This window comes from Carcharodon carcharias, chromosome 4, assembly GCF_017639515.1.
Source record: "Carcharodon carcharias isolate sCarCar2 chromosome 4, sCarCar2.pri, whole genome shotgun sequence".
Classification (NCBI taxonomy): Eukaryota; Metazoa; Chordata; class Chondrichthyes; order Lamniformes; family Lamnidae; genus Carcharodon; species Carcharodon carcharias.
The window spans coordinates 94405122-95558554 of NC_054470.1; the positions used below are offsets into that span (position 1 = coordinate 94405122).

Here is a 1153433-nt window from a genome sequence, read left to right on the forward strand (position 1 = left end):
TTAGACTGGAGCATAACCAATTTCCATGGAAGTGAATCTGGCTATTTCCGTCTTTTACATTAAATTGCCAAGGAATGTAACGTGTCTTCTTAGATCAACATAATCCCACCTCAGTTGCTAAGGACAATATTTCTACAATATTTCCTGGCTACTGTAAATCTTTCCAAATATATAACTCTATTGTTCAGCACAAGATTAGATTTATTTAATTGCCAGTGTCAGATATTAGTCTGATGTTCTGTGATTCATAGAATGATACCATAAATATGTCTATGCACCACAGTTAATTGTACTCTTTTAGGGTATATCCTTTCTGCTTTCTTGGATAATGCAGAACACCTTTCTTATTATAGAGCTGCTGGATTCTCTTGGATAATCCATAAGGATAAGTGTCTCACTTAATAACGAACCACTGAAATCTTTGCTGTTATACATTTACAGCCATGATTTATATTATAATTCCCTCATTCATTAGCCAAATTTAATGTTTAAATGTAGTATTTTTAACATAGCATTGACTTCACTGAGCAGCGTCAAGCTTCGTGACTAGCTTAGTGTGTAATAATCTTGTTGTAGAACTTGATCCTTCTGTTAAGTTTCTCCTTGAGAGTCCAAGTGCATAAATCATTAAAAGCTTCTGGACAGATACAAAATGCATCAAAAGGCTGAAAGAATGTTAGCTTTCACCTCAAGGGAGCCACAATATAAAGGAGAAGAAGTTATGCTTTTTTAACCAAGCGCATTGCCACATTATGTATACAAGGGAAATTAAATATTGTAAAATGGAAGCTGAAATATTACTGCAGGTAATATGCTTCCAAAAATTACAGCAAGGTAGAACTGAAATTCATAAGTACATTTGATAGTTAGTTACAACTCTTAGTTATTAAGTTGTTCTGAAGCAACCAGTTTTTTAAATTATGCGTATGATACTGTTTCTGGGAGCAAAGTATTCTAATTGGATCTGTAGCTTTATTTCTTCTATACTCCAAGCAAAGGATCATAAAGTCAGTCTCACTTTAAAGATTCAATTTGATTTTAAAAATCAATTAAAATGTATTTAATTTTGAACTAAAATTGGGTCTTTAGCAAAATTTCACCTATACCTTTTTCAACAATGTTCTAAATCTTATGGTTCTTTTGCTAACCTAAATGTGTGTTAAAGTATCTCTTCGAAGGTATGCAAGCTCTAATATTAATCTAATGGTGTGGATAAGATTTGATCAATTTTTAAGCCTAAATCAAATCAGAATTTGGCCACAGTTAAAGGAGGTTCAAAATTATATGTTTTAAAATGTTCATTGTAATTCTTTAGGACAAAATTATGAGAATTTGCTATTTTATTAAAAACCTTAGTTCCCAGAATCTCAATGGATAAATGCAATGATGTTGTATTCAAGTTAACAAGCTTGAAAAAATCATATTTCTCTCCACCATTTGTGCCGATTTAGCCAATCTCATGTGGACCATGGTTCTGGCTCTATAACTGGTCTACAGATGGATAAAATCAGTCAAGACTCATATTCTTGTCCATAGTCTAGTTTATGTGTGAATATTGAATGAGGACTGGAATAGACTCCAGCAATGATTTCCACTTCCCCCATGATTAACAAGTCTGCCAACACTCAATACCCAATATATACTTGTGCCTGCAAGTTAACCTTAAGAGAATCCTGGACTAGGACTCCCAAGTCCCTTTGCACTCCAGATTTCTGAATTCTGTCCCCATTTAGAAAATAGTCTATGCCTCTATTCTTCCTACCAAAGTGCATGACCTCACACTTCCCCACATTGTATTCCATCTGCCACTTCTTTGACCATTCTCCTAACCTGTCCAAATTCTTCTGCAGTCTCCCCGCCTCCTCAATACTACCTGTCCCTCCACCTATCTTTGTATCATCTGCAAACTTAGCCAGGATGCCCTAAGTTCCTTTATCTAGATCATTAATGTATAAAGTGAAAAGTTGTGGTCCCAACACTGACCCCTGCGGAACTCCACTAGTCACCGCCACCATCCTGAGAAGAACCCCCTTATCCCCACTCTCTGCCTCCTGCCAGACAGCTAATCTTCTATCCATGCTAGTACCTTACCTCTATGGGCTCTTATCTTACTGAGTGGCCTCCTGTGCGGCACCTTGTCAAAGGCCTTCTGGAAGTCCAAGTTGATAACATCCATTGGCTCTCCTTTATCTAACCTACTCATTACCTCCTCAAAGAATTCTAACAGATTTGTCTAACAGATTTGTCAGGCATGACTTCCCCTTGATGAAACCATGCTGACTTTGCCCTATTTTACCATGCACTTCCAAGTATTCTGAAATCTCATCCTTAATAATGGACTCTAAAATCTTACCAACAGCCGTGTTCAGGCTAATCGGCCTGTAATTTCCCGTCTTTTGCCTCACTCCCGTCTTAAACAGGAGGGTTACATTAGCGATTTTCCAGTCCTCTGGGACCGTCTCTGACTCGAGTGATTCCTGAAAGATCACCACTAATGCCTCCACTATCTCTTCAGCTATCACCTTCAGAACTCTGAGGTGTAATCCATCTGGTCTAGGTAGTTAGGAAGGCAAATGCAATGTTCGCATTAATTTTGAGAGGACTGAAATATAAAAGCAGGGATGTGGTGCTGAGGCTTTATAAGGCTCTGGTCAGATCACATTTAGAATATTGTGAGCAATTTTGGGCCCCATATCTCAGGAAGGATGTTTTGGCCCTGGAGAGGGTCCAGAGGAGGTTCACAAGAACGATCCCAGGAATGAAAGGCTTAACATATGAGGAATGTTTGAGGACTCTGGATCTATACTCGATGGAGTTTAGAAGGATGAGGGGGGATCTGATTGAAACTTACAGAATACTGAAAGGCCTGGATAGAGTGGACGTGGGGAAGATGTTTCCATTAGTAGGAGAGATTAGGACCCGAGGGCACAGCCTCAGAGTAAAGGGAAGACCTTGTAGAACAGAGATGAGGAGGAGAAACTTCTGTAGCCAGAGAGTGGTGAATCTATGGAATTCATTGCCACAGAAGGCTGTGGAGGCCAGGTCATTGAGTGTATTTAAGACCGAGTTAGATAAGTTCTTGATTGGTAAGGGGTTCAAAGGTTATGGGGAGAAGGCGGGAGAATGGGGTTGAGAAATTTATCAGACATGATTGAATGGCAGAGCAGACTCGATGGGCTGAATGGCCTAATTTCTGCTGTTATGTCTTATGGTCTTATGGTCTTTAGAACAATATGCTACAAGAGTCATTGCCTGCAGGAGAGGAAGAGCAAGGGAGAAAATTTGGGGAAAACATTTCACTTGTTCTTGTTTATCATGCAATACAATGTTAATGTGATAATGATGTTGATGTTATTGTCATAGAAATTGTTTGGCAGCAGTTGAAATTTCAAGTTTACCTCAGGACAACATCATTAAGTTCTCAAACACCTGTTAGGGTAAAAGTCATCGGATTGTGTCATACAAGGGAGGAGAAAAGTATTTGATCTAATGTTGAGTATGAATTTGGATAAAATTGGAATATCTACACTAAGGTTTCTCTATCTCTCATGGAAAGTTTGGAACATTTGCAAAGGAAACTTTCTTACACTGCAACAGTGACTATACCACAGAATTGGCTGTAGTAATTAGAAGTACTTAAAAACAACTTAGGATGGCCTCAGGTTGTGAAAGGCACTATATAAATGCAAGTTCTTTCTTCTTTCTTGAAACATAAAGCAGGCCATTTTCTTGCAATTGGAGGTGGGGCAGCCACATCAAACAGATTCTCAAACTTCCAGCCTCAAATGCCCCTCTGTTCATTTGCAATAAACTCAACAACCAAGGATATGGAGATTACCCTGGGCTATCAAGTAAATTTTTATGTTTCTTCAGAAAAAAGAATGGGCAACATAGGCTGTCACATAATGACGGCAGCCTGGCTGCTTCGTGGATAACGGTCATAGTCAGCACCAACAACTGGCATTCATGCAGGTCCTTTAATGTAGAAAATATCACAAGATGCTTTATTGAGAGCTGGGAGGAAAGAAAATAAATAAATCAAAATTGACAAGGCAATGAGGCGAGCCATGGAGAAATTAGGAGAAATGATCAAAATCATGGATGAAAAGTAGGTTTTGAGAAAGTTTTCAGAGGTAGAGATGAGTTTTAGAGAGATGTAAGGGCTTTCAGGAACAAGTTCTGGTGAATAGGTCAGGTTGAATCATGGTTCTACTCCATGATGGGACAAAGGGAACAAAACACCAGACTCAGAGGACTGAAGGGTGTACATCAACACTCCTGTGATCAGATACTGACTGAACATAAGAGTACAAACTCTTTGGGTTGCAATTAGGAGCACAGATTCCCACATAAGTACACTAAGTACTTTGCCTCATTTTTTCTGGCCAGTAGAACCATTAGAGGTGAGCCTCAAACTGTTAGTGTGGCAACAAAATAAAATACATTAGTAAACTTATAGAATCAGAGTGTAATGGCAAATGAATTTCACTATAAGTGTAAAATGGTATGTTTTGGTAGGAAGTATAAAGAGGTCACATGCTATTTGGAAACTACGTGTCTAAATGTGGTAGAGGAGCAGAAGGATCTGGGGGTACAAGTACACAGATCACCAAAAGTGGTGATGTAGGTTGATAAGGCCATTGAAAAAGCCAATGAAGCACAGGTACAAAAGCGAAAACTGCGGATGCTGGAAATCCAAAACAAAAACAAAAATACCTGGAAAAACTCAGCAGGTCTGACAGCATCTGCGGAGAGGAACACAGTTAACGTTACAAGTCTGTATGACTCTTCAACAGAACTAAGGAAAAATAGAAAAGAGGTGAAATATAAGCTGGTTTAAGGGGTGGGGTGGGGGGGGGTGTGGTTGGTGGTGGTGGTGGTGGTGGGACAGTTAGAGCTGGAGAGAGGGCCAGTGATAGGTGGAAAGCGAGATTTAGTAAACACCTTGTCAAACACCAGAAGAGAAATGGAAAGCAATGAAGTTGAACAGGGCAAAAGAGAGAGGCAGAAATCCTGTCACGAAGCACTGGTGTTTATTGCTAGAGGGATAGAATTAAAAAGCAGAGAAGTTGTGTTAAACCTTGGTCATACTGCATTTGGAGTACTATGCACATTTTATCTCCATTTTAAACAGCACAGATACATTTAAGGTAAAGTTAGATAAGGTCATGGGGGAGACACAGATAGTGAGAGGAGGCTCATGAACAACATAGAGCTGTTGGGCCGAATGGCCTATTGAGGCACCATAGACATTTTACGTGTTTATGTAAATCCCTACCATCCCATAGACCAGCATAAGCTCTGTTCCCTGTTCTGCTGATGGTTCTTTTCCACATGAAAAGTAATGATTTTCTCCTTGCACCTGCACCTTCTGTTACTTGTTTGATACATATTTTCAAAGTAGACTTTCTGATGTGGCAGATATCCCCTATGGTGCCTTGGAAAAATCTACTCCCAGATTCTCTGACTGACATTGCTTGTAGATCATTCCCTGGATAGTTAAATCCGGTAACTCAATCTCATACTGACATTGTGTAATAAATAGAGATTGAAAAGGTGTTGATTGTACATTATTTAAAGCCTGACAAAGACTTTACCCTACTTTATCCTAACTCAGTGAGTAAGCTGAGCAGAGTCTGAAACGTAAATGGAGTGTTAGTTATGCTATTCTGTGATTAGATGTACCAAACGACTGTCTACTGCATACTGTTTAGATGCCAGGGGGAATTGTTGGTCGTATCCTATTTCCTGGATGTGTGTAAATTCTGTTGCTTAGTAGCTGAGAGAACGTGATTGTTGGTTACCTAAATACAAGAAAACCTGAAATAAGAAAGGCCGTTTAATTCACCGCCCATTTCTTCCACATACCATGTAAATTCACTCTATCTTGGAACATATCAAACCAATTTAACTTCCTGAGGCTATACTATTCTTTGGTTTGATTTCAATCCTTCAATTTAGTGGCTTTCTGAACAGTATGGATTCAGAGACGAAAAGAAAGTAAAACTTGCATTTATATAGCACCTTTCACAAACTCAAGATATCCCAAAGCACTTTACAGTGTAGTCACTATTGTACTGTAGGAAATGCCGAGGTCAGTTTGCACGCAGCAAGCTTCCACAAACAGCAATGTTGTTAATGCCAGGTAATCTTTTTGTTTACTCATGTTAATTAAAAGGGACGCTGGTTATCTCACTTAGCCAATTTATAGCATGAAAACAATGTTAATTTAACCATCAAAATGGACAAAATTATTTGATTTTCAGGTTCCTTTTTAAAAATGTCCTTTGTCTTGAAATCTGGGGTAACCAAAGATAATATTATTTCACAATATACATTTCTGTAGTTTCTGTAAGGAAAAATGGCTACTTGAGTGCAGGTAGATTTATTGACACATGTATTAACCAGGGTACAAACACTGTTTAACTGTTATCAAAGATTGGTTCAAAAGTTTATGAAAGGAATTGCTGCAAAATCAGGACTTTTTGCTCTTTTGAAAAATGTATTACACTGATATTGTGTTTTTACTAGTGCCTTTCTTGTAAAGCAATATAATTATTAATTTTGGCTGGAACATAACAGTCCAGTGATGTGTTTATCATACTTGGACTCCATAGAAGAATACAGAGGCAATCCATGTTGTCTATTGAATAATGCTGTGTAAAAGAATAATTGTTCATTTTGTGGTGTGCCATCCTGTTCATGTCATGCCAAAGTGTGAAAGATTTGCTTCTAAGAAATGCAATCCACATATGGAGAGTGAGTTTTTTACTGTGAGCATGAGATAAATACAAGGGAAGAAATCCAAATTGTAATAATACACATCCCCCTTCTTTTATATAACCTCTGAAGATATTAATTTCGGAAAATGTTGAATAAAAAGCAGTCTAATATGCAATTGAAGAGACTCCCAGAAACAGAGAACATTGTAATTTGGATTGTTCTTGGAATAAATATGTTTGTGCAGTAATGCTACAGTTACCCTTGAAAGGGGTTCAACCTGTTAGACCTTCCCAGTTTGAAGTTGATACCCAGAATGTACCTGATTGACTTTTGTGTGTGTGCCAGTACAGAGAACTGAATTGCATTGGACTTCATGGGCCCATCTTAGGTTCTTGCTGATCCATCTAAGGGATGAACTTCCAAGCTTTAGAATTGCAAATCAGAATTCTACCCTCATTCCTCAAGTGACTATAAACAGAAATAGCAGTAAAAGAAAATGCAACAATGGTCAAACTGGCACAGTTAGCACCATCTTGAGTGGCATAAACTCATTGCTCCTACTAATAGTAAAATGTTTTTTGGCATCACTTAAACATGTATGGAATTATCCTTTCCTTGGGAAATTACTGGAGCAAAAGCATAGTTCTGCAATATTTTAAAAAAATCAACAGTAGCTGGGGCATGTGCAGTTGGTTTGAAACTGATATTTGATAATTTCTCAACTTGCTGAAGAAGCTCAGTATAGCTGAGAGCTGCTGTCAACATTGAGGAATGGAATAGCTTCAAATACTCAGAGCTGCTGTGCACATGTATTACAGCCACCTTTTTTGCATGCCACCCCACCCCCACCGCCACCCTACCCCCACCCCACCCCACATTGCTAAAGATATTGTGGCACGTAGAGCAATTTTAGTGAAATTATATTTTAGCCTGTCCAACATACAGCATTGGTATGGGCTGTTTGGGCAGAATGGCCTGTTCCCGTACCTTATGTCCTGAGTAAGTAACCACCAATTAAATTTTCAGAAGACTGAAATCATTGTCTTTGGTCCCCAACACAGACACTGTTTTGTACCAACTGCATTCTTTTTTCAGGCCACTATCTGATCTGAACTAGACTGCTTGCAACCTTGGCATTCTATATGACCCCGGGCTGAGATTCTGACCACATGTCTGCTCCATCACCAAAACCACCTACTACAACCTCTGTAACATCATCCATCTCTGACCATGCCTTAGCTACTCTACTGCAGAAACTCTCCTCCATGCCTTTGTATCTTCTAGACTTGGCTCTTCTGGCCAGGGTCCCACTTTTAACCCTCCAGATTCTTGAGCTCATTCAAAAATCTGTTGATTTATATCCTAATCTGCACCATGTCCTGTTTACCATTACCCCCATTGCTTGCTGATCTGCATTGGCTCTGGTCTAGCAATTTTAAAATTGTTATCCTTCTTTCCACATCTTTCACTGCCTCATCCCTCCTTAGCTGTGTAACCTCCTTCAGCCCTATAACTCTCTGAGATATCTTCCCTCCTCTAATTCTACCATCTTGCATACTCTATAATTGCACCACCATTGGTGGGTGTGCCTTCAGGGGCCTGGAACATAACCTCTAGATATTGTTGAAAAGAGAGACATGTTGCCAGAGCTTTTCATCTTGCACTCATCAGGACATATGCAAGAATGCCAAATTTCAAACAGTCATAACAATTTTTACTACAGGAGAAAAAGATGCTGATTCTCTGTCAAAGTTGACTCTGATTGGCCAAAACATTGCCTTGGAGAATGCAGTTGTGAACTATAAGCTCCCCATGCTCCGAGGTAATTTTAAAAAAAATGTGCGTGGCTTGAACATATTTCTTTTGTTTGCCGAGAATGTGTCCCTGTGTATTTCACTTCTAGCAAGTGTAAATGAACTCATTTTCAGCAACATTTCCCTCTGTTTAGCAAGCCACTGTTTTGGAATTTTGGAATTCCCTCCTTAAACCCCCTGCCTCTCGAGCTCTCTCTCCCTCATTACGTGCCCCTTAAAACCTATCATTTGATCAAGTTCTCTCCTAATAGCTCTTAAATAAGCTTGCTGTCAAATAGGTCTTGATAATGTTCCTCTGAAGTGACTTGGGCTGTTTTAGGTGTTAAATAATTGAAAGTTGTTGTTGTTATCCTCCCTTAAATCAGTCCTTAAACTTATCACTTTGACCAAGCTGTTCGAAATAACTGCCTTTTAAATAAAATTCTGTCTATTGCTGAAAAGAGAGATATGTTGCGGAAGCTTTTTTGTCTTGCATGCACTGGGATAAATGCAAGAGTGCCAAATTTCAAACATTCACAACAATTTGGAGACGTCCTTGTGATGGTCTGAAATTTGACATTCTTGTGTTTGCCCTGATGAGTGCAAGATGAAAATCTTCAGTAGCATGCCCCTCCTCAGTAAAGTTTTGTCCCATAATGCTGCTGTGGAGAGCCTGGGAAGAATTTTTTTAAAACTTAGTTTAAAAATGCTATATAAATACAAGTTCTTATACCATATTTTCAGGTTGAGCATTTATAATTTCTTCGTTTGATTGTACTTCTGTATCTCCGGGACTGTCTGCACTGAGTAAAGACTCACTGGTGTAGTACCGGTTATATAAGACCTCTGGTTTGGTATAAATCCTTCAGGTCAGTGTGTTTCTATTCAGCCAGAAGCCTGAGATTGGAAGGCTGCTGCTGATATCTGATTCTCTTGTTCTGAACAAAAAAAATGCCCGTAGCTGACTTTGAGTTTGTGTTTTGCATAAAGCGTGAGACTGATGGAAGGCTGCTTACATACATACACATATATATCTATTTCTCTGGCTTGATATTCACATTCCTTTAAAGCTCTGTAGGCATTTGGGTTTGTGGACAGCCTACCTTGATGTTGTAGCTCATTTGAGTGTGTGTGGAGAGTGAGACTGAGAGTGGAGCATTGGTGTATCCTGATGTGCCTGACGTCAGCGGACTGACCTCTCCTCCTCCCTCCAGAGTGTCTCGGAGATTTCAGAGACTGGGAGAAAGAGAGAGGGGAGAATGAGTGAGTGAGGAGATCCTGGAGAGAAGCGCCGTTCGTTTGCTCTTTTTAAATATATATATATATATATAAACATGTCTAGGATCCGCACGGCGCTGCACTGAGAGGAGCGGACACGCTGGGGATTCCTGGACACACTCGCACACTTTTGAACGCTGACACCCATACACCACCCCCGCCCCCAAATCTCCTCTCGAGACGTTCAATTCTTTTCCCAAAAATTATTTCGGCGCTTTCCTTCCGCCCGGTGTTGCCGAGGAAGCAGCGAGCCGCTTCGATGTTGGATTACTCGGGGGGCCGGAGCCCGCAGCAGTGGATTAATGCTGGCAGAGTAATGCCCGAGAGCGGCGGCTGCTACTGACGGAGCTGGCAATGCTGAGGTAAACCTTGCCTCTTCTCTTCACCACCCCCCCCCCCTCCTCCTCTTCACACACCCCCCCCCACCCCCCCATCTCTCCATCTTATTCATAATCCGAAGAGGATCTTTAATTTTTTTTTTGCTCTTTGCATTGCTATGGTTAAAGCTTGTCCATGTCTTGTCTGGAGTTGGAAATTCCTGCCTGGTGAATGAAGGTGTGTGTGTTTGAGGAGGGGAGAGAGCTAGATTTATTTCGCTGTTTAAAGCGGTGAAGCTGGGGTGGGAAATAAGTGCAGGAACACAAAACTGTAAAATATTCTTGGCTCCCTTGTGCGATTTTTTTTCTTTTTCTGTCTCTGGCCGTCGAGTGCATGAACAAGAGGTTTAAAAATTGCAAAGAGGGAAAACGAGAGGATTTTGAGGTGGATTTGAAGTCCAAGATGACTGAGATTTCCTCAGGACAAATCCGAGCGGCGCACAGATATTTCTTTCCTCTTTATTTTTGCACTGGAGAGACCTACTCATGAAACTGTAGCCGGACTTAATGTCTGTGTTTCTATATATATGTTTTTTTTATTGGGGTAGGATTTAAATTTCGCCAGCTTCACACAATCTCTTTACTTTCCTCGGCCACGTTAATCTAATTTCTTTCTTATTCTTTCCCTTCCCTTGCATCCAGAACTCTTGTTCGCAGGTTTCCCCAACGGAAAATGAGGGGTTAAAATGGAGCTGGTTTCTTACCCCTTCCCCGCCCCCTCCCCCGGGCCGATTTTCAGTGAAAGCGGGGGTGGGAGATGTGGCTGGAGTAATGGGGAGAGAGGCAGCTCCTTGGGGGGTGGGGACCCACTCTCTTCAGATGAGGAACTCAGATTTCCCATTTGTCAAGGTGCATTAACACGGCTGGATTCTTTGTTTCTGTGACAACCACATGTAACAGTATGTTTCCACAAGCATGTACTCTTCCAGTGACTGGTAGCAGAAGGGGATTATTAATTGTTACATGCGATGGGAAACCTTTTTGTTCCTTCTGGAAACAAACTAACAGAACACTTTGAGTCTAGAAAGAGAGAACACATACGCAGCCCGTTTCATATATATATATATATATATATAAATATATAGAGAGAGAGAGAGAGAGAGACCTCTCGTATTGGCCGCCGAGCTAGTTCGCCTCCAAGTGTAGAAGCGGGTTAAAATGTGTCCGAAGGTCCAGTTTGCAGGCTGTTTTCTGGTGTTAACTGCCGTGCCCTGAGACTGAAGTGCTCTCTCTCCCCCACCGTACCCGGTCAGTTGGCCGTTTTGGCTGCTGTCCGTCAGCGAGTGAAGAGCTGAAGCCGGCTGTTGAGCCGCTAGGGGCCTGTCTATAGTCACTGCAAACACTCCCTATTATTCGCTCCACCGATCTTTCCCGCAGCTCCAGCAGACGCAAACTTACTCTGCTTAACTTTTCCTAAACATGACCTGGGGCCATTTTAGACATTTAAAGAAGTTAGATGCCACTTATATATATATCCACGCTGCTTTATTTGCATATAAATTTGCAATTTTGTGTAGCTTTCAAGTATTCATATTCAGTCAAATACTAATGAACAAACGAAATATTTACTAAATAAACAGCTACTCTACGATTTTGACGTCTTGAAATTCAGTTAAGGAGCTTTGTATTTACACAAATGAAAGGCCTTCTACCTTGTTGACTTTTGTCTTGGGGAAGGACAGTGAAGTCTTGTTCCTGTGAAATACGCACATGAATAAACGAAGGTTCTACTGAACATTAAAAAAATACTGAATTCCCTGATTTTTGCATTTCTAATCGTGTATAGAGGCACAGTTGTGCTTTACGTGAATACTGCAGGCTACTGTTGTCAGCTTTGTGGCAATTTGGATTCAGTTGTAGGTGATCAGGAACATGTAATTAGGTGAATAACTGCTGTTACACTATTGATTATTCTGGAATTTTGTGCTTCATTTTTAAAGAAAGCTAAGGTTTTTTTTAATCTATTTTTGTCTACTGCACCTTTTTACATTTATTCTTAATTACCTAGTCTGAGCACACAATAATGATTTTAACAGGTGTAAGGTTTATCTGTGAGAAGCTTCAAATTAAACATAGATTGAATCTTAAGCATGATTTTGATGTTGAAAGAGCTGTTTTTTTCTTCTCCACATCTTTATTCATGGTATCTACTTTTTAATCTAGTTACAGATGGTTAGCGGTAGCTTTCAGAATTGAGCTAGTGATGTGTTAGTGAATGAACTGCATACCTTCCTAAGTGGGTAACTACAACCATTGGATGGGAATCAAGTCAGTGTTTTAAAATATTCACTCATAAATTATCAATGATTTACAACCCAGAGCAAAAACTATTTCCCCTGACTGGCTAGACTGAAGGCTTCTCTGTGACTGATGTACAGTAACAGAAATTTGATGATGAATTTTTGGAGCTGCTGAGCTTTGCCTTCTGAACCCATTTGACCAGGGCTCAGCATGGAATCTAGAAGTTACATCCCCATATCTGCATCAAAGTATAGCCTACTATTCCAAAGAATGGGTTTGGTAAAAGGCAGAGTTGAACCAGAAAGGTAAAATTTTGAACAATGCATTTCCTGGAGAGCAGCTAACATTCTATTTGTGTACCGTCTGTTCTGTTTTGACTTGATCAAGGCAAATGCTATTTTGAATCTAAGTGGTATTCAATGAATGAAGAGTCCGTAACACCGTGTTCGTACAGAGCATTATTTTACTCTCCTTGATCGATAAGTGTTTTGGTGGGTGGAGCTTACAGATACAGTCAAGGCTAATAGTATAGAATAATTCCTATTCTGCTCTTCCTTGCTCCATTTTTATCCCTTTTGTAATGGTGTTTATGCGCTGTTTCTATTTTCCTTCATGTACAGTTTTCCCCAACTTTTTTCTCGCTGTTTTTCTGATAGAACATTGCTGCAACACATAATTTTCTCTTCTTGAAAAGGAAATTGCTCCTGTGCAATGTTGTGGGAAATTTTCATTTTCTAAATATTATGTTTTTTTAACCACTACCCCCACCCCCCCTCCCCCCCACTCATGTATCTTGCAGTTAAATCAGAGAAATGAAGCTAGGGATAAATAATATGAAGGTATAATCAATTTGGTAACAATTGCGTTTTATCAAAATAGATAAGAACAGCAAAATCTATTTGCTTTCCTTTTAAAAAGGGTCGCAAGCATTGAATTCAAAAAGAGCAACAAATGTCAAAATGTACTGCCGAAATGTCAGTCACTAAAGTGCTAAGTTAAATATCTCTTTAATTAACACATTGTTCTGTACATAGTGTGCTCTTGTGCAATAAAAGTGTTAATTGTAGGACTAGTCTTGCTATGCAGAGGTTTTCCAATTAATTTTGGTTTAAACCGGGAACTGCAAACTCAAAAGAGATGGTTGACTTTTGAAGATGGAACTAACAGTTGGTTAATAATGTCTCTGCAGGTCAAGATTTATGTCTGTTAAAAATGAATGTGACAAATGTGACTTAGCCTCACTATTAGGAAATACTACAAATTCCTCAAGTAAACTACTGTTCACCAGTTTGCCATTTCAGTAACTCCGAATTTAGTTTTAAATCATCCATCAGTCTTGTTAGTCCAGAGTTCTTTATAAATTTTGATTGTTAATATTCAATGACTCGTAGAAACACTTTAGCTCAGCTTTATGTTTAGTGTATAAGTGATGCATTACAATACTTTGGCAAGTTGTAATAGTTAATGTTAAGAGATTTTTTGGAGAAAAAAGACTTGCATATATAGAAATGTTACCCGACTTCATCTTGAATATATTACATTACAACCAGGTGGTTAAAGGAGGTTGATTTGAGAAAAAAATGCTTGAGCTTTTCTTTTTAACCCACAAAATAGATGTGTACATTAAGAATTCATTCTTGCACATTTGTGTGGTTTTATAGTTTTTGAATTGTAAAATTTAAATATTAGTTGTTCCTGTTAATTGACATATCCTGCTGTTCAACAACCCCCAGTTACAAAAAATAGCTGTTCAGCTTTTGCCACATGCAGCTGTCCGTCTCTGAAAGATTAGGTTTCATAAGTGGTGATGAATGCTGGATGCCTGTAGCCAGTTGAGGTTTGCATGGAGGTCAGTAGTAACGATGGAGATTAGGAATTACTGGCAGTCTTTCGGGCAGTTGTGAATGAGGTGTCTTGAAAATGTGCACAAAACTTTTGATTGTTGGTCGTTGTGAAAATCAGAGTGAGTTGGTTTGGAAACCAATCAAGGAAGTTATGAATTATAGACTGAGTCAGGGTCTACAAGGAAGGAGGATTTTTTTTATCCTACTCAAGCACTGAAAGTTTTTGTTGGTTGAAAATTTTGCTTGACAATTATTTAATAATACTTTCTCTGTGATTTGTGAAAACTTGTGAAACTTATGATAGCAGGTAATCCATATATTTTCCTTTAGGAGACAGCAGTAGCACTTCTGTGCCTTGGCGTTAGTCGAATAGGATTCTGCACGGCTGATATAAATGTACAGGAACATTGCACATGACCAGACTTGTGTGTAATGAGACACCACAATAGAAAATAGACAAAATGAGATGAGAAATATTTGTTTATATCAGGGTTACATTAAAGTGATTCCTCTAATGTGATGAGATGAGACCTTTTCAAAAAAATTTAAAGAATACTGTGAATCTTTAGAATTGTTTTCTATGTGTGTTTGGTAACCTGGCTCTGTGTTTGATCCAGCTCATAAGAGCTAGTTTCTAATTATCCTTCACAGTTGGAGGAGCCTGTACAGCACTAAATCAGTTGGTTTGGATATGGAAGTGTCGAACATTGCAGCCCCGGACGATCTTAACGTTCCGAGAAAAATGCACCTATTCGATAAAACCAAGCATTGCTTTTTGGAATAGGCAAAAGCGAGTCCTCCCAGCTAACGACGGGTTTCTGTAGATACAAGCAGTAATGGTGGGAATACACCGCATTGCTAAGAGAGTCACATTACAGAGAGCTTGTGTCTCTCTCCCTCTCTCTCTCCCACCCCCGCCCCTTATCTGAGACGCTACGTTGATGGTTGTTCTCTTATACCTTACAGGTAATTGAAACATTGGTCTGAAACAGGCTGTTTTTTTCCCTTATAAAGCATATTGATATCTGAATGGGCATAACAATTTCCTGTATAGTGGCTGGGCTAAATTCTGGACAGATTTTTAATAATAAGAAAACACATTGTGCAATTACTAATATGTGTGTGTCTCTGATTCCACCTCCTAAAACAATCAATGTTTAAGATGTACAGAAAATAATTTTTGAAGATATTGTAGCATGGTCAAGTAGTTTCAGACCCATTCTCGAGGGCATGCCAGAAGTGAAGCTTGTTCAACCATTTCTAACTGCCTCTTTATACAAGAACTATACCTGAAGGTCAATGTATAAGGTTCAGAAACTAACCAAATTTAGCAGTGATTTCAATGTTGGATTAAAGAGCAGAAGGAAGCACAGTGCGTTTTATTTTGTTCTTTTTAACCCGTGGGCACAGTATTTTTAAATATTTCATTAATTACCATGTTCTGTTTTCTTTAATTGATGCTAATGTCAGGTGCTGTGGCTTCTAATGTGACTTCACACTGATAGGGTTAATATTTATTTTTTAAACTTGGATCCTTAGTTTATTGGTCAGGCCTAAGAAAGAGTTTTTGACAAATAATTTAAAGTGGAGCTCAGTCTATCTAGTAAATTGAGTTCTTAAGGGAAAGTAAACCCCATTGGGGAAGTCATTCTTTTTATTGTGTTACATGCTCTTCGGGCTGTTTAATTACTGCAAAGGTTTCTTGGCTTTTTTCCTCTCCTCTGGCTGTTGCATTCTGTGGTTGCTTAGGTCACCAGGGATCTGGTGACATCTTTTTCTTGCTATACCTATGGATAAATGATGGGTTTGCAGTTTCTGTATAATTCCTGGCCCCATTACATCATTCTCTCTTAACTGATGAAACTGGTACGGAGGATGGTGCCACAAAGAAACAATGAATGCTGTTTCTCTACCAGTTCCCGGCAGGGAAGTGAGTTGGAGCGTCAAACTCAGCCAAAGAGGGTTGTAGCAAGGAATGAAACAGAGGAGAAGCGATCAACTAATCTATATATTAAAAATGGTGAGTGGTTGGAACATACTGAAGATGCTTTAGGGACTTGTTTGGTGGCTCATTAAGTATGGTAAAGATGCAACAAAAATTTCCTGACAGCCTCATTTTATTCTCTCTTTCTCCTTCAGCCAGTTTGAAGTATCTTGAAGTCCTAACGTTTTCAGTCACTCCTTCATTTGCTGAGCCTTCAATCCTTCACCTAAGTTCTAACAAAAATTCTGAAAATAACTCCATAGAGCCCCTTCGCCAAATCTTGAAGTGTAAATTCCCTTCACAAACAAAGTTGTGTTTAAATGCCCTCAAAGTGACCAGCAGTTCAAGTTAAATCTTTCTCCAAGATAGTGGAATCGTAAATACTTTGTATTCGGCTCTCAGGATAACAAACAGAAACTGCTGAACCACCTCCATTCCATACCTCATGAGGAACACCACCACACTCTGTGGAGCTGACAGCAGTGAAAGTAATGTTGCCAATGACTGAAACCAATGCATGATTTTTTGGGAAGTTTTTAAAACAGGAACTTTTTCCTCTGATCTTTTGTGAAAGTTGACACAAAGTTTGAGCCCTTCCGATGCCACTGGCCCAGCAACCCCCCCCGCCACCATAGTTCCCCCAAACCAATTGAGAGACTCAACTCTTCCCTGCCTCAGTCACGAGAGAAACTCAGAGCAGAAAAATGATTTCCTATAACTGAAATGGAAAAATGGATTCTCTCCTGAGACTTAACTCTACTCACCTCCCTAACTTAGTTGACCATCTGTTTGAGCACCCTCCTTCCCGCTGTAAGGAAAATTTGGGTCTGATCAAGCATAGTAGACTCCTCGACTCTCTGGCCGGAATTTTACTCTTCCCCAGGAGATGGGGTGGAGGGGAACTAGCAAAATCACGGCAAGCTGATCCAACACCATAGCGCATTTACCAGTTTCTGTAATTAAACACCCCCAATTAGGGGGAATGTAACGGTGCCATTTTGACAATAGCAGATTGACACCCACCCCACCCCCCACTCCAGCATGTAAGGAGACTGTCAGCTAAATAGAGGAGGTTTTCCAGCGGCAGACTGGGGGAAAGGTTTTTTGAAACAGAGGGGGCTACGGGCAGGTAGGGCAATCCTGCTGCCCCAACAATTTTCCAGGAGGGGTTTCCTCTCCAGCACTAGAACTTGAGGCCCTTTGATTATTTTAAATTCTGTCTTCGCCTACCAGCTTTAGGCTGAGGCCTGCCTGCCTCAGCAGCAACCACCTATTTGGTGGCAGTACTGTTAGCTGCCACCCATAAAATTTGACCCAGGTCCTGCTGCTGGCTGAAGTGGAGTCGCCCATCTGAACCACCGTCACACACAACACATCCCCACCCACCCTGCTTCCGATCCAGCCAGTGAGACCACTACTGCCTCCAAAAAAATCATTCAGTGACAGAAATCCACCTCAAGTGAATGAAACAGAAGAAAAGCAACCTCCTCCCCACCCCCGCCCAACTTCAAAATGAAATTTCATATTCGAATAAGGGATGACACTTGCAATAATTTTAACTCTTGGAATGTTGGTGAAAAGGTACAGGGTTCTGGATGAGGTAACCCTTGGAATGGTGAAAATTGCAGTTTAACTTTAGAAAAATGCATTCAAAACTTGTGACCTTGTTAGCCTTGACACTCAGTTGGCTTTTGGGAATTAAGTTTTGAGCTATGATGGCTGGCCAGACCCTGGAGACCCAGCACACCAATTAAATGATGTTGCTAAACTTCAGAATAGGTTGACAACACATGGAAAATAAACCAGCTTCCCAATGGACTACTGCACTGGCATTTTAATTTCCCCTAAAAAAAAAATGAGTTTATTGAAAGGACTGAGCTCCACTTAAAATGGCCATTGGTGCCCAGGAGAATTCCAGATTTGACATTGGTGCTTTGCTTGGAAGCTTGATTGCAGACAGAGCAGCTGCGAAGGTACTCCAGCTGGTCTCAGTGCCTGCGGGTTGGAAGGTGGAAAAATTATTCATTGATTTTGCTCCTGAACACGGCCCAGTAATCCTGCTGGAAAGTGTGTGTGAAGATATCGGGTGAGAATAGGATGAGTCCTGGCCCTGACTGTCAGCAAACTGTTCACCTATGAGTGACTTTCTCACTGGAAAGGAAATACAGATACTCTGTTGTTTAGCCAGCACCTATGTTCCAGCATGGCTCAAGAAAGGAAGCAACAAATTGAGGAAGAAATAAAATATAACATTGAGTACGTTTGTTAGAAATGAAGAAAAGGTGTGATGTTCTTTTTTAAAAAAAAGACGAAGAAAGAAAAGCTGGGGAAACAGAAAGCGGCTGCAGTGGTTAATAATTTTTATGGCTTAAACTTTTTAAGTTTAATAAAACTTTTCTTTATGCTTGAATAGTTTTTTTACTGTAATGTTCAGCTTTTTCAGCTTCGTGATGTGAAAACAGAAAGCTTTAACAAAAACGGTTGGCCCAGGGAGCTTGCAAATTTCTGGCACAGTCAAAAGTCTCAGGGCTAAATAGAAGATCATGCATCTTTTTTTCTTTTAACAGTTATCTGTGTCCAAACATTCCTTTGAACATCCTTCAGAATACATTTCCTTTTACTGAAGCGCATCAAATCACAGTTCCAATATGTTTTATTTTAAAAATGACAACCAAGTTGAATGTTTTTTATTCCTCAATAGGAATAATGGTAAAGTAAATTCATGAGGCTGCTTATGATTTTTGCTGGCAAAATGTAACATCTGAAATTAAAAAAAAAATCAAGACTTATTGGTGGTAATGAAGTTGATGGAGTTATTGCACTGTTTTATAAGAGATCGTGGGTACAGGAAAATAGTAACATAGGAATAGGTCATTCAACCACTCAAGCCTCTTCTGCCTCCATTCAATGAGATCATGGCTGATTTCCCCATATCCCTTAATACCTTTGGTTAATACAAATCTATCGATCTTAATTTTAAAATTCATTGATATATTATCTATTGATGTAGTATCTATTGTCGTTTGCGAAAGAGAGTTACACAAGTAAGTATTTCATAATTTCACCCTGGAAAGGTCTGGTTCTGACTCTATTTTCTCATTATGCCCCTTAGCCCTAGACTCCTCAACTAGTGGGAATAGTTTCTCCCAATCTACCTTCTTTGTTCCCCTTATGTTTATCATTGCACCTTTTGAATCAACAAAAAAAAAACACTAGATTTTGCTGGACAATTTTAATGTAAGGAAGACTTTTATACTGAAAATAATTTTATTCCTTCACAAATTCTCTTCCATTTCTTCCCCTCCTTTTAAGTGTTTACTGTTTGTTGGGAACCACAGGCATCCTTCAATACCTCACCCAAATGGTCATTATTCATGTCTGAGCCCTGGCTATGAAGATTTGCCAGCTATTTGATTCTGAGAGGCTTCATAGATGAGCTGTTCCCCTTGGGATATCCACAATTGTCTACTTCTAGCACGGTCAGTGGGGAGCAAGTAGGGGTAATACTCCTGCATGATTTGTCTTTGATTGCCCAGAGAGATGGGAGGCTATTTAGGATCATCAAAGTCTTTGTAAGCTTAGCATTGAACTGGAGGCCTTCCTGGCCTGAGTTATTTGCTAGATGGTCTCAATAAGCCATCAGAGGACCCTACAACACTTGTTTGTTAGCAGAATTTTACATGGCACAAGTGTTTCTATTTACTATCAGTTACTTTGCTGGAGAAGGATGGCTACAATGGAATCCTGCCAGAAGATAGTAAATTGCAATAGTTTGTGGCTGCTTGCCAATGCTTCATTTGTTATTTACTAAGTACTTATCAATTAAATTGGTACTTGGAAGTTTTACATGTGTAAACTAAGGTAAATACATTGGCAAAGTAATAAAACTAATTTCATTAAAGGATGAATGGAAAAAAGATCCTTAAGAATTGATTGGGATTTAGTTTTTTCAGTCATTTTCTGAAAAGTGGTACCAGAAGTGTCAGTTAAAAGAGGCAAAATAAGTGAAACTTATTGTTCAGCTAAAACGGACTCTGCTGCCCTGTTTATGTATACAGTTCCCTTGATGGTTCAGTAGTTAAGTGCGTTATGTGATCTGGCACTGAGCATTGAAAACCAGGAATTTTAAGGTTTTATCACTGATCTTTGTTGAGTGAGTTGATCTCAGTTGGAACAGGTAAACAGGACTGAGAGTTGGCCTTACTATCTCCCAAGATCGGAAGGGGCAAAAATTGGCCATTTGTCTTTGCCGGCCCATCAAGATTGCTATGCAATGACTCATGCTTAAAATGCACTTTTGTGAATGATAGGTAAGAGGATAGAGTTCAAATATAATGACCACCTCGTTTAAGTAGTTTATCAACTTGCATTTTGCAGGCTGCAGGCAAGCCAAATGTATTGGTGCCAGTCTCTAGCCAGGATAAATGTTAGTAGCAGGAAGGATTCCAGTGCCATTAAACAGCATGCCAAATCCAAAAATGATGATTGATGTGAAGGGTGTTCAACCAGCATTGTGACAATCCCGTGTAACATAGGAAAAGCTGAAAGAGAGGGGGAGATGTGGGTATAACTGGTAAGGCCAGATTTTATTACCCATCCCTAATTTCCCTTGGTGGTCAATCACCACAGGCTATTAGGGAGGAAGTTCCAGGATTTTGACCCAGCAACAATGAAGGAATGGCAGCATACTTGGTGTGTGACTTGGACGGGTATTTGCAGGTGATATTGTACCCATGTGCCTGCTGCCCTTGTTCTTCTAGGTAGTAGAGGTTGCAGATTTGGAAGATGTTGTCAAAGAACTGCTGAGTTGCTGCAGTGCATCTTGTAGATGGTGCATAGTACTGCCACTGTGCATTGGTGTTAGACAGAGTGGATGATTAAGGTAGTGGATGGGGAACTGATCTAGGAGGCTGCTTTTGCTGGATGTTGTTGAGTTTCTTGAGTGTTGGTGGAGCTGCACTCATGCAAGCAGGTGAAGAGTATTCCACCACACTCCTGACTTGTGCATTATAGATGGTGGACAGGCTTTAGGGAGCCAGGAGGCCAGTTACTTGCTGCAAAATGCCCTGTCACACATATGAAAAATGGCTACTTGAGTGAGCTTGAGTGAGGTGATGGTTGCCCAATGCCTGTGGAACCGTAACTCTAGATAAAAATCATTGCCTTGGGGAAAGTTTAGAATATTGATGGTGGATTTTCCACTTATTGTAAAGGTCTGGTGGATCTGCATTGCATGGTACCACATCATGTAATGCATATTATGTGCCGATTAATTCTGGAAATTCTGTGTGGGGCAGTTGTTGGATAATAGGAGCAATTGCAGTTGATTGTTAAGGTTTGCCAATTTCAAGATTGGGTTAGCACTAGTTGCAATGCTGTGCATGTTTTGGGACCAACACTATAAGAAAAGGACCTGTATTTACATTGCATCTTTCATGACCTCAGTACACCCCAAAGTGCTTCATAACGAATTATCACTTCTACAATGGTTAATGTTGTTTTGTAGAAAAATGCAACAGTCAATTGTGTGCATTAAGATCCTGTTACACAAATGATCAGATAATTCTTTCTGTTGGTTATGTTGGTCACCAAGATACTGCTCTTTGAATAGTACCGTTTAAGGTTTTACACCAGCTTGAGAAAGTAGATAGGAATCCAGTTAAACAATTCATCTGAAAGTTAGCACTGCGGCCGGCAGCACTCCTTCAATACTGCACTGAAGTGCCAACCTAGCGTCAGGTGACTGGAATGGTGCTTGAACTCATACCCTCTCACCAAGGGTGGGAATGCTGCCACTGAGACAGGCTAATGCCTTCATGAGATGAAGGTCAAGTAATGGTACTGACACCAAAATGGAGTAAAACAGGTGAATGCTACTAAACACTTGATGTACAAGGCATTGGTGAAAATTCATTTTCTTTGTTATTGGTCTGGTATGTGTGAACACACTTGCAAAAGGTACAATGAGTGGTGTGTAAAAACGTACCTTCTTCTGTTGCTGATGTCTGGTTCTCATGACCCTGCTTTGCTTTGCTGATTTTTGGCAGGATTTTTTCATCGGGAATCAAAGTTATTCCATCACCCCCAGTTTAATATGTTGGTTTACACCTGATTTGGAACAATGTCAATTTTTAGGGAATTTTCCTGGATAAAAGGCACCTTTAATAGTCCCTTGAGGGTGAAGATACTGCATAAAGACTTTTCAAAGTAGCTTGGATTTGGAAATTTTCTAATTATTCTCTGCCTCATGAAGGAAATTAGACCAGAGTGAATTGGGTAGGATCACTGCTCATTCACCTGCCTGGAACAATATAACACCTCACACCACCAGCTGTGAGCTCCGTGAGCAACTTAATAACTCTGTGTTGCATACAAATCCTTGTATTCATTAGTTTTTCTGCTCTCTGCCTGCATTATTTGATGGATAAAGTCTGCGTTCTGTGGCAGACTCTGGGATCTATGAGTTTAATTTCCTCTGCGTGTTATGTTTAGTGTACTGGTGAAATTTGCTGGAGAAATTTCTCTGTGCAACTTTAACCTATATATTCAAATAGATTCCTGCATTTTAAGAGTCATGAATCAATCTACATGGGTTAATTGGAGCAATAAAATTTGTGCCCGGAGGAAATTAAACCTGCTGCTGGAGGTTGTGCACCAACATTCACTCCCATCACCACCAGTGCAACGTGGCAGCAGTTTTAGCAGTTTAGAAGATGTACTGCAGCAACTTGCCAAGGCTTCTTTGGCACCACTCCCTAAACCAATGACCTCTATCACCTGGAAGGATAAGGGCATTTGCCGGATGGGAACACCACCACTTGCAAGTTCCCTTCCAAGTCACATATCATCCTGACTTGAAAATGCATCACTGTTCCTTCATTGTTGGTGGGTCAAAATTCTGGAACTCCCTACCTAACAGCATTGTGGGGGTAGTGACACAACATGGGCTGCAGCAGTTAAAGAATCACAATCACCATCACAAGGATAATGAGGAATGGACAAAAAATGCTGGCGTTGCCAGTGATGTGTATATTCTGTAAATGAATAAGCAAAGTAAAAGTTAGACCAGCCACTGATAACATGGCAGTCGCCACTTAGATTGTCACACCGTTAACCAGCAGCATTTTTCCCTTCAGACTGGATTATTTGCAGAAGCTATACTGTGATTGGTGATCACATACAACTTATATCAGCACTGTCAAAATGCGTGTGTTATTTGAATGTTGCTTCAGTGTGACATATCTAATAGTCTTTGGCCTTCTGGGTTGACATCTCCATACTTTACTCAGATAATCAGCCAAAAAGTAGTTGTGCCCTGAAGCTACAGTTTGCTTAGGCTTCTGAGAATGTTTATTTTTCTGCTTGCTGTTTTTTTTTAGTTGCCTTAAGGAAAGTTAATTTGAACTGGCTCATTGAAGATTTATTTCCCTGATCAGTCAGCACTGCTTTTTAGAAAAAAAAAGTTTTATTTTTTATAATTTTGCCTTTTTAATCTTCTACCATGATTGTATCCTGTATGGTATGAAAAGCAAACAAGACCCTTGTGCTATCTGTACATCAGCTGAAGTGAGCTGCATGGAGATGCTCTTTTGTAATAGTGCATATAATCAGAGCTTAAAATGCAATGACATAGGGCTGCACATAATGACGCCATTTTAGGAGATGACAACTATCTTCAAAGATCCTCCCAGAATGCGGTTTCAGTTCCTCAGTGACTGGTTACAGCATCTCAGCTGGGTTAATGGCTGGAATGCTACAATTGATTCCTGCATTCCAGATGTAGAAAAGGGTCAGTCCAATCAGGATTCTCACTCTAGATTTCCATCTGCAGACTCTGACAAGCATTTGCCTGTGAATGTCAGGTGATGATAAAATTGGGCTACAATGAAATAAGAAAGGGGTGAGATGTAAAATGGGCTGGCAAATTGCTGCCACCCATTTTACACAATAGTGCAGAGTCAAAATCTATCCCAGTGGCTCCAGGCAAAAATAGGAGAAAATACCAAACAAACATTTACCATGTGCTTACTCCAAAAGATCTTGCATGAATCTTGTTAACTTTGCAAGGAAGGTTAATGATTAACAAAAACAGAATTACCTGGAAAAACTCAGCAGGTCTGGCAGCATCGGCGGAGAAGAAAAGAGTTGACGTTTCGAGTCCTCATGACCCTTCGACAGAACCGAAGGGTCATGAGGACTCGAAACGTCAACTCTTTTCTTCTCCGCCGATGCTGCCAGACCTGCTGAGTTTTTCCAGGTAATTCTGTTTTTGTTTTGGATTTCCAGCATCCGCTGTTTTTTTTAAGGTTAATGATTAGCCTGACCTGCTATTTACCCTCCTCATTGGGCTTTGTATGTATTTCTCAACATTGAACTGCTGGTATTTTCTAAAATATTTTTCGTAGAAAATAAAAATAGTTGTTTTGGGGGTGAGGGTGGTTCTTTTGATTTGTACATTTTGATTGGAAGGATAGAAAAGCAGTATACTATCGGTCATGTATCCTGTATTCGTAAATGCAAAACCCAAATGTGTCCAAAAACTGCACTTTTTTTGAACCTCATCGACCTTTTAGCATGGGAGGTCTAGTTGTTTGCACTGCTACCTTGCAATTTTTGTGGTGAACATGTCAAAAAGAAACTTATTACAGGCATCCTGTATTTATTATTCAGTGATACAGCTTACTTTTTTAGCCATTTTATTTACTTTAGTCTATAGCTAGCCTAGGCTTAGGCTATTGTAGTAGAAGTTTATAGGTGGTATCCGAAAACTGAAATAATCTGAAATCCGAAATGCAGTCGGCCCTGAGGGTTTTGGTTAAAGGACACTCAGCATGTATTTAAATGGAGAAAGATTGCAGAACTGGATGGTACAGAGGGACATGCATGTCTTGGTACATGAATCACAAAAAGTCAGTAAGCAGATACAAGTGATTAGGAAGGCAAATGAAATGTTGTTAATTGTAAGGGGAATCGTGTATAAAGTAGGAACATTTTGCTACAGTTGTACAGGGCCTTGGTAAGATGACATCTGGAGTACTGTCTACAGTTTTGGTCTCCTTATTTAAGGAAGGATATAATTGCAGTAGAAGCAGTTCAGAGAAGGTTCACTTGATAGATTCATGGGATGAAGGGGTCATCTTGTGAGGAAAGATTGGACAGGTTGGATCTGTATCCATTATAGTTTAGAAGAATGCGAGGTGATCTGATTGAAACATATAAGATCCTGAGGGGACTTGACAGAGTTGATGCTCAAAGGATGTTTCTCCTTGTGGGAGGGACTAGAATTAGGGGACACAGTTTAAAAATAAGGAGTCTCCCATATAAGATGGAGATGAGGAGATATTTTTACCTGCAGAGGGTTGTTAGTCTGTGGAATTCTCTTCCCCCGAAAGCAGTGGAGGCAGTTTCATTGAATATTTTTAAGGCTGAGTTAAATAAATTCTTCATTAACAAGGGAATTACAGGTCATTGGTAATAGACAGGAAAGTAGAGTTGAGGCCACAATTAGATCAGCCGTGATTCTATCAAATGGCAGAGCAGGTTCAAGGGGCTGAATGGCCTACTCTTGATCATAATGTATATGTTCGCATTAGAATTAACTGGACCTGTTTGTGACTTTCAGATCACTGTGAAAAGGGTTTTTGTAAAATCAACTGAAATCGAGGATTGACAACACTAGAGCATAGCAGATAGGCTGAGACATGTTCAGAAGATTATAGGATTTGGCAGCTATACCTGTTTCCATATGTATTTCAGTTTCCACCTTTGACTCCCTTGGTATTTTGCAAAGCTGGTTAAAAATGTTGATAGGCGGCCGTATGGACCCTAGAGATAAATTAATTAATTCAGGGTTATGTACACCCCCTAAGTGCATTAAAACATGGAGATTGTCCACTTTGTAACAGGAGCAGCTATAAATGTCTGGACTGTGAAACATTCTTCAGGAGTGCAATCAACCCTTGATCAAGGCACATCACAACCTACTTTATTTTTGTTTTGTTTTTTCAGTGAGAAATGTTTCGTAAAATAATTGATACATAATAACTAGACATTTTTTTAAAAATTGTTTTAAAACGGTTTCTGCTTCCAGTTTTCTCCCCTCTCCTGAATGTGCTGGTGCAAGGTTCCACAACCATTGACAACCTTCTATTTTCTTATCCTAAGCAACTCACTCAGTTCAGATAGTGCACTGGACTGCCCTTAGTCACTGTCCCTATGTCATTTAAACTACTCTAATAATTTGCCAAATTAGGCTTCCTTCAGTTATAATTCTGGACAGTAAACTCTGCCGGGTCTTTCATTCATGGAAGGCACCAAAGTTGGTCCTGGCCTCCACTGAGTCCGCACGTACACTTTCTGAAGGGGTTACTAGATTGCAGTCAGGAGTAGGAATGCAACCCAAACTTTCCATTTCTTAGCCCCGGATCCACAAGGCCAATTGTTTTGCCCTTACTGACAGTCCTGGATAAAATCAGCACAGACTAGAGATTGAACCTGGGAACCTCCTAGTCTTATGTGGCTTGCATCACACCAAGTGGTGTAATTATCCGCTGTGATACTGGGGAGCATTTCCATATCAAAATTGATATATAAATACTGACTTTTGGTACAGTGAAGATTAACAAATATAAACTAACCTTACAGAGGAATTAGTAAAAAGATCATGCATTTTTATAGCACATTTCACAATCTCAGGAATGTCCAAAGTGTTTTCTAACCAATTAAGTACTTTTTGAAGTGTAGTCACTGTTGTAATGTAGAAAAACAGACACTAAAAATGGAAGGAGATATTTTAGGAAAAGCAATGACGGTCTACTTCAGAACACGCATTACAGTGATTACAGGTCATTGCAGTGGGTAATTAAAATATATGAAGTCTTACAATTATGTATAATTAATTTAATATAAATGTAAAATTTATATTGTTAAATTACTCCCAACCTCTTAATGCTTCTCCAGTTCTATTGCTTCCTCCCCTGGTGAGAACCCTCTGCTCGAACTCTGGCATCTTGTGCAAACCCCCCTCCCGTCACTCTAGAAACATAGGAACTAGGAGCAGGAGTAGGCCATTCATCCCTTCGAGCCTGCTCCATCATTCAATATGATCATGGCTGATCCTCTATCTCAAAGCCATATTCCTGCTTTCTCCCCATACCCCTTGATGCCCCTAATATTCAAAAATTTATCAATTTCTTTCTTGAATATACTCAAGTGACCCAGCCTCCACTGCCTCCTGTGGTAGAGAATTCTACAGGTTGACCACCTCTTGAGTGAAGAACTTTTTCTTCATCTCAGTCCAAAATGGTCTGCCCTGTATCCTGAGACTGTGGCCTCTGGTTATAGACTCTCCAACCAGGGGAAACATCCTCCCTGCATCTAGACTGTCTAGGCCTGTTAGAATTTTATATGTTTCAATCAGATCCCCCTCTCATTCTTCTAAACCTTAGTGAATCCAGGCCCAGTTGAACCATTCTCTCCTCATACAACAGTCCTGCTATCTCCACTATCAGCCTAGTGAACCTTCGTTCTACTCCCTCTATGGCAAGTATGTCCTTTCTTAGATAGGGAGGCCAAAACTGCATGCAGTACTCCAGGTGTGGTCTCACCAAGGCCTGTATAACTGCAGTAAGACACCCCTACTTCACTCTCATCCTCTTGCAATGAAGGCAAACATACCATTTGCCTTCCTAATTGCTTGCTGCACCTGCCTGTTTACTTACATTGACTGGTGTACAAGGACACCCAGATCCTTTTGTACATCCACTATATTTCCCAATATATCACCATTTAAATAATACTCTGCCTTTCTGTTTTTCACACCAAAGCATATAACTTCACATTTATCCACACTATACTCCATCTGCCATGTGTTTGCCCACTCACACAACTTGTCTAAATCGCCCTGAAGCCTCCTTGCATCCTCCCCACAACTCCCAACCCGACCCAGTTTTGTGTTGTCAGTAAATTTGGAAATATTGTATTTGGTTTCCTCATCCAAGTCATTTATATATATCGTGAATAGCTGGGGCCCAAGCACTGATCCCTGGGGTACACCGCTAGTCACCACCTGCCATCTGGAAAAAGACCCATTTATTCTCACACTCTGTTTCTGGCCTGTTAGCCAATTCTCAATCCATGCCAATGTATTATCCCCAATCCCATGCGCTTTAATTTTGCCCACTAGCCTCTTAGGTGGGATCTTATCAAAAGCCTTCTTGAAATCCAAATACACCACATTCACTGGTTCTCCCTTATCTATTCTACTAGTTACCTCTTCATAAAACTCCAGTAAATGAACATGATTTCCCTTTCATAAACCCATGCTGGCTTTATCTAATCCCGTTAATGTTTCCCAAGTGTTCTGTTACCACATCTTTTATAATAGACTCTTTCATTTTCCCCACTACTGATGTTAGGCTAACTGGTCTGTAATTCTGTTTTTTCAGTCCCTCTTTTTTTAAATATTGGGGTTACATTTGCCACCTCCCAATCTGCAGGAACTGCTCCAGAGTCTAGAATTTTGGAAGATGACCACCAATGCATCCAATATTTTCAGGGCCATTTCCTTCAATACTCTGGGATGTAGATTATCAGGCCCTGGGGATTTTTCAGCCTTTATCCCCATTAATTTCTCTAGCACCTTTTTTTTTTTACTAATACTGATGTTCTTCAATTCCTCCCTCTCACTAGATCCTTGGTTCCCTAACATTTCTGGGAAATTATTTGTGTCCTTTTTTGTTAAGACAGAACCAAGATATGTGTTCAATTCTTCTGCCATTTCTTTGCTCCCCATTATAATTTCCCTTGTTTTATACTGTAAAGGATCTATGTTTGTCTTTACTGATTTCTTTCCTTTCCATTATTTATAGAAGCTTTTATAGTCAGTTTTTATGTTCCTTGCAAGTTTACACTCTTATTCCATTTTTCCCATCTTGATCAATCTTTTTGTTCACTTTTGCTCAATTCTAAATTGCTCCCAATCCTCAGGCTTGTTGCTTTTTCTGGAAATTTTATATATCCCCTCTTTGGATCTAATATTATCCTTAATTTCTTTTGTAAGCCATTGTTTTATTTTTGCATCAGAAAGGAATGAATATTTTTTGTAATTCATACATATATTCCTTAAGTATTAGCCTATCCTTTGTTAACCCTTTTAGTAAGGTTCCCCAATCCGTCGTTGCCAAGTCATGCCTCGTACCCTTGTATTTCCCTTTATTTGGATTCTGGACAATAGTTTTGGATTCAACTTCTTCATTCTCCATCTTAATGAACAATTCCATCATTTTATGGTTGCTCTTCCCCAAGGGGGCACAAGATTGTTAATTAATCCTTTCTCATTACCCACTCTAGGATAGCCTGCTGTCTAGGTGGTTCCTCAGCGTATTGGTCTAAAAAAACCACCACGGACACACTCCAGGAAATCCTCCTCCACAGTATTATTGCTAGTTTAGTGTACCCAATTTATATGTAGATTAAAGTCACCCATGATTACAGTTGTTCCCTTATTGCATGCCTCTCTAATTTCCTCTTTAATGCTTTCTGTTACATCTCCGTTAGGGGCCTGTTTGGGGGCTTATAGACAATTCCCACCAATATTTTCTTCCCCCTGGTGTTTATTATCTCCACCCAAACAGATTCCACACCATGATTTTCCACACCAATATCCTTCCTCCCTTTGCATTGATTTCCTCTTTTACGCGTGCTACCCCACCTCCTTTCCCTATTTGTCTGTCCTTCCTAAACATTGAATACCCCTGGATGTTCAGTTCCCATCCTTGGTCACCCTGCAGCCATGTCTTTGTAATTGCAACTATATCATGACTGTTTATATCTATTTGCGCTGTTAATTCATCTACCTTATTGCGAATACTCTGCGCATTAAGATGCAATGCATTTAGACTTGCCTTTTAAGCCTTGCTAATCATCTTAGCTTTATTTTGCACTATGACCCTATTTGTTTATTGCCCTTTTCTGCCTTCCAGCTTTGCTTCTTACTTTTCTGTCTTTTGTTTCTATCCTTGTATCCTCCATTTCCCTACTCAGGTTCCCATCCTCCTGCCATTCTAGTTTAAACCATCCCTGACAGCTGTAGCAAATCCGCACCCCCCCCCCCCCCCGAGGATATTGGTCCCCAGAGCTGGTCCCAATGTCCCAGAAATCTGAATCCTTCCCCTCTACACCATTTTTTCAGCCACATATTCATCCGATATATCCTATTATTTCTACTCTCGCTAGCACGTGGCACTGGTAGTAATCCTGAAATTACTACCTCTCAGGTCATACTTTTTAATTCGCTCTGATATTGGAAATTCTGCTGAGGCCCTATGCTCTGGAATTGCCTATCCACCTCTCCTCTGTTCAGATCCCTTATTTTCCGGCCCTGCCACATCGGGTTTCCCCCCCCCGCAGTGGATGCGGCAAGCCATTCAAAGCTCCGTTTGACTTCGCTGAGACCGGAACATTGTGCTGGCTCGGGAGAGGCTGGAAAATCCCATCCCGAGTTTTTTGACCTCCTCCTAATAAGTTGTTCTTTGGATTGGCATCACTTTAGTCCCAGTTTAGCTCAACTGTGCTTAAATGAATTATGCAGCTGAATGTGTGAAGTGAGAAAATTTTAGAGCTTTATGAAAAAATGGTAGATGTGTAGCCTCCAAAATCCACCTCTCGTCATTTATATAAATCTTGTTGATGCATAGAATGAAGACTGTGTCCAGGTCTCATATTTGCTTGCAGTGGTTAGATGGCCGTTAATGTGCGTTATCAAGAACTTCCATTAATATAGCACCTTTTCTGTAATAAAATGTCTCAAGGTGCTTCATAGCAGCATTATAAAATAATATATGATATCAAATGCTTATGAAGATATTAGACCAAATGACCAAAAGCTTGTATAAGTTTTAAGGAATGTCTTAAAGAAGGAAAATGAGGGAAGAGGCAGAAAGATGTAGGGAGGTTATTCCAGTCCTCTTGCATTTTACCCTCCATAAACTTAAGGTTATCCAAAACTCTGCTGCCTGTGTCTTAACTCATACCATCCCCTTCACCCACCACCTCTGTACTTGCTGACCTATGTTGGCACCCCATCAAGCAACATCTTGATTTAAAAATTTTCATCCTCGTTTTCAAATTCTTCCATGGCCTCATCCCTCTATATCTCTATAATCTCATCCAGTCCCACAACCCTCTGAGATATCTGCACTCATCTAATTCCTTAAAATTTTGAGTCTCATCCTTGTTTTCAAGTTCCTTCGTGACCTCACCCTTCCTTTTTCTATTAGCTCCTCCAGTTCCAACCTCTGAGATATCTGCACCCCTCCAATTCTGATTTCTTTAGCTATCCCTGATTTTAATTGCTCCATGAATGGTGGCTATGCCTTCAGCTGCCTAAGCTCGAAGTTGTCCATCTGTCCATGACCCTCTGTATCTCTCTTCCTTATACTTTCCTCTTTTAAGAGACTCCTGAAAATCTACCTCTTTGACCAAGCTTTTGGTCATTTGGCCTAATCTCTGTAATGTGATGTAAAACTTTGTTAATGCTCCAATGAAGCCCCTTGAGATGCTTTAATACTTTAAAGGCACTATATCACTATATCAATACAAGCAGTTGTTATCCAGCACTGGGGGAGTGCAGTCAGAAGTGCCACTTATCAGATGAGATGTTAAACTGAGGTCCCAACCTGGCTGTCCTCTCAGTAGGATATAAAAGATCCCTTGGCATTATTCAAAGAAGTGTAGGCATTCTTCCATTTTTTATCCCTCAAACAGCACCTAAAAAAAACAGATTATCTGGTCATTTTTTGTAGCTGATTGTGGGACCTTGCTGTGTGCAAATTACCATTACAATCATGTGCTCTTCTAAAGTACTTTATTGGCTGTAAAGGGCTTTGGGTCCTTAGGTCATGAAAAGTGTTATCTAAATGCAAGTTTTCCCATTCTGTCCTTAAATTTAAATTGGGCTAAAAACTGATGATCTATTTTAATTGCCCCATGTTGAAAATGTGTACGCTTCCTGGGAATGGCTACAGTTGCACTGAGATTGTGATAAGCTTCCTTGTGAAAGCTCTTGCAGCCTGCCATTTAAAAAAAATACAAGCAGTTTGTAAAGCCAACTGCTGTGGAGTTTATTAAGACTTCTTTCTCTCACCTTGGACACCATGTGTGATGCACATTCTTGGTTTTCTACCCAAATGCCTTTATCTGGAAATTACATTGCAGAACATTTGCTCTCTTCTCTAATCTTGGCACAAATCAGGTAGGGCTGTGTGATCCATCCTAGGTGCTGAGTTCACTGCCTTAAGATAATGCATATTTGAACCATTCAGCAGTAGCTACTATAATAATAAAAACAAAAAAACTGCGGATGCTGGAAATCCAAAACAAAAACAGAATTACCTGGAAAAACTCAGCAGGTCTGGCAGCATCGGCGGAGAAGAAAAGAGTTGACGTTTCGAGTCCTCATGAAGTTCTGTCGAAGGGTCATGAGGACTCGAAACGTCAACTCTTTTCTTCTCCGCCGATGCTGCCAGACCTGCTGAGTTTTTCCAGGTAATTCTGTTTTTGTTTCAGCAGTAGCTACTGATCACTGTCGCATTTAATTTAAGTTTCCAACTTTTCTTACTGCACTTGCAACTGAATTAACCACAGAGTTGTTCCTGAATGTTTTTAAGAAGTTTCCCAATCCAGTTGAAATTTTCACAAATGTAGAAATGTTTGAAAGCTCCAAGCCAATTCACTCCTATTCTATAACAATTTGCATGTAAAATCCTGATCCAGGCCTAAAATGTGCCACAATCATCTAGCTTTAATGCTAGTACATTAAATACGCTCAGCTCAGTGCCATGTTTCAGTCTTTGATGACAGGATGTTTTAAAGAGTCTAATCACCTTTTGTGCAAAATGTATTCTTTTGTTAAATGTTTTCTGTCTTTTTCATACAGCTCAATAAGTGAGTGAATAGGTTCAGGGTTTGAGGTTTGCAAAGTTGTATTAAACTCCTGTTTATATAAATTCATTTATATGCAGAGTGTTTCTTGGCAAACAGGGTATGCCTTTATCAGGTTTGGAACATTGGCAGCTGGATTCCAGACAAGATAGTTGTTCAGATTAAACCAAAGTAAATAGAAAGGTCAGAACTGATGCAGACATGAGTAACAATCCTTCTGAAGCATGCCAACCACGTGCAGTGCAAACATGTCACCGTGAAATCTGATCCTGGATTGTAGCCTTTGCCAGTTATCATCTGTATATAGTGTACAAGTACAGGCAGCTGATATGACATTAATTAATTCAGACCTAATCGTTTTCAGATTACTTTTGATTATGTGGTTCTGTCTCTTCTGTATGTGTTGCACAGCTGTCACTAGCAAAATAACATCCTGCTGGAACTTGGCCTCATCATTTATGCCAGATATGTGTTTGACCTTTTTTTATCAAGATGACAAAATAGGGATAGTTCCAGCAGGCAAATAAATCTGTTTTAGTGGTTTTCCCAGCTTATCGGCTGATCACAAAGCCGTAGGCAGCTGCAGCTCTCTGCAGTGGTCTAGCCTTTGTGTCTCCAGTCACAATTACAGACCTGGTTATCACCTTCTCAGACTGGTGAAAGAAATGTGATTTAAGGAACAGAAGACTATCTTTCCAGCATTGTGGTTCGGATTTTATTTCTGTAGGACTTGATGCTCCCTATGGATATCGATTCCCCATTTTGATTTCTCATTTATTGCAGACTCAGCTTTGATATTGAGTGAATTTTCCTAATGCTTCCTAACTGATTATAGATAATGCATTACATTGATGTATAGAAAAATATGAATTTCTAAACCTTTATTGCTCTTTTGCTGCAATATTTTTAGTCATGCTGGTAGTGCATGAATCAAAATTTTGTTTGAACAGTAAATCTACTCACTCCCAATCCTGACATTTTCATATATGAATTGTGCAGTCACTTATCTCCCTTCAGAACTGCATGGCAATTGTCTTTTAAATTTATTTGTAATGCTGATTTTTCTAAATATCATGAACATTCAAATATGAAACAAAAACAGCTTACAGGCAGATTCAAAGAATGAGCTCTCAAAAATAATTTGCACGATTTTTGCAACTGTAGCTTCTGAATTCTGCATCTATGAAATGATGCACCTACTATGGTAGTGCATGAGTAGACAGAGGTATTGTATCATATGTACGACCTGCATTACATAATCCAGTACGAACCGTCACGTGGAGAAATTAAGATCTTTTAGTTGTTTGACCCACCTTCATTTGAGGGTGATACATAGAGCTAAGAGTGCAGATCTTAATGCTGAATGTTGACCATTAACATTACATCAAGAACTGAATATTTCGTGTTCAATCGAGGGTTGGGTGTGTGTGGGGAAGTCAGGTTCAAGCACAAGATATAAAAACAAAAAGATAAAAAAAAACTGCAGATGCTGGAAATCCAAAACAAAAACAGAATTACCTGGAAAAACTCAGCAGATCTGGCAGCATCGGCAGAGAAGAAAAGAGTTGACGTTTCGAGTCCTCATGACCCTTCCACAGTTCTGTTCTGTGGAAGGGTCACGAAGACTCGAAACGTCAACTCTTCTTCTCTGCCGAATGCTGACAGACCTGCTGAGTTTTTCCAGGTAATTCTGTTTTGTTTAGCACTTTACATTGTGTCTGGTTCGGGTCACTCAGCACAGTAGGGTTGGGGATGGGTTGGGTGGGGGGGGGGGTGGTGTGTGGGGGTGGTGTGGGGTGTTGGGGGAGAGTTTCACTAACCATGGTAGTGCTGACTTAGTTTTAGTCATTAGTGAGGATCCTGCTTTTTCAGTCTTTTGCATTTCTTTTTTCGGCTGTGATTGAAAGAAGCAGCTAGGATTTGTCTGTATTTATTGACATCAACTAACTAGAACACAGGAATGTTAATATGTGCATTAAGGTTAATTGTGCTACTTTCTTTATTTGATTTGTGTGTTTGTTGTGTATAATATATAACTATATTGGTTTAGATTCCTCATGGCGAGCATGGATTTAGAAATCACTCACCGTGTTTTAAAAGAGGGCATAAATTGGCGCTTTTATAATAAAGACTCACATGTTTTACTGTTAATTAGGGAACAGAGACTTGATTAAAAGATACAGCAGTCAGTTAAATAATTGAACATATGTATCATAAAAATGCTCATATTTTTTACGCTTCATAGATTTGAATTTAATGTTCAGTGAAGGTGTACCCCAGCTATTCGTCTGATGATCAAATTGCTTTCTTACTGGTTATTGCGCATTTTATCAAGTATTTGGCACTGGGATTTCTGGCTTTACCCCTTCATGAATGCTTTGTTGGAGCTTTTTTCCTGTCATTACTGATGGAATCCTTAATTGCTTTGGTCCAATAGATGGCACATAAGGGGTAAGTTTCCTGACTATGTGCTCCCAATTGGAGGCCTCACCTTCAGGTAGCTCACATTAGAAATTTGGATTCATATTGTCTATAGTTTTTTGTCACAGACAACGAGTGCCTGAATTCACAGAATCACAGAATTGTTAGCACAGAAGGAAGCCATTCAGCCCATTATGTCTGTGCCAGCTCTCCGAATGAGCAGTGCATCTAGTGCCACTCCCCCACCTTCTCCTTGTAGCCCTGCACATCCATCCTTTTCAGATAATAATCCAATTCCCTCTTGAATGCCTTGATTGAACCTGCCTTCACCATACTCTCAGGCAGTGCATTACAGATCTTCACTCATTCTGTGAAAAAGTTTCTCTTTCTATATTCATTGTTTCTTTTCCCAATTGCCTTAAATCTGCGCCCTTTGCTCTCGATTCTTCTACCAGTGGGAACAGCTTTTCCCTATCTACTCTGTCCAGACCTCTCATGGTTCTGAATACCTCTATAACATCTCCTCTCAACCTTCTCTTCTCCAAGGAAAACAGTTCCAACTTCTCCAATATTTCTACGTAACTGAAGTTCTCCATTCCTGGAACTATTCTCGTGAATCTTTTCTGCACTCTCCCGAATGCCTTCACATCTTTCCTAATGTGTAGCACTCAGAACTTGGCACAGTACTTCAGTTGAGGCCAAACCAATGTTTTATACAAGTTTAACATAACCTCCTTGCTTTTGTATTTTATATCCCTCTTAATAAAGCCTAGAATTCTGTGTGCTTCATATGCTGTCAGTGGGAAAGTTCCCATGCTGGGAGTGTGATGGTGGAAAAGTGGCCCCTTTAGAAAGGTTCAAAGATACACAAACATACCAAATAAGAGCAGAAGTCGGCCAGATGAACAGCAGCTTTTTGGGAAAGGTACCAGGAGGTAGTTAGTACCCGTGGATTCGTACCCCAGTATGAGCTAGAGTCTTTAGCAAAAAGTGAAAAACATTGATTATTTATCTTGAAACAACAACAGGAGCACAAGTAAACTTAAACCTGCAGCACAGAAACAGGCCATTTCAGCTGGTCATTGTGTTTATGCTCCACAACAAGCCTCCTCCCATCCCTCTTCACCTAATTGTCTTGTGAGCTGTGGCTCAGTTAGTAGCACTCTTGTCCTAGAGTCAGAAAGTTGTGATTCCAAGTACCACACCAGAGATGCAACTGCAAAAATCTAGGCTGATACTCCAGTGCAGTACTGTTGGAAAAGCTGTCTTTTGGGTAAAGCATTAAAATAAGATCCAGGTCTGCTCTCTCAAATGGTCATTAAAGTTCCCATGGTACATTTCAAAGAAGAGCAGGCTGCTATTCCTGGTGCCTTGACCAATAATTATTCCTCTTCTATGTCACTAATTTAACAGATTATCAGGTCATCTGGCTATTATCATATGGCTGTTTGTGGGAGATTGCTGTGTGCAAATTGGCTGCGGTATTTCCTACATTACAACAGTGGCTACACTTGGTCAATACCTCATTGGCTGTAAAGCCCCTTGGGGACACACAGGTCAGGAAGTGTGTGAAATAGATGCCAAGCCTTTGTTTCTTTGTCAGCATATCCTTCTATTCCTTTATTTTTCATGTCTTTATCTAACTTACACTTAATGCATCAATGTTAATTATCTTAACTACTCAATGTGGTAGCGAGATCCACATTCATAGTATTCTTTGGATAAAGACATTTCTGTTGGATTCCTCCTTGGATTTTTTAATGATGATATATTTATGACCTCTAATTTTGAATTTCCATAAGTGCAAGAATTTCTCTACGTCTACCTTATCAAACTGTTTTATAATTTTAAAGATGTCAATGAACATCTCTATCTCAGCCTTCTCTTTTTTAGAGAAAAGAGACTCAGCCTCATCAGCTTTTAATGACTTAAGTGTATCCTCACTGTTCTTGTATCATCCTTATGGATATCTTTTGCACTTTCTCTAGTGCCTCTATATCCTTTTTTGTAATATGGGGACCAGCAGTGTTCATGGTACCAAGAGGTGGTCCAAGCAAGGTTCTATACAACTTTAACATAACTTTTCTGCTTTATTTCGATCCCACTAGAAATGAACCACAGTGCTTGGTTTGCCTTTATTATGGCCCTATTAATCTGTGCAGCTATTTTGATTTGTGAATCTGTAAACCTCTATCTCCATCTACCCTATTTAAATTTATTCTCCAAGCATTGTGTAGCCTCCTTATTCATCCTACTAAAAGACACGACTTTATAGTTATCCATATTCAAATTAATTTGCAAATTACACACCCATTCTGCAACTTACTATTAATATCTTCTAGGCTGGTGCAACTGAAACAGCAGATTGAAGTTCATTTTATTCTTACCAGACAATAATACCCTTAATTCTGTCGTTGATTTTCAGCTTGTTAGTTTAGAGAATTTCATGTATGTACCTACTGCAATTTAAGTATGCCTTTGTTGACAGTTGGCAGTGATTTAATCTGTCACATGAAATTCGGGGATCAAAGAGGAATTTACTTATATTTACCGACATCTGCATTTAAAGAATGCTTTTCTTTCTTCACTCAAGATTTTACAGATACAGTTGTGGAATCAAATTGTGAACTGCTTTTGGTGGAATCATCCTCCTGAACACTTTCTTTTACTGTGCTTTTTCTTTAGTGTGCAGTTCACGTCTTTCAAGCATCATCCTCTCTCCTCTTATTACCCTGGTATCACACCAGAGATTATTTTATTTCTGAGAAGACTAGTTGAAGGCCAGGACATCACCAGGGAAGGGATTGCCAGCCACATTGAGCCATAGCTCAAACAATGCAATCCTCATATCTCACCTGAATCTCAGAGTGGGCTTTAGCTCCAGGCAAGAAGAATCCCAAACAAAAACAAAAATACCTGGAAAAACTCAGCAGGTCTGACAGCATCTGCGGAGAGGAATACAGTTAACGCTTCGAGTCCGAATGACTCTTCATCAGAACTAAGGAAAAATAGAAAAGAAGAATCTCAACTGACCTCTGTGATAAGCCAACTTCTAGCTCAACTGAAACAAGGGCTGGATATTAACAGGGGTGGGTTATGTAGATGAGCAAAGGAAGGGTGGAGTTTTGGACAGAAAACGTGGAAGACAAGGTTATGCCTTTTACCCCTGTTAGATTCCCCACCCAGAGGGCAGCCTGATTGACAGGCATGGCTTCCAGTCAGTTGGGGAGGACAGTGGAGCAGGCTGCAAGAGTAGGCAGGTCTGAATGTCAATCCCAGAGGGAGTGCTGAGAAGGGTCAGATTCAAACCTGGAGAAGGATCTTTGTGGGGGTGGGAGAGCAGAAGCAATGATGGTGTGATCTGATGAGGGGAGTCTGCTTGACCTGAGGTAGAGGGAAGGATTTCTGCTCATCCTGGTCACACGCAGTGTTGTAAAGGCACTTATTTTCTCAACAGTGATGTCCTTGCTTTGCCTTCAGCTGCTGGATTTCTTCGTGGCCTGCTTAACACAGCTGTCTACTCTAAAACCTGCAAAGCAGGCTAAATCAGAGGCTGCCAGTCTCATTAACATACTTGAAAATGTCAACTGACCTCCTGGAAGCAATTTGGTTGCCCTTCCCTGACCTTACCTCCATACAACCTCGAATTCAGTGAATTGGAGCCAGCTCCAAGATGGTCTTGGAATTTGTCCCAATTTAACCCCTCACCCATGCCCAATCTCACATGCTCACCATATTAGAAATCCCCCATTGCCTTTTCTTAACTGTAAATCATTTCCTGTCTTACTAAACCAACTGGACCATAGTCAAAGAGCCTTTGAAGATCAGACAACACAGTAAGAGAAGGCTGGGGGAGAGACCTTCCATCAAATCCTATTCTGTGATGAGGAGAGATCCATTTGTGAGGCTGTGCAAGTTAAGATAAGGACAATTTGAATTATCCCTGCCCCCCATGTTGTCTCTATAGGTTCAAGCCTTAGATCTTGTATGGATGCAGGACAGGCTGGATTGGAATGGGAACAATTTTTCAATGTTATGCTCAATGATCCAGTTGTGTTGGCGAAAGTGCTTTGTGAAATCCGTAAAGAAGACCAGAGTTGAGTTGGATGCAGCTTTGCCATGTTGACCTCCCCAAAAGGCTTCTACTGAATCCAGACATGATCAGACACGTGGGGTTCCCCTCACAGTGTTTTCATTGTGATGATGGCCAACAAACCCTTCATCTTTTCAGTGTGGCCCAAAAAGAAAAGAAAGAACTTTCATTTTTTTTATACATTCACGGGATGTGGGCTTTGCTGGCTGGGCCAGCATTTATTGCCCATCCCTAGTTTTACTTGAGAAGGTGGTGGTGAGCTGTCTTCTTGAACCACTGTAGCCCATGTGGTACACCCACAGTGCTGTTGAGAAGGGAGTTCAGGATTTTGACCCAGCAACAGTGAAGGAATGACAATATATTTCCAAGTCAGGGATGGTGAGTGACTTGGGGGAACTTCCAGGTGATGGTGTTTCCATCTACCTGCTGCCCTTGTCCTTCTTGATGGTAGTGGTCATGGGTTTGGAAGGTGCTGTCGAAGGAGCCTTGGTGAATTCCTGCAGTGCATCTTGTAGATGGTACACACTGTTGCTACTGTGCGTCGGTGGTGGAGGGAGTCAATGTTTGTGCGTGTGGTGCCAGTCAAGTGGGCTGCTTTGTCCTGGGCGGTGTCAAGCTCCTTGAATGTTGTGGGAGCTGCGCTCATCCAGGTAAGTGGGGAGCATTTCATCACACTCCTGACATGTGCCTTGTAGATGGTGGTCAGGCTTTGGGGAGTCAGGAGCTGAGTTACTTGTGGTAGAATTCCTAGCCTATGACCTGCTCATGTAGCTACTGTATTTATATGACTAGTCCAGTTCAGTTTCTGGTCAATGGTACCCCCCAGGATGATGATAGTGAGGGAATTCAGTCATGATAATGCCATTGAACATCAAGGGGTAATGATTGGATTCTCTCTTGTTGGAGATGGTCATTGCCAGACATTTGTGTGGCGCGAACATTACTTGCCACTTGTCAGCCCAAGCCTGGATGTTGCTGCATTTGGATGTGGACTACTTCAGCATCTGAGGAGTTGCAAATGGGGCTGAACATTGTGCAATCATCAGCGAACATCCTCACCTCTGACCTTATGATGGAAGGAAGGTCATTAATGAAGCAGCTGAAGATGGTTGGGCCGAGGACACTACCCTAAGGAACTCCTGCAGTGATGTCCTGCGGCTGAGATGACTGACCTCTAACAACCACAACCATCTTCCTTTGTGCTAGGTATGACTCCAACTGGTGGGGAGTTTTCCCCCTGTTTCCCATTGACTCCCAGTTTTGCTAGGGCTCCTTTATGCCACACTTGGCTAACTGCAGCCTTCATGTCAAGGGCAGTCACTCTCATTTCATCTCATGAGTTCAGCTCTTTTGTCTATGCTTGGACCAAGGCTGTAATGAGGTCTGGAGCTCAGTGGCCCTGGCGGAACCCAAACTGGGTGTCGGTGAGCAGGTATTGTTAAGCAAATGCTGCTTGATAATGCCTTTATGTAGCACCTTTTACAACCTCAAGTATCTTCCATAGTGCTTTACTGCCAATGAAGTGCTCTTGGAACTATTATAATGTTGGACAAGACATTGTCCAGTCTGAAAAAAATATGCTTATGTTGATACTGCCTGAGGAAATTCTCTAAACTCTGGTCCATACGTTTGGCCAGAAACCAAACTGCTGAGACACTGACAACACCTTGACAAAGCAAATAGAGCATGTTAAACTTATGCTTGTAGAGATTCATAGTCATAATGATGCAGCCATGAAGATCCAATGGATGGTAATGTCATTGCAACAGTCAGCTACAGGATAGCTGCCATACACCAATACCACTCACCAGAATCAGCAGTTCGATTGTTGTAAGCTGCTGCATAAAGCTCACTGTCATTTTGTATCTCGTATTACTTGCACTCAACTACAAATATTTTACGCTGCACTCACAACCCATAAGCAAAAGATGTGGTACAGCAAATGGTGAACAATTGCAGTATTTAAAAAGAAAGAGAAAAAGGGTGTGATATAAAAAGTAATAGTTCGGTGATAACAAGTTTGCCTTTGAAATGTTTGCAGATTGTAGAAGGAGAAAATTGACCGTGTGACATAGATTTCCATAGCTTGCATATACCTTTGACATTTCCGTCTGTCCAGGTACTTGGCCTGTGAAGTGATCTGGTGCTGTCACATTGGCCTCAGTCCTGTGCAACACTTGAGGGGTAATTTTCTGACCTTTCCAGAAGAGTGGAGTTGCTTGTGGCAAATTCCGGTTTTCACTGTGCACTACTTTTAAGAGTTTAAGAATTTCTGATGTGGCCTTTTGACAGGTGAAAATTATCCTTTAAGTCTGCATAAAGGACTAAGTGGCTCAGTTAACTGGCTACACATGTCAGCAGGTGGATTTGACAGAGGCTTCTCATGAGAGGCAAAGTGAATTTGCTCCATTTGTACATTTTTTATACTTTGAACTAAATAATTGGTTGAATCACAGTGTGTCACATGGATTACTAGCAATTCAGTTTTCACTTTTTTATGCTGTTTAGGAGTTTTTATCAACTCTCTTAATGCTGGTTTAGTTTCAATTTTCACTTCTTCAAGCTCCTTTGGTGTAAGGAGTTCCCGCACACTGTGTGTGAACATGGATCCTAATTCGTGAAGTTGGAAATCAAGGGAAACTGAAACAAGATTGTATAGATACTGTTGACTTAATTTTGTGGAGGGGTAAACCAGAAGAGAATGTGCCCCTCTCTATATGATGGCCCAATACTGTTTCTGGAGACTGGGGCTCTTTACAGCAGATCCTAGTGACCTTGCAATATCCTAACATTGTATTGCCAATGTTAAATCTGTCAGTCTTGTTATCACTTTTGATATTTTATATCTCCTCAAATGGCCTTGTGCCTGGAGCACAATGTACATTTTTTAATAAATTAAAGAAATCACGCTCCGTTGAAATGAGAGGCTGGATATTACTTGAAATGGAATAAACTGTAAATGCCTTATGTTTTTGTTGTATTTGGTAAATTAAGGTTGATGGAAATGTGGTTGCAGGTAAAAGATACTGTAATGTCTGGAAAACCGATTTTAACATTTTTTTTGCATGTGTATTTTAGTTTAACTTCCCTTTGTGTTTGTATTTTTCTGCCTGCTATGCAATACATGCAGGAGGTGCAAGCCCCATCCAGTCACCTCTCTCAAGATCTTTTCTCCTTTCTTGTGTTGGAAAATGCTACAGCCCTAACTACACATCTCTTCCTGAGCTAAAAGCTTGGATTCTGAGTTTTTGCTACCATGTGCATTGTGAAAAATGTACCAGATTATATAGTATTTTAAAGCAATTAAGATACACACCAAGTGAGGCAGTGGCAGCACATTGCAGTTACCATAAGGGGAAGTGACACAAAAGGGTGAGTCACTGCCTGCCCTCTTCAGTCAGGAAACAATGTTTGATGTTTCAGGACACCTCTGAAGAAAAAGGAGAAAGTGAAGAGCAGGAGTTTGCTGGAAGAATAACTGATATTCACAGAAAAAGTAACACTGCCACCGAAAGAATGCACTGAGCAGCAATTGCCAAAGGCAATTGTTGCATTCTTTCCTTTCAGCTATCCACAGTGCAGTGCAAGCCCACTCAGGTACAACAAAAACTCAGGTACATGCTGTTTCATGATTTTACTTTGCCATGCAGGCTGAAAAAAAAAGGCAAGAAAAGTAAAGGCAACACTTTTTGATTTTTAGTTGAAGTACCCATCATGGAGGTATTAAAATGAGGATATTTCAGATTGACTGACACTTGGTGAAGTTGCCCTCTGGTTAGTCTGCTAATTCATTCTACAGAACGAGAACATTTCTGGCATTTGTGAATTTGGAGAAGGAGGCATGGGCAGCTTAATTCTCCTGAGCTCTGGAAGTTGTTTGCAGTAAAGGGCAGAGGAAACCAAATATACAACAATAGTTGAAAATCTTTACGTCACTAGCAGTTGATATTAATTGTCAAAAAGTTTATAGTGTCTCTGTTAAAGAAGTGAAGACACTCAGCCACTCCCTAATCTTGGAGAAATTATTAAAAACTGGTGTAGTTTAGTCAAGACTAAAAAGACATCTTGATATGGGTAATACCTCAAGGTGGAGTTTGACTGTCGTCTGAGCAAGTTCAATCCAGTGTAAAATGGCTTCCTCATGGCTTTAGTGACTTAATGATCTCTTGAGCTATTCTTGTATTGACACAAAGTTGGCAGAAAAAATGCTCCCACAGGTTACGATAATGCATACCCTGTATGGAGCCTCTCTGTGATTGATTGCAGAATAACTTTCTGTCAACCTGCACCAATTTATAACTTCTAATCTGGATGCTGGAATCTGCCACAGGTAATTTTTCTACTCCAGATATTTCTCTTAATGAAAGTTTAGCACAGAGCTTTTATCCCAACTTCCACTGAAAACAAATTAGCTCTACTTCCTCCTCATAACTGTAACCCTTTATTCCTGATAGCATCCTGATGAATCTATGCTGCAGCTTTTCCATTGCTTTCATATTCTTTCCCATAACTGGATGCCATAAGCAGTACACCTTGGTGATTCTGTGATCCTTTCTGTGCGGTTCAAAGAATTAGGGCAGCGGTGTTGGTGCTGTCTCTTACTTTCATTCATTTCAGGTCCTGTGACCCTGTTCAAACATAGGTCGTGGTATCACCTGTATTCTTCCAACTCAGAAATAACTAAGCTCATTTACAAGTTCAGTATTACGTCCTTGCTTTCATATTCTATGTCTCTTTATGGAACACCAGTGACTCTTTGCTTTTCTATCAACCTGTGCTGCCATATTTTCTAAGGGGTATTTCCAAAGTGCATTACTTCACATTTTCCTGCATTAAATTAAATTGCATCTACCACTAATGAATTGCACCCTGCTAGCCTCCTGGAGTTGAGCACAATTTGCTGTTAGCTTTAATTTGGTATCATGAGCAGATATTGTTTCTGCACTTCCCAAGTCGTCATCTTTTTTATATGCAAGTAATAAATTAGAGTAGGGTAACCACAGTCCCTGTGAACCACCACATATCACACTTGTCCTGCCTGAGCAAATTCCTTTACTTTTCTTGTTTTCTGTCCTCCAGCTGTCTCCATGTGCCCTCATTCCCTTAAGTTCCATGTACCATTATCTTTGCCATTATTCTCTTACATGGTACCTTATCAAATGCACTTTGAGAATCCATGTAAAGCACATGTACTTCATTTCCTTTACCCTATTTGCCTATTAGAAATCTGTGCTGAATTGTCCTGATCAGTTCATGTAATAATCCTGGGCCGATTTTAACAGTGCCCTGAAACATATTTTATCATCTTTGTGTTTAGATTGATGAGTCAGGATCGTACCCCTTCAGTTAGTGAAGCACTCATTAACTCTGTCTTTGATCCTAGTGCTCAATGTCAGTGTTTTGAACAGCTTTCCATCTAGAGTACAGCACATCCACACACGGGTTATTTTGATTTCCAAATAGCCAATGGAAATTTTGAGTATTCACATTCTGGACAAATCACAACAGCTGTATTCATGGTGCTGGATGCAAGGGATGTTTGCAAATAAGCCTTCATCCAAGATGGTCTCTGAGACGAGGGCAAAGTTTTCACTCGCTCACAACCCATTCAATTGCTGAGTTAAAATTGGGTCCCTCTTTCTGTTATTTCTCTTGCCACATATAATCAGCATCTAACCACACAAACAAGCTGTTCAAACAGGGGCACACCAGGTAATCTCTAGCATGGTGCCATATCCAGCAACAACTTTCATTTCTCTTGTGCGCCTCGTACAGAGAAATGTCTGAGCACTTTACAAATTGAAGCAGAAACAGGGAGCAATGAACACAAAGTAAGGTGAAACAAAAGAGCTGGATATATTTAGAAATGACTTCTCTAGTAACTTTTTAGAACTCATAAGATTCTGCTAGCAGAGCTCAAGTGTAAAATGGTCCATCAGTCCTGGATGAGAACCACCTGTTTCATTGTTGCCAAATAGTATGCAGATGAAACAGCTGCAATCCTGGTTACTCCAAACTAGCTGAGGTAAACTTGGTCTATTCAAATTACACACAAACTGACTCGCACAGAACCTGTACAGAGCAGACTACAGATGGAGGGCCAGATGTGGCATAGTACTCTTGAGAGGGCCAGCCTAAGTCATCAGGGACTTCTGCCATCAGTTTTTGATACTTTACATCATCCAGTACAAAGTAAAAATGGTTCATCTTTTGGCATCAAAATAACAAAACAGTGATGGGCTGTGACATTCCAACTATCACTGTATATCAAGTTGGAATCTATCAGCTCGCTTTTTAATGGTTCACAATGCAGCCTGTCACCTTCCTTTGGCAAGATATGCAGTTGGTGAACAGCCAGCGATACCCTGGTTTGTGAAAGATACTTGGCAAGTAGAAATTTTACCTGGGGCCAAATTTTTGTTTTGCCCATCTTATGCCAGTTTCATTTGAACCCTGGTTTCTTATGATACTGAGTTTCTTCATTTTAAGACTTTTTTTTCCAGCTCAAATTAACTTAGCCTTACAGATGCTGAGCTTCATGCTCTGCTGGTAAACCCAGCCCAAGTTGTTTGACACTGCATGGAGCATACTTATTTTTTTCCTTGTTGTTTTCATTTGACACAGGTTCTACAGTTAGTTATACTACAGAATACATTGTGCACACATTTCAAGTCCTGTTGATGCACGTAACAGATGGCAGAACTACATAATAGCAAACTGTTGCAGCTTTATTGGTGGCTTGTGAATGACCCAAGCTGCTTTTGTAGTCCAGCTTTTATACTGCACTTCTGGCATCCTTTTGGGCATTGATTCTGGGCCAGGAAAGCAGTAAAAAGTGGGAAGATGCACGTATGTGCACTGGTATGAGGAGCACTTGAAGAAGTGCTTTTGAATTTGGAATGATGTGAAGCGGCTACAGGATCAAAGCAACCAAAGCAAGGCTGGAACAAAGTTAAAAGCAAATTCTGTCAGCCTATTTTGCTGTCCATATTTTGATGGCTCAAAGGTTAGCCTGTCCACTCTTTGCAAAACAAAAATCTCATTATCTGCCATTGGTGGTAAACAGTACTGTATGCATGCATGTAATTTTGACTTTCCCTACTCCCCCTTTCCCCACAGCAATACAATCAAGCAGCGAAAATTGTGCATTTATTCTATATATGCAGTTAATATTGTCACCCTTTGGTTGCTATAAATGTGGCACGAGGCAGATTGATCTGGTTTGATGGCATGTATCCTTCAGTTGTTGAGCATTATATAGCATTGAAATTACAGAAGAAAACAACTCTTACAAACCAAATTGAAGAATATTGACTCAACTGGTTTCCAAGTTTGTGGAGTTTCTTAATTCCAAAGTATTGAAATATGTTTTCTAACTAGCCAGAGAAAACTTTTGCCAGACAGCCACTAATCATTATAAAGAAGAAAAAACTGACAACAGTATGCAAAAAACTATGCATAAAAATAAGACTGATCAGTATGGTAATATGTGAATTCCATGACAGATGCACTTCCATGCAATTTCAAGCCTATTATTTTAAATTGATCTCATTTATGTGCACTTATGCATGCTTTAATTACTTTTAGTGCTATGTTTGTTCTAATAAAACTGTTGCAATAACTGGACAAATCCTGGCAAAGCAGTGTTGTTGATAATCTCAAAAACACCTGAAACTTGACTTTACAAACCCAGTAACAGTCATTATACTCACTTTAGCCTAGACTCAATTTGAGTGCTTCCCATTCATTAAATAGAATTGTTAAAAATATGAAGCAAAGAATATAAACCTACAATAAAAATAGGAGTACTTGAAATATACAGCAGGTCCATCAGAATCTTTAAAGATAAAAAAGAAAGACTTACATTTATATATCGCTTTTCATGACCACTACAAAGTGTCTCAAAGTGTTTTATAGCTAATGAATTAATAGTCGCTTGGGTGCACAGAACTTGAGAATTGCTGAAAAAAGTGACATGCTGTCATCAGGACAGATGCAAGAATGCCAGATTTCAGAGGGAACACCAATTTATACTCCAACAGAAAAGGTGTGTCGATTGGTTGGAAAGTCGGCTTTGATAGGTCGAGACCTTGCCATGGTGAATGCACCTGGTGCGCTTGTCATGGCCACATCTTGACCAATCTGAGTTGACTTGCCAACCAATCAGCATCCTTTTTCTCATGCAGTATAAATTGCTGTTCCCTTTGAAATTTGCCATTCCTGCAACTGTCCTGATGAGTGCAAGATGAAAAGCTTTGACAGCATGTCTCTTTTTTTCAGAAACACTATAATGAATTACTTATTGATTATGGCCACTGTTCTAATGCAGGAAACGGCAAGTAAATAGTCAGATGATGGGTCTACAAAATGTTAATGTACCCTTTCTCATGACAAATGCTGTGTATTTCCAGAAGTTTCTGTTCAAAACTATTTATTGTTTATTTTGCTGTCAGTATATATCAGTAGCTAATTTCATGTGCCCCTACTATGCACTTTTCAATCTGTCTTTTAGAGCTTTTTGCTGAGAAGGCAAATAAAATTTAGATAAAACAGTGAGCACAGTTTCAATTGTTGGACTGTCGACAAGCTGGTTGAAAATTAGTCCTGGCATTTGTTTGAAACACACAAATCAAGCTGCCAAGAAGGCATTAAATTATGAACAGTTTTATCTTTATCTAAGGTAGCTGTATCGAATGTTGTATTGGTGATTTCCCACAAAGGGATTTTCTTTGCTTAATGGTAAGAAAGAAAAAATCATGCATTTATCTAATATCCTTTCATGTCTTCAGAACATATCAAAATGCATCCCACCTAATGAATGACCAGCATTGGATTGCAGGAAGTAAGTGTAAATATTGATTGGGGGCCAGATGTTTCTCCTAAAGGAAGGGAAGACAACGCAAAGGAAGAGTAACCCTGGCATTCCTCAAATATCTCCTCAAATATCAAATATTACTGGATCATTAGTTTGCCTGCTAGATTTTTGAACCCATACAAAATACCATCATTGTGAAAATTACTGTGAACTCAATGATCCCTCCAGGCTTAAAGACAAATACTAACACATTAATAGTGACGGAACTTAAAAAAAAATTATCTCATGACTTTCCTGTACATTGAAAAAACCCTAGGACTTCATGATGTCACTGTATTGGACACTTTAAATTTGAGAGATTTCTCTCTGGTGAGGTTTTCTTTTGCTAGAGATAGATCTCTAAATTCCAATTATTTTCATTTGTTACCTGGGGGAGTGCTTCGGATATCTACTGCTAGATGTTAATTCATTTTTTTTCTCCCAATTAACTTCAAATTAGGTAAAGTTCACATAGTTAGAATCCATTATCTATTCAGATCATAAACTCGACTGGTGACCAATTGAGGAAGTTTAGAGATCACAGGATGAGCATTCCGTCTTTATGCCAGGTGTAATGGTGTTGCTTTTAAAACCTTTCATAAGTTAAACTTTAAGTAAATATTGTTGACCAGCAGCGCATAATATATAAAATAGTTAATTACCAATGTTCAGTTCATGATTGCTTTTCCGTTCAGGTAATTTATCTGTTAAGTTACGTGAAAGTCCCAGTTAAATATGCGCCTTCCTCAGATGTGTTATGACTGTTCTTAGTATTTGTATTGTGCTTAAAAAAAAAGAGAAGGAGCAAGTACAGCATTAACCTTGCCACTGTTCACGGAAGTAGATACGGAAATTGTAATCTGATACAAAACTTTTAATCCAAAGTCAAAATTGATTTTTTTGGGCAGGGAAGGGGTTTGAAATTGAAACTGCATTATTCTGGTTTTTCTACAGACTTAGTCAATATATTTGTCAGAAGACTCTGCTTTTGTCTGTTTTTTGCATTTTTAGTCTAGTTATTGAATTGTTCCAATGGTGTCTGCAGCCTCTGTGCTCCACAGTGTTGAAAGTTAACAGCCAAGACAGCATGGAAGAAAGTTTACATGCCACGTGATTAGCTTAAAAATCACACCAGGGTGGCCATAGCTTTCCTGCTTTATGGCTAGAATAGTCACCATGACACCAGCAGGTTTAGCAAGTCTGGCTGTTTGATCATTAATCCTATCGATTTACTGTATAAACTTTGTAACTGTTATTTAGCATATAACATCTCCAATTCACTTGATCATTGTTGTAACATGACATCAAACGTTACAGAACTACAGACTCTCTACAGAGGCTAATTTTTCTATCTGAAATGCCCAGGGAATTTTTAATCCCTATTGGTAAGCAAGAGTTGTGGAGCTGTGACACCAAGGTCTGGATTTTAACTCTCAAAAACAGGTGGGTTGGAGTGATGTCAGAGATTAAAATGATGCAAAAAATCTGGAACAGGAAGTAAACACACCCATTCCGGTTTTAAAGAAGACAGGAGGAAGGTTAGGCGACCAAATCACTCATGGAAAGAGGCTTGGTCATTTAAATATTATAGTGATGCTGCCTGCCTTCATTTGAAATCATTCTAACTTTAACCACAGGCAGCCGAGATTCCTGGTCCTTGAGGAAACTTGGCAGCTTTAAGGAGGTGAGTAGGGCTGAATCCATGAGGAAAAGTGTATTTTATAGCCCTGTTTGTGGGACAGAAAGAGCAGGACTGCTTCCTCCAGGCCCAATAATTTACTCTTTAAACCCCATCCTGACCCTGAAGAACTTCCTGCTCCCACCTCCACCTCCGTGTGCATCAGCGTGATGATATTCCAGGATCCACCACCTCACCTTCCTGTTGTCTTTTTGTCTCGGGTGCTTGCAGTGGTCAGTCTCAGCTCCTTAGATAACAGAACTTTTGGCACTGCCTTGCACCTGGAACCAGTAATTTTATTAATCTGGCTCACCAAATTTTGGCACCGAGTGTTTGGGCAGGTGAAGCATCCTTTGAGCACACTCTCCGTGTCCAGCACCCAGGAGAGTGAGGCAGGTCGGGTGAAAAAAGTTTAGCTTTTCATAAAACTATTTATTTCTTTTTAAAGCAAAATGTACAAACATACAAAATAAAAGGCATTCAAAATTGATATGTTTTGCACTTTGTAAATACAAACCTAAGACATACTGCATGTGGTGAGCTTTAGGTGCATTTATTCTTACTCAGATGTGGTGTTCCTTGTGTTCCTGTGAGTACAATCTCTTGGGACCACAACATAAGATGATTTGATAAACACGATGAGACGTTTTGAGTTTCTGCCGCTCTTTAGCTCAGTTTTCGAATTTATGTTAGAGTCAGTTGATGGGGACCGTGTAAATAATTAATAAATGGAAGATTTTATTTTCAGGTATTGTGACAAGAACCACAAAGAGTTCCACCTCTATCTTCAATGAATAGTATGGCTAGTGTACTACTGACTGTTAATCCAATAACACAACTAAACAACAGAGGAACTTGAAACATTTTACCATTGTCTGGGATGAGGATTCAAAAATTCCAGTACTTAGTATGAATTCCACTACAGGATATATCTGCCTGAAGTCCAACAGAACAGGGAGAGGCTATAAATATTGAATGTCATATTGCAGTACTCAGTTTCTTCTGTTCAGCACTGGGTGAGGTTTACCATTTTGGCAGAATGCAGGGTGCATCTTCAGCAAAGTGGGAATTCCACTAGCCCCAGTGATGCGCCTCTAACCCTGACCGATTTTCCAACCATATATTTGCGTCATCACGAAGATCACATTTTTCCACTTCCTTAGCATCACCCGACTCTACCCAGCCTCAGCTCATCTGTTACTGGAGCCCCCATTCATGTCCTTGTTACCTCAAGCTTTGGCTATTCCAGCACACTCCTGGCTGGCCTCTCATCTTGCACCTTCATCCAATCAACTCTTCCAATCCTCTGCTGCCTAATTCCTAACTTGTACCAAGTCATCTCCACCCATCAGCCCTGTATTTGCTGACCTCCATTGGCCTCCTGGTTAAGCAATGTCTTGATTTTAAAATTCCAACCTTCATTTCAAATTTAGTTTGATAGTGCTCCTGTTAAGCATCTAGGCACATTTTTATGCAATAAGTTTTACTAAATAAACAGTTTCAAGAGTCTTGAAGCACTGTACATTTGAGTTACAGGAAGCCTGAGTTTGACTCAACAGCACAAACATGAGGACATTGACATTCTATTGTGGGTACCTGGATTATGGATAGGGTGTCACAGAATGAAGTCCATAATTTGAAGAGAGACATAAAGTACAGAACATGTTTCAAAGAAGAGATTTATAAATCAAGAATTAGAACTGCAGAAGGGAATGCCTGTGGGTTGAGCAGCAGTTAGCAAAATGATGCACTTTTACTGATGTTTAAAGCATAACATCTGTGACACATTATCTTTGACACATTAATCACAAATTAATAAGCATTTATAGTTTGCATAAAAATGCCTTGAAGCAATTAACTTCAAGATAGAAAATGTTTCCTGGTGAATTCTGCTAGATATTAATCCTTTCTCCAGTACAAATTCAAATTTTGATTTGAACAAACTACCTTTCAAGCAGAATTTGTACTTTGAGTTACAGCTACCTTCAGTTGTTTTTAACTATACTTCTTGGTATCAGTTGTAAAATAATAGCAATATTCAACAAGTATGGAAGATGAACATCTGTGCAATTATGGACAGTACCCCTGCAAAGTAATTTTCTCAAGTTAATCTAAAGATGCACACACAAATGAACAGTTGCTCAAATCAGATCAAACTATTGTTTGGCAATGACTATTTTCATTCAAGTTAATCATTATTGGACAGTGCAGCGTTTGGCCAAGTTGACTTACCTCATTAATAATTGTTAGAGGTCAGAACCAAAGTTTGTCATGGTAGAATTTTATTTTTAATGATTGAAAATATAAGTTAGATATGATGGAGTATATTTCATTCATGCTGTAAACAGTTAAAGTAGCATAGTGTATAAATTATCAAGGAAATCTTTTTGGCTTTTTAAATTCTCTTAAATCTGTCTTGTCATTTAAAAGTGCTCTTAAAGTAAATAATAAAAAAAACTAAGCTCATTAAACACAGAAAAGAAAAAAAATCCCCATGCCACAGCAGGCCACACTCTGAAGCAGCTTGCTTTCCAAGGGAGGTGAGTGCTTTCTCACTATGATTTCCCACCAAAACCCACACACAGACAAGGCCTCCTGCAGTCAATCATAGCCTCCGCATTCACACTCCACTTAGTAGCATGGAGCTTGAATTTCATATCAAGTGCATGTTAGTTACTGTGTTAGACAAATGTATACTCAGCAGAATAACCATCCATGTGGCAATCATCCGAAAGTCCACCACAGGTTACTAACCCTGTTAGCCAAACAATATGTATTGTGCGAAGGCACTGACTCAAAGGATGTGCACTGTAACAAGTAATCTCCTGTAATGTAATTGCTATAATACTTCAATTGTGCATTTGCCTTATATTTGTGCATTCCTATTGAGTCTGTCATTGGTTTCTGTCCAAATGCTGCACTGGGAAGGAGCACATTCATTAACTAAGCACAATGCATTTAAATTGATGACCTACATTGCTATTTTGCTTCTACCTGCAGTAAAGATTACATGATGCTCGCATTAGAATTATGATGTTCATTGAGCAAGCTTTCTGGGTGTTGTGCGAATGCTCTCAGGCTTGGTTTCTTCATTAGAGTTTTAACGTCGTATCTCCTAAGGAGCTGGAAAAATTTTCACTTTATTGTACAGCGGAGACCTGGATTGGAAGGTTGGCAGGAACAGAAGGAACATGCCAACAAACAATGGCAGGAGACTAGGTTCTGCAGGCTGGCAGAGATGTATGGTAGATCATTGTCGCTTGCTTCTATTCAGGGAGCCTTGCCAATGTTTACAAAGACTTCAATTTTCCCTCTTTGAAAGTTGAATTTGACTTGATTTTCTTTACAATAATACCATTGGTTGTATCTTTTAATGATCAATGGGTGAAATTTAATATTTGCAATGGGAGTCTGCCAGCCTCCATTAGAGAGGACCTCAACTGCATATTTGTCTGAAACATGTTCTTGTGGTGTTCTATTATCTACTTACATGCCAGGATAAAGTGCCCAATGGGCACTTAACTGGCTGGTGTCAGGCATTTCCTAGATTAAGGACCCGGGGGAGAGAAATTCCACCCCCCCCTCCCTTCGAGTGCTGCCGGCCAATCAGAGGCTGGTAGCTCTACATTGCCTGTCAGCACCATCAGAGCAGTGGCAGCTGCCAGCAACGCACCCACCAGAAGCCTAGGATCAATGAGGGACTACATTGATACCAGTGACAACAGGATGAGGTCCTTAAGTGGGCATTAATTGCACATTTAAGAGCCTCAATTCGCATCTGGGCTAGAAGGCTGTCCTCAGGCGGAGCCGGCAATGTAGTGGGGCACCCACCATAAACCCTCGCAGCCGATTAACTGCCCTCGCCCTCCCAAGCCTCCAAACCGGCATCTGGAGGGCCAATAAATTTTGCCCTCCGTATTTTTATTAATCTTTTGACCTCAATTGCATATTTATTACCATGAAACATGTTCTTGTGGTGTGCTATTATTTACTTACCTGCTGTGGTGAGTATGGTGTCCCTTGCCTGATCTACGTACTCCCCAAGGTGATAGGCCAGATAACAGGGACTGCTGATGCTCCTCAGATCCTGAGCTCACTCTGACTGGAGTGATGGCAACCTCTGATATCCATTCATCAGTGCTAGGAGAGAACTGTGTCTTATTCGAGGGTATAACATGGAGTGGATGGTGGCAGGTTGGCTGCTTCTCTGCTCCTGAACCTGTGCTTGCAGGCTGCCACTGAAAGACCTCACCTCAAGACCCAGTCACCTGGTGTAGGACAGAAAAGTGTGTATCTGAGAGGCTTCCTGATATCAATAACTCATCCTCAGTGGACTCCACACTACTTATGAATAGTGCAGATGCCTTACCAATAGAAGGCTTAGTGCCAGACAGCTGTCCGTGCATTTGCTTCAGTACTTGGTAGGTAGATCTCTCGGGTTTCTCACATAGTATCATGCAGTTAATCAATCACTTGCAGAAGACAGGCAGACTAAGTACCCCTACCCAATCAATGCAGTAGGGTTGCCATTGTGACACCCTTCTCATCTCTTGTACCCCTTCCACACTCCCCTTCTATCTTTCCTTCCCCATTGTGCTTCTTTCTGCCCTTCATTCCTGTAGAAATTAGCTGGTGCTTACTGCAGGTACACATGACCCCTTAGCACACAGCTCTAGTTCTAGCTCTGCTCCACTGCTTCCTGCATCACCATCTGTGAATGAAGGAGAAGCAAAATTTACAAGTCTGCTATTTCACTTTGTCAATCGACTATTGGCTTTTGAATGTAATGATCTGGAAAACTGATGTTCTCTGTGTGAGGATATTAAACTTGTCATGTTAGCTGCTCCTCAGATCAGGAGAAGGTAACACGAGTTTAACACCTACCAGCTGATGCATGTATCCCAGCTAACTCCTGAACAGGAGTTCTATTGCACTGAGTAGTAATACACGCCAACATCCTTCATTCAGAGCTGGTCAGAGGCTGAATTATATCATTTATCTCGATTGTACAATATGCATGATGTTGTACATGTTGTCTTTTTCTGTTTAAAATAGCATGAGCAAACATTATCATCAGATCTTGTTCAGAAAGGCTTATGGAATGCTCCATTACTTTTCCTGAATTACAGTATCATGACAATATAAATGTTATAAGACCCCTCACACCAGATTCATTGAGACACCTTTACATAATTGTATCTATGTCAGTACAAAGCTGTGTTGCTTTCAATAATGATATTTTCACACCTTAAGGTGAAAAACATGAATATGGTGCATGTATTAAAATTGCAGCATTTGCAGTTCCATTTCTGCAGCCCCTTGCTCGCTATCTCAAGCTTCTTCACGCTCTGCCATGGCACTTACACTTTTGATCAAATGTTACTTTTCGCTATAATTCATTTCCAGGAAACTTGGTCCTGAGTTTAGTTATTGGGTGAGCCTTTCATCCTAGTAAGCTCATACGACTTTTTTCAAGCCTGCCATCAAGATGGGCATTGAAACCCTGGTCAGAAAATTGGGTTAATGAATACTGCGAGCAGCCATTGCCTGTGCACTCCCAATTTCCTTGTTACCCCTGCATTTGCGGTTTGTTTGGAAGCACTGTTGATTGAACGGCGGCACTACCGTGCATCAGGCTTCAGGTAGAATCATCCCAGTTTTGCACAAAATGCGGCAGTGGGTAAGGAAAAGGATGCCAGCCGCAACGGCGGGCTTATATGCTGTATCATTCCATTTCCAGTGTGTCCTGCCTCATTAATAATGCTTTCCTGGGAAACATACCGGATCGCTGGCGGGGTGCCTCTGATTTGCCTGCCTTGCCGTCACCTCAGGCCTTATTTAAAGGGTTCCCCTGCACAGAGCTCTCTAAGGGAAGCTGCTGCAAAGTCATGGCTACCAAAGGGAGGAAACATGCTGCTCCTAAATTTATTGCTGCCTCCCATAGGTACCTACTGGACACAGCGGGGGCCTGTTGTGAAACCCCCTACCCCGATTCTGGGTGAAGATCAAGCAAGGTCACCAATCCAGCATGGGAGGTGGTGGCAGCGGTGGTCAGCGCCCAATGCCCTGCAAAAGAGGACAGCCACCCAGTGCTGAAAAAGGATGAATGATCTCTATTCCGTCAGGGTAAGTCACTCTCCTTATCACTCTCAACTCTCACACCCACAAACCTATCACACATCACAGTGATCTAACTGCCAGTTCAAAGGAGATTACCATTCACTCTCTCACACACAGCTTCATATGCCCTGCGGATTGTGCCCTCATCCCAACCATGGCACCACTCACCACCCACACATGCGAGGCAAACTTATCAACTAGCCTGGCAGACATCCTGCTTACACTCTCTCCATCTGTATTCATGCAGGGCAAGCTGGCACACAACAAAAGGGAGAAGTCGCAGACTGGCAGAGGAATGCCTGACATGAAGGTCTTCAAAGACATTGAAAATAGAGTTACCCAGCTGGCCGGTGATCATCTAGACCAGTCCTGTGCAGATGGTGAGGTCTGCGGTGCTCAACTAAGTGAGGATCCAGCAGTGCAACATCCAGCAGATAACCATGCTGTGAGTTAGTTCCCCTGTTCCGCAGTCCCCTACCATGCACTAATTATTTCTCCTTGTTTTCGCAGGCACTTCTGGGAAGCAGCTGAGGGAGTCCACAAGCCATGTCCTAGACTCAAGCCGTAAAGACACCTCAGAAGAACAGTCTAATTGAAGACCCATCACAGCACTCACCAACACCCTCCACCAGTGCAGAGACACACATGTTTGTGGGACCTAGTTCGAAAGTAACCTCGGGGTCACAATCTGGTGATGGCATCGCACTGTCTGATCAACAGCAGGTGGCGGCAGGTACTTCCTAGATTGCCAGCACTCAGAGGACTGCTGGAGGCCAGAAATCTGCTGAGTCCAGTTCAGGTGAGGAGCCTCTGGACTCTGATGTACCTCAGTTGCTGGAGCTGCAAGGGCAAACTTGGAAACATCAGGAAAGGATGTCCGCTGCGCACTTCAGATTGCAAGGCATGATGTTGGAGCCCGTCCACCTTCAGTCTGAGGTGATAGCACCAGCGTGCCAACAGACTGAGATCAACACAGGTAGGATGTCGGCCGCCATGGAGACCTTGGTCCAGGACATCAGTCCTACACTGCTGTGCGGGTTGAACTCCATCACTGATGCCATAGTTGGCCTCCAACAGTGTCAACGTGAGAGGGGTGTGGGGCAGCTCGATCTCACTCCAGCTTCCCCTTCTCCTCAAGGAGTTACTTAGGGGCCTTCGGGTACCCATAAGGAGGATGATCAGCAGGTGCACACCCCGGGGCCATCCACCCAGGTGACTCCGGGAGTGTCTTGGCCATCCTTTCCCCTTTCCTGTGACCCCAGCAGCTCCAGCTCCACAGGCCGAGGAGGGCGTCATTGCCACACAGCAAGATCTCAAAAGCAGGCTGGGGCCCTCCACGTCTCGGCCCTCCAGAGGACACCCACCAAGGTCATCACAGAAAGGCCTTAGCAGTTAGCAGGATGCCGCCACCTCCGCTGTGGATGTCAGAGGAGCACCAAGACATAGCGACAAGACTAGGTAAGTTCAGAGGATGTCGTTGTGCAGCCTGGGCATGAAGGTTAATCATTTGTACACAATGTTCACGATTGTAAATAAACTCCCAAGAGTATCTCCTTGCCTATGTCTCCTTGTTATGATGAGCAGTGTTTGTATCACTCAGATGTGAAACCTTGGTTCCTGCACAAGATAAAGGCATGTGCCTCAGTCCAGGCCCTCTTCCCTGTGCAGTGTGTAACCTTCAGACCAAAGTGATGGTCCGGCTTCACATTCACTGGACGCGTTACTGATGCCTGCAACTGGATGTTGCTTGTCATTGCTACCATAATGTCATGGGCTAGCGTCATCATCCTCCACGAGTCTTGCGGCTATGAGGGCTTCGTCTGGCCAGTGTGGTGGCCTCATCGTCGGCATCCTTGCCTTTGAGGACCTAATCATCGTCATCCCCTTTGACCACCTGATCGGAGGTTACATGCGGCTCCTCCATCTCCTTCTCAGCCAGGTCCTCCCTCCTTTGTGGCGCCTGGTTGTGGAGCACGCAGCAAGTGATGACAATGAGTGACACCCTCTGGGGACTGCATCGCAGTGCTCCACCGGACCTGCTCAGGCACCGGGACCTCACTTTCAAAACGTCCACGGTTTCTCCACCAAAGTCCGGGTCGCAGCATGAGCTTCGTTGTATCGCCACTCTTCTGCAGGTTGAGGCTGCTGGACGGGCGTCATCAGCCACATCCTCTGTGAGGTAGCCTTTGTACCCAAGGAGCCAACCCTGCCATCTCTCTGGACCCCGGAGGATGTCAGGGATCTGAGACCTGCTAAGGATGTAGGAGTTGGGAACACTCCCTGGGGGTCGTGCGCAGACCTGTAGGATGTGTTTGTGGTGGTCGCACACCAGCTGAACTTTGGGTGAGTGGAAGCCCTTGTGGTCGATGTGGTTGACTACTTGTTGCCACAGAGATCTAAGTGCTCCATGAGTGCAGTCAATGGCACCCTGCACCTATGGAAAACCAGAGATCTGCACAAATCCCAGCGCTCTTGCCTCCTGGCTTTCCTGATCCCAGGCGAAATGCAGAAAGTTCTGTGTCTTTGCAAAGATGGCGCCCATGACCTCCTGGATACACTTTTGCCTGGAGGCTTGTGAGATCTTGCACAGGTCACCTGTGGAGTCCTGGAAGGAGCCACTGACATAAACATTGAGCACAGGGGCATAAAAATTGAGCACCGAGATCACTTTCACGGCAACTGGCAGTGGATGCCCTCCATGTCCCCATGGTGCCAAATCCTGCAGCAGGTGGCACATGTGACCGACCAGTTCCCTAAACGTGCAGGCTTCGATGACACTGGTTCAGAGTCATCTGCAGGAATGTCAGGCACCATCTATAGACCGTGGGCCCAGTGAGGCACCTATGAGCTTCAGCTGCATGCAGAGCAGGCCCTGCTGCTCCTTTACCTTGAAAGAGGTGCTCCTCCCTTTGCCGAGCCAGGCGCCTCCACTGCCATCATAGTCATCTTCTCTGGTCTCTGTAAGCCATGAGGCATACTGTCAAAACACCAGGGTCCATGATCCCAATGTTCTCCTCCTGCAGGATCAAAGAGAGAGACGTGTGGGTTAGCATGGGTATACTAAGAACCTCTCTTGGTTAATCTGAAGGCACCTTCGCACATGCAGGAGAGTGCTGGCCACCACTTGGATGGCCAGTGTGTAGTGTGCTTTGTGCCTGTCTGAAACCCCACCCACCTCTGCCCCACTCCACCCGGCCGATTGACAGCAGTTTCGGCCATTGGACTGCATGCTGTGCTCTCAGCTCAAGAGCAGGCATTCTCCTAAACCGCGCTGCAAGGCTGTGCTGTTAGCTTGAACTGTAATGGACACAGGTCAAACTTTAATAAAGACATTGCAAGGGGCTGTGAGCACCTCCATCAGTGACTGTGCCATGGCCACCTTTCGCAAGGGGATTCTACAACTTGCTCAGTTGTCCAATTGTTCTGCTGCCCCCCCAAAACACACATTAATTTGCAGACTGTGCTCGAGGGGCGAAAATTTCTGGAGCATTTGGTGGCACTTTCATGCTTTTGTGTTGCTTGATTGGGCAGAAAAGCTTCAGAAGCCCAACTACAAGCATGTCACTGAAGCTGCTGCTGAATTATCTCAGCTGCAGAAGAATGCTCACCTTTGACAAGCTTTTCCAAGTGTGTGGTTGCTTCCCTCACCTACCCCCCCATCCCTCACCCCAGTCCTCCTGGCATGTGCTTGAATATTTCCTTCAACCTGTGCTGTCTTGCCCCCATCCCTACTGCATGGGCAGAATTTTGCCCTTGTTGGGCGGGTGGGCCCTGCCGGCTTGGCGGCGGGCGGACAGCTGATTGCCGCCGCCGAGATGGGCCCTACCGCCATTTTAAGTGGGTGGGCCAATTATGGCCCACCCAGCGGGCTGCCCAACGGGTAGCGCTATGCGCTTCCTGTGCGGTGGGGGCAGGGAATTCCCCAATCGTCAGAGTGCGCTCTTTCACGAAAGAGCACACATCTCCCTGAGGCAAAGTGCTGCCTCAGGGAGATCACCGAAAGGCTGGCAAATATAAAAAATAGAACAATAAAAAATTCATTAACATGTCCCCCTCATGTGAAAATGTCACACGAGATGGGACATGTTAGTGAAATAAACAAAAACTTTATTAAACGTTTTTAAAACCGCTATCAAACCTCATCCTGTCACTGGATGGGGATTTAAAAAAAAAATCACCTCCCCATTGGGCCCGTGCGCCCAGCTGAAGTTTGCACGGGCCCCTCAAAATAGTCGACGATTGCCAAGTTAAGGGCCTTAACGAGGCCTTTAATTAATGGTGGGTGTGCGTCTTGCTGCATAGTGTGCCCGCCAACCGAAAATATCGCAATGCTGCGCGCTGACATCGGGACGCTCGCGTGACATTTTAAGTGCTGGCATGCGGGCTCCGCCACCCACACACCAGCTAGAAGATTCTGCCCCATGTGTCTGAGTGTTTCCTTCAGCCTGTACTGCTTTGTCCCCCAACCCTGACCTGACCTGCACTGGAGCCCTTGCCTTGGCACTGCACTGAAAGTCAGCTGGGAAAAATCACTTGCCTGTACCACTCGTGAATACCTGGCGCCTCTTCCTTGATGTCCTGCGGGTGATGTGCGTGAGCACAGCGCAAGGTTGTGTGCACTCAACTCTGAGTTCAGCTTACCAGCTGCACACCTTTTAAAGGCAGTTGTGAAGCACACCATTCTGAAATCATGTCTATGTGGGTGGTACGTTTGACATGGGGGGGATGATTCTGGCGAGCAGAGCTTATAATTAGATGCAAGTTATTAAAATTATGTTCCCAATGTGCGGTGGCGGTAAACGCGGCTTGCCATTGACGGATGGAGTGGATGAATGCAAACTGGTTTCGTGACAGCATGAAACCGATTTTTAGCCTTCTCACCATATTGTCACCCCCGCCCACCGCCAATGGGGCCAGAAAATTCCAGCCTTCTGTGATGCCCATTATGGGCCCAGTTTTTCCTTCCATGTTGTAATCAAAAATCTTGCATTGTCTATTTTTCTGAATTAGCCTGTTTGTGGGAAGTTTTAAGACATATTAGAACGTTCCCCTTTCATCTCAGAAATCCAAACAAATAGGGCGAGGGTTCCATTTTTCCTGGAAGCTCCAAATGCCTCAATTAAGGATGTCCAAGCTTTTGTCTTTGTGAGCTGCATACGTGCAAATCATGGATAACTTGAGTCATGTATGACATTTAATTTAACTTTTTAATGTAATGTTTAATTTTTCCATTTATTTACAATTATTTCCGGTTGCTCATGTGAACTGATATAGGTGTCCTGATTTAGGATTGATTCACCAAAGGCAGCTATCCTTTCCAAACCTCATAGATCACAAAATCAGTAAAATAATATTGACTAGCATAGGATTGAATTAACTGTGTGAGGTTCCCAGAGCTTGCGGGATGTATGTGGGCTAGGGCTGCAGGTTGGATTCCCAGAACTAAATTAAATGAACATGAAACATGTTGATCCTTACTTTTCTTCGACACACTGCAACCTTTGATTTGGCACCACATTATGTTAATTGGACAATCTTGCTTCAAGAAATAGTAAGGGTAACTGCTTGGAGTGGGAAACATCACACAAAATTTAGTCGGGAGACTCATTCTGTAGTTGAATTTAAGGCACTTTATTGAAACAGGATGAGGGGCGATCGACTTAATCTCGCATCCCTGGGTTCTTTTCAAAAGCAGCAAATATTCCATTCCCCCCAGCACTGAAACATCGCTCACTAATGAACACAAAATCCATCAAAATCAGAAGCAACATGCATGCAGATTCTTTCTCTAGACTTATACATGTTTCTTAAAAAAATAGAGGTTTGATATTGACTTTCAAATGAATGACAGCTTTGCACTCTCATACCAACAGCTTCCTGCCTTAAAGCCTAAAATATCTTTATGTCTGATCCCTTGTGGCCTAATTGAACAACAGAAAAAAAGGCCTCTTTGTATGTTTTTGATGCTTTATCTGTTACATGACATAGCATGTTGACTGCTACAATAAGATAGACAAAGGTTTATGCAACTTAAACTTGTAAGCTGTGTGGAAGAATGGATACCTGGAGGCAGTTATGAGCCCTTGATTCCATTAAGGGTTTCTGATGATATCAAAAAACCACAAGAATGAAATTTCAGCGGCTCATTATTGTTAGCAGCCCCTGAGATTAAAAGTTTGATCTCCCCGATTTATTGGTTTCAAAATTATTTTTGATATTATTACATGAGTATAAAGTTGACTTAAAGATTAGATTTTATTTTGATGTATTTTCTTGGTCACAATGGGCAGGTGGAAGTAGTGCATAATAATAATGCAGGAGAGAGGGTGTTGTATGTTGCGAAATTGATTTCTAGTTGACCTTGTCACATTGCAGGTGTTGCACATTTGCAGACTTATAAACTGAACTTTTCAGACATTCGCAGTTTTTCATTCATATGCATAACAGCATTTTTATGGGAGCTAGGTGTTTATACTTGCCTCTTTTAGCTGTAAGGATGATTTTACAAGCAAGTGCTCTGTAAAGCATTTTGTGTGAAAAAATGTTGAACTCCTAAAATGCCTGTGTTCTTGTGTTCGGACTTGGAACATGTGTTTTTAATAAGCAGAATACCCTCCCAGTGATGGAAATGATGGTACAGTTTACTTCTGCAGGATTCTTAAATCTTTTCCAGATCCACAACCATTTGAGATTTCTGCACTCCTTCATTTTTGGCCTTATATGCACCCCATCTCCCTTTGCCCATTATTGGTGACCATGAATTTAGCTGCTTTGGGTCTTAAGCTCTGGATTTCCCTCTCTGCCTCTGTACTTCTCTCTCTCTCTTCTTAAAATTTACCTCTTTGACCAAGCTTTCAGTCACCTCCCCTGATATCTCGATATGGCTTGGTGTCAGATTTTCTTTGATAATGTCCTGTTAAGTACCTTTGTACTTTAACTGTGTTAAAAGAGCTACATAGATGTAACCTGTCTTGGATTTGGGATACGACAGTAATTCTTGGCTAAATTATGTAACCCATTGGCATTCATAACTAGCTTACCTCTCCTAGCCATGGAAAAATATATTTGGGAATTAACACCTGTTGCAATGTGGAGTGATGGATAAAGAAAATCATTTCTCATATTATTTTAAAGCTATCCTCATTATATTGACATGCATTTTAATGAATTGTGGTTCATGTCCTACCTGTTTAGTTTCCTTTCAAATGGCACAGCTGTGTTCGTACAAAAGTAACCCCTGATTGTAGATGAGTTTCCCCCTTTGTGTCTCAGTTGGAAATCAGAGTTGAGATATTCATTAATCCATAGACTAGACATGACAGAAATGTTATCTGATTGAAGATCTGCCATTTAGTTGCCATGGTAACCTCTTTGAAGAACAAATGGTATCTTCCCTTGAAGATTTCAAATGAAGTGGTGTTTTTGTTAGTCAAACTGCACCCCAGCGTATGTTCTTTGTGGGCTGAGACTGTCACTCTGTGGGTTCAATTGTTCATTATATTCAGATGTTGTCCTTTGTTATTGAAGACAGTCATCTTATGTGCTTGTTCCTAATTATGTGAGTAGTCACAAGAAAAAACCTCAGTAGTGATGAGCAGAAAAGACTCAATGATGTTTCAAAAAGATTCTATGACCCATTCTGGATAAGTATAGGGCTTGTATATGTGCTCTATATCTCGTACGGCACACGACTCAAGTTGGAAACACGTCACTCATTTCTAATGTTCGTATCTATCTTTCCAGTCTAAACCAGGAACCGGCATTGGAATTTGGTTAATAATTCAAGTGAGCATCCAACTCCATGAACTACAATGCAACCAAAATGACCACCATATTATTCCATTGAACAAACCATCAAATATCTATTAATGGATGTGTATGACCTGGATCCTTTAAACCATGAAGATGTACTCTATTCCAGCATTTTATTGTCCATAAATTCCATTGTGCCATGTATTGTTCAATTCTATACTGCTCTGAATAATTCTAGTCCCAATCCTATCTCTGTGTGGTTACATTGGAGACGTTTAATAATAGTGAAAAGAGTTTCTCTGTTGAACTAAACTGAAATGGCTTCTCAAGATACCTTCATGGGTTAGAAATTCTTGAAATGCCTGAAAGTGACTACGAGAACTAAATGGGCTAAAGGGTTAAGTGAGAAGACTCTGTTACCAAAATATAATGCGCAAATAGACAAAGGACTCCTGAAGCAGTGTCATGAAGACACTTATCACCTTTCTATCCTCTAAAATGGCACAGCCATTTCTGCTGACTTAAAACTATTAATGGAACAAAAAAAGTTATTATTTTTGTTATGATTATATCAGTAGTAGCTGTATACAGTTTGTGACTTATTGGATGTTCTGTAATGAGAGCTTTTGTAGTTGAACGTAGACTTCTGTTAGTTAGAACTGAGCAAAGTTCATTTCTGCTATTCATTTCACCATTCTCTCAACCTGCGGAAAACATAGATTCCATTGTACTTTTATCAAGTAGCCATTGTGCCTCGCCACACAATCAACACAGTGACCATGCTGTGTTGTAGCATTCAGATGAAGTCTGTAAAAAAAAACAGAATCTGTTTTGTGTTGGTGCTGCAATTAGAGTTGAGGCACTGATGAGAGAATTTGTAGACATCATACTTTTTTTTGTCTAGCATCCTGTAATCTAAATGATTGCCTATTGATGTCTACAGCTTTTACACCAAGAGATCTGTGATTTCAATGATGTGATCCTCTTGAGATTAAATCATTGCTATTGAGATACAGTAGCTGGACATATAGTGCATGCTGTGCAGGTTGCATTAATAGACACACCTCGACAAAATGGTTATTGGAAAAATGAGACATAAGGTTAGGATCTGATTTCCTGTTTATATATTAATTTTAGTGTATTATGTACTCAGTAGTTCAGTAAATTCCCCTGCATGCTTTCGCCATTGGCATTGCTGAACTGAAGAGTTCACATATGTTAGGCTTTAACTGTGTAAGTTGCTTTCATTTTTGCGCTTTTTCTTGCAGACCCTTGGAATCAATTGATGTGCATAGTGGAGCTGAATCAACAATTATGAAATGCACTTGCAGTCTGTGTTGAAGTACTCCTGGGTGCATTAGAGACCAATATCATTATTGTAATTAGAAAGACTAATAGGATTCAGTGCAGTCTATGACCTGCTAACATCCCACATCTGAAGGATGCTGTTGTATAAATTAATCGTAATGTATATTGTTCAGTGATTTTTTTCCCCTGCCCAGAAAAGCATCATATAAGCAGTTAGTATCCATTCTGAAGGTTGGGTGGATGGGATGCTGAGTTGGGGGAAATGGCAGTATAATCTTCAATTGAGTTTTTGTTTATAATTCTGCAGAAGTTGAGCCATTCAACAAAAGCATAATTCTGAGAAGTAAAGAAATTCATGATCTTTTGCTGACTTGTAACGACTTTAATGATAAGGCAATAGTACAGGATTTTTTAAATTTTTGTTTAATTGTATCCATATATTTCTTGCATTGAATACTGCCTTATCCAGTATCACATTACTGAGGTTGCAGTATCATTCTGAAGTTACTGGAAGCAGGAACTGTACAATTGCAATGCGTTGACTGAGCTGCTGTACACACACTACTGATTTACAGACTGTTCCCTGTATCTCACTGTTAATCTCCTATCCCTGTTTATTGTGAAAGACAATGTGAATGTAAGCACTCTATGGGCATGTGAAATGCAGAAAACATGAACAAAAAAAACATGCAAGTGGGGGGCAGGAATGAGAGATCGTAGAACATAACTGGGAATTGTTTATGTCCAATGTCTTCCATATTATGCAGTTAGATTTGCAGTTTTAAAAGTAAATTCTCAATAGCATTATTTGCTATGGGAAATTGTTCAGAATCCCAGTGTTAAAGCTACCTTGGGGATGTCCTGCAACAAGCTTTTTGTTTCTCTTGAATAATTTTATCCTCCTCACCTTTTCATCTCCCAGCAAGGTTTGTGCATCATAGGCTCCAGTTCCACAGGTCCCAAAGCCCTGAGGTCCCTGATGTACTGGCTATTGTTAAGATGTAAGCCTGGCTGGCACGAATCGGTCAGCTGTGGAGCTTTGAAAGGCATTATATATCAGATCCTGTTGCTGCACTTTCCTAATATGTACAATTCCCAAGTTTCAGTGGTGGGTGGGGTGGTTACTTGATAGTCTTCACGTGCAAGAATTCTGGCTAATTTTTTTTCCCTTCCCTAGCCCAATGCTGCTGAGGCCTTTGCAGCATCTATACTGTCACCTGGCTGAGATGGCCAACTCAATGCAACACAAATAGCAAATTAAACTTGAGGTATCCTTTACGTAGTATTTAGAGCACAGAAACCGGTCATTCAGTCCAATGTGTCCATGCTGGTGTTCTTTGTTTTTTTTGGCTCTATCTGAGTTTAACGACAAAGCCTGTGAGAGAGCCTCTTTACTATTCTCAGATCTTGGAGAAATTATACCACAGCGACGCAACATTGAGAATGGCATGGTCATATTATTCTGTCAAGAACACATTCTCCTGCTTCCCCCTCTCTCTTTATCTTTTGCTCTCTCTCTCTCTCTCTCGCTATTTAGAGGCATTCGTTCAACTTTGTTCTTACTGGTCTGTCTTTGCACTTTCTTGCATTTTAATTGTTTGCTTTGGTTCAGTGGTCACCTTCTTCATTATGAATTAGAAGGTTGTGGCCTCAAGCTCCACTTCAGTGTGATGCTGAGAGAGCCCTGCATTGTCAGAGGTGCCATCATTTGGATAAGACGTTAAACAAAAACCCAGTATGCCCTCAGGTGAAATAAAGGATCCTATGGCACTATTTGAAGAAGAGTACGGTAGTTCTCAAGGAGCTCTTGTGTTGCAGTGGGTAGCATCCCTGCCTCTGAGCCAGAAGCTCTGGGTTCAAGTCCCACCCCAGGACTTAATGGTCAGAGAAGGTGCGATCATAATGTGGCCAAACAGGTTGAGTATAACTTGTATATTCTGCCAACACATGAGAATGGCAGGCTATAAGAGTGGGGGTGCTTCCTGATCAGCCATGTGACGGAAAGAAAGTTAGAGCATGTACCATCACTATCCATACCTCCAGGCTACAGCGTGCATGTAAAAGTGCAGATTGCCGCAGCAACTCTGGCTCCTTGAGTGATCTGTTACACATGATCACCCAGGATAGTTCTCATCATGTCTGATCAAGATTTATCATTCAACCAACATCATCAAAACAATACAAGGTGATATACGAGAAATCCGAAGAAGAAATAATAAAGGCCAGAAATACTCAGTTCGTCAAGCAACATCTGTGGATCGAGAAACAGAATTAATGAGTGCATTTTAATTCCCTCCACTGAGACTGGGTGGAGGCAATTGATTGGGTGGGTGCCGGGTGCATGCAGTGCAATACTGAAGAAGTGTTGCACTGTTGGAGTGCTGTCTTTTGAATGATATGTTAAAATTAAGCTCCAAACTGCTCTACCAGATGGACTTCCCAAGGCACTTCCTTGAAGAGGAGCAGGGGAGTTATTGCCAATATCCCATCTAATATGAACTCCTCATTTGAATTCGCTAAACAGATTGGTCACGAACAGCAGTGCTGTTGATGGCTTGCTGTGTGTTAATTGGCTGCTGTGTTTCCACCATGACAACAGTAACTATGTTTCAAAAGTACGTAATTGGCTGGAAAGCACATTGGGATATCTTCTTTCCTTTTATTTCAAAAGTACTTCTATGGCTATGTTTTGGAACATCCTGGGAACTTAAAATTCAGCTTATAGAGTGTATTTTATGTGCCCCCTGCGGGGTGGGGGGTGGGGGTGGGAGTCAGGTAAAATGGGGTGGGCCTCCATTCCACCACCTTCCCGCCCACATCAGTGCTCATCCCCATAATATGGGGGGCATGGGTGGGTGGGTGCTGCAATCGGCAGCCCACCTGCCATATTAAAATGGACAATTAAGGGTTAGTTAAGCTTGTTATCAAACCTATTGACCCTAATAATATGCTGCCCATGCGATAATACATTTGGCATGGGCAGCAGAGTAGGAGCGGGATTTTTAACCTGAAATGGTTAAAGGGTGGGGAGGAAGTGGGGTGGTTGCTCTTTGGGAGCTGCTCTTTGCCGTTTGTGGGGCAGACACCCTTACAGTGAACCCCTCACTTCTTTTCTGCCCGCTTCTTCTATTAAACTCACCCTATCCCCACCACTGCCCATGTCCCTCATGATCCCTTACCCTCCCGGCCCGAGACCTTGGACTTGGCTGCTCTGGAGATCCTCAACCTTGGGCACCACTCCAAACTTGCAGTCCTGGCAGCTGCCACTGATGCCTTTGTGGCATTGCTGGGACTGATGGAACTGCTGGCCAATCTGATTGGCCGATAGCTCCAGAGGGCAGGTGTTCTGCCCCACCGAGGGGCAGAAGCACCACTTGACCTTCATTAACGAGCCCCGCAGGGCTTCACTGCGGGCCACGCTGATGTGGTTTCCAGGGCGGCATGCAGTCTGCTGCCTGACCCCCCAACCCAACCCTTTCCTTCCGCAAAATTCAGCCCCATATATTTTCTTTTTATCTTTATTTACCTAAGTTTCCCCTTCTCTCTGCATTTTCTCAATATCCTTACTTTGTCATTAGTTCCTTTTTGCTTCTGTGCAATTCTGTGAATTGTTTTGAGGCTTCTTTTGCTCTGCAGTTGCAAGTTTGGTGAAAACCTGTGTTTAGATCTAGATTACAGTGGCAGAGTCATGACAAAATTTACCCCTCCCAGTTACTCCATTTACCAACTCTTTTGGTTGGGTATGGTCTTCTAATTTTTCATGCGCCTTTTCCCTCCATCTATCTCTGCTACTTCTCCATAATTGCTAGATAAACAGGAAGAAAAAGAAGGTAATTGAAACATTGGAAAAAGCACAAGTTTGGTCCCAGTGCTTGCAAGGGGAAGAAAAAACAGACATACTTCCCCCACCCTGTGTGGAAATGTGCGTGTGGGTGTTCAGGGGAGACAGGATTGGACTCGCCTGTCACATCTCTCACAGGCAAATGCCTGGCTGGTATGTGCTGTGTAGTGCCAGATATGGGCAAGGTGCTGGAGGGCTGCAGACACCAATAAATTCATCCCACCACATAAACCCCCGCCGCACCAATGATATCTCAAAATCAAAATGCAAACAGACAAGAACTAAGTGAAGATTTGAAGAAATAATGGCTCAGGCACATGAGAACAGAACAAAAAAGTCAGGCAAGTCAAGAAATGTGAAAAGACACATTGGTACTGGGAGAAAATAAAAGATTTTCATCAGGGTTAGCATTAAACTCGATTTGGTATATCCATGTGAATAAAAGTATATTGAGAGTTTGAAATATTACTATATCATTAAAGACAAGGCATAATGCTAAATAACTTCCCACATACTTCTAGCAACCGAATGAAGTAATTATCCACCAGGATTTTTCAAATTACATCTTATTGACTGTCATTCTTCTTATATTGTATGATGGGTTACAAATCCATGATAGTTTGTGAACCTTATTCATGAAATTTGGTTTCTGCTTGACATTCGGAAAAAAAAATTATATAGCTTAAATTTTATCCTAGCTGTCCTGAGAAAATATATTGCTATAAGTTAGTATCATTCGTGAATAGCCTGCATGATGGAGACCGATGATTTGAATTGTTTCCCCTAATTACCTGGCTGCAAAACACCCGCACTGAAGGGCAAAATGGCAGGTTAGCAGCCTCGAATTGGCTTGCACCTGGAGTGTGCTACTCACGTAAGTTGGTTTGCACTGCGCTACTTGCACAGCAGTCACTACACACCTGATTGCAACCAATAGTTCCAAGAATGCTGACATTCTGCTTTATCTTCTTTGACAAGTGTTGATAATATCTTTTTACTCTGATCTGGCTGATGACCTTGATGTATATGTTTTTTTTTAAACCTGGAGATCCAGCTGTCGTGACAAGTACGAGAAAAGTCTGCTGTTTTTGGTCTGAAAGGAGCACAATACCATTTGATCTCTGGTAATAAACCACAGGGTAAGAGAAAAATGTAATCACTTCAATAATACATTGAAAGGTGATTTATAAAAATTGATGCTATCCTCAATTCTTGTTCAAGTGTCTTCCCTCACAAAGCCACAGCTGTAATTTTTAAAATGGCACAATTTTGGTAAATGAGAGTGCACCAAATTCAAGACCTGAGGGATTATAGTAGTGTAACAATGTCACCACAAAACATTGGGCCTTACTGAATGAAACTTGTGTGTCTTGGTTTAGTCTGGGGCTGAGATTATGCTTGTATTATATAATGCAATTTAGTATTTATTACTGATGCAGTGCAAACACCATATGCAAACAGTTTTATTATAATGGTGGTGTCAGCAGAAAACCAAAATGTTAAATAACAAGTCTGTGCAAATTATTGTTTGCCTCAGTAAATGGTGCAAAGCCTCAGTTAATGATAAAACAAAAGCATTTTAATTGGCCCTGTTGTGTCACAACATTCAGTGTTTGAAATTGCCAGAGCTAATACTGATATCCTGTAATTATAAGCTCATTTCCGCTAAAGAAATACTACTTATTTTCAAAGAAAATCCCAAATTGCTCTTTATTTTTTGCTATAACAGAGTCTTGAACTGCTTTTGGTCAAAGAGTAAAAGTGATTTTAACAAATTAATAAAATGATAAAACCATTATAGATTGGATATTTTTACAAACTGGTCTTAATGTCAGCTCAACTTCATTTTGGTACCATACCACACTCTAGGGGGAGGGTTGAAGGAGAGAGAATTTCTTATCTGGAAATTACACACTGTGGGGCTTTGAAGAAATCATTGCCTGTTAAAATGCCAAAATGCAACTTTAAATTGGTTTGGGTGCTTTTTGCTCTAACAGTTTTATGCATTATTTTCCATTCCCAGTTCAATTGAATGAAGGAATATGATTGAAAATATTTCAAGGTGATTATAACTTTTTTTGCACAGAGTATGGTGGGGGAATGGAGAGAAAATGCCTTTAAGTGTCCCTGGTATTATTTGCGTACCATTGGCCTTATAAGCATTGAACAGAATATTGTTTATGAGAGAATAGAAAGAAGGATGGAAATCTGTCTAGTCTTTGTTTTTCCACTCAGACCCTATTCAAGAATCTATCTGTAGTTGGCTTCTAGTAGTTGCTTAAAGTTGATGGCGTCAGTGGTCTCACTAGGTTTGCATTGCTTAACACTGTGTTTCTGAAACAAAGTGTTCAGAATCTAATGTTTATTTCAATGCTGCTCTGACAAAAGACTAATGAATGCAATCAAATAATTTAACACCAATGCCAAATCAAAGCGGATGATAATGCTAAAACATTAGATAGCAGAAGTACAGTACACAACGGTGAAGTTGTACATTGCATGCAATATATTTTCCAAGATTTTCTTTAAAGAGCCACTGTCTTCATGCAAAGGTGTACAGCACGTCAACAAATAGTGCAATTATATTAAAACCAATAATCGTATCACTTGATTATGAAACTTTGCTCCCTCACGTTGCAAAGGGGATTATCATGTTTGCAGGGAGACTGGCGAAATGAGCAATTTTATGTAAATAATTAAAATGTCAGTGCTTTTATCTTGGCGAATCTTTGAGCTTTAGGATTTATTTTATATATGCTACAGCTTGACTGTAGAACCTGTTGCTTTTTGGAAAACTACATTTTTAGTGATGCAGATAGATATTTTTTGGTGTCGGTATAATTTGAAAGTTAATATTTCTTTAAAACCTCTATATTTGAATTGTAACAGATATGGAAATACCAGGCTGACAATTTCATTCCAGACATGATTCCATTGCTGTCATTAGTTGGTTGGTGCAACAGAAGCAAGGTGGAGAAACAAACAGTCTGACATTAAGGGAGCATATTGCAAATACTGACCATAATACGATTGAATTTGATATTCAGTTTGAAAGGATGAAAAGTGTCACAAGCTAAGATTTTAAATTTAAGGACTCCAAACCATAAAGGGTTAAGGAAGTAATTACTTGCAGTCAATGGGGGTTACATTTTCAAAGTATTACCCTACAAAGTGAGTAGTGTTCAAAGAAATTTTTGGAATGATTAAAAAAAAAACTAATGTACACAAATGGACAAAGGCTTCATTTGTATAGTTGAGCAACTGTAGTCAACAACTAAGGTACGAGATAGTATGAAAGTAAAAGAAAAAGCTCGCAGAAATGCAAAGGAAAGTGGAAATCTAATGGACTGGAAAAGCTATAAAAATGATCAAAGGGATACAAAAGAAAGTATAACGAGAAGAATAAGAAGACAATATTTAAAATAAGTTGCAGCTCACAGCAAAAGTTTTTAAAAGCACATTAAGAGAAAGAGAAGTAAAGTGGAATGGGGGAACCATTAAAGATAGGTGAATGGATAATACGGAAATGGTAGACTCTTAAGTACTTTTACCTGTTTGCACATTGGAGGAAGGAGACAAAATACCAGTGGTACAAGGGAACCTAAAAATAAGTCAAAGAAAGAAACTTAGTAAATTAATACAAGTTAGAACATGATGATACAGCAAATAATAGAAAGTAAGATTGATAAATTTCCAGGATTTAATGGCTTCCCGGGTATCAAAAGAAATAGATGATGAAATTGTAGATCCATTTGTCATGAGTTTCTTGTGGACGCCACATTCCTGAATTGTGCTCTTGAATTGGAAAATTGCAGATGTTACTCCATTATTTTAGAAGGGAGGGAGGGACAGATAACACAGGTAGTTGCAGACTTGCCAGTTTAATATCATTTGTTGGGAGGTGACGAGAATTGATCAGCAGAGACAGAATGACTGAACACTTGTACAAGCATAAGCTGATCAAAGACAGTCAGCATGGATTTTTGAAGTGTACTTCATGTCTGACTAATCCAGATGAATACTTTGATGATTCTGGCATGGTAGATATGGGAATGCCCATGTATCTTGCCTCTCTGGATTTTCAAAAGACATTTGATAAGGTTCTGCGCAAAAGGTTATTAGCAAATATGAGAGCGAACAATCTTGGAGGTAACCTTGTGACTGAATTTGTAATTTGTTGCAAGGTTGGAGACAGAGTCAGGATAAAAGATTTGTTCTCTGGTTGGTGGGACTAGACAAATGGTGTTCTTCTGGAATCTTTACTGGGATCTTGAGCTTTTCACCATGTACATAATATCTGCTAACGATTTGAATGAAAGAATAAAGTTGTAATCCCCAAGTTTACAGTTAACATGTAGATAGGAGGGCACAGTAAGTTGTGTGGACAGGAGCAGAAAGTTACAAAGGGGCATTAACTGTCTAAGTGGGCAGAACTATGGCAGAAGGCGCTCAGTGTTGTATATTTACTTTGAATCTGGGAAACACAAATGGAATATGTTCTTAATGAGGAGAGGATAGGAGCTACAAATTAGCAAAGAGATTTGGATGCCAATGTACGTAAATTACTAAAAGCTAGTGCACAGGTACAAAACCTAATCAAAATAGCTAATGGAATATTGGACTTCGCTTTAGGGGAGTTGGAAGTTCAGAAGTGAGGAAGTGATGCTTGAATTGTATAGAGCTTTGGTTAGACTCCATCTGGAATACTGCATTGGGTTCTGGACACCGAACTTCAGAAAATGCACAATGGTCTGGAAAGATCTACAGCACAAATTCAACATCCCTAGGCTTATAGGGTTAAATTCTGAAGATAGGTTGCCTAAACTTAGGTTGTCTTTCCTTAAGTTTAGAAGATTGACAGTTGATCTAATCAAGGAGTTAGAAACTATAGATAGATTTGATAATGTAAATACAGAGAAATGATTTCCTCTGGTGGGAGAATCCAGAACAAGAGGGCATAATGTTAAAATAGAGCTTAGCCTTTTCAGGAAGAAATCAGGATCAAAATTGAGGAGTGGAAATCAGGAATTTTCTCCCCTAAAATGTAATGGATGTTCAACAATACAACTTTTTATATTGTTGGGGTGGGGTGTTTGAACAATTGGTTACAATGTTCAAGACTTGTAAAGGCAGAGGCATCCTCAATATAAACCTGTCAGATTTGCTAAATCCAACCACTGAGAAGATCAACTTTTTACAAGGTCTTTCCGGCAGCTTCATTTACCAAATATTGTGCAGTTTATACTGGGGTTACCTCTGGCTGAGAAAGCTCAGGATAACTATGAGTCGTAGTATTTAGGGGAACAACAAACAAAACTCCTCACCCTTTGATTTGAGTTAAAATGTTTACATCTGCAAATCTGTCCTTTCAATAACAATGCTGCTTAAGGATCTTTCTGCAATATCGTTACCCATAAGCCATACCTGAAATGCCCCTGTAAGCCAGTAATGTTTCCTGGGGAATGTATGGAAAATACATTAATGTTCTTTTTAAACAGACATTCCCATGAAAAGCATATCATATTCATTTGGATGTTGTGCATTACAGGATGCATTTAGTTGACTGGCATTGTACCATTTTGATTACAGCTATTCCAGGGCTTCATCAAGAGTAAATACTGTGTGCTGTGGTTTTACATTTTTCTGAAAATAATAACCTATATGCAATATGTTGCCAAGGATAATTAGTGGCTTTTCAATAAAAAGTACAGGATAAGCAATTCTTACATAACAGCAGCTTTCTGTGTGGCTTCAAAATGTTTATGTTTTCATGACTCTGAATTAGTTTTATTTTTTGCTTCCTCCTTACTGTGCACAACCCTTTCTTGCCAAATCCCACCTACTACTACTTTCCAAGTTCTTTTGAGTCACCAGTAGCAATTGCTATCTGAAGTTTTATTGAGTTGTAAGTGCTTCCCCCCCCCATCCCTTTCCCCTCCATACAAAATGGTGCATTAGTAATTGTGTAGAAGCTGAAGGACAAGCAGAATTGGCAAACCGTTATTCCTACCTCGATTATGGACATAACAAAAGAGTAAGTGCTAATTATAGGAATATCTGTTTCCATTATCTTTTGACAATAGAGCCAGTAACATCAGGCAGTGTAATTTTGTATAACTGTGTAACTTGCAATCTACTCTGCTTTTATGCAGCTAACCTTTTATAGACTAATGTTGGTATTCGTTGTTGACTGAATGCTTTGGAATAAACATTGAACAGCTGTGAAAACATTTCTTACTATGGGTCTAATACAAACCCAATTTGAAAGATTTGAACAGTAGGAATTCAGATGACTTTGGGGAGTGTACACTTGCGCTCAATTTACACCACAGTACCAGATTTAGTCTGAATCTTGTTTGTTCAGACTCAATTTGCTAACTTTTGATTCAGCTACCAATTATGTTTCAAGCTGGAGGTTCAGCTAAACTGTTGAATTTGGAGCAAATATAATTTGTTTGCATAAAACTGTGCACAACTGGAACACTAAATTTGTTTGCATTGCGATGTCAAATAAAAATAAAGTTGAAAATGGACAGTGCCTGAAAGAAAAAAAAAATCAGTGTTTGGTGTGTGATTCTTGATTGGAGCATTGCATCCAAATGTTAACTTGTCTTTTCCCTTTTGAATGCTGGTCAGTTTGCTGTGCTTTTTCTGAAGTTTTCTTTTTATGCCAGATCTTCAACAATCCTGGCTTTCTTTTTACCCGTACTTGTGTATCTGTTCTGATTGTCATAGAAATTTTGCCTGTGGCTGTTTGACCCAAGCGAATACAAGGCTGCTGTCATTCTGGGGCATGAAGATAGGAGTTACTTTGTGACAACAGCAAATTTATTTTTTCACAATGTTTAATCCTTCCCTTGGCTTCAGTGTTTGATTTACCTTTAGTAAATGTACAAATTAAAAGCTGTCGTGTATAAGGTTCCTTTGGATTCTCACACTGTAGAGCATCTTTGTTGCCCCAAAAAAATTTAACTATTTTATCATCGGCTTGTAATTCATGCAGTGAAAGCCAGTCCATTGTCATGGCTGAAGGGTGCTTGATTTATCTATTTAATTTTCCAGTGACTCTCCCCGCCACTTCTTTGGCTGGCTTGTCTATGTGCTCCACAGAGCTTTAATAGCAACAGCTGGGCAATCCTATTAGCCTGCACTCAGAAAAGATACAAAATCAATTGATCTGAATCCTTTTGAACTTTAGGATACATGCCTGAACCCTGCTGTTAAATTCACAAAGATTATCACCAAAATCCTCTGAGAGAACACTACTCACTAAAAGATTTTGCGGAATGTATGCTTCATTGTACCATTGGGCTGCCCCTGCCAGCTGTGTTTTCGGTGTGTGTGTGTGTGTGTGTGTGTGTGTGTGTGTGTGTGTGTGTGTGTGTGTGTGTGTGTGTGTGTGTGTGTGGGGGGGGTGCTGGAGGTGTGGGCGGGTATGTAAAATGTGGCGGATGTCCACCTCACCACTTACCGCCCACACCTAAGCTCATCCCCAAAAATTATGGTGGTGTTGGGGGAATCCTAGGAAGCCCACATTTTCTTCCTAGCCCCCTGCTGCCTTAAATCCGCCACCCACAGCCCCCGCTCCCCTCCCTAACCTGCCGAAGACCCCGGACTCAGCTGTTTCCAGGAATCCATGGGCCTTTTCCTGCTCCTCTGTTGCAGTCCTGGCATCACCAGCTAATGCACTTAGGTGGTACTGGGACTGATGGAGCTGTTGGCCGTTCAAATTGGCTGGCAACTCCTAAGGGTGGGCCTTCCTCCCCAGTGAGGGACTGAAGTTACACAGGCTGTCACATTTAGCAAACCCGCAGCACTTCATGGCTGTGCAGTGGGTTAGCATGGAATGGGTCAGCTCGACACAGACTTTGCTTCTGGGGTGGAGGGGATGGAGGGAGCTGTCTACCCCCACCCCCATAATATTCCGCCCCATTAGTCCCAGAATTTATTGAAAGTTGCTACTTAAATTTGCAATTACAATAAAGGGAGTACTGTTTGAGCAAAATATCTTACATTTCGTTTGTGTAACAACAGCGTATTTGACAGCACCTTCAAATACAAGATGGCTAGTCTCTGCAGCTTGTTGATAGTAAATGGCAGGAAACAGGTGGAACCTCTACTGCACTGCAGCACAGGTTTACACTGGCAATCTTTTGCAGTCTAAGAGCTCCCAATCTCAACCCCTGACTGTGGGGAGACCAAGCTGACACCAGCCATTTTCGCAGAGGATTTGAGAGAAAACTGAAACCAGAGCTGCCTCTTGCCAATGATGGTGGAGACTTCCTACTAGCAGGTGTTGGACAGCCATTTGGCGGAAGGATCTCCTGCTTCTTATTTCTCTATATAAATAGAAATCCAGCTATTTGTGTGTCAAAATACAGAGGAAGTGTTTGTGCTGCAGCAGGAGATTGCAGCATTTTTTTCTTTTGGGTGTTAATCATGACAGATTTGAAGCTCATGTTTTTTCCCAGCTCTCTAGCTGAGCCTGCTCCCCAAAACAACAGCGGAATGATAAAACTCAAACTTAGTTCAATGCAGACAGCTTTATTTCTGAGTGCTGCATTTACACATGAAACTTTTTGTGATGACTTTTATTTTCTTGATGGTTGTTTCAAGCTGCCTTGTATTTTCATGCAACGCTTTTTAAAGGGAGAAATGCAGCATTGTTTGAAAGCTTAAGTCTGTAAACTTTTAAATCCAGAGGAAGGAAGCCTTTTATTGATTATGCACCTGCAAACTTAGCACATGGTGCCCCCTTAGGAGTTGCCAGTCAATCTGATTGGCCAACAGCTCTATCAGTCCCGGCACCGCCGAAGTGCATTAGCGGGTGATGCCAGGACTGCAACAGCGAAGCAGAAAAAGACCCATGGATCCCTGGAAACAGGTAAGTCTGGGGTTGTAGGCAGGTTAGGGAGGGGAGCTGGAGGTGGTGGGTTTAAGGCAGCAGGTGGCTAGGAAGAAAATGGGGGCTTCCATCTTAGGACCCCCCAACAACCACTGCCCCCCACCCTCGTATGCATTTGTCCAGAGGTGTTGAGGCTCATTCCACTTTGTCTGCATTTTATGGGGGATGAAGAAACTCAGTTTGCATCAACATATTTATGTTTCCATTCTTTTTTGACCATGAGTGATTCCTCTCAAAGACCATTTCCATAAAAGTATTGACTTGTTTCATTTAAAAAAAATAGCTTGCTGATCCCAGTGGAGGCCTTGATCCTGTAATCATGCTCAGTAGGCAGCCCAAGCAGGGTATAAACTGTTATAACAAAGGAATCAATCCCATCCATCTGTGTTCTTTTTTAGTTCTGTCATGTGGGAGTTGTAACAACGTGAACTGTGGAGAACACTTGTTTGAGGTAGTGAGTTGGGGAGGTGGAGGAGGATGGGTGGGGGTTGGCAAATTAAATAACATATGAGGCAGTGGTTGCTTGCAGTCTTACAAATTAAGCTGAGTGTCTAAAATTAGCAATGATTTTAATTTATAATCTAACTGTGTTATTCATTTCAAAATAACCTTTTTGGGCCATGCAGTTAAGTTCTAGGTGGCATTAAAAAGAAGTTTATCTCAGCAATATTACAATGGAAAATTAGCTCAGCAGCATTCACTTGTACTGATTTTATGGAGCAGAACACAGTTTGGCTGGGAAATTCAGTAAATGCTGTAATGTGAGAGGGGTTGACATTCAAGGGCTGAAGGGGCACTGAATGGGGATTTTTCATGCATATTGTTTGATAGCTTGGTAAGCAGCCAATTGAACAGAAGAGATGAGGCATTAATAGGGCTGTCTGAATAATCTATAAAGTCAGTGTCCCAGGCAGTATGAGAAGAAAAATGGCCCTTAATGGGCTCACCAGGTCACCCCTGTATTTGAAGCTTGGCTACAGAAGGTGATTTAGTGCACTGTATCATCCAAAGCAATACACTTGTATGGTAAAATAAGTATTCTTTAAACAAACTGATTTATTAATTGGTTTGGGCTTCATAGCTTTCAAGAAATATAAAATGTACCTGGGAAAGTCTGTAAAATATGCATTAAGCAAGCTGAACGGTGACACTTATCCCTTTTAAGGAGAAATAGAGGTGAGGGTTTAATACAGTGAATGTTCTCTGAAGCAGATAAATCCTGGAGAGATTGCTGGATACTTCATAATGGAGGAGGGGAAAGTGTCAGTGATGAAAAAACTGCAGTAATTCTTTCAGTTAAACCTCTATTGATCACTTTGGCTTTTACAGATTAGGTGGACACTCAGACTTAAGAGGGGGCCTCTCTTGCTTCAGAAGGCCTCCAAGGAGCTTGCTGTTGGGCAGTTTGAGCAATGAAACTGATTTGTGTGTCTGGGTGAATTGTGACGGAGTCAATGGCTGTGGCCTTAGGGGGTCCCCTCCAGAACAGCTGAGCATTGCTACATGCAGATGCGGCAAATAAATCATCAGCACAAGTCGATCTCACCACCATAGCTTGCTAGGAGATCCTAATCTTCAGCTGACCCTCAAGGTAAAAACCTGTGTTTGCAAAAGGTGCAATTTGGTTGATGCTTTTGAGTTTGTTTTATGCCAACCCTACACTTGTAAAAGAGAATTTAACTGTGCAGTACCACAGCAGTGTCAGAACTTTGCTTTGCTCCTGTGTGCTTTTGTCAAGTTGCCAAAGCCTTCTTTTGTCTGGGGTGAAAGGTCAAGGTAATGCTTTATGTATAACCAGCTGGCCTATAAGAATGTGGACATGAAACAGTAACAATCTGTCTGGTAAGTTATTAAATACTTCACAGAACGTAACATGACCCCTGTCAAAACATAATGTGGAACATTCTAAGCGTATTAGCTGTCTGACACTTGGAGGAAATAAAGTATCAAACTCCGAAGATAAAGAAACTTTAGCTTAAGTTAATCAGTTATTCTGTGGAATTAAAGTTAAGCTTATTGTGAGTGGAAATTTTACTCGTTCTCCACATTTAAACTCTTTTAAAAAAAAATTATATATGTTCTGCCAAGCCATTTTTTTTTCATGGGATGTGGTCACTGGCTAGGCCAGCATTTATTGCCCATCATTAATTGCCCTTGTTCAGAGGGCATTTGCGAGTCAACCACATTGCTGTGGGTCTGAAGTCATGTGCAGGCCAGACCAGGTATGGACGGCAGATTTCCTTTCCTAAACAGAAGGAATTACCTCCTTCCCTAAAGGGCATCAGTGTTGGAGATGGACTGCAAATGCTGCCACACTGTTTCAAAATGCATGTTTTAAGAAAGTTAGAATGAAGGATTTTTTTTAGTACAAGATAAGAAAGGTGAAGCAGTCACACCAAAGTTCAAAAACATCAAAGACATCGAAACATTGCCCATGCCTGTAACTCCAGATGCAGAGAAGCACTGACATATATTAATTTATAAAAGTTGAGCATCAGCATAGGTTGGCACAAGTGGAATTGTTTCCGGGGAGATGGCTGCCAACTCTGTATTAAGAAAAATCCTTCATCCTAAGTTTCTTAAAACATGTATTTTGAAACAGTGTGGCAGCATTTGCAGCCCATCTGCAGCATGCCTTGACCTGGTTAACAACATGGCAGCTCTGAAATGGAGTATCTCATTGTAATAATAACAAAAAAACTGCGGATGCTGGAAATCCAAAACAAAAACAGAATTACCTGGAAAAACTCAGCAGGTCTGGCAGCATCGGCTTATCGGTTAACTCTTTTCTTCTCCGCCGATGCTGCCAGACCTGCTGAGTTTTTCCAGGTAATTCTATCTCATTGTAACGTAAGTTGTGTGTAGATGGATGATAACTTTATTTTTAAGAGTTTCAATAATCACTGGATTATTAGGTACTTAAGTGGACTTGAATGCAAAGCATAAAGCATTCACAACAGTTTTAAAAAGCATTATCTTGAATGCTTATTCAGTGATTTTTTTTAAATATAAAAACCTTGAGTTTGTAGTTATCACCATTTAATTGACACCACAGGTACACAGCCTGGACCCTAAACCCTAGAAGATATTTGAATATGTCCTACTTGCACGAGCCAGAGATGATTGGAATGTATGATACTCCAGTTGTAGATCAGATAAATTTGGAATTAGCAATATAAAATTTTCCCCTCCAAGTTCTTTGCGGTGTTTGGACCAATGTTGAAGGTTGATCTTGTCACCTCTCTGTATTGTGTTGAATCATTTTGGCATTGCATAATTCCTGAGTGTGGGTCTATATTGTATTATATCGTATCAGTCAAGGGACTAATAGAGTGAGATTGTTGCTGAAGTTGCCTTTTTATGCGTTTTAGGTTGGAAGATGCCTCACTATGGCCTTAGGATCTCCACTCTTCCATTTAATGACCAATATTTCTTCCTTCAACCGGCATCTCCAGAAAACATAAATTCATTTAACTTGCTCTCTGTGTGCAAGTTGGCTGTCGCACTTGCCTACTTAAACACAGTGACCACTTAAGAGTAATTAATTGGCTAGTTGCTTTGGGACATCCTGAGAGTGTGAAACCTGCCAAATAATCTAAGTTTTTTTTTTAAATAGGAAAAGATGAATTACTGCCAAGAGTAATTTTGTCTGAAGAGCCATTGTGCTCCTGAAGTCTAGGATGTATCTGGTACAGTAGCAGACTATGCTTCTGATGGGGCTTTTTCAACAACTCTTTATTTGATTTTAAAAAAATATAACTTCTCATGTCCCCTCTCCAATGAAGCTATATAATTCCTGCAGGAATGTGGGGCCAGATTTTCAGGATTCTCAGGATCTCAGTGCCTCCAGGATGGTTTCAAACTTTCAAAGTGTTGACAGGTGGGGAAGGAACGGGGAAGCCGCTTGCCACCAGTTAAAGGCCCACGAAGCTACGTTAGGGGCTTCTTAAAGGGCCGAGGCTTTTGGGAAGACAACTTTGAAATTTGATTTTGATGAACCTGAACAGCCTGCTGCATATTAGTGCACTGCTGTCAGGGTCATCACAGGACCAAAAAAAAAAAACTATTCTTCTGACATTAAAAGTTATTGGGTCTTTGAATAATCTGCACTGGAACATGCGCATTATCTTAGTTTGGCCTGGCCACCCGTATTATCTATAATTTACCTGCCTGGTCCAGTGATGAGCTGCCTGCTCTCCAAGACAGCAGCAGGCCTTAACATGGCTGCTGTCTGCCTTTGCTGCTGGGATTAGGCGGGCAGATCCCATCTCCTGGAGGAACTCGGCATCACTCACTGGGTGCCGAGCGCGCTTTCTGCCCAGTTAGGGTATTACTATTCCAAGATAGAATTGCAAGAGTAGTTCAGGTATGGAAATTATGTGAGTGTTGGGTTCCTGAAAGTAGTTTGAAAACCCTGTCCATGGTCTCTTAGACAATGGATATGACTGATACCTTACCTGAGTGACCGTTATCCATGTGCGAATTTTGACAATAACATGAGCAGGATATTCACTTGCCGTGGGCATCATTCAACCATGACCCTGCCTCATTTGGTGTCAGCATGCGCACATCCAGCGAGAGCCAGAGGCCTCTTGGGAGCTTCTCCCAATTTTCTCCTCTAGATCAGTGATACTAATGTAAATGGTAGTGCCACTAATATCATTTTGTATGGGCTTTGTAATTTGGCGCAATTTGCAATTGGCAAATATGGATCAAAGCTGTGACCTTCCTGGTTTGTATGTATAAATAAAGTTACTGAGTTTTGAGGTAATGTTCTCCAGTTGTTCTCTTCTGTAGATTTGTGCTGTGACGCTTCCAAAGTTATAACCAGTATCCATGGGCAGGATTTTACATCTGTTAGGTGGGCACATGCCCATCCCGATCAAGCATAAAATCTCGCATGATGATATCGGTCAGGGTCCAGTTTATATCATTTATTAAACTTTTATTTTTCCTTTGTCCAAATCTTCAGCTCCCTGAGTCAGCGCTGTGCCCTCAAGGAGCTGTCAGCATGCACTCCCTGTGCATGCACAGGTTTCTGGTGCTTGCACTCCTCCTGTCCCCAACTTGGCAGTACTGAGCCTTTCAGTGCGCCTTTCATACTGGCTGATCGTTAATTGACCAGCCAGCGTGAAATTGCAGTCTGGGCCTGATCGCGGGCGACAGTCCATTTCGCAGCTGCTCCCAGCAAAGGGCCCGCCTGCCATTCCCACCTGACGAAGGGAAAATCCTGCCCCATATTTGTGCTCTCCAGTTCCCTAACCCTGCACTGGGATCAGTTGCATCACTCATAATGCCAACCTGGCGAAGGTCAACCTATTTAACTTAGACAAAGCATTGGTTTTAAAACCCACCTGGTCTGTATGACTCTTCTCCAGCCAAGTTATAGATTGGTCGTTAAGATTTTAAAAAGTCAAATTTAAGAAAAACCTTTTTGTGATCACTGGGGAAATCATATATATTCCTGTCATAATTGATTGGAAATTGTGCATTGTTGCAGATTATCTTGAGTGAGGTGTCTTATTTGCACGTTGTATTTGCACTACATAGTTGTTAACTTTACATTGTTTGACATTTTGAGCAATTGATTCTTTTACTTCAACATGAGTCGGAACAGCATTTTGGCCACATTGGCTTTCTTTGCCTATTTTGTTATTTTGTTCATTACTAGTTTGAAACAGTAAGGTACATATTTGTGGATAGCTTTGGGGCATTGTAAATAAACACAGGCTGAAAAAAAATCAAATGTTTAGTTTACTGGAATCTTACTGTTTTTCAGTGAACAGAGCATTATACATTGGCCTAAATACAGAATTTGTGAGTAAAACGGTGACATTGGTGGAGGGACAATGATGTGATTGAAGTCATATCCATACATGATAGACAAATCGGCAAAAACGTAATGTAAGACGTCATGGCACAATGACATAGGAAATAACGTGCGATCTGGAAAGCATTTGGACTTCGACCGTGTACTGACATAGGATAGAACACATTCAAAGGCGAATGTTGCACTGAACTGATCAAAGCAGGATGAAATGCTACTTTCAATCATCAGCCGAATGACGGAAGGTGTTGTTGACACCTATCAGGTGGCACTTACGTGGAGAAAAGATTTGAATTCCAGGGTTGAGGTGAGAGAATGATTGCCTTTGACATCAAGGCAGCATTTGACTGAGTGACATCAAGGAACCCTAATGAAATTGAAGTCAATGGGAATCGGAGGGAAAGCTGGCTGGAGTCACACCTAGCATAAAGGAAGAGAGTTGTGGTTGTTGGAGGCCAATCATCCAGGGCATTGCTGCAGGAGTTCCAAAGTGCAGTCTTGTTGTTCGAACCATCTTCAGCTGCTTCCTCAATGAGCTTCCTTCATACCTCAGCTAAAGAAGCAGTCCATGCCAACATGACGAAAGACCTGAACAAGATTCAGACTTGGGTTGATAAGTGGCATGTAACATTGTCTGGCACTCTCTGTGGCATGAATGACCATCTTCAACAAAAGAGAATCTAACCATCTCCCCTTGACATTCAGCAATATTGTCATTGCTGAATCCCTGCCCTGGGGGTTACCATTGACCAGAATTTTAATTGGACTAGTCACATTTTTTTATTCATTTACGGGATGTGAGTGTTGCTGACTAGGCCAGCATTTTTTGTCGATCCCTAATTGCCCTTCAGAAGGTGGTAGTAAGCTGCCTTCTTGAACTACTGTCGTCCATGTGATTTATGCACATAAATACTGTGGTTACAAGAGCACAGAGACTGAGAATTCTGCATTGAGTAACTTGCCACCTGACTCCCCAGAGCCTGTCCAACATGCATAAGTCAGGAGTGTGATGGAATATTCTCCATTTGTCTGGATAATTGCAGTTCCAACAACACTCAGGAAGCTTGCCACCATCCAGGGAAATGCAGCCTACTTGACTGATAGCATCCCACCGCCTTAAACATTCACCCCTCCACCACCAGCACATAGCACATGCCATCTACAAGATGCACTGCAGCAACTTGCCAAGGCTGTTCAACAGCACTTTCAAAACCCGCAAACCTCTACCGTTTAGAAGGACAAGGGCAGTGGATGCATAAGAATACCACCACCTCCAAGTTGCTCTACAAGCCTCGCACCATCCTGACTTAGAAATATACTGCTGCTCCTTTGCTGTCACAGCGTTAAAGTTCTGGGACTTCCTCTCTAACAGCACTCTGGGTGTAATTACAACATTGACTGCAGGAGATGAAGGTGGTTCAGTAACACCTGCTCAGAGGCAGTTAAGGATGGCCATTAAATGTTGCCCGAGCCAACATGTACATGAAAAAGAATGGCTGTAACACTCATTAGAGTCAGCAAAGCTGACTGAAAATCTTATGATTGTTAGGAATTCAACTTTTATATGGGTGGATTTTTAAAATAGTCTTAGATTTAAATTATTATTGTTGTGTTTGAATCAATTTTCTGCAGATTACCACAGTGATTTTATAACATCATGCATTGTGCTGTTTAAAACCAGAGGCACAACGCCCTTTGAACATATGTCCGTTACCTTGATTTTTCCATTGTACAGGCATGTCTATTTGCGATGTTGCTGAATCTTGATGTTGAGTGTAATAGAATGACACTTGTTTAATCTGTGATCACAGATTATTCTTATAACTGACATTATCATGTACTCTTTATTTTCATGTGGCGTTTATTTTCAACAGCCAGAGAAAACAAATTGCCTCTGTCAGTTGACACCATTGAAAAGGCTTGAAGTCCTTATTGGCAGTGTAAAACAACAATCCTCCCACAGGCATCAAGTGCAGACAAATTTAGGTTGCCAACTTTGAAAAATGATTGAAATTGGGTTTGCCATGAGTTGTAGAGTTTGGGTTTATGCCTCAAGCTCTCTGCATGAGGAGTTTCTGCTTTCATCTGTGCCTTTGAGCGTGCAGACTGAGACCGAGTGTTCCTTGAGTGAAAATCAGAGGGAAGGCAAGTTTCCATGCAGTTGTTTAATGAATGACCTGAACAAGGCTGGAGAGTGTAGCCTGTCTTCACAACTGGGAAAGATGTGTTGAATTGGTGATTTTAGGCCCAGAAGGAGAGAAAACAAGAAGAAATGTCCCAAAACTAGTGCAGCTAGGCTTTGAAAATGAGAAGTTCATTCAAGTGTGCTCTACCTGAAGGCAAGTCCTTGGCTCCTTCTCTGTTGCTGCTTCATTCTGAGTTGTTTTCCTGGCAGGTTCTTTTTTGTCAGTGGTGGTTTACAGTTGCCTTCCACTCTGAGGGGCAGGGCGAGGAGGCCTGTCTACCTCAACCAGGACAGGAATCAAACCTGTATTGTTGGTGTTATGCTGAACCACTAGCCATCGAGCTAACAGAGTTAATCGGCCCCTGTGATAATCAGGTTATTCTGCCAATTTTCTAATATTGAATTTAAGGAATCAAAGGAAAGAAAAAATTAGTATTCAGTTTCCCTGAATGACTTTAGCATGCTTTGCAAGTAATGCATCTATTTATCTCTATAATATTAAAATTACTGAGTAAGTTCAACATTCCATTTCAGCATGCTTTGCAACTTCTGTGTCATACTATCTCAATGGAAAAACCCATAGAGAAGTGTTAATATTTGACCACAGCACCTGTTATGCCTGTAGTCGTTGGCACTGTGATTGGAGTATCCGATGTTAAATGTCACCTAACGGTAGCTGCAGCCAAAACAACACCTTTATTGAAAGCCAAAAGCAAAACAAGTTGAATCTGTGTGTTGTTGCAGTCTCTGATCATTCAGTGTCACTGTGGAGCATTCAAAGTTTCTCTCAGTCAGCAACCATGTTGGTATAGATAAATGAACCTAATAAGATTTAAAATGGCAAAGAATGTAGAAATGCTTTTCAATGTTTCTTTTATTCTATCTTTAGGAGTTTCATCATGGCCTCCTCCCTCCTCCAGTCTTTGCCCTACCCTGGTTAGCTCAGCTTCATAAGATCATTCCGGCACCGTCCAGCATTCATTCATGCAGTTAGCATCACATCCACAGATTACTCCTCTGAGCTGCCTTTTGGTCCATTGGATTAGCAGCTGTCCTCACAATTTTTGTCTGTCCACACCCCTTCCACCCCCCCACCCGCATTCTTTGAGTCAACCTAACCTGCACATTCCCACCTCCCTCCACTGAGCAACATTTCAGTTCTTGGCCCCAACATACTCAGTAGGCAGTGAATTGATCCAGGCTCCCACCCCCATAAGAGGGGAAATTGTCGCTGGTCCACTGCTAGTAAACCCCTTCTCACTTGGAAGAGAAATAAATCTTGGCCGAATCAACACTGATAGTGAATCACTCTGGGGTACTCTTTCTCCCTGATATGCACCACCCTCCACCGGCCTAACCACTAAGCATCTTCCTCCTCTTCCTTTTATCTCTCTGTGTGGCCTCTTCTTTCCATCCCATTCACCCTCTCCTCTTTCTACCTCGCTCACCCTCCCCTCTTTCCACCTCACTCACCCTCGCCTCTCCCAGCTCGCTCACCCTCCCGTCTTCTACCTCGCTCACCCTCCCCTCTCCCACCTCGCTCACCCTCCCCTCTCCGACCTCGCTCACCCTCCCGTCTTTCTGTCTCTCTCTCACTCCCCATCCTGCTGCCTTCTTCAACGATCAACCGTCGAATCCATCCACATTCCTTTTGCTCTCTCTCCCTCACTGGCTGTCTCCTATTTTTTTCCCCATCTAACTCCCCGATTCCCCCCTTTCTTTTGGTCTCTCATTCTCCTCTCTCTCTTCCCCACCTCATCAATCATCCCTTCCCCCCGACCCCCTTATTTTCACCTCTTCCTTCCTTTCCTCTGTCTCTCTTCCTTTTCCTCATTACCTCCTCCTACTATTGCTTCCCCTCTTGTCCCCCCTTCTGCTTCCTCTCCTCTCTCCCTCTCCACCTACCCTCTTCTCTTTCTCCTCCCTTTTCCCTCTGCTGTTTCCCTTCACCCCTCTCCCCATGCTATTTAAATTTGATACATCATGCTCATGTTTCATTGCACACATTGCAAGTATCTGTTAACCCTGTAGGTGGTGCTATGACAGGCCATTTAATTGTTAAAGTGACATACAAAGCTGCTATTTTATCGTGAGGGTATATTGCTGAATGATGGTACAGTGCACATACTAGCACTTCATTCAAAATGTTCTCTGAAAATAAATTTAAGCCAATATTTGTTCTTTAATAATAAAAGTTGTAATGCTGTACCCAAAGTACATGTTTAAACAAAATTAAGTAAAAAGAAGTATATTTCACAACACCATGATTAAATGTATCAGTTGAATTGCCTTTTACATCTTTTAATGCATTTATTAAAGTTTTTACTGAAGGTTTCACTTTTGACCCAAAATTTCATCTTTGACCTGGTCATTTTGCCCAGAGCTGTCTTAATGAGTTGAATTTGCATTGTACAGTTTGAGTTTATGCACTGTACACAGTTTCTCAGAATGCGTCGATACCGTTCAGCCTGGTGTAGAGATGGATACACTGATAGTATGGACTCTACGTGGCATCACTACTTCAAATCTACTATTGGTGCTAATAGTGCTTTGAATCTCATCCAGCAGCGATTCCACAATTCCACATTGCAGAACTAATGGCAATAATTCTGCAATCAAAAGTTATTTTAACAATACCATGTCAGTTTCCAAAGAGCAGAGCGATATCAGCCTCCTGAATCCCACCTCTACATTTGCATCCTGTAATATTCTCTGTGAGGAAGCAGGTATAAGTGGAGCTAGCAACTCCGGCTGCAGTTTGTGAAAATGCAGGTATTCACAAAGGTGAGTCAGTCGTTTCTATTTCAAATATGTAGCCAATAGTATGAAGCTGTCTGTTTGCTGTTGGTTGTAGTTTTTAATGTAGGAGGTCAAACATATCAACAATCTGTTCTAATCATTTTAATATTTAATTAAAATTCTGCTGCAGCACTGGTTACTAAGCTGGTGATTAACACTAATTAATGATGTGGTTTATCCAGCAGAATCACTTGGAAGTAATTTTACTAAACAGTATCTTGACATAAATGGGATGCCTTAACAACATGAGAAACTCTATATTAGTGCCAGTTATTGGTATTTTTTTAGAACATCATTAAAATGTTATTAACATAATTAACATTGTTAATGTTAATTTTGGTGGTGTTGGTTGAGGAAAGATTTTGGCAAAGTTAGCCTTCACACTTGGAAAGTGCAATGGATTTTTTATCATCCATCTGAATACCTGGAATGGACAAATGGGAATCTATGTTCAACACATCCAAAAAAACAACCCTTTTGAGGTTGCAATAATCTTCATGTATTGCAAGAAGGAGTTATCCTAGATTGGGAGTTCAAGGATTGGATTGGGAATTTCCTCATAGCCACTCTCAGTTGATCACTGTACCATCGCTGGAAATGCAACATTGATGAGCACATAAAGTTAATTTTGGTCCCATTAAATGGCAGATTTATGGTGGTGGAGTGTGGGAAGCTCTGAGGAAATATCCAACCATCATCACTCATCACTCTTCACTCCTTTTCCTTCAAGATTCATTGCTCTATCGGAGCACTAGTTTGAATCGTAGTATTATTGGTTTCCACAACTGGTAGTGAGTTGAAATAATGGAAAAATTACCTGAGATCTGCATCCAGGAACCTGATTTCATGTTCTCCTGCCTCACCTTGAGCGGAGATGGTGCTATAGTGATAATATTACTGGACAAGTACTCCATATAGAGCTATATTTAGCTAAGAATATAAAGCTAGTTTCAGTAATGGTGACCATGGTAACTATCATCGATTGTTGTAAAAACCCATCTGGTTTACTACTGTTCTTTAGTGAAGGAAATCTGCCATCTTTACCTAGTCTGTCCCACATGTCACTCCAGACCCACAGCAATGTGGTTGACTCTTAACTGCCCTGTGTAATGGCCTAGCAAGCCACTCAGTTCAAGGGCAATTGGGGATGGGCAACAAATGCTGGCCTTGCCAGCAACTCCCACATTCCATTAAAAATAAATAATGAAAACTTGTTAACAGATTCTTGTTTCTTCTCCAAGTTGTCCTGTGCTATACATCGTAATGCACCACAAACATGTGGTGCAGCTCATATCAGTTCTTTATTTGTTGTAGCTCACTAGTATTTTAGATTTGAGAAATGCTGTCAGCTCACTCAGAATGGCATCATACTGTCAAAAGGAATAGTGTTCTGTGCAGTTTTGAAATTGTTGTTGGATCTGCATTACACCTTGAGAAGATGTTTTCACTTGTAGGGTCTCTAAAAATTAGAGGCCATGAATTAAGGATAGCCACTAACAAACCCAGTTGAAAATTCATGAGAAACCTTTTTCCTCAGAGTGGTGAGAATGTGGAATTCACTGCCCAGTGGAGTGACTGAGGTGAATAGAATAGATGCATTTAAGGCGAATCTAGAAATGGAGATGAGGAAGAAAGGAATAGATGGATATATTGATGGGCTGAGGTGAAGTAAGGCGGAAGGACCCTCAAGTAGCATAAATACCAGTGTTGACCCGTTCGCTGACTGGACTGTTTCTCTACTATAGCATTTGACATGATTCTATGTAACACATATGCTGTATATGCCAGGTTTCCCCAGCATAAAACTTCAAAGAATGCTCAATGTTAGTGCTCAACAGGAATAAATGCTAACCATACCCCATTGTCTACAGTTGATATCTTTTTTTTATCTTTGTACTAGAACTGCAGCTCTAATTGATTTTACAGAGCAAATTAAATGGCTCTTGATCTTGGGAAGTACTTCGGGAACAGCTGTTTTTTTTTTGAAGACTTACCATCACAAAAGATTTTGGAAAGTAATGGAAAATAATTTTTTTCAGAAGAAGTAAAATACCAGGGGAGACAGATAGGGCATTGTCACCCTGAACCTGCAGTATTACTGGCAGAACATGTGCGCACAAAGGAATCAAAATGTAAGGACTATTCATCTACTTAAACAGATTGAAAATGACTAGTTACATCAAAGAAGGAATTGGAAAGAGAGGCTGAGACTGATTTGGGAATACTGCAATGAATTGCACGAATAATGTATTGTTTCAAAAGTTGCATCCTACACGAACTCTCATTTAAGCTTACTGACCTGATTTCTCAGTGATCTGAAAATTTATGGAGCAATTTCTAAGGTATCCTTTGGCTAGCCATTAAAATTAATAACACATTGGAATTTTCAATTCCAGAGAATTGCCCCACAGGAAATTAATAACCATTCATGACAAATATGACCTTGTGCACTGGACTATTGATGTAGAAAGGAAGTGCCCATTCACTTACTGTGAAAGAGTGATGTACCTGTTTCTTCATTAAAATTAAGCGGCTTTTTGATCCTTTTTTTTACTGTTTCATCTGATTCTGAAGCCAATAATTTTAATGGAGCGTATGCAAACTGGGGACAGTGAATCTTAACTGTTCTGTCATGGCAGACTTCACAGCAGTGCCTGATCTGTTCTCACTTAATATCCACTCATGTACTTTTGAGTAGGAATTGCTCGATAATGGTCAGGAGTAGATAAATCACTTGTCTGTAGCCTAAGGTGTAAATTATAGTCAATCCTCTGTCACCCCATCAGGCATCGAATACTTGTGAGTATCAGCCGTGGCTCAGTAGGTAGCCCTCTGACCTCTGAGTCACAAGGTTCTGTGTTCAAGTTGTACTCCAGTGCCTGAGAACAAAAATCGAGGTTGATGTTCCAGGGTAGTGCAGGTGGAGTCCTGATTTGTTGTAGGTGCCATCTTTCAGATGAGATGTTAAGTAAAGGCCCCACCTGTCTTTTCAGATGGTTGTAAAATTTCCCAAGGCTCTATTTTGAAGAAGGACTAGGGGACTTAACCGTAAACAAATGATGTCTTGGCCAAGGTTCATTGTACAAAGTTAATGTAAATTATTGGGCATTGTCACCCTGAACCTGCAATATTACTGGCAGAGCATGTGTGCACAAAGGAATCAAAATGTAAGGACTATTCATCTCCTTAAACAGATTGAAAATGACTAGTTACATCAAAGAAGGAATTGGAAAGAGATCTTTCCAACCTTTTTGTCTGGCGTAATGTAGTTCATTTTTCTTGTTTAATAAATGTTTTAGTCTTTGTGCTAAAAGTTCACCAGCAGCTCCAGCTGAATTTATTCAGTAACCTACCTCCACAGTTTCTAAAAAAAAATAAAAGTTAGGATCTATCAAGCCAGGTTTAGACCTGACCCCCCACTCCCTCAGACATACACGTGCTCACTCTCTCTCTCTCTCTTTCTGAGACACTCACGCTCACCCTCTCTCACTCTCTCAATCTCTCTCTTTTAGACACACACAGGTTCACCCTCTCTCTCTCAGACACTCACCCGTGCACTCACTCTCTCTCTCAGACATACATCCGCTCTCTCTCTCTCTCAGACACACACGCGCTCATCTTCTCTCTCAGATACATGTGTGCTCAGCTCTGTCTCTGACACACACATTCACCCTTTCTCACAAGCACACGTGCTCAACCTTTCTCTCTTTCCCTCTCAGACACTCACTCACCCACCTTCACTTACGCAGCCTTCCTCACACTCACCCACTGACCCGCCCACCGACCCACCCACCGACCCACCCACAATCACTTACTCACTCATCCTCACACCCACTTGCCCTCACTCACCAAGTCGGCTGCAGGGGCGGGGAAGGTGAGATGAGAGCAGAAGAGAGGACTGGAGTGAGCTTTGAGGCCTAAAGCTGCCCGAATGCAGGTGCCTGCTGAGGGGAGTGGTGAGAGCCGGCAGAATGCTGGGAGGAACCAGGGGGATGCAGCTGGAGCCGGGCCAAAGCACGGCGAGCTGAGGGGGAAGGCATAGTGAGTGGAGTCCCTGAGCGTGCCAGAGTGGCCAGTGTTCATTGTCCCTCCAGTCACAGCCTAGCTCTCTTCCATGTTCGCAACTGATAAGTGCAATAGTGAACCTATCTGTTGCAAACATTGAAGAGAACCAGGCTGTGATTGGAGGAGCAGTCCCCTGCAGAAATCTTCAAACTCGCTGACTCGTCCCACTGGCATTTTCAACAAACACTCTGGGGCCACATGACGGGCTGTGGGTTGGACAAGCCTGCTATAGGATAGTGGTTGTTTCAGTGTTAACCTATCAAAGACAAATCTCATTAGGAAACATGACCACCTTCAAAATAAATTTCCATGGTGTGAAGAGAAGGAAATAACTCATTTTGCTGTGCATCATAATGTACCTCTAGATGTATGCGCACCGCAGCAGTACTATTGAAGAAATTTATTGCTGAGTAAAACGTCCTATTAAAACCACTAAACATAAATAACACTAGTTTCCAGCATCTTGAATAGCATGTTTTTACATGGCATGTCAGTCCATGGAGAAAGGGCACAAGAAAAGTTCTTGTGCAGCAGAGTTATGTATCCGCCTTCATGTGTAACAGAACTTGATTTTTCTAGTTTTAAATCCTATGATTTTCTGTGACTCTGTGATATTTTCTATTTTACTAGCTATCTCTACAGTTTCCCCTCCTTCCTCCCTTCATCTAAAGGGGGTTGACTCCTTCCCGTTGTTCGATCCATGAGCACCAGTGGCCCTCACTTAGGTAGCCGTTGTGCACTTGGGAGCCTTGTCAAGTTATTTGACTGTGGTTGAGTTACAGCTGAGTCTGATCCTGTTGTCATCCAGTGATCACTGGGTAGTGATTAGCAGGAGGAAGCCTTGGAGATTTCCTTTCCCCAAACCAGGGCTGATGAAGCCACCACCTCCCTGTTTGACAGCAACCAGTTCAGCACTAAGTGGGTTTTCAAGTATCTTCTAGGTTGAATGGTTCATATACTCACTGGATGTAATGAGAGAGCAAACAACAGCCCACCCACCACACCCTTACCCTCCTCTCTCTCTCACTCTCACTCTCACTCTTTCTCTCTGACTGGCTGGCTCTCTCTCTCTCTCTCTCTCTCTCTCTCAGTCACCTTCTTGTTACACTATATTATGCACATTGCATAGAAACTAAAGTTTAACAGGTTTGGAGAAAGAATAATTTGGTTTCCAGTTCTTTGGTGCAAATACATGAGTGCATTGTCACCCTGTGTTACATTCTTAAGCAAACACCTTTGCCGAGTGGTGATATCTCTTGATTTCACTTTGATAAATGGATTTAATTGATGCCCATAGAACTTGAGCTAATTGAGAAACAATGAACAGAGAAATAAAAATAAGCCAGTGAAAACTGGACTGCAGGGAAATGAAAGCACACCACATCACAGTAGCACATTGATGTTTCCAATAAAGTAACCTTTGTTTTAGGGTGGTGATTAGAGATTGCCTCTGATACCACACAGTACACATAACACAATAATATATCCATGCCAGCCCTACATATTTAGAGTTGCTATTGTGTTATGTAATGAGACAATATCCCTTTTTGTTGCTCTGTGTTGGCTGGCTTTGCAAAATGTCAGTTCAATTCTTAACAATGTAATCCTGACTTTCTTAAGAAGTATTTGAAAAGAATGGAACCGTTTTTCTTTCTGATTTACCTATTACCACACACATTATACTCCTCGAAGATTCAAGTTAGAATTTTTCCCTAAATCGGTTAGGAATTATTAGTACACTTCAAGCTATAACCCAAAGCTGTTGTCTGTTATTCTATGCTGCCTAGTTCAGCTCTAACCATGCCACCCAAATGCAGTAAATGGCTTACTGGATGGAATGTAGTTTGTCCATTGCATTTCCTGTCAATTTGGAAGAGGGAAAATGTAAGAATACCATACTACTTAGCATAGGCCCAAACTGCTGGTCAAATTTATTTGGTTATACAATTGAAAATGATGCACAAAAAGTGAAAACATGGGCAAAATACTAAATAACACAATAATTGTTTTTTAAAAAACTGGAAAAAATCCATGAGAAGTTTGCCCTTTTCAGAATGCTGCTTTTAGGATTTTTTACAATTGAAAATTTTCTTTAGCTGCATCCATTCAGCTTTCTTATTGTTCCTTGGTACACAGCATGAGGTCTTGAAGTGTATCTTTCAGGATGAGATTTACACTTGGCAATTGTAATGCCCACAGAGTTTGGTACAAGTACACTAGAGCTGGAACCACCCACCAGAGTTGGGGGATTTATCATCCTTTTTTCCTTTTGAAGTAAAGCAATTTCAGAGGTCCCAATAATCAAAATGTTAACATTCCTCTCACCTTGATTGGATAAAAGACTGGAACAGTTATGCTTCCTTTCCTGAATCTCAACCCATTTATGTCCACAATCTGAAATTAAATATTAATCTGTGGAATTTGTGTATAATAACATTTTAATTTGTTTGCTCTTCCCCATCAAAGGAAACCTTTATTCCTTTTTAGTGATCACCTGCCTTGCCTGGAATTTTTTTGGCTGCCTGCCTTCAATCCTCTTTATACTGATCTTTGAGCAGCCTCCATTTTTGACTCTAGCTATTTAAACTGGAGCAAAGATTAAAATCTCCTATATTATCACAGTATTTCCTTTCTGTTAGCACAAACTGTGCTACTTATGAGAACCAAAGCAGTTTTCTGATCTTAACAGGACACCCCTTTATTGTTTCTGTTCTGTTTTGTGAACTTCAAGGTGTTGGATATTACACCTTAGTAATGTGATGCTTCAGAATGACAAATACGCTTTTTTGTTGCATGCTGAGCTGAACCAAATGGAAGGATTATGATTAGAGATTTCTGAGAGCTAAGTGCTATATGAGTATAGCTGCAGGTTTGGCAAAGTCCAGACTACACTGGCATACTGAGAATGATTGCTAGATGTGAGCTCATCTCGGCCAGGAAACTGTGTTCCTCCTCTCTGCTGTTCACCTAACTCAGCACAACTCTTGTAGGATGTATGCATGTGTAGATGGTTAAGTCTTGATTCTATGTTTTGCCCAGGTTCTCAGCTCAGAGGTCCTGAACTGAATTGTAATATATCTACTCACTCAATATCTGTGTCAATTAATTTAACACAGATAAGAGAATTAGATTCCTTTGGAGGATTATTTCTTCTGCAGTTGGAAGTAAAATCAGAAATGCGTCTCTTACATTTGTGTTTGTGTTTTCCCTAAAAATAGAAATAAAATACAATCTTCCTCCTCGTTTGTTTGATCCCGTACCACGTTTGGCATGTGAACATACCGACTAATCTCTTTGGGAGCTCTTTGGAAATCTTTGTGTGTTATTTAAAGCAGTTAGTTGATTTAAAAGATGGTGTTGAATAGCCCAGTCAATTTAGAGAGGCAAGCTAAAAAGAACAGGAGGAATGGTTTCAAGAAACAACTAGTTGCGTTCCTGAGGCAGAAGATTTAGGGATGTACATGAGCAAGAGGTCAGATTTGTAAATATATACAACATATAGAAAAGGCCTTTCCCTAAGAATTCTTATGGTCTTATTTAGGCAAGATGACTGATAAAGCAGAAGACTTGAGAGCAAGAAAAATTTTAAAAGTAGCAAACCTTGTGAAAGATATACTGTGAGTGATTCTGTGCTTCCAATAGGGAGCAAGATTGCAGCTTAAGACAAACAGAACTACAGTGTTGTACTCCTCACTCCAATCTTTGTTCCTTGTGAGTGCAATAAAAGTGTGCCTCCTAAAATCTGTTAACTGAGTAACATTGGCAGAGGCCTCCAAATAAGTTACATGTTTATTCTTCAACTGGAAATACTGTGCAATCCATGCAGATCAAATGAAGAGAAAGAAAAGAAAAAAGGGCCCAAGATAATTTTGAGAAATGTTTTGAAAGGTAAATCTGAATTACCTCTACTTCATTGAAAGTACTCCCCTTGATAAACTGAAAAGAACAAAAAGCAGTCCAAGATTCTGCACAAATGCTGGCTTTCTGGAATGATTTCCTAACATGGAACTTGACTGCTTGGAGCACATATCAGAAGTGGGATAGGAGTGTTTGGGAAACAGTCACTGGGACCACAGGATGTTCTGACTAATAAGTTTAATAGTGTTGCACTGGTCTTGTTGTGATGAACGCCACACTGCTGGGGTTGTAGGATTGGTCTGCTCCTGCTCTTTGCATATGTTGGGCAGAAGGGCACTACTGTGCAGCGGCACGCATACTGGCCTCCACTTTCACTTCCACTTTCATATTGGCCTTTCACTTTCATGGGGGAGGCAGTGGCATAGTAGTATTGTCATTAGGCTAGTATTCCAGAGACCCAGCATAATTCTCTGGGGACCCAGGTTTTAACCCACCATAGTATGGTGAAAGTTGAATTAAATAAAAATCTGGAATTATAAGTCTGGTGATCACCATGAAACCATTGCTGATTGTAGTAAATACCCATCTGGTTCACAAATGTCCTTTAGGGAAGGAAATCTGCCATCCTTACCTGGTCTGGCCTACATGTGACTCCAGACCCACAGCAATGTGGTTGACTCTTAAAAGCCCTCTGAACATGGGTAATTAAAGATGGTTAATAAATGCTGGCCTAGCCAGGACGCCCACATCCCTTAAATGAATAAAAGAAAACACCCTGACCAGTACTGCAGCTGGGGCTGCTGAGTGCAGGGATCTGCTGCACCTGGTGGCTGACACCAGTGTCCACAAGGACAGCACTGCAGTGGTACTTGGGCAGAACTCCACTTTCAGAAATGAGCACTTTGACCCAGGTTGGGGTGTGAGGGGAGAGTGGGGATGATGAATAAAAAGGGGTTAATGAGGAAGGATGGCTGTGTAATGGGGGGAAAGGGGGTACAATGGAAGGCAGAGGAGCAAGGAGGATTGGGAACAATGGAAGGCAGAGGGTTGACCGAGGGCTGGAAGCTGGAGCCTGACAAGAGAACATGAAATACTGACATTCAAGGGGGTCAAAGGGATAACACGTTTGACAGGAAGGGGATGCACGCACACTGGAATAGAAAGGGGGGGGGGAAGGATGGGTTGTTAGTATGGCACAAGAGAGAATGGGTCGCATGGAGATTCAGAAGTGGGGGGTGGTTTGGAAGGACCACTGTAGTCCTCAGTCATCAGGGCAATGGGGATCTCTGAAAGTCCAAGTCCTTGGTCTGGGGCTTGCAGTCAGAGTCACAGAGTACAAACACTCCTCTGGGAATGTGGAAAGGAGTCACAGAGTACAAGCAGCTCTGGGGCTATGTGGACCTCATAATCAGAAGTCGGAGATAGAGACAGTCCAGGAATGCAGTGGGCATGCAGCAGGAGATAGTGTGAGGAGCACGGTGTACTCCCACTGTAAGGAGGAGCAATGCTGTGTGCTTCAGAGGAAAAAAAGCACAGCTTGATGTGTGGGGCTGTCTCACAGTAGCTGTCCTTGGGCTTGGCTGTCTGAGTACTGGGCTGCAGTTGGAATCGTGATGGTAACTGGAAGCATTTATGGAGCCTGTAGATAGGATAGATAAAGTAGGAGGGGTGTGAAGCTCTCCTGGGCTGGGGAGGGGAGGGGGTTTCACCTCAGTAGACGACTGTGTACACAGTCTCTAGATGGGGTGGGTAGAGGTCCACATGGGGCCTGGGCATGTCACAAGTGATGGACTTGGTGGGGGGTGGGGAATAGGAATGTCTATCACAACAACTATGGGATCCTCTATTTCTGGGGAGGATGGAGAACAACAGAAGGGAGCTCTACCTTCACATAGTGAGGTTCCAGGTGTACATCAGGCACATAGACAGTAAGAGAGGGAGCGTTGAATTGCATTTCAAAGTAATAGTGGAGAACTACCATTTTGTTGTACCACAGTAATGGCACTGTCTCAGATAAAAAGTAACAGCGAATCTGATTGGGAGGGGTCTGAGACAGTGTGGGAGGAGAGCACTGTTGGGCTGAGGAGCCCTTTCTGGGAGCACCCTCTAACTTCTTGGTGCCACAAGAGTGAACATGAGTGTAGTGAGAAAGGAGGAAGACTCCTTGGGAAGAAAGCCACTGGAAACCATGCCTTCATTAGTGGATTCTCTTAAGGTTAACTTGCAGGTTGAGTCGGTAGTTAGGAAGGCAAATGCAATGTTGGCATTTATTTCGAGAGGACTAGAATATAAAAGCAGGGGTGTGCTGCTGAGGCTTTATAAGACTCTGGTCAGATCACATTTAGAATATTGTGAGCAATTTTGGGTCCTGTATCTCAGGAAGGATGTGCTGGCCCTGGGGAGGGTCCAGAGGAGGTTCACGAGAATGATCCCAGGAATGAAAGGCTTAACGTATGAGGAACGTTTGAGGACTCTGGGTCTATACTCGATGGAGTTTAGAAGGATGAGGGGGGATCTGATTGAAACTTACAGAATACTGAAAGGCCTGGATAGAGTGGACGTGGGGAAGATGTTTCTATTAGTAGGAGAGACTAGGACCTGAGGGCACAGCCTCAGAGTAAAGGGAAGACCTTTTAGAACAGAGATGAGGAGAAACTTCTTTAACCAGAGAGTGGTGAATCTATGGAATTCATTGCCACAGAAGGCTGTGGAGGCCAGGTCATTGAGCGTATTTAAGACCGAGATAGATAGGTTCTTGATTGGTAAGGGGATCAAAGGTTACGGGGAGAAGGCGGGAGAATGGGGTTAAGAAACTTATCAGCCATGATTGAATGGTGGAGCAGACTCGATGGGCTGAATGGCCTAATTTCTGTTCCTATGTCTTATGGTCTTATAGTGCTGTTAAAGGGCTACTCAGAGCTCATTGGCTTCACAGCACAATCAATGCGTCTCAAGAGTAATACACAGGAATTTAGAATTTGGAATGCAGGCAATAGTGAAGGAGGCCCAGCTGCATCATATATGGCATTCCATCAATGAAGGCCAGTCATATGTTCACCAGAATTGGCATTCATAATGGGCTAAAGGGCATCCACTCATTGACCATGAACAACTGATTGGTCTTTACTATGCCACATCAGAGATTGGAGCACAGAGCTAGGTTGGATCATTCATCTCATTTACACCTTATTATCCCATGCAGGGCTCCAGGTGTTACATATCTGGGATGTCATCTTGGTCACCTCAATGTATGTGCTAGCATCTCAGTGTCAAGGCTGCATCAGCCACGATGCAAGTAGGGCAGGAAAAACTATAGACCCTTATAGTTGCCATGCGTTTCATATTTTGAGCTTCACTTTCTTGAGCTCTATCTTCACATCGTGAGATTCCAGATATATATCAGGCACACAGACAGTACTTGCATTAATGTCTTCAATATTTCATTTAGGAGGGTAGGCAAAAGCACAAGTAGATCCAGGGTTCAATGCTGTCTTTGTCAGAGTCCTAATGCAATGGAGGAGGCAAAGGAGGGAGAAGCGATGCCGAGCACAGCTCCAGAAGGAGGCTCTGCCTGAAGAAGATAGTCAAGGGGAGCCAAAGCATGAACAGGAAGGTCAGGAGGAGAGACCCAGACAATGGAAGTGAATCATCAGACCTAGGATTTATTGTAGAAGAGTCTCCTATTTACAAATGAGTGAGAGACAATGCAGGGCATGCCTGCGCTTGTCCCGAGCTCTGGTACATCACATATGCCACGTTCTTTGTGAAGACCTGACGCCACATGGAGTTGGAGGTTATCCTCCCCAGCACTCAATTACTTTGCCTCTGAGTCTTTCCAAGGATCAATGAGGATTCTGTGTGGCATGTCTCAGTCTGCAGTGCATGGATACATAAAGAAGGTCACAGATGCCCTTTACAGGAAGGCATATCGTTATGTCAGGTTTGCCCTGGAGGAAGGTAGCCAGGCTGTGAGATGAACCACGTCAGTGCCATCTCAGGCTTTCCAAGAGTGCAGGGTGCAATAGACTGCATCCATGTGGCTTTACGCGCTCCATTGCAGCAGGCCCTAATGTTTATAAACCGCAAAGGCTACCATTCCATCAATGAACATTTAGTGTGTGATCATCAGAAGCACATTATGCACATTTGTGCATGGTACCCAGGAGTTGCCATGACTCCTACATCCTACATCCTGAGTCACTCCCAGGTGTCTGAAATTTTCGATGCGTCTGTACATTTGTAGGGATGGGCTTGGGGATAAGGAAATGCTGAAACTGAAACACTGGTTGATGACACTGTTGCGTCACCCTCAGAGTTAATCTGAGGAAAGGTACAACGCCGCTCACAGCCCACACACTCCCCTATGGAGCAGACTATAAATGCACTTCAGATGCTTGGACCGCCCAGGTGGCTCAGTCCAATTCACTCCCAACAGGATGACACGCATCATTGCCGTGTGTTGTGCCCTTCACGATCTGACAGTGCAAAGAGGTGATCCCTTGCTAGAGTGTGAAGTGGAGGAGGATGAGAGCTCATCAGAGGATGAATGGAGGCCCAGGAACCTTGGGAGGCTGATGAAGGTCAGTATGAATGTGATGATGCCAGGGAGGAAGCAAGATATGGGAGATGTGCCTGTGACATTTTAATTTCTGACAAGCTCCAGAACGAGTAAAGCTAAGGGTGGGCATATGGCCACATCTCTCCTGGCCCTCAATGCATTCCCTTTCATCTCAGGGAATGACCAAACACTCACAGCAAGAATGAGTCCAGCATTCATACTTGCGCGTTCTGGCCTCATGAAAGGCCAGGATCTCTGCATTGGTCCATGGTGCTCTGTGAATGCACTCACTCTGGGAACTGAGAGTCCACTGAAGAATGAAAGTGATGCGAGAGAAGACTTGAAGCTTTCTCCACCATATAATGATGCAAACACTGCTGCCACTGAGATGTGGACTTGCCTAGGGTTGATCTCTTCCCGTGCATGTCTTGTCTTCTGCTGCTACCACTGAGGAGACCCAAATGCCAATGGAATATCAATGCTGATGAGCTGCCCTACTCAATGGTGTTGCTTGAGGAAGAAGGGTTGGAAATGCTTCCATCACACACTTCCAATAAAGATTTAAACACATCTCCTTGACATTGCACATGGGTGAAGAGACAAGTTCAAATGAGGTTGGCATCACAGGAATGTGAATCTCACAGTGGGACACTATCACTGAGTGAGAGGATGGCTGAACCTTGACAGAAGAGGATTCCAATGTACAAAATCACAATGCCTTCAGTTGACTAAAACATTAACATAACCATCAAATGTATTCGCAAAAGTGCAAGTTCTTTACGATGGTAGCACACCTGTGACCCAAAAGTAACATAAATTTTTCTTAACTTTCCAAACCCTACCGTTACACCTGGGTGCAGCCCCAACATCTGCAGCAGAAGTGGAGGCAGCCTGCTGACGACTACATTCTGATGTCTGTGATGACTTTGGGGGACGTCCTCTGGTGCTCCATGGCCTGGAGGGGCCCAGCCTTATAAGGGTCTCCTACTTAGGGGCAAATGCACCCTTGACGGTCTGAGCAGTTGGAGTGGCAAGCAGAGCTGACTTTGAGCGGCTGTACGCCCTTGGAGTGTCCTGAGAGGAAGATCCCGAGGTGTCTGACTGGCACTCTTCCTCCCTTTGGGTGGCTGGGGACCCCATCCTGACTCCTAGAGGGGATGGAGCACCTGGAGGGAGGGCAAGGTACCTCGCCCCCATGTTACCTACATCTTGATGGTGCCCACCAGGGTGTGTGGCCATTGATGCAGGGCTAAGTGCAAATCTGCAAGACCTGCTGGACCAAGGTCTCCATGGTGGTTGCCCTTCCCATGGTGACCTTGAGGCGCTTGCATGTTGGAGCCAAGACATCAGACAGAACATGGATGGGCTTCTCCATTGTTTGCTCTAGTCTGCTGAGTGACTGCCGAATCGCTGCCTGATGTTCTACCACCTGTCATTGCATCTCCAGCATTAAGTTGGTGGTCACTTCTAGAGGCTCATTATCTGAGTCGAACTGAGCAGCTGGCTGTTCTCCAGTAGCCCTCTGCGTGCCGGAGACCTGGGCTGTCCCTGCCTCCGACTGCTGCAGGGACATGTCAGTGAGGTGTTCCCCAAAAAGTGAGCTTGAGCCTAATCTGCAGTAGTGCCCATCGAGGTGTGAGTCACTGAGCTGGTGAAGGGTGTGGGTGAGCGCAGTGATAGTTCTTCCAGAGCTTCCTCTTTGGATGTGGTCTGGGGATTGGACTAATGCTGGGCTGCTTTGTCCTCAATCTGTTGCTGCCTAGAAAATAATGTTTCAGTTGATGAGCTTGGGCAATATAAGACTGCATGTGACTCACCATGATCGTCAGGGTGTGATGGAGCCATAACATCAGATAGTCTATGATCTGCACTATGTTGGTGGGACAAACCAATCTCCCCTTCACCACAGGACCTATCCCTGTAACCCAAGCCAGCTCAGCTGCAACCTCAAACTCAGTGAGGGCAATGATGTTGTCTGTCCCTCCCTGGCCTGTGCTCTTTCCCTTCTGTTGTGCGCCAGCTTGGCCTGTATGAAGACGAAAGAAAGGCATCTGATGGAACAGAGGTTGGGTGAGATTCATGTCCCCTGTGTGTGATGAGCCCTCCCCAGAAGGGCCAGAGGATGGAGTGTGAGCAACAAGCTAGATGGGATGGAAGTGATGTGAAAGTTTCTGAGAGAGAATGGGTAGTGATATGTATCCCCCACTAATGGTTGTGTGAGATCCCAGAAGAGAGTTGCCACATGTGTACATGATCCCATGATGAGAGTTTGATATTGGAGGAAGTTGAAGGATGACTTACCCTGGTGGAGCAGATGAGATCATTCATCTTCTTTCTGCACTGGATTGCATTTTGGTGGTGTTTGCCAGCTGACTTCCTGTGTGACAGCCTCACAGGCTGGAGAAGTGAGGCTAGTGTGCTTCCTGGATCCATGCCTGGGATACAGGACATGCTTGTGTCCTCGCACTCCACTCAAGCACCTGGTGGGTGAAGCCGGGTGCTGCCTTTTTCTTGAGGCTTAGGGCCTTCTTCCTGTGCATGGGAGACATCTGTAATGGTCTCATGGAGACAGATGGGCTATAGAGAATGATCTCTATGTTTTTGACTGACACTTAAATATGGTGCCCGGACCTTCGAGCCCTCCTGATGGCTGTGGACGAACCAGCTCCCAACTGTACATAATTAATGAGCTTCCAAGCGCGGAATCAGGCGTGAGTCCCCGCCATTCCAAGCAGTGGCGTGGGTGCCACTGAAACTGCCCATCACCGCGCTTGGTCTCATAAGTGGAAAATACCGACCAGTGTTTTTTTCCTTGTCCCCATGGATACTTGAATGATGACAAAAGCAGTTGCATTGTTTTAGCAGACCCATTCAAATTTGCAGCTTTCAACCTAAAAGTGTGCACCTGTCACTGCAGCACACAAAAAACAAAGCATTTATTTTAAAAAAAACTTAGAATTTTGCCATCGTGGATCACCTTGGTTTCCAGGGCAAAGTGCTGTCGTAGGCTTGAGCAATCTTGAAGAGGGTAGATTGAATGAGTCTTTCAAAAATAAATTTAAAATGTCTCGAGAAATGTAAACATTTTGAATTAACTGGGGTTCATTTCTGTAATGTACTAGCTGTACACTTGATGCTATTTGTGAATGTTCGTGGCAGCTGCTAACAGTGACCAGTAGGATTGGGTTGGCCAATAGTGCAGTGCAGTGAACTACCAGACAAGGATAATAGAAGTTTATAGTTCCTTAGTTACTGAATTCCTCGAGGATCAAAGACCAGCTGAATGAGAGAAAATAATCATAAATATTTTAGCAACCACCTTTGACTCTACTTTTGAAAATCTAACCTCTTATTGTTTTTTCAGTTCAGCTCTTAGATTTTGAACAAAATCAATATATCCATTAAATCAATTCAGCTGCATTTCTTTACTGTAAACAAGGTATTGATCAGCTACGTGCCTATTTATGTTGTTTTCTGAACCCCAGGTTCAAAATGCCCAGCAGAAAAGTGAATTCACGTTTTGTAAAGAGCATTGCTGTCAATTTGATGCTGGACGTTCAGTGACTAGTGTGAATTTGAAATATATTTGTCATGTTGAGATGGGTGATTTTTTTTGAATCTGAACTAGGTTTTTAAATGTATATCATAAGCAGTCCAAGTGTAGTGCTGAGAGAATTCCAGTTTTTGGGAACTTGAGGGAATTTGCTCTGTCCCCTGTTTAATGTTTAATGTGATGCAAGAGAGTTACCTTAGGCTTTAAATGTTACAGAGAGAATCACAATTTCCTCATAGCTCATAAAACTACATGTGGTGCATTGAATGGGGCACCCAGCGATTGATTTTCAAAAGTAGATATCCTTCTATGATGCTAAATGTATGACATATTTATTTTGGTGCAAAAACATGCCGTAATGAGGTAAATTAGCTTTTCCTCAGTTGGGGACAAACATTTGGGTCTGTTTCAGTATTGAATGCGAAAATGGAAAAAAGATGTGTTACTTTCAGAAAATGTATGATTTTTTTTGTTATATTTTGAAACTGGTAGGAGCTTCAGCATTAAGCAGATCCAATAGATAAGATGAATACTGCATAGCATGCTCCCCAGTGGGCATTTTAAACTACCAAATCACTTATCATTTTAATAGCGTAGCTCTTTGTGTGAAGAAGCAGTGGTTTTCTAGCAATGTTGTTTGAGATTCTGAAAATAAAAAGCTGTTTCTCAGCACAACATAGTTGTTTGAAGTGGAGTTAACCTGGATTAGTAACCAATGTCAATAGATCCGTTCACCTGAAGTGGTGCACGTTTGCTGTTTCCAAACTTGCGCACTATATTTGGTGTTTTAATTGGTATTTGTGTGCATGAATGCTTGAATATTTGTGTCTTTGAAGATTGCTGCAAGATATTACACTGTAGAGTACTCATAATATTTGCCAAGAGCCTCAAACCCACCAATGTTCTCCTTGAGGCCCACGTTTAGAAATGCAAGCGCACCTTCTTCAGAAAAGCACCACATGAGCATTATATTTCAATTCACCACACCGATATCCCATTCTCATTGACCACACCAATATCCCATTCTCACTGACCATACCGGTATCTCATTCTCAGTGACCACAGCAGTGCCCAGTTCTCATTGAACACACCTGTATCCCATTCTCGTTGACTGCAGCATTCCCCATTCTTATTGACCGCAGTGGTGTCCTGTCCGTGTTGACCGCAGCAGTGTCCTGTCCACGTTGACCACAGTGTTGTTCCACTGTTACTGACAACTGAGGTGCCCTGCCCCATTTACTGCACTGGTGCCCAGTTTCACTAATCGCTCAAGTGTTATATCATCTTCTCATTTTCAGAAAGCAGCTTCAAAACCTATTAGGAGAGTTAAGTAAGAGGTGATGAATATTTAGCAACTCATTCGATTGTTTTGTTCTTAAATTAGAAAAGCATCATGACTGTTTTGCACATGGATGCTCATTACAGCAGGTAGTCCAATACTCAGTTTTCTATGTAATGGTGCATGGATAAATCTTCTAAATCTCTATATTACAAAGTAATGGACTTTAGCGATGGTGCATACCTTATTTGTAGTTCACCTTGGAAACATAATTTTTGTAGAGCACTGAGATAAAGATTTGCAGGGAATATCTTATAGGAATGATTTTATGGTTTTCATGTTGCTCCTTGGAAATCTCGGATCCAATAAATTAGTAGATTAATGAGCAGAAATTTAATAGAAACTGCACAGGTTGAAAATTAGCTAGAGGACACAATAATGAATCTATTTCATTGCAGATTAAAATAAAACTTATGCATTTTTATTTATTTGAACAAACATTTTTCATCAATAAACCCAATTATTGAGACAAGAGATAAACCTCATTAGAACAGCATATTCTTTGTGTGTTTTGGCAATGGTTAATATGGAAATGTCTGCAGTCTTTTAAAGTTCATTAGGAGTTCGGAGTCAGTATCATGCAATGCATGTGCATCAATGGAAATGCAGTAGTCTAACAAAATACATCATTGTTGTAATATAAGTTGAATGATCAATCTTTCTCTAAACCCCTCTACCTCTACCAGTACAAACTGGACGGGTTACACCTGGGCAGGACCGGGATTGATGTCCTAGGGGGAATATTTGCTAGAGTGGTTGGGGAGGGTTTAAATTAAAATGGCAGGGGGATGGGAACCTATGCAAGGAGTCAGGAGGGGGAATCAAGGACAAGAACAAAAGACAGAAAGGGGAATAAGAAAAGTGATAGGCAGAGAAATAAAGGGCAAGAATCAAACTGGGCCTCTGAAAAATAATGAGAACGGGACAAGTAATGTTAAAATGACAAGCTTTAAGGCTTTGTTCTTAACATGAGGAGCATTCACAATAAAGTGGATGAATTAGCCATGCAAACAGATGTAAACAGGTTTGATATAGTCAGGACTACGGAGACATGGCTGCAGGGTGACCAGGGATGGAACTGAACATCGAGGGGTATTCAGTGGTTAGGAAGGACAGACAAAAAGGAAAAGGCTGTGGAGTTGCACTGCTAGTTAAAGAGGAAATTAACACAATAGTGAGGAAAGATATTAGCTCCGATGATGTAGAATCTGTATGGGTAGAGCTGAGAAACACTAAAGGGCAAAAAACGTTAGTGGGGGTTGTATATAGACCCGCAAAGTGTAGTGGTGATATTGGGAATGGCATTAAACAGGAAATTAGAGACGCATGCAATAAAGGAACATCTGTAATTATGGATGACTTTAATCTGCATATAGATTGGGCAAATCAAATTAGTAACAATACCGTAGAGGAGGAATTCCTGGTGTGCATACGGGATGGTTTTCTGAGCCAATACTTTGAGGAGCCAACGAGAGAACAGGTCATCCTAGACTGGGTATTGTGTAATGAGAAAAGAATAATTGGCAATTTAGTTGTGCAAGGCCCCTTGGGGATGAGCGACCATAATATGATAGAATTCTTCATCAAGATGGACAGTGACATAGTTAATTCTGAGACTAGGGTCCTGAATCTTAATAAAGGAAACTACGACGGTATGAGGTGCGAGTTGGCTATGATGGATTGGGAAATGTTACTTAAAGGGATGATAGTGGATAGGCAATGGCAAACATTCAAAGAGCGCATGAGTAAACTGCAAAAAATGTTTATTCCTGTCTGGCGCAAAAGTAAAACAGGAAAGATGGCCAAACCATGGCTTACAATGGAAATTAGAGATATATTAGATCCAAGGAAGAGGCATACAAATTGGCCAGAAAAAAACAACAGATCTGAGCATTGGGAACAGTTTAGAATTCCGCAAAGGATGACCAAGGGATTGATTAAGAAGGGGAAAATAGAATATGAGAGTAAGCTTGTGGGGAACGTAGAAACTGATGAATGGGCATGTGAAGAGAAAAAGATTGGTGAAGACAAATATAGGTCCCTTACAGTCAGAAACAGGGGAATTTATGATGGGGAACAAAGAAATGGCTGACCAACTAAATACATACTTTGGTTCTGTCTTCACAAAGGAGGACACAAATAATGTACCAGAAATGTTGGGAAACACAGGGTTTAGTGAGAGGGAGGAACTGAAAGAAATCAGTATTAGTAGGGAAATGGTGTTGGGGAAATTGATGGGTTTGAAGGCTGATAAATCTCTAGGGCCTGATAATCTACATCCCAGAGTACTTAAGGAAGTGGCCCTAGAAATAGTGGATGTATTGGTGGTCATCTTCTGAGATTCTATAGACTCTGGAACAGTTCTTACAGATTGGAGGGTAGCTAATGTAACCCCACTATTTAAAAAGGGAGGTAGAGAGAAAACAGGGAATTATGGACCAGTCAGCCTGATGTCGGTAGTGGGGAAAATTCTAGAGCCCATTATAAAAGATTTAATAGCTGAGCACTTGGAAAACAGTGGCAGAATCGGACAGAGTCAGCATGGATTTACGAAAGGGAAATCATGCTTGACAAATCTACTGGAATTTTTCGAGGATGTAACTAATAGAGTTGATGAGGGAGAGCCAGTGGATGTGGTTTATTTGGACTTTCAGAAGGCTTTTGACAAAGTCCCACATAAGAGATTGGCATGTAAAATTAAAGCGCATGGGATTGGGAGTAGTGTATTGTGATGGATAGAAAACTGGTTGGCAGGCAGGAAACAAAAAGTAGGAATAGACGGGTCTTTTTCAGAATGGCAGACAGTGACTCAGGGATCTGTGTTGGGACCCCAGCTATTCACAATTTATATTAATAATTTAGATGAGGGAACTAAATGTAATATCTCCAAACTTGCAGATGACACAAAGCTGGGTGGGGGGGTGAGCTATGAGGAGGTTGCAGAGATCCTTCAGCATGATTTGGACGAGCTGAGTGAGTGGGCAAATGCATGGCAGATGCAGTATAATGTGGATAAATGTGAGGTTATCCACTTTGGTAGCAAAAACAGGAAGGCAGATTATTATCTGAATGGCTATAAATTGAGAGAGGGGGATGTCCTCGCACACCAGTTACTGAAGGTAAGCATGCAGGTACAGCAGGCAGTAAAGAAGGCAAATGGTATGTTGGTCTTCATAGCGAGAGGATTTGAGTACAGGAGCAGGGATGCCTTGTTGCAATTATACAGAGCCTTTGTGAGACCACACCTGGAATATTGTGTGCAGTTTTGGTCTCCTTATCTGAGGAAGGATGTTTTTGCTATAGAAGGAGTGCAGCGAAAGTTTACCAGGCTGATTCCTGGGATGGTGAGACTGACAAATGAGGAGGGATTGAGTCGGTTAGGATTATATTTGCTGGAGTTCAGAAGAATGAGGGGGGATCTCATAGAAACCTATAAAATTCTAACAGGACTAGACAGGGTAGATGCCAGAAGGATGTTCCCAATGGTGGGGGAGTCCAGAACCAAAGGCCACAGTCTGAGGATACGGCGTAGACCATTTAGGACTGAGATGAGGAGAAATTTCTTCACCCAGAGAGTGGTGAGCCTGTGGAATTCGCTACCACAGAAAGTAGTTGAGACCAAAACATTGTATGTTTTCACGAAGGAGTTTGATATAACTCTTAGGATGAAAGGGATCAAAGGATATGGGGAGAAAGCGGGAGCAGGCTATTGAGTTGGACGATCAGCCATGATCATACTGAATGGCGGAGAGGCTCGAAGGGCGGAATGGCCTACTCCTATTTTCTATGTTTCTATCTCCAACCTTTAAGATGTTCCTTAAGCCTACCTCCATCTGTCCTACTATCGCCTTCTGTGGCTTGCTGTCAAATTTTAGCAATGCTCCTGTGAAGTGTCTTGGGCTGTTTTACCATGTCAAAAGCACCAGATACATGCAAGTTGTTGTTTCTCAACTCTCAAAACCAACATTTTTTTCCCTTTCTCCAACAGTGTAAAATTAATTTTCTTTAAGCTTTTCAGCAGTGTACATCATAAAACAGTGGCAGTGAAGAATACAGAGTCGAAGAACATCTCTCAGTTCATTTGGAATAAACTCATGAGCTGAAGTTTTCCATTTGCTGTAGTAATGCTCCTCAAAATTGAGATTCCCCATTTCAGCTGAGTTACATCTCCTCATGACTTCATTCTTTTTATAACTGAATAGCTTTTAAAAAGAAAACTCTGCTAACATTTTCCTTCTGTAATTTTATTTCAAGATTTTGGGGACAAAGTTTTGGCAGCTGTAGTGAAGTACTGCCTAAAGGGGATGCTGTCTGTTCTGCAGTAAAAATAAGTTGCAGTCAATGCCTGTGGTCAACAAATAATGTTTCTACCTCAGCTACCATTACAGCCTTTCTATTTCTTTTTGAATATGTATCTTAAGGGCACTTTCCTTTTATTTCAGAGGTTTATTTTAGCATGTGTTTTCCTATTCTGTGATGCTTGGATTTAAAATTCTATGCCTGATGTGACATAGTTTGCAAGTGTATTTAATCTGTCTGCAGTGCATGCAGAGCACATTTGCAATTAGTGCGTAGCATCTTAAAGGGTAGTCATTTTATCATTTGTTGTTGTATTTGCACCCAGATTTAGAACTTTCGTGTTATGGAAGCTGAGGGTCGCTCAAAATCGGGACTAGAATAGTTCTCAGATGGGATAATGTGTGTCTTTGAGCATCAGAAACTATTGAAAGACTGAGGGCTTTCCCCGGTACCCAAATACGCCTCGAGAGTCAGTTGTCTTGTTCAAATGAGTGATCTTTATTATGAGCATGCAAGGAGAAGCCCCACTCTCATGAGTGATCATAGGGGTTCTACAGTATAATGTTTAAGCAGTCAATTTGTACTGTTACAGAAGTTCACTTGACCTGCTGCTTCACCCTTAATTAGATCTTTCCACGTGACTCTGAACCTTCCCCTGATCTCGTTTCCTCATAATTAGATCTTCTCATATGACTCTCTTCCTCACAGACAAGGTTTAGCAGCTTTGTTTTTAAGTCAAGTATTCCATAATTCTCATATGTCATACATCATTTCCCCCTTACAGATCCCCCTTCTGGTCTTGGGCCAGTGCCTGGCCCAAGGAAGTCATTACCATAGAATCCTCTGCTTGTCAAATAAACCAGGGATCCTATCGGTTTCGATGAGTTTCAGATCCTTACCGAGCATCCTCTTACGACCTCTTCAGCGTCCTAGTGACCAGGCTTAGTCTGGGATTGATACTCTGTATTATGCTAAGCATGTGCTGAAATAAACTGTAACCCGCTTATAACCTTTAAAACTTCTACTCAAGCTAAACTATAATCTGCTTATGAACTGGGACACTGATCTCCTGGTGAACTTTAACTACTGCAACTTCCTTTGGTAGTCCTGCTACCTTTACACGGTTCCTAATTATCTTTCAGTACTGGATATGGCCTCCTCCCTGCTCCAGGCAATCATGTGGTTGTGCACTACTCCAAAAGCATACCTACTTTCAGTGTATATGTTGTAGCTTTGGTACAGAAGTTTAGAACTTAAAAATGACTAGAGCTTCATCCATAGTTAGTCAATATGTTTTAGCTTTAGAGTCGCACTGGAAGTCACTCTTACCCAGTAACTTGAATTGTTAAATTTAATTTCCCTCAGCCCTGTAGCGTGCAGGATTTTAGATTAATTGTCAAGTGTCTCCAAACTTCTCAGTTTCTCTTTTCTTTTGAGTTTAGATCACCCGCTGTTTCAGTCCTAAAATATTTGTTTCCAAGTTCCAATTAGCAGCATCCGAAATTAAAAATAAATTCCGTCTGTTCTTTTGAGAACTGTGGCAGGAATCAAAATCCTCAAATCCTTAAACTTTGCAGGAAGTTTTTAACTCAGGAACAATCCAATCAAACTGAGGATTAATTACAATTACTCCAAACATTTCAAAATAAAGTATGCTTCTCCTTTAATCCAAATCATAAAATCACAATTTCAAATATACAAACATCATGGACACAGAAAATAAATCCATACACACACAAACACAAAGAGTAGCATGTGCTTTTAAAGGAAGGAAACCAGAAACAAATCAATTGCATCAATGATCCCAATTCTTCTTTCATCGAATGTCCTTCAACAACTATAATTAGAAGCTTCAGAAATGGGAAATTCTCACAAACAGACAAACTCCAAGAGGTTATGCAGTAGCCTTTCACAGTCATCCTAATCATTCAAATTCTCATTTTTATCATGAATTCTTTTCGTGTGGTCTTCTTTAAATTACAGCCCTTTAATACCACAACATTGAGACACTTCACACACATTAACATTTACCATTCAACAACTTCCGAACACATAACAAAAAGACTAACACAGATTTACACACACAGACTAGTTTGTTTCCCTTTTGCCTTTTTCAGCAGCATTCTAGACTACGGTGGTGCTTCTAAGGTAATTTTTATTATGCATTCCCTGACTCCTGTCCGAGTTTGTTTTTGTTACCGATTATTTTACTGGTCTGGCCGTGTTCCTGATTTTGGCTATGTTTGTGGACTCGTTGGCAGAGTCCAAAATACGAATGAATTATAATTATTATTGCCTTATCCTTCTAGCCCTTCCACTGTGCTCTTCGTGCTTGTGGTGGGCCATTAAATTTCCACCCATCTTTTTTTCAATTTTCTGATCAAATTCTCATACTTAGCTGCTATAAACCTGGTAAGAGACCCCTGCAGTCCCCAATCCAAGCCCCCTTCGCTATTGGTTGTTCTGTCAGGGTATGGTTTGTCTGAGCAGCATGCACTTACAGGATACCTTTTAAAATCCCTTGGGCAGTATTGACCTCTTAAATCCACTGTGCAGCGTGACCTCTCGTGGAGGTCTGCTTTGCAGTCTGTCTTGGTGCAGTCCCCTGCTCGGCAACGGCCTTTCGGTTACCTTTTAAATCACCTACATGGCTTAATCTTCTATGTTTCTCTGTGTTGTGGCTTTCTCGGCATGGCTGTCTGCCTGGTCCTCTCAACTTGCAACCTTCTGCCCTGGCGCATGTTTTGATCGCTCGGCACTCGAATCTCCAGGTGTTGGTTATTTGATATCCACAGAAATTACCAGTCCCGTGATTGTAAGGTAGACCTTTCCTAACTACGGGTGATAAAATAAAAGGTACTCATTAGCGTTCTCACTGTCGCGGTCCAATATGGCGTATCCCACACTCGTTGTTACATGAAAGGATGAGGGCTTGCCCCAGTATCCAAAAATGCCTTGAGAGTCGGATGTCTTGTTCAAACGAGCGATTTTTATTATGAGCCTGCAAAGAGAAGCTGCACGGTCACAAGTGATCATAGGGATTCTGCAATACACTGTTTAAGCAACCAATTTATACTGGTACAGAAGTTCACTTGACCTGCTGCTTCATCTTTAATTAGATCTTTCCACCTGATTCCCAGTCTGTTCCCCCGACCTCATTTTGTCTTAATCATATCTTTTCATATGACTCTGTTTCTTCCCCTAATCTTGTTTCCGCTTAATTAGATCTTCTCATATAACTCTCTGCCTCACAGACTAGGCTTAGCAGTTTCGGTTTTAAGTCAAGTATCCCATGATTCCCATATGCCATACATCAATCCCCCTTCCACTATCAACCACCAAACTCAAACTAAGATTTGAACTTTAATGCAAGAATTGCTTCACATCAATTCTGATGTTTTTCAACTTAAAAATAGTGCTTTTCTCCCTGTAGCTCATAAGTGTAGTAATTTTCTGATTTATTAACAATTTTTGGCCATACTTCTCCATCAGCAGTGAGAGAAAACAAGAGCCTCAAAAGAATTGTAAAAACGCCCCACAAATTTGATCGGAACACAGAAATGGGAGAATGTAATAAGCAGAGTGCAACAGAATACACAGCAATTGCTTTGCACTTGAGCTGTTTGTTCCACCCAAAGTGTTGAAATTAAGGTCAAGCCCTGTTAGAAATAGCTGTTAACTGTCAAGCTTTTTCCCATCTCCTGCTTAGCTGCTCGCTGTTCCATTATGAAGAATGTATAAGAAAAGCAATATGGTGGAATAGATGAAAATATGCAGGTGACATAACTACTGACGACTAATCCTTGAAACAAACCTCAACAGATACTGACATGTTAGAGTAGTGCCTATCAAATTCAGACATGTTGCAAATTCAAAACTAGTAAGTTGATTATAACAGCAAACTGTTGAATAGTAAATGAAAATGGTTTTGCCAGAGCCAGAAACATATTTGTCTTACTTCGCTCCAAATCTTCAGGCAGGTGCATCAGAGGCCCAGAAAATACACGTCACAATGATAGCTGATTGTTTGTGTAAAGTTGAATATTATATGCTACACGGTGCTTAGATAAGATACTGTGAGGTGCACTCTGTATTATATGTGGGGTCACCTGACCTGGGGGAAGTGGGAAACAAAAATAAAAATATCTGGAAAAACTCAGCAGGTCTGGCAGCAGTTGCAGAGAGGAACACAGTTAACGTTTCGAGTCCGTATGACTCTTCAACAGTTCTGCTGTTGAAATGTTACTGTGTTCCTCTCTGCAGATGCTGCCAGACCTGCTGAGTTTTTCCAGGTATTTCTATTTTTGTTTTAGATTTCCAGCATCCGCAGTTTTTTGTTTTTATCTGGGGGAAGTGGGTGTTGAAGGTCAGGTCGCTCATGTTAGGGAGTTAGCCAGTTTGGCAGATTAAATGATGTTGTTCTTGCAGTTAAATCTGTGACTTCAAGTGTTGTTCTTTCAGCCTGAGATGTGACATTGGTGACAAGGATGAATATGGAGATATTTCGGATTGTATCATGTCATTTGCTGGAGTTGATATACCTGAAGCTTGGGGAATTGAGCTGTTTGATCTGACGGGTGATACTTGCTGTCGAAGGGAGAGCTGGAGGAGTTCAAGTGTATGCTAATACTCATGTTCTGTTCCTGGACGGGGCAATGGTAGTGCAGGAAGCATAGCAATGGGCCTTATTGTTGTTCAATGTGGGTGTTTGGGTGAGGGAGACTTTCAAGACGTTGCCTGACACGGGAGAGAAGGTGGATTATGAATGTGCAGTGCAAGCTTTGAAGGAAAATTATGTGGTGACCCCCAAATGCCACATTCCAAGGGCAGCTTTTCCGTCAGATGAAACAAAGAGGGGCAAACAGACGCCCAATTTGTGACCTGTTTGGTGCAGGCATCAGATGTTTGCTGTTACGTTGTGACAGATCTGAATAACCAGATAATGGATCAGGTGGTCCAAAGTTGCAAGTCAGGTAAGTTGAGGCATAAGCTGCAGGAACAAGGAGGTAACTTAACATTGGATGACACTTCACAAATAGTGGCTCCACTGGAAGCAGTGGATGGACAATTTCACAGCACGAAACCCGGTCCCACCTCTGTCATTGGCAAGACAAAAGTTGAGCTTAAGTATCTCAACGGAATCCAGGTACATGTAAATGTAAACAGCTAAAGTCCGAGAGAGTGTGTCTCTGATGTGGCAACTTGGGCACTGTGGAAGAGGTGCCTGCTGCTCTGCCAAGGGAAGGATAAGGCAGAAAATGTAGCGGTAAAGATTGTTTTGCCAAGAAGTGCAGGAGCAAAGCTGAACAGAGAGGGAAAGCTGGCAAACCATGTAAAGGAAAGAGATGAAAGTAGCACAACCGTGAGATGAGTCGAAGAAGATGCAGAGGGTGAGGACACAAATAGCAGTCATGGGGACATGTTTTTGGTCAACGGGAGCAACCACAAGAAAGCTCCAGTGATTGTTGGTTGTGTTGAAGTGAGCATTTTTGTACATTCTGGCAGTGACTGTAATGTCATCATCAGAGCACTGTAGGAGGAACTGAAGACAGGAGTATCCAGTGCCCATCATGATAATGTGTCAAAAAGCTCTATCTTTACACATCTAAAACTCTATTTCAAACCGTCAGCTGCTTCATTGTGGATGTGAGAGCTGGAGATTGGAATGTAGAGGCAAAGTTTGAAGTGATTGAAGGGGATGGTGAGCCTCTTCTGAGCAGGGAAACTATCCAAGCTTTTGTGGTTGGTGTGGGGGGTGGGGGGAGTGTGCTACATATTGGATTGAAAGTGAATTATGTGAAATCCTATGCAAAGCTTAAAGAGGAGTTTGGAGCAGCGTTTCAAGGAATTGGGAAGTTACACAACCACAAGTGAGCTTAAACATTGACAGGAAAGTGAAACCTGTAGCTCAGCCTGTGTGCAGGACACATTTTGGTCTGAGAGGAAAAGTTGAGACAAAGATCCAGGAACTGATTGACAAAGACATCATAGAGCCAGTTGAAGGACCAGCACTGTGGGTGAACCCTGTTGTGGTTGTGCCTGAATCAAATGGTGACATCATACTCTATATTGAAATGTGACAGGTGAATGAAGTGGAAGTAAGAGAACATCACCCAATTCCTACTGTAAACAAAGTTTTTCAAGAATTGTTAACAAGCAAGGTACTTTCCAAATTAGACTTTAAAATGGGGATATGACCAGCTGGAGCTTTCATCCTTCCTCAAGGAAGGTGACAACTTTTGTCATTTGTCATGGCCTTTACTAATACAAGGGATTGCTATTTGGTGTTGGTGCGGCACCAGAGATTTACCAACACAAAATCCATAAGGTGGTACAAGAGATTTCAGGAACAGCCAATATCTCAGATGACATCATTATTGATGAAGCCAATAAAGAGGAACATAAGAGGCTGAGGTTAGTAATGGCTAGATTGCAGTCAGCAGGGCTTATTGTAAATGCAGACAAATATTTGCTGGGTGTGACAGAGCTAACGTTCATGAGGTATAAACTCACGAGCGGCAAAATCAATCCAGCCAAAGTCAAGACAGAAGCAACTGCAGAGGCACATGAACCACAAAATTGCAGAGGCACCTATGTATGCGTGTATGTGTACTTGAGTATCAAACACCTCACTATACTTGGATAAGTTACTTAAGGTACATTATACTACGTATGATCACCTGACTTGGGGATTGTGGTGGACATGGGTTGAAGATCAGATAGCACATGTTAGTGAGCAGCCAGCATGGCAGATTAAATTATGTTGTTCTTGCATTTAATTGCGACGTTGAGTGTGAGTGTTGTTCTTTCAGCCTGGGATGTGACAATGCTGTGTCAACTTTGGCATGAATTTCTCTTAAGACTGAATTTTTTTTAACAGTGTTTAAAGTTTGAGAAAATCAAGTTGTGGAAATTCTTTTAAGAATAGGAATATTGATTAGTAAACTATATAAAATTCACTGTATTTGTTTATAACTATGCTGTGAATAATGTGGGTTTTTTTGGATCAAAAGGAAAGCTTTGTATGTTAGAAATCTGGAGATGATTGAATTGCCCAAAATATATTGCCCAAGTTAACATTTTAATGTGAGCTAATTTTTGTTGATAAAACAATCAGTCTCCTTGTAAAAATCAAAGTCACTATTTATTTCTCAGAGTAAATTTAATGTATTTCCATTAATGGTAAAATCAAATTTTACAAAGATAATAACTTTGTCTTTTTGTGACCTGCTTTGGGAAGCCAGGTTATTTTGTGGAAATTAGTTCCACCAATTTTTTTCTGGTTTTGGACTCTGCTATATCTTCCAGCTGGATCTGGGGCAGATGTATAAAGCTCCCATCCAAAGTCTGTTGTACTTCAATAAAAGGAGCCAGAGAATAGGCATGTAGAATTTTCCTTCCTGCAGGTGTGCGGGACACAAGGTCCCACCTATACAAACCTATACAAACTGAATAGAAATGTGGCCTCAGATGTGAGGGCCTTCAAATGGCCCAAAAATGAAAAAAAAGACATTTTAGGCCTCATCAGGCTTTCCTTGTATTTTTAAAAAATATTTTTGCATTAAACCTTTGCTTTTGTTTTGGTTACTACTCCATTTTTTGAAACTAGAGAGTTTATCAATTGGGATCCTCCAAGTTGACCTATTTGGAGGAAGAGGAGAGGCAATGAACTCCAAGATCTCCTGCTAATGTCAGCACCCACACCTGCCCCTGCACAAAGAGGTAATGTACATTGTTCAATGGTATCAGCCTTGGCTCAGTGGTAATACTGTCACCTCCGAGTCAGAACGTTGTGGTTTCAACTTTTCCAGAGTGCTGAGCTTATATTCCGGACAGATATTCCATTGCACCACTGAGGTAGGGCTGTACTATCAGAGGTGCTGTCCTTTAGATGAAACATTAAAGTCTGCCTTCTTGGATGTACCTGAAATGTTCCATGACATTCTTTTAAGAAGAGCATGGAGTTCTCCTGGTGATCTGGCCAATATGTGTCACTCACCCAACATCACAGATTATCCGACTGTGTGTCTCACCGCTGTTTGTGCGAGTGCAAATTGGCTGTCATGTTTCTCTGCATTAGAACAGTGATTACATTTCATAAATATATTTCATTGATGGTGAAGTGCTTTGGGGTATCCTGAGATTGTGAAATGCATGATTCTGTGCTTTACCATGTATTTTTAGTGATTATTGTAATTGTTTTATGAATTGAGCAACTTTAATAGCCAGTTTGATACAAACCAAATTGTATATTTCATAAGCAATGGGGAAACAATTATGAATTGATGCATTAGCTAGTGAATCATTTATACTGACATTGTATTGAAGAGATAGTAATAGCCAAGTGATCCACAGTGGCTGAATTTCATTCTCAAATTCATGGAGTTTATAGGGAACACCAACGCTTTGTAATGTTACATCTACATTTCACCAACCATAGGAACAGGAGTAGGTAATTTAACCTCTCAGGCCTGTTATGCCATTCAGTTAGATCGTGGTTGATCTGCGGTCTAACTCTATATACCTGCTTTTACCCTGTATCTTTTAATACCTTTTGGTAACAAAGTTTATCATTCTCAGGTTTAAAATGAACAAATGATCTAGCATTAAGAAGAACATTCTCAACTTCTATCATCCTTTTTTGTGAGGAAATGTTTCCTATTACACTCCAGAAATGTCTGGCTCTAATTTTTAGACTGTGTCCCCTGATCCTAGACTCCAAACGAAGTGAAACAATTTTTCCCTGATTACCCTACCTGTTCCCCTTACTATCTTGAAAAGGTTGACCAAATCACCCTTTAACCTTTGAAATTCCAGTGCAGCCTTAGCCCTCTAATCTCTCCTTGTAATTTAACCCTCAGAGTCCAACTATCATTCTGGTAAATCTATGCTAGAAGTTTTCCAATGCTATATCTTTCATAAGGTGTTTTGCCTAGAATTGTTCACATTACTCCTGGTCTGGTCTAACCAGGGCTTGTATAACTGAACCATGATTCCTACCCCTTTCATTCTAGTCCTCTCGATAGAAATGCCGACATTCCATTCGTAGTTTTGATTCTTTTCTGTGCATGTTCCTGACATTTTCATGATCTATACACTTGGACTCCCTTGGGACAGCTTCCAATGAATGGCTGCAGAGCACAGTGTTCATGAAGGGATGGGAGTTGCTCTACTGTACCTCCTACTGGCTGATTAGAGAGTGACGTTGCTAGAGGCCTGGAAGTAGATTACCTGCCCAATGTCTTGATAGTGATTCCTGTAATAGATCACTAGCCGATTACTCCTGCTGGAAGATTTGTGTGTGGGGATGTTAGTTGAGGATAGGATACTTTCAGGTATGAGTCATTGTTGAATGTGCTACAAACTCTTCCGATATCCACATGTGAAAAAAAAATGGCTCCCTCGGCAAGAAAGTGGAGTCTGTTTTGACAGTGGAACTACATTCCAGTTGCACTCAGAATCTTCAGCGGAGATGGTGTGAGTGGAAAAACTTAAGTAAAATTGGAGGGGTTTAATCAAATTTTCTAGGTTTTGAGGGATGGTAGGGGAAACTTTGACTTTTTTAATCCCACAAGGGAGATGTCTGAAAGATAACCTTAAGGGATGGGAAATGCTGGTATATTATGTTAAATAATAAGAGTTTGGCAAGGGATATGGATTCGAATTGGCAAAAATTAAATTTAGGACTGATGTCAGAAAATTCTTTACAGCAAGAATCATCAATAGAACATAATTCCTGGAAGAGCAATGGAGACGAATGGCCAAGAACCTTTTAAGAAGCGACTGGATGCTGAAGTGGGTTTGGAGCTTTTAGAACCTTCTGGGCGACTGAACTAAGAGCCTTCCTTGACCTTAACTACTTTGTGATCTTTTAAATATCCAATTGGAATTCTACAATCCTGTCCACAAATTAAGGGAGAATCAATTTTTGTTCATGATCAACTACAGGAGTCAAACTATATTTTTTGGCTGGTCGATAATAGGTAATAGTTTACATTGAGGTTTGTACTGTGCACTGCAGGTCTGGTAGAAACATAATGAATGCCTTATTTTGGCCGCTCTTAATTTTTTATTAAATCTGGGGGACTTGGCTTCAACAGATAACAATTTAGCAACCAAGTTAAATTTTGTGTTCGCACCAAATGTATTTTGGAGCTTTGTAAGAAATCCAAGTGATGAGGTAACTGAATGTAAAGTTTTTACAAAACACCCTGGACAGCAAAATTGATGACTAATTGGAGGCCTACTTGGCATTATACATTCTTCCATAAATTTTGCTGCAATGCAATTCACAAGGCCCTTCTGTTAAGTAACAGGCTGCTCATCTGTTCTTGATATTCAGTGACAGAGCTGTTTGTAATGTGTTAATTAAGTCTTACCTTAATTTCCATGACAAGGAAAATAATTTTATACCAACAGGATTTGGAGGACCTTATGAAAACTGGAAGTCTAATGAATTACTTATGAGATAATACATTAAGGTTTCTCTAGTATAAATATTCCTCAGGAAAGGCTTCCTAATGGCACAGTGACTTTGTCCTGTGAATAGTTACAACCCACAAACCAGGAAATACCAGATTTGCCTGTGCTTTGTTAACTGGTCTACTGCAGGGAGATGGTTGAACCTGTATAATTAGCTTCAGTATCCTTTGGTTAGGCAGGGAAAGCCATCCAGGGGTTGTACTTTTGATTTCTATCCAGCAAGCCCAGCGAGAAGTGTGTGATGTGGATTTTGAACGTGGACAGATTTAAGTTCAGCTCAGGTGTTTTTAATGACTAAGGGATATAAAGCAGCAGGTACTTGTTACTGGAATGATGTTGATTTGCTGTAAATTGTTGAGTGGCGTACCCCAGGGATTATTGGTGGTGCTCCTACTGTTTCTAATTTACATTAGCATTGGATTTGGAAGCTCAGTGCAAGCTCATCAAATGTGCAGGCAGTGTAAAGTGAATTAGATAAAATATAGAAATGAGCAGTCAGTGCCAGTTCATCTTCAGTAAACTGAGATGTGGGATTAAATTGGACAGCTCTTTCAAAGAGCTGGCATAGTCACGACCGGCCAAATGGTGTCCTGCTGTGCCGAGAGATTCTGTGGGCTGAATTTTCAAATTGATGTTGGGAATCTGATGCTGCCTGGATAAACTCCAGATCCCGAAACCACACTGCAACAGCATTGCTCACGCAGCTTGAAAATGCAAATACCCTAACTGGACTTGAGGGGGGGGGGCGCTGCCTTGAAGAAGAGAACCAGCAAAACTTGCCAGCTGTTCCACCAAGCTCAAAAATGGCCAAACAGCCAAATGCAGGATTCCCCAGTTCCTGAACCTTTTTCAATGTAATAAAAACTTTAACTTCTGCCCACTTTGAACCCAACAGCTGTGCACGAATGTACATTAGACTTTGCGGGTTTGGTGACTGCAGCTTTGAAAGTTGCTTTCTCACCCTCCCTGGCCCATCAACAAGCTCTTTAAGGAGCTTTATGGACAGCTAGTTGGAGGCGAGTGGATTCTCTGTTCCCCCAGCCCCCACCCTCCCTTTGAAAATCACAGCACATTTTAGAGCTGACACGATCCAGTGCCACCCTCTGGTCATATGATTTTTGACTTATGCCCGCATCCCTTCCCAATCCTGCTGGCAATTGAAAACCCCAGCCTATTATTCTACTCTAAGGACTGCTCTAAGTATTACTTCGGAATAAATAATGGACAACATATATATTCCATGAAAGGCATTGGAAAAGCTAAGGATGAAGTTCAGTGAGATTTAGGATGTTAGACTTGCTACTTACGTGCAATATTCCCTGTAAGCTGCGTGGCCACCCAAAAAATTAAACGAATGGCCCATGCAAATAAATGAAAACATGCCACGCACAGCAAAAAAAATGAGGGAACTTTGCCTCCATGTACAGTCAGTGCAAAACAACATTCAACAAAGCAAAAAGAATGCTGAGCTACATAGTCAAAACATTAGGGAATAAATTGCTGCAAATCAAGTGAAAAATTTTGCAGTGCTATGGTGGAATTGGACTATGACTCCTGTAGTTAGTTTTCGTCACCAAGACACAAGGGAGAAAATCAAGCTTTGGAAGAAGCCGGAGTGAAGAATGTTGAGGCTGATCCCTAAGTTGAGAGAACTGTGTTATGAGGAAAAAAACTCAAAAGCATTTTCTGCATTGGAATGAATTGGCTAAGAGGTGACCTCACAGAGACATTTAAAGCAGCAAATTGTATCGAAAAGTTAAATCTGGATTAGTGCTTCAAGTTGAGGTAGGATAAACTGGTGGGACTTTTAGGCTGGTTTCAGCAAATTATTTACACGCTCCACAAGTAGAATATACTTCTAGGTACCACATTAAAGGCAAAAGAAATTGGAACCATCCAATAAACAATTGGATGCTGTGAAGAGAGGGCCATTGATTTTTCCTGGATGGATGGGTAAGATGGCCTTCCTCATCTGGAGCCAGCCTGTGCAATCTTGTGACTAGCCTGCCAGAACTTTCCGTCAAGGTTCGGACATGATTGTCACTGAGGTAAATTATGGAGGATCAAACTGTTCTTTGAATTGATGCATCACTGCCTTTTGAAGAGAAAGTGGAGGTGAGAGGAAAACTGGAAGAGAAAACTGGGAAGAAAATATGTCATTTTAGGTGGTGTGAGAGCAACATTGTAAGTCATCAAAAAGGTAAACATTTCTGGAAGTCTCAGTGATTTATTTCACAATGTAAAAATGGAATGTATTGATTTTCCATGTATTGTACCATCATTCACTCAGTCGAAGTAAATAAATGTTTATTATTCTTCAGCTTGACTTCCATCTTTTCAACCTAGTTTTGGACAGACCTGGTAAATGTCACACTCTGGAATCACCACACTTTATTTTATGAAGTGGCCTATCCAATATTGATGTGAAGGTTATATTTCTTTGGCTTGGTTTGTATTTATGCAATTGAACAGAGGGAAGTAAGAGAACAAGACTTAGAGAAAGCTCTATTGCACTAACATGTCTTTTCGCTGTTAGATTGTGTTTGTTCTTTTTATGTCTCAGTCAAATTGCAGGATTTTCAACAACATGATATCTGACAAACAGACAGCATCAAAACCTTACTTGTACTGCTTAATAAGATAAAACAGTTTTTAAGCAGCTGTGACTCGTCCTGACTAAAACAAATATAATCTTTGTAGGAATAATGCAAACTCTGTTTCGTACAGTGGTAACTTGCTGTTTTGCTTAAGGAGAGCTTTTAAGAAATTACATTTGGCTGTGACTGTCCCCTACTCTTCAATAGTTTCTCAATAAATACTATGTCCGTGTTAGATTTTCTGGAGCTTTTTAAGTTCAGTTATGTGAAGGATGGGGAAATGGGCTGAAAACCACTGCAAATCATCACCGGTTAAGTCAGCCTTATAGTTCTTCTGAGAGGAATTTGCCTTGCAAGAAAGGTTTACTGAATTTGATGTTTGACACTTTTAGTTTATTTTTGTATTTGTATTTCATGATTCTCCCACAAATCTTTCAAGCACTAGCTTTTATGCCACATATAATAATGCCACCTCCATGAAATAGTTCTCTTATTTCTTTAGAAAGGTATCATAATTAATAAATTAAAACGGTGAAGGGAAACAGAGTTGTGCAGTGGGCCATTCATTTCCACGTCTGCTCCTGGCCCTGAGCTCGCTGATGAAAGTCCCCTACTGTTTGTGGTCTATAAAGTTTCAGTGTGAAGTTGGTATGGCCAGTCTCAATCCAGTTCCTAAGATCTTGGGCCTATTCTATTAGATATCCTCTAATTTGGTAGGTAGCAGTGATCTCACTCAGAGAGCTTGGAAAATGGAACAAGGTGTCAAACTGATGTAGGAGGGGAAAAAACAAAAATAACTGGAAAAACTCAGCAGGTCTGACAGCATCTGCGGAGAGGAATGTAGTTAATGTTTCGAATCTGTGTGACTCTTCGTCAGAACTTAGGAAATATAGAAATGTGATGAAATATAAGCTGGTTGAGGGGGTTGGGACAGGTAGAGCTGGATGGAGGGCCAGTGATAGGTGGAGGCAAAGACGAGGTTGCCAAAGATATAGGAGAGGGTCGGGATTAAGTAGAAGGAGCATTACTCTGCATGGAGTTGTACTATGCATGACCTTGGTTCCACTCCTCAGCATCAACCGCCCTAAACTTGATGACATGATTTTTTTTCCCCACTTGTAGCACTCTGCTGAAAAATATTTCCCAGTGACATCTCCAATTTATTTGATCAATATTGTTCCATTTAAAATAATTTTCTTACTTTTCAATTTGCTTCCCTAAAGTGGCATGAGAAAAATATATTACCAAGTGGTTTGGCAGTTGTTTTATGCGTCACTCATCAGAACTCACTTTGTAGCTTGATTCAGCCCACTCAAGGGCTATCAGTCGTGTCTCTATCAGTACCTTCTGTACAGCGGTGAATATGATTTTGTCTTAGACAACCCCTGCCACATAGCTATGATTAACATATTGAGAGCTGCATTTCAGTGCTGTTGGTAGTTAGGAGTGGTATTAAAGAGTGCTACAATGTGGCTTCTTCTCTGTAGTTTTCTTCAGATTTGTCATAAGGAGGAATTAAGTGGGTATGATAGGCTGTCCACTTCCAAAGGTAGTGAAGGAAAATTAGAGGGTGAGTCAATCTGCAAAGCTCTTTGTACAGCCCATATTGTTGACTTGAAAGTAAAGAAATCTGCAAACAGATGCTCACTTGGACGCTCGAAAGTTGGAGGAACCAAAAAAGCAGCTGGGGTGGGGGGGGAATAAGAGCGTGGGGGTGGGGAGGGGTGCAGAAACTAAATTACTTCTTGTGAAGCAAAATAAGGAAATGTTTTCCCTTACGAGAAGGGAAATATTTCATCAGAGGCCAAAGGTCCCCATTGTAAGTGCACTTCTAAGTGATGCATTAAATGGGATAAGTTGAAACCATGAAATTGAACTTAGATATTGTGTGAGTGATAATACAAAGTATACAACTGACTAGATGGAGATATAAATTGCTATATTTCAAGTTTCAGCTCCATGAAGAATTAAATACAGGTAGTCTGTGTTGCGTGGCTAATTTTAGATCAACCTTTAGGTCATGTTAGATTCATAGATTTGGGGGACAGATTTCCTCTGATTATATTATAGATTGACAATATTCATTAGCAGTGATCCTGCTGTTCACTGATTATGAACAGGTGAACATGTTCTTTTAGGACATTTTTAATGATTTAATCAGAAAAAGTGAATGCAAGAAATCTTCCAGATATGTTTATGATGTTGTCAACATACAGAGAGCAGCGGCAATCATCCTCTCCTCCATTGCAACATAACCTATAAATATAAAGTCAGTGTATGCCTTTCCTGTGGCCTTGCAATGTATTGAAAACCAAATAAATTACGCATTGCTCTCTGTTTTGACTGGTGCAATGTTTTCAAGTACATCCTGGCTGTTTCTGTAAGTATTTGAATCTTCTTGTAATCATGCATTAACTTATTGAAAACCATGAGGGTCTGATACTTTGTCAATGAAATAAAATATGATACTTCACAGTCGGCAGTGAAAGCAACACTGCATCACCACATGGTATTCCCAGTAGCACTTTTGAACACTTGCTGCCTCGTGTTGTTTTAACCTGTGTGCTACACAGCTGAAGTGTTGAAATAAACTGGGGTCAACTATGGGAAACAGGCCACCAACCTTGCAAGTAATCATCTGTAGAGCCTAATCCAAATTGTTAAATGTTTCCTGAACAAAGCTCCACAACCAAGTTAAAAATTCTCTTCAAGAGCCAATGCCCCTAATCCACAGTCAGTAGTGACACTACAATAGGAGCTTACATGCCAAGTATTAAATATCTTCAATTCCAGTAATTCTCAAGGAAGAGCTAAGCCCATATTGGCAACCAATACGAGCAATTTTTAATATAAATGTCTTGGTAAACTATTATAAGCTTTATGAATTTAACCATAACAACATGAGTAAATAATCTTAATGTCATGGATTGAACAACAGCAATAACAAGATGGAAAAAAACAATGGACAAGCAAAAGCAAAGTTATGCCTTAATTGAAGTCAGTCTCACAAATCTTTTTCTTCCTTTTTCTTTGCTGATCAAGTTCCCACTTCCTGTTTTCCTACTCCTATATTCTTGTTTTCCTACTTCTCATTTATGCTCCCATTCCTTCCCCTGTACTTTTCCTCTTTCCGCTTATTTATGGCCTCTTCGCTTTCCATTCCCTGTGCCCTCTCCTCTTACAGTTTGCTGCACCCTCTCCTCTTTCTGCTCATTGTGCCCTCTTCTCTTTCTGCTTGTTGTGTCCTCTCCTCTTTCCGCATGTGCCCTCTTTACGTTGGCTGTGCCCTCTCCTCTTTACGTTGGCTGTGCCCTCTCCTCTTTACGTTGGCTGTGCCCTCTCCTCTTTCCGCATGTGCCCTCTTTACATTGGCTGTGCCATCTCCTCTTAACGCTGGCCGTGCCCTCTTCTCTGTCTGCTTGCTGTGCCCTCTCCTCTTTCTGCTCGTTGTGCCCTCTTTACACTGGCAGTGCCCTCTCCGCTTGCTTTGCCCTCTCTTTCTGCTCATTGTGCCCTCTCTTTATGCTGGCTGTGCCCTCTTTTTGCTCACTGTGCCCTCTCCTCTTTCTGCTCATTGTGCTCTCTTTATACTGGCAGTGCCCCCTCTTTCCGCTGGCTGTGCCCTCCTCTTTCCGCTGGCTGTGCCCTCCTCTTTCCGCTCACTGTGCCCTCTCCTCTTTCCGCTTGTTGGGCCCTCTTTCAGCTCATTGTGCCCGCTCCTCTTTCCATTCACTGTACCCTTTCCTCTTTACGCTGGCTGTGCCCTCTTTTTGCTCACTGTGCCCTCTCCTCTTTCTGTTCATTGTGCTCTCTTTCCACTCGCTGTGCCCTCCCCTCTTTCCACTCACTGTGCCCTCTCTTCTTTCCGCTTGTTGCGCCCTCTTTCTGCTCATTGTGCCCGCTCCTCTTTCCACTCACTGTGCCCTCTCTTTCTGCTCGCTGAGCCCTCTCTTTCTGCTCGTTGTGCCCTCTTTCCGCTCACTGTGCCCTCTCCTCTTTCCTCTCACTGTGCCCTCTCCTCTTTCTGTTCCTCCAACTACAAAACAAAAGATTGCAGGGAAATCTCATGATCTTGCGTGTTCATTAAATCAGTGATAGAATCTTGTTCTGTATTGTTTGCTGATCGTCTGAGCTGCAAAATACAGTGCTCTAGATAGGAATGGCTGAATGCATGGAACTTCTAGCCACTCTGGGAAGCTTGGAAACTCTAAGGGTTACCTAATGGGAGTTACAATGTCCTGGACCTCCTTTTCCCCAAAGTGGGTGAGTTTTAAACTGACATCAAATCTCACCCACCAAAACCAGTTGAAGTTGGGGCCATGATGTTTTTTAAGGAAATCCTCCAAAACCTGTGAAAATATGGAAGCCTGTAAATTAATAATTCACAGTGAGGATGACTTTATCATAACTGCCCAGGGTAACAAGTTAGCTTGTTATGAATTCAGAAAACTTAAACTGCCTTGGTAAGTACTTTAATAGAACTAGGATATTGTTTGAAAAAGAACATGATGAGGATATGTGTTATTTGAGACTGAACTGCAGCAGTCTTGGTACATGTGCAGAGAAGCATAAAGAGAAGCCACCAGTTTGAAATAGTTTAATTTCTCTCCAAGTCTCTGTCTCTCATCTTTCCTGGCTCTGTAGTTTCTGATCCCCCTCTGTCTCAATCGACCTTTTTTCCCTTGATCTATGTTATCTGTGTATCTAACCATTCCATTGCATTAAAACAAAATAATATCTATCCTAAGTTGATGGAGGATCAGGTTCTGCATTTTGTGGTCATAATAATTTAGCAGTTAGTTTCTGTGTTGCCCCTCACCCTTATTGCAATATAATAATTGCAGTTTGCTTTAAAGAAAAATAGCTGCTTGCAAGTGGGGAAAGAGTGTCTTTCCAACTCTGAAACTTTATCTAAAATGTTCCTCTGCATTTACACAGTTAATAGAAAAGTTGTTGTCAGTGTGAAAGTGATCTGATCAGAGATAATTATATAATGATTCACTTGAAAACATTTTATTACTGATCTACTTCAGAGAGGTGATGGGTCAGTGACAGCAGGCTGGCACATTTGCTGTGATATAGTGTCTCTGTTGTTAATGCAATGTCAACTGTGATTTCTGCCTCGCGTTTTGTTCCGTTATTTAAGCAAAACGCCGTCATGCTGCTGAATCTTTGGAACAACATCTTGGAAATTGAATGTGAAAAATGTATTTGTGTATTGGAGATGACATGTCATCGTAAAATGCATTCAACATTAATTTTGAGACATGATTTTGGTACATCAATAACAGAAGCAACTCTCTGCTTACTACGTGGGGGATGCTGGCACCAATTCAGGACCCCCATCAATGCCTATTGCACACTTCACTCAAAAGTCTCCTCCCTTTTATATGCGTTTTTCTCTGTTACCTACGCTGCAACAGAACTGGGAATGTTAAGAAGCATCTGGCTGTTAAGGATTACTGTTTAGGATGCAGATTGAGAGTGACAGGATTGGACTTCACTTGTCATTTACTGTTCTAGTATGATGTTAGTGGAGGTGGGGAAAGACTTCCCATGCCCATTCCTTGTGCATTGGGTACCTGCATACTCGATCTGTTTGGTTTGGAGGATTCCACGGATAGGTGAACATGGAGACTGGCTAAGAAAGAGGAATTCAAAGAACTGATCAGAATTTTATTTTGTTTTGGCTTCACTTTTTACATGATGTCTGCCTGTAAACTACAAAGGCTGCCCCAGTGGAATGGTGATTTACTTGGTATAATACCGTTCTTGATCTGTTCTGTTTGTGTTTGGGCAATGTTGGTTGTTGTACCTGCACTGATTTAACAACCAGGCCTAAATAGTAAATGTTCTCGAAATGTGACAGGATTTTGCAGAGTTTCTAATTCTGTTTTTTTCTGTCTGTGTTTCCGCAGGTTCTGAACACACAGCATCTATAGTTTCAGACTGCACTTACTTGCAGCAGCTTGTAAGACAGTGAGAACGAGGCTGCCAAAGGCTGCTGGTGCCAAGCTGTCGGATGATGCATAAAATCAGGCCTCTGGTGGTGTTCCTGTGCTTCCTACTACGTGCTAATGCTGAGGGTAAGTCCAGTCCTAGCATCAGAATCGCCTCATTTTGCAGGGTCACTTATTATCTCCCTCTCCCTCCCATGTTCAGGCTCCTGCACACACTCATTAAACTTATCCAAAGGTTATAACAGAAGGTCTTCAGGGATGTATGAGCCTATCTTTAGATCTTGCTGCCATTTTTTTTTCTTTGCACAGTTGGAAATGGAGCCTACATCAGATATCTGACTGCTGTGTATGTTTTCATTGTTTCTCATCACAAGCTCGCATGCTTTCAGATCTACTCTGTGCGTGAAACTACTGGTTATTATCCCTGTCCTGAACAGGATGGTATAATATCCAATATGATGTGGCATGGAGCTGACAGAAGCATGAATATTGGGGCAAATTTTACAGGTCACTGGCAATTTTTTACAAGTGGAATAAACACACCGCTACTCCACTGTGATGCAGTGTGCTTTAGTTAATTCTGTGGACCTTAATGTTTATAAGAGTGACACCCAGGTTGGCAAAAATAACATCCAATAATAAGAAAGACTTGTTTTGCTGTAATTTGGAAGTGATTTCTAACATTGTGTTTATTTATGAACCTAGGTTTTTGTCTTGTAATTTGTCCTCCCTTGTTCTTTTGTTCTGTTTGTAATGTGAGAAACGGGTAATTAACATTAGTGTTGCATGATGGTCCTGATTCCACACAGTGGCATTGGCTCTTGAGTAAACAGTAGGTTCCTGTAGTTCAACAGCTTTGCTGTTTCCCCTCTGATTACAGTGAAACGAAGATAAATTTGAAGAATGCAGAACCAGAAGACAGCAGCATCAGCAGTAGACATCACTGGTCCATCAATATAACATAAAATGAGCACAGACTTACTGTTTGTTAGAAATGCTTAGCAAAAAGCAAGAGGCTTTCTCTGCATGAGGGCAGAGTACAGTAGCCGTATGCCACTTGCATTACGATGCATTCACTGCTCTGTTGAGCCATCTGCACTCTCACTGCCAGAGATTTCTGCCAAATGTACTCAGTATAATAGGCCAATGCTAATTTCAAACTTAAAAATTGTTTCTTTGTTTTAAGTCTTCCAGCCTTGTTTCAATAAAAATATTTAACCTTTGCCAAAAACTGCTTTGAACAATAGAAAAAAATAATAGGGGTAAAAGGGTTCATTCATATAGGTGAAAGTGATTACTTGAAATACACCTTGCCCTTTGACATTAGTACTAAGGATATCCATTTAGTAATATTACTATTTAAAATTTGCTGCTGCTTGTGTTGTGTATCAGAAAATAATCTAATATGTAATATGTTGAGCTCAAATAGAGGTCAGTTGATGACTTCACTATATGACCACTGTGAGAAGGGAATGCTGTTTTCTAAAGGATCAGTGAACATGAATGTATTTTTGTTGTCCCCATTTGTTGGTGAAAATACATCCCAATATGTCCAACATATACTTGGCAAACTGTTTGTTAGAGGATAGAAAGGAGAGAGGGTGGCAGTAAGGGAGAGAAGAGTTTTGAGCATTTGGTCTCCTGTCATCTGAAATTAATACAGTCGATGTGATATTTTCTCATAATATACTGAATAGATTGATGTTACAGCTCAGTGCATTGGATTCTACAGCTGAATTTTTACATTCATGTGTAGTTGCATTGGTTGAAACAAACCAATTGAACAGTAATTCCACATCTGTTTAAAATTAGGTTATTGAAAAACCATTTAGTCTTCACACTTTGCTCTGATTGCATGCATGCATGTTCGGCAGTACTGAAATGCTGCAGCAGTGTTACTGAAAGATGACGTTCAGTGGTATTGGTCATTTGAATGTCACTGTTAGTAGGGTGTAGTGTTTACACTATGAAACAAAAGTGTTTCTGGTTCAATGTGTTATTTTCATATAAGAGTGCACCAAAGCATTTGTTCTTGTTAAGGAGTAATAATTGTTTAGGAATGATCATTCGTGCAAGTGAAAAAAATCATAGAAAAAGAAAATAAGTTGAATTGGCCAAATAAACATTGCATCAAATTTTTAAGCTGGTTCTAATTCTGAAGTTGGGACGCATCTGCAACTCCTTTTTTGACCAAAGAAAAGAGATTGCCTGTTTTTCAACAAAACTAATGACCTAATGAAATTAGCTTTGAAAGGAGTGTATTATAAGAATGTGATTTTGTTAGCTGGCAGATCACCACAGAATAACATTCTTCCATTCTGAAGTAAGTAACAAACCTCAGGGTCTTTAAGTGGTAGCTTGAAGGGCAGCACTATTTCAGTAATCTCACATGTCTGACTAGCATACCTTTATTGCAATTATATGTGTAAAATAGCTTTTTTCCCTAAAGCTTGAGAATTATTAAACAAAGTTACGCTGTGCATTGTGCAAAAAGAATAGGCATAATTTGAAAAGAAGCCAAACCACAAATTATGATGTCAGCTAAGTAATAATTTGTTCCTAAATAACAGGTATAAATTCATATATGTATAGAATTTAACATAGATATCTGCAAACTGATTGATTTTCAAATTAATGACACATGAATGCACTAGAAACAAATCAACATATTGACACAGTGATCAATGTATTTGTAGATTGTTTGACTATGGTGTTGTATTCTCTAATGATACTTCTTGATTTGCATTTTGTTTACCATTGATGTTGAAATAAGTTGTTGAGCTGGGCCTATGCTATAGCATATTAGGTAAACGTTTGAAGCAGAGGTAAACATGGGGCTATGGGGAGAGAATAGGGCAGAGGATTAGTTTGGATTAGTAAATTGACACAGCCAATTGGGGAAGAATAACACTGGAGCCAATCTTTACTCAGTGTTACATTTATTTGCTAAGTTAAACATTACAAGCATATATATCCTAGCTCAATCACACCACATTTTCAGTAAGACCTGGATTCTTGCAGTGACGGAGAGGCTCTCTGTCATTGTGAAAATTGCAGAAGAGGCCCAAATCCAGAAGTCCTGCCCCATACACAGCACCTACAATTTTTGTGGGCACAGCAATGGGCCCGGGTTGGGATTCGTGTATGCACATTTCGTGGAGGCAGCTGCTTTACACAGATTAAACCTGGTTGGAGCAGGTCTGAACAACTTTGTGGATTCTTTTGTATAGCCAGGGTAGCCTTTTGGAGAGTTAAGGTATCCCTGAGGATATGGTCCTGGGATCCCTTTGGGAGAAGCAAGGTGCCCTTTGGGATTTCAAAAAGTAGACATGAATGTGCATAAATTCATTGGAACTGACAAAAACAACTGTCAAAGTGCCAATATGAAGTGTCAAAGGGAGCTGTTAAGGAATTTAAAACTCCTGCCCTTTAACGCTTTGTCTGGAGTGTTCAAAAATGATTACTTGCTACTTCACTCTGTCTACTGATATAAACCTTGGGTTATCTTTACTGGATTAGTGCTGCATGACTGATTTCACAATATCCATTATCACAGCAGGGTGCCTGCCATTTCATACTTTGATGACTTTGAGCTGTTATGGACTCTTTGAAATGGGACTATGAATTCCAATTTTTATAAAGTATTATGCAAATGAATGAAATGTTTGTTGTTATAAAGGATAATGTAGTTGAAGGAAGATAAATGTAGTAAATGGGTTTTTATGAATGAGTGTTATTTTAGAAGGAAGTCTACAGTAGCCACTTGGAAGTGTATTTTAGTTAATCTCAGCATAGTTCCTATAGGTCTAACCATGATGGATACTGTGTGAGTTAGCATGGTAGGTATAAGGGCAAAGGGGGAATGGGTTGGCACTATGTTGGCATTGGGTGACAAAGGGCCATGGGAGTGGGTAGGAGGCATATGTTGGCATGGGTATGAAGAGCTATGGATGGTGAGCAGAGGGGCATGGGTTGGCATAGAGGCTATGAGGGGCCATGGGGAGTGAGTGCATACATGAGGTGGCATGGTTTGACATGGATAGGGCGTGGGGTTGAGGTGGTGTGAGGGGGGATGGCTGGAGAGTTGTTTTTTTTTTCTATTTTTTTAAACTTTGATACATTGGCCTCCTCCCACCTTCAAACCTGGCTCCGCACCCAGCATCCTCCGCACTCATTTCGGGTCAGACAGCCCAACTCCCAGGGAACCCCACCACCCTGGAATGAAAATCCGACCTCCCAGGCCACTTTCTCCTGGGTTTGTGGAGCTGGGAAATTTTCTGCGAAAACCCAGACCTAAGCGTCCCTTTATGTACAAGTGAAACTGCAACTAATGCCCTCCACTGTCACATAATTAAACACAATTAATGTACAAATAACACCTCCCCTCACCTTACTTCATCAAACCCTATGGAGAGGATTTCCCCTCATTGGGCGGGCGTGACGGGCGGGCTTGGGTGTGGCCGCGCAATGGCCGTCACCTGCAATCCGGCCCCGACCACGATTTCATGCTGGCTGGCCAATTAACAGCCAACCAGTGTGAATCGCGTGCTGAAAAGCTCAGCGCTGCCGGGGTGGCGGGGAGGAGGGCGACCGCGGAGGACCGCACCTGCACGTTGGTGCACTCACAGTGAGCTCCCCGAAGACACAGAGCTGCCTCAGGGAGCTGAAGGTTTTCAACATTAACAATAAAGCTTTAATTTAAAAAAAAAGGAAAACACGTCCCCTCACGTGAGCAGGGACATGTTGAACGTGAGTCCTGAAAATGTTTATTTTCTTTTTAATTAACATCATCCCGCCCGTGGGTGAAGTTTCCTCAAAAATCGAAAGGCCGCTTGGCCTATTCACCCGCCCGCTAACCATAAAGTTGGATTGGCAGGGAAAAATTCAATTTAATTAATTTATTAATGGGCTTAACAGCCCTCTTAATTGTTGGTGGGTGCATGCGGGATGTTCGCCTGATGTCACCACTTGCTATTTCATGCTCGTGCATGTCAGGTGCACACCCACAGGCTAAGGTGAAAATTCAGCCCTATCTGAATATTCTTCTATTTCTTTTTTCCTCATACACTTATCTAGCTTCCCTTTAAATACATCTGTGCTACCCACCTCAACTACTCCATGTAGTTTCATGTTCTTGCCACTCTTTGGTTAAAGCAGTTATTCCTGCATTCCTTATTGGAATTATTAGTGACTAACCTGCATTTATGGGCCCTAGTTTTGGATCTTCATAAGTGGAAACATCTAGTTTACATCTACCTATCAAACCCTTCATATTTTAAAAGGCCTGTGATAGGTCATTCCTCAGCGTCTCTTTTCTAAAGAGGCTTGGAGCCTGTTCATCTTTCCTGATAGTTATAACCTACTGTTTTTGGTATAATTTTTGTTTGTATCTCTGCATTGATCCTATTGACTGGATTTTCCCATCGGGGTTGGGGGTCGGGAGTTGGGGGCCAAACCCGCCTCTGTCACCAGCCTGCCGTGAAGTGTGGTTTTCTTAATGACCCTAGAAGTGGGTCAGCTGCCCAATTATTGGCCAGGGTGTCACCCTGGGAAGTGGGCCACATTCAGGCCCAAATTAGCTGCCACTGCTGCAGCTGTTGTCTCTGTGTGGCATTGAAAAATTGAGAGAATTCTCATCTTCAAAGCGGCCAGGGTGGATGGAGAGCTGGGACCTGGATTAGAGTTGGGGAAGGTTGGTTATTAAAATTTCATTGCTGCTCAGTAATTTTTTTTGTCCAAATGTACACTTTTTTTTGCATCAAATAGAACTGTTTCAGTGCTGCTGTCCCTGATCCCAGCAGGCTGGACTTGGTCAGCTTTACAGAGCTCTCAATGGCTGCGCACTCCATGGAGATTTCAAAGTCAGAAGCTGAGCTCTTAGGCGAGCTCCCTAATGACCTCAACACGCCCAAGTAACAAGGTGGGTGACTGAACTTTACAGCCCAAACCCCGCTCTCCCCACCTCCCCCCTCACCTTTGGGAAAGTCAGCAGAGTTGAGGATGGAGGCAACAGACTGGTACGCTGGCCTCCGGCACCATTCTCTTTGTTGTGGTCCCGATTCCTGATGGAAAGTACAACCCTATGTCTTTGTTATAATATAGATACCAGAACTGTGAACATTCCTCTTAAGTGTGGCATTACCAAGGCTCTATACAATTTTAACATAAGCATGACACTTAAGTATAGATTAAGAAAAGGCTGCTTGACCCACTAAGATGGCTCCTTTCATGTGTGACATCCTGTAATGTGGAATCCACCTCAGCTGATTAATCTCCTTCAGGGAAGCTCTAAGTACTCTTCAATTGCCACAGACAGTTCAGCAAAACTCCAGAATTTTTCATCTATCTATCCTCCATAACTCTACTATCCAACCCACTGGCATGTGGCCTGCAACTTACATTTCATGGAGATCGCGCCTTGGGCATGATTTGTGCTGCCATCATGTAATCTAAAAATTATAATTTTCCCACCCCCCCAGTCTCTGTACTCATGACATGATCCCTACCTCTAATATACTGATATAGTTGGCGGCTTGAAAGCAGCTAGCGCCAGAGACAGATTTGTCAATCCATTCACATTTCTTCTGACTGAGGTATTCTCATTAGCCTCACGGTGCATTTCTGAAAATAGTAAAATTTGGCACCAGAATCGTCCAGTTTTAAGGTTTTTAAAAAGAGCAACATTTATCATATAAAGGCAAAAGAACTATGGATGCTGGAAATCTGAACCATAATCAGAAAATTATGCAAATATTCAGCAGGTGAGGAAGCATCTGCAGAGAGAGAAACAGTGTTAACCATTTCAGGTCGGTAACCTGCTGTCAGAACTGGAAGAACAGCAGCGTATTGAGTCCTTTGGTATCCTGAATAAATGAACTGTGATCACCCATGGGAGTTTGGGAGATCGTTGTACCCCTATTCTTCCAGGCCATCAGATCAGGTGGGGTTGGCAGCAGCCATTTTTTATTGGATTGATTTGTGGGGCGGGGGGTGGGGAGACAAGGCCTGGCGCAGTGTGAGGTACAAGTGCAGGGCTAACTGGGAAGGTACAGGGAGTGGGGAGTTTGGACTGGCCCTAGGAGCCACTGTTTTGAGTGGAGGCTTGGGGGGGCCTTCTCTCCAGAGCACCAGCAACCCAGGGAACTGCTTTCCTTGTGTCGCCGGTGTAGCTTGGGTGAGCTTGTTGCCTCCTGTGGATGGGGGAGGCCTCATTGATTGATCATAGACTGCATGTTTTCCAACCTAGGGTGAATTAGTGCTGCGGTGAGAGACTTTTGCTAATGGGGGTGGGTTTAGTGCTGTGACAGGAGTTTACTGAGGTGGCTAAGTATTGAGGTCTGGGTTTTAATTAAGGGGTTAAATTGCTGAGGTGGTGGACTGGAGAGGGGGCTTAATTTAACCTTATTTAATTTGTCAAGATGGGGACTCTGCTGAGGGGGATAAGTGGTTAGGCTGGGTTTTGCCAGCGGGTACCGGAGGTGGGAGCGCTGGTTGCTGTGAGAAGGGCCAGGGAATGGCACACTTGGAGGACAAGATCACATCTGTGGTGATGTGGGCCCTGCTGGTTGGTGCCTTTCAGTATTAACAACAACATCATCAATTGTTAATAGCTAAGTGAGCAAACCAGACAAAATCTGGAGTAGAGTCCCGTGAGTCGTCATGGGGTGGGCAAGATCAAAGATAATGGACAGTGCCTTCTTGAGCTTTGTCCCTGAATGAACTCTGCGTCACCTTTGAGGCCAGGCATCGCCAAAAGGTATTATGGCGCCACTCAAGGTCTGGACACTGGTACCAGCCTGACTTGGTCACCATGAGAAGGTGTGTTCTTCCCATTGTTCACACCCTCACCTATCACAGTGCAGATTGCGACACCGACCACTCGTTATCAGCAGCAGAATGAAGGTGCACCCCCGAAAGTTTCACAGCTCCATACATGACAGCTTGCCACGCATCAACGTCTCTTTCAGAAGTTATAATGCCAAATGCCAGCATCTTTGCATTGTCGCTAAACCAATTGATATCCCAAAGGTTTACCAGGAAGCCTTGATGCTGGTATTGGTGAAGTCACTGAGCACACTCATCTATGAAGCAGCAGAAGCATTATTTGATAAAGGCGGAACCTGCAACAAGGACTCATTTGTGACCTATTCAGCTGAGATTATATTTGCCATTGTTGCAAAAAAAAAACAAAGCCTACAAGATGCAAGACAATTAAACCCAACCATTAAAATGCTGCACAACTTGAAAGTAGCTGAGACAACTGTGTAAAAGATAGGAAGATACTGCACAAGTAAACATTGGATCAACGTAAGTCAAGAAGCCCAAACTGCCTGTGACAATGGAAATCTTTGACCTATGTATGAAGAGATCAAGGGGTTGCTTGATCCTACCATCACCCTGAAGTTGGCAGATGGTGAAATACTCACCAGCAGAGGTAAACAGATGTCCTGCTGTACTGAACACTATTGTGAGCTGTGGTCCTTTGAGATAGCCATCTCCCAGTCCACACTTGATGCTGCCCCGCAGCTTCCTGTCATGGATGAATTAGATGAAGAACCCTCACCCTTGAGCTCGAAAAGGCCCTGGACTGCTTACCAAACAGAAAGACACCTGGCAAGGGTGGAATCCCAGCTGAACTGCTCAAGCACGGAAAGCCCCATCTATTGCCACGCCTTTGTAACCTCTTTCTCTGCTGGAAGATGGGTTTCATTCCACAGGAGATGAGTGATGTAAAAATCATCCCACTGTACAAAAACAGAGGTGACAGAGAAGATTGCAACAACTAGAGAGGCACCTCACTCCTTAGCGCCACGGGGAAGGCCTTTGCTAGGGTCATACTTAAAAGACTCCATCTACTTGAAGACCGAGTGTACCCGGAAGTAAATTTCTGTGTGGTTTCTGTGCTGGAATATCTACTGTGGACATGATATTCCTTATGCCAGCTACATGAGAAGTGTAGGGAACAAGGTATCCCCCTTTACCTTACTTTTATAAATCTCACTAAGGCATTCAACACAGTAATCAGCAGAATTTATAAGTTCCTGGAAAATTGGCTGTCTATCAAACTCCTCAGTCTCATCTACTCTTTCCATGGCAACAGGCACTGCACTGTACAGTTTGATGGCTCCTCTTCTGACTGTTTTGGAGTGAAACAGGGCTGTGTCCTAGCCTCCATCTGTTTGCTATCTTCTTCTCCAAGCTCCTAACCTTGCCCTCCCTGCAGATAAAGAAGGAATCTACTTGCATACTAAGTCAGATACGAGCTCTACAATATATCAAGACTGAAAACGAAGACAAAAGCACATAGAGTCCTGATCAGGGTACTCCTCTACACTGATGATGCTGCACTAGTCGCCCACATGGCAACTCAACTGCAAGGACTTATGGAACCTCTCCCACGCCTATAACTTGTTCTCCCTGACTATAAGTGTCAAGAAAACTGTGATCATTAAACAAGCTGTTGTATCTCCGCCTCGATCACACTATATAACAGTCCGCGGGAAACAGTTAGCAAATTCTGCTTGCTTGGATCCAGAGTGACAGACAATCTGCCTCTTGATGCATAGGGAAAGCAGCTACCATCTTTGTGGGACTCGCAAAACATGAATGGGATAATACGCTTAGGACCAAGCTGATGGGTTACAAGGCTTGTTTTCTCACCTTCCTTCTATGTGGCTGTGAAATATGGACGACTCACAGCTATCAAGAAAAGAAGCTCAACAATTTCCATCTTTGCTGTCTGCAGTGCATTATGGGTATTTTCTGACTGGATTGAATCACAAATGTGGCAGAGCTCCCAAATGTGTTAGCACCCATTAAACAGAGGCGGCTTCGGTAGCTTGGGCAAGATGAAAGACGACTGTGTCTCCAAGGACTTTCTGCATGTTGAGGTAGCCAGGTGATGAGTAAGACGCCCAAAGCTCTGCTTCAAAGATGCTTGCAATGTGACATGAATGCCCTAGACATCGATTATTGTACCTGGGAGTCACTAGCTGATGACAGGAAAATGGTGCCACTTCCTGTGGTTTGGCATGCACTACCAGTGGCTACAGCAGCTTGGCAATAGACGCCAGTGCTGAAAACAACCATCCACCACAACACTTGGTCGCTTCACATATGGCACTTATGGTGAAACATGTATCTCAATGATTGGCCTCTTCAGCCATCAGCAAAGGTGCATCACCTGAAAACAGCACATCTGAAATGGGTTTGTTTGCTACATTTCCATTATCGTTCGTAGATGGGATTTTTCTCCAGCATTATTCCAAGAGTCATAGAGTTCTTATCAGCCTAACGCATGGTACATTGACAAATCCAGTTGAATTTATCTGTTGCTGTGATTGGAATGAACAGGATGTTTGTGACCACATAAAAGTCTGTTATTCCATGATGGACTGTCTTCAAAACTATTGGAACAGAAACAGAACATTTAAGCAAAAATTATTCTGACAGTCTTCTCCTCACTCCATCAGCTGTGTCCTCAATCTCCTGCTCACTCCCTCAATTCTAATCAGTCTCTGTATTGTACAACCTCTGCTTCTTCCCTCAATTGTACAGTTAATCTATTGCTCTTTGCTTGAATTGTACAGTTCATCTCTATTTCTTCCCTCAATATTATGGCCAGTCTTCAGCCTCCTTCCCATAAAAGTACAGCCAGTCTTCAGCCTCCTTTAATTGCACTGCCACTTCTCATCCTTCTCTCTTAATTATGTTGCTCAATTTTCACCCTTGTATCGGCTGCTGTGTTGTTGCATCCTTTGTCGGCTGTGACGTTTTAATTTGGCCATTTCTCTAAATTGTGCTGCCATGCCATCAAACCTTTGTTGTCATTTTGGCCAAAAAATGTGTACAGTGTACGTTTGGATCTGTTAATACTTAAGTCAATACACATACGTTCATTTTTATGCACAGTATTGTGGATTAAAATTCTGCTGTGTCTTACTTAATTTTGTCAGATGTTTTGCTTACTTTTGCTGATTCCATTTCTTTCAAATGGGCTGAAAATGATTGAGTGACCCTATGAGCTGTAGACCAGAGTGTGTCCTGTGCTAATAACAGTAGAAAAGGTTGTTTTCGTTTCTCGTGACAATATGCCTATTAAGCATCAGAGTGTCTGTTCAGGAAGAAGGGAGATTTTTTACCATTTTTCTACTAATGTTGATGCTGTGAATTTAATAATTGAACTGAATATTGCCAAAGGCGAGTATCCCTCCTACTAAATAGCATAGCAACGATGACTCTGGAATAACAGAAGTGAATTCATTGGGCGGGTTTGGCATCAACGGTACTCAGTTAGGAGCGAGCCCAAATTAAACCAGTGCACAGAGCTTCACCTCCTTAACATGCTTAAGCAGAAGTGCTGCCTGCAATTGGCTTATCAGCACAATGCATTGATGGCTTGATCCAGGCCTTGAAGAAAATTACTCAGTTTCGAATAATATTCTCAATATCAGGAAATATTTAAGGTATCAATGGTAACCACCTTATATAAAACAATAGTTCATTAGTAAAATCTAATTAGGTTAGAAACTGATACATTCATAGGAAATTCAACGATAGCTGGAATCCCTATGTGCCGTTCTAATCTAGATTTGTCCTCAATTGATGACATTGACAGCAGAGAACCCACTGATCAACTGCAAACCAAAATTCAATCACAGTTCATTGTGACCCAGTTGGAACATTCTTCATCCAGACGCAATAAGTGTTGCTTCACCAACTCTTAACTTGTAAGGGTAATGATAACAGGAGCAATGTTCTTGGTAGCATGTTACTGGAATAGGGTTTTGGAAAGCAAGGTAATAGCCAAAATGTTCTGAGCATGGTCCAGCGATGAGGGACCTTGCTCATCACCAGCGTATTTGGATGGAAAAATGTGGGCAATGTGCCCACCATTCCTTGAGTTGCACTAATAGTCGGCAAAGTTGCTTGACACCAGCATGTGCTGTTAAAATTTAATCCACTATGTCATTGTTGCTGCTGACTTCTCAAATACCGACTGATTTTTGGTGGATGGATGGTTTAGAGTTTGCTTTGGACCAAGTTCTAAGATGAGGGATTCCAAAATTAACTTTAAACTATCCATGCAGTGCAAGTTACAAATGTACAGGACTGACATATTATTGTGGTCTAAATAGCCAGTCTGAAAGTTTAAAAAATAACATATTGGTCAACTATGTATACCTTTCAGATGTTTTTCCTGCTTATTCAGTTTCCACCTCAATTTACCAATGCTATCTGCTTTGCTGTTTTTCTGGACAGGCTGTTTGTACCTTTTTTGTAAATACAAACTTAGTGTTCACCTTTTCCCTTTTGACCTTGAGTTTGTGGTAAAGTTAATGACATGTCAACGTATTATTAGCATTCAATTTATCTGTGCCCTTTAGAAACTTAAATACCTAAATTACGTCTCCCCTCTTTTCTCAGCGTAAACCTTCTCAGTTTCCATAGACTTCCTTTCTTCTGTCCTCTCTCCATTGTCTTCACCGTGGTACCATAACCAGAATTGTGCACAAAAATTCAGACGAGTTCCAAAACAATACTTTGCATAAACTCGTCATCACTTCCTTGCTCTTACATTCAATAATTTTGGTTTTTCACCCTAACAAACTGGCTGGAATTTAATGCCCTCCCCTGTGCAGAGTTTGGTGGATAGGGGGGGTGCATTTAATCAGGCAAGCGGGTGGCAGGTGCGCGGAGCCCACTGCCCCTCCTGTCCCTGCCCCTAATAAGGCTGTCCACAGCCAATTGAAAAGCCCTTAAGCAGGCCCACTTACTTGGTACTGCTTTCATCACCCCCAACTAACACCTCCCTACCGCCCACCACTTGCCACTATGGGACATTTACCATAACCTACGCCCCTTTCCTTCCTTCCCCTGTAGTTCTGTAAAATTCTATTCCTATCTCTCTTTCCTTCTTTATTATTTCCTTTTCTTCTTCCTCCAATTATTTTACAAGGTTGCCTTTAAGTTCCTTTTATTTTATTTTCTTTTGAAGAAAAGATTACTGATGCATTCATGAAATCATAAAATTGTGCTGCACAGAAGGAGGTAATTTAGCCCATCAATCCTGGGCTGATTTCTTTCAAAGAGTAATTAAATTAGTTCCAGAACCCACTGTTTCTCCTTGTCCTTGCAATTTTTTCTCCTTTGGAATTTATCCAATTCCCCTTTTGAAGGCTCCTGTTGAATTTGCACCCTCCAATCTGTCAGACAGTGCATTCCACATTCTAACCACTCATTGCATAAAAGCATCTTTCCACATGTCACGTCTGCTCATTTTGACAATCACCTTAAATTTATGTAATCTTGTTATCGACAATTCAGCTGTTAGAGAAACAATTTCTCTTTATTTACTCTATCTGTACCATTCATGATTTTAAAACACCTCAACCAAATCTCTTGGCCTTCTCTGTTCCAAGGAGAACAATTCCAACTTCTCCAGTTTGTCCATGTAACTGTATGTCCTGGTCGCTGAAACTATTTTAATGAATCTCTCTGGCCTCCTCTCCAAACCTTTCATGTCCTCCTTGAAGTGTGGTGCCCCAAATTGGATACAGTACTCCTGCTGGGGCTAAACTAGCACTTTATGTCGATTTAGCTTAACTTCTTGACTTTTGTACAATGTGGGTGGAAATTTGTTGAGGTGTTGGGAGTCTTGCCCCCAGGTTGGAGAGCTGGCGAGAGACCCCTGCTGCCTTTTTTCCGGAAGGCCTACCAAACCACAAGCCAATCAGTCAGTGGTGGGCTTTACTTTGGAATCAAAACGTCGGGGGCAGAAATCTTGCCTACCAAGAGCTGCCGGCCAATCAGAGGCTCTTCTGCTCAGCAAAGCAACAGGAGGAGGCCTTAGCTGCTGCCAGAATAACAGGCACCGGATTCCCAGGATTGGGATGAGACCCAGGCCATAGGTAAGTAATGGGAGTGGTTTTCAAGGGCTGGGGTGGGGTCACAGGGAAAGGATTGGCAGTAAGGGCAGGGACTGGCTCTCAGCAGAACCCCCCCCCCCCTTCCTTGACATTGAGACCCTCAATCAAACACAGATCAAGGGTCTTCCCTCTTCAGAAATGACAAGCTGGCCGCACAGTTTTAGCTGTCATGCATAGCACATGGGGACAGGCCTGCCTACAGCTGGGTTAATATCGGTGGAGGCAGGATGAGGCTCTTAAGTGGTAATTAATTGGCCACTTAAGGGCCTCAGTAGGCAGCAGGGTGGGAAGGTTGACCATGGACCTTCCCGCCCATAACTTATTTCTGTCAGAGGTGGGAGCGCAGCGGGGTTCCATTATGCCATCACCCCGCCTAGTTACATGCCCTTCCCACCTCTAAGCTCGCCACTAGCGAGAGCACAAGATTCCACCCTATGGGCGGAATTTTCCGGCCCGGCGGTGTGGGGCTGGAAAATGCGGCGAGCCATTCAAATGTCCGTTAACTTTGGTGGACCGGAAGATCCCACGAAAATTTCAGCCTATGTCTCTCTTTACAAAATTAAGGATTTCACATGTATTATTAGTTACTTTGTTAAACTTGTGATGCCAGCTTCGAGGATAAGGAAACTCTGCTTGTACAAATGTGACGAATTTCATCAGCTGTTTCCTAAAGTACTCCAGTGAAATTAATCCTGCATTAGCAGAATTATAAATTGGATTGATAATTTACCAGCCTGTTGTTTTGGAGAGTCCTTCCATTACACTTTCATGCAAATTCTGTTGCACACAGACAGGAAGACAATCAGATCCTATATACATGGAATAGATTTCTAAATAGAGTTACAGAAGGAAAATCCTTGGAATCTTTTATGAAAAATTGGATTCTACTATAGGGATTTTTGTGGATTGATGAATAGTGATGGCTTGAATTGTCTTCCCCAGCTACATTTATCACTCCCTCCCCCCCATCTACATTTTTACTACAACTAAAAGGGATTTGGAGGGTATCTTTAAAATTATTTTCCCTTGCCTTTATTGGAAAGGTGACTGTCTTCATTATAATCTTCCTGTTGGTTGCATTGTTCTCCAATTCTGAGTGTACAATCCTTTCTGTTTGGGTATTTGTTTAGATCAAATGTGATAGCTGTCAAAAATAATGGCACATGAAACTTTGATATTTTAGAATTTATGTTGAGAATTTCCCTTGAGGTCACAAGTATTCACAGCAAATATACTCATCAAGCATGTTGTACATACATCTTTGTTTCAATACATAGCAGATTTGTGAACTACTTTTCATTTAGGTAGTGTGCAAAAAGTCTTTGCCCTATTCTTTGATTGGGGATAGTCTGTTATATCCTTCTGTTTTGCGAGAGTGTGGACATAAGTAGATGAGAGCCTACTAAGTCAGTTGAAACACAAGACAGGATGGTAATTGATAGCATGAAGTGATACAAATTTAGTGTTATATTTGTATCAGAGCTGTTTAACCACTAAGGTAGAAAGACTCCGAGCAATGCTGCAACTATAGACTTATCAATTTCATGTTGCATCATGACTTTCAAGTGCCTTAGTTCAAAGTCAGTTTGAATTACATGGGGCCAGTCACCATATTCAGCTTCCTGGGGTTGCTCATTTGCCTGAGAGTGCACGACTGGGTGGCAGTATGCTGCTGAGAAAGCTAATGATGATTTGGAGAATCCCTGCCATGCGTTACTCATTCAACAAGGAGCTCAGTGCTCATTAGCGGTAAGTAATCAGCATTCCAGTCGCATAGGAAATTTTTTTCCCCATTTATTCCCAGTAAGGGCAGCAAGTAACAAGATTAGCTTTATTTGATTTTATTAAAACGAAACAAATCTTTCATTCTACAGTCAAAAAACTTCTTTTTAGTGCAATATGTAACTCGACTACATTGGGCGGAATCGACCCAGATTTGCACTGAGTGCGGTGGCGGGCGGGTAAAACGATGTTTTACCCGCTGGCCACAATGGCGGGTTTTCACATTGCATCATCCCAAAGCAGCTGCATTAGTTATGCATTCCCGGGAAACATGCTGTTTTGGTGGTGGGTGGGCTCTCGTGCACACGCCACGCCATCACTTCAATGCTTCATCAGGCCAGGTGCCATATTTAAAGTCCAGCTATGCAAACACATCTCAATGCTTCCAGCCCATGACTACGCAGGGAAAATGTCCACGAAAGACAAAATGACTGCAGCTCCCAGGTTTAATGACATGTCACTGGAATGTCTTTTGGACACCTTGGAGACCTGTCATGATGTCCCCTACCCCCGCCCTGGCCATAGGATGGGCAGCGGCATGACCAACCAGGCTTGGGAGGCAGTGGCAGTAGTGATCAATGCTGCACAGAAGAGATTGGCCATCCAATGCAGATAGAGGTTAAATGATAGAGGTTAAATGACCTCATCGATGCAGCCGGGGTATGGCAACTATCTCATCACTCTAAACTCACACACTCAAGTACATCACACCATTCACTGGCATCTAACTCACTGCCAGCTCAAGAGACATCACCACCCATTCTGTCACATATACCTCCATTTGTCCATCTGGCCTCATCTCCTCTGGAGACTACCTCCTCAGCCCTCACCATCTTGAGGGAACTTTCATAGATCAACATGTGCCCTCACACACGCCCTGGGTTACCCTCCTTCCCCAGTACAGCCCTCGTCCTGCAGCCTCTTCCCTTGCCTGAGCTCACCGCCCCCTACACCTTTGCCAAGCAAGACCTTGCCCTGCAGCCAATGAAAAAGCCACCTGCATATGGCTGACCTGGTAAGTAGAAATCTACCTGTGAGCTCCCCCTAAAAGTGATGTGGTGCTCTCTGTGAACTGATAACTGCGAGTGCTGACCAAAGCAAGGTAGACAAACAAACTTTGAAGTCCCGCGCGAAGAGCAGCAGCCAGGTGCATGTTGCTTATTGTCTGTTGTGAAACACATCAATGTGTGTTCCCGTCGATATGGGTTGGACGATCCAGCAGGTGGGGGGAGACAATTCTGGCGGGCAGGCCTAATGATGATGTGCTGATGTATTACAGTGAGGTTCCTGATGTCCGATAGCGCTGAATGCAGCCTGCCATCAGCGAGCTGAGTGGACGATTGCAAACTGCTTTCACACTGCTCTGAAAACTATTGCGCCATATTGTCTGCCCACGTCACCAGACACGCCCGATGCCAGCAGGCACGGAAAATCCCTGCCATTATTTTTTAAAGAATCGTTGTCAACAGGATGAGGAAATCAGTGCTGAAGAGTCTTTACATATTATACTTACCTATTGTAAGTGCCAGACCTACAGCGCAACTTAACTATGGTAAACTTTAGTCGTCTTGTTTCTCATGGTTGTGTTTTTGATTGCGAGTGTAGTTTAAGAGTCTGGCACATATAGGGTTAACATGGGACTGAGTACAGTACCGCCCACACAGTAATGTAAAAGAACACATTACCCACAACTAGGGGACAAGCTAGTATTGGACAAAGCCTTTTGCACAAGCAAGCATGGAGACAGCTGCTTGCTTGAACCCAGTATATATACAATATATATGTACATAGCTCTTGTAGTTAAAAAATGCATACTGTTAACCTACTTAAGACTGCAAAGACTTTAAGACCTACTGAACAGTATCCAACACCCTAAAGACTAAAACAAAGAAAAAAGACAAATTTGAAGAAGCACTCTGACCTGAAGAGAAGGTCGAGAAGCAGACGTGCAGAGGAAAATCACCAGGGAAAAGCTCCAAAGAAAGGTTTGGAAGCTGAAGACAGAAATTTAAAATTCCTTACTGCATCAGAAGACTCCGTGAGATCTCTTGGAGGTCGAGCTTCAATTCCTAGAGTGCAGAGTCAGCAGACCCAGCAGGGGTGAGCTAAAACTTTTAAATTCCAGGATAAAACAAGCCCCGAGAAACTTTTAAATAGTTCAGTTGTCAGAAGGTGTAATTTAAAATCTCAGCTGAAAAAACTAGTTTCTCAAGCCAGTGCCTGAGCTCGCTCTGAGAAGGGGGCAAAGGATACTTAATTAATTTGGAAGAATCGTGCCTAAAGAATCAGATTTAAAGACCAGCATAGGCCAGGATTCGATGCTTTTGTGACCCTAAAACATAGTGCTGAAACAGAGAGGTCTGCAGCTCCTTGATCCAAGCAGCCAGTATTTAAAATTTTTTCAAGGCTGACCGTGAGTGCCATAGCTGTGGGTGCCCACCAAAACAGGCAAGCGTGGGTAAGCCCTTTATCTTCAAATGAACAGCAGCGCCACCTTGAATTTCAGCAACTTCTTAAAGTTGAACCTGCACTATAAAATTTTTAACCATGGATCAGAAATCCACTCTTCCAGGTCAATTTGGACCTATCTAAGGCCCAGATCAAACACATAATTGGGAACTTTGGATAAAGAGATTCTTTGGATGCATGATTGCTTCAGGTCTGGCTAAAAAGACAGAAGCTCAACAAGTTAACACATTGCTTTACTCAGTAGGCCCGATAGCGCACAACATTATTGTTAGACAAAGAATCAGTGAATCATCTGTTAAATTGGGAGATATACTAAAATAATTCAATGTTTATTTTCACCTAAGTAGTAACAAAATCCTTGAAAGGGCTAAATTTAGTAAGCATGTCCAGCCGCCAGGAGAACATGCTGACTCATTTATTAATGATCGGTACAGGATGGCTGAAGGCCACGAATACAGAGAACTAAAATCTGAACTGATCAGGGATAGAATAGTTGTAGGACTAGAGGACGGCAGACATGCTGCAAGCGAAGGAAGATCTAACCCTCAAGAAAGCTATATAGATTGTTAGGAGCCTGACCTCCATGTACAGCACAGGTTCATTTTAAGAAGAGAAAGTAAACCTTAGTACAAAGGAAATCCTACAGTCCAGTTAGGTAAACAGCACAGAAACAGGGACACTCCAGGCCAAGAGAAGCAATAAAGCAATATCCTAACTGAGCAGTAGAGCGACCATACCAGCACTGTGTAGCAAAGCAGCTCAGTAGGTGAAATCATTGTCCTCCAATTTCAGCCCAGTGCTTTCAATTTAACAGAACCGGACACTTTGGCAAACTGTGCAAGACCAAAACATTTAAACACACAAAAGACCCAAAGATGATTCATGAAGTCGAGGGTGCACACTGAGAGGACATATGCGTATTGGTTGAGATCAAAAATGCTGGATTTTTATACTGGAATGAGGACATTTCAGTTAATGGCCATCTCACAAACTTTAAATTGGACACAAGAGCCAGTGTTACGGTCCTATTGGACAAAGGATCTTTGCTGAGAGACCCCCGGCTATGAACAATAGGCACTGTATGGGCCTGGAAAAATGCTTCTGGTTATAGGCATGATTCTGGAACCACTAAGGTTCCAAACATATCTTCAAGCTGACATACGTCATCCAAAACCAATCTTTTTCTCTCTTGAGCAGAGATGCTTGTGTAGCCCTGAAACTCCTCAAAATGGCAGAAGATGTAAAGGCAACTACTGCCATAAATTATTCAGAGCTGCAAGTTCCTGAGAGCTCAAATAAGAAAGAGTATTCTGATTGGGACTTCAGCTCTGAACTGTCTTCTCTCTTTGCAGAGCAGGTTTGCTTATTTTCATTACAGGTGCCAGAAATCTCTTGTTGGTCGGATCAGCCAACCGCTTGGGTGATTACCACAACATCTCCAGCGGAGGATAGACAAGAGAGTAACCAACATACAACAAGAAAAGCCTCATTCTCTGGCTCCAGTGAGTGTTGATGAGGTCAACACTGTGACCATAGAGCAAACTCTGCAATTCCCAGCCAGCATGACTGTGTCACAAATAATGCTAGAGCCAAGTAGCAGATGACCCACATGACATAGGAAGAGGAAAAAATGCTATCGAGGCGAACACAGCATTCATCCACCCAGGAAAAACGGGATAAATCAACAACTACCTATCACCACAGCTGCCAAATCCACAGAGTGGTTCAATGCCAAGGAATGAAGAAAGAGGATGAAAAGATATCCAGAGGCTGGAACAACCCCCAAATCAACAGAGTTTACCTGCAACAACGGAGCCTACCACTCCTCTGACAGTAACGTGAATGAGATATGGAATAAGACCTCCAGACAACCTGAACCTATGAACTCAGAGACTTGAAGGGGGGAGATGGTGTAGTGATAACTATGTAAGTACAAGGGGTAAATTAGAATACCTTGAAAAACATTGGATAAAAACTGCAGGGGGTGGGTGGGGGGATGGCGCAGGGGAGATGTAGTATAAGGGTCTGGCAAAAAGGGTTAACGTGGAACTGAGTAGAGTACCACCCACACGATGCTGTAAGAGAACACATGACCTACACCTAGGGGTCAGTCTAGTGCTGGGCAGAGCATGTGCACAAGCAAGCATGGAGACACCGCCTAGCTTGAACCCTTTACCGTATATATGTACTTGGTTCCAGTAGTTAATAAATACATACAGTTAACCAACTTAAGACTGTGAAGACATCATTAAGGCCAGCCAAATGATACCCAACACCCTACAACAGTGATACTTTTTGAAATACCGCTGGGAGTTAAGGCTGTCATTTCATAATCCCTGAAATATTGTCAGGCATCCTCTCCCTTAAATGACTCTCTAAAACTCCAACTCCTTACAAATCCAGATGTATTAGTTTGCTCCTGCTTGCTAACATGTACCGGTATCTACTCTTTTCCTAATGTTCTTTCCAGTAGCACTTTTGTATGACTTTTCTATTTCTTCAAAGTAATTCTCTTCTCATAGGTGTCACAGTCACAAGGAAGTTCTAAAAGTGCTCTTCACAACTGGAATACATGACTATGGAATGCATGTTTCTTGTAACCAGTTTTGGAATACAAAATCAGTCCATTTGCACTTTTGTTTTGCTGTAATGGCACAATGGAAAGACAATCAGTTGTTCTCCAAGAAATGTGCAGCAGCCACCACAATACAGTTTACTGCAGCAAGACCCAATTCATTCTGCTCCTGCATAAGACTTTCCTCTTACCGCACTTCACCACTGTCATGTTCTGTTTGGCTGACTCCTAAACAACCTGCGATAAAGATCATACGGCAAAGTTTGTGCAGTTGTGTCTTTGCGTAATGAATTTCAAGCAGTACAGAATTGTTCTTGCTTCCTTATTGTTTTCTTACTTTCCTGAGCTGCAACCACACAATTATTCTGACTCCTGGTGATACCTAATGTGCAGAAATGTGCTGAGCTGCTTCACTATATAGTAAAATTAAATTAAATCAAAACACTTTTAAGAATTTCCATGTATGACTTTCATTGAAGAGGCAGCAGTATTTAATCTAAATACCCATCTCCTCATGCGAAGGGGATTCAATGTGATTTTGTGATGTTTTCAATATGACAAATGAGGAATGTTAGAGAAGAAGCACTTGTTACACATCTAAGCATGGACATCAGCGCCAGCACCAATCAAATAATTAATTTAATTGCTGGAGATAATTACAATAATAAAATGAAATTTGCCCTGCCAATAGTCAACTGATGGAGAATTTTTCTGTTTAACAATGCCAGTGCCCACTTTGAGACAGTGTTTCGTCTAATTTATAGAAATATTTACTCAATACGGTAAATATTCCATTTGTTTCCTTAAATAGATTTTGAATAGATTTTGGTTCCAAAATGTTGATGTTGCAGAAATAAATCACAGAATGGGGCAAATCGCCCCTTTTTGTGGCTGTGCCAAAAAAATGTATACTGTTTAAAAAAAAAATGTAAGTGCATCATGCACTTGTGGGTTTTTTTTTGGACAGGAGGAATTTCAGCAACAAAATCAGCAAGGGATTTTTGGGAATTGAATTCCAGTTAATTTATGTTGATATTTTTTGTTATTTCTAAAGTGATATTATGCATAGCAAAAAACTCCATTGTTTCATGGAGTGCAGTATGCCACACTTGAGGCAGGCGGTACAGCCTCTGCAGCTCACTATAAAAGAAAACTGTTGTGCTCCAGATGGATAGGCAGAACAGATCTCTAATTTGCATTGGAATTCTTTTGCCATGATGCAAACTGAATGGAATGCAGGCTCCAAGAACCCCTTAGCATTTTGTCTTGAGGCCCATTAATATTTATGGGTTTTTTTTCTGTTCTGTGATTTTTATCCCACTGAGGTTGCAAACATGGTACAGCAACCCTGGAAAAGAGCCTCTATTCTTATAGCGTTCCTGATGACGGCACTTTTACCAAGATTGACCCAAGATTATATCTTCTGCATTGACTGCTTCTGAAAGCTGATCAGAGTCCAGAATGAATGTGCTTCAGCATGTGGCGCTTCAGGTTTTAAGAGTTGGCTGGACCACCCAGCTTGTGCCAGCATAAGCAGTATAGCCCAGTCAATGAAAGAAAGTCAGCCGTAGCAATCAGAATCATACCTGGTAGATTGTCAGTCGAGATAGCATTTTGAGAGAGATCTCATATCTAGCATTTATAGCCTGCATCTTGGATGTGAGAATCCATCCACCCAAGGCCCCAATTACGTTTGTTGATAACTTCTAGTCAATTTCCCAGACTAGCATCCCTGATGGCAACTGATGCAGAGCAAAAGATTTTTCTGTTACAGTCATAAGTGTTGACAGTATCAAAATTGTAAAGTTGAGGGGCTGAATTTGACAGGTTTTACTGGCCCTGGGAGTGGGATGACAGGTAGGGGTGGGGGGAACTAAAGTTGGACTTCATTTCAGGGGTGTTATTCCTATTGCCTACCCTCCTGCCCCCACTCCCATTGCAATTTTACTGGTGGCAGGAGAGACATCAGGAGGTCTGCCCACCCCCGGGCTAATTGACCCCTTAAATGGGCAATTAATGGCCACTTACGTGCCTCCTCCCACTCCCACTGGGATTTTAGCTTTGGTTGAGGGATGTGGGCTCCAACTGCCCAGCCTGCCACATTTCGCTGAGAGGAGTGGCGGGAGAGCAGGATTGCCTTCTATTCAGGCCCCTGTACATAGAAACTAGGGGCAGGAGAAGGCCATTCGGCCCTTCGAGCCTGCTTCGCCATTCATTATGATCATGGCTGATCATCCAACTCAACAGCCTGCTCTCGCTTTTTCCCCATACCCATCAGAGGTCCTGCCCTTCGAGGTAATTCCTCCTTTTCTGTTTCTCCTCCTGCGCCGCCCTGTTCACCTCAGCACCCCTGCGCTTGTGCACGCCCCCCCCCACGCAACCACCTTGCTGGCAGCTAGGTTGCATTTTTAAAGCTAATGAGTGTTTGGTGGATCTCTGGGTAAATAACCACTAAGATGCTGCTAGTATGCCACTCACAGTTGGAGGGGCACTTTCAATGTCAATAAAGCCATAAAAATAAGGTTTTTTCACATACTACTGAATGTCCTGTAAGCGTATTCTGCATTTTTGCAACTGCCCTTTCAACAAGTAATGACCGCCTTCCTTCATGAATTAATAATACAACAATTTAGTCATATTGTGAGCATTTGATAACAGATTGGGTTAAGACTCAGTGTTGCCAGAGATATTTTTGCTGCAAGATTGTGTGTTGCCCTCGGGAGGAAGAACAGAAGATGAATTGAAATCTCCTTTTTGTTTAATTTTCATTTTGATCAGTTTTTCTAATACAGTCTAAATAATAAATAAATCTTTTCATAAAAAAAGTAAACATTAAAATTGTTAATGGGAAGATCCTTCATTACAAGGGGATGGACTTTTAAACAAACTAATACAGAGAACATGCAACATAAGCTCACAAAAAGTATCTTGGAGGATGTAATTATTGGTATTTGCTTCTGTTTATTAATAAATCAAATTAGTTTCACAGTTGTGAAGTTTACTCTTCATATTGACTGCTGAATCCAGTCCAGCTGCAGTAGGCATCACTGGATTGCTATGATTGCCTTCTAATGTGCAAGTCAGTAATCAGGAACTGATATGTTTCTAAGTACCACAGGAACGGAAATGTGGGGGAAACGTGAGCTATCAGTACAGGAAACGTTGCTGATATATTAATGGATCAGAAGTGTTGGAAAGCACTGTAGAAGACAAATGGCTTTTCTGCTTTATCTCCCGCTGTCGGAGAAGGTTTTTTCTGCTGCTTGCTTTAAAATGCAAATATAGCACAGCACTTTGAACATAAAAGCCAAAGGGCAATTAAAAATGCAGCAAGTTAAATGTAATGCGAATTCAGGCCATGTCCTATTCCACTGCACATGTGACAGAGCTTTTACTTTTTTTCAGTTGCTGTTGTTTATTGTTGTAGAACTCAGCACAAGAGGCATTTGCCATACCTGAAATACACTATAATACCGATATTTCATGGACCTGTGCATTTAACTGTTTAGAAAAGTTGTTCGATGGAACTTTGAGATGGCATTTAAAATGAAAAGTCACTTTGTAACAGCATAAGAATCTTCAGAAACGGAAATGCTGTTCGCTCCAACAAGCCAAGTTAACCCAATCTATTGGCCTTCTTGCAACATATACTTCAAACCTTTATTTTGACAGAAATATATGTAAGTGACTCTGTGAGCCATTTGTACTATTTTATTGACCGTCCCCCTGTAACTTATTTCATAAGTTATTGTTGGGTGATTTTTTTTTCCTCCGTAATTTCCTGTTGTCAGTTCGAGTGAGATCAGCACAGATGGGAAATGAACCTCGAATCTTCCTGATCGCTCATTCTGGACAAAACTGCTAAGTCTTGGCTTTGACTGAGGAAAGCGAACAGAGCAATAATTATGGCTACTTTTCTGTTGACAGCTACATCAGTAACAAGAAAAGTGTTTCAAATGACAAATTTCAAATGAACTGCAGCTTTTCTTCTGAAGATTACCAAGTATTGATTTTAAAAAAAAAATATTCATCAGTGTTGGTGTATAGCCTGTAACTGAATAAAAGGAATTGGTTTGATTTGACTGGAAGCGTGCCGTGCAATTTCAAAACACTGATAAGATCTGATAAAATTTTCAAAAACGTTTTCCAAAACCCTCATTAGTTGTTGCAGCCAAGGCCTCCAGGAAGGTGGAAAATTCAACTTGTGTGTAAATTAAGGTTGCAGATTGTTATAATTATGAGTGTAATCCCTGAAGATTGAATTAGACGACTGCATGATTCTGTTTGTTCAGAAAAAGGTTAATTACCCTTTCCCGTTCTTTACAGCGAAGAATCGCTAAAAAGAATTGGTGAGAATGTAATTTTTTTTTAGTGGTTTTATTTGCAGGAGTGTAGGGAGAAAATTTTTTTAATATTCATTCATGGGATGTGGGCGTCGCTGGCTAGGCCAACATTTATTGCCCACCCCTAACTGCCCATGGTAAGGTGGCGGTGAGCTGCTTCTTGACCCGCTGCAGTACATATGGAGCTGGTGCACCCACAATGCTGTTAGGGAGGGAATTCCAAGATTTTGAGCCAGCGACAGTGAAGGAATGGTGATCCAGATCAGGACCGGGATGCAGTGCGAGAGGAGTGGCCTTGGTAAGATTTAAAAAGAGCAGGAGCTGAGAGAGTGGAGGTATAAAAAGAGCGTGAGCTGAAAGTCAGAGCGGAGATTTAAAAAGAGCAGGAGTTGAGAGTCAGATTGGAGATTTAAAAAGAGCAGGAGCTGAGAGTCAGAACGGAGATTTAAAAAGAGCAGGAGCCGAGAGTCAGAACGGAGGTTTTAAAAGAGTGGGAGCTGGGCTTGGGATTGGAAGTGGTGCAAGGACAAATCAAGAGCTCTGGGGAGACTCTGGGCTGAAAGCAGCACGAGGACAGAGCGAGAGTTTCTGGTCAATGGTAACCTCCAAGATATTGATAATGGGAGATTCAGCGATGGTAATGCCATTGAACGCCAAGCCTCTGTGTTTTGAGGTTTGGTCTGTTTGTTTTGCAGTGTTTGTGTCCATGAATCAAATTTTTTCGGTGTTTTATATTTAATAATGGTCCAGTTGGAGGGGATTCTGATCTTACAGAACCAAGGCTGCAATGAGGTCAGGAGCTGAGTGGTCCTGGTGGAATCCCAACTGGGCGTCGGTGAGCAGGTTATTGCTAAGCAAGTGCTGCTTGATAGCACTGTTTATGACCGCTTCCATTACTTTACTGATAATCGAGAGTAGACTGATGGAGTGTTAATTGGCCGGGTTGGTTTTGTTCTGCTTTTTGTGTACAGGACACACCTAGGCATTTTTCACATAACCAGGTAGATGCCAGTGCTGTAGGCGTGCTGGAACATCTTGGCTAGGGGTGCGACAAGTTCTGGAGCACAAGCCTTCAGTACTATTGCCAGAAAATTGTCAGGGCCTTTACAGTATCCAGTGCCTTGAACCATTTCTTGATATCACGTGGAATGAATCAAATTGGCTGAAGGTTGGCATCTGTGATGCTGGGGACCTCCAGAGGAGGCCGAGATAGATCATCCACTCGGCACTTCTGGCTGAAGATTGTTGCGAATGCTTCAGCCTTATCTTTTGCACTGATGTGCTGGGCTCCCCCATCATTGAGGAAGGATGATATTCGTGGAGCCTCCTCCTTCAGTGTTTAATTGTCCACCACCATTCACGACTGGATGTGGCAGGACTGCAGAGCTTAGATCTGATCTGCTGGTTGTGAGATCACTTAGCTCTGTCTATCACATGCTGCTTTTGCTGTTTGGCACGTAATTATTCCTGTGTTGTAGCTTCACCAGGTTGACAACTCATTTTTAGTTGTGCCTAGTGCTGCTCCTGGCATGCCCTCCTGCACTCTTCACTGAACCAAGGTTGATCCCCTGGGTTGGTGGTAATAGTGGAGTGGTGGATATGCCAGGCCATGAGTTATAGATGTTGGTTGGGTACAATTCTGCTTCTGATGGCTCAGAGCACCTCATGGATGCTCAACGTGATGGAGAGTGTCCTCAATGTGAAGATGGGACTTAATCTCCACAATGACTGTGCAGTGGTCACTCCTACCGATACTGTCATGGACAGATGCACCTGCGGCAGGCAATTTGGTGAGGATGAAGCCAATTATATTTTTCCCTCTTGTTGGTTCCCTCATCACCTGCCGCAGACCCATCTAGCAGCTATGTCATTTAGGACTCAGCCAGCTTGGTCAGTAGTGGTGATACTGAGCTACTGTTGGTGATAGACATGGAAGTCCTCCACCCAGAGTACATTTTGCGCCCTTGCCACCCTCAGTGCTTCCTCCAAGTGATATTCAATATGGAGCAGTACTGACTCATCAGCTGAGGGTGGTGGGGTGGGCACAGTATATGGTAATCAGCAAGTTTCCTTGTTCTTGTTTGATCTGATGCCATGAGCCTTCATGGGGTGCCGAGTCAATGCTGAGGACTCCCAGGGCAACTCCCTCTCTACTGTATACCGCTGTGCCGCGCCATCTCTGCTGGGTCTGTCCTGCCGGCGGGACAGTATATACCCAGGGCTGATGATGGTGGTGTCCGGGACTTTATCTGTAAGGTGTGATTCCGTGAGGATGACTAACTATGTCAGGCTGTTGCTTGACTAACCTGTGAGACAGCTCTCCCAATTTTGGCGCAAGCTCCCAGATGTTAGTTAGGAGTACTTTGCAGGGTCCACAGGGCTGGGTTAGCCATTGTCGTTTCTGGTGCCTAGGTCGATGCTGGGTCGTTTGTCTGGTTCCATTCCTGTAGACTTCGTAGCGGATGACTATAACTGAATGGCTTGCTAGGCAATTTCGGAGGGCAGTTTGGAGTCAACCGGAGTTACATGTAGGCCAGGTAAGGGCGTCAGATTTCCTTCCCTAAAGGACATTAATGAAGCAGATGGGTTTTTACACCAATCAAAAGTGGTTTCATGGTCATCATGACAATTCCAGTTTTTTATTGAATTCAAATTCCACTATCTGCCGTGGTGCGACTTGACCCCAAGCCCCCAGAGCATTACCCTGGGTCTCTGGAACACTAGCCCAGTGACAATACCACTATGCCACTGCCTCCCTGGTTCACTCTCATGTGATGCCATTGAATTATTTAAATCATGAAAAGTTTGATTATCAAACTCAAATTGTGCTTGCAAACTGTGTATAGAGAAGTGGCAGGATTTCTTGGTATAAGGGAAAGGACCCCAAACTTGATAATCTGCCGCAAAGTACTGGAACTCCATGTTCATGACTTGAAGGATCTAGTGATCCAGGGGTACAAATCTGCAACGTTTATAACAGGGCACTATGGGACATGTGTGGAAATGTATAAATGGAATAGTTATTGAGGACAAATATATCAAATATGTGTGTTTGGAGGGTACAGCAAATGAAAAATACCAGGTGCAATTAATTATATTTTTTACCAGATGAGAATATAACACAGGAAGGAAATTTTCTTGGGGCCAGTCGTCTTATTTTAGGCCATGCTGCTATTATTTTTAACAGTTAAATTTCCAAGATAAATAATAGGGCACAGAGTGGAATAGATAGTGGATCCTATCAGCAAAAATCTCTCACTGAATTTGAGTAGAAAATAATGGATTTGCTGTTGAAGGAAATCCTGGAAAGCCTTGTGAATGCAAACATTGGGATGGCTACATTTGGAATGCAGTATATTAATCATACCCAAGTGACTGAATAAGGCAACTCCTGCTTTTAGAATATAGGATTCAGCAAATTTTACAGCTTTTGAGAATTGCATTCCACAGTTCTGTCTTTTTCTTGGTGAAAACAGCAAAACACGGCCTCCAGTATATCTTATTTGATTTGTGCCCAATATTGCTAGAGTGTACCTACAGACACTTGTACACAGGCATATAATTCTGCTGATTTGCCCATCATGAACTGTCTGGGAAATAAGTCTTAGTCAGATTCTTTATACTACAAGATATTAGAGCAGATGCTCTGCTTTGAGCCTTCACTTGCTTCCATTGGATAAACAAAATTGCTGAGAATTGCAGCTTGCCATTGAATACGTCTTCTTATGCTTCAATAAACACCAAATACAATGAGGCCTCTGACCACAGTTGTGTTGAATAATTTCACTGGAGCATATTCTAAGGTTCCCTTTCCAACTCCTCTCAATGATTAGTCCAATTATTTAAGTAATTTATTTTGAATTTTGCGGTCTACACAGAAGGGGAGGCATTGCCGATAACCTCCAAGAAAGTTGCCCACAGAGAAATAGCGATCTCATTTTAGCGATCTTTGTAGCATGGATTTCACCTTTCCCATGATTAATTTGAACCTGGTGCCAACTCATGGGAATCTCCAGGGGACAGATATAGGCTGAGGAGGTATGACGTGGTAGGTGGGCTCATTTCTTGGTCGCGAACTTGCACCCAGTGAGAAGCAGACAAAGCTTTTGATTTTGGTGGAGGCAGAGGGCCTGGGGCGGGTGGCCAATTAGTGGTGGGGGAGGGGAAGCAGGAATGGCACTGGTCATGCTCTGACCTGACTTGGCGGGCTCTGGTGCCCAGCTGTGCTTCATTTTAAAAAGAAAGCAGCTGAATCTTCAAATGGGCCATGGGAATGGGACTTTGGAATCCTGTATAAGATAGGGAAATATTAGTGTTATCAAAATTTAATTGCAGTAGAATAGGTTTTCTTCACAGCCTGTACTTCCTTCAAGCCAACAAATTTTTTTCTGTGCTACCAACCCTGATCCTGACAAGCTGGTGTGTTCAGCTTTACATAGCTCCCAACGGCCATCTGCCCAATTAGAGTTACTGGCAACTTCACTTTCCCACCCTGTACCCTTGCTGTCCTCCACCCTTGCGAAAATCATCAGGGTTGAGAATGGAGGTGAATCCATTTGGGAATTCGGAAGAAAATTCTTTACTTGAGAAGTGGTGAGAATATGGGACCCTGCCACAGGGAATGGTTGAAGTGACTAGTATAGATGCATTTAAGGGGAAGTGAGACAAGCATATGGGAGAGAAGGGGATAAAGAGTTACGATGATAGATTTAAAAGTGGAAATATGGGAGGAGGCTCAAATGAAACATAAACACTGGCATGGGCTGGTTGGACTGAATGACCTGTTTATGTGCTGTATATCCTGTGTAATGTTATGGAGGTGGGATGTTGTGATGCATGTCGATGCTATTATAATGTCTTGGTTGCCAACATAATTTGGCACATGAAAATCCAGGCCCAGGTGTCCAGAAAGAGTGATGTCATCAAGCTAGGTAAGCAGCCAGTCACAATGAAGAATTCTTACAGTCAGAAATCCAAGAAATAAATTGCACTGATTATTCTTCATCTTTTACAAATTTTACAGAGAGTGAAGTAAATGTTTGAGCCATACACTTAAGGCTGAAATATCATGAACTGGGGAAGTTCTTGTAGGTTAGTGATTTAAAATTGATTGCAATCCACGGGGCCTTCAATAGTGCACCCTATGGAAAACCATAGAACCACTAACAGAAACCTCTGGAGTTCTGATTCTAACTGCACATTTGCAGACTTAAGAAGTTACTGTCAGTTTCATAGGGTCAGCGATGGCAACTGATAGTTTCACTGCTATTACTACCGCAAAATCCAGCAAAGCCGTCATTCTACACACACACACACACACACACACACACACCCCCCCCCCCCCCCCCCCCCCCCCCCCCCCGCACCCCCCACCACCACTTCTAGAAGTTTTGCATTATGGTGAATATATTCTTGTGTGGGACAGGAATGGTATTGTTACCCATTTGACAGCCCTACTAAGAATATAAGAACATAAATAGGAGCAAAAGTAGGTCATTTGGCCCCTCAGACCTACTCCATCATTCAGTAAAGTCATGATTTATCTGATCTTGGCCTTATCTCAACTTTCCTGCCTGCTCACTATAACCCTTGACTTTTCAATAGTTCAAAAGTCTATCTCAACTTTGAGTATATTCAATGACTCAGCCTCAACAGCTGTCTAGGGTAGAAAATTCCAAAGATTGACAACACGCTGAGTGAAGACATTTCTCCTACTGTGTCATAAATGGGCGATCCCTTTTTCTGAAACTATGCCTCTTAGTTCTAGGCTCTCCCACAAAAAGAGACATCTTCTAAGTATCTACCCTGTAAAGCTGCCTCAGAATCTTATATGATTTAATAAGATCATCTCTCATTCTTCTAAAACACCAACGAGTGTAGACCGAACCTTCTCAACCTTTCCTCTTGAGAGGACCCCTTCACCTGAGGAATCGAACTGGTGAACATTCTCTAAATTGCCTCCAATGCAAGTATATCCCTACTTAAATATGGAGACCAAAGCTTTGCACAGTACTATAGGTGTTGTCTCACCAACACCCTGTACAGTTGTAACAAGAATTCCCCACTTTTATTCTCTATCCCTGTTGCCATTAAGACCAAGAGCCTGATTTTCCTATGGGTTCAGGAAAAACTGACCGCACTTTTGCGCCGTCCAAAATGCACACCTGACCCATGTGTGGCTTTACCTGGGATTTTTGCCTTTTCAGACAGGGGCTGCAGTGCATTTGTGAGCTGCGATGGGGTGCATGAGGAATGTGGGTGCAGAGGCAGGCTGGTGAGATGGCCCATCTTGATTCTGCAGCACAGCAGCCCAACTCCAAATATCATTTAAAGGCCCCCCAAACCTCTTCTCCCCTCCTCTCTGTCCCCCACCCACTCTCATGCCCCATCAGGTTGCCCATGCCACTTGTATGCCCCCATGTATCCTTCATAGCCACTCACCCAGTGCACACTATGTACAGTCCTCAGGAGCCATACACAAACAAAATAAATGATTATAAAATCTTTTGGAAAAAATAAACCTCTAACAATCTAATAAAACTCTGAATTGATACATGCTATCATTAATACTGGAAAGAAAAGAAAAAACTACTTGCGTGCATAAAAATTGTATAGTCCTTTAAGTGCTTATTAGGCTTGTAAACAAACAAGAAAGTACATCAAAGGCATATTCTGTTATTATAGCCCCTTAAAATTTGAATCACTCTTGGATCAATAGGCCACCTGCTCAGCTGAAGCAAACATAGGCTTTTGAAACCCAGCCAAGTATTGATAATGACTACAACTATCATTGCAAAGGCTTCCAGCTACATTACCTGAAACTGACAGAACAGAATGGTGTCCCATTTTAGATCATAGTGCCTGTCAATCAATGGAGAAGAGCAGGTAGTGAGATTTTTTTCAACTTTTAAAAGCAGGTTTTTTAACAGCCAGAGTTGTCAGTTGATTTAAATCACAGCACAAAACATGACAACAGCGGCTGACAGGACTTTTTTTTATATTTTCAAATGCGTTTTGGCATTTCTGACAATTGGAAAATGCTGTAATGCATAATGTTATGAGGCCATGCCCCTTTATTTTTGAAAATATGATTTTTCAACTTTCAACTGACTGAAAGTTTTGCAATTTGAACTGAGACAGAGCAAACTGTTTAAAAAATGCAAAGTCACATTCCAAGGTGAATGTGGGAAACTAACAAATCAGCCTCAGGCGAGTGTGAAAACCCAGACACTCATTGAAACTTGTAACTGTCAAAGGAAGAGACATTAAAATGCAAAGTGCTGAATATTGAAACAATGGCTGCCACAGAAAATAGTGTGTGGGAGGAAATACAATTTTCCTGTGATCCTCACACTGGGGACCCTGACCTTAGGAGAGGTGTGTGTGTTTTGCACCCAAGGCCTTTCTGGCCTGCCAAAAAACCACCATGAAAAAGTGGGTCCGGAAGGCACAAGAAAATTGTATTTCCAGCAAGAAGTACAACCGCGTGCACACCTTTCAGTGCTTCTACTACCTTAAAAATGTATTCCAGCATTTCTCAATGACAGATGTTAGGCCGACTGGCCTATAGTTTTCTGCTTTCTATCCCTCTCCTTTCTTGAATAGTGGCATTCAATTTGCAGCTTTTCAGTCTGCCTGGACCTTTCCAGACTCTAGGGAATTTTGGAAAAATTGTAAACAATGCATTCACTTTCTCTGCAGCTTTTAAGATCTGAGGATGCAGGCCATCAGGTCCAGGGATCTTGTCAGCCTTTAGTCCCATTTGTTTGCTTCGTACTTTTTCTGTAATGATCGTGATGGTTTAAGTTCCTCCCTCTCTTTTGCCTCTTAATTTTCTACTATTATTTGGACTTTTCCTGTTTTAGGATGTCATGAAATGATGATGAATTGTATTGCTTCGGTCAGTGATGCTCTGTACCTTTAGCAAGCTACTAACTTGGCAAACCAGTTGCTTTTTGTTGATGCTGAAATACTTGTAGCCTAGTACATGAAAATAAAGTACTTCAGTCACCATCTTAATGAAACAGTGCATGGCAAAGCTCCTGAGAGGTCAGCAGCTGGCATCTGAAAGGACGGCAGTGACCTTCGCTGCTACTGGTGTACTGTCCCTATGAGTCTTGCACAATCAGTTCCTGAATGTACTCCTGCACAACCCCTTTCTCCTGCCTGGAAAGCTGGCCCTGTTGCAATTGATACTTTGTCTAGGGTGTGCCTGCAGGTACTTCTGTGCCTCACCCCCACTGCACCTTGATTGACCTTTCTTCTTGCTGCTGTACTACATGATACCCAACAATGTTCACCATGACCTTACTTGGGGCAGAAAAGTGCTCTTGAACTCCCTAAATAGCTGTGGTGACAGATCAAACTCAATGAAGAGCAGCATTCAGTTTTTTTCAGCCAGTGATCCAGCCAGTGATCTTTGAAGAGACTGCTGTGTCTCACAAGAACTAATGTGCCGTATATGAATAAAAGCTCAACTTTGACTTGGAGTTAAATACTCTGCAAAGAATTTTGTACCAGCTTTTCTATATTTATACTTCAACAAGGGTTTAGGACCGAGGGTTTTTATTTGTCCCCTCAAATGTTTTGTTAATGTTTAGAATCTACAATTGGGACAGAAGAAATAGTCAGCAGCATCAATCATGAACAAATAGACCAATGTTAGCCTTTACCGCTATGACACCATTGTTTACATATGTCTAACTTTAAGCTGTGATTAGTATACTGAAAAATATGGTGCAAAGGGATTTTTTTCAAGTGTTTTAAATCTCATTTTGATGGTGGTAGCACAACTGAATGTGAGTCTCTTATGTAATTACAGGCCTTTGAAAGCTAGGTTTTTAGTGTTTGTTCAGTGAGAGAGTTGTTAAAATAAGCTCATTCTCTAATTACACACAGAAATGAATATTGCAGTTAGAAATAAAACTCCATTACAAGGTATCCCGGAGCACTCTGCCCACATCTTGAGTGAACACGCCATAACGACACAATTATGTGCACAAAGACAAGTGCTCTTGTAGTGTAGCAATGGAAGTAGATCCAATTGCTTGTGGAACCAAAGTGCTGCATGCCTCTTGAATTGTAGCATTGTTGACAGTGTTTATTTTTCTGATCTAACCAGCGAATTGAATACACCCTTCTCTGAGATGTTGCCAATCCGCGCTTAATCTTTGATAACTACTTCATGTTCCTTCTGCTTCTAATTGCATATAGATTTTTTACTTATACACTCTGCTCATCTCAGAATGTTTTTTTAGCTTTGTTAAGATTTCTTTGACCAGTGAAGTAGATTTTTTAGATAAACTTGCTGGAAACTTACTTATTTCCAGTTACACAACAGTATTTTCTGAATTTATAAATAAGCGGTTTTGATGAAAATTGATTCTGTCTGCTGTCAATGCAGGGTCAGGCAATTGGCTGGAGTTTATTTTGTGGAGCCTAGTCTTCACTCAAATGACCAGCTTTTTGCTTGTAGACAGCTCTTCACATTATTGTTTGAAAATTAATTGTCTAATGTACTTCTTCATTTTTATCTCTTTTGGTGCATCTTACTAAAGATTTTCAAGTAAAAGTAAGAATCAGTGTTTACTGGAGGCAAGAATGCTTTGCCTTTGTAAATCCCAGGAGTTAAGTTGAAAAGAGGATAAATGCTGGTAATTAAGGGTAGGATTTGAGGAAGAGGGCCTGAACATTTGAAGATTCCAAAAGAATTAAAATCTTATAATTGAAAAGTCACTGTTTAATTGTAAAATTAAATGCAAGGATGTTACCAGTAAAGACAGACTACTGCAGCTTGAGTTGAATCATAGTTACAATGAACAGCCGCCATTAAATTGACCTGTTTATGGGAATAGTGAACGACTTGCTTGCAGCAGCTCAGGGAATTGTGTATCTAATCAACAGTGATGGTCTGCTAATGTTGGGTTGATTATTTTCCTGCATGGCATTCAGTTCTTGAATTCTTCCCAAATGAGTGAGGGTCACTATCAAAGTAACGTGACTCCTAATCGTTTCGTAACCACACACACTCGTAACGGATGTGTTACCTTTCCGGGTTTAGCATTCGAGCGTAAGAATCAGTGCAATACTGGGGATTGTGCTGCACTGCCTGAGATGCTATCTTTCAGATGAGATGTCAAACTGAGGCCCCATCTGCCTGCTCTGATGGATGTAAAAGGTCCCATGGCACCATTTTGAAGAAAGGCAGGGGAGTTATCCCAAGGGCCCTGCCAATATTTATCCCTCAATCAATATTACTAAGACACATTATCTGGGCATTATTACACTGCTGTTTGTGGGAGTTTGCTGTGTGCAAAATTGGCTGCCATGTTTCCTACATTATAACAATGACTATATCACTATACTTCAAAAACACTTCATTGGCTATAAAGCGCTTTGAGATGATCAGTGGACTTGAAAACCTTCATATACATGCAAGTTTTCTTTCCTTTGTTTTTACATGCACACACAGTTTTTGGCAATCAATTTGCAAATTGGTAGTAAGCAGGTACAGTTCTCAATAACAAAGCCAGATTCATAGGTACCCATGAGAACCTAGCATGTGTATCAATTATCCTGGAGCTAGATCATGCAGTAAGTCACACAGACATCTGGGAGGAGAGGTCCATGGAGTATATGTTTTGCTGTTATATTATTTGAAAAGTGTTAGCAACTGTGTGGCTATGAGCATGTATACACAGGTATCCAAGCTGCCATATCACTCACTACTGTACTACAGTCTATGTCTGAACTAACAGTGTATCATTCGGCATCACATGGTGAGAGCTGGAAAAATACAATCAATGTCAGCTCCAATGTTTGTGTCTAAAAGTGTGATTAATTTGAACGTCTGGAAACCACAAGACTAACATGGTGGCAGCAGGTGTTGTGAGTAAAACCCAAACAATTTAAATGAAATAAATGCTGAATTAGATTGGGGAAAAAAACAAACCAAATTGCTGCCAGTGAGAGAGGAAAAACTGAGTGAACTGTACAAAAATGAAATGGCTACTGCCGCAGCAATGAATTTCCAAACCCATGACCACTATCATTTAGAAGGACAAGAACAGCAGATAGATGGGAACATCACCGCCTAGAAGTTCCGCTCCAAGTCACTCACCGTCCTGACTTGGAAATGTAGGTTGCCGTTCCTTCACTATCGCTGGGTCAAAATCCTGGAACTCCCTTCCCAACAGCACTGTGGGTGTACCCACACCACATGGACTGCAGTGGTTCAAGGAGGCAGCTCACTATCACCTTCTCAAGGGCAACTAGGGATAGGCAATAAATGCTGACCCAGCCAGCGAAGTCCACATCCCATGAATGAATTTTTTAAAAATGAATGCACAGCTCTAGTCTATGATGAATTGGGAGGCCAGTAATGTTGTAGTAAGCAAAAGTGCAGACTGAAAGGTTCAGATCTTTTTAATATTTTGGGAATGAGTGAGGATGGCAGTAAAAGCACAGGCAAAATGTTTAAGAAATTCAACGATATCTCCAGGCAAAGTCAAATCATCAGATCTACCAATATAAATTTCCAAGCCTGAGGCTGGAACTTGTTGACAATTTCTTAATGAGATTGAGAAATGTAGTCAGCAAATATAAATTCAAAAAATCTGATGAAGGGCTGGTAGATCAGCTCATTTGGGGTTCTGCATATCTTGATGTACATAATGTTCTGATGGGAATAGACAAGCTCATAATATTGCAGACTGTTGTTACTGCCAGAGCACATGAAGCCGTGAATGGACAGATGAAGATGCTGCTTACCCAAACGTCTAGCCTTCAGTTAAGTCAAGAGGAAGGCAGCAGAGTTGTAGGCAGTGAAACAGAAACAAAGTAATTCATACCAGACAGAAAGATGTGCAAGAAGAATGGATGACCACATGAGTTCACAGCCGGAAGGAAATGTCCTGCATACGGATCAAACTGCAGAGCTTGTGTAAAACACAATCACTGGGATGAGATGTGCAAAACAAAGAAAGAAGGTGGCAACCGAGTTGCCAGAGGCAGAGCAACAGGGTGAATGAGAAAGAAACTAAAACTATACATTCATACCCTTGAAGATGATGGGGCATTTGAAGACAAAGACATAGCAACCATGCACTTACAGGAGATGTCAGGATGCAACAAATCCCCAGGTAAGAAAATGTCTCTCAACCATTCAGATCAGGAAGGAGGTAAGAAACAAGCCCACATCCATAAATTTAAAGCTGAAGCTTGATACTAGAGCACAGAATAGCATCATCAGGCTCAGAATATAGCAGAACATTTCCTCAAAATTTGAAAGAAAATGGTGACCCAAAGAAAGATGCTCTGAAATGCCGAGCAATGTCATGCTAATGGCATACAGTGGTACTGAGATTTGACAGCTAGAAATGACCCAAGTCAGAGGGACTGACAAAGATGTTAACTTCATGCTCCATGTCACTGAAATAAATGGTCCTGCTATCCCCGGATTGAGCAGTTGCAAAGACCTGCAGCTGCTCACAGTAAACCATGAGATGAAGGAGCTGTTACTGAAGGTTAAAGGTAGGCCACCCTTTTAAAAGCATCCTCTGATCAGAAGCAATACATAACTGGTCTCAATGTATCCAGAGTGTTTTGATGAGATGGTTGGATGCTTTGAAGGTTTTGATTATCACAGCACCATTGATCCAGAGAAGGAACCAGTGATTCATCCCCCTAAGTAAAATGCCAGTAGAACTAAAAGGAAATCTTAAAAAAGAGAGTTGTAAGAGATGGAAGAAAATAAAGTAATTGTCAGAGTCACAGAGCCTACAGATTGGGTAAATTCCATTGTTGTGAGAGCCTCAATTTCCTCGAATTAAACATCGGAAAATTAGCCAAATAGACAACTACAAATCTGCCTCGATGCCAAAATCTTAATCAAGCAATAAAGAGGAATCACTGTCCTACTCCAACACTAGAAGAGATCACACCAGCACTAGCAGGGGCAAAAGTTTTCAGCAAGCTTGATACCAGAAACAGCTACTGGAATGTAAAGCTTGATGAGGAATCTTCGCTGTTGACAACATTCAACACACTCTTTGGACTGTACAAATTCCTGCTCTACTCCATCTACCTTTTGGCCTTAAAGTGAGCCAGGAAATGTCTCAAAAGAAGTATACAAGGGATGCAAAGGTGGAGTTGGGATAGTTGATGATATCCAGGCCTATGATGTAGATGAAAATGACCACGACCACCATCTGCATGAAGGCACAGAGGGAACCAGGAAAGCTGGGATCAAGCTAAGCGCAGACAGATGCATTGTGAAGATGACAGAATGCCAGTTCTTAGAATGGTGTACACACTTGACAGAATCATGCCAAGTCCTGTAAAAGTCACAGTTATTTTAAAGGCAGAAGCTCCGAGAGACAAGAAAGAATGGAGAAGTTTCTTTCCTTGATCCAACACATGAGATCTTTCATATCTCTCATGTCATCAGGACACATAGTAAACCTACGAGAGCTGATGACAGAAGATGCTGAATACCAGTGGTCAGAGTTGTATGAGATGAATTTCAGCAAACTCCAAAGAGTAGTGTGCAAGGAGACAAGTCTGTCATTCTACAGTGGAAAGAAACCTGTTATTCTGCAAGCAGATACTTCTACAAATAGACTGAAAGCAATGAAATCAAATCCACAAAATGGAGGCACAATATTTTAACTTCCATGTGATACCATGAATAATGTTTTTTGAGAAAAGACTTTTCAGTTTGGGATTATGAGTTTAGTTATAAGGGTTGATTAGTTTAGACATAAAAAAAGTTTAATGATTGAAAGATTATGGGCAGAATTGTCCCAGATTTGCACTAAGTGTGGTAGCGGATGGGTAAACGTTCTGGCCATGATGCTGGGTTTTCACGCTGTATCGTCCCAAACCCCCTGCATTACTTATGCATTCCCAGGAAACACACCATTTCCTTGGTGGGTGGCCTCTCATTCACTCACCACTCCATCACCTCGCTGCTTCATCAAGCCAGGCGCCATATTTAAAGTCCAGCCGCATCCACACACATCAGAACTTCCAGCTCACGACTACTGCAAAAAGATGTCCACGAAAGGCAAAAAGACTGTGGCCCCCAGATTTAATGATGCATAACTCGAATGCCATTTGAATGCAGTGGAGGTCTGCCGTGATGTCCTCTGTCCCCACTCTGGCTGCAGGACGGGCAGTGGCAACACTAATCCAGCATGGCAGGTGATGGCAGTTGTGTTCAGTGCCAATGCTGCACAGAAGAGTTGGCCATCCTATGCAGATAGAGGATGAATGATCTCATCTGTGCAGCCAGGTTATGGCAACCATCCCATCACTCTCACAGTCAAGCCCATCACACATTCACTGGCATCTCACTCACTGCCAGCTCAAGGGATATCACCACCCATTCACACACACGTACCCTCACATGTCCAACTGGCTTCATCTCCTCTGGAGACTGCCTCCTCAACTGTCATCATCTTGAGGCCACTTGCACAGATCAACATGTATTGTTCTGCAGTGCACCGTGAAATCTGGATAAACTCATGATGAAAACTCCAGGATTTGTGTCTAAAAATATGATTCTTTCAGACTTCTGGGAATCACAAAACATAACAGTCAATTCACTAGGAACTGTGCAGCTCTCCATAATGTGTGTGGTTACAGGCTAATCAGGTATTATCCTGTTTTTAAAATGTTGGGTTAGCAGAGACTGGAACTGAATGGCTCCTAACTTGAGTGTTCCATGAGGGACACTCTGTATGACACAAGTGGAGCATGCCCTCTTACACAAAATGCCAATCAGCAAACCACTTAGGGGAGGGTTGCTCTGCACGTTAGATACCAAAGAGTGATAGATTTTACTTTGAAAGTACGTTTGCTGCTGTCTTTTTTTCCTTTAATAGCTTGCCAGCTTGACTGTTTAAGATCAGGCCTAGAGGCACCAGATTGCAGTTATTTTCCATAAAGTAATATATTGAACTGTTCAGAATTCATTTGAATTTCATTATTGCAATTAGAAATTCATAAGATGATGCCATAAATTTTTTATTCATTGTTTCACTAGATTTGATTGACAACAAATCATAATGCAAAATCTGAATTTGTAATAAGGGACAGTTTAATAAATATGTCAACAGCCAAATAATGTATTTGTTTGGTCCCTGGATATTGTTCCTTTGTTGCAGCATCTGCAGCTCGTGGCACAAAATGCTTCCCTGTATTTTCAGATTACAACGTGCACAAGGATTATGAAATTACATTATACTCATGACAAGTCAAAGTTACTTAATTCAAATCACTGAATTACTTGAATTCAGTTTGCACTAAAAAGTCTCCTGTGCAGTTTTATTTTATTTTTTTGTTTAAAATTGCAGCATGAATTATATTTGTTTCTTGTAAAAATACTAACTTAGAATTATCAGGAGCAGACTTTTTAAAAAGATGAGGCATCTGCATTTGATTCATTTCATTGTTTTATATCAAGTCAGAGATCTTAATAACCGAAACAAAAACAGAATTACCTGGAAAAACTCAGCAGGTCTGGCAGCATTGGCGGAGAAGAAAAGAGTTGACGTTTCGAGTCCTCATGACCCTTCGACAGAACTTGAGTTCGAGTCCAAGAAAGAGTTCAAATATAAGCTGGTTTAAGGTGTGTGTGTGGGGGGGGAGAGAGAGAGAGAGAGAGAAGTGGAGGGGGTTGGTGTGGTTGTAGGGACAAACAAGCAGTGATAGAAGCAGATCATCAAAAGATGTCACAAACAAAAGAACAAAAGAACACATAGGTGTTAAAGTTGGTGATATTATCTAAACGAATGTGCTAATTAAGAATGGATGGTAGGGCACTCAAGGTATAGCTCTAGTGGGGGTGGGGAGAGCATTAAAGATTTAAAAATATTTAAAAATAATGGAAATAGTTGGGAAAAGAAAAATCTATATAATTTATTGGAAAAAAAAGGAAGGGGAAACAGAAAGGGGGGTGGGGATGGAGGAGGGAGCTCAAGACCTAAATTTGTTGAATTCAATATTCAGTCCGGAAGGCTGTAAAGTGCCTAGTCGGAAGATGAGGTGTTGTACCTCCAGTTTGCGTTCCAACGTGTTCTTTTGTTCTATTGTTTGTGACATCTTTTGATGATCTGCTTCTATCACTGCTTGTTTGTCCCTACAACCACACCAACCCCCTCCACTTATCTCTCTCTCTCTCTCTCTCCCCCCCCCCACCCCCCACACACACACCTAAAACCAGCTTATATTTCAATTCTTTCTTGGACTCGAACTCAAGTTCTGTCGAAGGGTCATGAGGACTCGAAACGTCAACTCTTTTCTTCTCTGCCGATGCTGCCAGACCTGCTCAGTTTTTCCATGTAATTCTGTTTTTGTTTTGGATTTCCAGCATCCACAGTTTTTTTGTTTTTATCTTAATAACCGAGATCAGTGAGTGGGATGACATGGTGCAGTGGGTTAACACAGAGCTTTCATTTTTGGGCACATCTTTGAGGCCAGCCTAGACTGGTGGTATATTAGTCTCTGCTTTCCTGGATAGAAATAACTATTGATAGTTTTAGTGCATGGTCATGGGACGTTGTTTCAAATTCCTTTCCCTGCACTTTTCCTTTTTTAATACAAGTTAACAGTCATTTTCAGTCTTATGAATCCAGCATTAAGAAACTTGAACAACCTTACCTCAATTCTTAGTTTGTGTGACTCCACAGTACCAAAGCTGCCCTCTTTTCAGCATTAATGGTACTGATCCAGTTGGTATCGGCAATACCAAAGCAGAGCAGGATACATCCGCTAAAAGTTATGCTCACAACTCAAACTGAAACATTTTATTAAAGTGAAACATGGTGTAAACAAAGCCATTGGAAATCCCCTTTGTACTCAAGCTGACTTAATAGCTACAGTGATTACCAGGAGAAACTGCCCCTTCCTCCATGTCTGCTGTGGATATTTATTCAGTGCCGCTCACCTGGTAAATACGAGGCTATGTCAGGTCCCGGCATGTGCCATCTAAGTTTTCATTTTAATATAAATGTTGCTGTCTGAAACAATACCACGTGAACCTACTGTGACTTGAGGTTAGAGTGGTGCATGTCCTGCTGTCCAACACAACAAAAATAACTGTTTTATCCAGTTTCCTCCCCCCCCCCCCCCACCCTGCCGTGCACCCCCACCCTACCCCTGGGGCAAGCCTCATCCCTGCATTGGTTGATTTGTCAACATTGAAAAATAATCTTTCCTTTACAAGAAAGGTTCACAAAATTAGTAATGTAATCATTGTTAACTGAAATAAATTTCCAATCACCTTTTTGCACTCAGAATATGAATTATTTCCTAGCAAGTTGTCATTTGCCTCACCAGGTATGAAAATAGGAAACAATCATTGAGACTGTCCAGAAGCCACTTTATTTGTTAGCCAGAAGAAGTATTTGTGATGCAAAGGAACGCTTTTGCTTCGCTGCTGAGCAGAGGAATCCACTAATTTTGCTTTCCTCAAATGAATTTGTGGGGCATTTTTCCCCCGATTGTTTCTGTGCAAGTTTAATTTGGATAAACTGAATGTCTAGAGGGTAAATTTTGCTTGCCCAGCAAGAGAGCATTGCATTCCAGAAGTGTATATCAAAATATTGGACATAGAGGATCTCATGGCTCATGTCCCTTAAAAGTAAAGAACTTGAGGTGATCAATTAATGGGTGTCCTATCCTCCTCAATATTCTAATATGTGGACTCAAAATGTGATATTCTGCACAGAGTGCAAAGACAGAAAACCTCCCTCAAGATATCATGCATTCCATTTTACTGTACTAATTTTTCTGATACAGCAAAATAATTTTGATCCATGCCTGATTTCCTGCGACGTCATGCATTTCTCATTTGCCACGGGTGTACAGTCCTGTAGTCAGAATACTACAGGATCCTATCACAACACTGATCATGTTCCAGGATTTATCATGATACTTGCTCAAGCCTGAAACTTTACTTCTCTTCTCTCTAGTGATTCCTGTTAAATGTGTAGAAGTCAGCCCAAAGACTTGAAAACCAGTTTGTGTTCGGTGGCTCAGCGTTGTACTGAATGCTGCTTTTCATTTGTGGCTTTAGGATTTTATCTGCAATGAGGCGACAGCACTGAGAACAAAAGATTCTTATATCACTGGACCCACCTAATTTAAACAGTGGTCAGTGGTGCTGACTCTTTAGGCTCCCTGTGATGCATTGACTGTTCCAGGTGCTGACGAGGAAGGGATCATTTTAATTTTAGGCACTGTTGTAAAACAAGTGACATCAGGTTGCCTGTCCAGCACTCACTCTTTCAATTACAGCTTTACACCATTGCTTAAAGTTAAAAGCATAGGGAATCATCGGATTGGCCCTGGCATTAGAGTATTATAAGAGACTACCATTAATGTCAGCAGGTTATGGAATGCACATAATGTACTCCTTATACAAGAATGCTGGTAGCCTGAGGGAGTGGGAGACTGGTGCCAGAGCATCCAGGTAGATCGTTCTTGGGCAATCTCATTGCATTGAGGTTTTTACCAGCCCCATTGGGATGTGAGGCACTGATTCTCTGCTATATTTTCTAAACTTAACATGGCATATTAACTATTATGTTTAGTAAAAATGTCGGTTCTTTAGTATTTATTAATATCCTAAGTTTTACTATTTCAAAATAATTACATATTAATGGTTTCTATTAAAAAATATCCATTTTTTCCCCCAAAAATTTAAAGTTAAAACCTGATTTGTCGGTGAAGCCCACAAGGCTGTCACAAGGATTTCTGATTTGCACTGCAAGCCTTAAAATGGTATTTTGCCTTTCATATTAACTGACCTTAAAGTATAGTAGACCAGTGGCATAACATGAAAGCTATTTACAGACCTGCACACAGTCATTTACTCAAACAAAACGCTTCAGAATGCATACAGCTCTCCTTTGTCAAATCCAAAATTAGATTTCTGTCAGATTTAGGAAATTAACTCACTTTTCTGTTTAGTCCTCATGTGGAAATGATGTAATTGAGAAACTCACGGAGCCCTTGTCCTTCTGATATGAGAGAGATTTTATGAGTTTGTGCCTCAGCTCAGTACCTTGGCACTGGGAGGGAGTGCTAATTGGAATATTTGACACAGGGTTTGGCATGTCCATTTTATGTCATTCATAAAATTTATCCCATTCAATTATTTGGAAGTCAATTTTTGTTATTAATCATGACATCATAATCCTTCTTTCCCATCCAGAAAACCGACTCTTATTTACTTTACTCTTACTTTACTTACTTTGTGTTTGTTTTTAAATTCTCTATCTGAAAAATAAATTGTGCAAATTCTACATAGTTTCAATTGTTTAATATATGTAGGCCAAAGGAGTGGAGCAGATTTGCCCTGAAAGAACTCTTTATTCTTCAGCAACATGTGTTGAATGGAAAAGAACCCTTTCCCCATTGCCTTTTGTAAGGTTGTCAGGAGATACCATAGCAAGATGAATTTTGATACAAAACAGGTCACGTAGGCAGGCATACTAAGCAGTTCTCTGCACATCTGCCATTCGCAATTCTATTGTGTTGGAACCTCACTAACAGTCCCACTTCCCATCCCATTTTTTGCTTCCGTTCTCTGTGTTCCAGGGCACTCCTCTCATTCGTTCCTGCTGGGCTTTCAAAGGACTAGTGATAGGCTTGTCATCACATTTGTTGCTGTGGCAACTGATAACTGGGAATCATGGCGATGACTTGGTCCTGAGAAAATGGAACAGAAAATTCACAAGGTTGCGGATTTTATTACCATTAAATTCTTTTGGCTTGATGGTTGGTGCCAGGATGTCTCATGTCTTGCTCAAAGTCACACCCAAGACATCTGTGAGGTATTTCGTGCCACCCTGATGACAAGCTGGCGCATTCTTGTTGTTCATTCATGCAACTTACTCACAGTGCCTTGTTTCATGGAACAACTAATGTACATTTCTCATGATAACACAGGAACTCAGTTGCAGCCTGACTAATGTGCAAATGCTTCACAAATGCAGTCTCACTACCATGGTGAAGGAATACAACCATAGCTGACCGTCTAGGAGTACATGCTAAAAGTACCACAGATGCTGAAGTATTCGGTTCTAAAAATTTTACTAACTTTGATGCAGTTGATTCATTCTGTATGAAGCCTGTCCCAAAAAAGTCGTGATGCCTCATGCATCACAATAAAGACACTTGCTACCCACCATGAACCATGTAATCTAAACAGTTCCTTACTGTTGACAGTCCAGTGCCTTTTTGGTCTTTGTAGTGGCATTCAAGTATAAATAAAACATTTCGAGAGCACAGTACCAGCGCATTGTGAAGTCCAGTGGTAGTGGGTCCGTTCAATGTATTTTCAATGGCAGCTAAGAATGACAGTGATTGAGATTTTCAGGAACTTCGAATCTCTGGTTTATTTTAACACTGATGGAAACCAAAAAGCCTGTTTCCCCAGAACCTTTTGAAAATATAGGTACTGTATGGCTAAAACATTTTGTTTAGGTTTAAATGGTGCTGCAGGCAGAGTTGTAACAAAATGCCACTAGGTTACTGACATTATGTAATTTTCCTGTGGCTTTTCTGATCTGGCCTTAAAGTTTGCAAGAGTTTTCACAATAATTGGGCATGCAGATAATTAAGGCCATAATTGAGATGATGCAGAACAAACCTTTGACTTCCTTACAAGTTTGCCAACAACAGTGGGTTATAATGCAGTAAGTTGCTGTCCCATGACTTTGCTGTGCTTGATTGATAGAGTGAGGAGTGACTAGGATCATTCTAGGTACAAGGGGAAATGTATGAAATTTGACTTGTGTAGTTTTGCTTTTGGATGATGGCGTACATTGAAATTAAATGTGCCAAATAGATTTTTGGAGCACTCCATTTTATTTTGCTTCTATATGTACTTGGCTGGTACATATATCATATATATATAGGAGTCATTATGAGACAGAAGGAGGCCATTCTGTCCTGGAGTTCAGGATCTCTGTAGAGCAGCCCAAACTGTCAATTCCCCTGCTCTATTCTTGTGGCTTTGTAAATTTATTTTCCTCAAGTGCCCATCCAATTTCCCTTTGAAATCATTGATTGTCTCTGTTATCACCACTCTTGTAGGCAGCAAGTTCCAGGTAATTACTACTTGCTGCATAAACCCCTGCATCACTTGTCCAAACTCTTAAATCCGTGTCCCCTAATGCTTGTACCATCAGCTAATGGAAATAACTTTCCTTTGTCTACCCCATCTAAACCTGTCATAATCTTGTACACCTCTATCAAATCTCCCATCAATCTCTTTGGTTCCAAAGGGAGTAAACCCAGCTTCTCCAACCTAACCTCATCTCTGAAACCATTCTGGTAAACCTCCTCTGTGCCCTCTCAAGGACCTTCACTTCCTTCCTAAAGTGTGGTGACCAGAACTGAATGGACCAGAGCCATAACCATAACTTTCTTGGTTTTGTACCCAATGCCTCTATTTATGAAGCCCAAGATCCCATATGCTTTGCTAACTATTCTCTCAATATGACTTACCACCTTCAAAGATCTGTGCACAGGGTCCCCCAGGTCTCTCTGTTCCTGTGCATTCATTAGAAGTGTGCCTTTAATTCTAAATTGCCTCTTCCTAACCCTTTTGTCAATATGCATCACCTCCCATTTCTCTGTATTTAATTCCATCTGCTTATCTTCCCATTTTTCTAGCCCATCTATGTCGTCTTGCAGTTGACTTGTATCACTCTCACTGTCTACCATACCTACAAGTTTGGTGTCATCGGCAAATTTTGAAATTTTACCCTCCATTCCAAGTCGTTTATACATGTCAAAAAAACAGTGACTCCACTTACTTTAAAATAAAAACTGAACGTACTGCAAATGTTCAGCAGGTCAATCAGCATCTGAATGAGAAAAAGTAATAATTTTTCATCTGAGTTCTGATGAAGGCTACATCCAAGATTTTAAACCATCTTCCTCTTTCAGATGCTGATTGACCTGCTGTGCATTTTGTTTCATTTTAAACTTGGGTGGAGTTGGATAGTTGCACCTGTGCGTTCTGCTATTCACAGCATAAGCCGTGTGTTAGACATGTCAATAGAGAAGGCACCCAACAGGCACAATGTTGCCCTACCTGATCTGAAGACAGCATAAGGGAGCAGCAGCTACAATGTAAGTATGCCTGACAACAGAATGAGACTTTGAATGCTACCAAATGAAATAAAATTTAAGAAGACCAGTGCAATGCATAGTGTGGAAACAAGCCATTCGGGCCAGCTAATCCATATGCTAATGTTCATGCTTCATACGAGCCTCCTCCCATCCTCTTCTGACTTAAGAAAACAGATTCCGTCACTCCCTGTATTGCCGCATCAGTTATTGTAATTTTAAATATCATGCCTGTCAGGCATTTTGGTGTAAACTAACAATGGAAAGAAAGATTTTAGCATTGCGCACAAGCCACAAATCAAATGAATAATGAGAGGTTAAATTTTCCAAAGAACAGGTGAATGTAAGAGGATAGATAAAATGATGAAGAGTCATATGGACTCAAAACATTAATGGTGTTCCTCTCCGCAGATGCTGTCAGACCTGCTGAGTTCTTTCAGGTATTTTTGGTTTTGTAGGAGGATAGAGTTTGACAGGAAACTATTGTGCGGACTTAACTATAGTTAGACGTTGATCTCCACAATTATCTGTTTCCACTGCCCTTTACCTATCCATCTGAAGAGGGAAAGTGTTGAAATTCAGTGCCATCTCAGTTGTGGCTGTGATGCATGATGTTAATTTGCCTTGATATACCTTAGATGAGGATAGAGATCATCAGGATACCAGAATAATTTCAGTATTTGAATGGTATGCCCATGCTATTCAGTGATTTTTGTGATAAAACAGCCTAATCTGCATCACATGTTTCCAAAATATGAAGTACATTTTTTCATGGGATATGACCATCTCTAATTGCCCTTGGAAAGGTGGCTCTGAGCCACATTCTTGAAGTGCTGTAATCCAACTGGTGTAGGTACACCCACCGTGCTGTTAAGAAGGGATCTCCAAAATTTTGACTCTGATTTTCCCTTGAACACATGGGTCTGTTTTGTGTCAAGGTTTTATACACCAAAAACTGATGATGGATCTTCCTGGCAATTGTCCTTTAATTGAGACATATTGATTGCTAAATATGATTACATTGCAGCTTGATATCTGATCATATGGCTGCTCCACAGGTCAAAAGTAAGATGGAGATTTGAATCAAACCTTTTGTATCCACTTCGGAGCTTGCAGGTGACTGATGCATGTGAAAAGTGTGCTTTTAATTGAAAATGATAAGCAATTTACTCCATTCAATTTTGAGTTAAACTAAGTTTAGAACTTGGATCAGATATATGTAATTTGGCATTGATGTGTTTTGTGAGGCTCTGAAAAAAGGACTAAATGAACCAGTGAGCTCCTCTCAGTCTGTGTATTACTGTTATTGTATGAGTGGCTGTTACATAGAAGACATCCAACCTGCAGCATGCTGCATGTATCATTGAAGTGGACCCTGGCTGCTCCTGAGCATTGACAGCAATCAATCATATATTAGGATGAGTGTTTCTTCAATAAATTGAGGTTCTAACCCATAATATTTGAATTGTGCATTTTGCTAGTGTGGTGATAAGACAGATGCCACATAAATATTTTCCAAAGAGCAACCTCAAAGGATACCCCGATATGGTCACAAGGAAAGTTTTTCTTAAAAGATCTAGACAGAGCCTCAATTTAAATGTTCAGTCTCTGAGAGCTGCCTCCTTAGTCAGTATACATGCTTTATAAAATGGAAATTCTTATTGGCAGTTCTTGATATTTTTCAAAGTAACTGGTGTAATTCAGACCAGCAAAAATGATGTCCCCAAAACCATCTCCTGATCAGAGGAGAATTTAAGTGTGACATAATCTCTAGGGTTTTTCTGTTGGGAAATCTTAGACAGCCTTGCTAGCCTTGGGATTCCAATGTCAAATATAATGAGGATTGGAATACAACTTATGTTTCCGAAATTGCAACAAAGGATAAACATACTGGCCTGCACCTTTTTCTTAGTAGAGCCAACATTAGCCACTGTTATTGAAAGAGAACAGTACCTGCCCTTCAATAAATCATTTAGAAATGACAACAAGCACTCAAAAAGTAAATAGGACCAAGTGGTGTTATAAAGAGAATCATTCACAGCAGGAAGGCGCCAAGTCCAACCCTATGTGAAGCTAACTGACCTCCACTGGGTTGTGGCAGGGTCAGCACAGTTGCCTCTAGTAACCCCTGGCCTGGTAAGGGAAAAAAAAATCCAGGGTTCCCATTCCTGATTGATTGACCATTTCTAGAAATGAGTATGTGAAAATGTCAATGTGGGCAAGATTGGGTTTAGCTCCATGTCCTTCATAGACAAGTAGACTGGAGAAACTTACTGTCAATACTCAAGCATTAAGACAGGTCTCTGGAATAAGGTACTGAGTATCTGGATGGGACCTGAGGATCTATATGCAAGTACAAGTCAACATCTTCAAAAGGGGGGGGGAGGATGCAGGGTGGAAAATTATAATTTGGGCACAAAGGAAATATGGATTAAAAATTAAATGCCATTATTTGTAAGTGTGCTGAATTTTATGGGTGACCACCTCAGACTGCTAGAGTTTTCAATATATATGCATTGTGCTGATTTTGTGATAGTCACGATGACCAGGCAGGAAAGTGTAGTTAAAGCCAAATTCAGATCAGCCATGATCTTCTTGAATGACAGAGCAGCCTTGAGTGGCAAAATGGCCTATTCCTGCTCAATTTTCTTACGTTCTTATGAAATTGTCAGTTTTTGCCTTTATTATTGTTCCTCTGAAACGGACAGCAACTTCTGGAATGCACAGATGTGCTGTCAGATGTTGAAATCCAGAAGTTGTCGTCAGTGATTCTAAATTTCTCCATAGGATGCCCTGTTGAAATGTCACCCTCCCAACTCTCCAGGTTGCAATCAACTAGGAATCACTGAACCGATGAGAAATTGCCCTTGCTATTCACTGTAAAAACCCTTGAAAAATGAGACATAAGTGAGCTTTTATGGTGTGCTTCACTCATTACTTCTGCTGAACAAACACAGTGGCCCTGAAAAACTGATTTTATATTTGTCGATTTTTTAAAATAAAACATTTGCTTATGATACTTTAGCTCCCATAATCCTATGTGCCTGTCCCAATTATTTGTTTCACTCCCTGTAAGATGTAATTTTAAACGTGAAGGATAATCAATGCATTTTACTCCCTGGTTTGCTGTCTGAGAATATTTCCATGCCAGTGGCTGCTTACCCTGCTTGATGACATCACTGCAGCTGGACACCTGGAGATCCCCCTGACTTGATGCAAGATTTAACCTAACGTCAGGATAGAGGCAATTCACGCCACAGAGATCGCTAGATCTTGTTGAGCTGTTTCTCCAAGCTCGATGGCAAGCATCCTTCGATTTGCTGATGAACGCGAAACCTGGGCAATAGCTTTGGTCTTCTCTACAAATACTGGAAAACTATACTGCCACATACAACTTAAACAGTATGTCTTGTCACGTCAGTAAAATGAATCTTATTCTGGTGACTGATATTCCATATTTTGCTATCAAAGAGAAATACTTCCACTTAATGAATTACTCCAACAGTTTAGGGAACAATATTTTTTTTCTTGGGCGATATTTTGCATTGTATGGCCTTAGCTCCCCCTCATGTTGTTTATAATTCAGGGCTGAGAGCAGCTCAGAACATGTGATCTCACACAGAATATACCCTAGTTCCATTGTTGCCTCACATATTCATTGATTCAAAAGGCGAATTACCTTGTTAAAATGGTACCTGCATCAGGGCACTGGAGGCTGAAGCAGCAATTGCAATGGTAGAATATTATAGCTGTTCAATTACTAGGTTGTTGACATGCAAGCCAACATCGGTTGTGAGCCGAATAAGTCAGAATGTCCACAGAGAATGCTAAGCAGTTGCTGGGCTGTCTCTTGCTTCCACATTGTCACATTGCTCATGTCAATGGAGAGCATAGATATTTAGTGTAAATATTTATCTCAAGTTTAGCGTATATTCAGAATAGCAACAAATGTTGCTGTAAATTGCCATTGTTAATATTTATAGGTGGCACATCAATACCTTTGAGGAGTGCCAACCGTTTTTTGATATTCTGTTCTTGAGAGTTAACACTCAAGGGAGCTGCAAGCAAATCCATTTATGAACCCTAAATTCAAAGCAAAATGAAGTCGACAATTATAGTTTTCTTTAACCATGAAGAATTTGCACTTCTGTGTGCAATAAATCTGAAAGTTATGCTTTTATAACTCTGTAATGGCTTAATCTTTTATAGCAGTATGCTATTATCACTGGAGTAATATTTATGTCTGTATAGCTCAATTTGTAAAGTTAATAATGCATTAGCACATATGTTGCTAAGCTAATGATTGTAGACGCAATTTATTTCTCTTGGGGAGGGAAAGATTTATAATAAATTGTTTAGCATTAATAGGCACGTTATATCGATATAACTTTGCAATCTTACATCGGAACTGATTATCTCCAAATATAATAGTCTGCACTGTTCTTTTTTTTAACGGAACAGCTTCTGTAGGCATACAGTCTCAATGTACTGCTCTTCATTACCACCAAGCTAATTGTCGATAATTCTTATTTAGCATTTGAGAATTTGGAAAACAAATCAGACAAGCCTGGAAATAAACAGGAGGTCAGTCAGGCTCAGGAAAGATCAAAGACAAAGGAAACTATGAAGGTAGGAGGGAAAAATTGACTATGTTGGAATGGGAAATGATGTTGAAAGGTATGACAGTGGTTAGGCACTGGCTAACATTTAAAGAGCTAATACATGGTTTACAACAAAAGTGCATTCCTTTAATGCAAAAAACCCAACAAGGAAAGTGTTCCAATCATGGATAATGACAGATATCGTGGATTGTATTAGATCAAAGGAAGAGGTGTATAAAGTTGCCAAAAAAAAAGGTAAGCTTGAGGTTTAGGATTGGGAGCATTTTAGAATTCTGTAAAAGAGGACCAAGAAAAATATAAAGAAAGGGAAAATAGAATATGAGTAAATTAGCAAGAAACATAAAATGGACAATAAAAACTTCTATAGGTATGTAAAAAGGAAAAGATTAGCAAATAAAAAAATATTTGGGTCCATTATAAGTGGAGTTATGAGAATGTTGACCGGGGGTCATTGGTAACGGTTATTGGCTTAGTACATAGAGGAGAAGAGTCAATTCTCTCTTAACTCTCAATTTGCTTTATTCACATCGTTAGATCATATACATATAGCTTATCCGTCTGGTTAGATATAGACACGCAGTTTACAGCAGGTTATACAGTTTTATACGCAAACTAGGATCTAAACACACACCCACTACATTTTCTGACACTCCCTGAGTAGTCACAGAATATAAAAGCTAATACCTGAAAAGGAGAGCTGACGCTGGCCAGGCATTCCGTTCTCTCTTTTGACGTCATCTCTACGTTGCGGACATAGGTTCTTCCACTTCCACGATGGTTGGTCTCCGGCGTCTTCGCTGGCTCCATGCCCGAGATTCTCCATTCTTATTCAGAATTTTATCTCTTCAAGCTGTGCTGTCTCTCTCCTGTTGGTTTAGGCTTGCTCACCTAGCCCATGTCTTCTCCTTATTGGCTCTGTCCCAAGGACTTAAGTAGCATTACCTCATTACTCCTTTTCTAAATAAGGACTTGTGTCTTATCACATTTCCCTTGTTTTTCATGAAACTCAGTTAATTCAACGCGGTTCCAGCCAGCTCAGGCCAGCGATTGAACTCAGGTTACTTCAGTTCAAAAGACTTTTGCCTATGTGTCAGCAGTTCAGCTGTACCCCCTGGCCAACAAGAACTTATAATGGGGAATAAGGAAATGGCAGAGAAATTGAACAAGTACTTTATGTCTGTCTTCGCAGGGCAAGTACTAAAAACCTCTCAGGATTAAAGAAGAACCAAACGACTAGTGCAAATGAGGAATTGCAAGATATTAATATTAGAAATAGTAGATGCATTTGTGATCAACTTTCAAAATTCTGTAGACACTGGAATGGTTCCTGCAGATTGAAAGACAAGAAATGTAACCCCACTCTTTAAGAAATGAGGGAGAGAGAAAACAGGAAACAACAGACCTGTTAGCCTAAAATCAGTTATAAGGAAAATGCAAGAATCTATAGTAAAGGATGTGATAACAGGACACTTAGAAAATAATGGTAGGATTGGGCAGAGTCAACATGGATTTAGGAAAGGAAAATCATGTTTAACAAACCTTTTGGAGTTTATTGAGGATGTAACCAGCAAAATAGATAAGGGGAAACTGGTAGATGCGGAATATTTAGGTTTTCAGGAAGCTTTTGATATGGTCCCGCATAAGAGGCTACTAAACAAAATTCGAGCACATGGGACTAGGGGGAATATACTGGCATGGATTGAGAACTTGTTGACAGATAGAAACCAGAATAGGAATAAATGGGTCCTTTTCAGGTTGGCAGGCTGTGACTACTGGGGTACTGCAAGGATCAGTGCTTGGGCTCCAACTATTCACAATCTAGATTAATGGTTTGGATGTGGAAATGAAATGTAATATTTCCAAGCTTGCAGATGACGCAAAACTAGGAGCAATGTCCCCTTCCTCCCCCCAACCCCCTGTTGGGGGGGAAGTGCAGGAGCGGGTGAGCAGCATTTTGATTGGCGCTCCTGTTTGGGGGGGGGGGGGGGGCATTGCCATTTTACGTGGGTAGGCCAATTAAGGCCCGCCCAGTGTGACAACTTCCAGGAACCGCTTTGTGCCCCCTGTGCAGGCAGAGGGGACTCCCTTAGCTAGGAGTGCGCTTTTTCGTACATGCGTGTGAAAGAGCACACAGATCTCTCTGAGGCAAAGTGCTGCCTCAGGGAGATTGGCTCCGATTGAAAACTTTAAATAAAGTGATAAAAAAATTTCCCAGCCATGTGCCCTCACATAACTCACTGTTACATGAGTTGGGACATGTCCATAAATTTTATTGAAACATTTCATAAAAATTTAAATACCCTCAAGAAACCTCATCCCACCCGTGGATGAGGTTTCATTTTTTTCCCGAAGCCCACCTGGACTTCCAGCCTGCCTGCCAACCTTAAGGTTGGATGGGCAGGTCCATTAATCATCTTAATTAGTTTTTTAATGGCCTTAATAGTTGACAGTTCGGCGGGCCCGATGTATCCCTGCGTCATTTTACGCATCAGCAAGCGGGCCCCGCCCCTGCTTACCGACTGGAACATGCTGCCCTAGGTGGAACTGTGAATTCTAAGGAGGATGCAAAGATGCTTCAAATGGATTTGGAGAGGCTAAGCTAGTGGGAAAAAAATTGACAGATGGAATATGATGTGGAGAAATGTGAGGCCATCTACTTTGGTAGGAAAAACAGAAATACAGAGTACTTCTAAAATGGTGAGAGGCTGGGAAGTGTTGAACTTCAGCGGGACTTGATGAGTTCATGAGTTACTGAAAGCTAACATGCAGGTACATCAAGCAATTAAAAAGGCAAATGGTATATTGGCCTTTATTACAAGAGGATTTGAGTGTAGGAGCAAAGATGTCTTACTACTATTGTATAGAGCCTTGGTGAGACCACATCTGGAGTATTGTGTACAGTTTTAGTCTCCTAACCTAAGGAAAGATATACTTGCCACAGAGGGAGTGCAAAGAAGGTTCACCTTATTATGAATTATATCAAAACAGAAAATGCTGGAAAAACTCAGCAACAGTGGAGAGAGAAACAGAGTTAATGCTTCGAGTCCGTATGGCTCTTCTTAAAATGTCCTAGGGCAGTATTTAGAAGAAGAGCAGGAGAGTTCTCCTGGTGTGCTTGCTAAAATTTATCTACATCTAAGACAAATTTATTGGTATTTGTAGGAGTTTAGTCTGGACAATGTGACAAGAACACAAGAGAGAAGAGCAGGGGAAGATCATGTGGTCCATCAAGCTTGCTATGCAATTCATTATGATCATGGCTGATCTTGGACTTCAACTCCACTTTCTTGCGTACTCCCCATATCCCATGATTCCCTGACAGACCAAAAATCAGTCTCTCCCAGCTTTAAATATATCTGATGATGGAGCATCCACAACCCTCTGGGTTAAAGAATTCTAAAGATTCACCATTCTTGGAGTGAAGAAATTTCTCCTCATTACCATCCTAAATGATCATCCCTTTATCTGGAGACCGTGTCCCAATATTTTAGATTCCCCAGTTAGCAGAAACAACTACCCAGTCTACCATCATCAAACCCCTTCAGAATCTTGCATGTTTCAATGAGATCATTTCTCATTCTTCTAAACTTCAGAGAATATGGACCCACTTTACTGATGAGATGTAATAAGATGTAATACTGTTATGGCCTAGCCAATGGTAAATGCTGAGTTGTTCAAATCCCAAAGTGAAACTTGAAACAACTGCCACTCATTTTGCAATTTGTATAAATTTCGAGATGCGTGCCTTGAATTCAGTAGTAATAAGACCACCAATTCTTATAGGTTTTTACAAAACTAGATTAAACATTTATTAACAAGAAAAATGATTTTTAAGCACACACAAATGTCTACAAATTACTACTATAATAACTTCTAAATCCCCTAATTAATCTGACTCCCAGTTACACTTTTGTTAAGGTAATAGTAAGACACACAGATTTTAAAAGACCCAGGCAAGGGTGACACACAATACCCTGAACCAATCGAATTCTAAGTGAGTTTTCTTAACTTCAGTTCTTTGAAGACAGCAACTTCAGGCATAGAAGCTGAAGGCTTTTCATACTTGTTAGATCCTAAAATGCCTACCCTTACACACAGCCTTCTCTCCTTTATACATATTTCCCCCTTTGAATGTAAATTTCCATTGTTTCATTATGTCTTTGGACTTCAACTTTTGATAATAAAAATCTCTCCTTACTATGTTTTACCAGTAATCTCTGGGAAAAATAAATAGACTATTTCTAAACTTCACCTGGCTAGGTGACACATTTCACCCCTCCTTTGAAAACAACTTAATCTGGTTTATTTAAAATGCAAATGTCCTTTTACACCTTATATTCTAAATTCCCCCCATGTTTACTATGTTTACATCAAAGCCTTCAGACGAGCTCCCTTTAACCCAATTATGTCTCTCATACACATGCACACACAGACACATATAGACACAGATATCACTATTTTACAATAAGTTCCAATAACATTATGAGAATTATTATATCTTCCTGATATTATTAAAAAATGAATCATCATAATTTAAAGACAGCTTTATTTTTATTAAATATCTTATGCTATTTCCTATATTTATCTATATACTTACACTATTACATTACCAGATTTATGCATTAATATAACAAAATGTATACAAATCCTTTGTATCAACAGAAATCATTTCAGTTGTGTCTGTGTTTTAAGTGTCCAATTTTCCCTTTAAGCTTCAAACTCTTGATAATGCGTCTGCAATCAAATTTTCTTGTCTTGCTACAGTTATAATTTGTAGATTAAATGGTTTCAGCAATAAACTCCATCTGAATAGCCTTGCACTTCTATCTCAAAATTTGTCCAGAAACTTCAAAGGATTGTGTTCTGTATAAACAGTTGTTTCTGAAGAATTGTTTGCAACATAAATCTCAAAATGCTGCAACGCTAACACCAAACCCAAGGTCTCCTTTTCAATTGTTGAATATCTTCTCTGTTGTACATTCAATTTCTGTGAAAAATACCCTGTTGGTTTTTCAATTCCAGTGTCATCTTCTTGTAACAGTACAGTCCCAATGCCTATATCACTGGCATCAACAGCCAACTTAAATTGTTTGGTGTAATTGGGTACTGCCAAGACTGGTGTTGTAGTTCATACAGTTTTCAAACCGTCAAATGCCTCGTGACACTTCTGCGTCCATTGAAACTTCTTGTTTTTTTAATAGCTCAGTCAGTGGAGCAACCACACTGCTAAAATTTGGTACAAACTACCAATAAAAACCACTCATGCCGAGAAATCTCAAAACTTCTCGCTTTGTTGTAGGCATTGGGAAATCCATGATAGCCTTGACTTGCACATCTCTCGGAGCCACCTTACCATGTCCAATGGTAAGGCCTAGATATGTAAATTGTACTTTTGCAAATTCACTTTTAGCCAAGTTCATCACCTAATTAGCTTATTATCGAGAAAATAATTTTTCCAGATGTTGTAAGTGCTCCTCCCACGTCTGACTGAAAAGTACCAAGTCGCCAATATAAACAGCACAATTGCTCAGACCTGCAAGTACTTTGTTTGTCAGCCTTTGAAGTGTTGCAGGTGCATTTTTCATTCCACACGGCATGACTTTAAACTGATATAGTCCATCTGGTGTCACAAAAACCGATACCTCCTTCGCTCTCTCCAGTAATGTCACTTGCCAATATCCTTTTGGCAAGTCAATCTTTGTGATGAATTTTGATTGTCCCATTTTGTCAATACAATCTTCCAACCATGGTATAGGATATGAATCCGCTTTTGTCACCGCATTCGCCTTTCAACCGTCCACACAAAGTCTTTGTGTTCTATCTGGTTTCGGTACCAGCACAATAGGTGAACTCCAGTTATTGCAATTAGACTCAATGATATCATTTTGAAGCATGAATTTGATTTCTTTCTGCACTTGTGATAAATTTGCCCGTTTTAATCTATAAGGATGTTGCCTTAGCAAAGATGAAACTTCTACCATACATCATGTAGGGCTATATTTGTCCTTCACAGCTTATTTCCACAAATTTCTTTGTGTAACTGCAATAACTTTTCCAAATCACTTTGACACTTGTCTGGAAAGTAACTCAATATTTAAATTTTCAAGTACACCTTCATTATCCATTTTGATTAGAGGAAAATCAATTTCAGAATCCTGCATTTCTACTTCTTTCTCATTATCTACCATCAATAACACCTTCTTTTGGTCCTCTTCCCTGTCAAAGTACTTTTTACGCACACACCCTCTACTTCTTTCTTCTATCTGGAGTATGTATAAAATAATTCATTTCACTCAATTTCTTTTCAATCCTGTAAGGCCCACTAAACCCTTCTTTTAATGAGTCACCTAGTACTGGTAACAGAACTAGCACTTTTTTCTCCATCAACAAAACTATGAGTTATAGCTTTCCTGCCTGCTTTCATTTTCATCACCTGTTGTGATACTTTTAAATGTTCCCTAGCTAACACACATGCTCTGTTCAATCTCTCTCTGAAATTTGATACATGATCAATGAGAATAGTTTCTGAATTTTGACCAATTTCTCATGAATCAATTTCAGTAGTCCTCTTACCTCATCTCCATAGACTAGTTCAACAGGACTAAAACCAGTCGCTGCATTAGGAGCATCTCTAATAGCAAATGACAAGGATGTAATTCCCCTATCCTAATCCTGTGGATAATTCTGACCAAACGCTCTCATCATAGTTTTTAGAGTTTGACGCCAGTTTTCTAAAGCCCCTTGTAACTCAGGATGATAACCTGTTAACTTCAACTGTTTTATCCCCAAATTGTTCATTACTTCCTTAAACAGCAGTGACATGAAATTTGAACCCTGATCTGATTGTATTTCTTGAGGTAAACCATATCTTGTGAAAAATTTAGTTAACTCTTCCACGGTTTTCTTTGTCATAATGTTTCTCAAAGGTATTGCTTCAGGAAACCTGGTAGACACATCCATTTTAGTAAGTGCTGATTTCCACTTCTAGTCTTAGGGAGAGGTCCTGCACAATCAATCACGACCCTAATGAAAGGTTCTTTAAATGCTGGAATTGGAATTAAAGGTGCCGGCTCAATCACTGCTTGTATTTTCCCTATAACTTGACATGTGTGACATGGTCTCCAGAATTTGATTACATCCCTATGCAATCCAGTCCAATAAAAATGTTTTTGTATCTTCGCCTGTGTCTCTCTAATTCCTAAATGTCCTCCCATTGGAATTTCATGAGCTATGCTCAGAATCGCATTTCTATATCCAAATGGTAGTACAATCTGATGAACCTCCCTCCAGCTCTCATTTGCTGAAACATGATAAGGCCTCCATTTTCTCATTAACACATTATCCTTAAGGTAATACATTCTGGAATACATTTTGCCCCTGTATCTGAGTAAGCTGTCTGATATAAATATTTTATTAGCAAATCTTTTTTCTGTAATTCCACTAAGTTTGAGTTAAACACTTCAGCTGAATTGTCTCCCAGTCTTTCTCCCTGAACAACCTTATCAAACACAGTGTCAGCTATTTGGATTTCCTCACCTTCTTCCTGCCTTTGAACTTTCTGTTCTTTTTGTTTCAACCTATGATCTCATTATCCCACAACCTGGAAACAATCCAAGATGCTCTCTCTGCAACACTTCTGTTGAAAACATTTCTACAGGCTGCTTAGCTACCATAGGCATCACCCACATTTGTGATCCAGCGACATCATTACCCAGAATAAATTGAACCCCTGCAATGGGCAATTTTTCCACTACTCCAACAGTCACCACACCTGTTTTCCACTTACTCTTTAAATTTATCTTCCACAATGGAATAGGTTGAGCATCTCCACGAATCTCACTTATTATCACCTGTTCTTGCAGTACTCCCTCTGAATAACAAATATAACTACCCCACAACATTAAGAATTGACTAGCCTCTGTGTCTCTTAAAATTTTAACATCTTTACCTACTCCACCCGGTACATATGGAAAGACTTTCCCTTCACACACAAAACCTCTAAACATTTGTGCAACCTGTTCCTCTGAGTTCTCTTGGGTAAATTATACACATTCCCACTACTTTACCTATCACTGATTCTCCCTGTTTTACCTGTACACAATGCACTGGTTTTTCCTGTGCCTGAGAATCCACAGTATTTTTACTTCCAGAACTTTTCTGCATTCCTATACTTTCAACAGATTTTCCCTGCAATTTCCAGCACACAGATTTTGTCTGTCCAAATTTATTGCAATGAAAACACCTCAATATTTGAATGTCACTTATACCCTCAGCACCTTCCTTTTCTATTCTGAGAAAAACTTCCTGCAAGTTTCCACCTATTCCTCTTCCCTGACTACCCATCTTCCTTTAACCTTCCCACTTTCTAACCTTTTCTGATTTAAAAGGGTGACAAAGAAAAGGTTTAGCTCTATGAACTAACTCATAATTAGCTATCTCTGTTGCTTGTCTGAGCATTTCACTCTGTTCCTCCTAATGAGCTCTCGCTACCGAAGGAATTGAATCTTTAAATTTTTCCAAAAGAATTACTTCTCTAAGAGCTGCATTTGTTGTTTCTATCTTTAATGCCCATCACAACCAATCAAGATTACCTTGTCTTATTCTTTCAAACTCAATATAAGTTTGCCCAGGCTGTTTTCTCATTTTCTTAAATTTATGCTTGTATGCTTCAGGAATCAACTCTTATGCACTTAAATTAGCCTTTTTTTACCACATCATAGTTCACCAACATTTCTTCTGACAGTGAAGCATAAATCTCATGTGCTGTACCTGCCAACCTCGATTATAACAGCAACGTCCAGTTTTTCTGAGGCCATTTCATTTGTTTTGCAATCTTCTCAAATGAAATCAAGAATGCTTCCACATCTCTTTCCTTAAAGTTTGGAAGAGCTTGTACAAATTAAAAGGTTAAAGGTTTTTCCCTCATCAGAATTTTCCTCAGAAGCTGAGGTCTCTTTTGTAACTTCCAGCCTTTTAAGCTAGTATGTCCTTTCTCTTTCTTTCTTTTGTCTCTTTCTTTATCCTTCTCTCTTGCTTGGAATTCCAGTTCCAACTTCCTTACTTTCCCCTGCCTTTCTGCTTGCTCCCTTTGAAATGCTTTTCTTCTTCTGCTGCCTCTAGCTCCAGTTTTTTATATTCCTAATTCTTTTTCTTTTTCGTTTGCCCCCAACTCAAGTTTTCTCAGTTCCTTTGCTTGTTCAAATTCAAGCCTCTTCATTTCTAACTGAAGTCTCACTACCTCCAGTTGTGACTCACTAGTGTCAGGTATCACTTCCAACTTTAAATGATGTGCTAAACCTTCAATTATATCTGTTTTCTTAGCCCCTACAGGTAACCCCAATTGTATTTTATCTGCCAATTGCATTAACTTAATTTTAGTTACCTTTTGTAAACCAGCCGAAGTTATAACTTCAGCTCCCAGGCAAGTTTGTGCAACTGCCAAAGCCCGAGTGCAGTCTCACCACTTGGAAAAAAAACCCTCACAGCAACTCCTAAATTCAAAGTGTTTCTTGTACTCTTAACGTTAAGATTCACCAACTCCAAACCAATCAAGGAATTTCAGATATATCCTGCAAAGAGTCCCCAGCTATGTTATGGCACAGCTGATGATAAATGCTGAGTTGTTCAAATTGCAAAGGGAAACTTAAAACAACTGCCACAACTTGTTTTGCAATTTGTATACATTTCACGATACGTACCTTGAATTCAGTAGTAATAAGACCACCAATTTTTATAGTTTTTTTTACAAAACTAGATAAAACATTTATTAATAAGAAAATAATTTTTATGCACATACATATGTCTGCAAATTACTACTATAATAACTTCTAAATCTCTTACTTAATCTGACTCCCAGTAACATTTTTGTTAAGGCAACAGTATGCCACACAGATTTTAAAAGACCCAGGCAAGGGTGACACACAATACCTTGAACCAGTCAAATTCAAAGTGAGTTTTCTTAACTTTGGTTCTTTGAAGATAGCAGTTTAAGGCACAGATGCTGAAGGCTTTTCACACTAGTTAGATCCTACCCTTAAACACAGCCTCCAGTCCTTTATACATATTTTCCCCTTTGAATGCAATTTCCCATTGTTTCACTACGCCTTTGGACTTTAACTTCTGATAATAAAAATCCCTCATTGTACTAAGTTTTACCAGTAGTCTTTGGGAAAATATAAACACACAGTTTCTAAACTTCACCTGGCTAGGTGACACATTTCACCCCTCCTTTGAAAACAGTATAATCTGGTTAATTTAAAAATGCAAATGTCCTTTTGCAACCGACATTCTAAACATCCCCCATGTTTGCCACGTTTACATCAAAGCCTTCACACTAGCTGCCTTTAATCTAGTTAAGTCACACACACGCATATGGACACAGATACCACTATTTTACAATAAATTCCAATGACATTATGATAATTATTATATCTCCCTGACAGATACAAATGAAAGTTACGTCTTTCTTGCTGTGTGAAAATAAAACCCTAAGTACAGATAAAGTGTTTAATCATTGTGTTCTCTCAAGGAATGAAAAACAGTTAAATCCAGATTTGGTTGATGTGGTTCTGACATATCATATGTCATCTATTTCTTAGTCACTGCACTTATTTCATTATCAGTTTCTCAGCTGTAACACAATTTCTGTTACAAAACTGCTGGATTTTGGCCTGAAGCTTTTGAGCCCCAGTCACAAGAGCATGGATTCTGAGCTTAGGGCTTTTGGACACTTTCCTAACCCCATACGCTTCTTTTGTTCAATCGGTCAATGACTATCCAATAGAGGTATTGATATTATGTGGCTGGTTTACTGTGCACTGCTAAAAAATAAAGCAATTAAAATTCTGTTTGCTTTCCTTAAAAAATATGCATGAATTATAACTAGTCCTGTTAATTTGATAGTTTTAATATTGTTGAATGCCTTTTCATTCTTTTATGGTTTATAAATAAAATTTAAAGAAACTAACTATGTCATTTATTAAATTTGCCAAACTACATCAAGGTAACACTATGTAACTATTAATATTCTTCAACTATTTTCATAACAATTAAGAGTGTTCAAGGAATTGTGCAACAGAATGTTGTCATGGATATATTACGATGAATGGTTGGTAAGTGATTGGCACTTTCTTGTGAGCAGGATATTGAGTGTAAATTAATTGCACAGCATTTCCAAAATTAAAACAGTGGGTGGGACCCACTTGCCGATGCGTAAAATGACACAGGATGATGTCAGGGGAACCCCCAACGTCGTCCCGCCACATTTAAATTTTCAGGAAGGCGGGGGCCCAGCAAAATCAGCTGTGGGCCCGCCTGTCAATGGCCAATTGAGGCCATTGACAGGATTATTGAAACAAATAAAGGACCTGCCCGTCCAACCTTAAGGTTGGCAGGCAGGCCAGGAGCCCCAGCAGGCAATAGAAAAAACATGAAACCTCATCCACCGGCGGGATGAGGTTTCATGTAGGGATTTAAAAAGTTTAGTCAAGTTTTAGTGTAATTTATGAACATGTCCCATCTCATGTGACATTGTCACATGAGGGGGACATGTTAAGGATTTTTTTTTTCTATTTGTAACGTTTTTAAAAGTGTCAGTGATCTCCCTGAGGCAGCACTTAGTCTCAGGGAAATGTGCGCACTTTCATGCGCATGTGCGAAAGAGCACACTCTCGCTTTTGAGAAACCCCCCGCCCGCACAGGAAGCGCTTAGCGTTTCCTGCCGGACATCATGCTGGGCAGGCCTCAATTGGCCCACCCATGTAAAATGGCGGCAGGGCCCCCTTCTCCAGTGAGGATCAGCTCCCCGCCTGCCAGAGATTGAGATGGGCCGGTCCATAGAAAATTCTGCCCATAGATTAACTCTTAGAAGTCCACTCTTCCACGTACATTTTAAGGGGTAGTTAACTGAGTTAGGGCATAGTATAAAGGGTTAACAGAATGGTTATGTACATCTATAAGGTACATGATGATGTGGCACTGACATTAGGCAGTTATATGCTAAGTACTCTAGGCAGCACACAGGTCATCCTGAGGGGAGATGTGCCTCCCTGTAATTCACTATATACACTATATATGTAAATAGTGTAAATCGCTAGTTTTAAAGTAAATACCCTGACATGCCTATAGTTCCTCCTTGTTTCCTTGAATCCTAGATTGGCAAATTCTATAACATGGTAGCAGCGGTGGCAGCACAAGTTTAGTCCATTTTTGGTGCCATACGATGAACATCCACGGTTCAAGATGACCGTGATCTGGCTTGGTATGTTATCTCATCAGTCAAATCGACGACACTCTCACTGAAGATGGGTAGCAATGGCAGCACTGCAAGACCAATCAATGCCCCTATCCTGCCTGTTTCTAAGTCTAAAGACACACACCGAGATTGCTGCTGGAAGATGTGTCCCACCAAAATTTGCTGCAGTTCCGAGCAGCCTCCGGTCTCTTCACCCCCACATGACCAATCGAAGTTGGTTCTTTCCCTCATTTGTGGGGCCAGACCTGAATCAGATCATTGATAGCCATGTCTCTGGGGCCTCATATGGGGCACAGCAGGACCACATGTGTATAGTGCTCCTGACCACACCGGGCCCAAAAATCAGCCCTCACCGACAACAGTCCTCAACACAGCATTGTCTCGGTCAACCTGCCTCAACCAAGCGAATCCAGTCCGCCACCTCGCTATATTCCGAGGCACCAAGAAAGCACATTTGTATTGCAGGCCCAAACTCAGTTACTCCGCCTGCGCCAAAGCCCCCCAAAGCAATACCAAGGGAGGGGAATAGGTCTGCTGCCATTTTGAAACTTTGGTGCTGTGTCGCAAGATGATGGAATAGAATGCAGGCTAGCACAGAAGAGTGTTTCAGATGCAGCAGGACAGAACATTTCCAGTGTTTCTGCTGAATTAGAGTCTCTAACAAATGGAGCAAATGACAGCTGCACAAGAACATAACACTGATCTCTCAGTTCCTGGGCAAAGTTTGCCAGCATTCCCAGGACTTCTGGTCCGTCAACTTAGACATCAGAGGGTTCCCAACACACTTAAAACTTGACACAGGCACAGGGGTATCTGTACTGGCTGGTCATCTTGCATGGCTCCACACAATTCCTCTTCAGCATTCTGATATAAAACCCCAGAGGGCTGGAGGAACACGCCTATGTGTTAATGGTCAGATTACCACCACACTATGCTACACAAGGGGTGACAGATCACAGAGGCCCTTTAAGTCATTCACAACCAAAGCATTTCCCTACTTAGCAGGACCATGTGTTTACAGTTAGGCATCATACAGAAAGTCAATGAGATTCTTCATTTGGATGCCAGGGTCACATTATGTCAGGAATTTCCCACTTTTTCAAGGGTTCAACAAGCTGAAAACCGAATATCATATTTCTCTGCTCCCAGACACCATGCCAGTGTGCCTGTTCTCCTCTTGTAGGGTACCACACCCCCCTCTGCCAAAGCTTAAGGAGAAACTTAACCACATGTTACAGAGGGATGTTATTTCCCCGGTCCCACAACCAACCCACTGGTGTTCCAGTCTGGCCACTGTTCTAAGCCTAATGGCCACCCCTGGCTTTATGTGGATCTTATGCAGCTCAATAAATCTACCCGATGACGTCAGTAGACAACAGTTTGTTCAAGTCTGCCAAAAGCGTCCTTTTTACTAAGCTCAATGCGAACAGCAGGTTTTGGCAAATATCCCTCGACAAGGAACCTAGGCTGCCAACAATCTTCCTCAAGCCCTTTTGTCATTTTGCTTTAACCACTTCCCTTTTGACATTTCGTCTGCCCCTGAGATTTTCCAACTTATCATATCCACAAGCCTCGAGGGCAAATAAGGCATCTTGCGCTATATTGACAACATCCTTATACCTGGTTCTACAAAAGAGGAATACGACCATAAAGTAAGAGAGGCTGTCCAGGAAGCAGACCTCACACTGAATGACAAGTGTGAGATCACCAGGAGCAAGATGAAATTCTGAGGGCATGGAATTACATATCCAATGGCATGATATTACAGTTGTTCCTCAGGGAAAAAAAGGTCATTACGGAGTTTTCCCAACCAATGTGCATCACTGACATCTAACATTCCTTGATACGGTAAACCAGGTGGTTATCCCAAACTTGGTGACACTCATGGAACCCTTAAGAGACCTTCTCAAGAAGGACCAACAATGGTTCTGGGCGCAGAACAACTCAAGACCTTTTGAATCCATTAAAGTTCAACTAGTCTCCTCAGATGTTCCAGGCAGTATGAGCCCGCTTTGCCTGCTGTTGATGGGGCTGATGCTTCCTCCACTGACCTCGGCACTGTACCCATCCAGTTACAAAAGAATAGGAAACCTGCCTAGTTTGCTTCCAGAACCCTCACGGAAACTGAACTGAGTTATGCCACTATTGAGAAAGAGGAACTGGGTGGTTATATATGCTGTTGAGTGTTTTTCTGATTACCTGATGGGGCTACCCTTCCAAGTGGAAACAGACGAAAAGCCCCAAATAACACACCTCAATTCTATGGAGATTGTAAAAATGCCCATTGGTATTCAACAATTTCATCTCCAGTTGATGTGGTACCAAAATACAGCCACCTATGTCCCAGGGAAGTCACAAACCATGGTTGATGCTCTTTCCAGAGCTATGGCTGACCATGCTGTCGCTCTTGACTCGACGTTGGTGTTAGAAGTAGAAGCATTGCCTACTGCCCATATTCACCGCAAAGCTCCAGGATGTTTGAGGCATCCAAGAAGAGGACATTGAATACATTCAACTGCAGGAGTTCTGCCTCCAAGGGTGGCCTAAATACAGTCCTACTGACCATATTATCCGCAAATACTATGAGCAACAAGCCCATCTAGCCATTGTGGATGACCTCCTAATTTACGGCCATCATTTAGTCATTCCATGACCCATTCACCAAGATGTTCTTCACAGCCTCCATGGAGGTCACCTAGGTGTTGCTAAACGTGGAGGAAGAGCCCTGCAATCGGTGGCCGGATATCACACAAGCGGTCCAGGATTTTGTCCCATCCTGCCGTATCTGCTGCATTAACACTCTGACAACAACGGAGCCCCTGATACCATCTGTCTTTCCTCACCGTCCGTAGCAGAAGTTCAGGCTTGACCTCTTTGACTCACAGCAAGATGTACCTTGTGGTTATTTATTATTCTCAATGGTGAGAGACAATAAGGCCCCATACAATCATATCAGAATCCATCATCAGGGTGCCACAGAACGTCTTTTACACCCACTGGCTCCCAGGCAAAATTATTTCAGATAATGGGCCCCAATTTTCAAATTAACATTTTCAGCAGCTCAATGTTAATAATGGGATCTCCCATATTACCAGCTCCCCTCTTCATCTGTAAGCCAAAGGGGAAGGTGAGCAAGCAGCCTGGACCAGTAAGGATCTGATGTCCAAGAATTCGGATTGGCCTTCAGCTCTCATGCGGTTTTGGGCCACAACCCTCACAAACAGGTTTTCCCTGGCTGAGCTCCTTAAGTGCCGCTGTTTAAAAATACAGGTTCCCCTATTGCCTGCAAACCTTTCGCATTGTATCACATCTGCTGACCATGACATAGTGAGAGCGAAGGAGCTGAACCCCTGGGAAAAACAACGTCAATAGTACCAATACCAGGCACAGAGCAAAAGCTCTGTCACCTTTAACCCCAGGCCAATGAGTATTGAACCAGGACCGAAAAGCTGAAGGCCTCATTCTCGCTCGCATGGTGCTCCCATGCTTGTACTTGGTCCAGACGCTGTCTGGTATTATCCGAAGGAACAGCTGAGCCCACCAGGCAGCAGGGTTTTGACTATCACGAGATGAAAATGAGGATCCTCAAAATACTCCAGAGGTGTCACTTGGAGAAGTGTTGCCCTATCCCCGAACCCATTCCCAGACCTCCGACCTAGTGGAACAGTCAATGGGATACGCTCAGGGGAAGTGATAAAGGCTCCCCAGACACTCAGTCTATAGCAGGGGAACTTATGGGAGGCAGGAGGGGGGAGTGGGGGGTTGAGGATGGGGAGAAGATGAGGTACTAATGTAAATAGTTAAAGAGAAAGTTTCAAATTGTTGTTACAAACAAGACAGTATACTCGGGGGAGGGTCAATAGAATGCATATACTAATCTATGAGATACATGATGATGGAGCACTGAGGTCAGGCTGTCATGTGCTGAGATCTCTAGGCAGCAGTTAGTGTTAAAGGGAGATGTCCCTTCCCTGTAACCCGCTATGATTTTTTAAATTATTCATTCATGGGATGTGGGCCTCGCTGTCTAGGCCAGCATTTATTGCCCATCCCTAATTGCCCTTGAGAAGGTTGTGGTGAGCTGCCTCCTTGAACCGCCACAGTCTGTGTGGTGTAGGTACACCCACAGTGCTGTTAGGAAGGGAGTTCCAGGAATTTGACCCAGCAACAGCGAAAGAACGATGATATATTTCCAAGTCAGGATGGTGAGTTGTCTTGGAAGGGAACTTCCAAGTGGTGGTGTTCCCATCTGTCTTTTGTCCTTGTCCTTCTAGATGGTAATGGTTGTGGATTTGGAAGATACTGTCGAAGGAGGCTTGTTGAATTCCTGCAGCGCACCTTATAGATGGTACACACTGCTGCTATTGTGTTTCAGTGGTGGAGGGAGTGAATGTTTGTGTATGGGGTGCCAGTCAAGCGGGCTGCTTTGTCCAGGATATTGTCAATCTTCTTGAGTGATGTTGGAGCTGGGCTCATCCAGGCAAATGAAGAGTATTCCATCACACTCCTGATTTGTGCTTAGTAGATGATGTGCAGACTGTAAATACTGTAAACATGCTAGTTTTTAAGTAAATTCCCCGAGAAAGATGCCATCTTAAAGTTCAGAGCCACACAGCACCTGTTGATCAGATGGTGCACGCCAGCTTCCTTTTCAATACCCAGGATCACTGACCAAGAGACATACTGCCAAAGGAAACTTTTATCCCAGATCTATTGATACATTCCAAACCTTGCCATTCCTGTACATGCTGGAAATATTACCTTAGTCAAAGGGCCAAGTTTGACAGTATGCTTCATCCAGTGAAATGGTTCATGAAATGACATCTGGAAAATGAATCAATTGGCAGGACTGCTAAAATCTGCTTGGGATTTCAGACAGTATGTCAGCACCATTTGAAATTGTGGTGTGTTTTCACCTTACACCCCTTTTTAAGACTGTAATCCTAGATTTTCTGCTTGGCATTATTTTAAAACCAACACGACCCCACTTTTGGTTTACCCCTGGCATTTGTGCAACACTGAATGGGAAATTGTTTCTTCTTAGCTCAGCACGTGAGCTTCATGTCTTATTGGTTGGCTGGCATTTGAAAAGAGCTCGTCCAAAATTATGCCTAAAATTGCTCCAATGTGACAGTTGTACCAAGAAATCATTTTTACTGATTTTTTTTCCCACAACAGTTTTCTAATTAGAAAGGAAGTAACATTTTGCTGAAACTCAAAGAGTCTAAGCCTTGTAAGTGGATAGAGTATAAGATATTTATGGTCTTATAATTCTTAGGCAATCCAATTACTGAACTGCATTTAGCCACTTTGGTAATATATTGTGCCTCACAACATAGAGCCTGTAGCGCTAGAATGAAAGCTTATTCTATTTATGCGTGGCCACTTGTTGGATCATTGTGCAAAGATTTCTATGTTCGATAAGGTATTGTGGCCTTGATTTAGTAACAGAACTGAGATGATGTTTTGTCAGTGTGGCTTGCAAACAAGTTGCAGAGCTTCCCATCTCAATTTCCTGTCTTTCTTTGGCATAATTAATTTCTATGAGGATTTTAAATAACTTGAAGAGAATGTTACACCACCCAGCTCAAATAAAATATGTCCTTGCTGATTGTTTTCAATTGGTCCAAATTTTTGCTTAAAAAAAAGTTTTCTCCTTTCATGAAGCCAGTTCTATTATTATTCCTGCATGGTTCCTAGCTTTTAAGAAGACCATTATTCCAATATTTTAATGCCGTTTAGATGACAGTTTAAGAAGCAAAAAAAAAACAAAGATTTATTTGTACTTTTTAAAGATGTGTAACTTCAGACTTTTTGATTTTCTAGCCTTTTTAGACGTAGGCAAAAATTGAATTATTGGTTAAAAAAAAATTGATAGAATGCAGCACAGTTCATGAGATCAAATATCAATTGAAAATAATGGGCTTCCTGCACTGTTCACTTACTTCAATGGGTCTTGCTTCCATGTTCACATTGTTTCAATGTTGTCATTATGGACTGTGTCACATATAATGGCTTGGTTAAGCAGCTAGATAAGGTGTTGTTGTTTTCTTAAAATAATGGAACCACAAATTTTCATTGGAATGTCCTTCTCTGTCTCATCATCGATCTGTTCTTCTGTGCTATTCATTCATGCTTTGTGGGAATCGCTGGCAAGCCCAGTATTTATTGTCCATCCCTCACAGTGCTGTCAGGTAGAGAGCTCCAGGATTTTGACCTGGTGACAGTGAAGGAATGGCAATATGTTTCCAGGCCAGGGTGGTGTGTGAGTTGGGAGGGGGACTTAGAGGGATAACTTGCCACAAAATACCACCCACTCTCAGTTCTATTCTTGTAACCACAGTATTTAATGTTGCATGTCTAGTTATGTATTTGGACAATGGCCCCCCAACACACACACCATGGTGAGAATTCAGCAATGCTAATGCTATTGAATGTCTAGAGGAGATAGTTAGATTTCCTTTTATAGGAGGTGGTCAATGTATGGCACCTTTTGTACTGTTAACGTTTCGTGCTGCTTATCAGCCCAGTCTTGAATATTGCGGAGGCTTTACTGCATTTAGACATGGACTGCTTCAGTGTCTGAGGAGTCGTGAATAGTGCTGAACATTGTGCAAATCATCAGCGAACATCCCCACTTCTGACCTTATGATGGAAGGAAGGTCATTGATGAAGCAGCTAAAGATAGTTGGACCTTGGACACTACCCTGAGGAACTCTGGCAGTGATGTCCTGGGGCTGAGATGACTGACCTTTAACAACCGCAACCATCTTTTGTGCGATGTATGACTCCAACCACTTTACCCCTGAGAGTTTTAACCCTATTTCCCATTACTTGAATTTTGCTCAGAATCCTTAATACCACATTCAGTCAAATGCTGCCTTGACTCTCACCTTAAATCTGGAATTCAGTTCTTTTGTTCATGTTTGGGCCAAGGTTGAAATGAGGTCTGGAACCGAATTGTCCAGGTGGAACCCAAACTGAACATCCGTGAGCAAAAAAATGAACAGAATTTCATGAGTTGAATAAACTTTATGGTTTCAGCGTGATCGTGTTTCACATAATGTAGCAGCATCTCTGGGGGAAACTGAAAATAAATCACTGTCATGTTTATTTCATTCCAGCACAGTTCAGTTTTATCTGTACCTGAAAATACCTTTCATGAGATTTTAGCATAGGAGTAAGTCTTCAAAGATAGCTCCTTATGTTTTGGGGTGGGTGGATTTTTAAAGATTTGTCCTTTTTACAATGCTTTAATTTGGGACGTCTTGTTGAGATGCTATCCAAGTGCTATATTTTGGGGATAGATCACTGCTCCAACACTGAAAGTGCTGAGTCATGCCAATTCAATTGCTCAAATTTCACTCGTGAGAGGTGTAGCAAGAATTTACAAGGTTTTTGAGGGGGAGGACAAATCAACAGGAAAAAGGAAGTGAGATTATCAGTTGAAGTGGAAGGGAAGGCAGGATGAAGATCAGATTTGTAGGAATTTCAGAGGCGCGAGATTCAGAAGATGAGGAAAATCAGAGGTGTGCAGCAAGAAATCAAGGCAATGCTTTTTGGGTGGGCAAGTGTTTGAAAAATTGAGGAAATACACCTTTTAGCTTACCTTACCCCACCCTGTTCAGGCTGTAACTGCAGTCAGCTTGAAGCTTGTGTTCTGGTCTCTGGTAATGATGCTCTTTGTGAAGAACATGCAGGAATAGTGATGAGAAATTTGTTTGCACAGACTTGTGTTGATTCTCTGGACAAAGGCAACACTGGACACCACAACTTGCATGGCCCAAGCAGTGTTCAACAAATATATCAATAAGGGATCCTGCATGAGTTCATGGTGCTGCCTGACCCCAGGGAATCGACCTAAGTCTGCAAACAAATTTCTCCCTTCAATATCGTTTGTGTGTCCTAATCCTCACCAGTTTACCACGTAACTGTACTTGACAGTGTTGAGCTGTGGTAATCCAGTGCACTACACTTCTATACAGGAGCATCTTTTTTATATTTGTTCATGCGATGTGGGCATCGCTGACTAGGCCCAAATGTAAGCCCACTATTTAAAAAAGGAGGGAGAGAAAAAACAAAATTGCACATCAGTTAGCCTAATATCAATTTTGGGGAAAATGCTAGAGCTTATTATAAAAGACGTGGTAACCAAACACTTGGAAAGCATTAACGGGATTAGACAAAGTCAGCATGGGTTTATGAAAGGGAAATCATGCTTAACTAATCAATTGGAGTTTTTTGAGGATGTAACTAGTAGAATAGATAAGGGAGAACCAGTGGGTTTGGTGCATTTGGATTTCAAGAAGGCATTTCATAAGGTCCCACATAAAAGGCTAGTGAGCAAAATTAAAGCACATGGGATCGGGGGCAATATATTGGCATGGATTGAGAATTGACAGACTAGAAACAGAGTGGGAATAAATGGATCTTTTTCTGGATGGCAGGTGGTGACTAGTGGTGTACTGCAGGGATCAATGCTTGGGCGCCAGCTATTCATGATATATATAAATGACTTGGATGAGGAAACCAAATGCAGTATTTCCAAGTTTGCTGATGACACAAAACTGAGCGGGTTTGCAAGTTGTGAGGAGGATGCAAGGAGGCTTCAGAGCGATTTAGACAAGTTGTGTGTGTCTAACAATTTGTGTGGGCAAACACATGGCAGATGCTGTAAAATGTGGTTAAATGTGAAGTTATATGTTTCAGTGAAGAACAGAAAGGCAGAGTATTATTTAAATGGTGACATATTGGGAAATGTGGATATACAAAGGGATCTGGGTATCCTTGTACACCAGTCACTTAAAGTAAACAGACAGGTGCAGCAAGCAGTTAGGAAGGCACATGGTATGTTGGCCTTCATTGCAAGAGGATTTGAGTTCAGAAGTAGGGATGTCTTACTGCAGTTATACAAGGCCTTGGTGAGACCACACCTGGAGTATTACATGCAGGTTTGGTCTCCCTACCTAAGAAAGGATATACTTGCTACAGAGGGAGTGCAGCGAAGGTTCACTAGGCTGATATCGGGGATGGCAGGACTGTCATATGAGGAGAGCTTGGTATGACTGGGCCTGTATTCACTAGAGTTTAGAAGAATGAGAGGGGATCTGATCGAAACATATAAAATTCTAACAGAGCCAGAAGACTAGATGCAAGGAGGATGTTTCCCCTGGTTGGGGAGTCTAGACCCAGGGGCCACAGTCTCAGGATATGGGGCAGGCCATTTAGGACTGAGATGAGGACCACTCAAAAGGGTGGTCAACCTTTGGAATTCTCTACCACAGAAGGCTGTGGAGGTCAGATCACTGAGTATATTCAAGAAAGAAATTGATAATTTTTTGGATATTGGGGGCATCAAGGGATATGGAGAGAAAACGGGAATATGGTGTTGAGATAGAGGATCAGCCATGATCATATTGAATGGTGGAGCAGGCTTGAAGGGCCGAATGGCCTATTCCTGCTCCTAGTTTCTGTGTTTATTGCCCACCGCTAAATGCCCTTGAGAAGGTGGTCGTGAGCTGCCGCCTTAAACCACTGCAGTCCATGTGATGTAGGGACACCCACAGTGCTGTTAGTGAGGGAGTTCTAGGATTTTGACCTAGCGACAATGACTCAGATATTTATGAGTCAGGATGGTGAGTGACTTGGAAGGGAACTTCCAGGTGGTGGTGTTCCCATGTATCTGCTGCCCTTATCCTTCTAGATGGTGGTGGTCATGGGTTTGGAAGGTGCTGTCTAAGGAGACTTGGTGAGCTCCTGCAGTGCATCTTGTAGATGATACACACTGCTGCTACTGTGCGTAGGTGGTGGAGGGAGTGGTGGTGGTTTGTGCAAGGGGTGCCAATCAAGTGGGCTGCTTTGAACTCGGTGGTGTAAAGCTTCTTGAGTGTTGTTGGAGCTGCACTCATCCAGGCAAGTGGAGAGTATTTCATCACACTCCTGACTTGTGCCTTGGTTCCACACTAAGTGACTGCAATTAATACTGACTTATTTATCCGCTTTATTGCTGATTTACATAGAGTTTTTTTATCTAAATCGTGTCAAAATGACTACATCATAATGGACAAATATACTGTACTTCTGAGAGTACTCCAGCAGTTCATCTGAGCAGCAGCTTAGGCCCAGTTCCCTTCAGCTGCTTAATCAATCACCTTCTTCCCATCATAAGATTAGTTTGCTGATGATTGCATGTGTTCAGCTCCGTTCACAATTCCCTCGATAATAAAGCAGTCCATTCCTGGAGGCGGAAAAATCTGGACAATATCAAAGTGCAAATAATATTTGCACCAAGCAACTGCAAGTCCATGACTGTAAACTAACAAGAGAGAGCCTAATCACCTCCCCATGGCATTCAATGGCATTATCATTACTGAATTACCCACCATCAAAATGTAAGGTGCAATATTAAATAGAATCCCAAGTGGCCCAATGTAAATGTGTGGCTACTGCAGTAGGTTAAAGGCTGGGATTCTGTGGTGAGTGGTTCTCTTTCTGACTCCCCAAAGCCCCTCTTCCACCTATAAGATAAGTCAGAAGTGTGCTGGAATATTCACCACTTAACTGGATGAATGCAGCTGCCACAATATTCGAAGCTCAACATGACCTCGGACAAAACAGTCCGCTTGCTCAACGCACTAGCTTATCTACAGCAACTCACTAAGTCTGCTCCTGCAGCACTGTCTAAACCATGACCTCCGCCAACTAGGACTTTCCCCTGAAGTCACATGCATCCTAACTTAGATACTTATTGCTATTCCATCATTGCCCTTTGTCAAAATCCTGGAACTCTCTACCTTGAAGCACTGTGACCACATAAACTGCAGCAGTTCACCCAGAACTAACATCGCTTTCTCAAAGCAATAAATTCCAGCCTTGTTAGAAATGTCCACATCTTGGGATGAGTAACAAAGCTAAATCGATTTTGCCCAAAAATATTTGGATTATCCAATAATTTGCAAGTGCAAATTTGCACTGCGAAGAGCTCAAAAATTGCATTGAGGAATACCGTGCCCCACTTGCCTAAGCTGTGGTACTGCACAAAATAGAGTAATAGGAAAAATATGTATTCATAGTTCAGTTCAGGATCTTTATTTTGGTGACTTATTGTTCCAATCTGTTGTGCTACTGTTTGCTTAAATATGATTTCAGTAGACAGGATTAGTGACATGAAAAATGTCCACAGTTTAAAGGTTAATGCATCGAATTGTTGGACTCCTGCTGCATAAACATGGATAATGAAACTTCAAAGGGCATCATCTTCATACAAGAGTGGTTGGCAAACCTTTTTCATCTGGAATAAAAGCAGGAAATTCTTAAAATGCACAACTGACGAGTTAGCGTTAGAACTGGTCCTACCTGAAATGTCGGCCTGCCTTCCTCTTTCCGATGTTGACTGACTTGTGCATTTCCAGCATTCTCTGTTCTTAATTCAGATTTCCACTACAGTGTTTTTATTTTTTTTTCCATTTGCTTCATTTGATACAGGTATGAGCATCTTGTTGAAATGCCTCCTGGTTTTACTTGTACATGATACTGTGAAGAAAATAACATTTGGCTCTTCTAGCTTTGATGTCTTAGAGTTTGCCAGATCATTTTCTTTAACACTTCTCTGGTCAACGGCTAGATTTCAGTTGTAGTACTTCATTTGCATGAGCTTAGTGAAGCCATAGCAACACCAGTTAGCAATTTTAATGAGAATAACAGAAGCATATATTTATACAAACAGTTTGAGTCATAAAGCATTTGTACCTCTATGGAGGAAAGAGAAAGCTGCAAACCATATTTCAACTGCACACTACACTGAGCATTACAGTGTGGAAACTGAATTGAACAGCCTGTAGGGTGGACACATTCAGAGAGTGGGTCTAGGAAACCCTTATTGCTTTGCTACAGGTTTACCTGCCTAACCCATTTTAGAGCCAGTTGTGTGGATATTGGCACCAAGAAGATGTTTATGTTGTGATGTGTGGTTGGGTTTCTGCTGATAGTGCTTCAGCAGAACGGCTACACTTCTGGCATGAGGAACCGTACCTGAAGTGGGAGTTAGTGTGGTTGCAGAGAAGTGAATATTAAGGCCAAGTTAAGCAATCGTGAAGACGGTTGATTTTTTTCTCCAAACATTTTGTTGCCGATTTAAGAATTTTTTTCCCTGTCATCTCAGTTTCTGTTTGTCATGTACTATAAAATGAAACACTTTGAAAGAAGCATAGCGCCTCTTACCAAAAGGTTTTGACATCATTTTTGCATTCAAATGTGGTCAGAAATGATCAGTGATCTTTTGACATCAAATGTTCTAACTTGGAACAAATTTTTTATGCAGTCAATAGCGTTTTGCTTCCTTTGACATCAAATGTGATCTAAAGTGCTCGAAGGCATCAAGTTCATTCAGAGGCAACAAGCGTGGTTAAAGGCATCAAATGTGCTCAAAGGCATCAAGTGCGATTAGCAACCTGCATTCAAAAACGTAGGGAAATTAATTAAAATAATGTATGAATTTAGTAAGTTTTTCATTTAGTCCAAAAACTGTATACACTTGAGAGCACCACCAGATCCCCATCAGTTCTTCATTCATTTTATTAGCTCATTAATTGCCATCAAGGGAAGAAAGCATGTGGGACAATTGACGTGAGACTCCTCGTCCCTGGTGCCTCACTCTTTCACACCCTCCACCCCATTGCCTCTCCACGTCCCCTGGTGGTTCACTTCTGCTCTCCTCCCGGTGGCCCAGAATCCTTTCCATCAGATGACTTCCCTGTCTCCCCCTCCACGACGACTCTCTCCTCTCTGCCCCACAGGTCTTGGGGTTGGACCGCCCCTTACCTCCAGCCCCATGCCCAGTCTCGGGGCTTCTCCACCTGGTGCCGAACTTCAGGCCCTGGCCCTTACTGATGACTCTCTCCACACACACACCCCCCCCCCCCCCCCCCCCACCCCCACCCCTGGTCCACGCTGGCTGGAAAGCTACAGCAGAGCAGGCTTGCACCATCACTGTCGGCTCAAGCTGGCACTGCAGCCTGAGTGCTCCGGGGCATGGGGGTAAGGGAATGAGAGAAGGGGTTGGTGGAGAAATGATAAGAGGGAGGAGGGGAGAGAGGGGTAGGAGAGGAGGAAGAAAACTGCTGCAATTCGGAGGAGAGCTCAGGGAGGGAAGGACTGGGTGAAAATTGCTCCGGGGGCGTGGTGGGTGAGAAAGCTGCTGCGGTCCAGGACGGAGGTGGGGTGTACTGCAGTAGCTTATAGGTTATGAAGAAAAACATAAAACTAGCTTGTCAAAACGTATGTTAAAACTGACTGCTTTTTTTTTCTAAAGTCAGCATGATTTTAGAATATATGAAGCTATAGAAATTCAAAAATATGGAGAACAAACTCCCTGATTGTTTTTGGTGTCAGAATGCATAAGGGAAGTTATTTTGCCAGTTGGAAATGTTTGAGTGCTGCAGTTTGATGGCAATAATGTCAGCTGATCGCTACTTGGGATGTCAAATAATAGATTGCTTGTGAATGTAATTGAGGTCAAATGAGCGCAAATGGATGCTGTTGAACTCAAATTTTGTCAAATTATGTCAACATTTTCTGGTGCAGGGCCTGCAATAGGCAGTAAGGATACTCTGGTGCACTCGTAGAAAAAAAGAATAATCTTTGCATTTCATATCATGGGAATTTTAGCAGCACAATTGAACCAAAGTAAATTTCATTTTGAACACAGGCAACAGGGAAATTTATGCTTACATGCTTTCATTCACTGCGCTCTTAATGATTTGTTCTGTACATTCTTCTCCTATACCAAAATTTGAGCTGGCCCAAGGTTTTATTTTTAGCCTTCAACTGATTCGATGTATATGCTAAGGACACTCAACCTTTTCTCTCTGCCACCTCTTTAGATTCTGATAATTGCAGTTTACTTCAGCCCCTCTGACATTGTCATGAATGATCCAGAACTTTCTCCAGCTGAATATTAGAAAGTCTAAAGCCATCTCATTTGGTTTTTTTTACCAGAAACTCCACTGTATTCTGCACATTTGAAAGAAGATCCCATTTTACTTCGAGCCTGTGCCACTAAGGTGCTATATGAGTTACCAATTTAAATTGCAGTTGCACAGCTGTCCAAAACTCCACAGGTGCGCCTAGTGGACCCCTCGACAGACCCTGCCAGATCTTGCATCTACTTGGCACAGACATAAATGATGAATAATAAATGATAAATGATAACTATTTATAGAAACATAACCTATGCAGTCATGCCACTAGGCTAACAGAATACTGAATATTTATCATGCATGGCCATACTGCATCTTCAGCAATAGTGCAGAAGATCTCCTTGCAGATGCTGTGAAGTAAGAATTCCTAAATGCTATAACAGGGACAAGAGCTCTGCTGGCTCTGCAGGCAGCAAGTACCTCTACTTTATCTACACTGTCATTTAATGCTCCTCACATGTACACTGTAGCTTACCCAGCTCTGCCTCTTCAAATGTCCTCTTTATTTGGTGTTTTCTTAGCTGTACTTGTACTTCTGAAAACTGGCATTGTCAGGGACATTGCTGTAGTTGCTGTGTTCTTCCAAGCCAGTAATAACAAGAGCTCTGTATAGAGATCGAATAATAACATTCAAGCAATTCTTCCATTGCGCTATACTGTGATGTTAGTGAATTGGGCATGTAAGGAAACAGGACCTAACAAGAACATGATGGTACCCGTTTTGAGCTTGGGCAAAGCTTCTGACTTCACTCTCTCATCCTCCCTTGATATACTCACATCCTATGTTGTTCGGAATGACCTTCTCAAATGAAATAAAGGGCTCTAAGTGAGTTGGACTTCCTCTAGCTCTTGTCTGCTTTCGATATGCATCTAACTCTCAATGCATTTAAACTGTATTTTTTGTATTTCAAAGCCTGTCAATGAAAGAATTCCAGGTGCAGGTGACTCTTTTTGTTCCCTGCATGGGACTGGGGTTCCCCCATGATTCATGCCTTTTCTGAGAGGCCTTGAACCACATCTATTTATCGAAGGGGCCTGACTCCATAAAAATTGAGAGGGGTTTAAACTGCCCACCCTGGCAAAGGAATCGCCAAGGGCAGGAGTGTTGCATGTGGACTCACTACCTGTACCTTTATACTGTGCTGATGAAAATTGCCAGAAACGGGAAAAAGGGTGGGAATGCTGGAATCCAATCCCACCCACAATTTTTAAAGGGCTGTTAACTCGTCCTGATTTGGCAAAAATCTGGACCCTGGGCTCTATATTCGCCTTGTCCGATATTTCTTCTCAAGGTTACTATAAGGAGCGACTGACTTCACTTTCACACAGTGCTGCACCTCTATCCCTTCATTCCATTATCAGTCTTGCAGCTCCTGGTTATCAAAGTGAATCTTGTGAACCTTAAATCTAGGTAAACAAAATCTTTTTCCTCATGGAAGGAATTCAATGTTTCCTCAATTCAAGCAACAACCACTCAGCTTTGTGGAATCTACTGTACAGAAGCAGGCCAATTGGCTCATCTGTTTCATGCCAGTATTGATACTCCAAAGGAACCTCCTCCCACTCTAGCAACCTCTTTCTACAATGTTGCCATATCCCCCTATCCCATCCTCCCTCTTTTAAAAGCCATCAATGCTATCTGCATCAACCATTCCAAGTTGGTATCTGTTTACGGCCTCACCACTCTCTTCCTGGTATGAAAACCAACAATCCTGAGGAGTTAATAAGGGCAAATTCTAATTCTCTCATAGCCTTTAGTAACTATACTTATCCCTTAAGTAGCACGAATAACAATTTCTAGGCCTGAATGTATTGATTTTTACAAAACTATGGAGTTATCTGAAATCTGTGTACTTTACAGAAAGAATGGTCTTTTAAAGTAAAGAGCATAGAGGAAAAGAACTTGAAGCTGTTTCCGTTACAATTACAGTATCATGACACCTCCCAGGAGAAGAGCAATATAATTGTCTCAATATTTTTATTTCCTCCTGTATAGAACATGGTATTCAGTGTTAAGTAGTAAATCACGTGTTTGCACTGAAACTTTCCACAGAGGGACTGGAAAAGAAAATACATTAAAACTGTACCAGTAATATTGTTATATGGTGTAAGTGCCAGGCGTTAAAGCTGGAAAGCAATAGGTAAATCATTAGGGACAAAGAACAATTGCTCTTGCAGGAATGATTTCCTGTTTGTTTTTCCTAGAAAACCAATTACACTGTGATCTTAGGTAGTAATTTATTAACTATGCCAACAGTCTATTATCAGATATTTCATGGTTATAACAGTGTAGAAAATGACATTTATTGTGATAAATTAATTCTCTCAACAGTCTCATCAATACTTTGTTTCTGTTGCTCACAGTCTGGCGTCACCCAGCAAGTGTTTACAAATTGTATGCCATCAATAGGCCTCATTTTGAGTAGATTGAAAAGCATTCCAGTGATGAGCTGTATTAAAAGCAAAATACAGCTGAAACTGGATATCTGAAGTAAAAACAAAGTTCTAGAAAAACTCAGCAGGTCTGGCAGTATCTGTGGAGAGAGAACAACAGAGTTAATGTTTCAGAGTTGAATGTTCTAAGGTTTGAGACCTTAACTCTTGTTTTTCTCTCTGCAGATGCTGCCAGACCTGCCGAATTTTTCCTGCACTTTCTGCTTTTATACCTCTGATGAGCTGTGATTGCTCAATGGGTAAAGGCACCATGTTGATTATACAAACCAGAAAGGTCCTGGGTTCACTTCCTGAGCTTGGCTGTTCTCTACTGGGCGGCATATTGGTGTTGCAATGGATCTGAGAGTTCTTAGGCTAGGGAGGGGTAAGATCAGCCAGGGGTCCTGCTCCTCATCTTCGTGCCACCAGCAAAGTGCGCCTGTATGAACATTGGAAAGAGGGCATGTGTCTGCTCGTCTTGATGATTCCCAGAGTCGGGTGGCCTGCTGCTCATTGTAGACCGGACTCGCAAGGGATGAACAGTAAGATAAAAGCAAAATACTGCGGATGCTGGAAATCTGAAATAAAAACAGAAAATGTTGGAAAAACTCAACAGGTCTGGCAGCATCTGCGGAGAGAGAAACAGAGTCAACACCTTGAGTCCTCATTACTCTTCTGCAGAGCTGAAGCTGTCAGACCTGCTGAGTTTTTCCAACATTTTCTGTTTTTATTTGGGATGTACAGTCACTTAGATGAGTTGTGGAGAACTACAGACACTGCGTGTATTACAATATAATTCAACAGCAGGAGAGTAGAACATTGGGAAAACAATTCTACTTCCTGAAATGCCAACTCGCGTTTGTGCCTTTACAGTAACTCAGTGCAGTAATTTGCCCAAAACTACAGCTCTGCATCGATGCTACTGTTAAATCAGCCAGCAGGAGGCACAATCAGAGGATGCAGGACTCTGCAGTGGAAGCACTTGTTCCTTGTTCTGAAATAGAATGTTTTTACTTCTTTATTGCTCTCCATCCAACCCCTACTATTGTTGTGTGCCTAATTGAGACAGGAGACTCAAACTTGTGATCCTTTGTTGGGAAACTAATATTTCAATCATTTCTGCTGAGACAGTAGCAGCCCTCTACTTAGTGCTGTATTATGTTGAAATGCAGGGTGCAGTATTCGTAAAAGCATCAATGAAAGTAAAATGAGAAATGTGAAAATGCAAAGGAAAACATGAAAACTCGTGGACATTGTATGGGCAGGCATTTATGACTAGGGAACTGCTGATATATTACAATGTCAGTTCATTGTACATTAAGTTTCCCTCTAGCTTTGATGAGGAGGGGCACTATAGATCCAAAATGCAGTTTTAATGTTTGCAACTTCTAGCTCCCATTTTCAGTGCTGCACTGAGAATGAAACAGTTATGTGAAAACCAGCAAGTGTTGTTAAATTCTGGTAATGTGAAAAATAGGTAAGTCTGATGGGACAAAGTGAGGATAACCTTTTATTAGTATTGTGTTTCTCTCAAATTGCATTTGCATCACAGTCAGGGACAGTAATGGAATTTGGCCATCTGCAAAATGCATGGAGAATTTTGATTTTGTTTTAACATTTGTACAGGATTTTAATGCGCGCTACCATGCAGGATAACATTCACAACATGTATTGGTCACCCTCTTACCAGTGTCCCTCAGCTTGTGATAAAGATTAATTTCATTTATTTTAATTGTGCTGGTTTTTCCCTTTAAATTAACATAGCTATTCAGATCCATAACAAAGAAGAAAACAGTTCTTCAAATGTAAATCCCAAGTAAAACACAATCAAGTAATTGGCACAGAACTGTTTTGGAAGTTAGTATTAGCGGTTTGCACATCACCCTGGACTTTAATGCTTCTGAATATTATCTGTTCATTTTTGCACCATGGCACTTTTTGTTGATGTAGTAATATTCTTCCTCAAGCTTTTCAGCTCATAATTTTCCAGTGCACAGCACAAAGAAATCTGGCACATGCAGATGTAAAAGAGATTAGAATTCTGCTGGGAGCGGAATTCTCATCATGCATTTTCAGGTGAAGAATAGGTAGGAATTCAGAAATACTACACAACACATCATGGTATCTGAGTGCATTAATTCACAAAATGAACCACTCATGCCTTTGCAGCCGATTAATTTGCTTGATTATCCTTATATTTTGGTATAAACAGTTTTATTTAAATGAGTGGCCTGACAAATGAAAAAGGGACATGACAACATGCAAGCAAATGAGTTCTGCCAAGTGTCACTCAGTAGAGGTGGCATTTGGATTTAAAAATGGAAACCTATTTGTCATTCTTAGAAATACCAAACATGTCTCTAAGGGATTTAATTTCCTCTGTGATAATTTTAGTACACTGGTTGGTGCATTCCTGCCTATGCTATTTTAACCCAGTCATTAACCTGCTTATTTAACAATTGCGTTAAAAGAACACAGACAGAAATAGAATGCAAACACATTAACCACTGCAATCCCCATTTGAAGTAGAATTGTTTCAATCCTGCTGTTTACCAAGAAAAGAGAATAATCTCATGACTGCTGTTTTTGTGCACAAGACTTTGCCAGGATGTGCAACAATGCAAGAACTGTCTTTTTTTATGGCATGTCAGCTCACCCTCCTGATATTTCCCTTCCTTTATTAGTGTAACCCACGGTATGCAATTCACAGATGCTGGGCTTAACCAAATGTGCCACAGTTCTCTGAGAGGAGGCCCACCTCTACCCATTGTGGAGCATTTGAGCGAAAAATGGGAACGGGCTGTGGCAAACGTTTACAAAGTCAAACTACAAAACCAAAGCTCTTAAAAAACTTAAAAAACTTGGGTTCACATCAAGGCTGAGTTCTGTAACCATAGAAACATCTGTTTGTCACTGTTATTTGAGCATGGTCTTTGCATTTGAAAGATTTTTTGAAATGACTCTGATACCTTTGTGTTCTCATGTGAGCCCTCATATTGGAACAAGAATGGTTTGATGAGAATTGTTTGCCACTGGTCAAACTGCACTGCAGATGCCTCTCTCATTTGTGCTTTTCCCTTGCTGAACGTTGCTGAACATATAATAAGTCAGCTATAAAGCATTTGCCATTTATTTAAAACCCCTTCCGTGGCTATCAGATGATGAGATTTGTGTTGCACCACTGGCAATTTGTCTGTTGGTGAAAGCTGGATTGTCAACTGAATTATTTGAAAATGTTTTTGTATTTCGGACTATATTCTGTAACCGAATTTCTAACCTTAGAAACGAGAACCAGAATGTATTCTTTATTAGTCGTTTGCCGAGAAAGAGAGAAAATATGATGCAATGTATACAAACGTTTTTCCTTAATCAGTTCACTTCTCACAGATAAATGGTGGGCCTTTGTTCATATTAGGGGAGCAAAAACACTGATTACTACCCCATTACAATTTTGGAACTGTATTAATGATGTAGATTTGCATGCAGCCCTTTCAGTTAGATTGCAGTCCAGATTGATCAATGAACGCAACCTCAGACTGCTGGTGCAAAGATACCGCAGGAGTTTACGTAATATTAACCCTCATCCCAAGTAACCATAGGTCTGCAATGAAAGCTTCCTTCAACTAAGTTAAAATTTACAATCTCCCTCTGAGAAACCATATGGATTTTTATAATCAGAAAAGCGGAAATTCATATCACTGTGATAAAATTACTCATCCAGGCTGAGGTGTGTCTTTCATTTTTTAAAAATTAGAGCTCCTATTCTACTCAAATGAGTGCTGCGCAGCTAGAGCACTGCTTGAGCACTCAAGTGACATTGAGGCGATCCCTAATTTAGCTGTTGTTGGGGAGCGTAGCTCAGCCTTGAGTCTGGGTTCCAGTGCCCTTCTTGCTGGCTGCCCCCACTAAGGCATGCTGAACGCATCTGACTCTGTGCAGGCCTCAGGCTTTCACACCCAAGTTTCCAGAAGATGGAATTAAAGTGCTCACAATTACATTGCTGACTAGTGGGCACTAGTAGAAAGGTATTCCATTGCTGCTGAAAAATATCTCGTGGGTGTGACCTGGTGGCATAAAAATGCTTTCAAACTTTATAATAGCACCTATCAAAATTAAATGTCAATTATTTTTATAATATATTTTTTAAAAATGCAATAAACAGGGACAACTGGAATCTAATTCTTATCCCAGTCAAGGGAAGACTCTTCATGAATTGCTCACAGGATTTTTGGTATTCCTGGTTGTGGGTTGAATAGTTTTCCAAAGCACTTCACTTAATATCCCTTATCTGCATGGGAAGAATAGTAAATATTTCCCTCTGCATCTAAAGGAGTCTGAATTTCTGAAGTGCTTCACCCACCACCAATTCATGGTCTGATGCAAGTTCTCAGCCTACAGCAAGAACGGTTTGATTAAAATTACTAGGCATCAGTCAACTTGTTCTGTAGATTAAACTAGATGATGCGCTGTTTTATCTCGACTTATTTGGATGAGTGATTGGGATAATAAATCAGGGTTAAATCGCATGTCATTTATTTCATATCCTCTCCATGGCCAGAAATGGGAGGGCTTTGTGTTACCAGATTTTCATCAAACACTGCATGTGAGTTTATGTCATTAGATAGTGATTCTGATATTTAATTTGCCTGCTCCGCTGGAAGGGGAATTTATTTTATGTCACTGTCCATCGGTCTGTGAAGAATAAATTATTACCTCAATAACTTGAGACTGCTTCATCAGATTGTAACCAGACCTGCTTGTGTCTACTCATCAAACACTTGGATGGATCTATTTATAAATGGATGGGCTTGCAACTGGCCAAAGATTAATTAGATTCATATTTACTTTGACTTTTAAAAAAAATTCTTTCCTATCACCTTTAGATTCAATTGTGCCAGGCACCAGTTCAGCACTGAATGATAGGGTACGTGAGCTAGTTTCAGACCTATGATGATGCTAAGTACAACAAATGGAAATGTGCATGTTGGATGTACCTTCCAGCTTTCCCGTGGGGCTGTGTGTAGCTGCTTAGCCTCTATTCGCTACCTGGCACTGTAGGAAATAAGTGCAAATTTGCATCTCACAACTTACCAGATGTCTACCAGACAATGTACAACAACAACTTATATTTATAAATTGCCTATAAACAGTAGAACGTCCCAAGCTGTTTCACAGGAGCATTGTCAAACAAGATTTGACATTGAGCCACATAAGGGGATCTTAGGACAGATAACCAAAAGCTTGGTCAAAGATTTAGGTTTTAAGGAGCATCCTAAAGGTGGAAGGAGAGGAAGTCAGGCAGAGGTTTAGGAACGGAATTCTAAATCTCAGAACCTTAGCAGCTGGAGACCTGGTTGCCAATGGTGGAGTGATTGACATTGGAGGTGCGCAAGAGGCCAGAATTAGAGGAGCGCGGATGTCTGAAGGTTGCAGGGCTGGAGGAGATTGGAGAAATAAGGAGGGATGAAGATACAGAGGGATTGGAAAGCAAGGATGATAATTTTAAAATTGAGGAGTTCTGTAACCAGGAACCAGCATAGGTCAGCAGACACGAGGTGCGATTTAGGATATGGGCAGCAGTGTTTTGGTTGACTGCAATTTTATGGAGGGTAAAAAGTGGGAAGCTGACCAGGAGTGTGTTGGATAGTCGAGTCTGTAAGTGACTAAGCCATGAGCTGAGGCAGCATTGGCATTAGGCAATGTTACAGAAGTGGAAACAGGGGGTGTCAGTGATGACATGGATATGTGGTTGGTGCTCATCTCAGGGTCAAATATGACACCAAGGTTAAGAATTGTCTGACTTCACCTTGGGTAGTTGCCAAAGAGTGTTATGGAGTTGGTGGCTAAGGAACAGAGTTTGTAGCGGTGACTGAAGACAAATGCATTGTAGTAGCAGAAGAAAGTGATGACAGAGAAACAAATCCTGAGATTATATTTGTTCAGTCTCCTGCTCCTCATGCAGCCCATAAGTATAATCATACTGTAGCTCATAACTGTCTCACTTTTTCTCTAAACTGGTGTACATGCAATTATATTTAAGAAATTTACAACACTTCCTACGAGACCTGAGAATAATGTTGGTGACTTTACAGTTTATGTAACGCATAATCAGAGTGAATCTGTCACGATTCTTATTGGGAATTGAAAAATTTTATCTTTACTTCCACCTCAGTATCATTAAACTCTAGCAGTCACATTTCTTTTCCTGCTCCATAGAGATTTTAACTCTTGCAGGTTCTATATATCTTTCCTGTATCTCTATATGCTTATTGCATTCCTCTAAAATTGTAACCAACTACTCCCTATTTCTAGCATTCTTCTTATTCCTAACTGTCAGAATGGCATGTCTGAAATGCATCATTTACTGCATATTCATGGCTTTAACTTCCATATTGCAGCAAAAATCCTCAGATTAAAATTGGTTCATTTATCAACTTGTTCTGCAGATTAAACTAGATAATGTGCTGATTTGTCTGGGTGAACAATTTGGATAATAAATCAGGGTTAAATCATTTGCTTCTTGGTGCTATTTCAAGCTGTTTAAGTTGCTTTCCTCTGTACGCTGTGTAATATTGGACCAGAGCTCAGTACTGGGTTTACTTTGTTAGCTCTGTCCTTCCTAACTTTTCTGCATGGACCTCCGTTCTCACGTTTTGAAGACTCATCATTGCATAGATGCTCCAATCTGTAATGTGTGCCCGGGTTGAAAGTTTTTTCAGACAGTGTCAGGCTTGATCCTGCTTACTGTCCATAAAGTCTTCATTAATTTATGCTAATTATAACTGCAGTCTTTGAGAATATTCCAAAGGCTCACTTCTCGGTTGCAATTACATTTTTATCAAGCTAGCAGAGGTAATGATTAGTATTAGTGATTATTGATATTGACAAGCCATGCAATTTCCAACTTGGCTCTTTTTAAGAATTTGATGTCACAGAGTAATTTATAATTTAGGTGAAAGTGAGATCAAAAGTTCAAGCTTCTCTGCCCAGGTGAGTTTAGGAGCCCTGTTTTGTTCTTAAACTTCCACCGTGAGTCCATCCTAATCAAAGAACTTACAAGTAAACAAATTGACTTTCCTGGAAACTTAAAACTGAATGAACAAATCATCCAATTTGGTTATACTGCTTAAACATGGCATGACCTGCAACCATATTCAATTGCAATGCCAGTTCCAGGTTGGTGGACAAATATTCCACAAATCCTTCTGCAGTTTTGATTTTCTGGTGTAATTCTAGCAGAGGCGTGTACAATATCTTGGTGTTAGTAATTCGGGATGTCATTTGTGTCTGAGCAATCTTGACATATTCCGGGCATACAATGCTATGGTAGTGGTGGGGGTGGTGGTGGGGCTGTTGTCAATTTCAAGGGCTGCCTCAGCCTATGCAATTGACCGCAGGGCAACGGGTTGCATAGACTAATGTGGAATTCAGCCACAGAGGCTGCCGGTCATGCTACACAGGAGCGGCTGGTGGGAGGTCCACCAAAACTATTTAATATTTCCACACTGATACAAAAACAAAGTACTGGGGAAGCTGGAAATCTGAAATAAGAACAAAAAGTGCTGTAAAACCTCAACAAGTCAGGCAGCGTCTGTGGAGAGAAACAGAGTTAATGTTTCCGGCCGGTGACCTTTCATCAGATTCAGCCTGGCCTACTGACTTTTCCAGCTTTTTTTGTTCTTTTTCCCTTTTACGGACCCACTAGAATCAGGAATCCCACTGGGAATACTTCTAATGTGATAAAGTTACACTGTCCCTTGGGAATCCATCAGGATACTTGTCAGACCTTAAGGATGGGTAGAATTCTCACTCCATCCCCTGCCCCCAACACCTATCACCCCACTCTCCCACCAAAGCAGCAAATTACATCCAATCACTTCACAGTTGTTTAATGGATTCCTAAATTGGGAGAAGCAGAAAGACGTTGATTTGGGTGGAGGAGAGAGGAGTGTTAACGTCGGCAAGATAATTTAGTCTGAAAGAACTTCTTTAACTTCCTCGAGGACAACTCAATGCTGGACTTATCTGTGGCAACCTTAGTTGGAATTCAGCAAAGGCCCTCTGTGGGAGCTGGAGAGTGGAGGTGGAGGGGACAGGAGTAACCCTACTTTGGCTGGCTGTAGGAATTTGCTAGGATCAGCCAAGTAAGTGGTTGTTGTCACTATTAAGGATGGTGGCCTGCCCTCAACAGTGCTGTTCTAATCCGAGGGCTGACAGCCCGACAGATTCAGCAGCTCCATTGCTGGCGGGGCCGCAGGGTGCATCAATGGCTGTGTTCCCTCTAAGACAATGGTTTACCTGGTGGTCTGTGCATGTGGCAGCATGCCCTCCCAACAGGAAATGGCCCTTAATTGGCTGTGTAAGTGGACACTGGGCTCCAGGTGGGTGGGCTGTCTGCCACCTTTCCTGCTGCTGGCTAAATGGCATGGTGGCAGGAAAACATTGGGTACGCCACCCGATGTCTTCTCGCATAATTTTGTCAGCCTTTCCCGCCTCCCAGCCCGTTCCCGAAGGGCTGGTAAAATTCAGCCTCTTGTGCTTGTCCACGGTTGCAGCAGATTAAATGAAATATTCAAATTTCTTGTGAGAGATTGAAGGGCATTCTCCCACAGTGCAGATGGTTTGATTTTTCTGATCTAACCTTGAGTGTGGAACCTTTCAGACATTCAAAGTGTTTAAAAGGCTTCAGCTTGTGCAATGCTTGGAGGATATTTAACTTCATTCACCTTTTCATCATTTAAAAAAAACACATTTAAACTAGAGATTCTGTGAACCGCTCAGTGTGCCTGGTTGGGGCATCCACCTGCTGTTTTGGCTTTGCCATGACCCTGACTCCACCTCAAATGTAGGGTATGTAGTTTGTTAAATATTCCAGGTCAGCATCCCATCTTTACAGACCCAAAAGGGCCTGGCCCACCTTGCTTCTGAAAGCTCAGAGCGGCACTCTGCTCCTCTAGTAAGGCCCCAGTAGGAAGGGTCTGAACGTCACAGGGATATGTATAATACTCAGGGACATTCCCCCAGATATGCCCTCTGGGTGTGCTCTGCCATAATGTTACCCATAATGTAAAATTCGGAAGCTTCTTACATTTGACTAGAAATCCAGTTTTCCACAGAATACAACCTCTTGGCCACAACACAACCTAAATTCCATAAAGAGTAACCTTTTGACACCCAAACAACTTATAAGCCATGCAATGTGTGTTCAAAACTGGCTCTATGGTGTTCTGATGTGGAAATGAGTCTTCCAAGGAGGATATAAAGTTGTCTCACACATCCTCCGACATGATCTTTGGTATCTGATGGCGTTGTGCTGAGGGATATGGATGTAGTTCGGCATATATCAGCCTGTTTTTGTTGTTTGGAATGTTAGTTCACATCAAAGCAACGAAACAACTGGCCCTGAAATGAGTGTGTTTTGATTCTCTTTACAAACAGGTTATGTAAAACCTAGTCACCCTTTTGAGGTGAGTTTATGAGCAGAAGTCTTTGAGGAAGTTACTGATGAGGAGTTGGAACAGGCAGTGGATTATCAGTGTTCAGTAACACATGCTTTCCAATGAATGTCATCATTATTAGACACTTAAGGAAATAAGTAACTCATTTTAAATTTATTTGTCATCATACATCTAATTGGGGAAAGAAAGAATGTGGCCATGCTATCCCTGGTATGATTTTGTTAATTTTTAAAATCTGCTGCACTGAATGTAAATATCTACATTATCCATTAATTCTGTTAAGGCCTGAAATTATAGTAATTCAATTTGCATTTGAAGAAATTAAATTATAAGGGATCTTTTTTCCTGGTATGGAAAATTTTCCATTTCTTCCTTTTCCTTCAGTTCTTTCTGATGGGCGGAGGAGGTAATCTGTGCTTAAACTTGACAGGCTTTGATTGAACTAAAATAATAAACATAATTTGAGTTCTGTGGAAGGGTCATGAGGACTTGAAACATCAACTCTTTTCTTCTCCGCCGATGCTGCCAGACCTGCTGAGCTTTTCCAGGAAATTCCGTTTTTGTTTTTGATTGAACTACCTCAATGTGACCTGACAGCCAGTTTCACCTCAATTAACCTTCCGTTAGCATTTTGGAACTTGACTGAGACTAGGAATGTAACCATCTAGTGAATCTAGGACAAACCAATGTCCTATCATCTGTGGTCTAAGATGCCATGTCTTTATTATTACCCCTTCCTTTTTCAATTTTCATCCCCCCCCCTTTCCCTGCAGACAGAAACTGATGCTGGGGTGCAGCCCTCCAGGGGCTCAAGCAAGTGCCCATTCTTCAGTGAGGAGCTAAATAGCAAGTGTTGGGCGACTGTTTGGTTTTGGGATCCATCACAGCCACACCTGCTCTTGTTCCAATGCAGTGAACAGAACTTTTGTTTGTTTTTGGGTCCAAATGCCTGACCAGGGAGTGTGTTTGATGATGGGCTGGCTATTGAGACTGGAGGGCTAACAGGCAACTCTCCAGCATTTAGTGGGAGATGGTGGCATAGTGGTAATGTCGCTGGACTAGTAATCCAGAGGCCCAGGCTAATGCATGGCTTTAAATTCCACCAAGGCAGCTGGTGGAATTTGAATTCAGTTGCTAAATTAGGAATATGAAGATAGTCTCAATAATGGTGACCATGAAACTGTAATTGATTGTCGTAAAAACCCATCTGGCTCATTATGTCCTTCAGGGAAGCAAATACGCTATTCTTACCTGATCTGGCCTTTATCTGACTCCAGACCCACTGAAATGTGGTTGAATCTTAACTGCCTTCTGAAATGGCCTAGCAAGCCACTCAGTTCAAGGACAATTAAGGAAAGGCAACAAATATTGGCCTTGCCAGCGGTACCCACATCCCATGAAAGAATAAAGAAAAATCAAGAGATTGGCAGCCCCTTTGTAAGAGGTGGGAGCTGCCAATATACGTGAGAGAGAGGGCACCTCAAGATAAAAGTGTCCTCTGAAGACTTTTGAAGAAGGTGAGAATAAAACGGGCCACAACCGGCCAGTCAGGCCACTATTCTGGAGGGGAATCCTGTGGTTGCAGCTGTGATTGTCTTGCAATCATGACATTGAGGGTGGTGGGGTGGGTTGGTTGCAAGCAGAAATCTTAGATGGAGGGGTAACCCCTCCCCCCAATTCGCCGCCCAGGAAGCTGACTCCATTTCTTAGCTGGGCTTTGGGTAAATTCCAGTCGACCTCAGAAAATTAGCCTCTGTTGGCCCTTAAATTAACTTAATCGGCTTTCTGCAGCTTGTGGCGGGAGTTGTCGCCACTCCCCCCCCCTCCCTCCCTGAACCTGTGCAAAGGTGACAGGCTAAAGGTCAAGGAGCAAGAGTTCTGGCTTATTTCCCTTCGCCCATAGATGATAAGGTCCTTCCTGCTGTCCTAACTAAAATTAGCCCTCCCTGCACTGACAAAAAGAAGACCAAGAACATTTTCCACCCTGCATTTAGTGGCACACACCAGAACACTCTAATCTCCAAAAGTACACTCCTGTTTTGAAGCTTCAGTTGCTGGTGCACAGTACAGCAATTGAGGCTGGCAGATTAGTGGGTCTTGCAGGATTCCTCATCTATTAAATTAATGAATCATTAATTCACCAATTTAAATGCACAACTGCTTAATTAATTCAACTGAAGAATTGGGAATAGATTAATAATTTAAGCAAAAACAAACGAGATGAGGTGAGAGTGACTGAACTTGACATCAAGGCAGCATGTGGCTTCAAGGAGCCGTTGTGAGGTTGAAGTCAGTGGGATTGATGGGGCAAGTCCACTGGTTGAAGCACAAAGGAAGAAGGGTGCAGTAGTTGAAGACCAATCATCTCAGCCCCAGGGCATCACTGCAGGAGTTGCTCAGGGCAGTGTCCTAGGCTGCTTCATTAATGACCTTTCTTTCAACAGAAGGTCAGAAGTGGGATGTTAACTGATGATTGCACAGTGTTCAGTACCATTCATAACTGCTCAGATAATGAAGCAGTGGGTGCCTGCATTCAGCAAGACCTGGGCAATGTTTACGCTTGGGCTGATCAGTGTGAGATAACGTTAGTGCCACATAAGTGCCAGGCAACGGCTGTCGCTAACATGGTAGAATCTAACCATTTCCCCTTAACATTCAATGGCATTGCCATTGGTGAAATAATGTCAACATTCTATGTGGCACCAAAAACTTAACAGAACCAGCCACATAAATACTGTGGCTACAACAGTTGGGGGCTCTACATTGAACAATTCACCTCCTGAATCCTCAAAGCCTGACCACTGACATGGTACAAGTGAGGAGTGTAATAGAATGCTCCTCACTTGCCTGGATGAATACAAGTCCAACAACACTCAAGAAGCTTGCTACCATCCAAATCAAAGCAGCCCACTTGACCAGCACCCCATAAAATACCGTAAAGGTTCTCTCCCTCCAGCTTTGGTGCACAGTGGCAGCAGTGCGTACCATCTAAAAGATTCACTGCAGCAACTTTCCAGGGTTCCTTGGAAAGCATATTCCCAATCCATGACCATTACTGCATAGAAAGACAAGGGCAGCAGACACATGGGAACACCACCATCTGCAAGTTCCCCTCCACATCACACACCATCCTGGCTTGGAACTCTATCGCCATTCATTCATTGTCACTGGATCAGAGTCCTGGGCCAGAATCTTCCGTTCTGCATGCGGGGGTGGGCCCCACACGCTGACACATAAAATGACGGCACAGTGATGTCAGGCGTGCGTCCTGACGTCAACACGTGTCATTCCAATCTTCAGTTCGGTGGGACTGCACTGGAGTCGGCTGCGCGCCCGCCAAACTGTCAAAGGCCTATTAAGGCCATTAATTAGCTAATTAAACTGATTGTCTGGGCTGCCCGTCCAACCTTAAGGTTGGTGGGCATGCGAAGACCCCAGGCAGTCTTTGCATTTCTCATGAAACCTCATCCACAGGTGGGATGAGGCTTCATGAAGGGTTTATAAGTTTAATAAAATATTTTATTAAAATTCATAGACGTGACCCAGCTCACCTGACAATGTCACATGAGGGGACATGTCTGAATGATATTTAAAATTCTATTTTTCCATTTTTCACAATCAAATTAATCTCCCTGATGCAGCTCTGTGCATCAGGGAGATTTCTGCGCTCTTTCGCGCGCATGCACGCGAAAGAGCGCACGCCCCCCAACTCTCCCTCCTCCCCACGCCAGCACGTAGCGCTGAGTGCTTCCGGGTGCGCGTCATGCTTGGCGGGCCTTAATTGGCCCACCCACATAAAATGGCCGCATGCAGCCGATCGCGGGCAGCAATTGGCTTTGCGCCTGATCCCGCTCAGCCTGCCCGACGGGAAGGAAATTCTCCCCTGGTACTCCCTCCCTAAAAGCACTGTGGGCATATGTACACCACATAAATTGCAGTGGTTCAAGAAGGCAGCTCACCACCACCTTTTCAAGGGAAATTAGGATTGGGCAATAAATGTTGGTCGAGCCAGCAACAGCGGCACTCCATGAAAGAATGAATAAAAAAAACCTGATGTGTCACTTTTCAGCCTCCAATCCAAATCAGAGTTAATATTGTTTTGTAGCAGAAAGCTTCCTTTGCTGTGAAATATATCTATCCCCACATTCCACTATCGGCACTAACCACAGTTTATCTTATCAGATAATTAACATTTTCAGAAATAATTGGATAAAGCTAGCGGGCAGAGGTAGCTTAAAAATGGAGTGAGATCAAGACACTGACAGTGGTGTTGCAGTTTCTAACCAGCGTCAAATCCACCCAACCATTTGTATTCCACACACCCCGTTTAATATTCTGAAAGGGAGTTGAGTTGCTTGCTCATTTTCCTGAAATCAAGTTTCCTGATGGGATATTGAAGAATCCAAATGAACTGAAGTAGATGGATTTCTAATTTCCTGAGAGCAATCTCAGATATCTCAGCCTGAGACCTTGAACCATGTTACTGGCCATTAAGCTTGCAGTGACTTGTTCCTGCTTACGTCAGGTGCTGTGTAAACTCAGTGCTTACTCAGAGCAGGGATTTAAAACAAACAAACAAACCTCTTCTTTTAAAGAATTATTTTTGTTCCAGTCATTCACCAAGTAAATATTGAGATACCAGTAATTGAGCATTTGAAGTGACTGTGGAGGGCTAAAAGCAGCAATTGGTCATGCTTTGTCTAACCAATTTGATTCAGAAAATGATACATTGGTTTGGTACTCTCTATTGATCTGAGAGCCAATTTTCATTATTTCTAGCAGCATTGTGGATACTAAAGTAGTGAAGAGGGTCTTTGCCATGTCCTACTTAGAAGTCCAAAACTGTGAAGTGTTGACAGGTTGAGTTGCAGGCTTTGTTTCGAAGTACTTTATTGTTGCTCAATCTGTGCTCTTGGAGGAGTTGGAAGAAGCAATATGTGGTAGCAGGAGATACAGCACTTGCTGGACAAGTAAGTGTGAGTGCCCTCTCAGTTTGGGTTGTCCTTTTTGACTCGTCTCTTCTTTCTCTAGTCATCACTACAACTCAGATATCAAATAAGCTCAGTGGTCAATCTGTGTTGTCGAGCACCATGCCCCACTGGGAGCACCTCACTGTGACCATAAAACTTATACATGAAGATAAACAACAACAATAATTGGCACTTATATTGTATTTTCAACATAGAAAAGTATTCTCAAGCACTGTATAGAGGCATAATCAGAGAAAAAATGGGGAGATCAGGATGAACGAGCATGACAAGAAATTCATACTAAGTTACGTTGAAAAAGAAGCATAATTAAGTTTTTCTGCCTCTCCCAACCCTTGTGATGAACGAGGGCAAAGGTGTCCAGTCCCAGGATCACAAGGCTTTCCTACGCCTGGACCATCCTGGGGTATTTCTGGCATACATTCCATTAAGCACATATCAAATGGGAATGTGCCTCCTTCAGTGCAGGCCAGACTCCACACCCCACCCCAACACCCAAAAAGCTCTGAAAATCCAAGGACAACATGAAAATGTGGAGACCCAGCAAAACATCTCCTCTTTTCCTGATCTTTAAACCTGGGTAACTGTGGAGCAAAGTTCAGGAAAATCTCCCTGCAGTACTTTTGTTTATTTTTCAGGAATTATTTCCTACAAAAATAAACATTTTTCAACATTGTGAAATGTTCATTTTCTCTGTGGCTTGTGAAGGAACTGAGCATTAACGATGCAACATAAACAATCATACTAAAGCTTTGTGACACGGTGGGTATGTGAAAAAAAAACAAGGGAAAATATCGTTCCTTTCCACTTGTGGCCTTGTGGTCAAACCAAGCCTTTTCTGGGTTTCTTTGTGACTAGCCTTTTGCCAAAATGCTTCTGTGCAATCATTTTCAATTTGAACAGAAAAGTTAAACGCAGACAAAGAGAGTGTGTATACTTCAGTTGTAGTCCTATTCAGCTATAAGTAAGAAACAACAACTTATATTGATATCGTGCCTTTAATGGAATGAAATGTCACAGGAACATTATGAAACACTGGATGTATTCTACAAATTTGTGTTTCGAGTGCAGTGATTTGCAACAGGATATTGGGAATTGCAGCACTGTTTTCCATCCTAATCTATAATATATAACACACTTGTCTTTTCAGTATTCGTCAAGGAATTATTTTTGCTTCTGATTTAACTAACAAGTTACGAGCAAAGAAAGAAAGACTTGCGTTTGTATAGTACCTTTCACAACCTCTGGACACCCCAAATGGTTTACAGTCAATGGAGGACTTTTGAAGTGCAGTCATTGTAATTTTCTTTTATTCATTCATGGGGTGTGGACATTGCTAGCTGGACCAGCATTTATTATCCATTCCTAGTTGCCCATGAGAAGGTGGTGGGGAGCTGCCTTCTTGAACCACTGCAGCGCATCTGTGCTAATGTAGGAAACAGCAGTCAATTTGCACACAGCAAACTCTTCCAAACCGCAACGTGATAATGATCCGATAATCTGCTTTTGCGATGTTGGTTGAGGGATATATACATTTTTATATATATATATATTATATATATATATATGTATATATATATATATATATATAATATATATATATATATAAAATATATATATATTGACCAGGTCACTGGGGATAGCTCCCTGCTCTTCTTTGAAACAGTGCCACGAGATCTTTTACATTCACCTGAGAGAGCAAGTAGGGCCTCAATTTGATGCCTCTTCTGAAAGGTGGTGTAGTAGTCGTATAAGGGTCTGGAACATCAAGGGTTAACATGGGCCTGAGCACAGTACTGTCCACACAGTGATGTAAGAGAACACATGACCTGCAACTCAGGGTCAGTATAGTGCTGGACAGAGCTGTGTGTAGTAGCAAGCATGGGGACAGTTCTTTACTTTACTGTATCTATGTATACAGTTTCTAGTAGTTAGTAAATACTTACTGTTGAATGACCTAGGACTACAAAAACCTTAACAAGACCTATTGGACTACCGCCAACACCTTAAACAGGTGGCACCTCCAGCAATGCAACTCCATAGCCTAGGTTTTCCTGCTTTTAAATCTCTGGAGAGGGACTTGAACCACAACCTTCTGACTCAGAGTTGAGAATGTTACCAGCTGATTCAAAGCAGACACTCCTGAAGGCACTAGTCAAGTAAAGAAGAAAAATGTGTAAAGAAATAAAAAAAGTAAAATAGTTGCTACCTTGGCATCCCCTTTTGCGAAGGTAATTGTGTGTATTAATCTAGTGGTTTTAGTGTATATTAGCATATTAAATTGTTATGAAACACTTTTTTCCTGTGGCCCTCTTGCACTTGGGCACAGTGCACAGCAAGTGTGGGTGCCTATGATGACCTGAAACTGTTTGTGTTTCCAGGTCACCTGTTAGAATGAACCATACATCCCCCTGAGGTAGGCCTGACACTCCATGACAGTGAGAATGTTTGATCATATAGCAAGGAAAAGAATGCCTGATCGTATCAGGTGCCATGCCTTCTGTTCTAAAGCAGTCTTCAGAAAACCGCTAGCACCAGTCTCTGCCCTGGAGAGAAATTCAGCTACTTTGGACTGAGTGCAGGGCCAAAGGCTCTCGTCTTCTGAATACCTCATCAGTGATCCAAGAGAAAATTACCGCTGGAGGCCAGGGATTTATAGGGACCTGCCCAATATATATATATTACACTCCTGGAGTCGTACTCCATCCAACTGGAGCTTTTGGTCCACCTTTGGGGAAGATCCTGGAGTAGCCTAAGGGGTAGAAATCTAGGGTCATGGATCTCTAATTTTTTTTTCAGTGCTTTGCATGCAGGGAGTAAGCACTTCCTTTGCACAAAGCTTGAGAAACTCAGCCCCCAAATGATTATTTATTATCCAGCCACATAATGGTACAGTTGCTTTGCTTTAAGGCTGCCAGTGGTGGGAATAAGCTTCCCAAAGTCCCATTGGGCTTAAGTTAAATATTCCCACATTGCAATTGTCAAAAGCTGAGTGAAATGAAGTAAATGAATAGGCATTTACCACCCATAATATCCCATGGCTTCCCACAAATAGAAACAATCATGCAATACTGTAACTGGATAGAGAAATGTTTACCTTGCAGTTGAGCCATGTTGTAAAGATCTGACAATATTGTGGTACCTGTTCAGTTTAGTGGAATGGGCAGAGGTGGGGATGGGGGTTAATGTGCAGCTCCCTCCTCTTAATTCAAATTATTGTTTTAAACAATTTGCTATATCTTTCTTTGCTTAATTCAAATTATTAACCACTGTTTTACTACCCGAAAATAATGAAGAATTATCAGATCTGGCAGCATCTTTGGAGAAAGAAACAAGATTTCATCTTTCAGGTCAATGACCTTTCTCTGTTTGTCTCTCCTCAGATGCTGCTGGACCTGCTGAGTATTTCCAACATTTTTTGTTCTTTTCTCAAATTTCCAGCATCCACGGTCTTTGCTTTTGTATTTAAATGATCAAGAATGGACTGATCTTTGATTGATATGTAAGGATTTTGGTGCAGGCCCATTTTCAGGCCTGGTCCCGGCAGTGCCGACCAAGCGAAGAGGCCCGAGTGTTGCCAGGAATTGGTCCTTGGTCCTCGTCTACAGATTTGGGGTGAGCTGCTGGTGCCTGGTGAGCCTCCAGGTGCAGATCCCCATTGGTGGCTCTGATCCGGAATTAGAACTGGCACCACCAGAGATTTAGAGCGATTTGGGGGTGAGGGGGGGAGAGAGAGAGAGAAAACCAGCATGAAAGCCTGCCAGACAAATAGGGTTAAAGTTGCCACTTTGATGCTGATTTCACTCATAATTCTAGAGCATCTATTCCTAAACATTTGTTGAAGCTACAACTTAACAATTCATTTATAGGAAAATGGAAATGCCTTGGAAAAGGCCAGAGGGTGTGTTCATATTTATGGACTGGTGTTGAAGGAAAGGAATTGCCAACTTGCATAATTTAAATAAACGTACTTTGATGTCAAATTCCCTGTTTGTTTAATTCTTTCATGGAATGGGAGGCTAGCATTTATTGCCCATCCCTAATTGCCCTTTTTCAAAGGTCACTTAAGAGTCAATCACATTGCTGTGGGTCTGGAGTCACATGTAGGCCAGACCAGGTAAGGAGGGCAGATTTCCTTCCCTAAAGGACATTAGTGAACCAGATGGGTTTTAAGGACTATCATTTAATGGTCGTCATCAGACTTCGAATTCCAGTTTTTTATTGTATTCAAATTTCACATCTGCTGTGGTGGGATTCAAACCTGATTCTCCAGAGCATTACCCTGGGTCTCTGGAATATTCATCAGTGATAATACCCCTATGCCATTGCCTATCCACTAGATTTACATAGGTTTGAAATGGTCAATATTGAATCCTATACAGAATTCTCTTGCATCTTTTATAATGGAAGGGAACTGATATGAATCAAAGAGGGTAATTGTAGACATCTGTGAGAATCTACACTGATTTAGATTTTAAAACCTAATATAGCCTTTTTTCAAAATTCAAAAAGAAAAGTGGGGTAGGATTTCTGTACTGAAAGATTCCTTCTTCTGGTGAAGATCATTTGTGCAAGGACAGGGCACTCGTAAAGATCTGTAATTCCAAATCCCTATCTAAATCATGCAGCATTTCATATGCTTTGCAGGCCCATAGTACTCTTGTAAATTTATATCCTCTTTAAACTTATGGTGAACATGCTACAATGAGGCACAATGTAGTTCACAGACTTGCTTAAGGAAAGTGCTGTGTTCTCATGTCAGCAATTTAAAATGGGCTGTGAAGGCCAATTTTCAAAGGGTAATTTGGACTTTATTTTAATCAGGATGTGGCAATTTCTATTGTTGCATCTCTGTTCGAAATTTTGGAAAAAGGAGAACCAGTAAAATGAGGTCTGTGAGGCATATTTATTTATACCAGCAGGGAAATGTCCATATCAAAGGGTATCTGAAAAAGCTCTTGTGTTACCCTAGCTGAGAGTTCTGCTCATTACGCCTCTTATGTTGCCTCGACAAAACGCTCACTTGCTGAAAGTGGACAAGAGTTCCTCGGAGGCCTTTGGAAAACAACCAACAGCTCTACAGACAAGGATAATCAATTCCAAAAGGCATTGGTTACCTCTCCTGCACTTGTGTGCTTCCTTTGGCACAGAAAATGTTGTTTCTTTAGTCATAGGGACAGTCCAGGGGGTAACTAATGGAGGAGTGCCTGTGGGTTGCTCCATCTTTCAAGTGCATATCAGGTACTGCTGACGTGTCCTTGCAGGAATCAGTGGCATGTGCTGATTATGCTCATGATCTTGTCCCTGCAATATGGGACATGGTCTGCAACTTTGGGGATCGGCAGTCATACAGCCTGCTCCGCCACACCTTTGCTGTTGTGGTACCCTCTTTGTAACATTAGCCTTTTTGTGTGTGTGTGTGTGTTTTTAAATGAGTGAATGGTGAGAAAAAGAACAGAATCAAGTTTCACTCTCCCTCACATCATCTCCCCTCATCGGCCCCAGAATTTTTATCATCAGAAGCACCAAAAGATTTAAAGTTACAGGAACCTCTTACCTTGTGGGTTTGGCCCTATCTATATTACATACTACCTGCTCCTTTAAGCCAAGTAGGGTTGAGATGATGGAAGTTCAGGGAGCACATAGCCTGGGCACTCAGGTGTCACTCTATGTCTGAACAATTAAGCTTGCATCGTGCAGCAAGGTTTTGCTGGAAGGTTGCTTTGTGAGCTTACCTTTACCAATGACAGTATGGCAGCACTTGCGTGTTGCAGTGAGAAAGTTCGATCGACTGCAGTGTGGGCATGTATGTGCCATAAGAAAGAACTGTAAAGTTATCTGAATGCTTGCCCTGTGACATCAGTTAGGGTGAAAAGGGTTAGGAGGAAATTATGTGGTGTGCAGAATTGGCCATCTAATTTAGTATAGAAACATTCTGGGTGCCTTTGCTGTTGCAGATTTCCATAGGTTGGCTAACTTCTTCCTCAGCTGCTCCCAGGTCCTTTGCATTTTGGAAACAGCATTCATTCTTTGTGCAACTACTCTGCATACCGTCTAGCGAGGGCGCTTTTCAGTGGCAATGAGGAGAATTCTTTGTTACATTGACAAAAGGATCAGTTTTACTGCTATGTGATGTCAATAGGATTCAAGTTGATTGGCGAAGCCAAAAACAAGACACAGGACTTTTCTTTGAGAGAGCTTATTGACTTGTTCAGTCTCACAGCTCTCTTCCCACATACCTAGTGTCCCAGCCATCCATGTCCATATGTTCTTTTGAAGAAAACCATAAATCAATAATATAAACTAAGAAAAGGGGTGACGTGGTGGGACACTATAACAAAAACAAAACTTTAAGGAAAACTTACGCAATTAAATTAAAATATCAATCCCGGGGCTGATGATGCACTCCAGCCCCTGCGAAGCCCATCAGTCGTGGAAGGTCACAAGCATACCATTAGAATCCCGTATTTATGTGTGCTCAAAGACAATTAACAAACCTTAAGGAGACACTAACATGGCATTTCCAAAATATTCTCCATTCATCTTTAAATTATTCAAGAGCTGCACCAGATTTTACATCGTGTGCATTGAATTGACTTCCTGTCCAGATCGGGAGCTTTCACTATCCTTGAAATTAGACTGACCCAAGAAGTTCTTGCTGGATTAGTTGTTCCTAATTCTTGTGAGCATAAAATCTCAGTCATGATCCTGTAGTTCAAGCATTGGAACTAGAACATTTCTCCACAAGATTGTCCAGACAACAGCTATCCAAACATAAATTGTATGAGTCGACGTTTTGAGTCCTCATGACCCTTCGACAGAACTGTTCTGTCGAAGGGTCATGAGGACTCGAAACGTCAACTCTTCTCCGCCGATGCTGCCAGACCTGCTGAGTTTTTCCAGATAATTGTGTTTGTTTTGGATTTCCAGCATCCGCAGTTTTTTGTTTTTATAAATTGTATGAATTTACATTCCAACATTTGTTGAGGTTTCTTTCATTCCATCATCTTGAGCTGCACCTTTGAAAGTTGATAGAACTCCCAGCTAGGGCGACACAAGAACTTTCTCAGATACAACTCTTTGATATGGACATTTCATCCCTGGTACAAATAAACATGCTTCACACCCCTCATTTTACAGTTCTTCTTCCAAATATTTGGACGGATCTATCAGTTTACCGTGCAAATTTTTATTACAGCTTCATTATTGTTAAAAACAGACTAAGCGCTTCATTCCTCTCCTCAATCATTGAGAGTTTGTTGTTTTCCTTTTATAACCATGACATATTTAACATACATGACAGGTTAGCAAATAAAAAACAAAAATAAAAATAAAAATACCTGGAAAAACTCAGCAGGTCTGGCAGCATCTGCGGAGAGGAACACAGTTAACATTTCGAGTCCGTATGACTCTTCAACAGAACTAATTAAAAATAGAAGAGAGGTGAAATATAAGCTGGTTGAGGTTGGGGGGGGGTGGGTGTGGGTTGGGGTGGTGGGGTGGGTGGAACAAGTAGAGCTGGATAGAGGGCCAGTGATAGGTGGAGATAGCCAAAAAATGTCATAGACAAAAGGACAAAGAGGTGATATTATCTAAGGAATGTGCTAATTAAGGGTAGAAAGCAGGACAAACAAGGTACAGATAGCCCTAGTGGGGGTGGGGTGAAGGAATCGAAATAGGCTAAAAGGTAGAGATAAAACAATGGATGGAAATACATTTAAAAATAATGGAAATAGGTGGAAAAAGATACATAATACAAATAAAGCTCCCTTCATTCCAGTGTGTCTAAAGTGGAGCACTGTGAAGATAACTGGGGCCAGAGGCTTGATTCTGATTTCAAATTAAAATAAATTTATTGCAAATTATGAGGCCCAAATGTAAATGTTTCAGTTATTGTAGAAGTGTTTCTGTAATTTGTTGGGACTCCTGGTGCCATGTAATCTCTACACACTTGACTGAGTGAGTACTGCACTGTCTGAGGTGCTGTCTTTCAAATGAGACATTAAATCAAGGCTTTATGGCTGCTTGTTCAGATGGACATAGAAGATCAGAGGAGCTCACCTTGTGTTCTTGCCAATAATCCTCAACCTACACTACAGAGGACAGATTAATTGGATAGTCATCTCTCTTTGTGGAAACTTGCTGTGTGCAAACAACATTAACTATACATCAAAAGTACTTAATTGGTTGTAAAGTGCATTTAGATGACTTAGGTTGTGAAGGGCACTGTATAGATGTAAGCACTTTCTTCAAATCATGAAACAGATTCTACAGCTCCAGCAGCAATTGAGAAACAAGTACTTCGGCACAGTCCCAAAAACCAGCTTACACTTCCGACCAGTGGATGTCCCCTGGTGCTGCATAAGTTCTAGCGGGGCAGCGATACAACAAAGTACATCCCTGTTACACACTGGTGATTCATGCTGTTATATTTAATGGTGAGCAGGAAGAATAGCGACCTCTCTCTAGCAGCAATTTAGTTTGACATGGGGAGCTTTGCTACATCATGAGATGAGATAGCACCAATATCTCATTCACTTTGCAGCACTGGGACTGAAGAACACAAGTGTTAGTCACTCATTTGTATTGAAACATGCTCAATTTATTAACAATAAAAACAATGTTGTTTTCTTACTCGAGTGTTTTGCAGGCCACATGTCAATCGTTAACCCATCACAGATTTGTAAATCTATTTGGACCTTTGTAGATGTCTGTTGATGGTTCAACACTCAGTACACTGAACAGTTTATAGTATAAATGGTAGAACTTTACATTTTGTCTCAAATGTCTTTTTGGTAAACAAGCATCATTTGCAGTTTTAAAAGATATTTTTGAATATATCTGGGTGTGGACTTCTTGTTGTGTATGCTATGATGTTCTGATGTTACCATTGTTAGTGAAGTGTACTGGGAAGTTCATGTTATGCATAGACTAGGGAAACTTTGACCTTGAAATGCCATGGGGCCCATTCTCCCAGCATTAGTATGAGAGAAAGAAACAATGTCCATCCATGCCCAAGTCTGAAAACCAACTTCCAGATGGAGGATCATTTGCATAGCTGAGGCGGGCCCAATGCCCTCTGTAAGTGCAGATCAATGATGGCCACCATGACCTAAGACGATCTGCCTTTACAAGGCAGACTGGAGGCTCAAATAGGCCAAAGATAGTGTTTATTATAATTGGTCCCCATTTGGAACTGCTTTGACTAGTGAACTTCATAGACCTTCTCTAAGCTTAATTATCTTACTCTAGTAACTCTAGGCTTCAAAAAGGTCATAAAGTGACTTATGCACCTTATTAGCGTGAGTTCCACTAAGGCTTTTCAAGGGAATAAGGGAAGGAATTTCTCAGGGAAGCCTGGGAGTTCTGCCAACACGCTCCCCTTTGTCATTGGGCAGACGAAAGAAAGACCTGTCCATGACTCTCCCAACTGGAATTTAATAGTTCAGTCAAAATATGGCAGAAAGAAAAAACTTGCATTTATATAGCGCTTTTCACAATTACTGGAGATCTCAAAGCACTTTAGAGCTAATGAAGTACTTTTTGAAGCGTGGCCTCTACTGTAGTGAAGAAATGCGGCAGCCAATATGCACTCAGCAGACACCCACGAACAACAGTTTGATAATAACCAGATAATCGTTGTTGATTGCGGAATAAATATTGGCCAGAATACTGGAGATAACTCTTCTTTGAAATCGTGCCATGGGATCTTTTACATCCACCTAATAGGCAGATGGGGGCCTCAGTTTAATGTCTTATCAAACAATGTAGCACTCCTTCAGTACTGTACTCGAGCATAATCTTTGCTTTTTGTGCTCAAGCCCTGGAGTGGGCCTTGAACCTGGAAGCTTGTGGTTCAGAGACAAGAGTAGTATCAACTGAACTGTGTCTGATACTCTGAATCCACCAGAACTGGGATCAGGCCCATTGTCCAATACATCTCTGCCCCCTCAGGAATTCTGAGGTCATTATTTGGGGTAACAACTATTTACAATCAACATCAATGACTTGGATGAGGGGACTGAATTATGGTAGCTAAATTTGCTGATGACACCAAGATAGGTAGGAAAGCAAGTTGTCAACAGGGGATAGAGTTTACAAAGGGTTATAGACAGGTTGATTATATGGGCAAAAAATTGGCAGATGAAGTATAAGATGGGAAAATGTGAACTCGTCACTCTGGCAGGAGGAATAGAAAAGCAGTATACTATTTAAATGGAAATAAATTGCAGAATTCAGTGGTACAGAGGAATCTGGGTGTCCTGGTACATGTATCACAAAAAGTTGCTATGCAAGTAAGCAAGTGATCAGAAAGGCAGATAGCATGATGCCTTTATTGCAAGGGGAGTGGAATATAAAAGTAAGGAAGTTTTACTGCAGTTGTACAGGGTATTGGTGAGACCACATCTGGAGTACTGGGCACACTTCTGGCCTCCTTATTTGAGAAATGATATAATTGCATTAGAAGTAGTTCAGAGAAGGTTCACAAGACTCATTCCTGGTATGAAGGTCTTATCTTATGAAGAAAGGTTGAACAGTTGGGCCTTTACCTTTTGGAATTTAGTAGAATGAGAGGTGAACTTATTGAAACGCAAGATCCTGAGGGGACTTGCTCGGGTGGATACCAGGAAGATGCTATCTCTTGTGGGGGAAACCAGAACTAGGGAACACATATTAAAAATAAGAGATCCCCCCTCTAAGATGGTGCTGATGAGACTTTTTTTTCTCTGAGAATTGTTAATCTGTGGAATTCTCTTATCCAGAAAGCAATGCAGACTGGCTCATTGAATTTATTTAAGGGTGAGTTAGATAGATTTTCGATAGGCAAGGGAGTCAAGGGGATGGGGTAGGGGGCAGACAGGAAAATGGGGTTGAGAGCAAAATCAGGTCAGCCATGATCTTATCAAATGACGGAGGAGGCTCGAAGGGCCAGCTGGCCAAGTCCTGCTCCGAAGTCCTATGATCTTTTAAACAAGCATTGTTTAGCTTGCTAAATAAATATGCAGTGGCGTATTTATTGGAATCCCCATTTGGTAGATGTAATGGCAATTGTTGAGAATTTGTCAGTAATGGCATACTATAAACCAAGGTGTCAACTGTAGCAATTTGCTTGAAAACTAATAGTTTTCTAAAATAAGTTATATCAGGAACAAATACATCAAATGCCTTTTGTCAAGTACCTGGAAACACAATAATACACCCACATCTGGAAGCTGACAGATTGGTGATTATGATACCTGGCTCAGAGAATACATCTACATATGCTTTCTGATTATGTAATAAAATAGAGAAACCATTAAATTTCAATTTACTGGCCCAAATCTTTGCTATTTTAAGCCTCTGATTTAATGAAGCACTTAAACTGTTTCCCTGCCATCCTTATATTGCAGGAACTACACTATAAATGTCACAGAGCTGGTGGTACCAACCCATACACCTCTCAAGAATTTACTGATCTATATCTATGGCATCCAGGTTTCCAGCAGGTTCAGGAGGGTCTCTTAACCCATTGTTTGTGAATCAGTAACTTGTGATGTGTACATTTGTAACTAGTGACTTGTGCATCATTTTTTTAACGTAGTAGAGGCAGCATCCAAACTAATGACCTCTTATCACCTAGAAGGACAAGGAGAACAAGTGCACGGCAACCATCACTTGCAAGCACAAGTCATATAACATCCTGGCTTGGAAACATATTGCCATTAGGTCAAAATTATGGAACTCCAAATCCAATAGCATTATTGGCACCACATGGACTGCAGTAACTTCCACCAAAAAAGTGAAGGTAGTCAGTGCTGTGGAACAATTTTTTAACTTCATGCTGGTGCAGGTGCAAAATAAAGTGCTCCAGATGCCTCTGCTCTACCCCAGTCTCGTGAACAATTTCAGCAGTGCACTTCCTACTCTTTTAACCTCATGCTCACTAAATGTCAGAGCACCCAAATTCCTTTCTGGCTGACGTTTTAAATCCTTCCCTCTTCTCAGGTATTTTCTGTTCTCTTCAAAACTGCGGACATCACTAGCTTCATGAAAAAAACTCAATCTTGAATCCTCTGCCCTTGCAAACTATCATCCTATCTCCAACATTGCTTTCCTTTCCAAAGTCCCTAAGTATCATCTCCTAAATCTCCGTCCACTTTTCCTATTGAGGTGAGAGTGACTGCCTTTCACTTCACTGCAGCAACTGGCCAAATGTGACATAAAGGGGCCCTAGTAAAATTGAAGTTGATGGGAATCAGGAAAATATTCTGTTGCATGGGGTCATACCTAGCACAAAGGGATATGACTGTAGATGCTGGAGGCAAATCATCTCAGTCCCATGACATCGCTGCAGGAGTTCCCCGAGGTAGTGTCCTAGGCCCAAGCATCTTCAGCTGCTTTGTCAATGACCTTCCATCATAAGTTCAGATGTGGGTAAGGTCAATGATGATTGCACAGTGTTTAGTACCACTCACGACTCCTCAGATACTGAAGCTGTCCGTGTTCATGTGCAGCAAGACCTGGATAACATTTAGACTTGGGCTGACAAGTCCCAAGCGATTATCATGCCACACAAGTGACAGGCAGTGACTATTCCAACAAGTGAGAATCTAGCCATCTCCCCTTGACATTCAATGGCATTATCATTGCTGAATCTCCCACTATCAACACCCTGGGGATTACCATTGACCAGAAGCTGAACTGGACCAGCAATATAAATACAGACTACAAGAGCAGGTCAGAGGCTGGGAATTATGAGGTGGGTAACTCACCACCTGATTCCCCAAAGCCTGTTTAACCACTTACAAGGCACAAGTCAAGAGCTTGATGAAATACTCTCCACTTGCCTGGATGAACCCACTTCATTGACACCCACCAAATTAAACATTCACTCCATCCACCACCGCACAGAGTGGAAACAGTCCGTACTAGATACAAGTGCAGCAATTTGCCTAAGGCTCCTTCGACAGCACTTTCCAAACTCATGACCTCTACCACCTGAAAGGACAAGGGCAGCAGATATGTTCCCCTTCAGACCTGCAAATTCCCTTCCAAGCCACTCACCATTCTGACTTGGAACTATGTTGCCGTTCCTTCACTGTCATTGGATCAAAATCCTGGAGCTCCCTCCCTAACAGCATTGTGGGTGTCCCTACTCCACAGGGACTGCAACTGTTCAATAACATGGCTCTCCACCATCTTTTTAAGGGCAATTAGGGATGGACAACAACTGCTGGCCCTGCCAGTGATGTCCACATCCCATGGAGGAAAAAAAAGATTCCTGAGCCCACTGCGATTTAGTTGTTGCATTGGTACTAAATGGAAGCCACATAGGCCTCCCTCACCTCCCAAAGGGCTTGCTGGGCAACCGATTGGGTTTTCCGGTGACTTCCCGGGATGGGGGGGTGGGGGTATGTTCATCGTTATCGGGCAATCATTGATTGATCAAGGGACCCAGCATATGCTGGGAGGGTAACGCTGAAAGCCACCCTCCTGTCCTCGCCTCTGACTCATTATCCAGTGTCTGAGGCTGCTTATTTGTGAAGGTCACTGATCAACGATTTATTTTTCCCTTAAGGCAAGCACATGACCCTTTCTTCAAAATTCACCAAATGCAGATATTTGTAATTACGTTTTTAACTTAAGTTACCTGAAATAAGATGAAGAACCAATGAATATATCGACAATACAGGGGCAAAACTGGCTTGGTTGACCATTTCAAATTGCATTTCGTACGTACAACTGCAGAGTTTTTGGGTTGGCTAAACTGATGGCCTGAAACATGATTCTTTCCACAAAGATCCTGATTCTGTGATTATGGCATTGTTTAAGAATTGGTTTCAATATGTGAAAACAAAGTTGTTGACAATTACCTTGGATTAGTGGGGTGCCGCAATATTAACAACCTTTCTCTTGCTTGTTGCTTGGACCAAATGTGCCAGCAGACAAAGCAAGAAGGGATATCTTTCTTTTATTTTTACTCTTAGACTGGTCTTTGAGGTTCTGTTGACCTATAAGTGTTAGTACCAGCTATAAATAATCCTTATTGGGATCAATGCATTACGTAAGCTTCTATTGATTCAGACTGTTTCAGTATGATGATAATTGCACACAGCTGCTTCAGTTAGTGTTTAATGGATGTTTGTTATTAAGTGCAGAATGTGTTCTGACATTATCACTTTAAGCTCTTGTATAGATACCAGTAAAAGCAGGGTAGGAGCAGGAGCAGAGCTTGTAAAGGCCCTACCTCACTCAGCCCATGGATTTAACTAAGCTATAAAACCCAGCTGTTCAGTTACAAAAGGGCTTGTACCTCTCAATCCACTAATTAAACCATAGTTGGACATCACGGATGCTAAATTACTTCACAAGTTTACTTTTGTCCTGGGTGGGTTACTGTTTTATTAGAGGTGCTGTTTTCTTTCTTGAGCAATTCCTCTGATGTAGGTGTAACCAATATAAGAGATTTTGGTATGTTAAGCGCAAATTGGCTTCAGAGCACCTCAAGTTTCTGCAATCTTTTTAGGTTGTTTTAAAAACATTGGTCCAGATCTTCCAGTTTCCGAATCATTGGAATCCGGACGTATAATGTACCATGCATGTTGGGTCCCTGAAGAAATCCCAATGCACTGACTCCATGGGGTTTGCCTGGGAAGTTTGAACTTTCAATAGGCAATTCCCTTTCTCCCCAGGACCTTTCGAAAATGTCTCCAACTCTTAAATTAGAGTCAGAGACTTCAGACAGTTCCAACTTACTTACCTGGATAGTTACCCAGGAAATGTTAGGCAGAGAAATCGTGGTCTAACTCCTGGGTAACAGTACAACTGACCCCCCCCCTCAATCACTCACACTGACTCCCGACCCCTGACCAAATCCCTTGACTCCCTGATTACACCCCCCTGACACCCGGATTACCACCCGACTCCCCCCAATCTGACCTGATGACCTGATCTGACTAGCCCCCACCACTCTGCTATCATCCCTCCCCAATCTGACCTGATGACCCTCACCATTTTACCAACCCTCCCTGGCCTGACTCGACCAAGCCCCACAACCTGACTACTGCCCCGACCAGATCTGCCTAGCCTTGACCATCCTCGATCTGACCTGATAAACCCCAACCCACCTGCCCACTCACCTAACTACCCATCTTACCCACCTGCCACCCAACCACTTCACCCACCTGCCACCCTGCTCACCCATTCACCTCACCCGTTCACCTCACCCATTCACTTACACACTCATTTACTCTCACACTCATTCACTCTCACACTGAAAACCTTTGAGACCTTTAAACACTTAGCAGAACACAACAGCTAGTGCCGTAAAAAGGGAGCGTAGTTTCAGTGCTGATTCTCTTTTCTGTTCTCTCCATGGATTCCTGTGCTGAGGGAGTCCTTCTGCATCGTGGATCAGAATTTTGTCCAGAAAAATCGTATCCAGATAAATGGGTAGTCTCCTGTCTGATCATTGTCAGGCAAAGCAGTTCCAAGGCTGATTGGAAGATTTCGGCCATTGTGGGCAGTCCTATTTCAAGCACAAAACTGACCAGACATCCAGGATGAATTAATCACTATCTGGAGTTTCCATTAATTGTGCTTGTTTGCATGTCTTCAGGGAGGCTGCAAAAAATAAGCTGTTTTTTTTGGGGAGAAGATACATCCTATGCTGATAGATATATTTTGAAAGTTAATGTAGGAATTGAAAAAAAAGAGGGACTGAACTATATCCCAATCAAACTAGCGAATAATTCTGTATGATCTTTTTAAAGCAATTTTTAGTAATTTAGAATCACGTTATTGACAGATGGTGGATAACGCTGTGATTTAAAATGCTTGTTTTATGTGATACGTGCTTTTCAGCTGTATTAATCAAACTTTACCAAATTACCACTCTTAAATATGCCAAGGAATATTTGTAAAGCAAAAATTGCATTATTGAAAATAATTGTTTGAAAACCCTGCCTGATTGCTTTAGTTCATGGCAGATTTTGTGTTTGGCAACTTGTAGGGAAAAGGACACTTTTATAAACAGGTGCAATTTCCATCAGAATCACCAATGCTTCCAAACTGGAAACTCAACGTGGAAATGTTCATTATCATGTTTAGAGATTAAGTATTTGAAATATGTAAATATTTTCATATTGAGGATAGTGTGTGGATGGTCCTTAAACCGGGCACCACAGGTCATAACTGCAGGGTGTTCCTTGATAATTTTGTAGTACTGACAGCACACTTGCTAATCCTTCAGCATGAATGGTATCTATAAAGAAGGATGCACTGGTAGAAAAGTGATGGCTTCTGATGATGCAAATACAGCCCCAAACTTCAAAAATGGCACATTGGGTCATTTTGGCTCTTTACAAAAGTGCAAGACAGGTGATAGCAAATTTGCAGCACATTTCACAATTCTCCCAATATTTACTTTCATTAACTTCAAAATTATCCCTGCAGATTTCAAAACTGGAATATAATTGATGATTTCAGGTACTGTTTGTAAATTTTATGATGTAAAGTGTATTAGTGAGGCTGCTGTCTGATAATACCTTAAGTGATATACATTGTTTTCAATGTAGTACTTCCCAAATATCCATTGTCCTCTATGTAATCACTCCCATCACATCCAATTAACTGTGGTCCCGATAGAAGCACTGAGTCCTGAGCACTACTTCTCAACCCCTACCTATGGCACCTCCCCATGCCCACGCAAAAGATGTACCACCTGCCCCTTCACTTCCTCTCTCCTCACCGTCCAAGGGCCCAAACACTCCTTTCAAGTGAAGCAGCATTTCGCTTGGAATTCCCCCAACTTAGTCGACTGTATTTGTTGCTCCCAATGCGGACTCCTCTACATTGGAGACACCAAACGTAAACTGGGTGACCGCTTTGCAGAACACCTGCGGGTTGTCCGCAAGAATGACCCAAACCTCCCTGTCGCTTGCCATTTTAACACTCCACCTTGCTCTCTTGCCCACATGTCTGTCCTTGGCTTGCTGCATTGTTCCAGTGAAGCCCAACGCAAACTGGAGGAACAGCACCTCATCTTCCGACTAGGCACTTTACAGCCTTCCGGACTGAATATTGAATTCAACAACTTTAGGTCTTGAACTCCCTCCTCCATCCCCATCCCCTTTCTGTTTCTTCCCCCTTCCTTTTGTTTTTTCCAATAATTTATATAGATTTTTCTTTTCCCACCTATTTCCATTATTTTTAAATCTTTTATCCCCCCCCCCCGGCCCCATTCTTCCTACCAAAATGTATTGCCTCACATTTCTCTGTGTTGAACTTTATTTGACAGTTATTTGTACATTCTGCAAATTTATTAACGTGATTTAATTTGCTGCAGCTCTCCTTGATGCTGCATTTCTCAACTGTTCTGGCTACACAGTGTCTTCAAATTATGCAGTCATAAACTAATGAGATCACCAGCAAATTTGGAGAGAAGTCCCATTTTATGCCCTCAGTGGCTCTATTTGACAGAAAAACTAACAACAAAATCCCATATCATCACAAAATGTACTTTACAGTGAGGTGATTTAATCAGCATTGATGGTAGTTCCTGCCAAATTATATTGGCTTGCTCGCTAAGCTTTATTTGAACCCCATCTGATACATGTCATCTTTCTAATTATTGCAACTGGTCTCATAAAAATCTTAATTGAAACCAAGCATCCTTTCTGTATGGCAGTAAAACCAGTGCATCTACGGCACATGGCCTATATCGAGAGAACTAGAGCAACAATCACTTTGTCATTGTGGTTTTCGAGATTTATTGTCTTTAAGGACATTGTTATTATTATCTATCACCATATAATTCTTGATAATTTGTATCTACATTAAAGCCAATAATATATTGCAACAATCCTGGAAAATATGCCTGTTGGGAACTTTTATGAATCAAGTGGACGAACCAAATACTGCAGACAGAACATGAATTTTGAAATGTTAATGTTAACACGATAACACAGAAGGGATAGTGGCAAGCAGGTGGCAGGAGCAATTTAATGCAGACAAGGGTGAGCAGTTTGGGGAAAAAGGAAGATTTGCATTTATATAGCACTTTTCACAATCACATGATGTCTCAAAGTACTTTACAACTAGTGAAGTACTTTTTAAGTATAGCCCCTGTTGTAATGTAGGAAATACAGCAACCAATTTACACGCAGCAAACTCCCACAAACAGCAAATGTTAATGACCAGATAATCTATTTTTTGTGATGCTTATTGAGGAATAAATATTGGCCAGGACCCTAGGGATAACTCCCCTGATTTTTTTTTAAATAGTGATAAGAGATTTTATACATTCACCCAAGCAGTTAGATGGGGCCTTGGTTTAATGTCCCATTTGGGAGACTGCACCTTCAGTGATGCAGCACTCCCTCAGTACTACATTGGAGTGCCAGCCTTGACTTTTGCCCTCTGAAGTAGGACTTGAACCTGGAACTTTATGGTTTAGAGACAAGAGTGCTACCAACTGAGCCCCAGCCGATAAGAACCAGGAATATAAACTCACTGAAGAGATAATAAAAGGTGTTGATAAACTTTGGGTTCTAGGATTGTAAAAACATAATTACTTTTAAACATTACAGCAAATAAATAAAAACACAGACCAAGGTCAGTAGTTGTTTTGGCTTTTATAACTCAGACATGAAGTACAAAGGTGAAGAGATTACAATGTGTGGAAGGCAATGTTTAGAACAAAGTTAACATACTGTGTGCTGTTTTGTAAATCTTATTACAGGCATGACGTGAAAGTCATTGTGAGCATATAGAATAGATTTACCATTATGGCACCAAGGATAAAAGCTATAGTTAGGAACAGAAGCTTGAGATTCTTGGGCAGGATTTTCCTTTTGTCGGGTAGGCGGGCCCAGGGTCAGCTGAGAAATGGTCTGCCACCCAAGATCGGGCCCCGACCGTGATTTCAGGCTTGCTGGCCAATTAATGGCCATCTAGCGTGAAATGTGCGCTGAGGAGCTCAGCACTGCCGGGGTGGGGGTGGGAGGAGTGCAAGCAGTATAGTCTGTGCATGCATGGGGGAGCGTGCACTGAAAGCTCCCTGAAGGCACGGAGCTGAAGAGTTTTACAATCAAAAATGAAAATTTTTAAAATGAGGAAAACAAGTCCGCTGATGTGAACAGGGACATAGTGAAAATGATGTTTAAAAAATTTTATTTTTTAAAAATTACTTTTGGAAACCTCACATTGCCCGTGGATGAGGTTTCCTAAAAAATCCAAAGGCTGCTTGGCCGATTCACCTGCTCGCTGACCATAAGATTGGACGGGCAGCGGAAAATACTGCTGAATTAATTAGTTAATGGGCTTAATAGCCCTCTTAATTGTCAGCCGGCATGCTGCCGACTCTCGCACACGTGCTTGCCAACTGAAACATCACGCGAGTGTGCGATGACAAGATCGCGCACTATTTTATGCCCAATTGTGTCGGGCGTGCGCCTGCCTGACGAAAGTAAAATCCTGTCCTTGTTATTTTTTAACTGGAATAAAGAAGCCTAAAAGAAAGTTGGAAAGAGGTTTTCAGATTACGCAGGTGTGTGGTTGAATAAGTATTGAAACACAATTTCCTTGGATTTGGAAGTCAATGACAAAGGGTCACCAAACTACATTTGTGAGGAGAGAATGAGATGATAGATAGGGGAAATTTATTTTTGCAGAATTATTAGTTGAAGCAAAAAGTGTTGCCCCTTGTCAGGTAAAAAAACTAAATGCACTAATCGCAGTGCAGGAACATCCTGAAGCTCTTAGAATTCAACAAGTATTAGAGAAGAGAAAGCAGCAGTCTGGAACAGGAACAGGATGTGTAATGATAGCAGGACGAGAACAGGAACCTTTCGAGTTTTTCTGACATTTTCCTACAAGTACGTATAGTGCTAGGTGTTATAATTGTTGTGAGCCTGAGGAACTTTGTCAAAGTTGAGGTGATGGGGAAGAAAGAGGAAAGAATGAGTAAGAGGGAAACTATAAGGAGGGGTTTGGTTGGTTGGGGGTGGGGGGTGTTGGAGGAAGAAGGAAATAGCAAGCCACAGTGAGGTGAAACAGTAGCAAGATGAGCAGAATATGGTGAGAAAGATGATGGGAAATGGAGGGGAGAAGAAAAGAAAGGAGGAGGTAAACTGTGAAGATCAGATGACGTAGCAATGATGGAAGAGGAAGAAGAACAGAGTGGAAAGGGAGAAAAGAGGAAGATGGAACCATAGGTCAAAATTTCCCAGTCTCACCCATGTTGGGAATTGGTGCAAGCGGGACCAGAAAATTTGAAGAGCAGCCAGAAGTTCTTTGACTTTGGGTGGGAATTCGGCAGGACCAGAAAATCCCACCCACTGAATGTACTTAGAAATCCTTTGGGAAGTGAGCAGGAAGATGTTGGATATGACACTGTGGCTTACCTATGTATTCATGGAGAGACACTGTCAGATGAACCTGGGGAGTAAAGGATATCAGCCTGATTGGGAGGAGATTGGGAGAGAAGGCGGAAAGAGAACTGGGGGATGGAAAAAGAAGGCCAGCTTGCATTTGATTGGAAAGGAAGAAGACCACCATTTTGAACTGAGGGCAGAAGAGAAGAAAGCAAGGCTAACTTAATGGGGTTCAATATCTGGGATAATGGGGTATGGATGTTGGAGAGTGATTGTTGCAAGTTTTGTGAAGTGTTTGTCTGGTTGGTCTGTCAAAAATTGAAATGCCACTTAACTTTTTTAGAAGCAGGAAAAACGATCTAAAGATATCAATTGTGAAGTACCAAAGTGTGAAAATTGACCAATGCATTCTATTCCTCCTAATTTGAAGTTGTTTACTGTAGATTGCTAAAATAAAAACAAAAAACTACGGATGCTGGAAATCCAAAAACAGAATTACCTGGAAAAACTCAGCAGGTCTGGCAGCATCGGCGGAGAAGAAAAGAGTTGACGTTTCAAGTCCTCAACAGAACGGTTGAAGGGTCATGAGGACTCGAAACGTCAACTCTTTTCTTCTCCGCCGATGCTGCCAGACCTGCTGAGTTTTTCCAGGTAATTCTGTTTTTGTTTTGTACTGTAGATTGCTGTTTAAATTAAAACTGTGCAAATAATGACTCCTGATGAAATAAATTACTTAATTCAAGTTTCTAGATAATTCTAATACTTTTCAAGCAAAAAACAAACTTTACAGGATTAGACTGACATTTTTCATGAAATACTTTTTAAAATCTCCCAAGGGGTATTCTTCCTGCATCTCCTCCAGCCCACCAGAAATTCACCACCAATTTATTTCTTCAACACTGATATTCCCCCTTCAACCTTCCCTGTTGTTCTTTAATGCAGCCTACCCCTGATAATTCAAAATCTTTCTTTTGTTGCAAAAACATTTGAGTTTTCCAATAATTTGAAGCAATTATGAATGAAAGGAATTACATAAGTGAATGAATTATTGGGTATACCTGCAATTTAAGTGTGAACGTTTTTTGAGGCTGTTTGCTGGAATGGCATTATATCTGTCCATACACATGGGGACAGACAGAGGGGTTTAGGGAGACAATTCTAGAGGTTGGGAATTCGGAGTTAAAGGCATGACCTCCCATAGTGGGATAAAGGGAGGGGCAGAGCGCACAACCCCAGAGTAAAAGAAACGGGCACTATGGGAAGAGTTTTGCACAGTTGGAGGAGGTTACAGATTGGATTGGGTTAGGCCCATGAAGAGTATCCAACACAAAGATGAGAAGTTTAAATTTGACACCTTGGGGTGTACATGCAGAAACTGACTCCATTGTTATGGACAATGTCGTCATGGGATTAACACATAGATGAGTAAGGGGAGGGGAGCCAGTATTCATACTTGTTGGAGACGCTGTGGTAGTATTTCAAGTGTGGCAACTGTAGTGGTATTAACATCTAATCTTTGTGAACTAAGAGATAGGTGCACATTTGAATTGTGTCCTTGCTGAATTCTGGCAACGTTGAAGCCAATACCATTTCTGACATTCTGTCTTATGTATTTAAGTAACAAAACTGTTATGCTGACTGCTCATTTTGTATTCTTCCATTTTCTAGTTTAATTTCAGAAGGCAGATTTGCCATGTCCTTTCATAACTGTTTTAGCCACTTAAGTAGGCATTTCTTTGAAAATTGTCAGCACGCAGCTCATTACCATGTAGGTTTTTTCATTCCTTATGCTATATTTGTCACTCCTAAATCCAAAAATATAAAAGATCCTGGGTAATATTTCTCTAATCGCTGGGGAGCACCCTGTAGTCAACCAAGCAAAATCTAATACCTGGATTCTCTCCAGGTCAAAGCCTAGCAATCATAGTTAGCTTGATTAACCCGAGGCATGTCCGGCAACTCAGAATGGGTTTTGTTAATAGAATTTACAACAATATTTCTGCTGTGTTCAGAAGCATTAGCTGCAGTCTTCATTTACTCATTTCCATTAGCTCTGCCTGAGGACTTAAATGTATTTGACTATTTTTCTTAATCCTTGTTACGCTAAAATATATCCTCATTCCACTAGACAATTTATTTAAAATTACCATGCAAATGCCTGCAGGAATGAGAACAAAAGCAACGTCTATGCACAATATAACATTTAAAAAATTGCATCATTACCTTGGCAAGGAAATGATATTGTCACTTAGTTCAGAAAAAGGAGAAAATTATTTTTTAAGGTTTTTACATTTCTGTATAAAAGTAGTTGCGCTGTTTGAACAGGTCTTGGAAGATCTGATCTCATCCCCTGGGATTGGATTATGTATGCACTGAAAGCATCTCTAGGTTAAATGGAAAAATTTAGGAATTTGCACTGTTCAATACATAGAAACCTCCATCAGTGGCTGTTAAGCCACTCCTCCTTGTTTGACCTCAACATACAAATAAATTGTCCTCCATATAAAGTAGGGACAAAGTCACTTGGGGACTGTCCCCTTAAACTTTTACTTGCATGCTTTATATTGCCTGAAAAATGACACCCGTAGTCTGAAATGATCTGAATTCAGTAACATTTCAGAAAAATCCAAATAGATCTGATGTGATATTGAAGCATATCCCCTTGTAAAATCCTTTCAATGATTGATCAGTGAGGTGAGAAGAGGTAGCTTGCAGTGATTAAATGGAAAAGTGAGAATTTTAGTCTAAAATTGTCAGTGTTGGCCATGCAGTACAGCATGCAATCATACATGAAATCTTGGTGATTAGGCAAAGCACCTAAAATGCACCCAGTATAAACTGAATCTGGTAGTCCATTGACTGGTCTCCAGAGTCTCAAACGTTGGGGAAGGAAACTCTTTCACACCAATTCTTTATTTTACCATTGTTTAAATATGAAGGATGAGCGAAACAATTCTAGCAAGCATTATGTGTTGTGTATGTATTGGTATATTCCCTTGCTCTTTTACTAAAAGCAAAAAGGTACATAAGTCATAAATATCACAGAGATGAGTAATAGAGAAATATAGATGTGATATTTTCCACATTCTCTTGGTATTGTTGGGCTGGACTATAAACTGGGTCTCGTTGAATTCTTTTGCTATGTTTTCAAATTTGAATTCATGTGTGCAATTGAAAATATAACTGGCTGGAGGTTCACATTCAAGGTTGCTATAATTAACAGTGGTATTCCCAAAATAAAATTGAACTGCAGATTACCCTGTAATATCTGCTACGAAATGTATTTTTTTCATTACGCATACAGGACTGGAAAATTTTGAGGAATTCAGATTCATGGAATAAGAAAAGCCATTCAGTCTGTCCAACTCGATTTTTAAATCCATTCTTGCAATGATGCCAGCACAGCTGAAAGTACCATCATGTATGGTCCATCTCTAATTACCCTTGAGAAGGTGATGGTGAGCAGCCTATTTGTACTGCTGCAGTGCATGGGGTTTAGATACACCAAAGTGCTAATGGGAAGGGAGTTATAGGTTTTTGACCCAATCACAGTGAAGGAACAGCCATGACCTGGAGAGGAACTTGCAGGTGGTGGTGTTACCATTTGTTTGCTGCCCTTTTCTTCTAGGTGAGAGGCTTTGTGAGTTTAGAAGGTACTGACAAAGGAATCTTGGCAGAATGTTTTGTCCTGGACGGTGTAAAACTTCTGGTGTTGTTAGAGCTGCACTCATCCAGGCTAGTGGAAAGTATTCTATTACACTTTTGCCTTGTAGGTGGTGGACAGGCCTTGAGAAGTCAAGAGGTGAGTTACTCATCACAGAATTCCTAGCCTCTGACCTGCTTCTTGTAGCCACAGTGTTTATATGGTTAGCCCAGTGAAGTTTTTGGTCAGTGGCCATCCCAGGACATTGGTGAGGGATTCAACAATGTTAATGTTGTTGAATGTCAAGGGGAGATGATTATATTCTCTCTTGTTGAAGACGATCATTGCCTGGCATTTGTGTGGCACCAATGTTACTTGCCACTTATTAGCCCAAGCTTTAACGTTGTCCAGGTCTTGCTGTGTGTGTTTATGCACTGCTTCATTATTTGCAGAGTTGCAAATGGTGCTGAACACTGTGCAATCATCAGCGAGCATCCATTCCTTTGACCGTATGTTGGAGGGAACGTCATTGATGAAGCAACTTAAGGTGTTTCAGCCTGGTACACTGCTGTGAGATAATGCAGTGATGTCCTGGGGTGATGTGATTGGTCTCCAACAACCACAAATGTCTTCCTTTTTGATAGGTATGAACCCTATCAGTGGAGAGTTTTCCCCTTGATTCGCATTGACTTCGATTTTCCTTGGGGCGGTATTTTCCATTCTAGAGACTAAGTCCATTCTCAGACATGGAAGTTGGTGTGATTCCCACATGGTTGCTAGTCAGCTGAACCTGCATGATCTTGCTCTAGTCAGCTGATTAATTATGAATTCATGAGAAGCTCGGCAAATCTCGTTGAGGGGTGGGCAGGAAGTCATCTGCCGTTACTTCATGCGGTCAAAGGTGATAGCACCATAGTTAAACAGCACCCAGACACACATTCACTCAATCCAGGTCAGGACTTCCGTACTACTGTTACAGAGTCCTTGCGGCTGCAGCTCATACTGGAGAAGCTGGCAGATGTGAGCAACCACATCGCAGGACAAACAAGGACGCCTTTGGCATTGTCTCTCGCTCATCTCTTGCTAAGAGCACCGCTGGTGATACACACGTCATCAGGCCAATGTTCGTCATTGCAGTGGTCCATGTTTGCCAACATCTTGACCATCTAGAGGCCCACTGCCTCTTGCTGCTCAGGCCCTTGCTCCTCCTGTCCCTGTGCCAACTGGCGACAGGCCTCCCTCCTCATCTGGATGACAGCTATTACCAAGCGTTACCTGCAGCCTGCCTCAGTGGATGTGTGAACAAATTAAGGCGATACATTTAGTGAGCATGTCCTTCACAGGTTTCCCTCCACCTCAAAGCCAGTAGATGAGTGCTAAGCCCTTCGCGTGACTTCTGTCTAGATTTGGCATCCCCATCCCACCCCTCCCAGATAAAGGACCTCCTGGGGGACCAGAGATGAGTGTTCCTCCCATTTATACATGACAGTGTATGGAGACATTGCTCTTTGGCCAGGGTGATGAGAGTCATGTGCAAGGACCCTCTCTCTGACAATATTGTGCTTGCCCCCACTAACCTCGATTCTCTATAGAGAGACCAGTGCCTTGGAGCATAGAAAGACTAACTGCATGAGCCCTTGTCAACCATGGCCATTCACTTGGGAGGTTGGAAGCTTGAAGTCACAAGTTGGCTGCAGTCCACCAGCCATATCCCTTGGAGGCATTGACCACCCTCCCTCTCTTTATCCCTGCCACTGACAAAAGGTACAGAATGAATGATAGCCCCAGACCTTGCTGGGATCTTGATGTTATGTGACCCATGAGTCGGGGGTAAAAACCTGCTGGAATTCAGCCTTCACTGTAGAGAGGAGGACACAAGTGAGCATCGTTGACATCCAGTTGTCTCATAGTTATTAGGGTGTCCCTTTAGTCAGCTGCTTGTGCTAACTTTGAACTCCACCTTCCTGAGAAGACCCTCCTCTGAATAATCTCACTGAATGGCTAACTGTGGGTCAAGGTCAGATTTGAAAAATGTGTAACCTTTTAAATTCGGTCCACCACCTTCTGTGCTCTGCTTGTCACCCACCAACTTTCCCTCATGGCCCACCCAATAACACCATCCCTCTGTACTCTGTCACCCTTGAACCTGACCCCACCCCCCTCCCCCACTGCCTGTTACCCTGGACCTTTTCACGATTCACCTCCACAAGCCTTCCCTCCTATCAAAGCTGACACCCATTACTGTCCCCATGCCCACCCTGACCCTTCCCCCTCCTATTATCCGAGCCCACCTGTCTACTCCCCCTCCATCAACACCCCTCCTGATGAGACCTGCACCTACCAGGCTCTCACCCTAGACCTGCCACCCGACCAAATCCCCCTCTGATCTGTGACTGTTCCCTCCTATCACCAGTGTTCTGAACTCACCCCCTAGGACCCCACAGTCAATACTACCGACCCCATCCTTCCCCGGATATTCTTCACAACCCCCCCACCGGTAAGCATGGTTCCCCTGTCCAGCCTTTGCTCCACCCTACTCCTCCACCAAACCCCCTCCAGCTTTTGCCTGCCTCCCATTTCAAGCTTTGGCACAGCATTTGCTACCGACGTTCCAGTGTGTGAGGCCGCAAGAAAGTGAAAGCAACATCTATGGATCTTAAAGTTGCAGAAGAGCTGAAGCTCGCCAGGTGCACACTACTTATTTGCTGTCATGAAATTGAGCGTCCTAAATTCTCACTGGCAGGGAACTTAGGTTGTCCTCCAAATTCATTCCTGCATGGTGGCCTTTTAGAGATGCTAATGCATGCATGTGGGGATCCCAACATGGTTTGTCAGGAAAGTCTACCAGCCTTTAACCCGCCTTGAAAGTCAGGAGAAAAAAATTTGCACTCTTTATCCTGCTGTCGGGAAACAGATTTTTTTGCCTCCCGCCAAACTAAGTGCCTCCGCCCGCCATGATTCCAGCTACTGGCTGGAATGGAAGATTCCACCCCTTGGGCTCCTTGATTCTATACTCAATCAAATGCTGCCATGGTGTCAAAGGTAGTCACTCTCCCCTCACCTCTAGAATTCTTTTGCCATGTTTGGAAGAAGGCTGTAATGAAGTCTGGAGCTGACTGGCTCTAGTGGGACCCAAACTGAACATCGGTGAGTAGGTGTGCAGAGTAGGGGCTGCTTGAGAGAATAACAATGACAGCTTGCATCACTTTGTTGATGAATGAGAGTAGAGTGATGGAGGGGTAATTGGCTGGATTGGATTTTTCCTGCTTTTTGTGGGTAGGACATATCTGAGCATTTTCCACATTGTTGGATGGATACTACTATTGTAGCTATACTGAAACAGCTTAGCCATGGGTGCAGCTAGTTCAGGGGCACGAGTCTTCGGTACTACAGAGAGGATGTTTCCAAGGTCCATAGTGTTTGCCTATCCAGTGCCTTCAGCCACTTCTTGATATTACATGAAGTGGACTGAATTGCCTGAATACTGGCATCTATGAGGCTGGGGACTTCAGGAAAAGACTGAGATGGATCATCCGCTTGGTATTTCTGGCTGAACATGGTTGCAAATGCATCAGCCTTGTCTTTTGCACCAGTGAGCTGGTGACCCTTGCCACTGAGAATGGGGATGTTTGTGGAGCCGCCTCCTCTGGTTAGTTATTTAATTGACCACTACCATTCACGACTGTATAGGACAGGACTGCAGAGCTTTGGTATGATCCATTGGTTGTGGCATTGCTTAGGTCTGCCTGTGGCATGCTGCTTCCATTGGTTAAATTTTATGTAGTCCTCTATTGTAGGTTCTTTAGATTGGCATCTCAGTTTTCGGTGTGCCTGGTGCTGTTCCTGTACTCCTCACAGAAGCAGGGTTGTCCCCTGGCTTGAAACTAATAGTAGAGTGAGGCCAGGTCATGAGGTTACAGATTGTGGTTGAATGCAATTCTGCTGCTGCTGATGGCACACAGTGCCTCCTGGATGCCCAAATCTAGGCTGCTGTACCTGTTCTGAATCTGTCCCAATTAGCACAGTGGTAGTGTCATTCAACACAATGGAGGGTATCCTTAGTGTGAAGGTGAGACTTCATCTCCACTAGGACTGTGCGGTGGTCACTTCTACCAATACCGTCATGGACAGTTGCATCTGCAGCAGGTAGATTGATGAGGATGAGGTCAAGTAGGTTTTTCTCTCTTGTGAGAGAACCAACCACAGGCCCAGTCTGACAATTAAGTCCTTCAGATATTGGTCAGCACAGTCGATAGTGCTGCTACTGGTGATGGACATTGAAGTTCCCCACCCAGAGTACATTTTGTGCTCTTGCCAACATCAGTGCTTCTTTCAGGTGGTGTTCAACATGGAGGAGTACTGATTCCTTAATTGAAGGACGGTGGTAGGTTGTAATTAGCTGAAATTTCCAAGCCTGTGTTTAATGCCATGAGACTTCATGGGGTCTGGAGCCAATGTTGTAGACTCTCAGTGCCACTCCCACCAACTGGTATACCATTGCTTGAGTTGACTAATATAAAGAAACAAATAGCATACAGAGAATAACATAATTAAAAACAAACACACACAACAGAAGTATTACCTCCACTCACCTTCCAATGCGGAGGTAATCAGTCCACAGGAATTAAAATGCCCACTTAAGAATGTATTTCTTGTACTACTATTCAATGATTTCACGAATAAGGTGAATTTCCACTTCTTCCAAGCAGCTTGGCAATGCAGACAGAACTAAAACCTATGGGGATTTTCCCCAGGCTTACATCCTTTCTGCCAATTGTACCTAATTACTGAGGCAATGATGGGGGAATATTATATATCATACTCTTGAGCAGACGTTTACACACTATCCTGAGCTCAAAATATTTGCTAATGATTTGTCCATGTATATTTTAAATAGCATCTAGAAGAAAGCCTTTTATCTAAGCTAGAGTGCAGAACATAAAAATAAAAACAAAAAAACTGCGGATGCTGGAAATCCAAAACAAAAGTCCCTTTCTTGGACTCGAACTCAAGTTCTGTCGAAGGGTCATGAGGACTCGAAAGGTCAACTCTTTTCTTCTCCGCCGATGCTGCCAGACCTGCTGAGTTTTTCCAGGTAATTCTGTTTTTGTTTTAGAGTGCAGAACAATCAGCTTGACCTGGTTGTGAATCTCACAACTCATCGCCCCCATTTGGAAAATTGCTAAGCAGTTTCTATTCTATATCTTGGAACAGTGTATGAAATAATAACAGAAACAATCCCATTTCATCACACACTCCTTACCCAGCTGAATCAGAAATTGATCAATTTCTTTTTAAAAAAGTTTATGCTGACTCAGTGTTTATTCATATTTGTTGGCAGTTTTTTCTCTGTATGGATAATTCCAAATGCAAAGAAGATATTTATTATAGTAAGTTTGGCTTGTGACTTTGTAAGTTAATTGTAATCATGCTTGCAGTTTCCATTTTTTCTGTATGAAATTCATTATGTTCATTAGCCTAGTTCCTGACTCACTGTGGATGACTGGATTTGACTCATGTTTTCTGAATGTCCTGCTTTCCCACACAGTTTACTACGACCTGGCAGCGTTAGGCATTCTACCTTTTCTAATACATGTGATACTTTAATTTAAAGGATTGAAATGCACTCTTTTAGAATGCGTTTCTCATACTATTGTGCTTTAATGTAACAAGCACCTTGCTGTAAGAGTGAACAGTCAGTGAATTGGACTTTTTAGTGTTGGTCTCAGTTCGAGATTCAGTATTGGCTGTCTGGAGGTGATGAGCTATCTGCATGAAAACACAGTCCACCTTTTGTCTCTCATCCAGAGCTTTCCAGGATTTTGAATTCATGGGGGTTTATTCTCAGCGACCACATGAAAGGTTTAAAGCCGTGCTCTCATTAATTTGCATGAATCACAAGTTACTGATGCCAACAAATCTTGATCTTCTGATTTACATTTCACTCATCAGTGAGCCAAAGGTACTGAAAACTGCTTGTCATCCTTGGGATATGGTCAGTACTAGCAAGGCCAGCATTTATCCATTTTGCTGTATTTTTTATTTTTAATTGAGGCTGTGGTTTTGAACATTTATTTGCATTTCTGTAAGAAGGAGAGCCTCTCTGTGCTTTGCGCAGATGCCACAATTGATCGGAAGTATTCTGGGAATGTTTGAAGAGGTAATCCTTGTCTGTAGGTTTTTAAATGGCCCAATCCTTGACTGAAGGAGGCCTTCTCTTGTTCTAAAATCTAAATGAGGATTGGTGCAAAATTGTTGATCTGATCCTTTTATTGCTCCAGTTAATTTTGTTATAATTGTATGCATTTTCCCTGAACTGCACAAAAAGGTTAATGTCTAATATAGTATTTGTAAAGGTTGCTTCTTCCATAATTAACTGTGTGATGTGTTAAAATAATCTCGTTTTAAAATCTCTGAGGTAGAACAAGTTTAATGTTGTAAATAATAAAAATGAGAATTCTCAATAGGCCAGGTAGGGATTTCACATAAAAGTAGGTAATTGTTTCCCTGCTGCACTTATAAATAGAGTTTAGCCCAACTCTGGTTCAATACATCAAATGCTAAACTGGTTAGATTTTAATTACTGAATGAAAGCAAATTATGAGTTTTCAAATGTACAGTGGTCACAAAGGAGTTAGCCTGTTAATCTGTTAGTGGTAGAGTTGCAGATATTTATTAAACTTTGCACCCTAGTAACTTGTCATTTCTATAGTACTGCCTTGCCAAAAAAAAATCACTGGGATATATCACATCGAACATTGGACTGATTCTATACAAACAGAAGGCAACCAAGTGATCACAGCCCTTACAGAGTATTTTAACAACGCATATGCATCTTTTTCCCAAACAACACCCTGCCGCCTCTCCAGAAAGTAGTAAATAGCTGCAACATTGCTCATTTTCAGCTAAGTTTTATATATATTATTGAGATTGCATAAGAACTACTGCACTTAGATTAAACTTTTTGCCTGATTTGACTTGACTTATTTTATAAGACAGTGCCAGTAGTGCTGACAATGCATGTTTGATTTCACTGATTCCTTTAAGAGTGTAATAGCACCTTATTCCCAACAAAGGGCTATAAAACTAATAAAATGGAACCAACTTCTGCAAACATGCTTTGAAATCTGCATTTCCACTCCAGACAGAAATTAAATAAAACAATCAATGTTTTTGTGTGTAAAAAAAAATGCCAAATTAAGGCAGATGGGCAAAACTGACTGCTTCTACGTTTTACATTTGCTTAAATTAAGTCTTGTGAAGAGTACTTCCATCTGAAGTTGTGATTACTTGCTAAGTACGCCCCTGTAAATTGTGTGAACACTTGAGCCAATTTTATGGCTTAGCTACCTGAATAGATCTTGAATGGAATGCAAGTGAACTTTTTACAGGTAGGTATAGTAATATCTCTTCGTTGGGCTCAATTGGTAGCAGTCTCATCTCTTAGTCACAAGGCTTTGGATTGAAGTCCCATTCCGGGGCTTGAGCGCAAAATGAATACTGTCGTACTGAGGGAGCACTGCACTGTTGGAGGTTTATCTTTTGAATGAGATATTAAACTGAGGTCACATCTGCCAGCTTGGGTGGATGTAATAGGTCCCAAGGCACCATTTCAAAGAAGAGCAGAGTTACCCTGGAGGTTCTGGCCAATATTTATCCCTCAATCAATATCACATAAAACAAATTATATGATTATTATCACATTGCTGTTTGTGGGAGTTTATTGTGCACAAATTGGCTGGCTTGTTTTGGACATTACAAATTAATCAGGCCTACTAGATTCAAAGAGAACAACTTGGCAAATAAGCGATATAGGCACAGATAGAATTGTATGATGATACAGCACAGAAAGAGACCCTCGTGCCTGTACCAGCTCTTTCAACCAGCTCTATTTCCCCATTGCACTGAGATTTTTTCCCCTTCGTTTATTGATCCAATTTGCTTTTGAAAGTTATTATCGAATCTGCTTCCTTCTGTCAGCCTTTCCGACGGTGCGTTCCATATCCTCCTGACTCGCTGTGCAGTTCTTCTCACCTCATCTATGATATTTTTGCTAATTATCTTACATCTTTGTTCACTGGTTACCAATTGTGTTGTCAGGTCTCAGAGCTTGAGTGCATTTTATATTTTCCGATATTAGGAATATTAGGTATTCCTAATAGAGCGAACAAATGCAAATTGCATTAGAAAAAGACTAAGTATGATTCTGAATCACAGCTGCATCACAGAAACTACTTCCAAGGCAATTAACTTATTGCATGTGCTATTAAATTGGGCTAGAGGTACTTAGTTGGTCACGGAGACCATATATGACAGTTAGGGGTCAATGTTTTATTGTTGCACCAGGAAAGCAATATAGTGTTACAAAAATTGTATGTGTGATACAACTGTCATTCCCTTCACCATTGGGGATTTTTGAAGTGATGTGCATGCCAAAAATTCAGCAGCATGATGAATGTGAAATTATTACCATTTTTAAAAAGCCTGGTAGAGTGTTGAGAGGTAGGTAAATATTTGGGACAGGCAGCTGACATATTACATGGCTAGGGACACAAATTTAGTTGCCTTCAGAATGTAGGGCTGTGAAGTGCTAGAATTTGCAGTGAACATGTTTTCATTTGAGACTGCTTCACAACAAAATGCTGACACAATAATAAATGATTCCTTACAACAATGTTTAGGTACAGTGCCATTTAGAGCCATGGACCTTGCCAACGGTGGCATTTATACCAACATTCAAAAGTTGTGAAGGGCAGCATTTACAGCAATATTGAGGCACTTTCGGGAGTATTTCAGAGTGATCTAAAGAACAGTATTTGCTCCAACATATGACCATTATGAATGGTGCTATTTTAACAAGGCATTGTTTTGACCTGATTGACTGAAGGGTACAGAGTCTGTTTGTATATTCACAGGTACAAGATTTTTGATAATAAATGCTGTTGTGATGCCCAAGAAAAACATTTTCCACGTTTTCTTCTGGCTCACTCCCAATTGGTCACTTACACCCGGCATCTGCTCTCATTTACAGATTGTGTATATCATACACAGTTACACATCCAGATGTCTGTGCACCGGGCACTGTTTTAATTCATTCTATTTCATTATTGATCTGCTTAATCTTCATGTTCAACATTTTAATTATAGAATTATTTTGCGTGTTCCAGCAATGTAATATAGGGAGTGAAAATACTGGCACAAATCGTCTTTACGTAATTGTTATTTTTCTTTTCTTGTAATCTAGGTCAGGGCTAATCTTGATGCTCTCGAAGAAAGAATTTTGAAAGAAATGTTTTTGCTCAGGAGATAATCTTATCAGGCTAAACAAAACGCACCTCCATGTCCTGGCAACCTCATCTACTACAATATTAGTTAAAGGCCAAACAGATTGTTTATTTTGAGAGCTGTGTGTAGGTTTCAGAAACAGCTGGTTTTGAATCTGGTGTCTAGCAACATCTGACAAACTGTGAGCTGAATGATGTATCTGAACCAATATGTCTTCCTTACAAACTGAAAGAATGAACTCGAATTGCTTCTTCATGGTAGGAACCAGATGACACATTGAACAATGTCATCTCACCACCAAGACCTGGACTGAATCTAGGTTAATGTAATTACAGCCTTTGCACTCTGACAGTCCTGAGGGTCATTACAGAAAATAAAAATTTTGTATTTGTATAGTGCATTTATGACCATTGGATGTCCCAATATGCTTTATAGCCAATTAATTATTTTTGAAGTGTATTCACTGTTGTACTATAGGAAACATGGCAGCCAAATTGTGCACAGCTGTGTTTTAATAGTGCCATGCATGCCTTGTGCTGATACTGGAACAATGTTTCATTCAGCATTCATGACATCGTGCAGCTGGAGTGCAAATTCTTCTCAAACAAATCTTCAGCTTCATGTCTTCTTGTCACTTTCTGTCCACTGGTCATTTTGTTTCAAAGTCAGAGGTCTCTGCAGTCAATCCACATTCATGATTTATGTAACAGAAGAGTTAAATACTGCAGATGCTGAAAATCTGAGAGAGAAAAAGAAAATACTGAGAACACTCTGTAGGTCCAGAAGCATCCTGAATATTTTCAACATTTTCTATTCACTTTCATATTTTATCTGATGCACCAACTTTTCCAATGCTCACATTTTATTTGGAAGCTTTGATGCACTTTATCTTACTTTGTTCTACATACAAGTCAGATTTTGGCACTGACAGCTTACTCTAAGTGGGGGAAATTTGATTAAAATGGGAAACTGTTTAATAGTGGTTTTATTGCAAAGTGGTATTCTCTGAGAATAAACTGTGTCACGCTGGAGTGAAACCATATGAATGCCAGTTATCATTTCCTTTCCTTTGATAGGAAGGGATTGCTTTTCTCTTCAAGTTTGCTATCTGTATGCAAAAGCAAAATACTGTGGACGCTGGAGACCTGAGATAAAAACAAAGCGCTGGAAAGACTCGGCAGATATGGCAGCATCTGTGGAGAGAGAAACAGAATTAATGTTTTGAATCCAATATGACTATTGAAGTCGAAATGTTAGCTCTGTTTCTGTGTCCACAAATAATGCCAGACTTGCTGAGTTTTTCCAGCATTTTCTGTTTATATTGCTATCTATGAGTGTGATGTCAAGGGTTTTTCTTTACAGCGCTACATGAATCAGAGCTTCAAAATGTATGTGGTGCTCTGTCCGTATGCCATCAATTCAATGCTCTCAGTATAATGTAACATCTGGTGCTGTTAGTGTCAAACCCATCACTTTGACACCAGTACAGCGACAATAGGTAAATCCACTGTCACTGCCCAACCACATCTTCCTGTATCTTGTATATTTGTGGAAAATAAACTTGGTCATTTATAATTGAACAGAAATATATAAAGAGTGTAATTTTGAAAGCAACAGCATCAGGAATTTGCTGCATGAAGTGGAAAAGTCTGAAACTGATCTGCAAATTCAATTTAGGATGATGGGCTGAATTTTCTTTTTGGGAGTGCGTTTTACAAGTTGGGCCATTTTATGGCTCGCAAACTGCACTCCTAACTGATGTGTGACTTTGCTTGGGATTTTTGCCTTTTCCTGCAGGGTTCAGGTTTGGGTTCAGGAGGGGTGTGGAGCAGGGCTGTTGAGAAAGCCTGCCTCAGTATTCGGTGACAGCAGCATGGCTCCTAAAATTAGTTAAAGGCCTCTTAAGCTTCATCCCTTGATTCCCCCACCCCCACCAATCTTTCAGCCACTCCATGCATCTCCATGTATCCTCCATAGCCACTCATCCAATACTTTCTGTGCACAGACCTCAGATTCCATAAAATATCAGAGGAAAATATTTTACATCCCTTTGTGGGGTGGGGGGGTGGTGGTGGGGGGAGATGAGACAATAGTAGAGAGGCTTACCCTGCCACACCACCCACCACCCCAAAATGCCCCATTTTTATTGTAGTTTGGTTTCCGTCAATGTTAGCAGTTACCATGCTGGAGTTACATTTCCCCAGATTTTCAGCTAGTTGGTAATAACATTTACAAGGATAATCACAAAGCTAATTAACTTCGCTATCTGCTGTAAGGTAATGTCATGGTGAACATTAGTGTGTAGCATGAAGCACTAACTATGTTACATATTACAGGAAATAATTTTTCCCCTACTTGAAAACCACGATGTCAGGTATAAAAGAGCAGTTCAGCTGATATTTACAACATACTCATTAACAATTGGCAATGGGCAAAAAGTGGGCAAGTGTGAAAAATTAGATAACTCTTTCAAAGAGTCAGCACAGGCCTGATGGGCTGAATAGCTGTCAGATACTATGATGCCACCAGTTGGCTACCATTGGAACTGCCAGCATCAACAACGTTTTCCAGGTGATTTAAAATTGTCTGTATTTAAATCTTGCACCATTCATGTGTGCTGTAAGTTGTAAGCTCTGACTGCCCAGCCTTTCTTTGTGCCTGGAAAGGATCTGTTCAGGCTAACGATGGATTAGTCCATCAGTGGCCAGAAAAAAGAATGGCCACTGCCTCTGGAGGCACTTACAAAAGCCACTCTACTAAGTTGGTGTAATTGCTTCCAGCACTAAAGATTCCACAATATGAAGATTTGCAGAAAGCTGACTCAGCTTACTCCTTTAATTGAAGTTTTAATTAACATTAAGAGGCGGTAATTGATTAAGGTTCTTCCTAACTAAAGCAAGACTTCAGCTGGGTTGTTCCTGATTCGCCAATGAACAGAAGCTTTCTATAGAATGTAAAAATGGGGTTATAAACTAAATATGCTGCATCAAAAGGAAATGTTTTAGGTTAATCCTGAGAGGATTGTTATCAGGCTCACTTTTACTGAAGTGAATTAGGCTCCATTTGCTGACCGTTGACTATGAGTGGATGAAAATCTAGCTTAAAGTCCCCATGAGAAATAGTGTGTGTTTTGAGTATGGAGACAAAGCACACATTGTTTGTTTCTATTCCTAGTCACACGATATGTCTTTTGTTGCATTTCTCCCTGAACAGAAAGAAGTTGACCAATCAAAAGGTTAAACACTCAGATGCCTTATCATGTGATGCCTTGTAACCTATCACATCTGACTAATTCACAGGCACCAGGGGGTTTCACATGTTGATGGGTAGCAGTGGATAATGTACTGTGCGAGATTTCTCCCTTACACTTTGTTGGATCAAGTGCTGCAGTTGTCAGGGAAGGTTATAAATAGCTGCCAGCAGTCTTTCAACCCTCCCATGCTAATATCTAGACATTAGCTATTTATTGCTACAGTCCAACAAGTGAAGTTCAGGGATGGGTCACAATTCCAGGGGCACTTGAGTAATTATTTTATCAAAGTTAATGCAGTTAAAGAAGAAAGTAAAGAGTACATATGAAAACAGTTATATGGCGTGCAATATATTGAAGCATCAGATGGCCCCATAATACAGCAAGATGAGACAGAAATGTGCCACACCGCACATTACTTAAGTCGAACTACACTGTTATGGAGAAGTGCTAATCGGAGGCCAAATTTGGTACATAGTTGGTGGGTTAGGGGAGAAAGGCATAAAAGAAACATAGGCCAAGATTTTCTGGCCCCGTCATGGCATAGTGGGCAAGGCTGGCATTTGTTGCTCATTTCTAATTGCCCTCGAGAAGGAGGTGAGTCACCTTTTTAAACCGCTGCAACACATCTAGTATAGGCACACCCACTGTGCTGTTAGGAAGTTCTCGCTAATCAGATCAGACCAGCATAAATATTGTACTGGAAGGGGTTTGTGGACTTCTCAGCTGGAGTTGGTGGATGACCAGGTGACAAGGGAAGAAAATGAGCTGAGAAAAGAAACTGACATTATCATACAAAAGATGTGGACAGAAAAATTAAATATTCAGATGTAGAAAGATGTGTTTAATAAGCATAGTTACCATTCTAAAATAAATTTGTTTTTAAACTTTTAAAGCAAAATATATTTTCTTGTAGTGCAGGCTTAAAGCTGGTTTACGATGTCCTTGTCTGTTGAGTTTATTTTTTCCAATAGCTTTGGCACATATGGTTAATATTATAACATTTTTAGTCACTGTGTAAACAAATTGTGAGCACCTTGTTGGTGTAAGCATTGTCATTCAAGTTGTGGTTTTAGCACCAGCTGAGGTATTGGTGAACACATTCTTCACACCAAATGCACAGCTGACTAACTTCATCAGCTATTGTCACCCCGCCTTGTTTTTACTATCTATTCCTTAGCACAGTCAAATAGGGCAGTGATGCCCTATTGCAGTCTAGCCTCACTGCTTCATCTTTCATCAAGGAAGAGCACAAGATTGATACCACACATTGCTGCATATGTCTTTGTCTGAAATACAGTAAATAGAGAGTTTACTATCTGATTCAGTTGGAACATGTGCTGACATTGTGCTGAAGTGTTGACTATAAAAACGTTTTGCTGATTTTCATACTGTTGCTTATTTAGTTAGGATACTAGGTAATAACCTTACTTGGAATGTATGCAAATAAATACAGCTCCTTTACTGTTCCCAACAGGATTGCAAATCTACTAAATACTGAGTCTGTGACTCCGCCACTCAGATAGGAGAGCCAGATAAGATCCAGTTAGTTGATGTGATGAAGGGACTGAATTGGAGTTATTATAATCTAAACCACTTGGTTGAAAACAGACTGGATCAGGTCAGCCACTCATTTTGTATCCCACCCAATTTTAATTCTAATGTGGTGGGTGTAGGGTGAGTGGTTGATCTGAATCTGGGAGTTTCCTGTTGAGTGGTTAGGTTAAAATTACCCCCCATGATTCATTTCTTCTTCATAACGATCCAACTGGATCTTGAATTAATCCAACGTTTTTGCTGAGCATCCTTTTGCATCTAAATTTAACTTGAGTTAATGTGCACATGCAGTGTGCTAGCCCGTAAGGAATAAAATATAAATTGTGGGATATAACATTTTTTTTTTTGGAGTTTCCTATTTCTGAGAGTGCTGTTGGGTGGAAAATCCACAACATTAACTCAGCTTAACTTTGAAACTGCTTTAAATGAAAGAGGTTCTGATATTGGTAGACAGCAACGTTTCATCTAGATTACCCCATAATTTAGCACTTTGAACCATCTCTCCCTGCATTCCCTGCTTCAGATTGCATACCCAGAGAAAGCATCCCCACTAAGCCTAATAAATGCATTTGCTTTCATGGATGTGAAGTTATATTGCTGCTGGAAAGGTTCCCACAAATCTACTAGACTGGTGATACTACGCTTAAATCTATTTAATGAAATGTCGCATTGCCTAGCAACTGAGACTTAAATTATTCAGGAATGTGATTTATTATTTTTCTTTCTTTTTATAGCACCACCAAAGTTTACAAGAACTCCCATTGACCAGACGGGAGTCTCGGGAGGGGTTGCGTCATTTATCTGCCAAACCTCAGGAGAACCGAGGCCTAAAATTGTATGGTCTAAAAAGGGAAAGAAAGTCAGCTCTCAGCGATTTGAGGTATTACATCCATATTTTCTCACCAGGAAAATACTCTGTAAGGTTACCATTGTAAGCCTCCTATTTAATTTCTTTTTTGTTTTCATTAGTGCCCTGTTAAAGTGTGTTGGAGGTGCTTAAAGGTGTTAAGGATCACCAATCTGTAAACTGGAGTGTCCAGAATTGAAATTTGAACTTGTCTCATTTATTTATGTTAATATTAATATATTATTTTAATTATTAGATGATTAGTTGGCTGATGTGATGACTCGAGTTGATGTCTCATTTTTGAAACCTTCCAACTTCTGAAACAGATTTTGCCTATTCACTGGGAGTGTAAACTCATTGTTACATTTCTGCAATTTCACCACAAATATAAAACTGCCCCCCTCCCTCCCCTCCACCCCGCCCCTCCGACCCCACACTTTTACTCTGGGTTTTTGGGGGCTCATCACCGTGGATCACTTTTTATGATTTTGAAAGCTAGATAAACTTGCAGCTTTTGCTTGTTAAACTAAATAAAAATAATGTCTTACTTGTTGAACACCCTGTCAAAACAACCTTTTTCATGGGTTTCAAGAGCTTGAAGGTGTTATCTCTCTCTTGCCTCTGCCTTATGCTGTCATTGTTTTTCTAGTTTTTGAGTTTTCTCTCTATGGACTGGAGTTTCACGACCAAGGTGGATAGCTCGAGTTGAGAAATTTCCTGACTCGGCATACCCACTCGGTTTAAAGGGCCCCTTTTCACTCAGGGGATCAAGTGAAGTCCACCAACCCCAGAAGCAGATCTTAGGCAGCCATATGGCCAATGAGTGCTGAGGTGGGCTGGTTAGACGTCCTGCCTAGGTCCGCTGGGTCTTTGCCCCCGTTGTTTTTAAAGCTGTTAGGCCCTCTAACCCTCACCACTTACACCTCCATGCCATTGCCAAGCCATCTCCATGCCAACTAATGCCCCCTCACATCCCATGGCACCTCCACGTCAATGCATGCACTTTGTCCTCCCCCCCGTGCCCCGTCATACCCCAAGCCACCTCCATAGCCACTCAAATAGTATCCACCATGGGCAGACCTCAGGGACCTGTGGAGCTCACTCCTACACACTTGGTAGTGAAAACAATTTCCATTCAAGAAACCTATTCAAAGCTTTTAAATCTCTTCAGTGGTTAATATCTTATTAAAAAACTAATACACTTCTATTTAGATGCTACACCAAAGACAGTTAATCCTTTCATAGCATCTCTAAAGTGGCAATCAAATTGAGTTCAGAACGCCCTGCTGAGATAATTGTAACTTTTGAAACTCAGCCAAGCATTCATAACAACATAATACTAACCCTTGCATAAATGTCACCAAAGATCTCTATTGAATCTGGCATGGCCAGATGGTAATACTTCTTTTTCTAACTGACACCAGATGATCTGTCAATCAAGTCTGTCCAACAGAAGATTTTTTAAAAAACTCTCATTGACAGTTTTCAGCCTGTTTGTTTCTCGTGTTTAAACTGCAGGTGATTTAAAAAATGACTTCAGGTTATGGCACTTCAACAGACCGTATTTGCCCTTCAAAGGTGTTTACATCTGCTCTGTCAATTTGTGACTCTCACACAGTGGGTTAAGGCCCCTGCAACTTTAAATATAAGGTCCGTTTGAACTCGGTGTTAAGTTCAAATAGCTCTGCTGAGTTCAGGTTTTTTGCCTGTGTGAGCTATGCCCCACCCTAGCCCGCCCCCTTCCTTTGCCAGCAAACATTGGAGCTTTTGGAAAAGGGGTGGAATGTCTGCATCTAGGTCCCACCTGCCATTTTTAAAGATGCATGAAGCCTTCCCAATTCTGTGAAAATCTGACCTATACTCTAAAGAATGACAGATAAGTTTATCAATTTGCCAAGGGATTGGACAGAAATATCTAACCATTTTGTTCAGCTTTGCTGATTTCGTCATGTGTCCTCCGTGTGACCTTTCTTGACATCAGGAGGGGGTAAAACAACACCAGCCTGTGATCAAGGCTTTAATTACCAAATAAGTTTACTAATAAGAAAAAGCAAACAGTTGCAATAAGTGGTTATTAAATTAAGTAGTTCCTGAGTTGGTAGAGAGTAACTAACACTTACAACTGCTACACTAAATCATGCCTTCTTACATTTTTCCTTTTCACACTGCTCATGAAGTTATCTGACCTATCACACTTTGTGGGTTTCACACATGTATTTCCGATTTGAACTAGTCTAGCTGAGAAGTTCTTTCCAGAGAACCGCTGGAGCCAAGCAGATGTAAGTAAATTTGTTAAACACAAAAAAAAAGTTGCCTATCAAACATTATTCAAACCAATCCAAAATATGTTTGTAATGGAATTAAATGTCTAAGCTTGGCTTCTCCCCTTCCTTGGATAGTCTGGTAAGACAAAATGTCTAATTGTTACAAACATTGTGTTATGAATAAACTAGAGCCTTAACATGTATATACGATGACAGAATTGAAGAACTCGATGCCATAGCAAATCTTAAACAAAATGCTTCATTATTCTGACATTGGTGTAAAGAACCTGTTTATAATTTTGCTACAAATAGTGAACAGATGAAATATCCCTTAAATATATATATACAAGAATAACAGTGAAGAATTCATCTGAGGCAAATGATTACTTTTGAGGTAATTTCAGAAGTTCACAAGTGCTTTGAACTTGATATGTGAAACCATATGCTTTTTCCCTTGTGCACAACTGAAGTTGATACATCTGTGTTTCGTAAGTATAGAAAAACATGTAGCATTAACCTATAGGGTGTACTGTCCAAATTCCCAAACCCCACCCCCATCTCAGAGAGCTTTGTGCCAGTAGCACTGAATTATATAAATTTACCTCACGTAGTTTAAAGGTATATGATTCTGAAAGAAAGTGTTTCATGTTTGCTGATAAATTAGCTTCTGATAGTTTCTTGATGTAATGCATTTCTATTAATGGAATCATTTGTTCAACAAGAACATTTGCTGTAGCCCTGTATAATGTGCCATACATTTTACACTGTTTGATCAGTAGAAATCATTTAGATAACTCAACATTTTACTTGCTAATGATATGTTCCCATCCAAAGCTTCATGCGTAATTGATAAAATAGATGTATTTGCTCTCCTTAAAGCAGAGTCTTAGTTTTTTGTGTTATCTCTTACATGCTGGGCCAGGTTGCAAGACAATTCTTTTTCTGGATGCCCTATCCATTTAAGAGTTTGCATTATCTAGAATGTTTCAACCTTGATCCCAGCCTGTGCTGAGTTAGCAGAACTCAGCTAGGTAGCGTCAATTGTCCTCTTTCCACCATGGGGACCAGCAAGAGTTCCCGCTCCTGATTGCCATCCAGTGACCCTCCACCTGGAAAGTAAATGTAAAATGGATGTTGGGCATGAAAAGAATTAGGCTTAGCTGTGATACCTTTCATGGTCCAATTACTGTCAACAGTCACTATTTAGATTTTGTGTGAAGAATGGGTACTTAGGCATTATACCAGGGTTACAAGTGCTTGTGAGATTGTATTTCAAAGAAAGCCATGACTTTGAAGAGGGGAAAGGACAGAATTTAAAGTAGTCAAAAAACCAATTGTTCATTTGTATGATTCATTACAATTTGCATCATCAACTCTGGTGTTGTTCAGGTATCAGGTGATGTTCCACCAGTCACTCTGGTCATGTCTGATTTGTCCCTCAACTCCATTTACTTACCTTTATTCCAAAATCTCTTGATACTCTTACCTAACTGAAATCTTTCATCTCAGTGTTAAAGATGACTCAACATCTCGAGACATTTGGGCGAAAGAGTTCTAGATTTTCACTAAGCTTTTTGTGGAGAAGTGCATCTTGATTTTATTCCTCAGTGGCCTAGCTTTACTTTCAATATTATGGGCTCTTAATCTTGATTTCTACATCAGAAAAATTGTTTAACTTTTTCTACCTTATGGAATAATGGAATTTGAGGGCCAGTGTCAGTTTGGATAGAAAATTGGCTTAAGGACAGAAAACAGTGAGCCATAGTAAATGGTTATTTTTCAGAAAGGAGGATGGTAGACAGTGTATCTGTATATAACATATATACATATATATATTTATATAAAGAGTAAAAGTTCAAAATTTGGAGGAGTGGCGGAGAGTGAGGATAATACAAATCAATTGCAACAGGACATAGGCTAGCAGAATGGGCAGACAAATGGAAAATTAAATTTAATACAGAGATGAAGTGAGATGATGCATTTTGGTAGAAGAGGTAGCCGAGATGGACTAAGATTTGCACCAAATGCAGTAGTGGGTGGGTAAAACAATGTTTTACCCAACGGCCGCAATGGCAGCTTCTCACTCCGTATCATCCCAAACCCGGTTGCATTAATTATGCATTCTTGGCAAACATGCCGTTTCCATGGCAGGCAGGCTCTGATTCACCCGTCATGCCGTTACCTCACCGCTTTATCATGCTGGGTGTTGCATTTAAAGTATAGCCAAGTACGTACCTCTCAGTGTTTCCAGTCTAGGACTGCTGCAAATAAAACATGGCCCTGAAAGGCAAGAATTCTGCAGCCCCCAGGTTTAGTGCCTTTTGGATGCTGTGGAAGCCTGCCGTGATGTTCTCTACCCCCGCTTTGGCTGCAGGAGGGGCAGCAACATTACCACTCTGACTTGGTAGACGATGGCAGTGGTGATCAGTGCCAGTGCTGCACAGAAGAGAATGGCCATCCAACGCAGATAGAGGATGAATGATCTTATCTGTGCTGTCAGGGTAAGGCAACTATCTCCTCACTCTAAACTCACACACTCAAGCCCATCACATATTCATTGGCATCTCACACATTGCCAGCACAATGGACATCACCACTCATTCTCTCACATGCACGCACCTTCACATCTCCATCTGGCCTAATCTGTTCTGGAAACTGCCTCCCCAGTCCTCACCACCTTGAGGCCCCTTGCACAGATCAACTTGTGCCCCCACACAAACACTATATCCTCAGTACAGCCCTCACCTTGCAGTCTTTTCCCCTATCTGAGGCCACTTCTCCCCCTTCCCCAAGCAAGTGCTAGCCCAGCAGCCATTGAAAAGCCACACCAGCCTTTTGGCTGGTCTGGTAGGTAGAGACCCCCCCCTCCCCCAGTGAGCCCCCCTAAAAGTGATGTGTTGCTGTCTGCGAAGTCTGATGCAGCTGACTGTGAGTGCTGACTGAAGCAAGTTAGGCAAACAAACATCAAAGTCCCGAGCAAAGTACAGCTCTCCAGGTGCATGTCACTTATGTGCAATTGCATGCCGGACAATCCAGTGGGCGGACAATCCAGTGGGCGGGGTGGGGGATGAGTCCAGCGGGCTAGCCTTATAATGATATGCATTACAATGAGGTTCCCCGTGTCCAATGGCAGGAAACATGGCCCGCCATTCACAGGTCGAGTGGATGATCACAAACTGGTTTCATGATGTTGTGAAACTGATTTTTGATCTTCTCGCCATACTGTCAGCTCACTTCGTCGAGCATGCCCAAAGCCAGGGGCCATGGACAATTCCACCCAATGACACAGTTCTAAAGCATGTTCAGGAACAGAGAGACCTGGAGTGCATCTTCATCCATCTCTGAAGTTGGGAGGATATATTGAGCGAGCGGTCAACAAAGCAGCGGGATCTTGGACTTCATAAATAAAGGCGTTGGGTACAAAAGAAGGAAAGTTATGCTGGACCATTCTGGTTTGGCTAAAACTAGAGTATTGCATCCAGTTCTGGTCACCACACTTTAGCAAGGATGCGAGGATCCTTGAAAGTGTGCAGAGAGGATTTACCAGAATGTTCAAGGGAAGAGGGATTTTAGCTACAAGGTTAGGTTGAAGAAACTGGGGTCGTTCTCCTCAAGTGGAGCAAAGGAGATTGAGTGGAGATTTAATAGAGGTGTGCAAGATTATGACAGGTCTGGAAAGACAAGGAAAAAATCTTCCCATTAGCTGATGGTACAAAGACTAGGGGATACAGATTTAAGGCTTTGAGCAAGAGATGCAGCTGGGATGTGAGAGTGAATATTTTTTACACAGCGAGTGGTAATGACCTGGAACTCGCTATCCCTGGAAGGGTGGTGAAAGGCGGAAACATTCAATGATTTCAAAAGGAAATTGGATGGGTACTTGATGAAAATAAAATTGCAGGGCTACAAGGTAATTGGACTGATTAGATTGCAATATGGAGAGGGGGCATGGATTCATTGGGCTAACTGACCTTCTTCTGTGCCATAAATGACTCTATGAATTCCTTTATCAATGTGGCTTTTACTCCTTTGTGCTCTGAGACCAGAAGAAGATTAGCATCTTTAACTATTATTAATAATAACTGTTGGTGATAATCAGCGTTATACCTACTGCTTAGACCATAAGCCTTCTGAAGTATTCTACAAGTGACAATCAAAACATCTCTGTGGACGATGAAGTAATTGAAGCATCACTTGCTTTTAATCTGCCATGAATTCTCAGGACTTTTAACAAAAAAACTCCTTAGCAGAACAAGGGATCAAGTAATGCAGCCCAGGTGTGGGGGACGTTAAGATCACAGGAAGTGCCACAGTAATCTTAGGAGTGTTCCCCACGCCAATTTCATTGTCAGGCTTTGTACAAGATTTTGATTTGATGATAGATATAATGAGCTCTTATGTTGTATTTCAACAGGATTATCTTTGTAATGAGGAAAGGAATCTCCCAGCCAGCTGTGAAACCACGTCCAGTTTCAGTCCTCCAAGTGCTACGCTCAATAGTCTCCACCTCTCAAGGTGTTATGTTTCTTGCTGCCACTACTTGTGGAGTTTGGGGTTAAAAAGGGGCAGAATACCAGGAAACTAATGATCACAGTATATCCTTGTGAAAGCAGAAGTTATTAACATTGACATTCTATCATTTCTTTAACACTCACTGCCCATAAAGGCCTATTAAGGCCTAGGTAGGTGCTGCCAGCAGTCACTTGTACTTGTTCTGCTAGGTGCACTATATGCACTCTTTGCACTTTTTCTCTGACGTAGACTTGGAGTCATATTTTTTCCAGACAAGTTAACCATGCGTCTGGAGAGTGTGGCTGCTGCCATTCCTGCAGAATTTCATTATGGTAGGAGTCAGAGGGCTGAAAGAGTAAGAAAGCAAGAGAGACACAATTTATAACAAGACAAATGAATCACTCTAGGTTCTGCACTGCAGCCATAGGTCCAGAGACTTGTCATGAAGTTATCCTTTCAGCTTTCAACAGAAATACAAAGCTGTGGCTCTTTCATTGCCTACCTGTCAGAAGTGACATTGCTGACCAGACCTGGTCTCAGTCTAATGGAATCTCATGAAATCATAAATTATTAATAATATTTATCATGAATGTAACAAAGCAGGATGTCTGCTCACTGCCACTTCAATTATAATTACGAGCAAGCTTCAACTGCCTCTCTGCACCCATCTCATGATGGACGAAGCCTCCAGCTGCTGCAGTCAGCTGTTCCACTTTGTTAACTGGCACTCTCAGTTCAAGCAAGAATGTGCATAAAGTTACCAGGAAGGATTTTCAACTCCCAGCTACCTGTTCCTTTCAGGATACATGGGCTAAGGACAGAGGGAAATCTGATGGGACCTTGGATGCCCTTTTCCAACCTGATTTAATTTTTCATCAGGCCATTGAATGGCTGTGAGGTACTCATTCACGTCTCTCGCACATATGCTTATCAAAATCTTTGGAGGTCAAAAGAGAAAACACTTGGTAAGAGGAGGCCAGTTACATATTTTCATTTCACAATGAGTGAATATGTAGGGTAACAGTTGTAATCTCACTTAGTTAGTTCAATCAGTAAAACTTGGCTTCACCTTAAATAATGAATGTCTTACACTTGCTCACATCAGTGGGTCATCATCATGCTTGACTTAAAGATCTCCTCTCATGAAATAAACATAACATTCTTATATAAAACTAAAATACTGTGGATGCTGGAAATGAAATAAAAACTGGAAATGCTGGGAAAGCTCAGCAGGTCTGACAGCATCTTTGGAGAGAGAAACAGTTAACATTTTGGGTATGTATTCTGAGGCTCTGAAGAACAGTCATATGTACATAACATCTTTACCCGATTTTACATGAAGTTAGAGCTGTACCATCCAAACTCCTGATGAAGTTTCATTTGAGCCACAGTATTATTATTCCATTGTCAGCCTTGGCTCAGTGATATCACTTTGCCTCTGATTCAGATGGTTAGCATTTCAAGCCTCCCTCCAAAAATTTGAGCGCACAACCTAGGCTAATTCTCCCGCAGCATAAAATGTGCCACCTCTTGCATGAGACAGAAAGCTGAGGCTTTGTCTTCCTTCCCTGGTGGACACAAAAGATCCAGTGGCATTGTTCAAAGAGCAGGAGAGTTCCGACTGACCTACCCAACATGATGAAAACAAAGATTTAACTGGTCGTTTATTTCATTGCTGTTTGTGAGGCCTTGCTATTCACAATAAAATTACAATGGTGGTTCCACTTTAAGAGTACTTCATTGGTTGTGAAGCACTTTGCAACATTTTGAGCTGTGAAAGGTGTTCAAAAATACAAGTGTTTCTTGTCTGGAATTCTAGCTTTCTCCATTTACCTCATAACAAAATGTGTGATTATAGATCTGTGAAAGACCCTCTATGACACTCAAAAAAGAAGAACATTAAAACACGTCATCAATATCTTTATTCCCTATGGAAACAAGACCCTGGATACATCAGTTACCAAGCAGGAAATTGTTGGATGAGAGGCATTGACCACTACCTGGTTAGTTTCAAGCACATTACTTGAGGTGGCATTTCTCACAAGTGATGTAAAGCACCTGTCATGCATTCATTAATTTTCTGGAAAGAAAGACTTGCACTTTTTACGACCATCAGACATATCAAAATGCTTCGCAGCCAATTAATACTTTTTACCATTGCACTCACTGTTTTAATGTAGCAAACGCAGTAGCTTTAAATGCACACAGCAAACTCCCACAAACAGCAATGTGTTAACGACCAGATAATCTTTTTCTTTTTTGTTGAGTGAGAGCCCATTGGCCAGTACACTGGGAATTCTTTCTTCTTTGAAACTATACCTGGGATTTATTACATCCCAGCAGTCAAGTGGGGCTTTTGTTTAATGTCTCATCCGAAATATATATTAATATATTCAAGGCTAAGTTAGAGAGATTTTTGATCCACAAGGGAGTCAAGGATTAGGATGGGGTGGGGGGTGGGGGGGGTCGGTGCGGTAGACAGGGGATTGCGGGTGTTGCACAGTAGGAAAGTGGAGTTAAGACCAAAATCAGATCAGCTGTGATCTTATTGAAAGGTGGGGCAGGCTTTTGGTCAAATGGCTTAGTCCTGCTCTTATTTATGTTCTTATGAAAGAATGCACTTCCGATAGTATATTGCACCCTCAATACTGCACAGGAGCGTCAGCCTTGATTTTTGTACTCAAGCCATGGAGTTGCACTTGAATCTGGAACCTTGTGACTCAGAGGCGAGAGTGTTGCCAACTGAACTGTAACTGATTTTAGTAAGGCATTTAACAAGGTTCCACATAGCAGACTGGTACGAAAAGTAAAAGCTCATGGGATACAGGGGAATGTGGTGGGTAGGATCCAAAAGTTGCTCAGTGACAGGAAACAAAGGGTAATGATTGACGGATGTTTAAGTAAATGGAAAGCGGCTCCCAGTGGCGTTCCACAGGGTTCAGTGTTGGGTCCCTTGCTGTTTGTGGTATATGTTAATGATTTGAAATTAATTGTGGGAAGCATGATTGGGACGTTTGCAGATGACACAAAACTCAGCTGTGTAATTGACAGTGAAGAGAATAGCTATGGACTCCGGAATGATATCAATGGTTTGGTTGCGTGGCAAATGGAATTCAGTCCGGAGAAGTGTGAGGAATGCTTTGTTTGCAATTGGAGAGTGCAAACAAAGCAAGGGAATACTCAATAAACAGGAGGATATTGAGAGGGGGAGAGGAAGAGAGAAACCTTGGAGTGCATGTTCACAGGTCCCTGAAGGTAGCAGGACAGGTGGTAAAGAAGGCATATGGAATGCCTTCCTTTATTGTACAAGGTAAAGAATACAAAAGCAGGGATGTAATGGTGGAACTTATAAAACGCTGGTTAGGCCACAGCTGGAATTTTGTGTACTGTTCTGGTCGCCACATTACAAGGAGGACATAATTGCTCTGGAGAGAGTGCAGAGGAGATTTACAAGGATGTTGCCAGGGCTGGAAAATTGCAACGATGAGGAAAAATTAGGTAGGCTGGGTTGTTTTCCTTAGAACAGAGGAGTCTAAGGGGTGACTTGATTGACAAAATTATGAGGAGCCTAGACAGAGTAGGCAGGGAAGACCTATTTCCACTAGCGGAGAGGTAATTTACCAGAGGACACAGATTTAAGGTGATTGGTAGGAGGATTATAGAGGATATTAGGAAAAAATTTTCACCCAGAGAGTGGTGGGTGCCTGCAGTTCACTGCCTGGAATTATGATGGAAGCAGAAACCCTCAACTCATTTAAATGGTACCTGGATCTACACCTGGACTGCTGTAACCTGCAAGGCTATGGATGGTGGGATTAGAATGGACAGCTAGTTTTTTGTCACCTGGCGCAGACACCATGGATTCAGTGGCTTCTTTCTGTAGCTTTTCTATGGTTCTATGGTCTGAAATTTAACAGAGCACTGCTCGCATCCCTGAGGCTCCTACTCAGACCTGCCCACCTCTGTTTCAACATGGCACCATTTTGGGAGAGTTATAAATGAAATGTGAAGGACGGTGAATGAAGGAGAATAATATTAACCACTTTTAGTTTAGTAAAGTCTTCGTGTTTTCAAATCATATTGGCTGGGATTTTCCATGCCCGTTGGCGTCGGGCATGTTCAGTGGCATGAGTGGACAATATGGCAAGAAGGCCAAAAATCAGTTTCGTCCACTCTGCCTGCTGATGGGCCACATTTCCCGCCATCGGACGTCAGGAACCTAATTCTAATATATCAGCATATTGTTATAAGGCCAGCCTGCCGGAATTGTCCCCACGGGCTGGACCATCTGCCCACGTTGACGAGATTGCATGCTGACGTGTTTCACAACAGCATATAAGAGGGGTGCATTTGACAGGCTGCACTTAGTGACGAACTCAGAAGTGAGTACACAGTAACGTTGCGGAGCACTCACCTGTGTCACCTGTTGGACTTCAAGGTTGAGGTGCATTGGAGGCACGGGCTGCCCTGCAGTTGAAGGTAGCGCACAAACATGTGGGGGGCGGTGGGGGGGAAGTGGTCACGCATTACAGAAACCTTGTATAAAGTGACCATTTCTCTGCAACTGAAATAGTTCAGGCACGGCCACATTGATATGATTGGAGTCGGGCTTCTAGCTTATCTGCCCTCTCAAGCAATGCAGAGGCAACTTGAGAGCTTTTCACCCCTCAGGCACAGATTGCAAACTAATGAGCGTTTTAGTGGACTGCAGAACACGTTGTGAGCTGGGCACATTGTACAATCTCCTTGCTAAAGCTGGCCATGGAGCCACGACTGGTGGAGGCGCTCACAGCCCCTTACAATGTCATCATCCCGGTTTGGACCAGTCACTCCCATGGTTCAAGCTAACAGTGCAGCCTTACAGTGCGGGTTCAGAGAATGCCTGTGCCTGTGCTAAGTCGGCAAAGCTGCCACCAATCAGTCGGGTAGAATGGGGCGGAGGTGGGTGGGGTTTTGGGGAGCCATGCAGTGCACTAAATTCTGGCTATCCAAAATGGTGGCTAGCACTCTCAAGGAGAGTGTTAAGGAGCCTTCAGACTTAACCAAGATAGGTTCTTACTATGCTAACCCTGGCTCCCTCTTTCATCCTGCAGGATCATGGAGCCTGGTGAATTAGTTGGATGCCTCATGACTTAGAGAGTGAATATGACAGAGAGGAGAGCGACTGAGGCACCTGACTGGGCACCAGGGAGGAGCAGCACCCTCTGGAAGGACGGGTGGCTGGGGCTCCCGCACACGCCAACAAAGACCCACAGCGAGCTATTGCTGGTCGGCGTCTAGCTAGACCCACGGTCTATAGACATGGCCTTTCAATCCTGCAGGTGACCAAGAACCAGTGTTGCCAAAGACTGCGCATGTCTAGGGAATTGGTCAATCACATCTGCCAGCTACTGCAGGATTTGGCACCACAGGGACATGGAGGTCATCCACTGCCAATGGCCATGAAAGTGACCACGGCGCTCAATTTTTATGCTTGTGGCTCCTTTCAGGGTTCCACAGGTGACCTCTGTGGGATATCACAAGCCTCCACTCACAGAGGCATCCTTGAGGTCACGGATGCCATCTTCGTAAGGGCACACAACTTTGTGTATATAGTCTGGGATCAGGACAGCCAAGATGCAAGAGTGATTAGATTTGCCCAGATCTCAAGTTTCACACAGGTACAGGATGCCATATACTGCACTCATGTAGTGCTCAGATCTCCTTTGCAACACACGGGCAACAACATCAACCGCAAGGGATTCCATTCGCTGAATATGCAGCTGGTGTGCGACCACCACAAACACATCCTGCAGGTCTGCACACTGTTTTCAGGGAGTGTCCATGACTCCTACATTCTCAGTTGGTCACAGGTCCCTGACGTCTGCCAGGAATGGCTCCTCGGGGACAAGGGCTACCCGCAGAGGACATGGCTGATGACATCTGTGCGGTGCCACAGACTGCAGCAGAGCGAAGGCTCATGCTGAAACTCGCACCTTGGTGGAGCAAACCATCGGGCTGCAGAAAATGAGGTTCCGGTGCCTGGACCAGTCTGGTGAAGCCCCGCAATATAGCTCACAGAGGGTGTCACGCATCATCATCGTTTGCTCTGCCCTTTACAACCTGGTGCTGCAACGGGGAAAGAGGCTGGCTGAGGAGATACTGGAGGTCTCTTCTGATGAGGAGGATGCCAGTGGGGATGAGGGTGAGGAGGTCCTCTAATGCGGTGGTGATGGGGATGAGGCCCTTGCACTGGCCAGATGAGGCAGGTGCACTCGGGAAGCCCTCATAGCTGCTAGATTTGTGGAGGATGATGACAACAAGCAATGAGGAGATGCCATCGATCCTCACATTGCATCTATGAATGTTTGAATCCAGTCTGGCTTATGGCAATGCACACCCCTTCTGTGAGAATGCTCCTGTCATGGAGACACAGTGGAGGCCCTAATAGTTGTTCAGTTGCAGGAGGATGATGGTAACATGCAGTGAGGACACTCCATAGATCTTCACGTAGCCTCTGAGAATGTCTGACTCCTGTCTGGCTGAGGGCAGCTTGCTTGCGCTCTGTAATCAGGGTCATATCTTAGAGACACAGCCATGAAACTTTAAAAGCATCTGATCCTTTGTCTACCTTCAGCACCTGACCACTTCAGGGCACAGCATCGCTAGTTGTAGATGCTGAAGAGATGGGGGGGGCCAGCCCCACCTTAAAGGTGTTGAGAGCACACAGAGAGAATGATGGAAATCTGTGATGCCTGCCCACAACATTCTGGCAGCAATGACAAACACTGTCGAGGTGCAGGCATCGTCGATATGTCCAAGGAGTGTGAGGCCGGACCATTACATTGGTCTGAAGACTGCACAGAGCACAGGGAAGAGGCCCTGGACTGAGACACCTGCCTTTATCTTGTGCAGAAAGGTTTCACATCTGAGTGACACAAACACTGCTTATCAGGAGCCATAGGTAGGGAGACATTCTTGGGAGTTTATTGACAATCGTGAAAGTATGTACAAGTGATTAACACTGTGCCCAGGCTGTACAATTACATCTTAACTTTCCTAATCCTGCTGCTATGTCTTTGTGCTCCCCGCCGTCCACATTGGAGGTGGAAGCAGCATGCACACTACTATGCCCTGTCTGTGATGATCTTGGCAGGTGTAACCTGGAAGGCTGAGACTGGAGGGCCCTGGCCTGCTTTTGGGATACTGCAATGTGGAAGTGGCACCCTCCTCAGCCTGTGGAGCTGCGGAAGTCACCAGAACAGGGGATTCGGATGGTCCAGACACTCCCAGTGTCATTTGGATGGATGGCCCTCGGGGGGCGGCGGGTAAGGGGGTGGGGGGTACACCTGCTGATCCTCTGCCCTATAGGTGACTAAGGGCTCCTGGCTGAGCCCTTGAGGAGAAGGGGTGGCTGGAGTGAGATTGAGCTGCCTGGCACGCCTCTCGCATACGCACTGCTGGAGGTCAAATATGGCATCAGCGATAGAGTTAAGTCTGCGCAGCAGTGCAAGAGTGACATCCTGGACCAAGGTCTCTATGGTGGCCGCCATCGTACCAGTCCTGACCTCAGTGTGTTGGCATGCCGGCGCTATCACCTCAGCCTGAAGACGGACGGACACCTCCATCTGCCTTGCACTCTGAAGAGTGCAGCGGACATCCCTTCCTGATGTTCCTGAGCTTGCCTTTGCAGCTCCAGCCACTGTGACATGACACAGTCTAGAGGCTCATCATCTGACTCAGACTCAGCAACGTTCTGGCCTCCAGCAGCCCTCCGAGTGCTGGGGACCTGGGAAGTTCCTGCCTCCACCTGCTGTGGATCAGAAAGTGTGATTTATTCATCAGATTGTGATCCCGAGGCTACTCTAAAGCTAGGTCCCACCGAGGTGTGTGTCTCTGCGCTGGTGGAGGATGTGGGTGAGCGCTGTGACCAGACTTCAGGAGAGTGCCTTCAGATTCCACTTCAGAGGTTTTGCTGGGGCTTGATTGAAGGCCCTGGGGTCATGGACTCCATCAGCTGTTTCCCAGATGTGCCTGCAAAAGCAAGGAGAGACAATTAGTACATAGCAGTGGCCAGTGAAACAGGACACATCACTCACAGCATGGTTGTCTGATGGATGTTGCACTGCTGGATCCTCACTTGGTTGAGCACCACCGACCTTAGCGTTAGCACAGGACTGGTCCAGATACTCGCCAGCCAGCTGGATGGCTCTGCTTTCAAAGTCTGTAAGGACCTTGATTTCAGGCGTTCCTCCATCGGCTTGTGACCTCTCCCTCTTGTGTGCCAGCTTGTCCTGCATGAATAGAGATGGAGATGAATGTAAGCAGGACACCTGTCCGGCCAGATTATAAGTTTGCCTGGCATGTGGGGGTGGTGAGTGGTCCCATGGATGGAGGACAACGAAGGTGTGTGTGAGAGAGTGAATGGTGATATCCCTTGAACCATAGTGAGTGAGGATCTTGTGCATGAGTACTGGGTTTGTGGGTTTGTGAGTTGAAAGTGTTGAGAAGAGTGACTTACCCTGGCGGAATGGAGGAGATTATTTATCCTCTTGCGGCACTGGGTGGCTGTCCTCTTTTGAAGGGTGTTGGCACTGACCACTGCTGCCACCGCCTCCCAAGCCTGGTTGGTTACGCCGCTGCCCATCCAGTGGCCAGAGTGGGGGTAGGGGAAATCGCAACTTGGCCTCCATGGCATTCAAAAGGCATTCAAGTGACACGTCATTAAACCTGGGGGCTGAAGTCTTTTTGCCTTTCGTCAACATCTTCCCTGCAATAGTCCTAGGCTGAAAGCACTGAGATGTATGCCTCTGGCTGGATGTTAAATATGGCACCTGGCGTGATGAAGCAGTGAGATGAGGGCTTGGTGCGCGAATGAGTGCCCATCTGCCATGGAAATGGCATGTTTCCTGGGAATGCATAATTAACGTGGCAAGTTTGGCATGATACGGTGTGAAAAGCCGCCATTGTGACTGGCAGATTTAACATCATTTTACCCGCCCACTACCATACTTAGTGCAAATCTGGGATGATTCTGCCCATTATCTTCCACATGTGGTATTGCTGTTTTTGTGCCATCTGAAGTTTGATGTAGTTTGAAAATATGAGTTTATCTTTAGTTGTTGTGTATTTTCTGACACTGTACTGCATAGATGCAAAAAGGAAATTCCTTTCCTTCCCATTTTCAGTTTTATTTAAAGAAGCAAAAAAATCGTTGCTGCCGATAAATTTTTGTGTTGCTGTTTTTATCTAGTTTGTGGAGGGTAACCCTTTATTCCTAGTCTCTGCCTCTATCTCTAATGCTATTAGCTTCTTTGGATTGAAAGGAACTGAGAATGGATGACATGTGTAGAATAAGTCACATGATTTGAGAATGCGAAATCTCTTAATGGAAAATTCCCCCTGTGGGATTGTCTGACCTATTATATATAAAGATAACCTCAATTGAAAGATGAGGGCCACCACACCAGTACAGCAACTTATCTCTTCTCAAACTAACCTCATCATCAATTTCAAATCCACCCATTACCAAACCAATATCTTTATATTGGTCAGTCACTGGCAGTGGTAACATGGTAGTAATCTGATTCACAGAGGTTCAGTGTTTAGTTTATGTGTGTCCTGAGAGAGGATAATACTGTATTTCTGGGCTTCCAATTTTCACCAGCTCACATTTGTCAGCTGCATGGAGTAACTGCTGAGCCCCACAAAATAAAGGAAAGAACTTGTGTTTAGTTATAACCCTATTAAAATTTACCTTTTTTAACTAGATAAGTAGATAATGATACGTAAATGCCGCCCAATGTTCTTCTTTCATTATCTTAACTAGGCAGTTTGAAGTTGGCTTCAACCTAACTTCTCAACCCCAACCCCATTTCCCAGCAAGTAGTTGGGATTTTTTTTTTTTAGCCCTCTGTCTATATAGAAATGGTCATATTCTTTTGAAACAATCTGCAGAGTTCACACTGTCCATTTCACGCAGAATTAAGTTAACAAATGTGACAACAACATATAAAGTCAACGATGTGTAATTTAAGGTAATTGTAATACAATTAGGCCAAGCTGTGATACCTCTTGTTGGTAGATAGTTTGTCAACATTTGGGCTGCTGTAGGGTTACCAGCTACTATGGAACCAGCCACGACAGAACTGAACAGAGGTGTGAGCCAGTGGCTTCAAGAGAGAGAGGCAAATTAGGAGCAAAGGAGGATAATACCTCGCGATAACTTTGTAATTTGCATTGGACTCAGATGTAAGAGGAAATATTATCAGTGCTATGAGAGGGAGGCAATGAACTCTTCACACACAGTATTTAAACCAATTCCTTTCAAAATAGAACAGATTGTTTCTGCTCCGATTTACAGCCTGTGATAACCTGGAAAACTCTGTGGAGGTAACAGCGACTGCATATAGAACAATCCTCGATCAGATATTTTATTGGAGTCATAAATCTGTTTATTTTCCATGGGGTAACACCTAAACTAATATAGCAGAATAGATTGTGCACGTTTCTGTAATGTTTATCCACAAGTATGTCCAGCTTTAACATCTAGGCTACTGTCTTTTGTAACTGTTGGATATTTCCTCTATTTTTCCTTCTCCCCAAGAAAATCCCCCTACCCATGCTATTCTATTGACCAGCAGGGCAGTCAACTCAGTCCAAAGCTGAACAACACCTGGGGAGTTGGATGGGTGAACAGGGGCATGAGGGGGGTGAGATTTTTCATGGCTTCTGTTCTTAGCTTTTTATGTGAAGAAATTCATTGCAGCCCCCTCCCCTCCCACCCTCCAATCCATGTTGCGCTGACCAGCTAGCTAACAGTTTCCCCTTTAGTGAATAATTTTGATGTAGAGAAATTCAAGTGTTTGTCCATACAATAGTAACACAAATGTTCCGTACATTTGAGCTGATGATGACACCTTTCAACAAATGGGAGCAGGTTCACATTAAATTAAACAATTAACTTGAACAATAGCATTTTTTAATCAGCCACCAGGAAAGGACTGTCAAGATTAAATTATTAAATTTTGGAAAGAAACATTAACTTAGATTGTCTGTAACCAGATGTGTTTAAAATAGTGCACAGCAAACGTAATCTAGCAGCTCAATTCTTTCTTCCCATTCTCCGAAACTGTACTGAAGGACAGGCAGCTGGAAGGAAAGGAATGTTGTCAACAGGACTCATTGTGAATTGCCCATATTAGGGAGGTCTAAACAATTCTTAAAACCTACCAACAATGTTGCTGTTTATCTCCACAGGTGATCGAATTCGATGATGGATCTGGGTCTGTTCTCAGAATACAGCCATTGCGGACACCACGAGATGAGGCTATTTATGAATGTGTAGCCTCCAACAGTGTTGGAGAAATAAGTGCCACCACCAGACTTACAGTATTACGTGGTATGTTTTCATCAGTGTAATAAACTTAACCCAGTGATGCAGGGCAATCTTAAGTTGTCTTTCATTTTCAGCTGTAAAGGTAAGCTGTGAAAAGTACAGTTCATTTGATATACCATATTTCACATAAGATTTTGTATTTTGCAATATCAGTAGATAAATGTGCACAAACTAATTAATATGAACATTTTCCACCACGTTATTAAAGAAGCAATGTTCCATTGTTATGAGTTATGACAATGCACCTCATCAGATAATTAACTCTGATTTAGAATATCAAAAATGGACTTCTGAGTAAGAAGAAGCATAGATTTTGATGGAATCTTAAATAATTTGGCATTTTGTGATGAATTATTCTTTGTACTAACTTGGGGCACTTTAGTCAGCCTTTATTCCTTCACATGTGGCTGTGAACTAAAGATGGAATTGCTATAAGCGCTTGTTGTACTCTTCTGTGCTGTAGTCCTTTAAGGATATTTGATCCACAGCAAGTTTCGAATTGTATGTTTGACAAGTCAAACAAAGAGGTACTGTTGGCGCAAGTGGTGAGTGGCATTCTGGGAAATGAACTGCACATCATTTCATTATCTTAAAATTAAATAGCCAATAATACTGATCGAGAACACAGCACCGTTCCTTGTCATTGTCTAATACTGTGTGACCATGATTAGCATGTTTATTACAATACCATTTTATTAATACCCCTTCTTGAATATAAACATTGCTGTCCTGCTGTTAAAGCATTGCTGCGCAGTTTATGTGATGAAGTCAAATCCATTCAGATGTCTCAGTAGGAATGCTAGGGAACAAAGAACAGCTGGTTACCTACTGCAGACAGGATGCTTTGAAAGAACAAAACCCAAGGATAGCTGGTGAGAATGAATTGCGCTGTTTCTGGGAAATAAAAAGGTTAGATGTGTATCAGAACCAAATCGTGAACTGGGTTTGCCTGTAACATAATCTGTTATTGATCGTTGGCTAATTTTGAGTGTGAGTTAAAATACTGTTGTTTAGTAGTTCCCTTGTAGATTATTAGTTATGTTATGAGATTATCTTTGGCCATTCTGTATGTGGCTAATGTTGAGAATCTGTGGAAATTTCAGAGAGACCACAAGATGAGTTGCCAGTTTAAAACACCTTAGCTATCCAGATTGGCTTCAACCACCAAGTTTACGTACTCTACAAAAGCATTGACTAAGGAGTGATTTAATCAAGGCTATAAAATAATGAAAGGATTAGAGTGTGCTCACATTGGCAAATTACTTCAATTAGATAGGTTGGGAAGGATCGGAATATAAATTGCACAAGGACAGAAATAAGTAAGATGTTAAGCAATCCTCCTCCCAGAGGATAATAGATCTCTGGGACAAGCTGGTGGTTCATGCACTGAGTATCTTCAAAAGAGAGCTGCTTGGTTCCTGGCTGCAGAGATCACACCACACAAGGGACGGTACAAGGTAATACAAACATTGATCAATGTCTAATTTCAGTCACCAAAGGGAATCGGAGAGGAATTTTCCATATATTATTTCCCTAATTGACTTTTTAAAAAATCTGTTTCTCGCCTGTCCCAGGAGATTAAAAATCTGGTGGAGAGGTAGTATCTTAATCATGATGCATAAAGCATCATGAGTGTAGGTGACAGGCTAGGTGGACCAGTCTTCTATCCAGCATTTTCAAATGTTTGTATAACATTGTATTTAGGGGCCATATAAATATGTGCATTCAAAAATGTTAAAGGATAGCTCATGTTATATCAAATATGGCTTATATTTGTGTATTGCAGCCCCAGCTTTTTTTTCTTTTTTTTCTGCTGGGAGCAAGTACATTCCATATTTTCAGACCGTCAGCACATCCACTTTGATGGATGTAGAAGTGATGAAGTTTCAACACAGGCAAATTTTATTTCAGCATGGATTGTATGCCTACCTCCTTCTCCCCTACCCCAATTCTTAGAAATTCCCTGCCCAGTCCGTTCCTCAGTTTTTATGTACAATTGCATGTCTGTTTCTTGCCCTATTGCACCAATGATGATGGCCATCATATTGTATTTTTGGAAGGAAGTGTATGCTGCCATATTTCAGGATGCAAGTGTGTACAAAATGATGAGAGCAATATTTGACTTTATTTTAAAGATATGTTACTGTTACTATTTAAATCAGGGAATTGTTGGAAAAGAGTGGAGGAAGCCAAAATGATTTATCTTCCTTTAAAAGAAAAGCGTAAATTAAATTACACTTCAAAAGGACGTCAGCGCCTGCAGGAACAGGAGGCCAGTGATTCATTGCCCTTGATATAATGATAAATATCAATGCATTTAGGAAATCAATATGTCTAGAGGGAGTGGAGAAAGGCAGTGACTTCAGACATTTAGTTCCTGTCAGAAATAACGAAAACTGTTGCTCTGGGAATGTGGAGATGCTCTTCTGGCAGACTGTATTAACATATACTGGCCATGCAATTTCTTGCTCAGCTCAGAGTTTCTGGCCATGCAAGTGCAATCTGCGCAATTAACAATAAAATGGGAGTCTGAACATTGTATAGAAATTGTGGTACAGCTTGTCAGAGCATTATAGCCTGAAGCTAATGCACCAACATTTAAAGTAAGTGCACTTAATTCTGACATGCGTCATTCAAAAAAAATTCACATGTTTAACTCTGATCTGTGATGCATTAATAATGGGAAGATCGTAATAGATTGTGGAGTTGATAACATAACAATGGCTATACTATCCTGGGGAAGGGGAAAGTTTGAGTAAATTTCAGTCAGCATCACCTTTACCTTGAGTGCAAGATGATAACAGAAATAATTGGTGGTCCTCCATATTAATTCATGTGCATTTCCTTTTTTTTTGAGGGAAGTATTCTTTTTTCCCTTTCTTTTCTCCCGTCTACGGGTTCCCAGATAAAGCTAATTCCAACTGGTCATGTTGGTAATGGTCTGGATTTTATGGCACCGCCAGGGCTGGGTTAGCAAGTGGTGGGCGGGGGGCAGGGAGGCACCATAAATTTTGGTGCCATGCCATGCCCACCCTCCTGCACAGACTACAATTTTACCAGCTGTGGAGCAGGTGTTGGGAAGGCAGTTTCTTGCCTTAGCTGACTAATTAATTAATGGCCAGTTAAGGGCCTCCTTGCACCGCTGCTGGGATTTAACATGTTGCGGGAGAGGCCCACATCACATGTACAGCGAGGCGGCTTTCACTGCTGGAAGCAATGGGAGGGGGGTACCACCTTTATGGGCCTCTTCATGCCCATCAGTGGCCCCACCCTAAGGTCTCCCAACCTCCTTGTTTCCCCTCCACCTCTGCCCTGCCACCCAGGCCCCTCACCAGGGCCTGCCAACCTTAAAGCACCCTTTAAGATGCTCCTAAAATCCTACCTCTTTAACCAAGATTTTGATTATCCCATCTAACAATATTTTCTTCTTTGACCTGGAGTCAACGTATGCTTTGTGAACAGCTTAGGGACATCTTTCTATGTGAGAGGCGCCCTGTGCAGGTACTGCTAGTTCTTCTTTGTGGTACATTAATAGAAATTTCTGAATTCTTACTAATGTACCACAAACTAGAATTGGCAGTTGCTGCTGGTCAATTTTTCCCTCTCTTCTTTAATTGCTGAGATAGGTCAATCAGGAAAGGCAGCTTACTATTTGAGGGCCAGCCTGGAAAAAGTGACAGACAAGGCTGGAACTTAAACCTGTGAACTGCGATCATTATGCAGCTTGTTAGAATCTTGTAGCACAGAAGGAGGCCATTCAACTCGTGTGCCTTTGCTGGCTCTTTGAAACAGCTATCCAATTTAATCACACTATGCTTTTTCCACATAACCCTGGAAATTAATCCTCTGCTTGTACATGTCCAGTTGCCGTTTGAAAGTTCCTACGGAATCTGATTCCACCACTTTCAGGCAACATGTTCCAGATTTTAACAGCCTATTGTGGCATAAGGAAGGGTTGACTAAACTTAGAATTTCTCAAGCTGGATGCTCTCCCATTACTCAGGTACTTCTTTGAGTAATGTAAATAGCTTATTATATGCTAGTAACAGCTTTCTATGGAACAGTTAATAAAATCAAAGCCTTGAAGCAGCTAGCTCTGCTAATATGTTTAAAAATTGATGCTGAACATCAGAAGTGGAAGAATATTTCTTGTGTATATGTTGGCCCTTCAATAGCTTCCCTTAGATATTCATTTAGGGGAATTTTAAATGATAAAGTGGAAGCTGTAAGTGAGCTTGAAAAACATATAATGTAACTTTTTGTAATCATTGGGACCATTGGTGATAATGAGCCTTCTGAGACATTTGGTCTTGAGAACATGACAATCAGCAAGCAAATCAAAACACTTTCTTGACAATTTTCCCTTTCCCAGTATGTACAATACAAGGATCACTGGATGTCTGATTCAATCAGTACATGTAATTTTCCACCAACAAAAGGGAGAGAAAGTGCCTTTTCTTTCACTTTGTAAATTACAGCTTCTCTCGTCTCCATCTTTATCTTGTGACAAATGTTATTCACTGTGCCAGTTCAACAAAGGCCATGCTGAAGATAATAACAGTATGAGAACAGCAAAAAAAGACATACAGATGTTTTAGATAGCATTCACATTTTGCCTGACTGTGCTAGTTATAATAGATGTTCTGTGAACACTTGTCGCATTTTTTAGATTTACTGTCTAATGGTATTTGTCAGTAAAGAATATATATCGAAGACTATAAGTGACTTCAAATTAAGTTTGCTTTTTATGTCCAGTTCTCGTGGTGAAGATTAATAGCATCTGTTATCAAATAGCTGGAGGGTCCAGGCTGATTTCATTAAAATGAATTTTTAAAGCTGCTCTGATTGTAAATTTAATTGTAACAGGAAGTAACTGGCAGTGTAGAGTGAAGTGATTTACTTCTCCACTCAGGTGGGCAAAATCAGGCTATTCAGTTTCAACTGTTTTGCCAGTGGCAATTTTGATTACTTTAGGTCAATAGCAGACCACTAAGTACACAGTTAATGTTTTAGGTATTCTGCTGGCCCATCAGACACGGAACAATCATCCAATCATGCCCATGCTCCATTAATCTTGGTGCCTACTCATATTGTTGACATTGCTCCATTCTAATGGCATCACCTTAAAATCTTCCATATGATGAGACATTTGGACTGACTGTGAAATTGCCTTGATCTTCATCAAAGGCAGTTACATAACTTACACTTATGTAATCCCAAAAAATACAGGATGAAAAGACAAAAGTTTAGAATATGTTAGGTTAATGAATAATGAAAAATATTTGCTTTACTAATTCCAAATAGAATCATTTATATCATTATCTACCTAATCACATTCATTTTGGATGGCTTTTAACAAGAGTAAAAAAGTTTTGTGTATCTTGCACATTGAACTAAGCACCACGTAAGCTTACATTTCAAAAAATTTGTGTCTCACTATTTTGCACTTTACTTATCACAGCTGATGCTATTTTTAAAACCTCTTTTCCAAGATCACTTATTTTAACCTACTCAGAAGAGTGAGAGTCACAGGATGACTCATTAAGATGCAGAGGTACTTCATTTATAAGTTGGTTCTATCCCTTATATCTCAACAGTCACTTCCTGTCTCATGATGTAGGGGTGTAACCATGACAATTTTTGAATACAGAGCAGAATGAATGGTAGTAAAGGAGCCAATATGGTAGATACAAGTGGTGCTTGATATAAAAAAAGTGAAGTAGTATTTCATAATATGTAATATTACAGCAATCGGAGGATTAAATACATTTTAGTTGCTTTATCACTGAATTATGTTGCTTTTCGCATTATAACCTGAAAATTTGCAACATTCGCAAACACACCAAGTGAAAGTTTTCCATGGGCCTCTTTACAGTCTAAGGATTAAGTGGAGAGCCAACAGCATTGCATATCAAGAACCTTACCAGTATTGTTACGGTTAATACTGTAAGAAATATTTTTAATTTTGTATCATTGCCCAATTCCGCCCATCCCTCAACTCATAAAATCAGAGAATGGTTACAGTACAGAATGAGACTGTTCGGTCCTTCATGTCCTTGCCGGCTCTCTGTAAGAGCAACTCAGCTAGACTGACTACCCTGCTCTTCCCCCATAGTCGTGCAGTTTTTTTCTCCTTAGTTAGTTATTCAGTTCCCTTTTGACAGCTGTGATTGAACCTGCCTCTGCCACACTCTCAGGCAGTTTATTCTAGATCCTAACCACCCACTTCATGGATAGTTTTTCTTCATCTTGCTTTTGGTTCTTTTGCCATTCACTTAAATTTGGAATCCTTTGATTCTCAACCCTTCTGAAATAGGAACCCTCTACTGCAGAAGCTCTCTTCCATGCCTTTGTTATCTCTAGGCTTGACTATTCTAATGCTCACCCTATAAACTTGAGCACATCCAAAAAATTTGCTACCTGTATTCTAACTAGCACCAAGTGACATTCACCCATTTCCCTTGTGTTCACTGTCCTACATTGACTCCAAGTCCAGCAATTTCTTGATTTTAAAATCCTCATTCATGTTTTCAAGCCCATGGATGGCCTGACCATCCCCTTTCTCTGTAATCCCCTTCAACTGCACAACTCTAAGAGACATTAGCTCTGTTCTATTTCTGGCGTCTTGCACAACCCTGATTTAAATTGCACCACCATTGACAGCTGTGCTTTCAGTTGACAAGACCCCAAGCTCTGGAATTCCCTCCCAAAATCTTGCTGTCACTTTACCTCCCTCTTCTCCATTAAGAATGCTCATTAAACTACATTTTTGGTCAAGCTTTTGCTCATCTGTCCTAATATGTGGTGTGATGTTAAATTCCTTTTTGTTAATTGCTCATGTGAAGTGCAAAGGAAGTTTTACTACATGAAAAGTGCTGTATAATTTGCAGCAGTTTATTAGTCAATTTCTAAAAATTTTGGGTCAACATAAGTCTTTCGACTGTTATCAAAACAGAAGGCACATGAAATTGGAATCAATCAATTGACATCATTAGGAAATTGTTTAGGAGGTAGGAGACAGAGGGTAGGGATGCCGGATATATAGTCCCATTGACAGTATGAGAATAGAGTAATTTTAATTTATATAATGTCTTTTACTACCACAGGACTTTCCTAAGTGATTTACAGCAAATGGAGTATTTTGAAGTGTAGACACTGTTGTAATGTAGCAACTCTGGCAGCCAATTTGTGCACAGCAAGCCCCCATAAACAGCAATGTGACACTGACCAGATAATTTGTTTTTGTTGCTGTTTGAGGAATGGATATTGACCAGGATACTGGGAACAAGTCCCCCACTCTTCAAAATAGTGGTTTGGAACCTTTTGTGTCCACCTGAGAGAGCAGACAGAGCCTCAATTTCAGTCTCTCCTGAAAGATGGAACCCCTGAGAGAGCAATACTCCCTCAGTATTGCATTGGAGTATTAGCTTTAATTTTTGTGCTCAAGTCCTGGAGTGGAATTTAAACCCACAACTTTCTGACTCAGAAGCAGGAGTGCTACCAACGCTGCCACAGCTGACATGGCTATTATGCAACTAGTGATATACCCAAGGAATCTCTAGTGGGTCCTGACCTTTTCACTCTATTTGTTAATGACTTAAATGAAGGAATAGAGAGCCTGATGTTCAAGTTTTCTGACGATGCTAAGTTAGGTGGCACAGTAAACAGTGTAGTTGGAAATGGAAAGCTGCAAAGTGACATTTATACATTAACTGAATGGCAGATAGGATTCCATATGGGAAAATGTGTGTTCATCCACTTTGGACCCAAGTGAGATAGAAATTTTCTAGAAGATGAGAAGCTAGGAACTGTAGTGGAGTAGTCCGATTTAGCGGTTCATGTACAAAAATCAGCTAGTGGACAGGTGCAAAAATAATTTTAAGAATAAACTAATGGAATGTCCAGTTTTTTTTCAAGCATGCTGAAATGCAGAGGGACAGAAGTTGTGCTATAATTGTCTAAAGCACTGGTCAGGCCAAACCTAAAGTTTTGCATTTAGTTTTGGGCACTGCACCCAAGAGAAGGGTATATTGTTGTTGGAGGGAGCGCAGCGCGGATTTGCTTGATTAATACTGGGCTGAAAGGATTAAATTGTGTAGACTGTATTGGTGCCATTTCCAATCAGCCTGAACTGAAAACTTTCATCAACTTTCCTCCCAATTTCGACCCTTCTCTTGCCTTCACGTGGTCTATGTCTGTCTCTTCCCTTCACTACCTTGACTTCTGTGTCTCTATTTCTAGGAATAGCCTGTCAATAATAATCATTATGAGCCCACTGACTCCCATAACTACACTTCCTCATGCCCCGCTTCTTGTAATGGCCCTGTTGCATTCTCCCAGTTTTTCCATCTCCGTCGGATCTTTTATGATGATGCAACCTTCAGTATTAATGCTTCCGATATGTCCCGCGTTTTCCTCAGTTGAGGATTCCTCCCACCATGATTAACTGAAACCATGACCATGTTCATTCTATTTCACACACTTCTGCTCTCACCCCTCTCTTCCCTTCCCTTCCCTCCCAGAACCATGAAAGGGTTCCCATTGTTCCCTCTTCCACTGCACCTCCTGACACACCTTTTGTTTTTTACTGTCTGATTACCACTCACTTTGGCCTTACACCAAGGATCTGTTTGTCATTGAATCTCTCCTGCCCTCCCTCAATCATAGACCTTCCCTTTTTGACTTTTTCCCACCTCCGCCCCCCCTCTTTCACTCACTCAAAATCTATTACACTTCTAATTTTTCCCTGTTCTGACAAAAGGCTGAAATGTCAAGCTGGATTTTCATCCTTGAGGTTGGTAGCAGGAGTTGGGAAAAGTCCAGACTTGGCCCACCCACTTTGGGAGCGAGTGCCAGGAAAGATGGGATTTTCATTCTTGGGGCGAGTGGGGGTTGCATGTGGCCAGCGGCCTGGGAAAAATTTCAGGTGCAGTCAATGGGGCGACCTGATTCTGAGGTGGACTGTTTAAAAGGCTCACCTCTGTGCTGTGGGACTTCATCCAGTTGTAATGAACCATGTAAGAGCCTCAAGCCCTCACCCTCGTATCCCCACACACTCCCCTTGCCCTAGCCATGCCACCTCATGGCTCTCAGTGGCCCTTTAGGGCCCCCTGCCCCTCCCATCCTCCTGTTGCATTCTTGGCTGAGAACCCAGAAATCCATTAGATTATTGAAATGCCCAAGTCCTAGGGAAAACATTGCCTGATTCACAGATCTGGCTCTCTGATCTCTGCTCTCAACTTCACAATGTTTATTTACACAAGATAAAGAGGGTTCAGGTGTTTACAATTTCTGCTTGATGATTGAGACTTTTATTGGGCTGTAGTAAAAATGAGTTTTTAAAGAAAATGGGATGTTATCAATGAATTACTTGTTTTTAGAGCTTTTTTTTTACACACCCTATTCTCGGTTCATTGGGTCTGTACAGTGTATAGTGGTTTAATGAGCCTGGAAGTGCCATTGCTTATCTTGGAGGCATGAGCCATAGGCGGTGGTTGGGGGACATAACTAGGCATGGGAGACATGAGGGGCCAGAGGGGGTGTGAGGGCATATCTTGGCATAGCAGACATGAGGGGACACAGGGGATGGATGGGAAGTCACACCTTGGCATGGAGGACATGAGGAGGATCTTTTGAAATTGCTTTCCAAAAGGTTCCTTCATGCAGACTGGTTCACAACACCTATGAAATGCCGTGAACTATGCCTCTTTGCAGAGTTGGCCTGACTCCATGAAAGTTGCAGAGGATGAGGATGTGCCTATCCCACATTGGAGCTAGCCAGTTTGGGAGTACAGGGTACTGGCTTGCAACCCAAACCAGCCAGGACCCTTAAAAGGCCTGACTGAAAATGGGAAACCCTGGCAATGGGGTCAGGAATCCCGGAATTGGGTTCCGGCTGCCATTTTTACCCTTCCACGGAGTCTCCCTGACTCCATGAAAATCTAAAACAAAAACAAAATTACCTGGAAAAACTCAGCAGGTCTGGCAGCATCGGCGGAGAAGAAAAGAGTTGACGTTTCGAGTCCTCATGACCCTTCGACAGAACTTGAGTTCGAGTTCGAGGGACTCGAACTCAAGTTCTGTCGAAGGGTCATGAGGACTCGAAACGTCAACTCTTTTCTTCTCCACCGATGCTGCCAGACCTGCTGAGTTTTTCCAGGTAATTCTGTTTTTGTTTTGGATTTCCAGCATCCGCAGTTTTTTTGTTTTTATCTATGAAAATCTAGCCCATCAACCTGGTTTCTCTCTTTCCTCATGCTGCCAGACTTGCTGAATATTTCCTGTTTCCTGAGTATTTTCTGTTTTTATTGTAAATTATGATGGTAGTTTGTATAAACTACATGTAGGTTGTATTTCTTTAATGTAGAAGATTAAGAAATTATCTATTTGAGGTGCTTTAAGTGATTAAAAGATTTGATAAGGTCGATTGTCAGCAAGTTCAAAACAAGGGGACATAAAATTAGGCCATTCAGGGATGCTGTCCATTTATCATAACACTAAGTGTAGTGGGAGTGGAATTCAGGAACACTCTCCCCAAAAAATTGCGGAGGCTAGGCCAATAGAAAATCTCAAAGTGAGGTTGATGGCTTTCTGTTAGGTAAAGGCATTAAAGGAGATAGAACAAAGGTGAGAAAATGGAGTTGAGATACAGATTAGCAATGATTTAATTGTATGACTGAGCAGGATTGAGGGACTAAATGGCTCACTTCTTTTCCAATATCCCACAGCTTTGTCACTAGGATGGAAAAAAGCCATTTGAAAAGATTTAAAGGGGTGAATTTCACAGGGGTGGGGGGAACAGATTACCTGCCTCCCCTGGCAGAAAATGCTATTGGAGCTGTGCTGACCAGCAATCTGGCTACTGCACTGCAATAATATGCTGGGCGCAGCTTTCATTGAGTCGGGGTGCCCCCTCAGTGACAGGAAGTCCCGCCCTAGAGAGCTGCAGCCAATCAGATTGATTGGCAGCTCTGTAGTCCCAGCAGCACCAGGATCAAGTAATGGCCACTGCTGGGACTGCAGGCAGTCCACGATGATGGAAGTGCCATGGATCCCTGAGCTCTGGCAAAACGGGGATTTTGGTCAGATATGCAGCCTGCCTGGCAGCACCTGGGGTGTGGTCCTTAGGGGTCAGGGAGTGGTACAGTGGGTGCTACAATCTTGGGGGAAGTTGCCCTTGATGGGCACAGGGGAACCACAAAGGAAGTGTCCGCCAGAAGGGTGCAATTCTCCCATGCCCCTCATAGCAAGTTTAATGGCAGGCAAAGGAGGGGAGAATGCGACAGAGGGTCCAAAAATCAGTTTCACGCCAATGTAAAACGACAGCAGGATCTTCCATTCCCACCTGCCCCTTGGGTTGCAATTCCTTCCAGAGGCCAACGTGAAACCGATTTGGATGCTGCTAATGGGAGGCAGCTGAAGGCCCGACTGGTATCGCCGCCCCACATGCCCGATTGTCCACACCGCCAGTGGGAAATCACACCGGTACAGAACATGTCTGGACCAACATATCGGAACTTACCTGGAGAAGGCTTGGGATTGCCTCCAGAATTCAGGATGGAGGCCTCCAGCGACTGTAGACCATGGAACATGTGGTAGTGGGTGGTGGGGGGAGTATCTATCAGGTGGATTTTCCAGCTTCAGAGTGTTCCTGGAGGTCCATCTTCTTTCTTCAGGATGTCCATCTCCTTTCTTTACTGCTGGGTCAGTGATGTGCTGACACCTTTTAAAAATGGACCCAGATATGATGGCGGGGCACAAGCCATCCTGCCTGCCCTGCCGCGCAAAACATTGTGAAACCCTTGGCTGAATAATTAATGAGGCTAGGGTCATGTGATGTGGCACGAAATCTCAGCAGCCTCCACAGCAGGAAACACTCGCTATTCCATCCCCGCCACGGGACTTTGTCCTGGATGGGAGAATTCCGTCCATTGCCTTAAGGGATAGTTTATTATAAACTGATGTAACTGACTAATACCAAAAGAAAAAAAACTTTTGTGGAAAATGTAAACCTGTATTTGATTGAACGATGTGCATTTTTTTTGATGTGACAATTACTGGTTTAGCCTTATAGTGAGTAACCGTACAAAACTAGCTGTGGCTGTAATAAATAAAACTTTGTTAGTCTGCTCTGAAACTGTTGTAGAAACAAATTCCTTTTCCAGGATGTGAATTTAATGTTGTTGCTGCTGATAGAAAAGAATTGTAAAATTGAAAATGAATTCAAGATTAGCCACTATTCCATTTTCAAGCTCCCTGCCTACATCCTGCCACATACCCCCAAGCACCATCAGCACCCAATTCAGTGACATGGAGCACTCCATCACCAACGTACAATGTTGCTGAATGATCAGACATGGATTAATTTGCTGCACCCTGCTGACTCACCTGTATCAGTTTGGGAAAACACCAAGTGAAGGGCAGCGCCAACCTCACAGGTACTCTTGTACCTTGCTCAGAGTCTCTTGATGCTGGCAGATAGGTAGGTCAAATAAAAATGTTAAAGATAGTTAGGGAGATTAACAAGATAACCTCCTTATAAAAACAGTAGATCTTGTTGAATTAAAGTGCAGTATTGTTTCATTAAAATACAACAAAATCTGCCAAGTACAGTAGGTAATGATTGAGAGCTACGACAGATATGATGATAGATTTGTAGTGAAATGGAACAAAATTATGCAGGTTTTTCATCAGGGTCTATACTAAAATCATAACTATTAAAAGCCTTGTCAGTTATGATGATTTTGTTCCTCAGTGCTTTGAGGCATGTTTTGTTTGTGCCTTCCAGTGTGAGTTTGAAAGGCACCTGACAATATTTCAATTCTCCCGCATGCTGTGTTTCATATCTCAGCCCATATCAGAGTGAGGGGAAGAATTAATCGGATTTTTGAAGGGTTATCAAATAGAAGTATAAGGGGTCTTTATCATGCCAGTGAGGTACACCTTTACCCCCTAACAACAGATATTATCAACAGAAATCTGAGAATAGATTACCAGTCCAGAATACTGGTTATGAAATGGTCAGAAAAGTGGAAAGAAGGGAGAGAATAAACTACGTAAAAATCGACAAAGTTCATCGCAGAACTTGCAAACAACCAAACAATAATTTCATAGACACTACATTTATTGAAGCTAAACTCCAGACTGGAAGGATGTGAAGATGCCCCCACACCCCCCACCCCCCCTCCGACCCCCCCTCCACCCCATTATCTGTTGAAGGGCATGAGTATTTATTATCCTTCTGTGTAAGCTCATGCATACATGTTTTGCATTTTGAATTGCAGTTTGCATTTTGCTGCATGGAAATACATTGTAGCCTGCAGCAGAAAGATTCAGTTCCCAAGAGTGGGATATGAATTGATTCTCCACTGGCCGTGTAAATGGAGTAATAGCGTAACTTTGTCCCAAACGATTCTGCCAGAGATGTTTTGTCTGTCATTTTGTTTACATTTTATCATGCAATTACCTGAATAATTTCTTTTGTTGCTCACATGTGGCATGTTAGCTTGTCACATGCTGTAATGCAGTGATGCAAAAAGCCGAAAGGTCAAACAAACGCAATGTGTAATGGATTTTGATGTTGTTGCCTTTTGTTTAACTAAATACTAGGGTCATCCCGTAGCAAAGGCAAACCGAGAATACATGTAAGTTTAGCAATCACATGGGTCGCAGATGTGGAATCCTCTAATCGAGGAAGCAATATGCTTCCGATTAAATTCATCCAAGACAAAATGTGCCCCTTAGATGTTGTTTCCTGACTTTCTAGTGTGATGAGCTGTCAAATGAAAACACATGTGAATGATCACGTAGCAGAAGACAGTTTAATGTGACTGAAATTTCAGAATTTACAATAGGTTATCTCTTATCATTTGAAAAGAATGAGTTTGAGACTATATAAAATTGATGTGAAATGTTCCTAGATTGAATTCTTTAAGATTGTTACTAACTACAAGGCAAAAATAATCACCTGCATTATGTTGCGCATCAAACGCTAGTTCAGAGTCAAACAGCAATTTCACTTACAGATTATGAGAAAGGGAAGGGACAGGGACTTGAGGTTTAACACTGGAAAGGGCAGCTTAGCTTTCACTTTAAGTAATGAATATAGATAGCATTGGGCTCAGCTGGCTGTGAGCTATATCCATTTCTTCACTTTTGCTGAAAAGACACTGGTTTATTTTTTCATTGTGTGAAGGATTTGAACAAACCTCAAAAAAATCAACTGAGGGATCAGTAGTCTTGCCCAGGATTTAGACAAATGCTTCATATACTCTTGATGGTAGACTGAGAGGTGAACGTGTCATTTTCTTTATATTTAAGGATTTATCTGACCATATGATGTTAAAATGTACTTTGACTCAGATTTATTTCCTTGGGAGCCTAATTTTCATCACCTTGTACAGTTCACAGGTTTAGATTACGGTAGCTATTAAGTTGCGTTTGTTTTTTTGTGTACCCTTTCACTCTTTCCCTCGTCCTCCACTCATTGCATTCACTACAATCCATCCTCCTCCAGTCAAGAGGACTGTATATTTTGAACAGTAGGTTTCGCTGTGACAACCATCAATGCTGTACATTGATAGGCTGGCAGGAGCTGCAATTCAAGTAGGCAAGCTATGCACGGTAAGCAGTCCATCTGGCTGAGAGCTCCCAGAAAAAAATCATTCAACTGAGACTGGATAGATCAGGAGAGAGGCAACCTTGGGACTTGCACTCTTGACCTTCACGGTTGGGTGTTAAGTGCTTTGACCTTTGAGCTACCATAGTAAAGTCTAGGAGGGAACTTAAATAAATGTCCAAAATGCAGAGGAGAATTTTGTCAATATGAGTCACAATTAAAGTATTTTAAATTTCTTATAAATTGGGTTACAGAACATATCTGCAATTAAATACAGAGATAAAAAAAAACTGCGGATGCTGGAAATCCAAAGCAAAAACAGAATTACCTGGAAAAACTCAGCAGGTCTGGCAGCATCAGCGGAAAAGAAAAGAGTTGATGTTTCGAGTCCTCATGGCCCTTCAACAGAACTAGGTGAATCCAAGGAGAGGGGTGAAATATAAGCTGGTTTAAGGTGTGGGGGTGTTGGGTGGGGGGAGAGAAGTGGAGGGGGGTGGTGTGGTTGTAGGGACAAGCAAGCAGTGATAGGAGCAGACCATCAAAAGATGTCACAGACAAAAGAACAAAAGAACACAGAGGTGTTGAAGTTGGTGATATTATCTAAACAAATGTGTGAATTAAGAATGGATGGTAGGGCACTCAAGGTATAGCTCTAGTGGGGTTGGGGGGAGCATAAAAGATGTAAAAATATTTAAAAATAATGGAAATAGGTGGGGAAAGAAACATCTATATAAATTATTGGAAAAAACAAAAGGAAGGGGGAAGAAACAGAAAGGGGGTGGGAATGGAGGAGGGAGGTCAAGACCTAAAGTTGTTGAATTCAATATTCAGTCCGGAAGGCTGTAAAGTGCCTAGTCGGAAGATGAGGTGCTGTTCCTCCAGTTTGCGTTGGGCTTCACTGGAACAATGCAGCAAGCCAAGGACAGATATGTGGGCAGGAGAGCAAGGTGGAGTGTTAAAATGGTAAGCGACAGGGAGGTTTGGGTCATTCTTGCAGACAGACCGCAGGTGTTCTGCAAAGCGGTCACCCAGTTTACGTTTGGTCTCTCCAATGTAGAGGAGACCGCATTGGGAGCAACGACTAAGTTGGGGGAAATGCAAGTGAAATGCTGCTTCACTTGAAAGGAGTGTTTGGGCCCTTGGACGGTGAGGAGAGAGGAAGTGAAGGGGCAGGTGTTACGTCTTTTGCGTGGGCATGGGGAGGTGTCATAGGTGGGGGTTGAGGAGTAGGGGGTGATGGAGGAGTGGACCAGGGTGTCCCGGAGGGAACGATCCGTACGGAACGCCGCCAGGGTGTGTGAAGGGAAGATGTTGAGTTGCTGGAGTTGACAGAAATGGCGGAGGATGATTCTTTGAATGCGGAGGCTGGTGGGGTGATAAGTGAGGACAAGGGGGTCCCTATCATGTTTCTGGGAGGGAGAAGAAGGCGTGAGGGCGGATGCGCAGGAGATGGGCAGGACACGGTTGAGAGCCCTGTCAACGACCGTGGGTGGAAAACCTCGGTTAAGGAAGAAGGAGGACATTTCAGAGGAACAGTTTTTGAAGGTAGCATCATTGGAACAGGTGCGACAGAGGCGAAGGAACTGAGAGAATGGGATGGAGTCCTTACAGGAAGCGGGGTGTGAGGAGCTGTAGTCGGGGTAGCTGTGGGAGTCGGTAGGCTTGTAATGGATATTGGTGGACAGTCTATCACCAGAGATTGAGACAGAGAGGTCAAGGAAGGGAAGGGAAGTGTCAGAGATGGACCATGTGAAAATGATGGAGGGGTGGAGATTGGAAGCAAAATTAATAAATTTTTCCAAGTCCCGACGAGAGCATGAAGCGGCACCGAAGTAATCATCGATGTACCGGAGAAAGAGTTGTGGAAGGGGGCCGGAGTAGGACTGGAACAAGGAATGTTCCACATACCCCATAAAGAGACATGCCCTCAGACAATCCCTCAGACCATTCTCTCAGTTCTAAGGGACCTTAGCTTCTTCCTCGAACAGAGGCCCGAACAATCCCCATCCACCACTACTCTCCTCCGTCTGGCTGAACTTGTTCTCACACTGAACAATTTCTCCTTCAACTCCTCTCACTTCCTCCAAATAAAAGGTGTGGCTATGGGTACCCGCATGGGCCCCAGCTATGCCTGTCTCTTTATGGGGTATGTGGAACATTCCTTGTTCCAGTCCTACTCCGGCCCCCTTCCACAACTCTTTCTCCGGTACATCAATGATTACTTCGGTGCTGCTTCATGCTCTCGTCAGGACTTGGAAAAATTTATTAATTTTGCTTCCAATCTCAACCCCTCCATCATTTTCACATGGTCCATCTCTGACACTTCCCTTCCCTTCCTTGACCTCTCTGTCTCAATCTCTGGTGATAGACTGTCCACCAATATCCATTACAAGCCTACCAACTCCCACAGCTATCTCGACTACAGCTCCTCACACCCCGCTTCCTGTAAGGACTCCATCCCATTCTCTCAGTTCCTTCGCCTTCGTCGCATCTGTTCTGATGATGCTACCTTCAAAAACAGTTCCTCTGACATGTCCTCCTTCTTCCTTAACCGAGGTTTTCCACCCACGGTCGTTGACAGGGCCCTCAACCGTGTCCGGCCCATCTCCTGCGCATCCACCCTCACGCCTTCTCCTCCCTCCCAGAAACATGATAAGGTCCCCCTTGTCCTCACTTATCACCCCACCAGCCTTCGCATTCAAAGGATCATCCTCTGCCATTTCCGCCAACTCCAGCATGATGCCACCACCAAACACATCTTCCCTTCACACACCCTGGCGGCATTCCGTAGGGATCGTTCCCTCCGGGACACCCTGGTCCACTGCTCCATCACCCCCTACTCCTCAACCCCCACCTATGAAACCTCCCCATGCCCACGCAAAAGATGTAACACTTGCCCCTTCATTTCCTCTCTCCTCACCGTCCAAGGGCCCAAACACTCCTTTCAAGTGAAGCAGCATTTCACTTGCATTTCCCCCAACTTAGTCGTTGCTCCCAATGCGGTCTCCTCTACATTGGAGAGACCAAACGTAAACTGGGTGACCGCTTTGCAGAACACCTGCGGTCTGTCTGCAAGAATGACCCAAAGCTCCCTGTCGCTTGCCATTTTACCACTCCACCCTGCTCTCTTGCCCACATGTCTGTCCTTGGCTTGCTGCATTGTTCCAGTGAAGCCCAACGCAAACTGGAGGAATAGCACCTCATCTTCCGACTAGGCACTTTACAGCCTTCCGGACTGAATATTGAATTGAACAACTTTAGGTCTTGAACTCCCTCCTCCATTCCCACCCCCTTTCTGTTTGTTCCCCCTTCCTTTTGTTTTTTCCAATAATTTATATAGATTTTTCTTTTCCTACCTATTTCCATTATTTTTAAATATTTTTAAATTTTTATGCTCCCCCCACCCCCACGAGAGCTATACCTTGAGTGCCCTACCATCCATTCTTAATTAGCACATTCGTTTAGATAATATCACCAACTTCAACACCTCTGTGTTCTTTTGTCTGTGACATCTTTTGATGATCTGCTCCTATCACTGCTTGTTTGTCCCTACAACCACACCACCCCCCTCCACTTCTCTCCCCCCACCCAACCCCCCCGTCCCCCCTCCCCCCACATACACACACACACACACACACACACACACATACACACTTTAAACCAGCTTATATTTCACCCCTCTCCTTGGATTCACCTAGTTCTGTTGAAGGGTCATGAGGGCTCGAATCATCAACTCTTTTCTTCTCCGCCGATGCTGCCAGAACTGCTGAGTTTTTCCAGGTAATTCTGTTTTTGGTCTGCAAATAAATGGTTTGTTTTATTTATACAGTGATAATGATCACTCTGATATGCTTTTAAGCGGCATAGGTTGTGAGGGAACTCAGTTAAACCTAAACCAAAACCAACCCATTTTAAAATGTACCACAGCCATGCTGCAACTTTGCCACTGTCAAGTTAATTTGTAGGTCATTCAGTAGGTGTATTGTCCCAAAACAATGACTAAGTCACTTGAGGACTATGTCATAGCATCAACAAATATTTTATGTTATTAAACTCAGGGTTTCTTTTGAAAATAGGAAAATTGGGAGTGGTCTAGGGAGGTGATTCTATAATCATGATTTGGAACACAGATGAGCAACATTTTTTAATCTTTCTTTCTCTCTATTCATTTGAAAGGTAAATGTGGCAGGAAATATTCATGTCTGTGGCATGAGTAATATCACTGCACTGTCAGAGTTTTGTCAGGTTTCACCAAGCTTCACAAAACGTGCCCTTTCATTGGAGTGCATGAGGCCAGGCACCCCGATGTTGGGAATGGAGAAGGGGAGGGTCATGAAAATACTGATGCTGGGCAGCATGTCACTTTCAGGATGTCAATTTCGATGACAGCATTAATCACCAGGGCAGGGAGAGGGAGGGACAAGAATCCTACTCTCTTCCAAATTGAGGCCAATTGAAGAATTTAAAGCTGGACCGGGTCTTGGTTTTAAATTTTTTAAGGGTTGGGCAGGTTATTCGCACCTTCAGAAGCTGACCAGCTAAAGGCAGGTGGGTAAAGAGTGGGAAACCAGTCATGGCTGCTTCAGACCAATACTCAGTCCCATAAGAGGGTCAGTGTGGAAAAAGAGAGCTGGTCACTTGGTAAGGGCAATACACCTGTGGCAGGAAGAGTCAGCACTCAGCACCAGGGCTTTGAATTGGGTTGGCACCCCCTGGTATCATTGGGGTAGAAGAGCAGGGGACAAAGCTGCAAGTTCAAATGGGTGGCTACCTGCCCAGGCTGCAGCTGGCAATGGGGTTATGAATGTCAGATTTTGGGCTCAGTGGCGATGAGGGTTAACACCTTTGCAGAACTCCAGGCATAAGGAGGGCAAGGGAGAGGAAATAGGGACAGGAAGGCAATAAGAACATAAGAGCATAAGAAATAGGAGTAGGCCGTTCGGCCCCTTAAGCCTGCCCCGCCATTCAATAAGATCATGGCTGATCTGCCCCAGGCCTCAAGTCCTCTTTCGTGCCAGCTCCTCATAGCCCTCAACTCCATAAAAGCTCAAAAATCTTACCTATCTCCTCTTTAAGTACTTTCAGTGATCAAGCCTCCACAACTCTCTGGGGTAGAGAATTCCAGACATTCACTACCCTCAGAGAAGAAATTCCTTCGCATCTCGGTTTAATGGATGTCCCCTTATTCTGTAACTATGTCCCCTAGTTCGAGATTCCCCCACTAGTGAAAACATCTTCTCAACATCTACCCTGTCAAGCCCCCTCAGAATTGTGTACGTTTCAATAAGATTACCATTCATTCTTCTAAACTCTAATGAATAAAGGCATCACCTGTTTAGCCGTTCTTAATAAGTCAACCCCTTCACCTCAGGAATCAGCCTAGTGAATCTCTTTTGAACTGTCCCCAATGCCAATACATCCTTTCTTAAAAACGGGGACCAAAACTGTACACACTACTGCAGGTGCGGCCTCACCAAACCCTGTACAGTTGTAACAAGACTTCCCTATTTTTTAAACTCCAATCCCCTAGCAATGCAGGCCAAAATTCCATTTGCCTTTTTAATTACTTGCTGCACCTGCATGCTAACATTTTGTGGTTCATGCACAAGAACACCCAGGTACCTCTGTGCTGCACTTTTTTGGAGTCTCTCTCCATTTAAATAATAGTCTGCCTTTTGATTTTTTCTACCAAAGAGCATGACCTCACACTTTCCAACATTAAACTCCATCTGCCAAGTTTTTGCCCACTCACTCAACCTGTGTATATCCTCCTGCAGATTCCTTATGTCCTCATCACAACATGCCCTCCCACCTATTTTTGTATTGTCAGCAACTCTGGATACATTACGCTCTTCCCCCTCCTCCAAGTCATAAGAATAGATAATTGAGGCCCTAAGACTGATCCTTGTGGCACTCCACTAGTTACCTGAAAAAGACCCATTAATCCTGACTCCCTGTCTTCTGTGTTTTAACCAATCCTCAATTCATGCTAATACGTTACCCTCAATACTGTGAGCTCCTATTGTGCAATAACCTTTTATGTGGCACCTTATCAAATGCCTTCTGGAAATCCAAATACACTGCATCTACAGTTAATCAACTCTGCTTGTTATATCATCAAAGGAGAATGGGAGGCTAAACCCTGAGCACAGGATCTGCTGCTGAAGTCAGAGCTACCTGGAGATGGCCAATGCGACTCTCCAGGAAGATGATCAAAGACACCTGGGCCCTTATTGCCCAGGACCTAGCACTTTACAGCACTGGTTACCATGCCCTGCCGCTGGCCATCAAAATCACTGTAACTTTGAACTTCTTTTCTCTAGCTCCTTCCAAGGATCAACGGCGAAACAAAAAAAGGTTGCATACCAGTGCATTTGGTCAATGATGCCCTCTTTGCCAGAACTGGACAGTACATTCATTTAATGACTGGAAGACTGACTCAATGTGCAACTGATCTGCGACCACAAGAGGTTCCTCCACCTTTTTGTTTGCTTTCCTGGCCACTGTCATGACTTCTTTATTCTCTGCCATTCTAGGTTGTGTCTGATCTTCACTCCAACCCCCAAAGCACATGGATGGAGCCCATGGGAGAAGTGGTATTCCATGAACATATGACTACTGACCCCTGTGCTGGAGCCCCAGACAGAGGCACAAAGGTGATACAAACTAGGACAGTCATTGAGCAGGCCAGTAACCTTCTGAAGATGTGATTACAGTGCATAGACCAGTCGGGTGGTGCCTTCCATTACCCTTATTCCATTCTTAGTCATTCTGTCAGTCTGCTGCGCTCTCCACAACCTGACCCGCTGGAGAGGTTCAGAACTTGAGGACAGTGAGATCCTGAAGGAAGACAGCTCGTTGGGGGAGGGGCAGGAGATAAGAGAGGAAGTGGAGGGAGATGATGCTGAATAGAAAGGTGCCGCTGCTGCTTGACAAGGTAGTCACCTCCTGCCACCATCCGAGAAGAGGACCCCTCTCCTCTCCTTCATGGCCTCCAGCATTAGATCCAGGACAGCATTGATGAAGTAAGCGGCATCCCTGTCCTGAGTGCCTCACCTCTGCTGCAGTGGAAAACTTGGTACAAACTGGGGATCTCATCCAAGGGCAAGCAAAGCCTCAGTGATGGCTGCAATGGGGAGTCTAAATGACTACCAGACTTCATTATATCATCCTCTATACGCACCCCTACTGGCTCAAAGTGGTTAGGAAGCCCTTCTCCATTTCAAGTAAGCACTTCCCCATGCATAAATCTTAAGATTAATCAGTTTCCTACTGGAGATGAGTTTCTGAAATGAAAGCAAACTCGCTCCTGTTTCCTGCCTCTGTGGCAAAAAGCTCAACACTATGTTGCAAATTTTCACAAGACAAAGTTATATTTGCATTGAGGCATATACTGAGAATTTACATAAAGCTGCTCCCAGTTCTCTGCTGTAAATTTGCCAGCAATCCAGCAGCAGAATGGCAGCAGCACTGAGGAAGTTCATTCCCATATGTATGTATTCCCTAAGCAAATTTGGGGTGAATTCATGAAGTAGTTTTTAACACACATGAAATCAGCAAGTTGGTCTCAGAAGATTGAGATTAACAGAATTTTGTTGGCTGAGAATATCAAAGCACAATGGAACAAAGGCGGTTACAGTCGTTGAGGTACAGATCAATCATTATCTAATTGAATGATGGAACAGGCTCAAGACTTAAATGGCCTTGCCTTGTTCCAATATTCCGTAGTATATCCGTATCTCAACACAAATCCTTATCTGTCACATCTACATATTAAAGTCACTTAAAATATATTATATATAAGTTATACTTCAAGAAATCATGAAAATTGACTTATGCAACAAACGCTTGGGCTTGAAGTTACCCTGTACAAACATTAGTGTAAGGTCAATTGAAGTCTTTCTACAAAATGTGTTGCCCAATAGCTAATTTAATTAATAACTCTGCTAAACTATTGAAGGAAATAATTTTGTTTGAAGGCTTTAAGTATTCCTACCCTAGTACACACACACTGCAAATTCAAGACCTTGCAATTTCTTCAAATTGTGCTTGAGAATATGTCTTTATGCCTTAACTTACCAAGCAATAAATTATAAACTACTTTTGGGGATTTTGCCAAACTTTACAAATATCTTGCTCTCATCAGACTGTTAGGTAATTAGGACACGTAGAAAGTGTGATACTATCCTTACAAGTACAAAAAAACACAACTTGCAATTATAGAGCACCTTTCAAGTAGGTAAGTATCTCAAGAATGTGGGGCTGAGGCAGTTAGAGAATGGAAGAAATTATATCCAACCTCATATGCTAAAAACTGACGAAAATCTGGGGCCAAAATATTTGGGGACCAGGAACTTAAGTAGGTCAGCGGTGATAGGGAGCGTGACTTGGTGAAGGATAGGATATGGACAACACGGTTTGCTGAAGTCTGCAGTGACTGGAGGATAGGAGACAAATCCAGAGGATTTTGAGTTTGGAGGTGAAAAATGCATGGATAAGAATTTCAGCAGTAGAGGAACTGAGATAGTGGCAGAGACAGGCAATGTTATGGAAATGGGGTCTATGTAATAGGGTAGATATGGAAACAAAAGATCAGCTGATGGAAAAATTGGATCCCAAGTTGCGAACAGTCTGGATGATCCTACCACCATAACTGTCGATTAGGGCTGGAATCAGTATTGAGGGTGCAGAGTTTGTGACTGAGCTTGAATGGCTTCAATCTCCTCAATTTTACTGGAGAACCCGGAGAAAATTTCAGCTCATTTTAGATTAAATCAGCACAGGCACAATAGGGATGGAGAGAGGGAGCAGTGAAGATTGTAATAACCTTTGACCTGGAAGCAGTACAGTAAGAAAAAATTGTAATTTCTTTAAAATGTCAGTGAATCTGTAATTGTGAGAATGTTTGAAAAGGACCTTTAAGTGTTTGCACCAATTGCAAAGGGATCAATTGTAATTTTCTTGGATAATAAGAAATACTGGTCCATGTGACCTTGCAAGCCTTAACCTGGAAGTAATACCAGCAGTGCCAACACAAAGAGAAAGCAGACAGGTTCAGAGAGAGGAACACAGAATTCTTGTGAGGAGAAGCAGAAAATCACTCAGGAAGAGCTCTGTTTTTCTGTTTGGCAGTAAGAAGAAAAATAACATTTCAGAAACTCTTGGGAAGCATGCTGAACGGGGCTGAACCCTGAAAAGCTGTCTGAATAGCTCAAGCATGTGAAAGAGCTGGGTGTATACTTTTTTTTTTACCAGAAGTGGCCAAACTGTGAACTGGGATGTCACTGGTTGGTCGGTTGGAAAAGGAACTCTGGAAAGCGACACCATCAGGACTGTCATGACCCGAGGGAGAGAAGGTTCATAAAAGTGTGCCTCAGAGGTGAAACCTGTTGTCGGTTGGAACTTCTGACCTGCCCTGCCTGAAGAAAGAACAGCATATTGTGGAGCTGTGTAGCTATAGGGAAGTGATGTGAATGCTTGTGGTTGTGTAAGACATACCTTTGTTGTACCAACTATTTAAACTGAAGTTTGCCTGTTTATTAATTGTTTGCTGGTCAATTCATGTTTAATTTGCATTGGTTCTGATTCATGTTAAAGTAAAAATTACAAGAAGTGAAATTTTATTGGTAATTTTGGGGGTTACTTGGTTATTTTGGTTTTACACTTAACCCACTGGATCGCAACAACACTTAGCGGGAAGTGGTGTATTGGTATTGTCACTGGGCTAGTAATCGAGAGACCCAGGGTAGTGCCCTGGGGACCCAGGTTTGAATCCCACCATGGCAGATGGTCAAATTTTAATTCCAGATTTTATTGTTTGAAATCAAAGTCTAAGGATGACCATGAAATCATTGTTGATTGTTGTAAAAACCCATCTGGTTCACTAATGTCCTTTAGGGAAGGAAATCTGTTGCCCTTACCTGGCCTGGCCTACATGTGATTCCAGATCTACAGCAATGTGGTTGACTCTCAAAAGCCCTCTGAAATGGCCTAGCAACCCATTCAGTTGTATCGCTAGAAAGGAATGAAACCGGATGGACCACCCAGCATGGACCTAGGCACCGGAAACGACAACGGCAAGTTCAGCCCTGTCAACACTGCAAAATCCTCCTTACTAATACCTGGAGGCTAGTGCCAAAATTGGGAGAGCTGTCTCACACACTAGTCAAGCAACAGCTTGACATAGTCTTACTCACAAAATCATACCTTACAGGTAATTTCCCAGACACCACCATCACCACTCATGGGTATGTCCTGTCCCACCGGCAGGACAGACCCAGCAGAGGTGGTGGCACAGTGATATACGGTCAAGAGGTAGTTTCTCTGGGAGTCCCCAACATCAATTGTGGACCCCGTGAAGTCCCAGGACACCAGATGAAACAAGGGCAAGGAAATCTGCCAATTGCCACTTCCGCCACCTCCCCCCTCCCCACCTCAGCTGATGAATCAGTGCTCCTCCATGTTGAACACCACTTAGAGGAAGCACTGAGGGTGGCAAGGGCACAGAATGTACCCTGGGGTGGGGTACTTCAATGTTCATCACCAAGAGTGACTCAGTAGCACCAGTACAGACCAAGCTGGCTGAGTCCTAAAGTTAATAGCTGCTAAACTGGCAGGTGGTGAGGGAACCAACAAGGTAGAAAAACATACGTGACCTCATCCTCACCAACTTGCCTGCCGCAGATCCATCTGTCCATGACGGTATTGGAACGAGTGACCACTACACAGTCCTTGTGGAGACAAAGTCCTATCTTCACATTAAAGATACCCTCCGCCGTGTTGTGCGGGACTACCACTGTGCTAAATGGGATAGACTTCAAACAGATCTAGCAACTCAAGACTGGGCATCTGTGAGGCGCTTGGACCATCAGCAGCAGCGGAATTGTATTCGAACACAATCTGTAATCTCATGGCGCAGCATATTCCCCACCACCACTCCCCTGCCGCCATTGCTCTCAAGTCAGGGTTCAAGGTCACCCCTGGTTCAATGAAGAGTGCAGGAGGGCATTCTAGGAGCAGCACCAGAAATACCTAAAGATGAGGTGTCAACCATGACCAGCAAGCGAAAGAGGAGAGCTAAGTGATTCCACCACCAACAGATCAGACCTAAGCTCTGTAATCCTGCCACATCCAGGCATGAGTGGTGGTGGACAATTAAATAACTCTCAGAAGGAGGAGAGTCCACAGATATCCCCATCCTCAATGATAGGGAAGCCCAGCACATCAATGCAAAAGGTAAGACTGAAACATTTGCAACCGCCTTCAGCCAGAAGTGCCGAGTGGATGATCCATCTCGGCCTCCTCTGAAGGTCCCCAGCATCACAGATGCCAGCCTTCAGCCAAGTCAATTCACTCCACGTGGTATGAAGAAATGGCTGAAGGCACTGGATGCTGCCAAGGCTTTGGGCCCTGACAACATTCCGACAATAGTACTGACGACTTGTCCTCCAGAACTTGCCGCGCCCCTAGCCAAGCTGTTCCAGTACAGCTACAACACTGGTATCTTCTTGGTTATGTGGAAAATTGCCCAGGTGTGTCCTGTACACAAAAAGCAGGACAAATCCAACCCGGCCAATTACCGCCCCATCAGTCTACTCTTGACCATCAATAAGTGATGCAAGGGGTAATCAACAGAGCTATCAAGCGGCACTTGCTTCACAATAATCTGATGCTCAGTTTGAGTTCTGGCAAGGTCACTCAACTCCTGACTTCATTGCAGCCTTGGTTCATAATTGGACAAAAGAGCTGATCTCCAAAGGCGAGGTGAGAGTGACTATCCTTGATATCAAGGTAGCATTTGACTGACTGTGGCATCAGGAAGCCCTAGCATAACTGGAGTCGATGAGAATTGGGGAAAACTCTCCACTTGTTGGAGTCATACCTAGCACAAAGAAAGATGGTTGTGGTTGTTGAAGGTCAGTCACCTCAGTTCCAGGATATCACTGCAAGAGTTCCTAGTACCCTAGGCCCAACCATCGTCAGCTGCTTCATCAATGACCTTCCTTTTATCATAAAGTCAGAAGTGGAGATGTTCACTGATGATTGCACAATGTTCAGTTCTATTTGCGATGACTCAGATACTGAAGCAGTCCATGTCCAAATGCAACAAGATCTGGACACTATCCAGGCTTGGGCTGACCAGTAGCAAGTAACATTCAGAGGGACTCCTGGAAAAGATGGGTAAAGTTTTGGGAGGTGACAACACGGTTCAAGGACTTTGAAGAGGAAAGGGAGTTGGTGATCAGCAGGCAAGAATGGTCAAGGGTTAGTTTCTTGAGGAAGGGTTGATGACAGCAGATTTGAAAGAAAGAAGTACAGTACTTGAGAAGAGAGAAACATTAATAAAATTAGCTAAGATGGGAGCTATAAAGTGAAGTTGGGTGGTTAATGGCTCAGTGGGAATAGTATTGAGGGAGCAGGAGGTTGGTCACATGGATAAGATGAGCTGAGAGAGAGCAAGAGGGGAAATTAAAGGGAAACTGTTGAAAGGTGTGATTTCAGGGCTAGGCTAGAGGAGAGCTGAGAGGAAATTAGGCCCAATGGGTGGGAGAATGGAGTGAAGTAGCAGAGGCAGCTCATCAGCTGGCCTGTGTCTTAGTTATAAAGGTATTCATGAGCTCTTCACATTCAATGGAGGGGATAAGAAATACTTTCATTTGTATGGCATATTTCGTGACTACGAGAAGTCTCAAAGTGCTTTAGAGCCGATTAAGTAATTTTTGAAGTGTGGTCACTGTTGTAACAAAGGGAACATGGCAGCCTATCTGTGCATAGCAAGATCCCAAAAACAGCAAGGTGGTTATGATCATATAATGTTGTGTTTGTGATGTTGATTGAGGGAGAAATACTAGCCAGGATACTGGGGAATAACTCTCCTGCTCCTCTTTGAAATAGTGACAGGGAATATTTCACCTGAGAGAGCAGACGGGGCCTCGGTATAATGTCTCACCTGACAGATGACACCTTTTGATATTTGTGCCCAAGTCTTGGAGTGGAACTTGAGCTCACAACCTTCTGACTCAGTGCGAGGGTTTCACTAACTGAACCATGGCTGACACGAGATGGGAGAGAGTCATTTAAGTAGGCAGCTTGAGAGTAGAGAAAAAAACCAGGATAGTTGTGGGGGAAGGTGGGTGTGGCGGTGGTAGTTATCTTTGCAAACCAGGGTGATCCTAGAATTGTGAACAGTTTTGACAGATTTTTGTGCTTAAGTACTGGAATGGGACTTGAACCCAGAATCCTTTGATTCAGAGGTAAGAGTGATACCCACTGACACACAAGTAGAGAGAGGAATTGTTCTAATGGGGGTGAGGGCATAAGAAGTGGAAGTGAGGATATGGTTGTCCATATTGGTAGCTGTAGAAATGTTGCAAAAGGTTAGATGGTTGGGATTTTGAAATGGCGATCATAAATAAATTGGGAGGAAGTTTTTCCCAGCGGTGCAAATGGAAGGAAGTAGGGTTAGTGAGGGATGTCGGTGGATAGCGTGCAAAAAAGTGATCAGAATTGGCATTATCTGTGATTGACATGATGGGAGTAGAGAAACCACATGAGATGGCAATTGATCAAGGGGTGTGGCTGTGAATGTGAGAAGCCACTCTATGCAGTCACTGAGGGAGAAACCATGAACAATATCAGGGAGGAAATCAGTGAAGATATCTCAGTGAGAACATTTTCATGGTACTTGGGTGGGTATAGAATGAGGACTTGAAACGAGAGGTGAAACGAGGTGAGATGCTTAAAGGAGGAGAAAGTGCCAGAGGGGTATGGGGACAGATAAGACCAACACAGTAGTCAGGGCGTGACAAGTGGTGGAGGGCATAGCCAAGCAGGAAGGCTTCATTTAGGGGGAAGGTGTCATCACCTCCCAGCTAGGTTTACATCAAGGCCATAATGTTGGTACAATCATCCACAATATGAGTTCAGGGTTGAAAAGAGCCTGTAAAAGGAAATAAGTATGCCGGTATCAGAGCATCCATCAGTAAATGTTAACTTGTCACCTTGGTATTCAGAACCACTTTACACAAGATTTCATTCCATTATAGCATATTACTTTTTCACATATATTTTTGTACTAGTTTTAGATGCTGAAATACTTAATGATTAGGAAATTTACACGTTCTTATCTCTACACTACAGGCTGTAACTTCGAAAACTTTGGATCAAATGAACTTTGTTATCTGAAGCTAAATATTTTCTACTTAATTAATCTAATTCTAGTGTCTGTGTATTCAGTTCTTCACTTTTTCTTTGAACTGATTTTTGAATATTTTCTTAAATCACCATTTACAGTTTTCATGTGTGGATGTGGATATGCACAAGTGTGGAGGAGAGATGGAGAGGGTATTTGTGTGTGTCATTTATTCTCACTGGTTATATCAATTCCATTTTACAGTAAAAATGAACAAAGCCTTCAGTATTACTTATCTGTCTGCAATTTGTTTCAAATGCATAAAGTATTTTTTCCCTGTTTAGTTATCAAAATGGTAGTAATTTGAATGGAAGAGTGCAAAACACAAATTATTATTTTCAAGAAAAGTGTGGAACTGGGTTAAAGCCATTACAGGATCAGGAGATCATTAGAGGAGCTTGATGAGTCCTGTTTCTGTGTACTCTACGACATGAGCAATTGCAGAGGAAATCCATTGGACAATTTTTTTCTCCCAAGTTCCATGCCATGCTGCATAACATTTACATGGCTGTGGGAATCTTATTCATTAGCTTCCTGATCAACCATGAAACCAAAAACTCCCATTCACAATTATTTAATTCTGCTTCTTCACCCAAGGCATCAGTTATTTACACAGCTTTGTCCTTGAATCTTTTGGCTTTATAAAAATAACCTCTGAGTGATGGAATTTCATGGTTGGAAGACAAGTTATGTTTTGCTTTATTGGACATGTTCTGTCCCACTGCCACTAGTTAGACCACCCTGATCACTTAAGTGGGTGTGAGTTTAATCAATGAGAGTAAAATAGATAACTTCAAAATTATTGAATAATATGTTGTTCATGTGTATAAAACAAGAATTTTCTGGTTAGGTTAGAAAGGAAAAGCAAGCATCATTGGCTGCATGCCATAAACTAGAAATATCCTACTTTTCCTCCTTGGCAAGGAAATATGCAACAAACTGCATGGTTGCAAGATCTGATTTGGGTGAGGATTGCATTTTCTTCAATACTGAACTGATTATGCAGCTAGCCATTTGCATTTTGATCAGGTGCAATGCTTTGGAGTTTCTCGACAAAAACATCTCTAATAGGGTTGATTATGTTCCCTGAAAGTGTTATGCGAGGACATAGGAATGTGCACCTGTCGGCATTCATCAGCAAAGGTTTTATGAAGATGAAATGTAACGTAGAATTTAGTAGTGCCTCGTTTCCATTTATAATAACAGTGTTACTTGGATTACAAGGTTTGTTTTGTACATTGCAAAATCATCTGCAGCTCGATTTGTCAAATAGAGGTACTAAAGGAGTAGTATTTATGCTAATTTGTGCTTTTAGCAGTTCTGTTGTTATTCTACCGCCAACAACTGTCAAATTAAAAACACATACAGTCTTGAAATTAGGCTCTTTAAATATTAGCATGCAAATACTTAACATTAAATGGTTAATGCCTCCATTAAAATCACACACAAAAGGGCTTCAAATAAATATGTTAAGCTTTTGTGCACTAATATTCACAAAGCCTAATTTCAAAGCAATAGCCACTGCTATGTTCCTTATTTTTAGTCTGAGTGAGTGGATTGCAGCTGCACATCACTGTCCAACAGCACTCTGACATTGTTCCCCTTCTGTAAAGAAACAGAGAATGAGAAAAAGCCAGTTATTTTCTCAGGCCAAGGACAATGCATCTTACTATAGGCCTTTCCCCATCTTTGAATCTCTTAAGGGAGATAGCCTTGGGTCCCCAAAGTTAATTGACCAAAATTCCAGAATATTTATGCATCTCCACTTCCCTGCCCTGCTGCCCTGTACTGATAACACTTTTTTTCCCTCCTATCTTCCTCTTTCTCCAGCCCTATAATGTGAGTACCATTGTGTCCATAGTGTATTCAATTATTTGGATTATCCTCAATTTCAACTCAGCATTTAAGTTAGCTCCTTTTTCAAGGAGGTAATCAATTCAGCTGAAACTGCTTTTGCTGGAAGTGTTTTTTTCCACATATATTTCACTTTACGGGGGAGAAAACAATTTTTCTCATCTCCAACACACAGTAAACAGATGCCACATGCATGCCCGTGTATCTCAAAAAGATGATCTGCTTATCGTAATATTATGCATTAAATTTACAGTTTTTTTAGACATCAGTACCATTTGGCATAAAATCAGAAATATAGCAAGGTTAGGAGTTGCTCAGTTATAGCAAAAAGTTAAGTTGAATGCTCTTAGGTAACAGCAGAATGAGAGATGCCATTCTCAGTAAGTGCGTAGAATATGAATTGTCCAGATATTATTTTACATACATGTACAAATTATGTATGCACACAACTCCTGTAATACTTGCTTGTTGTGCTACTTTCATATTAAAAATAGCCTTTTGTATTATGCTTACCAGAAATGAGTTTTTTAAAATTTGGGATGTGGATGTTATTGGTGGGGCCAACATTTAATGCGCATCCCTAGTTGCCCTTGAGAAGGTGGTGGTGGGCCGCCTTCTTGAATCACTTCAGTGCATATGGTGAAGTTACTTCTACCTATTGGGTAGAGAGTTCCAGCATCTTAACCAAGTGCTGATGAAGTGATGGCATTATTTTCCCAAGTCAGGATAGTGTGGGAATTGGAGGGGAGTATGGAAGTGATGCCCCCAAAGCCATGATCCTTCTAGCTGATGGAAGTTGCAGGTTTGGGAATCCTTCCTGTTAGATTCGAGAGGTGGTGTTGTTCTTGACATTGCCTCAGACTTACTAAACCAGGCTAGTGGTCATGTGAGCACCTCCACCCCTCCTCTAAAGACCCCCCTGACCCCTTCCTTCATGCTCTAAATGCCAGACCTCAATCACAGGTAGAAAGTACAGCAAAAGTACAGAAGGCTTTTAACACCATAAAGCTTGTTCTTGGTTGTTGGCTCCTTCAGAGCAGAGACAGGATTCTATAAAGGGGTTTCCCAATACTTTGAAAAAAAACTTAATATTTGAAGTGGAAACAATGCTTGTACTAAAGTATAATCCTACCAGCCTCACCATCATCATACTAGCACTGCTACACCCCAAGAATATGCTCCTCAATTGCATGAGTCCAGCATTTCTCTGGAATCACATCCACACCCTCCACACAACAGTACCAGTGCTTTCAGACTATTTGCCCCTTGCTCTATTACATGCCCAAGGAGCTTCCTTCCTCAACACTTTCAAATCCAAATGCTCCTCCACGCTCTTATTCTTACTACACTCTTGCAACACCATCTCAACAAAATGGAAAAAAAATCATTGACTACCCTCTCCTGAATCATATACTCCTCCTACCACCTGTAGCCTGTCAGATCTCCCCTACTATTTTTCCATGATCCATAAAATCTATTATAACTCTTAGCAAAAACAAAATAATAATAAAGGTTACTGATTAAATTTCCACGAAAATGTCAATATAATCACAATTCGAATCATCCAACCTGCTCATAATATTTACGAATAAAAATGTAATGTGAATTGGACAATTATTATAAACTTGTGTATCCTCTGACTCCATGCCACTGGAGAGATACCTGTATGTGTTTTTTTTTAAGATTAAGAAAATCTTTGTATCCTCTGAGGACAGAATAGATTTAAGATGGAGGGTAAAGGAGGTGCATAATCTAGATCTTCAAAATGCTGACAGTCAGAGGTGGTGCAGATTTCAGGAATATTTTTTGGCCTTGGAGCTGTTACCCAAGAATGAGGAGGAATAAGTTTAAGATTAACAAGTCTCAAGAAGGGAAATTATATTCTGTTAGGCAGCAGGTCACGAATGAAAAATGGTAATGTGAGGATAGATCAACATTACAGAATTTTTTGCCTAATCACCTATGAGGAATAGAGAATAGGGAATAGATTTGGTGACAAAACACCCTCAGGAGATTAAATGAACTGGTTAGAATCCATGATTGAGTGGATTGTATAGTGCCTGTGCAAAAACAATGATGGGCTGAATATCATCTCATTCCATGCTTCCTTATTTTCTAAATAGAAAGATTGCTTCTCAAAACTGAAAGACAGCATTTTGCAAAAGCAGGTGAGGAATTTTCAGATGACACTGATCTGTGTACCATAAGACTTGCATTAAAAATATAACTTGTGCCTGGGTAACAATTTGAACAATAGAGAAAAATGTGCCAAAAGATAGGAAAGAAAATGACAGGAGCATAATGAGATTTCTGCATTCAATCTAAGTCCTGTTATTTATGTGAAATTCAGCAGTCAGCAGGCATGTGTCAAAACAATTAAACCAATCCAAGATATTGAAAGTTGAATGATGTTTCATTTTTAGACACTGTTGCAGCAAGCAGTAGAAAGCAATTAAACATAGAGCATTTGTGTGCCCTGATTTTATTTCTTTCTGACACAGGGTTAGATTTCTATTCGTTGAAATACTGGGTAATAATAGCATCAGTATGGAATTTCCCAGTACTCTATTGTAACAAAGACATTGTCCCATTAAAAAATAAGCAGGTTAATGGTGTACTTTAAAATAGCGGACAAGGAATTTTATACAATGTTGTTAAGCAGTTTAGTTGCCAATATTGCATTGTGATTTCAGTTCACTAACAACAAAGGTTGGGAAACCTTTATACTTTACTGTCAGGTATTGTTTTAGATTCTAACTTGTCGCTAACTAGCACAAACAGCACCATTCTTTTCAGAAGAATGCAGGGTCTGCACTGCATTGTCACTCCCTGTTTCTTTACCTCTAAACATACCTTGATTTTGCTTGAGTCAGTTTCTGGATGCAAAATGAGCTGGAGTGAGGTGTCCACCTGGTGTTTACAGTTCCCTGTTATATGGTAGTAATGCCCGGGCCATTAAGTGTGTCAAGCCTCCTGTCATCACCGCTGGACAACTCTTCTGATCCTTGATCCGGTACCCAGCAGGTTTGGCCTGGCAGAGAAATCACTATTGCCAGACCCTGATGACTTAATTGATGCCCAATCTGCATATTTAAAGTCAGAACGACTGGCATCAGATTACTTTTCTCGCTAACTACAAGTTAATTTCATTGAGTCAGATTGGGCGGGAAGGCAGTATTTAAGTCACCTAATCCATTTTAACTGTTCCCCAGCCATTTTCTCTAAGGTGGAGAGGAGTTTAAAATTCCCCCAATACTGTCTAATAATTGCCTTGTGTCAATAAGCCATTGCACCATAGAAGCTTGGTGTTGAAATGAGACAAGTTAAATGTAATGAGTTTCATGAAAGCCTTTGCTTCTTGTGCAGTGATTATGCCTCTAAAATACATTTGACAGACTTGGATCAATCCAACATATTGTTGTCCTCTGGTAAATGTTTATGGAATATTCCAATGATGCATTTTCAGATAGATGGTAGGCTGTGAGAATGCAGAGCACGCAGTAACTCAGCTTATTACCGTCCTACATTAAACATAGGCAAAACAGCAGATTTGACAACCTCTAGATTTTTTTACTTTCATTAATTAGGATCAGTTTTCTGGATACTCATGACCAGCAGGGAGCCACAACCTCAGCAAATTATAGTCATACTGTGGCAGCACGTACTCAGAAAACTGAGACTGTAGCTTGAGCTATTGAAATTGATGCCTTTTTTTGTATAGGACTACCCTTGCTTTGGGTCCACGCTTACCTGTTCAATCCCCCTTCTCTTTCCCTTCTCCATGATGCCTCATGCCAACATTATCTACACATGTGGGGTCAACTTTGATATATAAGTTGTTTCTAGCGCTCCCTCATCTCTCTTGACTCATCCATTACAGCTTGTTTGACATCCAATTGTGGATGAGACATTTCCGGCAGACTAAAGTTATCATCTTTAGCCCCTGCCACGTATGTCTTTTGGGCTTGACCAGGCTGCTCACAGTCTCACCATCCTGCTCAACCATCATCTGAACTTTCAGCACTATTTCTTCAAAATACAAAGATGGTCTATTTTCACCTCCATATTACAACCTGCCTCCTCTTGTACCTCAGCCCATCTGTTGCCAAATTCTTTTGTCATGCATTTGTCAGTTGCAGACTCAAATATTCCTCCTACCTCCTGTTCTCTTAGCTGGCCTCCCATCCTCCATTCTGCATGGACTTCAACTAATCCAAATCTCTGCTGTCCGCATACTATTTGTGCAACATCTTTCCCGCCCATTTCTCTTATTCTGCCCCTAAGCTACACTGGCTCCTAGTGCCTCAAATTTAATACTCTCTGACTCAGCTCTCTTGTGCATCCATCCTCTTCCATTCACCCTAACATGCAGCCACCTGGATCCTGTTCTCTGGAATTCTTGCCCTAAATCTCTCCACATGCCCTCCCTTAAGATCCTTCTTAAATTCAATCATCTACAAACAAGAAGCTCTCCTGTGGTACCATTCATGGATAACCTGAGGGGTGAAGTATATTGTGATGTTTAGATGCTAAGATAGAGGTGGATTTTGGCCTATCTCTTTCAAGCCATTGCTCAGTTACTTTCTGTGGGAGAGTAATCTAAATAGGCATGTCCCAAGATTATTCCAAGGCTAATTGACAAAGGAAACTGCCCTACGTTGGCAGCTACTTGTAAATCTCTAATTCCCATCGGTGTTGTGCAGTCAAATAAAGAATGTTACTTACACACATCCAGATTGATGTCGTAGATCTTCGAGTAGTTGCGTGAGAAAACGAGTTTGAACAACAATTCCAGGTGTAGTTTGATGTTTACCGGCCTTCTCACTTTAATGCATTTGTTAACATTGCTGATGTCAGAAGGGCATTCCTTTCCAGAAGACTAGAGTTCCAGAATTCTTTTCTGCTACCAGATTAAGTACAGATTACATAACTGTGCTCAAGGACAGAATTTTTCGTCTTGCGGGCAACCCGAATGAGAATGAAATAGTGCGTGATGATGTCAGCTGAGCGTCCCAAAGTCATCGTGACCTTTCAGCTGGTGGGTGCGTGCAAGAGGTGGCAGCACGCCGGCCAACAATTAGGAGGTCTATTAAGACCCTTAAGCAATTAATTAGGTTGCATTTTTCGCTGCCTGCTCAACCGTTCAGTTGGCGGGCGGACGACTAGGCCAGGCGGCCTTTGCATTTTTCACGAAACCTCATCCAAGGGTGGGATGATGTTTCCAACAGTTACGGAAAAAAACAGTAAAAAAAAATTTCACATTTTTTACATGTCCCTCTTCATGTGACTGAGTCACATGTGGGGACACGGTTATATCATTTGTAAAAAGTTTATTGTTTTGTATTTTAAATTCTTCAGCTCCCTGGGGCAGCTCTTGTGCCTTCAGGGAGCTTTCAGTGCATGTTCCCCTGTGCATGCTCACATTTCAGCGCTCGCCCTCCTTCTACCTGCCACCCTGACAGCGCTGAGGCTATTAGCGCACACTGGCTGTTAATTGTCCAGCCCGCGTGAAATCGCGGTCAGAGCCTGATCGCCGGTAGCGGTCAGTCTCGCGGCCGTTTCCGGGCCCACCCGCTCACCCCCCGCCCCACCCCTGTCCAACGAGTGGAAAATCCTACCTCAAGAAATGACTGGCAATATTTTCAGTCCTCCATTCATCCTTACCAAAATTCATCAAGTGTTCTTCTATGGCAATAATGTTCATTTATGTGGCGTTTCTCATGTTTTCACTGTGTGTTCCTGAGAAGAATTAAAATTTGGAACTAGCCAATAAGAGAATCCTATGTCAGAAAAACAATGTAGTTCTAGCTTTACCTGTTGTTTGCACCTCTAAAAATCAAAATACACTTGTCCCTGTCAGTAACATACTCTGGTTTCTCACTGTTTTTGATTTAATGTAAATTGAGGTGGCTCCCTCACTAATAGGCAAATCATGGAACATGTTTTCATTACAAAAAATTTTAACTGATTCCCAAGACAGCCTAGTACAGAGGGTTCAGCATACTGGAAAGAAACCACGAATAACTTTCATTCTTGTGGTTAGGTTTATCACTCCTACAGATCAAAATGAGTATGTAGGCTTGAGAATAATTTTAACCTGCAATTTTTTTCTAAAGATATTCTTTTATTTGGACCATTTTATCAGAATTGTGAACATCGCATTCTCACAACTAGATTCAAATTTGAAATCTGAGTGAAGTCTAATTAAGAGCCATTTCATGTGAAGAAAGCAAGTTCAGAATTTTTATTATTTGTATCCATCCCTTGATACCATAAGAATGTAGCTTTGTTGTGATTCAATTTACAAGACATGGATTGAATGGTCTGTTTCAGAAGCGAGGTTCGGGTATATTTTGTCATTGAAACTTATCGGAAACACTCAGTTCCTGAACGTAGCAAAACAAAGTGAGAACAGTTATGTTGGGTTTCTTTCTCAATTGCATTCCTGAGCTTTCTCCTGGTTACATGTGAATTTTCACCTAGACTACACAGGGATCTAGAGTTGCAGTAAAAGGGGGGCCAGAAGTAGGCAGTCTCCTGCATCAGTCTGAGTTCATGTGACCATTGGGCTTCCTGAAGAAACCTGACTGCAAGACACGGTAGTATAATGTTAATTTAACTGGACTAGTAATCAAGAGGCCTGAACTAATGCTTTGGAGACAAGTTCAAATCTCACCACAGCAGCTGGGGGAATTTAAATTCAATTAATTAAATGGCATACCTAAATACAAGGTGTCAAGCTGGTGGAGCTACCACACAATGTACATGCAAGCCACACAGTGGAAGCAGAACATGCAATAGACAGAGCAAAACGATCTCACAACCAGCAGATCAGATCAAAGCTCTGCAGCCCTGTTGTGAATGGTAGTGGACAAATAAACAACAATCCATGCAGGGAGCTCCACAAGCATCTCCATCTTCAATGATGGGGGAGCCCAGCATGTCAATGCAAAAGAAAAGGCTGAGAAATTTGTAACCATCTTCAACCAGAAGTGCCAGGTGGATGATCCTTCTCAACCTCCGCCTGATGTCTCCAGCATCACAAATGCCAGTCTACCTCCAAATCAATTCAGTCAATGTGGCATCAAGAAATGGCTGAGTGCATTGGACACAGAAAAGGCTAAGGGGGTCTGACATCATCCTGTGGTATTGAAGACTTGTGCTCTAAAATTAGCCATGCCCCTGGCCAAGCTGGTCCAGTGCAGCTACAACACTCAACAATGTGGATGTCTGCCCAGGTGTGGCCTGCCTGTTCACGAAAAGCAGGGCAAATCCAATCCAGCCAATTACTGCGCCATTAGTCTACTCTCAACCATCAGCAAAGTGATGGAATGTGTCGACAGTATTATTAAGTGGGAATTAAGCAGCAATAACCTGCTCACCGATGCTCAGTTTAGGTTTGACAAGGGCCGCTTGGCTCCAGATTTCATTACAGCCTTGGTCCAAATGTGGACTAAAGAGCTTGAATTCAAGAGATGACACAAGAATGACTGTCCTTGATCAAGACCGCATTTGACCAAGTGTGGCATCAAGGAACTGCAGTGAAATTGAAGACAATGGAAGTCACAGGGTAAATTCTCTACAGACTGGAGTCATACCTAGCACCAAAGATAATGTTTGTGGTTGTTTGAGGCTAAACATCTCAACCCCAGGACATGGCAACAGGAGTTCCTCGCATTGTGTCCTATGCTCAACCACCTTCAGATGCATCATCCCCTCCATCATGAGGTCAGAAGTGGGGATATTCACTGATGATCGCACAGCATTCAGTTCTACTTGCAACTCATCAGATACTGAAGCAGCCCATGCCCGCATGCAACAAGACCTTGATAGCATTCAGATTTGGGCTGGTAAGTGGCAAGTAACATCTGCACCATACAAGGCAATGACTTTCTAACTAGGCTTTTTCACCTCTACCACCTAGAAGAACAAGGACAGCAGATGCTTGGGAATATGACCACCTTCATCTTTCCCTCCAAGCAATACACCATCCTGACTTGGAACTATATTGTCGTTCCTTCACCATCTCTGAGTGAACATTATAGAACTCCCTCCCTGATTACACTGTGAGTGGACCTGCACTCCATGGACTGCAGTCGTTCAAAAGGCGCCTCACCACCGCTTTTTCAAGGGCAATTAGGGATGGACAACAAATACCGGCCCTGCTAGCGACACTCTCATCTCAAGAACAAATGGACTATAAGGACCCCATGTACCAAAGCGTCTGTGGACTTCGGTCTCAGGTGCAGCCTGAAGTTAGAAAAGGAGCCCAGAACCAGTGGCGGACAGATACATGTCCTTTCTTTATGATTGCCTGACATTGGGGAGCTCTGGTTTCTACTCTAACAGCACCCAGAAGACTCTGCTTGTTGTCTGCAACCAGGGGCACACTTGCAGGCTTCTCAGCCAGGCACTGGGCACCTATCAAGTGCCCAGCAGGGCCATTCTGCATATTATACAGACGCTGGAGGGAGGTAACTTGAATTTAAAGAGCTGACCAAAAAAAAACTTGGAACGATCAAACACACCTCATTAGTAATTTTTCACATAATTTACATGAGGGAGTAAAATCAGGTAGCAGTGCTGATCCCTCCTGCTGCTTTTGTTGGTCATAGTTGTAGTCTTAAGCAGTGCCGGGTTTTTGATGTGTTTCATTTATTGCCAATCGAATCGACTTAGAATTGGATCGAATGTGTTCAAAGGATGATATTATAGAGAGCGTTGCCTTAGCATAAATTATACCCTTCTTTACATAATATTGTGCTGTAACGTCTGAGCTCTAGCACGTTGTATTGGAGGGGCTCCCCAAAGATATGCTGGGGAATCCCCTCCCCCACTGCAAGTTCGTAGGTAAGGTTTGCATGGTAATTGCCCAGAAGTTCAAACTTGTCCTGGGCAATTGCCCTGCACTGGGAACCATTTGAAAATGCAGTTTAAATAGCAAATTCAGATGGTTCCGAGTGTGTTACACCAATAGTTACCCAGAAAAAGTTGGAATTAAAACCTCTTCTAACTTCTGGGTAACCCTCAGCACACCCCTCACGAAACTCCCCACCCCATCCAAAACCCCTGGGGGCTCCTCCCACCACCCCTCCCCTCGAACCCCTAGGAGACCCTAACCCCCCACCCCTACCCCTGATTGCACCCCCTCCCCCTGACAGGACACACCCCACCCCCAAAGGACTGCACCCTGCTGACAGGAACTCCCCAATCCATGGGATATTCCACCCCCACGGGGACTCTTTCCCCCGTCTACCAGGCCTAACTCTCACTCGTATGCCTTCCCCAAGGCCCAACCCGACTTCCCTAGCCCTGAGGCCCGACCCAACACCCCCCCCTCCGCCCAAGGCCTGACACAGCCTGACCCACAACGCCCCAAGGCTTGACCTGACCCAACCCACCCCACCCAAATCCCCCACCCCCACCAAAATCCTACCCACTTACCTTCTCCTTGGCCTGTGAAGGACCTTTTAACTTGGCTGAAAATTTAACTTACCTGGTTTACGGTTACTAGTGCCGTAAAAAGGGGACATGGCCTCCTCGCATCTGACAGAGCTGCTCTTGACGCTGGGCCCCTGGAACATGCTGCACTACTTGGATCTTGCCTGGCCTGACTCGGAAGGTTGGGTGAGACAGGATCGAAAAATATTTTGTGTAGAAACGGAGTATCAAGTTACTCTGAATGCCACTCCGAGGAAGTTCAGGCCCATTAAGTATTCTGTATCTTCATTTATGACATTGCTCTTTCTCTCGTCATGCATGGGTGTCAGTTATGAGCATATCAGGAGGGACTCCATCTTCAAAAAAAATTGAAATCAGCCTGGTTTCCAATTTGGAAGCAGCTTAGCCAAGAAAGACCTCTACAGGCTAAGAATTATTATGTTTCCAGCTCGTGTTGACTTTTCTCAGTATGGTCTCTTCCAGATTGCCATTGATACCCGGTCCACCGCAGATCTGATTTCTGGATTTATTTATGAAGCCTCTCTCTGATCACTGGTAACACATGTCATTGAATGACTGGACCTCTCAAATGGATGGTCTCAGATGTGTCTGGGTCAAAATCCCTCTTTCAAGCTTGGAGATGTTTACCTATTGTTGTGATGTCACAATATTGGAGAGTGAGTACATTAAACTTACTCCCCTTTGCAAGCTTCTTATAATGTAGCATACTGAGCATTTGAGGTAATCTAACACAGGCTTGGTGCTATTTGTTGCTGCAGAAATGAGCCCTTACTCACTGTGAATATAAACCGGCATTTGTCTGCACACACTATGGGATTTTCCGACCATTCCTTTTAAAGGGTTGAGGTGCACTGTCATGGGTTAGACACCCTTTTGGCTGTGCAACATCAAAAATCTATCCTTTTGTGCACACAGAAGCCATTCTGCATATTACACAGACATTGGAGGGAGGTAACTTGAATTTAAAGAGCTGACCAGAAAAAAAAATGCAAGGCTTGGAAAGATCAAACACATCTCATTAGTAATTTTTGACATTGATTACATGAGGAAGTAAAATCAGGTAGCAGTGCTGATCCTTGCAGCTGCTAATGTTGGTCATTGTTGTAGTGTAATGCAGTGCCGGGTTTTTGATCTGTTTCACCTATCGTTAATGCAATTAGAAAGTATTCAGTATGTTTGCGATTGGAAAATGTCTTTGTGATTTAACCCCCTTAGTAAGCTTTGGCTGAACTATCAAAATACTAATTATTGCATATATATAGATATATAATTAGTATTTTAATATCCCAGTCACACCTTCCTGAGGTACGTATATATTTATATATATATGTATATAGATATAGATATATAATGCAATTGTGGAGTTAAGATTCAATTTTCCAATATTTATTGTTTCTAGACTGACAGTTCAGCTATTGTGAATGGATGTTTTTAATGAACTGCCTATTAAAGGAAACAATTGGACAGAATCTAGGAAAGAAAGAAAACTACATAAAAGTTTGATGGGAAAAAATGAGAATTCAGAAAACCTAACTAAAAGATTGAATAATCAGATGTAAAGGGAGCAGAAATAAAAACAAAAAATGCTCTCAGCCAAGCCTCATTATGCATTTTTGGCTGAGAGCCCAGACACCCATTGGAGTACTAAAACAAATACAAAAATTGCTGGAAAAACTCAGCAGGTCTGACAGCATCTGTGGAGAGAAAGACAGAATTAACATTTCGAGTCCAGATGACTCTTCTTCAGAGTACTAACACACCTGTGCCTCGGAAAACATTTCTTGATTAACAGCTCTGGCTCTCTAATCCCTGCTGTCAATTGCGCAATGTTTATTTACACAAGATAAAGAGGTTTCAGTTTCTGCTATTGATAGCTTAATGGGTCTGGATGATTGACATCTTTATTGTCCTGTAGTAAAAAGGAGTTTTTTTTAGCGGAACGTTACCAATGAATTACTTTTTTAAAGCTTTTTTTACACATCCTATTGTCACAAGTGTGTTCATTGGTTTTATACAGTGTATGGTGGGTGAATGGGCAGGGAAGTGCCATTGCTTGGAATGGGGACATGAGGGGTCACAGGGAGTGAGTGGAGGGGCATAGCTTGGAATGCAGGGTATGAGAGACCATAGGGTGTAGTTAGGGGCTATACCTTGGCATCGGGCATGAGGGGCAATAGGGGTTTGTGGGGAGCATACCTTGGCACAGAGTCATGAGGAGTGCCTTTTGAACTTATGTTTCAGAAGGTTCTCTCAAGCAACTATGGTTCACAATGCCTCTTGAGGCGCCGTAAACCACGGCTCTTTGAGAAGCTGGCTCGACTTCATGAAAATTATCGAGGACTAGGACCGGCTGGGACGTGCATGCAGGGTGTGGGCTCATGACCTGAACTAGCCGATATCCTTAAAAGGCCCTGTTGAAAATGGGAAACCCTGGGAATGGGATCGGCAATCCCAGAATCAGGTCCCATCCACCATTTTTAAAGGCCCGGCTCTGCGAAAATTCAGCCCAATGTTCCAGGTTGAGCTGACCCTTCATACTGAAAGAATGAAATGTAAGAGTTTTTAGGCCAGCAGAAATGAGCAGGAGGCAAGAAAAACCAAAGACGAGACTTGTGATAGGATGGAGGCCAGGGGAAAATAAGTAACGAAAGATTTCATGATGCAAAAGCCAAAGGGAATAGTAACGGGTGTAGTAAAGAAAGAAAGGTTGTTTGCAATTGAGGCGTGAATGGCTACTTAGCGCAACCATCTGATTGCAACATGATGGGATAAAGAAAGAAACAAGACAAGACCAATCTGTCAAAACAAAAAAAAGAAGGAAAAAACCACAGAACATGATGCATGCAGAGGTTATGATCCAAACTTGTTGAACTCAATGTTGAGTCCTGAGTCAAAAGATAAAGTGCTGCGACTTGAGTTTGCATTAACTCTCTTCACAGATGCTGCCTGACCTGCTGAGTATTTCCAGTAATTTTTGTTTTAATTTTAGATTTGCAGCATCTGCAGTTTTTTGCTTTCATAAAAGGAATGGAATTGTTCTTTTCAAATTGGCAAGAATGAAAACCAATGAAGTAAAAATTAAGAATGATAAGAAAGAGCAAGAGTACAAGGGGAAAAAGGAGAGCTGTCCAACTGGAATGGTTGTCGAGGGAATCTAATTCTCTTCAGTTAGAAAAATGCACCTAATTTTTCAATTTGCAGGGTGCACAGCTCCATAAAACCTACAAAAGCAGATGGCCTTAATTTTCTTCGTGAAAGATCATTTTTAATCACTTTGTTGTAATGCAGTTATGCAAATTATTGCAGAACACAAACAGTGACAGGAATGTGGTTCAAAAAGTGTTCCATGGCATCAAATAAGCAATAATTTTGTTATTATGTTCTTGTCATAAATGGTAACACAAGTGATTCTGGTTAAAATGTCTCAGTGAGCTTATGAAGTGAGAAAGTGAACCAGAAACCACCAAATTCTACCCCTGAGTTAGCTCATCTCAGAGAGGGGTGCCACAATTGGCTCAGTTTAAGGAGGGGAATGTTAGACAGAGTTTATCACTTGGTTGGTGTGAGTTGGGGGTGGGGGGTGATGTCGAATGTTTCTCCTCTTTTCTCACTCCTCATTTGACTGTAACAGTTTTTTTTTGAAAAGGATATACTTGCGAATTCACTGAGTGTTTCACATACTATGATCATAAAAGAATCTGAGTATTGCTGAAAAAAGACACATATCGAAGCTTTGCTTTTTGCCCTCACCAGGACATTTCGCAGGAATACCAAATGTAGAGGGAACAGCAATTTATACTTCATAAGAAGAGAATGCTCATTGGGTGGCAAGTGGACTTTGATTGGTAGTTGTGTTGCCATGGAGAGTGCACCAGTTAACTGATGACTGACAGTGAACGCCCAAGCTTCATTTAATTTGAAACCAGGCAGGTTGACTCTGATTGGTCAAGGCATTGCCCTTGGGAATGAACCAGAGAAAGGCTGTCGCCTATTTTGCTTAGTTGAACTTAGGTGCTATTGGGGGACTTTAAACTAACTCGGCAGGGGTTGGGAACCAGCAGAGAGTATTAGAGAGGAATACCAGGGTGCACAAAATACTGGGAGAGATGTTTGCACTAGTATAGAGAATAGTAAGTTAATAGGTGGAGTCGGAGTAAGGGAGAAAGCCATGAAGTCTAAATCAAGGTTACTGTGCATGCATGTGAATACATGGAGTATAGTAATTAAGATCGGGGAGTTACAGGCGCAGACTGCCATTTGGAAATATGATGTTGTGGCGATAACAAAGACCTGGCTCAAGGAAGTGCAGATCTGGGTGTTAAATATTCCTGGTTATAAGGTGTTCAGAAAAGATAGGAAAGGAAGAAAAGGAGGAGGGGTGGAGGTATTGGTTAAGGAGAGCATTGCAGTGCTGGAAAAAAAGGTTGTTCCAGAAGATTCAAGGACAAAATCAATTTGGCTACAGCGAAAGAACAAAAAGGGTGCAATTACATTGCTTGGTGTAGTCTATAGAACGCCAACTAGTGGGAACGGTGTGGAGGAACAAATCTGCAAGGAAATTACAGAGAGATGCAAACATTATAGAGTAGTTATAATGGGGGACTTTAATTACCCAAATGTAGACTGGGATAGTGGTAGTGTAAAGGGCGGAGAGGGGCAAAAGTTCCCAGATTGTTTTCAGGAGAATTTTCTGCATCAGTCTGTGTCAAGTCTAACAAGAAAGGAAGCACTCTTGGACCTAGTTCTTGGAAATGGGCCAAGTAGATCAAGTGTCAGTGGGTGAACATTTAGGAGACAGTGATAATTGTATTGTAAATTTTAGGATGATGATAGAAAAGGACAATAGGCAATCCAGAGTAAGAATAATTAACTGGGGAAGAGCAGACTTGAATGGGTCAAGAACAGAGCTGGGCCAGATAGAGTGCAACCAAAGGTTGGTAGGAAAACGGCAGCTGAACAATAGGCTACCTTCAAAGAAGTAATGGTTCGGGCATAGCCAAGGTATATTCCCTCAAAAGGGTAAGGTAGGACAAACAAATCCCCAGAGCTCGCTGGATGAAAAAGAAGTTAGAAATTAAGATGAAGAAGAAAAAGTGTGCTTCTGACAGGTGTTAGGTAGAAAATGCAACTGAGAACCAACTGGAATGCAGAAGGTTCAGAGAGGAGGTGAAAAAATAAATATGGGAAGCAAAGTGGGGTAATGAGAAAAGACTGGCAGCCAACGTAAAAGGGAATCACAGTCTCTTATCGGCACATAAATAATAAGAGGGTGGTAGAAGGAGGAGTAGGGCTGATTAGGGACCAAAAAGGAGATTTATCCATGGAGGCAGGGGGCATGATTGAGGTATTAAATGAATGCTTTGAATCTGCCTTTACCAAGGAAGCAGATGCTACCGAGGCCACGGTGACAGAGGAAGAAACTCTGTCACTAGAAGGGTTTAGAATCGGTAAGGAGGAAGTGTTGGATAAACTGTCAGTACTTAAGGTTGACAATGCACTAGGACCAGATGAGATGCATCCAAGGATATTGAAGGAAGAAAGAGTGGAAATTACAGGGGCATAGGCCATAATATTTCAGTCTTCCCTAGGCTCAGGGGAGGTGCCAGGGGACTAGAGAATTGTAAACATTATGCCCTTGTTCAGAAAAGGCTGTAAGGATAAGCCAGCAATTACAGACCAGTCAATTTAGCTTCAGTGGTGAGGAAGCTTGTAGAGACAATTGTTAGGGAAAGAATTGGTAGTCACATGGAAATATATGGGTTGATTAGGAAGAGCCAGCATGGATTTCTAAAGGTGAAATTGTGTTTAACTAACTTGTTGGAGATTTTTTGAAGAGGTAACAAAAAGTGTTGATGAGGGTAATGCTGTTAATGTGGTGTACATGGACTTTCAAAAGGCACAACAACAGACTTGTGAGATAAGTTATACCTCATGGAATAAAAGGTACAATAGGAACGTGGATACAAAATTGGCTGAGTAAAAGGAAACAGAGAATAATGGTTAATGGATATATTTTAGGCTGGAGGAAGGTTTGTTGTGGACTTCCCCAGCGGTCGATATTGGGACCCTTGCTTTTCCTGATATATATTAATGATCTAGATCTTGATGCGCAGGGGACAATTTCAAGGTTTGCAGATGATACGAAACTTGGAAGCATTGTGAACTGTGAGGAAGACAATGCAGAACTTCAAAAGGACATTGACACATTGGTGGAGTGGGCAGATAGGTGGCGGATAAAGTTCAATGCAGAGAAGTGTGAGGTGATTCATGTTGGCAGGAAAAACATGGAGAGAGAGTACAAAATAAGGGGTGCAATTCTTAAGGTTGTGCAAGAGCAGTAGGGCCTGGGTGTATGTGCATAAGTCATTAAAGGTGGTAGGATAGGTGAAGAGAGCAATTAAAAAGCATACAGTACCCTGGGCTTTGTTAATAGAGGCATAGAGTACAAGAGAAGGGAGGTTACGCTGAGCTTGTATAAGATACTAGTTAGATCTCAGCTGGAGTGTTGTGTACAGTTCTGGGTGCCACACTATAGAAAGGATGTGATCACTTTGGAGAGATTGCAGAAGAGATTTACAAGAATGGTTCCAGGGATGAGAAACTTGAGTTATGAAGATAAATTGGAGAGGCTGGGACTGTTCCCCTTGAAGTGGAGAAGGCTAAGAGGAGATTTGGTAGAGGTGTTCAAAATCATGAGGTGGCTAGATAGATTAGATAGGGAGAAACTGTTCCCGTTCATAAAAGGATTGAGAAAGAGAAGGCACAGATTTGTGTATCAATAGCTCCAGCTAAAAAATCTACCTCAAAAGCATAAGTGATAATTGAGATACATCTTCTAGTAGATCAAATTATGCTTTGTAATTAAAAGCATGAGTAAGTCATTTGTGTTAAAGTTAATTTTCTCGAATAGATGTGCCCATGTGTTACACTGGAATTAATTATTCTAAACCTTGTCTAAGTGTGATAGTACATAAGATGCAACATTGATTTAATCTGTTAATTGCACAAAGAGATTTTATATTTGCTTTCCATGTTAGGAAAGTTTACTCAAAGCGCCACAGCATGAGGGTGGTGCAGTAACAGTGCCATATCAGGATATGATGAGGTGTTATGCCTGCAACTTTCCATGTCCTTGATCACAGCCAATCTTTCTTAAGCATGTGAGAGTGAGGCCAGAGATTCTCCTTCTAAGGAGAGACAGAGAGAAAGAGACAGTCATGGTTAGCTCACCAGAGGTGCCTCATCCACACTTTCTCATGTCTAGGCCAGAAACCGTATTAATTAAGAAAGCACCAGGAGGGTGTTGCCTCCTTATCTCGCAGCTAAGGAAATGATAGGGTCAAGACATTCCCAGGAATAGGAATATAAATAAGAGCACTTCAGAAATTCGGGTAAAAATGACATTTGCTGAAAGCCACACTTGACCTCAGCGTGAAATAATATTTTAAATTTATATCATTAAAATGTTAAGGAAGTCCATGGATAGCTGAAATAATTTTGTGACTATCCAAAGCAATCTCTTAACAAATAAAGATTTACTAAGATACTGTCAGGATTCACTGATTCTGAATCTATTACATCATTCATTAACAGTTAAAGGGGAAGTAAATTCCATTGTGACATACATTAAATTTTTCTTCTGTCTCTAATGTGGGGAAGGATTAATTGATGTAGTTATAAGATAATGAGACCCATTTAGCATTATTTTCTTTTATTCATTCAAGGAACTTGGGCGTTGCTGGCTAGGCAAGCCTTTATTGCCCATCTGTAAATGCTCTTGAGAAGGTGGTGGTGAGCTGCCTTCTTGAACTGCTGCAGTTAATTTTCTGTAGGTACACCCACAGTGCTGTTAGGGAGGGAGTTCCAGGATTTTTATCTAGCGACAGTGAAGGAATGACAATATATTTTCAAGTTAGGATGCTGAGTGACTTGGAGGAGAACTACCAGGTGCTGGTGTTCCCATGTATCACCTGCACTTGTCCTTCTAGATGGTCATGGCTGTGAGTTTGAAAGGTGCTGTCTAAGGAGTCTTTGTGAGTTCCTGCAGTGCATCTTGTAGATGGTACACACTGCTGCTACTGTACAGGTGGTGGAGGGAGTGAATGTTTGTAGATGTGGTGCCAATCAAGCAGCCTGCTCTGTCCTGGATGGTGCCAAGCTTCTTGAGTGTTGTTGGAGCTGCACTCATCCAGGCAGGTGGAGAGTATTCCTTCATGCTCCTGACTTGTGCCTTGTAGATGATGGACAGGCTTTGGGGAGTCAGGAGGTGAATGTCTCGCCTCAAGATTCCTAGCCAGTTCACCTTTTCACATTAGCAACTGAAGGAAGCTATATTCTCATGATACTAAATGTAACATGCATGTTTTTTTATAGCTTCCTTAGCCCTTCCTTGTTCCTTTATTTTCTGTTTTGTAAGTGCTATTCATACAAGACAGAAGTGGGGTGTGAGCAACATAGAAAAATAACCAAGATTTCTTTGCTACATTTATTTTAATTGTTGAACCTTCCATATTAAAGAGCAGATAGTCATTGCATTACAATAAAGAGATTGGGAATTGGCAAGTATCAGTAAAGGCACTAGTGTGAGATACAGGGGCCTCACAAGATGGTGGCAAGTGGAAGACTAAGAAGAGGCAGGTACTATTAATGAGAGACAGAATTGTCTAGAGCAAACCTTAATCAGGAGATTCACTAATGGATTGGTTTGAAGACCTTGCTTTAAGATGTAGGACAAAGTGCATTTGTTCTTCCTGAATATGATAAAATAGGTTCCAAAATCAACAGATTCAGTTTTAAGACAAATTATTACCCATTTGTAAAAGCTGGTTTTGTTGGGGCTGCCTGGAAGAGTCATGATGTCATCCGCTTGTTTTATTTATCACTGCTACATCCCTTTTATCACTGTACCGTTAAAATAGGCCTCCATTAGTGAATACAACCTCACACTGTCACCAGCACTGCCAGTATATTAAAAACCTTGAAGATGGTTTATTGCAGCCTCTCTGATAGAGTATGTTTATTGTAGTCCACTATGTTCAACCAACATCAGCAATATGTTTACACATTGCAATTTATTGCAATGGTTTGGCCGCCATATGTACCATATTAGTGTAAATGTTTGGGCAGTTTTCTGAGGACTGTGGGAATACCATTGCAGTCAAACATGAATCCCCATCAGATTTGTTGATTAATTTATGATTCCAAGTGCTGTTTAGATCAAGAATCTATGTTGGAAAACTCCTGCCAATCCACAAGACACCTGCAAAGTGCATTGCACTTCCAGTACGCTAAGCCTCTTGTTTTCACCATCAAAATGCATTATTGAAGCAGTTTTCCAATTAAATTATGAAACCTCAAGACAAATCGCATGGAGAAAAGTAATATTGTATGCAGTCATTATTTCTAATGCCATTGATACAAGTAGCAAAATGGTTCTTTCAGTGAATTTTTGTTTGATTTGTTTTCTTTTATTATTACATCCCTTAGCCAGACAAAGCTATAATAAATGTTTTTAACACGGAAAGATTCCCATAAACGAAGGCTGGAGAATTTTTTGGAGCTGCTCACACTCATCTTGTAACTTCAGCCAAAGTGCAGCTGAAGTCCGACGATACGTTTAAGCAGGGGAGCATCTCTGAGGGGTTTCTCAGCCAAGCACTTAAAAAATGTAGAATATTAACACAACTCTGCTTGTAAAAAAAGGGTATGGTCATTGAATGTAATGTTTTGTATTGACAGTGCAGCAATATTTAGCAAAAAATGCACAGCTAGTTCAAGGCTAAATAATTAGGTTGCTTATTGGAAAATGAAGGTATCTGTGGACTTATTTAATTCAAAGTTGCTAATTTTATGAGTGTGGAAGATCAGCTGGATTGTATTACCTTATGGGGAATGAAATATACAAAAACGCCGGAAATGTTGAAACTCTCATGACCTTTTAACTCTTCATAAAACACTTATTTCATCCTTCGGTTTTAGAATGCCCCATCATTAAAGAATCTGTGTGTACACGAGTTTGCAAAGATCCGGCAGCTTCACAATGATGATTATACTTCAGTGAAAGTCTGAAAGAACAAAACACACCTTTAGCTCTTTGACAATGGCAGTGTTTATTGAGCAATTAAGATGTAAACATCATTATTAATATTTAAAAGTGAAATGGGTGTGAAGCAGGTGAAAGCCATTCCAATTTAGCACTGCTAAGTGTTAGCTTTCTTCATTATGCAAATGAGGGGCCAAACACCTGTTGAAGAATCCCTTTTTGAAAATTTGTCAGTAATGTGAACTGGACAATATTGGGCCAGGTTTCTTCCCTGGCCCCTGTGGCTGACACAGAGTAATCTAGTAATTGTTACCTTCCTGTGGAACAGGTGTGCTCCCTCACTCCACAGCTGTTACAATTGCCCAACTCTCTCAAAGCCCGCTATGTCCCCTCCTGGATCTTGCCTGACAGCCATTGCCAATATTGCAAATCAATGCCCACTTTACCCGTGAGCTGCCTGGGAATGCACAGCTGTGTCCATTGATCTAATTGAAATGGGGGCCCCCAGGCCCGATTTCAATTAAGTCTTGGGCCTACCTGTTCCAGTGCAGGGATTGTTCACGGCAACAGGCTGGCTTTATGCAAATGTACCTCCAAGTGTTCCAAGAGGGAAAAGTAATAAGAGGACCACTATTTTTCCAGTATAAAGACAAGAGCTTGTAAATCTTCGTGATGGCTACTGCTCCAATTTCTTGTTCTGCTAAACTGGACCCATGTCTGACAATGTCACTTCTCCACTACAGACCCTATCTTGTGTTAAATGGCATTACTTCTGGTTTGTGTCAAAGTGGGAATTCAGGTCACCCTATTTATTATTCATGACTCAGAGTTTTGCCACAGAGTAATTTTTATAAACTATTTAACAAACAATCTATAACACAATACATAACTGAGAGCTCTTTGCAAAATGGATAAATGATCCTTTGAAACATGTAATTTTTGTAAATATAATTGGAGATAATCTAAATCTTCTCCTTTAGAGTGCCTGCATGTCTTAAATAGATAGCAGTGCTCCAGAAAGCTGCAGGAACGTTTACATTTTCAGTTTTTAAAGACAACCATGAAGCTTTTAACTTTAAAACAGCAGTGAGGAACCACAGCAAATTTTTCAATCTTAAGGTAAAAATAAAGTCAGCTTCCACCAATGTATGGTGTATTAGTAATTCTCTTGTAGATCACAATAAAAACCTTGATAAAACAGTTTCCTCTACATTGCAAATGCAGCATCCATGACAAAACATCAGTAATGACCTTTGTTCACCATCACTGCTGTCACCTTCAAACTGAAATGCCGCCCTACATTGCTTAGAAACGATAGAATTTTTAAAAAAAATATACAATCTGTTATGGACAGTGAACATTTCTGCGTAACTATGTATTCTCCTGAACATTAACAAAATAACTGGATTTCTAAGTTAAAAATAATAACAATTACCTCTGAATGCATTTATATACTAGACTATAACAGATATCACTGAATTTAAAGGATTAATCCAATCTCATGATGATCATTAATATTAATGGTGTCATTTGAATTTTTCGATTGGATCATTCCCTTGTAATGCCTTTGCCTCTGTCATTCTGTGTTTCTGGTAGAATCTTAGCTTTGACTTGTTGGCCAATAATGCCTGGCAGCTAAATTAGATATTTAATGTGCGCACGTTCACACTTTTAGTTCCTGAAATTTTGTTTCCTAGTTAGGCTGAACCTGCAAGCTATTGTCCTTTTCACTGGGTGAAGCATTTAGTGAAGAGACAGCTCCACAGTCATTGAATTGATACATGCAGTGGGTTGCTAGCTTTAGTGGCAGGTTTTTGGATGTGGGCGAGTAGGATAGTCGGTTTTAATCCATACCAAAGAAAAATCACCTGTGAACTCCAGCATAACCAAATAATGAAAAGTCGAATTTCTGTTCATTTCCACTGATCATATCAGCCCAATCTGGACCAAGTAGACCCGACTAGTGCAAATGGTCAGGGAATTTTAAAAATAAGGAAGTTATGCCCAAGAATGCTGGCACACATGTATTCTGTGGTCTTTTACACTGGCTTAAAATTCAGTTCACCCAGGTCAGCTATATGCAAAACACACGCCAACCCAGACTGAAATTGCTTTAGTTCTTGAAGGCTCTATAAATTCCATTCATTTCCTTAGGCTCTCAGGCATTGAAAAAGGAAAAAAACATTCCGTTCTGTTTTGTGGAAGGTTTTACATTTTTGATTACGCAAATAACTTTTCTCAGAAACTTGGGGTAGAATATTAAGCTCAGCGGGCGGGTGTGCACCTGACCCGGCTGAGTGTAAAAGGATGTGCGATGGTGTCGGGCGAGCGTCACAACGTCATCGCGTAGTCCCGCAATATTTCGTTCGGCAGGTGCGTGCCGGAGTCGGCTGCGCACCTGCTGACAATGAAAAGGCCCATTAAGGTAATTAAAAAGGTGATTCAATTCAAATTTACACCGCCTGTCCAACCTTACGGTTGGCAGGCAGGCGAAAACGCCAAGTGGCTTTTGCACTTTTTAGGAAACCTCATCCACGGGTGGGATGAGGATTCCTAAAGCAAATTAAAATAAAATAAAAATTTTACACTTGCATTAAAAACACGTCCCCTCATGTGACAGAGTCACATGAGGGGACATGTTTTATGACATTTTTATTTTCTTCATTAGTTTTTTTAAACAGCACTTCATCTCCCTGAGGCAGTTCCGTGCCTCAGAGAGATTGAAGCGCTCTTTCACGCGAATGCATGGGGTTCGCACTCGGCCCACTTGCCCTCCTACCCCCACACGTACAGACAGCACTGCCGCTCACGTTCCACTCTAGCTGGCCTTAATTGGTCCGCCCGCATAAAATCGCAGTGCAGTGCTGATCACGGGTGGCAGTAGACTTCTTGACTGCCCCCGGCAAGGACAAAATCCTGCCCAGAGTTTATTTTGGATGCAGTTTCCCAAATGTGTCCAAAGCAGAAACTCTACCACCAGATATCCCAATCCTCTGCTTGAACAACTGCACAGAAGAGCTCAGCACAGAAAAGGATTTTTTCCATTTAAAAAAAAATATCAAGGCCATCTCTCCTAAAATCATCTTTTATGAGGATCTATAGAATGACACCAGAAAGTCCAAAACATGGGCTCCCACCGAAAAGAAACTTTCTTCTAGACAGAAAATGAGATTATGGCAAAACCACAATCTACTGCAAATAAAATTATATATTTTTAAATTAACACAGTTAAAAAATAAATATTACAAAAAATCATTAATTTTAATGTATTTTTTCCCAGAATGTTGTTCGAACAGCAAATGCTGATGCTATATATGGGGAATTGCATGAAAGGAATAACAGCTGCACAGTGACCTTTTTAAAAAGCTTTTGCTGCCTCGTATAGGGACTTGTATGATACTATGTCTATGCAAATTTATAGACAGAGGAACATGCGTTTATGTGGTCTGTCATTTTTAGACAACCCTCAGCAGTGTTCACATGCTGTAAAAGCTGTAACGGGTTCCAATTCAAATCAATTATAACACTAGAAAAACCATATCACAAAAATTCATGTTGCAACATCTGCTTGTGTTGAAGTGCAAACAGACTTAGCGACCAGTAAGGTGCCAGTTCAGATGAGCTTTATGGGAAGTAAAGCTCTATAGGTTGAATCTGCCTCTAAACTAAGGTCTGCTATTCACCATCCACATTGTGGTAGCGCAATGGTCAAAAACTGAAACTGATCTTTACCTTACATGAATATGACTTCTAATATCTTACAAATGAGAACAAGCATTTTTACACTGTATGTGATCGACTTTTCAATTATCTTTATTAGTCGTTTAGCTTTGTCAGGCAGCAATAGTGCGAAGCCAGGAGCTTTATCGGCTCTAAATTAGCTGACCTCAGGTACTGCTTCAATAATTGCAGTTGGCAGAATGGTTTATAGGAATGTATTATAGCAGGAATAAAAATAATGCAGCTCTCGGTCTCTGGCTGTTTAGATTTAACCCCACGATCAGCCTTGAAAGCTCTTGATTTTGTTGTTAGAATTTTCTGAATTCTAAGTTACATTGTTAGTGGATTAATTGGCAAGCATCATAGTTTGCCATTGTGAGATTTGAACTCTTGATCTTTGTAACTCTTTCGAGTACAAACACGTTTCCATCTGTTCCTATTCAGATGAAGTTACATTGTTTTGCCCGTGTGAGATTTGAACTCTTGATACTCTAATATTCAGGGTAACTCTTTCGAGTACAAACCTGTTTCCATCTGTTTTCAGATGAAGTTACATTGTTTTCATAGTTTGCCATTGTGAGATTTGAACTCTTGATCTTGGGGTTACAAACCCAGTACCATAACCACTTGGCTATTTAGGCCAAGCTGGATTAACTGGCAAGGCCCAGCTCATACAAAAACAGAATTACCTGGAAAAACTCAGCAGGTCTGGCAGCATCGGCGGAGAAGAAAAGAGTTGACGTTTCGAGTTTTCGGTCGAAGGGTCATGAGGACTCGAAACGTCAACTCTTTTCTTCTCCGCCGATGCTGCCAGACCTGCTGAGTTTTTCCAGGTAATTCTGTTTTTGTTTTGGATTTCCAGCATCCGCAGTTTTTTTGGTTTTTTTTGGCCCAGCTCATGCCTAATTGACTTAATGAAGCTTATCACAGTGAATTACCTGAACACTGTGAAACCCCAGAATACAGAGAATTGCAAGACATAAAGGTCTCCTTTTTGAGGCCTGGAGGGAAAAATGGACTGTGGAAAATTAGTGTAACAAAGAGAGTAGAGTGCATCAAACAAATAGCAACCTAAGATTCTTGCTAAGAGTATTATAACATATTTTGCGTGAGGCTCTGATTTCTGACTGCCCTGTTCCAAGGTGAACAATATAGCCAAGTTATTGACATTGGCCTGTGCTGATGGGCACAGACTGGATTCAAATGTTAGCTCTTTCAATGGATACAGTAATTGAACACAAATAAAAATTTTATGAATTAATTAATATAAAGGGCATGGTGAAGGGTTCCTTGAAATGTTAACTGAGTGGGTCTTCAAAACTAATTGAGTTCTGTTCACTTTTGTGTAGTCCAGTATGTCTTTCTTGTGAAGGGCTAATGGCAAAACTATTTACCTTAAAGGAGGTTTCTGCATCGATTATATTATTAGCTATACAATTGGCAAGTGGGGTGTTCAAAAATTAATATCCAAAATCTAAGTTTAAAAAAGGAAGCGTTTTTTTTTCCCCCTCTGCAACAAGAACATCTGACATTTTAATGCTGATTTATTTTGTTATTGAGGGAGCTGAAGCTGTCATTTCCAATCTGCTAGCAGCCTAACTTATGTGTCCTAGCATTGCACTTTGGAAAGATGTCGGGCTCATTGATGTATTGCACCCTGTGCCTGACCCATGAAGAACAGAGGATTAAAGGATGAATATTAAACAATGATTATTGTTAAAGAATATGCTGATACTGTCACCTTTTTATTGAACTATTCAGGTCCCTTTTTAGTGTCAACATTATTACCAGTGCTAACAGTGAGATGGTCAAAAAACATTCAAGTAGCATGATGGTGTATAACACATCACTGATTTTTACATAAGTATCTAGCACCTATTGCTGAAACATCAGGGGCAGGATTTTTAGTTTGACGGGTGCCCGCGTTCGGTGGGCTGGGGAACAGGCCCCCGACAGTGATCGGATCCCAACCCAATAATGGCCAGCCAACGTGAAATGCATGCTGACAAGCCCAATGCTGCCGGGGTAGGGGGTCGCAGGAGGATGGCGAGCGCTGAAGTGAGTGTGGAATGAAAGCTCCCTGAAGGCAGAGAGTTAACTCGGGGAACTGAAGAATTTAAATGCAAAAAATAAAGATTTCAAACTCCTGGAAAAAATTGCCATGCATCAGAATCAGTCACTGGAGCTTATGGATGATGATAAATTCTGCCCAAACATTTAAAAAAAAATTAATATCAGAAACCTCATCCTGCCCGTGGCCAATTTGCCCACCCACCTTGGATGGGCAGTGAAGAATCTTAGATAATTACTACTTTAATGGCCTTGATAGGCTTCTTAATTGTCGGCAGGCGCACTTCTGACTGAAATATCACGAGTGCGCAGTGACACTGGGTTGCCTGCCCAATGTCATTGCTCGCTATTTCATGCTCGAGCAGGTTGGGTATGTGCCCGCTCACTGAGCACAAAATTCTGCCCCAGAAAGAGCTTATTGAATATTTTGTCAATAGCTGAAGAAATGTACTGGGTTAAAGGAAAGAAGATGACATTTTTAAAAAATGCAAAGCTCTGATAGTGCTTTCACTTCACCGTTGTTGGGATAATTTAAGTGATACCACGATAACAACATTGAAAATGAATAAGAAGGCCTTTGGCAACATTTATTGTGCAGCGTAGTGAATTTCTCCATCCAGTGCATGATGCTAATGGTTGAGAGGTTCATGAAAAATTTGAATTGAATTTTATTTTTGGAATGCAGCAAGTTTTCTTTGCTGCACGATAAATTGTCAGCTTAGTTTATTCAGAAGTGGAAAATAAGTGAAAGGTATTCTGTCAGTGTGCTCAGAGGATATGAAAAAATAACTGCTGTTGCCTTAGTCTCGGATTTACTTTTTTTTAAATCAACCATTAATTCATCCAACCTTCATTCATATTAATTTGTGACATAGTTTCTTATCTCTAAGTATTGGTGCATCTTTTAGATTGGGACAGGTTTGCTAAAGTAGTCAATTAGGGAGATAAATTCCAGACTACAATAACAGGGATACAAATGTGTTTGACAATAACAATAATTGTAGAAAGTATAATAAAGTATTTGGTCCATTAAAGGATAACTTGGTCAAAATAATAGATTATCAGGATATGGCAGATGTACTGAGTGGATTCTTCACATTTATTTTCACAAAAGAGTTTTATAGGTTGCCTTCCAGTCATAGTTAATAGGGTTAAGTAACCTACAACAACTGGGAATTTGTAAAGAATATGCTTTGCAAAAATTGGAAAGATTAAATTTCCACAAAACTCCTGTAACAGGTATGATGCATGTAGAATCCTCAAAATGAAATTAGTACTTACTCTTTGGTTCCTGAGTTTCAGAGGTTAAACATTACTGAAGTTGTATCTGAGGACATTGTATAGTCAGAGAGATTGACACCATCTCTGTGGAAAAAAGTGAGTCTAGAAGGCTGTGTTGCCCGCCTGGTGCCAGGGTTCAGGACATCTGCTCAGGGCTGGAGGCGAACTTGCAGTGGGAGGGGAAGGACCCAGTGGTCGTGGTCCATGTTGGTATCAAAAACCAGGACAAAGAAGGAGGTTCTGCATCATCAGGGTGGCAAATGTAGTTCCAATATCCTAGCAAGGAATAAAGTATAATGTGGTAATTACAGGCCAGTAAGCCTGTTATTTAATGTGGTGGGGGGCGGGGGGAAATACTTGAAGGCATTTATGGGATCCTTTAATTGAGTGTCTAAAGAGTTTAGGAAACAAACATAGGCAGACATCAGAATTGTTCAGGAGTAATAGGTCATGGCTTACAATTGTGGTGGAATTATTTGTGGTGACACATCAATTAGTGGATATGGGTAAATCATTGAGTAGATATAGTTCATTTGAATTTTCAAAATTTCGACAAAGTTCAAAATATCAGACAATTAGAGCAGCTTATGGGATAGTTGACAGATTGTCTAAATTAATGATAGGATGGCTCAACGAGAAGTATAGGATGGTGACAAATGGGAAGTGTTCTGTGCATGACAAAGTAAACAGCTGCGTTCCACAGGGATTCATTGTTATTCACTATGATTGTGAGTTATCTAGAACAGTCGAATGTAGTTGTATTAAACTCATTGATGATTAAAAACTTTGTGGCAAGTAATGAAAGTGGTGACCTTCTGAGAGCTCCAGATGAATTGTGTGGACAGATGTGGTGGGATATGATGGGGAAATTTTTTTTGTGGATAAATGTAAAGTGATGTTTATAGGGACAGACATCAGTAATAATGTGTATAATATGAAATGGGATCCTCACTGGCAGATATTGAACAGGAAAAGGATTTGGAAGTGATCATTGATCATACCCTAAAAGCATCTGGTTGTTGTGGAAAAGTTAATCAATAACTTGGATACTGGGATGCATTGGGTTCCAAATCGGAACAAGTTGTACTAATGTTGCACAGATCAATTATGAAAACCACTCCTGTACATTGGAGTGCAGTTTTGGTCACCTTATCTCATAAACCTATAAGCATTAAAAAGAGTTTAAAGAAGAGTGACCAGGATAAATCCAGGCCGTAGAGTACTGAATGGATACACAATACAAGTCTTTAAATGAACAGAATGCATGGACAGTATTGAAGTAAATAAGCTCCTTAACTTGGATATTGAGAGTAGGTCTAGAGGATACAAATAAATATTCAGATGGCCCAAGCAAGAGATTTCAAGAAAATATTTCCCACCCATCAAAAGACTTGTGGTGTGGTACAAACACATGGAAATGATGATTTGCCCATTGAGTTAATTCATTTGAAAGTGTTAGTTTACTATCTATTGCAAAGGGAAATTGTTTTTAGTGTTCCTCAAAGTATAGGATCAACAGGTAGTGAAGGAGGAGGAAGTCTGATAAAATAATCATGAGTGGAGTCTGGATGGAATGGGTTTAATTGATTGGATGACCTTTTCTTGCATGGAATTGAGTGTTTTTAACAAAGAGCTTTCTAATGAGTGTGGAATGGCTCTGTAGAAAAGCATTGCAATTATACAAATGTTTGATAGTGTGAACATCTAAAATGCAAAGAAGCTTTTATCTTCATTGACGCCAATCCTCACACTGTACTTGATGAGTTCGAGTTGCTAAGCATTGCAGAGTTCCTCAAAAATATGCATATCTATAATATTAAACAAATTCCAAGATGTCTGCACTGTAGAGGAGAGACAGCAGTGATTTGAAAGGTTTGTGTACTGTGCTATTTCTCTCTTAAAGAATTGGGAAAACCTTTAACAGTGTATTTCTGTTAATTGCTTAACTGTTTTTGATAAGTAGTAAATTTATTATGCTTGTAAAGGATCATCCAGCTCATCTTAATTTATCAATCCAGAAGCACTACACAAACTCTCCCTCTCCCCCATTTCAGCAATTTGATTTTTCTAAAACTGTTCAGGATTTTTGCTTCAAAAATCCCCTCTCCAACCTTTTCTGGGACTCCAACAGTAACAAGAACAGCAACTTGTATTAAATAACACCTTTAATATAGTGAAACTTTCCAAGATTAAATAGCCTCGCTAAACAGGCAACTGTCTTAGTGGCAGTTAACTGTCAATCAGCTGAAAGCCATTGCCTGAATAGGTGTTGATTACTGTAGCAGAAAGCTAAGCTAGAGAGTGATTTATCGCAGCATTGTATACGAAAGGGACTTCTAAAGTGCATGGTCAGTAAGAGGCGTAAGAGGCACACGGTCAGAGAGGGGAGACTTCAGCCTGAGTGAGACAGGTAGTGAGAGAGTATATTTGGGGATTTGGTTCAAAGTGGGAATTCGGTGTACAGGGAGAAAGAGGTGCTTTAGGCAAGGTTTACTCCAGGTGTGTGCTGAGTGGAGAGTTCAGTAAAGGGCAGGAAGAAGGTGCTTTTTTCCCCTACTCTTTTTCAGTCTCTAGTATTTGATTCCACTTCGGTGCAGCAGAAGGAGCAGGTAAACCAGTAACTGGTATTATTTTATCAATATTGTAAGTACTGTATTGCTTTATCAACATTGTAAAGTTTCCTGGCAGTTCCAAAACCTATTGCAAAGTGTGAGCTTTATTAATTATAACTAATTATAATTAATTAATTAGCAATTAAGTAATTAACAAATATTGGAGATGGCAGGGAAGATGATGTGCTGCGATTGCAGAATTTGGGAGCTTCTGGATACTGATACGATCCAGGGCAAACACATGTGCAACAAATGTTTGCAGCTCTGAGTTATTGAGCTGGAGGCCGAGCTGCAAACACTACAGAATATCAGGAAGCGGGAAAGTTACCTGGACACAATATTCCAGGAGGCAGTCACACCCCTTAGGATGGAGTCTTCTGATTTGGCCAATGGTCAGGGACAGGAGGATGTGACTGCAAGTGAGGTAGGAAAGGGGACCGAGAGGGCAGGAGTGCAGGAGCCTTAGCCCTTGCCACTGTCCGACAGGTTTGAGGTTTTTTCAGCTTGTTTGTATGAGAGTGGGGGCTGCAGGATGGGTGACCTAACTGGCCATGGTACCGTGGTACAGGGAGTCATTCAAGTGGGGGGGCAGGAGTGTGGGGGAGTTACAAGGATGTAGTGGTAATAGGGGACAGTGTGATGAGAGGGATTGACACCATCTCCGCGGCAAAGAGCATGAGTCCAGGCGGCTATGCTGCCCACCCAGTGCCTGGGTTTGGGACATCTGCTCGGGGCAGGAGAGGAACTTGCAGTGGTGGGGGGGAGGATCCCAGTTGTTGTGGTCCATGCTGGCATCAACAACATAGGCAGGACAAAGAAGGAGGTTCTGCATTGTCAGTATGAGGAGCTTGGCACAAAGCAGAACCTTAAAGTTTCTCTGGATTATTACCTGTGCTACGTGCAAATTGGCATACGGCAAATCAGATTAGGGAGATGAATGCGTGGCTCAAAGCGTGGTGTGGGAGAAATGGGTTCCAGTTCGAGCAGCACTGGTACCAATACTGGGAAAGTGGGATCTGTACTGTTGGAACAGTCTACACCTGACCTGTGCTGGGACCAGTGTTCTTGCGAGCCACATTAACTAGGGGAATAGAGAGGGTTTTGAGCTAAGTAATGGGGGCAAGGGTACAAATTTGTGAAGATGTGATAAACTGAAGTGTAGAGACAAGGCAAAAGAGAAAGGTATTATTATGAGAAATGAAAAACTGACCGTGACAGGAAGGGATAGAGAGTACAAATCTAATAGTAAATCGACAGATGAGACTAAAGGTTATAAAAAGAATAAAAGGATAAAACTAAAGGCTCTGTATTTGAATGCATTCAAAACAAAATAGATGAAATGAGCTCACAGAGAAATAAATAAGCCCGATTTGATAGCCATTACAGAGACATGGCTGCAGGAGAACATGGATTGGGACCTGAATATTAAAGAGTGTAGGACATTTAGGAAGGACAGGAGGGAAGGAAAAGGTGGAGGGGTGGCTCTATTAGTTAATGATGGTGTTAGCACAAGAGAGGGATGACTTAAGTTCAGGAAACCAGAGTATGGAAAAATTTTGGGTAGAGATAAGAGATGGTAAAGGCCTGAAGTCACTTGCAGGAGTCATGTACAGGTCCCCTAGTAGTAACCACATGGTAGAATGGAGCATAAAGGGAGAAATAAAGGGAGTTTGTCAGAAAGGCATGGCAATAATCATAGGAGATTTTAACCTACATTGAGACCGGAAAAGTCAGATGGGCAAAGGTAGTCTAGATGAGGAGTTGATAGAATGTTTCCGGGATAGTTTCTTAGAACAGCGTGTTCTGGATGCAACCAGAGACCAGGCTATACTAGATCTGGTATTGTGCAATAAGATGGGATTAATTAATGATCTCACAGTGAAGGCGTGACCATAATATGATTGAATTTTAATTCAGTTTGAGGCAGAGAGGAGTAGGTCTGAGACTATGGGTTGAATTTTACATCCTGTGGGCGGGCGTGCGGCTGACCCAGTCGGGTGTAAAATTGCATGCGAAGGCATCGGGCACTTGCACAATATTTTGATTGGCGGGCGTGTGCAAAAGTTGGAAGTACTCCCGCCAATAATTAAGAGGGCAATTAAACCCATTAATGGCTCAATTGTCTCCGATTTTTTGTGGCAGGTCCAAGACTGGCCAATTGGCCAGGTGGCCTTCACATTTTTCATCAAACCTCATCCAAGGGTGGGATGAAATTTCCATTATGAAATAAAATAAAAATAAATATCTGTGGACGGCATTTTTTATGAGGTATACTGTCAGGTGATTGATTGTGAGGCATGGACATTTTTTTTTGCAGCTTTGTAAGCCTTTATTTTAGCATTTACAGGTCTGCAGCTCCCTGGGGCAGCTGTCTGCCTTCAGGGCACCTCCTCACAGCGCTCACCCACGCCCGCTGAAATGTCATCACCTCGCCCTCTTCCCTCCCCCACCCTGGCAGCGCTGAGTTTTTCAGCACACGTTTCACGCTGGCTGGCTGTTAATTGGTCAGCCAGCATGCAATCACGTTCGGGCGCCTGTTTCCCCACCACTCCCAGGCCACCAATCCTGCGCTCCCGCCAAAGCTAAAATTCAGGCCTATGTTTTTAAACTTAAAAAAGGGCAATTATGAGGGAATATGAAAGCAAAGCTGGCTAAAGTGATTGGGCAAATTAGGTTAAGGGGTAGGTAATAGAGATGCAGTGGCAAACATTTAAGGGAATATTTCAGAATACATAGCATAGACACATTCCAATGAGTAAGAAAAAGGCCAAGGAATGGACACATCACCCATGGTTAACTAGAAAGCTTAAATATAGTATGAAACTTAAAGAAAAACCGTATAATTGTGGAAAGATAGATGGAAGGCCAGAAGATTGGACAGAATATAAGGAATAGCAAAGGATGACTTAAAGGTTAATAAAGAGGAAAAAATTAGAGTACAAGAGAAAGTTAGCCTGAAATATAAAAATGGATAGTAAGAGTTTCTATAAATATTTTTAAAAGAAACGAGTTAACAAAGTGAGCATTGGTCCAATAGGAAGCGAGTCTGGAGAATTGATAATGGAAAATGAGGAAATAGCAGATGAATTGAACAGCTATTTTGCATCAGTCTTCACTCTCGGGGATCCCAGAAGCAGCTATAAATCAGGAAATGGAAGGAACTCAAGAAAATTACAATCACCAGAGAAGTGGTATTAAGTAAATTGTTAGAGATGCGGGCTGACAAGTGCCCGAGACTTGATGGACTTCATCCTAGGGTATTAAAAGAAGTGGCTAGTGAGATAGATGATGCATTGGTTTTTATTTTCTGAAACTCCCTAGATTTGGGCAAGGTCCCATTAGATTGGAAGATAGCAAATGTAACTCCATTATTAAAAAAGGGAGGGAGGCAGAAAATGGGAAACTACAGGCCAGTTATCTTAACATCTGTCATAAGAAAAATATTAGAAGCTGTTATTAAAGAAGCTATAGCAGGGCACTAGGATAAGTTCAAGGTAATCAGGCAGAGTCAACATGGTTTTGTGAAAGGGAAATCTTGTTTAACCAACTCATTGGAGTTCTTTGAGGAAGTAACATGTGCTGTGGATAAAGGGGAACCAATGGATGTACTGTACTTAGATTTCCAGAAGGCATTTGATAAAATGCCACATCAAAGGTTATTGCGGAAAATAAAAACTTATGACTTAGGGGATAATTTCTTTGCATGGATAGAAAATTGGCTGGCTAACAGGAAGCAGAGAGGAGGCATAAATGGGTCTTTTTCAGGTTGGCAAGATGTAACGAGTGGTGTGCCACAGGGATCAGTGCTGGGACCTCAACTGTTTACAATTTATATTGGATGAAGGGATGGATGGGATGGTTTTCAAATTTGCTGATGACACAAAGGTAGGTAGGAAAGTAATTTGTGAAGAGGACATAAGGAAGCTACAAAAAGATGTGGATAGGTTAAGTGAGAGGGCAAAGATCTGGCAAATGGAGCATAATGTGGGAAAATGTGAAATTGTCCATTTTGGCAGGAAGAATAGAAGAGAGGCATATTATCAAAATGCAGAGCTCTGAGATGCAGAGGGATCTGGGTGTCTTAGTGCATTAATTGCAAAAGGCTAATATGCAAGTACTTCAAGTAATTAGGAAAGCTAATAGAATGTTATCATTTATTGCAAGGGGAATTGAATACAAATTTAGGGAGGTTATTCTTCGGTTGCACAGAGCGCAAGTGAGACCACATCTGAAGTATTGTGTACAGTATTGGTTACCTTATTTAAGGAATGATGTAAATGCATTGGAAGCAGTTCAGAGAAGGTTTACTAGACTAACATCTGGAGTAGGTTCTGTTGAAGGGTCATGAGGACTCGAAACTTTGCTCTTCTCCGCCGATGCTGCCGGACCTGCTGAGTTTTTCCATGTATTTCTGTTTTTGTTCTTATATCTGGAGTAGGTGGGTTGTCTTGTGAGGAAATGTTGGGTAGGCTAGGCATTTATCCACTGGAGATTAGAAGAGTAAGAGGCGATTTGATTGAAACATATAAGATCCTGAGGGGACTTGATAGGGTGGATGTGGAGAGGATGTTTCCTGTTGTGGGAGAACCTAGAATTATGGGTCATTCTTTAAAAATAAGCTGTCGCCCATTTAAAACGGAGATGAGGTGAAATTTTTTCTCTGATGGTCATGAGTCTTTGGAACTCTCTTCTTGAAAAGGTGGTGGAAGCAGAGTCTTTGAATATTTCTAAGGCAGAGGTGCATGGATTCTTGGTAAGCAAGAGGGTGATAGATTATCGGGGGTAGGTAGGATGCAGATTTCAGGTTACAATCAGATCAGCCAAGACCTTATTAAATGGTGTCCCAGGCTTAAGGGGCTGAATGGCCTATTCCTGCTCCTTATTCATATATTTGTATGTTCATATGTACTAAGGGGTGAATGTTAAGCCCAAGTAGGGAATGAGACAAATGTGAATCAGACTTGCTAGCTTAAGTTTCAGCATCATCTGAGAGATGTTTGACTTCAGCTAGCATCTTGCTCTGAATGTTCACGTAGCATCATCTCATTATTGATTTATCCTCTTTCAAGTCCCCCATATTTTCCTGGTCACTAGTCCATGTTTGCCTTTCTAGGTATATGTAGTACCACCTCTGTTAGCTATCTTTTCCACAACTGTCTCGATCATCAGGATATGGTGTTTCTCTTGAGATTTCCCTCAATTAACTCGTATGAATGATTTTTGATAGCTGTCTCAATGTTCTTTTCTAAGTCTTTTTGTCCCGGCTTGGTTTAGGTGCAGTTCATCTTTCCTGTACCAGTCCTTTTGTGTTGAAAATTTGATCAATTATTCATGGAACTATATAGCCTGGGGAGCCTTTAATTCCCTATTAACTTTCTCCATGGCAATGCCTCAGCCAATCCAAGTCGACTTGCCAGCCAATCAGTACCCTTTTCTTCTGTAGTATAAATTGTTGTGATCATTTGAAAGTTGGCATTCTTGTGTTTGTCCTGATGAGCACAAGACGAAAATCTTTGGCAACATGCCTTTCTTTACAGCAATATTCAAACCTAACTCCATTTCAAGAAACCTGATATCTGATTCCTATTGCATGCCACCTAAACAGATATATAGCAGCAATCTATTTATAACAGGGAGCATTATTATTAAACCATTCTGTACTGGATCATATTTTAAATGATATTAGCAGTTAGAACTATCTTTTTCCATAGTACAGCCTTTTAGGTTGTATAGACCAATATATTGATTTGTATTCTTGTAAAACCTAGAATTCATAAACTTGAATTTCTGCCTCCCAATGGCCTGCTGGGTAAAAGAATTAGTACCAGTAAATTTTTAAACCAACCTGACCAGAAGGTCGCAGCTGCCATCTCCTGTCTACTTAGTTACTGCCCTCGACATGGGCTGTTGTGAGCAAAAGAAGAAAGAACCACAGTTCCAGCTCCTGATGGTAGCCAGCCTAACCATTTTTTTTCATGTGGAGGTCAAGTGTTTGCATGATCAGGGGCTCTGATGCTTTCCATAGTTAAATAGTCTTTCAACATTACCTGGATGACTGGAGGGGTGTGGAATCTTGTAGAATTGTACCCAAGTATGAATCAATATCTTTGTGAGAACAGCAAGACATTAGGGGAATAAAGAAATGACATCTGTTGCAAAAGTATTTTAACACTTCTGTTTAAGGCTTCACCTGCATGTTCTCACAGGTTGTTGTTGTTGATCCTCCGGTGTTCTTGCAGAACTGATATCATCATGGTATGTCAGCGTGCGTGTGAGAGCTCATGATTGCAGAGTGAAGTTAGATAGCTCAGTAACAGATTATGTGAAAAGCATGCCTCAGTAGTTTATTATTGCTGTGATCATTGGCACCAACTGATAGCAATCATGCTTCTGGGCATAAAGCATCAAAGTTTCATAGACACGTTCATCTTGGACAACCAAATCAAACCAGGGAGTCCAAAAAAATCCTAGTTAACAGAAAAAATAAATAGGAAATGCTGACTTTACTTAATTTAGAAGTGTATGTGTGTTTATGTTCTCTGTAACAGTGAATATTAAGGTACGAATCCAGAACACATTTGGAGGAGACTTTTGTTCTTTAAACAAAAGCATAACTATTTTAAACAATTTCATATAACGTTGTACTGATCTATGTAAATAAGGGTCTAGTGCCTAGCAGGTGTACAGTAAATGGGGAAGGGTACTAAAATAGCTCAAAATATCTTTGGAAACTGCTTTCAATTGCATCTTGGGTGCTCAATAATTTAAGGGTCAAGTTATTAAAATAGCGACCCTGAATTTCTGCGGGATTCTCTTGATCTCTGGTTGTACCTTGGAGTGATTTTTCTAGCATAGTGAACAAATATTTTACAAAATTATGACAAAACCTTTGAACTTACCCATGAAGTTACCTATCCTGTGTTTGAAATTTCTGGAAGAACATTTTCCTCCACAACTTTGCTGCTCTCTGGAGCGTAGAGTCCAGTTCTCCTAACGCTCCCATAGCATAAATATTTTCCTTCTTAATCTAGAGGCTCAGATGGTGAACTAGAACTGGAGTGCCACTCTCTGCTTATCACTATGGTTGACTGCGACACCCAGAGCGCAATTCAGAGATGACACCTCTTGCTCAAACTGGCTTGGTGAAATCAAATTTCCAAGGAGGAATAGTGCCACACCCTGCCAATCACAAAAAAAAGAACCCTTGCGCAAACAATTCCAACTCTTATGAAAAGTAGACTAAAACACCAGAATATATATTTTTTTAATTGTTAACAGGAAACTGACCATTCACTGTGTGTGTGTGTGTGTGTGTGTGTGTGTGTGTGTGTGTGTGTGTGTGTGTGTGTGTGTGTGTGTGCGCGCGCACGCGTGTGTATGTGTGTGTGTTAGGAGTTCCCTTTTGTAAACCCTATCTTCCACAGAGCAATTCAGGTTCAGCATAAAACAAAATAGATGTTTGAATAAGTTTGTGAAGTGATTGCCGAGAGTTTAACTCACTCAAAACCCATTCACTTACACAGAGTTAAAATCGGACCCACTAGCCCGAGTTTTCATTCATTGAAGGTGGCAGGTTCAGAGATGGAGGTGCTGGCAAATTTGCACTGCTAGCTGGCATGCCATTATGTTCCCTTCTCCAGCCTATTTTTGCTTCAGAGGGGTAGTGGGTAGGGGTCAGTCATGGCTAACTTTCTGCCAGTGGAGTATAGCCAATTAGGCCAATTAAAGTGTATTTGTAGGACACTGTTTGAACCCTGTCTGGAACTTTCCTGCGGGCATACTGGCCACCCACTGAGGCTGATGCCATTAGATAGATGGAGCTGGCCTCCTAGCAGCAGGCCAGAGGGCCAGTGATGCCCACTACACCCCCTTCACCACCCCACCTGCAGCAGCAATTGCCACAGGCTGCTCTGTAGAGAGGTTCCCCCTCCACAATTTTGGCCTGGCAGCTGTGACCGCATTTCATTTTTAAACTTTATAAAGTCTTCGGAGGGTGTATCCATCTTGATACATATTCTTGTTCTCCCACTTGGGGCTGCTGGCTGCACAGAGCCTTCACCGCTCTGATTGACTCTCCCCACCGTCTTTAATTGAACAGGGCTCCCAGAAGTGGTATATTATTTGGCCACCTCCTTGAAAATCTCCCTCGGGTTCCGGTTTCCCAATACACATTTAATCTGATGGCAGGATCAGAACTCAGTAAGGAAAATTCAGTCCAAGGGGCCAGAGCCATAAAAAGAGAGAGAATCCCAGAAGGGGAGGAGAGGGAAATTTACAGAGAGAGACAGAGAGACAGGAAGGAAGAAAGGAAGAGAGTGAGATCATGTTGGACACAAATGGAGAGATGTAGAGATAACAATCAGGATTATGTGAAAAGCACATAAAGGAAGAGAGAGAGAAAGCATGCAAGACAGAGGAACAGAAAGGATTAGAGAATATCAGATGAAGAAGACTGGAAGACAGAGGCACAGTTTTATTTTTCTTCCATGAAAGCAGCTTAACACTGTTACTAAATTAACAGATATAACCCTATTGTGAGCACTCTGTGCATTCTTTATTATCTCTGTCATTGTAGGTTGAATTTTACAAAGGCTGGTCCATTATGATTTGTTAACCATACGAGTCCCAGAGATTGCCACACCAAATTTCTGCCATGTATTCCTATTATGCAAAGTTCCTCAAAAACAAAGCATAATCTAGCCAGATCCCCACTGAGCTGTGCCACAGCAGATCCACACGTACAGCGGAATCTTGTTGCCGTGTCAGGAGTCTCGCCTGCCAGCTGGAAAACTGGCAAGAGACCTGTGCTGCCTGTTTTCAGGAAGGCCTGCAGAACACAAGCCAATCCAGCTGTGGGAAGGACACCGGCGGGCCTTCCCCAGAATCAAGACCCGAGGGCCAGAAGTGTTGCCTACCAAGAGCCCAGAACGGGAAAAGAAAAACACACTAGAAGCTGGGAAATAAGAATACTGGTCCGAACGGGTCTTGTATACCTTAAAATGGAACACCAGTAAAAACTGGGAAATAGGAGTACTGGTCAAAACTATTTTCATCCATCTGGGAGCTGCCAGCCAATCAGAGGCCAGCATTCTTGTGCTCAGCAAAGGCGCATGGGAGGCTGCGGTTGCTGCTGGACAGATAGGCACTGGAGTCACAGGATCACAGAGTGACCCAGGCCACTGGTAAGTAATGTGTAGTGGGGAGATTCACAGGGTGGGAGTTGTGGGGAGAGGCGCAGGGAAGTTGCCAGCTAGGGTGGGAGAGGGGGTGGGGTGAGGCTTCCAGCACCCCCCTACCCTTCCCAATGTTGAGTCCCTTAATCAGGCACTGTCCAATCAAGCTGGCTTCCAGGTGGGGAACTGAACAGTGGCATTGCATGACAAAAACAAAAATACCTGGAAAAACTCAGCAGGTCTGACAGCATCTGTGGAGAGGAATACATGTAATGTTTCGAGTCTGTGTGACTTCTTCCTCAGTGGCATTGCATGTTTCTACAGTGTATGGGGGAATCCCTATTTCTGGTTTCTCCGTGTCTTTTCAACTGTGTTCCTAAGCTAATGCAGTGCTCTCCACCCTGTATAGGTTGTGAAGTTACTTAACTATTATTTTTGCATACCAAGCTACACCAATGATAGGGTAGATTGTTCGAATTCAGAGAAAATAAAGTGAGCAATTGCTGTTCATAGAAATGCAGTTGTTTTAAGCAAGGTTATTGTTTTTTGAGCTCCAGCAAATTTTTCAATTGCTGTAAGTTATGAAGAAATACAAGCTAGATAAAACATTTACAGAGCAGATCCTTTCCCACCGTGTGGCTGAAAAATCTCTTATCAAAAAAACTCTTGATAAAATACCATATGTATCTTTCCAAAACAACTTTACTGCAGTCATAACACTGGCATGCCAAAAGATTTGATAAGTCATTAAAAGGTTCATGGTCGTTTGGATGTGTGTAAAGTACAAATTGAGTAATGGTCCTTTAGTAATGCTGTTTTATGTGTGTTTGCGTACGTGTGTTTCCAAATACTGTCATTTAATGCTGCATCACTTTTACAGCCATTTGTTGTGATTAACTTGATGCAAAAATTCTCTACTATGTGTTGAGGGGGAGGGGAGAGATGGGTGCAAACTTTGTACACGGAACTGAAGCTTTATAATGCCCTGCTGCACAGGCATTTCCACATATAAAAATTTCAGGAGAAAATGCACATCTACACCATTTCCAAGATTATGAAGCATGCCCAACAGTGATTTTAAAAGGCCAATGGCATCATTATTTCAACCAGAAAAGTCTGGCGGGCCAGCAAGCTGCTTACTTAAAAGGGAATAAAATTATATGGAGAAGTTATTCTAACTTCTCAAGGGTACGCTTAATGTTGAAATATCGGAACTTGGTGCTTTTGTGTCACAGCCCATGTAGAAAACAGTCACCACTGAAATGCCACAAGGGCCGAATGGCCAAAATTGTAATACTTGCATCAGTACTACTGAATGGACTGCACTTAGTTTGAAATTCCACTCAATTCAACTCATTTTTTTCTTGGACTCTTTCTTGGACTCGAACTCAAGTTCTGTCGAAGGGTCATGAGGACTCGAAACATCAACTCTTTTCTTCTCCGCCAATGCTGCCAGACCTGCTGAGTTTTTCCAGGTAATTCTGTTTTTGTTTTGGATTTCCAGCATCCGCAGTTTTTTTGTTTTTATCATTTTTTTCCTTGGCCATTAGTGTTACCTTGATTATAAAATAGGTCACCTTGCATGTGCAGTGTACATTGTTGAAGTAAGTGCTTTACCAACTCATCGACGCCAAATAGCTTAAAGCTACAGCAGTGGCTGGAAAGCTGTTTTAAAAAAAAGTTGTTTTTTCTGAAGTTGACTTGGACTTATCGCAATAAATTACAATAAACATGGTGTACTGTTAGGTGGTACCATTCAAAAAGATCAATGTGTGAAGAAGTAAAACAGCGTCACTAAATTTATGCTGCAGCCTGCATGTACCCAGATGATCTTTGAGCTCTCAAAGGCCTTTTGGTATAACAGTAGATTCTGGTTATGGTCCCATTGCTTTTGAGATTTGCCTTTAGTGTTTAAAAACAGCTTTTGTTAAAAGAAGTTTCAGAGCAGCACCACAGGGGCATGGATGCATTAGGGCTAAATTGAACCTCGTTGCAGTGGTTTCCAGGCATCACGGGGGCCCAGAGTTCCAATTTAGGGGACCAACCTTCTGTGCCTGAAACACTTAGAGTGCCTTTTGGTTTTTGATCTGTAGAGATGGTTATGGAAGTTACCTAAAACAAGCACTGCTCTTTTAAGAATCTGTTCCAGCATTTGTTTTATATTGAATGGAGCTGATGCTGGGCCTGCTATCCTCAGAATTAACTGGCCTACATGCGGCCAAACCAATGGTCCTGGTTAGGGACTGCCGGAAAAAAGTTATTTTTTGAAAACTTATCATCATGATCTTTAGCAAAACTGTGGGCTGCTATCAGCCTTTGCTTGGCCTGCCCTTTTCCTCAGCCCCCACCCCCAGGTTTTGTCTTGGGTGGCTACCTCTGGAGGAGTACCAGGCACTAGCAGCTCAGCTGAGTTATTGTAATCACTCAATATGGTCCACAAGCTGTCTCATCTGGTGCTTGCAGGCTGAGTGCCACCCGTTTCCAGACTGAAAACTGACATGGACCAATTTATCCCTCATTGTATAATTGTATCGCTCATTGAATTACATATGTGTCAACAGCATGTTAAAGCTCTGATTTTCAGACAAAGCCAGAATGTTCACTGTGTACACCCAGTGTATTCTAGCAGGTCATATTCACCGGTGAACACAATGCATTTGGATGATATTCCTTTGTCTGATCTTTTGACAGTTTGATAGCAAACCCATTTTATATAAAACTAGTTAGTTATATCTATCTACCATGATATAATCTACCAACCAGAGGGAACTGATTGTGCTAATATGTGAGTAATGCTGTCAAGGGACAGCTCTGAATTCAGTTATATTGAATTTGGTGCAGTGTTCCTCCACTGCCTGGTGACCATTTTAACTAGCCCAAGTGGAAACAGCACAAAAAGAGGGGATGATAGTGGTGAGCGGTTTACTAAGCTACAACAGAAAATGTGACACTTTGATTGCAGTGCCAATGGTCAAAAGCATTTCCTATTTCAAAGTTGCCTGCGCCTTTGTTGTCCAAAGAGAAACAGCCACAGCAACAATGAATGATCAGATGTATAAGATGCAATTTGTTTATTAATTTCAATGACATTAGATTAGAAGAGTTTGCCAACCTTTGTTTTAAAGGGTAAGTGTAAGGACAATGCTGTAATTTGGCGATGCTAGCAGGGAGCATATCTCAAGAAATTGCAGGTCTGTAGCCTTCCAATCAAATGAATTGAAAATCATAGCTTTGCCCCCTCCAATTCTTGAGGTACACTCCCTGTGGATCTTGGTCCTGGCCGCTCCCCCTAGTGACGTCGCAGGAGGAATCAAAGCCTGATGAATAGCAAAGGAATCCAATCTCCTTTTTGAGTTTTCAGCGGCGAGAGTGTGTTTGTCTGTTCAGCTGTTAATTTGCAGCAGAGTGTTGACCAAGTGTTTTAGTCTGCATTGAAGGCACAGCACATTCTACAAGCTAGCTTGATCGAGTTCTAATGCTGCATTGTAACCTCCAGCGCAATAAAAATAATTGGAGCAGAATAAGAAATAAATCCCACAGATGTACATTGGAAAAGTGCCAAGATGATGGCGGGGATTGCATGAAACCATCGGTGTCTGCAAAGTGAACACCTGCAGCTGTGAAAAAGAATAACAATTGCAAGGCACTTAGCATGCGTCTCACATCATCATTGGGGCTATAAAGCAGACCATAAATTTTCAAATGGCTTACTTTTGAGCTAACCATTTTCCATTGCCTGATCATGTGTGCAATAACTATTAAAATGTAATGAAAAATATTTTTTAAAAGCCTGTACGAAAATGCAATTCCATAAAAATCCTGAGAGACGATGCTGTCTGTCGAACTAAGGAATCATACCCCTGCAAGAGCCCATGATTTAAGAAGGGAAGGGGGAGGAAATGGCAGGAAAGGATGGTGGTGGGAGGTGAAGGGTAAGACTATGCTGCCTTTAACTCTGGATTTGTGGCTTTCCTCCCTTAGGTCTCCTGGATGGCGTAACTTTGTCAAGCTACAGCACAGCCTATTAACTCTAACTTTTATAATTGTTCTGAATGTTAAGTCAAATGTGCTGTTTCTGGGCTTCACATGTTTACCCACCAAGTACTCAGTCATCCAAGTAGTTGCCTTCATCTATTTTAAATGCATGTTTGTGGTTTGCTGTTGTTAAAGAGTCTTTCCTTTTCTACTTCTCATTGGCATGGATTCCTTGGAAGTCTTGGGCATTGGTGACATACCTATGAAAATTAAGAAAGGAAGCTTTGACAGAGGCTCATTGGACAAACATATCACCTGGTGTGATGCTGAGTCCAACAGCCCTGGAAAATTGCTTCTTTGATCCCTGTTCTGAATTAGCTTATCTCAGGTGAGGCTAGAGTGGAGTCCATGCATCTCGACTCAAGTGTCCCCGAGCTCAAGACAGGTTTCCTGTTACTGACTGGTAGACATTGTTTCCTACTAGAAGTGGGTGACCGTGAATGTCAGAACAGAGCAGGATCAGCTGTGATACTCCATGGTCAAACAGCATGCCAACTGCCTAGGCATGCTTATAGAGAGGGACTGTGTTACATCAGATGTCCTCACTCTCAGGAGATTTTATAAAAGAAAATTGGGGAGAAAAAATGATTGTATTATATTTCAATTTACTTTATGACATAACAAAGTTCCTCTAGATGTTCAGCTGGTGCATTATCAGTGTGGGAATGTGTGTGTCAGCAGAGAGCAGCAACAAAGCTGTAAATCTATTACTTTAACAATGTGTAAATTACCCAATTTATTTGCCTATAAAAATCCAAGGTTATCATTCGATAGACAGTTTTGATGACCTTCTCAGTCAGAAAGCCACAGATAAGGATTTCTTCTGGCAAATGAATGTCAAAGAGCTGTCTAAAATATGAGAGAGCTCTATTAAATGCTAATGAAATATAGCATTGATCTCCACTTCTGCTGTGATCCCAACATCGTTCTATTCTGCCCTCTCTGTTGATGGGCCATTCATTATTTTAGCATTCCAACCGCGATGGTTCAGCTGGTAGATGTGTTCACCTACAGCCTAGTTAAGTTCCTGGTGAGTATTGGGTTCGATGGCCTCAGTGCCTCAGGACAAGGACAAGCTGCTGCTCCTAAACAGCTGCTGGAAGGTATCCATGTGTAGATGGCAGGTGAAGACATGAGCCAGTTTAGTTTGATTCCTCTTTACAGATCATAACCTATCAACAAAAGCTGTCTAGCTTCAAATATGAAGAATGACCCACTTTGAAAGGTACTGGAAGCATTTGACAGTGCATTTGTGTCTCATCTTAAGTTAGTACAAAGGGGCAGGAAAGGAACAAAAATGGTCAGGGACAAAGAATAAAGCTGACTAGGGAAGAGACTGTAGGTGCACTGACATAATGCTGCAAGCCCCAGCTCCTTGTACAGTAGCATTGGCATCACTGGTTCCTCTGCAGTCCATTTCCTAACATGACCAATTTTTGAGATTTTCTTTCTGAAAGCAGGCATTTGTTACATTGCCTGAGACCTGTGCCAGTCACTAGTTATTCTTCCTAGACATTTGGAGACATATTAGATGTTCGTAGCTGACGTCTGAGTCCCAGTTCAACTACCTGTCCTATTTTAGTTCTAAATAAATCTAAAGATTTGTTTCTAATTAGTTCATGATATTGGATTGATTTTTTTTTTATTCACACGTTCATGACTAACACTATGTAAGTACTCTGCTGTACCTGTTAAATGTTTAGTGAGTCATTGACTGCAGTAATCATGAGGAGGTGTAGTGGGGTGCAATTGAGGTCGAAAACGGTGAATTAGGGCCGGGCACGCAACGATCCTGCCAAACTTAATGTTAGAACCTCATTAACATTTTGTAGTTCTGTTTCTTGCCCAGCAACTGGTCGCATTGACAGCCTAGCTAGGGAGCGGATGACAACACCAGTAGCAGGAGTGCTGCAGTCTGGAACCCCTGGAGAGTGCCCCGGTAAGTGGGAGGTCAAAGAGCCCCAGGAGAGAGAGCATGATCAAGAAGGGGAAGAGAGATCGGTAATTAGGGACGCAGGAGGAGGCAAGTGATCAGGTATGGGAGGCTGAAGCTTCTTTGAGGGCCTGAGGAGGGATTCTTGTTCCTCCTGAACCACAAGGAGTGTTGTAAAAGGTACTTGCAGAACTGCGTCTGTTTCACTACCAGGTTTCCTGACTCCTAGGAAACTTGTAAGCGATAATGAATTTTAAATCGGGTTCCTGATTGCACTGTGGAAGTCAGATTAAGTATGTTAATAAGGATCATGCTGATTCACAGTTGGATGGCCAGAAGACCCCTGCCTTATGCAAAAGCAGACTGCACTGCATATTAGGCCACATTCCTTATGTTTAACTCTTTAGCCCAGTACCCTCTCCCACCCATTGAGGACAATTAATATTGAACGATTTTTTTGGCCACAAAGCGATTTGCAGGAACTAAATGGAGGCTAATAGTGTGACATATTTTTAGAAATGCAGACAGCTGCATTACACTAGCGCACTGAAGTTCAGTTTAGATCCATGAGTTATGTATGTGTAGTAACATAGGAAACATAGAGCAGGAGTAGGCCATTCAGCCTGCTTCGCCATTCAATGTGCTCATGGCTGATCATACACTTCAATGCCTCTTTCCCACACTATCCCCATATCCCTTTACATCATTGGCATTTAGAAATCTGTCAATTTCTATTTTAAACATACTCAATGACCCTGAGCTTCCATAGCCCTCTGGGGTAGAGAATTCCAAAGATTCAAAACCCTCTGAGTGAAAAAATTGCTCCTCATCTCGATCCTAAGTAGCTTCCGCCTTACTTTGAAATTGTGTCCCTTGATTCTAGACTCCCCAACCTGCACTTACCTTGTCTATCCCTTTAAGTATTTTCTAGGTTTCAATGAGATCAACTCTCATTCTTCAAAACTCTAGAGAATACAGGCCCAGTTTCCCCAATCTCTCTCCATAAGACACTCCTGCCGTCCCAGGAACAAGTTGGTAAACCTTCATTGCACTCCCACTATGGCAATAATATCCTTCTCAAGGTAAGGGGACCAAAACCACACACACTACCCCAGGTGTGGTCTAACCAAGGTTCTATACAATTGAAGCAAGACTTCACTACTCCTGTACTCAAATCCTCTTGCGATAAAGGCCAACATACCATTAGCTTCCTAATTGATTGCTACACCTGCATGTTAGCCTTCAGTGACATATTGACGAGGACACCCAGGTCTCTTTGTATATCTGCACTTTCTAATCTCTTAAATTTTAAGAAATACTCTGCACATCTGTTCCTCCTACCAAAGTGGATGACCTCATATTTTTCCACATTATATTCCATCTGGCATATTCTTGCCCCCTCACTAAGTCTGTCCAAATCCTCTTGAAGCATCTTAGCATCTTCCTCACAACACACCTTCCCACCTAGCTTTGTATCATCCACGAACTCGGAAATATTATATTTGGTCCCCATATCGAAATCATTGATATTTATTGTGAACAGCTGGGGCCCAAGTACTGATGCTTGTGGTACCCCACCTGTCACAGCCTGCCAATGTGAGAATGACCCGTTTATTTCTACTCTCTGTTTTCTGCCTGTTAACCAGTCCTTAGTCCATGCCAATATCCCTTGTGCTTTACTATTTCTAACCAACCTCCTGTGGGGAACTTTATTAAAAGCCATCTGAAAATCTAAGTATGCTATGTCCACCAGCTCTCCCTTATCAACCTCAAAAAGACTCCAACAGGTTCATCAGCATGATTTCCCATTCATAAATCCGTGTTGACTATACCCAATCAGATCATTATTATCCAAGTGTCCATTTATCACATGCTTTATAATAGATTCTAGCATTTTCCCTACTAATGTAAAGTTAACAGGTCTGTAGCCCCCTGTTTTCACTCTCCCTCCCTTCTTAAATCATGGATTGATATTTGCTACCTTTCAATCTGCAGGAGCCATTCCAGAATCCATAGAATTTTGGAAGATGATCACCAATGTATCTGCTATTTCCATAGCCATCCCCTTTAACACTCTGGGATGTAGGTCATCAGGCCCAGGGATCTATCAACCTTCAGTCCCATGAATTTCTCCAATCCAACCTTCCTACTAATACAAATTTCTTGTATCTTCCTCAGTAAAGACAAACACAAAGTAATCATTCAGCTTCTCTGCCTTTTCTCGATTCCCCATTATAAATTTTCCTGACTCTGCCTGGAATGGAACCATATTTGCCTTAGCCAAACATTTCCCTTTTACATACCTGTAGAAGCTTTTACAGTCAGTTTTTATGTTTTTTGCTAGTTTACATTCATATTCTATTCTCCCTTTCTTTAGTGGGTTCTTGATCCTCCTTTACTGTATTCTGAAATCCTCGCAATCCTCAGGTTAACTACTATTTCTGGAATTTTTTGTTGTTTTCTTTTAGTCTTTTACAACCCTTAACTTCCTTTATTAGCTACAGTTGACTGACTTTTTTTGGGTTTTTGTGCCTTAAAAGAATATATAATTGCTGTAAAGTATGTAATTCTTAAAGACTGTCCATTGCATATTTTTGGTCTTACCTTTTAATGTATTTTCTCAATCCATCTCAGCCAGTTTGCCCCTCATACCTTCGTAATTTCCTTTGTTCAAATTTAATACCATGGCCTCAGATTGAACTACCTCACTTTCAAACATAATGTAAAATTCTATCATATTATGGTCACTCATCCCCAAAAGGTTCTTTTACACGAGTATTAGTTATCCAATTTTCGTTAAATAATACTACATCTAAACTAACCTGTCATTTCTCAACATACTGCTCTAGAAAACATCCCTAATGCAATCCAGAAACTCGTCTTCCACAGCATCAGTACTCATTAGATTTACCCAGTCTATATGCAGATTGAAGTCACCCATGATTACTGTATTACCCATGCTACATGCCTCTCTAATCTCCTGATTAATACAATGCTCCACACTAACATTACTGTTTGGTGGCATACAAACAATGTTTCCTGTCCCTTGCTGTTTCTTAGCTCCACCCAAACAGATTTCACATTTTGTTCTTCTGATCTGAGAACCTCCTTTACTAATGTACTGATCCCATCCCTTATTATCAGTGCAACACCATCTCCTTTTCCTTTTGCCTGACCTCCCTAAATGTCAAACACCTTGGAATATTCAGTTCCCAGTTTTGGCCACCCTGCAGCCATGTTTCCATGATGGCAATTATATCATACCCATTTACCTCTATTTATGCCTTTAGATCATCTATCTTGTTGCAAATGCTGTGTGCATTCAGGTAGAGTGCCCTTAACTTAGTCCTTTTAATATTATTCCACCTTCTAGGTTTGGTTGATGCTTGCCTTGGTTTTGCCTGCCTGATTTCACTTTTCACTTTTCTACTTCCCATCACCAGCTTTACTTCCTTGCAATTTGAGCTACCACTCAGGTTCCCACCCCTCTGACAAGCAAGTTTAAACCCTCCATTGGTTTGCATGGGATTGACTTATAGATTGTCCCAAAACAAAAATAGTCTATTTGAATGATCATGTCTGATGTTGTTCTCTACATGAGTCATCTAATGTAATCCCACTCTTTGCTTGCCCCCCATATATTCTTTAATATTTCTCTTTTCCAATTAATCATCTAATTCCACTTTTCAAGTATAGCTACGTTTTGTAATCTAGTTTTTGTGACAAACAATTTACACACAATATCTCTCAAACAGCAATGAGATAATGAACAGATAATCTGCTTTAGTGATGATGTTGAGGATTATATTTTTTAATTCATTCATGGGATGTGGGTGTCACTGGCTAGGCCAGCATTACTGCCAATTTCTAATTGCCTTTGAGAAGGTGTGGTGAGCTGCCTTCTTGAACCGCTGCAGTACACGTGGTGTAGGTAAACCGATAGTGTTGATAAGGAGGGAGTTCCAGGATTTTGACCCAACGACAGTGAAGGAATGGCAATATATATCCAAATCAGGATGGTGAGTGTCTTGGAGGGGAACTTTCAGGTGGTCGTGTTCCCATGTGTCTGCTGCCCTTGTCCTTCTAGATGGTAGTAGTCATGGGTTTGGGAGCTGTCTAAGGAGCTTTAGTGAATTCCTGCAGTGCATCTTGTAGCTGGTACACACTGCTGCCACTGCGCTTCAGTGTTGGAGAGGGTGATTGTAGATGCGGTGCCAATCAAGTTGGCTGCTTTTTCAGGGATGGTGTCAAGCTTCTTGAGTGGTATTGGAGCTGCACTCTTCCAGGCAAGTGGACAGTATTCCATCACATTCCTGACTTGTGACTTGTAGATGGTGAACAGGCATTTGGGAATTAGGAGGTGACTTACTCGCCACAGGATTCCTAGCTTTTGACCTGCTCTTGTTGCCACAGTATTTACATGGCTAGTCCAATTCAGCTTCTGGTCAATTGTAACCCTAGGATGTTGATAGTGGTGGATTCAGCAATGGTAATGCCATTGAATATCAAGGGGTGATTGTTAGATTCTCTCTTGTTAGAATTGGCCATTTCCTAGCACTTCTGTGGCACGATTGTTACTTGCCACTTCTCAGCCGAAGCCTAGATGTTGTCCAGGTTTTGCTCCATTAGGTCATGGACTACTTCCATATCTGAAGAGTCATAAATGGTGCTGAACAGTGTGAAATCATGAGCGAAAATCCTCACTTCTGACCTTATGATGGAAGGAAGGTCATTGATGAAGCAGCTGAAGAAAGTTGGGCCTAGGGCAGTACCCTGAGGAACTCCTGCAGCGATGTCCTGAAACTCAACTGATTGACCTCCAAGAACCACAGCCATTTTTTCTTGTGCTAGATATGACTGCAACCAGTGGAGAGTTTTCCCCGATTTCCATTGACTCCAGTTTTGCCAGGGCTCCTTGATGCCACACCCGGTCATGTGCTGCCTTGATGTTAAGGACAGTCATTCTCACCTCACCTCTGGAGTTCAGCTCTTCTGTCCATGTTTGAACCAAGGTTTTAATGAGGTCAGGAGCTGAGTGACCCTAGCAGAACCCAAACTGAACATCAGTGAGCAGGTTTTTGCTAAGCAAGTGCCATTTAATAGCACTGTTCATAACCCCTTCCATCACTTTACTGATGATCAAGAGTATACTGATGGGGCGGTTATTGGGTGGGTTGGATTTGTCCTGTTTTTTTTGTGTACAGGACATACCTGAGCAATTTTCCACATGCCAGTGTTGTCAGGGTACTGGAACTGCTTGGCTAGGGGTGTGGCAATTTCTGGAGCACAAGTCTTCAGTACTATTGCTGGAATATTGTCAGGGCCCATAGTCTTTGCAGTATCCAGTCCCTTTAGCCGTTTCTTGACATCATGTCGAGTGAATTGAATTGGCTGAAGGCTGACACCTGTCATTCTGGGGACTTCCGTGCGAGGCTGAAATGGATCATTTGCTTGGCAATTCTGGCTAAAGGTTATTGCAAGTGGCTCCTCCATCACTGAGGATGGGATTGTTTGTGGAGCCTCCTTCTTCAGTGAGTCATCAAATTATCCACCACCGTTCATGACCTGATGTAGCAAATTCACAAGAGCTTAGATCAGATCCATTGGTTGTGGAATCACATAGCTCTGTCTATTGCTTGCTGTTTGGCACGCTAATAGTCCTGTGTGTGGCTTCACCAGGTTGCTGCTTCTGGCATGCCCTCCTGCACCCTCCATTGAACCAAGGTTCATCCCCTGGCTTGGCGTTAATGGTAGAATGGGGAATATACCAGGCCATAAGGTTGCAGATTGTGGTTGAATGCAGTTCTGCTGCTGCTGATGGCCCACAGTTCCCCAAGATTGACCAGTCTTGAGTTGCTAGGTTTGAAATCTAGCCCATTCAGCACGGTGATAGCATAACACAACACGATGGAGGATATCCTCAACATGAAGTTGGGACTTTGTCTCCACAAGGAATGTGTGGTGGTCAATCCTACCCTTACTGTCTTGGACAGATGCGTCTGCGGCATGCAGGTTGTTGAGGATGAGGTCAAGTATGTTTTTCCCTCTTGTTGGTTCCCTCACCACCTGCCACAGACCCAGTCTAGCAGCTCTGACGTTAGGATTCAGCCTGCTCAGTCTGTAACAGTGCTACCCAGAGGAGATTCTGCGCCCTTCCCACCCTCATTGCTTCCTCTAAGTGGTGTCCAACATGGAGGAGCACCAATTCATCAGCTAACGTTGGGGTGGGGGAGTGGAAGGTGGTAATCAGGGGATTTCCTTGCCCATGTTTGACCTGATGCCATGAGACTTCATGGGGTCCAGAGTCAATGTTGAGGACTCCCAGAGCAACTCCCTCTCAACTATAAACCTCTGTGTTGCACTGCCTCTGCTGGGTCTGTCCTGCCAGTGGGACAGCACAAAGCCAAGGATGGTGATAGTGGTGCCTGGGACATTATCCGTAAGGTATGATTCTGTGAATATGATTATGTCAGGCTGTTCTTTGGCTAGCCTGTGAGACAGCTCTCCCAATTTTGGCTCGGGCTTCCAGATGTTGTTGGTAACGTGGACTTTACAGGGTCAACAGGACTGAGTTGTGTTGAAGGGTCATGAAGACTCGAAACGTCAACTCTTTTCTTCTCCACCAATGCTGCCAGACCTGCTGAGTTTTTCCAGGTAATTCTGTTCTTGTTTAGGACTGAGTTTGCCGTTGTTTCCGGTGCCTAGGTTGATGCCAGTCCACCTGGTTTAATTCCATATTGACTTTCTAGCAGTTTGTTAAACTGAGTGGCTTGCTAGGTCATTTCAGAGGGCATTTAATAGTCAACCACATTGCTGTGGGTCTGGAGTCACATGTAGGCCAGACCAGGTAAGGACGACAGATTTTGTTCCTTAAAGAGCATTATTGAACCAGATGGGATTTTACAACAATCGACATTAGGTTTATAATTCCAGATTTTTATTGACTGAATTCAATTCAACCATTTGCCATGGTGAGATTCAAACTCAGGTCCCCAGAGCATTACCCTGGGTTTCTGGATTACTAGTCCAGTGACAATATCAAAGAAAAATAGACCAGAATTTTTAGCTCAGTCTGTGGGCGGGCACTCGACCCAACCGAGCGTGAAATGACTTGCAACGATGTCGGCTGAATGTGCTGATGTCAACGTGCAGTTGCGCGATAGTTCGGTCAGTGGGTGTTCACCAGAGCCGGTAGCGCACCTGCCGACAATTAAAAGGCCTATTAAGTTATCATTTGTAGTTAATTTTTCACTGCCCATTCAACCTAACGGTTGGCGGGCAGACAAAAAGGTCATGTGGCCTTTGCATTTTTTTGGAACCTCGTCCACAGGTGGGATGAGGTTTCCAAAAGGAAGTACAAATGAAATAAAAACTTAAATTTTTAATAAAAAACATATCCCTGCTCACGTGACAGAGTCACATGAGGTCACATGTTTTATTAAATTTTTCGGTTGTTTAATCATTTTTTTCAATATATTCTTCATCTCCCTGAGGCAGCTCCATGCCTCAGAGAGATTATTCAGTGCTGTCTCGCGCTAGGCCTGCCCACATTTTTCCCCCCCACCTGCACAGGCAGCGTTCAGCACTGCCGTTTTACATGTCACACTGAACAGGCCTTAATTGGCCCGCCAGCTTGAAATCGTGGTGAACTGTCAATACCGGGCAGCAGGCTGCTTCCTGACCGCCCACCCCCGCCGATCCCACACGCCAAGGGCAAAATTCTGCCCACAGTAAATAGGAGCGGGAGAAGGTTCGTTGGCCCTTCAAACCTGCTCCTCCATTCAATATGATCGTGGCTGATACTCTGTCTCAATACCATACTCCTGCTCTCTCCCAGACCCCTTGACACCTTTCGAATCTCAAAATCTATCTATTTCCTCCTTAAATATATTCAGTGACTTGGCCTCCACAACCTCGAACCCATGCCCCCAGAACATTAGCCTGGGCCTCTGGCGCACTTAGTCTAGTGACACCATCATTTCCCCCAATCAAAATAAAGGTTGGCCAGCTTTTTTGCCACCACTGTCCTATAACAGTTTGGATTTATAAGGGTTTACTGAAATGTAGTTTTTACACATAAAAGTGCAATTTAATTTCCAATGAAATATTTTTTGAAGTGTGCCCATAACAATGGTTAGATGCACCACAGCTGCGGTCAGTTGTGTATGACCTTCCAGAGCCAAGACCTATCATTGTGTTAAAGAATTCAGAATAACTGGAAAATGAGCCATGTTGTCAGATCAAATCAGCCTCAGATAATAGGCTTTTTTTTTGCAGTATTTTCAAACAGGGTTAGTGGTCAGGATATGGAATTCAGTTGCTTTTAAAACCACTTAAGCTATCTGTGGTTATCATTAAAATTGCATTTCTTGATGGCAGCACGTCATCGCTGCCTACTTCCACTGAGTACAATGCCTAGGAATTAAAATCAAAATGAGTCACTTTTTTTAAAAAGCACTCCCTCAAAATATTGCAGTGCTTTTATCTGATCAACCATCTTAAAAAGCAACATGGAAAAGGATAAAATCTACAGAACAGATCTGTTACACATGACAAGTACGTTACCATCAAAAAATACCCAGTGTTATTCGTAGTAAGGCTCATTCACTTGAAGCTTTCATTTTTTTCCTAATTATCTCCTGTGGTCTGTAGTAGGCATGCTCACCCCTCTTTCAAGCTGTTCAGTCATGCTCAGAGTAGCACTTTGGCCTAGATGCCTCAGTACCTGTTTTCTGTTCCACATCCAGCACGTCCAAAGGCAAGAGAGGGGCAGCATCTAGCTTAAGCACAAAGAAGGAATGTGAGAAAGAGCAGTTAAATCTCCTTGAGGTATATTAGTTTCTTGTTTAATAACCCTCATTAGAATTGTGTGCAAAGGTGAGGAGCACAGTTATCTGTCATGCTCAGTGGATGAGCTTTGGACATGACAGCATCTAATTCAAATTTGGGAATGATCTCCTGTCCTTCCCACACTGAGATGACTCCCATATTTTTCAACCTCTCAAAATCACTGTGCATATGTCCATAACCAAAGTAAGTGCACTGAATGTGCCTTTAACTCAATTTGAATCAGAGTTCTATTGGTATAAATGGAGTGCAAGAACTGAGATTGAGCTTATGTAGACCCATGAAGAATGTATTATATTTTATTCTTCCTTAGTTTCTGCCGGGAACAGAGATTTCAGCAGGTCTCTGTCCAAAATGATAATGGCAACAATTGACACTGTAGCCAAAGCAATTGAATTAACAGCATGGCTGCACTCTATACAGTCAATATGTGAATCAATAGTGCAAATAAATACCACTCACCTTATTTAGTAGAAGTATTTGTGTTGTATTGGGAGCAGTGGGGGGAGATGGGGCGCAGAGGGGGATGCACTGCAGGTTGAAATATAGAAGGGAGGACCTGAAAATTTGATTCTGTTTTCAATAACCCTTCAGCTCAGTGACAGGCCACTGCCATTTGTATTGTTGCAACGTTTAATATTGTTAATATGGTAACGTGAAAGCTTCTAAATATTTTTTAAAGTTCTGGTCATTCACAGAGCCTGCTTACTTATTCAATTTAATACACATCACCTTCCTTGAACTATGTGGCAAATCTGGTATTTTAGAGTGTTTCTGCTAACACACTTAAACAGCTGCCATTTTTATTGTTACTACTGGGAGGAACTGGCCATGCATCTAGAGAAAATTAAGGATAATATCACAGCACTATTGCCAATTGGTTGCAGTGGAAGCATCAGTTTAAGTGTTTTCCATGTTATTACATTGACAAAATTAATTCTTGCACCAATGAAAATAGAAGTGACTCATTTCTGAGGTGCTCAACAGCAGGGGCTGCATAGGGTCAATCCAGGGTTTCTCCTTGGATGCAGCAGTCATCATTGTTTTCACGATGACAACATTTCAGAACACTTTATATGATCTGCTATGGTATAATGTAGCAAATAGCATTATCACGACCAGTTGCCGCAGAATGTTACTGTGTTGGGTAACTTTGAATGGGTTCAGTTCTGTTTCTGTGTTGCAATCTTTTTGAAAACTCTTAAGAACTTTTAAGAAGAAATTATGTCCAGGTGGAGTAAACAACTTAACCAGCTTTAACCAGCTCATAGAAAAGGGGTATGATTGACTGGCACAGAGGGTTCGCTTGCTGTAATTTCATCTACATGAACAGTGTTTTAACCCAACTCAGATGAATGGTTCCCTGCTTTCTGCTGGCTGTTAAGCTTGATGTGAAGTAAGTTAGGGTTAAGACAACTCGGTTCTTGCTGGATTTGAACCATAGTTGAAAAAGACTGCTAATGTAATACCAATGGGCAATCTTATTTAGGGAGTCCATAAGGGATAATTAATGTAGGGAATGTAGGTGCTCATACTGGTGTTGTTCGGGGTGCTTTTCTATATTTACAGGCAAAGTAGGAGAAGAGTAAAACAAGTTTTATTCAACTGACTCAGGAGCTTGCTGCTGATTTTGGGTACCAAAAGAGAAAATATGTCCAATATTGCTGCACTGATATTCCTTAAATTAATATGTGCACATTTTCACCCAAAATCAAAGTAGATCAATGTACAAGTTTGAGTTTTGATTGTCATTCAGTCTGGCCTGTGTTGAAGAATAAAAACACTGCATGCTATTCTGATTTTAATTTATTTTAACCAAGAACTAAAGAAAATGTTAGAATAAAAGTAATGTATTGTGAAGTGTACCTTGTGGTCCAGTACTGTATCGTGTTTGGTATCCTGCCTAAACAAGTAAAAACTATTGAGGGGCAAACGTGGCTTACAAGGGTTCTTGAACTGCCTCTTGCAATGAGACCTGGGGTGCTCTGAATGTTCCCGGGTTATCTAGAACATACTGAATGCAGACTGAGTAACAAAAATGTTGCATTGCACTGTGAAACATGCATTGTAAAAGCATTAGTTAAAAAGAAATACATTTTCCATGTAGCTGAGTCAATTCCCTAGTGTTTCTAACCATGATCATTTGCAGACAGTGGTGTTGAAAAGCAGCAAAAACAGAACAAATATTTGCCATCTGTTTTTCATTATCCAAAGGAGAAATATCTCATTAAGAATTTGATCAGAATTTTATTTTATAACCTAATTACAGGCATCACTTGAGTCAAATTCTATTTTTGTGTAAGTCAAGTTCAAAATTAATGGACACATATTGTCATGTTTCGAACCCACCCAGGATTACAGGTATCTCCGGGACATAAAACGTTTCTCGGACTGCTGTTTCCGTCACATTCTGAAATCCACACTCAGTGCCATGCGCCGCCATATGAACACACTCCACCTCTCCCTCCAGCAGCACCGCCATACCCTTTTTCAAAGCTGCGCGTGCCCCCAGTTTCATTTTATCCTTCGGCTCATCCGACGCCTCAACAAGAAACTTTTTCTCTTTCTCTCAAGTGCTAAGGAACGCAAGCTCCAACAACTCATCGACACCAAAACACATCTAGGACCCTCCACCCCTGCCTGTCCGTCCGTCCCCACCCTTTCTTCCAATCCCAACCCCAGCCGTGTATTCACTATACCCCCTGACCTTCCCCTCTCCGATGCTGAACGTTCAGTGCTCAGCAAAGGACTTAGTTTCATACCCTTACGCCCTCACCTCAATGAATTTTGGGCTCGGCATGATACTGAACTCTTCTTCCGCCGTCTTCGTCTCCGGGCTCACTTCTTTGGGCAGGAGTCCTCTCCCAGTTCAACGGATCCATCTACCCATCTCCAATATTCTCCCTCCACCTGGACCCCTCCCTCTGGATTCTTACCTTCTCTCGATCTTTTCATTGAGAACTGTCGGCGCGACATTAGTCGTCTCAATTTCTCTGCTCCTCTCACCCATTCTAACCTGTCTCTCTCTGAACTTACTGCACTCCATTCTCTCAGGTCCAACCCTGACATTGTCATCAAACCCGCTGACAAGGGTGGTGCTGTTGTTGTCTGGCGCACTGACCTCTACCTCGCGAAGGCTGAGCGTCAACTCCCAGACACTTCCTCCTACCTCTCCCTGGACCATGACCCCACCACTGAACATCAAGCCATTGTTTCCAGGACTGTCACTGACCTCATCTCCTCTGGGGATCTCCCTCCCACAGCTTCCAACCTGATAGTCGCCCAACCTCGGACAGCCCGCTTCTATCTCCTACCCAAAATCCACAAACAGAACTGCCCCGGTAGACCGATCGTCTTAGCTTGCTCCTGCCCCACAGAACTCATTTCTCGTTATCTTGACTCCCTTCTCTCTCCCCTTGTCCAGTCCCTTCCCACCTACATCCGTGATTCCTCTGACACCTTACGTCACATCAACAATTTCCAGTTCCCTGGTCCCAACCGCTTCCTCTTCACCATGGACGTCCAATCCCTCTACACCTCCATCCCCCACCAGGATGGTCTGAGGGCCCTTAGCTTCTTCCTCGAACAGAGGCCCGAACAATCCCCATCCACCACTACTCTCCTCCGTCTGGCTGAACTTGTTCTGACGCTGAACAATTTCTCCTTAAACTCCTCTCACTTCCTCCAAATAAAAGGTGTGGCTATGGGTACCCGCATGGGCCCCAGCTATGCCTTTCTCTTTATGGGGTATGTGGAACATTCCTTGTTGCAGTCCTACTCCGGCCCCCTTCCACAACTCTTTCTCCGGTACATCGATGATTACTTCGGTGCCGCTTCATGCTCTCGTTGGGACTTGGAAAAATTTTATTAATTTTGCTCCACCCCTCCATCATTTTCACGTGGTCCATCTCTGACACTTCCCTTCCCTTCCTTGACCTCTCTGTCTCAATCTCTGGTGATAGACTGTCCACCAATATCCATTGCAAACCCACTGACTCCCACAGCTATCTCGACTACAGCTCCTCACACCCCGCTTCCTGTAAGGACTCCATCCCATTCTCTCAGTTCCTTCGCCTCCGTTGCATCTGTTCCGATGATGCTACATTCAAAAACAGTTCCTCTGACATGTCCTCCTTCTTCCTTAACCGAGGTTTTCCACCCACGGTCGTTGACAGGGCCCTCAACCGTGTCCGGCCCATCTCCTGCGCATCCGCCCTCACGCCTTCTCCTCCCTCCCAGAAACATGATAGGGTCCCCCTTGTCCTCAATTATCACCCCACCAGCCTCTGCATTCAAAGGATCATCCTCCGCCATTTCCGCCAACTCCAGCATGATGCCACCACCAAACACATCTTCCCTTCAACCCCCTTATCGGCATTCCGTAGGGATCGCTCCCTCCGGGACACCCTGGTCCACTCCTCCATCACCCCCTACTCCTCAACCCCCTCCTATGGCACCACCCCATGCCCACGCAAAAGATGCAACACCTGCCCCTTCACTTCCTCTCTCCTCACCGTCCAAGGACCCAAACACTCCTTTCAAGTGAAGCAGCATTTCACTTGCATTTCCCCCAACTTAGTCTACTGCATTCGTTGCTCCCAATGTGGTCTCCTCTACATCGGAGAGACCAAACGTAAACTGGGCGACCGCTTTGCAGAACACCTGCGGTCTGTCCGCAAGAATGACCCAAACCTCCCTGTCGCTTGCCATTTTAACACTCCACCCTGCTCTCTTGCCCACATGTCTGTCCTTGGCTTGCTGCATTGTTCCAGTGAAGCCCAATGTAAACTGGAGGAACAACACCTCATCTTCCGACTAGGCACTTTACAGCTTTCCGGACTGAATATTGAATTCAACAACTTTAGGTCTTGAGCTCCCTCCCCCATCCCCACCCCCTTTCTGTTTCCCCCTTCCTTTTTTTTTCCAATAAATTATAAAGATTTTCCTTTTCCCACCTATTTCCATTATATATAAAAAAAACCCCCACGAGAGCTATACCTTGAGTGCCCTACCATCCATTCTTAATTAGCACATTCGTTTAGATAATATCACCAACTTTAACTTTAACACCTATGTGTTCTATTGTACTATTGTCGTTGACATCTTTTGATGATCTGCTTCTTTCACTGCTTGTTTGTCCCTACAACCACACCGCCCCCCCCCCCCCCCCCCACCTCTCTCTCTCTATCTCTCCGCCCCCCACACACACACCTTAAACCAGCTTATATTTCAACTCTTTCTTGGACTCGAACTCAAGTTCTGTCGAAGGGTTATGAGGACTCGAAACGTCAACTCTTTTCTTCTCCGCCGATGCTGCCAGACCTGTTGAGTTTTTCCAGGTAATTCTGTTTTTGTTTTGGATTTCCAGCATCCGCAGTTTTTTTGTTTTTATTTACATATTGTTATGTGTTGTCTTTGAGTCACTTGCCTCATATATCCTCTTCCCTGCAGCTGAAAATATACCCATCTGTAAAGATGCACTAAAATGCCATTAGAAGCCTGAAAGATAAAGGGAGAGTGAGTTGAGCACTATTTTTGTTGAAGTCTGATCCTTTAAAAAGAGGGTTGTTTCATTTCCATCAGCGGTGGTTGAAAAGAGTGTAATGGATCAGACATGGAGCAGCTTCACATTCAGCAACCTCCAGGGAGCTACTTCACATGGCAGAAGTTTTATTTCATGGTGTTTCTCTTGACTTCTGAGTGACAAAGCATCATGTGGCTAAATTGAGCCACAGAGAGTGAAGCGCATTGTGAACATTCAGTAGGTTTTATTGTGATAGGCGTTTTGAAAATGTTATAATGCAGAATAATTGCACTCAGCTGTAAATTATGATATATTACAAATAGTCATAAATGAGGTCAACACCAGCTGACAAGTCATTTATGATCTGTCTTGTGAGTGGGGATATTTCATCTATATCGTACTGTTGCCTTTGACATTTATATTTATGACCCATGACACACATAACTCTACAGCTCGAGGAAATGAGTGGAAACCTTTTCGTGATATAATTTTGCTACTTCTACTGTGATAAAAAGAATGTAAAAATCATTGCATCATGTTTCACTTATTGTGAAAAGGCTAAGTGTGCTTTTCCCCACCAGTTTTTTCCTTTCCTCCCCTGATGGCACTTACACTTGTGGCCATTATTACTGAGCCTAGAAAGCGAGTGCTATTGAGCCATAGAGGACCAATACTTTCCTGCACTGATGTCCACAATAGGATCTATTGGATAGTAATAAGGGAAAAAAAGGAACAAACAAATGAACATGCAATTTTCACATCCTCAGGATGTCCCAAAGCCCCAAAGCAACTAATAAGTTCTCATTAACATACAAAATAAACACCCACTCTAGCCATTAAAACTCACACGGGATGCGTTAATCACCATCTGATATTGGAGATTTTGTTTTTCTCCTAATTTTCAGTCAAGAAAAGCGAATGAAGACTGTAGGCAGATCAACAATTTCTCAGGTCACAAATTAAATAAAAATATTTTGAAACAGAAAAATTTTGGATTTATTCAGCCAAACAAGTTAGAAAGAGCCAAGATACCCTTAACCCCAGCAAAAAAGGGAAGTGTTTTTCCAATGTAGATGTTTTCCCAGTAAAACCTTTGCATAGACCTTTACATATTGTGATGCTAACAGGAGTTGACCTGCATCGTTAGATGCGTCCGCAGTAACTTATCCACTATGGAAGTTTGCTCCACTGTCTGAAGGTATGGATTATGTTGATGGTTTCTGGCAGCACTGAGATAATATGTATTTCTTATAGCAAAAAGGGACAGGTTTCTTGGGTCACAACTGCAATATGTTCAATCAAATTTAATCTGAATTTTAATATCATCTTTTAAAAGGGTCATCCTAATTTTACTAGGGATGAGCCCTAAAATTCAGAGGCATACAAATGAAGAATTTTGATTTTGAATGGTTATTGTAGGCATTAAATATTGTTAATTGGGGTCACAAATGAATGGATAGCTATTTCTTCTGTTATTACAATATCATTCTCATTAGGGTGTAAACCTGATGAATCACCAAGTTGCTGAAAGCTAGAATAAACTCAGTTAGTTTGTGTCTTTGGAAGAACTGCCTTACCACCAAGATACAATCATAGACTAACACCAATAAAATTGGTGCAGTATATTGTTTCGAACCTCCTTATAGTTTCTCTAATCTTTCTAAATGTAATGACACTGTAAGTGTTTCTTTTTGCTGCAAATATTCTTGTTTTTAGAGAAACCAGGCTCATTACAGAAGGACAGTTGTCATGAAATATACTGGTATTGATATGACCCCGGCAGATGCACACTATTTTCATATCTATGGATTTGACTATTCGAGTGTTGGTGCGTACTAATTGAACAAAAATTCCTAATTGTCTGCTTAGGATTTCTAATGAGCACACACTTGTATATAATGTTTTGTTACTGCCTTTACAGTAGGCTTAGTTATCTTGTCTTGTTAATGATCCACAGCATGGATTTTCGAAAGTAACTTGGAAAATTGCATTGTTGTCAAATACTCTGTAGCTGTTACTGATCTTCCTAGTTGTAATCCTAACATTGAAAGGCTCCAGGCATGGTCTCCCCAAGAAAAATTGGGAGAATTCCACTATGTAGCAAAGTTTTCACTCAAACATCTTTAAAATTCTGCAGCACTGCCAATGACTTGGGTCGGGGGTGAAGCAGAATGGGCATTCACACATGGATTACTTCCCTGTGCCCATTATTCCCTATTTTATCTTGCAGATAAGTCAGCACAGAAATATCAGTTTTTGCAGTCTATAATGTATACACAGCTGAAAGAAAAGCTAAGTTAAAAAAATTGCCAAATGTTAAATTCCATGTCAGATGTTCTTCAACACCTAAGATTGGACAATATTTGTTTTCTATGCAGATGTCTTGGGTGTTGAAAATATTGCGCATGTATACCTATTACACTGCAGGTGGTGCCCATAAGCAGTGACAACTATTGCTCTTATTATCTAGAGATAAGAAGAAAGTTGATTCTTCTTGTTACATCTTCTTGTAGATGCTTTTAGCTTGTCAGCCCTTCCAGAATATCAAGCCCAAACAATATCATGACTCTTCTTTGGGCAGTGTTAGCACTTTAATCCCCTGTGGCACACAACTTGTGTCCAGTGCGTCTGTTGATTAAAAGCTAGGTTTGCTTGTTTTCTTCTTGATGTCCTTGAATCTATTCCTTCTTTATGTACCATTAACCCAGCTCATGATCCACTTTCACACTTGAGCCCTTGCATATGGATTAGTGGTGTGTACCATATTGCTGCTCTTCACAGAACTTCAGAATTGTTATAGCACAGAAGGAGGCCTTTTGGCCCATTGTGTCTGTGCCGGCTCTCCGTCGGTGCAATTTAGTGCCACTTCGCTGCCTTCTCTGCGTAGCCCTGCACATTCTCCCTTTTCTGATAACAATCCAATTCCCTCTTGGCTGCTTCCAGTGCATTCCAGATCCTAACCATTTGCTGCTTGAAAATCCTTGTCATTGTTGCTTCTTTTGCCAATTACCTTAAATCTGTGCAACAAAATAACCCAGCCAGTGAGTCTTGTCCCCAAATAATAATAAAAAATTCATTTATTCCGAAATATCTTTGACAGATCCGAATCCTATTTTAAATTAAATTTTGAATATTAATTCAATGATAGGTGAATGCAATTCAGCCTTAGTAACATTTGAAATTGACTTTGCATGGCTTTGAATCATCTAAATCAACACAATTTAATGCACTGCTTATGACTGTAATCTCACTGGTAGAAGAAAAATTAAGCCTGGGGTGTATACTAAAGATATTTGTGATGAATTTTTAGGGGATTCTTCTGCCATAGTTTCAGCAGAAGAGCAGGGGAAACACCAGAAAAATAGCATAAAGAGCATTTTCCTAACATGTCCTGGTTTTCTGCCACTCTTCTAGACGATTGACAGGGGCTCCATGGAAATTCATCCTATTTTTAATATATTATTTGTCTTTACTATTTAAAATTCGGCACTAATAACTCAATGGAAATTTAATAAATCTTTTTTAAATATCCACAGCATCTCATATGAGTTTAGCACAGGACAGGAATATTTTGATCGCTAATGGGAGAGAAATCCCACTTGCCTTGTGAAAAGTGTATTAAAAATGTATTAATTTGTTTTGTCTTGGCAACAAGCTCAGTTCTGAAATTTCATTTCTGTAAGATTGGATTTGATAGAATGCATACAACTGATGGTCCAATGTGTAATGTGGCTGCTATAATGTTGCTGAGCAACTTGTTAAATTGCTAATGGCTTACATCATGAACTCAAATCATCAAAATGTTGCAGTTGTTCGTATTGGATTGGATACGCCCTCAGGGTCCTGTATTCACATAGCCCAGTAACAATGACCCTTTTCCTTCCTGCAAGTAATAACTTGCAATCTGTTCGAGCTGTTAGGAGGGACCCTTGCTGTTCATTTGATATGACTTGTCACCAGCTGCAGGGTGAATAATCCACGGACCCACTGGAATAGATCAGTAATTTTCCTAAACTGTAGAGGAAATCAGATCAGATGTCTGAAGAGAGTCCTGTAGTGTAAGAGTAAGATTTTACTTTCTAAGTCTGACAGAATGCAACTATAATCGTGTCCTGAGATTAACTATGTCTTAGAGGCACTGATGCAGTTGAATCTTCTTGTATATTTTGCCATATTATTATTTACAATTGTTACCGTGCCTCGTCAAACATCGTTTGCAAAAAGAATAATCACAGATTTGTTCCCTTGGTACTTGTTTGGCTGTGTAATAGTACATACAAAGCCATAACCATAAAATATGTTTTAATTTACCAACATTCTGAATTATAGTTTATGACTCTGCTGATCTGCCCCTTACTCTGTCAGTGTGTGTGTAATTAGTAGATGGAGGATGGCATGAAGTCCAAAATATCCCTTTTTCAAAACTAAATGCTTAACATTTTCATGCACACATTTAATGAAAATAAATACAGGATTCCATAGCTCAGGTGAAAAAAACTGTAAGTGCAGTACATATCAAAACTGCAGTGCTGCACTCAATACTATTACAGGTGTAAGCGTGTTACAGTAGCAGCAGCCAACTTTTGTGTTCATAGCAGTGTCACCACCTGTAAACACATGCGTCCTTTCTGTAAACCTCTTGTGGTGGTGCTGCACTTTGAAGCACAAATTTGAACATGCAAAGCTGACTTACACCCACAGGGATCTCATCAAGTACTTCATTCACAAATGTTTTTCTTGATACTAGTGCAGAATATGGTTTGCACCTGATGGTGCCACGTTATTATGGAGTGCACCTGGGAATCCTGATCTCAGAGTTGGTCAGAAATTCCTATCAGGTGCATGGGGTTTGACTGAAATAGAGCAGCAACAGCTGGAAAGAACTGTAGCCAGGACCAGCAATAAGAAGCACATCAAGGAGCTGGTGGGGAGAGTTAAAGGGCGAATATCATTCTCATCTATAGGTGGGGGTGGTGGGTGCTTTGCGGGAATGTTGGCTTTGTGAACTGGGGTAAAGGAAGAAGAGAGAGTGATTGTTGAAGTAACTTATGGCAATATGATTGGTTGGCCTTAACTACAGATTCATCCAAAAATTTTCTATCTTTTGATTAAAAATCTGTTGACTGCAAAGTTGTTTACGATGTGGAAAATGCTGCCTGAAAAGGTAGTCGAAACAAATTTAATAGAAACTTTCAAATGGGACCTGAACATTGAAAAGAAAATATCTACACTGTTATCAGGAAAGGGCTTGGGACTGAACAGCTAATCGATCAAAGAACTAGCAGATTCATGATGAGCCAAATGACTCGCCCTTGTAGGAGCCACAGGAGGCAGGCAGACAATTAATTCAATTAAGGCCCCATTGAAGGACCATTATCCCATGCTAACGGAACTTTCCTAGCATTAGATAGACCCCTGCTTAAATCTGGGGCCCAGCAACTACTTGGAGGCAGCCTCCTGGTGGCAGGTCAGAGGGCCATCCAATCCTGCACTCAAATCCACAGTGAGGGAGCTGCAAGGCTGAAATGGCTGGTGCCACGGCCACAGTCATTCCACCTCCACATTGATGGCCCTAACACCCCTGGGCCGCCTTTATTTTGAAACGTTCAGCAGCCACCTGAGGGTGCCTCCATTTTGAGATGCCTTTGCGGTGCCCTATCTACCTCAGCAAAATCCACCAGCCATTCAGGATTGTTGGCCCTCTCCTTGGGCCTCCTTTACTGCAGCCCTGCTTGCAGTCCTTAATGGGACCGTGGATGTGGAGGCGACCTATTAATTGGCTGCCTTCTGTAAGATTATGACGTTGTGCATATGGCAGGCACCAGCTGGGTCAAGTCCCGGAAATTGTCCTGACCCTTAAATAATTTCTATGTTGGGAAGATTCTGCCAAAGATTCTATGAAATGATGAGCGTAGTTATATTTTATAAATTTAGCATTTTCAGGAGGCGCATACCTTGGACCTGCTATAAATATGGTATTATTGGATGTGGGGGTTTGGGGACATCATCTCGAAGAACTATATAAATTATTAAATTTGCTGCCTACTGATCTACTGCAGAAGGAGTCATTCTGACATGAATTATAAACGCATCCCATGCCCAGGTCTCCTTTTATGTCCTGAATCGGTGGTATTTGGAAATCCTACAATGCAGTTATGCCAGGACAATAGCAGGTCGAACATCTGCAGATGTAGAAAAGGTTAACAGTCCCATTAGTAGCATGTTGACCCTCTGTGCATAATTATTCAGAGACTGGTGTCAACCTATTTGTGGACTCAACCACGCCTAGGCTTCATTCTGTCTTTTCATTTGGAGATATGCTGTATCACAGAAATATAACTGATGGGCTTGAAATTAATGACACCACATGCTCTGGGCACACACATAACACTTTTACCAGCTTTCCCACAGTATTCTCTTTTGTCCTTTTCAGTTCACCTTTGTTTGATTAATGTCAGCTCCAAGAAGTTGAGACATATGCCATGGGAATTCCAAGGCTGCAGGATTTTGTGTCATGTTCCTTTAATTACTGCTTACGTGTTTTAACAGGTGAAGCTCCACTTTCAATATGACTGATCACAACTATTCATTGTACCAACTTAAAGCAAGAGTTTTCAAAGACTCAGATAACCGCGTTATACATGTTAACCGTACAAGTTCCCAACAGTTAAGGATCATTCTTTATCTGGGATAATTGGAACTACAGGAGGAATTTCTTTCCAAAGAATTTATAATCAAACTTAAAGACCTATGTAATCACCCTTTGAAGGCAAAAAATGAAATGTCAATTTTCTGAGACATTTGTTTTTGTTTATATGAAAACACTTAAAAAGTAATCTGGCCTTTTCTCAAAGACAAAGATTGAAGTTCATGTTTACTGCAGGTTACTGAGTCAACATTTTATAACAGTGTGTGAGATAACGTTCAGTTATCCTGTACTAGAATAGCCTGAGGCAGTGGAGGCCTGTTCCCTTCACCTGCCCTCACCCCCAATTCAAATTGAATTTTGAATGATAAGAGGGAGATGATGGAGCATTAGAGACTTAAAGGCAGTCCATTTGTAAATTGAAAATTGCATTCTGGGTTATAATATTCAAGAGAATGTTTATTGAGCAAATACAGCAAAGTTAGGTGTATGCCCAGATGAAAGTTTGAACTTGGAAACTTAGCATTCTTTAATCCTTACATTTTTGAAAATAGGCTGAATAATTCTGGAGAATGCTAAGCATCAGGGGCATAAGTTTTGGAGTGCTAAAAGCGAAAGGCATGGAATCAAAACAAAAAAACTGCGGATGCTGGAAATCCAAAACAAAAACAGAATTACCTGGAAAAACTCAGCAGGTCTGGCAGCATCGGCGGAGAAGAAAAGAGTTGACGTTTCGAGTCCTCATGACCCTTCGACAGAACTTGAGTGAATCCAAGAAAGGGGTGAAATATAAGCTGGTTTACGGTGTGTGTGGTGGGGGGGGGGTTTGGGTGGGGGGAGAGAAGTGGAGGGGGTTGGTGTGGTTGTAGGGACAACCAAGCAGTGATAGAAGCAGATCATCAAAAGATGTCACAGACAACTGAACAAAAGAACACAGAGGTGTTGAAGTTGGTGATGTTATCTAAATGAATGTGCTAATTAAGAATGGATGGTAGGGCACTCAAGGTATAGCTCTCGTGGGGGTGGGGGAGCATAAAATATTTAAAAATATTTAAAAATAATGGAAATAGGTGGGAAAAGAAAAATCTGTATAATTTATTGGAAAAAACAAAAGGAAGGGGGAAGAAACAGAAAGGGGGTGGGGATGGAGGAGGGAGCTCAAGACCTAAAGTTGTTGAATTCAATATTCAGTCCGGAAGGCTGTAAAGTGCCTAGTCAGAAGATGAGGTGCTGTTCCTCCAGTTTGCGTTGGGCTTCACTGGAATAATGCAGCAAGCCAAGGACAGACACGTGGGCAAGAGAGCAGGGTGGAGTGTTGAAATGGCAAGTGACAGGGAGGTTTGGGTCATTCTTGCGGACAGACCGCAGGTGTTCTGCAAAGCGGTCGCCCAGTTTACGTTTGGTCTCTCCAATGTAGAGGAGGCCACATTGGGAGCAACGAATGCAGTAGACTAAGTTGGGAGAATTGCAAGTGAAATGCTGCTTCACTTGAAAGGAGTGTTTGGGCCCTTGGACGGTGAGGAGAGAGGAAGTGAAGGGGCAGGTGTTAAATCTTTTGCGTGGGCATGGAATCAAAGTAGATGAGGAGATTTTGTCGACTGGAGAATGGTCAACTTGGCTCAGTCAGTAGTATTGTCACATCTACGTCAAAAGTAGTGGCTCTGGGTCTACCAGTAAGCAGACAAGGGATAAGTTTCACCATAAGGGCAAAGTCAGGATTTTATACCTTCAGTCTAGACACTTGAGTGTAGCACTGAAATGATAAATTGTTGAACATGTCCTCTTTCAGATGAGACATGAAACCTGAATCCTGCCTACTTGCTCAGGTGGATGCTCAAAGTTGTAACAGAATGAGAGCAGACTTAGTATTCTGAGAGGATGAGATCAAATGGAGTGAAGAGCCTTTTTCAACTGAATCTATCTTGCAGTCTTGAGAACTTGCTGCCTACGAGTGTGGTGGAAGCAGAACATAGGGACTTGAGAGCTGGAGTAGGCCATTCACCCTCTTGAACCTGCTCTGCCATTCAACTAGATCATGGCTGATCAACTACCTTAATGCCATTTTTCTGTGCTATCCCTATATCCCTTAATGCCATTCGTATCTAGAAATCTAGTGATCCCTGTCTTGAACATACTCAATGATTGAGCTTCCACAGCCTGCCAGGATAGAGAATCACAAGTTCCTCTGAGTGAAGAAATTCCTCCTCACCTCAGTCCTAAACGGCCTGCCCCTTATTCTGAGACTGTGTCCCCTGGTTCTACAACCCCTAACCAGGGGAAACGTCCTTTCTGCATCTATTCTGTCTAACTCCTAAAGAATTTTGTAAGTATCAATGAAATCATTTCTCATTCTTCCAAAATGTAGAGAATACAGGCCCAGCCTCCTCAATCTCTCCTCATAGGGCAGTCCTGATAGTGGACTTCAAATTATTTCAAAAGTTGATTGGGTGTACCCTTGAGGGAAATAAACTTAAATGAACTGGGCTACCAAGAGAATGAGGCTGACTGTACTGTTCTACAGAGAAGTCAGAATGGACTCAATGGGCCAAATGGCCTCTTTCTGCATTATTATGACTCGATGAAGGGACATTCAAACCAAGTTAATTTACATACAGCAAGCACCAAGGCTGGCTGTTCCAAATTGCAATTTACAGAAACTGCTACAAAGTAGTCTGCTATGTCCCTTTTTTGGTGGTCCCATTATAATCCTAGTTTTAAATGGTAATTTCATTAAACCATGCCCTTTTCCAATAATATGACCCATTCAGGGAGCGCGGTGTGACTTCACCAAAATTATCCCAGGATTGAAAGGGCTCAATTACGAGGACAGGTTGTATAAACTTAGCTTGTATTACCTTGAGTTTATAAGGTTGAGGGGGATCTGATTGAGTTGCTTAAAATGTGTTATGATCTTCGACCAGGCCCCCAAGTTTTTGGTACGATTCAGTTAGGGGCCATGAATGTTTTGTTTAAAAAGTAGACAAAGTTTGAGATTCAAGACACTTGCTAATAGAATAAAGCTGCACAATCCTATGGGTTTCGAACAAACAAAAATAAACTTTGCCATAAAGGTCAGAAAGATGAAACCATTTACAATATCTAATATTCTAAAATTCAGAGTTAATATGAAGTGCATGTGAATTAACAGGCAACCTGCGGCCATACACACCACACTGCACAATAAATGACAAATGCAGCCAAGACAGTTTCCACGGATTTCTCACCAACCCACCCAGATGTCAGTAAACACTGAGTCAAGCAATTTTGTTGGAATTCTGTTTTTATCATGAGGGATTCCCGTGTTCGCCTTTGAAAATCTTGCCTTTGAATTTTCTCCAATGGTCGCTCGAACTTGGATGGCGTCTATGATAGCCCATCTCACCGAGTTTCAATCTCATCTCCTGAGATTCCGTTCCCCTAAACTAACATGTGTACACTCAAGCATCAACTCACAAAGCACAACTTCAGTTCTTCGGCCTTGCCAAGCAGACTATTATTGCCCCAACGACCCGCAGCACGGAGTCACCTACCTTCCGCTGCCTTCTCTGGGACTTCTCCCAAGTCTTCTTTGATTGCTAGTGCTTCTTCAGAGCCCTCATCACTTAAAGTCTGCTAACTGCAGCCCTTTTCCTGCATGGAGCCTCTTTCTCTGTTTCCCTCTTTTTAACTTAACTTGTTCCTGTCCCTGTCTCTGTCTTCTTTTGGGACCTCTCCCTGCCCCTTCTCCCTTTGGGTCCTCCTCCTGTCCCTTCTACCTGTCCCCTGCCTGGGACATTTGTCTTCTTTTCGATGATGCTCTGCTCACGTCACATGACCCAGGTTTTCACACCTTTTTCTCCTTCTGCACAAGCGCAGTGGGCTTGTCCTCGGCCCAAAGAACTTACATTGCTGAATTGCGCATGTGCAGCTTACTCCCATTCTGCATATTTGCAGAAACTCTGAGGTCTGCCAGGACCCAGAGCTCCCGATCCTCGCTCTCCATGCCAAGGTAAGTCTGGCTTTTATAACAAATGATAAAGAAATTTGATAAGATAGATGCAGAGAGAAAATTTCTCTAGCAGGGGAATAAACATAAGAACATAATAAGAAAAATGAGCAGGAATTGGCCATTCAGCCCCTCAAGCCTGCTCTGCTATTAAATAAAATTATGGCTGATCTGATCATGGCCTCAACTCTACTTTTCTTGTCTATTCCCATAACCCTCAACTCCCTTGTAGGTTAAAAAGCTGTCTAACTCAGCCTCAAATATATCCAATAACCCAATCTCCGCTGCTCTCTGGGGTAGAGAATTCTAATTCAATGACCCTCTTAGTGAAGAAGTTCTTCCTCATTTCCATTTGAAATGTGAGACTCCTTATTCTGAAGCTGTGCCCCCTATTTCTAGATTCCCCTCTGAGAGGAAACATCCTATCAGGGTCTACCCTATCAAGCCCCCTCAGAATCTTATATGTTTTAATAAAATCATCTCTCCTTCTTCTGAACTCCAATGAGTATAGGCCCAACCTGCTCAACCTCTCCTCATAAGACAAATCCCTTATTCTAGGCCTTCTCTGAATTCCTTCCAATGCCAGTATATCCCTTCTTAAATAAGGAAACCAAAACTATATGCAAAACTCTGGCTGTGGACTCATCAATGCCCTGTACAATTGTGACAAGACTTCTCTACTTTTATACTCCATCACCCTTGCAATAAAGGCCAATATTCCATTCACCTTATAATTACTTGCTGTATCTGCATGCTAACTTTTCATGATTCATGTACGAGGACACCCAGATCCCTCTGCACTGCAACAATCTGTTGTCTCTCTCCATTTTGATAATCTGTTATTCTACTATTCCTACCAAATTGGACAACCTCACGTTTTCCCTCATTGTACTCCATCTGCCATTTATTTCCTCAGAAGAAGAGAAGCTAACATGGGAGCTAAGTCAGTCAGGAATGAAATCAGGAAGCACTTGTCATGCTAAGGGGTAGTGGAAATTTGTAGCTTTCCCCTTCAAAAGGCTGTGGTCATTGGAAATGTTCAAGACTGAATTTGTTAGATTCTTGTTACATAAAGGTATGAAGAGATATGGAGCAAAGTGGAGCTGAGGAATAAATTAGCTGTGATCCAATTGAATGGCAGAACAGACTAGAGGGACCTAATGGCCTACTCCTGTGCTATGACCCCAAGCATTGACGATAATACCAGAAAATATCAACCCTGACTGTAACTCTAGTGGAAAAAGTATGGAAAGATTACAGCAACTCAAAAAACATTTTATATGTTTTTTTTTAAAAAGGTGCGTCAGAAGGCTATAAGATCAATAAATCTTTGGTGCGATTTTTTGTGTTTTACAGGTTTGTGAAGTCCCTTCAAGGAAGTTCAGTTTTATAATATACTCCCTGTGAGTATATATTCTCTATATAAAATAAATAGGATCATTGAATTCAATAAAAAAAGCTTTTGTTCTAGAAAATACTCCTTTTTTCTGCCATATGAAAAATCCTACTTTTCAGTGTAAAAAAAATCCAAATGTAACATCGTAATCCGATGCTTAGATCTATCTGTATTGAAGATTTGCATCTAGCATGTATCATTCCTAGGGAAAAGGATGTACATAGGGTATGGGAAAATATTTGTCTTGTCTCGGATTTCCCAAGGGGAAATCAAGGGATTCTTAACACTTCTACTCCTGTCTCCAAACAAACCTGTCAAAAATCCTTTGCAATTACTTTTATTAGCCACGTTGCCTCCCCAGTCACCTTACTCTATACCCATTAAAGTTTAGAATACAATACATACTTCCCACAACTTAATGAGATGTGAAGCGAGTCTTCCTGTCAGCAGCATGCTTTTCTAAGACCTTTATAATTATGAACATTTATAAAGTCTGGCATTGTGTGTAAAACTGTGACGCATACACATGGATCAAAATGATTACAATCTACAAATGTTCCACTTTCTCTGATTTTTTAAAATATTCCAGGCCTTAATAAAACACTAGGCTATGTTATTTCATAATATCGGCAATGAGTAACATGATATCCCACCAAAGGTATGCTTGCATTGAATACTCTTCTACCAGCCAGGTTAATTGCTGTCTTGTGCTTAAATTACTAACTTGCCTCCGCTTGTATCATAATGATCATTACACATTGTAGAAATAATTATTTTTATCACGCAAGCTCATGGGTTCTGAACACTTTATTAGAAGCCATTTTATTACTTTGACAAAAGTGGGGTAACCGGGCTCTTCTTTCACCTTTAGAACCTAGAGACTGTTGTGTTGAAAGCCTTCTTTCCCAAGCAGCTGTAAGAGTCCTACACAAAATAGATTTGCGTACTTTCAATCCAGCCATTGGTAGACAACCTCCATAGCTGAAGTAGTCATTTATAAACATGAAATTAGGAACCACCTACAGAGATAAGATGATGGTAGCTGGTGTAGGAATTGGAAACATTTGCACATATGCAATGAGATGCTGTCGTGGTAAAATAGAGGAAGCTCTATTCTGCACCTGCATTTATTTTGTGTTGTGACAAGAAACTAAAAGTGGAATACCTATTCTGCTCCTCTAGACTGAGATTTCTAACATTGAGAGCCAGAGAAGTACACAAAAAAACTTGCAATTTTGTAATGGAAAATAAATGTCAATGAGTTTGTTTAAAGAAACTAATTTGGTCATTTGTTTCACATGACTCTGTGAATGTTTCAATTTTATGCCATCTAAGTACCTCTAAATCTAAATATCTAAATTGTCCCATAACTCACTTCCACCCTTTGCTATTGTATTTGCACATTCTGGTTGCCAACAAACTGTATTACTTTGTAATTGATGTTTTTTTTTAAGTGGAGCTTTATTTTTCATATTGAATAATGTAATATTTTCAACCTTCAATCTTTCGAAAATGGTGAGTTATGTGGCTGGTCTCTGGTATAATTTATCCAGGGGCTGATTTTTTTCTCCCCAACTCCAGTAAATGAATTTCCACAATATCAATTTCTCATTTCCATTCTTTGATGACACGATTGATTGAAATTCGAGACACTAATAGAGTTGGTGTAGACTGTAACTTTTTCCACATGAACCTCGATTCTCTCCGAAACATGGGAATTAAAATGCTTGGCCCATTTGTGGTATTAACCACTAATGAGAGTCACGTAATTAGGTTTATGTTTGAGACGGAAGTTTACAGAAGAGGTGAATGTCAGTCAGAATGAGAACATAATAATAGATTCTGATAATGTTTCCTTCACTGTGAGTGACGTTTACATTTGCTGCCTCACTATAAGCAAGTCTTCTCTCTGACTGAAGCTAATCTTTGGCCTCCATGCACCCTTGATATTTTTACTGAATGAGAGTGAAAGCAGATAGAAGGAGAGATAATGGCATGAAATTGCCCAAGAGTTGCATCTAGGTTGAAGGGAAAATACTTCGAACCATATCTGTCATTCCAAAAGATGTTTGTTCCATGACAGTACAATGGAACCGTGGAAGAGAATAAAATAAGCCATATCTTCAGTGGCTCCAGCAACTGCTGCAGCCAAATCATATTCTAAGAAGCAAATTCAATTGAAAGGCAGAAGATTTATTTTATCTATGTAAGACCTCAAATGTTTGCCAACATGAATTTTACAGAATATTTAAGTAATTTAAATTTATTTTTCAGGCTTCAGAGAGGGACTAGGATATTCTTCAATTTTGGGCCTGTGTTTGGATTAAACTTAAACTAATGTAATGGAAATCTGCTTTCTCTGTCAGCTATGAGGATTGCTCATAAAGGATTGACCCTTTTCCTAATGACTATGGCCTGGGATTTTTACGATGATGGAGAGCCTATCTGTCATTGCGAAAATGGCAGAAGAGGCTGATTGTTGGAAGTCCCATCCCTGAACACAGCACCTATCATCATGGGAGCGCAGGAATGGGCCTAGGTTGGCATTTGTGCATGCACGTTTTACAGAGGCAGCTGCCCATATAAATCAGAACAGCTTCCAATCATATCTAACTTTGGTGACACAGGTGTGTGAAAGACGATGTGCACAGGTTAGACCCCTTAGGAGCAGGTCTGAATTTTGTGGCATACTTTGGCGATGTGGGGTACCCCTTCCGATCTGGTCCCAGAAATCTTTGGGGAGAGGTCAGATGCCCCTTGGGAGAGGTAAGGATTGTTAAAAGTAAGCATAAATATACACAAAAAATGTAAGAACTCAATAACTGTCAAGCTCATTGGAACTGTCAGAAGTTTCAAAATGAACTGTCAGAAGCACTATCAAGGCATTTAAAACTCCTACCATTTAAATCTTTGGAAAAAAATGTCTGGCGTGTTAAAAAAAATTGTGGCTTACTATTTTACTATCTGTTGACATAAGCCTGAGGGTTACCATTACCAGATGAGTGCAGCATGACTGATTTCACAACTTTCCATTTCACAGTTTAATTGATGCCTCTAAGCAGTTATAAATACTTTGAAGTGGGACTATAATTTCCAATGTTTGTTTTTATAAGAGCTCATGCACTTGAGTGAATATTTTATAAGAATGTAGTTGAAGGAATGTAGATGTAGTCAATGGGTTTTTTTATGAGCATTTTTAAAAATAAAGTCTGCAATAGACACTTAGAACTTAATTTTATTTAATCTCTGCATGGGTCTTGAGATCTGCCCATGTTTGATACTTGAGGTTGGCACTCAGTTGGCATATGGGCTATAAAGGGACATGGTGGGTAGAGTGGCATAAGTTGGCATGGAGGGTATGAGAAGCCATGGGATGGGTGGAGGGCATGAGGTGGCATGGACGGGGTTTGGTGAGTATCTGAGGGGATGAAAGGGTGTGAGGGGCGAGGGCTGCATTTTGTTTTATTGCTTTTTTTGTGTATCTTTGACACAGTGCTGGAGCACAAAGCAGGCCTTCCACCCAGCTCACCTCTGCACTCGTTGCAGGGGGCGGCAGACCCAACTCCCAGAGAATCCTGCCAAGTGGGAACGAATACCCAACCTTCCGGGGCACTTTTTCCTCTGACTCTACGTGGAGCGTAAATTCAGGCCCATGTATCCACAGGATGAAAAATGCCCGTAATTCAACACAATTTGACACTAAATTGTTACTTTCCCTCTGAAATGCCAAAAGGGGGACTTGTGTGGAAATGGAAAAGTACTTGACAAGTTCTCATAGGATTCTGCAGCACAGAAGGATGCCAGTCAACCCATCACAGTCTTGCAGGCCCTGTGAAAAAACCAGTCATTCAGTCCCATTCCTTTGCTCTACTCCTTTAAATATTTTCAAATGTTTAGCTGCTTCCATTTTAAAAGCTGCTATGAATGTTGCTTCCACATCTGTTGCTGATAGGATATTTTGTGTTCCTCAAACCCTTTACTCCAAACCATCTCTCTTTTTTTGGTGATGATCTGAAATTATAAATTCTAGTTACAAACTCATGAAGTTAGAATAATTTTTTTTCACTAATTATCTTCTGAAAACCTCACAATTTTGAACTACATGTCACCTCTTAGCCTTCTCCGTTTTAGTGGAAAATTCCCAGTTTATCAACTCTCTCCTCATTGCTGTACTGAAGCCTCTCATTCCTAGTCATGGGTCTCTTCTGTACTTTTTTACGGACTTGACATTCTTCCTAAAATGATGATTTCAAATCTGGACAAAATATTTTATCTGCAGCCAAACCAATGTTTAATAACGGTATAAAGTTATGTAATTGGTATCCTCATTTATAAAACCTAGGTTCCTCAATTTTTTTAATTACACATTTATCAATATCTCAATATCTCTCTGCTTCTCTATCCTTTTAAAGCTTTTAAGGCTTTAATGGACCTGACATATTCTCACTCTCAGTGCGTCAAATGGAAAAGTGTTTGATATCCCAGCAGACATCTGTTACCTCAAGAGCCACCAATGCACCAAGGAATACTTATAAATTTAAGTGTAGCTTTAGAAATGTCAGCCACCAAGTAGTCTTCCGTTCTTTCATTTGACATCACGCTGAGAGAATGCTGTCAATTGCAGATGGGAAGTCCTCACGTTGTCAATAGTATTCTGCAACGTAAAGCTGCTGAGTTCCGGGAAAGCAACAATATTAAAGACCCAAATGTATATTGGTCCCATGAGTAGCTGTCAGTATCCACTTTCCTAGCGATGCTAATTTTTTTTGAACAATGACAGAACTATTAATGCCAAATGGGAGAGGTAATGCCTGAGGAAGTACTCCCTCTGACAAAAAGCATTGGATGCTTTAAGTCTGCTGCTTTAAATTGTAAATCTGATTTTTGAGAGCCAAAGGAATTAAAGGACTTGGAGCTGATAGGTGGATGCAGTTCATATCTCATTCAATGGTGGAACAAACCTGAGGGGCTGAAGGGCTTACTCCTGTTCCTTGGATACCTATTAAATGTAAAAGTGTCCATAGATTTTCCCAGATAATTTAGATACATTGGCCTCTTGCAAAACCACTTATTTGTTGCACTAAAAGGCTAATCATTAATTAGCAAATTTCAGTCAACCAGCAATGTGAAAGTTTCAATGTGTGCTTCATACCCCTCAGTGCTTGAAGTACCTGTGCCTGTGGGGGAAAGGAGATTCAATTAAGCTTTTTGGGAGGATAGACTCTCAGGATTTCTCAAGGCTATTAATTGTCTTTTAATCAATTAAACATTTAAGCTATTCTTGATTTAAATATTCATATATTAAATATTTATGTTTATTCGGCACTAGTTTCTGTAATGAAATCACTTTTCTGTAGTAAAATCACTTGGAAAGTTAATTTAAGCAAACATTTGCATGAAATTGCATTACAAATTACCGGGACTGGATTTTAGCCATCGAGGTGGAAAGCTCGAGTCAGTAAATTTCAGACCCTCTCCATAGAAATGGCCCCTACACGCTCTATTTTTGCTTCAGAGAGGCAGTGTTGGGATCGAGTTACAGAAGCAGTTCCGATGCGGCCACAGAGGCAGACAAGTGTCAAGACAGGCTGGATAGAAGGCCCGCCTCGGCTCTCTGGGACTTTGGCCTGTTGTATTTAAGGCTGCAAGCCCCTTTTGCCCTCATTCCCCCCTCCCACCACCCACTGCCCCTTCCATAGTCCTCCTTTCTCTTCCCTGACCACTAACCCAGTATGCACTATGGAACCAATGAGCCATATAATAACATTGGCAAGTCTTGAAATGCACTGTAAAAAAAAAAGGATGGAGAATTTTAAGGTGCTATCTTTTATTGCCCATTTATATTTGTATGTGAGATGTGTGTATTTATTACCCTTGGAGTGAGTGAGTCAATTTTAAATAACTCAGTAGCAGGTTTTTTTTGTCTTTAACAAGGAAAAGGTTAGTTTTCTTTCGCAGCCTTGCCTCGCGATTACTAAAGAAACTTCAAATCACCCACACTCTCACACATGCCAAAACTGGATACAGCTGAAAATGCAAACAATATTTAGAAAAATGGAATAGATCTAAATCTCCGTTTCAATGCAGATCTGTTATCTCATAGTTGTGATGTTACATTGTTGGAAGTGAAGGCTTTGAAATTGCAGAGCTGTCTCAGCAATTGCAGTGGCTTCTTTAGTTGATCTGCTGGAGATTGGTTTCACAAGTAAGCTTGAGGATGGGTAGTTACTTCTCTTTCAAGGAACTGCACTGTAGTCCTTTCTTAGCCTGGTTGATTATGGCAGTTTCATGGCTGTACTTATAGTTCCTTCTCTCCCTGTTTAGTGATGTTCTGTCTGGGAGTTCTGACTTAGTTTGTAGCAGTTTACTATGTTTTAACAGTGAGTTAAAGATGGCTGCTGTATCCTGTGATCCTGTAACAAATACCAAGCCATCTTCCAAATAAGGCATTGAGATGATTTGAATTAGTACTCTGAAGTCTTTTCCCACCGGTGGCTTTAGCTTTTGTTGTGACCAAGATAAAATTTATATTCCTAGAATGAGGTGTCGAAAACTTCTATCATCTCCTGGATGAGTAAGCCATAATTAAATTAAAGATTGTCTTTGTTCTCTCTAAAGATAAACATAGACTGAACCACAAATCTGTCTGTTAGCTTGAAACCATTTTGATATTCAGTATTTTGAAAAACAGCTCAAGGTTTTTAAATGTAACCTTAAAATGTATTTTTTTTTAAATTGTAATCCTCATGTCTGCATGAGCATGGCATTCATTTTCAAAAATCTCCTTTTGAAAGGAACTGTTGCTCTTACAACCCTATAAAAGTTTTAATCAGACAGAATCATTATAGTATCAATAACGGAAGCATTACTTTACTTCACACCTCTGGGTATCAATAATAGAAGTTTTACTTCACTTCACAGCTCTTAATCTTTTCCAAATAAACATGTAAACATTGAAAGAAATGGTTTAAAAAAAGAAAGAATAACTTATTATATCCTCCAAGATGCCAGTCAATCAAAGCAAACACTCAACTTCAGCCTGTGTAAACAGAACCCCTGCAGAGGTAGTCCATTATTGAGTCCTAGAGCTCAGCTAAGCATTCATAATGAGGCCATATGGATAAATCGGTGTCTAGCCAAATGTTTCTGTTGATACCATTTACACATGGCTTCATTATGAATGAGCTCTAAAACTCAGTAGTGGATTAGTTTAGGAACGGTCTGTTTTTACAGTGAAATGCTAACTTTGATATCTTATGAGATGATAAGCTATTATCTCTTTGAGCTGTTTTTTCAGTGTCTGTATAGTTATTTGGACAAGATTAAGAGGTATGAAGTGAGGTGTAAAGCTTCTGTTATTGATGCCACTATGGCTGTGTCTGGTTCACACCTGCATCCTTAACTCGCACCAGTGAAAATTGCCAGCACCGGGATTTGGGGCAAGAATCTCAGAATCAAATCCAGTTTGCCATTTTTAAAGGCCTCTGGAGTTGGCTGACTCCAGGAAAATCCGACTTCTAGTGTCTTTTAAACTGCATTTAAACAAAAAGGTTTCAGTTTTGATTTCAAGTTTTCTCTCCTTGTTTTCTCTTCACTATTTGTACTGAAAGCACAGACTCATGCTGTGGAAACAGCTCCACAGCAGGTAGGAGTCCTCCAGTACTTTACCAAAGTGCCAATTATTGAAGGAAGAGATTTCTAAGGTGAGGACCTTTCTTCTCAAAAGTCATTGTTTGTGGTGGTGACAGACAGGTGTTTAATGTACTCATACAACACTTCTTTATCCCTTTCTTTAATAGAGGTATTAACCAAAAATTACAATAATGGACATTGGTCCATTAACATCAGCAATAGTAAGTTTGAGGCAGTTGTTTTAATTACTCCCAATTTATGCTCATAAACATGAGCAGAATAAGAACTTTAATTTATATAGTGCTTCTAACGTAGTTCTTAGTCATCTTTCAAGGCCAAAATGACCAACTTCATCATCTATGGTGTTTGGCAGGGTTCTGGTGGGTATGTAGGTGACTGCTAAGACTGATCTGCGCCCTGAAGGTTCTGCTGCAAATAGGACAGGATATCACAGACAATTGAGTTTTGAGCGAGTTGTTCAGGATTTCCTCTCTTTGCATTTTCTCTCTGCCCCTGATAGCAAATTTTGATTTAACACAGTAAAAGAACATAAAATGGAATGGCGATTTTTTGATCAGGAAATAGTAAACCTATGTTTTCCTTCTCCGATCCGTGATATCGACATTGAGTATTTATGGACTATTCCAGAATGCCATGCCATGCATTGCAATCAAGCCTGATAGTGCTTTCCCTGGTGTCCTCACTCATTAGCTCTCTAATAGGTGTTGTTTCCTGCTCCCAACCATTGTGCAACATGTTGGATGTTTCCTCTTCCTAGTTCAGAGACAAACTGTAGACACCCAGCCCCTTATCACCTCACTATTAAAACTGAGACCAGTTAACTCAATGCAAAACAGGGATTAGACCTTGCTGTTTACTGGTCTGTATGATTCAATGCCAGGTCAGATCAGCCATAATCTAATTGAGAGGCAGAATAGACTTACGACCTGATTAGCCCACTCCTGCTCCAATGTTCTCAACTCACTCATACATTAGAGCAGCCAGCACTGAAGACTGGTATACAGTTCTAATCATATGGACTCACTCTGTCAAAACTGCTGCAACCTCTGCAGGATGCATTTTTGTTGGAAGTGGTGAAATTTCCACTTGTTGAACCTTCTGATGTACTTGATGATTTTGAAAAGACGTCCATTAAGATGTCAGTACTTTATTATTAAAATAATTGAGAGCCTCTTGACTTTTTCATTATCCTTTCATTAATGCAATTTTATGTTGAAGATATTTTTTGAAAGATGCTCCTTTGCCAAGCAAGGCATTTGAAGAGCCTCATTTCTGTTTTCTTCTTTACGCTGTGGTATTTTCGATAATTACATCCTGTTATCAAAGCATCAACTCTTTCAGTGCCAATAATAAATTTATATGTAGAATACTAAACCTACTATTTGGGGTACATGTTTCATGGAAAATTCATTAGAAGCACCTGCTGTAATTGTTGATTTGTACATGCCATGCTATTACAGGTATCTTCTTTGTTAAAAGTATCATACTACAATTTTATCGTGAGTATAACACTCTGTAATTGTGCAATCTGGCCACCAGCTTTCATAAATCACTTCAAATGCTTTCTGATTTTTTTTAGTGGGAGTTGAAATTTCAGTTTAAAATACTTATTTCATAATAATATGATTAAATTTACCAAGTATGTCCTTTAGTAAACTTTTTACTTATAGACCTTAATGTTTACCAAAAAGCTGATCTTAAAAGATCTTAAAGGTGGTCGGAGGTGAATGGGTTTAGAGAGGAAAATTACATGGCATATGGGGCCTAGGTGTTGAAGATTCAGTGTCAAGAGTGGATTGAAGAGAGAGAAATACGCATGAGACCAAAGTTACAAGTAATCAGTGATGGGAAAAATGGAGGGGAGATAGGAGAATTGTAAAGCTGAAAAAGGTTACAGAAATAGAGGGGGATAGTTGAATTTTTTTGGAGAGTGAAGTTTTGGAGGCTGTTTGGGAAAGCATTGAAATATTCGAGGCTGCAGGTGTTGAAGACACGATGAAAGTTTCAGCGACAGACAGGCAGAGCTAAAGCCGGTTGTCAGCTGTTTTGCAGCGGTAGAAGCAAGTGATCCTTGTGATGGAGAGTATATAGACTGAATTGGTCAGTTGGGTTCGAATAGGGCATGGAGATCTGCTTTGAAATATCATTGTAGCTAGAGGAGCAGTTAAAATAGATGACAATGGTAGGGAGTTTGTAGCAGGAACCAAAGTTGATGACTTAGTTCTCCCTGTATTTAGTTGGAGGAAATGGTAGCTTATCAGAGCCTGGATGCCAGACAAACTTGTTATGCCACCTCATTTCAGTTGGTGCTCTTACTTGACTTAAAAGCTCTTTTGTAACACCTCTGTCCTATGTTCCATCCTCACAGCCTTTTGCTGCCTGTGCAACACCCTGATTCCAAAAGCCATACTGCCTGTTTGATTATTCTTTCTATCTCTAGCTGTTCACAGCCAATAAGAGATCAAAAATTATCCAACACAATGAGTATGAGGTGTTTCTCCATTAATAATGATGAGTTGCTTTTTGATTTGCAGTCTATAAGTGAACAGCATTAAAGGCAGCTCACTAGCATCACAATTATCATGGCTCAGACTCCCCGTACCACTTGGAATATATTGTATTTTGCAACATTTCAAGCAATTTTGCATTAAATCTGTTCCGTGAAAAAGTGGTCAAAAGTCACTCAGAAAATACCAATATGTGTTGAAAATGAAGACTTCTGATTTTTTTTTTAACAGCATTGATTGCACAAGTATTGGAAGGAGTTTATAAAATCTGCTGGGAAATAGTTTTAAGTACCGATTTATAGTAAACCTCAGCATGCTAGTCAGAAAATAATGGTTAGAAGACAAAAGCGCAGGAAGATGTAGCATTCCATTGAACATGCCATTCTCATTAAGTATTAAACACATCTGTTTTTATTATGATTTTGAAATCCTATTGACTTACAGCTTCTGCCATCTTTATGTAAACACTCTAAAAGTTTTGGAAAATATTGCAAGCTTATTTTATTTGCATTTGCGCATGTTCACGTTTTAAGAGTCTGATTGTGTAGATATAAATTGAACCAGGAATGTTTAGTTGGTCCAGTTACCACAGACCATGAAAAGCCGGGGTAGATTTTCAACTTGACTACATAATTATAGAAATAGTCATATCTTCATTTGTATTGAATATAAATTTTATGACCAGGTGCCCAGTGAGGAAGACTGGAGATGTGGTAGGATTTGGGGAGTCCTTAATTAAGAAGTATATACAACTATTACAGGACAATGCACTAGGAATGCCAGGCAAGAGTAAGAAGAAGTGTGGGGGGAGAATGAGAGAATCAAAGTCAAAGTTGGATTACACCAAAAATTGCCATTTGGCTCGCTCCTGTTCCTGATTGTCATGGATTTTCTAACTGTGGAAGTGAGATGAAGAGTGCCATAGTCAATGATGTTTGCAGATGACATTGCCCATGTGGTAAGGATGATGAGAACATGATCCAATGTTTGGAGAACTGGAGAAAAGCACTGCAAGACAGGAGTATGAAGATCAGCAGATCAAAGACCTTATTTATGGGCTGCCAGTTTGAGCCTAGGGAAGAGGGTCAGAGTGAAGGTGTAAAAGACTATGGGTGAAGACTTGGAGAAAGTGAGTAGAATCAAGTACCTGGGGATCAGTGGTGGCAGAAGATGGTTGTATTGAAATGGAAATTTAAGCAATGGGTTAGCTTTGGTTGGGGTAATTGGAAGAGGTGCAATGGAGTGTTACGTGATAGAAAAGTATCACTGAAATTGAAAGGAAGAATCTACAAGACAGCCTTGTTATATAGTGCATGCACTTGGGCAACATCAAGAAGACAGGAACAATGACTGGATATTAATGAGACCTAGATGCTGGGATGGATATGTGGAGTAATGAGAGGGACAAAAGCAGCAACCAGTACATCAGGGAATTCGTGAAGGTTGTGGGAGTATTGAAGAAAGTAGCCAAGAAGAGATTGAAATAGTATGGTCATTTGTTGCGAAGAGAGAGAGGAAATGTAGTGAGGCTAGTGTTGAAGATGTGACTGCCAGAAAGAAGAAGAATAAAGCCTAAGACCAGATGGAAAGATGCAGTGGCAAAAGACTTAAACACAGTGGGATTGGAAGAAGAATGGGTAACTGACAGGAAGCGGTGGAGAAGGGTGATCAACCAGTATTATGGCAACACCAAGTAAAATGGGAGAAATCGAAAGAAGAAAATAAAGATTGGATGTCCCTATGATGGGTGAGCAATTCCCCCATGTCAATTTATGCCTGAATAACAAGTTAAAAATCTATACTGTTTTATTCCAATCTTGGGGAATAGGAATGACTCAAATCTGCAACACATAGCAGTGTGACAAGCACATCAGTGCTGATGTAACAAAGTTCTGTTGGAACCTGTTTACTATTATTTATCTCTCAACAGCATTCATTGGAGTCATTGACAAAAAGCAGAAACTCCCACTGCCTAAAACATGTGTTTTTCGTATTAGAAATGTGTCGGACACATGTTTGGATCTGTGCTTGGTGAAGTAAATATAAATAGTGCTGTTATTTGAGAATTCTTTTTAAGCCCACAAATAGCTTGTTTATATTTATTATTGGGCCTTGTGCCATGTTCTGGAGTTCACTGCATTTGACTTAGTACCTGTCTAAACAGGGACTTGCTGAACATAGAGTACAGTTTGTGCAAGCACATTTACTTCGTAGTCTCTTAAATCACCTTGCATGGACAGTATGCATGTGGCCTGGCATGTTTCTCAGACACAAAGTGTCTTTCAGATGTAGCCAAGCAAATACCACTTTGAAACCTGTGTATCTTCTGCAGTGAAGCCAAAACAATGTGAAAGCACTTTCAAGCTTTCATCTTCAGAGATATTTTTCCTCACACTTCTTTAAAAGTAGCTTTTGTCAGTTCTTCCTGATACATTTATGGGCTGAATATTACTTTGTTCACCTTTATAATTTTATATCAGTAGTAATGTGTAAGAACAGGGAAATGACCTCTCCTAATAGCTTAATGGGCCAGCGTGCCAGAAGTTGTAGTCTGAAGCCATACAGCATTGAGGATCCCAGGTTTGAATGTGGTACATGCTGAGTTAGGTAATATCAGCAGTGAGGGCGAGGGCAGTGCAGTAGGCTTAAATTTCCCAAGGCTAGAAAATGGAAAATTAGCGTGGGTTACTGTTCTTCGTCACTATTCCGTGACTCCCGTAGGATTGAATGTTGCGGGGTGGGACTAGTTATAATCCTTCCCTTGTAAAGTAACCTGACAGCAACCACTGTTCTGGCTTATCTGTGAAAATGACTGAGCAAATTGCTAGAAGGATACTTCCACTCAAGGAGCTCCAATCCAGCATATGCCAAGTCCTCCAGGTAAAGATAAAATTTGGGAAAACAGGAAAGCGATGTATATGGCCGCTCAATTTGAAACCATTGTCATTTATATAACATGCTACACATATAACATGTACATGATATTTTTTGTCATAATTTGGGGATTTAGCTCTGATAGTGGAAGAATACTTCACTGCGAACGGAATTGTAGAAAATAAAAGCATATTTGAACCTGTGGCACAAAATCTATGAAGGTGGATCCATCTCAACAATTTTAACTGGGATCAAAAATTGTGGTGAACTCACAAACATGTTTTTTTTACAAGCGTATAGCATCTCAATTACCAAACAAAAGAAATGTTCCACCACGGCCAGCTGTGGCACTGTTGGTAGCACTCTTACCTCTGAGTCAGAAGATCATAGGTTCAAGTCCTACCCCAAGTCATGAGCACAGACGTCTAGGCTGGCAGTCCAGTGTTGCACTGTTGGAGCTGCCATCGTTTGATTGAGATGATAAATCAAGGCCTCTCTCAGGAGGGTGTGAAAAATCCTATAGCACTAATTCAGGAAGTAGAATGGTCCAGATGCCCTGGACAATATTTACCCTTCAATCAGCATCATTTAAAAAAAGCATACTGTATGGTCATTATTACATTGTTGCTTGCTGGAGCTTGCTGTGTGCAAATAGGCTTCTGCACACTTCACCTTTGTGCTTCAAAAGTATTTCTTTGGCTGTAAAGTGTTTTCGATGTCCTGAGGCTGTGAAAGGTGCTGTAGAAATCTAAGTTTTTTACGCTTGTAAAAAAAACATGTTTGTGAGTTCACCACAATTTTTGATCCCAGTTAAAATTGTTGAGATGGATCCACCTTCATAGATTTTGTGCCACAGGTTCAAATATGCTTTTATTTTCTACAATTCCGTTCGCAGTGAAGTATTCTTCCACTATCAGAGCTAAATCCCCAAATTATGACAAAAAATATCATGTACATGTTATATGTGTAGCATGTTATATAAATGACAATGGTTTCAAATTGAGCGGCCATATACATCGCTTTCCTGTTTTCCCAAATTTTATCTTTACCTGGAGGACTTGGCATATGCTGGATTGGAGCTCCTTGAGTGGAAGTATCCTTCTAGCAATTTGCTCAGTCATTTTCACAGATAAGCCAGAACAGTGGTTGCTGTCAGGTTACTTTACAAGGGAAGGATTATAACTAGTCCCACCCCGCAACATTCAATCCTACGGGAGTCACGGAATAGTGACGAAGAACAGTAACCCACGCTAATTTTCCATTTTCTAGCCTTGGGAAATTTAAGCCTACTGCACTTTATCAGTACATTGTTGCAGATATCTGTAATTCTTTGATCCCATCTGACCAGAATCAGCAACCTCTGTTCCTGACCATTTGGAATTCAAGGGTCAGGAGTGGTGTTTCTCTCATTAAGATAATCCTGACAGAACCTTTTATGAAGTAACCTTTTATGAGATTAGATGAGGGTTGTAAGGTCAATGTTGTGTATATGGATTTTAAAAAGGTGTTTGATAGAGTACCTATTAATAGAAATAAAAAATGAAAATATTGGAAATACTCAGCAGGCCAGAGAGTATCTGTGAAGAGAAAAAAGGAGTTAATGTTTCAGGTCCACCACCTTTCATCAACCTGAAACGTTAACTCTGTTCCCTCCCCACAGGTGCTTCCTGATCTGTTGAATATTTCTAGCACTTTCCATTTCTATTTCAGATTTCCAGCATCTGCATCATTTTGCTTTTGTACCATAAAATAGCCATGTTATTAAGATTAGGGGCCATGAGGTCAAATTGGCAGTGGCTGTGTGAGTACTGAATTGGTTCAGGGGCAAACAACAGAGAAGGATGGAGGACAATTGCCTTTCATATTGGAGAGAAGTATACAGTGGTGACCCCAGGTGATTGTTTTAGAACCATCAGCCATTGCTCTTTTTGAGATATATATTAAAGAGTTGGTCCTGGATATACGGGGTATTGTTTCAAAGTTTACAGATGAGACAAAAGTCAAAAAGGTAGTAAATGGTGAGGAGGATAGTAACAGGCTTCAGAAGAAGAGACTGGGGAAACGGAAAGACAAATTGCAGATGAAAGTTAATACAGAGAAGTACGTAGTGATTCTTTTTGTTAGGAAGATTGAGGTGAGGGGATATAAACTATAAATGGTACAATTTGAAAGTGGGTGCAGGAATAGAGAGACCCATAGGTGTACATTTACAAAGTTTTGAAGATGGCAAACACGTTCTGAAGTTGTTAAAAAGGCTCTGATCTTTCTCAGTAGAAGTATAGAGTACATAAGCAAGGAAGCTATGCTAAAACCTTTGTAAATCACTGGTTAGACCCCAGCTAGTGCATTGTGTTCAACACTGGCCACCACATTATAGAAGCATGCCACGGTCATACAATGACTTATTAGAGTAGTACCGTGGATGAAATACTTCAGTTGCATGGAGATACTGGAGTTGTTCTCCTTGGAGCAGAGACGGTTAAAGGGAGATTTGATGGAGGTGTTCAAAATTTTTATGTGTTTTCATAGAATAAATAAGGAGAAATTATTTTCAGTGTTAGAAGGGGTGGCAACCAGAAGAACAGATTTAAGATAATTGGCAAAAGAAGTAAAGGCAACAAAGGCACTTTTATTTTGCACAGCAAGTTGTCATGATCTTTAATGCACTGCCTGAAAAAGTGGTGGAAGTCGATTTAATAATAACTTTCAAAAGGAACTGGAAAAATACTTGACATAGAAATTTTTGTAGGGCTATAGAGAAAGAACAGGAGAAATGGATTAATTGGATAGTTTAATCATAGAGCTGGCACAAGCACAACATATGACCTTCTTCTGTGATGTATCATCCTATGATTCTACGACCGCCACTATGGGCAGGCTCATCTCAGACACACTAAATTGGTTTCGGTGTACAATTCTACTTGGAGCCTTTATGTCCTTGGGAGGGGTGGGTGTGAAGGCCTTGCCCATAAACATGTTGTAAGTGCCTCATTGACTCTTTTATAAGGAGATCAAAAAATCTTAACTGGTGTATTTTATGATCTTAAGAAGCACCCAGGTCTGTGCCACTAGATAGCTCCGCTCCGACTGGCTGAACTGCTGGTTCACCTCTTGTGCCCATTCCAGCAGGCTCATGCCAGGAGGGAGGAAGGTCCTGGCTGAGACACTTCCCCCACCCTTAGCCCTAACCTTTCTGATATAGTTAATCTTGTTTGGAATGGACAAAGTCTTGACCATATGGAATCCAGCAGGGAAGTTTGGGACATGAAATATTCACTTCCCAAACACTCTGCCTTACTCCCACAGCAGCAACGAAAGAGGTACATCAGAAGGGGCATCTTTCACCTCTCCTCCCACACACCTAATCCCCCAACCCTCACCCCTCCCCACACATATATTTTATTATTATTTGGATCAAAAAAAGAATGGTAAATTGTTAGTAATTTGCTTTTAAAAGGGCAGGAGCAAACTTTGATGTTGTAAATACAGAAGTGATGTTGATGATGTCTCCAAACAAAGTATTAATCCTTTTTAAATGTCACAGGTACCTTCAATGAGTGAGCTGGAAGTCATTGTGAAGGTCAATACGTATTTAAATTGTTCGTAAATGAATCACTAATTCAGCATGCAAGATTAAATCCTAATAAGATGCTTGGACACATTCATTTGTGATGTAATGAGCAATAATGAGGGTCTAAACAGAATGCTTTTATTTTTTTAACCTGATAAACTTGATTTTATTTCCAGACATTGTTATATCTAAAATAGTTTTCTTAAGCAACATAATTGTATTAGTTTCACACTGTGACAGAGATTGTTCGAAAGCTAGCATTTGAAGAGCTTCATAATGCAGCACTTACAGTTAATCTCAGCTGTCTGTCTACAAAGAAGCATTTTGCGGTTAATTTTTCTACCTATTGGTATTGTGTCAACCAATTAGTGCAACATATCACTTATAAATTGATCCATTTATTTGTTTGCATGCATTTAGCATCAGTTAAGTTTCACTATAACTGGAGCTGAATTCCAAGCTGACCCAGAGAAAAGTGAGTGAAACCCCTTGGAGGAGGCAATCTCATACTATTGTTTGACACCACAAATAGCACAGAAAGAGGCCATTCAGCTATTTGTGCCTGTGTCAGCTCTTTGATAGAGCTATCAATTTAATCCCATAGTCCCTCCTATTTCACTATAGCCCGATTTGCTTTCTTTTTCTAAAGTATATATCCAATTCATTTTTGAAAGTTATTATCGAATCTGCTTTCACTGCATAGAACCATAGAACAGTTACGGTGCAGAAAAAGACCATTCAGCCCATTGTATCTGCTTCAGCCACAAAGAGAAAAAGAAACTGGCCGTTCATTTTAATCTCACTTTCCAGCATCTGGTCCATAGCCTTGCAAGTTACAGCACTTCAGAGGCAGATCCAGGTTCTTTTTAAAAGAGTTGAGCATTTCAGCCTCAACCACCAGCTTAGGCTGTGAATTCCAGTTACACCACCTTCTGAGTGAAGAAGATTTTCCTCATGTTCCCGCTAATCCTTTTCAGTGTACTACTTTTCAGGTAGTACATTCCATATCTTAGCAAATTCCTCCATAAAACAATTTCTCCTAATTTCCCTCCTGAATTATTGCCAATTAGCTTAAATGAATAGCCTCTCCCTGCCGCCCCTTCTCTAGTAGAAACTGTTTCTCTTCACTTAATCTTTCAAAAGACTTCACAATTTTGAACAGCGCAATAAAATCTCCCCTTAACTTTCTCTGCTCTCGAGGGAACAGTCACAACTTCTTTACTCCTTCCACCCTGTGTAAGGAAGTAGACGAAATCGCAGTTTTAAACTTGGTGGATTCATCGGGAGTCATGAACGCTTTCAAAACTTGTCCGGAGCTGATTTAAATGCTATAGCATAAGTTAAAACATAATAGTTGGGAGCAGAGCTGTTTTCATATCTTTAAGAGTTCTCTCTTATGGAATCTGCTATATTCATTGTAACAAATAAAGTATGTTTCAGTAAGTGAATGTATATAGTTCAACATAACCTAGTTAATGAGTGGAATTTTACTGGCACCATGGAGGCAAGGGGAGGGGAAGGAGGGGCAGTAAAATGGTGGCGGCAGGGGAGGGGGGTGGTTCCCATGTCAGGCTGCTTCTCTGATGTATTCCTGCTGCTGACCAATTTTACTAGATGCGAGCGGCGGAACAGATCAGCGACTGATGGATTGGCAGCGAGCAGTTACTTAAGGTCATTAAATAGCCAACTGTCAGGTATCTTCCTGCCATTTTTGATGTTACCAACGGAATGCAGGATGCACAGAGGCTCAGATTCTTGCCTGCTCAAATGAAGCAAGATCTTAGCATCAGCTGAGTTGTGGAGGGAACTAGCAGCCATACTGTGAAGCTGTCGGCAGAAACTGTGTCTTCAACAAGAGACGCTATCAAGTTTGTAGGCACTGCAGAGGTTGGGGCCAAAGTGAAGTGCTGCTTGTGGAAAGGTGTCTCCCAAGCCCACAGCAGCCACTGGAGGCAGAACAAGGTTCTTGAGAGGCTCGTAACTGTAAATTTCATCTGGCAATGGGGTCAATGCTTTCCGACTTTGACTCCTTCAGTGAGAAGGAGGGGCACAGAGATGGGGATGCAGACATGTGGAGCAGCTGTGCAGTGGCCATGGGAACTCGAGTAGTTTTAGGAACCCATTAGATATACATGGCAAGGAGGGCAAGAGGGACTACCTCATGGTCACACAAGGTGCAACCCAGTTCATGGGACGTCAGAGACTCAGCTTCATGAGTTGTTCAAATGCCAATGTCCACAAAGGTTGCATTTCTCCAGGGAGGTGCTGTCAGAGCTTTGTGGTATGCTGGAGCAGGAGTTGATGCAAATTTAAAGTGGTGGACACCCAATGCCTGTAGTGGGAAAGGTGACACTGGCGTTCAACCTTTTTGCTAGTGGTTTGTTCTAGGGATCATCTGGAGATCTATGTGGCAATAGTTAGCCAGTGGCCCATCGCTGCATAAAAAGGAGTTCATGGATGCCCTTTCTCATCGGGCTGGCCAATATGTTAAGTTCATAATTGATCAGGTCAGTCAGGCTGAGTGGGGAGTCGACTTTGGGGCCATGGCTGGATTTCCCCAGTTGAAGGGAGTCATTGACTGTATTCTTGTGACCATCAGTGCTCCCTCAGAGTAACGAGGTGTCTTTGTGAACAGGAGAGGGTTCCTCCACTTTAGTTCAAGTTGGCTGTGACCAGCGTAAACAGATCATGCAGGCATGCAAGAGATTTCCGGGAAGATACCATCACTCCTACTGCTTAGGCAGTCATATGTGCTTCAGCTGTTTAGCCACCTGAATGTTGTCATAGCTGGATTTTGGAGGACAAGGGGTATCCACTGAAGACATGACTTTGGAAGCCCAAAGGACACATACAACTGGAAGAGGACACAGAGGGTGCATACAACTACTGTATTTGACTATAAAGGCCACAGGCCAATGTCCCCTTGAAGATGAGCTTTAGATGCTAGTTGTAGATCTGGGGAAGCCTTGCATTATGCACTCCCATGAGTGTCCTACACCATTGTTGTTTGCTGTGCATTCCACAACCTGATGCTCCAAAGGGGAGTGGTGCTGGAGCCAGAGGGAGACATTGAGTTGCATCGTCAGAGGAGGATGAGCTTGAGGCACCTCAGCAGTTGTATAATACGTTGAATGTCAAAACCTTTAACTCTCATTGAACAGTATTAAACAGTAAAGGCTGCTGAAATTAGCAAATTTGTATCAGCTAGTGAAATCTCAAGTGCTAGCCCATGCATTTATGTGATGACTCTTTTAAAAATTCATTCACGGGATGTGGGCTTCGTTGGCTGGGCCAGCATTTATTGCCCATCCCTATTTGACCTTGAGAAGGTGGTGGTGAGCTGCCTTCTTGAACCGCCATAGTCCATGTGGTGTAGGCGCGCACACAATGCTGTCAGGAAGGGAGTTCCAGGATTTTGCCCCCGACAGTGAAGGAACAATGATATGTTTCCAAGTCAGGGTAGTGAGTAGCTTGGAGGGGACTTCCGGGTGGTGGTGTTACCATGTATTTGCTACCTTTGTCCTTCTAGATAGTAGTGGCCATGGGTTTGGAAGGTGCTGCCCAGGGAGCTTTGGTGAATTTCTGTGGTGCATTTTGTAGATGGTGCACACTGATGCCAATGTTCATTAGTGGTGAAGGGAGTGAATGTTTGTGGATGTGGTGCCAATCAAGCAGGTTGCTTTGTCCTGGATGATGTCAAGTTCCTTGAGTGTTGTTGGAGCTGCACTCATCCGGGCAAGTGGGGGGTATTCCATCACACTCCTGACTCGTACCTTGTAGGTGATGGACAAGCTTTGGGGAGTCATGGCCCGTCTCTGCTGGTCACTATGAGGCATTATAAATGAGCAGCACCAGGCTACTGAGATGAATGGTGATGCGGCCATTCAGTCACCTCAAATCATTGTTCACCCATTGCTGACCACGGTGGGTTCAGTTTTATGTGAACTGGGTGCCTCAGTGTGGAAATTAGTGTCTAGTCTTGCCCCAGACATGGGTCTACTACCTGGCCTCACATTTCTTGGATGCCTTTTACTTCATGATGACTTCCAGTTGACAACTGTAAACGCCACTTGCCTTTTCCGATAGCAGCAGGTCATTAAACCTCTTTCTGCACTGGATCCAGTTTCTTGTAATGACTTTTCCGCTGTTCACAATGCATCTGCCATCGTCAGCCATGCCTTCTTGGTCAGGTTTGCTGGTCGTCTCCTTCCCCTGTTTGCTGGAAATAGCACATGCTTTCCAGCCCTTAACTGCTCTTGCTGGCAAAATCTTGTAGGAAATCCCACTGTCTACCTATGTGCGCCAATGACTCATATTTTCACCCGACATTTAGTCATCCACCCGACCAGTAAAATTCAGTCCAATGTTTCTTGTTGCAAATTGTAATCTTGTAATTGAACTTGTATTTATAAATTGTAGTTATATCCCTACAAAATGGCTGTCATTTCATAGTGACTAGCTCTCAGACTAGAGCCTGCTATAAATGATCTTTCTCAGGAAAATTAAGAAAGCTACTAAGTACAAAGAGGATCTGTGAAAAAGGAGGAAGGCCTTATATTAATGAGTTATTCTTATTTTAAAATGGCCCATGTAAACCTTCAAACTATTTAGCATGCAACGCATGTTATTGTTCTATTCATATGCAAATATTTTAGGAAAAGAAAATTGGCTCTTGACCATTTCAGTATTTCAGCATTGCATAAAACTACGCTCTTGGAGGAAAGTACAAGTCACATGAATGCATTTGCATTTTTCCAATGTAGCACAAGTTAAATCTTGTCAGTTATTCGCAAGGTCAATTCTTCAGAATTTCAAAATGTGATTATTAAGGGCGCATTTGTTACTGAAAGCTGAGGTACAATGACCATAATACTCCACTTTGAAATACTATTCAATAAATAAGCTTTTGGGTTGAGGGAAAAATATCATCTCGCTCTTGACTATAACCTATAGCTGTGAGGTGATTTTGTTTTGCCTCAATTTGTGTTCTTATTTGTGCTTATTAATTTTAGGGTTAAACTGGCTAGAATGGTTCAGCTCTTAAATTTAATCCACAATTTAACTGTAACGAGTTCTTGTTTGTTTTTTGTTTGAAGTCTTGTGATATTAGGATTTCAAAATGTTATCAGGGAATGCTAAGGTCTTGTGATGATTGAGTCAAATATGGTGACTTTGGTTTAACAGGAGAAAATCGCAGCATATCCGAGACCAGATAATGGACAAGCACTCTGACTGCACATAGTAGGGTAGAAACAGTATAGGGATTGAGAGAAGTGTAAGTGGAGTTCATCAGTCTACGTGTGAAATATGACTCTGCGTCTTTGGATGATGTCGCAAAGCACCAGCATGTGGAACTCATTCAACTTAGATTGTTTAAGAGCTAAAACTTCAGTTTGCACCATTCTGGGCAGTTTAATGTTTTCTTTCATTATAACATTGAACAATGTATTCAGCATTATTGAAATGCGAAATGTTCTACTTTTTTACATTTTTTATGTGCAGCATCAACTTGGATGATTTTATTGCAACAAAACTTCTTGATATAATACTGAAACCCTATTTAGAAAACATTTAGTTGTCCAGGTGCATATGTGGCAGCTTTGTTTCCACGTGGGTTTCTATTCATGCAGTAGGTAATGGGACGTTTCAGTGGTTCTAACTCTTACACAGAGCTAGAAATGACTTGCCTATTTGACTGATGTTTATATTTATGCTCATCATGCCTTAGTTCATATGTTGAACAGTCTACATAATATATTAAAATAGTATTGAACTGAAATTCAACTGGAGTTGTGGTCCTACGTTGACTAGAGCTCTTTGGCAATTTTTTGTGAAGCCGATGATTAATTGGCACATGGGTGTGTTTCTTTTATTGTCCTTTCTTTCAGAGGATCAGCTTCCTGTGGGTTATCCCACGATAGACATGGGCCCTCAGTTGAAGGTGGTAGAACGAACACGCACAGCCACCATGTTGTGCGCAGCAAGTGGTAACCCAGATCCAGAAATTACTTGGTTTAAAGACTTCTTACCTGTTGATACAAGCAGCACTGGACGCATCAAACAGCTACGGTCAGGTAGGGTCTTGTTACTGTTATCACGTGGTAGATTTGTTTTATAGGTAATATTTTTTTCTATTCCTATCCTCTTTATGTGTACTTTGGTGTGTTGTTCATGTCTGTGATGTTGTCATAGCCTGTTCCAGTGTCTGTGTGTGCAGCTTCTGTTAATTCCATATTGCTCACTGCTGTGACTGTATTTTTGATGATTTTTTTTAAACTGCTTTTAGCAGTATTTAACAGATCCATTTCCTCTTTTTGTTTCTTTTTTTCTTTTTTTTTACTGATTAAGTTCAAAACATTGGGCTTCATTCAGAAGTGCAAGGAGAACCAAATGGTTTTAAAACTTTTAAAACCAATCTTCAAACTAAAAAAAAACTAAAACCAAGAAAAGAAACTGTATTTTGTTCTGTCTTCTCTACATTTTTTAACCTAACAAAGAATAGACAGCTGTTTTGTTCCTTCTCATTGACAAAGTGTACTGTACTTTTTTCCATACCTTAGTATACAATGAGATCTTTGGAGACTGACTAAAGTTGATGTTTATTTTTTTGCTCCTGAAGCATTTTTCCATTTAGCCACAGTAGTGTGTACGCACTAAAGCCTTCCAGACTAAATATCAGGATCTACAGAAGCCTGCTTTTCATGTAGACTCTAGCTTTTTCTGCTATCTTTGACCATGGCCTCCCTTGAAATACCTTTAATATTCTTTATCCGCCTCCCCTAGTTTCTTCTTTTGCTATAGCTGATAGTTGAGCTTTATCTGATCCTAAATTTATTAAGTGACGTGCTAAACATTTGCTAGTGCCCACTGATAGTCTTGTAAGAACCTGTTTGCATTCACAATAGTAACTATATCTTTCTATACTGAGATGTTTGATCACCTGTGTTACCAGGATTCTCAGCTTTGACCTGTCCTGTGATGTTTAAGTCGTCTTGTTAACTGCCTCTTTGCTTGTTGTCAGCAGAATTGTGTAAATTAACCTGTTAATGTGAATTAAGATTAATTTTCACCTGTCAAGTAGATGATATAGTTTTAAAGCTTTAATTCTGAAAATTTGTGCCAAATTATAAGGAATATAATAATATTTTTATGCTGTCTTTCTTCTTTCCGTGTTAAATCTCCAGAATCCTTTGGTAAGTGCTTAGTTCTGAAGCGCACTTCACCCCCACTAATTCCATATTCAGATTAAAATGCATGGCATGCATTTTACTAACAGTTAGTGTAGTCACTGGATCTCTCCGTAGTGGCACACACTTCCACAAAAACAAGTGCTATCAGCAGTAAGATATACCTGTCTAAAAAACTTGATACACAAACTTCACTTTAGATGTAGTTGAATAGATACCGTAATCCAACCTAAACTGTAGTAGTTATATCCACCAAGCCTACAGTGTTTCCGATATTTGCTTAAACAGTTTTAAATATGTTAAGGGTTCTAGGCTGTCAAACACTATGTATCTAACCCTTGTGACCAATCTCCTAAGACTTCACAGTCAATTTCTGTTCTGGCAGAGGCAATGTTGCCAACAGTGGACATTGTCCTTATGGTACAACTTGCTTTACTAACCTAATACTATCTAATATAATCCTGTTTACCAATACAGTAATTCAGCTTCTTTCTAGACCTTTATTCTGTAAATCTAATTTGATTTTATCTTCCAAAGCCCTAGCCTCCTTCTTCTCGTACTAATGCTTCTTCTTTCTAATCTTATTTGCATTCATATTATCCACCCAGGTGGTACACCAATACGAGGTAAGAATGCTGAACTAACGTTCACAGAATTGATCCTCCTCATTTCTTCTGTCCTTTCATATCTCTCATGTTTGTCATGTAAAGTTGTCCATTATTTCCTGTTTTGCTTTGTCCAGTTTTTCAGTTCAATGATGTTCCTGTTGTGTCTGCTTTTTTTTTTGTTTTGGATGTAAAGGATTTTGTTTCTGATATGCTTAGAGACCGCATATCATTGTCCTTTGTCCATATCCAGTCACAGCGTATCATTTTTCCCTCCTTTTTATATTATTAGAAACTCAGGATAAACTTACCCCCTTCCCTTTCTCAAACATGACCTGCGTAGCTGTTCTTGATCTTAGCCATAAGATCATAAGGCCTGTGGAGCACCTGCAAAAGACTTGAATAATTATTTTTTTTTGTCAGCTTTTTACCCTCCCCTCAAGGAAACGAGTTTTGTCATTTTTCTTCACTTTTTCTTTTTCCCTTCTTCAAACTAGCACTTTTCAAACTTTCCTTATCCAGTTACACTTTTTTTTCTTTTAAAAACTTTTTCACGGATTTGCGCATTTCGAGTTTTTCAAGCGACCTCCTTCTTCAAGACTTGCAAGCCGGGAGCTCCTAGTGAACGTTTTGAGGCGTGGTGAAGATGGTACTGCTACATTTTTTTTCCTTTTTAACACATGATGCAAAACAAAGACAATAATTTTGGATTTTTTTTCTTGCATTTTGTGGGCAGACACAAAACTACTAATCCCACTTGTGGATTTTTTCGTGTCTTGGGGCCTTAGAGGGTCCTGCGGCAGAGGTTGGTTGTTCTTTCCAATTGGCTTGGGCCACCATTTTGCAATAAGACGAAGTGTGAATTTTTCTTTACTGATCCAATTTACTCTTATGTATTTTTATTTTTCAGCAAAAGGGTCTGAAAGATTGTAAGTTGCACAATAATTACATTTATGTCCTACAAGGTTGCATGTGTAGCAAGAGTTACTTTTTAAAAGGTCTTTTGAAACAGTATTTTGAGAGATTATGCCTAACTAACCAAAATTCTTTTTTTTTACTTTGAGCAGCTTTTTGTGTTTTTGCTGCACATTTTTGACTGAACTCTGAAGAGAATGTTTCTTGAGAACGTGTCTGCCTTTTTCGACATTTCCGATTCTTTGTGATGACTTTTTTAATGTTAACTCTTTTATTTTACCCAAAAGCCTTGCTCCTTTGAAGCAACCACACCCATCCATTGACCAGTGAATTGCCCAGAGCAGGATTTCGTTGTGAAAAAAAAAATTCCTGCTGGTTTTGATGGTGTGAAATCCGTCTTTCACTAACTTACCCATCACATCCACTCTGTCTGTTCACCCTAGCAAAGCAATGACTCGACGCTGAATGGAGCTTCGCAGACAAGTCCTTTCATGATGTTGAAAGGATTTGGAAAAAAAAAGATGAATAAAAGAACTAAAATGATAAGACATTCTCTAACTGTTTTCTGCGCACATTTTTTTTCTCTCTCCCATACAGGTGCCCTCCAAATAGATAACAGTGAAGAATCAGACCAAGGGAAATATGAGTGTGTGGCAACCAACAGTGCTGGTACACGTTATTCTGCCCCTGCCAATCTATATGTGAGAGGTAGGAAAAACCAAACCGTGGCATCCACTATTCAGAAAGACTCAGGGCATTGGGAACGTATCTAAATGTAAAAAGTTACTGCACTAGGGAACAGAAGGATCTACTCTAGCTGGCTTATTAGTGCAAAAAAACCTAATATAATTAAAGGTACAGTGATTAAAAAAAACAACACACTTGAGCCCAATCTATCCTGTGTGATGGGTTTGTAAGTATATAATTTTTTACATTTTAACTTTTTTTTGCATTAATTTAAATTTGTGCTTTACATTTTTTTAAATTAATTTTGTTTCATTTAACTTTGTCATGACTTGATTGCTTGGTGTGCTACTAATCAGCAACAAGTAACTCCAAGCACTGGGGTATGTGTATATATGCACTTAAATCCTGAGATGCAAGGGGTGGAGATAATAAGTGTGTAAACACTACCTTCACAAATAAAAACCAGCAGAGCACAATTGATTCTTTTTTCTTTTCCTTCTTTATATATTATGGAGAAACCTGCAAATCCCTGCCACTCCAGTAATGAACTGGGTTTGAAACCTGTCTTGTTTTCAGCCTGAATTGTTTCAATACACTGAAATTAGAACATAAATTCAGAATGTGGCTTTCAAAACTGATGACTCTTTTGACCACGTCAACCTGAGTGTCTCTCTCCACTTGCAACATTTATCAAATCCACAATTAATTTTTTCAATACCTTTTTTTCCATATATGAAGTGTAATTGAGGATTGTTTAGATGATGCAAAAATATGATTTTAATACTTATTTAAATTACAAAGCAAAATAAAAGAGTGAATTGAACAGCTTTGAGCTCATTACTGCAGTGTAGGTGCTCCTAGGCTAAAACTAGCTTCTTCTTGGAATCTTTCCCCCCTGCCTTTATTTCCTGTTCTGTCTTCAACAGCGGAGGGCTTGATGGTTGCAAACTATCCAGAAAGTCAAGTGATCTTGACTTCTAGGTAATGGCATAAACTCTCTATAGCATTAGGGAGGATGACCTATTTGTTTCATCAAATGGATTGAAAATTTCAAAATGATGCTAGTTGTAGCTCTTGACACCATCTTAACGTCAAACAAATGGTGATTTTGGAAGTTGAGGCAGGAAGGCTTAATCAGAGCTAGATAAAATGTACTAGTAGCAGTTGAAAGCCTTGATACGGCCTTTTTACTCTCTCTGTGTTTCCCTTGTTTTTCTCCTTTCCTCATTTCATTGTGTTCTGCATCAAACCCCCTACATCCCTCAGAGCTGCGAGAAGGTTGGTGTGTTTTTTACTTTTTACCCACCTTAAGAAATATTGATTGAAATAACCAGAAAAAATTCTGAAATGAATGTAGCTGCATTGTGGCCTTTGATTAATGTTATGTCTTATATAATGCTCTGGTCATGGCTGCTGGTGCTTATGAGCTTATGGAATCAGATAGTGGTGCATGTTGGAACTGAATGTGCATTGGGACGCATGGCAAGCTGTGGTCTGCTAAACTGGTCAGTGTTCCTGCTCTGTTATTCTCACTAATGCCTGTTGCTCAGAGAAACCTACTAAATTCAGAGTGTTGTGCTATTTGGTACAAAGCTTTCAAAAGCATGTATAAATAGACTTATTGTTCAGTTTCTGTTTTCTATAGAAAAAGATTACATCATCTTGCCCTGCAAATTCTATATAAATATTGGCTGCTTATTGCTTTTTTTTGGTACCGTCTGCTCATTGTCTAGAAATTGCTTGCTCCGTTACCCATGTTGCCAACCATCATTGCTCACAAGGTCATAATGGGTCACTGCAAAAAAAAACCTTTGCAGCACTATTTTTCGAAACAGCTCTTGTATATTGCTAAAATAATCATTCTGGGGAAAGGACTGCAGTAGATATTTAGTAGCACATTTATGTGCAAATGTTTCTTTACAAATACTTTGCCCGGTTTGAACTCACTCCTTGGCCAATGCTAGTGAATTACAAAGCAGGTTCAATCTACAATGTTGCCTATGTAACCAAGTTCAAAGTAATGATACAGGCATTTGAGCAAAGCTTATTTTATTTACTAAGCAGGAACACTGATTATAATGCTTTCTTAAACTTTCGATCTTGTGTTCCCTGTATGTGGTTCAGTCATGTCAATGTGCTTATGTGCTTTATATTTTGATTGATTACATGGCTTATTTGCAGTAATGCCGAGTGCAAATAACACTAGCTTGTTCATGTGGCTTACAATAGCTTCTGCTTAATGTTAATGCATAGTCCGTATGAATGCTGTTAGCGAAACCTTGCTTCTTATCCTGGCATTCCCCACTTTAGATTTAAAGTGTAATACCACAGTACTAGCATATTCTAATATGCTCCTGCTAAGTTCCTTCCTCTTTCTCTCTTCCCACTGCCGCCCCCCCCCCCACCCACCCCTTAGACCTTGAAATATATTTTCAACTTTGATTTTGTTTTTCTTTTCAGTTCTGTTTTATTTCTTTAATGTTGTCCCTGCCCCCTTCCTAATTGTCTTCAGCATGGTGGTATATTACAGTCAGCCGTATGCTTGCTTGCATGACCAGACCCAGTTAAAGTACCAGGCTTTGCCTTGTTTTCTAATGTGCATATATGTTTACATGTTAGTGTGAGGTATTGAAGCTGCATCCACTTTGACTGAGTCTGAAAGCAAACGAGTTGCACTTTCAATGTACTGTAGATGACGTGTATCAGGGCTCTGATGTGACAATGTGGTCAAGCACATTTACTCACATCAACTGGAAGTACGCAGCATTGAAGTTGGTTTTGTACTCAACTCAAGCATGCTGTCGATCCTCCAGTTCTTCCTTCTGTGCATATTTATTAATATATCTTCTGCATGGTGTTTGTGTATTGTTAGTCTGTAGTTTAGTCCAATGTGGGAACCTGATAGGTTTGATCTAAACTAATGTAAGATTAGAATTGATGCAAACATAATTGAAACATTCTATAAAAATTAGTTATCTTTTTACAAACTACTGGCTTGTGTTTGACGTCAACCATGTAATGTAGATCTATGTTGAAACAAATATCTGCAGAATGCATGTAGTACATAAAGTATGTGGACAAAGTCCTCTTTTTGTACATGTTATTACCTTTTTGTGTTTTGTTACAGTTCGGCGTGTCCCACCGAGATTTTCTATCCCTCCGACAAGCCACGAGATCATGCCTGGTGGAAGTGTCAATATTACCTGTGTCGCTGTGGGTTCCCCAATGCCTTATGTGAAATGGATGCTTGGAGCAGAGGATTTGACTCCTGAAGATGACATGCCAATTGGACGAAATGTTCTGGAGCTGAACAATGTCAGAGAGTCTGCAAATTATACATGTGTTGCCATGTCGACACTAGGAGTCATTGAAGCATTTTCTGAGGTCACTGTTAAAGGTGAATAATAATTACTTTTATAACCATTGACCTGAAATAAACTTCAAACGGCCGTAACTTCCTTGGAGTGGCAATCAGAGTCAGATTGCCACTCCGCTCCTAGTTACCTATCTTAAAATGAAGCTGCTCCTTTCTCACTTGACCTTCCAACATGGGCCGGGTGAGAAAGATGCTGTGCAGCGGGTTCCCGCAGCCTTGTGTCGAGGGCAGCTAAGTCAAAGATAAGGAAGCCATGCCCCCCACTTTTTTTTACAGCACTAGCTGCCTTAAAGCAGGTAGGTTTAAAGGTCCAGTCACTTTGAGAAGCCAGGGAGAAGTTAAGTATGTAAGGTAAATGCATAGGATGGTAGAGGGAGCGAGGATCCGGGTCAATGGGATTGTGGTGAGGGTGGGATCCAGATGGTTGGTGGATGGGGAATGGTCAGTTTGGGGGGGGTGCGGTGGTCGAGGGTAGTCAGGGTGAGGGGTGCCGGGGGTTGGAGGTGTGGTTGGGGTGCAGTTAGGTGGGGAGGGCCATCAGGGGATGGGGAGGGCAGTCGGGGGCCAGAATGGATGGGGTGGAGGGAGTGAGGGATAGTTTGGGGAGTAGGCAGGAGGTCCTGATGGGGATTGGGGGGTTTGGGAGTGGTCCCTTGGTGGGGGAAGGATCAGTACTATTGTTACCCAGAAGTTACAAGTGGTTTTAATTCTTCTGGTTTTTATCTAGTTAACTACTATGTAAGACAGTTGGAACCATCCAAAGTTTGCGTTTTAAATTGCAGCATCGGATGGTGCCAATGCAAATCGATTGCCTATCAGAAGCTTGAACTTGCTGAGCAATTGCCGTGCCATCCTTATGTAGGGACCTCTAGGGGTTTCCCCAGTGCATCTTTGGAGCAACCCCCAGATATGACACCCCAGGGGATGGAAGTTATGGGCCTGTGCTGTGGTTTTAATGTAAAACCCATCTTAGCTGTTGTACTGCAGTATATGTTTGCTCTTGTGAAACTGGAGCAAAAGTCATAAAATGAGCTAGTGTTTAGTTTAGTTACAGTATTAAACTGCATAGGCAGAATCTTAGAGTCTTTGGGCGTAATCAATGGTCATCGCTAATTCAAACTATCATCAAAATAGTACTTTACACTTTCCAATACATTCCAATCAAATGTTGCTAAATCTTTTAACAATATAAGCACATAATAATTGGAAGTTTAATTACAGCATTAAACCTCTAATGTCAAATAATCCATTTTGTGTTGTGGGGTATTTAACTGTATGAATAAGGATGTTAACATATCTACAGATCTACCTAAAGCTGCTCTTGTACCATGCTTTTATCTACAGCTTTGCCAAAGCCCCCAGGCACTCCTGTCGTAACTGAAACTACAGCAACAAGTGTCACATTGACTTGGGACTCGGGAAACCCGGAGCCCGTGGCTCACTATATTGTACAACACAAGCCCAAGTATTCAGATGGACCATTTCAAGAGATTGATGGGGTAGCTACAACACGATACAGTGTTGGAGGACTAAGCCCTTATTCAGATTATGAATTCAGAGTCATTGCAGTGAACAATATTGGGCAAGGGCCGCCAAGCGAACCAGTAGAAACACGAACAGGTGAGCAGGCCCCTTCCAGCCCACCTCGTTCTGTACAAGCACGCATGCTAAGCACTACCACCATGCTAATTCAGTGGGAGGAGCCAGAGGAGGCAAATGGTCAGATCCGTGGATACAGAGTTTATTACACTATGGATCCCCAACAGCACATTAACAACTGGCAGAAGCATAATGTGGATGACAGTATGCTGACAACAATTGCAAACTTGACCCCAGAGACAACTTACACCGTCCGTGTGCTGGCTTTCACTTCTGTTGGGGATGGACCACATTCACCTGAAATACAGGTTAAAACCCAACAAGGAGGTGAGTTGTCTGTGCTTGTGCTGACTTGGAAGCATCTGTACTCTAATTCCAGACTTCAAGATTTCTTGCTGTTAACTGTCAGATAATTATTTTCTATCTGTTGCAAGCTTTCTTTATTGACAGTATCTTGCCAAAAGTTATATTCATGGTATGGAGTTTGCATGCTACTCTGTTACAGCAAGCAGTAGAGCCTTGCAGTGGCACTTGGCTTGGTTTATGGATGATGCTGGACAGCAACAGCAGTGTTGGAAAGACGCTCATTCATCTCAGTATTTTGTTGATAAAGGAATGAAGGATTATGGCTGGACTTAGCAAGAGTAAAGCTTAAAAATGATTTTTTTCCCCCAATCTCTCACTCCTCAAAGCAGAAATTCTACAGCCGTCTAAACTGAAATGTACAACATAAACAGCCAAACTGAGAATCTTGGTAAAATTGAATGGTTTAAAACACTAGAAGCATCCAAACCTTTGTTGTGAATGAATAACGTGATATATTACCACACAGAAAAATAAAAGTGCACAATCATTTTATCAGCACAGTGAGCCAGAAAGTAAAAGTGACAGAGTGGAAATACTAATCAACACAATTTCAGCTTCATAGCTATGATTATTACCATCATGAATCAAAATTTCATGGGCAAGAAAACATTTCCATGGAACATAAAGTGAAATTTTAAGTGAGATGTAAATAAAGAGACATATTTTGACTATTAATACATCTGTTAATTGAAGGCATTGCAGCTACATGGGTTGAGAGATGTCCAGATGACAGAAAGATAAGGGTAGTGGCAAATAGGTTGATGACTGGCAGTGTGTGCGCTGGGGATCTGTGCTGGGTGTTTTTCAAATTTTGTTTATGTAAGTGATTTTGACTTAAACACAACCACATAATGGGGCAAGACACACTTAGAGGATGAATGCAAGAGAGTGCAGCAGGCTGTAAATTGTGAGGTGGGCAGATAAGTGGCAGATGCAATTTATATAATGCTTTATTATATGTGGCTACTGAGGCAGAGGCTGTAATATCATTTATAAGGGAATTGGAAAAGTAATTACAAATGGGAGAAAGGCAGAGAACTGAAATAAGAGTAACTGAAATAATTCCAGTTATTGAACCAGGACCAACACAGGTGTGAAGACCTCAGCAATCTTCTTCTGTGCTGTTATTTCAGCATTGGAAGATTTAAAGTTTTGTTGATGTCATTGTGGTTAGATTTTATTTATAAAAGTATAACTGTTAGTAGGATATGGTTTAAAATGAATAAAATGTAAACATTTCATTACTTTGGTGAGAGCACTGGCACATTTTGCTGGGTTTGCAAATTAATGGCATATTTTGGACAGTATTGGTTGGTATGAAGTTCACTGCTATAATTTGGTAAAGTTGCTGTGATATTTGGTGAGGTTACAATCTCCTAGTATACAACAAGTATGCTTGTTGCTGGACATTGAGAGTTTGTCAATGTATTTTGCTGAGTTTACACTTTGTCAGTTTTACTGATGCATTTTGAATGATTCTCATAATCTTAGGCAACCACCCTCTTGTGGCCATTTGCGTATGTATGTATAGATAATCAAACCAGAATATACTAGTTTTTTTTCAGTAGGGTACTTTTGAACTCCATGTGCTGCACACGGTCCCTTTTCTGTCCTGCAAAGATCCCACACTTTGGCAACAAAGTAGGACTGCAGATGTCCTTAGCCGAGCAAATTTTATTGGAGAATCTTCCAGCAATCCAGTAGAGGAATTGTGGGGTGTTTTATTTGCTGAGAAATTGTTTTAAAAATCCAGCCTTAGTAAAAAGGCTGTTTGTACACATGGGTGGACTGACCTTTGAAGATGACTGTATCAACAGATATTATTGAGAAACTGGGAGAGTACAGCCATGACGAAAAGTCTTTTGGTGCATATGTGGAATGGTTAGAGATGTTTTTCACTGCTAATAATATCCTCAATGTTCGTGATAATCTGGCTGTTAATCAGGCAGTGGGGGAAGGGAAAAGGGTGATATTTCTGACTGAAGCAGATGCAGAATTGTATGAGACACTCAAGAATCTGATCGCCCCATTAAATCCAAAAGACATGCTACCATCAGACATTTTGTGTAAGCTTGAGCAGCCCTACAGTCCAATCCATTGGCAATTGCAGAAAGCAATGGGTTTGGAACCAGGAATCAGTTGCCCAGTGGGGACATTGGAGACTATGTCGTGACTTTGAAAAGCTGTCCATTCATTGTAATGTTGGAGAATTTCAAGAGAGAGCTTTGGGGGACATATTTGTCTGCAGTTTAAAAAGTGAATGCATTCCAGAACGTGACTCAAGAGAAGTCCGTGTCAACAATTGTCAGTCGTCTGCTGGAGTAAATTGATTAAGCTAACATTGAGCACAGAATTGTCCTTTTTTGAAGACAGGGTCCTATAGCTGCAAGAAGAAAGTTCACCTTGCCAAAAGAATCTAAACGGAGAAAACGCTGGCTGGAGGAAATGGCAGTCACTGCATTCGGTTGTCAAAGAACACCAGGTGGATGAGCGGTCTGGTGAGACCCAAAGCACAAAGATGTCCGGTAGACATTTCGAAGGGCATTGTAGTCCAAGTAGCATTGGATGGAGCTCTGGGAAATATGGAGTTCTGTTAGTGTGATTCCTGAATCACTCTATCGTGAAAAGTTGAGTCAGCATCAGCTGGAGAAATCATGCGTAGAATTTTGAAGTTATGGAGGAGAGAAAATTCCCATAATCGGAAGTGTGTCAGTTCCAGTCACCTTCAAGTAGTAATCTGCAAAATTGCTCATTGTTGTACCGACAGGTAAAAAAACAGTCTTGCAAGGAAGCAACTGGTTAGCAACACTTAAATTAAACTGGAACAAGATTTTTCGTGTAGAAACAAAATTCACAAAACAGGACAACGTGATCGCCAAGTACTCTCATATGTTTAATGAAACCAGAAAACCAATTTGAGGATATTAGGCCAACCTGTGGGCCCAGAGGAATGCATGACCAGTTTATTGCAGGCTCCCCCCAGTTCTACATGCTCTAAAAGAGAAAGTAGAGCAAGAACAGAAATGACTTGAGTCTGAAAACGTTGTGAACAGAGTAATTGGGCTAATCCCATAGTAGTAGTACCAAAGTCAGATAGTAGTGTAAGAAAATGTGGGGATTATAAGGTAACTAAACCTGATACTTTGTCCGATGTGGAGGATCTGTTCATAATGTTGTCAGTAGGCCAGATTTTTCTGACAAAATGCCAATCTGTAACTAGTGTTGTTAGATGATGAGTCTAAGTCAGATTTGATTATTAATGCACACATGGGTCTATTTCAGTTTCATCCACTGCCATTTGGTGTTTCTTCAAGGTGTAATGAGCCAAATTTTGCAAGGCATTTGGGGAGTAGTGTGCGATTTGAGTGAAAAACTGATTTCAGCTCCGAACAGGCAGACCCATGATGACAGGCTGAATAATGTTTGGAAAGGGCATGGAGTTCAGACAAAGGCACACAAATGTAAAATGTTTCAAAATGCTAGTGTATTTGGGTCACAGTGTAGGCAAAGATGGATTTTCTCGTACCAAGAGAACAAACAACAAGAAATTCACTACACCCTCAGAATATCTCTGAGCTCAGATCTTTTTCAGGTTTAATGAATTACTATTTAAATTCATACCAAGCTTGGCAACCCTAGTGCATCCATTAAATGAACTCTTGAGGAAGGGTGTTCTGTGGAATCGGACAAGGGAGTGTGACAAGGCATTCCAGTTTTGTGTAAAAGTAAATTTGTAGATGGTATGATTCTTGTATTTTACGATGTATTCAAAAATATTTTTTTAAAATATTCATTCAAGGCATGTGGGTGCTGCTGACTAGGCCAGCATTTATTACCCATCCCTAACCTCCCTTGTTTGGAGTTAACCACGTTGCTGTGGGTCTGGAGTCACATGGAGGCCAGACCAGGTAAGGTTGGCAGATTTCCTTCCCTAAAGGATATCAGTGAACGAGTTAGGTTTTTCTGACAATCAGCAATGGTTTCAGGGTTATCATCAGACTTTTAATTTCAGACTTTTGACTCTAAATTTCACCATCTGCTGTGGGATTTGAACCCAGGTCCCTAGAGCATTACCGTGGGCCTCTAGACTGCTAGTCCAGTAACAACACAACTAGACCACTGACTCCCCCATATGGAATAGGTACTGTGATCTCTCATATGTTGGATAATGGTGAGGAAAGACCAATTGCATTTGCTTCACACACCGTCAGTGCCAGAGTGAAATAATGCTCAGATAGAACGTGAAACATTGTGTTTGATTTTTGCAGTAAGAAGATTTCATAACCACTTGCATAGTCACAGTTTCATGATCGAAATTGATCATCTGCCACTGACAGTTATTCAGAATCCAAAATCTCCAGTATCCACTTGAAGCTGCAGCCCGAATGCAGATATGGCCTAGTCAGCAGCACCCACATGCCTTGAATGAATATTTTAAAAAATATTTTTGGATACATCGTAAAAAACAAGAATCGTACCATCTACAAATTTACTTTTACACAAAACTGGAATGCCTTGTTACACTCCCTTGTCCGATTCCACAGAACACTCTTCCCCAAGAGTTCATTTAATGGATGCACTAGGGTTGCCATGCTTGGTATGAATTTAAATAGTAATTCATTAAACCTAAAAAAGATCTGAGCTCAGAGATATTCTGAGGGCGTAGTGAATTTATTGTCTTTAATTTTGTCTGCTTATCAGTGCAACATTAAGTACAGACGATCGGAAGATCATTGTAACGCCGATGCAATATCTAGATTACCATCCCCATCCGAGGTAGAGCCCAACAGGGAAGATGTATTTTTCTTTTCACATATAGATGAGTTGCCACTTTCAGCAGATGACATTGGTAGAACTACTCACAGGGACCCTGTATTGACAAGGTGTACGAGGTGTATATTGCAAATGAGTGGCCAGAAACTGGATTTGGAAATCAGACCATTTTTTGTATGTAAGAGTGAGTTGTCGTTGATAAAGGTTGTTATGTGGGGAGCCAGAGAGGTGCAGAATGCAATTGCTATGTGATCTTCAATACTTAGGGATGAGCTGGCAAAGAGTGCAGTGAGAAGCTATCTTTGGTTGCCAGGGTAATAATAGGATAAGGACATAGAAGACATAGTGAGACAGTGTAGAGTATGTCAAACAGTAGAAAAGAAGCTGCCATCAGTACCTTTGTAACCATGGAAATGGCCAGCTAGAATGTGGCAGAGGCTGCATAGATTTGCAGAATTTGAAGGTCAGTAGCTATTCATTATGATAGATAGTCATTCGAAGTGTACTGAGAGATTTCCAATGAATCGAACAACAACCAACAAAATTCTAGATATTTTGCATAGCCTGTTTGCTGCTTATGGGTTCCCCAAGGATGTTATGTCCGACAGTGGACCTCAGTTTTATTCAGAAGAGTTTCCAAATTTCATGAGAATGAATGGGATAAAACACAGTAGAATTCCACCGAATCATCCTGCTTCAAATGGAGCAGCAGAACACACAGGACAAATTGTTAAACGTGCTTTTGTTAAACAAATGCTAGATACAAATTGGAAGAAAAGTCAGTTGGCATTGAATCACAATGATGATTTTTATTTATTGTAACACACCGCACACTACTACTGGCAGAATGCCAACTGAATTGCTTCTTAGAAGACAGCCTAGAACAAGGTTTCCATTGCTGAAGCCACATTTAGCACAGTCAGTAGAAGACAAACAATCCAGCAGAAAAAGAGTCATGAAAGGGGTAGGGTGAAAGAAAGAAGTCTGAAGTTGAACTACTAGGTTAAGGTGAAAGATCAACATCATAAGTGGTTGAAGTGGCTTCCAGGAAGAGTCATGAAAATATGTGGTCCATACACATATTTGGTCAAGATGTTTAGTAATTGAAAAGTTAGGTTTGTACATTTAGACCATATTTACCTTCAGAGGCTCACAAAGAAGGAAGCTGAAAAGAATCAAATGTGTCTGATGAATTGGATAGTTGGGATACAGGGTAGTGTACCAATAGCAACTCCAACACAAATTGTGCCTAAATCCAGTTCAGATCCAAGTCAGAGTCAGACAAATATCTCTGATGAAGTGGAAATTCAATTGGAGGTCAAAGCCAAAATTAGTCTTTGTTGGCGAAAACCATCAGGCTCAGATGGGTCAAGGTTCTTCCCCAAATTATGGAAATTTAGATCAAGAAAGCTGGTATCCTCTTAGGAATAGGAAACCAGTGGTAAAGTTAAATTTGGTTAAGTTAGATTTGTAAATAAATGAAAAACAAGAAATGTATGTAAGTTGTATGGAGTTTGAACTTCGTGTAACTTTTTCATTAAGGAGGGAGGAGTATAATGGCATCCTCTTGTAGCCATTTGTCTGTGTGTGTATACTTAGTCAAACTGGAATAAACTAGCTTTCAGTTGGGTACTTTTGAAGTCCATGTGCTTTGCGCAGTCTCCTTTATGTCCTGTAAAAATATCACAGATTTACACTTGGCCACTTTTACTGAGGCATTTTGAATGATTCTTTTAATCTGAGGTGAGCTGAACAAGAGTAAAATCGACAGCTGACAGCATCTAATTGCAAATGTCCTCATCTTTATTCTTGGTTATTTCCAAAACAATACACCAAAAGTGGTGTTCTTTAAAATAAAAGATGGTGTCAGTACTTTACCTGCAAAAACAGTAAATGCCAGAGCAAGTGACCTTTCTGTCATTTTCAATCCCAGCCAGGTAAAACAACTTTCAATTGTATTGAGGATCTGTGGCATATCATATGAATTACAAAAAAAACAGATGTCCGTCTGTCTTGCACAGCTTGCTCACTGAACTGAGATGCATCCTGAGTGCTCAGGGGGATATGAGAGGAGTGCAGATCAGTGCAATATTCTTTCACAAAGCTTACTTCCTCAACGGGCGTTGCATATCTGGTTACTGGTCTCATTGTGCATTGCGGTCTGAATTGCCAAGATCAGTCCAACAATGTTCTAAGCCATTAACTTGAGGTTTTACATTGGGTATCAGATTTAAAAGTCAGCCATTTTAACCCATGTGTCATTGGAAACAAAACATGTACCAGAATAGACATACGTTTCAGAGAGGAAGTAAATGCAGAGTAATCAATGGGAAAAATGTTCAAACAAACAGTTCTGGCTCAGAATGCTGGCTCAGCTTGCTGGGAAGTAGCTTACTGTGGATCTCTGCATTGATTTGGATTAGAGTGTCTGAACTAGATTATGCTGTGTCAAAGCTGATGAAGGTTTTGTATATGCCACAGGCCCCTTGATGTCATTGCAGTCATTTTAACACTTAAACTCTTTGCCTCTGAAATAATTCATCATGGTTTTGGAATCTGCTTATTCCCTTTGCCATTGCATGTTGTTTAATGAGAAAAACAGTAAGGGATACTTAACTTTTTGTAGTGTAAAATAAAAATTAATGTCTTTTTTTAAGAAGTAACCTGTCCTTGTGGTGCATAGTAAAAACCAATTACTGTGGTGATTATGTCCCTCTTGATCCAGGGCATCTGGAATGCAGTTTCATAATAGGTTTAGTTGTTGTCCCTTGAAGTTCATTTAATCCAGTCCCTACTGCAGTCATCATACTTTTGAAACAATAAGCCTGAAATTCCAGAGGGAACTCCTGTTTGCCCACAGTTGAGGATCTGGACAACATCCCAAATTGTTGCATGTTCAGCACCTACAAGGGCAGCACATCTGATCCTGTGCCTGCTCTTGTGAGATAAAGCAGTCCAAAGCTGCTCCCCTAGAGGCACACTCAGCTTCTTTAAAGTAAAAAAAATCTTTAAAATGTAGGTTCTGGTGGTACAGGAAAGAACAAAAAGCTTGCGTTTAAATAACAATTTTCTAGAACTTTGCAAGTCCCAAAGCACTTAACAGCCAACAAAGTAGTTTTTAAAGTGTAGTCACTGTGTAACATATGGAAATATGTGCACAGAAAGGTACCCACAAACAGCAGTGAACAGATGACCAGCAAAACTGTTTCAGTAATGTAAATCAACATAAACATTGGCCAGGACACAAAGAGAACTCAACTGTTCTTCAAGTATTGCCATGCAATCTTTTATATCCACCTAACATGCCAGATGGAGCATCGGTTTAACACCCCATCTCATCTCACCTCCAATATTGCAGCACTCCCCCCCCCCCCCGGGCCTCAGTGAAGTGTCAGTTTAGGTCAGTGGTATTCACTCAAAATAGTCAGGGTCAATTGGGATGTTGGAAAATTTTACTTGGGCTGCAAGTAGAATTTTAAAAATACTTATAGATTCATTGTGATTTTGAAAAGGGCATCTTAGTTTGTAAGATGCAAAAATGATTATAAAAGATAAACATATTAGTAACTAGTATGCCAAATGTATGATTACTGAAGTGTCTAATAACTGACCCTTTTGCTCACAGCCTCTCCCATTCACTGTGCCCCCTCCACCCCAACCCTCCTGATCACCACTTCAGTCCCTTATCCTCCGGTTCCCCTGTCTCCCCACTTGCTCCTCCTCCCTTTCCCCTCCCCTCCCACTCCCCACCCCTCCTACTCACAACCCCTGCCTCTCCCTGACCCTCCTGCTCATAGCCTCTCCTGCTCACCATCTCTCCTGCTCATTGACTTTCCCCTCTCTCGAACATTCACTATGGTGTGGCAAGCAGGATGGTCAGCGAGCAGGAGGGTTGGTAATCAGAAGAGAGACAATGAGCAGGCCACAGGAAAGACAAGCAGCCCAAGGGCCATGTTATCAATACTGTAAATTATATGTTCACACCCCTGGAATGGTGCTTGAACCCACAACTTTCTGACTCAGAGACAAGAGTGCTGCCTCTGAGCCAAGGCTGACACGAGGGGCTGGGCTTTACCAATTGAGCCTTGAGCTGGTTCGGCTGACTTCTGGGTCTCAAACCAGATGTGCATGTAAAAGGACATCTGGCGGCCAATTAAGAAGACTTATTTTGCAGGAGGTTGGGTAAAAATAATGGCTGATGAATAACTGTTTGAGTGGAACTCGGGAAGTCAACGTACAATTTGTTCTTGTGAAACGTGGAGCAGTACGTACCTTGCCCGATAGTTTGACTTACATTGCCGTTCATATTAAAATACAAACTAAAATGTTGGGAGAGTAGCAATGCTGTATCATACTGTGATGTCGGATCAAACAGGCTGGATTGCTGCTGACAATGTGCCTTTCAATAGCCCTAGAAGCTGTGAATAGTTACAAACATCATCATATGCCCATAAGAAACAGTTACTCTGTATCTGTGCCATTAAATCCCTGAATCACTTTAAAATCTCGATTAGTTCACCCCCTTAACCTCATTTACGAGATGTCCTCATTATTTAATCTTTTAACCTCTGGTATACCACTGCATGGTCAAGTGTCTGTACAACAAGAACATCACTTTTGAATCAAACTCCTTTGAGATAATGACCAACATTCCAAGAGCCTTTTTAGTTCATTTTTGGGCTGTGCAATAGTTCTTTGTGATTTGTGTCTGAAATCCTTTTGCTCCTCCTGATCTCTCACTATTAAGAAATATTCCAGTTTCTTAATCTCAGATCCAATAACCACACTTCCCCTTCTTGAACTTCATCTGCCATGGTTTCACCCAATCACTTAGGCTATCAAAGTTCCTTTGTAACTTCCTGCGCTCATTCACACAACTTATTGTGCCCTCCCAACTTTGCACCATATGGAAACTTGGATGTGCAATTCTCTGTTCCTTCGTTTAAGTCCTTAAAATATATGGTGAATAGCTGAGGCGCCAGTTCAGATCCGCTTGTAAAAGTTTCTCCAATCATAAAATGAACTCTTTATACCATGTCTCTGTCTCCTATCTCCAGACCACTTATTGACTTATGTAACCTGCAATTCCATGCATTCTCATTTTTGCGAATAACTTCTTGTTCAGACCTTTAACAAATGCCTCCTGGAGTTCCATATAGACAATAAATACACTTTCCATCTACCACACCATTTGCATCCTCAAAGAATTGAATTATGTTAGCCAAACATAACCTGTCCTTCATCAGTGTAATTACAGTTTGCTCAGTTAACTTGGGTGATCTGTATTATAAATGTAATTATGGAAAATTTTAATGTAAATATAAAAAAGGACAAAATGTATGGGGAAAATGTTGGCAGAAAAACGGGCAAAGAGCCTGGGAATGAGATTAGCCAAATTACTGTTCAAAAGAGTCAGTGCATAATTGATGGTCAAATGGCCACCTCTTGTGACGTACCATTCTATGAAACCCCTTCCCTCTTTGATCAATTGATATTTATGCATAGTGCTCAGTCACTCTTTCAGATAATAAAAACCATCGGTTTGGCCCAAAGCCTTGAAAACCATGTTGAGAATAGCCTAAATTTTCATATCAGTCTCCACTCTGTATAACATCAGAAATATTCAGATATGCTGTCGATCTCCCAGAGGGTTATGGCCTGAGCAATGCTAGAAGATTTTATATTGCCTTAACCGACTACAGTTGCAGCTCTGTAGTCTTTATCAATTTAAGAAGTCGGCACAGAATATGAGTTTTGAAGCTTCACACACTGAGTGTCTCATGCTTGTGAAATACTCTCCCAAGCAGCATAATCAGCTGGAATACTCTCCAGAAGGTCATGTTGATGAACATGGCTTGCTGGAGCATGCAGTCGGGGATTTGTTGCCTAATCTGTACTCTCAAGAATTACCTGGAGCAAAACTTCACAGCTACTTTTTTGCAGTTGTTTCCAATTGACATTATGCCAGTTAATATACAAAAATATCTGAAAGAGAAAGGGGAAAATAAAGTAAGGGTGAAATTTTACAGGCCTGCCGTGACGGGGCCGTAAAATGCAGTGAGCCATTCAAAAGTCCATTGACTTTGGCAGGAAGGGAACATCCCGCCAATAGGAGGGACAATAAAATTCCACCCTACAGTGTCTTCTGAAAAACAGATGATTTGACATTAAATCCTATTCCAAACAGTTAATACATCTTAAAGAATTAGAATTATGGAAGAAAAATTGTTTAATGAGTGCTGGACTGGAAAACCTGGGGCCCTGTTTTGCCATCAAAAATACAATGGAGCTGAACTCTGTCGCCTCCAATTACAGACATTGATCTTAAACGATAGTCATGGAGTGTTTGCATACTTGACGTGGGCTCATCAATGCTGATAAGGAACTTCAGGAGATTGGGGCCTGATGGACGGTGTTCTACTTCTTTGACCATGGAGAGGAGGCCAGGGAAGGATTCAAATGAGAATGAGGTTGTTTTCAATCTGCTCCTTTAGTAACAAATTCCTGCTGTAAGGGAACATGCCTGGGAGAGTTTCCAGGTCTTTTACCTCTTTGGAACTTATAGCAACTGAAAGTTGGTGTTATTCCTGTTGAGTCTGCAAAACATTGACTATGACCAAAAGACACCCTTCTATTGTCTCTATGGATTGGCAGCATACAATTTTCAATGTCTTTTCCTCCAGTCTTCCACTTAAGTAAGGTTAGATTTGCTACCACTAGTAGCTTGCCTCTTTGGTGTGAACGTCTTTTTCCTGAATCTATAAATAGATTACTTGAGTACTTTTCTTATACAATGAGTGATAGAATTGCTGTCTAATTGGCCAGGATGCCTTCTTGGATAAGAGGAGCATGCAAGTGAATATTGGCGGAAGCTTTTATAGACCATCAACATTGAGTGGTTTGCTTGTAATTTGGCAGGCGTGCCATGCATGATTATTATCATTGAGAAATAACTAAATGGTATCCAAATAATTGGTATATATCCGATGTAAGGATGCAGGTTAGCTGAAAGTGAGTATTGCTGCTGTGCATTAACATCACAATAGAATCAAGTGCATTCAGCAGACATTTTTCATAGTGGTCTTCTTCATTAGTTTAAACTTCTTCCACATTTTTTATGAAGATGTCTTGATCATAGAGACCGAGTTCAACTGTCTTTACCACCTCTACAGATGTACCTGAGATGGCAACCCTTCTTTATTTGATGCCTTTGTTAGTTAACTCTTGTGTGTAAAAGGGGCAGACTACCTTCCCTTCAGAGGCCACATACTCTCCTCTAACGTTACCTAAACTGCAGCCAGAAACAGTTGCCAACAATAAGGAATGTAGGAGCAGGGATAAGCCATTCAGCCCATCCACATTATTTCACCATTTAGTTTGATCATGGCGAATCTGCTTTCGACTACATCTGCTCATTTTGATTTTTGCTCGGCAAGAATAGTAAAGGTTACAGAATCGATCTATCTCAATTTTGCAATTTGGGAGCATTTTGGGAGAGAGATTTTGAGATTTTCACTGCACTCTGTGAAGAAGTGCTTCCTGATGTCATCCCTGTACAGCCTGTCTTTAATTTTAATGTTATGCCCCTTATTCTGAACTCCCTCAACTGAGGAAGTAGTTTCTCTCTATCCACCCTGTAACAGATGGGAGGGGGGTTAATTTAAACAGCACTAATTTCTCCCCTCCCCACCCATCTTTAAACAGAAAAGTATTTTGATTTGTTTCCCTCTTTATAAGTGTTGGTGTATTGCTCTAACCCCTCGGTTTTGGTGTGATCTATATTTCTATTAATAACCTCACAGCACACACAAGATACGATGAACTCAAAGGGTTAGTTTATTTGCACACACTCAAAATGCAGGGAGGAGGGTTTGCAAAGTCACCATCGCACTCAAACAGTAAAGAGAGGGACTGAGAAAAAAAGGTTTTACAGTACAGAGACCACAGAGAAGAGAAATATTGATTCACGTGAGTTCCCAGGAGTCCAGAATCAAAGTCCAGTGAAGTATTCCTTCTCAGAGGGCAACAGGCTGAAAACCAATGTTGTAAAATTTACTTTTCAGGTGGTGTTGACTTTGCAAGATGAGATAGGCCTGCAGAGATGAATCAGTCTTGTAGGCAATGGCACAGAACTTGCAACAGAATGGTGGCGGACAATTAAACAACTCACTGGAGGAGGAGGCTCCACAAATATCCCCATCCCCAAAAATGGAGGAGCCCAGCACATCAGTACAAAAGATAAGGCTGAAGCATTTGCTACAATCTTCAGCCAGAATTACTAAGTGGATGATCCTTCCCGGCCTCCTCTGGAGGTCCCCAGCATCATAGATGCCAATCTTCATCCAATTTGATTCACTCCATGTGATATCAAGAAATGGCTGAAGGCACTGGATACTGCAAAGGTTATAGGCCCTGACATATTCTGGCAATAGTACTGAAGATTTGTGCTCCAGGACTTGCTGCTCCCCAAGCCAAGCTGTTCCAGTACAGCTACAACACTGGCATCTACCCAGCTATGTGGAAAATTGCCCAGGTCCTGTACTCAAAAAGCTGGACAAACCCAACCCGGCCAATTGCCGCCCCGCCAGTCTGTTCTCCATCATCAGTAAAATAATGGAAGTGGCCATCGACAGTGCTATCAAGCAGCACTTGCTTAGCAATAACCTGCTCGCAGACACTCAGTTTGGGTTCCACCAGGGTCACTCAGCTCCTGACCTCATTACAGCCTTGGTGCAAACATGGACAAAAGAGCTGAACTCCTGAGGTGAGGTGAGAGTGACTGCCCTTGACACCAAGGTCGCGTTTGACTGAGTGTGGCATCAAGGGGCCCTAGCAAGACTGGAGTCAATGGGAATCAGGTGGAAAACTCTCTACTGGTCAGAGTCATACCTAGCACAAAGGAAGATGGTTGTGGTTGTTGGAGGTCAGTAATCTCAGCTGCAGGACATCACCACAGGAGTTCCTCAGGGTATTGTCCTTGGCCCAAGCATCTTCAGCTGCTTCATCAATGACCTTCCTTCCATCATAAGGTCAGAAGTGGGGATGTTTGCTGATGATCGCACGATGTTCAGCACCATTCACGACACCACAGATACTGAGGCAGTCCATTTCCAAATGCAGCAAGACCTGGACAATACCCAGGCTTAGGTTGACAATTGGCAAGTAACATTCGTGCCAGGCAATGACCATCTTCAACAAGATAGAATCTAACCATCGCCCCTTGATGTTCAATGGCATTACCATCACTGGATCCCCCACTATCAACATCCTGGGAGTTACTATTGACCAGAAACTGAACTGGACTAGCTGTATAAATACTGTGGCTACAAGAGCAGGTCAGAGGCTAGGAATCGTGCAATAATCCTGACTCCCCAAAACCTGTCCACATCTACAAGGCACAAGTCAGGAGTGTGATGGAATACTCCCCACTTGCCTGGTTGAGTGCAGCTCCCACAACACTGAAGAAGCTGGACACCGTCCAGGACAAAGCAGCTCACTTGATTGGCACCGCATCCACAAACATTCACTCCCTCCACCACTGACGCACAGTAGCAGCAATGTGTGCCATTTACAAGGTGTGCTGCAGGAATTCACCAAGGCTCCTTCAACAGCTTCTTCCAAAGCCATGACCACTACCATCTAGTAGGACGAAGGCAGCAGATAGATGGGAACACCACCACCTGCAAGTTCCCCTCCAAGTCACTCACCATCCTGGCTTGGAAATATATCATTGTTCCTTCACTGTCACTGGGTCAAAATCCTGGAACTCCCTTCCTAACAGCACTCTGGGTATACCTACACCACATGGACTGCAGCGGTTCAAGAAAGCAGCTCACCACCACCACCTCAAGGGCAAATTGGGATGGGCAATAAATGCTGGCCCATCCAGCGAAGCCCACACCCCATGAGTGAATAAAAAAAAACCATAGCAGGTGGGGCCAGGTGTTCAACCTGGGCGTGCTAGTCAGATATTAAAGAGCAGATTGAGTTATACAGTTCAGCAAGGCAATATTACTTGTTCCACAAGCCAGAGGCCTAGGTCACATGACCTCCACCTCTGCCAGGTCTTGAACAAAGGATGTGTATCCATCACCTAGAATTTGGCTGGGTCTCAAAGACTGATAAATGACACCGCCATTATGAGTTGAAAGGAATGTTTAAGGGGCCTTTTGTCTTAGTAGACCCTTTGTCCCCTGCTGGCAAGCCTAGGTTATCATATGCAAATGACCTATGTTCAGCTCTCTTTGAAGTTGTGCTGTGCACTCCCCATTAGATCGCTGGTGGGTCCTCAGAGATAACAAGGTGTGAGTTTTCCCAAAACTGCAAAGAGGCTTCTTTTGTGCTAGGGTCACAGACAGATACAGGTTCAACCATTTTAACAATCATGTTCAACCAAGATCCAGTTTTAAAATTTAGAAATAGTAATGAGTATCTATATATATATATATATATATATTATTACCGTTACAGAGTGATTAGCAGTATAACTTGGCCACACCCATAGAGATGTTGTCAACACACTCGCAGGCATTGGCACACCTACTTGGCAACAACCATGCAGAACTGCCTTCAAACAGACAAAGTCAGTAGAGAGTCAGACTCAGAACTTTGCCATCTGCTACATGGAAATCTGTAACTAATACACACGATATAGCTGTAACAGGCACAGACTGACTGTATTGGTCGACTGTAGTCTTGAGCCTGCCTTCACTTCCTTCCACAGATGCTGTTGTGTTGCCTACTGGGAGTGGCAAACAAGGCCACTCTCTTTCCAATCACTTTGTGCAGCACCATTGCTAGTATACAAGCCATCAAACAGGTAGTCAAGTGCTGAGCTACTCCATGACTAGACTGCAGTGTCATGCCTTCATGAGGTTTTTTTTTCACATAACTTGCTTTGCATAAATTGTCAGTTGCTTTTCCTACTTTACAATAGTGACAACACTTCAAAAAGTACCCCATTGGCTGTAAAATGCTTTGAAACGTCTGGTGGTCATCAAAGGTACCATATAAATGCACGCCTTTATTTTTCTTTCTGTCAATCTTTCTTTCTGTCTGTCTGTGTCTGACTTTGCCTTTCTTTAACTGCATTATTGCCTGTGTCATTTTCCCACCTTTGCCAAACTTTTCTGAATGATAGAAGTTTATTTTTGTCCACCTGTGTAGCACTCCCCTTTATGTATCCATATCATTTTGAATTGTACCCACATCACAATTTTCTAATGACCCTACCACGCCCCCCCTCCCCCCACCCTACCAACAACAATTTCCATTTTTATAGCGCCTTCAATGTAATAAAACATCTCAAGAAACTTCATTGGATCCCTATGAAACAGAATTTGACACTGAAACACACAAAGGATGTAAGGGCAGGTGACCAAACGCTTGGGCAAAGAAATTGTCTTTACATAGCATCCAAAAGGAGGCAGAGAGATCCAGGAAGGATTTCCAGAGCTTAGGGCCTAGGAAGCTGAAGGCACAGTTGCCAGTTTTGGGGCAGTTAAAATTGGTGATATGCAAGAGGCCAGAATTGGAGCAGTGCTGAGATCTCAGATAGGGAGAGGGCTAAAGTAAGTCACAGAGGAAGGCTGGGGTAAGGCCATGGAGAGATTTGAAAACAAGGATGAAAGTTTTGCCACACCCCATAGGCACCAATTTATTAGGCTGTATCACAGATCTAAGCTGCTTATAATTCTGTAAATTTTGTACTATTAGTGTATTTCTGGCAGAATCTTCACCAGTGCATAACTATTCAGGTCTAAATTATGCTAGTACATGAAAATTCCTCTATAGTGTACAGATTTGGAGAGTAGTTCACTTTTATAGGAGCTGCAGATTTTAAGTGTTCTCCACTCAATCAGTTGTAAATCTATAAAAAGGAACCCATTTTCCTGCCAGAATGAAGTGACAAAGGGTGTGGGTGCTAAGGGTCATGACACCTGTCCCAAAGTAATTCATTTATATCAGTTGTACCCTGGGATAAGAGTTCCTCTTAGTACTATACAAAGCCAAATTATACTGTGGATATATTCTTTCTAAAGGCCTTGATTTCCCTGCAGGTTATCAAACAGATGAAATCTTATTTCCTGAATTCTCAATGCAGATCATATGATTGGGCAAGATTTCAGATATACACAAGAGCACATTGCCTGTACGAAAAGCAACAGCATGTTCTTGACATGCCACCAGTGTCAGATGGATGTTTTAGTTGATGTTTACTGATGGCTGAAGGCTTAATCTTCAGGGGAAAATATAATAGTAATAAAGAGCAGCCTTGCTGTGCCCTTCTAGAGAATGAAAATGTACTGTTAGAGATTACAAAGAACTTGTAGATTGACTATAAACAAAAGAATGCTGTGATAATGGTATTGACAAACTTCGCCTTTATTAAAATTGCCTCTCAAATAATTCAACTTGGTTCAAAGCCTTTTCCTCATTAAGAGCTAGAACTCTCAGCCACAAATGCACTGAGAGTACAATTCCATGAATATTGTTGACAGAGTGCTTTCCGTAGATAAGCCCAATCTGACTGGGTGATTTAATTTAGTGATCAAATTGTTCAGGCATGAAGCCAGAATGTTGGCTAAGATTTTATGATCACAGTTAGGGAGAGATAAAGTTCTGTCTTTATCTTTGTATGGGATCTTTATCCTGCTTTTAAAAAAGGGGGATAGTGGCATTGTGACGAATATTAGAGGTAATGTCAATGAATGCCTTATGCTACACTACTTTTAAAATTAGAAATGCAAATTCAGCAAATCTTTTTGTTAAATTCATGGGGAAACTATCTGAGCTGAAGCCCGCCCCTGTCTTTATAGAGCTTGTAGCCTGTTGCATTTCCTGCAGCAGCAAGGTGAGGAGATCTGACTTGATAAGTTATCAATTCACAAAAGTGGAATATTTGCTAAATATATATTGTGTTGTTCTTCAGTACTGCAGTGCCAAACAAAACTTTCAAATAAAAACAGAAAATGCTGGAAACAGTCAACAGGTCAGGCAGCATCTGTGGAGAGAGAAAGAGTTAACAGACTAGATTTTCATGGAGTCAGGAAGACTCTGCAGACTGCTGAAAATGGCCAGTGGTACACAGATGTGGAAGTCCCACCCCCAACTCCAACATTTACATTTTTTGCCCGCAGGGGTAAGGGGCCAAGGCATGATTCACATATAGGGAAGTCCAAACTCAGCATGGCCATTTGCACTTTGTGGTGAGTTCACACAGACCCCTGTTTGGCTGTTGGAAGGGTCTTATCCTGCAATGTGGGAGTCATGAATTGGTGTAATAGACATAAACTCTCTTGAAGGGTGGATAAGGACTGAACAACTGTCATGATCCATAGTTTTTAAGTGCCTTGCCTCAAAAAACCCTCTGCTGGAAAATAGCATCTGGTTTTGCAATTTCAAAAGCTACAATTATCTCAGCAGGGGGTTCTGTGTTCACAGTTTGATTGACAGTTTGAAGAATCTATTAAAATATTAACTGTCTTTGATGTGGAGTCTGAATGGAAGTTTGTTTTTATAAGAGATTAACTACTTGAGGTTTAAAAGCTTTTAATGGGTTCTATGAATGGGAAGTCTTTTTCACTGTCAAGTGTATAGGAGTGAGAACAGTTATTATATTTGAGAAGTTTTTTTAACCTCCACGTGGCTCCTGTGGTTGTGCCTATGGTAGATAATATGTGAGTGGCTATGGAGATGGCATGAAGGTTGGGCGGGGCACATGACTTGGCATGCACATGGAATGGGGTATGAGGGTGCATGGGGTGTGCGGGGCCATTATTTGGCATGGAGGTGGCATGACAGTGACTAGTTTTTAACCTAGGTAATAAGCTTGTTTAATTTATTAAATATAGTTATATTCTTTATGTTTTGACTGTAAATTAGTCTTCAGTCCTCAGTTTCTTTGTATTTATTTTTTATACATCAAGCAACACCTCTTGCTCCCAATCTCACCGAATTCCCTGAATCGCCAAATTCTCTTGCACTCTGATGAAATCTGCACTCAGGTGAAGCTGCCCTCTATTAATACTTTAATTATTAATTCACTTCCTGTTTTACTTAACCTGATTGAAGTTTTTAACTTCTCAGCTCTTAGTTTAAATCATTGCCCTAGTTTAGAGAGAAAAAAATAATAAAAGAGCAAAGTGTTCACCACTTTGTTCCACTTCGATTTTTCTCCCCTTATTTTTGTGAACTCTTGATTTGACAGCAGTTCCATCCTTCCAATTGCTGCCCCTAACTCAGAGTGAAAAGCATTGATATCTATTTTTCTTTGATGATGAAGTTTGGAGGGTCTACACTCATTTCCAGCTTTATTCATGTCCAAACCATGGCTTTGTGACAGTGCAGGGCACTTGTAAACTCACAAACTACAAATATTTGATGACATTCTCCTGGATTTTCTGGGAAACCATCACCATTCATTTCCTTCTAGAGGCATGATTGTTCTCAATTCACAATCTTTACACTCATCCAAGAAGAATCAATGAGATCTGTGATTTTTTTTTGTCCATAGTTTGATCAAAAGAAGTTAATTACATCTCATACGTGGTTAAAAATACCAATCCATGAGATATGAATAAGTTAACTTCTTGGGCTCCCTTTATCCGTGGAAAATGGGAGTCTAAGGTTGAAGCTAGCTGAGTGGGAACATTTTACTCAAAAAGGGAGGGAGACAGAAAGCAGGGAATTACAGGCCAGTTATTTTAACATCTGCCATATGGAAACCATTAGAAGCTCTTGTAAAAGATGTTATAGCAGGGCACTTAGAAAAATTCAAGGTAATCAGGCAGAATCAACATAGTTTTGTGAAAGGGAAATTATGTTTAACCAATTTATTGGAGCTCTTTGAAGAAGTAACATGTGCTGTGAATCAAGGGGAACCAGTGGATATACTATACTTGGATTTCCAGAAGGCATTTGATAAGGTGCCATATCAAAGGTTATTGCAGAAAATAAAAACTCAAGGTGCACAGGATAACATATTGGCATGGATCAAGGATTGGCCAGCTAATGGAAAACAGAGTCAACATAAATGGATCATTTTCTGGTTGGCAAAATGTAACGAGTGATGTGCCACAGGGATCAGTGCTGGGGCCTCAATTTGTAACAGCTTACAGAAATGACTTGGATGAAGGGACTAAAAGTACGGTTGCTAAATTTGCTGATGAGACAAAGGTAGGTAGGAGGACATAAGGAGGCCAAGATCTGACAAATGGAGTATTATGGGAAATAGAGTATTTTCTGGCATGAATCGCAAAAGCCTTGTATGCAAATACAGCAAGTAATTAGGAAAGCTAATAGAATGTTATTGCTTATGGTGAGGGAAATTAATACAGAAGTAGGGAGGTTATGCTTCAATCGTACAAGGCATTGTTGAGACCACATCGGGAGTACTGTGCATGGTATTGGTCTCCTTAGTTAAGGAAGGGTGCAAATGCATTGGAAACAGTTCAGAGAAAGTTTACTAAGCTAATATCTGGATTGGGTGTGTTGTCTTATGAGGAAAGGCTGGACATGCTAGGCTGGAATCCACTAGAGTTTAGAAGAGTAAAAGGGTCAACTTGACTGTAACATATAAGATCCTGAGGGGTCTTGATAGGGTAGATGTGGAGAGGATGTTTCCTCTTGTGGGAGAATCTAGAACTAGGGGTCAGTGTTTAAAAATAAGGTGTCATCCATTTAAGACAGGGATGACGTGAATTTTTTTTCTTTTAGAGGGTCTTTGGAACTCTCTTCCTGAAAAGGCAGTGAAAGTAGAGTATTTGAATGTTTTTAAGGCAAAGCTAGATAGATTCTTGATAAGCCAGGGGGGTGAAAGGTTATCGAGGGTAGGTGGGAATGTAGAGTTGAGGTTACAATCCGATCAGCCATGAGCCTGGTTTGAATGGCAGAACAGGCTTGAAGGGCCAAGTGGCCTACTCCTGCTCCTAACTTCTAGGTTCAAATGCATTTTTGTATATTCACCTGTTAAACATAAGGCCACAGATTCAAATCCTACTCCAGAGGCTTGGAACACATAATCCAGGCTGATACTTCAGTGCAGCACCAGGGGAGTGCCACACTATTGGAAATGCTGTCTTTTGGATGAAGTCATAAGATGTAGGAGCAGAAGTAGGCTGCTCGGCCCATCGAGTCTGTTCCACCATTTAATGAGATCATGACCGATCTGATAATCCTCAATTCCACTTTCCTGCCTTTTCCCCATAACTCTTGATTCCCTTACTGATTAAAAATCTGTCTATCTCAGCCTTGAATATGCTTAACGACCCAGCCTCTACAGCCCTCTGCGGTAAAGAATTCCACAGATTCACTACCATCTGAGAGAAGAAATTCCTCCTCATCTCTGTCTTAAATGGGTGACCCCTTACTCTGAGATTACGCCCTCTGGTCCTAGACTCGCCCACAAGGGGAAACAACCTCTCAGCATCTGCCCTGTCAAGTCCCCCTAAGAATCTTATACATTTCAATAAGGCCGCTCCACATTCTTCTAAACTCCAATGAGTACAGGCGCAACCTACTCAACCTCTCCTCATAAGAAAATCCCTGCATACCAGGGATCAACTTAGTGAAGCTTCTCTGGACTGCCTCCAATACCCGTATATCTTTTCTTAGATAAGGGGACCAAAACTGTTCACAGTATTCTAGGTGCAGTCTAACTAGTGCCTTGTATAGTTTTAGCAAAACTTTCCTATTATTATATTCTATTCCCGTTGAAATAAAGGCCAATATTCCATATGCCTTCCCTATTACCTGCTGAACTTGTATGCTAGCTTTTTATGATTCATGCACGAGGACCCCCAAATCCCTCTGTGCTATAGTTTTCTGCAGTCTTTCTCCATTTAAGTAACATTCAGCTCCTCTATTTTTCCTGCCACAGTGCATAACCTCACATTTTCCCACATTATATTCCATCTGCCATGTTTTTGCCACTCACTTATCCTGTCTATATCCCTCTGTAGACCCTTTGTGTCATCCTCAACACTTGCCTTCCCATCTATTTTTGTGTCATCCGCAAACTTGGCAATAGTACATTCACTTCCCTCATCCAAGTCATTATATATATTGTAAATAATTGTGGCCCCAGCACTGATCCCTACAGCACTCCACTAATTACAGGTTGCCGTCCTGACAATGTCCCCCTTATCCCAACTCTCTCTTCTATTTATTAGCCAAACCTCTATCCATGCTAATCTACTACCCCCAACACCATGGGCTGATATTAAGTAGCCTTATGTGTGGTACCCTATCAAACGCCTTTTGGAAATCCAAATATATTACATCAGCTGGTTCTCCTTTATCCAGCCTGCTTGTTACCTGCTCAATGAATTCTGAAAAAATTGTCAGGCATGATTTCCCCTTCATGAAGCCATGCTGACTCTGTTTGATTATATTATGCATTTCTAAATGCTCTGCTGTTACATCCTTTATAATAGACTCTAATATTTTCCCAATGACAGATGTTAAGCTAACTGGCCTATAGTTACCTGTTTTTTTGTCTCCCTCCCATTTTTGAACAAGGGTGTTGCAGTGGTAGTTTCCAATCCTCTGGGACATTTCCAGAATCTAAGGATTCATGGAAAATTACTACTAGTGCACCCACTATCTTTGTAGCTACTTCCTTTAATATCCTAGGATGCAACTCATCAGGTCCAGGGACTTATCAGCCTTCAGCCCCATTAGCTTCCCTAGTACTTTTTCCTCTCATGATAAGTTACTGTGTTTATTTCCTCCCCCACTTTTGCCCTTGATTATTTAGATTTTTTGGAATTCTATTAGTATCTTCTACTGTGAAGACTGATGCAAAGCATTTATTCAACTCCTCTGCCATTTCCTGGTTCCCCATTATTATTTCGCCAGTCTCATTCTCTCAGGGGCTAATGTTCACTTTGGCCTCTCTTTTCCTTCTTATATATTTAAAGAAGCTCTTACTGTCCATTTTTACATTACTTGCTAGTTTACCCTCAAAGTTTATTTTCTCCCTCTTTATATTTTTTGGTAATCTTTTGTTGGTTTTTAGAGCTTTCTCAATCCTCTGACTTACCACCAAGCTTTTCCACATAGTATCAAATTGAAAGAAAAAAACCATACAATCATTAACTTCCTTGGTTAACCATGGTTGGTTTATCCCATTCCTAGAATCCTCCTTCCTCTCTGGTATATATCTTTGTTGCGAGTCATGAGCTATTTTCTTAAACGTCTGCCATTGTTTATCAACCGTCTTTTCTGCTAAACTCCTTCCCCAGTCCACTCCAGCCAACTCTGCCCTCATTCCTTTGTAATTACACTTATTTAAGTTTAGCACAGTTGTTTCAAACCCAAGTTTCTCACTCTCAAGCTGAATGCTAAATGCTAACATGTTAGGGTCACTGTTTCTTAGGGGATCTTTTATTCTGAGATTATTTATTAAACCTGCCTCATTGCACATTACCAGATCCAAAATAGCCTGATCCCTGGTTGGATCCAGAACATATTGTTCTAGGAAACTGTCCCGAATACACTTTATGAATTCTTGCTCATGGCTACCTCTGCCAATTTGAATTTTCCAAACTACATGAAGATTAAAATCACCCATGATTAATGTGCTGTCTTTTTTGCATGCCCTCATTATCTCCTGATTTATTCTCTATCCTGCAGTATAGTTACTATTAGGGGCCTATAGACTACTCCCATCAGTGCCTTCTTCCCCTTGTTATTTGTTACCTCCACCCATGTGGATTCTACATCTTCCAATCCAAGCTCATTTCTTGCTATTGTACTTATTCCATCTCATATTAACAAAGCTACCCCACCATCCTTTCCTTCCTGCCTGTCCTTTGGAAAAGTCACATACCCGAATATTTAGTTCCCAACTTTGATTCCTTGTAATCATGTCTCCGTAATGTCTATAAGATCACACCCATTAACCTCTATTGGGCCGTTAATTCATTTATCTTGTTTCGAATACTACATGCATTTAAGTAAAGGGTTATTAATTTTGCCTTTTTAAGTATTGTTCTCCCTTTGACCCTATTTGCTGCTGTTTTTTTTATGTTTGTGTACTCTGTCCCTTCCTGTCACACTCTGGGAATCACAACCTAAATAACTTCCCTGCAAGTTGTCATGCCCTTTTTCTTTGTAAGCTTACATATCTCCTCTCTAGAACCCTCCCCTGCCCCCACCACCACTATTTAGTTTAAAGCCCTATCTACAGCCCTCATTATTTCCATCATAAAGACCCCCCATCTGCCCTCTCAGGTAGACATATAAGACTCCATGTTTCTATTCAGCAACAACAGGAGAGTTCTCCTGGTGTTGAGGACAAATTATTTGGTCAGTATCTCATTCCTGTTGGTGAAACATCGGTTGTAGTCAAAGTGTCTGCATGTTTCCCTATATTACGACAGTGACAATACTGCCAAAAAGAAAGATGCTATGTGAGCACAAGTTCTAATTAAATCTCAAACTCCCATGACCCCAACTCTGGAAAGGAACACAACTGTTGGAATGGAAGTTCTTAACTTTGTTATTAGGTTAGCTAGGGCATCTGGAGTACATTTAAAATGCCCATATAAACCCACATTATTAAAAACTGGGTGCAAAACAAAAATGAACCACAAAGGATGAGACACCATTTGCACATAAACATTAAGTAGTGTGACTAGATTGCAACTCTGATAGTTTGCTTCAATAACAAAAGAAGATAGTTGTGGACTATGATTCTTGCCTCCTGTTAAGAAAGGAATATTGACAAAAATGTGTCAGACCCATGAGTTTCTGCAGATTCTCCTGTAACTTAACTTCACTCCTCTCCTTCCCATCCCAATCATCTTCACACTGACAGTTTGAAAGTTCTTTTCTTGTGCATTGAATATGCACAGCACAACAGGGGTAATTTTCCAGGCGTATCAAGAATCTTATCTGCCACCAGTGTGGCTCAGAAAATTGCGGGCAACTTGCCCATGATTGTACAATATGCATTGGAATCAGCTATGGTTCCTGGCTACTGGTACATACTTGGAAAATTACCCAGTGGTCTCAAGTGAGTGTTGTCCTTTATTCTGACTGTAATGCGCAGTTTGTTAGCACGTCTTCATTTCTGTAATCTTAATCCACCAAAACTTATAATGAGTACAGGTTCTAGTACAAAGTGCCCACAATTCAGCATCACATAAAGGCACCATTGTGTGGAATAAGTTGGGGTAAAGACAGCTTTTAATGCTGATATTGGCAACAGAAAAATGATCTATTCCTCTGCATTAGAACGAGGACAAAAATATATACAATTGTCTTACCATTTGGAACACATCAGGAGCAAACCAATACTCTATTTCAAATTGCTAAGCCTGCACCATCACATTTATTATTCCATGTTTTAACATTGTCTTATGTCTGAGAACTGTGTATTTGCATTTTGCTTTTGATGGAAAAATCTTGAAAAACAGTAAAATATGAGACAAGATATGAAGACATCTACCAAGCAAATTTAATGATGGAAGAAGATAAATTACTGAAAATAAAACAGCAGGCTGGTGTTAATAATAACTGTCTGCATCTGCCCAAGGGTAGAAAAATGGTTAAGAGGCAACTGGATAGATATTTACTGCAGGGGATGATTCTGAAGTATTCATTTTTAGGACCAACCAGATAGATCGCAGAGTCTTTCTCTGAGTCCTGTACATTCCTATGTTATTATCTTAGCAACTTCAACACTCAGTTGTAACTATAAGAAAAAAAGTACAGTACACATCTGAATCTAATTACAGGATTGAAATCCAGCAAAACAATTCTCCAATACTTAGGGAAATATATCCCAAATGATGCTTCTTACTTAGGACTTGGCGGGAAGAAGCAGAAACGACAGACATCTTGCATGTGATTCCATTGCCACCTTTCTTTTGCCTCTTGTGTTCTGAATGTTTTGCAAGTTGCCATCAGTGACTTTTACTTTTTGCTGTTTTTCAATGAAACTGTTGAACTAAAATGGTCATGTGACATATTTTTGAATAATCTGTAGCTATATGGTTGTTTAGTTGCAGTCTGATAATTTATTTGTACATATTCCTTTGGTCTGTAAATACTTGTTCTGAATTAAAAGCACACTTTTTGTTGTTACGTAGGACTGGAGTTTGTGGCTGTCACTTTGATACACCTTGGAATGTTGGCAGTGTTAGAAATTTGGATCTGTTTTAGAGCATTTTTATTTCCTATTTCCCAATATGCACTAATATTTATCTAAATGTATTTTAAAATCTTATGTATGCACATACTTTGTCAACTTTTTCCATTTTAATTCTTAGTCAAAATTGCCTATGTAAACTTGTCACACTGTTCTTACACCTTCCTATGATTGGGAATACTGAAGTGCCTCAGTTTTGTATCTCCCAGCTCTTCAACTTGTACTTCCTAGACACACCTATGATCCAAATACCTCTGCTTGCCAAATTGGCAGGTTTTGCTCTTCAACCCAACATAAAAATATCAACTCATTGTATAAATACGGGGCATCATATGCATCTCTGAAATGCTGGCTGAATTTCATCTCCATACCTTCAGCAAATTACCCCCCAATTCTCTAACTGTACTTCATCTCAAGAATAAACTTAGTCTCGAATCCTCGTGTGCAACACTACAGGATTACACAAGTGGTGCAATATATAATCTCAAGTTTTCTATCCAGTGTACACCAGATTTTTAAAAAATTCTTTCCTGTTGGCCCATGCAGTAAGATAAATTCACAATAAAATTAATCAAAACATTTTGAATTCTTGGCAAAAGAAAAATTCATTAGTGACTGGTGAGAGTCATCTTTTACAAAACCAGTAGTACTAGTGTCTTGTAATTCGTAAATTGTAAAAGAATTAGATAGTATGTGGCACAGTAAGTGATAACATGTGCTTTTCACCTCTGGGTCCTGCATTTTAAACAGGGGCTGAGGAAACAAAAGTTTCCTCCATCTGCCAGCTGTAAGTAATGTAAGTGAAATGGGAACCGAACTAATCCTAAATGACATGAATTTATATGACAAAAATGGCCCATATTTTGGCACTAAATTGGTACTATCTGACAGAGGCCAAAAGGATGATTATTATATGAAATGGGAATGTCACCATAGGGTTGCCGTTAAGCAACTTGTTAAAAAAAGGTAGAGGTAGCTTTATCCTGACCTGGCAGTTCTTTATGTTGACAAGGATTGTAAAACGTACAAATTCATTCTAATCTCAGCTCTGACACTAATCACCATTAGCATGAAAATCTATTGCTTCCTCTCAAAACAAAACAGCTGTAAAACTATAGTAATAATCATAATACATATTCTGCTGAACAGTAAATCCCCTTTTGCTCTTGATAAATCTTCAACATCAAAGGATTACTTTTTATATTCACTGAAAATTGTACCATGATATAATCTGCAGGCAAAATAAAACCTGTTTGTGTCCCATACAAGATCACCAGACATCAGTATTAACAGCAAGAGTTTATATTGTGCATACTTCCTATTTACGAACATTGTTGTTTTGTTTTTGACTCATTTTTGTGTTAACTCGTACTGCCAAGGATTTCCCAGTTCTAACTATTTTACCTCCCAAATTACCCAAAGTTTAACTCTTAAAAGTATTATGTAAAGTTAAGGACAAATCTATGTCTTCAAAATATGGACTAAATATGCATGTATTTTATATTTAAAGTTTATTATAAATCTTGCATACCTTGGCCCAGTTATCTCCTGCCAGCTAATCTAACTATACTTGGTCTTGTTTTCAGAAAGGGAAACTAGCTTTTTGATTAACTGCAAACAGATTAAAAATAAAGAATGCTTCTGTAAGAGATTGGTGATTACTGTGCTTTAAGGATTCTGGTTTGTGTGTACAGAGAGCTTCCGGCAGAGGTGAACTGTATTATTTCATTAAACCCCTTTTTTCCCCCTTTCTTTCTTCTCAAGTTCCAAGCCAGCCAAATAACTTCAAAGCTGAACCGAAATCAGACACAAGCATTATGCTGTCATGGACACCACCACGACAGGACACCATCATCAGATATGAGTTGTATTATAGGGAAAGCGAATATGGCAAAGAGGTATAGTACAATATAGTCTCTGAATTAAATTTTTGAAAATGGGTGTCTTGTCCCTTTTTAATAGAAATGTTATCTTTTGTCTGTTAATTGTACTCTTGGCACCATTCATTTTCATATTGCACCCACAAACAGGAGGATTGAGAAAGACTTCAATATTGCACCTTTCTTCAAGTCACTGAATGTATGGATCTGTTAGTTTAAGCTTAATTCTGTTAGTTTCTGATGTAAATATATTAATATTATCTGCTTATTTCCTGATCTAAGTTGTGAGAAGGTATTTTCTCTTGCCCATATCAGTGCCTTCCTCTTTATCTTCAGCTCATTATCAGAACGTCAAGTGCAGATTTGAACAGATCAAGCGAGCACACTCACGATGCGAGTGGGAAACTGCCTGTGAATCATATTTAAAGGGGTGACAACAAAAAATTCTGAAAGACTTTGGATAGTCTCAGAAGGCATCTTAGCCCATTTGTAGGCTTTAAGGGAATAAGAAGAGACAAATGGAAATGAAGGAAAAGAAGATCCAAGGTATAAGCAAGAGCCTGCAGGCAAGTGATAGAGTAGCTCAGCATCCAGCCATTATCTGATGGTAGGGAGGTGGTGAGGCATGAGATTTTTACAAAGTCAGTGGTCCATTATACGATTCCATGGGAACCATGCCCATAGATCAGTCTGCATGGAGGTGAAGCCAAGTTTCCAGCTGCAGCTGACTATTACCATGTGCCAACCTTATGCTTTTTGGTAGCAGTGGATGTCCTTCCACCAGAATGCACAGCATTACACCTGCCACTTTCCTGAGCCAGACCCTAACAAGAGAGTTAACCCACTTATATTGCAAGGTAAATAGGTCTTAGCAGAGACGAAGAATAAAACAAAGTTGGCTGTTAACTATCTGGCACTATCAAAGTCAAGGCAGTCTGGTTGATTGATACCAGTCCACCACCTGAAAATTCACTCCCACCACCACCAATGCACAGTGCTGCCGCAGTGTGTACCATGTACAAGATGCACTGCAGCAACTTGCCAAAGCTCCTTCCTGACACACGAAGTGACGGACTCCAATGTGCTCATAAAGTTAACAGAGGACTATTGGGCAGGAATCAGTGTAACAGGAAGCGGGCTCACCTGAAACTTTGTACCAGTTTTGTGATTTTGCTGTTCTATACTGATTCATTTCTCGGTCACAGTGGTGAAGTTACACCAGTAAGAGGGTGCTATTGTGAATGGCATTCTCAAAATCTTGCCGAATTTTGAAGCTTGGTGGAAGACAGTCTGAGACTTGGCATCAGGGCAGTGCATTTAGGCAAATCAGTCAGTGGAGGAACAACCTTTTGATATCTGAATTCATAGAGGGCAAAAGATTACATCAAAAAACAAATGATTTTTTTCCAAGGAGCTAAACTTAATCCTGTAAATTTCACATCATTCCTGCATTCTGCCTTTGACACTAAATTGGAGGATAGTATGACTGGCAGAACTAGAAATAAAATAGAAAAATATTGAAGTAGCTGCCTAGGCTTAGGAAGTAAAGCATTAAGAATAAGGAGTGCTGAGGTCCCCCGTGTTGTGTTTTCTTCAGTAGATTGTCGAGTTTTACTTTGAGCTGGCCACAGACTTTGTTCCATCCAACATGGCATAATTGGCCAGTTCCCCAGGTAGTAGCAGTCGTCTGGCAGTCTGAAACTGTCAGAGTTGATTGTCGAATACTTGTTGTATTCCGATAGGCAAGAGACTTCATCTGTTCAGAAATACTATTTACAAAGGAGTTCACAATGCTCATGGCTTTGGTGTCAGGGTGAACTTGCTTCATCACTTTGTAGATGTGGATCGAATAACTCTGCTTCCTCAGCCTTCGCCACTTCTTTCTGCCCTTTGCTGTAAATTTACTCATGGCTTTCTTGGTGCCCTTCTTAGGTGCTATTTTCCACTCCTTAGGCAGCATCATCACATTCACTTCCAGACACAATGATTAAGTGTTTGAAAGCACTGTGTTCAGGTCAGTCTTTTCATCCCATTATGGCATTCAGTCAGGTCTCTTTGCAAGTCCCTTATTAACGGTGAACCTTGAATTTCATTCAGATGTTTGGATTTTCACTGCTTAATGGTACCCTGTAGAACACAAGTGAAAGATGTAATGTAGATTCCTTGATATGCACTGAGTTTACTTCTAATGTGCAAATGAAACTAATAGCTTCAGAAAATACCACAATGATTGTGACAAATGCAAATTAGGAGTTTAGCTCAGTCTTTAAACTAAGTGAAAGTCATCATAGTCCCAGAGGACATAGGCTGCTGTCATTAGACAGAGACAACTGGTGGTGAGTTTAACCTGAGGGTCACCACACCTCAGGCGAGGGGTGAGGTTGAGAAGACGGGGCCTTTATGGATGACCTCAGCCGGTATGGGAATTGAACCCGCATTGTTGGTGTTACTGTATATCACAAACCAGCTGTACAGCTAACTGACCCCCTAATGCTGTCAACTGGCAGTAGGCCATCATCCTGAGTAGGTTAAAGAAGACTTAACAACTTCAGGTCCTCTAAAAGTGTATTGATTTGCGTGTATGACACAGCAGAGATTGATATTATGAGCATTTTCATGCAGAGGAAATGAAATTAAATTAAGTGAAAGCTGGAAAAATGGGACTATTTTGAATGCATATTATAATAGGATCAGAACCTCCCCCCACCACATGTGTTAAATTGAGGTAGGAATAGTGTGTGGAAAAGTTAACCCAAAGAATAAGTACTACTACACCTGTTGCTAAATATTCTTTCAAATGTCATACAGCTTTTTCCTCCGATGAATGGTAGAAACCATTTTTTTTCATACTTCTTCCATCACACGCTATTTTATTAGACATACTCCACTGAAACAAAAATAGGACGTAGTGAATACCCTAATGACAGACCATTGCTGTTAGCTGTCCACAAGGAGATATATGATAGGGTCACACATCCAAGTGTTCACATTCCTCTGCAAACAGATGTGCAGCATCTCTCAGCACTGTGAGTGTGATATATGGTAAAAAAAACTTTAGCTCTTTCTGCGCTATATCACTGAACAAGGGTGCTCCAGTGTGTTGCTACACTTAATGAATATTCTATTTACTGTGTACATGACAAAATTCTGCATAAATTTATTTCTTCACTGAAACCCCTAACCATTGTTAGTCCTCTTTGGGCACTGATTCTGGAAGAATAGGCTGTGCTTGATCTGACAAGATCATAATACCAACTAAATCTACTTGTCTAGTAACATTATTTGACAATATAGGGATCATTTTCCAATTTGCCCATGAGGGTAACTTAGAGAACAGATCACCAGACCATTGAAGAAGATATCTGATTTATCATCCCATTACAATCAGTATGATGAGAATCAGGTTAGTACTACAATGGGTGAATGATCCCTGTGCATAATTTTATCAAAATAATACCAGGATCATGAAATTTTAGCATGTTTTAGGCTGCATTTGATTTTTCATACTACTGAGGAACAGGGTAATAGCCCGATCAGAGTGAGAGCTCTCTGTAGTGTTTGAGTACGAAACCAACCTAGACTCATGTGATAAAAGTCTTCAATCTGATGGCTAAAGACGTTGTGAGCAATTAGTTTGGGTGCTCTCAGCCTACTTCTGAGGAGGTGTAATGTCCCTAGCAAAAAATTGCACCCAATTTAGCACCTCAGAGTAATAAATTAATGCTAGTGCAGTAGGGGCTATTGTTCTGATGTTGGGATTGAGGCATGTTGTTGAAGTGGAACAAAGGGAGTTTTACTCTCCAGCTGTCCTGGGAATGTGCGATGCTGACACTGTGTGCCTCAAATGGGAAAGTGTTGTGCTCTCCATCATCAGAGCTTCGATGATCACAGAAATTCACCATTTTCTTTACTTTTTGAGCTTTCATTGAAGTATTATGAAACGTTTGCATACTTAGTTATGGCTGTATTTGTTAATTCCATATTTTATTTATACTTGATTGTATCTGTTGAGTGCCTGATGCTGTGGACATGTGCAGATATGCTGGCTCAGTTTTACATCTGCCATAATGATTTAATCTTGCTTTTTATCTTGTATTGCTCCACTTTGACTACAAATTGCATTCAATGAACATATTCTCCAATTGTCTTTTCCTTCCACAGCAACTTGTCACATTTGAGCCAAAGACAATGTACCTTTTAGAGGATCTCAAACCAAACACTATGTACTTCTTCCGACTTGCTGCCCGCTCTGAGCATGGCCTTGGAGCTTCAACTGCACAGATTTCAGCTCAAACCATGGAAACAAGTAGGTTTTCTTCTGGTGACTAATTCATGATTGTTGGGGTGCTTGTTAGTCTGATGAGGTCTGTCCCTAATAACTAGTGGCTGACTGCATGCAGCAGGTGGTATTCTAATAAAACACAGTTAGATTTTGAAAGGAGAGAAAACAGGAGAAATTTAGAATGGAAAGGTTTAGATTTCATCACAGTGTTTGTGTTTACAGTGACTAACAAGCACTTTGAATGACGAATAGGAGCTTTCGTAGTTAGTTGACCTTTCTTGTTACGTTTCTTTGAACACAGTTTCTGTGTTAAATGTACTGCTTCAGAAATGACTTAACAATATGGCTCACAGTTTCTTATACTGTACCAACTATTTTTCTTAAATTGGTTCTAATTAAGAGCCAGGAAGTGACATTTCTAATGACCAGAAGTAATAACATAACCTGTGGTTTGTTTCATAAGAATTTGACATTCTTCTCTTTTTCTTTCTAAAACATTGTGAGGATAATGATCTGTATTTCATTGGGCATGGAATGATGGGAAAACTTGTAAAGGTCAACCAACTACAAAATGATCTATTATATTCTAAGTGTCATTACTTTCAATAAAGTCCTAAAGGTCAAATGACAAGATTGAATCCTGTGCACTGCTTAATGAAATGGTAATTATGTTTCACACTTAAAATTATTTCTAGTGGTACTGACTGCTGTTGTAATACCTATTTCACAGAATGTTTTCTGACAGAGTTGATTTTTAAGTAGCCATGTAGGACCTGTATGTCAATGCAGAGTTCATCGAGCCTCAATCTGTTTGTACTTTTAAAGTCAAATAAGGGAGATAACGTTTAATTATTATTGGTATTTAGGGTCAAAATTTATTTCAACAATCTATACTGGCACTAACACCAACACTAAGGGCAGTTTGAATGTAACCATCAATGTTAGTCAAGCTGTTGGATTTGCAGACTCCTTTCCTGGGTGTGTTGGGCTGGGGGGAAGCAACGAGGTCCATTGAATGAGGTGTGGTAATTTAAATCTTTAAAAACAGCCCAAAGAAATGGGTAACTTTGGGGGGAATTTTCCCAGGCAAGAGGAGGCAAATTCAGGTTTATGCTAGGAGTTAAATCTCCAAAAAATAATGTCAGACCAGGATGCTGACATCATTCTGCCCGCTTCTGGGTTTCATCCAGGGCAGGTTTGTAGGTGAGTGGGAAACCCCCTTGAAGCTGCTGGGTAAGACATTTAAATATTCTAATAGGCAATTTAGTAATTAACCAAGTATTCTGGCTTTAACAGCCAGATGACCTATTTCCTGAGCTGTCAGCAACTTGCCAGGGTCAACCAGGTGAGTGCACAGTGGGTAGGGCTTCATCAATGAAGTTGGTGAGTGAAACTGAAGAGCTCCAGCCATGGCCAGGTGAGAGACTGCTGTTCACAGCGCTCCTTCTTTCCCATTTGCCATGATTTCTTGAAAATGGGCCACTTGCCGAAGAAAAATCTAGATTGTTTCTTTGTTAAGAGGGGGAAATGTTGGAGGGAGAGCCAGCCCTAGGCTGAAATCCTATACCAATTCTATCTGTTTTACCAAGCAGCTCACCTGCCCACCCTCAGCTTCAGTAATGGAGAAAATAGGTGCTTTATCAATAAATAACTCAAGTTGCTCAGCATTCAGGACAGTGTTTGAAAATTCAGAAATTTTTGCAACATGCTGTCTTGTTGATACCATTGTATTTTTGGAAAAAGTGACCTTGGTCTTTATAAACATAAGGCATCCTGCTCAGAACCTTCCTTTGAAGATGTGTGTGCAATATATTCCACCTACTGAATTTCCTGAGGGAAAGTGATGAGCCCTAAGGAAGCAAATCCCATAATATCTATCCGGCCCATTATTCAATCCTGGCTGCTTGCCTTCCAAAGTGAGCACCCCCTGGTCACAGCAGCATGGTGACCATTGCGTCCCATGGAGATTTGATCATTCCTTATTGTACTTAACCAATAACCTTCAGTTCCATTCCTGATCATCCAGTGCTTTACTGGAGTAGTTAAGTGTCACAGCATGAGCTGCTTTTACCAGAAGCCTACTTCCACAGCTCAGTGGAGGAAACCTATTCACACTCATGCACACAGATAAAGTTATGGCTTGCAAAATAACAAGGGAAAAGGCAGCAAAAGGCTCCTGGGGTCCTACTTCTGTTAGAAACGTCTATACGGTTTTCTGTTTTATTTTTTCAGCTTTTCAATTCCAGCACATTTTGTCCAAAATAGCATTAATTGGAGTCCCAGATTAATTATATACCACTGGCACTTTGCAATACACATTAATATGAATTTGCCTGTTCAGCCCTGTCCACAGACATGCTCATTGCAGCAAGCAGGTGGGAATTAACCCAAGGGTGCTTGGCTCTCATTCTGTTACTACTTATATCATGTTCAAAAGCAATGACATTTTGGGAATTCACTTTTTCCCTATTACTGTGTGAAAAAGGACCACAGGGGAGCAGTGGAAACTTCTCCCCTATGGTGTATGGCTTTACATATTCCTGTGATGTATTACACCAGCTGAAAATGAACTGTCACTCAAAAAATAGATGCTGCACGATTGGTTAAAAAATATAAGCATGGAAACAGATATAAAGAGATCCATTTTTAACAGAAACACTTGTTACTTGACCTTTATGGAGAAAAACAGGATGTACGTGACATCAGTAGCAGGTGGGTGCCACACAAAGACAGTAAACAGGCCTCTCTTTGTGTGTGATAGGTAGGTACCCTGGTATTTCACTTAGATCTTTTTTTTTGGAATGTAGAAATATTTGCAACACATATAGAAGGTAAAGCGCCCCACTGTTTGCAGCTGTTCAAGAAGGGTAGGTAATAAAAAAAAGGCTTAGAAGAATTAAAGAAATATACATGATGTAAGAGCTATAATTACAGGTAGGTAATATTACTTGCAGGCTCCATTTTCAGAATTTTATTTTCCTTACCATCACCCCATTTTCTAGCCTTACGTTATGTAAGAAATTATTTTTGAGTTTTCCTTCATTTGCTTTTCTAAGCCAAGGTGTTGCATTTAATTTATGGAAACATGTTTTGTTTTATGATTTTTGGTTTCTTTACGTTGTTGGATCTGCTCCCATTTGTATTTTTTTTTTAAATTTTCTTTCACAATTCCCTCACCTTTTCACCTGTACTTGACCCAACTTCCAAAAAAATTAGAGCCATCAGCCCCACCTCAGGATATCAAGTGCACGAGCCCAAGCTCAACCAGCATTTTGGTAAGTTGGCTGCCCCCACCAGCAGAAAACCAGAATGGCATCATCACCAAATACTCCATCAAATACACAGCAAATGACCGAGAAGCCAGCTCGCCCAATGAGGTCTCGGATATTCCGCCAGATACCACGCAGTACTTGCTGGAACATTTGGAGAAGTGGACTGAGTACCGCATCATTATGACTGCCCACACGGACGTTGGACCAGGCCCAGAGAGCTCTCCCATACTGATTCGCACAGATGAGGATGGTATGTTGGCTTAGCACAACCAATCAGCAATTTTCTCGGCGAAAAAGTCTTCCTTTGCCGACACTTTGCACCTTTCTGTAACTGTTGTGTCTAGTCCTCCGTTCCACTGAATCTCTCCCTCTCTGTTCCTTTTTGAACTACAACTCTGGAACCTCTCTACACCTATTGTAGTGCAAAATTGCTTGTATTTCAAGTTTCCCGCCTGATGTTTTTTTCTTCCCTCACCACTTTATGTATTAGATTACTGTTGTTAATATTGCTCCCCAACCCCAATAGTGTCCCTTTCAATTACTTTTATATGACATAAATTATTCAATATTCTTCTCAGTGCACCAGCATATCACAGAAACATATGTGCATTATTTTTGCCTGGATTTCATGAGATGTTGGTCAGTGAGAAGCAAACAGTCCTGGGACAGAGACCCAGTAGTGGCTGTCATTTTTTTTTCCACAATGAATATCTTTTTGGAATCATTTTTATAAAATCAGATATTTAAAAAATCTTGCATTTTGTGATGCTTTGGCATTCAAAGCATTATCCTTGGCTGCCTTTTATCCTCTGTTTTTAGTATTTATGCCTTTTCCTCCATGTTTTTCACATTTTTCCACATTTTTGGTATTTTAGAAAGATGCAGCTCAGGCATTTTTCAGCTTATGAAGCATTTTTGGACATAGTTTCCTACTACATCCCTTTTGAACAATAGTGGGTCTGTCCTTGTACTGCTGATTGGGAGGGACAGGGCATCATCAGTTTTTTTTCTTTTAATCAAATGGTATTCTTCCAGTTCCTAGTGGTCCTCCTCGCAAAGTCGAGGTAGGGGCTTTGAACTCAACAGCTATTACAGTGTCATGGCGCTCACCAGTTCCAAATAAACAGCACGGACAAATACGTGGCTACCAGGTCCATTATGTGAGGATGGAACATGGAGAACCAAGAGGACAGCCCATGCTCAAAGATATCATGCTGGCAGATGCACAGGTATGCTGGCTAAAATATTGATGCTGATTTAATGACTATTCGCTTTCATAATGTTCCATTGTGCAAAGAAAAAGTATAAATTTATGTCAGTTCAATGTTGCTTTTTATCTCTTCCATTCTACCAGCTGTACTGTTTTAATGGAGGGCATTTGGTTATCTTTAAGTTGATATAAGCTGCTGTGCCTAGTTACATATAAGGCAGCCCACCAGCTCCACCACCCCATTCCCAATATCCAGAAGGATGTGACCTACATATCAGACCAAAAGTCTAGCGTTATGGGAAGCAAAAGCCTGGAAGATGAGGTGCGGTGGGGGGTGCAGGTGTGTGCAAATGAGAAGTCTGGTTTTGAGCTTATAAATGGATAATTGATCATGTGTGCTTTGGGTTGAGCAGGACATCTAAATCTGCACATTTATCACCAGCTCTACTTCTTTCCCTGATGACTTGTTCAGGCTAACTGAGATGGTGTTTAACCTTACTATTGTATTCAGAACTAAGTTTCAAATTCCATAGCCTGCCATCATTATTTCTATAAAATTGCCACCAAAGCCCAAATCCTTGCTTGCATTATCTCTAAACGTACTTCCTCAATACTCACCTTACCAGCCCTTTGAGCTGCTGCTCCACAGATAAAAGCTCCTCTAAAGCATCCTGCCCCACATCCTATCTGATGCTAAGTTCCATAGGCTCCCTGTCCTCCAGCATGTTGAATTCAAAATCCTTATCTGCAGACATAGACTAACTGGACCCTACCACTGCTGCCTCAATCTGTTCTATGGTCCCTCCTTTGCTTTTTTTTCTCCAGGACTCCTTTACTGACCCACCCTCTTCTGTTTCATTATTGGTGATAGAGCCTTCAGTTGTCTCAGCCCTACTCACCGTAACTCCCTCCCTATTTCCCCTTGACTTACTACCTCTCACTTATCTGTAAAAGCTGTTTAAAATGTATCTATTCAGTTATACTTCCTGTCAATCATTGCTGCTTGGCTTCAGTCATCTTCTATGTGAGGTGCCTTTTCTGCATAAAAGAGACTCTGCAAATTTAACTTGTTTTTTTTTTGTCCTGCATCTCTGCGCTTAGCTTTAGGTGACATCCATGAACATTGATGAAGTCAAGGTTGAATGCTTGCAGTTGTTTACAGCAGCCAAAGAGGATAGCTTCAATTTTACTCCTATTTATTGGGGGATGTTTTGGCTTATCCAGATCTTAATGTCATGTGGGTAATTGAGAGAATAGCAAAAGTGGTGGAGGGGGGCAGAGGTAGTTGATAGCAGGATGATACAAGGTTCTCTCTGTGAGTGAGGTTGTTGAGGTAATCACGAGATTAAGTGCAACAGAGTTGCAAGACTTGACTCTTGTTTCTGAGCTGTAAGACCCATTGATTAGACAACCCCTCCACTTTCGGCCTCAAACAAGATGTAGCTTTCATCTCATTTTTGACTACATCCGGTAGTTTTACACAGTTAATAGAAAAGGATTTGTCAATTTAAAGAAATGTAATAAAAACAATCTGCAGTTTCAGTCCTAGAAATGACTCGCCATAATTTTAGCAGATGAATTCTTAATGTGCTTGAATGGCATTCCTTTCTCTATTTTGTGGAGGAAGGAATATCATATCTATGTGTTAATCATTTGGTCCTGATGCCATCAACAGCCATTTCTGAAATAAATTTCCTTTTATAGTCTAGCCTATCAAACAGATTAGATTTTTCTGTGAGTCAGTCATGCAGGGGTTTTGAAGTTTTTAAATTTGAAGACCATGCAAGTGATTCTGTGATTTGCTATTTCAATCCAAGAGCGCATCTCAAGAAATTGCAAGCACACAGCCCATTAATTTTCCTCCATTTAACTTGAAAAAAGAGAAAACCATGGACTGTGTTCAATCACCCAAGGTGAAACTTCTTATCCCTTTTCCTTTATTTATTTTATATAAAATTGGCACAGTATTCTGCGGTCCCTTGGTCAGCTCAGACCAATTGCAAATGGTGAGTAGGTGACCTGCTGTCAGGTTTGAGGAGGTCGCACCCAGTTATTTGCATTAGGGGTTGGGCAAGAACTTACAGATGCCCTTACCTTCTACTCAACACGGTTGAAATCAGTAATTTGGCAGGATGTGGGGAGTGGTCCTGGTCGATGTTCCTTCTAATCCTTGCATCCAGGCAGCAAATCGAAAGTTCCCATGCAGTCCGCACACACTTAAGTTACCATTTAAATAGGGCCCTTTAAATTATCCCGTTTGCAGGGAAATGCAAAAAAATTTAAAGGACCCGTATAATTAGACAAATTGGCAGTGCACAAACAAAAATGAGAGTATTTTGGTCCTGTTTCCAGTCCCAAGTCCTACTGTTCTGTGGCGATAGGTTGGGAGATTTTATTTTCGTTATTTTCTGAGAATGCATTAAAGGTGACAAAAGTAAGAACATAAAAGGTGGATGAGTTACACCCACTCACCATTTGATTTAACTGCCAATAATGTTAAGTAAATAATAAAAGTAATAACCATTTCTTTCAAGCATTGGGGCAATCTTTTTTTTCACACTTGAACAGACAAAAAGTCAGGTGTTATGACTATCATCAACTGACTGAATAATGCTGTACACATTTCATTATTTTATAGCATTTTAAAGAGGTATACCTCTGTCTTTCTCTACTTCTGTACTCAATAATAGAATATGAATAAACACATATGCATAGAACACTGAGATACATTCCAGAAATGTGTCAGGTTCAAAATGTGCAGTGTAGAAAAGCAACTGAATGAATGCAGGAAAAAGATTACAAAGCCACAACAGATTATAAAAATTTGCTAATATATAGAAGATACATGTAGCGGGTAAAAAAATTGATGGCATTCATAATTTAGGAGCACATCAGACGTGGTCAACTCATGGGGACAATGTCACAAAAGGAGAACTTGGTGCTACACAAGTTATCCTGGTGTATTCAATAATATTATTTACCTCCATATCCTAACTGTGACTTTGTTTTCCTCTGCTTTAAGGACATTAATTTTTTTCATTGCCTCAATTTTAAATTTAAATGGGAGCTCTCAACCACAACTGCAGGCCCATTAACAGAACACAGTAACATTATGAAAGCAAATACCACTATGTTAGCCCAGATCATAGTGATAGTTTTTCCAGTGTTATTCAGGTTTGGGCTGATAAGTGGTAAGTAACATTCACACCACACAAGCGCCCAGCAATGACCATCTCCAACAAGAGAGAATCTAACCTGCTCCCCTTCACATTCAATGCCATTACCATCACTGAATGCCCCGCTATGAACACCCTGGGATGTTACCATTACCAGGAACTTAACTGGACCAGCACACACACATTGTGGATGCAAGAGTTGGTCAAAGGCTGGGAATTCTGCAGCGAGTAACATACCTGCTGACTCCGCAAAGCCTGTCCATCACAAGGCAAAATTCAGGAGTGTGATGGAATACTCTCCAGTTGCTTGGATGATTGCATCTCCCACAACAACCAAGAAGCTCGACACCATCCAGGACAAAGCAGCTCACTTGGTTGGCACCCCAGTCACCACCTTCAACTTTCATTCCCTCCACCATCCACAGTGGCAGCAGTGTGTGCCAAATACAAGATGCACTGCAGCAACTCATCAAGCCTCCTTTGACAGCACCTTCCAAACCTGTGACCTCTACCACTTAGAAGGACAAGGGCAGCTGATGCATGAGAACACCGCCACCTGCATGTTTCCCTGCAAGATGCACACCACCTTGATTTGGTGCTATATCATTGTTCCTTCACTTGCTGGGTCAAAATCCTGGAACTCCCTTTCTAACAGCACTGTGGCTGTATCTACACCAGACAGATTGCAGCAGTTCAAGAAAGTGAGTCACCACCACCTTCTCAAGGGCGATTAGTGATTGACAACAAATGCTGGCCTAGCCAGTGACACCCACATCCCATGAAAAAATAAATAAAACCAAAATTGATTTTAAGTATATTGCAGGAAATTCACCTTAGATCTATTGTTGTTGAGAGCCCCTTTTAGGAATAATACTGACTTGATGGCAATCATTGTTTTCAATGTTAGATATTTAATTTATCCATGTATCCTATGGCTTACTCCATAGATCCCAATAACTTTACAGTAAATTGTTTCTCTTTGTTCTAATCTATCAAATGCAGATCACCAAAGCCATCTCATCTTCCCTTAATGAGTCAATAGAAAATGATTTAAATAAATTGGGTTTGAGTGGTCTCAGTCCAATTACTTTGACAAATATACTTAGAATCCTCTAGAATTTGTTAGCTTTCATCAGCCCCATGTGTGCAGGTAACTGCTGATGGAGGCACTTTATATTTCTCAGGCACTTCTTGTAAAAGTAGAAAAGCACATTGACCTCAATGTCCCGCTGTCCACCGAGTGAGCATGGTGCTGTATGAAAGGCAATGTTCCATCAGCATGGGTACAATGGAATATGAGAAAGTAGTTCTGAAGCTTAGCTTTACAGAAAAGAATGCAGCCTGGTGGGTAAATCTTCAACTAACCACCACTGTGGTCCCCTAACCGCTGATAAAGAGTGCCATGGACCATAATATTGAAGCAGGCCACCTGCCTGCCTTTCATTAGTGGGAGTACTTGGCTCAGCAAGACCAGTACCAAGGGCATAATGGATAAATCCACAGTAATGGTGCAACTACAGTGCACCTCATTATTACGGTGCACAAGTTATAGGAAATTATAGGTGCTGACTATTTGCACTGCTCCACAAAGACTCTCGCAAAAAATATTTGGACAGGGCTGTTTATCACACCTCCACATTGCACCTCCCCCTGTCCTCCCACCCTGGGATTTTCCGGCCCCCTTGTGATGGGACCTGCCGCGGGAGGTGCAGCGGCCCAGCCAAAAGCCCATTGACTTTCAGCAAGGCCGGACGATCCAGGCAGTGGGCGGGGCCAGAAAATCCATCCAATCTTGTAGATGAGTTTGCTGAATTAATGCCATTGTCATCATCTCAGCTATTTTAAACAACCTGCTGAGCGATTGAAACTATTTCTATCCAATAAATAACAATCCAACATAGTAGGATATCTTGATCATAATCCTAATCAGGCATTGGTACACACAGAGGAAGGGTATAATTTTACAATAAGCTTAAAGTTTTACGTTACCTCAATCTTAAAGGAATCCTTGAGGATATCATTTTTACTGACTTTTTTCAGGCACTCAATTTTAAACTTTAAATCTTAGTTAATGGGAATAAGTGCTTTGGCAGCCAGGGGATCTCCCCGATCGATCTTGTCTTGTGTTCTTGTGTCTTTATGTTAATATTTATTGAGCTCATATGGATTGTTGTCAGTAATGAAATATTGCTGGGGATCGCACATGATTCAGGGGACAATTACTAAATAATCAACTCAAAAGCTAATAATCATAAATCAATATTCAGAGTTAAAAACTGTTAAAGATAATGAACCACAACTTGTATGGAAATGTTAAGTAATCTGTTTTGCGTCCAGCTTTGTCACCTTGGATGTGTATTTGACAATGGCTGCACCACTTGTAATTCGTACTATGCCCACAGCAGCGTATTCTCATCAGTTCTCCAGCAAAATTTGACATAGATTTGGCATTGGAGCATCAGGCAGCATGTTAGTTGCCAGATTCAACATTGCAGCAAATTCTAGGCCATTACCTTTATCTCTGTTGGGCACAAGCCCATATTGATTGCCTCTACCAGTTCAGTTCACTCAACTAACCTAGTAACACACAGTTAATTTATATAACTAAAAAGCTCATAATTTTATGTGAGGTGAAAATTTATATAAAATCACCCTTTCATAGAGAAAAGAAGATGATGAGGTGATAAATTAAGGGCAAAATCTTATGGCCCTATCGCGGCAGGGACAGGGCCATAAAATGCAGTGAGCCGTTCAAAAGTCCATTGACTTCAGCGGGACCATAAAATCCCAGCAGTGTGAAATTCTGCCCCAAATATTTTTCTAGCTTCGGCCAAATTGAAATATGAGCAGGCCTTTTAAATATGTGTTTAAGTCTTTAAGTGCAGTAAGAAACAAACCTTCCTCAATAAGAATTCTATTAAACCTCAACAAATTCTAAAAACTACTTTCACTAAAACATATAATAAAATCAACAGTATGAGGCTTTGACAACATGCACCTCTTCACATTTCAATATTTTGTTATACCCTTCTCATGGGTAATAAGGATTGCAACAAATGCTGGTCTTGCCAGCGACACTCAATCCCAAGAATGAATAAAAGAAATGATTTTGAAGCAAAAGTTCAGAGTTCAATACACATTTAAAATCATTACTTTATTCTATATCTTTTCTTTCTATCGATCTTGTTTTGTCTCAATCAGTGGGAAACTGATGACTCTGCTGAACATGTGAGTAAAGCATAATTGGACAACTACAAACTTGTGTTTGTTGTTAACTTCCTAGTGTCTTCACACAATGTCTCCCTGCAAATTTTATTTCATGTATGAACATTTTTTGTTGGTGTGCTGCACTGCATGCACTAACTGGTCATCAAGACTTTTTTGTAAGTTTTATTTTGTACTAACTTGTGCATTTATTTTACTCTTTTGGAGTGAACACATTGCATGGAATGAAACACTACGTGTTGATTTTGGGAAAGGTGCCTCAGGGAGTTACCCTGTGTGTTGTAATTATTGGGATTAAATGATTTGATTGATATATGTATTTACATACTTACACATACTACCACTCAATTTAGAAAAGAACTATGCACTTGTCTGATCAGTAGTATCGCAGGATGGTACATTGTGCAATAAGTACATGTTCCTTTGTAGAGACCCTCAAACCCCATGAAAAAGCTGATGTTTTTAGTAGGAAGTCTCAACAGAGACTTCACCAAAACTCTCTGGAATTCATCAGGTGCCTCTTATCTAACCAAGAAGTTCATGGGCTCCAGGGAGATGGTGCACTGTGTGCAAAATGTCCAGCTTCATTAAGTGTTTTCAAGGGCCTCTATTATGAATGATCACTGGTTATATTGTCAACAGAAAAATTACTTTTTTCTCACCAGCAAATGTTACAATTGCATTTCGCCACATTCTACTTCGCAGAAGTGTACCAATTCTATAATTGCACCAGACCTCCACTACTCACAAAAAAGTGCAACGCCTGAAAACATGAGATTCAAATCTACTTGTAAATAAAGCTGCTCATTATCCTTTCACATTGGGCCTGTAAAGCTGTTGTGGTACAGTGCCACGTGTATAATACTGCTCTGCCTGTGTAGGATGCAAGTGCAGTAAGCCCTAAAAAAAACATTATATTGCATTGATATTTATTCATAATTGTTATAACATGTTTTAGAATGTCTCATTTATTATTAGGAGCCCATAATTTTGTGAGTGGTATTAACTGTTGCAGTCAGAGTTGTGGAGGAATACAGTTTTAACCATCTTTCAGCACCAGTTCTTTAAATCATTTAACTTTTGTCCACATCTCAACATCTTCAGTTGTATTTGTCAGTCAAGCAACTGACTACCATCTGTAGTGCTGAAAGGTTGCTATGTATCATTAATGCCTTAGCTTCTTTTAGTCAGGAAGGTGCCCTGGGGTACATTTTGACTTCAATGTCTGGCAGTAATCTGGCGGAGTGGATCGTCTACCCTTTACAGAACATGGAAAGCTTTTTATTCCAGTTAAATCAATGTTATAAAAATTACTGCCCATATCCGTCCTGTCTGACCACTGCCCCAGATCCTCTCCAACTGATCACCACCCAGGCAGTGACATCAGAAATCTAAATCTGTATTTCTACTTAGGCAGAGAACATATAAGAACAAATTACAATAAATTCTGCCTTTGTCACTTGTTCTTTTAAAGTGTACAACAATTAAATAATTAAATAATTGATTTCACAACTGCACAAACACAGCATGTGTAACAGCTTTTATATCAAAGTGTAAAATTATGTCTATTGTCACAGTACGATGAATTTAAAAAAAAAGTAAGTTTCTTTACACTTTCTGACTGAGGTTCGCTGTTAAACATTTGAAATGTACAGAAAATGCTTGGAAGAAAAATAAACGTGTATTTTAAACACTGACAACATCTGTTACTCAAAAGGTTAATACATGTTAAACATACAGGATAGATTACATGTAGCACCATACAATTTGCTCTATTCCCTTATTGCTCAGAGACCTGAATAATACCTGACTGATGACCTAAAACTACATTTCTCATTGTTGTGTTTATTTCTTTTCTTTTTTTTTTGCCTTTTTTGTGTACAGGAGATGATCATTTCTGGGCTTTTGCCTGAAACGACCTACTCTGTCACTGTGACAGCTTACACAACAAAAGGAGATGGAGCTCGTAGCAGAGCCAAGCTTGTGGTAACCACTGGTGCAGGTGAGTGATTTCTGGAGATAATTATTGGGTTTCAGGCAGTTGATCCATAATACCAAGCAACGTCCAGATTTAAAACACTGGTCCCAACTATTTCAAATCCTAAGTTTTAACACTAGGACGGTTATTTCTAGAGTTCAGACTTTTATCTCCCATCCCTCGACGTGAAAGAATGAAACAACAGGGGATCCATTCTGTCTGGTGCTTGTGCCAAAACATCAGAGGCAAGAATGGATTTGTACAAATTCTATCAGTCTTTACAGACAAGCTTGCTGGAGCTTAAGCTCCTTTCGCGTTGGAGTTTCGGTTTGTCAAATCAAAATCAGAACTATGCAGAATTTTAACACAACTGTTCTTTTGGGGAGGTTTGTGAGTACTGCAATCAATGCATGTAAATCTTTGGTTACCTGTATATTTCTGATTTTATTTTAATTTCACAATTAAATCTTATTGTATAATCTATGCAGGATCATAGTGAAAAGGATACATTATAGTGCCCGCTTTGAAAAAAAAAATTCAACTACTTCCCCATCGTCACTAATGGTTTGAATGGCATTTGTCGTTAATCACAAATATTACAGTTAGATGTGTCTGTGAGGCAATGCTGCTTAACAGTATTAGGATCTCAATAGAGACCAGTAATGTGTGTGTTCATTTATTTTTAGAAAATTATGATTTTTTTTAATTCATTCACGGGACATGGGCTTCGCTGGTTGGGCCAGCATTTATTGCCCATCCCTAGTTGCCCTTGAGAAGGTAATGGTGAGCTACCTTTGAACTGTTGCAGTCCATGTGGTGTAGGTACACCCACCATGCTGTTAGGAAGGGAGTTCCAGGATTTTGACCCTGCAACAGTGAAGGAACAGTGATATACTTCCAAGTCAGGATGGTGAGTGACTTGGAGGGGAGCTCCCAAGAGATGGTGTTCCCACCTATCTGCTGCCCTTATCCTTCTAGATGATAGCAGTCATGGGTTTGGAAGGTGCTGTTGAAGGGGCCTTGATGAATTCCTGCAGTGCATCTTTTAGATGGTACACACTGCTGCTACTGTGCGTTGGTGGTGGAGAGAATGAATGTCTGTGAATATGGTGCCAGTCAAGTGGGCTGCTTTGCCCTGGATGCTGTCAAGCTTCTTGAGTGCTGTGGGAGTGTTGCACTCATCCTTACAAGTAGGAAGTATTCCATCACACTCCTGGCTTGTGCCTTGTAGATGGTGGATAGGCTTTGGGAAGTCAAGAGGTGAGTTATTTGTCGCAGGATTCCTAGCCTCTGACCTGCTCTTCTAACTACAGTATTTATATAGCTAGTCCAGTTCAATTTCTGGTCAATGTTCACCCCCAGGATGTTGATAGTGGAGGATTCAGTGATGCCATTGAATGTCATGGATGATGGTTAGATTCTCTCTTGTTGGAGATGGTCATTGTCTGGCACTTGTGTGGCATGTTACTTGCCACTTGTCAGCCCAAGCCTGGAAGTTGTCCTGGTCTTGCTGCATTTGGACATGGACTGCTGCAAGACCTGGACAATATTTATTAAAATGTTATTTAATTTAGAATCTGAAAACACAAGTATTTGCTAAAAGAATGAAACCACAAGGTTCATGGTTTAAATCAAAAGAATTTTACTGAACAAAAACCAAACTATGAATATTCATAACTACACTCTAACTTAAACAGTCAGTTACATTAAAGATATTAAAATTACAATGGATGCAGTTACTTATTTTCTAACCCGAACTTCTTAACTCAAATTTCCTTCTACACACATTTGACTGACACCCGGAAGACTCACATCAGATACTTATCAAAATTTGCAAGATGAACTATTTGGTTTGAGTATTGCTTCAAAGATTTGTATAAGGGTTGAGATTTCTTGGGCCGTCCACTTACTTCCAGTAAGGTTTTCTATTCAAACCTCCTCCAAATGTCCCATGGTTGTCAACTCCCAATTCAACACAGGCATAGCTGGTGTCTTAAGTGTAGCCACCTCAAGTCAGCACTCTCCTGGTTCTAATTTTCTTCAACTCTAGAAGTGTCTGTCTTCTCAGCTTGGCTATCCCAGATGTTTAACTCACTGCTAGGAGTCCTTCAGTGAATAAGAGGTTTAAGCTCTTTCAACCTACCACACTGAATTTCAAATGAGCTCTGCTGGAAAGAGATGTTCCCTGCTCTGCAGCCAGATTGTTCTAAAAACTAAAACTGAAAACCCTGCTTAAGACCAGAGCCACACCCACAATCTACTCACCCCTATAATTAACTTCCTGTTATTCCTTTGCTATTCTATCAGTCACATGAGCATTTACTGAAAGCCCATGTGCTTAACCAGAAATCAATCCCTGGAGAAAACTAGTTCTTAAAGGAACCGTAACCCCGACATTAAATATAGATTCTTTCCCCAAAAGCTCATGGGCTATCACAACAGAAAGAGGTGATTGAAAATCTGCGGCATTAATGCAGAGGACTCCTAGGGTAGAAGCAGAAGTTCTTTTACTGGGTGTAATCTTAACAAGGGGATCACATTTAAATTTAGCCACATGGACATTTATCCATCTTAACTACACCATACTGCCAAGGCTGTAGACATCCCAGTGCCAAATCCCTCAATACTTATTGGAACTTGAGGGAATTTGGTTGAGAATCATAACTATGAGGCATACGTGCATTCTTTAGGCTAGTAATTCTCAAACTTTTTATTCCTAGGGCCCCTTTTCATGTGGGTTAGTTATCATGGACTTTCCTATTTAAATTATAATGCTATATATTGCTTATATTATGAAAATGCTGCATGCATAGAACGTTTAATTAACGTTTTTATGAAAATGGATATTTAACTAGCGGATTTCAGTAAAATGGATGTCTGTTTTTCACTACAGAGTCTCTCTATTCTTAACATGAGCATGGAGTAGGCAGGAGTCCGAGGAGTTCAGAAGCACAATAAAACATTTGCCCTACTTAACAATATCTTTAAAATGCAACACTGTATGTCTAAATGTCGAAATCAGTGGTTCTCAAACTCGGGTTCACGCACCTTTGGTGGTTCTAACAGATGGGCGACTGCCCAGGGCATGATGGTTGAAAATAAGCAAGTATAAGGTGGTCGAAGGCATGTTCTGCCCTCCTCCAATCCCCCACCAACCCCATGCTCCGGTTATCCAGTACTCTCTCCCTGCTCTGCTCTCTCCGTGCTGTGCTTCCCCAATGCTCATGCTCAATTTTTAGATTGGCGGGAGGATTTCCTGGGCATTGGGGAGCTCAGGAATGATGGGGCTTAGGGGCTTTGTGGTGGGTGGGGGGGTGTCTTCTCCATCAGAAGCGTCCTCCTTCTAACTTCAGGTGCCCCCTTGAGGTCTGGTGGCCACTTGACCTCCCTGCCCCCACCATCCTACCCCCAACTTTCCCCCCCACCCCCCAGCCTCTTATTCAGGCATCCCAATAGCACACTTTCCATCAAACGCCCCAGGTCTTTCCATCCAGTTCCAGGACTTAGGCTCTGTCTCTTAATGCACTTCCTCTTCTGTCCACTGCAGCTCCTGCAGGGACTGGAGAGCTGCCAGCCAATCAGTTGGCCAGCAGCTCACTAAGGCATGACTTCCTCACGATTGAGGGGCGGAAGTCCTGCCTGCAGCCAATTAACACTCGGAGCGTGAAATGGCTGTGGCGCTGACAGAACCGGCAGGGACGTGTTCCCCACCAACTCTTCGGATGGCACCGTTTGAAATGTCCTGGCCATAATTTTTCACCACACACATTGGAAAAGCTTGTCCAAAAGCTTTGCTGCTAATGTCTGTAGTCATCATTCTGACTTAGCACATTGTATTCACCATGAACTTTCTGGCTATTTATGTCATTGATACTCAAGGCAAATCCTAATCAGCATGATATCAGCTCAAACGTTCAAATGGAGAAGGCAAATGGGATAATTTTGTCTATGTGTAGCAGTGTAAAACGAGTGATTGTGAATTGCCAGTCAGTTTTCAATCTCTCTTGATTTTCTTTTCTGCTGATTTTGATTAAGTGAATATTGGGAGTGATGTGTAACAGTTGATTCAATATCGCTCATTTTCCAGTATTTTGCAAAATCAAATTTACACCCAGTGCCTCAACAGACATTTGGCTGCAGCCCTTAGTATAAAAAAATGCTTCCTACAGTGGGTGATTCACATATTTGATGACGAGGCAGATGTAAAGGATTCCTGAGGGTTGTGGGGTGGGGGGTGGTGCGGGGAAGAAGTGTTGATAGATCTTGGAAAATGTGGTGCCAGCATGACAGTAGCAAGATACAGCAATGCCTCACGTTTTCTGATAATTGGATGCAAATCGGCAAAGCTGTCAGCAAAATACCAATGAATCTCATTAGCTGTGAGTGTTTATCCACGCATACATATATGTAGTTGATCTAGTGAGAGTAGATCAGCCCTCTGATCCTACAATCTTGAGAGCCTTGCACACCTGTTATCCATAAGTGCAACTCAGAACTGGCAAGAACAGGATGCAACTCCTCAAGAAATCCAGCCACAGCACAGGAAAATTTATACTGTTGTTATGGTTATCATGTGTCACATGTAAATTGGGACTTGGCATTCATCCCTCCATCTGGCAGAGGTGGGGGATGGGCAGCAGTAGAGTGCTCTCTGTGCAGGAATCTACATCACTGGGGACCTGGCCTGGAGAGTATTGCGTGCAGCAGTCCCTTGCACTAGGCTTTTAAGCTATTTCAGACTCCCATGGTGTTAGTAGCTTTTGCAGTCTGGATGAGTCTGTGTTTCATGTATTTGCTACACGTGAGAGGTTGCAACTTTTGTTTAGTTATTTGAAGTGATTGCTCCTCAACTTCAGGCTTCACATTAACCAAGCACTGCTAACCTTTAGCTACTGCTAAGGTGTCAGATTGGGTGCTGGATTTTCTTATGTATTTGCTCCTGCTCCTGCCTCTCTCGCGTAGTCTTTGTCCATGCCTGGGGGCCCCTGAATTTGCTTCCACTTGGTCTCTTCAGCAACCAGTAGGCACTGCAAGGAATAGTATCTTGCGGGCACTAGTAATAATATGATTTTGTTTTATAACTTCTTTTTGTTTTATTGAAGTCTTTATTCTGTTTAAATTCCTTTGTTAGTTATGTCTTTTCAAACAGGGATGGCATGTGTGAAAAATTCTGTGATGACACTGGGACAACCCAATATTAACCTTTATGGATGTTTTTAAAAAGGCATGTGTAGCAGAATACATAGGAGCTGCAGGCTCACAGTTGTTGGGCTGTAAAACAGATCTTATCCAAGGGTGAGGACTTGTAGGTGTAGGCACTTGGGATCAACAGACAAGTGTCAGAGGAGGAACTCATGGAATAGAGTTACTAAACTGTGCTTCTTGGTAGCAAAAGATTTGTGGATTTTCTCCCTGATGAAATCAATTCCTTGTGGCTACAAAGGGCACACCTGCAGCAAGTTTAGTGAAGGACCAGTTAGCTTAACATCTATCCTAGGGAAAATGTTAGAAGCTATTATTGAGAATGTTATAGCAGGGCACTTAGATAAATGCAAGGTAATCAGACAGAGTCAACATGGTTTGGTGAAAGGGAAATCACGTTTAACCAGTTTATTGGAGTTCTTTGAACAAGTGCTGGTGTGCGGTGGATAAAGGTGGGATACCGCTGCACATACTGTACTTGGATTTCCAGAAGGCATTAGATAAGGTGCCATGTCAAAGGTTATTGCGGAAACTAAAAGTTCATGGTGTAGGGGGTAACATATCGGCATGGATTAAATATTGGCTGGCTAACAGGAAATGGAGAGTAGGCATAAATGGATAATTTTCTGGTTGGCAAGAAATAACAAGTGGTGTGCCACAGGGATCAATGCTGGGGCTTCAACTTCTTACAATTTATATGAATGACTTGGATGAAGGGACCAAACACATGGTTGCTAAATTTACTGATGACCCAATGGTAGGTAGAAAGTAAGTTGTGAAGAGGACATAAGGAGGCTACCAGGGGATATAGATAGGTTAAGTGAGTTGGCAAAGATCTGGTAAATAGAGTATAATGTGGGCAAATATGAAATTATCCATTTTGGCAGGAAGAATTTAAAAAAACATTACCTAAATGGTGAGAGATTGCAGAGCTCTGAGATGCAGAGGGATCTGGGTGTCCTATTGCATGAATCACAAAAGATTAGTACACAGCTACAGCAAGTAATTAGGAAAGCTAATAGAATGTTATAGTTTATTGCAAGGGAAATTTAATACAGAAGTAAAGCAGTTATATTTCATTTATACAGGGCACTGATGAAACCATATCTGGAGTACTTTGTAAGTATTGGTCTCCTTAATTAAGGAAAGATGTAAACGCATTGGAAGCAGTTCAAAGAAGGTTTACTAAACTAATACCTGGAATGGTGACTTGTCTTATGAGGAAAGGTTGGACAGGTTAGGCTTGTATCCACTCGAATTTAGAAGAATAAAGGCAACTTGACTGAAACATATAAGATCTTGAGGGGTCTTTTGACAGGGTCGTTGTGGAAAGCATGTTTCCTCTTGTGCAAGAATCTAAAACTAGGGCCAGGATTTTCTGGCTCTCTCATGTTGGGACCCGCCGCGGAAGATGCGGCGGCCCAGCCAAAAGTCCTATGATGTTCGGTGGGACCGGATGATCCCGGCGGCGGGTGGGGACAGAAAATCCCACCCTAGGCGTCATTGTTTAGAAATAGGTGGTCATCATTTAAGACAGGTCATGAGAATTTCTTTCTCTGAGGGTAGTGAGCCTTTGGAACTCTCTTCCACAAGAAGCGGTGGAAGCAGAGTCTATGAATATTTCTCAGGTGGAGCTCGATAGATTCTTGATAAGCAAGGTGGTGAAAGGCTATCAGGGGTAGGCGGGAATGTGGAGTTGACGTTGTAGTCAGATCAGCCATGATCTTATTGAATGGTGGAACAGGCTCGAGGGGCCAAGTGCCCTACTCCTGCTCCTAATTTGTATGTTCCTATGTACTAAATGCATTTTTCACTGGATCAATTTGGAATAACCTTAGCCAGAAAACAAGGTTAATCTACATTTAAATTGTGTGATGTAAGCAATACTTTTTTGGGATTTTTTTTTTGTCATGTGGCACCCATGGTAGTGGTGGTGGGGGTGACCCTTGATTGACCTGAGATTGTAATATTTGAGACACAGGATGCACTAGGATTTGATACATTTGATCCTGCCTCAGAACAGGGGATGGAACCCTTTAGAGAGATATTAACAGGTCACACCAATTAGTTCAAGGGGCAGAATGAATTGCAGTCCTTAAGGAGCAGATGAAGTGGAGAATCAGCTAGATAGTGGCTGAAGTGTTGCCATTACCTTGATGCTGCAGAGGAAACTGCAGCCCTTGGTGAGCAGTGATCGCTCCACTCTGTCTGGAGCTGGAGGGGCAGCAGAAGGTTGCTTGCTTCATGCTGCTGAGTAGATTGACGTTGAGAAGCCCAGGGCACTTAACAGCCCAGTGAGGCTGAAGTGAACAACAGCAGTTGGCTTTGTAAACTGGGAATTGGGGAAAAGAAATGTTTGTGAGCAGTGGAGTTCTGCTCAGTGTAGCTAGAGAGTTAGAATGGTGCTGGTAACAAGATGCTGTGGCACAGCCTTATGAATCCAGTGGGTTGCAGTCTCAGGAGAAGAGATTTAGCAACTGGAAGGTGAGCAGTTATTGGGACAATCTAAGTTGCAGTGGCTTTTGAGAGAAATCACAGGCTAGATCTTCAAAAAACAGGAACTGAAACCTTTGTGAAGACAGACTTTTAAAGAAATTTTCTGATTCACTGATATCTGGGTGGGTTGCTGAGAAAATTTGGGGGATCTGTCTTGGTTGTGTCTGCCATTTAACACGCAGTTTGCGGTGTGCATGACCAAAGTGTGCCTGTTAATTCACGTTTACCTCATGCTAATTCTAGATATTAAAGTATAAGATAGTGTTGACTGTTTGCTTTGCTGATGTTTCTACAGTAAAAGTCCTTCTGTTTGTTTAATACTGTGGAATCTTATGGCTTTGTTCTCTTAGTAAGTACCTGGGATTTCACATGTGATCTACTTTACAAAAATAAGCTACTGCATCCTGACAAAATTGTTGCTTTTGCCTGGGATCGTAACAAAATTGAGGGATCTGGTCTTGGATCATAACAGTTGTCATAGTTCTTCAGACGTAGCAGGCTTTTTGAAAGGACAGGCAGGAAGGGAAGGGTGGTGGGGTAGCTTTGTGAGCATGAGATGGCGTAAGTACAATAACAAGAAATGATCTTGGATCGAAAGATGTAGAATCCTTATGGATAGAGGTAAGAGGTAACAAGGGGAACAAGACACTGGTGGGAGTAGTCTATAGGCCCCTTAACAGTAGCTATACTGTAGGACAGAAAATAAATCAGAGGTAATGAGGGCATGTAAAAAGGCAGTACATTAATCATGGGTGAATTTAATCTTCATGTAGATTGGGAAAATCAAATTGCCAGAGATAGCCACAAGCAAGATTTTGTAGAGTGTATCCGGAACTTCCTAGAACAATATGTTGTTGATCCAACCAGGGATCAGGCTATTTTGGATCCGGTAATGTGTAATGAGACAGGTTTAATAAATGATCTCAGAGTAAAAGACCCCCTAGAAACAGTGACCATAACGTGTTAGAATTTAGCATTCAATTTGAAAGTGAGAAACTTGGGTCAGAAACAACTGTGCTAAACTTAAATAAGGATAATTACAAAGGAATGAGTCTAGAGTTGGCTGGAGTAGACTGGGAAAGGAGTTTCGCAGAAAAGATGACCAATGGCAGACATTTAAGAAAATAGTTCATGACTCATGGCAAAGATATATCCCACTGAGGAAGACAGATTCTAGAAAGGGGATAAACCAACCATGGTTAACCAAGGAAGTTAAGGGTGGTATCAAATTGAAAGAAAAACACATACAATGTGGCAAAGATTAGTGGGAAGCCAGAGGACTGGGAAAGTTTTAAAAACCAACAAAAGATAATAGACGGAGAAAATAAACTTTGAGGGTAAACTAGCAAGTAATATAAAAATGTACAGTAAGAGCTTCTTTAAATTTATAAAAAGGAAGAGAGAGGCCAAAGTGAACATAGGCCCCTTAGAGAATGAGGCTGGGGAAATAATAATGGGGAACCTGGAAATGGCAGAGGAGTTGAGTAAATACTTTACATCAGTCTTCATGGCAGAAGACACTAATAGCATTCCAAAAATACTAAATAACCATGGGGCAAAGAGGTGGAGGAAATAAATACAAAAGTATCACGAGGGAAAAAGTACTAGGGAAACTAATGGGGCTAAAGGTCAGTAAGTCCCCTGGACCTGATGGATTGCATCCTATCAGTAAAAAGAAGTAGCTACAAAGATATTGGATGCACTGGCAGTAATCTTCCAAGCATCCTTAGATCCTGGAAAAGCCCCGGAGGATTGGAAAACTGCCAATGTAGCACCCTCGTTCAAAAAGTGAGGGAGACAAAAAACAGGTGACTATAGGCAAGTTAGCTTAGCATCTGTCATTGGGAAAATGGTAGTGTCTATGATAAAGGATGTAGTAGCAGAGCATTTAGAAGTACATAATCTAACCAAGCAGAGTCAGCACAGCTTCATGAAGGGGAAACCATGCCTATTCTTTGAGGAGGTAAGAAGCAGGATAGATAAAGGGGAACCAGCCGATGCAATGTGTTTGGATTTCCAAAAGGCATTCAATAAGGTACTGTACCTAAGGCTACTTAATAAGATAAGAGCTCATGGTGTTGTGGTAGTAAATCAAGTTGGATAGAGGATTGGCTAACTAACAGAAGACAGAGTTAGGATAAGGGGGGCATTTTGAAGATAGCACCTCGTGTAGCTAGTGGAATACCATAGGGATCAGTGCTGGGACCACAATTATTTACAATATATATTAATGACTTGGATGAGGGAAGTGAATGTACTATTGCCAAGTTTGCAGATGACACAAAAACAGGTGGGAATGTAAGTGTTGAGGATGACACAAAGAGTCTACAGAGGGATATAGAAAGTTAAGTGAGCGGGCAAAAACATGGCAGATGGAATATAATGTGAGGTTATGTACTTTGGCAGGAAAAATAGAGGAGCTGAATATTATTTAAATGGAGAAAGACTGCAGAAAGCTGCAAAACAGAGGGATTTGGGGGCACTCATGCATGAATCACAAAAAGCTAGCATACAAGTTCAGCAGGTAATAGGGAAGGCAAATGGAATGTTGGCTTTATTTCAAAGGGAATGGAGTATAAAAATAGCAAAGTCTTGCTAAAACTATAAAAGGCACTAGTTAGACCACACCTAGAATACTATGAACAGTTTTGGTCCCCTTATCTAAGGAAAAATATCCTGGCACTGGAGGCAGTCCAAAGAAGGTTCACTAACTTGATCCCAGGTATGGAGGGATTTTCTTATGAGGAGAGGTTGAGTAGGTTGGGCCTGTACTCATTGGAGTTTAGAAGAATGAGGGGGTGACCTCATTGAAACATAGAAGATTCTTAGGGGGCTTGACAGAGTAGATGCTGAGAGGTTGTTTCCCCTTGTGGGAGGGTCTAGGACCAGAGGGCATAATCTCAAAGTAAGGGGCCACCGATTTAAGACAGACAGTTAAGACAGATGAGGAGCAATTTTTTCTGAGGGTAGTGAATCTATGGAATTCTTTACTGCAGAGGGCTGTAGAGACTGGGCTGTTAAGTATATTGAAAGCTGAGATTGACAGATTTTTAATCAGACAGGGAATCAACGATTATGGGGAAAAGGCAGAAAAGTGGAGTTGAAGATTATCCGATCAGCCATGTTCTCATTGAATGGCGGAGCAGACTCTATGGGCCATATGTCCTACTTCTGCTCCTAAGTCTTCTGGTCTTATGGTTATCAAATTCCACAGAGCTGTCAGACAACAGTTGCACAGAATAATTAAATGCTGCTGGTGTCATACTTGAGCCATCATCAAATGTGTAGCTGTGAAGGTTGTGAAAACCACAAGAATTGCCATGGCCAACATCAATTCCAAAGTTACTTATTCCGTCAACAAGTAGATAGCCTGAAATAAATACACAAATAATCACACAAGTATCCCAGGTTTAGTTGCACAATTCTAACATCCTGCCTCATGCCACCCCAATCACTGAATTAATACCTCTGTGTGATGAAGCATCCCATGTTTAATTGGGCAAAAAATTGTGATTGTCAAAATTATCATTTTGGCTAAAGGAATGAAATAATAGTTCTCTTTACTGGACAAATGGAATCCTCGTATTTCAACGATAGGTCGACACCATAAGATCAATCATCCATTTGAATTATTCAAGCCTTTTCAACCTCAGCAAAGACCATAAAATCAACCAGTCAGGGCACTAGTTTTTTGACCATAATGACAAGCAGACATTAGGAATTGTCCCAGATTTGCCCTAAGTGTGGTAGCGGGCATGAAAAAGAACATTTTACACACACACCCCCCACTCCCCTCCCCCGCCCCCAGCCACAATGGCAGCTTTTCACATCTTATCGTCCCAAATCCATCTCATTATTCATGCGTACCTGGGAAACGCGCTATATATATGGCAGGCGGGCTCTCATTTTCCCACCTCGCCACATCCTCATGCTGGGTACCATTTTTAAGTGCAGCCGTGCGCACACCTCTCAGTGCTTCCAGCCCAGGACTGCTGCACAGAAGAATTGATCCCAAAAGGCAAGAAGACTGCAGGTGACATGTCCCCAGAATACCTTTTGAACGCTGTAGAGGCGCCCTGATGTCCTCCACCCCCACAGAAGAAGTTGGCCGTCCAATGCAGAAAGAGGATGAATGATCTCATCCGTGCCTGGGTAACGCAACCATCTCATCAGTCTAAACTCACATAGTCAAGCCCATCTCACTCAATGCCAGCTCAAAGGACATCACCACTCGCTCCCTCACACACACACCCTCACATCTCCATCTGGCCTCATGTCCTTTGGAGACTTCCTCCTCACCATGTTGAGGCCACTTGCACAGATCAACTTGTGTGTCCACACACACCCTGGGACACCCCCATTCCCCAGTACAACCCTCATCCTACAGCCTCTTCCTTTGCCTGAGGCCACTTCTCCCCCTATCCCAAGCAAGCCCTAGTCCTGCAGCTGTTGAAAAGTCACACCCACCTTATGGCTGGTCTGGTAGGCAGAGACCTGCCCATGAGCCCCCTATAAGTGATGTGGTGCTGCCTGTGAAGCCTGACGCAGATGACCACGAATGCTGCCTGAAGCAAGGTAGGTAAACCAAAATCAAAGTCCCGAGCAAAATGTAGCTCACCAGGTGCACGTCGCTTACATACAGTTGTGAAACAACTTGGATGATCCAGTGTGGGGGTGGGGGGTGCAATTCTGGCGAGCTGGGCCTTAAAATGATATGCAGATGTGTGACAATGATGTTCCCAACAGTGGGAAACGCCACCCGCCACTGACGGGCAGAGCGGACAACTGCAAATCGGTTTCACAATCATGCGGAACCGATTTTTGTCTTTCTCATCATATTGTCTGCTCACGCCGCCGAACACGCCCAATGCCAGTGGGCACAGAAAATTCCCCCCTGAATCTATTAGAAAACCATTTTTTTTTTCTCTTGTGCTATCTCTGTTTCTGCAGCCAATACAAAAAATTAGTATTTTGACATTTTCTTTGAAAATGCTGTTGCTTAAGATCTATTGAAAGCCTTGCAAATGAGTTTTAGGGGGAAGTGTGGCAGTTTAATGCTGGGGAAATTAAAACAACCAGATACAAATGAGTTGACTTAGCTAGAGTTTATTCAACAAAGGGCAGATAAATTCTTCCACAGAATATCTGTTCAACATGGATTTTCCTGTAATTGTTCTCCTGTATTAACTGGCTCAGTGTTTTATTACTGGAAGAGAGCTTTGGAAGCACAACTTCACAGGGTAAACTCCCACATCCTACCAACTAACCATCCGCCCTTTGAACAATACAGTGCTGGTACACACAGTGCAATTTAATCAGCTGAGAAACTAGGTTTGTAACACTTTGAACAACTGAGCAGTAAACTGTTGAAAAACTCTAACAATGTGCTAAATATAACATGAAATTATAGTTTATAGCTCAGCTATTACACACAATTTACAGCATAGAACTAGGCCACTCAGTCCAACTGGTCTATGCCTGTATTTAAGCTCCACACGAGCCTCCTCCCACTTTACTTCATCTAAACCTATCAGCTGTTGCTTTGCCCCCCATATATTTATCTAGCTTCCCCTTACATGCATCAATGCTGTTAGCATCAATTACTCTATATCCACATATATGCTATCCACATTCTAACCGCTCTCTAGATAAAGATGTTTCTTTTGAATTTCTTACTGGATTTATAGATGACCCTCTTGTATGTCTGACCCTTTGTTTTAGATTGTTCAACAAATAAAAACATCTTCTGTCAAGCTCCTTCATAATTTTCAGTTCCTCTATTCGGTGTTCTCATTTGTGGGAAACTGGAGACCACATGCTTTGCATGCATAAATAAATTGCTATTTTTACAAGAGAAAGCAGACCTAACCGGATAATAATTAAAATATAATCCTCAATGTAAGTTACTCAAACAATGAACAGAATTTTACATTCAAGTGTGCATCCCGACATCATTGCGAACTCGCGTGAAATTTCATTCGGCAGGCGCACACCAGAGTCGGCTGCACGCCCGCCGTAATTAAAAGGCTTGTTAAGGCCATGAACTAGGTAATTAAGTTGAATTTTACGCTGCCTGTCCAACCATATGGTTGGTGGGCAGCGAAAAGGCCAAGTGGCCTTTACATTTTTTAGGAAACTTCATCTACGAGCGGGATGAGGTTTCCTAAAGCTAATACTGATGAAACAAAAACTTTATTTTGCAAATAAAAACATGTCCCATCTCACTGTGACACAGTCACATGAGGGGACATGTTTCATTAAACTTTTAACGCCCTTATCTATTTTTTAAAACTGCGCGTCAATCTCCCTGAGGCAGCTCTTGTGCCTGAGGGAGATTGAAGCGCTCTTTCACACACATGCGCGGAAGAGCGTCGGACCCGATTCTCCCTCCTCCTCCTCCTGCCTGCATAGTTGCCTCCACTCGCGATCCATGCATGGCTGGCCTTAATTGGCCCGCCTGTGTGAAATTGTGGTGCGGAGTCTATCGTGCGCGTCAGTCGGCTCCGCAAAGATTCCCGCCGAGCCTGCCCGACGACTGGAAAACCCTGGCCAATGTGTGCAACATTGAAATATTTGTTTGTAGTTGTTTTTGAATTTCAAACTTAGAGGTTGGTTTCAGACTTGAAACACCTGGGGCAGATTTTTTCTGTTGGTGTTGGTGGGGGGGGAAGGGCAGGACCCACACACTGTTGTGTAACATGACGCGTGGTGACGTCAGGCGTGTGTCCCGACGTCACCGCGCACCATCACGATATTTCGCTGAGCGGGCGCATGACGATGTCTGTTGCGTGACCGTACTTAATTAACGGACCACCTGAGGCTCCAGTTGACGGGGAGTTTGCGTCGCCTGTGTGATCTTCGGCTCGTCGCACAGGTGCAACGGGCAGGCGGGTATTAGAAATTTGCATGAAGCTCATCTGCGGGCAGGAGAAGAGGGCTCAGCGGGTTCACGAATTTGGACATTGAAATGTTACTGCTCAGAAGTTAGTGAAACTTGCCTGTGTGAGGTTGCAAACGCATAGCAGCTGCTTGGACTGGACTCATAATAACCTTCAGGTCAGCACTTTTCACTGAGGATTTGTTTTGGGGCCTGTAGGTTTCAGGAAGCCTCCCTGAGCCTGGGAATGGCAGGTGATCTCTCCACTGGAGGCACCTCATCTGAGGAGGAAGGGAGGGCTAGAAGTGGGAGGAGGCCAGGAGTGCACATTGAACCTGCAGGGGAGCCACCTTTGGGAGGACAGGCGCAAGCACAAGGGGCGCAGGGCCAAGAGGCAGTCCAAGGTGCAGGGGGCCGTTGAAGATGGTACGATCCTGTTGCCAGGGTATACAGAAAGCGAAGCAGCTACCTCAAAATGTCTGAGGTGCCATGCCGAAGGAGGCTCTGTTTGTCAAGGGAGACAGTCAACAGTATTTATCAGATGATTGGTCCAGAGATCTCAGCTAATTGTGTGGGTGGACACCTCATGCCTGTGGCTCTGGAGATCACAGCTGCCCTCAATTTCTATGCCTCCGGCTCCTTCCAGGGGTCAGTGGGTGATCTTTGCGGTGTCTCGCAATTAACTGTCCACACTTGTTTCAAGCAGGTCACAGACGCTCTGTTCAGGCGTGCATTGATCTTCATCCACTACTGTTGGGATCAGGCCAGCCAGACAGAGCGAGCCAGAGGCTTCGCGGCCATTCCTGGCTTCCCCCGTGTCCAGGGTACTATAGAGTGCACACATGTGGCCATCAGGGCGCCAGAAGGTGAGCCCGGTGCCTTCGTCTATAGGAAGGGCTTCCACTCCATGAACGTGCAGATAGTGTGTGATCACAGGATGCTGATTCTGCAAGTCTGTGCAAGGTAATCAGGCAGCTCCCACGACATCTACATCCTCAGACACTTCCAGGTGCCGGGGCTCTTCAGTGCTCCAGCCCAGCTAGATGGATGGCTGCTGGGTTACAAGGGCTATCCCCTCAGAAGGTGGCTCATGACGCCTCTCCACCATCCAAGAACAGAAGCTAAGCAGCAGCACAATAGGAGCCACGCCTTCACAAGAGCTGTGGTGGAGAGAACCATCGGTCTTCTCAAAATGCGCTTCAGATGCCTGGACCGTTCCGGGGGCACACTGCAGTACACCCCAGATCGTGTGTCGCTGTTAGTGGTTGCATGTTGCGCTCTTCACAATCATGCATTGCAAAGGGGCGACGCTATGGATGAAGAAGATGTAGACGGAGTGGCTATGGCTGAACTCGATGAGTCCAGCAGTGAGTCCAAGGATGAGAATGCACAGGGAAATAATGAGGGAGCACATGCAGACCCAGGCATACTCCAGGAGGAGGCAGGGACACCTGGGACGCTCTAATCCAAGGAACCTTTAGCTAGCACAGCACATATGGATCTCCAACACAAATCTGGCCTGTAGCCTTCATCCTGGAGACCTTAGTGCAAAATCTGTCTGGATAAGAGCACTGACCATGGGCCCAGTCAATAAATGTCAATGATACACAAATCACTCAAAACGTTTCAGGAATTCATCCACCTGCCCAAGAGGCACCCCCAGCCATTTTAGATGACATAAATTTAATGCTGTACCAAAAGTCTCTTGACATAACAGAAATAAAATGGTGTTGCACTTCACACACAATCAGAGGGAACTCATAGGGGGGCCAACAAAAAAACCACCAGTGATGAACCCGGGATGTGCCTAAAGTGCCTTCATTTTACGTTTGCGTGTTCTATGTCTTTGTGGTGACCCTTTGCTGGCACTGGCATCTGAGACAGCCTGCTCCCTCTGATGTCCTGTTGGCCTCGATGACCTTGGCGGATGTCCTCTGGCCCGTGGAGCCTGTGCTGGCCTTGCCTGGAAGGGAGTGGCCAGTTCCACAGCTGGCATCTCCCCAGTCGTCACAGTCTCATTGGATGCCGTGGTCACTGGCAAAGGGACGGAGGAGCTGCTGCCCTCATCCAGAGCACCCTGAGAGGCGCCAGCAGAGACAACGGGCAGCTGTTCCGCTGACATGAGGTCCGTTTGGCCCTCCCTGCTCAACGTAGATAGATGGGCACCGAGGTGAGATACCTGTTGCCCAAACCACCGCCTACACACGCACTGACCACATTAGGTCAATGTCCCTATAAGGGATTGCAGGCCCAAGCGCAATGCCAGGAACCCCTGATCCTGTCCCTGGAGCTCCCTTTCCATGAAAGTTGTCACTCTCCCCATGGAGGAAGCTTGGCACTCAGCCATGAGGCTCAATGCATTGGCTACAGTCCGTGTAGACTTCTCCACCACTGAAACCAAACCTCATGTATCTCCACCAGATGGTCCTGCACGCCCGGCCACATCTCATCAGTTGGCTCCATTGCCAACGGCTCCAGAGGCTTATCATCGGTGACGGACTGATCATGTGCCTGGGCCCCTGCAGTCCTCCGACTGCTGGCACCATCGGCAATCTCTGTCTCCATCAGCTCCTCCAGCGACTGTGAAGTGCTCTCACCGCTGTGATCCAGTACACTAGTTGAAGACATGATGCCCACCAAGGTGCCAGTATCTGCGCTGGTGCCTGCCTGGCAGAGAAAGTGTGACGTTCTGATGGTGCAACTTCATGCTCCTCAGGTGCCAGAGGGGAACCCTGCTGCTTCAGGTCCCAGCCCTGCGCTGCTGATCCTGAAAGGAAGAGTAAGGACATTCGATCATTTAGCCTGCGGGCAATGCCAATGTACATTCCTGTCCCCCGGAACTTCATGCGCTCATCATTCCACACACAATGGGCAGCCATGTTGCTTACGTCACTCACTGAACAATCAGCACTGCCATGGATGTTGGGAGACAACTGGTGACGTGAGTGCAGGCCATACATACCTGCCTGTGGAACCCCAGCTTCTCCAGCTCCAGTGGACCTAGGCGTGTGGTGCCTCTCCAGGTCGAGGGCCTCCTGCTCAAAACAGCTAAGCAGCAAAATCTGATAAGTGATACTTGTACTGTTAATCTCCTGGCAGGCGGCTCACCCCAAGCCCAGTTGCCCATTGCAGGGGTACAGTGCATCCTTCCCCCGCTGCTGGCCAGCACTCTCACAAATATGCCAGGTGTCACCCCCACCCCACCGGCCACATGCTGCCTTCATCATCGTTGGGAGTGCACAGCTGTAGCTGCCGTTGCAAGGAGGCACAATGACATGGAGTGCAGAGGGCAGCAGATCGATCTGTGCCACGCTACCTTGAAGATCCCCTCCCACCATGTCATCATCCTGACTTCGACATGTCCTGGAGTTCGAGCAGTGTGCCTGGGTGCAGGTCCTCCAGGTTGCCCCCACCACCTCTGCTTCGTTGACAGAGGTATGGAATATAAAAGTAAGGATATAATGTTGGAATCGTATAAAACACTGGTGAGGTCACAACTGGAGTATTGTGTGCAGTTCTGGTCACTACATTACAGGAAGGATGTAATAGCTCTGGGGAGAGTGCAGAGGAGGTTTACAAGAATGTTGCCAGGGTTAGAAAAGTGTAGCTATGAGGAGAGATTGGATAGGTTGGGGTTATTTTCCTTAGAACAAAGAAGGCTGAGAGGTGACTTGATAGAGGTGTACAAAATTATTAGGGAAATAGATAAAGTGGACAGGATAAAATTATTTCCCTTGGTGGACAATTCAAGATAAGTGGCAGAAGGTGTAGGGGGGACATGAGGAAGAACATTTTTACGCAGAAGGTAGTGGGTGTCTGGAATTTGCTACCCAAGTTGGTGGTAGAGGCGGAAACTCAACTCTTTTTAAAAAGTACCTGGATCTGCACCTTAAGTGCTGTAAGCTGCAGGGCTATGGGCCAGGTGCAGGAAGGTGGGATTAGAAAGGGCACTTGAGTGTCCTCAGGCTGGCTTGGACAAGATGGGCCAAATGGCTTCCATCTGTGCTGTAACTTTTCTATGGTTCTATGGGTGTCAGTCCGCCACATGCTGCGGGTGCAGAGCCCATCTCACCACAACCCTCTCAGGCTGACAAATGCATAGGGAATATCTGCTGGGCTGCCCAGCTAAGGACACATTCACTCAATGACTCATTGCACTCAGGCCACTCAGACGTGGATGGGGTGCCGGGGAGGGAGAAGCTTACATGATAGGTGAAAGGAACGATGCCAACATGCTACTCAGGCTTCCCGTGCGCAGCAGGTTATTGAAGCATTTGCGGCACTGGATCCATGAGCACTGCACCATGTTGTGGGAGCTCACAACCTCCGATACCTTCTCCCAAGCACGCTTGGTCAAATTGGGTGTTCTCCTCCTCCCATTCTCAGGGACGAGCATCTCCCGCCATGCTGCCAGCTCCTCGAGGAGGGCAGCAAGACACTCGTCTGAAAACCTGGGCGCACAGTGACCACCTACCCTACCCTTCTGCGTGGCCAGCCTCGATGTGCCTTGGCCCCGACCTCTGGCCATGTACAGCAGCCTTAGAGCGGCTGCAGCCTGGCCAATGTACACGCCATTCGACCCGGCAGCAATTGCCGATCAGCCGCTGCCCACCCACTCCCACTGTCCCTGGGAGCCGCGAAACACACTGGGCGGGCCTTAATTGGCTTGCCTGTGTAAAATGGCAGCACAGTCAGCGCCAGTTTCCACATGCCCCGCCCGGCATGGGGAAAATTCTCCCTCTGGGGTCAGTTGTCATGATCCATAAATCAGTCATTCAAAATCTGAATATACAAATTCGCTGCTCTGCTCAACTCCTCATAGTTTTCCACTGACAGGAGCTGGATTAACATCCTTAGTTGTTACTTGGCTAGGTAGAAGGCTTTTGGCAACACAAAACCCAATCTCTTCAGGTCAGACCAACAAAATCTAAAAGGAGCCCAGCCAGCAGTGACCTGGAATGGCTAAAATTTCCACCAATAACATTTGTGAAGTAACTGGGATGCACCCCCTCAAATTAGAAATTAAATCACTCAATTGCTTCATTTAATTTCCAAGCATCATTTTGCTTTTTCACTCGGGATATTCTGTACAACCACTGATAACGTGTATAGAGTAACAGATCACATAGGTCTGAAAAAAAAAAGAACAGTTAACTTTAAAATTGGTCGCTTCAAAATTGGAAATAGCTCCAGAAAGTTGCCTCCGTGTAGTTTTGAGTTTCAAATTGGTGATGCAACCATTTATGTACCATCTTTAACATCATTAAAGAACTCCCTAGCACTAATTAACAGACAAATAAGTATTCATCTACTCATAATGAAAATATTAATTTCTAGGCTTTAAAATTTGCAAAGCTAATTACTTATCACTTTTTAAACTTTCTTAAGATTCTAGTAATCCTGTTTGGTCTCTTGTCCCCAAACCTCTTATTTCTGGTTATTTACATTGTATACATACCACCACTTTCAAATTTGGGTGCTGAGGGTTTCTGGCTGCAGTGGAGCCCCTCAATGTGTGTATGATGTGTTTAAGGGAACAGGGCTGTAGTTCTCATCCTGCTCTCTGGACCTACAATATCCAGGTTGCAACACAGCAATGTTATGATAATTGGGGAATGAGTACTCTTGCTGACAAATTAAGTGCCTGTATTAGAACAGAACAGAGATGCAGCATGGAATTGTGAATTTCCAGCTCTTTAACTTAATTAAAATACCCAATGTATAATAGGCAGTAGGGCATTTTCAAACAACAGCTATGAAGTGTGAACATCAAAATTAATATGTATACAAACAGTTTTTTTTTTCTGTGTAGGACACTAAATAAATATTCTGAACTAATTGTTTGGAATGAGAATTGTTTGTGTGTTGCTGAAAGGAGGCAATCTTTTTTATTACAGGGGAGGATATTCCCCTCATCAGGTGGGCGCGGCGGGTAGACCAGGAATGGCCATGAGTCCGACTGCTGCCCGAGATCGGGCTCCGACCACTATTTCAGGCTGGCTGGCCAATTATCGGCCAGCCAGCGTGAAAAACGTGCTAAGACCCTCAGCGCTGCCAGGGTGGGGACGGGAGGATAAGAGACTTGGGGACAAGTGATCAAATAGGGTTACTAGAATCCTTAAGAAAGTTTTAAAAAGTGGTAAGTAAGTAGCAATGCAAATTTTAAAGCCTAGAAATTAATATTGGTGCTATTAGTAGATGAATACTTATTTTTATGTTAATTCGTGCTAGGGAGTTCTTTAATTATGTTAAAGATGGTACTTAAATGGTTTACTCACCAGTCTATATCATATGATTTATGCCGGTTATGAAATATTGCTTCAGTAAATTTATCATGTTGCAGTTATTGGTGAGACCTAAATATGAAAGCTGTTCACATAACAGATAGGAACAGGAATAAACCATTCAGCCCGTGGAGTCTGCCCTGCCATCCAGTAAGGCCTTAACTGATCTTCTACCTTATTTCCACATTTCTGCACTGTCTTCATGTCCCTTAATTTACTTAGTATCCAAAACTCTATTAATGTCTGTCTTGAATTTACCAACACCTGAGTATACAGAACCTTATGAAGTGAAGCAACTTTCTTTCATCTCGGTTCTAAACAGTTAGCCCCTTATTCTGAAACTGTGATCCCTGGGTCTCGACTCCCCAGCCAGGTGAAACATCCAGCATCTACTGTGTCAATAATTTTACACGTTTCCATGAGATCATCTCTTATTCTTCTAAATCTCAGGGAATATAGCCTACTTTACCCAGCCTCTCCTTTCGGGACAATCTCCTCACCTCAGGAAAAGCAAGTGGTATGCTAGCCTCAATTACAAAGGGCCTGGAATACCAGAGTAAAGAAGTCTACAATTGTATATGGCATTCGTGCGACTGCACTTAGAGTATGTGTACAGTTTTGGTGGTCTTACCTAAGGAAAAATATACTTCCCTTAATGCAATGCTCTTGTTTTGAAACTGATGGTCAAATTAAAAATTAACAACTTATTCTGTGAACTTAATGATTTTCCTGTCATTTGTAATATATTTTGCTCCCACTGAAATAGCTCTATTACACCTTACAAAAAGAGAGAACATATTAAGTAACCTGAGAGCATGTTCGTTTATGCTATAAACATGCACCCACTTGGAATGGCACATGACAGCATTGCCCATGTCCCAAGAATCAGCGTATATTAAAAATATCCCACCCTGGCAGTAAATAAAGCATGATCCCCAACTTCAAATGGATGATCATATTTTCAGATAGGCCACATAGAAGAGCAAATCATCGGACACCTCAAGTGGGTAAACAAAGGATCAGATCGGCAAACCTCTTTTTAAGAAATATTACCAGCTCTTCCTATAGATGTTGTTGGCTCTGTTTTTTTATCATACATGCATTACTGCAGTATTTTGCTTTATACCTTTCTGTAAATGGGAGGGCCTTTGTGCAACTCGTCTGAACACCTCTGCCGACCCCAGAGGGGACTTAGCCAGAAGTCATGGCCCTACTGTCTCCAGGTGAATTGCTAGGACTATTCCCATGTGCTCCTGGCTGTCTCCAGGTGCATTCGTCATCTCTGCACGCGACTTTAAAATTACTGACTTCTTCAGATACAGTGGATTTAAAGCAGCCTGTTGCAGAAGGAAACACGGCAGCTGATCCCACTTAATTGTGCGAGAAGCCGCGTGTTAGTCTCCCAGCCGTGGAAAAACTTTGATTAAGTCGGAGGGCAGAAGGAGCTGACGTGGGATTTCTGGCTGTCACTGGCAGGATGTCAGTTGGCTCATTAATTAGACATATGACATCCATATCCCTGAGCCTACCCAGATTAAGTGGAGGCCACACAACTTTCCCATGCCTTTGGAAGGCTGCCAGCAAACCCTGTCAGGGTTACTAGCAGCCTCCTGGGGAGAGGTTTCCCTTGCGATCAGGTACCCTGTACCCGATCAAGGGACCTGGAATCGGGCAGAGGGGTGACTGCTGAAAACCACCCCACCCACGCTACTCCTCTCCTATGATCCCCATACTGTCCTTACTCACCTTTGGTCTAGGATCCCACAATGATCCTGAACCTCTGCTGGGTGAATTGCTCCCCCTGCCACTGCCAACGGCACTTTGCAGGCGGCACTTACACCACCAGGGATTTCAGTCACAAGGAATGCCCAAAGGTAGCCAATTAAGTGCCTGAGAGTATTACGTTTACCTAGACTTTGTTGAACCCCTTGAAACCTTCTTGCAGACCTTTAGGGGCCCCTGGACCTTTGGTTGAGAACACTTGGACTAAAATGATTCCTGAGATGAGGGGATTATCCTATATGGAGCAATTGAGTAGGCCAAGCCTATATTCCTTAAGAGTTTAGATTTGGACTTAGAGGTTTTCCCAAGCCTAATGACAAAAGTGGCAGACAAAATACATGCTTATGTCTGTTTTTGTAGCCAGTCTGTTGCCATGGGCACCACTCCACATTAAGAATGGTCGACTTACCACCTGCCACATTGAAAGGATTTACAGGTCAACAATTAACCTGTTTGGCTATGTTAAGGATGCACCTTTCATGGCCACTGAGTCCTGAAGTGGGACTCAAACCGAGAACTTCTGGCTCAGAGGCAGGGATGCCACCTGCTGCGCCACAAGATTTCCTTCTCTGGTGTTTAAAAACATAGGACTTGACAGGGTAGATGCACGGAGAGCGTTCCCCCAGCTCGAAAATCTAGAATGAGAGATCACAGTCTCAGAATAAGGAACCGAGCATTTAAGACTGAGCTGAGGATATATTTCTTCACTCCGAGGATTGTTGAGTTTTGGGATTCTCTACCCAGCAGAACTACGAATGCTTAGTCTTTCAGTATATTCAATATAGTGATCGATAGATTTTTGAATACTGAAGGAATGAAGGGTTATGGTATTGTCTCAAAGCTGGAGTTGACGCAGGTAAGTAGCACCGTCTTATTGAATGACCTACTGCTACCCCTATTTCTAATCTAAACAGCTACTAAATTTAAGATGCAGTCGGACAGTAGTTAAATATCAAAAACTGGATTCCAGGTCATGGGCTAGTCACAAGCAACAGCACTTCTCCCAATGCCAGTAAATTGTAATTTTGTCTTAAAAGTTCAATTACATTCGAACTGTTGGAACATTTCTCTTGGTTTGATATTTGTAAACCCTTCAACTTATTTGGAGCTTCCTGACTTATTCATTGGCGTTGATTTTTTTTTTTGTCAGTTCTTGTCTATGAAGATGATATCATATGTTTTGTAAAACCATTTTGCCACATATTTTGGATAATTGTCTTAATCCTATGCACATCAGTCTATATTTTCATCAGAACCAGAATCCTCAGACATTTTCAAAAGATAATGTGTGTCTGGGGAGGTAGCTCTTTATATGTAGGTTTTTGTATGTGATGCATAACTCAGTCTTGAACTGACAACTACTTGAGATAAGTATATCTTTCTTACATACAAATCCAATGGGGATATTAAGAAAAGAAGTCTAACTTATGTCTTACTTTGTTGTTACAGTTCCTGGGAAACCCAGGCTTCTCGTTAGCCATACACAGATGAACACTGCTCTTATTCAGTGGCACCCTCCTGTAGAAACCTTCGGACCAGTTCTGGGTTATCGTTTAAAATTTGGACGCAAAGACTCTGAACTGCTAACGACATTGGAATTTTCAGAGAGGGATGACCACTACACAGCTACTGACATCCACAAAGGCACCTCTTATGTCTTCAAACTCTCCTCAAAAAATAAAGTTGGCTTCGGGGAAGAGATTGTGAAAGAAATCACAATCCCGGAAGACCGACCAAGTGGATTTCCCCAAACCCCACGTGCTGATAGCTCCACAGCTTCGTCTATTCAGCTGAGCTGGCAGCCACCAGTCTTGGCAGAACGGAATGGTTTTATCACTAAATATAATGTGTTATACAGAGATATCAACAGTCCAAACAATCGAATAGAGCTCTCTGTTTTTTCTCCTGAGACAAGTTTGAAGCTCACCAACCTAAAACCAGACACCACTTATGATATCAAAGTGAGAGCTCATACAAGTAAAGGTCCTGGTCCATATAGCCCTAGTGTTCAATTCCGAACACTGCCACTGGATCCAGGTAGGATTTGTCTATTTGTGTGCTCCTAGATGCAGGTGGGTGACAATATTAGGGAGTTGGGTCACAAGATTATACAATAGATCTCACTGCTTTCTACCAACTTGAAAGGTAACGTTCTTGAGTCTTAATATATTTTGGGGTCTTCTGTGCTGAAGTACATGCATACCGTTGAGACTGCATAAACCTGCATGACTTACAAAGGTAAGTTTTAGTCACTAAGATTTACAGAAATTTAGGTTGATAACAGGTTGTGCAAAATGCAGGTAGAAGAGGTGATTAATGCATATTTTAAACTGCTGAGACTACTGATACGGGTCCAAGCAGAAAGTTGGAACAGTCCCATCTAAATTGTCGCTCTCCTTACTTTTTCAGCAGTGTTTGCAAAAAATTTTCATGTTAAAGCTGTTATGAAGACATCGGTTTTGTTAACATGGGAGATTCCTGAGAATTACAACACTGCCATACCTTTCAAAGTGAGTTATTTTGCCTCCACTATAAATGTTTCCTGTGACACAGCTTATGTTTTATTATGTGGAGGTGCAGCAGGGTTTTTGCTTACTAAAGATTATTTTTCACTTGTATCTCTTTAAGATAGGAATGACTATCATGGATGTTATTGTAGAAATGCTTACGCGCCCCAAATTCCACTGACTGCTCTTTTAACAAAGGCATTGATGCACTTACTTCAAATTGAATTTCTTGACTGACAGTAATTTCTATCCTTTGGTCTTCTGTTTGCATATTGACATAAATGTGAGCTTCTGAGAGGGGTTTTAAGTTGCTTACATGACAGTTCAGTAAATATAATGCAATTTTTTTTTGCGGTTCCAGTGAAGATTGTTACCTAAGCCAGGTACAAATTGGCATGGGAACAAACAGATGAAGAAAGTCCACCAGGAGTGGTGTGGGTAGGAGGGGTTCTATTTCATAGGACAGGAAGGAGCTGTATTATTGGGATGGGTTCTATCTGAACCGGGCTGGGATCACGGTCTTGATGAAAGGATATGTGGAGCTGCAAGGAAGACTAAAGTAATAACATTGGGTTGGGAGGAGGTGGAGGGGTGATGGTGTGCTGGTTGAACAACACTCCTTGATTTTGTAGAGAGCATAAAGTGCTCCCCTTTCAATTTTTCTGCGCTCATGTGCACATGTGATAATCTAAAGTGACTGACTTTTTGCAAGGCCTGCATGGGAACTTCTGGGTTGCTGCATGGCTGCACAGCTTAGGGAGAACATTGAGAGTGAGGGGGTGGTGTTGGAGGGGTGGATGGAACTGGTAGAAATTACGGAAACCTAATGGAAAAAGAATCAGGAAAATAGAGTTGGATTTAATGTTCCTGACATGGGCCCTGCCCACCGGCTGGAGAACCAGTGGGAAACACGTATCAATCCCGTGTAGGGACCCAACCAAAATAAGTGCATGTCAGGCACTTAACTCAACAGCTTTGGGCCTTCCCCAGGATTTTGGACCCCGCTGGCTGAAATCCCCACCTGCTGAGAGTTGCTGTCCAGTTGATGGCCAGCAGCTCTCCTTTGCCAGTAGCGCCAGCCAGGTTGGTGGCTATTGCCCGAGGTGCTGCAGGGATTTCACCGGAGATCCTCATTCAATGGACTCAGGTGAGTGAGAGAGAGACAGGGGTCACGTTGGAGGCAGGGGGAGTCAGAGACAAGGGCAGATGGGTGGTGTTCAGCGACCCCCATTGTTTCCAAAGTGTCTGACAATGAGGAGTCCTTCCCCACCCCCATCTCCCCCTCCATGAGGCTGTTGAAACCCAACAGGGTTTACTCAATGGCTTTCGGGAAGCACGGGAAAGCTGTGCGATTCCCATTTAATCCCTGAACCACCACTGAATTTCATTTGATCAGGGATAAATTGTGTCAGTTGGCTCATTAAATGACATCCCGCCATGAGTGGGCAAGTTTCTTGTATCGGCCCCTTCCCGCCTCTGACTTAATCACAGGAAGCTTTTCCACCACTTGGAGTCTGAAACACTACCTCTCCCATGATTATGTGGGCTTGGCCGCCATGTTTCATTGCACAATTAAATTCCACCCATAGAGTAGAGCACAAACTAAAGGAAGTAATAAAGATAACACAAATGACCAGAGATAAAGGCATAGAGCATAAAGGTAAAATATATTAAAATCAAAGAGAATGAAATAATAATAAAAAAACTGTTTATGCAGCAAAGTATAGAACTGTTCAAAGCAAAATGGATGAACTGGAGACAATGATTTATTTAGAAAATCCAAATATTGTAGGAGGATTGAAACATGGTCTGGAATTTTCCAGGCTCGTTGGAGGCAGGTTGGGAGGTGGATATTGATGGGGTTGTCCAATGTTTTCCCACTCCCATGCCATTTTGGCAGTGGGGGGAAAGCTGGCAGACGTGCCACCCACTGGGAGCCCAACTGAGCTCATTAAGCAGCCAATTAAGGGCCACCTCTCACCTGAACGGACATTTTGCCCAAGTGGGAAGTGTTTGCCACCAAGGGGGGGAGATTGCCAGGCCTCCCAGCGGGCTACAATGGTGGGGGGTGTGGTGGGGACCTCATTTTTGGCCACTGCATGGCCAACGAAGGAGCCCCGCAGCAGCAATGCCATCTGCCCTCGTGACCAGTCCCTCTTCTGCTTCTGCAATAGCTGCTAAGGCCAGCTGTCAGATTGGGAGGCAGTCTTTGGGGGTGGGCCGTCAATCATGATAGGACAGTAACCTTGAGGGCAGCCACTTTATTGGCTGGTGCCAGTAACATATGGCCTCAGGTCTTGTGCCTGCCACAGTGGGGTCATCTTCCTGTTTTGTCCCTGGCAAAGGATTTCCATTGCCTCTGCCAAATTCTACCCTTGGGTACACTGGGAGACAGGATTGGCAACTAAATATTGGGGGATAGAAAATATTTAAGAAGGAAAGAGAAGGAAGAAGCAGAGGTGGAGTAGCTGTATTGTTAAAGATAACATAATGGCAGTTACAAAAACAATGATGTAACTGGCAGGAAGGTAGATACAGAATACATGGTGATTGAGCTAAAAGAAGGAATCCATTATCCCAATAGGGGCATATGAGAGATGACCGGATAGTAGAAGAGAATATGAGAAAAGAAGTGAATGGCAGGCATAGAAGAGTAATCACAGGAAATTTCAACAACCCCCAAATAAAAAGGAAAAATTAGCGAAAGGTGAAAATGGAATTGAGTTTTTCAAACTGTGTACAGAACTGCCTTCTAACTCAGTACATGAGGAACTCAACAAGAAGAGAATCACTGCTGGATCTTGTAATGTGTAATGAACCAGAACAGAAAGGAGAAGCAAGAGTGGGAGGGCGCCTTAGCAATAGTGATCACAACATAATAACAAGTTCAAGATTATGACTGAGAGTCACAAAAGTAGGACAAAGGCTAATATAAAAAATTGAAAATGAGCAGATCACAGGGAAAAAAGGGTAAACTGGGAGAAAAGCTAGAAAAATAGAGCCAAAAAAGAGTAGGGAATCATTTGAATAAAGTTCAAGAGAAATGTATTCTAATAAATGCCAAAAACAAAAAAACTAATAAGAGGGCATCATGGAGAAAAGGGTATACAAAGAATTTAAAAAGGGAAGTTTAAAAAACTCATCAGGAAGGCAAAGAGAAATAACCAAATCAAAGAGGTCTATAGACACATAGGGCAGGATTTTTAGTTTGGCGGGCGCCGGGGAATGGGACCGCTGACCGCAATTGGCCCCCGACCACGATTTCATACTGGCTGGCCGATTAACAGGCCAGCCAGCGTGAAACGCGCACTAAAATGCTCAGCGCTGCTGGGGTGGGGGCGGGAGGAGGACGGGCACAGACGTAAGCGTGGGCGCGGAGGAGACTGGAATGCAAGCTCCCTGAAGGCAGGGAGCTGCCTTGGAGCTGAAGGATTTATAAGCAATCAATAAAGATTTTAAAATCCAGAAAAAAAGGTCCACGCATCAGAATAAGCCACCTGAACATATAGATAATGACAATTCTGTCCAAACATTTTTATCTTTTTAAATTTAATAATGCAGACCTCATGCCGCACTTGGATGAGGTTTCATCAAAAATGCAAAGTCCGCCTGGCAGAATCACCCATCTGCCAACTGTAAGGTTGGATGGACCACAAAAAAAATCAGGGACAGTTGGAACTTTAATGGGCTCAATTAATAGGCCCTCTTAATTGTCTGCATGCACACTTCTGACTTTTGTGCACGTGTAGGATAACGTCGGGATGTTTGCCCGACATCTTCACACGCGATTGTACACTCGAGCTGGTTGGGCGTGCGCCCAGCTAAAAATTCTGCCGATAAATAACGAATGGAAAATTAAAGTAAGTCTAGGGCCACTGAATGTTGAGCAAGGTGAACTCACAGGTCATGACAGAGAAATGGCAGAAGTACTGAATAGATACTTCATCTTAGCTTTTAACTGAAGAAGCTGACACAGCTTCTTCAGTTAAAAGCTAAGATGAAGTATCTGTTCAATATTTCTGCCATAGATACTGGAAGATGATCTTGAATATGCAATTAGGACAGAAGGGGAGAAAACAATTGACAAATTAGCAAACCTGAACGAGGAGAGAGTCTCAGATCTGGATGACATGCATCCAAACATATTTGAGGAAATTAGGGAGGAGATAGCAGAAGTGCCAGTTTATAAGTGTAAGTGTTCCATAGAAGAGGCGATAGAGACAGAAAACTGAGGACAGCTAATGTCCCAATATCCAAATTGGAAATAGAACAAAACCTAGGAACTATAGACCAGTTAACTTAATTCAGATCCTCAGATCTGTACTAAAAGGAGTCATAGAAGAGCACCCTGAGACAGAAGATATGTTCACAAATAATTAGCATGGTTTCTAAAAGGCTAAGTTATGCTTAACTAACCTGACAGCATTCTTTAAAGAGTTAGTGGTAAGAATTGATGGGCAGATGGGGTCTTATTCTTGGATGTACAAAAGACCCATGATAAGCTACCACATAATGAGCTCATGACAATGCTTAGGGCAGGTGGAGTCAGGGGGCAAATAGCTGTATGGGTAGAAAATTCACTAAAGGAGTAGAAAATTGTGAATAGGGGTTTAATTTTTGTGGATTCATGGTTACTCCCCAGACCTCCAAAAATGGCAGGTAGGAACAGCATGTGGAAGTCCCACCCCTTTTTCCAACAAATCCCATTCTTATCATCAGGGGAAGGGGTGAGGTGGGAATCACAGAGAAGGGAAACCTGAAATCAGCAAGGCCATTTGAGTGTGGAGTTCAAACAGAGCCCGTTTTGGCTGTTCCAAAGGCCTCGAAGGAAGTGGCTGCAGAGATAGCAGAGGCATTGGTCGAAATATTCCAGAACTCACTGGATTTCGGGATGGTCCCAGCGGATTGGAAAACTGCTAATATGACGCCCTGTTCAAGAAGGTAGGGAGAAAAAAAGCAGCAAACTATAGGCCAGTCAGCCTAACATCTGTTGTTGGGAAAATGCTAGAGTCCATTATTAAGGAAGGAATAGCAGGACATTCAGAAAAGCTTAACGCAATCAAACAGAGTCAACATAGTTTTGTGAAAGGAAATCATGTTTGACAAATTTGCTAGCGTTCTTTGAGGTTATAACAAACAGAGTTGATAAAGGGGAAACTGGTAGCTGTAGTGTATTTGGATTTCCAGAAGGCATTCGATAAGGTGCCACATCAAAGATTATTGCACAAGATAGGAGCTCGTGATATTGGAGGTAATGTATTAGTATGGATTGAGGATTGGTTAACATACAGAAGACAGAGAGGAGGGATTAATGGGTCTTTTTCAGGTTGGAAAGACCTAACCAGTGGAGTGCCACAAGGATCAGTCCTAGAGCCCCAATTATTTACCCCCTATATTAATGATTTGGAGGAGGGGGCCGTGTGATATATGCAAAATTGCTGACAATACAAAAATAGATGGGAGGCCATGTTGTGATGAGAACATAAGGAATCTGCAAGGGGATAAATAGGTTGAGTGAGTGGGCAAAAACTTGGCAGATGGGGTTTAATGTAGGAAAGTGTGAGGTCATGCACTTTGGTAGGAAGAATCAAAAGGCAGACTGTTATTTAAATGGTGAGAGACTCCAAAAAAGTGCAGCATAGAGGGATCTGGGTGTTCTTGTGCATAAAATACAAAAAGTTAGCATGCAGGTGCAGCAAGTAATTAAGAAGGCAAATGAAATTTTGGCTGTATTGCTAAGGGGGTTGGAGTTTAAAAATAGGGAAGTCTTGTTACAACTGTACAGGCTGTTAGTAAGGCCGCACCTGGAGTACTGTGTACAGTTTTGGTCCCTGTATTTAAGAAAAGATATACTGGCATTGGAGGCAGTTCACAAGAGATTCACTAGGCTGATTCCTGGGGTGAAGGTGTTGGCTTATCAAGAATGGCTAAACAGGTTAGGCATTTATTCATTAGAGCTTAGAAGAATGAGTGGTGATCTTATTGAAATGTACAAGATTCTGAGGGGGCTTGACAGGGTAGATGTTGAGAAGATGTTTCCACTAGTGGGGAATCTCAAACTCGAGGACATAGTTACAGAATAAGGGGACACTCATTTAAAACTGAGTTGCGAAGGAATTTCTTCTCTCAGAGGATAGTGAATGTATGCAATTCTCTACCGCAGAGAGTTGTGGAGGCTAAATCACTGAAAGTATTTAAAGAGGAGATAGGTAGATCTTTGAAATATTGGGGAGTTGAGGGCTTTGAGGAGCTGGCATGAAAGAGGAGTTGAGGCCTGGGGTGGATCAGCCATGATCTTATTGAATGGTGGGACAGGCTTGAGGGGCCAGATGGCCTACTATTTCTTATGTTCTTGATGGAATAGATGTAAACACTCTTGAAGCGTGGCTAAGTCTGTTAAAGGGTCATGATACGATGTTTTCTTAAACCCCCTGCTCTTTAAACATGGAGAAACAGGCTTAAGCTGTCAGATGAATTAAAAGAAACCCTTTGCTTTGATTGACAGGCCATCTGCTGTAGGTGATTAAAAAATTACCATCTGTTCATGCAGTTTCAATAGATATCTTTGTTGACTTTTCTCAAGGGCTATTATTATATCATTGCAAATGCCTAGCTGATTTCAAAAGCTTCTTCTATCTCATCGGGGATCTGAGTTCACATTTTGATTGACATTTTAAGAGGCTATTAAAGAAGTAGCTGTCTTTGTGGGGTCTGAATAGAAATTTGTTTGTTTTTATAAGAGATTAACCACTTGAGATTTAAAAGCTTTGAAAGATTTTTTTTTCATTATCAGGTATCTATGATTGAGAGCTGTATTAGGTTGTTAGAAGTGTATTCTTTCATCTCCATGTGGCTGCTGATATCTGCCCATGGTGAATAGTGGGTGAGTGGCTATGGAGGTGGGATTGCGAAATTGGGGTGGGTGGGACACATGAGTTGGCACAGAGGAGGCATGGTTGGGGTGTAAGGAGGTGTGAGGGTTGAAGGCTAGGAGGCCTAACAGCTTCTGAAACAACTGGGACGAAGTCCCAGAGAACTGCATTTGGTCTTCCAACCCAGGTGGCCTTGGCACTTGCCTGCCCTGTGGCTGCCTATGATATGATTTTGGGATGAGCAGGCCCGACTCTATCCTACCCCCACCTACCCAGAATGAAAATTTGGTCTAATGGGGCCCTTTAAACAGAGCCAGGTCTCCTGAGTCAGGAAATTTCCCGACTCGAACTATCTACTTTGATAGCAAAATTCCCACCCTATGGCTACAGCACAGTTATTCCGATTGAAGGAAAGTGGAAAGCAGTTTGCACTAAGATCCATGCTGGAAGCACTGTTATTCCTAATTAACATGGATTTGGACTAGGGAACAATTAACTCAATATTAAAATTTACAGATGATACCAATTTAGGGGTACAGCTAACAGTGAGAAAGATTGCAACATATTACGAAAATACATTAGAAAAGTTGCAGACTGGAAAGCTGAGTGACAACTGAGCTTTAAGTTAGATAAATGTGAGGTGATAAGCATTGGGAAGCAACATGACATCATTGAATGCGGAAGGAGGCCAAAAGGATCTTGGGATACAGGTGAACGAATTATTGAAAGCAGCATCACATGTTAGCAAAGCAATTAAAAATGCAAGCAAAGCACTAGGATTTGTTTCTAGAGGTTTGGATTCAGAAGTAGTGAACTTTCAGGCCTTTGAGTACTGTGAATAGCCGTGGTCTCCATCCAATAAAAATTGTATAGAAACACTAGAGAAAGTGAAAAAGAATTTACAAGGATGGTAGCAGAACTGAAATATTACAGCTATCATGAAAGATTGAACAAGATTTAGCCATTTTCCTTTAGGGAAGAGAAGACTTAGGGGTGACCTAATGGAGGTCGTTAAAGTTATGAAGAATTGGACTGGATAAATGTTGGGAGGAGTATTTTCGCTTCTGGAAGAATCTAAAACTAGGAGCCATAAATACGAAACAGTTATTAATAAAGTAAGAAGAGATACCTTCACTGAGGGAGTGGTTGGTATGTGGAACTTAATATCACAGAAAGTGATTGAGGCATATAGCTTAGATACTTTGAAAAGAAAACAGGATAAGTACAAAAGAGAAAAACAAAGATATGTTGAAAGGCTGAGATGAGATAAATAGAATGAGAGGAGTCTGAAGTGTAAGTACCAACATAGACTACTTGGGTTGAATGACCTGCTTTGTATACTCTGTGTTTTTCTATGCAAGATACATTTTTAGTGCTTGGTTTGTTCAGTGACTAAGTGCTGAGAGTTTTTGTGTGAAGTGTCTAGTATTTGAGCATTAAGCATTACATCTTCAGCCAAACAAATGTGAGACTTTTGGGTTCAAATCAAACTGCCACATTAGTGACAAACCCAATATATAAATGCCTGAAACAGAAACAGGAAATGCTGTAAACACAAGGCAGAGCATCAGCACCTGAGGAGAGCTCAGACAAGGTCATGTTTCAGATATGGATCTTTCAGAAGAACTTGTCCATTCATTAAACATCAATTTGCCTGTTCTCTTCGGTGATGTTGACTGACATGTTGGGTCGAATGTAATGGCTGCTGTGGTGGGCCCGTCCACTGGCTGGAAGGCTGGTTCCAACTCCGTCGAAGTTATTCCACATCACCGCACCACACCACCACCACCACCTCCTCACCCCCACCCCCACCACACAATTTATTGCCAATCAGGCACTTATTTGATTGTTGACGGGGTCCTTGATGTCCTCTGGGAATTTCCCGCCTTTGAGAGTTGCTAGCCAATCAGAGACTAGCAGCTGTCCAGTACCAGTAGTGCCAGCAGAAGCAGTGGCCACCGTCGGTACTGCAGTAGACCCAAGCTAAAGAACATTGCTGGAGCTCTGGAGAAAAGGTGGGTGAGCCGGGATTGCCAGGGCAGTCAGAGACCTCAGTGAGATGAGGGAATGGAGGTTAAAGGTAGGCAGGGGTCTTCACGCATGGGTGACCCTCCGTTGGGAACAGCCTGCCCAAATAGAAGGGGGGGGGGCGCCCCACCCCCTGGCTGCGGGCACAGCCACCAGAGTTTACCTGGCAATTTGCCCATTTGATGCAGCTCCTGTCCAGCAGCAGTGGGATGAGGCCCTTAAGTGGGCACTTAAGGCTTTCAGTTGGCCTCCTGACAAGAGACTTTTTTAGCTCCACAAAGTAATAAAGTTCAACAAAAGATTGGTCCGGTTCTACTTCTGAAATTTCAATAATGGTTTTAGAGAATAAAGAATGCAGCTCCTTCAAATCAGATATTATCTTCCTGCTTACAGATCAGTGGAGGAGGGAAGGGTTAGCTGCTGTTGTGTTTGGATTTGTAACATTCATTCATATTCTAGTACAAACAAAACTATGATATATAGCATTATATGTTAAAAGTTGCTTTATCGTTTAGATAAACTTGCAGTTTCATTTAAAAAAAAATGCTGAGGATAGTGAGGAGTTGGAATTCCTGTTCTTGATACTTTTTACCAAAAAAGTCATTGTGAGTGCACATTGGGCAATCGTGTTTTATATTTCTGCCAACATTCTTATCAACCACAGGAATTCAATCCCTTAAGTGTTCCCTCTGTAGCCAGAATTCGTATGCTTGTCTGTGTTGTACTCCAGCCATGCTGGTGTTGAAGCAATAACTTTGCTCTCTTGTACAATCATTTTTAATCTGGGGGAGATTTGATGTCACTTGGACATTTTCTTTTTCCCTGCTAAATGCAAAAGTATAAGGATATTCATCCAGTGTAACTCAGCCTCTCATTTTCATTCACTGTGAACGCCATTTTCATTACTTTTGGCTTTGCACCAAACTTGCATTCCCTGGTTACTTATAAATATCCTTCTTGAATGATTCAGTACTCAACATTCACTGCAAAGTAACGGTCTGTTCAGTACACTTAACTGAGTTTCAAGATATGACTCAAGTTGCATTTGGCCTTGTACGTTAATAGTTTATGGTAATGTCTTTAAATTCTTCTCCCTTCCTCCTTCAAACAAAGCAGTAACCACTTGATTGCTATCATGATTTTAAATGTTCCCTCCATTTCCTTTTTCTAATGAGAACGGTTTGAGCTCTTTTACTCTGCAATTTTATGAAGTAAGGCCTGGAATTATCCTCAATTTCTTTTGAATTCGTTTCACTGCCACTGTCATTTTAAGTGTGTGGTGATCACAATCAGTTACAATACAATCTCGTTGTACTGACATTTTCATGCACTGTTAGTGTCACTTCCTCTGATTCAAGGAATTTTTATGTTAAAGCTCCTTGTAGTCCAGGTTCTGAGACAGCATCATCAAAGCAATTTTCTTGCATCATTCTCTCCTTTTATTTATGTCTATCAATAGTCTCCTATATACCTATGTTGGGGGAGTTTCTCTTTAAATGCATGAAACCTTCAGAGTACCACTATATAATAAGATAGCCACCCTGCTGTCTCTTTGCCGTTTCAGATGCTGTACATCACTGGAACTGATGCATATCCACAAGCTGAGTTATATTGCATATTCACATTGTGGATATTGAAGTTGTATGTCCATGAGCTTTGGTCATTACACTATTTTGTGTCATCGCAGGCGTTTTACTATACTGAGCCAGCTCAACATGTTTCATAGGCCAGTAGAGGAGGTTGTACCTCCATCAGCAGTGCGAGGTCCATGAAGAAGTGGGCCTGTGCTGTAATTGGCTAGGTGGAGATTGGCCTGATTTTGCCTGTGGGTGGCATCCGTAGGGTCAAGGTCCACGTGCCTGCAGGCAGCAGTGCTCTAATAAAGTTATGGGACCTCTGAATGCATACATCCACTTACACATCATGCCAGCCTATTTGCCTTGACAAATACTGTCACAGAAAATAATTACACCTTCAATGTTGGATTGCTATCGCACTCCAGTTTCTTTTCTACTGTACCTTTGTTTAGCAACATGCCCTTCATTATATATATTTTTTTCTTATTCATTCATGGGAGATTGGCATCACTGGCAAGGCCAGTATTTATGGCTAATCCTCATGCCCTTGGGCAAGGGGGTGCTGAGCCACCATTTAGTCACATATGTTAATGCTATTTATCTTTGCTGTCATAATTTCCTGTGGATCCTTTTGCACTGTATTTCTTCTGGATAATTCTGCTTAGCCATATGATACGCTACCCATCCAGATTTAGATCTTTTACCTTCATGTTGTCCATTATTAGAATATGAGCCCCAGAGATCCAAGGATAGATAGAACACTTAGGTCCTAGCTTTGTAGTTAGAGCTGTTAACTGTGGTTAGCTATCCCATTTAGTGTCACTAGCAACCTCATTAAGCAATTTCAAATTTTCTTCCTGACCCCATGAACCCTTGAACTATCCAGAATATTCTTGTCATATAACCTTAGCAGCTGCTTGCTGACAGTCAGCATGTACGGTATTTATCATAATCTCTCATTTCATTTTCTCTTGTTGCATTTTTGCAGAACTAATACAGAATCACAGAATTGTTACAGCACAGAAGGAGGCCATTTGGCCCATTGTGTCTGCACCGGCTCTCCAAACAAGATATTTTCTGTTCCGATAACAGAATTATCTTTTGAATGCTCCAATTGAACCTGCCTCCACCACACTCTCAGGCAGAGAATTCCAGACCCTAACCACTCGCTGTGTGGAAATTGCTTTAACTTTGTGCCCTCTCACGATCCTTTCACGAGTGGGAACAGCTTTTCCCTATCCACTCTAACCAGACCCCTCATGATTTTGAATGCCTCTATCAAATCTCTTTTCAGCCTTCTTTTCTCTTAAGGAAAACAGTTCTAAATTCTTCAATCTGTCTTTATAACTGAAGTTCCTCATCCCAGCAACCATTCTCAGGAATCTTTCTGCACTCTCTCCAATGCCTTCACATGCTTCCTTAAGTGCTGTGCTCAGAATTGGATGCAATACTCCAGCTGAGGCCGAACTAGTAACTTATACAAATTCAACATAACCTCTTTGCTCTTGTACTCTGTGCTCCAATCAATAAAGCCCAGGAAACTGTCTGCTTTATTAACTGTGCTCCCAACGAGTCCTGCCACCTTTAATGACTTATGTTCAAATATACCCTGGTCCCTCTGCTCCTGCACCCTCTTTAGATTTGTACCCCATGTTTTTATACTAGCTCTCAATGTTTTTTCTACCAAAATGAATCACTTCACATTTCTCTGTATTGAGCTTCGTCTGCCACCTGTTGGCCCATTCCACAACTTGTCTGTGTCCTTTTGAAGTCCTATACCATCCTCCTCACATTTCACAACGCCTACAAGTTTTGTATCATTCGCAAATTTTGAAATTGTGCCCTATACGCTGAGGTCTAGGTCATTAATATATATCAGGAAGGGCAAGAGTCCTAACACTGATCACTGGGGAGCTCCACTAAAAACCTTCCGCCAGCTCAAAAACATCCACTAACCTCTACTCTGTTTCCTGCCACTCAGCCAGTTCCGTACTCATGCTGCTACTGTCCCTTTTATTGCAATAGCTATAACTTTGCTCAAGTCTGTTGTGTGGCACTGTATCCAGATGCGTTTTGGAAGTCCACATACAACACATCAATGGCATTGCCCTCATCAACCCTCTCTGTTAATTCTTCAAAAAAACTCCAGAAAGTTAGTTAAACATGATTTCAACTTAAGAAATCCATGCTGGCTTTCTTTAATTAGCCTGCATTTGTCCGTGTGACTATTACCTTTGTCCCAAATTATTGTTTCTAGAAGTTCCCGCACCACCAATGTTAAATTGACTGACCTATAGTTGCTGGGCTTATCCTTACACCCTTTTTTGAACAAGGGCATAATGTTTGCAATTCTCTAGTCCTCTGCACCACCATGAGCCTAAGGAAGACTGAAAAATTATGGCCAGTACCTCCACAATTTCCACTCTCACTTCTCACAATATCCTTGGGTGCATCTTATCCGGTCCTGGTGTCTTATCAACTTTAAGTATAGCTAACCTATTCAATGCCTACACTGTTTCAATTTTAAATCTTCTCGTGTCTGAATCACCTCCTCTTTTACCATGACCTGGATAGCATCTTGTTCCTTGATAAAAACAGATGTAAAGCATTCATTTAATACCTCAGCTGTGCCTTCTGCCTCATGTGTAAATTAACTTTCTGCTCACTCATCATCCCTACTCCTCCTTTTACCACCCTTTTACTATTTATATAAATGTTGTAGGAGTTGAACTGCCTTTCTTAAACCTGTATCAGCTTGTTACTGACTCCCACTTATTGATTTTGGACTCCTTTCTGTAGGTGAGGCCCCAATGCAAATTCCCCTGTATAGATATGGATGGTGACCAATCAGTAATTCTCTGAATCCAGCTGTAAATGCTGGAAAGCATTTGCTCTTTTCCAGTTCTCTGATATCACCCATATCCAATGAACCATGAAAAATATCTGCAGCACTCACACCCCCTACTTATAAGCTCATTTATTTAATTACTCTGAGCTATTTCAACTGGTCTTGCCTGGTGTTTAATGAAGATTCGAGCCTCTGCTTTTGTTCATGCCCAATCCATTTCTGATAACTATTTACTCCATCAATTTGGGTACAGCCGCCAACCTTCCAGTTACAGGATTCAAAATGCGATCAGGCATTTTCTCTTGTGAGAAAAGTAATTTAGAAGTTTTTATTCTTCCAGGCTTTCACCTCTGTTTTCCTGGAGCAGTTTTATAATATGTTCTCCCAGACATGTCAGAGTTCATATTCAAATTCTATCACAGGAACACATTTCGATAAATAACTAAAGAGAAAGCCCTGGATAAATGGAATACTTGTTGCAAAGGGCATAAATTTTCTGAAATAACATGTTCTGATACTTTGAAATAAATATTAACCCTAGTCCAACATTAGCAGTAGTCTATATTTTAATAAATTAACATAGCTATTACAAAAGATACTGTGGATGTTGGAATTCTAAAATAAGAACTAAAAATATCAGAAATAATCAATGGCTCAGATAGCATCTGTGGGGAGAGAAACAGAGTTAATATTGCAGTTAGATGACCTTTCATCAGAATTCTTAGTCTGTGAATTAGGATTTGATATTTTGAATTAATGGTAACCAAAGGGTTATCAAAGAACTAATGGAGTTTTTTTTCAACTGATTAGATCATCTACAATAATGACCATATTGAAGTGGACGGGAGAGCTACACAGAAGCTAATCACCAATTTAGACCCTGACACGTCCTATTCATTTGTTTTGACCAATCGAGGAAACAGTGCTGGGGGACTACAGCAAGTGGTTTCAGCACACACTGCACCAGACCTGCTCCGCACCAAGCCAGTCCTGATTGAGAAAACCAATTCTGATGGAATGCTAACTGTTGAGCTGTCAGCAGTGCCAACGCCACCAGCCCCAGTGAAGTAAGCAACAGTCACTAATTAAATAGTCATCTAAATTCTGCTCAAGTCTGTTCACTGAGATTATAGCTTTTCACCATTTTTCCTTAAGTTGTGTTTAATGATTTCCAATTGAACAGGTTTTTCAATTCTCCTTGGAAAAATAGCATGCTATGTACTCGGTTGGATTTTTCCACCAACAATAATTTGAAGCCATTTTATTGCTATAACTAACATTTTCCACGTTACTGAAATTGAGCAACTGCCAGACTTTTAGTTGCCATCTCATGTCTAGCTAGTAAGTGCAAAGAGGTTGGTTTGCTGAGGCTAAAACTACCCAAGTTGGTGTTTAAACTGAGGCTTGGCTGAGAGCCCAGACATCTATTAGAACAACAGAGCACCTGCTCCCCAGAGGAAGCATTTTTTGATTGACAGCTCAGGCTCTTTGATTGCTGCGGTCAATTTCGCAATGTTTGTTGACATAAGTAAGTACTTTCAAGTGTTTGTGGTTTGTAGTTTTTGAAACTTCCAAGGGCCTGTATGATTGACATTTTTATTAACTTTCCCAGACTTCTTTTCAAGCATAGGCGAAAGTGATCAAAAGATATCATTTTTTTCAAAGCTTTTTTGTATACATAACACTTTACACTGTGGTGTTCATTTGTTCTAGAGAGTGTACAGTGGGTCAATGGGCATTAAAGTGCCAGAGCTTGGCATAGGAGGCTTGAGGGGACAGGGTCTGGGTGGGACAAGGCAGAGCTTGGCATAGGCATCAGGGGACATGGGGTGGGTGACAAGGCAGAGCTTGGCATAGGGGACATAGGGGGTGGATGGGGATGTAACTTGGCATAGGGGGCATGAGGAGGACCTTTTGAACTTATTTTTTGAAAGGTCCCGCTCATGCATATTAGGGTTCCTGATTCATCTAAGGGCCTATGAACCACAACTCTTTAAATACCTTATCCAACTCCATGAAAATTGTGGTGTGGTAGGGCATGCCTGTGCCCGCAATGGAGCTGACCAGGTCAGGATTCTGACAGGAAGCAGCCTGCGTTCTTTAAAGACATGCCTGAAAACCACACAGCCTGATAGTTGGTTTGGGAATCCTGGAAAATCATAGAATCCCTGAAAACCCAGGCCAGAAAATTAAAAGGCAACCTAATAGATGTTTTCAGGATAATGAGAGGCTTTGACAGAGTAGCTAGAACAAAACTATTCCCACTGGTGAGTGGATCAATAACCAGAGACCAAAGATTTAAAATCATTGGCAAGAGACCCAGAGGTGACATGAGGAGAATTTGTTTCACTAAATGTTGTCGAGATCTGAAATGCCCTACCTGAGAGGTGGTCCAAGCTGACCAGTTCTTTGCAGGTCAGGAACTTAGAGAGTTGTAGCAAAAAAGTAGGAAGTCAACACAGGCACAATGGGCCAAATGACCCCCTTCTGTTTTATAATTAATATGATTTTAATTTGTTTTATCTCAACAGTTATAAATTGTGTATATATGGGAATTCTTATTGGAACATTTTCACAATATAAAAACCCTCCCAGCCTGTCAACACACTGTAGTTGTCGGCCTCCTACATTATTATTTCAGGTACTTGCCACTTTTTCAAAACAGCAATAGCTGACCATCAATTTTTAGTTTGCTTACAAATTCAATAATCCCTCAACAATTTTGTACATTACCCAACTACCATCCTTCTGGGTCCCTGTTGTCACTTTCTTGACACCGCTATTGTTTGCTCCCTATCCATCATGGGGCCTGTTGCCACCAAAATTCAGGGCTTGGGCCCACTGCGTATGTTCTCTTGGCCATTGCTGTTGGCAGTTGGGCCCTCGCCTTTTCCTATACCCACCCTCAGTTTATAAAGATGCCTGGCATTCACTGGTGTAGCCTCTACCCTCCCCGGCCCGAAATGCCACTAAAAATCAAGCTCTGGTCTAACTGCTGTCCTATCCATGCTGCCCCACTTTGTGGACTCTCTCCTGTCCTTTCTTTCCTCTTTTTTGAGCTAATTTATTTCTCCTTTGATTAATGTTCATAATTTATAATACAATCAAGATTGATTCTCTATTAGATGCTCACTTAGCTTATTTCAAGTTCCTGGTATTATTTAAAATATTTGTATTCCAGTTATTTCTATTATTTTCCATAGTTATTTAGTAAATTTTGGAATAACTGCTCAATCTCCTAATTTTATGCATTGCATTTTCAATTTCCTGTAATTTTTGTTCATGACTATCAGTCAAAGTTGCTGTTTCTATCCTTCACTAAGGAATGCAATTTGGGGCAACTGCATTCTATTCAATAAGCTCTTTTTAATAAACTTGCACAAACTTGCTTGATTAAAGTGAGTCACATGACCACCTTACACTTTTTTGTTTAATTATACTAAAAGAATTTTGTATCAACCCTACTCTGTTAAATATCTGCCAATGTCACTTAATTTAGAATTTTCTAGAATGGGAGGAAACCATTGTTGTAAATACCCATTGCTTTTATTTACTGGATAATTATTTTATGGGGAGGGTTCACTTACTCCAAATTCTTATCAGTAATGCTGTCGGAAATTCACTAGTAATATAATGAGTCTTGAGGATAGTATATATCAGTCTTTCCCAATAGACTTGGTTGATCCAAGTCCTATTGTTGTTAACTAGTAAGGCTTCTGAATTGAGGAGCAATATTGTAATTACAGTATTTGCCCCCACTCCCCACAGCACCACCTAACTTTTATTTTGGTTGGTGTTTTAAAGTGGCTTGGTGGAAACAAGGCTGATGCAAAGTTCCCCACAGTTCCCCACAACCACCCCCACCATGCTACACTCCCCCTACCATCCTTCCCCCAGCTTACCTCCTCAGCAATTTTGACAATGACGTCCCTCTGACAGGAAGGTACAATTAACTTTGAAATTTTAGGAATAAAATCTTGAGTTGCGCACTTGGTATTGCTGAGACATTCTAATTTGAAAAAAAAGTTACTGACTTCAACACTACCCATTATGGGTAAAACCCAGTCACCTTTTCATCTTCCTTGGGTGAAACATCTGTTTATAATGATAAAAAAATTATGAGGAAAATAGGAGGCTACTGATTAAAATCTTTAAATAGCAAATTTCATGGCGGCATTCTTCTGTACACTTGAACATAAATATGTGCACCCCGAAATAGCTGGAATGGCACGTTGTGCAGTGCGCAAAATTGATTTGACTTTTACCTCACCAGCCACAAATTGTGGGAACGTTCAAACAATAATGACATAACGATATCAACATTGCATCTAGGCCCTCAGGAATGCTATGCCCAATGGTTTATCTCCTTAACTAATGAAACAAAAGAGTAGAGAAGAAACAGTGATCAACAATGAAGTAAATAAGGAAGAGTCAAATTAGAGATAGAAACAGAAGTGAAGTGAGGCAACAAGGATTTGAATAAGAAACAAAAAAAAAGAAACCAAAAACAAAAATTAATAAAAAGAATTTAAAAAGAACAAAGAAGTAGAAAACATTCTAACTCAGTTAATTGTCTTTTGGGCCTTGAGAAGTTATGAATGAATAGCAGGCTCAGTGTGCAAAAAGTATAAACATTCTTTAATAATGACGTATTATGATCAGGAGGAGTAGAACAGTTTCATGGGAACATAGGACAAAAAAAAGACCAAGATCCATCTGGATCACCTACTACCATCCTGGTAGTGGCATGATACAACTAATAGAAGTGTGGCTGGCACAAAATTACTGTCACAATAGATTTTAAAAGTTTGGAAAGAAACCTACGAGAGCAACTGTGGAAATGAGGCCTCGTAGTTTCAATGTTCCCTTTCTGGACTACCAAGGTTGAGTGGCATGTCAGGACCATCAAGCATATGATTAATGGGGTGCTTGAGACATGAATTACCAACCCTAAATAGATGCAGTGAGTTAAAAATGCATTAATGACGTAAATCCAGCAATTTCATGACACACAACTAATTTCTATGGGAGGCTCACAGTGTGATTGCAATTTTTCCTGTTCTGTCAAGGCTACTGGTGCAGTAGTGCAAAGCATGCAGTGCCTCCTTATGGAGAATTAGAACTTATGGTGCATCTTGTCTTCGCCACAAGTCAATATATTTCAGAAATGTCTGGACCGTTGGTGTCAAGATTGAAATAAAGATAGTTCTCATGTTTCATGACATGACTGTTGCTAAAGGAGAGATTTGAAGAATGATGACTTGTTTGTGAACCAATAACTAGCAAGGGTGTTGAACATTGCAGCCTTACACCATTTTACAAGGTAACAAGCATCGTTATGGAGGAAAAAGAACTCCTTATAAAAACAAAAATAAGAATAGAACTGTTAGGTTTGTGGGAAAGAGTCATTCTATTTACCTAGCTCTTTGTCTCTGCATGTAATATGTATGTCTACACAAATTGCTTACTGTTTCAATAAAGTGCCTTTGCAATGCTATTTTATCACACCAATATAAGGATTGTACTTCACTGACTGTTTTGTTTGAAAAGTAAGAATTATTTTCCCAGAATCTCTGCTGCTGGGAGAAGAAAGGTTAAGTGTGCTTCCTTTGCAGCACTATTTGCCTTTTAATAACAGTTGACAGTTGCATTGCAACTTCAAGAACCAGCTCTATAATTTGACTCTATCTTGTGTAATCAACAGTCAAGCTGGTGTGAGGGCCCACCAAAATTTTGAGATGTTACTTGCCGATTATCAAATGGCAGTTAAGAAATATGTCATAACTCATGGCAAAAAATGTATAGCCTAATTTTTTTTTATATGGCACCGTTAACGTGTTAAAATGGATTATCAATTTGATACAGCCCATTTTGCAAGACCTCCAAGGATAATTTCAACAATGCCACCCAATATCTCCATCATCAACCATACTGGCAATGTCTTTTATTAAAAGACAAATAGTGCTGCAAGGGAAGTACACTTAACCTTTCTTCTCCCAACAGCAAAGGTTCTGGGAAAATAATTCCTGCTTTTCAACTAAAACAGTCAGTGAAGCACAATCCTTACATTGTTGCGATAAAATACCAATGCATAGACACTTTATTGAAACAGTAAGCAATTTGTGTAGACATACATATTACACACAGAGACAAAGGACTAGGTAAATAGAATGACACTTTCCCACAAACCTTATGCCTAAAGTGGCTTCACATAGGCACAATGGAGAAAAAAGGACATGAAGCAAAGAAAGGAGCTATTAGGAGAGGTGACAGGAAGCTTGGTCAAAGAGGTGGCATGGAAAGAGGGTGTTAAGACAGGTGAGGTTTTGGGAGGGAATTTCAGAGTGTGGGGTCTTGGCAAAAAAAGTGCACAGCCGCCATTGGTGTGACAAAGGAAATGGGGAAATGCAAAAGAGGCCAGAGTTCAAGGGATTGGTGGGTGTTGTAAAACTGGAGGAGCTTAGAGATGTAGGGAGAGATGTGGCAATGATTGAATTTAAAAATGAGAGAATTTTAATTTTGAGGTGTTAAAGCACTGGCAGCCCATGTAGGTCAGTTAGACAGGGGTGATAGCGCAGGATAGAATACAGGCAGCACACTTTGGATGACCTCAAATTTAAGGAGAGCGAAGGGTGGGAGGTGGCCTGGAGAGTGGTCAGACCTCGACGTGACTAAGATGTGAAACATTGTATCTGCAGCCAAAAGGCTGAAGTAGGGCAGAAACAGGCAATTACAGAGATGGTCATTGCCGGTATTGATGGTTGACGATTGGTTGGCGTTGTTGAAATTATTCTTGGAGGTCTTGCAAAATGGGTTGTATCGAATTGATACTCCATTTTACACTAGCCTGATTTTATTTCACATTGATTTTAGCAGGAAAAGGAATCTCGGAGTTGGGAGGGGTTGGGGAGTGGGTGTGAAATAGGCAGCCTGTTCTGTCCAAAAAAATATTTCATCCCCAGAATGGAAAGCTCTATCCAGGTCAACTGGGATGTTGAGGTTCCAAACTGTCAGGTTGAACCTGGGATAGTGATAGTATCCATATGTTGTGAATATATTCATTTTGGAACAATGGTTTGTTAAGAAAATTGTCACATTGGACGACAGACATTTTTGACATTATGAATTACTTGTTCTTTTTTTAAACAGAGGCTACTATATAATTGTTGTGCCTTTGAAGAAATCCCGTGGAAAATTTATCAAGCCCTGGGACAGTCCTGACGAAATGGATTTGGAGGAGGTATGTGCACAGCTGGTACACAATTAAGTGGCTCATAACAAGAAGGGGGAGAAAAAAATAGTAGCAATCAAGTTAATTGTGTGCTTGCGTGTGGCAACTTCTGCTTGTATTTCTGTGTATATTTTGCTATTTACTGAAATGAGTTCCAGAATTTGGACTGGCAGCACCTTGTAAACCACAGTCCTGTTGTGCAAAAATGGGTATTGTATTTCACCAAACAGATTTTTCTTTCTTTCATTAAGATGAGAAATGCATGTAACAATAGTAATAAATCAAGAGAACATGACACAACTTAAAGTTATGAAGTAAGATTCGAGAAGTTAGGACTGTTTTCTTTAGAGAAGAGAAGGCTGAGAGGAGATTTGATGCAGCTATTCAAAATCAATAAGGGTCCTTGGACAGAGTAGATAGGGAGAAACATGAAAGGATTTGGGAACAAGAGGACACAGATTTAAAGTAACTGGCGAAAGAAACAAAAGCAACATGAGTAAAAGCTTTTTCATGCAGCGAGTGATTATGGTCTGGAATGCACTGCTGGAGAGTGTGCTGGAGGCAGGTTCAATCAAGGCGTTCTAAAGGGAATTGGACTGTTATCTGAAAAGGAAGAATATGCAGAGTTACGGGGAGGAGGTGGGGAAATGGCACCAGATGAATTACTCATTCGGAGATTCGTTGCAGACATGATGGGCCATATGACTTCCTTCTACGCTGTAACAATTCTGTGATTTGCTGTCATAAAAAGCACGAGAAAGTGGGACAGATAACCTTTTGACCCCTGTTCCTGCAGCAGACTCTGCATAACTTGCACCATGAAGCACTGTCTTAATTTATTTCATGTTCCTAGAGGAGTGAATAACCATTGGTAAATTTCCAAGATAAGAAAAAATTGTAAATTCGCTCCTAACCTCATGAAACAAAACTCCCGGATATCAGTCTTTAACATGATGCAACCCTGATTTGTTGCATTCCACATGTTACATTCCTAGCCTTACCGATAGAAATAACCTATAGGCCCAAATCTTCCAATGCCCAGAGCAGCAAAATCTGGACTTAAGCCTGTGTTGCACACCGGAACCCTAAGGTTAAGTCCTGGCACACACCCATGTGTTGTAATAGCCTGGGAAGTTTAAACTTCCAATGGGTTGATTTGTCCTAACAGGACACCATGCAAATGTCTCCGACATTGAGTTCAATGTTAGAGATTTGGGCCAGATATGCGGGACTTATCCTGAAAATGTTATGCTGGTTAATACCTAGTCAAGCTCAAAGATTAGCCAGTGTAACTGAACAGACCACCACAACCAAACCCGGCCCCACCCCTGCCATCATCACCCCAGCCAGACCCAGTTCTCTCTCTCACCTCCATCCCCAACTCGACATGACTACCCCCCACCCCACCCTGACCTGGCTGCACACCCCCGACTCAACCCTCCCCAACCTGACCACCCTCCCTAACTTGACAACCTAACACCCCGGCCCATCTACCCATTCAATCCAATCCAAGCACCCCCCCCCAAGACCCAAACTCTCCACCCCACCCCCGACCCGACTATTGCGTTCCCCCTGAACTGACTAACCCCACCACCCACCATCCCACCATCCCCCTTTCCGCCCCAATCCTCTAAACAGATGATCTGGGCCATATTTGATCATCCTGCTTGTACTTATCCATATTGCGTTAAAAAGATTAATGGATGAGTATTTATTTCATACAAAGGAAAAGCTGAGAAATCAACAAACATGCTTTCCATTCATCAAGTTTGTTCATTCAGCAACAATATGTAATTGACTCTATCATAGACTTTACTGTATCCACTTAATTTTCAAAGACAATTATTCAAATCTATAGAAATTGCATTATCTTCACATACCACCTGTCTAACCCTGTTCTGTTGCACTCCACAGATACCATTTCCAACAGTGTGGCAACCATTAGTCCACATTTTTCAATCAACAGCATCTTAACTTTGGTGATAACACTTCAAAATAAATGAGCATTTAAATCGAGGCTTTTTTGTTTGTTGGAGTATTTAATCATCCCGGTTTATACTTCCCTCAACCATGTATTTATTCAGTCGCTTTTGAAAGAGTTAATCAGAATAGTATCAACTGCTTTTGCTAGAAGATTATTCTACATATTCATTTCTACAGGGACAAATAGCTTCCTCCAATCTCTAGTCACGTTGTGGATTGTTAACCATAAACATCTGTCTTCCTATTTCTGTGCTTACTCTCAATAGACCATTTAAAACATCATCAATACCACTCAGCATCTCACAGATATGGATCATGGGCCCTCTCAATTTTCTTTTCACTAAAATGAAAATAAGTTAAATTCAGCAAGTCCTACATCATAATTTAGAGCTTTCTCCAATGCTCTTATGATTGTAGGCTGGAATAAATTATACACATTGTGTCCTTAACAATGACTAATACAAGTCTAGAATTACTTATTTTGGCTTCTTATCTATTGCTTTTTTGCTGTCATCTACTATTTGATTAGCTTTGTTCATAAACACTTCATAATGACTAGAAACATTCCGTAAATGACATATCATCAGGCTTAAACAATTCCCTCCTCTTCCATTACTAATGGTCACTCTTTTGTTTTGTTCATCCATTTTGCTGTTTCGCATTCCAATGTGCACAGCTTCACATTTGTTTAAGTTGTAGTCTAACTTCCATTCTATAGGCCATCTGCTTAATTGAGGCAGATACTTTTAAATGCCGATCATCTCCCTTATACTTGTCACGCTGCCATGCAGCCGGATATCATCAGCAAACATTATAATATTACAATCAGCATTCTATAGAAATAGTGTGAACAGCAGAGTCCCCCAGAATAGAACTCTGAAGAATTCTGCTATTCCAAGCAAAGCTTTTTCTATTTATCATAACTTTTGATTTCACAATACCATGCCAGTTTTCATTCCAGTCAGCTAATTTGCCATTAATTCCATCCACTTTTAACCCTCTTAGATGTGGAACGTTATTAAAGGTTCCCTGAAAATCAGCATAAATTCAGACAACTCTAGAAGTTTTATGAGGCAGGGCCAGTCAAATCTGTGCTGACCGCTTCTTAAGACCTTTGTGCTCTTCAAATAAGCCTGAGTAGCATCCTGTATAAAATTTGATCATTTTGTGTGCTGTAAGTGTTAACTATGGCTGACTGATCTGTAATTTTTAGCTTCATGCTTTACTGTTTTAAATAGTAGGATAACGTTCTTTGTGACACTCAGCTAACCCCAGTGTTTCTGGTGATGGTAATGAGTCATAGCCCCCGAGGTTGTATAGTTTAAAGGGCATCACGTTACATCAAGCCTGGGTAAGGCAAGGAGGGAGCGCTCCATGAGCTATCATTGTCGGTACAGGGATTGAACCCATGATGTTGGTATCATTCTGCACCACAGTCTTGCCATAGCGAACTGAGCTAATTGACATTGCTGGCCCTACTAAGCATATTTACTAGGGCCTGACATATTTTGTCCTTAATTTTTATTGAGGACACTTGCCCAGGTCCCTGGTAAACATTTCATTCTGAGCTTCCTCATAACATATGCTTTAGAAATGATACTTGTATTATGGATTGTTTGAGCCAAAACAACTGAATCTGGGATTTGAACACTGGCTTCATTTGTGAATAACTGGTTTGTTTTAATATATCTACAATTTCATGATAGGTTACAATATTTCTTTCTAGTGTTTGGGGGTCGAGTGATGGGGGTTAGAATTTCTAATATTTTCTTGCATGAGTCTTGTTATACTTGTCCTCCAGTTCTTTAAACAATTTAAATTACATAGCCTGCTAATAGTTGCATTATCAATGTCTTTAATCATTTTAAGGACTTGGATCATGTCTCCTCTCAATTTTCTTTTCTTTAGTGAGAACAAATTCTACATGCAGTACAATAATAAAAATTCTTTCCAGTTATACTCTGCCACTAATTTGTTTTTTATATACTTGAGTGACTCTTTTGACTTGTACTTTCTACACAGTGCTGCTTAAAAGAAATATTACCTTTACCTTTCTGTGCAAAGTATAGTTTATTTTGGCTAAAATACAAAAAATCTTCCATTCTAAGACTATTCCAGGGAGCAGAACACCAAAGCAGCATTCAATCTATATAATTGTTGGGTCTGACTGCATTGCTCCAGTTATCAGGAGAATAGGGGAGGGAGAACTTAGGACTATGAGTCACATCTCAATGGTAGAGGACTGGAGTAGGTTCCCTGCTGTCAAAGCACACTAGATTGGAAGGCGGTGTATGATTATCCCTTTTGGTTGGGAGAGACATGATGGATGGTGCCTGCTGTGTCCCTTTCTGTGGACCACCAGGATTCATGCCTCCTCATTTTCTGTCGCCCAAGCATCAATTATTTCAAGTTCCCATGTTCTTTATCAGTAGATCAAACTCAAGTGGGTGGTATTCTTTATGAAGCTGTAGACATGCTTGTTAATTCAGTGGTGTATGTGTATATCCCTCGAGCCTCCCTATACAAAGACACCAGCAAGTACCTTTCATGGTAACATTTAATATTCTGTGACAATTATATAAAACGCATTTCCTCTTTAAGTACATAAACTTCTTTAAAGCTATCTGTTCTTGAGCTATGAAGAGGCATCCGTTAATCTGAATGAGTAGCAGGAGGTGCTTGGAGCTTGAGGGCTTGTGTCAGCATAGCAGTGTCAGAAGTGGCAGCCCTAGTTTAGTACCAGGCTCCTTTGAATAGTTTTCTTAAACGATCATAGAATAACAACAGAACTAGGTTGTGTTTTTTTATCAAAATAAATAATTAATAAGGCCATTAGAGCACATCACCCTAAAGAATTTTTGAAGAACTAGAAACATCTGCCGACATATTTGAAGTAAACACAGTTCACTTGTTTCAGTTTAGTTGAAAAGTACTCTAAATTAAAGCTCTGTTCCCTTCCAAAACAAAATGTAAGTACATGTGAGTTTATGAATAATCACCAAAATTATCGTTCACCAATCAAATCAATCTGAAATGCTGGTCTTGAATCACAGAGACTCATGTCTCAGTCTAGACAAGTAGTACAGTGCTTCAGAGTCTTTGGCTGCGTATTTTGTTACTTAGCAACAAAAGATATCTTTCAAAAAAGCATTATTAAATCTAAGTGTATGTGCAGACTGGCAGTGATAATTTTCATGGTTTTAAATCAACGAATATTGTTGAGTTGGTGGGGAAACACCTATTTATTAAAAATTCATACCATTTGTTTATGACTTCTATGCTTCACTCTTTAGGCTGGAGAACTGTTCTGCAGTTCATTTACAGTGCACAGGGGGATGGGGCCTCATGCCCACCCTCTCAAAGCAGTGAACTTCCTCAGTAAATATGTAGAGATTCTGTCAGTTAATACTGACAATGATTTTGTTCTTTTGCTCTTTTGATTCCATTGTATTGATGCGTATTATTTGCTCTGATTATTAGCACTAAAGATAAGTTCCAGCTGAAGTCACTCTGTGATGTAAATGGTGAACTTGTTTTTACGTTTGTATGGAATTCTTCATTTTCCTATTTTAACAAAAGTGTTCATCGATGTGCCTTTGCTAAAATAGCGGAGACGTCAGTATATACAAATACATAAATAACTAATAGAAATAACAAAAGATTTGCGTTATATAGTACGTTTCATGACCCCTCACGTCTGAAAGTGTTGTTACAGGCATAACTATTTTTAAAAAAGTGTTCACTGCTGTAGCGTAAGAAACGCAGCAGCCAGTTTGTGTGCAGTAACGTCTCACAAGCCACAATGAGGTAATATCCAGATAATCTGTCCTTTTAGGCTCAGGTTGAGGGATGCATCATGGACAGGAGACCAAGAGAACTCACCTGCTGTTATTCTTATGCAACACGCATATTTTATTTCCACATGAGGGGCAGGTCAGGTCTTGGTTCATCCAAAAGATGGCAGTCCTAACAATGGAACACTCCCTTAATGATGGGCTGGAGTTTCAGCCTTGATTTTACCCTCCAGTCTTTGGCATGGGATTTGAGCCACTGCCATCTGACTCAGAGATGAGGGTCCTACCGCTGAGCCAGAGGTGAAACTGTAACACACACAGCAGCACACCATCACACCCACACAAATACACCATCACATGCTGGGGGGAGTTCTGTGGGACCTGCAAGAATAAGGAAGGTAGCTGGCGGGGTGATTTAATTAGGCAGGAACCAAAATTTTGTTTTCCTGATGACAAGTTTAAATTTAGAGATTAAGTCAGTGGCGTGTTTGAGGCAAGTCGGGCCTTATGTCATCATCCCATGGCAGGCTCCTACTTGTAGTACATTTGCATGCCATGAATACCCATTATATTAAAACACTCTATAATTATAAGATTAAGATTAGGTCAGCAGCGCAGAGAATCTCGAGGCACCTCATTCACGTTCATTTAAAGGTAGCATGCATTGGTCAGCTTTATGTCGAAGGTCAGCGGTTTTCCTTGTTTAAACCTGCAGCACAAGGGGAAGAGAGAGAGAGAAAATGGCATTGAGGCTCCAGATGGGCAGGGCAGGCCAGGAGTGGTGGTGGTGGGTGGAGTAGGGTCAGAAGCATTACACAGTGGAAGGGGGATCCAGAGGAGGACTGAGGGTAGGGTTGGGGGCATGGAAGAGTGAAGTGGGAAGGGCCTGGTGTCCTGGGTGTGGTGGGGAGGTGGTGCTGGGGGGCAGTCAGTCAAGGTAAGAAAATGAGGAACCTAAAGGGTGAGCTTGGTATTGTCCACCTGTGGGTCCATCTCAGGGTGTTGGCTAGCAGAATCCTGACAGGCTTTGAGTTAAACTACAATATTTCAATCATCCTAATGGAGAGTAAGCTTGGACAATGTCCTTCATAATGCATAAAAGGGAGGGCCAGTTCAGCCTGCAAGTTCAGCCAAGTCCTACAGAGTGTCAAGTACAACACTGGACAGTAACATCAGCATTGAATAAAGAGTAAACTCAAAAACAGAACATTGTTTCTTCCACAATAAAGAAATGTCCCTAAATCCGCTGTAACCATCAATGCATGCCAACCATGAGCCACTACATGTAGATCTCTGACTAAGCTAGTCTCAACAAATAATGATGATTCACATATGAATAAAGTGAACCCAATATAATGTGAACTTTTTGCAAGTGAAATTTAAATTTGAAAAACACCCATGCCACCTTTGTGCTCTCAATAAATTTTATGTTAATGACAACGGAGTTGGGTTGGAAAGCTGTGGCTGTTACATAAGCCTTCCTGTTTGACCAGGATTTTCTTTTATAGCCCGCCTGTACCTGCTGCATTGTTAGCTGCTGGCGGGTTTCACCAGTGAAAAGCCTCGCTGCTGCTTCATCATACATGTCTCCTGTGCACACCGCCGGTACTTTAAATTTTAACTGGAATTGCGTGGGAACCGGCAAAAAGCAAGAATGGAAGCAGTGTCCCCTTTGGATTCCGCCATCAGGAACAGTGTGCCATGGTTAAAATTCTGTCCATTATCTATCTTTCTTTCTTTCTCTCTCTCTCTCTGTCTCTCTCACATACACACAATGATGGTGGAAACTCCGATGACCTTCTTCTCAGCCATTTTATTACTATTAATTTTAATCGATCAACACCTCAACAAAAAAAAAGTAGTCAAAAGTTGTGTTCTATAAGAAGGTTAATTTTTTATCCACAAATATCATTAGCGCTGATTTCCAGGTAACAGTAGTGGCCACAATTTTGCAGTCAGCATCGGTGATGGTTCTGCTGTTGACCTAGCTTCGCACAAAGATTTAGTGGGCCTTCAAGCATCAATTTCCCCTATTCTGGTGTGATTTTCAATATGGCACCATCTATAGGGAACTCACACATGGTGAAGTTAGCAAACGGCTGAGTAGCCAATCAAGCTGAAGAATTCTCATAGACAGCAAATCAGAGAATATAAAGGGTAGATTATAATTTATTTTGCTTTCAGTGAAATAATTAAAATGAAGATTGAGACATACATGCACTTGCGATTACTGTAAAAAAAAAACTATCATGCACTTTAAAAAAATAATCTTTATTATTTTAAAAGTCATAGCATTTTTGTCATGGAATGGATGGAATGATACTCCACATTTACGAAACTAGTTTTTCAGGGCCAGAGAGGTTGTTCATAAGTAAATATTAATTATTATGCCATTAAAAACTTCACACACCTCATTCAACAAGGCTCACCATTTCCAGTGGTTCTTATGGTGGGAATAGTGTTTAGAAAGTTGATGGTCATACCAAAGCACTGATTTTGTATTGATTGCACCTGTGAAGACAGCAACAGTACACTCTTTGAAAGATGCATCAGATATCTCCCATGTGAAGCAGGCTGAGTCGCCCAATCCCTTCTCTGTGGCAGAAATTCCAGCACCCTAGAATTTTGAGCAGTAGAGAAGGAGCAGTAAGTATTGAAACAAATGCAGTGCTGCCACGCAGTGTTCAGCCACATTGAAGTCTGACGTTTAAGCAAGATATTGGCCTGGAATAATGGTCAGCGATGGACCAAGGGCACTCACCATTGACCTCGAAGTAAATCTTGTTCAAAAATCTTGCAGTCTCTCTGGTGAAAATTTCATCTCTATCACCATGCAGTGATACTGAAACTGATTGCAGTGTTCTCTACTGGGCATTCCCAGCTTGGAGCTGGAGTGAGGTCATCAGACTGAGCAAGCAGCTAATCATATTAAATGATTTTCACAGACGCATAAACAGGAAATTAAAAAAGCACTGAAAAAGATCACTTTTTATAATGTCTACATGAAGCAAATTAAATATTGGGAAATAGACATGAGGTGAGGGTAAAAGCTAATATATTCTGAAATAGATTTTTAAAATTGTTTAAAAAGACTTAGCTTAAAATATCTGCTGATTAATCATTTAACAGCACTTCATGATCATAAAATTATTTTGTCAGGATCAGTTCTGGTGTTCATCAAGTTTTCTTAATTACATTGCTGTTAAAATCCTAGCTGCACCTGATTGAACATGATGTGATTTTTTAAGGGATTTGGAACAGCAATGTGGGAGTAGGGAAGTTGAAATTCTCACTGATTTCAGTGATTGCTGGCTCTGGGAGAAGCCACAGCACACACTGTGTCAGAGCCCTTGGTGATAGATCAGAACTTCAGGATTTCTGTGCTAATTGGTGCATGCCCAACATCGTGAAGCCGTGGTCAGTCTGAGAGTGAACACTAATCGTTCACTGTCAACCCATCCCAACCTTTCAGAAAATCTGCCCCCTTGACCTGTGAGCAACTGGTTATGGCAAAATCCATTTTCACATTTCAAAGATCACATTGCAGAAGGACTTTGAGAAACTGCACAAATGACACTGTTTGTTGATCACTCTGCATCATGATATATTTTCACACAAGTCCTAGAACTGTATTTACAAACTACTGTGATGATCCCAGTGTCTAGCATACATCATAGAATCAGAATGTTCATTTATCTTCTTGGTATGATAGACAAATAATTGTATAAACTGGTGTTCAAGTTCTGCTCGGCATAGAAAACAAAATATCTAATCACTGTCAGTGCTGCAGCAAAGCGTGTTTTTTGATCTTCAGCTGTGCACATTGAAATAATGATTTAACTCAGCTAATTTTCTCTTTTCCAGTTACTGAGAGAAATTACCAGGAAACGAAGAAGTATTCGTCTAAGGAGGAACACAGATGCCCTTAAGCCATATATTGCAGCTCACTTTGAAGTTCTTCCCAATGAGTTTACCCTTGGTGATCGGCTGTTTTATAATGGATTTGAAAACAAGCGCCTCCAAAGTGGTCAAGAATACGTTTTCTTTATTTTAGCCGTGCTTGACAGCCCAGAGTCCGTAAGTTTGGTTTAAGTCATTCCATTTAGGTTTCCTCCATGCATAGCTCTGGTCGAAAATGGTATTAATTCTGCTGAATCCAATAGGATTCAAAGTAAATAATTTCAGGTACTTTCATGTATAATATATTTATGACAAAGGTAATTAAGCTGGATTTGTACTGTCATGATTAATTAGTATACTTACAGTTAAGGCAAAGTAAGGGAAGCATTCCAGTTGTGCTAAGTTGCTTAGCTTTGTATTGTATTCGTTAAAATGTCATAGAACAATGGTGGAATGATAAGGCATCCACTTCAGGCATTTTGAATGAAGTATTATACTCTCATTCTGTGCTTGTAACTTTCCTGAGCTGGTCACTTGCTCTGATCTGCAATGTACAAAAGAACCAAACTAATCCTTCCTGCAGGATCGAGGTTAACTGATAATGATACTAATCATGGCACAAAATTCATTAAAAGGATGCAGTTATATAATGCATCAATTTGAGGATTTGTATTACCACCTACTCTTAACTTTGATGCCTATTTTCATTGAAAATTTGTTAGTGAACTAAAAATGTGCAGTATTAAATTTGTGAAAATGACAAACTTCTTAAATTATCAAACATTCAGATTATCCATTCGACATTTGTCGTTTAGAAACATTGAAGCATTACACGAATTGTCTTTGTTATTCATTACAATTCCACTTGCATATATGAATTGCCAGTATTGTCTTGTTTTTTTCAATGATGCACACAGGCCGTCGACATTGTAGCTGAGCTAACTTTATTAATAACACATTTTCTTAACATGAACATATATCTGCAGTGTCTGAACTCTATCAAGACAGGCTCCAATATGTGTGATCTGACCTTCAACCTCCAGGTCAGGTGACACCATATATAGCACAGAGTACCGTATAGTATCTAATACTGGAGTCCACAACCACAAACAGCTATTATCATGACATTTCCTTTTTTTAAAAAAAACTTTTATACAACTCAAGTCCCAAAGTCTCTTATCTATTCTTTCTCACTCTGTTTTGATCAGTCAGTTTTGTCTTTTACTCATCCCTATATCTTTGTGCCTTTTGCACAATTCTTCCACTGGATGTTCTGAATGGTGACAGAGGTGATTTTGAAGGACAAGGGGTCTTCTCCAGCTCTGTGTCATTATCACCCTTGGATCGTTTTTCAGATTCTCAGGAGTTGTCTGGATATCTGTCGCTTCACTGGTGCATTCTCTTTTTTGATCTTCAGCTACACTTTCTGGTTCAGAGCAGGGTTGCATTTCATTTGTTCTCTGGAAGAATTTCCGGCTTCTCCTGTACTGTTGTCCATTTGGAATCTGCATTATGTAGGACCTTGGTTCTCCTGTGGTCCTGTGACAACAGCAGAATTCCAGATCCCTTCATGCTGAATCCTCACTGTCTCTCCCATGTTCAGGTCAGGTAGAGGTAAAGTACTGTTTCTGCTTCTGCTGTCTCAGTTTGAGCAGGTCCTGCATGCTGTAGCCCACTGGCTGTGAAAGTAACAGTTGGGGTGCAGTTGGAAGCTTAATTCTTAGTCTTTTCCCCATCAGGAGCTGTGCTGGAGATGATCCAATGCCCTCTAATGGAGTATTCCTGAAATCCAGCAGAGCCAGGCAGGGGTCTCTTCCAGCCTCCTTTGCCACCTTCAACAGGTGTTTTAAGGTCTGCACAGTACATTCCACCGTTCCATAGGATTGTCGTAGTGTGGCAAAACTCCTAGTCCTGTGCAAATTTGTAAAACTCAGTGCCTGAGAATTGTGGACCATTATCGGAGATGAGCACTTCAGGTATGCCGTGGAGAGCAAAAATTGGTTTAAATGATTTATTACAATGATGCTCATACTATCATTTCTCAGCAGTGCAGACTCCAGTAATAAGCTACTGCTAGTAGGTACTCACTGTTGTCAAATGTGAACAAGTCCACTCCAATTTTCTGCCAGGGCCTCTCTGGAATACTGTGTGGTTGAAGTGGTTCTTTTTGTTGCAACTTACTGTACTTTTAGCACACTGCACATGCATTCACCATATCCCTGATTTGTGCTCCCATTCCAGACACATTACATCTTGAGCTCTTCTCCTGCATGTCTCTGTGCCGAGGTTACTTTCATGTATGCGCTGCAGCATTTCTTCCCTCAGTGTTGCAGGAATTATGATATTTTTTCCCTTGAAAAGTATTCCTTCTACGACATGAAGTTCCTCACGAAAGTTCCAGTACTCTGGTATAGCAGGAGGGTCTCCGCTCAATGTGTGGGCCAGCCAGTTTGCCCAATCTGCTGTAGTATCCTTAGGGTGGCGTCATTCTTGGTCACTTCCCTGATCTCATCCAGTTTGGTTACAACCACAGGTAAGTTCTTTGTCAGCATGTGAACCAGTGCTTCCATTTCTTCATCCTCTTCCTCCGTGATGGGTAGGTATGCACGTGACAGAGTCACATTTCCTTGCCTGGTTTGTATTTAACTATGATCTGGTACTCCTGCAGACACATTAGTGATCTTTGGATTCTTGGTGCACAGTTCAGGGGCTTTTTAAGTGTGGCTTCCAAAGGCTTACGATCAGACTCTACCTCCACGTCTTTGCCATAGACAAACTGATGGAAGCGTTCTCGACCAAACACAATCGCTAGCATTTCTTTCTCTATTTGGGCATACTGCTGCTGTGTTTCAGTCATTGCCTTTGAAGCGTATGCCACTGATACCTTATTTTGCAAAAGGACAGCTCCCAGGCCAGTCTTTGAAGCATCCACTAAGATCTTGACTGGCCGATTGACGTTGTAATACTTTAACACCTGAGTCAATATTCTCTTCAGACTGGTCAAAGCTTCCTGGTGATTTTGTTTCCAGTGCCATTCCACGTCATTTTGTAGAAGTTCTCTGAGAGGTGCTGTCAGGTCTGACATGTTCATCATGAGCTCTCCAAGATAGGTCACTATTCCCAAAAACCTCCAAGTCTTTCTTACATTCTGGGGGTGGCATGTTCACAACTGCTTTGATTTTACTCAGTCCATCACTTGTTAGCACGTCCCAAGTACTTGATTTCACGAAGACCTATTTTTCACTTTTCCTTCTTCAACTTGAGATTCCTTTCTCTAGCTCCAGCCAGCAACTTTTTCAGTCTGTGGTTGTGCTCTTCTCATCAGGCTCCCCAGACCAGCACATTATCGATTTAGGTTTCCACACTATCTAACCCTTCAAACAGATGCTTCACTGTTCTGTGGAACATCTCTGGAGCTGAATTAATACGAAAAGGTAAGCGTAAAAACCTGTATTGCCAATATGGTATGTTGAAGGTACAGAGATAAGAACTACGTTCATCCAGCTTGACCTGCCAGAAGCCTGAACCCACATCCAAGACTGAATAGTATTTAGCATCATCTAGCTTACATGCGATCTCTTCTACTGTGGGCAGCTGGTAATGCCCTCTTTGTCCTGCCTGGTTTAGGTCTCTGGGATCCAGACAGACTCACAGATTCCCATCTGATATTTCTACAATTACAATTGGATTAATCCACTTTGTCAGTTCTTCAATTTTCTTGAAGATGTGAAGTTTCTCCATTCTGCCCCATTCTGCTTTCAGTCAGTCTCTCAGCATTACTTGCCATTGTGAACAGCCTTGCAAAGGCTGCCAGCACTTCATTTAAACAGGCCGCCAGGTCGCCATTGGACCTGATGGTCAGTGCACTCCCACCGCCGCCCACCCACTCCCGCTATCCTCGGGAGTCCCGCATTACGCTGGGTGGGCCTTAATGGTGGCGATTAGGTCTGCCTGCTCCTGCTCTGTCCCCCCCAACCAGAAAATTCAACCCCAAGAAAGGGTTTGGCATCAGTTTTCACCACTATGAATGGAAGTACTTGAGACTGTTTTTTCTCATTCACTTTAAATGTGCACTTGCCTTCTATTGCAATTTTTTCACCTGTATAAGGAGACAGCTTCAAATTTAGTTAGCTGTTTTTCTTTGGTCATCTTAAGATACAGGTTTATGGGAATAACATTTGCTTTTGCACCTGTGTCAAGCTTGAAATTCACCATCAATTTGGCAATTTTTAAATCGACCTTCCATCCGTCTTCTTTGGAATTTGTGGTTACTGTTCAGTTTGTGTGTCTGTGTCATTATCTGCAATCGCGTGCAGTTACTTCGATTTACACATCTTAGCGAAGTGATTTAGTTCATCACAGTTCTTACAACTGCTTTCCGTAGGCTAGACAGCCATGTGGTAAATTCACTGTTCCGAATTGGTTGCATTTAACTATTTTAATAGCGGTTTTGTTCATTTTACCTTCAGGCTGTCTATTTGTTCTTTCCCAGGGCTGTTTCTGTTTAACTGCATCTAACCGCTTGACCGTGTGCAGCTTATCACCTTCTGTCATCTGTTTAATCTGGCATTTCATTGTCTGTACTGCTCTGCATATATTTATTACTTTCTCCAGCATGAAATCAACTTCTCTCAAATGCTGTCCTCTCAGAGGATCATTTGCGATCCCACAAATTATTCTATCTCAGATGAGTGATTCTTCAAACTCTCCAAATTCACACAATTTAGCTCGTTTTCTCAGCTCAGTTATTTACTGACTAATGTTGTCACTGCCTTGCATGCACGTGAAAAAATTGGTTTCTTTCAAACATGGTGCAGAATGTTGCGCTCGTTGGGCGGGTGTGCGCCCATCCCAAACAAGCGTGAATTGACGCGCAATGACGTCGGGTGAGTGTCCCGACATCATCGCGCACTCGCGCAATATTTCGGGCAATGGGCACGCATGGGAGTTGGCAGCACGTCCGCTGACAATTAGGCCTATTAAGGCCATTAAAGTAATAATTAAATGAATTTTTCACTGCCTGTTCAACCTTATGGTTTGGCGGGCAGGCAAAGGCCATGTGGCCTTTGGATTTTTTGCAAAACCTCATCCATGGGTGGGATGAGGTTTCTCGATCAATGATTTTTTAAAAAATTATATCTTTCAAATTAATTTGTAACATGTCCCTGCTCATGTGACAGAGTCATAGGTTATTAACATTTTTAAATTCTTTATTTTTTATATTCAAAAAGCTTCAGGTTTCTGAGGCAGCTCTGTGCCTCAGGAAGCTTTTACAGCTTGCACCCGCCCAAATGCGCAAACTTCAGCACTCGCCTTGTTCCCCACCTCCCACCACAGGCAGCACTGCAGCGCGCAGTTCATGCTGGCTGGCCATTAATTGCAGACGATGGTCCGATTTGTGGCCGCACCCACTCACCCCCGCAGAGCCCACCTGATGACCAGAAAATCCTGGCCATGATGTTTTTCTTGGGGCTGCAGGAGGCTTCGAATTTTTCCTTTATTTCTTTCAAGCCATTTCGTTTCTCATCACTTTCAAACATGAATGTGTTATAGACTTCTAGGGCTTCTTCCACTGCTGTGCCAAGAAGGATAGAACACTGTACCTGAGGGTCTTTTTTATCACTGGCCATTGCTGTGAGGTACAGCCCAAATCGCAGTTGGAACCTTCTCCAGTTTTCGGCGAGTTTGCCCTCCAAGCTGAGCTCTGTCGGTGGTTTCAGAACCTTCATTGTTATGTTTGTTTATTACTGACCTGTTCCTTGTTTCTTTTTTTTAATGATACACACAGGCTGTCGACATTGTAGCTGAGGTAATTTTATTGATAACACATTTTCCTAATGTGAACACATATCTGCAGTGTCTAAATCCAACAAGACAGGCTCCGACATACGCTATTTGACCTGTATAGTATCTAATACTGGAGCCCACAGCTACAATCTGCTATTATCATGACAAGGAGGAAATATATTTGACGCACCGTTCTGTGAATAAAATATGTACCCGAATGGTGATCTTCATTCATTCTGCTTTGGAACACCCTCAAACACACCTCAGTTATTCTTCACCCGCCAAAGGTAGTAGATTGATGTATGTATGTTGTTTCTTTGCCCAGAGTGCTCAGAAATATGTAATCATTGCTCATATCATTGTGAATGGCTGATAGGAGTTGACTTAGTGACCATTTCTTGATCTTTATCTAACCATTCTGTTTCAGTCTTCCATTAAAGCACTTGGAAGTGTCGAAGGAAAATTCATTACATTAATATAATTTTTCAACTTCAGCTTTAGATTGATAATAAGTATATGTTCTGTTAATGGATGCAATCTTAAATCAAGGCTGAGCCCCGGCTATTTTAGAATTGACCCAATCTCAGTTGACTTAAGAATACAGCTGTCAACCATTTCCATCAAGTGGCATCAAAATTTGTGCTAACAACCACAGATCATTCCCATTGACAAATTGCCAGGACATTTGTCTTTCTTATCGTCCATCATTATGTAGCATTTCCATGTGAGATATCTGCCCCATGTTTAGCACACTAGCTAGATGTAATCAAATTGAGCATTAATGAGAAAACTTGACCACTAAGCTTAATTCATTGAGTTGAAGTGAAGCCTCCTTCCATCATCGGATCTACCAGAGAAGCAAGGATGATCAGGGAACATTTGCATTGCTTAATTTCCAGGAAGAAAACATCTGCACCTTCTGGTCACACATAACGTTCACCAGCTTCTGTCATAAATCAACATTGGTATCTGTCCACTTAGCTATCACTAATTGTGCTGTCTCAAAGACTAGTGATTTCACAGTGGGGACCCACGGATTTCCATCATTTTTACAAGCATAAACTTTGGCACCACTGGAAAGGATTGTCTTCGTTGATCTAAGTTTACTTTTAACCTATGCTGCAGCTTGAAAACAGGAACATTAGTGGTTATGTTACTGTTATGAGTGATCCAGAGGCTTTAACTAATGGTCTGAAACATGAGTTCAAATTCCATTTCCGTTCATTAAATGAACCTGGAACAAAAAGCTCATGTCAGTAATGATAACCAAGAAACTGGTGAATTGTAAAAATCCTCATCTGACTCACGAATGCTCTTCAGGGAAGGATATCTGCAATCCTTACCCACTTCTGGCCTATATGCGATTGCAAACTCACAGCAATGTGGTTGACTCTTGGCTGCCCACTGAAATGGCCTAATAAGCCACTCAATTGTATCGAACAGCTACAAGAAACAATAAAAATAAAACCAGACGGACCACCCAGCATTAGACACAACTGCATTCTGCCCAGTCTACCTGCAACTGGGTACCATGACCTTTTCCTGCCTAGGTCAAGGGTGTCTGGCGCATGGGCACACGGCCGCCTGCAAGTTCCCCTCCAAGTCACACAGCAAGCTGACTTGGAAATACATTGCTGTTCCTTCCTTGTTACTTAGTCAAAATCCTAGAACTCTTCCCTAATACTACTTTGAGTGTACCTACATCATAAGGACTGCGGCAGTTCAAGAAGGTAGCTCACGATCACCTACTCGGGGAAATTAGGGATGGGCAATTATTGCTGACCTTGCCATTGGTGACCACATCCCATGAATGATGAAAAAAAAAGCTGGATACACCTCCAGCTAGACCACATTCTGTTGTATATCTCAGCAGATCAGGAGATCAACCTGGAATAATCAATCAATCTCAGGTTCCTGTACACACTTTCTTCATTTTCTGTAAAGGGTAAATTTGTTACAAGCTTCAAGAGAACAGCATGACTTTCATTCTAGTGACTCCTACACTAATCCAGGAAGACTTAGTGCTTGGACTCCTGATCTATCACCATCAATCTGTAAGGATCGCACATGGGAAGATTCTGACCCAGATCAAATTTGACACAGCGCCTACTACACGTTTTAAAGTTCTTGAAAGCTACCTGCTGAATTCCAGGAAAGCATATACTGCGCATGTGTAAAGGACTAATTGAAAGCACTGTGTTGGCTTGTAATATAACTATAATTTCAAAGGCTGGGGTATAATACACCAGTATTTCTTTCATACCTTTAAATACTGCTAAAATGACTCAGCCCATGCCCACCTGTCATGCTGCTATTTCTGCCTGCTTCTAACAGTACAGCAGTGGGTAAACCTGATGTCACCGTTTACAAAGAACACATGGCACATTTGCCCATTCATTTCACAGGAGATTCCTGCATGAGATTTGAATCTTATTCTGAGCAAGCTAATGTCAGAACATTTTGAACCCGTGGGTTCTTTTGAGCTTTCATTTCTTTCCTTTCAGGCAGCTATATTATTAGCTCCGTCTTCAGCATTAAGAATCTGCAAGTTGCACATGTTAATGTTTGGTCCACAGTTTTTGGATATTTTTCCACCACCTACTAATGTGAGTGAAAATATCTGTTTCTAAAGAGTAAACTTGCCAATCATATGCTCAGAATTGGATCTACACTTGAAGGGTGCAACACTGTGCACAAGCTCTCTGACCCACATTTCTTTTGAGCACGGAGCTGGGGAATTAACCATCACGCTGCAGCAGGCATTTGAGGAACCAATACATCAAAGATCTTCTGACCCAGAGGAATGATCATTTCAAGTGCAAAGGCTTTTTTTTGGTTAGTCTTCGCCAAGGCTTTGTTTCATGTGGAAACTACACTTTAAGAACATCTGTTGCTCCCTGGCAATTAGCAAACTCAGCAGTTCAGTGTATCTCCTTGTGGTTTTCATGGCACAACAGGAGAAGATAGAATTTGCTTGAACATGTGGAGGGCTCCTCTCAATTACATCTTTGAGACCGTGATCTGGAGCAGGCTACTTGCTTTCACCACGTATTATTTCTTGGCTTGACAGTTGAAGGCAATGAGTGCATTTCCGCTGCTGCTGTGCTCCAAACTAGCCTGAAAAAGTTTGCCACCAACAGCTGGGCTACTTTGGTGCTCTTGCTTTTATCATGTGGAGGTTGAATGAATGAGGAGGAGTGATTTACTGTAAGTAGACCTTTTGTCGTACCTTTGAAAGAAGTTTCCTCCTAGGCCCTGCTGGCCACCCTTCATTTTCTTTCTGACCTGACAAGACTTGGAGCCAGGCTGCTTTATTACATTTTGTAATTTTCTAGTTACTATTATTTTTGCAAATTCCTTCAGTCTGCTTTCTACAATGGTTAACAAACCTGACATCTTGCCTCGGACAGAGGTTGTGGCATAAAAAGGTGGATGGAAATTTTCTTAAAGGGGTAGTGCCCTAGATAGCTGCAATTTTTATCGCATTTAAGAGTTAAATGTCTCAAAGCAGTGCGAAGATTCTTCTACAATAAATGACATTGCCTGCCCGTTTTATTTGTATCGCTGACCCTGGTGCATTCATCAGACTTAGGCTATTAACATATTTCGAGTGGATGCCCATGTCATTTCCATCTGGGTACCTGCCTTAGTTAAGGGTTTGGGTATATAATGCAGTGCTGTGCTGGAGTGACAGTAGCCTGGCTCTGCCACCTAATGAATTAAAAATAAACAAGTGTTCTGCTTTCAAACAGGCCAACCTCCATTCCACAGGCGATCATTCTGTGACTGATTGCAGTAGAGAAACTAAGCTTTTGCATTTAATTGCACACCCCCAATGCTGTTAGCAACATTGGATGTCAGAGATACACAGTCAGTTGTTCTTTGCTTTCAGCATTGCTAGGGTAAAAGTAGCAGGATATATGTCATCTAAAATATTTATCTCATTTGCACAGCATGTTGATGCGCCTGCCCATTCATGAACGAGTGCCCACATTGTAACAGGTGAATAAAAGGGTGGGAACCCAACATGATCGCTCCTACATGGCCACATTACAACAGCTTTAAGCTGATTTCCCAGATTGAATTTGCGATGCAAATTCTTAATTCCTTTTGCATAAAAAAAAGATTCAATTCAATTTATTCCTCATTTATTGGATCAAACAGTTCCACTCATTCCTGCTGATCTTTCTGGTATTCTGAATCATATGTTCCAGATGATGTATGCAACAAGTCCTTACTCTGACCCTGTACTGTCAGCGGACCTTGATCCTCAGCCCATCACAGATGAAGAAGAAGGATTGATTTGGGTCGTTGGTCCTGTCTTAGCTGTTGTGTTCATCATCTGCATTGTCATTGCTATCCTCCTATATAAGAGGTAAGAAAATTAACACTGTAGATTCATTACAGAAATTGGGATGTTTAGAGCAATGATATCAAGGAAGGACTGCTTTGCAAAGAGCCGCATATTACCATTGCAGCATAGGCTGCCACCCCGCTGCCACACTTAATGACCAATAGATGCTTTATGGTCATCAAAATAAATAAATAAGAAAAATGTCAAAATGGTTTCTCTATTGTTTCAAACAGTAGTTTGTAAAAATAAGAATCCAATGAAAACAAGCAGTGAAGATTCTCACCACAACACAGGCAAAGAATCTCCCATTTGCCAATACTGCTGTCTTTAATCATGGGGGACAGTGCAGGTTCAATCCACCTGATTGAAGTATTTAACCCTACTACATATAAATTAGTGTGAAGTATTAAATGAGGAGTTGCTTGAGCAGATTCATGTTGCTTCAGTCAGTCGGATGTCAAACCAGCAAGTGCACTGTTTTGCTGTCAAACTTCTGTGCCTGACTCTGAGCTGACCTATTACTCAGGGAATAATCCACATTATCCCACCACACACTGTCAAATGAAATGCCCTCCTCATCCCTAATGGAGCCGTGCTGTGCTTGGACCCCACAGTAAAAGCTCTTTGATGTTTCTACCTCCAGCAATCATTATTTTCTTTACATGTGTCAGTTGCACATCAGACAATTTTGCTTTTACAGATTCTCGGTTGCTTCTAAGTTTAACATTGGCTCTGTTGTTTCCCTATGTGCTGCAAGCATTCAGTAAATATAGACAGGGTCTCACTTGGCATATTAAGTTTCCTCCGAGACTGATGATTGGTAAACGTTTTACAATACCAAATTGTACTATTCACCACCTTCACTAGAACCATAATTAAATGTGGCATTTCAGTATACTCTGGCCATAAATGAATGTGACATTAGAATTGAAATGTATTTCTGTTGAAGCACGCGTGTTACTATTTTCTTGGCCTGACCTTTAGTCCTTCATTATACTACTATTAGTAAGCATTAACTGCACTGATGAACTGTCAGTTCCTAATTTGCATGTTAAGTAACATGTTCCCTGCCAGTAAGACATCTGCAGTGAAGCAAGTACGTTGCCATGGCTATTGCTCTTTGAATAGGAAGCTAACATACTGACCTTTCTTTTGTTTTTATCTCCTGTTGCATTACAATGGGACAGCAAACCTGACAGGTAAAAGCAAATGTGTAAAAAGCAAAAGAAGAGTCTGGGAGGGAGTTGTGGTGGGTGTGGTGAATCAGTCTCCTGAGAAATAGAGAAAGTGACACCTAGCTTTAACAGAACTGTTTGGTTTGACCCTGAAATCATTGCGGGCAATTATCAATATTAACTATCTTATTGATGGTGTATAGTCTGAAAACAAGCAAAAAAGCAACTATCACCTCTTACTGTTTCGCCCACCAAAAGACTACATCAGGAATCAGTCTGCTTAAATGTTTAGACTGTATAGGACAAAACAAGAATTTGTTATAAGATACAGATGGCAGCAAGTGGTGGTCATGCCACCTGTTGTACCATCACCACTCCCTCAATTATTTCCTGAAATTTTGTAAAATGACTTCCATCATTCACAGAAACATGTGTGTTATTAATAACTGCAGATGGCAATCAAAGGCCACGTGACCTTACGGTTTCAGAGCTTCAGTGTCATACTGTGGCTTGCCATCCAGAACACTTTCAGTTTGCCTCTTTTATCATTTTGTTCAGAATGCATTTTTGTTTACTCCTTTCCATAGCAGCCTTTATAATCTAACAGAGGATGCTATAAACTTCTCTGGGAAATTATGATTACAAATTTGCGGAAATGGGTCCCCTTTAACCACATTTTTAATAGAAAAAAGAGTAGGTAAAGCCCATTTTCTGATTTTGTAATACATTTATAGGTACTGCTCCAGTGATCATGCCAGTGGGATGGAGAGAACTTGACAGTAGACTCAGGCTGAGGAATGTAATTGAATTTAAATGGTACCTATGTATGTAATGTAAATGCCCGCAAGCTCCATTTGATGTGGAGGGAGAAAATAGAAAAAAAAACTTATAATATGTGAAATTGGACATTCCTCATGGAACAAACCAAAGAAATAGCAAATACATTTATTAATGTTTCTGCAATGACTATTAGTCAAGCAAAAATTAAACGTGTTGATTTTCCATCATTTTTGCAGTTACCTGGATCTTAATAAATCATCTTCTTCAATTCATTTAGCTGCATGGGGTTCAACTTGTTTCCAGATTGCCCGTAACTGTGCTCTCCTTGTAGGAAAAGGACTGAATCTGATTCGAGAAAAAGCAGTATTCCTAACAGCAAGGAATTACCTTCACATCATCCCACAGACCCAGTGGAACTAAGACGTCTTAATTTCCAGACTCCAGGTGAGATGTGGAAAAGTTTAAGTCCAAGCCTCCCAGGTTTGTGTTGACCATATTTTGGTTCTTTTTTTGTGAAATGTGGCTACATACAACTCTATTGACTTTTCTCATCAAATGCTCAAAACTATACTTGTGATGTACTCAGTGAAGAGATTCTGGTAAAAATTAAGACAAGAGCAAAAAAGAGAAAGAGAAAAACCAGGGTTCCTCTCTGTGCTTTTTGTCTACTGTGCTATTTGATATGATGTTTTCCTGCGTAGTGACTGTATGCCACATTGAATCCATGCTGGCACCATTCCCCCATTGCTGATATATCCTGATTGAGGAATTATACCCAGATTTGGGGCTCCAAAAATTAACCAGCAGGTTCTGTAAACTGACTGGAACTGTTTAACCTGTTGATCAGCAATTATGCTTGTGAATATTATTACTCAGGTAGCAGTTTCAATTGGTGGGACTTTGTTCTCACTTAAAGTGCAGTTTGTTTTTTAATTAAAAAGTTGCTACCTATCCATACTTCATTAAGCTCTGTAAAGGCATGAAGAGGGAAAATAAGATAATAGTGCACATGTAATCAATTAACATATCAGCGTCTCCTTGCTGTGACCCTGGTCTCAATTTGAGTCCTGCAAGAGGCTGACAGCCAGACCAAGCAAGAGTTCAGTGAGTTTCAGAAACTTGTAGCTGAACCACGAGTTGGAATGCCCAACAGAGTAGGAGCTTACCCACTTGACATCTCACCTCAGAGAAATCAGGTCACGTTTCGACCAAGGCTGGAATGCTGTTGCAGTACCCACTGGTTAGTCATACTGGTTAGCCTGTGATGTATTGACAAGTTTCTGATATGAAAGAGTTAATCTCACAACTTGCAGGTTAAATCAAAGTTTGACTAATTTAAATTAAAAGATAACTGATGATAGCTATTCACCTATGGTTTAAAGCCACAAATTAGCACCAGTCCTGTGAACGGGTTTGGAAAATGGGACTATTTCATCGTTGATCGGAGTTTGCAGCTGGATGCAGTGCTCCTTGAGTGCTTTCACCAAAAGCAACAATCAGAAGGCAAGACAGACCACCATGCAGCATTGATCATTTCCCAAACATACTATCAATTAGATGCACTCAATACACACCACACCAGTGAATAAATAACAATTTAATCATATGCTAAATAAAGCCAAATATCTGTTCTGAAAATCCTACAGGTTCTGATACTACTTAAATGGCCTACTTCAAATTAATACACAGCTCAAGTATTTTGTAAATAAACAGATTTAAGTCAAATAACCCCTTAAAAGAATGATCCTCAGAAGAATTAAAATTGGAAGGAAAGGAGCAGATAATTGTGTGCAGTGGAAATTGATCCTATAGAGGAGCTTAGTGCCACCGTGAATGCGAATGTTGCTCTTTGAGCTTGGACCTGGGTTTTAAGCTATGTCCAATGTTTGTTTTGCATATTCTGTCATGGGGTGTGGGTGTTGTTGGCTAGGCCAGTTTTTATTGTGCATCCCTGATTGTCCTTAAGAAGGGTGGTGAGCCACCTTCTAGAAGCACTGCAGACCGTGTGGTAGGTACATCCACAGTACTTTTAGGAAGGGAGTGCCAGGATTTTGACCCAGTGACAGTGAAGGAATGGCGATATAGTTCCAGGTCAGGGTGATAACTGATGGCATGAATGTCTATTGTTGCTCTTAAAACATTTGACTGTCAGCCAACTTACTGGAACGTGTGCAAGTTTACAGAATAAGCCAAGACTTAAAACAGCATTAATTGCCAATAAAATGTAGTATGAGGAAAAATATGACAAAGTTACTTTGGTATACTAGGGTGCTTTTCTGAGATTGGTGTTAAGACACATTTGCCTACATTTTCCAATCAGTCCTATTCTATCGCTAGTATTTTCCCATGGGTATTTCAGCATCAAAACAATGCTGATTGGAAAATTCAAGCTATCAACCTTGAAATTAGGATATGCAAAAGATTAGCATACAGATGCTTAATATGGTGTGTAAAGTTCCTTCCTCTGCCATTTTTATAGAGGTATCAATCTATTTATTATATATGGGTTAACACGTCCATTAAAATAGTGGGAAAACAATTTAATGCAAATAGAAGAAGCATTCTTATTCTAATTTTCTTATATTATAATTTCAAGGCCAACATTAAGTTCTGCAAAAAGCTGTACTCTCTATCTGGCTCTACTATATCTGACCAGGCACTGCCTAACACTGCTGCTTCAAGTGGAAAATGCTCTGTTTATTTATATTTGTCATTTTGATGTAGGCAGAAAGCCTATCCCTCCCTTCTCCCAAAAAGAAAATCTACCTGGCAACACCTTGTAAATTGAAACTGCAAATGTCTTTCAATAAAAAGTAAAGGAATAATTATTCTCTTTTGCAGGCCTGGCATTTTGCACTGTGACCCTCGATTGTTTCTGATGCATGGCTGGTGTCAGGCTCAATGAACTAACCACTAATCAGCTTGTTTGAAATGACCTTCATGAGACCTCAAATTCCCAGCCTAACAGGAATTGAGGATTTTTTTTTTGATAGAAGCACTGAAATATAAATATTGATTTCCTTCAGAAAATTTATTTTTCCGAATGACTTCCTCCTGTTCCCAAAACAATTGGTTTATAGTTAGGAGGACATATTTCTGCGATTTGATGTCAAAACTCAAAAGTGGCACATTGCGTTGAACCTAAGACATGGACATGTGGTTAAAACAACTTGGGCTGGGGGAAACATGTGAAAAAGGAGCAGAATCTAATGCACATATAGAAACTACAGTAGCATAGTCCAGTAGATGAGGGCATCATTCATTTAAACGCCTTCCACGACTGATGTTGTTCTATGTCCTAGGTAATTTATGGAGTTGTGACTGACCTGTGCAGCTATTACTAACCTGTATTTATCATTTTGAACTGCCTTTCCCTTTTACATCCTTGGCCAATAACTCAGTCCCCTATGCCTCCTTGATTGGCTCTGTGTCCTCCCTCCCTAGCTACACTGCTTCTCGATATTTATACGATAATAACATTGTCGCACGAACAGCTCCAAAAGGTCTAAATATCTTATGTTTCTGTTTCAATATTTGAGCACTCAATCAAAGAACAACATCATTGTGATTTTTTGATGAGTTCTGCAGTCCTTTTGTTAGCCTTCTATGCACATACACATCATCATGTCTGTGTGTAGTCCTTGAAGCTCCAGCAGTCACTCAATTATTATTCCTCGCCACCTGCTAGATGTTGACATAAAGCCTGTGAAATGCTTTCTAGCCTTTTCTTGATACGTGCAGAAACAAGTTAAATTTCCCTAAAAATTAATGAAAGGCAGTGGAGAGTTTTTAAGGAATGTTTACAATCATAAGAAAAAGCTATCCAGGTATAGGCGAGCTTCAAAATCTTGTTTCTCTTGAAGAAACATGCTTACACCTGCAATAGATTGTAGGAACAATCAAGGGATTTGCTTTGGGCAGGAGATTTTGACCCTGGGATCATCACACAGACATAAGTAACTTATTCATGTCACACTGAGCAAAGTAAATCAAATGGTAATATTTGCTCTCTTCACCCAGCCCACCTTTCCTGCAATCTGCGACCAGTGGAAATATTTTTGAAGTTCTAATCATGTTGTAGTCTTTATGTGTTCTGTACTTGCTCCATAACGCTGGTGCATGCTATTTGCATTCAGTCCCTCATTAAAACTAAAGTGAATGTAAATGTCTGATGTGTGAGTAAATTTTATTATCAAACCTAGAGGGAGATGAAATTTATATTTTTTCCCTTTTTGAGAATATTTGCAATGAAATGATTTATTCAATTTTTTTTAAAGAGACATTTTTGGATAGCATCTCTACCAATTTGTTTTATTTTCCCAGTATTTTATGTGAAATTTTCCAGCACATTTTTCTTTGGTGGAAGGGCAGAAACTTTATTTATACACCCCCATTTTCTTTACAGGTTCAGGTGTCTCCAGTTACCATGGTAACCTCCATTCGACAAGTTAGTTCCCCCTGACATTAGTTCACTTCTTCTTCCTTCTGAACACTGTTCTTTCCTTTCAGGCTTCTGGCTGCTTGTCGTGTAGTTCACATTCCGCAGCTCTCATTCTAACTCAATACAGATAGCATTTCGTACATTGCAGGGAGAAAAGTTTGAAGTGGCAACGCTGTCATTACTCAAAGCAGCAGTCAGTGTCAGGGCTAACCTTCCATCTTCTCAGCCCAGCTAACCTCAGCAACATGCTGCCCAAACTTTATTATCCTTTTCACTTTAGGAATGTGAGCTTTTCAGAGCATGCTCGGTGACTGTTAATTGCCTTGAGAGCTCCTCACTTCTGAGCATGCCCTGCTTTGAGTAATCAAACTGTCTGCCTGCTTTTTTTTTCTCTCCACATCAAACATGGTTACTAGTTTACACGTCAAGCTCTTCTAACAATTGCTTTTCAGACTTGTGTTGTGCTGCTTTGTCATTAAACACTGCTGATGTAACACACATTTTATTCTTGTCCAATTTGTCAGGCATGGCCAATCATCCACCAATCCCTATCTCTGAGCTTGCTGATCACATTGAGCGGCTGAAAGCCAATGACAACTTGAAGTTCTCACAAGAGTATGAGGTAAATGCTTTCTTCTGTTACCATGTACAATATTTGTCATAAAAGCAAAATACTGTGGTTGCTGGAAATCTGAAACAAAAACAGAAAATGCTGGAAAAACTCAGCAGGTTTAATAGCATCTGTGGAGAGAAAAAGAGTTAACATTTTGAGTCCATGTGACTCTTCTTCAAAAGAGTCATACGGACCAGAAACGTTAACGATATTTTTCATGTTTGCTTTAAAACATGACAAAACGCAGCCAGACCAAAGAAAGAAGATAACGCCTTGATTTTTTTTGAAGAAACAGTTGCTTAATTATTAATCTTTTATTGTTTGTTCTTTTTATATAATCCATAATTCCTTTTACAGGCATGGAATTATTTTCCATTTAAATTGGGAGTTTCAGTCCCATCTCTCCCTGCAAATAAGGTTTTTAAGCAGGCCTAAGTTTATTGAAGCAAAGCATCTAAGAAGTAAACTATGTTTAAAAATGGAGATTAGAAAATCGTAAATTGGAAATAGATACTATTGAAAGAATGTTGAATAATAGGTGATAATGTATGTGTGTGATGTGATGCTGAATGAAAGAACACTTGCACCCCTGAAGCTTAAATCCACAACATGCTAGAGGTGTACAGTCAGCATCTATAAAGAGAATAGGTTAACAGATACCAGGCTGCTGTGTATTGGTGACGTTTTCTGTTTTTATTTAAAATTCCCAGCGTTTTCAGCCTTTGTTTTATCTTGAAGCACAAACCCCAGTCTCCAGGTTCAAAAAGCAAAATGCTGCAAACATGGAAGTATAAAGTATGGACAGGAAATGCTCGATCCACTCAGTAAATCGGGCAGCATTTGTAAGGAGATGAACGTAGGGTTATCGTTACTGGGGAATGGTACAAATGAACAACTCATAAGGAGAAATGAGCCAGCAAAAGGAGAGTGGAGAGAACAAAAAAAAAAGATCTGTGATTCAGTGGAAGACAGAAGGTGATTAAATGGAGAATGGTAACAGTGTGACAAAATGAGACAATAGTGAGAGAAGTTAGACAATAAAAAGTCAAGACCCAAAAGTCAAGGAGCATGTGTAAAGGGTCACCACAGAAAATGGAAACAATAGTACTGATAGAGATGCAGAAGGATCATCACTTTGAAACGTTAGCTCTCCTGTCCTTACTTCACGGATGCTGCTGGCTAACCGAGTGGCCTGGATTTTGACTCTTAGGACAGGAGCACCAAGTCAGGACATTTCCCAGCTCTAGGAAACCTGACCTGGAAAGAGTGGCATGGAAGTTGTTCATTCCATGGCCGGGATGGGATGAAACGGGATCTTGGCCTCCCCCCAACCCTGAACCAGTGCTGAAGTTGCCGGGTGCAGAGGCGTGCTGGCCGCAAGGCCTGCCTCTGTGCTCCGGCAATTTGTCAAAATTTTAAAAAAACAAGAAAACAACAAACATCTCTCCAGCCTTCACTCCTCCTGTCCACCTCCCCCTCCCACCCCCCGCAAACACATACACTCCCCATGCCCAATCCATTGCCACCTCTTGCCCTATACCCAGCTCCATATCCTCCATGCCAACCTATGCCTCTGTACCCATGGCAAGCAATGGTATTTTTTATACTCCAGACATTTTTTCCAAAAATTTAAAGGGCAGGACTTTTAAATATCTTGAAGGCTTGATAGTTCCCTTTGACAGTTGATCTTACCAGATCCTCTTGACAGTTGATCTTGCCAGATCCTCTTGACTGTTCTGACAGGTCCACTTGACAGCCTTAACAGTCTTGACCATTCTGACAGGGCCCTTGATAATCTTGACAGGTGCTTCTTGACAGTTCTGACAGGCCTCTTTGACAGGCTCTGCTGACAGTTTTGATATTTGATTTTGACAGGTATGCTAAAAGTTTCAATGAGCTTTTCAATAATCAGTTTATGCACTTTTTATGCACATCTATGCCTAATTTTAACAATTGCAAAGGGCACCTGACCTCTCATAAAGGTGCCCCGGGACCAGATCCAAAAGGGTACCTCCCTCTCCAAAGGAGTACCCTAGCTATCCAAACAAATCCACAAAGTTCAGACCAGCTCTTACCTGGTCTAATCTGCACACTCTGAATTTCACACTACAGGGATGCAAAAGCCAGAATTGTGTGAAGGCAGCTGATGATTTAAATGGCCAGCTGCCTCCTTAAACTGCACGTGCACGAACCCCAGCCCACCACCGTTCCCACCTCTACGAAAATAAGAAGTGCCACTTTCGGTGTGGGGCTTGGGATTTTTGGCCACTCCTGCCATCTTTGCCACGTCAGAAAGGCTCTCCATAATGGCAAAAATTCAGGCCAGTGTTTCCAACATGTTTAGTCTCAAGGCTCAGTTTGGTATTACTGCACAAGGCCACTACTTTGCGGTTACATCTCAATTAATTTTGGCATTATAATGTAATAGCGCAGTATTTAATATTTTTAATTTGCTTACCTAAAAGTGGGCTTGGTATTATTTCAGATCCTGACCACCACCCCCCCCCAACAACCGTCATTCTTTTTGCCAGACTTCCAAAGGAAAATGGTGGCAGTGGCAGGGGGAGGATGTTGCACAATGTGCTTTCAGGCTTATGCCAGTGGTAGAATTAAAATGGAGTCCGACCATCTGCATTCCTTTCAACAATTCAAATAATAACGAAGAACTCAGATTGATATCAACATTATTTTCTTTAGGCCTCTCAATTTCAGTCAAATTTTAATAATGTTCTGCTTAAACAATTAATGGAGATGGTATTATTGGAGGCATCAACCAAAGGGAGTTACACAGCCAGCCATTGCTGTTGGCCATTTACTGGAGGACGGGTCTGATCTGGGCAAACAGTATCTTTTTGCAACTTCAACCACTCATCTGTACTGACAGCATGCTGCTTTCCCCGTCCAAAAACTGGGCGGACAACCTGTCACCTTGCCTTTCAATGCCAACACTTTATAGCTGCCTACAATGGAATGCTTGAGGAGCACCTGGGCTGATTTGGCCTACAATTTTTCATTCTCCTTGTCAGAAAGGAATTAACCTTTGTTCAGCTAACAGCCCCTTAACTGCTCCAGCGGAGGAGTAAAAGTTGTTCGAACTCTCAAGAAAATTTGTGTTAGCACAACTTCTTCTCTGACACAAGAAATATTTTTCAAAATGTCAAACAAACAAGACTTTTCCTAAAACATGCACAGATGAATATTTTGGAACCTGAGTAAGGAACCTGCAAAGCTGTGACAGTTGCGATTAAGCTCAATTCAGCTTGAATCTGAGCTTTGCACAGTTGGTTGGAATATACAGCTCGGAAACAAGTCTTGGCTGAACAGATCCATGCCAGTATTTCACACGAATCTCCTCTCACTCTTCTTCACCTAAGTCAATCAATATATCCTTCTATTTCTTTTCCTCTCGTATATTTATCTAGCTTCCTCTTAAATGAATCTATGCTAGTCACTCCAGCTACTCCTTGTGGTAAAAAGTTCCACATTCAAGCGACTTGAATTCCATATTGAGTTTATTACTGACTTAAATTAATGACCTGTGGTTCTGGACTTCCCCAACAGTGGTCATTATCAAACTCTTTCACAATCTTAAAGACCACTATCAGCTCACTCTCTCAGTTTTCTCTTTCCTAAAGAAAGAGTGCCGGCCTTTTCAGTTTTTCCTGGGAGGGAAGTTCTGGCATCATTCTAATAAATTTGCCTGTTCACCTTGTCCACTGCCTTCTAAGCCCTTTTCTATAATATGATGGCCAGAACTATTCACAGTATTCCAAGTGTTCATCTAACCAATGGTTTCACACAAATTTAACATAACGGACAGAATTTTAACTGCCGAGGAGGGGTGGGTGCAGTGGCAGGAGGAGGGATTAAATCCCTGCAGAATCTGGGGAGTCAGAAATCTGAGTTTTACTGGGGTGCATTTGGAGGCAAGTGGGACAGCCCTGTGGAGATTTGGGCAAGCAATTAAAAAATTTAATGAATTAGTTAACTGTTTACCAGCCGGTGTACAGGTTCCCAAGCTGTATCAAGCTTGCCAGGATCAACAAAGCTGGAACAGCAAGGGGTCATTGATCAATGAAACTGACAGGCTGGAAAGTCTTTAAACAGTGAAATTGCATAGCTACTGACCAACCTATGTGAAATGCTTGTGCTCACAGTATTTGTTCTGGTAGCCAGATTTAATTGCTTCACAAGTGATTCCCAACCTTTTGGAAGTCTGCCTTGGACTTCACTCGCCTTCAGCTGCAAGTCCCTGCTGTCAGCCTTCACTGTGGTATAGGAACAATTTTTGCAGCTCTACCTTGGATCTCTGGTGAGGAGTAGGAGGTACACCACCTACATCAGGAGCAGCAACACCAACATTAATAGCAGCAGGAGCTGTCGTCTTTGCAGCCACAGGCTGCTCAACAGGACAGAGGGGATAGACACAGAGATCCAGCTAGAAGAAGATAATACCCCCAACACAGGTCCTTACAGGTGGAGGAGGGTTATAACTCTCTTATCATGTCTGAGCACCAGTGCCTTATGAGGCTCATGACAGGACATTGCTGACATCTGCAGCCTGCTGGAATAAGCCCTCCTTCACAGTGGCCAGATGAACATGCATGGCCAGTGGCTGCTAATGTAGCTATCATTAGAAGGTCTTCCCTGCTTCCTTGTCTCTCTCGCAGCTGAAAGCCCCCTTTTGTGCTATAAGAATTCTGTGATTCCATGTGCTCTCTGCTGCATGGAGAGAGCAGAATATTAGGAGTGGTAGAAATGTATTGTGTGGAGAGGATGAAATGACAGCACTTGCAGACTGAGAGGCAAAAGAGTGATATGGCACTAAGATGAGGGAAAGTATTGCAGTTGGCTACTTGGATGGGGATGCAAGGAGGTGCCTGGAGAGACAATGGAGCTGCCAGATGTGTTGGGCTGAGGAGTGCTATGCAGGAGAATGCTGGGAAGCTCAAGAGTGTGGGACTTGCCTCCTGAAAACAGGATGCCACTCGCTTTTTCTGAGGTAATTCAACCTTTTGGGGCCCTGTATCTAGGTTTGAGGGACAATGCTGCTGCTGCTGCTCATTTCCTTGGAGCACTTCCAAGCTGCTTGGTTTGAGGGACTGGCCTCTTCTTCCTGTCTGCAGGAACAGCAATTCAATTCAGTCCCACAGATCCTGTAGCAGGACATCCAGCAACGAGTCAGAGCTAGGGAGGTGGGGGAACAGTGCAGCCTTTCCACATCATCTTTCTATTTCTGTGGTTGCTGAAGCCTCAGGAATGTAGAATTCAGCCACTCTGACCCCTGCCAGGGTGCCCTTAACTAGAAACTCTTCCATTGAACAGGTGCAGGGCATCATCATGCTTGCACTTTGTGTTTGGTTGGGAATGCCGGAAGCGGGATGCTAATGGCACGGCTGAATCAAAGAGCCACAGGAAAGCTCACCTCTGTAACAAGCAGACATGCTGCTACCCCCATCCCACCCCCACAACCGCAAGCTGATCTATGTCAATAATTTCCACCAAACATCCCTGCTTTCGAGTTCTATTTCTCTAGAAATGAGCCTTCGGCTGGGATTTTCTGGCCCTGCCCCGGAAATTCTTGCCGGAAGTCAATGGACTTTTGGCTGCTTCTCCAAATTTCCCATCGTACCCATGATGTTTCCTGCTGCAAACGGGACTGGAAAATCTCAGCCAAAGTGTTTTGTTTGCATTTTCATAGCATGCTTAACATGTATTGCTGCTTTTAGTGCGTTCCGTATCTGTACCTCCAGATTCATCTGCTCATCAACCTAATTAGACCCTCATTTTACAAGACGTTCATGTCCTGCTTATTCTTCCTACCAATTTGTACCACCTCACACTTATTCATACTGAAGTTTACTTGCCAGTTACATACCCTTTGTTCAAATTTATTCCTTTATTTTGTTGCACTCCTCTTCTGTATTAACTACACTTCCCAATTTGGTGTCGCCTGCTAAATTTGAAATTGTGTTTATAATTCCCGTGTCCAAATCATTTATGCAACTAGTGAACAACTGGTCCCAGTACCGATCCTGGTGGAGCATCACTGGCACACACCACCCAGTACTACTGTCTGAATAGGCCAAGAGTTCCAGCTTTTAATGCAATCAGTGACCAGGGGCAAATTGCACTCAAAATCATTTTAGTTTTCAGAAGTGTTTACTTTGCTTAAGTTTCTGCTCACTCATTTTTTATTGATGAACATAAACTCTATCACGAACCAGTGCATTGCAAAGCATTTTAAAAAGTCATTTTATTAATGCTGCTCAAAATGTATTTATCAACAAATTAATCATTTTTAATCAATGTTTACTCCATCAGTCACCTGATTTGAAATAATTGGAAATCACTTCAATACCTACGTAGGTGTGCAGTAGTCAGTTTGTTGGTAAATTTAAAAGAAAATCCTTAAAAAGCTTTTAATATCTGCCTAGTAGTGTCATTAAGTCTAAAAGAAATGTTCGATTTTAAGAGCGTCTTCAAAGGCCCAATTATGGGCACAATTAGTGGAACCTCGCCCTGGTGATTATTTCAACCTGGTGACATGGAGCCAGATAGTGGGCAATACCAGCTTCTAGCACAATGCTTTTTAAACTAGCATGAAAGATTGAGGAACCTTGACCCAGATTGAATTTGCGCTTGAAATTCCTTGATCTTTTGTGCTGCCTTAACCAATTTCAGGCAAACTCTGCAGAATAAACCAGCCCAAAACTCGAGGCCAATACCTTGAACTTCTGCTGTCTGTTTGCTGCTTTGTAGCTAGTTTGCTACCCTTACTGCAGCGTTTCCCTAACTCTGCATGTTTGGACTTTAGTCGTGAGTCTCTTATGTGATATCCTATAAGGCCTAATGAAATTCAAATATATATTGCATCTACTCATTTACTCTTATCTACCCTTTATGTTGCTTCATCAATCAATTCAAAGAGTTAATCATACATGACCTTCTGTTTTGACATCCGTGCTAATTACTGTTTATTGAATTTTGTTTCTGGATGTTTATCACATCTTCAAGCAAATATTTCATTACCTTACCTACCACCGACATTAAGCTAATTGGTCTATAATTCCATGGACTTGTTCTTGCTACTTTTTTAATTATAGGAATTAACGTTAATGTTCACAGTGACAGTACTCCTTTTCTAATGAACTTCCTTTCCTCATTGTGTTGATCAATGCACACTTGAATGTGCCTTAGATTTCGGTATAAGGGCATAGCCAGGACACAGAAAGATTCCACCATCCTCACTTTCCCACCAAAACTCTCAATAAATTGCAGTGCTCTTGCTTATACAGGCTAAGCTTGTATACGCTGGACTTTAGAAGAGTAAAAGGTGCCTTGGTTGAAACATATTAAGATCCGGAGGGATCTTGACAGGGTTGATGTGAAGAGGATGGTGCCTCTTGTGGGAGAATCTCGTACTAGGGGCCAAAGTTTAAAAATAAGGGGTTCTCCATTTAGGACAGAGTTGAGATTTTTCTTCCTCTCTCAAAGCATTGAGAGTCTTTGGACCTTTCTTCCTCCAAAGGCAGTGGAGCAGCCTTTCAATATTTTTGAGGTAGATTAATTCTTGATAATCAAGGGTGTGAAAGGTTATTGGGGATAGGCAGGAATGTGGAGTTAAGTTTACAATCAGATCAGCCATGATCTTATTGAATGGCGGTACAGACTCAAAGGCTGAATGGCCTACCCCTGCTCCTAATTGTTTGTTCGTATGCCGTCACTCTCTTCTGCTATGTGGATGAACTTTGCCTCATTTCTGTTTTCGCAAAATTTGACATTGTGTTATTTACTTGGCTTTACTTACAATTAATTATAGTCAAATTGTTCAATCCTGTCAGGAAATTAAAGCCATACCTGAATAAGTGCCAAATTGTTACAAATGCACTATACTAATCACAGAAGGCATTTATCTTCATGATTTATGAACTGTCCTCAGTTTTGAATTGAAATAAGCTATGAATGTTTGAGGGCTAACTTCTGGGGAATATAATTTCTTAAGTGGTTCAATTTTGTCAGTCAACATGCAGTAAGTGTGTTTTGCATTAAAAGAGTACAATAAATAAAAGAAGAAAGCAGGCAGTTTACAATCTTGTCCTCGTCACTTATCGTTTGTTCTTCAATTTAAAAATGGGAGAAAAGAATAAGCGTGAGTCTTGGTTAGATTCAGTGGGGACAATTTTAACCAAACTCCCCAATGGGAAACATTGAACAGATTGGGTTTTTCTATGTTAGCTTCACTGGAAAGGAAAATTGGATAGGGTGTACAATGGGTTTTAGCTGCCACCCAAGATGAAAGCTACCTTGCTATATACATGAATTTTTGGAAGACAGGATTAGGGCTCCACAACAGACCTGTGTCTAATAGAAAAGTTCCTGGAATAAAGGAGGAAGTTGTAAATTGGATACTGTTACAATTCCTGTGGTGATCAACCAATCAAATTTACCAAATGACTGCAATGAAAAAACAATGGACAAGATTAACACCTCTATTTTTATAACTGTTGCTTTAACAATTATACCAAAATCAACGTCAATTAACAGACAAATCATTGTAAATATAAATTATAATTTATACATTAAGTAGCAGATACAATAAAGTTTAATCTCACAGAATTATCAGGCAATCCACTCAGCCTAAAAGGCACCAATTTCAGCTTCAAAGTTCTGATCTTCCATACATGAAATTCCAGTTCCTTTTCTTCAAGGATTTAGCCACTGATTCCCATCTGACAGCAACTCCTCCGCAACCTGACTTCCACAGGGGCAACCTTCAACAAAATGGCACACTTCTGCAAATCCATTTCAGCTCTGCTCATGGCGGCCTTGATGGTATGGATCCATCACTGTTACTTTTATCCGAACCACCAGCGACAACACTGTGCACTGCATGGCCTGTTGTGGTCAATCGGTTCCTTTAAAGTAACTGAAACCGCTGCTGGGTCCAGCCTTTGTGTTTCTCTTTTTGCACTGTACTACTTACTCTTCTGAGCCTTGTTCCTCACAAACCTGGTCATATGGGCCCCTTTTCACACTGCACCCCGGGTCACGTGATTGTGTTTCGCAGGCCTTATGACATCAGTGAGTCCTCTAGTTCTGTCACCCAGCTGCAGCCCTAGTGTAGCCCAAGAGCTGTGGCACTGCAGAAGCTGATCCACACAGCTCAGGAGTCAATCAGCCCATGTGTCACAGAATGCCTGAAATCCAGTGAAACTTGGAGGAAAAATCAAACTCTTCACCCAGTTGCTGAAATCCATTGGAGGCCTCCATGGCCAAAACACTGCTCCCAAAGGCATGCTTTGCAAAGCCATCAACATTGCTGAAACTGGGAACAGGGCCTTCACTGCCGCCCAGTCACCCTCCCAGACTCTGCAAACCATGGATTCCATTACAATACTCAATTGGCTAAATAATGGGAGATAATAGTGATTGATTTCAGTTTCTCTAATTGGACTGTTAAAATAAGTGGAATCTTGAAGAATTATCCATGGAATTCAGGGCAAAGCTGTTAATTCTCCTTTGCTGTGCTTGAGTTTACGTTTTGACAAAGCATTATCTGGCTTTGGCTTGCAAAAATAATCTCATCACATTTATGATTCAACCATTCAAGTCTGGACCCAAGAAAAACCCTTCCAAGAGTAAAATCCCCTTTTCCTAAATTTGTTCCCAGTTTCAAATTGGAGAAAGAGATCCAGAAGAAACAAAAATAATCAGATGAGTGAAGGATTTTAAATGTAATTTTAACATAATAAGAAAAGCTAAAGATCACAGAATCTTTACAGGGCAGAAGGCCATTCAGCCCCCCAAGTCTGCACTGGCTCTCTGAAAGAGCATTCTACCTAGTCCCACTCCCTGCCTTAGCTCTGTAGCCTCACATATCCTCTTTTTTCAGATAGCAACCCAATTCCCATTTGAATACCTCAATTGAACCTGCCTCCACTACCCTTTCAGGAAGTCCTTTCCAGACGCCAACCACCCTCTGGGTGAAACAATTTTCCTCACATCACTTTACTCCTTTTGGCAATATTTCTCACTATTTACCCTGTCCGTACCCCTCAGGATCTTGAACGTCACCATCAAGTCTCACCTCAGCCTTCTTTTCTTCAAAAAACACAGTCCAACCTCTCCAATCTATCCTCATAGCCACAGTTGGAATCATTCTTGTGAATCTCCTCTGTACTCTCTCCAATGCCTTCACATCCTTCCTCAAGCATGGCGGCCAGAACTGGATGCAGTCCTCCACATGAGGCCTAACTAGTGTCTTATGCAAGTTCAACATGTCCTCCTTACTCTTGTACTCCATGCCCCTATTAATAAAGCCTAAGATAGTATATGCTTTATTAACTGCTATCCCAACTTGCCCTGCCATCTTCAATGATTTATATGTATGTATGTACACATATTTTATATATATTTACACACACACCAAGGTCCCTCTGTTCCTGCACCACCTCTACAGTTTCTCCCTTTATGTTATACTGTCTCACCATGTTTTTCCTGTCAAAATGAGTCACCTCACACTTCTCTGCATTGAACCTTATTCTGGCACTTGTCTGCCCAATCCACCAACATGTTAAACTTTTAATGTGAAATTAAATAAATATGGGAGAGATAGATAAATTGACTTAGTGTTTTTGCCAATATTTGGGTACCTTGCAAGTTGTCTGCGCAACCCAGTGGAGAACTGTTTATTCATTTCCTCCTGGAATAAACATGCCTTTTTTTTAAAATTGCAAAAATGCAACATGTTTATAAGAGAGAAAATCTAATTGTGTATTTTCATCTGCAAGGATTTCTAAATTTACTCATGAGCTAGGATATATTTATAAATGGCCAACTTTATTTATGAGCTCAAACAGTTGTTATTCAACCAGGAGGGGCTGTCATAACTGAGCCCAATCTTAACTACAGCCAACTGTGATGGCCCATATGCTTTTGGGGAGAGAAAACTATGTTTTATGTTGCAATGATGGCCCCTTTAACATCAAGATTTCTGTGAAAGATTTCTTGTAAAGCACCCTGCTCCCAGGAACTGATCATGTGTCCAAGCTGCCTGGGAGATAAATGTTCTTTGATTTTTGTGTAGTAAAATTCTTTTAATTTAAACCTTGAACCTTGTGGTTTTAGAGAATACTGGGTTTTGGATTCTAAAAATAAATAAATAAACACCTTACTGCTCTCTACTGTGATAATAACACAACAGCTACACAGAAAATATTCCTAGTTCACTATCTGATTTAAAACTTCATCAGCTGGCTGAGCAAAATGAGAACATCATACACAGTGTCCACCATACTTTTCTAGTATATGTTGTTGGAAGCTGAGGCTCCCCAAATGAGCAGAAAGTTGGAGAATTACCCCTTCCACATATACTGTCCAGCTTTGCCACTACATAGAAATCATGGGCAGAAACCTCTAGCCATCCTCATAAGCCTTATTTCAATGCTAGTGTCCTCACTGTAGTTCAGCCGTGATGAGGTAACTTGTCAATCATTAACTTGGGACATTCTTTGTCTACATTATATAGTATCACATTTCACTGGGCATCTGACCTGTAACAGGTCCTCATAGGTTACACACTTAAATGAATGGAAGAATGCATTACTCGGGTGAAAGGGCAACATGAATTATATAAAGTGCATTGTAGATGTGATGCATTTCCTCAAAACAGCGTAGTGCCAATGGACTGTGTGTGGAGTGCCAGGATCATGATTGTCCATGCTGTAGATACGTATCTCGGGCATTCCTGGCAGGAACTAAGGAGGAGCTAGATACACAGCAATATGGCCAGAGGTAAAACTAAAGGCTAAGTCAATTTATGTTGCTCTGATACACCTGGTTTGTTACAATGTGCACTGGTATAAACCAGTACCAGGTCATTCACGTACCTTCTTTGCTAGGGATGACGAGTAACAAGGTATAATACGATGCACAAAATATTAATCAATTTGTAATTTTTTAGATACACTACTATATATTTTAAAAAATATTAGCTCCAACCTTAGAGCGCACTACTGAGTTTTGCCCTGTGCTGTGGAATATTCCCTTGTTTATTCCCTTCTCCATATCCTGCCTTACCCAGTTCTGAAGGCACAAATTCCTTTCTGGGGTAAATTTACCTTCATCTATCCAGTTACAGTGACTTGTGGTAGGTTATTTGACTCCAGGAACTGGTCAGTCAAAGCTGAACTGGATCAGATGTGCACGCATGCACTTACTACATGAGTCCCTGGATAAAACATTGCTTGATTTCTCCTTCTTAAGTTAAGGTCATTGAAGTCACCTGTACCGCTCTGACTGGGGATGGTACCTGCAATCTTTCCAGTCTGTATGTCTGCTACACACTGGCTAAACTCAATGAATCATTGGGGAGCCTTTTTTATGTACTTACATAATTACTTCGTGAAGTCACAGATAAAAGCCTCTTACCAGTCTCTGTGGATCAACAGTGTCATGAAATGTTAAGGTAGACTACAAAATCTATTTATCTGCTTACCCTGAGGAAGGAAGATGGTGTGGAAGGGAAAACAGCGATAAGAAAAATAATAAGCACTTTCAATTCAACCATTGGTAATTCAGTCATAGGCTTTTTGAATGATTATCATGTGCAGATGTCACAATATTGAGTATTCATTTAGGACTATCTTTAATTTTGTTAAACCTCATTACATATGTAGATAGGAATAATAATAGAACATGTAAGTCACTAAGCTTTACATAAGATAATTTAAAAAAATCATGGCTGGAAATTCAAACAATGTTTTGGTTAATCCAAACAATACAAGTTTTGTATGGGGAGGAAATGCTGCTGTGGCACTTGTCTTCCATTGATATTCTCTGTCTTAATGATGATCAATAGTCATTAAGGTATTCTGTAAGGTGTTTGTTGCATTCACAATAACTGAGGCAATTATTCAAGGGCACATTTGTCCAGAGGCTTAGGGGTGCACTTCAGATGCCCACTGGCACCTTCAGTGGGTTTCAGATTTTCTCAAGGTTGCTAACGTTAGGGATACCATTAAACATTTCTGTGCATCCATTGGTCTTTTATGACGGGTTCAGAGGGCTAGACTATGTACTGGAATGGTAGGTTAACATTTGCCTCCATGCCTTGTACCAAGTGATGAAGCTTTGAAGTTGAGCTGTGCAATGTCAGTGCTCTAACTATTGGGAATATTTTTGACCCACTCTCATTTGAAATTATGCCATTTCTGTCATTACTGACAACATCTACACCATGATTTTGATGGTTAAGATATGAGGTTTTACGCATTGAGTTGATGTGTTTGTTTTTCATTAAACTGAGGTTGTTGAGTGAAAATTCCCCTAAGTAAAGTGACAGAACACTGGAATGAGAGACCTTGTGTCATCTGTCATAGAAAACAATATCTCATCAAGTGACAGAAGGATTCTGTAGCTCATTATTAGTGCTGCAGGCAACTCACTCTGGGTTTTATTAGGCATAGTTGTGACTTTGAGTCCACTGCTATCGTATTGCAGTTGGAGATTTATTTTAATAGGCACCATTGGGAAGATAATGTGGACTAGAGATGTATAGCATTTACCAAAGTGTCGTCTTGTCCCCATATTTCTTTGTAATTTCCTTTACTGGAGAGAAAATTATGCTACTCTGAATTTATGGTCTGGCTTAATTATTTTCCTTTTGATCTTCAGCCATCAGAACAGAACACATTTATTTAGTGCAGTCGCACAATGCCATTAATATATTTGAGATCATCAATGGCCTGAATAAATGATGGAGCTTCTGTAGGGACTTGTGGTCAATGAGTGTGAAAATAGGATTTAATATCTTTTTTATCCCTATAAAGATGAAGGATTTGAATAAGTGCTGTACATTGTGCTTTACTTTGCATTGTATTGTTTTGTTTGTAACTATTGGCCAGGGTTTTACAGCAGCAAGTAATTGCATTGCGTGTGTTTTCATTATAGGAAAGTTGGATTTGTGCCTATACAATAGATTACTGCTTTCAGCAGAAGGTCACCCTATAATGCCAGTGACCCTGAAAAATTAATAAAGAGGGTTGCCATATTTGTGATTTACTCAGATGTAGTTGTGTACATAATGAAGACTTAAGGACCTGCCACGAATAAGAACCACATTCTGTGGCTGTTTGGTCACAAGTAAATGATTTAAAAAGCTGGTGTTGACCTTCTGTTGACTTTTAGCTACAGCCTGATTCAATTCCATGTAATTATTTGTAGTGATACAAGAAGGTTATTTAAGGTTGCTGCTGTCCCAAATAAATTCACATTATTTTTACGAGGTCACACGAGTAATATAAGAGACAAGCCACTACTTTACAGTGATAGAACACCAGAAGTATAAGTTGTTTTCATTACTTTCCAATTGCTTGTTTCACTGAGTGGGATCTGAGGCTTGGCTTGTGTTTTTGTTAACCAATATAATTCCGTTTCCAATAATAAATATAATAAGCGTGATGACATTTGGGTATATTTTCCCCTGTTTAAGATTACTAAATAGCCCAATATTCTTAATGACCAAATATTTTCAACTTTACTTTTACATACAGGGAAAATATGTTCTTTCTTGTAGCACTGGAAGTATTGAACAGTCATATATGTGTATGTAAGTGTATATATTGCAGCTGTAATTCAGTAATCAACAGAGTTTTGACTTGTTTGCTGATATAGCCATGCACAGAACTGTTGGAAAGATGACCTGACAGCCAAAAAAGTCCCAAAAATAATCATTATAAATAGCAATATTCATGCCTCTTCAATAAAAACCACTTGGAAATAAATTCCAGCTGTTGATTGTTTAGAGTCAACGTGGCACATCCACACATGGTAAGCAAGTTCAATTCAGTATAAGCAGGCAGAAGCAACACTTCCGCATCAATTCAGCATAATCAGAACTTGGAGCTCTTCTGAGAGTCCCTGAATATCCAGAACTGTGAAAGGCTTCACACTGCTTTTTAGCCTTCTGTCCTTTTTTTAAACAGAAATATAAGACTGTGTAATGAAACTTGGAGGCAAAAAGTACTGTTAAGTAAAAATGCTCCGAATAGCCATGAGGATGATTACCATAATCAAGAATAGTAAGCATCAGAAATAATGTTGTCCCTGCTATAATGAATTTCTCTTTTATTCTCCCTCAATCTAGTCAATTGATCCTGGCCAGCAGTTTACATGGGAACATTCAAACATGGAAGTCAACAAACCAAAGAATAGATATGCAAATGTAATTGCATATGACCATTCACGGGTTCTCCTATCTGCAATCGATGGTAAGTGAAGTCTCTAAAATGGCACACTTGTGAAAATTTGAACTCAACAGCTCCAGGCTATTAGGCAAAATTTGCTAATTATAAACGTTTAACTGGGGCTTCAAAACTTTCACTTCGTCTTTCAGGAACAACCCTGGTGATCTCAATCTGGTCCATTTTTACTTTGGACAGTAACCTGGTGACTGCATCATCTGCCTGTTAAGGAACCCACTCAAATTTCATTTCCACTGATTTCTGAATTCAGTGTGGTCAGTAACAGGCAGGCAGTTTGCTCCACCAGTTTACTACCCAAGCAGAGATGGTAAAGAAATACTCCCAGCGCATGTTAAAATCTTAAAATTCAAAGAATTTGTGAAATTTCAGCTCTGGTGTACCTGGTAATTGAAGGTGATCCTGCAACCTCATCTTCTGAAGTCTTGACCCACAATGACAGAATAAGATTGTCAGCTTACCAATAATAACATATTTGTAAAAGGTGAGAAGGAAACAATTTATGAACTTATTTGAGAGTTGCACAGAGTTGTATCTAAAAATATCTGAATGGATGGCTGTCAGCTCGCAAATGAAATTTGTTCAAAAAGTAAAATAAACATGATTGAGACCTGTTCATTTTTGTGTCAGTAGGTAATAGAGAGAATTGTGTTCGCACTTGGCTGACATGCTGGTACAGTGCATTGGAAGCTGGTGAGGTGTGGATTCTCATGAGGTGAACTTAACATATTCAGATACTGGGAGCAGAATTTACTGCTCCCCACCACCCCACCACTGAGTGGGCTGGAAGGCGGTGGAACCGTATAAAGGGGCGCGAATGCTGGGGATTGAGAGCCCGTTGACTTCCCCTAATTAAGTCTGGAGCATGAAGAATCAAGAATTGCCTTCCTACCTGGAGGCCAATCGAGGTCCTTAAGTGGTCACTTAAAGGCCTCATCACTCCACCTTTGGTATTCAGCCAGCAGCAGCAGGCGGGGGCCATGTCCATCTGGACAGACTGCCAGGTAAACCCTGGCAGACATGCCTGGTGAGGGGGTGGGAGCAGGGGGGAGATTTCCCTCATTCATGGGGACCCTGTACCGAACAACCGAACATAGGGACTACCGGCGGCCCATATAAGGGACCCATATAAAAAGACCCCAACCTCAATGGTGATTCCCCCATTGACGTGCTCTCTGGGGCTCCAGCAACAATCTTCATCCCTGAGCCTAATGCAATTCAAGCAGTGGCCACCGCTTCCAGTGGTGCTGCTGGTATTGGAGAATCCCTGGCCTCTGATTGGCTGGAAGTTCTCTGAGACAGGACATCTGGACTTCAGGAAAAATTGCTGCAGGAAACTCCCCCTGCAGAAGCCAGGGACCCTGATGGCAGCCAACAGACTGCCTTATTAGATCTAATCCCAACGGGGATCCCATAAATGGCTGTAGCAGTGTTGCCTCTGCAGCTGGTGGATGGGCCTACCGCTGTCACTGTTAAATTCTGCCCTGGGAAGCAAGAAGCAGAGTCAAAATTTTTCCCAATGGAGAAGAACCACCAGAGGGAAGACGACCAAACACTGCACTCCAGCAGTATTTTGTGGCCAATGATACCCACTCGGCTGCAGTTAAGATTGGCCAACCAGAGTCAATGGAGGATAAAGCTCCTCTGACAACAGAAGTCACCCAATCTTAAACAAAATAAAGCGAGTACTATACAGTTAAAATGTATAAAATATAATGTAAATTCTTTAGGATGTGGAAGCAGTAAGGCTGTATATGTACAATTGCATTGCAGGATGGGTACACACTGTACCATCAGAACATAAATAAAATGTTTATGTACAGAGTGTATATAGGTGTACAACAATAACTAAACATACCAGTGTTTTGCCACCATTACATTTACAAGGATGTAGAAGCAAAAGTAGAAAATGCTGGAAAGATACCAAGTCCATCAATGTCAGAAAAGAAAATTTGGTTCAGACCCTTCATCAGAGCCTTGTTCACAGTTTGCCTTTTACAGAGCGTGCATATATAATTAGCGTTTTTGATTGGTTATTGTATACAAAATTGTATTATTGAATTCAATAACATTGTATTCTGTTCAAAGCTACCAGGATTAATTATAGATAAATTTAACATTTAGGGTACGTGTTGCAGATAACTATGTTTAATTGCACATTCTCAAGTCATTGTTATTCTGCAAACATTTACAATAAACAAGGCATTTCATTATTGGTACTGAAATCATCTGAAATAGTAATTATATTTGAATTGATTAATCCCTAACATCTCATCCGTGTGCTAAACAGAATGTTCATCACTCTGACAGCCTGAAACAATGTACCTGGACAAATAGAATAGAAATCCTTGTCAGTTAAATATCCTTGTTAAAATTCAAATTAAAAATATATTCGCAAGTTCTAGATATATTGCAACTGAGTTAGATTTGAATTGCCATGACCGCTGGTGTATTAGCAAAGAATAGACTCCATCCTACTCCCTGCTCAAATGCAAAATTTGAATGAATGACATGCTGAGTACCTGCAATTCATTGAACAGCAAGGCTGAAAGGAGATCTTAATTAAGATAATTTTAAATTTTAAGATTATCTTTTAAAATATTTAAACTTCCTCTCCTGGCCCCCACATTAGCCGATATTGTAAATGGTTCTCTCACTCTTTTGGTCTTGTCCTTCTCTCCTTTGGATATGCCATCATCACCTATCTCCTTAATAAAACAACCCTTGATCCCACTGTCCCTAGAAACTGCCATCCTACCTCCAACCTCCCTGCCCTCTCCAAAGCCCTCGAACACACTGTTGCCTCAGAAATTTGTTCCATCTTTCCTGGAACTCCAGGTTTAAATGCCTCCAATCAGGTTTCTGCCCCTGCCACTGTACTGAAACAGCTCTTAAAGTCATAAATGACAGCTTATGTGGCTTTAACAAAGGTAAACTTTCCCTCCTTGTCCTTCTCAGCCTGCCTACAGCCTTTGACACGGTTGACTACATCACCCTCCAACGGCTCTCCATTGTTGTCTAGCTGGATGGAACTGCTCTCATCTGGTTCCATTCTTATCTATCTAAGCATAGCCAGAGAATTACCTGCAGTGGCTTCTCTTCCTGTTCCCACACCATTAATATCAGTGTCCCTTAAGGATCTATCCTTGGTCCCTCCTGTTTCTCATCTACATGCTGCCCGTCAGTGACATCATCCCGAAGCACAGCATTAGTTTTCACATGTACGCTGTTGAAATCCAGCTCTACCTCACCATCTGCCTCAACTCCATCACTGTTGTTAAATTTTGAGACTGCTTATCCAATATCCAGTACTGGATGAAGAGAAATTTTCCGCAGTTAAATATTAGGAAGACTAAAGCCATGGTTTTCATTCCTCAGTAGAAACCCCTTTCCCCTAGCTACTTCTCTCCCTCTCCCTGGTAACATTCTGAGATTAACCGAGTCTGTTCACAACCTTGGTGTCACATGTGACCCTGGAATGAGCTTCTGACCACATATTGAAGCTGTCAATAAGACGGCTTGTTTCCACCTCCATAGCACCACCCGACTTCACCTTTGTCTCAGCTTTGTCTCATCTGCTGCTGAATCCTTCATTCATACCCTTGTTCCCTGAGACTCGACTATTTCAATGCACTCCTGGCTGCTGTCCCACATTCTACCATCCATAAATTTGAGGTCATTCAAAGCTCTGCTCATGTCTTGCCTCACAGCAAGTCCCATTCACCTTTCACCTCACCGCTCACTGACCTATATTTATTCTCACTCAAGCAACATATTGATTTTAAAATTCTCATGCTTGTTTTCAAACCCTTCCAGGGCCTCGCGCCTCCCAGCCTCTGTAATCTGCTTGAGCCCCACAACTCTCTGACATATCTGTGCTCCTCTAAATATGGCCCCTTGAGTAACTCTGATTTTAATTGCTTCACCATTAGTGGCTGTGCCTTCAGTTCTCTAGGCCCTAACCTCTGGAATACCCTCCCTACATCTCTCTGCCTCTCTACCTCACTTTCCTCCTTTAAGATGCTCCTTAAAACCTATCTCTGACCAAGCTTTTAGACATCTGACCTAATGCGGGTGGGTGACATATTTTGTTTGATAACCCTTCTGTGAAGTGCTTTGGGGCATTTCATTATGTTAAAAGATGCTATATAAATATAAGTTGCGGTTGTTGTAGTAGTGTGAGTAGAGAAAGACTATATCTCCTGTCCGAGAATCAGTGTTGAGAGGTCATGGAGGAGAGAGGTTGAAAGAATTCCCGTTATGCAGAGTTATTAGGGAATGAAATGCGAAGGAACAGTTGTGACAGAGAGCACTCTATCCTTTCAGGGAAAAGTGCAAAAAATAATTGAAAGAGGACGGAATGCAAGGCAATGGGAAGAGAGTGGGGTAGTGGAATTAATTTTAAATTGATGTGGGTAAAAGCTGGCACAGATGTAATTGGCTGATTGACCTCCTCCTGAACTGAACATTTGTGGTGTGACTTCTCTGTTCTCTTATTAGCTGCTTATTCAGTAGATCCCTATTAAGAGCTGTAACTGCAAGGGAGAAGAGACGTGCCTTCAAGCATATCTTTTATTACCAGTATCATGAAGTATAAATTAGGTATGTATTAAAAATTAGTTACACTTAATTGTAACTAGTGTCAAAAACTGAACAAATGTTATTCTGCAAGAAATGGTGGCAATTTTTACCCACATGGCAGACATTGAGAAGGTGAGCAGATAAAATCGCCTAGGTTACTTACCTGTGCTGGAGATGTCAGGTGCTGACAGTTCCTGGTTTTACTCTACTGAACTGAGCTGGCAGCAAGTACACCCACCCAAAATCCATTTTTATACAGTCCTGATGATGCCATTAGGGCCTAATTGCAATCAAGGCAGTGAAACTGGGAATTTACAGTGAATTTCCTGCCAAGCCAAGATTTCATAAGAACATAAGAAGTAGGAACAGGAATAGACCATTCAGCCCCTCAAGCCTGCCCTACCATTCAATAAGATCATGACTTGTGTTTCGATTCCATAACCTTTGATTCCCTTGCTGAACAAGAATCTATCTACCTCTGCCTTCAAAATATTTAATGACCCGCTTCCATCGCCTTCTGAGGCAGAGAATTCCAAAGTTGCACAACCCTCTGAGAGAAAAAAATTTCTCCTCATCTCTGCCCTAAAGGGGTGACCCCTAATTTTGAAACAGTGCCCCCTAGTTCTGGACACGCCCAGAAGAGGAACATCCTTTCAACGCCCACCTTGTCAAGGCTGTTCAGGACCTTGTACACTTCAATCAAATCACCCCTCAGTCTTCTAAACTCCAGAGTGTGTGCATAAATGGGCCTTTTCCTGATTGGCAGGGTGTGATGAGTGGAGTCTGTATTGGGGCCTCAACTTTTTGTGATTTACATCAATGACTTAGATGAGGGGAGTGAAGACATGGTAACTAAATTTGCAGATGACAAAAAGGCAGGCAGGAAAGTATGTTGTGAAGAGGACATGAGAAGGTTGCAGATGGATATAGATAGGTTGAGTGACGAGCCCAAGTAAACAAGCCCAGTCTGTCCAACCTTTCCTCATAAGACAATCCACTCATTCCAGCTATCAGTCTAGTAAAAGCAAAATACTGTGGATGCTGGAAATCTGAAACAAAAACAAAAATAGCTGGAAAAACTCAGCAGGTCTGATAGCATCTGCGAAGAGGGACACAGTTAACATTTCTAGTCCGAATGACTCAAAACATCAATCTAGTAAATGTCCTTTGCATTTACATCCTTCCTTAAATAAGGAGACCAAAACTGCACACAGTATTCGAGGTGCGGCCTCATCAATACCCTGTATAACTGAAGCATAACCCTTACTTTTATGTTCAATCCCTCTCGTAATAAAGGATAGCATTCCATTGGCGGCCTTAATTACTTCCTCTACCTGAATACTATCTTTTTGTGACTCATACATGAGAACACCTAGATCCCTCTGCACCTCAGAATTATGCAGCCGTTCTCCATTTAAGTAATACTCTGCTTTATTGTTCTTCCTGCCAAAGTGAATAACTTCACATTTGCCCACATTATACTCCATTTGCCAGATCTTTGCCCACTCACTCAGGATGTCTGTGAAGAATGAGAATGAGAGGGCAATAGGATGAGTGTGAGTGCTCTCTGCTGAGGTAGATAATTAAGGAGCAGGCTGGAGAGGAAAGAGTATGTGTGATGCAAGCTGTGTCAATAAGAGGAGCATGGTGATACTGTTTGGAGGGTGAGACAGTGGTGATTGTCAGGTGAGAGTTGTGTGACACTCTCACCTTGCTGTACTTCACCATGTCCTGGTCCTTGGCATCATGTTATATTCCAGAAAGACAGTTGATGAAGGGTATAACTGGAGCCAGTCTGCAGCAGCTTCCTTCTTCCCACTAATATTGTGAGTCCTGCAGAACTGCTTTAAGTAGAGATGCTCTGACCCTCCTAGATTTGTCGGAGAACCCAGAGGTGGGATGATAATGTGGTGGAACGCCACCACCCTCGGAAGTTCCCCTCCAAGTCACTCGCAATCCTGACTTGGAAATATATCGCCGTTCCTTCACTGTCACTGGGGCAAAATCCTGGAACTTGCCCCGCCAACAGCACTATGGGTGTATCTACACCATGTGGACTGCCGCAGTTCAAGAAGGCAGCTCACTGCCACCTTCTCAAGGGCAATTAGGGATGAGCAATAAATATTGGCCTAGCCAGCGACACCCTCATCCCGAGAGTAATTATTTTTTTTAAAAGTTGTGGCTCAGTGAAAGAGCCTCAGCAAAGCCCGCCAATTAGCCATCTGGGTTTTCGAATGCTCCTGCCGTTTTGCTAGCTACTCCGTACCAAACGTTTCTGCCCCTTGAGTCAGTGATGGTGATGTGACCATGTGATTCACTAAGAATTGTCTTGACACTGTTTCTGCAGAGCTAATGTTCCACATTTATCGTACACACTTTAAAAAGTATACAGTACCAAGACATGGCTTTATATTTGACAGCTGCTTTTGCAGGTCAGCTTGTTTTGTTTTGAAATGTAACTTCCAGTTTTAGTGAGTTTTACTTCTCTCAGGACACTAATTACTTTTGTTCCTGAATCAGAATGAATTGACGTATGCACCACGGTAATATCACTTAGAGTGTTTAAGATTAGAGGAGATCTATTCAGTTACATGAAATTAAGCTACTGCAGTAGGCCTGCAGAGACTAACGAGCAATTTTTTTACATTTAATAGTGTTTTGTTGCATTGTGTGAGGCACTTCACGAGCCTGGTGAGAGCAACAGAGATGGGAAACCAGGCCCACTAGCAGTTAGGCCTGCTTTCAAGCTGTCAGATTCAACAGTCTTTATACAGTAAATGTGTAGTCTGGGCTGGAAGTCTACAGGAAAATCTTCCACTTAATGTGCAACAGTTACAGGTTAGGATTTGGAAAAAACAGTGCCCGAGAACTGCTGATGTGAGTTATTTTCTAGGTTGTTAGATTAACCATTTTATGGGCATTTAGTCTGTATAAATGGGCTTTAATACAGCACATTGCGTGCAAGTGCAGGTAGGTTTTAACATTAGGGTGAAGTCACTTCGATTTGTTGATGTGAGGCAACATGACAGAGGTAGTCTTGCTGAACTCCTGCCTTGCAGTGATTGGGGTATAAAAAGCTCTGATTCAAAAGTGAATTTTGAGACTTCAGCCAGTTTCCTGAATCGCCTTCAATATACATGGTTTACTTATAATGTTAGAATAAAGTTAACATGCTACATGGCTCTCCTCCTATTTTAAAAGTCTTATCGGCAGTTAGCAGAGATCTGAGAATGTAATTCAACTTACATGCACAGATCTCTGCTTTCCCAAATTAGAGAGCAATGTGAGCACTCCGCACAGTCCACTTGCAACATTCTCAAATTAGTACATATCATCATCCTTGGGACCAAGAATAGCGGTGCTCTATTGCTCACCCAAAATATGAACCAAATGTCAGTTTTCTCGTCAAAAAGCGCTCTTTGACAAACAATTCTCAGGTGTGGAGTGCTAATGGAAAAATACTTAAGTATAGGATTGCTGATGTATTATCGCAAACTGCCGAATACCTTTTTAAAACAAAATGTGGTCATGATAACATAATTGGATTTGTAAATGTCTGACAGCTGTACTTGTTTGAGCAAAGTTGCTATGGAACAGATCTGTAAGCATTCTATTTTTCCATTGCAGATTTTATTGGGACTTAAAATGTTCAGTGTATAAATGGAATTGCATTGTACCACGTGTATAGTTGAAATGAAACATGTTATAATAGCTGGCAGCCTCAGGTTTATTTCGGATTCCCCAACGTTCCACTGAAAAATAGCAGTGTGTTGGTATTCGATGAAAATTGAAAAGAAGTTATGAGAAAGTTTATTATTAACATGTTACTGTACCACTGAACATAATGTTATTTGAATTTACACTAGGTATGTTATGAAGATAAATTTGAAGAAAGTTTGATCCTCTGACCTGCTGAGGGAATTAAGGCTGTAAAATGCTTCAAAGATTGTTGATGCAGTATTAGGGCCGTGGAACCAGACGTGTTTAAGAGCTAAGTATTGAGCTCTTATTCATATATAATAGGCTACATAGAATGGGTTCAGCAGGAGTGACTGTAACAAGGGCGGATGTCTCATAAAGTTGTTCATGGTAATAGTGTGTGTAACTGCGTGCCCAAGTACCTTTCAGAATCATACAATCAAAAAAGGAGGCCATTTTGCCCATCATGCCTGTGTCAGCACTATAATAGGGTTATTCAATTAGTGCCTTTCCTCTTATTCTTTCACTATAATCCTGCAGTTTCTCCTGTTCAAGTTTATATCTAATTCCCTTTTGAAAGCTACTATTGATTTAATATTTTGTAAATAGTTGATATATAGAAAGAGAGCACATAAAATTCATATCAGAAGCAACTTTGTATTTTGTCCACTTTGGGAATATCTGGGCCAGAACCTTCCGTTCGGCGTGCCCCACCGACACGTAAAATGACACGCGGTGACATCAGGCGTGCGTCCCGACGTTACTGCACATCATTCAGTTCTTCAGTTCGGCGGGCGCGTACTGGAGTCGGCTGCGCACCTGCCGCACTGTCAAAGGCCTATTGAGGCCATTTAAATTCCAGTTGAAATAATTAACTGAGCTGCCCCTCCAACCTTAAGGTTGGCGGGCAGGCGAAGAGCCCACGCGGCCTTCGCATTTATCCACGGGCAGGATGAGGTTTCATGAAGGTTTAAAATATTAATAAAATCTTTAGTAAAATTCATAGACATGTCCCAGCTCATGCGACATCATTAAAAATCACGGTAATCTCCCTGAGGCAGCTATGTGCCTGAGGGAGATTTCTGCTTCTTTTGCGTGCAGGCCCTGACTTATCCTCCTCCCCCTGCCCGCACAGTGCTTCCAGGTGTGCATCATGTTGGGCAGGCCTTAATTGGCCCATCCACATAAAATGGTGGCACGCAGCCAATCGCGGGGCCGATCGGCTGCACGCCTGCCCCTGCCCAACCCCCCCCCCCCCCCCCCCCCCCCAACCCTGGACAGGGAGAAAATTCTCTCTGTGGAATAACTGTAGTCCCTACAGGAGGGTATGATGTTCATCCCATCCAACACTTCCAGGCAGTGAATTTTGGAAGATACCAACTTTCTACTGCATAAAACCCATCACATTTCTACCTCTCCAGTTCCGAAAAAGTCATTTTGGACTTGAAACATTAACTCTGTTTCTCTCTCCACAGATGCTACCATACCTGCTGAGTTTCTCCAGTACTTTCTGTTTTTAGCCCTAATATTGATCCCTGGGAGACACCACTGTATACTCCCCTCCAGTCTGAAAAAACAACCATTCACCACCATTCTCTGTTTTTGTCTATTAGCTAATTTCATATCCATGCTGCCACTGCCCTTTTATCTCATGGACTTCAATTTTCCTAACAAACCTGATTATGTGGTTTATTTCTCAAATGCACTTAGAAGTGCAGATACCCATGAACCATGCTGCCCTGATGAACCCTATCCATTACTCCATCAAAGTTTATTTAAGTTAGTCAAACACAATTTGTCTTTAACAAACCGTTACTGGCTTTCATTGATTAATCCATATTTTGCCAAATGAGAATTATTTGTTCACAGAATTATAAATCTCTAAAAGCTTCCCACCACTGACATTAGGCTGACTTGCTCTCTAGTATCTAGTTGATCTCTCTCCTCTTTTAGAACAGTGTGAATATTCAACCCTTCAGTCCCATGGCACCATTCCTATATCTAAGGATGATTGGAAGATTGTGGCCAGAGCCTCTGCTATTTCCACCCTTATGTCATTCAGTAACCTAGGATGCATCTGATTAGGACCGGTTGATTGTTAAGTATCTGTTCTTTATTTTGATCCTATTGATTTCTCTATACCTCCTCATTTACTGCTACATTGGCAGCATCTTCTTTGTGAAGACAAATGCAAAGTATTCAGTCAGTACCTCTGCTTCCACAAGAGGCTTTCCATTTTGGATCCTAATTGGCCCCACCCTTCCTTTGACTATCATTTTACTATTATATGTTCATTAAAAAAATCCAGTGCTCCCTTTTATGTCACTCAGTAATCTATTCTCACATACTCTCTTTGCTTTAGTTAGTCCCCTTGTGTAGGCTTTTTGTGTTGTTACAGAACACTGAAGTGTAGTGGCAACAGCACAGATTTCCCTGCCACTGTTGAGGTATTAAAGAAAGAAAATCATGTATTTATAAGGTGCCTTTCATGTCCTTGGGATGCCCCACACAATTTACAAACAAGTACTTTTTCAAGTGTAAGAGAACTGATCATGAAATTGGGTAAAATCAACCATCAGTTCATACACACCAAGGCTCCATAAACGGCAATGAGATAAATGACCAAATAATTTGTTTGAACAATAATAGTCAAAGGATAAATGTTGGCCTAGACATTGTGAGAACTCTGCTCTTCAAAAAGTGCCACGGGATCTTTCACCTACACCTGACAGAGAAGCCCAGATCATGTGCTTAGTTTTAAATTTCACCTGAAAGATGTTATTTCCAATTGTGCAGTGATACCTCTGTAGCTGCATTGAAGTGTGAGCTGAGGTTGTTTGTTTCAAGACTGGAGTGGGGCTTGAACCCAAATCTTCCAGCTTTGAGGCAAGAAGGCTACTTTAGAACCAACACTGGTACCTGTGACCTCAGTCAAAGTCTGAGACACAGCGGTCTCTTTCATTTCAATTTTTTAGAAAATGGAGTCTGGCATCAAGCAGACCATCCTCAGCCAGACTCCTGATTTTTATGGCTGCGCTCTATACTCAGTCTGGCAGTAAGAGATGGATTGACTCTGACTGTATCCTGCCAGGCAGGATTAAAATATTCCATCCATGGTGTAGGAGACTCATATAACACTCAAACTGCTGAAGGTGACAAGTAGATCTGGGTTTTGGCACTTTTTATAAGCTTGCTCAGCTCACTGCTTGCCAAACATAGTTCAATATCATTGCCAAGTTAAAGAGCTAAAGTTTTATTCCAAAGGACAGCCAAGTGGCTAGTGGTTTAAATGACACCAGAACAGGTATTACAGGAATAATAGAGTTGCCATTGCTCACCATAGTTTTTCTGCATGAATTCACAGGATTAACAAAGAGCAAAATTTTTTCCCCAAGTATTTTCCTTGGGCTTGGCATCTTGGACTAGTTTTGATCAATATCTCAGTAAATGTAATGAGACCCAGAGAGTGGTATTTAATGGAGACAATCGATGCCTCACCCACGGGCTGGAGAGTTAGTGAGAGCCCCATGTCGCTTCTTTTCAGGAAGGCTTCCCCAATGAAGTGCCAATCATGTGCTTAACTGGGCAGTGGCCGGCCTTCCCCAGGGGCAGAAGTCCCACCTGCTGAGAGCTGCCAGCGAATCAGAGGCCAGCAGCTCTTCATTGCCTGGCATATGGGTAAATCCTTGCTTGAGGAAAAAAGAAGATATATCAGAAGCACTGTTGTAAAAGGTTGCATCATCAGAAAAGATGGAGTAGCAATGGAGGAACTGGGAGAATGGAATGGAATCTTTACAGGGTGTAGTGTGTAAGTGTAGTTAAGGTAGCTGTGGGAGTCAGTTGGCTTATAATGAATGTTAGTTAATAGCCTGTTGCCAGGAATGGAAGCAGAGATGGCAAGGAACATACAAACAAGGAGCAGGAGGCCATTCGGCCCTGTGAGCCTGCTCCACCATTTAATAAGATCATGCTGATCTGATAGTAACCTCAAATGCGCCTATCCCCAAAACCCAACACTCCCTTGCTTCCCAAGAATTTATCCACCTCTTCCTTAAAAATATTCAAAGACTCTGCTTCCACCGCCTTTTCAGGAAGAGAGTTCCAAAGACTCATGACCCTTTGAATGAAAAAAATTCACCTATCTCCATTTAAAATGGGCGATCCCTTATTTTTACAGAGTGACCCCTAGTTCTGGATTCTCCCACAAGAGGAAACATCTTCTGTACATCCACCCTGTCAAGCACCCTCAGAATCTCACATGTTTCAATCAACTCGCCTCTTACTCTTCTAAACTTGAGCGGATACAAGTCTAACCTGTCCAATCTTTCCTCATAAAACAACCCACCCATTCCTGGTATTACCCTGGTAAACCTTCTCTGAACTACTTCCAATGTGCTTACACCCTCCCCTAAAGAAGGTACACAGTACCCAAGATGTGGTTTCACTAGTGCCCTGTATAACTGAAGTATAACCTCCCTACCTTTGTATTCAATTCCCCTCGCAATAAATGATAACATTCTCTTAGCTTTCCTAATTACTTGTACCTGCATACTAGCCTTTTGCGAGTCATGCACTAAGACACCCAGATCCCTCTGCATCTCAGAGCTCTGCAATCTCCCACCATTTAGATACTTTGCCACTCATTTATTCTTCCTGCTAAAATGGACAATTGCACATTTTCCCACATTATGCTCCATTTGCCAGATCTTTGCCCACTCACTTAACCTATCCATATTTTTTGTAGCTTCCTTATGTCCTCTTCACAAATTACTTTCCTATCTATCTTTGTGTCATCAGCAAATTTGGCAACCATCCCATCCATCCCTTCATTCATGTCATTTATATAAATTGTAAACAGCTGAGGTGCCAGCACTGATCCCTGTGGCACACCACTCATGACATCTTGTCAACCTGAAAAAGACCCATTTATGCCTGCTCTCTGCTTCCTGTTAACCAACCTATCTTCTATCCATGCCAAAAAGTTGCTCCCTACACCATGAGCTTTTATTTTCTGAAATAACCTTTGATGTGGACTTTATCAAATGCTTTCTGCAAGAGAAGGGAAGATTCAGAGACAGACCATGTGAAGGTGAGAGAAGGGTAGAAGCAAAGTTGATGAAGTTTTCCAATTCAGGGCAAGAGCAAATCATGGCGTCGATACAGTCATTAATGTACTGGGAAAAGATTTGAGGGAGGGAGCCCAAGTAGGATTGGAAGAACAAATGTTTGACATATCCTGCAAAAAGGCAGACATAATTAACACCCATGCAGGTACCCATAGGAACATCTTTTATTTGTAGGGAGTGAGTGGAGTTGAAGCAGAAGTTGTTCAGAGTGAGAACAAGCTCAGCCAGGTGATGGATGGGAACTTGTTGGGCCTATGTTTGAGAAAGAAGGAGAAGCCCTTAGACTTCCTGATGGGGGATGGAAGTGTAAAGAGATCAGATGTCCATTCCCCAACATAATTGTCTTAACCGAGGATTCCCCCCACTGCCACCAACCCTGGTTGACAGGGCCCAAAACGCAGATTGGGTGACTTCTTTGCCGGAACATCTCTGTTCAGTCTGCAAGCATGATCCCGAGATTCCCGTGGCCTGGCATTTTAATTTTTCACCTTGCTCTCATGCTAACCTCTCTGTTCTTGGCTTCTTGCACTGTTCCAGTGAAGCTCAACATAAGCTTGAGGAACAGCACCTAATCTTTCGATTAGGCACTTTACAGCCTTCAGATGGCAATATTGATTTCAGACTGTACGCTCTGTTCCCCCTTTTGTTTCCTTTTCTTTGTTTCTTTCGGGTTTTTTTTGCATTCAGTCAGCAGCACACCTGCTCTCGGCACATCTTTTATTTATTTTCTTCCCCATCACCAACCTCTTTGGCCCTGGAAGACTAACTCTTCTGTCATTCAGTCTCTCCTGTCTTTCACCCTATCACAGATCTTCCTTTTGTCCTTGTCCCTCCCATCCCTTGCTCAAAACCTATGACACCTCTAACTTTTCCCAGTTCTGATGAAAGGTCACAGGCCTGAAATAATGCTGCCTGACCTGTTGAGTTTTTTTTTCTAACATTTTCTGTTTTCAGATACCCAGCATCCTCAGTATTTCTGCTGATTAAGGGACATTTAAAGTCCTTTTCCACCTAAATAAAACAAACCCAGCCCTGCCAATGTGGGATATGTCCCATAAACAAATACAAAAAGGATGCTTAGCTGATAGGGACTTGATTTTCCAGGCAGATTTCTCATTAGAAACATCAAACTTTATTTACAGGCTGTAGCAGCAGTTACATGCTTCCATCAAGCTCCACAACTAGAAGAAGAACCTCCACTCTAAGGTTCCCCATGCTTAGAACTGTTTCGTTCACAGTGTCATGTGATACTCTACAACACAATAAGCCTTAAGGCTACAATCGCTACATTCCTTAAAGCTACAATTACTACATTAGCATTTGCAGGATGTGTAATAATTTATATGTTTGCTAATCAAGAGCATCTTGAGCACCCTTTGAGGGACCTTCAATTGTAGGACATTCATGTTTATCCGGGCAACTATCTGAGCTGAGCAGGTGGACATTAATGGCTCTGTACTCAACAGAACTTTACATTTAAAATACCCTTGATGGCTATAACTTCAAATAGTTTGTCTATTTCTTTACAGGAGCAATGTGTTTCTGAAAGAGTATCTTGGATGACCCCTTTATTCATTTGTTTATATGTGTATTGCAATAATGTAAGTCATAAAGCTGTTTTGCTCCGTTACAATAATGCAGACTCTCATGTGTCCACAAAATTAAAACTCAGTGTTACAGCGATAAAATTGAAGGTGGTGAGGGAACATTTTTCAATACATTGGTGCAACTCACAGTAGAGTTTAAATGTCTAGCCTGCTGACACCTTTCAGATTCTTGTTAGCATTTTAAATACACTGATTACATTGAAGAGAGCCTTTATTTTGACTAATTCTCTTGTGGATATCAAGACAGTGGCTGCCACCATGAAGATTGGAAACCCCTGTATGACATTTACTTTGACTGAGCTCTTTAAAAATTATACATTATCAGGTTGAGGCCAAAGCTCTGTAGAGCACTTGTTGCCTATGCGGTTTCCCCTCTCTGCTTATAACTTTTAAGGACAGAGCTTGCATTTGACAAAGTTCACATTTGCGTATTTCTGCATGCATTATTTTTATGGAGGTGTCAAACCCTTTATTTTAAACCAGTTAATGCCTATGTTAAAATCACATACGCAAGAATGAAGTATGAGAACATTAACGATCCATATGTGAATTTTGGCCAGCATCGTTCTTCCGTCTAAAGTTTTACATTCCTCCCATTTGCTGGGCGTTTTGAAAACAGGATATAAAGGATTGAATATAAAATGGGCTTTCTAAAAATGCACTTTGTGATGAAAACACATGGAAAAATGTATGCTCTCTGGTTTATCTGGTCCCTTCATGATACTGAAAGTAATGGGTCTAGATGTAGATGAGGCTTATCTGTGGAAAACATGGGCAGCATTTGTGGCTTGGTACAACAGGAAAAGCACTGTTTCTGCCAAAACAAAGAGATTTTGGCTGCCTTTGCACAAGAATCCTGGCAGCGAGGGAGCTGGTGCAAAGCAGTGGTGCCCACTGAGACTGAGACAGGTCATTTTCTTTTATGTCTTGCCATATAATTTTTTTCCTTTCAGGGAAATCATACAATGCAGAAGACAGCTGCAAAAAGACAATCTAATCACAAAGGGGTTTTTTTTTAAGATTAAAAAAATCTGCAGTTTCGACAGAAAAATCTGTTGGCTCATTTCCTGTCCAGAGCTGAGTCCACAGTCGCATTTGAGACGATTTGAGGGCCCTAATTCATTTCTCCCCCTAAAAGTTTACACCACATTCACGTCTGGCTCAGTTTATAGCCCATCCTGTTGGTACATACATTAAAACAGTGAAGCGAAATAAGCATTCTGTTTGGATGCTGAAGCCAGATTGACACATTTTTAAAAATAAAGACTGATCAGCCTGTTGAAGCAGCAAATGCTCAATGCCGCAGACAGGGATTGGTCAGTCCCTGATCAACTATAACATTGGTCTGAACAGGCGCATGCTCATCAGAGACTGTGACAACTCCCTGTGTGAGGGAGGAAAATGTGGAGGGAAGATTCTTGTTGGGGGTGAAAGCTGCAGCTTCCTGACTACTGGCTAAGCAGAACATTGATGCAGCGTAGGAGAAGGCCCAACAACTGCCTGTCAACAGCAACAGAAATATAAGGCCAAAATGGTCCTAAAGCATCATGGAAATAATGTTCAACCAAAAGTGGCATAATTGTAAAGATAAATGGGAAGTGTTGGTGAGGGAGACATTACTTTGGTGCTTCCCTTGCAGTAACAAAGCACCCATTTATCTAAGGATAATGCTTGGAGCAATTTGGCAGGGGGAGGAAGAGAGGGTAACCTTTTGTACAGTTTTAACAAATGTTCCCCATTGAAAGCCTGTGTTCTCTAAGGTACTGCAGATTGTTCAAGAATAATGTGAGCCTGTTGAGTGACAATGATGCAACTGCATCTACCTTTTCTCTAGATTAATACAGCATTAAAAAAATCCAAAGGTTTTAAATATTTATTCCTTTGAAAGATGAGCTGTTGAGCTTTCGTGAGCTCACTTACATTATAAATACATTAGTCTAACGAGTTATTAGCTTTGAATGTTCTATTGTCTTATGACACCACATTGGCTCCAGAAGCTAGATTATAGAAAAGTTGCTTTCTGCTGAAATTTTATGATCCAGAAATCCCATTTCTTGCTTTCTTTATAGGCATACCAGGAAGTGATTACTCCAATTCCAATTACATTGATGGCTACAGAAAGCAGAATGCGTACATCGCAACACAGGGTCCTCTGCCTGAGACATTTGGAGATTTTTGGAGGATGATTTGGGAGCAACGAAGTGCGATTGTTGTGATGATGACGAAACTAGAAGAAAGATCAAGGGTAGATATTTAATACCTGATATCACACCTTAAGAGAATGAATAACAACCATACTATTGATATAAAAATGGAAAATGATATTATTGCTGAACATGCATGTTATATTAATTTTAACCGTGTACAATTGAGAGATTATTGCTCTATCATTTGTCCCAAGTAGCAGGCAGCCTCATAAATCATGTCTATCTAAGCACTAACACATCTAGTGGTATCCAATTTATTTAGGATCATCTGCTTTGATTAGCCAGAAGACTTTAATTTAATTTAATCTCAGTGTAAACAAGCAGTATTAATAAGAATACATTATTATTTCATGTGGTTAATATTGGCCATTGAAATCTGAGTTTGATAGCATTTTATGGAAAGATGAGATGATCATTTTTTTCTATGGTATCAACGTTCATTGCAGCTGTGAACATAGAAACAATATTTCATTGGGCTCAATACTTAATCTGTGAAAGTCTTTTGACCAGAGTTTTCCCATCGGCAGCTTTTTAGGCCGGTGGGGTGGGGAGCATGAAATTGAAGGGACGGGAAGCCTCTCTTTGCCCCACTTGAGGCCCTTAAGTGGCTAATTATTGGCCACTTAAGGGCCATTTCCCGCCTACGCTTAATTTTTAGGCTGGCGGAAAGATTGAGCTGGCATTGGGGGAAAGCCAAAAATCAACAGAGTTACACCTTGGCTGGGAAGTGGTAGAGAGTGGGGTGCCACCTCCATCAGAAGCCCCATTCTGAAGTCGGGCGCTCCCCCCCTTCCCGCTTAAGGCCCGATGGCCTCCGGACCTCCCTCCCCCACCCCACCCTGGCCTCTTCCCCGATACCCCAATTGTACCTCCGTAGGCCTTCCCTACTCTCCCCGCCCTGGGACCCCTTGATCTTCCTTGGGCCTCAGCTCCCTGGTCTTAGGCTCTTGAACTTCCTCTTCTGTCCTCTGCGGCGTTGTCACTGCCGGAGAGCTGCTGGCCAATCAGCAAGGGGTGGAAGTCCCGCCTTCTGCCACTTAATGCTCATTTGAGCATGAAATAGCTGCGGGGCACTTGGAGCTGGTGAGGATGGCGAGATCCTGCCCTCCGAAAAATTCAGGCCCTTGCATCTGGATTTTGATATCTTTAATCTACCCATTTACATCATCTCTGAGCTGTCTTTCCCTACATCCATCTATCTGCCATGTTTTATTTCAATACATCTGTCTTCCATTTCTTTAAATAATTATTTTCCTTCCTTCCTTCCTCAATTTTCATGATTACTTATAGATCTCTGCTTAATATTTCTTCTCCAAGGCAAGATAGATTTCCATCCTTGTTTTCTTGAAGCTTTTCTCTGGTATTTGACTTTAATGACCCTGTGAGGACTGCATCAACATCTCTTTGCTAGTTTTAATAAAGTGCTGTGTTCTGGCTATTTTAGGAGTATAACAATTAACATTTTGTAGTTTTATGCATTTCTATTTCTAAGAGTACGTTACAATTTTGCAAAAATGACCCTTGAGAAGCTGCAGGTGTGGACAGTACTCCAAGTGTTGATATGCCAGCTTTCCTCTTGAGCCACATATTTTTATTCCACTGGCAAGGACTTGCAGATCGTGAATAGATCTGGCTAGCGCCTGCTTCTGTAAAAGCTGTTCAGCTTCTTAACCCATATTCAACAGGAGCAAATCATCTTACCTAGCATGATTTTGAAGTTAGTATTGTCAGACCCCATCTCTGTTGGACTTTCAGCCTGAGTATGCTCCTGAGCTTTCAGAGTCACTACCCCTTACTGGAGGAACCATCCCATTTGTCCTACAGGATGACTTGATTAAACCAGAGGGGAAAAATTGGCAACAGCAACAAACATAGCCATTGCCCACTTCCCATCCTTCCACAGTCTTGTTGGGATTTTTTTGGTTAGAAGAGAGGTTTGCTTTCACACACCAGCAATTACCATTTTTATATAGGAGAGCAGGAAGCAGGTGAAATGGCACTTGTCAAGTTTTTTCACGGAGGGCCAGCCTCTGGTCAGTTGAGACTTCTGCATTCCAAACATTCAGGAGAAATAAACCCAGCTAAAGATAGTGAGCTTGGACCTTGTCGACAAAATTAGTCCGACACTCATAAAAGATGGTCTAAATATATAAATGGCTTAAATATAGGGATACTGGAACTGAACCAGATGATTTCCCTGGCCCCTCCCCCCATCCCCACACAACCAAACACTTGGTTTAGCATCTATTTGTGGCACTGAATGAAATATCAGACTTCTGAATCAGTTTCCAAAAATGTTTCCGCAATCATAGAACTCAACCAAATGTTCAGGGGTCAAAATTAGGCTCAGTGCTACCTTTTTTTTGCAGGATATTACAAGGTTCCTTAAGGTTCCAAAATGGCATCTACAATGCATGCAAGCACTTCTGACACCAAGTGTGCTGGATGCCATCACAGTAAAGACAATAGCACTTGTTCCGAACATCAGCCAGAATTATGCAGGCAGATCATGATGCCAAGCAGCAGTTTTGATTGCCATTTTGGAGTTCCAGGCTCCAGCCTACAGCCTCTCTTAATCTCACCCTGTTGGACACATGTTAAGCAGCATGGTGGACCCTCATCAAAGTTAATTTAAAATAATCAATAACTACTTACAGATTAGTTGGCGGTTTATTTCTTCTGGCTGTTGCTGCAATTCTGTGAGATTTGGATGCTTTCTGATGTTGGTTAAAGTTTGAAAAGTTTACAGGGAGTGGTCACCTTTTTGGTGACATTAGGCTTGTGCACAGGTCAGTTGCTCCCAGATGTTGATAGACCAGTTGACCACCTTCTTGGCTTTGAAAATGGACAGAGGCCACACAGAGGGAGGAGGAGTGAGAGCAGGGCTGTCAGTAGGAGGTCATATCTGCAGACGGCTTTTCAGGAGAACAAAATTGCAGGAGTGCTGTGACATCCTAAGAGTTACTTTGCATTCTCTTATCCATAACCATGATGGCAGCACTTGGAGCTTCCATGACAGCAATCTATGGTTGCATGAGCGCAGCTTGAGCTTCCACTGTGGCACTCGGACTTTGGGAGATGCCGCGTGTACTGCAGTGGAAACTGTGAGATCCACCATCAGATGCTGCATCATGGTTGGTACCACAGGTATGCTGATGGAAAGGACCACCCAATCCCAGTTGGAAGTTCTGTGCGAAGCCCTGTGTCAAGTTGGTCCTGGACTCTTCCATGATTTCCTTGTGATTATTTGTGAGTGGAAATCAAATTGCATTCATAAAATAGACACAAAAGGGACCGGATAGGATTCACAGTCATTATATAGCTTTGTTTTTTCTAATCTGTAGGATAAGGCCTCTTACTCCAATCCATCTGCTACTATGTGGATGAGTTGCAATGGTCCTCATCAATGTCACAGTGTGGAACATTTTTGATTTTAGAATTCTGCTTTGGAGATAGAAAGGAAAACATTGAGATGACTGATCCACTGTGACATACTCATACTTACTGTCCATTGGTCAGTGCATCAAGAGTGACTGTAGCGAGCTCAGCATGCATCTTGAACCATTCATGCCGCCTTATTTGCAGGAAGCCACAACAAGAGGCCCCTCTTTTTGCAATGAAGGGCAGGAGTTTCGTCTGTGATAATGGCTGACATCTTGGCCTGCCTCTGTCTTATTATGACATTGAAAAATATAACTCCAGCTTTTAGAAGTGTTATAAGCTATCAATAATACAAATGGAAGCCATCTGGTTATATGTTTCTGCCTGACCCCTAAGTTATTTTTCTTGAAATATTTTCTTTAATATGAGGAGCTGCTTCATTTGACAACAGATATGGGTGGTAATTTACCAGCTTCCAAAGGAAGCTGTATGTATATCCGATAGCCTAGAATAAAGGACAAATGCAGAAAAAACTCTATCCATCAATGATAAATCCATCAGTGAAAATCCTTTATGGATGAAACAATACTTAATTTTTAGTTCCCTATTAGTTCAATTTGTAAAATAGTAAATAATAAAATAATATCCCACCGTAAAATAGCTTCATGAAATGCATAGTATTGAGGATACAGATGGATTCAGTGCACTGTGAAGAAATTAGGAAATGTATGATATTAGTTCTGTTCACAGGGCAGATGTTCTCGAAGGGTTACTTATTTAATATTGCAGAGACAGGATGAATGTTAAATGGCCTTGTTGTTAGAATTGAATTATAGATGTCAAATTGGAATGTTGTGCATAATTGCTGATAGAAAAACAAAGAATGAGGCACAAATTATTGCCCATTTCATGCTCATAATATTTGACCCCCAGTGTTTGTTTCTGCTATTGCCCAATATTGTTCCTGTTACAGGAAGCTGAGGATTAACACAAACTTTTTATATTTTTAAACATTGGTGGTGGCATTAAAAAGACACATTAAAAAAAAACTCTGGTGTAATACATTTAATGGAATTCCATAACCATAGCCCTCTAGCTAAATCTGTCATTCTGGTGATATAATAATATTGACCCATTTAACATCTCACAGGAAAGAGCTACGCCTATGCATTTTGTTATTTTGTTATCCTGAGTGCATATGTGATTCAGCTGTTTAGTACTCCATAACCTAAGAATGCATTTGTTTAAGCAGGTAGAGGTTACCCTGACAGGGTTCCGCAAGTCATTCTGTTTTCCTCGTTTTAATGCTACTGATTTAAAAATGGACCTTTGGACTATTTTGCATCTTTACTTTGCATTTCATGTTTCAGGAGATGAACTGTCTTATACGTAGATGATGAAAAATTACAATGTGTTTGCTGGAGAACTGAATAATAATGTTGGATCTATTCTGTAGCCTTCTACCACAAGTGTGTCGAGTGAACCTAGAATAAATGTTTACAGCAAGTCAGTTTGTTCAGGAGAGAAGTAGAGTTTCTTCTGGAGTGATCTTGCAGTTTAGCTTTGTACATATGGAAAGTGCACCACATTGCACTACAAAGCGATAAATGTACTTTCAGTTCCCCATCCCGAGTCCACTACCAGGCATTTTCAGTCTATGTCTGGGTGTCTTTGGTCTTTTCCAGAACCATTTTGGCTTCAGGACTAGTGGAAAATTGGGCATAAACTGTGGATGCATTATTTTTCTTTAAGCAAGTCATGAAGACTGCTTTTCTCCAATAACAACAGACCCCTGTTCCTCTCTAAAGGCACCAGTGTCAACTGTCACTGACGAGGTGAAAATACTGTCTTGGCTCTTATGTGAATAAACCTTCCATATCCTGTAGCACCAGGACCCAAAAGCCCTTTACCATTGGCAGAGGTAAACACGTTATTGACTTGATAATAAAGTCAATGTATTCGACATCTTGACTGTGAGTTTATTAAAAAAACATCAAAATAAAATGAAAAACATGTCTTTTAAGTATGTCATTTATGAATATTTCTTATTATCTGGAAATATCTCTCTTTACAGTAATGTGGTTATCTTTACAGGTGAAATGTGACCAGTATTGGCCTTCTAGAGGTACTGAAACCTTTGGATTAATCCAAGTCACCCTGCAGGATACAGTTGAACTGGCAACCTATTGTGTTAGAACATTAACATTAGACAAGGTATAACTTTTATTCTCCTTAAAGCTAATGTTTTTTTTTCCCAAAAATAATTGAAGTCTTCTTTACTGCTGTAACATTTATAAACCAGCTTGGTCTAATCTAATGAATGAAGCGAGCTGCTAACCAAAATGCTCCTATTTTCTTCTGTGGAAAGCTAAATGCAGACTAACATCTACTGAGATGTTGCAGTGCAGTATTCTGTACTAATAATTAGCTGGAAGAAACATAGGGCGGAATTGTTCACTCCCATTTGTGGTGGGCGTCATAGCAGGCGAGAATGGAAATATCAGGTGTTCGCAAAAATCAGTTTCACGTCGTAAAATCTGTTTGCGATTGTACGCTCCACCCATCAAAGGCATGTCGGCGTGCACTGTATATAAGCAATGCATACCTGGAGAGCTGCACTTCACTCAGGACTTTGAGGTTTCTTTGCATACCTTGCTTCGGGCAGCACTCGTCGTCATCAGTGCCCAGATTCGTAGGCAGCACCGCATCACTATTAGTGAGGCTTATAGGCGGGTCTCCACCTACCAGACTAGCCATAAGGCGGGGTTGGCTTTTCAACAGCTGCAGGGTTTGGGCTTGCTTGAGGAAGGGGGAGAAGTGGCCTCAGGCAAGGGAAGAAGCTGCAGGGTGAAGGCTGTACTGAGGGAGGGGAGTATCCCAGGGTGTGTGTAAGGGGCACATGTTGATCTGTGCAAATCGTGTCAAGATGGTGAGGGCTGAGAAGGCAGTTTCCAGAGGAGATGAGGCCAGATGGAGATGTGAGGGTGTGTGTGAAAGGGAGAGTGTTGGTATCCCTTGAGCTAACAGAGAATGAGATGCCAGCGAATGTATAATGGGCTTGTGAGTGTGAGAGTTTAGAGTGATGAGATGGTTGCCTTCCCCTGGTGGCTTGGATGAGATCATTCATCCTCTTTCTGCACTGGATGGCCAACCTCTTCTGTGCAGCGTTGGCACTGACCACCACTGCCACCGCCTCCCAAGCTGAAGTAGTGACATTGCTGGACTTCCTGCAGCCAGAGCACTAGTGGAGGACATCACGGCGGGCCTCCAAAAGGCATTCCAGTGATGGGTCATTGAATTCTTCTTGGCTTTCAGGGCCATGTCTTCACTGGAGCAGCACTGGGCTACAAGCATTGAGAACTGTGTGCGTTGCTGCAGTTTAGGTATGGCACCCAGGATGAGGAAACAGTGAGATAGAGTTGTGGCAGGCAATTCGGAGGCCGCCCACCAGTGAGATGCGATATTTCCTGTGGCTGCAAAATCAATGAGGCAGGAAGCGGATGCTATGGTACGAAAACCGGCCATTGTGGCCACTGTGTAAAATGTCGTTTTCATGCCAACCACCGCACTTTGTGCACTCGTGGGACCATTCTGCCCATAAACTCTTCAGCCTTGAAAGGAGGCAAATGAGAGGTTTTATGGAGGTATGGAAGATGTTAAGTGGAATAGAGAATATTAGTTCTGAGCATTGTTTCCAATTAAGTCACAGCCAGGGGACAAAGGGGCATAAATACAAACTGTTAGAGCACAAATTCAAGGCTGATATCATGAAACACTTATTTGTACAAAAAGAGTGCTTAATACCTTGAAGTGGGGAGTAGTCAAGAGAAGGACTCTCGTCATTTCTGAGGTTAGTTAGATGTTATGAAAGAAATTGCAGTTTTCAACACAAGAATGAGCTAGATGAGTTGAATGGCCTCCCTTGTTTGTATATTGTGATGTAATTATTTGACTCATTTCTGCAATCACTGCCATTCTAGACCATGTGCAGCTTATTGCATTCCCAAATTGGAGTGCTTGGATCCCCGGAGAGAGAGCCAGCAGTGGGGCAAGTTGCCATCCTGCATTATAGATTTTAAGTGGTATTTTTGCTTTTCATATTCATACTGACTTTTTAAACTTAAACTATTGACAGAAGGAATTCCAACTCCAGGTATTCTAAGTTCATGTGATTTTTCATGGGACACATTCTACTCTTGATGCACTCATTGCCAGGGTTATGATATCAAACCTATAATAAACTAGTGTGTGTGGATTAATTTAATTAGTCTTAGATGCCCTGTTTTAGGATGCAGGAGCATTGTACCATTAAAATGCACAAAAATATTGGTCTTTCCCTAATGGGTGTGAGAATTGGCATCTGTTGCCAAGGTGGACTTCTCCAGATTTAGATTAGTAGTTTGTTATATTTTAAGGGAAGGGCCTCCTACCCAGCTGTGTCTCCACCACTCACCTCACCCACAACTGTCATTTCATGGTAGCAAGCTGCACTTCACGAACAAAGCACATTGTGGATAGAGTGCGTTCACCAGCAAAAGTGAGTATCAGTCTCGCTATTTATGTTTGATGGCTGATCAGCAGCCATATTTTATTTCACACAAATGCACCATCTCAGATTTTCTGCTCATCAGCAGTTCTAGACCTGTGTCTTTACAGTCAGCTTTTGACCCTGGATTTGGCTTGAGAAGGGGTTTAAACCCTCATTCTTCCTCTGAACATCCTTGATAATTCCTGTCAACTGCAGAGTGCATCTGTTCTCATGAAATGTCGTTACTGCTTTGTTAAAGGCAATTTGTAAAAAAAAAAGGACTTCTCTATCTGAGCCATATATAGCCTGTGTGAAGTTTTCTGTCTCTCTCACATGCTTGTGCAAGAATTTGTGGCTGAAGAAATTCTTTTTCTAATTATTCCCTTTGTACATTCACATGCTCACAAATTCATATTAGTTCATAGAAGAAAGCACATTACCACAGCTGGACATCTGCAGATCAGATATGCACACTTTGTCTGTTCAGATTGGATTTGAGGTAATAAGACCTGGAGGGCAAACCCTAAATTTCATTCATTAAGACAACAAGCAGTGTATTTTGATCTACAAATGAGAGGCGTCAGAAAACTATTATGTTAGTCAGTGTGGAAAACATCATTTATTAATATGCCCAGAATAAATCTTTTTTTTTTGGTTATTATAAATGTTCTCATCAGTTTGTTCATAAAATCCCACCTGTTCTAATAGATTGGCTCCAGTGAAAAGAGGGAAGTACGACAGTTCCAGTTCACAGCGTGGCCTGATCATGGGGTTCCAGAGCACCCAACACCATTCTTGGCCTTCTTGCGGCGAGTAAAAGCCTGTAACCCTCCTGATGCCGGGCCCATGGTTGTACATTGCAGGTAGGTTATACCTTCAACAAAGACACTGCAGTCAGGAAGCAATGGCTTCATTGCATTTAACAAAAAAATGGTGGTACACAACACCAACTGACTTTCGGAGTATAAGTTTTGTTTTATCACTTTTAATTTGAGACTCTTAATTTTTTTACTGGAAGATATAATTTTCAAACAGGTTTGCCTGAACTTCCTCTCTGCTGTTTTAGTGGAGGGATTAATCCATGGGTTTACATATGCACTAGAAGTGGAAGAGAAAGGAAGTTACTGTGCAGTATATTTTCAAAGTCAAGTGTTGTTTCCCTAAAGATTAACATAAAATCAGAAGAATAACAATCCAATTAGTATTTATGAAGACAATAAGAATGTAACAAGATATCAGAATTACACACATTAAAGTTCTGGTATGATGACGACACAGATTTTACCAGACACCATAATAACACATTGACTTTCCCCACAAGAAGGGAATGTTTGTCATACGCTTCTGTTGATAGCTACAGTGCAGTAATTGGAAAAGACTTGGGTGGATGACATGCTCCCACTGACCATTCCCCTTTTTATAGTGGAAGAATCGTTCCATACTTTGCCGTACTTTTGACACTAAACATTGTGGAGTTTACAGGTTTCATTTTGAGGACGTTTCTGTTTATTTCATAGTTTTTACGAGGTAGATGTAGAGTATTCTCTCATAAAACTAATATTTTCTGCTGCTATTAACAGTGCAAGGCTTGATCATTCAAAGTTTTCTTTCAGAAAATTTGGGAAACATATCAGTAATTTGTAATATGGCACGTTGGTAAGTGTAGCATTACCTGGGAAGAGGAAAGTTTATATAGCACCTTTCACAACCTCAGGACATCACAAAGCATTTTATACCAATGAAGTACTTTTGAAGCACCTCTTCAAGAGCGGTTAGCCTTGCCAGTGAGGTTCATATCCCATGAACAAATAGAAAAAAAGTGTTGTCACTGTAGGAAGAATAGCAGCCAATTGCACACAGCAAGCTCCCCCACAAACAACAATGTGATAAGGACTAGATCATTTGTTTTTGTGATGTTGATTGATGGATAAATATTGGCAGGGCACCCGGGATAACTTCCTTGCTTTCCTTTGAAATAGTGGCACAGAATATTTTATCATTGTTTGGTACTATATAATTTGAATATTGCTGAAAAAAGACATTTTGCTGAAGCTTTTCGTCTTGTACTCATCAGGACAATTACAAGAACACCAACATCAGGGGAAGCAACAACTTTGAAAAGCTTCGACAAAATGTCTTTTAAAAAATTTTTTATGTGTACCAGAAAGGGCAGATGAAGCCTTGGTGTAACTCCTCTTCTGAAAGATGGCTCCCCTGACAATGCAGCACTCTGTGTACTGCACTGGAGAGTCAGCTTGATTTTGTGTGCTCAGCGCCCGGATTTTTGTGCGGGCTCAGGAAAACCTGACCTGAGCACTTATGCAGCTTCCAAAATGCATACCCGGCCCACCCGTGACTTTACCCAGGATTTTTATCTTTTCACTCGGGCCAGGTTCGCAGTGCATTTTGCAATCTGTGATGGAGTACATGATGAATGTGGATTAGGCTGCTGATTAGGAGGCCCACCTTGGTTTTCCAACAACTCCCAACATAGTTTCCTGCCATTATCAAATCATAATCATTTAAAAATCTCCAGCAGCACTTGACAATAAATGAAACTGAGATATATACATTAGCCAAAGAGATACTAGTTCACTCTTACATGTAGCAGTTTTTATTAATGCTGTCAAAAAGGACGTTAACTGACAATTATGAAAGAGGTTTACAAAGTAGCAGCATCTGAAAAACAACAGTTACAATCAAAGGGGCCTCTGGATGGTTGATGTGTGTTCTGAAATTTCTGGTAGAGCGTCAATGAATCAGTCCCTTTAAGTTCCTTTTGAAAGAAGCAGTGGTTCATTTTGATGGCACCAAGGGAGATGCCAAGGATGATCAGGATGAATTCTCAAGGTCGGCTATTTGCCTGGCCCATGTCATAAAAAATCTTCTGATCATTACTTTTATTCTTTCACAGGATGTGGGCATTGCTGGCTAGGCCAGAATTTGTTGCCCATCCCTAATTGCTCTGTGGACCTTATTTTGTGTTTAGACTTTCTGAAGCATCATGGACAAAATTTGTGTTTCATTTTTATTGCCCATGATCAATATGTTTGTATGGAAGGGGTGTGTACTTTCTTACCCTCAGGGTGATTGTCCTGATTTAAATATGTCCAGAAGCAAGCTTTTTGAGTTTTACAGTAAATAAGGTTAGTTATTGTCACACACTTGACCTGGAGGTTTGAAACAAGATATCACACACATGCTGTCAAACGAAGATTAGATATAGATGAAGGTAAAACAATACAAATTACAGTTTATGATTATCTCAGTCTCTTTCATGGCAGGCCTGTAGTTTCTTAGACAAGTTGAGGTTTTAGTTGAAGTGAAGATTCTCAATAAGCTGTGAGACTTCTTGTAGTTAAATGTCCAGAAGGTTGGTTCTCAGATAAAATCAAAGTTGAAACAGGTTGCGGTGAGTCCTCTCTCACTTCCAAGGTATTGCTACTTATCTCCTTGGTTGCTTAGATGGCTTTCTGGTGGAACTCTATCTCTGAAGAAGAACTTCTTGCTATTATTTTAAAAGAAGGCAACAAAATAGCTTCCCTACCATGTGACCTGTACAAGTTCAAAATCCTTTTTCCAAAAATAGGTTGATTACGTATCCTGTTTTGTTGTTGACACCTTAACATTCACATTCGTCTAACACACTTGAGCTTTGACGTTTCTTTTGTCCATGGTGAAATGGAAAGATAAGCTGGCTGGAATGCTATAGTTCTTTTGTTGATGGCCCATCCTTAAGCAAGGGGATGTGTGAAATCCCCAGATGACCATGAATGTCCATATTTAATTAGGTATTTGCTTGAGACCCAGGATTGTCTGAAGCTTGAATTGCCAAAGGCACATGATTTGCAGTGGCCATTTTAATAGTCTGTGTGTGTTCAAAATTTCAAAGTATTGACTAAAAGTTCAACAAATTTCAACAAATTTTTTTATTCGTTCATGGGCTGTGAGCATCGCTGGCTAGGCCAGAATTTATTGCCCTTGGGAAGGCAAATACTGGAACATGACATAAGTAACCACACAAATTTTATGAATCACATTTAACTCTGCTACCTGCTAATTCTTTGCACATACTGCGTTATAAAATTCCCTTCTTTATGTTGTTATGTAAGGAATGAGAGAACTAGCTGTGGAAAAGCAGAATTCAACTGCGTACTATACCTTTGGTTTAGCCATTCCTTGCATCAAACAATCAGAGGGGGGCAGTGGCATAGCGGTAATGTCACTGTACTAGTAATCCAAAGGTCCAGGCTAATACTCTGAGGGAATGGGTTCCACCAAAGCAGTTGGCGGAATTTAAATTTAATTAATAAATCTGGAGTTAACAGCTAGTAATGGTGACCATGAAAGCACCTTTGATTGTCATAAAAACTCACCTGATTAACCAATGTCCTTCAGGGAAGGACATCTGCCATCCTTACCTGGTCTGGTCTACACGTGACACCAGAGCTACAAGTTGACACTTAATGCCCTCTGAAATGGCCGAGCAAGCCACTCAGTTGTACCAAATCACTACAAAGTCAAAAAGAGGATTGAAACCAGATGGACCTCCCTGCATCAACCTAGGCACTGGAAACAACAACGGAAAATCCAGCCCCGTTGACCCTGCAAAGCCCTTTTAACTAACGTCAAATTAAGAGAGCTGTCCTAGAGATGATTCAGCGTCAGCTTGACATAGTCAAGCTCACCAAATAATACCTTATAATGTCCCAAACAGCACCATTACCAGATCCCTGTCAGTGGGACAGGACATACCCACCAGAGGACGTGACACAGTGGTATACATTGTGAAGCAAATTGCCCTGGGAGTCCTCAGCATTGACCCTTGACCCCATGAAGTCACATGGAAACAGGTCAAACATAAGCAAGGAAACCTTCTGTTGATTACCATTGCCCCCACCTCTCAGCTGATAAACCAGTACTCCTCCATGTTGAACACCAATTGGAAGAATCACTGAGGGTGGCACAGGCACAGAATATACCGGGAGCAGGGGGATTTCAATGTCCATCATCAAGAGGAGCTCGGTGGCACCACTACAAACTGACCTGGCCAATTCCTGAAGGACATAGCTGCTAGGCTGAGTCTGCGGCAGGTGGTGAGGGAACCAACATGAGGGAAAAACACACTTGAGCTCATCCTCAAGAACCTACCTGTCACAGATGCACCTGCCCATGACAGTACTGGTAGGAGTGATCACTGTGCGGTCCTTGTTAAGACAAAGCCCTGTCTTTACATTGAGGATACCCTCCATCATGTTCTGTGGCGCTACCACAATGTTAGATGAGATAGATTTAGTACAAACCTAACAATTCAAAACTGGGCATCCATGAGGCACAAGCACAGCTACAGCATTGTATTCAACCACAATCTGTAACCTCATAGCCTGGCACATCCCTCACTCCTCCATCACCATCAAGCCAGGGGATCAAACCTGGATTAATGAAGAGTGCATGGGGGCATGCCAGGAACATCTTCAGGCATACCTAAAAAAATGAGGTGTCAACCTGTTGAAGCTACAACACAGGACTACTTGCATGCCAAACAGTGGAAGCAAGATGCGATAGACAGAGCTGAGCAACTAAACAATCAGTGGATCAGATCTGAGCTCTGCAGTCCTGCACATTCAGTTGTGAATGGTGGTGGACAATTAAACAACTAACTGGAGGAGAGGCTCCACAAATATCCCATCTTCATTGATGGAGGAGCCCAGCACATCAGTGCAAAAGATAAGGATGAAGCATTTGCATCCATCTTCAGCCATAAGTGCTGAGTGAATGATCCAACTCGGCCTCTTTCTGAGGTCCCCATCATCACCAATGGCAGCCTTCAACCAATTTGATTCACTGCACATCATATCAAGAAATGACTGAAGGCACTGGATACTGCCCTGGCACCATTCTGGCAGTAGTACTGAAGATTTGTGCTCCAGAAATAGCAGTACAACTACAACACTGGCAACTACTCAACAATGTGGAAAATTGCCCAGGTATGTCCTGTCTAGAAAACACAGGACAAATCCAAGCCGGCCAATTACTCCCCCATCAATCTACTCTCGATCATTGACAAAGTGATGGAAGGTGTCATGAAGCCGTTATCAAGCGGCACCTACACAGCAATAACCTGCTCATTGATGCTCAGTTTGGGTTCCACCAGGACCTCTCAGCACCTGACCTCATTACAGCCTTGGTTCAAACATGGGCAAAGGGATTGAACTGAAGAGGCAAGGTGAGAGTGACTTCCCTTGACATCAAGGCTGTATTTGACCGAGTGTGGCATCAAAGAGCCCTGGCAAGACTGAAGTCAATGGAAATCAGTGGGGAGACCTCTCCACGGTTAGAGTCATACCTAGCACAAAGGAAGGTTGGAGCTCTTCAGCTGCTTCATCAATGACCTTCCCTTCATCATAATGTCAGAAATGGGGATGCTTTCTGATAATTGCACAATGTTCAACACCATTTGCAATGCCTCAGATACAGAAGCAGTCCATGCCCAAAGCAGCAAGACCTAGACAACATTCAGTCTTGGGCTGATAAGTTGCAAGTAATATTCACGCCACACAAATGCCATAACCATGTCTCCTTGACATTCAAGGCATGACCATCACTGAAATCCCTTGCCGCCCTATCAACATCCTGGGATTTATCATTGACCAGAAACTTAACTGGACCAGCCATATTAATGCTGTGACTACAAGTGCAGGTCAGGAGCTAGGAATTCTGCGGCGGGTAACTCACCTCCTGACTCCTGAAAGCCTGTCCATCTATCTACAAGGCACAAATCAGCAGAGTGATGGAATACTCCCACTTGCCTAGAAGAGTGGGCCTTCAACAGCACTCAAAGCCCAACAGCATCCAGGACAAAGCAGCCCACTTGACTGGCACCCCATCCACCACCATTAATATTCTCTCCCTCCAGAACAAATGCACAGTGGCAGTAGTATGTCCCACTTACAAGCTGCACTGCAGCAACTCACCTAGGCTCTTCAACTGCATCTTCCAAACCTGCGGCCTCTGCCATCTAGAAGGACAAGGGCAGCAGGTACATGGGAATGCCACCACCTCCAAGTTCTCCTCCAAGGCAAATGCCATCTGACTTGGAACTATATCATTGATCCTTCACTGTCGCTGGGAGAAAATCCTGGAACTCCCTTCCTATTAGAATTGGGGGTGTACTTTCACCATATGAACTGCAGCGATTCAAGAAGATGGCTCACTACCACCTTCTCTAGGGCAATTAGGGATAGGCAACAAATGCTAGCCTAGGCAATGACGCCCACATTCCATGACAGAATTAAAAATAAACAGTTGCACTTAAAGCGACAAGGTGAGAATTGCCAAAACCACTGTTTCTGATCATAATGCCTGTTTCAAGTTTGCTACAAATCCAACTCTCGTTTGCAATTGTATTTGTGTGAAGAATTTATGACTGTCTCAGGATCAAAAAAAAAGTCACCTGTCTGGATTTGGCCTTAATGAAGTTTGAATGAGAAATACTAGTCAATGGTGGAAAAAAATGTCAATCTGCCAGAAAATGTGATGCTGTTTACATGTAAAATAATAACTGCACTGTGAATACTGAGTAAGGGGAAATTGCAATCTTGTCTTGCACTGAGTGTTGGATGTGATGGAATACATTTCTTATCAACAGGACATTTGGCCATTCAATGCATCTCATCTCAATCTGTTGTAGGTCATGTTAAAGATCTAATGTTGGTCATTTAGTGGCATTTCGTTTAGCTGTCTGCTGTCATGTTAATTCAGTTCTCCTTTTCTTGTCCTTATGCATGCTTTTCTATCACCCTATCCACAGATTTGGTTCCAATCACAGGTATATAGGTACAACTGAAGTCCACTTTGATTCAGGCTGGACAAAAGCATGTGGGCTTCAGTAAAAAAGATAATGAGGAAAGAAATAAAAACATTTACTTGCAAAAGGATGTCTTTGATGGGACATCATAGAGATAATACGTTAAATTAATGGAATAAAGGGAAAAAACAATATTTTCAGGTACAGCAGGACTAGAGAGCACAGATTCAGGCTTTGGGGAGCAAATTTAGGACAAATGTCAAGAAATATTTATTTACACAGAGGATGATCAGCAGTGGGACAGAAGAAATGATTAAGCCTAGGACATAGAACTTATTTAGCAAGCAACTGAAGGTTATAACAAGAGCTTCATGCTGACTCCTTCAGGCAGGTGCAGCATATGCCCAGCACAGATCCCGCAGGATGTGCACAGAAACCGAAACTGTTCCCCAAGGACCCCATAATTTTGGTCCTGGGAGCAAACAAATTAGTGCAGTGAACTGTGTGGTGAGCCTTCATTTGAAACTAATAAAGCTGGAAAGAGGAAAGATTTGGAAGATAGTGTCTTTGCAGCAAAGGAGTTGACGGGTAAAACAATTATATATTAAACATGCTAGACATAAATTTGTTTTTCTTTCAAAGAATCTGCTGCACACTTTTGACTAATTTTGCTGTTAGTAAAGGAAGATTATTGTGGGTCTATTTTGATCAAATAGCCACTTTCCTACATTGATTTAACATAAATTTATTTTTGTATGACTTGCATTTTTCAACTGATTTTAGCATGGATATGATTTCCTTGTGAATTCTAATGCTAAGCATTAGCATTTATTTGCAAGCGTGAAGAATATCCAATAAATATATCAGTAATTTTTCTCAGTTTCACTGACTGAAAGGATTTTACATTGATACTGACATCAGCTAAATTACCCCTGCTGATTGCAAATGGGTATTACCTGCATTCCAGGTAGTAATCTGGCCCAAGGGAGTAATCTATAACATAAATAAATAAAGATAGCAGTTACTGGATTACTCACTTAACCTACTGAACTTTTCAGTTATATCTGGTGCAGCTCATCAATGCTAGTTCATAGCTAGTTATTTGAATGGCATCCTATTTACATTACCAGTGAACCCAGCAAAAGTTATGGCCAGTATAAATTGCAGTTGCAGTATATACGTTTGCAGCACAGGGAGATTTTTGGAGATCTTCTCTATCTTCTGCTGAGTCCTGGTTCTGCTTGCTTCTTGGCCACTAGGAGGGTTGATTTGATAGTTGCAGTTAGATCATGCAAACTACTCAAGGTACTGCCCCAAAACTCTCTGAAACTGGTTGCCATTGTTCTCTTGACATGGTTCCCCAAGGTCTTCGAAAGGCTAGTGGTCCATACCTCAGATTGACTAAAGTAAGAGTGGTAAAATGCAGAGGGTCCTGGAACTGCTGTTGGATACAGATACTGCTACACCATTTCAAATTCTTCTCGGATACTGGCAGAGCAGATGTCATTGCGCTCTGCCATGATGCTAGTTGCTTGTCTCAGGGCCTGTGAGATGACATCCAGGGCCTCCATCTAATTTTTAATGCTCATTCAGTATCCTTCCTTAAAGCAAGCACCTGAGATCTGAGCCCTGAGGCTTTGGAACTGGGATACACTCCTGCACACTTCCACTACCCACAGTTAGAACTCCACTGTTTCCCTCTAAGTATCCTAACAAATGCTGCAACTACTCAGGGCATTCTTTTGCATGTTTCTGCTGCCTGCTGATGTATTTTCCATCCTGTGATGTGGCAGGCTGGATTTACACAGACTCCACAAGTTTTCATATTCTAATTAGCCGAGCCCGTTGCAGTTGGTGCTGCTGTAGTATGGTGGTTGAAAGTTTCACCAAGCCATGCTGTTGGCAGCAACATGGCACATCAGTATATCTGGACTGGCAGTTTTTTCTGTAGCTTCCATGCTAAAGGCTCTGTTATCCTTCTTTAAAGACCTGACAAGGAGGCAGAAAAATTGATGTAGTGTCTAGCCTGATGCACCACTTGAATTCTGTTTACTGCCAGACTATGTTTGATTTGGCAGCTTGAACTAAACAGTGATCACCAATTGATCTGATTCCTCACAACATTACTAGTTTACAGCCTGGGCTAGATTCTATCTGTAGCACTCCTAGTGCAGCGTGTCCAGCATCTGGCAAGTGCATAAAAACAAAAAAACTGCAAGTGCATGCCTGGTTTGTGAGGCATGATTTTCAGTCCATCACTATAAAAGATGAAAATTTACCCATAAGTGGAAACATGAATAACTTTTAGTTAGTTGTGGCTCAGTCGGTAGCACTCTCACTTCTGAGTCAGAAGGTTGTGGGTTCAAGTCCCACTCCAGGGCTTGAGCACAAAATCAAGGCTGAGAATCCGGTGCAGTACTGAGTGATTTCTACACTACCTGAGGTGCCATCTTTTGGATGAGATGCTCAACAAAGCCTCCATCTGCTGACTCAGGTGGATTAGGGACAAGATTACATGGCACTATTCGAAGAGCAGGGGAGCTAACCCCAGTGTCCTGACAAATATTTATCCCACAATCAACACAATAAAGCAAATTATCTGTCAATATCGCATTGTTATTTGTGGGAGCTTGCTCTGCACAAATTGGCTGCTGTGTTTCCTTCATTACAACAGTGATGCAGTTCTAAAATACTTCATTAGCTGCAAAACTCTTTAGAATAGCCTGCAGCTGTGAAACGTGCCATAGAAATACATGTCTTTTCCCTTTATACCAGTTTCATTTTTGGTGTATATACTGGGATGAATTATAACCCTTAAAAAAAACAGATGGGTTGCAAAAAAATTTTAAATCTCAAATCCCAGCCTGCTTATTTCCAGGTTTAACAGAGGGAGGATATAAGGATGTCAACCACCTGCTCGCATGGGGAAGGTTGGGTATTTAAAAATTATGATAGGCTGGGAGCTTCACAGTAGCAGCTTAAAACCCCACTGCATGCAGAGGAATCTGAACTTCCAGCTTTCCTGTCTGAAAATCTGGCCCTCCTGCTGTCCAGTAAACCTGCCCATATCACTGCTGGGGCCTCTGATTCTATTGACTGCAGCCCAGGGACTATTTCCTTCAGTCGCTATATAAACACATTCGAAAATAATGCACTGGGCAGAATTTTGCCCTCATTGGGTGGGCTCAGCGAGCGGGAGCGGTCGGGAAGCCAGCTGCAGCCTGCGATCAGGGCCCAACCACGATTTCACGCTGGCACATGAGCAGGAGGGACATGTTAGAAATTCGGTTGGAAATTTTTAATTTTTTTAAAAGTCACTGAACGAAACCTTATCCCGTGGATGAGGTTTCGCAAAAAGTCCAAAGACCGCTTTGCCTTTTTGCCTGCCCGCCAACCATAAGGTTGGATGGGCAGCAAAAAATTTAATTCAATTGGCACTTTAATGGCCTCAATAGGCCTATGAATTGTCAGCGGGCTCTTTGCCGACTTCTGAGCGCGTCAGCTGAGCAAAGTATCGCGCGAGTGCACGATGATGTCAGGGTGCTTGCCCGACCTCACCGCCTGTCATTTTACGCCCGATTGGGTCAGGCACACATCCGCCCAATGAGTGCAGTATTCTGCCCATTATGATTCTGCTAGGAGCAACAAAAATGTTTTAAAATCTTATTTTACCCCTTTTGTAAACCTTGACCTGAATGAGTTTAATTTTCTGGGATAGTTTGGTAACATATATAGCAGTGGCTTCTTTCACGTTAGTCTTCCGCAGCATTGCAGTTTCAAGTAGTTTCACAATAGGAATTTTTTTTTAGCTACTTTCATTTTTAATTCCAGTCTATTATTGAGCCCTCATTCAAGTCCCCTCTTCTCTCTGTCCCATTCTTTAAAAGCACAGGAATGTTGAATTAAAAAAAAGCTTGAAAGATTTCTAATGGTATTGGTTGAGGGGTAAGTGTTGGCTAGAACATAGAGGAAAAGTCCCCTTCTTTTAAGTTTACCTGATAGTGTCTCGGTTGCACATCTAGACTGAAAGACGTTACCTCCAATGGTGCTGGACTCCCTTCATGGTGAGGTGTTCTTATGTTTCTGAAGTGATGCTTGAAGCCATGAACTCTGACCCAGAGGTGATCCTGAGCCAAAGCTGGCTTCTATGTCCTTAGACATTGTGATCACTTCTGAAAAAGGATTGCATCTTTGAATTCCATCTAAATAAATAACCCAGAATCAATGATGCAACAAATTATTCACTTAGCTGCAACAGTAATAATTGTGACACTTGATAATTTAGATTATTCAAGAATAACTGGAATATTGTGTCAAACAGCTCAGTTCACTTGTATAAATAAAAACAAAAAACTGCAGATGCTGGAAATCCAAAACAAATACAGAATTACCTGGAAAAGCTCAGCAAGTCTGGCAGCATCGGCGGAGGAGAAAAGAGTTGACGTTTGGAGTCCTCATGACCCTTCAACAGAACTGAGTGAATATTAGGAGAGGGATGAAATATAAGCTGGTTTAAGGTGGAGGGGGTGGGGGGAGAGAAGTCGGGGGTGGGGGGGTGGTGGTTGTAAGGACAAGCAAGCAGTGATAGAGCAGATAATCAAAAGATGTCACAGACAGAAGAACAAAGAGTTATTGAAGGTGGTGATATTATCTAAACGAATGTGCTAATTAAGAATGGATGGCAGGACACTCAAGGTACAGCTCCAGTGGGAGTGGGGTGGAAAGACTAACAGGGCATAAAAGATATAGATTTAAAAATAATGGAAATAGGTGGGAAAAGAAAAATCTGTATAACTTATTGGAAAAAACAAAAGGAAGTGGGAAGAAACGGAAAGGGGAAGAAATGGAGGAGGGAGTTCAAGATCTAAAGTTGTTGAATTCAATATTCAGTCCGAAAGGCTGTAAAGTGCCTAGTCGGAAGATGAGATGCAGTTCCGCCATTTTGCGTTGGGCTTCACTGGAATAATGCAGCAAGCCAAGGACAGACATGTGGGCAAGAGAGCAGGATGGAGTGTTAAAATGGCAAGCGACAGGGAGGTTTCTTGCGGACAGACCGCAGGTGTTCTGCAAAGCGGTCGCCCAGTTTACGTTTGGTCTCTCCAATGTAGAGGAGACCGCATTGGGAGCAAGGAGTGCAGTAGACTAAGTTAGGGGATATGCAAGTGAAATGCTGCTTCACTTGAAAGGAGTGTTTGGGCCCTTGGACGGTGAGGAGAGAGGAAGTGAAGGGGCAGGTGTTGCATCTTTTACGTGGGCATGGGGAGGTGCCATAAGTAGGGGTTGAGGAGTAGGGGGTGATGGAGGAGTTGACCAGGGTGTCCCAGAGGGAACGATCCCTACGGATCTCTTGCAGTTGTCTGTAGATTGTAGAATGTAAAAAAAAACAATCATTTGTCTGAAGAATTTAGAGGTTTGGAAGGAAAATTTCTTTTCATGTACAAGTCAATATTTTATTTTAATTACTCTGGTCATTGACTAACAAACATTGAAGCAAATAATAAACAATATACGTGCTACTCCCATCCCCAATGACAAAATATCACTCAGTGGGCTGAATTTTCCTACCGTCAGGGGCGAAGTTGAAGGGCGCGGCACCATTTTACGTGGGCGGGCAATTAAGGCCTGCCCAGCGTGATGTGCACAGGGAAGTGCTATGCACTCCCTGTGCAGGCGGTGGGGGGGGGGGGGGGGGGGGGGGGGGGTTATCCCAAAATCGAGAGTGCACTCTTTCACGCGTGTGCACGAAAGGGCGCACTCATCTCCCTAAGGCTAAGTGCAGCCCCAGGGAGACCGGCTGCACATCTAAAAAATAGAAAAATAAAATTTCCCTTACATGTCCCCTCATGTGACAATGTCACGTGAGTTGGGCCATGTCCATAATTTTTACAAAATCTTTATTAAAATTTTTTAAAGCCTACATGAAACCTCATCCCGCCCGTGGATGAGATTTTATGTTTTTTCTAGTTCCCGCCGGGGCCCCTGGCCTGCCCGCCAGCCTTAAGGTTGGACGGGCAGGTCCTTTAATTACTTAATTGATCCTGTCAATGTCCTCAATTGGCCATTGACAGGTCGGCGGGCGCACAGCTGATTTTGCTGCATTCCCGCCTTCCTGAAAATTTAAATCGGGTGCGGTGACATCGGGAGTTCTCCCCGATGTCACCGTGCATCATTTTATGCGTCGGCGAGCAGGCCCCGCCCCCTCTCACCAGCTCATAAAATTCTGCCCGGTAAGTCTACTGTTACCCTACCCTCCCCTTCTGACGGAAGTATGAATCACTGACTGAACCATTGCCTTGTGCACTGGAATATAGGAACAAAACTAGGCCGTTTAGCCCCTTGAGCCTGTTCTGCTGCCATTCAGTGAGATCGTAGCTGAACTACAACCTAACTCCATATACTCGCTTATGCTAAATATTCCTTAACGGTTTTGAATTATAAAAATCTATCAATCTCAGGCCTAAAATTTGCAATTGATCTCACATCAATTGCCATTTATGGAACAGCATTCCAAACTTGTGCCATTCTTTGTATTTAAAAAAGTGTTCCCTAATTTCACTTCAAAAAGACTTTGCATTAGTTTTTAGACTGTTCCCCAGCCAGAGGAAATAGTTTCTACCTGAACTATCAAGTATCCTGGGAACATTGATCAAACCACCACCCCTCCCCCCCAGCTTAGCCTTCCAAATTCCAGGAATTACAACCCTAGTTTGTGCAATCGCTCCCTGTAATTTAACCCCTGGAGTCCAGGTATCATTCTGATAAACCTGTGCTGATCGCTCTCCAAGGAAATTATCTCCCTCCTGAGGTATGGTATCCAGAACTGCTCACAGTAGTGCAGCTGTGATCTAACCAGGCTTTGTCTTGCTGAAGCACGACTTCTACCCCTTAGTATTCCAAGGGAAGATTTTCCGGTCCCGCCCGCCATGGGAATCATCACAGGTGGGACAGAAAATTTGATGGACCAGCCAAAGGTCCGTTGTCTTTGGGCGGGAATTGCCGGTCCTGTGGCAGGTGGGGCCGGAAAATCCCGCCCCTGATCTTCTTGACATAAAGACCAGGATTTAATTTGCCTAGTTAATTATTTTCTGTACCTGTTCATGACATTTTAATGATCTATGTACCTGGACTCCCAGGTCTCTTTGGGCCTCCACTTTTCCCAGCTGTTGAGCAGTTAGAAAGTACTCTGTCCTATCCTTTTGAAGTGCAAAGTGGGTGACCTTACATTTGCCTACCTTGAAATCCATTTGCCCCAGTTTTGTCCATTCACTTAATCTATCAATATCTTTTTGTAACATTATGCTTCCGTCGACACTGCTTACAATGTCACTTATTGTGTTATCGGCAAACTTGGATATATAGCTTTCTATTCCATCATCTAAATCATTAATTAATGTGCTGAATGGTTGAATTCCCAACATAGATCTGCAGGGACACCACTGGGCACATCCAACTAATTAGTACCTGCCCATTATCCCTGCCCTCTGTCTCCCGCCATCTACTGACCCAAATATTAACCATATTGCACATAAATCAGCTGCATTTTACTGAATCAGCTGAAATGTGTCCATAATTTGCATATTCAAACACATTTTTCAGCCTCAGTAGACCCATTAGGCATTGTTCATTCCCGTCTGTTTGCCTCTTTCCCTATTTGAAGCAAAAGAGTTGACACACATTTTACACTTCTGCTTGCCCTCACTATTTCTCTACCTTTAACTGCTTCTCATCCTAAGCTATTATTCATCCCTCTGATTTTACATTGTTGGCATCCTTACTCCAGGCGCTTTAATTCCTCGAGATCCCAGTCATGTCACATATTCTCATTATTACCTCACTACCATACATAAATATAATTGCTCCCCCACTTGAGTGCTTTTCCTGCCGACACTCCCTTCAAGTGTCTTTTAATAGGTGATCAACTCTAGAAAGAGAGTTTGTACCAGAACACTTTTCTGAACAGTACATTTTCAGATTAATGCTCACCTTTGTAATAAACTTGGAATGGCGGGAAGATTTTTTGTAAGAAACAGTAACCTTTACTTACAGAGCTTCTGATGAAATTACATGCATGTTCCGAGACAGAGGCTAGAAAGCTCTGCCTCTAAGATTCCCCGCACTTAGGGCTAATTTGTCTGTACAGTCACATGATCCTCATAACAGTAAGAAAAGGTTTAGCTTACAATTACTGCACCTTGAAGGTTGAAGTCTCACCCCAGATACTGAAGCACATGACCGAGGGTGACATTCCAGTGCAGCACTGAGGGAGTGCTAACTGTTGGACCTGTCATATTTCAGCTAAAGTCACTAAAGCAGATTACCTGGTTATGATATTTTTTTCTGTTTATGGCACCTTGCTGTGCATAAATTGGTTGCTGCATTTCCTATATTACAACAGTGACAACACGTCAAAAGTAGTTCATTGGTTCCAGAATGTTTTGAGTGCTCTTAAGTCATGATGGACGTTATAATGCAATTTCTTTGATTTTTTTTTCTTGATGCCAAAAATACCAATTTGGATAAGTTCAGAGTTGTAACAGATGATTTTTTAAATAATTTAATAGAGTGTACAGTCTCACCGCAGGTCCATACTCAAAATGGAACACTCAGTCACGATAATAAACAGTCTCACCCTATCTAGGTGCATGAACATAGGTAAGAAATGCAGAAAGTGCTGGAAGAACTCAGCAGGTCTGGCAGCATCTGTGGGGAGAGAAACAGAATTAACATTCTGGGAATAGTATGACGCTCCTTTGGAACTGGAAGAATGTGTTCTGAAGGAGAGTCAGATTGGACTCGAAACATTAAATCTGTTTCTCTCTTCAAAGATGCTGCCAGACCTGCTGTGTTTTTCCAGCAGGTCTGTTTTTATTTCAGATCTCCATCATCTGCAGTATCTTGTTTTTATTTTGGGTAAGAATTATCACCATTTGGACTTGCTCACTCATGTGTACCTGAGTTCCCATTAAGCTGGGAAAGTCTGCTTACCCGCTTGCCAGTGAAGCCTTAATATTTAGATTTCAGTTCAGAAGACTTGTACTTCAGTCTTTACAAAACAAAATCAGTATCCAAAGTATTACTTTTCCTTAGAGTTTAACCTTAACTTGAAATAGAAAAACAAAAACACTGAATATTCACGGTTTTCTTTAAAACTAAGTGGCCACAATGTTATAAACACAATGTTCTGTGAGGAACCAATGAAGTATGACTTTCATTTCCATTCATGAGGTTTGCCAGGGCTCATTTACGGCCACACAAATTGTATTTCACCAACCCCTCTAGCGTGTCCTCCATCCATACAACCACAAGTGTATTTCTAAGCAGTGTATTATCAGAATACTAATGAATCTGTACAGAAGGAAAGAGTCACTAAATTGCAAAGATGTGGACCATACAACTGCAAATATTCCCATCGACTTCTCTTGTGTTTGATTATCTTAGTAAACTGTTGCTTTTCAACCCATGAAGAAGAAATATGCAAATTAGAAATGGAGTGATTTGACACTGCATAAAAGTGAAGTTGCCTTTTTTGGGGATGGGTTAAAATTGGAAAATAATACTGTTAGAAATGATGTATTCTGGAAGCAGATTCCTGTATTATGACCTTTGCTGGTTAATAGAATGGATCCATGGACTAAGCTATAATACTGTATTGGTGTGAAACAGGTTCTTGCTCGCAGCAATGCAGAGCTGATAGACCCAATTAGGGAAATTATACTCACCGCTGTTCAAGTGCTATTTACATTTAAATGCTAATTGGGGGGACAGTTGGCTCTCTGCTAATATTAAAAAGGCTTAAAATAAACTTTATATAGAAAAAAGCCCAGGCACATGTTAAAATAGGAGGCCATTGCCAGTTTGGTGTTTTCAACCCTAAGTTACACAATTGTACATTGATGAAAAGTTGAAACCACTTGCAATAATGCAAAATGTGTCACTGAACTGTAAGGAAAATAAAACATAATACTATAAGCTTTAAGATAATCCAGTGGTCTTGTTTATGAAGAACATGTGAAATCATAAGACCTATTGCAACTGTGTGGGTTTTCTTTTTGTTTTTACAGTGCTGGAGTTGGAAGGACTGGATGTTTCATTGTAATAGATGCCATGTTGGAGAGAATAAAGCATGAGAAAACTGTAGATATTTATGGTCATGTAACACTAATGAGATCACAGAGGAATTACATGGTTCAGACTGAGGACCAATATATCTTTATTCATGATGCACTGCTTGAAGCAGTGACTTGTGGAAATACCGAAGTGCCAGCCAGAAACCTGTACGCATATATCCAAAAGCTGACACAAGTGGAGCCAGGAGAAAACGTCACAGGAATGGAACTGGAATTCAAGGTAATTGAGCTGTTACTTGTGAAGAAAATTCCAACTTGTAGCTTCAAACACCTAATCAATTAAAGTAACTTCAGCAACTTATTACTTAATTATTCTTTGTGGGTGTTATATTCTTCACAACTTCAGAGATCAAAAAAAGGCCTTATATTAATACACTAAGAAAAGAGGTTAATATTACTGTACTCTAATTAAGGACAACCATCTCAACAAATTTGTGTGCATATAGAGAAATGATATATGTAGTTTCCAGGGGCATATGAAATTTTTGCTGATTGTATTGAGAGATGATAGTGCTTGGAAATGGAACATATTACACTTTAAGCGCACAGTGTCAGGTCAAGTGATCTCCAAATCAGGTTAGATAGAAAGTGTGCTCCCCCTATTCTCCCCCAACAATGTACCTCAACAACAATCTCTGAAGGACAACTAAATTACACCAGTTTGTCATTTCCCAGTTCACACACCAGCTATTCTATAGCTTCACTGAGTAGTACTGTTGGCTTTCTCCCAGTTATGTGCTGAGGGCCTGTGCTCACTTAGAACTGTGTTCGAAGTTCCAATACTTAGTTCAGAGGCAGAAGAGACATTCCTTCCATCAGCCCTATCTCCTTGTAATTCTGTCTCTGGAGCTTGTCCATCACTGATGCTAATTGCACCAATGTTGAACTCCAGTTTTAGACTGAATGTTACTATATAGTACAATTTACTTCCATAAAGCACCACTTTCCAAGTCATGGGCAATTCTAAAACTCTTTAATTTTTTTTCCCACAGCGTCTAGCCAACACTAAAGCCCACACATCAAGATTCATTAGTGCCAACCTCCCATGTAATAAATTCAAGAATCGCCTTGTTAATATTATGCCATATGAATCCACAAGAGTATGTCTACAGCCGATCAGAGGAGTCGAGGGCTCAGACTATATTAATGCCAGTTTTATTGATGGTTATAGGTAAGTGGGAGCATCAGTGGTCTTAAAATGTAAACTGCTTTAGGTGATATAACTGTGAGACCTCAGCTACACTGGTGCCTTCTGTATATGTACAGTGAATGGAATCAATGCTGTCACTATTGGTTTTTGGGCGATTATTAATCAATGAACTTGCATTAATAAGGTCATCTTTGTTCATTGTTTAGCATTGATGCAATCATGCCTCAAGCGAATCATGTTTACTTGTCAGCAATAAATTGTTATGGCACAGTCTGCATGATCAAGAACAGGCCAGTTGTAAAATAATGGATTCCACAATATATAATAGAAAATTAAAACATTCCAGGCTGTAATCTTGTTTTAAGATTCAGATGTTGGTTATAAAACCTGAGATGAGATTACGCCATATAACGTATCAAATTACTCCCTACATGATATAAACCAGCCATAGAATTTACCAACTATGAACTGCAAATGATTTCTCAAATGCAGTAATGATATTACAGTAATTATTTTCACACATCAATGATTTGGAATAGTCTGTGTCCACATTGATAGCGGCAGCTGGCCCAAAATTAAATTAGAAAATATTTTTAAAAGACATTGTCATCTCAGAGTGTAAGGTGACAGTTTTTCCTTTTCTCTCATGTTTTGTTACGCCTTATCAAAAAAATAAGATCATTGCCTTGTAATCACTCCCAGGTAGTCATTATTCTATGTCTAACCCAGCCAATTCCCTCTGTAAGGTTGCTGCATTGTTCCAAAACAACACTCCACTCCAAAAATTAATTAATTGCGTGAAGCTTTTGAAAATGTTTCAACATGATAAGATGCTAAGTAAATATGTGTTTTTAATCACATCCAGATATTTACTATCCTGCATCTATCCAAATCTCTCCATGAGCTTGTTGCTTTGTGATCAATCCCGGATGTCATAACATTCTCTATGGATCATGTGCAGATAGTGGTGTGATAATCAATCTGTGTTTCACAGGCAACTCATGAGCTACAAGTCAGCCAGGAGTGAACTAACAGCTGGATACCACTCACCTACAGTGCAACCTCCTTTATATGAATCATATGCTGCATTTTTTTCAGCCAGTGAAAGCAAATCTTGAATATCTTTTATTTCCATGTTTTATAACATTGCAATATTGATATAGAGTTAATCTCACCCCAGTAAAGATGCACATCCCATCTTATCACTGTAAACAGCCTGTTGCAAGGTTTTGCCACCTTCCCTACGAACAAACATAATAAAACAGTACTTACTTCATTAACTTGTCTGTAAACATATTGTGCAGAATAAAGATAGGTTTGTGAATGATCAGAGATTCAGTGAGATATAATTACTGTCCCTGATTGAATATTAATAGTTACAAAAACATGGCTGTTTCTTCCTAACATTTTGCACACCACACAAAACAGCTCTCTTCCCCACTGGATTCTCTGAAGTATAAATAGAAAGTAGTTTTAATTATAGTTTTTATTTTATTTCTAAGTAAGTGAACAGTAGATCCCAGCTGTGTAAAGAGTGAGTAAGGTTGCTTGCAGTTGACTAGTTTGTCATAAATGTAGTTCAGTGCGAGGGAGCAACATGACTACATGTTAATTTTCGTTTGTTTTATTTACAGGCAACAGAAAGCCTATATAGCCACACAGGGACCCTTAGCAGAGACAACAGAAGATTTCTGGAGAATGCTTTGGGAGCACAATTCTACAATTGTGGTTATGCTGACCAAGCTCCGAGAAATGGGCAGAGTAAGCACCCTGTGCATCACATAAATTCATACTAGTGGCATGCCTTGGGCAAATATCGACCAAGTAATATTGTATCCCCTTTACATTTTTATACATTGGTAACAAAGTATATGGCTTATAATAGCTTGAAATACACAGCAAGTTAAAGAAGAAGTTATGCAAATATTTTAAGCAGAATTCTACTGTTCTGATGAAAAGTCACTTCCAAAACGTAATCTGTCTTTTCCTTTAAAGTCCTGAGTAACCTACTGTGCAATTTCAACATTTCACAGCTTCAACTACTCGCTGCCCCCATAACTACAGATTGTAGAAATTGGAATGATTCAAGATCTCCCCCCAAGTCACAGCAAAACCTAAATGAAAGGACCTTAAGTGGCTAATTGACTAATTTCACCCTGTATGACTTCTAGTCAACCATATACCTGTGATTGGTATGGGACCTCTCAAGGCAGAATAATTTGAGAGTACCACCAGAACTGTTTCACAGAGAGTATCAGACTCATGTTAGAACAGCAGGGAATACCCAAAATGCTTAATGGACCAGACAAAATAATGCCTCACAATTCACAGTTGTTTTTGTGTTTTACAGGAAAAATGTCACCAGTATTGGCCTGCAGAGCGATCAGCTAGGTATCAGTATTTTGTAGTAGATCCCATGGCAGAGTACAACATGCCTCAGTACATTCTCAGAGAGTTCAAGGTCACAGATGCTAGAGTAAGCAAATTTTTTTCACCTTTGAGTAAAACAAAAATCAACCTTACATCAATTTGAGAATCTACCTACATGTGTAGGATCCATAGGCAAGACACAATTTGGGGGCTCACTAAATGCCCAATTTTATTACAGTTCAGCCTTCAGTTTGTCACAATGCCAGCTTTTAGTAACTTGCTTCAACATTTGTAAAAGACCACAGGCTGAATACTAAAGTTGTATAAGGGCAGCGCAGTCAGACCAGTATTGCTGCATGTCCAACTCACACTATAAATGGGTTGAATTTGAACATAGTGAGAACTTGGAATCAAGGCACAGCTTATGTTACAAAAAGATGATATTACTAGCTATCAAAAAGCAATATTTACCCATTGAGTCACCACATTGTAGAACAGACCTTTTTAAAAATTCACGTTTGTGATGTAGGTGTCACTGACATGTATTGCCCATCCTGAGTTGCCCTGAGAAGGCGGCACTAGATTGCCAACTTGAACCATTTCAGTCCATATGAGAATCTAAACCTTATACGTGAGTTAATATGTAAAGACAAGGAAGCACTGCAGCAGTTATCCAAATGCAGGTCATAACCCATTTGAAGTATTGTGTCCAGTTTTGGGAGATGTTCTTTTGGAAGGATGTTCTAGGTTTGGAGAAATTCTAGTGATGATTCAACAGGATGGTAAAGGGATGAAGGGAATGAGCTATGATTAGAGAATGTGCCGGCTTGGTTTTATTGCTTGGCTGTTATAAAATTAAGGGATTATCTGATTCAGGTATTTGTAATCATGAAGGGTGCATGGGGAGTGACTCTTCCCTTTAATAGGAAAATACAGAACCAAGTGCTGGAATTTTGATTCAGCTTAATTAAATGTATTTGTTCAAAGGGTTATGAGAATGTGAAATGAAATGCCCCAGAAGGCTATAGCTGTAGGATCAATTGAGTTGTTTAGCAATGACATTGAAACTTACTTGAGGACTTAGGTTCTGAAAGAATACCAAGAACGGGCAAGGAAACTGGGAATCATAAGATACTATATCAGAGCAGACATGATGGGCCAAATGATCTCCTATAACTCTAGCAGGCAACAGTTATCAATTAAGGAACTGTGCATTGGATGTTACAAACAAACCAGTAAAGCAAAAATAATAAAATGTGAACATAATATTGACTTTGTAACTGACAGTACTAATAGGTTCACAGTTTACTGCCTTAGTAAGATGGGAGTGAGCTGCAAGTGTCTTTGGACTCATCATTCAATCCTCCAGTGTGGATTCATTTTATACACAAATTCTAAAGATGATTATGCAACAAATAGCAATATTAACAGTAATAACTGTAATATTAAAGCAAATAATTCCCTTTTCCTGGTTCGTGGCCCCTATTCAAATTCAACATCACCTGCATGACATCTGCAGAATAAAAACTCAGCGCAGTCCATATGATGGACAAATTATTACTAATGTTATAGTGACAAATGCTATAATTATTCAACTGTAGTGTTCCACAAAGAATGGATTAGAAGTTGTTGAGCTGATTTTATGCCACTGTTACCATTCGAAAACAGTGTAAGCCTCAGGTTTTAGCACTTGAATTTATTTCCCTCCAGATATTCCTGGCTAGACAAATGTTGCTAACTAATTGACTCATAAATATCGCTGCTCTTAATATTCATGATAACAGCACTTTTATCAAGCATGAGGCCTGTTGTGGTTTCTCGTTATCAATTTTAACAAAAGCAACATTATAATACATTTTATAGTCAAGAAGAGCATATATGTTGTTATTAAATGGCAATGTTTTATTTTAAATACAAGCACCATACATAACCGAAAGCAAGTTGTCAAGTGAAGAGAAGGAGAACAGCCATTGTACTGCATTTGATCTGAGTGAATTATGATTTGAATTTAGAAGCACTCTCAGATTTATTGCATTACTTCAAATTGTCAAGTCTGCAGTTCCATCTTCAAGACTGGTTTTCCTGTTAATTGGTATTGAAAAACATAAAATAAATGAACCGCACGAGATGTTCTGACCGTTATATTACCTGAGCAGCAGTTTTTTCGGTCTATTTTGATTCCTTAGAGAATTTAACGAGGTGTGGCTCATTGATCGAGACCTTATTGTGTTTTCTTTTCCAATGGGGGTGAAACAGGATGGTCAGTCACGCACAGTGAGGCAGTTCCAGTTTACTGACTGGCCAGAGCAAGGTGTGCCAAAGTCTGGAGAAGGATTTATTGATTTCATTGGCCAAGTACACAAGACAAAAGAGCAGTTTGGTCAAGATGGACCCATCAGTGTTCACTGTAGGTGAGTAGTCTCTTCAATATGTTGTACCTTGCTCAATGGAAGTAAGGGAGACAGCGAAAGCAAAAGGTGATACAATTTTCTCTGATTGCATAAAATATGACCATGCTATGTAAAGTCAGCTTGGGGTGATACAACACAGAGAACATTAGAGAGCAGGCAAGCTGCTGGACTGGTGGATTTTGATTAAAAGCATAAAGGAATCCTTAAGGTGGCACAGGTTCAAAAAATCTCTGTCAGGTTATAAAGCAGGATCACAGAGGTTGCGTGAAATGAAAAATGCTACTTCCACCAGCAGAGCCTTCACATCACAGCCTGATCTGAGACTTTTGGTACACTTTGGAGAAACCACATTAGACGCTTTAAAATGTCTGGCTGCTTCCGTTCTGGGTGAAATGTGCATTTAGCCAACTAGGAATAAAGCAGTCAGCCCAACTAACGGAGAGAGGCATTTAATACTGAATGTTTATATCATCACATGATCCTCAGTATTTTTAATCCTCTTGGAATTTTTAAAATACACATTGAAACATTCTGAAATTATTTTTGTAAATGTGGATTATTTAGTTGAATTACATCACATTAGAGCAATGAAAATCCTTTTTCAATTTTTAAAGGCATCGAGTCAATTTTAACCCTTTTGCACAGCTGTGCACTTCATTTCCTCTCAGCACCATATTACACTATGAAGTCCAAAACCATCCAAGGCTTCAATCCTACCCCCCAGCACCTCTTTCACACTTGTAACTTCTAGTTATCTGATAGAAGTTCCATGTTCACTTCTAGCTGTCAGTCACTGTTTTACCTTCCTGTCTTTCTTATCAATGCTACTAAAGTTTGTATTCCACTGAACTTTCCATTCTCATTCCTCTAACACTCTAAATATACTGTACTACTCCACAGACCCTCATTCTGTTTAAATCAAAACTTAGCACAGTCTCTGACTTTAACTCATTCCTGTCCATTACCTTAAAACTATGGAACACCTTTTTTCCATTAGTAAGTTTGGGTTTTTAAAAAGGTAAGATTATCACCTAACATCTATTTCTTCATTTGCTGTGTTATTTATACTGTTGGCAACACTGAAGTTGTTCTGCAGTATGAGCCTTGGCTTCATCTCAATAAAACAAAAATCTGACAGGCTTCAAGGATTAAAAATTAAAAACATCTTTCATCATATATTATTTGCAGACATGATATTTCTTTCATCATTGAGAAAGGTGAATGGAGGATGAAAGCCTATAGTGCAGGCTTTAACCAAAATTGAAAAGAACAGGCAAGAATAGATAAGTCAAGAGATAATGCTTATATCCTGCCAAGTTTGGCTTCTTTAGATCAAGAAGGAGGAAAAAGAAGAGGAACACCTCTGGCTGAATTTTCCTAAATCTCATGTTGTCCCATTGTCAGGACTGAATGCTGGTGGTGAGCCCACATGGACAACTGGTGGGACCCCGGATAGGATAGTGTCATGATTAGATGTGGCCACTAATGAGGCTGCAGGAAATAGAAGAGGGCACTTCCATGTTGACTCATTTTTGAAAGCCAAGTAAGCTTTTTCATCTACTGTGCTGGAGTCAGGCAGGTAAACCCCAGCAATTGGAGGGGTGAACCCTCCAGTGTTGACTCCATAGCTACAGGGCCAGTCATTGCCACCGGGGCCACGGAGCAGATATTAAGGAAGGCCCCCAGCCCCCCACACCACCTTTGGGAACTCACTGAGGGGGCTACAACGCATGGCAGTCTCCCCATACAGCAGGGGATCTGCCCCACCACTGGTAAGATCCTGGCGCTGGCAGGAAGCGGCCATTAATTGGCCAATTAATTGGTTTAATTGGCTGCCCAGCTTAGGTCAGCTGCACTGCTGCCATTCCAACTATTGTGAATATCCTGTGACAACGGGAAGATGTTGGTCTCCTCCTCCCGAAGCCTTCCGCCACCTTTTTACATGGCTTCCTGCTTCCCAGCTCATCTCCAGAGGGCCGGTGAAATCCAGCCCACAGTGTTTACTGTTTATGGAACTCAAAGTAAAATGTAGCCAAAAAAGACCACACAGATATGTGTACTTTTACTACATGGTTTCGTTCCACCGCCTTCACAGCAATATTGAAGCCTTCAGTGTTTGTAAATGAACGGGCTCCCATTATTGCTGAAGCACATTGCTGTAATCTAAATGGTTCTATTCAATTAAAAGTGAACATTGCCAAATAAGTTTGTCATGTTTTTAATAGCTAAATACCCAACATACTTCACTAGCTCTTTATGCACTTTGGTGTTTACAAAACCCTCACTGTCCGTTGTGTTAATAGGGCTTACAGTAGCACATTCAAAAATACCGGCAGCAGTATTATATTTAATAATTGCTTAGTGTGTGGGAAGCCATTACCAACGTTGTCTCTCAGCCACTTGATTGTCATTTAATTAATGTTATTTTGCTCCCCGTAGTGCTGGCGTTGGGAGGACTGGTGTTTTCATAACACTAAGTATTGTATTGGAAAGAATGCGATACGAGGGTGTTGTGGATATCTTTCAGACTGTCAAGATGCTAAGAACACAACGGCCAGCTATGGTGCAGACAGAGGTAAGGAAATAGTTTTAAAGAATCAAATGCTGCTGTATTTCCACTAGCTCTCCATTTAAACAGCTACCATTTTAAGATAACAGCTATAACCTCACTGATCACAATCCTTTATGACGGACCATTTCAAGAAAAATTGTCATTTATGAAGGCAAATAGACAGTCATTTATAAATGAGATATGAAAGGAGAAAACTCCTTTTGTATGTTGTGAAATGCATGCTGGTAGTGCTGGCTTCTGATGCGGAGGTCATATGCCAGCTGCAGACTATACAATAATTGCCAACTTTTGATGAGGCAAGTGGCCAATAAACCTAGTGAAAGTGGCTCTTTCCAGCCATCAGCTTTATTGAATTCTGGCTATTGTACTTATGGGTTCCAGATGGCTTCACACATCCTGAGGTGTTGGAACCTAGTGCCATTTCCCAGGTCTCATGCAATATTGATGCAACTGTAGTGTCACAGAGTGGCGGGATGCCGGTTTGTGAGTCTCTGTATTGTCATAGTGAGACTGTATGTGCTGCGAATTGATTTGAATATCAAATGATTAATGCTATGTGCCCTGCTCCCATCTACTGGTGCTGAGCTCAAGGGCAGTATTGGCAGAGCCACAGAGAGAGGGCTCCTGTCTGCCCAGCTGCAAAATGGTTTGTCTAATATAATAACTAGAGAGAAGCAGAAAACAAAAGTATATGGGCAGAAATTAGAGTGAATAATGCCCATAAGTGTTCAAGACCAATTGCATAGCCCATCACGGTAGCTGAGTGCTGAATGGATGAAAAACCTAAGGTGGCCCAAATTATTCTGTCCAAATTCTCATGTGTAACTAAATCAGAACAACTCCCAGGTTAGCAACACCATTAATCAAGAGCAACAAATTCCATATCTTGGCACTTTTAGCCAAATACTCAGAGTGACGATGAAAATTCGCATTATCGCCTTCATCACCTACTACATTGTGCTGATGTCAAATGCACACGTCTCTAGCGAAAGCTGCAAAGCCACATTGAGGTATTTTCCAGGGTGGGGGAGTTTAGTGTTGTCATTTTGAAAAACAAAATAATTGCTAACTGGGAGTGGGTTCCTGTATTCATGACAGTTTCCCCAGCACGTTCACCTGCTCCTCACTGGGGTGAGCTGGAAGAAATGTATAAGACCCACTTGTAATGGTTTGGATGTTGAGGGGGTGGGATACTTTTGATCCTTGCTGGTGACAGTACTTGGCACTGTCTCTAGCAAGGTGGCATTGCAAATATTCAACACAATGTGTTAGCTATAGATTGTTACCTTCTGAACAAACAACATGGAATGGGGTTGTCAACTCAACTTTGAAGAACTCCCAGGGATTTCATCACATGACCTTCAAATGTCCTGCCCCACACTCCTACCATTTGTCACCCAACATGTCCACCCTTCCTTCCACATGCCAATTGAAAAGAGAAGACATTCTTTGGCCCCATTATTTGTGGGGAAGGATTGGGACAGCTGAAAATGGTCGGGGACACAGAAGTGCAACCAGCAATATCTTTCTTCCCACTCAACAGGCAACCAAATGGACAGGCTGCCAATGCAAAATTCAACAGCAGGAGGCCACAGCCAGGGACTCTTCAGGACAGTCCCCAGCAACTAGGGGAGGAATTTAGAGGGTTGTGCTGGGGGCAGGCAGGTGGGCCATGATCAGGGCTTGGCAAGACAGCCAACAAGGCTTGAGAAGGACTAGGGGTTGGATGGGGAAGGTCAGCTGCGAATTTGTTTTTGGAGAGAGAGAGGACATGGAGTGACTGGGCAGAGGGGGTAAACGAACATGGCGAGGAGAGCCGAGAGATGTTAGGGCCAGCAGAGGGGAGGCTTAAGGCTTCCTTGAGGGGGAGGGGGAGTCACCCCTGTTTCTCTTGGCCCTCAAAGAGTGCTGGAAAAGCACTTACATTGTGGAGCCGCTGGCCCCTGCCTCCCATTTTACCACTGGGTTTTCTGACTCCGGGGTACCCACACAGCAACTTTAAAATTTAAAGTGGATTCTGACTTACACTGAGGAAGCCAGTCATTTATGTGATAAGTTGGGGCAACGTTCCATCCCCACGCCCTTTCCTGCACGTTATGGGGGATTGGTTAAAAGAAGCTTATCACATAGCCTTTCTTCCCATTTACAATATTTTAATCACTAATAAACAAAAATGTTCTTGTCACTGCAATATAGCCATAGCATAGAACTGGCCATGTGACCAAGTAAATATAATATTATGAAGCTATGACTTTTTATTTTTGAAAAAATGATTTTTCAACTTTCAACTGGCTGGAAATCTTGCAATTTGAACTGAGAGGGGAAACTGCTTGAAAATGCAAGGTCACCTTCCAAGATGAAGGTGAGAAACAAACAAATCACCCTTAAGGGAGTGCGAAGAGAGAGATATCTCCGATAATCCAAGCACCCATCGAAACTCGCAAGTGTTTAAAGATGATGCAAAAGAAAAATTTTGAATATTGAGGCAATGACAGCCAACAGAGAGACCCACCCAAAACCTCTTGGAAATGCAAAATGAGTGAAATATTTCAAGGCAAAGCTACTAGCCACTAGAGAGAGATTGCAAGTGACACACGTAGTGTCTAGAAAGTCTTCAGTAGAGGACCAAGCTGAGGGCTATTCATGGTCTCCCTCTTTCTCTTTTGGAATGAGAATGTCACCTGGTTTGAGGAGCCAACTCTACCAGAAACCTATCAATGAACTGAGATCTCATAATACTTGCAATATCATCTACATCTGACTGCATCCAAGAATTCAGCTAAACCAAACCGGCCACAGCGTTTAAAATCTATGCCTCAGGGACATTCAAAGGACACTTAACTTTTACCTTTTTTCATTGGGCTCTAACTCCCCTTATTTCTGATGCGTGCGTGTGTGTGGCCTAATGACTGCATGAGGGTTAAATGCTTGATGTCACATTTTTATTATTAATTTTCTCGGGTTTAGGGGTTAATAAATTTGCTCTTTCTTTGACTCAAGAAAAACATGTTTGATTGATTCCTTATTGCTCTCAGCTTAAATAGTTAAATATACTCTGATTTGGAAAATACATATCCTTGTTAAAAAAAGAAACTTAAACCTTTCTGTGACCAACTGAGGAGGTTTTTTTTATTCATTAATGGGATATGGGTGTCACTTGCTAGGCCAGCATTTATTGCCCATCTCTAATTGCCCTTGAGATGGTGGTGGTGAGGCTAAATAGAGCTGGAACCCAGTTCACCCCTTCTCACCTGGTTTTAACAACAGAAAATAACCATTAAGTTAAAGACTAAGTCCTATCCCAGTGCAAGATTCCATAGCCCACATAAATTGGTTACTGACTTGGAACTTGGGTGACTGTCACGATAATGAAGGAAAAAATGCCAAATTGCAGGTGGAAATATTAGACTTTTAAAGGTCTTATTTTTAAAGAAATGCACACGAACCACTGGCTGGGGTGCTGCAAGGTGAGTCCCTAAGAGATAATGGAACACCACCCTGTTGCCAGACAAAGTACTTCTAAAGACATCCAGAAACTAATTGCTCCCTCCGGTAGAGACAATGGGACATAATGGGAGATGAGTATCATCTCATCAAGAAATCATGTGAGAAATGCAGACAGATTTGTGAATTTACTTCCCACTTGGAATATACAAAGGAGGGGTTGAACGTGAGCTGGAAAGCTGCCCTGGCACCTGTCTGTTGGTGGGTGTTCTGAGAGAGCAAGTGCCACACACAGTACTCCTGCAAATCGCCATTTTGCAAGTATCCTGTTCTCTCTACCGAATTCAAATCTACTGGAACCTCGAAACCGACTTATTGATCTAGCAGAGTTAACTCTTGTGGAACTTTGAAACCAACTATTTATCTACCGGAGTCAACTCTACTAGAACCTTGAATCCAACTATTCGCCAACTATTCTACTGGAATGTCGAATCGCAATGACCACAACGCTCAATCTCCTACTCCCCACGAATCAAGGACTGTTCTGTATACCTTTTCTGAAAACATATTCACATACTTCAAGCTAAATTCTTACTTTTTAACCTGCATGACTGTACATGCATGTGTTTTATCCTTTCTTGCCATTAGTAATTAATAAACCATTAACTCAAGAAAGTTTGATCAAATTGGCTTCAAAACCAGACGATTGGGTCTGGGAAAAAGGTATCTGCAAAAGAGATCCCTTTTAGATTGAAACTTTTTGCAACTAACAGGAGGGGAGGCTGAATAAAGACATGGAGCCAGTTCATCCCTCCTCACCCGGGGCATAACAATTTAGGGGTGTCCCAGTCAGACAGTGACTAATTGAGGGGTCTCGCCTGGATCAACAACTTTCGGGAACCTCACCTGGAGGTGGAGGTATAACAAATTGGAGCGTTCCTTCAGGATTTGAACAAATTGGGGGCTCGGAGTCTGGAATATATTTTCCCACAGACCAAACAAACGAATTAGAGTGGGGAAAGTAAATTGTCCTTTTGAAATCAATTGATTTCTTGAATCTATACTACTGAAGTGTTAGAATGTCCATTTTTGATGCTAGTACCTATCTAGCAGAACTAGAAGCAGTTAATTTTGAGGATCTAAAGGTTCTGTCCCTCAAACAGTTAAAAGAGTTAGCGAGGTGTTTACGATTAGAATTTTGGCCAGAAGCCAGAAAATCTGAAATTTTAAAAGGGGGTGGCCAATGGCTTACAGGTGGAAATTGAGGATGATGAAATGGATAGCATAGCAGTAGAGAGATTAAAATTGGAGAAGGGGAAATTAGAATTTCAGGAGAGTGATAGGAAACTGAGCACCCATGGGAGAGAGGGAAATTCTGGGGGCCCACCTCAGGACAGAAAGGGTGGTGCTGAAAAGAAAAGTCAAGCCAAGAAGCCTGTGTGTTTTAACTGCTGGAAGGTAGGACATGTCTGGGCCAACTGCTGGAGGCTGTAGGAAAAACCAGTGGGATTTATCGGGGTGCAAACACCCCATACAGAGAATGGGAGGCATTCAGAGAGCATAGCAGACCAGGCTAGGCTCTGACTACAGCTGTGAATCCCTGAAGGGGCACTCCTGAGAGTGCGGATGAGGTTAACCGAATCCCTGAGAGTTACAAGGATTTTGTATCTGAAGGAAGGGTGGCCACATTTCCCCAGGCTGAGGCGAGTAAATCTGTAGTGATACTGAGGCATACAGGGGCCAGCCAGACTCTACTGCTGGGAAAAGGCAAGAACTTCCCACCAGAGATTGCCATAAGTGCCAAGGTGCTGGTAAAGGGGATTGAAGGAGGATACATTCCCATTCCTCTATACCAGGTACATCTGGAGTGCAACTTTCTATCAGGGCCAGTGTCCATGGGAGTTGTCCCCAGTTTGCCTATGGATGGGGTCCACCTGCTCCTTGTCAATGATCTGGCAGGACCAATGGTAATAGCATCTCCAGTAGCCTCAGAGAAGCCCATTGAGGCCAATGAGACCAAACAGCTGCAGGAGAAAGTGCCTGGCATTTTCCCTGACTGTGTGGTAACCCATTCAATGGCTCAACAAGCTCCAGCAGAGGAAGCTGAAGTGGCACTCCTGACGCAAAACCCTCCATTCTAGTTATCTTTCAGGAGCTTAGGAGATCCTAAGCAGGTGATAAAAAAATCTTCATTGGTAATGACCCAGCAAGCTGACCCACAGCTAAAAACATTAGCTCAGACTGCTTACAATGCAGCCGAGGCAGAAGCAGTCCCTGAATGCTACTACACTAAAAATGAGTTGCTGATGGGAAATGGAGACCCCCCTCATAGACCTGCAAATGAGGAGTGGACAGTGATCCAAGATGTGGCAGTGCCGCCAAGGTACCGTGGGGAAATCTTGTGGCTAACTCACAAAATTTTGATGGCTGGGCAGGTCGGTGTATGCAAAACTCAAGCCCGCATCAGCTAGCATTTCTCCTGGCGGCACCTCCACAGGGACATAGTAAGGTTTAGCAGAATCTACCACACGTGCCAGATTGTGGGAAAACTCCAACCTGCAACAAGATCTGTACCTATGATTCCCCTGCTGGCTTTTGGGGAATCATTCAGCAAAGTGTTAGTGGACTGTGTGGGGCCCCTGCCCAAAGCAAACAGGGGTCCACAGGTATATCCTTATCATCATGGACATGGCTACCCACTTCCCAGAGGCTCTTCCCCTGAGAACCATATCTGCCAAAACAGTGATGAGGAAATTGACCCAAATTACCAGTTGGATCAGGGCTCAAATTTTATGTCCAAGATATTCCGGGAAGTCATGGATAACCTGGGTCTGACCCAGCTCAAGCCTTCCGCGTATCATGCACAGTCCCAGGGGGCGCGAGAATGGTACCACCAAATCCTAAAAACAATGATGAGGGCACACTGCCATGAGTACCCTCATAACTGGGATAAAAGGCTAGGTTTCCTTCTCTTCGCTACCAGGAACTCACCGAGCTTACTCCAGTTGAACTAGTTTAAGGGCACCATGTGCGAGGGCCTTTGAAACTAATCCAGGAGAGGTTTTTGGAGCAGGAAGAATTCTCCATTTTGGATTATGGAGCTGTGTTCCAAGAGTGGTTCATGAGAACCTGCGAGGTGGCCTGAGATCACATGAAAATCCCCCAGACAGCCATGAAAAGACAAGCCGACAGACATGCTAGGACCCGAACCTTTAAACCTGGAGACTGTGGGCGGAACTTTCCGAACCCATTGGCTGTGCGTGTGATAGGTTGCAGGCATGGAAAATATGGCACGAACTGCTCCGTGACAGTGTGGAGGCAGGTTGCGACCTTCCGCTCAGCCCACCAACGGCGGGCCGTGTTTACCTCTATTGGTCGGCGGGGAGCTAATTTTAATACATTATAATATAATTAAAAGACTATCCCGCCAGGCTCTTGGAACCCCGCCATATCATCCATCCACATTGGCGGGAAAGCACGCCAATGTGTTTCACAACAGCACGCAGGCGACGTGCACTTGGCTGCCTTCACTTTGAGGGAACTGAGGTGAGTGAGCAGCAGCGTTCTCCACAGCTCGCCTGTTGTTTACAGGCCTCAGGGGTGCTGGGAGGGTGCGGGGAAACTGATGCCTGGCCCTGGAGGTGACTGCTAAGAGGGTGGATGGTGCCCGGGGACATGTGCTGGCCAGCCTTGGAGACAACTGCTGAGGAGGGATGGGGAGAGTCAGTGCTGCCCTGGCACTGCATCCTGCACACAGGCAATCGAGGTGGGGGCAAGGGTAAGCGAGGGGAGCGGCCACGCATTAGGGACACCTGTATAAACTGGCCATGCCTCTGCAACTGAGGCTGGACCATCACTATGATTTGAAAGCTGCACAGAGCACAGGGAACAGGCCCTGGACTGAGACACCTGCCTTTTATCTTGTGCAGAAAGATTTCACATCTGAGTGTCAAGAACACTGCTCATCAGAACAAGGAGCCACAGGCAGGGAGACATCCTTGGGAGTTTACTGACAATAGTGAACAGTATGTACATGTGATCAACACCCGTGGCTAGGCTGTGCAACTACCTTTACCTAACTTTCCTAGCCCTGCTGCTACGTCTTGGTGCTCTCTAGACATCCACAGCGGAGTTGTGACGCCCTGTCTGTGATGACTTTGGCCGGCATCCTCTGGAGGGCCGAGACCTGGAGGACCCCAGCCTGCTTTTGGGGCCCTGCTGTGTGGCAGTGGCACCCTCTTCGGCCTGTGGAGTTGGATCTGCGGAGGTCAGAGGAAGATAGGAGTCAGATGGGCCAGTCGCTCCCAGAGTCACCTGGGTGGATGGCCCCGGAGCATGCATCTGCTGATCCCCCTCCCTATGGCTGTCCGAGAGCCCCTGGCTGACTCCATGAGCAGAAGGGGTAGCTGGAGTGAGATTGAGTTGTCCAGCACCCCTCTCGCATACACACTGTTGGAGACCAACTATGACATCAGCGATGGAGTTAAGCCCGCGCAGCAGTGACGTCCTGGACCAACGTCTCCATGGCGGCTGCCATCCTGCCGGTGTTGACCTCAGTACGTTGGCATGCTGGCACTACGCCCTCAACCTGAAGATGGACACACTCCTCCATTGTGCCTTGCAATCTGAGGAGTGCAGCGGACATCTCTTCCTGTTGTTCCCTAGCTTGCCTTTGCAACTCCAGCAACTGTGACATGACAGAGTCCAGAGGCTCATCATCTGACTTGAACTCAGCAATATTCTGGGCTCCAGCAATCCTCTGAGTGCCGGGGACCTGGGAAGTCCCTGCCTCCACCTGCTGTGGATCAGAAAGTGTGATGTGCTCACCAGATGTGATCCCGAGGCTACTCTAAAGTTAGGTCCCAGCGAGGTGTGTGTCTCTGCACTGGTGGAGGGTGTGGCTGTGCACTGTGTTGGGACTTCAAGGAGGGTGCCTTCAGATTTCTCTTCAGAGATTTCTTCAGAGCTTGATTGGAGGCCCTGGGTCATGGACTCTGTTGGCTGTTTGGCAGATGTGCCTGCGAAAGCAAGGGGAGATAAATAGTGCATGGCAGTGGCCTGTGAAAGAAGACACATCACTCATGGCATGGTTGTTTGATGGATTTTGCTGGATCCTCACTTGGTAGAGCAGTGCCAACCTCACCGTCAGCACAGGACTGGCCCTGGTCAACGCTGGCTCTGCTTTCGAATTCTGTCAGAACTTTGATTTCCGGCATCCCTCCACCTGTCTGCAGCCTTTCCCTCCTGTTGTGAGCCAGTTTGTCCTGCATGGATAGAGATGGGGTGAGTGTATCAGGACTCATGCTGGGCCAGATGTTAAGTATTCCTGGCCTGTGTGGGTGGTGAGTGGTCCCATGGATGGGATGAGGACAATGACGGTGTGTGTGAGAGAGTGATTGGTGATGTCCTTTGAACTGGCATTGAGTGAGGGCCCTGTGGATGTGTGATGGGTTTGTGAGTGTCTGAGTTGGGAGTGATGAAGAGTGACTTACCCCGGTGAAACGGTGGAGGTCTTTCATCGATTTGTGGCACTGGGTGGTTGTCCTCCTCTGCAGGGCATTTGTACTGACCACCGTTGCCACCGCCTCCCAAGCCGGGTTAGTGACATTGCTACCCATCCTGCAGCCAGAACAGGGATAGAGCAAATTCTGTCAGGCCTCCACGGCATCCAGCAGTCGCTCGAGGGACCCGCCATTGGAGCGGGGGCTGTAATTTTTTGTCTTTGCTGGCCATGTCTCCCGGACAGCGGTGGTGAGCTGATGGCGATGAGCGCTTTGCTGGCGGCTGCATTTTAAAGAGGGCAGCCAGCATGATGCAACAGCGGGGTGATGGCGAGTGGGCGAATGAGAGCCCGCCCACCATGGAAACAGCGTGTTTCCCGGGAATACATAAATAATGAGGCAGGCTCGAGAAGATACAGCGTGAAAACCTGCCATTTTCGTTGGCGGGTAGGACTCCATTTTACCCGCCCGCTACCGCATTTAGTACACTTATGGGAAAATTCCGCCTTATATGTTAGTGCTTCTACCGACACCAGGTGAACCTTTACAGGCCCAGTTCAGTGGCCCGTACAGAGTAGCAAAACGATATGAGGAAGTGAACTATCTAACTGAGACACCAGATCAGAAGAAAAAGCAAAGGCTGTACCATGTCAACAAGATAAGGTGATATCACAGCCGGGAAGAGAACAAATAAGTAGTGGTCTGCCCCATTGCCAACGACCTAGAGGAGGAGGGGAGCAGTGAGGATGAATTGGAGGGAGACGTGGGTGAGGCCCATGTTGAACCTCCTCCTACCCAGCTAACCAACACAGAAATACCAGCCAACTTAGACGCCTTGTTCTCCCACCAAGGTTCAGAACAGCGATCAGACTTGATGAGACTGTTCACTGCATTTAAAGCTTTATGCAGAGACAAGCCAGGCTGCACCATCCTAGCTCTACATGATGTGGATGTGAGGGATGCCCCTCCCATAAGACAATGCCCCCACCGGCTAGGCCCAGAGAAGTTGGTCCAGGTCTGGGAGGAGATTAACTACATGCTGGAGCACCAATCAATGGGGCCTATCAACAATAGCTGGCTCCCCAGTTGTGCTCATGCCCAAGCTGGATGGCTCCACAAGGCTCTGCATTGACTACCGAAAAGTTAATGCAGTGACCAGAGCTGACTCCTACCCAATACCCTGGCTGGAAGACTGCATAGATAGGGGAGGTAAAGCAGCCAACATTACAAAGGTAGATTTACTCAAAGGATACTGGCAGATTGCCTTGAAGGCCCGCGTGAAGGAAATCTCCGCCTTTGTAACTCAGACGGGTTATACCAGTGTTGGGTTATGCCCTTCGGACTCTGAAATGCCCTGGCTACCTTCCAAAGGTTGATGAACCAGGTAGTGGCGGGCATGTCCAATTGTGTCATGTATTTGGACGACCTCCTGGTGTACAACGACACCTGAGAAAGCCACGTACAACCACTGGAAGCCCTTTTCCAGAGAGTGCAGTCAGCTGATCTAGTGGTCAATCACGCAAAGAGCAAGTTTGCTAAGGCTAAAGTAGGTCTATCTAGGGTACGTGGTCGGTCAAGGACAGATACTGCCCAGGGCTGCCAAGGTGCAAGCCGTAGCCCAGTTCCCCGTTCCCGCCACAAAACGGGAAATCATGAGGCTCTTGGGGATGTGTAGGTTCTACCGCAAGTTTGTCCCAAACTTTAGCACAGTAGCCCCCCGCTGACAGACCTACTACAGAAAAAAGTAAAGGTCATATGGACCAAGAAATACCATACGGCTTTCAAAAAGCTGAAGGCCATTTTAATAGGCGAGCCTGTGCTTGCAGCCCCAGACTTTAATCGGACATTTAAAGTAGCCATTGGGCAGAATTTCACCCATGTGGGGCGGGTGGGAAGCCGACCGCCAGACGCGAGCCAGGCCGGAAAGCGATTTCACGCTGGCGGGTTAATTAAGGCCCACTCAGCATGAAACTGGAGCGGCAGTGCTCAGCACTACCTCTACTGGGGAGGGAGGGAATGCGAGCCTGGCGAGTACTACCTTTGCAGATACACATTTTGTAACCTCCCTGAGGCACAGAGTTGCCTCGCAGAGATGAAGTGTTATAAAGAAAATAAAAATGTAATGAAACATGCCCCCTCATGTGACAGTCATGTTTCATTATATTTTTATTTTCTTTATTTTTTTTTATAACACTTCATCTCCGTGAGGCAGCTCAGGGAGGTTATGAAACGTGCGTCCGCAAAGGTCGCACTCACCAGGTTCGCAGACTCTGTCACATGAGTTATTAACATGTTATTAATTAAATTTAAAAATTTTAATTTTATTTATATTTGCGTTAGGAAACTTCAACCCGCCTGTGGATGAGGTTTCCTAAAAAGTGCAAAGGCCACTTGGCTTTTAAGTCTTCCCGCCAACCATAAGGTTGGATGGGCGGTGAAAAATTCAACTTAATTGATCATTTAATGGCCTGAATAGGTCATTTAATTGTCAGCGGGCGCGCTGCCGACTTTGGTGCGCGCCCACCGAATGAAATATTGCGCAACTGCGCGTTGGTGTCAGGACGCTCGCCCGATGTCAACGCACATCATTTTTCGCTTGAGCGGGTTGGGTGCATGCCCGTCGAGCTAAAAATATTACCCATTGATGCGCGTGACATTGGGGTAGGGGCTGTTCTCCTACAGGAGGATGAATCAGGAGTAGAGAGACCAATCGGGTAATTTTCTAAAAAGCTCAACAAGCATCAGAAACCACACTCCACATTAGAGAAGGAGACCTTTGGTTTATTACAGGCCCTCAGACACTTTGAGATATTTGTCTGAAATGGTCATAGAGAGACCACAGTCTACATTGACCACAATCTATTAACTTTTGTAGAAAAGTTGAAGATCCAGAATGCCAGGTTATTCAATTGGAGTTTGTCCCTCCAGCCATACCACTTAAAAATCACCCACATTCCTTGGAATTTAAATGTTATTGTGGACACCCTGTCCCTGTCCAGAATTTAAAGGAACCCAATTAGAACCAGAAAAGATAAATTGACCACTGCTAAAAGAATGAATATGTATGAGAGTGTTTTGTTGTTTATAAGTTTTTCCCTTTTTGTAATGAAATGAGAATGAATCTCATTTCATTTTGGGGAGAAAGGGAAGTGTCATCATGATAAAGAGAAAAACACCAAATTGCATCTGGAAATATTGAACTTTAAAAGTACAACATGAGTTTTTAATAGAAATACACACAAGCCACTGGCTGGACTGCTACAGGGTAACTCCCTAAGAAATAATGGAACCCCAAAGGTAATTGTAAAGACATTCAGAAACTAATTGCTCCCTCCGATAGAGATAATGGAACATAATGGGAGATGAGTATCATCTCATCAAGAAATCATGTGAGCAATGCACGGACTGATTTGTGAATTTGCTCCTCAGTTGGAATATACAAAGAAGTGAGCTGAAAAACTGCCCAGTGTCTGTCTGTTGGTGGGTGTTCTGAGAGAGAGCAAGTGCTAGAAGTTTGATTCAGAAGTAACAGCCACACACACTACCCCAGCAAACCGCCATTTTGCAGGCATTCCGTGACAGAGTCTGCGAGCCTGGTGAGCGCGACCTTTGCGGATGCGCGTTTCATAACCTCCCTGAGCTGCCTCATGGAGATGAAGTGTTATAAAAAAAAAATAAAGAAAATAAAAATGTAATGAAACATGACTCTGTCACATGAGGGGGCTGTTTCATTACATTTTTATTTTCTTTATAACACTTCATCTCCGTGAGGCAGCTCTGTGCCTCAGGGAGGTTACGAAACGTGTATCCGCAAAGGTAGCGCTCGCCAGGCTCGCATTCCCTCCCTCCCCAGTAGAGGCAGTGCTGAGCGCTGCAGCTCCCGTTTCATGCTGGTTGGGTCTTAATTGGCCCGCCAGCGTGAAATCGCCTTCCGGCCTGGATCTCTCTACCTCTCTACTGATTTCAACACTACTGGAACTTCGAAACTGACTCCCTCTCTAACGAATTCAACTCTACTGGAACCTTAAATCCGACTATTTGTCTACTAGAGTCAATTCTACTGGAACCTCGAATTCCAACGGCCACAACGCTCAATCGCCTACTTCCCATGAGTCAAGGACTGTTCTGTATACCATATTAAAATATTTATATATATATATAGATACATATATTTACATATTCACTTACTTCAAGCTAAATTCTTACTTTTAATCTGTATGACTGTCTATGCAAGTTTTGCCCTTTCTTGTCTTTAGTAGTTAATATGCTTACTCTTACCTTTAACTCCTGAAAGTCTGATCAAATTAGCCCCTTCAAAACCAGAACGATTGGATCTGAGAAAAAGGTATCCGTGAAAGGGATCCCTTTCATATTAAACCTTGTTGTGACCAACAGAGTCGGGGGGTTGCTGAATAAAGACAGGGAGCCAGTTCATCCCTCCTCACTTGGGGCATAACAACTTGGGGGTGTCCTAGCCAGACGGTAACTAATTGAGGGGTCTCGCCTGGATCAACAACTTTGGGTAACCTCAACTGGGGATGGGTCGTAACAGTGACAGACATCTACATTTTACAATCTTTTAAATTTCTCTCCCTTTTCTACCTGTGTGCAGGAGGTGAATACATGTAGTAGGAGGAAGCTCATTTGGACAGGATGCAGGCTCACTGAAGCTGTGACCATTGACTCCTTATGAGGCAGGGATGATTATAGAGATTATGGTTGTGGAGACAAGAGGTGGATTGGAGCTGGAGGCCTGCTCCAGTCACATAGCTGGCATCTTTATTTATTTTTACATTTCCTTATTCACTCATTCACTCACTCCCTCAATGACACTGCAGTATCCATAGGCTACAATGGATTGTCAAGCAAAACAATGGCCCAGATTTCCCAATGTTTATGTACTCATTTTGGGGCATTATTAAGGCAGTAACTGAAGTGAAGCCATTTCACCAGTTCCTTGACATCTTCTGCTACTTGTTAAACTTTCTTCAGAAAAGTGAGATGTTAATAATTGGCTAGGAGTATGGTGCCCATTGTATTTCCCATCATTGGCAATGCCTGGGTATTTGAAGTACTGTTGTATCCCTATTATTCAGCATCACCAAAGAAATGGAATGGGATTGCCTAGTGCAGTCAGTCACACACCAATCCATTGCATTGACCAAGATGTTTATGGTAAATAAATAAATAAAATTTACTACTCCAGGCCTTCAGCCTCAGTAGTTGCTGCAATGAACCAAGGTTCGCAGCATGTACAGATCTGATCATGGCAGAAAAGTTTCTTCTAGGAACTACAGGGAACTTTTGGCATAACAGCCAGTTTATAATGCAATCAATTTAGCACTACTCCCATATACAGATAAAAAATATTATGAGGCTTTTGGGATGAAAGTATCTTTCATTGGGTTCCCAAGTCTTAAAATGGAGATTGGATACTTTACTAAAGGCTGCTTGACAGCCCCTTACTGTGAAGAATTGAGTCTTCTTCAGGAACCTGATGGAGTGCTTTTCTATGCTGCTGCTATGGCAGGAAGCAGCCTCTGAAGCATAGACCCTAGCTTATCCAAAGGCATTGGGAACAGGATCCTGGTTACCGGCAATCACTGAGAGAGTGAACCTCACAGCTTCATAGAAGTGTCTTTGAGATGCAGCTCTGTGCACTTTGAAGTTTGGCTGGTCCCCTTCATTCGGTGCTTTCCCGTTAAATTGACTAACCTGTTTTGATCTCTCACGAGACAGGGAAAGGTTTGGAGGTGCTCCCCTAGCTTCACTTTCTCCAGACTGCCCTGCAATAAGTTGAAACCATCTGAGATCTTGTACTGCAGAGCAATAGACACCGCTGCCAGTGCCGCCACCTGGCACATACATTGGGCGAGACCACGCAGTTCATTCATATGCCTTTTGGTCTGCTTACATCCTTCTCTTCAGAAGAGATACTGTCAGATCATCAAGCACGAGCCTTGCAGCCAGGGACTGGCATATCTGTTGTCTTGCTTCAACTGCATCAGCCTCCATCCTCTAGCTTCCACGTACCCTGCATCTGATCATGTTTCAATTCCTTGGCTACAAATTTACCCCCTCTAATGATTGTCTCTGTGCTGCTGATTGCAAGTGAGAGGGTGAACGAATGAGTGTTCACCAGTGTTTCTAGTGATAGAGGGGACTGTAAGGTCTTCAGAAATGTTCTCAGTTATATCCCCACTTGTAGCTTCTAAGAAAAAAAAGTATTTGTCAGCTGTGGCTAATTTGGTAGCATTCTTGCCTCTTAAGTCACAAGGTTCTGGGTTTGAGCTAAATAAACAAGGCTGACACTCCAGCAGCACTGAGGGAGTGCTGAATTGCGGGAGGTAACATTTTTTGGATGAGGTGTTAAACTGAGGCGCTGTCTGCCTGCTTGGTGGATACAAAAGATCCCACAACACTATTTTGAAGAAGAACAAGGAAGTTATCCCTGGTGTCCTGGTGAATATTTACCCCTTGATCAACATCACCAAAAAGAAAGATGATCACATTGCAGTCTCTGTTTGCTGTGTGCAACTTGGCTACTATGTTTCATACATTATAACAGTGACTACACTTCAAAGGTATGTCCAGTGGCAGTAAAGCACTTTGAGATGTCCAATGGTGATGAAAAATGTTATATAAATGTGCCTTTTTTTTCTTTCTATTAACGATGCTTCAGAAGCACTCTATTTTAATCAGGTAATTCTGTGGCTCTCACGTGTTAGCTGATGATGTGGCTAAATGGGAACATTAAAAAAATTTACCTTCTTACAAATCCACTACAGCACAGAGATTCCCCATCTCAGCCCAACAGTCAGGCAAGAGTTGAGGCCAATTATTGCCATTGCCTCTTTTCATGGAATGTTAAATGCTAGATATTGGCATGTTGTGTTCCTTAGTACATATGCTGTCTTCTGGAGGATTAATGCATTCTGTTAATTGCTGCAATCTCCAGGATCTGTGGAATGACTGGCAGTCATGTTAGGTATAAAGGAACAAGAACCTGAGATGAGATCTTCAATGTGCTAGCATGAATTGCAGGATTTGGAGCGATTGATTTGAGTGTTAGCATCGCTTTGGTTCTGGATCAAGAATGGTGCCACTGAATAAAGGGAAATATTTGACTTATTGCTCAGAGTATACACATGTGCTTCTCTGTGAATCAGTGCCTCTACCCTGTTATTCATCTGCAAGCAAACAAGCTTTTACTAACCTAGTGAGGCCATCAAACGGCAGGCCAAATGGCCTAAACCTACTCTTGTTCCTTATATTCTTATATATTATGTATTCTACCAATGCTACAAGGAAGTCCTTGGGATTTAAGATGTCCTTGGAAAATTTAGGCCAGAAACATTTCAAACTTAGCCTCAAAAAAGTTAGATGCATGCTTTGTCCCTTCCTTTGCACGATTATTTCACTCCCTCTTCTAGGAACCAACTCATCCCTTTAACTGCATGCAAACCTTGCTTTGGAATCACTGCTTGAGGATGCTGAAGATGTGTTTCATTATGACCCTTGTGAATAGGTCGTCCACATTGTATCTGTGTTTTGCTGATGTTCTGATGTCATGAATCATGATGAGTGGTATATCCTTGGTCCTCTAAAAGCCATGTCTAAAATCTTCCTAACCCTTTAGATAATACTGGCAAAGTTGAATACCGCAGGATGATAGAATAAGCCATGATATGTATAAATCTGTTCCTGTGAATGCAAGCAACCTGAATTTAAGGAGTGGTTAGAATTAGGGTTGTATTCCAGTTGGGAACATATGCTACATGAGTAGAGTTAATGAAGCCTTGCATTTTTGTGAGTCCTGCTATGTTGTAGCCGTGGGATCTTTCCAGTTGAAAATTGCTGAAATTCCTAGGCGTGGCAAATAACTTACCAGTGACCTGCTTGACACCTTTGTGTGCTAAAGCTTGGGAATGTGATCATCACCCCCTCAAACTTATCTGGAAGGACTCTGCCATATAGAAGATCAACAGTGCTGCATCCCTGACTGTACCCGGAAGAACCATCCCTGTGCAGAAGCTAGTCTGCAAGGAATCTGTGTTGATCTGTTATGTTCTCCTTGAGAAATTTAATTCTGTGCAGGCAGCTCCAAGTAGAAGAGCAAGCTCCTATACAGGACTTGCAATATTTGAAAGGTGCATCTGATGTACATGTGTACTTGTCTGATATATCTTCTCTGATCCTCTTCCTCCACAACTTGCAAATGTGAAGGTATGTCCACAGCTGCTGCAAATGACAGCAATTACAAATAAGAGATGTCACACCAGCTTAAAAAACAGCTGGAGAGGCTCAACAAAAGATCCTTTAATTTCCCTTGTCCAAAAAGATTGAAATATTGGATAATACTGGCCACGATTTATCAGGTGTTAGCTGTATGGAGGTCATTTGAGTAGTGCTTATGCATTTGGAATACAGTTTTATTTTCTTTGGAGTTTAGTGTGAAAGAGAGATATTGAACTGAAATGTTTCTGTATATTGAGCTTTGAGAATGCATTGAATTTAATGGCCTGAATAATAATCCCTGGTTTCCATCTGTGATCACAATGATGACAGTTCCACAGTCTGAGCTGCCAGAATTTGTCATTTTTCTTTCAGTGAAAGAAGCTGAAGCTATTTTTAATCGGCCTTGGCAATGAACAGTGCGGTTTTGTGTTTACATGAAACATAGTTTGTCCTTTTCCATTCTCCACTGACAAAACATTGTCACTACACATGTCAGCACCTTAGGAATATGCATGACAGTTGAAAAGAAAGAGGTCTCAACTGAAGAGACTCTTAAAGGAAGCAAGTAAGTTTAGGCAAGAACAGAACACCTTTTCAGTTCTCTGTATGTCTGACAAGTTGAAGTTCTGCTGAGCTTCAGAGTACAGGAATTGTATTTTCCTTGCAGGTTACAATAATCAGCATGTCATGCTCCAGTTGTGAGGGTAGAGATGTTGGGTCTTAGTTTCATTGCCTCATGCCCAAACAAACTAATTTCCCCCAGGCTCCTTGTGTTTGAAGGGAAAAATTACATGCATAATCTCCTGGGTTAGGAAAGCTTCCTGTGTTACTGACAGGAGCACTCATTCCAGATTAGGTATAAAGCCTGGGGAATAGTATCTACCTAGAAATATAGAGTGCTAGAAAAGGCAGCTGTGGTGCATCTGACCAGCCCTAAAGACACTAATCTAATTTTAAATATTTCACATTCATAGTTCTATAAAGGCAATTAATAATTAAAGGCAATATACTAAAACATGCATGATTTTGTATCATAAAAGGCAGAAATATAAAAATAAAACTGACTTCGCTCAGTGGTCATTGGCCTAAACATTGACCCAGACATTACCCCTTTTATTCTAATTGCTTTCAAATTCATTGGAAGCCTGTAGATCTCAAATTTCTAGAGCAGCTTATGACAAAACACCCTCATGCTGGAAATCTCAGTCACTTATCCCTCACAGTTTGAGGGTAGATCTCGTAACTTCATGTTTCCCATTTGCACCCTTTATATCACAACACTGTTTCCAGGAGTGTCATGATGTAGGTAACAAGCTGTCACACTGCAGAGAAGTGGAACAACACCTCAAAAGCTGCTTCTGTAATATAAAATGGGCTTGATAAATGCTCCTAGTCAAATGCTCAGTAGATACTTGAAGACCATTTTGTTCTTAGTGAGGATAAGATAAAAACATTTAAACGCAATAGAATTTGGATGAACACCCACGACTGTATATTTTTCATTTAAATTCTTAGTGTGCTCACCTGAAATTCACCTTTGCTTTTTTAGGGGAGGCATTATTCTGTTCCTCTTAATACCTCAAAAATAGGAGGGAGGAACGTCATCCAAGTGCTTAGAGTATGCAGAAGTTTGCTTTATTTCAGAGCTAGGTCAGAATGCAAGTAAAGAATTCCAATCTATCATTACTATTTTATTGAATTACTTGCTGCAGCTCTGTCATGTTCTGCAGACAGCTGCAGCATTCAAGCTTAATGAAGCAATGCGAGACCTAAAGTTCAACAGTGTTTTAAGATGCACTTCATAATTACTCACCAGCGATGATAAACTGTATGAGAAAGAGATATAGAGGTGGCTCTCATATAATGTCAAAGGCTAATATTTACAGAATTGCTTAGCCTCATAGGGGAAAGCCACCTTCGATAAAGCATGGATTGCATGACATTGTTATAATGCCTTTAGTCCAGAGCAGTCCATTGGTCCACAGGATAAAAACAATTTCACAATATAATAAACAATAGGATAAAACAATAGCACTTGTTGAACTGTAGTGTACTCACTTATATTAAACTTGAAATTCAGCTGCATCATTTACTATGTTCAGAGCTCGCTTATTGGAAATACATTTCCTATTATCTCTCTGCAGGATCAGTATCAATTCTGCTATCGAGCTGCACTGGAATATCTTGGAAGCTTCGATCACTATGCAACGTAAAACCTGATCCACCTTGGATTTACAGTAGGCCACTTAAGATCCAGAAAGCCTCTTCTGAGCCATACAATGTGCTTGAGAAGTACTACTTACTCCTAGCTAAAGATAAATTAGTGGGGGGGAGGGAAATTTTAAAAAAAAACTATTCCAGGTGGACCAAGAATTGGCAGTTTAATAACCTAACTTGAAAAGAAGAGGAGAATCCTTTCTGATGTGGCATCGAAAGGATTTTTCAATTAACTCGAGGATTCAACTTTGATGATTGAAGTGGGAGAAATCCTGTTATGGAAGACAACGATTGTGTAAAGGATTACTTGAGGACTGTGAAAAATGGATTGCAAAGCTGAATCTTGAGAGTACTGTACCTGCAAGAGAACGAAAAATGTTATGAAAAGGCCAGTTCCTGACTCAAGAAACTAGTTGGACACGTTTGCTTCAACATCACCCCTTTCCACCATTCGCTCATACTAATTATTAAAAGGGAGGGAATGTTCAAATTACTGATTTAGTTTTTTAGTACTGTAATATACTGCTGACCTGTGCTTCATTTTTAACTGTGTAAACTTCTTTCCCTTTTTTAACAAAAGTTTATCATTCAATGAAGTGAATTTAAAAAGTTGCTTATTTGTTCATATTTTTTTCCAGACTGTAGCTTTTTTTAAGCTGTAGAAATGATGTATGTATCTGGCTGTAGAAACGGAATAATTTGAATTTTTCAAAGCACATTTTTTTGTGCAGTCCTTTTTATTTATCTTACCACATAATGGTCTGATTGAGTTTTTCATTTCAGTGGAAGTTACCCGTAGCAGTCAGGTAACAAATGAATCAACAAAAAAAAATGTTAAATGAAACAAGGGCCTTTATGGAATCAACAGGGAGGCGCAAAGTATAAAGCTGCTGCTACTGAATTTCTCAGATCTTCCATGTCAAGGATTTTAAGATATAGTTGAAAACCTTGCCAAATATGTTACTAGCAACCTCCATCTGAATAATAATTAGTTGTCTAGGCTCCCGTGATGAGATGGTGAGAAGTTAGTGTCTACTGGAATGCACATCAATGAACTCAGTAATCCATGTTTAGTAGGTTCATATGGTATCCTGAAACGTATCTTTGCACATGTACGCAATAAATTGCATTATAAAAAAATAAGTTTTAAACCCCTTAGTGTGGGATTTTTTTTTTGCTTCTTATACTTTATAGTCACCAACTGGCTACAACTGGCATTAAATGTAACAATATCAAATAATCACAGCATCAGAAATAAAGTGGAGTTGAAACTCAATGTTTAATTTCTTTAAGAGGAAGGAAAATCTTTGGGGGAGATCATTCTAATTGAAAGTATTCCACATTTTGTGATGAAACTCATAGTCTAAGCAAAGGTTTTTCCTATGCTGTTTGCATGGAGTTTCATTTTCTGAATGGTATGCAAAGTCACTTTAGTAACATTACTAATCAGGTGTGTCCCAGAGTGACTCTATTGCAAGGGGAAAGAGTTGCCCCCTAGCTGGGAAACTTTCATAGTTGGGGATGAAGAATTCTCAGCCAGTAGCATGATACCCTCATGATTAAAGGGCTCCAGAATGACTATGAATCTGCACGTCTTTGAAGCTTACTGAGGATACCAGTCTAGAGCACATTATGACAAGACTGCCCTGGTAAGAAAAGGAAACTTGACTTTAGTACCTCCAAACCAGCCCAAACATCATGTCTTTATCAGACGATCAGAAATATATTTTGCTCAAACTAAATGGGGAGTATTTTGAACAAAACTCACTCTCCCAAGATTATCCTTTCCCTTTAAGTATTGCATCAAATTGCAATGATGACTTTATATGCAAATTGGGAACCATTATAATATGTACATGATTTTTGCCTTTAATTTCTATTTCTGAACTGAAGTGCTTAGAGTGTATTTAGTTTTTAATGTACCTTAACATTATGAGCATCATTTGACAATAGGTGTCATATGTAGTAGGTTTACATTGCATTTAGATATGTGCAAATCAGTAAATAATCAGTGTCACAATGGCCTAACGTCAGATATGTGCTCCTGCTATTTCACCTGGTCATCGGACATAATCATTTTTTTATGTATGTGTCCTTGATACTACAGTCACTTTTGGAGTTTTGAGCTTTTTTATATATGAATATAAAAGTTAGATTCAATATCTTAGCTGCTTACATTGTTCCCATTGTTTTTCATGCAAGAGTAAACACAACAGTGATGTTGGTCAACCAGCAGTATTAACTTGTGCTGCAGGTTATATGCAATTAGAGCACTAGAAAAATTGAAAATGAGGTAAAAGGATATCTAAGGCATCAGTGTGGTAGAGAATAGACAGTCTGAGAGGCCAGTCACCCTGTGTCTTTTTTTCCTAAATTTTATTTTCTTTGTTCTTTCGACCTTCAAAGGTCAAAAACTGTAGTAGAAATCATACAAAAGCACTTTTTTCTAAAACAAGAAAGCTGACAGAAGGCTACCTCAGGATGGAGCTGGAGCTGTAAGAATTTATGTCATGTTGCACCTCTTCACATGTTGTTATATTAACAATCTGCTAATTGTTCTTGTAAAATACAGACCATCACCTAGAAAGAACTACCAGCCTAACCTCAATCAGTGTTGAGCCCGATTGCTAAGGTTGCCAAGTATAACTGTTCATATATCTGTTCAGTTGATGGTTGTTCTTTAAAAATAAAGTATCTGTTTTGTACCAAGAGCCATTTGTTAAACCGTAAAAACATGCTGAGTGAGAAAATGTTCCAATAGAGGTCTTGTTTGGAATGCATTTCTTTTTGCCCAGAGCTGATAAAGAAAATTTTGAAATATTGAAATTGAAAATCAAAATGTAGGTGCTGGGGAAATCTACAATAAAAGGAGTAAGCTGTCAAGAATACCCACTGTATTTGCTGCTTTTCTAACTTAGCTTCTCATTGATGTGTGTTCCTGTTTGCACTCACTCTCTCCCATTCCAGTATCACTGTCTTATTAAAACCTCTTATTCTGCAAAATCTTTCATAACTTGCAGGAGGATATATTTTCCTCTCCTTTTAAGGCTGATAAGGTGCTATACTTATTTAACCTTTATCCTATGTAGGCAATATATATGTATAATTTTTTTAATTAGTTGCCATTTAATTAGCTTACATTTGTACAAAACACGTATATTTTAATTTAGCCAATTTATTTGCCGATTATTTCCTCACATTAGCTGTTGCTTCTTGTTAATGATCCATTTTACAAAAATCTAAAGTTCTCCAGGCAGATGTGCACTTTTCCAAAACTTTTTACTATGCACTGCCCTGGTGATTCTACACCCAACATTACATGCTACTTAGACCCTTGTATAACGTATGGTTCACTCTAGGTACGTATGTAAATAACACAATTTTAAAAGAGAAAGGTTGCTCCAATGATGCCCCGATACTCCAGCAAATCTCTCAATGGCTTCAAATTCCATCATACCCCACCTTGTTATGTGACTTTGCCATTCAAGCTTGGAGTGTCTTGATTTTTTTTTTGGAAGGTAACATTGTGTTCACTGCTCTTGTTTGAATGCATAGATTGAACAAAACAAAATGTAAAATGGCTTGTTCAAAGAATCATACAATTACCTCTACTTAGTAGTTAGCATAAATGTTTTACAGATTGAAAGGCGTGCTTTTTATTTTCTTACTTAGGTTACATTGGTGGCAAAAAGTCTGTAAGAAAATCAGTTCTTTGCTGACACAAGTTCCATTTGTTACAAATGAATTCTAATAAAAATGTCAGTGTTATGCACCAGTGGTCTTTCTTACTAAGCTCTAAGGCAGTTTTCATGGGTAGAATTTTCCACTCGGTGTACAGGCACACACCCGACATGCTCAAAGGTAAAATAGCGTGCGATGACATAGGGCAAGCACCCTGAAGTCATCACGTACTCGCATGACATTTCAGTTGGCAGGTGCATGCGAGATTCGGCAGTGCGCCGGCCGACAATTAAGAGACCTGTTTAGGCCATTAAAGTTTCAATCAACTGGGATTTTTCACTGCCTGTCCAACATTACGGTTGACGGGCAGGCGAATCAGCCAGGCATTTTTGAGGAAACCTCACCCAAGGGCAGGATGAAGTTTCTGAGATTAATTAAAAAAAGATAGAAATGCGTGGACATAATTTTCAACACCCGTATGTTGAGGTGACTCATTGTGACGCGTAGACATTGTTTCTGGATTTTACAATACAATTTTATTCATTTTAATGTCGTCAGCTCCCTGAGGCAGCTCTCTGCCTTTAGGAAGCTTTCTTTCTGCACTCCCCTGTGCCCGCGCTGACTTCAGCGCTTGCCCTCCTCCTGCCCCCACCCTGGCAGTGCTGAGCCTTTCAGCGCGCCTTTCATGCTGGCCGGCCATTAATTGGCTAGCCAGTGTGAAATCGTGGTCGGGGGGACCTGAAAATTCTACCCCGTAGCTTTGCTGTAGCTGCAGCAGGTGTACTTGTGAAACAGGTTAATGTTTAGTTTTGGAGTTAGATTCTTGTTAGGCAAGGGAATCTAAGGTTGTTGGGGGTAGATGCAAATGTGTAATCAAAACACACAGATCAGCCATGATCTCATTGAATTTTGGAGCAGGCTCGAGGGGCTGAAAGGCCTACTTGTGTTCCTACTTTGTGTTTTCAGCCAGGCTTCATAGCTGTTCTTTCTGAAGTTATGGCTGCTGGCCTACTCATTGAATTTGACCACACAGCCCCCGCACCCCACACCACCCCCCCACAAAAGAAAAATGTTTTTCATTGATTTGAAAGGATTTTTAAAAATATATACTGCTGGTTTCTAAGGCCAACAAAGGCAAAGCTTGTGGATGAAATACATCAAGTTCCCTGTCCAAAGGCAAAAAGCTTAAGTAACTGACAGAGGAAATTTAGCCCTTAAAATGCATGTGACTTCTTACTTATGTACATTTGGTGAAGCTTGTGCGCAAACAATATATCCAAATTGATATGGTTAGGAACAGGATTTGGCCAGAAACCCAACACAGGCTAATATAGAGAACATTGGCTTATTAATGACATTGTTAAGCAGTCAACAAAAAACTTGTGGGGGTGGAGGGAGGGGGAGGGGGGTGCAAGTTAACTTTGTGAGGTATTGCCTCCTTTCATGTGAATTTCAGGTCTTCCACTTGACTTGGGGGGGACAAAAAGCTAATTGGGGTAAGTCTTTTAAAGGACAGTGTTGAATCAAAACTGGAAAGTTTAAAGTCCATCACAACCTGAGGACGATAGCAGTGTCCCAAAGAAGAACCAGCCAAACAAGTCCAGTACTTTGCAACCACACTTTTGGCTGAGGGTATAGCTGCTTCCTGGGGGTAACTGCTCCAGTCAGAGCAATAATCCAAAATCCAGAAGGTAAAACTCCACATCTGCTGATTCCAGCAATACTACTCAAGGATTCCCACACATTACCCTCCACTACAGGATGAGGGAGGCCTTAGTGGTAGAACCCATTTGAATTTTAGCATTTCATCTGACAAGTATGTTGCCAACACCATAGTGCAAGGATTCAATAATTTTCTTTGGATTGACAGCAAACGAGGGATATTTTGAGAAAAGAGTACATTGCCCATTGAGGTCACAGGAAAATTTCCATCTTGACAGAAAACTCAGTCTTACTTCTGTTGCAACATATCTTGGACAGTAGAGCTACGAATGTCTTTATCCTGAAGGAGATATTTAAGATGGTAACCTGCTGCAGATCACACAAAATGTAAAACGTTGAGACCAATTACTGCAGTCAACCAGAAGCGCATTATGAGAACTATACTTATTGTTTGCTGAGAGTATACAAGTTTTACAGTCTGAAAACAGTACACCAAGTATTAATTATACACTTATCTGTGAACAGGCCTTTGCAAAGAAAATGCACATTATATAATTGCATACAAAGATTAACTAAGGTTCATGACAGGTTTTCTTCACTGTGCGAACTAATGAAACTAAAGTCAATAAATGTTCAAGGTTTTTTGTTCAATGGCAAGCGCCATTATCAAATATTACCTGCTTTTATTATTGATGAATAATTGGTCATTTGAATATGATTATGAGGAATTTAGACAAATGCTGCTATTTTTTCCTGGGAGGTTTTGGGGACGGTATGACACAGAGCAGGAGATTAGCCCCAGCTTGTGATGGTGACTTTGATCAGCAAAGGAGAGAATGGAGTTGGGGATTGAGTGGAATCCTCAGACAGCTCAGGGTCAGAGTCCTCATATCAGGGCTTCCCAAACTGAGGGTTGCAACTTCCAGTGGGGTCACGTGATAAGATAAAGCAGTGGCTCTTGTGGAGCTCAGACTGAGTGCTAACAGCTGCGAGGCCTTTTTAAATCCTTGCGCTTTTTTTAATGGTGGGCATAACCTAACTGACTGATCTTTGAGGCCCGATTTCTGTTCCAAAAAAGCAGTGAGAAGGCAGTTTTTTAAAATTAAAAAACCTGAAGTTTAAAAACTTCACTCTCATAAATTTCTCCCCCATACCCCCACATTACCCATTCTCAGAAATCTTATCCCCCGGCTCCCCATTACTGTGCCCTCACAGTTATACCCCCCCCATCCTGGCTCTCATGCTAGTATCACAGCAATTTTCAAGCTTCAAGGTAGGATCACAGAGAGAAAAGATTTGGGATTTGCCTTATACGATACTATTATATTAGCAACAGGTTTCAGTCAGCAGACAGTTCTACTTTCACAGGCAATGTCTGTGAAAATTGAGGCGCTGTTGGACAGGTAAGTAAAAACAAATTCAGGATGACCGAGGGCAGTAGGCCCCATCGGTCAGGGAAAAAACTCCTCTGTGGTGGAATCACAGGGGCAGTGGAGGCTGCCTTTCCTGCCTGCGGCCCCTTCTGTGGGTCATGGCCCACTCCTTGCCCCAGACTGCCGCAGGGCACCGCCTCCATGAGGCTAACAGCCTCCATGTCCAGCAGCCCCCCCAGCAAAATGTCGGCAACCCTGCATAATTGATCCTAATTGCGGCATTTAATATTCAGATCGGCTGCCCACCTCCATCGAGCCAACAGCTGATCTGCATCCAGGCTTGCCCCCTACCTGCAGCTGGGAGCCTTCATCGGTAGCAGGACAGCTTCAGGGATATGACCTGTTATAAAACCCTGCTATTTTACCAGTTCCCTGCCTCCATTCCTGACACCTAGGGGCCAGTAATATTTAGGCCTGTATCTCAATTTGGTAAAAGTAAATATCAGGGTCCTATTTTGAAGGAAAGAGAATCACATGACAGGGCATTCATATGAACGTACAAATTAGGAGCAGGAGTAGGCCATTTGGCCCCTCAAGCCTGTTCCACTATACAAGAAGATCGTGACTGAGCTGATTGTGGCCTCAACTCCACGTTTTGCCTACCACTCAATAACTTTGACTCCCTTGCTAGTCATTCGTTCCTGTAATCATTGTAAAGAGTTCTAATCATTGGACCAAGCCATCATTAACCAAGTTACTCAGCAGCTTGATTCTGGATCTGAGGTAACACAAGGTCCACTGATAGAAATGGTCAATAACACAGAACGCAAGAAAACATCTAGTGTACAAATCTATAACCATGTTAGATGTTGACTTCAATTGTGAGCCCACACGAAGTACCTCCAGTTCGGTTTTGGAAGAGTGCACTGCAATTTAAAGTGATGCTCTTTGGTTCTGGCCTCAGATACTAAAATCTGTAACAGTTCCTCTGATGCAGCAAGGACTAGATTTGTATCTAGATATCTGGCTTTTGAAGAAATCTTCCATGAAGATGATTCAGCAAATCCTAACACTCCCAAAACCTCTATGCTAAAAATCCCAATTGTTCCTAACTCATGACCTGTTCTCGTTGGAGACCTGTTTTCAGAGAGGAAAAAAACTGCTGAGGTTTACCACAATTCCAGAAAAAACAGGGTCGATATTAACCACTACCCCCCTCCCCAACAACTATTGGGTGGACGGGTGGGGGGAGGTGAATGTTAAAAATTAATAATTGGGGAACGTGTCGCCAATCCACTACATAAGCACTTGTCACCATTTTGATGACAGTGGGAATGGACAAACAATAGGTCATTTAACCTCTTGAGCGTGTTCCACCATTCAGTGGGATGATAGCCGATCTGTGACCTATCTCCGTACATTCACCATTGTCCCATATCCTTCAACACCTTTGGTTAACAAAAACCTATCAACCTCTGTTTTAACATTTAACAACTGATCTATTTTCAATTTCTGTTTGTGGAAGAAAGTTCCTAAGTTCTCCCACCCTTTGCATGTACAAGCGTTTCCTGACTTCACTCCTGAACTCAATCATTTTTGTTTCTCATTAGATATTCAGGCTGTTAACTAAATCTAGCTTCATTACTCATTCCTAATTTTAATATGTCATGTCCCCTTGTTGGTTCTCGGTGTAATGATCCCCATGGGGGAGCTGTTAAAGTAAAATTTACAAGAATGAAATCTGGTTGGTAATTTCTCCATTGGGGGGTCATTTGATAAATTTAGATAGCGGCCAAACCTTAACACAAATCAGAACCAACGTAAATTAAACATTAATTAACAGGCAAACGACACTTCAAGTAAAAAAAGGTAAATTTCATGGTTAAGATTCTATACAACAAAGGTACATCTTACACAACCACAAGCATTTCTCTTCAGCAGTTTTGGCATTACGTAGCTACACAATTCTACAATATACTGTTCTTTATTCACACAGGGTAGGTCAGGGCTCCTATCTGACAGCAGCTTTAACTTTTGAGTTTCATGGGTATAATTCTCATCGGCGAGGCACACTTTGATGAACACTCTCTCACTCGGGCCACAGCAGTCCTGATGGTCTAGCTTCCCAGGGTTCCTTTTCAACAGACCAATACCATCCTGGTTCAAGGTTTGTCCACTTCTGGGAAAACACCTAGCAGCAATTCTAAGCTATTCTCTCAGCTTTTCATGTTTTAAACTTTTTTAGCCAGCTCGCACAGTACCTCCAAGATCCTATCACCCCTTCTACCTAACAGAAAAACTGACCTCTCCTTGAGAGTGATTTGCTTCTTCTCCCCACAAGAACACACTGTATTCCTTTCTGCCTCAGTGTCCTTTCCCTTTGTGTCTGCTTTCTCTTTGTGTCTGCTTTCTCTTTGTGTCTGCTTTCTCTTTGTATCTGTTTCTCTTTGTGTCTGCTTTCTCTTTGTGTCTGCTTTCTCTTTGTATCTGTTTTTCTTTGTGCCTCCTTTCTCTTTGTATCTGCTTTCTCTTTGTTTCTACTTTCTCTTTGTATCTGTTTCTCTTTGTGTCTGCTTTCTCTTTGTATCTGTTTTTCTTTGTGTCTCCTTTCTCCTTGTGTCTGCTTTCACTTTGTGTCTGTTTCTCTTTGTGTCCAGTTTCTCTGCATTTGCATTGTCTTTGTGTCTGTTTCTCTTTGTGTCTGGTTTCTCTGCATTTGCTTTGTCTTTGTGTCTGCTTTTGCTTTGTGGCTGTGTCTGCGCACTGCCTTCCAGCTCCTCTGCTTGTAGCTCTCCTTCGTGTCTGCCAGCCACACAGCTTCTGTCTCTTAACTTCCTTTCTGTTGGTACTGAAGGTCAATGGTCACTAGGTCTCATGGACCAGTACTTATTATCCAAGAAAATTACAATTGATCCCTTTACAGTTGATTGACGCTTAAAAGTCTTTTTCAAACATTCTTAAAAATAATTAGGATTCCACTGACCTATCAACGAAATTACAAAATTTCCCTACTGTACTGCTTCTGGGTCAAAAATCATCACACTGGGATGAATCACTGCAGAAAACTATCCTGGATACACTCAAGGAATTCACTACCTTTCTGATGTGTACTCCAAGGAAATTGGTTGCCCTGCATAATGGGACAGTTCATTATTATATTTATAAGAAGCCCCATGAGTAGCCTGACATAAATTCAACAGCTGCAGGCTGGGTTTTTCAGAGCTCAGGAAACCTTCCAGCTAAATGGAGACATATCCAGCAGGTTAGTTTTTTTAACAGCACTCCTTGTGGGTCAAGAGGAGCAGGCTTGCTCCCCCAGCTCTTCAGGCAAATCTTTGGCCTCCCTTCTGCCAATCCTGGCCTCTCTGTTTCAATCAGCTGACCTCCACTACCTGCAATCAGACAACGCAACCCCTCCCCCCCATTAGTCCCACCATAACAACTGCTCTTTCCCTTCCTCCCTCACCATTGCCAAGATCTAACACACTGCCCCTCCAAACATGGGCCTGAATATTGTGCTCGTCGGGTGCATGGGATTGGCGGACCCGGGAGCAGATGAGAAATGGGCCGCTGACCCTGATCTCATACTGGCTGGCCAATTAACGGCCAGCTATAGTGAAACACGTGCTGAGAAAGGCTCAGCACTGCCAATGGGGGCAGGGAGAGGGCAGGCGCCAACATCACTCCCGGTGCTGTTGCAAGCCCACCAAAGGGATGTAAAATTTTGGCCATGAGCTTTTCCAATTGTTGAGCACTGAGCCTAAAAATGATCACTGGCTGCAACCTTCTATTGCCAATTTGTCTGGTTGTTGGGCAGTGTTGGCTCTACTGCCCTTAGGTTTGTTGGGTTATAAGATCCGGGCTGCACACTTGTTTCGGGGTGACCGAATTGGTACAGAGACAGAGAACATCAGGAGATCATTGTTAGAATAAACACATGCTGTTTATTTACAAACTAAACTCAGCAGTTACACTTGTGTGCTCACAACATAAATCTCTGTCTTCAATCATCAGCAACTTACTCAAGATTCTGCATGGAGAGGTAACCCGCACTACACTGTTATTGGGTATTAAGATCATGTGACTTTACATTAGTATACTTGTCTTAAAGGTATACTACATATCAGGTTACTACATCCCTCCCCAATGATGGATCAGAACAACCTATATGATGTGCGTCGAGAACACTCAGTACTGCAGATCATGGCTGATCATCCAACTCAATAGCCTGCTTCCACTTTCTCCCCATATCCTTTTGATTCCTTTCGCCCCAAGAGCTATATCTAACTCCTTCTTGAAAACATACAATGTTTTGGCCTCAACCAATTTCTGTGGTAGCGAATTACACAGGCTCACCACTCTTTGGGTGAAGAAATTTCTCCTCATCTCAGTCCTAAATGGTCTACCCCATATCCTCAGATTGTGACCCCTGGTTCTAGACTCCCCCACCATTGGGAACACCCTTCCTGCATCTACCCTGTCTAGTCCTGTTAGAATTTTATAGGTTTCTATGAGATCCCCCCTCATTCTTCTGAACTACAGCGAATATAATCCTAGCCGACTCAATCACTCCTCAGATGTCAGCCCAGCCATCCCAGGAATCAGTTGGGTAAACCTTCGCAGCACTCTCTCTATAGCAAGAACATCCTTCCTCAGTTAAGGAGACCAAAACTGCACACAATATTCCATGTGTAGTCTCACCAAGGCCCTGTATAATTGCAGCAAGATATTCCTGCTCCTGAACTCGAATCCTCTGGCTATGAAGGCCAACATGCCATTTGCCTTTTTTACCACCTGCTGCATCTGCATGTTTACCTTCAGCGACTGATGTATGAGGACATCCAGGTCTCGTTGCACATTCCCCTCTCTCAATTTATAGCCATTCAGATAATCTAACTTCCTGTTTTTGCTACCAAAGTGGATAACCTCACATTTATCCACATTATACTGCATCTGCCATGCATTTGCCCACGCATGTGTAAATGATTTTAAACTTCTTTATTGTGAAGTTTCAAATGCAACTTAACCTCCATGAGGCAGCTCCGTGTCTCAGGGAGATTTCTGCGCTCTTTTGTGCACAAGCACAAAAGAGCACAGGCTCTGATTTTCGCTCTTCCCCCCGTCCGCAGGAAGCACTGAGCTAATTGGCCCACCCATGTAAAATGGCAGTGCGCAGCTGATCACGGGCAGCGATCGGCTCCATGCCCACCCGCCCACACCCTCTCTCGACCAGCCTGCTCAACGGGAAGAAAATTCTCTCCCATGATTCATATTTAAACCTATGCTCACCAATTACCGTAATGGCTGCACCAGTATCCACCTCCATCCTGAGAGGCTTCTCATTCACGCTCATGGTTACATAGATAGGCTCCATTCTTATATAAAAGCAAAATACTGTGGATGCTGGAAATCTAAAACAAAAACAAAAATAGCTGGAAAAACTCAGCAGGTCTGACAGCATCTGCGGAGAAGAATACAATTAACATTTCAAGTCTGAACTAAAGAAAAATAGAAATGAGGTGAAATATAAGCTGGTTGAAGGGGGTGGGACAGGTAGAGCTGGGTAGAGGGCCAGTGATAGGTAGAGACAAAGAAGAGATTGCCAAAGATGTCATAGACAAAAGGACAAAGGCATGTTGATGGTGGTGATATTAGCTAAGGAATGTGCTAATGGTGACATTAAGGGTACAGAGCAGAATGAGCAAGGTACAGATAGCCCTAGAGGGGGTGGGGTGGGGGGGAAGGGATTGAAATAGGCTAAAAGGTGGAGATAAAACAATGGTTGGAAATAATTTTTAAATTAATAGAAATAGGTGGGGAAAGAAAAATAAATTTTACAAATTATAAATTATTGGGAAAAGGGGGATCGGAAATGGGGTGGGGATGGAGGAGAGAGTTCATGATCTGAAGTTGTTGAACTCAATATTCAGTCCGGAAGGCTGTAAAGTGCCTAGTTGGAAGATGAGGTGCTGTTCCTCCAGTTTGCGTTGAGTTTCACTGGAACATTGCAGCAGGCCAAGGACGGACATGTGGACATGAGAGCAGGGTGGGGTGTTGAAATGGCAAGTGACAGGGAGGTCTGGGTAATGCTTGCGGACAGACTGAAGGTGTTCCGCAAAGCAGTCACCCAGTCTGCATTTGGTCTCTCCAATGTAGAGGACACCGTATTGGGAGCAGCGAATGCAGTAGACTAAACTGATGGAAGTGCAAGTGAAGCGCTGCTTCACTTGAAAGGAGTGTTTGGGCCCTTGGATGGTGAGGAGAGGGGAAGTAAAGGGGCAGATGTTGCACCTGCTGCGGTTGCATGGGAAGGTGCCGTGGGAGTGGGTTGAGGTGTAGGGTGTGATGGAGGAGTGGACCAGGGTGCCCCGGAGGGAACAATCCCTGTGGAATGCCGCCGGGAGGGGTGAAGGGAAGATGTGTTTGGTGGTGGCATCATGCTGGAGTTGGCGGAAATGACGGAGGATGATCCTTTGAATGCGGAGGCTGGTGGGGTGATAAGTGAGGACAAGGGGGGCCCTATCATGTTTCTGGGAGGGAGGAGGAGGCGTGAGGGCAGATGCGCGGGAGATGGGTCGGACACGGTTGAGGGCCCTGTCAACCACTGTTTGTGGAAAACCTCCGTTAAGGAAGAAGGAGGACATGTCAGAGGAACTGTTTTGGAAAGTGGCATTGTCAGAACAGATGCGACGGAGGCGAAGGAACTGAGAGAATGGGATGGAGTCCTTACAGGAAGCAGGGTACGAGGAGCTGTAGTCGAGGTAACTGTGGGAGTCGGTAGGCTTGTAATGAATATAAGGGCTCCATTCTTCCTGCCTTTAAATTATATAATGAACAGATAGCAGGATCTATTACTTCAGACTTTTCAACATTGTTTATCTTATAGAGTTTTTGCATTTGTCTGAAAGTCTACCTAATTCTGTCTTTACAATGTCTCATGAGGTACCCATTACGATGGCAGAAGAAACATTCAATCTTCTTAAATTGGGATTCTGTCCAGGGTTGTTTGCTTCCATCTCTGTCATTGTCATGCCATGTTTTGCCGCTGAGTTATCCCTTTTAATTTGTCTGCTAGTGGTGACTGCTTCCCGCCTCGGAACAAAGCTCTACACATTTGTACTCGCTTTGGTTGAGGCTCCATGCCCAACATGAAGGCCAGTGCCATTTTATGCTCCTTGACGGCTTCTGAGTCTCACAGTGCACCTTCCATTGTCAGGGCAATTTCCAATGTCTTCTGAAAATCTAAATTTGTTTCAGCAAGTATTCTCTTCTGAGTTGCATTTTCATTTATACCGCACACCAAACAATCTTTGGGCATATCATTGATAGATGTACCAAACTCACAATTTTCAGTTAATTGCATCAGACTTGCAGCATTAGAAGCAACCGTCTCCCCCGCAGCTCTATTTCTTAAGTTAAATTTAAACTGTTGCATCATCACCAACAGCTTGGGCTGATAATGATTTTTTATGAGGCTCACTGAATTACCAAAACTTTGAGTCTGTGGCACTGGGCACCAACAGATTCTGAAGTTAGTCCGTATGTCTTACTCCCATCCATGGACAAAAGGATCACACGCCTCTTCTCTCCCGCAACGTCATTTGCCTGGAAGAAGAATGCGAGGCGTTCAACATAGTGAGACCAGTTGTCCGAAGTCAGATCAAATGGCTCCACTCTTCCAAATTTTGGCATGCTCTGAGGGGATCACTTCAACGCCCAGAAGGAAATTTTTCTTTTACTTACGACAACCATGTGAGGTAAGGCTCGATTTTGGCTCTTCTGGATTCCTTCGTTCTTTCTTGCTTTCTACCTCATTTTTTGTGATCCTTCGTGCTTTTACTCTCATTGCCAGTTTGTTGGCTCCAGTGCCCTTAGGTTTGTTTGGCTAAAGGATCTGGGTTGCACACTTTAACTGGGGTGATCGAGTTGGTACAGAGACAGAGAACATCAAGAGATTGATGTTAGAATAAACACATGCTGTTTATTTACAAACTAAACACTGTAGCTACACTTGTGTGCTTACAACTCAAAACTCTGTCTTCACTCATTGGTGACTAACTCAAGGCTCTGCACATAGAGGTAGCCTGTGCTACTATGCTATTGGGTACTAAGATCATGTGACCTTACATTACAATACTTGTTTTAAAATTACAAATCAGGTTACTACAGGCAGGAAACATGGAAAAAGAATATTATGGTGGGATCCTTCTGTTACATTTGGTTGGACCGCTGGGTCTCCAGCATTTCTGGGATCTCTCCCACCTCCCTGTAAATATCAAGGTCGAATTCAGCTGGATGCGGACATAGCATTACAAGAGTATCCTGAACATGGTGTGATATATTCATTGTCTGAACTGGATATTCTCTCACAAGTTAGGAAGGTTTTTATTCCATTGTCAATCATTAGGGACTGTAGTTGGAGAAAATGATGCTCTTTTCCATTATAACTCAGAGCCAGGAAAGATATGGGGCCATAACTTCTGAGGAGAGGCAATGACCGTCAGTTGGTGGAGGGGTGGATGGGAGGGTAGTTAGATGTCTTGTGGGGGGTCATAGGTCTGGTGGTGGGGGAGGGGTGAGGGGTGGCATGTTGCGTGGGTGGTCAGGACTATAATCATCAAGGAGTTAGAAGTGGTTTTAATTCTACTAATTTTTCTGGTAAAGAGAGTTGGAACCATCTGAAGTCTGCAATTTAAATTGGAGGATCGGATGGTTCCTGTTGCAGGGTAATTTGCCCAATGGAAGTTTGAACTTCCTGGGCAATTGCTATGTAATCTTTACGTGGAGCCTTCGGTTGGGGGATGGGGTGGGGTGTCATCTCCCAGCACATCTTTGGGGTACCCCCCCCTGGGTACAACGCCCCAGAGATGGGAAGTTATGGGCCATGGTTTTTGAATGTCTCAGGCCTCCTTTTTGTTTCATTTGCTAAGATCAGGATGACCACATCTATCTCGGCAATCTCTCCTTCCCTTTCATCATGTAATATCCTCATTGTCCGAGGGTTATCAAATTGCGATCATACCACAATGAGACAAATAGAAGAGCCAGGCTCCAAGAAGCACCTCAACTGTTTCAGAGATTGAACCCACATTGTCAGTTTCATTCTACCCCACTAGCTAACTGACACCTCACAGCCAAATCTAGAGCTTCTAACTTAGGGCTTTGCTCTTGGGAAACCAGTTTAGGGTGGCGATGATTCTAATGCCAGTTTGATAACGCACTTAGCTCCCAGGAAAACATAGATCTTGGAGGCCTGACAGCACTGCAGAGTTTCAATTTTCTGCACCAAAAGCAGGTCGGATCACCTAAGCATGCTGAATGCCAAAAAACCTGTGTAGTAAGGAGCACCCCATCGGCGGTGCCTGCCCAGTTTCCTGGTATTCGCTGTGCCCAAATGAAACCATGTCCCCAGGCACAAGCCCACTGCAATGTGATGTGCCAGTAATCCTATGCAGCTTAATCAGGACTCCCCAGGCGGAATTGTCCCAGATTTGCACTTAGTGCGTGGGTGGGTAAAATATGTTTTACCTGCCGGCCGCAGTGGCGGTTTTCATGTGGTATCATCCCAAACCCACCACATTAGTTATGCATTCCTGGGAAATGCACCATTTTGATGGCGAGCGGAATCTCATTCGCCCACCACACAATCACGCCAGGCACCATATTTAAAGTCCAGATGCATGCACGTATCTCAGTACTTCCAGCCCATGACTGCTGTAGGGAAGATGTCCACGAAAGGCAAAAAGACTGCAACCCCATGTTTAGTGACATGTCATTGGAATGCCTTTCGGATGCTGTGGAGGCCTGCCATGATGTCCTCTACCCCCGCTCTGGCTGCAAGATGGGCAGCAGCATGACCAACCAGGCATGGGAGGGGATGGCAGTGGTGATCAGTGTCAATGCTGCACAGAAGAGGTTGACCATCCAATGCAGATAGAGGATGAATTATCTCATCCTTGCCACCAGGGTAAGGCAACCATCTCAACTCACACACTCAAGCCCATCACACATTTACTGGCATCTCACTCACAGCCAACTCAAGGGACATCACCACCCATTCTCACACTCATACCCTCACATGTCCATCTGTCCTCATCTCCTCTGGAGACTGCTTCCTCAGCCCTCAACATCTTGAGGCCACTTGCACAGATCACCATGTGCCCTACACCTACCCTGGGATACCTTCCTACCCCAGTACAGCCCTCGTCGTGCAGCCTCTACCCTTTCCTGAAGCCACTTCCCCACCTTCGCCAAGCAAGCCCTAGCCCTGCAGCCATTGAAAAGCCACTCACATGTGGCTGATCTGGTAGGTAGAGACCTACTCATGAGCACCCCTAAAAGTGGTGTGGCGCTGTCTGTGAAGCCTGGTGCTGATGACTGCGAGTGCTGCCCAAAGCAAGGTAGGCAAATAAACCTTGAACCTGAGTGAAGCGCAGCCTGCCAGGTGCATGTCGCTTATGTACTGTTGTGAAACAAGTTGGCGTGTTTTCCTGCCGCTATAGATTCAGTGGGGGTGGGGAGGTAGGGGCAGGTGGAACAATTCCAGCGGGCAGGCCTAATAATGATATACAGATGTATTACAATGAGATGCACAACATCAGATGGTGGGAAACACAGCCCGCCACTGGTGGGCTGAGCTGACGATCGCAAACCGTTTTCACATCATCGTGAAACCAATCATGCCATATTGTCCGTGCTCACTACCAAACACACCTAATGCCAGCAGGCACGGAAAATTGCAGCCTCCATGTCTGCAGCAAATCCTTATTGCCATCAGCCATCCTTATTCCTAATTACGTACCTCAGGCAGGATTAGCAGCGGGCGGGGGGGGGTGGTGGGAGGGGGGTGGTAGGGGTTGCTGTGTGATGATTTGGTTTATTAAACCTGCATGGAAAATGTGACTAATTGTTCCTCAGGTTGTGCCTACAAAGGAATTGAACTTGATTCTTGGCAAGTTAATGTCAGAGTCTTTGGAACGTTTGGGTTCCTGTAAATGCACATTTCTTTCACTCGTGACAGTTAAATTAATACTCTTGGTAATGAAATGAAAGACGAGTAATTGTGCACATTGGTGATAGGCCTATCTTGTTTGACATTCAGGTTGAAAAAATCTTAGTTTAAGAACAGACCAATCTGATTAAATTATGGTGCTGAAATGTCATCTATCATTCCAGGTTTTCTTTTACACTGAAGGAAAACTTTACCTAGTTGAAATGCGCAGGGCAATGGCCTTTCATTTAGATGAGATAAAAGATTTTCACCAGTCAAGATGTTTTTACGTTTTACATTTCCTTCAATTCTAAGCTGTTTAACAATGCAGCTTTTGATCAACTCATGATTGAACAGAACTTAGCAAAGTGGGCGATGAAGTATGTCTCCCTCATATACCTTCCTGACATCCTGGGTAAGGCAGATTTCACCACCATAATTTAAAGCTTTTTCTGTGTACTTGTCACCCATAGGCTGACATGTGGAGAATTCCTTTAGAGGCTATCTACAAGCAGTGACCTGGAGTGGTGAACATCTTTCTACTAAATATTTTAATTGACAACTTTGCCCAAACTCGTCTTCAGAACTGAAAATTACATTTATATCATGTTGATGGATAAGAATTGTATCTGGAGATTGAACAATGAAGAATGAATGCCTGATTCCCAACCTTCACACAGAGAGCTTCCTCCAGACATCACATCATTTTTTCTCTGGCTGTGTATTTTGTTTATTATGTTTCTATGTTCATGCTATTGCTTGGAACCTCTGTGCCAGCTCCTGTGGATAAAAAATCAGGGCTGTATCCCAGGACCAGTTCTTTTAACATCAATTTGAGAGGCGACCACCTGGCCACTCCTATTATGTATATCTTAATGGAATAATGTCAAAGTTGATCTTTCCCTATTAGATGACAGAAGTATCCTACATGGAGGTCAGAATTTTCTCAGAGAAGACAAAGGCCAAATCCAAGGAAGGTGATCTCAGATTTATTTAACTGTATGCCAATAAATCTATTGATTTTAAGAAGCATTATACCCACACACTAACTGGGAATGTGCAATTTTCCCATGGTTTGGTTAAAAGAAATAATATGATAAATCATCACACTGAACAAGAGAGCCAATGTTTCGGGTATCAGGATATTGAGTTATATATTAATGGAGCCATTCAATGCAAATCATCATGTACGTCCTTAGTTCGGCCACATCTGGAATATTATGCCTAGTTTTGGTCCCTTCACATGCTGACCTTCGCAAAGGTTCAGAAGAGATCTATATGAATGATCAGTGGCTTAAAGAAAAAAGCAAAATACTGTGGATGCTGGAAACTTGAAACAAAAACAGAAAATGCTGGAAAAACTCAGCAGGCCTGACAACATCTGTGGAGAGAAAAAAAGAAGAGTCTGGAGAAGAATCATACAGACTCAAAACGTTAACTCTGTTTTTCTCTGTTTTTGTTACTGGCTTAAAGAACCTTAGTTACTCAGATAGGCACAAAAAGTTGGGTCTATTTATTTTAGAGCAGCATAGAGGAAATCTGATAGAAGTACCTAAAGTAATACAAGGACTGGATCTGGAACCTATATTATCTCAATTTAACAATCTGTGACTGTGACCATGGTAAACTACCTCTCCTCATACCATTCTACCTACCTGCAACCGTTGACATGGTTGACCATACTATCCTCCTCCAACGTCTCTCCTCTCAACCAGCTTGGTGGAACTCCCCTTGCCTGGTTCCATTCTTACCTATTGAATTGTAGCCAGAGAATCATCTGCAATGGCTTCCCTTCCCCCTCCCACACCATTACCTCAGGGGTCCCCCAAGGATCTTTCCCTGGCCCTTTTCTGTTTCTCATCTTCTTGCTGCCTCTTAGAAACATCATTCAAAAATGCAACATCAGGTTCCACAAGTACACTGACCCCACTCTGCTCTATCTCATCACCACCTCTCTTGTCCTCTCCACCATGTCTGATTGTCACATTGCTTATCTGACATCCAATATTGGATCAGTAAAAATTTCCTCCAGCTAAATATTGGGAAGGCTAAACCCTTTGTCTTTGATCCCCACCTCAAACTCTATTCCCTAATCACCATTTCAACCCCTCTCGCTGACAACTGTCTGATACTGAGCCAGGCCATTCACAAGTTTGGTGTTGCATTTGATGCCACGATAAGCAACTGAGCACCACATATCCACTCCACCACCAATACTACCTCCTTCCATCTCTGTCATGTTGCCTGATTCAAACCCTGCCTCAGCTTATTTGTTGTTGAAACCCTCATCCATACCTTTGTTACCTCGACAACAACAACATTTATTTATATAGTGCTCTTAATAATGAAATGTCCCAAGGTTCTTCACAGGAGCATTATAACACAAAGTATGACACCAAGCCTCAGAAGGCGATATTAAGTAAAATGATCTAAAGCTTGATCAAAGACATATATTTTAAAGAGTGTCTTAAAAGAGGACAGCAAAATAGGGAGGTGGGGAAGTATAGGAAGGGAGTTCCAGAACTTGGGACCTAGGCCACTGAAGGCACACCCACCATTAGTGGAGAAATTATGACTGGGAAAAGAGGCCACAAATAGAGGACCACAGATATCTCAGAGGTTTATGGAGCTGAAGGAGATTACAGAGATAGCAAGGATGAGCCATGAAGGGATTTGAAAAATAGCATGAGAATGTTAAAGTCAAGATGTTCCTTGACCATCAGCCAATGTAGGTCTGTGAGTACAGGAGTGATAGGGGGATGGGACTTGCTGTGAGTTAAGACACACGCTGCAGAATTTTGGATGCCTTCAAGTTTATGTAGGGTACAATGTGGGAGACCAGCCAGGAGTGTGTTGGTTAGTCAAGAGTAGAGGTAACAAAGGCATGAATGAGGGTTTCAGCAGCAGTTGAGATGTGGCAGGGTTAAAGTTGGGCACTGTGCGGAGGTGGTCTTAGTGATCTACAAGTGACTATTACTGTGCTTTCCTAGCTGATGCTCCATCTTCCACCCTACATAAATTCTGCTGTGCATTTCCCAGTTCACACCAAATTCCATACATCTATTGACCCTGTGCTTGCTGACCTTCACTGGCAGTCGGTCCAACAATGCCTCAATTTTAATAGGATTATAGATTTCAGAAGTAGGCCATTCAGCCCATTGTATTTGTGATGGATCATTATTATTAATGTTCAGTAGCGAAGTGTGGTCCAGAGGTAAATAGGAGGTGGCTACTTCTGCAAGATAGTAGTATGTTTACCATGCAACTACAGTGCCACCCATATCAGCAGCTTTAATGACAACCTCATAGCTTATCCTGCCAAAGAAAGAGGAGGTCCCTTTATTTCCTTGCTAATGGTGTGCGCACATCTTATCTCAGGCCATCTATTATAGCAGAGGCTGCTGGTTTCAAGGTAGAGGAGTACTTGTTCCCCACCTCCCACAGAAATGATGTTTTAAGCACCAGTGTGACCCCCTTTGCAAAGCAGGTGGTTAAAAAATAATTAGACCAAGATCCAGGTAGGCCTAACTCCCGCAATACGGTGGTGTGGCAAATAAGAACTGATTCAGCACTATGTGGGTCTTGGGCACAGGAGTCCTGATAACAGGGCTGTAATTTTAAATTGCAGCAATGATGCAGAACAGGCAATATCTGCATCAGACACTCATGATGCAACCCATCCAATGTTTGCTTCCATTGACTTGAAATCGGATGGGGAGTACGATGAGCTACAAATAAGATATCGCCCATTTGATACTGTCTGCATACATTAAATTACCCTATGACATCTCGAGCCCTCTTATATTGCTGATCTTCTTTTGGAGAAGATGGAAAATCCACCACTGGAAATGGCTCATAAGATCTTGCAATCATGACCAGAACACAATGATGTTTGGCCAAAGGATGATAACAGGTGCTGAATATTGGACTAAACATCGGCTAAACTGGTGTTTCAGCTTAATACCTCATCTTTAGCTGTTTTTGCCAAACGTATTGGGTGAAAATCACCCCCAGTGATTCTGGGTCCTGCCCAAAATTCCATCCTTCCTGCTGTCCTTACCTGGTCTGGCCTACATGTGACTCCAGACCCACAGCAATGTGGTTGGCTCTTAACTGCCTTCTGAAATGGCAAGCCACTCACTCCAAGGACTATTAGGGACGGGCAACGAATGCTGGCCTTGCAAGCGATTCCCACATCCCATGAAAGAATAATACAAAAAAGAATGGGTGGTGTGCTATTAAGACCTGCCTGTTTGAAAGTCTGGGTTTAGCACACAGTTTCAATCATAATTGCTGATTATCAAACTTAGAAATTGCCTAGAGACATGAAACAGATGTCTAAAGGTTTAGTGCTCAAGCCACAGATTAAACATTACTTTTGTGGAACAGTATATGCAAGCTCCTTGCATCTACTTCCACAGAAGGCAGACACACAGCAACAGCTTTCAGGATGGTCCAGTGACTGAGAGAGAGTGCACAGGTTCTTGGATGCAGCACTGGAGGTCCTGCTGGAGGAGGTCCAGAGGATGGGGGATGTCCTATGTTCCTATATTCAAGGCAGATTTGGACAGATTTTTGTTAGGCAAGGAAGGCAAGGGTTTGGGGCGCAGACAGGAAAGTGGAGCTGAGACCGCAACCAGATCAGCCATGAGCTTATTGAATGGTGGAGCAGGCTTAAAGGGTCAAATGGCCTATTCCTGCTTTTATGTTCTTATGTCCTCTACCCGCAGGAGGGAAGGATGCCACCTTGCTCTTTCGCCTAAATGGCTCCCTCTTCTGCAGCAACTGGTAATGCTCTGCATAGCCTTATGTCTTCTTTGCACTCCTCCTGAAGATGAAGGGGAATTCCTAGCAAGATCCTCATGATCAAGTGCTCCCCTTCACCTGATGAATTCTATAAGGTGTCCAATAAGTTGAAGTAGGACAGTGTTTACTTTTTTAAGGTAAAACTTGAAGAGAGTTTCCAGTATAAGTGTTTGTGAAGTAATGACAAAGTGGCCCAGAAGGTTCCCTGCTGTGTTTCAGAGGTCCTCTTAACAGCTTCAGCAGCAATGACCATAAAATGATGAGGATCCCTTTAATATTGCTTGAAATCACCATTAATACCATATTTATTCCCAAATAGTTGGTTGCTGTTGGGAGAGAATGTTAGTTATAGTTGAATGTTAGCTAGCCATAAAAATGGCACAGTGCCTCATTAATGATCGCAATAAGACATTTTAATTGGCAATCAGCTGTTTAATGTGCCTCTGAAGGCTCCTCTCAGTGCCTGTTTCAACTCCCTTACAATCTTGAGCCAAACATGGGCTAAATGGGTGTTTCAGCTTAACAGCCCATCATTACCTCTTTTTACCAAAAGCATTGGGTGAAAATCACCCCCAGTGTATCTGGGTCCTGCCCAAAATTCTGGCCTGAGGCTCCAGCATATTCCTGCTGATGGGATGGGAGGAGGGCATGACAAGGGCTGTTGATTTTCAGCCTAAGATCCCTAAAGGTGTTCATGCTCATTGAGGTAAGGAAGACCCTTACAAGTATAACATGATTTCCTTCTTACTAGGCTTGGTCCAAAGTGGAAATATCTGGGCTCACTTTAAAGGGCACTGATAAACTGGATAAAGGGATTTAGATGATTCAAGTTTATTATAAGCAGAAGTAATTAAGGAGGTCTGTTTTTCATTGTGAGGGCACTGAGCATAACTTTTGACCAGTAATGGACAGTGAGTGGGACCATTAATGAGATCTAAATACATTCCTCTATGTAAGAATGGACAGGTCAATGAAAATTAGACCACGGAAAGTAAGCATTTTTAATGAGTGCCAAGTTCACCACATGTAGGTAACCCAGTTCCAAATTACCAAAAATGACTAAAAGTTATCCACCTGTTAGTCTCATTGGTGCACACGTCAGTTTCTTAGTAACTTAATGGTTTTTTTAATATGCAACACCTTGTAAAATGTGCTGATTTGAACCTGCGCACCAAAAATTTTTTTTAGCTCAATTGAACCAACGTCTTGAATGAGAAACAGGCAATGTCAGACTGGAAGGGCGGCCACCTTGTGGGCAAGGCCAACTCCCAGTGCGACAGCTCATAAACCAATGTTCAAGATTGCGGAAACTTGGCTTACACATGACGTAACTTGTTCTTGCAATTTCACAATCTTTTGCTCTCTCTTCAGCCAAACTCGCAGAAACTCAAGCCCAAAGTCTTTAAAAAATACTTGTTAAGATCAGCTAATCTTGGTTGAAAAGTCTTATCTTCATCAATTTAACTCTGGACAATGACCCATATCTTAGAGCTTAGTCTGTTGCGATAAGCCGCTAATGGTTGATTGGCCTTGTCCTCCTCCAGTCTAAATGCAGCAAACTAACAATAATGAATCAATCTTATCTACCCTGAGCTTGTCAGGTAGGAAAAGCAATTTCACATTTTGAGGCTCCAGGTGCAAGTATTGGGCTGGTACTGATTCTGAGACCAGTAAGAGTAATTGTAAGATTCTAAGGGGACAGCAGTAAGGAAAAGCTACACAAAGAGAAGAGGACACTGGTCAGGCTAATTTTTTTTGTTTTTATAACTGTTGTTCAGGCATCGTACTTTATTTGATCATCTCAAAAAAGCCTCATCTTCACCCATTAGGTGTCAGGGTATGATTTATTACGATGAGGACAGCAAAGCTCAGCTCATTTAGATGGGCTTATGATGCTTTCAATATGATACTTTAGATGGAACCATCCCAAATTTGCACTACGTGTGGTAGCGGGTGGGGAAATGGATATTTTCCCCACCAGCCACAATGGCGGCTTTTCACGCTGTATCACCCCAATCCCACCCTCATTAATTATACATTCCTGGGAAACACACGGTTTTGATGGCAGACTGGCTCTCGTTCACTTGCCATGCCATCAGCTCTCTGCCTCATCATGGCGGATGCCGTATTTAAAGTGCAGCCGCATGCACACCTCTCAGTGTTTCCAGCCCATGAGTACTCCAAAGAGGAAAGGCAAGAAGATCGCAGCCTCCCGGTTTAATGACGCGTTCCTCAAGCACCTTTTGGACACAGTGGAGGCCCACCTGATGTCCTCTAGCCCTGCTCTGGCCAAAGACCAGCAATCCAGCATGGGAGGTGGTGGTAGCGGTAATGCTCTAATGCTCTGCAAACGATTGCACATTGCAGGAAGAATGGTCTCATCCATTTTTAAAAATTCATTCATGGGATGTGGGCATTGCTGTCCAGGCAGCATTTATTGCCCTTGTTCAGAGGACATTTTAAGAGTTAACCATATTGCTATAGGTCTGTGAGTCACATGTAGGCCAGACCAGGTAAGGACAGCAGATTTCCTTCCCTAAAGGACATTAGTAAACCAGATGGTTTTTTTTTTAAAAAACAATGTTAATTGACATGGTCATCAGCAAGCTTTTAATTCCAGATTTTTATTGGATTCAAATTTCACCATCCGTCATTGGAGGATTTGAACCCAGGCCCCTAGAGGATTACCTTAGGTCTCTGGGATACTAGTCCAGTGATAATACCACTATGCCACCACCTCCTCACACCCATTCTATGAGTATAAGTCACTCTTCTCATCACTCCCAACTCACACACTCACAAACCCATCACAACCACAGGGATCTCACAGCTCAAGGGACAACACCACTAACTCTCACGCAAACCCTCACATCTCCATCAGGTGCATACCCTCTGGAGATCACGTCCTCATTTCACCCATGTCTCTGCTCACCACACAAAGAATCCAAGCAGTGCCATGTGTCCTGCTCACACTCTCGCCATCTGTTTTCATGCAGGAGAAGCTGGCTTACATCAGCAGGGAGAGGTGCCAGACGGGGGGTGGAATGGCCACATTAGGCCCCTCACTCACTTTGAGCAGTGTGCCATTGCACTGACTGATGAAGATGTGGATCGTGCCTGCAGTGACTGTGAGGTCATCAGTGACCAACCTTGTGAGGATCCTGCACCACATCATCCCTCTCTCATCACAACAATCAGTGCTTTCTCCTGCTTTTGAATCTGCTGCTATGCACTAATTATCTCTACTTTGGTTCACAGGGAGCTCTGCCAAGCAACTGATATCCTCAGCCAGCCAGTCCCTCAGCTCCATCCACGTCCTCACCTCCAGCTAGTAGGACACCTCCTCCAATGAAGAGCTGGAAATAAGCAATCTGGAAGACCTGTCACAGCGCTTACACATACCGTTCACCTGCGCTGAGATGCACACCTCCGTAGGATTTAGATTTAGAGCAGGATAAGGTTCACGACCTGGTGGTCACCGCACGGACACTTGTCCGCAGCAGGAGGAGGCAGGTTCAGCCGAGCTCCCCGGCACTCTGAGGACTGCTGGGGAAGAGGCACCTGTGAGGTCTGAGTCAGAAGATGAGCCTCTGAATTTGGCATTGCAACTCATCCTGGAGAGTCAGTAGAAGGCGGGGAAACATCACACAGAGCAGTTGGAAGCCCTCAACAGAGTGACATGCGAGTCAGAACAATGCATCCACCTGCTCTCTGATGAAATGGTCCCCACATGTGCACATATGGAGGTCCCCATGGGCAGGATGGCAGATGCCATGGAGACCCTGGTCCAGCAGAATGCGGAGATGTGTGCAGGCCTGCACTCTATTGTGGCAGCCATGGGTGAGTTCCTGCAGTGGCAACGCGAGAGGGAAACAGGGCACTTCAACGTCTCCCCAGGTATCCTTTCCCTCAAGGAGTCAGGCCGGGGCCCTCGGGCACCTGAAGGGAGCAGGAGTGGCAGCTGGACATGCCTGGGTCATCCACACAGGATCCTCAGAGGCTGTCCTCTCCCTCCAAGTCCACTTTGCTTGTGACCCTCTCAAGCTCGTTCTCTGTCATCACAGCTGGCCCACAGGATTCAGCCAAAGCAAGCTGGGGGCCCCAAAGTTCCAGCTCTCCAGCGGACCCACGCTGAAGTCATCAGAGGCAACAGGGCAACCATTGCATAGGCTGTCTCCACCCCTGCTGCAGATGTCAAGACAGCACCTAGAAGAATAAAGCATTCAAAAGTTAAGAAATTCTAATCACAGTTGATGGCACAGGTGAACACATTTTGTCACTTTACAATCTGAAAATATATCCACTTTTACTGAATAATGTGTAATGGTACCTTTCAGCTTCATTGACAGGCTTTGCGAATCCTCCACTGCATCCACACACCCCACCACCCCTGCCCCCCCCCCCCCACCCCCCCCACAACCCCACAGCAGCTCAGCTGCACGCAACTGGCCCACGAGAGATTCTGGAAGGAGGAATGTGTGTGTGGCAGGGCCTCTCAGAGCCTCATGCAAGCACCCTCCCATGCATGCAGAACCCTCTGTATCACACTTATCTCACTGTGCTGAGCATTTTCAATGCTGCCTGCTGGAGTTTTCTTTCAGTTCACCATCTAAGTTGACCTGCATCTACACCCACCCACTGACCACACTCCCATGCAGCATCTGATCTCACCCATCACGACTCTCGTTTCACTTTTGGTTTAGCCAGCATGGTAGTGCTGTCATTTCTCTTGTGCTACCTCATCCTTTCCCCTCCCCCAGTCACCCATATTCTTTCCCCCACCACAGTTGACCACCTTGGCATCACCTTCCACCTCCCACGGTCACCTACCAGCCACAACCCTTTTCTTCCACTGATGTCCAGGTGAATGAGCACGTTCCCTTCTTTCCCAAAACTCCAACCCTAATCCACATTAAACTCCCCGACCTCCTCTTTCCCACCCCCAGGGTGTGTGTCTGCCTCCGAGTCCCCATCAACCATCCTCGCCATCCCTTCTACCGATACCATCAAACCCTCACCGTCAGACCCTACAGCTTCACTCTGCCATCGGTCATTCTTACCCTTCCATCTTACCAAACCCAACCTCAGTTCACTCCCCAGGAGGCATTCATGGACTCAACAGAGCCCTCCCTTGCACATTTACCTGGACATCCCCCCTCCAGACTCGTTCCCTCCTTGGAATTACTTCCCCGCCCCGGACACTCTCCTTGTCACCCGGACTTCCCCCTCCCTTCTTAGTTCGTCCCCCTTCCTGACTCTTTCCTTCACCCTTACTTCTTCCACCACTCTTACTCCTTCCCATCTCTGGACACCTTCCTCCACCCTTACCTTTTCCTCGAGCCTTAGTCTTTCCCCCTTCCTGACTCCTTTGTTCTCCATCCTTACTTCTTTCTTCACCTCTACTTCTTCCTCCTGCCTTACTTTTCCCCCTTCCTGACTCCTTCCTCCACCTGTACTCCTTCCCCTCTCCAGACTCCTTCCTCCCTCCCCGACTCCTTCCTCCCACCGGACTCCTTCCTCCCCTGGATTTCCTCCCCTCTCTGACACCTCCCTCCCTCTGACTCCCTCCTCCTCCTGGCTCCTTCCTCCCCATGGACCCCTTTCCCTCTCCGGACTCCTTCTCCCCCTCTGGACTCCTTCCCCCACTCTGGACTTCTTATCTCCCTCTGGATTCCTTCCCCCACTCTGGACTCCTTTCCCCCTCTGAACTCGTTCCCTTACACCTTCCTCCTCCCTTACACCAATCTCCCCAGTTGATGCCTTCTCCCCCAATACCCCGTCTTCTCCCCATACTCCCACTCCCAACCTCACCCGCCCGACACCTTTGTTCCCCCCTCCCAACCCCATCCACCGACACCTTCTGTTTCCCCCACCACCTCACCCATCCAACACCTTTGTTTCCACAGCTTCCCCCCAACCACTGAACTTCACCCTCCGCCCCCCTCTACACACCTTCCTCTCCTCTCCCACCCCCCAGTACATGTTCCTCTCCCAAACACAGCTGGACCTACCACTCTACCCTCGATCATCATCCGTTGTGAGCAGACCCTCAATGGTGACTTTCCACCTTCCGTGAGCTGCTTTGCGGCACAGCCATGCCCATGAGAATCCACCCAGCATGCCATGAACTTTCCTCCAGAGTCCCATTGCTATCAGGCTCCAGCATCTTCTGCTCCTCGGATGCCCATGAAGTGAGCAAGGCCCTGACAGTAATTCCCAACTTCTGCACATCACACTTGTCAAGACGTGTTCTGCACCAGGGTGTTTTCCCACAGATGTGGGCAGATGATCCAGATTTGGGGACTGATTCCAGTGGGATGGGCTTATAATGATATGCAGGTGCATTACAATGAGGTTCCCGATGTCCAACAGCAAGAAACGCGTCCCACCATTGACTGGCAGAGTGGACAATTGCAAATGACGTCATGAAATCGATTTTTGGCCTTCTCGCCATGTTGTCCACTCACGCCACCGAACACACCCGACACCAGCGGGCACGGAAATTCTGCCCTTTATTATTGAATGATTGCTTGAAATCAGATTTACAAACACACTCACCCGATTGTAACTCAGATTAAAGCTCAGATGGCCATGGGCCAAAGGGGGCGAGCTGAACTCAGCAGTTCCTGGAAGAGTTTTACTTAGAGCCTTTTTAAAAAATTCATTCTTGAGATGTGGTTGTCGCTGAGAAGGCCAGTCTTTGTTATCCATCCCTAATTGCCCTTGAGAAGGTGGAGGTGATCCACCTTCATGAACTACTGCAGCCCATGTGGTGTAGGTACACGCACAGTGCTGTTGGGAAGGGAGTTCCAGGATTTTGTCAAGGCTGTGTAAGAGGCGTTTACTCAAAGTGGCCCAGGAGCTAAGTATTTGTGTGTGTATATGTAGCCCCCTTTTAATTTGTGAGCGATTCAATTTAAAAATAGCCCAGCAGACAAGCTTTATTCTTAAACAAGATAAAGGTTATTTTATTATGAAACTACTGCTGAAAGTTACTTAAATAAAAGTGATAAATTTATTAACTAAAAAAACAGATACAAAGATTAAAATGCAGGTAAAGAGAAAAGATACTTATAGATGAGATTTCAATGGGCTTGTATATCTTAGAATGGAACTTCAGCTCGGACCAGTATCAGTTATTTCCAAGTCTTTCTTGTTTTTCTTTCTGGGATATCGTTGTGGGCTCATTGCTTGAATTCCTTCTTTCCAAAGTAAAGGGGTTGAAACTTGAGGTTCAGTTTAACAGCTGCAATGGCTTGTGCAGTTAAAGAATCTGAGTCTTCCTTTGTAGGTGGTCATTATAGGTAGAGTAAATGCTGGGAGACAGTAAAAACTCTTTTCCTTCCTGGAGACTGCAGATACTGACCTTGGAAGATTGCCCGGTTTCTTCTCAGTATCCCAGGGATGGTTTTCCTTACTCTGTAACACCAGGTGGTAGGGAACCCCAGCTCTCACCTATAGTTCATGGCTGTTTCAGCTAAGAACTGTATGCTGTTATTGCCTTCCACACTGCAACACAAAATGGTTTCTTACAGCCTCCTTCTACAATCCAAACCACAAAATGTCTGTCGAATCAAGTGTCTTTATTAGGTATTAGGTTAGCTCTGGTCAGGGGGGGAATAGTCCCATCCATTGTCTTTTTAGCTGAGGTACTTAACCTTTTGAATGTCTCAGTTGTTAACTTGAATGGTTCTCATCTCCCAAGTTTGGGGAGATGGAAAAGAACTATTCACACCTCCAGGGAAGCCATTGTCAATGAGTTTCTGTTTACCCTTGTGGAAATGCACATTGAATTTCAAACGTCTTCACATGTCTGGATATGCAATCCATTTGGAACCTTCTAGAAGCTTGACCACATTGAGTTGTAAAAGGTCAGGTGACTTTTGGCAGCCATCTTTAAAGCTTCTTTTGTTCAGTTAAAAGGAAGGTTAACTTTTTTTGCAAAATTTAAATCATCCCAGTTACATGTTTGGAACAATTTTGATCCAGTGACAGTGAAGGAATGGTAATATACAGGTAGTTCCAAGTTGACTTGGAGGGGAACTTGCAGGTCATAGTGTTCCCATGCATTGACTACCCTTGACCTTCTAAGTGGTAGAGGACACGGATTTGGAAGCTACAGTCCATCTTGTCTTTGAAACACTGCTGCCACTGCACACCAGTGGTGGAGGTAGTGAATGGGTTGCCGATCAAGTGGACTGCTCTGCTTAGAAGATTTTGAACTTCTTCAGTGATGTCAGAGCTGCACTCATTCAGTCAAGTGGTGAATATTCCCAAACACTTCAGACTTGTGCTTTGTTAATGGTGGTCAGAAATTGGGGAGTCATGTGGTGAGTTACTTGCTGCAGAATTCCCAGCCTCTGATCTGCTCTTTTAGCCGCAGTATTTATATGGCTGATCCAGTTAAGTTTCTGGTCAATGGTAACCCTCAGGATTTTGATGTTAGGGGATACAGTGATGATGATTCTATTGAATGTTCATGGGAGATGGTTAGATTCTCTTTCATTGGAGATGATCATTGCCTGACATTTGTGTGGCATGAATGTTACTTGCCACTTATTAGCCCAAGCCCTGAATGTTTTCCAGGCCTTGCTGCTGTTATGGGCAGGAAGGGATTTAATTTAAACAGCCCAGATTTCTCCTCTCACCACCCATCTGTACACAAGTGTTTTGATTTTGATTTCCCCCTTAATAAGCGCTGGCGTATTCCCCAAACCCCCAGTTTTGGTGTGATCCAATTTCTATTAATAACCCCACAGCAAACTCGCGATAGGGTGAACTCAGAGGGTTAGTTTATTCACACACACTCAAAATGCGGGAGTGGGTTGACACTATGTAGCTCCCTGTGCACTCATATAATAAGTGGGCGATAAAGAGAGAAAGATTTACAGGGCAAAGATCACAGGAAAATAATTATTGTTTCATTGACTCCAGAGTCCAGAATCAAATGCTCAATGATGAATTCCTTCACAGAGGTTGGTAGCCTGAAATGATGCTGAATAATTCACTTTTACAGTGGAGTTGGCTTCCACGATGACATCGGCACATGGAGATGAATTTGTATTGTAGGTGATGCTATAGAGGTTCAGGAGTCCCAGTATAACAGTGTAGATGGGGGTGCTATGCATTCAGGCCTTGACAGAGCCCCTCTTCTGAGCTGATGCATGGCAGAAGGAAGATGGCAGACTGATTTGCAGTATGGCAAGGCAGTATAATTGGTTGTCACAGCTAGAGGGGTCATGTCACATGACTCCCACCTTTCCACTTTGTCTTTGACAAAGAGTATATATCCTTTCATCTGGGTTCCTGAAATTATTAATGTTCCAACCATTAGGAATTTCAAAGGAAGGTTGCAGTTCTCTATGTCCTAGCAGACTAGTAGACTGCAGTAGCCAGGTCTGGCTTTTGTATAATTGCCTTTTAATTTGGCCTCTGCAGCCCACAGGGATTATTAGTGTCTCTTCAGAGATATGGAGGTGCAAGGTGCTGCGATACTGCCAAATAACTATTATTCGAGGGTCATAGCGAGACATAGCTTCAATCATTTTTGAAGTCATTGTGCTGTTTTGAAATTTATATACACACACACACATATATATATATTTATAAGGTCTTCAGCAACCATAAACATCTTTCTCTGTGCTAGGTATGATTCCAACCAGTGGAGATTTTCCCCTGATTCCCATTTATTTCAATTTTGCTAGGGCTCCTTAATGCCACACAGTCAAATGCTAACTTGATTTCATGGGCAGTCACTCTCATCACACTTTTTGAGTTCAACTCTTTTGTCCATGTTTGGACTAAGGCTGTAATGTGATCAGGAGCTAAGTGGCCCTAGCGGAACCCAACCAAGCATCATTGAGGCAGTTACTGCTGAGTTCGGTGCAGTCACTCTGCACTATGGGGGAATCACACTGTCCTGGTGAAGCAATGTGCATACTCTGGTCAGAGAGAATACAACGTACTGCACTTTTGTGACATACAAAGCTCTAGTCACCTCCCTTAAGCAGCAGTAACCAGAAAACTGGCAGATGCTAGAGATGTCACCTGCTCCAGTGTGAAAAGGTTCATTGCTACGGGCACCTTCACAGTCATTGGCAGCACTGTCCTTGCCCTGCTCTGAGACTGCAAGTCTGCCTGCAAAAGGCTAAGGTCTGGATTGCACTATCTGAAAGTATGTGGAACCAGGTTCAATCAAGACATTCAAAAGGAAATTTGGTTGTTATCTTCAAAAGAATGTACAGGGTTACGAGGAGAAGGTGAGGGAATGGCACTAGGTAAATTGTTCATTCAGAGAGCTAGTGAAGACAATGATGGACTGAATGGTTTCCTTCTGCACTGTAATAATTCTGTGTGATTCTGTGAAGTGCTACCTCACACTGTCACCGACATCTTCCATCACTTTGTTGATAATTGAGAGTAGACTGATAGGGCAGTGATTGGCCAGGTTGGAATTGTCTTGTTTTTTAGTGGACAGGATGTACCAAGACAATTCTTCGCATTGTTGGGTAGATGCTTATGTTCTATCGGTACTCTAACAGCTTGGCTAGGGGCACAGCTAGCTCTGGAACACAAGACTTCAGTACTGTAGCTGGGATATTGCGCTGGAAAGGGCTCATAGCCTTTGCTGCACCCAGTGCCTTCAACTATTTCTAAATATCATGTGGAGTGAATCGAATTGGCTGAAGGCTGGCATCTGTGACATTGGTGACCTCAGGAGGAGCTGAGGTGGATCATCTGCTCAGTACTTCTGGCTGAAGTTGGTTGCAAATACTTTAGCCTAACCTTTTGCATTGAAGACCTAAGGCTCCTATCATTGAGGATCAAGGTATTTTTGGAGCCTTCTCATCCAGCTGGTTGTTTAATTGTCCACCACCATTCATGAATCTATGCGGCAAGATCGCAAAGCTTTCATCTGATCATTTGGTTGTGGAATCGCTTAGCTCTGTCTATCGTATGCTGCTTCCTCTGCTCAGCATGGAGTAGTCCTGTGTTGTAGCTTCACAATGTTGACACCTCATTTTTCGGTATGCCTGTTGCTGCTCCTGGCATGCCCCCCTGCACAACTCAACTGCATGGAGTTAGTCTCCTGCCTAAAATAGAGGAAATGGCAACAGGCCATTGTAGTGGGTGAAGGGGGTGGGTGGGGGATGGTGGGGTGGATGGGGGGGGGCGTTGGGGGGGCGGGTGTTGCTCTCTGTCAGGGTTCTGAGTGAGGGAATTCCAAGGAAGGGGATGTCTAAGTTTTCCTTGTGGAGGTGAGAGGGAGTTCTCCTCACCTGCCTGGCCTGACAAGGAGAAAACTAACACTTTAGGGCCTTTTCTGAACCCAAAGTCTCGTCCCTCTGTGTGTCTATGGCATTGAAGCCATGACAGGTACCTCACCCTGGCCTCAAGATAAAATAGCAGTGGTTTGGTCTCCAGTTGTGTGAAGGTGACAACTTTGAACTGGCAGACTCAGTGAGAGCTGATCCAAACTTGGAGTTCACAAAACAAAAACAGCTGCCACAGACCAACCTGAGCCAACCTGAGAAACCACACAAAGGACAATAAGCCTCTGACTCCATTCCTCATTCTGGCAACAGTTTGAGATTAAACCATTCTCTTCACAACTTTGATGTCAAATTTGATCCCGAGAGGAGCTTTCGGTTTCACACTTGTGCCATTTCTAAGACCACCTCTGTAACATTGCTCAACTTCACTTCTTTCTCAGCTCATCTGCTGCTGAAACCCTTATTCATGCCTTAGTTACCTCTGGACTTGACTACTCCAATGCACCCCTGACTTGGTCTCCCACATTCCACCCTCTGTAAACTTACAGTCATCCAAAACTCTGCTGCCTGTGTCTTAAGTCACAGTAAGTCCTATTCCCCTATCAACCCTGTGTTCGCTGACCTACTGATTTCTTTCCCTCCCGATCACTGCGTCACTTACCCATACCCTAGTCACCCTCTCCCAACCACCCCTTTAATCCTCAAACTCTCCCAATTGCTGCCTTACCCCACTCCTCCTGGTCACCCACTCCCAGTCACCATCCCCCACCCTTCCCACCGATCACTCTCTCCTTTTGCAAGGCTTACCTGTGTTGCTAACCCAGCAAAGGAGAGGTTCAAAAACAAAATGCCTAATGATAAATAAGATTTAAAATAAAAAAAGTAAAGCTTTTTACTTCAGCCTGCACTGATTTTCCTCCCTTCACCCCCACCCCACCATCCAAAGTGAACAAAAGGCCACCACTAAAATTCAAATAAGCCTGGCTACAGGAGATCAGGAGATGGTCTTGTAAATGGCACTGGGTAATTTGTGGTAAGGGCTTAACATGGAAAACATAGGCTTGAATTATACATTACATTAAAACTTTATAATCTACTGGTTATGCCACACTTAAGTATTATATACTAGTGGTGCCTCTACAAAATAAAATATTCATGTATTAGAGAATGCTGGAAGAGCAGCAAGATTAATCTCAGTGGTGAAGAGAATGAGCTATCAAGATCTACAGGGATTTCTTCATTTGTTCTTGGGATGTAGGATGTGCAGATGGTAATGAAATAGGAAGAGAACAAATGATTTACAGGAAGAGGAGAGGTGTTGATGATGGAGTCGCCTCCTTGGACCACTGCAGCTCTTGTACTGATGGTACTCCCACAGGTAGGGAATTCCAGCATATTGATCCAGTCATGATGAAGGAACAGTAACATATATGTCCAAGACACCGTGACCCAGAATTTTCAGGCACTTTTCAATGTAACTATGGTGTAAGAGTGGTGTTGAACTGTCTTCTTTTCTATGAGGTCTGCCTATAACTGACTTGGGCCTATTTTGAACCAAAACATCAGTATCTGTAAATTCCCTCGATTGTGGCTTCCCACATATGTCCAAACCGCTTACATACTTCCACCACTGTGCAGAAAACTGTTTCATGCAAATTTCCTGCATTTATGCTGGTACTGCACTAGTGTAGATTTAAGCCCCAAAATTTACACAGAGCACCTGACGTTAGTTGCAATTGAGATTTCTGGAATTTGATCGTGATCTTCTTCACTTTCTCTTACTGGGACCTGTAGCATATTAAACCAAATTGTGAAGCGTTAGTCACAGACAGGCCGCTATCCCCACACCACCGATCTCACCCCACCCCCAGCCACCATCAGAAGGACGAACCAGTACAAATTGCCTTTTCAATGGGTGCATATCTGTTCTGCCTAACAGTGGGAGAGGAAGAGAAGCAGCAGAGTCCAGAGGCTCTAACAGTGAGACACCAGAATGCAGCAGCCCACTCATTAATTCCTTGATTGGTGGTGCTGTAGTGGTGTTTATTTTGTGCTAGTTTATTGCATTTTGGTGTAGTTAAGTGAGCTCAATTGGAAATTTCAGGTCTTTTGGCAAGATCAGCGTAGAAACCAGTACAACGTTCAGCGTACCTGCAATCCAGGGATTTCTAAGCCATTGTCCTATAAGATGAGCATCACAGTCACACCACTGCAGGTACAGGAACGCAATGGCATTATTTAAATCATTCTGCCCCTAAGGTTGGCCAGCTGAAAGTGACAGTTTGAAGTTTCACCTCACTGCAATTCTTACAGTGTCATGGTATCATGGAATTCGTGCCTTTAAATGGTAAATCCAAAATAATTTGACATTAAGTCGTGACAGTAGAGCACAGGTATAAATTTAAATGAGTGAGAAGCGTTTCAAACAGACATTAAAAATCAATTCTTTCACTCAGAATGGTGAAATTTGAAACAAGCTGTCAGGTGGGATAGCAGTGACAACATTCCAAAGGCAGCAGGAAATAATAGTAGGAGAGTCATTATGCTGGAGGAACACAACATGAGAGGAGGCATTAGTGGGAGAGCAAAGGTACTGGAGAGGTGAATTTTGTGGTGAGGGGCTAATGGGAGAGTGGAGGAACACACATGAGAGGCACAGGAGGGACAAATTTCGAAAAACCATAAGGCCTTTAAATGTTCTTATGTTGTCATTGTAGAGGGATTGTGAAGTGTTTTGGTATCTTACAATGAATAATTTCAAGCTTTGATGTGTAATCATACGTCATTATGTATGAATCATGTGTAATAATGAAGAACAAACAGACATTCAGTTGTGCCTCTGCTCCTCGTAACTAATATTACAAGGTGGGTCGATTGTAGAATAAATAAGGCATTGGATTCCTTGATAACTTTCAAAGTGTAAGAGTACAAAATTCAGTTGTGTTGTGCCACTTCTAGCACTATAGAGGCCTACTGGAGTTTCTCATGTGGCGTCGCTATTGGCTGCCCTTTACATGGTCCACATGGCAGGAATGAAGTGGACCAGTGCAAACAGGTGGGTCCCCTGTGTGTATGTGTCTGAAGATTTTGAATGGAAGCTACTGTGACATCAGTGACTGAACCAGCTGATGCAATTCTCACATACTAAATTTAGCCAACATGCGCAAGCAACTCCTAGGCTACTCACTCCTGAAACAACTGGCATTACAAGGCAAGATGGGCACTGGTTTGGAGTTATATAAAGAGCAATCCCTGCAGGTGAGATACTTATACCTTAATTATGCTGAGGCAAAGTTTGCAGAAACACTGTGGTGAGTTGCTGGAGCAATTTGGAGGTTTTTGCTGAACACAGGAAGGCAGGAAGGACCAGTGCCTTGCACAGTATCGGGGCAGGAATTCCAATGCCAGTTGCTCTGGAACATGACCAGGACACTTAGAGGAAGATTCAGAGAGGTTTGTGAGAAGGGAAGAGACTCTGACTCATAAAAGGTCTTCCAGAACACCACTCCTACTTGAGCCAGGAGCAGTGTCTGAGGAGGCTATAATTCATAAAGCAGGTTGTCACAGAGTTGTCCCACTTCCTTCGTACTGATCTAGAGCCTCAAAGCAGGGCAAGGGCAGCCCTGTAAATGGCTGTGAAAGTCATTGTTGCCTTGAAATTCCACATCACTGGACCCCTCCAGGTGAGAGCTGGGGACATCAGCAACATATTACTGTTCTCCATGCATAGATCACCTCCACAAATGGCTTATGATCCCTTTCCACCATCCCACCACATGAAGACAGAGGGCCTGCAATTAAATCCATGGAGCCAACCAAAATACTCTGGAGCAAGTCATCAGACTCCTCACACAGTGTTTTTGCTGCTTAAATTGCTTGGTAGTGTTCTCTCCAGTACACGGCCATAAGTGTCTTATGTTTGTGGTGGTGTTCTGCATCCTCTACAAACTTGCAAAACTGATGGCCCAGCCACTACCTTCTGGAATTTGGAGGATGACTCAGGAGGAGGAGAAGGCAAGGAGGAGACCACAATAACCAGGTGTAATTGAATAAAGTGAGGGAGACCATATAATGAGTTCTGCCTTGTGGATCACCTCCATTCAGACTGCAAGTATGACCCCAAGCTTCCAATTGCCTGTTGTTTTAATTCTCCAAATTATACTCTGACCTTTCTGCCCTTGGCCTGCTGCACTGTTGCAACAAAGCTCAATGCAAACTTGAGGAACAGCACCTCATCTTTTGATTCGGCACATTATAGCTTTCCAGACTCAACATTATTTTTAACCACAAGTCTGTTCTTTGTGTTTCTGTCATTAAAATACGAACATACAAACTATGAGCAGGAGTAGCTTACTTGGCCCTTCGAGCCTGCTCTGCTATTTAATAAGATCATGGCTGATCTGATTTTAACCTCAACTCTACATTCCTGCCTATCCCCAATAACCTTTCACCCCCTTGCTTATCAGAAATCTACCTCTGCCTTAAAAATATTCAAAGATTCTGCCTCCACCGCCTTTTGAGGAAAAGCGTTCCTAAGACTCATGACGCTCTGAGAGAAAAAAATCCTCTTTATCTTTGTCTTAAATGGACAACCCCTTATTTTTAAACAGTGACCCCAATTTCTAGATTCTCCCACAAGAGGAAACATCCTTTCCACATTCACTTTCTCAAGTCCCCCTCAGGATCTTATATGTTTTAATCAATTCACCTCTTACTATTCTAAACCTCCAGCGGATACAAGCCTAGCTTGTAATATTATATTGTAATATAAACAACGTTGCAGATGCACACTGTAATGAGATGCCCTTGCTGTTCTGGAGTTGTGAACATTTACATGGAATTCACACTCCACACGTCAGTCTGAAGTCAAAGTTGTTTTGACACCAATGCTAAATTTGGCTTGTCGAGGCCTGAACCAAGTAGTGAAGTAAGTCCTTGAAGGGAGTCTCAATCTGCTTTCTTCCAGGGTGAGGTCAGGCTTTGACTCTGCATTCTCATTACATTTACCTAATAACTGCAGCATCAGTGGGAAACCACACTCCTCTGCACTGATAGCTACACTGTTAAAGCTGTTCAATAGAATACCTTAAATGGGGCAGCTGGTTTCAGTGTACCCAAAGCATTGAATTGCATTTAATGTTGCTGATAAAGATTGTGATTTCTGAACAGTCACCATGTCTGGAATTAATGGGTGAATTGGCCTATGGTTGGATGCTGGCATCAGGCATTCGCACAGTATGGCAGACACTGACCATCTTGTATCCCTAAGATAATTTCCCTTGATAGAATGACAGCAATTGCAATAGGTTTAATCGCAGATTCAATGAGTTATCTATTCCACATGGCCTACTGGTAAAGCAGTTATCAGCTTTTATCTGAAAAGGCTTTTTGTATGTCTAATGAATGTTTTCAAATCTGTGTCTTTTCAGCAGCTATTTCTGAGAGTCTGAGTGCAGTTGGACTTGCTGTATCAATCCATAATAAAACAACAAAATATTGATTGTTCTATATCCGTTGTTATGGTTATTTACTTAAAGTGTTTAGTTAAAATATTCTCTCTATATTATTATAATCACCCTTAGACCTGACTTCTTAATAAATTTGGCAACAATTTTGTCAGAGGTAATAGCTTGAATGAAAAAATCATGAAACCTTAAAATGGCAACTAGTACTTGTTTATTTCAATAACTTATCATTAACATAAACATATGTTCTTATTTATATCATTTGTTAAAAAAGCTTGTCAAATTCTGTTACTTGTGCCGTGTCCTGCAGTTCAGCTCTAAAAAGCTTTATTCTGAAACCTGAACCGAAAATAATTGATTTCAATTAAATGGAACTTTGGAACGTATGGTGAAAATCCCTAACAGCCGAATGCAAGTCGAAAATAGCTTGGTCTTATTTCATCCAAAAATATGGTGGTCTCGAGAGACAAACATTCTTGGAAAGTTTTAGTTATTTTCATCTACCTTGTCATCCTATGGACTAATGTTTCTTCATCAGATGCAATGTCTGCCTAGAGTGGCCTTTTCTTGAGAATCATGATTCCAATTGTACAGCTTCCAGCTTTTGCACATAAATCATCATGAACTTTTAAAATAATACATTCTTGTCCCTCCCCCACCATCCCTTGTGGTTGTGTAGATGTTGGCCACTCTCTGGCACCTCCAGCAAGAAGCCATTAATTAGATGTGAACCCCAACAATTCTTTTTTCTCATTCATGGAATGTGGGCTTCGCTGTCACTGGCTGTGCAGCATTTATTGCCCATCCCTTGTTTTAGAGGGTGTTTAAGTGTCAACCACATTGCTGTGGTCTGGAGTCACATGTAGGCCAGTCCAGGTAAGGAAGGCAGATTTCCTTCCCTAAAGGACATTAGTCAACCAGATGGGTTTTTACAACAATGGTTTCATGATCATCAGACTTTTAATTCCAGATTTTTATTGAATTCAAATTTCACCATCTGCTTTGGTGGGATTCAAACCCAAGTCCCCAGAGTCTTGGGATTACCAGTCCAGTGACAGCACCACTATTCCACCACCTCCCCTCGAAGTGAGTGTGTACAAATGTCTACCCTCATCTGACACCACAAAGACAGGAGAGATTCATAAAGAAGGAATGGGAGTGGAAGCGCTGGCCAATTGGCCCCATCCCTGACCTGGCGTGCTTAGCCTAACTGTAATGCTGCAATGGCACTTCAATTAGAGTGGTCTACTTATCTCTACTGCAGCACTTTCCAAACTATTTTCCAATAGGATTCCATTTTAATACTTTGTAAAAATGTTATTATTTTATATGCTCACCAGTCCATTTCTTCATATGAGCTTCTCCAGCTCATGGAGAAGCAGCTGAAGTCTAGGTTCAGGGTTTGAGGCAGCTGATGTTGGAGTCCAGGTTGTTCTACAAGGCCAAGGTGATAGGGTTGGGCTCAGACAGGCTGCATCTCAGCAGCTGAGGAATTGCCACTGGGTTCATGATCAGGGCCATGGTTTGTGACTCAGTGAAGCATCTATGGACAGGAGGCCATGGTCCAGAGAGAGTGAGACTGAAAGGTGAGCAGATCAAGGGCAGGGCTGGGCACCACCTGGGCCTTGGTGTAGGTGTGGGGCACCATCGTAGAGGAGGAAGCCTCACAACCTCTTTCGCTGCTTCTGTGACCCCTGTTGAGGTCGTGACCCACAGTTTGGGAACTGCTGCTCTATTGTACCTGCAACAACTACATGTGAATGGAGACAAACAATTGTTCAGATTTTGCTCAAGCAGGACACCTCATTGCTTGCCCATTAGACTGTTATTTTCCCTCATTATTCAGCTTGAAAAAATGTTGCCCTGTAACTTACTGGGAGTAAAATCTGATAACAGCATAGAGGCAGAGAAAGGGTAGCTGTGATATTATTATATTTTGATGAATAACAGGCCCAATCGTCTATCTCCTTAAGCAATGAGATTTAAGGATTGAGAAAGAGATGGTGGAATGATGGTGAAGGGGAGAGAACTGGAACCAAATTGGAAGGAAGATGGGAGGGAAGGGAGGAAGGAAGGCAGGAAGGAATGAATTGTGGCAGGGTTTGGAGGTGGTGGTTGGTGAGGGGAGAGATTGCTGTCGGGATGAAGGGTTTGAAGATGCTGGTATGGGGAATTCAATCGCAGGGGAGAGTTAGCAGGTAGGTCATTGTAGAGTTCACAGCTTTAGCTTGTTGGGTCTGGAGGCAACACTCCTGGTCCTCTTGGCCCACAAACGGTGCTGTAAAGACATTTGCTTAACAGAGCGAGTCCTTGTCCTCTCCGTTTATCTGTTGGGTATCCCAATGTCCAGGAAATTCAACCAGCATGAGCTAAAACAAAAAGGTTGTTAAAATGTAGGCACAAGCCTCCTTAAATGGTTTGACTGAACCATTTCCTGACAGCGGATTTGTTATTCGCCCTCTCTACACAACCTCTCATCATTTGCCCTCTCTACCCAACCTCTCATCATTTGCCCTCTCTACCCAACCTCTCATCATTTGACCTCACTTTGTTAACCGAAAGTGGGTGGGTTCGAGGTTGGATGGAGTTGGGGATTAAAAAATGTAAAATTTTCACTTTTCACCTAACCCAAAGCCATCCATTTTTGGCGGTTAAAATTACTCAGAAAGGTTTATAACTGAGAATTACATTGTACATGCTGTTAAGGGAGAAAGTTTCCATTGCAGGGAATGATTTTCATAATTGAGATCACTGCAGGGTAGGTGTGAGGAGGTCTTGTGGTGCAGTGGATAGCACCCCTGCCTCTGAGCCAGAAGCCTTGGGTTCAGGTCCCACCTTAGAACTTGATGGCCAAGGAAGATGCATTCATAACACAACCAAACAGGTTGAGGATCAACTTGCAAATCCTTCCAACATATGCCAATGGTAGGCGGTAAGAGTGGGAGAGATTCCTGGTCAGCCAGGTGATGGAAAGAAAGTTGGAGCCTCTATCATCAGCTCCAGGCTACATCACTCATGTAAAAGTTGTCACAGCAACTTGGATGCTTTGCAATTGGGGTGGGGGTGCTGGTTGGCTGCTGTGGGTCAGGCTGGAGCCAACAGCATGGAATTTGATTCCTGTTCTGATTGGGGTGGATTAGGGACCTGCCTCCTTGCCCTACCTGTTCTGGTGGTTATGGCACTGTGGGTTGGACCTTCACACAGAGAACACAAGAAGAAGGAGCGTAAATGTGCGTTGGAGCACGATGGTGTTGGTTTTGCAAACTTATGAGGAGTGTAAGGCTAGGGACAAGTGTTTTGGGGTTGGTCCCGATTTATTCAATGTCAGCTCTAGTGGAGGTAGGTTCATCCCAGGGAATGTAGAAAGTTAATGAGGAAAAGGCACTCAAGTGAAGCACTGAGCACAAATGTGGAGAGTAAAGTGATGCTAGAATCTGTTTGGCGGCTTGGAAAAGGTGTGCCTTTCTTCAGATGCAGAGATGTGGAATTTGGGCCTGATGTGAAAAAGTTACAAAAGCAGGATGCTATGCAATCACAGTCACCAAAAGGGATCATTGTGGACTGTCCAAAGAACCTTGCAAAATAGCCTACGAGCAAAGTTTCTTCTAAAATTTAGTTGCTGTGCACGGCCATATTTTTCAGTGCACAGGCCCTTTAATTTTTTTGTGTGGCTATGCTCACATTATTGCAGAACTCCTGCAGCTTCGCAGAAACATTGGCTATGAGTGAGAAAGATTGTAATAACCAGATCTGTGCTGTTGTAGATGGTTACATAGAGCATGTGGCAACTCCATTGGTGTACGAAGTGGAGCTCCCCTCTGGGCCGTTAAGAGGTGCATGAATGCACAGACTTCTCGCATTCAGGTCTTGAATTTCTAACCTACAACAGGGTTTCCTGTTCGTGGATGGATCAGATGAAGAAAGGCATTTGACAGGACTTCATTGCTGCTACTGCTGTCCAAGTGTGTGCTTCCATTGGAAATACTGAAAGAACATCCAGCCCCAACTAGCTGCTTTGCAGAGGCATGGATAAAGCTGTTGTCTCTCAGGCCCATGACATAGCCAGGCCATCTCACACCTTCTGCTAAGGTTTGCCACAAAGTGGAATTGCAAAACCATCTCATGACCTCGCATAAGAAGTTGATGAATTTGTAGGAGCCCTGCTGACACCTTGATTAAATTGCACCAGTATCTATTAGCTGAACCTGTTTCCTTTGGGAACTCTTACACCATGCTGCCGTGAAAGGACCTATGTGCATGCCTTGCTATTTGAAGCCCTGGAGGAGGAGAATTGCAAAATGCATGCCTGCTGGATCCATTTGCACCTCAGGAGATCAATAAAAATCCATCCTTACTCAGCAAGTGCACTTGTGCTCAGTTAGATTGCATGAAAACAGCATGGACCAAATAGAAGACAATTCCTACAGACAGACCAGCAAACTATTGCATAAACAAAGTTATATCTATCAGTCATGGTTAAGGTGACCACAGCCATGAAATTTTATGCAACAGTGTTATTCCAAGAAACAGCAGGAAATATCTGCCACATTATCCAAACTTCAAGCTACCTTTAGATCCTGCAAGTCAGAGACTTCTTCCTATAATCCTCTCAACTTCCCCATCTAAGATATAAAATAACATCAGAGAGCTCTGCACGTTTAGCATCTGGCTGGATTCTCCAAAGTGCGGGGCTTTATTAACACATGCACAGCCACAGGAACCTTTATATCCAAAGACAATTGTCTCATGAACAAAAAGCGGCAGCACTCGCTTGGCAGCTGATTTTGACCGCTGCTACTGAATTCTATTGCCATGATTCTTTTTATGATAATCTTTGATTCCACTATAATTTGAGTAGTCAACAGGAGTGGATGGATGCAGAGAGTCCAACACTATCCATTACAGCCCTGGCTGCTTATCTAACTGAGGAACTTGGGCAAAAAACAGGAACAGCAATATAATCAGGACCCCATCTGCATCCTGAAGCAAAGATTGAACGGCTTGGATCGATTTGGAGCAATGCTACAGTGCAATCAATATAGGTTTCCAAAATTATTGCAGCTATTCACTAAAATGAACCATGACTGTTAGCCAGGGGACAAAAACAGAAAATTCTGGATAAAACTCAGCAGGTTAGGAGCATGTATGTAGAGACAGAAACAGAGTTAATGCTTCGGGCCTGTGACCTGCCATCAAAATTTTCATCGTGTTAGCCAGTGCCCTTGTTTCCTGAACAAGCAGCAAATTAGCCAGAGTAACGACACAGTGTATCATAGAAGGTATTTTTATTTAACTGTATAAACAGTCAAGAGCAACCATCATTTCCATACGTGTTCAGTCCCTTAATGAAATAAAGCCTCGTTTTCCTCAGTTGAACATCAAGGCTGGTGAATACAGCAGCGTATCTCACCAATTACTTCAATCCATCTAAATATATCAGAAATCTCAGCTCACTGCCGAATGTGAGTATTCACTCAAACTGTGAGCCTTCCAGTTGTGTTCAATACATTTCACCCTGCCAATCCCTGTCTATGATAGTGCTATCATGCCTTCTACCTTCCTAACCATCTGCTCCTTCCAAGTGGCATTTACAAAAGAGTCCATGAAGTGGCCACATTCTCAACTGTGATTAGATGAGCATGGTGTTTTTTGTTCTTATTCATTAATGGGATGTGGGCTTCGCTGGCTGGGCCAGCATTTATTCCATATCCCGAGTTGCCTTTGAGAAAGTGGTGGTGAGCTACCTTCTTGAACCTCTGCAGTCCATGTGGTGTAGGTACACCCACAGTGCTGTTAGGGAGGGAGTTCCAGGATTTTGACCCAGGGACAGTGAAGGAACGGCGATATATTTCCAAGTCAGGATTGTGAGTGACTCAGAGGGGAATTTGCAGGTGATGCTGTTCCCATCTATCTGCAGCCCTTAACCTTCTAGATGGTAATGGTTGTGGATTTGGAAGGTACTGTCTAAGGATCCTTGGTGAGTTTCTGCAGTACACCTTGTAGACTGCTGCTCTGTGTGTCGTTGGTGGAGGGAGTGAATGTTGGTGGATGTGGTGCCAATGAAGTGGGCTGCTGTCCTGGAAGGTGTCGAGCTTCTTGAGTATTGTGGGAGTTGCACTCATCCAGGCAAATGAGGAATATTCCATTGCACTCCTGACTTGCGCCTTGTAGGTGGTGAGCAGGCTTTAGAGAGTCAGGAAGTAGGTTACTCGTCACAAGATTCCTAGCCTCAGACCTACTCTTGTAGCCACAGTATTCATATGGCTGATCCAGTTCAGTTTCTGATCAGTGGTAATTATCAACAGTGGATGTTGATAGGTGAGGATTATGGACTCCCGAATTCAACGCATTGTATGCGGAACTTAAAGAGCAGCAGTCTTTCCATTATTTTTAAATGTATTTCTATCCATTGTTTTATCTTTTTTGATTCCTTCACCCCACCCCCATTAGGACTATCTGTACCTTGCTTGTCCTGCTTTCTACCGTTAATTAGCACATTCCTTTAGATAATATCACCACCTTTAACACCTCCTTGTCCTTTTGTCTGTGACATCTTTTGGTTATCTCCACCTATCACTGGCCCTCTATCCAGCTTTTCTTGTCCCCCCCTCCCCCTCCCTTAAACCAGCTTATATTTCACCCTTTTTCTATTTTTCCTTAGTTCTGTTGAAGAGTCATGCGGACTCAAAACGTTAACTGTGTTCCTCTCCACAGATGCTGCTAGACTTGCAGGGTTTTTCCAGGTATTTTTGTTTTTGTTTTAGTCTTTCCATGGTGACAGCCAGACTGCATTATTGACTGCCAGCTAGTGTGAATTCTGCTGTGGCCCAGGAACTGAAATGGGTGGGAGGGGGAGGGGGTGGGGGGCAGGTGATGCAGGGTAGGAGGCCACAGGGATCAGGGGGGTGCAGGGAGGGGAGATGTGGTTGGCAGTGTCAGGCGATTTGTCCTCTGGGAGACTCCTGAGGTGAAAATGTGAGGTGTGAAGCGATGCCATTGCAGGAGATTCCCTGATTCTAACTGGCAAGGGCAATCTCATGCACCTGGACAATGAAGTTAGTGAGGGAGTACAGTGACAAAATTAAAGTTGTTCCCCTCCCAGCTCACTCTCCTGCCCTGAGATCAGCATGGTGCAACTGATTTTACCTGAATGGATGATGATGGGTGCCACTGGCCTTACAGATCTGTGCACCCACCCTGAGTATACAGAATATCCCATCCCTACAATTTGGGATGGGGTCTGCATTTTCCTCCATTGGCTCTGCTCTGAAGCTAGCTGATCCGAGTTTCAGGCCCTTAGTCTCTTGGGAACAATTGTTCAAGTTGACTTCTCCTTTCAAATAAATGAAGCTCAAGAAGGTAACCTTAAAAGAAAAGCATTGTGAATGCTAACAGGCTTTAGGCATTGACCTGTATTATTCTGTGCTGAGCATCTGGACATTGATGGAATGAAAGTCTTTGCAGTTCATGAACGCCATATTATTTCATCATGGCTGACAGCAATAATCCTCTGGACTTTGGGAAATCCTGAAAACGGAAGAATTTCAGTGTTTTGTCATTCTGCTGCTGCTTTTCCCTGAGGAAATTAGTGAAACTGTTTTCTTGCTTGATGCATTTGTGCACTGCTCACTAAACGATGTGGCAGATTTTTTTTTCCCTTTGGTAGCCTAGGATGACCTTGTCAATGATGGTTGTGATCTTTACTGCCACTGGCAGTCAAGATTGTCTGCAGGGAAAGACTCAGCAGATGGCACAAGTCCATCTCTTCTTCCCTGATGAACGTTAACTTATGAAGGCGTTTCTCTTCTGGCTATTCTTTCTTTCACTTGTTCATGGAATATGAGTGTCACAGGTCCAGAATTTGTTGCACACCCTTAATTGCCCTTGAGAAGGTGATGTGCCATCCCCTTGAACTGCTACAGTCCATGTGGTGTAGGTACACCCATAGTGCTGTTAGGGAGGGAGTCCCAGATTTTTGACACAATGATAATGAAGGAAAGATGACATAGTTTCAAGCAATAGGTTGTGGTTTGGAGGGGAGCTTGCGGGTGGTGGTGTTCCCATGCATCTGCTGCCCACGTCCTTAAAGGTGGTAAAGGTCAAAAATTTGGAAAGTACTTGCTGTTGTCTATTTCTTCAACTCAAGCTTAATTAGTAAATAAACAGCATGACACAAACCACGCATAAGAGATTGGTTAACATAAAAATTTGAAAGTTCATTTATTAAGGATTTGAGAAATTAGTTGCACTATTACACAGCTAGAGAACTTGTACACATTTTGGAGAACAAATCTGAGATGAAGGCTGGATCACATGGTATATTGCATCATTTCCCTTCCAGTGATATATACAAAAAACACAACCATACCTACTTAAAGGTGTACCATAACAATGTTGAAAGAGGCTTGGTGAATTCCTGCAATGCATTTTGTATGTGGTACCCACTGCTATGATTATATGCCGGTGCTGAAGGGAGTGAATATTTAAGGTGGTGAATGGGGTGCCAATCAAGTAGGCTGCTTTGTCTTGGATGGTGTTGAGCTTCTGAAATGCTTTTGGAGCTGCACTCATCCAGGCAAGTGGAGGGTATTCCATCGCACTCCTGACTTGTGTCTTATAGATGATGGAAAGACAATGGGAAGTCAGAAGATGTTACTCACCACAGAATTCCCAGCCTCTGACCTGCTCTTGTAGCCAAAGTATTTTTTGGCTGGTCTTGTTCAGTTTTTGGTCAATGGTAACCCACAGGATGTTGATAGTGTGGTATTCAGCAATGGTAATGTCAAAAGGAGATGGTTAGATTCTCTCATGTTGGAGATGGTAATTGTCTGGCACTTGTATGACATGAATGTTACTTGCCACTTATCAGCCCAAGAATTAATTCTGTCCAGCTCTTGCTGCATATGGACATGGACTACTTCAGTATCTGAGAAGTTACAAATGGTGCTGAACATTGTGCAATCATAAGCAAATATCCTCACCTCTGACCTTATGATGGAGGGAAGGCCATTAATGAAGTAGCTGAAGATGGTTGGGCCTAGGGCACTACTCTGAGGAACCCCTGCAGTGATGTGCCAGGACTGAGATGATTGGCCTCCAACAACCACAACCATCTTACTTTGTGCTAGATATTACTCCAACCAGTGGAGAGCTTTCCCCTGATTCCCACTGACTTCAGTTTTGCTAGGGCTCCTTGATGCCACACTCGGTTAAGTGCTGCCTCTCACCTCACCTCTTGAGGTCAGCCCTTTTTTCCATGTTTGGACCAAGGCTGTAATGAGGTCAAGAGCTGTGAGGCCCTGGCAAAACTAAAACTGAGCATTGGTAAGCAGGTTATTGCTGAGTAAGTGCTGATTGATAGCACTGTCAATGATATCTTCCACCACTTTTCTGATAATCAAGAGTGGACTTTATGAACCAGTAGTTGGCCAGGTTGGATTGTCCTGCTTTTTGTGGACAGGACATACCTGGACAATTTTCCACATTGCTGGGTAAATGCCAGTGCTTGAAGCTGTACTGGAACAGCTTGGCTAGGGGTGTGGTAAGTTCTGGAGCACCAGTCTTTAGTACTATTACTCAAATGTTATCAGGACCCATAGCCTTTCCGGTATCCAGTGCCTTCAGCCATTTCTTGATATCATGTGGAGTGAACAGAATTGGCTGAATTCTGGCATCTGTGATTCTGGGACACCTCGGAAAGAGACCAAGATGGATCTTCCACTTGGCACTTCTGGCTGAAGCTGATTACAAATGATTCATCCTTATCTTTTGCATTTATTTGCTGGGCTCCTCCATCATTGAGGATGGTGATATTTGTGGAGCTTCCTCCTCCAGTGAGTTTTGAGGAGTCTGCACCTGGAAAATCACATAATAGAAATGGACAGGAGCACATTGCAGTACAAAGGATAGACCAGGAGATGACTCACTGGAAGAAAAAGTGTGGCTAGAGGTTTCTAGGAATAAAAGATCAAAAGAAATAGGAGTAGGAGTAGGCCATTCAGCCTATCGAGCCAACTCCACCATTCAATAAGATCATGGCTGATCTTATTGTGGCCTTTACTCCACTTTCTTGCCTCTCCCCCCATTATCCTTGACTTCGTTCCCAATCAAAAAAATGTCTAACTCACCCTTGAAATATTCAATGACCCAGCCTCCATTACTCTCTTTGGAAGAGAATTCCAAAGATTAAGACCCGCTGGGAGAAGAAATTCTTCCTCACCTCTGTCTTAAATGGGAGAACTTTTATTTTTAAATGGTCCCCCCAGTTTTGGATACCCCTACGAGAAGAAGCATCCTCTCAACATCTACCCTGTCAAGCGCCATCAGAATCTTATATATTTCAATAAGATCACCTCTCATTTTTCAAAACTCCAAAGAGTATAGGCCCAACCTGCTCAACTTTTGCTTATAAGACAACCTCTTCATCCCAGGAAACTTCTCTGAACTTCTTCCAATGCTAGTTTATCCCTCCTTAAGTAAGGAGGCCAGAGGTGTAAGCTGTACTCTAGCTGTGATCTCACCAACTTCTTGTTCAGTTTTATACTCCAACCAGTTGCAATCAAGTCCTACATTTCAGTTGCCTTTCTAATTACTTGCTGTACCTCCATGCTAACCTTTTGTGATTCATGTACAAGGACACCCAGATCCCTCTGCACTGCAGCATTCTGTAGTTTTTCTCCATTTAAATAATATTCTACTTTCCTATCCTATCTGCAAAAATGGACAACATCACATTTTCCCACATTTATACTCCATCTGTTATTTTTTTTCCCACTCACTTAACCAAATTATATCCCTTTGCAGACTCTTTGTATCCTCCTCACAACTTGCTTTCCTACCTATCTTTACATCACCAACAAATTTGGCTACAATGCAGCCTTTACCTTCAACCAAGTCATTGATATAGATTGTGTTAGGAAAATAGAGGTAGTTTAAGTAAGTTATCTTGGTATTCGCGGGTGTTAGGAATAATTTTTAGCTTTAATGTTTAAGTTTGATTCATAATCCTGTGTCTGTGTGTTAAGGAAAAGTCAAGTTGAGTTTTAGTTTCATTTTAAAAGATGCCTGCATTTCTAACAAGAGTTTACGACCGTAAGAAAAGTTAAGCAAATGCAAGAATAGAAAAACTGGGCTGTTGCCTAGCATTAGGGGCCCAGAGAGGCAGGTCCCTCCCACAAACACATAGAAGAAACTAGAAATAGTAGTGTTGACTTCAGCTTTGAAGACAGCTGCCAGGCAGAAGCAGCCTAGGAGGCTCAGATAGCCAGTCCCAAGCTAAAGTTGGTTGAAAGTAGCTGCCAGTAAAAGACTGGAACATAGGGGACAGATAGCCAGTCCAAGCTAAAGAAAAAAGTCCTCAAGAATCCAGGGGGGTGGAACAGGAGAAAATCCCAAGCAGACCTTCCAATCAAAGGAAAGACAGGAACCTGGAAAATGACCTGTTAAGTGAAGTTAAGAGTGATGGGCAGAGAAAGGCTCCAAGCTTCAAGCTTAAAGCTCCAAGCTGCAGGAAGCAGAGTCATAGCAATAAAGGCTCATGAGAAGTCAAAAGGTCCAAAGAGGCAACTGAAGGTCTGTAACTCTTTGCTATGGGCATGTGAAGCAGTGGTGTACAGTTGACAGCTGAGTTGGTGAGAGAGAGTGTGTGCAAGAAAGCTTGAATGCATGTGATGACCCAGGGGAGAGGAATATCAGAAGGAGAGTTTGAAACCCTGGAGGTGAACACTTGCAGAAAGCATGTGAGAGAAAGCATCAGTTTGGGAGAAGGTTCCAAAGTAAGTTCTTGAAGATTGGACATTGAAACTCTCGTGTGAGGTTCAGTGAGGTTGGTTGGCTCATGGTGTGATAAGCGTCTAGGGGGACTAGAGGAGCGATCAATAGCACCTGTCTGCAGTGGCATCTCTCACTTGGTTTCAGAATGTGGTGGGTCTGACCACAGGTTGCCAATGGTTTACATGGACTGTGTACTTACTGTGATCATTAGAGTATAAGATAGTTTTTCTAACTTGTGTTATCCTTACAAATCTGTGTATATCTGCAAAGGTATAACTGTGGGTGAAGGAGTATTGTAATACAGTTACACCCTCTTTTCTTGAATAGTCATCTTACATTTGTGGTTTTCCAATCCACTGGGAACTTTCCAGAATCTAGGTAGTTTTAGAAGTTGACAACAAATACATGTACTATCTACAGTTGGTTAAGACCCTCAGATGCAAGCCATCAAGTCTAGGAAGCTTGTTAGTCTTTATTCCCATTAGATTTCCTAGTACCTTTTCTCTTGTGATCATGATTGTTTTGTGTTCCTCTCTTCCTTTTGTCGCCTGCTTTTCTAATATTCTTGGGAGTTTCTTTGTGTCTTGAGCTATGAAGACAGATACAAAATATTCATTCAAAGTCTCTGCCATTTCCTTGCTTCTATTATTAATTTCCCAATCTCACGCTTTAAGGGACCAATGCTCGCTTGCACTGCTCTTTTCCTTTTCATATACTTGCAAAAGCTTTTACTGTCTGTTTTAATATTTTTTGCTAGTGTTCTCTCATACTCCAATTTCTCCCACCTTAATTTTTTAGTCATCCTTTGCTGCTTCATAAAATCCTCTGGTCTACCACTAATCTTCACAGCATTATACACCGTTCTTTCAATTTGATACCATCCTTCACTTTCTTGGTTATTCATGCATGGTGCATCCTTCTCGTGGAGTTTTTCTTTCTCAATGGAATATTTTTGTTGAGGGTTAAGAACTATCTCCTTAAATCTCTGTCACTGCTTCCCTATCATCTTACTTTTAAACCTTTTTTCCCAGTATACTTTAGCCAAATCTGTCTTCATATCCTTGAAACATTAGTTTCAGACCCAAATTTATCACCCTCAAATTGAATGTGAAAGTGGTTATGATTACTCTTCTCTGGAGAATTCTTTACTATAAGGTCATTCATTACTCCTGTCTCCTTATACATTACCAGGTCTAAAATAACCCATTTTAGTTCTGGAATTAACCTGAATGCACACTATGAACTTATCCTCCAGGCTACCTTTGCCAATTTGATTCATCCAATGTATATGAAGATTAATATCATCCATGATTATTACAGTACCTTTCTTACAATCCCTCATTATTTCTTGATTTATACTCTGTCCTGCAATGTAGCTACTCTTGGGGACCTATAAATGACTCTCACCTGTGACTTATTTCCTTTGTAGCTGTCTCCATCAAAACTGATCCTACATTTTGATCCTCGGACCAAGATCATTTCTCACTACTGCACTGATCTCAGCCCTTATTAACAGAGCTACCCCACCTCCTTTTACTTTCTTCCTGTCCTTCCAAAATGTCCTTCAGATCCTTGAGCCTGTTCCACTATTCAATTGCTGATCTGTAGCACAATTATTAACTGCCTTGGTTCCAACATTCGGAATAGCCTTACCTAATAAAAAATCTTTCAATCTCAGTTCTGAGATTTTCAATTGACCTACCTTCAGTGATTTTCTGGGGGAGAATTCCGGATTTGCACTAACATTTGTATGAAGAAGTGTATTCTGTCAACACCCTTGAATGACCGAACTCTCATTTTTAGATTATGTCCACTTGTTCTGAAATCTGCAATAGAGGGAATACAACCTGTCCTAATTTAACTGTTTTAGTCCCAGTATTCTGGTGAATTTGCAATGCAGCACTGGCTGCCATGTTTCCTGCATAACAATAGTAACTGCACTTCAAAAATACTTCACTAATTGTGAAGCACTCTGAGCCAACCTGAGATTGTGAAATAAAAACAGAAAATGCTGGGAAACCTCAGCAGGTCTGGCAGCATCTATAGAGAGAGAAATAGAGTTAAAGTTTTGAGTCCGTATGATTCTTCTCCAGAGTTTGTGAAGGGTGCTTTATTAATGCAATTCCCACCTCCTTTACTCCTTGCCTCTCTTCTTCTCTACCTCCCCCACCCCACTACCACCACCTAACCCCCCCCCCCCCTCCCCCACCCCCATTTGTCTCTGCTTTCTCTTCCTCTATTCCTCTCTTTCTATTTTGGTCAGATCAACAGTCAAGGTACTTCCTGTACTTGTCTATAAATATAAGGTTTCATTAATATTAACATAAGCAGTCATATTCATGTAGTGGAGATGATGGCATAGTGATAATATCCCTGAACTAGTAATTCAGAGTCCTGGACTAAGGCTTTGGGGGCATGGGTTCAAATCCCATCATAGCAGTTTGTGGAATTTAAATTCAGTTAAATTTTTAAAAATCTGGAATAGAAAGCTAGTCTCAGTAATAGTGATCATGAAACTATCATTGATTAGTGTAAAAATCCATCTGGTTCACTAATGCCCTTTAGGGAAGGAAATCTGCCATCCTTACCTGGTTTGGCCTGCACGTGGCCCCAGACCCACAACAATGTGGTTGACTCTTAACTGCCCTCTGAAATGGCCTAGCAAGCCATTCAGTTGAAGGGTAATTAGGGGTGGGCAACAAATGCTGGTTTTGCCAGTGACGTCCACGTCCCATGACAGAATAAAGAAAAAATATCTCACAGGCAAAGTCATCTATCCATTAATTATGGTTTATTTTTCTTTGGGACAAATGTAATGCACAAAAAAATTTCAAGCCATCTGTAAGTGAAGGTTGAAATTTCTTCAAGGAATACGGAAAACTGGGCCTATATTAAATAATCAACCATTTTGAAGAATGGTGCATGGCACTAAACAAGAAATAGTTGAGATTTTTGACTCCAGCAGTGGGATTTAGTGGCTTATATTTTATTGAACCATTCATCCTTGAGACAGAGTTGAGCCAAAACACTAGATTCTGTGAGGAAACAACTGCTTTGATCTGTCAGCTAAGTCCTTTTATGAAACTCCTGTTGAAAGGTGGCTGTTTTTCCTAAATCTATCATTCACAGAAATGATAAATTATTGAAGATATATCCATGAGGCTCTGGGCTGTGAGGTAGAACTGTGGAAAAATCAGGTATTTTGTAATAAATGCTTTTGGTTCTATATGGGAGGGCGCATCGTGGGACCAGCGAAGACTGATCAGAGGCTTGACTATTATGTTAAGTTAGTCCCTTGCTAGATATCATGTGTCAGTGTACACTCTGCCCTGCTATAAAATGGTGTGTGAAATGTTATGACTTGTTTGCCCTGGCCTGCTGCAAATGGATTGTTAAAGCTTGGATGTTCTTCCAAAATTAAGAGCAGAGGAGGGAGCAGAGCATGGAAATTCTTTTAAAATGAGGCTGAGAGAGACAGGTAGACTCTGCCAGCTGTGTACAGATAGAGGTTCCCCACTCAGAGAGTGGGTGCTGGTAAAGGAAGACGAGAGCCACTGGGCTGGAGGAGTTGGGGGCTGGTGCTTGGGGTGGGGATCCCTTGATAGTTATATGACTGGCAAGGCTGTCTGGTCCCCTGGGATCTATCTACCATTCACCACCACATTTCTGAGCCATGGAAACCTTCTCCTAATTGCCAGGTTTTCCATGCTTTCCCTCCCCTCTGCTATTTACATCTCCGCTGGACCCATCTTTTTTTTTCTGTATTTGTCCCATTATCACTCCTTTTTGCCTCATAGCATTAGCCTTTTTTTAATCATTTAATCACTCTGCCCTTCATCCTGACATTAACCTTTCATATCATTCTTTCCAGTCCTTTCCATGTTCCCTGATTCTGTATTTGCTTAAAAGCTGTTCATCCCCCAGTTCCGATGGAAGGTCAGTCTGAAACCTATTTCTCTCTCCATAGATGCTGCCTGAGTTGCTGGGTGTTTCCAGCATTTTCTGGTTTTATTGCCCAGATTTAGAGTTTTTATATATCTATTAAGATCAATAAAATAGCATTTTCTCTTCCAAAGCACAAACGAGTAATTCTGGCTTACTTATTGAGCCCGTCTTTCATTATTGGCAACATAAATCAAGTTGAAAATTTTTTAAATGCCTGCTGTGCTAGCTGAGAATTGGGTTCATAACAATATCACTGCCTTTGTTACAGCACCTTCCAAACAGGAAAAAATTGTTTAGCTAAGCAACAGAGCAGACATTAATATCTCGCCATGTTTTAATCATCCCAGCTCCATTTTTGTAAGCAGTGCTACCAATTTTATTGTCTCGGGAAGCACAAATATTCCCATGACAGTTCCTCCAAACATCAAAAGATTCAGAACACCCTCTCAGAGTATGCAGTTTAAAAGAAATGAAATCCAGGTAATACGTAATATTAAAGAAAGAGGTGACCTGGCCCAACACATCTGTGCTGGTTCTTTGCTAGAAAATCCCACAAATGCCCCATTCTCTCCCCATATGCCTGTATCTTCCTCTGCTGCAAATACTTTTGCAACTTTCCCTTGAAAGGTGTAATTGGCACTGCTTCTACTGCTCTTTTTTTGTTAAATAGTCCTTGCCCCAACAACCCATTAGTGATGAAACCCTGCTCCTTGCCTTTGTTACTTTCAGACTCAACAATTTCAATGTTCTCCTTGCTAATCTCCCACCTGGCGCCTTTTGTAAATTTGAGTTCATCCAAACTCTGCTGCCTATACCCATTCATCCATCACCCCTGTGCTCACTTACCTACATTGGCTCCTGGCCCAGCAATGCTTCAATTTTAAAATTCTCAGCTTTGTTTTCAGATTCCTCCATGGTTATGTTCTACCGTATCCCTGTAAGCTCCTCCAGCCCCACAATCCTCTGAAAACTCTGGATTCTTCCAATTTTGAACCCTTGAGCACTCCTGATTTTTGCTACCCCATCATTGATGGCTGTGCTGGTGCTGCCTAGGTTCTAAACTCTGGAATTTCCCCCCTAAAGCTCCCAATTTTTCTACCTCTCTTCTCTTAAGACACTCATTGCAACCTACGTCTTTGACCAAGCATCAGGTCAGCTGCCCTTATGCGGCTCAATGTTAAGTTTTGTTTGATAATATTTCTGCAACATACCTTGAAATGTTTTATTACTTTAAAGGAGTTCTATAAATGCAAGTTGTTGCTGAATAAAGAAATTTCCTGTATTCTCATTTCCTCAGTGAAGATTTTAAATTGACTCCTTGATATTGATTTCAGGCTAGGTGTAAAATTTAGAAAACCTCTATTAAATCTCCTCTTGACGTTCTCTGCCCCAATGAAAATAGTCGTGGCATCTTAAAAATCACCTCATAACAACCATTTCCCATCCACGGTGTTCCTTGTTTTGGCTTCCAAGAAGCATCACTTCACGTTTCTCCAAGTTAAATTGTATCTGCCATTTATCTGTCCATTACACTATTTTTTAAATAGCCTCTTTTAAGACACTGTTTTGAGTTCCTTATGAAATTCCATATGCACTTCTGCTGCATTCAATTTATTTATTTCCATTGGTTACTTGTTCAAAGGCTCTCTATCAAACGTACGGAATACAACATGCTCATGCATCTAATGCTTACAAATCTTAGTTGAATTATGGGTTCTAAGCATTTGGTCACAACTGATATTAGGTTGACTGGTTATCTTGTTAGCCCTGTGACCTGTAATCTTCACCATGACTTATTTCAACAGTCTCAGGTACATGCCATCTGTTGATTTTTCCAACTTAATTCCTTTTCTGAAATTTCCCCTGCTACTTGTTACATGAACCCCTCTAGCACATTCTCACTTCCACCATCATTTGTTTAAAAAAAATACTAAATATTTATTTAATATCGTTCTCCACAATTAGACATTTCTTCAATCCTGCCTGGTTGTCTGTAAGTGTGCTTATAAAAACCCTTACTGTTTCCTTTTATGTTATTTACCATTCCTTTTAATATTCTCATTTACCCCTTCTAATTCCTTTTCATCTCCACACTAGACTTTCTATATTCCTCATGACTATCTTTTGAAATTTAGCTCTGATTTTACTATAGGAGCCCCTTATAAATTGCAGTTTAGTTTTAATCTCTCCTTCTATCCATGAAACTCTATCCTTTGCTCCAGCCCCTTTTTGCCTTATAGGAATGTGTTTAGTTTGTACTCTTTGAGCAATTGAAACTGCTGATCAGCCAACCTGTTTGCTAACTTTTCTGTGCAGTTAATTTGTACCTGGCCTGTTCTTCTCACGCTGGGCTTCACCATTTTTAAGACCTGTGCCTTTATCTTTGATATTTCATTTTTTTTTTCTATATTTGCTTTTAGCTTAGCTGTGTTTTGATCACTATTTCCTACTTGCTCTCCAAATCTCACATCAATTATCCATGAATGAAATTTCCTCATTGGGCTGGAAACTTGGGCAGAATTTTTATGTTGGTGTGTGGGCGCGCACCCAACCTGATTGGATGCAAAATAATGTGAGATTATGTCGGGCAAGTGCCGTGGCATCATCTCACGCTCACGTGATATTTCAGTCGGCAGGTGTGCGTGAAAGTCAGAAGCGCGCACACCGACAATAAAGAGGCCTATTAAAGTCATTAAAGTTGTAATTGTCTCCAATTGTTCGTGGTCCGTCCAACCTTACTGCTGGCGGACGGGCAAATCGGCCAGGTGGGCTTTGCATTTTTCATGAAACCTCATCCAAGAGCAAGATGAGGTTTCTGTTATTAAATGAAAAATATAAAAATCTATGGACAGTATTTTTACCACATATATGTTCAGGTGACTGATCGTGATGCTTTCACATTTTCTTCCTTATTGTATAAACTTTATTTAACCACTTTGAAGTCTTCAGCTCCCTGAGGCAGCTCTCTGCCTTCAGGGAGCTTTCATTCAGCGCTTACCTGTGCTTACGTCAGAGCCCGCCCTCTCCTGCCCCCACCCCGACAACGCTGAGCATTTCAGCACACATTTCATGCTGGTTGGCTGTTAAGTGGCCAGCCAGTGAGAAATCACAGGCGGGGGCAAATCGCAGTCAGCAGTCCATTCTCTGGCCGATCCTGGACCTGCCCATTGTGCCTGCCCACTGATCTAAAAGTCGTGCCCATAGGCTGAGAATTTAGGTGGTGCTAAGCAGGCTTTTATATCTCCAATATGGCACGCAGAAATCATTGCAAGCTGAATGTGCAGCAACTGCCATTGTTGCTATAGACAAAAACATATGTGTCCATGGCCCACACCTGAATCAGACTGTCTCCAAGATTGCCATTTTAAAAAATATACTTCCCTGAATTGAGAGCTGGGAGGAGCAGGAGTGCTCATTTCAGCTCCACACTCAATCTATGGGTGACTGCTGGTTGCCCCCACCACCCCCCACCCCCCCCCCACCCCTCGCCCTAATCACCCCCCATCCCCTCTCAACCCCACCACGCCCCCTCAAGATCATTCCAGTTTCATCCCCAATTGTGACGTTGCCTTTTTGATTGTGATCATGACCCCATTCTCACAACTCTGACCTCCCCAATTCAAACACTATTCCTATTCCTCCTCTCACTATAGCCCTCCTGTCTTCCCCTCATACCTGAACACCCTCCTGTTGCTTGCCTTCTCTTCAAGGCATACCCATGAGCCACTGCCAGTGATATAGCGATCCAATATTTAGCCTTCTGGCTGGCAAGATGAATTGGTTACCAGGAGGTGCCCACAGTTCGCCAGCATAATTTAAATCAGACTGGATGCCCAATATCAAGTGAACCATGGGCCTACTTGTTCAGGTACAGGGTTTGATCCCTTGCATCATGTGTGCGCTTGTCTGCTACCCCATACTGATTTAGGAAGCAGGCCTGGATTCTTTCTAAGAAGTGTTCCTCATCTTTCCCACCTATATTGCTGCCACACCCCAATTGTTCTCTGCATAAGACCTCATACGCCTAAATAATATTTATTTATCTATTTATTTATTTCCATACAATCCACACACAGTACAAGTGATCAAGACCATAGCATTTATGGCACTGCGAGATTCAAATATGTCAGCCCATATGGATTATTTTTATATGTTTGCAAGGGAGGAGGAGGTCGTAAGCATTAGCTTGAAAGTTGAATCCCCTCAAGAAGAGGAAGGAGAAAGAAAAAGAAAAAGGAGAAGAAAACATGTGCCATTCATTTCATTGTGTTATGTAACCAAAATTGCTTCTCGCTTTTGCCGACGCAAAAAAAAAGAGCCCAGTTCAATTCTTTTAGCTGGTTTATGCTGATATAAGCTACTGATGGGCCCTGAATCACAAAGACTACCTGCTACGAGATTGTGCTTAACCCTGCTAGATAAATATTTAATAACTTACTTTAAAAAAAACTTGCTGCTATGGCTTTTATGTCAGGGGGCAGGACTCCGTTGTTGCATCAGAGTTTTTGCATTGTGTACTACAACCTCTTGCCTCTTTATATAATATAAGAAAAAAAAACCCTTGAGGTTAGACAGTGAGAAAACTGCATCAAGTAAGATGATTTAAAAATGAATATTTTTTTATAAGACATAAGCTGTCAGTGTTCTGTAAAGGAGTGAAATATTATGTGGCATGGAGATCAGAGTAACTGTGCTACCTTACAAAATAAATAAGATTACTTCAGTGACAGCTGGGTGTCACACTAAATCAGGATCTGCCCTTCCTTTTGGAGATATTACTAAAGAGTTGTTAGGCAGTAACTGGAAGGGGAAGAATGACAATAGTTATTTGAATCATGCCAAACCTCACTTGCATTAAGAAATGCAAACTGCACTGAAAATATTGTCCAATTTTCTCCAAAATTAAAGTTTAAGGCCCACTTTATGAAGTAGCACTGTGTGATATGGTCTTACAAAAATGGTTCATCACTTGCAGGCCACTGTTATGTTGATGATAAATAAGTTTTAATAATAAATCATTCAGAATGAGAGGAATGTTCATAATAACACCAAAACTGCCCCTTTTAAAAAAATAATTAAATAAACACTAATTAGCTCCATTCATTTTGAAAGTGCAGTGATCTATGGTTCTATTTGGCACTGTGGCAGCTTCAGTGTTCCAATAGAAATAATCAGAATCCAATGCACTGAGAGAAGTCATATTAGAACTGAAGGACTGTAGTGATTGTAGATATAACCTTCCCGACTGCCTTTAGGGGGTCACGTGATTGCACTGATGAATGAACCCTAAGCGTGGGTAATCTTAAGGATGGAGCTTTCTAGACGTGGACCTGGTTCAAACATGTAGCTTCTAAACGAGCTCCGTAATAAAGTTATCTATTTCAAGTAAGAAATCTGTCCGGTACCTCAAGTTCATTACATTTGGCGACGAGGGTAAAATAGCTCCGATGCTGCACCTCACCTCGTGAGTGTGAGTTTATCGATTCTTAAGGAAAGAAAGAAAAGTATACTCACCAGTCATGCCACTCTTTGGCAGAATCGACTGTTATGACTCGTCCATAGAAGACTAGAGCCAGTACATGGAGCCCCTAGGTTTTTATTTCGTCGCAAATGAAATAACAGTGGATGAGAAGCAGAAATCAATTCTTTTAAGTGTCTGATGTAGCAAGACATATAACCTCATCTATAGTCTGATGGCCCCAAATGCACCCAATTCTAAATCTTTTAACAAATTGGTAGACCTGGTGAAGTCAAAGCCATCCGTAATTATGCAGAGATTTAAGTTTAACTCCAGAGTAAGGACACTGGGACAGTCCATCGCAACATATATAGTGAAGTTGAAACAGTTGACTGAGCACTGTGACTTCTGAGATACACTCAATGACAAGTTGTGGGACTAGTTGGTTTGTGGTGTTCATAATGACACTATTCAGCGCCATTTACTTGTAGAAGTTAGCATTAATTTGAAGCACACCATGGAAACAGCGCGAAGAATGGAGAATGCTGAGAGGGACTTGCAAGCCTTACAAGGTGTGCAACGTGGCGGTGTTCTTCATTTGGGGCAGAAACCTACGTGGTGTGAAAACCAGAGAGACAGCAGCGAAGTGAGAGACAGTCTCTGCTGCTCGAAAAATTAAAAGACATAGTGGAAGCATCTCAGCAGCGATTCACATCTTAATCTGTTTCCGATGTTAGGGGGTAACCATGTACCGGAAACTTGCAGATTTAAGGAGGCAGAATGCCATTACTGCCACAAAAAAATGGCATGTGATAAAGCAATGATGGGTGAAACCAAGACAGCCAATCAGACAGCAGACCAAGATGACTGAAGTGCACAATATAATAGAACCAGAAGCTGCTGATACTGATATCTATTCCCTATACAATGTCAAAGCAGTAAAAACTGAACCAATCACAATCACCCTTTAAGTGATTGAGAAGCCTCTATTCATGGAGGTAGACACTGGACCCTCAGCCACAGTGGTGGGAGAACTCACATTTAAATACCTAATTGAAGGTACCCAGCCACTGAATCTGGAGCAAACCTCGGTTCAACTGAAGACACACACTGGAGAGTCAATACAGGTTAAGGGGATCGCCACAGTACCTGTGTCCTATAGGCAACAGAGCAGCCCAGATTCCAGTGATCGTTGCAATAGATGAAGGACCTAATCTTCTGAGCCACGGTTGGTTACAAAAAATTAAACTCAACTGGTCAGAATATTTCAAGTGAGAACAGGGAAAGTTCCTGAGTTGATAAGGGGGTATGACAGTGTATTTTGGAATAAGTTAGCAGAATTGGAGGACCTTCACAGGATGCAAGGATCTCTCAGGTCCCACTGGAAAATCATGAAAGGAAACAAAATGAATACAGTGCCACTCTGAACAAACTGAAAAAACAGTTGGCAGAAAAGACTCAACAACGTTCAATGTTCATGACTAGAGGAGGAAGCCAAGAGATACAGGTAGGAGACAGAAGAGCTGAAGAATCAGCTGATTGAAACAAAAGAGGCATTAGAAGGAAAAGTCATGGAACTTTCCAAGAAGTGAGTGGGTAATGAAGACATGGTTAGCTCAACCACCGAACTGAACCAAGTTAAGATTACAACAGAGAGAAATTTGGCTGACAGTGAAATAAAAATGAAGGACAAGACAAAACACTGCAGCAAACAGAAGAAGAAAAGACAGAAATCAAATCTGAAAGGCCAATAGGCTATGTCTCCAGAACCCTCTCTGCAGCTGAGAAGGGTTATTCACAACTGAAAAAGAAAGGTTTATCAGCAATATTGGAATGAAGAAATTCCATCAGTGTCTGCATTCAGTGTCTGTTTATTCAGTGAGGATAAAGCCATTCTGCCAATAGCCTCAGCCAAAGGCTGAATTGGGCTTTGATTTTATTGGCACATGGGTACACATTTATGCACCATCCTGGTGTGCATATTGCAAATGAGACACATTCGCTTGTCTTCCGTTACCAGATAATTTTGTACATGCTCTAGTGCCACAAGAAGCTGTGCTTGTGTTGAATTTCTTGGACTCTTTGCTGGTCTGTGTGAAGCAAATAAGGAATTGGACAAACAGAACCAATTTTATCAGAAGTCTGAGAGCAGGTATTGCAAGAATGGTTGAATGCACCAGCCTCTGAAGAGATAAGACCATTCTATGCCCATAAAGCTAAGTTAAGTTGTCAAAATTGAATCTTCTTATGGGGATCAAGAGTTGTCATCCCTTTGTAAGAAAGAGAACCGCTCTTAACAGAGCTTCACAGTGTGCATCCAGGCATTTCGAAGATGACCGTGCTTACACGAAGCTATGTCCGGTGGCCAGGTATAGGCAGTGACATTGAAAGCATGGTCAGCAACAACAGAAGTTGCCCATATCAGCTCCACTACATCCATGGGTGTGGCCTGGTTGACCCTGGGTTACACTACACATAGGCTGTGTAGGTCCATTTTTAGGTACCATGTTTTTATTGATAACCGATGTGCCCTCTAAGTGGATGAATGTGTTTGAAGTTAGATCACCAACGTCATGTGCAAATATTGTAAAGCTGCTCCAATGTTTTAGTGTACATGGCCTGCAGGAAGTTATTGTTTCGGATAATGGTACTGTCTTCACTAAGACAGAATTTAAGAGAATCATGAATTTTAATGGAATTAAACACATTAAAACAGCACCATATCATCCCTCATCAAATGGGTTGGCAGAAAGAGCAGTGCAAACTTTCTAATCAGGAATGAAGAAGTTACCTGAAGGTACTTTAGAAACTCAACTTTCATGTTTTCTTCTCAATTATCATTTGACTCCTCACGCAACTACGGGTTCAACAGCGTCTGAATTACTGATGAAACGCCACCTTCATACAAGGTTAAGTCTGGTGTTTCCAAACTTTGAGGGAAAAGTAGAGAAGAACCAGAGTAGTCAGTAATTGAATCACAATACTCATAGCAAACCTTGAAGATTTGCCGTGGGAGATACAGTTATCATGCGGAATTTTGGAAAGGGACTAGTTGGGTTCCTGATATAATTGTCTCTGAAATTAGGCCCTTGTCATTCCAAGTAGAAGTGGAAGACTGGATTGTTCAAAAACATATGGATCATCTAAGGAGTTGAGAGACATTCCAACAACCAGCTATCCTGCCTGTAATTGATGTCAAACCTTCAATCCTCAGGTGCCAAATCGACCTAGAATCGACATAACTGATGTTTCTGTTGAATTACCTAATCCTGAACTGCCACTGTCTAAGGATGTCCCTGATGATGCAGTTGCTGATCATATCAACCGAGTGGGGTAATCTCAGGTGGTACAGCTTTGCCACTCTGACTGAATTAGAAAATCACCTCAGAGACTTCATCTTTACTCACATGACCTATGTATACATGTATTTGTTGTGGATTAAAATATTCTTTGCAAATAGGAAATGTAAAAAAACTAAAGGGGGACAAACTGTAGTGATTGTAGGGGAAGAATTTTCCCTCCTGTCAGGGGGGAAGTGCAGGAGTGGGCGCGTGCAGGCGTGCCTCCGACCGCCATTTTACGTGGGTGGGCCAATTAAGGCCCACTCAGTGTGATGTCGGCCAGGAAGCATTATGCACTCCCTGTGCGGGTGGGGGGATTCCCTCAGCTGAGAATGCTCTTTTGCGCATGCGCACGAAAGAGTGTATTCATCTCCCTGAGGCTAACAGGAAGATTGGCATCAAATTTAAAAATGGTCAATATACAAAAATAAAATTTCCCTGACATGTCCCCTCATGTGACACTGTCACATGAGTTGAGACATGTCCAGCACTTTTAATCAAACTTTTATTAAATTTTTAAAAACCCTCTTGAAACCTCATCCTGCCCATGGATGAGGTTTCATGCTTTTTCTGAAGTCTGCCAGGGCTCCCAGCTTGCCCGCCAACTTTAAGGTTGGACAGGCAGGTCTATTAATTACTTGAGTTAGTCTTTAAATGGCCTTAATAGGCTGTTGACAGGTCAGCAGGCGCACAGCTAATTTGGCTGCACCCTCGCTGACCTGAAAATTGAAATGACGCGAGGTGACACCAGGAGTTCCGCCCAGTGCCATCCCATGTAATTTTACACATCAGTGAGTGGGCTCCACCCCCCGCTCACCGACCTCAATATCCTGGCATAGGTATAGCCTTCCCTACTGCCTTTAGGGGTCATGTGATTGTACTGATGAATGAGCCCTAAACAGGGATAATCTTAGGGGCGGCATGGACCTGATTCAAACACGTAGCTTCTAAAAGAGCTCTGTAATGAAGTTATCTGTTTCAAGTAAGAAACTTGTCCAATGCATCAAGTTCATTACAAATACTGACAGTGCATTGACAGTGTGATGAACATTGAGCTTTGAGCCACATCACAGAAATTCAATCGTATTCTCACGTTCAGTCTCCGCCAGTGCGAATATTAAGTTTCTTTGTTTAAACCCGCCCCCTTTTTGGATACGTTTTTCACTCAATAGGAAACGTGCCTATGAGCTATGTAACTATCCAAAACATAGGAATAGTAGTCCTCTGGGACTTACACTTCCAATTGCTCCTGCTACAGTTTGTATTGTTGCGAACTCACTTTGGTTTATTTCATCTCCTGAAGGAGGTGAATGACCACAAGGAAATCTCTGAAATTTGTCCCTGATCTCTGAAAGCATTTAAACAAAAATTCCAGGGTATGAATTCAGAACTGTTCCACCCTGATGAGCTGCATTTTGTAGTTGAGATTCCCATTGTCCCAATAGGACAGATGCGATTGAATGGGCAGAAAATGTACCCCATTATGCTCAGCGAAGTACCTGAGCATCTTATGTCTATATGTACCTTTAAAACCTTTAATCCTGTTCAAAAGCAATTATTTTAAGAGTGTTATTGCCCTGTGAAATGTTCTCATTTATGATGTGTTTGCCAAAGGGATACTATAGCTTCATCACATTACGACTCAAGCTCTGAAAAAATGTTTTATTTTTAACATGTAGATAACAACTGAAAACTATCTGCTTTTCTGGTAGTGTTTAAACCACACTTTCCCAAGGAACCACTTTTGCAGTGATAAGGCCACTTTAAAATCTGATCTGCAGTTGTACTAACACAGTTGGATGAGCCTAACCCAATATCATTTTATATTTCATTAAAAGTGTTATATACGTGCTATAAAAATCTTAATGTATTATCATTAAATGTGAACCTCCTTAATGCTCAGATGCCTTTAATGTGAGCATAGTTGGAGACTAATAAACATTGAAACTAGTTTTACATTTGATTTCTTTTAATGTTGGTGCAATCATAATAAATATCTATTTTAATTTAGGAGATGACACATTTTATTTACTTAATATACTGCAATTTTAAACAGATTAACTGCACCCTGTTAAAAAACTTGCTATTAGTTAAGGCATTCCCCCTTGCTGTTCCAAACTCCCTCCTGTTCCATGTGACTGTTGTTATGTATCAGAACAATAGAAACAAACAGAGGGGTATTCTGCCTGTTTGAAACATCTTTATTAAATTTCCCCAGCCAAACAGACCAGATGAAGCTGTAATCCAGTTACTACATTTGGTTTTAACAAAAAATGATTTTGAATGGACCTTTGTGACTTTGTTTTGCCATTTTAATCTGGCGAAGGCACATGGAAGAGCTGGACTATCTTTCCTGTCATGTATATTTCATTGGTTTTGGATCTCAATGTTTGCATGTCCTACACTTTATGTATTTATTAGTTTTGACCCACACACAGAAGTGAATGTAAATCTTTTTAACCAGCAACAAAGTAACAAGAATAAGAAATGATTCAATAAATGTTCTCTATTTCAGTTTCTTATTAACAGCATTTAAAAAAAAAAATCTTGCCACTTCATATATTTTGTAGATCAAGAATTAACGGAGATGGGAACTATAGCCTAAAAATTCAATTGTACTGTACCTGTGGCACAGTTCATTATGACAGGCACAGAGTGGTTGCTCATTCTGCACCAGAAATGCCCACCATATTGGATTGGGTTCCTCAGTTGACATCCATGATATGCAGCAGAAGTTTTAAAAGTGCTTATACTATTTAAGTAATGGCCATGTGCTTCTTGTAGGATGATTTGAGAAATTCGTCCATCCATGCACCCAACCTGTCATGTGCTAAATACACCCAGCAACTAATGGGGGTTACAGGCAGCAAGAAGCCCTCCGTGGTGCTTTTTAAAGGACTCATCCAATCCATACAGATTAATTGGTGGTTTTTGCTTTTAGGCTGCTGGTAAACACCTGGTAATTCTGCCCTATTTTCTGCCTTCTAGGACAGGCACAACTTCTGCTAACAAGCTTTTGTTTGTGCTAGGTTGCATGAGCAAGAGATTAGGTTTGTTAGCACCCATTTTTTTGGATGCTACAAGTGTCTTTAAAGTCCATGGGGTGTGTACACAGTTCTGTGGGGGAGGGGGGGCATTGAGGCTTTAATTGTGCCACATCTCATACTGGCATAGGTGTTAGCCCAGGTGCAGTGAGCAGTGGCAGTACGCAGTACAGACAGAAGATGACAGCAGTCGATTTGTGGTATCATTTTGGAGCTCAGTGCTTTAGCCAATGACTTCTCTTAACCTCATACATGTTCAGCAGCAGAAAGGAATCCTCACCAGCACAATTTAAAAGGATCATTGACTGCTATCAGTTTAGTTGCTGGTTATTTCTTCTTATTCCTTCAATTCTACAAATATTTGGTGCCTTTTAATGTTGTTGCAAGTTGCCAAAATCTACAGGGTGCAGTGGGGCAGGTGCTGAGCAAGCTTTTACTGACTTTAATGTTTTAGCACAAACCAGTTGCTCCCAGATATGGTGCACTAGTGCACATTTCTCTTGCTGCACAGCAGGACAGGCAGAATGAACAAAGGCCATGCAGAGCATATCAAGCTACTGGAAGAGAGAGGAGGAGGAAGAGGTAAGAAGGTCTCCCAGCAGCAGGGCATATCTGCCCATGCTGTTCGATGAGCAATTCTCCTACCTGATTTTTAGCAAGGAGCAGTGTATGCAAAATCATTTTGGAGGTCCTCACTGAAATCCAACAATAGTTGCAGCCACAACTGCAACCTCAGAACAGGGCAAGAAATGCATTGCCAGTGGGTGTGAATGTGACCATGGCAATGGACTTTGGATGCATCTGGCTCCTTCTAGGCTGGAACTGGAGATATTTGCAGCATCTCATGTTTTCCTGTCCACTGTTGGAAAAGGAAGGTCACTGAAGCTGTCTTTCAAGGACAGATAACTATACTTCATTCTCTTTTGGCAGAGGGAAGCAGACAGAGTGAGCACATGGATTCAGGAGGAGTTGGGACTTCCCCGTGGTGCAGGCTGCCGTTGGGTGCAGGCTGCCGTTGACTGCATGCACATTGCTTTGTGGACGTCGCATGTCGACGCTGTCTTTTATTAGTACTGAAAGGGATTCCACTCACTCAACATCCAGCTGATGGGTGACCATAGGCAGAGAATCATGCAGGTGAAAGGCTGGTATCCTGGCAGCAGTCATGATGCCTTCATTCTGTAGCAGTCTGATCTGCCAGCAGCATATGAGCCCCTACAGCAAACCGAGGGTGGAAACTGTGCGACAAGGGCTCTCAGCTATTGGCTGATGACGATGGTACAGAACCCCTGCACATGTGTGCTTCAAGCATACAAAGCAAACCAGTTTTCCATGGAAAATGTGATAGAGCAGGCCATTGGCATGCTGAAATAATGGGCGGAAACGTCTGATCCTGTTGGTGGTGGGCATCATGGCAGGTGTGAGCAGACAATATGGTGAGAAGGCCAAAAATCGGTTTCACGTCATCATGGAACCAGTTTGTGATTGTCCACTCCACTGACAATGGTGGGCCACATTTCTGCCACTGCACTTTGGGAAACTAATTTCAATGCCTTAGCATCTCATTATACAACACAGCCTTGCAGCACAGGTTAGGAGAACGCCTGTGCCTCAGCTAAGAGCACAGCATGCAGCCCAGTTGCTGAAGCTGCCACCAGTCAGTAAAGAGAAGTGGGTGCAGAGGTGGGTGGGGTTTTGGACAGCCATGAAGTGCACTACACACTAGCCATCCAAGTGGTGGCCAACAGACTCCTGCATGCGTAACAGGGCCTTCAGACTTAACCAAGAGAGGTTTTAGCGCATATATGCTGTCAGGAAGATATAATAGTTTCCATCATGTTGTTGGAAATTATTGTAAAATAGAGTAATAGTGTGATGTGTCTATGTGTCTGTGTGTGTGTGTGTGTGTGTGTATGTATGTGTGACTTAACTGAATTAGAGGCAGTGAGTCTGGGTGCTTTGATGGAAGAAGAGAAGTTAGGTTTGAAATGCTTACTAGGTAAACATGGGGAAGTTTTAAAATGTGAAGTGCAAAAGAAGCATTTGCATTTTTGAACAAATGAAAGTGGCTTGAATTCAAAGGAGGCAGTGTAATGTATACGTGGCCAGCAGAAGTAGTAAGTGTGTTAATTTATTTTTCCCAAAGATTGCTAGTGGAGTTGGTACTATGGTAGATGTTTTACCGGGAGAGAGGTAAAGTTCAGCAGACATTGTGAAACAATGGAAATTTGTATTCAAAGAGGAAAATATGTATAAAGGAGAGAAGGCTGTTTGTAAGGGAGGCGGTTTTAAGATCCAACAAGTGTGAAAACCCTGCAGCCTGCATGTACCAAACTGCTGCCTCCAGGGACTAAAGTTAAGAGAGCTCACTTTGAATCTCACTGTTCAGGGTATCGTTTACTTTGCCTGTGTCTTTTAAAATCTGTGTCTTACTGTCGCCTTAAAGAAAGTGTAACTGGGAGTTAAATTAATTAGGGGGTTTAGAAGCTATTATAGTAGTAATTTGTAGACATATGTACATGTTTACAATCTTTTCTTTTATTAATAAATGTTTAATTTAGTTTTACCAAAACCTCTTAAGACTCAGTAGTCTTATTACTGAATTCAAAGCCTGCACCTCGAAACATACAAATTGAAAATTAATTGTGACAGTTGTTTCAAGTTTCCCTCTGGGTTTTGAACAGCTCATCATTTACCATTTGCTAAGTCATAAAATATACTAATGCATTAGTCTCTCTCTCTGATTCTGTGGGAGGAGAAAATCAGGACCATGGATCCTGGTGATTTAGCAGTATACCTCATGGCTTACATGGAAGAGAAGAAGAAGTGAGCAATGGAGGTGCCTAGCTCGGCAAAAGGAGGAGCGCTTCCCTCAAATGAAGGGATGGCAGGGCCTTCTGTGCACGCATCTGAAGATACACAGTGAACCATCACTCGTAGGTGCTTCGCTAGACCCAGGATCTAGACTGCGCATGTGATTCTGCCAGATGGACTGAGGACCAGTGTCGCTGAAGACTGTGCATGTCTAGGGAAATGGTCAGTCATATTTGCCACCTGCTGCAGGATTTGGCGCCAAAGGGACATGGAGGGCATCCACTGCCGGTGGTCATGAAAGTGACCTCGGTGCTCAATTTTTACACCAGTAGCTCCTTCCAGGGCTCCACAGCTGACCTGTGTGGGATCTCGCAAGCCTCCACGCACAAGTGTATCAAGGAGGTCATGTACGCCATCTTTGCGAAGGCACAGAACTTTGTGCATTTCAACCGGGACCAGGAAAGCCAGGAAGCAAGAGAGCGGGGATTTGCATAGATCTCTGGTTTTCCACAGCTGCAGGGTGCCATCAACTACACTCACGTGGCGCTTAGATCTCTATGGCAACAAGCAGCAATTATGTCAACTGCAAGAGCTTCCACTCACTAAATGTTCAGCTTGTCTGCAACCACCACAAATATATCCTATAGGTCTGTGCATGATTCCCAGGGAGCGTCCCTGATATCTTCCAGGTTCCAGAAAGGCTGCAGGGTGTGATCAACCACAGAGGACGTGGCTGATCACACCTGTGCAAAGGCCTCAGGCTGCAGCAGAGTGACGGTATAACGAGGCTCATACTGGAACCCAGACTTTGGTGGAGCAAATGATAGGCATCTTGAAAATGAGGTTCTGTTGCCTCGACAGGTCCGGTGAGCACTGCAATACAATCCCCAGAGGATGTCACGTGTCATCGTAGCTTGCTGCATGCTACACAGCCTGGCACTGGAATGGGTGGAAGACCTGGCTGAGGAGGAGATGGAAGAGCTGCACATCTCCCCCAATGAGGAAAATGTTGAAGGGGATGACAGTGATGAGATCCTCAAAGGCAAGGATGCTGGCGATGAGGCCATCACACAGGACAGATGAGGCAGGTGCTTAGGAGGCCCTCATAACCACAATATTCATGGAGGATGATGATGAGATGCAGTGAGGACAGTCCTGACTTCCTAACATTGCATGTGTGAATGTTTGACTCCCGTGTGGCTGATGGCAGTGCATATACCCTCAGTGCTCAGGCTTATGTCATAGAGATGCACTGAAGGCTCTAATAGTCATTAGATTCCAGGAGGATGATGACGACATGCAGTGAGGACACTCCATAGATCTTCACATTGCCTCTGTGAACGTCTGGCTCCTGTCTGTTTGAGGGCAGTTCGCTTGCACTCTGTGACGAGGGTCATACCATGGAGATGCAGCCATCAATCTTTAAATGCACCTGATCCTTTGTCAGCCTTCAGCACCTATCCCCATCAGGAACACAGTGTCACTAGTCACGGATACTGAAGAGATGGGGGGGCAGCCCCACCTCAAAGGTGCTGAGAGCACACAGAGAGAATGATGGAATCTGTGACACCTGCCCACAACATTCTGGCAGCAATGACAAACACCATCGATGTTCAGGCACCACTCATGTGTCCAGGGAGTGTGAAGCTGGACCATCACTTTGCTCTGAAGGCTACACATTGCACAGGGAAGAGCCCCAGGACTGAGACTGTCATGAAGAGATAATATCTATCATGTTATTGGAAATTATTTTTAAAATGGAATTTAAGTGGGGTCTGTGTTTTTGTGTTTGACTGTGTGTGCCTTAATTAGATTAAAGCCAGGTAGGCTGGATGCTTTGATGTATAGTAGTTGCAGAAATGTTTGAAGACTTCTGTGTGTGAAGGGAAGGTCTTTCCATGTGTACAGGGTGGAGTGGGTAAAATTGTTAAAATTTTAAGAGATACAGAGGCTAGTCAATCCTTAATGTTGTGGGATAATGACATTTGTTGTTCAGAGGGAGTATTGCGGGAGTAGGTGATAATAAGTGGGGTTCATGGAGATGCTGAACCTATCTTAAAGAGCAAATGGAAGGTAGGTGAAGTTATTGTTGGAGTAGTAGAAAATTTGCCCATTGCAGGAGTCCGATTCATTTTGGGTAATGATATAGCTGTGTCACCGATTTTGATTGATGCCTATGGTAGTTGAACAACCTGTAGAAGTGGTTTCAACAGAAGTATTGCAGAGAGAGTATCCTGGATTGTTTTCAGATTGTGTGGTAACAAGTTCACAGGGTCATAGGTTGAAACAAGATAAACAAGAAGGGCAGGCAGTTCAAAGGCAAGAAGAAGGTGTTTAAATTCAATTAGCTGGCACTGTGTTTGATAACATTGTTCAGGAGGAAAGACTATGGGACAATTCAGCTGAAGTGTTTAGGCCAAGGAGTTTAGTGGATTTACAGAAAAATGATTTGCAATTAAAATAGCGATATCAGAAAGCTTACTCAGAAACAGGCAAAATGTATTCCAGTTTGGTATTACCTTAAGGGTGATATTTTAATGGGTAAATACAGGCCAGATCACGTCTCACCAAATGAAAGCTGGAGTCAGGTGCATCAGATTGTTATCCAAGTTGGGTATAGAAATAAGATGCTGAAGATTGCTCATGAAATTCCAATTGGGGGGCATTTAGGAATTAGGAAAACAGGGGAAAAGATACAGAAGTATTTTTTTGGCCAGGATTGCATAGGGATACAGCCAAATTATGTAGAGCACGTCATGTCAGGCAATAGGGAAACCACAAGCAGTGATTAAGCCTGCACCTTTAATCCCAATGCTAACATTTGAAGAACCTTTTACCAGGGTCATGATTGTGTAGAACACCTCCCTAAGACTAAAAGTGAAAATCAGTACTTACTGACAATAATGGATGTGTCTGCCAGCTTTCCTGAAGTGATACCTTTAAGAAATATTACAGCCTAGAAGATTTTGGAGGAGTTAATTAAATCTTTTACAGGATATGGTTTATCTAAGGAAATGCAATCAGATCAGGAATCAAATTTCATGTCACGGCTGTTTAAGGAAATAATGAACAGTTTGGGGATAAAACAGTTGAAATCAACAGCTTATCATCGGGAGTCACAAGGAGCTTTGTAAGGATGGCATCAAACTTTAAAAACTATGAAAAGATCATAGTGTCAGGATTATGCACATGATTGGGATATGGGAATTCCATTCTTGTTATTTGCTATTAGAGATGCTCCTAGTGCATCAACTAGTTTTAGCCCTTTTGACCTAATTTATGGTCATGAGGTAAGGGGACAACTGAAATTGATGCATGAGAAATTGGTGGGTCAAAATTCAGAAACTATTCTCCTGGATTACATAACAAATTTCAGGGAAATATTGAACAGAGCATGTGGCTAGGGAACATTTAAAGACGTGACAACAGGTAATGGAAATGAAGGCAGACGAGAAAACTACCGCTCGCAGTTTTGTTTCTGGAGAGAAAGTACTAGTTCTGTTACCAGTACTAGGTGATTCATTAAATGCAAGGTTTAGTAGACCTTACAGTTTTGAAAAAGAATTGAAGTAAATTATTTAATAAATACTCCAGATAGAAGAAAGAAACAGATGGTGTGTCATGAAAATATGCTTAAAAAGTACTTTGACAGAGAATAGGAACAAAAAGAGGTATTAGTGATGGTGGATGATCAGGAAAGGTAGAAGTGCAGGACTCTGAAATTGATTCTCCTCCAATCACATTAAATAATGAGGGGGTGCTTGAAATTTTAAATGAAATATTGAGTTACCTTCAAAACAAGTGTCAAAGTGATTTGAAAAAGCTATTGCAGTCACAGAAACCTATTTGTGGGAATAAGTTGGGAAAGACAGATTTAGCTATACATGATGTGTCTGTAAAGTTGCATCTTCAATAAGGCAACAAGTACACAAAGAAATTAACTTCATGCTTCAAAATGACATAATTGAGTCTAGTTGCAGCAACTGGAGCTTGCCTATTGTGCTGGTACTGAAACCAGATGGAACCCAAAGACTGTGTGTGGACTATTGAAAGGTCAAGATTGACTGGGTGTTTAACAGTGAAGTTGTGTCTTGGGCTACTGGAAGATATAGATGGGGTGGTCAAATGGGCAGATAAGTGGCAGATGGAATTTAACTCTGAAAAGTGTGAGGTGATACACTTTGGAAGGAGTCATTTGACAAGGAAGTATTCAATAAACAGCATGGCACTAGGAAGTTCTGAGGAACAAAGGGACCTTGGCATGTGTGTCCATTGATCCCTGAAGGTGGAGCAGCATGTTAGTGGGGTGGTGAAAAAGGTTTATGGGACACTTGCCTTTATCAATCGAGGCATAGATTACAAATATAGGGAGGTCATGTTGGAGTTGTATAGAATCTTGGTGAGGCCACAGCTGGAGTACTCTGTGCAGTTCTGGTTGCCACATTATAGGAAGGATGTGATTGCACTGGAGGGGGTGCAGAAGAGATTCACCAGGATGTTGCCTGGGATGAAACATTTAAGTTATGAAGAGAGGTTGGATAAACTTGGCATTTGTCGCTTGCCATTTCAACACACCACCCTGCTCTCATGCCCACATGTCCGTCCTTGGCCTGCTGCAATGTTCCAGTGAAGCTCAATGCAAACTGGAGGAACAGCACCTCATCTTCCGACTAGGCACTTTACAGCCTTCCGGACTGAACATTGAGTTCAACAACTTTAGATCATGAGCTCTCTCCTCCATCCCCATTCCCTTTCTGATCCCCTTTTTCTCCAATAATTTATATATATATTTCTTTTCCCACCGATTTCCATTATTTTCAAATGTATTTCCATGCATTGTTTTATCTCTACCTTTTAGCCTATTTTGATCCCTTCCCCCACCCCACCCCTACTAGGGCTATCTGTACCTTGCTTGTCCTGCTTTCTACCCTTAATGTCACCTATTAGCACATTTCTTAGCTAATATCACCACCATCAACACCTCTTTGTCCTTTTGTCTATGACATCTTTTGGAAATCTCCACATATCATTGGCCCTCTATCCAGCTGTACCTGTCTCCCTCCCCCCCACCCCTTAAACCAGCTTATACCTCACCTCTCTTTTATTTGTCCTTAGTTCTGTTGAAGAGTCATACGGACTCGAAACATTAATTGTATTCCTCTCCACAGATGCTATCAGACCTGCTGAGTTTTTCCAGGTATTTTTATTTTTGTTTTTGCATTGGATTTCCAGCATCCACAGTTTTTTGCTTTTATCTTTGGGTAGACTTGGGTTGTTTTTGTTGGAGCAGGGAAGACTGAGGGGCGACCTGATCGAGGTGTATAAGATGATGAGGGGCATGGACTGGGTGGATAGGGAGCAGCTGTTCCCCTTAGTTGAAGGGTCAGTCACAAGGGGACATAAGTTCAAGGTGAGGGGCAGGAGGTTTAGGGGGGATGTGAGGAAAAACTTTTTTACCCAGGGGGTGGTGACAGTCTGGAATGCGCTGCCTGGGAGGGTGGTGGAGGTGGGCTGCCTCACATTCTTTAAAAAATTACCTGGATGAGCACTTGGCATGTCATAACATTCAAGGCTATGGGCCAAGTGCTGGTAAATGGGTTAGGTATGAAGGCCAGGTGTTTCTCACGTGTCGGGGCAGACTCGATGGGCCGAAGGGCCTCTTCTGCACTGTGTAATTCTGTGAATGTGAAGGTGACAAAAGCAGATTCATATTCTATACCACGGTTGGAAGATTGCATTGAGAAAGTGGCACAATTGAAATTTATCATAAAGATTGACTTGCTAAAAGGATATTGGTAGGTACCATTGTTGAAAAAAAGGAGAAATTGGCTTATGTGACACTGAATGGGCTATATCAGTTTAAAGTCATGCCATTTGTATGAAGAATGCACCTGTGACATTTCAAAGACTGACAAACAAAGTAATTGCAGGTCTAAACAATTGTGCTGTTTATACTGATGATCTGATAGTTTTCAGTCAGTCATGGAAGGAGTATTTACAGCATCCGGAAGAATTATTTTTTCAATTACAAGAAGCTAAACTTGTCTAAAATGAATTTTCAAAAGCACAAGGTATGTATCTAGGCCATACCATTGGACATGGTGAGATGGCTCCAAGGGGTCCAAAAGTCAAGGCGATTGTAGATTTCCCAGAGCCTACAACAAAACAAAAAGTTTTGAGATTTCTGGGCATGAGTGAGTTTTACTCAAAATATGTACCAAATTTTAGCAGTGTGTTTGCTTCACTGACTGAACTATTAAAAAGGACAAGAAGTTTCAGTGGACATTGAAGTGTCAGAAGTCATTTGACAGTTTGAAAACTGAATTAACTATGATACCAGTTTTGGCAGTTCCCGATTATACCAAGCAATTTAGGTTGGCTGTTGATGTGAGCAATATAAGCACTGGGTCCCTACTGTTACAAGAGGATGACATAGGAATTGAAAAACCGATCGGGTATTTTTCACATAAGCTGAATGTACAACAGAGAAGATGTTCAATGATCAATAAAGAGACCTTGGGATTGGTGTTAGTATTGCAGCATATTAAAATTTATGTTTCAAACAATTTGTCAGAAACAATTGTTTATAGAGACAACAATGCTTTGAAGTTTTTGGATAACTTTCAAGACAAAAGTGCAAGGCTTTTCAGGTGTTGTCTATTATTACAACCATTTAGTCTACAGATTATACATGTTGGTGGTAGAGAAAATCTGTTCCCAGATGCGTTATCAAGAGTTTGAAGCTTGAGGGGGAAATTGAACATTTTAAAAAACACCTGGACACTGGATTGGAGTGATTTCTATTGATACCAAGGACTTGTGTGTGTATATAGTTATGTTAATGCATGCATCTGGTAATGTAATAGTGTAATAAGTATAGGAGATAGCATTAGTTGGGCTATTATAAATGAAGCTGTTTTTTAAAATTAAGATGGTTCATTTTTCGATAAGGAGGGGAATGTCGTGAAGAAATACTAATGTCTATAATCTTATTGGAAATTATTTTTAAAATGGAATTGTAGTGAGGTCTGTGTCTATGTGTTTAACTGTGTGTGTCTTAATTGGATTAAATTCAGCTAGTCTGGGCGCTTTGATGTATAGTAGTTTTGAGGTGCCAATTAGGTAAATGTAAGGAGGAAAAGGTGACGTGTAAATTTGCATTTGTTGAATAAAGAATTCAAGAGTGGGAATAAAAGCTTGCATCCAGCTGGGAGATGTCAAAGAATATAACTAATAAAATTAGTGGGATAAAAATGTTATTGTTAGAAGATGTGAAGAAAAGTCTAGTGATACCGTGGAAAATTTACATTCAAAGGGGAAGCCAGGTATAAAGGGGGAAAGGAGATTGTGTAAGACACAGGCATTGAAGAACTAACCAGCCTGTAAGCCTCCAACTGTGTCTGCAAAGGAACCTCATTTTGCATTTGTAAGGTCAAATGTGCTTTGCCTGATGTCTGTTTAAAGTCTATGGGTTATTATTACCTTGGTGATGAATTACCTGGGAGTGATTAATTTGGGGATGTGTGTAAAAGTTATTATGGTAGTAATTTGTAGACATGTGGATGTGTTTAATTTGTTGTAAATTAATAAATGTTTAATTTAGTTTTATATAAGAAACCTCTTGAGGCTTGGTGGTCTTATTCCTGAATTCAGAGCTGCATCTCAAGCATACCAATTGAAAATAACGGTTATGACAGTTGATCAAGTTTCCCTGTGGGATTTAAGCAACTCAGCCTTTCCCAATTGCTGTGTCATAGCGGAGACACCTGCCTTTATCTTGTGCAGGAACCAAGGTTTCACATCTGAGTGACATGAACACTGCTCATCATAACAAGGAACGATAAGCAAGAAGACATTCTTGGGAGCTTTTTTACAATAGTGAACATTATGGACAACTGATTAACACCCAAGTCCAGCTGTGCAGCTACATCTTCTTAACCTTCCTAACCCTGCCACTACGCCTTGGTGCTCCCCCAACATCCACAGCTGAGGTGGAGGTAACCTGCTGACTGCGACACCCTGTCCGTGATGATCTTAGCAGGCATCCTCTGGAGGGCCAAGACCTGGAGGGCCCCGTCCTGCTTTGGATGTCCTGCTGTGGACCAGGTACACCCCCCCTTGGCCTGTGGAGCTGGAGCTGCGGGTGTCACAGCAAGAGGGGATTTGGTTCTGCAGGACCTTCGCGGAGTCACCTGGGTGGATGGCCCCAGGGTGTTGAGCTGCTGGCTCGCCTCCCTATGGGTGCACGATGTCCCCTGGCTGACTCCTTGAGGAGAATGGGGAGCTGGAGTGAGATTGAGCTGTCCTGCACCCCTCTTGCATTGACAGTGTTGGAGGTCAACTATGGTATCAATGATGGAGTTCAGCTTGTGCAGCAGTGCAGGACTCATGTGCTTGTCCAAGGTCTCCATGGAGGCTGCCATCCTGCCACAATGCATGGCATGCCGGCACTATGACCTCAGACTGCAGATGGACAGACTCCCCCATCATCCCTTGCAATCTGAGGAATTCACCAGATATCCCTTCCTCATGTTCCCAGGATTGTCTTTGCAGCTCCACCAATTGATTGAGAACCGAGTCCAGAGGCTTGTCATTTAACTGGGACTCAGCAGATTCCTTGCCTCCAACAGTCCTCCAAATGTTGGTGACCAGCAACGTCCCTGCCTCTGTCTTTGGAACAGATTGTGTAGTGTGCTCATCAGATTAGGACCCTGATGCTACTCTCATCTAGGTCCCACCGAGGTGTGTGTCGCTGTGCTGGTGGAGGGTATGGATGAGCTCCATGACAGTTCTTCATTGGTGCTGCCCTCAGTGTCCTCATCTGAGGTGCTCTCAGCGCTGGGATCAAGGTCCTGGTTGCCTGAGTGTGACATGTTAGATGTCCCTAGGAGAGAAAGTGGAGATTATTGGTGCTTGACAGCCATGTTAAACACAGAACAATGTACTAAGAGTACCAGCGAGAGAGGGAATCATGTGGTGCAGGATCATCACATGGGTAATTGCCGCCGACCTCACTGTCTCTGCAGGAGCGGTCAACATCCTCTACAGTCAGCTCCAATGCTTGACTCCTGAATGGAGTGAGGACCTTGATGTTCAGAACTTCATTCCCGGCCTGGGACCTCTCCTGGCAATTGTGGGCGACCTTGTCCTGCCTAAAGATAGATGGAGAGTGCATCACCAGGGCTCATGCCAGATGAAATGAGAAGGATGCCAGGCAGGTGAGTGTGCTGAGTGTAGCCATGGATGGGATGAGGAGGCAGTCTCCAGAGGAGACAAGGCCAGATGGAGATGTGAGGCTGTGTGTCAGAGAATGAGTGGTGATGTCCCTTCAGCTGGCAGTGAGTGAGGTGCTAGTGAATGTGTGATGGGTTGTGAGTGGGTGAGTTAAGATTGATGAGATGGTTGCCTTACCCTGGTGCCATGGATGAGATCATTCATCTGTTTTCTGCACTGGATGGCCAACCTCTTGTATGCAGCATTGGCACTGACCACATTTGTCACCACCTGCCAAGTCAGGGTGGTAAACTGATGGACCTCGTGTGGCCGGAGCAGGGTTTGAGGACTTTGTGGCATCCAGAAGGTGGCCCTGGGATGCATCACTGAATTGGGGGGCTGCACTCTTCTTGGCTCTGGGGCCATAACTTCCATGGAGCAGTCCTGGGCCGGAAGCATTGAGAAGTGTGCATGTGGTTGCATGTTAATTATGGTGCCCATCGTGAGGCAGTGACGAGGTAACAGCATAGCAGGCCAATCAGAGGCCTGCCACCAGAAAAGCGGCGTGTTTACCGTGACTACATAATTTACGAGGCGGGCAGTGCATGATACGGCATGAACACTCACCATTGCAGCCAGCGGGTAAAACATCTTTTTTCACGCCTACCACTGCACTTCGTGCATATCTGGGACAATTCTGTGCAATGTTTTCACTGCCTGGGCATTTCTGGAGGAGCCTTGTGGTACTTGGCTGAGCTGCACAGCCTCACCATCATCAGGCAACTGCCACTAGTATGTTGAGGAGCTGGGAAGCAGAAGGAGGAAGAAGAAGAAGAGAACGCAGAGGCAGGGAGGAAACAACTGGAGACAGCTACTTTTTCCCTATGAAGAAATCATTCGACCACAATACAAATAATGCAACTCCAATTCCACAGTCATGATGGTAACAGTCTGAACCTGAGTGACAGCAAGCTGAGATTGCATTACTTCAGTCAGAGCTTCCACTGCAGCATTCAGACATTGGGTGGCTGCTGCTTGTGTTGCAATGGAAGCTGAGACATTGGCCATCAGAAGCTGCACCGTAGTTGGGTCCACAAGTGTGCTTTTATTATCAGGCTGAAAAGAATGAACTCTGCTCAAAGCCTTTTCTCAAATTGGTGCTGGACTCCTCCATACTTCTTGCCAATGACAACATGCTTTTTGGCAGGCTTCCCAATGCACCAAACATTTTGTTGTCCATACCCATCAGGGTTCTTCTGTAAGTTACCTAAGTGCTCACCTGAGCTCCCTGCAGTGAAAGCTTATCCTCCAACAAACTGGCATTTGCTCCATCCTTGTATCTTTCCCGAGATGCAGCCCACTCATGCTCAGCATCTCATCACATGCAAACTCTGTCCTCTAAGATACCAGCAGTGTCACTTTTGGAGCTGACGGATGCTGATGTGAAATCAAGTGATGGCGCTATGCTTCCATCATCAATCTCTTTTTGGAGTTCCTCCACAGCCTGAGCAGGTTGCATCACTGGGGTATCTGAAAAGAAAAAGGCACAAATGTTGGACTGTAGTGTGGACCGAAGTGGAAATTAAAATCTACAGCTTGCAAATCAAAAGAGAGTGTAGGAAAAATAAAATAAGAGATGGAAAATGGTGCAAACCAGAAATGGAAAATTCCAGAAATGCAATAGGCCTTGAGCGCTTAGAGATGCAAGAAGGAGGATTAGCTATGAAGATGATGTCTTCATCAATGATTTCAGCCCTGTCACTGGCTGTGGCCTCAGCAATAGACATCTCAATAATGGCTAGCAACAACTCCTCCATGGCAGTTAGGACATGCAGACATGATTGTTCTCTCCAGTTAACTACACTGCCTCTGATGAAGTGTCATTATCAAGCTGAGACATGAACTGTTTCTCTCCACAGTTGCTGTCTTAGCTGCTGAGCATGTCAGCATTGTCTGTTTTTACTTCAGATTTCTAGCATCTGCAGTATTTTGCTTTTGAACTACTCTGCCTTTTATTTGTCTTTCAAGAGAAAGGGATGTGTGCCAATGTGTTTTGTGCGATCTGTTTAGCTAATGTAGCTATCATGTTTGAATAGCCAACAATGTGTGTAAGCTGTGAGATGTGGATGTGAGACTTGTAACAGTACTGAGTGTGTGAGTGCTGGTTGTGACTGACAGAGATTGTTGATAGGTGAGTATTGGGACTGTGATGATTTCAGCAGTGGCCAAGGCTAATGGTACAATTGGTAGAATATGGCATTTGGAGGGAGGATGTGATCACATTAGACAGGATCCAGAGGAGACTTATGAGGTTGGTGCCAGAAATAGAAATTTCTGGCTATGAGGAAATATTAAATAGGCTGGAAATGTTTTCTTTGGATCAGAGAAGGCCAAGGGGAGATTTAACTGAGGTGATGCCCAAATAAAGAAGGACTTATTTCTCTTAGTACACTCAATAACCAGGCGGCATAGATAAGGAAAAATGTTTACACTCAGAGGTTGGTGAGGATTTGGAATTCACTACCTGAGATGGAGGTAAAGGAAGAAACCCTCATGGCATTTAAAAAGTACTTGCTTGTTCATTTGAAATGCCATAACCTACAAGACTATAGACCGTGAGCAGGAAAGTGGGATTAGGATGGATAGCTCTTTTTGGCCAACACAAATGCAATGGGCCAAATGGCTTTCTTCTGTGCTGTAAATTTCTGTGATTCTATGATCAGCCCACTGATCGCATTTAGCATTAGCTGAAGCCATGGAAAAGGCACAGGCTTCTTGCCAATTGCATCAGACAGCTTGAACAGACTTCCATTATCTATATCACACTGGGTGATAGACTCTGCATTGGTGCTTGAAAAGGATTAAGCAAGTGATGATATATCTTCAGGAGGGATCCTCCCCCACTGTAGTCATGGTGCTTGCAAGGCCTCACCTGGTCGATGATACAGATGAAAATTGGCCCCAGTATAGCTAACCCATAATGCGCTTGATCCAGGTGTCCTGAGTGACAATGGTAGGTGACAAAATTGGAAACATGTTCCATTCCCCAGGACTGATATCTCACATCAATCTTTAATATAATAATCAAGGAAGTAAATTGAAAATTAGTTTGTATGATTCCCTTAAAATGTTACATTCAAAAAAAATATTTACAGTAGCAACCATGTCTAAAACAAGGAACCAGACTAATGTGTAAAACACAATTTTTCTTAAGAGATTCAATGAACATTTATTAAAATGGTTACAGACCACTGTACCGAAATATATCACCTCTTCTTGGAATCAGTTAAAAGGCTATGGAGCATAATTAATCACACAAAAAAAAACCTAACCACACATTGTAGTATATTATTGATTAATCCTAATTTCCTCCAGGCACAGGGCTTTCAAAGCTTCCTGTCAACTCAGTACTGCAAACGTTAAGTCATGTCTCATAATGATATAAAACTGATATCATCGATGCTTCTTTCCTTTGCAGATTCTCTATTGCATTGATATCCTTTAAAAATTACTGAGGCAGTTCTTCCACAAAATATTAATTTCTACATGTGGTCTGACACATGAACTATAGAAAATGAAGACCATTTCTTTTGTAGTTAGGGTATTGTTGTAGGGTGGCCGAGTTGTGCTATTAGAGATAGAGTTGATCTGCAGATACTCCTTGGGTGGAAACACTAAGATTATTTACAACATACTCAGCAGCAACTATATGTGTGCTTTCATCTCCAACTCTATCTCTACACTGACTGCTGAGGTAGCCTGCGCTACTCACCCATTGGTTACTTCAGATCATGCGATCTTCCCTAACAAGTATTATTTTTAAAGGTGCATGACACACTGAATAAAACCATAATTACTACAGGTATGATTAAAACGCTTGGCTAAATATCCTCTAACATTTGTGTTTATTACTTAACAAATTTTAATGTAGTGAACTAACATTTACAAATGGTAGACTACTCAAGATAATTCGAGTCTTTCTAATTCTTTGATCAAAGTTCAATATCTTTGTAAGTAAATATCAATGTAAGTAAAAATTGCTTTTGTTCCAATGGGGAAGAAATCTTTAACAATGGCCAGAATCGTCCACTCCTGTTGGGGGTGGACAGTGGGGGGAGAATTTGGCAGAACTCAGTTTCACGCTGGCATGAAATCACAATGGCGTCCGGACCGCGAGTCCTGCTGGAGGCCAGCGTGAACTCAATATACAGCCAGTTTGGAATGCAAAGCAAGGCCTGACCAGAATCATCCGCCCACGCTCGATTTACCGTTACACCGACGGGAAAACATGCTGGCCCAGAACACGTCTAGACAAGCATGATATACAGAAGTCAGGACTTACCTCTAGGGCCTTGCTTAGATCACGGACATTGGGGAGAAGAAAATGCTGGAGTCCTACAGCTGCTGGACCCTGGAGGAACAAACATATACATTGCATTCCTCATGTACATGGCTCCACCGTGAAGCAGCTCTCAGGAGATGGGAGGTCTCCACGCAGCAGCTTTGACTTCACTGAGGCTTCGAGACTTCACGGACTTGGCCATGGGCTCGCACCATCTTCCATGGTTTCCATTGATGCTTTGGACCTGCTTTGAAACTTCATGGACTTTGCCATCGTTGGTACAGGTGAAGGGGGGTGGTGGTGGTGGGAGAGGAAGGTCTAAGTGTGAATCAGAGAGGAAAGAGTACCCTTGGGATTGGAAAGGGGGTGTGGGTGAAGATGTCAGAGAGTTGAAGTTTGGGGAGGCAGAGGGAGTGGATGGCGTGATGTTGGAAGGGCAGGCGAAGGTGTCAGTCGGGGCTGAGGCTGGGAGGGGGAAGGAGGCTGTCTGGGGGGGAGGAAGGAATATGGGGTACGAGGGTGTAACAGGAAGAGTGGTGCAAGTAGGGAGATAGGTATGAGGTGGAGGGAGGTGTAAAGGATGGAGTTCAGAGGGGGAAAGGTGTCTAGAGAAGGAGGCTGTATGGAGGGGGTGAAGGTGTCCAGGGGAGGAGGGAGTTGAGTGTGGAAGTTGTCCAGGGGAGGAGGGAGTACAGGGGAGGAGAGGGTTTGGAGAGGGGAAGGTGTCCATGGAAGGAGGGAGTATGGGGGGAGGAAGTAGTTCGGAGAGGGGTGGGAGGATACGGGGAGGAGGAGTAAGGGGGCTGTGGAATGTCCCGGTGAACATGCAAGGGAAGGGTCTGTGGAATTAATGATTGTCTCCAATGTGGATGGAGGTGGGATTTTCAGGAAGATAAGGAACATGCACATTCTGCTGAACATTCTGGACTGACAAGGGTTCAGGCTGTAGAGTCATGGTGGGGAGGTTGATGACAATGCTGGGGGATATACTGTGATGGGAGAAAGGACATGAGTGACCCGGGGAGGGGAAAGGATGAGGGAGATAATCAAAAACTTCACTACAGCAATTGTGCATAAATCGAAAGTGAGCAGAGCCTTGTATTGGACGAGCACAGGTGCTGCAAGGGAGTGTGATCAGTGGGTGGGCGGAAATGCAGGTCAGCTCAGGTGGATAACTGAAAGAGAACCCCAGCAGGGAGCATTGAAAATGCTCGGGACAGTGAGGTGAGTGTGATGGATAAAGGCTCCGCGTGCGTGGGAGAATGTTTGCATGGGGTTCCTAAAGGCCCTATTACACACATATTTCTCCCTCCAGAAACACTCGTGGTCTGGCTGCATACAGCTGAACTGCTAGCCGGGGGAGCGATGCAGGGAGAGGACATGAAAGACAACATTTGTCGTTTTTCCGTGAAAGTGAATATATTTTCAGATTGTAAAGTGGCAAAATGTATTCACCTGTGCAACCACTTGTGATCAGAATTTCTTAGCTTTTCTAGGCCTACCAGTTCTTCTAGGTGCTGCCCTGACATCTGCCGCAGGGGTGGAGACAACCTGTGAAATGGTTGCCCTGTTGTTTCTGATGACTTCAGCATGCGTCCTCTGGAGAGCTGAGGCCTTGGGGGCCCCAGCTTGCTTTGGCTGTCCTCCTATGGGCCAGCTGCTCCCTCTGCAGTGACAGAGAATGAGGGGGTCACAAGCAAAGGGGACTCGGGGGAGCGGACAGCCTCTGGATTCCTGAGTGGATGACCCAGGGGTGTCCAGCTGCCACTCCCCTTCCCTTTAGGTGCCTAATGGCCCCGGCCTGACTCCCTGAGGGGAAAGATTGCCAGGAGGGACATTGATGTGCCCCATTTTTCTCTCTCATGTTGCCACTGTAGGAACTCACCCATGGCTACCATGATGGAGTGCAGATCTGTGTGCATCACTGCGTTCTGCTAGACCAAAGTCTCCATGGCATCTGGCATCCTTCCCATGGGGACCTCCGTGCGTGCACATGTGGGCATCATTTCATCAGAGAGCAGTCCCCCAACTCTCATGCCACTCTGTTGAGGGCTTCCAACAGCTCTGCGTGATGTTTCCCCACCTTCTGCTGACTCTGCATGATGTATTGGAAGGCCGAATCCAGAGGCTCTTCATCTGACTCGGACCTCACAGATGCCTCCTCCCCAGCAGTCCGCCGAGTGCTGGGGAGCTCGGTTGAACCTTCCTCCTTCAGCTGCGGACATGTTTCCGTGCGGTGACCACCAGATTGTGATCCTGAGTCTGCTCTAGATCTAGATCCCACTGAGGTGTGTCTCTATGCTGGTTGAGGTTGTGGGTAAGTGCTGTGATGGGGCTTCCAGGCTGCTTATTTCCAGCTCTTCAATGGAGGAGGTGTCCTCTTGACTGGATGGAGCTGAGGGACTGGCTGGCTGAGGGTGTCAGTTGCTTGGCAGAGCTCCCTGTGAACCAATGTAGACATAATTAGTGCATGGAAACAGAGTCAAAAGCAGGAGGGGGAGCACTCTCAGTTGTGTTGAGAGAGGGATGATGTGGTGCAGGGTCCTCAGGTAGGGGTTCGCCGCTGACCTCACCGTCGCTGCAGGCACGGTCCACATCTTCACCAGTCAATGCGATGGCAAACTCCTCAAAGTGAGTGAGGGGCATAAAGTCAGCCATTCCATTCCAGTTTGGACCTCTCCCTGCTGATGTGAGCCAGTTTCTCCTTCATGAAAACAGATGGAGAGAATGTGAGCAGGACACGTGGAACTGTGTGGAATGTTTGTGTGTTGATCAGAGCCATAGATGGGATAAGGACGCAAGCTCCAGAGGACATGAGCCTGATGGGGATGTGAGGGTGTGTGTGAGAGTTAGTGGTGTTGTCCCTCAAGGTATGAGATCCCTGTGGATGTGTGATGGGTTTAGGAGTGTGAGAATTGAGAATAATGATGTGCTTGACAGCATTCATCCTCTTCCTGCACTGATGGCTGACCTCTATGCTCCGCTGGTGCTGACAACCACTGCCTCCGCCTCCCAGGCCGAATTGGTGGCTCTGGTAGATCTCCTGCGGCTAGAGTCCAGGAGTTCACGGCGGCTTTCCTCTGCATCCAGCAGGTACCCCAGAGAGATGACGGCCATCACCTTTACTTTCAGGGTCTTCTGTTATCTGGAGCAGTCCAGGTCTGTAAACATGAAGTAGGCTGTGCTCTGGTGTGCTTTAAATATGGCATCCTGTCTACTGTTATATGATTCTCTACATCATAGTTTGGGCGGTACTGTTCTCCAGTGCCGCATTAACCCTTGCTATGCCAAACAATGTTGTACTTCCCATGTGGCCTCAAGAAGGGGAGGGTCAGGTCGACAGAAAGCATGGTGACACCAACATTAAAGGGTTCAGGTGGGAGAACAGGAATATCTACATGGAAAGCCTTAGGTTCAAGGATAAGAGAGGAAGGCTGGATAGTGATAGGAAATGGTGAGGATGGTAGGAGGTTGGAAGCTGGTCTCCTAGTTGAAGGTCAGCAGCACCGTTTTCGAGTTCACCTTACAATGACACAGTTCAAAAGACAAGCTAGAAAAAAATCAATCAGGGAGGAGCTCCAGGGTGTGTGGAAGGAGTTCAGCACAACAATCCTTCACCAATTGAAGGGGCACCCTATAACTGTCCTGCTCAAACCATAGAGATCATCACTCAGCTGAGTGCTGGATCCATGGGTCCAATGCACAATGAATGAGCTTGGCTCTTTCACTAATGGTGCACAATAAGGCTAGAACCTATTTAGTTTAAGTGCTGTGGTGTGTATGGTCTTAGTTAGCATCTGATCCTTACAGAAGCATGTCAGAATGTAAGTAGGGTCAAAAGATCTGCAGAGGCAGCATGGGCCCTACAAGCCTCCATGTTCCCAGTACAATGGCCATGGATTCAAGGCACCATGCTTGTAGTCAGGCCATAAGTGCGTATCCATTGCTATTGCCAATGCCACTGGAGGACAACCAGCGGAAGCCTGACAGTCGGTAATAGGGCATTGGTGTTTTGACTCTAATTAAGATCCTCATTGTGAATGTGCCTAAGGGGAAAGCTCAGCAATGCTTTGTCCTCCAATATGATATCAGCCTGCAAAGGTTGGCTTTGGTATGCAAAATGCAGACTGAGGGAAAATTAAGGTTTGGAGACTGCATTACTGCCTTGTACATTGAGAGAGACCACTCCATGATTGCTCAATTTTATCTGTTCACAGATCGGCAACAACATAAGGGAGGTGACAGATGCCCTGTTCAATAAAGATCACCATTATTTGTAGTTCTGCATGGATGAAGCAAGTCAAACTGCCAGAGCTATGGGACTTGCAACGATCTCAAGCTTCCTGCAAGTGCAGGGTGCCACTGACTGTACACATGTGGCCTTGAGAGCTCCCTGGCAACAGCCTGTGAGATTCATTAATAGAAAAGGATTTCAATCTCTGAATGCCCAGCTAATTTGGGGTCACAGAAAGCAGATCCATCATGTTTGTGCTAGGTATCCAGGGAGCTCTCATATGTTTTGTGTCACTCCCAGGTGCCAGAAATATTTGAGGGAGCTTGGCACTTAGAGAATTGGCTCCTCAGTGATATGGGGTACCCCCTGAAGTTATAGCTAATGACACCTGTTTGTTATCCACGGAATGCATCTGAGGAGAGATACATGCACATTCAACCACAAGGACATTAATAGAACAGATTATTAGCCTCATAAAGATGTGTTTCAGATGTTTGGACCGGTCAGGTAAGTCTCCCAATACTCACTGCAGGAACTGGGCCGCATCATCATTGTTTGCTGCACCCTGCACAACCTCGTGCTGCAAAAGGTGGTGTGCTGCCACAGAGAGACATGGAGGAATTAGATGTCTCCTCAGGTAAGGAGGACATTAAAGGGGATGAATCTGAAGATGAGGATTCAGACAAGCCACATGAGGATGCCATTGCATGGGCACAATGTGGCAGACATGCCTGTGACAACCTCATAGTGACAAGATTCCAGGAGGAATAAGCTGAGGACAAGCTCTCTTCATGCATCGATGCAGTGGGCACAACAACACCTTCATTGTCTTTAACATATCACAAAAGGTCATCAATCCCACAATGATCACGGAGGAAGCATAAGTCATGACCCGTAATGATGGGGCCATTCTTGGAGGGTGCAATAGCCTAGGGACCACGTGGTCTCTGTAGAAAGTAACTAACACTCCACTAGGGCACATCCTTAAGCATCTACACATGGTGCAGTCCCTTCAACCATAGTGGCAACAAATCTGTTGCGATGGCATCCTTCAAGCAGCTGAAATGCCTTTGCCCACGTGGATGCACTCATGCCAGTATGACAGTAGGTTAGCAAGGCAGCTCTAAGGCAAAAAAACATTTGTCAATGGTTAGTGCAACCATCTCAAGAGGGAGCTACATCCAGACAGCACCATCTCCCCAAACTCCAGCTCTCCTGCATGATCAGTACAAAGACTGCGGGCGGAATTGCTCATGCCACTGGTGTTGGGCGTGTTTGGTGGCATGAGCAGACAATATGGTGAGAAGGCCAAAAATCAGTTTCAGGACATCATGAAACTAGTTTGCGATCGTCCACTCAGCCTGTCAATGGCGTCCCTTGCTCTCTGCCTTTGGACAGTGGGAACTCATTGTAACACATCGGCATACCAGTATAAGGCCAGCCCGCCAGACTCATTTCCCCCCACCCATTGGATTGTCCGCCTGCTTTGGCGGGAAAACATGCCGCTGCAGGATATGTCTTTACAACTGTGATGCGCAGAAGTCGGGACTTACTGCCAGGGCCTTGCTCACATTGTGGACAGTGGAGGAGCAGAAGATGCTGGAGCCCGGCACACTTGAGGAACATCAATGGCATGCTGGGTGGATTCTCATGAGCATGGCTCTGCTGAGCAGCAGCTCACGGAAGTTGGAAAGTCATCGTTGATGGAGGAGGAGTCTGGGGGCTATGGGGGTGGGGTGGGGTCTGGGTGACTGGGAGAGGGGTACGGAGTGCAAGGGGAATCATGGGGGATTGGCGTCTGGGATTTAGGGGTGAGGGGTGGGCAAAGGAGTCCAGAGTGGGGTGGAGAAGGGGTCTGCATGGGGGGGATGGGATCTGGAGGGAGGGGGGGAAGATGTCCGGTGGGGGGAGGCCCCCCCTCCCCCCCCCCGGGTGGTTGTCCAGATGAATGTGTAAGGGAGTGCTCTGATGACTGCCTCCTGGAGAGTGAACTGAGGGTGGGCTTAGTACGAGGGAATGGTAAGAATGACCAAGGGCGGAGTGAGGCGGTAGTGTGGGAGGGTGAGGGTACAATGGTAGTGGTAGAAGAGATGGCTAGAGTGGTTTGTGGGGACTTGGAGGCAGACATGGACCCTTGGGTGGGAAGGAGGAGATTGTGGAGGTTAATGTGGATGGCGATGGGGTTTTCGGGAAGGATGGGGGCGTATACATTCACTTAGACATCCCCAAAGGAAAAGGGTTGCGGTGGTAGGTCACAGAGAGGAGGCAGAAGGTAATGCCAAGAGGGTCAACCATAATGGGGGAAAGGAAATGGGTGACTGGAGGAGGGGAAAACACAGGAGTGCTTTCGAGAAAGTGAATCCAGACCATGTTGTCTAAATCAAAAGTGAAACGACAGTCATGGTGGACGAGATCAGGTGCTGCAAGAGAGTGTGATCATTTGGTGGGTGGAGATGCAGGTCAGCTCAGGTGGACAACTGAAAGCGAACCCCATACTCAGGATGTTGAGGTGCGTGTGGTATGTGAAGGATCTGCGTTACATCGGAGAGTGCTTGCATGAGGCTTCAAAAGACCCTACATGGACACGCACACACACACACTTCTCCCTGCAAAATCACTCATTGGCCAGCTGCTCCCTCTGCAGTGACAGAGGTCGAGATTGTGGGTGTTACATGCAAAGGGGACTTGGAGGGGGAGGACAGCCTCTGAGATTCCTGAGTGATGACCCAGTTGGGTTTCCAACTGCCGCTCCTCCTCCCTTCAGGTGCCCGGGGGCCTCGGCCTGACTCCTTGAGGAGATGGAGCACCTGGAGGGACATCGAGGTGCCCCGTTTCCCTCTCATGTTGCCACTGCAGGAACTCACCCATGGCTCCCGTGATGGAGTGCACACATCTCCACGTTCTGCTGGACCAGGGTCTCCATGGTGTCCGCCATCCTCCCCATGCAGACCTCCATACGCCATAGGGCACCATTTCATCAGAGAGCGGGCAGATGTACTCTTCCGACTTGCGTGCCACTCTGTTGAGGGCTTCCAACAGCTCGGCGTCATGTTCCGCCACCTCCTGCTGCCTCTCCACAATGGAAGGCCAAATCCAGAGGCTCGTCATCTGACCTCATAGATGCCTGAACCCCAGCAATCCTCCGAGTGCTGGGGAGTTCAACTGAACCTGTCCCCTCCTGCTGCAGGTGTGCGTCTGTGCGGTGACCACCAGATTGTGAACCTGAGCCTGCTCTAGATCGAGGTCCCACCAAGGTGTGTGTCTCTGCGCTGGTGGAGGGTGTGGGTAAGCGCTGTGATGGGTCTTCCAAACTGCTTATTTCCAGCCCTTCAATGGAGGAAGTGTTCTCTTGGCAGGGGATGAGGACTTAGATGGAGCTGAGGGACTGTCTGGCTGAGGGTGTTGGTCGCTTGGCAGAGCTCCCTGTGAACCAAAGTAGAGATAATTAGTGCATGGCAGCAGATTCAAAAGCAGGAGAGAGAACACTCACATTTGCGTTGAGAGAGGGATGATGTAGTGTAGGATCCTCAGGTGGGTAACCGCCACTGACCTCACTGTCACTGCAGGCAGGGTCGCCAGCTATCGTGATGGCATGCTCCTCAAAATGAGGGAGGGGCCTAATGTGGGCCACTTCACCCCCAATCTGTGATTGCTGTTGTGATGTTGTGAGCTGTTGTGAACAGGCTTCTCCTGCATGAAAACAGATGAAAAGAGTGTGAGCCAGACACACGGCACTGCGTGGAATGTTTGTGTGGTGAGCAGAACCATGGACGGGATGAGGACATGAGCTTCAGAGGATATAGCCTGATGGAGATGTGGGGGTGTGTGTGAGTGTTAGTGGTGTTGTCCCTCGAGGTGTGAGATCCTTGTGGATGTATGATGGGTTTGTGAATGTGTGAGTTGAGAGTGATGAGAAGAGTGAGTTACCTCCCTATCTGAAAAATCTGACATCGATTCAGTAGTTTATAAAAGTTCATAAGCAACCTCTGCTGATCTGAAATCAAATGGTGTAATTTGGGATGAGTATTAAAGTGCTTGAAAACATGATCCTGCACTACAACATTTATTAAAACACTCCAAAACACTCGAAAACCACTGCAAGTTGTCAAGGTCATGGAAGAGATCATCTGTATTGGGGGCGATCATTAGTAATTGGAAGCACTTGGGAATTCAAGGCCATGTAGGTCTTCACCAACTCTGGGGAAAAACAGGGAATGCTTCACCAAGGATGGGGGAGGTGGTGCAGTAAAGAAAGAGTTAACAATGTAAGTAACAAAGTAAATGTGGCACTTATGAGATGTAACAGTGCAGAGGAATTAAATTTTCAAGTATATAATGAAATAAAAAAGCTACCAACTCATCAAGGGTCCACAGCAGCACCTTCCAAACCCGCGACCTCTACCACCTAGAAAGACAAGGGCAGCAGATTCTCCGAGCCACACACCATCCTTCAGTGCCGCTGAGCCAAAATCCTGGAACTCCCTTCCTAACAGCCAGTGTCTACTTGGCCGCTGTTCTTGAGCACCTGATCGCCAAGATCCAGGAGCTGGCGGACAATGTGGCCCAGGTCAACAAGAAGACCTGAATCCGCCCCCACTACCTGCAGCTCACCATCAGCAATGACAAGGAACTCAGCAAGCAGCTGGGAGGAGTCAACATAGCCCAGGCAGGGTCCTCTCCAACATCCAGGCTGTGCTACTGCCCAAGAAAACCACACATCCCAGGAAGGATTATGCCTGAAAGCAAAACATCAGAAAAAGGTAAAAAGATAAGGTGAATAAAATTTTCTTTAAAGAAAACAATATATCACCCAATGCATGGCTAAAAACAACCACCTTGTGGTACATCCAACCCACCCTAGCTCTGCTCTAAGCCAGTAACATCCAGCACCTGATGGACCGGACCTGTCCTTTTCCCCCTCGAGCCTGCTGGAAATGTACCAATATGGGACTGTGTGTCAGTCCACAAACCTTCACACCCCCTCCCCCTCCCTCCTCCTCTCTATCCGTCACTCCCTCTTTTTTCCCTCTCTCTCCCTCTCCCCTCCTTCCCCCTCTGCCTCCCATCCCTCTCCTCCTCCTTCTGCCCCCCTCATCCCCCTCCCCCATCCCGGTCCTCCCCCTTCCTCCCTCACTGCCTTCCCCTTCTCCCCCATCCCCCTCCTTCCCCCTCCCCCACCCTCTGCCTCCCCCCTTCTCCCCTCCCCACTCCCCCCACCTCCAGGTTGCCCCTCTCCTCTTCCCCTCCTCCCCTTCCCCCCTCCCCACCTTCACCCCTGAACCCCTCCTCCTCCTCCCCCTTCCTCCCCCCTCCTCCCCGCCCACCCTTGGGCAGTTGCAGAAGTGTTGGGTGGGGGGTGTTTGTAGAGGGGGTTGGTGGGTGGGGGATTGGGGTAGTGTAGAGGGTGGTGGGGGGTTGGAGTGGAGTAGAGGAGGTGGGGTGGGGTGGGGCATGGGACTGGGGGTATGGAGGGGGTAGGAGAGATGTGATGTGTAGTGGGGGTGGGGGGGCTGGAGGGATTGGGGTGTAGAGTTGTGGGTGCTGCGGGGGCTGTGGGGTCAGAGGGAGTTGGGGAGAGGTTGTCAGGGGTTTTGGGCGTTTGAGGGTGGGAGTTAAGGTGGTGGTGGAGTTGGGTGGTGACTAGGATGGGGTGGGGGTGGTGGGTGGGGGCTAGGATGTGGTGGAGAGTTAGAGGGGGTGCATGTTGGGATATGGGTCGGAGTTGGCGCGGGGGGGGCCGGAGGGGTTTGAGGAGAGGTGGTCGGGGGGTAGTGGGTGGCGAGTTTTGGGTGTTTTTGCAGTACAGGTGTGAGGGCTAGGACAGGGTGGGTGGGCTAGAGGCAGTGGGGCGTGGGGGATAGAGGTGGTTGAGTGTAGCGGTGGTGGGTGAGGTTGTAGGATTGGGTAGGGGGCTCGGCAGGGTTGGGCATCAGAGAATTGGGGGTTGGATGTAGGTGGGGGTGCTGAGGTGTCCCACTCGTCTTTTAATTCTAAACACAGGAATATTTCAGCAGTTTTTAAATTCAGAGCTGTCCGTGTGTGTGTGTGTGTGTGTGTGTGCGTGTGTGTGTGCGTGTGTGTAAGTAAATGGGTTAAAAGAATTTTTTAGCCCTGTTCTGCCTGTTAACATTTATCCATTTCTAAAGTATAAGGGCCTAATTATATATGAATTCTACCTAATATCTATATTCTTCCTAACTATACCCCTAAACTCCACGGTACTGGAATTTGGAGAAGGACTACCAGGCTGGCCAGTATCAATTGCTAGTACGTGCACTCAACAGTGACAAGTTTCCAAGTATGGGCTGCATGGGGGACTTAGTTAACTTCCAACAACATTCTATCTGTGAACACTTAAACAATCCAGCACTTGCTGTGTGTGCCACTTTGGAGCTAGCTGATCACCGATCCATGAGGGTTTAACACCAATGATGTCAGGTGAACAGTTACTGTTCACACCTGATGTGGTTTCCATTGTTGCAACCAAATATATGTTTGCAGTTGATGTGGTTTCAGGTCAGTTCCTTCACTTATTTACTTTCAGATATCAAATGATCGTTGAAAAATCACTTTTGAACACACAATTGCACAGCTGAGTACAAGTTAACACTGTTGCGCGCAGAATTCTGTCAAAGTTTTCTGGTAGGGCTTGAAGGAATGGTTGAGACCATTCATCCTTTAACGGCACTGGGTGGCTGTCCTCTTTGCAGGGCATTGGCGTTGACCACCACTGCCACCACCTCCTATGTCGGATTGGTGATTCCATTACATCTCCTGCGGCCAGAGCAGGGATAGAGGACATCAAGGCGGGTCACCATGGCATCCAAAAGGCACTCAAGGGATGCTCAGGGAGCTGCAGTCTTTCTGCCTTTCGGGGCTATCCTGTCTTCTGTACAGCAGCCGTGGGCTGAAAGCACTGAGAGGCGTGCGCATGGCTGGGCTTTTAATATAGCGCCCAGTGTGATGAAGCAGCGAGATGATGGCATGGCAGGTGAATGAGAGCCTGCTCACCATGGAAATGGTGTGTTTCCCAGGAATGCATAATTAATGCGGTGGGTTTGAGACGGTACAATGTGAAAAGCTGCCTTTGTGGCCGGCAGGTTAAATGTCATTTTACCTGCCCGCTACCACACTTAGTGCAAATCTGGGACGATTCCGCTCCGCATCTTGACGGTGAGCCCTAAGATGCCATTGGACATCAGGGCGCAGTAATCTGTAAAATGACAGCATACACACAAAGCTACGAGTAACGTTAGAATTGTTCTCACTCAGAATGGTTCAGCAGGACCATCGTGTGATTATTTACAAACACTCATTATCCTGCATTCATTGGAAGGCTGACAAGTTTACATCCTGCATTGCCTTGGCATTTGGGAGAGACGTGGCCCAGTCAGTTTTGTCACAGCAGTCAATGATAAATTATTCCCTTCATAGATACTGCTGAGCACTCAGGAGATGTGCCGGAGCATCGCTTTCTTACCATAACAATTCTCTACATTGTCCATCTCACAAAGGCCAATTCTTTCTCTCAACCCCAAATCGATGAGTGCACCATCATGCAATGAATTCCATATCGATTTGTGTTCTGTGATTTCACAGAGGGATTCTGTGAAGCACCACTAGGAAGCTGTTCAGAAGCAAAGTAAGATCCTCACAGGTAAGTAGACAGGTTCATCAGGATGAGCACACACCCCTGACATCACACAGATTTCTGTCAAGTAAACATTTCAAGTGTCACTGAGTGGAACTAACTTCCATTGCTCATGGGGAAAGTGGGAACTAATAAAGGGATAACGTTCAGCCTTAAACACAGATGAAAAAGCACTGCAGGAGGAATGAAAGGCTATGGTGCTCAACAATGAATACTACTTTAACCAGGACATCACAGTCTTAAAATAAATGCCATTACGATGTGCATTTGGATGAAAAGACTCCAACATTGGTCACGACAAATACTTATAACATCCACAAGTTTGTGGATGGACCTCAATGCGCCGCCATTAGGATGATGACTAATCCTGATGAAGAATTCTCATCAGGTCAAACAATCTCTGCCTGAGATGCAAGTGAATTGTCCAGCCATCATTTTGATAAAAGAAGTGCCTTTGTTCATGTTGCAGATGTGGTCTTAAAGCTGATTCACTGTGATGAGATTGGGTGAGACTTAATGGAACTGAGGAGCAAGATGGGAGATAACTATTGTGCGGGATTGGGGGTTCATTTTGTACCCTTGAATGAACGTGGGACCTTGCACCACATCAGTTAGCCATTCAATACTTGAGACTTGGAGAGGGATAAATGTGAAATATATTTACAAATGAGCAGATTATATGCTATGAGTGAACACTGGTGCCACCATTGTGCATTCAAAAATACTTAATTTTTTGAACTGAACTGCTATGTCTAGGTGCAGCCCCAACGTCTGCAGCAGAGGTGGAAGTAGCCTGTTAACTGCTATGCCTTGGTGTCTGAGATGACTCTGGCCAATGTTCTCTAGAGGCCTGAGGCCTGGATGGCTCCAGCATGCTAAGCGTCTCCTGCTTCGGGGCAGGTGCTCTCTCCTCAGCCTGACCTCTGGAATTGATGAGGTCACAGGCAGAGGGGATTTGGAATGGCAGGACACCTTGGAGTGTCCTAGGTGGATGCCCCTGGAGTGTCTGGCTGGTGCTTCTCTGCCCCATGATGCCTGAGGGCCCGTCCCTGACTCCTTGAGGATAAGGAGCACCTGGAGGGAACTTGAGATGCCCTGTCTCCACCTCACCTAGCCACTGCTGGAATACACCCATCACTAGAGCAATGGTGTGCAGGTCTGAGCACAAATCCAGCAGTAACTACTGGGCCTGGGTCTTCAAGCCGCTGCCACCCTTCTCATTGAGGCTTTGATGCACTCACATGCCGGAGCTATGACATCAGACTGAATGTGGATGGACTCCTCCATCATTCATTCCAGTTTGGTGAGGACCTCTGGCAACTTTGCCTGACGTTCCTTGCCTGTCTCTGCATCTCCAACATTTCTCTTAGGGTCGATTCCAGAGGCTCATCATCGGGCTCAGACTCAGCAGGGGCCTGGTCTCCAGGAGTCCTCCGAGTGTCAGAGACCTCAGCTGTCGCTGCCTCCACCAGCAGTGGACACGTGTCCGTGGGTGACCTCGAGCCTACTCTAGAACTAGGATCCACTGAGGGGCAATTGGGGAGGGTGCAGGGGAACACAATGACACTTCTTCATCAGATTCTTCCTCTGCCTCTTCATCTGAGATACGTTGGGGGCTGGAGCTGAGGTACTTGCTTGGAGTTTCCCTCCACCTTTTCTTGCTGGTGGCTGGAATAGAAAGAATAGATAATTAATGGTTGACTAGGCAGGTTCCTACCTAATAGGTCACTCACATTCATTATCCCCATGTTGTTGATGTATACTGGATGGACGCTCATTGGCTTTTTTGCGGACGCTGATCTCACCTTACACGCAGGAGCAATCTCTGTCCTCTCCAGCGAGCTCTGCCACATGCTCCTTGAAGGAGGAAAGTGTTCTCAACTCAAAGGTTCCCATTCTGGACTACGCTCTTTCCGCCAGTTGTGGGTGCACTTGTCCTACATAAAGACAGATGGATTGATTGTGAGCACTATGGATGAAAGAGCATTTCAGAAGCATGCATGCCTGTTCTATCTGCTGAATTCTCCCCAGTAAGGGATTAAGATGCCGTTTGTGCAGGATCTTACATGAGATGATGATCTTAAAGTGGCTGGCAGATAGTCAGAGCTGATGTCCCATCTGCTGGTAGTGTGTGACATCCCTATGGACTCTAACCCTTAGACTGCCTGATGCCCTTTTGAGGATGTGAATTTGGAGTAAGTAGAACTGTCACTTACCCTGGTGAAGCGCATCAGATCATTCATTTTTTTCCTGCACTGCAGGGCAGTCCTTTATTGGGTGCCATGGGCACTGACCTCCTTGGTGACTTCCTCCCAGGCCAGTGTGGTCAGGTGGGAGGACCTCCTGCTCCCATCCCTCTGAAAGAGGACCTCCCGCCTTTCCAGTACCGCCTGTTGGAGAATGCACAAAGAGGCCTTGCTGAACCATGGCGCTGAGGGTTGCTTCTTTTGGATGCCATGGTAGTGAAGAAGTTTGCAACACACCTGGCCTGCAGTAAGTGAACGTCTGTGTGTGTACTGTTTAAATGTGGCGCCAGGACCTTCAATGAGCTGATGGCAGGACGGACGAATCCATGCCTGCCCTGCCACAAGATTTGATGAGCTCCTCGTTGATGCATAATTAATGAGCTGAAAGGCTGAAAATCAGGCGCAAAAATCCACCCATTGCCCAGTGGAAATCATATCGACTTTCCCATCTGCACCACATTTAGTGTCCGGAATGGAAAATTCCAATCTTTTTCTGCGTTGTTGAGTGATGCTAATCTTTCTATCTTCTTAAAAGATCAAGCAGTGACCCCAGCAGCACCATCCCCAAGAGGCAGGAGTTAGCCTCTGAAGAAAAGGAGGGAACTTAGAGGGTGCACCATCCCATCCTTGTTCTGCATCTTCTGACATGTCAGATATTGGTGGGTCTGTGTGCTTTGGCCGAATGAGCAGCACAAACTGGCTCAAGCACCAAAGCGCCTGACCTGCCGTCGGGGGCTGTGATAGTTCAGGCCCTGCCACTCGGAGAATTGCAAAAGACCAGGTCAATGTTGAGTGCCAGGTTGATGTCAAGCCTCTGGAGTTGACTGTAGGGTGGAGGATGTTGGACCTACAGTGGAAGGAGCTTTCAGAGGGTATGCACACCTTGGCTTGGATAGTGGAGGATGCTATCCAGGCCACGATTGCTGGGAGCTCCCTCCCGTCAGCTCACATGGCTTCATCCATTGACTGATTGGCATCTCTCATGGAAAGCCAGAACCAGCAGCACAGTCAGTGGACACTGGGTTTATGTGCAGCCCTATAAGCCACTGCTTTGACACTGAGCTCAATCAGGCAGTGCCAATGCGAGTGGGGGGACAAGGCACCTGGAGTTTCCACCAGGTCCTCATCCCTCTCAGGTAAACAAGTGGACCTCATGACGACAGGTGAGCAATAGCGGTCTGTCTCTGGAGGCTCCTCTCAGGGTGCTCTGATGGTGATAGAGGCTCCTCTGCCCCTCTGCTAGTGATACCAGCACTTCAGGATGCTGCAGTGACAGAATAGACTCCTGTCGCTCTGCAGGGGACCCTCAAAATTCTGGGTCCCTCATGGAAAAGATTGGATAGGCTAGGGTTGCTTTGCTCAGAACAGAAGAGGCTGAAGGGGTGACCTAATTGAGGTGTACAAACTTATGAAGGGCCTGGGTAGGGTAAACAGGAAAGACCTGTTTCCCCTACCTGAGGTGGCAATTACCAGGGGTTATAGATTTATGGTGATTGGTAGAAGGATTAGAGGGGGCATGAGGAAAAGCTTTTTCACCCAGAGGGTGGTGGGCTTCTGGAATTCACTGCCTGATTGGAGGTTGAGGCTGAAACATTCAACTTATTTAAAAGGTACCTGGATCTGCACCTTAAGTGCTGTTACCGGCAACGCTACAGACCAAGTGCTGGAAAGTGCGGTTAAATGAATGACAAGTTTCTTTTTGTTTCTCTTTTCTGGGCTGGCACAGACACAATGGGCTGAATGGCTTTTTTCTGTGCTGCAAATTTTCTATAGTTCTCTGGCCTCAGGTGGCCGGAAACACCCACCAAGGTCACCACAGGCAAAGGGACAGCAAGGTCAGCAGCCTACCTATAGCACAGTTGGCAGCAAGGTTGGAACACCATGTAGCAGCATGTGGAAAAGAATGAAGAAATCACAATCAACTCACATGAGCACGAGTGTTCCTTTACTTTGGTTCATTGTGTGAGAGATTGTCTTGAGGATCTTTATTAAATGCTTGTGACCAGGAGTGTACGTGTTGTTACTGAGATGGACCTTATGGTTAGCTAGTGGTATAAAGAACAACTAGCCCATGGCTTCTCGGTAATGCATGCAGCATTGAGAGTCCTCACAGGCCCAATCTCTGATTAAATATGCAATGCTAGTCTTGGGTGCTGTTGGCTTGGCATGCTTGTACATGGACAGAAGATTGCAGAGCACTGATCTTGATGTTGAAAGGCCTCCACAGCTTCAAGAAAAGTGCCTTGGTATTGAGCCTTGGTAAGAGAAACCTGAATCTTCCTAACAACCAAACCCCTGTTGGCCCTCAGATGCAATGGCAGAATTGTCCGGATCCTCCTAATCCTTCTCTGATTTGCTCTCTCAGGATCCGAGCCAGTTAGCTAGATCCTCTTCTGTCATGGCATCCCACCTCAGGAGCACAAGGGTGTGAAGGGCATAGCAGACTACAGACTACTACTTAGTCAGACCCGAGCCTGCACATACTGCAGTTGAACCAGCTTCGTTCAGGCATCGGAATCTCATTTTGGGCATAACAATAGTCATTGCAGTTAGAAAGGTAAACATATGCAGTATTTTGATTCATGCTTAAACGCATTTTGAAACCTGTTAAAGCATTATTTGAACAGAGATCTATATCCTTTCTAAGCGTTCTCCTGAAAACCTGCCATTTCTCTGCACTTGTTTTGTATTCTTAAACTGTTCTCCAACAGACTGCTTTTCCCAATTCCTCCCTCATTATATTGAATGGCTGTTTTAATTTTGCTGATCTAAGCATTTAGATTCATTAGAGTATTATATTTAATGATATTACAATCATTTGAAGCTAAATATTCCCCTCATGCAAGCCCCAAATTACTAGCTCAATTATAGCACCAAGTCTGATCCCTCGATAAACAGGACGCATTGAGAAGCATTTAATCTACTTCCTTGTGTGTGCTGACACCCTGTGTGTGTGGTAAAGCCAATTTTCTCTCTGCTTCTATTCCTCATTAGCTGTCACTGTTATTTTAAAAGAACAGGACCTTTGGTAACTCTCAGTTAGTGAACTCAAGCTTCTGAAAGTTATGTGATTCTGCTTGTATAAAACAAAACACATCTCCAGGACGTATGAGACCAGAAGTCCAATTATTTTTATAGGCCAAAATTACAGAACATCAGAGATGGTAAACTCCTATTCTCTCTGAGGAGATGAACAGTCTCAGAATTAGACTTTCCGTCAATTCTATTGTTCTCTGCACTCTTTCTCTAGCCAAGCTGTTATCTTATGTGGTTCACATATTCACTGAAAGGTAATTTAAAAATATCATTCTCGGGATATGAGGTGTCGCTGGATGGCTGACATTTATTGCCCAACCCAGGTTGTCCCGAGACATTGCTGGTGGTTCATAGTTTGATACAACTCGATGACTTTCTGGGACACTTCAGAGGGCAGTTAATCATTCATAGGGCATGAGATTAGAGTCACATGAATCTGTTTCATGTCATGCATGTCTGCTTGCACCTCTTCCCCTTTATCCTAGAACCAGGAAAGCTTCCCCCAGTACTTCTTTCAATTTAGTACATTGCCATCAATACTCACAATAAGTTCTTCCCTCCAAATGCAGATTGGATGACAGCTTTGTGGAACACCTCTATTCAGTCTGCATGTGTGGACCTGAGCTTTCTGTCACTTTTGATTATCTTGCTCTCACTCTGGCCCAGATTTTTGTACCCAGGTCAAGTGCACAGAGATGGTAGAATTCTCGGCTCTGTGAAACCAACTTTTAAAAAATGTCCGTCCGCATTCCTGATTTTCTTTCTGGGGGAATGGGCTGGATTGGAAGTCAGACTGTCACTGCCAGAACGAGTGCAGTGGCTGTCATTTGCGGAGGTGGGTTGGGTGGAAGGTCTGTCTCTATGCTCCAGCACTTTGTTTCAGTTATTTAAAAATGATTAAAACAAAAGGCAGCCCTCCAGTCCTCTCCTCTCCACACAATCCCCATGTTCCATCAATGCCAACCTATGCCATTTCATGCCTCCAAGTCCCCTCATGCCCTATGCCAACCCATACCCCTCCACCCACCCCTATGGCTCCCTCATATCCTCTATGCCCCCCACATCCCATGGACCCTTTCAGTCCCTTGCCATCTCATGCCATTCCATGCCACCCACTCACCACCCTTTGCTGTTAACCCCTCCATGCCAAATCATCTAGTATTCTTTGACAGTTCTTTGACAGATTGGTAATTTCATTGGACTAGTAATCCAGAGGCCCAGGCTAATGGTCTGCGGACATGGGTTCAAATCTGACTTTGGCAGCTGGTGAAATTTAAATTCACTTAATAAATCCGGAATATAAAGCTCGTTTTAGTAATGCTGACCATGAAACTATCATCAATTGTTGTAAAAATCCATCTGGTTCACTAATATCCTCTAGGGAAAGAAATCTGCCATCCTTACCTGGTCTGGCCTACATGTGACTCCAGACCCACGGCAATGTGGTTGGCTCTGAAATAGCCCAGCAAACTACTTAGCTCAAGCAGCAATTAGAGATGGGCAACAAATGCTAGCCTTGTCAGTGATACCCACAACCCATGAAAGAGTAAAGAAAAAAAGTCAGTGATCTGTTTCCTAATGACTGACTGACATGTACCTGCAACATAGAAATGAAGTAGCACATAAAAAGGTGTGCAATTTAATTCAGGGTGTAAATGTAGTTCAGAAGGCCTCCTGGGAAACTTTAGCAAAATCACACAGAGCTAAAAGAAACTGTCATATCTGAAGATACGTATAAAAGTTCAGCTAAAGTGCAATTTCTGTTGTAATAACTCATGTGACAAGCCAGTTCTATTCTTCAGAACAGATAACAAAGCCCTTTGTCGCTGAATTGCTCTCTGATAGTCAAAGAAATCAGAATCACATTTTAGAAAATGTGCCTCCAAGAGAGTAGAATATGTTATAAATTTCAGGTCTGACACAGAAATCTTCTTGGAATTGCTTGTGTCAGTCACTCTTGTGATGATTGTAAGCGCTTTAATGGGATTTGAGTCATGTTGTTCCATACCTTCTTGTGCATTGGCAGGGCCCAAGATGTCACCATGTAACCTGAGCCAGATATTTGTGCCTTTGCACGTGTCTTTCTTCACTCCCTCTGAAAGCTGACCAAGTTATCATGAGATGAGGCAAGGTTTTGTTCAAACCGTTGACTTGCTTTTCCACAGTGAGGTGGACACATGGACCAACACTTAAAATTGGGTTCAATTAATGAGACTTAACTCTATATAATGTGAAAATAAGGTATAGGGGTCCACACCCCAGTTGAGTTCATCAGGTTAATTCCTCTGCATTCTTGCCTTTTCTGCAGCTTTTCAGCCTCAGCTGTAGCCTAGACTGTTTCTCTTTGCATGTCCGACATCCTGTTTTGCTCCTCACTGCTCACAGACAGAGGGCAAAAAAAATCAAAACCATTCTAACACAATGATGAGAAGTTTATAAATCAATACTGCTTAATATTTACAGGCTATGAGAAAACACCATCCAATGTTATTAGCGTCTTAACTGCCCACTTGTATTTTTCCTTTCAGTAACACACTATATAAAACTCTCTTCCCAAGTCCTTTCCATGGAGAAATAATCCAATAATCCTGAAAAATTGCAGATTTTCTCACTTAGCTTCAAGAGCCATAGAGCTCACCTGGAGTCTGCATTTAATTCAACATTAACTCTGCTTGTTTAGATTAGTAGTAAAACAAAGAGTTAGGGAGAGATATTCCAACTGGGGAATTGAGGAGCCGTAGGGATTGAAGCCGGATCCCTAGTTATCTTCCTTTAAAGTTGGACATCTGTGGATTGAAATGCGTACCTTGGAAGAATACCAATACCAGGGGTGGGGGGAATATTCATTTTAAAAATGTTAGTCTGAATTTCCTTGTGCATATGGATGTCAGATGTGGACAGGTCATGGTTGGCATGATGCCCGCTTTGTAAAGTAGCTTGCCCGCAATTACTGTCCAGGATCATCCATGAATCACGGCCAGTTGGGCAAAGTACTAGAGTATTGCCAACATTCGTGGGCTGAAATCAGCAGGACACATTGAAAATTGAATGACAAAAGAACGTGAACTCTATAATTGAAGTAGAAATCATACTGGAATGTTTGCCTCAGTTGTGCACTAAGCAGGGGTTAGCTGGCTTTCTACAGCAGATGCACAGTGTGAATGGGCTCCTGGGTAATTTAAGCCTGGATTGGTTTGCTTGGAGGGAAAAGAGGTTTTAATAGCTGATATGAATAATTGGCTGAAGGCATTGGCTTCATTTTTGACAATTAATTTTCAAACCCAACAGGATGCGTTACTGCTTAATGCGCTTATTACTTCAGGAAAGCAAGTCAGTGGGTCAGAAATGTAACATATTATGCATGTACAATGTTCATAAAGAGTTATGCTGTCATTTTTAGAAAGGCTTCCTTGGAAAAATCCAAAAATATTTATCCATTAGTCCCACTTTCATGTATATTCAGAAGATTTATCCATGTCCCAGCCCACAGTTGATGTCTTACGACCCTATCAGCCACCTCCCAGTCATCAATGGGATGATGGAAGGCATCAGCAATAGTGCCATCAAGTGACACCTACTCACTAATAAGCTGCTTATTGACATTCAATATGATTCTGACAGAACGATTCAGCTACAGATCATGTCACAGTCTGGATTCAGTTGTGGACACAAGTTGCATATCAGAGGAGAGGTGAGAACACCCCTTCCCGTGTGTTTATTTGTTGTTAACTCCCCTGGCCAGCTGCTAAATGGCCTACCAGCGCGTGATCGCGGCGGGAACGGAGGTCAGAGCGGGAAGCCTGTCACCACCCACTACTGTTTCTGCCCCTGTGACCCCGGAAGGTTAAATTAAATTCTGGCCTTGTTTACCTTCCAGCAAAGTCATGGCAGAAAATGGGAAAATTCAGTCACTGTGGAAGCAGAATGAATAAATGAAATTGACAAATATTCATAAATTTAAAAAAAATTAAAGATGGAGTATGGGAAAAGGAAAGGGGATTGGAACTAAGTGGATCGTTTTTCAAAGAGATGAAATGATGGGCCGAATAGACTCCTTTTGTGTATGATTATGATCTATGGAATATATGATTCCATGCTGCAAATCAATTATTTTCTACCCTTATCTCACCAGGCCACATGTCATAGAGTGAAAGGGAAGGCATATTCGTGGCAGGAACAAAAGATTTACAATTAGATTAGTGCTAGGAAAATGATTACAAAGGCATAGAGAAGCAGAGAGGCAATCTGTGGAAGAAGTAAGTTAGCAGTGGGTGAATCTTCCATTTACATTTTCATTTATCCCTCTCACCATTGAACTTGGCACATGTTTGTCCAATCAAAAAGCTGGTCTTCATTCCACTTCAGGCCTATATATTGCAGTTATAAACCCAGAGAGCTCAATTTCCTTTGTGGTTCAGTTGGTAACACTCTTTCAGATTGTGGATCCGAGTCCTGCTTTTTAGTTCGGTGGGCAGGTGTGAACGGCAGGCCAGGGATCGGCCTGGAAATGGACTGCCGACCGCAATCAGGTCCTGACATACTGGCCAGCCAGCATGAAACATATGCCAAAAAGCTCAGCGTTGCCGGGCTGGGGGCGGGAAGAGGGTGGGTGATGACGTCAACACGGGAGTGGGTGAGCGCTTTGAGCGAGAGCTCCCTGAAGGCAGAAAGTTACCTCAGGGAGCTGCAGACCCGAAAACCATCAAATAAAGTTTCAAAAAGCAAGAAACAAATGTCCAAGCATCAGAATCAGGCGCCTGAACATATAGATGCTAAAAATGCTGCCCACTGATTTTTATTTTTATTTTATTTCGTAACGGAAACCTCAACCACCCTTGGATTAGGTTTCATGAAAAATGTAAAGGCTGCCTGGCCAATTTGTCCCTCCACCAACCATAAGGTTGGGCAGGCCACGAAAAATTGGAGTCAATTGCTCTGTTACTAGGTTTGATTGCCCTCTTGTCAGCGGGCGTGCTTTCGACTTTTGCACGTGCCCACCGACCAAAATTTCGCGTGAGCACGGGATGACATCAGGACGTTCACCCGATGCCATCTCGCGCGATTTCACATCTGATTGGGTCGGGTGTGCACCCGCCTGCTCAGCATAAAATTCTGCCTAGGAGTTGAGCACAAACATCAAGGCTGATACTCCAATGCTTTACTGAGGGAGTGCTACACTGTTGGCTTACTTAGGATGGCAGAGGCCCCCTCTGCCCTCAGATGGAGGCAAAGATTCCATAGAACTCTTTCAAAGAAAAGCAGGAAAGTTATCCCTAATGTCCTGGCCAATATTTATCCCTCAACCTTGCAAAAATAGATTATCTAATAGTTATACCATTGCTTTGTGGGAACTTGCTGCACACAAGTTGGCTGTTGTATTTCCTACATTACAACAGTGATTACATTTCAAAAGTAAAATTGGCTGTAAAGCACTTAGGTCATGAGAGGTGCTATGTAAATGCAACTCTTTCTTTTCATACAGAAATGAGCTACTATTCAAGTTTAGCTGTAGTTCCTACAGTCAAGAGTCTGCAATCGAGAAAGTGAGCTTCTTTAATATTCTATTCTCAACAAGGTGCAAATCTCAAGGATTACCAGTGACCTCATCTGCAATAATCCAGTAGATTCAATCTAGTCTTATCCTGTGTTACCAAACTCTTGTTTAAATAATGGACATTACTGTGTGGCACAGAGGCTAAATCCTCTGATGTGTTTGCAGTCCAGTACCCATTCTTATTGGCACTAAGCCAAAATGTTGTGGTAGTAGTAGCATTATGAGAGTTTAGCACAAGACCTTTTTGTTAACTTCACATACAGAACAAAGTATACGGCAGGATTTTTCAGATAGTTGGTTTACAAACCTTGCAACCTGGAGAGTTGGCGGCGAACGCATCCCCTCTGATCACAGCAGCCCTGCAGCCATTTAATGCTTCTAGGAGCGTTAAGCGGCTGGAGGTGGGACGTCGGCCTGAGTGAGGAGCAGGGGTCCCGCCCCAGAGAGCTGCCGGCCAATATGATTGGCCAGCTGCTCTGTAGCTGCAGCAGTGTCAGTGGCAGCAGTAGCCAGGACCAGGACTAGATGTGGTCCCCAGATTCTAAGTCCCGGAGCGGATAAGTATAGGGGTTCTCACAGTGTGACGGGGAGGTGAAGACCGGGGCTGGGGAAGGGATCAGGAGAGGGGTGGGGGTCTTGATGGAGAGGCCGGGGGAAGGGAGAGGCTGGTGAGCACGGAACTTGGGGGAGGCCTCGATGTGGACAGGAAGCTCTCGAAGGAGGCACCCCCACCTTCATGCCCAAGGCTGGAACTTGCCTGCATCCCCCTGCCCCGGAACTCCTCCTGCCAATCTCAAAATTGAGTCAAGCTGAAAAAAGGCCCTGATGTGATCAATAAGGGCCCACTTAAGAGCTTCATGTGGGGTGAGAGTGAGCGCGCCACCCTAGGCCTCGCTCACCCTGATAAAATTACTGACAGATGAGAGGCAGGCATGTGGGTGGTGGGAAGGCCACCCGAGGAAGCTTACGGACCGCCTGCCTGTGAGCACTGTAAAGTTCAGTCCCTATTGTCACAATTGATACTTCTGCAAACTGTTTTGAAGCTTAGTTTTATAGGCATGCGCAATGGTACTTTACAAATATATGCATCGGACAATGGATGAACTGGTGTCTCAGTGTATTGCATATCCAGGCCTTCATTGCAAATATTGTATTACATACAAAGTCTGTACAAAAGAAAATCAAAGGAACCAAGCTGTGAGCTATATCAAGGAAACATATCCATTTGATCCTTTGATCAAAGGACACAGTGTCATCTCTAAGTATGTTTTTACAACATAATTAAATGGAACTCAGCTGACGCTAGTGATATTTAAATAGTGCTTGAAAGCAATGCACTGCACTCGAGAATACCCAGATCTGAATGACAGAGACGGACAATATGTGGAAAGCCCACTGAAATTAAGGCCTCTGCTGTCTTAATTATTGGAACCAGGGGCAAATACCAGTTATAAAGAAATGAAAGACTTGCATTTACCTGGTGTCTTTGACAACCACAAGCCATCCCAAGTGCTGTACAGCCAAAGAAGTACGTTTGAAATGTAATCACTGTTGTAATGTAGGAAATGCAGAAACTATTTTGTGCACAGCAAGCTCTCAAAACGGCAATGGGATGATGGCCAGATAACATGCTTTTGTGATCTTAATTGAAAGGCAAACATTGGCTAGGACATCAGGGATAATTCCACTTTGACTGCACTTCCTAGTGGAATTGCAAAATGATAGCTGTCAAACTATTAAGGACTCCGCCTACTACAACAGAAATATTGCGGCAGGTCTTACAACTTATATTCACTGGCTGAGGCACCCAGTGGGGACAAAGGCAAAACTTGAAATGTATATTATTAAAGGTAAATGAAATGGTATTGTGGGATCTTTTATATCCATCTGAGTGGACAGATAGGGACTCAGTTTAATGTCTCTTCTGAAAGATAACACCTCCAACAGTGCAGCTCTCTGTCAGTACTGCACTGAAATGTCAGTCTAAAGTGGGACTTGAATCCACAACCAATTGAATCAGAATTTAGAGAGCTACCAACTGAGCCACAGCTGACACTGTGTATAGTAACATCAAGCTTCATGACAGTTATTATTATGGGCAGAATTTTCCATTCGACGTGCAGGAACACATCCGACATGCCAGAATATTAAATTATGTGCAATGATGTTGGGACTGCGTCCCAATGTGATCATGATATTTTGTTCAACGGGCCTGCACCGGAATCAGCTGAGCACGCACCGATAATTGATGGGTCTATTAAGGCCATTAACCAGGTAATTAACCTGAATTTTATGCTGCCCATCCAACATTAAGGTTGGCGGGCAGGCGAAAAGGTCAAGCGGCCTTTACGTTTTTTAGAAAACCTCATCCATGAGCAGGATGAGGTTTCCTAAAGCTTTTACAAATTGAATAAAAACTTTTTTTGAAAAATAAAAACAAATCCTATCTCATGTGACAGTCACATGAGGGGACATGTTTCATTAAATTTTTATTGCATTTTTTTTTTTTAAAGTGCTTCAATCTCCCTGAGGCAACTCCATGCCTCAGGGAGATTGAAGTGTTCTTTCATGCTGGATCTGACTCTCCCTCCTCCCCCCTTAATTGGCCCACCCGTGTGAAATCGCGGTGCAGAGCTGATCATGGGCGGCGGTCAGCTCTGCGATCACCCCCACCACTCCCGCTGAGCCCGCCTGACGAATGGAAAATCCTGACTCATGTTATCTATTAATTCATATTCTCCCCTTAATTTTTCCAATTTTGCTGGGTCACTAATGAATATTGCTTTGCCAGAATTACCACTGTAATGTTTACTCAATGTGGTCACAATGGTGGTGGCAATCCTGGCTACAATATTGGCACAATTTTAAAGCCAATTCAATTTAATATTATTAAATCACCCCCCCCCCCCACCTCCCCCCACAATCCCCATAACACCCACTGAGCAATTCACCTGTTGCACGCGGGAGGCCGGAATCTCCTGAACTAGTAAAATTCATGGGCAATTCAGGAAAAATTCTGAAACAAACTAAGAACAATTCTGGGTCCAAACACCCTCCCCACTCCCCTTGTTTGCGGTTTGCCCACCTTCATGATCTTATGCAAGGCAGCCAATTAGCAGGCCACCTCTGTATTATCATGACCACGTTAAAGGCATTTCCTTAAAATGGTTTGTGAGCTAAGAATTTGTGTGTGCATGTAGCACCCTTTTAATTTATGAGTGATTCAGTTTAAAAAAATAACCCAGCGGTCAAGCTTTGGTCTTAAACAAGATAAAGGGTAACTTATTACAAAAACTACTGCTGAAAGTTACTTAGATAAAAGTGATCAGGTTGTTAATTAAAATACAGACACAAAGATCAGAAGCAGATAAAGATAAAAAGACACTTAAAGGTGAATTTCAATTCAGTCTCTGTGAGAAATCATTGTGGGTCTGTTGCTTGAATTCCATCTTTTCAAAGTGAATGGGTTGAAACTTGAAGTTTGGTTTAGCAGCTGCAATGGCTTCTGTAGATGAAGAGTTGAAAACTTGGAGTTTGCCTTTGCAGGTGGACTCAACAAGCAGAACAGGTGCTGGGAGTGAGTGAAGGCTCCTGTTTTCACTTTTACAGTATTGCAGGTGGCGGCTCTTGGTAACCTGATTTAGTATAGCAGTCCGACTTTTCTGTTTCTGGAAACCTTCCTCTTGTTGAGAAGCAGTTTCTGTTTCAAGGTGTCTTTCCCGTGATGTTCAAAATGGTTCTGCACACAAAAATGGCTGTTCACAGCCAGATTTTATACAGTTCTAAAACTTAAAATAGCTGCTATCCCAAACTGTGGAATCATGCTTCCATATTAGGTATTCACCGTTCAAACAGCCTTTCCTGGGGTTCTTTTTAGCTTTTCACATTAAGGTGCTTATCAGTTAATGCCTTTGTTCTGAAAGAAGATCAGCAAGTGGAAGGATCTCATTTACACTTGTGGGACACACATTGAATTTCAAAATATCTTTTGTGATCCTTCTTGAGATAAGCAGTCTGATAAGATTTCAAATCAACACTGAGAGGTGCCAAATTGTCTGTCCACACGTCATCTTTTCTGAACAAAGGCTTTTTAAAAGTTTTTTTTAGCAAATGTGTGCTTTTCAAGCAGTTGTCCTTAAAATTGTATGATATAATAAGTACACGGTCATGACAACATTCACTGTTCAATTAGGGATGGCGGGCAGCATGTAGACACAGGAGGGCTAATTGGAGGGTTCACAGGGCTGGTGGGCTAACAGCCCCGCTAGGAGAGGTGCTCTGGTGGAGGGAATGTGGGACGGCGCCTCAAAAAGGTCCAAACAGAATAGGGAAAATGATGGCTCAGAACTGTCAAAGGCTTCAACGTGGAGGGGAAATGCCTCCCTTGAATGTGTCCTGCCATGGATGTACCACATAGAGCTTTTCTGATTCTTTATACTGGCACGTGGTGCAATCAATGATAGCTTCCCCCTGAAGCTACCTCTGAAATGTTGCCAGACTCTCGACATAGAGGGGAGCCTGTGAAATGGCAGCAAATGTAACTCCTTTGAAATGACAGGTGATTGAGGCCTTAAGTATCTAAATTGTCTGCCCATCTCCAGTAAGTGGATCCCCAATTCTACTGACCACCCGCCCTGGAGTATTTGCCCAGAGATGGCACAATGTTGGGGAGCCGTACTGACAGCATTTTCCCCTATTTTCCCAATGCCCCTCCTCCACCCCCCTCCACCCCTGCCCTAATCTCCAAACCTGCCTTGAAGGAGCTGGGAAAATTCCGGCTGGTGTCAGCTGAAATTAATGGGGAGGATGTCCAGCAGCAGCAGTTGTTAAATGGCTGCTGCTCACTTTCTTAAAGCAGGCCTACAAAATGGTTGATAATAGGACTGATCCTTTTGAGAATGTGTCCTTAGAGATCGTGACCTAATGGGAATGCAAATTGGATGGATTTCTTTCAGAAAATAAAAATTTTGGACATGCTATATGAGACATAGTGTGGTAAGTGTGGGATACTTGGGAAAAACAAATGACCCTGGATCTATGGCTATAAAAGCTCAATGCGACTGCAGTTTTATTTGCTTCATGTATGGGTTTGTGCCAAACTAATTGCAAGAGATTAATTGTTATTAATAGTCTCCAACTCCATTATCATGTGACGGCCAGGTTGGTAGCAGGTGGGCTTGATACATGGCATGAGCACACATTGGACCATTCCTGGCAGCAATAGTGCCACCTGCTTCACCAGTCATCCACCTTGATTTAGCCCACCTGACTGGCCCCAGCACCCCCAGAGCCCATTTACCTGGCTGTGAAGGCACACATTCTTTGATGTGTCCTCCTCCTTCAGGTGCAGTACCAGCATTGGCTGCCGCTCCCAGTGGCACTGTTGAGGCTACAACCATGTAGCCCCCTGATTGGTCAGCAGCTGTTGGGGGCAGATGGCAATCCTCAATAGAGCTGCCGCTGACAAGATGGGGCACAGATGTCATTTTCCGCAGAAGTGAAGTCAGCCCCAGCTTTCAGGCCCATTGGTGGGACCCCCTTATCCTGCATTAAATTCAGCCAATAGTTGACTGCTCTGTTCACACAGGCCTCCCTGTAGAGGTAAGTGTACCAGAGTTGCTCTCTTATTACAAAAAGTTCCAGTGCAAAATTCAGTAGAAACTCAATGGGCAAGTGTAAATGGAATGAATGACTGGCACTGCTCATTCTCTGCTGATGTAAATTCTGTCCAATATGTTCTTGGACATTTTTTAACGAAACATTTTCTCACATGGCCTAAGAATACATAAATGTGAATAATAGTTGCATGTTTATTAAAATAACACAATTCTCTGTTTTACTGAAGATGACGAAAAAGAAAACAGTTAAAATATTTGGGATCATTCATCTTAACAGTACATTGTCTTCTGGTTGGATATACAATAAACATTCTGTGATCAGAAACATGTATGTGATTGTGATGCAATGCCACCATATGGTGACAAGCCACCTATACCCTCAGAAATTGTTTTAATTTCAGAAGTAGCTCTTCATCTTTCAACTAAATTAATTGCAAATGATATAATATTACAGTCAATAAGATGCCTTTGATTTGAGTAATTGCTGGTTGATTCAGAATGTTGCCTGGAATAAAACACATTGATATGGTGAGTATGCACTTTGACTGAGACAGATCTTACCTGAGTGTTCAAGTATTCACTATCTAAGTTAGCTAAGTAAAGTTAAAGTATCCTGATTACTATGCTGAGTTTTAAAATTGAATGTTGGGGGTTGGAGGTGGTGGGGCCGTGGGAAATGGGTTTGGTATGTACGACACTTTAATGGACATAAATTGTGCCATTGTTGATCCTATTGTGGATTTGTTCAAAGTGTGTGTAATTATAAGGAGAAAAATGAAACTTTTAAAGGCAGCCCAAGATACAATTAATAATATGCTTCTTCTTTTGGCTTCTCCCATTTTACTTGGGGTTGCCACAATGCTGATTAATCACCATTCTCTATCGCCTCCTGGTCAGTTACCCATTCCTCTTTCCCGCTGCATTTAAGTCTTTCGCCACCGCATCTTTCATCTGGACTTAGGTCTTCCTCTTCTCTTCCTGGCAGTCCCATCTCCATCATTCACCTCGCCATTTTTCCTCTCTCTCTCTTCATAACAGATGACCATACCATTTCAATCTCTTCTTGGCTACTTTCTTTGATGCTCCCACAATCTTCGCTAACCCTCAGATGTACTGGTTGCTGCTTTTGTCCATTCTCATTACTCCACATATCCTTCCCAGCATCTAGATCTCATTAACATCCAGTCATTGTTGCTGTCTTCTTAATGTTGCCCAAGTGCTTGCAAGGCTGGCTCACAACTGCCTTGTAGATTCTTCCTTTCAATTTCAGCGACACCTTTCTATCACATAACACTCCACTGCACCTCTTCCAATTACTCCAACCATAGCTAATCCATTGCTTAACTTTCCATTTGTATACAACCATCTTCTGCCACCACAGTCCCCCGGCTACTTGAATCTACTAACCTTCTCCAAGTCTTCACCTATAGTCTTTCACTCTGATTCGCTTCCCTAGGCTCAAACTGACAGCACATAAATAGGGTCTTTGGTCTGCTGATCTTCACTCCTGTCTTGCAGTGCTTTTCTCCAGATATTGGGTCATGTTCTCATCATCCTTACCAAAATGGTCAATGTCATCTGCAAACACCATTGACTGATGGAATTAACAATATACAAACCTGCAAAAAATAAATTTGAATTTCCACAGCCGGAAAGTAAAACAAAATCGGAAAAATGCTCAGCATGATAACCGTATACCTTTCATTTCATGACTGCAACTACCAGATTAAAAATCAAACCAAACAAACCTGAGCAAAGGATGGAATCTGCCTCCAGGTTCAAACTTCAAACAGCTTCAGTTAGAATATCCTTCATTAGTCATCCCAGAAGTGCTTGGATTGTCTTCTACTGATATGTTTCTTTTTACAGCTTTAACCATATTTTAATTTCTCAGCTTTTGGTTGTATATTACTGCTACAATGCTTTCACCTTGAGTAGGTTGCACATGATATTTGCAATTGTTAATTTTAATTGTCATTTCTGTGATGGCTAAATAGCAAGATCATACTCAGGTTGGGTTTGAAATTCCTGAGCATTTGCCTTGGTCACTTGTTGAAGGATTTCATTGGAAAAAAGCTGAAAGAGGTTTTCTTGCTCCAATAAAGCACATCTCCTGCTGCCTGATAGAGCAGATTTTGTGGCCACTAGAGAGATCCAAAGCCCAAGACACCCTATTCCTAATTCCTTTTCACATGACCTTGATTGGAGAGAGGTTATTGACAAGGACTATAGGTAGGGAGAAAAGGAAAAGTAGGATAGAAAGATTGTACTCATTGTCAAGAACAATCCCACAGAACATTTAATGGAATAATGCCATCAGGAAATGATATTTGCAGGTGACCACTGAAAGCATATTACCAAGGGGTTGTGCTTCCATGGTGGTTCATATCTGTTTGCCACAGTTGCTTAATCTGGAAACTGTTTCTGCTGATCTTCAGCAGAATTTATGGCGTTGGGGTGGGAGACACCACATGGAAATTCCTCTTCATCCCCTATATTTTTAAACAAAAGCAAATGACAACTCCTCCAATGGCTCAGCAGTGAAATAAAGTATACTGCCCAAGGGGATACTAAAGGTCAGTGCCTGGATGGTGCTGATTGCTAACTTCAGCTTGGACAGCTTTGGATTCTATTGTAGTGTGAACTAGTCTCTTCAGAACAGAATAGAAAAAGCAACATCCCAGAAATTATGGCATGAGGTAGGGACAAGTAAATACTTGAAATAGTTCTCTGTGCTGTCTTAGTGGCCATGATAGCTCATGTGAAATAAATGGATGAAAATTTCTGTTATAAAAAACAAAAACAGAATTACCTGAAAAAACTCAGCAGGTCTGGCAGCATCGGCGGAGAAGAAAAGAGTTGACGTTTCGAGTCCTCTTGAAGGGTCATGAGGACTCGAAACGTCAACTCTTTTCTTCTCCGCCGATGCTGCCAGACCTGCTGAGTTTTTCCAGGTAATTCTGTTTTTGTTTTGGATTTCCAGCATCTGCAGTTTTTTTTGTTTTTATTTCTGTTATATTGTTATTTGATAGTACAGAACTTCAATGACAAATAAAATTAACAATGACAAGTAGTATTCCTGAACAAAGTGGGCAACAGCCATTTTCTGGTGCATTCTCCATGGCAATGCCTTGACCAATCAGAGTCAACCTGCATGACTTGAATTTAAACAAACTTCGCAGTTAATTGTCAGTCATCAGTTAATTGGTGAATTCTTCATGGCAACGCCTCTACCAATCAGGTTCCACCTGTCAACCAATTTGGCACTATTTTCTCATTAAGTATAAATTGTTGTTCCCTTTACATTTGGTATTCTTGCAAATGTCCTGATGAATGCGAGACAAGGAGCTTCAGCATGTGTTTTTTTTCAGTCACACTCAATTTCTTTTAAAATAGCGTAAAGAGAATCTTCAGCTGGACAAGCTAAGAGTCTGGCCATAGTACTGCACTGTGCCATTTTATGGCCTAAGATATGTAGGAAAAGTGGTTGAAAAGAAAAAAATAACTTGAAATTACATAACTCCTTCTCACATCTCACAGAGACATGTCAAAATACAATAAATTACTTTTGAACTGCAGTCACTGTTGTTGTGCAGGTGGCTGAAGTAGCAATTTTGCACACAGCAAGTTCTCATGAACAACAATCAGAAGAATGGTGGTATGATTCATTGCTTGTGTTGTTTGAGAAAAAATATTATCCAGTATACCATGAGTCTTACTTTGCTTTTAAAAGTGCTATCTTCAAAGTCAACCCAAATCACCAGGACAGGCGTGTGGCACGTCAGTTTAACATCCAAAGGGTGGCTAACCAAATGTGACAGAAGAGATTTTGGAATAATTTGTAAATATTGGTCTCCCTGGACTCTGCATTGCTTAGAAAGTGCTCAACTTTAAATCTTAAAATACTGAATTAAATGGCTCAGAAATCCATGTATAGTGTGACAACCATGTGAGGAAGGGTAAAACTTGACTCCTCTAATTTACTACTCTAGGTCTGGCTGCAATCGGGTTTTTGTTGTGAATCTGATGTGCTTTTCCAAAGCTACAGGAGTCCTACTTTGCAGACTTTCAAATTATAAAGAATTAATCAGACAGGTTTTCTGAGTTTAAGTCAAAGAACAAATTAAATTTATTGACCTTTAATTCCCAAATTTAAAAAAACTACGTAAATTGTAATCCTCATTCATATGTCACACATATTCCTTGGGCCAAACACACGCTAGTACAGATGGTAGAATACAAGGATAGATTTAAAGATTTTCTACTGTTCATGAAAAATATAAAAAATCAAAGAAATATACACTAATTGCCCTTTGGTTGGTCTCGATGCAGTAATTCCACTTTGAGGCCATTTTGTTCTGTTGCCTTCCTGGGTGTAGCTGTACAGAATGGATTTCCACCTTTTATCCCCAAAAGATCTTGGTTTGCAGTAGCTTTTCTCTTCTTGGGATGGTTGCTCTGCAATATCTGTGCACAATACTATTGAGAGAGAGAGAAGGCTCTTTGCCTTGTCTTTCAGCATATCCTTCCAATCTCTGCTCTCAGGCTTGGTAAACAGTTCTTAAAAAGCCTGGCTGACTATATTCCAGAAGAATTCAATTACCAAGTCAGCTCTAGTCATTGTGTTGTACAACCTTTTTGATGTCTCATCTCAGAAACCTTTGATGAGTTTCAAGATAGTGTGAAAGGCAACAGGAGATGGGGTTTTCACACTCCTCAAGAGGTTGGTTGGGGGGTTTGGTTGAGTGTCCGTTTCCTTTACATCCCGCTTGGGTGGAATGCAAGTCGTATATTATGGCTGGCTAGCAGACCCCCATTATCTTAACATAAGTTTATTAAAATCCAGCCAGGGAAAAAAGACACTAGAAATTGCATCTTCTTTAAAAAAACATATCCTCATAACAATATCCTCTACTTTGTGGGAGCAGGTTGGGGGGTGGTTGGTGGTGAAGGGGTGTGATATTGTCCAGGTTACGGAGGGATAGGTCATACCAATTAAAAGCATGTGGAAATTACTATGGGGATTCTCCTGTTAATGCGATGTAACTGTATATGAAAAAGCTGCAGAAATTGATTTCTGGGTTTCCCAGACATTTGCCAAAGTTACAGAGGAGAAGTGGGAAATTTAACAGCAAAATAGTGTAGATGCTGGAAATTAGAAATAAAAATAGATACTGCTGGAAATATTCTGCAGGTCAGCTGGCATCCGTGGAGAGAAACAGAGTTAGTGTTTCAGGCCAATGATCCTTCTGAGACATTGGGCCATAACTTCCTTGGAGTGGCAGTCAGTGTCGGATTGTCACTCTGCCCAAATTCTTCTGTCAAATTTCTTCCATGCCTGTCTTGCCCGACCTCCCAGCTCAGGCTGGTCGAGATCCAGGCAGCGCAGCTTGCACCGACGCCCAGCATCCAAGTCCAGCTTCATTGTGGTGAAGGAGGAAATGCCCCCTTTCCTAAGGTACTAGCTGCTGTAAACCAGGTAAGTCTAAAGGTCCATTGAAACTGACAGGCCAGGGAGAAGGTAAGTTTCAAAGGGTAAGCGGATAGGATTTTGGGATGGGGGGAATCAGGGTTCCAGGGGTTGGGGAGAGATCGGGCCTCGGGCATGGTGGGGCATCAGACCTCAGGAGGAGGAGTTGGACCTCGGGGCTGGGGGCGGGTTGGACCTCAGTGTAGGGGAGGGAGTCAGACCTCGGGAGGGGGCACTCAAATCTTGGGGGAGGGGGTCAGGTTGTGATTGATTGGGCCTGAAAAGTGGGGGGGGGGCGGTCAGTTCATGGTGGGGTTGGGCCTCGGGCGGGTGCGAGTGAGATATTGGCCAGCAGGGGATGGCGGTGTTGGGGGGAACCAGGTGTCGTGTGTAGGTGGGGGGAATCCCATGCGCGGTCGGGGTGGTGGGGAATGCTATAGGGGTGGTGTTTGGTTAAGGTGCGGGGGAGTTCCCGGAGGTGGGGGGGCGGTGGTCAGGGGTGTGCAGGGAGGCCTGTGGGGGGCAGGGGGGAGGTTGGTCTGGGTCTTTACATTAGTTACCCAGAAGTTAGAAGAGATTTTAATTCTTCTAACTTTTTCTGAGTAACTATTGGTGTAACCCTGTCGGAAACGTCCAAAGTTTGTGATTTAAATTGCATTTTTGGATGGTTCCCAGTGCCCAGAGGAAGTTTGCATTTCTGGGTAATTGTCGTGCAAACCCTTACCTATGAAATTCGGAAAGGAATCCCCCAGCGCATCTTTGGGCTATCCACCCCCAATCTGACACTGGGGAGCTCGGAAGATACGGCCAGCTGTTTAACTCTGTTTTTCTCTCCACAGATGCTGCCTAACCTGCTGAGTATTTCCAGCATTTTCTGTTATCATGAAAGAAATTCATCCCCACTTTAAAGTGCTTTGCTTGTTGTTTTCTTCCGGCAGACTCTGCTTCTTGTAATCTTTGCTTGCTGGCCGTGGCATGAAATTCTCTAGCATGTGCCATTCTCCACCATATTGATCAATGACCTGGGATTTATTCGTTCACCTTTCCCAGAGGATTACATAGCCCTGAGTGGATAGATAGCACCTGCATTGTAATGCACTGCATATGACAACTGTATTGTTCAGTCCAGTTGGACCAGTCAACGTCATCAAAATCACTGATCTGGACTTTTCTGGGGGGATGTTTGCCATTTCATTTATATTTGCCCGGATTTGTCAGCTAACTTGGCACTGCAGAACAATTCAACTTCCCTCCTATGAAGGTGAAACTTTTCTATGTTGTTGTGATGAGAGCATAATATGACCTTTCACAGTTTTTTACAGCAGAGTTTCAGCCGGCTGAAACCTTCCACAAAACTAGATTTGTATTAAAAACAATGATTTTTATCACTCTCTTCAGCAGCTTCACTCTCATACTGAGGAAGAGGTTAGATTTTATATAAATAGACTTTGAAGGACATAAAAAATATAACAGCACAAGAAACAGCAGCAGAAGTACAGCCCCTTAAGCCTGCTCTGCCATTCAATAAGTTAATGGCTAAACTTCTACATTAACTCCACTTTCTTGCCCAACCTAATATCATTTGATTCCCTCAGTGCCCAAAAAATTATCATCTTAATCTTAAGGTGGAATCATCCCAGATTTGCAGAAGTGTGGTAGCAGGGGTGGGCTGGGGGGTAGGAAAGGACATTGTACCCGCTGGTTGCGATGGCTTTTCACACCGTATTGTCCCATCCCAATCCCCCTCATTAATCATGCATTCCCGAGAAACACAGTCCTCTCATTTCCTTGGCCTGCCATCCCATCAGGCCTTCAGTAAACAGGGTGCCATATTTAAAGGCCGCCCCTGAAAATAGCTAGCACTCTTCAAGGGGTAGGAAGCTGCTGTGAACTGATGGCTGTCAAAGGGAGGAAGTGTGATGCCCCCAGATGTAGTTACACCTCACTTGATTGCCCACTGGACACAGTGAGGCCTGCCACGATGTCCTCTACTCCCAATCTGGGCAGAAGTCAGCTAGCAAGGACACCAATCAGCATGGTGGTAGCACTGGTCATCACCAACTTCCTGCAAAAGATGACAGTTGCCCAGTGCCAAGAGGATGAATGGTCTCATTAGTTCTGCCAGAGTAAGTCACTCTTCTCATCTCTCTTAACTCACACACTCACAAACCTATCATACATTCACAGGGATCTCACACCTCAAGGGCCAACACCACTAACTCTCTCACACACCCTCACATCTCCATCAGGCTCATATCCTCTGGAGCTTGCGTTCTCATCCCATCCATGTCTCCGCTTACCACACAAACATTCTGCGCAATGTCCTACTTGTACTCTCTCCATGTATTTTCATGCAGGAGAAGCCTGCTCACATCAGACTAGGGGTGGAGCAGCCCGCATTAGGCCCATCACTCACTTTGAGGAGCATGCATTGTGCTGTCTGGTGAGGGTATAGACCATGCCTGCAGTGATGGTGAGGCGGCAGTGAACGTAAGGTTTTTGCACAAAATCATCCTTCTCTCAACAAAACTGTAAGTGCTCTCTTTCCAGCTTTTGACTGTGCTGATAGGCACTAATCATCTCTACTTCAGTTCACAGGAAGCTCAGCCAAGTGACTGACACCTGCAGGCAGCCAGTCCTTCAGCTCCAGGTCCTCACCTCTAGACAAGAGGACACCTCCTCCATTGAAGAGCTGGAAATGAGCAGCCTGGAAGACCCGTCACAGCGCTTACCCACACCCTCCACCAGCACAGAGACACACACCTCATTGGGACCTAGATCTAGAGTAGGCTCAGGTTCCGCAGCAGGAGGCAGGTTCAGCCGAGCTCCCCGGCACTCGGAGGTCTGCTGGGGAAATAGCAACTGTGAGGTCTGAGTCAGAAGATGAGCCTCTGAATTTGACCTTCCAACACATCCTGGAGAGTCAGGGGGAACATCACGCAGAGCTGTTGGAAGCCCTCAACAGAGTGGCACGCGAGTCAGAGGAGGGCAATCTGCCTGCTCTCTAATGATGTGGTGCCCACATGTGCACATTTGGAGGTCTCCATGGGAAGGATAGCAGATGCAATGGAGATCCTGGTCCAGTAGAATGAGGAAATGTGCGCAGAACTACACTCCATCGTGGTAGCCATGGGTGAGTTCCTGCAGTGGCAAAGTGAAAGGGAAGCAGGGCACCTCGATGTCCCTCTAGGTGCTCTCTCCCCTAAGGGGTCAGGCAGGGCCCTCGGGCACCCGGAAGGTGCAGGAGCCACAGCTGGACACCCGTGACTCATCCACTCAGGAATCTCCGAGGCTGTCCACCCCCTCCGAGTCCCCTTTGCCTGTGCCCCCCTCAACCTCATCTGCTGTCACTGCAGAGGGTGCAGCTAATGCACAAAAGGATAGCCAAAGCAAGCCGAGGCCCTCAAGGCTTTGGCTCTCCACAGGCCCATGCCAAAGTCATCAGAGGCAACAGGGAAGATCATTTCACAGGCTGTCTCCACTCCTGCTGCAGATGTCAGGGTAGCACCGAGAAGTGTTAGGCCCAGAAAAGTTAAGAATTTCTGATCAAAAGTGGTTGCATGGGTAACACATTTTGTCAATTTATAATTTGAAAATATATTCACTTTCACTGAATAATGTGTAATGGTGTCTTTCAGCTTCATTCACAAGCTTCATGAGTCCTTCCCCCATTCCTCCCACTAGCAGTTCAGCTGCACGCAGCCGGCCAACGAGTGATTCTCGAGGAAGGAGTGTGTGTCCAGCAGGGCCTTTCGGAGACTCATGCAATCACTCTCCCACGCATGTGAATCTTTCTTGCTTCACACTCATTTCAACGTCCTGAGCATTTTGAATGCTGCCTGCTGGGGTCTCTTTTCAGTTGTCCATCTCAGCTGACCTGCATCTCCGCCAACCCACTGATCACACTCCCATGCAGCACCTGTTCCTGCGGAACACAAAGCTCTTTTCACTTTTGATTTTAGAAGCACGGTACTGATAAAATGTGACTTTAGCTCCTGCATCGTTTCCCCTCTCCCAATCACCCATATTCTTTCCCCCATTACTATCACCCCCTGGCATCACCTTCCACCTCCACATTGTCACCTACCAGCCAGAACCCTTTTCTTTCCTGGATGTCCAAGTGAACGTGCATGTTCCCTACCTTCCCAAGAATCCCACCCCATCCACATTGATCTCCCCAACCTTCTCCTTCTCATTCCCAGGTCAGTGTTTCCCTCCGGGTCCCCACCAACCACCCTTCTATTACTATCACCGCACCCTCACCCACCCACCCTAGCAGCTTACTCTTCCCTCTCTCATTCTCGCCATTCTCTCCTACCATGCCCACCCTCATTTTGCTTCCCTGGAATCTGTCATCGACTCCATATAGTCCTCCCTTGCACGTTCACCTGGTCATCATACCCCCTTACTCCTTCCTCCACCCTTACCCGTTCTTCCCTCTGGACTCCTTCCTCCATGTGAACTCCTTTCTTCTCTGGGGTCCTACCCACCCCCCACAATCTCCTTCTTCCCCTTGGATTCTTTCCCCCTGCAAACTCCTTCCTCCCCCTGGACTCCTTAGGGAATGTGCATGTTCACTTGGACATCCAGGAAAGAGAAGGTTGGTAGGTAACAGTGGGGAGGTGGAAGGTAATGCCAGGAGATCGACAGCAGTGGGGGAAAGAACACTGGTGGCTGGGGGAGGGGAAAGGTTGCAGGAGCTGAAGACAAACTTTATCAGTACCATGCTGATAAAGCCGGACCCCTTCTTCCCCCTGGTCTCCTTCCCCCCTCCTAACTACTTTCTCCCCCCGAACTCCTTCCTCCATCTGGACTTCTTACCCCCCCTGGACTCCTTCCCCCTCCGGACTCCTCCCTCCTTCCCTCTGGACTCCTTCTCCCCTCCCCCTCCGGACTCCTCCTCCCCCTCCGCCTCTGGGCTCCTTCCCTTACGCCTACCTCCCCAGTTGCCATATTCTCCCCCATTACACCTTCCCCCCCACCCCGTACTCCCTCCCCCGTCAACCTCAACACCCCAACACCATTGTTCCCCTCCTCCTAACCTCACTTCCCCCTGACACCATCATTTCCTCCCTCCCAACCTCACCACAATTTGATACACCTTCCTCTCCATCCCCTTGACGATCATCCATAGCAAACCATGACCAAGATGTCCCGATGTAGAGCCTTTGCCCCTCCGGACCTTCCACCTACCATGAGCTCCTTCATGGTGGAGCCATCCATTAGAATCCATCCAGCATGCAATGGATGTTCCTCCAGGGTCTGGCAGCAATGATAAACACCGTCGAGGCGCAGGCATCAGTAATGTGTCCAGGAAGTGTGAAGCTGGACAATCACTTTGGTTTGAAGTTTACACACTGCACAGGGAAGAGGCCCTGGACTGAGACACCTAAATGCCTTTAACTTGTGCAGGAACAAATGTTTCACATCTAAGTGATACAAACACTGCCCATCAGAAAAGGCAGCCATAGACAAGGTGACATTCTTGGGAGTTTATTTACGGTAGTGAACGTTATGTACAAGTGACAACCTGTGTCCAGGATGTGCAACTATATCTTCTGAAAGCTTGGCCTAAATAGCCAAGTAGTTATGGTACTGGGTTTGAAACCCCAAGATCAAGAATTCAAATCTCACAATGGCAAACTATGAAACAATGTAACTTCATCTGAAACAGATGGAAACGGGTTTGTACTCGAAAGAGTTATATCTACGGAAAGTTTGGCCTAAATAGCCAAGTGGTTATGGTACTGGGTTTGAAACCCCAAGATTAAGAGTTGAAATCTCACAATGACAAACTATGAAGCAATGTAATTTCATCTGAAACAGATGGAAATAGGTTTGTACTCGAAAGAGTTACCCACGCTCACACAAATGTATTTGTAGGGTTCCTTTAAATTTTTGTCCTTGGTTTTACAGCTGACCTGAATTAGGGGCTGTGCCTGATTTATCCCAATTTTGTTGATTTGGTTTTCATTTAAAAGATTATCAAGAGTTCAAATCTCACAATGGCAAACTATGAAACAATGTAACTTCATCTGAAACAGATGGAAACGGGTTTGTACTCGAAAGATTTACATCTTCTGAAAGCTTGGCCTAAATAGCCAAGTGGTTATGGTACTGGGTTTGTAACCCCAAGATCAAGAGTTCAAGGCTTGGCCTAAATAGCCAAGTGGTTATGGTACTGGGCTTGTAACCCCAAGATCAAGAGTTCAAATCTCACAATGGCAAACTATGAAACAATGTAACTTCATCTGAAACAGATGGAAACAGGTTTACTCAAAAAAAGAGTATCAAGAGTTCACATCTCACCATGGCAAACTATGAAACAATATAACTTCATCTAAATAGGAACAAATGGAAACGTGTTTGTACTCAAAAAGAGGGCTTGGCCTAAATAGCCAAGTGGTTATGGTACTGGGCTTGTAACCCCAAGATCAAGAGTTCAAATCTCACAATGGCAAACTATGAAACAATGTAACTTCATCTGAAACAGATGGAAACAGGTTTACTCAAAAGAGTATCAAGAGTTCACATCTCACCATGGCAAACTATGAAACAATATAACTTCATCTAAATAGGAACAAATGGAAACGTGTTTGTACTCAAAAGAGTTACACCTGGTGGAGCTGCACTGATGCTGTTATTAGGAAGGGAGTTCCCAGATTTTGACCCACGACAGTGAAGAAACAGTAATATATTGTCACGTCAGTGGAGGGTTTTCATGTCATATCATCCCCTTCCCACCTCATAAATTAAGCAGTCATGGGAAATATGCCAGATCACCGGTGGTTGGCCTCAGACAGGCTTGCCACACCATTGCCTTAAACCTTTTATTGATGTTTTGTTTGCACTTCAGCCCCACGCTCCTGATCTATGGGCACCCGGTGCGGAAGGGGGTCGGGAAGGAGGAGGACCTCCTCGTGAACCTGCTCCTGGGCCTGGCCAAGTTGGCCATTAACAGGTCCAGGCAGCGGGCGATCGACGGGGGAGTCCCGCCCGATTGTTTGTCCCTCTTCCGCGGCTACGTTCGCTGCCGGATGTCCCTGGAGAAGGAGCACGCGGTGTCTGCTGGCACTCTCGAGGCCTTCCGTGCTCGGTGGGCACCGCGGGGACTGGGGTGTTTTGTTGACCCCTTTAATCACATTTTGATTTAAAGTTTGTAAGTTTCCTTTAAACTTTGTTCTTGGTTTTACAGCTGACCTGAATTAGGGGCTGTGCCTGATTTATCCCAATTTTGTTGATTTGGTTTTCATTTAAAAGATTATCAAGAGTTCAAATCTCACAATGGCAAACTATGAAACAATGTAACTTCATCTGAAACAGATGGAAACAGGTTTACTCAAAAGAGTATCAAGAGTTCACATCTCACCATGGCAAACTATGAAACAATATAACTTCATCTAAATAGGAACAAATGGAAACGTGTTTGTACTCAAAAGAGTTACACCTGGTGGAGCTGCACTGATGCTGTTATTAGGAAGGGAGTTCCCAGATTTTGACCCACGACAGTGAAGAAACAGTAATATATTGTCACGTCAGTGGAGGGTTTTCATGTCATATCATCCCCTTCCCACCTCATAAATTAAGCAGTCATGGGAAATATGCCAGATCACCGGTGGTTGGCCTCAGACAGGCTTGCCACACCATTGCCTTAAACCTTTTATTGATGTTTTGTTTGCACTTCAGCCCCACGCTCCTGATCTATGGGCACCCGGTGCGGAAGGGGGTCGGGAAGGAGGAGGACCTCCTCGTGAACCTGCTCCTGGGCCTGGCCAAGTTGGCCATTAACAGGTCCAGGCAGTGGGCGATCGACGGGGGAGTCCCGCCCGATTGTTTGTCCCTCTTCTGCGGCTACGTTCGCTGCCGGATGTCCCTGGAGAAGGAGCACGCGGTGTCTGCTGGCACTCTCGAGGCCTTCCGTGCTTGGTGGGCACCGCGGGGACTGGGGTGTTTTGTTGACCCCTTTAATCACATTTTGATTTAAAGTTTGTAAGTTTCCTTTAAACTTTGTTCTTGGTTTTACAGCTGACCTGAATTAGGGGCTGTGCCTGATTTATCCCAATTTTGTTGATTTGGTTTTCATTTAAAAGATTATCAAGAGTTCAAATCTCACAATGGCAGACTATGAAACAATGTCACTTCACCTGAAACAGATGGATATGTGTTTGTACTCAAAAGAGTTACACCTGGTGGAGCTGCACTGATGCTGTTATTAGGAAGGGAGTTCCCAGATTTTCGAGTTCTGGTCATAAACCAGCTGATCGCCGCCATGTTGTGGTATCGTCTGGTCACTTTGACCCCTCCCCTGGACTTTGTCACAAGAATCCAGAGATTGTTAGTCGACTTCTTCTGGGACAAAAGATTGCACTGGGTCGCTGCCGAGGTTCTGAGTCTCCCGCTTAGGGAGGGTGGTCAGGTGCTAGTGTGCCTACGCACACAGGTGGCGACTTTCTGCCTTCAGACCCTGCAGCGATACCTCTACGTCGAGCCTCCTCCCGGATGGTGTGCCCTGACGACGTATTTCTTCCGTCAGGTGCACGGCCTGAATTATGACGTGCAGCTCCTGTTTATAGAACAGCTGGGCCTCGGTGGCTCCTTGCAGGCATTGCCCGTCTTTTACCAGGACCTGATCAAAGTCTGGAAAGTGGTCGCCTCGTGACGCAGCTCTCCCCCGTCAGGAGTAGTGGCTATCGTCAGAGAGCCACTGCTCAGGAATCCGCCCCTCCGTCCTTTTCAGTGGTTGGCGGAGAGGAGGGCTGTGGCCGCAGGGGTGACCAGGATCGGGGACGTGCTGGGTGGCGGAGGACTGGGCTGGATGCTCCTGCAGGAGTTGGCACGACACGCGTCTGTGAGTGTCCAGGTAGCAGCCGATGCCATCCAAGACCTGAGAACGGTCGTGCTCGGACCTGACGTTATTTTGGGTCTTGAGGTGGCCCAGGTGCGCCGTGGTCTTCTGTCTGAACGTTCCCCTGTTTGGACGGAATTCCACATTGGCCCCAAGCCCCGAACCCTCCCTCGGGTGCTGGTGCCCCACAATATGAGCCGCCTCGGGGACGTGCCCTCCGTGCCTTTTGGCACGGCAAAGAGGGGCTTTTTGTACGGACTGCTGCTGCACACCTTCCATTTTCTCGACCGGACACGCCCTGGCGTGCCTTGTTGCCGTCTGGTGGCGGAGGCCCCCGATGGGAGGCCCTCTATGGAGGTGTCCTCCCCCTTTCTATCGGGGACCTGGGTTGGAGGGTGTTGCATGCAGCAGTCCCCTATAATAAGAGGATGCATAGGTTCACAGACTCTCAGGACACGTGCCCTTTTTGCGGTCTTGTGGAGTCCGTGGACCATGTATACATAGGGTGTTGTAGGCTGCACTCCCTTTTTAGTTACTTGAAAAACTTTTATTGATGTTTTGTTTGCACTTCAGCCCCACGCTCCTGATCTTTGGGCACCCGGTGCGGAAGAGGGTCGGGAAGGAGGAGGACCTCCTCGTGAACCTGCTCCTGGGCCTGGCCAAGTTGGCCATTAACAGGTCCAGGCAGCGGGCGATCGACGGGGGAGTCCCGCCCGATTGTTTGTCCCCCTTCCGCGGCTACGTTCGCTGCCGGATGTCCCTGGAGAGGGAGCATGCGGTGTCTGCTGGCACTCTCGAGGCCTTCCCTGCTCAGTGGGCACCGCGGGGACTGGGGTGTTTTGTTGACCCCTTTAATCACATTTTGATTTAATGTTTGTAAGTTTCCTTTAAACTTTGTTCTTGTTTTTTTTCAGCTGACCTGAATTAGGGGCTGTGCCTGATTTATCCCAATTTTGTTGATTTGGTTTTCATTTAAAAGATTATCAAGAGTTCAAATCTCACCATGGCAAACAATGTAACTTCATCTGAATAGGAACAGATGGAAATGTGTTTGTACTCAAAAGAGTTACATCTTCTTAACCTTTATTTGTTCTGACTCGAAAGAGTTACATCTTCTTAACCTTCCTAACCCTGCCACTACATCTTGGTGCTCCCCCGACAACCAGAGTGGAGTGGAGGCAGCTTGCTGACTGCGATGCCCTGTGATGACTTTGGCCTGCGTCCTCTGGAGGGCTGAGACCTGGAGGACCCCAGCCTGCTTTAGGTGACCTGCTGTGGGTCAGCTGCACCCCCCTTGGCCTGTGGAGCTAGAGCTGTGGGGTTCACAGGAAGAGGGGATTTGGATTGGCCAGACATTCCCAGAATCACTTGGATGGATGGCCCCAGGGCATTGAGCTGCTAGTCCTCCTTCCTATGGGTGCCTGAGGGTCCCTGGCTGACTCCTTGAGGAGAAGGGGAAGCTGGAGTGAGATCAAGCTATCCCGCATCCTCCTCATGTTGGAGGCCAACTTTGGCATCAGTAATGCAGTTCAGCCCATGCAGCAGTGCAGGACTGATGTTCTGGACCAAGGTCTCCATGGCAGACAACATCCAGCCAGTGTTTACCTCAATGTGTCGGCAAGACGTGCTATCACCTTGGATTGAAGACGGAGAGACTCCTCCATCATCCTTTGTAGTCTGAGGAATGCACCAGAAATCCCTTCCTGATGTTCCTGTGATTGTCTTTGCAGCTCCAATAACCGATTGAGGACCAAGTCCAGAGGCTCATCAACAGATTTGGACTCGGTGGATACCTTGCCTCCAGCAGTCCTCCAAGTGCCCCCAACCAGGGGTATCCCTGCCTTCACCTGCTGTGGGTCAGATTGTGTGCTGTGCTCACCAGATTGTGATCCTGAGGCTAGTCTACATCTAGGTCCCACCGAGGTGTGTCGCTGTGCTGGTGGAGTGTGTGGGTGAGCATTGTGATGGGTCTTCAATGGTGCTGCCCTCAGGGTCCTCACCTGAGTTGCTCTTGGCGCTGGGGTCAGGGTCATGTTTGCCTGAAGGAGGCATGTCAGATGTGCCTGGGAGAGAAAGTGAAGATTATTAATGCTGGGCAGCTGCATTGAATACTGAACAGTGGACTCAGAGTAGCATTAAGAGAGGGATCATGTGGTGCAGGATCCCCAAGGAGGTGTTTGCCACCAACCTCACTATCGCTGCAGGAATGGCTGACGTCCTCTTCGGCCAGCTCCAATGTGTGACTCTCGAAAGAAGTGAGTACCTTGACGTCCGGCACTCTACCCCTGGTCTGGGACCTCTCCTGGTGATTTTGTACAATCTTGTCCTGTATAGAGACAGATGTAGAGAATGAGCAAGGCGCATTCCAGGCCAAATGAGAAGGATGCCAGGCGTGTGCGTGCTGAGTGGAGCCATGGCTACTTGAGAGGAGATGAGGCCAGATGGAGATGTGAGGGTGTGTGTGAGAGAGTGAATGGTGATGACCCTTGAGCTGGCAGTGAGTGAATGTGTGATGGGCTTGTGAGTGGGTGAGGTGAGATTGATGAGATGGTTGACTTACCCTGGCGGCACGGATAAGATCATTCATCTGTTTTCTGCACTGGATGGCTGACCTGCTGTGTGCAGTGTTGTCACTGACCACCTCTGCCACCACCTCCCAAGCCAGAGTGGGGAGCCGGAATGAGCACAGGAGGGCCTCCTCTGGCCAAAGCAGGTACAGGGCTTTGTGGCGGGCCTCCACAGCTTCCAAAAAGTGTCCCAGGGATGTGTTATTGAATTGGGGGATTGCAATCTTCCTGGCTTTTGGGGCCATGTCTTCACTTGGGTAGTCCTGGGTTGCAAGCATTGAGAAGTGTGTATCCAGCTACATTTTAAATATGGCACCCAGCAAGAGGAAGATCCAAGGCAATGGTGTGGCAAGCCTGTCTGAGGCCAACCACCGGTGATCTGGCATATTTCCCATGACTGCTTAATTTATGAGGTGGGAAGGGGATGATATGACATGAAAACCCTCCACTGACGTGACAATATATTACTGTTTCTTCACTGTCGTGGGTCAAAATCTGGGAACTCCCTTCCTAATAACAGCATCAGTGCAGCTCCACCAGGTGTAACTCTTTTGAGTACAAACACGTTTCCATTTGTTCCTATTTAGATGAAGTTACATTGTTTCATAGTTTGCCATGGTGAGATGTGAACTCTTGATACTCTTTTGAGTAAACCTGTTTCCATCTGTTTCAGATGAAGTTACATTGTTTCATAGTTTGCCATTGTGAGATTTGAACTCTTGATCTTGGGGTTACAAGCCCAGTACCATAACCACTTGGCTATTTAGGCCAAGCCTCCACCAGGTGTACTGCAGCGGTTCACAAAGGCAGCTCAACAGCATGTCTGAAATCCAATTAAGGGTGGGCAACAAATCTTGGCCTTTCCAGTGACGCTCACCTGCCAATAAGGAATGTAAAAAATATCTTAATTGCCAGGCCCAAGCTGGCCCTTTACCTGTGGCCTATGGGAATGAATTTCCCCCCCTTTGCCATTATTGTGTGCAGGATGAATTGCTAGAAGTTCTCATCTTTAATATGTAATGAAGAAGATGTGATCCAGCTGTGAGACTTTCACTTGCTTTCTGGAACTGCCCCCAATTTTAACTTCACTGGGTTAACCACTGTTAAGTAAATGGGAACTCAAGTGATCTAATCCCAATTTACTGCCTTCAAGATTTATCAGTGGATATACTTCTGACCTGCAGGAGGGCATGGACCTATTGATATTCCATTATATTCACCATGGTGTTATTTACTCTCAATATGGCTCAGTGTAAGATTACAAACAAAATTTGCCTGGGTTCACAAAGTTTTAAAATATCTCCCGATCTGAAGAAAGTGCACAGTCTCCATGAACTGATCAGAATAATTTCATGTCAGTCTCTTTTCTTCGAATACTCTCAGACCTTCCTAGTTTTGTCAGACACTCAGAAAGCTCTGCAGCATTTGCTTGGACTGGGGAACAGGTGAAGCTTACTCCTGGAAAGCCCCTTCACTGAGAGAGCTGATGATTTCCCTACTATCCCCACAATTGGCTTTGTTACAGACAAAGAAAGTTGAATGCCAAGATATGAGAAAGATGTCTGTCTCTCTTTGAACAAGGCAATGAGCCAGACCTTGGATGAGGCTTGACCCACGGAGTCCCCTGTGTCTCATTTGAATCCTCACCACAGAGATTAACCAGGCTCCAAAGAGGCACCTTGCATCAGAGGTAGTTTTGAAACAATTCATTTTGTAAGTAATTCTAACTTGATACTGCACTCATCTTCATTATTGCAGATATTAGGGCCAATTTAACCGCGATGTTTATCTTTTTTTAAAATTAAATAAAATGTTAGAACATAAATTCTTGGCAGCGGACTCAGGAGAAGATAAACCACCAAACCAGAATGCGCTGGCAATCATTGAATGGGTTTAACAAGCATTGAGTTTTGCGGGCTCGCCGCCCGCAAGGATCGTTCAGTCCTACCGAATGCCAGTGGACTTCTGGCGGGACTGGAACAACCCCTGCCCAGGGTGGGAGGTGACTGGTGTCAAATCTGGAGAAAGATGCCAGATTTGTACAGTCAGCAATGGGAAGATCCAGTACAAACTCACCATCTGCAGTTCACCAGTGAGGAGCAGTGACAGCTTTTGCTTGTCAGCTGATGAAAGGGTGAACCATGCTCCTTGTTACGGAGAAATTATGCAGCCTTGAGCTGCAAACATTTGCCTCACGTTTTGCTGTGATTGACAGTGGCTCCCCACAAATTAATGCAGTCTGATTTCTTCTGATGCTAATCCTGATTAAAAATGTGATGGAAGCAGCTGTACACAGCTCCGGCGGCAGTGACATGTTTGTCAACCTTAATAGGAAATAAATTGTGCTAAAAGGAATTGCATTGGAAACACTGCACCATAAAGTAGGCCCTTTATTAAATCAGAAGTTTCTCCACATTTTTCCTTTAAGAAATAGAGCAGAAAGGCAAAATCTAACTCATCAATTTATGTCATAAGACTTACATGCTAGAAGGCTGTACTGTCTGTGTCTGTTTTGTTTGTATTTTTCAAATAAGTCATTTAAAATCCATTTAGGTTTTCCCTATTTTTCTAAGGAAGCCACTATAGACATTCTGCGCAAAATGAATTTTGGCTGTCTCAACCAAGTTTCATGTGGTTGCAGGGTAATATTACAAAACTGCTCATGAATAACTATTATCTTACAGCTCTATTATTCTATGCTTTCCATAGGTGTCATGAACTATCAAAATCCAGACAGTATTTGATTATCTTTATATTTATTTCTGTATAGCCAGAGTTTTATCCTGCTATTTTCCTGAAGGAATTAATCAGCATTATGCTTTTGTTGGGAGTCTGTTCCACATTAAAACTAATCTTCTGGTAGTTTGAGGTTTGTTAATTTTGTGCTAATTTTTTAAAAATTCTACTGTAATCTAACTAACTAGATCTCATGTGCATTATGTAAGCCTTTCAATTACCCTGTCAGTTTTGTTTATTCAATGAAAAAATTTCCATCCAATGGCACCGTGGTTAATAAAGCATGTGGGATCTTGCTGTGCCCGCACCTTTCCCTACATTACAACTGTGACGAGACTGCAAAAGGATTTCATTGCTGGTAAAGTGCCCTGGGAAGCCCTGAGGTTGTGAAAGGTTTTATATAGGTGCAATTTTTTTTCCCCTTTACATCTAAACACAGGAAAAAGATCAGGAACACACAATTTAGTTGTGCGGCACCTGTATTTTCGGTGTCTCAGCAATCCTCACAATATGTTTGGAGAAAAGGTTACTGGGCTTCTATGAGACGCATCAGCCCCTTTGAACGCTGCTCTCTGCAGCCTTGATGGCAGCAAATTGAGCTTCCCTGATTTGAGCTGAGCTTCTACTGCAGCACTCAGATGTATGGTGATGACAACTTGTGCTGCACTGGGAGCTGAGACATTGGTCATCAGATGCTCCATTGTGGTTGGGTTCACAACTGCAGTGATGGAATTGGCCACCATCCTGGGCTGGTAAGCGGGCTCCGAGCTTTGCACAAAGCTGTGTGTAAGGTTGATGCCGGACTCCTCCACACTCCTTCACAGTGACTGCAGGCTTTCTGGCAAGCCTGTCAATGCCTAACCCGTGCCAATGCTCATACCTATTCTGTACTACCCCTTATTGAAGTCTTGATCTGAATCCTCTGCAGCAAATCTCATGTGTGACCTCCCCCTCCAAGAAGCTGACTCCCCCACTATTCTTGTCCCTGGCTGCAGGTCACTCAGCCTTAGTGTCTCACCATGTGCTGATCCCACTATCCTCGACAGTATGTGCAGTGTCAATATCTGAATTGGTGAGAGTGAGTGAGAGTGTTTCATCTTCATCCCTGTCTTCCTGCTCTTACACCTGTTGCTCTTCCACCACTGCCTGCCCAGATTGCAGTTCTGAAAGGGGAAAGACACAAGGGGTAGTGTTGTGGAGAGGGGATGTGGAACAGCAAGGGTGCATGCTTATACCATTTGCAGCTTTCATCTTTGGAGAGGTTGTGGGATGAGGGAGAAATGGGATGAGAGGAGGAGGATTAATTATGACTGTAATGTCATCTTCAATGCTTATGGCCCTGTCTGTGGTCATGGTCTCAGTCATGACTACTCAAATAATGGCAAGCACCATTTGTTCTATTGGAGTGAGGACATGCAGTTATACCAATTTCCTGCATGTTAGTTCCTGTTGCCTATGGATGTTCTGCAAGAGAGAGCTCAGTGCAATGTTTTTGAGTATTGTGGCTGTCATGGCTGAATAGCAGGCAAGATGCGCAAGCTGTGAGATGTGGATGAGATTTCAGCAGCTTCAGCCAAATGTGTGAGCGTGAAGTGAAGCTGTGAAGGGAAGACCTGAGTGCTGCTTGATGAAGATTGTTCATAGGTGAGTGAAGGGGGTGCACTGAATTGTGCAGTGGCTGGGGATAGTGGCACAGTTGGTAGGATATGGCATTTAAGTTTACATTCATTGGCCTTGACCACTTGCATGAGGCAATTAAACTTGTTGCGGCACTGCATCCAAGTCCTCAAGGCTACACTGCTGACACTGATTGTAAGGGCTTCCTGCTCCCATTGTCTTTGCACTATCTATCTGGAGGGCCTCTTTGTCCTTTTAAAAGGTGCATTTAAGTAGTGCAAGTTTTAAGTAGTCCAGTTTAGCACTGCTTAGTGTCAGCTTTTCACAACTTTGCACCCCCTGCTCAGGCATGCAGCTACTCAATACCTGGCTGCATGCTGAAATTATGTAAATGAGCAAGCAATATGGGCAAGAATTTTACCTTTGGCATGCAGGTATGTGCCTGGCAGGCTGGAAACTAAAATGACGTGCTACCATGTCGGGTGTGCGTCCTGATGTCACCGCGCACCGTCGCGATATTTCATTTGGCAGGCGTGCAGCCGACTCCAGCGCGCGTCTGTCGATAATTGAAAGGCCTATTAAAGCCATTAAGAAGTTAATTAAGTTGAAGTTTACACTGCCTGTCCAACCAAATGGTTGGCGGGCAGGAGAAAAGGCCAAGCAGCCATTACATTTTTTAGGAAACCTCATCCACGAGCGGGATGAGGTTTCCTATAGCTAATACAAATTAAATGAAAACTTTCTTTTGAAATTAAAAACATGTCCCATCTCATGTGACTCATTGACTTTTTATTGTATTTATTATTTTTTTCAAAAAGCGCTTCAGTCTCCCTGAGGCAGCTCTGTGCTTCAGGGAGATTGAAGCGCTCTTTTGAGCGCATGCACAAACTGTGCGCCAGGCTTGATCTCCATCCTCCCCCCGCCCACACAGGCAGTGCTCAGCGCTGACGCTCACGATCCACACAAGGCGAGCTTTAATTGGCCTGCCCACGTGAAATTGTGGTGCGGAGCCCATCGCGGCTGGCGGTCGGCTCCCTGACTGTTCCCGCCGAGCCTGCCCGATGCAAATAAAATTCAGGCCGTGATGTTTGTATGCTACCTGCATCAGAAGCAAAAGCTAATCTCGCATTGTGAACCCTGCACTTGTTTTTGCACCTTATTCAATTTTGAAGTCTAGGAATGGCAGACTAAGAAAGCAATAAAGAACGTGTCTTTACTTAACGTCTTTCACAGCATCGGAACATCTCAAAGCAACTTTTTGGGAATTCCCTGCATTTGAAATGTAGCCAATGTTGTTATGAGGAAAAAGAGACCATCGTTGTTTACACAAGGGGACAGATTTTGTGCTCCCATTTTGGGAATGCACGGAGTCAGGAATTAGAGAAAAAAATAACTGGCGAGCGGCAAAGGCAGAAGCCCGACCAACATGTCAGTTTCCAGCTTTTTGCAGCTGAGTGGGAAAGGGGGCAGGTTAGGAACCCCACACACTGCAATGTAGAAGTTACTGGCACCATTCTGGAAAGGGGCATTTCAGAACTTCTACAATTTTCAGTGAGGTGGCCGCATTTGGAAGTCTTTCTGATTCACCTGGTGAGTGGAGGCATGAACCACAATTGGAGCTGGGAAGAGTGTAAAAGGTGAGTAAAAATGGTGTTGCCTCCCTTATAGTTCATCATGAAATGCTATAGGCTAAATTATATCTACGGCCTGAATCTTCTGGTTGGCATGTGGGGGCGAGCCCTGCTCACCGATGCGTAAAATGATGCCCGGTGACGTCAGGTGTGAGTCCCGACATCACCGCGCATAGTTCTGCCGTTCAGTTCGGTGGGTGCACACTGGAGTTGGCTGTGAGCCCGCTGAATTGTCAAAAGCCTATTAAGGCCGTTACTAATCTAATTAAGCTGGTTGTCTGGGCTGCCTGTCCAACCTTAAGGTTGGCGGGCAGGCGAAGAACCCAGGCGGCCTTTGCATTTATCATGAAACCTCATCCACGGGCGGGTGGCTTTATAAATTAAATACATTTTTAAATTAAAATCCATTGAGATGTCCCAGCTCACATGACACTGTCATATGAGGGAACATGTCTGAATTTTTTTTTCTTTATTTCAATTCATAATAATCAAACTAACTGCCTCAGGGAGATTTCTGCGTTGTTTCGCGTGCATGTGCAGGCCCGGACTCTCCCTTCTCCCTCCACCCGCACAGGGAGCGCATCATGCTGGGTGGGCCTTAATTGGCCCCCCCACGTAAAATGGCAGCACGCAGCTGATTGCAGGCGGCAATCGGCTGCGCACCCGCTCACACCCATTCCCGCTCAGCCCCCCCAACGGGGAGAAAATTCTCCCCTATGTATACTGAAGTGAGTGATGAGAGTGCTGTGATTAGAAAAGGTAAGTCACCATTTATTAACAAAGTTACCAGGTTGTTATTTCTGACAACTGGCAAGTGAAAAAACAACATTCTAAAAGTGGAAATGTCTTCAGATGTATTGTAATAGATTATCCACCATATGAAGTGCTATTTTGCATTGTACAATAAAGAAAGGCTAGGCCATTGTGAAATCCAGAGCTAAATGTTTAAACTCACTCTATGGCTTTCATTCATTCTTTGCAGAAGAGCTCAGCCATCTGGTTGGCTATTTGAAAGCTTTGACAGAGGTCTGAGCTTCTTTTGCCTTCAAAGGCAGTAGTAGATTCAGTACTGTTGGGTTTGTTTAAGCAGCTATCCTGGGAAGTGTAAATTTGATAGTTTGGCTGTATTCAAAGGCATTAATTGGTTCTATACTGCTGTCCTGTTACACAGCCATCCTGGAGAGTGAGAGTTGGATGGTTTTGATAGATGTATGTGCTTCTGTAGAGGATAATGGTTTTTAAAATCTTATTTGAGTGATATTTGTTTATTTTCACAGGTTTATGAGCTATCAATGACTTCCAAATTTTATTATAGATTTTGTGAGCTTTATTTATAAAGTGGATAATGAGTGAGTAGGTTTGGGGGTGAAGGGGATTGGGGGATGAAGGGGCGAAGTGAGAGTGAGGGAATTATAGTGGAGGCAGGGGTGTTAAGGAAATGTGGGTGAGGGTGGATTTACACTGAACTGAAGAACTGGATTGATGTTTTTGTGAATGGAGGAAGGCCTTTTAATCTGGCCACTTCGACATTGGACTGCCTCCACTCTCTGGTGGCAGGCCGACTCCAGGCATGATTGTGACGTCAGGAAAATTTCCCGCTCCCATTTCTGCCATTCTGAAGAAAACTTGGCCTAAGGTCTCACAAACAGTAATGGAATAATTGGCCAGTTAATCTCTTTTGAAGATGATGGCTGGAGGTGGGGGGGTGGGGGGTTACATATTCTCTAAAACACTGGGTGAACATCCACCTGAGCAGGGAGACAAGACCTTTCTTTCCATATCTCCTTTGAAAAAGGACACCTCTGACAATACAGCATTGCTTCAGTACTGAAATATCTGCCAAGAGCTTGTGCTCAAGTTTGGAAATGAACCACAACATTCTGATTGAGCCATAGGTCCTGGGATCATCCTTCTCTGAAATGTTTTAGTGCATCAAGCTCTTTTATAGGGCATGGTGCCCTTATATAAGACAATATTCCAAATGTGGCTACCTCACTGAGGTATACCACTTCTTTCAACTTACTGCATGTGCTTCTGTGTGTATGGAGGCTGTTTGATTCTCTGAATGATTGCCTGTATTTAATTTACCCTCAGACATGAAGGTATCTCAGTGGGGTTCAATTACACAGGGGAGAAAGAAAGGGATTGAAATTCCAGAGGCAGAACGGTTTTAATTCCATTAAGTGCTTCCTTCTGATTATAATTGTCCTCCCACAAGATGCTAACACAATTCAGGTGCAATAAATGTGGAAGAGATAAGTAAATATGATGAATTTTTAATAAGATTAGCAGTTTTAACAACTAAGAATGTTGTAAAAAATGAAATTTTCATTACTTTCACCCTGAAGATTGCTTTAAAAATTCAATGCCTATATAATGGGTAGGGATTCAAATCTTTCACCCTACCTATGGGTACAATTTCACTGGGCTCAAATGTGCAGCCAACATTTCATTATTATAATATCTGAAAGCATGATTTATGTACAGGACTTAATTAGTAAAAGTCCCTAGCAACTTTCATAATCTGCACTAGATATTACTCATATGCTTTTGGCAGTACATTAACATGTTGGAATAAATCCTTTTGTGTAAACGCCTAAGATATCTGTTGTTAAGAATATTCGGGATATAACAACATGTTATAAAGATCAGAAAAATTGTAGCAGTCCTATTGAAAAAGATATTAAACCTTCAATATCGAGATAATAAAATGAACCCCATCCTCAGCAATTTCATATCTTGTACTTTGCATTTTCTCAAGGATCAGGAAGAATGGAAAGGATTATTCCTGAGGCAAAAGTTCAAGGAAATAGCTTGTTTTTTTTAAATATAAGCTAATGTTGTATAATAATAATACTTTCCATTGGTAGCCGTGCATCACATTTAGCAATAATGTTACTTTTAGTGCAATTACCAAACACATGCTCCATTTAGGACTGGACCCAGCAGTAAAGGATTACTGTATCTGGGAGTTGTCTTATATTAGTATTCATAGTTTGATTTAAATTTAATGTCAATGCTGAATTTCAGTACATGGAGACCTAAATATTTGGCCACACTGTGCCTGTTATTTGGACATTAAATGGCTTCCTTAGACTCCAATATGGTGGCAGGAAGTGAATGCTCATAATGACCCTCATACTAATGAAAGCCAAAAAAATTAGCGTCGAGTGCTCATGTCTGAAACAGGCACTGGGGCCTCTGTATATGCAACTAAGAGTCCTAACGCCCACTTGAGGCCGTTAGTGTGAGATTATTGTATAACATTGGTCTATATTTAAAAAACAAGAGGTTGCTGACATTGGCTGCATTCAGCAAAACCAGATCAGCATGTGGCCGAACAGAGGGTCCTTAACGAGACTGCTGCAGGTCACAAATAACAAGATTAGTTTTAAAAATATATTTACCTGACTGTGGAGCCAGGAGGAGCAGAAGTTACCCGCTTTCATTGAAAGTTGGCATCTGCCAGATACTGCTTATCCACAACCGCTATGGTTACACCCTCCCTGATCGCTGCCACCGCCTCCCGAGGTCACCACTAACTCCTGACCTGATTGTGCCCTGTTCCCCACCCACCCTGCTTCCTGGTCACCTTGCTTACACAGTTCCTGTGCAGTTGTCTGAATCACTGCTGCAGTCACATCAGCCTGATCTTCAATTCCGCGTCACTGGCAACTTGCCTGTCACTGTTTGCAGTTTGCCAGTTTGATGGTAATGAGATCCGAAGCCTAATATTGGGAGTGCCTTGTGCCTTAACATTCAGGCCAAAAAAATGGGTGCACCCGCATTTTTAGGACTTTGAGTCTTCGGAAGAATAGTAATGCATCACAATCATTTATATTACATTTGTTTTCCAGAATTCTGGTGCGATGAGGTAGATTTTAAGAATAAGTTCTCCTGTGCAGAGCTGGGAGAATGCATATCCTGCACTATTTTCTGTCCATTACACTTAATTAGTGAAATCTACGTGAATCATTACAAATTTCCCATTGTGATTACCTTACATGGTGGATTTGCTAGCAACAAACACCAGAGATTACTGGAACCCGGAACAGGCACACAGGGATGGAGTAGGGTGCCAGTTGCACGTGCCTGTTAACAAGTTCCCAGGGATCATTTTAAACTTGCACTGGAATATCATTATAATGAAAGAGGCGTGTGGCTAGTGTTATCTGTGATATTAATTGGCTACATGCCTGGTGGGTTATGGGGCGGGTGTTGTTGGCTTTGGAAAGAGCCTTGCTCTCTCTGAGGCCCCTGAAAGGCAGCCTGAAAGGGGAGATGCAATACAGCTGCAGACAGCAGGAAACACTGTCAAAAGAGTTAAAATAGCTTCAAAAGACCTGGACAGGGGAACCCAGGTTCTCCAATGCTATGTTAGAGGCACGCTTCTCCAATCAGACAACACTCCACTTGCTTCTCCTCTTCCTATAGCTACCCAACATCTCACTTGATATATATACTAACTTTTTACTGTGACAGGTGCATTCTCTAATCACTTCACAAGACTATCACTAATACACTGCCTTCTATCAAACACACTGCCTTCCCATCTTGTAGGAGAAGGTCAAGCTTCGGAAGAAAATGTACTGCCATTATGGGCATCAGAGTCATGACTGTGGTGACTGACAACACTGGAGGACTCATTGATCAGGGTTTCTTATCATATGTTATCATTCTTATTATTGACCTAGAATCAGCAGCTTTTTGGAGGGTGGTGGTGGGGTGGCTGCGGAGGTGGATAGAGTTCCATATTTCCACCATCCTTTGTGCAAAGAAATTATTTGCTCTTGAATTCCTTACCTCTAATTTTTGGGTCATGCCCCCTTGCTCTTGGGAGCAAGGGAAGTCGATTTTCTCTATATACCTATTATGAAATGGCAGGCAATATGTGCCAGGCGGACCAAATCCACAATGGAAACATGGTCACGCTGTCACAACAGTTTTGCAATTTGTTTTTATTATGAGAAGATGTGTGCATTGAATTCAGAAGTAATGAGTCCACTAATACCTCTAGAGAGTTTAAGAATTAAAATATTTATTAAGAAAAGAAAAGATTTCAAGCACATACTTAAGATTGCAGTTACTTAGTACTATAACAATCCTATCTAACTCCTAACTGCACACCTCCTTTAAGGCAATAATCTAAAATGGATTTTAAATTTAAAAAGTAAGCCAAGAGGTTACCACATCACCCATTCAACAGTGGAATTCCAAAGGATTTTCTCCAACATTAGTTACTAGACACAGCAGACTTTTGCAAAAATAGCTGGAAGCTTCTTCAAGGCAGTTTCACACACTCTTGTTAGATCTTACATGGTCCCCCATCATAGCCTTTCATTCTTCTTTATATATGTTTTTCTCTCTTTAATCTGTAAATTCCATTGTTCCATATGTCTTTGGAAAATTTACTTTTCCCATAATACACAAATCTTTCATGTTATCAGTATGACCTCTTTCCTTTTTGGGAAAAATAAACACACTGCTTGACATTGCTTACCTTGCCAGTTGTAAACATCCTAGAGGATTGGAAGTTAAAAAAAACTATTCTATCAGTTTCAGCAGCTGTTTGTTGACATTTCCCTAAAGGCTCTTCATGAATGCCTGGCTGATTTCGAAAACCAACAATTATCGGTAGGGGAGGAGGGGGTTCTAAGTTCACAGTTGGATTCACATCTCAAAAAAGTTATTAAGTGAACAGGGGTATAAATAGAGTTTGTTTTTATAAGAAATGAACCACTTGAGATTTCAAAGGCTTAAATGGACTTTCAAGAATGGGAGTTCTTTTTAAATATAGTGACAGCTGAATTAGATATTTAGAAATTTATCTTATTTCATCTCAACATGGCTCCTGAGATCTATCCACAGTGGATATTGGGTGAATTGGCATGGAGGGTATAAGGGGTCAAAGGGGTAGGTGAGGGGGGAGGGAGTGAGCGGGTGACTCTCTGTGAAGAATGTTGCTTCATAAACTCACTTGCATTTGAAGAAATAGGATGTAACAAAGATTGAATTGACTGCTGCCCATGGTGCGCAATTATTCAAAATAATAATTTTTATTAATTTCTTTTTCGAAGATTTTCTTTGCCACTGGAAAAGATGTTTTTAGAACATTTCAGTGAGGGCTGGAGGGCCTAAGATGTTATAATATAACTGAGACAAAGTCCCAGAGAACAGGGGCAAGCTTTTTAACCAGCCCGCCTCGGCCTGTTGTTGCCTACGCTTTGTTCCTGGGGGCGGTGGGCCAGCTTTTCCTGCCCCTTATTCCTGGGAGCGAAAATTAAGTCTGACAGAGTACTTTATATCGAGGCGAGTCTGCCAAGTCACTAAATTTCCCGACTTGAGCTATCTACTTCAATCCAGCCCATTGTGTATCTTCCATATTCATTTCAGTGAACTCCTTCACCTTTCACCCTTCAGGATTTACATATGTCATTCTCCCTTCTAATTTGGTTCCTTTGCTGACCTGTCAATTGCGGATAATGACTCCCCGCTGTGATTTTGCCTTCTCTAAGCTGGTGAACTCCTGCCACTGTGTGGGATCTTTGTGACATTTGGAAATCTTCATTACACTGAGCAAATAGGGACTAATGGTCCATTTTATTAACTGAATTGGCTCCCCGCCATTGCTGCTGGGAGCCCACCTCCGGTAAAAGTGCAGGGAGGTGGGAAAACATCAGGGAGTCAGCCCAAGGCTTCTCTTTAAAAAAATTTCTAATTCCCCTGGCCTCCAAAGCTTCCACTGACAGAACTGGGAAAATTCTAGCCAGAGTGACTGAACAGTTTTTCATGCAATCTGGATCTCACTGGATGCTGGGTCAATTGAAATTTTCAAAACTATGATCGATAGATTTTTGTTGGTTAATGCTATCGAGAGATTGGGACAAATTGGTACTGTTCTAACTGAAGGGTGGAGCTGACTCAAGGGGCTGAATATCCTAACCTTTTTCCTATATTACTATGTTAATATGTTTTGTATTCCTTTTTCAACTATCAACGTAAACAATTTCACATGTTCCTATATTTCCGAACTGCTAGCTGATCTCCTCCTCAATCACAATTCCATTATTTGGTTTGTAATGCACACCGGGAACTGTAAAATTTCCATTCCTATTTTTTAACATTCATCCATATTGATCCTCTCTGAAAACACTCTTCAGAACATCCTCGCATTCTTCCACCATGATAGAATACTGAACACTCCCAGCTCATCTTTCTGAGAGTTTTAGATCTTGAAACATTAAGTTCTCAGTCCTAACCACATCTGAGCTACATCTCCATCAGCATTATCCCTGCACAGTTGCTGATGTTTCTAACTTGTCAGTTTTGTCCTTTATATACACACCTATTCCACTCAATTGTGAATCCAACTTTTTGTAACGTTGCATGTAATTTTGAATCCATGCAATAATATTGAACGGAAATCAGCAATTCAGCCAGCCATTTTACATGTCCCCTGGTTTTATTCACTTTAGTTGAAATGAAATTCAGCAGAGACGTATAATGGGCACCTGAATCAACATTTTCCAGTTTACAATATCACTTGAAAACAAAATTAACCTTATTGGCCCTTATTAATTTTCCTGGTATTCTCATTTATTTTTTGAAACCCCTTGTTCCTTTCTACACTGTTTTTATCTCTCGTCAGCTCATAGACTATTTCTTTCCTTTTCTCCTCTGTTGATATTTTCTCATTATTTATTTCAGTCAAGTCTTTTGCTTCTAGTCTAATAACTTTAATGATCCTGCTGTTCTGCTCTGTTCTCAAATCTAGACTTTCCTACCCACCATACTAGTTTAAATCCTCTTTTACTGCTTGATTTAACCTCTTTGAAGGACATTGATACTGTGTCACTTCAGATGAAGGCCATCCCTTCAGGATACCCAACCCTTGTTGCAGAGCTCAATGCAATACCCTGAGAATGTGAATCTCTCAAACCAGACCTGCAAGCTCATGCTGACCTGACCAATTTTCCTCTTCTGTCCAGCCCAAGGCATAGGAAGCAATCTGGAGACGAATACCTTTGAGGTCTTATTTTCAATCTCGTGCCTAACTTCTTAAACACCTTTTACAAGGCCTCAAATATCTTGGGGTGAGCACAGAGGTGTCAGGCATGAAAATCTTGGCCAGTTTGCTGCCACCATCCCTACCCCAGGCCATTTTCCCAGAGGTGGGGAAATACCAACTGAGGGAATTAAATGACCGCCTAAGGCCCATTGTCAGAGGTTAACTGGAATTTTCTTGTCAGCCTGCAGGGACAGTTGAAAGAGGTCAAGAGCCAACAAGGAGGCTGAAGTCACCCAAGGACTTTGAGAGAGGTTGAAGAAATTTAAAAACACACATCCTCTCCGCTCCTCCTCTTCAAAAGGTAGATCCAGGATGCAAACACATTACCGTAGCGAACAATTTTAATTTATCATGAGCCCGGCCATTGCCCTTCATTGGACAGGGAGCCCATCCACTGGCCACGAACTGGCTAACTTTGGAAAATTCACTGCAAAGTGACTTTTTCCCATGCAGTGCAGGCTTCTGCCCCTGTTTGACCCTGAGGTTGGGGTCCTGACCCAAAGGTCAAACCCCTGCATGATTTAACAACCTTGCAAAAAGTACTGATTTAAAAGGTTGATACTAGTAATGAAGAGATATGAAATATGAGGAAAGGTCCTGCAGCTGTCTTATCTCAAACTGAAAAGAGTGAGAGGGAATTTGATAAATGTATTTAAAATAATAATGTGATTTTCAATGATAGGTACATTGAAGACTAAAGCATTAAATTCATAAGGGGAAATATTAGAAAAGACAATTTTCACGCAGACTTATTGGAATGCTTTATCACAAATGGTGATCGATGTTAAACCAATTGCTGTTTGAAAAATAGTGGGAGGTAATTAGTTGAAGAGGATTAAAATATTGGCAGAAGGCAGAAAATGGTATCAGTTTGGGGAGACATCAAGAAAAAATGGCTGTAAAATCAGCCCCCAAGAAGAACCTAGATTCAACCCGGGTGACTTACCTGTGCAATGTATTTCCATTTTTCTGTAGCCTTAACTGTATTGGTGATAGTCTTTTCGATATCAAAAATTAATTGAACCCATGACAGGTAACTACAGTCATTTTTTGCAAAGTGCCGACGAAAGTATTAATATTAATATTTACTAGGTGGCAGAACAAGGCTTTACTCCACCGAAGGGGAAGCATTTATGAGTTCACAATGACTTCATGAATTGGATCATGCAGGCTTCCATTATGTGGTGGATCAAAAACACACTGGACTGAATTTTCTGCTAGGTTGCACTGTCTTTTTTCAGCGCAATTCATTCAAAATTGCCCAAAACAGCTCAAGCAGGAGGGGCATTCAAAGAGCAAATTGTGAGCAGCATGAATGAAATTTGCACAATTTTTTGTCCAAGTTTAAAAATGGTGCGCCTGAAGCTGTACCTGCCCATAAAACTGGCCATACCCCCTGATTGGTAACCACCATGAGAGCTGCGCTAATTTTAAAAATTCATTCATGGGATGTGGGTGTCGCTGGCTAGGCCAACATTTATTGTCCATCCCTAATTGCCCTTGAGATGGTGGTGGTGAACTAATTGTGCCTGTTTCAGGAAGCTGTTAAAAATAACTTATTTTTCGGCACTAATAGACACCTTTTAAAAGCTATTAAATACTAAAAAATATTACATTTACTAAGGAACTGACAATGGATCTAGTAAATGGTGCTCTATAAGTTTTTAAACTATTTTCAGTTATTTAATGTCAGCTTACTCACAGGTGACAGATAACAGAGTGGGGTGGATGAGAACAGTGCAGTTGATATTGTACATATTTATTGACATGCAAACGAGCTTGGGTGGAAACCTGAGGAAAAAAATTCAATTCAGGAAATTAACGCAATTTTGTGTGTCATTTGTGCTCACATTGTCGATTGCACTTTATGCATTTACCCGATATTGATCAGAGGAAGTCTTCATGTTCAGACTTACAGGTCAATGCACACAGCAACCAAAGCAAATCATCTTCATAGTTGGCAGAAACAATGGTCCTTATGAGCTTTACACTGTTATGCATTTATGATTGCAAATTGTAAATTGTTGTATAACTTGTCAGATCCCTCAGTAGCCTAGGATGAGGAGATACTGTCAACATGACACTACAGTCTTACAGGAGGAAGCTGTAACACATGCTTTGTCAGAAGTTTTCTAGGTGATATTTGGTATTCAGCTGGTATTTCTGTTGTGTTCTAATTTGCATTTTGCTGATCTTTTTCATGCATCGATGCATTTTTGCATACTTTAGAATGTGCTCGCTTTAAATGATATGAGTCCAAGCTATAATTCATTCCTGTGGTTTAAAGTTTCTTATGTTCTAAAATAATGTTTCTTTTAGTTCTCAGAGTTCCAGTACTGGTGCAAAATGTTCAACTTCACTAAAGGATAATTGCCAATGCTGTTTCTGAGCTGCTGTTTCATTCATTTGCTTCTACTTGCGTAACAAGTCCTGTCCCTTGTATCAGCCAAGTGCCTTGTATGTATGAATAAATATGAAAAATGTCAAAAATAGTAGCTACAATTTCATTGCACAATTAGCTTTCTATTGATAGTGTAATAAAATTGAAAGGATCAAGAGAATTGGGGGTTAATAATTTTGTGAAAATTTAACTGGAAAATGGGGGAAAGGCCTTTCTGTCTGATAATCTAAAGAACTCTCCTTGAACTCTTTTAAAAATAAATTGTATTTATATGTGTCTTCTTCACTGTCAACATGTCACAATGTGCATCATAGCCATGATTATACAGGTAAGTGTGGTTGACAGTTTTCACACAGCAAAGTCACATAAGCAGCAATGGAATGAATGACCAGATAAACAGTTTTTGGTGGCATTTGAGGGAGGAGTGTTGGCCGGTGTTATGACCAAGTCCACAGAGGCGAATAAATTCATCTCTTTTCTACTCCTGAGGTTGGTTACAACAGAATTTGAACTTTTAAAAAGTTGTCATTTTTCAATTCAGTATGTACTTTACTGTATAATAGCTATATGAAGAAATAAGCCAGTCAGATCTCTTAAGTTAACAAGTAAGGAGTTAGTTTCATTGTTAAAAACTCACTCAGGTATAAGTGTACCTTATTAAAAAGGTAAAAACATGTCCCAAATCCCACAACATACACACCATAGAACTATAGAAAAGTCACAGCACAGAAGGAGGCCATTTGGCCCATCTTGTCCATGCCAGCCCGAGGACACCCAGGTGCCCTTTCTAGTTCCACCTTCCTGCACCCGGCCCATAGCTCTGCAGTTTACAGCACTTAAGGCGCAGATCCAGGTACTTTTTAAAAGAGTTTAGAGTTTCTGCCTGTACCACGAATTTGGGCAGTGAATTCCAGACACCCACTACCCTCTGTGTAAAAATGTTCTTCCTCATGTCCACTTATCTTGAATCTATGTCCCCTGGTTCTAGAATTCTCCACCAAGAGAAATAATTTTATCCTGTCCACTCTATCAATTCCCCCCATAATTTTGTACACCTCCATCAAATCACTTCTCAGCCTTCTTTGTTCTAAGGAAAATAACCCCAAACTACCCAATCTCTCCTCAGAGCTACATTTTCTAACCCTGGCACATTCTTGTAAACCTCCTCCGTACTCTCTTCAGAGCTTTTATGTCCTTCCTATAATGTGGTGACCAGAACTGCACACAATACTCCAGTTGTGGCCTCACATGTGTTTTATACAATTCCAACATTATATCCTTACTTTTTATATTCTATACCTCTGTCAATGAAGGAGAGTATTCCATATACCTTCTTTATAACCTTGTCTACTTGAACTGCTACCTTCAGGGACCTGTGTACTTGTACGCCAAGATCTCTCACTTCATCTACCCCTCTTAGTATATTCCCATTTATCCCTGTAGCTGTTTGACCTCCTAAATGTACGACCTCACACTTCTCTATGTTAAAATCCATCTGCCACTTTACTGCCCACTCCACCAACCTATCTATGTTGTTTTGGAGATTATGACTATCCTCTACACTATCCACTACTCAGCCAATCTTTGTGTCACCTGCAAATTTCCCAATCGTGCCATCCACCCCCGGCCATGTTCATGTCCAAATCATTAATATATAACACAAACAGCAAGGATCCCAACACCGAGCCCTGTGGAACACCACTTGAGACAACTTTTCATTCGTAAGGGCATCCATCGACCATTACCCTTTGTTTCCTGTTACAAAGCCAACCTTTTATCCAGTTTGCCACATTGCCCTGAATCCCATGGGCTTTTACTTTCCTGACCATTCTTCCATGTGGCACCTTGTCAAATGCCTTGCTAAAATCCATGTACACAACATCCACTGCACTACCTTCATCAACCCTTCTTGTCACTTCCTCAAAGAATTCAATCAAATTTGTGAGGCAAGACCTTCCTTTAACAAATCCATGCTGGCCATCCCTGACTAATCCATGCCTTTCCACATGACAATTAATCCAATCTCTCAGGGTTGATTCTACTAATTTGCTCACCACCGATGTAAGACTAACTGGCCTATAATTGTTTGGCATTTCCTTTGATCCCTTTTTAAACAATGGAACTACATTTGCATTTCTCCAGTCCTCCGGTACCTCCCCTGTATCGAGTGAAGATTGGAAAATCATCCTCAGAGCATCTGCTATCTCCTCCCTGACTTCCTTCAGCAGCCTCGGAAACAATCCATCTGGCCCTGGTGACTTATCAGCTTTCAAGGATATCAACCCTTCGAGTACTTCCTCTCTCTTTATAACTATCCCATCCAATATCTCGCAGTGTTCCTCTTGGACTATTATATCTACATCCTCCCTTTCCTTTGTAAACACGGAAACAAAATATTCATTCAAAACCCTTCCCACAACTTCTGCATCTACACACAAGTTTCCATCGTCATCTCTGATAGGTTCCACTTTTTCCTCAACTAACCTTTTAGCATTAATGTATTGGTAAAACATCTTTGGGTTATCTTTAACTTTACTTGCTAATCTTTTTTCATGCCCTCTCTTTGACTTCCTTATTTCCTTTTTTACTTCGTCCCTGCACCATCTAGGCTATCTGCAGTGCTTAGTTCTTTGTGCCCATTGTACGCTTTTTTTTCTGTTTGATCTTCTCCTGTATTCCTTTAGATAATCAGGGAGGTCTAGATTAGGCACTCTTATTTTTGTAGGGGCATGTCTACTTTGTACAATTAGGATCTCACTTTTAAGTGCTTCCCACTAGTTTTCCACTGTTTTATCCTCCAGCAGTGCTGTCCAGTCCACCTCAGCCAAGTCCTTTCTCATTTCTGCAAAAGTTGCCTTCCCCCAGTTCAAGACTTTTACTCCTGAGTATCATTGTCCTTTTCCATGGTAATGCTAAATCTAAATGAATTGTGATCACTGTCCCCGATATGGTCGCCAACTGTCACTTCACACATTTGCCCTTCTTTGTTCCCCAAGACTAGGTCAAGAATTGCATCTCCTCTCGTTGGGTTTGTCACAAATTGGTTGAAAAAGTTTTCCTGGACACACTGCATGATTTTTTCTACCTCAGTGCCCCTTATATTGTTTGAATCCCAGTTGATATTAGGATAGTTGAAGTCTCCTACTATTATTGCCCTCTTGTTCTTACAAGCAGAAATTTGCCTACATATTTGTTCTTCTATCTCCCTTTCACTATTTGAGGGTCTGTAGTATACTCCCAGTAGTGTGACTGCCCAGTTTTTATTTCTAAGCCCAATCCATAAAGCCTCGTTTGTTGACCCATTTAGTATATCATCCCTTCTCACAACTGGAATTGATTCTTTAACCATTAGTGCTACCACACCCCTCCTTTTTTATCTCCTACTCTATCATGTCTGAAGACTCTACTAGCAGGGATATGACGCTGCCAGTGTTGTCCCTCCTTTAGCCAGGTCTCCGTTATAGCAATGACATCCTGCTGCCATGTGTCCACCTGTGCCCTTAACTCATTTACCTTGTAATACTCATTGCATTGAAGTATAAACAATTTAACTCAGTCAATTTCCCTTGCTGGACATTTTTTAAACTTTGCTTCTCCTGTAACTCCATGTCTATCACAACGTCCCCAGCTAATGTTCTACCTCCATTTTTCTGATCTGAATCTGACCTATCTGATCCTACTCCTGGGGTCCCAACCCCCTGCCACACTAGTTTAAATACCCCCCAACAGAACTAGCAAAAGCTCCCACAAGGACACTGGTCCCAGCTTTGCCTGGGTGCAGCCCGTCCGATTTGTACAGGTCCCACCTTCCCCAGAACTGGTCCCAGTGCTTCAAGAATCTGAATCCCTCCCAGCTACACCATCTCTCCAGCCATGTGTTCATTTGGTCTATCCTCTTATTCCTGCTCTCGCTAGCATGTGGAACTGGGAGTAATCCTGAGATACTACATTTGAGGTCCTGCATTTTAATTTATCTCTAACTTGCTGTACTAAGCTTGCAGGTCCTCATCCCTTAGTTTACCTATGTCGTTGGTACCAATGTGTACCACAACCACTGGCTGTTTACCTTCCCTCCCCAGAATCTCCTGCAGTCGCTTCGTGACATTCTGGACCCTGGCACCAGGGAGGCAACATACCATCTTTGATTCACGTTTGGGACCACAGAAGCATCTGTCTGTACCACTAACTATTGAATCCCCTATCACTGTAGCCCTGCCACTTGTTTTCCTCCCGCCCCTCTGAGCAGCAGAGCCACCCACGGTGCTGTGAACTTGTCTGTTGCTGCTTTTCCTTGAGAGGCCATGCCCCCAACAGTATCCAAAGCGGTATATCTGTTAGAGAAGGGGATGACCACAGGGGACTCCTGCACTACCTTCTTGAGTCTTTTACTGTTCCTGATGGTCACCTATTCCCTTTCTGCCTGTATAATCTTCACCTGCGGTGTGACCACCTCGCTAAACATGCTATCCACGACTTGCTCAGCATCATGGATGCTCCACAATGAGTCTGCCCGCAGCTCCAGCTCCGAAATCCGGTTAGCTAAAAGCTGCATTTGGACACACCTTCCGCACATATGATCACCAGGGACATTGGAAGCATCCCTCATTTACCACATCCTGCAGGAGGAGCATATCATGGGTCCGAGTTCTCCTGCCATGACATCCCTCTCGATTAAGCTAGTTACTCCCTTAAAGAAAATACACTAGCTCGGGGCCTTATTTATGTTAGCTAGGAACCTTGTTTTCTTGACTAATTTTACTTGTACAGTACTACTCTATATATTTTTTTTTAGCTCCTACCTCAGTATTAAGCAATGAATTACTCTAATAGATTGAAAAAAAAACTCACCAGGATTTACTCACCAACTAGCTGCTTTTTTAAAAATCCACTTTTGGGAGAGTGTCCCTCGCAGGTCTGGTGCACTCCTGAAGGTACTGCCTCTCCCTCTCTCTCTTTTTTTCTTGGTTTGAGGAGGAGGGAGGGATGGAAACACTGCAGCAATGTAATGTTTGGGGTTATTCGGTTCTTTGACAGTGGGTCCTCCTCGATCCCCTTCTGAGTTGCGGTGACTACGCTGACTTCTCCCAGAGTGCTTCTCAGTCACTTCTCACTACTGCCCTCTGTTGGATGCTCTTCCTCCTGTTGAGGGCAGGGGTCCTTCTCCTGGATCCCCTTCTGAGTTGCGGTGACTGCGCTGACTTCTCCCAGAATGCTTCTCAGTCACTTCTCACTAGCGCCCTCAGTTGAATCACACACGCACATTAGCAGGCAAAACAGGACAAGTTACCAGGTGGAGGTGATGGTATTGATGAGAGTTAAAGTCTGTTAGAAAAGAAAGAAATATATGTTCCTTTGGTGGTGTTGAAACTCCAGGAGTGTTGCAGCCAATTGTTTTTCTGGAGACAATGTCTTTTAAACTATAATCCATCTCTTTCCAAAGTGGATACTATGGCACTTGAACCTCCTTTCAATTAAAATTTTCAATTTCTGTAATGTATTCCAAAATGCAACAGAGATGGAGACCAGAAACTTAGACTAGCAGGGAGAGAAAGATGATGTAACATTCTGCAGTCTTCTGGATGGTACTTTCTGCAGGCTCTTCTCAGTGTAACAAACAGATAGGCTTATAATCATAGCTTTTCACAGGTGGGATTCCAGTCATGTGACAGTTGGCTGTTGGCACACAATGGAAAGCAATCCATATTTATGGAAGAGGTTCAATCTCCCATTGTCAAAGCTATCAAGATGCCATCGAAACTGATAGTGGGTCCTTAGCACCCTCTTTGCTTAATGAGTTTTGTTAGTCCTTCTTTGCCCTTGGCAGTTTCTGGAGCCATGACGTCTAGTGGCCTATTGTCCCTATGTTTTTCAGAGAGCTCAGGCAATGGCAGATGTAAAGTCCATCAGGCAAGCTGCCTAGATATGCCCCCTAGTAATCCACTTTCAGAGCTACTAGAAACTTGGCCAATTTTTAGGTCAGGTTCTGCAGCCATTTTGAAAGACAGTGGGCAGAGAGGGGGGGACCCCTATTGCAGATAACAGAATGTTGCAGAGCAGTCAACATGTTCAGCAGAGCCTCCCTGCAGGTTCTCCTCCAGGCTGTCCAGGAAAAGCGGGAGGTGCTGCTTCCCAGGGTTGACAGCAGGAGGCCCTCCCGTCTGACAACAGCGGCCTGGACGGAGGTCGCAGTGGAAGTTAGCACCAATGGGGCCCACAAGAGAACAATCCTGCAGTGTAGAAAAAAGATGAACGATCTCTTGACTCCACCAGGATAAGTGGCATCGTCTACTCACTGCAAAGTAACACTTAGGGTATCAGGCAGTGTGAGTGTGCGAGTGCACTGGGATGTCAGACAGAAGTTTGGATTGCAGGGCTCAGCAGCAGAGGGACATGTGTACTGAATGTGTGGCAGCCACTTCATGCTCTCAATATTCTATCAGTTGCAGGACATTCTGCTTGTTAATCACTTACTGGGGCAGGCTCAGGAGCTGGCATTGACATGCATGCTCCTACACTGCTCATGCCCCCATTGGGATGATAGTCAATTCTTCTTTCTCTCTGCAGGGCAAGAGCACACACAACAGGTGGGAGCAGGCCAAGTATGGAGGATTCTAAGATCCTAAGCTTCTTTAAAGACGAGGCTGCAGAAATAGCTAGGGAGGAACTACTGGGAGAATTTGTGATGGTAATGCCATTGAATTTCAAGGGGCGATTGTTAGATTCTTTCTTGTTGAAGATGGTCATTGCCTGGCACTTGTGCGACGTGAATGTTACTTGCCACTTGTTAGCCCAAGCCTGGCCATTACCCAGGTCTTGCTGCACTTGAACATAGACTGCTTCAGTATCTGAGGAGTCGTGAATGGTGCTGAACATTGTGCAATCATCAGTGAACATCCCCACTTCTGACCTTACGTTAGAAGGAAGGTCATTGATGAAGCAGCTGAAGATGGCTGGGCCAAGGACACTACCCTGAGGAACTCCTGTAATGATATCCTGGAACTGAGATGTTTGACCTCGAGCAAGCACAACCATCTTCCTTTGTGCTAGGTTTGACTCCAATCAGCGGGGCGTTTTTCCCTGATTCCCATTGACTCCAGTTTTGCTAGGATGCTTTGATGCCACACTCGGTCAAATGCTGCCTTGATGTCAAGGGCAGTCACTCTCACCTCACCTCAGGAGTTCACACCTTTTGTTCATGTTTGAAGAAAGGCTGTAATAAGGTCAGGAGCTGAATGATCCTGGCGGAACCCAAACTGAGCATCAGTGAGCAGGTTATTTCTAAGCAAGTGCCACTTCCATCACTTTATTGATGATCGAGGGTAGACTGATGGGGTGGCTACTGGCTGGGCTGGATTTGTGCTGCTTTTTGTGGACAGGACATAGCCGGGTAATTTACCACATAGCCGGGTAGATGGCAGTGTTGTAGCTGTACTGAAACAACTTGGCTAGGGGCGTGGTAAGTTCTGGAGCATAAGTCTTCAGTACTGGTGATAAAATATTGTCAGGGCCCATTGTCTTTGCAGTATCCAATGCCTTCAGCCATTTCTTGAAATTGCATGTAGTGAATTGGATTGGCTGAAGGCTAGCATCTGTAATGTTGGGGACCTCTGGAGGAGGCTGAGATGGATCATTCACTTGGCACTTCTGGTTGAAGATTCTTGCAAATACTTCAGCCTTATCTTTTGCACTGATGTGCTGGGCTCCCTCATCATTGAGAATGGGGATATTTGTGGAGCCTCCTCCTCCAGTGAGTTGTTTAATTATCCACCACTATTCATGACTGGAAGTAGCAGGACTGCAAAGTTTAGATCGGATCCATGGTGTGATTTGAACCCATGTCCACAGAACATTAACCTAGGCCCCTGGATTACCATTCTAGTGACATTACATTACACGACCATCTCCCTAGCACATGCCATACAACAATTGTATATACTTTTTGCATTTGTAAATATATGTTCACTCGCACTGTTTGGAAGTGTCCTGGATTCTCATCTTGTGCTAGTTGCTACAATAGTTGCAGGCCTTAAAGGAGTGGAATTTGGTCTCCCATCAGAGTCCTTCTATAGTCACTTTCAAATGGAACCAGAAACATGGGTGCGCAAGAACAACATGAATAGGCCTTCTATAGAGTCACTTCTCTCACATTATCAACATTGTGATCATTGAATATTCTGACATGAGAATGCTTAAGCACTGCCATAATATATGAGTGTGCGGCCTGGGCACACATTATGCAATCCATTACTTGCAGCTCACAAGGTTCTGTGCTCTGAAAATGGTGTCTGTGCAGAGTGTTCAGTGAGGGCACTGCATCTCCTGCTGCTGTTGTCCTGATGTAAGGTGTGGTTGGATGCAAAGAGTCTGCAAGGGAGTTAAGCAGGCTATGTGAGTGGCAAGGAACACTGCCGATGCAGTTTGAGGGTTGAAAGGGTGAAGCTCCACACAGTGTCTTAACAGAAAACTAGAGGCTTCTAGATATTAGGAGAATGACGAGATGTGCACATCCAATCTTCCCGGGTTATTCTTGCTCAGTTGTCATATTGAGCTAACGTATAGATGAAGGCTTCCAGTAAGAATGCAAGGGGCAAAATGGCCTTGACTGCAAGAGGGATTGGGTGTAGGATTAAAGAGGTGTATGTGCAGTTGACTGCAGCCTTTGTGAGACCTCACATGGAGAACAGTTTTCACCGTTCATCTGTTTACTAAGGGTAGGAATAGACCTTTCATAAAGGGATTGCAGCCAAAGTGCACCAGACTTCATTAAGGGACCGGGGTATTATCCCATCAAGTGAGAGTGAGTAGAATTGGCCTGTGTGCTGGACCATGCAGAGGACTGTGAGGCTAACTATGTGAAGAATCAAGGGCTCTTACAGGTCTCTGCAGGGTCCTTGCAGGAAATATGCTTAATTTAGATGAGATGTTCAGAAGCACAGAACACAGTCTCGCAGTAATAGTAAGGGCATCTGGGACTTAGATTTGTAGGACTCACTGCAGTTGGAGGGTTTTGAATGGCTGGCACTCAATGCCCGTAGTGCAGGTGAGGCATTGTCATTGAGTGGGGTCCAAAGTAATCGATAAACTTTTCAGGGTGATAAAGATGTCAAGGGGCTGTGGGCAACTGGAGTTCGGGACCAGTTACAAGAACTTCCCTGATCAAGCTGCATGGAAGAGTGATCTCGAGGGGCTAAATGGCCTATTCATGTTGTTCTTGCGCACCCATGTTTCTGGTTTGATTTGAAAGAGTTTCCTGCAACATCGTCCCCATTGAGTGCAGATGTGAGGGTGACATGAGTGCATGCCTACCCAGGTAAGATTTCATAATGCTTTTAATGTAACATGCATAAGGATTTTGTGAGGGCATGGGAAAAAAATTAACTTCTACTTACAGGTGCCCAAGGTCACAGGAGAATGGAGCGCTGTGCAAGTTCTGATATGCGTATTTTGTGCAAGGGGTCAGTATATCAGTACAGTTTGGCACATGCAAATGATCACAACACCAGTTGTGCAGATGTTAGGTAGTGCAGTTTAATTCAGCTATCATAAATTATGGTACAAGAGGGCAAAGTATAATGTATGTTACAAAAATGGAGCTGTGGCCTGCCAGCCAGCAGAGGATAGTAAACCAAATAATAAAGGAGATGCATCGGCAGCTTAGTCTGCCTGGAATCTGTTAGCTATTAGAACGTTACAGACCTCTCTGCCCTTGCAAGGGCCTCTGCATGTACCCCACCATCAGGAGGCCTACTGTCTGTTCAATGGTGGCCCTTGTGGAGATATGTGTAGCATTGTAGCTCTCCTCACGGCACTTTGCAAATGGCGTCATCAGCCAGTTCTTTTGGGAGCATCCCTTGGCCCCAAGGAGCCAGCCCTGCAATCGCTGAGGCCATTCAAAAACTTCTGGCATCTGGGAGGGGTTTAGAATGTAGGTATTGTGAGAGCTCCCTGGGAACCCTGCACAAACATGCAGGACTTGTCTTCTGTGATCACATATCAGCTGCACGTTCAAAGAGTGGAAACCTTTCCTATTGAAGAACGTGACTGGCTGATACCAGGGAGCTCTCAATGCCATATGTGCGCAGTCAGTAGCCCCTTGCACTTGTGGGAACCCTGAGATTGCTGCAAAACCCAATGCCTTGGCGGCCTGGTATAATGTGACTAGTTAATGATCAGAATTTATCAGCAACTACAAACAAATTGCACAGCCTGACTGTTAAATAATGGGAAAAAAATCTCCTGTGAGGAGCATGGGTGGTTCAGTCAGCTGGAATTCCGCCTTCTCCCCTGTGGGATCTTGATCTGAATCTAGCCCGAACACAAATGATGAAAGTATCCTCTCGGGTTAGCTGCTAAACGTGAGCTCATATGGTATCAGTCCAGCTTCTACTACCCATCGACTGATGAACACAAACTGTACAAACAATGGCACATTCTTCGTAAAAGCATAAAGGCTCACGTATAGAACGAAAAATGTCCACATTTCCCCCTGTTGCAGTAGGTGAAAGAGAAAAAGATCGACTTGGATTTAAGTAGCACCTGTCTCATTTTTCAGAAATATTTGAAAACGATTCACATACAGTAAGTTAGCTTGAAGTGCAAAGACTGCTATGATATAGATGAATGTGTCAGGAGTTAGGTACACAGCAAGATCCCATTAGCAATTTAAATTGATGGCGACTTCATCTGTTTCTGTGGAGCTGGCTGCAGCAGGAATATTATCCAGGAGACTGATGAACTTCCTCCTCTTCTTTATTATCATGCCTCAGGATGTTCATTGTCCACATAAACCACCAGGGCAGGCAGGCCAGTCTTCAGTTTAACATCTCCTGCGATGAATAGTTGCTGCATCAAGGCACTACTGAGTAGTTCAGTGAGACCCAGTCTCATTGGGTTATGTTCTGTCGTGGCAATACCTAAGAGCTACCAATCACTTCTGTAGTGCTCTTCTGAAGTAAGGACAAAGGCACCTTGTTGGGACAGAGCGGAGAGTATGTGCTTTACTCTGCATCTGAAGCTGCTCTAAATGACCTTAGAGTGTTTGATACTAACACTAAATGGTCAAATGTTCAGCACTGAATCTCTTAGCTTGATGAGCTGAAACATTTGCTGAAAAATTAAAGCCAAAAGAAGCCTGTGCTTGGTGCCATGTTGTGTTAAACATTGGAATAATTAATGAAAACTCTAAAGAATGAGGATGATTTTAACTCTACCCACCTGGCAGAATTCCCACCCAGCCAGGCGAACATTACAACAAATAGATGGAGACAGGTGACAGGTTTGGATTTTCAACTATTCTGAGCAGGCAACAAGGAAACCCACCCCTAGTTGGTGGGGTTGTTCTTTAGTATTCAATTATGTTGAATTTTGATCATTTCATCAGGACCTAATTGCAATTTTAATGCAATGCATAGTGTGTTTACCCAGTGATGAAGAGGATCGGGGCATGTAGAAGGTTCACCAGGCCATAGTTGGATCAGCTATGATCTTATTAAATGTTGGAGCAGGCCGGAGGGGCCAAGTATTTATTTTTTTTATTTTACTTTCCTTGTGGAGCCAGGAGAAACAATCAAGCTCCACTATAGTTGCCAACCCTCCAGCATTGCCCTAGAGTCTCCAGGAATTAATGATCAATCTCCCAGACACAGCTTTAATCATCTCTGGGTGAACAAAATCATACAGCCATTAAAATAAATTGTTTTTTTCTCTCCCCCCCAACTCCCTTTCTTTGAGCACCTTTGTTTATTCATTGTAAGAAGATTGGAGATCGGTATTCCATTGGGCAGGGTGGTCAGAGTTGGGACAGCACATGATAAAAGCTCCAGGAATACATCCTGCCAGGGTTGGCAACCCGAATCTCCCTTCGGGTACCACAGGGAAAACCTTGGCTTCCATTTTGCAAGTTCCCCCTTTGGTCCAGTGCCCTCCCCACACACCTGTAGCGAGATCCCAATATGATGGCCCAACAGCAAATTTCTCCAATTGCCTAGCATCAGAGGGCATTGTCTGATTTTCTACCACTTCTTGCCAGCTTCTCACTTGGTAGGATTTAAATGAGGTTCGGGAGTTCAATAGTCCAAGCCTCATTTGTGGAGCATATTGCTGCACACCTGCTGAAAATTATCTGGATGTTAAAATCGGGGTCCTGTAAATATTGTGAAAAAACACTAACTGCAGATGGATGTAGTACCTCCAAAGCCTGAGGTAATGTGTTTGGAATTAAGCGGAATTACCGTTTAAGATATTACATTAACATTTTCCAAATGCTGATCAATTTGTATGAATATTTTATGAAAAAAAATTATTGCTATGGCTATATTTCTGAAGTTAATTTCACTTCCCTGATCATAACAGCCCCCACACTATCTGGTTATGTTATCTAACTGTCTATAATATACACACTGAGCAAAGTCATTGATGATAACCTCTTATTCATGGATTCCACTTAATGAAGAGTACACCAGGGAAGATTTCCTTTGGTTGCTATGTGTTACTAACATCGCTGGCCCAGTGAGCACTGTGAGTACTTATGCTCTGATTGCAATTTTCACTAATTACTATAAATTTAGTGAACATGTGACACTTTCCCTCTGTGTTTAACATGTCACTGACTAATATATTCAGCTGTCAATGGTCAGTGTTACAAGCATGTTGTAGAATGGCTGAGTTGTACTATTAATGATAGAGTTGATCTGCATAGACTTCTTGGGTGGAAACATTAGGGGCAGGATTTTTACCTCATTGGACGGGTGCCATGGGCAGGCCCGGGAGTGGTCGCAAAACCCACCGCCGCCCGCGATCAGGCCCCGACTAAGGTTTCATGCTGGCTGGCCAATTAATGGCCATCCAGCGTGAAGGGCGCACTAGGACCTTCAGTGCTGCTGGGGTAGGGGTGGGAGGAGCACAAGCGCAAGCACTGAAGTTTGCATGGGTGCGCTCAGTGAAAGCTCCCTGAAGGCACAGAACTTCCTCAATGAGCTAAAGATTTTTAACATCACAAATGAAGAGTTGAAAAATAGGGAACATATGTCCCTCATGTGACCCTGTCACATGAGCAAGGACATGTTAAAAATGAATTTTAAAAGTTTTCACATTTTTTTAAATCACTGGTCGAAACCTCAACCCGCCCGCGGATGAGGTTTCACAAAAAATGTATAGGCTGCTTGGCCAATTTGCCTGCTCGCCAATCGAATGGTTGGACTGGCAGTGAAAAATTTGATTTAATTAATTGATTAAGGGTCTTAATAGGCCTCTTAATTGTTGGCTGGTGTGCTGCCATCTCTCGTACATGCCCGCCAAGCGAAATAGCGCGAGAGTGCGCAATAATGTCAGGACGCATCGCACACTCTTTTACTCCCGTTTGGGTCGGGCACACGTCCGCCTGATGAGGGAAAATTTCTGCCCTAAGTTTATTTACGATATACTCAGCAGTAACTATATGTGTGCTTTCAACTTCAACTCTATCTCTACACTGACTGCTGAGGCGCTACTCTCCTATCGGTTACTACAGATCATGTGATCTTCCTTAACAAATATTATTCTTAAAGGTATGTTACACACTAAATAAAACCATAATTACTACATTCCTTCCCCTTTCATTCAGCTATACATATATTTACAAATTCATATTTTTCAAGACAAGGTAATATTTACACGGGTTCAGTCTTACAGGTGGTTTTGTGGTGCATGTGTAACGTCGCAGCTCCACAACTTTCCAGGAGTTGCCTGAACACCAGGTGCTTATGTGGGCACTCGCAGTTCTGTATCCACAACTCTTACAGGAACATCAGACATGTCAGCCCTGGGTTGAGTATCCTCAACAGGAAACACAGACATAGTCATGATCACTGGCGGAACAAAATCTTGATGATTTGTCTCACACTTTCTTAAATGGTTCACATGTTTACAGATGATCTGCCCTTCCACCTCCACATCGTAAGATAGAGGTCTAGTTACCACCTTTATTTCACCTCGTAATCACTTTGGTCCTTCCCTGAAATTTTTCACATATATCAGCTCTCCCACGGTAAATCTCCTCTCGCGACCAAGCCAGTTGTGTCTATTTTTCTGGCTTCCCAGACTCCTTTCCACCTTCCTCTCTAAATTTGGCATCATTAATGTCAATGTCGCCCTGAGACGGGGCTTCAACAATACCGCAGGTGTCTCACCTGTTGTTGTGTGAGGGGTAGTCCTGTAATTAAAAAGAAAGTGCGCTTGCTTGGCTGCCAAGGGACCAACTTTTTCATGCCTGCCTTGAACGTTTGAACCACCCTTTCGGCCAGTCTGTTTGAGGAAGGGTGGTATGGTACAGTTCTCCCACGGGAGTAATGGAGCTGTGACTGGCAACTTTTGCAGTTGCTGACATTGCATACAGTGCTTTACTAAACTCTCTATTTCACCATCCATCCCAGGCCACAATAGATAGCTGCGTGCTACGGTTTTCATTAGGGAAATTCCTGGATGGGTACTGTATGGTTCTATTAAAAGTGACTCCCTTCCCTTTGGAAGAACTAGTACTTGTGCTCCCCACAATAAGATGTCACCCTGGCTGGTTATTTCATGGCTTCTTTTGAGGTACGGTTTCATTTCTTCAGATACAGGCTCCTGTGACCAACCATGTAGCACTTGTCTTCCTACCTGCGATAAGACTGGGTCCCAAATTGTCCAGTCTCTGATCTGTCAAGCACATACTGTTGAGGAATCTAAGAAATTTAACAGTAAAACAAATTCCTGTGGAACTTGGACGTGCTCATAATTTTCTTGTAAAGGCAAATGACCAAGGGCGTTGACGTTTGCGATTTTGTTGGAGGCCTATGTACAAAAGTGTGTTTATATGCTGCCAGAATTAAAACCCAATTAATATTTCTGTATCTGTTTTCGACGTGCCTTCTTCTTTCTAGCATAGACTTTAATCTCGGCCTTCTTTTTGATTTCACTATTGGCCAGACTTCTCTCTGACGCAAGCTCAACTTGTCTGAGCTCAGTGGCTGAGTCTCCCAAAACTTCATTATATGTCTGCTTCTTGGAAAATTCTGTGACTTTTGCTTCCGAAGCCCCTTTGGCTTTATTTAGCTGATTCTTCAGCTCTTCTGTCTCTATTTTGTATTTGTTTGCTGCCTCATGGCAATGCAATGTTGTGTATTCTCTGCCAATACATTCTTCAGTTTGTTCGGAGAAGTGCTAAATTCTTTCTATTTCTCTTCATACTGTTCCAGAGGTACAAACTTTGACCTGAGGGAATCTTGTAGTACGTGAAGGTCTTTTAGCAGGTTTTCTTTCTCCCTTCGAAGGTTGCTCACCTCGTCTCAAACTCTGTCATCAAGCAGGGTCTCTTCGAGTTCCTTCCTCTGTTCTTCGACGTTTTGGCTTAAGACAGCCTGCACTTCTTCAGGTTGTTGAGTCCTTACACAGTCCTTTTTCAAAACAGGAACACTTACAGCTTCCTTTTGGTGTCTCAGTGGCTAATCAAGGTTGACTTCCCTTAGCCAATTTCACCCTAAAAGTCTTGGTCCTCTGCCTTTCAATACCAACACTGGTAGCTTTGCTGATTGGTTTCCGTAATGGACAGTTACTCTGCTTATGCCTTTCACTTGAATATCTTCACGTGTATATGTTTTTAGCTTGGCGGCTGTTTCTTCAAAACTTAATTGATGTTCACCATGATTCAAACATCTGAAGATATGTTCTCCAATTACTGTAATGGAAGCTCCCGTGTCCATTTCCATTCTAACAGATTTGCATTTACTTTCACTGTGACAAATATTGGTTCCGTCTTTTCAACTTGCAGATTAAACAATGAGTAAATGTCTGAATTTGCTGTTTCAGACTCTTCTACATTATAGATTTCATTGGGCTTCTTCTTTTGTTTACTAGCCTGCTTGAATCTTTCCTTTCATTGTCTCGTCATATGTCCATTTCTGTGACAACAGTAGCATTCGATTTTTTTAAACTGCCAATCACTAAAAGACTGATTGTTTCCACCTCTATTAAGATTATTCTTTAATTTTGCTGCTAAATTATTTTTCCTTATTCTTTGGCTAGCAGGGATTATTTCCCTGGCAGGGTCTGACATTTTCATGCCACTTTCGGCTGAGGTTTCCCGCCCGATATGGAGGACAGCACCCTGTATTGTTTTTGAATCTCTTACTGCGCTTTCCATGGCCAGCACTATCACTAGTGCCTTCTTGAGATCCTGATTCGCTTTGGACAATAATCTTTTCTGAATAGAGTCGTCTTTCACACCACACACTAAATGATCTCTGAGCATGTCGTTCAGAGTCATACCTAACTCACAACGTCCCATTAGCTGCTTCAAGTTTACCACATATCATGCAATTGTCTCACCCGGGGCTCTATTTCGCAAACTAAACCTGAACCTCTGCATCGTGACTGAGGGATTGGCATGAAAGTGACCCTTCATGAGAACTACCAATTCAAAGAAATTCTTCAAATCTGGGGCACTGGGTGCCATCAAACTTTGAATCAAGCTGTAGGTTTTGCTCTCACAAGTACTCAAGAGGATCACTAGCCTCTTCTCTTCCCCTGTCATCTTGTTCACTTGAAAAAAGAACATGAGGCGTTATATGTATTGAGACCAATCGCTCTGGTTGGTTCAAAAGGATCAATTCTCCCAAATTGTGGCATTTTGAGAGGGGATAACTTCTTCAATTCTAACGGACCTTGCCACTTACAATCACTTGGTGAAGTACAGTGCTGATTTCTTTCTAACTTGATTTCTTCTGTTCAATCCTGTTTTATCCTCATTGCCAGTTTGTTGTAGGGTGGCCGAGTTGCACTATTAATGACAAAGTTGATCTGCAGACACTTCTTGGGTGGAAAAAATAAGTTTATTTACAATATACTCAGCAGCAACTTCATGTGTGCTTTCAACTCCAACTCTATCTCTGCACTGACTGCTGCGGTAGCCCGCACTATTCCCCTTTTGGTTACTACAGGTCATGTGATCTTTCCTAACAAGTGTTATTCTTAAAGATACATTACACAGTAAACACATAATTACTACAGAGCACATTAGGTATTTGTGCACGTGCCCAGTTCTGATCTGAAAGCCCGCGATTTTTACTTCATCAAATTTAAAGCTAAAAATTTATCTCATTGTGACTAAATTAAAGCAAGTTAATGCAACTATTCTCAGTAATCCATCTAAACAAACACTCTCATACTTCAGCACTAAAATGAACAGTAACAAATTAACGTGTTATTGAGATTTAAAATGCTGGCTTTGGATGAAAGATATGCCCCAGAATACTGGGTTCAAAATGTCATATATGGAAAAATTGCCCCAAAAATTGAGTTTTCAGCAATCCTGTTGAACACTGTGAAAACAAAAAGTGTTAAATTAAGAACTATGGGTGCTTCAATTAGACAGCACTGTGAGAAAAAAGGACCTACGCACAGACAATTGGTTGAATGATGGCTATGGTCACAGATGTAGAAGTAACAGAGGTGATTTTGATATCACCCATGGCTCAGTTGGTAGCACTCTTTTCTTTGAACATAACATAATAAGAACATAAGAACTAGGAGCGGGAGTAGGCAATGCAGCCCCTCGAGCCTGCCCGGCCATTCAATATGATCATGGCTGATCTCATTTCGGCCTCAACCCCAATTTCTCGCCCTCTCCCTATAACCTTTCAACCCGTTACTAATTAAAAATCTGTCTATCTCCTCCTTAAATTTATTCAGCGTCCCGGCGTCCACTGCACTCTGAGGTAGTGAATTCCACAGATTCACAACCCTTTGAGAAAAGTTATTCCTCCTCATCGCTGACTTAAATCTACCACCTCTTCACCTAAAACTATGGTCTCTCATTCTAGAATGCCCCACAAGGGGAAACATCCGCTCCACGTCTACTTTGTCTATCCCCTTTAGCATCCTATATACCTCAATTAGATCCCCTCTCATCCTTCTAAACTCTAGCGAGTACAGGCCTAAACTGCTCAATCTCTCCTCATAAGACAAGCCCCGCATCTCTGGAATCAATTTAATAAACCTCCTCTGAACCGCCTCCAATGCAACTACATCCTTCCTCAAGTAAGGGGACCAAAACTGTGCACAGTACTCCAGGTGCGGTCTCACCAATGCCTTGTACAGTTGCAACAACACTTCCCTATTTTTACACTCAATTCCTTTAGCAATAAATGCTAAAATTCCATTTGCCTTCCTTATTACCTGCTGCACCTGTATACTAGCTTTCAGCAATTCATGCACGAGGACACCCAGATCCCTCTGCACTGAAGCATTCTGAAGTTTCTCTCCATTTAAATAATAAACTGCCTTCTTATTCTTCCGTCCAATATGGATAACCTCACACTTATCCACGTTAAACTCCATCTACCAAATTTTGACCCATTCACCTAACCTGTCCATATCCATTTGTAAATTTCTTATTTCTTCATTGTAATTTACTTTCCCAACTATTTTGGTGTCATCTACAAATTTAGCTATAGTACCTTCTATCCCTGAATCCAAGTCATTAATATAGATTGTAAATGGTTGGGGCCCAAGGACCAAATCCTGTGGCACCCCACTAGTTACAGCTTGCCATCCAGAGAAAGAGCCTTTTATCCCGACTCTCTATTTTCTGTTGGTTAGCCAATCCTCTATCCAAGCTAATATATTACCCCTAACTCCGTGTGATCTTATCTTGTGTATTAATCTTTTGTGCGGCACCTTATCACAGGAAGTCCAGATATACTGCATCTACAGGATCCCCATTATCCACTTTGCTTGTCACATCTTCAAAGAACTCTAGCAAATTAGTGAAACATGATTTACTCTTCATAAAACCACATTGACTCTGATGGATTGCATTTTGACTTTCCAAATGCCCCATTACTACTTCCTTAATAATGAATGCCAACAATTTCCCAACGACAGATGTTAAACTAACTGGTCTATAGTTTCCTACTTTCTGCCTCCCCACCCCACCCTTTTTGCATAGGGGCCTTATATTAGCATTTTCCCAGTCCAATGGAACCTTTCCAGAATCCAGGGAATTTTGGAATATTATTACCAGTGCATCCACTATCTCTGCTGCCACTTCCTTTAAGACTCTGGGATGTAGGCCATCAGGTCCTGGGGACATTTCACCCTTTAATCCCAATAGTTTTCTCAGTACTTTTTCTCTAGTGATGGTGATTGTTCTAAGTTCCTCCTTCTCTATACCCTCTGTTCTACCTGTTACTATTGGGGTGGTACTAGTGTCCTCCACCGTGAAAACTGAGGCAAAATATTGATTAAGCATCTCTGCCATTTCTGCGGTCCCCACTATTAACTCCCCAGTCTCACCCTCCAAGGGACTAACATTCACTTTAGCTAATCTCTTTCCTTATATATACTTGCAGAAGCTTTTGCTGTCAGTTTTTACATTTTGCCCTAGTTTTCTTTCATAATTACCTTTGCTCTTTTTATTTTTTTTTAGTAACCTTTGCTGATCTTTAAAAGTTTCCCAATCTTCCAGCCTGCTACTGACCTTTGCAATTTGGTATGCCTTAGTTTTTGCCTTTGTTATTTTTAACTTCCTTGCTTAGCCATGGATGCTTTTTCCCCCTCTTACCATCGTTCTTCCTCTTTGGAATATATTTATTTGGGAGGAATTGAATATCTCCTTAAATATTTGCCACTGTTTATCAACTATCCTACCTTGTAGTCTTCCTGCCCAGCCCACAAGCACCAAATCTGCCCTCATACCTATGTAATTACCATTGTTTAACTCCAGAACACTAGTGTGGGACTCAAGTTTCTCGCTCTCAAACCGAACTTGAAATTCTAGCATGCTATGATCACTCTTCCCTAGACTCTGAGATCATTAATTAATCCCATCTCATTACAAAAAACCAAATCCAGAATAGCCTGCTCCCTGGTTAGTTCCACAACATATTGCTCCAAGAAACAATCTCTAATACACTCTATGAATTCTTCCTCGCAGCTGCCCTTGCCAATTTGATTAGTCTAGTCTATATACATATTAAAATCACCCATGATTATTGCCGTGCCTCTCTTACATGCTCCTAGTATTTCCTGGTTTACACTGTGCCCTACTGCTGAACTACTGTTTTGGAACCTATAGATCACTCCCACCAGGGACGACTTTACCTTGCTATTTCTTATTTCTACCCAGACTGACTGAGTCACAAGGTTGTAGGCTCAAGTCCCACCCTAGGGCTTAGCACAACAACCAAGGTTGATACTTCAATGCAATATCGAGGGAGTGCTGCACTGCAGGAGATGTCATCTCTTGAATGAGAGGTTAAACTCAGGTGCCATCTTACTGCTTAGGTGGATGTAAAAGAATCATGGCACTATGTTGAAGAAAAGTTATCCTGCCCAATATCTATTGTTCAATCAAAACAACAATATTATCTGGTCACAGTCACATTGCAATTTGTGTGAGTTTGCTGTGTGCAAATTGGCTGCCATGTTTCCTGCATTACAACAGTGACTACACTTCAAAAAATACTATACTTCATTGGCTGTCAAGTGACTTGTGATGTATGGTGGCTGCATAAAGTGCTATATAAATGCAAGTCTTTCTTTCATTTTCTATTTGTGTTTCAACATGGAGTGGTAGCCGCATCAGAATAATACGGCTATTGAAGTGCCAATCTACTGCTTCTTTCCCATCGCCCTCAGAGGTGTCACCAGAAACAGACAGGAGCCTCGTGATTATATGTTAATTGGAATCAGATGACATATTTATGAACCATGGAATGGCTTTTGGGCATGCCTGCTGGACTGCCACCAGTTCCTGTTCCCACTCACCAGCCATATGTGGCAGAAGTTGGGAGTGCCGGAACATTTTGAGTATTGACAAAAAGGATCGTTAGCTGCAGTCAGAGAAGGTTAGGGATTTTTGAGGCTTGAAAACTTCCATAATTAAAGTCCCTGTTGCTGTAGCTGCTGCAAAACTGTTGCCTGTTATTCAAAACTGGTTCTTCCTTCATGCTCAGTGCTTCCATCCCTCACATTTTAAAGACACTGCTGAAGCCCTTGCAAAAAAAAGCCACCCTGCTGGATTCAATGCCTCCAGGTCAGAGACCTGCCTAGTGGGAGGGTGTTTCATACTGCCGGCTAGCTGAATTGAAATAAATAAGGCCAAGCACGACAATAATACGGACCCAATGTTGGCTCCGCCAGGTAGATGTGGCACATGACTTGCTCACCATCTTTTTGATCTTATTCAAACTGACATCCTTCTCAATGTGTATAGCTTTCATTTGGTAGTTACAATTGGTTCATTTTACATTCTTGATAAGTGTCAGTTTAAGGTAATTGACACTTTAAAAAAAATGAACTTGGCGGGGTCTGATTGAGAAGTGGAGGTGAGTTTTCTGCCAACTGTTGGAAAATGAAGGTTTCACTTCGTGATTGTATCAAAGATAGAGTTTGTAACAACCAAAAGAAGTTCATGAGGATAGGTCAGTCCAGGGAATTTCAGATTATTTGGAATTCCCTGAGAAATAGAGGCTACAGATCAGAGAAGCTGGTAGGATATAGACAATTGCTTAACTGCATCACCTTTACATAAGAGAGGTTTCTATGAGATGGGAAGTGAGATTTGAATGGGCTGTAATCTGAACATTGTGATTGATGTGTAAGATGGACTAATACAAGACAGCCAGGCAAGAGGGAATGGATACCATGACTTTGGATTGAGATTCACCAAGCTAATATTCCAAGAGACCAACATGGATACCACAACTCAATCATGCCAGTTCAAAAGGATGAAGTTGTATAATATCCAAGAGCCATTAAAAAAAAATCATGGGAGCTCATCAACAATGAACTGAACCAATGTGCCCTCCATGTTATTTTGGAATGTGCAAGCAATTTGTTTAAGTACACAACCCTTATTTTTTTTTACCTGGCCATGCATGCACTGCAACTTAAAGGGGCCAACTTGTGATTTGTGTACAAGAACACTTTTTCCATTTCTTATCATTTAAAAAAAATCTGCTTTTCTATTTTGTCTACCAAAATGGATAGTCTCACATAGTCAGAAAGCAGACCATGTCGGAATAAATGGGACATTTGAGGCTTGGCAAGCTGTAACTAGCAGTGTACTGCAAGGATCAGGACTTGAGCATCAGCTATTTACAATCTATACAAGTGACTTGGATGAGTGGAGTGAATGTAATGTATCTATGTTTGCTGATGATACAAATCTAGTTGGGAAAGGAAGGTTGTCGTTGACGGCTGCTGTTCGTTAATTCAAGTATGACATCTTCTTGATGTTCTGAGTTTCTGCCATGGGTCTTCATGTGACTGAACAGGCCTATGCACGATCCACAAATCTTTGCACACATGGGATTGGATGTCCCATGAAGTAGTGGGATTCAGGGTGCAGGATTTGCATCCTTTTCTTTCCTTCCTTGCTGCTGCTCTACCTCATTATTAAAACATTGTGACTCAAAGCAAGATGCAGCTTGATGGACAATTTGTCACCATTCTGAACAAGTGGGAACAAGCTCCTTAAAGACATTAACATTAATGCTGCTGCACTTCAAGAAGGGTTCCAACGTGTCTTTGAAGCGTTTTCTTTGTTCGCCTCTGGAAGATCCCCCATTGAAGAGTTTAGAAAACAGGATCTGGCAGGGGAAACCATTTTTGGCCATTCAAATGCAAGTGTCCAGTCTATTGGAGTTTATTTTGCAGGAGTTTTATTTGAATGCTTGTGGAGCTCGCTTCAAGAAGGACATGGTAAGCAGTGAGGAGGATGCAAAGGAGCTGCAGAGAGATATAAGCAGATTAGGTAAAGGGGAAAGAACTTGGTAGATGGAATACAATGTGGCTAAGTGTGAAGTTATCCACTATAGTAGGAAGAATAGCTATTTTTTTTACTGTTGAAGGCGTGGGAAATGCTTGCATTCAGAGATTTGAATTATGATGTATGGTCTTTAATAGTAAGGTTATGTTTGCTTGCTTCCCATAGCAGGGACAATTCTAAATCCTAGGGAATTCTAGAAACAGAAAGCTAATGCATCTATTATTTCTTTAGCCAGCTCCTTTAACACCCTAGAATGTAGGCCATTGAGGGATTTTGGTCCCATTAATTTCTCCCATATTATTTCTTTACTAATATTAATTTAAGTTCTTAATTGCCACAAGGTATTTTGTTGACCACTATTTCTGTAAGGTTTTTGTTTCTTCCATCATGCAGACAGATATATAGGCTTAAATGTTCACACAGATGGAGAAGCTCTCTATCTATGCAAAAATAGCTCTGGAGGCTCGGATCCGGAAGTCCTGTCCCTGAACCCAGCCCCCACCATTTTCATGGTGGGTGGGTGGGTTGGTGCGGAGGTGGGGGGGGGTGAGGGTCACACTTCATACATCTGTGGTTCATGGAAGCAACTGCACATGTTAAAGTGCAGCTGCCTTCAGGCTGATCTGATTTTTGCTGGTGGGATATCCAAAGCATGACTTGTACAATTTAAATCTGGTAGGAGAATATATAAAGTTAGCAGTGTTATTTGAAGAGATAGGGTACCCTTTTGGAGAGATAAGGGATATTGCCTGGGACACCTTTGAGAGAGGTAGGGTATCCTTTCGAGTTGTTAAAATTAGACATGAATGTGCATAAAAAGTGGACAAACTCATCGGAAGCATTAAGCTCATTGCAACTGTCAAAGGGAATTGGCAAAGAGAACTATCAAGCTGTCAAGTTATTTAAATCTTCTGCCCTTTAAATAGTTGGAAAACAACTGTCTTCCCTGTTTTAAAAAAAGTACTTGCTATTTCATCCTGTCAGCTGTCAAAAACCTGAGAGCTATCATTGTAAGATTCGTGCTGTATGACTGATTTCATGACCTATCATTAACATAGTGGGGTGCCTGTCAGTTTACAATTTGATTGACAGCTCCAGGTGTTTATCAAGTCTTTGAAGTGGGATTATGAATAAAAATGCATGTTCTTCTTAGGGATTAAGTATTTGAAAGAAGTTAAATGTATTGAACGGGTTTTTATCAATGAGGCTGCTTTTTAAAATATAGCGAATTCAATAATTGACACTTAAGAACTTTATTTAATCTCAGCATGTGGCCTGAGGTCTGTTGGAAACTGGGTGAGTTGGCATTGAGGGTGTGAGGGAAAAGGTGATGGGTGGGGAGAGCAAAGCTTGGCATATGTTGGCACTAAGTTGGCATAGGGACTAAAGGGCCATCGGTGTGGGTGGAGGGTCATAGGGGCTATAAAGGACCACTGGGGTGAATGGAGGGTCATAGGCTGGCATAGAGGGTTTGAGGGGCTATAGGGGACTGCATAGAGGGGCATAAATTGGCATCAGAGCTATAAAGGACCATGGAGGTGTGTGGATATAGGCTGGCATGGAGAGTATGAGGGGTAGCCCCTGCACTGCTTCCACACTATTGCTGGTGTTGCCCACCATGACTCCCATTACAACTTCACAACACTCCCCCGCCCACCCTCCCACCCCAGCCAAAAATCGGAAACTCCAGGGCTCTATTTCCCAGGTCAGGTTTGAGGAGCTGCGACTTGTCCCGACTCTGCACTCCTGACCCGGGAGCAAAAATTCAGGCTAAAATATTTGTTGATTGGCTCTGCCTGACAGAGATATTTTCAGTTAGAAAAGCAAGAGCCCATGGGATCCAAGGGAAAGTGGCAAGTTGGATCCAAAATTGGCTCAGTGGTAGGAAGCACAGGGTTTTGGTTAACAGATGCTTTTGTGACTTGGAGGCTGGTTTCCTGAGGGACTTGGTACTGGATCCCTGGCTTTTCATGTTTCTATAATTCGTTGAGACTTAAATGTAGGGGGGCATGATTAAGAACTTCGCAGCTTATAGAAAATATTGGTTACATTGATAACAGTGCGGAAGAAGGCTGTAGACTGCAGGAAGATATCAATGAACTGATCAGGTGAGCAAATGGAATTCAGTCTGGAGAAGTATGAGATAATGCATTTGGAGAGGACAAACAAAGCAAAAGATTATATAATAAGGGGTGGGATACTGAGATGTGTAGAGGAACAAAGGGGCTTAAGAATGCATGTCCACAGATCCCTGAATGTAGCAGCACAGGTAGATGACAGGCAGATGGTTAAGAAGGTGCATGGGATACTTATTAGCTGAGACATAGGGTGGAATTTTCCTGCCCTGCCCTCCGCCGGAATTGTCCGGTCCCATCCAAAGTCAATGGGCCACCGAATCTCCCGCCGTGGGTCCACATGATGTGGTGGGAAAATCCGGGCCATAGAATATAGGAACTGGGAATTTATGCTAGAATTGCATGAAATAGTTATGTCACATTTAAAGAACTGTGCATGGTTCTGGTCTCTGCATTAGAGGAACGGTGTGATTACATTGGAGAGAGTGCAGAGGGGATTTATGAAGATATTGCCAGGAATGGAGATTTTTAGCTATGAGGAAACACCGGAAAAACTGGGGTCATTTTCTTTGGAAGAAAGAAACTGATTGAGTTATATAAAATTATGAGGGGTCAATATAGTGTGATAGGAAGGACAATATGGACAAGGAGCTCATGGACTTCTTTGTCACTAAGGTCAAGACCAAGTGGTCAGTTGTCTTTGCTGCTTCGCTCCCTTCCACTATCTCACTGGGCCATACTTCTTCTAAAATTCCCCCTGCCTTAGTCTTGAACTCCCATCTATCACTAGTTTCGCTTCGACTTCCCTTACGTCCTCCCTGAGCTCATTGCCTATGAGACCCACTCTCTCGACATTATTCCCACTAAATTGCTTTCCACCTGCTTTTCCCTCCTGGTCTTCATGTTACTGAATATTGTGAATGGGTCTTCTAGTGTTGTGCCTTTTCTTTTAAATCTGCTGTCATCACCTTTCTCCTCAAAGAAACCAACACTTGACCCCACCATCATTGCAAACTATTGTATCACCTCCAACCTCCCTTTTCTCTCCAAACTTGAACATGTTGTCACCTCCTAAGTCCGTCCCTATTTTTCCTGGAACTCCATCTTTGAATACCCCTAATCAGATTTCAGCCCTTCCAAAGTACTGAAAAGACGAGTATCAAAGTCAAAAATGACATCTAATGAGACTGTAACAAAGGCAAACTATTCCTCCTCTTCCTTCTCACCCTGTCTGCAGTCATTGGACACATTTGACCACACCTTCCTCCTTCAAAACCTCTTCACTGTTGTCCAGTTGGAGGGGACTGCTCTCATCTAGTTCCATTTCTATTTATCTAATGATAGCCAGAGAATCTCTTGCAATGGCTTCTCTTTCCAGTCCCAAATCATTACCTCTGGTGCCCTCCAAGAATCTATCCTTTTTGGTCTAATCCTCATCTCCATGCTGTCCCATGGTAATATCATTAGTTTTTCTATGTATGTTGACCGCACCCACATTTCCCTCACCATTAACTCATTTGACTCCTTCACTTTTGCTAAATTAATGGACTGCTTATATGTCATCCAAGTAATTGTTTCCAATTACATTTGGGAAGACTAAAGCCATCGTCTCCGCTCTCTGATCTCTAGCTACCAACTTCATCCCTCTTCCTGGTAACAGTCTGAGATTAAGGCAGTCTGTTCACAACCTTTGTGTAATATTTGATCCCACAATGAGCTTCCAACTAGATATTACTAAGACTGCCTATTTCCACCTATGTAACATCGCCCGGCATCGACCCATCTCAGCTCATCTGCTGCTAATATCCTCATTCATCCCTTGCGAACCTATAGACTTGATTATTCCAATCCACGCCTGTCTGGCCTCCCTCATCTAGCTTATCTTCTGTAAACTAGAGGTCACCCAGAGTTCTGCTGCCTATGTCCTTAATTGCACCAAGTCCATTCACCTATCACTACTATGCTCGCTGACCTTTGTTGGCAACCGGTCAAGCAATGACTCAATTTTACAATTCTTATTCTTATTTTCAAATCCCTGCATGGCCTCACCTCTCCATAGCCTTATAATCTCCACAGGCCTCTGAGAAAAGTGCAGACATTTAACTTTGGAATCTTCAGCATTCCGAAATTTATTGCTGCACCATTGATGACCATGCCTTTAGCTGCCTGTATTCAACCCCTATACCTTTCTGACTCTTGACTTCTCTTTTTTTCCTTTAAGATACTCCTTAAAACCTAACTCTTTGCATCTGTCCTAGTGTGGCAGCCAACCAGTAGGATGGTGGTTTGCACAATTGTGGTCAACTCTGTTAAGCATCTTCTGGTGTGGCTCAGGAGCCCCACTCTGCCTTGGCAGTCTCCACTGCATTTGCTGCAGAGGAAGACAGTGGGCTGAGAAGCAGTATGATTTGCTGGCTTCTGTCTTCTCTGGGCCCTCTTGTTGGCCAGCTGAGATTTTTGTTTCTCTTTGTCTCTTCCAATGTCCATCCAAACAGTCAGCCTCTATCGGTCACGCTTTCAGTAACTATGTCCCAGTTGTCAGTGTCACTGTCTGCCAAATTCATACCTCGCTTGCAAATGTCCTCATAACCAAGGTATGAATGCCCAGTAGGTTGTGAAACAGTGGCCAATTCACCGTTCAGAAGGTCTTTGGGTAAATGGCCATCATCCATCTGATGATCATGGCCGAGACAGCACAGACGTTATTGACTTAGTGTTGAGTGCATACAGATGGAATTAGCACACTCCAGGACCTCTGAGTTGGTGATCTTGCCCTGCCAAGAGATGACAAGGATATGTCTGAGACAGTGAAGGTGGAAACTGCTCAGCCATTTCTCCTGCCTAGGAGATGTTGTCCAGATCTCTTCACTGTAGAGGAACGCACTGAGGACGCAGGCTTGGTAGACTCGCAGTTTGGTGTTCTCAGTCAGGTTGCTGTTGTTCCACACTTTCTTACTTGGCTTGGATATAACAGCTGCAGCTTTTGCGATGCGTGTGTTGATTTCAGCATTAAGTGGTGATTGTGGAGCCTGGATATGTGAAGCTATCAATAAATTCCAGTGTCACATTGTCAATGCTGATAGATGACAGTGTGGCAACACCCTGGACCATGATATTTGTCTTCCTGATGCTGATGGGTCAAACCAAACTCTGTACAGACGTGAGACAGTCTGTCTTTTTGCCTCAGTTCCTCAGTATGGAACATTAGCGTGATATCGTCAGAGTAGAGCAACTCTCTGAGGAGGACTTGGTGCACCTTTGTCTTAGAACTCAGGTGAGCAAGGCTGAACAGCTTTCTATCAGTTCTGGTATGTAACTAGACACCCTCTGTAGATGACCCAAAGGCATATGACAGCAGCAAAGAGAAGAATATGCCAAAGAATGTTTTTGCCAGAGCACAGCCCTGTTTGATTCTACTGCAGATCTCAAAGGGTTCCGATATTGGCCGGCATGGCTGACATGACCCATCATGTTGTCATGGAAAGAGGAGATCACATTGAGCAGCTTCAACGGGCAGCCACTTTTCTCCAGCAGCTTAACTAGACCTCCTCTGCTCACACGTTCTAATGTCTTGGTGAGGTTGATGAAGGCAATGTAAAGTGGTCTCCTTTGTTTGTGACATTTTTCTTGCAGCTGTTGGACTGAGAAGATCATGACAATGTAGATCCTCTAGCTCTGAAACCACACTGGGACCTGGGGTAGATGCGGTCAGCCAGGATCTACAATCTAACAAGAGCAGCACAGGCAAATACTTTTCCTATTATGCTCAGCAGGGAGATGCCTTGAAAGTTGTTGCAATTGCTGCTGTTGCCCTTGTTCTTGGATAGGATCACACTGCCCCCACCCCTCCAGCAGAGACAGAGAAGTTTGTGCAGATGCTGCAGGAGTGCTGGTTTCCTGTGCTTGATGAGTTCTGGTGGTCTAGCATCAACACTTGGTAAAGTATCCACCCATGACAAGCCAGTCATTATAGTTGCTAAGCTCCTCCTCTGTGGTTTCAATACCAGCTGTTCCAATACAGGCAGGCTTTCTATGGTGTCTAGAGTTTCCTCGGTGACCATGTTGTCTCTAGAGAAGTGCTCCACCTATCTCTCCAACTGTTTATTGCAGTCAGTGATGGCCTCCCTTGCCTTTGTTTTCAATGGAGTTGTTTTCTTTGCTGATGGGCCTATGGCCTTTTTGATCTCTTTATACATGCTTCTGACATTCCCTGTGTCAGAGGATATCAGGATACTCTGGCAAAGCTGTAACTAGTCATCATTGGCACACTACCTACCAGTCTGTTATACTTTGTGTTGAGCAGCTCTTAGTGCATCCAAGGTCTTCTCACATGGAGCTCTCTTGTAATTAATGAGAGTGGACCACTTGGCTTCAATGACAGATTCCATCACAGTGACATGAGCCTTGAACAAGTTAGCATTTTTTGCTCTTGCTTCCCATATGTTGAGAGTACAGTATTATAGATGGCGACTTGAAGTATGTGTAGACATCTGAACATCACCCCAGTATTAGTCTCCATCTTCACACCACCATGATGCTGAGCTAAGGACCTTGTAGAAACATGCTTTGCAAAAGGTTACAAGTGTGGAGGCCCCAGAAGGCTCACTTTGACATGGGAGGATGTAGCACTGGGTCAGAACATGTGTCTACCACCTTGTGACCTTAACCCTCTGCCATCTCTCACAAGGTCCATCGACATGGCAATGTGCTTTTTACAATGACATTGGTGTGCCTGATATTGGTGTGCAAATGTAGGACTCTTGGAATGGAAATGTGGACCCCTCAAATGGGATCAGAGCGAGGCTGCAATCAATGTAATGTGTGCTCTTTATTATCAATGATTTGTGTCCTTAATGCTTAGATGGACTGTTAGCATTTTTGGGCCCAATAAATTGATGGCTAGGCAGTATGGGATATTGGGAGACTGAAGATGGAGGCATGGTCATGAGTGTTTCATATATATTAGACTACGCATCTCCTGAACCTATCGCGGTCCACTGTGAGGTGAGTTGAACTGCAGTGTTGCATCCATCACTGAGAGTTACAGATGAATGCATCATGAGAATGTATGTAACACTGGGGAGTCAGTAGGATGAAGATGCCTGAACTTTTGTCTTGTAGGAACGATTGCCTGTCTGTAGAAACCACAGGGTGGATTCACAATGTACCTGAGACTTGAAGTAGAGAAACAATGACTGATGATTATCATCCTTGAGATGCCTTGCACGAATGCAGGAATACTGCACGAGAGCAATGAGGATTGCAGTGCTGCCCCTGCCTCTTGAAGGCTGCTGTAGGAGGAGGAATGACGCTGGGCTGTTTGTAGAGGCTGCCCTATCTGAAGTCTGCTCACGAAACGTTCTGTTGCAGTTATTATCCCATTACAAAATGGCCACATGCTCCGGAGGCTGCATTATCTGCCAGGGATGAGACCATCGTGATGCTCATTCAGATATTGATACGTAGCATTCACATTATAAGGATCACAATGAAAGTGTTTACATGGATCCTGCATGGAGGGCACAGATCAAAGAAGCTACTATTGGCCAATCGTCATTCTCCTTCTGGAACATGGTAGCTATAAGCATGTCACGTGCATCCCTTTGTCTGGTCTGTGGTGTGGCCTCCTCCTCTGAAGCCTCCGCTTCCTTGCCCTCATCCAGATCAGCCCTTTTGGTATCCTTTTCATTGGAGGAGACTTGCTACTCCTCCATCTCTCTTCCTGGCACGACATGCTCCCTTTAGAGCACCAGATTGTGTGGAGCACAGCAAGCCACTATGGTGAGAGTATGTTGTGTGCCACTTGACCTGTCTAGGCATCGAAAACACATCTTCAGGATGCCATAGTCTGCTCAATCAATGATGTGTTGCAGCATAAGCAGTGTTGTACTTTTCCTTGGAGGCACTTATTGTGCACCAAACGGGCATCATCAGCCATGTCATTAGTGGGTGGCCTTTGTCACCAAGGAGCCAAACTTGGATCTGCTGAGGGCCCTCGACTATCTGTGGCACCTGGGAATGGTGCAAGATATACGAGTCATGGGAGCTTCCAGGGTATCTCGCATATACCTGCATAATCTGTTTCTGGTGGTTGGAGACCAGCTGCACATATAGTGAGTGGAACTCCTTTCTGTTTTAGTGGCTGCTGCCAGGGAGCTCTAAAAGCCACATGAGTGCAGTTGACGGTACCCTGCAACTGCGAGAATCCAGAGATAGCTGCAAAGCCCACTGCTCTGGCAGCCTGACTGGCTTCATCTAGGAAGATCTGGAAGTAATCACTTGCCTTGCTAAATTGGGTATCCGTCAGCTTTCGGATGCATTTGTGAGCAGATGCTTGAGAAATCCTGCAGAGGTCCCCAGTGGAGTCCTGGAATTGAGCCACTCGTAAAGAAGTTCAGAGCAACGGTTACTTTGAGAGCCACTGGCAAGGGATGGCCTCCTGGTACCTGCGGTGTCAACTCCTCCCGGAGAATGTGGCAGATGTGAGGCACCGCATCCCTGGACATGCAAAGGCATCTACAGCGCTGTCTCTCACTCATTTGGAGGAATGAGAGGCATCCTTTGTACATCCTTCGTCTTGCCAGATGACTATGCACAATGCTTCTGGCAGCCTCCACTTCTGGGTGTTCAGCGGGCCCTTCTGGCCCTTGATCATCAGGGTGAGGACCTTGCCTTTGCCCATCTGGCGACGATGGGCCCTTCTTCTCCCCCCTCTTTGTTACCTGATTGCCAGGATGAACACAACGTTTCCTGCCCTTGTGCTCACCTCTGTGAAAGTAATGAACAGAAACATGATTGACATAAGTCTGCAATAGTCACCTTACAATCTCAGTGGGAAGTCTCAATGGGGCTCATGGGTTCCTATCGTTCCAGCTATTACATCTCCACTTAGTCCCTTTGCAGCACTATTACAGGCTTCTGGATCACTGCTAGCACGCCCAGGACTCCTGCGATCCCCCTACCCCCACCACTAAAACAGCACGTGTTTGACAGTGCTTTGACACAAAGGCTTGGATGTCAATGCGTTCTGCCAGGTGCCAGAAACCTCACTCAGGGTACTGTCAGACTGCATCTCTTGGATTACATCACTGCCCCAACTTGCAATCATGGTATGATAATGCTGGGGTGGTGGGGTGTTCACAAATGGTACAGTCAGCTGCAAGGTTTAGAGGTCCTAAGGCCATTAGGCAGATGCATTTTGGCCCGTGGCCCCTTTTCAGTTGGTTCCTTCTGACCCTCAGGATTTTCCATGAGAGGGACAAAAGGTCTTTGGAAGCCAATCCTACAGTGGTCCCAATCGGGATTATACTCTTGCATGACTGTGGAACAAGAGTTAAGTCACCACATTCCCTAAGTTGACCTCTCCTAATATGTCTCAGTTGTGCCTTTCTTTCAATTTAGAAAAGCAGAAATTAATTGGGTACCCTTCAATTGGCCCATAGTGGTTGACTCCTCCCACAAGCCCTGAGAGTCCTCCCCTGGCATTTTCTTTTTCAACTGCGTCATTGGATCAGCTTGAAAAATGGTGATGTTGAGGCTGGTTTAATTACCAGATCAGCTTCAATGCCACTTCCTGCCCCCTGTGACTGTCAAGATCCCTCCCATCATGCTTGAGGGGCTTGAGGGGCACTATCTTTAGGATTCCCTCCCTCTAATCACCCTCATCCTTGATCCCATTGTGATTATGGATGATATCCCTGCCCCCCAAGCCCCCCACTGAGCCTTTGATGTTGATGTCCCAATGCTCCATGTTGACATGACCCCTCCCCATCTTGATGTCTTTTGTCCTGTGACTTACAGAGACTCTCCCCCACCCGCCCCCCCCGCCCCCCACCCCCCCGCTACCATGAGACCATTAAGTGACCACTCCTACATTACCTCTTTCCTATCTACAGGCTGCAGATGCCTCCCCTGACTGTGACTGTGCAATCTATGGCCCAGTCTCAAGTCACCAACCCAAGGCCCGACATGTGTGAGGGACTGACCATGCCCTGCATACCATGCTGGACACAATTGACAGAGGACTGACTGGTCCTTGCCCTCCCTGGACTGGGACCAGGACAGACGTGCCCAGCACAGCCCTCTAAATTATGGTGTTGCTCCTCATTACTACCTAAGCTTTCTGGCTCCAACTGTCTCTTGTGTAAGTGACCAGGACTGCCTAATCTTTCTCTTCCCTGCTCCCCAGTCATGTGTTGGTGGGCACCATTTCCAAGATTTCCCCCCCACCCCAGTCAAACCTTTGCCCTCCAAACCTTCCCTTACCTCTATCTTGTCTCACCTTCTTCCCCCCTCAGTCAAGCCTTTGCCCTCCAGCCCCTTCCCTGGCCTCCCCCCCCCACCCCCTTTCTGCTGGTCTGTAATGGTAATCCTAAACTCAGAGACCCCCATGCCTTCCAGCTGGTCTTCACTGCGTAGCCTGACATGGAGCTATAACAGCTGCGATCGCAGCAAAATGAAAGGTAGGCAAACATACCTCGAGGTTATGAGTGAAGTGGAGCTCACCAGGTGCACCTCACTTCACAGAATCACGGAATTGTTACAACACAGAAGGAGTCCATTCGGCCCATTGTGTCCGCACTGGCTCTCCAAATGAGCATTATGACTTAGTGTCATTGTCCTGCTTTTTCCCCGTACCTCTGCATATTGTTTCTATTTAAGTAATTATCTAATGCCCTCTTGAATGCCTCAATTGAACCTGCCTCCATCACACTTCCAGGCAGTGCATTCCAGACCTGAACCGCTCGCTGTGTGAAAAAGTTTTTTCTCACGTCACATTTGCTTCTTTTGCAAATCACTTTAAATCTGTGCTCTCTCTTTCTTGATCCTTTTACGAGTGGGAACAGCTTCTCCCATTCTACTCTGTCCAGCCCCCTCATGATTTTGAAGATTTCTATCAAATCCCCTCTTAGCCTTCTCCTCTCCAAGGAGAACAGTCCCAACCTCTCCAATCCATCTTTGTAATTCAAGTTTCTCATCCCTGGAACCATTCTTGTAAACCTCTTCTGTACTCTCTACAATGCGCTCACATCCTCCAGAAAGTATGGCACCCAGAACTGTACACAATACTCCAGCTGAGGTCTAACTAGTGCCTTGTATAAGCTTATCACAACCTCCCTGCTCTTGTAATCTATGCCCCTATTAATAAAGCCCAGGATACTGTATGCTTTATTAACGGCTTTCTCCATCTATCCTGCCACCTTCCATGAACTATGAACATATACACCCAGGTCCCTCTGCTCCTTAAGAATTGTACCCCTTACCTTATGTTGCCTCTCCATGTTCTTCCTATCAAAATGCATCACCTCATATTTCTCTGCATTGAACTTTATCTGCCATCTATCTGCCCACTCCGCCAACTTATCTATGTCCTTTTGAAGTTCTATAGTGTACTCCTCACAGTTTACAATGCTTCTAAGTTTTGTACCATCCATAAACTTTGAATTTGTCCCCTGCACACCAAGATCTAGATCATTAATATATATAAGGAAAAGCAAGGGTCCCATTACTGACCCCTGGGGAACTCCACTACAAACCTTCCTCCAGCCCAAAAAATATCCACTGACCCTTACTCTCTGTTTCCTATTACTCAGCCAATTTTGTACACATGTTGCTACTGTCCCTTTTATTCCATGAGCTATAAATTTTCTCACAAGTTTGTTGTGTGGCACTGTATCGAATGCACTCTAACAATTCTGTGATTCTGTGAAACAGGACCATGGACCAAACGTTGGATAGTGAGATTGGATAGCAGTTTTAGAGATAACACAGACGTGATGGGCCAAATTGTCTTCTGTAAATGATCCAAACTTCTACATTTCTATGCCATTTCCTTATTCCCCATTATAATTCCTCCTATTTCTGCCTGTTAAGGACCAAAGTTTACTTTGTTAATCTCTTCCTTTTTACATGCCTACAGAATCTTTTACAATCCATTTTTATGTCTTTTGATACACTACTGTCATATTCTATTTCTTTCTCTCTTTATCCATCTATTGGTCCCCCTTTGCTGAATTTTAAAATTCTCCCAATTCTCAGGCTTAATTGTTGCAAACAAAGCCTCTTCCTTTAATCTACTGCTATCTTTAACTTCACTTGTTAGCTACGGTTGGACCAATATTCACACCAGGTTTTGTATTCCTTAAGTGAATGCATATTTTTTGGGAATTATGAATTACTTTTTTAAATGTTTATCATTGATTATCTACTGTCATACCCTTTAACCTTGTTTCCCAGTCTACCTGAGCCAACTTGCCTTCATTCCTGCGTAGTTTGTTTTGTTTGGAGTTAGGACTCTAGTTTTGGACATAACTCAGCAGGTCCGGAATTTGATGAACAGAGAAATCTCTTTGATTTTGGTAGTTTTGTTAGTCTCATCAACCATGCTCTTTATGAATCTTTTCGTTTATTGCCAATTGCCTACAGCATCTATAACCCTCTATAACTGCTTTACGAGAATCTCTGTGAGGAGTTTTCTTGAAGGATTCTCAATAAATGTAAATTATTGCTAATGATAGTGCTAATGGCAGGTTCTACTAGACATTTCTTTAAGAAATTATATCATTCCTATTCTACTGCTGTTGTAAAAGCCTCAGACAACATCAAGTGCAATCACTGTTATTGCAGTTGCCACGGTAATCAATTTAAGTCATAATGAAGGGGACAGAAGGAAATCAATAGACTCTGAAATTACATCTAAAGTGCAGCTATCATTTAAAAGCACTTGGTTGCAATTGTCCATATTAATGGAGTCAGGAATGGGCTCTGTCATTCAGAAGCTGCATGGTGCATAATTCAGTTGAGTACATAAGGACACCTAAAAGCTGCTGGAGCAATAAGAAAATCTCACCAAGCAAAAGATAGCTACATTCTGTACCTCAATGTCATGCTGGCTAGCATGCCAGAAAGCCTTTAATTAATAGTACCTGTGGTTTTCTGGTGCAGCAAACAAATATTGTCAGTCTAACGCTTGAAATGTTACAGGTGTTTTACAAGGCTGGGCTGTGAAAATGTACAAATGAACATTATTTGGCTCAGATAGATTTTTTTCCAGTGGAAGTAAATAGCAAACACAAATGCACAATTCACAGCAAATCAATCAACATTTGAAGGAACATAATCAGTCACTCGTTTTATCTGCACTATCCATTTTCATTTCAAATTCACATTTGCTTGTTTTCTTTTTCTCTTAAAAACACATGTTCTAGTGTTTCTTTTTAAGGCTGAAGCTTTTATAAAAAATCTATTTACCATATTGAATTGTTATCTTTTAATTAATTATGGAAGCTGCATTTTAATTCCAAATTACATTCTACAGAAGAGGGCAAATTTCGATTTGTGTCATTTTACCAGTGTCCACAACTCTTCCATTGAAATTACAAGAGGCAAGTGGGGGGCGGGGGCATCCTTGGAAATTCACTGTCTGTGGGGAAGCATCAGGTGTTGGGGTTGAATTTTAACCTGTAAGGGAGAGTTGAGGGTGTAAATGGATTCAGGTGTGTTAAAGAAGCAAAAGGTGCCGATGTGAACCTTGTAAGAACCCGATGACTTCTTCATTTAATTGGCACTTTTTTGGAGGTGTGCAGGAAACTCCAATGGACAAGTAGGAGCAAAGATCTAAATATCTAAAAGGACCATTGACTGAAGTTTTAACCCTGCATTCTAGCTTTAACTGCCAGAACATGGGATTCCCGAGCTGTGTGAAACTTGCTGTGATCAATAACGTGTGAACACAGCAGGGATTGACTGGACTGTGAAATTGTCAGGCTGGAAACCTTTAAACAATGATCTGGATCAACTGTTTCTTTGCCTAAGTGAAACGTTTTTTTACTTATCAGACTTGTTCTGAGTGTGCGTTTTTATTGCATCAGAAGTGATTTCTACCACCTTAGATTTTTTGAATTTGATCTTTGCTTCCTTAATGTGATGTATTCAAGGCAGTGTGGGAGCAGCTTATGCAGCTCTACCTTGGACTTCTGATGAAGAAAAAGGGGAGCAGCATCAGTAAAGCTAATAGCACCAGGAGCAACACCAGCAGTGGTAGCTGCCTTCTCTGCATCCCAGAGGCTGAAGAGGATGGGCACAGAGCTCCAGCTTGCAGGAAGTGATACCCTCACCACAGGACTTACCTTCCAGCAGATGATTTGGATATGACAAAGCAGCTGTGCCTCAGGAAGCTCAGTCTTTCTCAGTTGGTTGTGGCTGACATCAGCAGCCTCCAGTATTTGTAAGGGCACCAAACCCCAGAATTTCTTCATTTCTGGTTCCTTCCAGGGATGAACTGGTATCATCTGCAGGATCTGCTGCACACAAGGACATTTCCCTGGTTACCAGTGTCATGTTTGACAGGGCTGCCACTTATGCCCACTTTACCACTGATGAGGCCAGTTAGAACAAGAGTGCCCTTGGATATGCAGCAATGGCTGGAGTCCCACAAGCTCAGGAAGTGGTAGATTGCAATGTGGCAATCAAGATAGCCTGAGATAAACCAGGAACTTTAATAAATTGAAAGAGGTTGCACTCCATTACTGTTTATCTGGTATGTAACGAGCACAAGATATTTATGCATGTCCGTGCAAGATATCCAGGAAGCTGCCATGATGCATTTGTTCTGTGCTAGTCACATTCCAAGAAGACTCAGTGATTGTCTACTTGGAGACATGGAACATGGCTAATGACACCTGTGAGGAGCCCTACACAAAGCTCATGAGCAAAAGAGTGGTCATTGTGTTCTGAGATGGATCCTTCTATCTCAGACTCTAGTTGTGGGACTTGGCTCTTAGCTGTAGACATACTTTGGTGTCTGCTTAACACTTGTTTATTTGTATTCCCTCTAAACATGTTACTGAGTAGGCATGATTCCGACCTCTCTCTCAAGAGTCTAATACATGACTAACTGGTGTCAGTAGTACATCATCATCTACATCATACATTAATATATCCCATATACTAATCCTTTATACTACAGTTGATCAAGTCACTGGACTGCTGAAGATGTTATTTCAGAAGCCTTGACAGATCAGGGGACTCACTTCAGTGTGCACCATCAAGGATGTCTCAAATGATAGTTGTGTTTGGTGCCTTGCACAATATAGCACAGCAGAAGGGACTGGAGCTGCAGCAGGAGGAAGGTTATGACTTTGCTGCATCAGATGAGGAGGAAGAAGAAGAGGAGCAATAGGAGGAACAGGATGAATAGGAATCTCATCCAGCAAGATTCTCTATAGCCACACATCTAGATGTCAGAGATGCCTGGGATGATCTGATACAAGGGTCATTCAGCTAAATTGAGGTTAATACAGACCCCATGATCCCTGCCCCCACAGTCTGTAATCCTACCAATTCAGTGATGCCCACTGCTTATTTTCTATTCTTGTCATACCATTTACTTCAATGCTGATGTTCAATTGGCAGGAGAGAGGCAATAATGGAGGTAACTGAATAATGGAGATGTGAAATAGAGTTAATGGTGCTTAAGAATTACAATTAAGTGGACACATTAACAGACATTTAAGCACTCAAGTGATTTTCATTATGCAACAACAAATCCTTTATCTTTCTTTCTCTACTATTTTTACTTGGTGCTACTCCTGTAGCTTCAGCAGAGCTGGAGGAGGCTGCTTGGTCCCCTGCTCTCACTGCTCAGATGCTCATGGTAGGTGTCAAGTCTCAGAATCTGTGTCCAGTTGAGCAGAGTTTGGGAGTGTCCTTTGCCCTCAGATGGGCACTCTCCACTGCTGTCCCTATCTTAATTACCTTCTACTGTTCATGGGTGATGTGTAACTTTTCATGTGACAAAATTGCTACCTAATTTGGAGGCTCCACGGACGTGTGTCTATCTGAGCTGGTGGAGGAAACACAAGTCGTGTGAGAGTGTGATCATGGAATATGCGACCTTCACTGAGGACATTTTTATTAATTCAAGGGATGTGGGCTTTGCTGGCTGGGCCAGTATTTATTACCCAAACCTAATTGCTCTTGAGCGCTACCTTCCTGAATCATTGCAGTCCATGTGGTGTGGGTACACCACAGTGCTGTTAGGTAGAGAGTTCCAGGGTTTTGACTCAGCAACAGGGAAGGAATGGCGATATATTTCCAAGTCAGGATGGTGAGTAACTAGGAGGGGAACTTCCAGATGGTGGGGTTCCCACGTATCTGCTGCCCTAGTCGTTCTAGATGGCAGTTGTCATGGGGTTGGAAAGTGCTGTCTAAGGAGCCTTGGTGAGTTTCTGCAGTGCACTTTATAGATGGTACATACTGCTGCTACTGTGCCTCGGTGGTGGAGGGAGTGAATGTTTGTGGATGCGGTACCAATCAAGTGGGCTGCTTTGTCTTAGATGGTGTCCAGCTTCTTGAGTGTTGTGGGAGCTGTACTCATCCAGGCAAGTGGAGAGTATTCCATCACACTCCTAACTTGTGCCTTGCAGATGGTGGACACACTTTGGGGAATCAGGAGGTGAGTTACTCACCACAGGATTCCTAGCCTCTGACCTGCTCTTGTAGCCATGGTATTTATATGGCCAGTCCAGTTCAGTTTCTGGTTAATGGTACCCCCCAGGATGTTGATAGTGTGGGATTCAGCAATGGTAATGCCACGAATGTTGCTTGCCGCTTGTCAGCACAAGCCTAGATATTGTCCAGGTTTTGCTGCATTTGGACATGCAATGCTTCAGTATCTGAGGAATCGCAAGGGTGCTGAACATTGTGCAATCATCAGCAAACATCTCCAATTCTGACCTTTTGATGGAAGGAAGGTCAAGCAGCTGAAGATGATTGGGCCTAGGACACTGCCCTGAGGAACTCCTGTGGTGATGTCCTGGAGCTGAGATAATTGACCTCCTACAACCATAAACAACTTCCTTTGTGCTAGTTATGAATCGAACCTTTGGAGAGCTTTCCCCTGATTCCCAATGACTCCAGTTTTGTTCTGGCTCCTTGATGCCACACCCAGTCAAATGCTGCTTTGATATCAAGGGCAGTCACTCTAACCTCACCTTGGGAGTTCAGCTCTTTTGTCCATGTTTGAAGCAAGGCTGTAATAAGGTCAGGAGCTGAGTGGCTCTGGTGGAACCCAAACTGAGCATCAGTGAGCAGGTTATTGCTAAGCAAGGGCTGCTTGACAGCACTGTTGATAACCCCCTTCCATCACAAATGGATTGTGTGGAGAGGATGGAAGGACAATGTTTGTGAAGGCTGATTCTGAGGGATGTATATGGGATGTCAATAAAATGAGTGAGTAGTGGTTGCTCAGATAGGGTTGTGTGGAGCTGCAAGATGTTGATTTGAGGAGTGCTGTGCAGGAGAAGGTTATGGATGTCAAAGTGAGGATGTTGGTACTTGAAGGTGGCATGCAACTTATCTTTCTTGCCCTGGCGAGGTCACTGAGGCTTTTTTCTGCAGTATATCCAGAATCGAGGGACCACATTCCCGCTGCTCCCCTGCTGCACAAATCCACCCATGCCTTCTGCTTACAAACGCTGGCTTCTTTCCCATTCGCTGGGAAGAACACATCTCTCTGGGCCCTTATTGCCTGCAGCATTGCCTTTGGGGGCATACCCATAAACATGGGGGCGACCTACCCACATTGACACTCTCACAAAAGCTCCTGCTTGAGGGCTGACGTTTGGAGATTGAAAGATTTGTAAACCCATCTCCTTAAAAGCCAGGTGTGAGTCATTATCATTCCTGCCTGCTGTGGTTGGTCAGAAAACCTGGGTGCAGTGTGCCAATGCCATAGCTGAATTAAAAAGCCATGTCATACCTGCCCCATGATCTTTTATATTTCTAACCTGCTGTCAGCCTCTCCCACTGCGAATGGGTCAACATATGAGAATTCAGCCTTTGGCATCATGAGTTGATTTAAAGGATGAAGGAAAGGTGCAGGTGTTTTTTGAATTATGAGCACTCATCTGATAGCCTTGAATGTTGACTCACCTTGGGCTTCCATGTTACAGAACAGAGCTTGCTTTTTCACAAATGCCGTTAGCACAGTGTTTGAAATGTGAGCCCTTCTGCACCACTTTGGTTTGACATTTTATGCTCACATGATGTAATTAATCAAATTATAATCTTATGATGAAGACTCAAATGATGGAAAATAAGATGTAGAGATGCAGTTCATAGAACCCACAAATATGAACAATCTTGGCTACAAATAGGTTCAGACTTTAAAATTGGGAATACGTGTACAAATTTGGTGTCTTTTTAACTCAATTTTGAAATGTTCACTTCTTGAAAATTGATTTGTGGTAAATTCTCTCAACGTCTGCCATTGATTGCCTTTCATCTTCTATACACCCTGACACATTATGGCATTATTGGTTTGTTTTAATTCTCTAAATATCCCCAAATGTTTTAGTGTTTACTTAAATGGCTCTTGCAAAAAAAAGGGCCTTTGATTTAACAGCAATATTACACCAAAATAACAAACGCTGTCTAGGTAAAAATGCTTTGTTTTAATTCACTCTGAGCATGCAGTACGTGAAGCCATATTCCACAAGTCTCTGCAGTTCTGATTCATAACTTCCAGCATCAGAAATGTATCGATAGCCATTTGATGAGGAAAATGATATGGAGCTGGTGCAGTTTCTGAAAGCTATAAAGTAATTTGCTTCTCTGTAATATTAGTTTAAAATACATCAGTCCACATGATGAGACCCCTTTCTCAGGTGCACTTAGAATCGGCTAAAATGTCAGATTTTAAGAGAATCCTTTTCAGTGCTGGATGAAGTCTATAGTTGAAAAAAATGTTTGTGACTTTATTTCAAACCCCTTTTGGTCCCTTGAAGGTGCTGACTCATTATGGGGTCAAATCCTGTTGACAATACTTGCTATCTCCTAAACAGTCACTTGTCATATGTGGACATTGACAATGGGGCAAAGATTATCTGCTGGTGTTCTGTCATGGTTGTACTTTTTGTGGAAACAATAAACACATGCATGGCAGGTTCCCTGTGGAATTCCTCCCATTAGAAGGGAGCCCACTATTGCCCTGCCACAGTACATTATCAGGCCCATCGCTGTAGCACCGGAAATGGCAGCCAGGCTGTTAGAGGAGCAGAGTTGCCAAAGATTAGCTGTTCTGTAGGCCTCAACAGAGCTCAAGAGAACTAAAAACAATATTGGGGGGTTGCTGCTTTAGGGAGAAGAGGCTGCTATAAAGCTTACACTAAATGGGGATCAAGGGACCTTTACTCCAGCCTGGCACTTAAGTTGCTACCTTCTGCATTGTGACCCTAGGAAGTGGTGGTAACATAGCTAGATGCAGGGGGATAGAGGGGTAATCCAGTCATTACCTTCTGCTACCACTTGCATGCTGTAGGTGGGTAAGACCAGCCTGCCAGGGCTAGTGATGTCAGAGGCTGGGACTTCTGCCTCAAGTGACTCACCTTCTGACTCCCCGAAGCTTACAAGGCACAAGTCAGGCATGTGATGGAATGCTCAAAAAACACTCAAAAAGCTTGACAGCATCCAAGACAAAGCAGCCTGCTTGATCAGTGGCCCCATCCACCACTTTAAACATTCACTCTCTCTACCTGTGGTGCAACATGGCTGTGGTATGTACCATCTGCAAAATGCATTGCAGCCACTCACCAAAGGATCTTTGATTGAAGCTCCCAAACCCATGACCTCTGCCACCTAGAAGGACAAGAGGAACAGACGCATGGGTACGCCACCACTAGCAGGTTCCCTTCCAAGTCACCCACCATCCTGACTGGGAAATATATTACTGTTCCTTCATCTTTTCTGGGTCAAAATCTTGGAATTCTCTCCCTCACAGCACTGTGTATGTATCTACACCACATGGACTACAGCATCTTCTCAAAGGCAATGAGGGATAGGCAATAGCTGCTGCCTGTCCAATGACAACAAAGCCTGTGCATAAATAAATTTTAAATAATTTTCCTTCATTCTGTGATTCCTCTCGATTTGAGTCAAGATCATTGAGAATAGCAAGAGACATTGTATACTGATCAAGAGAAGTGATCCTGGATGATTTAACCACTTTCAGATGTGAAGCACCAACTCCTTTCTGACTGAGATTTTCACAGACTTAATTCCTGAGACTTTGCTGCTTGGTCTGGCTGAGGAATGCATCATATCTCATAGCCTTAGATAAGGGGAGCTGCATGAGCTACGTTTTAAGGTATCGAATCTGCAAAAATGAATTTCTCTGCATAATCATTAAAATGTTGAATCAGAAAAGAGAAATGAACCATACACAAAATTGCAGTATTTTTGTCTATTTTCTGTGGGGAATATGTCTTATGAGGTCAGATTGAGGAGACAGGGGATGTATTCTTGAAGAATGAGAGGTGACCTCAAACATACAAAATTCTTACAGGACTCGACAGGGTAGATGCAGAAAGGATGTTTCCCTTGGCTGGGGTGTGGGGTGATGGGGTGGTCTAGAACCAGGAACACATTCTCAAAGTAAGAGTTAAGCTATTTAGGACCAAGATGAGGAGGAATTTCTTCACTCAGATGGTGAATCTTAGGAATTCTCTAACTCAAAGGGCTACGAAGGCTCAGTCATTGAGTATGTTCAAGACAGAGATGGATAGATTTCTAGTTATTAAATATATCAAGGGATATGGGGATAGTGAGGGAAAATGGCATTGAGGTACAAGATCAGCCATGATCTATTTTAATGGCAGAGCAGGGCCAAAGGGCAGAATGGCCTAGTCCTACTCCTCTTCCCTACATTACTCTGATGAGTGGAAGCACGTGGACCGCAGGTATAATTCAGTCAAGAGCACAGAAAACACATCTCATTAATTTCAATATGACGTATTTAATTTACACTTCTCAGTTCAAAGAACGAGTGGACGCTTTTTCAAGAATCTAGTAATGGTTGGGACTGTAGGTAGACAAACTGCTGACTGGCCTCCACCACTGATTGTCCAGAGCTGTCGTGGGAATAGCCAGGGTCTACTTACTATTTGATGCTGCATCCATCCTTTCTGTAAGGTACTGAACCTGCAACATGTGTTTCCCTTTGCCAGGAAAACTAAGCTCCAGAACTGCAGGTATACAAGAAAAGTCATCCAGACCACTGCCCCTCAGGGGAAAGAACAGAAGAGTGGGAGTAATTGGATAGCTTTACCACAGAGGATCAATGGGCTGAATGGCCTCCTTGTCTGCTGCATTGTTCAATCATGCAAATCCAGGGCTATAAAGGCCCGTTGTAGCCTTCCTACTGCTGCTCTGTTTAGTTTGGTTAGCTCATTGGGCAAGTCAGGTGCTTTCTGATCTGTTCCAATCCAGAGAGATGCTGATCTATTGGAGGAAGCCCACAGGACTTTTTTTTAAAACTGTGATTGTCTTTCAGAGCTTACCAGAGACCTCGGAAGTGGAAAGTGTCATGAATGAAAATATTTTTATTATTGGCGTACAAACTCTCTAAAAAATGTCAGTTCCTTCTTTGTGAAACTTGGCACTTATATTTATCCTGCTAATGAGTAAGATATATTAATAACTGATGTTAATCAGATGAATTTGCATAGATACATTAGGCTAATTATGAACAGAAAAATCAAATCCAACTAAATGAATGAATGTGGAGGCCATATCCATGACATTAGAAGAGAAAATATATTACTAGAGAGTCCTAATCTGTGTCATTAGCATATATAAAGTTGTTTAGTTAGTTAATACATTTTATTTTGCTATTCAAGCCACATGCATTACTTTATATGAAAATTGGAAGGACCATTCATCATGTTAAAAGTGACAGTAATTAGACCGAACTTAGATGCAAAGAGTAGGTTAATGATGAGTTCTGTTGCTGTAATCTAAGCTCACATTTGATTACACAGGTGTGGGTGGCATCATCAGTGAGGCCACTTTCGCAGCTTCATTTTTAGTAAGGGAAATAAAAGAATAGTCAGGTTTCAATGTGAAAAATATTGCATATGCACCATATTCAACTGCATACTGTTATAACCATGTGAGGAGGGGTAAAATAATGACTCCCCTAGTTTACCACTCCAGGTCTGAGTGGTAACCACAGGGTTTTGATGTGAATTTAGCGAGATATGCTTTGCCAATGCTGCAGGAGTCCCATTATGTAAGCTTTCAGATTGTAAGGAATTAATCAGACAGGTTTTCTGAGTTTAAAACAAAGAAAAAAGATAAATTTATAGACCCTACTTCACAAATTTAACAAAAAAACTAGGTAAATATGTCACACACATTCCCGGGGCCCCACACCCACTAGTACAGATGTAGAATATGAGAATAGATTTAAAGATTTTTTTATACTTCATGAAGAAAATAAACAATCCAAGAAATATACAGTTAACTGTCCTTTGGCTGGTTTTGATGCAGTGATTCCACATTGTGGCCACTTTGTTCAGTTGTTTTCCTGGGTGTAGTTGTGCAAAGCAGATTTCTACGCTTTATCCCCAAAATTCTCAGTTTGTAGTAGATATCTCTTCTTAGGATGGTTACTTTGCAAATCCATGAGCAATACTTCAGAGAGAGAGAGAGAGAGACATCGCTCTCTGCAGCCTTTCAGTACAGCCTTCCTATCTCTGCTTTGGCTTGGTAAATAGTTCTTATAAGTCCTGCTGGTTGTATATTCCAGAGAAATTTGATTACCATGTCTGATAGTCTTTGCTTTGTAGAACACATAATTACATTTTGATGCCTCTTCTCAGAAACTTTTGAATAATTTTGAATAGTGTAAAAGCCAACAAAGCCAACATGCTCCCCAGGAGGTTTGAGAGTCTGTTCCTTTTCATCCCACATGGTTAGAACGAAAGGTTGTTTTTGTAGTTGGCTGGCAGTCTTTCCATTGTCTTGATGGGATTACACTTTATTAAAATCCAGCAAGGAAAAGAGGCATTAGGAATTGTACCTTTTTGTTTTAAAAAAAGCACATCCTTTTAACAAAACCAAGGAAGCAAAAGTAATCTTAGCTTTTTTTGTCATTGATGGGATGTGGGCATCGCTGGCTAGGCCAGCATCTATTGCCCATCCTTAATTGCCCCTGACAAGGTAGTGGTGAGCTGCCTTCTCGAACTGCTGCAGCCCATGTGGTGTAGGTATAGCTACAATGCTGTTAGGGGGGGAGTCCCAAGATTTTGACTCAGCGACCGTGCAAGAACAGCAATTTATTTCCAAGTCAGGATGGTGAGTGGCTTGGTGAGGAATTCCCAGGTGGTGGTGTTCCCATGTATCTGCTGCCTTCTAGATGGTAGTGGTCATGAGTTTGGAAAGAGCCCTGGTGAGTTTCTGCAGTGTATCTTGTAGATGGTAGTGTGCTGCCAGTGTGCATCCGTGATGGAGGGTGTGAATGTTTGTGGATGGAGTGCCAATCAAGCGGGCTGCTTTGTCCTGAATGGTGTCAAGCTTCTTGTGTGTTGTTGGAGCTGCACTCATCCAGACAAGTGGAAAGTATTCCATAACACTCCTGACTTGTGCCTTGTAGGTTGTGGACAGGCTTTGAGGAGTCAGGGGGTGAGCTACTCACCACAGGATTCCTAGACTCTGACCTGCTCTTGTAGCCATAGTATTTAAATGGCTAGTCCAGTTCAGTTTCTGTTCAATGGTAACCCAAGGATGTTGACAGTGGGGGATTCAGCGATGGCAATACCTTTGAATGTCAAGGGACAATGGTTAGATTCTCTCTTGTTGGAGATGGTCATTGCTTGGCACTTGTCTGGCTGTAATCTTCTTGTCTCTTATTCCCTGATCCTATAGTTGCAAACTTTGAACTGGTATTAATTCCACAGGAGGAAGGAATCATGTTGCTGCTCCAAAATGATTGTTCTGTATGTGAATGTGTATGTGAACCTGCAGAGTTGAATGTCGGCAGACTCAAACAATGGGGCCACACCCGATTGTGTGCTCACCTGACATTTTTGCACACATTAAATCCCAATTTTGTGAGACACATCTATGATGTGGGACCTTGTGGGAGTCAGTAAATCGGGTGCCTGAAATGACTAACTTACAGCATTAGCTGACTTTGCTTGAGTGAACTGGAGGAAAATAAGGGAGTGGTGGCTTTTTTCACACATATTCACATATTATGGCATGGAGCCATTGCCATTTTTTTACATAATTGTTCCTGGGATATGGACAATGCTGGCAAGATTACAATTATTGCCCATCCCGAGATCTTTGAGAAGGTAATGTTGCACCTTCCCCTTCAACTGCTACAGTCCTTAATGCTTGATAAAATCTCAGGAAGCAGGATTACCCACATGTACTTGCCATTATCAATGATCAGTTGGTCCTCTTCTATTTGCTGCATAATTTCAACCAGCTGTGTCTGAGAACTTGTGGGCTTTCCTTTTCTGGCATATTCCATGACCCTGAAACCCTTTTTTGGGCACCTCTTCTTTGGAAGACACTTTTTAAAAGTGTCACAAAACTACACAGGTTCCACCTAGTATAATTAGCTCTGCTTTACAAAATATTAACTGCCCACTTCTCTCTAAGGCCATTGCTGTAATCTTCAGCTATTTCAGACTTTCTAAAGGCTACAATTTAAATTTCTAACCTGTCACTCATCAACCAACGCAGTGGTTATACAGATGAGCTGACTACGTTATTTACAAGGAGGTCAACGCTGGGGAGAAGCAGCAGCTGGGAGTCTTGGCTCAGCAGTATAACATCAGGGCTGGTGGCCATGGACTGCTGCTTGCTGGTCTCCTTATAGCCTCCTATCAACTTGCCATCTTTCAACCAGTAAATACTGTGTCTGAGATGAAAAACAAACTTTTTGTTAACTCTCCACTTTGTTCCTGTCTAGTGCTATAATAGCAGGCTGTTTACTGCTGACACATGGATGAAACAGGTCTCTCCTGAGTGCCATTAAGAAACAATTCACAATAGTTTGGTCTGTGAAACTTGAAAAATATGAGTATAGTAAGGTGCAATCTACCTTGACGGTGCCCTGCTGAAATATGAGTTTATGTAAGTTCAACAGAAGAGCTGTGGGATTGTACTGGGACTTGGCATGAGTAACTTGTAAAAATGAACCAGATTGACAGACAACGCTTTGTGAAATGCAACTTTGGGTCATCTGTTAGGTACATGGTTCTATTGGGTGTCTTGCAGATTAGTTGAAGTGAACTATCTTCGCCCACATCTGTTCCCAGAACGTGTATTCCCAGATCCTGCAGGTAATGAGTGTGTATTCCCAGATCCTGCAGGTACTGAATATGTATTCCCAGATCCTGTAGGTACTGAGTGTGTATTCCCAGATCCTGCGAGTACTGAGTGTGTATTCCCAGATCCTGTGGGTACTGACTCTACCATCAGACCCTGCCTGACATGGTGCATTGCCATCCTTTGAGGAAGGTGCATTGGAGTTCAAAATAAGGCCGCCCTCCTTTTACCTACCTTAAAGTATTTTCACTTTGCCACCCACCAGCAGGGGATCAGGTGCAGTGTCACTTTGTCAATGTTCCACAGATTTGGTTTCATGCATCTTATTCTCATTTGCCTGTCACAGCCTTTGCAAGACAAAACGTTTCTACCATCGGAATTGAGCCTTTAAAAAAGGCTTCAAGTTTTAGCTCCTCATATGCAACCATTTACCTCTAATTGGCTATATCCCTTTAAATTTTTCCTGCAGATCTTTGAAGAATGCATACTCATAACATTATAAAAGATCCATTAATCACATTCCATGTGTAAACCCCAAATTGATATCAACTTTAAATTATGTCTATGGGTTCCATTTGTGCAATCAGGTCACCTACAAACAGACAAACTGAACATTACGCAGAATGAGATGAGCACAGATATCTCGGGAGGGCAGTGGGGCTGGAGGAGGTTATAGAGAAAGCGAGGAGCAAGAGCACAGAGGGATTTGAAAACAGACATGAGAATTTTATAATCGAGACATTGCTTGCCTGGGAATCAATATAGATCGGCGAGCACAGGGATGAAAAGGGAACAGGACTTGTTGTGAGTTACGACATGGGCAGCAGAGCTTTGGATGACCTCAAGATTACGAAGGGTAGAATGTGAGAGACCAATCAGGTGTATCTTGGAATAGTTGAGTCTAGAGGTAATGAAAGCATGGATGAGAGTTTCAACAGCAGGTGAGCTGTGACAGAGGCGAAATCAGGGGATGTTATGGAGGTGAAAATAGGTGTCCTTATGATGGCACAAATATAAGGTCTGAAGCTCATTTTGTGATCAAATGTGACACAAAGGTTACAAACAGACTAGTTTAATCTCAGAGTGTTGCCAGTGAGAGGGATGGAGTCGGTAATTAGGGAAAGGCATTTGGAGCAAGGACCAAAAACAATGGCTTCAGTCTTTGCAATATTTAACTGGAGGAAATTTCTGCTCGTCCAGTACTGGATATTGGATAAACAATCTGATAATTTAGCAACAGGGGAAGAGAAGAGAGAGGTGATGTTGAGAGCTGGGTGTCGTCAGCATGCATGTGGAAACTAAAGCTGTGCTTTCGGGTGATGTTGTTGAGGGGCAATATGTAGGTGAGAAATAGTACATGGCCAAGGATCCTTCGGGTACACAAGAGGTGATGGTATGGGAGCAGGAAGAGAAGCCATTTTAAGTGATTCTCTAGCTAGGTTAGTTGCTGTTATCTCAAAGATATAAAGCACTGAACAGAAAACAATTTGAAGTATTATTAAAAACTATTTTGCCAGCAGACTTGAATAATAGAATGATTATAAAGAGTACAATAATTTCATAATGAAACAGCATTAGCTGGGTTCAGCTTAATATAATACAACAGTTTAGAATTAGAGAATCACAGCCTTTGCTGCTTCAAGTTAATATAACTTAGTTCCAATATTACAATTTCACTGCCTTAGCTGTTTAGCTTGACATCAAGTTAACAGCAATCATCAAGTTTTGAGACTGCAGCACATGCAGTTCTTAAAACATAAGAGTTGTAAAGGTCCATTTTTCTGATCTACTTGCACGTCTGCACCTTTGACCCAGAAGTAATAGTAAGGAACACTTGTAGTTTCTTTAAAATGTCTGCGGAATCTGTAATTGCTTATAAGAATGTTTGAAAATAGACTTTTAAGCGTTTGCATCAACTGTTAAGGGATAAATTGTATCTTTCTTGTATAATATGAAATACTGGGTCCATGTGACCTGGCGACCCTTGACCTGGAAACTACTAACAGGTAGGAAGTTAAGGTACAGACACCATGTGGCTGAGAGACACAAAGGAGAGCTGCAGACATAAAGGAAATCTACAAACAGGAGAGCTGGAGAGTGAAAGCCCAGATGCAGACACAAAGAGAAAGACAGAACTTTTGTGATGAGATGAGAAAAAGCAAATCACTCTCACGAAGAGGTCAGTTTATCTGTTTGACAGAAAAGGAGACATGAATTCCTGGAGCTGACTGAAAAGATCGAAAACCTGGAAAGCTATGTGAATAGTTCGGAGACACCAAAGAGCTAGGTGTTTTCCCAGACGTGGCCAAACGTGAACTGGGGTGTTATTGGTTGGTCAGTTAAAAAGAATTCTGGAAAGCTACACCATCAGGAATGCTGTGACCTGAGGGAGAGAGGATTCAGAAACATACCTTACTGCTGATAATCATACCCGTGAAACTCAGAGGTGTAAGCTGTTGCTGGATAGGAGTCTTGGCCTACCCTGCGTGAATAAAGAACAGCATATTGTGGAACTTATTGTGCTACCTATGTAATGCCATGCATGTTAAAGAGGAATGCTTGTGGTTGTGTAAGATGTACCTTTATCGAATCTCCTATTCAAAGTGAAATTTACCCTTTTATTTGAAGTATCATTCACCTGTTAATTTATGTTTAATATATGTTGATATGTGTTAAAAGTAAAAGCTACAGAAAATGGAATCTTGCTGGTAATTTCTTAATGTCAGGGTTATTCAGTAAATCTGGTTTGGCTTATGGTTCCCACATAGGGATCGTAACAGCACACATATAACATTCCTCATATTTCTCCTAGTATTCAGAAACATCCTAAAATATTGCTAAAACCTAAAGCATAAACATCCATTTCACGTACCTCAGGACATCAAGATTAAGTCACGACATCAAATAGCCTGTTGAGTCAATCACATTTCAACAAGGTTGGGTTTCCAATTAAAACTGTATAAGCTTGCCTGTATGATGAGAAGTGGATAAATGCAAGCATTTTTAAAGATGCCTCAATACTCAATAGTTCTGCATGCTATCAAGAATACAGAAGGAAGGATTCTTATCTGATTGAATTATTTGCTTAATTGCATCTCTTTAGGGATACCAGGGCTGCATTACAGTTAAAATGACACAACCCATCAGCTATCTGACTAAATTTATCTCTGCAGCCCTTCTCACCTGTACTCAATTAAAAAATAAACAAAGTGCAAATTATTGTTGTTTGAACCATTTTAAATTGAAATATTACTGCTTATGAAAGGAAGCAAAATGCTCCTTTGTATGATTTGCATCACCTTACTTATCTCTGAGAGGGTCTGAGTACAGTTTAGTGAGCAGTTTGCCTCATCCGATAATTAAGGTAACCATATATTATTGGATGTGCTATATGAGATTTATGTTTGGAACATAATCTTGCTGATTTGGAACTTTAATAAAAGTATACTTGTGTAAAGGAACTATCTTAATTTTTCTGATATTATTGTGGGATACTTTAAAGCAGGCTTATGTTCGTGTGTGTATTTTCCTGTGTGTGAATAATTTAAGTAAACTGCAGACTGTTAAACTACAAGGTATGAATCATCAAAAGGGGTTAGGTGTAAAACAAGCATTTGAAATGGAGATGGGTAAGCTAAGATAAGGTATCAGCAGATAGAGTGTGAATGGAATTTGCATTTTTCAATAAGTTGAGAGGTTGCTGGCTTTTCAACTGGCAAGATAAATAAGGCAAAGTTATTATGTTTATTTTTCCCGGAAGTGCCTGCCATAATGACGACGATAAAAGATTTTTATATTTTGGGAAAAGTAACTTCCAAAGACAGGTTGAAACAATGGAATTGACAGATCAAAAAGGAGGAAATTTAGTTAAAGAAGGATGGAAAGCTGTACGGTGTGGCTGTGTGAGATCTTGAAAGGTGTATTGTGTGAAACAGACTTGTGGAAAAAGCCTCTAGCCACCCTGGAGAAGATTGCTGTTCTAGTAACGAAGGTTTTGTTAAAAGCCTTTGGATTAAGTATAAATCTTGTGAGAACAGTTATAAAACTAAAAATAACTGTAACTGTAATCTTGTGTGTGTTTAATTTTCTCCTTTTATTAATAAATGTTTTAATTTAATCTTTAAAATCTTTAAAGGTGGTAGTGGACTCATTACTTCTGACTTCAGTACACAAACCTTCTTGTAATAAATACAAATTGCAAAATTGTTGTGATAGTGTAGCCAAGTTTCCCTCTGGGATTTGGTCAGCCTGGCACATACCACCTGCCATTTCATAACATTTGTCATAATGAGAATGTGTAGCCTGGCTGTGTAATGATTCCCGCAGAGACCGATAACTTTTAAAAAAGTAAAAGTCCTCTCTTTGGACCAATGCTTCAGCATTATACATAGCCATGTTAACTTTTCAATGAGTACAGTAAAAGTCACTGTGAAATCTTGTTTGTTTAAACTTTGGCAAGTCCCAATGTACTCATCTCAGCCTGTGGATTCAAAATCTAAGAAGAGTCCCCAGTTTGTAACAATCTCTGTGGAGACTGTTAATTTTAAAAATAAATTTGAAATTCCAGTAGCTGACTGAAAGGATCACATGACAAGATTTCAACTTTTAAGACTTTTACCATAATAAACAAATTTAAAGGAACATTGTCCAAGCACTATTCAGTAGGCAACTTATACTCTAAACTACAGAAGCGATTCACCATTTAACTTCTAAAATGACTGAAAACCCCTTTTTGTAGTTATACTTTGTCCCTTCAGCGGGCACTTCATTCTCCAGGAACCAGTCCAAAGCTATTTTCAGCTCGTTATGTCTTGCTTCCTTTTCCCTTTTCCAGCTGGATAACTTCTGATCCCTGAACTGACTTTCACAGTGACATTTACCATGGAGATTCTTCCCTCTAGCCAAAGCTAGGCAAATCATCCAGCCTCAATTAAATCCTCACAAACTTGATCACTTCAATTTGAGCACAAGCTCCCACCTGCATTCTGCATGGTGGACAATAAAAACTAGCTGCCTCTATTACTCTGCTTTCTCTTTCTCTTTCTCAGATTCTTGCAGGTTGACTGGTCCAGATTTTTGCTCCCGGATTGGGAATGCAGAGATGGGACATTTCCTGACTCTGGCAGCCCAACCAGGCAAAAAGAGGCCCAGCAGCCCGGAAGATCAGATTTTCCTTCCTGTGTTGGGTGGGGAGAGGGGGTTGTGGGCTGGATTAGAATTAGGCTCACTGCCCCCTGGAACAAGTGTGGAGGCCGCCAGATATTTAAGCGAGCTGGGCAGAAAGCCTCCCTCTATGCTCTGACACTGTGTTGAGGTTCTTAAAAAAAATGATTAAAATAAAAATATTGCCTCTAGCTCTCACCCCTCACACCCTCTCAGCATCCCCCACATTCCCCATGCCCCATACATGACACCTCATGCCGCTACCCATCTCCAACGTCACTATACCCTCCATACCACCCTGTTCCCCTCTCTCCACCCATTGGCCCCTCATACCCCCTATGCCAACCCACACCCTTCTACCCACCCTCCATGTTCTCTCATACTTCTTATGCCACCCTATGCCCCTCTATCAACCCCCATGGCCCCTCATACTCCCAATGCCAACACGTGCTCCCCACCCACCACCCTTTGCCCTTATCCCCTCCATGTAAACCTACCTAGGTCCACCATGGGCAAACCTCAGGAGCCATGCTGACATAAAATTGTGGGCCATAACCTCCAAGCTCCAAGGTGTAGTATCTGGGGGTACCCAAATATGCACTGTGGAACCTTCCACCAGCCCCCAGTAGTTCTAAGATAAGGTTTGCATAGCAATTGCCTGGGATGTGCAAATTGCCCTGCACTGGGAACTATCTGAAAATTGCAAATAAAATTGCAAACTTTGGATAGTTCCGATTGTGTTACATCAATAGTTCCCAGAAACATTTAGAGGAATTAAAACCGCTTAAAGCTTTGAGCAACTAATGTACAAACCCATACTGACCACCTCCCACAGGACTCCCCTTACACCCCCAAATCCCCAAAGGACACCACCCACACCCTGTCCAAACAGGACTGCCCCATTGACCCCATCCACAAGACGCCTCAACTGCCCCTCCCCGCATGGGACTCCCCCACCCCCACCCCCCACAGTACTTCCCCATACCCCTAATTATTGCCCCAAGGTCCCACCATACCCGAAGACATCCCCCCAACAGCCTGACCTGAAATGACTCAAACCCCCCTCCATAAGACCCAACCTGGCACAACCCAGCCTCCAAGGCCCGACCTGACCCAGCCCCCCACCTGAAGGCCTGTCCCAACCCAACCCCTTCCTCTCACATGGCATCACCCAACCAGACTCTGACCACAAGGCCCAACCTGACCTGATCCTTAGGCCTGACCTGACCTCCCCCTCCAAGGCCGAACCCAACCCTCCCCAAGGCCCTTCCTGACCCGACCCGACCCCCACACCTTGGCCTGATCTGATCTCCTCCCCCAAGGTCCAGCCCAACCACGAACCCACCCCAAGGCCCCTCCCAACATGACCTGAATGGAAAACCCCTCCCCAGCAAGGCCTGACCCATCTGGACCCTGCCCACATAGTCCGACCTCACCTGACTGGAAAATGCCACCCACCCCCCCCGCCAAAGCCCAGCCCAACCCCCCCAAGACGGCCCGACCCAACCCAACTGGTCCCCCACCCCCAAAGCCTGACCCGACCACACCCTCCTCCCCCCAAAACCTAATCTGATGACCCCCACCCCCCAAAGCCCAACATGACTCCTCTTCCCTCCTGAACCTACCCACTTGACTTGTACATTTACCTTGTCAAAGATCTTTCAAACTGGCTGGACCTTTTAAACTTCCTGGTTTACGACAACTAGTGCTGTAAAAAAGAGTGCATGGCTTACTTACCGTTGACTCTACGGTCCTCAACGCTAGGCCCAGGGACACGCTGCAATGCCAAGATCTTACCTGGCCTGAGTCAGAAGGTCAGGCGATATAGGATTGCCTGGATTACAAGATAAGAACTTTCATGCGGAGTGGCAAACCGACTCGATTGCCACTCCATTGGAAGTTACAGTCTATTGCTGACATCACTATTTACAAAAATGCGCTCTCATTGATAGAAGAAAATCAATACATTGAAATTTGTTCAGCTAATCTCTTATGAAAACAAATGTTTCACTTAAATACATAATCTCTTATAAAAACAAACATTTCTATTCTATAAACACTTGGAGCTCACTTAACAGAAATCCCACTGTGATAATCTTAGGTTGTAAAATCAGTCATGCAGCACAAATCTTATAATGATACCCCCAGGCTTATGCCTACAGAAAGAGTGAAATAACAGGCACTGATTTTTTTTTAAATCCATGCATTTAAAAAAAATTAAAGTCCAGAAGAGTTAAATCCATTGACTGCTTTGACAGTTCCAATGAATGTCGACAGTTCTCTGACAGCTTTGACAGTGCTTAGACAGTTTTGGCGGTCTTTTGACAGCTTGACAGTTCTTTGTCAACTTAATAGTTCTAATGAGTTAATGTCTTTTTTATGCACAATCATGTCTACTTTTAACAATTCCAAAGGTCAACTGACCTAGCCCAAGGGGTCCCTTCCCTATCCCAAAGGGTGTCTTACCAACCAAATGGTGTCCTAGGACCAGATCCAAAAGGTGCCTTACCTCTCCAAAATGAATCCACAAGGTTCAGACCTGCTCCTACTAGATATAATCTGCACAATTCCGGTTTCAGATGCCTACCTCAGCAAAACCACACATGAGTGGAGGCAGCTGCTGATTTATGTGGGCAACTGCCTCCAGGAACCACGGCATGCGATTTATAACCCGCCCCCAATTCCCCTCCCCCCACGCTGTGAAAATGACAGAGGCCATGTTTGTGGTGGGACTTCCATTTTCAGGCCTCTGCTGGCATTTTTGCACAAACGGTAAGCCTCACTGTCTGTGAAAATTCATGCCGTTGTGCGAAGTTCAGGGATATCTTAGGGAAATTTTCAACCTGATCCTACAATGGCTTCCTAGGAATTAATTTTGGCAGGGGGGTGGGCAGTATGGTGTGGTGGCGTGGTGGTATTGTCACTCGACTAGTACTCCAGATACCCAGGGTAATGCTCTGGGGGCCCAGGTTCGATGGTGAAATTTGAATTCAATAAAAAAATCTCAAATTAAAAGTCTAATGATAACTATGAAACCATTGTTGATTGTTGTAAGAGCCCATCTGGCTCACTGATGTCCTTTATGGAAGGAAATCTGTCGTTCTTACCACAGCAATGTTGTTGGCTCTTAAATCCCTCTCATAAGGTCTAGCAAGTCACTCAGTTCTCAAGGGCAATTAGAGATGGACAATAAATGCTGGCCCAGCCAGCGACACCCACATCCCATGAATGAATAACAAAAAAAATGCCCTCCTAAATCCCATTCCCATGGCAATGTGAATCACATGGGCTTTGTATCCAGGTAGAAATGCTAATTGGCTATCTTTCAGACCCCCAGCTCCACTCTATCTTGAAATTAAATAGGTGGTTTAAGGTATAACTGTTTATAAAGTGTGACATTCCTAACACCTCCCTTTGAGACCAAGAATGGGATTTTCTGGTCCCGTCTGTGTAAGGCATCACCGTGGGGGATGAGAAAGTTTGGAGAGCAGTCAAAAGTCGATTGACCTTTGGCCACTTTCCAAATGTTCCCATTCTGCCTGCGACAATGCCCGCTGCTGGTGGGGCCGGAAAACACCAGCCTAACAAGTCTACCCAAAGACAACACAGATCCTCTGGCCATTGTCTACAGGGTGTGAATATCTTGCATCTTCTTTCCAGTAAGACAACTTGGGCTCCCCATTTAACCTTTAACAACCACACCACCCTGGCTTGTTGTCAGGCAAGATTCAGAGTGGGTCATATAATTCCCCTTCATTCTGCCATTTTACCCTAAATTAAAGACAGTCCCAAAATATAACCATCTCTTAAACTTTGTATTTGTATTAGGGACAGAAGAATTCTTTCATGCCCTGTGGAGTAACTCAAGGGCACAACTGAGCAGGAGCCCCACCCCCCCACCCCCCGCCACTTGCCTACTCAAGCCATCAATTCCTGCTCATTCTCATCTTCAGCAGTCCCTCAGTCACCCTGAGGACTATAGAACAGCTTGAAATTTAAAATTGTTGTTTACATGAAACCATGTTAACATACTTTATTCTTTCAAATGTTGTTTAATAGTGTTGAAGAAATTTCCATTTGAAATGATGTTATAGAAGAACTTTATTATAATTTCTAATACAATATTTTACATAAACATGCTGCTGCTGCATTGTTAAATACATTCATTGTAGAATAGTTAACTGGTGGAACTTTGTGGAAGGAGGGGAACAAGGGCTTGTTGGGGGTTATCATTGTTCAAACACCTGTGACCTCCACTGCTCTCTAGGCAGTCTAACTGTAGACATCATGCCCCCCAATTGGTTGGCAAAACTGAGAGAATTAGGAACAAGTCCAACAATTTTCAGACTGCAGACTGGGACTTCTCAGTTTTAATGTTCCCTTTGTTGGCTGAGAATCATGTGAGGGCAATAAATTATAAATTATTGTTGACTTTAAGTGGTTGGAGTGTGACACTGAGGATAAATCCAGCAAGTATGCTCTTACCATTGACTGCAATGGTGTATGGAGCTATAAAGGTGGACTTCTCTTGGCTTCGGCTTAAATGTCCCAGCAAATTATTGTGTGGCACAGCTAGTGGCATAACTCGCTTGCCTTGTTACTTTCTGGATCTTTAATGTATTAGTAATGCTGTTTGCTCTTGATGCCCAATTACTATGGTGCAAGTTTCCAGATAATACCTGCTCAGTGATTTTTTTGCAGTTAAACTGTAACCTTGTTGAATATGTTATAGCAGTCTTCAAAGGGTTAAAAGAATCAATCTGACAGTGGTAAATGATGGAGTGAAAGGAAAAAGATCCCTTGTAAACAAACAGGTTGAGCATGTATACTTCTGGGTTCATAACTCATCCATTATTGTGTCCACTGGTCTATTCCACTCAGTTCTATACCTGTTTGATGTATAACACTGAACCTCGAACAGATGGAAACTAAATTGATTCAAAGAAAGGCTGGTGTTGCAAGAATCCACATTCCTTTGGGATGCCTTGAGGAAGAAAAGAAATGAACTAGTTCAAAGAGGGAACACAGTGGAACTCATATTTTGCTTTCATAAGTCTAAAATTGAAATAAAGGTAGGGTGGGGGTGGGGGGCAGGGTGGTGTTTAGGGCCCAGGATATATGTGAACATTCAAAGACTTTGATTTGTTTGCGAAAGGTGTAACCGGCATTGGCTATCTGTTCCTGTAAATTCAAGAGGTTGTGGTTGGGTGAAATCTACATGGGGAAGTAGAAAGGGAAAAAAAGGATCTCATATGCCCATTAAGTAAATTCATGGCATATTCATTTCATTGAGATTTTTGTGCAGTATGGAAGTTTGTAATCATGCAGCACCTTTCATAACCTCAGGGCATCCCAAAGCGCCTGCCAGCCAATGAAGCATGAAGTAGATAACAAATAAAAGAAGAGCGTCCACTTCAGAATAATATCTAGTGAAAGGAGTGTGAGCTCTGAATGATGTTACTACAAGGATGTGCATTGCTTTGACTCAGGAAGGGTAAGAGCTAGTGCTTTTTAAAAATCACACCAGATTTTAATTTTGACCATCTGTGTGACTGAAGCTTACCAAACAAAAGTGCTTGGGTTTTACACCAGCTGCAGGAGATTTGGAGATACAACCACGATTGAAGGTAAGCTGGGGGAAATCAAATTCAGGTTTGGGATTAAAAAGAGCTTACATTTTAGAAACATACAAGCTTATAGCACAGAAGAAGGCCAAATCAGATTGTGCCTGTGGCATTTTTTCTGGTAGAGTAATCTGTAACAAATTCTTTTGCCCTATTTTCTCCCTGCTGCCTTGCATTTGTTTTGCTTGAAACACTTTTCTACTTTTTCCTTAAAAGTCACAATGATCTCTATCTCAACCACACTCAACAAAGCATCCAATGCTCCACTAACTGTATAAAGTAACAGAGAAAATGTATCAGACATGATTGAAAAATAGGCTAGAAGCGTCAGTCTTCATTATCAATCGAGTAGTATGGATTGAATTGTCTCTTTATCCTTCTTTGCATTTTTATAAGGATTAAATGTTTAGGACAATACAGATTTTGGGTTCAAATTTAATCTCTGTTGGTCTCAGATTCAAATGAACTGAATCCAAAATCTGAATGTGAATTTGATGGTTTCAAAATGGTAATGGTTCTGCCTGTTCCTTATGTAGTTGGAAAGTAGTTTCACCAATAGAAAAAGACCATGGACAGGAAAACATTTACCACCAGGAATCAGGTTTAAGCTTTGCTTGGAAATGGCTTTTGTATTCGAAGGCGAAGAAAATTCAGAAGAGCTGTGGATCATTTTTGTCATAATGCATAACTTCACAATTTACAAGTGGCACAACAATGCACTTCCACTTGATTTAAGTTATTGCACGATATGCTCGTAAATTGGACAAACATATATTCAATAAATTAGTGCTCCTTTAAAAGTGAAAAAGATTGCACTTCCTTTCTTTATAGTGACCGAGATATAGATGGGAAGTCCTGGCCCCAACAAACTTGGTAACACCAGAAAAACATGCAGCAGTGCAAATTAGTAGTTGCGTGCATTCCCTCTCTCCCCATGTGGGAAACCACTATTTATTTTGAGAATACACATGTAAATGTGTGAAGAAACTGGCCCCAGTTCAAGATTTTGGCAAATTGACAGTAACATGTGGCTCAGGTTCGGATGTCAATTTGTTATTTGCTCTTCCTGTGGTCTAAATGTAAAAGTCAACATTTATTTTGTACAGGTCTGCCTTGTAGTCCCCTAGCTGTAAAGATTATTCTTTGCATAGAAAATATGCATTTCATAAACTCTCTGTTACCTTCTGACAAACATAATTCTGTGAATTGTGTCCCTGAACAAATCTGCTTAACAGCTTATTACTTACTATCTAGTAGAATTCCAAGCTGACTATGGGGGTTAAATTGGGTCACATAGTGCACAGTTTTAAGTTCTGCATGGCCTGTTAAAGTCTCCAAAGTCCACAGCCCCCATTCACTCCCTCCACACCCCCCAATTATTCTGTTCACAGCTCCCATTGTTTGCACAGATCCCAATTACTCCTCCATGGTCATCAATGATTCCCCTCCTCCCCCCCATCAATCTAAGTTGATCGAACCTTTCCACATACTTGTTGGCTACTGTTGTAATGGCCCATCCTACCTCTGCACTATCCTCATTATGGCGTGTACTGAGATCCTGTACCTGGAGTTCCTTGGACCTCACCATTTGTGCACATGGCACTAAGACTTGAACTGGTCTCCTGAATTTATTCTCCTACATATCTTAATGTAATTCACTTTAACTCATCCTAAACTGTCCTAATACTGATAAAGCATAAAAAAAAATGACACCAATTATGAGATATTAAGCCAAGGTCCCATCTACCCTCAGTGGCAAATCCAAAATGTCCCATGGGCCTATTTGAACAAGAGTAAAGGAGTTCGCTTGGTGCCATGGCCATGGCCAATATTGATCAACATCACTAAAACAAATTGATAAAAGCAAAATACTGTGGATTCTGGAAATCTGAAATAAATATAGAAAATGCTGGAAAAACTTAACAGGTCTGACAGCGTCTACAGAATTAATATTTTGAGTCCGTATGACTTTTCTTCAGAGCGAAATAAGTAGAAATGTGATGGAATTTATACTGCTTAAGGGGGAGTGGAGCAGGTAAAGCAGGATAGAAGGTCAGCAAAAGGTGGGGGCTAAGGAGAGTCTCCTCTACATTGGGGAGACCAAACGCAAACTGGATGACTGCTTGCAGAACACCTTCTCTCAGTCTGCAAGCATGACCCAGGCCTTCCTGTCACTTGCCATTTCAACACACAATCCTGCTCTTATGCCCATATGTCCATCCTTGGCCTGCTGCAATGATCCAGTGGAGCCCAATACAAACTGGAGCAGCAGCACCTCATCTTCCAGTTAGGCACTTTACAGCCTTCTGGACTTAACTTTGAGTTCAACAACTTCAGACCACGAACTCTCTCTTCTATCTTCACTCCTTTTTTAATTCCTTTCTAAAAAAAAATGTTTTTATTTACTTATTTATATTCACTTATTTATTTTTAAAATCCCTTTACAAAATCCTTTTTCCTCAACTCACACCACCTACACCCCCACAGGGCCGTCTGTCACTGGTTTCTATGTTCTTTCACAGAGCGCTGACCCTTGTTCTGCTATTAACACATTCTACTTTCCTATCTTTATGCCACTAACAGCACCTTCTTTATCCTTCACCACTACCATTAACACTCCCTTTGTCTTGTGCCCATGACATCTTTGTCATTCTCTCCTTAGCCCCCACCTATCACTGGCCTTCTATTCTGCTCCACCCACCCCCTTAAACAGTATATATTCCATCACATTTCTCCTTATGTTTAGCTCTGAAGAAGAGTCATATGGATTCGAAACATTAACTCTGGGCAGAATTTTCCATGCCCACAAGCATTGGGTGTGCTTGGCAACGTGAACGGAAAATATGGCAAGAAGGCCAAAAATTGGTTTCACGACCTCTTGAAATCAGTCAATGATTGTCCGCTCAACCCGTCAATGGTGGGCTGTATTTCCCGCCATTGGACATTGGGAACCTCATTGTAATACATCTGCATATCATTATAAGGCTAGGCCGCAGGACTCATTCCCCTATGCTGGGTTGTATGCCCACAGTCATGCCAATGTGTTTCAGAACTGCACATAAGTGGCATGTACTTGCACGTCGCTCGGGACTTTGAAGCTTGTTTGCCTACCTTACTTTGGGTGGCACTCGCAGTTACCAGTGCCAGGCTTCGCAGACAGCACCATAGGACTTTTAGGGGGGCTCATGGTTAGGTCTCTACCTACCAGACCAGCCATAAGGCAGGGGTGGCTATGTACAGCTACCAGGCTAGCGGTTACTCGGGGAAGGGGGAGAAGTGGCCTCAGGCAAGGGAAGAGGCTGCAGGGTGAGGGCTGTACTGGGGAAAGGGGGTATCTATCCCAGGGTTTGTGTGGGGACAGTTTGATCTGTGGAAGTGGCCTCAAGATGGTGAGGGCTGAGGAGGCAGTTTCCAGAGCAGATGAGACCAGATGGAGATGTGAGGGTGCCTGTAAGAATGAGTGGTGATATCCCTTGAGCTGGCAGTGAGTGAGATGCCAGTGAATGTGTGATGGGCTTGAGTGTGTGAGTTGAGATGGTTGCCTTACCCTGATGGCAAGGATGAGATAATTCATCCTCTATCTGCATTAGATGGCCAACCTCTTTTGTGCAGCATTGACACTGATCACCACTGCCATTGCCTACCAAGCTGAAGTGGTGGTGTTCTGCCCCTCCTACGGCTTGAGTGGGGGTTGAAGACATCACGGCAGGCTTCCACAGCGTCCAAAAGGTACGCAAGGGACGCATCACTAAACTCTGGGCTGCAGTCATCTTGCCTTTTGGGGCCGTGTCTTATTTGCAGCAGTCCTGGGCTGGAAGCATTGAGAGGTGTACACGCAGCTGTACTTTAAATGTGGCACCCAGCTGATGAAGTAGCGCGTGATGGAGTGACGGGTGAATCGTAACCTGCCTGCCATGGAAATGGCGTGTCTCCCGGGAATGCGTAATGAATGCATGGGTTTGGTTTCATACAGTGTGAGAAGCTGCTATTGCAGCTGGTGGGTAAAACGTTGTTTTACCAGCCCACTACTGTACACAGTGCAAATCTGGGACAATTCCGTCCTTTGTTTCTCTCTCCACAGATGCTGTCAGGCCTGCTGAATTTTTCCAGCATTTTCTGTTTTTATTTCACTAAAACGAATTGCCTGGTCATTTATCCCTTTGCTGTTTGTGTGGCCTTAGCATATGAATTTGGCTGTTGCATTTTTCTACATTTCAACAGTGACTTCGGAGGGATGTAAGAACTTTGGGTAACCTTTCTGTTGTGAGAAAAAGAACTTGTAATCAAAGCAGCTAATGGAATACTGACCTTTAGAAGGCTCGAATTTTAAGGGTGGGGATGTTCAGGACTCAACTATACAAAGCCCCAATTAGACTGCACCAGAGTACTATTAGCAGTTCTGAAGGATACTCATGAAGGATATACTGACTGTGAAGGGAGAACAGCATAGATTTACCAGAATAATGTCTGGAGTCCAAAGGTTCAACTGCAAGGAGAGATTACAAAAAACAGGGTTGTGTTCCCTGGTATTTAGGTGGTTAGGGGATGACTTAATTTTCAAGATAGCGAGGGGAATAAATAGGGTAGATATAGAGGAGCTATTTCTGATGTTAAGGGTTCTTGGCCTTGGGGGAACCAGTTGGAATTAGACCTATCAGGAGTGAAATTAGGAAATATTTCTACACACAAAGCATTGTAGATGTTTGGAACTCTCTTCCACAGGTGACAACTGCTGCTCGGTCAGTTGTTAATCTTAAAGGTATTTAGGGATATAGGGCAAAGGCAGGTATATGGAGTTAGGTTGCAGATCAGCCACGAGCCCAATAAATAGTGGTACAGGCTTGCAGCGGCTAAATGGCCTACTCCTGTTCCTATGTTCCTAATTAATTATACGTCTTTCACAATATTAGAATGTCAGAAAACGTTTCATAGCTAATGAAAAAGAATTTGAAAATTGGGAGAGAGAGATCCTATTGAAATGCACAGTGAACAATCAGGTCTGGACTAGTATATAATATTATACTAATTAACTATTATGTCTGAACAACCCACAAACACAGATCACATGAAATCATTAAATCACCAGTCAGATTAGTTAGCAAGAGAACTCACAAAGAACTTCCAGGATTTGATAAAGATGTGAGAGATAAAAGCCTGTTTTAACATGAATAGGAGGAACTTCTTTAATTGGGTTTTCTCCTAACACTTGCCTCAGGTTCTCAGCAAAATGGCTGTTTCCAGAGAAGCCTATAAGTGGTGCCATGCCACACATGCCATGAAAAGAGTATATAGAGAGAAACAGTTCCCATTGGTGATAGATTAAGAACCGGAGGGCATGGATTTAAGGTAATTGACAAAAGAAGCAATGGCAACAAGAGGAAAATCTTTTTCATGCAGTGAATGGTTAGGATCTGGGATGCATTGCTTGAACCTGTGGTGGAAGAAGGGTCAATTGAAGCTTTCAAAAGTGAATTGGATCATTGTCTAAAAAGGAAACATTTGCAGGGCTACAGGGAAAAGGCAAGGGAGTGGGGTCAAGAAGAGATATTAATGTATATAATGTTATTGGAAGTTTTTTTTTTAAATAGAGGTTTAGTCTGCGTGTGTGTTAATTGGATTAAAGCCAGTTAGTCTGGGTGATTTGACGTATAGTAATTTTGAGATGTAAACAGAGGTAGAGAGTACATTTGCATTTTGTTGAATAGAGCATTTAAGAGTGGGAATGAAATTTTGCACCTAGCTAGGACACACCAAGCAATGCGTATATTACCAATACAGTTGGTACTATGAAAGGAGTTCAAAGAGCCTGGTGATACAATGAGAATTTACATTCAAAGAGGATTTCTAGGTATAACAGAAAGGAGTTTTGTGTGTACAGATCAGAGGCATGTAAGATCTAAGCCTGTAAGCCTACAACTGTCTACGAAGGAAACAAATTGAAAGGAATCTCATTTTGAACTCATAAGATGAAAATGCTTTGCCTGCTTTCTGGTTAAGTCTATTGGTTATTGTTGCCTTAGCGAAAATTAATTTGGGAATTTGTTAAAAAGTTATGATATTAGTAATTTGTGGCCATGTATATGTGTTTAATTTGTTGTAAATTAATAAATGTTTCATTTAGGTTGATATAAAAACCTCTCAAGAACTGGTGGTCTTACTCCTGAATTTAGAGCTGCAACTCAAAACATACCAATTGAAAAGGTTCTGACAGTTGTATAAAGTTTCCCTCTGGGATTTTAAAACACTCAGCCTTTACAAACTGTTCTCCCGTAACAGTGGCACTAAGCGAATTGTTCCTTCAGAGGGCCAGCACAGGCACGACATGCCAAATAGCCTCCATTCTCTGCTGTAACCATTCTATGATTCTATGTATGCGCAGGATTAGAAATTCTCCTTCGTTGTGATACCAGATACTGGAAATCACATGATGCTCAGCACATTCTTTGAAATTCTCCGAAAGGTAGAAAATACCAATACAAATTGTTCACAAAATGGGGTTTGCCAGAGACTATCATTATGGAAAATGGACTACCATTTATTTCTAGCCAGTTCCTGGAGCTTCTAGCAAGCTATGGAATTCACCACCATCTGATGTTGCAATTGAATTGTGGCATCAAAAGATTAAACAGGGTGATCAAAGACAGGTAATCTTATTGAAACATACAAGACTTTGAGGGGACTTGACAGGTTGGATATTGGGAGGATGATTCCTCTTGTGGGGAGACTAGAACTAAGGGACACTGTTTAAGAATAAGAGGTTTCCCTTTTAAGATTGAGATGAGGATATTTTTTTTCTCTCAGAGTGTCGTTAGTATATGGAATTCTCTTCCCCAGAAAGTAGTGGAGGCTGGGTCAGTGTATTTATTCAAGGCTGAGTTAGACAGATTTTGACAGATGAAGGAGTCAAGGTTTCTGGTGGGGAGAGTGGTGGTGGCAGGCAGGAAAGTGGAATTGAGACCAGAATCAAATCAGGCATGATCCTAATGAATGGCAGAGCAGGCTCGAAGGGCTGAATGGCCCACTCTTGCTTCTAAATCCTATGTTCCTACGACAGTCTGAGAGCTGGTATGTTGGCGGGGAAAATGTTTGAACAATCCATTCATATCCTACTTCATACATATTGATCCACCCCACACTCTCGGTCTGGAAAGATACCAGCTAAATTTATGACTAGTGGTACCTTTTGTATACCACTGACCATTCTTAATTTGTCACCGCATCCCACGTGAACAGCCAAAGCAGAAGAAATTGCAAAGCCACAAGGTAAAACTAAAGCATAATTGGAGAAGTGAACACGTGCAAGGAAATGACTTGAAGCTGGAGATTAGGTTCTCCTCAAATGGCCAAAACTTGAATCATCTATCAAAAGAGATCAAGTGGCTGCTTGGTACCAATGCTTGTCTGTGAAATAACAGCAAGATGCTAGCAAGCAGACCAGGGTATTTCAAGGACAGTGATAATGAGGATAGATTTCCTTTTCCGATGAGTGACAGTGATGTTGATCATTCACCTCATGAAGCTGATCATGCAGAACCACAACCTCAAATTCATAGATCTCAGCGTCATCATTAGAGACCTTCATATCTCAAAGACTATTGCTGTACATAGAGAAAACGGGCATGCTGAGCTCTAAGATATGACTCCAGTACATAAATATATTGTTTTTGATGTTTTCATTTCAAATAAGGTCTTTTAGTTTTAAAAGGTGGAAAATATGTAATATTCAATTGTTTGGTGTTTGATTATGTGTGTCTGTTGATTGTTCACTGTGTGCTGTTAGTCAAGTCTGTAGGTATGGGTACAGCAAATGAAAAACAAAAAGCAAACAGTAAGCTTGTGGCTGCTTGGATACATTTTAAAGCATTGAATAAAAGTCCTGTACCGATAGAATCTGGTGTGTCATCTCTGCATATCTCCGAGACACATAACACTACAATGAGATCCAAGGATCCAGCTGAGTACGTATATAAAAAAATGGATGTTGATTTCAGAGCTTCAATGAGTGCTGTTGAATGATTTGGAACTTGAATAGTGACAATCATATAGATGCCCTTTCTTTCATCAGTTCCTGGCAGAATTTATCCTTTACCTTCCAGGAGCATAAGTGACTAAAAGAAGAATGGGAATGATTTTGGCAAACCAATTCTGGGCTGATGAGGTGCAGGAAGATGAGCAGCAGCAGTAGCAGCATCAGGAGTAACAAGGAGACATGCTAGAGCTGCAGCAGGTGCTGTCACTATGCCCATGGTCCTTGACTCTCCCAACAGAAGAAATAGTTCCTCAACTCTGTCAACATTTTTAATCAACTTAAACCCTTCAATTAGATTGCCCCTTAATCTTCTATTCTCAAAGGAATACAAATCTTGTGGATGCAATCTGTCCTCATAACTCTTTTAGTACCATTGTCATTCTGATGAATTTGGGTGACCCTCCTCCAAGGTCAAATTGTTCAAATTTCAGGAGCTCACTGAGGAACAAAGTCTAAGGAGGAAATCAAAACAGAAAATGCTCGAAATATTCAGCCGGTCTGGCAGCATTTGTGTTTCTTGCTCCACAGATGCTGCCAGACCTGCTGAGGATTTCCATCATTTTCTGTTTTTATTTCAGATTTCCAGCATCCGCAGTATTCTACTTTACAAAAAGTCTGAGGAGGTTTGATTTCTCCCAGCTGACCTGTAAGCTGGCTTCAGAAGGAGCTGGAGCCTTCTCTGCCATCTGGTCAATCTCTGCTAATGGCAGCCAAAATGACTATTGCTCCCAGTTTTTATGCATTAAGTCCCCTGCCTAGCTCTAGCAGGGGACAGGGCACATGTTAGCTAAGCAGGCCATATAAAACAACTGATAGATGCTCTGTTTACTAAGGCAAGTACTACATCATGGTCCCCATGGTTGCCATCAGTCAGCATGATAGAGAATTGGGTTTTGCAGAAATACCTGGTTTCTCACAAGCCCAGGCTCCTATGGTTATATGAGCTACCAGCCTTTCAGTGTACCGTGGCATGTGATCATTGTCTAAGAAACATTCAGGTATGGGATCAGCCATAATGCATTCATCCTGCATCAGTACAACACCTTGACATGTTTTGAGTAAGAGCAGCAGGACCAAAGATGACCATTAGGGCACAAGGATTTCCCGTTATTGCCACTGCAGTTGAAAGCCATCTGGCAGCAACAAACACCAGCTCAAAGCCACTACAATCATAGCCATCGGAGCAAGCTATTGGTGTACTGAATCAGTGATTAAAGTGCCTGGATAAGATCATGTCTCCTTACCATGATCATCAGCTGCATCATGCATATACTTGCCTTGCAACATGGGTAAGACATTGAACCTGCAGTGACTACATTCTCGGAGGGTAAAGAGCCCCATGAAAATGGGAATGCAAGAAAAACTATGCAGCAAGCAGTCAGGGCTGTTAGTTCATAGACCACCATGACCTTTAAATAATAATCTAAGGCAATGCCTTTACAGAACCCCTGAATTAACATTCCTTTTAACTCTCCACATTGCATAATGAAAAGGTGCTGTCTCCCTGAGAGACAGTAACACATACCTCCCCCAAGACACACTGCCACTGCCAGTGAGCCTACAGGACCTCACTTCGAATCATCAGTGGAAGAGCAGACCGTAGGAGATCAGAGAATCTTTGGAAACCCATATCAATATGTTCCACCAGCATTCTGAAGCCGGTGTATACTTAGAAACCCAAAGCTTGTATAGCATCGGTGTGAGGTTTGATCAAAACTGCTGGTGCAGAGATCCTGTCTACAGTGTCAACAGAGGTGGCCATGTACTCTATGACAGGCTGAAGACTGCTCATGTCGTTGGCCAGAATGTCACACATGCTGGAATGGAATGCTGAAGCAGCTCCTAGGAAGGTAGCCCATAATCTACAATGGCTGGTAGTGCATATTTCCCTTTGTATGCTGGGCCTTGGAGACCTAGTTATTGGTCTTCAGTGCTAGGATTCAGTTTTACCTTCTGGCAAGTCAAGTCCTGGGCTTCTCTTTCCACTGCCTTATGCTCCTTCTCATGAGTGCTGTGTGGTTCACCTTGTGCATCTACCACTACCTCATAATCTATCATAGCTGGGACTCTGATCTCTGAGTGAGTGTTTGGAAAAGACAGAAAATGTGGCAGTGATTTTTCTGGACTGTTTTCCTCCCCCAAAGCTTTTGCTTCACGTTCTGAAGGATCAGAAGAAGGTACAAGCTTTACTCTGGAGGTGAGAGTTAGAAAAGCAATGGATGGTTGTCACACTGTCTTCATACAGGCTATTGAGAGGAAATGGAGATTTTAATTAATTATAGTTTTAAATCCACCATGGGTGTCTCCATAATATAAAACAAAATATTACTGGTAATCTGAAACAAAAACAGAAAATGCTGGAAAAACTCAGCAGGTCTAACAGCATCTGTGGAGAGAAAGACAGAGTTAACATTTCAAGTCTGTATGACTCTTCTTCAGAGCTTTGAAGAAGAGTCATACAGACTCGAAATGTTGGGCCGAATTTTCCGGCTGATGTGTGGGTGGCAGAGCCCGCATGTCAATGTGTAAAATGTCCCACGAGCGTGCCGACATCAGCACGCGGCATCGCGATAATTCGGTGGGCGGGTGTGCTCAGTTCGCCCGCGATTAATTGATGGGCTCGTTAAGCCCCTTAACTTGCCAATTGTCCTGGATTTTGAGGGGACTGTGCGAACTTCGGGTCGGTGCATGGGCCCAACAGGCAGGCGGGTAGGAGATTATTTAAGAAAACTTTTGGAATGTCGGGATATGTGGACACAGAGGGGTTGTTCATGTTTTACATGAAGTTATAATTGATGAAAGTGTTTAAAACTTGCCTGTGTGGTTGTTAGTAGTTCTCATCGATGTCCAAGAGGTTTTTGTGTCATTTGAAACCAGTCTGCAGACAGCATTCTTTTTCGGCCTTGCAGCTTTCCGGAGGCCTCCATTTAGCCTGGGGTTATGGGTTCTGACCTCTCCACTGGAGGCAGCTCCCCTTAGGAGGAAGGGAGGGATAGATTAAGGAGGAGGCCAGGACTGAACAATCAGCCTCCAGGGGAGCCACCTTTGGGAGGCCAGGCGCAGGCACAAGGGGTGCAGGGCCAAGAGGTGTCCAAGGTGCAAGGGGCTGCAGACAACGCCACTATCCTGCTGCCAGGGTATACAGGCAGTGAAGCAGCTACCTCAATATGACTGAGGTGCAGTGCCGAAGGAGGCTCCGACTCTCAAGGGAGACAGTCAATTATATCTGTCAGATGATTGGCCCTGAGATCTCCTCTAACTGTGCGGCTCTGAAGCTCACAGTTGCCCTCCACTTCTATGCCTCTGGCTCCTTCCAGGGCTCGGTGGGTGATCATTGTGGTGTCTCCCAATCAGCTGTGCACACTTGTGTCAGGCAGGTTACAGACGCTCTCTTCAGACCGGTATCCACCTTCATCCACTTCCGCTGCGACCAGGCAAGTCAGGCACAGTGAGCCAGAGGCTTCGCGGCCATTGCTGGCTTCCCCCACGTCCAGGGTACAATAGACAATAGTACATGTGGCCATCAAGGCGCCAGCAGGTGAGCCCGGTGCCTTCATCAACAGGAAGGGCTTCCATTCCATGAACGTGCAGATGGTGTGTGATCACAGGATGCTGATTCTACAAGTCTGTGTAAGGTTCCCAGGCAGCTCCCATGACGCCTACATCCTCAGACACTCTCAGGTGCCTGGGCTCTTCAGTGCTCCAGCTCAGCTAGATGGTTGGCTGCAGGGTGACAAGGGCTATCCTCTGTGAAGGTGGCTCATGACGCCACTCTGCCATCCAAGAACAGAAGCTGAGCAGTGGTACAATAGGAGCCACGGCTCCACAAGGGCTGTGGTGGAGAGAGCCATTGGTCTTTTCAAGATGCTCTTCCATTGCCTTGACTGCTCAGGGAGCGCACTCCAGTACTCCCCAGATCGCATCTCTGTGATAGTGGTAGTCTGCTGTGCCCTGTACAATCTTGCGCTGGAAAGGGGGGATGGAATTGATGATGAAGACCTTGACGCAGTGGATGAGGCTGCACATGATGAATCCAGCAGTGCCTCAGAGGATGAGGAAGCACAGGGCGATGATGAAGGGCACAACGACGACCTGCGTTTACACCAAGGAGGCAGGGACACCCGGGACAATTTAATCCAAAGAACCTTCAGCTAGCTCCACACACATGGATCAGCAGGAACTGCATTGCCTGGAACTTCCACATGTGGCACTTAGGTGCTACATCTTCCACCTTATCAGTTGCAAATAAGGCCTTAGTACAGAAATATCAATGTTCACTCGAGCATTCATGATAATTATGTGAAAAAGAAAAAAGCACCACAATGAAAAGACCCTCAGCCATGGTAACAAAGGTGGACTTTATTGTGTCCAAAATTAAAGCCCACATGATTATTTCACAATGACAGAAAAATGGGTCCCTATTTTAAGGCCAACACAAAATCACCAGTGACATACCCGGGAAGTGCCTAAGGTGCCTTATGCTTACATTTCCGGGTGCTATGTCTAGGTGCCACATGGAATGGCTTGAGAGACAGCCTGCTGACTCTGCTGTCCTGTTTGCCTAGATGACCTTGGTGGGCGTCCTCTGGCCCGTGGAGCCTGGGAGGGAGTGGCCAGTTCCAGAACTGGCATCTCCCCAGTTGTTGCAGCCAATGGAAGAAACGTTGACTGGCAGACGTGCAGAGGAGCTGCTGCCCTCATCTGGAGCACCATGAAAGGAGCTCGCAGTGAGAACAGCCAGCTGCTGCGCCGACGTGAGGTCCAAATCTACCTCCCTGTTCACTGCAGATGCATTGGCACTGAGTGCTGGCGCTTGGTGTCCACAACATCTCCCACAATGGGAAAGACCACCTGTGGCCAGAACCGCTGTGAGGGCTTGCAGGTCAGAAAGTATCCCAATCATATTTTGATCCATTTGGTGGAAGCCCCCCTCTATGAGAATCACCAATCTCTCATTGAAGGAATCCTGATGCTCTGCCCTGAGGGTCAAACCTTCACGTGCACTCTGCTGAGACTCCACTGTTGCAGAGAGCAACTGAACCATTCCCTCATACAACCCTGTCAGATGCAAACGAACTTCCTGCCACCTGTCCTGCAGCTGCTGCAATGGGAACTACTCCAGAGGCACGTCATCAGTGCCGGACTCAGCATGTGCCTCATCCCCTGCTGGAGCCATCGGCACTCTCTGCCCCTACCATCTCCTCCAGCGATCGTGATGTGCCCTTTCCACTGTGATGCGGGACATTAGCCGATGGTAAAGTCCCCACCAAGGTGTGTATATCTGCGCTAGTGCCTGGCTGGCTGAAATGATGTGCAGCAATTTGCACATGTTACCCCTCAGGTGTGGAGGTTGGCCGTGGGGTCGAGGTGCGGGTCGCTCTGGTGGTGATGCTGAAATTAACAACCAGGACACTGCATCAGTTAGCGTGCATTCACTTCAACCTTTCATCCCTTTTCTCCCCAGCCTCATAAGTCGCTCACCCTTAAAGACCCTAAGGAGAAGAACGTTGGTGAGGTGGAAATGAGTCAAGATGGGCCCCAACCATTAAACGCACATGCAGACAGGCTGGTCAGATGGCCTGATGAATACCACATGGCTTGTTATGAACTATAGGAGTGGGGAGACTGCAGGGGTACCTGATGTGGATGCATTGTTGCCTGGATAGTTGCGGGGCTGAGGAAACATTTCAAATAGTTGTGACATTTTCCACCGAACACAGGAGATTGAAAGGTCATATTATTGCCCTTCGTTCCGTAAGGAGGGGCATAGACCGGGTGGGCAGAAGGCAACATTTCCCTTGGTGCAGGAATAAGTAACGTGGTTGTATTCATCTGAGTTGAGTGCCATGAGGTTGACAGGTGAGGTGCTGAGGACCTTTTGGACAGAGTAATGTGGGGCGCACTGGCTGAAAGGGTGGTGGAGGTCCCAAGCTCCCTAGAATGGAATAAGTCTTTGGCTGTGCAGCAGTGATCCAATGGCATTTTAGACCATGGGGATAACGGTCACAAATGGGATCAGGTGACTTTGGAAAGTGGTGGAAACGCTATTCCTCAAGGGGACGAGGGTCACTCCTGTATGACCCAAACGTCAGAATGTCTCAGTCAGTGAATGAACATTGTTGAAGCATTAACGATTGCAGCAACCATCAGTGGTTTGGATGGTGGGCAGACAGGGTGGATGGGACTGTGGACCTCAAATACCTGCCAGCTGGACCCCAGCTTCGCTGCCCCCAGCCGCCCTGGCCTCCTGCCTCCTCCCCAGCTCCATGGCCTGCTCCTTGAATGGGGTGAGGTGCTGGAGCAGGGCGTGCCCACCTCCTGTCCTCTGGCACTCCCAGGCATTGTGGTGACTTTTTGCCTGCAAAACAGAGAAGAGGATTTTTTGGGGCAGGTCGCTCATGTACTCTGCATGCGTACGCCGCACCCCAAGCACAGTGGCCCATCTGAGGCCTCCAGCGGCTCCTGTCCATGCTACTAGTGATGAGTCCCCAGAAGATAGTATGGCTGGAACCAACCCCCTCCCCCAACTCTCCCCTTGGACACATTTGGCATCCATCACTTTGAATAGCACACGGGTCCGAGCACCCATGGCAAGGAGGAGAAATAGGTGCGGTGCCGATGCCAGCAGATGGGACTTGCCCAAAAGACCTTGAGGCATCCCTAAGACCATGTCATTACCATCAATATGACATGTGTTGGAGTTCTGAGTATGTGTCTACCAGCCTCCCATGCAGCTTGCCCCCAAACTACTCAAATGCCACAAACACTAACATATGCTGCGGGGAAAGCCCTTCTTCTCCTCACCCACTAAGGCTGCTGTAAGCATTGTCAGTACTCATTTGCCCATCCAGCGTGCGACAGGTGCCTTATGCAGTAATGGCAGCCATATATGGGGGGTGGGGGGGGGGGCTGGCGTTGGTCAAAGGCTAAGGCTGCCTTCTGGGTCTAATGGCCAAGACAGACATGGTACTCACCCGTCCGGAGCACAGCAAATCATGAATCGTTTCCTGCACTGGGTGCCAGTGCGCCGGACGTCATCATGGGCACTTTCACCCTCACCCACCTGCTCCCATACCTGGCTGGTGACATGGGAGGGCCATCCTCCTCCCATCCTCAGGATACAGAATCTCACGCTGGTTTCCCACCTCTTGCGGGAGGACAGCAAGGCATGCATCCGAAAATCTGGGGGCACAGTGGACCCCCACTGGCCTCTCCTGCAGCCTTCCTTCCTTCTCCTCCACCTCCTCCTCTGCCCTCCATGCAACATTTCTTGATCTCTGAGTGGCCATGGTGCATTGCTTCAAGCAGGCTGCCTGGCCATTCTTTAAACAGGCTGCTGGTTCTCCATTGGAACCGGCAGTCTGAGGCTGCCCACCCCCGTGACTATTTTCCTGTTCTCCACGGGAGATGCAAAGCTGCGGTGCGGGCCTTAATTAGCCCCCCCACCCCGTGGAAAATGGCGGCGTGGCCTGCTTCGCCAGCGGCAAACAGCCACCCGCCCGCCCGCCGCCGAGTCAGGTGGAACGTAAAATTCTGCCTGTTAACTCTGTCTTTCTCCCCACAGATGTTGTTAGGCCTGCTGAGTTTTTCCAGCATTTCCTGTTTTTGTTTCATGTTGAGGTGCCCTTACGTTCCCTGACCTGCCTCAGCAGCGCCCACTTCTCAGTGAGGCAGTCAAGGCTCCAGAGCTTACGGCCATTCTAATTGGGTCAGCAGCATCGGGGTCCAACCCACCATTCTTCATAGGATAGTGAGCTCAGTGATGGCCATTTGGGAGGCCTTACTCCAAGAAGATTTCTCCACCGGTCTCATTCCCAGCAAGTGTGAGCTCAGAACCCCCATTATATGGTGACATCAGGATCCAGGTGCCTGCAACAAAATCCAGTCATGGTCTTGCAATAGATGGATTTCTTAAAGTGCGTTGTCCACATTGTAGCACCAATTTGATTGCAATTGTTTCAGAAAGCAGAGCCTGCTGTGCAGAGGGCTAAATCTAAGCCCAAATTTTCACTCCTGGGACGGGAGTGCAGACACTGGAGAATTCCTGGCTCTGCAAACCCGCTATTTAAAAATGGCAGCCTGTAGTTCCTATTTTCATTTCAACAGAGTGGGCTGGATTAGAAGCTGGGCCCAGTGTCCCTGGAACAAGTGCAGAGGCTGCCGGCTGTGGAGGTGGGCTGGGTGGGAAGCCTGCCTCTGTGCTCCGGCACATTGTTGAATTTCATTTTAAAATGATTAAAACAAAAAACAGCCCCCCAGCCCTCATCCCTCACAGCCTCTTACTCCACCATACACTCCCTATGCCCCATCCACGCCACCACATGACCCTCATATCCCCTATGCCAACCCATGCCCATCAATTCAACCCCATAGCCCCTCATACCCCCATGTCACCCTTTGCTAATCTACTCACCCCATGGCCCCTTATAGCTCCTATGCCAACTTAGTGCCAACTCATGTCCTCCACCCACCCCAATTTGCACTTTGCTCCATACCAACTTACCTGGTATGCACCATGGGCAGGCCTCAGGACTTATGCTGCCATAAAGTTATGTGTCTATTGATGACTTAACAATTTTAAACAAAAAAAAACGCTCTCATTGATAAAAAAAAGCATTCAATACCTGGAAGTTGCTTCAACTAATTTCTTATGAAATCAAATATTTCCATTCTCTAGTCACTTGGAGCCCTCAACCAAACTGCTCACTTAACGAGCACCCCATTGTGATAATGTTAGCTTGCAAAATCAGTAATTGTAGCACAAATCCTATAATGATACCCCTCAGACTTATTTCAACAGACAGATTGAAATATCGAGCACTGATTTTATTTGAACTCCACAAATTTTTGTTAACTTAGAGCCCAGCAGATTTAAATCCCTTGACAGATTTGACAGTTCAAATGGGTTCTTTCAGTTCTTTGATAGGTTGACAGATCCTTAACAGCTTTGACAGCTTGATAGTTCTTTGACAGCTTTGACAGTTGTTTGATAGTTTGACAGTTCTCCGGGAGCTTTGACAGTTCCAGTGAGTTTGTGTGCACTTTTTACACACAATCATGTTTACTTTTGTTTACATGATTTACTACCCCAAAGGGTGCCTTACCTGTCCAAAAGGTGGCCTGGGACCATATCCAAAGGTGTACCTTTCCTCTCCAAAGGTCCTGGCTATCCAAAAGAATCCACGAAGTTCAGACCGGCTCTTCTGTTCTAATCTGCACATACCCTGGTCTACTAAAATCCCACTTCATTGGAGGCAGCTGACGACTTATGCAAGAACCCCAACCTGACTGCAGGCTCCACACGAAAATAGAAAATGCTGTCTTTGGGGGTGGGATTTAAGATTTTCGGCCATTTTCATTACGACGGAGAGCGTATCCACCATCGTGAAAATCTGGGCCTCAAACTTAATATTTATGTTTATTTGTTCCCTTGCACAACAATTTGACAAAACCACCAGAACCTAGATAGAGTACAATCGCAAAAATCAAATTCTGACAGATGTTAAAATAAAAATAAATATCCAGAAAGGCAATCTAGTGCTGTGAAGCAGCACAAAGGCCAAGGCAACCATACTTACCAATTTAGCTCACTGCAATATTTGACACTGGTAAGTTCTTCAAGTCAGTGAGACCATTATATTAAAAACTCTTCACCTGAGGATGAAAACGAGGGCTCTTTATTTTCAACAAAGCCCATGTTGGTTAGAAACTATTTCTAATGGAAGGAGATGATCTTGGTGGAGTGTCACCTCTAGAACCCTTGAAAGGCTAACTAGAGTTCAAAGAAATTCAATGATCTCTCCAGAATAGCCAACAGCAGGATCTGCAATACCCTTGGCATCCCTTTTCCAATCTTGAAAGTGTTTTTTTTTGTTAAGGTGAACAGCAAAGGTGCAATGGAAAAGACTCAGAGAAGATATTTCATTGCCGTCGTGGACGTTTTAAAGGCTTTTTCCTAAAGTCACCCGTAAACAATGTATTTGTATGTGTGTATGTATTTCCTTACACATGGGGCAGAATTTTCTGCCTGTCAGGCAGGTGAGCCCGATCCAATCCTCGGCGGGTGGGGAGCCGATCCCTGCTGGAGAAGCGGGCCCCGCCACCATTTTATGTGGGCGGGCCAATTAAGGTCCACCCAGCATGATGTCCGGTGGGAAGTGCTATGCACTTCCTGTGCAGGCCAGGGGGATTCCCCAAAAGCGGGAGTGCGCTCTTTCGCGCATGCGCACAAAAGAGCGCACTCATCCCCCTGAGGCTAAGTGCTGCCTCAGGGAGATCAATTCCACTTTGAAAAATATGAGAATAGAAGAAAAAAAATTCCTAACATGTCACCCACATGAGATGGGACATGTTCTAATTTACATAATAACTTGATTAAACTTTAAAAAGCCCTAATTGGAACCTCATTCCGCCGGTGGATGAGGTTTCACGTTTTCTCTATTTGTCGGGATGACGTCGGGGGTTCTGCCTGACATCATCCTGCGTCAGCAAGTGGGCCCTGCCCACTGCTCGCCAATGGAAAAATTCTGCCCATGGAGTGAGAATTTCAAGTTGAAATAACCCTTTTCGGTTAAAAAAGTTAAAGGCTAGTTTATTTCACTCTATTGCTCTGGAAGGTATTTAATAAAAAATGGTCACTAACACAGAAACAGACACACACACACACACACTCTCCTCCCCCTCTCCTCTCAGTCCCCAACCTTTCACTCTAGTTTGCTTCTCTGAGGATGTTTCAAAATGGTTCTCGATGGTGTTATTACCGAGTAGTTGGTAAGGCTGGGTTATTTTTAAAAATCTCAGAGAGAAACTTCAAACAACTGTCATAACCTATAATTTTAAGTGTTATGTTTGAGATGCAACTCTAAATTCAGGAATCATACCACCAGTTCTTGAGAGGTTTTATATTAAACTAAATGAAACATTTTATTAATTACACAAGTTAAATATATACACATGGCTATAAATTTCTGTGATCATAACTTTTAATAAATTCCCAAACTAATCTCCATTAAGGCAACAGCAATCCATAGACTTAAGCAAACACCAGGCAAAGCATTTTCACCTTACAAATTCAAAATAAGGTTCTTTTCACTTTGGTTTCTGTGGAGTCAGTTGGAGGATTGCAGCTGCTTGGTCTCTGCTCGCTAGGTGCAAGAATTCACCTCACTTCTTGAATGCTCTATTTAAAAAAATACAAATGCACTCTATCTCACTTACATTTCAAAACTAGTACACATCAAAGCATCCAGACTAGCTGGCTTTAATTCAACAAAGACACATCCTAAACCTCTATTTTAACAGAAAAATATTTTCCCATAATATAATATATATTAATAGCTTCATGACATCCCCCTCCCTATTGAAAAAGGAACCACCATAATTCTAGAAGACGGCTTCAAGTCAATAACCCATCTCACACTATCTCCTATACTTATTACATGGTTACATTATCAGATGCATGCATTAACTTAATATATATATACATAAGCCCTTGGTATCAACAGAAATCACTCCAGTTCAGTGTCCAGGGGCAGGATTTTTCATTCGGTGTGCGGGGGTGGGCCTGATATGCTGGTGTGTAAAATGACATGTGATGATGTCAGATGTGCATCCCAACATCATTGTCTTAATGGCCTTAATAGGCCCTTTACATTTCGGCGGGCACGCGCTGGAGTCAGCTGCACGCCCACCAAAATGTAAAAGGCCTATTAAGACCATTAACAAAGTAATTGAAGTAACCATTAACATTGCCCGTCCAACCTTAAGATTGGCGGGCAGGCGAAAAAGCCAAGTGGCCTTCGCGTTTTTTAGGAAACCTCATCCATGAGCAGGATGAAGTTTCCTAAAGTTTTTATTAAATAAATACATTTTTTTAAATAAATATAATAACATGTCCCATCTCATGTGACATAGTCACATGAGATGGGACATATTTAACTAAATTTTTAAACCTTTCTTTGATAGTTTGAAAAGCCCTTCAATCTCCCTGAGGCAGCTCCATGCCTCAGGGAGATTTCTGTGCTCTTTCATGTGCATGCCCGAAATAGCACTGGCCCCGACTCTCTGTCCTCTCCCCAAACACACAGATAGAGCTGAGCGTTACTGCTCACGTTTTATGCTAGATGGACCTTAATTGACCTGCCTGCGTAAAATGATGGCATGGAGCTGATCACGGGTGGTGATTGGCTCCATGACCGCCCCTGTCCGCTCCCACCGAGCCCACCTGCTGCCTGAAAAATTCAAGCCCAGGTTTTTTTTAATGTCCCATTTTCCTTTTAGCTTCAAACTCTTGATAACACATCTGTAAACAGATTTTCTCTTCCAGCAATATGTATAATATTGTATATATAAATAGTTGCAATAATAGACTCCATCTGAAAAGCCTTGCACTTTTGTCACAAAATTTGTCCAAAAACTTCAAATGATTATGGTCTGTGTAAACAATGGCTTCTGATTAATTATTTGCGACATAAATTTCAAAATGCTGCAACAGGTCTCTTTTTCGATATTTGAATATCTTCTCTGTTGCACATTCAGCTTCTGTGAAAAATACCCTATTGGATTTTCAATTCCAGTGTCAGCTTCTTGAAACAGTACAGTCCCAATGCCTATCTCGCTTGTGTCAACGGCCAACATGAATTGCTTGGCATATTGAGTACTGCCAATACTGGTGTCATAGTTAATACAGTTTTCAACCTGTCAAATGACTTCTGACACTCCAGTGTCCATTGAAACTTCTTGTTCTTTTTTAATAGCTCAGTCAGTGGAGTAACCACTTGGCTAAAAGTTGGCACTAATTTCTGGTAAAACCCTCTCATGCCAAGAAATCTCAAAACTTCTTATTTTGTTGTAGGCATTGGGAAAACCGCGATAGCCTTGATTTTCACATCTCTCGGAGCCACCTTACCATGTCCAATGGTATGGCCTAGATATGTAACTTGCGCTTTTGCGAATTCACTTTTAGCCAAGTTCATCACCAAATTAGCTTCTTGCAGTCGAGTAAATAATTCTTCCAGATGCTGTAAATGCTCCTCCCATGTCTGACTGAGAACTATCAGATCATCATTATAAACAGCACAATTGCTGAGACCTGGAATTACTTTGTCAGTCTTTGAAATGTCACAGGTGAATTCTTCATACCAAATAGCTTGACTTTAAACTGATATAGTCCACTTGGTGTTACAAAAGCTGAAATCTCCTTTGCTCTCTCTGACAACGGTACCTTCCAATATCCTTTTAGCAAGTCAACTTTTGTGATAAGTTTCAATTGTCCCACTTTCTCAATGAAATCCTCCAACAATGATACGCGATATGAATCCACTTTTGTCACCGCATTCACCTTTTGATAGTCGACACACAGTCCTTGTGTTCCATCTGGTTTTGGTACCAACACAATAGGCAAGCTCCAATTATTGCAACTAGACTCAATAATATCATTTTGAAGCATTAAATCACTTTCTTTTTTACTTGTGATAACTTTGCCGGATTTAGTCTATAAGGTTGTTGCCTTATTGAAGATGATATTTTTATACATACATCATGTAAAGCTAAATGTGACTTTCCCATCTTGGTTCCACAAATAGATTTGTGTGACTGCAATAGCTTTTCCAAATCACTTTGATACTTGCTTGGAACATAACTCAATATTTCATTTAAATTTTCAAACACCCCCTCGTTATTCAATTTGAATAGAGGAAAACCTATTCCAGAGTCCTGCACTTCTACCTCTTTCTCACCATCCACCATCACTAACACCTCTTTTTCTTCCTCTTCCCTGTCAAAGTACTTTTTAAACATATTTATATGACACACCCTCTGCTTCTTTCTTCTACCTGGAGTTAAATTCCTTAACTCAATTTCTTTTCAATCCTGAAAGGCCCACTAAATTTTGCATTTAATGAATCACCTAGTACTGGTAATAAAACTAGTACTTGCTCTCCAGAAACAAAACTGTGAATTTTAGCTGCCTCATCTACTTTTACTTTTACCACTTGCTCTGACATCTTTAAATGTTGCCTAGCCAACTCACATGCCCTAGTCAATCTTTCCCTGAAATTTGATACATAATCCAGGAGAATAGTTTCTGAATTTTATCCTACCAATTTCTCACGAATCAATTTCAGTGGTCACCTTACCTCATGATCATAAGCTAGTTCAAAAGGGCTAAAACCAGTCAATAATAGCAAATAACAACAATGGAATTCCTGTTTCCCAATCCTGTGCATTATCATGACAGTATGCTCTGTTCATAGTTTTTGAAGTTTGATGCCATCTTTCCAAAGCTCCTTGTGACTCCAGATGATAAGCTGTTGGCTTAAACTGTTTTATCCCAAACTGTTCATTGGGCAAGCTTTTGCCCTTGACAGGGGTGCTCAGTGGGGGTGTTCAGGAAGCCGACTGCCGCCCGTGATTGGCTCCACAGTGCGATTTCATGCGGGCGGGCCATTTAAGGTCCACCTTGCATAGATTGCAAACAATAACGCTAAGCGCTGCCTGTGCGGGCTGAGGGAGGAGGAAGAACCGGGCCAGGTGGGCAGTTTGCGCATGTGCGAGAAAGAGCGCTTCAATCTCCCTGAGGCGCTTTTTAAAAAAAATTAATAAAGACAATAAAAATGTAATAAAACATGTCCCCTCATCTGTCACATGAGATGGGACATGTTTTTAATTCCAAAATAAAGTTTTATTTAATGTTTATTCGCTTTAGGAAACCTCATTCCGCTTGTGGATGAAGTGTCCTAAAAAATGTAAAGGCCTTCCGGCTGCCCACCAACCGTAAGGTTGGACTTGTAGCGTAGATTTGAATTTAATTAGATTGTTAATGGCCTTAAATGGCCTTTTAATTATCAGCGGGTGCACAGCCAACTCCGGCATGCACCCGCTGAATGAAATATCGCGCGAGTTCGCGATGACGTCAGGATGCACGCCCGACTTCATCGCGCGTCATTTTACGCTCAGGTGTGTCGGGTGTGCGCCCGCATGCCAAGCATAATATTCTGTCCATTACTCCCTTAAACAGCTATGACATGAAATTTGACCCCTGATCTGATTGTATTTCTTTAGAAAAACCATATCATGTGAAAAATTTAATTAACTCCTCCACAACCTTCTTAGTTGTAATATTTCTTGAAGGTATAGCTTCAGGGAACCGAGTGGACACATCTATTATTGTCAATAAATACTGATTTCCACTTTTAGTCTTAGGGAGGCGTTTTACACAATTAATCATGACCCTGGTAAAAGGCTCTTCTAATGCTGGTATTGGGATTAAAGGCACCGGCTTAATCACTGTCTGTGATTTTCCTGTTATTTGACATGTATAACAGGTTCTACAGAATTTGACTACATTCCTATGCAATCCTGGCCAAAAAAAAACCTCTGTATCTTTTCCTGTGTTTTTGTAATTTCTAACTGTCCCCCCATTGGAATTTCATGAGAAATCCTCAGAATCTCATTTCTGTACCCTAATGGGATAACAATCTGATGCACGTCCCTCCAGTTTTCATTTGCTGAGACGTGATGCGACCTCCATTTTCTCATCAAAAAACCTTCCCGAATATAACATAATGGAATACATTTTGCTTCTGTTTCTGAATAAGCTTTCTGATATAATGGTTTTAATTGCTAATCATTTTTCTGTAATTCCACTAACCTCTTTGTGTTAAACACTTCCATTGAACAGGACTGCATTCCTTCCTCCTGAACAATGTTATCAAATACAGTACCAGCGAATTGAATTTCAACACCTTCTTCTTGCTTTTGAACTGCCTGCATATCTTGTTTATCTTGTTCTTCCCGATGAGCCTTTGTTATAACACAATCAGGAAAAAATCCAGGATATTCCTTCTGTAACACCGCTGTTGAAAACACTTCTACAGGCTGCTCAGCTACCATAGGCATCACCCACATTTGCGATCCAGCTATATCATTACCCAGAATAAATTGAACCCCTGCAATGGGCAATTTTTCCACCACTAGAAATATAACTTCAACTACTTCTGTTTGCTCTTAAATTTACATTCCACAACGGAATAGATTTATCATCTCCATGACACTCACTTATTATTATCTTCTCCTGCAATACTCCCTTTGAACAATAAACATCACTATCCCACAACATTAAAGATTGACTAGCCCCTGTGTTTCTTAAAATTTTAACATCTTTACCTACTCCACCCTGTACACATGGAAAGACTTTCCCTTCACATACAAAGTCTTTAAACATTTCTGCAAGCTGCTCCTCAGAATTCTCTTGAGTAAACTGTGAATATATTCCCACTTCTTTACCTTTCACTGATTCTCCCTGTTTCACCTGGACACAAACCACTGGTTTCTCCTGTGCCTGAACCACATAACCCACAGTACTTTTACTTCCAGAGATTTTCTGTATCCCTACAAGTTCGACAGATTTGTCCTGCAATCTCCAACACACTGACTTCGTGTGCCCCAGTTTATTACAATGAAAACACTTCAATTTTCAAATGTCACTTCTACCTTCAGCACCTTCCTTTTTATTCTGAGAAAAAACTTCCTGGGAACTTCCAGCTACCCACCATCCTTTCACCTTCCCATTTTTTATCCTTTTCCAATTTGAAAGGGTGATAGAAGAAAGGTTTAGATCTATGAACTAACTCATAATCATCAGCTATCTCTGCTGCTTGCCTTACAGAATCAACCCTCTGTTCCTCCACATGAGTTCTCATTACCAAAAAGGTTTGAATCTTTAAATTCTTCCAAAAGCATTACTTCCCTAAGAACGACATATGTTGTTTCTCTTTTTAATGCCCGTTTCCGCCAGTCAAAATTATTTTATTTTACTCTTTCAAACTCAACAGGGGCTTGCCCAGATTATTTTCTCATATTCCTAAATTTCTGCCTGTATGCTTCAGGAACCATTGTATGCACTCAAAATAGCCTTTTTCACCACATCATAATTTACCAATATTACTTCTGAAAGTGAAGCATATACCTCATTCATATACCTAGCAACTTAGACTGTAATAATAATGTCCAGTTTTCCTCTGGCCATTTCATCTGTTTAGCTAGGTTCTCAAATGAAATAAGGTATATTTTAATAACTTTTTCCTCAAACTTTGGAAGAGCTTGTACAAATTTAAACATATCCGCACTGGGTTCAACTCTAGGGATAAATTCTTCCTCACCTTCAGGCATATCTTTTCTAACTGCCAACATTTTAAGTTAGAACTCTCTCTCTCTTTCCTCCTGCTCCATCTTTACAATTTCTAATTCCCTTGCTTCTAATTCAAGCTGCTTCATTTGCAATTGAAGTCTCACTACCTCCAGCTGTGACTCAGTATTGTCAAATTTCACTTCCAACTGTAGATGCTGTGCTATACTTTTAACTATATCTGATTTCCTAGCACCCCCAGGTAACCACAATTTATATTTATCCATCAACTCTATTAGCTTACTTTTGGTTAGTTCCTCCAACACAGTCAGAGTTATCTCTTCTTTTTCCAGGCAAGTCTCAGTAATGACTTTACCAAAGCCATCTTACAATCTCACAACTTCTAAAATACCTCACCAACTCCTGAATTCAAAGTGTTTCACATACTCATAGTTCACCAATTCCAAACCAATCAAGGAATTAGAAATACAATTTATTCCTGGACGAGCTCCCAATTGTTATGATTGAGCAGTTATTAAAGCTGAGTTATTTTTAAAAATCCCAGAGGGAAACTTTAAACAACTGCCATAGCCTATAATTTTAAGTGCTATGTTTGAGATGCAACTCTAAACTCAGGAATCATGCCACCAGTTCTCGAGAGGTTTTATATTAAGCTAAATGAAATATTTTATTAATTAACACAAGTTAGATATCTACACATGGCTATAAATTACCATGATCATAAATTTTAATAAATTCCCAAACTAATCTCCATTCAGGCAACAGCGATCCATAGACTTAACTAGATACCAAACAAAGCATTTTCACCTCACAAATTCAAAATGTGGTTCCTTCTACTTTGGTTCCTGTGGAGATGGTTGGAGGCATACAGCTGCTTTTGATCTCACATTGCCTCTGCTTTACACACAAAAAACTGTTGAATTTATACCTAGCACAGCCTACTGAATGGAAATTCTCATTGTATCACCAGCCACTTTTCACAATAAAATCCCTTTCATAGTGCCAACTTTTATAAGCAATATAAACATATTGCTTGGTCTCTGCTCGCTAGGTGCCAGATTTCACTCCACTTCTTGAATGCTCTGTTCAAAAATATGCAAATACACTCTATCTCTCTTACATATCAAAACTAGTACACATCAAAGCACCCAGACTAGCTGGCTTTAATCCAATGAAAACACACCCATAGCCTAAACCTCGATTTTGAAAGAAAAAATGTTCCCATAATATACACATTAATTGCTTCTTCATGTCAATGGATATACCTTTTCCTACCTTTTTCATTGCTTTTTGCAGGTAAGGCAAGGTGGCCACCATTATTATGTGACCCGTATGAGAACGCCAAGTCATTTTCCAGATAAGGCAAGTGGTAATCCCATTACAGTTATCCGAAGTTTCCTCACCCACTATAGTAAACAAAAAGGACAAGGTTGTTCACACCTTACAGTGGCTTATCAGTTAGTGTCTTTGTGTTTGGAGGAAAGCCATGAAGCCAATGAGATTCTGCTTACTCTTTTCGAAAACTCATTGAATTTTGAATGTATATGTCTAAGGACTGCATCCTGGTCTCCTCAGGAGGTAAGAGAAAGATAATTGAATTCCACACTTCTGCCTGATAGCTTGTAGTGAGAACAGTCCAGTATTTTCTTTTAAAACTGTGACCTTCAGAATAGTTTTTCTAAAAATTTGTAATATAACTGCACACCGTAACATTGCCAACACCTGTTCTAGTTCCTATTCAGGAATGCTTTCTAATTCCAGGTTACAGTCTGATTCATGGTGTGCAGAGTGCCTTCAATTCTGTACTTCCTCCTTAAAGGAAAAGCAGAACACTACCAAAGTGTCAATTTATTTCCTCAAGACTCAACATTAATCATCTACCTCAGAATATTGTGTGTCCTTTCGATTTTAGCCTTCACTGAGTCCAGACTGATTTAGACACTTTAGGCAACTCCCTGGATCCTGCTAATTATTTCTCTCTGTCTGTAGGCCCAGGCATGACTACTTCACTGTGACCACCTCGGCAATGCTTGCAAAAGATGTGAAGCAACAATTAATTTGGGCAAAAACAGAATTACCTGGAAAAACTCAGCAGGTCTGGCAGCATCGGCGGAGAAGAAAAGAGTTGACGTTTCGAGTCCTCATGACCCTTCGACAGAACTTGAGTTCGAGTCCAAGAAAGAGTTGAAATATAAGCTGGTTTAAGGTGTGTGTGTGGGGGGCGGAGAGATAGAGAGAGAGGGAATAATTAATTAATTAATTTAATTAATTTGGGCAACTGCTGATAAAAGAGAGCCTCACCTTACTATGATCCAAGCTCACTCCCATGTTAGTCTTTGGTACAAACCTCAGCTTATTATATGATAGCATATAGCTCTCTTCCACAAGTAGCAAGGAACCTAAAAAAAATCCTGCTACTGTTCTCCATGCCCATTCAGCCACCTTGGCCTAAATCTTTATGTAAGTATCCCATGAAATGTTTACATGAAAAGTGCTGGCAACCTTCTTATTATTTGTGATAACTGTGCTTCCTCTTGATGCCCATTCAATCTGCCTGATCAGTTCAATCTCACTTCAGTGGTCATTGTGATCACCCTGGTTCTCTTCTAGGCAAAGGACCAGGAAGGGACTTAAGGGAAACTTCATTGTTTGAGGACGAGAAGTCTGCAGTAAATGGTAGTTTAAATTTTTATGAATTTCTAACTCCAGAACTGCTATTTTAGGGGCCCAGTAGTATATTTTTAAGAAGACTCATCTAGATGTTGCTTTTCCTGCAGAACTGGGACCTTCCAATACTCTTCTCATATGGTTTGATATAAGCAGGCCCTAGTGCCACTTTTCCTGAGGCATTCTTGGTCAATGGACGGGAAGAAAGGTAAATGGCATATGACAAAAAGTCATCTCTGTTCGCAAACATTTACGTGTGGTGGAGCAGGCAAATGGTGAGTGGCACTGTGGGAAATTCCTTGCTGCAGTTTTCTGGGGGGTGGGAATTTGGAAGTAAGCCTCCCTGCCTCCTTTTTCCCCATTGATTACTCTAGGATATCCTGAAAATAAGGTCACGGTCCAAAGGAAAATTTATGAAAATACAGGAAAATGTTTCTACAGTATGTAGCTGAAGAGGTAAAATTTGTCTCCTCCTTGATGATCCTTGGAACGTCAAACAGATACGGAAGAAGCTTCTACTTTCTAGATGCTTGTCTACATCCTTTGCATCTCTAGATCATTCCCCTACAACTCATCCTTCTACTCTTGTCTGACTAGGATATTCCACCATTGCATTCCCTAGGTGACTAAAGGGCTGAAGTATTAAGCAAGACCATGGATGATAAGCAGATACCCACTTGCGCCAGTTAACAGTCAAGTCTATTAACTGTTATATGCTTTTACTGTTGATTTTCATTGGATTTTTGTTTCATTACAAATCTGCAGCCAACCCTAACAACAGTTACAACAGTGTCTCAGCTAAATAACTGCACTTCACTCCTGCCAGAAATAATTTCATTTTGGGTTTATAATGTACAGGAAAGTAGCTTTAATGTTCTGTCGTTTATCAAATATAGGAGACATGTTACTTACAACCCCTCTGATCTCTATCACATCCATGTACTGCTGAGGCTATTTTTAAGAAAGCTGTTGGTCTCTTCAGTGGAGGTAGCATCAATTTTTGGAAGTCTTTCAAGTCCTTGCGATCATCCTGAAGCTGTCATTCCCTATTCTCCTGACTTCCCCTTTTTTTTACAGCATGCTGCATTGGTCCCCTGCTGAAAATGTCAAACATTATTAATCCATCTTTGTTTTGAGAAGAAAGAAGTTTTGTTGCTTCCCTGCACTTTTCTCCGCTCCATCTGGAACTTCACATTGCTTCCAATGGGGAGAATAAAAAACACTTACTTATTTGTTATGTAATTGTTACAGAGTTGATCTTCAGACAACTTTTCTTAGTGGAAACATTTGGCTTTATTTACAAGACAGTAGTAGCAACTACAGGTGTGCGTTCAACTCCGTAACTAAAGAAGTGCTTTCTCTCTGTAGAGGTTGCCCATGCTGCTAACACATTGGTTTACACAGATCATATGAACTTACAGCACAGGGTTATTCTTAAAGCTACAATCCAACTTTTATCAAAATTATAATTACTACATTCTTCCCCCTTTAAATTTACTGTACATTTTGTATTTACAAGGATATTTATCTCATGACATTACAATATTTACACAGGTCATGAGATTTAAGAAGTATTTACATGAGCACTCCTCACAACATTTAAGAAGTGTTAGATGAGCACTTGAAATACTATAGCATACAGGGCTATGGGCCAAGTGCTGGAAAATGGGATTAGAATAGATAGGTGCTTGATGGCCGGCATGGACACGATGGGCCGAAGGGCCTGTTTTTGTGCTGTATAACTCTATGACTCTATGAAATTTACAAGTTCAGTCTTTCAGGTGGTTTCCTGATCCGTGTGGAACTTTGCAGCTCCATGACTTCAGATTCTTTTGTATGAACCATATTCTCTGGAATCACATTAACATCAGGTACCTCATTAGGTACTTGCAGTTCTGTGCCTTCCACTCCAATAGAGACATCAGGCTTTGTTTGAGCATCTTTAACAGGAACTACTTGTTCAGTAATGGTTACATGTGGAACAATATCTTGTTGTGTTATCTCTCTCTTTCTTAAATGATCCGCATGCTTACATGTGATCCAGCCCTCCACATCCACATTGTATGACAATAGTCCAGTCACTGAACTTACTTTACCAGGTAGCCACTTCAGCCCTCCCCTGAAATTTTTTACAGATACTGCCTCTCCAACAGTAAATTGTCTCATTGACGATGCAAATCATGCATCATTTTTTGGTCCCCTTGACTTTTCTCCAACTTCCCCTCCAAATTGGAAGTATTAGGCTCAGTCTTGTCCGAAGACAGTATCACATCAATAGTTCTGGTGTTGCTCCTGTTGTAGTATCGGGGGGTCGTTCTGTAGTGAAGTAGAAAACGAGCAAGTATGGCCTCCAACAAATCACCTGTTAACTTTTTCATCCCCACCTTAAAAGTTTGTACTGCCCTTTCTGCCAGTCTGTTTGATGACAGATGGTATGGTGCAGTCTTCACATGGTTGATACTGTTGAGGTTGATAAATCGCTGGAACTCAGCGCTCATAAATGCAGGGCCATTATCTGAGACGACTACCTCTGGTCAGCCACGGATGGTGAAACCCTAGTGTAGTTTCTCTATTGTAGCGGCTGACATTGGTGACTTTACCTCATAAAGTCTAGCCACTTGGAATGAGCATCTTTAATCAACAAAAACACGGTTCCACGGAAAGGACCGATGTAGTCGATGTGTAACTGCATCCAGGGTCTACCAGGCCACGCCTATGGGTGTAATGGGGCTGCCACCAGCAACCTTTGCAGCTGATGACTTTACACACTGCGTTTTACCACATTTTTAATATTGCCATCCATCTCTGGTCACCATATGTTACCGCACGCTGTTGTGTAGTTCGATTAAAAGCGATTCCCTTCCCTGCAGAGGAACTGCGAGCACCCCACAATAGAATACCGTCTTGACTGTTCATCTTGTGTCTTCAGTTGAAGAATGGTTTCATTTCATCGGAGACTGGCTCCTGGGACCAACTATGTAACACTTGGTCTTGCACTCGAGATAGGACTGGGTCACGACTCGTCTGGCACATACTGGCGAGGAATCTAGAAAATTCATCACTAATTCAAGTTTCTGAGGAACTGGGACATGTTGATCATTATCTTGTAAAGGCAGGTGACTCAGGGCATTGGCATTTGCAATGTGAATACCAGGTCTATGTACAAAGGTGTATTCAGAAGCTGCCAAAATTAGAGCCCATCGTTATGTGCTTGCTGAGGCTATGGGAGGTATAGCCTTTTCCTCGCTAAACAGATGCAACAGTGGTTTGTGTTCTGATAGTATTGTGAAATGTCGCCCATGAACATACTGGTGGAATTTTTTAATACCAAAATAATCGACAGACCTTCTTTTCGATCTGAGAATATCCTTTTTCAGTTATGGTAAGCATCTTGAATACATAACCTCATAACCTATTGGCCTCTCTGTGCCGTCATCCATTTTATGAGATAATACCGCTCCCACTCCATTGAGGGACGCACCACAGGTTAGCACCAATTGCTTCATCTGGTCAAAATGCACTAACAGATTGGATGAGTGTGAGAGCTGTTTTACTTTCATGTAACTTCTTTTTGGGGTGTCTCCCAAGACCAATGCTGGTTTTTTTTCTTAGCAGTAAATGCAGAGGGGCCAAAACTGTGGATAAATTAGGTAAAAATCGCCCATAAAAATTTATCATTCTTCAAAATGGTCTAGGTTCAGGGGTGTTCTTGGATGCAGGTGCCTCTCTTATTGCTTTAACCTTTTCTTCAACCGGGTGTAACCCTTGAGCATCTACTCGGTGGCCCAAATAGATGACTTCATTTGCTTGAAAAGTGCATTTTTCCTTCTTCAGGTGCACTCCTGCTTGTAAAAATCACTTCGGGACTTCCTCTAGGTTAGCCAAATGTTCCTTTTCTGTGAATCCAGTTATCAGCCTGTTGTCCAGGTAGACCACAGCCTGGGGTAGTCCCTGCAGTAAGCTCTCCATTGTCCTCTGAAAGATGGCACAGACTGAGGAAACACCAAAGGGCAAGTGTGTATATTGGTACAATCTTTTGCAGGTATTAATGGTGATAAATTCCCGGGAGGTGTCATCCAGCTCTGATTGCTGATTTGCGTGATTCATGTCAAGCTTTGTCCCTCCTGCTAGCTTAGAATATAGGTCTTCAGTTTTGGGAATAGGGTACCTGTCCAATTTGGCTGCTCAGTTGACCGTTAGATCCGGATGGCCTGTCTGGCTTAAGAACAGGGACTATGGACGCTGCCTATTCTGAGAACTGAACCGCTTTTGTGACACCCAAACTCTATAGCTAGTTCAGCTCAGCGCCAACCTTCTCTCTCGGGGCATACGGCACCGGTCTTGCTTTCAAGAAGCAAGGGGTTGCTTCTGGATCCACGTAAACCTTGGCCTGTAGGCCTTGGATTTTTAGCAGTTCATCCTTGAAGACAGTGTCATACTTTTTAAGTAGCTCTGGTAGCCCACTTGCTCTCAACTGGAAGGTTTCGGACAGTTTAATTTAATCTCCTTTAACCAACTTCGCTCTAGTAGGCTTGGCCTACTACCACCATCACTGCTAGCTGTGCAGATTGGTTTCTATAATGAACAGTTGCTCTGGTGACATCTTTTACTTGGATTTCTTTGCCTGTGTACGTTTTCAACTTGGTAGATGTTTGCTCCAAGTTTAATTGTTGATCACCTTTATTTAAATATCTGAAAGTGTGTTCTCCTATTACAGTGGTGGAAGCTCCCATGTCTACTTCCATTTTTAATGGTTTAGCATTCACTTGCGCTGTAATAACTATTGGCTCTGTCTTCTTAACTTTCATGTTGAATATTGAATAAACGTCAGAATTTGTTGTTCCTGGAATCCTGTTTAAATCTGATTTTGCACTGTCTAATTATATGTTCACTTCTGTGACAAAAATAACATTCTACTTTTTTTAAATTGCCAACTGCTAGAAGACTGATTGTTTCCATGCTAATGAAAGTTATTTTTTGATTTAGTTGCTAAGCTATTTCCTCTCATTTTTTGGTTAGCAGGGACTGTTTCCTGCTTCGCAGCAGAATTCCGGCTTTTCGTGTCACTTTCGACTGACTGTTCCCGCCTGATTAGGAGAACGGCACCATTTTGCGTCCCTTAAATTGCTTGTGAACACTTTACAGTGCTTTCCATCGCCAGCACTGTTTCTAATGCTTTAATTCAAGATTCACTTCATCTTAGCTGAATAATGTCTTCTTGTATGCCACATACTAAATGATCTCTGAGCATGTCATCCAGAGTTTCACCAAAATCACAATATTCCGTTAGTTGTTTTAATTTTGCCACGTAGGTAGCAATTGTCTAACCCAGGGCTCTATTTCGTGAATTGAACCTGAACCTCTACATTGTCCCGTAATGATGTCTGCTAATTCACTGAAAGTCTTTGAATCTGGGGCACTGAGGGGCATCAAGCTTCGAATCAAATGGTAGGTTTTGCTCTGGCAAGTACTCAAGAGGATCACTCTCTTCTTCTCTTCCCCCGGGATGTTGTTTGCTTGTAAGAAGAATGCAAGACGTTCTATGTACTGAGACTAATTTTCTGTGTCTGGCTTAAAAGGATTGATTCTGCCAAACTGTGGCATTTCGGAAAAGTGTAACTTCTGTTATTTTAAACGAACTTAGATACTCACAATCGCTGGGTGAGGTACAGCACTGAATCTTCGTTGCCAGTTTGTTTTAGAGTTTACCTTTAGGCAGCTTGCTTAGTGGAAATGTTTGGTTTATTTACAAGGCAGCAGTAGCAACACGTGTGCACTCAACTCCATAACTAAAGACGCACTGTCTGTAGAGGTTGCCCGCCCTGCTAACACATTGGTTTACACAGATCATGTGATCTTACAGCACAGGACTATTCTTAAATCTGCAGTCCAGCATTTAACAAAACTATAATTACTACATAAATTCTGTCTTCCCCCAATAGGAGATGAAAATAGAGTTTTCACAATAATACAATCAAAATGGAGCCAGTGTCATTTTAAGCAAAATATAGCCTGAGTGCAGAAAGCAGTGATGATGAGCAGACCCCAACTGTTTTTGAAGTTGAGTTATTGCCCATCAAGTTTACAAGCCAGTTGCTCAAGTGCCTGCTGTCGTGGTGTCGGCCAACTTTTTCAGGATTAGAGAATATTGCTGTTGGCTATTAATAAGCAGGAATCTATAAAAAATGACATGCCTCTACATGCATCAGTTGGGCAGCAGGAATAGCTTTAGTCAACTTCAGATCTGAATATCAATACTAAGGCAAAAAGGACTGTTCAACTCTATCCAGAAAGTATTTCAATGACAATCAGAGAACAAGTGCAGCAGGGTAGTGACCTCCCTGCTGCAATTCCAAAGAGTTATGCAGGAACCTCAGAGAATGCAGTCACCATGGAGTCATAGGATTATGGTTTTGTTTATTTTGACCATGAATAAAATCTCAGGTGGAATCCATGTGCCATCAGACAAGCTACATTTAACAGTCTCACAGAAATGGAATGCAATCTTTTTGAAAGAACAGTTTTAGTGCTTTAAGCAATCAGGTCTAGTTTTCAGTTTGCAATGACCTTAGAAGGGCAGGAGAACAGCAAAACCTGATTTTATTCATTGTTATTTGTTCTTTGGATGATGTTGTCAAAGCTTCATGAATAGCTGTAGGATGTGAAAATCTTACTTCTAAGGCAGAATATTATGCACGTCCGAGCGTAAAATAACATGTGATGATGTCGGCAGTGCATCCCGACGTCATCACGCACTCGCGCAATATTTTATTTGGTGGGCGCGCGCTGGAGTTGGCTGCACACCCGCTGATAATTATAAGGCTTATTAAGGCCATTAACAATCTAATTAAATGCAAATCTACGCTGCCCATCCAACATTATGATTGGCGAGAAGGTGAAAAGGTCAAGTGGCTTTTACATTTTTTTAGTAACCTCATCCACGAGCAGGGTGAAGTTTCCTAAAACAAATAAACATTAAATAAAAACTTTATCTTGGAATTAAAAACATGTCCCACTTCATGTGACAGAGCCACATGAGGGGACACATTTTATTAAATTTTTACTGTCTTTATTAATTTTTTAAAACAGCACTTCAAACTCCCTGAGGCAGCTCCGTGCATGCGTGAACTGCGTGCGAGGCCCGGCTCTCCCTCTTCCCCCCAACGCCCGCACAGGCAGTGCTCAGCACTGCCGCTTGCAGTCCACGCAGGGCAGGCCTTAATTGGCTTCCTGACCGTCCCCGCCTTGCACCCCTGACAAGGGAAAAATCCTGCCCTTAAATTCAGAGCCTTACTCTTGACTACTATGGGTGAGACACATTCAGATCAGATTCAATTTGTTTCCACAAAGCATGGCAACATTTATTGGAAATAACAGTTTGTGGAAAGGTTACATTTACAATACCCTGAGTCTCTGAGTTACTCTTTGTATGGGAGTGGACATTGCTGGTCGGTCATTCTATGTCATCCCATCTCTCCATGTCTTTGAGTGATTGACCAAATCGCTCCTGAGGCTGTGCGTTTTCCTCCTTTTAAGCTGATTTCTGGCTTTGTTTTCACCTCTGGCGTTAATAGTCACGGGGCATATGCTGATAAGGTTTGTAAGATCAGTCAAAAAGTTATTTTCACAAGTTCCACAGACTTTGTAAAGTTTAAATCAATCATGTCCATATCCACAGACACTTCCTGTTAGCGTTAGTAATGTGAACCGTATCACAGTTTAATTGAGTTCCATCTTCTGTTTATCTTGACCTTGTAGTAGCCGCCCCACATGTTGGGTTACTCATCAATTCAATTATAACATGACCACAAACATTGTAAGACGATGATAGTTTAGCGATCCCAACTACTCGAAACAAGCAGGAGCTATGGTTCCTTAAGACTACAAACATTACATGACAATGATTATTTTAGCAATCCCATTGATTTGAAACAAACATGATGCAGCCTATTCATTCATCAACTGCCACATTTAGAAACTACCATGAACCACTGTCCATAAAGACATGTCAATTTCCAAAGCTCACTAAGCCACTGCAGCAGCTGCCGCTTTTGTAATCTTGCTGTCTGCCCTCCATAAATCGTAGAATCATACACAAAAAGCACATTTCAGAGAAACTCACTTTTTCAATTATAAAGCTTAAGCAGAAATTAGGTAACAAAGGTTGGGAAGGATAGGTAGTGAGCATTTTTACTATATAGTCCTACCCTACTTGCCCTGAGAAGTAGCCATTAAGTGTTAACCATGTCGAATGAATTCATGTTGCATGTAGACCTGACCAATATAGGTGACTCATGAGCCCTGGTGCTTCTCCTGTTTCCCCTAATCCACCACCACCCCATTCTCCCCCCCACCCACCCCCATTAAACCTTGACAGCTTCTGTTGAGCACCATGTGCTTTGTGTGCGATAGAATAGAATAGCGTAGGACAGAAGGAAGCCACATCAGCCTATCAAATCCGTGCCAGATCTTTCAAAGAGAAATCCAGTCAGTCCTACCAGTGTACAGCCCACCCCCGCAACCGGTTCTTTCCCTATATTTTTTCTCTAAGGAGAGAATTTTCCCCATGTCGGGCGGGCCGAGCGGGAGCGGACGCTAACCTGATTGCCACCCGCGATCGGGTCCATGCTGCCATTTTACGTGGGCATGCCAATTAAGGCCCGCACAGCATACTTCATGACTCCCGTGCATAGCGGGGGTGGGGGGGTGACAGCAGGCATGCTCAGTCCGCTGGCTCCAATGGCAACCCAGCGGCCTGCATAAAGGAAGGCCACGCAGCCTTGGAAAGTCTGCTCACAATGGCTGGGCAAAGGGCTCTGCAGAAGGGTAATGGAGAATTAGCAGGTCCGGCGGGTAGGCCATCGGGGCAGGCCAGGCTGGAGGGTAGGCCAGCGGGGCAGTGTGCCGCTCGTTTCTCTGACGAGTGCCTAGCTGCCCTCTGGGAGGAGGTGGCAGCACGGCGGGAGGTCCCTCTTCCGAGGGACGAGAGGCCGAGGCCCTCCCACTTGACCAAACATGTGTGGGAGGAAGTGACCGAGAGTGTTAGCCCCCATGATGAGGTGCAGCGCACGTGGCTCTAGTGCCGCAAAAGGTTCAATGGTCTCCTGCGCTCGGGAAGGGTGAGTACCATGTTGCCTCAAGTCACTTAATGCAGCCGTCACCCTTTTCCCAAACCACCCCACTCCTCACATGCCCACCAACTCTGAGCATAGTAACGTCAATGAATCCCTCAGGGCATGGATCCCTTGCTGGGTGTGACAGCAGAGATTGCCCATGCCCAGTTCACTCTGAGAGGGTTGAGCTAGGATTTGCTCTGCATCCACAGCATGTGTGACACTGACACCCAGAGTATAGAATGGGTTTGAAAGTCAAGGGTCTGCACCAAGGCAGAATGCTGAAACTATGAGGCATGTCGAAGGCAGGGTGCTAAAATGCTGGGAATATATGTTCCAGTTGGCTGGGCACCAATCCATCTTTTGGTGTTTGCACTCCACGTGCTTGTGCTTCCTTGCTCAGCAAAGTGGCATCTTGTGGTGCCACATGCAGAGGAGGCAGCATTTGGCCAATTGGCAGGGTGGGGGGTAGAGGGCAGCCCTGGCTTGTTTGGGTGAGTGTGTGGCAGCAGTGGGGTGATGAAGAACTAGAGCCCTGCAATGTCCCACGCTGGCTGAGTTGGCAGGGATGCGTTGGGAATTCAGATGCAGGCTGGAATAATCAATGCTTCTCTCCCCTTTTCAGGAAAAGACTGCGCACAATGCTGCTGAACGAATGCGGACTGGCTGAGGGCAGGCCCAGTTGGCCATTCTTACGCCTTTTGAGCAGCAGGCCATGGACCTTGAGAGGTGCCCTGCCCCCAGGTCCACCGGTGGTGGTGAGGCTGGGGTGCCACAGGGAGGTATGTTTGGCGAGCAGTCAGGTCAACATTTGTGTCCTAGAAGCCATGGCACTGCTGAATGCTCTGTGATTGAACTTATCAACATGGTTTTACCCTTGATTATTGAAAGATGAGCGCATAATGACCTGGGGGAGCGACATGCAAGTTGACATTGTCTGCACTGTAAATAACCAAATGTCCTTTTCCTTCTTTTCAGCATTACTGGAGCAGGGCTGGGAGGAGGAGGCAGAGGGCCCACCTCTCACCCCTGAAGCCCCTGAGCAAATGCACTCTCCAGCGTCACACCATCTCAGCCAAGCAGGTACCAACGCAGATGCTAGCACCTTGGTGGGAATTAGATCTTTGGCTAGTGTCCCGGGGCACGGCAGTGAGGGCACTTCACACTCCCTTCAGGTGTGGGCAGAGACAGAGAGTGCCCAGGGCATTGGCAGTCGGAGGACTGCTGGGGACCAGGTACTTGCTCGGTCGGTGGCTGATGTGCCTCTGGAGTTGTCTGTGAGGCAGTGAATGCTGAAAGTGCAGTAGGGTATGTGGGACAATCTGGTGAAGATACCTGAGGTTATGCGTGGCATGGTGCCCGTGCTGGAGGAGTCTGTGCGGAGCATCACCGATGCAATGAGCCTCAGTATCATGCTTCCTCCATGGAGACAAGGCAACTCTCGTGGAGAGGCTCCTCTAGGAGAACAATCCTGGGGATGTGCTCGGACCAGCAAGCCTTCACAGTGGCATTGGCCACAGCTGGTCAGTGCCAGTGTGGGAGATGGTTTGGGCACCAAGTATCCCAGCTTGGTGCCTATCCATATACGGTGAGCAGGAAGGTTGAAAGTGACCTCACATCGGCGCATGTCATCTCTGCGGGCTCTTCTCAGGGTGCACCGGGTGAAGGCAGCAGCTCCTCCGCCCCTCTGCCAGTGAACGTGGCATCAGATGATACTGTAGCGACTGGGAAGAAGCCAGCTTCTCTTCCATGGGCCAGAGGACGTCCGCCAAGGTCATCGAGGCCAACAGGATAGCACAGTGAGTAGACTGTTTCAGACGCCAGTGCCAGCGAGGGGACAGCACCTAGACGTAGCACCCGTAAGTGTAAATTGAAGGCACCTTAGGCACACCACAGGTTTCTCACTGGTGCTTTTATGTTGGCCTATAGTACTTAGTTGAAGACTCGGTGTGATGTCCAATACTGTTTTTGTTTTGCTTTATGAATTTACCTTTGTTGCTCAATAAATTTTGACATGTTGCCATGCCTCAGGGTGATTCCTTACTTCTGCATGTGTACAGGAAGCAATGTTGTTATGAGTGAGTTGTTTGACATTGAGCTTTATTGACAAGTGTCTTAGCTAATGTTATTATTCAGGCAGATTTAGCACTCAGGTGTCGAGGGTGGAGCCTGCAGCCTTGGCGTGTGTATTGAAGGTCCATCTGTGGTGGGCTAACTGAAGGTTCTCTGGATTAAAGCCTCCCGGATGTCCCTGCCTCCCTGGAGTATGCCTGGGTCAGTGTCTACCTCCTCAGTGTTCTCCTGTGCATGCTCATCCTCAGACTCACTGCTGTACTCATCATTTGCATCCGGAGCAACTACTTCCATGTCTTCCTCATCCACTGCATCGCCCCTTTCCAGCGCCAGATTGTGGAGAGCACAGCATGGAGCCACCATCAGCGACACATGATCTGGGGGGGTACTGGAGTGCATCCCCTGAACGGATCAGGCATTGGAAACGCATCTTGAGAAGACCAATGGCTCTCTCCACCACAGCCCTTGTGGAGGCGTGGCTCCTATTGTACCGCTGCTCAGCTTTAGTTCTTGGATGGTGGAGAGGCGTCATGAGCCACCTTTTAAGGGGATAATTCTTGTCACCCAGCAGCCAACGATCCAGCTGGGCTGGAGCACTGAAGTGCCCCGGCACCTGGGAGTGTCTGAGGATGTAGGCGTCGTGGGAGCTGCCTGGGTACCTTGCACAGACTTGTAGAATCAGCATCCTGTGATCACACACTACCTGCATGTTCACGGAGTGGAAGCCCTTCCTGTTGACAAAGGCACCTGCTGGCGCCTTGATGGCAACATGTGTACAGTCTATAGCACCCTGGGCGCGGGGGAAGCCAGCAATGGCCGCGAAGCCTGTGGCTCGCTCTGTCTGGCTGGCCTGGTCCCAGCGGTAGTGGATGAAAGCCAATGCATGCCTGAACAGAGCATCTGTCACCTGCTTGACACAACTGTGGACAGGGTGATTGGGAGACTCTGCAGAGATCACTCACCGACCCCTGGAAAGAGCTGGAGGCATAGAAGTTGAGGGCAGCTGTAGCCTTTAGAGCCACTAGCATGGGATGCCACCCACACAGTTTGCAGAGATCTCAGGACCTATCATCTGACAGATGGAGGTGACTATCTCCCTTGAGAGACGGAGCCACCTCAGACATATTGAGGTAGCTTGTTTGCCACCTGGAAACCCTGGCAGCAGGAAATTGGCATCTTCTGCGGCCCCTTCCGCCTTGCACTTCCTGTTGGCCCTGTACTCCTTGTGCCTGCATCTGTCCTCCCAAAAGTGGCTCCCTGGAGGCTGAATGTGCACTCCTGGCCTCCTCCCCCTTCTGGCCCCCCCTTCCACCTCAGAGGAGGTGCCTCCAGTAGAGAGTCCAACTCCCATTCCCAGGCTAAGGGAAGGCTTCCTGAAAGCTGCAGGCCCCAGAAATCATTTCTACTGTAGAGTCCTGACCAAGGCTTTTACTCCTGCCCTAGCAGCTGGTATGAATTTTGAAGTATTTCTGCTCACTCAGGCAAGTAAAAGTTACTTTCACACTTAAACCTCTCAAATATCACATTCGTGACCCCACTCACCCCTCTTATCCTGCCCGTGGATGAGGTTTATACAAATGTCTCCTACTCACCTGCCCATTGCGCCCATGCGCAACGTCCTGAAGATCACATGGGCTGCGAAAAATCAAGATCAATTGCTGCCTCAAGAGCCTTAACTGGCCCATTAATTGATGGCGGGCGCATATCCGAAATTATAGCACACCCGCCTTCCCAAATATCAGGATGGTGCGCGGTGAAGTCAAGACACTCGCCCAATGTCACCATGCACCATTTTACATGCGGGCATGCGGCGCCCACCCCACACACCAACTGGAAAATTCTGGCCCATTTATCCCATTTTCTTTTGAACACTAATTTGACTCTGTATCTACCACAACGTCAGAGTGGGATTGCATTCCAAATCCTAACCACTCTTCGTGTCAAAGGTTTTCCCTGTGTCGCCTCTGCTTCTTTTGCCAGTCAACTTAAACCTGGGCCATCTGATTATCGGTTCATCAGCCAGTTTCTGTTTATTCAATCTAACCCCTACATACTTTTATAACCTCCATCAAATCACTTTTGGCTTCTTGACTGTAAGAAGGACAAACCCAGCTTCTCTGGAATCCCTGATCCCTGGAGTCATTCTTGTAAATCTAGACAAAACCTTCACAGCCTTTGGGTGCCCAAAATTGGAAACCATAGTCAACTGTTTCATATAACTTTAAGAAAACTTCTTCACTTTTGTACAGCATGTCCCCATTTATAAAGCCCAACAAAAGTGCAGGTTTCAGTATGATGCACTTTACCACCATGGCTTTGTCAGATAATTCCAAGCAACTCAATTATTCATTTTGCAGCCAGCTCCTAGTCATTGAGCATGGCCCTACGCAATATACAAAGAGCAACATCCAACAGACTTGAACTTCACAAGTACTGCAAACAATAATCCCATGCACAAATGAGAATATCTTGAACTCACAGGCCAGAATTTTTTGCTTGGCCTGCGGGCGGCGCCTGACACGCTCAAGGGTAAAATGGTGTGCGATGATGTCGGGCGAGTGTCCCGACGTCATCGTGTCCTTCAGCAATATTTCGGTTGGCGGGTGCGTGTGGCATCGGCAGCGCACCCACTGACAATTAACAGGCCTATTAAGGCCATTAAAGCACCAAGTAAATGCAATTTTTCCCTGCCCATCCAATTGGCGGGCAGGCAAACCGGCCAGGTGGCCTTTGGGCGCCACGTACGGGATGAGGCTTCCAACAGGAATTAAAAATAAAATAAAAATATTGAAATATCATTTAAAACACGTCCCTGCTCATGTGAATCTGTCACATGAGGGGACATGTTTTTAACGTTTTTAAATTCTTTATTTATGTTTTTAAAAATCTTCAGCTCCCTGAGGCAGCTCTGTGCGCACCCCGCGCGCATGCACAAATGTCCAGCCCTGCCCTCCTCCTGCCCCCACCCAGCAACGCTCAGCATTGCAGTGCACGATTCACGCTGGCTGATTGTAAATCGGCCAGCCAGTGTGAAATCGCGGTCAAGGCCCGATCGCGGGCAGCGGTGGGTTTTGTGACCGCTCCCAGGCCTGCCTGTCACGCCCGCCCGACAAGGTAAAAATCCTGCCCACAGTGACATATGCAATTGGGGTTTGACTCCTGGTTACACTTCCAAGTATAAAAATGGCAAAACCTTCCAATAGATTAGCACCAACCAATTCACCTGCAATAATGTGCTATTTCTATCCACAACTTTAATAGAAAAATTAGACTTTGCATTGAGTGATAAGTATTTTCTCACTTAACCTTAAAACTAGCCACACAAATGTCCAGCATCGAGCATGTATTAAGAGAGCGCAATACTGCAGATGCTGGAAATCTGAAATTTAAACAGATAATGCCAGAAATACTCAACAGGCCAGGCAGCATATGTGGAGAGAGAAAAGAGCCAATGCTTCAGGTCCATGATTTGCACTAGTTCTGATAAAGGGTCACTGACCTTTGTTTCTCTCTGCACAGATGTCATCAGACGTGCTGAGTATTTCCAACACTTCCCAAACCGTGTACAGTTTTGATCCCCGTATTTAAGAAAGGATATACTGGCATTGGAGGCAGTTCAAAATAGATTCACTAGGCTGATTCCTGGGATGAAGTGGCTGACTTATCAAGAACGGCTAAACACGTTCAGCCTTTATTCATTTAAGGTTAGAAGAATGAGGGGTGATCATAATGAAACATACAAGATTCTGAGGGGGCTTGACAGGGTAGATGTTGAGAAGATGTTTCCACTAGTGGGGGAATCTCGAACTAGGGGACATAGTTACAGAATAAGGCGGCACTCATTTAAGACTGAGAGGCGAAGGAATTTCTTGTCTCAGAGGATAGTAAATGTCTGGAATTTTCTACCCAAAGAGTTGTGGAAGCTGGATCACAAGGTATTTAAAGAGGAAGAAAATAGATTTTTTGAAGTATCAGGGAGTTGAGGGTTATGAGGAGCTGGCATGAAAGAGGAGTTGAGGCCCGGGGCAGATCAGCCATGATTTTATTGAATGGCAGGGCAGGCTTGAGGAGCCAAATGGCCTTTTCCTATCCCTATTTCTGATGTTCTTATGTTCCCATTTCTATTGGAGCAAAGATAACCCCTTTTGCCAGCCCTTCAAAAAGCAGTCAGACTCTTGTGAGCCTCTCATTCCCCTTCAGCAAGAAATCCAGCAACAGCTGCTTGAGATCTTGTTTGGTACAACATTAAATATGAATCTCAAAAAAATAGTTAAGGTATGCAGAAAATATTACCTGCTGGACTAAAAAAAAGTCAAAGCAATAAATTGATAATTTAAACAAATGAGTGATTAATAAATATGACCATGAAATGTGCCAAGCAACCACTTTTTGCCTTTTCGCTTAAGAAACAGAACTCGAGAGAGACAAACTAAGCCTCAAAGCTTGATCACCAGAGAAGAGGGAGGAGTCTGGGGCCAACTAAGGAGTTGGGTTGAACTAACACTGACCTCATGTTCGTCTCTGGTGATGCACACTCCAAGCTGGCCTTGGCAGAATTCATACAAAAGTAGAGCTCGGAAGTGGGTTGCCTTTCAGCCTGGGTTTTCCTCCTCTCCTGCACCTATAAAATTATTGTAAGCCAGGACCACGCTTCCGGGTCCTGACTCCACTCAAGGCACATGGTGACTTGGAAACTATTCTCCCTGAACTGCAACATTGAACAACAAGCTTTGAAAGGAATGTGGCTCATCTTTCTACCCTCTCCTGTGGCTTGTGCAGGAACCTGCTTAAATTTTTTGTTGTTTCCCAGTCTTTCCCTACTTTCTCCAGTACTTTGTTAATACTACTTAAACACATGTCAACTGTCAGCATTTCATAGCCTTATAGTATGTTATTATAATACAATATAATATAAAAAAACTTCCACTTTAGGAATAAGGCTAGATCTTTATAAATAACTTTTAAATAATGAAGCCATTCTTTCCTTTCAATTTCTGCCCATCATTGAAGCCTAATGAATTAACACTTTTCTGGAAATGCAAGCTGACTTTTCTCCTTTTCAGCAGTTTCAAAGTAATCAACTGTTTTCAATTTTGCTCCTCCAACAAGTTAGGCTAAAAATTGGGTTTTGTGGTTTTCTTTGGGGTGGGGGGGGGTGGATTTGGGGTTGGGGGGGAGGGTGGGGTGATGGTTACTGTCATTATTTGCGACCTATGGGCACTCATGTAGATTGAGGTGGAGGAGGCCATGCAATTTTTATGTACCCACTTCATTTTCATCATCGTAACATTGGTACAAGGCAGCTGTAGCACTGCATCCTCTTGAGCCGTTTGTTGGCTCTGCATACAGCAGGTGGACTGGTCAAGGCCCGGGAGACTTTGTAACTCTTATGAGTTAAAACCAATCAAACCAAATTAACAAAATTGGGATAAATCAGGCACAGCCCCTAATTCAGGTCAGCTGTAAAACCAAGAACAAAGTTTAAAGGAAACTTACAAACTTTAAATTAAAATATAATTAAAGGGGTCGATAAAGCACCCCAGTCTCCGCGGTGCCCACCGAGCATGGAAGGCCTCGAGTGTACCAGCAGACACCGCGTGCTCCCTCTCCAGGGACATCCGGCCGCGAACGTAGCTGCGGAAGAGGGACAAACAATCGGGCAGGATTCCCCCGTCGATCACCCGCTGCCTGGACCTGTTAACAGCCAACTTGGCCAGGCCCAGGAGCAGGTTCACGAGGAGGTCCTCCTCCTTCCCGACCCCCTTCCGCACCGGGTGCCCATAGATCAGGAGCGTGGGGCTGAAGTGCAAACAAAACATTAATAACAGGTTCTTCAAGTAACTAAGAAGGGAGTGCAGCCTACCACACCCTACCTAAGCATTGTCCACGGACTCCACATGACCGCAAAAAGGGCATGTGTCCTGAGAGTCCGTGAACCTATGCATTCTCCTATTATAGGGGACTGCTGCATGCAACACCCTCCAACCCAGGTCCCCGATAGAAAGGGGGAGGACACCTCCGTAGAGGGCCTCCCATCAGGGGCCTCCGCTGCAGGACGGCAACAAGGCACACCAGGGCGTGTCCGGGTGGCGGACAAGGGTGAGAAAATGGAAGGTGTGCAGCAGCAGTCCGTACAAAAAGCTCCTCCGCGCCGTGCCAAATGGCACAGAGGGCATGTCCCCGAGGCGGCTCATATTGCGGGGCACCAGCACCCGAGGGAGGGTTCGGGGCTTGGGGCCAATGTGGAATTCCGTCCGAACAGGGGAACGTTCAGACAGAAGACCACCGCGTACCTGGGCCACCTCAAGACCCAAAATAACGTCGGGTCCGAGCACAACCGTTCTCAGGTCTTGGATGGCATCGGCTGCAACCTGGACACTCACAGATGCGCGACGCGCCAACTCCTGCGGGAGCATCCAGCCCAGTCCTCCGCCACCCAGCACATCCTCAATCCTGGTCACCCCTGCGGCCACAACCCTCCTCTCCACCAACCATTGAAAAGGACGGAGGGGCGATTCCTGAGCAGCGGCTCTCTGACGATAGCCGCTACTCCTGACGGGGGAGAGCTGCGTCGCGAGGCGACCATGTTCCAGACTTTGATCAGGTCCTGGTAAAAGACAGGCAAAGCCTGCAAGGAGCCACCGAGGCCCCCGGGAGACTTTGTACTGGCACTGATGTGCCTGTCGGCTAGCTCTGCCTGGAGGTGGCCAATTAAGATGCTGTGTCCATGAGTTCTGTCTAAGCAGGGACGAAGGCCAGGTTTCAGATTCATGATGTTCATTGTGGCCTGTGGATATGACCATCTGCTGCCTATGCAGAGGGGTGGTGCTGCTGATAAAACAAAAGCGAGTTGAGCCTGAGGACCCAGTGCCCCTCCACCAAGGGCATGTGACACTCACTCACTACCCCCAGGGTGTGAGGACGCTACTTGAAAGAGGGGCCCTGTTGCCCAAGGCCCCACTGAAGCTTGAGCCGCGATGCTTCACATCACCTGCACCCCTCTTTCCTGGGCCCTGCTTATCAGTGAACCAGTTGATTTTTTAACAGCAACAGAGATGGGGAGGGACGAGGCCAAGGAGGTATTTGAAAACAAGGATGGGAACTTTAAAATTGAAGTGGTACTTAGCTGTGAGCCAATGTAGGTCAGTGAGCACATGGGTGAACAGGACTTGATATGAGTTCAGATATGGGCAATGAACTTTTAGATGACCTCAAGTTTACAGAGTGTAGAAGGTGGGAAGCTAGCCAGGAGAGCTTTGGAATAGTCAAGTTTAGAGTAACAAAGGTATGGATGAGGATTTCAATTGTAGATGAGCTGAGGCAGAGGCAGAGTTAGGTGATGCCACAAATGTGGAAGTGGACTGTCTTAGTGACAGCATGGGTGCATAGCCAGATGGTGAGATGGTGGCATAATGGTATTGTCACTGGACCAGTAATCCAGATGCCCAAGTAAATGCTTTGGGGACAGGGTTTCAAATCCCACCATGGCTGCTGGTGGAATTTAAATTCAATTAATAAAAATCATTTGGAATAAAAAGCTAGTCTCAATGATGGTCACCATGAAACTATCATTTATTGTTGTAAAAACCCATCCTGTTCACTAATGTCCTTTAGGGAAGGAAATCTGACATCCTTATCTGACCTGGCCTAAATGTGACTCTGAGCCCATAGCAAGTGGTTGACTCATACCTGCCCTCTGAAATGGCCTAGTGAGCCTCTCAGTTCAAGGGCAATTTGGGATGGGCAACAAATGTTGGCCTTGCCGGTGATGCCCAAATCCCATGAAAGAATTTTTTAAAATGCTTATCTTGAGGTCAAATGTGACAACAAGATTGTGATGTCTAGTTCAACCTTAGACACTTTCCAGATAGAGGGATGGACTCTGTGACTAGGAAACAACATTTGTGGAGGGGACAAAGACAATGACTTCAGTCTTCGCAATGTTTAGAGGTTCATTGAATATTGGATGTCAGACAAGCAGTCTGATAATTTAGTTACAACGGAGGGGTCAAGGGCGGGGAGGTTGAGCTGGGTGTCCTTAGCGGGCTGGTAGAAAGTTGGGTGGTCAGCAGTTCAGTTGGAATATAGTCAAAAGAGCAAGAGATGGGACTCATGGTCAAGATGTGCTCAGCAAGCGCATGAAGGGAGATAGGTGAGAAATTAGAGAAAGATACCAGTTAATGGCTAGGGCAGTGGGGACCTTAGAGGAAGTTTGGCCCAGTGGGCTAGGAGAAAGCAGGGAAGTAGCATATGTAGCTGACTGGATAGGTTCAATCTTAGTCATAAAGAAGTCCATGAGCTTCTTGCACTTGTTGTTGGAGGTGGGGGTGTTGGAGGCTTAAGAAGGTGGTTTAAGAAGGTGGTATGCAGTAGAGATGAAAAACTGGGGTTTGCCTTTATATTCTAGATGATCCTGGAATAGGGAGCAATTTTACCAGACGAGCAGGAGTTGATAGTGCTTTAGTTGGCCCAGTCAGGTCTAACAATGAATGGTTAAATCAGTTGTCCGCCATATCTGTTCCAGTCAGTTTGACTTTGGCGGTAAGGAATGTTCTAGAAAGAATAATTTGGGACAAAATTAATAGTCACTTGGGAAAATATGGTTAATTAAGGAAAGCCAGCAGGGATGTATACAGTACAAATTATGTTTAACTAACTTGGAATTTTTTGAGGTTACAAAGAGGGTTGATGAGGGTAAAGCCATTGATATGGTGTACATAGGCTTCCAAAAGCATTTGATACAATGTTGCACAACAGACACGTGAACAAAGTTATAGCTCATGGAATAAAAGGGACGGTAGCAACATGGATACAAAATTAGCTAAGTGACAGGAAACAGAGACCACTGGTTAATGGATGTTTTTCAGATTGGAGGAAGTGTAGTGGAGTCTCCCAGGGTCGCTTTTGGGAGCTTTGCTTTTCCTGATATTAACAGCCCAGACTGTGGTGTACAGGGCACAAGTTCAAAATTTGCAGATGATATGAAACTTGGAAGCATTGTGAACCATGAAGAGGAGAGTGTATTACTTCAAAAGACATGGACAGGTTTGTGAAATGGGCAGATAGACGAAACTCAATGCAGAGAAGTGTGATTGATTAATTTTGGTAGGAAGAACATGGAGAAACAATATAAAATAAAGAGCACAATTTTAAAGGGGATGCGGGAGCAGAGGGACCTGGCAGTATATGTGCGTCAGTCATTGAAGGTGGCAGGACAGGTTGAGAGCACAGATAATAAAGCATACAGCATCCTAAGCTTTATTAATAGGGGCATAGAGTACAAGAGCAAGGAGGTTATGGTAAACATGTAAAGAACACTGCTTTGGCCTCAACTGAAGTATTGTGTCCAGTTCTGGTTGTCAAACTTTAGGAAGGATGTGAAGGCATTAGAGAGCGTGCAGAAAAGCTTCATGAGAACCAGGAATTTCAGTTATGTAGATAGACTGAATAAATTGCGACTGTTGTTCTCGGAGAAAAGAAGGTTGAGAGGAGATTTGATAGAGGCATTCAACATCATGAGGGATCTGGACTGTAGATTAAAATATCTGTTTCTATTGGTGTAAGGATGGAGAACAAAAGGGCACAGATCTAATTGGCAAAAAAAAATAGAAACATGAAGAGAAACTTTATCATGTAGTAAGTTGTTGGGACCTGGAAGGCACAGCTGAGAGTTTGGTGGAGGTAGGTTCAACCAAGGCATTCAAACCAGAATTGGATTATGAGCTGAAAAGGAAGAATGTACAGGGCTAGGGGGAGAAGGCAGCGGAATGGCATTCAGTAAAGTGCTCCTTTGGAGAGCCTGCATAGACAGGATGGTCCAAATGGCCTCCTCCTGTGCTGTAATAATTCTGTGATTTAGTGAAGTCAGTGTGCCTTGGACTTAAGGGAATAGAGAGGGAAGACTCAAAGAAGCACTTTGCTACAAGAAGGAAGCGTTACCAGAAATAAATATCTGTTTCCTTGTTGTATGTTTTTACTGAAAGTATCAGGCCTTCAATAAACTGTGGCTGGGCTGTTTCAGATTGCACATTCACTTTTCATCATATATATCTTTTTGTGATATGTCTTAAGAATGCAAGAAAATTCACGCATTCAGCCCATCTGAAGGCCAGAATTTTTCCATCGGTGGGTTGGGGGCGGGGCCCACTCACCGGTGCCAAAATGACACGGGATGACATCACCCCGCCCCATTTAAATATTCAGGAAGCCAAGTGAGGCCATTGATAAGATAATTAAGCCAGTTAAAGGCCCTGCCCGTCCAACCTTAAGGCTGACGGGCAGGCCAGGAGCCCCAGCGGGCTTCTGAGAAAACATGAAACCTCATCCATTGGCGGGATGAGGTTTCATGTCTGTTTTTAAAAACCTTAGTAAACTTTATGTGATATTTATTAACATGTCCCATTTCATGTGACATTGTCACATGAAGGGGACATGTTAAGAATTTTTTTATTTTTCTATTTTTTATGTTTATAAAACTGTCAGCAATCTCCCTGAGGCAGCACTTAGTCTCAGGGAGCTGTGCGCTCTTTCGCCCGCCCACTCAAAAAGGCGGCAGAGCCTGTTTCGGTGGTGGCGATCAGCTGCCCACCTGCTGCCGAGCCGGTGGGGCCCGCCTGCCCACCAAGGGCAAAATTCTGCCTGAGGAATTGCACCCGATAGCTGTGCATTAATTGTTCACCAGACTATTCAGTTTTGCTGCTCTGTAATTTGAAAATCATCTTCTGGGCCTCCACAGCCCTTTCACGAGTTCGTCATAGAGCTTAACAGTTACATGGAGGCAACCAGGTGTTCCTGGTTCCACCCGACCCCATCCCCTCAACCTTATTTTGAAAATAGCAGCCCGGTCCTGGAAGTATCAGAACAACTACATGCCATATGGGGGTGCTGTTTTCAAAGCACGCTTGCACCCAGCCTCATGGGCAGTTGAAAATCAAGCCCATGATATATGAGGAAATGTAAAGGCCGATTCACTGGCTATGGGTGAGGTCCCAGAGGACTGGAGAATGGCCAATGTTGTTCCATTACTTAAGAAGGGTAGCAGGGATAATCCAGGAAATTACAGGCTGGTGAGCCTTACATCAGTGGTAGGGAAATTATTGGAGAAGATTCTTCGTGACAGGATTTACTACCATTTGGAAGCAAATGGGCATATTAGAGAGACGCAGCATGGTTTTTTGAAGGAGGGGTCGTGTCTCACTAACTTGATCGAGTTTATTGAGGAAGTGACAAAAATGATCGACGATGGAAGGACAGTGGATGTTATCTACATGGATTTCAGTAAGGCCTTTGACAAGGTCCCTCATGGCAGACTGGTACAGAAGGTAAAGTTGCACGGGATCAGAGGTGAGCTGGCAGGACGGATACAGAATTGGCTTGGTCATAGAAGACAGAGGGTAGCAGTGGAAGGTTGCTTTCTGAATGGAGAGCTGTGACTAGTGGAGTTCCGCAGGGATCAGTGCTGGGACCTTTGCTGTTTCTGGTATACATAAATGAGTTGGAGGAAAATGTAACTAGGCTAATTAGTAAGTTTGCAGACGACACTAAGGTTGGAGGAGTTGCAGATAGTGAAGAGGATTGTCAAAGGATACAACGAGATATAGATCGGTTGGAGACTTGGGCGGAGAAATGGCAGATGGAGTTTAATCTGGACAAATGCGAGGTAATGCATTTTGGAAGGTCTAATAGAGGCAGGAATTATACAGTAAATGGCAGAACCCTTAAGTGCATTGATGGGCAGAGGGATCTGGGTGTACAGGTCCACAGGTCACTGAAAGTGGCAACGCAGGTGGATAAGGTAGTCAGGAAGGCATGCTTGCCTTCATTGGCAGGGGTATTGAGTATAAAAGCTGGGAAGTCATGCTGTAGCTGTATAGAACCTTGGTTAGGTCACACTTGGAATATTGTGTGTAATTCTGGTTGCCACATTACCAGAAGGATATGGAGGCATTGGAAAGGGTGCAGAGGAGGTTTACCAGGATACAGCGTGGTCTGGGAGTTATTAGCTATGAGTAGAGGTTGGAGAAACTCGGATTGTTCTCACTAGAGCGACGGAGATTGAGGGGCGACTTGATAGAAGTTTACAAAATTATGAGTGGCATGGACAGAGCAGATAGTCAGAAACTTTTTCCCAGGGTGGAAGAGTCAATTACTAGGGGACATAGATTTAAGGTGAGAGGAAAAAACTATAGAGGAGATGTGTGGGGCAGGTTTTTTACGCAGAGGGTAGTGAGTGTCTGGAATTCGCTGCCAGAGGAGGTGGTGGAAGCAGGTACGATAGTAGTGTTTAAGAGGTAGTTTGACAAATACATGAATAGGATGGGAATAGAGGGATACGGACCCCGGAAGTGCAAAATGTTTTATTTGATGGGCCATATGATCGGCGCAGGCTTGGAGGGCTGAAGGGCCTGTTCCTGTGCTGTACTTTTCTTTGTTCTTTGTTCTTTGATTAACTAACAAGAAATGACAGTTTCGGGTAAATGGAGGTTGTTGAGTTTACAGATGGAATTGGTGTACCCTAGGGATCAGTGCTAGGTCCACTTTTGCTCACTGTATATACATTAGTTGAACATTTTTCAATGATGTAAAATAAGTGCTGAGACGCTTTTAGGAGACTTAGGTAAATAGAGTGGGTTGACAGGTAGCAGAAACAATTTAATGTTGAGAAGTGTGAGGTGATACATCATGGGACTAAAGCCTCAATGAAAAGACATAGTTCCCATAGATAAAAATAAAAAACCGCGGATGCTGGAAATCCAAAACAAAAACAGAATTACCTGGAAAAACTCAGCAGGTCTGGCAGCATCGGTGGAGAAGAAAAGAGTTGACGTTTCGAGTCCTCATGTTCTGTTGAGGGTCATGAGGACTCGAAACGTCAACTCTTTTCTTCTCCGCCGATGCTGCCAGACCTGCTGAGTTTTTCCAGGTAATTCTGTTTTTGTTTTGACATAGTTCCCATGTTGGATTTCATTATCCAGATGTAGAATATAGTAGTAATGATGAATTTGCAAAAAGGCATTGATTGAAAGAATATAGAAATACTACTTCCTTTGGTTGGACAGCTGGTCGTAAGGGATTATAAATTTAAAATTTTCATAGGGAATGGCCAGGGAGATTAGGAGCAATTTCTTGAAACAGGATTTTTTGGAGTATGGTATACTTTGCAAGAGGGAGGGATGGAGGCATAAATCATTGTGCTGGATAAATATTTAAAGCAGGTATGGAGAGAGCCAAACAGCTGAAATAATTTTGAGTTGCTCTAGCAAAGACTTGGTAAAGACATAACTGGCTAAAAGGCCTCCTGTGTTTTAAACTTCTTTGATACTACAGCTTTTCTGCTCATAAATCCATTTCGTTTTATTTGTAAATGGAGGCCCTTTCATATCATGCACACATTTTTTATCATTATTGTTAGTGAATTAGAATATGGCTTTCAGTTGCAGCTGCTTTATTTTAGAAAGGATGTAAAGGCCTTGGAGAGAGTGCAGGAGAGGTTTACTGAGTTGATGCCAGGAATAAAACAAATTAGTTATGAGCAGAGGCTAAAAAAGCTGTAGCTCTTTTCTTTAGAGTTGAAACATTAAAAGGTAAACTGATAGAGGTGTCAAAATCATTGAGGCATTTTGGTAAGCCTGAAATTTAAAATCATCATTCAAAAAAGGAAAACTGAGGTTTGAACGATATTCTTTGTCCATAGTCAGTGAGGATATGGAATACCCTACTCGGAACAACAGTGAATGCAGAATCCACAACATCTTTAAAGAGGAAAGCGGTTAAATATTTGAAAAAGTAAAATGTGAAAAACGATTGAGAAGCAGCCTTTCAGACATCTGTCATAGGCAAGATGGGTAGAATGGCCTACTTCTCCACTGGGTAAAGTGCTATGGGGTTGACGTTCAGTTATCGCAACTGTCATCTTGTCATTTCATTTAAGCGAATGGGTAGAAACTGACTCCATGATGAATGCAAAGGTAGAATTTTTACCCTTATTATTCTCTGTTCCCATTCCAAACGGCCGCATCCTATATTTATGCACGTTAAAATCCATCGGATGTAGTTCAGCCTATTTACACTGCAAATCTCTGTGAAGTTAGTTTTCATTCTATGTAAGGGTTTATGTCTATGGAAAATCTAACAATACTTCTAAAGACACCCTATTTAATAGCATTAATATATTTATTATAAATGTCAGGATCAGGATATAGTTTCTCTGCATGCCTTGTTAAACCCCCTTAATGATTTTGACACCTTTATTCATTCTCCTTGTAACATCTCAGCTATAAAAGAGCTCAGCTTCTCTCCTCCTATCTGTAATAAATTTACCCAATTTATATTTCAACAGCTCCATGTATCCTTTGACCTTCTTTCTAGTATGAACACAGTTGGAAGATGCTAGATGCTTATGACTCCCATTCGTTATCCTCCTCTCTTTTTCTGATCCTTTCTTTAGATTGCTGAGTTGCCTGTTATATGATCCAAATCATTGCTGTGGATTATTTCCTTTAATCAACTAGAATATTTTAACTTAATTTTAATCTTGTTTTTAATCTCAATATTAAAACCCTGGAATTGGGGCATGTAACGGCAGAGGCAACGATATAGAAGAGGAGGCTGTCGTATAAGGGTGTGGCACATATAGGGTTAATGTGGGATTGAGGACAGCACTGACCATAGTAAGAGAACACATGATCTACACCTAGGGGTTAGTCAAGTGTTCGATAGAGCTGTGTGCACAAGCAAGCATGGAGACAGCTCTTAGGTTGAACCTTTACTGTATATATGTATATAGTTCTTGTAGTTAATAAATACATACAGTTAACTTACTTAAGATTATGAATACTCCATTAAAACCTACTGAATTGTATAGAAACACCCTAGAACATGGTAGTAGTGAATGGAAAAACCCATAACCTCGCAAAAAATGCAGGAAAAAACTAAAATTCTGCATGCTGAAGGAAAATTCGAAGAAACATTCAGGCCTGCAGAAAAGCTCAAGAAGCAGACACACAGGAAAATTGTTAGGGAAAATGTCCAAAGAAAGGCTTGGAAGCTTAAGGCAGAAATTTAAAATTCCTTACTGCAGCAGAAGACTCCATTGGATTTCTTGGAAGTCTATCTTCAATTCCCAGAATGCAGAGTCAGCAGACCCAGCAGGGGTGAGACAAAGTTTTTAGATTCCTGTATACAGCAAGTACTGGTAGATTTTAAAATAGTTTAATGGTTGGAAATTGCCATTCAAAAACTCTGTCAGGCAAACCAGATTCCACATTCAGTACCTGAGCAGCGGCATCCGAGCTCTCTCTGGGAAGAAAAAAAAAATTATTTGGAAGAATTGTGACTAAAGAATCAGCTTCAAAGGCCACACTTTCATGATCCTAAAACATAGGCTGAAATGAAGCAGTCTGCAACTAGTTGATTCAAGCAGCCATTGTTTAAAACTTTTTCAAGGCTGAGCACAAGCGTCATATCTGCGGGTGTCCGCCAAAGAGCAGGTAAACCCTTTGTCTTCAAATGAATGACGGCACCATCTTGAATTTTAGCAACTTCTTAAAGTTGAACTTATACTTTAAATTTTTTTTATCATGGATCAGAAATCCACTCTTCTACATCAATTTGGACTTATCCAAGGCCCAAGTTAATCATATAATTGGGGGCTTTCAAGAAAAAGATTCCTTAGATTCATGATTGCTTCAGGTCTGAATAAAAAGACAGAAGCTCAACAAGTTAACACATTGCTTTAATCAGTAGGCCTGATAGTGGCCAACATTATTGCTAGACAAGGAATCAATGAATCATCTGCTAAATATGAAGAAGTGCTAAAATCATTCGATGTTTATTTGAAACTACATTTCATAAGCATGTCCAGCAACCAGGAGAACCTGTTGACTCATTCATTAATGATCCATACAGGATGGCTGAAGGCTGCAAAAATCTGAACTGATCAGGGACAGGACAGTTGTAGGAATAGCGGACGACACACTTTCAGACATGCTACAAGCAGAGGAAGATCTAAACCTCAAGAAAGCTATCCAAATTGTTAAGTCTGAACTCCATGTGCGGCTTAAGTCCATTTTAAGAGGAGAAAGTAAACCTTGGTACAAAGGAAACTCCTCAGGCCAGCTAGTTAAATAGCACAGAAGCAGAGACACTCCAAGCCAAGGGAAGCACTATCAGTGCAATGACCATACTAGTGCTGTGAAGCAAAGCGCTCCCGCATCATTGTCTTACAATTTTAACCTAACGCTTACCATATAACAGAATTGGGCACTTCTGGAAACTGCAAGGCCAAAACATCTAAATGCACAGAAGACCCAAAGCTAATTCATGAGGTCAAGACTGCATAACAAGAGGACACATAACCATGCTTCTTGGATGTTCAACCTTAGTTCTACCTGGTTGACACCCCAGATGGTACAGTCAGGAGAAACAGTAGGAGTCTCCTCCTCATCCTTTGACGGCTTGTTCCCACAGTATAGTAGAGAGACATCGAGGAAGATGCCCAGGTGCCAGAACAACCCCCAAATCAGCAGAGTTTACCTGCAACGACAGAGCATTTCACTCCTTCGACAGCAGTGCGAACAAGAAATGGGAGGGTTGTAGGGCCTCCAGACAGCATGAACCTATGAACTCAGAGACTTGAAGTGGGTAGATGGGGTATTAATAATGATGTAAATGCATGGGGTAGGCTGGGATAACTTGAAATACATTAGATAAAGACTTGGGAGGAGGTGTAGCATAACGGTTTGGCATATATAGGGTCAATGTGGGACTGAGTAAAGCACCACCCACACAGTGATGTAAGAGAACACATGACCCACACGGAGGGGTCAGCCTAGTGCTGGACAGAGCCTTGTGCACAAGCAAGCATGGAGACAGCTCCTAGCTTGAACTCTTTACTGTATAGATGTACATAGTTCTTGTAGTTAATAAATATATACAGTGAACCTACTTAAGACTATGAAGACTTCATTAAGACCTACCGAATGGTATCCAACACCCTACAACAGAGGTAGCACTGGGCAGGAAGAAGGAGAGACAATGAGGGAAATTTTATGGATACAACAGGGCTCTTGACTGCTGGCTGGAGATCCCATGTTGCCTCCTTTGGGAAAGGGCTGCTGAATTATAAGCCAATCAGGCAATTAAGAGACCACTGGCAAACCTTCCACAGAATCAGGACTCCAGGGTGGGAACTGAGAGTTGCTGGCCATTCAGGGACCAGTAGCTCTTTTGCTCAGCAGTTTCACCAAGCAAGTGGTGGCTGCTTCTGGAAGGACCAGCCACCAGAGGCCCAATTCTGCAGAGCAACCAAGGCCAGAAGTAAGTGATGGTGGCGTGGGGGTTGCGGGGAAGGGGGCAGAGGGGGGATGGGCAGCAAGGGCAGGGGTGTGGCTCTCAGTGGGCCCCCCTTCCTGATGCTAGGTCCCTCGATCAGACACTGAGTACCTTTGAATGAGGGACCCCAACCACCCCACAAGCAACCCGCACAGGTTTGCATGTCACGGTCCCCACATGGTGACAGGAATGTCACTCCTGGGTTAATAAAGGAAGAGGCCTTTAATTTGGCATTAAGCACCCCTTAGGGCCTCAATAGGCAGCAGGGTGGGAAGGCTGTCCATGCACCTCCCACTAAGGACTTAATCGTGGTAGAGGCAGGAAGTTGGCGGGGTCCCCACCTGCCACCAGCCATCCCGATTAAATGCCCGCACCACCAAACTTGTCATGAGGGAGAGCATAACATATCGTCCAATGGTTGAATAGGTAGCAGCAGAGACCACAACACCTGATGTGTTGGGAAGATGACTGGAGAACCAAGTGTGGAGTTGTTACATCATCAATTCCAACCAATGAAAAAGAAATATAGTTAATAGATTAGTGCCACTGCACCACCTGGCTTGAAGGTTCATTTACGAGGACTTAATCAATACTGCCTTGCCTATGATGCCACCCAGCATGCACTGCATGTGATCCTCCAGGGCCCGGGAGCTATAGGGCTCCAGTATCTTCTGCCCCCTGGATGTCTGCGATCTGAGCAAGGCCTTAATGGTAAGTCCCTGCTTCTGCCCGTCACACTTGTCCAGAAATGTTCTGGGTGGATGTGTTTTCCTGCCGACATAACGGTAAATCAGGCATGGGGGTGATGATTCGTTAGCGGGATGCAAAGCTGGTTCACGCTGGCCTCCAGCAGGATTGTCAGCACCATTGGATGATCCTGCTGTGCTTTCAAGCCGGTGAGAAGCTGATTTTTGGCCTTCTCGCCATATTGTCCACCGCATCCCCCCCCCCCCCCCCCCCCCCCCTACCACCCCCCCCCCCCCCCCCCCCCCCCCCCCACCAACCCCCCACCCCCCCGCCCACCATGATACCAGACGCCGATGGGGCTAGAAAATTCTGCCCAATGTGTGTAGCAAAATAAAACACAATTTGAAATTTGTGACAACATTCCCCTTTAGTTGTGTTATTTTGGCATTGAGCATGCTATTGGTTTGGTTACCACCAGTTTGTACTTTCCACAATGAATTAACATAGCATGGTGAGTAAAGCATCAATTAAATGGATTAATAAGAAGGGAGCTTGACTAAAGTGAGAGAATTTGGGTTGAATAGTATCAGACTCACTGTACGCAAAGTCTTATTTGTAATAAGCCTAAATACTTCAGCTCATTTTGACTACTTCAGGTTTTAGATTTTTGAGAAGCGGAAATATCTCCTGCGAGTAGGGATTTTATTTTGGTCATTGTAATTTACAGCAACAAAGAGAACAAAGGAAGGAGACTCTCGGGGGGAATTATCCTTTTTAGCTAACTTACGGTCTAAGGAACAACTATTTGCCATTGATAGAGTAGCATTGTCTGCATTGCTTCTACCTCAAGAGAGCCATTCACATTGATATATATGCCCTGTTAGGTCCTGACTTGAAATCACCTTATTTGACAGCGACTGCATTATCTATACTTATGGAGATAACAGCAGCCATGAATTCTATGCCCATTGACTGCTTCCAGGCACCAGGGAGTGATTACACTTGCAGCCTGTAGTTCACAATGTCAAACTGTATCCAGGTCACAGATGCATTGCTAATGAGAAGTTCCAGATTCATCTGTTTCCAAAATAACTATAAATCAGAGGAGTAAAAGCAACATGTTCTCAACAGAGCAATGTTTCTATGCATATTGGATATGTTTGAAATGAACATAGTTGGAGATTTTTTTTATTTGTTCATGGAATGTGGCTAAAAGTGGGCTTCCATTTATTGCCCATCCCTAACTGCCCTTGAGCAAGTGGTGATTAGCTGCCTTCTTGATTCATTGCAGTCCATGTGTTGTAGGAACAGACAGTGCTGTCAGGAAAGGAGTTCCACGATTTGGACCCAGTGACAGTGAAGGAACAGCAATATATTTCCAAGTCAGGATGGTGAGTGACTTGGAGGGGAACTTGCAGGTGGCGATGTTCCCATGTGTCTGCTGCCTTTGTCCTTCTTGGTGGTAGAGGTCACAGGATGGAAGGTGCTGCCGGAGGAGCCTTGGGTTGCTGCAGTGCATCACGTAAATGGTACACACTACTGTCGCTGTGTGTCAGCGGTGGAAGGAGTGAATGCTTAAGGTGGTGGATTGGGTGTCACCAAGTGGGCTATTTTGTCTTGGATGGTGTTGAGCTTCTTGAATGTCATTGATTCTGGAACAGTCCCAGCAGATTGGAGTGTGGCAAATGTAATCTCACTACTTAAAAAATGAGGGAGGGAGAAAGCAGTAAATTACAGACCGGTTAGCCCACCCTCAGTAATAAGGAAAATGCTAGCGTCTATTATAAAGGATGTGATAACAGGATCCTTAGAAAATATCAATGGGATTAGACAAAGTCAACATGGATTTATGAAAGGGAAGTCATGCTTGACAAACCTACTGGAGTTTTTTGAGAATGTAACTAGCAGAATAGATGGGGGGAGAACCAGTGGATGTGGTGTATTTGGATTTTCAGAAAGCCTTTGATAAAGTCCCACATAAGAGGCTAGTGTGTAAAATTAATGCACGTGGGGTTGGGGTTATATATTGGCATGGATTGAGAAGTGGTTAGCAGATAGGAAACAGAGAGTAGAAATGAATGGGTCTTTTGCGGAATGGCAGGCGGTGACTAGTGGAGTACTGCAGGGATCAGTGCTTGGGCCCCAGCTATTCACAATATATATCAATGATTTGGATGATGGAACCAAATGTAATATTTCCTAGTTTGCTGATGACACGAAACTTCGTGGGATTGTGAGTGCTGGGGAGAGTGTTAAGAGGCTTCAAAGTAATTTAGACAAGTTGATTGAGTGGGCAAATGCATGGCAGATGCAGTATAACATTGATAAGTGTAAAGTTATTGATAGGAAAAACAGAATGGCAGAATATTATTTAAATGGTGATAGATTGGGAAATGTTGATGTATAAAGTGTCCTTATACACCAATCACTGAAAACAAGCATGCAGGTGTAGCAAGCAGTTAAGAAGGCAAATGGGATGTTGGCTTCCATTGCAAGAGGACTTGAGTACAAGAATACAATTCTCTACCACAGAGGGCTATGGAGGCCAAGTCACTGAATATATTTTCAAAGGAAATAGATAGATTTCTTGACTCTAAATGTGTCAAGGGGTATGGGGGGAGCACAGAAGTATGGTGTTGAGATAAAGGATCAGCCATGATCACATTGAATGGTAAAGCAGGCTTGAAGGGCCAAATGACCTACTCCAGCTCTTATTTTCTATGTTTCTATGGAGCTGCACTCATCCAGGCAAACGGAGAGTATTCCATCACACTCCTGACTTGTGGCTTGTAAATGGTGGACAGGCTTTGGGGAGTGAGGAGGTCAGTTATGTCCTGCAGAATTCCCAGTCTCTGACCTGCTCTAGTAGCCACAGTATTTATATGGCAGTCCAGTTCAGTTTCTGGTCAATAGTAACCCCCAGTTAGTGGGGAATTTATATACTGGATTAAAATGCAACGTCACCTCTCATTTATATAGGTGACATTCCATGACAATTTTCTAGTACACAATGTGTAATTCTAATCATTCTCATTTGTACCAGCTTCCTGGCTCAACGTGAGACTCTCTCAAATGAAGTAATCTTTGCCAAACTTACGTGTGAGTGATGGCAACAGGTTATAACAACACCTTTTGAGCCATATTTGGGCCATTACATGGAAATGGAAGTGTATTGGAAATTTTAATAGCAAAATTCATCTCCTTCCATAGATCATGTAACATCCAAGTAACCACAGATGTTATTCAATAGTTGAATCTCCTAAGTTGTTTTAAAATTTAATTTTTAAAAAATTTTTTTGAAAGTTTTGCCCAAAGGACCTTGGCTTCCCAAAGGTAAACAATTCCATCCGTTCCTGTATTTGCATTATTTAATCTTGTCCACAACCCCTCTCCATCCCACAAGCATGTTATAACACCACCAGAACTATATGAGGTATATGAGTATCTCAATTTATGTCTATCCCAATTCCTACAGAAATTTCACTCTAAAGCCTGGCTTTATGACTTTTCTTTAATTACTGTTATCTTCAAGGCCATCCATAACCTACTGCCATAGCACAATCCTCAAACTCCTGGGAATATCCATTGTAATGAAACACTCAAACTCACAAAGGCATTTGTTGAAGGAACATTTAACATGCTGGACTGATGCTAAAGAGGTGCCGTACGGCAGATATCTCAGAAAGCATGCTAGCTGTTTGTTGTATGGTGTTTTTCCCATAATTTAGCAATCCAAAGAGAGATCAGTTAATGACTCATAACGAACAAAATTAAATTGCTGTGTGCATGGTAAATCATAAAATCATAGAATAGCTGCAGCACAGAAGGAGGCCATTCAGCCTGGTATCTGCAAAAGCAACTCTCCTTAGCTCACTGCCCCCGCCTTTTCCCATAGCCCTGCAAATATTTTCTGTTCAGGTAATTATCCAATTTTCTCCTGAAGGCCTCTACTGAACCTGCCTTTACCACACTCTCAGGCAGTACCACTTGGCTGTGTGAAGAAAAATTTCAACATAAGTAGGGTGACAGCTGCCCAGAAATGGTGCTAAGTCACCTTCTGCCCTGTTTATGCTGAGACTTTTGCTGCTGCCATTTTGGGTAAGGTACAGAGCTGGCACAGCTGGTTGGTTAAGAATGGATGCAACTTGTAACATGCAAATAGTGGTCTTATAACAAGGATATGACTTCAATTGGAATTTTGAGGTACAAATGGGCAAAGTATGTCCCATGATGCTCTGCGCACTTGTATGTGGCAGTAAGCAGCTTTTGAATCCTGGCTTGTAGGAGCTAAAGGATCCGGGTTGCACGCTTATATTGGGGTGACCGAGTTGGTACCAAGATAGAGAAGATCAGAAGAACGTTCTTAGAAGAAACACATTTTGTTTATTTACAAAAGGAACTCAGCAACTACGCTTGTGTGCTTACAACTCAAAACTCTGTCTTTACTCTTCAGACTCTAACTCAAGACAACTGACTACACAGGAAGCCCTGCTAATCTGCTATTGGGTAGCAAGATCATGACATTACAACATTTGTCTTAAAGTTATATTACACATCAGATTACTACATCCCTCCCACTTTACTCAGACATAAATTTTACAGTTTTTCTCAAAATATCAACTTATACAGATAAATAATTTACAAAGTCAGTCTTTCTGGGGATTTCCTTATACATGTAGAATGTCTCAATTTAATAGTTTCTGGTGTTTGATCTGGAACCTCTCTCACTGTAGTCATCTGAGCATCAGGTTCTTTGGGAGGTACCTGCAAATCTGTTTCTTCGGCTCTTTCAGGTACAGTCGGCCCTTCAGATACATCTGTACTCAGTTGAGTTCTTTCAACAGGAGATGTTGATTCACTCACGAACACTGGTGGAATCATTTCTGGTATTTTACTTCTTTTTATATGATCCACATGTCTCCATATGACTTAATCTTCCACTTTCACGTGGTAGGAAAGAGATCCAATTACTGTACTTATTTCACCAAACAACCATGTTGGTCCTTCTCTAAAATTTTTCACAAATACTTTATCTCCTACATTAAACGTCCTGTCATGACTGTGACAGTCATATCCAATTTTGTGGCTTCCCTGACTCCTTTCCACCTACCCCCCAGGTTTTTGCATAATTAGGCTCAGTCTTGATCAAAGACGGCGCTTCATAACAATTCTGCAGATATGACACCCATTGTCGTATGAAGGGTGGTTCTATGATAGAAAAGAAAACGTGTTAATTTAGTCACTATAGAATCTCCAGGTAATTTCTTCATGATAGATTTGAATGCCTGAACTGCTCTCTTGGCCAGTCCATTTGAAGAAGGGTGGTATGGTGAAGTTTTCACATGAGTAATACCATTGAGGCTGATAAATCGGTGAAATTCAGCACTTGTAAATACTGTTCCATTGTCTGATACAACCACGTCAGGTAGTCATTTGATTACAAAACTTTGTCGTGGCTTATCAATTGTAGTAGAAGATGTCGGTGACTTCATGTCATACATGTCCATCCATTTTGAGTTGCATCGATGATAAGTAGAAACATTGTTTCCGTAGTAGGTCCCACAAAGTCGATGTGTACTCGTATCCATGGCCTTTTCTATTTCTCCATCCATTCCCAACCACCACATATAGCTATGTGTTATTGCCTTCATTCTGGAAATACCGGGATGTGTACTGTGAAGTTCAGATAACAATGGCTTTCATCATTTTGGAGGAACAATCACTCATGCTCCCAACAATGAGATACCTTACTGGCTGATAATTTCATATATTCTCTGGATATACGGTTTCATTTCATCAGATTCTTGTTCTTGTGACCAACCAATGAAGAACTTGATCTTGGATAAGACTGGGTCCCAATTTGTCCACTCTTTAATCTGTCTAGCACATATCTGTGATGAATTCAGGAAGTTCAATAACAAAATTAATTCTTGGGGAATTGGAACATTCTCATCTTTCATTTGCAAGGGCAAATGACCAAGTGTATCTGCATTTGCAATTTGACTTCTAGGTCTATAAATGAAAGTATATTCATATACTGCCAAGATCAATACCCATCTTTGTACTCTTACTGAGGCTATAGGGGGTATAGCCTTGTCTTTGCTGAACAATCACAATAATGGCTTGTGGTCCGATATGATAGTAAAATAATGACTGTGTACATATTGGTGAAACATCTTTAACAAGGAGAGTATCCAGTCAAAAACTAAGACATACAAAGTGATGAAAACCAGTGATAGGCCAGAGGATTTGGAATTGTTTAGTAATGGATGACTAAAAAGCTAATAAAGAGGGAGAAAATTGATTATTAAACTAAATTGGCAAGAAATATAATAAGAAACAACAAGAGCTTCTACAGGTATATACAAAGAAAGAGAGTAGCTAAAGTGAGCGTGGGGCCCTTGGAAGATGTGACTGGAGAACTGCTAACAGGGAACAGGGAAATGGCAAATAATTTAAACCAGTATTTTACATCAGTCTTCATGGTGGAGAACACTATAAACATTACAAAGATATCAGATAAGCAAGGAGCTAATGGGAGAAAAGCTCTTGTAACAGTCTCTATCATGACGGACAAAGTATTTGATAAACTAATGGGACTAAAGGCAGATGAGTCGCCAGGACCTGATGGCCTGCATCCAAGGTTTTCAAAGGAAGTGGCTGTAGGGATAGGGGAGGCATTGGTGGTAATATTTCAGAATTCAATGGATTCTAGGAGGGTCCCAGCGTATTGGAAAACAGCTAATGTGATGCTCCTGTTCTAGAAGAAAGGGAGACAAAAAGCAGGAAACTATAGGCCAGTCAGCCTAATATCTATCATTGGGAAAATGCTGGAGTCCATTATTAAGGAGGAAATAGCAGGACATTTAAAAAAGCTTAACGTAATCAAACGGAGTCAACATGGTTTTGTGAAATGGAAATCATGTTTGACAAATTTGCTAGGGATCTTTGAGGATATAACAAGCAGTGTTGATAAAGAGGAACTGGTAGATGTAATGCATTTGGATTTCCAGAAGGCATTTGATAAGGTGCCACATAAAAGGTTATTGCACAAGGTAGGAGCTCATGGTATTGGGAGTAATGTATTAGCATGGATTGAGGATTGGTTAACACGCAGAAGACAGAGAGTTGGGATTAATGGGTCTTTTTCAGGTTGGAAAGATGTAACTAGTGGAGTGCTGCAAGGATCAGCCCTAGGGCCTCAATTATTTACTATCTATGTTAATGACTTGGAGGAGGGGGCAGAGTGTAATGTATCCAAATTTGCTGACATTGCAAAAATAGTTGGGAGGGCATGTTGTGATGAGGACATAAGGAATCTGCAGGGGGATATAGGGTTGAGTGAGTGGGCAAAAACTTGGCAGATGGAGTTTAATGTTGGAAAGTGTGAGGTCATGCTCTTTGGTAGAAAAAATCAAAAGGCAGACTATTATTTAAATGGAAAGAGACTCCAAAAAAGTGCAGCACAGAGGGACCTGGGTGTTCTTGTGCATGAGACACAAGAAGTAAACATGCAAGTGCCGCAAATATTTGAGAAGGCAAATGGAATTTTGGCCTGTATTGCTAGGGGGTTGGAGTTCAAAAATAGGTAGTAATGTTACAACTGTGCAGGGTGTTGGTGAGGCCGCATCTGGAATACTGTGTACAGTTTTGGCCCCCATATTTAAGAAAGGATATACTGGCATTGGAGGCAATTCAAAAGAGATTAACTACGCTGATACCTGGGAGGAACGGGTTGACTAATCAAGAACAGCTAAACTGGTTAGGCCTTTATTCATTAGAGTTTAGAAGAATGGTGGGGGGGTTGTCTTATTGAATGTACAAGATTCTGAGGGGGCTTGATAGGGTAGGTATTGAGAAGATGTTTCCACTAGTGGGGGAATCTCAAACTAGGGGACATAATTACAGAATAAAGGGACACTCATTTAAAAATGAGATGCAAAGGAATTCTCTATCTCAGAGGGTAGTGAATGTCTGGAATTCTCTACCTCAGAGAATTGTAGAGGCTAGATCACTGAAAGTATTTAAAGAGGAGATAGATAGAATTTTGAAATATCATGGAGTTGAAGGCTGTGAGGAGCTGGCACGAAAGAGGAGTTGAGGCCTGGGGCAGATCAGCCATGATCTTATTGAATGGCAGGGCAGGCTTGAGGGGCTGAATAGCCTACTCCTGCCCCTATTTCTTATGCACTTATGTTCTTAACACCAAATATTATTGACAGGCCTTCTTTTTCTATTTGAGAGCACCCTTCTTCTGCTCTATTGTGTGTTCTCGACACATATCCTATAGGTTGTTCTGATCCGTCATCCATTTGATGGGAAAACATTGCTCCCACTCCATGGGGAAGGGCGTCACACGTTAATACCAACTCTTTTTTTTGGGTCAAAATGTACTAGAAATGTAGATAATTGTAACAACTGTTTCACTTTTGTGAAATCTTCTTCGTGTGGTGTTTGCCAGGACCATCCCTGTTTTTTCTTGAGCAAGTAATACAGTGGTGCCAGTTCTGTCGACAATTAGACAGGAAGCATTAATAGTAATTAATCATCCTCAAGAATGATTTCAGTTTGGATGTATTCTTTGGCACTGGGGCTTCTTTAATGGCTTTCACTTTTTCTTCAACTAGATGCGGGAATCTACCTTGTGACCCAGGTAAGTTACCTCTTTCGCTTGGGATGTGCAATTTTCCTTTTTCAACCGCACTGCAATGCAAAAAGCATTTCAAAACCTCTCCCAAGTTCCCTTCAGTGAGCCACGAGAACGTCATCCAAATAAACTACAATGTGGGGCAGTCTCTGTAGTAAACTTTCCATGGTTCTTTGGAATATGGCGTAAGCTGAAGATATGCCAAAAGGTAAACGAGTGTATTGGTCCAATCCCTTTGCGTGTATTAATGGTGACAAACTTCCTAATAAGCATAACTCATATCAAGCTTTGTGTAGGCCGTCCCACCTGCCAGTTTAGCATACCAGCTCTCAATTTTTGGTATGGGGTGTCTGTCCAACTTAGCTACATTATTGACTGGTAATTTATAGTCCCCACATATTCTAATGCTTCGGTCAGGTTTGAGAACAGGTACAATTGGAACTGCCCATTCTGAAAATTGCACTGGCGGTTTCACTCCCAGTTTTTCTAATCTGCCCAGTTAGGCATTTACCTTATCCCACGTTGCATAAGCTACTGGTCTAGCCTTCATGAATCTTGTTGTTGCCTCTGGATCTACATTAATTTTTGTTTGTAGCCCCTCAATATTTCCAAGTTAGTCTTTGAAAACTGAGGCATATTTTTGTGGTAGCTCTGATAGTCCATTAGTTCTCAGTTAGAAGATTTCTGTCCATTCCAATTTAATTTCTTTCAGCCAGTTTCAACCGAGGAGACTAGGTCCCTTGCCTGCTAACACCATGAAGGGCAATTTCACTGTTTGACCTCCATAGTGTATTGTGGTTTTACATATGCCCTAGACTTGTATGTCTTCTCCCGTGTAAGTTTTCACTTTGGCATCAGTTTCTTCCAAACTTAGTTTACAGTCCCCATGATTCAGGTATTTAAAAGTATTCTCACCTACCATAGTGGCTGCTCCAGTATCCACTCCATTCTGATAGGCCTCTCATTCACTCTCATGGTTACATAGATAGGTTCTGTTCTTCCTACCTTTAAATTATATAACAAATAAATATCTGAATCTATTACTTCAGACTTTTCAATGCTGTTAAGCTTATTGGGTTTTTGCTTTTGTCTGAAAGTATGCCTGATTCTATCTTTACAATGTCTCATGAGGTGTCCATTTTGATGACAGAAAAAACATTCAATCTTTTAAAACTGTGATCCATTACAAGGTTGTCTGCTTTCACCTCTGTTACCATTATGCCATGTTTTTGCCGCTAAATTATCTCTTTCAATTTGTCCACTTGTGATGGCTGCTTCCCACTTCTGAGTAAAGCTTCGCACTTTCGCACCCTTTTTAGCTGAGGCTCCCCACCCAACATGGAGGACGGCGCCATTTTGCTGTATGGCTTTCGACACTACACCTTCCATTGCCAGAGTGATTTCTAATGTCTTCTGAAAATCTAAATTTGTTTCAGACAGTAATCTCTTCTGAATCACATCTTCATTTATACCGCACACCAAACGATCTCTAAGCATATCATTGATAGATGTACCAAACTCGCAATATTCAATTAATTGTTTCAGACTTGCCACATAACAAGCAACTGTCTCCCCTGCTGCTCTATTCCTTGAGTTAAATTTGAACTGTTGCATCGTCACCGACGGCTTGGGTTGGTAATGATTCTTTCCGAAGTTCACTAAGTCTTCAAAACTTTTTGAATCTAGATCACTGAGTGCCAACAAATTTTGAACGAATCTTACTCCCACACGTGGATAAGAGGATCACGTGCTTCTTCTCATCCCCCGTGATGTCGTTCGCCTGGAAGAAGAACACGAGGCATTCAACATAATGTGAATTGTTGTCCGAGGTTGGATCCAAAGGCTCAACTCTGCCAAATTGCAGCATGCTCTGAGGTGATTGCTTCGATTATCAGGAAGGGAATTTTTCTTTAACTACAACTATCGTGTGAGGTAAGGCCTGATTTCAGTTGTTCTGATTTCCTTCGTTCTTTCATGCTTTTTACCTCGTCCCTTCATGTCTTTTCTTGCTTTTTACTCTCATTGCCAGTTTGTTGGATCCAGTGCCCTGGTTTGTTAGAGCTAAAGGATTGAGGCTGCATGATTGTTTTGGGGTGATCGAGTTAGCAACAAGACAGAGAAGATCAGTAAACCGTTCTTAGAAGAAACACATTCTGTTTATTTACAAAAGGAACTCTGCAGCTATACTCATGTGCTTACAACTCAAAACTCTGTCTTTGCTCTTCAGAATCTAACTCAAGACTACTGACCACAGAGATGGCCTGTGCTACTCCGCTATTGGGTATCAAGATCATGTGATCTTACATTACAATATTTGTCTTAAAGGTATATTACACATCAGATTACTACAGCAGCCTAATTAGCTATTCTCAAGTAAATTGATGAAGGCTACTCATAAACAACGCAGAATTTTTTGAATATTTGATGAGGTCAGATGGAGCTAGATTGTTTGCACCTGTAATAGTAGGGAACTGGAAGACATGCTTTTTCTGTGACTACCAATTCCTCAGTTGAAGTTAAAATTGCCTCTTTGACGTTTACCACTAGGGATTTTAACTGAAAAAATGCTTTTAGAAGGCATTCAACTTACAAGCACATGACAACACCACAATTTCCTCTTTTAAAATTTAGTGATGAAGTCATATGGAACTAAAATAATAGTTTACCACCTTAACAAGAATCATTTAATGTCCATCTAAAACAAATTAGGTACCATCCTGAGCAATGGCTTAAAAACTGTCCAAAAAGTTACTTTCACTGCCACCGAAATGTTCGTTATTGTTGAAAGGCTACTGCTCAGGAAAGCAGCAAAGTTTAACTCAGTCTCATGCTAATTCCCTCCAATCCATTCATGAAAAATACAACTTGGAAGGGCACATCTAAAGGGGTGATGGTGGTGTGCTGGCAACATCATTGCACTAGTAATACAGCGGCCCAGGTCAATGCTTTGGGGACAAGGGTTCAAATCCCACAACAGCAGCTGGTGGAATTTGAATATAATTAATAAATCTGGAATATAAATGATGATCATAACAACTATCATTAGTTGTTCTCAAAACCAATCTGGTACCCCAGGGAAGGAAATCTGCCATCCTTACTTGGTCTGGCCTACATGTAACTCCAGGCCCACAGTAATGTGGCTGACTCTTAACTGCCTTATGAAATGGCCTAGCAAGCCACTCAATTCAAGGGCAATTAGAGATGAGCAACAGATGCTGGCTTTGCCAGTGACAACCACATCCCATGAAAGAATAAAAAATAACTGGCACAATGTTACGACTTCTATTTGTAGAACCAATAAAGGAGTTCTGAGGTGTAAAAAAAAAAGATGCAATGTTAATCTGAAACCACTAGGCACACAAGACCATGGGCAAGGTCAACAAGATACACACAGCAGGCTCTCCAATAGCAGGCACCTTGACAGGCACTGGCAATGCACGTCCACCTGGTCCAATGCGAAGGAGATCATACCTTGTAAAAAGGTCAAGGATGGGAATGGGGTTAGTGTGACCAATAATGTATAAAGGGAAATCCAGGTGAGACAGAGTACAAAGATCTGCAAAAAAACAATCTATCAAAAAGGTACTTGCTACCTGCGAGGATAATTATGACGACTGTTGGAGGGACAACCAGAATTCTGAACATGGTGCCTCGGAGCATCAAGCTGCTCAAAGAGGGGAGGAAGTGGAAAAGGGAAAGCATAATGGATGTAGATGTAGGAGATTCAATAATTAGGAGACAGATAGCATCCTTCGTAATCAGGTTTGTGTGTTAGAGGACATGAGGCCTCCACGGTGCCAGGGTCAGGGACATCTCAGACAAGCCAGAAAGTATGTTGAAGATGGAGGGGAGGATCCAGTTATTGTGATCATGTTGGGATCAACAACCTATGGAAGACTAGGCCAACCATCAGGCACCCCAGTACGTTTAACTCTCTGACTAAGCTAGATGCAACAAAGGACAATGTTGCACACATGAATAAATTGCAAACAATAAAATGTGTAATTTTTCTTTGTGACAAATTGAATATTTTAAAAACACCCCTGCGACGACTGTGCTCATGTAGAGTCTTAAGTTTTTCTCCTATGGTCACTATGCCTCGGTGCAACCATGACATCAGCAGTAGAGGTGGAGGCAACCCTGTTGTTTTTAATGACTGTGGCTGGTCTCATCTGGAGGTCCAAGGCCTTGAAGGCCCTGGCCTACAGGGGATCTCCTGCACTGGTGCAGGGGCATCCTCCACAGCCACACCTACTGAAGACAATGAGGTTACTGGCAAAAGAAATGAGGAAAGGCCACTCACCCTGGGGTCGTCCTGAGAAGAAGCCCCTGGGGTGGCAGGCATGCACTCCTTCTCCCTCTCTGTACACAATGGCACCTCCCTATCCCCCTGAGGAGAAGGGGCACTTGGAAGGAGGTCAAGGTGCCTCATGCTCTCTCACCTAACCACTGTTGCACTGAACCCATGGCTAAAGTGACAGGATGCAGGTTAAGAGCGCTTAAAGGTCAAATGTTGGACCTGGCTTTCTATGGCAGTCACCAACTTCTCCAAGGAGGAAGTCAGGCGCTCACATGCCTGAGACATGGCAGAACCCATGGCTTGAATGGACTCCTCCATCACCTACACAAAGCTGTGCATGACCTCTGGCATCTCCACCATATGGTCCCCACCTTTTGCTGCATCTCTGACAGGCTTCTTGTGGCTGTGATTAGGGGTCTGTCATCAGCATGGGGCTCAGTAAAGGCCTGATCCCCAGCAGTCCTCGAGTGTCAGGGGCCTCAGCTGTCAGAGTTTCCCTCAGCGCTTGGGATGGGTGTGCAAAGTGCTCACCAGACTGTGTTCCCAAATCTAAATACAAACCCTCTGCAACCTGTGTGGGTAGAATTGCACTGTTGGAGGTTGTGGATGGTGCATCCTCTGGGTCAATGGTGTCATCAGTAGTGTCACCTTTCCTGAGGTGGAATTTTCAGTCTCCGGCTGTGGCTGTAGCCTGGATTTGGAATTGTGAGGGTCTGTAGAGGAGAACAAAAATAACCACATTAAGGGTCACAGTCTGTGAATGCTTCATATTTCTTCGCGTGCCTCCTGTGAGCCATCATGTCAGCACCAGGTTAGATGCAATCTCACTCTTACATCTGGCTATTTCAGCCTCACATTCTGTGATCTCTCGGCCGACCTCCTCTCCTGAAATCTGTAGTGCCTCTTCTCTGCAGGGCTGAGCAGCTTCAGGTCAGATATGCCACCTCTAGTCCTTGGCCTCCCCCTCATGTTGTGGGTCTGCTTCTCGTGCACAACAGCATAGAGATTTAGTGACATGTCAAGTGCCACCTTGCCTACATGCATCACCATCACTCACACTGTCTCACCAGCTGATACCCTGAAAAAAAGAGATGCTGAGCAGTCTTTCAAAAACTTAGAATGATTAATTTATTTTAAAACAAAACTTCTTTTAACAAGCTGCAAGTACTAGTTAACACACAATTGTAATCAGGAAGTATAACTAGGAAGTCCACCTCTTCCTAATGAATTTCCCAACAGACGCACAGACAAACAAAGGACAAAGATAGATTCTCTCTGCACAGATGGGCTTTGGAGGATGGGTGTTATAAAATAAAGGATAAAGTCTGCAGGGTCTCAACGCTGTCAACCTGGAGTTCTCTCTTGTGCAGATCGGTCGCTCATCCTCTTAGATGGCTCAGCTTTGCAGGTTACCCTCAGATGAGGATTCTCTTGCCAAAGGTTGATAGCCACACACAATTTTAGACAAGGTAGAGAGAGGGAGCCAGTCAAGGTAGGCTTCTTTCCTCAGCTTGTTCTCCAACAAGACTGCCTTCAAAACAAGCAGATTCACAACTTAAGTTTTTTTTCCTCTCTCCCATGTGATTGCCTTTTTGTCTCCCAGCTTTTCATTAATTAGAGAGCTTTGTAGTTCAACACAAACAAACAACTCATTCTCATGTACCATAAAGGTGAGGTGATTTCTTGGAAGAGGCCTGCTTGTTGACAGTTCCAATGTTAACTTATGACCTTTTAAAAAAAACCCAGGTTAACACCCACACGTCCAGATTACGTCTGTAGATGTTATTTATAAGGACTTTTGCTCTGATGAAGTCCCCATAGCAGTCTGTAAGCTCAAATTGAAGGCAAATGATTGACCTCATTAGGAAATTGGCTGAGTGCCAGAAGACAAAAAATAGGGATAATGTGCAGGTAATCTAATTGACAGGATGTGACTAGTGGTGTCCCACAGGGATCTGTGTTGGAGCTTCAACTCTTCACCATATTTACTGAGGACTTAGGTGATTGAATAAAAAAAGCACATATCCAAGTTTGCCACTGATACAAAGATAGGCAGCATGTAAGCAGTGTGGATGGAAGCATAACAAAAAGGTATCAATAACCTAAGTGAATGGATAAATTTGTGACAAATGGGCTTCAATATTGGCAAATGTAAGGCCATCCAGTATAGACTTTAAAAAGATGGAAAGGGTTACTTTATACATAGTGAAAGGCCAGAAACAATGGAATTCAAAGATAGCTGGGGCTGCTTGTAAATAGATCATTAAAATGTCATGAACAAATATATAGAGAATATCAAAAAGGCTCTTAGAATGTAGGCCTTTATAGCTAGAGATCTAGCTTACAAGATGCTAGAAATCCTGCTTCAGTTACACAAAGCCCTGGTTAGACCACAACTGGAGGAATGGGAGCAGTTCTGGGCACCACACGTTAGGAAGGATATATTGGCCTTGGAGGGAATGCAGCGTATGTTTACCAGAATGATACCTGGACTCCAACAGTTAACTTGTGAGGAGAGATTAAACAAACAAGACAAAAACAGAATTACCTGGAAAAACTCAGCAGGTCTGGCAGCATCGGCAGAGAAGAAAAGAGTTGACGTTTCGAGTCCTCATGACCCTTGGACAGAACTGAGTGAATCTTAGGAAAGGGGTGGAATATAAGCTGGTTTAAGGTTGGGGGGGGTGGTGGAGAGCGATGTGGGAGGAGGTGGTGTGGTTGTAGGGACAAGCAAGCGATGATAGGAGCAGATAATCAAAAGATGTCACAGACAAAAGAACAAAAGAACACAGAGGCGTTGAAGATGGTGATGTTATCTAAACGAATGTGCTAATAAAGAATGGATGGTAGGGCACTCAAGGTGCAGCTCTAGTGGGGGTGGGGTGGAAAGGCTAGCAGGGCATAAAAGATTTAAAAATAATGGAAATAGGTGGGAAAAGAAACATCTATATAAATTATTGGAAAAAACAAAAGGAAGGGGGAAGAAACAGAAAGGGGGTGGGGATGGAGGAAGGAGTTCAAGATCTAAAGTTGTTGAATTCAATATTCAGTCCAGAAGGCTGTAAAGTGCCTAGTTGGAAGATGAGGTGCTGTTCCTCCAGTTTGCGTTGGGCTTCACTGGAACAACGCAGCAAGCCAAGGACAGACATGTGGGCAAGGGAACAGGGTGCAGTGTTAAAATGGCAAGCGACAGGGAGGTTTGGGTCATTCTTGCGGACAAACCGCAAAGCGGTCGCCCAGTTTATGTTTGGTCTCTCCAATGTAGAGGAGACCGCATTGGGAGCAATGAATGCAGTAGACTAAGTTGGGGGAAATGCAAGTGAAATGCTGCTTCACTTGAAAGGAGAGTTTGGGCCCTTGGATGGTGAGGAGAGAGGAAGTGAAGGGGCAGGTGTTGCATCTTTTGCATGGGCATGGGGAGGTGCCATAGGTGGGGGTTGAGGAGTAGGAGGTGATGAAGGAGTGGACCAGGGTGTCCCGGAGGGAACGATCCTTACGGAATGTCGCCAGGGTGTGTGAAGGGAAGATGTGTTTGGTAGTGGCATCATGCTGGAGTTGGCGGAAATGGCAGAGGATGATCCTTTGAATGCGAAGGCTGGTGGGGTGATAAGTGAGGACAAGGGGGACCCTATCATGTTTCTGGGAGGGAGGAGAAGGCGTGAGGGTGGATGCGCGGGAGATGGGCCGGACACGGTTGAGGGCCCTGTCAACGACCGTGGGTGGAAAACCTCAGTTAAGGAAGAAGGAGGACATGTCAGAGCAACTGTTTTTGAATGTAGCATCATCAGAACAGATGTGACGGAGGCGAAGGAACTGAGAGAATGGAATGGAGTCCTTACAGGAAGCGGGGTGTGAGGAGCTGTAGTCAAGGTAGCTGTGGGAGTCGGTAGGCTTGTAATGGATATTGGTGGACAGTCTACCACCAGAGATTGAGACAGAGAGGTCAAGGAAGGGAAGGGAAGAGTCAGAGATGGACCATGTGAAAATGATGGAGGGGTGGAGATTGGAAGCAAAATTAATAAATTTTTCTAAGTCCCGACGAGAGCATGAAGCAGCACCGAAGTAATCATTGACGTACCGGACAAAGAGTTGTGGAAGGGGGCCGGAGTAGGACTGGAACAAGGAATGTTCCACATACCCCATAAAAAGACAGGCATAGCTGGGGCCCATGTGGGTACCCATAGCCACACCTTTTATTTGGAGGAAGTGAGAGGAGTTGAAGGAGAAATTGTTCATTGTGAGAACAAGTTCAGCCAGACAGAGGAGAGTAGTGGTGGATGGGGATTGTTCGGGCCTCTGTTCGAGGAAGAAGCTAAGTGCCCTCAGACCATCCTGGTGGGGGATGGAGGTGTAGAGGGAATGGACGTCCATGGTGAAGAAGAAGCGGTTGGGGCCAGGGAACTGGAAATTGTTGATGTGACGTAAGGTGTCAGAGGAATCACGGATGTAGGTGGGAAGGGACTGGACAAGGGGAGAAAGAAGGGAGTCAAGATAACGAGAAATGAGTTCTGTGGGGCAGGAGCAAGCTGAGACGATCGGTCTACCGGGACAGTTCTGTTTGTGGATTTTGGGTAAGAGGTAGAAGCGGGCCGTCTGAGGTTGGGCGACTATCAGGTTGGAAGCTGTGGGAGGAAGATCTCCAGAGGAGATGAGGTCATTGACAGTCCTGGAAACAATGGCTTGATGTTCAGTGGTGGGGTCATGGTCCAGGGAGAGGTAGGAGGAAGTGCCTGTGAGTTGACGCTCAGCCTCCGCGAGGTAGAGGTCAGTGAGCCAGACAACAACAGCACCACCTTTGTCAGCGGATATGATGACAATGTTGGGGTTGGACCTGAGAGAACGAATGCAGTAAGTTCAGAGAGAGACAGATTAGAATGGGTGAGAGGAGCAGAGAAATTGAGACGACTAATGTCGCGCCGACAGTTCTCATCTTCAGGTTCCGACCAGGCACTTTACAGCCTTCCGGACTGAATATTGAATTCAACAACTTTAGATTTTGAACTGCCTCCTCCATCCGCACTCCCTTTCTGTTTATTCCCCCTTCCTTTTGTTTTTTCCAATAATTTACATAGATTTTTCTTTTCCCACCTAGTTCCATTATTTTTAAATCTTTTATGCCCTGCTAGCCTTTCCACCCCACCCCCACTAGAGCTGTACCTTGAGTGCTCTACCATCCATTCTTAATTAGCACATTCGTTTAGATAATATCACCATCTTCAACGCCTCTGTGTTCTTTTGTTCTTTTGTCTGTGACATCTTTTGATTATCTGCTCCTATCACTACTTGCTTGTCCCTACCACCCCCCCCAACATCTCTCTCCACGCCCCCCCACCCCCGCCACACCCCTCCTTAAACCAGCTTATATTCCACCCCTTTCCTAAGATTCACTCAGTTCTGTTGAAGGGTCATGAGGACTCGAGATGTCAACTCTTTTCTTCTCTGCCGATTGCTGAGTTTCTCCAGGTAATTCTGTTTTTGTTTTGGATTTCCAGCATCCGCAGTTATTTGTTTTTATTAAACAAACAAGGGTTGTACTCCCTGGAATTTAGAAATTTAAAGTGTGACTTAATCAAAGTTTTCAAGACATTAAGGAGAACAGATGGAAGAGATAGAGAGAAACTGTTTCTGGTGGTTGGGGATTCTAGGACTCGGGGACATAGACCAAAAATTGGAGCCAGACGTTACTGGAGTGAAATTAGGAAGCACTTCTATACACAATGAGTGGTAGAAATTTGGAACTCTCACAAATAGCAGTTGATGCTAGATCAGCTGTTAATGTTAAACCTGAAGTTGATAATCTTTTGTTAACCAAAGGCATTAAGGAATATGGGGGGTTAGGTCATGGATCAGCCATGATTTCATTGAATGACAGAACAGGCTTGATGGGATAAGTAGCGTCCTCCTGTGCCTATGTATTATTGAATGATTCTGTGATGCCAAGTCTCTGTAATGTTCAGTGTAAGGAGCACTTGGACCGGTCTGTGAAGTTTCTCATCTTCCCCTAACTGAAATAAGTGGCAATACAATTGTCCTGAGCCCTCTGTGCCAATGTTGCCATGCCTTCTGCTGGTAGCTGGAATCCTTTCGCCTCCGGGCAAGGCCATGGCAGTGCTCCTCATTCAGTTCCAAATCAAATCCTTACTCAATCATTTTGACTAATTCACGCTATAAAGACACCAGGATTGTTGGTTCAGCACACCAATGGTTTGATCAAAGGTAGATAGATGATTGGAATGAGCCAGTTGTGAAAAACATCAGAGCAGCTGTGACTTCCACAGTCAGAGATAAAACAGTGCTAGCCACAGACCAGGAGGTACAAAATCATCTGCATGGTTCCATAATTCTTCTTAGGTAGTCGTTTGGGATTGAGGACGGCTTGCTTGGTTCAATGAATAGGGCAGAATAAGAATAATTAACTGGGGGAAAGTCACCTTCAATGGGGTAAGGATAGATCCGTTAAATTGGAATCAAAAATTAGCAGGACAAATAGTAACAGAACAATGGGCTACTTTTAAAGAAGAGATAGCTCAGGGACAGTCAAGTTATATTTCCATGAAGAGGAAAGGTAGAGTAAACAAATCTAGAGTTCCTTGGATGATAAAAGAGATAGACATTAAGATGAAGAGAAATAGTGTGCTTATGACAGAGGTCCAGTGAATAATACAACTGAGAATCAGGCTGAATATAAAAAGTTCCACGGCGAAGTGAGAAAGCAAATAAGAGAAGCAAAGAGAGAACATGAAAAGAGACTGGCAGCTAACATAAAAGGGAATCCCATAGGTTCCTATAGGCATATAAATAGTAAGAAGATAGTAAAATGAGGAGTGGGGTCGATTAGGGACCAAAAAGGAGATTTACACATGAAACAGAGGGCATAGCTGAGGTATTAAATGAATACTTTACACCTGCCTTTACCAAGGAAGAAGATTGTGGTGAAAGAGAAGGTGATTCAGACACCTGAAGGGCTTAAAATTAATAAGGAGGATATATTGAACAGGCTGCCTAAACTTAAAGTGGATAAGGGCCAGAAGAGATACATTCCAAAAGACCATAAGATGTAGGAGCAGAAGTAGGCCATTCAGCCCATCGAGTCTGCTCTGCCATGCAATGAGATCATTGCTGATTTGGTAATCCTCAATTCCATTTTCCTGCCTTTTCCCCATAACCTTTGATTCCCTTACTGATTAAAAATCTGTCTATCTCAGCTTTGAATGTACTTAACAACCAAGCCACTACAGCCCTCTGTGGTAAAGAATTCCACAAATTAACTACCCTCTGAGGGAAGAAATTCCTCCTCATCTCTGTCTTAAATGGGCGACCCCTTACTCTGAGATTACGCCCTAGACTCTCCCACAAGGGAAAACAACCTCAAGGCAAGTACCCTGTCAAGCCCACTAAGAATCTTACATGTTTAAACAAGGTCGCCTTTCATTCTTCTAAACTCCAATGAGTACAAGCCCAAACTACTCAACCCCTATTCATAGGAAAATCCCTCCATACCCTGGATCAACCTAATGAACCTTCTCTGGACTGCCTCTAATGCCACTACTTCTTTCCTTAGATAATGGGACCAAAACTGTTCACAGTATTCTGGGGGCAGAAAGAGCGCATCAATCTCCCTGAGGCATGGAGCTACCTCAGTGAGATTGAATCGATGTTCAAATAACTAAATAAATGGTTGAAGAATTTATTTAAACATGTGACTGTGTCACATGAGATGAGACATGTTTTATATTTAGGGAAATTTTTTTATTTAATAAAAGCTTTAGGAAACGTCATCCTGTTTGAAGATGAGGTTTCCTAAAAAATGCGAAGGCCGCTTGGTCTTTCTGCCTGCCCACTAACCTTAAGGTTGGACGGGCAGTATTAACAATTACGTCAAATAACTTTCTTAATTTCCTTAGTAGGCCATTTATATATTAGCGGGCGCACAGCCAACTCCGGCCCGCGCCCCCCTGACCGAAATATCGTGGGACTGCGCGATGATGTTGGGACACACACCCTACATCATTGCACGTCACTTTACACATCAGCATGTCGGGCGGTCCTGCCCCCTGGAGTATTTTGTACAGAATCGGTCTCCTTATTTAAGGAAGGACGTAAATGCTTTAAAAGCAGCTTAAAGAATGTTTACTAGGTTAATACCAGGAATGGGCTGGTTGTCTTATGAGGAAAGGTTGGACAGGCTAGGTTTGTATCCACTGGAGCTTAGAAGGGTAAGGGGTGACTTGATTGAAACCTTTAAGATCCTGAGGGGTCCTGACAGAGTGGATGTAGCGGGGATGTTTCCTCTTTTGGGAGAATCTAGAATGAGGGGTCACAATATCAAAGTAAGGAGTTGCTCATTTAAGACAGAGATGAAGAAAAAAAATTTCTCTCAGAGGGTCGTGAGCCTTTGGAACTCTTTTCCTCAAAAGGCAGTGGAAGCAGAGTCTTTGAATATTTTAAGGCAGAGCTAGATTCTTAATTAACAAGGGGGTGAAAAGTTATCGAGAGTAGGCGGAATGTTACAATCAGATCAGCCATGATCTTATTGAATAGTAGAGCAGGCTTGAAGGGCCGAATGGCCTACTCCTGCTCCTAGTTCGTATGTTCGTATGTAAAGGGCACATTTCTAAAGGGGGTGCAGGAGCATAGCGCCTGGTATGGATGTCCATAAGTCATTGAAGGTGGAATGACAGCTTCAGAGAGCAGTTAATAAAGTGTGCAGTATCCTGGGCTTTACTGATAGAGGCATAGAGTACAGGAGCAAGGAAGTTATGTTAAATTTGCATAAAACACTGGTTTGGCTTCAACTGGAGTATTGTGTCCAGTTCTGGACAGCATACTTTAGGAAAGATGTGAAGGCATTAGAGAGAGTGCAGAAAAGATTCACAAGAATGGTTCTAGGGATCAGGAACTTAAGCAACGCAGATAGATTGGAGAAGTTAGGACTGTTTTCCTTGGAGAAGAGAAAGTGAGAGGAAATTTAATAGAGGTATTCAAAATCAGGAGGATCTGGACAGAATAGATAAGGGGAAACTGTCCCACAGGTAAAAGGATCAATAACACAGGGGGCACAGATTTAAGGTAATTAGCAAAAGACGCAATGGAGAAAAGACAAGAAACTTTTTCATGCAGCGGGTGGTTAAGATCTGGATACCCTGCCTGTGAGTGTGATGGAGGCAGATTCAATTGAGGCACTCAAGAAAGAATTGAATTATTATCTGAAAAGGAAGAATATGCAGGATTACGGGGAAAAGGCACTAGGTGCATTGCTCATTTGGAGAGCTGGTGCAGACATGACAAGCTGAATGACCTCCTCCTGTACTGTGATTGTGAGTTCTGACATGGTTGATAAGTCCACTACATGATCTGCAGACTCTGCTGCGAGCAATGCAGGTGGTGCTTGAAGCGTTGTACAGATGATTTGTATGTTCCCTCTGATGCCTCAACATCGCCCCTGCACATTCCCAACAAAGTCTCTCGATGTGTTTGCTGCCTTCCCAAATGAGCCTTTTCAATTTTGTTTCGTCATAAGCCAGGGACTTCCATAAGGGGATGTTTGGTCTCTTCAGGAATGCTTTGAGGACATCCCTAAAGTATTTCTGCTCTCCTCTAGGGAGTCTCCTGCTGCGACCAAGTTACAAGTAAAACAGTTGATTGATTATCTCCCTGGAGAATGTCCATCTCTTTAGAACCTTTTCAGTAAGCCCTAGATAGGATACCAAGAATAGGTGGTGTTGTGGAATTTGGGGAAATGGTGGCATAGTGGTAATATCAGTGGACTAGTAATCCAGAGGCCCAAACTAATGCTCTGGAGATATGGGTTCAAATCCCACCATGGCAGCTGGTGGAACTTGAATTCAATCAATCTAGAATTGAAAGCTAATTTCAGAGAATGACAACTGTCATCGATTGTTATAAAAACCCACTGGGTTCACTAATGTCCTTTAGGGAAGGAAATTTCTATTCTTACCTGCTCTGGCCTACATGTGACTCCAGACCAACAGCAATTCAGCATTCAAGGTGCACTGCAGGAATTCACCAAGGCTCCTACAACAGCACTTTTCAAACCCATGACCACTACCATATAGAAGGACAAAGGCAGCAGCTAGATGGGAACAATACCACCTCCAAGTCACTCACCATCCTGACTTCAAAATATATCGCCGTTTCTTCACTGTTGCTGGGTCAAAATCCTGGAACTCCCGCGCTGACAACTCTGTGAGTGTACCTACACCACAGGGACTGCAGTGGTTCAAGAAGGCAGCTCACCACCACCTTCTCAAGGACAACTAGGGATGGGCAATAAATGCTGGCCCAGCCAGTGAAGCCCACTTCCCGTGAATGAATTTACAAAAATGTAGTGAGTCTTAACTGCCTTCTGCAATGGTCTAGAAAGCTACTCAGTGTAGGGAAATTAGGGATGAGTAACAATTGCTGGCTTGCCACCAACGCCACAATCTATGAAAGAATAAAAAAAAATCTAGTTCTCAGATATGATCCTCTGCTGAAAGTACTATAACTGTGTGCTTTCTTGACATCCCTTCTTACCCAATTCTCTCCTGAAGGGATGATGGCAGCAACAATAGGCACTGAAACCTGTTCTCACTATGTTTAATGAGGTAGTTGCCCTGTTAAATTGGATATGCCCTCTACTTAGTAAGGTTATTATTGCCTATGCATTAGAATCGTAAAGCATTTTTTGACATTGTATCAAAATCTTGGTTCTCAGCAGACAACCTAAATAGAGCTAGGTGAAGATATTTTGGAACCCTTGGCACCTAGAACATTTGGGGGCCCTCCACAACCCACACTTGCACAAATCCATACAACCTCACCCATTACAAAATCATATAATAAAACTCAGGAAGAAGCCGGCCCATAGAATTTTTACACAGAGCATTAATAATATAGTATTCTGAAATGAAACAGATCCGGAGGTTGTATGCAGTTTTTCTAAGATATGTGAATTTTATCAGGACTCCATATTTGGCTACCACCCCATGTCACCGGCCCAATAGGGACAACACAGAAAACAGAGCTTTAGCAACCTGGATAATGTATCAATTAATTCCATTAGGAAAGGGCTGGATGGATAACGCATTGAAAAGAGTGTAAAAGGTTAAATGGATTAGGATAGATCCAGGTGATTAATTCTATTACAACTCACACATTGCTGTCACCATAGATGAGTCACCTGCGCAGCGCAACTGCTTTAAGTGTCAGTTGTAAAGTTCCATTAATATTCTGAGAGTAAGATTTCAGCAGGGATCCTCCTGAACTCCCATTGAAGTTCACCACCAGCAGCTTATCTTGATTAATACATTTCACGAGACTCTTCTTGAGGTTGCCTTTCTCAAGATAATAAATGGGTTCGCAAAAGCTGTGGGTTTGATGTGCTAAATGTGTGATGTTTTTAAAGCCATATTGAACTGCTCATGGGAACTTCAAGCAGCGCAAATGAATATTAAGCTTAGTCAATGATCTGGCCTGCTTATCCATTTACTAGCTGAGCTAAACCAGCCAGGAAAGTTCAGGTTTAAGTTTCCCATTTGCGCTGGGTTAGCTGATTTTAGCTGATTTCGGGCTCGGCATGATACTGAACTCTTCTTCCGCCGTCTTCGTCTCCGGGCTCACTTCTTTGGGCAGGAGTCCTCTCCCAGTTCAACGGATCCTTTTACCCATCTCCAATATTCTCCCTCTACCTGGACCCCTCCCTCTGGATTCTTACCTTCTCTCGATCTTTTCATTGAGAACTGTCGGCGCGACATTAGTCGTCTCAATTTCTCTGCTCCTCTCACCCATTCTAACCTGTCTCTCTCTGAACTTACTGCACTCCATTCTCTCAGGTCCAACCCTGACATTGTCATCAAACCCGCTGACAAGGGTGGTGCTGTTGTTGTCTGGCGCACTGACCTCTACCTCGCGGAGGCTGAGCGTCAACTCGCAGACACTTCCTCCTACCTCTCCCTGGACCATGACCCCACCACTGAACATCAAGCCACTGTTTCCAGGACTGTCACTGACCTCATCTCCTCTGGGGATCTCCCTCCCACAGCTTCCAACCTGATAGTCGCCCAACCTCGGACGGCCCGCTTCTATCTCCTACCCAAAATCCACAAACAGAACTGCCCCGGTAGACCGATCGTCTCAGCTTGCTCCTGCCCCACAGAACTCATTTCTCGTTATCTTGACTCCCTTCTTTCTCCCCTTGTCCAGTCCCTTCCCACCTACATCCGTGATTCCTCTGACACCTTACGTCACATCAACAATTTCCAGTTCCCTGGCCCCTACCGCTTCCTCTTCACCATGGACGTCCAATCCCTCTACACCTCCATCCCCCACCAGGATGGTCTGAGGGCCCTTAGCTTCTTCCTCGAACAGAGGCCCGAACAATCCCCATCCACCACTACTCTCCTCCGTCTGGCTGAACTTGTTCTCACGCTGAACAATTTCTCCTTCAACTCCTCTCACTTCCTCCAAATAAAAGGTGTGGCTATGGGTACCCGCATGGGCCCCAGCTATGCCTGTCTCTTTATGGGGTATGTGGAACATTCCTTGTTGCAGTCCTAGTCCGGCCCCCTTCCACAACTCTTTCTCCGGTACACCGATGATTATTTCGGTGCCGCTTCATGCTCTCGTCAGGACTTGGAAAAATTTATTAATTTTGCTTCCAATCTCCACCCCTCCATCATTTTCACGTGGTCCATCTCTGACACTTCCCTTCCCTTCCTTGACCTCACTGTCTCAATCTCTGGTGATAGACTGTCCACCAATATCCATTACAAACCCACCGACTCCCACAGCTATCTTGACTACAGCTCCTCACACCCCACTTCCTGTAAGGACTCCATCCCATTCTCTCAGTTCCTTCGCCTCCGTCGCATCTGTTCCGATGATGCTACATTCAAAAACAGTTCCTCTGACATGTCCTCCTTCTTCCTTAACCGAGGTTTTCCACCCACGGTCGTTGACAGGGCCCTCAACCGTGTCCGGCCCATCTCCCGCGCATCCGCCCTCACTCCTTCTCCTCCCTCCCAGAAACATGATAGGGTCCCCCTTGTCCTCACTTATCACCCCACCAGCCTCCGCATTCAAAGGATCATCCTCCGCCATTTCCGCCAACTCCAGCATGATGCCACTACCAAACACATCTTCCCTTCACCCCCCTTATCGGCATTCCATAGGGATCGCTCCCTCCGGGACACCCTGGTCCACTCCTCCATCACCCCCTACTCCTCAACCCCCTCCTATGGCACAACCCCATGCCCACGCAAAAGATGCAACACCTGCCCCTTCACTTCCTCTCTCCTCACCATCCAAGGACCCAAACACTCCTTTCAAGTGAAGCAGCATTTCACTTGCATTTCCCCCAACTTAGTCTACTGCATTCGTTGCTCCCAATGTGGTCTCCTCTACATTGGAGAGACCAAACGTAAACTGGGCGATCGCTTTGCAGAACACCTGCGATCTGTCCGCAAGAATGACCCAAACCTCCCTGTCGCTTGCCATTTTAACACTCCACCCTGCTCTCTTGCCCACATGTCTGTCCTTGGCTTGCTGCATTGTTCCAGTGAAGCCCAACGCAAACTGGAGGAACAACACCTCATCTTCCGACTAGGGACTTTACAGCCTTCCGGACTGAATATTGAATTCAACAACTTTAGGTCGTGAGCTCCCTCCCCCATCCCCACCCCCTTTCTGTTTCCCCCTTCCCTTTTTTTTCCAATAAATTATAAAGATTTTCCTTTTCCCACCTATTTCCATTATATAAAAAAAAACCCCACTAGAGCTATACCTTGAGTGCCCTACCATCCATTCTTAATTAGCACATTCGTTTAGATAATATCACCAACTTTAACTTTAACACCTATGTGTTCTATTGTACTATTGTCGTTGACATCTTTTGATGATCTGCTTCTATCACTGCTTGTTTGTCCCTACAACCACACCAACCCCCTCCACCTCTCTGTCTCTCTATCTCTCCGCCCCCCACACACACACCTTAAACCAGCTTATATTTCAGCTCTATCCTGGACTCGAACTCAAGTTCTGTCGAAGGGTCATGAGGACTCGAAACGTCAACTCTTTTCTTCTCCGCCGATGCTGCCAGACCTGCTGAGTTTTTCCAGGTAATTCTGTTTTTGTTTTGGATTTCCAGCATCCGCAGTTTTTTTGTTTTTATCTCTGTGTTTAATTGACTGCCACTGCTCCTCAAGAAATGCCTACCTCCTTGAAGAAGTTCTGTTCCTCTCTGCGACAAGATTTCCGGATCTCTCTGTTGCCTTGTTCACCTTCATTGCTTTCCATTTCTCTCCTAGTGTTTGACAAGGTGTTTACTAAAACCTGCTTTCACAGCCATATCTCCTTTCTCAGTGACTGTCTCCGTCTCCGACTTACCCCACGTGGATTTCAACTGAAATTCCACCCCTCATGTTTCGAACCCACCCAGGATTACAGGTATCTCCGGGACATAAAACGTTTCTCGGACTGCTGTTCCCGTCACATTCTGAAATCCACTCTCAGTGCCATGCGCCGCCATATGAACACACTCGACCTCTCCCTCCAGCAGCACCGCCGTACCCTTTTTCAAAGCTGCGCGTGCCCCCAGTTTCATTTTATCCTTCGGCTCATCCGACGCCTCAACAAGAAACTTTTTCTCTTTCTCTCAAGTGCTAAGGAACGCAAGCTCCAACAACTCATCAACACCAACACCTATCTAGGACCCTCCACCCCTGCCTGTCCCTCCGTCCCCACCCCATCTTCCAATCCCAACCCCAGCCGTGTATTCACTATACCCCCTGACCTTCCCCTCTCCGATGCTGAACGTTCAGTGCTCAGCAAAGGACTTAGTTTCATACCCTTACGCCCTCACCTCAATGAATTTCGGGCTCGGCATGATACTGAACTCTTCTTCCGCCGTCTTCGTCTCCGGGCTCACTTCTTTGGGCAGGAGTCCTCTCCCAGTTCAACGGATCCTTTTACCCATCTCCAATATTCTCCCTCTACCTGGACCCCTCCCTCTGGATTCTTACCTTCTCTCGATCTTTTCATTGAGAACTGTCGGCGCGACATTAGTCGTCTCAATTTCTCTGCTCCTCTCACCCATTCTAACCTGTCTCTCTCTGAACTTACTGCACTCCATTCTCTCAGGTCCAACCCTGACATTGTCATCAAACCCGCTGACAAGGGTGGAGCTGTTGTTGTCTGGCGCACTGACCTCTACCTCGCGGAGGCTGAGCGTCAACTCGCAGACACTTCCTCCTACCTCTCCCTGGACCATGACCCCACCACTGAACATCAAGCCACTGTTTCCAGGACTGTCACTGACCTCATCTCCTCTGGGGATCTCCCTCCCACAGCTTCCAACCTGATAGTCGCCCAACCTCGGACGGCCCGCTTCTATCTCCTACCCAAAATCCACAAACAGAACTGCCCCGGTAGACCGATCGTCTCAGCTTGCTCCTGCCCCACAGAACTCATTTCTCGTTATCTTGACTCCCTTCTTTCTCCCCTTGTCCAGTCCCTTCCCACCTACATCCGTGATTCCTCTGACACCTTACGTCACATCAACAATTTCCAGTTCCCTGGCCCCTACCGCTTCCTCTTCACCATGGACGTCCAATCCCTCTACACCTCCATCCCCCACCAGGATGGTCTGAGGGCCCTTAGCTTCTTCCTCGAACAGAGGCCCGAACAATCCCCATCCACCACTACTCTCCTCCGTCTGGCTGAACTTGTTCTCACGCTGAACAATTTCTCCTTCAACTCCTCTCACTTCCTCCAAATAAAAGGTGTGGCTATGGGTACCCGCATGGGCCCCAGCTATGCCTGTCTCTTTATGGGGTATGTGGAACATTCCTTGTTGCAGTCCTAGTCCGGCCCCCTTCCACAACTCTTTCTCCGGTACACCGATGATTATTTCGGTGCCGCTTCATGCTCTCGTCAGGACTTGGAAAAATTTATTAATTTTGCTTCCAATCTCCACCCCTCCATCATTTTCACGTGGTCCATCTCTGACACTTCCCTTCCCTTCCTTGACCTCACTGTCTCAATCTCTGGTGATAGACTGTCCACCAATATCCATTACAAACCCACCGACTCCCACAGCTATCTTGACTACAGCTCCTCACACCCCACTTCCTGTAAGGACTCCATCCCATTCTCTCAGTTCCTTCGCCTCCGTCGCATCTGTTCCGATGATGCTACATTCAAAAACAGTTCCTCTGACATGTCCTCCTTCTTCCTTAACCGAGGTTTTCCACCCACGGTCGTTGACAGGGCCCTCAACCGTGTCCGGCCCATCTCCCGCGCATCCGCCCTCACTCCTTCTCCTCCCTCCCAGAAACATGATAGGGTCCCCCTTGTCCTCACTTATCACCCCACCAGCCTCCGCATTCAAAGGATCATCCTCCGCCATTTCCGCCAACTCCAGCATGATGCCACTACCAAACACATCTTCCCTTCACCCCCCTTATCGGCATTCCATAGGGATCGCTCCCTCCGGGACACCCTGGTCCACTCCTCCATCACCCCCTACTCCTCAACCCCCTCCTATGGCACAACCCCATGCCCACGCAAAAGATGCAACACCTGCCCCTTCACTTCCTCTCTCCTCACCGTCCAAGGACCCAAACACTCCTTTCAAGTGAAGCAGCATTTCACTTGCATTTCCCCCAACTTAGTCTACTGCATTCGTTGCTCCCAATGTGGTCTCCTCTACATTGGAGAGACCAAACGTAAACTGGGCGATCGCTTTGCAGAACACCTGCGGTCTGTCCGCAAGAATGACCCAAGCCTCCCTGTCGCTTGCCATTTTAACACTCCACCCTGCTCTCTTGCCCACATGTCTGTCCTTGGCTTGCTGCATTGTTCCAGTGAAGCCCAACGCAAACTGGAGGAACAACACCTCATCTTCCGACTAGGGACTTTACAGCCTTCCGGACTGAATATTGAATTCAACAACTTTAGGTCGTGAGCTCCCTCCCCCATCCCCACCCCCTTTCTGTTTCCCCCTTCCCTTTTTTTTCCAATAAATTATAAAGATTTTCCTTTTCCCACCTATTTCCATTATATAAAAAAAAACCCCACTAGAGCTATACCTTGAGTGCCCTACCATCCATTCTTAATTAGCACATTCGTTTAGATAATATCACCAACTTTAACTTTAACACCTATGTGTTCTATTGTACTATTGTCGTTGACATCTTTTGATGATCTGCTTCTATCACTGCTTGTTTGTCCCTACAACCACACCAACCCCCTCCACCTCTCTGTCTCTCTATCTCTCCGCCCCCCACACACACACCTTAAACCAGCTTATATTTCAGCTCTATCCTGGACTCGAACTCAAGTTCTGTCGAAGGGTCATGAGGACTCGAAACGTCAACTCTTTTCTTCTCCGCCGATGCTGCCAGACCTGCTGAGTTTTTCCAGGTAATTCTGTTTTTGTTTTGGATTTCCAGCATCCGCAGTTTTTTTGTTTTTATCTCTGTGTTTAATTGACTGCCACTGCTCCTCAAGAAATGCCTACCTCCTTGAAGAAGTTCTGTTCCTCTCTGCGACAAGATTTCCGGATCTCTCTGTTGCCTTGTTCACCTTCATTGCTTTCCATTTCCCTCCTGGTGTTTGACAAGGTGTTTACTAAAACCTGCTTTCACAGCCATATCTCCTTTCTCAGTGACTGTCTCCGTCTCCGACTTACCCCACGTGGATTTCAACTGAAATTCCACCCCTCATGTTTCGAACCCACCCAGGATTACAGGTATCTCCGGGACATAAAACGTTTCTCGGACTGCTGTTCCCGTCACATTCTGAAATCCACACTCAGTGCCATGCGCCGCCATATGAACACACTCGACCTCTCCCTCCAGCAGCACCGCCGTACCCTTTTTCAAAGTTGCGCGTGCCCCCAGTTTCATTTTATCCTTCGGCTCATCCGACGCCTCAACAAGAAACTTTTTCTCTTTCTCTCAAGTGCTAAGGAACGCAAGCTCCAACAACTCATCAACACCAACACCCATCTAGGACCCTCCACCCCTGCCTGTCCCTCCGTCCCCACCCTTTCTTCCAGTCCCAACCCCAGCCGTGTATTCACTATACCCCCTGACCTTCCCCTCTCCGATGCTGAACGTTCAGTGCTCAGCAAAGGACTTAGTTTCATACCCTTACGCCCTCACCTCAATGAATTTCGGGCTCGGCATGATACTGAACTCTTCTTCCGCCGTCTTCGTCTCCGGGCTCACTTCTTTGGGCAGGAGTCCTCTCCCAGTTCAACGGATCCTTTTACCCATCTCCAATATTCTCCCTCTACCTGGACCCCTCCCTCTGGATTTTTACCTTCTCTCGATCTTTTCATTGAGAACTGTCGGCGCGACATTAGTCGTCTCAATTTCTCTGCTCCTCTCACCCATTCTAACCTATCTCTCTCTGAACTTACTGCACTCCATTCTCTCAGGTCCAACCCTGACATTGTCATCAAACCCGCTGACAAGGGTGGTGCTGTTGTTGTCTGGCGCACTGACCTCTACCTCGCGGAGGCTGAGCGTCAACTCGCAGACACTTCCTCCTACCTCTCCCTGGACCATGACCCCACCACTGAACATCAAGCCACTGTTTCCAGGACTGTCACTGACCTCATCTCCTCTGGGGATCTCCCTCCCACAGCTTCCAACCTGATAGTCGCCCAACCTCGGACGGCCCGCTTCTATCTCCTACCCAAAATCCACAAACAGAACTGCCCCGGTAGACCGATCGTCTCAGCTTGCTTCTGCCCCACAGAACTCATTTCTCGTTATCTTGACTCCCTTCTTTCTCCCCTTGTCCAGTCCCTTCCCACCTACATCCGTGATTCCTCTGACACCTTACATCACATCAACAATTTCCAGTTCCCTGGCCCCTACCGCTTCCTCTTCACCATGGACGTCCAATCCCTCTACACCTCCATCCCCCACCAGGATGGTCTGAGGGCCCTTAGCTTCTTCCTCGAACAGAGGCCCGAACAATCCCCATCCACCACTACTCTCCTCCGTCTGGCTGAACTTGTTCTCACGCTGAACAATTTCTCCTTCAACTCCTCTCACTTCCTCCAAATAAAAGGTGTGGCTATGGGTACCCGCATGGGCCCCAGCTATGCCTGTCTCTTTATGGGGTATGTGGAACATTCCTTGTTGCAGTCCTAGTCCGGCCCCCTTCCACAACTCTTTCTCCGGTACACCGATGATTATTTCGGTGCCGCTTCATGCTCTCGTCAGGACTTGGAAAAATTTATTAATTTTGCTTCCAATCTCCACCCCTCCATCATTTTCACGTGGTCCATCTCTGACACTTCCCTTCCCTTCCTTGACCTCACTGTCTCAATCTCTGGTGATAGACTGTCCACCAATATCCATTACAAACCCACCGACTCCCACAGCTATCTTGACTACAGCTCCTCACACCCCACTTCCTGTAAGGACTCCATCCCATTCTCTCAGTTCCTTCGCCTCCGTCGCACCTGTTCCGATGATGCTACATTCAAAAACAGTTCCTCTGACATGTCCTCCTTCTTCCTTAACCGAGGTTTTCCACCCACGGTCGTTGACAGGGCCCTCAACCGTGTCCGGCCCATCTCCCGCGCATCCGCCCTCACTCCTTCTCCTCCCTCCCAGAAACATGATAGGGTCCCCCTTGTCCTCACTTATCACCCCACCAGCCTCCGCATTCAAAGGATCATCCTCCGCCATTTCCGCCAACTCCAGCATGATGCCACTACCAAACACATCTTCCCTTCACCCCCCTTATCGGCATTCCATAGGGATCGCTCCCTCCGGGACACCCTGGTCCACTCCTCCATCACCCCCTACTCCTCAACCCCCTCCTATGGCACAACCCCATGCCCACGCAAAAGATGCAACACCTGCCCCGTCACTTCCTCTCTCCTCACCGTCCAAGGACCCAAACACTCCTTTCAAGTGAAGCAGCATTTCACTTGCATTTCCCCCAACTTAGTCTACTGCATTCGTTGCTCCCAATGTGGTCTCCTCTACATTGGAGAGACCAAACGTAAACTGGGCGATCGCTTTGCAGAACACCTGCGGTCTGTCCGCAAGAATGACCCAAACCTCCCTGTCGCTTGCCATTTTAACACTCCACCCTGCTCTCTTGCCCACATGTCTGTCCTTGGCTTGCTGCATTGTTCCAGTGAAGCCCAACGCAAACTGGAGGAACAACACCTCATCTTCCGACTAGGGACTTTACAGCCTTCCGGACTGAATATTGAATTCAACAACTTTAGGTCGTGAGCTCCCTCCCCCATCCCCACCCCCTTTCTGTTTCCCCCTTCCCTTTTTTTTCCAATAAATTATAAAGATTTTCCTTTTCCCACCTATTTCCATTATATAAAAAAAAACCCACTAGAGCTATACCTTGAGTGCCCTACCATCCATTCTTAATTAGCACATTCGTTTAGATAATATCACCAACTTTAACTTTAACACCTATGTGTTCTATTGTACTATTGTCGTTGACATCTTTTGATGATCTGCTTCTATCACCGCTTGTTTGTCCCTACAACCACACCAACCCCCTCCACCTCTCTGTCTCTCTATCTCTCCGCCCCCCACACACACACCTTAAACCAGCTTATATTTCAGCTCTATCCTGGACTCGAACTCAAGTTCTGTCGAAGGGTCATGAGGACTCGAAACGTCAACTCTTTTCTTCTCCGCCGATGCTGCCAGACCTGCTGAGTTTTTCCAGGTAATTCTGTTTTTGTTTTAGCTGATTTTAAGATGGTTGTGGTGGTGCAATTGTTCTCAGCATCTTTGGGTTGTGGAGGGAGAATTGGTCAAGAGTTTCTGCTCCTGATTAGATTGGAAGTTTGTTTGTGTTGCTATTATGTGAGATAGGATTAAGCCCAGCCCTGATCGATCCTTTGGATAAATAGTCTGTCTATATAGACCAAGCACATGCATGAATAATGTTTACTCGATTGGAACCTAGAGCAAATATCTGCAGAAACATGAAGGGAAAAAACATTTTGAACCAATAAAAGAAGTAAACATTTCATCATGTGATAGTAATTACAAAGATGAATAAACTTAAATTGCATTATTAATTTAGGCTTTTCAAAGTATGAAACTTCAAGAAAAAAACATTACCAAACTATTAGGCCTAGAATTGACAGTTGTTGGCGTTTACTATGCTGAATACGTGCAAAAGATATTACTTTGTCCACAATCTTGATGAATATTTAGTGCAATGTTTATTGGAATGCATCATCACAGCAATTGCAAGTGGTGTCATCATGGTGGAAATGACCTTTCTGTCTCAATCAAACTAAACTTTTCAAACAGGCTGTGCCACTTTAAGAGAAATGCTGTAATGTTGTTTGTTTTCAAAATAGTTACTGAAATTATAGGTGTTGTGCTTACAAGAATAATGTCAGAATTCAAGTGATTAAACTTTTTCACACATGAGAGATTTTCTGCAATTATTGCCCTGCATGTCTTTGTATTAATGACAGATGATAATCAATCTGCCTTTCACTATTTATGTCAGACACCAATTGTCACAGGTTGGCAGGTTCCTTTTTTGGCTTTTCAGAAGTTTTAGGAATTTTTTTTTCAAGCAGAATCTAATCAACCTTTGAAGCAAAATTCACATACAGTAATCAGTTTTTAATGAATAGAAGATTTATCACCACAAACAAAACACAAAAAGGTTATTCTCATTTCATTATTTCATACCTCAAAGATTTGGTAAAATTATTACTTTCTCTACTAAATTTATAATAAAAGATTGATCTGTTTCATTTCATCTCAGAAGAATCACGGAAATCAATGCTTTGCTGTCTTTTTGGCAGTTTTCAAATTGGTGGCAACAAACAGATTGAAAGACATTCCGAGCTTGTTACAACTTAAATGAAGTGAACTATATTGATTTATCATGAATGGTTTACAATTTGATGCTTTACTTGCAATGTAAACACTTAGTTGATTGACTTTAAATCCCAGTCAAACATTGTTAATGTACTATACTCATCACTTTCTTAAGCATTAGACTGCATACTAACCTCTGATAAAAGATTTAAGGCAAGGATTCTCTAAAGACTTAAAGCAGTGAAATGCATTTGGCCCCTCAACAGCACACCAGATGAGTTTTTTTATGGGGCATGTCAGTCAGGATAAATGCCAGTCTTTCTTTAGTCGGGTTATACCAAACTGTGATTACAGCTGCAGAATTACTATCATTATTAAGATGGGGAAAGATTGAGGTATTTTATCTCCAATGCATGCTTTGATGAGGTTCTAACAAGATTCTCAATCTGAAGCATTAAGCTGTGATTTCTGTCCTCAAATGTGTGGATCCATTGTGTACTTTTGATGTCTATTTCAGATTTCATCTTTAAAGGTTTCTGTTTTCACCAAACCTGCTGCTTCCCGGCGGTGAATAGGTGTTAGTTCATGGATATTTACAGCAGCAGCCTCGAAAACGACACTACTTTAATGTTCAAAACATAATGCCCGGGATGTCAACATTAGGTGTGAGTTAGGTCTCCAGCTGGACCTTGAATCTTCTGGTCCATTGGGAACAACACTATTATCTGAGGCAACTTCATGGTACCCAGAAGGACAGGATAAACATTTGAATCGTTAAAACAAGGAAGGAAATTTTGCCTTTCACAGTTTATTCTTGATGTTCTGCTCATTCATATTGATGATTAAGGATGCTGACCTCTGCTCTTATGTACTTCGAACATGAACCTATTCCAGCATGAAATGGCTTGTAAATCATCAGCAAGCAAAGAGGTCAGATATCTGGAATAAACTTCCTCTTAACATACCATAGCAAAACCAATAATAATCCCTCCAACAAAGCCATAATTGCTCTTTCATTGAATATCTCAGTCTTGATTGCCCAAATCCCTTGAATGTTGAATTGGTCCAGTGGTCATTGATATCTGCTGCCAGACACTGTAAGTGGTGAGAGAGAGCTACATATTTACCAGCAGGCCCCATTCTTCCCGGATCCGGGTCCCTCGATCAGGCATTCTGTGCCTTTGAACCCCCAGGATCCTGCAACCAATCTTGCACTGGTTTGCTTGTCTTGTTCCCCACATGGCGAGTTCCCTGCCTGCTGTCGGGTTAATACCAGTGGAGCCATCACTGGCTTTCATTATTTTATTGCCCATACATTTTCCCTTCACAATTCAGTACTTCTTTCAGCTTTTATGCAAGTTAAATCAGACAGAATTAACCTGATTTTGTTTTGTTTACAGTTTGTCCCCTCGAGTTTTAGAAATGGTTGTGTGGTGTTGTTATTCTGTGTGTCTTTTTCTTCTTGAATCATCACCTCTCACGAATGTGACCCAATAGCAGTAAAGATGAAGCCATGCCGTTTGGGAAGATTTCTGTTCAGCTCTGGGACTTGGCCAGCCAGATATTTTGGGCGGATTTTAATGCCCTCCCCCGTGGTGAGTTTGATGGTTGTGCGGCATTTAATCAGACAAAAAGGTGGTGGATGGGGACCTTGCCACCTTCCCACCTCCACCCTGATTAAGTCCATGTTGGGAAGGCCTATGGATGGCCTTCCCACCCCACCACCAGTTGAGGGCATTAAATTCCATCTATAATATCTGGCTGGCCAAATCCTGAAGCTGAACTGAAATCTTTCCAAATAGCACTGCTGCATCCTTACTGCCAATTAAGGGCCTCACCCTGCTGCCACTGGTATTAACCCGACAGCAGACAGGGAACTTGCCATGTGGGGAGCAAGACAAGCAAACCAGTGCAAGATTGGTTGCAGGATCCTGGGGGTTCAAAGGCACAGAATGCCTGATCGAGGGACCCGGATTCGGGAAGAATGGGGCCTGCTGGGAGCCTCTCCCCTGCCCTTACTGCTGATCCCTTGTTCTCCACAACCACCCCCCCACCCCCACCCGCAACCTCCCACTGCCACCCTGCCACCTCATGACATCCTCTCACCATCACTCACCTGTGACCTGGGATCCAGCGATGATGTTAAGCCTCAGGTGTCTGCCGTACCGGCAGCAGCCACCTGATAGTGCTGTCGTTCAATAGGGCTGCCAGCTCCTGATTGGCGGGAAGCTCCTAGTGACTATGACTTCTACCCCAGGGTCAGGATTTTTTGCTGAGTGGGCGAGTGCGCACCCAACTGTTCGAGCGTAATATGACGTGCGATATGAGGCGAGTGTCCCGACATCATTGTGCGCTTGCAGGATATTTTGGTCGGTGGGTGCGCGCAGGAATCAGCAGTGTGCCTATTAAGGCCATTAACAATCTACTCAATTTAAAGTTTTAGCTGCCAGTTGAACATTACGGTTGGTGGGCAGGCAAAAAGGCCAAGCGGCCATGGCATTTTTTGCAAAACCTCATCTACGGGCAGAATGAGATTTCGATCCATCCTCAACATGCAGCTGGCGTATTACCACCGGCGGTGCATAATGCAGTTTAACATGGTCCTGGCAGCAGTCACAATGTATTCATTCTGTGGCAGTCCCTCTGTGCAGGTTACACTTCAACCACTTTGACAAACCAAAGGGGTGGCTATTGGGTAACAAGAGCTTTCTGCTGATGCCATGGTTCATGGCTCTGGTTTGAAACCCGCACATATGTAGGCAACAAGCAAACAATGGGAGCTATGCTGCCTCAAGAACAGATCATGAGCATTCTGAAGCAATGGTCCTGCTGCCTCAGCTACCCTGGAAGAGTCCTGCAGTACTTGGCTCAGCAGGTTTCAAGATTTGTCATAATATTCATGACATACTGCAGAGCTTTGCCAACACAAGGGAACAACCTTTGTCACCATTTATCAGAGGCAAGACACTGAGGAGCAGGAACATGAGGAGGAGGAAACATTGGAGTAGAAGGAGGAGGTGGGAGGGGTGGAGGTGAAGAGGAGAAAGAGGAAGGGAGATAGCCCCTTTCTGCCTGGGCTCTACATGAACAAGTCATTCAACAGTGATCTCATGAAGATCAATTCTAATTCCCCATTCATCAGCAGTCCTACAGTAACACCATCTCTGTCACTAACCATCACGGGCCACAAGACATTTCAATCCATTTATTAATGAAATCATGCCATGTTGCACACAAAAATAAACTGATCACCCTTATACATTTCCTTAGTGCCCGCTTTCCATATGCCTTGCTCCTAGTGCTCCTACTTATCCCTGAGGCTGCAGCATGGCTGGCCAAAGGTTGCTGGCTTTCAATGGAAGGGACTGCAGATGGCCTTTGAGGACAACCTCAAGCAGCTCTGGGTTAAGGAGGCCTGGGTCCTGACCACATCACGCAGCATGGGCAGCAGCAGCCTGGGCTGGCTGGCTGACAGGCAACAGCAGGGGCATTGCAGAGTGACAGGGAAGGGGAACATAAGTGCTGATATCTGGAGAGAGGACAGCAGGTCTATACTCAATGGAGCCACTGGCAATCTCCAGGGTGGCGCTTATCGTAGGAATCTGTTGGAAAATGCTGAGATGCCCTGCAAACTACTTTAAGGACTATAATCCACAGGTACCATGCCTGCAAGCTGACCTTGCATCAGAGCAATTGAGCTTCTCATCCAGCACTCAGGCAATGGGCGGCTGCTGCTTGTGCTGCAATGGAAACTGAGACATTGCCCATCAGACGCTGCACTATGCTTCATTCCGCAAGCAAGTTGATGGAGTTGGGGACATGTTCAATGCTGAATCATAAGAAATACGAGCAGGAATAGGCCTTTCGGCACCCTGAGCCTGCTCCACCATTCAATAAGACCATGGCTGATTCGATTGTGGCCTCAACTCCACTTTCCTGCCTGTCCCCTGAAACCCTCGACTCACTTGTAGATCAGAAATCAGTCTAATTCGGCCTTGAATATATTCAATAATCTAGCATCCATTGCTGTCTGTGGAAGAGAATTCCAAAGATTAATGATCCTCTGAAAGAACAAATTCTTTCTCATCTTCATCTTAAATGGAGACCGCTTTTTCTTAAACTATGCTCGCTCATTCTAGATTCCCCCACAAGGTGGAATATCCTCTCAACTCCTACCCAGTCAATCTTATATGTTTCAATAAGATCCCCTTTCATTCTTCTAAACTACAATGAGTGTGTGCCCAACTTGCTCAACCTTAGCTAATAAGACAAATTCATTCATCCCAGCAATTGGTGAATCTTCTCTGAACTGCCTCCAATGCAAGTATATCCCTCCTTAAATAAAGAGATTAAAACTGTGCCCAATGCTCTAGGTGTGGTCTCAACTACATATTGTACAGTTATAGCAAGACTTTCTGGGCAAAAAAAAAACTGGCAGATAGTGTATAATGTGGGATAATGTAAGGATATCCACTTTGGCTGCAAGAATAGAAAAGCAGAATATTACTGAAATGGAGAGAGACTGCAGAATGCTACATGTACAGAGGAATCTGGGTGTCCTCTTCCATGAAACATAAAAAGTCAGCATGCAGGTACCACAAGTAATTAGTAAGTCAAATGGAATGTTGGCCGTTATTGTAAGGTGGATGGAGTATAAAAGTAGGGAAGTCTTGCTACTATACAGTGCATTGGTGAGACCACATCTGCTCAGCAAAACAACCATTTAGCAGATCATTGGGCTTCTAATGGATCCGGTCAGGTGGTGCCCTCCAATACCCTCCTGAAAGGCTCTCGGCCATTGTGGTAGTCTGCTGTGCTCGCCATAATATGGTCTTCCAGAGAGATGTGGGCTTTGATGATGGTTAGGCTATGGAAGGAGACAGCTCATTGGGGGAAGAGCAGAAGCAGGAGTAAGAGGGGAAGAAGATTTGGAGGCAAAGGGAGATGGTGCTGAACAGAGTGACGCCCCAGCTATACAGCAGTTGACCTCCTCCTGCCACCTTCCAGGTTGAGGACCTCCCTCCTCTCCCTCATGGCTCTAGGCTTAGATCCAGGTCAGCACTGATGAAGTGAGGAGCTGCCCTGACCCAGGTGCCAAGTGCCCAGTGTTATGACACAGCAGCTGGTAAAGACTGAGTTGTTTAAATGCAGAAGGAAACTTGAAACCACTGTCATAACCTATATTTTCAGTTGTATGTTTGAGATGCGCCCTTGAATTCAGGAGCAAAACCACCAAACTTCAAGACTTTTTTTAATATAAAACTAAAGTTAAACATTTATTAATTAGACACATACACATGTCTACAAATTACAACCATAATAACTTTTAACTAAATTCCCAAATTAATCACTCCCAGGTAAATCTTCACCAAGGCAACAATAACCCATAGACTTTAAACACATACTAGACAAAGCACATTTGACCTTACAAATTCAAAATGAGGTTCCTTTCCAGACACAGCTGTAGGCTTACAGGCTGGTTACATCTGAAATGCCTCTGACCTGCACACACAAAACTCCTTTCTGTTTATACCTAGCTTTCCCTTTGTATGTAAATTTTCCATTGTATTATTAGGTTTTTAAATTTTACCTCTTCTAACAATAATGCTTTCATTCCATCAATTTTATTAGTAATATAAACATATGTTTGGCATCTCCTAGCTAGGTGGAAGATTTTACCCATTCTTTCGAATGGTTTATTCAACAAATGCAAATTTACCCTTTACCTTCTATCCTTACATTTATCTAATTAACATCTCAAAACACGATAAATCAAAGCACCCAGACTAGCTGGCCTTTATCCAATTAAGCAACATATGGACAATCACATAGGCCAGAATTTTTAACTCGGCATGCGGGTGCGTGCCTGACACACCCGAGTGTGAAATAAAGTGCGTTGCCAAGCATGCTGAAGTCAATGTGTACTCTCGTGATATTTTGGTAGGTGGGCGCGCAATGAAGACGGAGGCGTGCCCGCCATTAATTAAGTGACCAGTTAAGGCCCTTGAGACGCAAATTGTCTCAGACTTTATGTAGCCTGTGCGATTTTCAGGCCATTGTATGGGCTAAACAGGCAGGTGGGCAGGCCACAATTTCAAAAACCTCATCCATGGGCAGGATAAGCAGGGTCAGTGGGCTTGTAAATGCGAATGGTTTGTAGTTTAGGATATAAAAAGCTGCTGATTGCTTGTGTGAGCAGGACAGCTTCACTTCGCTTCAGAGCAGCATTGAAAGAAATAAGAGGCTTCAGTTCCGGACTCAGTGTTGTTTCCCAAACGCCCGGAGGATTTATACTGCTTGGTCCTTTCAGGTATCAGGCAGCCTTCCCTTACCCTGGTAATGGGGATTGTGGTCTCCCTGGAGACACCTCCTCTGAGGAGGAAGAGAGGGCCAGAAGGGGGAGGAGGCCAGGTGTCTCTATTCAGCCTCCAGGCGAGTGACCTGTGGGAGGAGAGGCCCAGGCACAAGACCAACAGGAAGTCCAAGGCAGAAGGGACCACAGAAGACGCCACTATCCTGCTGCCAGGGTTTACAGGTGGCGATGCAAATACTTCAATATGTCTGAGGTGCAATGCTGAAGGAAGCTGTGCCTCTCAAGGGAGACACTGACCTCCATTTGTCACAGGATCGGTCCTGAGATCAGCTCCGACTGTATGGGTGGACACCCCATGCGAATGACACTGAAGGTCATGGTGGCCCTCAACTTCTATGCCTCCAGCTCCTTCCAGGGCTTGGTGGGGGATCTGTCTGGAGTGTCGCAATCAGCTGTCCACAGTTGCGTCAAGCAGGTGACAGACGCTCTGTTCAGCTGTGCATTGACTTTCATTCACTACTGTACGGACGAGGCCAGGCAGGCAGAGCGAGCCAGAGACTTTGCAGCGATTGCTGGCTTCCCCCGCGTCCAGGTTGCAATAGACTGTACACATGTGGCCATCAAGGCACCAGTAGGTGAGCCCGGTGCCTTCGTCAACAGGAAGAGCTTCCACTCCATGAACGTGCAGATAGTGTGTGATCACAGGATGCTGATTCTACAAGTCTGTGCAAGATACCCAGGCAGCTCCCATGAAACTTACATCCGAAACATCCCAGGTGCCGAGGCTATTCAGTGCTCCAGCTGGACTGGGTGGATGGCTGCTGGGTGACGAGGGCTATCCCCTCAGAAGGTGGCTCAGGGCACCTCTCCGCCATCCAAGAACAGAAGCCGAGTAGCGGTGCAATAGGACCCACACCTCCATAAGGGCCATGGTAGAGAGAACTGTAACACCCTGTAGATTGTGTGTCACTGATAGTAGTTGCATGCTGCACTCAACACAATCTGGCACTGGAAAGGGAGGACGCAGTGGAGGAAGAAGATCTTGACACAGCTGCACAGGCACCAGACGATGAGTCCAGTAGTGAGTCTAAGGATGAGCACGGTGAGAACGCTAAGGGAATAGACGCTGACCTGGGCAACTTCCAGGGAGGCAAGGACACCCAGGACGCTTTGTTCTAACGCTCCTTCAGCTAGCCTACCAAATAAGAACTACCACCACATGCCAGGGCTGCAGGACCGATACTTGATCCCTGACAGGACCAGTTCCTTGGTCACCAACATAAACTATGTGCCACTGCAATAAAGTTTAAGGAGAAACATGTCCACCAAAACATCATGGCTTCCCCTGCCCCTGCAGAACAAGTGAAGCTTCGAGAGCCATTTGCACAAAAACACATTTAATTAACTGGTGCCTGGCAAACATTCTGCAAATTAACGTTGACAGGTGTTTTCCATCACACCAGTAAACATTGAACAGAAAAATGGGGGAAACAAATATCACTCATGATCAGGCCATGTTGTGATTAAGGTGATTTAAGTCTTCATTTGTGGGTACTACATCTTCGTGCTCTGATTTGGTACTACGTCTTGGCACTGGCACCGGCATTGGAGACAGCCTGCTCACTCTGCTGTCTTGTTGACCTCGGTGACTTTGGTGGGCGTCGTCTGGTCCTTGGAGCCTGTGCTGGCCCCGCCTGGGAGGAGCGGCCAGTGCCACGGCTGGCATCTCCCCAGTTGCCGCAGCCTCATCGGATGCGACAGTCACTGGCAGAGGGGCGGAGAAGCTGCTGCCCTTATCCAGAGCACCCTGAGAGGAGCCCGCAGAGACAACAGGCAGCTCGTGCACCAATGTGTGCGCTCTGGACCTCACTGTTCACCAATGATGGATGGGTACCTAGCTGGGATACTGGGTGTCCAATCTACCTCCCACACTAACACTAACCAAATGAGATCATTGCCGATGTGAGGGCTTGCAGGTCCAAGCGCATCCCCAGAAACCCCTGATTCAGTTCCTGGAGGAGCGTCTCCATGAGAGTCGCCACTCTCTCCATGGAGGGGGCATTGCGCTCGGCCATGAGGGTCAACGCAGTGCTCACGCTCCACGAGGACTCGTCCACAATGGAAACCATGGCACACATTCCCTCATGTATCTTCGCCAGATCCTCCCGCACACCCTGCTGGATGTCCAGCGACAGCTGCCTCCAGAGGCACATCATCAGCCATCAACTGAGCATTGTCCTCGTCCCTGGCTGCCCTCCGACTGCTGGCACCCTGGGCACTCTCTGCCTCCGCCTACACCTCAAGCGAGTGTTGTGCCCTCACCAATGTGCACTGAGATAGTAACCAGCAATCTAATGCCCCCCGAGGTGCTGGTATCTGCACTGGTGCCTGCTTGACAGGGAGCAGGTGTGACACAGGTAAGGTCCTCAGGGGTCAGGGGTGGGCCTTCAGGCTCCTTATCGCGAAGGGCTGGTGGTGAGCCTGAAACGAAGAACATGTCATTAATTGAAGTCATCATACAGTTACTGTGCATGCCTGGCAGCCTCATGAGACATGCATCAGAGTGCCCTCGATTTTCTATTATCAATGGGCATTCCTGGTTCGAGGCTCACATCAATATACAGATTACACTGCAATGGTTGCAAAAAGCCACATTCTCACCTCAGTGCTCTGCGCTCTTACCTCCCTGTGGCACTCCAACCTCACTGCGGCCGCTTGACCTAGGTACGTGGTGCCTCTCTAGCTCCAAGGCCTCCTGCTCATACCAAGTGAGGATGAATAAGTGGGGCAGTCCCTTGCCAGTGCGTGACCTCTCTGCATTATTATGTGATATCTTCTCCTGAAAGGATAGAGGAGCATTGATTAGTCCACTCTCCACCCACACCGCCATTGCAGTCTGGCCAACCCCACCTGAGGAACACCTCGCAGGGCTCAGCTGATTTGTGACTCTGGAGCTGCAAGGCACTCAGTCTAAGCAGCCAGGGTTCACCCCCTTGCCCAGATGCTGCCTCATTGACATTTGCCACTCAAACTCTAACACCTTTGAGGTCCACGGCGGGATGGGCAGCTCATGACCGCTCTGCAAAGTGACCCATACCAACACAGTACTCACCCTTTCTGATCGCAGGAGATCGCTGAACCACTTCCAGCACTGCAACCATGTGCACCTCACCACATCGCAGCTGCTAACCAAGGATATCTAATCCTTCCAGGTCTTTTTGGTGAGGTGGTGGGGCCTCCTCCTCCCGTCCCTGGGTACAAGGGTTTCTCTCCTCACTGTAACCTCCTCCAAGAGGTCAGCGAGGCACTCATCGAAGAAATGCGGGGCCAATGGCCCAGCAACCTGCGCTCCTGCCTGCCATGTCCATGCACAATGCTGTCCATCATGACTTTGGGGTGGCAGCCTTCCAAGGGCTGCTGAGTCCACGTTTGAATCGGCTGTTGGACCCGGGCAGACATTGAGCACCCTCCCCTGTCCGCCCCTTCGTGCTCATTCCTTAGCCGTGTCTTAGGCTGGATAGAATCGTGGTGTGCTTCCTGACCGCCCCTGGCCCCCACTTCTGATCAAGCACGCCATGGGCAAAATTCTGCCTGTAGACACACATACAGGCACAGATCCTACCACAATTCCAATTTGAAAATAACTTCCAATAACATTATACACATTAATACCTCTTCATGATGTGCCCCTCCCTATCGAAAAATGAGCCATCATCATTTTAATAGGTGGCTTCATTTTTTAATAACCCATCTCACACGCACCTATACTTATTTCACTATTACATTACCAGAATTCATGCATTAACATAACAATATATATACACAAGTTCTTGGTATCAACAGAAATCATTCTAGTTCAGTGACTGGGGTGAAATCTTCGGCTCGGAGAGTGGAGGTGGGGCCCGCTCACCGAGTCGTAAAACGACGTGCGGTGACGTTGGGCTTGTGTCCCGACGTCATGGTGTGTCATTCAGATTTTCAGTTTGGCGGGCATGCACCCGAGTCGACTGCACACCCGCCGAACTGTCAAAGGCCTGTTAAGTAATAATCAAATTCTGTTGAAACAAGCGACTATTTAACACTGCTTCAAACTCTTTGCTATCAATTAACTATAAATTAAAGCAATAAACTGAGCTGCTCGTCCAACCTTAAGGAAGCACAGGCGGCCTTCCCATTTTTCATAGAACCTCATCCATGGGCGAGATGCGGTTTCATGAAGGTTTTTAAAGTCTTGTAAAAATTTTAAATTAAATTAATAGACGTGCTCGAGCTCATGTGAGTTTCATATGAGGGGACGTGGCTTAAAATTTTTTTTCCTTTATTAAATTTTTCTGAACTTAAACTAATTTCCCTGAGGCAGCTCTGTGCCTCAGGGAGATTTTTGTGTTATTTCACACGCATGCGCAAAAGTGCGCAGGCCCAGACTCAGGCAACACCGCCCCCCGCACCCGCCCAGGAAGTGCTCAGCATTTCTGGACGTGTGTCACGTTAGGCGGGCCTTAATTGGCCCGCCCACATAAAATGGCGGCACCCAACCAATCGCGGGCGGCAATCGGCTGTGCGCACACCCGCGCCCGTTCCTGCCCAAACCCCCACGACAGGGAGAAAGTTCTCCCCCAGGTTTTTTTTTAAATGTCCAAACTTTCCTTTAAGCTTCAAGCTCTTGATAATGCATCAGTGAACAGATTTTTTCTCCCAGCAACATGTATAATTTGTAGATTAAATGGTTGTAATAATAGACTCCAACTGAAAAGTCTTGCACTTTTGTTTCAAAATTTGTCCAAAAACTTCAAAGGATTGTGGTCTGTATAAACAATTGTTTCTGATGAATTGTTTGCAACATAAATTTCAAAATGCTGCAACGCTAACACCAAACCCAAGGTCTCTTTTTCAATCGTTGCATATCTTCTCTGTTGTACAAACAGCTTCCGTGAAAAATACCCAATTGGTTTTTCAATTCCAGTGTCATCTTCTTGTAACAGTACAGCCCCAATACCTATATCGCTTGTGTCAACGGCCAAGTTAAATTGCTTGGCATAACTGGGTACTGCCAAAACTGGTGTCTTAGTTATTACAGTTTTCAAACTGACTTCTGACACTCCAGTGTACATTGAAATCCACAATAGCCTTGACTTTCACATCTCATGGAGCCACCTTACCGTGTCCAATGGTATGGCCTAGATATGTAACTTGTGCTTTTGCAAAATCACTTTTAGACAAGTTCATCACCAAATTAGCATTTTATCGAGAAAATAATTCTTCCAGATGCTGTAAATGCTCCTCCCACGTCTGAATGAAAACTATCAAATCATCAATATAAACAGCACAATGGCTTAGAACTGCAGTTATGTTTGTCAGTCTTTGAAATGTCACAGGTGTATTTTTCATGCCAAATAGCATAACTTTAAACTGATATTGTCCATCTGATGCAACAGTTCTGACAACTGTACCTGCAATATCCTTTTAGCAAGTCAATCTTTGTGATAAATTTCAATTGCCCTACTTTCTCAATACAATCCTCTAACTATGGTATGGGGTATGAATCCTCTTTTGTCACCGCATTCGCCTTTTGATAGTCCACATAGTTTGTGTTCCATCGGGTTTGGGTACCAGTACAACAGGCGAGCTCCAGTTACTGCAATTAGACTCAATGATATCATCTTGAAGCATGAAATCAATTTCTTTTTGTACTTGTGATAACTTTGCTGGATTGAACCTATAAGGATGTTACCTTATTGAAGATGAAAACTGCTCAGACATATCATGTATGGCTAAACATGTCTTCCCTAATTTATTCCTACAAATAGGTTTGTGTGACTGCAATAGCTTTTCCAAATCATTTTGACACTTGTTTGGAAGGTAACTCAATATTTCATTCAAATTTTCAAGTACCCTCACATTATTCAACTTGATTAGAGGAAAATCAGTTTCACAGCCCTGCACTTCTACCTCCTTCTCATTATCCACCATCACTCATACCTCTTTTTGTTCCTCTTCCTTGTCAAAGTACTTTTTAAGCATATTTACATGACACAGCCTCTCCTTCTTTCTTCTATCTGGAGTATTTATTAAATAATTTACTTCACTTAATTTCCTTTCATCCCTGTAAGGTCCACTAAACCTTGCATTTAATGAATCACCTAGTACTGGTAACAGAACTAGCACTTTTTCCCTAGCAACAAAACTGCGAGCTTTAGCTTTCTTATCTGTCTCCACTTTCATCACTTGCTGTGACATCTTTAAATGTTCCCTCACCAACTGACATGCTCTGTTCAATTTTTCCCTGAAATTTGATACATAATCCAAGAGAATAATTTCTGAATTTTGACCCACCAATTTCTCATGAATCAATTTCAGTGGTCCCCTTACCTCATGACCATAAACTAGTTCAAAAGGACTAAAACCAGCCGATGCAGTAGGAACATCTCTAATAGAAAATAACAAGAATGGAATTCCTCTACCCCAATCCTGTGGATAATCCTGACAATATGCTTTCATCATGGTTTTTAAAGTTTGATGCCATCTTTCCAAAGCTCCTTATGACTCCTGACAATAAGCTGTTGACTTAAACTGTTTTATCCTCAAACTGTCCGTTACCTCCTTAAACAACTGTGACATAGAATCAGATCAGAGTTCAAATTTTATTTGGTTAGGTAAACCATATCTTGTAAAAAAATTGTTAAATCCTCCACAATTTTCTTACTTATAATATTTCTTAGAGGTATTGCTTCAGGTAACCTGGTAGACACATCCATTATCATCAGTAAGTGCTTTCCATTTTTAGTCTTAGGGTGGGGTCCTACACAATCAATCATGACCCTATTAAAAGGTTCTTCAAATTCTGGTATTAAGATTAAAGGCACCGCCTTAATCACTGCTTGTGGTTTCTCTGTTACCTGACATGTTCTACAGAAATTGATGACATCCCTTGGAATCCTGGCGGAAAAGAAAAAAACCTCTGTATCTTTTCCTGTGTTTTCCGGATTCCTAAATGTACCCCCATTCGAAATTCATGAGAAATCCTCAAAATCTAATTTCTAAACCCTAATGAGATAACAATCTGATGCATCCCACTCCAGCTTTCATTTGCTGAGACATGATTTGCCCTCCATTTTCTCATTAAAATACCTCCCTTCAGGTAATAACACTGGGATACATTTTGCATCTGTTTCTGAATAAGCTTTCTTATATAACTGTTTTAATTGCAAATCATTTTTCTGTAACCCCACTAACCTCCCTGAGTTAAACACTTCAGCTAAGCTGTTCTGTAGACTTTCCTCCTGAACAAGGTTATCAAATACAGTGCCAGCTAATTGGATTTTGACACCTTCTTCTTGTCTTTGAACGGCCTGCTTATTTTTTTCTCGTGTTTCAACCTGTGTGACTGTGATCTCATTATCACACAATCTGGAAACAATCCAGGGTGTTCCTTCTATAACACCTCTGGTGAAAAAAATTCTACAGGCTGCTCAACTACCATAGGCATCACCCACAACTGTGACCCAGCTATATTATCACCCAAAATAAATTGAACCACTGCAATGTGCAGATTTTCCACTACTCCCAACAATAACTTCACCAGTCTTCCATTTGCTCTTTAAATTTACCTTCCACAATGGAATAGGTTTAGCATCTCTTTAACCCCCACTTATTATCACCTGCTCCTGCAATACTCTCTCTGAGCAAAAAATATCACTATCCCACAACATTCAGGATAAACCAGCCCCTGTGTCTCTTAAAATTTTAACATCTTTACCTACTCCACCCTGTATACATGGAAAGACTTTCCATTCACACGCAAAGTCTTTAAACATTTCTGCAACCTGTTCCTCAGAATTCTCTTGGGCAAAATGTGAACTCACTCCTACTTCTTTACTGATCACTGATTCTTCCTGTTTTACTTGTACACAAACCATTGGCTTTTCCTGTGCCTGAACCTCAGAATCCACAGTACTTTTATTTACAGAACTTCTCTGCACCCCAATAATTCCAACAGATTTTCCATACAAGTTCCAACACACTGACTTCGTGTGCTCCACTTTATTACAATGAAAACACCTCAATTTTCAAATGTCACTCCTATCCTCAGCACCTTCCTTTTTATTCTGAGAAAAAACTTGCTGGGGATTTCCAGCTATTCCTTCTCTTCCCTGACTTCTTACCTTTTTTTCATCTTCCCACTTTCTATCCTTTTCTGATTTGAAAGGGTGACGAAAAAAAGTTTAGCTCTATGAACTAACTCATAATCATTAGCTATCTCTGCTGCTTGCCCTACAAGTTAGACCCTCTGTTCCTCCACATAAGCTCTCACTACCCATGGATTGAGTATTTAAACTCCCCCAAAACAATTACTTCCCCAAGAGCTACATATGTTGTCTCTATTTTCAATGCCCGTATCCACTGGTTAAAACTACTTTGTTTTACTCTCTCAAACTCAACATAAGTTTGCCCAGGCTGTTTTCTCATATTCCTAAATTTCTGTCTGTATGCTTCAGGACCCAACTCAGGTGCACTTAAAATAGTCTTTTTCACCACATCATAATTCACCGATACTTCTTCAGACAGCGAAGCATATACCTCATGCGCTCTACCCACTAACCTGGCCTGTAACAATAATGTCCTGTTTTCTTGTAGCCGTTTCATCTGTTTAGCTATCTTCTCAAATGAAATAAAGAATGCTTCAATATCTTTTTTCCTCAAACTTTAAAGGAGCTTGTACAAATTTAAACATCTCCTCGCAGGGTTCTACTCTGAAGGTAAGTCCTTTCTTACTTCCTGGTGTCTTTTTTTAACTTTCATAATTTTCAGTTGAAATTCTCTCTCTCCCTTTTTCTCTTTCCTCTTGCTCGATCTTCACAATTTCTAACTCCCTTTGAAATGCCCTATCTCTTTGCTTCTAATTCAAGCTTTTTCAGTTAATTTGCTTTTCAAGTACAAGTGTCTTCATTTGTAACTGAAGCTTCACTCCCTCCAGCTGTGACTCACAAGTGTCAGGAAGCACATCCAACTGTAGATGCTGTGCTATACCTTTAATTATATCTGATTTCCTAGCCCCCACAGATAACCCCAATTGTAATTTATCCACCAACTCTATTAATTTACACTTGGTTGCTTTTTGTAACCCAATCAGAGTTATATCTTCTACTCCCATACAAGTCTTAGCAATTCCCAAAGCTATTATGCATTCTCACCACATAAAAATTCCTCACCAACTCCTGAATTCAAAGCACTTCTTGCACTTGCAAACTTGGGATTCACCAATTCCAAACCAATCAAGGAATTACAAATATTACCCTGAATGAGCCCCCAGTTGTTATGACACAACAGTTGGTAAAGGCTGAGTTGTTTAAATCCCAGAGGGAAACTTGAACAACTGTCATGGCCCATATTTTCAATTGGTTTGTTTGAGATACAGCTCTGAATTCAGGAATAAAACCACCAAGCCTCAAGAGTTTTTTTTTTACATATAGAAAACAAAATTAAGCATTTATTAATTTAATAACTAATTAAACACATACACATGTCTACAAATTGCTTCATAATAACTTTTAAAGAAGTTCCCAAATTAATCACACCCAGATAAATCTTCACAAAGACAACGATACCCCATAGACTTTAAACAGACACCAGGCAAAGCACATTTGACCTTACAAATTCAAAATAAGGTTCCTTTCCAGACACAGCTGTAGGCTTACAGGCTGGTTACATCTTAAATGCCTCAGACCTGCACACACAAAATTCCCTTCTGTATATACCTAGCTTTCCCTTTGAATGTAAATTTTCCATTGTATTACTAGGTTTTTAAATTTTACCTCTCTTAACAATAATCCTTTCATTCCACCACTTTTATTAGCAATATAAACACATTACTTGGCATTTGCCAGCTAGACGCAAGATTTTACCCATTATTTTGAATGGTTTATTCAACAAATGCAAATTTACTCTGTACCTTATATCCTTACGTTCATCTAATTAACATCTCAAACTACTATACATCAAAGCACCCAGACTAGCTGGCTTTAATCCAATTAAGCCACACACAGACATGCACATAGACACAGACCCTACTACAACTGCAATTTAAATATAATTTCCAATAATATTATATGCATTAATATCTCTTCATGACACTCAGTTCCTCGTGGCACCTGGCTTCCTCCTGATGCAATGGAAAGCTTTGACATAAACCACAGATCTAGGACATCCAGCAGCCTCAATGATGGCTGCCATGGGTTGTCTAAATGAGTTCCACGCTTCATCTTACCCACCTCTATTGGCTAACCTAAATGGACAGGAAATCCATCTTCCATGACAATTAAAGGCTTCTCCAAGCAAAAATCTGAACTTTAATCGGTTCCCCACTAAAGTTTTCTGACCCAGAAACAGACCCAGCTCCTGTTTCCTATCTCTGTGGCAAAATATCAGCCCTTTGTATCCTCCTTGCAACTTTCTTTCCCACCTATCTTTGTATCATCAACAAATTTGACTACAATACACTCAGTTCTTTCATCCAAGTGACTAATATAGATGTAAATAATTGAGGCCCAATCACTCATCCCTGTGACGCCTCATTGTTTGCCATCCTGAAAATGACTCATTTATCCTGACTCTCTATTTTTTGTTGGTTAACCAATCCTTTATCCATGGTAACATATTACCCCCAACACCATGGACTTCTATCTTGCACAGAAAGCTTTTATGTGGAACCTTATTGAATGCCTTTTGGAAATCCAAGTACACTAGATCTACTGGTTCTCCTTTATCCATTCTGCTTGTTACATCCTCAGAGAACTCTAATTAACTTGTCAAAATTGATTTCTCTTTCATAAAACCATGTTGATGAACTCTAAGGCCTGTGCAAAGCCCTGGTCCTTGACATTGTGCATGTGTTTACTGTTAGGCTTCCCAATGCACCAAGGATTCTGGTATGTAGGTCCACCAGCCTTCTTTTGTACCTTGGCCATTACAATTGCCCCTCCAAGAAATCTTCAGCGGAGCTTGTGTGCTACCTCTCTCTTCCTTAAGCTGGCACCTATGCTGTCCTTTCCTCCTGACCTGGCTGCAGTGCCCAGTTTCTCACCAGGTACAGATCCCATTACTATGCTATCTTCTATATTCAGCACAGTGTCAGTACCTGAGCTGGGGCTTTAAGTGTAAAATTGAGTGACGGTGTTTTTTCATCATCACTGTTTTCCTTCTCTTCTACCACTGCCTGGGCAGGTTCCAATTCTTGGGTATCTGAAAAGAGAAAGGCAAAAGCTTAGGGATGTCGTGAGGGTAGAGGAGAAAGTAAGAAGGGCAAGCTTACACCATTTGTGTTAGAAGACATTAAGGAATGGGGGGGGGGATGTGATGTGAGAAGGAGGACTAAGTATGAGGATTCCATCACCTTAAATTGCTTTTGCCCGCCGCTTGTCACAACATTAGCTATAGTCATCCACATAATGATTAACATCACCTCTTCTGTGGAGTTTAGTACATGCAGGGGTGCCTCTCCTTCTCCGATTAGGCCCTGCTGTTTCTGGGTATGCGCCACCTCCTTATGCTAGAGAGGCAAGTGTGTCAGTAAGTGTTATGCAATCTCTTTGGTTGATGTGCCTATCTTTTTTGAATGACTGTAAGTGTTTGCAAGCAGTGAGATGTGGGTGCAAGGCTTTCAACAGTATTAAGTATGTGAGGGTGAGGTGAAGCATATAATTTAAGTTTGAGTTTTTATTGATAGATGTTGTTGGTGGGTGAGTGATTGGGTGTGGTGAATTGAGTGAGCAATGGCTGAAGCTAGTGATGCACTTGATGGAATGTGTCTTTTGTACATAAGTCATTGAAGGTGGCAGGGCATGTTGAGAGAGCAGTTAATAAAGCATATGATATCCTAGGTTTTATTAGTGGGGCATTAAGTACAAGAGCAAGGAGGTCATGTTAAACTTGTATAAGACACTAGTTAGGCCTCATCCACTGTGTCCAGTTCTGAGCACCATAGTTGAGGAAGGATGTGAAGGCATTGGAGAGAGTACAGATGAGATTCACAAGAACGATTCCAGGGATAAACAAACATAGCTGTGAGGATAGATGGGAGAGGTTGGGTCTGTTTTCCTCAAAGAAAAGATGGCTGAGAGGAGACTTAATAGAAGTATTCAAGATCTTGAGGGGTATGGACTGGGTAAATCATGAGAAACTGTTCCCTCTGAAGAGTTCATCAAGAACTACAGGGCACAGAATCAGAATAATGGGCAAAAGGAGTAGGAGTGATGTGAGGAAATGTTTCTTCATCCAGAGCAAACTTGGAATGTAGAACAAACTTCCTGAAAGGGTGGTGGAGGCAGGTTTGATCAAGATATTCAGAAGGAATTGGATTGCTATCTGAAAAAAAAAGAATGTGCAAGGTTACGGGGATAAGGTAGAGGGGTGGGATTAGGTAGATTGCTCTTTCAGTGAGCCAGTACAAACCCGATGGGCTGAATGGCCTTCTTCTGCACTGTAAAGATTCTGGCCAGAAATTTGAGGTTAGCAGGTGGGCGCAGTCAGCGGACCCGGGAGTGGCCATGAAATGGCCCGCCGCCCACGATCAGCCCCTGGCCGCGATTTCACACTGGTTGGACCATTGACTGCCAGCCAGCTTGAAAGGTGCGCTGAAATGCTCAATGTTGCCAGGGTGAGGGCGAGAGGAGGGTGAGCATTGAAGTCAGCGCAGGCATGGGGGAGCACTCACAGAAAGCTCCTTGAAGGCAGAGAGCTCTTGGATGAGGTTTCATGAAAAATGCAAAGGCTGCCTGGCTGATTCACCCATCTGCCATCCATAACTCTGGATGGGCAGCGAAAAGTCCCAGTTAGTTGCGCCATTAATGGGCTTAATTGTCAGTGGGCGCGCTTCTGAGTTTAGTGTGCTCCTGCTGCCCGCAATATTGTGCAAGTGTGCGATGATGTCGGGATGCTCACCCGATGTCACCACATGCTATTTTACGCTCGAGTGTGTTGGGCATGCACCGCACGCCGAGCGAAAAATTCTGCCCTCTGCGATTCTGTGGAGATGCAGTCACTAGCCTTGACTAGTTGTGCGAAGTCATTGATCTTTGCTTGGAATTGCATTAAGATCTTTGGGGATACAGTCCTGGTATTAAACATCGTGGCAGTGTTCCCGTTGTCTTCCCATCAAGGTGTCTTTCCTCCTTTCCACCTCCTCCATCAAGACCTCCAGTCCAGCATCTGAAAACCTGGGAGACCACACTCTCCATTGGTCAACAATTCTTATCTCTTTCCTAGGTCAGATTCAGCTGCGGAATGACTCCCAGCACCAACTGCAGCCACAATGTACCTCCCCTTAAAGAGGTTCAGACCAGCTTTAAGTATTACGTGCTTGCTTTAATTAATGTAGTTTATTGATTATATTGAGTCCCCGCCTGATGCATGACAATGAACAGTGGCTGCACAGAGAAATCTTTCTAATTAGAAGTGTCCAACCACATAAAAGGCATTTCCTTAGAGTGGTCCGTTAGCTAAGAGTTTCTATATGTAGCCCCCTTTTAATTTGTGAATGACTCAATTTAAAAATAACCCAGCAGACAAGCTCCATTGCTGACCCCAGAGAACATTGAGGAGCTCAAGAGGGATTACAAAGGTTGGAGAACCATGAAACCCCTTTTTGAGTCCCTGACACACTGGTGGGAAGTGATCAAGGGAAACATCAAAAGGTTTTTCATCCTCAAAGGCCCCCAGAAAGCTAGAAAGGAACAGAGGGAAATGTCCCGACTCCAGAAAAACATGCAGAATCTGCTCCGGCTGCAATCGATGGGGGTCGATGTCAAGGAGGAACTCCAAGAGGTGAAGAGCCAGCAAGCCTCGCTCTTTGCCTCGGAGGCCTCCAAGATTATCTTCCGTTCCAGAATCTGCTCCGTGGAGCAGGATGAAACATGCTCACGTTTCTTCTTCCAAAAGGTACACAGAGAAAGCTCTGTGATCAGCAGCCTGAAGTAAGGTCATCACAGTACGACATTTTGAGGATCAGCAATTCCTTTTATGCCGGATTGTATGACGTGAAGCCCACAGATAGCACGGCCTCCCAGTCCTTCCTGTCCTCTATCATTAGACGACAGTACACGGGAGAGCCTGGACAAACCGATAACTCCTGATGAACTGACCATGGCCCTTGAGTCCTTCGAGAAGAGTAAAACTCCCGGAAGCGACAGCTTGCCGGCAGAGTTGTATTCGGCTCTGTGGGACTGGATCGGCCCGGACATGCTAGAAGTGTACGAGAGTATGCTCCTGGCCGGCAGTATGTCAGAATCCATGAGGAAAGGCATGATCACTCTCATCTACAAGCACAAGGGGGAAAGGGAGGAAATTTGAAATTGGTGACCCATTTCACTGTTGAATGTGGACTATAAGATTCCGTCCAAGGTCATCGCCAATAGGGTCAAATCCGCTCTAGAATTTGTGATCCACCCCAACCAGACCTGCACTGTGCCGGGCAGGAAGATCTCTGACAGCCTCGTGCTGCTCAGGGATACGATTGCCTATGTACAGGACAGGAGTGTGGATACCTGCCTCATCAGCCTGGATCAGGAGAAAGTCTTTGACAGAATATTGCACACCTACATGGTGGATGTGCTCTCCAAAATGGGTTTTGGGGAGGGAATTCGCAATTGGATCCAACTGCTCTACACTAACATCAGTAGCGCAGTCTCTATCAATGGGTGGGAATCAGATAGCTTTCCGATTAAATCTGGAGTCAGGCACTGCTGTCCTCTCTCGCCTGTTCTTTTCGTGTGTTGTATAGAACCCTTTGCTGAGTCCATCAGGAAGGATCCGGGCATAAGAGGAGTGACGATCCCAGGCAGTGGAGACACTCAAATCAAAGCCTCCCTGTACATGGACGATGTCGCCGTCTTCTGCTCGGATCCGCCGTTGGTGCGCAGACTGATCCACATCTGTGACCAGTTCGAACTGGCCTCAGGAGCCAAGGTAAATCATGGGAAGAACGAGGCCATGTTCTTCGGGAACTGGGCTGACTGATCCTTTGTCCCCTTCACTGTCAGGGCTGATGGCCTGAAAGTGCTGGGGATATGGTTCAGAGGGACCAGGGCATGCGTTAGAAACTGGAAGGAGCGAGTGTCTATGGTGAAAAGGAAACTGGGCATGTGGGAGCGATGCTCCCTTTCCATTGCGGGTAAGAACCTAGTCATCAGGTGTGAGGCACTCTCGCCGTTGCTGTACGTGGCGCAGGTCTGGCCCATTCCACACTCCTGTGTGGTAGTGATCACCTGAGCCATCTTCCGCTTTATCTGGAGATCGAAAATGGATCGTGTCCGCAGGGACGCGATGTATAAGCCTAGAGATAAAGGGGGAAAAAACATGCCCAACATCGCCCTCATACTTTTGTGTGCGGCTGCATCAAGCGGTGCGTAGACCCTCAGTATGCAAACACCAAATGTCACTACGTGCTGAGGTTCTACCTGTCCCCGGTTGTGAAGGATGGGTCTGGCCATGCTGCCACGGAATGCTCCAAGTAGTTGGACTGTGCTGTACCACCTGTCCCTTGTGGGAAAATTTATGCAGAGAAACACCTTGGATCACAAGTCCATCAGGCATTGAATGGCACGTAACGTGTTAGAGACCCTGAGGGAAAAGGAGAGGGTGGATCTTGTGGGATGGTTCCCCGAGAAGACTGTCAAAGTCATTTGGCAGAATACCTCATCGCCAGAATGTTCCAACAAGCACCAAGTTGTAGCTTGGCTGGTGGTGGGAAAGGCCCTCCCCGTCAGATCCTTCCTACACGCCAGGAGTCTCATCCCCTCGGCACGTTGCCCTCGAGGTGGCTGTGGTGGGGAAGAGACCGTTGTTCACCTCCTTGTAGATTGTGCCTTTGCAAAGAAGGTCTGGAGAGAGATGCAGTGGTTTCTGTCGAGGTTCATCCCGAGCAGTTCTGTGACACAGGATTCTGTGCTCTACGGGCTGTTCCCAGGGACACACATCAAGACAAACATCAACTGCAGCTGGAGGATCATCAACTTGGTGAAAGACGCTCTTTGGTCTGCCTGAAACTTGTTGGTCTTCCAGCGCAAAGAGTTGTCCCCAACCGAGTGTTGCAGGACTACGTGCTGAGGGACACACTAAAGCTTGGGGCAGCTGCCACAAAGGCACAATGGGGAAGGGTCGCTTCCTAAGGCCTTTCTGTCACAGTGCACCGAGGGGCTGGGAACTGTGTAGAGCCCCTCGGGCTGTACAGCTCCAAATGAATGTCTGCAAATGATTGTAATATTCATTGTTTGTACTGATGCACCTTGTGATACATGTTGTAAAAGTTGAACCTGATTGTACTTTTGTGATGGTGATTTTGAAATGGTTTGGAATGTGGTTGAAGATATTTTATGAATAAAGTATATTTTTGCAAAAAAAAAGCTCCAGTCAGCAAAATAAAGGTTAATTAATTACAAAACTAATGCTGCAAGTTACTTAAGTAAACGTGATAAAGTTAGTAACTAAAACACAGATACGAAGATTAAAACGCAGATAAAGGATAAAAGATACTTACAGATGAAGTTTCAAATCAGCCTCTGTGAGATGTCAAAGCGAGCTCGTTGCTTAAATTCTTTCTTTCCGAAGCCAAGGGGTTGAAGCTTGAGGTGCAGTTTAACAGTTGCAATGACTTCTGTCATTGAAGAGTTGGGGTTTGCCTTTGCAGATGGACTCAATAAGCAGAACAGGTCCTGAGGGTGAGTAAAAGCTCCTGTTTTCTCTTTTATGGTACTGCAGGTCATGGCCCTTGATAGCCTGATTTAGTACAGCAGTCCGACTGCTGTTTCTGTAAACCTTCCTCGGTCTTTCCCTGATGAGAAACAGTTTCTGTTTCAAGGTGTCTCTCTCATGGTCTTCAAGATGGTTCTCTCTTTAGGCAGCTTCCAGCCCTTTCTTATAGTATGAAACCCAAAGATGGCTGTTCCCAAACTAATGAATCATGCTTCCAAATTAAGCATTTGTCATTCAAACAGCCTATCTCTCTCTGAGGTCCTTTTTTAGCTTTTCATTTAGGTCCTTTTCAGTTAATTGTCTTTGTCCTGAAAGGAGACCAGCAAGTGGAAGGATCTCATTTACACTTGTGAAACAGTCATTGAATAATAATAGAGATAAAAACAAAAAACTGCAGATGCTGGAAATCGAAAACAAAAACAAAATTACCTGGAAAAACTCAGCAGGTCCGGCAGCATCGGCGGAGAAGAAAAGAGTTGATGTTTCGAGTCCTCATGACCCTTCAACAAAACTAGGTGAATCCAAGGAAGGGGTGAAATATAAGCTGGTTTAAGGTGTGTGTGTGTGTGTGTGTGTGTGTGTGTGTGTGTGGGGTGGGGGTGGGGGGGGCGGTGGTGGGGTGTTGGGTGGGGGGAGAGAAGTGGATGGGGGTGGTGTGGTTGTAGGGACAAGCAAGCAGTGATAGAAGCAGATCATCAAAAGATGTCACAGACAAAAGAACAAAAGAACACAAAGGTGTTGAAGTTGGTGATATCTAAACGAATGTGCTAATTAAGAATGGATGGTAGGGCATTCAAGGTATAGCTCTAGTGGGGGTGGGGGGAGCATAAAAGATTTAAAAAATATTTAAAAATAATGGAAATAGGTGGGAAAAGAAAAATCTATATATTTATTGGAAAAAACAAAAGGAAGGCGGAAGAAACAGAAAGGGGGTGGGGATGGAGGAGGGAGTTCAAGACCTAAAGTTGTTGAATTCAATATTCAGTCCGGAAGGCTGTAAAGTGTCTAGTCGGAAGATGAGGTGCTGTTCTTCCAGTTTGCATTGGGCTTCACTGGAACAATGCAGCAAGCCAAGGACAGACATGTGGGCAAGAGAGCAGGGTGGAGTGTTAAAAAGGGAAGCGACAGGGAGGTTTGGGTCATTCTTGCGGACAGACCGCAGGTGTTCTGCAAAGCGGTCGCCCAGTTTATGTTTGGTCTCTCCAATATAGAGGAGACCGCATTGGGAGCAACAAATACAATAGACTAAGTTGGGGGAAACGCAAGTGAAATGCTGCTTCACTTGAAAGGAGTGTTTGGGCCCTTGGACGGTGAGGAGAGAGGAAGTGAAGGGGCAGGTGTTACGTCTTTTGCGTGGGCATGGGGAGGTGCCATAGGTGGGGGTTGAGGAGTAGGGGGTGATGGAGGAATGGACCAGGGTGTCCCGGAGGGAACGATCCCTATGGAATGCCGACAAGGGGTGTGAAGGGAAGATGTGTTTGGTGGTGGCATCATGCTGGAATAATGTCTTTTGTGATCCTTGAGATAAGCAGTTTGATAAGGTTTTGGAACCAACACTGAAAGGTGCCAAGTTGTCTGTTGATACATCTTGTTTCTGAACAAAGGCTTTTAAAGAAGTCTTTTTAACAAACATGCTCTTTTTAAACAGGTGTCCTTATAAATCTATAATATCATAACTACACATTTGTGACAGAAGTTTAAATTGGTGTGCTGCCTGTATTCCTCATGTTTGTTTTGGGAGTTAACCAATTTGTAGACCACGTTCTACAGCGAAATCCATTCTCTGTTGCATTGACTACAATGAGAATGAGTGATGATGCTAACACTATGGAGCTCTCACAGTAGTCTGTTTGTAATCCACCGTGCTTATTAGCATATTCAGCTATTCATGCCTGCTTTCTTTTTACCTAAGAAGCCATTCTTTTCTTCTCCACCCAGCGTGGCCAATTACTATCACGTACTGCTCTACAGTAGGGATGACAGGTCAGCATGAAGTTCAGTATTGAGGTAATTTTCTGTCAGTCACAAGGCACACTTGACTTTGATGCAAGTTTTGGACTTTTTCCTTTGATGTGAGAAGTCAGCTCGTTATCAGGTCAGCAAGAAGCAGAGAAGATTTACCATGGACACTAAAATCAGTTTCTATGGTAATGTGAACTCTCATAATCATATCAATCAGGCACTAAAGTTATTTGGGCTCCAGGGTCTACCTTGGTCACACATCAATTGTTTCAATGGAAGCTTGAACTTTTACTTTCTCAAGTTCTTTTTTGTCACCACCATTTAGTGTCTCCCAGCCTTTACGATAAATGCAATGTTAATATCTGAGCTGGTGGGTGTGAGTGTGAAATCAAATGATGGTGTGACTTTATTGTCACTTCTTTTTGATGTTGCTCCACTGCCTGGCCTAGTTGCACATCTTGGGTATCTGAAAGGAAAAAATGCAGAAGGGTAAATTGTGGTGTGGGGAGAATGGTGGTGAGGGGGGGGGGGGGCGGGGTGCGGTGGTGGTGGTGGGGGAAGTAAAAGGGCATATTTACACCGCCTACAGCTTGTATATCAGAACAGTGTAGGATGAAGGGAGATAGGCTGAGTTGCTGACTAGGTTTAAGGCTACCGTCACATTCAATGGTTTAGCTCCTCCACTGGCCACGGCCTCAGCAATGGGATTTCCAATAACAGTCAATACTGTCTCCTTCATGGAGGATTTACAGGTGCACCTGTCCCACTCTGTTTAGCTCCTGCTGTTTCCAGTTCCAAGCTACCTTGTACTATTAGAGTGAGGGAAGTGTGTCAGTGAGTATTTTTTATATTCTTTTACTGGATGTGAGAGCACCGGTTAGGCCAGCATTTATTGCCCATCAATAATTGCCCTTGAGAAGGTGGTGGTGAGCTGTCTTCTTGAACCTCTGCAGTCCTTGTGGTGTAGTTATACCCACAGTGCTGTTAGGGAGGGAGTTCCATGATTTGGCCCAACGACAATGAAGAAATTGCGTTATATTTCCAAGTCAAGATGGTGAGTGGCTTGGAGGGGAACTTTCAAGTGGTGGTGCTCCCATGTGTCTGCTATCTTTGTCCTTCTAGATGGTGGTGGCCATGGGTTTGGAAGGTGCTGCCTTAGGAGCCTTGGTGAGTTTGCAGTGCATTTTGTAGATGCTACACACTGCTGCTACTGTTCATTGGTATGGATGAAGTGAATGTTTGTGGAAGGGGTGACAATCAAGCGGGCTGCTTTGTCCTGGATGGTGTCAGGCTTCTTGAGTGTTGTCGCAGCTGCATTCATCCAGGCAAGTGGAGAGTTTTCCATCACACTCCTGACTTGCACCTTGTAGATGGTGGACAGGCTTTGGGGAGTCAGGAGGTGAGTTACTCGCCCCAGGATTCCCAGCCTCTGACCTGCTCTTGTAGCCACAGTATTTGTATATTTTTTTAATTCATTGGATGTGGGTATGGCCATTGCTGGCTAGGCCAGCCTTTATTGCCCATCCCTAATTGCCCTGCATTTAAGAGTCAAGCACATTGCTGTGGGGTATGGAGTCACATGGAGGCTAGATCAGGTAAGGGCAGCAGATCTCCTTTTCTATAGGACATTAGTGAGCCAAGTGGGTTTTTATGATAACCGGCAATGGTTTTGTGGCCATCATCAGACTTTTAATTCCAGATTTTCATTGAATTCAAATTTCACCATCTGCCATGGTGAGATTCAAACCCGGTTCCCCAGAGAATTACTAGGTCTTCTGGAATACGAGTCAGTGACAATACCACTATGCCACCACCTCCCCCACATGGCTAGTCCAGTTCAGTTTCTGGTCAATGGTAACCCCCCAGGTATTGATAGTGGGGGTTTCAGTGATGGTAATGCCGTTGAACCATGATGGCTCGATTCCCTCTTATTGGAGATGGTCATTGCCAGGCAGTCCATGTCCATACCCATGTCCAAATGCAGCAAGACCTAAACAATATCCTTGGGCTGACAAGTGGCAAGTAACATTCACGCCAACAAGTGTCCGGCAATGATCATCTCCAGCAAGAGAGAATCTAACCATCGTCCTTTGATGTTTAATGGCATTTCCATCACTGAATAGCCCACTACCCTGAGAGTTACCATTGACCAGAAACTGAACTGACTCACCATATAAATACTGTGGTTACAAGAGCAGGTCAGAGGCTAGGAATCCTGGGGTGACTAACTCACCTCCTGAGTCCCCAAAGGCTATCCACCATCTACAAGGCGCATATCAGGAGTGTGATGGAATACTCCCCACTTGCCTGAATGAGTGCAGCTCCCGCAACACTCAAGAAGCTTGACACCATCCAGGACAGAGCAGCCCGCTTGATTGGCACCTCATCCACACATATTCATTCAATTCACCACCAACGCACAGTAGCAGCAGTGTGTACCATCACCCTGAAAGTTCCCCTCCAAATCATTGACTATCCTGACTTGGAAATATATCGCCGTTCCTTCACTGTTGCTGGATCAAAATCCTGGAACTCCCTTCCTAACAGCAATGTGGGTGTAGCTACACCACATGGACTGCAGCGGTTCAAAAAGGCAGCTCACCACCACTTTCTCAAGGGCAACTAGGGATGAGCAATAGATGCTGGCCCAGCCAGCGAAGCCCACATCCCATGAATGAATGAAAAAAAACTTGTGTGCCACTTGTCAGCCCAAGCCTGGGTATTGTTGAGGTCTTGCAACATTTGGATATGGACTGCTTCAGCATCTGAGTTGCGAATGGTGCTGAACATTGTGCAATCATTAGTGAACATCCCCACTCGTGACCGTACGATAGAAGGAAGATCATTAATGAAACAGCTGAAAATGGTTGGGCCCAGAGCACTATGCGATCTGTTCGGCTGCTGTGGCAGTCATGGTTGAATAGCTGGTAGCATCATCAAGTATGTGACGTTGTGGTTAAGCATGTGAATGTTAGGAATAAACCCAGATTGATACAGATTGTTGGTAGATGAGGGATGGGGATATAATAAATCGAACAGTGGCTGAGGTCACTGGTGCAATTTGTAGGACATGGCATTCGAAGATACATTTACTGGCCTTGACCACCAGCATGAGGGCACTGAACTTCTTGCGACATGCCATCCAGGCCCTCAGGACTTGATTCTTGGCATTAACCTCTATAGGGCTATCTGTCATTTGAGCATGCCCCCACAAGTACAGAACATCTCTCCTACTTCCCACATTCTCCAACAAGGCCTCAAGTGTATTGTCTGAGAGCCCAGGAGCCCGCTCTGTCCCATATTGTGACATTCTAACTGTTACAGGGTAGATTTAGTTCTTTGACTACTGCCAGCATCTGCTCCAGTTACAACATAAAGGTGGAGAATAGCTTTAAGCAGTGCTCACTTAAACTGGTGCTAGGACATTACAATTTCAGGTCACCTGCTTATGCATACAGCCAATGAATAGCACAACTAGTGCTAGCTGTAGGCAGCATGTATTCAAATAAGCAAGCAGCACAAAGTTGGCATGTCGCCTTCATTACATTGAACGGGTGCAGATTAATTGCACATCGCAATCCTCATGTGTGTTTCGGAGGCTAGCGAACTCAGATCACTTCTCTCTTCTCCCACGGTTTCCTAACTCAGTCTGGCCTATATAAGACTCCAGCCCCACACCGACAGTGGCCCAAGAGACACATCAGTTTCCAGTCAGGGAGGGACATAAATTTCGGCTTTGCCAGCAATACCTACATCCTGTAAATGAATAACAAATAGAAACAAACAGCAACAAGGCAGCTAGACAGGAATGGACTGTCATTGCCTGGATTGAAGCATCAACTGATAAAAGTTCCATTCCTCACAGATTTCCATAGTTGTGTGGCTTACACAGCAGAATTCAGCTGTGCTCATAGATCTGTTATGTGCTCTGCTGTAGACTGCGAAGCAAGAAGTCAGCAAAACCCAAGTAAAATCCTTTATCAGGCAGAAGTGCCTACATTTAAAATTCAGTCCATCCATTTTCTGCTGAAATTCAAATGAAATGCAGATCACAACATGTTGACTGGGTGATGGCCAGAAACAACCAGAAATATAAACTGCTGCTAGAATCATTCGAAGATCCTCTTGTTTACAGAAAGAAAATTGACCCTTTTTTCGCAGGGGATAAAGGTTACAGTGAGCAAACTCCATGAGAGCCAAGTTATGTTAGTTATTTTTGTGAGAAATTAGCTCAGGTTTCAAGGGGGAAGGAATTTGTATAAATGGCCCCCATTCCTCAGGTATAACAGGAATCTGGACCAATTTTAGGCACATATGTCTCCCAACATATTCACTCCCAAAAGATGCCAAATGCGAAATGGAGAAGATACTGCTTTGATACCCGATGCCTAACTCAAATAAGTATAGACTCCTGATTAGCATATGCAAGTGCTAATGTCTGCTTTAAGATCCCAATCTAAAGTAGGCCATAAAAGTAGGTGGAGCTTGCATTGCAGAAACTCTGACTAGTTTTTCCTGGTATAGGGCAGGCTAACCAGTTACTCTTAAAAAGGCAGTTGAAGGCAAGGTAAGTACTTGTCTTTTCTTATCTTAATACGGAATCAGGAGGAGCAGAAGAGTTCCACAGCAGAAATCCCAACACATAGCCACACTCCCTCCCATTCGCCTCCCCTCCCAAGAACATACCTGAGAGCTACTGCTGGCATCCTGAGATAGATGAAGTTGTTCCAGATTCAGATGCTTGTAGCTTACTGGCTTCATGGTACTGAGATCCACGGATCAACATCAGGCTAACTCTCTGGGCACGTGTTTGAATTAGGCCACCATTTTACAACTGTAGTCAGGAGCCAACCAATTCCTCCCCAATGTCTTTTCCAAGCTTGTCTCTTCTTCTTACATGAAAACTTGAAGCAGAAATAGCCACCTAAGTTCAAGAAGGGCTTTAGTGTTAACACCAGCTTCCCAAAATGCAGAAAATTGTTGGGGTGGGGTCTAATGAATTTGGATTGAACAAACCAACTGATCCCAAAATGACCTGGCTGCCATAAAGTGAAATGTGATTGTGATCCCGTTCTCCTCCTGCCCCTGTCCTTACTGACCTACATTGGCTCCTGGTCAAAAAACATATTGATTTTGTTTTCAAATCCCTCCAGAGACTTGCCCCTCCCTATCTCTATAATCTTTTTCAACCCCACAACCTTCCAAGATATCTACAGTCATCTAATATTCACCTCCAATTTTAATTGCTCCAACATTGGTGGCCATGCCTTAGTTGCCTGGGCCCTAACCTCTAGATTGTCTTCTTTAAACCTCTCGGCCTCTCAACCTCACTTTCCTCCTTTCAGATACTCCTTAAAGCCCGCCTCTTTGACCAAGATTTGGGTCACCTGATCTATGATCTCCTGAGGTGTCTTGGTGGCACACTTTGTTTTATAAAGCTCCTGTGGCACGCCTTGGACATGTTATTACATTAACGATGCTTTGTAAACATAAGTTAGTGGTGGTGATGGTGATGAAACAGGCCTTGGTTGGGTTTCCACTAAATGGTGCCAGGGGCCTAAAGGCCATGGCATGATTTTATTGGTGCCGTGACTTATTTTTAATCTTTTAGAGGGGGTGACCGACGCAGATTACTGCCTGGCAACAGCAGCATGGCAAGAGAAGCCAACTAGTCAGAGAGGCCCAGTTAAGTCTTACAACTTTGCCTGTTTTAAAATTCCTTACGGGTGGCAAGCAACGACAGTGCTCCCCCGACCTAGACTTTACAAGGAAGCTTTTGGCCTCCGCATTCCCTATTGATTATCTGCAGTGAGTTATTTAAATGAAGCCAAGCTGTTAAGAGCTGCAGGGTCTCCATGGCCCTAGATTTTCCCATTGAACCCGCTGCCAGGCACCACTCTACATGATCTCCAAATCCTACTTAGCATTGAGGCCAATGGGCGAAATGTCAGGAAACTGATGTAGGTTCGGCCGACCGGTTGCAGAACTGGTGAGAACTGGCTTCTGCGGGGTGGGGGGTGGGTGGGACCTGCCAGAATTAAGCATTTCTCAGGCACTTAACTGGCCAGCATCGGGCCTTCCCCAGAATCCAGAACCCTGGGGGATGGGAATCCTGCCCATTGTGATCTGCCAACCAATTAGAGGCTGCCATCTCTCCATTGCAGGCTTTCAGTAGCCGCCCCTCTGCCTGACACCAAGTCTCTTGAGTGTATGCTACGTGCCTTTGAAAGAGGGACTCCATGTAGAAGACACCTATCAATAGATGTCAATTGGCTCAATAATGAGCCTAATTGACAGCCTGCTGCGAGTGGGCAGGTTTTCCCCATGGGCCTGTTTCTGCCTCCAACTTAATCATGGGAGATTTTCCTGCCACCAGGGAATTGATGTGTGGCCTCTCCCATTATTAGGGAAGCTTAGCTGCTATGTTCCCTACTTAGATGGGCTGCATTAAACCCAGCCCATTGTCTTCAACATAATTCATTGTGTCATTTATAGGTGAAATTATCATGCCATAATGAGGTTGATTGTCAATTGTTTTACCAGGTGTTAATAGGGAATAACAGCCTTGAAATGGCATCAATAAATGTACCATCCCATTATCCTGATGATATAACCTGTTCCATTTTGAAAGAGTTCGACTGCTTTATATAACAAACCACCTGTTTGTTTTGGACGTGGGCCCCTTTTAACATGCAAATTTGGATCCGATGATGTAAATAGGACCACTATTTTAGGGTGGAACTGGTTAGCGGGTGAACCATGTAGTCTTCAATCACTTCTATGAGTAATAGGGCCAAAGACATTCAGCAACTGGAGTTTTGATATTATTTTTATGCACATATACTCCCCTCAGGAATACTCCTCCAGGAACAGCCCACCAAGAATACTCCTTCAGGAATAGTCCTCCAAATATATTCCTCCAGGAAAACTCCTCCAGGAATAGTCCTCCAAGAATAGTCCTCCAGGAATAGTCCTCCAAGAATAGTCCTCCAAGAATAGCCCTCCAAGAATAGTCCTTCAAGAATAGTCCTTCAAGAATAGTCCTCCAGGAGTAACCCTCCAGAATAGTCCTCCAGGAATAGCGCTCAAAGAATAGTCCTCCAAGAATGGCCCTCAAAGAAAAGCCCTCCAAGTATTGCCCTCAAAGAATAGTCCTCCAAGAATGGTCCTTCAATAATAGACCTCCAGGAGTAGCCCTACAGGAATAGTCCTCCAGGAATAGTCCTCCAAGAATAGTCCTCCAGGAATAGTTCTCCAGGGATAGTACTCCAAAAAAAAATCCTTCAGGCCCTGGAAAAAAAAATCTGTGTCGGTGCCCCCAATCACTCCTCCCTGTGATTGTGACCCCTCAACTGTAATATTCTAGCTTGTGGGAAGCCTAATATTGGTAGACCTCAATCCGATGAGCTGCATTCAGTGTGCATTTGGCATCCCATAGCTCTCTGGTGTAATGACAGGTCATGAGCTCTGCGAGTCATTCACCCAAATGTCAAAATCGACCCCAATGTCTCCCTACTTTTCTGACTCCATTTCGTCACCCAAGACAAAAAAAGGTTGAACAATTTTCCCCATGAAGCCAGTGTTCCTTTAATCCTGTAAACTGTAAAAACAGATTTAAAAACTATTTCAGAATTGTATCTTCCTCTCTTTTCTCAGTTCACTTCTTGTCTTCTTCATTTGAATTCTAGTCCTGTGTCTTAAGATAAAATGAAACTCCTTTATTCAAGTTCTTTCCCCATTTCTCAATTTTTGTGCTCTTCAAAATCTTTTACTGAACTGTCACTCAGTGTGCTCATGATGATGGAGAATGGTTTATTCTCATTTTTAGAAATTTAGTGCATAATGTTAGCAATTTGCATGATATCCTCAGCACAGCTCACTTATAACTGATTGGTGATTGGCATTTGATTTACAATGCAGAATCTCTTTAAAAACCCACCGGAGGATTCATAGTCTCACTTTGCAAATGGTGAAATCAGCTCATAGACTCAAGGATTTTGGCTCATTCTGCCTGTGCTGGCTCCACGTTAAATTTATTCTAAATTTTTTTTCACCATCCGCATAGCCTTTAGGGTTTTCCAATTAATGCTATGAAGTACTTAACAGGGATAAAAGCTTTTGCAACAGAAAACATGACCACCACTAGCCCAACTGCCTCCTTTTTTAAACCTTCACAATTGTGCCCTTGCAAACTCCAAACTGTCATACTGTTATAGCGATGTAAAGCACAAATCACTCATAAGGGATTGGGAAACAAATTGTGGGTTCATTTATTGAAACTAGGCACATGAGAACATTTATACAAAGGTAGAAAGCTTGAAGACTTGAGAGCTGGCTGTGTTCTGCTTACAGGCAAAAGTGAAACTAAAACTGGATCCCATGACGCACTTCCCTTCTTGTGATATCATGCTTCTATCCCTTAAAGGCATATTATTACAACATTCCCCTTTCTTTTTAAAGATACTTTCCTCTCTTCCAAAGAAGTAGAACCATTTACAATCCATGTTAATGTTTAGTTACCATTACGTAAGTGTATAGAACTAATGAATCCATGAGTCTTTAAAGCATAGAGGTAACCTGTTAGTTTGCCAAGATCTTATAATTGTAACCTTGTCTAGAGTTTTCTTTAATTGCTCACAGTGATCTGTGGGATTGTCATTCTTGGATGTTGTTCCTGGGATTGCATTTGGGATCTTGTCCTAGATGCAATTAGACTATATGTTGGTTGAGGAGCTGGAATAGCTCTGATTTGTCATTGGTTATGCCTCACCATTGCGCCTTTGTGTTTAATTACCTCATAGGACCTTGGTTTGAAATAAATTCTCGTCACCTCAGGTGGTTACTACACACCTACTATGGGATCCTGAATGTGAACTTGTTGCTCCAACTGTAACCTTGGCAATTCTGTGCCTGCATTTTTATTTTGCATGTTGGCCATCTTCTCTTGCGGTTTTAGAAGTTGCTCCCTAGTTTCAGTAGAATGGGTAGGAGTAGGTAGATTGGTACATACTAGTCTGCCTAACATGAGTTCTGCTGGGGATGGAGTAGTTCACTTAAAGTTGTTGCTTTCAGATGTAATGTTGCAATGTGTAGATCTTGCTTGGTCTGTCGTCATTTGAGAATTAGGGATCTAACTGTGTGAAAAGGAGCGCGAGAGGAGTTGAGAGTTGAAAAGGACTGTGACAGGAGCTGGGAGTTGAAAAGGAGCTGGGAGAGCAGTGGTGACTGAGGGAGTTCAGTGAGGAGGGAACAAGGTGATCCTTTGAGTACTGTGAGTATGGTCGGGTAAGTATTTTTGTGGTTCATCGTTTGTAAGAGCTATATTCTGTAACAACAAGGAGCAGGGAAGAAGGGCCCTAGAGTAATTGATATTATTTGATATTAAGTATCTTCCAAAAAGTTTAATTTAATGTAAAGGGGTAAGTCATGGCAGGAGAGCTCAAAGCTGTGGTGTGCTCCTCCTGCTCTATGTGGGAAGCCAGGAACATTTCCAGTGCCCGGGGCCAGCACATGTGTGGGAAACACCTCCAGCTACAGCTCCTGGAAGCCCAGGTTTCGGAGCTGGAGTGACGGCTGGGGACACTGTGGAGCATCCATGAGGCGGTCAGTATCATGGATAGCAGATATAGACAGGTGGTCACACTGCAGGTTAACAGTCCACAGGCAGAAAGGGAATGGATGACCATCAGGCAGAGCAAGAGGACTAGACAGGTAGTGCAGGAACGTCCTGTGGCTATTCCCCTGCAAAACAGATATACCGCTTTGGATGTTGTTGAGGGGAATGGCCTCTGGGGGAAAGCAGCAACAGCCAATGTCGTTGCACCATGGTTGGCTCTGCTGCACAGGGGAGGAGTAAAAAGTGTGGGAATGCAATAGTTATAGGGGATTCAATTATAAGGGGAATCGATAGGCGTTTCAGTGGCCACAAATGAGACTCCAGGATGATACATTGCCTTCCTGGTGCTAGGGTCAAGAATGTCTCACAGCGCCTGCAGGACATTCTGAAGGGGGAGGGTGAACAGCCAGTGGTCATGGTACACATTGGTACATACAACGTAGGTAAAAAAAAGGGATGAGGTCCCAAAAGCACAATATAAGGAGTTAGGAAGTAAGTTGAAAAGTAGGACCTCAAAAGTAGTGATCTCATGATTACTACCAGTGCCATGTGCTAGTCAGAATAGAAATAGCAGGATATATCAGATGAATATATGACTGAAGAGATGGTGTGAGGGGGGAGTGTTTCAGATTCGTGGGACATTGGGACCGGTTCTGGGGGAGGTGGGACCAGTACAAATTAGATGGGTTAAACCTGGGCAGGACCGGGACTGATGTCCAAGGGGGAATATTTGCTAGAGTGGTTGGGGAAGGTTTAAACTAAAATGGCAGGGGGACGGGAACCTATGCAAGGAGTCGCGTGGGGGGGGGCGGTGGGGGGTGGGGGAGTTGGTGGTGGTGCTGGTAGTGGTGGTGGTAGGGAGGGGGAATCTAGGATAAGAACAAAAGACAGAAAGGGGAATAAGAAAAGTGATAGGCAGAGAAATAAAGGGCAAGAATCAAACAGGGCCTCAGTGAAAAATAATGAGAACGGGACAAGTAATGTTAAAAAGACAAGCATTAAGGCTTTGTGCCTTAACACAAGGAGCATTCGCAATAAAATGGATGAAATAACCACGTAAATAGATGTAAACAGGTAGGATACAGAGACATGGCTGCAAGGTGACCAGGGATGGGAACTGAACATCGAGGGGTATTCAATATTTAGGAAGGACAGACAAAAAGGAAAAGGCAGTGGAGTTGTATTGCTGGTTAAAGAGGAAAGTAACGCAATAGTGAAGAAATATATTAGCTCTGATGATGTGGAATCTGTATGGGTAGAGCTGAGAAACAATAAAGGGCAAAAAACGTTATTGGGGGTTGTAGTTAGACCTCCAAACTGTAGTGGTGATATTGGGAATGGCATTAAACAGGAAATTAGAGAGACATGAAATAAAGGAACATCTGTAATTATGGATGACTTTAATCTGCATATAGATTGGGCAAATCAAATTAGTAACAATACCATAGAGGAGGAATTCCTGGAGTGTATGCGGGATGGTTTGCTGGACTAATACGTTGAGGAACCAACTAGGGAACAGGCCATCCTAAACTGAGTATTGTCTAATGAGAAAGGAATAATTGGCAATCTAGTTGTGCAAGGCCCTTTGGGAATGAGCAACCATAAAAGATAGAATTCTTCATCAAGATGGAGACTGACATAGTTGATTCTGAGACTAGGGTCCTGAATCTTAAGAAAGGAAATTAAGATGGTATGAGGCACGAGTTGGCTATGATGGATTGGGAAATGTTACTTAAAGGGATGATGGTGGATAGGCAATGGCAAACATTCAAAGAGCCCATGGATGAACTGCAAAAATTGTTTATTCCTGTCTGGTGCAAAAGTAAAACAGGAAAGATGACCAAACTATGGCTTACAAGGGAAATTAGAGATAGTATTAGATCAAAGGAAGAGGCTTACAAATTGCCCAGAAAAAACAACAGACCTGAGCATTGGGAACAGTTTAGAATTTCGCAAAGGAGGACGAAGGGATTGATTGAGAAGGGGAAAATAGAGTACGAAAGTAAGCTTGTGGGGAATGTAGAAACTGACTGCAAAAGTTTCTACAGGTATGTGAATAGAAAAAGATTGGTGAAGACAAATGTAGGTCCCTTACAGTCAGAAACAGGGGACTTTATAATGGGGAACAAAGAAATGGCTGACCAACTAAATAGATACTTTGCTTCTGTCTTTACAAAGGAGGACACAAATAACATACCAGCAATGGTGGGGATCACAGGGTTTAGTGAGAGGGAGAAACTGAAAGAAATCAATATTAGTAGGGAAATAATGTTGGGGAAATTGAAGGCCGATAAATCTCTAGGGCCTGATAATCTACATCTCAGAGTACTTAAGGAAGTGGCCCTAGAAATAGTGGATGCATTGGTGGTCATCTTCCGAGGTTCTATAGACTCTGGAACAGTTCCTACAGATTGGGGGGTAGCTCATGTAACTCCACTATTTAAAAAGGGAGGTAGAGAGAAAACAGGGAATTATAGACCTGTCAGCCTGATGTCGGTAGTGGGGAAAATTCTAGAGTCCATTATAAAAGATTTATAATTTTGGGAAACAGTGGCAGAATTGGACAGAGTCAGCATAGATTTACGAAAGGGACTGATTCCTGGGTTGGCAGGACTGACGTATGAGGAGAGATTGAGTCGGTTAGGATTATATTTGCTGGAGTTCAGAAGAATGAGGGGGGGGGGATTTCATAGAAACCTATAAAATTCTAACAGGACTAAACAGGGTAGATGCAGGAAGGATGTTCCCGATGGTGGGGGTGTCCAGAACCAGGAGTCACAGTCTGAGGATACGGGGTAGACCAATTAGGACTGAGTTGAGGAGAAATTTCTTCACCCAGAGAGTGGTGAGCCTGTGGAATTCACTACCACAGAGAGTAGTTGAGGCCAAAAAGTTGTATGTTTTCAAGAAGGAGTTAGATATAGCTTGGTTGAAAGGGATCAAAGGTTATGGGGAGAAAGCGGGAGCAGGCTATTGAATTGAATGATCAGCTATGATCATAATAAAGGCTGGAGCAGGCTTGAAGGGCTGAATGGCCTACTCCTGCTCCTGGTTTCTACGTTTCTATGCTTGACAAATCTACTGGAATTCAGTAGAGTTCATGAGGGGGAGCCAGTGGATGTGGTTTATTTGGACTTTCAGAAGGCTTTCGACAAAATCCCACATAAGAGATTAGCATGTAAAATTAAAGCGCATGGGGTTGGGGGTAGTGTATTGAGATGGTTAAAAAACTGGTTGGCAGACAGGAAACAAAGAGTAGGAATAAACGGGTCTTTTTCCGAATGGCAGGCAGTGACTAGTGGGGTACCGCAGGGATCGGTGCTGGGACCCTAGCTATTCACAATATATATTAATGATTTAGATGAGGGAATTAAATGTAATATCTCCAAATTTTCAATGACACAAAGCTGGGTGGGAGTGTGAGCTGTGAGGAGGATGCAGAGGTGCTTCAGTGTGACTTGGACAAGCTGAGTGAGTGGGCAAATGCATGGCAGATGCAGTATAATGTGGATAAATGTGAGGTTATCCACTTTGGTAGCAAAAACAGGAAAGCAGATTATCATCTGAATGGCTATAAATTGAGAGAAGGGAATGTGCAACGAGACCTGGGTGTCCTTGTACAGCAGTCACTGAAGGTAAGCATGCAGGTGCAGCAGGCGTTAAAGAAGGCAAATGATATGTTGGCCTTCATAGCGAGAGGATTTGAGTACAGGAACAAGGATGTCTTGTTGCAATTATATAGGGCCTTTGTGAGACCACACCTGGAATATTGTGTGCAGTTTTGGTCTCCTTATCTAAGGAATGATATTCTTGCTATAGAGGGAGTGCAGCGAAGGTTTACCAGGCTGATTTCTGGGATGGCGGGACTGACATATAAGGAGAGATTGAGTCGGTTTGGATTATATTCACTGGAGTTCAGAAGAATGAGGGAGATCTCATAGAAATCTATAAAATTCTAACAGAACTAGACAGGATAGATGCAGGAAGGATGTTCCCGATGGTTGGAGAGTCCAGAACCAGGGGTCACAATCTGAGGATACAGGGTAGAACATTTAGGACTTAGATGAGAAGAAATTTCTTCACCCAGAGAGTGGTGAGCCTGTGGAATTTGCTACCACAGAAAGTAGTTGAGGCCAAAACATTGTATGTTTTCAAGAAGGAATTAGATGTAGCTCTTGGGTTGGAAGGGATCAAAGGATATGGGGAGAAAGCGGGAGCAGGTTATTGAGTTGGATGATCAGCCATGATCATAATGAATGGTGGAGCAGGCTGGAAGGGCCGAATGGCCTACTCCTGCTCCTACTTTCTATGTTTCTATACGTTTCTATGAATCATTCATTCAATTGAGGAGTTAGATCTAGGGTGATAAGGAGAAGAAGTAGGCTGATTGATATTCCACTTCTCACACATATCCTTTTTTTTAATTCATTCATGGCATGTGGGGTCCACTGGCTGGGCCAGAATTTATTGCCCATCCCTAGTTGCCCTTGAGAAAATGGTGGTGAGTTGCCTTCTTGAACTGCTGCAGTTCATGTAGTGTAGGTACACCCACAGTACTGTCAGGAAGGAAGTTCCAGGATTTTGACCCAGTGACAGTGAAGAAACGGCGATATATTTTGAAGTCAGGATGGTGAGTGACCTGGAGGGAAACTTCCAGGTGCTGGTGGTCCCATCTATCTGTTGCCTTTGTCCTTCGCAATGGTAGTGGTCTTCAGTTTGGAAGGTGCTGTCGAAGGAGCCTTGGTGAACGCACTTGGTACACACTGCTGCTACTGTACGTCAGTGGTGGAGGGAGTGGATGTTTGTGGATGTGGTGCCAATCAAGCTTTGTCCTGGATGGTGTCAAGCTTCTTGAATGTTGTGGGAGCTGCAGTCATCCAGGCAATTGGGGAGTATTCCATCACACTCCTAACATGTGCCTTGTAGATGGTGGACAGGTCTTGGAGAGTCAGAAGGTGGGTTATTCTGATATGGCTTACCAATAAATTGCAAACCGTTATCCATACTGATCTCTCTAGGCACACTAATGAACTGAAAATAGCACTTAGAGTGTGCACAATAGTTGTGCTTGACATATTGTGCAATTGTTGAATAATAGGGCACTTAGTAAAATTGTTGATGATTAAGTCAATGCCTTGGACATGAAGGAAGTTGAATGTAATTTTGGATGAAGGATCAGTAGGAACTTCATGGGGAATTAATGGTTCTTTGTGCTGACTTGACATATGCTCCTGACATGCCTTGCACTTCTTGACAATTAGTTCAATGTCATTGTTCATCCCTGGTCAATAGACTTTCTGTCTTGAGAGCGTTCTCATCTGATCTTTTCCCATGGTCAGAAACTTATCTGTGTCGGGTGGGCTGGGCGGAAGCAGGTGGTGGCGGGCGCGGAGCCAATTCCCGCCCGGGATCGGCTGTGCGCCGCCACTTAACTTTGGCAGGCCAATTAAGGCCTGCCCAGCATGACGCAGGGCCAGTAGCGTTCAACGCTATCTGTGCGGGCAGGAGGAGGAGCGAGAGTCGGGGCCTGCTCTCTTTCACGCATGCGTGCAAAAAAGCACAGGAATATCCCTGAGGCACGGAGATGCCTCAGGGAGATTTAAGTTGCTTAAAAAATTTATAAATAAAGTACAAAATTATTTAAACATGTCTCTTCATGTGACAGTGTCACATGAGCTGGGACATGTCTTTATATTTAAGAAAACGTTATCGTTTAATTAATAAAAGAGTTAGGAAACCTCATCCCGCTCATGGACGAGGTTTTCATAAAAACGCGAAGGCAGCTTGGACTCTGCGCCTCCCCACCAACCTTAAGGTTGGACGGGTAGAGTTGCAAACAACTTTAATTGTTTTTTTTTATGGCCTTAATAGGCCGTTGACAGTTTGGCAGGTATGCAGCTGCCTCAGGCATGCGCCAGCCGAAGTAAATATCGAACTGATGCACAATGACATCCAGACACACCCCCGACATCACCTCACGTCATTTTGCGTGTTGGTGTGTCGGGCCCTCTCTCGCACGCCAACGGCAATATTCAGGCCCATGTGTGAGTGATGAAGTTATTGAAGCATATCAAGTCGCAAACATTCTGGTATGATGACCTGCCTTCCTTTATAAATGATTCCCTGGGCGATGCCTGTCTCATCCCAATAAGATCAAAGTGGTCTTGTGGGCAGGATTTTCATTTCGGCGCGCCTGACATGCATGAGCATGAAATAGCGTGCGATGATGTTGGGCGAGCATCATGCGATATTTCGATCAACAGGAGCACGTAGGAGTCGGCAGCATGCCCTCCAACAATTAAGAGGGCCATTAAGCCCACTAATCAATTAATTAGTGATATTTTCCTTACCCATCCAATCTTACGGTTGGCAGGTGAGCGAATAGGCCAAGTAGCCTTTGCATTTTTGGCGAAACCCCATCCACGGGTGGGATGAGGTTTTGGACAGTGATTAAAAAACAATGGGCGGAATTTTTCCCCCTTTAGGGGGGAGGTTCAAGAGTGGGCGTGTGGAGGAGTGGCCCCAATCAGTGCCCCCGATTGGGGGCGCGCCACCATTTTACGTGGGCGGGCCAATTAAGGCCCGCCCCGCATGATGTCCGCAAAGAAGTGCTATGTGCTCCCTGTGTGGGCGGGGGGATTCCCTCAGTCAAGACATTGGGACGCTCACCCGATGTCATCGCACAGTATTTCATGCTCATGCATGTCGGGCACGGGCCTGCACGCTGAACTGAAAATCCTGCCCACAGGACCATTTTGGTCTTATCGGGATGAGACAGGCATCCCTTTCATGCATGCGCGTGAAAGAGCGCACTCATCTCCCTGAGGCTCAGTGCTGCCTCAGAGAGATCAGCTACACATCAAAAAATATTGAAAACAGAGAAGAAAAAATTCCATGACATGTCCCCTCATGTGACACTGTCAGATGACTTGGGACATGCCCATCACTTTCAGTTTCACTTTTATTAAACATTTATAAACATACATGAAACCTCATCCTGCCCGTGGATGAGGTTTCATGCTTTTTCCAATGTCCGCCAGGGCTCCCGGCCTGCCCGCCTACCTTAAGGTTGGACGGGCAGGACCACTGGTTACACTAATTACTTTGTCAATAGCCTCAGCTAGCTGATTCGGCTGAGCCCCTGCCGACCTGAAAATTGTCGGGAGTTCCGCCCGACGTCATCCCGCGCCATTTACCCTACAGTGAGCGGGCCCCGCCCCCCACTCGCCGACTAGGAAATCCTGGCCAATAAAAGTTTTTAAACCTAATTTTTAACATGTCCCTGCTCAGGTGACAAAGTCACATGAGAGGACATGCTTTCTGTATTTTTGAAAGCTTTATTTTTAATGTTGAAATTCTTCAGCTCCTTGAGGCAGCTCTCTGCCTTCAAGGAGCTTCCACTATGCGCACCCGTGTGCATGCGCACACTTCAGCGCTTGCGCTCCTCCCAACAGTGCTGAGGTTATCAACGCATGTTTCACGCTGGCTGGCTGTTAATTGGCCAGCCATCGTGAAATCGCGGTCAGGGCCCTATTTTGGGTGGAGGACATTTGCGTGGCCGCACCCGAGCCCGCCCACGCAAAGAGGAGAAGACCCTCCCCCATGTGTTTGTGGACATGCTGGGTTGAATCGGGCCATCCTTCAATGGTGGTTTTCCACAGTTTCTGTCGTGTGGAATCTTTTGCCGTTTCTTCTAGCAGCTGCTGGCATATGCATTGCTCAAGGTGTACCGGATCAGTTGACTGACTTGCGCTCTTGCAAGAGTAATGTTGCAGCTCCCTTGAACCTGCCAGTTTTGTCGAAACATTCTGGATATTTTAACATTAGGCCGTGAACTTAGATGATAGGAGTAGTTTCTGAGGTTGATCTGCCGTTTGAAGTCTGACTAGTTTCATGGATTGTCACTAGTGCGTGGTCACAGCATGCCGGTAGACCTGCAATCACTGGGCCTTTGGTCTCTACGATGTTGAACTCCTGAGACACCCAGGAGGATTGACTGTACTTGCACTCCAGAACCGTGCAACTCACACATGGGATTAGTGAATCATTGTAAACTGAAAGTTGAGCAGTGGTGGGTTTCAAAATGATCATCCAAGTCTGTTGATACATGTCTTTTAGGATCCGCAGAGGTAGTATGTTAGCACTTGCCCCTGCATCAATCTTAGCTAATAATGAGTAGTTCTAACTTTCTTAGGCAGATAATTTCAATCTTTGCAAACACTTTGGAAGCTGAAATGGTATCTGTGTTTCCACAAGATTGACAGTGTGATACCTGTGTTCACTTCTCTTCGTCTAGTCATGCACATCATCGTCTTTTTCTGGTTTGTCAATCACCTCATGGAAAAACTTTCCCCCCAATTGGGGGGATGTGTGGGAGTGGGTGTGGGAGCGGGCGTGTCTCCGATTGACGCCCCCGATTGGGGGCATGCCACCATTTTATATGAGCAGGTCAATTAAGGCCCACCCAGTGTGACATCCGCCAGGAAGTGCTATGCACACCCTGTGTGGGCGGGGGGATTCCCTCAGCTGGGTCTGCACTCTTTCGCGCATGTGCGCAAATGAGTGCACTGATCTCCCTGAGACTAAGTGCTGCCCCAGGGAGATCGGTTCCATATTAAAATTTGCAATAAAAATGATAGAAAAATTTCCCTGACATGTCCCTGTCACATGCATTGGGACATGTCCATAACTTTAACTGAAACCTTTATTAAACATTTAAATACCGTCATGAAGTCTCATCCCACCCGTGGATGAGGTTTTATGCTTTTTCTGAAGACTGCCAGGGCTTCTGGCCTGTCCGCCAACCTTAAGGCTGGACGGCAGGCCCATTAATGATTCTAATTAGTTTTTCAATGGCCTCAATAGGCCGTTGACAGGTTGGCGGGTATGCAGCTGACTCGGCTGTTCCACCAGACGTCATCCCGTGTCATTTCACCCATCGGCGAGTGGGCCCCACCCCCACTCGCCGACCGGAAGATCCTGCCTTATGTGTGTATTTCTGACGGGATTGCAGATGGTCATTCTGATTGCTTGAAGGTCTGTTTGGAACAGTGCATGGCTCTTTGTAGATGCATCAGTCTTTGCTCTAGTGCAGTGCCGCTGCCAATGACCTTTTCTGTCATGTGCATTGTAGGACTGTTGGCAAGCTGGGCAGTTCCTTGGTGCATATGGAAGACTACACCTTCCACATGTCTTGTAGGCGTGGGTGTTCTTGTGAGTGCGTTGGCATTGTGCTTAGAACCTGTAAGTTTTGCTGACCTGTGAGGATCACTTTGTACTTACGCCTATCCTTGAGTAGCTCTTCGATGCTACATATGTTGGGTTTGTCCAGCAGATCTTTCTGGAATGCTTTCATGAGAATGCCAAACTTTGCCAAATCAACAATTCTGTCTGCTAGTTCTGCATCCGACAAATCACAGTTTGTACTTTCCTCTGCATCTGCTGACTCAGTGGTCTGTGGATTTTGTGGACTGTTGTTGAAATGACATGAACTCTAGTTGATGAAAATGGAAGTTTAACATTGTACTGAACTGGCCTTCCAATGTCATCTACATCTTTTGGGGATCCTTTAGCTCTTCTTTTGTTAATCTTGACATGTTCAGCCCGTGGTAGACCTTCATTTTCAATTGCTAGGCAAATTTTTACGGCTTGATTTGTCTGGTTCTGACACACCTAACGGGAATTAGTGAACCAGATGGGTTTTTACAACAATTGTTTCACAGTTATCATTAGGCTTTTAATTCCAGATTCAAATTTCACCATCTGCCATGGTGGGATTCAAACCTGGCTCCCCAGAGTATTACCCTGGGTTTCTGGAATACTAATCCAGTGAAAACGCCACTATGTCACTGCCTCCCCTAATTCAAATTCAAATCCCAATTCAAACTGGGGAATCTTGTTGACATTCTGACAATATCCCTTTGACCTTCCTTCTACCATAGTACCTGGGTTGAGTGTCGTTGTAGCTTCTTATGCATGCTTTTCCGAATCTCCACCCTTTATAATCGCAACCTCTCAGGCCAGATTTTTCTAACTTTTTTTTTGTTTGACTCTCCTTTGCTGATTTTCGATGTGGCCCACACTACGGTCACTTGCCTTTCCTGACTGACCTAATCGGGCGCCGGTCCTCTCGATGCACTGGCGTGCTCACTGAATTGACAGGCCATGCACTGCAATCTCACCATTCGCGACTGTCTGCTTTTCCTTGAGCACTACCTCGGCACTGTGTCCTCAAAGCTTCGCTGCACAGTCAGAACATTGTGTTTTCAACACTCTCTGATCCTGCAGCTTTGTTGCAGTCTGACTAAAGAATAGAGGGTCATTTCATGCCGTGTAGCACAACCTAAGGCTGTTCACCATGTCGTACTCATAGTTAATCTTGCTGCAATGCTGCTTGACCATCACTGAACATGATTTTTCGTTGTTGTAATGACACAAAGGCATCTATCACTCATATGGGATTGGGTAAACATATTGTGGATTCAGTTATTGAGTCTAGGCACATGGAAACATTTATATAAATTTAGGAAGCTTAAAGGCATCAATGTTGTGCTGTGTTCTGCCCCAAGGCAAAAATGAAACTAAAACTGGATTGCATGACATACTTCCCTTCCAGTGATGTCATGCTACTATCCCTGAAAGGCATATTGCAACACAAACTGCCAGCCGCCACTTCCTCCCACCGCCACCCAGCCACTCTTCAGGCAGGCTGCAGCAATGCTATCAGACTATTCAGTGTGAACTGTATTTTTTTCACCCTAGTTAGCTGCATTTGACAGGCGGCCTATGGGCAGTGACTCAGGATAATAAAAGCAACAGTATCAAGAAGACATAAAAACATTTCAGTTGCTTTCAGATATCCCTCAGCTGCGTAGCTGAAGGTTTGTCTGTCTGAACTTAACAATGGTTATTCTAGAAAAGAAATTCAAGCTAGCAGTTCATAATGACTCCACTGCGTCGATGCATTGAAGCGATTGTTTTATTCCTTTTGAAAGATAATAAGGTTACACAGTTTTCCACTGTCTTCAGACTGGCCAATGAAATAACCTGATTTGGGTTCAAACTTATTTTAAACCTGGATTGAACATATTTACTTTGATCAATGGATGATCTCATTTTTGACTGTTCCAAGATTGTGGACCATATTTGGGGCGAGGTATTAAGAGGAAGTCAGGATAGTGACATCAAGACACAACGCTGTGATGGTAATACAACATAAATTTGTTTTATTTTATCCTATTTGTTTATTGAAAAACGAGTCACCATGCCTTTCAGTACTGATTTATATATTGATGTATGTTTTCTTCTTATACTGTGTTTTGCTGCCATCTATCACCACACAACCTTGAATATTATGGACCTCTAACTTAGACATATTTATCGCCACTGAAGCTTTATGATTGGATATGGAAATATGTTTGTGTATGTTGGGATTGCAATTCATTAATTTTGTTCCCTCCTTCTCTGAGATAAAGTAAATTAAGGAGATAAAAACTGGACATCAACTGATTTGACCAAGAATTGACAATGATTACCAATTAGTAAATGTACTGAAGGTTTATTGCCCACCAGGGCTGGTTTTATCTTTCCTTCCTTTAACATTGACTCTTTCTTCTGCAATGCTGTCAACAATTAATTTCAGCATTGCAGATTTTTACTTTGATTCAATCAAACAGCACAAGATGAAAACTGAACCAAGTAAACCAACAAGACGCAGTACCACTCTCAAAATATATTTTGATTGTTTAACCTGACACTATTATAAATAACTACCTATGATGGTTGACTGCCATTCATTTCAGTTCATGGTAAGCTGGCTGATGAACAATACTCAAAATTCACAGTAACCCATTAACTCCAGGCTATAAAAATTACAGCTGTTCTACTGAACTGCAACCGTTACATTTTTAAGGTGATGGCAATTTTTTCTAGCAGAGCATTTAGGAAAACAAGTGTGTTTGCAGCTTGTTGTTCAGTAAATTCAAATAGAAATTAGTCAAATGTAGGACTTTTAGCACATCAAGATCTAGCCATTTTGAAATCAGTCTCCTCTTAAGATTCTTATAACACAGCAAGGGGTTGGCCAAGCCCGGCCATATCGTTATTGTGTCATTGGCTCTTAACATAAACATAGCAAACATTGTTATGTGTTTAAAGGGTGCATCCTAAACTGCTGTCCATCACTATCTACCAAGAGACAGGATGTGATGTATAATCCCATGTACGCTATAGACAGACAGAGCAACAGTCCTATCAGACGTGTTTACATAGCCTCCCAGTTACCATTGTATGCCTGTAGTTTTATATTCAAATAAAGAACCCACATTATTGTTGAACCAATTCCTGTTGTATGATGGGTATGTTTGCGATAAACAGAAGAATGCAACAAATACAATGGGCGGAATCATCCACTCCCATTGATGGCGGGCATTATAGCAGACTTGAGTGGACTATATGGCAGGAAGGCCAAAAATCAGTTTCACACCATTATGAAACTATCTTCTCCGCCCTAAATGATGGGTCGTGTTTCCCGCCTCCAGATATTGGGAACTTCATTGTAATACACCTACATATCATTATAAGCCCAGCTCACTGAAATCATCCCCATACCAACGTGTTTCACAACATAAGGCGTGCACCTGGCACTACACTTCGAGGGGAACTCAGAGGTGAGTGCACAGTAACATTGCGCAGCATTCATGAGGGTCACCTGTTGGACCTCAAGGTTGAGGCGCCGTGCATTCAAATGAGGGCACAGGCAGGTCACTTTTTCCTGGTTGACTGACAGTGTGGGGCAAGGGCTGCCCTGCGATTGAGGTGAGTTGTTGCGGGGGGTGGGGTGGGTAAGGGCAGCACTCTGGTTGAGGCGAATGTGGGGGGGTTGCAAGGGCAACATTCTGGTTGAGGCAAGTTGTGGGTAGGGGAGCATGGGCAGCAATCCTGTTGAAGGTAGTACACAAGCACATACAGGGGTTGGAGGGGAGCAGCCACACATTAGGTAAACCTTGTATAAAGTGACCATTCCTCCACAGCTGAGGCAGTTCAGGTGCAGCTACATTGACATGCTTGGAGTCGGGACTCTAGCTTAACTGCCAACTCAAGCAACGCAAAGGCCTGAAAGTGCCACCAAATGCTCCACGTCTTTTCACCCCTCAGACACAGATTGCAAACTAATGAGCATTTTCATGGACTGCAGAGCAATTGGACGACTGCACACGTTGTATAATCTCCTTGTGAAAGCTGGCCATGGAGCAGTCATTGGTCAAGGCGCTGTCAAGCCCTTGCAATGTCATCATTCAGGTTTGGACCAGTCTCCCCCATGGTTCAAGCTAACAGCGCAGTCTTGCAGTGTGGGTTTGGAGAATGCCTGTGCCTGAGCTGAGAGCACAGCATGCAGTCTAGTGGGCAAAGCCGCCACCAATCGGTCAGGCGGAGTGGGGTGGAATTGGGTGGGGTTTCGGGCAGTCATGCAGTGCACTAAGCTCTGGCCATCCAAGTGGTTGCCAGCACTCCCTGAACTGCTTTAAGGGGCCTTCAGACTTAATCAAGAGAGGATCTTAGTACAATCATGCTAACCCTACAGGAGAAGTACATCAGGAACATGGAGGTTTGGGTCTAGCTGTATGCCTCATGGCTTACAGAGAGTGAAGACGACGGAGAAGAGAGCGACAGAGGTGCCTGGCTGGGTAGAAGGAGGAGCAGCACCCTAAGGAGGAAGGGGCAGCTGGGGCTTCCGCACACGCCACTGAAGAGCCACAGTGAGCCATCACTGGTCTGAGCCTAGCTAGACCCAAGGTCTATAGATGCTGCCTTTCATTCCTGCAGGTGACCAAGAACCAATGTCACCAAAGATTGTGCATGTCTTAAGGAACTGGTTGGTCACATCTACTAGCTACTGCAGGATTTGGTGCCATGGGGATATGGAGGGCATCCACTTCCAGTGGCTGTGAAAGTGACAGTAGTGCTCAATTTTTATGCCAATGGCTCCTTTCAGGGATTTACAGGTGACCTCTGTGTGATACCACAAGCCTCCACCCACAAATGCATCCATGAGGTCACAGATTCCATCTACTCGAAGGCACACAACTTTGTGCATTTCACCCAAGACCAGGAAAGCCAGGATGCAAGAGCGCTGGGCTGGGATATGCCCAAATTGCAGGTTTCCCACAGGTACAGGGTGCCATCAACTGCACTCAACTGCTCAGATTTCCATGGCACAAGCGGTCAACTATGTCAACCATGAGGGCTTCCACTTGCTGAATGTTCAGCTGGTGTGCGACCACCACAAATGCATCATTCAGGTCTGTGCATGGTTCCCAGGGAGTGTCCACGACTTCTACATTCTTAGGAGGTCTCAGATCCCTAACGTCTTCCAGGGTCCACAGAGGCTGCAGAGTTGGCTACTCGGGGACAAAGGTTACCTGCAGAGGATGTGGCTGATGATGCCTGTGTGGCAGCCTCAGACTGCAGTAGGGAGACAGTACAATGAGGCTCACCCCTTGGTGGAGAAAACCATCAAAATGTTGAAAATGAGGTTCCGGTGGAATGATCTGTTGGAGCCCTGCAATATAGTCCACAGAGGGTGTCACACACTGTCATTGCCTGCTGTGCCTTTACAACCTGCTGCAATGGGAGAGGAACAGGCTGAGGAAGAGATTGAGGATCTGGATGTCTCCTCCGATGAGGAAGATGTCAACGGGGTTGAGGGTGAGGAAGTCCTCGAAGGTGGCGATGCCAGCAATGAGGCCATTGCACCAGCCAGACAAGGCAGGCAAGCTCAGGAGCCCCTCATAGCTGCTAGAATTATGGAGGATGATGATGACATGCAGTGAGGTGACTCCAAATATCCTCACATTGTATTTGTGAATGTTTGGCTCTAGTATGGCTGAGGGCAATGCACGTGCCCTCTGTGTTAATGTTTCTCTCATGGGGGAGAATTTTCCCCTAGTCGGGCGGGCACAGCGGGCAGGCCCGCAATCAGGCCTCAACCGTGATTTCACGCTGGCTGGCCAATTAATGGCCAGCCAGTGTGAAATGCATGTTGGGAGACTCAGCGCTGCCTGGGTGGGGACAGGACGAGCTGCTTCAGGGAGCTGAAGGTTTCCAAAATGAAAAATAAAGACTCGAAAAATAAGGAAAACATGTCCCCGCATGTGAAAAATGAGTTTAAAACTGTTTTATTGTTTTTTTCAGTCATTGTTGGAAACCACATCCTGCTCATGGATGATGTTTCGCAAAAACTGCAAAGGCCCCCTGGCCTATTCACCTGCCCGCCAAAGGTAAGGTTGGACAGGCGGCGAAAAATTCAATTTAATTAATTGATTAATGGGCTTGATAGCCCGCTGATCTGTCGGTGGGCGCACTGCCGACTCTCGCATCGGCCTGTCGGCCGAAATATCGCGACTCTCACTGTAAATCTTGCCCATGGAGACCCAGTGGAGGCCCTAATAGTCACTAGATTCCAAGAGGATGATGACGACATGCAGTGAGGACACTCCATAGATCTTCACATAGTCTCTGAGAATGTCTGACTCCTGTCTGGCTGAGGGCAGTTCGCTCGTGCTCTGTGATAAGGGTTATGTCATGGAGACCATGAAATATTAAATGCACCTGATTCTTTGTCAGCCTTCAGCATCTGACCCCTTCAGGAGCACAGCATCACCGGTCACAGATGCGGAAGAGATGGCAGGGGGCAGCCCAACCTAAGAGGTGTATCAACTGATAACCAGGATATATCAGACAGTTACATCAAGGTAGATAGAATACTTGAGTATTCCTGGACTCGAACTCAAGTTCTGTCGAAGGGTCATGAGGACTCGAAACGTCAACTCTTTTCTTCTCCGCCGATGCTGCCAGACCTGCTGAGTTTTTCCAGGTAATTCTGTTTTTGTTTTAGATAGAATACTTGCAGAGTTTGATAAAATTAGAGTAGGCAACAGTAAGTTATTAGATGGGATCAGAATAAGTGGGAAAGCCATAAAAGCCTAAATCAGGGCTAATGTGCATGCAAGTGAATGTTCAGAGTAAGATTAAAAAGATTGATGAACTGCAGGCACAGGTTGACAAATAGAATTATGATATTATTGCTATAACAGAGACCTGGCTCAAAGAATGCAGGATTGGGTATTAAATATTCCTGGGTACAAAGTGTTTAGGAGAGACAGGAAAGGAAGAAAAGGCAAGGGGTGTGGGGGCTGGTAGTGGCAGTATTAGATAAAGATAGCTTTACAGTACTGGAGAGAGAGGATGTTCCAGAGGGGTCAAGGACAAAATCTCTCTAGCTAGAAGTAAGGAATAGGAAAGTTGCAATAACATTGATTGGTGTAGTTTATCGACCACCAACTAGTGGAAGGAATGTGGAGAAACAAATTTGCAATAAAGCTAGGGAGAGGTGCAAGAATTATGGAGTAATCATAATGGGGGACTTCAATTATCCAAATATAGACTGGGATAGGAATAGTAGAAAAGGACAAGATGGGCAAGAATTCATTGAATGTGTTCAAGATAATTTTCTACAGCAGTATGTTTCCAGTCCAATGAGAGGTCATATACATTTGGGCCTGGTTCTGGGGAATGACCCAAGTGGATCAAATATCAGTTGGAGAGCCTCTAGGGGACAGTGACCAATGTATCATAAGATTTAGGTTAATCATGGAAAAGGACAGAGAATAATTTAGAGCAGGGATTACTAATTGGAGGAAAGCCAATTTCAATGGGATGACAATGCATCTGAGTTGAGTGAGTTGGAATCAAATGTTGGCAGAAAAGACAATGGCTGAACAATGGGCCTCCTTCAAAGAAAAAGTATTGCAGGCAATGTCAAGGTATATTCACTTGAAGGGGAAAGGTAGGACAAATAAATAAATTGCCCTGGATGACAAGAGAGATAGAGGTAAAGATGAAAAGGAAGAAGTGCGTGTATGACAGATGTCAAGTAGAATGTACAATGGACAATCAGGCTGAATATAGAAGGATAAGAGGAAAAGTGAAGAAACTAATAAGAAAAACAAGGAGAGAGCATGAAAAGAGACTGGCAGAGAACATAAAAAGGAATCCCATGGTCCTGTAGAAGCATGTAAATAATAAAAGGGTTGTAAAAGAAAGGGTGGACTTGCACGTGGAGGCAGGAGAAATAGTGGAGGTACTAAATGAGTACTTTGCATCTGTCTTTACAAAGGAAGAAGATGCAACCCAGGCTGAGGTGAGAGAGGAGGTAACTGGTACATTAGAAGAACTTACTATTGAGAGGAAGAGTTGCAAAGACTATCTTTACTTCAAATAGATAAGGTACCAGGACTGGATGAGATGCATCCATGGGTTTTGAGAGAAGTGAGAGTGGAAATTGCTGAGGGACTAGTGAAAATCTTCCAGTCTTCCTTAGACATTTGGGAGGTGCCAGAGGAATGGAGAACTGTGAATGTTACACCCTTGTTCAAAAAGGGGTGCAAGGATAAAGCTGGCAACTACAAGCCACAGTTTGACCTTAGTGGTAGGGAAACTTCTGGAAACAAAAGTATGGGATAAACTCAATAATCACTTAGACAAGTGCAGGATAATTAAAGAAAGCCAGCATGGATTCATCAAGGGAAAATCATGTTTAGCTAACTTGCTGGAGTTTTTTGAGGGGGTAATGGAGATGGCTGATGAAGGAAATGCTGTTGATGTGGTATATATGGATTTTCAAAAGGCGTTTGATACAGTGCCACACAACAAACAGACTTGTAAGCAAAATTCTAGGTTGTGGAATAAAAGGGAAAGTAGGCACTTGGATCAGAAATTAGTTGAGTGACAGGAAACAGTTGTGATAAATGTTTTTTTTTCAGACTGGAGGAAGATTTGTTGTGGAGTTCCTTAGTGGTCAGTGTTGGGACCCTTGCTCTTCCTGATATATATTAATGACCTAGACTGTGGTGTGCAGGGCAAGATTGCAAAGTTTGCATATGATACGAAGAATGGAAATGATGTCAACTGTAATGGGGATAGTTCTGAACTTCAAAAGGACATAGACATATTGGTGGATTAGGCAGAAAAGTGGCAGATGAAGTTCAATGCAGAGAAATGTGAAGTGATTTGTTTTGGCAGGAAAGTTATGGTGAGACAGTAAAAAATAAAGGGAGAGCCTCTAAAGGAGGTGCAGGAACAGAGGGACCTCAGTATATTCATAGGTCATTGAAGGTGGCGGGGTATGTTGAGAGAACAGTTAATAAGGCATATAATATCTTATGCTTTATTAATAGGAGCATTGAGTACAAGAGTAAAGGGGTCATGTTGAACTTGTGTAAGACACTAGTTAGGCCTCAACTGGAGCACTGCATCCAGTTCTGGGCACCATGCTTGAGGGAGGATGTGAAGGCATTGAAGAGAGTACAGAGGAAATTCACAAGAATGATTCCTGGGATGAAGAACGGTAGTTATCAGGATAGATTTCAGAGGTTGGAGAAAAGAAGGCTGAGAGAATACTTGATAAAGATATTCAAGATCCTGAGGGATACAGATGGGGTAAATAGTAAGAAACTGTTCCCATACAAGAGAACATCAAGAACTAGAGGACATAGATACAAAGTAATTGGCAAAAGGAGTAGATGTGATGCGAAGAAAAATTTTTTCACCCAGAGGGTGGTTGGAATCTGGAACAAACTTCCTGAAAGGGTGGTGGAGGCAGATTTGATTGAGGTATTCAAAAGGGAATTGGATTGCTACCTGAAAAGAGAGAATGTGCAAGGTTATAGGGATAAGGTAGGGGAGTGGGACTAGGCAGAATGTTTTTTCAGACAGCCAGTGCAGAATTGATGGGCCAAATGGTGTTCTTCTGCAATGTAAGGATACTGTGATACTGTGTTCATGGACTCCCTTGGCTTTTTCCCAGATATGCCTGCAAAAGCAAGGAGAGATAATTAGTGCATGGCAGTGGCCTGTGAAACAGGACACATCACTTACAGCATGGCTGTCTGATGGAAGCTGCACTGCTGGATCCTCACTTGGTAGAGTGCCGTTGACCTCACCATCAGCACAGGGATGGTCCAGATCCTCACCATGCAGCTGGATGACTCTGTTTACAGTCTGTTAGAACCTTGATGTCGGGCATTCCTCCACCAGTCTGTGACCTCTAGTTATGTGCCAGCTTGTTCTGCATGAAAACAGCTAGAGAGAGTGTAAGCACGATGCCTGCCAGGCCAGATAATAAGGACACCTGGCATGGGTGGGTGATGAGCGGTGCTATGGATGGGATGAGGACAATAAAGGTGTATGTGAGAGTGAATGGTGATGTCCCTTAAACTGGCAGTGAGTGAGATCCCTGTGGATGTGTGATGTGTTTATGAATGTGTGAGTTGAGAGTGGTGACAAGAGTGACTTACCCTGGCAGAACGGAGGAAATTATTCATCCTCTTTTGGCATTGGGTAGCTGTCCTCTTTTGCAGGGTGTTGGCACTGACCACTGCTGCCCCATCTCCAAGGCACCCAAAAGGCATTTCAGGGATGTGTTACTGAAATGGAGGGCTGCAGTCTTCTTGCCTTTCAGGGCCGATGTCACCTGTGCAGCAGTCCTGGGCTGGAAGCACTGAGAGATGTGGGAGTAGCTGCACTTTAAATATGTGTTTAATAAAACCCGCTTTCACAGCCATATCTCCTTTCTCAGTGACTGTCTCCGTCTCCGACTTACCCCACGTGGATTTCAACTGAAATTCCACCCCTCATGTTTCGAACCCACCCAGGATTACAGGTATCTCCGGGACATAAAACGTTTCTCGGACTGCTGTTCCCGTCACATTCTGAAATTCACACTCAGTGCCATGCGCCGCCATATGAACACACATGACCTCTCCCTCCAGCAGCACCGCCGTACCCTTTCTCAAAGCTGCGCATGCCCGCAGTTTCATTTTATTCTTCGGCTCATCCGATGCCTCAACAAGAAACTTTTTCTCTTTCTCTCAAGTGCAAAGGAACGCAAGCTCCAACAACTCATCGACACCAACACCCATCTAGGACCCTCCACCCCTGCCTGTCCCTCCGTCCCCACCCCATTTTCCAATCCCAACCCCAGCCGTGTATTCACTAAACCCCCTGACCTTCCCCTCTCCAATGCTGAACGTTCAGTGCTCAGCAAAGGACTTAGTTTCATACACTTACGCCCTCACCTCAATGAATTTCGGGCTCGGCATGATGCTGAACTCTTCTTCCGTCATCTTCGTCTCCGGGCTCACTTCTTTGGGCATGAGTTCTCTCCCAGTTCAACGGATCCTTTTACCCATCTCCAATATTCTCCCTCCACCTGGACCCCTCCCGCTGGATTCTTACCTTCTCTTGATCTTTTCATTGAGAACTGTTGGCGCGACATTAGTCGTCTCAATTTCTCTGCTCCTCTCACCCATTCTGACCTGTCTCTCTCTGAACTTACTGCACTCCATCCTCTCAGGTCCAACCCTGACATTGTCATCAAACCCGCTGACAAGGGTGGTGCTGTTGCTGTCTGGAGCACTGACCTCTACCTTGCGGAGGCTGAGCGTCAACTCGCAGACACTTCCTCCTACCTCTCCCTGGACCATGACCCCACCACTGAACATCAAGCCATTGTTTCCAGGACTGTCACTGACCTCATCTCCTCTGGGGATCTTCCTCCCACAGCTTCCAACCTGATAGTCGCCCAACCTCGGACGGCCCGCTTCTATCTCCTACCCAAAATCCACAAACAGAACTGCCCCGGTAGACCGATCGTGTCAGCTTGCTCCTGCCCCACAGAACTCATTTCTCGTTATCTTGACTCCCTTCTCTCTTCTCTTGTCCAGTCCCTTCCCACCTACATCCGTGATTCCTCTGACACCTTACGTCACATCAACAATTTCCAGTTCCCTGGCCCCAACCGCTTCATCTTCACCATGGACGTCCAATCCCTCTACACCTCCATCCCCCACCAGGATGGTCTGAGGGCCCTTAGCTTCTTCCTCGAACAGAGGCCCGAACAATCACCATCCACCACTACTCTCCTCCGTCTGGCTGAACTTGTTCTCACGCTGAACAATTTCTCCTTCAACTCCTCTCACTTCCTCCAAATAAAAGGTGTGGCTATGGGTACCCGCATGGGCCCCAGCTATACCTGTCTCTTTATGGGATATGTGAAACATTACTTGTTCCAGTCCTACTCCGCCCCCCTTCCACAACTCTTTCACCGGTACATCGATGATTACTTCGGTGCTGCTTCATGCTCTCGTCGGGACTTGGAAAAATTTATTAATTTTGCTTCCAATCTCCACCCCTCCATCATTTTCACGTGGTCCATCTCTGACACTTCCCTTCCCTTCCTTGACCTCTCTGTCTCAATCTCTGGTGATAGACTGTCCACCAATATCCATTACAAACCCACCGACTCCCTCAGCTACCTCGACTACAGCTCCTCACACCCAGCTTCCTGTAAGGACTCCATCCCATTCTCTCAGTTCCTTCGCCTCTGTCGCATCTGTTCCAATGATGCTACCTTCAAAAACAGTTCCTCTGACATGTCCTCCTTCTTCCTTAACCGAGGTTTTCCACCCATGGTCGTTGACAGGGCCCTCAACCGTGTCCGGCCCATCTCCCGCGCATCCGCCCTCACTCCTTCTCCTCCCTCCCAGAAACATGATAGGGTCCCCCTTGTCCTCACTTATCACCCCACCAGCCTCCGCATTCAAAGGATCATCCTCTGCCATTTCTGCCAACTCCAGCATGATGCCACCACCAAACACATCTTCCCTTCACCCCCCACTAAGGCATTCCGTAGGGATCGCTCCCTCTGGGACACCCTGGTCCTCCTCCATCACCCCCTACTCCTCAACCCCCTCCTATGGCACCACCCCATGCCCACGCAAAAGATGCAACACCTGCCCCTTCACTTCCTCTCTCCTCACCGTCCAAGGGCCCAAACACTCCTTTCAAGTGATGCAGCATTTCACTTGCATTTCCCTCAACTTAGTCTACTGCATTCGTTGCTCCCAATGTGGTCTCCTCTACATTGGAGAGACCAAACGTAAACTGGGCGACCGCTTTGCAGAACACCTGCGGTCTGTCCGTAAGAATGACCCAAATCTCCCTGTCGCTTGCCATTTTAACACTCCACCCTTGCCCACATGCCCAACACTCTTGCCCACATGTCGGTCCTTGGCTTGCTGCATTGTTCCAGTGAAGCCCAGTGCAAACTGGAGGAACAACACCTCATCTTCCGACTAGGCACTTTACAGCCTTCCGGACTGAATATTGAATTCAACTTTAGGTCTTGAGCTCCCCCTCCCCGCCATCCTCACCCCCTTTCTGTTTCCCCCTTCTTTTTTTTTCCAATAAATTATATAGATTTTTCTTTTCCCACCTATTTCCATTATTTTTAAATATTTTAAAATCTTTTATGCTCCCCCCACCCCCACTAGAGCTATACCTTGAGTGCCCTACCATCCATTCTTAATTAGCACATTCGTTTAGATAATATCACCAACTTTAACATCTATGTGTTCTTTTGTTCTATTGTTGGTGACATCTTTTGATGATCTGCTTCTATCACTGCTTGTTTGTCCCTACAACCACACCAACCCTCTCCACTTCTCTCTCTCTTTCTCTCTCTCTCCACCACCACCCCCCCCCACCCCACCCCCACCCCACACATCTTAAACCAGCTTATATTTCAACTCTTTCTTGGACTCGAACTCAAGTTCTGTCGAAGGGTCATGAGGACTCGAAATGTCAACTCTTTTCTTCACCGCCGATGCTGCCAGACCTGCTGCGTTTTTCCAGGTAATTCTGTTTTTGCTTTAAATATGGCACCCGGCATGAGCAAGTGGCGAGGTGACAGTGTGACAGGTGAATGAGAGCCCGCCCACCATCAAAACACCCTGTTTCCCACGACTACATGATTAATAATGCAGGATTGGGATGATATGGCATGAAAAACCTCCATTCCGTCCTGCGGGTAAAACATTCTTTTTCCCACCTGCTACCGCACTTAGTGCAAATCTGGGATGATTCCACCCAATGACAATGATTGGTAATCTAACGAAGGGCTCTTTATTGAAGAATGACAGGATTCCAGGAGAGGTCTTCATACATGTGTTACCTGCTGCTCAACACTGCTCCAACCACTGTATCACATGTTAACTTGCATCACCTCCTGCACTGATGTGTGCCAAACCACTGATATATTATATAATATGTTAATCAGTATATTAAACTACATGCACTACAAAGCAATATAAGAATATTCCCCTTATCCTGAAATAGAAAATTTACACAAGATATAAGCTATGTACAGGGTGTGTCTGTTGCAGGAATGGAGACCAGTTGTGTTCAGTTCCGATGGTTTGTTCACCCACTCAGGTGAACTATTCAAACATTGAACAAGAATCATTGGCATTAATGTTTGGCATTTCCATACCTATCCATCTGGCAAATATTTGCTTGTCAAGGCTGGACTCAAGCCAAGTTGGAGAAAGCCACTCACCAGTGCACCAGCTCGACTCCAAAGATAATCAAAGTTACAGGGGTATGATGACAAGGCCCATTATGAACTTGGAGATCTAATGGTTTCATCAGACACATTGAGCTATAATGGAATAGAATAATTGTGAACACTGTTTACACATGTATTGACTCTCACATCAATTATTCAAGTGTCTCTGAAATGAACAGGTTGTCTGTTGATTCAACCTGATCTGGTAACAGTGAAACTTTGCTGAGATCTGGAACTGTCAATTCTTTTCTCTTGACTTGTAGCTATAGACTAACAACTATCTTGCACTTGAGTGTTTTGTGTGCCATCTCCCTTAACTCCACTCTCCGGATTTGAATGTGCACTCATTCTTGATGCTACTGGTATGTTTGGTATGATGCTGTTGGATAGCCCTCTTAACTGACATCAATTCCTCCTGAACATTGCTCCATTTAGAGTGATCACTAATATCATCATGGCTCATTATAGATCCATATACTCTCTTGCAGGTGAATCACTCTGACCTTCTGCCCTGCTTGCAGAAGAGGCAGCTCCACACTTGCATGTTTGTCATGTGTGATTTTCATTTTCTGATATCTTTCTAATAATCTTTCTTGGACTGACGATGATCTGATCAGATGATGACTGGGAAGAGTTGTTCTGACTTGCCTTCCGAACATAACCTCTGCTGGGGATGGTAATCCCACAGTGAATGGTGTTTCTCATTGGTGCAATATTGCTGCCTGAATATCTTGACTGGTCTCCTTACATTTTAAAATCAGTGACTTTACCATCCTCACCATTTGACTTTAGATAGTGTGGCGATGATGTAATGTGGTTTATAGCCCACTTTGTACACATGTCTCGGAAGGATTTACCACTGTGCTTTGTACCATTGTCCAACACTATCTCCTCTGGGGAACCAAAAAGACTGAAAATTGCATTAATCATGTTTGCCACCAATGCACTTAATGGATCCCTCAGTTGGCAAGCAATTGGAAATTTTGAGAAGGAGCCTCTGACAGTAAACAAGTCAGGAGCTATTCTTGACCATGGATGTGATGAGACATTATCATGAGAATGAATTGGCTGTTTGTGTCGATTTCCCTGATGCTCCTGATGTACATCCCCCATCTTCACAGTTTATTCCATCTCATTATTGATCCCTGGCCAATAAACTGTGTCACGTGCAAGTTGTCTTGTTCTTTCAATGCCCATGGAACCTGGATGTTACTGGTTAAGGATGTCTTGATGAAGTGTTTCTGTCATTAGCACCTGCCTGCCCTTGAAAATGACTCCATTTGAAATGCTAATTTCATCACAGTGCAACTAAAAGGTTTTGAGGTCTATGGGAACCTCTTGTACTATATCCAGCCATCCACTGATGATAATCTACCATAATGCTTGTGATCAGCCTTGACAACAAAGTGTTTGCCAAATAGATATGTATTCCGCCATTTCCTCCAAATCCAGCATGATGCCACTGCCAAATGCACCTTCCCCTCAACCCCCCTGTCAGCATTCCATGGGGACCATTCCCCCTGGGACACCCTGGTCCACTCCTCCACCACCCCCAACACCTCATCCATTTCCCACAGCGCCTTCCCATGCAATCGTAGAAGATGCAACACCTGCCCCTTTAGCTCCTCCGTCCTCACCGTCCAAGGGCCCAAACACTCCTTTCCGGTGAAGCAGCACTTCACTTGCAGCTCCCTCAATTTGGTCTACTGCATTCGCTGCTCCCAATGCGGTCTCCTCTACATTGGGGACACCAGGTGCAGACTGGGTGACCACTTTGTGGAACACCTTCAGTCTGTCTTCAAGCTTGACCCAGACCTTCCTATTGCTTGCCATTTCAACACACCACACTGCTCTCATGCCCACATGTCCATCCTTGGCCTGTTGCAATGTTCCAGTGAAGCCCAACACAAACTGGAGGAACAGCACCTCATCTTCCAATTAGGCACTTTACAGCCTCTTGGACTTGTGAGTTCATTGAGTTCAACAACTTCAGACCATGAACTCTCTCCTTTATCCTCACCCCGTTTTTAGTCTTTTTTTATACATTCTTATTTTTATTTTAAATCCACTTATTTTTATTTTTATTTATTTATTCATTGTTTTATCCCCCCTTTTATCCCATTTTCTATCCTATTTTTCCCCACCACCGCCCCCTACCCCCACCCCATCCCCTATAGAGCCTTCTGTTACTTGTTCCATGTGGTTCTTTCTTACAGAGCTTATCCTTGTTCTGCTATTATCACATTCTGCTTTCTTACCTTTACGCCAATATCAGCACCTTTTTTAACCCTTACAACTACCATTAACACTCCCTTTGTCCTTCAGCTCATGACACGTTTGTCAATCTCTCCTTTTCCCCTACCTATTGCTGGTCTTCTAACCAGCTTATCTTGCTCTACCCCCGTTAAACAATATAAATTTCATCACATTTCTATTTCTCTTTAGCTTTGAAGAAGTGTCATACGGACTCGAAATGTTAACTCTGTTTCTCTCTCCACAGATGCTGCTAGACTTGCTGAGTTTTTCCAGCATCTTCTGTTTTTGTTTCAGATTTCCAGCATCTGCAGTATTTTGCTTCTATCTCAGATATGTATGGAACCTGGTGATGCTGAATATTAATGCCAATGAGTCTTGTTCGATGGTTGAATAGTTCACCTGAGTGGGTAAACAAACTATCGGAACTGAACACAACTGGTCTCCACTTCTGTAACAGACACACCCTGTGTCCCTTTTGTGAAGCATCTACTTCCAGTGTGTTTTCTTTCCTTGCATTGTCGTATTATTAGCTTGCTTCAACAGAAAGCAAAAAATCAAACTCATGTTGATGATCTTCATACCACAGAGAAATTCACACAGTAGTGATGTTTTCTCTGAAAATTTTGAGATAGACTGTAAATTTTCTTTATCTTGAGAAGTAGGCATTAATTGCACATCCTCAACTTTGCTGGGCTCTAGTTGTATTCCAGTATCAGAGTAAATTGAACCGAAGAAATTAAAATGGTTCACATTAATATCACATTTTTTACTATGAAAGATAAGACCTTCTCTTTTAGCTGATTCCATTAGAATGTGAGCATTCTAGTGATGCATTGGTACTCCCCATGACCACTGTGTCATCTGCAAACAAACACAGCCAGGGAGACTCTCAGTAGCATAATGCATCTATTGTTAAAACAGGTGCTGACTCAATGGCAGACTACATGGTAGCTGTAAAAAGCAATACATCCCAAACAGTGTTCTGAGTGTTGTTAGTTTCTGTGAATCCTGAGACTGCTGCACTGACCAATATCCATGCTTTGCATCCAACTTTGAGAAGAACTTGGCTCCAGCAAAGATTGGGATGAGCTCCTCCAGAGTAGGCATTTTGTGAGGGCACCTCTTGAGTGCTCCATTTAATCTTCTGGGATCCAAGCATACTCTAATGGTGCCATCCTTGTTAATCAAGGTGGTTATAGAGCGACATAAGTCTGTGTGTTGCTGAACATGGTGGATAATCCCTTGTCCTTTCATCATGTCAATTTTGGCCTTTAATTTGTTCTTTACATGGCCACTGCACTTCCATGCTGGATCTATGGAAGGCGATCAGGTGAGGAATGGCGCCCCTCATGGTGTCAAACCTATCTGTGTATTTTTGTTGCAGATCTTGAAAAGACTCTATAGGGTCACGCTTCTCTTGACTATCTGACATTGGTGCTTTACTGACTTTGTGAATCATCATGATTCAGATTTCGCTGCATGCTGGCAGACCTGCTATCACTGGTTCATTACTGTCAACAATGTGAAAAACTTGTGGTAACCATGCAGGACTTTCATATCTGCACTTTGACATCAATATTCCCATGCAGCAGATTGGCAAATCTTTACGTGTGGTGAATCTAGCTCTTGTTGGCTGTACCATAGACTCCCACTTTGCCAGGTACATTTCTTTGAGTATCCGCATAGTGGTAAAATGTTGGCACTTGCCCCAGTATCTGCTTCAGTTGTAGCTTATGCTTACCACTCTTACTGAGACATATGATCTCAACTGTTGTGAAAGCTTCCAATTGAGTGATTTCATCCACGTGCTGCGTGACTGTCATTCTGCAAAGTTTGTTCACTTTCAAACTCATATTCTTTTCTCTCAGTGCCTTCTTTGCCATTCAGGTCTCTTCTACCACATGGACATGCCTGTGCTTGAACTGGTATTTGGTGAACTCTTTCTTATTCTTGCCATTATTTGATGGTCTGCTATTTGGTGAGCTGTGGTTTGCTGTGACTTCTGACTGCTTTTTTGTTACAAGACTTTCTACATATTGCCCATTGTCCCTTTAAGCCACCGCTTTGCAGGTATCTCTAAATGCAAGACTGATGCGTTAGACTGCACCTGCTGCATGCCTTGCCCTGTCTGGGTGCCTTGGTTGTTCCTGCTCCAAACCTTTGCAGACATTGCCTGTCCGCAGCTATATCCTTGTATTTTCTGCCATCTTGAAGTAGATTGTCATTGTTGTGTCCCTTTCTCTTATCAAGCAGTCATACAGATCCTCTTGGAACACCTCTATTGGGGTCCATACAATTACCAGCCACATTGTCACATTGTTCTGTCAGAGAGCTCTGTATCTGAAAAATTGCAATCTCTGCCTTTGACCTGACAACTACTAACAAACTAGTCAATAGTTTCTTTGGGCTATTGTCTATAGGCCAACAATTCCAGTTGGTGGATTCCAAAGTTGACCTTAACTCTTTTCCGTTCCTCCAGTTTTGTCCAGAGTTTGGACGGGTCTTTCTGCTCTACCTCTAAAAGCGCAGAAGTGTTGGTGCAAAGACCTCCATTGCCAATTGCTATCTTTATCTTTACTCTCTGCTTGCTGGGCTCTGCGATGCCAAGATCTAAGAAAAACAACTCCATACACTGTGTGAACAATTCGAATTTGTTGAGGATGTCTGGAACCTTCTAATTCATAATCAGAAATTTAGTTATCATGGTTTCAAAATTTATTGCCTGTCAAGATTTCTCTTACTCAAGACTTTCCCCTTAAATGACTTTTCCTCGATGGGAAAAAGAAACATTGCAGACCTACTATGCCTGCAGCACTGGACCTCTGCCACGTCCTGAACTCTTTGGATGTAGGACGGGCTTTCAGCATCTACATGGGGAAACTCTGCCCACGAAGCTCTTTTCAGCGAGACAAACTCACAATGATCAATGGCTCTGCCATCTTGCAGCCCCAATTCAGACTGACTTTTCCAGCCCGTTTCCACCAGAACACTGAAACAAAAACAAAAATTGCTGGAAAAGCTCAGCAGGTCTGACAGCATCTGCAGAGAGAAAGACAGAGTTAACGTTCCGAGTCCGTCTGAAGCAGAGTCAAATGGCCTCGAAATGTTAACTCTGTCTTTCTCTCCACAGATGCTGTCAGACCTGCTGAGTTTTTACAGCAACTTTTGCTTTTGTTTCAGGTTTCCAGCATCCACAGTATTTTGCTTTTATCCACCAGAACACTGTTTTTCTGCTTGGATACCGTTTCAATACACCCGCCCCTCCAATAACTCACTCTCTCAGAGTACCGATTCTCGAGGATGATTTTCAGACCAGGTCCCAAATTTTGCTGCTGCTGCTCCAGCCATTTGCCATTGTTGTCCCAGGCTTTATGGCTTCTCCTGTTGCCCAACAATGTTTGTGTTTTATAATCCTTTGTGATCACTGCCACTAAATTTGAAATTGCTGCTGTGTTCGCTTTTCACACAAACAAAATGAACACTGTGACAAGGATTGGTAATTTAATGAAGGGTTTTTTTTATTGAAGATAACATGATTCCAGGAGAACTCTTCATACATGTGTTACCTGCTGATCAATGCTGCTCCAACTAATATATCACATGTTAACTTGCATCACTCCCTGTGATGATATGTACCAAACCATTTACAAATTCAGCAGTATGTTAATTAGCATGTTAAACTACATATACTACAATGCAAATATCACAACAGCCAAACAGCAAAGTTTGCTAAGAACAAACTAGAAATTACCCAGTGAAAGGGAGGAAAGTATCAAGATGCTTTTGTGCACTGGTAGGTGACTCGACAGGGGGATTTATAAATGCCTTAGAGCAGGGTTCTTGTGTTCTCTCTTATTAATCAATTGAGGTGTGATGTGAAAAGATAAGCCAAGAAAAATGGGGAGAATAAAAAGATACAGTGGGCTCACTTCAGTTTTTCTCCCTTATGATTCCCCATAGAGGGAGATTACATTTGCAACGTTGCTGTGAGTCTGTCATTTCCCATGAGCTGGAAAGAAACACAACTTTAATAACTCAGTTACTATTCAATTACTTTATGCTTTCTTGAGCTGTTTCGAACTGGAAAATTCAAAGTCATCACTTCACCTCTTGGTCAGGGTTTGATGCATTGTGTGTGGCGGCCAAAAGAGAGGAGGAAAAATTACTACAATTGGAAGATTTAGAAAATAATTCCTCAGATTGAGAAAGTTTACCACTACTGATAGCAAGGAATTTAGGATTTGAACAAGCTCAGAGTGGCTTTCCACTGGTGAGGACCTGATGCTCAAAACCACCTACAAACCTGGTACTAAAATTGGCAATCTCAGTCAGCAGTTTATAACAATGATTGGCATTCAACATGGAAACATTTATGCTGGTCTGATACAGGTGCTTTCCTGAGTGTGGAAAACATTGCTGAAGCGGAGTAGAAAGTGTGTCATTCTGTATTCAACCATTACTTTACCTGACCTAAGAATGTTTCATGTTGATGATGAATGCTTGAAGCAGAAAAGACTGAAATCTTCACCATTATGCATTTCAGTTTGTCAAAGACACAAGAAGACTTAGTGCTGATAATGAATTATCCAATAAAAAGCTGAAAGAAACAATTTCTATTGCTGCAACACCTGTCATGGGTAGCTAGAACCCATCAACATCATAGTGAGGTGCAACATCCTTTCTATTAATTCATTTGCATGATTTATTTTTTGAGGCACGTCAAAATCTGATCACCATGTTCAACCATGTTTAACAACATGGATTTTGAATGATGCTGGTAAATAACTTCCAAGTTAATGCTTCCAACATTATTTAATTATATTAAGAATTTCACAAGACAGAGACAATACACACAAGAAATATGGGTGGACTCACCCCATCTAAAGATTGAATTGTTAAAAATGATTTTGAAAAATAGAGAAAAGGCATCTAAAATATGCGGTTATCTGGGAGAAAGTTACAGAACGAGTTGTGGTAAAAGTAACTTGATGCAGCAAAATAGAGAGACAGGTTATAATGTAAACAACCTAAAGTTGCTGGGTAGGAGTGCAAAATAGCACAAAGCTATCATATCAGAAAAAGATTGTTGTAGTTGAATTGGACCCTAGTGTCTTCCTCCTCAGAATTCTTTCATTTTCCCATTGGCCAAAGCCTCATATCTCAAACCTTACTGCTTCTTCCAGCTGACAGCTCTTGTCTGATCTAATGCCATGTGGTCTTGTTGGCCGTTGCCTTTTCTTTCCTTCTGAGTGTGTTACCCTTTCATGAAACTGGAGTTCGATGTAAGAAAAATGTCAAGAGTCCTTACAATGCCAGGAGCTGATGATTTTTGACACGATTACATACCAAAGAGAGTGCCTACAACATTTTTATACATCTCGGATAATGTTTTTGTGCCAAAGCTTTGTCAGAGATATTTGAATTTTTCTTATTCTGAACCCTAATCTTCTTTGCATGTGTATATTGAAGCAGTGGGAAATAATAGCTATGAGCTCTTTGACTTGCAAGTTGAAAAGATGTGACAATTTGAAAATACGTCTGTCATTTTTTTTTGACTGCCACACTCTGTGAACAATGAATTCACTCATCTAGACCATTAAATTAATGAGCACACACCAAGTGCAGAAGGTTATCAATGCAACTGAGCTAATTAAAACTCTCCCTGCTTTAAGGTTACATCTTTTCAGTGCTTTCAACTTCCTACTGTGCAACCTAGTATCATTAGTCACAGTTCATTTCTCCTTTCTGTGCCAGTTTCTAATATAAAGCTAATGTCACAGTCTCAATAATTTGCATTGCCATTGCTGCACACAGATGTGGTTCATGTTTCTATTTTAAACCAGAGGCTATGGTGCCTACGTATCTGGAGTTCTCCAGATTGATAGGTTGGGACAATTCACAGTGATGGTGAAGCACAATGTGTTATGCAGTCTTTCTAAAGTGGTTGCATTTTTCTCAGTCAAAGGCATTTGCTATCAATCTTTCATGACTATATTAAATAGAAGTCATGAATTCGCCACTCAGAAACGATAGTTAGCTGTATCTCAGTGCACACAGTCAAGCATTGTCTGCTTGTGAAATTGCAGTTTGCGTTTTAAATTTGACTACATTGCTCACCTCATTGTACCAAAATGTATAAAACTGGAAGTTATCAGTATTTAAAATTGAATAGAAGTTTACCTTAAACTGAACAATAATGGGATATCCTTCGAGGGTGACTGGAAGCAACTTTAGTAAGTAGGAAAATTTGTGAATTGTGCACTCATTTTAAGGTGGTGTACAATTGAATAGAATTTGCCATGTAATCATCCAGTGCAATCTATTTATGGCAGGATGCTAATGGAAGAAAGTGCTCAATGTATAAGAAAAGATCATCGGTCCATAGAAACCATCAATTGACAATCTTTGCGATATGCTAAGAGAATCTATTGCTATAGTTACATTCCCAGACCAGATCCACAAATTCAATAATGGTCCTGGACAAGACCCCGAAATTTGTTGCCACCTGGCTAGGGACCAGTAACATTTTTTATGTTAAAGTAGATGAAACTTGAAATCTCATCTACTCACTAAGAGGATGAAGCCATAAGATTCCATGGTTTTAAACAAAGAGAAGAATGCTTACTGTACAGAAATCAGCAAAGCAGACAGTCAATACTTTCCATGTTATATTCTAACATCCAGAATTAACATGAGGGAAACATGAATTAACAGGCGAACTACGGTCATACACTCCACAAACTGCACTTTAAATGGTTCCTGGGGCTCCTTCAAGCCCCAACCCCTTCAGCAGCACAGCTAATGGCAGGGCTTCAGTTGCATGGAGCTGACTCCCCTGATTTCTGCTCCCCAAGGGCTGCTGTCACTCTGCCCCTTTAATTGATCTGTGTGACCTCTTAACAAGTTTAATAACATTTTAGAAATCTTTATTTTTAATGTTTTAAACTCTTCATCTCCCTGAGGCAGCTCTGTGCCTCAAGGAGCTTTTCCAGCATGCACCCGTGCAAATGCACAAAATTCATGCTCGCCCACCTCCCGCCAAGCTGAGCGCTGAAACACGCGTTTCATGTTAGGCGGGCCTTAATTAGCTCGCCAGCGTGAAATCGTAGTCCAGCCCTGATTGCGGGCGGCGGTCAGCTTCCCAACCACCCCTGCCCGCTCCCATCGAGCCCGCCCATTGAGGGAAAATTCCTCCCCATGATGTTAGCCTGCAACCTGAGCAAATCATCTGCCTACTTGTCTCTGGAAATTGGGAATGAGATGAAAGCTGGCTCTCTGTGCATAGAGAGACTTATTGACTTGCTCTATGCAGCAGTAAACTGCAAGCTGAGAGCTCTTACTTAGATCTCCATCAGCAGCCTGGAAGGGGTCAAGTCAGCAAAAAACTTAAGAGCCTTGGTCACCTTGACAGCTACAGGTATTGTTGTCCATGTCCTAATTGAAGGTTGCAGTTGAGGCTGCACCAGTTGGCAGAGTTCAGTCATGGCCGCTGTAGTGAAGCACCTGTGGCTCATGTATTGGTCCTCACTGAAGTTGAGGTGAGACAATTGCTCTCTGAACATCCTGGGTAGACATGGCCTCCTGCTGAGACCCCTTCTCCCCCTTCCATCCTCCCTCTTCAAACAAGCTGTCCTGAGTGACCTCTCTTCACTCTCCCAGTCATACTCAATTCCAAGAGGAAAGGCACACCAGACCACCTATGTCTGGAAATAACTTGTTTCAGCACAAACCAGGTGACTCCCTATAGACTATTGAAACTTTACACAAGCATAGGAAAGTTCCAAAGATGGATACAATTTTTTAAAAATTTATTCATGGGATGTGGACTTTGCTGGCTGGGCCAGAATTTATTTCCCCATCCCTAGTTGCCTTTGGGAAGATGGTGGTGAGCTGCCTTCTTGAACCGCTGCGGTCCATGTGGTGAAGGTACACCCACAGTGCTGTTAGGAAGGGAGTTCCAGGATTTAGACCCAGTGACAGTGAAGGAACGGCGATATATTTCTGAGTCAGGATGGTGAGTGACTTGAAAGAGAAATTCCAGGTTGTGATGTTCCCATCTATCTGCTGCCCTTGTCCTTCTAGATGGTAGTGACCGTGGGTTTGGAAGGTGCTGTCGAAGGAGCCTTGGCGAATTCCTGCAGTGTATCTTGTAGAGGGTACACATTGCTGCTACTGTGCGTCAGTGGTGGAGGGAGTGAATGTTTGTGGATGTGGTGCCAATCAGGCAGGCTGCTTTGTCCTGGATGGTGTCAAGCTTCTTGAGTGTTATTGGAGCTGCACTCATCCAGGCAAGTGGGGACTATTCCAACACACTCTTGACTTATGTCTTGTAGATGGTGGACAGGCTTTGGGGAGTGTGGAGTTGAGTTACTCATTGCATGATTTCTAGCCTCTGATCTGCTCTTGTAGCCATAGTATTTATATGGCTAGTCCAATTCAGTTTCTGGTCAACGGTAATCCCAAGGATGTTGATGGTGGGGGATTCAGTAAACGTCAAGGGGTGATAGTTAGATTCTCTCTCTTGTTGGAGATGGTCGTTGCCTGGCACTTGTATGGCATGGATGTTACTTGCCACTTGTCAGCCCAAGCCTGGATATTGCCCAGGTCTTGCTGCATTTGGACAAAGACTGCTTCAGTATCTGAGGAATCACGAATGGTGCTGAACATTGCTCGGATTGGATTTGTCCTGCTTTTTATGTACAAGACACACCTGTGCAATTTTCCACATAGCCGGGTAGATGCCAGCTTGGCTAGGGGCGCAGCAAGTTCTGGAGCACAAGTCTTCAGTACTATTGCCAGAATATTGTCAGGACCCATAGCCTTTGCACTATCCAGTGCCTTCAGCTGTTTCTTGATATCATGTGAAGTGAACCGAATTGGCTGAAGACTGGCATCTGTGATGCTGGGGACCTCCGTAGGAGGCCAAGATGGATCACCCACTTGTCACCTCTGGCTGAAGCTTGTAGCAAATACTTCAGCCTTATCTTTTGCACTGATCTGCTAGGCTCCCCCATCACTGAGGATGGGGATATTTGTGGAGCTTTCTCCTCCAGGGAATTGTTTAATTGTCCACCACCATTTATGACTGGATGTAACAAGACTGTAGAGCTTAGATCTGATCCGTTGGTTGAGGGATCGCTTAGCTCTGTCTATCGCTTGCTGCTTATGCTGTTTGGCATGCAAGTAGTCTTGTTTTAAAGCGTCACCAAGTTGACACCTCATTTGTAGATATGCCTGGTGCTGCTCCTGGCATGCCGTACTGCACTCTTCATTGAACCAGTGTTGATCTCTTGGCCTGATGGTAATGGTAGAGTGGGAGATATGCCAGGCCATGAGGCCTCATGGATGCCCAGTCTTGAGTTGCTAGATCTGTTCAAAATCTATCCCATTTAGCATGGTGATAGTGCCACACAGCACGATGGAGAGTATCCTCAATGTGAAGGCTGGACTTCATCTCCTACTGATGCTGTCACGGACAGATGCATCTGCAGCAGGCAGTTTGGTGAGGATGAGGTCAAGTATGTTTTTCCTTCTTATTGATTCCCTCACCACCTGCCGCAGACCCAGGCCAGCAACTATGTCCTTTAGGACTCGGCCAGTTTGGTCAGTAGTGGTGCTTCTGAGCCACTCTTGGTGATGGACATTGACGTCCCTCACCCAGAATACATTCTGCGCCCTTGCCACCCTCAGTGCTTCCTCAGTGTTAAGCATGGAGGAGCACTGATTCATCAGCTGAGGGAAGGCGGTACGTGGTAATCAGCAGGAGTTTTCCTTGCCCATGTTCGACCTGATGGCATAAGACTTCATGGGGTCCAGAGCCAATGTTGACGACTCCCTGGGCAACTCCCTCCCGACTTTATACCACTGTGCCGCCACTTCTGCAGTGTCTATCTTGCTGTGGCCAGACCAGGTAAGGACAACAGATTTCCTTCCCGAAAGAGCATTAGTGAACCAGATGACTTTTTACAACAATCGACAATGGTTTCATGGTAGTTATTAGAATTTTAATTCTAGATTTTTATTGAATTCAAATTCCACCATCTGCCATGGCAGAATTTGAACCCTGAGTCTCTGGATTACTAGCCTCCTTTATTGCACCTAGCAGCCAGAATAAATAACCCAGGAGCTAACTTGCAAGTAGCTCATGATCCCTACCATTGAATGTAGCTGTAGGAGTTTAAGACTTAACTTATGCTGCAGAGAGAAGTTCCAAAATGGCAGCACTGGTGTCAACTCAGTGCTGCACACTAATTGCCATCATAATTTACCTGCTCTGCATACTGCTGGCGCTCATTAGGCATCCATGTGCAAACAATTGTACCAAGATGGCTTCCTGTGCACTTCCATCAGAAGTATGCAAATGTATCCAATACCTGCTACTTGGCCTTTAGGAGGCCGAATAGCACCTAAAAAAATTGGTTCTACATTGCTCAGTTTTACCCTTGATACTTCAGTGTTTACAGCCCTTGATCTACTCTCTGCTGCTGTAATGGAGAGAAAGAGTTTGAGTTCTTCCTGTGTACAGAGTTGCCAATATTATAATGCTATCCCATTATACAGTGCAATGCATAATGTGATCGAACCACTTTTGCATTCAAATACCCGCTTCAGGCAGTAGAAATTTTAGTTGCAGGAAATAAACAAAACGGCAGAACACAAACTACAAAATAAAAATATCAATGAGCCTCAAAAAGCAGTTGTAAACTACTTGACAGACATTAAAAAATGAAAAGAAAATCAGGATAGAGATCACGATTCACAAGGTAAACTCACAGGTAGTGACAGCGAAGTGGTAGACATATTGCACAATTACTTTACCTTAGCATTTACTAGGGAAACTAACAGGGCAGGCATAACATTAGAAGAAGACATCAAAAGAGATATCAAAACTTTTATGATACAATGATAGGAAATGATTGATAAATTGGTCCAACTTAGCCGGGATAAAACCCAAAGACTGTATCCGTGCATGCTAAAATAGTTAGGGAAGAGGTAGCAGAGATAAAAACAAAAAAACTGTGGATGCTGGAAATCCAAAACAAAAACCTGGAAAAACTCAGCAGGTCTGGCAACATTGGTGGAGAAGAAAAGAGTTGACGTTTCGAGTCCTCATGACCCTTCAACAGAACTAGGTGAATCCAAGGAAGGGGTGAAATATAAGCTGGTTTAAGGTGTGTGTGTGTGAGGGGGGGGGGAGTGAGGGAAGAGAAGTGGAGGGGGGGTGGTGTGGTTGTAGGGACAAACAAGCAGTGATAGAAGTGGATCATCAAAAGATGTCACAGAGAACAGAACAAAAGAACACATAGGTGTTGAAGTTGGTGATATTATCTAAATGAATGTGCTAATTAAGAATGGATGGTAGGGCACTCAAGGTATAACTCTAGTGGGGGTGGGGGGAGCATAAAAGATGTTAAAATATTTAAAAATAATGGAAATAGGTGGGAAAAGAAAAATCTATAAAATTTATTGGAAAAAAAAAGGAAGGGGGAATAAACAGAAAGGGGGTGGGGATAAAGGAGGGAGTTCAAGACCTAAAGTTGTTGAATTCAATATTCAGTCTGGAAGGCTGTTAAGTGCCTAGTCAGAAGATGAGGTGTTGTTCCTCCAGTTTGCATTGGGCTTCACTGGAACAATGCAGCAAGCCAAGGACCGACATGTGGGCAAGAGAGCAGGGTGAAGTGTTAAAATGGCAAGGGACAGGGAGGTTTGGGTCATTCTTGCGGACAGAGCACAGGTGTTCTGCAAAGCGTTCGCCCAGTTTACGTTTGGTCTTTCCAACGTAGAGGAGACCACATTGGGAGCAACGAATGCAGTAGACTAAGTTGGGGGAAATGCAAGTGAAATGCTGCATCACTTGAAAGGAGTGTTTGGGCCCTTGGACGGTGAGGAGAGAGGAAGTGAAGGGGCAGGTGTTACATCTTTTGCATGGGCATGGGGTGATGCCATAGGTGTGGGTTGAGGAGTCGGGGGTGATGGAGGAGTGGACCAGGGTGTCCCGGAGGGAATGATCTCTACGGAATGCCGACAGGGGGGTTGAAGGGAAGATGTGTTTGGTGGTGGCATCATGCTGGTGTTGGCGGAAATGGCGGAGGATGATCCTTTGAATGCGGAGGCTGGTGGGGTGATAAGTGAGGACAAGGGGGACCCTCTCATGTTTCTGGGAGGGAGGAGAAGATGTGAGGGCGGATGCGCGGGAGATGGGCCGGACACGGTTGAGAGCCCTGTCAATGATCGTGGGTGGAAAACCTCGGTTAAGGAAGAAGGAGGACATGTCAGAGGAACTGTTTTTGAAGGTAGCATCATCGGAACAGATGCGACGGAGGCGAAGGAACTGAGAGAATGGGATGGAGTCCTTACAGGAAGCGGGGTGTGAGGGGCTGTAGTCAAGGTAGCTGTGGGAGTCGGTAGGCTTGTAATGGATATTGGTGGACAGTCTGTCACCAGAGATTGAGACAGAGAGGTCAAAAGAAGTAGCAGAGGTTGTGTTATATTTTTATATATAAAAATTAATTGAAAAAGTGAATAGGGTTTGAGAACTGGAGGTGGCTGGGTCACTTTGATGCCTAATTATTACACTTAATGCCCAAAGTGCCTAATGATAACTTCCCCAAGCAAGCTATGAGTGCTTCAGTGATCTGCGATCAATGCTACAAGTGCTTCAATGATCTGCGATCAATACTCATTCCAAATTACACCATTTGATGTCAGATCTGTACTGATCGCTTATGAGGTTTTACAAACGCTGAATTGATGGCAGATCTTTCAGGTAAGGAAGGCTACTGCTATATTTGAAAAAGGAGATAGATAAAAGTATAGATCATTTAGCTTAATGTCCCTTTTTCATAGCGATTGGTGCTGTTGTTCAGATTTACATAAACAATTTGGACTCAGGAATTGGAAATACAACTACACAATTTACAGACAACACCAAAATTGGGTGAAATCAAAATACTGCGGATGCTGGAAATCTGAAACAAAAACAAAAATAGCTGGAAAAACTCAGCAGGTCTGACAGCATCTGTGGAGAGGAACACAGTTAACACTTCAAGTCCGTATGACTCTTCATCAGAGCTAACCAAAATTGGGTGCATAGTTAAAACTGAGGAAGACCGTGACAAAATAAAAGAAAATGTTAACAAAGCTGCAGAATGGAGGTGCAAATGGCAGATTCATTTCAATATAGCTAAGTGTGAGGTGATGCATCTTTGTAAGAGGACTAAGGCCACTGCTTGGAAAATAAGAGTGTAAATGGGGTGCAGGAGCAAATAGATTAGGGGTACACATTCAGAAATCACTAAAAACAAGACAGGTCAACAAAGTCACAAAAAATGTAAATGAAGTACATTCATTTCTAGGATACAATTGAAAAGCAGACAAATTCTGTTAAACTTATAGACAGCTTTGGCTGGATGACACTTGCACATTGTGCATGGTTCTGGGGCTCAATTTTCAAGGGCCCATGGAGGCAGGTTTGGAAGCTGAAGGGGATGGGAAAGGAAAATCTCACTGGACAGGCTATGCGACACGTTTCCATCTACACAGGATTATGCGGGAGTTGGATTGACGACAGGAATGGTTATCCATCTGGGCATGGTGGGTCGCTAATTTAGCCCCTTGAGGGCTTAATTAAGGGTACTCTGCTGATACTGACTGAAATTTCCATGAGGTGTGCATCAAGCCAGGAGGCTGTCTGTCAAACTGGGGCAAGATCCCAGTGGCAGTTCATCAAAGCTAGAGGCTCCATTCAATGTGGAAGGCCCTGCTCCAAAAATCATCTGCAACCACAGAAGTGTCCATGACTTTGTGGCACTTTCCCCCTCATGTTTGACAGCCCTAACCCTTTTGAACCTCTTGTGTGGCTGGCAACTGGGAAATGACATGTCTCCAGACCTCCCCATAGACTTTAACAGTGTCCATCTCTGATAGTAGGCCTGCCAATTTATGACTGCTTGGGACCCTCTTTTTGACTCTCCAGAGCCTGCCTGCCATCCTTAGCTCAATGGGGCTCCTGCTGGCTATCCCTTAATTGGCTGCTCCTTCCAAAAATGTCCTCTGGGTCCCATATCCGGCATTTCTGGATTGCTGTCCTACATTCCATCCTGATGGCAGGATCAGGACCTAGATTGAAATGATGTGGTCTTCCACTGTGGGGAGAGAGAGGATGTGTGTTGAGGTGAGTGATGTCCATGGGACTGCCAGGAAGAAGGAGAAGAGGAAAGCCTAAGACCAGTTGTAAAGATATAGATGGAAAGAGGTTGAAACACAATGGGATTAGAACAGGAACAGGTGGCTCACAGGAAGAGGCAGAGAAGGATGGTTAACCAGAATCGTGGAGATCCCAAGTAAAATTGGAAGAAGCCGAAAGAAGAAGAAGGAGGCAGGACTGGGAGCCACCCTACCTGAAAGATCTGACATTGATTCAGTGTTTATAAAAGTTCGTAAGCAATCACTGCTGATCTGATTTCAAATGGTGCAATTTGAAATGGGTATTGATTGCAGAACAACAAAGTACTCAGAAAACAGGTTCCCTTTAATGAGTATGGATGCAGATCATTGAAACATTCAAAAACTTGATCCTGCAGTACAGGATTCATTAAGAGCCCTCAAATACACTTGAAAGCTTCTCAAGTTTGTGGAAGCGATCTTCTGCATTCAGAGGCGATCATTAGTAATTGGGAGCACTTGAGAATTCAAGGGAATAATTCCTTCACTAACTCCGGGGAGAAGTAAGGGCTAGTGCGCAGGTGGGGGGAGAAGGTGACGCAGTAAAGAAGTAGTCAGAAATAAAAAAGTAAATGTGGCACCATTGAGAAGAAGCAGTGCAGTGAAATTAAGTTTATAAGTATATAACAAATTAAGAAAGCTAGCAACTCACCAAGGCTCCTTTATAGCACCTTCCAAACCCGCGACCTCTACCACCTAGAAGGACAAGGGCAGCAGATGCATAAAAACACCACCACCTGCAAGTTCTTCTCCAAGACACACAACCTGACTCGCCATTCCTTCACTGTCGCTGAGTTAAAATCCTGGAACTTCCTTTCTAACAGCCACTGTCGATTTGGCCACTGTTCTTGAGTACCTGATCACCGAGATCCAGGAGCTGGTGGACAATGTGGCCCAGGTCAACAAGAAGACCCGAATCGGCCCCCACTACCTGCGGTTCACCTTCGGCAATGATGAGGAACTCAATAAGTTGCCGGAAGGAGTCATCGTAGACCAGGGAGGGGTCCTCCCCAACCTTCAGACCCAAGAAACCCAGATATCCTAGCAGGGTTTATCCCTGAAGGTGAAAGATCAGAAAAAGGTAAATAGATAATGTGAATCATTTTTTTTAAGAAAACAATGTATCACCCAATGCATGGCTAAAAACCACAAGCTTGCAGTAGACCCCATCCCCCACCCTCCGGTTCTTTCTGGATCCCACGTCCTCTGCCATAAGCCAGCAGGACCCAGTACCCAGCAATAATGGCCCGGACCCTTCCCCTCCCCCTCAGGTCTGCTGGAAATGTACCTACTGTGTATCAGCACCAAGCCCAGTCTCGGAGCCCACCCGCGGCACCCTTCAAGCCTTGGACCTACATACCCCATCCTTAAGTCTCGGTCCTCTTCCCCTCGTCCTCAAGCCCCTTCTCCTACCAGCCTCTCCCCACCCCCATCCAGTCTGCATGTCCCGCACCCCCTCCCCACTCTGCCTGTCCCACTCACCCTCCCCGACACTGGCTGTCTGTCCCATTACCCCTCCCTCTCCCCCACTCCGTCTGTCTATCCCGCTCCTCCTCCCCCACTTTGTCCATCTGAACCTCTCCCCTTCCCGCACTCTGTCTGGCTGAACCACTCCCCCTCCCCCACTCTGTCTATCTGTCCTCCTCTCCCTACCTCCTCTGCCTGTCTGAACTATTCTCTCCCCCACCCTGTCTGTCTGTCTGTCCTACTCCTCTTCCCCTACCCTGTATGTCCCCGATCCCCGTCCCCCACTCTGTCTGTCCCTCTCTCCATCCCCCACTCTGTCTCACCCTCTCCCCCGTCCCTCTCCCTTCTCTCTGTCCGTCTCCCTGTCCCCCTGTCCCCGTCCGTCTATCCACCAGCCCCATGTCCACCTGTCCATGGCCCCCTCCCCCATCCCCCTCCACTCTTCTTCCCCCTTCCTTCCCGTACCTCCCTCACCCCCTCCCCACCCCAGCACAGATTTGTGTTTCTTGAGCCAGATTTCAGCTTTCCACGGTACTCTGAGGTGATCTTCTCTCAGTTTAAAGTCAGTGCCACGCTGAAGCATTGAAGCTTTGCGTCCAATGATGTAACTTCCAGTTCTGCCCCCGCCCCCCTCCCCCCCATTCCCCCCGAGATTCTTTCACCAGCAGGAGAAGGAGAAAGGGAGAGGGGAATTGAGAATTCCTCCACCTAGACAGGATATTGCTCCCAAAGTGGAGAGGGAAGGTAGTGCTCCCAAGGAGGGGTTGGAGGGGAGGGGGGTTGGGCAGAATTTTAAAAAGCCTTTTTCAGACACAGGCTCCTAAGGAAGGGGTGAGGGAAATATTGCTCCAAGGCAGGGAGGGGATATTGCTCCAAGGGGGGAGTGGATATTGATCCAAGCAGAGGGGAGACATTGCTTCAAAGGGGGGATTTTGCTCCAATTGCGGGGGGGACAATGCTCCAAGTTGTGGGGGGTGGGGGGGATATTGCTCCAAGTGAGGGGGGGGGGGGGCGCGATAATGCTGCAAGGACCATGAGGGAATATTGCTCCAAGGGGGAGGAGGTGGGGGTAGGGGATGGGTGTGTATGAGGGGGTAGGGAGGTTTTGGTGGGTGGCAGGCAGGAGGGTGGGTGTGTAAGGAAGGGTTTAGAGGGGATGGGGTTAGGAGTGTGGGGGCCAGGACACGGTTGGATTTATAGGAGGGTGTAGACCGATGGGGGGTTGGGGGCTGGGTGTAGGAGTGGTGTGGAGGTAGGGGGTAGAGAGGTTGGGTTGGGTGGTGTGGGATGGGGGCTAGGTGGTTTGTAGGAGTGGATAGGGGTTTGGGGGCTAGTGGGTTGGGCATTGGAGGTGGTGGGGTGCTGCACAGGTCTTGAGACTCATCCATACTTGGTGCTTGTGTCTGAAAAAGGCTTTTTAAAATTCTGCCCAAACCCCATCCCCCCCAACCCCTCCTTGGGAGCACTACCTTCCCTCTCCACTTTGGGAGCAATATCCTGTCTAGGTGGAGGAATTCTCAATTCCCCTCTCTGGTTTAATTCTAAACACATGAAGTCAGCTGTCTTTAATTAAATTCGGAGCTGTCCCTGTTTGTGTGCAAAATGGGTAAAAAGTTTTTCGCCCTGTTCTGCCTGTTAATAAATTGTGAGGATTAATTTGGTTCTAAAGTATAAAGTCCTAATTAAAATGAATTCTACCTAATATCCCTCTTCTGCCTATGAATATCTCTATACCCTATGATACTGGAACCTGGGAGGTGGACATGTTTACTACGAGGCTGGCCCATACTAATTGCTGGTACATGCTCTTTACCACGCTGCAGGGAAAAATTTCCAAGTACGGGCTGTGCTGGACTTAGTTAATTTCCAACAACAATTTCTACCTGTGCTGCAGCTAGGTATACGGACCTAGAATGTTGTTGTAAATTAACCAAGTCCCTATAGCTAGCTTCAGCACAGATATAAATTGTAGTTGGAAATTAAATATCTATGAGCGCTTAAACAGGCCAAGCACTTGCTGTGAGCACACTTTGGAGATAGCCGATCACTGGTCCAGGAGCGTTTAATACCAATGATGTCAGGTGAACGGTTGCTATTTACAATTGATGTGGTTTCTCCAGTTGCAAGCAAACAAATGTTCGCAATTGATGTGGTTTCAGGTCAGTTCCTTCACTTGATTACTTTCAGATATCAAACGATGACTTAAAGATCACTTTTGAACGCAGAGTTTTGCAACCGAGTGCAATTTAACAATGTTACACACGGAATTCTGTCAAAGTTTTCAGATAGGGCAAAAATCCTGCACCTGGTCTCCATATTACAAAAAGTAGATAGGAAGAAAGAAAAGGGTACAAAAAGGCACTGAAGAAGCTGTGAAGAAGAATTTGTAAGGAGAATACAAGAAATGGAAGATTATAGTGATCAGGGACAACTGAATAGGCCGGGGTCCTTTTGCTGAGGGCTGATGTAACCAAGGTATTTATAATTATGATGCAGTTTCACTGCACAGGCATAAAGATGATATTTCCACTTGTTGGGAAATCTCAAATTAGGGGTGGAATTTTATGGCCTCTCTTGTGGCATATTTGGAATCGGGAAGAACATTTAATTAGGTGAGGGGTTTAATGCCGTCATCCCACCTCTGCCAGAATTAAGATTTCTCATCCTGCTGCCAATTGGAGCCCTTAAGTAGGCAATTAATGGCCACTTAAGGGCCTCAACCCACTGCCACTGATATTAACCCAGTGGCAGGCGGACCTGTCGACATGTGGCATGCATGGCAGGCAAAACTGTGCAACCAGCTTCTCAACTCTGGATGGGGTGGAGGGGAGGTTCCTGAATCAAAGGCGCTCAGTATCTGATCGAGGGACTGGACATCAGGAAGGTGGGGGTAGGGCCCAGTAAGAGCAACCCCCCCTGTGGTGGCTGCTGAATCCCCTACACTCCTCACTCCGACCTTGCAAAATCTCTCCTGCCATTACTTTCCTGTTGCATGGGTCACTCCTCGATTCAGTAGATATTGTTCCAGCATCAGCCACTGCCTCTTCAGTGGCGCTGTCATTCACAAGAACTGCTGGACTCTGACTGACCAGCAGCTCGCAGAAGGCAAAACTTCCACCCTCAGAGTTTCTTGATTCCGGGAAAGACCCATCGCTGGCTACTTAGCTGCCTGGGTGACACTTAATATTGGCGGGCCTTGCTGGTGGAGAAATATGGGTCTCTTGCAACAGGTGAAACCCCTGACGCCTCCATAAAATCTAGCCCTAGGGGTCATACATACACTAGAGTCAATAATAAATCTAAAATATATGAAAAATGTGCTTTTAATCTTTGTCTTCTGTTTGTCTTCATTGATACCTCAGCTGTAAGAATGTATGAGGTGGTACATCTTGTGTTACAATAACGACCACCTGGGACTTAGGTGGCTGTCATCTCACTCCCTCTAAGTCCTGAGCTGGATCTGCTGCAGACTGCTCCTCTTCTACTACTGCATTATGGGACGGCTCAGAAAAACAACACAAGGCCATTCCTGCCATGCCACTTGTATTGGAAGTGACCCAGCATGGCCATTAACCTGCCTGAAACTAGACCTAATTGAGACATGGAGTTTGAGGGTGGGACCATCACAGATTTGCACAAAGTGTAGTGAGGGGCAGGAAAAAAGGTCACTTTACCTGCTGGCTGCAAAGGCGGGTTGTTGCGCTGTATACTCCCATTCCCACCTTGTTAATTATACAACCAGAGGAAACATGCCGTCTTGCTGGTGGGAAGCCTCCGATTTCCCTTCTGTGCCATTATCTCGCCACTTCCTCACGCAGGACATCATATTTAAACAGCAGCTGCACACACACTTCTCAATGCTTGCAGCCCAGGACTGCTCCAGTGAAGACATAGCCCCGTGAGTGCTGCCCGAAGCAAGGTAAGCAAACAAACGGTGAAGTGCAGCTTGCCAGGTGCATGTTGCTTCTGTACAGTTGTGAAACACGTTGGCGTGATTGCCCGGATGATCCAGCTGTGGGGGGGTGGGGGGGATGATTCCATTCAGCAGGGCTTATAATGAGATGCTTAAATATTGAAATTAGGTTCCCAATGTGTGGTGGCAGTAAACAAGTAACCGCGGCCTGCCATTGACTGGTGGAGCAGACGATCGCAAACTAGTTTCACAATGGTGTGAAACCAATTTTTAGCCTTCATGTTATATTGTCCGCTTACGACCGCCAGTGATGCCCAGTGCCAACAAGGCCGTAAAACAATGGCCCTAAACTTTAACCCAAATAAACTGATTAAACTGTCAAGCTCGCGTTTCAATGAATGACATCAGGCCAATCATACAATCCACTAACGATTCAAGACATTCTTCGTTCTTTAGATGTTGCTGTCCACAAATCTAGCAAGTCAACCTGTCTCGCCTTCAGTGACTTCAAGGGGGAAGGCTTTTGGCTTCAAAACATGGGCAATGTACCATTGGCAGAAAGGCACATGACAAAGAATATCAGCACCAGCACTGAGAGGAGGAGCAGCTCCAGGGAAAGTTTCTACTTCTCCTCTCAGTTCAAAGGCAAAACTGTACTAACCAGGATTCAACAGCCCAACAACCCAAAAGGCAGCAATAACCCAGATAGTATTTTTTATTCCTCCTGCTAACTTCTAAAGTCCCTCATTCATGAGTATTTATCATGCAATTGGCTTCACCTTTTCAGGTCCATAAGTTTTGGTCTTTTTTTAGCACCTCCCCTCCAAAACATCTAAAATATTTTGTGGTTTTAATTTATTTCAAAGCAGATTTTGTATATCTAAAAGAATATTAAATGGTTCTGTGCTTTCCTGCTCTATTGATGGACTAATTGGTTTTCTCCGGTGAAGCCAAAACTAGGGAACATAGTTCCAGTAAATCCAATAAGGAACTCAGGGGAAGCGTCTTTACCCAGAGAGTGGAACTTGCTGCCAAGTGGAATAGTTGAGGGAGGTAGCATAGATGCATTTATGAGGAAGATAGATAAAAACATGAGAGGGAAAGGTATACAAGGTTTACTGGTGGGGTTAGATGAGGTTGGCTGGGAAGAGGTATGTGTGGAGTATAAATAGCAGCAGAAACCTGGGGGCTGAATGGCCTGTTTCTCTGCTGTAAATTCTATAATTAGGATTCAAAAATATAAAGCAGAAAACCTAACTATAGTGGGCTCTGAAATGTGCACTAGATTTTAAGTTGTTATTGTTATAAAAGTTCCTCCTATAAATAGAGTACTATAATAGTCAGCTTTCCAAAACTGTCCTGAATTTTGCAGGAATTAAAGATTAATCTTTGAGACGCTGCTGCAAGAGACCCAGAAGAAAACCTGTCGTGGAATCAAAAAAAAAATGGTGCTTTTTATATTTTCTTTGAACACTTTTGTTCATGCGTTCCAAAATAATTGGAAATAGGCAAAAGAAGGCTGTTTCATTGGTTTGTGGCAAGAAGTCTTGTGATGGAACTTCATGGAATACATCCAACTAGAATTGGCAACTCCATGAACAGCTACTTACCATCCAATCCATCAACAGATTCATGATTCAAAAGCAAGCAGCTTTAAAAGACCATCTGTCTATGAAGGCAATCTGAAGTCTCTCCCAAAGGTCATTGTTCTAAATTTATTTCATTGTGATGTATTGTTGAGATTGATGTGCAGCAAATGAGGAACACTTGCGGGGACACTTTAAAATGATAGTACTGAAAACGCTCCATGAAAAAATACAAATGATAGTCGTTGGGCAAAAAAAGCTAGCTGATGGTCCAGACAGATAGGGCAGAATTTTGCTCTCATCAGGGAGTGGTTGCAAAGCCGACCGCCACACGTGATCGGGCCTCGACATGGATTTCAGGCATTGCAGCACAGAGCTGCCTCAGGGAGCTGAAGATTTTTAACAATAAAAATAAAGGTATTAAAAATAACGAAAACACGTCCTCTCATGTGACTCTGTCATGTTAAATATGAGTGTTAACAGTTTTTAATTTTTTTAAATCCCTGGTCAAACCCTCATCCCGCCCGTGGATGAGCTTTTGCCAAAAATGCAAAGACTGCTTTGCCTTTTCGCCTGCCCGCCAACTGAACAGTTGGACAGGCAGCGAAAAATTCGAGTTAATTAGTTCTTTAAGGGCCTTAATAGGCTGCTTAATTGCCGACTCCTGAGCATTCCTGCTGATTGCAATATCGCCCGAGCGCACGATGACATTGGGACGCTCGCCCGACGTCGTCACAATCATTTTACGTTGTTAGTGTTGGATGCGCACCCGCCCGACGAGAGTAAAATTCTGTCCAAAAAGTTCTGTTGTAAATAAGAACACATATTTGGATTGGCAAATTAAATGATTAAACCTAGTTACCATCGTTTTAATAGTAGTGTGAATAATTGAGATACCACTCTTAACTTTAATATAGATAGTAAAATGATTAATCACATTATATGCGAACATACGAATTAGGAGCAGGAGTAGGCCATTCAGCCCCTCGAGCCTTTTCCGCTATTCAATAAGATTGTGGCTGATCTGATTGTAGCCTTAACTCCACATTCCTGCCTACCTCCGAAATCCTTTCACACACTTGTTAGTCAAGAATCCATCTACCTCTGCCCTAAAAATATTCAATGGCCCTTCCCTGGGGAAGAGAATTCCAAACACTCAGATCCTCTGAGAAAAATAATTTCACCTCATCTCAAATAGGAAAGCCCTTATATTTAAACTGTGTCCCCTAGTTCTAGTCTCTTCCACAAGGGGAAACATCCTTTCAGTATTCATCTTGTCAAGTCCCCCCAGGATCTTATATTTTAATAAGATCACTTCCCATCCTTCTAAACTCCAATGGATACAAGCCCAGCCTGTCCAACCTTTCTGCATAAGATAACCCTCCCACCTGAGGAATCAGTCAAGTGAACCTTCTCTGAGCTGTGTCTAATGCATTCATATCCTTTCTTAAATAAGGAGACCAAAACTGTATACATTGCTCCAATTGTGGTCTCACCAATGCCCTGTGCAACTGTAGCGAAACATCTTTACTTTTATATTCCATTTCCCTTGCAATAAACACTAACATTCCATTTGCCTGCCTAATCACTTGCTGTACCTGCATACTAACATTTTGAGATTCATATTTATAATAATTTGTTAAACCCCGACAGAATTCAAAGTTCCTTTGCAATATTCTTATCTGCTATATACTGTGAACCTTCCCACCTTCCAAATATTTCTTCAATACATGTGAGGTGCATCAAGTGAGAATCCAGAAGCCAAAGATATCCTTTCTAAGCTGTGACTAACTGGACAGTTTGAGTGTTTAACAGATTCTTCTTTGAACAAAAATGTACATCACAAATCATGGTCAGCAGAGTGGAAATCCTTCACAAGCAATTTTCCAGCTTAACCATGTTATGATCAGGTGACGTGAGATTGAATGGCTCCCTTCTTTTCCCTGTCCTCATATGACCATGGCTTAGTTTGTTAAAGCATATATACTTGTCAATTCCGTGATTGTTTAACTGTTTACATACCATGACCATAAAATACATAATCTGATAGGTTTTCTTGAATTTTTTAAAAAGAAAAGAGGATAGTTTTTATTGTACCTAACTTGTTCTAAGTAAAATAATAAAATACACCCTTACTTGCGCACACACACAAATAGATTACAGAGTGAGGAGGATAGAGTAAGCAAGTTAAAGTGCAGTAAAAATGAAGGGGGTATACGTCTATTGAAAGTTAGCGACTTGGCTGGCTTCAGGCTGAATTCAGTGGTTGCTCTGCTTTCACTCAGTGGTCCTGCTGATTTCAGAGTTGAGGCAGTTTAAAGAGGTGGATGGTTGATTTATTTGTTCTTCTGGAGACAATAGAGTTGAGGTTGAGTTATTTTTAAAACCTCTGTCTGCGGCACCTGGGTAGTCAAAATCAGCAAGTTGGATAGAGGTACAAAGGGAAGGAACCCACTCAGAGTCTTGTTCCTTCAGCATCTCAGTTGCTTGTGTAGATATGCAGAGAAAACAGATGCTTAAATATACAAATGATTGGCTTGTCACATGGCCTTCTCTCTCCAAATACCCAGTGACCCAAATACGGTCATGGCTAGCGTATTCAAAGTGTAACTTGATTAGATCATGGTGGGGAATTCCTCGCTCAGCTAGGGTCCCATTGTACAAGTGATTATGTCTGATAGTTTGTCTCCACCCAGTTGAGTACCAAGGCGATAGTCTGGATGCTTTGCTAATGGGATAGAAGATGGCTCCCATTCATCTTTTTCCTGGTGTGGCTTTGCAGTCAGGTTGTCTCCATATTAGTGGTGTTGGAATGTGGAAGGTATGGCAAGGCAAATGTGCAGCTATCTTTAACTGTGATCCCAAATCTTTGGAATGTGGCATTAGTCTTTTTAAAAATTCAATTAGGGGTTTCCAGCCAGTAAATTCAAAGGTCATTTATTGATATAAAGCATGGTTCCACAACAGCAGTTGACTGTCTGCTGGTCAATCAATATTTACCTGTCAAACAACAATAAAGCAGATTATCAAGTGATTACTGTTTGTGGGACTGTGCTATGTAGAAATTTGCTGCAGTGTTTCTGACAATTACAAGAATGACTATACTTTAAAAGTACCTCATTGCTTGTAAAATGTTTGGGACATCCAGCTACCATGAAAAACTCTACCTAAATGCAAGTCTGTCTCTTTCTTTAAGCACTGATGTTTCATACAGAAGCATCTTATGAAAATTATTCAGATGTTTCATCATGACACATCATTACAACATTACCTCCTCTCACAACTGTTGTAATCTCTATCCCACTGTCCTCAATGAATTAGTAATGTCCTTTTCCATTGATGTAAACTGAAGAGTGAATGAATTAAAGCGTTGTACTGTTTTGATGTTGCTGGGTAGAATGAGGTAGTCTGCATTTGCATTGTAACTTCAATGTCTCTGCAAAATGGTATCCATTTCATATACATTTTTATACTTTGCTTAGAGAGGCAGGTTCTACAGAGCATTTTTTTTCCCCCAGTAAAGAAACAATAATCTTTTGCAACATCGTCTGACTCTTCTCCCCCACCATGGGGACACCCCCCCCCTTCATGTGGACTCTCTCCTCACCGCCAGACCTGACTCCCCGCAACCGCCAAACATTAATCCCAACTCTGTCCCCCACCATCAGACCCAATTCCCAACTCTCACCCCCACCCCCTCCTCCAAGGTCTGACCGGACACTGACAGCCCGCCTCCCTTCAAGGCCCAAACCAACACACTCCTAACCCGAAACCCGCTGACCCAACTCATTCCGACCCAATCAACCCTCCCACCCCCTCCAAGGCCTGATCAAGCCCCTGCACCTGCCCAGGGCCCGTATCAACCCCCCCCCCTCCACCAAAGCCCATCCCAACCCTCCCCCCACCGCCCCCCCCACCAAGGCCCAACCCAAACCCCACCCACCCCCACAATAAAACCCAACACAACCCTCCTGCCAAGGCTCAACCTGACGCCGCCTCAACCTCCCCTAACCTCCCCTCCTCGCCTCCCGAACCAATCCCCTCTCCCGCTAACCTCCCCCAACCTCCCCTAACATTCCCCCCACCTCCCCCAAATGTGTTTATTCCACTTCTGTAACATTGCCCCACCTCAGTTCATCTGCCGCTGAAAACTTTATGCATGTCACTTTCTCGTTCCAAATATGAACTTTTTACTTCCTCCCATGATCGGAATTCTGCTTAATTATTGAGGGGGCTCAACAACCTTTCAACAAGGCATTTACAGTCCCCAACCAGCAGATCTTTCTCTGCAGTGATTTGGTTAGGCTAAGAGTGTGATTTGATATCACGCTATCCCATGTCTTTGTCCATCACATTCAACTGATCCTGCTTATTCATGCCCTTTTTTGTTAAATGTTAATTCACAACATGGGATGACATGCCCAATTCAGGATAAATTAATTGCTTTTGATTTGACTATAGAAGAAATCCTCTTAATTTCTTTATCTCAAACTTCTCTATATGCTTTTTACAATAATACTATTGCCAACAGTAGCATAGAGTCTATGAGCCCTGTTATACTCTTTTTTTCTTTAGCTTAAGCTGCTTTTACTGGGAATTTACTGTGTTCTGCCTTTTAATTCAGTTAATTCACTTTTGTGAAAGCGATTCTAATACTCCTGGCAATTTGGTGTCTCATGTATGTCTCAAAGATTCAATGCTCCTTCAGAATTGCACTTATAGTTGCTGTTTGCTCAAACATCTGACTGCGATTTCCATTGAGATTTACTTCAGCTGCTAGCGTTGTGATGCAGTAACGTTGTACTGGATCCAATGTAAAATAAGGATCTGATACAGTGCCCAGAGGTGACTTAATTGAAACCTTTAAGATTCTGAGGGGTTTTGACAGTGCACTTCATGTGTCAAGGCATCAAACAATGATGCTGCTTGTGCCCATTACTTACTCTTGCCTCAGACTCTCTGGGTTAAAATCAATGGACTATGAGGTAGTGATAGTCTAATGTGTTTTGGTCAGGTTATATTGTGTATTCACAGTGGTGCTCTGAGATTCAGAGTTCTAGTGTGAAAGGCCAGTGTCAAGAGTTTGCCTGTTACACAAGGAGTCAGCAGTTACAACATCAATAATTCAGCTCAACAGCCAGGTGGGAGCTGCCGTTTCCTCAAGCACTTAGAGATCAACCCCTAAAGGCTTCCTCCAGGTGAATTAGCATGGAAGATGCCAAGGGTTCAAATGCTCCACCATGCAAGAACCTCAGTCCTTAATTGATTAATTCATTGTACAGGTTTTTCCTCCATTACATGTACATCACTGAGAGCTGCTTAACCTGCACAATTCAATAAATTCCCTGCAATAAATCTATAATTAATCTGCTACTTGCCAAGCTCGTATTTTAGGTAATGCTATTTTAGGAGAATATCTCCCAGTATAGTGTTAGCTATTATTTTTATAATGAGTATGTCCTTTATGTTCTCTGTCATGAAGCTATTAATGTATCTGGTATTATTGGAAAATATTTTTCTTTTAAAATAGAGGTTTAGTCTGTGGATATGTCTTAATTGGATTAAAGTCAGCTGGTCTGGGTGCTTTGATATGTACTAGTTTTGAGACGTAAACAGACAGGTAGAGTGCATTTGCACGTGTTGAATAGAGCATTCAAGAAGTGGGGTGAAAACTGACACCTATCTAGCAGATATCAAGCAATACGTTTATATTACTAATAAAATTGGTACTATGAAGGGCGTTTTATATTTAGAGGTTTAGTTCAGAGGTTGGTGATACAATGAGAATTTACATTCAATGCGGGTGGTAGATATAACTTCAGCAGTGTTGTGTGTGCAGAGCAGAGGCAATGTGAAATCAAAAGGCAGCTGCAAGCCCCCAACTCTCTCCACAGGAAACAAAGTGAAAAGAACTTCATTTTGAATTCATAAAGCGAAAATGCTTTGGCTGGCGTTTGGTTAAGTCTATGGGTTGCTGTTGCCTTAATGGAGATTAGTTTGGGAATTTGTTAAAAGTTATGATAGTAGTAATTTGTAGCCATGTGTATATATATTTTAACCTGTGTAAATTAATAAAATGTTCCATTTAGTTTAATGTAAAACCTCGAGAACTAGTTCCAGAACTATTCTTGAGTTTAGAGTCGCACCTCAAACATACCACTTAAAATGATAGGTTATGACAATTGTTTAAAGTTTCCCTCTGGGATTTTTAAATAACACCGCTTTACCAACTGCATCTGTCATAACATCTCTTAGGAAATGTAGGTGTTTGCATAATGGAGATTGGATGAAGAATGGGAGACGTTTCCAGTACAGGTACTGTTAACAGTTTATAACATTTGTGTTATCTGCAGATTTCCAGGTTATTAATATATGTCAAGGTTCAGTTTTATTAACTCCCTTTACAACATGATTGAGATGACAGTAATTCAAGCAATTTCCTTTCAAAATTTAATTTACAATTCAAAATGTTCAACAAATAAAAATTCCATTGAAAAACAAAAACTCAGCAAGAAAGACCCATCCAGGTTAGTACTGGATTAAAAGAAGAATCTTATGATGTTGCAAAGAGTAGTAGTAGTAAGTCTGAAGATTGGGAGTGTTTCAGACACTAGCAAAAGGTTACCAAAATGATGAGAAAAAGGGATATCAGATTAAACGAGCCAGGAATATAAAAACAGATTGTAAGTGCTTTTACAAGCATATAAAAAGGAAGAGAATAGCTAAAGTAAATGCTGAATTGCTTAGAATTAGAGAGGAGAAATTATCATGGGGAATGAAGAGAAGTTGAACAAATATTGTGTGCCTTTCTTCACAGTAGAAATCACAAATTACGTATCAGAAATATAGGGTAACCTAGGAGCTAAAAAGTGAGAAAATTCGGTATCAGAAGAGAAAAAGAACTGGAGAATGTCAAAGGACCAAAATCTGACAAATCCTTAGGACCTGCTGCAGAGATAGTGGATGTGCTGACTATGATGTTCCAAAATTCCCTAGGGCAGAATCTTCTCCCCGTCAAGTGGGCTGGTCGGGAGCAGGAGCAGGCAGGTGCGGAGCCGATTGCTGCCCGCGATTGGCTGTGCGCCACCATTTTACGTGGATGGGCCAATTAAGGCCCGCTCAGCATGACACCTCAGCGCTACCTGTGTGGGTGGGGGGAGGAGGGAGAGTCGGGGCCTGGAGCTGCCTCAGGGAGACTAAGTTCACATTTAAACTTTGAAATTAAGAGATAAAAAAATGATTCAGACATGTCCCTCATGTAACAGTGTCACAAGAGCTGGGACATTTTTATGAACTGAGTAAAACTTATTTACTAATTTAATTAAACCTTCATGAAATCTCATCCCGCCCATAGATAAGGCTTCAGGAAAAACGTGAAGGGCGCTTGGTCTCTTTGCCTGCCCACCGAGCTTAAGGTTGGACGGGCAGCCCTGTCAATTGCCTAAATTTGTTTATTAATGGCCTTAACAGGCCTTTGACAGTTCGGTAGGCGCACAGCCACCTCTGGCGCAGGCCTGCTGAACGAAAGGTCGGAATGATGCGCAGTCAATGATGTTAATGATGCAAAGCTAGGTGAGAATGCAAACTGTGAGGAGGACACATAGAGGCTGCAAAGAGACATAGACAAGTTAAATGATTGGGCAGCAAAGTATAGAGTCTAATATGGAGAGGTCTGAGGTTAGTCAATTTGGATGTAAGAATAGAAAAGCAGAATACATTTTAAAAGGCATGAAACTTTTAAACATTTTTGTTCAGAGAGGCTTGTGAGTACTCATACAAGAAACACAAAACGTTAGCCTGCAGGTACAGCAAGAAATTAGGAAATATAATGGCATGTTGGATTTTACTGCAAGAGGATTGGAGTACAAAAATAAGAAGTCTTTTTACAATTATACGGGGCTTTGGTGAGATCACTCCTGGGGTACAGTGTGCAATTTTGGTCTCCATATTTAAAGAAGAATTACTTGCATTTGAGACAGCACAGCTTAGGTTCACTAGATTGGTCCCTGGGATGAGAAGATTGTCCTATGACAAGAGGCTGAGTAAATTGGGTATAATATTCTCTGGAGTTTAGACAAATGAGAAGTGATCTCATTGAAACACTCAGGATTATGAAGGGCTTGACAGGTTAGACACTAAAACATTGGGCAGGATCTTCCAGTCGGTGAGGGGGTCAGGCTCCGCTCGCTGACGTGTAAAATGACGCAGGGTGACGTTGGGCAGAACTCCTGACGTCACCCGCGTCATTTCCATTTTCAGGTCGGCGGAGGCGCAGCCGAGTCAGCCGCACATCTGCCGACCTGTCAATGGCCTATTGAGGCCATTGAAAAAATAACTAATGTCGTTAATGAACCTGCTCGTCCAACCTTAAGGTTGCTGGGCAGGCCGGGATCACAGGCGGGCTTCGGAAAAAGCATGAAACCTCATCCAAGGGTGGGATGAGGTTTCATGAGGGTATTTAAATCTTTAAGAAAGTTAAAGTTATGGACATGTCCCAACTCATGTGACAGTGTCACATGAGGGGACATGGCAGGGAAAATTTTTAAAAATTTAATAAAAATTTAAAATCGGAGCTGATCTCCCCAATGCAGCACTTGGCCTCAGGGAGATCTATGTGATCTTTCGTGCGCATACATGAAAGAGCGCACTCCCAGCTGCGGGAATCCCCCCCCGCCCCACCTGCAGAGGAAGCGCATAGCGCCTCCTGATGTTTGTCACGCTGAGCGGGCCTTAATTGGCCCATCCACATAAAATGGCGCCGATTGGAGGCGCACCTGCCCACACCTACTCCTGCATTTCCCCCCTCCAATGGGGGAAAATTCTTCCCATTGTTTTCCCTGGATGGGGAATCTAGAATAAGGGGGCAGCTTCAGGATAAGAGGCTGATCATTTAGGACTGAGATAAGGAGAAACCTCTTCACTCAAAGCATTGTAAATCTTTGGAATTCTCCAACCCATAGGGTTGTGGATGCACCATCATTGAATATATTTAAGGCTGAGGTAGACAGATTTTTGCTCTCTCAGGGAATCAAAGGATCTATGGAGTAGGTATGGAAGTGGAGTTGAGCCCAAATTTAGCCATAAACTTATTGAATGGCAGAGCAGACTGGACAGGCTGTATGGTCTTCTGCTCATATTATGTTCTCATGTAACTTTTCACCAAACCAAAATAGTAAATACTTATTTAATCAGTTATTTAATTGCTGCACCAATCAAAAAGTTTGCTTTAAAATTTGACTGTGTCAAAATAGTACGTACAGGAATTTGACATTAAACATTAACCAATGAACTAGAGCTGGGGCCTGCAACCTGCGACTCCAGAGACGCCTGTAGCTCATTAAGGACCAATGTCTGGCATCTCCTTGATCAACTGAACCCATTTTGATTAAGTTAAATGGCTTGTTCCATTTTTTAAAAACTGTTATTAACTTTAAACTTCTCAGGAAGTATAACTCAATTAACATTTTTGTAAGAACTTTTAAAATGTGAAATTAGTCTGTTGTTATGATCGCCATAGAGACAGTAATATTTAAAGAGAAATTAGAATATCCAGTTAATACCTGAAAGAAATAATGGCACAAGATTTCACATTTTTAAACTAAAGGAAACTTTACTGTATATTAAAAAATAAACAAAGCAAACACTACTAACTTAATATTGTAGCTTATCAAGACTAAGAGTATAAATACAGTTCCCCTTTTTCTTCCTAATTCCACCCAAGAGTTTGCTTATATATTACAAGATCTTGAGCCTTCATTTACCCAACCTTTTGGAACCGAACCAAATCAAATATGCCACAGCTCTCTGGAATTCATTTTGATTCCTTCTTGATGTTCCAGCTACTCTCCAAGGTGGACTTCCTGGGGATGCTACCTTTTGGCTAAATGAACATCTAACTTTTCTTCAAAACCTCATGACTGTGGTTCAAAAATTCATGACGGTGGACTTCTCAGCTCAAGCATAGGTCTTGCTACATTCATGCTCAGTGATTTAAAAATCAGGGACCCTCTTGGGTACAAATGACCTCTAAGTTTCTTGTTCTGGCTTTGGACAGACACAGACTGCTTTCTCTGAATCTGTTCCCACAGCTCCTGTACAGCTCTTGGTCCTACAGTTGCTTTGCAGCTCTCTCTGCCTATTCTCAAGCTGAACTGTTTGTTTACACTATGAGGGTTACTGTAAATTTCTTCCTGTAGCTCCGTGCTAGGCAAATATTCCAGCCTCTTTTCCCCTCATGAACACTGTCTTCAAACTGAATGCGAGCTCCAATCCGCATTTCGCATGGTGAAGGATAAAGTTAGTATTTTCTCTGTTTAAGGTGCATGCCTAGCTAACATTTATCTTTTCTCCCCCTCGGCTATCAGTGAGCTGCAAACTGCACAAGGCCAAAGCTGCAAATGTCTCTGCCAGTGACGTTGCAGGGTTTATAGGAAAGCCTGTAACTTGGTCACAAAATGGCTTCCCTTGTCCCCTTCTCTATGGCAACAGGGAAACACCTTAGTCCTGTCTCAAGTAGAAATGTTAATTATCTATGTCTGACCTCAACAGCCCTTCAACTTGGAAATAAAAGAGCAGGTTTCAGCATAACTATTTACAATCTTGATTCCGATAACATCGTTATGGGTTTAGGGAGAATTAAAGTCTTCAATTGTGATGTGGAGATAGCAACAGCTGTTATTATCCTCAAATATAAATATTAGTCACCTCCCTTTCAGTATCACAATTTGAGCCTTCCATTTACTAATTGTTAATTACCATCCAGCTTTTACAGCCAGGTAAACTCCAGCACAGATCACATTATCCCTCTCATTCACCATAAATTTAAAAGTACAGTCCCAAACTATAACCCTCTAACAAATCAAAAGATACCGTCTAAAAACATAATAATCAGATAGACTTCACCATTGTAACGCTTGGTGAAATCTTCCGCCCACTTTAGTGGTGTATTTTGAGGTGGGGAAGACATTTAATTAGTTGGGAGGGGGTGGGTGGGAACCCTGACACCTTCCTGCCTCCACCCCAATCCCAAGTCCAAGGGGAGAAGGCCAACCATGGCGCCCCACCACCAATTGAGACACTTAATGGACAATTAATGGCAATTAGTGACCACTTAAGGGCCTCAACCCACCACTACTGGTATTACATCTGTTGTGGTCAGACCTGTCACCATAAGGCATGCATGACAACTAAAGCTGTGCAGGCTTCTTGCCATCTCATTGTTATGGGGCCACACCTTCAAAGGCACTCAGTGCCTGATCGAAAAAACTAGCATTGCGAAGATGGGGGGTCGGCTCTCTGACAGCCACCTCCAGTCCTTGCTGCTGACATCCCACTTCCTCACGACCCCACCCAATGAAACCCCTCCTGTCTTTACTTACTTGTGGTCTGAGTTGCTCCTTGATCCTGGGCCTCCAGTGGCTGTCATTCTGTCAGCAGCAACCGCCTCCCCAGTGGTGCTGCTGGGGCAAAGAGCTGCTGGGCTCTGATTGGCTGGCAGTTCTCAGCAGTTGTGACTCCCCCCACCCTTTACACGGGTCCCGATCCTGGGAAAGGCTCGCAGATGGCCACTCGTTTGCCTGATTGGCCTGTGATGAGGCAGACCTCCCCAAAAGGAGGGTCTCTTGGCAGCTCTCCAGCTGGCAGGTGAGACCCCTGCTGCTTCCATAAGATTCTGTCCATTCATTATTATTGCCATTTGAGTAATAGCTTTGCAGCTCTTAAGATATCGAGTTTTTGATTAAATTTTAATAAAAATGAGTCTTCCTGTTATTAAGGTTGCTGACCCTTGAACTAGAGTAGACCAAACAAAGATGAAGCAGTTGATTTTTTTTATGTTGCCTTACTGCAGGGTCTCACTATGAAATTGTTTCTGACCTATTTGGAACACTTGAGATAAATAGAAAGGAAGGTGGACTTGACAAAATGGTGAGCGGGAATGGTGGCACTGAATGAAAATGAACAGGAATTGAAAGAGTGATACAGTTGCTCAAACTTCATACTGCTTTCAGGGGCAAACTTTCTCAAAACTGAATGCTAATCCCAGGTGTTGGCACAAGATTCAGCCTTATTAACTTCCTTTGCCACATGATTGAGTTGCTCGTAATTCAAGCAATTCCCTTTCGCAATTTAATTTGCTCCAGAACATTTCTCAATGTCTGCAAACAGCTTTCTGTCACATCGATTTACAGCAACGCTCAGCCCAAACATGACAAAAAACTAGTAAGAAAGACTTGCATTTATATAGTGCTTTCCATAACCTCTGGACATACTGAAGCATATTACAGCCAATGAAGTGATTTTGCAGTGTAGTCACCTTTGTAATATAGGAAACACATCAACCAATTTAGGTATAGCATAGTTCCACAAACAGCAATGAGATAATAACCAGGCAACCTGTTTTAGTGATGGTTAGTGGATAAATGATGGCTCATATACTGAGGAGAACTTTTCAAAATAGTGCCATAGTATCTTTTATATCCACACCAGAGAGCTGACAGTCCTTGACCTAATGCCTTATCTGAGAGATAGCACCTCTGACAGCATAGCACTCTCTCATTACTGCACTGACGTGTCAGCCTGGATTTTGTGCACAAGTCTCTCAAGTGGGTCTTGAACCTACAACTGCCTGACTCAGGTAAGTGCTACCACTCAGCCAAGTAGTAGCAGTACTGAAAAAGCTAGAGCATGCTGAAGTTACTTTGAATGACAAATGTAATTATCACAAACCTGGCTCTAATTGTTAGGGAATGTTGTTAATCAGTAAGGCACCAGAATAAACCCAGAAAAGGTAGAAACCAACTATTTTGAATGTCAGCATGGAACTGTTTTGTATATCAGCTTTTGTTTGGCATTTTAGGCAAAATATCACTGGGAAATACTATCCAGATCCTGCAGAGCTAATGAATGTAGCTAGAATTATTTTTTAATTCATGTTGGCATGTGGGCATTTAATACCTTGAGTTGCCCTTGAGAAATTGGTAATGATCCTACTTCTTGAACCATTTGGTAAAGGTATTCCCAAACTGTCATTGAGTTCCAGGACTTTTTTTACTCTTTCATGGGATGTGGGTGTTGCTGGTAATAACAGCATTTGTTGCCCATCTCTAATTGCCCCTTGAGCTGACTGACTTATTGGTAGGTCATCTCAGAGGGCAGTTGAGTCAACAACATTGCTGTGGGCCTGGAGTCATGTGTAGGCCAGACAAGAATGGCAGATTTCCTTCCCTAAAGGATATTAGTGAACCAGATGAGATTTTACAACAATCAATTATAGTTTCATGATCACTATTACTGAGACTAACTTTTATAATTCCAGATTAATTAAATTCAAGTTTCACTAGATGTCATGGTGGGATTTGAACCCATATCCTCAGAGTATTAGTCTGGGCCTCCGGTCCAGTGACATTAACAGCGCACCGCACCGCACCACACCACACCGCCATCTCCTCTACACTCCAGCAACAGTAAAGGAACGGTGATATATTTCCAAGTCGGGTTAGTCTGTGACATGGTGAGAAACATGGAGGTGATGGTATTTCCATGGACCTGCTGATTATTCTTCCTGTTAATAAATGTTAAGGAATTAGGAGGTGTCACTGATGCTGTCTTGACAAGTTGCTGCAGTGTGTCCTGTAGATAGTGCATACTGCAGGTACAGTATAGTGATAGTGGAGGGACTGGATACTAAAGCCAATGAATAAGGTGTGGGTCAAGGTGATTTCTTTGCCCTGTCAAGACTTTTGAACTTAGTGGGAGTGACACCCATCCAGGCAAGTAGAGGGTTTTCCATCATACTCCTGATTTGTGCCTTGTAGGTGGTTGAGTGGTTTTGGGGAATCAAGAATTGAACTCCAGCATGCACCAAACACATTTTCCCTTCACCCCCCACCCCCGGCGGCATTCCGCAGGGATCATTCCCTCTGTGACACACTGGTCCACTCCTCCATCAACCCCTACTCCTCAAACCTGTCCCACGGCACCTCCCCATGCAAACGCAGAAGATGCAACACCTGCCCCTTCAGTTCCTCTCTCCTCACCATCCAAGGGCCCAAACACTCCTTTCAAGTGAAGCAGCATTTCACTTGCACTTCCCTCAACTTAGTCTACTGCATTCGTTGCTCCCAATGCGGTTTCCTCTACCTTGGAGAGACCAAACGCAGACTGGGTGACCGCTTTGCAGAACACCTTCGGTCTGTCCGCAAGCATGACCCAGACCTCCCTGTTGCTTGCCATTTCAACACTCCACCCTGCTCTCTTGCCCACATGTCTGTCCTTGGCTTGCTGCATTGTTCCAGTGAAGCTCAACGCAAACTGGAGGAACAGCACCTCATCTTCTGACTAGGCAATTTACAGCCTTCCGGACTGAATACTGAGTTCAACAATTTTAAATCTTGAACTGTCTCCTCCATCCCCACCTCCTTTCCGTTTCTTCCCCCTCCTTTTTGTTTTTTTCCAATAATTTATATAGATTTTTCTTTTCCCACCTATTTCCATTATTTTTAAATGTATTTCCACCCATTGTTTATTTCTACCTTTTCGTATTCCCCCACCCCCACTAGAGCTTTCTGTACATTATCTGTCCTGTCTTCTACTCTTAATTAGCACATTTCTTTGAACTCACTTCTCTTTATTATTATGTTAATAACGCAGGGCTACATGCTAATTTTGCCAGATGATACTTTTTGATCACAAAGATTTATGGAATATACCCGCCGTAAAAGTTGACGCCTTGGATGTATGTACTATCGGTATCATTGTTAGAGATGTACATCATTTATTTGATTGCAGTTGCTTAATAAATAAATCTTACATTCTGGCCATTATAGTTCATTCCGTACTTAAATATTTGTTCCTTTGCAGTGATAAAGATGCAGCATACGAATTTCATAGCATCCATCTTTCTCAAGGCAGTGAGCTGTTATTGCATACTCTGCCTTTATCAGTTTTAGTCTCCTGCTTCTTGTAAATAAGATATTGTAACAATGGAATGGCTGCTTTAAGTTAACTTTTATTTTAAAATTCATGCATGGAGCTACACCTATTAATTTGTTTTATTGCTACAAGCTTCATTAGATGTTATGAATCCTAATTGCATCTCACCGGCATTTGATTATGAAGCAACAGTGTGCTTAAAGTGCTATTATATTATAGTTATATTAAAGTGCATATTATATTATAGTTCATTCCGTAATATAATAATATGCACAGCTATTTCACTGTGGATGTAGTACCTACCTTAATGGTAGTAGAGTGCATGTGCTCCACTTCTGCCAATTGTTTGGTGTTGGCAAAAGTTCTGCTCTCCGCTATATTCTGCTGTTTGTGTAATGGACAGGCCAATTCAAATCAGAAGCTGATCAGAATGGTTAATCACAAAGCAAATTGGATGACCAAGGATCGAGTATGTTGGTGCTCCAGTGTGGTACAGAGTTGTCACAGTAAGTTAATATTGCTGTTAAATAGATAGTACAGATTCCTATACTCTTAAAGCTAGTTTTCAGTTAATACCTGTATCCTGATTTTCGTTTTACATTGCTTCTGATTCAACTTGACTGAACTTACGCTTGACTCCATGCATGGGTGCAACAGGCAGGCGGGTAAGAGACTTTTCTGTGAACTTCATCCATGGGTGGGATAAGAGGGCTCATTGGGGTCGTCAATCTGCTTTGTGGAGTATTTATTGGAGACAGTATCTTAAACTTGCCTGTGTGATCTGTAGCAGTTCAGAATGAATTCCAGCAGTTTTCTGTGTAATTTGAACCTTCAGGTCAACACTCTGCAGTCAGTAATCTTTATCGGGCATGCAACTTTCTGGAGTATTCATTCCCCTTAGCCTGGATATGGGTTTTGACATGTCCACTAGAGGCAGTTCCCCTGAGGAGGATGGGAGGGCTAGAATGAGGAGGAGGCCAGGAGTGGTTAATCAGCCTCCAGGGGAGCCACCTTTGGGAGGCCAGGTGCAGGCACAAGGGGCTCAGGGCCAAGAGGTTGTCCAAGGTGGAAGGGGCCACAGAAGATGCCATTATCCTGCTGTCAGGGTATACTGGCGGCGAAGCAGCTACCTCAATATGACTGAGGTGCAATGCCGAAGGAAGGTCCGACTGTCAAGGGAGTCTTACAACTACATCTGTCACATGATTTATCCTGAGATCTCTCCTAAATGTGTGGGTGGACACCCCATGCCAGCGGCTCTGAGGGTGACAGTTGCCCTCAACTTCTATGCCTCTGGCTCCTTCCAGGGCTCAGTGGGTGATCTTTGCCATGTCTCCCAATCAGCTGTGTACACTTGTGTCAAGCAGGTCACAGACGCTCTGTTCAGGCATGTATTGACATACATCCACTTCTGCTGGGACCAGGCAAGTCAGGCACAGCGAGCCAGAGATTTTGCAGCAATTGCTGGCTTCCCCTTTTTCCAGAGTGCAATAGACTGTACACATGTGGCCATCAAGGCACCAGCAAGGTGCCTTCGTCAACAGGAAGGGCTTCCACTCCATGAACGTGCAGAGGGTGTGTGACCACAGGATGTTGATTCTACAAGTCTGTACAAGGTACCCAGGCAGCTGCCGCAATGCCTACATCCCCAGACACTCTCAGGTGCCGGGGCTCTTCAGTGTTCCAGCCCAGCTTGATGGGTGACAAGGGCTATCCCCTCAAAAGGTGGCTCATGATACCTCTCCGCCATCCAATATCAGAAGCTGAGCAGCAATACAATAGCAGCCATGCCTCCACAAGGGCTGTGTTGGGAGAGCCATCGGTCTTCTCAAGATGTGCTTCTGATGTCTGGACCGCTCAGGGGGCGCACTCCAATACTCCCCAGATTGTGTGTCGGTGATAGTCGTTGCATGCTGCACTCTACCTAATCTTGCACTGGAAAGGGGGACACAGTGGACCACGAAGAAGTTGATGCAGTGGATGCGGCTGCACATGATGAGTCCAGCACTGATTCTGAGGATGAGCAAGCACGGGGAATGCTGAGGGGGCTAGACACTGACCTGGGACTACACCAAGGAGGCAGGGATACCTGGGAAGCTTCAGTCCAATGAACCTTCAGCTAGCTCAACACAAATGGATCAGCAGGACCAGCCTTGCCTGGCGCTTCCATACTCGGCACCTAAGTGCTAAATGTACCAGGTCGTCAGCAGGAACTAAGGGCTTTGGACATAAACTTGAATGTCCAAACAAACATTCATGACACTTATCTTAAACATACACATGCAGAACAAATGAGCCACCCTCAGCCATGGTAACACATCTGATTTTTATTTTAAACATCAGATGTTCTCACAAATCCAAAACAAAATGTTAAGCAAGCAGAAAAATATTATAAGGACCTAATCTCGAGCCAACACAAAAGCACCAGTGAGAAACCTGTGGTGTGCCAAAGGTGCCTTATGTTTATGTTCCCGGGTGCTATGTCTTGGTGCTGCCCCATCGCTGGGAGTGGCATCTGAGACAGCCTGCTGACTGCTGTCCTGTTGACTCCGATGATCTTGATGGTCGTCCTTTGGCCTATGGAGCCTGTGCTGGGCCTACCTGGGAGGGATCTGCCAGTTCCACAGCTGGCGTCTCCCCAGTTGTTGCAGCCTCACCCAATGAAGTGGTCACTGGGAGAGGGGCGGAACAGCTGGTGCCCTCATCCGGAGCACCATGAGAGGAACCCGCAGATATGACAGGCAGCTGCTGCACTGACGTGAGGTTGCCTCTGACCTCCCTGCTCACCGTGGATGGATGGGCAATGAGCTGGGAAGCTTGAAGCCCACACCATCTCCCACACTGGCACTGACCAGCTGTGGCCACTGGCACTGTGAGGGCTTGCAGGTTTGTGCGTAATCCCAGGAGAAACTGATTGTTCTTCTGGAGGCACCTCTCCATGAGAGTCACCATTCTCTCCATGGAGGAAGCATGACGCTCTGCCATGAGGCTCATTGCATCAGTGCTGCTCCGCGTGGACTCCTCCACCATGGACATCAAGCGAAGCACAGCCTCATGTATCACCACCAGATGCTCCTGCGCACCCGGCCGCATTTCCTGCAGCTCCTGCATCATGGACAACTCCATCAGGCACCGACTGAGCATGTGCCTAGTCCCCTGCAGTCCTCCAACTGCTGGCACCATCGGCACTCTCTGTCTCTGCCAGCTTCTCCAGCGATTGTGAAGTGCCCTCTCCACTGAGCCCCAGGACATTAGCCGATATTCCAATGCCCTCCAAGGTGCTAGTATCTGCGCTGGTGCCTGCCTCGCAGAAATGGTGTGATGCTGGTGAGACTTGAGGGCCCTCAGGTGTGAGAGGGGGCATCTGCAGTTCTCATGGCGGCCATGCTCTGATAATGCTGAAATGAACAACAAGGACAGTGGATCAGTTAGTGTGCACACAGTGACACACTTCATCCCTGTCCCCCTGGCTCATTATACGCTCAACCTTCCAGAACCAATGGACACGAACATTGGTGAGGTGGCACATAGTGAGGAGGATAGCCTTACATTGCAGGTGGATATAGATGGGCTGGTCAGATGCGCTGATGAATGCCAAATGGAATGTAATGTGGATAAGTGTGAGGTGATGCACTTGGGTAGGACAAACACGGCACGGGAATACACGATGAATGGTAGGACCGTGGAAAGTAAGGAGGATCAGTGGGACCTTGCTGTACATGTCGACAGGTCCCTTAAGGTAGTGGGGCAGGTACATAAGGTGTTTAAGAAGGTAAGTGCCATGCTTGCTTTTATTAGCCGAGGCATAGAATATAAGAGCAGGGAGGTAATGTTCCAAGTGCAGAAAACACTGCCTAGGCCACAGCTATAGGTCTGTGTGCAGTTCTGAAATGTGCTTCACTGGAGGGATGCGATTGGAGTGGAGAGAGTGCACAGGTAACTGACCAGGATGTGCTGACTGGGCTGAAGAGTTTGACTTATGAGGAGACATAGCATAGGTTAACTCCCCTTGAACAGAGGAGATTGAGGGGTGACATTACTGAGGTGTATAAACTTATGATGGGCATAGATAGGGTCGACAGAATGGAACTTTTCCCCTTGGTGGAGGGATCAGTAACCAGGTGGCATAAATTTAAGGTTAGGGGCATGAGGTTGACAGGGGATGTGATGGGCAACTTTAGTACACAGAGGGTGTTGGGAATGTGGGACGCACTGCCAGAAAGGGTGGCGGACAAAGAAACCCTCCTAACATGTAATAAGTATTTAGATGTGCAGTTGCGATGCATGGCATACAAGGCCATGGACATAGTGCTGGGAAATGGGTTAACGTGACTTTGGAAGGTGTTTGATGCGTATCTTCGAAGGGCCGAAGGACCTTTTTCTATGATCTACACCTCTGACTCTATCACTCTGTGACCGAGCAATGTTGCAACAATAACAAATCAAACAATCATCAGTGCTATGGATGTCGGGAGGACATTGCGGATCTCACTATTGGCCTCAAATACCTGGCTGTGCCGTCCCAGCCTCACCAGCACCAGTTGAGCTGGGCGCATGGCGCTTCTCAAGCTCCAGGGCTTCCTGTTCAAAGCGGCTTAACATCATCAGGTGAGCCTGACCGCCTCCAGTCCTCGAACTCTCGGACGCATTATGGGGATTCGTCTCCTGAGAAACATTCATTGAGGCAATTTGCACATGGACTCTGCACGCGCACGCCACACCACAACCACAGTGGCCCATATCAGACCTCCAGTGCCTCCTCCCCCCGCTACTGCTGATCATTCACAAAGATAGTATGCCTGCTTTGAAACCCCCCCCTACCCCACAACAGCCACCTTGGACACATTCTGTGTACATCACTTTAGGAAACGCATGGTCTTTGCTCCCATGGCAAGGAAGCACAACTACGTGCAAGGTTGAGGGCAGCAGATGGCTCTTGGCTATGACACCTTGAGGCTCCCCTTCCACAATCTCATCACCGTGAATGGGACATGTGTTGGAGTTCTGAGTATGCACCTAGCTGCATCTCCTGCAGGTTGCCCCCCAGACTAGTCATGTGCAACTAAGAGCAACAGATGGTGTGGGGGAGAACTCATCTCATGAACCACTGAGGCTGATGTGAGCATGGCCACTATCTGCTTGCCCACCCAGTGTAGGAAAAATGCCCAACATGATTCAATGCACTCACGACAGTAAGACTTGTGGGGGGACCTCAAAGGCTAAGGCTACCTGTTGGGTTAAATGTCCAATGCCAACATGGTACTCAACCGGCCAGAGCGCAACAAATCATTGAAGCGCTTACGGCACTGGATCCAGGTGCGCTGCACCACATCACAGGAGCTCATCACCTCCGCCACCTCCTCCCAGGTACTTTTGGTCACGTGGGGAGGCCTCCTCCTCCCATCCTGGGGGACCAACACCTCCTGTCTTACTGGCATCTCCTCGAGGAGGGCAGCAAGGCATTTTCATCTGAAAAGCAAGGAGAGCATTGGCCACCCGCTGGCCTACCCTGCAGCCTGCCCTGCTCCTGTGGCAGACCCTGCAGCCTGCCCTGCTCCTCTGCCCTTCCCTCCAGAGTGCTCTGCTCAGATGACCCCCTGCAGTGTGACCTGGAAGTGGCCATTGTGAGAAGCCTACAGGAGACTGCCAGGCCTTCCTTCAAACAGACTGCCAGGTTGCCACTGGACCTGGCGATCTGTGCACACCTACCACCAACCGCACACTCCCGTTTTCCATGGGAGACGGCAAATATGTTGGACGGGCTTTAATTGGCCCGCCCGCATAAAATGGCGGCGCGGACCCGATCACGGGCACCAATCGGGTCCATGTCTGCCCGTTGCAGCTCTGCCCGCCCAACAGGCAGAAAATTCTGCCCTGCAGTTTAAACAGTGTACCTGATAATGCTGTGTGTGATCTAGCCAGATCTGGTGAAGAACATTTTGACCAGTTGTCCACCATAAACATTTAAGTCTGCTTCCCTGGATTTAAGATTAGATGGCTCATGGTTTGATATGTGCAGGGTACATGGAACGGCATGACGTGGGTCTGTATAGCACCTTAAAGCGATGAGTTGAAAAGACTGGGGGAGCAGGGAGTGGTGGGTTAATGCAGCAAAAGGTTTAAGTGGGAGGGAGTGTAAAGAACACAAGAAACATCAAGAAATTAGACTTAAAGAGGCTTGTAAGGCTAAAAATTCCAAAAATGAATGAAGGAATAATCATTAACAGATCTGCTGCAAGCTCCCTTTAAGTAGCACTGCAAATGACCCATTCATGATATTTACCACCCATGGTTTATGGGTGGTAGCAATGATGGATTCTAAAATGACATCAAGATCCTAACTCCCCAATTGACTCCAGTTTAAACATATTGACAAGGCCTCTGCCTTATTTCTAGGTGAATACAGGGCTGCTGGGGCTCCAGTGGCAAGTTGGCAGGAGTTTTTGCTATTGTCCCAATTCCCACAGAATTTGCCTAAAAATGGGAGAGTGGTGAGAGGAAAATCGACCTCTATGTGTGCTGAAATTACTGTGGTCAGTGCGACATCATAGGTGTAAATACTGACTTGCACAATCTAGACACAGCATTGATCACGGGTAAGTCAAGATTGTTCCAGGCCTTAATGTTTACTGTAGCTCTATGACAGCCTCAATGCAACATTGACTTTCCAGCACAGATTTGCATCAAGTGATATATCATCTTACTGACAGAAGATTCAAATATTGCAGAGTCACTGATGCTGCAAGGTAAGAGTCTTGCCGATCTCATATCTGTAATCTTCTACTACTCCAGAAACCTCGGAAGTGAGTAACTGTGGTTTGTTCTTCTAAACCCTGGATCTTCAGCTTTTGTGTTTTCCAGTGAATTTTATACCCCTTTTCCCTTGTGTGGATCGCAATCTTCCCTTAAATGAAAGTACTTCATTTATTTTGTGCCTTCTACTTGCTCAAAATCTTCTTTTCTGAATTATTTATATAATTAGAAAATATTTTCTTTCTCCCACCGACAGCTCCAAGAAGGTTTATCCCTCTGTTGAGTTTCCAACTGCTGGGAATCTGAACAGATTATTTGCCATGGTTTAGGCATATTTGGCTGACTGACTTCAACCATCCTAGAGCCAGCTCTAAAAAAGTCATACAGATGCAAAATGTTAACTCTGCTTCTCTCTCCACAGATGCTGCCAGACCTGCCGAGTTTTTCCAGCATTTACTGTTTTGATTTAAGATTTCCTCCAACCACAGTATTTTGCTTCATTTGAGAGTAAGCCAAATACCCAAACATTTCATTCCGACTCCCAGGGCAGGATTTTCTGGCCCCTCCCGCTGATGGAATCTTCCGGTCCAGCCGAAGTCAATGCACTTTCGGCTAGCTCGCACCACCACGCCGGGGCCAAAGGATCCTGGACTCGGTGTTGCAGTTCCACAGGAGCTGAGTGAAAACTAATGTTCCCACGTTGCACCTTACCTCCTGCACACAACATGTGAAAGGAGTTATAACCCCCCAAATCATTTGAAGGATCCTTTACTGCCTAGTTGTCATGCGACATGGGTTGTCACAGTAAACTCCAGATGTTGGTTTTCCACTGCAACGAAGTGAAAGACAAATGTGCTACATTTCCATCTATCCCAAACTCTTTCACACATACAGGGTTTGTCCAAAGGAATTACCAATCCCCGTTAGCCAAGGCTTAGGTGAACATTTCAACTCTGACGCTGAGGCAGAGTTCGGCAGGGATTTTCTTTTTACAGATCCTTCTAACTTTGAATAATTCATTTTATGGGCAGCTTTAATTATTTATTATTTATTTAGTATTAGTGATAGTTAAATATGGCAAATTATTACCTAGAATTTAAATCAGAGAAACTGGTCATTTGGCCCAACTTTATGCTCCACGCAAATATCCTCCCACTCTACTTCATCTGACCCTATCAGCACATCTTTCTATTCCTTTATGCCTCATAAACTTACCTGGCTTCTACTTAAATACGCATAAGCTATTCACACAAGAACATATGAAATAAGAGCAGGAGTAGACCATATAGCCCATTAAGTCTGCTCTGCTATTCAGTAAAATCATAGCTGAATTCTTACATCAACTCCACTTTCCTGCTCCATCTCCGTACGCTTTGATTCCTTCAGTGCTCTAATATAAATTGATCGCAATCTTGAATGTACTCATCGACTGAACATCCACAACCCCCAGGGATAGAGAATTCCAAATGTTTACAACCCTCTGAATAATGATATTTCTCGTCATCTCAGGCCTAAATGGATGATCCCTTAGGCTGAGATTATTACTCTTAGTTTTAGATACTCCAGCCAGGGAAAACTGCCTCTCAGCATCTAAGTGGTTGAGCCCTCTAAGAATTTTATATGTTTCACTGAGATCACCTCTCATTCTTCTAACCTCCACACAGTATTGATCCATTCTATTCAATCTGTACTCCAGGACACCCTCTCATTCCAGGGACGGGCTTTTGGCCTCGTCGGGCAGACCCGCAAGTGGTTGCAAAGCTGATACTGCTCAATTAATGGCCAGCCAGTGTGAAACGCCCTCTGCAGAGCTCAGCGCTGCCGGGGTGGGGGCGGGAAGAGTGCGAGTGACCGCAGTAAAAGCTTCCAGAGACAACTCTGTGCTGAAGATTTTTAACAATAAAAATAAAGATTTATAAAATAATGAAAACACGTCCCCTCGTGTGACTCTATCACATGAGCAGGGACATGTTAAATAGGAGTGTAAAGAGTTTTTATTTTTTTCAAATCACTGGTTGAAACCTCATCCCACTTGTGGATGAGGTTTCGCCAAAAATGCAAAGGCAGCTTGGATTTTTTTGCCCACCCACTAACCGTATGGTTGGGAGGGCAGTGAAAAGTTCTACTCAATTTTATTGATTAAGGGCATTAATAGGCTGCTTGATTGTCAGCGGTACCACCACTGACTTCCGAAAATCGCGCGGGTGTGCGATGATGCTGGGATGCTCGCCCGATGTCATCGCATGTCATTTTAGGCTCATTCGTGTCCAGCACGCGCCTGTCCAACAAGAAAAAAATTCTGGCCCAGGAAACAATCTAGTGAATCTTTATTGCATCCCTTCTAAGTCAAGTATGTCCCTTTTCAGGTAAGGAAACCAAAACTGTAGACAGTACTCTAGGGGCAGAATTTTTAGCTCAGCGTGCGGGTACGTGTCCGACACACTCGAAAGTAAAATAGCCCGTGATGCGGGCGAGCGTCCTGATGTCATTCCGCACTCGTGCAATATTTCGGTCAGCGGGCGCGCGTGAAAGTCAGAAGCGCACCCATCGACAATTAAGTGGGCAATTAAGTCCATTAAAGTTCCAATTGACTCCGATTTTTCGTGGTCCGTCCAACCTTATGGTTGGCGAATGGGCAAATCGGCCACGCAGATTTTGCATTTTTGATGAAACCTGATCTAACAGCGGGATGAGGTTTCTGTTATTAAATTTTTAAAAATAAAAATGTTTGGACAGAATTTACATTATCTATATGTTCAGGTGACTGATTCTGATACGTGGACATTTTTTTCTGGATTTTAGAATCTTTATTCATTGCTTTTAAATTCTTCAGCTTCCTGAGACAGCTCCCTGCCTTCAGGGAGCTTTCATCCCGCGCTCCCCTTTGCCCACACTTACGTCAGCACCTGCCCTCCTCCTGCCCCCACCCCGGCAGCGCTGGGCATTTTAGCGCACCTTTCATGCTGGCTGGCCAATCAACGGGGTCCGATCGCGATCGGCGGTCTGTTCCTCGACCGCTCTCAGGCCCGCCAATCGCGTGCGCCCACCGATCTAAAAATCCTGCCTCTGGTGTGGAGTTAACCAAAGCACTATATAAATGCAGCAATTATCTAACTACTTATATCGTCACCAACTTCTAGCCAGTTTGTTTCTCCTGAACTACTCATTGGATTTATTAGTGACTATCTTATATCATCGTGAAGCAGTTGTAGGATTATGACGAAGTTTCCCAAACAGTCAAATCTTTGGTGCATAATCCACAGATCTTCACGATTTACTGAACCAAATGCTTTGGTCAGGTCGATGAATGCAACGAAGAATCCCTGGTATTGCTCTCAACATTTTTCTTGGATTTGTCTGGCAGCAAAGATCATCTTGGAGGTTTCTCTGGAAGGGCCAAAGCCGCACTGTGTCTGGAACGATTTCCTCAGCCACAGGAAAAAGGCGATTTAGAAGAATGTATGTCAGGATTTTCCCCGTTTTGGACAGGAGGGAAATACAACAATAGCTTCCACAGTATGATTTATCTCTCTTCTTGAAGATAGTTACAACTGCTACGTTCCTGAAGTCGGGGTTTTTTCTTTCTTCTCCCAAATCCATAGGATGACTGAATGGAGTCTTGATGTGAGCAAAGGCCCACCAGCTTTGACAACCTCAGCTGGAATACCAATGGGGCCACTGGCTCTGTTGTTTTTCATTTGTTTGATTGCTTGTTGATGGTGGTTCATCCATGGATTTTACCACAGGGCACTGGGGGATAGCCTGGCTCTCAGCTGCCACTGTGGATTCACGGTTGACAAGTTGTTGAAAATGTTCTTTCCGGCGTTGTTGGAGGGCTTGTAATCCTTAAGAGAGACACCATCCTGTGAGCGAAAGGACTTTGGTCTATGGGTGGCCCGGTGGCTTCTAAATGGTTTCACATGTCACGATAGTTAATATATTGTTGGATTTCTCAGGCTTTCACTGTACCATACGTTCTTATCTAGCAGATATGTCTTTGGGAGTCAGCCTTGAGCTGATGGAATGTTGCCTTTTTGACTTTGTGACCTTTGGTTGTTCTGCCAGGCAATGAAGGCTGCTCATTTTTGTTCCATGAGGTCACATATTTCAGCATTGTATTTGTTGAAACTGCCCTGGTGACAACAATGCTCGAACCCAATGGTCTGGATATAGGAGTCTATCCTGCTGACTTTATTTAATCCTACTGTTCTGAAATTGAGTTAGAAGTGTGAAGATTTTCTAGATTGATTGTGAGCTGCATTCCTCACTTCGCCCTGGATGCTTTAGGGCTGAGACATTGATCTTCTTCCTCTTGGGTTTTGAATCTAGTGCTGATCCGATGCTCAATGAATGTTCATTACTGATTGAACAAGTAGATTATCTGTCCAGCAGGCATTAACCTCCTGCGTGAATCAAATGACACAGACATCACTTAGATCAATGACTTGAACAATGATGTAATCAAGGAGGTGCCAGTGCCTTATCTAGGATGCCTCCATGTGATTTTGTATTAGCATCCTTCTGGTGGTAAAGGGTGTTTGTTATAATGAGGCCATGCTGAGTACACTTTGTCAGCAGGAGAACACCATTTGCATTGGCTTTATCCACTCCATTTTTCTCAATGGTTCCTCTTCAGTCATCAGAGTCACCCCCATCCCTAGCTGCAATGTCCCCCAGAAGGACGGTCATTTTTCTTTAGGGATGGCGGTGAGGACTTCAGCAAAGTCAGAATAGAACATTTCCTTAACATCTGCATTGGCAGATGTTGGAGACCTCAGTTTAACAACTGAGCCAAAGGTGGATATAAATGAGATTAGAATTTTTTTCCCCCAAAAAAAAAGCATTTTCCAGTTGAGTCAATGGGAGCAGGAGTGTGGCCCCATTTGCAGTCATTGTGATTGTGCCACCCTGCCATTGCACACTCCAATGCCCCTCCTATGACTTAACCTTCGAGCCACTACCGATGAGGCAAGCAACTTTATATTCGTACTCCTCAAAAGGGGAATGTTTCTGTGGAAGCATGACTTAAAACAAATTATTGAGACCTGAGGTTGAGTTTCAGGCTGGGTTGGATATCTTGATTGGAAAACACACTGCATGCAGTGCGCTGGGTTTGAGTTCCAGAGCCCTAATGAAATAATGATTTGATTTGTTAAATGAGAAGAGCTTGACACTTGATTTCTTTTTCTCTTTCACTGGCATTTTTAATGTGTGTTATATGCAGGATTCTTAATTATATAACAGATTGTAATATATCATACCTCAAAAGACAAGATTTTAAATTTAATTATATAATTCTTGGCAAGACATACTTAGCTTGACCGGCATTAATATGGAAATTCATAATAGCATTTTTATCATAGAAAAGTGTTCAGAACAGAGTGCAAGCTATGAGCATTCATATTGTAGGCAAGATTGATGTCGAAAATATGTCTGAAGTTAAATTACTTTTTTGGTAGCATTGTAAATCTAACTGCTAAACTAGCCCTACATTAAAAAAAAATGCCTAAAAGATCAGAAAATAGTTCTTAAAATTACACTGCTGCTCTTCAGGAGTTATCAATGACCATATAGCCCAGCTTGGAATCATTATTGATACAAAGCATTCCACTGAAAAACATTATTTAGCCATATAAAAAGCAAATGATTATGAATTTAAGTATCACGGGCATATACCAGCAAACATAGCTTTCAGGACCATTATACTGGTTAGGGGTGGGGTGTGACCTCTGACATTGAATCTACAAGCCAGGCTCCCAGCAGAAGCCAACTGCAAGGCCAGAAAGTTCTGGTGGAATTACAGCTGCTCCAGTATCTAAAGAGCCGGAGAGGATTTAAAGAGCGAGGAAAATTCCTAAGATGAGGAGTGAAGGTTTTATTTAGGATTTAGCCTATAAGGAGGTAAAAGAGGTTATTCCTATGCCCTCTCGCTACATCCAAAACCTTGAGAGATTACCAACGTGACACTCAAGGAAGCACCATAATTCTCCTAGCAATACCTGATCAGCAGAGAAAGCTGGGAATTTGATGGTTTCCTAATATCTCAGTGTTAGCACTAGCATTTAAGTGCAATGAGCAGAAACAGGATAATAAACAACCATCCCAGTGAGGAAGAAAAGTAAACATAAGGGAGAGAATTCCAGCAGTGGGCCACGTTGTTTATTTTCCATTTGGCTCTCATTGCTGCCTGCCTGATTTCCAGCAGGACAGTAAAGGAAAATGCAATCCATAGGCCGCAATTTCACAGAGTCTTTGAGGAAGGGGTGGCAAGTGGGAAGGCTGGCGAAATGGTGAGGAAAGGTTTTGGGTGGTGTGTCTGGTGCATGCCCGCTGCCGTGCCATTCTGCCAGCTGTGGGAAAGGTAGCAGATGGCCTGCCTGCTTGGAGCCTGATTGAATCTCGTAAGTGGCCAACTAAGGGTCTCTTTCTACCTCTGTAGGTATTTTACCAGCAGTGTGGAGGCCCTCCACCATGTGGGCAGATCACCAGGTAAACCCTGTCGGCCTCTTGGGGGGCTGCAGAGGGTTCCCCTTTTTGGTCACCCTTTGGCCTGCCGAGGGAGGCCCTGAAATGACCTCTTGCTCACCAGAGCCTGACTAGCCCCAGCACCCCCCAGGTCCTCGCTTTGCTTTCCTTACTTTGGGGTCATACTTCCATTAATGCATTTTCTTCCTCCAAGTGCAGGCTGAGCAATGGCCATCCCTCCCAGTAATGCTGTTGAGCTGCCATCCCTCTGGGCTGGCAGCTTTTGGGGGCTGGCCGTCATCCTTCAAAGGACGGAAGCCCCAGTGGCATCCACTTAACTGGCTGCCACCAGTAAAATGCAACCCAGGGTCTTGCCACCCACTGAAATGGAGTCATCCCGTGGCTCCTGGCCCCGGCATGGGATCCCTGTAGCTGTGTTAAATTTAAGGTTGGAATAGAATTAATATTTCATAGCCAAAAAAAAACATTGCACAACACTATGAATACTGCCATTTAAATGGTATTAGCCTTCGAACTAATCTCTTTAATGAGATGACAGATTAAATGTGCACAATGATTAAATGGAGTTTTTGTTCCCTCTTAAAGTGATGAATGACCAGCCTGTGCACTATCTGCTGATTGAAATATAATTTCTACTTAATTATAAAGTGAAACAGTTAACGCAGTTCCTATATCTCTAGAAACCGTGATCTGTCTGCTAAAGAGTTGAGGAGATTTTGAGCCCTCCCTCCTGGTAGAAATTGAGTGAGATATGACTCACCACCCTGTTCCCACAGGCAGTGTCATTTACATTCAAAAGGCTCTATCGCTGGGCACCCTGGGTTGCAGAGGCACTTTCGATAGAGGGCCAAGGATTTGAAAGCGCCAGATCCTTTTTGAATGTGTCTGTGAGTGCCCTTTCAGGTTGGACCTGGATGGAGCCTGTGTTAGGTAAAGTCTACGTTGTTTCAGCCGACGCTCCAGCCAATGAAAGCCATTAAAAGTTTTTATTTTTCTGTGACCAAGAGGTCATCTGCCCTTCCTCGGGTAACACAGCCCCTGTGCCCCATCCCATTTTCTGGGTCGGAAGGGTGGTTGAACTGCTTGATATTTTGGCAGCCCAGAACTGGTGGGCTTGTCATGGACACTCATTTTCCACCCACAGCCCACACACATTGGGCGGAATCATCCCAGGTTTGCACTAAGTGCAGTAGCAGGCAGGGAAAAGGACGTTTTACCCGCCGGCTGCAATGGTGGTTTTTCATGCTGTATCGTTCCAATCCCACCTCACTAATTATGCATTCCTGGGAAACACCCCATTTTTATGGCAGACGGCCTCTCATTTGCCCACCATGCCATCACCTTGCCGCTTAATCACGTTAGGCACCACATTTATAATGTAGCCGCGCACATACCTCTCAGTGCTTCCAGCCCAGGACTGCTGCAAAGAAGATATGGCTCCAAAAGGCAAGAAGACCACAGCCCCCTGGTTTAATGATGTGTCCCTCAAGTGTCTTTTGGACGCAGTGGAGGCCTGTCATGATGTCCTCTACCCCCATTCTGGGCCAACACCAGCAAGCAAGGTCAGTAAACCTGGAAACTCTGTAAAATATGCAGTGGTCTTTGAAGGTAAAGAAGGCTCCAGCCATTCTCCAGGATGAGAGGAAGTGGCAGCTGTGGTCAGCTCCAACACTCTGCAAAAGATAACAGCCACCCAGTGCCACTACAGGATGAATGGTCTCATCTGTTCTGCCAGGGTAAGTCATTCTTCCCATCACTGTCAACTCACATACTCACACAAGCCCATCACACATCCACAGGGATCTCACACCACAAGGGACAACTCTCACACATACTCTCACATGTCCATCAGGCTCATATCCTCTGTAGCTCATGCCCTCATCCTGTCCATGTCTCCAATCACCACACAAACGTTCTTTGCAGAACCATGTGTCCTGCTCGAACTCTCTCCATCTGTTTTCATGCAGGAGAAGCTGGCTCACAACAGTTGGGAGAGGTCCCAGACTGGGGTGGAATGGTCCACATTAGGAATCTCACTCACTTTGAGGAGCATGCCACCGTGCTGACTGGTGAGGACATGGACTGTGCCTGCAGCAATGGTGAGGATGACGATGACACCCTTGTGAGGATCCTGCACCATATCATCACTCCCTCAACACAACTACGAGTGCTTTTGACTCTGCTGCCATGCACTAATTATCTCTATCTCGACTCACAGGGAGCTCTGCCAAGCCACTGACACCCTCAGCCAACCAGTCCCTCACCTCCAGCCAAGAGGACACCTCCTCCATTGAAGAGCTTGGAATAAGCAATCTGGAATGCCCATCACAGCGCTTACCCATACCCTCCGCCAGTGAAGAGCCACACACCTCAGCGGGCCCTAGATCTGGAGCAGGCTCAGGATCACACTTTAGTGGTCACCACATGGACACGTGTCTGCAGCAGGAGGAGGCAGGTTCAACTGAGCTTCCTGTCACTCAGAGCACTGCTGGGGAAGAAGCACCAATGAGGTCAGAGTCAGATGACGGTGTTTGGATTTGGCCTTCCAACTCATTCTGGAGAGTCAGCAGAAGGCGGGGGAATATCATGCAGAGCTTTGGAAGCCCTCAACAGAGTGGCACACGAGTTGGAGGAGTGTGTCCGCCTGCTCTCTGATGGTGCCTACATGTGCATGTCTGGAGGTCTCCATGCGGAGGATTGCGGATGCCATGGAGACCCTGGTCCAGCAGAACGCAGAGATGCACACAGGCCTGCACTCCATTGCGGTAGCAACTGTTGAGTTCCTGCAGTGGCAATGTGAGAGGGAAAAGGGGCATTGCGGCGTTCCCCCAGGCACTCCTTCCCCTCAAGGAGTCAGGCCGGCACCTCAGGCTGCCGAGGGGAGGAGGAATGGCAGCTCCTGTGCTCTCCACTCAGGAATCTCAGAGGCTGTCCTCTCGCTCTGAGTCCCCTTTGCCTGTGACCCCCCTCAATCTCATCCTCTGTCACCGCAGAGGGAGCAGCTGGCCCATAGGAGACAGCCAAAGCATGCCAGGGCCCCCAAGGTCTCTGCTCTCTGGAGAACCCACGTCAAAGTCAGCAGAGGCAACAGGGCCAACCATTGCACAGGCTGTCTCCTGCAGATGTCAGGCCAACAACTAGAATTCTAAGGCATTCAAAAGTTAAGAAATTCTGATCACAGTTGGTTGCACGGGTAAACACATTTTGTCACTTTACAATCTGAAAATATATTCACTTTTACTGAATAATGCGTAATGGTGTCTTTCAGCTTCATTGCCAGGCTTCGCGAGTCCTCCCACTGCATTCCCTGCCTGCTGGGGTTTTCTTTCAGTTGTCCATCTGAGCTGACCTGCATCTCCGCCCACCCACTGATCACACTCCCATGCAGCAACTGATCTCGCCCACCACGACTCTAGTTTCACTTTTGATTTATCCTGTGCACTCCCCATCCTTTCCCCTCCCCCAGTCACCCATTTCCTTTCCCTCATCACTGTTGACCCCCCTCCAGCATCAACTTCCATTTCCCCACTGTGACCTACCAGCCACAACCCTTTCCTTTCAGGGATGTCCAGATGAACATATATGTTCCTTTGTTTCCCAAAAATCCAACTCCCAACCACATTAACCTCCCTGACTTCCTCCTTCCCATCCCCCAGGGACCATGTCTGCCTCCAAGTCCCCACCAATCGCCCTCGCTGGCCCTTCTACCAATACCATGGCACCCTAACTCTCCTACCCTACTGCTTCACTCTGCCCTCGGTCGTTCTCACCATTCCCTCTCACCACACCCATTCTCAGTTCGCTCCCCAGGAAGCAGTCATGGACTCAACAGAGCCCTGTCTTGCACATTCTCCTGGACATCCCCCGATCCGGACTCCTTCCCCTTTTGGAACTCCTTTCTCCCATTCCCGGACTACCACCCCCCACACCCCAGATCACACTTTAGTGGTCACCACATGGACACGTGTCTGCAGCAGGAGGAGGCAGGTTCAACCCTGAACCTTAGTCCCCCTTTCCCAACTGCTTTTTCCCGCTGGACTCCTTCCCCTCTCTGGACTCCTTCCTCTGCCCCCATACTCCCTCCACTCCCACCATGACTTCTTCGTTCTCACCCCCCAACCTAACCCCCCTGACACCTTCATTGCCCCCCCCAACCTCACCCCCCCCCCCCGACACCTACGCTCCCCCCCCAACAACCTTAAATGCCACTGACACACCTTCCTCTCCCAGTTGATCCTAGACCTTCCTCTCCCACCCCCGATATACTTTCCTCTCCCAAACACAGCTGGACCTTCCACTCCACCCCCTCAATGATCATCCGTTATCAGCAGACCCTCAGTGGTGACTTTCCACCTTCCATGAGCTGCTTCACTGTGGAGCCATGTCCATGAGAAGCCACCCAGCATGTGATGGACATACCTCCAGGGTTTTGTTGCTGTTGGGCTCCAGCATCTACTGCTCCTTGGACGTCTGCGATGTGAGCAAGGTCCTGATGGTAATTCCAGATTTCTGTACATCACACTTGTCAAAATGTGTTCTGCACCGTTGTGTTTTCCTGGCGACGTGGGTGGATGATCCAGCATGGGGGCATGATTCCAGCAGGATGGGCTTATAATGAAATGCAGATGTTTTACAATGAGTTTCCTGACATCCGACAGTGGGAAATGCGGCCCGCCATTGACGGGTGGAGCAGACGATTGTAAACTGGTTTTGTGATATTGTGAAACCGATTTTTGGCCTTCTTGCCATATTGTCCGCTCACACTATCGAATACACCCGAGGCTAGCTGGCATGGAAAATTCTGCCCATGATGTTAATGAGGCCCAGACCTCAAAATGCATCACACTCCTGTCAGTTATTGGGAAACATGGTTGATTTCCTTCACTGACTAGCTGCCTGGAACCTGCTCAGGTTGGGATGAGGGGATCACCTGCCCAGTATTTCTTATTTCCAGTACCTCATGTTATCTCATTATCTGAGCTCTTCAGAGAAAAGGTAGATAATTGTTTATAGATGGACTTCAAAAGCAACCTCACAATATTGGTCAAGGATCTAACCTATAAATATAACATCACAAAACATCTACTGTTACCATTGGTGCGTCACCTAACTGAGGTAAAAAGCCATCTTGTGCTATTTAAGTGCAATTTTCACTTTGCATGTCTCGAGAAAATCCATTTTACTAACATTAGAGCAAATACATCTCTTCCATTTGTAGAATTGGAGTAAGCCATTCAGTTTCTCAAACCTGTTCCATCATTCAATGAGACCACGGTTGATCTATATCTTACCTCCATTTACCTGCCTTGGTTGCATTTCACTCAATATCTTTGAGTAGCAAAAAATCTATCAGTCTTAGATTTAAAATGACGAATTAAGCTAGCATCTACTGGTTTACATGGGAGGGGGTTCCACATTTCCACCACACTTTGTCTGAAGAGGTGCTTTCTAACTCACTGAATGGCTGGGCCCTGGTTTTAAGCTTTTTGTCCCCTTGTTTGTACTCCTTCCCCAGTGGAGAACACTAATCTCTATGAATTCCTTTCAAAATCCAAAAAAAACCCCTCAAATCAAATCACCGCTAAACCTTCTATATTTCACAGAATACAAACCTTGCTTATATAACCTCTCCTTCCAGTTTAGGTCTTGGAACAATGGTAAAATTCTGTTGAATCTACGCTGCAATCCTTTCAAAGCAAATATATCTTTGCGACAGTGCAGTGCCCCGAACTGTAGTGTGGACTAACTAGGGCATCTGTATAGCCATAGCAAAAAATCAGATGATACTTTTTTCAAAGAACAGGAGACCCTTCTTGAAATCTTAACTAACACCCTTCACTCAAGCAACACCATCAAACAAATGAATTGATTATGTATGTCGGTAGTGTTTGAGGGACCTTGCTGTGAACAAATTTGTTTTTACGTTAGCCTATAAAACAGTAGACTAGACATCAAAAGTAATTAATTGGCTGTGGAAAAACTTTGAGGTATCCAGAGCACATGAAAGGCGCAATATAAATGCAAATCCTTCTTTCTTATGGATCTAGTTGCACAGGATTGATAAATGATTTCAATCTCACATGTTTCTGAGAAAGACCAAACTAACCTCTGAATTCTTCAGCTAATGCTGTAGCTTCTGATTGATCTGAGCATTTTGTTTAATTTGAAACGAACAGGAATTTCATGGATGCATTCGAATTGGGTGCATTGCAGGATGTTGCTATGGCACTCAGATTTCCGGCCCTCGTGGCCAGACTCATGTTGTTTCCATCCACAACCCATGGGTGGCAAAATGAAGGAGAAAGACAAAGTAAAGAGCTGCAGGCAGGAGAGCAAATACGTAAATTACATGAAATTCGCAACACAAACAAGCCATTTGGCCCAATTAGTCTGCTGGTGTTGCCACTCCACAAGGCTCTTCCCATTCTCTCAATCTTATCTCCTCCTTTCCCCATATCTTTCTATTCTTTTTTCTCGCATGTATTGAAAAGCATCTAAGCTGTTTGTCTCCACTGCTTCCTGTGATAGCAAGTCCCACATTCCAAACACTCCCATGGGACAGAAGAGGCATTAGCAGCATAGAAATAAAATTGAGACAAAAACAAAAAAATTGCGGATGCTGGAAATCCAAAACAAAAACAAAAACAGAATTACCTGGAAAAACTCAGCAGGTCTGGCAGCATCGGCGGAGAAGAAAAGAGTTGACGTTTCGAGTACTCATGACCCTTCGACAGAACTTGAGTTCGAGTTCAAGAAAGAGTTGAAATATAAGCTGGTTTAAGGTGTGTGTGTGGGGGGGCGGAGAGAGAGAGAGAGAGAGGTGGAGTGGGGGTGTGGTTGTAGGGACAAACAAGCAGTGATAGAAGCAGATCATCAAAAGATGTCAACAACAATAATACAAAAGAACACATAGGTGTTAAAGTTAAAGTTGGTGATATTATCTAAACGAATGTGCTAATTAAGAATGGATGGTAGGGCACTCAAGGTATAGCTCTAGTGGGGGTGGGGAGAGCATAAAAGATGTAAAAAAATAAATAATTTATTTTTTTTCTTTTTCTCTTTTTATAATTGAAATAGGTGGGAAAAGGAAAATCTATATAATTTATTGGAAAAAAAAGAGAAAAGGAAGGGGGAAACAGAAAGGGGGTGGGGATGGGGGAGGGAGCTCACGACCTAAAGTTGTTGAATTTAATATTCAGTCCGGATGGCTGTAAAGTGCCTAGTCGGAAGATGAGGTGTTGTTCCTCCAGTTTGCGTTGGGCTTCACTGGAACAATGCAGCAAGCCAAGGACAGACATGTGGGCAAGAGAGCAGGGTGGAGTGTTAAAATGGCAAGCGACAGGGAGGTTTGGGTCATTCTTGCGGACAGACCGCGGAGAGACCAAACGTAAACTGGGCGACCGCTTTGCAGAACACCTGCGGTCTGTCCGCAAGAATGACCCAAACCTCCCTGTCGCTCGCCATTTTAACACTCCACCCTGCTCTCTTGCCCACATGTCTGTCCTTGGCTTGCTGCATTGTTCCAGTGAAGCCCAACGCAAACTGGAGGAACAACACCTCATCTTTCGACTAGGCACTTTACAGCCATCCGGACTGAATATTGAATTCAACAACTTTAGGTCGTGAGCTCCCTCCCCCATCCCCACCCCCTTTCTGTTTCCCCCTTCCTTTTCTCTTTTTTTTCCAATAAATTATATAGATTTTCCTTTTCCCACCTATTTCCATTATAAAAAGAGAAAAAGAAAAAAAAAATTATTTATTTTTTTTTACATCTTTTATGCTCTCCCCAACCCCACTAGAGCTATACCTTGAGTGCCCTACCATCCATTCTTAGTTAGCACATTTGTTTAGATAATAACACCAACTTTAACTTTAACACCTATGTGTTCTTTTGTATTATTGTTGTTGACATCTTTTGATGATCTGCTTCTATCACTGCTTGTTTGTCCCTACAACCACACCTCCACTCCACCTCTCTCTCTCTCTCTCTCTCTCTGCGCCCCCCCACACACACACCTTAAACCAGCTTATATTTCAACGCTTTCTTGGACTTGAACTCAAGTTCTGTCGAAGGGTCATGAGGACTCGAAATGTCAACTCTTTTCTTCTCCGCCGATGCTGCCAGACCTGCTGAGTTTTTCCAGGTAATTCTGTTTTTGTTTTTGTTTTAGAAATAAAATTGGTTGAGGAATAGAAATGGATAGGGAGCTGCAGTGAATGTTTGTTTTTGGACTGGTGGGATGTAATACAGGAGTGCTCCCCAGGGTTCAAGACAAGGACCACTGCTGTTTTTGCTTTACTTAATGACTTGGACTTCGGAATTCAGGGTACAATGTCAAAATTTGCAGAAAGTTGGACGCATAATAAACAGTGAGTAAGATAATAATAGACACCTCAAGGGGACATACACAGTGGCAGAAATGATGCACACAGGGCAGGTGAAATTCGATGCGGAAAAAAGTGTGATGTTTTGTTGGGAAGAATGGTATAATTTTAAAGAGGGTATAAGAAGAGAGAGACCTGGGGGTGTTTGTATACAAATCTTTGGAGATGACAAGACAGATTGACAAAGCAGTTAGTAAACAAATGAGATCCCGAATTTTGTAAACAGAGACATTGGCCTGAATGTTTCAGATGGCGGGGTTCCTTTACCACCATCCGAATAGTCACTGGGGAACCAAATCTGCCTGACCTATGGGCATTTCACACTCAAATGAGCATTAATTGGCTGCAGGCGGGACTCCCGCCCCTCATTCAGGTGGAAGTCCCGCCTTAGAGAGCTGCCAGACGATCTGATTGGCCAGCAACTCTCTAGTCCCTGAAGCAATAAGAGCTGCAGTGGGCAGAAGGGAAACTTCAGGAAGACGCCTGACTGGATGGCATGGTAGGTTTAAGGGGTCCCAGTGCAGGCAGGGTAGGGAAGGTCTGGGGGGATGCAAAGTGAGCGATCGGGGTGTTGGGGGAGAGGCCAAGGGGAGGGATGTCCAGCGGCCACCAGGTGTTAAGGACGGAGGTGCCCTTTCCCATCCTGCCCTAGGCCCGTTCGTTTTCATCTTCCCCCAAATTCTCCGACCAGCCTAAAAATTGAGGCTGGGAAGGAAACGGCCTTTAAGTGGCCAATAATTGACCACTTAAGGGCCTCAAATGGAGCAAGGGCTGGCGGCCCATCTGAGGCCTTGTCCACCCCAGTGTAAAACTGCTGCAAGATCCAGTGGGCGGGAACCCAGAGGGAATCCCGTTCCTTCAATTTCACACTCCACCCACCAAAACCCTTTGGCGGGGGAGTGTGAAATTCAAGCCATTCAAAGGCCAGGAAGCTAGACTAAAACTATATAAAATGCTAATGGAACCCCAGCTGGAGTATTGTGTCCAATTCTGTGTATCACACTTTAGGAAGTATGTGAAGGCTTTGGAGAGGGTACAGAAGAGATTCACCAGAATTGTTCCAGGGATCAGTGGGGGAGTTGTTCTCCCAAGAGCAAAGAACACTTACATGAGATCTGATGGATGTGTTTAAAATCATCAAGGGTTTAGACAGAGTAAATAGGGAGAAACTTTACAATGGCTAAATAGTCAAACACCTGTTGAATCTTTTCCCAATACCTGTCATCTCTCCGTTCATCCTCATAAATCTTTCGCTACTGCTTCAATGTCCTTTTTATAGCAGTGAGGCCACAACTGTTCACAGTATTTGATATGCAGCCAGACCAAGGTCCTAGAAAAATTTAACTATATTGTGGTAACCTAAGGTGCAAAACACATTTAAGAGAAAGCAAACAGATTGACCACATGACTGTATTACCCAATTGCTGTAGCACTGGCTACAATGTTAATCAGTAATTTAGAATAGGGTCTGGTTGGAGAAACACATGTGTTAGTTCTCTGTTACTTGTGTTAATAAACACCATGTGCTTCATTATATATTGGTCTCAGCATCTGCAGCATCTTGTTTACCAACTCACTCACCAGTAGGTAGGCATGCAACCATGTTCACTGAGTAAAGCAACCCGACAAAGATGGAACATAACAACTGACGACGAGGCAAAACACGACCAGTTGACGATGCCAAAGAAATTCGCGAAAATTAAACAGAAGTGAATCAGTCGTACCTTGTAGGGTGATTGTAAGTACAGCCCTCCTCATAGTCATCCAAGTTATCTCCCTCCAGTATGCCACAGTTTGGCCGGATCGAACCGTTTGACCAGGCCGTCAATGACTGGTCACATTATATTGAACACCTCGTGTTCTTTTTTTTGGCCAATGACACTGGGGGAAAAGAAGAGGCAAGCTGTCTTCTTATTGACATGTGGCAGTAAAACATTTGGCCTAATTCATAGTCTAATGGCACCCAACATCCCAGATTCCAAGAGCTTTGATGAATTGGTATATCTTATGAAAAGCCATTTTCAGCTGAAACCCTTGGTAACAACGTAGCGTTTTAAATTTAATTCGAGGTGTTGCGCCCTTGGAGAGACAGTTGATGCTATGTAGCAGCCTTAAAACAACTGACAGAGCATTGTGAGTTCAGGACATCGATTAACGATTTGTTAAGAGATCGATTAGTATGGGGAATTTATGAAGATGCCATTCAAAAAAGGTTGTTGTCAGGATCAAATTTAGACTTCAGCAAGACGCTGGAGTTGTCACTCGCAATGGAGAGCACAGTCATGGATTTAGAAGCAATCAAGGGAGCACAAAATGACACCGTCCTTCACGTTGGGAGGGAGGCACTGTTTAGAAATGGTGCGGAAGCGCAGGGCTCCGTGGAAAGGTAGAAACTGCCGCCATTAACAGACCATCAAAAAGCAATGGTTTAATAGAGAAAATCCACAATAATGATGGTAGAAATGGAACCAGACAGTCTGCAAGCGAATGACAATTTAAAAGAATCGATCATTTCTACTGCCAACATAATGGGCACATTAGGTGGTATTGTAAAGTCAGATTAAAACAAAACTTTAAGCAGAAAGGTAGAAATCGTGAAATCCACATGATAGAGGAACCAGAAGAAACAGAGTCAGATATTTACTCACTACACAACTTAAAATTGGGTGAAAGAGTGTCAATCTACGTGACAGTGAAAGTCAACAGGAAACCCATCTGAATGGAGGTGGATACAGGAGCATCCACGACAATTATAGGGGAACATGCGTTCAAATATCTGAACGGAGGATGCCACTCATTAAATCGGGAAAATTCAGATGCTAAATTAAAGCGTACACTGGTGAAGACATATGAGTAAGAGGTATATGCAAGGTCCTAGTACAGTATGGAAATCAACCTGTTAATTTACTCCTGATAGTGGTAGCAGGAGAGGGTCTAAGTCTACTTAGTTGGAACTGGCTTAAGGAAATAAAGTAGGACCAAGATTTTTCAACTCAGAATGAAAGACCTGCAAGAATTATTACAGAAATATGCCTCCGTTTTTAGGGAAGAGTTTGGGATGATTCAGGGGCAGCAAGGATCCTGGGGCAACCCTCAGATATTTGATAGCGAGCCAGTCCCCTATACATGATGAAAAAAAGTTGATGTTGAATTAGACAGGCTGGAAAGGTTGGGTGTCTTACAATCTGCACAATTTTCTGAATGGGCAGTGCCCATAGTTCCAGTACTAAAGCCTGACCAGAGTGTACGACTATGCGGGGACTATAAGATGACAGTTAACAAAGTGGCCAGACTTGACAGGCATCCAATACTGTAAATTGTGGAATTGTACTCCAAGGGGGCAGGAGGAACCGCAGAAACGGAGCTTGACATGAGCCATGCTTACCGGCAAGTTGAGCTAGAAAAGGCCTCTTGGGATTTTGTGACTATCAACATGCATAAGGGGTTATACCAATATACCAGGTTATCCTTTGGAGTTTCATTGGCTTGTGCCACCTTCCAACGGGCCATGGAAAATTTACTTCAAGGTTTGCCTTATGTTGTAGTTTATCTTGATGATGTCCTGGCAACAGGACTGATGATAAACACCTGGCTAACCTGGAAGAGGTATTGAAGCATTTCTCACAAGCCAGAGTTTGTTTGAAAAGAGAAAAACGTATCCTCCAAGCAAAAGAAGTGGTTTACCTGGGTCATAGAGTCGACTCTCAGGGCCTTCACCCAGTAAAGACAAGGTGAGAGCTATTCATGAGACGCCAACACTGAAAAACGCAATAGAACTCAAGTCCTTCTTGAGTAGGGGCAGTAAACTCCCACCCGATGGTGGATGGCTCCTAACGGCCCACTGGTTACGTCTCAAGAGCACTCAGTATTGTGGAACAAAGATACACATAGAAAAATAAGGCTTATCCATTGTATTTGGCATTAAGAAGTTCCACCAATACATCCATGGTTGCCACTTTACCATTGTATCCAACCACAAGCCACAGCTAGGCTTGTCTGGGGAAGATAAGGCAATGCCCCCAATTGCCTCTGTACACGTCCAAAGGTGGGCACTGATTCTAGCTGCTGATGAATATACTTTTATCCACCGGCCAGGAAGCCAGACTGCAAATGCTGACACACTGAGTCAATTACCTATAAAAGACAGCACGCTGAATGTCCCAATTCCTCAGCGACTTGTCTTGTCATTAAATTTCTTGGGTTTGTCACCAGCACTTGCCAAACAAATAAGAGTGGAAAGACCACAATCCAGTTTTGTCTCAAGTGAGGGAACAAGTCTTACAAGGTCAAAGTCAAAGTCGGATGAAATGAAGCCCCATTTTAATAGGAGATACAAGCACACCTGCCAGGATGGCATCTTATTGTGGGGAGCAAGAATCATTGTGACTCTGAGATGAAGCAAGCTATTATTGATTAAATTGCATAGTGCTCACCCCGGCATCTCTAGAATGAAAATATTGGTACACAGCTATTTATGGTAACCAGGGATGGACACAGAAATTATAAACTTAATCAAAAGCAGCATACACTGCCAACAGGTACAGAAATTGCCTCCTTCTGCTCCATTGCATCCCTGGGAATGGCCAAGAAGGCCGTGGGTCCGCCTCCATGTTGACTACATGAGACCTTTTTTGAGCACAATGTTCCTGTTGATTGTAGATGCTCACTCGAAGTGGATGGCTGTATACGAGGTGAGATCACCCTCATCTGCTGCCAGCATAGACAGATTGTGTCAGAGTTTTGCAATACACAGGTTGCCAGAGATAATGGTGTCTGATAATGGAATGCCATTCATCTGCAGGGAATTCCAAAGATTTACAAGTCTCAATAACATAACACATTTTAAGACCTCGCCATACCACCCTGCATCCAATAGTTTGGCCAAGCAGGCAGTCCTGACCTTCAAGTCTGGTATGAAAAAAACGGATGGAAACTCTATTGAAACTAGATCATCACGTTTCCTACTTAGCTATAGGACTACGCCACACATGACCACCGGCATTGCCCCCAGAGAGTCATTGATGAAGTGACGTCTCAGAACACGTTTGAGTCTCATAAAGCCAAATTTAGGGGGGCAGGTAGAGACAAGTCAGGATGCCCAGAAAATGGATATGATTACCACGGTCCTGAAAGAAACTTCACTGTTGGAGACACAGTTTTTGCAAAGAAGTTTGGAGATGGGCCCTATTGGCTATCAGGTGAAGTTAATGCAATGACAGGACCCCTTTCCTATCACATATCAATCAACGCTCGGATAATCAGGAGACACATAGATCACCTCAGGAAAAGCGAAACAGATCTACAGGAAAGGATGCGCCAAGCATTCCCGTTGGAGTCTACACCACATGTGGAAGGAGCCCCACTTGCTTTAGAAATGCGTGTGGGATCCGTTGAGCCTGAGAGAGTTGAAGGATCAAACTTACAGGCTCCCACTGGAGATCCTAGTGGACAGATGACTCCTGAGAGGGAGGCCTCAGATAAACCACCTGAAGTCATAGAACTATGGCATTCGACACGTTTGAAGAAACCTCCAGAGAGCCTGAATTTGTAAATAGTTTATTTATGTAAATAGTTGATATATTGTAAAGATTGTAAATTGTACTTTCAAGTAAAGGGGAGGGATGTGGTCATCTGAGGTGCAATACACCTTTAAGAGAATGTGAGCAGATTGACCACGTGACTGTATTATCCAATTGTTGTGCAGCCCGGGCTATAAGGTTAATCAATAATTTAAATAGGGTCTGGTTTGAGAAGCGCACAGTGTGTTAGTGCTCTGTTACTTGTGTTAATAAATAGCATGTGTTTCATCTTATATTGGTCTCTGCATCTGCATCATCTTGTTTACCAACTCACTCACCAGTAGATAATCTTTTAAATGAAAACCAAATCAACAAAATTGGGATAAATCAGGCACAGCCCCTAATTCAGGTCAGCTGTAAAACCAAGAACAAAGTTTAAAGGAAACTTACAAACTTTAAATCAAAATGTGATTAAAGGGGTCAACAAAACACCCCAGTCCCCGCGGTGCCCACCGAGCACGGAAGGCCTCGAGAGTGCCAGCAGACACCGCGTGCTCCTTCTCCAGGGACATCCGGCAGCGAACGTAGCCACGGAAGAGGGACAAACAATCGGGCGGGACTCCTCCGTTGATCGCCCGCTGCCTGGACCTGTTAATTGCCAACTTGGCCAGGCCCAGGAGCAGGTTCACGAGGAGGTCCTCCTCCTTCCCGACCCCCTTCCGCACCGGGTGCCCATAGATCAGGAGCGTGGGGCTGAAGTGCAAACAAAACATCAATAAAAGGTTTTTCAAATAACTAAAAAGGGAGTGCAGCCTACAACACCCTATGTATACATGGTCCACGGACTCCACAAGACCGCAAAAAGGGCATGTGTCCTGAGAGTCCGTGAACCTATGCATCCTCTTATTATAAGGGACTGCTGCATGCAACACCCTCCAACCCAGGTCCCCGATAGAAAGGGGGAGGACACCTCCGTAGAGGGCCTACCATCGGGGGCCTCCACCGCCGGACGGCAACAAGGCATGCCAGGGCGTGTGCGGTCGACGGACAAGGGCGAGAAAATGGAAGGTGTGCAGCAGCAGTCCATACAAAAAGCCCCTCTTTGCCGTGCCAAAAGGCACAGAGGGCATGTCCCCGAGGCGGCTCATATTGCGGGGCACCAGCACCCGAGGGAGGGTTCGGGGCTTGGGGCCAATGTGGAATTCCGTCCGAACAGGGGAACGCTCAGACGGAAGACCACCGCGCACCTGGGCCACCTCAAGACCCAAACTAACGTCGGGTCCGAGCACGACCGTTCTCAGGTCTTGGATGGCATCGGCTGCGACCTGGACACTCACAGACGCGCGTCGCGCCAACTCCTGCGGGAGCATCCAGCCCAGTCCTCCGCCACCCAGCACGTCCCCGATCCTGGTCACCCCTGCGGCCACAGCCCTCCTCTCCGCCAACCACTGAAAAGGACGGAGGGGCGGATTCCTGAGCAGCGGCTCTCTGACGATAGCCGCTACTCCTGACGGGGGAGAGCTGCGTCGCGAGGCGACCACTTTCCAGACTTTGATCAGGTCCTGGTAAAAGACGGGCAAAGCCTGCAAGGAGCCACCGAGGCCCAGCTGTTCTATAAACAGGAGCTGCATGTCATAATTCAGGCCGTGCACCTGACGGAAGAAATACGTCATCAGGGCACACCATCTAGGAGGAGGCTCGACGTAGAGGTATCGCTGCAGGGTCTGAAGGCGGAAAGTCGCCACCTGTGTGCGTAGGCACACTAGCGCCTGACCACCCTCCCTAAGCGGGAGACTCAGAACCTCGGCAGCGACCCAGTGCAATCTTTTGTCCCAGAAGAAGTCGACTAACAATCTCTGGATTCTTGTGACAAAGTCCGGGGGAGGGGTCAAAGTGACCAGCCGATACCACAACATGGCGGCGATCAGCTGGTTTATGACCAGACTCACCAGTAGATAGGTGTGCAACAGTGCTCATTGAGCAAAGCATCCCAACAGAAGAAACATAACATATAACTTCACTACTTTCGAATTCTATGCCCCTCGAAATAAATCCCAGCATGTTATTAGCAACTGTAATTGCTTTGCTGGCTACTAACGTGCTTTTGAAGATTTGTTCACCTCTGTCCCCAGATCCCTTTGCTCTTTTACTCTATTCAGTTTATTTCTTCTTTAAGGAATTGTATTTCACCAAATCTGTAACCTCCTGCCCCATTATACCCCTCACTCTGTCATTACCATTTAGGCCAAATAATATATTTTTTTTTTTTACACAATGGCTGGGAAACCGAACTGAACTTTTAAAAATAGAGACTTTTTAAAAATGTTGTCTAAACGTATGACTTGAGCTTGTAACAAAGAAGGCTACCCAATTTGCATCACTCTCCACATTACAACCCACTGGGATGGAGTCACCACATCTGCAAAGACCCATCAAGAACAATGGCCTTAGGAGAATATGAGAGCCATACATCCTGTCCCCATTAGCAAGGCAACCAGCCGGGATATTAAACAGCAAGATCCCAGACAGGAACTCATCCAAGCAAAATGGGAAACACTAAACCCAATCACTTGAACAATGGGACACTGGCTAAGAGGGGGTTTCCCAGACATGAACCAATCAAGCTACAAGGGGGAGTACAATAGTCACGACCATATTTGAACCACTGGGTGGTGGCCATGTGTCAGAGCCTCTCTTTGCATGTTTAAACTTCTGCTTTCTCTGTACTAAGAGGACAAGTGGTTGAGACATTGATAAGAGAAGACCTGAGTGGGGTCTCAGTCCTCCGTCTTTCTCAAGCCCATCTTGCAAGCTTCGAACACTGTTTGCTAACTGTGACCATCCAGGGCTGCCCCTGCTGCAGAGACTGCTTAAAAGAATTCAACCCAGCACTGCCACCTGCAGGAGAACAGCCAAATCAGCCATCTACATCTTTAAATGGGAAGGTACAGGACCACCGAAGTCACCCAGCTACAAACTATAGACCCCTTTTATTTCTCTGGACTCTAAGTTGACAAATCTATTCTTCCCCACTCTAATCTATTGCTGAGTGTGTGTGAACTTTGAGTGTGTTTGTGTGTGCAAAAGTTGGAGTGTATTTTTAAAATTTTGCTTAGATCGGTTTAAGTGTAATAAAGTTAACCTCCTTTCCTCTTAAACTCAAGAAAACCTGTCCGATTGGTTCTTTTATGTTCACTTGGTGCAAACAGCTAAACACTCACTGAATTGTTAAATATATCCATTTTTAAAAAAACCCATTTGCGGTCAAACAACGTTTGAAGGGAGACATTTGACCCCACCCCACCTGATCGTAACGCCATCAAGCTAGGAGACCAACCCTGATACAATGAAGAGTGTAGGAAAGCTTGCTTGGAGCAGTACCCAGTCTTAGTTGAAAGTGAGGTGCCAACCTCGTTAAACCACAACACAGGATAAACTGTGGAAATATCATGCTATAGGGTATAGACAGGGCTAAGAAAAACCTCAACCATGAACCATATCAAAGTCCTGCCACATCCAGTTGTGAATGATGGTGAGCAATTAAATGACTACAACTCCATGAATGTCCCTGTCTAAAATGGTGCTGTGACTCAGCACATCAGTGCAAAAGACAAGGCTGAAGCAATTGCAACCACCTTCAGCTAGAAGTGCCAAACACACAAACAAGGAGAAGTAGGCCATTCAGCCCCTCAAGCCTGCTGTGCTATTTAAAAGATCATGGCTGATCTGATAGTAACCTGAAATCTGCATCCCACCTACCCCTGATAACCCATCAACCCTTTGCTTACCGAGAATCTATCCATCTCTGCCTTAAAAATATTCAAAGACTGCTTCCATCACCCTTCCAGGAAGAGAATTCCAAAGACTCATAGCCCTCTGAGTGAAAGCAATTTCACCTCATCTCAGTTTTAAATGGGCGAGCCCTTATTTTTAAACATTGACCCCAGTTCTAGATTTTTCCACCACAGGAAACATCCTCTCCTGTCAAGTGGATGACCCATCCCTACCTCCTCCTATGATCCCCAACATCATTTTGTACTGCAAAGGCTTTGAGCTCCAACACCATCTCAGCTCTTGTGCTGGAAACTTGTGCTCCTGAACTAGCTGCACCTGCGGCTAAGTTGTTCCTGTCCAGCTACAACACTGGCATCTACCAGACAATGTGACAAATTGTCCAAATATGTCATGTCCACAAAAAGCAAGACAAATCCAATCCGAAAAATTATCATCCCGTCAGCCAACTATCGATCATCACCAAAATGATAGAAGTTGTCATTGACAGTGTCAAGGACAGTGTCAACAAGGGACACTTACACAGCAGGAACCTGTCCACCTATGCTCAGTTTGGATTCTGCTAGGGCCGCTTGGTATCAGGCCTTATCACAGCCTTGGCTTAAATGTGGAAAGAAAAAGCTAAATTCCAGAGGTGAGGTGAGAGTGATGGCCCTTGACATCTATGCAGCATTTGACCAAGTGTGGCATCAAAAAGTACATGTAAAATTGAAGTTAATGGGAATCAGGGGAATAAATCTTCACTTGCTGGGGTCATATTTAGCAGAAAGGAAGATGGCTGCACTTGTTAGAGATCAATCATCTCAGTCACAGTACATCGCTGTAGGAGTTCCACATGGCAGTGTCTAGGCCCAACCATCTTCAGTTGTTTCATCAATGACCTTCCCCCCATCATAAAGTCAGAAGTGGGGATGTTTATTGATAACTTAAAAGAAAGAAGGAAAGATTTGTATTTATATAGTGCCTTACATGACCACAGGATGTCCCAAAATGCTTTAAAGCCAATGAACTACTTCAGAAGTGTAGTCACTGTTGTAATGTAGAAAACAGCATGCTCCCTCAAATAGCAATGTGATAATGACTAGATAATCTGGTTTCTGATGTTGATTGAGGGATAAATGTTGGCCAGGTTGTCGGAATTATTTCCTCTGTTCTTCTTCAAGACAGTGCCAAGGTATCTTCAACATCCATCCGTGAGGGCAGGTGTGGCCTCCACTTAACATCTCATCTGAAGTCAGCGCTTCTGACAGTACAGCATTCCCACAGTAGAACACTGGGATGTCAGCTTTAATTTTTGTACTTGACCCCTGGAGTGCAACTTGAACTCGTAACCTTCAGATTCAGAGGCAAGATTGTTATCAATTCCATTCACAACACCTCAATAATGAAGCAATCCGTGCCTGCATGCAGCAAGATCTGGACAATAATCAGGTTTGGGCTGACAAGTAGCAAGTAACATTTGTGCTATGCAAGTATCAGGCAATGAACATCCCCAACAAGAGAGAGTCTAACTACCCCACTTTGACATTCAATGCCATTACCATCAGCAAATTCCCTACCATCAAATCCTGAGAGCAACTGACCAGAAACTTAACTGGACCAGTCACATAAATACTGTGGCTTCAAGAGCAGTCAGAGTCTGGGAATTCTCCAGACTCTCAAAGTCTTTCCATTGTTGAAAAGGCACAAGTCAGGAGTGTGATGGAGTATTCCCCACTTGCCTGGATGAGTGCAGTTCAGTGACACTCAAGAAGCTCGACACCATCCAGGACAAAGCAGCCACAGGATTAGCAATCCATCCACCAACTTAAATGTTTACTACCACCATCACCAGTACACCATGGCTGCAGTGTGTACCACCTATAAGATGCACTGAAATAACTAATCTGCATCCTCTACCACCTACAAGGACAAGGACAACAGGCTCGTGAGAACACCACCAACTGCAGGTTCCCTTCGAGGTCACACACCATCCTGACTAAGAACTATATCTCTGTTCATTCACTGTCACTGGGTCAAACCCTAGAATTCTCTACCTTAGAGCACGATCCCTGTAACATCACCAGATGGACTGCAGCAGTTCAAGAAGGCTGCTCACCACCACCTTCTCAAGGGAATTAGGGATGTCAGTCCATCTCCCCATTTCACAAAGTCATAACATCAAGTGACAGCTGAAAGGGGCTTTCTTCAGCTTTTGGAGAATTTCTGAACCAAGTCTAGCGGTAAGATCTACTCTGGTGATTTCTCCTCCCTGCCTTACTAGGGCAAATCTTCCAGCATCAATAGAGTGCCACAGGATGCACCTCTTTGACCAGAGACCACCCTCCCTCTTGCATTCCACCTGGAGGTTCACAGAAAGGCAGGGCACTTCTCCCTACTGCTCACAGTAGCTACAGCCTTTTGTCTTTCTGAGAGACCTCTCTCTCTTTCTGTCAAAAACTTGGAGATGGAAAGTCTGTCCACAGTCAGCCCAGCTGCTCTTGCCTTTGTTTTCAGCTGTGAAATAGGGCAAGTACATTTTCAATCGCCTCTACTGGGTGTCACTGTCCCCATTGTAACCAAACCACACAGGCTTGTAGTTGGGCGGAAATCAGAGCAGCTCACATGATTCTCTTCATTCCTTCACTTCACCTTGAATTAAAGGGACAGTCCAAAATATAATAATCTTTTCAAGCCTCGCATTCATAGCAACACGTGAACATTCCAGAGAAATCCCATTTCCATGTGTTACCTTCTGACAGCAATCCCACTGGCTTGTGTAAAAATTCCACAGACATGCCTAAACCTCTGACAAATATTCCACTAAAACACATAAGCTTCTGACAGAAATCATTTCTGACAGAAGTCACGTTTAAATGTGTAAACAAGGTTTTTTTCAATGTAACTGTGCCAGAGCAGAAGAAGCAACCAGTAAAATCTTCTGGTCAAATTCAAGGAATTGCTCAAAATTGTCAATAGTTTAATGCTCTTTCTCTCTGCTGCTCAGACCTTTGCTTCACTACACATTTACAAAATGGCTTAAATATTTGGCCCTCCTTCAAATATAAATATCTGAAACTGAAGAAAATTAAATAGTCTGCGCACATTTCCATTATAAGTTGCTAACAAGTTTTAAATGGCTGCTGAGAACACAGGTTACTTTTGAAAATGTCTGGGAATAATCCCCTGTCATCATATTCAACTTGCATAATTAATGTTTTTAATTGTCCACGTGGTCTGAGCAGTTCAGCACATCCCTGGAGCTTAGAGCACACATAATGCAGAATTCATTACAGTTATCCAGGACAATGTCAAGTAATACTATGGAATCCCCCTAATCTCATAACGCTTAAATGAATTTCATGCCACAGTAAATATGCTAAATAGTATTTGATATAGTACCCACCTTTATTGGAGCTGCACTGTTACTAGGCAAAGACCAGCAGAGCTGAAACTCCTGATTACAGTCATGCAATAGCTTCTTGATGTCAATTATCTTTATAAAGCTCTCTGGAAACAAAAGAACACCATTAGGAAATTTGGCTCCTAAATTCCCTGTGTGTTGTAGGATCACCGCACATTTAGCATTTATGACTGCGTGCTTCTTTTGGCAGTAATAGTGATTTCAGTGTAATTACCACCAGTCCACGTTGAATTCACCCTAACTATGATGGGTTCGTAACTACTGACTAAAACAACAATTAAGCCAATTAAGACAATTATTAGGGGACTGACCTGACACATTTGAACAATAAGTGCACAGGTTATAAGTCGCTTTTGAAATGGAGTTGATATCTTTTATGTTTTAAGCTGTAATTTAACCATAGTTCTGACAAACATTCTTCTACCACTGAAATTATTTAATAATGCCAGAGGGCGTTAGGATTTTTAAGCAATGACTGGGAATTCCTCTGAGCTGCTCCTGTTCCACTGCCATAAAGACACTGGCAGTGCAGCCGAAGGCCCATTTATGGCGTTTCTGGCACACTTCTGGTGAAGTCGCAGCAGAATGGGACCAGACTTCGAGGTTTGTCCTGACCACCTTTATAGTGATTAAAGCAAAAAGCTTTATAGTGATGTTCCTAATGTATGTGTCAAGTGCATTAACTACATTGTGACTCTAAAGCTGACAAATTCCTTGTGTGTTCATGACCTTAGTATTACCTCTTTTTTTGATTGGTGAGTAAAGGAAGAAGGAAAATTATCAATCACACTTAACCAGTGATCCAAATATCTTTTTCACCCCGATCACATGCTACCAAAATAAGATTTGTTCAGTTGTTACTGTAGAAAAGAGGGCCTTAATTTTAGGCAGGAGGCATATTCCATACGGGGGTTAGAGGTGGAATTTGGGGTGCTGTTTTAAGGTCAGGGAAAATTGGGTTTCCCGACTGTCCTGTAGTTTTTTAACTGGGGACTGGAGACCTGTTTGGTGGGAAATCCTACAGCACAAGGCTGCAGCTGTGTTGGCCTAAGAACAGGTAGGTCCAGTAGGTGGGAATGTCTGCTAGTGTGGGAGTGTAGGTCCGATCACGGAGGTGGGTGGGGAGGGTGAGGAAGAGAGTAGGGAATTGATAGCAGGAGGTGGTCCATTCACTGAGGGTTTCCAATCGCCAAGGGGGGAGAAGATGGCAGTCAGGTGGGGGAGGCCCTGTGGTACCTGATGGTGGTGTGGAAGGTAGGTTCTGATAGTGTGGGGGAGGTAGCAGTTTGCAGTGAGACAGGTTTCACTGGGAAACTTGTTGTGATTGGGAGAAACACTCATCTTCCTCTTGGCCCAGAAGCAGAACTGTAAAAGCACTTGCTTCATAAATTTAGTCCTTCTCACTTCCTCTTACCTGCCAGGCTTCCTGAGCCCTGGGAAACCTGGCCGAGATGAGGTAAAGAAAGACTGTTAAAATGAAGGCATGCAGCCTCATTATAATATTTAAATCAACTGCCCATCTTCTACAAGTGGATTGGCTGCCCAAACCCTGGTCCCACCTCCTTTAAAATCAAATTGGCAAGTTTGGGGCACATTGCATTCTTGTTTTAGATCTTTTGGATTTTAACCTCTAAACCAACCCAAACCCACCCATTTTTGGGAGTTGCAATTCAGGCCAAGTGCCTGAAATACAGCTGCCTTGGCATTCTCCAGCCAAAGCCAGACTGTCAGTAAAGATCTTTTTGTTGTGACCATCTATTTGGCTAGAGCTGAGGATCAAAATAGGTGCAATTACATTGCTTAGTGTATTCTATAAACCACCAACTATTTGGAAATTTGCAAGGAAATTACAGAGAAGGGCAAGAATTATAGGGGAGGGTTTTTCCCTTGTCAGGAGAGCTCAGCGGGTGTGGGCTGGAGCAGTTGGGAAGCCGACCGCCACCCGCATTCGGGGCTAGGCCACGATTTCACATTGGCATGCCAATTAAAGCCCGCCCAGCGTGAGTGGCATGCGGCAGTGCTCAACGCTGCCTGTGTTGGGAGGAGGGCGAGAGTGCAAGTTCGCGCATGCACGTGGGTGCGTGCTGGAAAAGCTCCCTGAGGCACAGAGCTGCTTTAAGGAGATGAAGAGTTTATAAGATTAAAAATAAAGGTTCTTAAAATATTAACAACATGTCCCCTCATGTGACTCTGTTACTTGACCAGGGACATGTTTTAAATGAAATGTTAAATTTTTTACTTTAATTTTATTTGCTGCTGGAAAGCTCATCCGTTCGTGGCTCAGGTTTCCTAAAAAATGCAAAGGCCGCTTGGCTGGTTCGCTTGCCTGCCAACTGCAAGGTTGGACGGGCAATGAAAAATTACTTTCAATTATAACTTTAATGGCCTTAATAGGTTGTATAATTGTTGGCGGGTGAACTGCTGACTCCGGCGCGTGCCCACCAACCGAAATATCGCGTGAGTGTGCGATGACGTCGGGACAATCTCCCAAAGTCTTTGCGTGTCATTTTACGCTTGGTCAGGTTGGACACATGCCCGTCCGATGAGCTAAAAATTCTAGCTATAGAGAAGTAATAATGGGGGCTTTAATTATCCAAATATAGACTGGGAGCATAGAAGGAAAAAAAGAAACAAAAAGATGGCTGAGAGGAGACTTGATAGAGTTATTCAAGATCCTGAGGGATGTAGACAAGTAAATAGTGAGCAACTGTTCCCACTCAAGAGAGCATCAAGGACTTGTGGGCACATTCAAAATAATAGGCAAAAGGAGTAACAGTGATGTGAGGAAAAGCTTTTCACCCAGAGGGTGGTTGGAGTCTGGAACAAACTTCCTGAGATGGTGGTAGAGGCAGGTTTGAGGCAGGGAATTAGATTGCTACCTGAAAAGAAAGAACGTGCAAGGTTACGGGGATAAGACAGGGGAGTGGGACTAGGTGGAATGCTCTTTCAGAGAGCCAGTGCAGACTCGATGGACCGAATGGCCTCCTTCTGCATTGTAAAGACTCTGGGTGGAATTTTCCGAGCCTGCTGGCAGTGGGCGTGATAGGCGGCGTGCGTGAAAAATATGGCACGACCTGCTTCACGACAGTGTGGAGGCAGGTTGCGATCGTCCACTCAGCCCACCAATGGCTAATTGTAATACATTAGCATATCATTGAAAAACCATCCTGCCAGGCCCTTGGAACCTCACTGTATCATCCATACACATCGATGGGAAAGCACTCCGATATATTTCACAACAGCACGCAGGCGACATGCACTTGGCCACCTTCACTTTGGGGGAACTGAGGTGAGTGAGCAGCAGCGTTCTCCACAGCTTGCCCATTTATAGGCCTCAGGAGCACCGGGGTGGGGAGCAGGGGCAACTGATGCCTGGCCCCGGAGGCAAATCCTGAGGTGGGGGGAGGGATGGTGTCTGGGTGCAAATGCTGGCCAGCCTCGGGGCACCTGCTGAGTTGGTGGGTGGAGGTGGGGGTAGTGCCTGGCTAGTCTCGGTGGTGACTGATGGGGGAGTGGGGGGTGGTGGTGTCTGGGGGCAAGTGCTGAGGTGGTGGGTGGGGGGGTCAAGTGCTGCCCTGGTGCTGCATATCGCGCAAGGTAATCAAGGTGGGGGGGCAGGGTAAGCGAAGGAAGTGGCCATGCATTAGGGATGCCTGTATAAGCTGACCACGCCTCTGCAACTGAGCCAGATCAGGTGCAGCCACAGTGATATGATTGGGGTTGGGCTCCTAGCATGCCCACCCATGCGAGCAACACGGAGGAAGCAAAGGGCCACCAAGAGCTCCATACCTTAACCCCCCAACCTCCCCAATCCCCTGGTACAGACTTCGAGACTGTCACCACTTTATTGGACCGTGGAGCAGTCGGACTGCACACATTGTACAATCTCCTCGCCTATGCTGGCCATGTAGCAGTCATTGCTGTAGGCGGTCACAGCACCTTGAAATCACAGCATCCTGGTTTGGACCAGTGTCCCTCATGTTGCAGGTTGACAGGGCAGTCATGCAGCACACTCATCTCTGGCCATCCGAGGGGTGACCAGCGCTCTCTGGGAAGCATCACACGGGGCCAGGAAAGGTGCTAAGTACAGCCATGATAACCACATCTCTCTCTCTCTTTCATGCTGTAGGAGGACCACGTCAGGATCATGGATCCTGGTGATCTAGCTGTATGCATGATAGCCTACAGAGACCGTAGAAGATGGAGGAGAGAGCAACTGAGGCACCTAGCCAAGCAAAGGCAGGAGCAGGAACCTCATGAAGAAGGGGCAGCAAGGGCTCCCACACACGCTGCCCAGGAGTGACAGTGAGCTGTGGCTGGTCGGTGCCTAGTGACATCCAGGGTCTATAGATGTTGCCTTCCATTCCTGCAGGTGACTGAGAACCAGTGTCGCCGACGACTGTGCATGTCTAGGGACCTGGTGGCTCAATCTGCTACTTACTGCAGGACTTGGTGCCAATGGGACATGGAGGGCATCCACTGCCAGTGGTTGTGAAAGTGACTGTGGCGCGCAATTTCTATGCCAGTGGCTCCTCTCAGGGCACCACAGGTGACCTCGGTGGGATTTCACAATATGTCACCCACAAATACATCCAAGATGCCATCTTCTCCATGGTACACAACTTTGTGCATTTCGCCCGCCCGAGACCAGGACAGCTGGATGCAAGGGCCATTGGATTCGCCCTGATCTCGGGATTCCCACACGTGCAGGGTGTGATTGACTGTACCCATGTGGCGCTCAGATCTCCATTGCTACACTCAGTGGACTTCATCAGCCACAACGGCTTCCACTCACTGAACGTGCAGCTTGTATGCGACCACCAGAAACGTATCCTGCAGGTATGCGCACGGTTTCCAGGGAGTGTGCAAAATGCCTATATCCTGAGTCACCACAGATCCCTGCAGTCTTCCAGGGGCCTCAGAGGCTGCAGGGTTGGCTCCTTGGGGACAAGGGCTACCCGCAGAGGTTGTGGCTGATGACACCCATGCGGTGGCCTCAGACTGCAGCAGAGCGACGCTATAATGAGGCTCACGCAGCAGCTCGTAACTTGGTGGAGCAGATCACTGGGATGCTGAAGATACAGTTCTGGTGCCTGGACTGGTCTGGTAGAGCCCTGCAATATATCCCACAGAGGGTGTCATGCATCGTTGTCATCTGCTGTACCCTTTACCCTGGCGCTGCAACGTGGAGAGGAGCTGGCTGAGGAGGAGATGGAGGAGCTGCACTTCTCCTCTGATGAGGACGCCGCCAATGGGAATGAGATGAGGAGCTTCTTGGTGGTGATGATGATGGGGATAAGGCTCTCACACTGGCTATACGAGGCAGGCACACTCAGGAGGCCCTTATAGCTGCCAGATTTATGGAGGATCATGATGACATGTCCCCGTAGATCCTCACATCGCAGTTGTGAATGCTCCTGTCCATGCAGTGGAGGCCCTAATAGTCGCTCGATCGCAGGAGGATGATGACAACATGCAATGAGGTCATTCCATAGATCTTCACAATCTCTGACAATGTCTGACTCCTGTCTGGCCGAGGGCAGCTCACTTGCTCAGGGCCATCTCAGAGCTGCAGCCATGAAACTTTAAAACTTTAAGCGCATCTGATGCTGTGTCCACCTTCAGCACCTAAGCCCTTCAGGAGCTGGTGTACAGCATCACTGGTCACAGATGCTGGTGTGATGGGGGCCAGCCCCACCTCAAAGGTGCTGAGAGCACACAGAGAGTATGAGAGAACTCTGTGGTGCCTGCCCATTACATTCTGGCAGCAATGACCAGTGTTGCCAAGGTGCAGGCTCAGTGATGTTTCAAGGGAGTGTGGTCACTGTGGTCTGAAGGCTGCACAGAGCACAGGAAAGAGATCCTGGACAGAGACAGCTGCTTTTTATCTTGTGTAGAAAGGTTTCACATATGAGTGACAAGAACATTGCTCATCAGAACAAGGAGCCACAGGCAGGAAGACATTCTTAGGAGTTTATTGAAAATAGTGAGCAGTATGTTCAGTTGATCAACACCTGTGCCCAGGCTGTGCAACTACTTTTACTTAACTGACCTAACCCTGCTGCTACATCTTGGTGCTCCCCAGACATCCATAGCAGAGATGGAGGCAGCCTGCTGACTGCGACACCCTGTCTGTGATGACTTTGGCGGGCGTCCTCTGGAGGGGCTGAGACTTGGAGGGCCCCGGCCTGCTTTCGGGGTCCTGCTGTGTAGCAGTGGCACCCTCCTTGGCCTGTGGAGCTGGAGCTGCGGATGTCACAGGAAGATAAGATTCGCTCCCAGAGTCACATGGGTGGATGGTCCCGGAGCATGCACCTGCTGATCCTCCTCCCTACGGATCCCCAGAGACCCCACGCTGACTCCATGAGGGGGAGGGGTAGCTGGAGTGAGGTCGAGCTGCCCAGCATCCCTCTTGGGTACACATAGTTGGAGGCCAACTATGGCATCAGCGATGGAGTTAAGCCTGCACAGCAGTGACGTCCTGGACTAAAGTCTCCATGGCAGCCTCCATCCTGCCAGTGTTGACCTCAGTGCGTTGTAATACTTGTGCTATCACCTCAGCCTGAAGATGGACAAACTCCTCCATCGTGCCTTGCAATCTGAAGAGTGCAGCGGACATCCCTTCCTGATGTTCCCTACCTTGCTTTTGTAGCTCCAGCAACTGTGACATGACTGAGTCCAGAGGCTCGTCATCTGACTCAGACTCAGCAATGTTCTGGCCTCCAGCAATATTCTGAGCGCCTCTGCCTGCTGTGGATCAGACAGTGTAATGTGCTCACCAGTTTGTGATCCCAAGGCTACTCTAAAGCTAGGTTGCACCGAGGTGTGTGTCTCTGCATTGGTGGAGAGTGTGGGTGAGCACTGTGACAGGACTTCAGGGAGGGTCCTTCAGATTCCTCTTCAGGGGTTTCTCTGGAGCTTGATTGGAGGCCCTGGGTCATGGCCTCTGTCGGATGTTTGGCAGATGTGCCTGCGATAGCAAGGGGAGATAATTAGTGCATGGCAGTGGCCTGTGGAACAGGACACATCACTCACTGCATGGTTGTCTGATGGATGTGGCACCACTGGACCCTCACTTGGTAGAGCAGCGCCGACCTCAATGTCAGCACAGGATCGGTCCCAGTCATCGCCAGCCAGCTGGGTGGCTCTGTTTTCGAATTCTGTCAGGAATTTGATTTCAGGCATCCCTCCGCCTGTCTGAGACCTTTCCCTCCTGTTGTGAGCCAGTTTGTCCTGCTTGGATAGAGATGGGAAGAGAGATGGGGTTGAGGACTCCAGATGATGAGTATGCCTGGCCTGTGTGGGTGGTGAGTGGTCCCATGGATGGGATAAGGACAATGGCAGTGAGTGTGAGAGAGTGAATGGTGATGTCCCTTTCACTGGAAGTGAGTGAGGGCCCTGAGGATGCATGATGGGTTTGTGAGTGTGTAAGTTGGGAGTGATGAGAAGAGTGACTTACCATGGTGGAAAGGAGTCGATCATTCATTCTTTTGTGGCACTGGGTCCTCCTCTGCAGGACATTCACACTCACCATCGCTGCCACTGCCTCCCAGGCGGGGTTGGTGACATTGCTACCCAACCTGCAGCCAGAGCGGGAGTAGAGAACATCCTGTTAGGCCTCCACAACATCCAGCAGTCGTGAGGGACCCGTCGTTGAAGTGGGAGGCTGCAATCATTTTGCCTTTTCTGGTCATGTCCCGGTCAGCGGTGGTGAGCTGTTGGCGATGAGCTCTTTGCTGGTGGCTGCCTTTTAAAGATGGCGGCCAGCATGATGCAACAGCAGGGTGATGGCGAGCAGGCAAATAAGAGCCTGCCCGCCATGGAAACGATGTGTTTCCCAGGAATACATAAATAATGAGGCGGTCTCGGGAAGATGTGGCATGAAAAATCCGGCACTTTCATTGGCAGGTAAGGCTCCATTTTACCCACCCATTACCGTACTTAGTGCAATTCTGAGAAAATTCTGCCCTCTGTAACTCTGCGACTTTGGGGTGGTAGTAGTTTAAAGGGCAGAGAGGGGCAATATTTCCAAGAATATGTTCTGGAAAATCTTCTACAGCAATATGTTTCCAGTCCAATGAGAAAGGAGGCACTGCCAAACATGATTATTGGGAATGAGAGGGCCAACTGAATCAAGTGTCAGTAGGGGAATGTTTAGGGGACAGTGGTTATTGTAACATAAGCTTTTGGTTGGCTATGGAAAAGGACAAGGAACAATCCAGAGTAAGAATAATTCCTTAGATAATATCACCACCTTCAACACCTCTTTGTCCATCTCCACCTATCACAGGCCCTCCATCCAGCTCTACTTGTCCCACCCCCCTTAAACCAGCTTATATTTCACCTCTCTTCTATTTTTACTTAGTTCTGTTGAAGAGTCATCCGGACTCGAAACGTCAACTGTGCTCCTCTCCGCAGATGCTGCCAGACCTGCTGAGTTTTTCCAGGTACTTTTATTTTTATTTTTGTAAGAATAATTAACTGCGGTTAAGTCAACTTCAAAGGAATAAGAGTGGACCTGGGCCCAATAAAGTGAAATGAAAGGGTGGAAGACTCCAAACTGGGACTAAGTCCTGTGGCAGGGACGGGGACAGAGAGTGTTTCACGCCACGGAGGCCAACAGGAAATCCCATGGAATCTTGCATCCCCGGCATCATTAATTATGCAGCCGAGGTTTTCCCGACACCTAGAATGACAGGATGGGCTAGATGGCACACACCTCGCCATATTCAGGCCCATATTTAAAAGGTACCCAGACATCCTTTCTGTTACTTCCTATTGAGATGCCTGGAAGGGCAGAGACACACACCTCGGTGGATATGAGCACTGGTGTAGGAAGGGTCTCACACCCTGGTGGTCACTGCACAGACGCATGTCCGCAGCAGGAGAAGGCAGGGTCAGCTGAGCTCACCGGGACTTAGAGGACTGCTGGGGAAGAGGATTCTCTGAGGTCTGAGTCCGGTGACGGGCCTCTGGAGTTGGATTTCCAACTGATGGAGGAGAGTCAGCTAGAGGTGGGGAAACATCATACAGAGGGGTTGGAGGCCCTCAACAGGGTGGCACGCAAGTAGAAGGCGTCTGCCTGCCTGCTCTCTGATGAAGTAGTGCTGACCTGTGTGTGCATTGATGTCTCCATGAGGAGGTTGGCAGACTCCATGGAGAACATAGTCAGACAGATCCTGCTGGAGATGCGCGCAGACCTGCACCCCACTGCAGTAGCCATGGGGGAGCTTCTGCAAGTGAGAGGGGGATGGGGCACCTCGACCTCCCTCCAGGTGCCCCTTCCTCTCAAGGAGTCAAGCCGGGGCCTTCAGGCACCCTAGGGGAGGAGCAGTGGCAGTTGGAAGCCCCTGGGTCATCCACTCAGGAATCTCAGAGTCATAGAGTCATAGGGGTCTACAGCATAGAAAAAGGCCCTTCGGTCCATTGAGTCTGCACTGCTCAAACAAGTACCTAACTATTCTAATCCCATTTTCCAGCACTAGGCCCATAGCCCTGTATGCCATGGCATCGCAAGTGTATATCCAAATGCTTCTTAAATGTTATGAGGGTTTCTGCCTCTACCACCCTTTCAGGCAGTGAGTTCCAGTTTCCCACCACCCTCTGGGTGAAAAAAATCTTCCTCATGTCCCCTCTAAACCTCCTGTCCTTTTCCTTAAATCTATGCCCCCTGGTTATTGATCCCTCCACCAAGGGGAAAAGTTCCTTCCTGTCCACCCTATTTGTGCCCCTCATACTTTTTGCACCTCAATCATGTTCTCCCTCAATCTCCTCTGCTCCAGGGAAAATAACTCCAGTCTATCCAATCTCTCCTCATAACTAAAACCCTCCAACCCAGGCAACATCCTGGTAAATCTCCTCTGCACTCTCTCTGGTGCAGTCACATCCTTCCTATAATGTGGATTCCAGAACTGCATGCAATACTCCAGCTGTGGCCTAACCAGCGTTTTATACAGTTCCAGCATAACCTCCTTGCTGTTATATTTTATTCCTCAGCTAATAAAGGTAAGTATCCCATATGCTTTCTTAACCACCCGCTACCTTAAGGGACCAGTAGACATGCACACCAAGGTCCTTCTGATCCTCGGTACTTCCCAGGGTCCTACCATACATCGTGTATCCTCATGCCTTGTTTGTCCTGCCCAATTCCATCACCTCACACTTGTCCAGATTAAATTCCATTTGCCACTGATCAGCCTATCTGACCAGCCCGTCTATATCTTCCTGTAATCTAAGGCCATCCTCCTGACTATTTACCACCCCACCAATTTTCGTGTTATCCACGAACTTACTGATCAACCCTCCTACATTCAAGTCTAAATCATTTCTATATACCACAAACAGCAAGGGACCCAACACTGATCCCTGTGGAACCCCACTGGACACAGGCATCCAGCCACAAAACAACTCTCCACCATCACCCAGCCAATTCTGGATCCAATTTGCCAAATTGCTTTGGATCCCATGGGCTCTTACCTTTGTTATCAGTCTCCCATGTGGGACCATATCAAAAGCCTTGCCGAAGTCCAAGTAGACTACGTCAAATGCATTGCCCTCATCTACACGCCCAGTCACCTCTTCGAAAAATTCAATCAAATTGGTCAGACATGACCTCCCCTTAACAAAACCATGCTGACTGTCCTTGATTAATCCCTGCCTCTCCAAGTGCAGATTAATCTGTCCCTCAGAATTGCTTCCAATAGTTTCCCCACCACTGAAGTTAGACTGACTGGCCTGTAGTTCCCTAGTTTACCCCTTCCTCCCTTCTTGAATAACAGTACCACATTGGCTGTCATCCAGTCCTCTGGCACGTCTCCTGTGGCCAGAGAGGTATTGAAAATTATTGCCAGTGCCCCTGCTATCTCCTCCCTTGCCTCACTCAGCTGCCTGGGATACATTTCATCTGGGCCTGGAGGTTTATCTACTTTTAAGCCTGCCAGACCACTTAGAACCTCCTCCCTTTATGTGCTAATTTCTTTAATTATATCTCAGAGGGTGTCCAGACCTTCCAGATCCCCTCTGCCCGTGACCCTCTCAACTTCATCCTCTGCCACCTGAGAGGGAGCAGCTGGCCTTTAGGAGGAGAGCTAAAGGAAGCCAGGGTCCTCCAGGCCTTGACGTGCCAGAGTTTGGCTGCCAAAGTCATCCAAAGCAACAGGGCCAACTAGTCAACAGGCTGCCTCCATCCCTGCAGATGTCGCAGGAGCACCTAGAAGAAGTAGTAGTCCAAGAAAAATCAAGAAATATTGCTCACAACTGCATGGGTGAACGAATGATTGTGAAAATTAGAACTCATGTAAATATAATCACTTTCACGTCAATATCGTCCACTGTTTTGTTTCGGCATAGTCCAATGGTTTACCAAACACCACCCCCCTTCTCTGCTGCTGACACCCGACAACCCCCACCGCCCCCCCCACCCCGAGTAAATCTGCAAGGAGAAGGTTGGGTGGCAGTGCCTTTGTGAGCCATGCGCAAGCACTCTCCCACACGCGTTAAGCCTTCATTCATCAAAGTTCCATATCCCAGGTCCCTAGCATTGTCAATACTGCATGCTAGGGTTCCCCTTCAGTTGTCCAGCAGAGAGGAAGGTCACCTGCATTTCCGCCTACCCACTGACCCAACTCCCATGCAGCATCTCAGGACCTCCAACACGAGGGTCTGCTTAGTTTCAACCAGACCAGCATGGTGGTTGTGACAGTCTTTATGAGTCCCAGCACCATTTCCCCTCCCCGGTCACCCACACCCTTTCACCGATTACCATTGACACAAACCCGCCGCCCCCCCCCCCAGCTTTACCTTTGACCTCCCCACATTACCCTCAAACCCGCTCCCTTTCCCTTTGACAATGTCCAAGTCAACATATAGGTACCCTTCCTCCCCGAGAATCTCATCCCCCGGGTCCGTGTGTATCATTGCATCCCCACCAAAGATCCTTGCTGCCCCTTTAAGCGACCATCGCATCCTCACTCTCCCACTCTATCAACTCCTTCTACCGCCTGTAACCCTCACCATTCTCTCCTACCACACCTATCCTGAGTTTGCTCTGCAGGAGCCAGTAGTTGGCTCAACCGACCCCTCCCTGTGAGCCCCTTCACATCTGGACATGCCCCATGCCCCTTCACACTTGGACATCCCGCCCATGCCCCTTCACACCTGGATTCCATCCCCATGTCCCAGATCATCCCCCACTGCCAATGCCCACCTCTAGGCCTCCACCTTCCCACCACCTCTTCAGTCTTCTCCTAACCTTCTTTAACCCCCCCCCACCAACAGTCCATCAACGCCTAATAGTTGCCTTCCACCTCAGCTCGAGGATCCCATCCGATGGTGAAGTCCCTGGAAGAAGGTATAATTCCATGGCAAAGTCATTAGAAGATGGTCCGAAGGTTGAGCGAGGCTGCTGCTTGGAGAACTCCCACATTCTGGAAGCTGCTTCGTGGAGGAGCCAATATGTGCTGCACGTGGTGCTTGAAGGTTCAGTAGCTTGGATGTCCACAAGCTGACCAAGGCCTTCTTTTGCACGCTGCATTGGTCCAGGTGTGTTCTGTACCAGCGTGTTTTCTCACTGGCATTGTGGAGAATTGGGCATGGGGGTATGATTCCAGTCAGGCCTTCATCTGCATCCCATTAGCGGGATGCAAATTGGTTTCACATTGGCCTCCAGCAGGAATCACAACCCACCACAGCTGACAGTATCGGAAAATCCCGCCATTATTTCACACCGGCATGGAACTGATTTTTGGACCATCTGCCAAATTCACCAGAAACTCACAAAGAGTCCTCAGACAGCACCTTTCAAAGGACAACGACAGTAGACGCATGGGAACACCATCTCCTGAAAGTTCCCCTCCAAGCCACTCACCATCCTGACTTGGAGGTATATCAATGTTCTTTCACTGTTGCTGAGTCAAAATCCTGTGGCACTGCGGGTGTACCTACACCACATGGACTGTGGCGGTTCAAGAAGGCAGCTCACCACTACCTTTCTCAAGGGCAATTAGGGATGGACAATAAATGCTGGCCCAGCCAGCAAAGCACATATTCCATGAATGAAAAAGAATTCTCCCCCTCCCACTCGCCATTGATCCCGCTGACCGGGGCTTGGGAGAATCTGCCCAAAAGTTGGCAGGTAAAACAATAACTGAACTTAAAATTGATAAGGCACCAGGACAGGATAAGATGCATCCAAGGATATGGAGGGAAATTAAATTGGAAACTGTCAAGACACTGGCCATAATTTTCCAGTCTTCATTTGACTCAGGAGGGTGTCAGAGGACTGGAGAATTGCAAATATTACACCCCTGTTCAAAAAAAGTTTCCCAGCAACCACAGTCCAAACAGTTTAACTGTTTGCTGGGAAAACATTAATTCAGACAAAATGAATAGTCACTTGAGCGAATGTGGATCAATTAAGGAAAGCTAGCATGGATTTGTTAAGTGTCGTGTTTAACTAACTTGGAGTTTTTTGGTTAGGTAACAGAGATGGTTAGTGAGGGCAATGCTGTTGATGTGGTGTACATGGGACTTCCAAAAAGGCATTTGATAAAGTGCTGCACAACAGACTCTTGAGTGAATTAGAATTCGTGGAATAACAGGGAAAGTAGCAACATGAATATGAAATTGACTGAGTGACAGGAAGCAGAGGATAGTGCTTAATGGATGTTTTTCGGACCGGAGCAAGGTTTGCAATGGAGTTCCCCGGGGGCAGTGTTGGGATCCTCGCTTTTCCTGATATATATTAATAACCTAGAACATGCTGTACAGGGCATAATATCAAAGTTTGCAGAGGATATGAAACTTGCAAGCACTGTGAACAATGAGGAGAATAGTGTAGAACTTCAAAAGGACATAGACAGGTTGGTGGAATGAACAGACAGATGAAATTTAATGAAGATAATTGTGAAGTGACTCATTGTGGTAAGAAGAAAGCTGAAAGACAATATAGAATAAAGGATACAATTCCAAAGGGGGTGCAGGAGCAATGGGACCTGGGTGTATATGTGCATAAATCATTGATGTTGGAAGGACAGGTTGAGGGAGTGGTTAATAAAGTGTACAGCATCCTAGGATTTATTAATAGCAGTATAGACTACAAAAGCGAGGAGATTATGTTAAACCTGTATAGAACAATTATTTGGGGAAAAATTAATAGTACTTGGATGAATGTGGGTTAATTAAGGAAAACCAGTATGGATTTGTTAAGGGAAAATCATGTTTAACTAATGTGCTGGAGTTATTTGATGCGACAACAGGGAGGGTTAATGAGGATAATGATGTTGATGTATTTTGGCCTCAGTTGGAGTGTTGCGTCCAGTTCTGGACACCACAATTTAGGAAGGATGTGAATGAGAGAGTCCAGAAAAGATTCACAAAAATGGTTCCAGGGATAAGGGATTTCAGTTACATAGATAGATTGGAGAGGTTGGGACTGTTTTCCTGGGAGAAGAGAAGGTTGAGAGGAGATTTGATGGAGGTATTCAAAATCATGAAAGATGTGGACAGAATAGATAGGGCAAAGCTGTTCCTATTGGTGAAACGCTAGAATTAGATGAGTGAAGATATTGTGCAGGCTCGTGGGATTGGAAGAGATTACAGAGATAGGAAAGGGAAAGACCATGGAAGAATGAGAATTTTAAAATTAAGGCATTACTTGACCGGGAGCCATTGTAGGTCAATGATCACAGTGGTGTTAGGTGAATGGGACTTGGTACAGGAAAGGACATGGGCAGCAGAGTTCTGGATGACCTCAAGTTTACAGAGGGTAGAATATGGGAGACCAGCCAGATTCTGATCAGACCATCTTTCTTGCTGATCACTGATAAGTGTTCATATGGAGGAGGCAGAAGAAAAAACAATTGGCCCATTATATCACGTGCATCCTGAATTAACCTTCAGTTTCTTACTGGTTCTCAAATAATTCCAGCATTATTGCTTCTACTATCCTCATTTATTGTCGCTGTGAAAAAAAAAAAATCCAAACTTTAGTCTCCTGCGTCACAATGACATCAATGTCTTGGAACTTTTATCACTTGAATCCCTTCATACCTCATGATAAATGTCTTCCAATCATCGGGATTGTTTTAACCTGTCTAGCACCTTCATCTCATTATGTTAATTATTCAAAAGTCACCGTTTGTCATCTGGATACTTAGTTAATGGAAAGTTAATTGCTTAACAACCTTTGTTGATGTTCAGTAGAGTTATATATTTTCTGAAATGCACATTACTGATGTAACTTGTGACAGAAATTGTTGATTTTTATGACCATGAGGAGGACAGTTACCTTTATGATAAAATGAATAAGTGGTCAGGGAATTTTTAGAGTCTGAAGGCATGAACAGTGATAGTTTGCAACCTAGAGTTTAGTGCTAGGATATATGTGTCCTAATAATTGCTGCACAAAGGCCAATAGCCTATGTAACCCACGTTAATTCACATGTGTGTTTTGACTACCACTCCAGACCTGAGCTCATCACTTCTATTTCCAACTTTTTCTCTCCCTTTTGTTACACCTTACTTTTTACCCCTTCTAGAACCCCTTTCTGTCATCATGCCTTTCATTTCTCCCCTCTGAAGTATGCTGTTTTTTTTCAAAATCCTACCTTGATCCTTCAGCATTTCATAAGATTCCTACTCTCCTGCTGCTGTCAGTCCCGAGTCCCTTGCCATCTCACGCGGCCTCACCACTCCCTGTCACGTTAACAACAGATAAAGCCATCACTGATCACTTCCTTGTTTTACTCTCCACCTACATCTCTTTCTCCCTCCTCCAACCCTGCTTTCTTTTGTATCTGTCCCTGGAAAATCCCCCTTCGATTCACTCACAACTGCATTTTCAAAATCCCATCTGTCTACCCTTTGGCCCTGTGCTCACCACAGCTTTTCTGCAGCTATTATTCTGCCCATCTACATGCTTACCTCCAGATTTCACTTTTAATACAACTCAGTTGCCATGTAACTCTTTCGAGTACAAACCCGTTTCCATCTGTTTCAGATGAAGTTACATTGTTTCATAGTTTGCCATTGTGAGATTTGAACTCTTGATCTTGGGGTTACAAACCCAGTACCATAACCACTTGGCTATTTAGGGCAAGCACCTCCAGCTTTCATGCTTACTAATTTGTAACTCTTTCGAGTACAAACCCATTTCCATCTGTTTCAGATGAAGTTACATTGTTTGCCATTGTGAGATTTGAACTCTTGATAATCTTTTAAATATTGATAATCTTTTAAATTTGGGATTACAAACCCAGTCCCATAACCACTTGGCTGTTTAGGCCAAGCTTAAACATGTTTCCATCTGTTTTTTTTTCAGATGAAATTACATTATTTTCATAGTTTGCCAGTGTGAGATTTGAACTCTTGAGCTTGGGGTTACAAACCCAGTACCATAACCACTTGGCTATTTAGGCCAAGCTTTCATGCAGCTTAGACAGGGTAACTCTTTCAAGTACAAACACATTTCCATCTGTTCCTATTCAGATGAAGTTACATTGTTTCATAGTTTGCCATTGTGAGATTTGAACTCTTGATACTCTTTTTGAGTAAACCTGTTTCCATCTGTTTCAGATGAAGTTACATTGTTTCATAGTTTGCCATTGTGAGATTTGAACTCTTGATCTTAGGGTTACAAACCCAGTACCATAACCACTTGGCTATTTAGGCCAAGCACCTCCAGCTTTCATGCTTACCAATTTGTAACTCTTTCGAGTACAAACCCATTTCCATCTGTTTCAGATGAAGTTACATTGTTTGCCATTGCAAGATTTGAACTCTTGATCTTGGGGTTACAAACCCCATACCATAACCACTTGGCTATTCAGGCCAAGCCTATAAAGTGCTGATGTTTGTAACTCTTTCGAGTACAAACGCATTTCCATCTGTTTCAGATGAAGTTACATTGTTTGCCATGGTGAGATTTGAACTCTTGATAATCTTTTAAATGAAAACCAAATCTACAAAATTGGGATAAATCAGGCACAGCCCCTAATTCAGGTCAGCTGTAAAACCAAGGACAAAAATTTAAAGGAACCTTACAAACTTTAAATCAAAATGTGATTAAAGGGGTCAACAAAACACCCCAGTCCTCGTGGTGCCCACTGAGCAAGGAAGGCCTCGAGAGTGCCAGCAGACACCGCGTGCTCCCTCTCCAGGGACATCCGGCAGTGAATGTAACCGCGGAAGAGGGACAAACAATTGGGCGGGACTCCCCCGTCGATCGCCCGCTGCCTGGACCTGTTAATGGCCAACTTGGCCAGGCCCAGGAGCAGGTTCACGAGGAGGTCCTCCTCCTTCCCGACCCCCTTCCGCACCGGGTGCCCATAGATCAGGAGCGTGGGGCTGAAGTGCAAACAAAACATCAATAAAAGGTTTTTCAAATAACTAAAAAGGAAGTGCAGCCTACAACACCCTATGTATGCATGGTCCATGGACTCCACAAGACCGCAAAAAGGGCACGTGTCCTGAGAGTCCGTGAACCTATGCATCCTCTTATTATAGGGGACTGCTGCATGCAACACCCTCCAACCCAGGTCCCCGATAGAAAGGGGGAGGACACCTCCATAGAGGGCCTCCGCCGCCGGACGGCAACAAGGCACGCCAGGGCGTGTCCGGTCGACGGACAAGGGCGAGAAAATGGAAGGTGTGCAGCAGCAGTCCATACAAAAAGCCCCTCTTTGCCGTGCCAAAAGGCACGGAGGGCATGTCCCCGAGGCGGCTCATATTGCGGGGCACCAGCACCCGAGGAAGGGTTTGGGGCTTGGGGCCAATGTGGAATTCTGTCCAAACAGGGGAACATTCAGACGGAAGACCACCACGCACCTGGGCCACCTCAAGACCCAAAACAACGTCGGGTCCGAGCACGACCGTTCTCAGGTCTTGGATGGCATCGGCTGTGACCTGGACACTCACAGACGCGCGTCGCGCCAACTCCTGCGGGAAAACACATTTCCATCCGTCATTTCAGATGAAGTTACATTGTTTCATAGTTTGCCATTGTGAGATTTGAAATCTTGATCTCAGGGTTACAAACCCAGTACCATAACCACTTGGCTATTTAGGCCAAGCACCTCCAGCTTTCATGCTTACCAATTTGTAGAGATTTTAATTTAAGCACAATTTGCTTTTGTTAATCAATTAATCAGGATCAATTGCAACCAATATGGTGGGCATGTTGACTTTAATCAGTGCTTAATATGGGACACAGCAAACAATTTATACAGAAAAAGCATACAATACGACAAGTAACGGGTACGGGTCTAGATCAGGGTGCCTTATTGGCATGAGTTAATTACTCTGTAAAGGTTCTTCTTAATATGAAGTGTACAATGATGCATCAGGTTATTTGTTTAAACCATAGAGTAAAACACACCATTAAATTAGCATTCACTTTTCATGAGCTGATAAAGCCTTTTTGCATGTACCTTCTGTCCTTGATCAATCAGGCCTCTACATCATCCTCCTTTATCTCATATTATACTGTTCCCCATGATCAATTGCACATCTCTGTTGAAATATCATGTCCCTGGCCTTCAAACTAACTTTCAGGGACCTCATTGTTTGTATTCACCCGTTATCAGTTATTTCTGCTCAGAGCAGTTTGTAAAGCTTATTAATAAGTCGTTCATAATGGTTATCCAGTCGAACCATTCTAATTCCTTATCAGACTATTGAACCATAGGGTGGTTCACTAAAGTAATCTCTATTCTATTTGCACGCACTAACTAACATGCGCATTTCAGCAAGTACCTTAATTATGCGAGGTTAACTGAAAATCCTAACACAGGCTTGAAAAATAATCGTTTGTCTTATGTTTCATTCTAGCTGCTCTCCCAGTATTACAGGGGCCTCATTTGGCCATGGCACCTTTCTGGGCCAGGTACAGCTGCTGTCACGTAAGAATAATCATTCCACTAGCTTTGTTTTAATAGAATCAAAAACTAAAGCAGTTTCCAGTAAAACACAACATCCAGCATTAACATGCTCCTTTATCTATATAAAGCTGACCACTAAAAATATGTTTATTCTAAACGTAGTTCTAATTTCTAATATGTCATAGTCCCTACTGAAAGCATTGCTCTCTCTCACCTTGGCTGTTCCCCCAGTATGAGCCTCATCTCTGTTCCTTTAACTGCAAGAGATGCAGATTTGAAATGGGTATGGCTGACAATTGCTGTAGCAATTCACCACCATATCTGGCTGCACCACCTAAAACACTCTTGGATCCTGAACTTGCCTCCCAACATTGCGCAACATTCCAGGATCAGCCTGGAATGAACAGATTACCCCTGGCTTCTTTTCTCAAATGTAAACTGTCTTGATAAATCCATCTCCCATATCTCCTCCACTCACACACTCCAACATTGAGTGCGGGGAGCTCATGGACTTCCTTGTCACTAGGATTGAGACCAACTGATCAGCTGCCTCCGCTGCTACCCTCCCTTCCACTAGCCCACTGGACCAACTTCCTCTCAGGTTACCCTTTACTCCAGGCATGAACTTGCTTCCTTCTTCAGCTTCTCTCTCATCTCTCCTCATGTCCTGTCTGAACTCACTTAGTCAATGAGGTGCTCCTTTCTGTTGGTTCTATTCCCACTAAACTGCTGACCACTCAGCTTCCACTTAGGGCTCATTTTGAGCTAATCTTGTTAACAGTTCTCTCTCCTCAGGTACTGTACCCCCTTTCCTTGCTTGGCCTAAATAGCCAAGTGGTTATGGTACTGGGCTTGTAACCCCAAGATCAAAAGTTCAAATCTTACAATGGCAAACTATGAAACAATGTAACTTCATCTGAATAGAAACAGATGGAAATGTGTTTGTACTCGAAAGAGTTACCCGCTTTCCTTCAAGTCTGTGGTCATCACACCCTCCCTCCTCAAATAAACCCAAATATTAATCTCTCTGTCCTCACAAACTATTGCCTCATCTCCAACTTCCCTTTCTGATCCAAAGTCCTTGAACTTGATCAAGGCAAAACACTGCTGATGCTGGAGATCTGAAATAAAATGTTGGAAAAACTCAGCAGGCCCGGCAGCATCTGCGGAGAGAGAAAAACAGAGGCCGGGATTTTCTGCCTTCATTTGTGGTGGGCATGTTTGGTGGTGAGATCGGAGAATCTGGATAGTTTCCCGATGATGTAAATCTAGGGCACAATTGTCCCCTCCCCCCGTCAATGGCAGGCCGCATTTCCTGCCGAACGTTGGGAACTTAATTGTAATACATTTGCAGCTAATTATTGTGGCCACATGCTGGAATCATTCCCCCACGTCAAATTTAAATCCCATGACAGCGGAAGTTTAGGATGGCGTGATTTGCAACTGCCTTTAAAAGGCGTTAACCGGATCACCTCAACTTCAAGGGAAATTCAGAGGCAAGCGCAAACAACTTTGCGCAGTGCTTATGATAATCCCAGTGGCTCCACAGATTCAGGCAAGTCTCCACTGCAGCTTCCTCGTCGCTGGTTTGTGGTGCCGGGGCAAGGGCGACAGTGCCAGGGGAGTCATGGCAGCACTGACTGATGTTTGAGCACAAACACATGCGGAGGGCGGAGGGGAAGAAAACGGCCAGGCTCATGGAAAAACATGTCAAAACTGAGCACTCCACCACAGTCGAGAGCATTTAGCTTGAGCTCAATTGACATGCATGGAGTCAGCCCAGTCAAGCAATTGTGCCCACTCAAATAGCACTAATTCCTGACAGTGCCAATGATTGCTCTGCTACTGTTAACCCCTCGTGTGCACACTTCAAACTCAAACGAGTGCTATGGTGCTGTAGAAATATTAAGCAACTGAGCAAGCCTGAAGGTCCTGTCTGGAAAGGTGGCCATCAAACACTGATGGAGGGGTGCACTCCTAGTCCCTTGCATTATGTTTCTATTGACCTTGAAAAGCCACCCACATGGTACAAGCAAACTGCGAAGCCTTGGAGTCCAGGTTAGGAAGGTGCACCTGAGATGAGGGTTCAGGATGCAGTCGCATGGCCGAAGCTGTCGCCACTTGGTCGTGTGGTGTGGGGCGGTGCTGGGTGGGTGCATGGTGAAGCATCATACACACTAAACACAGGGCATTCATGTGGTGGCCTGGACTATCCAGCATGCATTAAGGGGCTTTGAGAGGCAGCTGCAGGCGATGACTTCACCAAGAGTGGTTCTTAGGAGACAATAGCTGACCCTTGAATCTCTCTCTGACACTGCAGTGAGGAGAACATCAGGCATATGGAGTCTGGTGATCTCGCTGTCTGCCTGAAAGAAGAAGGAGGCACCTGGCTTGCCAACAGGAGGAGCAGAACCCTGAAGACCAAGGGGCAGCACAGCCTCCTCCGCACGCAGATGATGAACCCCACGGATACGCCGTCATTCGTAAGCACATCGCTAGACCCAGGATATACAGGCAGCTCATGTGCTACCTGCATATGAGTGAGAACCAGTGTCACGACCCCCGCACATGTCAAGGGATCTGGCCGCACACATATGCCACCTTCTGCAGGCTTGGCACCATGGGGACTCAGAGTTTCCACTGCCATTGGCGGTTATAGTTACCGCTGGGTTCAATTTCTATGGCAGTGGCTCCTTCCAGGGCTCCACAGGGGACTTTTGCAGGATCTCTCAAGCCTCCACCCACAAATGCATCCAGGAGATCACAAACGCAGTTTTTGCCAAGGCACACACTTTTATCAAATACGACAGTGATCAGACATGCCAGAAAGCAAGAGTACTGGAATTTGCTCAGGTTTCAGGTTCCCACAGGTGCAGGGTGCCATCGACTGCACTCACGGGACTGTTAAATCTCCCTGGCAACAAGCAGTCCAGTATGTGAAGCACAAAGGCTTCCACTCAATGTTCAGCTGGCCTGAGACCCTAACAAATGGGTCATGCAGATGTGTGCAAGACACACCAGAGGCATCCACAACTCGGAAATCCTCAGCAGGTCTCAGGGGCCACACAGGTTGCAGGGTTGGCTCCTTGGGGACAAGGGCTGTGGCTGATGACACCCGTGCGGTGGCCTCAGACTCCTGGGGAGAGAAGATACAATGAGGTTCATGCTGCAACCTGTAGATTGGTTGAGCGCACTATTGGCATTCTGAAAATGAGGTTCTGGTGCCTGGACAGATCAGGTGGAGCACTCCAGAGTGTGTTGCTCATCATAGCTTGTTGCGCGCTATACAACCTGGCGAAGCAAAGAGGGGAGGAACTGGATATTGAGGAGATGCAAGAGCTGCACCTCCCTCCCAATGAGGAGGAAGTCAAAGGGGATGAGGATGATGAGGTCCTGGAAGGTGAGGCTGCAAGCGATGAGGTCATTGCACTGGCCGGATGAGGCAGGCCTACTAGTGAGGCCCTCATTGTCACAAGATTCCAGGAGAATGATGAAGAGGTGCAGTGAGGAAACTCTTGAGATCTTCACATTGCATCTGGGAATGTCTGACACCTGTCTGGCTGAGTGCAGTGCACATAGACTCTGTGAAGATGCTCATATCATGGAGACGTTGCTGAGATACAGTGGCCGCGTGGACTTTTAAGACAACTCGATCAGGCTTCATCACCTGTTACCCTCAGCACCAGACCTTCACCTGTCAGGAATGGTGACGAGATGGGGGGCAGCCCCACCTCTAAGGTGCTGAGTGTACAGAGAGCAACACGGGACCCAGTGATGCATTGGTACGAGATTCTTGCAGCAAACACAAGCCACATGGAGTTGCATCGCTAATCTGGAAAGTGACTTTGAAGCAGGACAATTACTGTGCTCAAAATGTCACGTACAGCACAGGGGAGAGGCCCTGGACTGCTTTCATTTTGTGCAAGAAACAAGGTTTCACATCTGATTGACATGGGCCAGGACTTTACAGCCCCTCCCGCCTAGCGGTATATTACAGTCCCGCCGAGCTAAATAGAGATTTAAATGGCTCACCACATCTGCCGGGGGGGGAGACACACCATGGCGGGGCTGTAAAATCCTAGCCACAAACACTGTTCAATATAACAAGGAGCCATAGACAAGGAGACATTCTTGAGAGTGTACTTCCAATACAGGATTAACACCTGTGCCCATGTTGTACAACTAAACCTTCTGGACCTTTCCAACCCTGTCACTACATCTTGGTGCTCCCCTGACATCTACAGCGGAGGTGGAGGCAGCCTGCTGACTGCTATGCCCTGTTGTTTGTGATGACCTTGGAGGGCTGAGGCTGGAGGGTGCCAGCCTGCTTTCAGGGTCCTGCTGTGTGGCCGTGGCACCCGCCTAGGCCAATGGAACTGCTGGGGTCACAGGAAGAGGGGATTTGGGTGGGCCGGACACTCCCGGAGTTACCTGGGTGGATAGCCCCAGGGTGTGCACCTGCTGATCCTCCTCCCTATGGGTGCCCGAGGTCCCCTAGCTGATTCCTTGAGAAGAAGCGGCAGCTGCTGTGAGCTCAGGATGCCCCCCCACCCCCGCATCTCTCATGATGGTGTTGTTGGATGCCTCAGTGACAGAGTGCAGCTCCTGCAGCAGTGCAGGGCCACCAGGGCCTCCATGGCAGCCATCATCCCACCAGTGTTGACCTCAATACATTGCATGCTGGCACTATCACTTTAGACTGAAGGTGGACAGACCCCTCCATTGTGTCTTGCAATCTGAGGAGTGCAGCGGACATCCCTTCCTGGGGTATGACTGAATCCAGAGGCTCTTCATCTGACTCAGACTCAGCAGATTTCAGTCCTCTGAGTGCCGGAAACCTGGGGAAGTCCCTGCCTCCACCTGCTGTGGATCAGACAGTGTGACATAAAGGTAAGATAGCAGAACGTATTAATAGCAGAACAAGGGTCAGTGCTGTGTGTACGCCAAACATAAGAACAAGTTACAGGAGCCCTGTGGGGTGAGGGATTGGGGTAAAAAGCTTTTAAAATATCAAAATTCATGGTCTGAAGTTATTGAATTCAATGTTACAGCCAGAAGGCTGTAAAGTGCCTAATCGGAAGATGAGGTGCTGTCCCTCTAGGTTGCATTGGGCTTCACTGGAACATTGCAGCAGTGTGGGCATAAGAGCAGGATGGTGTATTGAAATGGCAAGTGGCGGGAAGGTTGGGATCATGCTTGTGGACTGAGCGAAGGTGTTCCACAAAGTGGTCACCCAGTCTGCATTTAGTCTTCCCAGTGTAGAGGAGATGGCATTGTGAGCAGTGAATACAGTATACTAATTTGAATGAGGTGCAAGTGAATCGCTGCTTCACCTGAAAGGAGTGTTTGGGCTTTGGACAGTGAGGAGGGAGGAGGTAAAGGGATAGGTGTTACCCGTTGTACGATTGCAGGTGCCATGGGAAGGGGATGATGTGTAGAGGGTGATGAAGGTATTGACCAGGGTGTCCCAGAGGGAACAGTCCCTATGGAATGCTGGGAGGTGAGGGAAAGATATGTTTCATGGTGGCATCATGCTGGAGTTCACGGAAATGGTGGAGGATGGCCCTTTTAACGCAGAGGCTGGTGGGGTGAAAAGTGAAGACAAGGGGAACCCTATCATGGGTCTGGGAGGGAGGGGAAGGGGTGAGGGCAGAGGTGTGGGAGATGGGTAGTAAGCAGTTGAGGGCCCCGTCAACCAGTGGGGGAACCTCAGCTCAGAAAGAAGAAAGACATGTCAGAAGCGCCATTTTGGAAGGTAGCATCATCAGAACAGATGTGGCAGCGGTGGACGGAGAATGGGATGGAGTCCTTACAGAAGCAGGGTATGAAAAACTGTAGCCGAGGTAGCTTTGGGAGTTGGTGGGCTTGTAATAAATATTAGTAGACAGCCTATCACCAGACATGGAGACGGAGATGTCAAGGAAGGGAAGGGATGCGTCAGTGATGGATCCTGTGAACATGAGAGGGGTGGAAATTGGAGGCAAAAATCAACAAATGTTTCCAGGTCCAAATGAGGCACCAATACTGTCGTTGATGAACTAGAAAGAGTTGTGGGAGGGGCCTGAGTAGGACTGGAACAAGGAATGTTCCACATACCCCATAAAAAGACAGGTGTAACTAGAGCCCACGTGGTCCTCATAGACACACATTTTATTTGGAGGAATCGAGAGATGTTAAAGGAGAAATTGTTCAGTGAGAGAACAAGCTTGGCCAGGGGGGATGAGGGTGGATGGGGATTGTTTGGGCTTCTGTTCAAGGAAGAAGCGGAGACTCCTCAGATGTCCTGGTGGGGGATGGAGGTGTAGAGGAATTGGACGTCCATAGTGAAGAGGAAGCAGTTTCCACACCTGTCTCATGTTCACATGGTCCACCTCACTTCCCTTTCTTTCCTTGACATTCATGCAAAAGGATCTGGTCTCAGAAGCTCATGAAGTAGAATCAATATGGGTGGAAATTAAGAATAGAAAACACTGGCAGCAATTAATAAGTGGCCTAACAGCAGTTATACTGTTGGTCAGAGCATTAAACAAGAAATTATTGGGACTTGTAACAAAGGCAATGTAATAACTGTGGGGGACTTTAATCTTCATGTAGACTGGGACAATCAAATTGGCAAGAGTGTTCTAGAAAGTGAGTTTGTAGAATGTTTTAGTGACAGTTTCTTGGAGCAATACATTGTGGAAGTGACTAGTTTAGATCTAGTATTGTGTAATAAGGCAGGGTTAATTAGTAATTTCGTAGTATAAGATCCACTGGGAAATAGTGATCATAATACCATTGAATTCCATGTTATTTGAAAGTGACTAACTTCAATCACAAACAAGAATCTTTATCCTAAACAAAGCCACTTTCATAGGTATTAGGGAGAACTGGCTAAGATTAATTGGGTAAATAGACTAAAGGATATGGTGGTAAATGAACAGTGGGAAACATTTAAGAAGCAGTTCAAAATGTTCAGCAAAAATACATCCTATTGAGAAGCAAAAGCTCAGCAATAATGCCCCACCTGTGGCTCACTCAGGAAGTAAGAATAGTATTAGATTAAAAGAAGAGGCTTAGAATGTTGCAAAGAACAGAAGCAAGTCAGAAGATTGGAATTGTTTTAGAAAATATCAAAAGGCTACCAAAATGTTGATAGAAAAGGGGAAAAAAGTAGAATACGAGAGCTAACTAGCCAGAAATATAAAAAAAAGCTCTTACAACCTGTTTTTAAGTTTATATAAAGGAAGAGAGCAGCTAAAGTAAGTATTGGTCCCTTAGAAACAGAGACGTGAGAAATTATCATGGGGAATGAGAAAATGGTAGAGGCATTGAACAAATATTTTGTTTCTGTCTTCACAATGCAAGACACAAGCTACATTGAGGGCAACCTTGGACCTAAAATGAAGGTCATTAATATCCGCAGAAAAAAATGTTGGAGAAACTCAACGGACTAAAATCCAATGAATCCCACAGCCTTGATAGCTTACATTCTAGGGTTCCAAAAGAGATAGTAGATGTACTGGCTATGATTTTCCAACTTTTTAGATTTGGGAATGGTCCCATCAGATTGGAAGCTGGCAAAAGTTACACCAATTTTCAAGAAGGGACGAAGAAAGAAAAAATGGAGCTACAGGCCAGTTAGCCTAACATCAGTCATTAGGAAAATGCTGGAATCTATTATTAAGATGTCTAACCATGCACTTGGAAAAATATGGCATGATTAGATCAAGTCCAACATAGTTTTACAAAAGGGAAATGCTGCTTGACAAATTTATTAGGGGTTTTTTTTTAGGATATAACTAGTAGGGTAGACAAAGGGGAACAAAGAAATATAGTATACCTGGATGTCCAAAAGGCATTTTATAAGGTGCCACAAAAAAAGGCTAATGGGCAAGATAAGTTCTCGTGGAGTTGCAGGTAATATATTAGCATGGATAAAGAATTGGTTAATAGACAGGAAACAGAGAGTGGCCATAAACAGGATATTTTCAATTTGGCAGGCTGTGACTAATGGGGTGTTGCAAGGATCAGTGCTGGGACCTCAGCTATTTACAATCTATATTAATGACTTAGATGAAGAGACAGAGAGTAATGTATCTAAGTTTGCTGATGATACAAAGTTAGGTGGAATAGTAAGCTGTGGCAAAGACACAGAGGTTGAAAAGAGATGTAGGGCGGAATTTAACTTTCCCCCACTGGCAGGTTTGCAGACATGGGAGCCTGAAAGAGTCCTCAGATGGCCTCTCTACTGGCCTCTCGCCCACCCAATCTCTCCTCAATTTTACGGTGGGACGAGTGAGGCCTAGGCTGGCCAGCCTGTCTCTGCATCAATTGTGGCCCTTAAGTAAGCAATTAATGGCCACCTATGGGCCATTTCCTGCCTAGCCTTAATTTTCAGGCTGGCGGAAAGAATTCAGGGGCAGGAAGAGGCCCAGAAAGTGACCCTGCTCAGACCTCGGAGCGGGATGAGGGTCGCCTCCATCAATAGCCTCCTTTCAACATCAGACGCTTCCCCCGCAAGATCTGGCCCCTGCAAGTGCTTTCTCCCCACTGGCCTTTCCACCAACAACCCCACCCCTTCAGGCTTCACTTTCCCTCTCTGTCCAACGCTTACCTGGTCCTAAGGCTCTGGGGATTGCTTGCAGTCCCAGTCCTGCCCACTGCAGCTTCTATTGCTGTTGGGATTAGGGAACTACTGGCCAATTAGACTGGCCAGCAGCTCCTTGAGGTGGGGCTTCCTCCTGTGTGAGGGGCATTAAGTTCCACTTCCAGTCAGTTAACACTTATTGGAGCATTAAGTGGCTGCAGAGCAGGCAGGATCAACGGGGACGTGTTCGCTGCCTACTCCCTGGATGGCGGGAAGGAAAACCCTGCCATCCTAGAAATCCTGGCCAGTTTAAGTGTGGGCAATAAGATGGCAGATGGAGTATAGTTTGGGAAAGTGTGAAGTTGTTCACTTTGGTAAAAAGGTATCAAGAACGCAAAAAGTTAGCATGCGGGGACAGCAAGAAATTGGGAAGGCAAGAGGATTGGAATACAGGAATAAAGATGCCTTGCTACAATTGTACAGAGCTTTTGTGAGACTGCATCTGGAAAATTATATGCAGTTTTAGTTTCCATCTTTAAGAAAGGATATACTTGCATTGGAGGCAATACAGCGAGGATTCACTAAATTGGACCATGAGATGAGAGGTTTGCCCCATGATGTGAAGCTGATCATTTAGGATCAAGATGGAGAAATTACTTCATTCAAATGGTTGTGAATCTTTGGAATTCTCTACCCCAGAGGGTTGCATTGTTGAATACATTTCAGGCTGGGATAGACAGATTTTTGTCTCTCAGGGAATCAAGGAAAATGGGGAGTGGGCAAGAAAACAGAGTTGAAGATCAACTGTAATTGTATTGAATGGTGGAGCAGGCTCGATCAGCTACATGATCTACTCCTGCTCCTATTTCTTGTATTCTTGACTTTCCTAAAAGAATGAAGCCACAAGGTTCATTTGAATCAAAAGAATTTTACTGCACAAAACTCAAAGAGCACGAATTCTAATAACTACACTCTAACTTAAAGAGTCAGTTGCAATGAAATATTAGAAGTACCAATGAACCCAGTTACTTATACTCTAAGCTAAACTTAACTCAAATTTCCTTCTACACCCATTTGACTTGCTTCTACTTGTAGCCACTCCTTCAAGGAGATCTGCTGTCATGATGTGTCACACTCGTCTTGTCTTGCGTCATCCTCACACATCCACAGAATCTTGTTTGCAAAACCTCTGTGACGTCTATCTTTCAACTACGCTGAGGCTGTCTCCTGTTTCTGCTGCCCTTCACTTTTCCCTCAGGAAGAGACCTCTGTAGCTTTTCAGTTCTGATCAAATGGCTGAAATACTGAAATTTTTAATCCTGCTATTTCAAGCACCTCTTCATTTGTCTTATGGTCTGTATACGGAACTTTAAGTGTATGTCTTAGCATCTACATTTCAAAGGCCTCTATTTTCTTTCACAGATATTCATTTATTATCCAATTTCTGGGTCACACAGCAAAGTGGATAGAATGTGGCATCCTATGAGTTTTTTCTTTGTTACAAGCTTGAGTTTTCTTGTTGTTGACGCATTCTTCATTTTCACAAAATTACTTCTGGCTATTTCCATCTTTTTGACTTAGTCATCGCATCTACCATCTTTTCTCATCATTTGTCCTAAATAGACAAACTTAACTACTTGTGCCAGTGTGATACCATCCATTTCAATCTTCACTCTAGTTTCTTCTAACGTATCCCTTCTGGCGAGCACTCTTTGTCTTGTTGGTGTTCGTATTCAATTCGTATTCTAAACTTCGAGATTTTACTTGATTGCCGATACTTTGTAGGGCCTCTTCTGATTCTGCAAGTTGCTCTGTGTCGTCAGCAAACTGCAAGTTTGTTATGCTTCTGCCTCCAATCTTTACCCCGAAACTGCAAGTTATTTTCTGAATATGTGTTCTGTGTACACATTCAATAATTTTGTCAGCTGTACAGTCTTGTTGTACTCCTGTCTTCACTTGAAACATATCTGATTATCCGTCTTTTAGGCTGATGCTATTTGGTCCCAATTTAGGCTCTGGATAAGTCTCACATCTTTACTGTCAATGTCACATTTCAGCAGCATGTCTATTAGCTTTTAGTAATAACATGATTGAATGCCGTTTCACAGTCTGTCAAGCATCTGTAATTGTTCTTGTTTAATTCTAGGTATTTATTGAAGATTGTTCTTAAGTTAAATATTCCCTCCCTTGTTCCTACTCCAGGTCTACACCTTGTCTGTGTGGCGAAATCGTTCCAGATTTGCATGAAGTGCGGTAGTGGGCGCTGTATCATCCCAAATCTGTTGCATTACTTATGCGTTCCCAAGAAACATGCTGTTTCCATGGCAGGCATGCTCTCATTCACCCACCATGTCATCACTTCGCCGCTTCATCACGCCAGGCACCACATTTAAAGTACAGCTGTGATCAGTGCTTCCAGCCCAGGACTGCAGGAAAGAAGACATGGCCCTGAAAGGTAAGAAGACTGCAGCCCCTTGTGCACCTTTTGGATGCCATGGAGGCCTGCTGTGATTTCCTCTACCCCCACTCTGGTTGCAGGAGGGGCAGCTACATTACCACTCCAGCTTGGTAGGCAATAGCAGCGTTGTCAGTGCCAATGTATATAATATTTTGGAAAATATCTTTCTTTTAAAAATAGAGGTGTAATCTGCGGGTATGTCTTAATTGGATTAAAACCAGCTAGTCTGGGTGCTCTGATGGGTACTCATTTTGATATGGAAGCGAGATAGCGTGCATTTGCATTTTTTTTGAAGAGCTTTCAAGAAGTGGGTGAAAACTTGAGCCTTCCTAACAGCTACCAAGCAATATGTTTACATTACTAATAAAATTGGTACTATCAAAGGGGTTTCGTTGTCAAAAGGTGAAGTTCAAAGAGGTTGTTAATACAATGAGAATTTGAATTCAATCAGTGGTAGTAGGTATAACTTCAGTAGTTTTTGGGTATGCAGGCAGAAGCGATGTAAGATCAAAAGGCAGCTGCAAGCCTCCAACTGGTTACACAGTGAAAAGAACTTCCTTTTGAATTTGTAAGGTGAAAATGCTTTGCCTGGTGTTTGGTTAAGTCTATGGGTTGCTGTTGCCTTAATGGAAATTAATCTGGGAATTTGTTAAAAGTTATGATAGTAGTAATTTGTAGCCATGTGAACATAAAAGCTGCATTGGTCCTAACAGGCCACTTGCACAGATCAACATTTGCCCCCAGACACACCCTGGGATACCCTCCTTCCCCAGTACAGTTCTCATCCTACAGCCTCTTCCCTTGCCTGAGACCACTTCTCCCCCTTCCCCAAGCAAGACCTTGCCCTGCAGCCATTGTAAAGGCACCCACATATGGCTGATCTGGTAGGTAGAGACCTACAGTGAGCCCACCTAAAAGTGATGTGGTGCTGTCTGCAAAGCCTGGCACTGGATGACTGCGAGTGCTGACCGAAGGTAGGCGAACAAACCTTGAAATCCTGAGCGAAGTGTAGCCTACCAGATGCATGTCGCTTATATGCTGTTGTGTAGAAGACTTTGGTGTGTTTTCTCGCCGATGTGGGCGGACGATCCATTGGGGTGGGGGGGGTGGGGATGAGTTCGATGGGCTGGCCTTATAATGATATGCTTATGTATTACAATGAGGTTCTGGATGTCTAATGGTGGGAAATGCAGCCTGCCATTGGCGGGCTGAGTGGACAATCACAAACTGGTTTCACACTGTCGTGGAATTGATCGCGACATATTGTCCGCTCATGCCACTGACTGCACTCAATGCCAGCTGGCACGGAAAATCCTGGCCTGGGTTTCATCAATTTTTGCTTCAAATGTGTTATTATTTCTTTCTATTATGATTTCAAGACTAATTTAATGAGATAGTTAATTAAGCTTATATTTCTAAAATGATTGTATTCCATTTGCTTTAGGTTCCTTCAGTAACTTAAACAATATCTCAAGTCACTTGAAATGTATCCTTTAGTATATATTTGATCACAAATTTCTGTTGTCACTTCTTTTCTGATACTTCAAAGGCTTTTTGATGTTCTGTTGTTACTTCATCTATACCTGGAGCTTTTCTTGTACTCATTAATTTCAAAGCATTCTTTACGTCTGATATCATCATTTTGGTCCATCTTTTTTCTCTATATATTAATGACTCTTTCATTTTGGATCATCATACAATTCACTTATAGATTCTGTCTCTCTCTTTGCTACTACATCCCTTTCAGATCATTATGCACTCCCTATCTGTTGTTATGCTTTTCTGTCTGTCAAGGATTTCATCACCTGGTGCATAGCTCTCATTTCCAGCTGCAGTACTTCATCACACATCTCATTATACAATTTCTCCTTGGTCTTCCTACATATATTCTTGATTTTCTTTTTAATTTCACCAAACTCAGATGTGTTTCTTTTCTTTCCCCTTTCTATCAACATTACTAGTATTGCATCTGTAACCTTTATCATTTTTTTCAAAATTTGCTAATATTTCTTTCATATTTTTCGATTTGCTTGCTTCATTTGACTTGCACCCCCTCAAAAAAAGTCAGATACATATCATAAATTGGAAGATTAACCATTTGGCCTGAGTCCTGTTTCAAAGTATCAGATTTCAGATTTCTTGGACCTTCTGCTAACTTCCAGCAAGGATGTCCCTTCAAATGACCCAAAATTGTAACATCTCAGTCCACTTTGGGTCACATGTCTCTCTCTCAGCTTGGCTGTCCCTGATATCAAACTAACAGTTAGTTGAGTCCTTCAGTCATCGGGTTAAAAACCCTTTTAACTACCACACAGAATTTCAACTGAATTCTGTTAGAAAGAGAAACTGGCCTGCAGCCAGTTTGTTCTAAACTAAAACCGCTTGAAAACAGAACCCCACACAGCAATCTATTCCCCAACCCCTGTAATTAACTTCTTATTTACCCTTTGATTTACTATTGTTTATCTACAATGCTGCTTGGTCACATGATCAATTAATAACAGCAAGTTGCTTTTTACAAGAAATCATCTTCCAGAGAAAGCTAGGCCTAGATATTCACTCCTGAGGTGGGTGCACTGAGTCAGAAAAGTTTTCAGTTCACCACACCCACCTTGGAAAAAGAGCCCCAAGGGCAGGATCTTCATTCTGGGTGGGCAGGTGCATGCTAGAATCAGGCCCGTTACATCTGGACAAAGATTGGAGGTGCCCTAAGGGCTGCCGAGTGCTGAGGTGGGCTGATTAAAAGGCCTGCCTCAGTTCCTTGGGACTTTGTCCAAGTTGTGCTGTTAAATATTAGGCCCTTGAGCCCTCATCCCTCATATTCCCTCACTCCCCACCCACATGCCATGCTCCATCCATGCCAACTCATGTCCTTGTACCCAACCCCAATAACCCCTCATAATCACCATACCAACCCTCCACTCATCGCTAAGCTCCTTATAAATCCTATGCCAACTTAATGCCAACCCATCCCCCATCCATGCCAACTAACCCAATATCCACTATGGGCAGAGCTCAGGAGCCATGCTGAGATGAAATAAAATAAAGTTCTAGGTATCTGTTACAGGCTTCACCATCCAAAAAAAAACCTCTCATAAAAGCCCAATCAATACATATAAATCATCTCAAGTACTTAATCCACAATAAAATAAACATTTGTATTCATACACCCACATCAAAGACAGCTAATCCTTGTAGCTGTCAATTAAACTGAACGCAGCACCACTCCCCCAATACTGTGATAATGACAGGTTGGGGAAACAGTCAAGCAGTAATAATACTATGCTAACACTAAGGGTTATGTCAACAAATATCCATGGAAACTGCAAGAACAGACTTTTGTCAACTCACAGGCAGAGGCAGGGCTCATTTTTGAAATGTAAAGAGCAGAGGATTTAAATAACTTGACAGTTCCACAGATCTTATCCACCCTTTATGAGTGCTTATACCCATTCTGAAAATTCATAAGTCACTCACTGCTGTAAGTCTCTTGCTCCAATGAAAATCAGTCTGAATACAGCAATGAACTCAAATGGGCCTGCTGAGCTTGGGTTCCCTCATGTGTGAATCACATCATGCCCCTATTCCCCTACTGGCACAAATTGGATTTGTCGGAAATGGGATGGGACTACCAGGCCTGGGTTCCGAGTGCCATTATGGAGACACCAGGGAATTCCCAAAACTCACGAAAATCCAAGTCCTATTTCTTAAATGGTCGAAAAAGGTCTTAGAAGGCCCCAACATAAAATATAGTTTTTTTTCCCCCGAAAGCACATGGGCCATCACATCACCTCCGTAACATCTCCTGACTCTGCCCCTGCCACGGCTCATCTGCTGCTGAAACATGCATCCATTCCTTTCTTATCTCTAGACTTGTCAATGGCAATATGTTTCTGGTTTCAAGGTTCTACTCTCCATAGACTTCAGGTTCCCCTAAATCACACCAAGTCCCATTCACCCATCAACCCATATGTTTGCTGATCCACATTGGCTCCTGGTTAAGCAGCAGTACAATTTTAAAATTATCCTTATTTTTGCATCCCTCCCTATCTCTGTAATCTCAGCCAGTCCCACAACTTGAGATATCTGCACACCTCTAATTCAGGCCTGTTGAGCCTTCCCAATTTTTATTGCTCTGCCATTGGTGGCTTTGCTTTCAGCTGCCTAGACCTTTAGTACTGGAATTCCCTGCATAAACCTTGTCATCTCTCTACCTTGCTTTCCTCTTTAAAACTACCTCTTTGGCCAAGCTTTTGGCTGTCTGCCCTAATATCTCCTTATGTGGCTTGCTATGAATTTAGTTTGATAACCCTCTAGTGAGGCATCTTGAGACATTTAAATACTAGAGAGTGAGAATGGGGAGTTAATAGTAGATATAAGGAAATGGCGGATAAAATGAACAAATATTTTGCTTCTGCTTTCATTATAGAGGACACAGAAAATATTCCAGGAATAGCTATAAATCAGGAGGTGGCAGGAAGAGGGAAACTTGGTGAAATTTCAATCACTAGCGAAGTGGTACTGAGCAAACTGATGGAGCTGCGGGCTGACAAATCTCTGAGTCCTGATGGACTTCATCCTAGTATAAGAGAGGTGGCTAATGAGGTAGTAGATGCATTGTTTTTAATTTTCCAAAATTTGCTAGATTCTGGAAAGGTTCCATCAGACTGGAAAGTAGCAAATATAACCCCTCTATTCAAGAAGGGAGAGGGGAAGAAAACAGGGAACTTTAGGCCAGTTAGCTTGACATCTGTCTTGGGGGGGATGGTTTTATAATCAATCATTTAGGAGATTATAGCTGGGCACTTAGAAATACTCAAGGTAATCTGGAAGATCAACATGAGTTTATAAAAGGGAAATCATGTTTAACCAATTTAATGAAGTTCTTTGAAGAAGCAAAATGTGCAGTGGATAAAAGGGGAGCCTGTAAATGTACTGTACTGGGTTTTCTAGATGGTATGTGATAAGATGCTACATCAAAGGTTATTGCAGAAAATAAAAGCTGATGGTGTAGGCGATAATGTTTTAGGATAGAATATTGGTTAGCTGGCACAAAACAGAGAGTATGCACAAATTGATCTTTTTCTGATTGGTAGGATGTGACGAGTGGATTCCCACATGAGTCTATGCTGGGGCCTCAACTTTTTGACAATTTATATCAATGACTTAGATGAGGAGAGAAAAGGCACGATAGCTAAATTTGCAGAGGATACAAAGATAGGTAGGAAAGTATGTTGTGAAGAGGACATTAGAAGGTTACAGATGGATATAGATAGGTTGAGTGAGTGGGAAAAAATTTGGCAGATGGAGTATAATGTGGGAAAGTGTGAAGTGTTTTAATTTGGCAGGGAAAATAAAAAAGCAGAGTATTACTTAAACAGAGAACAACTACAGAATTCTGAGGTGCAGAGGGATCTAGCTGTTCTAATGCAAGAAACATAAAAAGTCAACATGCAGGTACAGCATGTAATTAAGAAGGTTAATGGAATGCTATGCTTTATTATGAGAGGAATTGAATATAAAAGTAAGGATGTTATGCTTCAGTTATACTGGGCACTGGTGAGATCACATATTGAATACTGTGTGCAGTTTTGGTTTCCTTATTTAGGGAAGGATGTAAATGTGTTGGAGGTGGTTCAGAGGAAGTTTACGAGATTGATACCTGGAATGAGTGAGTTGTCTCATGAGGAAAGGTTGAACAGACTGGACTCGTTTCCACTGGAGTTTAGAAGAGTGAGGGGTGACATGATTGAAGTATATAAGATCCTGAAAGGTCTTGACAAGGTGAGCATGGAAAGGAAGTTTCCTCTTGTGGGTGAGTCCAGAACTAGGGGGCACTGTTTTAAAATTAGGACAGAGATAAGGAGAATCTTTTTCTCACAGAGGTTTGTGTGGCTTTGGAACTCTCTGCCTCAGAAGGCGATGGAGGTGGGGTCATTGAATATTTTTAAGATAGAGGTAGATAGATTCTTGTTAGGCAAGGGAATCAAAGGTTATTGGGAGTGGATAGGAATGTGGAATTTAAAACACAAACAGATCAGCCATGATCTTATTGAGTGGTGGAGCAGACTCAAGGGGCTGAATGGCCTACTTCTGTGCCTATTTCATATGTCCATATGTAAATACAAATTGTTGTTGTTGAAGCCATCAAATTTTAAAGCTGAATTGCAACATTATACTCTCAGCAATAACCTAATGTGATTAATACTTGGGATGAACAGCAGTGAAGCATTTAATACTCTGATGGGAGAACTGTAGGGTATTTCTAGATGGACAAGCTGAACAAAATAACATTCTTTAACCTTATCGATCCTGTAATCTTCCACGTAGAATAGTATGCTCTTTTTGGCAGTAATGCTTCTTGCATGTCACGCATGCTGTCCATATTGAATTAAACTGATCCAGAATGGCTTAATAATTAGTTAAGCCATTAACCATAGAGCTTATTAAAATAAACCAAGCTATGATGTTCTCCATATTTTCCATGCACTGAATATATACACAAACATCAAATTTTAACATTGCATGACCCTTGTGCTGAGTGATTAACTATAGATTAGAAATGTTCCATATAGTTTCAAATGCAAAAAATGGTGCAATTCAGAGAGCTTCAGTGAAGCATTGTCAATCACTAATCATTTTCATTGATTACTGGTAAGCCCATATTTTGGAAATTGTATATAGTTTTGGGCATATTAACTTTTTTAAAGAACTCGAAGAAAGAATTTACAATCATATAGTACCTTTCACAACCTCAGGATGTTCCTAAGTGCTTCACTGTTAAGGAGATACTTTTGAAGTGCAGTTTAGGGAAATATAATGTAGAGAAACCCAGCAGCCATTCTGTGCACAGCAATGTCCCTTAAACAGCAATGAGATAATGACCAGATAATCTGTTTTTAGTGATGCTGGTTGAGGGATAAATATGGATCATGGGATATTTTACAACCATCTGAGAGGATAACAAGGACCAGGCCATTTCATTTTAGGGATGGCACCTCCTCAGCACTTCAGTGAAATGTCAGCATGGATTCTGTGCTGAATTCAGGCCTGATTTGAACCCATTCACTTGCAAAGGGTTAAAATAAGGTCTGATGTCTCTGGGCTGAGGCTTGAATCCATGGCACTGACTCAGAGATTAGAATACTACCACTGAGCCAAGACACGGTGTGGAATTTAATACACTTCTGGCAATGAGTTTGTGGGAGATGCATTTAATTGGGGGGAGTCGCAGGTGGAGACCCATTGCCTTCCCTTGCCTCCACCCAATTAAGTCCAGGGTGGGAAGGCTCGTGGACAGCTTTCCTGTCCAGACACTAATTGAGGCCCTCAAGTGGGCAATTAATTCCAATTAAGGGTCCCATCCCACTGCTACTGGGCTGGGGACTCTCTACATGGGAAGCCTGAAAAGCAAAACCTATCAAGTTGCTTGCAAGTTTCCAAAAGGATCAGTGCTTGATTGAGTGACTTGGCATCGGAAAGGGGATGGCCTGCTTTAAACCAGCTCCCTCCCCTTGACTGCAACTTCCTCACCTGTTCCCTTATTCAGCTTTGGCCTGGGGTCCCTCATTAATCTTGGGACTCTGGTGGGTGCATGACCAGCAGCTGCCACCACTCCCAGTGAAGCTGACAGACAGTGGAGAGGTGGCAGCCTCTGATTGGCCAGCAGCTGTCATGGGAGGGGAGGGTAGGGGGTAGGATTCACTCCCACCACTCCTATCCCCCCCAAGTTAGCTGGATCCTTAATCCAGGGGAAGGCCTGACACTGGCCGCATAAGTGCCCGAGGGGCATTTAATACCAGTGGATTTACACCAATGGGAGCAAGGCAGAGTTCCCATCGGTTCTCCAGCAAGTTGGTGAGATCCCCATGGCAACTATTAAATTCTGCTCATGGATTGGAGATGTTTCAGAAATGAGCATCACAAAGATGATTGTTGTATTGAAAACTCCAAGTTATGGAAAGAAACAAGTGGAAATAAACAAACTATTTAATCTGATGAAAGCAAAATACTGCAGAGGCTGGAAATCTGAACCAAAAACAGAAAATGCTGGAAACACTCAGTAGGTCTGACAGCATCTGTGGAGAGAGAAACAGAGATGGCATACATCAACTCTTTTTCTCTCGCCACAGATGCTGTCAGACCTGTTGAGTGTTTCCAGCATTTTCAGTTTTTATTTAATCTGATGGATTGGTGGATTTGTAGAATAGTTGCCAAAAATTATTAATTACAGACCTATTCATTCTTTTAAACATAGCTGGATGCACTTCTGATTGGGAACAGATTTCGAGATTAAGGGAATAGGCGCAGTATGGAATAATCAAATACTTCACAGGAGAATGTTATTTAAGACAGCAGGTTATAGTCTAATATTAGAAATATCAGATTGGCCATATTTCCAGAGATTGATTGCTTTTGTGAATTTTGATATGTGTCCAAAACTTTCCTTTCAGAGATTCACTAGGTAAAATGGAATCCATGGTAAATTGGGCATGATAGAAAAGATTTTCCAATAGGCTTCCAATCTGGTGGGTGTTACTCAGGTGGTGTATCGTTCTCACCTGTCCATCCATTAATTGGCTCATCAACTTGAATTTTGCCAGGTCTCCTTTACTTATGTAGTAATGGGCATTGGAAACTTAATCAGAGCCTAAGCAGTCCTTGCTATAAAGTTTAAATTAACGTAGCCACTTAAAGGTAAGTCTCATATTGAGGGTGTACAAAATCTATACCTTACTTTGTCCCTGATTTTGTTAATTTAGTTTAATTGTTTTGACTCAAAAGAATTACAAAATCTATATCAGCCTGAATCATAAAGGCTCCTGACGAACCATGTGGGATCAGAAAAGAAACCAAACTAACGCAAGAAAAGCGATTCCCAATAGCCTCAAAGTGCAGGTAGAAATCTTACTTTGGGCTCATTCAATGCTAGTCCACCAACCCTGAATGTTAATTTAATATGGGTAATTAGAGGAATAAGAACCAGAACAGTAGGGAAAATATATGGAGGTCCTCTCATTGGTTTCTAATTTTTATATAATTAACTTCAAACTGGCTGATCATTCTGGGTGCTCCTCCCCAACTGCATGCCCCAACAACTTCCTGTACCTGAGCATCAGGAAGACTCATGCCACTGATTCTGTTCCCTTGTCACTCCAGTGCCTTCTCCATCGATTTATTGTGCCTGAACTGGACCATGAAAAATGAATGTTTTATTTTAATAAGGTGGGAGTTTCAAACCCCATATCCTATTCATTCACAAGATTGCTTATTGCCACCTCCAAAATATTACCTGGATCTTCTCCACCTTAACCTGTCACTTGAACCCTTCACTGTGCTTTTGTCACCACCAGACAAAATTTTAATATTTGAATATTAGTGCATGGACTTCCATCTTCCAGAACCTCAAACTTATCCAAAAGGTCCTACAGCTTTAAATTCCTCCCACGACCATCAATCATTTAACTCCAATCTTTAGTACACGTATCCTTATCCCTCCACTGATGATAAAAGCCTTCAGTTGCTTTTCCTTATTCTGTAGAATTATGCCTCTAAATCCCATCGCTGCTTCACTTTTCTCTTTATTTACAATCCAACTCATTGATCATCTTTCCACAAGAATCTTTATCACTCATCCTATTCTTCCCCTCCATGGCTCTATTCCCTATCTATTTCCATTTGTGAAGCACTTTGTGAAGTTAAAGGTGGGATTGTAGATGCAAGTTGTTGTGCTAGCTGACTATCATCCAGCATCACAGTCAGAGTGCTGCATCTGGCCCACCCCTGATTATGGAGAGAAAGATCAGCTCCAATTCCTGATGGCTACCCATTGTAAAATCAGCACACACGATCATTGATGAGGCTAAGACGCCCCAGCCCCATTCCTGCAACCGCCTGTAAAATAGATCAGCAGCAGAAATAATCATCACTTAGGCAGCTGGGCAAAGGTAACCCAACAAAGACTTTTAGAAGAGGAGGAGAGAGGAGAATGCTGGCAAACAAGATCAGTGAACAACAATCAGATCAGATGGTTTGATTAAGATTCAGCAATGATTATAGGGCAGAAATAAAAGGTACTCTGTACAGCAGACATTTAAAAAGGATTCTTCTAGTTTGACAGAGCGATGTGTAGAAGTTTTCTTTCTTTTAATAAGCTGGGGTTAATGTAGAACTGAATATTTGTTTAAGAAGTTAGGTCACCAGCTGTATGGAAAAGTCTCATTCATAATTAAACTAACCCACATATGTAAATTATATCTAATTAGTGTCATTCATCAATATCCTCCTCTTATAGATAGATGATAACATTCCCTGAGTTTTGTACATTTGCATTTTAATAATGAAAATCCAAGCAAGTTTAAGGTGACACTGAGACTCCTACCTCTGGCTATATTTTCTCTTGTTACACAGACAAGATAGAAATTAGACTGCAAACGTTTGTTCTTGAAGTCATTTAATTTTTCTCATGAAAAATGCAAGCTCACGTCCACGTAACGGATAACGATTCATTTTGAAGGAACCTTCCCTGTTTTTCAAGCTCTTCCTGTTGGTAGAAAAATATAGCAAAAGCCTTACAGGACAAATTGTATCACCTGTAAGACAGGTCTACAGAGATTCAAGATATTTAAAATGTGCTACGTCACTCGGAAATTTTATTTTTAACAAGCACCATAGCATTATCTTGGATAGAGTCCAAATGCAATGTCTTATTTTCCTGTGTCAAGTTATATCACATCAAAGTAGTGTAATACCTTCATGCTGACATAATCCTACCTCCCAGCTTTGTTTACATTTGTGAGCATATTCTAAATCAGAAAATGCCCTTCCACCAAGTACAATGCTGCATTTAATGTTGCTACCTTAAGCAAGTTGCACAAGCTCATCCATTCATTCAGGTTCACAAACTCACAATCCAGATTGAATATCTTCCCTGTCCCAGCGCACCCGCCCCCCCCCCCCACCCCACCCCCCCCACCCCCAATCCCCCTCTCACCACCACAAAGCTTTGGAAATTGAAAAAGTAGCACTTTAAAATTAAATTCACCCTTAAAATGTTCAACTAAATTAGTGGCATCTATCATTTGCGTCACTGGAAAAGTTGTTAGGTGGTTGTAATACATGTCAGTGACATTGAAAACATTGACAAAGATTTTCTCTGATGGGCATTTCTAACAAAGCCAGGAATGTGCTTTTTCTGGAATGTTTTTACCAGATTTCAGAATTGGGAGTATAGAAATCTACCAGTTTTGCTTTCAATATTACTGATATGTATCGACTGGGGGAAGTCATCCCCCATGGAATTTGGCATTTCTGCTCTTCTGTACTAATTACAACACAGCTCCCAACATGTCACAGATTGGAATTAGTCACAATCCTATATTTATGAAATTATGAAATCATATCACCTATGTACTTAGACTTGAGAGTTGTGATGAATTCTGAAAACCATTAGATTAAGCTAAAATCATGATGGTTAATATAAAGTTAATTGTTTAATAGCCTCAGTTCCTGCAAAATCACATTTTCTGAAATGCATCCTTACTTATTTAATTTTTTGAAATGTATAATTGCTATGTAACTTCTGATAGAAATAGTTAATCTTTCCAATCATAACTAGGATATTAAACTCTGTATAAGTGGAACTAATCAGCTGAGGATGTTTAGCATTTGAGAGAGATATTGAAGGTAGAAGCTTTTGTTACTTTTCAGTCTGGAGTTTGTGTAGGCCAATTCTCCTTTATGCATTAAAATTAGTGCATGTTTACCAAATGTTGTGATGCCTTAGCCAGTAACATTGTTTTTCCAAATTTAATTATAGCTTGGAATGGTTTTGTGCACAATCCTCAAAGAAAATGGAGCTGAGGGCAGTATTCAATGGAAGCAACAGGGGTCTCATCCGTCAGCTGGAGAGCTGGCAAGATACCCGCGTTGCCGCATTTGGAGGGGGGCCTGCACAATTATTGTCACTCAGAACTTAACTGGACAGTGGTGGGCCTTTTCTGGGATCCAGGACCCTGGGGTCAGAAGTCCCACCCGCCCAAAAGCTGCTGATCAATCAGAGGCTGACAACTGTATTGAACAACAGGGTCACCGGGCTGCTGTTGGTACGACATCCATCCGAAGCTAAGGATGCTAGGCTACAGGTGAATGATGGCAGGGGGTTGGTCACATTGTGGTGGGGATTGCACAGGAGTGGGGAGGGGAGTCAGTAGCAAGGGTAGAGGTGTGGCTGTCAGCAACCTCCCCCCTTCCCCAAGCTGGGTACCTCAATAAGGCACTGAGTTCCTTTGAGCAAGGGACACCCCTCAGCAACCTGCCACCCTCCTGCCTCATTAAATGCCCCCCACCAAGCTTGCCATGAGGGAGGGCATTAAATGCTACTCATACTATTTGATAAACAGTTTGGCTTCAGATCATTATGAATCAGAAGGCTTGATTTTGTGAGGGGTTTTGCTAATGTTAGGCAGGAGAGGTGAAGCACTTTATGGCATGTGATTTGGAGCAATGACAATAAAAGGACAACTTGCATTTATATAGCACCTTTATAATGTAGTGAGACCCATGTTACCGGCATTACACGGGACTCAGTTAAATAGAAAAGCTGCATAAAATTTGGATCCAGAGTACTGCTGGGCATGGCGCCATGGGACCAGAGGCCCTCTGAGTTGGGCATGCTGTGCCTCCAGCCACTTTCGACATGGCCCACTCAGCACCCCAAGCTGGAAAGGGTACTCACGTGGGTGTCCCCTACCAGTGCCAGATGTCTCTGAATTGGTGTCGGCATGATGTCAAGCAGCCCTACTGGTTGATTAGACGGACTATTTGAAAACTTGAACCACACAAATGCATTCAAAATACATGTTTGCTGCTCACCTAAGAACATACCGCAAGAGGGGCCCAGCACCCATGTTATTTAAAGGACCAGGCACCACATCTTGCTGGTAAGGTAACTTTGCTATTGCAAAGAGTCTGGAAGTACTGTTGAGTTGGCATTGGCTCTCTACAAGATCAATTCAGCCAATCCCACTACCCCATCCTTTCCCTGTAACCCTGCAAATTTTTCTCTTCAGGTGCTTATCCAATTCCCTTTGAAAGCTACAATTGAATCTGCCTCCACCATCATTTCAGGTACAGTAGCCCAGATCATAATCATTTGCTGCTTAATAAAATGTTTTCTCATGTTGTCTTTGATTCTTTTGCCAATCAGCTTAAGTCTCTGCCCTCTGGTCCAAACCCCCCCTGCCAATGGGAACTGTTCCTCCCTGTCTACTGGTCTAGACCGCTTATGATATTGAACACCTCTATCAAATCTCGTCTCAACTGCCTCAAGGCTAAGGAGCACAACCCCAGCTTCTCTAATCTATCCTTGTAACTGAAATCCCTCATTCATGGAAACAATCTTGTGAATCTTTTCTGCACCCTCTCTTCACATTCTTCCTGAAGTGTGGTGCCCAGAATTGGGGACAGTACTCCAGTTAAGGTTGAACCAGTGTTTTATTTAGTTTTATCATTGATTCTTTGCTATTGTACTCTCTGCCTAGATTTAGAAAGCCCAGGATCCATATGCCAACTTTGCAACACACTTTAAAATTGTACCCTTTAGTTTATGTTGTCTCTCCATCATTCTTCCTATCAAAATTCACATTTCTCTGCATTATTTCATCTGCCATATGCTCACCCATTCTAACAGCCTGTCAGAGTCCTCTTGAAGTATATGGAGTGACTTTTCTTGGGGGGGGGGGGTGGGGGGGGCATTTTTCTCGCCCTCTACCCACCCCCCCTATAAAAGTCATTTGCAAGTCGACCAACTTGAAAAAAGGCTGCCCCGCAGCAATACCAAGCCAGAGGTGGCCTTAACAAAGTAATTGTGGGACTCCTGCCCCTCAGGGAAAGGAAGTCCTGCATTCAAGAGCTGCCCGCCAATCAAATTGTAGTCCCAGCAGTGCCAGAACTCTATAGTGGCTGCACTGGGACTACAAGGGAGTCCTGAGGAGAAGACACCATGGACACTGGACTTAAGTCCTGAACTTATGGTCAGAGAGGGATTGGGGACCCAAGGGAGGGGGTTGGGGGTAGTGTTTTGGAGGCTTTGAGAGGGGGAGCCACAAAAGAGGGGTAATATCTTGGGGGGGATACTGCCAATGGGCACAGCGCACCCCTCAAAAGGAGGTATCCACCCTTCCTTCCCACCTTTTCACCATAGGACCAAAAAAGTGGCAGAAACAGGCCCTTAACTGTCCATTAATTGGCCAGCAAATGGCCTCAATAAGCCTAAGGACAGGTGGCTGTCTGATGCCATACCCACCCATTGTATTATGGGGGACAACTCGGGGGTGGGTGAGAAAGCAGCGGGCAAGCCACCCATCCTATATCACATTCACCCTGCCTGCAAATAGGCCGGCTTGGGGATTATAAAACTCCCCCTATCATCACCATCCTCCTCACAGTTCATGATACGTCCAAGTTTTGTGTCATCTGCAAATTTTAAATTGTGCCCTGTACAGCCAGGACTAGGTAATTAATATATATCAAGGAAAGCTTGATATGACTACTTGACATGACTATATACCTTCCTCCAGTCCAAAAATCAATCTTTCACCACCGATCTCTGTTTTCCGGCACTCAGTCAACTTTGTATCCATGCCAGGATTGTCCGTTTTATTCCACTTTGCTGACAAGACCATTATGTGCCAATTTGTCAAATGCCTCTTTGAAGTCCATGGGCCTCATTACCCTCAACAACCCTCTCTGTCACATCATCCAAAAACTGATTAAATTAGTTAAACATGTTTTGCTTTTAACAAAAAGAGAGGTAATATCTTGGGGGATGCCCCCAATGGGCACAGTTGGCTTTGATTAATTAATCCACTCTTGTCCAAGTTAACTTAATTTTATCACAGATTATCATCTCTAAAAGTTTTCTAACCACTGAGGTTAAACTGACTGGCCTGTAGTTGAGTTTGTTCTCACACCCTTTTGTGAACAAGAATATGCCATTTGCAATTTTTCAGTCCTCTGGTACCACCCTCATATCAAACAAAGGCGGATTGGAAAATTTTGGCCTGTACGTCCGCAATTTTGTTCGAGGCCTTATAGGGGTGGACTAGAGTTTCTGTTTCTGTGGGTGGCCTCAAAGATCACCCTCAGAAGAGATTGGGGTTGGTGGCCAAGGAGTTCTATCCCCTGCCGAATATGGCCCCGGGGCAGCATCACCAGGAGGCATGGCCTGACCTCATGAAGGTGGTAAAATTCAGTGAAAGCATCTGTACATGATATCTCCTACCCACCAGCCTCTCATGCTGTCCAATGTACACTCAGCCATCCACAGTCCTTGGCACTCAGGACATACATCTAGCATCCAGATTCTCCATCTCACTCTCACGTAGCTACCAATTTAGCCAGCCTTACATCCAGTATCCAATGCTTCCATCTCCCTCCAGCTATTCAACTTTGGTGGACACATCACCCAAACTCAGTGCTACACAACCACTACAATTCTGCCTTCTCTCTTGCAGGATACAGTAGAAGGGATCAAAGCAGAACCAATGGGGGACAGCCTTGCTTGAATCTCTTGAACCCCTTGAGGTGAGAGGGTTCTCTGCAGCATGGGGCTGACTGCAACAGAACACATGATGTCTGGTGTTGCTGAGAATATTGAGCATGGTGGCATCTCCATGCCTTGTGACCCTTTCTCAATTTCCAGGTCCCCCTCAAAAAAACTGATTTGCATTTACAAAGTGCCTTTCAAGACTACTAGACATTCCCCCAAAGTACGTTATGGAAAATTAAGTACATTTGAAGTGTAGGCACTGGCGTAATGTAGAAAATGCAACAGCCAATTTCTGCACAGCAACTCCTGTAAGCAGTAATGTGATAATCTGTTTTTTGTGATGTTGATTGAAGGATAGATATTGGCCAGGGATAACTCCTTTACTCTTCTTCGCAATAGTGTCATGGGATCTTTTATGTCCACTTGAGGGGACAAACGGGCCCTTAATTTAATGTCTGACCTGAGAAACAGTACCTCTAACAATGCAGCATTCCCTTAGAACTGTGTTGAACTGTATCCTGTTCTCTGGCAGGTGGTGTGACCATTGATCCCTTGCTTTCCTTGTCCACTTTCCTCACTACAACTTTTGCCTTGCTGATTTCCTTCCTTGCGACACCCAAGAACTGCTTTCTGCCCTGCCAGAGCACACCACAGGAGGAGGAGAGTGAGGAACAACACACTAAGGCTCTGTCACATAACCTGACAGTCACAGAAACCAGCTCAGAGACTAACAATGCACATACTTTAGAGGCAAGTATAGATTTGGGGAACAGATCTGGTGAGTCACTGGACATGAGTAGGCAGGAGAAAAGGATACTTTGTTTGCCAGCTCACCAGAGTGCAAAATATATAGTTAGGGGAGCAGATAGGCACTTTTTCAGCCACAGATGTGAATCCAGTATGGCATGTTTCCTCTCTGGGGCTAGGGTCAAGGATGTCACAGTGGCTGCAGAGTACTCTTGGCGGGGGGAGGGGGTGAACAGCCAGAGATTGTCATCCATATAGGTACTATAGTATAAGGGTCTGCCATATATAGAGTTAATGTGGGACTGAGTACATTACTGTCCACCCAGTGATATAAGAAGGCACGTGACCCAGACCCAGGGTCAGTATGGTGTTGAGCAGAGATGTGTATAGACCTAAGCACAGGAACAGTTAACTTGTACCCTTTGCTGTATCTGTAAATACTTCTAGTAATTAATAAAGACTTAGAGCTACCTACAGCAGACAAGAGACTTCTGTAACCAACACCCTCCAATAGGTACCAACAACAAAGACGGATGAGGTCCTGCAAGCAGACTATAGGGAGCTAGAAAGGAGACTAGCAAATGGGACCTCAAAAAAGGTAGTAATATCTGGATTACTCCCAGTGCCATTTGCCAGTGAGCACAGAAATAGGAGGATAGAGCCCTGGGACCTGGAACTTATCATTTAGGTCCACAACATCACAGATGCCAGTCCTCAGCCAATTTGATTCACTCCACGTCATATCAAAAAATGGCTGAAAACACTGGATACTGCAAGGGCAATGAACTCTGACAATATTCTGGCAATTGTGCTGAGGACTTGTGCTCTAGAACTTGCCATGCACCTAGCCAACCTGTTCCAGTAATGTGGAAAATTGCCCAGGTATGTCTTGTCACAAAAAGCAAGACAAATCTAACCTGGCCAATTGCTACCCCATCAGTCCTCTTTCGATCATCAGTGAATTGATAGAATGGGTTACCAACAGTGCTATAAAATGGCGCTTCTCAGCAATAACCTGCTGACTGATGCTCAGTTTGGGTTCTGCAAGTGTCACTCAGCTTCTGACCTTATTACAATCTTGGTTCCAACATGGACAAGAGCTGAACTCCAGACGTGATGTGAGAGTGACTGCCCTTGACATCAAGGCAGCATTTGGCCGAGTGTGGCATCAAGGAGCCTTAGCAAAACTGGAGTCAATGAGAGTCAGAGGGAAAACTCTCTGCTGGTTGAAGCCATACCTAGCGAAAAGGAAAACAGTTGTGGTTGTTGGAGGTCAGTCATCTCAGCTCAGGGCATCACTGCAAGAGTTCGTCAGGGTAGTGTCCTAGGCCTAACCATCTTCAGCTGCTTCATCAGTGACCTCCCTTCCATAATAAGGTCAGAAGTGGGGATGTTTGCTGATGATTGCACAATGTTCAACACCATTTGCAACTCCTCAGATACTGAAGCAGTCCACATCCAAATGCAGCAAGACCTGGATGATATCCAGGCTTGGGCTGACAAGTGACAATTAACTTTCGTGCCACACAAGTGCCAGGCAATGACCATCTCCAACAAGACAAGAATCTAACCATTGCCCTTGGCGTTCAATGACATTGCCATCACTGAAGCCCCTAATATCAACGTCCTGGGTGTTACCATTGACCAGAAACTGAACTAGGCTAGCCATATAAATACTGTGGCTACATGAACCGGTCAGAGGCTAGGAAGCCTGTAGAGAGTAACTCACCTTCTGACTCCCCAAAGCTTGTCCACCATCTACAAGACACAAGTCAGGAGTGTGATGGAATACTCCCCACTTGGCTGGATGAGTGCAGCTCCCACAACACTCAAGAAGCTCAATACCATCCTTGACAAAGCAGCCTGCTTGACTGACACCACATCCACAAACATTCACTCCCTCCACTACCGACGCACAGTGGAAGCAGTGTGTACTACCTACAAGATGCACTGCAGGAATTCATCAAGGCTCCTTCGACAGCACCTTCCAAACCCATGACCACTGCCATCTAGAAGGATAAGGCAAGCAGATACATGGGAACACCACAACCTGGAAGTTCCCCTCCAAGTCACTCACCATCCTGACTTGGAAATATATCGCCGTTCCTTCACTGTCGCTGGGTCAAAATCCTGGAACTCCCTCCCTAACAGCAATGTGCGTGTACTTACACCACATGAACTGCAGCGGTTCAAGAAGGCGGCTCACTACCACCTTCTCAAGGGCAATTAGGGATATGCAATTTCTGGCCTAGCCAGTGATGCCCACATCCCATGAATGAATAAAAAAAAAAAGAAAACAATATCCAGTTGCTCGTAAAAGCCTTCTGCAATTCTACAAAAACTTTGAGGTCAGTAAGTTAGTGAGGTGAGGTTTCCTCCACCACAGTGTGGTGCCATTATCTCCATGCCAAATCCTGGCAACGAGAGTCTTTAAATATGTGGAGAGGATAACAATGTCAGTGCCCCACTGAAAAAACAGAATGAACAGTACCCTCTTATTCCACAAAGACCTACCTTAAACCCAAATTTGGAGCAGGAAAACTGATGCTAGATTTTTTAATGCTTTCAGGGACCAAAGTGGCAATTTAGTAAAGGTTCAGTTGGCATCAATGTTATTCAGTTTGACCTTGTGATGCATGAATAGCAAGAGTTTGTACTCAATTAATGTTTTGATGGCACATCGGAACACAAAAGCATCATTGCAGGCATCCATGGCCATTATTCATGGAGCAGTCGTTATGCCTTCATTATGAGGCAGTCCAAACTATTTGCATTTCTGGATTGAGCGAGATTGCTCTTAGCATACCAAGGTTAACATCTGATCCCATTGATAACCCCCTCCAATGGCTCAGCTTCAGTTCAGAAACAGGTCCATTTTCAGAATGCTGAGCATCTGATGGGAGCAGCCATTGACTCTTCAAAGGTACAGCTGACAGATGGCAGAAAATTCCTTGGGGATATTCCTGACTGGCTGCTGTAACTTTGAAGAAATTGGGCTGGTGTCTAAAAATCATACTGGAGTCCTCTGTGTAGTAGACAACAGCGATTAGCCTAAGCAACATAGCCTCCCCTCTGAAGCAGACAGGCATCCTAACCACCCTATTTCTGGGTTGGTACAAAAAGGTCAGCAGCTGGAGCAAAAACCAAGCAGCGTGTGCTGTGCCTTGATTTTGTAAGAATGACCACCCTGTTTCCCTACCCACCATGCTATGCCCCCTCCCTTCTGCCAGACCCTCAGAAAATGCCTTACAACTGCCTGTCTTTCAGTTTGTGACTAGTGAAAGTGATCTACCCCCAATTTAACCTCAGGTGCTTTTTAAAACATCATAATATGCTCAGGCACGTGCAGAAAAATGAGACTCTAGAGTTTGAATCAGTCTCCTATGGACCTACAACCAAACCACAATATTAAATCTGAGAGAGTTGTGTGCAGAGCTTGTTATACATTGCTTCTCCAGAACCCAATCTATTCAGGTCAAAAGCCTTATAGGAAGTCAGGACTCCTTTAGAGACCCGTCATACTTCGACTGCCGGTAGCTGCATAATATTTTATATTCACAGGCCCTGCAGGTTTTTAATCAAGATTTCACTACAGCTGCATTAGAACATTTGTTACAGTAAATTTTCAGATTTAACCATAAAACCCAATTCGAAAGAGTCGGAACAAGACTAAATGTCTGTCCTATGTCAAATGCCTCAGAGGTGTAAAGTATAGTAAAAAGCTTTTCAAAAAGCACGACATTTCAAATATACAATTGTAATAAATTGAACCAGTGCACTGAAGGATACAATTTCCTGAAATCTGTAACAAAACACATTGGGCTTTAAATTAAAGAACATTACTTAGCAATCCCATAGTGGAGTCGCTGGAGCCTTTCAACTGATGGCAAGACCAGACCCTAGTCTACATATTTAAAGAGAGATCTCACTGGTTTCAAGAGGATGTCATTACATCTGCTTAGAAGAGCAGCTTAAAATAAGAAAGGAATGCAGGATGATGGTGGGTAAGTCTCCACTTGATGGATAGGGATAGAATTGCCCCTTCGTCTTTTAGGAAGATAGCTTGGCCATTTCCTCATCCAAAACTTAATTACTGAATTTAACAAAATTTATTTTCCTAGGCAAGTGGTGGAAGGTACCAAATCTTCCATTTTCCCACCTAAGTGATGATCCTTTTTACCAACTTCAGACAACTCTGCTTTGTGAACGTGTCTTTGAGAAAAGCTGTAACCATTCAAGGTCATTCTATTGGTGAAATTAAAAAGGATTCCTCCATATTTTCATCACTTGCATGCCAAGCATGACACGAAACAGCCCTGCCCCCATTCCTCATGCTTTAATATCCACTGGTGTCTGGTCAAAGAACTTTGATGTCAACCTTATTCTTTCACCTGTAGCTTAAAACACCTCATTCTCTGTTGGGTGGAAGTGCTGCTGTACAATGCTAATAATGATAACACACAAAGGATTATATATTATGGCTAGCAAATCAACCATAGGAGGGAGAAGTCCCCATAAAAACCCTGGTGAGCAGAAGACCAGCATCAGACTACTGGGACAAAACCCAGGGCTGGATTTTCCCTCTGGGGGCAGGAACAGAGGTCAGGGTTGTTTTCAGCTGTCGGACATGCCACCACCCCACCCCCCCCAACCCCCACCAAAGAGGGAAACTGTAACAAGATTGTGATTTTTGTGGGGACAGCCCTTAATTGACCTGGAGACAGGTTTGCATCTAATTAAAAACAGTGAGCGGGCTCTCGAATCTGGGGGATTAATCAGAGGCCTTTGAGTTTAAATGGAGCAACAGGGTGCAATGGAAGGTAAGTAAGCGAGACAGCACTTCAAAACAGAGGAAAACTCTCTCAGCAACATTTTTAAATCTTATATTGAAAAATGGTGTTTGTAGCCAGGTCACCACGATGTTGGGGGTTGTGGAACCCCTCTACACTGTAGACTACGGGTGCTCCAACACCCAAACAGGCAGGAGCTATAGACCTGCCTTAGTGTTAGTCCACGCTCCCTCCCCCAAATCTGCAGCCTGCGGGAACCCAGATGGTAACTGAAAAATCCCTGCAATTAGCTCCAAGTAGCTCTAAATGAGACTCATTGATGATCTGCCACCTCACCCCCACCACCCCCCAAACCGATCACACCTCCACAAAAAAGGCCTGGAGGTGGGATGGGGAAAACAGGGAACCAGCATGTTGGTTGGCTGGTGGGGCTAATTTCAGCTCCTGCCCATCAGTGCTGGCCCAGGTGGGGGCCAAAAGTCCAGTCCCCAGAACTTGCTCAAGTCCCATTGCACCTATTTTCATCCACAATCCACGCCACCTCCTCTTGTGCAGCACTGCCACCACCGCACCCCCACCACCCCCCATCGCCAGTCAGTGTAACTAGTTATCCACATAAAAATGGGTATTTGCTATGGTAAGAGCATGGCCTGTTGATTGTAAAAGCAGTGGAGCAAATGGAGGCCTGGGAATTAGATCATATTTAAAAAGACCAGTGGCGACAGGATCATGGCAAACTGGTCTGCTGGCATCATGAGGACAGAACCAGTGAGCTGTAGGTTCCATTCCTGGCTCCAGACACAGCTCACCAGTTGTGTGGGGGAGGCAGAGTCTGAGGCAGAGGTAATTGTAGAGTAAAGGGTTAACTCCAATAAGTGCATACTGAGCAAATGCAAAAGATGCTCTGTCACAGTGATGTCACTCACTGAGAGAGGATGGCCGAGTAGCATCTCAGAGGGCAGCTCTAGCTATATGTTAGTCTTATTTAAACTTTGTAAATAGTTATCATGTAAATAAGTGTATTTTGAACAAAGACCATTGCCTCAAATGAGATCTCTTCTAGGATAAGAAGCTAACAAATTCTGAGACAAACTGATGATAACCGAGCAATTGGGAGGGGAGTTGAGTAGTGGCAGGCAGTGACCTGCAGTTTTAACGTGGAGCCCCTCCTGGCTCCATGTTAAGCCATTTTTTTTTTTTAAATAGAAGTAACCTTTTTGGACCCTTTTAATGAACACAAGAAGATGCAGTTTAACCCCGGGGAAGCCCATATTACCACCATTTTAATATAAATTCTATTAGCAAAACATGAACATCACATTCCCAGATGGTTACCTTGTGTGTTTTGCACAACATTTTCCAGCGTTTATTACTGCCAGATGAAAATAATTCATAGCCATTAACAAATGCCAAGTGGGTCATTTCCAGTTATTTAGCTGTTTAATTTGCATTATTATGGCTTGTGTTCCATTGGAAGCCTTCAACTTACTGTAGCTGCTAAATTACCTTGCCTGAGTACACAAAATACCACCCTAACAACCAAATGATACATTCTTCTCACCCTTTAAGTAATCTTTGCAGACCTGAAATATTACATTTATTCTTGCAACTTTTCAGCAAAGGCTCTTTGGAAACCTATGGAATGTGGTGGAGACAGTAACAAAATGGCTCAGATCATTCAAATTGAGTGATTAGACTTTATAGTTTTACAGAAAATTGATTTACCAGTTTAAAGCAAATAATCAGTGTTACAGGGGAATAAATGACAATATGTACTAATAAAACAAATTGATGCTATGAGGCACAGTGACTCTTTACAATCTATATTTTCTTCCCTTAGAAGTACTTATTAAAGTTCACCCATTCTTATTTGGGAGTATTGCATTTCAATGAAATTGTTAAGTTCTTCTTGATTTTCTCCTCTAGATGCCTCTTGAATTTTCTGATTGCACCTACCAGAATTTGAGGAGCGACATTTTCTCCTCATACCTCGCAAAGCGCTAACAAGCTACTTAATTAGTTGAGAATTACTGAAAAAAAGAGACATATTGTTGAAACTTTTCATCTTGCACTGATCAGGACAGATGCAAGAATGTCAAGGATGAACTGAAAAGTGCCCAATCTACCTCAATTTAACCTGGAAGGGTAAATTATCTCAAAAATTTGAGCAACAGGTGAAGCTAGTCATTTCACGCTGCTGCTATGCAGTGGCAACACAAGTGGTGTTTTCCACTAACAGGCTGCCCGTCAAGCCAAAAAATGTTCTGCCTACCACACTAATATATTAATTTCAGCGCTGGTACGATGCAAGGTACTCAGGCCATACATGACTGGTGGATCGTTGACCGTACTCAGCCAACCTATGCTTGCAAAACTCAGAACATAATTCTAACGTTAGATGTGATTCCACAATTAGGCAGCAGTTGCTGAACAATTCTTAGCGCACAATCAATTATGATTATTGTGGTAAAGTGGAGTGCTATATACCTTTAAGAGAATGTAATTAATCAACCACATGCCTGCATCGACCAATCGCTATGCAGCGCTGGCTTCTTTGGTAATTGTAAGTCTAGAGCTGGGGGTGATTGAAGAAACACACATTGTGTTAGTGCTCTGTTAAGTAATTGGTCTCTCTCTGCCTATGTTGTTTGAAGCATTGACTAGTGTGTAGATATCAAGGGTACAGTTCGCGTTTGTAGGATACAGCAAACCTGATAACCCAAGAGATAAAACTGGCGAGGAGGATAAACTGGCAACAATCAAGAAACCCACAATAAGCCAGATACATTTTCTCGCTGCTACCTTGAAAGCCATGGTTTGGGCATCTTGAACCATTCAACCCCATTTTCAATGATTGGTCTCATTACATCGAAGGCCTAGCATTCTTCTTTACCTCTAATTACATTGTGGGGGAGGACAAGAAGAGGGCAATTCTTTTGTCCGCATGTGCGAACAAAACGTACGGGCTGATCCGCAGCGGCACATCACCTCACACTCCCAAAATTAAGACTTTTGATGAGTTAGTAAATATTGTCAAAAAACCACCTGAAGCCAAAGCCCTCAGTCACTATGCAGCATTCTAAATTCAATTCGAGGAATAGGCCTCCAGGAGACACAATCGCTGGCTACGTAGCTACTTTAAAGGAATTAATGGAATATTGTGAGTTTTGAACTGCAATTAATGACATGTTGAGAGACAGACTGATATGTGGAATCGGGGATGTTATTCAAAAGCAATTGCTATCTAAAAGTAATCTAGACTTCAGTAAGGCATTAGAATTGGCAACAGCCATAGAGAGCACTGTTAAAGACTCGGAGACAATAAAAGATGCACAAAATGGCGCCACCCATCTTATGGGTTGGGGAGGACCCATGACAAAAGACATGAAAATGTCGGACTTTGGAGAAAGGTGGGAAATGCCCCCTATGTACAGACCATTGAAGAACAGCAGTACTACAGGGAAAACCCATGACATTAATGAGAGAAATGCATCCAGGCAGCCTGCAGGTGATCGACAGTTCAGAAAAATTGAATGCTTTTTCTGCCACTGCAATACTCACATAATGCGGTAGCATAAAGATAGGCTGAGACAACATTTTACAAACAAAGGTAAAAAAACTGTGAAATCTATCTCGCTGACGAACCAGAGGAAACAGAATTTAACATCTATTCATTATACAACCTGAAAGTGAATGGAACTGAGCCAATCCAGGTAGTCATTGGAGTCAATGAACAGCCCATCAAGATGGAAGTTGATACTGGGGCATCATTGTTTGTCTCTGGAGAACATGCATTCAGATATTCGAATAAAGGAGTCCATCCTTTAATTTTGGAGCAATCGGACACTAAATTAAAAACATATATGGATGAAGAAATAAGAGTGAAAGGGATATGTCAAGTCCTGATGCAGTATGGGGACCAATCTGCAAGTCTACCCCTTATAGTGGTAGCTGGGGAGGGCTCCAGTTTAGTTGGTCATAACTGGCTCAGAAAGATTAAATTGCAATGGGCCAAGATTTTTCAAATCAGAATGAGGAACTTACAGGAATTGTTACAAAAGTACGCTTCCATTTTCAGTGACAAGCTAAGGAGGATTCATGGGCTACAAGCCAAAATCCATGTAGACCCTAGCACAGCCCCCAGATTTCTCAGAGCCAGACCAGCCCCTTATGCTCTACAGGAAAAGGTTGAGACCGAGCTAAACAGGTTGGAAAAGTTGGGTGTCTTACAAATGAAGCAATTTTTGGAGTGGGCAGCACCCATAATACCTGTTCTGAAGCCAGACCAAAGTGTTCGCTTATGTGGTGACTATAAGTTAACTGCAAACAGAGTGACAGGACTTGATAGACATCCGATACTGAAAATTGATGAATTATATTTGAAAATAGCAGGGGGCATCACATATTCAAAATTCGACATGAGCCACGCCTACCAGCAGGTAGTGTTGAAGAAGGCTCTAGAGAATTCATCGAAACGTATTGAGGATTGTATCAATATACTCGACTACCCTTTGGGGTCTCATTGGCATCTGTTATTTTCCAGCATACCATGGAAAATCTGCTCCAGGGACTGCCCCATGTCGTCGTTTATCTGGATGATATCTTAGTCACTGGACTAACTCACGAAGAACACTTAGCTAATTTGGAGGAGGTGCTGAAATACTTCTCACTAGTGGGGGGTATGCTGGAAACAAGAAAAATGTCTCTTCCAAGGCAGAGAGATAGTTTACTTGAGCCATAAGGTTGATGCGCAGGTTCTGCATCCCATGGAAGAAAAAGGTCAAGGCTGTTCGCGAGGCACCTGTACCAAAAAACACTACAGAGCTAAAGGCTTTCTTAGGCATGATAAACTATTATGGCCGGTTCCTCCCCAATCTATCAACCCTACTGGCTCCTTTATACACATTGCTTAAGAGAAACCATAAAATGGATTTGGCAAGCTTTGCACCTGGATATATTTCTGAAGTAAAGCAATTGTTGAGATCACTGGCCCTACGGATCCACGCATCCCCTTATGGAGTAGGGGCCGTACTTTCACATCGGATGGTGGATGGCTCCAAACGACCCGCTGGTTATACGTCTCGCACGCTCAGCGCTGCAGAGCAACGATATTCTCAAATTGAGAATGAGGGTTTGTCTGTTGTGTTTGCTGTTCAGAAATTCCATCAATACCTCCATGGTTGCCATTTTCACATTATATCTGACAACAAGCTTCTGCTGGGATTACTTGGAGAGGATAAGACGATACCCCCCATTGCATCTGCTCACATCCAGATGTGGGCACTGATAATGGCTGCTTACAAGTACACTTTTATTCACTGATCGGGAAGCCAGATCACACATACTGATGCATTGAACCATCTCCCTTTGCCAGATAATAATGTGAAGGTTCCAATTCCCCAAGACATTTCCTTGTCTTAGTATTCAATTTTTTGGATTCCTCCCCTGTCCAGGCCAAATAAATCCGTGAGTGGACAAGCCGAGATCCACTTTTGTCTTATGTCTGGAAGCAGGCCTTGACTGGATACTCAGGCGAGCCAAAGTCTGATGACATGAAGCCCTATTTCAATCGCAGATATGAGCTCACCAGCCAGGGCGGCATATTGCTCTGGGGAGCAAGGGTTATCGTGCACCTGAGAGAGCAAAGGCCATTATTGGCCGAATTACATAGTGCTCACCCTGGCATTAGTAGGATGAGGATGCTTACCGGCAGCTGCTTGTGGTGGCCAGGGATGGACGTGGACATCGAAGCTCCAGTCAAAAGCTGTCTTCAATGCCAGTAGGTACGAAAGCTTCCCCCCCTTAGCTCCATTGCACCCCTGGAAAGGGCCGGGATGGCCATGAGTGTGCCTCCACATTGACTATGTGGGGCCCTTCTTGGGCACGATGTTCCTTTTACCAATAGACGCCCACTCCAAGTGGATGGATGTTTATGAAGTCCGGTCACTCAGGTCAGCTGCCACCAAAGACTGTTTGTGACAGGGTTTTATAGTGTACGGGTTACCAGAGGTGCTCATGTCAGACAACGGGACTGCATTTACCAGCTGGGAGTTCCACAGGTTTACGACCCTCAACAGAATAACTCATATCAAAACCTCACCTGATCATCCCCGCCTCTAATGGTGTGGCTGAACGGGCACTCCAAGCTTTTAAGTCTGGGATGTAAAAGCTGGATGGGGATTCCATCAACACCAGATTGTCATGGTTCCTGTCTGCACACCGGATGACGCCACACACGACCACCTGTATTGCCCCCGCTGAATTACTAATGAAGAAATGTCTCTGCACTCGCCTAACTCCCATCAGGCCAAACTTTGAATGAGCGTCAAGAGGAATATTGTGCCCAAAAAAGGTCCCATGTAGTCAATGTGGGGGTGGACCCATGGCCTTCCTGGCCAATCCCAGGAATGCAATGGAGCAGAAGAGGGCAATTTCTGTATCTGTTGGCACTGTATGCTGCTCTTGACTAAATTTTTGTTTTTTGTATCAGTCCCTGGTAACCATAAGCAGCTGCGCACAAACATTTTCATTCTAGAGATGCTGGGGTGAGCACTATGAATTCAGTCAATAATGGCTTTCTTCCTCTTGGAGGCACAATGACTTTTGCTCCCCACAGCAAGGTGCCATCGAGGCAGGTGAGCTCGTATCTCCTATTAAAATGGGGTTTCATTTCGTAAGACTTTGGCTCGTTAGACCATCCCTGTAAGACCTGTTCCTTTATGTGAGACAAAACTGGATCACGGTCTGTCCTCTCTCGTTTGTTTGGCATGTACTGGTGATCAATCTAGAAAGTTTAATAACAAGACAAGTCCCTGAGGAATGGGGAGGTTCGCATTGCTGTCTTTTAGAGGTAATTGGCTCAGTGCATCAACATTTGCAGTCTGGCTTCCTAGCCAGTGGATAAAAGTATATTCATCAGCAGCTAGAATCAACGCCCACTTTTGGATGCATGCAGAGGCGATTGGGGGTATTGCTTTATCTTCCCTGAACAAGCCTAGTAATGACTTGTGGTTGGATACAATAGGGAGAATTTTTCCTATAGGGAAAGAGCACAGCAATCTTCCTGAGGCAACTCCGTGCCTCAGGGAGATTGAACGGTTTATAAAACTTTTTATATGTAGGTCCCCCTGCCATCTTAGAGTACAATTCATCAAATTTCGGTATAGGGTGCTGTCAAATCTGGCCACTTTGTTTACTGTCAACTTGTAGTCCCCTCATATTTGCACACTCTGGTCAGGCTTCATTACTGGAATGATGGGTGCTGCCCATTCGGAAAATTGTACAGGTTATAAGATTCCCAATCTTTCCAGCCTGTTTAATTTGACATCAACTTTTTCTTGTAATGTATGGGGGACTGGCCTCACCTTCAAATATTTGGGGGTTGCCCCAGGATTCATGTGGATTTTAGGTTGCAGCCTCTGAATCTTCCCAAGCTCTTCCTTGAAAATGGAGGCAAATTCCTGTAATAATTCTTGCTGGTCTTTCATTCTGAGTTGAAAAATTTTGGACCATTCCAACTTTATTTCCTTAAGCCAGTTCCGACCAAGTAGACTTGAACCCATCCGAGCTACCATTATCAGGGGTAAATTGACAGGCTGACTTCCATACTGTACTGGAGCCTTGTATATACCTCTTACTCATATGTCTTCACCAGTATACGTCTTTAATTTAGCATCTGAATTTTCCAGATTTAATGAGTGGTCTCCTTCATTCAGATATCTGCACATTCATTCCCTAATAACTGTCATGGATGCTCCTGTATCCACCTCCATTCGGGTAGGTTTTCCATTGACTTTCATTGTCACGTAGATTGGCGCTGTTTTACCCATTTTTAAGTTGTGAAGTGAATAAGTATCTAACTCTGTTTCTTCTGGTTCCTCTGTTATGTGGATTTCACAATTTCCACCTTTTTACTTAAAGTTTTGTCTAAATCTGTCTTTACAATATCACATAATGTGCTCATTACGATGGCAGAAACACCTGATTCTTTTAAATTGTTGTTCGTTTGCAGGCTGCCTGATTCTATTTCTGCCGTTATTATTGTGGGTTTTCTCTATTAAATCATTGTTTTTGCTGGTTGTTAATGGTAGCTGCTTCCCACCTTTCCATGGAGCCCTGTGCTTCCACGCCATTTCTAACTGGTGCTTCCTTCTCAACACAAAGGACAACACTATTTTGTGTTCCCTTGATTGTGAGTGAATCCCTGACTATGCTTTCCATTGTGAGCACCAACTCCAACGCCTTGCCAAAGTCTAAATTTGTTTCTGAGGACAGCATTTTTTGAATGGCATCTTCATTAATCCCACATGCTAATCAGTTTCTTATGTCGTTAATTAATGTCCTAAACTCACAGTGCTCTGTCAGTTGTTCTAAGGCTACTACATAGCAAGTGACTGTCTCTCCAGGGGTGTGACACCTTGAATTAAATTTAAAATGCTCCGTTGTTACCAAAGCTTTCAGCTGAAAGTGGCTTTTCACCAGACTAACCAACTCATCATAGCTCTTGGCACCTGGGGCGCTGGGTGCCGTTAGACTGCATGTTTTACTGTCACATGCTAATAAGAGGATTGCTCGCCTCTTCTCCTCCCCAAAATGTTGTTGGCCAAAAAGAAAAATGCGAGGCGTTCAATATAATGTGACCAGTCATCAGAGGTCTGATCAAATGGTTTGATACAGCCAAATTGTGGCATACTAGAGTGAGATAACTTTGACGACTATGATGAGGGCTGTACTTACAATCACCTAGCAGGGTATGGCTTATTTACTTCTGTTTAATTTTTGTGGCATTCTTTGGTGTCTTTGACTGACAGTGTTCTGCCTCGTCATCAGTTATGTTCCTTATGTCGGGTCGCTTTGCTCAGCGAACACAGTTGCACAACTATCTGCTGGTGTGTGAGTTGGTAAACGATATACTGCAGACTCAGAGACCAATGTAAGATGAAGCACATACTGTTTATTAACACATGTAACAGAGCACTAACAGATTGTGTGCTTCTCCAACCAGGCCCTTTTCTAAACTACTGATTAACATTGTCGCCCGTGCTACACAGCAATTGGGTAATACCGTCACGTGGTCAATCTGCTCAAATTCTCTTAAAGGTATATTGCACCTCAGATTACCACACCACCCAAATTTTACCAAACCCCTTTTCCCCTTTCTTTCCAATTTGTTGCACCCTACAAATGGATACAGACTGGGTGTAACGAATAGAAATGTCAAAATGTCTTTCTAAATAAACTTGATCATTTGAATTAAGTTGATATGTAGCAGGTATCAGTTGTAAAAAGTAAACAGATTTGATTTTCATTCTGTACCTAAACAGCTTGTAATCTATTGTGACCCAGATAACATCATTTGTAATCAGCTGGAAATGGCAATAACCCCTTTTTGTAACCATGTAATTATCCACAGGTGTTACCTCAAGAAGTTTGCTATCCAGCATACAAATTGAAAGAGAGAAAAGCAAAAATGTGCTGATAGCCCTGTTTCAACAGTAAACATAATGCATTATTGCTGGGGTCTGAGGCTGGCCCAGCTGTGAGAGTTGTCTTCCTCATTGATTGGGGAGAAAATGATTTAACTGCTCGGTTAAATTTAAGAAGGTGTCACTTTGCAGCAGAAAGTCACAGGAAATCAACACAAACTTAATTAACTGCATGCTGACAGTGACAAAACCATCTCGTTCCTAATTTTTTAGCTGAATGCAAGAAAAATTAAAAGCTGGCAGATTTTTAATGAGCACAATTATTGAATCATCAGTCACATAGTCCATCTGTTCTCAACTTTTTAGTCAAGAGGGATTTACTGAATAGCTCTCTCACTGCAAAAGCTCAATGTATAAAATACATTTATAAATCATGCACATCATTCAAATGACATAGAATGTTTGTTTCCATGTCTTATGTTTGTTTGTTTATTAAAATGTCAGGATAAATTTAGGGTAAGTTGAAAATTTCTGGGAGCTACACTGTTTAAATTAACTAAAGAATTCACAGATTATTGACCAATAAGTTTTTAATTAATCAAATAGCATTAATACAGCAAAATACCATGGGATTATTCATTCCAGTTTTGAACATTTCATCCCTCAAAAGCCCAGCATAATAGTTAAGAATTTTTCATTAAGGTTCACTTACTCTCCTTCTGGCACATGTAGAAAATCATATCTGTTTTAAAAACAACAGAAAAGAGTTCCTGATTTCTTAGAATTAATTAGCTTGATTTTGTTGCCCGGGACAAGGTCATGCCCCATACCTGCCACCATATAGTTTGGTCATACACAAGAGGCAATCATATGAACAGCTTCTAGGGTCACAAGAAGGGTCCCAAATGATTATTTGCTTTGTTCTGGATCCACAGTAATGGTTTGGGCAGTCCAACCTCCCTATCTCTCAACAGGATGCACACGGGTGGTCTGCTTGACTCTACAGTATATTGCAGCCAGACCATGCTTCAGGCAAGATTCCAAAAGAGATTGTTAATGAAACTATCCTCCAGACCTTCTAATGTGGAGCACCAGCTGTCACCAAAGTAGTCCCATCAAGCTTGTTTGCCCAGTGAAATATTGCAATTGACCCAACACAAAATACTTGGCAGTTTTGCAATCAATAAGAATCTTAAAAAAAAACTGCCTTGGAACAACACTCCAAGTCTAGATATTTATTTTTGAAATGTTGTAGATTTTGTCCCCAATGGAGCTGAATTTCAGATGGTGACTATAACAGGAGATTGTTGTGATTCCTCCATTTTGAGCTATCACTTAAAGATGATTTCTAGTCTGTACTTTTAAATGTTTCTTAGACTAGTGGCTGTGCAGTTTCTGTTCATGCCTTCTGAATTCTTAGCAATAATAGAATATATATGTTAGGAATAAGCCTTCAGCTTATTTTTTAGATTTCACTTTCAGGAAGCCTAATGTTTTTGCTGTTTTTTATTAACAGACCTTTCCTCTAATTTCATCTCTGCTATTCTAAAGATAGTGAGACACACTGGGATATGTTCCTTCTGATAGTTCATGTAGATTGACTGTTCTTCATGTGTGAATGCAAAGGATCTGTATGAGCAAAGTCATCTTCCTATTCAAACCTAGTAATTAAATCTAATTCATTTTCAGCAAGAGTCACTGGATAACCATCAGGAGCTGGGTTCTGTCTGTTTGTTTTTGTTTTCTCTCAAGTTTAGGGATTACTGAGGCCTGTTGTAGTGTTCATCCTATTGGCTAAAATAATTTAACTCTGGACAGACCAAAGATTGAAACTGTGATGATTTTGGCCTACACAGCTCAGCACCTCATTGAGCAGTGCTCAACGCCTCACTGAACAGTGCTCACCACCTGAGGCACTGGAACATACTCAAGTTTTTATAAAACCAAAAATGAAGTACATTCTCAACAATTGAGGCTGCTGTATGAACCATCAAAAAACAGTAGCATGCAAATATACGTCCTTTACTACTGAACCTCAAGGAGTCACATTAATCCTTACCACACTGGTATACTAAATATCAGAATTATAACAATATATGTAGCTTTCTGTAGACAAGCAATATTTATCATGAATGAATTTAATTTTTTTACCAGTGAATACTAGAACATATTGCATGTTTACAATCCAAGAACTTTGGTGCTTTCTTCTGTATGCTGTCATGCTACTGTTTGTTCATCTCTCCCAAATTATCTAGTTTAAATACCTCCAGTCTACCGCCTGCACATTTTCACAGTACTGAAATAGAATGTGACAAGGTCATGAACTGTATCTATCCCATGTAACTGTGAAAGTGGTACAGTATAATTCTTCAGTCTTTCTGCAACTTTCAATGCAGATGACTGGAGCATCAAACTCCAATCCCTTTCCTTGGTCATCCGTCTCCATGGAGCTCTTCTTGCTCAGTTCTATTCCTGCCCATCTGAAGCCAATGTACCACCAGCAATGCCTCTCTCTTTCCTTTGCAGTGCTGTTTCTGGTGTCCATCAAAGATCTGTTCCTAGTCCTATTCACTTCCTTATCTGTTTGCTGTCATGGAAGCTTCATCTGCAGGCAGGAACCAGCTTTTAACATGTACAGTGATAACACCCATATCCATTTATCCACGATCAGTCTTGACCTGGCAACTGCCTCGATACTGTTAGTAATAAATCTTGGTTGAGTTAAATCTTACTCTAGATGAACATTGAAAAGACCAAAGCCTTTGTCCATGGTCTCCATCACAAAGTCTATTATTTTGCAACTGAATCCATTCTCTTCCCTGACCTTGCTCAGGCTTAACGAGACCATTTGCAACTTTGAGCTGAAGTTAAAATTCCGTATTTCATTCATCACTTAAACAGTTACTTCCACTCCCTACTTGTCTCCATCATTCTGCTGTTGAAATCCTGATGCATGCCTTTGCCATCTTGAGCCTTAACTACACCAGTACTCACTTTATCAAGCTCCCATTTTTCACCCACCGTAAATTATAACTTGTCCAATGCTCTGCCACACATATCCGGTTCTACACTAAGACATGTTTGACCATTACCCTTGATCATACTGTTCTACTATAGCATACAAACTTTACATTAAAAGTGGGGAAGGGATGGTAAGATGAAGACAGGTGTAGAATTATTAAGAGAAAAGTCAAGGCAATGGAGTGGTGAAGTATTTTGGGTAAAGACAAGCAGATGGGAAAGGAAGGGATCGAGAGTTTAATGGTAATATAGTGCTTAACAAATAATGTCTGCGCAAAGAATAGTTGTTTTAAAAATCTGAATGCACAAAGCATTTCTAACAAGATAGACGATGGCAGTATAAATAGGGATATGTATAATGAAGATTAGATCAATCCTAGGGGCGTGGTTACAAAGTGACCAAGGGTAGGAAATAAATATTACAGGGTACACAACATTTCCAAAAGACAGCAGAATGGAAAAAGGAAGAGGAGTAACCCTGATAATAAGGACATAAAGACAGGATCTTAGCTCAGAAGATCACTATGAAGAATCATAATTGGTGGAGATTAGGAATAACAAGAGTGAGAAAATGCTGCTGCAAGTGGTTTGCAGGTCCCCTAACAGTTTTTACAGCATTGGACAAATTAAACAATTGGAACTCATAACAAAGGCAATATAATAATGGAGGGACTTTAATCTTCATGTGGACTGGAAAGATCAAAAGGGCAAATATAGTCTGGAAGATAAGTTTGTAGAATGTTGTTATGACAATTTCCTATGACAATATGTTGTGGAACCAACAAGAGACAACTTGGGCAGGATTTTCTGCCCCTCTCCCACAGCAGGCCTCATGGCAGGCAGGAGCGGAAAATATCATAGGAGGGAAAAAATTAGGTTCCCGTTGTCCACTCCAGACCTTAATGGTGGCACACATTTCCTGCTGTGCCATGTTGGGAACGTATCAAATAGCATGTCCCATCCTCTGTTCACACCACACAACAGGCATGGTACAAACTGTATCTAACCAGTCCATACTTGCAAAACTCAAAACAGTGTCCAACACTAAATGTTATTTGTTAAATAATCCTCAGTATGCTAAGAATTACACTGACAGCCAATTTAAGATTGTCAGTTGGGCTCACAATGTGATGCATTTGCATGTACTGAAAGCCTCATATTAATACACAGGGCCCTGTTCTTTGCAGACAGAAACAATGTGTACATACATTGTGCCTGTTTCAGCAAAACAAAATAAGTGACAGCCATTCACTGACTTATTCCTCAGGGCAATATCTTGACCAATCAGGGTCAAGCTGCCTGGTTTAAATTTCAAACAATGTCAAACAGTTAACTGTCAGTCACTATCAGTGGTGCATTCTCCATGGCAATGGGCACTTGCCAACCAATCCGCACCCTCTTCAAATCCAGTATAGATTGTTGTTTTCCCCCTTACATTGGTATTCTTGTGAGTGTCCTGATGAGTGCAAAACGAAAAGCTTAGACATGTCTGTTTTGTATGTTGTGAATACTCATTATAAAGGATGCTCATCGGAATCATCAACCTCACCCCCAACCCCATGCTGGATCAATAGGCCACACTAGCATCCAATTACACCGGTGTGTTTAACAACCGGAGATAAGTGATGTGCATCTGGCGAGCTGAACTTCGCTTGTGACTTCGAGGTTGTTCGCCCATCTTGCATCACGCAGCACTCACAGCACTTTGAACTTTGCACCAGGCTTCACAGGCAGCACCACATCACTTTCAGGGGGCTTTCAGAGGCAAGATTCTGCATAGCAGACCAGCGGAAAGGTGGGGATGGGTTGGAATGGGCTTTAGGGCAAGGGCTAGACCAGATGGAGGCAAGGGAGGGGGTTTCAGGCCAAGGACTTGATTTGGAAGGGGGGCATGGGGGAGCAGGGAGGGAGACTGGAAAAGGCTGCACTCAGACACATGACTGGGAGGTGTGCAGATGGGAAGCGTCCTCTGGGCCACAATGGACAGGCAGTCTCTTACAGAGGGCCATAAGCTAGTTGGGGCCAGAATGGGAGGACTGCAGCATGAAGAAGTACTTCAGTTTACATTGTTGCACTTCCAAAGACTATTCTTGTCCCAGTCTGGGAAAGGGGAGGGAATGTCAATCATGTCCAATATGTTGTGCACAGGTTGCGGTTGTGACATCACACGTGTCTGTTCAGGGAGGCCTCTGGCATAATACTAAGTCACAGATGGTACACTCACAGTCAGGGGAGGGATCTGCGGCCTTTTGGATGGGGGAAAGGTAGTTTAGGGGCACTCAAAGGGTCCCATGGTGGAGGGGAGTGTCTCTACATGTCACCATGCAATAGGCCTCAAACTGCAGAGGGGTAGGGTCCATATGGCATATGCACATCCACCTCAAATGATTCAGGAGCATACAGGGATATTCACCACAATCACAATGGGATTAAGGATTATAGGGGGAGGGCCAACAGTTAATGGAGGGAGGGAAACCTGAACATTTTGATCCTCCAGGATAACGGGAGGTATTTCCAAGTCATATGGCGAGGGTCGAAGTTGGTCTGGTTGTAAAACCTCAGCACCACCATTTTGAAAACAGTGATGGTGCAGTAAAGAATAAAACTGAGAAATAACTGGTGGGGAGGGCTCAGAGGGCCTCAAGGGGGAGTGCTGCATTGCACTGGGGACAGCCCAGGAACTGTGTAATATGAAATGAGGAGTGATGCACAGCTGAGAAATGTTAGGAGCCTTTCAATGATGATGCAGAGAATCAGGAGAGTTAAACAATCAAGCTCATGCATGCAAGACTCCTCCCGCATCCTGCCATTAATCCAGCTCCTTGTAATAACCCCTTGTTTCAAGCGTGAAAATTCTCCAGAGAGATAACAAAGAACAAGTGGGAGAATGGAAAAGATGCAGAGGCCTGTTAAAAGAAGCTCAAAATCTTGGTGTTGGCAGGTTCACATATTTAAATCCTCAGTACCCCCCCTCCCCCGAAATAATCCCAGTCCCTCACTAAACATTTGCCCCCATCTGTATTCCAAAGAAGTTGGGGGAAAACATCGTGAGATTCCTAGAAGGAAAAAACAGTTTGGACCAGTACTCTTATTTCCCAGCTTTTACTGTTTTTTTCCTCTGGATTCTTGAAACACATCTTGCACTGGCCAGGATTTCAGTGGCAAATAGATGCTGACACTGGTATCGGGTCCTTGAACCCACAGTCACTCACTAGTGATCGATAGAAATAGGGCTTTTGGAGGCTGATGCTCTCTCATATCTTCTTCTCATTGATCTTGCAGAGTGGAGACCTTCAGGAAGGTGGAGGCTACATTTATTGCTGCCTGTATAATTACATATAGGCAGGGAAGAAAGCAGAGAAGATTGCAACTGTGGTGCCAGGAGCTTCACCCTGATGAGCAAGAGCAGCAGGCCCCCCTCCAGATGCAGATGATGAAGCTCACAGAAATGTTGTGAATAGACAGCACCCAAGGCCAAGGTGTATGCATGTCTTTTCTGAAGATGAGTGAGAGGCAGTGTCACCAATGCCTCTGCATGCCCAGGGATTTGGCAGCTCACATTTGCCATGTTCTCCAGGAGTTTATGCCACGGGAACTGGGAGGACATCCATTGCCAGTAGTTCTGAAAGTCACCGCTGCCCTTAACTTCTTTGTAAGAGGCTCTTTCCAGGGCTCCACTGGGGGCCTCTGCAGCATTTCACAAGCCTCTAGACACAAGTGCATACAGGAGGTAACAGACACCCTTTCTTCCAAAGGCCTACAATTACATTCACTTCTTTAGAGTTCAAGCTAGCCAGGGTGTCAGTGCACTGGGCTTTGCTGATATTTCTGGATTCCCACAGGTGCAAGTTGCCATCAACTGCATTCATATTGGAAGTGCTTTCATAGCCATATATCAACAGGAAATGTTCCTACTCGCTCAATGTGCAGACGGCCTCAACCACAAGAAACAAATCATGCAGGAGATACCCGGGAAGCCACTTTAACTCCCACATCTTGAATAGATCACAGATCCCGGACATCTTTGAGGGACCACACAGGATCCAGGGTTGGCTCACTGGTGACAAAGGGTACCTGCAAAGGACATGGTAGATGCTGCATGTGGTGGCCACAAAATCCAGCTCAGAGAAGGTACAACGATGCTCATACCTCTACCCGAATATTGGTAGTGCAGAACATTGGCATCTTGATATTGCAATTCACTCCCCAGAGGATATCGAATTATCGTGGCCTGCTGCAGGCTGCACAACTTGGCACTGCAAAGTGGGGGGGGGACTAGCCAGAGGTCAACATTGAGGACCTGCACATCTCCTCTAATGAAGAGGACATCGAGGGCAGTGAGGTTGAGGAAGATGAGGCTGCAGGGGAAGAGGCCATAGTACAGGCCAGATGAGGCATGCATGTGAGGCTCTCAGTTATCAGATTCCATGAGGAGGATCACGAGTAGTACTGAGCTTCCTTTTAGACAAGTGCTCTCCATCCTGTGTCAACATGAACACCAGTGTTGCAATCTCTCTTATTTCAGCCATCCACATCAATCTGAGAGTGAGTAGGTACGCATTAGGCTTATCATTGTCCTGATCATTTGAAGGATGATGAAGCCTTGGGAGCAGATGTTCTTGCTAACTTGAGGGCATCCCGGCATCACACGTCAGAAGGTGCTGCCTCTTCAAGAGTCTTTCCAAGATGGAAGGTCATGATGGTAGCCATTTCCAGCAACATTCTGTGTAACCTCGATGGTGTACTAATAGGTGACACTTGTGACAAGGCAGCCGAGGATGTTCCGCTGGTGTTAATCCATTTTGAGGTTACTGAGTTCTCTGTCACCTTCATCTCCATCACACTGATATCAGCACTCACAGTTAGGGATGTGGGCCTGCATTTAGCTGCGCTTTTCAATGGAGATGAAGCACCTCAGGATGACCATGTTCACACTTTTGCCTGCCAGACATCAAAATTCATCCTCTTTAACACAAAATCTCCCCTAGTGGCCAGCCCTGGCCCCTGCAAACTTGAAAATGCAAACACACCATACAGCCCCCAAGGTGACACTTCGTTAACAATAAAAAGCACTCATCAATTACATTATATCCTCGCTCCTAACTAATGCTGCCTTCAACATTGTCTTCCCATCAAGCTAACATATGCGCATTGAGAGCTTGCTCAAAGGTTCCATTGACCACAACACATTACCATTTGGATTTATCAATCGCTGATGTCAGCAGGTATTTAGACAAGAGAACGCTAAGCAGAACGTATGGCTCAGCACTGCATCCTTACATTGTGAATCTTTTAAGTTAAACAAAGCCAATTACATGGATGTGAGGGGGAAGCTGACTAAGGTCGATTGAGTAAATAGATTAAATGGTATGATGGTAAATAATAAACTATGGGAAACATTCAAAGGTATGCTTCAAAATATTCAACAAAAACATATTCCATTAAAAACAAAAACTCAGCAAAAAAATCTGTGCTTTACTAAGAAAGTTGAAGATAGTATTAGATTTTTAAAGAGATGCTTATAATGTCCTGAAGAATAGTAGTAAGCCCAAGGGCTGAGTTTTAGAAACTAGCAAAGGGAAACCAAAAAGTTGATTAAAGGGGAAAAAATAAGAGTAAGCTAACTAAGATTTTTAAAAATAGGTTGTAAGAGTTGTGCTAGGCATATACAAAGGAGAAGAGTAGCTAAAGTAAACACTGGTCCCTTGGAGGCAGAGACAGGAAAAATTATCATGAGGAATGGGAAAATGGCAGGGATATTCAACAAATGTTTTGTGCTGCCTTCACAGTAGAAGATAAAAATAGATACCAGAAATAAAGGGTAACCAAGGGGGTAATAGGAGTGAGAAACTTAAAGTAATTAATACCAACAATGAAAAGGGTATTACATAGGATTACATAGGTTACTTGGCACAGAAATAGGCCATTTGGCTCAACCAATCCAAACTGGCATTTATGCTCCACTCAAGCCTCCTCTTTTCTCATCTAAATCTACTTTGTAACCAACTACTCCCTTCTTCCTCATATGCTTGTCCATGAGAGAAACCCAAGGGACTAAAAGCTGACATTTCCCCAGGACCTGATGACTAGGTTTCTAAAAGAGGTGGCTGCAGGGATAGTGGATACACTGGTTATGAGTTTCAAAAATTCCTAGATTCTAGAACAGTTCCAGTGGTTCAGAAGTTAACAAATGCCACACTGCTATTCAAGAATGGAGGGAGAGAGCAGACAGGAACTCCAGGCCAGTTAGCCTGATATTAATCATCGGGGAAATGCTGGAATCTATTATTATGGAAACCTTTACAATGTACTTAGAAAATCCTAGCATGATCAGACACATGATTTTAGGCAAAGGAAATTGTGTTTGACAATTTTTTTTAAAGATTTTCAAAAACGTAACTAATACAGAAGATAAATGGGGAACCAGTAGATGCAGTATACTTGGATTTCCAAAACTTATTCAAAAAGGTATCAGACAAAAGGTTAACAGATATGAAATAGTGAGTCAGGATAAATAGGACATTTTTAAGCTGGCATGTCAAGTATATCCTTCTTTAGATATGGGGAACAAAACCATGCACAGTACTCCACATGTATTCTCACCAAAGCCCTATACACTGTAGCTCGACCTCCTTGTTCTTGTACACAAACCCCTTGCAGTAAAGGTCAACATACCATTTGTCTTCCTAATTGCTTGCTGTACCTACTAACTTTCTGTTCTGAAGAAGACATATTCAACTCAAAACATTAACTCTGTTTCTCTCTCCACAGATGCTATAAGGCCTGCTCAGTATTTCCCAGTACTTTCTGTTTTTATTGCTAACTTTGCGTACCTTGTCCATGTACACCCAAGCCTCTCTGAACATCAACATGTGAAGGATTCATACTTATAAAAAATATTCTGCTTTTCTATTCTCACTACCAAAGTGAATACCCTCACACTTTCCCACTTTATATGTGTTACTCACTCACTTAACCAGTCTATATCTCTTTGCAGCCTCTTTGTGACCTCCTCACAGCTTACATTCCCATTTGGTTCTATATCAGCAAACTTAGACAATTTTTTTTTGGTCTCTGCATCTAGGTCATTAATATGGATGGTAAAATAGCTGAGGTCCTTTCTTGTGGCACTGTAAAGGTTCACAAGATTTCCTTGGGTGGAAGGCTTGTCCTATGATGAAAAACTGAATAAATTGGACCTATACTCTCGAGAGTTTAGAAGAATGAGATGTGCTTTCATTGAAACATACATGATTTTGAAGAGGCTTGACAGAGTAGACACAGGGGTTGCATTCCCTGGTTGGGGAATTGTGAACATCGGGGGGAACAGCCTCAGGATAAGTGGTCAATCATTCACGAATCAGCTGAGGACAAACTAATTCACACAGAGGCTTGCAAATCTTTGAAATTCTCTATCCCAGAGCGTTGTGGATGCTTCATCATTGATTAAATTCAAGGTTGGGATAGTTAGATTTTTGATCTTTCAGGGAATCAAGAGATATTGGGACCAAGCAAAAAATTGGAGTTGTGGTAGAAACTCAGCCATGATCAAACTGAATGTTGGAGTAGGCTCGTGGAGCCTGTTATGACCGATGCAGTTGGTTAAAATGGAGTTATTTAAAAATCCCAGAAGGAAACTTTAAACAACTGTCATAACCTATAATTTTAAGTTTTATGTTTGAGATGTGGCTCTAAATTCAGGAAGCAGACCACCATTTCTCCAGGCTTTACATTAAACTAAAGGAAACATTTTATTAATTTACACAGGTTAGAATAGATACGCACATGGCTACAAATTGCTACTATCATAACTTTTTTAAAAATTCCCAAATTAATCTCCATTAAGGCAAGAGCAACCCATAGACTTAACCAAACATCAGGCAAAGCATTTTCACTTTACAAGTTCAAAATGAGGCTCTTTCACTTGGAGCCAGTTGGAGGCTTGTAGCTGCCTTTTGATCTCACATTGCCTCTGCCTGCACACCTGAAAACTACCAAAGCTTTACCTACCAGCCCCATTGAATGTTCTCATTGTATCAACAATCACTGTACTAAACCTAACAATAAAACCCCTTTCATTGTACCAACTTTACTAGTAATATAAACATACTGCTTGGTATCTGCTAGAAAGTTGTCAGTTTTCACCCCACTTCTAGAATGCTCTATTCAAAAAATGCAAATGCACGCTATCTCTCTTATATATCAAAACTAGTACCCATTAAAGCACCCAGACTAGCTAGCTTTAATCCAACTGAGATATATCCGCAGGCTAAACCTCTATTTAAAAAAATATATTTTCCAAAATATACAATAATAGCTTCATGACAGGCTATATGGTCTACTCCTGCTATTTCTTATGTTCTTAACATTGATCTTAAAATCCTTGCCCCCAAATACTGCCATGGTTTTTCTATCATGGTTTCACACAATCGCTCTAGCTTCTAACACTCTCTTTCCTCCTTTAAGATGTTCCTTAAAACCTACCTCTTTAACCAAGCTTTTATTGACCTATTCTTATGTCCCCTTATGTGGCTAGCTGTTCGATTTTGTTTGATAATGCTCCTGTGATGTGACTTGTGATGTTTTATTATATTAAACGCCCTAAAAAAATACAAGTTATTGCTATTCCTCTAATGTTTGTGCATTTTGTTACAACATTGGTGATAGAGCCTTCCACTGTTTCAATCCTACTTCCTGGAGCTCCCTCCCTAAATATCTCCAGCTTTAAAAACTTCTAAAAATGCATCTTTTCCAGCAAACATTGGTGATCTTTCCTTATCTCTCTCTCTCTCTCTCACTGCTTGCATCTGTTTACTGATGTCTACTTGTGAGGTACCTTTGAAATGTTTCTTTACATTAAAGATGCTACATAAGTTCAAGTTGTTGTTCCTTAGCAACCACATCACTGACAATGAGAAACCTCAAGTGACCTCTTCAGTCATTCAGCTCAATAACAAGGGAAAATTGATTTGTTTCCCCCATTGCTGAGAAAATGTTGCATTTTCTTTGACCATATGTTGCGTTAACCTAACACTTAGCACATTTGCCTTTGTTTTCCCCTCATTTCTGTTTAAAACTAAACATGTGTGGCGTGTATTTGTTATTATTTATGCCAACGGCAAAAATGTAAAACACTAAGGGTTACTGATGGTTTTGTTCCATCAAGCAGGTTAATCAATCTGAACACAATTGTGACATTACACATCCATTACTCAGTTCCTTCAGCCAGGGGTGGGCACGTGAGGTTGAAGTGGTAGAAAGTATTATTTCCATTGTTACATAAACTATCAGTTCTGTTTCACACATACCTTCAAATGGCCACACTTTAAACTCATTGCAACTTGTGAATAGCATATCAACAGAACAGCCAAGCATATTACCTTTTATCATTTCCATATCAGTGAACATCTTTCCTTCTTTTTATTGTATGCAGACATTGCTTACTGCAGAGACTTAGAATTCCCAAAAGTAAGAGGGAACTTGACCCAATATTTAATTTGAAATGAGGTGCTATTCATATAATTCCCTATTTGATCATTTTAGCCAATATATTTTAAGAACTTAATGGAGTGTTCTCGAGTCTCAGAGATGGGTTTTGACCTCCAATTCAAACACTAAAAATCCTCATGGGTAACTGAGGTGGGATCTTAAGATAAAGCTGTGGTTTCATCCCCAATTACCACAAGAAGCCATCAGTTAAAGGAGTTGAAGTACACAATAGGAACCTGGAAGCTCTTTAAGAGGCTGATTACCACTTTAAATTCCTGCAAGGGCTCATTAAGGAGGCTGCATGGTATTTTGGTGGATATAGCACTTGTTCTAATGCCCTCTACTGCCAGCAGCCAACTGTTTGGGAGGAAACAAGTTGTTGATGTGGATTTCATGAGCTGCTTAGAGGGATACTCCCCATTTCATGTTCACTGGAGCTAGGAAGAGGATCTCTTAAACACACAGGATGGCTTTCTGGGACACTTTATGAAGACTTCATAGAATCATAGCATGGTAACAGAACAGAAGGAGGCTATTTGGCCTGATGTGTTTGTGCCTGAACTCTGCAAAAGACTTTCCATCCTGTGACATACTTACCAAAGGAGATTACACCCATAACCTTTTACCCACCTCCAATATTCTCCCTCCACCTGGACCCCTCCCTCTGGATTCTTACCTTCTTTTGATCTTTTCATTGAAAACGGTCGGCGCGACATTAGTCGTCTCAATTTCTCTGCTCCTCTCACCCATTCTAATCTCCCTCTCTCTGAACTTACTGCACTCCGTTCTCTCAGGTCCAACCCTGACGTTGTCATCAAACCCGCTGACAAGGGTGGTGCTGTTGTTGTCTGGCGCACTGACCTCTACCTCGCGGAGGCTGAGCATCAAATCGCAGACACTTCCTCCTACCTCTCCCTGGACCATGACCCCATCACTGAACATCAAGCCATTGTTTCCAGGACTGTCACTGACCTCATCTCCTCTGGGGATCTTCCTCCCACAGCTTCCAACCTGATAGTCGCCCAACCTCGGATGGCCCGCTTCTACCTCCTACCCAAAATCCACAAACAGAACTGTTCCGGTAGACCGATCGTGCCAGCTTGCTCCTGCCCCACAGAACTCATTTCTCGTTATCTTGACTCCCTTCTCTCTCCCCTTGTCCAGTCCCTTCCCACCTACATCCGTGATTCCTCTGACACCTTACATCACATCAACAATTTCCAGTTCCCTGGCCCCAATCGCTTCCTCTTCACCATGGACGTCCAATCCCTCTACACCTCCATCCTCCACCAGGATGGTCTGAGGGCCCTTAGCTTCTTCCTCCACAGAGGCCCGAACAATCCCCATCCACCACTACTCTCCTCCGTCTGGCTGAACTTGTTCTCACACTGAACAATTTCTCCTTCAACTCATCTCACTTCCTCCAAATAAAAGGTGTGACTATGGGTACCCACATGGGTCCCAGCTATGCCTGTCTCTTTATGGGGTACGTGGAACATTCCTTGTTCCAGTCCTACTCCGGCCCCCTTCCACAACTCTTTCTCTGGTACATCGATGATTACTTCGGTGCTGCTTCATGCTCTCGTCGGGACTTGGAAAAATTTATTAATTTTGCTTCCAATCTCCACCCCTCCATCATTTTCACGTGGTCCATCTCTGACACTTCCCTTCCCTTCCTTGACCTCTCTGTCTCAATCTCTGGTGATAGACTGTCCACCAATATCCATTACAAGCTACCTCGACTACAGCTCCTCACACCCTGCTTCCTATAAGGACTCCATCCCATTCTCTCAGTTCCTTCACCTCCGTCGCATCTGTTCCGATGATGCTGCTACCTTCAAAAACAGTTCCTCTGACATGTCCTCCTTCTTCCTTAACCGAGGTTTTCCACCCACGGTCGTTGACAGGGCCCTCAACCGTGTCCGGCCCATCTCCCACGCATCCGCCCTCACGCCTTCTCCTCCCTCCCAGAAACATTTTAGGGTCCCCCTTGTCCTCACTTATCACCCCACCAGCCTCCGCATTCAAAGGATCATCCTCCGCCACTTCCGCCAACTCCAGCATGATGCCACCACCAAACACATCTTCCCTTCACCCCCCCTGTCAGCATTCCGTAGGGATCATTCCCTCTGGATCACCCTGGTCCACTCCTCCATCACCCCCTACTCCTCAACCCCCTCCTATGGCACCACCCCATGCCCACGCAAAAGATGTAACACCTGCCCCTTCACTTCCTCTCTCCTCACCGTCCAAGAGCCCAAACACTCTTTTCAAGTGATGCAGCATTTCACTTGCATTTCCCCCAACTTAGTCTACTGCATTCGTTGCTCCCAATGTGGTCTCCTCTACATTGGAGAGACCAAATGTAAACTGGGCGACCGCTTTGCAGAACACCTGCAGTCTGTCCGCAAGAATGACCCAAACCTCCCTGTCGCTTGCCATTTTAACACTCCATCCTGCTCTCTTGCCCACATGTCTGTCCTTGGCGTGCTGCATTGTTCCAGTGAAACCCAACACAAACGGGAGGAACAGCACCTCATCTTCCGACTCGGCACATTACAGCCTTCCGGACTGAATATTGAATTGAACAACTTTAGGTCTTGAGCTCCCTCCTCCATCCCCACCCCCTTTCTGTTTCTTCCCCCTTCCTTTTTCTTTCCAATAATTTATATAGATTTCTCTTTTCCCAAGTATTTCCATTATTTTAAATCTTTTATGCCCCCCACCCCACTAGAGCTATACCTTGAGTGCCCTACCATCCATTCTTAATTATCACATTCATTTAGATAATATCACCACCTTCAACGCCTATGTGTTCTTTTGTTCTGTTGTCTGTGACATATTTGATGATCTGCTCCTATCACTGCTTGCTTGTCCCTACAACAACACCCCGCCTCCACTTCTCCCCCACCTTAAACCAGCTTATATTTCACCCCTCTCATTGTAACGAAAAATCAGTTCTGTTGAAGGGTCATGAGGACTCGAAAGGTCAACTCTTTTCTTCTCCGCCGATGCTGCCAGACCTGCTGAGTTTTTCCAGGTAATTCTGTTTTTGTTTGAGAATACACCCATATCAGCTGGACTTCTCTATTCAATTCAGTTCTTTCTCTGAAGTTGTAATGCCTTGAAGCTAGCTTATTTTTAAAGTCACTGGAGTAAATTTTGAAAGGCCCAGACCACCAGTGGTGATTTACACATTGCCACTGCACACTGGAAAATCATGAACATGCTCGGTGTAATTTTACAATTTGCACAGACTATGTGAGAGGTCCTGTCATAGAGAAAGCCCTCAACATTTTCCTGCTATCTCCACATCTAAGTCAAACGTTTTACAAATATCCTCTAACTCTGCTTACTCCAAATACTTTGTGAGTTACTCATTAATAACCTTTAACAAGCTTGAACAAATTGTTATTGTTCTCCCCTATCCCGAGCCTTTTACTTTTTCTTTTGGGGTATTGGAATGTCAGAGCAACACTTAATATGGACAAATCACCCAGTGGTTCTTTCCCACAGTATTCCATTATTCTTTACTCATTTAATTTTTCACTGACATTATCAAACATAGGAATACTGGACTGGATTTTCACCGAGTTGGGATGACTCAGGAGCCCTTTTAAAAATGGCGGCGATGGACCAAATTCTGGGATTCCCGACCCCATTCCAGGGTTTCCAATTTTTGGGTGTGCCTTTTAAGGGTGCAGGCTGGTTCAGGTCAAAAGCCCGTACCCTGCACTCCTAACCTGGCTGGCTCCATTGCAGGGATAGGCATGTCCTAGTCCTCTGCAATTTTCATGGCGCGGGCCATCTTTTCAATATGTCTTGCTTCATGGCACTTCAGAGGAATCATGAACCATAGCAAGTATGAGGGGACCTTTTAAAAGGTAAGTTCAAAAGGTCCTCTTCATGCTTCCCATTCTAAGGTGTGCCCCCCCCCCAAAAAAACCCTATGGCCCCTCATGCTCGCCATGCCAATGTATGCCCCCACCAACCCCTTATGGCCCTGCATACCTCTCATGCCAAGCTATGGCACTTCCATGCCCATTCACCCTCTATACACTCTATAGAACCAATGAGACCTATAGTGATAGTAGGATGTGTAAAAAAAAAAGCTTAAAAAAAAGTCATTCATTGATAACATTTCACTTTCTTAAAAATGTCAGTCCAATTAGAGTGTCAATCATCCAGACCCTTTAAAGTTTCAACAGCTGAAACTGCAGGGACTTAAACCTTTTTATCTTGTGTAAATAAATGTTGCAAAAATGACATCTGAAGACCGAGCCAGGAATTTTCCCAACTCCCGCTACCCATCTCAAGGTTGTAAATCCAAACCATTATGCCCCTAGTCACTGTCTTTTGATTTACTTTTAACCTTGATAGTGTTCAGTATGTTGGCCCTTGGCTTTGCACCTGAATTCACCTGGACCATCAAACTGAGTAAAAATCAAGGCTGATGGAAATATGCTCCAAATCCAACTTTTTTAGGGAGAATTTTAACTGTTAGGTCTCATCAGTCTCCTGGCCAAACCCTGTGGGAAGCCTTAGTCATTGGGTATGAGCGGGAGGCCTCTGCAAGGACCTGAGGGGGTGGGGCCTGGCAAGTGGTTGGGAGGAAACTAGAGAAGCTTGAGACAAGAGAAGTCCCAAGTTTCTTTATAGGATATGGAAGAGCATTCCTCAGCTTTCTAGGCCACTTTTGTTCCCAATTCCCTTTGCTGTCAGGTAGGCCTTGTACAGGAACTGTGATGACCTCCCACATGGGCCTCAGTGTCCCCCTTGCCTGCTCATAAGAACATTGCAATCCCTGGGAAGGAGATGGGTCCTGTATGGTAAGTTTTCACAGTCATTATTATGTGTATAATCCATTTTAGCGTAGTAGATTTCATGCTTTTTAAAACTCCTGACATTGAATTTCTCCTTTCAAAAGGTGTTTTTCCCTAACATAATGTTCATACTTTATGCTTTAAAACACCTGTTTCTTATTACATTCCCATTAAAAACATTAGATCCCATGCATATCTTGCAATCTCATTTTGCCCTGTTGGAACTGAAGGTTGGTTAGTTTGCCAACACTAACAATAAAGCAAAAAATGAAAAATCAGAAGCAGATTTTGATAAGTACCTGAATATATTTTGACTTGTGGCTTTTATAACATGCACACGATCAGTTTCCACACAATGGGTTTTTTTTATAAATGTTTGTTCTGGAGGGAAAATAGAGGACACATGTTTTTCTTAGGTGCAAGTAGAAGTCAATAAGATCAGCCTTGGATCACTAAGAAATGACTTTTCATAATCAGCACTAGTTTAGGTTGCTTTGAAAATATGTTTCTGTCAAAGATAAAAACCAACTTGTTTGTTTGTGTTTGTCTTTTAATCTTTTGGCCTAACTAGATAACCAAAGTGACAGCTGCTAGAAGGATTTTCTGCAGAGGCTGGATCAATGAAGTTAACGCTTATGCTGCATTAGAAACTATGAGAGGCCCATAACATAATTTTTTTTAAGTCAGGTGTTCACGCAACATCAAAAATAATGTAAACTTAATGACAGACAGTATAATGACATGCACTTCTATTGTAAGGGAGCTCTGGGTGGAATATCGAAGGAGTCAGTTAAAAAAAGAGACAAAATCTGTTTCTTGTGGAATTTGTTCTCTACGCCCCCTTGTGTTTCATCACAACCAAAGCTGTAATAAAAGGAGAAAGAACAAGAACTTTGACCCAGATCAATTGGGGAGAGGTGTTGAAGTATAAGATAAAGCAGGGAAGATGACTTAAAAATAAGTAGTTACCCTCTTAAAATGGAAAACCAAACCAAACACTGAAATACGCTGAGCATCATGAAATTGGTGCACTTACATGATATTTAAACACTAAACTAGCCAGTGTCAGTAAATATTTAATGCTGTGATAAACCTTAAATATTGCCTAATCTCTCTGGTATTCAAAATGAACTGGAGTATCATTTCTTCAGATTTTCATCATTGATGGAGATTTTGAAAAAAAACATTAAAAATGTGATTTTTAAAAACTGTCTATCTCTCTCCTTTAGTGCGGTCTTCAATTCCAGCTCTATATTTCACTCTTTGTACCTGGTTTGACAATGTATTTAATGTTCTAAATTTTCTGGTTCAAACACAACGATGTTCATTGACAACTATTCAATCCGATTGCTAAAGGAGACACAGAGTTGCTTGCTCTGTTCACACAGGTGCCAGGTCTCTGTAGATAGTATTTCACATTTCCAGCATATATATATATATATATATATACTGCTGAAAAAAGAAACATATCTGACCTTTTCATCTTGCACTCAAAAGACACACAAGAATACCAATACAAGTGGGAAAACAACAATTTATACTGTACGTGAAGAGAGTGCTGATTAGTTTGGAAGTGGCATTGCCATGGAAAATGCACCACTGATGATGACTGACAGTTAACTGTCAAGCATTGTTTGAAACTTAAACCAGGCAGCTTGATCCCGATTGATCAAGGCATTGCCCTGAGGAATGATTCAGAAAATGGCTGTCACTTATTTTGTTTAGCTGAAACAGGTACAATGTATGTACATGTTCTTTCTATCTGCAAAGAACAGTACCCCGTGATAGCCATTTGCTGAATCATTTCTCAGTGCAATGCCTTGACCAATCAGAGTCACGCTACTTGGTTTAAATGTTAAACAATGCTTGGCAACTAACTGTCAGTCTCCATGGCAATGCCACTTGCAAACCAATCAGCAATCTCTTCACATACAGTATAAATTGTTGTTTTCCCCCTTATATTGGTATTCTTGCAAGTGTCCTGATGAATGCAAGATGGAAAGCTAAGATATGTCTCTTTTTTCAGCAATATTTGTGTGTATATATATATATATATATATATATACACACATATATATATATATATATATATATATATACACATATATATATATATACACACACATATATACATACATATATATATATATATATATATATGTACACACACATATACATACATATATATATATGTATGTATATAATATTTCCCGTGCCTACATGAGGCAGCTAAAGCACATGCTTATGCTGCTTAATTTTGTTTCCATGGCTAGTATATAGACATGCACGTATAAATATATATACCCTGCTTATTGATATAAGACTAATACCAGTGTAGTCACTCAGATATGAAATTAATTGAGATGTTTATGAGTAAGTGCGGAATTATGCTATGCTTAATTTTGAGTATTTTCGTTGCTATGGAATAGGCAGGCTATAAACGCATGACTGACATAAGAGGTTTCCTCAGATGAAATAGGTGAAGATGAGATGTGCACAAATTTTTTATATAAATGCTGCCATGTATTCTCCTTCTACAGGTTGTCAGAATCTACTTGCCTGTAAAGGAATCCATCAAATTCCCTTTCAATTAATTGAATGCAAGAACATTTAACTCTCTCAAGTTGTCTTCCTCCAAAGTGTCTACATGTCTATCATCTTACTGATTTCACAAATCAACAGCCTGGTACAGTCACATGTGACAGAATCATGCATTTGACAATTTGAATACAGAGGTTCTTGTGAACTGCATGAATTTCTATCCAGTCATTTTAATAGACTGAAAATATAGGGTTCACTATGCTCTATGATCTAGTTTCTGTTTTGCATTCTCATTGCGTTAGCCTCTGCAACATTTACCCCATTATCTACAGGGAGAAACAGAAGTATTTGCATAGTTTGCTGATATTGTTAAGCTATAGTCTACATTTGAATTATAACATTGGTGTTATATATCATTTCAAATATAAGAATATACCAACAATAGAAGATTTTTGAGAAATTATTGTAGATAAACAGAAAGTATCCATTTGATGTGATTCAGTTGTCATCAAGACAAAGCCTAATGCATCCTTTTTGCACTTTATCAACTTATATTTAATGGCAATTTGATGAAATGAATAAAGAATATGAGGGATAGGTAACTTTAAAACAGCTCCAATCATCGAATGGTTATGGTACAGAAGGAGGCCATTCAGCCCATTACATCTGTGGTGACTGTCTGCAAGAGCAAGTCAGCCAATTCCACACCCTGCCTTTTCCCCATAGCCTTGCAATCTTTTTTCTGCTCAGATAATTATCCAATTCCCTTTTGAAATCAATGATTGAATCTGCCTCCACCACATACCCAGGTGGTGCATTCCAGTTCCTAACTGCATGTTGCATAAAAAAGTTTTTTCTCATTTTGCCTTTAGTTCTTTTTCCTATCACCTTAAATCATGTCCTTTGATTCACAACCTTTCTGCCAATGGAATTAGTTTCTTTCTAGCTTATAGTCTCTCCAGACCCCTCAAGATTTTGAACACCTCTATCGAATCTCCTCTCAACCTTCTCTTCTCTAAGGAGAAAACCCCAGCTTCTCTAAACTATCCACATAACTGGAGGCCCTCATTCCATTTTCATAAATCTTTTCTGCATTCTCTCTAATGCCTCCACATCCTTGCTAAGGTCCAGAATTGGACACAAGGTTCCAGTTGAGATTGAACCAATGTTTAATAAAGATTCATGATAACTTCCTTCCTTTGTACTCTATGCCTCTATTTATGAAACTTAGGATCTTGTATGCCTTATTAACTGCTGCGTCAACCTACCATGCTAGCTTCAATAGTTTGTATGCATATACCTCCAGCTTCTGCTGCTCCTTTGCCCTCTTTAGAATTGTTTTCTTCATTTAATATTGGCTTTCCTTATTCCTGCTACCAAAATGTATCACTTCATGCTTCTCTGTATTAAATGTTGTGTCACGTGTCCGCCATTGCACCAGCTTGCCTACATCCTCTTGACGTCTAACGCTATCCTCCTCACAGTTCACAATACTTCCAATGGTTCAGCGTCAGCCTGAAATTTTTAAATTGTGCCCTTTACAACCAAGTCAAGCTCAATGATATAGATCAAAAGAAATAGTGATCCTAACACTGATCCTTGGGAAACCACACTATATCACTTTCTCCAGACTAAAAAACAACCATTCCCCACTACTTTCTGTTTGTTGTCACTCAGTGCAAGACTTCAGTAAGCAAAACGAGACTGTAAAGAATGAGATTTCAGTGAGCAGAATGGGACTGTAAAGAACGAGACTTCAGTGAGCAGAGTGGGACTGTAAAGAACGAGACTTCAGTGAGCAGAATGGGACTGTAAAGAACGAGACTTCAGTGAGCAGAGTGGGACTGTAAAGAACGAGACTTCAGTGAGCAGAGTGGGACTGTAAAGAACGAGACTTCAGTGAGCAGAGTAGGACTTTAAAGAGCGGGACTTCAGTGAGCAGAGTAGGACTTTAAAGAGCGGGACTTCAGTAAGCAGAGCGGGACTGTAAAGAGCGAGACTTCACCGAGCAGAGTGGGGCTGTAAAGAGCGAGTTTTCAGTGAACAGAGCATGGCTTAAATTTAAGGAAATAATCTTTTAATTAAAAATAAATAAAAAGTATGGCAAGGGAGCTCAGTCCCGTGTGTTGCACAGTCTGCAGCATGTGGGAATTCTTAGACACTCCTTGCAGCCTGGATGACCACAAGTGCAGGAAGTGCTGCCGGCTTGACCAGCTTGAACAATGAGTTTCGGAGCTTGAGCATCAGCTGGAGACACAGCGGTGCATCCATGAAGGTGAGGGTTACGTGGATAGCACCTTTTTAGGTGAGGTCATTCTGCAGCTTAAGTAAGTGCAGTCAGAGAGGGAATGTGTGACCAGTCAGAAGAAGGGACGAAGGTAGGCAGTCAGGAAAGCCCCATAGTGCATCTGAAACACACTGCCTGAGGGGGTGGTAGAGGCAGGAACCTTCACAACATTTAAGAAGTATTTAGATGAGCAGTTGAAATGCCATGGCATACAGGGCTACGGGTTAAGTGCTGAAAAATGGGATTAGAATAGATAGGTGCTTGATGGCCGATGGGCCAAAGGGCCTGTTTCTGTGCTGTATAACTCTATGACTCCAAGACTCAGTCAATTTTGTATCCATGCTGCCACTGTCCTGTTTATTTCATGGACTTCAACTTTGCTGACAAGCCTGCAATGTGGCATTTTATCAAATGCCTTTTTGGAAGTCCATGTACGCCACATCAGCTGCATTATTCTCAGCAACTGTCTCTGTTACTTCATCAAAAAAAACCTCAAGTTAGTTAAACACAATTTGCCTTTAACAAATTCATGCTGGTTTTACTCAATTAATTTACATTTGTCTAAGCAACTGTTAATTTTGTCCAGTTTATGGTTTCTAAGGGCTTCCCCACCACCAAGGTTAAACTGACTGGCGAAATATATACTCTTTAAGGGGGGGCGGAACAGGTGAAGCTGGAGAGAAGCCAGCGATAGCTGGTGGCAATGGAGAGATTGCGAAAGATGTCATGAACAAAAGGTCAAATGCTTGTTAGCAGTGGTGGTGCTAGCTGACGGAGGTGCTAATGATGACATTAAGAGTAGAAAGAAGAATGTGATAATGGCTGGACCAGGGTAAGGACTCTGGAAAGTGACAGATGGCCCTAGTGGGGGTGGAGTGGGGGAGAAGGCTGTAGTGGAAGAAAAGATTGAAAAGACTAAAAGCTGGGGATAAAACAATTAATAAAAATCGAAATTAATTTTAAAAATAATAATAATGAAAATAGGTGGGGGGGGGATAATAATTAATTAATTAATTAAAAATAAAAGATAATAGAATAAAAGGAGGGGATCAAAAAGGGGGTGGGGATGGAGGAGAGAGCTCATGGTCTGAAGTTGTTGAACTCAATGTTAATTCTGGAAGGCTGTAAAGTGTCTAATCGGAAGATGAGGTGCTGTCCGTCCAGTTTGCATTGAGCTTCAATGAGCATTGCAGCAGGCCAAGGACGGACATGTGGGCATGAGAGCAGGATGGTGTGTTGAAATGGCAAGCAGCAGAAAGGTCTGGGTCATGCTTGCGGGCAGACTGAAGGTGTTCCGCAAGGCAGTCACCCAGTCGGCGTTTGACCTCTCCAATGTAGAGGAAACCGCATTGGGAGCAGCGAATGCATTAGACCAAATTGAGGGAAGTGCAAATGAAATGCTGCTTCACTTGAAAGGACTGTTTGGGCCCTTGGATAGTGAGAGGGAAAGTAAAGGGACGGGTGTTGCAGCTTCTGCGATTACATGGGTAGGTGCCGTAGGAGGTGGTTGAGGTGTTGGGGGTGATGGAAGAGTGGACCAGGGTGTCCCTGAAGGAATGATCCCTGCGGAATGCCACCAGGGAGGGCGAAGGGAAGATGTGTTTGGTGGTGGCATCATGCTGGAGTTGGCGAAAATGGCGGAGGATCATCCTTTGAATGCGGAGGCTGGTGGGGTGAAAAATGAGGACTGAGGGAACCTATTATAGTTCTGGGAGGGAGAGGAATGTGTGAGGGCAGAGGCGAGGGAGATGGGTCTGAAATGGTTGAGGGCACTGTCAACCACCATGGGTGGGAAACCTCGGTTAAGGAAGAAGGAAGACATGTCAGAGGAACTGTTTTGGAAACTGGCATCATCGAAACAGATGTGACAGAGGCGAAGGAACTGAGATAATGGGATGGAGTACTTACAGGAAGCAGGGTATGAGGAGCTGTGATCAAGGTAGCTGTAGTTGGTGGGCTTGTACTGAAATGGGTGGACAATCTATCACCAGAAATTGAAACAGAGAGGGCAAGGAAGGGAAGGGAAATGTTGGAGATGTACCATGTGAAGGTGGGGTGGAAATTGGAAGCAAAATTGATAATTTTTCCAGGTCCAGGCGAGAGCTTGAAACAGCACTGAAACAGTCATCGATGTACCGAAGCAAGACTTGTGGGAGGACTGGAACAAGGAATGTTCCACATGCCCCATGAAGAGACAGGCATAACTGGGGCCCATGCAGGTACCCATAGCCACACCTTTTATTTGGAGGAAGTGACCTTCCTTAACCAATGTTTCCTACCCATGGTGGTTGACAGGGCCCTCAACCGTGTTTGACCCATCTACCATGCTTCTGCCCTCACACATTCCTCTCCCTCCCAGAAACATGATAGGGTCCCCCTCATCCTCACCTTTTCACCCCACCAGCCTCTGCATTCAAAGGATCATCCTCCGCCATTTCCACCAACTCCAGCATGATGCCATCACGAAACACATCTTCTCTTCATCCCCCTCCATTGGCATTCTGTAGGGACCGTTCCCTCCGGGACACCCTGGTCTACACTTTCATCACCCCCAATATGTCAACGCCCTCCTACGGCACCTTCCCATGCAATCGCAGAAGGTGCAACACCTGACCCTTTACTTCCCGCTGTCCTCATCATCCAGGGGCCCAAACACTCCTTTCAAATGAAGCAGTGCTTCACTTGCACCTCCTTCAATTTGGTCTACTACATTCACTGCTCCCAATGCTGTCTCCTCTACATTGGAGAGACCAAACACAGACTGGGTGACCGCTTTGTGGAACACCTTCGGTCTGTCCGCAAGCATGACCCAGACCTTCCCATCACTTGCCATTTCAACACCCCGCCCTGCTATCATGCCCACATGGCCATCCTTGGCCTGCTGCAATGTTCCAGTGAACCTGAACGCAAACTGGAGGAACAGCACCTCATCTTCCGATTAGGCACTTTACAGCCTTCCGGACTTAAGATTGAGTTCAACAGCTTCAGATCATGAACTCTCTCATCCATCCTCACCCCATTTTTGATCCCCCCCTTTGTCTTATTCATTTTTATTTTTTATTATTTATTTATTTATTTTCACCACCCAATTTCATTATAATTACTTTTAAAATTTGTGTCTATTTTTATTCATTGTTTTATCCCCAGCTTTTAGCCTTTTTGATCTTTTTTCCCACCATCGTCCCCTCCCCTCACCCCACCCCCCACTAGGGCCCTCTGTGCCTTTTCATAGTGCTTACCCTGGTCCTGCCATTATCACGTTCTGCTTTCCACTCTTAATGTCACCATTAGCACCTCCTTTAGCCAGCACCACCGCTATTAACAAGTATTTGACCTTTTGTTTATGACATTTTTTGCAATCTCTCCTTTGCCTCCACCTATCACTAGCCTTCTATCCAGCTTCACCTGTTCCGCCCCCCCTTTAACAGTATTTATTTCACTACATTTCTACTACCCTTTAGCTCTGAAGAAGAATCATATGGACTTGAAACGTTAACTCTGTCTTTCTCTCCACAGATGATGTCAGACCTGCCGAGTTTTTCCAGCATTTTTCGTTTTGTTTCAGATTTCCAGCATCTGCAGTATTTTGCCTTTATATTAAACTGACTGGTCTGGGTTTCTCCAGTCCTCTGACACTACCCCTGTATCTGAAGGGGATTGGAAGATAACAACTATCCTTGTTTCCCTCAATATTCTCAGATGCATCTGATTCAATCCTGTTGACTTATTAGCAGCCAGCCTTTCTAACACCTCGTCGTCATTAACTTTTACCCCATCCAGTGTCTCAACTATTTCTTCCTTCACTATGGATGGTATTTTCCGGTCCCACCACTACTGGGCATCATGGTGGGCGGGACTGGAAAATTCGGAGTGTGGCCAAAAGTCAATTTCCAACCAGCATGAAAAAGGATTGTGGTTCTGTCGAAGGGTCATGAGGACTCGAAACGTCAACTCTTTTCTTCTCCGCCGATGCTGCCAGACCTGCTGAGTTTTTCCAGGTAATTCTGTTTTTGTTTTGGATTTCCAGCATCCGCAGTTTTTTTGTTTTTATATTTTTGTGATTATCCCCTCCTGGCTTTCATGATGGGTTGGCTTGCTGCCGTGAAAGCATTTGCATCCCCTTTGCATCCCATGAATGCTCATGAAAAACCCAGCTCACCGGAATCACGCTCCCACTTCAAGTCTAATGGCCACACCAGTGGCTAATTAAACAGATGTGAATCACGGCTGGATATAACTGGTGAACTGCACTTCACTCATGACTTTGAGGTTTGTGTGTGCGGCGGTCGCTGACCTTTCACTGCGCTGTGCTCATGGCTGATCTGACTTTGTTCCAAGGCTGCTCAGACAAGACCAGTGGGAAGGGTGGGGTCTGGAAGGCACACGTTTGCTTCGGAGGGGTGTATGGTGAGACTAGACAGAGGGAAGGGTCTGGAAGGCACATATTTGCTTCGTGGTGGGGGGGCGGTTGGCTTGGTAGGACTAGACAGAGGCAGGGGAAGGGGCTGGAAAGCACATGCTTGGGGGGTGGGGTGGTGATTGGAGCACAGGAGGGAAGAGGTGGACAGAGACATATGATTGGGGGGGCAGTGAAAGGAAGAGAAGGAAAAAGTCAAAGGCAGTCCAGGGGCAGTGCGCACCAGTGGGAGCCAGACAGCAGAGACAATCCTGGGGCAGTGGGCATCATGCTACAAGGCTATGCCTGACATGCCTGTCTTGGTCCCAGACCAGGGAAGGGGAGGGCCTATCCATCCTTTATCAGCCGTGCACAGCATGATGTGCAGGGCATGGTCAGTCCCTCATACATTTGGGTCTTGGGGGTTGGTGGCTTGGTACTGGGCCACAGATGGCACAATCACAGTCAGGGAAGGCAACTGTAAATGGCATCTGGTATATAAGAGCGGGGCATTCAATGGTCTCATGGGGGTTTCACGGTGAGTCACTGTGCATAGGGCCTCAAGAATGGGAGGTGTCAGATTAACATGGACATCAGCAGAAAATGGTTCGGTGATGGGAGGACAGAGATATCCACAAGAATTATGATGGGCTCCAGGATTAGAGGGGGAGGAAGGAGACTGATCGGAGCGCGGGAAACCTGCACAAGATGCTCTTCCAGGATGATAGGATGATGAAGGGGGAAGGGGTTGAACACTGGTGTAATAGTAGAAGCAGAGCAACATGTTTTCAACAGCCGATGGAATGACGCAGTTGAAAAATAACCTAGGAAAACAATCGCCGGGGAATGGTCTGAGGGGTTGTTGGGGGGGGGAGTCAGCTACTGCACTTTTGGGCCGATTGAAGGAGCACCCTAATAATTTCTGCTTCAGGGCATGGAGATCAAAGTTCAACTGAGACATGTTAGGATGACTCAAATGCCAATTGAAGGTTTTGCGCAATTTAACTCATGGTATACATTCTTACAAGAATCCATTATGGCTTGGGGCCAAACATTGATTGGGTTTGAATGACCATTTGACCCTCTCATAGAAATGCACAAAGATCAGAAGGATCCAAATGTAAAGGGGCAACAGCTAAAACTCATATGCAAAATGCTCCAAAGACCTCTACACATTGCAGTTGAGAGATTCTGGCTTTACACGACTCAACAATTTCTGTTATTACATTAGTGCAAGGCTGGGCTCTAGCCTACTCCAAATGAGGCAGCCTGACAGTGCCCTGACTGAGGCTTATAGCAACTGGCTGTATTCATCCAGATCCAACCTCCTTTGTGAAAGCATTGCCATGCCTGGGGCGTTGTGGGAGGGGCAGTGGGGGTGGGGTGGGGGAGGGTGGACTCAGCTTCCAATGATCCCTAAGGCTGTGTGACACCTGCAAGGGAGGATCTGGGGATGGAATGCTTGGAATGAGGGCAGCCCAAGGGCTTCACAATGACTTCCTAGCTTGGTGATGGAGGGTGATTATTGCAGGGTAATGTCCAGTCATGTCTCTGTTCAATTTTTCCACAGAGATGAGTGCAGAACGGGGACAGAAGACAACACTGCCTTTTTCATTGCTCTCATGCAAATGAGGAGGAGAAGAAGGGCCCATCGCCATCAGGCAAGGCAAAGGGAAGAGCCTCTCCCTGGGGAACATGAAGACCCAGAAGCTGAGGCAGAGAGACCAGTTCCATGGAGGCGCTTGCAGATGAGCGAGAGGCCATGCTGAAAACACTTTCACTTGTCAAGGGATGTGGTGGCTCACATGTGCCACATTCTTCGGGATGATCTGATGCTGCACAGCCTGGGAGGCCATCCATTGCCAGTAGCTCTAAAGGTGACAACTGCCCTCAACGTTTTTGTGAGTCACTATTCCAGGGTTCCGTGGGGATCTCTGTGGAATATCACATTCCTCTGCTCATAAATGCATCCGAGAAGTCACCAATGCCCTATTCAGTCAGGCACACAATTATATCCAAGTTCTCCTTGGATGAAGCCAGAGCAGTGGGATTTGCAATGATCTCCAGCTTCCCACAGGTGCAGGGTGCCATCGACTGCATACATGTGGCTTTAAGAGCTCCCTGGCAGCAGCCACAATGATTCATCAATACAAAGGGTAGCTGATTTGTAACCACCAAAATCAGATTATGCAGGTCTGTGAGACATGTCCCTGAGCTGCCATGAATCTTACAACCTGAGTCACTTGGAGGTGCCACTTCGGGGACCCTCAGCACATCAAGAGTTGACCCATCAGTGACAAAGGCTACCCCTAAAGGATGTGGCTAATGATGCCCAGTTCAGCGGACACAAAATGCTTCAGAGGAGAGGTACAATGCAGCTCATTCTGCGCCATGTTCCTTGATTGAGCAAGTCATTGGCATGTTGAAGATGCGTTTCAGATGTCTGGACAGGTCAGGTGGCTCTCTCCAGAACTGTCCCCAGAGGGTGTCCCACATCATCATGGCTTCCTGCGCTATACACAACCTATTGCTCCAAAGGGGATGAGTTGCCAGCTGGAGAGATGGAGGACCTGCACGTCTCCTCCGATTAGGAGTACATCAAGTGTGATGAGCTTGATGAGGGCAAAAATGTTGAAGCCCCAGAGGAAGAGGCCATAGCACTGGCCAGACATGTCAGATGTGCCCATGAGATCCTTAGAGCCACAAGGTTCCAGGGCGATGAAGATGACTTGCTTATACGAGCCCCTTTCAGCTGTACCCTCCATGCACCTTCTTTGCTATCTGCAGCATCTCAATGAAGGTTATCCATCTCAGAATGAACAGTCAGAATCTTGGATGATGTTGGCTTCATCCATGGAAGGCTAGGCAGTCTCTGGAGCATGTAGCCATTCTGTTATGGGATAAGAACTCCACCTGTGCTCGCAGTGAAGAACTTGGACACGGTGCTGTGTTTTCAATCATCGCCCCAACATTTTACTGCCTAAGGCAACCTTCAACAGGCAGGAGCAGCACTGCAAACCTCAGTGCACTCATGGCAGCATGTCTGGAGTTTGCAAAGCGCCTCAAGGAGGACAATCATCAATCACTGGTTCTCGTGTGAGCGCCTGTGGACTGATCTGAACCTGAATTGCAGTATCTCTCCACAGGTTGTCCCTCATGGAAGAATAATGTGCTGGCCTCATCCTTATACTGAGTCCCCAGCGTAAGATCTTTTTTTAGGTCTTTGTGACGTGACACCCTCAGTCATGGATGCGAGCCTGAGTCAGGTCACCTTTGTATGCACAGAGAGCTTCAACAGCACCATCATCTGACCATTGACAAGCCTTCGTCTGGAGCTTCCCAACTTAACATCTAGCATTGCCTTGGCATCTGGGTGTAAGATGGCCCAGTAAATCTAAACACAGCATTTAGGTATCAATTAATAACTTCATTGATAATAAGGAGCACACATCAGATGTAATGGATCTTCACTCCAATCCCTTTTGAGGCCTCTGTCTTTTCATTCCAGCAATTTCAGATATACATATCCTGGAGGACACTGATGACACTGCCACGATCAGATAACCATGTCAATTGCCCATCAGAGACCTAGCTCAGAGGTTCTCTCAAGTCACGTTTGCCAAGCCTTCAGGTGCAAAGCAGCATTCTCCCATTTAATAGTTTGGCATCATGAGCTTAGACACACACTACTGATCTCGCATAGTCGTGTCTGTCTAGCAGACATTTCAGGATTGCTAGCTAGGCTATAGCTCTGCATCATACAAGTGGAGAATGAGAGCTACTATAGGTTGATGTTTTGCTGTACACACCATCACAATATCATGTTACAGACCACCATGAGTGTCTAAGGTCCCGACTCTTACTTGAAAAATAACCCACACTCAAGCCTGACAGACATTACATGGAGGGCATTGAAAGATGTACCGAGTTAGATTGACTCCAATATGGGCCACCATTAAAACTGGTAAGATCCACATAGACCAGTCTTCAGTGCAGCAGCATCAGGAGAATAAACAAAACTGCTAAATCTACTCTACATGATATAATCCTCTGATGCAAGCCTAAGATATGCATTGTCTCACCACCATGTTGATAGAGCAACAGGCTTTGCTCATGTCGCTGCTGTGGACAGAAAGGTGACTCACTGTACTGAGATTGTGCGAAACACCATAGACCTGAGGCAGATGATGGAAAATAAGAGCGGAGTGGAGGGGGGAGGGGGGAGGGGGTGGGGGTGGTGGGGAGGCTGCTGGGGGGCATCTGTTACACTTGGTTGACCTCTCGGAGTATTGTATCAGATAGAAGAGCCATTCACTAGATGAGAATTTCAGATGGGCAAAATATATTTATAGATGTGCAAAGTATATACAATGTGTGAGCACCCATGCCAAAATTGTGCTCTCAATATTTGTAAATTTTTCTTATCCTACCATTAAGTTTAGGTGCAGCCCTGACATCCACAGCAGTGATGGAGGTAGCCTGCTGACTGCTGTGCCCTGTTGTCTGTGATGACCTTGGCAGGCACCCTCTGGAGGGCTCTGGCCTGCTTTGTGTTTCCTGCTGTGGGGCAGGTGCACCCTCCTTGGCCTCTGGAGCTGGAGGTGATGGGGTCACAGGCAGAGGGGACTTGGAGCGGCTGGACAGTCTAGGAGAGTTCTGGGTGGATTGCCCCGGGGTGTCCAGCTGGACAGCCCAGGAGAGTCCTGGGTGGATTGCCCCGGGGTGAATGCTGATGCTCCTCCTCCCTGTGAGTCCCCAGGGGCCCCTCCCTGCATCCTTCAGGAGAAGGTGCCCCGGAGAGAGATTGAGGTGCCCCATCCCCCTCTTGCATAGCCACGATGGATCCCACTCATGGCTCTAGTGATGGAGTGCAGGTCCGAGTGCATATCCAGTGGTTGCCACCCTCCCAGTGGTGATCTTAATGTGCTGGCATGTTGATGCCATGACTTCAGACACAATTTGTACAGTCTCTTACATCCTCCGTTCTGACCTGCTAATAGCCTCTGACAACCCTGCCTGCTGTACCCCTGCCTGTCTTTGGAGCTTGAATATCTCTCTGAGGGTCAAATCCAGAGGTTTGTCATGTGACTTGGACTCAGCAGGAGCCTGGCCTCCAGCAGTCCTCCGGGTCAGTGACCTTGTCTGTCACTGCCTCCGCCTGCAGTGGACCTGAATCTGTGCTGAGCTGACCAGATGGTGACCTCCCTGAGCCTGCCCTAAAACTAATTCCTACTGAGCCGTGAGCCACAGGGTATAATGTCCTGCTCATTTATATGTACATAATGAGGTGAAAAGCGAACGATCTGGCATGGCAACCTGGTCCACCAACTGGTGGAGACCACGTCGACTTTCCTGCCCGCCACAGCACTTAGTCTCCTGAGCAAAGAATTCCACCCTATGACTTTGGCGACACCTTTTTCCTTGGCAAAGTACTCGTTTAGTACCTCAGCCACACCCTCTGCCTCCATGCATAAATTCCCATTCTGGTCCCTAATCAGCCTCACTCTCCTTTTGCAGCTCTTTTACTATACATGTGCCATGAATTGTGAATGCATTACACCATTTTCATCATTGTTCACACAACATCTGGAAAATAATATTAATCCAACAGGAATGGTAAAAGCTGCTGTTTAATCATATAAATAGTGAGACATCTATATAAAAAAAACTTTTCTTCTACAGCCAGTCAACCAGATCCAGTATTTTTCTGATGCTCCTTCACCCTGACAGGGCTTGGAATGCTTCCCATCCCAGGTGCAGATTATATAAAAAAAAGGTCATCAATTAATTTTAAGAACATAAGGCTCCACAAGGGTATTGCTGCCCTGGACACCTCCTGCTGCATCCCTCCATTCCTGGCTGGACTAACAAAGTGGGACACCCACTTGAGGCAGCTCTGTAGCAGTGTTATAATGAGCACCAGCCCTTGAAATAGACTGGGTCACTGATGACAGGAATGTACATCTAGAATTTAAAATATGGGCTCGCACTGAAAACCTTCATGGTTGCCTTAAACCTACTATAATTAGAAATATTTGTTCATGCAGTGGGAACTGATTGCCCTGTTGCATTTTACTCCTTCCTATATTTACAATGAAATTTTAAGAAAATGTAATGAGATGATACAAACCCCAATTATCAGTATGTAAACCAGCTTGGTAAATTGGTTATCTTAATCTCTTTTCTGAAAGTATAAATGTTAAGTCTCTATTAATCCTTTACTTCTCACACAGCCTTGCAAGGTGAATGCTTTAAATTCACAGAACTCAGCCTGTAAAGTCCTCTGCTCCACTGCTCATACAGCCTACATTCTACAAGAAACAACAGCTTAAATATGTCCATCAGAGAGAAAGGGAAAGGTATGTTTGCAAGCACTTCACATCTATGGCAATGCATTGAAGAATTCCTTAGTTAAGTTGAAGGTCCATGAGGAGATAGATAGCCCGAGGGCTGCACATACAAAATGCAGAATCTTCCTTAATAAAGGACTGACCTGATATAACATTGTCTTCATGTCTGCCAAATTTAAGGTTTTTGTAAATGCCACATAAAGTACCTAAATCTTTCCAGTTTACTTAAATCTTGCATTTTTTTCTTATTAAATAACTTGACAAGACTTTATTTTATCATAAAATCTGTGCAACATAAGGATAGATTTTTGGCTCCCATTGCTGATGCTGTGGGACCAACGCACAATAAAATTTGCTGTCACATCATTTCCAAATATGGCCTCGTTCCTTATTCATAGCAAGATTTCAGAAGGGGCATGATACGCTGTGGGCAGCTTGCTCTTTCAGGGGACAGCAGGCAGGACTTTTCATAAATGACAGCCTTTGGAGGGCTGCAGTTATCGTTTAAAGGGGAGGAGATTTTTGTCCACACAAATCTTGGCAAAAGAATTGTTGGTAGAAAACTGTCATTTCACTATCAACTTGCTCATTGAGGAAATGATTGAAATGATGGGTGTTTAGTCTTCCACATTGGAGAGCTGTTTACAATGTGATGGAGAAAGTGACAGAGATGATAACTGTGGCTTCCAATATAGAGAGGAATTGGAAGCCATGAGGAAGATGTTTGTTACCTTCAGGATATCTTCCAAGGTACAACTACCTGGCATCCCATTAAATAATATAGATGGGAAAAGTATACTTGCTTGGAAAAGCTCCCCCTCAACAAGCTGTGCCTTGACTAAATAGTTTGCCAAGACATTAATTTATGAAGGTATAATATTAGTGTATGCAAAACATTCAGGTGTACCTTACAGCTCTTTCAGGGATTCAGGCACCAGCCCATATCACTGCAGGGCAACCTTTTCAACTGGTACTAAATGTGGAACATTTATTACAGTCATATCTATAAAGTTACAAAATCTGGAATTAAAAAATGTCTAATAATGACCTTGTTGATTGTTGTAAAAACCCATCTAATGCCCTTTAGGGAAGGAAATCTGCCGTCCTTACCTGGTCTGGCCTACATTTGACTCTAGACCCACAGCAATGCTTTTAAAATGGCCTTTGAAATGGCCTAGCAGGCCATTCAGCTGTATCAAACCACTGAAAGGAATGAAACCGGGCAGACTAACTGGCATCAACCTAGGCATCGGAATTGCAAAAGGCAATCGCAGCCCTGTTGACCTTGCAAAGTCCTCCTTACTAACATTTAGAGGCTTGTGCCAAAATTGGGAGAGCTGTTTCACAGACTAGTCAAGCAACAGCCTGACATAATCACACTCACGGAATCATACCTTACAGACAATGTCCCAGACACCACCATTACCATCCCAGCAGAGGTGGTGGCACACAGTCGGGAGGCAGTTGCGCTGGGAGTCCTCAACATCAACTCTGGACCCCATGAAGTCTTATGGCACCAGGTCAAACATGAGCAAGAAAACTTCCTGCTGATTACTACGTATTGCACCCCCCACCACCCCTGATGAATCAGTGCTCCTCCATGTTGAACACCACTTGGAGGAAGCACTGAAGGTGAAGAATGAACTCTGCGTGGGCGACCTCAATGTCCATCACCAAGAGTGGCTCAGTAGCACCACTACTGACCGAGCTGGTTGAATCCTATAAAATATAGCTGCTAGACTGTGTCTGCGGCAGGTGGTGAATGAACCAATAAGAGGTAAAAACACACATGATCTCATCCTCACCAACCTGCCTGCCACAGATGCATTTGCCCATGACAGTATCGGTGGGAGTGACCACTGCACAGTCTTTATGGAGACAATATCCGATCTTCACATTGCGAATACCCTCCATCATGTTGTGTGGCACTACCACCGTGCTAAATGGAATGGATTTTGAACAGATCTAGCAACTCAAGACTGGGCAACCATGAGGTGTTGTGGGTCATCAGGAGCAGCAGAACTGTACTCAAACACAATCTGTAACCTCATGGGCTGGCATATTCCCACTAAACCATTACCACTAAGCCAAGGCATCAACTCTAGTTCAATGAAAAGCGCAGAAGGGCATGCCAAGAGCAGCACCTGACAGTGAGGTGTCAACCTGGTGAAGCTACAACTCAAGACTACTTGCGTGCCAAGCAGCATAAGCAGCAAGTGATAGGCAGAGCTAAGCAATTCCACAGCCAACAGATCAAATCTAAGCTCTGAAGTCCTGCCACATCCAGTCATGAATGTTGGTGGACAATTAAACAACTCACTAGAGGAGGAGGCTCCACAAATATCCCCATCCTCAATGATGGAGGAGCCCAGCACATCAATGCAAAGGATAAGTTTGAAGCTTTTGCCACAATCTTCAGCTAGAAATGCCGAGTGGATGATCCATCTCAGCCTCCTCCAGAGGTTCCTAGCATCAAATGTCAGTCTTCAGCCAATTCAATTCACTTCACATGATATCAAGAAATGGCAGAAGGCACTGGATACTGCAAAGCCTATGAGCCCTGACAATATTCTGGCAGTAGTGCTGAAGACTTGTGCTCCAGAACTTGCCGCACCTCTGGCCAAGCTGTTCCAGTACAGCTACAATACTGGCATGTGCCCAGCAATGTAGAATATTGCCTGGATATGTCCTGTACACAAAAAGCAGGACAAATCCAACCCAACTAATTATCACCCCATCAGTCTACTCTCAATCATTAGCAAAGTGACGGAAAGGGTCATCAACAATGCTATCAAGCAGCACTTGCTTAGCAATAACCTGTCCACTGACGCTCAGTTTGGGTTCTGCCAGGGACACTCAGCTCCTGACCTCATTACAGCCTTGGTTCCAACATGGACAAAAGAGATGAACTCCCGAGGTGAGGTGAGAGTGACTGCCCTTGACATCAAGGCTGCATTTGACCGAGTGTGGCACCAAGGAGCCCGAGCAAAGCTGGAGTCAATGGGACTCGGGGGGAAACCCTCCGCTGGTTGGAGTCATACCTAGCACAAAGGAAGATGGTTGTGGTTGTTAGAGGTGAGTCATCTCAGCTTCAGGACATCACTGTAGGAGTTCCTCAGGGTAGTGTCCTCAGCCCAACCATCTTCAGCTGCTTCATCGATGACCTTCCTTCCATCATAAGGTCAGATGTGGGGATGTTCGCTAATGATTGCACAATGTTCAGCACCACTCATAACTTCTCAGACGCTGAAGCAGTCCATGTCCAAATGCAGTAGGTCCTGGACAACATCCAGGCTTGGGCTGACAAGTGACAAGTAACATTTGCGCCACACAAGTGCCAGGCAATGACCATCTCCAACAAGAAACAACCTAAGCATCACTCCTTGACATTCAATGGCATTTCAATTGCTGAATCCCCCACTAGCAACATCCTGGGGGCTACCATTGACCAGGAACTGAACTGGACTAGCCATATAAATACAAGAGCAGGTCAGAGGCTAGGAATCCTGCGATGATTAACTCACCTCCTGACTCCCCAAAGCCTGTCCACAATCTACAGAACACAAGTTAGGAGTGTGATGGAATATTCTCCACTTACTTGGATGAGTGCAGCTCCAACAACACTCAAGACGCTTGACACCATCCAGGTCAAAGCAGCCCACTTGATTGTCACCCCACCTACAAACATTCACTCCCTCTACCACCAATGCACAGGAGCAGCAGTATGTACCATCTACAAGATGCACTGCAGGAATTCACCAAGGCTCCTTCGACAGCACCTTCCAAACCCACAACCACTACCATCTAGAAGGACAAGGGCAGCAGATACATGGGAACACCACCACCTGGAAGTTCCCCTCCAAGTCACTCACCACCCTGACTTGGAAATATATCGCCATTCCTTCACTGTCGCTGGATCAAAATCCTGGAACTCCATTCCTAATAACACTGTGGGTATACCTACACCGCAGGGACTGCAGCAGTTCAAGAGGGCAGCTCACTACCATCACCTTCTCAAAGGCAATTAGGGATGGACAATAGATGGTGGCCTAGACAGTGACACCCACATCCCTTGAATGAATAAAAAAAGCCATCACAGATAACATTAATGGTACAAATAACTATTACTTTCAAGGAAATAGATTGTTTGAATTTTGAACTTTGTTACGAGAGTTCACTTCTGATAAGGCAGAAGAAAGTATCAGCAGATTATAGGATGGATATCTACGGTGGTTGAGGTGGTGCAGAGGACAATGTACATACTTGCACCCAACTGTTGGTACATCAAGATGATCAGGCACTTGGTTGAATGTGCCATCTGTTAGAGCCTGCTTTGAAATGGATGTGAGCAAGGATGTCTTCTGGCTCATTCTCAGAGCCCAGGTCACCTATTAGTACAACTGGACTTCCTTATCTATCGACTTCATATTAAAGTCTCTCTGAGCGGCAAAGATCTGCAACGTGCAGCAGACTATTATTATGCATGAGATCATAGCAGATCTGAATCGCAATATACTGCTGATCTGTCCAGGTATCTAAAGAGCTGCTTCAACAAGCCAACTGTGTGTTTCATGATTATCCTGGTGGCCACTTTTACTTTGCTATATTATCATTCCTGGTTATCTCACAGGACTTGAGTCAGAGCTAAATATATTACGTCGTATCACCTTGTAGACATCCATCTAGCCTGCCTTCTCCTTCAATAAAACAAATGAATTTATACAAAATGAATGTATCAGGACTGCCCACCAGGTTTGCCATTTGGATAATTTGATGCTTATGGTCACAATTCATCACATTCTTCTCATAGAATCTGTTACAGTTCATCAAGGTTTTGGGATTCAGAAAAGGGGCTCAGACGGCCACATGAGTGTCATCAATTAGGCCCTGCACATTGCAGAATCTGGTCACATGGAAAAAGTGAAAGGCCTGCATGCACTATAGCTGGCTTAGCATGAGGAAACTTATAGCAAGGAATTATTTTTTCAGCTAAAGCTAACAAAATCAATTGCTATGTAAAATTGTCAAAAAAAAAACTCATTGTGGAGATTGTATTTTCCTTATTCAGCATGGGTAATCAAAAACAATGATATTCTTCCCTTTTAGAAAGTAGCTTCTTATGAGATTTTAAAATTCTCATCTTTGCTTATAAACCCCTCTACGGCCTTGCCCCTCCATAGTTCTGTAATCTCCTTCAACCACACAAACCTCTGAGATATCTGCACTCTTCTAACCTTGGCCTCTTGTGCATTCCCCATCATAATTGCTCGGCCATTGGTGGTCATGCCTTCAGTTGCTAAGGCCCCAAGTTCTGGAACACCCTCCCTACACCTCTCCACCTCGCTTTCCTCATTTAATAAACTTCTGAAATCCTATCTCCTTTACCAGGCTTTTGAACACCTGACCTAATATCTTCTCGTGTGGCTCAGTGTCACACTTTGTTTTACAAGGCTCAGTGATGTTAAAGGCGCTATCCAAATATACGTTGTTGTTGTTGTACAGAGGTGTATTTTACCATTGTAACAAAAATAGGCAATGGACTTAATGCTCCTCTCTATCTCCGTTTATGTTTTTCAGAAAAGAGTTGCCACAGACATTGATCTACACCAGAGGTAATCAGCCAGTAACCTTCTGCCCTGTTCATAAACTCAAACACACCTATCTGTGAAAGTCTGTACAGAATTGCATTCACAATCTCTGGTTAACTAGGAAGTTAGTGGCATTTACTAGAAACTGACCATCTGGCAATTTTAATTATGGGGACAGCACCACAATTGACACCAAAGGTAACCACTTTGTTTGGCTAATGCAGAATATTTACTGAGTCTACTGAGATATGTAAAACAGGAACTTTATTGAAACATCTCTTATTGCAGGCTAAATCTTACCACAAAGTTGTACAGGAGAAAACAAGATCATGTGATGTTGCATCACTTTCTGTGATGATGTACACAGTATCTGATTAGCAAATTAAACAGTTAGAGTTAACCCATTATACTACAACCTCCTCCTCCTTCAAGTAACATAACCTAAGATGGCATTGACAACCATGGGCTTTCATTTGATTGGTCCATGATCATGGATGGCAAAGTGCCGCCATGGTTTTTTGTTGCCTTCTGCACTATGGCTGACCAGGAAACTCTACTGCTCTTTATCACCTGCCATCAGGCATATTGGCAGGATTTACAAGCTGATAATCAACCTCTTTGGCCACATTATGCATGCGCGTTCTGTGACCATCAAGTCCTGAAGTGGAACTTGAACACAGAGCTTCAAACCCAAAGAATGGGACACTATCATTGAACCACAAGACATCCCAGTAATATTACAACCACCAACCAAAATTTCTATGCCTTCAGGTCAAATGTAGCATCAGCCAATGCACAGTACATAAATGCATAAAGCGTGCTGCTGACCTTTGCTCACTGGGGCATGCTCCTTGATTAGTTTCCTATTGAAAAGGCAACAGCAGAATAGAGAGTCTCTAAAATTCTTCTGTATCACAGGATTCCTGAAAATCCAAGTGATGATGGATGAGAACATAAGGCCTTCTGGGCCCATACACAGATTGCCATGGGGCGTATGAATTGCAAGGACTTTCAATCAATCAGTGTTCAGTGGAGGATCATTCTAGTTAATGCCTCTTCCTAGGCAGCAGTGACAGTTCTTTGAAGGCAATGTACCTCTTATATTAAGTTTCTTTGAAGGAAAAGACAGATTTTAAGGATGGCTCCTAGGAGACCAATGTTCACTTCTACAGCCATGGCTGACATGCTTGTAAGAGCCATGGACAGATAGTGATGGTAGTGATGGCGGGGATAAGGTGGCAGTAAAGCAAACTATTGGCTTCTTGTAGCAATGCTTCAGTGCTGGCAAAAATCAGGAACTGTCTTGCACACAACAGCAATCTCCAAGATCATTATTGTTCTCTGCATTTTGTACAAATTTGCTATTTACAGAGGCCTAATCTTGGAAGAAATAGAGGAGGAGAATATTGGATTTCCTCTCACTGGTCTCCGCTGGGAAGGAGGAATTAAAATTCCCCCTTAATCTTCTTCCTCATCTTTAAGTGCAACATCCCTTTAAATTTAAGATTTTATATATCTGCATGAGACCATGGCCAGGTTTTTGCTGATCCCTGGGAGGTGAGCTGGGAGGCAGAGACAGGTGGGGCAATGGTGGTAATATCGTGAGGGGCTACATTGAATTGGCTCTCCAACATGGCCAAGGTGTTTTACCCATGTTTTACCCAGGAGTCAAAGGGCTGCCATCTCCAAGGAGATGGGCAGCCAATTTTATTAATCAAAGGCCCAATTAGGGGGCCATTTTAAAGTTCCCTCAGCTTTTTGGCAATCTCCCAGAGCGGTGTCCTCTCCAACACTGAGCCCCCATGATTTTTGTTTTAAATTACCTCCTGTGGGCCCTAGGTCTCCTGCCAGACTCAACAGTGATTGTCTGTCTCTTTCGTTACTGAGGCTTCAGAACTGCTGGCCCTCTGATTGGGCTGGCAGCATCAGGATCATGCCCACTCTCTTTAATTGGATGGCGAGCCCACAGGAGGCCAATTAAGAGACTGCCTGTGGTAAAATTACCAAGTAGGCAATTGCAGTCTTGGGACTTGCCTTTTACCCGACATTGGGGTCTCAACTCTCCTTGTAAAATTTAGCCTTATCTCGCTACACAAAGTCAAACCTGACAGGGAACAATGAATGATAACATGAAAAAATTTAGGCAGTCCAATCACTGCACTGCTATCAATCTTTGCACCAGTCCAAACTTAGAATGAACTGCCAAATCAGCGATTTGTTATTGGATTGATTTAGGCTAATAACCCAGAATAAATCAAACTTTAGTGACATTGCAGAAAACTATTCCACCATTCCAAAGTTTTTTTTAAAAATGTGCTTAAAATAAGAATAAAGTCAGTTTTAAGATTACAATGTGCTGCTCTGTCCTTGTTCAAATTTGCTCAGTAATGCTCAACAAGCAGGCACGAAGTTTATTTATGCTAAGACATGCTACTTTAACTAAGCACGATTGTAATGTTACTGGCTATTCAATGCCTCTTTCCACAGCAATACAAAGACTTATGCTATACATTCCACATGTTCCAAGAAGCATTTTGCTGTCAATCATCATGTTGTCTCGGAAGTTTAGGTAAAACCTTCTCTGGTGGAAGGCTAAACAATGCTTTGGATTTGTATTGGCGCTGGTATTCCTAGGTGCTCTTGCATAAGTTCAAACAAAAAAATTGTGCAGTCCTGTAGCAATGGGATTTTTACTTTTGTGTTAGCAGTGAAATAAATGAGCATGAGTTTACATCATACAGTGGGGGAGGCAGAATGGATAAAATACCTGACAGGTTTATCATTATCCATGGTTACTGAGTACTGATAATCATGCCTTATCTCAAAGGACTGCTAGCTCTCTCCAAGAAAGCTTTCAAGTCAATAGAGCAGAATCTATCAATAAATTCAAAGATAGGGCCTTTAAAAAGTGTGTTGACTATGCCACATATCAAATCTATCAGAATCTTTAGCCTTGCAAATTTCTCTTCATCTCCATACAGATCACATTAAATCACAGGCAGCTGTTTTGACTTTGACATTGCTCGCACATGAGGATGCTTTTAAACTTCATTTTAGTCTAATGGTTTCTTCCCTAGCCTGTCCAGTGAGCACGAAAAATGATGGTATCAAAGCTATTGGGTGCTTAACAGTTGTTTGTTGATCTTATCTTGAGCAACCAATCAGATATTTTGTGCTGTAATTTTTCTGCTGCGGTGGGATTTGAACTCATGTCTCTGGAGGTTTAGTCCAAGCTTCTGCATTGCTAGTCTAGTAACATTATCCAGTAGCAGTAAACCATGCTACCCTCCTCCTTTGTGTAGATATATTTCTTAATTTCACTCCAGCAGAAATAGTTTCTCTCTCTCTATGCTATTTGTTCCCCTTGATATCTCAGAGTCTTTGAGCAAATCATCCCTAAGCTTTTAAATTCCAGGAAATATGACCTTAGTTTGAGTAATGTCTCCTCAATATGTAACCTTTTGGTTCCAGGCACCATTCTGGTAAACCAACACTACATCCCCTCCAAGGCCAATGTTTTATTATTTTTTCACAGGGTGTGGGCAGCATTTATTGCCCATCCCTTATTGCCCTTGAGAAGGTGGCAGTGAGCCTCCCTCTTGTACAGCTGCAGGCCATGTGCTGTAGGTACACTCACAGTACTGTTAGAAAGGGAGTTCCAGGATTTTGACCCAGCAACAATGAAGAAACGGCAATATAATTCCAAGTCAGGATGGTGTGTGTCTTGGAGGGGAACGTGCAGGTGGTGGTGTTGCCATGCGTCTGCTGCCCTTTTTCGTCGAGGTGGTAGAGATCTCTGGTTTGGGAGGTGCTGTTGAGGGATCCTTGGTGATTTGCTACAGTGCAATTTGTACATGGTACACATTGCTGCCACTGTGGATCGGTGGTGAATGTTTAAGGTGGTATATGGGGTGTCATACAAGTAGACTGCAATTGTCCTGGATGGTGTTGAGCTTCTTGAGTGTTGTTGGAGCTGCATTCATCCAGGCAAGTGAAGAGTATATCATATCACTCCTGACTTGTGCCTTGTAGATGGTGGATAGGTTTTGGTGAGTCAGGATGTGAGTTACTCACCACAGAATTCCCAGCCTCTGAACTGCTCTTGTAGCCACAAAATTTATATGGCTGGTCCATATCAGTTTCTGGTGAATGATAATGTCCCAGGATATTGATAGAGGGCGATTCAGTGATGGTAATGCCATTGAATGTCAAGGGGAGGTGGCTGTGCCCTTCCTAACGTGTGATGCCCAAAACTGCTCACCCCACTGCAGGTGTGATTGAACTAAGACTTTGTATAAAAGTGCCATAACTTCTACATGTTGTATTGTAGTCCTTTAGATACAAAGCCTGGCATTTCATTTGCCTTTTTAATTATTTTCTGTGCCTGTTCATGACATTTTAATGATATATGTACCTGGACCCCAAATTCTCTTTGGGCCCTTCACTGTTTATAATGTTTCACCATTTAGAAAGTACTCTGTTCTATCCTTTTTGAGTCCAAAGTGGATGATCTCACATTTATCCACATGAAAACTCATTTGCCAGTTTTATCTATTCATTTAATCTATCAACATCTCTTTGTGATTTTATGTTTCCATCTAAACTGCCTACAATGCCACCTATCTTTGTGCAATCAGCAAAGTTAGACATTAAGTTTTCTATCCCATAATCTATGTCATTGATAAATATGGTGAAGAATCAAGGCCCCAAAATAAATATTTGCAGGACACCATTAAGTTATATTTTGCCCATTAGAGTACCTGCCCATTATCTACTCTTGCCCTACTCTTTGCGTGGGATTTTCTGGTCCTGTCAGTGGTGGGCGTCATGGTGGGTAGGTTGGAAAAATGTGGAGAACGGTCAAATGTCAGTTTCCCACCAGCGTAAAAACGTTCGCAATTTTCTGCTCCCGACTTTCATGGCAGCTCGAGTAGCCCACCGCACCATGTCGGGAACCACATTTGAATGCATTTGAATATTATGAATACTCATTAAAAAGGCAGATCACCAGAATTGCACCCCCACTCCAGGTCAAATGGCCACGCTGGGGGCTAATTAGAATGGCGTGATTCACCACCAGATGTAAGTGACATACACCTGGCGAGCGCTACTTCACTCGTGACCTTGAGGTACATCCGCCTACCTTTCATTGCGCTGCGCTCGTTGCTGCTCCAATTCCATGCCAGGCTCCACAGGCAAGACCAGAGGGAGCTCAAAGGAGGGTCACAGCCAAGGTCTACCATTCCATACCAGTTGAGAGGCGTGGTGTGGGGGGGGGGTAGGTTCAGGGGGAAGAGGGAGGTGGGGGTGGAAGGTTCTGGAGGGCAAAGGCTTCAATAGGGGCAGGGGTTGTGATGGGTGAGACAAGACAGAAGCATTGGAAGGGGCTGGAGGGTAAAACTTTGACTGAGGGAGGGATGGCTGGGAAGAGAGATCACAGACAAATGAGTGAGAGGAGGGGAGGATGTGCGGGTAATTAGTTGGGGCCAGGAAGTGGAGATAGCCCTGGGCCATTGCACAACAAGTAGTCGTGGCCACAAGGCACAGTAAGTCCTGTGGATCTGCACCATAATTTAGAGGGCTGTGCTTGGCACGCCTGTCCTGGTCCCAGTCCAGGGAGAGAGAGTGCTTGTCAGTCCTCTGTCACTCATGTCCAGCATGGTGCACAGTGTGTGGTCAGTCCCTCACACACATTTGTCCTGGGGGTTGGTGGCTTGATGCTGGCCACAGGTGGCATAGTCACAGTCAAGGGAGGCATCTGCAGCCTATACATGGGGAGCAGTTAATGTAGTTGTGGCGGGGGGGGGGCACTTGATGGTCTCAAGGGGGAGGATCTCTGTAAGTCACAGTACAATAGGCCTCAAGGTGGGGAAGGGTGGTGGGGCATTGGGACTTCAACATCAGTGGGTTCAGGAAGGAGGATAGGGTTATCAACAGCAAAAACAAAAATAGCTGGAAAAACTCAGTAGGCCTGACAGCTGTATGTCCGTATGACTCTTCATCAGAACCAAAGAAAAATAGAAATGAGGTGAAATATAAGCTGTTTGAGGGGGGTGGGGCAGGTAGCACTGGATAGAGGGTCAGTGATAGGTGGAGGCAAAGAAGAAATTGCCAAAGACAAAAGGACAAAAGGGTGTTGACGTTGGTGATATTAGTTAAGGAATGTGCTAATGGTGACATTGAGGGTAGAAAGCAGGACAAGCAAGTGACAGATACCTCTAGTGGGGGTGGGGTGGGGGGAAGGGATTGAAATCAGCTAAAAGGTGGAGATAAAACAATGGATGGAAATAAATTTAAAAATAGTAGAAATGGGTAGGAAAAGAAAAATATATTAAAAAAAAATTATTATAAATTATTAGAAAAGGGGGGATCGGAAAGGGGCTGGGGATGGAGGAGAGAGTTGTTGAACTCTATGTTAAGTCCAGAAGGCTGTCAAGTGCCTAATCGGAACTTGAGGTGCTGTTCTGCCAGTTTGCGTTGAGCTTCACTGGAACATTGCAGCTGGCCAAGGATGGTCATGTGGGCATGAGAGCAGGGCGGTGTGTTGAAATGGCAAGCGACAGGGAGGTCTGGGTCATGCCTGTGGACAGATCGAAGGTGTTCCTCAAAGCAGTCACCCAGTCTGCGTTTGGTCTCTCCAATGTAGAGGAGACCGGTTATCAATGACCATAACAATGGAATCAAGGATTAGAGGGGGTGGAAGGAGAGTGTTTGAAGGGAGGTCAACCTGAACATAATATGCCTCCAGCATGATGGAAGGATTTTGATGGTCACGGGAGAGGTGTTGAAGCTGATCTGGTAGTAGAACCTCAGCACCACCATTTTTCAAATTGATCCCATGATGTAGTTGAGAAACGAGCTATGGAAAAATTGCCAGGGGAAGTTCTCAGAGCTTGTGGGAGGAGTCAACTACTGCACTTGTGGGCTGATTGAATGGGTTACCCTACTAATTTCCACTTAATCAAATGGAAAGGAAAGCACAGCTGAGACATGTTAGAAACAGTAAATTCCAATTTAGGGAATGTGGTGCCTTAAATCATATTGCACATTCTTGTGAGGGTATAAACCTGATTGGGGTTATTGTAGCATTAGCTTCCATAGACCCTTTGCCCCTCACATGGCAAATCCCAAGGGTCTGAAGGAGCCAACTGAAAAGGGGCTAAGGGCCAAAATGCACCTGCCTAATGGCCCTTTGATCTCTAAACCTTGCAGCTGGCAGTTTAAGATATTGAAGACCCCCTCCCCAAATACTCTTATAACATGAATGCAAATTGGGTATATTGTGTAGTCCTAAGGAAGTGCCCTAACTGAGGCTTCTCTCGCCTGACAGAACTCAGTCAGATCCATGCCCTTGTATCAAAGCCCTGTCATGCCTACATCATTTGTGGGGGAGGGGGTGGAGGGGTGGAGCGGCTGGGTGAGCGGGTCAGCAGGGTCCCCTCAAGGGCCAGAAGTTGAGGCTCACAGAGCCATTGAGTGGAGGTGTCTAGAACGTCTAGGGATGTATAAAAGACACCTCTCATACCCCCAGATGTGTGAGAGACAGTTTTGTGGATGCCTTCACATGCCTAGGGGTGTAGTGCCTCACATCGGCCTGATTCTCCAAGAGGAGTTGGTGTCACAGGGACTGGGAGGCCACCCATTGCCAGTGGCTCTAAAAGTGACCACCCCTCTGAACTTCTTAGCAAATGGTTCATTCCAGGACTCCACTAGGGACCTCAGCAGAATTTCTCAAGCATCTGCTCACAAATGCATTCCGAGGTTATGGACGCCCTATTTAGCAATGTGCACAATTATATCCAGTTCTCTCCAGATGAAGCCAGCCAGGCTGCCAGAGCAGTGGGATTTGCAGCTATTGCCTGATTTCCACAGGTACAGGAAGCCATTGACTGCACTCATGTGGCTTTAAGAGCTCCCTGGCAGCAGCCAGAACAATTCATCAACAGGAAAGTGTTCCACTCTCTCAATGTGCAGCTGGTCTGCAACCACCAGAAGAAGATAATGCAGATATTTGCATTTTCTAACCGGTCAACAACTTGCCTTCAATTCCATGAGCTCCAACAGTAGTTAATAGTCACTCCTGAAGGATTTGATCAAATAACTTCTGAAAGTCCATATAAATGGCACCCATAAACATATCCCTGTCCATTGCTTTAGTCAGCTCTTTTAAAAATTTGACCAGTTTAATCAGGCATGACCTCTTTACAAATCCATGCTGGCTTTCTTGGATCAGCTGAGAAGTATTCTTTAACATGGCAATCTGATATCCCTATGAATTTTTGCTTTTCCAGCCTTCCCACACTTAGCCAAAGCTCTGGAAGCTTTTATTTCAGGTCACATTTCAACATCAACATTAATATCTGCTTTTTATTTTGTCAAAAAATATGCTTTATAAAGGGGAACTTTCCACTGACATGAGAGGCTATGGGGTTAAGGCTATGTTATCATTCTGGGGAACCTATTGGCTCACACCTATTGTTGTCCAGGATTTTTTTATTTCCTTACCCTGGTTGATGCTTTTCTACTTATTCTATGGATTATGTTGACACCTTTGTGTAAGAATTTAATGTTACTGTGTAGCAGTTTTCAGTTAAATGTGTGTTGTTACTGTTATTATAAAGCATACTAAAAAGTTTTACTCTACTTGTATGTAATTCTTACTTAACCTGCATTAACATCCCTCCTTTATTTCTGACATATTGCTCATGGCACTTTTCGTGTGCACTATAGTTGCTTCATGATTAGTTGGCTCTGTTCACGTATCATGCAATATGTGCACCAAAGCCCATTAGGGACAACGTCTGATGTAAAAATGATTTAAGGCAGGAATGCTTCATTTGAAAAGTAGGTAACCAATTCAAAAGTTCATTGAAAATACAATATTTTTAACATCACATCATTACATGAATTCACATTTGTGAGTTGGAATCACTATTAACACTGTTATGATCCCAATTGAGACTGGTAACTTTTGAAAATAAATTCAAACATCTAGTTAAAAGCTGAATGGATGACAGAACAATGTTTCATGTTTTAAGATGTTCACTGTAACAAACAAACTAAAAGCATTAACATTATTTGACTAAACATTAATTTTGTAGTCAACTTGTACTTCAAGCTACAGAGCAGAATACCCACCTTTCTATGGTTTAGCACAACTGTAAAACACATTTTGCAGGTATACCTTACTCTGTCCTTTAAGTAGACATTTAATTCTCATGAAATTAGTCCAAAGTGATTCTTAGCTCCTGGGGATTTACTTTTGTTCTTTTCCTCTCTCACCCTGGTAACTTCTAACCTCGGAACTTTTCTTCATGGTGAAAATATTACTTGGGATCCTTCCTCTAGTGCAAATTAGGTGAATCTTCCAGCTTTGTTTTAACTCCTCATGAATTTGGTCTTTTTGATCAAGCATAAGCTTCCAACTCTATTCCAGTACAGTGAACCATAGAGATTTTTGGCCCCTAAATGCTCTTTCTCTCCCTGACCCTGGCAGACTAATCCTGTGATATTCAGTGATATTTTAGGAAAGCCTATAATTCAACATCGCAATGGCTTCCTCTGTACCAATCCCATCTCAAAGCCCATCACCATGGCAATTTGAATCCCATGGACTTTGTATCCAGGTAGGGTTGCTGATTAGTTGTCCTTGAGACCAATGCTCTTTTATCTTGGAAGTAAATGGACAGTTTGAAGCGCAACTGTTTACAACCCAACATTTGAAACACTTTGAAGAGAGAAACAGAGTTAATGTTTTGACTCTATATGACTTCTTCAGAGTTTCCTGTTGCTTGCTATTTCAATTCACCATCTTGCTCTCATGCCCACATTTCCGTGCTCGGTTCTAACGAAGCCAAATGCAAACTGGAGGAACAGCACCTCATCACCCAATTAGGCACTTTACAGCTTTCGGGGTTTAATGTTGAGATCAACAACTTCAGACCATGAACCCAGTCCTCCATTTTGATATAATTTTAATATAACCACCACCACCACCCCCCCGACAAGGGCCAGTCTATAACTTGTTCTTATGTTTTGCTTTCAGAGAGCGTTGACCCGAAAAAAAAGCTCTGA

At 42.8% G+C, this 1153433-nt stretch overlaps 1 protein-coding gene and 1 long non-coding RNA gene across 13 annotated transcripts; one reads left to right on the top strand and one right to left on the bottom strand.

Annotated features, from left to right (window-relative positions):
* The first annotated feature begins 9779 nt into the window (after window positions 1-9779).
* Window positions 9780-621946, top strand: LOC121276898 (receptor-type tyrosine-protein phosphatase delta). Of its 12 annotated transcripts, none has more exons than XM_041185518.1 (35): window positions 9780-10156; window positions 129634-129801; window positions 263472-263617; window positions 281599-281740; window positions 405619-405804; window positions 406915-406923; window positions 409035-409145; window positions 412252-412521; window positions 413845-414426; window positions 442160-442293; window positions 446437-446581; window positions 449774-450079; window positions 450865-451058; window positions 457417-457443; window positions 459325-459442; window positions 483509-484096; window positions 484469-484569; window positions 498702-498958; window positions 505041-505131; window positions 514764-514976; window positions 524801-524961; window positions 527227-527339; window positions 531301-531342; window positions 531861-531958; window positions 547098-547221; window positions 564295-564470; window positions 569908-570027; window positions 573050-573204; window positions 590210-590495; window positions 591268-591446; window positions 593060-593186; window positions 593776-593901; window positions 596052-596206; window positions 598646-598781; window positions 618106-621946. In XM_041185518.1, the coding sequence occupies exons 2-35, from the start codon at window positions 129738-129740 to the stop codon at window positions 618172-618174; spliced, it is 5751 nt and encodes a 1916-aa protein (XP_041041452.1). In that variant the 5' UTR covers window positions 9780-10156; window positions 129634-129737; the 3' UTR covers window positions 618175-621946. The 12 variants fall into 12 exon arrangements, with proteins under 12 accessions (XP_041041452.1, XP_041041453.1, XP_041041459.1 ...); XM_041185519.1 differs by having other exon boundaries at window positions 484472-484569; XM_041185525.1 differs by lacking the exon at window positions 531301-531342.
* A 71780-nt stretch (window positions 621947-693726) lies between these two features.
* Window positions 693727-724457, bottom strand: LOC121277490. The gene is made up of 3 exons (XR_005942888.1): window positions 724386-724457; window positions 698295-698545; window positions 693727-693957 (listed from the first exon to the last, which is right to left on the bottom strand). It is a non-coding gene; the product is annotated as an uncharacterized LOC121277490 (long non-coding RNA).
* Window positions 724458-1153433: the final 428976 nt, after the last annotated feature.

What these genes read in the sequence shown, in the direction of transcription:
- LOC121276898 (XM_041185518.1), top strand. Translation starts at nt 129,738, where the DNA reads ATGATGCATAAAATCAGGCCTCTGGTGGTGTTCCTGTGCTTCCTACTA. An exon ending in TGTGGTAACCACTGGTGCAG is followed by an intron (nt 459,443 to 483,508) that starts GTGAGTGATTTC and finishes TTGTTGTTACAG; the next exon opens with TTCCTGGGAAACCCAGGCTT. An exon ending in TCAAGGTCACAGATGCTAGA is followed by an intron (nt 593,902 to 596,051) that starts GTAAGCAAATTT and finishes GGGGTGAAACAG; the next exon opens with GATGGTCAGTCACGCACAGT.